This window comes from Heloderma suspectum, chromosome 4, assembly GCF_057233095.1.
Source record: "Heloderma suspectum isolate Gila_16-S chromosome 4, 16-S_ref, whole genome shotgun sequence".
Classification (NCBI taxonomy): Eukaryota; Metazoa; Chordata; class Lepidosauria; order Squamata; family Helodermatidae; genus Heloderma; species Heloderma suspectum.
The window spans coordinates 166,758,344-167,911,776 of NC_139461.1; the positions used below are offsets into that span (position 1 = coordinate 166,758,344).

The 1,153,433-nt window shown below is 44.0% G+C and overlaps 18 protein-coding genes, 2 long non-coding RNA genes and 9 other non-coding genes across 90 annotated transcripts; 9 read left to right on the plus strand and 20 right to left on the minus strand.

Annotated features, from left to right (window-relative positions):
- Positions 1–52,794: 52,794 nt before the first annotated feature.
- Positions 52,795–100,583, minus strand: LOC146347698 (regulator of G-protein signaling 5-like). The gene is made up of 5 exons (XM_084851150.1): positions 100,468–100,583; positions 82,426–82,536; positions 67,998–68,059; positions 65,025–65,191; positions 52,795–56,045 (listed from the first exon to the last, which is right to left on the minus strand). The coding sequence occupies exons 1-5, from the start codon at positions 100,509–100,511 to the stop codon at positions 55,884–55,886; spliced, it is 546 nt and encodes a 181-aa protein (XP_084707276.1). The 5' UTR covers positions 100,512–100,583; the 3' UTR covers positions 52,795–55,883.
- A 13,416-nt stretch (positions 100,584–113,999) lies between these two features.
- TADA1 (transcriptional adaptor 1) lies at positions 114,000–147,260 on the minus strand. 2 transcript variants are annotated; one of them, XM_084851152.1, is made up of 8 exons: positions 147,023–147,260; positions 138,681–138,772; positions 138,143–138,208; positions 125,767–125,864; positions 123,692–123,901; positions 120,570–120,721; positions 116,941–117,103; positions 114,000–114,833 (listed from the first exon to the last, which is right to left on the minus strand). In XM_084851152.1, exons 1-8 carry the CDS (start codon positions 147,142–147,144, stop codon positions 114,681–114,683), a joined length of 1,056 nt encoding a protein of 351 aa, XP_084707278.1. In that variant the 5' UTR covers positions 147,145–147,260; the 3' UTR covers positions 114,000–114,680. The 2 variants fall into 2 exon arrangements, with proteins under 2 accessions (XP_084707278.1, XP_084707277.1); XM_084851151.1 differs by lacking the exon at positions 147,023–147,260 and adding an exon at positions 146,858–146,974.
- A 4,401-nt stretch (positions 147,261–151,661) lies between these two features.
- On the plus strand, positions 151,662–171,145 carry PRDX6 (peroxiredoxin 6). Its single transcript, XM_084851173.1, has 5 exons — positions 151,662–151,812; positions 159,024–159,180; positions 166,218–166,364; positions 167,990–168,136; positions 170,294–171,145. Exons 1-5 carry the CDS (start codon positions 151,721–151,723, stop codon positions 170,423–170,425), a joined length of 675 nt encoding a protein of 224 aa, XP_084707299.1. The 5' UTR covers positions 151,662–151,720; the 3' UTR covers positions 170,426–171,145.
- ANKRD45 (ankyrin repeat domain 45) lies at positions 160,695–195,878 on the minus strand. Of its 10 annotated transcripts, none has more exons than XR_014790371.1 (8): positions 195,810–195,878; positions 192,743–192,869; positions 187,908–188,075; positions 180,457–180,551; positions 176,321–176,459; positions 163,928–163,972; positions 162,616–162,685; positions 160,719–161,016 (listed from the first exon to the last, which is right to left on the minus strand). XR_014790371.1 is itself a non-coding variant. In XM_084851180.1 (7 exons), the coding sequence occupies exons 2-7, from the start codon at positions 192,852–192,854 to the stop codon at positions 160,997–160,999; spliced, it is 552 nt and encodes a 183-aa protein (XP_084707306.1). In that variant the 5' UTR covers positions 192,855–192,869; positions 195,810–195,878; the 3' UTR covers positions 160,695–160,996. The 10 variants fall into 10 exon arrangements, 8 of the variants coding, with proteins under 8 accessions (XP_084707306.1, XP_084707304.1, XP_084707302.1 ...); XR_014790369.1 differs by lacking the exon at positions 162,616–162,685 and adding an exon at positions 163,615–163,719 and having other exon boundaries at positions 192,551–192,869; XM_084851180.1 differs by lacking the exon at positions 162,616–162,685 and having other exon boundaries at positions 160,695–161,016; positions 187,908–188,048.
- TEX50 (testis expressed 50) lies at positions 182,255–184,394 on the plus strand. The gene is made up of 2 exons (XM_084851182.1): positions 182,255–182,578; positions 184,113–184,394. Exons 1-2 carry the CDS (start codon positions 182,255–182,257, stop codon positions 184,392–184,394), a joined length of 606 nt encoding a protein of 201 aa, XP_084707308.1.
- A 75-nt stretch (positions 195,879–195,953) lies between the features above and the next one.
- Positions 195,954–246,845, plus strand: KLHL20 (kelch like family member 20). 11 transcript variants are annotated; one of them, XR_014790364.1, is made up of 15 exons: positions 195,972–196,183; positions 197,171–197,292; positions 202,532–202,597; positions 207,341–207,406; positions 215,604–216,177; positions 222,656–222,814; positions 229,283–229,377; positions 230,494–230,609; positions 233,478–233,661; positions 236,947–237,090; positions 237,196–237,329; positions 237,975–238,183; positions 239,244–239,350; positions 244,127–245,055; positions 245,154–246,843. XR_014790364.1 is itself a non-coding variant. In XM_084851158.1 (14 exons), the coding sequence occupies exons 4-14, from the start codon at positions 207,384–207,386 to the stop codon at positions 244,209–244,211; spliced, it is 1,830 nt and encodes a 609-aa protein (XP_084707284.1). In that variant the 5' UTR covers positions 195,960–196,183; positions 197,171–197,292; positions 202,532–202,597; positions 207,341–207,383; the 3' UTR covers positions 244,212–246,156. The 11 variants fall into 11 exon arrangements, 3 of the variants coding, with proteins under 3 accessions (XP_084707283.1, XP_084707284.1, XP_084707285.1); XR_014790365.1 differs by having other exon boundaries at positions 245,157–246,843; XR_014790367.1 differs by having other exon boundaries at positions 244,127–244,934; positions 245,157–246,152.
- Positions 246,846–246,862: 17 nt separating this feature from the next.
- Positions 246,863–256,261, minus strand: CENPL (centromere protein L). 12 transcript variants are annotated; one of them, XM_084851161.1, is made up of 6 exons: positions 256,128–256,261; positions 255,218–255,297; positions 253,759–253,944; positions 251,552–251,800; positions 249,896–250,438; positions 246,863–248,173 (listed from the first exon to the last, which is right to left on the minus strand). In XM_084851161.1, the coding sequence occupies exons 2-6, from the start codon at positions 255,290–255,292 to the stop codon at positions 248,102–248,104; spliced, it is 1,125 nt and encodes a 374-aa protein (XP_084707287.1). In that variant the 5' UTR covers positions 255,293–255,297; positions 256,128–256,261; the 3' UTR covers positions 246,863–248,101. The 12 variants fall into 12 exon arrangements, with proteins under 12 accessions (XP_084707287.1, XP_084707296.1, XP_084707289.1 ...); XM_084851170.1 differs by having other exon boundaries at positions 246,873–248,173; positions 251,552–251,710; positions 255,218–255,293; XM_084851163.1 differs by having other exon boundaries at positions 246,873–248,173; positions 255,218–255,293.
- Positions 256,262–256,387: 126 nt separating this feature from the next.
- On the plus strand, positions 256,388–306,012 carry DARS2 (aspartyl-tRNA synthetase 2, mitochondrial). Of its 3 annotated transcripts, none has more exons than XM_084851154.1 (18): positions 256,388–256,662; positions 264,641–264,740; positions 266,206–266,272; positions 271,910–272,011; positions 273,234–273,329; positions 274,950–275,073; positions 275,171–275,217; positions 276,269–276,375; positions 278,578–278,647; positions 280,746–280,925; positions 285,463–285,570; positions 286,877–286,939; positions 289,756–289,908; positions 290,228–290,446; positions 295,463–295,694; positions 299,614–299,689; positions 301,273–303,139; positions 303,283–306,012. In XM_084851154.1, the coding sequence occupies exons 1-15, from the start codon at positions 256,527–256,529 to the stop codon at positions 295,613–295,615; spliced, it is 1,725 nt and encodes a 574-aa protein (XP_084707280.1). In that variant the 5' UTR covers positions 256,388–256,526; the 3' UTR covers positions 295,616–295,694; positions 299,614–299,689; positions 301,273–303,139; positions 303,283–306,012. The 3 variants fall into 3 exon arrangements, with proteins under 3 accessions (XP_084707280.1, XP_084707279.1, XP_084707282.1); XM_084851153.1 differs by having other exon boundaries at positions 295,463–295,573; XM_084851156.1 differs by lacking the exon at positions 266,206–266,272 and having other exon boundaries at positions 295,463–295,573.
- On the minus strand, positions 281,142–284,122 carry LOC146347706 (uncharacterized). Its single transcript, XR_014790388.1, has 2 exons — positions 283,927–284,122; positions 281,142–281,702 (listed from the first exon to the last, which is right to left on the minus strand). It is a non-coding gene; the product is annotated as an uncharacterized LOC146347706 (long non-coding RNA).
- LOC146347707 (uncharacterized) lies at positions 285,754–314,798 on the minus strand. 13 transcript variants are annotated; one of them, XR_014790382.1, is made up of 14 exons: positions 314,754–314,798; positions 311,284–311,316; positions 311,030–311,072; positions 310,255–310,291; positions 309,301–309,365; positions 308,541–308,670; positions 307,947–307,967; positions 307,430–307,469; positions 306,653–306,702; positions 305,732–305,776; positions 304,451–304,486; positions 294,660–294,714; positions 289,515–289,609; positions 285,754–286,101 (listed from the first exon to the last, which is right to left on the minus strand). It is a non-coding gene; the product is annotated as an uncharacterized LOC146347707 (long non-coding RNA). The 13 variants fall into 13 exon arrangements; XR_014790378.1 differs by lacking the exon at positions 294,660–294,714 and adding an exon at positions 286,865–287,103 and having other exon boundaries at positions 285,774–286,101; XR_014790380.1 differs by lacking the exon at positions 285,754–286,101 and adding an exon at positions 287,133–289,195.
- LOC146347708 (small nucleolar RNA SNORD81) lies at positions 304,329–304,406 on the minus strand. Its single transcript, XR_014790896.1, has one exon. It is a non-coding gene; the product is annotated as a small nucleolar RNA SNORD81 (small nucleolar RNA).
- LOC146347709 (small nucleolar RNA snR60/Z15/Z230/Z193/J17) lies at positions 305,085–305,160 on the minus strand. The gene has a single exon (XR_014791645.1). It is a non-coding gene; the product is annotated as a small nucleolar RNA snR60/Z15/Z230/Z193/J17 (small nucleolar RNA).
- Positions 305,853–305,931, minus strand: LOC146347710 (small nucleolar RNA SNORD79). The gene has a single exon (XR_014790833.1). It is a non-coding gene; the product is annotated as a small nucleolar RNA SNORD79 (small nucleolar RNA).
- Positions 306,967–307,027, minus strand: LOC146347711 (small nucleolar RNA SNORD75). The gene has a single exon (XR_014791654.1). It is a non-coding gene; the product is annotated as a small nucleolar RNA SNORD75 (small nucleolar RNA).
- Positions 307,817–307,891, minus strand: LOC146347712 (small nucleolar RNA SNORD47). The gene has a single exon (XR_014791758.1). It is a non-coding gene; the product is annotated as a small nucleolar RNA SNORD47 (small nucleolar RNA).
- On the minus strand, positions 308,058–308,120 carry LOC146347713 (small nucleolar RNA SNORD78). Its single transcript, XR_014791659.1, has one exon. It is a non-coding gene; the product is annotated as a small nucleolar RNA SNORD78 (small nucleolar RNA).
- On the minus strand, positions 308,748–308,814 carry LOC146347714 (small nucleolar RNA SNORD44). Its single transcript, XR_014791641.1, has one exon. It is a non-coding gene; the product is annotated as a small nucleolar RNA SNORD44 (small nucleolar RNA).
- Positions 310,706–310,786, minus strand: LOC146347715 (small nucleolar RNA snR60/Z15/Z230/Z193/J17). The gene has a single exon (XR_014791643.1). It is a non-coding gene; the product is annotated as a small nucleolar RNA snR60/Z15/Z230/Z193/J17 (small nucleolar RNA).
- Positions 313,032–313,110, minus strand: LOC146347716 (small nucleolar RNA SNORD74). The gene has a single exon (XR_014791640.1). It is a non-coding gene; the product is annotated as a small nucleolar RNA SNORD74 (small nucleolar RNA).
- A 273-nt stretch (positions 314,799–315,071) lies between the features above and the next one.
- ZBTB37 (zinc finger and BTB domain containing 37) lies at positions 315,072–349,636 on the plus strand. Of its 9 annotated transcripts, none has more exons than XM_084851189.1 (5): positions 315,082–315,180; positions 319,941–320,058; positions 321,032–321,982; positions 324,188–324,287; positions 329,698–349,636. In XM_084851189.1, exons 3-5 carry the CDS (start codon positions 321,060–321,062, stop codon positions 330,184–330,186), a joined length of 1,512 nt encoding a protein of 503 aa, XP_084707315.1. In that variant the 5' UTR covers positions 315,082–315,180; positions 319,941–320,058; positions 321,032–321,059; the 3' UTR covers positions 330,187–349,636. The 9 variants fall into 9 exon arrangements, 8 of the variants coding, with proteins under 8 accessions (XP_084707313.1, XP_084707314.1, XP_084707309.1 ...); XM_084851190.1 differs by having other exon boundaries at positions 315,145–315,180; positions 319,951–320,058; XR_014790390.1 differs by adding an exon at positions 325,066–327,759 and having other exon boundaries at positions 315,072–321,982; positions 329,698–329,779.
- SERPINC1 (serpin family C member 1) lies at positions 347,836–375,954 on the minus strand. The gene is made up of 7 exons (XM_084851191.1): positions 375,878–375,954; positions 367,844–368,216; positions 366,510–366,725; positions 363,441–363,578; positions 356,974–357,367; positions 354,594–354,658; positions 347,836–351,763 (listed from the first exon to the last, which is right to left on the minus strand). The coding sequence occupies exons 2-7, from the start codon at positions 368,210–368,212 to the stop codon at positions 351,590–351,592; spliced, it is 1,356 nt and encodes a 451-aa protein (XP_084707317.1). The 5' UTR covers positions 368,213–368,216; positions 375,878–375,954; the 3' UTR covers positions 347,836–351,589.
- Positions 375,955–388,989: 13,035 nt separating this feature from the next.
- On the minus strand, positions 388,990–485,165 carry RC3H1 (ring finger and CCCH-type domains 1). Of its 3 annotated transcripts, none has more exons than XM_084851192.1 (20): positions 484,963–485,165; positions 440,037–440,396; positions 433,593–433,713; positions 431,821–432,060; positions 429,563–429,738; positions 425,608–425,808; positions 420,287–420,419; positions 419,129–419,247; positions 410,534–410,646; positions 407,751–408,032; positions 406,736–406,953; positions 404,258–404,649; positions 400,052–400,210; positions 398,461–398,613; positions 396,676–396,883; positions 395,377–395,464; positions 395,141–395,270; positions 392,577–392,747; positions 391,846–391,952; positions 388,990–389,374 (listed from the first exon to the last, which is right to left on the minus strand). In XM_084851192.1, the coding sequence occupies exons 2-20, from the start codon at positions 440,265–440,267 to the stop codon at positions 389,221–389,223; spliced, it is 3,396 nt and encodes a 1,131-aa protein (XP_084707318.1). In that variant the 5' UTR covers positions 440,268–440,396; positions 484,963–485,165; the 3' UTR covers positions 388,990–389,220. The 3 variants fall into 3 exon arrangements, with proteins under 3 accessions (XP_084707318.1, XP_084707320.1, XP_084707319.1); XM_084851193.1 differs by having other exon boundaries at positions 389,137–389,371; XM_084851194.1 differs by lacking the exon at positions 392,577–392,747 and having other exon boundaries at positions 389,020–389,374.
- A 17,087-nt stretch (positions 485,166–502,252) lies between these two features.
- On the plus strand, positions 502,253–782,287 carry RABGAP1L (RAB GTPase activating protein 1 like). 5 transcript variants are annotated; one of them, XM_084851206.1, is made up of 27 exons: positions 502,286–502,447; positions 523,229–523,400; positions 525,187–525,370; positions 526,240–526,402; positions 526,973–527,183; positions 529,123–529,297; positions 530,833–530,993; positions 531,482–531,592; positions 538,709–538,775; positions 542,770–542,872; positions 544,890–545,056; positions 553,809–553,953; positions 563,204–563,297; positions 584,140–584,290; positions 660,556–660,669; positions 677,559–677,633; positions 679,806–679,931; positions 680,760–680,903; positions 700,405–700,446; positions 711,774–711,902; positions 757,112–757,204; positions 768,518–768,628; positions 770,568–770,672; positions 774,008–774,091; positions 774,475–774,546; positions 776,968–777,165; positions 780,850–782,287. In XM_084851206.1, the coding sequence occupies exons 3-27, from the start codon at positions 525,317–525,319 to the stop codon at positions 781,003–781,005; spliced, it is 3,051 nt and encodes a 1,016-aa protein (XP_084707332.1). In that variant the 5' UTR covers positions 502,286–502,447; positions 523,229–523,400; positions 525,187–525,316; the 3' UTR covers positions 781,006–782,287. The 5 variants fall into 5 exon arrangements, with proteins under 5 accessions (XP_084707328.1, XP_084707333.1, XP_084707332.1 ...); XM_084851205.1 differs by lacking the exon at positions 526,240–526,402 and adding an exon at positions 520,991–521,053 and having other exon boundaries at positions 502,287–502,447; XM_084851202.1 differs by lacking the exon at positions 526,240–526,402 and having other exon boundaries at positions 502,253–502,447.
- On the plus strand, positions 606,905–629,624 carry GPR52 (G protein-coupled receptor 52). The gene has a single exon (XM_084851208.1). The coding sequence runs from the start codon at positions 607,120–607,122 to the stop codon at positions 608,203–608,205; it is 1,086 nt and encodes a 361-aa protein (XP_084707334.1). The 5' UTR covers positions 606,905–607,119; the 3' UTR covers positions 608,206–629,624.
- Positions 782,288–794,409: 12,122 nt separating the features above from the next.
- On the plus strand, positions 794,410–803,595 carry CACYBP (calcyclin binding protein). The gene is made up of 6 exons (XM_084851195.1): positions 794,410–794,533; positions 796,897–797,092; positions 797,309–797,405; positions 799,214–799,313; positions 801,589–801,683; positions 802,642–803,595. The coding sequence occupies exons 1-6, from the start codon at positions 794,525–794,527 to the stop codon at positions 802,799–802,801; spliced, it is 657 nt and encodes a 218-aa protein (XP_084707321.1). The 5' UTR covers positions 794,410–794,524; the 3' UTR covers positions 802,802–803,595.
- MRPS14 (mitochondrial ribosomal protein S14) lies at positions 801,348–808,619 on the minus strand. Of its 2 annotated transcripts, none has more exons than XM_084851197.1 (3): positions 808,550–808,619; positions 806,831–806,989; positions 801,348–804,004 (listed from the first exon to the last, which is right to left on the minus strand). In XM_084851197.1, exons 1-3 carry the CDS (start codon positions 808,592–808,594, stop codon positions 803,822–803,824), a joined length of 387 nt encoding a protein of 128 aa, XP_084707323.1. In that variant the 5' UTR covers positions 808,595–808,619; the 3' UTR covers positions 801,348–803,821. The 2 variants fall into 2 exon arrangements, with proteins under 2 accessions (XP_084707323.1, XP_084707322.1); XM_084851196.1 differs by having other exon boundaries at positions 803,593–804,004; positions 808,487–808,619.
- A 20,822-nt stretch (positions 808,620–829,441) lies between these two features.
- Positions 829,442–890,767, plus strand: TNN (tenascin N). The gene is made up of 14 exons (XM_084851199.1): positions 829,442–829,848; positions 832,904–833,275; positions 843,203–843,466; positions 846,172–846,354; positions 856,945–857,034; positions 865,920–866,183; positions 867,215–867,478; positions 877,105–877,235; positions 878,672–878,804; positions 880,914–881,065; positions 882,169–882,265; positions 883,774–883,941; positions 885,295–885,458; positions 888,413–890,767. Exons 1-14 carry the CDS (start codon positions 829,443–829,445, stop codon positions 888,536–888,538), a joined length of 2,814 nt encoding a protein of 937 aa, XP_084707325.1. The 5' UTR covers position 829,442; the 3' UTR covers positions 888,539–890,767.
- A 1,815-nt stretch (positions 890,768–892,582) lies between these two features.
- KIAA0040 (KIAA0040 ortholog) lies at positions 892,583–923,601 on the minus strand. 2 transcript variants are annotated; one of them, XM_084851200.1, is made up of 4 exons: positions 923,478–923,601; positions 909,974–910,047; positions 899,525–899,644; positions 892,583–896,081 (listed from the first exon to the last, which is right to left on the minus strand). In XM_084851200.1, exon 4 carries the CDS (start codon positions 895,938–895,940, stop codon positions 895,623–895,625), a length of 318 nt encoding a protein of 105 aa, XP_084707326.1. In that variant the 5' UTR covers positions 895,941–896,081; positions 899,525–899,644; positions 909,974–910,047; positions 923,478–923,601; the 3' UTR covers positions 892,583–895,622. The 2 variants fall into 2 exon arrangements, with proteins under 2 accessions (XP_084707326.1, XP_084707327.1); XM_084851201.1 differs by lacking the exon at positions 909,974–910,047.
- A 50,010-nt stretch (positions 923,602–973,611) lies between these two features.
- Positions 973,612–1,086,781, minus strand: TNR (tenascin R). Its single transcript, XM_084848180.1, has 21 exons — positions 1,086,283–1,086,781; positions 1,079,665–1,080,141; positions 1,066,891–1,067,154; positions 1,062,434–1,062,549; positions 1,056,110–1,056,260; positions 1,050,792–1,051,061; positions 1,048,364–1,048,549; positions 1,040,419–1,040,508; positions 1,034,645–1,034,908; positions 1,034,017–1,034,283; positions 1,023,988–1,024,107; positions 1,020,627–1,020,770; positions 1,018,822–1,018,941; positions 1,017,490–1,017,633; positions 1,016,893–1,017,023; positions 1,009,515–1,009,647; positions 984,717–984,868; positions 979,609–979,705; positions 977,771–977,932; positions 975,183–975,346; positions 973,612–974,605 (listed from the first exon to the last, which is right to left on the minus strand). The coding sequence occupies exons 1-21, from the start codon at positions 1,086,779–1,086,781 to the stop codon at positions 974,486–974,488; spliced, it is 4,071 nt and encodes a 1,356-aa protein (XP_084704306.1). The 3' UTR covers positions 973,612–974,485.
- Between the last annotated feature and the right edge of the window lie 66,652 nt (positions 1,086,782–1,153,433).

A 1,153,433-nucleotide genomic window follows, 5' to 3' on the forward strand; every position in this document is an offset into this window, starting at 1 on the left:
TTTTCTGCTGTGGCAGCCTGGCTCTGGAATGAGCTTCCTAGTGAGGTTCGCCTGGCACCTACATTGTATTCCTTTCAGCGCCAGGTGAAGACCTTTTTATTTTCCCAGGCATTTTAGCATTTTAGCTTTCTAAATTTTTAGCTTTGCTGTTTTAAATCTGTATTTTAAACTCCTGCACTGCTGCTAGGTTTTATTGTGGTTGTATTGTTATATTGTGGTTTTAATGTTCTATATATTTTAAATTGTTTTATTGTGTGCTGTTTGGTTTTAATTTTTGTGAACCGCCCAGAGAGCTTCGGCTATTGGGCGGTATAGAAATTAAATAAATAAATAAATAAAACAATTATTGATTCCTCAATTTTGAAAATATAAAGTCCATCTGTTACTCAAAGACCATCTCCATCCTTAGGCAAAACGTCAGCCACTTTTTTCCTCCCTCCCCCTTTTTTTTCTTTACCTTGTTTACCATCTTGTCTGATGAAGTTCTGGAGAACTCAAAAGTCTGCACAGTATTTTGTGACCTTTGAGTTGGCCTGATAAAAGTGTTATGATGACATGGATTTTTGAAATTTTATTTTGGAATTTTTCTTTGGCCAAAACATCTACCCTCACTTTTTATAGATTGCTGTTTGTGTTGGCTGCCAAGAGCTGTGAACTACTTAGAGACGTCAGTTTTCCATTTCCTACTCTTACTGAAGTGTAGGAAGTCACTCATTGTCTTAGAATCGTGAACATATAATGCTGGAAGGCACCCAAAGATTGGCACATCAAAGATCCCTCTCTAATTTGCCTGACCCATCCTTAGTTAATGGTTTTATAGGGCTGAATCAAAAAGCCGCCCCAACTCTGCATTTCATGAACTTGTTAACAATCTGTGAAAAGAACAGTCAGGTTTTATGTAATTTTCATGTCCTGCCATTCACAGAACAGTTTTCTGTTTGTTGTTACTTCCATGATCTGCTTCCATGATGGATGCGACATCACCACCAGTGCAGCACCCTCACAAGATTGTGATATACCAGTGGAGAACCTGTAGCACTGTGGGAAATATAGCTCAAAACCCCAGAAATGTACTAGTCCACATGGTTCCACAAGGTGCAAAATAGAAAAATAAAAACTTCACAATGAGATGTGATTTGATCAAGAGGGCTGCTGCTATTTTAGAGGACACTTCACGTACCCTAACATGGCACATTTTGCAGCCAAAAATGAAGCTCACAAACATTTAGTGCACCCCTGTGTCACACACCTTTGTAAAGGTACAGTACCTAAGCAGTACGCAACCGGGCTGGGAAGAAATCTGGCCTGCCCCCAAAATGGCCAGCCAACATAGGAGGACTAATGCAGCATACGTACGGTAAAAAAGATACAGTCCCCCAACATCACCAAGTGCCAGGAGCAGTTGTGCTAGGAAGCAAAGGGTTAGCAGTGCCATGTGCCAGCTCCAGGTTTTGGAGGGCCTTGGGCAGGACACCCTTAATGGGCCCCCTCCTCAGTGAGCCCACCTTCTCACCGCCATTGTCAGCAGCTGCTCTGGCTCCTCCTCTTTCTCCTCATTGCTGCCCCTTGCTTTCTTGGCAGGCAGAGGGCCAGGGAGCAAGCAGGCCGTGGCATCTGCTGCTCCTCCTTCTCACCACCACCATTGTCTGCACCAGAGTGAGAGGAGGGTGAGCAAGCAGGTTGCAATAGCCTTCTGCCCATCCCTTCCCTAGAGAAAAGGTATTCACTTCACTTGGTACAACATACGTCCCACAGTATGTTAAATCAGAGGTCCATGACCTGCAACTCTCAAGGGTGCCCTGATCCCACCACCACCACTGCCAGATTACCCACCACGTGTGCTCTCCACTCCCTTCCCGAGAGACCCTCATATAGATCACTCTTTTCCCGCCATTGCTAGCAGTGAGGAAAGAGCAATCTGTATCAAGATCACTGGGGGAAGAGGTGAAGGCTCTCTACTCCCTCTCCCAGAGATCCTCATACAGATCGCTGGGATGTGTATGTGCATATATGCATATGCATTTTTTAAATTTTTTTATTGTACATTTTCAACAATACAGTACAAAACTAAACGAAAAAAAGAGAGAAAAAGAAAAATGTAGCTACAAAAATTTAAATATGTCAATTTCAATATGTGTGTGTATATCTATATCTATCTATATCTATATCTATATATTGATATATATCTATATATTGTTATATCTATATATATATCTATATATATAGGATCCAGAACTGTCACTTGAGGCACAGGTGAACTCAGTGGCACGGAGCACTTTTTATCAGCTGAGGCTAGTATACCAACTACACCCTTATCTGGACAGAGATAGCCTAGCTACAGTTATCCATGCTCTGATAACTTCTTGTCTGGATTACTGCAATGTGTTATACGTGGGGGCAGTGGGGCTGCCTTTGAAAACGGTCCGGAAACTTCAGCTGGTCCAAAATAGGGCAGCAAGATTGTTAACAGGGACTGGCCTGCGAGCTCATATTACGCCAGTACTTTTCCAGCTGCACTGGCTGCCAGTCCATTTCCGGGCCCGATTCAAAGTGCTGGTGTTAACATTCAAAGCCCTTAATGGCTTGGGGCCAGGTTACCTGAATGATCGCCTCCTCCCATATGTGCCTGCCCGGACCTTAAGATCATTGTCAGCGGCCCTTCTCTGTGAGCCCCTGCCAAAGGAAGTGAGGCAGGTGGCTACTAGGAGGAGGGCTTTTTCTGCTGTGGCACCCCGGCTCTGGAATGAGCTCCCTAGTGAGGTTCGCCTGGCACCTACATTGTATTCCTTTCGGCGCCAGGTGAAGACCTTTTTATTTTCCCAGGCATTTTAGCATTTTAGCTTTCTAAATTTTTAGCTTTGCTGTTTTAAATCTGTATTTTAAACTCCTGCACTGCTGCTAGGTTTTATTGTGGTTGTATTGTTATATACATAACAATATGTATATAATTGTTATATATACATATTATATGTATATATAATATACATATAATATGTATATTATACATATGGCTTAGTGGTTAAGACGCTGAACTGCAGACTGGAAGGTCGGCAGGTCAGCAGTTCGAGACCCGAGTGCTGCGTGACGGAGTGAGCTCCCATCTTCAGTCCAAGCTTCTGCCAACCTAGCAGTTCGAAAGCAAGAAATTGCAAGTAGATAAATAGGTACTGCCTTGGCGGGAAAGGTAACAGCGTTCCGTGCACCTCGGTGTTCAGTCATGCCGGCCACATGACCACGGAAGCGTCTTCGGACAGCGCTGGCTCTTCGGCTTAGAAACGGGGATGAGCACCGCACCCTAGAGTCGGACACGACTGGTTGGGGACACCTTTACCTTTTATTGTTATATTATGGTTTTAATGTTCTATACATTTTAAATTGTTTTATTGTGTGCTGTTTGGTTTTAATTTTTGTGAACCGCCCAGAGAGCTTCGGCTATTGGGCGGTATAGAAATGAAATAAATGAAATAAAACAAATATCTATATACACATCTATATGAAAATGTGGCTTTCTAAGAATTATACATAAATTTTGAAAAAAGCAGACCAAATATCCAAATAAGTATCCATTTGTAAGTGGTGTCTATACACTACCCGTTCAAAAGCTGAGTTATAAGGTCTTCAATCCATTGCATTATAGCATAGGAGGTCAGTATTTATTCTTCCAGTGTTGTAGTATCAGTCAGGTGCCAAAGGGTACAGAGAATCCATTTGCACTGACCGTGCATTAACTTCCAGGAAGCAGGTAGATAATTTAAATCCCAGATACATAATAGCGAGAGACATGGAAACTGTACCATTAGAAAGAAAATCCAACACATGGGAGAAAAGTCTACTAGTAAGCATCGCATCTCCAAGAGTGCAGAAAATCTAGCTGCTCTGACCCGCTGACTGCATAGGCAGGGGCAGGGCTAAGACAACGTTGGGCACCATGTGGCTTGCAGAGATGTGATGGGATAAATATGCACTCATACCCCACACCGCAAAAGAAAAAACCCTCTGTGAGCAGGATCCACATTTAGTCATACTTAGAGTAGACCCATAGAAATCAGTGGGACTTACGTTAGTCATAATGAACCTACATTGTTTTCAGTTGGACTATTCTGACTCAGTCTGGATCCAGCCCTCTGCATGCTCCTTCAAAACAGAATAAGGATCCACATCGCCAAGGACTGCTGACGTAGTCCCATAGTTTTCAAACCTGCACTCAAGTGGAACTGGCTACTTTCCCTCTACTTCTGTTTTCCACCTACTAAGGAACTTAGTAAGAACAACCTGAAACCATCTCTGCACCTGGTATAATTGAATGCCTGCAGCTTCCTCCCACTTCCCATCTTAAGACTATAACCAAATGGCGACTCCATGGCTTGAACATTAGCCACTTTTTTCCCTCTCCCTCTCCCCCCATTTTTGCATTATTTACCATCTTGCCTGATGAAGAGATCTGGAGAACTTGCACAGTATTTTGTGATTTGGGAGTTGGCCTAATAAAGGTATTATGGTGGTATGGATTTTGCACATTTTCAGGTGGAACCTACGCTTAGTCAATCCAGTTTGAGGGTAGGATACGATATATCGTACTGAAAATTCAAAAATAAACATTTGCCTGCTGAAAAATTCTCATTACAGAGTGGCTGTTGTGAGACAGTTTACAGAGACTGTAGACACAGACACAGACAAAATCGTTTACAGTTATTTTAAAGAAGTGATACCGGGAAAACTGAAATACTCTCAAAGTAATTTGCAGTCAGGAAATGCAAGTACAATGCCTTCCAGTAAAATAAAATTGCATAAAACTCAATTGCATAGGGCAGGAGGAGGGAGGGGTAGTTGCAGGTGACACCCCTCCCACTATAATCTTGTTAGTAGTGTTTCACAACATGGGGAAGTGGATTCAGTGACCTTTTGCTCCCTTCCATGATGTTGTAATTTTGGTTCTAAATGAAAGCCAAATTAAGAAAAATAAATGGTCAATAAATTATTTAGTTGTTTCAATTAAAGCTCATCCCATCCACACATTTTAGGCCAGTTCCAAATAAAAATAAATCAACCAAACTCATGAAGGAGCCCATATCCATTCAGTCTGTGCCAGCAATTATGCCCACTCATTGTTGAAATTCATTACAGGCTTTCAAAACTTACTAGGTCCTTCTTCAGATATACTTATTCAGGCTGAGCAAATGTGGTAGTACCATGGGTCAGAGACACACAGCCCCAGACTGAGCAAACATGTGGTAGTAGCATGGGTCAGAGACACACAACCTGTGGCTTGGAGACCTCATGTGCACCCACAAGGCCTTGACTGTGCCCCCTATGAGGGTGCCCTGGCCCCCCCACCACTGCTGAATTGCTGATCCCCCTGCTACCTGTACTCCGCACTCCCTCCCTTAGAGATCTTCATCCAGACCACTCTTTCTTCCCTGCTGCTAGTAGCAAGGAAAGAGCAACCTCTATCAGGATTGCTGGGATATATTGTGCATATATGAAGGTGTGTGTGCACATTTGTGTATGTGTGTGCATGCATGTGTGTGTGACCTGACCTCCAAGCCACACATATGGCCCTCCGGGCCAAACGTTGTGCGCCCCTGCTCTGAATAAACTTTCAAGGATTCCCCCAACCTTGTGAGTCTGTGGCTGTGAAAAGAGACTGCTAGAATGGATCAAACCAGTTTAGCTTGACAGTTTCCCTACTGTTATGGAGATCAGATGAATGGTGCCTGTCCTCAGATATGGCCACAGGTAGACTGTTCTAGAAGGGGGCTTACCTTTCTCTCTCCACTTCCTAAAGAATGCGCTAATTTAGAGTCAGATGAGAACAATAGAAGCAAAGTAAGTCTGTCGTTTTGGCAATTTGTCCTGGAAGAGAGACGGAAAGGAAGCAGGCAGCAGACTTTGCTCCATGCAGGAAATGCTATGGTAGCATCAGTTCCCCAGAAATCTGATGGGGAACGGGAATCTGTTGGCATTTTAATGCTGTATTTAATGCCTCATCTTATGCTCAGCCTGTATAGATGTGTAAATAAATCTTATCACAGAAAGGCTGTAAGTCTCCAGTGACCTCCTAAGGAAACTGAAGCCTGTGTAAGTACTGGAGCCCGTGAAACGTCTTACCTCTCAGAAGTGGAGCGCACGCATGTAACAATGAAATATGCATTCTTATATGCCCTAATAGTTGTCTGGGCAGTTTACTTAGGGCCAAAGAAAAACTCACATGATGGATGCAGGTGATAGTCTCCAGACAGCTTGGGGGTGTTTTTCTGAATGAAAATTTTGGAGCAGACGAAATGGTTAGGCAGTCCCTCTCCTTCCTCTGCTCAAACATGGATGGGGGGGGGCAGGCATTTCATTGTTCTACCACTACTGAAAGTACATCAAGTGGTGACATGAAACAAGGCCTTCTCTGTCATGGTGCCCTGACTTGGGAATGGCCTACCCAAAGTGGTATGGCTGGCACCAGCTTTACTAACGTTTCAGTGCCAGGTGAAGACCCATGTGTCTACCCAGGCATTTATGAGCCATTATTTGCTACTACAATAAATAAGATTGGATCTATTGTTGATTCTGTGTTTCTCTGCTGAGTGTTTATTGGATTTATTTTATTTGTGGTTGTTTTTAATCGTGCTGTACCTGTCCTGGGATTTTTATGAAGGGCAGAATATAAAAAGAAATACATAAATAAATAAGTGCTCATGAGCATTCATGGATCTACCTGTACCCTGCAGATGATGCATCCATTACTCACTCGAGGCGCAATCCTATGCAGGTTTAGACAGAAAAAAGTCCTAGAACTCCCAGCATTCCCCAGCCAGCCCTGCTGTCTGTCTAAACCTGCATAGGATTGCACTCTCAGACACCTAAAATTGTAGAGAGCCTGGGGAAGGAGACAAAACACTAGCTCACACTAATAAAATTTTAACTGGGCATACTCAAAAAGGCAAAACTAGATACAAAACAGTGGCAGTGATTTTTCAGGGTCAGTAACCAGAAAACAGGGATGGCCCATTAGTAAATCAGGATTGATGGAGCACAAACAGCAGATTGACAGGCTCGTGTAGATAAGCTCATGGTGCCTTTTGAAATTCAGGAAACTTCCAGCTGAGGCTTTTATGGCACCATCACCTTGCCTTGTTCATGTAAACTTATGGGCAGTCCAGACATCATTGTCTTCTGTTTATGGACCTTCCATGTTTTCATACTGCTCCTTCTGTCTTTTCCCTTACTGAGAAAATCCATTAGGGAGAAATAGATGGAATAGCTGCACGTCTTCTGAGTGTTAGTGCCTCTCCATTGGAGACATCCTCAGTTCCTTGTCAAGTGTGCAACTGCTTTGTGACGGTTGCAGCTGAATTTCCTCTAGGGGTGCTTCCAAATGGAGGGCTCCTTGCACTAACACTCAAAAGGCATTGTGCAGCTATTCTGACCTTTTCTTTTCTTAGCTGATTTTTTCTGGTAAGAAAAATAAGGCAGAAGTGTTGGGAAAACAGAGGAGGGCCACCAATGGAAGACAACAATATCTGGATCCCCAGAAAAATGTTGTGAACGAGGCAGTGTGATGGCAGAGTAAAAGCCTCATCTGGAAGCATCCATAGTGCTTCTTCAACAGCCTCTTCGTCATGGGAGAATAATGTAGTAGGGCTTTAGGTGGGGACAGCTTTCAGAAGCACGGAGTTCAATTCCTCCTCTTACTTCATGCTTAAGGCAGGACTTTGTCTTTTAGTTGGATTCCCTTTGGAGATCATGGAGAAATCAAACAGTTCTCATGGGCTGATAGCTGCGAAGGGATCCTCCAAGAATGAGGATGTGAAACATTCTTTTTCTTTTTTTTTGTAGTACAGCAGGATAGGGTGTAGCAGGATATTTCAAACTACACAGGAAGCCAGTCAGCCTAGCACTAATTGTGCAAGGCTTGTTGTATAGTGAAAACAAGAGATTATAAATTTATTTGCTTTCCCATGCCCTAGAAGCCCAGGTCCATGTTATTTCTTTGTACAATAGTTAGAGATACTAGCTTACTGCACTGTCATTATTGTGTCACACAGGTGAACATTTTTGCTTCCATATTGGAAACTGGTGTGTATTGCAGACTCATGAATAAGGAGCAAGATTCTAACCTTTGTAGCTGAATCAAAAAACTTAACAGGGAAGGCAGTAGGAGAAAATTTTCCAAAGGGACACTGGTGCCTGTGTAGTGTCATAGTTAGAACAGTCTTCCTGAACCTGACGCCCTCCAGGTGTGTTGGACTGCAACTCCCATCATTCTCAGCCAGCATTGTTACACACCAGTACCTCATGTCCATTTATTTATGTATTTATTTCATACATTTCTTCCCTGTCCCTCTGTGCATTCAAGATACTTTAGAATAGTTTTAAAACATTTTAAAACTCCTACAACATCTAAACTATGCTTAAAAACAACACAAAGTAATGGTAAAAAAACAAATTGCATTAAAACATTTCTAGCTCCAGTAAAAGCAATATGAACAGGAGTTCAGTGACCTTCCTATACTCCAGCATGGCACATACCCGCATCTGTCGACAATGCCCTTTTGCTATCTACACAGGACAAACAAACAGGCCAACCTCTGCGCAAAAGAATAAATTGACACAAATCTGATGTGAAAAGGGGCAGCATTCAAAAACAGGCAAAGAACATTTCAGTCTTGCAGGGCACTACTGCTGCTGAACTGAAAGTCACCATTCTTCAGCAAAAGCACTTCAAAGGAGACTCCAGTGTGAAATTGCTAAACTAGGATTTAGTGCACCCCTGTGTCACACACCTTTGTAAAGTTACAGTACCTAAGCAGTACGCAGTACCTAAACAGCACATTTATCTGGAAGGCTTTCTGAGACTTCCGTGACTGAAAATCTTGGCTTTCCTTGTTCACATAGGACAGGAAAGGGAAACATAAGTCCATAATCTATCTTTTTTATGTCTCTGTTGGGCAGCCTAGATTAGTATGCTACTTTCTCCAATAGCACTAGTTGCCAGATTTGGCCAAACCATTCCTGAATTGTGAATCCAGAACTGGATTTCCAGTGCTGTGCTATTAGCTTCCATGCAGCTGCTAGTAAGTACATAGCCACATCCTTGTGTATAATTTCAGGTTCACTGGGTATTGAAAGTAATGCTAACATTGGATTGGGATGGATTAATTCCTGTGTGATATCAGAGATGGCTCCAAAAAGTTTAGACCAAAATTCCTGTACCTGACTAAAGTCCCACCACATGTGTGTAAATGAGCCGTGTTCACTGCACCCTCTCTAACAGAGAGGTGATGACTGCATCACAGCACTTCTAATGTTCAAAATATGTGCATTTTTAATATGACTGCCCTCAGAACAAACCTTTGGAACAAACCTGTATGATGGAATATTTGGATCTCCATTTCTAGAAGATGGCACTGGGAGATTACTGCTGACCCTTTGGCGGTCATGTTTTGAGGTTCTACAGGATTGTAATCTTTCTCCCATGCTGTTTACTATATACGTGAAATGACTGGGAGAGGTCATCCAAAGATTTATTCTGAAGTGTCAGCCGTATGTGGATGAGACCCAACTTTATCTCTCTTTTCAACAGATACAGCCGCTGCTGTACCTGGGGGGTGGGGTGCTAGAGCCCCTGTTGTTTTTTCATGACCCCCGTGTCAGTCAGGCTGGAAATTGCTTAGTTATGCAATCACAACCCCTCCTCCAATCCCCTGAGGGTAGGACAACTCCTTTAATCCCAGTTTCCGGATCTGTGTTACCCTTACAGTGTAATCCACCTATGCATCTTTATTACTCAGAGTTAGGCAAGTGATCATGGAATTGCAGCCTTAGATATTACAGTGAATGTTATTTGGAGTGAGACATGGCCTAATCCTACATATAAGCAAGTTACATTAAAGTTGATTTTGGGTTATATTTGTTTTAGTAGAGGGTGGCTTGCCTTGGGAGATGTGAATGTGAGTATGGGGTAGGGGAGGGGGCATAAAGAGTTCCTGCGGTTGACAACTTTCCACTCCCTCACAAGGTCAGCCCCCTCTGCATCCAAAAGAACGGAGTGTGGAGTTGGCAGAATGAAGAACTTACACATAAAAAACGTGGGGAAATGCAGTGAGATGTGGTGCACATCTCACTAAACACTAAACACTAAAGTGTTTAATGTAAAATGAAACACTAAAATGGAGCAATTTGGGGAGCTGAGTAGAAGCCAATGGCTGGGCACTATTGCACTCCTCAGTTGCAGACAGCTCCATTGCAGGCCAGGAGCCCTGCACCCGACCCAATCCTCTACACAGCACAGCATGCACATACTTAGAGGTGCATGAAGAGAGCTGGTGGCTCCTGAGAAAGATGTGAACAGAGGGTGTGGAGGCGGACTGCAAGAGGCTCAGCCAAAAAGGAACAAATTCAAGCCTGGAGAGAAAGAGAAGAGGCTGCTTATTATTTATTTATTTATTTATTTATTTATTTATTCAATCAATCAATCAATCAATCAATCGCCCGTCTGGCTGGTCACCCAGCCACTCTGGGCGATGTACAACAATAAAAACAGTTCATACAATAAAATTCAACATTAAAAACATCACATTTCTAAAATTACCCTAGCCCACCCCAAATGCCTGCCTAAACAACCACGTTTTTAATGCATGGCAGAAGATAATTAAAGAGGGAGCATGGCGGCGTTCCCTAGGGAGGGAGTTCCACAGAGTGGGGGCCACCACAAAGAAGGCCCTGTCCCTTGTCCTCACCAGCCGAGCTGTCCTGTCTGATGGGACAGAGAGAAGGCTATCCGAGGCTGATCTTGTTGAGCAGCCTATCTGGTGTTGCTGGAGGCGCTCCTTGCTAAGGGCTGTCTGTAGGAGAGCAAACGGTCAGCCAATGTTGCCCTTGTGAAGAAGGCTTGTTAGATTCTAGTTTCATTTTCCCCCATGTGGCCTGTGTGGGTGGGGTGAGCAGTGTGTATGTTCACTGAGGACTACAGAGGCCTGCTTGATACCAAAGCATCTCCAGTGTGCTGGCCAGACAGCAGGATCACGACTGCTACATCAGAAGATTTGGGAACCCCTCCTCCCCTCCCTTTCTCACTCTCAGGGACACTGCGGCAGAGGCAGGAGCGGACAAATGGGGCGGAGCTCCACCTCCTGCTGCCTGCCCTCCTGGTCTCCCTCCGTCCCCCCACTCCCAGCACCAAAACAGCCAGGCCTCAGCAACACTGCTCAGTGGCAGCAGCACATTCCTCTCTTCTTCCTCTAGCTAGCTAGAGGACAACACGCCAGAGAGCTGCCCTGGGTTTTGATGTGTTTTTTCTGAGCGGGCAGCACACAGGCGCATGTCTCTCTTTGTTGGGGGAACGGCTTCCTCGCAGGGTGACGTGTACGGCACTGTCACGAAAGCTGGGAACCCTCCAGAGCACTCCCTGGTGGCGCAGCGAGTGAAATGCGATAGGCAGTTCCGCCCCTGACCTAGATTAGATGGCGGCAGAGGCACTGAATAAAGAATTCATTGTATTTCGAAGCTGTGAGAGCCTGAAAAAAACCCAAGATTGTGTAAGCAGGTATGCCTACATGACTCCTTTGCCACCTATGTTTAAGACAGTCACCACAACCCCCCCGGCTTTCTTGCTCACCTTTGGTAGAGATACACACTCAACTCCCATCCTTTCCTCACATCAGGAAAGAGAGAGGAGCCCATTGTCTAATCCCCTTAATGTCTGCCACCTAAAAATCCATTTTCCAACATCCATGAGCAATCTTAAAAGAAAGACTTGTTTTATTTTTATTACTAAATCCGGAGGGAAGAGGGATAAAAATAGCGTGCAAATTCATAGAACACAGAGAGGGGGAGAAGGAAAGAGGGCTCTTTCCATCCTTTCTGCTCAGAAGAGCAACTCCCCCCTTCTCCCGTTTCCCTTTCTTTTCCACAAAAGGAGCTCAACAGAGCTTCCCGTAGCTTCACAAGTGAGCAGATAGGGAGAGGTAATTCTCTGCATTATCTCCTACTTTCCTCCTACGTAGTCCATAGTCCAATTATTCTCTTTTCCTCCCTGTTTCCTAATATTCCATACCATTCCAAACTCCAAAAGCCCTTGGCTTTGATACCTCTCTGTTCCTCTTTTACGCCTCTGCAGTGCCTCGATTCTTGCACTGAGCAGGGGGTTGGACTCGATGGTCTTATAGGCCTCTTCCAACCCTACTGTTCTATGATTCTATGATTCCATCCACTTTCTTCCAAACCCCTGCATTTGCTCTAACCCTCTCCGCCAAACTCACAATTCCCCAAAGGAGTCTGTTTTTCCCCTGTTCAAATTTTCCCAAGCTGAAACTTCTTCCCCCCTTCCCCCTTTCTCCGTGATCAGCTACACACACACACAGACCCCTTGCTAGGAGTTAAAACTTCTCTTTGAGGTGGTGCACTTCTTTTAAACACACACACATACACACACCTTACTAAAAATTAAAACTGTTCTCTTTTGAACACACACACACACACACAATTTTCTATAAATCCCAGTTTACCTAGCTTCACTATTGACTTTAAATGCTTGATTATCTTTAACCTTCTTGGTGTTAATGTATGATTCCAACTCCCCTGATGAGTGATTCTAATTCATTTTAAATTCTTCTTTAATAAAACAAAGAATTGTTTTCTAAGACCTTGTTGTGGTCTCTGACTCTCAGCTTTTGGGGGTATCAGGTTTCTTAACCACCCAGAGTTCAATGCCAAAAGATCCTTCATGTATGTGTTTGGTTTACATGTATGTGATATGCACATTCATGTAAATTGAAGCATACATCATAACACTGTCTTGGCATTGACTAACCACATCCCGAAGGAAGTACCTAATTTTTAATTTTTGTTGTTTACATTGTGTTTTGAGGTAGGGCTTCATGTGTGTGTTGGGTGTGTTGAGATTCCACTTGTGGAAGGCTCAATCTGGGCTGCGGCTTGGAACTCGGTCTCTGACGTGGGATGTAGGGACTAAAAGAAGTGTCTCTGAGAATGTGCAAAATGTTTCTACTTCATCACTGAGCCATTATAACAATCACAAAGGGATTTCTCTGCTTTCCTTTGGGGGGATTTATTGAGAAGGTGGTGGTAGTGCAGTCAAGGGGCTCATGGCCCTCTCTTGGTGGGAGGGCTCAAGATGGTTATGGAGGTGTGTGTCTTCAGAACAACACAGGGCTGCCACTTGTTTGAATTTTGATAATTAGGCCTCTAACGAAAGAGGTGGGGGTCCATGCGCTGTTTTGAGTGACTCAATACCCAGGCCATATCTGGTTTTTAGGTTTTAGGGGAAATCTTCTTCTCTACTACCTTATGGACTAGAAAGTGCGTTTTCAATTAAGAACACCCAAATTGTGATCAAATGTGCTTGGTTCTATTTCGGTATGTATACACACACACACACTATATGCTCTGTGATCCAACCCTGCTGACCTCTAGGCACTCTGTGCCTTCTCCCTTTGCATTCTGCATTGAAAAGAGTGTGTGTGAATAATTAAAGCTCAGCAGCCTATATATGTTTAAGGAACTTGTGTCACCAAAAAGAAATCCAGCTGCAACTTGCTAATGTTGCTTACTGCCTGGCTGCCTGCCTTAATTTATTATTTATGGATGACTCATAGCAAAAAAAAGAAGAAAAAGAAGACAGAAAGAAAAGAAATTCTAATTACAAATTAATATTTTTCAAAATTAAAATTAATTTCCCCTTCTGTGGTATAGGACCTTTTCCCATTTATTTCAAAAAAATATGTTTAAGATGGCAGTTTTAGTGTGAAATATGCCATTATTTTTCTTTCAGAGATCTTAACATATGGGACACAGCAATCTCACCAAGAAATATACTTTGCCCCTTCTGTGCCCCTCCTCCCCAAATTTTTTTCCTGGTGCCACCACTGAACATGGGTAGGTCTAGATGTAATTCTTACCGCTTTGGACATTCTCCCACCAAACATACTAAGCACAACTCAGTTCTAAGCAAGTTTACTTGGGAATAGGTCCAATGTAACAGCTCTCAGGTCTACAACACTCAATTCTAAGCAGGTGTACTCAGAAGTAAGCCCCAGTGCAACAGCTTTCAGGTCTGCAAAGCAAAGTTCAATTCTATGTAGGGTTTTTAAAGTTTAATTGCTTGTGAGCTGGATGAGGAACCCCAGGGGACCACATCTGGCTCACAGGCCAGAGGTTCCCATCTCTTCCCTAAAGGATCAGGAGTGCTGATTGATCCAGCACTGTCATTGGAGAGTCAAGTGACCTGTGTGGCTTGAAACACTTTTAATCAGCTTTTTTATTATTATTATTATTATTATTATTATTATTATTATTATTATTATTTTCTTTCTTTCTTTCTTTCTTTCATTTCATTTCAGTACCACCCAATAGCTGAAGCTCTCTGGGCGGTTCACAAAAATTAAAACCACAAAACACAGCATAAAACAATATAAATATGAAAACTTAAAACTACAATATAACAGTACAACCAGAATAAAACCTACAGCAATGCAGAGATTAAAAAAACAGATTTAAAACATGAAAGCTAAAATGCTAAAATACTGGGAGAATAAAAAGGGAGAACCTTGCGCCGGAAGGAGTACAATGTAGGTGCCAGGTGAACATCACTAGGGAGCTCATTCCACAGCAGAAAAGGCCCTCTTCCTGTTAGCCACCCACCTCACTTCCTTTGGTGGGGGCTCACAGAAAAGGACCGCTGAGGATGATCTTTTATCAGTGATGTGTCCTGCTGAATGAAGTGAGGTGGATAACCACTAGGCCAGAGATGGGGAGAATGTGGCCCATCAGATGTTCTATATATTTTATATGGTTTTATTATGTGCTGTTTGGTTTTAATTTTTGTGAACCGCCCAGAGAGCTTCGGCTATTGGGTGGTATAGAAAATGAATGAATGAATGAATGAATGAATGAATGAATGTTGTTGGACTGCAACTCATATCAACCTTCACCATAGGCTAAGCTGGCTTAGGCTGTTCTGAGTTGCAGTCCAGCAACATCTGGAGAGCCACACGTTCCCCATCGCTGTTCTAGAGGGAGGGCCTTTTCAGGAGTGGCACTCCAGTTATGGAACTGCCTCCCCGGAAAAGTTCACCTGGTGCCTTCTTTGTGTTTTTTTCAACACTAAGTGAAGACTTTTCTTTTTTTAGCCTTTCTGTGTTTTAATTCTAGGCTTGCTGTGAGGTTGTTGTTATAGTAGAAGTAGTATTTATGCTGATTTTTCTTTCATGGTCTTATGTTTTATTTTACATTTAAATTGTTTCTATGTCACTTGCAAAAGGCCACACAACTGAGCCCTTGCTGAGATGGGGCTTGAACACACAACCCAGCTCTATAGCCCAAGGCTGCAATCCTATGAACTGCAATCCCAAGGCTGCAATCCTATGAATCATGACCTAGGAGTAAGACCTGCTAAAACCGTGAAGCTCATTTCCAGCAGACATGCCTAGGATTCTGCTGTTAGTCTCCCTTCTGAGAACAGAAATCAGGTTTCCCACATTTCATCATGAAACATACCAAGAATATGGAGAACTGGTTTGATCAGAACCTGCAGTGGGGCAGAAAAATTGTAGGTTTGTATGGCAGACAGGAATGGCACTACTGAACTTCCGTCACGGTTCTTAAAAACATCACATCTACCTTTAGTTTCAGTAAAATGTCTATAGATAAGATTGCATATGCAGCTGAGATTTGGAGAGATTGGTTCCAGACACAGCTCATAGTGCTACTAATTAAAAGACACTGTGCAGCTGTTCCATTTTTCTCTCCTTAAGGGCACAACCCTATGCATGTTTAGACAGAGAGAAGTCCTACAACTCCCAGCATTCCCCAGCCAGCCATTGGAGTTGAAGGACTTTTTTCTCTCTAAACATGCATAGGATTGCATCTTAACAGTTTTTTTCTGGTTGAGAAAAAGACGGAAGAAACAGTGGGAAAACTTGGAAGGACTACAAACTGAAGATGATATTGTCCTGACCCCCCATAAAATTCTGTGAATGAGGCAGGGCAACTGCACAAAAAAAGTCTCATCTGAAAACACCCAAAGAATTCTGGCCATGTTGGTTCAGTGATAAGATGATCTCTGTGGGCTTATTTCAACACACACCACGATATGACCCTCAGATGGCGTACAGATTAATAGCACAGAGGCCCCACAGAACGACGGGAACAGTGCCACAAGTGTACAAAATGAAGTCTGAATCAGCTCCGGGTAAGAAACCACAAGTGCAGACAAAATACACTCAAGCAGTTGGTTAGGGATAAACTTTTACTGGAGGGATAACAAACTTCCATCATAAGGTAAGATGGCTGAGATCAGCCTCACGGTCAGCATCACTTACAGGAGGAAGAAGGAAGTAGAGGGAGGAGACAGGAAAAGGAGACAGCCAGCATCTCAGCAGGTGCATATTACCCCTTCAAGTTCAGGTTATGCAACTTATGGCCCTAGTCCTGCCAACACAAAACAGATAAGGGGAACCAAGCAGTGTGTGGATGACATTTGATTCGAATGATGCAGCTACCGTGCATGGCACAAGTTGAATTGCAAGTGGAGCTGTACCGAGTTGTTTGCCTTGTGTGATAAACCAGTGAAATCTTTAATTTCACAGTTTATTCATTTTGTTTAATAATTTATATCCCATCATTCAGAATATTTTTTTTCACAAGATGGCATTGTAAAATCTATGCTAAAACTATACAATGAAAGACATAAAGAATACAGTGCAGCAGTACAATATACAAGTGCCCACCTAAACTCCAAAAGGCCTTGCAGAATTAAAAAGAAGTCTTCCCCCCTGTGCAGAGAGATGACTTGGTGGAGCTCCCAGGGAAGTGAATACTACGGTTGAGGGACCACTGATAAGAAGGCCTTAACATCTTCACACAGCACATAAACTATGGAATTCTGTAAACTACACAAGATGTAGTGATGGCCACCAATTTGGATGGCTTTAAAAGGGGGTTAGATACATTCCTCCCCTTCATGGATCACTGCCTTGTTGTGGCGAAGGGGCTTGCGTAACTCATTGAAGCCAAAAGCTATGCCGTGCAGGGCCACCCAAGACGGACAGGTCATGGCACAGAGTTCTGACAAAATGTGGTCCACTGGAGAAGGAAATGGCAACCCACTCCAGTATTCTTGCCAAGAAAACCCCATGGAACGTATCACAAGGCTAAAAGAGATGACGCCGGAAGATGAGCCCCTCAAGTCGGAAGGTGTCCAATATGCTACTGGGGAAGAGCAGAGGGTATTTCCAAGTAGCGCCAGAAAGAGTGAAGCGGCTAGGCCAAAGCTGAAAGGACACTCAGCTGTGGATGTGTCTGGTGGTGAAAAGAAAATCCGATGCTGTAAAGAACAATATTGTTTAGGAACCTGGAATGTCAGATCAATGAATCAAGGTAAGCTGGAAGTGGTCAAACATGAGATGGCAAGATTGAACATCGACATCTTGGAAATCAGCGAACTCAAATGGACAGGCATGGGCGAATTTAATTCAGGTGACCATCATATCTACTATTGTGGGCAAGAATCCCTTAGAAGAAATGGAGTAGCGCTCATAGTCAACAAAAGGGTGGGAAAAGCAGTACTGGGGTACAATCTTAAAAATGATAGAATGATCTCAGTATGAATCCAAGGCAAACCATTCAACATCACAGTAATTCAAGTCTATGCCCCAACCACTGAGGCCGAAGAAGCTGAGGTTGATCGGTTCTATTAAGACCTACAACACCTTCTAGAACTAACACCAAAAAAAGATGTCCTCTTCATCATAGGGGATTGGAATGCTAAAGTAGGAAGTCAAGAAATCACCGGGATAACAGGCAGGCATGGCCTTGGTGTACAAAATGAAGCAGGACAAAAGCTAATAGAGTTTTGCCAAGAGAACATGCTGATCATAGCAAACACTCTTTTCCAACAGCACAAGAGGCGACTCTACACATGGACGTCACCAGATGGTCAATATCGAAATCAGATTGATTATGTCCTTTGCAACCAAAGATGGAGAAGCTCCATACAGTCAGTCAAAACAAGACCTGGAGCTGACTGTGGCTCAGATCATGAGCTGCTTCTTGCAAAATTTCGGCTTAAATTGAAGAACGTCGGGAAAACCACTAAACCGTTCAGGTATGACCTAAATCATATCCCTGATGAATATACAGTGGAGGTGAGGAATAGATTTCAGGGATTAGACCTGATAGACAGAGTGCCTGAGGAACTATGGACGGAGGTCCGTAACATTGTTCAGGAGGCAGCAACGAAATCCATCCCAAAGAAAAAGAAATGCAAGAAAGCAAAGTGGCTGTCTGATGAGGCTTTACAAGTAGCTCACGAAAGAAGGGAAGCGAAAAGCAAGGGAGAAAGGGGAAGATATACCCAACTGAATGCAGAGTTCCAGAGAATAGCAAGGAGAGACAAGAAGGCCTTCTTAAATGAACAATGCAAAGAAATTGAGGAAAACAACAGAATGGGAAAGACTAGAGATCTCTTCAAGAAAATTGGAGATCTCAAGGGAACGTTTTGTGCAAAGACGGGCATGATAAAGGACAAAGAAGGCAGGGACCTAACAGAAGCAGATGAGATTAAGAAGAGGTGGCAAGAATACACAGAAGAACTATACAGGAAAGATCTGAATGTCCCTGATAGCCATGATAGTGCGGTCACTGAACTTGAGCCGGACATCCTAGAGAGTGAAGTCAAGTGGGCCTTAGGAAGCATTAGTAACAACAAAGCTAGCGGAGATGACAGTATTCCAGCCGAGCTATTTAAAATCCTAAAAGATGATGCTGTTAAAGTGCTGCATTCAATATGCCAACAAATCTGGAACACTCAACAGTGGCCACAAGACTGGAAAAGGTCAGTTTACATTCCAATTCCAAAGAAGGGCAACGCCAAAGAGTGTTCAAACTACTGCACAATTGCGCTCATTTCACATGCCAGCAAGGTGATGCTCAAAATCCTACAAGCTAGGCTTCAGCAGTATGCGAACCGAGAACTACCGGAAGTACAAGCTGGGTTTAGAAGAGGCAGAGGAACTAGAGATCAAATCGCCAACATTCGCTGGATCATGGAGAAAGCAAGAGAATTCCAGAAAAGCGTCTATTTCTGCTTCATTGACTACGCTAAAGCCTTTGATTGTGTGGATCACAACAAACTGTGGCAAATTCTGAAAGTGATGGGAGTACCAGACCACCTTACCTGTCTCCTGAGAAACCCTGTACGAGGGTCAAGAAGCAACAGTAAGAACCAGACATGGAACAACCGATTGGTTCAAAATTGGGAAAGGAGTACGACAAGGCTGCATATTGTCACCCTGCTTATTTAACTTATATGCAGAGTACATCATGAGAAACGCCGGGTTGGATGAATCACAGGTCGGAATTAAGATTGCTGGGAGAATTATCAACAACCTCCGATATGCAGACGATACCACCCTAATGGCAGAAAGCGAAGAGGATCTCAAGAGCCTCTTGTTGAGGGTGAAAGAGGAGAGTGCAAAAGCTGGTTTGAAACTCAACATTAAAAAAACTAAGATCATGGCATCTGGCCCCATCACTTCCTGGCATATAGAAGGGGAAGAAATGGAAGCAGTGACAGATTTTACTTTCTTGGGCTCCAAGATCACCGCAGACGGTGACTGTAGCCATGAAATTAAAAGATGCTTGCTCCTTGGGAGGAAAGCTATGGCCAACCTAGACAGCATAGTAAGAAGCAGAGACATCACCTTGCCGACAAAGGTCCGTCTAATCAAAGCTATGGTTTTCCCAGTAGTAATGTATGGCTGTGAGAGCTGGACTATAAGGAAGGCTGAGCGCCGAAGAATTGATGCTTTCGAACTGTGGTGCTGGAGAAGACTCTTACGAGTCCTCTGGACTGCAAGGAGGTCAAATCAGTTCATCCTAAAGGAAATCAACCCTGACTGCTCATTGGAAGGACAGATAATGAAGCTGAAGCTCCAATATTTTGGCCACCTAATGCGAAGAAAAAACTCCCTGGAAAAGACCCTGATGCTGGGAAAGACTGAAGGCAAAAGGAGAAGGGGATGGCAGAGGATGAGATGGCTAGATAGCATCACGGATGCAATGAATATGAACTTGAGCACGCTCCGGGAGAGAGCGCAGGACAGGAAGGCCTGGCGTGCTATGGTCCATTGGGTCACGAAGAGTCGGACACGACTGAACGACTGAACAACAACAACAACAGATACATTCCTGGAGGAGAAGGCTATAAACGGCTACTAGTCCTAATGGCTCTCTGCTAGCTCCAGTACCGGAGGCAGTAACGCTATGTACACCTTGCTGGGGGGACATGGGTGGGAGGGTGCTGTTGCACCCGTGTCCTGCTTGTGGTTTCCTGGTCGACAGCTGGTTGGCCACTGTGCGAACAGAATGCTGGACTAGATGGACCCTTGGCCTGATCCAGCAGGGCTCTTCCTATGTTCTTATGCCTTGTCCCTAGTACCAATCAACATCACTTCCACCAATGACTGGACAGCCCAATACCTGATCTTAATGCGCAGATATGTTTATATGGTTGTAGGCAGTCCTGCAAATAACCTGGCCACACACTGTTTAGGGCAATTTTCCCCAATGTTTTGGACTACAACTCCCAGAAATCCTGGCTATTGGCCATGCTGGCTGGGGCTGATAGAAGTTGAAATCCAAAACACCTGGAGGGACCCAGGTTGGGAAAGGCTGGTTTAGGGCTTTAAAGGTTAACACCAGCACTTTAATCTGGACACAAATTAATTGGCAACCAACGAAATTGGCACACAAACAGTAACAAATTTGGGGGCTCCAGTGGCTTTAGATGCCCAGAGAGAGCTGCCTGCCAGCAAGGAATTTTGTCCTCTTGGCCAGTAACCAGAATTAAAAGATGCAAAGTCAGAAAGAAATTAAATCAATTAAATTGGCACAGTTCTGCAAATTTGTGGCACAAGGTGGTTAGTGTTGACTGTCATTCATGCTGTCTTTAAGAAACCTGCCCCCACAATCCCTTTGCTTTAAAAAAAAAAAAAACAGAAACAAAGAGGCTTTGAAAGCTAATAAGCAACAAGTGAACAGTTAGATGTACATGCAGCTCTTTAACAAATAATTAAAAATATAGGCAGCCACCTGAAACATGGAGAGAGGGTGGACATTGATGGCACAATTTGATTAACTGGTATGTATTTCATTGCCATTTCACTAGCAATGTTGGGACAAAGCTCAGATCACTTTTACATCTACTTCTCCCGAGGTGAACAGATAGACACCTCCAAGTGAAGGGTAAGAAGGACAATGCTGTTTAAGCTTTGCCATCTAGTGGCTAAGACAAAGCTGGCATTGGACACTGATGCTCCGTTCTTCTAAGGGCTCCTGTGTAATTTATTAACCTGTTTGGATTTGCATCCCATCCCACCTTTAATTGCTCAGGGCTGGTCATGATTTAAAAATAAAGGTCTACAAGCCTAGCTGATGCATATTTTTACAGCATCAGGATAAACTCATGTGCCAAATAAAATAAAATCCCAACTAAACACCATAACCCTCATCTAGATTAAACCTAACAAAGACAATCTAAACAGAAATGTAATTCTCATTTCAAAAACAGAAAACTGGGAGAGACATGATAGAAGTTTGCACAATTAAAATAGGAACTCTGCTAACGGTAAAGAAGTAGGGGTCAATGTCACGTCCACTGGTCGCGCCCCCAAGCCAAATTTGACTAATGGAACTTGTGAACAGTCCCCATGCTCATATAAACTGTGCATGCATAGGATTTCCAACATGATTGGGGGCTCTGGCACGATCCCAAATAGTGCATACAGACCCTGTGCATATACAGATTTAGTTAACATGTGCTGTATATGCTTGGTAGGACATATGTGGGGCAATCCCAGACCCGAATTTTCACTGTATATGGATCTTGCATAAACAAGACTATGGTGGAGAAGGAAAGTATTCCCTGCCTCTCAAAGTATTGGAACTTTGGGTCATCCAATTAAATTAATTGATAGGAGGTTCAGGACAAACACTGGGGAGCATAGCTTCACACAACACAGTAATTAACTTAGGGCACAATCCTATGCAAGCTGAGACAGAAAAAGGTCCTACAACTCCCAGCATGCCCCAGCCAGCATGTATGACTTATAGGAATTTTTTCTGTCTAAACTTGCATAAGATTGCACCCTTAGAAAATGTGCTATCACAAAATGTGGTGCAACCACCAAGTGAGATAGCTATTTAAAATGGTGAAACTCATTCATAGCAGATGTCAACAGCTGTTCACTGTAATAGCTGGAAAACGGGGTCTTCATGTTTAGGGGCAGCGTACCCCATGCTGGCAACAAACAACAAGGAATCGCCATCACCTTGAGACCCTGCTTACGAGCTTCCCAGAAAGGCCTGCACAACTTACGACTGACCAAACCAAACAGCCCACCAGCCATGCACTGTAGCTTGCCAGGTGCTTGACGCCCACTCACCACCCCATCCATGTCTTGCTCTTACAGAAGGACAGCAAAAGAAGGGCGTTTATTGATCCTGTCATGGGCCACTCACTTGACATGGCTAACAGGCTGCATCCAGCGTGGTGAGATACAAACCGGGCAAAACTGTTCCACAGGCATCTAGCTGGTTACATTCATACGGAATTGAATCTGTCAATAAATTAATGTGATGACTGAGAGGCTCTAAAATCTATACCTGGATTAAGTGATACTGAATTGTGTTAGATCTGTGTTGGTTTGATATAACATACATCTAGCTTGATGACAGCAGATGCAACCCTGCCCCTAGACCACTTGACTTTGGAGTAGTATTTATGATGAAGTTATGCAGCTCTTGTAAACTATGTATGTAAGATCATTGTGCAGATTTGTGCAATATAGAAATGAAATAAATAAATAAACCATCTTTACGACTCATAATCATTCCACAGTTAGTTAGAAAGCAGATAATTTAATGTACGTTCCATTCTGTGTTTTCAAAAGCTCAAAGAAGTAGTTAAGTTTCAAAGTTATTTACCTATAAGAGAATGTCTCTAACAAATAACTCCAGTGGTATCTTTGAAAATCTCATAAAATTTTAATAATAAATTAATTCAGCCTAGTTCATTCAGCCCTATTTTTCTTTCTCTCTTTTTGCATCCTCCCTCCCTCCCTCCCTCCCTCTTTGCTGGCTCTATGATGGCTCTATGCTGCTCTGCCTGATCCCTTTCTTTCCAGGCTTCCAGTTGGTAGGTACTTCAGTTATGGAAGGTGATGTTGTAGAGACAGGACAACCTCACTAGTCTGGGGTAGGCAATCCCTTTTTTTAAATTACAGTAGAATTATCGTGCTCTTCCAAAGGTGTTGGCCCAGGCCAACCTTATTCAGAAGATGAAGATGATGATTTTCATTTCTATACCGCCCAATAGTCAAAACTCTCTGGCCAGTTCACAACAATTCTTCCCGGTGTCCAACATAATTGCTTCTTGTGTCCATTTTGTAATATGGAATGAGCTTCTGTATCATGCAGCGAATACAGAACTGTGAATCAGTATATCAGTATTGGACTCCAAATGGGTATATCAATGGTTCATCCCTCCAAGCCAACATTGTATGGCTGCGCCATGACATTCCTGCAGCTGGGCATGCAGGTTTTGACAAAATATTGAAACATTTAACTTGGCAATTTTATTAGCCAGGGATTCAGAAGCAAGTGAGATGGTATTCCCTCTCCTGTCGAGAGTGTCAGTGAACTCATGAACAGCTGGGCCAGCATGTCTTTTAAAATAGATGTGATGTTTGTCATATCCAGATATCCCTTGTGTGGATTATTTTTTGAACAAATGGCCAACAGCAGCAGAGAGCTGGAGCAGGACTGAGAAGTGGGGCGAAGGGGTCCTTAATCTTTTGCCTCTGCTCCAGTCCTGATCAGAATCAGCCCCCCACCCCACCCCACCCCACTGCCACTCCATATACCTGCTATTCACAGTGAGAGGTAAGTCTGGCCAAGGGTTCGTGCCTCTCTCTCTTTCTCTCTCTCTGCTGTTCTATGGGGTTTGTGTCATTTTCCCCTTAGTCTGCCAATTGGATCTTGGGGACATAAAGTAATTTCTAATCATCAGTGTCAGAAATGACCTGCCAGTTGAAATGCACCTGCTGACCTCTTTGAAGGTTTCAAAGCAGGCATTAAAGACTCTGTTATTCCGGCAGGCCTTCCCTTTTTAGAATTATTGTTCCTCTTGCTGACTTTTCGAAACTGTTTTTAAGCTGCGTTGGTTTAAGCTGTGTTGTTTTATTGTTGGATTTAAAAAAAAATGTTTTGAGTTCAAAGTTGTTTTTAGTTATATGTTGTTTGTATGTACTGTCTATATGCTTTTATGTAAATGGTTTCTAAACTTTGTATATTGTATTTTAATATTTTAACTTTTGTAAACCTCCCAGGGAGCTTTGGCTATGGGGTGGTATAGAAATGTAATAAATAAATAAATAAATAATAAAGGCACAGCTGGACAATGGTGTTTATTTGTTTATATGCTTTATTTATTGACTTTAAGGAGTTAGTGTAGTGGTAGGGAGAGTGCAGAAGAGAAAGATTATTCTACAGATCTTTTAAATCGCTGGTTGCTGCTGGGTTCATCCCAGAGAAACAACGTAAGTACAGTGATGGCTCCAATCAGTGGTGAATCTGCTCTGGAATGCAGTCAGAATGCTAAAGGGGCTATCCAAGGTGCTGAACCTATTTTGAGGATTGGGTTCAGCTCCTTGGATAGCCCCCTTAGCATTCTGACTGGTTCTGACTGAAATCCAGAGCGCATACATAGCCCTGCTGACATCGGAGCCACCAGCCTCCACCGGCTCCAGTCCAGCTTTACTTGAGCCACCCAGAGTGGGATGCTCATCTTCATCAAACGATGGATCCATTAACATCCTGAAGGAGATCTCTCCAAAGCAGAATGAAGGTCTCAAGAAGACTTGTACAGGAGGATGCAGGTCCTAAGCGTGTTTCCAGATAGATGGCTCCTGATGCTACTATTCAAAAGGCCTTGCGCAGCTATGCTGTCTTTCCCCCTTTCTTTGATTTTTCGGGGGGAGGAAGAAAGACGGAAGAAGCAGTGCGAAACCATGGGAGGGTTACAAGTGGATGTCAAGAACATCTGGGCACCCTGTAAAATTCCATGAATGAAACAGGGCGATTCTTGTCTAGAAGCACCCTGAAATATTCTGGCCCCAAACAATTTAATGGCCATAGCCTTCCCCTTGAATTGAGCATGGAACGGGGCCACCGTGCTTCAGCACAGCTGCCATCCATTTCAAAGTGGCTTCTGCAGAAGGAAATGAAAGGAGAGGGAGTATAAAGCACCAGGGTGGCCTTGAGCCACGGACTCTGTCAACAGAGCCCAGGTGCCTCACTCGGTGCACCGCCAAGGCAGATTGCAGTCAGAGAGGCCTGCCAGGATGATCTCGGCTGCACTTCAGTCGTCATTACTGCAGACGATTAGAGGAAGAGACTGCATAAACTGTGAGAGAGAAGAGAGAGAGAGAGAGAGATGGAACCATGAAGTAAATTAAGCTGCAAGTGAGTCACTTGCTGAAGGCCACCTAGAGAGTTTCAGGGCCAAGGGCCAAACTAGACACGTGGATTCTTTTCCTTTTTTGTTTTACCAGCGTGGCCGGTTCAGAATTGATTGGAACAGTGGTGTGTGTCTTAACCTTTTCCCCACAGGCCATTTTCCCAATCAATACATCCCAAGCTGCTTTCCCACCTGTGGGAGAAAATATGCCAGATGCACAGAACTTTCCCTACGTGTGGAGAAAAGCAGCTTAGAAGAAGGGTGATTTTAGTGGGCAAATGGCCAATAGAAAAAGGGTTAGCCATCCACCAGAGCACTGCTCCAATCAACTCTGGAGCCCCCTAGACACATTCAAAACAAAAACCGTCACGGGACACTCCACACGTCTCTTATGTCGTGTCTAGTTTGGTCAGGCCTGAAATCCAGGCCATGTTGGCAGTGGTCTTCTAGCTCTGAGTAATTTCAATGGGGCATGTGCAGGTGAACTACCAGTCAAGTTGTGCCCATTTATTATCAGATTTAAAACGGGTTGAAAACAAAGCAAATAGGGCTGGGAAGTAAGGCTTGAAAGATGGCGGGCCCAATCCTATGCACGTTTGGACAGAAAAAAGCCCTACAACTCCCACCATTGGAGTTGTAGGACTGTCTAAGCATGCATAAGATTGCACCCTAAATCTTTGAGGGATGAGTTGGGATTTCCTCCAAAAAGCTAGCTGAAAGTAAGGCTTATAATTATATATACAAAAACACTTCTAAGTATCTGAGCTATTTTCTGCAGCCAAATCTCCCATTTCTCAAGCTGGTGGGAGTGTTTACAAGGGAGAATAACTAATGGATGGAGTGGAGAATTTCCATTACACACTCACAACAGGGAACCCACTGGCTGGGTTTTGATTGTTTTTACGTGTTCTTGCATGCCATCATCCTTACAAGGTCACATATTTTAGCGGATACATTGCATCGCCTTCTCCAGACCATGTAAGGAGAAAATAAATCTGCTGGAGATGCAGGAATTTAGTCAGGAGTAGAGCTCCACCTTATCACCTTGGAGTCTTCACTTCCCACCCGAGGCAGCTGCAGGAAGCCTTGGACTCGTTTCTCTTGACTCAAGAATGGAGGCAAAGCTGCTGCAATAAAAATTTCCACAGGAAAAGGGATTCTTGTAGCTGTGGCTACAAGGGGCATACCCTTTTAGAGTAGGATATTCTAGATGAAAGCATGCCTCTGTAAAATGGCAAACATTCAGCAATCCTTGATGGTAGGCACCTAGAAAGTTTACAAAGGCCCAGACTCTAATCATGAAGAAAATTAAAATTCTTCATCAGTGTACCATGGTAAAAGTGCCTAAGGGCATATGCTTTACAAACTATTGTTATAGGTTTCCAATCAGATTTCTGTGAAAAGGACCATCACTGAGTTGGTAATATCTGGCCAGAATCTATTGGGCTAGCCTGGGAAATTCAGGTGATGTGTCTTCACCAGAGTTAATTGTCAAAATTATTTGCATTGTTATTTCAACATCACAGTTCTCTTGTTGTGCTTGTTAAGAACACAATCTAACACATATTTAAGCATAAACAACAAAGAGTCTTATGGCACCTTAAAGACTAACAAATTTATTCTGCAATAAGCTTTCATGGATACTGACCTCTTCATCAGATGCATTAAGAACGTTTAAGCCCATTTATTTCAGCAGGCTTGAGTGTGCTTAACTCTGGCTTGGATTGTCACCTTGGTATCTGACAAAGCCATCTTTTCTCCAGAATTTGACTGAAAAACTAAGGGTGCCGTCCTATGCATATTTAGGCAAAGAAGTCTTACAACTCCCAGCATTCCCCAGCCAGCACAGCTGGGAATGCTGGGAGTTGTAAGGCTTTTTTCTGTCTAAACATGCATAGGAGTGCACCCTAATTTTCAGTGATGTGTATGAAAAAGAAGAAAGCGGATCATCCTGGGCTGTCTTGTATGGATATGATGGATAGTGATGTATTGTGTTTTTGTCATGCTTTGTTGTGAAATGCTTTGAGTGTAATGTACATAAAAAAGAGGTATAGAAATAAAGTGACTATGACCAAGGATTGTTTCTTGATACAGGGCCACTCTGAGAAATTCTGAATATGAAAACTGGATCAGGAAAGGGCATAATCCTTCCACCCTAGCTAAGGATGATGTAATCTTGGGATCTGGGAAAAGGAACAAAGAACAAGAGTGCTGTTTTCAGGTGAGACACAGAGGTAAAGCCTTCTTGGGGAGCTGCTCCTCTATCGAGATCTGATGAAGGGCAGTGGATTTGGATTTGGTTATGTGCCTAGACATTATGTAGCAGAAAAGCAGGAAAGGAAAAGCTCTTTGTGTAGAGCTTGGACCTTACTTCTGCAACAAAACCGAAAGTAGATCCAGCAGACTAACAGCCTTGTGTAGAAAACTTCCTTAAGTCTCCATTACGTTGCCCTTCCCTTCATCCAAGAGAATTGACCTTGCAATGGGCGGCATCTGAAACTTCATACTGTTTAGAGAAATACTTTCAGCATTTTTACTTCTTGCCATCTCTTTTCCCCTCCCAGTTCCTTGTATCACTACGAATCTATGCAGGCATCATTGTCTAAAATCTGTACAAATCCGATCAGCTGTGCCACTGAAGTGCACTGTGCATATGTGCAGCGCACAGCAAGATAACACAGCTCTTTACTGAAGGCGGGGCTAATGGCTTGAAGTGTTGGTCTGATACATCAGTTCATTGTATTTCCTGGTCCTACAACAGGGAGCTTTTCCACATTAAGCAAAAAGCCCGCATCCTTACTGTGGCTTTCTGCTTTTGGTTTCTTTGTGGGATTAGGATGGGTGCCTTTACATGGTGGACACGTGGTTTGAATAAAGGAAAGTCCTTGCTCGGCAAGTTCAATATGTTTCTGTGTGTTTCAATTTACAGCCACTAGATGGTGCTGTCATTATAGTGCATTATAGCACTATGCCGGCATTTCACATAGCCGATAGATCGGAATAATGTCCCTTTTTGCATTATCTCCGATCTTTTTGAAAACAGAATAAAAGGGGGAAAGTGCCTTGAGGCTGACGACGTCATGTAAAGGATCCGCTAACTTCCATGAGTGACCAATCACAAGCGTGCAATAAATTGCTCTGGAAGAGAAGCTCTAGAAGTAGGCTCTAAAACAGTGTGAAGTCTTCCTTTTACAACTTGCCAGATCAGGCTGATAAGACAGAGTCCTAAGAGTATCTCACTTCTGGGAGGCCAGACACAGTAATCTTTCAAGAAGGCATATTCCAGCTATTCACCTGACAACATAGGGACAAAAATATGCTCTCTCTTTCTCTAGAGAACCAAGTGGAGAAAAGAAACAGTGGTGTCCCATACAAGAAGCACCCCCATCCATCCTCTGATGCCTGAAACAAAATAATCCCACTATAACCTTCTCTGTAATGTCTCATACAGATATCTGTCTCAGCTCACACAAACAACCATCTTGTTCCTTCAATTTCATAACAGGGAAATACATCATGAGAAAATAGCTTTGGGGGCCAGTTGTAGATTGCGGGTGGCAGGGGGGGGGGGAGACATGGATCCATCAGTCAGGGCTAAGAGCCCTTAATCAGCATTGCCTGGTCTGGAACTGGTGGGCATGACATCAGTAATTGCCTAAGAACCAATCACAATGCTCCTCTACTGCAGTGGTTTTCAAACATTGTTCCAGGGAACTCTGTAGTTCTTTGAAATCTTATAAGGGGTTTCTTTACAAGAACTTCAGCAATGGCAGACAAGCTTCCCTGTGTACCAATTTTGTTTCCTCTTTCTCTTCGGGGTGTGTTCAGACCCTGCATACATGAATTGCTTTTGACTGGGGCGAAGCCTCTGAAGGACCTCTCTTTTGCTGCCACTGCTTGTCAGGGAAGCAGAATCATCAGCCATAGCCTGAGTGAGACCAAAAATATCTGGTTCCTGTGCATAACCCTAGTAGTCAATGGTGGTGGGGGTGGGGTACTATTTCCCCATGTCCGCTGCTGTATTGCTGAGGAAGTGGAAATGTCACCAAGAGGGCTGGGGAGAGGACACCATCTCCCCAGTGCTGCTGTCCTTGTGGATTTGAATGGCTTGGAGCCATTGATCTCATTTGTCTATAGCAGCAGTGGCAGCAGGAACACCTGGTGGACTGGGGAGGGGGAGCACTCTGAAGGTCAGCCCCCCAGGACGTCTCTTGCTGTCACCAGCTTTCAGGGGAGCAGAGCCAGGTATCACATGCCATTCTTTAATATCATCTACAGTACCACGTATTCTGGATTTGTCATTTTTTCTGTGAACCATTGTGGACTAAAACTGGCATACAAATACTGTAAAATAAAAAAGTGATTAGTTCTGCAATGGACGTGAGTTTTATTTATTTTGGAAATGAAGGATCAGGGATTGTGTAGGAAAAGATTAATGGATTTGGTTATCAGGGTATCCTTAAACACAACAGTCATACTTCCCAATATGTTGCAGTTAACCACTCAACTGTCGAAGCCCTGGGCTCCATCTACATGGGGCTTTTACTCTGGTTTTACTCTACCCCCAAGTCAATAGGGTCAGATGATGCACGCCGCTCTCCGTAGCTAGCCCGGCATTTCTTGCCCTAAATCCGTTTTTTCCCCAAACTCATTTTGTGCCAGATTTTCCTGTCACATCAGCTTCAGTGCTGTTCGGGAGTCTGTGTGACCTCAACGTGGCCTGGTGGAAGAGGCGCTGATTGGCGGAAGGGAAAGTTGCGTGGGGCGGGGGCATGGCGAGAGCAGAGGGGTAAACAAGTCTACCCAGAACTCACAGTCTTCAGTTCCACTTTGCTGAGTACAGGAGCAGCTCTGCTTCTTTGAAACTGTGCAGCTACGAAGGAGTCGGTGCCTCTCACTTTAAATAGTCATTGAGCTTCGGGGGGTGGGGAGCCAGCCTTGCTGTTTTGAAACTGTGCAGCTACGAAGGAGCACAGCTAAGAAACGGTGGACACCTGTTGATTCGAAGCTGCACAGCTAAGAAAGGGTGGATGCCAGGACGGATGTTTTTCAAGAACATGTACTCAGAAGCACTCCGTTGAGCCCATGTGGGGGGGGGGAGCCTGTTGATTGGGCAATTAATATACATCAAAGACAATGTGCTAGTCTCTCTCCCTCATTGCTGGCTCCACGCTCTCTGCTCTGAGCGCCTCTCGCACTCCCACTCATTCTGCTCAGTCTCCCGGTGGTGGCTGCCCGCTTCCCTCATACATGTGTGTGTATGTGGGGTTTGTCATGAATGTCTACTCATAAGCAAGTAGACAGAGGGGGAGCAAGCCTCCACTCATTCGCTGCCTCGCACCTACGCAATTGCTGACATTCTTTTCTACTAGTGGCAGGACTCGCCCACCCCACCCCAACTAATGTGGCTTCAGTTCCCACATACACCGCAAAAATGGAGGAATACAGCACTGCATGAACCATGGAAAGAGCTAATTTGATCCTGTGAAAACGCAGATTTTGCCCAAATCGCTTCACAAAGCGTTTCCATTTAGATTGGCCCCTGATCACTCTGTGGAGTGTGGAGATGGCTCAGGCAGTTGACCCCATTTTGCCTAAGCGCCCTCTCCCTCTGAGCAGAGCACAGGTGGCTCCTTGCTATGCAGCTGAGCTGAGGGCAATGAAACTAGTGGGGAGACAGCTAGGACACAGACGGAGGAGGATGTGGCCCAAGCTAGTCCAACTGAACCCAGGTTAGAACTTGTCATCAAGCCTATTCTGTAGCAGTGATGGTGGCAAAGCAAGAGCTATTTTCCACCACTATTGCATCTTCTCATTATCATCCAGTTGAGCATTTCTAAGTGGTTGATGAGCTGTTGCAATGTGGACCAGGGAATGATATGGTAGAACCCTCAGCAGCATACTGTGACAGGTTTGCCAGACACTCTGATGATAAAATTGCTTGGATCCATCATGATTTGACTCCACACTTAATGCAGTTCCATTAGTAGCGGTGTTCAGAGCATTAACTGGTCTAGTTTTATTAGATTACTTTCAGTTGTTGAGGTCTGAGGACAGGGACAAGGTACTTGGTTGACCACCTGTGTGCTTGACCCTTGCCCTTCATGGTTTATTACATCTAATATGGAGGGGTATACAGCTGGGTCCAGGCCACTGTAAATTCCTCCTTGAGATAGGGGTTGGCACCAAGGGGTTGGCACCAACCTCTTTAAAAGACAATGTGATTAGACCACTCCTGAAGAAACCTAACCTAGATCTGAATGATGTAAAATATTGATCAGTTGCCAATATCCCCATTCTGGGCAAAATGCTTGAGCAGGTGGCTGCTGCAGACACTGTTGTATGAAATTGATTTTCTAGACCCATTTCAATTGAGCTTTGGAATGGAAAATACCTTAGTCATCCTGAATGATGGCCTTTTCCAAGACCTCTCATTAACTTTTCATACCATCAACCATGGTATCATTCTAGATAGGCTGTCTAGGTTGGTTGTTGGAGGTACTGTGAGTTTTTCTAGATGAGGCATTTATTGTGCACTCATAGTTTCTTACTCATGGTTATTTATGGGTTCTTTAGATGACATCATGACCCCTCCCCCCAGTTTCACTTCTGTTTTTTAAGAGGACTTTCCTCATTTTTTTTTAGAGTGTGGAGTATTATTTCGGAAAGCAAAAGAAAATATATTTTCCTACTTGTGCAATTGCATTATTCTGCAATAGCACAGTGCCACCTAGAGGTTATGTAGTGGAAACCAGGAAAGGAAAAACTCTTTGTTTAGAGCTCGAATTTCAATCCTGTGACAAAACCAAAAGTAGATATAGTGGATTAACAGGCTTGTGTAGAAAAGCTCTGTGTTACAGTTGTTCTGCTCCTGTTTGGATAGCTGATTCTAGAAGGTGTCTGAATGAGTGCCTGGATGCAGTGATTGAGTGGAAGAGGGCCATAAAACTGAGACTCTGAGCTTTTCTATATGATGCTGTTAATTCACTATGTCTTTTTTCAGTTTCATCTGAGAATTGAGATCTGAGCTCTACACAAAGAGTTTTTCCTTTCCTGATTTTTGCTCATATCTTCTAGGTAGTGCTGTGACATAGTGGAATAATCCAGTTACACAAGTGGGGAAATGCATGTTGTTTCGCTTTCACAAATAATACTGGATTTTCTCCACTCTCACACCCACTTCAACCCCACAAAAGTGTTCTTAAAAAACAAAAGCAAAACTGGAGGGTCACAATATCATCTAAAGCACCCATAAACAACTGAGAGTGAGGAATAACTAGTGCACAATAAAAGCCTCATGTAGAAAATCCCTCAATCCAGACAAGACAGAGGTACTGTTCATGGGTAGTTTGCTCAGTTGAGTGGTGTGGTGTTGGAAGGGACTGCATTCTCCTAAAGCAGGAGTGGGGAACCTGTGGCCCTCCAGATGTTGTTGGACTGCAACTCACATATCTCTTGACCATTGACCATGCTGGCTGGGGCTGATGAGAGCTGGAGTTCAACACCATCTGGAGGGCCACCAATTGGCCATCCCTGCCCTAAAGGATCATTGATGGAGGCAAAGGTATCTTGATGGAGGCAAAGGTATCTTGGGTTGATGGAGGCAAAGGTTGATGGAGGCAAAGGTATCTTGGGTCCTCAGAATGTCTTTTATCAATTTAGGTTGATGCACCAAATAGATGGGCTCCCTTGGGAAGATGGATGATATATAGACCCAACCTGGAAAGAGATTGCCTAGCTGCAGTTATCCATGCTCTGGTAACATCTCATTTGGATTACTGCAGTGTGTTATATATGGGGCTGCCTTTGAAAATGATCTGGAAGATTCAGCTGGTCCAGAATAAGGGCCCAAGATTGTAAACTGGGTTTGGATAACCCTGCCACTGATAGGGTTGAAATCTGGAGCCGCCGCTCCGCTCCCTTCACTGTCAGAATCAGCATCCACAGATGCAGTTCATTCATTTTCATTTATCCTAACAGCAGCCAGGTCAACCTGATATTACAGGAAATGTGGGGTGGGCGTGACAACAACGGCAACTTTTGGTGTATACTTTTAGTATGTTTAATGGGACAGCTTGATATTACAGGAAATGTGTGTGGGGTGGGGAGACAGAAACCATTTTTGGTGCGTACTTTTAGTACTTTTAATGGGAAAGCAGGTGCTCTTCTGCTGCCAGTAGCTTAAAAGTTTTAAGCTTTTAAATTTTATATTGTATTTTATAATGCATTTTGTGGTTTTAAGTGTTAGGAACTGCCCAGTGAGCTTTGGCTACTGGGAGGGATAAAAATGTAATAAATAAATAAATAAATAAAACCATGTTTCCTATCAAATCTGCATGATATTTTCCGGCATTCTACTATCCCTGCAAGGAATCACATCTGCCAAATTTTAGACATATGGGAAATGGATGCCTATTTTATAGGCAATTAAAAAGGTACTTGGGCATACAGTCTAGCTGTATTTAAAGATCATCTCTCTCTATTCAAAGTCCTGGACACTAATAGGTGTGTGAAGACACCAACTTTTTAAAAACCCAAGGGGATTTCTAAGTTGCAGGGACCAGCAAGCAAGTTGATTGATGTTCCCAAGCCATGAGACAAAGAAGCCATGCAAACCAATGCTTGTTTAGCCACAGTTTAGAGATGTCTCTTATCCCAGTCTAAAAAAGTCCTACAACTCCTAGCATTCCCCAGCCAGCCATAGCTGGCTGGGGAATGCTGGAAGTTGTAGAACATTTTTCTGTCTAAACACGCATATGATTGCACCCGGGGAAGTAATCCTATGGCCTCTAGTCAGTGGCTAGATGGCCATAGGTTACTTAGTTTTCCAGGAACCGACATTGGAGCCCATGCTCCGAGATCAGTTCCTGGAGAACCGACCTTTCCCTCCGCCTTCCGCGCTGCCTCACAGACAGTGCAGAGCAGTCCCATGCTCCACACTATGAAGAGGAGTGCAGAGCAGCCAAAATGGGGCGATCCAGGGAGGGGAGGGCAGAAATGCCGGTACAACACATCCTACGCGTCGTCCGGCAGCCTCCTCTCCCACTCCGCCTTCCTGCGGCTAGACAGCCAAAATCAGCTGTCTAGCCACAAATGCAGGGCAGGAGAAGTGTGGAGGAAATGATCCCCTCCGTGCTTCTCCTGCGCTGCATTGGATAGGCAGTCGCCTCCAAGTTCGGAGGCGGCCACCTATCCCCATAGGATTGCGCCCTAAGAGAATTAAAGCGTATTATAAATTCTGGTAGTTAAGCTCTACCCCAACCCTATTCTTTCACTTACCCCTTTAGGTTATGATGAGATTTTTTGAGGCAATAAAGACTTCAGGGCCCAATCTACACAGGAAATTTACTATGGTGCTACTGCGCTTCACACACGGATGCGACACATGATATTACCTCCAATCTGTATCAGTCCTGGATTTTCTTGCAGTAAAACCTGCATTCTCATGAAGGCCTTTTGTGATGATTTTCCAGTTACCGTGACTTTCAATTAGTTTTGGGACTCAGTGTGTCCTAAACTTGCAGTACTACTCTGGGGGCAAGGAGAAGTGGCTTCAGCGCTGCGATGAGGAAGGTTGTGTCAGCTAAGGGTGGACCTGGCTGGAACAGGAGTTAATCCTTCCTGTCTGTTTCATCCTCTGCTAAAAGGAGGTGGGAGGGAGGTATTTGTTTGTTATAAGCTAACTCCTGAGAAAGTCAGCACCTTGCTTTTGGGATGGCCTTTTAAAAAATCTCCATGCCATCATCACAACTGCTAAGCTTAATGAATGTCCAAAAAAAAAAAAAGGAAGGAAACCTGCTGTTGTTGTTGTTGTTCAGTCGTTCAGTCGTGTCCGACTCTTCGTGACCCCATGGACCATAGCACGCCAGGCCTTCCTGTCCTCCGCTCTCTCCCGGAGTGTGCTAAAATTCATATTCATTGCATCGGTGATGCTATCTAGCCATCTCATCCTCTACTGTCCCCTTCTCCTTTTGCCTTCAGTCTTTCCCAGCATCAGGGTCTTTTCCAGGGAGTTTTCTCTTCGCATTAGGTGGCCAAAATATTTGAGCTTCAGCTTCAGTATCTGTCCTTCCAATGAGCAGTCAGGGTTGATTTCCTTTAGTATGGACTGATTTTACCTCCTTGCAGTCCAGGGGACTCGTTAGAGTCTTCTCCAGCACCACAGTTCAAAAGCATCAATTCTTCGGCGCTCAGCCTTCCTTACAGTCCAGCTCTCACAGCCATACATTACTACTGAGAAAACCATAGCTTTGGTTACACGGACCTTTGTCGGCAAGGTGATGTCTCTGCTTCTTACTATGCTGTCTAGGTGTGCCATAGCTTTCCTCCCAAGGAGCAAGCGTCTTTTAATTTCTTGGCTACAGTCACCGTCTGCGGTGATCTTGGAGCCCAAGAAAATAAAATCTGTCACTGCTTCCATTTCTTCCCCTTCTATATGCCAGGAAGTGATGGGGCCAGATGCCATGATCTTCGTTTTTTCAACGTTGAGTTTCAAACCAGCTTTTGCACTCTCCTCTCCTCTTGTTGTTCTTCTCAACAAGAAGCTCTTTAGATCCTCTGCGCTTTCAGCCATTAGGGTGGTATCATCTGCATATCTGAGGTTGTAGATAATTCTCCCGGCAATCTTAATTCCGACCTCTGATTCATCCAACCTGGCGTTTCTCATGATGTACTCTGCATATAAGTTAAATAAGCAGGGCGACAATATGCAGCCTTGTCGTACTCCTTTCCTGATTTTGAACCAATCGGTTGTTCCATGTCCGGTTCTTACTGTTGCTTCTTGACCCTCATACAGGTTTCTCAGATGACAGGTAAGGTGGTCTGGTACTCCCATCTCTTTAAGAATTTGCCAGAGTTTGTTGTAATCCACACAATCAAAGGCTTTCGCGTAGTCAGTGATGCAGAAATAGATTTTTTTTTGAATTCTCTTGCTTTCTCCATGATCCAGTGAATGTTGGAGATTTCATCTCTAGTTCCTCTGCCTCTTCGAAACCCAGCTTGTACTTCCGGTAGTTCTCGGTTCACATACTGCTGAAGCCTAGCTTGTAGGATTTTGAGCATCACCTTGCTGGCATGTGAAATGAGCGCAATTGTACGGTAGTTTGAACACTCTTTGGCATTGCCCTTCTTTGGAATTGGAAAGTAAACTGACCTTTTCCAGTCTTGTGGCCACTGCTGAGTGTTCCAAATTTGTTGGCATATTGAGTGCAGCACTTTAACAGCATCATCTTTTAGGATTTTAAATAGCTCAGCTGGAATACTGTCATCTCCGCTAGCTTTGTTGTTACTAATGCTTCCTAAGGCCCACTTGACTTCACTCTCTAGGATGTCCGGCTCAAGTTCCGTGACCACACTATCATGGCTATCAGGGACATTCAGATCTTTCCTGTATAGTTTTTCTGTGTATTCTTGCCACCTCTTCTTAATCTCATCTGCTTCTGTTAGGTCCCTGCCTTCTTTGTCCTTTAGCATGCCCGTCTTTGCACAAAACGTTCCCTTGAGATCTCCGATTTTCTTGAAGAGTTCTCTAGTCTTTCCCATTCTGTTGTTTTCCTCGATTTCCTTACATTGTTCATTTAAGAAGGCCTTCTTGTCTCTCCTTGCTATTCTCTGGAACTCTGCGTTCAGTTGGATATATCTTCCCCTTTGTCCCTTGCGTTTCGCTTCCCTTCTTTCGTGAGCTACTTGTAAAGCCTCATCAGACAGCCACTTTGCTTTCTTGCATTTCTTTTCCTTTGGGATGGATTTTGTTGCTGCCTCCTGAACAATGTTACGGACCTCAGTCCATAGTTCCTCAGGCACTCTATCAGGTCTAATCCCTGAAATCTATTCCTCACCTCCACTGTATATTCATCAGGGATATGATTTAGGTCATACCTGAATGGTTTAGTGGTTTTCCCGACGTTCTTCAATTTAAGCTGAAATTTTGCAACAAGAAGCTCATGATCTGAGCCACAGTCAGCTCCAGGTCTTGTTTTTACTGACTGTATAGAGCTTTTCCATCTTTGGCTGCAAAGTAGCCAAAAATCTCTGTTTTTGAGATGACTTAAAAAAAATATCCACTCTTACACCAAGTGTAATGAATGTTAAAAAAAAACAAAACGAAAAAAAAGAAAAGGCAGGCGGGAAGGCAGGCAGGCAGGAAGGAAACTTGTTGATGTCCTGAGACTCTGCCTACATAGCCAAATTAATGTGGTTTAAGATTGCATTTGTCTCATGAAAGTGAGATTTATATCAAGTCTACACTGGATTAATTGGCTATGTGTGCCACCAGAGGAGTAGATGCAAATTCAAGAAAATGCGTTTTTAAACTGCGTCAGCATCAGAAGACGCCTCTGTGTAAATTGGGCCCAGGACAGCTACCTCAGATGTTCAATGCAAATGTCATAATTTCCCTTGAAAGTCTCACTACAGAGACTTTATAATGACATGATTTGTCTCAAAAATCTCACTACACTTCTTCCCAGATACCACAGATCTCCCCTGTGGCCTCAGGAGTGAATATGAATATGACTCCCACTGTGTGCCTGTCCCATGTCCCTCTTCTAGATGTCTGTTTCTATTAGATTATCAACAAGTCACTCCTCCCATTGTTTTTTCTTGTAGATTCAGGGCTAACATGTCATCTCTTTCCATCTTTACAGAAGCCAGTTCACAGAAAAGTTCAGAGTGGTTGAGAGTGTTGCTGGGGAGTATGTTTACTCCCTTTAGCCTTGGTCCCTTTGGCTGGATGTCAGGCAGGCAAGAGAAGCTCCCACTGCTGAAAACGATGAACTATATTAACTATCAATTGAGGGCAGCTGGTTGCCCCAGTGAGAGATATGGCGGAGGGGGGAGTTTCTCAGTAGCTTGATCTCTTCTCCTCCCCGTCCACTTGTTCACTGTCTATGAAGTCATAAGATCTGTTCTCCATCCACTTGGTAATTCTTTATCCCCAAGGTGTTTGTAAATGATAATACTGCCATCATTTACTTTGGCACAGGGAGAGCAGGACGTTAGAATGGAGGGGGTAAGGTTATACAGATGAGGAATACAAGGAAGTAATAGAAGAGAGAGAACAGAAATTTAATCCATATAGTATAATACCTTTATTAGGCCAGCTCAGAGATCGCAAAGCAAGTGCAAGCATTCAAGGCTTCCAATAGCTTCACGAGGCAAGGCAAACATTCAAATTGAGCTCTACCAGGTGATGTGTAGAAGAACATCTCAGACAATTGTAGAATCTCCATTTTTAACGATATAAAATCCAGCTGTTAACTCAAAACTGTCGCCATCCAGGGCAAACTGGACAGGTTTTTCAATTGGTGGAAACCAGAAATACAGTTCTTCTTGTTTGCCACCAGATGGCAAAAAGAAATCCAACAGGTCTATGCTACATTACATTTATCTGTTCTTTGACTTCCAAGGTTTCCGAATGATAGACTGGTGATGACGCAAACTTGACTTACTCTTGTTTTATTACATTAACTGCTTTTCCCCTGAAGGGACTTGTAGAACTTGAATCCAAACAGCGAGGCTTAATGAATTGTAATATAATTAACAATGGTGTCTGCATCAACCTCCTGCTTCTTTGTTCTGATAGGCAACAGGCAGGTCTGGATACATGTGCGTGAATTGCTGATTTCATTTTATTTTTATATGAACACCAAAGCTTGAGGAAAATGGCTCAAAAGCTTGCTCTAGGAATTGAAAGATATTCTAGGGCTGGGGCTGGGGACAGGCAATAGAAGGCATTATCTTATTTTTGCTCATGTTTCCCAGAAGGGGAGCCAACTCTTGAAATCAAACATTCTCTTACCTAGCCAGAGCCTACGCTGGAGTCCAGCACAACATCTGTCAGTTGAGACAGCAGCAACATCTTTTTTTAGATTTTAATTTCTACTCTAGAGGAGTCAGAGAAGGCCCAGTCTGGTTCAGGGCCCTAGCACAGGGTCGAGGCAAGCTTTTAAGATCTGGTTTGGGGGCCTTGTACTTACTGTAGAGTAAAAATGAAAAAAGTCGTAGCTGCTAGATACAGATTTAATGTAATGTCCAATTTGGCCCTGAGGTGTACAGCTATTGCATGTTCTTACAGGCCCCTTGTTGCCAAGCATACCCTCTATACAAGATATCAGGCATCACATATCACAAAGCATTCCAGATAACAATTGTACCTCAATCACAAAGGTGGAGCTGATAAAGTGACTGCAGAACAGATATCTCAGGAAAGTTAACCAATCCACATAGCCAGGTCAAGAGCCGTTAATCTACTGTATCTACTTTCGGGTTTGTCATAGAATTGAGATCCAAGCTCTGCACGAAGAGCTTTTCCTTTCATGCTTTTCTGCTACATAACTTCTAGGTGGTGCTGTGCCATAGTGGAATAACACAGTGACACAAGTAGGAAAATACGTTTTCTTTTGCTTTCAGAAATTATACTTAATTTTCCCCACTATTAAAAAAAAACTGGGGAAGTGTTCTAAAAAAAACAGAAGCAAAATTGGAGGGATGTGACATCACCTAAAGAACCCATAAAAAAAGGTGAGTAAGAAATTACTAGCGCACAATAAATGCCTCATGTACAAAAGTTCCAAGTCACACATTTACAGCATATGGTTAAGGAAAGAGACATTCTAGAAAATATATATCCTATTTTACAGATGGGGAATAATAAGACTGAAAAACAACCTGCCCATGTGGCTAGTGAATCCATGACAAAGCATTCATGCACAACAATCAAGCAAAAAAAAAAAGCCAGCAAAGGCAGAGAGGAGGGGGGTGGAGACAGAGAGAGAGAGAGAGATGGCACAGAGCAGAATAAGCAGCAGAAATGCAGGGCAGGAGCTCACTGCTGCTGCTTCTAGCCAGTTTAATCAGGCCTACCACTGCCAACTTCACGGAGCCCTTCTACTGTTGCTGTGCCATCCTGCTCTTACAGCCCAGGCAGAGGAGCTGACCCAGGAAAGCTGGGCAGAGGATAGATAGGATGGGAAATTTTAAGCCAGCTGTGCCATAACCACGACCCCACCAATGCCTCAAACGTGCATACATTTATTTATTACATTTCTAGACTGCCCAGTAACCAAAGCTCTCTTGGCTATTAAAATTAAAACCCTAAAGTATGACATGATAAAATAATATAAAACCTTTACAAGTTTAAAACAGAATAAAACCAAAATACAAAACAGAGTGAAAACCAGCATCAGGGGGAAGTTCTAAAAACACAATAACTCATTTAAAAACAAACCTGAAGGAGTACAAAACCTAACGAGCCACACCTGATGGGCTGGGTGACCAGGGCTTGGAACAGTCGTGCCCAGAAGCCAAGCCAAGCGGGCCCTGCTGATATTGTTGACACCACTGCCACAAGCCGAGAGCTTTTTTTAGACGAGACTTTTGTTGTGTGCTCATCATTCCTCATTCACAGTTATTTACAGGTGTTTTAGATGTTGCTGTCACCCTCCAGTTCCACATTTGTTTTTTAAAAGCAATTTTGGAGGGCGGGGGGGATGAAGCAGAGGAAATCCAGTATTTTTCCCAAAGCAAAACAAAGTGCAAGTCCCCACCAGTGTACTTGCATAATTTTGCTATACCAAAGGGCCACCTAGAGGTTTTGTAGCAGAAAGGCAGGAAAAGAAAAGCGCTTCTTTTAAAGATCCAACCTTAATTCTGCAATGAAAGCAACAACGGGTCTAGAAGAGTTCTGAGTGAGCCGGCCTAACAAGATGGAAGACATCCACTCAAGAGTCAAGCCCAGCCAGGGAAGAAGTGAGTCTGAGGTAGTACATGCTTCTACCTGCCCAGTAGTTGAATACTCACAGGAAATCACATCTGATGAAGCGGGCTGTAGTTAGGGATGGACAAATCTGTACATTGAGGTTTCTCATTTTTTTAGTCTTATGTCCAGTTTGTCCTATTTCCACATCTGTTTGGATATGGGGACATAGTTGGCATATGGATTTATTGCAGGAACCAATTTCCGGGTTTGTGGCAGACCATTTCAGTCTCCCAGGACATTTCGTTGTTGACCTGACAGTCATCATACCCCAACAAAAGACTTCAAGGGAGGCATCAGCATGACATTGGTGGAATAGGATTTATTTATTTATTGCGTTTATATCCTGCCTTTTTTCCTCTTGCAAGGAACCCAAGGCGGCTTACATTATCCTCCTCCTCTCCATTTTATCTTCACAACAACAACCCTGTGAGGTAGGTTGGGCTGAGAGTCTGTGACTGGCACAAAGTCACCCAATGAGCTTCCATGGCTGAGTGGGGACTAGAACCCGGATCTCCCGGCTCCCAGTCCAACACTCTAGAATAACACTGACTTAACTGGGACTGTGGGTTTATTTCTCACTACAGGTATAAAATTAACACCCCATCTCTAGAAAGAGTATGGTCATCAGTGACTGCTGCTGTGAATGCTTCACTCAGTTTGTATCTGTCACAGGAATATGTGTGTTGGGGCCAAACCATATGTGACACAAGAGATCTCTGACTGGATCACCCCACATTGTTTTTAACTTTAAGGCAGCTGCTGAGGGCTCTAATTTTGCTAGAGGCAATTGCACCTCTGAAGGAAGGGGTGTTTAACCCTTCCATCCTGCACCACTGCTCTGTTCTTAATTCCTCTCCCACAAGCTGCTATGAGTCCTGCAACTGAAAAACAATACTGGTACCTATATTACATCTGTCTTTTTCCCTCCACTTCAGGGCTAATAATTACAACAGACTAAGGCCAAATCACACGTGATGTATATTGCTCCTCTCATTTCCCTTCCCCAAAACTTTAAAACAGCCACAGAGGCCTACAGTTTTTATTGGAGCATTGATGCTCAGTGACTGGGGTGTTTCACTTTTCTCCTCAGTGCTGCTTTTCTAACCTAAAGCCCCCACTTGCTGCTTTAATTTAACTTCTTAAAATCAGAAGATCTAATTGCAAATCTCCCACATCACAGGTTCCTTAGCCTTCCATTACAGCAAATCAAACACTATGTCTTGGCTCCTTAAAGGCTGCCAGATTTATTGTGGTTTGTGCCTTGCGGCTTTTCATAGAAACGTCACAGACCTAATGCTCCCTCTTGTATTTCATGCCTTTTCACCCCACTGGTTTACATGTTCTCCTTCTGCACCCATGCAGCTATAGATCTGCCATCTAAGGGTAACACTTCATGGAAATGACAAAGTGGGTGCTAGTCCCCAGAAAAGAGCCCAGGGCACAATAAATCTGTTAGTCCTTAAGGTGCCCAAGAGTCTCTTTGTTGTTTTTCCATTTGGATTATCTTTGCTTTGTGTTATCTTGACACAAAGCATATCTGGGAGAGCCTAGCTATGACGTTTGTTTGAGAATCCCGGCTGTTTGCTGCAGAGAGCCAGCTGTGGTTTGTCATGCAGACAATTTCCTAAGCCAAACTTTCTATAACAGCTGGCAAATTTTCAAGCCAGAGGATATGGCTGGTGCACACATACAGATGCACACTCCGGGGCTCTTGCCTTGAATCCCTTTGAGATTTCCTGTTCATTTGGCAATGCTTTTCTCTGTTTTCCCACAAAGTCCAATAACATGCTATGGCTGCCTGGAGGAAACTGCAGACAGCTGCCATGAGGAGACCATGCTTCTCTTTTAATTGGCTGTATGAGACAACTGTGAGTAGGATCTCTCGTTAGATATGGATATATCTATCTATATCTATATATCTATATCTATATCTATATAGGTGGGTGTGTCCCAACTTGAACTGGGACTGTGGCAAATAGCAGCTCTGGAGTATAATTAGGCAAATGACACAGGTTAAGGGATAACCCTATAAGGGATTAAGGCAAATGACACAGGTTAAGGGATAATCCCTCCCCCGGCCCATGCTGTAGTCCCAATTCAAAGCTCCCAACAGTTGCTGTTATGCCTTTGAAAACGATAGGTTTGGCCCTTAGCTACCTGAGACACACACACACACACACACCCAGTTTCTCCTATATAAAATCGACTGGGGACAGACAATAGATTTTTGGAGACGTGAAAGTAGTATGAGAAAGGCATTGCTGTTCCACATTTATTTTGTCCCATTTCTGCCTTTGGTAAACATGGTAGAGGTGACACGAGGGGAAGTGTATCCACTGGAAGAATGGTCCTTCTTTCAAATTGCCTTCAGCTCTCTGAAAGAACTATCATCTGTCCCCAGTCCATTTTATGTAGGAGAAACTAAGGTTTGGGGTCTACTCAGGAACACCATTAGGGCTAGACCTGCCACAGGAAATCAAATCCTTTTCCAACTCTCTTGCTGATCACAGTCTGTTTATTTATCCCTATCTACCCCTTCATCTGCATGACTCTTGTCTCTTGGTAGGATAGTATAATGTGACAAAGAGATGGAACCTAAGAACTAGTGCCTATATGTAGGATGGACAGTATAAACAGCAACAAAAATGAACTCTAGGAAATCTGAAAACTTGCACTAAATGGAGCTGAGATACAATATTGTTCAAGAACTGTGATGAACCCCTATATTTCAATACAGACCAATAGCACCATACCGAGTGTCTGGGACTCCAGATCCCTGCTGAGAACATGCTGTGTAGACCAATATCCTCCATTTTGGGTCCAGTCCACTTTCCCTATTTAATTATTTTTTACAATAACCAACTGGTCTTAACTGTTTTTTGTAATGGATGCCCAGTCCCATGAACAAGGCGGAGCCATTCTCTGAGCAAATTTCTGATTGCCTACATTGACCACTTACATCAGAAATTGAGCTTATTTTGCCATTGGTCCAATACTACCTCCAGCAAAGGAGATCGTTACCTTGTCGTGGTGCTGGAGCTTGAGCACCTCAATGACGCCATGAGCTAAACCGTGAAGGGACACCCAAGACAGGAAGGTCATGGCAGAGAGGTCAGACTAAATACGATCCCTGTGGAAGGAAACGGCAACCCACCCCAGTATCCTTCCCATGAAAACTAAATGGATCAGTACAACCAGAGATATGTTGGTATACCATCAGAAGATGGGACTCCCAGGTCGGAAGATGGTCAAAATGCTACTGGGGAGGAACAGAGGATAAGTTCAACTAGCCCCAGATGTGATGACACAGCTAGCTCAAAGCCGAAAGGACGGCTAGCAGCCGATGGTGCTGGTGGTGAATGACGAATCCAATGTTCTAAAGATCGAAACACCACAGGAATCTGGAATGTAAGATCTGTGAGCCAGGGCAAATTGGATGTGGTTATTGGGGAGATGTCAAGATTAAATATAGACATTTTGGGTGTCAGTGAACTGAAATGGACTGGAATGGGCCACTTCACATCAGATGACCACCAGATCTACTACTGTGGACAAGAGGACCACAGAAGAAATGGATTAGCCTTCATAATTATTAATCAAGTGGCTAAAGCAGTGCTTGGATACAATCCAAAAACCAATAGAATGATCTCAATTCGAATTCAGGGTAAGCCATTTAACATCACAGTCATCCAAATATACACCCCAACCACAGATGCTGAAGAAGCAGAAGTAGATCAGTTCTATGAGGATCTGCAGCACCTACTGGATAATACGCCAAAAAGAGATGTTATTTTCATTACAGGAGACTGGAATGCTAAGGTGGGTAGTCAAACGACACCTGGAATTACAGGCAAGCGTGGTCTGGGAGAACAAAATGAAGCGGGACATAGGCTGATACAAATTTTTATCAATGCCAAGACAACTCACTGTGCATAACAAACACTCTCTTCCAACAACCTAAGAGACAACTTTATACATGGACTTCACCAGATGGTCAACACCGAAATCAGATTGACTACATCCTTTGTAGCCAAAGGTGGCGGACATCTATGCAGTCGGTAAAAACAAGACCTGGAGCTGATTGTAGTTCAGATTACGAACTTCTTATTGCACCATTTAGAATCAGACTAAAGAGAATAGGGAAGACCCACAGATCAGTTAGATATGAGCTCACTAATATTCCTAATGAATATGCAGTGGAGGTGAAGAATAGATTTAAGCGATTAGATTTAGTAGATAGGGTCCCGGAAGAACTATGGAGCATGGACAGAAGTTCGCAACATTGTTCAGGAGGCGGCAACAAAAAGTGTCCCAAAGAAAAAGAAAACCAAGAAGGCAAGATGGCTGTCTGCTGAGACACTGGAAGTAGCCCAAGAAAGAAGGAAAGCAAAAGGCAACAGTGATAGGGGGAGATATGCCCAATTAAATGCAAAATTCCAGAGGTTAGCCAGAAGAGATAAGGAATTATTTTTAAACAAGCAATGCGTGGTAGCAGAAGAAGATAATAGAATAGGAAGGACAAGAGACCTCTTCCAGAAAATTAGAAACATCGGAGGTAAATTCCAGGCAAAAATGGGTATGATCAAAAACAAAGATGGCAAGGACCTAACAGAAGCAGAAGAGATCAAGAAAAGGTGGCAGGAATATACGGAAGATCTGTATAGGAAGGATAATATCGGGGATAGATTTGACGGTGTGGTCAGTGAGCTAGAGCCAGACATCCTGAAGAGTGAGGTTGAATGGGCCTTAAGAAGCATTGCTAATAACAAGGCAGCAGGAGATGACGGTATCCCAGCTGAACTGTTTAAAATCTTGCAAGATGATGCTGTCAAGGTGATACATGCCATATGCCAGCAAATTTGGAAAACACAAGAATGGCCAACAGATTGGAAAAAATCAACCTATATCCCCATACCAAAAAAGGAAAGCACCAAAGAATGTTCAAACTATCCAACAGTGGCACTTATTTCACATGCCAGTAAGGTAATGCTCAAGATCTTGCAAGGTAGACTCCAGCAATTCATGGAACGAGAATTGTCAGATGTACACGCTGAGTTTAGAAAAGGCAGAGGAACTAGAGATCAAATTGCCAATATCTGCTGGATAATGGAGAAAGCCAGGGAGTTTCAGAAAAACATCTATTTTTGTTGTATTGACTATTCTAAAGCCTTTGACTGTGGATCATAACAAATTGTGGCAAGTTCTTGGTGGTATGGGGATACCAAGTCATCTTGTCTGCCTCCTGAGGAATCTGTATAACGACCAAGTAGCAACGGTAAGAACAGACCACAGAACAATGGACTGGTTTAAGATTGGGAAAGGGTACAGCAGGGTTGTATACTCTCACCCTACCTTTTCAACCTGTATGCAGAACACATCATGCGACGTGCTGGGCTTGATGAATCCAAGGCTGGAGTTAAAATTGCTGGAAGAAACATTAACAATCTCAGATATGCAGATGATACCACTTTGATGGCTGAAAGCGAGGAGGAGCTGAGGAACCTTATGACGAAGGTGAAAGAAGAAAGTGCAAAAGCTGGGTTGCAGTTAAACCTCAAAAAAACCAAGATTATGGCAACCAGCTTGACTGATAACTGGCAAACAGAGGGAGAAAACGTGGAGGCAGTGACAGACTTTGTCTTTCTAGGCGCAAAGATTACTGCAGACGCTGATTGCAGCCCGGAAATCAGAAGACGTTTACTTCTTGGGAGGACAGCAATGACAAATCTTGATAAAATAGTTAAGAAGAGCAGAGACATCACACGGACAACAAAGGTCCGCATAGTTAAAGCAATGGTATTCCCTGTAGTAACCTATGGCTGCGAGAGCTGGACCATAAGGAAGGCTGAGCGAAGGAAGACAGATGCTTTTGAACTGTGGTGCTGGAGGAAAATTCTGAGAGTACCTTGGACTGCCAGAAGATCAAACCAGTCCATACTCCAGGAAATAAAGCCAAACTGCTCACTTGAGGGGATGATATTAAAGGCAACCACATTAGAAGACAGGACACCCTGGAGAAGATGCTGATGCTAGGGAAAGTGGAAGGCAAAAGGAAGAGGGGCCAACCAAGGGCAAAATGGATGGATGATATTCTGGAGGTGACAGGCTCGACCTTGGGGGAGCAGGGTGTGGCAACGGCTGACAGGAAGCTCTGGCGTGGGCTGGTCCATGAATTCACGAAGAGTTGGAAGTGACTGACCGAATAAACAGCAACCAGTACTACACTTCATCTCAGGAAGGAGGATTTTTTCCACTTGTCTCAAATACCCGTAATTATGTGGGTCCAGTCCCTTGTCTCTTTTGGAATCATGTGAATCTGGTGACCAAAGATACACTACAAGAGAGTAATACTCTCTCGGACTATATTTTCTGCAAGGAACTCTGCACATGCCCTGAAACCCAAGACTCTTTTTAAATATGTAAAACTTAACTAGCCAAATTAGATTTATTTTTGTATTTTATTTTAAATCCTGTGTGTGATTTCTCTTCCTTGCTCTTTTTCCACTTTGTCCAATTCCTTTTCCAAAACAAACTTTCTTTCTATAAATTTATAGTTACTTTCATTGGTTTAAAAGTGTGTATCTCTGGAATTTCTTGCTAAAATCTTGCTCTATATATATTTATTAATCTATTCCTGTGATGTTTGTCATTTTGTATCGTATTGCATTATTTTAACTATTTGGATTGTATTTTATTATTTTAACTTTGTCATCCACTCAGAGAATGCTTATTAGGCAGATAAAAATTTTATTTAAAAAATCTTCCCCGTGAGCTAGATTGCGTAGTTATTAAGCTACCTCTTCTGTTTTAAGAAGGTTCTGTAGAACCTTCACAGTGTTCTGTACAATTTCATATTGTCTGGGCTTTGTGAAAGTAAATCTAAAGCCGTTTACTTTTTACTCTTTCTTGCTCCTCCTCCTCCTCATTGCTGCCACTTGCTTGCTTGACAGGCAGAGAGCCAGGGAGCAAGTAAGCAGTGGCATCTCCTGTTGCTCCTTCTCACCACCTCCATTGTCTGGGCCAAAGTATGAGGCAGGAGAGAAGCAAGTGAAGGATAGGAGCAGGTCCAGGGGCCCTTGTCAGTGGGTCCCTACTGAGGTGTGGACCCTCACCAGCTGCCCAGCCGTCCCTACCCTTGATGCGGGCCCTGGCTGGACAACCTACTGTTTTCAGGCTAGGTTCAGCCTGAATGGTGGCACCCTATCATGATTCTTTTCTGTGGAATCCTTACAAAAGAGAGGGTCTCCCAGGAGGGGAAGACTTACACAGACACTGTTGCAACATTCTGGAGACCATAGGCACATGAAGAGAAATGGAAAAGGTCACAGGAACAAGAGTGATTTATGCATAATTCCTTTGTCAGGAAGAATCTGGAACCTTGAGGCTCTTGAGAAAGATAATGAGTCTCATGACCTCCTTGCAAAGCATAACCATACACCAGGCTAGTGGTAGTCCATAAGTACAGATGCTCATGTCTGTATCTCCAAGTGTTATATTTTCTAAAGGGACTTGCCTAACAATACTGCACAAAAGAACAAACAGTGCAAGGAATAGTGGGATATTTTATTTCATACTGGATAAAAAGCTGAGTAAATACTTCTAAATTGTCATCTGAATGTGGCTTGCACATTCAGTTTATGTACAATTCAAACACAAATTACTACATTCTAGCAAATAGTAATTATTTAAGAACTCAAACAAGACTATTACAAAGTAAGGTCCACTGGGAGCTTTTCCTGCGGAGGCCCCAATGAAATGAAGTCTCAGAAGCATGCAGTGTACATAAGTCCCATTCCTTCCAATGGGGCTTGTGCAGGAGAAGTTCTAAGTGGTCTCTGCCCATAATGGTTATATTTGAGTCTGGAGTTAATAACAGAGAAATATAATGAATATAAATATACTACTAATAATATAAAAGTAGGGAAGATATATAACTTAATTGGAAATAAAGCTTTCACTTGCCCACTGTCTCTGTAGCAGCCTCCAAAATAATAATTAAAAAAATCTTCATTGCTTTCTACCCCTACCCCCAACCCACACACCTGATTGCATTCCAGGAAAATTACACAGAGTATGAGTATGTTACCCAAATTGATTAGAAATACTGGAACCTTATGTTTGGCAGGACTTCTCTGGTATGAAGTGGCTTACAGTAATCACTGGCTCATTGTTAAAAAGGGGCCTAAAAGGAGATTAATTTTTTCATTCGTTGTGTCATAATTAAAGAATGGCACAAGTTTTCAAGAACAAATCAAGGTAGCCCCCCCCTAAGCTGAGTACTTGCATGACACAAGTGTGAATTGTCAGAGTTCTAGCTTTGGCATCACCTGACTACAGTAAGCTGATTATAGCTCCAGTCAGTCTTTGGCTTCCAAATACTTCCTGCTTGCTACATGATGCTGTGCAAAATGGATTTGCAGTATTTTGACTGGACAAATCAAGTTAATGGATAACTACTGACATGACAAGAGACAGACAGCCGAGCCCTATCTGTCAGGAAATGAGGAATAGAGTAGGTTTTCTCTTCCATCACCATCTTCCACCTCCATCAGGAGGTACAAAACATGTTTTTGGGAGTAGATAAAAGAAAAATGCAGGCACTCTAAAGAGGTGATCACTGGATTACATTTCTATATGATTATTAGACAAATATGTTTGCTGAGCAGAACAACCTAGCTTGTGTGAAACTAACTCAGAGAACACAATTCCCTCTATTTTACACCTTTACATCTTTAGAGAAACAGATGGACTGCAGTTCCAAAAACAAGTGACCTTGAGGGTATTTCAGCTGTTTCACATGCTTATAGGTTCTCATTCAAGTCCGGGACCTTAAATCTGAATGCACAGCTATCATTCTGCTATAGAAGCTATGAAGTAAGAAGCAGTGGCATGTGGTGCACTGGCTATTAGACTTTGGATGCTGGAAGCTAATCAGCCAGTGAGCTGATTTGGCCAGTCACTCACCTAACCTGCCTCACAGGCATGATATGAGACTAAAATGGGAGAATCCAATACATGCTACCCTGGGCTTGAAGGAGAGGCACAGTGAAAATGAGAGACATGAAGTTCACACCTCTCCTAAGACACACTGCAATCACCTTGAGGAACACTTACATTAAGGTCCCATCGGGTTTGAATTCCTACAGCTGTCCTTAGAAGACTGGCAGCTACTGGACCTAACAGTCCCTGATCCAATTCTATTGAAATCACTACTTTCTGTTCAGGATGGAAAAGACCAACACGAACTGTGGGAACTACTCTGGTGTTTTTTTTCATAGCCTCTGCTTCTCTCCTACTCATTTCTCTTCAACTCTAGACAGCAAAAAGCTGAAGCTAATTCAAGACATTGGGACTGTAATGAACCTGCCCAGGCCAAGTCCTCAAAGGGAACTCAGAATTTCCCATGCCACAAGTGACCCAGGTCTTCTCCAAGTCACCCAGAATGCAACACCCATTCAAAGAGGCCCAGGACCCACAGCGGCCATTGTGAATAACCCTGCAATGAATTGGGAATGTCTGTGTGATTGGCTCTCCAATGCTTATGTGATGATGCAGACTGGACATCAGAAAGGACCCCAAGCCTCCTCCAGAAGACAAAGCATACATAAGGTAATATTTTTCATTTTTAGGACTGTGGAAAAATTTGGCCCAATATATGCTATTCTATGAAAAGAAATCAGCAAAAACACAGCATGGAATCCTCGATCTCATGCCACAAAGGTTTATTAGATGCTTTCTGCAGAGATCAACCTGACCCTATTTTTAATACCATTAGCATGGAAACAATATTCAGAAGTTTGGTTTTTGGGTGTGTGTTTTTACTATACTTATAACAAGTTTGTTGAGCCTTTGTTTGTTTTATTTTATGTCACCAGCTGTCTCATTGAGCCAAGGGAGTGAGCTGCTGGATTAAACATGTTGACATGCTCTTTATACTGTCAGAGACAAAGAAGCAGAACAGGCTAAGCATAAGCAGCAACCATGCAGTCCTCCTCATGCCTCACTTGCTGGCCAGGAATGGGAAAATCTGTCTCTAGGGAGGAGGAGTCTTGATGGCCTGTTCAGTTATCAGCATCTCTAGGAAGAGTGTGTTCCCAAAAATAGTCCCTGAGGATAAGCCAGCCTTTCCCACATTGTCCCCCACCCCCCAATAACTACACACAACATTAGGAGAAGGCTTATGGCCCAGGGTGCAGCACTGGTCCAAACTAAACCCCAGGCTTAATCAATCACTCATTGTCAGATCTTTCCTCACAAAAAGAAGAGGATTCAAGCATCTTAGAGCAGTTGCTGCTTGGAATCTCCTTTGAAATTACTGTTTTCTTTAAAGGCCAGACAGGATATTTATATTTAGAATGTGGAGGAGTAAAAGTTCTTTATCGAGCAATTTAAGAAAACTAGTTATGATGATAGGGGTGATGAGAGCAACACTTGGGTTTAGCACCTTGGGTACATTTAATAGGTCAACTCTAGTTATTCCAACATAACTAACAATGTTGTATGGGCAGAGTTGCCAGGTCCCCTGAGGCATAGATCTGAGACTCAAGGAATAGTGCCAGAGACCTAAAGGGAACAGAACACTTGGCAGGTCTGGGGACTACAACATGATGGGATGGGGCAGAGCCTTAGAGCATGGCACTTCGAAGGCAGGGAGGAACCTATCTGTACCTGATGAATATGAAGGGATGGTCCAAACAGTAAAACTTTTGGAGCCACATGGAAAATGGCCTACTCTTTACCTTGGATCCATCCCCTGACCCTGAGATCTTAGTCTTTCCCCAGGAATGAGGCTAAAACCCTAAAAGTTTAAATCAGACCCTAAGAACTGACAACTGAGTATATGAAACAGTGTTACATTAGAAGGCTGCTTATAAACACTTTGTACATTACAGGCTTTAATTTACTTTCCACTTCTGTATCCATATTGAAGTAATAGGATTTGGGGACAACCCCACTGGAAGTTCTCCTGCACGAGCCCCAATGGAATAAGGCTATGCAGGAGCATGGTAGCATCCAGGTTTAGCTTCTCCTTTCTGCAAAAGGAAATAAGTTATAAATAGTGACCTACATAGTGGTGTTACTCTGAGAATTAATAAAATAAAAACATGGGGTCAGGGCAAGCTAGAAATGAACATCTATTTGTGTAATATTGTCACCTGTCAGCTTGAAATAGTAGTGAGACTAAAGACTTCCTTTACAACATATAACGAGGTATTTTCTTTGGCCAAGGCTGGATTTAAGCTGTGAGCGCTCCATGTACATTTGGCGGGAAACAGTTCTAACTTTATCTTGAAAAAGAACATTAGTGACCCCATTAGTACCATCCTGTGGAGTCTAAGTAATGAGAACTGAGTGAATATTTTTAAGCAAAAACTAAACCTAATTGAACTTTGTTTTTTAATAAACCAAAATAAGAAAAATAATAATTCCTGCCAGAGCTCTCTGGGTTTTTTTAATTTTAATCTTGAATTTAAAAGGGTTTGGCAACTGATCTTTGTGTTTTGTTTTTCATGCATATAGGTTTAGGTTCATTTTCTTATCTTTACAACTGCCCAACTTTTAGAATTCTGGAAAATAACAAAATTGTTAAAGAAATAGTTTTAACGTTAAAAACCTTACAAAAAAACCTATTAGAGCTATATTCAACACTTTTCTCTAAAGATTCCAACCTTCCCTGTATTTGAAGCCATTCAACAGATAACAGTTGACCAAAGGGGGGAAAACACGTTATGTTTCACCATGCAATGTTCCAACAAATTGCTGGACAATTAAACAAACCATGTTAAACAGATGTGTTTATGCACCCCAGTCCAGATAATTACCATATGCTGTTTGCACAGTTTCCTACCAGTAGGGATCTACCAGGCAGGTAGGGTGTGTGTGTGTGTGTGTCTGGTCAGATACTCTGAATAGCACCAGTTGACTGTTCAGGACATGGAGCTGGATTTAGTGTTCTCTTCCTATGATTGGCACTGTTAAGAGTATGCATGTACACACTTGGATTGCAAGATGATATTTACTCCAGCAGCACTGGTTTTCTAGAATTTAAATTTGTTTCCTTCAGTTGTGTTTGGATGCGTTTCCTATCCATGTAAATTCAGTCTAAACAGAATTCCTTTATTATGTTTTTACATGCATCCTAATAACATTTTCATCTTAAGGTTAAGGTTTGGGGCCAGAATACCACTTTGGCAAGCCTGCTACAGAGAGAGTTAATAAGTCAACACTTCACAACAAGTATTTTAATCACAATTCAGGAGAAAGTATTTCAGGAGCATTACGTAAAGCTGTGCATAGACACTGGAGGCTATGCAGGGCCATTATAGAAATTACAACCCCAATAAATCTAATGCAGGAAATGAAAATAGATAAGACACCTAGGTTGCTAAACACGTCACACTGTTTGGGCAGTAATAGTTTGATTTATTTTTCGCTTTGCCTCTATCTCCAAATGTTTTGGTAACGGCTAATTTGTGGGGGTATTTTAAAATGGTAGGATCTGCAAATCCCTCCCCTTAACTCTAGCACTGCACAATATGCTTGAAAAACATCAGCCGCCGCCTAAAAGCGATCACTTTCTGTTTAGCCTTCTTTATAGTAGAGCAGACCTGCAAGAACTTGGGACCCACCAAGCTTGCATAGCCAACAAGGAACTCGATAAATGCCTGGTTTTGCTGACTGCCAGGCCTGCAAAAACAAGGGGCTTATCAAGCACCTGGCAGGACACTATGGGCACCAGCCTAAAATCCTGCATTTAAAATAGGGCTTTCTGTTTCCGTTTTAAATGCAGGATCACAACGACTCCCTTTTCACCCGCTTCCTTCCCCCCCCTTTCCCCCTCCTTCTCCCCGAAGCATTATCTTTCATTGATCTTGCTACTCTTCTTGCAGTTTTTCCTCTTTTCACGGAGGGAACTCAAGCGGAACACAACAGGGTACTTTGATAGCTCTGCGATCTATTTAAAAATGGAACAAAGGGCATTTAGTGCAGGAGACGCCTTGAATGATCACGGCGTCCTGTAAAGAGTCTACAAAGTTCCATGAAGGAGCAAGCTCAATTGCAGGATAAAAGCTCCGTGTGAAGAAAGCCTGTATGGGGCTGGTGGGATGCATTTGGCTTGGTAGGCCACAAATTGTGCAGACCTGCAGCAGAGGTACATTCCTCAGTTCCCAGGAGATCATCCTTTGTTGTAGTTGTAATAATATTTATTTATTTATTTATTTATTTAATGTATATACTGCACTTCCTCCCAAGGGAGCCCATAGTAACTCTTCAATCATTGTACTGTCCTTGTTATCTGCTGCCTATGAGGGTTATTGGTTAATGGGACTTATACTTAAAATAAATTTGAGGCTGGTAGCAGGGCTCTGATCAGCTGCTTAGCTTTGATCAGCTGATTGGTCTAGATCAAAGTGACAGACAATGCATTCATTAACATTAAATTCAGTTTATTTTGACCCAAACCCATCGCTTACTTATTGCAAACTGCAGATGATGTTCATGATGTCAATTTCATCTGGTGAACATGTTGTCTGAATGCTCCCTGTGACAGGTGCTGTTATTTATTTGTCTTAATTGGTTCACTATGGTATGGTAAATACCATCTCTCATCAGTCAATGGTACATTCAAACAACATATTCACCAGACAAAATTACTGGGGTAATAACGCCTTGTAGTAATAGTTTTGACATAGTAATATGTGGCCCTCACTGAAATAATTAAATCCAAAAAGGCACAGTGCTCATCCTTATCCTTTCTTATGATTATCCGTATCTTGTATTCTTACAGCTGAGTCATGCTGTCTTGATCATCCACATGGCTGTAGTTTATTTATGTATTTATTTATTACATTTATTAAATTCCTCATAAAATACATTTCTCTAGGCATTTTACAACTGGATGACACATGCAGCTCTGAATCTTTCTTTTGTAGGACACATTGCATTTTTTAAAGACACTTCACCCTACTTATCTTTGTTTATTTGTCTATGGATTTATGCAGTCACTGGTTAACTTGTGACTGATGGCTGATGGGGATAATAAATACAAGTTACATGGGTTTAAAACTATGTGTGTACAGTCTATCTGGTCACTGATTGATTTGCTAATGATGGATGATAACTACAGATTGCCTGGTCTAAAAGTCTAGTTCTCTTAGGATAGAAAGTTCAAATAGAGGTACAAATCCTATCATTTTCTTGAATCAGATCAAAGATGGGTGCTCAGATCAAAGATGGGTAGTAGGATCTAGAGTATAATTGGCTTTCTGTGTATAAACAGTTAACATCTGTTTTAGCATTTTTAACATTTTAGCTAGGAATGCCCATCTAAACTCTTTTTGTAACACTGGTCTTAGCAGGGGAGAGAAGGACAGAATTGCGGAGAAAGGGTAAACTGGAATCATCTGGAAGGAACAACAGAGACACTAAATTAACTAACATTTAACAACACAGCCACTGAACCTTAAAAGTTTGGAATACACATAAAGCAAAGCGACTACAGATAATAATAGACACTGGTTACTAGTAGTTGGAGCAAGCAATGACCCTGCTTTGGTGGGTGGGAGTACCAATGCCTTGCACAGCTCTGCCGCATTGCTACTTTACTAACTCCTGATATATGCTGGAACGCACAAATCTGGGGAGAGAATCCTTCTCCATCAGCATGAAGATTCTCTTCTGGGCCAAGTCAAAAGTGCTCACAGATGGCTCCACCAGGTTCTTCATGGTCACAGACTTGGTGAAATGGTCAATGTTCACCTGGTAAGAGGGAGGCAAAAATGATACCTGTAAGAATTGCACAAATGATGTATCTCACAGTGTTATACCAAACAAGGGTATAACAATATAAAAACTACCAACAATATACTTGGCAATAATATTTATTGCAGAACTACAAACATGCCTCTTCCAGTGAAGCAAAATTGGAGTTGGTTGTAACTACATACATGAAGCCAGGAAAGGTCTATCTATAAATTACAGCTGAAATTAATATACATTCAACATCTGGAACACAAGTTCAAAGTAGTGAAATATGTGAATGTCTAGGTATAAATATAGCTTGAATTTCAGATGTTGAATTTTTGCTACAAATGCTAGAACATATGAGGCACTGAGTCAGACTATTGTCTATTGAGCCCAGTTTTGCTTTCCAGTTTTGTCTGAGATGGAGGGTGCTTCTAGGCGAAGTTTTTATGATGGCATCACCCTGCCTCATTCATGGTTGTTTACCGGGGGACAGGGAGGCATGTTCCACATTGTTGTTGTTCAGTCATTAAGTCGTGTCCGACTCTTCGTGACCCCATGGACCATAGCACGCCAGGCCTTCCTGTCCTCCGCTCTCTTCCGGCGTGTGCTCAAGTTCATATTCATTGCATCAGTGATGCTAGCTAGCCATCTCATCCTCTGCCGTCCCCTTCTCCTTTTGCCTTCAATCTTTCCAAGCATCAGGGTCTTTTCCAGGGAGTTTTCTCTTCGCATTAGGTGGCCAAAATGTATGAGCTTCAGCTTCAGTATCTGTCCTTCCAGTGAGCAGTCAGGGTTGATTTCCTTTAGGATGGACTGATTTGACCTCCTCCTTGCAGTCCAGGGGACTCGTAAGTAGGGATGGTGGAGAATTTCTCCATGAATCTCCGGGAGGCCGAATGCCAACGCATTCGGCCCCCCGAAATTGTTGGGGAAATTCTCTGCCACCCCCCCCCCCCGGGATGGGACTTACCTCCGGCGTTTCAGCGGCGTTTCGGCAGGGGCGGTGGCTGGTCTTCCGACCGGCCGCCGCCGCCGCCATTTCCCCGTAAAGTAAAAAACAACAACATGTGATAGGCTACGTAACGATTTATGTAGCCTATCACGGCTAGATTTTCAAAGTCAGCCGTGATAGGCTACGTGTATCGTTACGTAGCCTATCATGGCTGACTTTGAAAAAGAAAAAAAAACAGCGCGTACACAAATGGCGGCGCCCATGGGCACCACCATTTGTGTTCCTTATTTGGGCACGGGTAGTCTACGTAAAGATTTACATAGACTACGGCGAAAAGAAGGGCAACGCAAATAGCGTTCAGTTCCTGTGCACGTAGAGAGGGAATATGACCAAGGCTGTGGAGGTGTGAGAGGGACTGACTGGGGAAGGTGGGGCTAAGTCAGGCCACCCACCTGGCTGCCTTTGGGAGCCAGTCCTCCCTCAGGGGACATGGGATAGCCTTCTGCTCCACTGCTCCCAACTGCTCCCAGTTAGAGGCAGGGATTGAGAGGCTCCCCTGAGAGCAGCCGCTTCCTTTGCCCTCAGAGAGCTGAGCCTAGAGGCTGGCGATGCCTTCTTGGCCATGTCGCCCCAAGGATGCAGCTGGGACCCTTCTTTCAGGGACCTCCCTTGAGTGTTGTAGATGGGACTTCTGCTCCTTTGCAGAGCGGATGGCTGTGCTCGTCTCCTTTGTTGTTTTTATTAGACCCTCTGTGCTGATACAGTGCTTTGTAAAAAAAAAAAGACAAAAAACATTTGGGAGTGTTTTATTATAAATTATAACATTTCTGCTTCCGAAGATACAGGGTGGGATGGGGGTTTCCTCTTCACTAAACAGAAAGTAGGGGCAAAATGTTTCCCAGTTTACCAAAAACCTCACCCTAGATTTGTCCTTGGGGGTGGGGGCTGCTACCCCTTCCAAAGTTGCTGCTACCAAGTTATGGCTCGCCCCAAAGAAGAAGTGCATGGTGTCCACTGTGGCAACATGTGGCAGAGTTTAAATTTCAACATATCCAAATCTGAATTTGAAAATTTTGGCAAATTTTGAGGAAATCATCAAGCTTTGAATTTGGGGATATCCAGTTGGAGCCATGGCATCCTGCAGTGACTTGCGGAGCTCTGCAGGTTGCTTATCTCAAACAGTTGTGAAAAGGTTAAGAAACCTTTTAAACTACCAGCAATATCTGAGGACTTGTAATTAAATCTGTGTGTTTGTTTTTCGTTTCTGCAATTATACTTGCTTGTTGTGCTTTTGAAAGTGGAGGATGGCAGTACCAAAGGAAAAAAAGAAAGGCTTGAGAACGCCACTTACCCCCCCCCCCAATTGCTCCCCTGGTAAAGGTTTCTAGAAATGCTGGAGATGAAGAGGAGTTGCTTGCTTTGATAAAAATTATGTCTTCTCAGCTACCAGAGCAATCAAAGAAACTTGAAACAATTCAGGACTGAATTATTGCCCTTCAGGGGGTGGTGGATTAAATTAATATCTCTTTCCAAAAGATGGAATTGAAGGGTAATGCTCTCGAAGATCAGGTTACTGCTCATGAAACGGCCATCCAAGTGTCTCATAATATTTTGTCTGCTCGAATTTCTCAACTGGAGGCCTTCATACGTAGAGCGAATCTACGTATCCTTGATATTAAAGACTTGGCTACTGATATAGGTTTGGCCTATATCAGTATTTATGGATAAACTTTTGCATGAGCTATTTGCTTTACCATCTGATTTTTTACTTGATATGAGCATGCATATTGTGTTCCTGGTTCAAAACGTGGCACTAAAGGGACTTTGGGGACTGTTATTGTTCAATTTTCACGAGTCTTTACAAAAAAATATCTTATGCGTTTGGCAAGAGAACGAGGTGAGCTTCGGTGGGGACTAGCAAATGACAAGATTATGCTCTTTCATGATTATACTAAAGAAATCGCTGACAGAAAAAGGCGATTCACCAAGGCGAGAAGTTACGAAGAGTCGGACACGACTTAACGACTGAACAACAACAACAACAATCATATTAAATATCTGGCTACATTTTGCATTCTTTTTGAAGGCCAGATGAAAAGATTTTTGGATCCTGATGCTGCAGAATCATTTTTAATTGGTATTAAAATTAAAACAAGGGAACCAACTCTCTCAGCCTCCGGACTTGAAATTTAGCCATCTTTACTATTCTTTTGAAGTGCTGTTTGGGCTATAGCTGGTGTCTAGACAGTGTGCCAGAATAAATGTTTTAATATTTCTGTTTTCTTTCTCTTTTTTTGTGTTATATTGTAATAAAATGCCTGTTTGTGTGTGTATGTGTGTGTACACATATATATTTTTTAGATATGATATTACTTAAAATATACAAATGATTTGCTTTTGTTTTTTATTTTTTATCTTTTTCTTAAACTTTTTTTCTCTTATTATTATTAATACCATTATGGGATTATTATTATTACTATTTCTTGTTGGCTAAACCTTTAAAGTTTATTAATACACGTTAACTGAATGGTAATATATGGCCAATTGAAATGGACTGTTTGCTCCCATTCCTTTGCTATAAGACTGAGGTTATGATACTGAAAGATAAGGTTTACCATTTGTGGTGTAGCAGATTGAAGATTAATAATACTTACAATGTTTGGAAGGATGCTGTATAGGTATAATCTGCAATGGGATTTATATTTGGATATTTGGTTTGTTCTTATTGAAGTTTAAAATAATCCTTTCCGCCCCCCTTTTCTTTCATTTGCTATCCTCCCTTTTTCCCCCCTCAGTAATGTTGGAAACTGAAGGTTCTGATTATGTCGTTGGTAGTGTTTATTTCATTTATAAAAATAAAATAAAAACAGATTTAAAAAAATTGGGCAAAGTTCTGTGCGACTCTAATTTAGATATTACACTTATTCCATATAATTAAATGTGGAAGATGAGAGTTGACAGACTTATCACATGATCAGGAAGCCAAGTCATAATTTTCCCAATTGGAGGCCTATACAAAGAGAGCCAACGTACGTATTTGTTTGTTGTTGTTCAGTCATTCAGTCGTGTCCGACTCTTCGTGACCCCATGGACCGTAGCACGCCAGGCCTTCCTGTCCTGCGCTCTCTCCCAGAGTGTGCTCAAGTTCATATTCATTGCATCGGTGATGCTATCTAGCCATCTCATCCTCTGCCGTCCCCTTCTCCTTTTGCCTTCAGTCTTTCCCAGCATCAGGGTCTTTTCCAGAGAGTTTTCTCTTCACATTAGGTGGCCAAAATATTTGAGCTTCAGCTTCAGTATCTGTCCTTCCAATGAGCAGTCAGGGTTGATTTCCTTTAGTATGGACTGATTTTACCTCCTTGCAGTCCAGGGGACTTGTAAGAGTCTTCTCCAGCACCACAGTTCGAAAGCATCAATTCTTCAGCGCTCAGCCTTCCTTATAGTACAGCTCTCACAGCCATACATTACTACTGGGAAAACCATAGCTTTGATTAGACGGACCTTTGTCGGCAAGGTGATGTCTCTGTTTCTTACTATGCTGTCTAGGTTGGCCATAGCTTTCCTCCCAAGGAGCAAGCGTCTTTTAATTTCATGGCTACAGTCACCGTCTGCGGTGATCTTGGAGCCCAAGAAAGTAAAATCTGTCACTGCTTCCATTTCTTCCCCTTCTATATGCCAGGAAGTGATGGGAAATGGCAACCCACTCCAGTATTCTTGCCAAGAAAACGTATGTATAGTGGGGATTAAAAGCTTGTCTAATTATGTGAAATTGTCTACTTTTGTGGATAAACTTTTGTATGAGATACTTTCTATATCCTCTGATTATTCTCTTGATATTGAGCAGGCATTTCGTGTGCCAAATCCTAAAGGGAATGATTATACAATTGTAGTTCAATTTGCAAAAGTCTCCACTAAGTGTTATATCCTGAATTTGGCAAAACAAGCTGGAAGCCTTTCCTGGAAACAGGATAAAACTGTGCTGTTCCCAGATTACATCAAATAAGTGTCGAATATAAGAAGGCAATTTATCAAAGCAAAGAATCTGGCAAAACAAATTAACTTACAGTATTACTTAAAATATCCTGCTACACTTTGTATTGTATCTGAAGACCAGATGAAGAAGTTTACGAATCACGAAATGGTGGAGGCTTGGTTGAATGTTAAAATGTGTGAGAACACTGTCACAATTCCATGAAATGGAATTTCTAAACAAGTACTGTTAACTGCTTGTGTGTAGTTTTCATGATCTAGGCTAACTCAGAAGAAATGACTTTATATATATTTGTTTACCTTTAAGTATTCTTTTTTATTATTCTTTTTTCTCTCTTTCTCTTTATGTATCTTCTATTTTATATTTTAAAATAGACAAAATAGCTAGTATAAAAATATTATTGACTGTTGAAGATTTATCATAAGTTTTATTATTATACAATACTATACTCTCTCTTTTTGATTACTATTATTATTAGTAGTAGTAGTACTAATATTCAGGCTTTTGGGAATGAAGTGTAGAACTGTTGCTTTGATGTAAAATATTGTTTTACTAAATTGTAAGATTGAATAATAGATATATTAGGGGCCACGGTGGCTTAGTGATTAAGACACTGAACTGCAGACCGGAAGGTCGGCAGGACAGCAGTTCGAGACCCGAGTGCCGCGTGATGGAGTGAGCTCCCGTCTTCAGTCCCAGCTCCTGCCAACCTAGCAGTTTGAAAGCAAGAAATTGCAAGTAGATAAATAGGTACCGCTTCGGCGGGAAAGGTAACAGCATTCTGTGTACCTCGGTGTTCAGTCATGCCGGCCACATGACCACGGAAGTGTCTTCGGACAGCGGTGGCTCTTCGGCTTAGAAATGGAGATGAGCACCACACCCTAGAGTCGGACATGACTGGTTGGGGACACCTTTACCTTTTTTCACCTTTTATAATAGATATAGTTTTTAAAAATAGAATAACCATTGGAGGTTGAGAGATGTTGGAGTTTATTTTTCTTTTTTCCTTTCTTTCTTCTCTTTCTGTTATTATGGTGTCCTAACTAAAATATTGTATGGATGAGAACTGAAGTACTGAGTAGGTTGTTGGTAATTCTGGTAGTGTTTATAAAGATAAAATAAATAAAAATATATTCAAAAAGAAAAGGAAGCCAAGTCATAATTTTCAGCAAAACACCAAATCACAATGTTATATAGGCAAGGGATGATTGAGAGAATAGGTAACTATGTGTCCTAGTTTACACAGGATGGTCCTTTGTTTGAAGGCGTTCTCTATTTGAAGGACTGTTCAGTCCAAGTCAGCAGGCTGAGCAGGCACACAGGTCATCTGATCAGCATTTCCCCCACAATGATGAGATGTATTGTATTTCTATTTAAATTATAGTAATTATTTCTAAATTTGCAGATAGATAGATATCAGCATATGCACATTTTATGTTAATCTGTGTTGCCCGTTTTTAATGATGCATTTCCTCTTTTTTGCTGATGCATTGAAGGCCACCTAGAATTGTCTCATAATTCTGGGGATACTTTCATGAGATTATTGCATAGGTTTTTTCATGAGATTATTGCATACATTTTAGCATACAGTCTATGAAGAAGCTGAGGTAAAAGTTTAACTGTTATGTTCTGTTTCAGTTACTAAAGGACTGAATGGTTTGGACCTGAGGAGAGTTACATTGTAAATATGGTGTGCTAGCAAAATGGCAGTTACTAAGAGGTGAAAACAAAGCCAGGTTTCTGTCTTTTTATATGGGAAGGTAGGAATTAAATTGGTACCATCTGATTGGAGAATAACGGAGCATTCTAAGGATGCCCATTAGTCCTAAGTCTACACAGAGGTGGGGCGACAGAATGCTGGCCACACCAAAGCTGATTGGCTGGAGGGCTCTGACTAGAATGAATATAAGGACCTGTGGAGAAACATCTGGGGGGAGTCTGTCAGGAGGACTCTGACAGGGGGAGTTTGCCTGAGGAAAAGTCATCAGTAGGTGTCTTTGTGAGAGTCTGGGGAGCCTGAAGAAGGCAACAATCAGGAGGCCGAGCTGAGAGCACATGAGGCAGAAGCTGAAGAAGCTCTGCAAGTGTGGAGAGGAAGACTCCTGGAGCAGCTTTTGGAGAAATGAGCTAAAGCCCAAGTGTCAGTGGGTAACAGTGGTCTGAAGACTCAGCAGTTGCCGGATCAAACTGAAGATTTCAGGGGAAGCCTGATGAACAGCCTTGAAGATTCCAGGTGGAAGTCAAACCCGACCAGAGAGAAGGCTGCCTTTCAAAACTGCTTTCATTATTAGGCCTGCAAATTAACTGGGGCAGAGCTTGATAGGGGAATTGACTTAAGGTTGGTTAGAGGTAGGAACTGGGGCTTCTAACATCTGTTTGGTGGTAAAAGTAGCTGTATAGAAACCCTGTTTAAAAGTAGTAGCAGCATTTGTAAATAATAAGCTTGCGGGGGGGGGGATATTCTCCAGTGGCATGAGAAGCGCGTTGGAGTATTACCCAGATTTTCGTGGAGTCAGCTTTGGTTCGTCAGGGACACACGAAGCAAGATAAGCCGAGTGTAGCACACTTTCAAAAACTGTTTTTCAGTGCTTGAAAGGAACATACCTCTGGGTGGGGTGGGGAGAGTAGAACTGAACATCATCAAACTGGCAGGGGCTTCTCAACCAATGAGAGAGGCTTGTTTCCCACCGTGTCCAGGCTCCTCGCTGCTACCACATTATGAATGGAGAGCAATAATTTCCCCCGTATGTGCAGATTTCCCTGAAGAAACCCAAATCCCCAGTTCTCCAGTGCAGCATCTGAAGGCTCCTGAGAGCTCTCAGAATCCCCAGTTCTTCAGTGCAGCATCTGAAGGCTCCTGAGAGCTCTCCCACACTCCAGTTTCGCTGCATCCCAGCAATGTGCTGCGGAGTTATTGTTCCCACCACATTTTCCCCAATGTGTGCACTTTTGCCTATTGCTTCCAACCCCGCCCCCCTTCTCCTTTTCTCTGCTCAATGAGAAGCTCCCAAAAGGGACTTGACATAACAACAGAGAAACTACAGAACATCAAACAAGCATAACAGAAGCAGAAAGAGGGCTTTAGGGCAAGTTACTGAAGTTTGCCTTTAACCCTTTCACTGCAGGGTAGCGAGATATATTTCTTACTTCTGAGTAAACATGCACAGAAAGGGGGGGTATGTTAAAGATTAAAAGCAGGCTACCTAAGGTGATTGGGTGTCCCCACTACTTTGGTAATGTGAGGGGTTGCTGGTGTGCTCCTGGGGATTTTCTCAATGGGAAAAACAACTTCCATTGGGAAAACAAGAGGGAATGGGGCATCCCACCCCCTTGATCATGTCACTGCCAGGTCACAGAAGCACGCCCAGGATTTAATGGGGGGAACAGGGCATGGCACACTGTGGTAAAACTGACAGGGAGCCGCTTTCAGTAAAAAAAAGTCGGAGTAAAAGGAGTTTCAGAAAATACAGCGTTTCAAGAGGGAAGTGGCTGGTTGGCAGCGTGATGACATCATCTGTCACAAAGGCATTCAGACTGCTCTAACTTCTCACTGAATTACTCATGAAGACAGCCCCTTGTTTTATTTCTTTTCAATTAAATACTAAATATCTTTGTTTACTTTCCTGGTATCTCTGATCTGTTTTGTCTCAAGCCTAATGACCAGTTACCTTAGGGAAAAGGGTGTAGTTTCATGGTGGCAGCAGAAATGAAAGGAGGGACTGCCCAGTGGTGAGGGGTGATTCTCCACATTTGGGGATAGGGGTGGGACTGCCCTAGTGTAGAGGCCCCCACCCTAAGGAGAGGTTCTCCACACAACTGGTGGATTGTATTTAATTGTAGGTTAACTGTGCGTTGTTTAACCCACAATCTATAGTGTCCAGGTTCAGACCTCAAGTAGCAACCCCTGATTGGCCTAGTCGGGGGCTGAATATTCAAAATGGCTAGGGAATGTGACGTGGCAAATTGTGGGTTATTTAACCCACAATCTGCCACTGTTATGTGTGAACTGGGTTAATATGTGATCTTCCTTTCAATTTGATCAACTGACCTCTTTGGGAGCCTCACTTTGGATAAATTCCTCATAGATTTTCTTGGCCTTTTCAGCCATTTTAGCAGGCAATTTGGTTTTCTTATAGTCTTCACAAGCAATCCAGAACTCAATGTTCTCCTCACTGAACTCTGACTGGAGGAAGCTCCGGAAGCTGGCAAGCCCATCTACACAGAGAAAAAATGAGAAAAGTTCCGCTTTTAAAATCGTGGATTGACCATAGTAAATTCAAATGAGAGACTTTGCTGTCTGACATGGAAAATGTTAACCCTACTATATTATCCTCCTCCAAAGACTGCATACCTACAGTGATGGGATAGATTCTGAGAAATGGAAATCAAGTAGAAATAAGAAGCTGAGGCCCAACTATATTGTTCCAGTAAAGCAAACATAATCTGAATATATGATCAAAGGAAAAGTAATGCAGAAGTTGGGACTCTAAGGGCAGTATCCAACAGGGTGCAACTGCTAATATAAAATGTAAATTACCTCGCGTTAACATAAACTACTCTAGGTTTGGGGGTGTCTCCATGAGCGATTTACTCCGAGCTGGCTGCGTTTGGAAATCATTAGGGATATATGACGTTGTGGCCATCTAGCAGCCACCCTGGAGCTTATCAGGGAAAAACTGGATTTCCTGAGACTAATTAAAGTCCAATTCTTTTCCTTAAGTCGGGTTCTCCGTGATATAGTTGCTGTGTGCCCCAACCCCCACATTTACCTCAGGTATGCTAGTCCTACCCAGGGGGTGCCTTTGGGTGTTTTCCTGTGTGTTTCCTGTCCCTGGACAAACCAATTAGTGTCTACTCAGAAGTAACTCCCATTGTGCTCAATTAGGCTTGTCCCCTGAATGCCCACATCAGAATTTATAGAGATCCCCCTCAATTGAAATGGCATGGTTTAAAGCACAAATTCCTTAAATGCTGTAAAGCGTGATCTTGAGGCTCTGATTCTCCTTTGTTTGGTTTATTGCCTTAGGAAGTAATTACTTCACACCGTCGTTATAGAGATCCTGCACAGCATCAGGTTAGAAAGGGGGCTGGTTTCCCATCCCTATGTTTTCCCCTGCCCCCTTATCTTTCCCAGCACAAGCATATGTGTGTCTACTCAGAAGTAACTCCCACTGTGCTCAATGAGGCTTGCTCCTGAAATGCCAGTGCACTTGGAGCTTCAGGGGAAGCATGGGGGGAGGGAGAGCGTGGGGGGGAGCCTCTCTTATTGGTTGAGTAGCCCCTGCCAGTCAGATGACATCCACTCCAACCCCCACCCCCACCTGGAAGTATATTCTGTGATTTTTACTGGTGCGGAGCACTCGCTCGTGGAGCCCTGCGTGGACCAAAGTGCAGCAAAGCTGATTCCTTTTTTAAAAATCCAGTACTCCTCCATTCACTTCTCCTTCTGTTGTCATGGAAACATCCCCTTTGAGTTATATATTCAGTTGGCCTACATACTATCTACACTACAAAACTATGTTTGATCCTGCTCTAGGGCTCATGCCATGGCTTCCCTTAAAGAATCCTGAGAATTGTTGTTTGGTAAGGTGACCACTTACGTATTACCAAAAAGAGGACACTTTTTTTTAAAATCAAATCTGCATACATTAATGTATATGTATAGATGCAAATTTAGAAACACTGACTATAATTTAAATAGAAATACAGTTGTATTGCCCCTGCAGTAGGCTCTGAACTCTTAATTTAGAGGTGCCAAGATAGTGATAAATCAGACCCAGGTTTACTTACAAGGGGGACTTTATTGAGTTACTTACAGCACACAGGCGTACCCAATGGTACAGTTTCTCTGAACCCAGAGCCATGGGGTACAATGGGTCTTATACCATACAAATTAGCAGTAAGGCAGCATAACAGCAGCAAGCGCCCCCTAGTGTTCATTCCCAGCATAGACTAACAGCACTTGGTTCTCAGCACAGCCACCTGTAGCTTTAAGGTAAACTTCACTTCCCAGGCACATCTTGATTAGATACTCTACTCATTCATATGGAATGTGCTAGGCTGCGCTATCAGCCCTTTGACCCATCTTCACATGCTCAGAGGCTTACCAGCAAGGGAATTGCACTCATAATGAACTTAAGCAAGCATTATGGATCTCTAGGCCCCTCTAACACTACAGGCGACTTGGTTACGCTCCTGGGGCCAATACAACAGTGCATCTCACTATAGTGGGGAAGACTGATTAGGTGGCCTGTGTGCCTGTGCCATCTGCGGTCCAGGTGCTAACTGTTGATGGGCAACTTCAAGGCATCTGATCTCCCTCCTTGTGGTTCTTCATCTTTAAACCAGACTTGGACTGGACAGCCTTTCAAATAGAGGATGCTTTGAAATAGAGGGCTGTCCTCTGACAGCCCTGCATATAGAGGACTGTCCTCTCTAATGTAGGACACTTAGCCACTCTACGCTGAGGCACTGAGAATTCTCTGCTAGGGATCCTTCACCCTATCCCTCACAATCTACATTTCGCAAGCCGCTCCCCTCCACATAGACTTCGGTGTGAAGTAGTCCCTTACTGTGAACACCAGATCACATGGAGGTCCAATTCATACCATCTGTCTCCCTTATATGTTCACTGAGAAGGCCCAGTTCACGTGGAGGCTATCTGTATGGGGTAGGGAGAAGTGTGTTGTGCTCCTTTACCACACTGTTACAGAATCACACCCCCAACCCTACCTCATGGGTCAATGTATGAATTGGGGCAATGACAGTTAAATCAATATGCCATTAAAGTGTTCTTGATCCCTCTATGTCTCTGATTTGAGGAACAATATAATTTGGTATTTATAAAAAGCATCATCATCATAATTTATTTATTTATTATTAAATTTATTACTGCATTTATATCTTACCATTCCCTAGGGACCTCAAAACAGTAGTTTAACCTACTCATGGCTTGCAAGTACTCTAACATTACTAGGACAGGTGGTATTCCAGTGGTAGGAGAATTTCACAGCAGACTTACAAGGATTTAGAAGGAGTTTCTCCAGAGAGTTGCGCCACTGCCATGCCTCCTCTAGAGAAGGTCTGAAAAGATGAAGGGAACAAATATATATATAAGTACACCCCTTAAAGGAAGTGAAACAGCAGTCACTGATAAATGGGATATTATAGCAGAGAGATTTTGTCAGCATAATAAAGAAGGATAAATAATAAAATAGCATTCAAAGCATTTTATACACATTACAACAGCCCAGTAAGGTAGGTCAGAATTATTATCCCTGTATTACAGATGAGAGGATTTATGCTGATAGAAGTAGTAGCTTGTCTAAGTCCGCCTAACACGTTAATGGCAGAAGGGAGAGCCTTGATTTGTAGCTCAAGACTCAAATAAGTGAGAAAATGGAGATCTATGATCAGATCTCCTGTCTCTTTAAATATTTGTAAAAAGCAGCCACAGAGCAGGGAATTTAGACTGCAATTGCACCATTAGGTAAAAAACAGCTACACAGATTTCAAGATCCCTTAGGCTCCAGGGTCAAGAACTACCTGCCGTCACTTGACTACCTCTCGCAGATTCATCCATAGATTTCATCCCTCCCTCCTTCCAACTCGTGACCCCAGAGATTCTAGGCCAAAAAAAGAAAAGAAAAGAATTTTTTGGATTGTAAGGGGGGAAATAATTGCAATAGGAATATTGCATTAAAACACTGTTTCAGATTTGGGCACAATGCAGCAGAGAAGTGGAGGAATGGTGTACATATAGTATGTAACACATGAAGGTGGCAGCAGTGTTGTGACAAAGAAGAGTTTCGTATTGGTTAAATGGGTGACAATGTAGGGTGTGTCTTTAAAGTGTATTTAAAAGTGTGCCTCGATGGAGAGTCTCAGAGGTTATAAGAACCTGCAAATGAAGTAGCGGATAAAACCCAAAATCTAGGCCAACACTGCCATGATTGTGTCAGAAGCACTAGATAACTAGCTAGAGCCAGGCAGCATTTTTTCCCCCAAAGTGTGGAAGAAACTGGTATGCAAGAGACACATGCTTGGAGAGGGCTGTAGCTCACTGGCAGAGCACCTGCAGAAGGCCTCAGGTTCAATCCCCAGCTTCTCCACATAGAGCTAGGAAAGAATCCTGCCTGAAACCCTGGAGAGCCACTGCCAGTCAGTGTCAATGATACTGGGCTAGACGGACCCATAGGCTGACTCAATATAAGGCAGCTTCCTATGTTCCACAATTGCCCTGGTGTGGACATCCACCGAACTATCATATCTGGTCAAACAGCTTTGCAGGGTTTTTTAGTGCTTTAAAACCCACAAAACCTCTTTAGAGAACAAAAGAAGTGAGTGTACAGTACACCATGGGATTGGGCGACTATAGCTCTGTCATTCATACCACATTCATCTCTCTTTAAAAAGATCTGCTCCCAGCTAAACCAATACTACTTAGCACGTGCTACAAGCATGTGTCCTTTCCTCCCTTTGTGCATTAAGACTTCTGTCCCTGAACCCAATTAACATCATCGCCAATGATGTCAGCGGCCCGCTCCAAATGACAGAATAAACATGCTCCATCACAGTCACAGAATTGAAGAGAAATCCCAGAACCAATAAGAAATAGTGAGGGTAGCGCAGCACTTAACATGGGCCTGCTGCTAAAATGGCATTTCCATACTGAGTTCCCCCATCTCCCCCATCATGTATACTATAGGATTACTTGCCCCATGCCCTCACATCATCCATTTTCCTGCTTGAGGGACCCAATGAGGTAGAGTGGAACTGGGGAAATGCACATTATGATGGTGTCAGGACATGGGGTAAGTGATCCTACATGTTATGGGCAAGAAGAAAGGAACTCAGTGTGGAGGAGCAGTAGCCTTGTGTTGAGCGCAACATGCAGTTTTTCCCTGACACTTTGAAATACTATATAAAGCCTGCTCCTGCAAATCCTCCTCTTAAGGCTGGGGCTTTGAACATTTCTTTCCATTTATAATATCACCAGTTTGTCCTGTGTGAAATCAGGCAGAAAGGGAATGGAGTGGGGAACGATCCCTCCCCAACCTTCTCCATCCCCTGAGTATTTACTCTCTCATTCTCAAAATCTGAAGGTTGAAATCTTTCCCCTGCTCCGGCTGTGGCTTTGGGGTCTGCTTTTGTCCCTCCCACAGATCAAATGCTAGTTCCCACGGTCTCCTAAGGGATGTTGTGAAGAACTCCCTTTGTCTCAAACAAGACATGCCAAAGGATTCTCACAGCAAAGTGGATAATAATTATCTGATTTTACTCAGACTTTATGGACTTGAATTTGAGTGATTAATTTATGAAAAAAAAACTATAAAGGCCATGTACAGACGCTGAAAATGCATGTAGACACTGTTACTCAACAGTCAGGAGGGAGAAGGGAGACCGCTTAGACATAAACCTGCCTAGTTCAGAGAGGCTTCATGTACATCTAGGCCCTAGAATGTAGGTGTACATTTTGTAGGCAGGAGACCTGGTTACTTGTGAGCAGATATGCAGAGTCTTGATATTTGGGATGCTATTTCAAAGTGCTTCTGAAGGATTCAGTCCTGCTTACTTCTGAGTAGACATGCAGAAGCCTTGTTCTGCTTACTTCTGAGTAGGCTTTAAATGGTAATAATCACACCTAACTTGACCCCACCAACTCTACCTTTGGCTCCACCCACAGATGGAATGTGGGCACCAAGACCTTTCCCAATTTGCAAGTTAGCCCTCAGGCTGAAAAATGTTCCCCACTCCTGGTCTAGGGTATTTACAGACAAACAACCGCCAGTGTGGTCTACAGAATAGAGGATCTGGGAATTCTAGCATCAAGAAATAGGAGTTCTGGGTTGCCACTTTTGCCATGGACTAATTGTGTAGCCTTCGGTAAGTAAGTCTCTTTGAGCTTCAGTTCTCCAACTGTAAAGCTGGAATACTTGTTATTATACCTTACAAGACATAGTAAACTTGTAAAGCACTTTTAATAAGCAAAGAAATATGTAAAAAATAAGTACTAGTAATAGTTCAACTAGAGTAAAAGAAACGAAAGAGTGAAAGAAACTAGAGTGAAAGAAAAAGACAGAGGAAAGAAATGGTGGTTCAGCTATTAAGTAAGGATGGAAAAATGATAACAGATGACAAAGAAAAGGCAGAGGTGCTCAGTTCCTACTTTGGCTCAGTCTTCTCCCAAAAGAGGGTGTATGACCCCCCTGGCAAAGACAAAGTACAGGCTGAAGGGGCAGGATTGCAGCATGGGATCGATAGGCATACGGTCAAGGAACACCTAATTATTTTGAATGAGTTCAAATCTCCAGGGCCAGATGAACTGCATCCTAGAGTAATAAAGGAACTGGCAGAAGAACTCTCAGAACCACTGTCTATTCTCTTTGAGAAATCATGGAGGACGGGTGAAGTGCCAGATGACTGGAGGAGGGCTAATGTTGTCCCTGTCTTCAAAAAGGGTAAACAGGAGGAACCTGGGAACTACAGACCAGTCAGTCTGACATCAATCCCTGGGAAAATTCTGGAGCAGATGATAAAGCAATCCATCTGTAAGCACCTTGAAAACAATGCAGTGATGACTCGAAGCCAACATGGATTTGTCAAGAACAAATCCTGCCAGATGAATCTGATCTAATTTTTTGATCAAGTAACCTCCCTTGTGGACCGTGGGAATGCTGTAGACATAATATACCTCGACTTCAGCAAAGCTTTCGACAAAGTGCCCCATGATATCCTGATGAGCAAATGAGCTCAAAGTGGGCTAGATGAAACAACGATCCGGTGGATCCACAGTTGGCTACAGAAACAGAATCAAAGAGTGCTTATCAATGGGACCTTCTCAAACTGGGGAGAGGTAATGAGTGGGGTACTGCAGGGCTCGGTCCGGGGCCCAGTGCTCTTCAACATTTGTATTAATGACTTGGAGGAAGAGGTGCAGGGAATGCTGATCAGATTTGCAGATGACACAAAATTGGGCGGGATAGCTAATACTTTGGAAGACAGAAACAAAATTCAAAGTGATCTTGAAGGACTGGAGCGCTGGGCAGAAAACAACAGAATGACATTTAATAGGGATAAATGCCATGTTCTGCGCCTAGGAAAAAGAAACCAAATGCACAGTTACAAGATGGGGGATACGTGGCTCAACCACACTACAAGCCAGAAGGATCTTGGAATTGTTGTCGATCACAAGGTGAATATGAGCCAACAATGTGATGTGGCTGCAAAAAAGGCAAATGCTCTTTTGGGCTGCATTCATAGAAGCGTAGCTTCCAAATCCTGGGAAGTACTAGTTCCCCTCTACTCAGCACTGGTTAGGCCTCATCTGGAGTACTGTGTCCAGTTCTGGGCACCACACTTTAAGAAGGATGCAGACAAACGAGAGGGTTCAGAGGAGGGCAACAAAGATGATCAGGGGACAGGAAACAAAGCCCTATGAAGAGAGACTGAAAGAACTGGGCATGTTTAGCCTTGAGAAGGGAAGACGGAGGGGAGATCTGATAGCGCTCTTCAAGTACTTGAAAGGTTGTCACAGAGAGGAAGGCCAGGATCTCTTCTCAATCATCCCAGAGTGCAGGACATGGAATAATGGGCTCAAGTTACAGGAAGCCAGATTCCGGCTGAACATCAGGAAAAACTTCCTGACTGTAAGAGCAATACGACAATGGAACCAATGAACTAGGGAGGTGGTGGGCTCTCCCACACTGGAGGCCTTCAAGATGAGGCTGGACAGCCATCAGTCAGGGATGCTCTGACTTGGATTCCTGCATTGAGCAGGGGGTTGGACTAGATTCTATGATTCTATGAGTGTGTACAGACATACATAATTGGAATGGTCAAGCTGCTGTGGAACTGGACTGTTCCAGTTTTGGTCAGATGCACAAATGTCTCTGCAGTACAGTCAACTTTAGAAGAAGCTGTGCTAGTTTTTAGCAGAAGCTTGCTGTGTACAACATCAATTGACTTGCCTTTGTGACATCATAAAACTCCACCACCCCATGTTCAGCTTAAAAGGGGGAGGGGTTTAAAGTGCCAAACAAATGTTATATTGGATAAACTAAGCAAAATGCTTAGAAAAAAAAAATCAAGGCAGACAACCTGCCTGAAGTGTGGAGGTAGGGGTGAAGAGCAGAGGAAATCAGTGCTGCATTCAGAAGAAATTAAGTATGTCATTTGAAGAGCAAATGTGGGTGGAAGCAGAGCTCATCCTGCAGCAGAAAAAACAACACAGCTCCTGTTTGTATGTACATGACATCTGTGTACATCTCCAGAGTAACCAATTCTGCAAAGTTCACTGATTTCCATTCACAGAACTCACACTATTCATGTCTGGCAATTCGGACAATCTCTGACATCTCAGTGGGAGCAACAGCAACACAGAAGGCACTTGTTGAGCTGTACAGATGGCAACAGCTCATGCTCACACTCAAGTACAGGCAGTGTCCTAAGAAATGGCAGGTAGCTTTTCTGCAGAACACTCTGTAATTCACCTTGCATTGCTGCATGAGCATTGGTGGGGGCAGGGGCAAGTGTTGGCTGAAGTCTCTGCATGAGATTAGATGAAGTGAAGCAGCACATCCAATCTCCAAAGAACAGCCATGTGCCCTTAGGCCTTTTTTCTTCTTGAAAGCAAACACACAGGTATGCACAGGCTTGAGGTAGTGTAATTCTGATCTGAACTGTTCATTTAAGTTAAGTGCAACTGACTTCCAAGCACCATCCATATTTGTCTGTGCTATAATTTGTCATGTCTTCTGAGAATTTATTTGCTTAAGAAGGGAATGAAAGGTAGAATAGAAACAGAAGCACTCCCCACCACTGAAGATCATGCAATGGTTTGGAAAGCAATTTCACATCAATGAAGGGGTGAGCCAACTTCTGGGTGCAACTTGAAACAAGGAAGCGCAAGTTCCCAGTCTCAACAAGCACAGAAGTGACTACCATCAGTGCAAATGGAATTATATTTTCAAGGAAGGGAATGGGGGACCCTAAGTCTTGGTCAAGTAATTATCTTTCAACCTTCATTCCCCATCTGCCAAACAGTTGCTCAGTATATAGGGCTATTGTAGGACATGGAAGAAAAATCATTTAAAGCATTAACAGTACAATCCTATGCATGTCTGCTCATGCAGTAAGCCCCTATGACTTGGCTTGTCAAGTAGTAAGCCCTATGACTTGGTTTGTATGACATGAGAGCCCACCATGGCTTAATTTACCCACAGGGATATCACATTGTGCCAGGCAGCCGCAGGTACCCAGCTTGACATGGCTTGCCATGTCATGCAAACCCAGGCAGCAGGGGTTGTTTGGGAGTTTTTGAGGGTTAGACAGCCCTCAGATAACTCATGGCTTGTTTTAGGGTTATTTGAGGGTTGTCTAAACCTCAAAAAGCCATCAAACAACCCGTTGCCTAGGTTCCCATGACATGACAAACCACGACAAGGTGTGTGCCTGCAGATGCCATGCAAAAATGGCCCCCCTGGGCACCCAGCATATTGTGACAGCCCCGCAGCTAAATTAACCCATGGTGAGCTGTGTGATGTGCAAACACGCTGATTGAGTTCAATGGGACTTACACATGGTTTTTAATAATTAAAAAAATGTCCTTAGTACTTTTTAGGCTGCAGTCCTACCTCCACTTGTTGTTGTTGTTGGTGTTCATTGGAAGGACAGATACTGAAGCTGAAGCTCAAATATTTTGGCCACCTAATGCGAAGAGAAAACTCCCTGGAAAAGACCCTGATGCTGGGAAAGACTGAAGGCAAAAGGAGAAGGGGACGGCAGAGGATGAGATGGCTAGATCGCATCACTGATGCAATGAATATGAACTTGAGCACGCTCCGGGAGAGAGCGCAGGACAGGAAGCCTGGCATGCTATGGTCCATGGGGTCACGAAGAGTCGGACACGACTGAACGACTGAACAACAACAACAAGTGGAGGTAGGACTGCAGCCTAAAAAGTACTAAGGACATTTTTTAAATTATTATGTTAACCGATCATTATGCAGGCACTTCAGATGTGCAATTTAATTCTGACCCTTAACTAAACTGTAATGGGATTTCCCTCATTTTAATTGCTGAAGTGAGAATTGCCCAGAGCTAAAGCATGCCTAGACATACTGTCCCCAAGCCCAGATGTGGTTTTGTTCTGCCAGGTTGTCAAGAAATGCTATGTATGTAAATAACTGCTGTTGTTCTGTAATGATCAAACACTTTTGTGTGACCTCTGTGAGGCTTTAATGTATCTGTGTAGGCCTGAGGCCTAGCATTGTTAGTATGTTGAAGGCCTGTTTGAGCAGTAGTTTAGTGACAAGTGGAGAACGAGTCAGTCACTTTTAATATTAATAGATGGGACCTGGATCAAGTGAATTCAATTTTGATTGATCTGGGAAACATCAGACTGGTTGGTTGGGGGTTCCAGGTTGGCAGAAAAGAGCAGTTGGAAAATCACCGCTGAAAGTTAAAGAATTGACAGTTTAGGGATTCAGTCAGAGTTTGTGGTCAGTCAGCAAGGACTAGGAGAAAGCTGAGGAGAAAGTAAATAGCTAAGCTGAATATTAAGCTATTTCTTCCTTGTGTGATAACCATATGTGGCTGGTGAAGATCTGGAATAGGGAGCAGATGGTGGTGTGATGCCAGGAGGCTGCCCTAAGGTCTTCCCAAAAGAAGGTTAGTTACATAAGCAGGTATTAAAACTGAGATAAACTGTCCAAGCAGCCAGTAGTACAACAAAAGGAGCTTTGGCGTCAAAGGAATACTGTACCAAAGAGCTGAGGTAAAAGATATCATTAAGAGACTTGTATCGACAAATGTGTCTCTTGAGTCCTTAAGAATTGTCACTAAGCAGTCTTTTGAAAACCCCAAAGTAAATATTGCTTTATGTACAAAATATTCCTTTAATAAATTAGTGCCCATCTCATGCCTAAGCCTCTTAGACCAAGCTACTAGGAGGTTTTGAAATATTTTGAAAGAATTGGTGACGGGAAAGGGTCAGCTTGTGGAACTCTGGGCAGTGGCAGGGAGTTCCTTGGGCCCTGAAATATAAGCAATTTGTTAGAAAAAATAATAAACCCCATAGGTGGGATTGCCCAGTGAAGGCGCAGATTCCCCATTCAGGAATATGGGGAGAGAAATTTGATTGTAATACTTGCTGCTGATATATTCCATATTTGTTGTTGTTCCATGGCACTTTTAAAGTAGTTGCAATGCACTTTGAGTTTATTGTCTAAAGAAGAAAATGTGAGAATAAAAACATAGTAAATAGTCCTGCCTCGCGTGAGTCACGAACCAATAATGGAGCGTTACGCTTTTTTTAAAAAAACTTTTTCTGATTAAAAGTGCCATTGCTCCACTGCTTCATTCTCCCCCTTTTCAGGGTTTTTCTTTTCCTTTCCCTGAGGAGCCTTTTGAACACAATGTCTGTTTTACTCCTTCCCCATTTAATTCATCTGCCTACCTTTATATCAGGAGTGAACTGTGCTAGCCAAATCATCTCGATTTTGGTGGGTAAATCTGTGCCGCATCACTTTGTCAGCATGCACAAACTGCTTGCCCTAAATACCCAGTGCTGTGTGGGTGCCCCAATTATGCAGGACCACAGGATGTGGTTTGGGGCACAAAATTCAAGTACATGAAAATCTCAGCTTTCGTTAAAAAAAAAAAAAGTTTTCTGTCACTCATGTCTGCAGATATATGCTTGAATGTTTGAGACTAATGCCTGTTAAAATATCTCAAAGCCAGAGGAATGGCTGAATATGATTTCCTGAGACCAGCCCGGGGTGCTTCAGTGGCATTCGCATGCATCTCTGCATAATGAGCAAAATCAGAATAGATGATGAAAAATAGTAACATTTTTTAATAAATTACACAAAGAGACATCACGAAGACTTTCCCAGTTTGCATAATTTGTACAGGATGCAGAATTCAGTATGAGATCCATATCAAAAGAGGCTGTGACCTTATACGTGACTTTGCTCTCCAAAACTTTCACTCCAGCAGGTACAGTGGAAAACATTAAGCTCTCCATCTAAATAACCAGAGGAGCATCTGTCCAGCAACGTGAGACTTCTGTTTCCTTGCCATGACAAGGAAGCACAGAGTGTCACAGCAACTGAGAAGTGCAGTGCCTAATTTGCTTCAAATGGCTTTCAAAAGGGAAAGTGCATTATTATCTATCTAATTTGTCTCTAATGATAGTTAAAACTAGGCTAATAACAGCTGCGCCAATCACAATGCAATCTTCAGATCAGCCCATCTGCAGAGCCTTCTTTTGGTATAATTCGAAACAGATTCAGGGGAATGAAGCCAGGAGAGTTTCCCCCTCTCTCACTGAGGCCACTCTTTTCCCTGACAGAATCAGATGCTACTGGTGTTCGTTTTGTTCCAGTTCCTGGAACTGATTTGTCTTTGGTACAAACGGGAGACTGTTTTCTCACAGATAAAAATGACAGTGATTGATGTGGGAGATCGGCATGCGGCAGCACTTTGCATGGGGTTCCAAAACAAGCCGAAATGGAATCATCCACTCTAAAATACAGACCAATAAATCTTGCAATTGATACAATTCATTGTTGCTTTTCTCTGCACACACTTTGTGAAGTGCTTCTTCTAACCCTGTCAATATACATCTGAGGTTTTACTGACAGGGGATTGATATGGTCAATCTCACAAGCCAGAATCCTGTGACAAGTACTGAAAATCATGGGATCAGCTTAAAAATATTTTTCAGGGTGGTTTTGTTTTCCCTTTTGTAAAGCGAATGTAACTTTCATATATCACTGAGGCACTTAATTTCTTGTTTAAACACTCATTTTTAAACCCTGTAAATTTCTGTATTAACCCACAAGTGGCAGCAAAATGGAAGCGTGGGCTGGAACTCCCTGATTTCCCTTTCCCACTGGATGGGGAAGTGTGGTAAGAGCCAGTGTGGTGGTTAGAGTGGTGGATTTAGATCAGAGATCTCCAGGTGCAAATCCCCGGTGAGCCTTGAACATCACCTTGAGTTAATCACTGTCTCTCAGCCTAATTTACCTCACAGGATTTTTGTGAGGATGAAATGGAAGGGAAACCACTGGTATCAAGCAGGATACAAATTAGATAAACACATACATACATAGTTGTTGCCACCTTTTTCCAGGTCCTACTACTGTGCAATTAACAGTAGCCTGACAAACAGAAATGTTGAAGATTTTTGCGAACTATTTCCATGCCAAGAAATCTCCACCTGCTACGTTTACTGCATTTTAGGCTGCTGTTAAAGGCACAGGAGTGGGGCCAGTAAAATAGTGGTAACCATAGGTGCTCATACATTTCCTATCTGTGTGACCAGACAGTATTTTTAAGGAGAACAGATGTGCACCATAAGATGCACAACCACACCCCTGTTCTGCCAGGTACCATCCTTGCGCTCCCACATTCCACACCTTGAGTCTCTAGGCTAGGGCTCCCCAACATGGCACCCGTAGATCCCCCCAATGGTGCCCATGAAAGGGTCCCCAACAAGGTGCCCATAGGCACCCAATTTAAAAAAAAATGTTTTCCCCGTTTTTTAAATATATATACATAGATTTGTATGAAATGCATGCAACTTTCTAGCAATTATACATTGTTGTTTGTTGTTGTTGTTGCTGTTCAGTCGTTCAGTCGTGTCCGACTCTTCGTGACCCCATGGACCATAGCACGCCAGGCCTTCCTGTCCTCCACTGTCTCCCGGAGTGTGCTCAAGTTCATATTCATTGCATCGGTGATACTTTCTAGCCATCTCATCCTCTGCCATCCCCTTCTCCTTTTGCCTTCAATCTTTCCCAGCATCAGGGTCTTTTCCAGGGAGTTTTCTCTTTGCATTGGGTGGCCAACATATTTGAGCTTCAGTTTCAGTATCTGTCCTTCCAATGAGCAGTCAGGGTTGATTTCCTTTAGGATGGACTGATTTGACCTCCTTGCAGTCCAGGGGACTCGTAAGAGTCTTCTCCAACACCACAGTTCAAAAGCATCAATTCTTCGGCGCTCAGCCTTCCTTATAGTCCAGCTCTCACACCCATACATTACTAATGAGAAAACCATAGCTTTGATTACACGGACCTTTGTCGGCAAGGTGATGTCTCTGCTTCTTACTATGCTGTCTAGGTGTGCCATAGCTTTCCTCCCAAGGAGCAAGCGTCTTTTAATTTCATGGCTACAGTCACCGTCTGAGGTGATCTTGGAGCCCAAGAAAATAAAATCTGTCACTGCTTCCATTTCTTCCCCTTCTATATGCCAGGAAGTGATGGGGCCAGATGCCATGATCTTTGTTTTTTTAATGTTGAGTTTCAAACCAGCTTTTGCACTCTCCTCTTTCACCCTCAACAAGAGGCTCTTTAGATCCTCTTTGCTTTCTGCCATTAGGGTGGTATCATCTGCGTATCTGAGGTTGTAGATAATTCTCCCAGCAATCTTAATTCCGACCTGTGATTCATCCAACCTGGCATTTCTCATGATGTGCTCTGCATATAAGTTAAATAAGCAGGGCGACAATATACAGCCTTGTCGTACTCCTTTCTCAATTTTGAACCAATCGGTTGTTCCATGTCTGGTTCTTACTGTTGCTTCTTGACCCTCGTACAGGTTTCTCAGGAGACAGGTAAGGTGGTCTGGTACTCCCATCTCTTTAAGAATTTGCCACAGTTTGTTGTAATCCACACAATCAAAGGCTTTTGCGTAGTCAATGAAGCAGAAATAGACGCTTTTCTGGAATTCTCTTGCTTTCTCCATGATCCAGCAAATGTTGGCAATTTGATCTCTAGTTCCTCTGCCTCTTCGAAACCCAGCTTGTACTTCTGGTAGTTCTCCGTTCACATACTGCTGAAGCCTAGCTTGTAGGATTTTGAGCATAACCTCGCTGGCATGTGAAATGAGCGCAATTGTACGGTAGTTTGAACACTCTTTGGCATTGCCCTTCTTTGGAATTGGAATGTAAACTGACCTTTTCCAGTCTTGTGGCCGCTGTTGAGTGTTCCAAATTTGTTGGCATATTGAGTGCAGCACTTTAACAGCATCATCTTTTAGGATTTTAAATAGCTCAGCTGGAATACTGTCATCTCCGCTAGCTTTGTTGTTAGTAACGCTTCCTAAGGCCCACTTGACTTCACTCTCTAGGATGTCCGGCTCAAGTTCAGTGACTGCACTATCATGGCTATCAGGGACATTCAGATCTTTCCTGTACAGTTCTTCTGTGTATTCTTTCCACCTCTTCTTAATCTCATCTGCTTCTGTTAGGTCCCTGCCTTCTTTGTCCTTTATCATGCCCGTCTTTGCACAAAACGTTCCCTTGATATCTCTGATTTTCTTGAAAAGATCTCTAGTCTTTCCCATTGTATTGTTTTCCTCGATTTCCTTGCATTGTTCATTTAAGAAGGCCTTCTTGTCTCTCCTTGCTATTCTCTGGAACTCTGCATTCAGTTGGATATATCTTCCCCTTTGTCCCTTCTTTCCTCAGCTACTTGTAAAGCCTCATCAGACAGCCACTTTGCTTTCTTGCATTTCTTTTTCTTTGGGATGGATTTAGTTGCTGTGTCCTGAACAATGTTATGGACCTCTGTCCATAGTTCCTCAGGCACTCTGTCTATCAGGTCTAATCCCTTAAATCTATTCATCACCTCCACTGTGTATTCATAAGGGATATGATTTAGGTCATACCTGTATGGTTTAGTGGTTTTCCCTACGTTCTTCAATTTAAGCTGGAAATTATACATAGGCTTCAACAAAACCAGAACAAATATCCAAATAAGGATCCATTTGAAGGTGGCATCTATTTGCCACCCATTCAAATATTGAAAGAGTTATAAGGTCCTCAATCCATTGCATTATAGGAGGTGAGTGTTTATCCTTCCAGTGTTGTAATATTGTTGCAATAAAAAGTGTAGTAATATCTGTCCTTTAGCTGTCAAAAGGGCACAGAGAATCCATTTACACTAACCACTTGTTAATAGACATGAAGCAGATAAATAATTTAAAAGAGTTTGTACATCAATGAATATTAAGGACTGTTTCAGTACAAAATGTATCTGTGTAGTAATCTCCCCCACAAAAGAAGCAACTACTGGACAGTGCCAGAACATATGTTTAAAAGAAGCATTAGCTGTATTGCACTGTGAGCAATTAGCTGAATTAGGTAAACCCTTATTGAAGAGACATTGTAGCGTCCAATAGACATGAAACAAAATTTTCAAAATTATTTTTGAAAACAGAATTATTTTACTGAATAAGATGCAGCCTAAGATCCATAGATGCGACAGGTAGACGCCAAAGTGGTGATCCACTGATTTGGCATTTTGTGATCATGCCCACAACCGTTTCTCAAATTCCCAAATGTGCCCATGGGTTTAAAAACGTGGGGGACCCCTGCTCTAGGTAACCCTATGCATGTGTGAAAATACCTTGAGAAGTTGTAGTTTGTGAGGGTGCTGAGAATTCTATTAGAGGCCCATGGTTCCTCCACAAAACTATGCCTCCCAACATTCCTTGAGGAGAAGCCATGTCAGTTATGCCAGTTTAGATTTATAGTGGAGACATGCCCTTAGTCATGCCCTTAGATTTGCCCTAAGTCAGACATGCCCTTAGTCAGACAGTCAAGTCTACTTAATATTAAAGGTGGAGAAACAGCAATCTCACTGGAGATTGCTGGGGATTGGGAGAGGCAAAAGCCTCTCCTGACCCCTAGCAATCCTTAAATCTCAGCAGGCAGAGAGGGGAGGTTTAAAGTTCTCCATCCCTCATGCTGATGTGTTTGTGTGTGTATGTGTGTGCGCGGCGCATGTGCGTGCGCACATGCGTGTGTATGAGAGGAAGAGTGACTGAGTGCAAGGGAAGAGCCTGTGTATGTGTAACAGTAGGAGAAAGAGTCTGTGTATATATACATATATATGTGTATGTATGTGCACGCATGTGTGCGTGCGTGTTCACTCGTTCCCTGGTCCCCACCTTGACATTAGATGTGGCCTACAGCGCTGAAAATTTTGTGCACCCCTGCCTTAAATCCTTCTAGTTGCTCTTACTCAACTTTCTCTGAAGATACCCCTATCTTTCTCTCATCTGACCTTTCTCAGAGCGTGACTTTAAGACAGTTGTAAACCTCAACTCATATCCATGAAAAAGGTAGTAAAATTAGTTTACATGTATCTCCACAAGAGAAGACCCGTGTGCAGCAAAATATTCAAAACTAATGGATCTTCATGCTGAGACTGACACGTGTATTGCAATATCTTGCAATTCTTACATTACTTTTGCATATGCAAGAGATATGCATATCTCTTGAGAGTGTGAGAGTTAACCCACTCCTTCAAAAGTAATATTGTGAGATATGGCCCTCAGAAAAATGGGAAAACAAACCCAGCAGAAAATAGGGACACAGTGTTGTTGCAAGTCACTATTTCAAAAGTATATCTTAAATGGACCGATGATTGCATTCTTACTTCTGGGCCTTTGCTGGCTTCTCCGGCTTCTCCGGGTAAGGGATAATCAAGTCAATAGCCGAGTCAGGCTTCTGGAGCAAGGTGCCCAACTTGGTCTTGATCTCCTTGGCTCTGGAGGGAGAGATAATGAGAAAATACATGAGTGCAGCTTGCATTGTGTTCAATATATGCTAGACTGAGAAAGACACTCTAGTTGAGCTGCAGTGCATTTTATGAGACAGACAATTAAGTCAACTTCTTCCTACATTTTGAAATTAGCATCATTTTCTCAATTAAGGTGACTTGAAAGCAGCCGTCCCCAACCTGGTACCCTCCAGATGCATTGGACTACAACTCCCATTGTTTCCATGGTAAACCAGGGATGAGCAGAAGATAGATCTTGGATTATTTGCAATAGATCAGCAAGGATTTCTGACTCCCAATTGGTTAACAATTGCAACAACAAAACAACTTCCCCCGTCCTAAATTATACTGCTGAAATGAAGAGAGGTTGGGATAACTAGAAGTAGATTTTTGTGTGGAAGGATTGTGAGCTAAGTTCCATCCTGGAATTTAGAACGAATTCCTGAGCTCAGAATTCTTTAATCCTAAGTATATGTATTTTGCATTAGGCTCCCCTTGGTGGATCTAGGGCATCTAGTGTAAAAGAAAGAAAGAAAAAAAAAAAAAGTAGATTTTGCAGGCCTGAACTCTAACCAGTGCCCATCCCTGTTATAAACCACCATGGGATAATTATAAACGGTGGCATATACTTTACTTGAATAAATGAATGATCAGCAAATAGCTTTGCTGTCTTCCAATCCTTTTCTGGGCCCAATTTAAAGTGGTGGGTATAACCTTCAAAACAAACAACTTAGGACCTGATTACCTTAAAGAGCACCTCCTCCCACATGAACCTGCCCATTCATTAAGGTTCTGATACATATCCTGGTAACAGAGACATGCTTAGCTGGGACAAGGGAGAGCGCATTCGTTGCATCCAGATTACAACCTTCTCCTTGGTGTTTTTTTGCTGCCTCATGAAAACCTTTTTTATTCTGGCAGGCACTGAAACTTTGGACTGCTGATATTTGTAGGTTTTTGTAAACTTGACTGGCTTTTTACCTGCTTTCCTTTTATAGTGATTCATACAAAGAATGAACCATCAAATAATCTTTTAAAAATCATAATGAAAAGAAACAACACACATTACAGCTCTCCGCCCACCCCCTTGCAGAGATCAGGGGCATCTCTACACCAGCCTAAAATCCTGCATTTAAAACGGAGCTTTCAGCTTCCATTTTAAATGCTGGATCCTTTCCCCACTCCCTCTCCTCATATTTATCTCCCTCCTCTTCTTGCCACTTTTACTCTTTTCAAGGAGGAAACTCAAGCAGAACACAAAGAGGTAATTTGATAGCTCTTTATCTGCAATCTATGTAAAAATGGAACAAAGGGCATTTAGTGCAGGAGAGGCCTTGAATGATCACGGCATCATGTAAAAAGCCTGCAAACTTCCATGAAGGAGCAATCTCAATCACAGGATAAAGGCTCTGTGTGAAGAAAGCCCAAGGACATCTCTACACAAGCCTAAAATCCTGCATTTAAAATGGGGCTTTCTGCTTCCGTTTTAAATGCAGGATCACGACTCCCTTTTTCATGTGCTTCCTTTCTCCCCACCCCCTTCCCCCTCCTTCTCCCTGTATCTGGGGTTTGGGGTGCGGTGTCATCAATATGTGGATGACACGCAGCTCTACCTCTCGTTCAAATCTTCACCAAGGTTGGCTGTAGAATCCCTGTCCAAATGTCTGGAGACGATGAGTGCCTGGATGGGGAGGAATAAGCTGAAGCTGAACCCTGACAAGACCAAGGTAGTTTCGGTGGGAGCCAAGAGGAGGTTGGGGGATGTTGACCTGGTGTTGAATGGGGTACGGCTACCTTTGAAAGACCAGGTCCGCAGCCTGGGGATCATTTTAGACTCCCAGCTGTCCATGGAGGCTCAGGTGTCAGCTGTGAGCCGGACAGCGCTGTACCAACTCCATCTGATATGGCGGCTATGCCCCTACCTTCCCGACCATCTGCTCCCATCGGTAGTACATGCCCTAGTCTCCTCTCGTCTAGAGTGCTGTAATGCACTGTACATGGGGTTACCCTTGAAGACAGTTTGGAAGCTGCAGCTGGTACAAAACGTGGCGGCTCACCTGATTAAAGGCAGCTGCCAGCGAGATCACATCACTCCAGTGCTGAAGGAGTTGTACTGGTTACCAGTTGTTTTCTGGCGCTTCGGTTCTCCCCCCAAAGTTCAGGCGAGGGGGGGGAGGCGCCCCGCCTCACCCGGCCGAAATTCAGGCCGGGGGGGAGGCGCCCCATCCCTCGCTGCCGAAATTCAGGCCGGGGAGGAGCGCCCCGTCTACCCGGCCGCGAAAAAAAAAGTAAAGTAAAAAAACAACACCACACACTCGTGATAGGCTACGTAACGATTTACGTAGCCTATCACGGCTAGATTTCCAAAGTCAGCCGTGATAGGCTATGTAAATCGTCACGTAGCCTATCACGGGTGACTTTGGGGAAAAAAAAAAGCGCGTACGCAAATGGCGGCGCCCATGGGGCGCCCCCATTTGTATTCCTTAGTTTGGCACGTCTAGTCTACGTAAAGATCTACGTAGACTACGGCAAAAATAATGCAACGCTATTTGCGTTGTCCTTATTTTCGCCGTAGTCTACGTAAATGTTTACGTAGACTAGACGTGCCAAACTAAGGAATGCAAATGGCGGCGCCCCATGGGTGCCGCCATTTGCGTACGCGCTTTTTTTTTTTTTTCAAAGTCACCCGTGATAGGCTACGTGACAATTTACGTAGCCTATCACGGCTGTCACGTAGCCTATCACAGCTGACTTTGGAAATCTAGCCGTGATAGGCTACGTAAATCGTTACGTAGCCTATCATGGGTGTGTTTTTTTTGTTTTTACTTTTTTATTTTGCAATGGCAGCGGCGGCAACCGGTCAGAAGACCGGCCGCCACCCCCGCTGAAACGCCGCCGGGACCTGCCGCCGAGAGGGACATTCGCACAAGGTAAGTCCCATCCCGGGGGGAGGGGCGGGGGGCCGGCGGAGAATTTCACCACCAATTTCGGGGGGCCGAATGCGTTGGCATTCGGCCTCCTGGAGATTCGTGGAGAAATTCTCCGCCATCCCTATTAAAACCCTATGTAGTTCTGGCCCAGCCTATCTCAAGGAGTGCCTCCAGCAACACCAGACAGGCTGCTTAACAAGATCAGCCTCGGATGGCCTTCTCTCTGTCCCATCAGCCAGGACAGCTAGACTGGTGAGGACGAGAGAGAGGGCCTTCTCTGTGGTGGCCCCCACTCTGTGGAACTCCCTCCCTAGGGAACTCCGCCATGCCCCTTCTTTAATGAGCTTCCGCCACGCATTAAAAATGTGGTTGTTCAGGCAGGTATTTGGGGTGGGTTAGGGTATTTTTAGAAATATGTTTTTAATGTAGAATTTTATTGTTTTAAACGGTTTCTATTACTGTACATCGCCCAGAGTGGCTGGGTGACCAGCCAGATGGGCAATTAATAAAACAAACAAACAAATAAATAAATATCTGAGTCTTCAATTATTTTTCATTAATCTCGCTCCTCTTCTTGCCACTTTCCCTCTTTTCACGGAGCAAACTGAAGCGGAACACAATGGAGTAATTTGATAGCTCATTATCTGTGAACTATTTAAAAACGGAACAAAGGGCATTTAGTGCAAGAGACGCCTTGAATTATCACGGCGTCATGTAAAGAGGCCTCAAACTTCCGTGAAGGAGCAATCTCAATCGCAGGATAAAAGCTCAGAGTGAAGAAGCCCCAGGTTGCAAACTATGTACAATTCTGTTGCGTTGATCCTGTGTTACCATTATTTCTTTAAACTTAAGGGACCAATCCTACTGAAAGCTGGACCAGTCATAACATCTGGATACCCTTTCTGTTTCTTAACAGGGAACAGCAGGTGCTTAAATAAAAAGCAAGCACAGAAAACATTCCATTCCCCAATTTATAAGAACATAGAACTGCCTCATCTGATCAGACCAAGTCTCTTTATTCCATCCTGTTGTTTAGAAGTATACTGTCTGCATTCATGGAAGTTCCGTTTAGCTATCCTGTGGTTCAAGAACAAAGATTTGCTATGAAGCATGTGTTGTCAGGAAAATCTTATACTCTTTCTTCCATGTAGGCTTCACTCCCACCCATCTAAATTTATTTATTTGAGCCTCCGCAAAGACGTGCTGGAACATCCATGCTGTGAATTTTGTATCTTGTTGTATTTTTTGTTGCTTTTGGTTTATTGTTTTATATATTTCCCTTTTTTATATATACATACATAAATAGTCAGAGCCTTGTATTTTTCTTCATCAGACGTTTCAAAGACAGTTTATCAAAGGATGCAGTGTATAAAGGTCCCCTTGGAAAGTTTCCCTATTAGTTATCAGTCTCGGGTCTTTTCATTTTCTTGTCTTGTCTTTCTATTTCTATACACAGGAAATCCCAAAGTTCTCAAGGTTGACCGTTATGTTCTTAGCTTTTCAGACCCTGGAGTCAAAGCTTTACTCATCATTCTCTTTGGAGGACGTCAGCAGATGCTAAGGCCATTTCCATAATCAGCAGTTCCAAGAAATCTATTCACTTGACCTGAGAAAAGCTGTTTTCTTAGGCCAAAGGGTGGCCAAGTCCCCATGCTCCCTTTTGACCGAGGTGTCTCTTGAGTAAGGATACTCTCATTACAACTGCACAGTCAGATGTATCCAAATTGCACCTCCCCCTACCCCAATATGAGAAAGCAAACTTTATATCTTGGAAGCCACAGAGTACAGAAATTAGTAATAACCAAACACCCACACAACTTGCTTGAGAAGCTTTAAAAAACACCGTCGCTTGAGTAGGCACAGGGGCTCAATCCAAATCTTAAAAGCCACCATACCTCCCCTGCTAGGGTCCTGATCCAGATTGGGGCCCCAGCACCTACTCTAGAGTAAAAATAAAAAGACATATCTGCTACACATTTAAAGTAATGTCAGTTTGGGCCCTCTGTCTTCCAGGCAACTATGGCCTGGTTCTCAAATGGTAAACCTGTGTCTGGCCTGTGTCACTTCATACTACAGGTGAGTATCCATATGACTGAAACCATAAAAAAAATCCATGCACACAGGAAACTAGCATAATATATATAGGCTTTCTCCCTGACATGCTAGTTTTCTATTTGGAGGCTTTTTATTTTTTTATGGAGGAGCATTCAATCATGTGATCTCCCATCTACACTATGGAGTAGTACCAGGGCTGGTCCTATCATTAGGCAGAGTGAGGCAGCGATCTCAGGTGGCAGATGCTGAAGAGCTGGAAGCGGTGGAGAAGTTGGAGGACAGGAGTGTGTGTGCTACATGGCCTGCACTGTACCCCCTAAACTAGCCTACTCAAGTGCAGCAGAGGACACTGTCCTGGCCCCAGTGCTGACATACAATTCAACCACCAGTCTGGTCAGCTTCTGAACCTCGAATGGGAGGGGGGCCCATCTTGTTCTTCATCTTAGGCAGCACAATGTCTTGGGGAAGACCTGAATAGTGCAGCCAGACACAGATTTACAACCACAGTGAGAATTAGGCCTAAGGCTTAAGATACATGCTATGTTAAATCTGTAGGGTGATGCGGATCCTAACTTTCTTTTTTATCCTCTAAGTAAGCATGTGGGCCCCCAATCCGGACTGGCACCACTGTGTGCTCATAGGGGAGATTTAAACCTTTCCACTCAGCCACTCTCCCTGTCAGGTTGGAAACTGAGCCAATAGGACCCCAGAGCAGTTCTGATTCTGAGGAGGAACAGCAATCAGTGGGAGAGGAGCTCGCTCATCTCTCACAAGCACAGCAGCTAGCAGAGATTCCTCCTGCCAGCATTCTTGGGATAGATAGTGACCCTGGCAGCGAGAGAGCGCTGGAGGGGGGCTTGCTAAACACTCGGCGCCGACGCAGGGAGCGACGACAGATGGAGGGCACGGAAAGGAGGCGTAGCGCTCGTTTGGCACGCAAGCAAAGGTCACGTCCCAAGGACCCAAGGGAAAGAGGGAGGATCTCTCCCTAGCCCATAAGTTCAGGGTCTTCCCGTGATTCTCCTTCAAACGGGGACCAACTGCCGTACCTGGAGCTTAGGCTACTCTGCTGTCTTTCCCCAGGGCTGTTCCTTGCTTAGTCGCTGGTGATTAGCATCTGAAAGAGTCATTAAGTTGTAAAAGGAATAAAGCCTTGAAAAGAATCCTTTTCGTCTGTGTCTTGAGTTGGCTATTGGAGGTGATTGTAAGAGGCAGCTAGGGCACTCCTGACACTCCCCACCCCCCAATTTGCCCCTTCCTGCTTGGAGACTAAAGAAAGGAAAATCTTCATAGGAGGGTTGTTGTTGTTTGTTAGCTCCCATTTGGGAGTGGGATAGATTTAAGAGGGTGAAGTGGCTGAATGGGAAGGGTTAACCCTCCCCTAACTGGGCACAGTGGTCCAGCTCTGGATCAGGTCCTCACACGCTTAAAATAAAAGACCAGCTGCAGCCTGCACGCTACATATTTAATATACAGTTTAGCTCTAAGACAAGGGATGACACTCTACCCTCCCCCAAGAAACGCTGCTGATCTTATTGAAACTTTTGGCCTCTCCGAAGTCCTCAGATGTTTTTGCCTTAGAAAGAATACCCAGATTTCCTTCAAATTTTGCTTTGGGCCATCCCTAAGACAAAGAGAGCTTGGCTTGCTGGTGGTTTTCACCATTCTCAACACCGGCCCAGGCTGGTCAAAGGAAACAAGAGCTCGTAGACCTGTGATACCTGACCTACCACCTCTGATTCTCTCAGTAATGAATTGGTACAATTAGGGCTGATGTTTGGATCTTATTTACCATCTTGTAAGTTTGCTTCTGTTCTAATCAAGTTTAATCTGAAGTCGTTTTGCCTTTCACTGAGGTTTCTTAAACAATGTTATTTGCTTATTTTGAATGGCAAATTGAGCTGTGTAAGAATTGAACCAAATCAAAGCAAATGCTCCTTGCAAAAGCACTGCTCCTCCACAATTAATACAGACAGCTGACAGGAAGCTCTGGCGTGGGCTGGTCCATGGAGTCACGAAGAGTCAGAAGCGACTGAACAAATAAACAACAAAATCCCCCTAAGCAAATGAAGCTCTGCAAATTCATTTGAAATGACAGAGATTCCAAAGCGGGGCTTCCTGTGTTTCTCATTCAGTGACATAGCACACTACTGGGTGCGCAATGAAGTGTAAGGTCAGGTGGATACATTTCTCACTGGACCATGTCCAGGAAGCTTGACAGCTAGATCTGGTCCTTGTTCTATCTGCACTGTAGGTACTGGAGTTAAATTGGTGATTTCAACCCTCTGAATTAGTGACATAAGGACCTCTTGCCATATCTCCATACCAGGGAAAGCTACACCTGTTGAGTTTCTGCCAGTTTCAGAACTCACTGGCAGTCAGCATCCCAGATGGTAACAAGACCAGAGCCCCAAGATCATGAGGGAGCCAGCTGTCAACCAGGTGGGAGTCAAAGGCAAGTAGCCTAGTCCAGGTAGATTCCAGAGGCAGCAACTAGCATACAGAAAGATGGTGATGAGCTGGAGTTCAGTCTAGCAATCTCTTCTCATTACGAGACACATTTTTCAGACTGAAAAGCAGTCCTTTGGATGGAGATTTTATAGAGCTAGCAAGGTAGATTTGCATTGGTTCCCTGACTGGGTTCTGCATTATCTAACATGGCCTGTAAAATGCTGCCTGAATGGTGCCTCTGGGTTCACAGTCCAGCAGCCTGTAATTGTCTTGGCAGATATGCAACCTTGGTGATGCAAGAGGTATGGCACCTGAGTGGATCCTAGCCCCTGGGACTCCCTGGTTCAAGTTATGCAGCTGTTGCAGTTGTTATAAAAGAACAAGGCAGGGGGTGGGTGGCAGGGAGGAGGGGAAGTGGCAACTCTCTGCTGCACTAAAGATGCAGCTTTTCCCCAAACTGTTTCCCATCTCTAAAACAGCTGCATATGCCAAGGTGGATAAATTGGGAATGCCAGTGGGTGCCCTTATAAGCAAAACTTACATACAGCCAAATGATCCTTCTTGTTGCTTTGCAAGCAGAAATAATCTGGCTTATATCACTTGCAGTGTGTGGGTGGGTGGGTGTGCACGTGTGCGTGCATGCGATGCACTGATTCTCCTTCTCTTCACCTAGCTATAGATGGGAAATCCCATCAGTGGTCACTCATCCTTGCCACCAGGACTTCGCTTGTGCAGAGGACATTACATGCAAATAAGTGAACCGTCCTCTTTTTAAAGAGGAAGGAAGCACTGCTTTGAGAGGAATTATTACAAGCAGAGAAGCAGTGTGCATGTGTTTACTGTTCTGCCACGTGCCCACTCCAAATGGCTTCTATAAGCAAGCAGCTCCCCCCACCCCACGCGGAAGCTTCCAAATGTGTATTTGTACACACGTACATCTGAAATGTATGCACTTTCTCTTTTAAGCCTTTGTACTAAGGCTCAAAATGTACCTCTTTGGGAGGCAGTAGGAAATGAAATCCCTTCATATTAGACTTAATTCTCACTGAGGGCCAAACTAGCCATGATGTTAATTACATGGAAGCAATAAACAGGCACTGTTTATAATTTTAAAAGAGCTGTTGTGATGGAGGAAGTGCACAAGCAGTGGGGTGAACTGTCCCACCTGCCACAGTCCCAATGAAACTGGTATTGGCCCAAGGAAGGAAGTTCCCTACATGGGACAATGGATAACCCCGAAGTCCTAGTCCAGTCCCTGCTTCCCACAAAGTTGCTTTTCACTTTCTAAAAACCCATGGGAGATCCAGTCACTGATCTCTCAACATGTTACCTATTTCAGCCCTGTAGTGTCTGCTACAATTAAAATACAGGCTTACCACCTCACTGAGAATCAGACCTTAGTATGTGCACAGTCTGTGTGACAAATAACAATAGCACAAACTGGCAACACTATGTGAAAGTCTCGACATTACACACTCCATTTCTCAGTCATCCAGAGCAGTTATGTAAATAGGATTAATGGTTTATTGCAAAGCAGCAAGCTTAAGACAGTGCCAAACACTATAAAATAACTGTTTAGTGTTCAGACAAAAGCCAAATAGTAAAAGAAGAAAATGTAAGCAAAACTTACATTTAACTTCGCATATAATCTGATGGGGTCTGAGTTGACAGTGACTGGTCAGGAAAGGAATCTTGGGGCTATGATGGATAGCTCGATGAAAATGTTGACCCAGTGGATGGGTTTGCATGACCTGATAAGCCACGGTGGTTTATTTTTTGGAAAAAAACACGATGGCTTATTGGGTCATCTGAGTGCGGTTTTCCCCAACCATGGTGGTTTATTTAGCCAAAATAAGTCACCTTGATAAGCTACAGTCTGCAGTGAGGTTTATTGTAGGCACACTGTGGCTAATCATGTCATCTGGTGCTCCAGCATGGCAGGGGGAGCAATCTTATGCAGATCGATGGTTGCCTCTGAGCCCGGGGGCAACTGCCTATCCAGTGCAGGGCAGGAGGAGTGGTGAGGAACAGATCTCCTCCCCGCTTCCACCGCCCTGCATTTGCAGCTAGACAGCTGATTTCGGCTGTCTAGCCACAGGACTTGGAGCGCGGGGAGAGGCGGCCAGACAACACATAGAATGTGTCATACCGGCACTTCCGACCTCCCTGCCCTGGCCTGCCCCCGGGAACACCCCGTTTCCCCCGCTCCGCACTGCTCTTCTGAGCGTGGAGCACGGGGCCTATCTGCACTGCCTACAAGGCAGTGTAGGAGAGGGTGGAGGTCAGTTCTCCAGGAACTGACCTCAGAGTATGGGCTACTGACTAGCCACTGACTAGCAGCCACTGACTAGCACTGACTAGCCACTGACTAGCAGCCATAGGTTTGCATCCTAAAGGGCATCGGCCAGCGAGGCGCTTGGCAAGAGTGGCAGAAACCCCTGCTGATCTTGCCCCATGGGGCGAGATCACCATTTGCAGTGGTGCCCAAGTGGCTTCCCATGCCCCCTTCCCGGCTCCAATCACAATTGCAGTCAGGGCAGGTCCCTTTTTTTATGTTCATGGTCTTATTTTTGCACAAAAACAGGACCGGGAACCTTGCCTGCACTTCCTCATAATTTTTCCCAAGTGCACAAATGGGGTTTCCCATTTGCACACATGGCAAATTGTATTTCTTTGTTTGGATTCCTAGTCCTGTGCAAGTGCGCAGCAGCAGGAAACCAACGAATGCTGGCTTCCCCCCCTTGTACCCCTGTATTTTGCCCAAATATGCTGGAGTGCAACGGGGGGCAGGGAGCCTGTATCCTTCAGTTTCCAGCTGCTGAGCTCCAGCGAAGCAACGGGAAAATTAAAGAAAAAAATAAAAATAAAAAGAGCAGTCCTTTAAATCTCCAACGCAAGTCAATGCAGATACCCTCCATTGACTTGCATTGGGAATTTAAAGGTGCCCCGTGAGGAAAATCGGGTGGGGGCGAAATCACCCCCCCCCTCCGCCAAGGACTGGCTTGTCTCCACAGTCGTGCGGGGGAGGGTGGATTTCGCCTCCCTACCCTCGATATTCCGCTTTTTTGTTGTTCTTGGACCCCTTTTGCACAAAAGGAGTTCTAAGAACAACAAAAGGGCGAAAATGGGGGGAGCGGGGTGGAATCCACCCCCCCAGCCAAGGACTGTGAGGGCAAGCCAGTCCTCGGCGGGCGGGGGCATTTTGCCCCGCCACCCCAATTTTCCTCACGGTGCACTTTGAAATCCCCAATGTAAGTCAATGGAGATGACGTGCATTGGGGATTCAAAGCATCCCGTCCACGAAAAGACAAACCCCGTTTTTTATGGCAAGGAGGGGGGTGTCAGGGCAGGGAGTAGTGGGCCATGTGGGGGACCCCCAAGGGCCACCCCCACCCTGCATGAATGGGAAACCTGCACGGAAGTGGGTGATTTAAATGGGGTGGGGTGGGGGGAAAGGGTTACAGTTACTTCCTTATGTGTTTCCCACTCATGCAGGGGTAGGAGGCTCATGGGGGCTCCCCACATGGCTCACTACTCTCCGCCCCCGCACCCCCCTCCTTGCCATAAAAAAGAGGTTTGTCTTTTTGCAGACGGAATGCTTTGAATCCCCAAATGCAAGTCAATGGAGATTATCTCCACTGACGTGCATTGGGGATTTAAAGGTGCCCCATGTGGAAAATCGGGGGTGGGGGAGTGAAATCCAAGCCCCCCCCCAAGACTGTGGGGGAAAGACAGTTCTTGGCGGGGGGGTTGGATTCCCCCCTTTCGGATTTTTCTTTATTTCCCCAACCCCTTTTTTGCGCATAACGGGATTGGGGGAATTTTAAAAAGCTGAAAATCGGGGGAAGGGGGGGAGAAATCCAACCCCCCGCCGAGGGCTGTGGAGGTAACACACGGGGCCCCACTACTTTATTTCGGGGCCCCGCTACTGCTTTTCAGCTTATTTCCCCAGTCCTGTTGTGCGCCAAAAGTGGCTGGGGAGATTAGAAAAAGGAGAGGGACCCGACACCATAGTGATCGGAGCCGGGAAGGGGACTTGGCGGCAGACAAAACTTAATCCATCCCATGACCCAGAAGCGGTCTAGACAGCAGGACTGTCTGTCTGACTATGCAACATTAATTGGAATTCATTTTTGGGTTTTTAATTATCTTTTTATTTGTAACACAACAGTCCCATTAACTGGCAGTCACACACACACAAAATAATAATGGGCAAATGAATAAAAAATTATACTTGAGTAAATTGGTGGTTCTTCTTCCCCATTTTAAGTGTATATTTCCACAAACACATTTCCTGGGACCTATTTTGGGAATACCTGGTGCCATTCATACTATATCGTAGATGGAGACATGAAAATAACTTATGACCCTGACTAAATAAATCTATCTTCTTTCCTTCTTCCTGTGGACTTTGTGAAATTATCTCTTTGGATTTGATCAGTGGTATAAAATAATAGAAATGGAACATACCTAACTAGCAGACACAGAAGCTTTAAATTCCAGTTTGTTTTGTCATCTTGAGCTAAAGAGATCCAGAAAAGTTATTTATTGGCTGCTTTCAAGCCTTACACTGTTGTGTTATTGTTGGGGTTACTCATCACTTTAATCCATGATGAAAACCAGGCTTTTTCTTAAACTGATAGTACTTTGCCATGTAGGCTTTCATGTTTGGGACCCTGTTCTTGTTTATTGTATTCTGTGATGATTTATCACGATGTTTCTGTTGTCAAGGCCTATCGCTAATAAAACCTATCTACACCAACACTTTGTTTTCTGTAATTACCACATCACCAGGAACACAAAAGAATTGCACCCAAAGTTGCTGTCAAATGAAAGTGGAAGTGAAGGATGACAAGCACTGGGTGTTGACACAGAGCAGGTGTGGGAGTGAGCAGGATTAGTAAAAGCATTAATACTTGGCCCGAGTGTTCACTGATGTGACAAAACAGGTGACTGGGCTATATCACTTCAGATGGCCGGTTGGGGCTCTTATCTTTCAGCATTCTCCCATGCAAAAACAAAGATCTCTCCATGGAGAAATGTGTATGTCTATGTGTGAACACATTTAGGTTCTCCCCATCCTCTTAACTCTTCCATATCTTAGATACTAGGTCTTCCACTTTGTACTCAGTAACAGTTCATATCCTAGGATGTTAACTTAAGGAAGTTAATGGAAGGAATTTCCCCTCCACCTCCTGCCTTGTGTAGCCATCTGTACCTCTCAAAAAGCCTCTCCGGAGGGTCAAAGGGCCCCTCCTGAACACTGTGGGTTGGCTGCTAGGGGAGGAAGGAATCACTCAAAATTGGGGTAAGATCCTAAGATGCTAACTTAAAGGCATTCGTAGAAGGAGAATTTGCTGCCCACTCCTCTCTACAACACACCCTGGTGCCTCATCCCATATTTTTCAGGAGGGTTCCCACCCTCTGGAGTGGCTTTCTGGGGACAGGAAAATTTCTTCTATAAATAATTAACATAGGCTCCAAGCAAATATCTGGTTTATTGGCATTTTATTGTGTTTATTTTATTCCCTTGATTATAAAAATGTTTACATTGTAAAAGTCTGAACACATTATCAACACACATTTTAAAATAAGTTCTGAAAAAAAGAGCATCTGGTTGTACAAAATTGCTGGAGGAAATGTAAAAATAGGTGTGTTCCCAATGGCTGGGATAGGTATATTCTGAAGCTGAAGTAGGTGGTCTGGTGCGGTGTAGTGGTTAAAGCAGCCTTCCCCACTTTGTACTCCAGCCAGCATAACTGGCTGGGGATGCTGGGAGTTGTAGTCCAATACAGCTGGAGAGCACAAGGTTGGGGAATGTGGATAAGAGCAGAAAATTATCTGGTTCAAATATAACCTCAGCTACAAATTCAGTAGGCATCCTTAAGGAAGCCACTATCTCTCAGCCGTAGCACCCCCTCTAGAACATGGAGATATAAACCCATATAGCCAATGTACACAACCCTTTCCCGCCCCGATATCCAATCAGCAACCCAATGTTTTGTCCTCCCGCCCCCAACAGATGCATTTTCTGGCTCATGTCTCTCTTGCTACCTTTTCGCCCATCTCTTTGTCTCCTGTACATCTCTGGTTGCCCTTTAGCACTGCTACAGTTTCTGTAGTTAGCCAGATGTCATATTAAAACATTGGCTCTACACAGCACAGCACCACACAGGCAGGGAAGGGCTGCAGCTCAGTGGCAGAGCACATGCTTGGCATGTAGCAGAGGGTCCCAGGTCCAATCCCTAGGCAGGGCTAGGAAAGAATCCTGCCTGAAACCCTGGAGAGCCGCTGCCAGACCGTGTTGACAAAACTGTGCTAGACGGGCAAATGGTCTGACTCAGTAAAAGGCAGGCTCATATGTTCCAATTAATATAATACTGTATTTTCCAGCAATGGCCTTCCCTATGGCCAAGATCCTTCTATAATGTTTACGCAGAAGTAAGTCCCATTCAGCAAAGGGCCATGCCAATGTTAATTAATTGCTGCCTGTTTGCAGGTTCAGCCCATTTTCTTCCTATTGAGTGGATTACTGATGAATACCTTCTATTTGCTGCTTGAAGCGCTTTGCTTAACTGCCACTTACTGGCCAGATTTGGATGGTCATTGCCACCCGTGGTGGCTTAAATAAGCCACTGTAGTTTGCAGCACATGCCGGGTGCCGGCAGGCGCATGTTCCGTAACCCAACCTCCTCTCATGGGTTGTCGTGTCATCTGAACACAGCAATGGTGGGTTGTTGGCGTGGTTAACATGGATTCTGGGTGGTTTGATAACCACGCCAACAACCCACCCTCACCGGGTTTGGACAAACAACAACCTACAATTTAAGCCACCATGGGTGGCAAGGATCATCTGAACCTGGCCACTGTTAGTTTCTATTTCAATGAATGGTGGGAGGGGCCTTTATTACTGATTTTCTCCTATGTTTTCTTTTCATTTTTATATAGTTAAATATTACTGTGTGCTAAATAAAAATGAAAAGAAAAAAATGGGAGAAAAGTAATCATTACTGCCACTTCAAAAGAACAGAAATTGACAATAAGTGACAACTATGAGAGGCTATTCAATAGAAGGCAAATTGAAGCAGTAATCTCCAATGCTGCTCAACAGGAAGCAACAAAATGAACTGAATCTGTAAAGAAGAACCTTTTAAGAATAAGGCACAGGAGACCTGAAAATCCTCAATAACACTTTGCCTGTCCCTACATGACAGGTCTTGACATTATTATTATTATTATTATTATTATTATTATGTATATTTAGAAAACCCCTCTACAAATCAGATATGAAAAAAGATCAGAGAAGAACACAGAAAATACTGACATGCAACAAACTTTCAATGACTTCACCTGGACTCTCTCCAAAAGAGTTAACGAACAAGCGATGGCAATTCCAGAGAAAGGGGCTATTGTGGAAGCAACCTCTCTCTCTCTCACTCACTTTCTCAAGTGAGGTAATTAAATGCTTTTGAAAATTCAAAAGCTCTTTATAAACGCTAACAATGATTGTTGAAATGTCCAAAGTTCTTCAAAGAGGTATCCCATAGAGTTAGCTTGCTGTCTACTTTATTGTGTAGAACCATTAGAACATAAGAAGAGCCCTGCTGGATCAGACCAAGGGTCCATCTAGTCCAGCATTCTGTTCATACAGTGGCCAACCAACTGTTGACCAGGAACCCACAAGCAGGGCATGAGCACAACAGTACCCGCCCACCCATGTTCCCTAGCAACTGGTGTACATAGGCTCACTGCCTCTAGTACTGGAGGTAGCACATAGCCATCAAGGCTATTAGCCACTGATAGCCTTTTCCTCCAGGAATTTGTTGAACCCCCTTTTAAAGGCATCCAAATTGGTGGCCATCACTACATCCTGTGGTAGCAAATTCCATAGTTTAACTACTTGCTATGTGAAGAAACACTTCCTTTTATCTGTCCTGAATCTCCCACCAATCAGCTTCATGGAATGACCCCGGGTTCTAGTATTTTGCAAGAGGGAGAAAAATGTCTCCCTATCCACATTCTCCACACCATGCATAATTTTGTACGCCTCTATCATGTCTCCCCTTACCCTCCTTTTTTCCAAGCTAAACAAGCTCAGTTGTTCTAACCTTCCCTCATAGAGGAGATGCTCCAGCCCCTTGATCATTTAGTTGCCCTTTTCTGCATTTTTTCCAGCTCTACAATATATTTTTTTAGGTGTGGTGACCAGAACTGTACACAGTATTCCAAATGTAGCTGCACCATAGATTTGTATAAGGGCAGTATGATATTGGCAGTTTTATTCTCAATTCCTTTTCTAATTATGCCTAACATGGAGATTGCCTTTTTACAGTGGCCCCTCACTGGGCTGACATCTTCATTGAGCTGTCCACCACAACCCCAACTTCTCTTTCCTGGTCTGTCACTGCTAGCTCAGATCCCATCAGGCTATACTTGAAGTTGGGATAGTTTGCCGCAATGTGCATCACTTTACACTTGCTTACATTGAACCACATTTGCCATTTAGAACTGTCTCTCATGTAGTACAAACAATTGTACCTATTTTCATGGAACAAACCCTGAAAGACAGGCACTTTTACTTAGAAATCCAACCTAATGTCCGCAGTGCCCTATAAAGCCAAAGTAGGGATTGTACACAGCAAGCATAGAACATTTTTCCCCACCACTGCCATTGAAATCTAACCTAACCACCAGCCCCATTCTGAATAATAATAATAATAATAATAATAATTTTTTAAATGACTTGTGGCCCTTTACAGCACTGCTGAAGAAGTTCCAAACTAGAGGTTTGCTATTAATAAGTGGGACCTACAACAAAATGTTGCAGTGTGGAGCTCTGCTGTTCAGGATTCCAACCAGCCATAGCTTTTTCAGGATATCTCACTAATTTCCCCTCCACTCTCTCATTGCACTCCCACCAACGGAAACACTCAGAATTATATGACCACTGAGCATGCTCAGTTCTCATTGGGCTGTTCTTTTGTGGATGGGGTGGATTCCCCTTTAGGTTTACTTTCCTAAAAAAAAAAAAAAATCTACTTCTGGAAACCTTGGACTTCCCCAAAACCTGTTGATGCTGCCCTCTTTTCCATGGACAGGTCTGTTTGGGCTACATAAGGATCTACACACAGAAAATAAGTTACCTATTAGTATATAGGATCTCTAGCATTTTGAATGTTCAAAACATTTAATACACAATCTTGGTAAGACTTACAATAATGTGTGAAGTGTCAGGATTATTTCAAATAAAGTTCCTGAGGGTTTTGAGAAATTATCTGTCCACCAACTGGGGTGTGGACATGGCTGAATGGATTTAACCAGTGGCGTAAAATCATAGAAAAGGAAACTATGTAACCAAGAAGAACAGCTAAACGAGAAGCTTTAATCTCCATTTTTTTTGTCATATTAACCCAAAAAGGTTCAAGAAGAAGTTTGTTTTTTGCTTTTGTTTTATGTTAGGATTCTGTGGTTATCATTGGCTGCCTATAAAATAAGTCTTTACACTTGTACGTGTTATCTTCACGTTGTATGGCTAAATGTGAATCCTAAGATATTTACCTCAGTATTGTTATACATATATAACAATTTTGGGTGGCTGACTGAGGTGTGGAGGAGAGGAGCTTTCCTAAGGCCACCTAGTGAGCTAATGGCTTGAGGCACAAACTGGAGGTCACAGTGGCCAATCCATGTGTAGAATCAGGTCTGTCACCAAACCCACATAAAATGGTGGTGGTGGTGGTGGTGGTGATGGTGGTGGGGTGGCTGAGAGAGATTTGAAGTGTATCATGGATAGGTAGAGCAGGAGAGAATAAACCCTTCCCCCACCCAAACTTTCTCCCCTGAAACTGCCTTTTAAGACATTTTTTTCCCCTTGTGGTAGTTCAAGAAGCCCACTGTGAGAAAAAAACAGCTTTAAATTTTGTAATTGTGGATGGAAAAACATTGGCAGTGGAGAGCTCAGCTTGCACTTCCCACCCATGGACTTTTAAAGATCACCCCTACTTATGGGGAATCAACAGGACTTGGCTTGAGTCCGGCCACCAGTTTCAGTACCAGTTCTCTGACACATTTGCACCTGTCAACAACAACAACAGCAAAAAAATATCACCTTTATCATTCCAAACCTGATTTAGCTTCTGGCCACAAACATAATTGGAAATCAATTACTCTGTTAGCTATCATTTACTGTTCTGCATTGCTTAATTTTTCTCTCCTTACATTTATCAAGCCATCCTGACTTGAATACCCTGGGCACAGTCTGCTGGGCAGTTCTCCTGCACAACCCCTCCTACAATGAGTGGGAGCAGGAGACTTCCTAATACCACCTTAGCCAGCCTTGTCTTGATGCTCAGAATATATATATTTTTTTCTCTTTGCACATATATAGGCTAAATCATCTAATTCTGAGAAGCTGCTGCTGGGTTGCCCTTCAGCCTGTCACCCCATTAATTCCCCGCTTTAAATGAGATAAGCCTGTTCTCACCTCTCCAGACATGTGTGGGGTAAAGCTGCTAATCCTTTGCACATCTTGCCGTGTGGTTATTGTGCCCTTGATGGGAAGCAGGTTGTGTGTGTGAGGGCTGAGACTCCGTCTGTAACGCAGCCTGCTTCTTTTCAGAAATTTATAAAGCGGCTGCCTTGAATCCTGGCCAGCTCCTTTGGCCAATCACATCCAACGTGGTGCTTCTGAGCTGAGGAGCAGCAGCCGGACAGGCACAGACCTCATCATGAGACAGAGATGTGGCCTTCTCGTCCTCTCTTTCTGCTTTTCACAAATTAGCTGCTCTTGACTCAAGACCACTTAGGGACTGTTGCCAGCTTTTAGCCTTACAAGTGATGGGCAATTTAGTCCTTCACTGTGGGGGCAAAATAAGGAGAATTTCAAGGGGCTGATTGAGACCAGAGTACAGTTATGAATATCATTTCATTTCATTTTATTTATTTAAAACTTTTCTTGGCCTTGTTTCAGGGCAGAAACCCAGGGCGGCTTACAACAATAAAATACATAAAAGCAGATAAAATATTAAAAAGCGATGAAAACAAAAAAAACAATAAAAGCCAACAATAAAACCAGCAGCAGCAGCAGCGCCAGTAACAGCAACAACAGCAGTCCTATCAAGAGAAGAAGCCTGCAGTGACTGAGCATGGTGGACCTCTGCTGGCAACTTGTTGCAAAGGTGTGGGGCCACTGTAGAGAAGGCCTTGTTTTTAATTTTAACTGTGAAATGCTGATTGTGAAATGCTGATAATACAGTAACTAGGTTGTGGTAATGGGGCATCTAGACTGAAGGCAAAAGGAGAAGGGGACGGCAGAGGATGAGATGGCTAGATAGCATCACCGATGCAATGAATATGGACTTGAGCACACTCTGGGAGAGAGTGGAGGACAGGAAGGCCTGGCGTGCTAGGGTCCATGGGGTCACAGAGTCGGACATGACTGAACGACTGAACAACAACAACGGGGCATCTGCTGGGATGCATCTGGACAAGGCACAACATGGACATCAAAGATCATATATTATATTGACATTTATTAGAATAACATTAATTTATGTAATACTTTCCTTTTCAGAATGGAACAATAAGGCAAGTTTCCAAGGTGGTAGATGAAAATTCCACATTCAGCTTGCGTAGTAAGGACAGAAGAGATGCAGAGTGGCACTGTCACAGCTTCTCACTGGTCCTGTGCTTAACACAGTAAATTACATCCAACCATTGAAAGGTGCTGGTGAAGGAGAACATTGAGATACGCAACTCTGACTGGCTGGTTGTTGTTGTTCAGTTGTTCAGTCGTGTCCGACTCTTCGTGACCCCATGGACCATAGCATGCCAGGCCTTCCTGTCCTGCGCTCTCTCCCGGAGCGTGCTCAAGTCCATATTCATTGCATCAGTGATGCTATCTAGCCATCTCATCCTCTGCCGTCCCCTTCTCCTTTCCCCTTCAGTCTTTCCCAGCATCAGTGACTTTTCCAGTGACTTTTCTCTTCGCATTAGGTGACCAAAATATTTGAGCTTTAGCTTCAGTATCTGTCCTTCCAATGAGCACTCAGGGTTGATTTCCTTTAGGATGGACTGATTTGACCTCCTTGCAGTCCAGGGGACTCGTAAGCGTCTTCTCCAGCACCACAGTTCGAAAGCATCCATTCTTTGGCGCTCAGCCTTCCTTATAGTCCAGCTCTCACAGCCACACGTTACTACTGGGAAAACCATAGCTTTGATTAGACGGACCTTTGTCGGCAAGGTGATGTCTCTGCTTCTTAGTATGCTGTCTAGGTGTGCCATAGCTTTCCTCCCAAGGAGCAAGCATCTTTTAATTTCATGGCTATAGTCACTGTCTGCGGTAATCTTGGAGCCCAAGAAAGTAAAATCTGTCACTGCTTCCATTTCTTCCCCTTCTATATGCCAGGAAGTGATGGGGCCAGATGCCATGATCTTCGTTTTTTTAATGCTGAGTTTCAAACCAGCTTTTGCACTCTCCTCTTCCACCCTCAACAAGAGGCTCTTTAGATCCTCTTCTCTTTCTGCCATTAGGGTGGTATCATCTGCGTATCTGAGGTTGTTGATAATTCTGCCGGCAATCTTAATTCCGACCTGTGATTCATTCAACCCGGCGTTTCTCATGATGTGCTCTGCATATAAGTTAAATAAGCAGGCCGACAATATGCAGCCTTGTCGTACTCCTTTCCCAGTTTTGAACCAATCAATTGTTCCATGTCTGGTTCTTACTGTCGCTTCTTGACCCTTGTACAGGTTTCTCAGGAGACAGGTAAGGTGGTCTGGTACCCCCATCTCTTTCAGAATTTGCCAGAGTTTGTTGTAATCCACACAATCAAAGGCTTTAGCGTAGTCAATGAAGCAGAAATAGATGTTTTTCTGGAATTCTCTTGCTTTCTGCATGATCCAGCGAAAGTTGGCGATTTGATCTCTAGTTCCTCTGCCTCTTCAACACCCAGCTTGTACTTCCAGTAGTTCTTGGTTCGCATACTGCTGAAGCCTAGCTTGTAGGATTTTGAGCATAACACTGCTGGCATGCAATATGAGAATGATTTTTCACAACAGTTTCTGAGCAGGAATAGTCCATCTGAGCAATGGAAATGTGGATGTTTTGCTCTTAAAAAGGTCCACAAATATTCTTAGCTCATCCCCAGATGATACTAATAGCTCCCACACAGGGCCCAATTCAGGGATACCTCTTTTAATTTATTTACCTATATACCTGCCTAGAAAATCTCTCAGACAATCTGTTTGAACTTATATGGGGCTGGTTCCCACAGGGATGCAGGGGTTACGGCACTGAATGTGGAGTTGAAGGACAAGTCAAGTGTCACTCATGAGAGCTGGTGTGGATATACTGTATAGTGGCTGAGAGTGTGAGCTAGAAAGTCTCCAGTTCTAACTTCACCTCAGCCAGAAAGGTGCTTGAGATACATCCCAGTTTCAGAAGATGTCTATGAAAATGACAAGCGCACCACCCTATGAACAGGAAAACTCCCCAAAGCCATGAAGAAATAATTCTGTGGTGGTGTGATGCTCTTCTTGGAGAGAGAAATGCAGCCTCCAAGCAGCCTTTGGTCTTTCCTCTAGAATATATCATGTTTGTGCCTCTGTTTTCACAACAGCAGAAATCGTATTTATATCAGCCTTACTGGACACAGAATCCAAAGTAGTGTTGGAGAGCCAGAACAGCCCAATTCAACCACCCCCAAAGCAAACAAAGCAAACAAGTGCACACACACGTGTTTATATGGTTCTTTCACGGTGTTCAAAGAGCTTCACACATATTATCTTTACAACAATCTTATAAGGTAGTCAGTTATGATCTCCATATTGCAAGGGTGGGGACTGAGAGAGTGCAGCTTGCCTAAGGCCACCTAGAGTGTTAATTGCTAAGGTGGGATCTGAACTGGGGACTTTTTCATTTGTAACTCAGTCTGCTAGCCACTATACAACATCACAACAGTGCAAATAGGTTTAGGCAAGTCATAATCACCCAACTTCCCACTTATGCACATGTATTTGGGATTAAGTGCCATTGAACATAGTAGAAGTTACTTTTGAGTAAACCTGCACAGGATTGGGCTGTAAGGCTGAAGGAATCATGTTTCATTAAAATCAGCAGTGCTTGCTTGCAAATAAAGCTGTTTACATAGTGCTGAAAGATGACATTCTAAAGTAAATTATGGTGAGTTTGATCCTTCATTTCCTCATTTTGATGTGTTTGTGGGGTGATTGTTCATATATAGATACACACACACACACTCTAAGCTTGGGATACTTTTCATCATCTTAGTAATGAAAAGTCCACGCTTACGGGAATTCATTGGCAGTCTGTCCATTTCGCAGACATGTTTGCACTTTCTTCCGTGAGAACTGCTAATAAGTTTTTTCTGAGTCACTCACTCAATTTAACACATACGTGTGTATGAGCACACACACGCGCGCACGCAACACACAGAGTTATAAATCTATGTAGTATTTCTCTCTCCCTTAAAAAAAAAGAGAGGCTGTCCTCAGATGTCAGATATAAGTGAGAGACACTAACAGACCTACCTGTCTTTTGACACAATTGAGTTGGACCTTCTCCTGCACAAATCCCCATTAAGGAGAACAGAAACTGTGTGAGAGCATAGTAGAGCCTTTATCGCTATTAGACGTTATGATTTAGTTTTTAAGGGGGAGAAAGGGGTGGGGAGGGGCTTGGTTTGTTTCTTGCATTAGCATCTGTACCTGCATTGCATAAGAGAGTTGCAATCCCACCAGTTTGTTGAATGCTGCAACCATGTGGGTTGACCTGACTGCAGAGATCTTCATTTTTTATTTTGTTTCTTTCAGAAAATGTCTATACCACTTTTCATTTAAAAAAAAAATCCAAAGCAGTTCACAAGAGAAAACCATGATAAAACCATGATAAAATACCATAAAATCAATAAAACAGTAATAACACAATAAAATAACTCATTAAAATAACCAGGGGTAGTTGGCTGTGCTAATGGTCTGGGCAAACAAATGAGTCTCAAGTTGTCGGTAGAAACACTCCACTTGCAGAGCCCACCTGATTTCAGTGGGGAGACCATTCATCAAGGTGGGTGCCACAACAGAGGAAGCCCTCCTCCACACCATGGCCAAATGAACATCAGTAAGCCACGATATGGTAACCAAGGCCTCCCGCTCTGAACGTAAAGAGCTGGGCAGCCTATACAGGGGGAAGGCGGTCTCTTAGTCTGGTCCTGAGCTGCTTAGGGCCTTATAAGCTAACACTAACACCTTGAACATGCCTCAGTAGCTAATTGGCAGCCAGTGCAGAGCTTTCAGCACAGGAGTCATATGTGTGCAGTAAGAAGCTCCTCTGAGCAATCCAGCCACTGCAGTGCATTCTGCACTAGCTGCAGCTTCCAAATCAGTCTCAAGGGCAGCCCCACATAAAGTGCATTACATTAGCCCAGTCTTGAGCTACTCATGAATGGGTCACTGTGGCCAGGCTATCCCTGTCCAGAAATGCTGTAGCAGACATACCAGCAGAAGCTGGTCATAGGCACTCCTTGTCACCAAGGACACTTGGGCTTTGAATGACAGAGATAAATCCAGGAACATTCCCAGATTACAAACCTGTCCCCGAAGTGCAATCCCATCCAGGACAGGTAAATTACCTAATTCTCAAAACTGACTCAGATGGAACAGAAAAATAAAACTGGTTGTCATCCACATACTGATGACATCTCACCCCAAATCTCCAAATGATGGCATCCAGTAGCCATCATTGAACATCATATAGATGTTCAAAACCACTGACAACAGGATTGTGCCTTGTGGCACCACACAGCACAATTGTGAAGGGGCCAAGACACAATCCCCCCGTACCACTCTCTGGAACTGACCCCACAAGTAGGAATGGATCCACTGTAATAGAGTGCTCCCTACTCCAGTATCACAGAGCTGGTCCAGAAGGGTACCATGGCTGAAGGTATCAAAAGCTGCTGAGTGATCAAGGAAAAGCAACAGGGTTGCACTCCCCTGGTACCTCTCATGATAAACGTCATCCATCAGAGTGATGAAGGCTGATTCTGTCCCAAAACAGGGCCTGAACCTAGACTGAAATGGGTCAAGATACTCTATATCCCAAGAGCCTTTGCAGCTGTGTCGCTGCCATCTTCTTGAGCACTTTGCCCTAAAGGGGAGTATTCATAACTGGACAGTAGTTGTCATAAATCACTGGGTCCCATGAGGACTTTTTCAGGAGTAGTTGCACAATAACTTCTTTAAAGGTGGCCAGCACCACTCCCTTGTGTAAAGATACCACTCCCTGGACCCACCTGGCCAAACCTCCCCAACTAGACCCAATAAGCCAAGATGGGCAGGGCTCAAAGGGGGCCCATGGTCAGCTGTACTGCTACAAGTGTCTTGTCCACATCATCAGGCCTCATTAGCTGAAACTGATCCCAGAAAACTGGATAACTTGATGTATTGGAGACCTCAGCAGGACTTATCTCAATGCTGGCATTCAGACCACTATGAAGTGATTTTGTCCTCAGAAAGCCTGGCAAATTCATCATAGTGGGCCTCTGGTGGTAGCAGCATGCCATTTGTTGGGGCAGATGAGGCTGGGTTTGCACGATTGGCAGGGGAAACAACACAATGGTGGTTGTTTCCTCCGTCCTTGCGCGACCAGCATTTACTTAATTACCCACATCATGTTGCAGGTTGGCATGTTATCTGAAGTTTTAAAAAAACACATAGGAAAAGGATCCAGAAATTGCAAGCCACAGCCTTCCCAAATCACCTACCCTTTGTTTGCTGTTCCCTCCAACGACCCATTGAATAGAGGTTCTCCCCTCAATAGGTCTCCCATTCACTATTGTTAAGAGTACTCCTTCCTGACTAGGAATCACCAGTCCCTGGGGGACCAACTGACCCACATTCCCAGCCACTGAAAGCCAGTGTTCATGAGGAGTTCACACACCGCCTCCCTTGCTTTTCAAATGAGGCTCTCCAATCAGATTCACTGCAGCAGTAGTTGGGCCTATCTATATAAGGAGGCATGCCTGCGAGGGAGCCAGCACTCTGAGCACAAGGTGCCCCAGTGACAAAGCGTCTCGACCCCAGTGACAAAACATCAGTAAAGAAGTGAGTTAAACAACTGTGTGAGTTTAGCAACAGGGCAAGGAAGCCAGGGCGCTGAACTCTGTCCTCCTTACTCCGTACTCACAGTAACTGTAAATAAATAACTATAAATAATTTCCCCACCTTCTCGTAGTAAACAACTATGTTTTCCAGGGGAACCCCCCCAAAAAACAGTTATGAAGGTAGAAAGCCAGCAGTGGGGAGGGGGCTATCCAGTGTATTGCACTGAGTGCCACATGTATGACTATCTACCTGCTGGATGGAAGTCATGGGTGTGTGCTCGGTGTAATGAGCTCCTGGTTCTCAGGGAACAAGTGTGTTCCCTTGAGGCCAAGGTTGCTGACCTGGAGAAGCTAAGAGAGGCAGAGAGGTTGGTGGATGAGACCTTCAGGGACCCATTAGCTGTGTCCCACTCCCAGGTTGACAGCTCCTCTGCTGTCATAGAGAATGAGAGTCTCAGGGAAGGAGGGCGTCATTCTGAGGAAGAGGGAAATGATCCCTTAGGAGGGACCCATTCCTCAGAAGATGAACAAATATCCTCTAGTACTGAGGATGTGCATCCGGGGGGAGGGAGGCTTGTGGTAGTGGCTGACTCAATCATTAGACACACAGACAGCTGGGTTTGTGATGGGTGTGTAGACTGCATGGTGAATTGCCTGCCTGGTGTGAAGGTTGTGGATATCACGTGCCATCTAGATAGCCTAGTAGATAGTGCTGGGGTGGAGTCAGTGGTTGTGGTCCATGTTGGTACCAACGATGTGGGTAAATGTAGTTGCGAGGTCCTGGAAGCCAAATTTAGGTTGCTAGGTAGGAGGTTGAAATCCAGGACCACCAAGGTGGCTTTATTGGAAGTGCTACCTGTTCTACACGCAGGGCCAGCTAGACAGGGAAAGCTGAGGACCCTCAATGCATGGATGAGATGGTGGTGCCAGGAGGAGGGATTTAGATTTGTTAGGCACTGGGGAACGATTTGGGACAAGCCCGGCCTGTACAAGAGGGACGGGCTCCACTTGAACCAAAATGGAACCAGACAGCTGGCGCTAGACATAAAAAGGGTGGCAGAGTAGCTTTTAAACAAAACCCTGAGGGAAAGCCGACAGGAGCTGGGAAGCATCCAGTTCAGGTTAAATCATCCCAAAGGGATGAAGATGAAAATGCTTTTGATTGCCCAAATGTAGAAGGGGAGGAAATAGGCCAGGAGCACATGGTAGAACGTAATAGCTAATCAAAGGGGCCAGTGTCCCATAGCAAAAGATGCACACGCCAGAGGCATCTGGGGAAGGATACTGTGTATAGGTGTTTCTATGCAAATGCTAGAAGTCTCCGTGCCAAAATGGGAGAGTTGGAGTGCTTGATTTGAAAGGAAACCCTGGATATAATGGGCATTACAGAAACCTGGTGGAGCAGAGAGAACAGTGGGATACGGTCATCTCTGGATATAAACTCTAAAGGAACAACAGGGAAGGGCGTAGTGGTGGAGGTGTTGCCCTGTACGTCAAAGAGGGCATAGAGTTGAGCGGACTAGGACACCTAAAAGGGATAGGCCCTTCCACAGAAGCTCTGTGGGTGACAGTACCAGGCTCCAAAACGAATTTAGTGCTAGGAACATGCTACTGTCTGCCAGAGTGACCCTGAGATGGAAAATGCAATCAGGGAGGCCTCCAGACAAGAAAGTGTTGCAATAATGGGCAACTTCAATTACCCCCAGAGCCTCGTGTGGCGCAGAGTGGTAGGCGGCAGTATTGCAACCGAAACTCTCCCCACGACCTGAGTTTGATCCCAGCGGAAGCTGGTTTTCAGGTAGCCGGCTGAGGTCGACTCAGCCCTCCATCATTCCGCAGTTGGTAAAATGAGTACCCAGCTTGCTGGGGGAAAGGTAGTTAGGACTGGGGAAGGCAATGGCAAACCACCCTGCTATAGTCTGCCATAGGGATGTCAGAGAATTTCTCCACGGATCTCCGGGAGGCTGAATGCCAACGCATTTGGCCCCCTGAAATTGGTGGCGAAACGGTCCGCCACCCCCCCGCCACCCCTGGGATGGGACTTACCTTGAGCGAATGTCCCTGGCGGTGGCGGCAGCCGGTCTTCCGACTGGCTGCCGCTGCCGCCATTTCCAAGTAGAAAAAACAAACAAACAACAAACGTGATAGGCTACGTAAAGATTTACGTAGCCTATCACAGCTAGATTTTCAAAAAACACCGTGATAGGCTACGTAAATGTTTACGTAGCCTATCACAGCTGACATTGGGGGGGAAAAAAAGCGCGTACGCAAATGGCGGCGCTCATGGGTGCCGCCATTTGCGTTCCTTATTTTGGCCCGGGTAGTCTACGTAAATATTTACGTGGTAGACTACAGCGAAAATAAGGGCAACGCTATTTGCGTTGCCCTTATTTTCACTGTAGTCTACGTAAATATTTACGTAGCCTACCCGGGCCAAAATAAGGAACGCAAATGGCGGCACCCATGGGCGCTGCCATTTGCGTACGCGCTTTTTTTTTTCAAAGTCAGCGGTGATAGGCTACGTAAAGATGTACGTAGCCTATCACAGCTGACTTTGAAAATCTAGCCGTGATAGGCTACGTAAATCTTTACGTAGCCTATCACATTTTTTTTTTTTTTTACACTTTACTTGGAAATGGCGGTGGCCGCAGCCGGTCGGAAGACTGGCCGCTACCGCTGCCGCTGCTGAACCGCCGCTGAACTGCCGCCAGGACCCGCCGCCGCGAGGGACATTCGCGCGAGGTAAGTCCCATCCCAGGGAGGGGGCGGGGGGGTGTCGGAGAATTTCCCCACCAATTTCGGGGGGCCAAATGCATTGGCATTCGGCCTCCCGGAGATTCGTGGAGAAATTCTCCGACATCCCTAGTCTGCCATGAAAACACCAGCAAAAGCAGCGTCCCTCTAGGGGTCAGTAATGACCTGGTGCTTGCACAAGAGGAACCTTTCAATTACCCCCACATTGGTTGGATAAATGCATGTTCCAACCATGAGAAAGAGGTTAAATTTCTAGATGCCCTAAATGATTGTGCCCTAGAACAGTTGGTCATGGAACCGACCAGAGGGGAAGCAATCTCGGATTTAATCCTAAATGGTTTCTCCAGGACCTAGTACAGGATGTAAATGTTGTTGAACCAATTGGAAACAGTGATCACAGTGCTATCAGATTTAATATATATCGAAGTGGAAAATTGCCCAGGAAGTCCAACACAGTCACATTTGACTTCAAAAGAGGAAACTTCTCTAAAATGAGTGAATTGGTGAACCGGAAGCTAAAAGGGAGAGTCAAAAGGATTCAATCCCTTAAAAATGCTTGGGGTTTACTCAAAACCACAATAATAGCAGCCCAGCTAAATGTATACCACAGGTTAGGAAAGGTAGCACCAAGTCCAAGAGGTCGCCAGCATGGTTAATGAGCAGTGTTAAGGGAGCTATTAGAGAAAACAGAGCTTCTTTCAGAAAATGGAAGTCTTGCCCAAACGAGGAAAACAAAAGGGAACACAAGCTTGCACAAAGACAATGCAAGCAGACAATAAGAGATGCAAAAAAGTATTTTGACAAGTATATCGCTAATAACACCAAGGCCAACATTAAAGAATTATTTAAATACATCAGAAGCAGAAAGTCAGCTAGGAAGGCAGTTGGACCATTGGATGACAATGGAGTTAAAGGAGTACTGAAGGAGGATAAGGAGATTGCAGAGAAGCTGAATGAATTCTTTTCATCCATCTTCAATGCAGAAGATATAGGAAAGATACCTGTGCCTGAACTGATGTTTTCAGCAAGGGAGTCTGAGGAACTGAGGCAAGTACTGGTGACAAAAGATGAAGTTCTCAACCTTGTTGATAAATTGAAAGCAAATAAATCACCAGGCCCAGATGGTATCCATCCTAGAGTTCTCAAAGAACTCAAATATGAAACTGCTGATCTTCTAACCAAAATATGCAACATGTCCCTTAGATCAGCCTCTATACCAGAGGACTGGAAGATGGCCAATGTAACACCAATTTTCAAAAAGGGATCCAGGGGGGATCCAAGAAATTACAGGCCTGTTAGCTTAACGTCTGTTCTGGGTAAATTGGTTGAAGGCATTATTAAAGATAAAATTAGTAAGCATATAGAAGGACAAGCCCTGCTGAAAAAGAATCAACAAAGCTTCCGCAAAGGTAAGTCTCACTCACCTTTTAGAGTTCTTTGAGAGTGTCAATAACCATGTAGACAGGGGTGATCCAGTAGACAATGTATATTTGGACTTCCAAAAGGCTTTTGACAAAGTCCCTCACCAAATACTCTTGAGCAAATTTAGCAGTCATGGAATAAGAGGACAGGTCCTCTTATGGCTCAGTAACTGGTTAAAGGACAGAAAGCAGAGAGTAAGAATAAATGGTAAATTCTCCCAATGGAGGGAAGTAAATAGTGGGGTCCTACAGGGATCTGTATTAGGACCAATGCTTTTCAACTTGTTCATAAATGATCTGGAATTAGGAGTGAGCAGTGAAGTGGCCAAGTTTGCTGATGACACTGCTGGTTTTCAAGTTTGCCGATGATTATTTAGCTGGTTTTCAAGTTTGCCGATGATCATTTAGGGTGGTTAAAATAAAATGGAATTGTGAAGAGCTCCAAAAGGATCTCTCCAAACTGGGAGAATGGGCATCTAAATGGCAAATGTGGTTCAGTGTAAGCAAGTGTAAAGTGATGCACTTTGGGGCAAAAAATCCCAACTTCAAGTATAGCCCGATGGGATCTGAGCTAGCGGTGACTGACCAAGAAAGAGATCTTGGGGTTGTGGTGGACAGCTCAGTAAAGATGTCAACCCAGTGTGAGGCCACTGTAAAAAAGGCAAACTCCGTGTTAGGCATAATTAGAAAAGGGATTGAGAATAAAACTGCCAACATCATACTGCCCTTATACAAATCTATGGTGCAACCACACTTGGAATACCGTGTACAGTTCTGGTCACCACACCTAAAAAAAGATATTGTAGAGCTGGATAAGGTGCAGAAAAGGGCAACTAAAATGATCAAGGGGTTGGAGCATCTCCCCTATGAGAGAAGATTACAACAGCTGGGCTTGTTTAGCTTGGAGAAAAGGAGGGTAAGGGGAGACATGATAGCAGTGTACAAAATTATGCATGGTGTGGAGAATATGGATAGGGAGACATTTTTCTCCCTCTTGCAAAATACTAGAACCCGGGGTCATCCCATGAAGCTGATTGGTGGGAGATTCAGGACAGATAAAAGGAAGTATTTCTTCACATAGCGAGTAGTTAAACTATGGAATTTGCTACCACAGGATGTAGTGATGGCCACCAATTTGGATGCCTTTAAAAGGGGGTTCAACAAATTCCTGGAGGAAAAGGCTATCAGTGGCTAATAGCCTTGATGGCTATGTGCTACCTCCAGTACCAGAGGCAGTGAGCTTATGTACACCAGTTGCTGGGGAACATGGGTGGGAGGTGCTGTTGCGCTTGTGTCCTGCTTGTGGGGTCCCCGTTGACAGCTGGCTGGCCCCTGTGTGAACAGAATGCTGGACTAGATGGACCCTTGGTCTGATCCAGCATGGCTCTTCTTATGTTCTTAACCTGGCACACAGCATGGTGTGGTTGGCTTCTAACCCACCCCACAACCCATGGCTTGTTGTAGGGGATGTGGGGTGAGTTAGAAGCCACCCCTGCTGTGCGCCGGGTTCGGACAACATGGCAACCTGCGACACGACGTGGGTAATTAGGTAAATGCTGGTCATGTGAGCAGCACGTGCAAGGGCAGGGGAAACAACCCAAACTGCATTGTTTCGCCCGCTGATTGTGCAAACCCGGCATCTACTACGTACCGCTCAAAAGAGCTCTGCTGGATGGCTACTTGAGGATGCAATGGAGTCAGCAAATAAGCCTTCTACATGGACATCACTGTCATGCAGTAGGCAAAATTATGTGCTGTTATTCATGTGCAGTCATCCTCACAGCCAGTCCTATGCCAAAGGCACTCTAGTCTTTGTCCAGCCTGTCTCCTCTCCCAAAGCTCTGTAGAAAACCATGGAGCCACGCAGGCTCCACAATGCCAGAGAGGGTGCTCAGGAGCCATTGATTTGGTCTGCACAATCACAAGCCACGGTGACTTGTTGTGAGCTGTGGTGGGTGCCAGGCATGATTTGTATAATCACCGCCCGGTCATGGCTTAACATCTTGTCTTAACTTGTGCAGCATGGCTTGTTAAGCAACCCTCAGATAATTCATGGGTTTATAAATAACCCACAGGTTCAGATGACACACTAAGCCATGGCCGGGCAGTGATTATGCAAATTGTGCCTTGCATGCACCAGGGCTCACAACAAACCACCATGGCTTGTTTAAGCCATGGCTTGTGAGTGTGTGAACTGTCCCATTGCATTGATAGCCTGCCTCACGTCACATTCCATAGCAAGACCAGGGTCTCAACAGGATCGTCAGTTCTAGCTCCTGGAAACTCCCCCACAGCATTCAAGAATCCCCCAGATTTCATATGTTTCTGGGGGTGGACAATTTTAATAGGTCCTCCACCTCTGCAGTGGGGGGCTGATGCTGTGAGCCCAAACTTCACCAGGAAGTGGTCTGACCACTTTCACGCCATTCACTTTGCCCTGCTCTTCTGGTAGCTTCATTCACATGCAGTCCAAAAGAGTGTGGGATCGCACTGTGGGGAAATGGTAGTGTCGCTAATGGTGGTCTGTATGCAGGTGTCCTCATTTAAAATTCTGAACCCTTTGTCAACACAACTGGGATGTTAACAGGACCAGTTTCAAACAACTAAAAGTCAATCTTAGAAACAGAAAAGTACAGGGTGATGTCTAGATTATTTTCAGGTTCCTTTCCCAGACCCACATTTTTGTGATTTGCAAAAAAAAATTAGCCTGAAACATTTTTGACTTGGCCAAAAATCTAATTATAACACTTTTTTTTAAAGGGAAAGAAAGATGGAAAGAAAAGATTCCCTTTTATGGAAATTGTCTTGCAACCCATTTTATTTACACGGATCAAGATTTCTCCTATCTATTATAAATCTACATTGTACAAAACACATGCAAACAAAAACTAACACAGCTCTTTGCCATGTGCATCTATATGGCTGAAAAGACAGCCCAGGGTGGTGGCTCAAACTGCAACCCTAATACCTGGCGACTCTAAGAACCAGTCTCTGTCAATCTTTGCAGTGCAGGAATTGGCTGATCACGATTCTTCATGTCATGAAGGGAATAAAAACAGACATGGGCTTTCCATAGCAAACAACGCCCCTTTTCCTTTTCCAGCGAAATAGAAAATATTTTCAGAATGAATGCTGCTCACTTTGGTTAAAAGGCAAGTGCCTCAGCAAAGCAGTCAGGCCCTTAACGCGGTCAAGGCAATCTTTATGCTATATGGCTTTCCGGCAGCAAACATGATGCACTCAGGTTTCCCAGGTCATATTTCCATAGGAAAGATGTCCACATTTCCACTTGGAAATACTAGCACAAAAATGTTCTGTGATGCCAAAGGCAAAATGTCCAGTTCGCAGGTCCAAGAAATACTAGCCCAGCCTATAGCTAACACTGGCCACTGGCTGCTGCTTCAGCACATCAGGAGTCCTTCCTTTGCAACCAACCGCTGCCGATGGATTTTGTCTTGCTGCAGCTCCTCGTGGTTTGGGTGCCAGAGTTTCAAGATGATTCTTTCGATATTGAGGGCGTAGACCGTGTGAGCAGGGACCACTTCTCGGTGGATCTACAGGTTACACATGAAGAAATCTTATCAGCAACAAATTCTGACAAATTAAAGAAACCAAATGCACAATTACAAGATGGGGGATAGGTGGCTCAACCATACTACAAGCGAGAAGGATCTTGGAATTGTTGGCGATCACAAGCTGAATATGAGCCAACAATGTGATGTGGCTGCAAAAAAGGCAAATGCTATTTGGGGCTGCAATAATAGAAGTGTAGCTTCCAAATCCTGGGAAGTACTAGTCCCCCTCTACTCAGCACTGGTTAGGCCTCATCTGGAGTACTGTGTCCAGTTCTGGGCACCACACTTTAAGAAGGATGCAGACAAGTTGTAGAGAGTTCAGAGGAGGGCAACAAAGATGATCAGGGGACTGGAAACAAAGCCCTATGAAGGGAGACTGAAAGAACTGGGCATGTTTAGCCGTGAGAAGAGAAGACTGAGGCGAGAGATGATAGCGCTCTTCAAGGACTTGAAAGGTTGTTACAGAGAAGAAGGCCAGCATCTCTTCTCGATCATCCCAAAGTGCAGGACACGGAATAATGGGCTCAAGTTACAGGAAGCCAGATTCTGGCTGAACATCAGGAGAAACTTCCTGACTGTTAGAGCAATACGACAATGGAACCAATGATCTAGGGAGGTGGTGGGCTCTCCCACACTGGAGGCATTCAAGATGAGGCGGGACAGCCACCTGTCAGGGATGCTCTGATTTGGATTCCTGCATTGAGCAGGGGGTTGGACTCGATGGCCTTGTAGGCCCCTTCCAACCCTACTATTCTAAGATACTATTCTAGGATACCTTAAATTGCCCACATTCTCCAACTGGAGCTAATTGTGCATGTCTCCATACATTTGCTTCATGTTTACACTTCATGAACTTTTATTGTATTGCACTTTTGGTGAACTCATGCAACAAACAGCGGGGGGTGGGGGGAGTAGAGAGAAAAAAACTTCTGAGTCTTGTGTTGATATAGGAGAGCTACATGGCTGGAACTAGTGGTGATATGGGAGCATATCATAACAACTGGGTGGGTGCTCCTCACTTTGTTGCTCTGGGATGGTCCCCCCTTGCTCACCAGTTCAGCAGCCAAATGGGTGGCCTTGCCCACTCCTTCCTCCAGCATGAGTGGGGCATCTGTCAACTATGCACTTAGAGGGAGAGATAGCGGAGCAGTGGGGAGAGAGATGGGTGACAAGAGGCAGTATGCACCAGGGATGGGGGAGTGGAGGAGACTCTCTGCTGATTGGTTAGGTAGGTGAGCAGGGCTGCAGGCCTCAAGTAATCAGGTTTTGCAGGCTTGATTATCTGCCTAACATGTATTAATTTTGTGTTTCCCAACCCCTTAATACCCAAGAAACCATATCTTTTCTGAATTAAAATTAGAAACGCATGTCACTTTAGCCATATATTTTTTTAAATCAGCTCCTAGAACAATGGGCAGGTATCCTCTTTGCAACCGTGGGATAGCACAGCTCATGCTGCCCCACAGCATCCCACCCTCCTCTTTGCCCAGTTACAGTCAAGAGGAACAGGATTATGACTTGAGGGTAATGGTGATGCTTGCAGGATTCCCCTGCATCTCCCAGCTATAATGCAGGCTGAGCAGGCCATCGGGGTGGGAATGGGATGCTGCATTCTTCACCAACAAGGGGCACAGAGTGGCGGATGCATCCAACATGGTGACTCAACTTTTCAAGACAGGCTTCAGCTCCTTTAACAGCATACGGTTTGGGTATTACTGCACTAAGAGCTGTGTAGTAGATTATGAGTTTGTGTTCTGCAATATGCATACCTACACAACTGCGTTTTGAAGGTCCTGTCCTGCCCAATGAGGCTTGGGATTCATAGACAAATGGCTGGGCAACGTATAAATGTCAGTAAAATCAGAGGTACATCGAGTGGGGAAGGGGCTGGGTTGCCTGGACCTCTGGGGCTGTACTAGGAAATCAAATTTAGTTCACTGGGCAATCTGAAACTTCCAAATACACCCTGGAGCTGTACACCTGCGCTCACACAGAAAAGAGCACACCCTCCCTACAGCTCCCTATTGGTGTTTTGTCAGAATCTCTCCCTGCTCTAGCCAAGCTAAGAAGTGGAACAGAAAGTTACCTGCAGTGCCTCAAAGAGGTCATACATGTTCACTGGTGGCAGAATTGCTGGTGAAGTGTCCCCAGAGCACGCGAGGAGGAGAGCTGCCTGCTGCTCCGCATCATCAGGAGGTAGATGGGAAGTGAGGTTTTGACCAGAAGGGGGTGCTAAACAGGCGGGAGGGCTACAAAAAGAAATATATGGGGGGTGAGGGGGTGGGAGAATTCAGCATTATATTTTGGAAAAGCAAGGGTGCCAGTTTGATTCTCTTTCCCAGTGCTGGTTCAGGCTTTGTCCTGAATACCAGTGTGCATTTTTAATTCAAAGCCTCTTGTAAAACTCATTTTGTCCAACCTATCTTCCAAACCTTTGAAGGACACAGGGGTCAGCCGGCTTTTTAGAGAGCCAGTGTGAGGTAGCCATGACACTTATAGGGCAACCTTGGGTTAGTCCCTATTTCCCAGCCCAACCTGCCATGCAGAGTTGTTGTGAGGATAAAAGGTGAAAACAGTGTACAGCACCTTGAGTTTCTTAGAAGAAAGGTGGGATGTACATTTAATAATTAAGGGCACAATCCTATGCAAGTTTAGGCAAAAAAAAAAGTCCTACAAGTCCCAGCTCTGCTGGCTGGGGAATGTTGGCAGTTGTAGGACCTTTTTCTGTCTAAATATGCATAAGATTGCACCCTAAATATGTTTTATCCATTTGTTTAGTCTTATCTAGCTATTCAGGGGCAAATTATAGAACCCGGTTTCGTTTGAGATAATTGCAACTAGAGCGCAAAAGCTTGGTTGCAGTATATGATTATTACAGATCAGCTTTAATATATAGCTGATCTGTTAAATGAGAAATAAACTAAGATGCAAGAATCTTATCACCTGAGTACTATTTCTTTTTTGTTATTGATTTATTTAAACAATAACAGAAAAACCCCTCCCTCCCTCCCAATTATACGTTTGATGGTACAAGACATACAATAATAAGCTCCTGACAGCTACTATTTCAAATGGCACAAGTAGTAGTGAACAAAGGAAATATCTGTACGTCAGCTGACCGCTGGAGAGGCCACTGAGGGCTCCAGTTCACAGCTGGAGAGAGACCACTGCTTGGGGAAAGGTCAACAGCATCTGTGGTACAGAAAGAAGCTTGCAACTTTTCCTCAGCCGACATTCTTCAAATGTTATGACGGGGCTTTTCCTTTAGGTTACATATAGCCTATACGTCTTATAGTTTATATTTCATATAAGTATTAAGCTCTTTTCAAAATATGAATAATACATGTGTGCAGGTAAACAACCAGACTCCCACTGTCTCCTTGAGTAGCACCAGGGTGAAATACAAAATGGTCATCATCCCCTATTGTCTCAAACCAAAATGTTAAGCATTGTATTTCCTCCTCCCTATCCTGTTGCCCCATAACTTTGCAAGGAATGACCTGCTAGTACTCAATCCCAGCCCTCTTTTTCAAAAAGGTGCTTTAAGTCCCAATTAGTCTAACTAGCCCATTCTTAATTGAGTTTTCATTGGATAATGTTATTCATCTCCTCCAGCCATTTTTCTTTTCTTTCCTTTCCTTTATATGTTGCATATTTGAGATGGCAAGCCTGTGGGCAGGGGTTTTTGTTTTTACCTTTTGTATGCTATCTAGTTTGTTTTAGGTTCTTCTTCTCATCATCATCATCATCATCTTTATCAATCATTATTTTTGCTGAAGTAGTTTTATCCAGTTCCTCAGCCAAAACGGCTTCTGGAGTAGCTTACATATAATCAGTAAAATGACAGTCCCTGCCTGCAGGCTATCTAAAAAGACATGACATGCAAGGAAAAAGGAATAGGGAGGGAAGAGGGAAAAAGTGGAGTCTTTCAGCAGATCTGGTGGAATGGTCCTGCTTTCCCTCTCATCTCCCTCAGCAGAGCCTGCTGTTCTCATATATTTTTCATACAGCTGTGCGCCCTCACCATTTATTTTTCATCCATGTCCTGGATAGTAATAACAGGTCAAACAGAACTGTGTTAAACCTCCCAAAGGTTGACTTCTTAAAGATTATGGGAAACTGTGCAGTCCCTTGTGTTCAACCACAAGGTACAGTTCATGGAAGTTTGGGATCTCGAGAGCGGATGAGCTATGCCATTCTTGCAGTTGTCTGACCAAACCCAGGGAAGCTCCCTCACAAGACCAAACTAAAACGTAGACCCGAGTCCCTTTTTATATTCTCTGTAAGCCTGTCATCCCCCCACCATATGACCATAGACAAGCCTGGAGCTGGAGCTGGGAGGGCTGTTACCAGTCACACAAGCTGTAGGAGGGCTTACTGAGAGTATATCAAAGGGTTCTGCCTAAATGTTAGCTCATTCTGCTGGGGAGCTTTTATTTTCATTTATCTAGATATTTAAATCCTGCTTTTCAAGACTTAGGCCTTCACAAACTGGCTTATAATATATAAAACAAGTAAGTTAAAACCAATGCAAATTCAATAAAAAACTACGATAGTAAGCAAACTCATAATCAAAGTAAAAACAGCATAAACAAACAAACAACCAACCAAACAAACACATAAAATCCAGAGAGCCAGAGCAAGGCATATACTAACTTAAACAGCAACAGAATCAAAAGCTTGAAAACAAAGTATTCAACTACTGGGGGAACATAAACAAAGAGGGAGCTAATCTAAGTTCTTGGGGTTGTGAGTTCCATAAACATGGTGCTGCCACAGAAGAAGCTATTTTGTGTGTCGCCACCAACCACACCTCCAAAGGCAATAACAGACACCAGCTAATCCTAATGGACAGGCAGATTCTTATGGGAGGAGATGGTCCCTCACACAGCTTGTTCCCAATCCATAAAGGAAGATGGTTCAGAAGGACACCATAGTTTTTGGTACCGAAAGCCGCTGCCAGATCCAGCAGAACCAACACTCTCCCTGTCCCAATTCCCAGCGCAGATAATCACTTAGGGCAGCTAAGGCTGTTTCCATCTCAAAACCAGGCCTGAAACCCGACTGAGATGGGTCAAGATAATCAGTTTCATCCAGAAATTCTTGGAGTTGCAGTTGGGTTCCTACCACACCAAACTTGGTCAGAGAAATTCAGAGATGCATGGTTCCCTTGCTTCTAAGATTCAGAAGCTGCCTTGAGCTGTGCCCTGTTGTCTTGCATAAGGACGGCACAGTTCCTTGGAGCCTTAAAACTCAGCCTTTGGGTGCATTTACACAGCTCTGTTGGAGTTGTCATTGTCTAGGATTTTGATGAAAGTTTAAGGGGGTGTCACCGCAAGCACTTTTCAACAGAAATGAAAGTAAAAACAAATGATTGGGGGGGGGGGGGCCTCAGTTCTATTAAAAATATAGGACCAGCAACAATTCATAACACTTAATAAATTACATTAACAAAAATTGGCACTATGCAAAAGATGAGAATAAAACCATGCCTAGAGGCTAACAACCTGAAACAGACAATACAAAAAGAAAAAGGAAGAGAAGAAAAAAAATCTGGAGGATCATCAACCATTTTCATTTTCATGGAATTCTGCAAACATCTATATTTTGACATGAAAACTGAAATTCATGAAAATTTGGCTAACTGCTAATTTTTAAACCTTTGATTAATGTTACTACTATAATTCTGTGCATTAAAAGCAGGTATTTCCTCACCATTCAGTTAAATTATTGTAAGCAATTACACTGTTCTTCAGATAAGGCTGTGGATTGACGTTGCTTCCAAAGGCGTATTTGAAGTGGCCGTCTCTCAGGCGGTAGGCCTTCCTCCTTGATATTATAGATGTAAGGATATCCTTGAGATGTTTCTGCAGGGACAAACCATATTTATTACCACTGAAGAGCATCCTAGAAAGTGTGAAATGTTACTAAGCATGATTTTCAGTTCCTGTCATATCATTATTGCATTGTAAATCCTGTGTTAGGCAGCAGGGGTCTCAAACTGGAAATTCCAGTGGCCATGCTCCAATGTTTTACCTCCTGCACCATAAAGCCTGCCAAAAAAATTGCGGGTTAAACTGTTATCCAAAGCTGCCACCTAAATAGCATTAGATCCCCACCGGCTGACTCGATACCTGGTCAGGTGAGCCAGGGTACCAATGCATCTCATATAGCCTGCTCTGGTCCTGCACCACTGGTCTGCTAGCGCAGGGGTCCCCAACCCCCGGGCCTGTTAGGAACCGGGCCATACAGGAGGAGGTGAGCGGTGGACGAGCGTCCCTGTTCTTCAAGTAATAGGCTACATAAATCTTTACGTAGGCTATTACTGCAAAGAACAGGGACGCAAATGGCATAGCAGGCGCCATTTGCGTTCTTGTTCTTTGCAGTAATAGGCTACATAAAGATTTACGTAGCCTATTACTTGAAGAACAGGGACGCATATGGTGTCAGCTATGCCGGACGCCATTTGTGTCCGCAGTCTGGGTGCAGCGGGTGGACAGCAGCAGACGTACCCAGACCAGCCACCAGGTAGGTTCTGTCCCGGGGGGATTTCAGGGGGTGGCGGGGGGTAGTAATAATAATAGAAATGAAGTACAGAATAAATGTAATTCACTTACATTTAACCATCCCCCCCGGTCCATGGAAAAATTGTCTTCCACGAAACCGGTCCCTGGTGCCAAAAAGGTTGGGGACCACTGTGCTAGCAAGAAGACGCTGCCAGATTAAGTATCAGGACCTCCAGCAGCCTGGAATCAAACCCCTAAGGAGGGGTTGGCTAGCTACATTGCACCAGCAGCACTGGAAACTGACCAAGACCCCAGGATTGTGACTGCATCTGAGCCTGTTGGATTGGAGATCCTTTAGCCAGGGACGCCTGGATTTGGAGTCCATACCTCAGAACCTGCAGCCACCACAAGGAAATATCTCCCCCCACACCAAGGACCCTCCTGGGCAGGCTCACCAGTGCAGGCAGCAAGCCTGGAAGGAATGGTCGGAGAGGAGGAGTGCTGGGCTCCAAGCCAGAGGCCTGCCCCTCTAAGGTCTTCTCCTCTCCAAGGAAAGGACAGAGCCTGGGAGTGTGATCTGGTCCTAGAGGAATACAAGGCTTCAGGTCAGTCCTAGACCTTGTTGGAGCAAGTTGCTCACTTGGAGCTCTTCATGATGCTGCAACTACAGGCTAGCTCGCTCCATCATGCCCTGTGGGCTTCTTGCCAAGGGCAGTACTAGATGCCAAGCTTCTGCGCACCTTCCTTCCTCAAAGAAGCTGCTCTATCTGGAACCTGACCATTTGCCTGCCTAGCCTAAGCTACTTGTCTCTGGCTCCAATCTGCCTACTCGTTGCTGCTTCTGGAACCCAACCTTTGTCTGACTTAGACAAAGCCATTTGCCTTGGCCCTTCCCCTGGATGATGGTTTGCTCCCTCCTGGCCACAGGATCCTGATCCCTTGGGACACTGACCCCAGCTAGCCCTGACATACTGTATTCTCATCATCCCATACTCTCATCAAAAATCCCAACCCTATGTCAAGGAAGTTAAAACAGAAAAAAAATGCAAAGGACAATTAATTATGCAAATAGTTTTCATGAAATAGTTGTTTTTGTATCACACGCTTGAGGTTTTGCACAATTTTTGTGTGTGGCAAGCCTGTGACAGCATGAGGAAATAAGTGAGCAGCAGTTGTATATTGGCAGAGACTATCAAGGAGATTCAGAAGTTCTAACCCATTGAATACTGAGAGATAAGTTAGACATGATGGGGACAGCCATATTTGCTCATTCATGTCTGTCGTGTTCAACTACAAAGTCAGGGAGGGGGAGAAACAGTAGAGCAGGAGTCGCGAACCTTTTTGAGCCTGTAGGCACATTTGAATTTTTGAGAAAATGTTGTAGGCATCTTCACAAAATGGCTTCCATGGGGCAGGGGAGCCACAACAAGGCTGCCACAGGGTGTGGGCAATCACAAATTTATTGCTGCAACAAAACATCCATTTCATAAAAAGGCAAACTGCTGAGGCTAAAAAATAAAATATGCACACTCCTTTGAACCCACAGTTCTCACTCTCCCCCGCTCTGGATCACCCCCACCTTGCTGCCTTTCCCAGTTCTTCTCCTGACCCACCTCCCTCCAGTCCAGTCCAGTCCAGTCCAGTCCCAGAAGTGCCTGAAAGCAATGGTGAATGAGTAGTGAAGAACCATGGAGAACAGAACAGAAGACAAGGCAGCCCCCGTGCACATGATTTATGTGCACTACAGCCCTGCTGATCTTTGGATCACGGCAAATATCTGCATGTTTGCCAACATACCTTATACTATGTTTTACTATTTCATTGTATTTTATGGTTTTAAGTTTTGTTCTGTGAACGACCCAGAGAGTTTTGGCTGATGGGCAGTATGTATGTATGTATGTATGTATAAACAAACAAACAAACAAAACTTACAAACATAAGAGCAAAAACTTTCTTTAAAAGCAAAAAATGTTGAGGTTCTCAGAAACCCAAGGCAGGTAAATCAGCCTTTGTAGCAGAACCAGACATGGTAGCATCTAGGGCAACATTAGGTGCTATATAAATGATAAGCACCAGTTTGTGTGTAAACAGAGTTACAGAGAGAAGACAGCCTGCCTTGGCCATACAGTGAGAAAATAAACACCAACATTAATATAATAGCAGAGAGTGTATTTTTGTTTGTTTGTTACATGGACATCTGCTTTCTTTTTATCTCTACAGGGATAGGAAGCAAATCCAGAAATTTATTCTACTTCTACACTGTACACAAAACCCTGAGTTTTCTTCCTGCAATAGAACCAGGACCACAGTTGTTATTCTGTGTTATCTCACCTCCACAGCATAGACAACAACTGTCACTGCATCTTCAGTGACATTATCCAGGCCATGCTCATAAGCGGTGACAATCATCCTTCCCTCCAGCTGGCCCCAAGTGGGAAGCATCATCGTCTGTGAACAAAGCTTCAGATCATCATCTTCTTGGGGGTCCTTAGCTACAAACTGCTGGGCTCCTGACAATGGATTCTGAGGCTGGAACCGGTGCTGTAAATATAACAGTACATTTCAGTCACTGAGCCTACAACACTGAGTGAGATTAAATAATGTATTGTTTGGACATAAGAATCTGCTGCACATCTTTATTTCACTTATCGTAGCAGCCTTTTTATGATACAGGTCACATTAATCAGGGCTTCATGTGTGCTGCGATTCTACAGAAGTAAAACAAAAAAAGCACATAGTGTGGTATCCTGCTTCCTGGTGACCCCAGCTTGCTTTCTTGCTTCCTCCCCCGCCCCCTCCCTCTTCTTCAGGAAGTTTCTAGCCCTCATGGCTGCAAAGATATGTTTGAAACTGTATGGACAAGGCCTGCAAACCAAACTAGAGAGGTGGCGGAAGTCTTTCTAATGCCTGGGGTGTCAAACATAGCTCCTTCTCCCTCCCTATAACTAGGAAAACCAGAATAGTAAAAATGCAGAAAAACTGCAAATTTGCAGAATTTATATAGGTTGCTGATTTTCACTTTTCTTGATTTTCTTGGTAAGAGATGGTGGATTTAGTTACACTATCTTAACTGAAATCCATAGGCCACCAACTTGGGGTTGAAGAACTGAAGAGAATGCCTTTCCCATATGACTCCTGCTCCATGCTCTGAAGTCACCATCTGAGGGCCTGCTCTGGCAGCCACTGCCTAGTCAGGCCAGAAGATGGTGGTAAGAAGCAGGACCAGTTCAGTGTCAGCACTGTCATTGTGCAACTCCCTGCGCAAAGAGATCTGTCAAGCTAGCTCTCCTCTTGGCAGCTAGTCCAGGTGGCTAGCAAAAGCAGTTTTTCATCTTGGAAAGCATCTGAAAGTCTTAGCGGAATTGCTGCTTAATCATGTTGCAATTTTTTAGAATGTTTGTTAAATAGATTTGTTCCTTTTCAAATGAGTTTATCCTAATTTTATTACTATTTATGAAATTTATAAACTGACTTCAGGATTTGTTTGGGTAAAAAAAATCTAATAAAACAAAGAAAAATATCATGTTTCTACTTGGCTGCTCCCCTGGTGATTTTCACTGAACACCACTCATTTTATGTCCTATCTATAACAAAGACTCTGCATGTGCATTACACCAAAATTTCAGCTGACATGAAGCTGATATCGCTCTTCATTAATCTCACTTTCATTCTTTTTAAAAGCCATATTTCCAAATCTTCATTTTTATGGAGTAAGGCTCAGAATTATTCAGACAGTACCAAGAGATGCCTCAAAAACCAGAAGGGTCAAAGCAGGGCATGGTGCGCTTGTGAGGAAGGCCTTTCATAGCTCACACATCCCTCTTCTGGGTTTATTGCTTCTTGCCATACTGACCCCTACTGGCTACCCAAGTCTCAATTTCCATGCTATCTCCATTCTGTTTTCTTCCTTCCCTTTCCTATACCACCCAAGCCCTTGTAAATGCCTTGAACATTTCTTAGAAATACTTATTTTAAGCAATTATATTATGCAAATAAGGTAAAGGTGTGCAAATTCCCTAACTTATATAACACATTACAGAGTGGTGGAGAAACATTTTGGAGAATTCCCTAAAATGACACCACATGTTATATGAAGTGTCCCACGTGGCTGCTGCCCAAAATGGCAGCCCTCTTTGAGTTCTCCCCTTCTGCTCTCTAACATCACTATGTTAAGACTTTCCACACCTCTGCTCCTCATCACTGGTGGAGATGTGGAAATGGACAGTGTGGTGATGCTGGGACACATGGTAAATTGTACTAAGTGTTATGGAGGGGGAGCGGGGAACTTGACACGGGGCTGCTGCTTATGCTGGCAACTTTGCATTTCTCATAACACTGAATTCCAGCCTCTAGCCTCAGTTCACTAATTCCCTGTTTCTTGTGCAAGTAGGAAAAGACAAACTTACATCAAACTTCTGCCGAACAGAAGAAAACTTTTTCTTCCCTTTGGGCTTGCCAGGTTTTGTTGCAGAACCTCCTGTCCATGGCAGAGAGCCAGCACCCTCTGGAAACAGGAAAGAAGAAAAGAGCAGCACTTAGATTTAGCAAGGACATCCATTGTACCTGTCCAATTTAAATGCATTTCAGCTGCAATTGTATGGTTTCCGTTTCACAAGACCAGCCATCCTGGCCATCACCCAGCCACTGCCTATCAAAAGTACCAGAGGTTACTTATGCTCAGATAAGTATTTTAATTTTTGCTCCAGCACTCATCACTTTTTAAATGTTCCTGTATTTAAAATGTCATTTGTTGTCAGGCAGGTTTGCTGCTCAAGCAAAATTAAAACACCCAGCAACACATGCAGATCTCTGAACCACAGCCAATGGATAAAATCCAACGTACGTCCTACTTAGAGTAGACCCTTGAAATGAATCGGATTTAAGTTAGTTATGACTAACCTAAGTCCCATTCATTTCAAGTAGGGCTTATGTTGGATTTTACCCAATATCTTTAGAGGGCAAGCCTATGTCCCCTAGACAGGAGATAGGATTTTTTGGTTTCCCAGCTATGAGCTCGTAGACAGTGCTATGAGCTCGTAGCCGTGAAACCATGCTCCCGGCCTCCTCCCCTGCTCCATCATAGCTTGCGCGGAGAGAACCACACCGCCGCTGCCTCTGTGCTCACAGCACGGAGGGGTGAAAACAGGGCATTCCTGGGGAGGGGATGCGAGAAGACCACGGAAGCTGTTTTAGCCCCGTTCCGTCCCCCTCCCTGAAGCTGCTCTAGCACATGGCAGCTGCACGCATGGAGGGAATCCTCTCCTCCGTGCTGCTTTTGCCCTGCATTGGATAGGCGCTCACCTCCAACTTCAGGGGTGGTCAGAGGCACCCATCTGTCTCTACAGGATTGCACCCTTAGACTGTGTTCTTTGGAGAAAAGACTCACTTTTTATTATGTATTTATACATTATTTACAACAGTGGGGCCCCAAACTGGTTATAAGATACAGAAAAAATGGTACACTTTAAAAGAACACTTCTCTTGGCTTGATATATTGGTTTGTCTGGACAGCTAATATCAGAGATGTGGGAATTGTATTTTTCATATACATAATAGATATCAGCCATTTCATTATAAAATAAAAGTATAAATAAAAGCAAACTGAAACCATCCAGCTTAAAAGTTTGGAGTGCTCCTACCAAGAGACACTGGCATAGCCACAGGTACCACCTTCCCCGTCCTCCTTTGGACTGTCCACAGTACAGTTCTTCGTGCCACTGCTGGCACATGACATGAAGGAACTCCATACTGTTGTCCACGGGTGGCTAACCTGTGGCACCGATGCCACAACGGGGACAGGCAGCCAGAATCTGCAGCACATCTGGATGGCACCGGAAGGGCCTAGCTATGGCAGAGTCAGGCTCACAACCATGCCAGCCTTTCCTACACTGTGCTGCCTCTTGCATGCTCCCAGCTCACTAGGCCAGAGGGAAACACACAACAAGGCACATGTGTGTGGTATTGTGTGCGTGTGGGTATCCTAGAGGAGTGAACCTCATATTTTTCAGCTTTGCTTGTGGCACGTTTGCGCTAAATGTTGGCCATGACTGATGTAGCCCATCTCATTACTGCAAAGGGTGCTTGTTTCTTGGTGATGTTTTGAAGTTTATCACAACGTTTGACAATGTAGGGAACAGAGCAGGGTTAATCTGAAGGAGCGCGGCTGACAGAAAGCAGGGGTGAGGAGAACCAGCTGACAACTACGGGGATTTCCTACCACAACGCCACCACTAAATATGGGAAACGTGCTACGGACATGGAAAAGCAATACTAAGAAAGTGAACGTGGGTCTCAGTGATCCCTGCGTGATAAATAGGCAGTGATAGTGGTAGAGAGAGATGCTAAATCTCCAATTTTCTGCAGGGGACAAAGCAAGAGCATTTTCGAACCTCTTAACTCATATAACCGTTTCTGTATTTCCCTCTATCCAAGGTAGGTTGAAATTATTTTGGCACTCTCTCACTTGAGTCAAAGAAACAAGAGGAAATAGACAGCTTCTCTTACAACCTCCAATGAGGATTGTAAGCAGTTTCATAAAAGGCCTGATTGCTATTCTAATCCTTCTTTGCTATCTGAAGAACCTCCGGAGAATGTTCCATTGTGTCTGTAGACAAACGTGTTACACTGGATGGGGCCAGGATCACGTCTCCTTAAGCATTCAGGATTAGAGTTGTGGCTGATAAGATTTTTGAAAAATAAGATTAAAAAAAAGTTCTAAGGCTGCAATCCCACGCACACTGACTTGGAAACAACAGGACATAGTGTCAAGTCAATGTGCTTATGAGTGCTCCCCTCCCCTATCCTGGCTGCTTCTCACGTATACAAAGTTGCTTTTATTTATTTATTTAAAACATTTGCATACCACCCTATATCATTAAGATCTCAGGGCGGTGTACAGATAAAATCAATTTAAGCAGTATAAAACAATAAATAATTAAACACCTAAAAACATATTAAACCATTAAAAAGTGAATACCAATTAAATCTAAAACAATAAAACAGTTAAAACAGTGTGTTACTTTAGGAAATGCATTTAGCTCTCAACGACTTTGGTAAAAAGCCATGTTTTTCCTTGGCACTGAAATGAGACCAATGTCTGTGCCAATCGGGCCTCCAAGGGGAGGGCATTCCACAACTGGGGTGCCACAGCAGAGAAGGCCCTCGCCCACGTCCCACCATAGTGTATGTCTCGCACTGGTGGGATGCAGAGGAGGGCCCCTCCAACAGATCTCAGTTCTTGGGCAGGCATATGCTTTACTGTACACCAGCTCTGCTAAGTCCAAGATACCAGCTCTGCTAAGTCCAAGGTAAGGTTTTCTGTTCTTGAGGCAAGCAAGACATGGGCAGCCAAGCCTGTGGCTTGAAGCTAGTTACTCTGGTCAGGCCTCTTAGCCCACTGTAATGCATCACCTAGGTTGTCATCCAAGCCAAGGTTCTTGTCTGGCATCAGTAGGCCATCACACCCCAAGAGTAGCAGCACCAGGGTGGGAATGGGACCCGAGACCACAATATGCTTGGGGAACCAAAAGGATTGCCAGATCAGCAATCTAGAGAATATTTTTTACTGTTAAATTGGCCAACACAGCCAGTGAGGCAGGAGATAGCACTGGGTCACTGCTGAGCAGCAACTGAAGGGGAAGAGCACCCCAGCTTCTTACTGGTGGGCACAGAGAAGCAACCAGTAACACTCAGAACCACCTCCAGGCCTTTTATCTGCTTGATTGGTCATGGGGTACCCAGGAAACAGGTCACACCTGGCCATGCAGCTGCTTGTCAGCCATTCATTCCATTACTTACGAGCCACCAATGATGGGGGTGTGTGTATGCCATTGGCTGTACTTCCTGAATGGGTAGTGCCCCACTTTTGTCAAACCCCTTGAATTACAGCTGAAAGTCCTGACTTCATTCCATCTGGGTGTGTTTCCTTTCAGCTTCAATGTGGTGGTGTACAGAGGCCAACTGCCAAAACCGTTATCCTTGTTCCAATATTTCTGGCCCTGACTGTATGCATGACACTGATCCAGTTTAATTTAACACCACTTTTCAATGTTCTGATAAGGCATTAAGGGATCGCTCCTTACTGCTGTTCACCAGTTGCCCAAGTACTCCTTCCCACCCCACTTTTTCGACCAAATTAAAGATAAAATAACTCTCCAGATTGCTGATTTGGCAACATGTGGTATTACACATAAGAACTGTGTGTTGCCAACCTGAGGTTTGTTTTGGTCGGTGGCAGCTGGCGCTAACTGAGGGTGGTGGAGCAGACGGCAGGGTCACGAGAGCCAAAGGGTAGAGCAGTCCTTTGAATCCCCAACAGCCCACAGCACAGAAAGAGGACTCTGACACACACGAAGATTGAGATCATAAGTGCAAAGCAGGGGAAGGGGCACAATCCACACAACAGTGCTCCTTGTTCCAACAACAACTCCCATTGCACAGAGAATCAGAAGTGGGAGAGGGGGATCCAGAAAGCCACACAAAATCATCGTCATCCTCATCCATTGCAACCCATTGCAAAAGGGACAATGAGAGTGCAAAGCTGTCAAAGCCACACAAAAGATAATATTTGGGTCCCAGCAGCAAGTTCTGAGAGCACCCAAAATCCACCCCTTCGCATGCCTACCACAAAGCACCCCCATACCATAACGCTACATATCTATTCAGAACAGTGAGAAGCAGCATAGTACAAAAATCCAGCTGATGCATGTCTACTAAATCAAGTGATTTTAAGCTCATGGAGTGACTTGTGTGTTTTGCCATTTTAGTTTTTAAGCCTGATGGCGGGGCCCGGCTCTTTTTTTATTGATGTGAGCTGCTTTGGGAGACAATAATCATCTGAAAAGCAGGATAAAAAGGCAGCAAATAAATAAATAAGTGCAAAACAATGCTGGTGGGGAAATCCATTCACTCCAGGCAGAGATTCATGCATCCCAATTACACACACTCACCCCAGTGATACACAGATGTGGACAAACACACACTAGAAATACACACCCTGCAAACACATGTGCACACCCAGCCACCCCACACAGAGAAGACACACACAGAAGAAACACACACGCACAAATTCCATTCAAACAGATACACAGCCACTCAGCCAACACCCCACATGCAGGACACACACCCAACAGACACAGGTGCCTAGCCACCGCCCCCCATAGAACTCACACAAACCCCATTCCCCCACAGAAGATATACACACACACTCCATTCACAGAAACACACACACCCCATTCACAGACACACACACACCACCTACACAGAACACACACACATACCCCATTCATACATGGCTTTCCTCCCCATCTTCCACTGACCGATCGACCTAATTCCCCCCTCCCTGCTGCTAGGGATGCTGCTTTCTGATGCTGCGCTAGTCCTCTGCAATACAGGGCAGACACTGGAGCAATGAGGGATTTTGGTTGTTCACAGTTAGCCAGAATAGGCTTGGATGCCCAGCTCACAAAGGAAAAATCTGGCTCCTGCACAGGCACAGGACACCCAAATGTATCCATTTATGGGAGGCAGGGAAAGCGTTCCTGACATATGCTCTGCCTTCCCTGCCCCTTCTGAAATGCTCTGCTGGAGAAACATTCTGGGAGTGTGCAGGTACCACATACTATGGCTTTCTTTACACAGAGTTTTTATCTTGCGATTGAGATTGCTCCTTCACAGTGAGGCCATGTCCCTCCAGGGGTCTCCTGCACTAAATGCCCTTTGTTCTGTTTTTAAATAGATCGCAGATAATGAGCTATCAAATTACCCCGTTGTGTTCTGCTTGAGTTCCCTCTGTGAAAAGAGGAAAAGCGGCAAGAAGAGGAGCGAGATCAATGAAAGATAATGGAAGACTCAGATACGGGGAGAAGGAGGGGAAGGGGGTGCGGGGAAAGGAAGCAGGTGAAAAGGGAGTCGTTGTGATCCTGCATTTAAAACAGAAGCAGAAAGCCCCATTTTAAATGCAGGATTTTAGGCTGGTGTAGAGATGCCCTATCAGTAGCCCCCAACAAGCAATGGAGGACTTAACAATAAAGGACATTGAGAATGCGCTGGGAGAAGAAGAGGAAGCAAGCCCAGTTATACACTTATTTTTGCTTGAGCTGCGTGGTGGTAATGGTGTGAGGTCTGGAGAGACTTGGAGGTAGCGGCTCACCGCTCCCTTTACCCATAATGTTGGGCTGTCGGTGGTTTTGGTAAAGTGAAATAAAGTGTACCCTACTTATGTTCATATATGAAAAAGCAGATCTGGATCGCTAGGATTCAGGATTGTAGACAAAAGGTAAAGACCAATTCTCTTGCAGCAGGCTTGCAACTCGACCCTATAAATGCTTACCTGGAAGTAAATAGCCCCGCATTTTAGTCCTCACAAACGTAAAACAATCCCCATAGTTGTTGAACTATACTTTTCAATTTGTTTCTATTCTGTCCTTGTGCTGTGTCACAATTTCTTGTCTGTTTCCTGCTAACCTTTTGCAGATTTATGCAAGCACCTCTGCCTACCTGGCTGTTTGCACTTAGTCACACCTTGTTTGCTTATCCAAGGTCTGCAGAGTAGAGAGATACATTCTGGAGTTTGAATTTATTCTTGCCCATTTCCTTAACTGTTAAGTGTTTAGCGCACAGATTACATAGCCCTCCCACCACTTCTCTCCCATGCCGTGACAAACTGTGGCAGAATAATACAACATGAGATTAACTCAGAATCAGAGAGCAAAAAATATTTGGGGGGGGAGCAATACAAAGAAGTGGCACCCTTCTCTTTGCAGGGTTGAGGAAAGAGGGAGCCAGTGCCTAGAAAAGATTTCAACTACTGAAGTTGTCCCTATCTGTTATTTTGGTTAGTGAGTGAGAGAGTCAACAAGAAGCAGAGTAGCTTTCTCTATCATGAGATTTTTGAGACTTGGCAAAGACAACCATCCACACATGAGCACACTATCAGAAAGGACAGCATAAGACTGCCAAAAGACAGCTGGATACCTTGGAGGCTCCAGAAGTATTTATGTTCTGTTTTGTTAAATACGTTTCTTGCCTCCATGGTTGCAGAGATAAATTTGAAAACACAATGACAACGTTACTGAAAGACTCAGTTACATGCAGGTGAGTTGCAAGAGCCACATAAGTATTATGTCTTCAAATTTTATGCTGTAGAATGCTTATAATATTATTATTATTAATAATAATAATAATAAGTTATTGTAGTACCAACATTATACATTGCGCTTTACAAAGTAGCATAGTCAAAACACAGAACTCTGTCCAAAGTTGCTTACGTCTATATTTTTAGACCCAAGGGCTGGGGTGAGAAAACAGGGAGAAAGGCAAGGCTAACACAAATCAGCGAACAGGGGGGATGAATGGGAGAGGCAAGGATAACAAGGGAATGTGGTGTGCAAATGCAATGGGGACAAGGACTGAGGGGTTGACCCAAAGTTCAAAGAACAAGTAGATTTTGATTTCAAGTTTGGAGGAGAAAGGAAGAGGTGACAGCATAGAGGTGTTCATGGCATAAGGAACAGACAGATGGGCCAAACTGGATGTGATGAGGGTGTTGTTCATGTGTCTGCTCCATCCATATATCATGCTGGGTTTTATGCAAACTGGCACACAAGGATGGGAAATGAACCCTCCCTTTCCTTACCTCCATACCTTCACCCCAGACACTTTTCTGTCCAGCTTAGCTCATTTCTAATAGTGAAGTTGCGTAGGGAGAACAGTGACTGGAGAAATGGAACACAGGAAGAGTGTTCAACTGCCCTTACCACCTCACCATTTTTGATCAAACCAGACCTCTGTTTAGATGTAAATAGAGCAGATACATTGGCAAAAATACAGCTGCTCCCATCACAGCTCATTTCACCCAAAGTTCATTTTGACAGACTAATATTTTGAACATTTGGACTTCCAAGTAACATGGCCATTTAGATCCAGCATTTTTAAGCCAATTGCTTCAAAGAAATCTCACTGTAGAATAAATGGATTGAAGCCACAGTTCACTGGAAAAAAATCAGCTGTAAGACAGAAAATTCATGACCAATGGGCCAATTCCTACCATATTTTTGCAAAATATGACAATTTGTGTAAATAAATGTGCAAGTAGGCTACAAGCCATCACAAACAGGGAGTATTCACTTGTGCCACAGAGACCTTTTTCTAGATGAACACGCCTCCTTGTGAACTTGTAGATGTAATTCTTCTGAGGGAACCAGCTCCATTAAATAGGAATGCTAGCAGATAAATCAATAGAACTAATTTTCATATTCCCTACCTAAAGGGAAACTGGTTAGTATCAGGTTGCTACTGAGTCAGTGTACTCCAGCAGAAAGCGAGCAGGACTTGGGACTCAGACTATGGGTAGTATCCAATCTTATTCCTATGTAGAGTAGACCCACTGAAATGAATGAGATGTAAGTTAGGTACAACTAACCTGAAATGAATGAGATGTAAGCTAGGTACAACTAACCTAAGTCCCATTCATTTCAATGGGTCTACTTTACATAGGACTAGCATTGGATACTACCCTAAAGGCACAATCCTATGCATGTTTAGACAGAAAAAGGTCCTATAACTCCCAGCATTCCTCAGCCAGCATAGCTGGTGGGGGCATGCTGGGAGTTGTAGGACTCTTTTCTGTCTAAACATGCATAGGATTGTGCTCTAAGTTCCTTATCTATTAAAGTCAAAGAAGGAGGACTCACCAGGATTGTTGTAACGGCAAACATGAAAAAGGCTGTGGATCAATTTGCAAACTAAAGATGCTGTGTAAATAAGCAGCAGTGGTAGTAAGGAATGTAAGTAAGGTATCAAGATTGTAAGGCCAGAAAATGGCGCTTAATTCTATAGTCCAAAAGTACAGGAATGTCTTCATCAATGCAACTCTTCCATGCCATCTATTCTTCCTCACATTACACCCAGCAATTTTGGAATATGCCCACACAAAGTCAGGAGATGACTGGAAGAAAAAGATTATCCCAGCACAATGCTTGATATTTTGAGGTGCATCTGCTACATTACCTTGATATGACTGACCAAGAGTTCTCAAATTAAGGTAAGCTTAGTCACAGTTTAGAGTTTGGATAACATGCTAAATTGTGGTTAAACCTCGTGGCCACACCAGGGTGTGGGGGAAGCACACGAGCCCAAGGCTCACTACGCCTTTCTCTCATCATGATGACAGACATGGTATTTTCACCTCAGATATACTTCTTTTTGGAAGAGAAAAGCGGGGCACAAATTCATCATCATCATAACAATAAATGGCCTTGAGTGCCATTTTTCTGGTTAAAAGGCGGGGTATAAATCAAATAAATAAATAAACAAGCAACAACGCAGGCTCTTGTGGGGAAAAGGCAGCCTTAGGGTACAATCCCATGGCGATGCCTGTATGCCTCCAAACTCGGAGGCTTGCAGGCACCCTATGCAGAGTGGGAGGCGCAGCTTCACCTCCACACTCCTCCTGCTCTACATCCTGTTTTTCTCCATCTGCACTCCAGCTGTCCGCTATTCTGTTCCATCGCTCTCAGATCCGGGATATACCACAGAGCCGCATCAGCTCCACTGCAGAGAGGCCGCCCAGGTCATTTCTGCATTCCACAGTTCTACCAGGGTTCTGACAGGTGCGCCAGCCATGTCAGCCAGAACACCCCCCCCCCCCAGAACCCTCTGGAAACGGTCTATAAACTGTCTACCGATCCATTAGTCTCTCAGGCGGACCATCTTAATAGGTCCCCCATCCTTGCAGAGGGGAAAAACTGCTGTCAGTCTAAACCTCAAGAGGAGGTGATCTGATCATGACAAAGGGACTGATTTAAAGCCCCACCCCACCTTCAGATCATCATCCCCATTACTACTGGGGTAGACAATGAGCTATAGTGGGCAGGAGCTCTGCACATCCAAGAGACAAAAGCCTCTTTTTCTTCTCACAAAGCTCAAGCTGCTTTAATGAGGTGAGTGGAATTATGCAGGCAATGCTGGGGCGTTGCTCACTAACAGGAAGACAGAAATGAGGGGAAGGGATCCAGTCTGCTTCAGCTTACATAAGGGGGTGGTGTCAAGTCCACGGATCTATGTGCTGGTCCCTCTGATCTCATGGGTAAGGAGGTCCAATCTGCCCTTTGATCTGGGGAAACTTCTAAAAATAACCCCAACTTTCCGTTCCTGAAAGTTTACATGTATAATACGTACTTGTAGCATAAACATACAGCTCTTTTGGCTAGAGAACAGGTTGTGTGTCATGGATATTGACATTATAGCCATGCTTTGATTATCCCCGCCCCAAAACAAAAACAGAAAATTAATATCACCTTGGACTGAAGCAGGCAAATTTGTAAAATGAACAGGAGAAAAGTCAATCCCTCAACAGTGCTGTCTTCCTGGTTAATAGCTAGTTTCCTCAAAACAAGCAGTGCTTCTTGTCTCCACAAGGTAGTGTGAGAAACCAGTGTGAAAACTGCTGCTTACAATGCACAAGTGGGAACTTCTGTTGAAAGGGCATTTGGAATAATGATATCACTTTGCCCAAACACTGAGCCACCAAGGCTAACAATAAAGAAGGAATGGCAGGCTGATAATACTCTTATCTCATAAAAAGTAAAAGGTAGCTGTGTTGGTCCATGAGAAAATCCATAGTTGGGCAATACCTTTATTATATAAAAATACACTAGGAGCCTCACCTCCACTGGGGCAAGGCAGGGATGTGGGGTGGAAAATTTTCCACAGCTACAGTGTGGAAAGTTTTCTACTTTTAGTTAACTTTTCTCAATCCCTAGGAAGCAAATATATTTATCCACACATCTCTTCAGGCTAAAATTAGTATGTTAACAGTTTTACTGCTTCCTTCCCCATGCCCTAAAATCTAATATAATAATGAACAGTGATATTTTACGATATTTACATGTATTCTAATAAAAATAATTTCCATGTAAAACTTTGAATATGTTTGAATATATAATTTAAAACACACTAAGGGAGAAATTATATGGGGATTGACGGTTGCCTCTGACCCTGGGAGCAACTGCGTATACACTGCAGGGCAGGAGGGGTGGTGAGGAGTGGATCTCCTCCCTGCTCTCACCGCCCGGCTTTCGCAGCTAGACAGCTGATTTTGGCTGTCTAGCTGCGGGACCTTGGAGTGCGGGATGGGGAGGCCAGGAGACACATAGGAAGTGTCATATCAGCACTTCTGACCTCCCTTCCCAGGCCCGCCCCCGGGAAAGCCCTGTTTCCCCAGCTCCACGCTGCTCTTATGACTGCGGAGCCAATCTGCGCTGCCTACGAGGTGGTGCGGGAGGGGGTGGAGGTCGGTTCTCCAAGAACCAACCTTGGAGCGCGGGCTCCAAGGTTGCTTCCCGGGAACCGACCAGTCCTATGGCCTTCTAGCCGCTGACTAGCGGCCATAGGACTGCGCCCTAAATACACTTTGATTTTTTCTCTCTAATCAATATTTCAGTTCAACTACTTTCGACTATTGGGGAAAAAAGCTTTTCAGATATTTATACAGCATGTAAAATTAACAAACTTTTATTTATTTTTATATATTTAAAAAATTCCTTAGCCGCCTTTCACATCAGATGCCCTCTCAAGGCAGCTTACAGCAATAAAATACATAAAAACAGTTAAAATATTTGTAGTTCTGTGGTTTACAGAACTACGTTGTCTCACCCAGCCCTTTCTCTTGTTACTGATTTTTAATGTTTCCAGAGAATCTTGAAGAACTCTTTTTTGCCATGAGAAAAATGCATATACTTGATATTTGGGAACATCCTGCGTATTCTTCATGGTCATTCTTTGGGGTGTGAAAGTCAAAGTGTCAGTATTTGTGCCTCCTTATCTGTTTGCTATTCCACAGTAGGCACCCTCCAAGCTTTTGAGAACTACAGTAGGAAGTTATTCACAACTTCATCCCTACCCTTTTGTTACTCTGGATACTGAGGATTAACCAAAGCCCCCTTGAGTCCCCGGGAAACCAAAGTATTTTAGCTGTTGGTCCCATTCTGCAACCTGGATATGTCTTCTTGCATTGTTTGGGCAGACCTACAGGCTACACCTGGAAGATGGTACCCAAAGAGCGAACCTGGGACATTTTGTATTTGAAATCTGTGTTGTTTCACATCTCCATGTACAGACTTTTGTGTAATGGACTACATGGCTGGTTGTCCGGGAGTGCATCAATGAGCCAGGGAGAAAAAGGGGGTGTGGCCCTGGAAGATGGCAAAGGTCCCATCGTCAGTCTCTCTGCTGTGTGCTCCTGTGGCTGGGTAGTTAGCCTGTTACTCTCTGGAGGCTTGGGTTCTAGTCCTGATGTCTCTCCAGTTTCCATTCCATTTATGGAACGCTTTGCTAAAGGAGGTACATCAGTCCTCATCGCTGCAGACCTTTGAAAAAAAGGGCTTAAAGACTGTGCCCCATTCTACTGGTAATTTCCAAAGTGCTATGGCTGAGTGTGAGAAATGGTTAGTTCAGTTTGCAGGTCCTTTTTTTTTAACTCTCATTTGCCCACTTCCCTGTGTCCATTCAATCCCGCTGTGTCCACTCAATCCCCAATGTACATTTGCTACTGATGTTACTTATAATCAACTGCAACCTTAACACCCCTAGAATGCTGAGAAGCATATCAGCTTTCAGGTTTCAAAGAAATCTATTTTGAGAAGGAAAAGTATCTGTTTGCAGATCTTAACGTGGCCCAATACTTATACATCATTTAATTAACATTAGAATCATCCCTAAGGTAATCACACTTCAGCTCTCCCCTATAATCCAGATGCATGAGAGTTTTTAGAGTTGACTTACCAGGTGCAGAAACCAAGATTTGGCATCGTGTGAGAATAGCCAATAGGAAGTCATTGTGAGAGTGGACTGTCAAAAGAAAAGAGAGAGCTCACGTACAGCTGGTTGCAAGCAGTCTGACAAGGAAACATGTGTTTGCTTTAGCATCATAAAGCTGTATGGAAGATGTCCCTTGAGCAGGCTGTGGGCATTTGGCAAGAACAGAAATATATATCGGGCACATAGGTCAGTATGCTAGGATTCTCAGGCTTTGTCTTCTAAAGAGCGATGATGTCTGCTGAAAATATACATTTGGAAGTATATGAGCAATGCCTGATGAAATCTCCCAAACCAAATGGATAGTTAAATAAGGTTGCAATTGGTCATGGTGCAGTTTTAGTGCCTGATAGCTCCTTACCTGCCCATAGCAGAATCATTTTTGTGTAAATAAACACAACTGAAATGTTGCTTACTGTGTGGAAGGCCAGCTATCCCAAGTTCATAGACATTTAGGAATGAGCAATATGGAAAAGAGGCAGAGCAACAGAGATTGTTTTCTTACCGTTGTCTTGTGTGAGAAGCCTCCGAGCTTCCAGGTCAAACTCTTCTTTGCTAATCTTTTGCTTAAACCACAACTTCAAATTAGCCCAATATCTGTGGAAGATATCAATAACACACTATCAATAATGGACTTTGCTTTTCAAAAGCTATCTTTTTCCTCTTAGAACCTTTAGGAGAGACTCTCACATAGTTCCATAGAATATAATCAGAGGAACCTCAGGAGTCATCTAGTCCAAGGCTGAGCAGAACCTCAATGACAATTTATATATTTTAGGCTGACTGTGACCATCTGGGGTCCTCAAGTCCTAGGAGCATTGCTGAGCTCCATTTTATATTCTATGTGAGCCTGGGAGCTGAGCATAGCACTTAGGAGCATTATTTAATAGCATTATCCCTTTAGAAAATAATAAAGTAGCATTTCACACCTGAAATGCCTACCCTAGCACTGCCCCACTTATGCCAACTGGAACACTCAAAGAAACTGGTGGAAAATTACTGTGCAAGTGACTTTTTGTTTATTTTGAGGAAATTACAAATTGTGTTTTGTGCAATTAAGCCTTGCTTATATTGGTAGATTTCTAGTTGTGCATTTCTAAAATGGAAAATGTTTAGGTATCAAATGAGCATATACAACCTGGAAGCTCTCTCATAACCCCCAGATGTATGCAACTGACTTAGGGTGCAGTCCATAGGATTGCTTCAGAGATTCCTATGCCCTGCTGGGCTGAAGCCAGCAGGATGGGAAGAACGGCAGAAGTGATCTTTGCCTCCCTGTCCTCCAATCTCCTATATTTTTGCTAGATGGGCTTTTAGTGCTTTGAAGAGGGTGGGAAGGATGCTGGAGGAAGCGCAGGATAAATCTATCCTGGCCTCTTCGGCCTCCTCCCCTCCCCACCCACTGGAAGGCCCCCTTTTCCCCTTCTCCAAGGTCGATTTTCGTACCTTGGAGAGGCAGCCAGCACAGTTATCTCCATGCTTGGGTCAGGGCTGGATTTCTGACTCCCCCTTCCAAGGTCAGAGCGTTGTCTCCGATCTCGGAAGGGGTATTCTGAGACATCCTATGGTCCCTGGGAAGCTTGCCCAGGGACCACAGGATTGTTCTCTTAAGTTACACAGTTGTTAGTGAAAGACATTCTGTGCATGATGTGTCTAAAACAAATGAGAGTTTAAAAACAGAGCAAGTCTGATGTTTTGATAATGCCCAAGAGTAATATCTGTGCTGTTTTTACTTTTTTCATAAGTCTAGGATCTACAGCTTAAGATGAAATTTGCAAGTGGTTGGCAAATGGGAATTTACAAGCAGAGCACAGTCTTTGTGTAGCTTTGCCAGTCAGTGTATTTTTAGGGTTTCGCAACAAAATGTAGTGTGAAGTGCTCCTGTCCACTGTTCCAGACAGTCAGACATACCCTCCCTCCATGATACTCTATTCCACTCCACCTCCCCATTTTCCTCACAAAAGTCAGGCAGCATTTTGTGCCCACTGGGCATGCTCAGTCATTATTGAGATTTTGGGGGGATTCCACCCCCATTAGTGTTTTTCGGTTCTTTACAAGCCTTGGAGTTTCCACCAGCCTGCTGACATTACGTTCTTATGTGTGGGTGGTGCAATTTTGGTTACATAAGCAATGGCACTCCTGCCTGACCATCATACATAGTTGGAATTACCTTTAAATCCTTGATCTGCAGTAACTCAGATGTACATTAGTACTTGTATAGGAAGATTAACTCAGTGTATGAATCACAGGGTGCAGTAGACAACTGTGAATGGTTCTACCCCTGAGCTGTCATTCTCAACTGGTAAACAAAAACAGATGAAAAGTAGATCCCATAAAATGGATGTCTGTTCCCCTTTGATATGGTCTAAAAAAAGGCCCTGCTTTGTAATGGCTGGATTCCTGCACCTTTACTCCATCTCCTGAGAGTTGCTCTTTCAGCCCAAAGAAATACCTTCAGATAAGGAGTTTCCACAGCTTTCTTAATAACTTAACCAACTGCCCAACTGAACCACTAAAACAGGGGTGGAAACCTGTGGCCCAGATGTTGGTGAACTACAACTCCTATCAGTCCTGACCACTGGCCTTGCTGGCTGGGGACTGATGGAAGTTGTAGTCTAGCAACATTTGGATGGCCACTGGTTTCCCACTCCTGTACTACAGGATGGTTTGCCTAACCTTGGGGTCTCCAATGTGGTGCCAATGGAAACCTCTCCTGGGGCCTACTAGGCTCCCTACTCCTCAGAATTTGTATTTCTTAAGATTTCTTTAAATAAAAAAGTAACTGTCATGCCGGGTTTGAAAGAGTGGTTTTGTGTTTTGGAGCTTAGACCCCACCTCTGTCTTATGCTTAAGTTCTTGAGCCCGTTACTTTTCTTTTAGCCTCATCAGTTTGCTTTCTGGGAATTAAGTGTTTTGTGACCAGCCAAAGTTTATGAACTTTGAACCCCATGGGAGCCATTTTGTGAGAGCACCCACAACACTCTTTCAAAATTTCAAATATGCCAATGACCCAAAAAGGTCGAGGACCCCTGCTATAATCAATACAACTTCATATAATTTCAATTAGGGCAATCAGATACAAAGGAGGACAGAGTTCTAGTACCTTTACAAGTTACAAGAGAGAGGGAATCTTCATAGGTTGAACTCCCCATGCAAAGCTGAGAAAGCTGCACTTGCCAAAATTCCCTTTCTACTTAACTATTAAAGGTATAGGAACCCTGAAGTGCATCACCACCGTAATTTTGACCCCCCAAATTTTGAAAACATTAATAAAATATTAGCATTCATAAATGTTTCTGAAATTAAGCAATCATTGCAGTGATGGTTCACCTTTTCATTAGCTTTTTCAGACTGGGTCATACAGCTAACGACAAGTTATCTCCCCAATGCATTGTTTTGCAATTTAGAACCCTGATGTTTAAACCTTAATAAGTTGCTATACAGCTAAATAACCAAAAGGGGGAGCTCAATTTTTACATACTGTCCTCAAAAATGATCTGTAAATTGCCGATGCTGCTCCTTCGAAATAAATCTACTCTAAAGGGGGTAGGGGTAGGGGGTCTGCTGCAGTAAAAAATTAGCAGGAGGCAGGAATTCTACCTCAGGATATAGCTTGTCTCCCATCTGTACTCAGATTTTGAGCTTCACATACAAACAGCTTAGTAGCAATATTGACAATGGCTTCCATGTAAGGGAACTTTTATCTGCTTGGAATGTTGTTACCATCCAGGTCGCAAAGAAGCATAAAATAGGCAAGATGACATTTAACCAATTTATGTTGACATCAGTGGAAGATTTCAAGTTCTATTAATTTTGAATTCCTAACAGAACCTTAGGCCCTGGCCAGCCAAAACACATCTGTTCACTGGAAAGACACTTACCTAAAGACCTTTATGAATCTCATAAAGAAGAATTGAATGAACACTTTGTTGGCTACAGAGATAAATTATAGGGCTGGAAAGAGGCCATCCCAAAATCCAACCCTACCTCTCTTTGGCAGTATCCTAAATTGATTAGAAAAGATACTCGGGATATCTGGAAAAAATGGCGATCCATCCATGAAAGGAGTTGGGCCTTGATTCATTTGTAATTACTTATATAGTACTTTGCACTGGTGGTTCACCTTCTCATTAGCTTTTTCAGAATGGGTCACAGAGCTAAGGGCAGATCAGAGGATATTTCCCAGTGTATTGTTTTGCAATTTAGAATCCTGATATGTTACTTTTCCATCTAAAAGATGCTCAAAGTGGTTCATAATGAACCAACATAATGCATCTAAAAACATTTACAATATAATGTTTCTATAATACATTGTTGTTGTTGTTCAGTCGTTCAGTCGTGTCCGACTCTTCGTGACCCCATGGACCATAGCACGCCAGGCCTTCCTGTCCTGCGCTCTCTCCCGGAGTGTGCTCAAGTTCATATTCATTGCATCCGTGATGCTATCTAGCCATCTCATCCTCTGCCGTCCCCTTCTCCTTTGGCCTTCAGTCTTTCCCAGCATCAGGGTCTTTTCCAGGGAGTTTTCTCTTCACATTAGGTGGCCAAAATATTGGAGCTTCAGCTTCATTATCTGTCCTTCCAATGAGCACTCAGGGTTGATTTCCTTTAGGATGGACTGATTTGACCTCCTTGCAGTCCAGGGGACTCGTAAGAGTCTTCTCCAGCACCACAGTTCGAAAGCATCAATTCTTCGGCGCTCAGCCTTCCTTATAGTCCAGCTCTCACAGCCATACATTACTACTGGGAAAACCATAGCTTTGATTAGACGGACCTTTGTCGGCAAGGTGATGTCTCTGCTTCTTACTATGCTGTCTAGGTTGGCCATAGCTTTCCTCCCAAGGAGCAAGCGTCTTTTAATTTCATGGCTACAGTCACCGTCTGCGGTGATCTTGGAGCCCAAGAAAGTAAAATCTGTCACTGCTTCCATTTCTTCCCCTTCTATATGCCAGGAAGTGATGGGGCCAGATGCCATGATCTTCGTTTTTTTAATGTTGAGTTTCAAACCAGCTTTTGCACTCTCCTCTTTCACCCTCAACAAGAGGCTCTTGAGATCCTCTTCGCTTTCTGCCATTAGGGTGGTATCGTCTGCATATCGGAGGTTGTTGATAATTCTCCCGGCAATCTTAATTCCGACCTCTGATTCATCCAACCCGGCATTTCTCATGATGTACTCTGCATATAAGTTAAATAAGCAGGGTGACAATATGCAGCCTTGTCGTACTCCTTTCCCAATTTTGAACCAATCGGTTGTTCCATGTCTGGTTCTTACTGTTGCTTCTTGACCCTCGTACAGGTTTCTCAGGAGACAGGTAAGGTGGTCTGGTACTCCCATCACTTTCAGAATTTGCCACAGTTTGTTGTGATCCACACAATCAAAGGCTTTAGCGTAGTCAATGAAGCAGAAATAGACGTTTTTCTGGAATTCTCTGGCTTTCTCCATGATGCAGCGAATGTTGGCGATTTGATCTCTAGTTCCTCTGCCTCTTCGAAACCCAGCTTGTACTTCCGGTAGTTCTCGGTTCGCATACTGCTGAAGCCTAGCTTGTAGGATTTTGAGCATCACCTTGCTGGCATGTGAAATGAGCGCAATGGTGCGGTAGTTTGAACACTCTTTGGCGTTGCCCTTCTTTGGAATTGGAATGTAAACTGACCTTTTCCAGTCTTGTGGCCATTGTTGAGTGTTCCAGATTTGTTGGCATATTGAATGCAGCACTTTAACAGCATCATCTTTTAGGATTTTAAATAGCTCGGCTGGAATACTGTCATCTCCGCTAGCTTTGTTGTTACTAATGCTTCCTAAGGCCCACTTGACTTCACTCTCGAGGATGTCCGGCTCAAGTTCAGTGAGCGCACTATCATGGCTATCAGGGACATTCAGATCTTTCCTGTATAGTTCTTCTGTGTATTCTTGCCACCTCTTCTTAATCTCATCTGCTTCTGTTAGGTCCCTGCCTTCTTTGTCCTTTATCATGCCCGTCTTTGCACAAAACGTTCCCTTGAGATCTCCAATTTTCTTGAAGAGATCTCTAGTCTTTCCCATTCTGTTGTTTTCCTCGATTTCTTTGCATTGTTCATTTAAGAAGGCCTTCTTGTCTCTCCTTGCTATTCTCTGGAACTCTGCATTCAGTTGGGTATATCTTCCCCTTTCTCCCTTGCTTTTCGCTTCCCTTCTTTCCTCAGCTACTTGTAAAGCCTCATCAGACAGCCACTTTGCTTTCTTGCATTTCTTTTTCTTTGGGATGGATTGAGTTGCTGCCTCCTGAACAATGTTACGGACCTCCGTCCATAGTTCCTCAGGCACTCTGTCTATCAGGTCTAATCCCTGAAATCTATTCCTCACCTCCACTGTATATTCATCAGGGATATGATTTAGGTCATACCTGAAAGGTTTAGTGGTTTTCCCGACGTTCTTCAATTTAAGCCGAAATTTTGCAAGAAGCAGCTCATGATCTGAGCCACAGTCAGCTCCAGGTCTTGTTTTTACTGACTGTATGGAGCTTCTCCATCTTTGGCTGCAAAGGACATAATCAATCTGATTTCGATATTGACCATCTGGTGACGTCCATGTGTAGAGTCGCCTCTTGTGCTGTTGGAAAAGAGTGTTTGCTATGATCAGCATGTTCTCTTGGCAAAACTCTATTAGCTTTTGTCCTGCTTCATTTTGTACACCAAGGCCATGCCTGCCTGTTATCCCGGTGATTTCTTGACTTCCTACTTTAGCATTCCAATCCCCTATGATGAAGAGGACATCTTTTTTGGTGTTAGTTCTAGAAGGTGTTGTAGGTCTTCATAGAACCGATCAACCTCAGCTTCTTCGGCCTCAGTGGTTGGGGCATAGACTTGAATTACTGTGATGTTGAATGGTTTGCCTTGGATTCGTACTGAGATCATTCTATCATTTTTAAGATTGTACCCCAGTACTGCTTTTCCCACCCTTTTGTTGACTATGAGTGCTACTCCATTTCTTCTAAGGGATTCTTGCCCACAATAGTAGATATGATGGTCACCTGAATTAAATTCACCCATGCCTGTCCATTTTAGTTCGCTGATTCCCAAGATGTCGATGTTCAATCTTGCCATCTCATGTTTGACCACCTCCAGCTTACCTTGATTCATTGATCTGACATTCCAGGTTCCTAAACAATATTGTTCTTTACAGCATCGGATTTTCTTTTCACCGCCAGACACATCCACAGCTGAGTGTCCTTTCGGGTTTGGCCCAGCCGCTTCACTCTTTCTGGCGCTACTTGGAAATACCCTCTGCTCTTCCCCAGTAGCATATTGGACACCTTCCGACCTGAGGGGCTCATCTTCCGGCGTCATCTCTTTTAGCCTTGTGATACGTTCCATGGGGTTTTCTTGGCAAGAATACTGGAGTGGGTTGCCATTTCCTTCTCCAGTGGACCACATTTTGTCAGAACTCTCCGCCATGACCTGTCCGTCTTGGGTGGCCCTGCACGGCATAGCTTATGGCTTCACTGAGTTACGCAAGCCCCTTCGCCACAACAAGGCAGTGATCCATGAAGGGGTCTATAATACATACATTTCATTTAAACTGCTGGCTTTAAAGACAAGGATTTAAAAATGGAGGAACGATACCAGTCTTCTACTACGCCAGACTGTTTTAAGGATGACTGAAAATATGCAACAAATTCAGAGGGGTAGCCATGTTATGGCGCAATCCTATGCATGGCTGACTGGGGCATGCTGCAAGTTGTAGGACTCTTTCTGTCTAAACATGCATAGGATTGCACCCTTAGTCTCTTGCAGGAAACCAAAAAGACTTCTGGCACCTTAAAAACAGCACAGTTCTATACAGGTCTACTCAGACGTAAACCCCACTGGAATATGAAGGGCTGTACTCTCAGGTAAGTTAGGATTGCAGCCTAACAATTTTACTGGGGTGGAAACTTCCATGGGCCTGGAGTAAGGCCCATTTAATTCAGTGGGATTTCTGAGTAGACCTGCACAGGACTGCACTGGTAAGTCTTTACCAGGCCACAAAGTTGCCTTTGCTGTTTTGAGAATATGTGAAGCACTCTGAAGGCTTGGGATGTACTCTACAAAAACCTACCTGTCACGATTGATTGATTGCTTTTATATCCCGCTTTTTTTCCTCCAAGGAACCTAACGCGGGGTACATAGTCCTCCTCCTCTCCCTTCTATCCTCATAACAACAACCCTGTGAGGCAGGATGGCCTGACAATCTGTGACTGGCCCAAAGTCACCCGGTGAGCTTCCATGGCAGAGTGGGGACTGGTATCAATTAAAATAAGGGGGTGCCTTCTCTCACTCTTACTTCCTAAAGGACAGCAGCACCTTAGGTCCACCAGACCAACATTTCCAAAATAAGGGACGTTGTTGGAGCGGCGGGGCTTGACATACAACCTCATCTACAGAGAAATGACAAGGAGAAAATGGGAAACGGGAGACATTCTAAAATAACAAATGCCCATTAAAATCTCTCTCTCTCTCTCTCTCTCTCTCTGTATATATCCCGCAGAGAAAGGGGAGAGGAGGTACTCGATATCTAGCTCCGAACGACCACGGCAGCACGCGGGGCAAGTAAAAAATCGAGGCCGGTGCTCGGCACGGCCAGCTAGGCCTCCCCCGCAGATACGGTCCGGCGGCTTAACGGATGGAGACATGAAGGTAAGAAGGAGCCTGCTTATCACTCACTGCTTTACATTCTCGCCCAAAGCCTCGCTCAAGTTTTTCTTGGCCACCTCCAGCTCGCTCACGTAAGTCGCCATGGCAAGCGCAGCCCCTACCAGCAACCGCCCGCTCGCCCGCTCTAATTTTATCGTCCCAGACGGCCGCGTCAACCTCAATAGCAATCCTTACAGCGTTTTGTTTTTTTGTTTCGCGGCTGCTGGCCGCATAGGAATGTTAGGGGAGAGTGTCTTTTGCTCGCCCTGTTCTGCTCCCATCTCGAAGTGGCCCTCTAACAAAGCGAGCGAGAACATAACGGAGGGCCCCCGTCTCTCCAGCTCCGTCGCAGGCCCTAAGTTAAGACATGCTGTCTAGTGGCTTTTGGGAAGGGAGCAATGCGTTCCAGCAGCCATTTGGCGCCGTTCCCAATAAAGAATACAACAGACTGCATGCAGCAATATAACTTGTACTGCTTAGCAGTTTTATGGCTTTAATTTTGGGTAGGACTCTAAAAAAGTTCTCTGTTGTGCGAAGGTCAGTTGAAGCTAGTAGTGAAGTATCAACGGGACTAAATCCATGCAAGTGTTAGCAGGAAAAGGGCCTTTCTTTTAAATGCTATATATTAAATCACTAGCAAACCGACCAGGCTTCGCTTGGGTTGGAATAGCCCTCAGTTTGTTTGATACAGCGAAGCCATCAAGCTGAGCTATGCAGCTGTCAAGGTTAGACACATTGTGCCCGCACCATCTGAGTTAAGCCACACTTACTGGTACCCCTAGGCACGGCCCCTGCAATGGTGCATCCCTATAGTCCCTTGAGAGAAGGGTCTGTCCACTCCATTTCCCTGGGGGGCCCGCCAGAAAGGGGGCAGGCCTATAACTCTGTCCCTCCAGTAATCTCTCTTGGCTTCAAACTGTATGGATTGCAAAGCTGTATGCCCCCCCGGTGGCTGAATATCTAACTGCAGGCTTCAACCACATGGGCACACTTAAATTAATTAAAATTTATGCATTTAAAAACAAAATAACCCTGAAATGCACATTCCTAGGGTCCCTTTAGTATACATGCCAAATTTCAGGTGTCTAGCTTTCACGGTCTTGGAGCTGTGGCGATGACAGACAGACGGACAGAGACACATCCTCTTTTATGATTATAGATAATCATATGGTTAAAATTTGCTCACTGCAGCGCTGAATCATCATGCTAAGGTTAGTTGAAATCGATCAAATGGTACTGAAGCTATAAATCTTTAAAATTTGTGATTGGCTAACATTGTGTTTCAAGATGTTAGAGTTAAACACATTTGTATGGTGAAAATCTGCTCACTGCAGTGCTGAGTCATGATGCGAAGTTTGGTTGAAATCGATCAAATGGTATTGAAGCAAAGATTATTGAAGCAGTAAATCTTTAAAAATTTTGATTGGATGCTATTTTGTTTCAAGATGGCAGACAAAATTTTCACTATGCCTAAAATCATCCCAGATAGAGATAGAACAAATCCTAAAAGTTTCATAACAATCGGATGTACGGTTTTCAAGTCCATCGAGGACATACAAACAAATACTTCCTCATATATATATATATATATATATATATAACTTTCTGATCTAAAACTCTAGTCAGCCACTAGTTTTGTCAGAGGGTCACTTTGAGAAGGGGGTAGGCGGGTCACGCTCCCAATGTCCATCTTCCAGAGTAGTGCGATGACAGGTCCTATTGCCATGGCTGCTGGTCTTTTCTACAGTCCTCTTTTACTTTCTGTGTTAGCAACTAGGTGGGCAGATATATTTATTTATTTATTTTCAGTATTTGTATACTGCACCGCATCCAAAGACCTTTGGATGTTAAAAAAATTTTGAATGTTAAAAAAATTCTTTTTAAAAAGAAACATAGTTCTGATAAAACTAAATTTAATAAACTGTGGCCAGTCATTCAAGGAAGGCTTCCTGAAATAACAGTGTTTTCAGGAGGTGCTCAGAGCAACACAACTTTGGCACCTGCCTGACCTCCAAATGCAGGGAATTCCACAGGAAGGGGGCCACCACACTGAAGGCTATTGTCCTGGTGGACTCCAATTGGGCCATGGGTCCATGTGGAACCACCAGGAACATGCCCTCTGATGACCTCAGTGACCGGGCAGGTTGGTAAGGGGGAAGGCGCTCTCTCAGGTATCCTGGTCCTAAGTTGTTTAGGGCTTTGTACACTAGTACTAAAACCTTAAACCTGAATAGGCAGCCAGTGCAGTTCTCTCAGCAAAGGAGTTGGATGCTGAAGAGGGGCAGCTCCTGACAATTCTGCCTCTAACCATGGAGATTTCATGGCTAACAGCCATTAATCATTTGTACTCCAGAGGTCACACAGTGTGATTATTTTAGTAGGTTTGAAGGGGATTGTTTGGGGAAGGTATCAAACTGGATTATTTCCAATTTTATAGCTCTTCTCTCCCACCCCACCTTCCAAAGGGCTGGGAGAGCGACCACAGCGCTTTACAGCAAGCGGCAACTGCAGCTGTGATCCTAAACACACACCCTATACATTAGATTGGAACCCATGGGACAAGTTTCTGACTAAACCTGTTCAATAGTTTCCTTGCAGTCCGATCCTGTGCAAAAGCACCACTGCGTCCACTGGGAACCATGCGCAAAGTTTTGCAGCCTCCTTCCAAAGGAAGCCTGCGGTCACTCTTATGGGGGGAACGGGACATATGAGACAATGCCCCGTGCAGCACAGTGGACAGGGTGTGCTTCCATGAGCCAGGTGATTACAGGTGGCTGTGACCTTTCGTGCATGGGATCCAGCCCACATAGGAACAGAGTGCCTGACACTGAGTCAGACCCTGGGTCCATCTAGCCCAGTACTGTCGACACTGACTGGCAGCAGCTCTCCAGGGTTTCAGGCAGGATTCCCAAGTGGGAGTTCTCTGTGGGTGCAGAAGGTCCCGCACTAAGTGATGGTCTCAAGAAGGGAGTCAGTGTACAGGGTGAAAGTGGGAAGAAGTATTGGGCCTACACAAGGACAATGCTGCCCTCAAGACCCACCCTCCCTCCGAGGCCTGCCAGTGCACACACCCCTCCGGCGTCTTCGTTGCACTGCAGGGGGCCAGGGTCTGCTCTGCTTGGAGGCCAAATCATGCAGCCCCAGGTATGGTTCCAGGAAGACCCCTGGGACAGAGGCAAAAGGGGAGCTGAATTCATCCTTTTTGTTGTGTGCTGGCTGATTTCGAATTGTGCAGGCTTGCACAGGCCAAGTCACAGGCCTATTGAACAGGCAGTTGGCGGCTTACTTCTTGCTGAGTGCTGTGTTTATTGTCAGTCTGCTGTAGGTGGTCTCATGGGGGGAACAATCCCATGTGTCGCCTCTGAGTGAAAGAGGCAAAGTGCCAGGAGTGCCTGATAAACTCCAGCTTCCAGTACTTTGCAGGCCATCTTACTCCCATCGGTACTAAGAGCCCTGCAGCTAGGTCAGACTCAGGGCCCAGCGTTGTTTTTCTCATGGAGGCCAGCCACAGGCCTCTGGGAAGACCAAAAGAGGGCACGAAGGCAGCGGCGGCAGCAGCTGTCCACTGCTGTTTGCCCCAACAGCTGGTTCTCAGAGGGAAATTGCCTCTGAACGTGGAGGTTCCATTGTGCTATTGTGCTTCACAAGGGTATAAGACAGGGGTGGGGGGCCTCTCTCAACCCAAGGGCTGAATTCCATATCGGAGAAGCTCTTGGGGGCTGCATTCCAGTGCTGGGTGGGGCCAAAAATACAAAAAGTACCAGCATGTTTCAGCTTAAAGCTCTTACTGCCAATAGCTGCACCCTAGGAGAGACATTTCAACCTTTCAGAATAGGGAAAAAAACCTGCACAAAAGCCAGGAAACCACCCAACAATTGATGTTTGAGTGAAAGGGGTTGGGGGGAGGGGGAGGGGGTGTGACCATGTGGCGCCAGGAGAGCCAGATTTGGTCTGCAGCCCTGAGGTTCAACATCAACAATACTACAAGTGAGAAGGATCTTGGAACTGTTGTAGATCACAAGTTGAATATGAGCCAACAATGTGATGTGGCTACAAAAAAGGCAAATGCTCTTTTGGGCTGCATTCATAGAAGCATCGCTTCCAAATCCCGGGAAGTACTAGTTCCCCTCTACTCAGCACTGGTTAGGCCTCATCTGGAGTACTGTGTCCAGTTCTGGGCACCACACTTTAAGAAGGATGCAGACAAACTGGAGAGGGTTCAAAGGAGGGCAACAAAGATGATCAGGGGACTGGAAACAAAGCCCTATGAAGAGAGACTGAAAGAACTGGGCATGTTTAGCCTTGAGAAGAGAAGACTGAGGGGAGATATGATAGCACTCTTCAAGTACTTGAAAGGTTGTCACAGAGAAGAAGGCCAGGATCTCTTCTTGATCATCCCAGAGTGCAGGACACGGAATAATGGGCTCAAGTTACAGGAAGCCAGATTCCGGCTGAACATCAGGAAAAACTTCCTGAGTGTCAGAGCAATACGACAATGGAACCAATTACCCGGGGAGGTGGTGGGCTCCTCCACACTGGAGGCCTTCAAGACGAGGCTGGACAGCCATCTGTCAGGGCTGCTCTGACTTGGATTCCTACACTAAGTAGGGGGTTGGCCTCGATGGCCTTATAGGCCCCTTCCAACCCTACTATTCTATGAGTCTTCCCCCACCCTACATGGAGAAGCCGGGGATCGAACCTGGGACCGTCGTACCAAGCAAGGGCTCTGCCACACTGAGCTATGGCCCCTCCTCGAGGAGGGCCTTTCGCACGCCCCCTCCGGCCCGCCCCCAACGCCGCGTCCCCTCCCTGCGCCGTGCGCGGAGCCGCCTCTGCTCGCCTCGGCTTTGCTTGGAGCGGACGCCGCGGAGCCGCCTCGCCGTCGCCGTCGCCATGCCGGGCCTGCTGCTGGGAGATGAAGCGCCGAACTTCCAGGCGGACACCACGCACGGCCCCATCCGCTTCCACGAGTTCCTGGGCGACTCGTGAGTATCGGCCGCGGCAGGAGCGGCGCGCAGGCTGAGCCGGGTTTGCTTGAGCTGCCTTGCCTGATCTTGAGCTGCCTTGCCTGATCTCCGCCATGCGCAGCCCCCGCTGTTGCCCTGCGGGCGGGAGCACTGCGCCCCGTTTCCCAGGCGCAAGGGCAGGAATGCAGCGGCCGGCACCCGAGTGCCCCGAGGCAATCAAGGGGCTGCTGACGCCTCAGTATGGCGAGAAGCGAGACGGGCCGGGCGTCTCAGTTTAGAAAACAGGCGACTTGAGTTGGGGGTGGGTATGGGTTGTGTCCAGTGTTAAGGCCTACTTAGAGGAGACCCATGGGAACAATGGACTTGAGTGACTTAAGTTAGTTGTGACTGACCTCTTAAGCCCTATTCATTTCGATGGGTCTACTTTAAGTAGGCCTAACATTGGATATAACTTTATGTTCCTCTCCGGCCACATCTGCCACGAACTATCCTGAGGGAAGCATTCCAGGAGAGGGAGGAAAACCTCAGAGCGGCTTCAGTGGGATTGTTCCCCAGGCTATCTACTATCAACTTGCTGTGCGGGAAGGGAGGAGAAGGAGGGGTGCAGGCAAAGAGGACTGACTGGGCCTGCTCCAACTGCGCTCTCATCTTCCTCCTTCCCACAGGGCCAACTGACACCAGCTGCCCTGTGGGAAGGATCTTGGTGACTTACATTTTTGATATTGTGGTGTTGTGTTTTTATTAACGTATTTGGTTTTTGCTTCAAAGGTTTGATATCCTGAAGGGTGGGATATAAATCCTTATAATAAGTCGCAAATAATTTATAAAACTGTATGATGCAAAAGAAGCGGATAGAGAATTTCTCCTGCTCTCCTAATATTGGAGTCACCATTGAAATTGAAGGGCAGAAGATTCAGAACAGAGAGAAGGAAGTGCAATTCACTAATGCCATTTATTGTCAAAAATGTGGTGATGATCACTGACTTGTATGGCCTTTAGACAAATTCATTGGGGAGAGAACTATCAATAGCCATTAGTTGGCTATTGATAGTTCAATAGCCAACTAATCAAATGGAACTACCATGTTCAGACGTACCATGTTATGATCTGAGTATCAGATACTGATACTGGAAGATGGCTATTTCCTTCATGCCCAGTTTTTGAGTTTCCCAAAACCCTCTGTCTGGCCACAGCAATAAACGGAATGCTGGATTACATGGATCCTTGCTAATCCTGGAAGAATTTTTCTTATGTTGTCTTGTGGTAGGTTGCAGTGTGCTCTTGGACTCGCTGTCCTTTTCTACAGAGTTGTGGTAAAGCCTTGGAAACTACTGGTTGCTTATAGAAAAAAAATCATTTTGTGTGAACTGAATGGAATATACATAGACAGTTCTTTGGACCATGATCTAGTGGGGTGGGCAGAAAGTAGATCTCCAGATGATTTGGAACAAGTCCCAGCATTCCTGACCATTGGCCATGCTGTCAGGGGCTTCTGGGATTTTGTCCAAAACATCTAGAGATCTACCTTCTGCCCATCCCTGATTTAGTGCATGTTGCAATAAGGACTACATGCTACTGTGCCATAAAAATCCAGTCTTCCCTACCTTCTCTCAAAGTTCTGGATCCTAACAGACCTACTTCCTCTATCCTATATATATTAGTGTCACTTTTGCTTTGTTCACACAAGTGCTTGTGGCTAAAATTGTTTTACACTTCAGTGACTAGGTTGGTATTAAGTTGGACTTACTTTCCTTTGGAAGATTTAGCAGTGGCTGGATTTCTCGTGGTACTGGTATCAAAAGGGATTAAAAACAGTTTTTCTGCCCTTCCAAGTAAGTTTATCAGTTAAGTGGAATGAAATGCAGCCACCTTCTATTACAATCTAATTGTAGTGGCAAGTGCTGGATAAAACAGAGAAATGACACAGACCCTGCTTAGAGTAAATCAGCCTTTGTTTGGGGAACCAAGAGCAAACCAGGAGTACTCCACTAACATTAGGGAATCATGCTGGGCAGTCCTAGATAGGTTTGCTTTCAGATCCCAGTTAGTTCAGTGGAGCCTATTCCCAGGTAGGTTTTCATAGGACTGCAGCCTTAGTGGAATCTTATGCATGTTTATTCAGAAGTGCATCCAGTTGAATCTGGGATGTATTTGGAAGTAAGCATACATTTAGATTTTAGCCTAAACCTATTGAGGGCATGGGCCTGTTAGTACAGGTCCAGTGTTTACAAGAAATCAGGTGAGATTCCAGAAATGTGTTTGTGGTTTGCATTATAACATGAGAGGCTTCATTTCAAAATGCTATTTATAAATGGCACATTAAGACCTGTAATAAAAGTCCGTCAACATAGTTCTCACAGAATACACTATTCTTCCCTAAATAATATTTTCCACATTCATTGCCCCATTTAAACTTTGGCCCTGTTCAGACACACAATGGGGGAAGGGTGGTTAGGCTAACCATGGTGCATGGTGGTTATCATTAACCACTGCAACTGCTACTGCCACACGTGCAGGTAACCATGTTCTGCAACATGACCAGACTAACCACCCTCCCTCCCGTCCACAGGAACCTGCAGTCCTCCATATGGGCAGCCATGTATACCAGTGGCCTTTGTGCTGTCGGCCATTTTGGTGCATGGTGCTGTCGGCCATTTTGGTGCTTGGTGGCTGCTCCTTCTTTGGCCGCCCTTGCCGCAGAGCTCCATGGCAGCTGTCAGTTAACCATGGAGGCTGTTCAGACATCATGCTAAGCCATGGTGGGCCCACTAACCATCTTGCAGCAAATTGTTAGTGAACGTGGTTAGTCTGTAGTTAATAAACCACCACAGTTGGGACAGACGCCTGTTCAGACATCACGCTAAGCCAACATGGTTAGCTCAAAACTCCTAACCATCATGGCTTAACGTGATTTCTGAACAGGACCTTTGACATATATTAAGCAGAGGGAAATATCTGCTGGTCCCTAATATCTCATGAAAGCAGTGAATCAGTTACGTTGGTTTAATGTGAGAATATGCTAACTTGTACAAACTGTTGAACTTCTCGGTTCAGAATTCTGGTTCAATCCCTAAAGGTACGAAGATGGGCTTGGAACACAAAATGGGACTCTGTGGTCCTAAACATACATACTTGGAAGTTAGTCCCATTGAACACAGTGGGATGTACTTCTGAGTAAACATGCATAGGACTGCACTGTTAGAGCAATTTGCCTGCTGTTTGCAGTGCCTTTTAAAATGGATTGTCCTCCTATTCTGTTCCTTATTTTCAAAGTCATGAGGATTATTGAATCTTACCAAAATCTGATTCAGTATTTCAAAGGAAACTTGGACAAAAGCATGTTGTAGTGCTGCAGGCAATCTGTAATCTGTATAGGCCTATTAAACTGGAAGATATTAGTAAATCCATCTCCCCACACTACAGAATAAGCTATACTGTGGTCTGCTAGAAGTAATGAATCATGACAAAAGTGCCTGTAGAGAAGATAGCTCAGTCTATGAATGCTTTTGAGAAAGAGGTGAGGGTAGAAATATGCCATTAGGTAGGAATTAAACCTTTCCTGATTCCAGGTGCCACAGCTGAACTACCATGTTCAATCTATGAAAGATGCATCATGAATTTCATCCAACTGTTTTTTTGAAATCACTGAAATTCTTTGCTTCTACAAATGCACTAGGTAGGCGTTTACGATTTTACACCATCTTGGCTGTAGTCAATATTGGCTTCATTTGGATGATCATATATTGGCTTATTAAGAGAGATGCACAAGCCTTTTGCCTAGGCACACAGCCCTTTCACACCTCCATTTGCAGCATGCTGCAATCAAATGATAGTTTCCTGTTTTGTCCAAATTGGGAAACTGGTTATCAATGCTTTGAAGGTGAAGTGTGTGTGGACAAAAGGCTTGTGCATATCTGTGCTTAAGAGATGATTGTCCAAACTGGGCAGCTTACTAATGATTGATTAAAAAAACATGATAGGGCTTGTACTCAATGTTGTGTATTAGTTCAAATGAATCAGATCAGCTGTGTTTCCCTTATTCCATTGTACTATACATGCTGCGATGAATTTGTAAAAATACCTCCTTGTGTGCTGGATTGTGTGAGGATTGTGTGCTGGAGTTTCGTGTTCACGTGGGCAGCAATGCTATAACATTTACTCTTGGCTAGAACAATCTAATTTGAGGCAATACATTTGTATGAAGTTCTGTTCTTTCCATGATTCAGAATTGCTGAGTCACCTGGAAACAAGCCAGTTACTTGAGCCATCAAAGGTTGAATGATCAAGTTTCCAGTTTAAGATGAAGAAACATAGATGTTGACAATTGACGTTGCATTTGCAATAACTGTGTCTTACAGTTCAAGCTTTATAGGATAAGGAGAAAAACCTTTTGAGTGCTCACATTGCATGAATCGGCCACAGCTCTTTGAAATAGTGTGGCTATTCTGAAAAGATGTGGCAATACAAATATTTCCAAATTCATTGTTCAACTTTTTTTATCTTAAATTGCAGTGTTCGCTGGCTCAGTAAATATTAGCTTTCTTTATCATTGCAATCCCATGGTTAAGCATTAACAGTCATTTCCAAGGCAATCATCTGACAAGGAGGTGTGGCAGTCAAGAGCAAAGGGTGGATTGTTGTTGCTTGGCATAGTTTGTGAAGGCTCTGTGTGTCATGTTTCACTACAGAATAGACCTTTGCAATGGGCAGGCTTAGGCCAAGACTGCAGAACAGAAAAATGGTACTTAGGAACACAGGGAGCTGCCTTATACCGAGTCAGACCCTTGGTCCATCTAGCCCAGTATTGTTGACACTGACTGGCAGCAGCTCTCCAGGGTTTCAGGCAGCCCTACCTGGGGATTGAACCTGGGACCTTCTGCACACAAAGCAGGCGCTCTACTGCTGAGCCACGGCCACTTGGCTGCGAAGGAAAAGAGAAATGTAGTCTGCAATCCTATACACACTTACCTAGGAGTAAGCCCCAGTGAACTCAATTGGCCTTATTTCTGAGTAGACACATAGGATTGCACTCTTAATGTATCTGCTAAGAACTAGGGAAGGCTTCTTAATAGTTTCTGTTTTGGTTTGGCTGTTGTACGCTCTGTGGTAATTCTAAAGAACCTGCCAACATTGGAATAGGGAAACAACCCTGCAGTGTTGTAAAATACATGCTGAAACCAACAAGGTCTTTTAGGGTAAGGGTTTCCAAACTTTTCCTAGCGTACCTTGAGGCGCCTACTCAGGCAATGGGAACTTGCTACTCTTCTTCCGGTGTTAAGGCCTACCTGCTGTGCTTACATTTTCTGCACTATTTGTGGTGTTGCAGCAGAGCCTTGCAGATGCTGCTTCCTCCCTTCTGTCTCCCTCCCTTCCACACAGTCAGGGGTTAGGGCAGCCCAGTGGAAGGGAAGACATCATTAAATGGCTTTTAACCTCTGTATACTGTATTTTTTATGTTTGTAATCTTTGTCAACCGCCCAGAGAGCTTTGACTGTTGGCGTTATAGAAATGCAATAAATCATCATCATCAGGAGTAATGTAGCTCAGCTAGTGTTTTCAGGTCACTAGTTCAAAAGTTTGGATTTCAGGGAGGAGATTCGTTGTTCCTCAGTATGTGGCTTTGACACTTTTCTCACATAAGGAAGAAGAAATTATACATATATTAGGATGGCAAGAGGGGATGTGAAATGTGTCTTAAGTGATCACAGTTGTGCTTTGCTGTTGCTAGCATCTATGTATTTGAAAGGAAGAGTTTGGTCTAGCATATAAAAATTACCTGAATATTGTCTGTTTGCTTATTACCCCATTCTATTATTCTTATTAATTCAATTTCTAACACGCCTATATACAAATACTTTAGGCAGTGTACAAAGTTAAAAACAATTTAACAAAAAACCCAACAATAAAAACAATACAGCATAAAAACAGTACATAACCATCAACAAAGAGGGTTCTAAAAAGGGAAGGCCTGCCAGAATAATAGAGTAATTCCTGCTTAAAAACCTTCAAAGAGGTCAGCAGGTACATTTCAACTGGCAGGTCATTCCACAACTGAGGGGTGGCAGCAAAGGAAAAAGTCCTCTTGCATGTGGCTGCCAATCTCACATTAGGCATCTGCAGCAGATAGCCCTCAGAGGACCTTGGGTGGTGGACTGAGACATAGGGGAGGAGGCGTACCCTAAGGTACCTTGGATTTAGACCATGTAAGGTCTTAACAGAACCTCTTAATGGAACCTTGACATATTACTGGCCTCCATGTAATCTTAATGTGTACTAGGACTGGGACAGAAACCGTAAGTAGACATGCATTCAGTAGTTCTAGGAGTTCTTTGAAACATCTTCTGAAACACCACTTTTCTGAGTTGGACTGTATACCTTTGTGGTAAACATGCATTTATATCATGTTAGAATTTTGCAGCACATTGTCTGAAAGTTCCCATACTTTCTGGAGGATTAGGGTGTGCATTTCATGGAAATCAGTGACTTTTTAAATTCATTTCTGAAGAGTAACAAAGGGAAAACCAGTTTGTACAGTATGGTTTGCACCCATAGCAGTAATTTGATTAGGTGCCTAAAATAACTATGCCAGTCCTTGACAGCATTGACACTGATTGTATTGTTCAGTTTGGGCTTAAGCATGCTGATTCATGATATGTTGGCAAATGGAACTGGTACCTTGGTCAAAGGACTTTGGGAGGATGTGTGCTATTGTGAAAATCTTTACTTTATGATATATGTGATGCCCCCCAAACACCTAGAAATGCAGAGAGACCAATTATGAAGGGTGGAGGCAGTGTTAAGCAATCAGTTGAGCAGTAATGGGAGTGGTGGTCAAGAGATTAATCTCTGTAGCATTGTGTGATTCTTCACTTCATTGTGGTAATCTTTTAATGACAGGATTGAAAGCTCTAGATGAGTGAGAATAAAACTCTGAGTGTTGCATAAGGAGATAGATGCCAAAGTAAAGATAACTAAAAAGAACAGAAGGCTAAGGAAGAAACTTGTTTAACTTTACCTGGAGTGGTGGGCAACTTGTGAGTCCAGCATCTGGAGCACCACAGTTTCCATCAGCCCCAGATGGCCATAGCTTGCCCACCTTTGAACTAATATAAAAATAAATGTTAAGTGTTCACTTTGTCTAATTAAGACAGTTTAAATATGCTGTGTACTATCAGTTTTCAGTGCAACCTTCTCACCAAGACATTGCTATGGGTTTCTTTTTCTTTCAGATGGGGCATCCTGTTCTCCCATCCACGGGACTTTACACCAGTGTGCACAACAGAGCTTGGCCGAGCAGCAAAGCTAGCACCTGAATTTGCAAAACGTAACATTAAAATGATAGCCCTCTCTGTTGATGATGTCAATGACCATCTCTCTTGGAGCAAGGTATTATGAAATGAAATGGGGCATCAGTAACGTGAAGGGGTATAGTCAGGACTTACATGCCTCATTTGAATAACCAAACCATGGTTTAGCCTGATGAGGATGAACCCCAGACTTGCACACTTTCTTCTTCTGCTCTGGCACAGCTTTGATTAGGAGATCAGAAGCTTCAGCTTCTGTTTTAGATAAACCACCATTTAACATTTACATCAAAACCCTAAAACTGTGGTTAATCTTAACTATGGTTTATGGCAGGGGTGCCTTATGCAGCACCCGCAGGCACCCACCAAACAGTTTTTACTTTTGTTTATTTTCCCCCCATTTTTTAAATATGTGTACATGGATTTGTATATATCCTTAGCAATGAATACATATGAAATGCGTACAACTTCCTAGCAATTATACATAGGCGTCAACAAAAGTGGACCAAATATCCAAATAAGTATCCACTTGAAAATTATGTCTATATGCCACACGTTCAAATATTGACAGCGTTGTAAGGTCCTCAATCCATTGCATTACAGGAGGTGAGTGTTTATCCTTCCAGTGTTGTGTTATCAGTCTATTAGCTGTCAAAAAGGCATGGAGAATCCATTTACAGTGACCATTGGTTAATTTCTATGAAGCAGGTAAATAATTTAAAAGAGTGTGTACATCAGTGACTATTAAAGACTGTGCAGTACCAAATTTATCTATGTAATAGCCTCCTCCCTAAAAGAGACTAGTGGACATTGCCAAAATACGTTTAAAGGACGCATTAGCTGTATTGCACCACCAGCAATTAGCTGAATTAGACAGTTCCTTATTAAAGAGATGTTGTGTTCAGTACACACAAAACAAACATTTTTGCTGAATAAAATGCAGCCTAAGATCCATAGATGCGACAGTTAGATGCCAAGGCAGCGATCCACTGATAATTGCATTTTGTGATTGTGCCTGCAGCAATTTCTCAAATTCTCAGATGCGCTCACAGGTCCAAAAAAACTTGGGGACCCCTGGTTTATGGAAACAAGCCTGCTTTGTTAACCACAGTTTGAAGTTGGCTATTTCCACTGACTCAGTTTGTACAGGTTTGGATGTCACAACAAGCTGCGGTTAGTCTCAAAGAAAACTTCAGAATTCTTCCTTGCACTTACTCCGGAGTGGGGGAGTAATCAAGTCCAAGGCACGCTGTGGTTTATTCCTGTAATGCTAAACGATGGTTTAGCATTGTGTGTGAAAACAGCCATAGTTTACCTATTTTGTCTAGACCCAGAGATGGGCAACTTGTAGTCCTCCAGATGTTTTGGCCTGCAACTCCCATCATCCCTCACCTATGGGTGTCTAGTACTAATGGGAGTTGTAGGCCAAAATATCTGAAGGGCCACAAGTTGCCCACTCCTAGTCTAGATCATGAATTTAAGGAGCTGGACCCAAATAAGTAAAGTGAACATTGTCTTCATTGGATTGGTTCTGCTTTTTAAAACATTTGGCAAGCTTCTTGACTCACAAAGCAAAATGGGTTTAAGATAACTTATGTAGTTCAAGATTAGGGTGGAGCTACCATTAATAGATTTTAATAAAATTAGGTAAAATAACAAATCTGTAATACAAAGTGTAAAAAGTAGTTATACAAATTTAATTATATTACAACCATGTAAATTGTACCAAAACGGAAAATCGATACTCCCAAAGCTTCTTTAACATTCCTGATTTGAAATAATCATATAGTAGGTTATACTAATACATAATCTGTCCCAGACAGGTTTCAACCCCAAGGGTCTTCGTCAGTGGGATAAAAGGTGTTACCATAACTATAGCCACAAAACATTCAGTTTTGTTAAATTTTCAAAATTGGACCTGCAAGGGAAAAACACAAAGATAACAGGTTACAGTCACCCTTTGCCGCTTTCATTAAATTAAACACACAAGTTTAACCTGATACGTTTACCAGAAAATCACTCTTTTATAACTTGTCTGTTTCGTCTACTTCGGTCAGTTACTGGATACAACAGGAAGAGAAAGGAGGAACACAATTCCCTTCCATCTCTGAGGTATATAAAGAATGCAAAGGCATGCCATCTTAATTGTCCATAAATGACTTGGCCAAAGACCAAATAATCTAGAGGCAATCCAAATGAAAATATTCTTACCATAACCAATGGCTTGCATGTGTTGACCCAAAGCATAAATCAAATTTTAGATAAAATCCTGCATACGAAAAGCCTATATTGTTTAGAACAGTCTAATTGTTTAGAACCTCAAGTCCTTGTCCTCATGTCCCTTGTCCAAAAAGTGCTTTACCACCTGGAGTCTCTTAGAGTGGATGCAACTTTTGTGTTCACAAATTTGGGTTCTAATGGCTCTTGAAGTCATGCCAACTTCAAGGAACAGGATTACGGCTCCCAAACCTGTGGTGTATAGACTTTAGCGTACTAAAGGATAAAGCACTGCCATCGCATCTCTTCAATTGTGAGGTAGATCAGTTCAGCCCAAGCTCCTTTTGAAAATGGATGAAAAAATGTGCAACAGCAGTGCTTGGTGAACAGTGATTAACATGCATTGTCTGTTCTATAGTTCCAAAACAGGAACTGTGTTTATCCCTTTTACATTAGCACAATAACACTCTGGCTCAGTTCCGATACTCAGATGCTGTCATGACAAGCTAGTCAGTTGTCCTGAGAGCACAGCGGAAGGGCAGCATTTCTGGAAGTTAAATAAGTACTTTGGTGGTTGTGAAGTCACATCATTTGATGGAGAGGGTGTTTCAGGGCTCATGGAGGAGAAAAGGTTCTGTCAGGCAAAGACAGTCTCCTTCCAAGGCTCTGCCTGATCCTTTCTCAACTCAAGATCATGAAGTACATATAAAGCAAAAGCAAAATAAGATTGTGCGAACTAGAAACATCTTTTACTAGTGACTGGAACTGCTGTATATTTTCTTAGACCTTGGATAGTAATAACACTAGTTGCATAATCATTAATTGCAGTTACCTTCATTTGTTCTTTTAAAAATGGAAATAAGTGTTTTGTCAAAGATGAAAGCCGATCTCTTGTCCTGTCTCCCCCCACCCCCCCAAGCAGGCATTCATGTTTGTCTGTTTGAAAAATCCAAATAGCAGCAGTAGCATAATACTTTTATTAAGTTCAACTAAAAAGCCAAAATAGTGAGCAAGGTTGAATTTGAAGGCTTCCTCATTTGTGAATTTAGTTTGTTTAGTAAAGTTGTTATGCTGCTGTTACTCTTATTTGCAGCTTTTAAAAATTGTTCAGCTGCTTCTCCACAAAGTAAAAACAACAAAGCAGTTGCTTCTCTAGACAGCACAAACATGTTTGAGTGCCTATCTACTGGCTGGAGGACAGGATCTAATAGAAATAAGTCAAATCTGATATCTGAAAAAGGAGAGTGAATCATGGTTGAATTATCTTCAGAAGAGACATGGAGGTTAGGTGAATAGTAACATTTATGTTGAATCTTCAGTGGGAACATCAAGGTGCCATCAGTGCTGAGTGAAATAAATTCAGTGTTCTCCTGAGGGGGGAAAATATATTTTAGAATAAGTTCTTCTAAAATGTAGTTCAGTGTGGAATTAATTTTCAAAGAAAGGCTGATACTTAGAAATGAAGCAGTCAGTTTTATATGCAGTTTGGCTAGCAAAACTGACTGTTCTGTAGAACAGTAGCTGCACATCAGCTGAATACACTAGTGGATTACTAATGTGCATTGAGAATGAGTAGTACACCTCATAAGGATTATTAAAAGAAACATTCTTTTTAATATATCTAGCACCTTCAAGGCAAATTTTATTTATTTAAAGCATTTTACCCAGCTGTTCAGCTGAAAAGGTTACCAGAATGGCTTATATTTTAACGTCTATATGTATATAGTTGAGATAAACTGTTAAATGGGAAAAAGCAGAGGGATGGTCCCAGAGAATGAATTATATTATGCTTCTAGGCCAGTTAAGCTGCCTCTTCTCCTGCTCCCATCACATTGTGCTCCAAACACCCAATCTTCCTTTTGTAACAACTTTATTACTGCGTTCTCCACTCCATTTCCACCCTTTATGTATAACACAGGCCCAGTTTGCATGTAATGGTGGCAGATCATGGGTTAATTAATCCACGATTTGCCAAGGTCATGTGCCACCACCATTTTGAATATGCAGCCTTCAGTCAGCCCAATTGGGGGTTGCTCCGTGATGTTCAAACCCAGATATTATGGGTTAAACAGTCCAAAGTTAACCTACAATACTTTTGAGGTTAACTTGGGGTTGTTTAACCTACGATTAACCCGTAGTGTCTGGGTTCACACATCATGGAGCAACCTCTGATCAGGCTGATGGGAGATTGCATATTCAAAATGGGGGCAGCACATACTGTGGTAAATCGTGGGTTAATTAACCCATGATTTGCTGCTGCTACATTCCATACTTTATTAATGTTCCTTAGTGCAGTTACATTCAGTAGGTAGATTCACTCCAGATTTACTCCACTTGCGGCCTTTCATGTATGTGATCTCGCTTGTGATTCAGCTGCACAGGGGATGAGGCTGATAGCATCTATCTAGATAAAAGTTTGAAACAAGTTCCTTTAAAGGTTTCTTTGGTGGTGATAGTATAGAACTATAACCAAAGCCCTCTTAAATACTTTCTACAACCATATTGGTCTTTAGCAACTTCCTGTGAAATAACTCTGCCTTAACTGTTTGGCTGAATGAGAATGGTAGTCATGGTTATCTGTAACTTTCCTTATAGCTTAAAGTTCAACTTACCAGAAGGAACTCCGATTTTTTTGTTGACCACCGAGTCTTGTAAACCTGCATTAATGATGAAGTATTTTAGTCTTGTCCCCAGACAGGTGGTTAGCAGGTTTGAGTAATCCTGGCCTGAGAGACAATTAGACTGACTTCTGAGTAAGCATGTACAGGTTTATGATGTATGTGCCACAAAGTTCAATAGAACTTAATTGTAGGCAAGGCCTAGTTCTCACTGAGATAGTAAGCCTGTGTCTGGGCTATATGACTTCACACTGCAGGTGAGGGTTTACATGACTGAGGCTGCAGTCTTACTCCCAGTAAGTGTGTATAATTCCCATTGAACTCAATAAGACTTATTTCTGAGTAGACATGCATAAGATTGCACTATCAATGCTCCTCTGTTCAGAAAAGCTTAATATATATGGAAAACTAGTTTCTTAGGCTAGCCTAGGACCCCTCTTCCTGATATGAATGTTTTTTAGGTGCAGGAAATGATTTGATATGAAGACGCATGTGTGAGTCCCGCCTGCAACCTGGAGTGGAACAGCCCAGACAGAGGTTTGCTGCCTCAGTGAGAACTAAGTCAAAGTGCATGTAAGACTGTGGCCATAGTCTTCACTTTTCAATAACTGTAGCTTGCAACAAGCCTACTGTTTTAAAAAGAAAACGTACAGGAGAAGGTAGAGGTGTGAGCTGATCTGCGTAAGACTTTAGATTGTTGCCATAATCTAGGACTGCAGATATTACCTTAGGACAGTTCCCTACTTTCCAAGAATACTTTCCACATTGACTTGTCTGTTGCAAAACTCTGAAACATTTTAAGAGGATTCTGGGCATGATTTAAGGCATATTGTGAGTTCTTGCTGGGTGCTGGCCAGGCATATTGGGCTCTTCCATCATTCTGTGTTAATTGACAGTGCCCCAGAACAGGAGTGGACAGAAAATAGATCTCCAGATGTTTTCAATGCCTACCATTCCTGACCATTGGCCATGCTAGCAGGGGCTTCTGGGAGTTGAAGTCCAAAACATCTGGAGATCTACCTTCTGCCCAACCTTGTTCTAGGGCACTCTCAATTAACACAGAATGATGGTGGAGCTCTAAAATGCCCTCCAGTATTTGCACATTGCAGAGAAATGGTGGGCAAGCTGTCTCTTCAAGGATCATTATCTGCTATTACCACTAAGCTGCTGAGGAACTCCAGGTCCTTGAAACAAGATACACAAAACATCAGTTTTCATTTTAAAATATTTTTGCCGTGCCTCCCAATTAGAGCAAACAATGACTTTGCCTTTATTTATAGGTGCTGTTCAGTTTCATTACATTGTTGTTTTATTATCTGAACATAGCAAGCCTCCATAGGTGTGTGTGATTGGGCTTTTAAATGGTGAACCAGTTGACTTCAGACTCTATGGTCTACTATTGACTATAGGTCTCTTCTATTTTTAGCATTCAGTGTTAGCAAATCCCATTCCACGCTGAAAATCCACACCTGGCCACATCACGACTGTGAGATGCATGTTTACTTTCTGAGGTGTATGGTCTGTTTGGAATCTTAGAACTTCTGTGCTTGGGATGCTTACTGGATAAAGTGTCAGTTTGAGGTATTAGCTATGCACATACAAGCTGCATAGAGAATGCTTAAGGCACATCTCTCTGCACACTCTGGCTTGAATTACTCTTTTAATTGTATTGAAAAGTTATTGTTGTAAACCACCTTGGGAGCTTTTTTAGAGCCAAAAAGGTGGTACAGAATGCTTTTTTAATAAATACAAAAAATAAAAAACACTAAAGAGTAATCCTATGGCCGCTAGACAGTGTCTAGACAGCCACAGGAACCGAGCTTGGAGTCATGGCTTTGAGCTTGGTTTTCAGAAACCGCGCTCCCTTCTCCCTCCCCTGCCACCTTGTAGGTGGCATGGTTCTTCCCCATCTCCACACCTGTAACCGCAGTATGGAACGGATGAAAAGGGAGCATTCCCGGGGGCGGGGAGGGGAGGAGACGTGGAAGCGTCATTACAATGCTTCCTATGTGCCGTGTGGACGCTCCCACTTCGAGGTCCCCAGCTAGACAGCCAAAATCAACTGTCTAGCTGCAAATGCAAGGCGGCCACACCATCCATCACACCATCCCCTCCATGCTGCACCTGCCCTGCATTGGATAGTTGGCTGCCTCTGCGTTTGGAGGTGGCCTACTATCCCAATAGGATTGTGCCCAAAGAAGATCTTTAGCCAGCTGTTTGTGACTCGGCACTGTGTAACTTAGTATGTTGGTGACAAAACACTAATGATTTTCCCATCCTGTAGGACATCAATGCCTATAATGGTGATGAGGCCACAGAGAAGCTCCCATTTCCAATAATTGCTGATGCAAAGCGAGAGCTTGCAGTCCAGCTGGGCATGCTAGACCCAGATGAGAGAGACAAAGCTGGCATGCCTCTGACTGCTCGTGTTGTAAGTATTCAAATTACTAGCTCTTCTTCCATCCTTCTCATATAATCCTTTACTACTTAGACCAGGTATGGGGAACGTCTAGTCTGTGGGTCAGATGTCAGATCTTGCTGGCCTCTCCTCAAGGCCCACCCACTCTCCTGGCCCCATCCCTGCAGCTCAGTTTCCCCTACTTCTCAGCGGTTTCCTGCCAGACAGCAGGATTTCACCCTCCCTCCCCTGATCTCCCCCCTGCTGCTCAGTTGATCTGTGCAAAATGGCTGAGAAGCAGGGGAAATGGTGGGGGGGGGCATCCACTGAGCACTGGGAGGAGGATTGGGTAAACTGGGCAGACAGATGGAGGGAGGAGGGGGAAGACTGAGAATGGGGTGACAGTGGGTCAGTGGGAAGGCAAGGTGATGGCATGTCAATGGGGGATGGGAGAAGGTGGATATATGGATGTGTATGAATGGATTATGTATGCAGCCTTGGCATGCAGCCCATGGAGGAAAACTGAGAAAATGTGGCCCTCGGGCTGAAAAAGGTTTCCCACCCCTGATTTAGACAATGTTGACAATTTAGCATGGTTGTAGTAATGATAGATGGCAGAGCATCTAAAACATTCTTCTTGATATCCCATGTATGAAATAGCCCTATTGACCAGGCGGTAGGCAAAGGAGAGTAGATATTTTTGCCTTAGATACAGCTGACCTGGCTTCAGACTCTACTCAGTCATAGACTCATGACTTGGACAATACATTGTCTCTCTCCATTGCCCTCTTGTACAGTGGAAGAAAGTGACTTCCTTTGTGGGTGTGTTGCAAGGATGAATAACAAAATGTTGCAACATGCCTAGAGTGGTGGAGATGGGGTAGGCTGTTAATCTAAAAATAAGGTGGAGTAACTTTATCTGTAATCTAAAGCCTATAAAGCAGATTATACTAGAAATGGAGAAAAAGTTCTGTGATCCCTAGCTCATACCAGTAGCAGCTGAACTCCACTTTAGCTTGAAAAGGCAGGTGGTGGGTTAATGGATGGATTCCCCCGTAATCTTTCTGCCGAAAGATCTTTCTGCCCACCAGTGGTGGTGATTAGGAGGCTGTTGTAGCAAAATAAGATTTCTCTTGTCTGTGACTTGCTAATCTGGACCTCCTATGTGTCTTGACTGCTCTGTACAAGAGGCACAATCTGCCGAGACATTTGCACAAGCCCCACTGAAATAAATGGAAGATGCACATCTGTTTACAAAAAAAGTTTCCAGGGAATTGTTCTTGTCTTTTGGATGAGTTTCCTTTGTGGGGAACAGCTGTTGTCTTTCAGGAATATTTAAAATCTATTTGAAAATCCATTTTCAATAGTAAAGAAAACCTATTACTATCTTGCCAATTTAGGACTACAAACTTACAGCAAAGGATTATGGCAAAAAAACCTGTAAGCCAAAAGCCTAAGTGGACCAGTTTCCATAAAGTACTTCTTTCTACTAAAAGGAAGGCCCCAAATGCATTTGTTCTTTGCCAAAGAAAAAGGACCATGCCTAAGAGATGGAGAACTAGAATTCCAAAGAAGGTGTATTGGGGAGAAGTAGCTATGAAAGATTGTTTGTAGAAAAGCACAATTTTCGGGTTCTCATTCTGTAGTTTCTTTTATAGGTGTTTGTTTTTGGCCCAGACAAGAAACTCAAACTCTCTATCCTCTACCCAGCAACCACTGGAAGAAACTTTGATGAGATTCTAAGAGTAGTTGACTCCCTGCAGCTAACAGCCACTAAGAAGGTTGCTACCCCTGTGGACTGGAAGGTAGCTATCTCTAGTTCATTAAGCCTACTATATTCTGTGGTTTGCATTTATAAAATGGGAAGTTGTCAAAGAGTACATATTCTGAGAGTCTGTAAATGCAGCTTCTGTATTCTGGGAATTGGAGAGGCAAGTTGCAGCCGATCAAATAGGTTGGATAAACTACCCAAGGGACAGTGAGGTAAGCTAACAAGTCTTGTGACTTTTGTGTAGTTAGTCGGAGCAACTTCTGATGCGAGTCCGTCAGTATGTATCATTGGTGTTGACCAAAATAAATTGCTGAAAGAAGTCTACTAGTCCTCATGCTTTCTGAGAAATTTAAAAACATGCAGACATGTCTTTGAAAGCTCCAAAATTAAACCTACCCTCCAGGCCTAACCTTCAGTGGTGAGATGAGGGCCTTCTATACCCTATAGCTGAGTTCCTCTTGTGGATCCTGGTCTTTACACTAAAGTTTTGGAATGTCAAAATATTCAGAATAACTGATTCAAACACAAAATATGGTAGTTGAATCAATCCCCAACTTCCAGCTCTGGGAATATATTTGGATTTTATTTGTGCTTGTTCCTAATGAAAAGGCATTGCTGATAATTTTTTACAGCACAATCCTATGCAGGTTTACTCGGACATAAGTCCTGTTGTGTTAAATGGTGCTAATGTGGATAGGAGTGCAGTTTAATAATTATTTATTCACTGCATTGATATACTCCTTTTCTGCCAAGGCATTCAAGGCAATTTACATAATTTAAATCTGGGGCCTCCTGGTCACCTCCCTTGGCACTCAGAGAGGCCCCTAGCCCCTCCCAGTTTTTTTTTTGGTTTAGTTACTTAGAGCAGTGGCTGGGTATACTGCAAAGGGAAGTGCAGGCCTCCAGCTATGCCACTCTTTTCCCCTCCTTTTTCCATTTGTAGGAAGGAAGAGAGTGGGGTAGCTGGAAGCCAGGTGTGTTTTGCTGAGGTTTGGGAGTGCATCTGTGTGTTGGCTGGGGTTTTTTTTTGGTGTTTTGGGGGAGGGGTTGCCTGTGTTTTGTATGTTTTGGGGGGTTGCCTTTGTCTGTTTTGCTGGCAGGGGGGAGGTGTCTGAGAGACATGTTGCTTGGGCTTTGTGGGGGGGGGGTTCAGGAGGGTTATGGGGCAGGGTGTTTTGGTCTTTTTGTGTGTGTATGTGTGTTTTGCCCGGGGTTATTTTTGTTTGTGGGGGTATTTGTGTATATTTTGCCTTGGCATTTGTTTGTGTTTCGGGGGAGATATGTTGCCTAGCTTGTGCGTGCGCATTCTTTTTTGTGTGGGGTGTTGCCTGGGTTTTTTGGGTGTGTCTGTGTTCCTCTGAGCATAACCATTTTTTTCTCCTGGGAAATGGATATTTTATTCTATGGGCGGTCAATTTTTTTGCATTTGGAGCTCAGATCCAACTTCTGTCTTGTACTTGGTTTCTTGGGCAAGCTGCTTGTCTCTTGTGACTAGCAAGGCCCACACAGCAGCCATTCTATGATAGTGCCCAAGAAAGTTTCTCAAATGTTGAAATGTGTCCATGGCCTCAAAAAGGTTGAAGATCCCTAGTTTAAATTATAACCTGCCTTGAATGCCTTGGCAAAAAGACAATATATAAATGCAGTACTAAAATAAACAAGTTACAGAAGACAAAATAGAACACCTGCCCTGTCTCTGGCCATTTGTTTGCCTCTTCAGGAGCTGATAGCATAAGATCCTTGCCCAGGGCTGCTTCTCTTCTGCCTTCTCTTAGGATACACAGGTCTTTAACTAAATAACATATCCTTTACTGCTAATCTTCCCTGCAGTGATGGGATTTGAGGGATGGAAGTGAATTTCTAGTTCCTTGACTAAATCCTGCTCATGCATTGTGCAACTGTATACATTTATTAGGCATTTATATGCAGCATTAACTGACTGCAGAGATGTCCATAGTAACTGGATATGCACTGGTGAATATCCATTTGGAAATGTGAATATACAATCCAGCTTTGGTGGAAATATGCTCAGGAAGATGATGGTGTGTTTTTCACAAATGCAATATGCATTCATGGACTAAAGGTTCTAGTCTTTGCTGACAGATGAAAATTGGAGGATAAATGTGTTTGCAGCTGTTCTAGTAACGCACTTCTTACTAAAGGTTTTCCTCCCCTCTTCTTTCCTCATAAGCCTGGGGATCAAGTCATGGTAATTCCAAGCCTACCAGATGAAGAGGCTAAAAAGCTGTTTCCAGGAGGGGTTTGCACCAAAAAACTTCCATCGGGCAAGAATTATCTTCGTTATACCCCTCAGCCTCAATAGCAACTGTGAAGAGAGATTGAGCAAACCAGAAAGCTGATCACACAGACTTTCTAGAACAGGCTGCTTTAACTGTCTTGGGTGAAAATATGTTTGGAGAAATTACTGCCAAGGACAGAGTAGTTAAGCTATTCTCTTTAGATCCTCTCTATTTCACAAAGTGGCTGGATGTCCTTGGTCTGGCTTATGGTCTCAGCTAATCAGTGTAGGCTTGTTCTGTTCAGACTAGCGATCAGTCGTTTTGAGCTCTACTTAGAGCTAAGTCTGCAACACTGCACCAATACAGAATTATTGATTTACTTTGCATTTTTCTATTCTCCAGCCAGATGTGTACACTTTTTAAATAACATATCTCTTCTGCACTGGAAAAAATTAAGTGGGTACACAATTTCTTACACTGTCATACTTAGAAAATCTCAAGCCTCTGTTTAAATAACCATGCATTATTTTGTAAAGGCTGCAAGGATCACATGAGGTAAGGCTTCTTGGGCATAGTACATGAGAAATAAATGAGTAGATTGGTTCCACAATTGAAACTTGCTCCAGAAGTCATGTGCCTTTATTTCAAATTAATCTACTGTATTAATCAAAAGCCTAATTTGGAAATGCTCATGTTAACTTTGTATATGCTCTATTGGGACATTGAACAGATGGCTTTGCCAGAAATTTGTATCTTGACATTTAACTTCTTATTCAGAAAATAAAACTAGCTACTAAAATGTGTAGTGTTGTCTGCTGTTCACTCATTCTTAAAATATGTACAGTCATGAATTTAAAAATTTCTCCAACACAGAAGGATTCTAGGAAGAATAGCTATCCCACAGGTAGTCTCAACTCTCAGTGCTTAACAGTAACAACAATACTGGAATAGAAACAATCTGACTATAGAGGTTACCATGGAATATGGATAATAGCAATACAAATATACCTCATCATAATGAACCACAAAATTGCACTCCCTCAGTGCCTTCATTCTGCTAGCAATTATTTATGCAAAACATTCTCTTAAGAATTGCAGCAAAAATTGACATTGGTTTGGCTATGAAGAACTTGCAAGAACTCCAGAACGTTCAGAGGTGCAGCATCAAAGCCCACTTTACACACCTGCTCTGGTACTGTTTGCAGAGGAAATCTCATATTTAATCATATTCTCAGCAGTGCCCACACTTTCTATTAGGCCTAAACAGATGGGGTGTGGCAGATTGGTGATCAGATATAACCTTAAACAAAAGTTTGAAGTCGTTGCAGGAGGCTCCTATTGTCATCAGTGGAGTAGTGCTGGAAGAGGGGTATTCTTTATTTTTATTTATTTATTAATTAAATTTCTTAATCGCCCATCTGGCCAGTCACCCGACCACTCTGGGCGATGTACATCAATACAAACAGTTTTAAAACAATAAAATTTTACATTAAATATTGTAACATCATATTTCTAAAAATACCCTAACCCACCCCAAATGCCTGCCTGAACAACCACGTTTTTAATGTGTGGCGGAAGCTCATTAAAGAGGGAGCATGGCGGAGTTCTCTAGGGAGGGAATTCCACAGAGTGGGGGCCACCACAGAGAAGGTCCTCTCCCTTGTCCTCACCAGCCTAGTTGTCCTGGCTGATGGAACAGAGAGAAGGTCATCCGAGGTTGATCTTGTTAAGTGGCCTATTTGGTGCTGCTGGAGGCGCTCCTTGAGATAGGCTGGGCTGGAACCATATAGGGTTTTAAAGGTCAAAACCAACACCTTGAATTTGGCCCGGAAAACAACTGGTAACCAGTGCAACTCCTTCAGCACTGGAGTGATGTGATCATGCCAGCGGCTGCCTTTAATCAGGCAAGCCGCCGCGTTCTGTACCAGCTGCAGCTTTCAAACTGTCTTCAAGGGTAACCCCTCGTAGAGCGCATTACAGTAGTATAGACAAGAGGAGACCAGAGCATGTACTATCGATGGGAGCAGATGGCTGGGAAGGTAGGGGTGCAGCCGCCATATCAGATGGAGTTGGTGCAGCGCTGTCCGGCTCACAGCTGACACCTGAGCCTCCATGGACAGCTGGGAGTCTAAAATGATCCCCAGGCTGCGGACCTGGCTTTTCAAGGGTAGCCGTACCCCATTCAACACCAGGTCAACATCCCCTAGCTTCCTCTTGTCCTCCACCAAAAGTACCTTGGCCTTGTCAGGGTTCAGCTTCAGCTTATTCCTCCCCATCCAGCCACTCACCGTCTCCAGACATTTGGACAGGGATTCTACAGCGATTCTACAGCCAACCTTGGTGAAGATTTAAAGGAGAGGTAGAGCTGCATATCATCCACATATTGATGACACCGCATCCCAAACCTCCTGATGATAGCCCCCAGTGGCTTCACATAGATGTTAAATAGCATCGGGGAGAGTATGGAACCCTGTGGCACCCCACACGTGAGCGGCCACGGGTCCGAAACCTCTCCCAGTGCTACCCTCTAGTATCCGCCGGAGAGGAAGGACCGGAACCACCGTAATACGGTGTCACCCATGCCCAACCCCTCCAGGAGGATACCGTCGTCAACGGTATCAAAAGCCGCTGAGAGGGCGAGGAAACAAGGAAGGAGCATTTGCTCCTATCCAAGCCCTCCTCATATCATTCACCAAGGCCATTTCTGTCCCATGCCCAGGCCTGACGCCTGATTGAAATGGATCTAGATAATCAGCTTCTTCCAAGTGTGCCTTCAACTGCACTGCCACCACCTGCTCAATCACCTCGCCCAAAAATGGCAGATTCAAAACTGGGCGAAATTCGTTGTTTGAAAACTTGGGGATCCAAGGAGGGCTTTTTTAAAAGCGGTCTTATCACTGCCTCCTTGAGAGCTGCTGGCATCACTCCCTCCTCAAGGGAGGCATTCACCACCACCCTGATCCCCTCATCCGTATGTTATCCTTAACACCATTTTCCCTGATCCTCGGCAGCAGAACAATGTAGGTGTCTACATAGCAGGTGATTTTGATAAGGGAAAATGGTGTATGGGAAAATGAAATGCCCTCTCCTCCAGTGGTGATGCTGTGATCAAAATCTGAGCTTCTTTGCAACCACTTTAAAGTGGATTATTTTCCTAAGGAACAGGAGATCTGATCACAGATACATTGCATCATGTCTGTTCCAGTTTAATTCTTAAACAAAACAGCACTTCCTATGCTGAAAATGTAAGTAGTTACATTTCCAGATGCCCATTTCTCATTCAAACAACAACAAGAGCTTTTAAAGACATAATTAATAAAACCATTGCAAGCCAACCTTCATAGTTCTTAGGTGACTTGCACTAGATTCTTTACTTCAGTGTGTCATACTGTTTTTTGCCCCTCCAAGAAAGGAAAACTACACAATTATTCTGCTTATAAAATGCTAATAGGGAGAACATGAATTATGCCAGAGCTCCTGCATTTAACTTCAGTTTTGTATACTTCTCCTTGCTGTTACCTTTGGACTTGCTTTCTTTTCATTACTTGCTTCTCGTAGACTTGAAAGCGGGTAACTATGTAGGAAGCTCAAACTGCTTTGGCTCTCAGCCTTTAAATTAACCTTCTAGTATCCTCTAGCTCAAGACTCTTACGAGTCCCCTGGACTGCAAGGAGGTCAAATCAGTCCATCCTAAAGGAAATCAACCCTGACTGCTCATTGGAAGAACAGATACTGAAGCTCAAATATTTTGGCCACCTAATGCGAAGAGAAAAGTCACTGGAAAAGACCCTGATGCTGGGAAAGACTGAAGGCAAAAGGAGAAGGGGACGGCTGAGGATGAGATGGCTAGATAGCATCACCAATGCAATGAATATGAACTTGAGCACGCTCCGGGAGAGAGTGGAGGACAGGAAGGCCTGGCGTGCTATGGTCCATGGGGTCATGAAGAGTCGGACACGACTTAATGACTGAACAACAACAACAACAATCCTCTAGCTCAGGCAGTTGCTGGCTGCTTTGGAAGTGGTAGAACTTGGAAGAAGAGAAGTGATCACTTTGGGGTTAGCCTCTTAGTCCTCACTCTTCCGGAATTCTACTTGAAGAATGGCATTAGTGTTAAGTGGCCCAAGTCTAAACTGGTTTGCCAAGAACAATTGCAGATGGGCTCTGAAAGCAAGGCTACCTCTATATGGGATTTATTATTTCCTTGCTTGTGTAGGGCAGAAGGAATCTTTTCATAATTCTATTGTATCTTTAAAATATATTTCAGGGAAGATTAAAGATAGTTCTGGCATGTGTGTGTACTTTTTGCCAAAATCATTTATGCAACTTAAATGTATATTGGCATAATGTATTCTGCTTCCATGCTCCTGGATTTCGCAGATGTTAATGATGCAGTAGGAAATAAAAGAAATTTTCATAAGCCCATGTTCTCAAGCTCTACTGCAACGGCAAGGTTTAGACATTCTTGTTCCAAAATTGTAGGATATAATCTTCTCCATGCTTGGATGGAAATTCCATGGATGTATGAAACTGCAGCCTTGGGTATGCCTCTAACATTCATTCATTCATTCATTTATTTATTTATTTATTTATTTATTTATTTCATTTCTATACCGCCCAATAGCCGAAGCTCTCTTTTACGAGTTCTCTTTATACTTGACATCCTGAAGAAAGTTTTCTTATCAGGATATGTGAAATATTTTGTTTTGTATAGAAAAGCTGTACTCCAGGGGTGGGCAGAAAGTATATCTCCAGACGTTTTGGATTTCAACTCCCAGAAACCCCTGCCAGTATGCCAGTGGTCACTAATGCTGGGAGTTGAAGTCCAAAGCACTTGGAGATGTAGTTTCTTACCACCCCAGCTGAAATCTGATAACTATTCCCCCCATAGAGTTATTTATTTATTCGTGTCAGAAGCATCACAATTAAAAAACATACTATAACACCACATAGAGTTAAAACCTATCATAAAAAAAAGGCAACAGAGGAGAGCCTATTATCCATACTCTAGGCATTTCAATTCACTAGCTTTAGAAACCATTAAGCATGTCATATTACAGAGAATAATGGTAGATAATATTAAAAAAAAACACCAGTTGTATACTTTTACAATGTGGGTTCCATGCAAAATGGAATGTCTGTGTTGACATATATTGCCATTATCTATATACATTCTCTCTAATATTACTGGGTGCTGGAGTGTTTTTGATGCTTTAGATATTCTGCCATTTTAAAAACAAACATTTCACATAGGCTGGGAATTCTCATTTTGTCCCAGTAAGCCTCCATAATATTTAATAAATGCAGAGCAAAATCAATTGTTAAACTGGTGAGGTTTATTCTTGCCTTCCACCCAGGTCAGGGAACAGGCAAACAAAAAGGAAAAGGAAGCAGTAAGACTATGTAGGTTTACAGTAACCAGAATGGTTAATGTGGGAGGTACGTGAGGAAGCAAATAGGTTGCTTTGCTGGGCTCCAGCATCATCTGTGGACACTCAGTCAAATGGAGGGATATGTAACATCACCAGCTGGGGTCCAGTCCGTGAGTACAGAAAGAATGAGCTGGGAGGTGGAGATGAGCGCCTGGGAGGAGCTCAGTGCTACCTATAGTTGCCTCCTTAAGGCCTACCTTGAACTTTGAAAGCTTAGAGACTGAACAATGTTTGTAAGCTGATAAAGGTTAATCAATAAAGATTCGTCATGGTGGAGAACTGTGAAAACTAGTTTTCCTCCATTATTGTTCTGCAATATGCACAAAATATGAACATAGTTCTGGCCATATTTTAGGGTGCATTTTCTGCTCATGTGAGGCCCAACATGGTTCATCATCCTCTAGAATATACAAGGCTTTCATGGCTAATACCTCTGTGTATCTTGACAGACATGGTAGTGTAGAAAATGTTCCCTGAAAGGAAAATAACTGCAAAACATTTTAGACAGTGGTTTCTATCCAGCAGGAAGCCTCTGGTACTCACGGGGTGTAGACAACTTTGTGAAGATTGGAAGCATTATATCCTCTAGCTGCTGCTTCTGGTCTATAAATTCTAGCATGGTAGGCTCCTTAGTGTTTTCAAGCCAATCTGACTTGGCCTGGCAGGCTTTGAGAGAAATATTCTACACAGAGAATAAAAAGGGAGTGCATCAGAAAAGCAAACTCTACATTCACTAAGTTTATCATTGGAAGCTTAACCAATCAAAATGTAGGGAAAACAACACACGCTAACTCCTGTGTAACCTGGCAGTAAGAAAATATCTACACACTCCACGATTTGCCGTATGTGCAAACTAGGTCATAGTTTCAACCTGTTTCTAAACAATTTGGTTTGATAGTTTTATTGTTTTAATTCTGACTGGAAGTGTATTTGACCTGTAATATGAAAAGCTGGATAAAAGTGGAATGAATGAAATCCCTCTAATAGCAAACTAAAATGGTGAGTGACTGTAGGATCAGAGCCAAAATGGGCCCACTAAGAAACCAGAGGGTGATATCGGCATGCTTAGGGATCCCCTGAGTTTGAAGAAATACATGTTCTTTTAAACACTAAAGAAGGCACCCCTGCAAAACAGCTGAATGAAGACTGAGCATCTCTGTAAGCAATGGTACGTTGAGTGTCACTCAGTAGAAAAAATAAAGTGGAAAATGGGATGGAAGATTGGAAAGAAGTATCCTGGGGTATGATTGGCTGGCTGGTTGGGACCCTGAATGGGAACACTCCTGTTAGAAGATGAAACACTGCAACACTTTGTTGCAGGCCCCATTTGTATACATATAAAAGCCAATAGAAAACACAATCTTCAGTAAAAGTACACTCAGCAACAAGAACATAAAATGATTTACCAAACGAAACCCCAAAGCCCACATAGAACAGGAATGGTTTTAAAGCCTTCTAGAGGTCCTTATATAATTGCTCTGTTGAGTCTATAGGAAAAGCACCACCATGTTGAGCAGAAAGGATTTTTTAAATCTTAAAAAATTAGCATTATTATGATATGGCATTATAACATTACAAATACAAAAAAAAACCTGACATAGCATTATGGTGCTATAGCACCACACCTCCCTTTTTTCATGGAAGAAAGGTATAGTGCTACAATACCATAATGCTATGTTAATTTTTGTAATGGTGTTACAGTGCTGAAGCATGGTAATACAATAATGTTATTTCTTTGATGATTAAATTAAAAAAACACTTTCTACTCACCACCATTTTAGTGGTGACCAGAAAGTTGTTTGTTTTACATTTTTTAAGAATTAAAACTATTGCATTATCATCTTTATACTGTAGCACCATCTCCCTGTGAAGAAGCTGTATTTACCTCCGGTAAAAATTATGAATGTTTATGTGTTTTGTTTTATGACTGATGTATGAAAGATTAAGTAGAAAGAGAAAACTGTGTCTTTTGAATGTTATGCTGACAGTCTGGCAAACTGATAAATGCCCATTTTGTTGCTTGTTATTACTGAGGAGGTGGCTATGTTATATGTGTGTGAATTCCTGTCTTCTTATACTGGAGTGTAGAATCAAAGTGAGGTCAGATATGATTGGTTAACTTGTGGACATTCTATTCAAATATATTGGTCCATTTTTAAAGTCCAGTGATGGTGGGGAATTCTACTCCAAAATTAGCTGACCGGCTGGAGTGTCCTGACTAGAGGGAATATAAGGGTAGGTTCAGCCCTAGCAGAGAATCAGTCACTCGGCAGTTTGATTCTGGAGTCAGTCAGTGAGCAGCAGCTGGGAGAAGCTGCTAAGAGCTGAAGGGAAAACCCAGAGGTTGAAATAACTTGAGGCAAGAGTTGGAGAAGATCTGCGAGGGAGGAGTGGAAAGCTGAAGCCGAAGTAACAGCAGGGTGCAATGGACCTGAAGGTACTTGAGTGCAGAGAGCCCCTACTAAAAGGAAGACTACAATCTAAACCTTCAGCACAGCCTGTGTGCTAACTGGGATGGAGCTTAGCTGGGAAATTGGCTTAAGGTTGGATAGGGAGAGGTAACACATAGCCAGTTTCTTAAGGCAACAGTAACACCTTGGTTGTTTATGGGTTAACCATTACAAGAAACAGTAATATATTCTGCTATATTTATATGGTTTTTAAAAAATAAATTTACTATATCTTTCTTTTACTTATATTAACCTCGGGTCTGTTTTGTCCTATGTCTACACTGAGCTACCATGGGGAATGAGGGTAACAGGTAAATAAGAGTTCTGGTTTATGGTGGCAGCAGAATTAGATAAGAAACAATTAACAGGTAGAGTGAGCCTCTATATAGTTATAGCTACTAGTCCTAATCAGAAGGTATTATAGTATGACCTATGTGGGATTTTTCCCACATTTGGTGGATTTAATTGGTGGGGTACTGTAGAAAAGGGGTGAGTCCATGACAACGTGGTGGTTAGTGGTGGGATAACTGACACCACCTCTCCCATTTTTAAAAAAATGTAGCCAGAAAACATTTTAATGATAAGTAAAAGATAGAAAAACAAGGTTCTAAAATGGCACCCACTGCACAGGTTATAATGAATGTGTGTTGAGTTGTGATAGGTTCACTTTTCCAATACATCACTGCCCACATCAAAATCCTGCTCCAAACACATCTTACACCTGTGGAGACCACACTCTTTGATTTTTATGAAAAAAAACCCAGACTTTCAGCAGTCTGAGAAAAGTTGTAAAAAACAGAGGAAAAATCCCCAGGATGACAGTGATTGGATGATGGCATTGTATAGATGTGCATTAAAAGTCAGTGAATCAAGCATGGCAGTTCCATACTAAACCCCTAGTGTGGAAGCATCCATTGTCTCAATTTAGGTATTATGCTAAACCATGGTTAAATCTAGCATGAAGTCTGAATTGACAAATTATGCTTTCTGATCGGCAAATCAGAAACTATAACATGAAGTGGGTTTGCAAACCATGGTTTCTGCTAATGGTGGTTTTACATGATCTCTGAATTGACAAACCATACTTACAGCCATCACTCTGCTTTCAGAAACTGCTGCAGCACAGGGACAGGAGTAAATGTATGAAGCTGAGTGGGGAGAGGGCAGAAAATGAAAGTAGACAAACAGTTCTAAATTACAGCTTGCCTTTTGTAGGTTTGAAGGTATTGGGCTCTGAACTATGGTTAAAATCAAACATGGTATAATGTGATGTTGGAACTGAGCCTCATCTCCAATATAGTTATAGTGTTGCCTATCTTACCAGGATATTGTAAGGAGTACTGAGAATGTATGTGAAGTACTTCAAATGTTCAAAAAGGATTACATGAAAGCTAAGGAGCAGTATTACACAGAAAAGGTGTGAGGGCAGCTGGCCGGCCATTCATTTAGGTAGATTGCATGGGCTCCGATGTTTGATAGATGTTTCCTCACCAGGAGAAAATTATTAGGAAATAGTTGATCCTTCTTGAGTGTTTTTAATGGAGAACTACCAGAGCTTGGAAGACAATACTTCTTACCCTCCCAGCTAAGGGAAGAGGTGATGTAAGATACACACTGAATCGGAAACAGAGAGCGAGAGAGGGAGGAAGACACTCCTGGGGTGCGGGGTGACACTCACTGTGTACCAGATTCTCAGCAATGGATCGGTTGCCTAGTACGTGCTGCTTGCCTCCACCTATGCTTTACCTGAATATTTGTAAATAAGCAAATATTGCAAAAACACCACCAGTCTTTAGTGCTCTGTCCTCCAAACGGAACCAAACTCCAGGTAGTGCTGCCCCTGCTTGAGGAAGTGGGGAGCACACAATGATTATGATCCATAATTTAAACATTTTGCATTTTTATCCTTTGCTAGTGCAAGGAAAGGCATTTGTAATGTATCGTTTTAGACTGAGGTAGTCACTTTTCCTTCTTATATTATCATTCCCAAATTAGTCTCTGGCTCATTGCTGAAGAAGAGCTAGGTTGACATTTGAACTGTGACTGTTATTAGCAACTTCTGAGGTTCTGATGACCGTATAGAAGTATTATTTGGCATTATAATCTCTTTTCTATGTCCACATCAGGCATGCCACTTAATACTAATGATTTACGCAACACTAGCCAAATTTACTCCTACATCCAGAATGAAGAAAGTCTTTAAACATTGTCATGGATTCTGCACTATACCTTATCCTCTTTATTAAGCCTTCCCTGAACTTTCTCAGGATCTGTAACCATTGCCTGGATTTGGGAGATAAAGTTTTGTAAGTTCTGCTTGGCTTCTAGAGAGAGAGAGAGAGAGAGAGAGAGGAGTTAAAATACCCAGGAAAATGCAGTCACTCTTTATAATATAAAGACTACCCGAGTCAAAGTCTAACCTGGCTATACTGTATTAAGAACATAAGAAGAGCCATGCTGGATCAGACCAGGGTCCATCTAGTCTATCACTGTTTACACAATGGCCAACCAACTGCCTGTGGGAAACGAACAAGTAGGACATGAGTGCAATAACACCCTTCTGCTCATGTTTCCCAGCAACTGATATACATAGGCATAGTGCCTCTGATACTGGAGGTAGCACATAGCCATCATGACTAGTAGCCATAGATAGCTTTATCTTCCATGTGTATTACTCACTTATGTGCTGTACAGATTCCTCATCTATTCCATTCTGCTCTTGAGCAGTGATCCATTTATACATGAAATCCCTTCTATTGGTACTAAACCTTAAGGGATATTATGACATCATAACCCATATTGGCATACCTTGTAACGTCTGGCTACTTATGGACCTGCAGTGCAAAGACAAGGTTCATCATACCTTGTAAGCACGAGGGGAGAGGTATTAACAGGGAAAGGAAGCCTCAGGGTGTGATTTCTGAATATCTTCCATCCTTTCCCAAAAAGCATCTCCTATCCTCTATAAGGTGTGCAGAGCACTGAAACCCTATATTGTGTTCTGAATGAGTGTGAGTTCTGAGAAGAGAGAAAATAATGAAGCTTCAGTTTGTGTTTGCAACATTTTGAAAATAATAATATGGAATTCTCCATAAATACACCTTTTACATTAAAAATAAAGTTTAAATTTTCTGAAATATTACCAACACTTTCTCATTTTGTTTCAAAATGAAGTATACTGGTTCTTCACAATTTAACAAAATTGAACAGTACCGTATAACAATCCTGTATTAACCCACATGAAAATGGTCAATAACATTTCATAAAGTTTCATTCTAAACCATGGTCTTTCATTATTTCAACTGTGAGATGCCTTACCCAGAATTAATGAAAGCATTATTACATTAACACATATGACATAGGGTTATTTGAAATAAAATCAAATATAATCACATTTTCTAATATTTCTATATAACTATAATAGCTATTTTTAAAAAATCTTATTTTAACTGCACATTGGGGTTTTATGATTCATCAGCATTCACAAGTCAACTGTACTGAAGAATTATCTATTTATAAAGTGCCATCTATGTACATAGCTCTCTACAAAGAACAGGTATGAGGTCCTTACGCAAGGGGCTTGCAATATAAAATAAGCCAAAGGAAAACAACAGAAGATGTGGGAAATGGAGGCATGGATGCACAGGGGAAGGAATTGTGTTTTATTTGATTCCATATACTTTGGCTTTGTAACAATAAGAAATTCTGCATCCTTTGCCCTGGAGCTACTACATCAAATTTTGCTTCATGAGAAAGCCTCTCCTTGAGATCTTAATGACATCACAGAAGTTATAAAGATCTGGAGCCCCTTTATGACATAACAGAATCTTTCAACAGCTGATGGACTGATATTGCTTGCATTCAAGACTGTCCAGTGCTCAAGACAGGAGCTGGGTAATGATGGAAGGATTTATTTGATTAGAATTCTTTTGTGACAATCAGCATGAACTTCAAAGACCATTTGCTGCAATTCCTTTGCAAGGAACATCAATTAATGGGAAGCATTTCTGGCTGAAAAATTCACGAAATGTTTCTTCAAGGTCTTCACTGTTTTGTTCTCTTGGGGACTGTCTTCTTGTTGCAAGATGTTCTTGGTTTTTGTGAACGACCAGCCTGGACAAGAGTTGCTTGGGATATGACTCCACAGGATCTGGAGCAACTAATGATTAAAGAGCAATCTAACTGTCTTCATACCGCAATGTGCCAAATATGCCACTGTTTTACTGGCATGGGACTATCCAAAGGGTGCCTAGAAGTTTTATATGCTAGTTGTAAGGTGGCACTCCTCCTAGTTGTAGGTTTATCTATACACTACCTGTTACCCAAACTGAAACTGGCAAAAAACCCAAAGGTAAGATTCAGATACCAGTTGTGTAATAAAGAGTACCATCTACCCACTCTAAATCAGACCACTGTCTGTCCCTAAGTTTCATTTCCTACCCCTAACTCAAATTCCAATGCATTTGGGGCAAAAAAGCCCAAACCATGCATCTGGCATTTCCTGTCAGAAGTACTTCCTGAATAACACATAATAGCCAGGCCAGTGTGGTTATATCTGCATTACAAACACTGGTTTTATTCCACTTGATTACCTCCACAGAATCCTGGGAATTGTAGTTTGGTGGTGGGGGTGAGAATTCTGTTACACATCATTAGTCAGTGTTTGCAGAACTACAATTTCCCTTGTTCTCTAGGTGGATGAAACCAGGTATAGTCAGGTGTAGATATGCCCTGTATGTATTTTGCACTCCAAACATCTAAATTATGATCAACTGAATCCAAACCCTATAGTCTTAAGTTTGCAAAAGTGGCTACATTTGTGCCTGCTTAGGATTTTGAGTGGAACACAGACACACAGCCTGGTATAGGGTAATAGGGTCAGATCCCATTTGATGTACATTTTCAATTAAAGTTGCCATTCTGGGTAAATATGCACTTATTAAGGAATTCCTAACTCTGCTTTAAAGAACTTCACATCAGCACTACTGAGCTCAGCTCTCAGGCACCAAGGCAACAGAAGCCAGAGGGCTGATCTGCAAATAAGCATAATGCCGAAAGAGAGGAGCAGTAGATGTGATGTTTTCATGCCAAATCCAGGACAGCAGTTTAAGACTGGGGGAACAGAGGAGAACTTTGGGGTGAAGCCAGGGGCAGAACTGGAGCCAGGGATTATATGTGGATACTGGGCAAGAATCAAAAGTAGACTTAACAACCAGGAGATAGATCTAAGGAAAGTAGAATGAGTAGAATCAAGAAATGAAAGCATCTGTCACCAGAATTTGATGTTGGGGGGGGGGGGGTGTACAGTGCTGCTTTATTATGAATAAACAAGAAATGAGATACTGCTGGTAAATCAGTAGATATATATTGTTCCTCAAGGCTTAGAAGTAAGAATAAGGTAAAATGCCTAAGAGCGCAATCCTAGACATGTTTAGACAGAAAAAGGGCATGCTGGGAATTATTGGCCTTTTTCTGTCTAAACATGCCTAGGATTGCACTCTAAGGCAGCCTTCCTATAGGGCTTAATGATAATTCTTCAACTGGGCACCAAGTACAAATGTTACTTGAAAAGTGGTATATACACAAATAAATAATAACTGTTAAGGACCCATTCACAAGCTATGAACACTGCAACAATTAAGGCCATTTTTACTGGCCTTGCTCCTGTGCTTTTAATAACAGCCTGACAGCAAGAAACTGAGCAGGAGAAGCGTTGCCCATCATTTTTATCTGTGTGTGAGGAAAAACGTATTCTGCTTAACATGTACACATCAAGTTAAAAGACATAGAAGCACAGCCAGTAAAAAAAGATGATATCCCTGAATAACTTACTTTTTTGTTACTCTTGATACAAAGTATTAATCTTGTTTTGCCCTTTTTCTCAGCCCTGTCAGGCAATGATCCAGACACCTGCAGTTTCAATTACTACAGAACTGAAGGATGAATACACCTACAACAAGGACAAAATGCTCTGCAGGTTGGTAACCAATACCTCGAAGATTATGAAGTACATGAAGCACGTCGCCCACCATCAGAAGAAAGAAGCCAAATACCATAAATTAAGCAAAAAGAGAAAAGGTGATGACATTGATGAGGACGAACAGCTCTTCCCAATGTGTCCCCACAACTACAGCTCCAGTGGAGATACCATAATGCATGAAATCTAAAAAAAACCCCAATAAGATTCTTCCTTCCCATGGTCAGCCTTTCATAATATTTGTAATGATGCTGCTAAGCCAACAGAGTACAAAAGTAAATGACAAAAGCCTCAGTATGGTTGCTCAATATGTTTGAGATGGATTCTGTAAAGAATCTTATGGATAATTAAGGTGAAAGAGGCACAAAAGAAGGGCTGTCAAATGTATTTTAAAAGCCTATTCAAAGTGATTTGCATTTACAATATCAATAATTAAAGACTGTATTTGGTAGATAATGCTGTGATTCTTCCATATGATCCTGGTATGTTACGCTACTTCAGTTATTCAAAACTGGGATAAAAAATAAATACATTTCTCTAATGGAAGATGCCCGTTTCACAAGTAACAAAGTGCTGTTGTAGCAGCTATACACCAGGCATTCTCACTAGATTCCAGATCCAACCTTTCCACTAATGTAGTACTTCTGTGGCAACAAAAGATAGAAAGGCGTGTCCCTTCCCAGTGCTGTCCTGATGTGGTATGTGCTCAGGAACAACAAGGATAAAGGAAGGTCAGAGGGCCTGATAGGGAGAAAGCAAGGGTCAGGCAACAGGCAAGTGATCCCAGAGGGTGGGCAAGGCATTCCGTGGCTGAGGGTCAAGTTTATCTGAACTGCCATTCTCCACTGAGAAGAGGGGCAGGAAGTCAGGGAAGAAAAAGGATCCCTTAGCAACCAAGCAAAAACCGAGCCTGACACATCTGCTTTCCTCTTAGGCCTCCCTCTCTTTCCTCGGAACAGCTGTGCCTGCTGCCAACTGCTTCAGAGCTCCTGTATGGCGGGCAATGATACTTCTGGCAGCCCTTTTTGAGGACATCATGACAGGGAACAAAGGAGAACCTCTTCCCTTTAGTGCAGATGCAGCCATGCAAGCTTCCCATAAAGTAATAAAGTGATGAACTCATCAAGAATTGGAGTGTGTGTATGCATTAGGAAGGTTTTACTAGGTGGCATCTCAAGCCACGCCAACACATGCAGTACAACTCTTCCTCAAAAGCTAAAACAACAATAAACTTAAACCAAACAATATCCAAAACATGGTCAAATGCATCCCTGAAGAACTACAAAATAGTAAGTTATCCTGGCTCAGCTAAGAATTAAACATGGGGTCCAAGTTATCTGTACCAGTGAAGGTGGAGGCCTTGCAGTTCTCCACTCACTGTTAAATGTGTGTGTGGAGAAGTTAACAGCTGCTGCCCCCACCCCCTGCACTCATGTCCTAAGGCAAAGGCTGACAGGCTCTGTCTCAGTTCATGGCCTGTCTCCCATATTACGCACTGGCCTTTATGGTACGGTGAATGCACAGTCAGGCTGCATAGGAGAATAAGATCCTTGAGGTGTCAAACATTCAGTCACCCCTCAGTTGAAACCAAATCAAAATTTTATTAAAGAGCTAGGTTGGGATTACAGATAGATTTAGGTTAAACAGGCAGACAGCTTGCAAATAAAACGACATTTAAAGCTCTAACATGCCTCCTCATAAAATAATTCTAAGCAGTATCTAGTATTGAAGTCCAATATCCGCTCACTTCTATGTGAGGGACAGTCTCAGGTATTCCAGAAAATGGACAGCTGACATTTTGAATGGGAAAACCCCTAAATTTGAAGAAACCACTGGGTGAGGGGCATATTGACAGGTAACTTAGTTATTCAACCAGCATATGAGAGAAGAGACTTTCAGCCAATATCCAAAGGGAGGGACTGCAGGGCAGTTTTTCTATGATCATGTGGGACTGGACAACTCTTGGGGCCAAGCCTGGTTACTCGGGTTTGATATTTAAGGCATGTAGGTGGCTGTAGATGAAGAATAGAGAATGTTTTATCTATCTCCTAGCTAGACAGAACAATTATAGCAGATTTCCTGTTTGGATGCATGTCAGATGCTTGGATGGGAGGGGTATACTAAAGTGACATGGAACAGCTGAACCATTTTGAGAGGAAAAATTGTGTCTTAAAAGAGAATGGCACTAGATATAAAGCACTTTCTCCACAATATGTTCCTTGAAAGCCATTTGTTCTTTATTGAGTCAAATATTGATAGGAAGTGACCAGCTGGATGGGGCCAGGAGGGGAAGTTTATTTTGTTTTATACTGAAATGTTAAAAATGTAAAAACCTTTTTCCTTAAATAAAAATTATTTTATAAAAGTGTTATTGACTGTCCACATTTTTAAATCATTACCTTTTATTTTATTTGTAAATCTAGCCATCTGATCTGCTGTATGTAGGTCCACCCCCATTTCTGGGTGAAGACATTAATTTGTGCACTTTTTCACATTATTAAACACAATTAGCCATCTGTCTCATTTTAAAAAACAGGGTAATGATGGGACATTGCTGCTGAAAGGAGGATGGTTTATGCATGAATTAAATGGAAACTTACTGAGCAGTCTTGAAGTCCTGGCATCTGACAGCCAACGTAATGTCAGCATAACTTAGTTGGGATTCTATTGAACTCTCAGCACAAAAGCGGGGGAAAAAATAAAAGCATTCGAAAAAGCATAGAACATATCAATACTAACAGCCACACCCCCAGTGTCCACGACAACACTACTGAGCCCACCAATCATGGACCCTCACTTTGCAGCCCTCTGGGATACTTCCCCACTGCCTGTCTGGAAGCCCAATACCATCCTGCAGTTGGCAGCGGCCAGTTTTTACAGGTAGGCCTTCTCCTCAGGCCCAACTTTGCTGCCAAAGAGTGCCTCCAGCATGCCTTCCCTGCCGGAGTAGGTCTTGGCATCTTCCCACTTCCTCTAACTGTAGACCCGCTCCTATGCCTAGATGAAGGTAGTTTAGCTGAGCAGGCACCTAGCCTTATCTTTGCTTGCCTCCCTCTCTCTCTCCCTAGGAATCCTTCTCACAGGGCAGTTGGTGGTAGATGGGCCTGGGGAGGAGGGCAGCAGTTGGAATGAACAGCCCGGCTACAGCAACTGTGATGCCTGCTTTGCCTTCCTTCCTGGCAGGGATGTTTGTTCCTGAAGCCATGCTATTTACACCACTGTGGGACTATGTGTGGACGTGACACCACAGATTCCATTACAATTGCCTAATATTTGGCAGTAAATATTTATAATGGGGCTTTAGTGACAGGAAGCATAACAGAACACATTGTCAGGGTCTGCCCCGCCAGGCTGGTCTCACTTGAGCTCTGGGAAGTTCACTAGGTAGCAACTGGGCTCCTGCCCTAGCCTAGAGCTGGGCTGGCAGGTTGATGTCAGGACAGGATAACTGATTAAAGGGCTGCCAGGACCAACACTCTGAGAGACATTAAGATCACCAAGATGAGGGTCTACGGCCTACAATGCCACTGTAACTTTCCCTGATTCAAGTCCAGCACTGGATTCACTGCATCACATTAAAATGGCCTTCGATTGTTTCAATTCAATGCTGTACTCATACTCATTTATAGCTGTTCAGGATCTGGCTTAGCATGAGTAAGATCAGGTCCACATCTCAAAGAAGCTCAGGAGTTACCAATCTTACCTGCCCAATCCAAGAAATCAACACACTCTGTCTGCTCATATCGGTAGGCAAGATCTCTGGCCTTTTCACCTCGGAAGGTGGTTGCATAAATGTCAGCTTCCAGTTCTACAAGAGTTTTCAAAGTCTCTAGTTGACCCCAGGCTGCAGCACAATGGAGAAGTGTATAACCTGAGAGAGTGGGCCAAATATGTTTGTACAGTTATGGATAGAATACCTGTTAATTATGTTCTGTCTCTCCATAATATATTCCTTCACCAAAAAAAACTTTTATCTGCCAGTTAACAAGCCATCAGCTTAACAAAGGATGGTCAGCCTGCATCCATAAAGCCTTTCTGATTTAAAGCATACTGCTTTCTCAATCAAAGAAGGCAACTGAATTATAAACTTCCTTATTAGGATTACCAAACTTTATCTGCCAGAACTCCTGTGTTTTTAACAGCTGTCTTGAGAATAAACCAATGTATCTATTTTTAAAAACAATTTATTGTTCATTTTGTGTACAAGAACTCACATGTACACAGGGGGAATGAAGGAATCTTTCCCAGAGGTGTGGGGTGCACACAACCGATTTTGAACTGTGCTTCGAGAAAATGTGGAAATAGCTACCTGAAGTGGGGAAAATTAGCTTGAGACAACTGTTTAGAGTAAGTATTGCAAGTGATCACAAATATCTTACAGAAGTGAAAATGCTTGGTTAGTATACCAACCCACTAGCACATGGACTGGTATACATACTCCTTCTAATAGTCCTAACGTAGTGGTGGAGAAAGACAGAGATGGGGGAATTAGCATTAGCCAAATTAGGAGTGGGACTGGGAAGCCTGTAATATATGTTTATGCTGTTGCCACCTAGTGGTCAAAACCCAAATGTGTTTCTTTAAATTTGAAACATGGCTAGCTCTGGCTTTGTAGTTTTTGGGTGTGATTCCAAGATGGATGCCAAACTCCAACCTGTATGAAGAAAGACCAAGAAATAAAACCAGATCTTGTTTCACCTGACTGGTGTAGGCTACTTATATTATAGGTATGGAAATACAGAAATAGCAAGACAGGGTATGGGAAGCTGTATGCTGGGGTGCTTGAGTACTGGTGACAAATGGTGGCCCACGCGGGGGTAAACCATCTATGAAGAAGCCTCATGTTTAGCCTCTCCAAATTCTGTTTTTTTGACCAAATTGTTATGGCTCCAGGATCTCTAACAACAGCTAAGTATTCTGAGCAAGAAAACATGAACAGCGGCAAGATAACGGGGGAGAGGAAGCAAGAAAGGTGAGCTAACTAAAATCAAAACATTGTGGCTAAGAAGGCGATTGCATTTGACTTAAGATCCTTGTGGCCACCTCAACACAAAACCTCTAATTCCCTATTTGTCCACCTAACCATGAGACTCAGAGTCATCAACTCATCTGGATGGTGCAGCTCCTGCAAGGCACTAGATCCATCAAGCAACGCAGTGAGCTCACAAGGTGGCTGCGTCCAGTACTGAACGTGGCTGGTGAGGCTTAACCAGTGCTTCACCAGGGGGTGAAGCTCTATCTGGGTATACAAGGCAACACGGATCTATCTAGGCAAAAGGGGTTAAATCTGAAGGGAGAGAAAAATTCTGGCCCTGGAGAAATGGGCTAGGTACCAGAGCAGAGTGGGGAACGTGCCAAGGAAAGGATAAGAAGGAGTTGGCCTAAGAGTCGCAGGAACCCCGGGCTGATTTTGGAGCTGTGCAACAGTATGACCATGCTGAATCCCAAATCACAAAGAAGAGTACTGGGTGCTTGAACACAAGGGCACTATGTGAAATAAACACTACTTCAAAACAAACAGTACCAAGGGGTCAGTAGTTTTGGGGCTGGCTCAAGATGGGGTAGAATAAAGGGGCTGATAGTTTGACTCAGGAATGAAAGGAGACATCTTGGTTACTTGACAGAGTTAAAGCTAGCTGACTGAGCATTACAAAAGCCATGAACCTGGATATCGGTTAGGTGGAGGTCTATAGAACAAAATTGTATCACAAGAGATGCCCAGGTGGTGGTTTAACCAACGGATCTATCTTGGAATTGGGACGTTTCATGTTTCCTGCCACAGCTGGGAGTCAGCCAATTTAAAGGTACTCTCATGGGTAGTCTGGTTGGGCTGGTAATTTGGTAGTCAGACAAGCATTTGCATGTATCCACAGTTCCATAGGAGCAACTCCTTTTAATTTAATCAGTAGAAGACATACAAACATCTGTGCAATTTATAATTTGAATTATGTATTCCAATTGTAACATGTAACATTTCTGGTACCATCTGGGGCTTTCTCATTCCTGGCAGTCCTCAAGCCTCTTGCTGTTGCTGCCTTTCTCAAATCAAAATGGTTTCTTTAGCCAAGGTGATGCCAACCAAAAATACAAAACACAAACTATACATGTACAGAAAGACATGATAGTTGACCTGCTTTGTAACAATTTATGGACAGATCTGCAAACAGTGTCTACTAAGGGTTATGGCACTATAGTGATTTTTGCACTCCATATACATCCTCACCCTTTTTATAGTCTGTTCTTATACATCTCTCCATCAATGTCCCTTGTGTTCCACTATACTGTCAATAATATTACAAATTCTTTATGAAAATCCAACTTTTTCTACCAAAATAGCAAATGTTGTTAATATAAGTTCATCCGTCCAATTTATAATTTGAATTATGTATTCTAATTGTGAAATGTAAAGTTTCTGGTAGCATTTTATGGGGCATTTTAATGCAGCAGGCCTGTTGATAAGTACTTACCTGGTCACCCGTAGTGAGGAAGGATCACTTCCAGACAACCAGGTAAAGAAACTTTTCAAAGGTTATTTTTTTACTTTCAAGAAAAAAAAGGTATGAGCATGGCAGGCTAGTAAAAAAATGTTGTGGGCTAGTAACATTTGTGGACTTATTTTTTCAAGGCAAGTGCAGCATCCAAAATATATACATAAATAACATAAACAGTGAGTGAACATAATAAGGAGGTTGGTAAAAAAAAAAAAAATACAGGAGGATCTGAGGATCAAAACATTGGAGCAGAAATAACTAGTAAATATGGCTGGGAAAGGATAATCCAGTTAAATGACAGGCCTCACAGTGGCCCTGTTCAGACACAAAGGGGGAGAGGGTGGTTAGGGTAACCATGCTGCAGGGTAGTAACCGCTAACCACACCGCATGTTCCCGCCACACGATCACGGAACCACAGTCTGCAGCATAGTTCTACTAACCATCTCCTGCACTGCTAAACACCCCAGTCCTCCTGGCCACTCCCACACATCCCAGCAGAACTGTAGCAGAACTGGCTGCGAGTGGCCATCATGGAGGTGGCACAGTAGCCACCGCCTCCCCATTGGTCTGTGGCATGCGAGGGGCGGGCCTGCTCCACTGCTGCTGCCAATCCCCGCCCCATCTGCCACCGCTGTCCCAGTGTGTAAGCCACACACCCAAGCTGCTGTTGGATCCCACTTGCAGGCTGACAACACGGCTTGGCTTCAGGCACTGTCGTGGCAGGCGCAGTTCCCCAGTGCCCCTGTCGTGCCCCCCCCACAGCAGTGCAATGCAGAGACGCAGAACATCTGGCTGCCTCTGTTCCTGCCCCTGGCACCGCCCCCAGTTGCAGAGGAAAGAAAGCATGCCCCTTGGCACCACGCCCCTCCCCAGGCCCCTGGCAGAGCCCCCCTCCCCTAGTCCATGAAGCAGCACAGGGTGCGAAGTAAAGCTTTATTGGTGTACAAAGCAGCTGCGTGGGTGTGTGGAAACCTGGTCTTGCTGGCGAATGATACAAAAAGCATATAAAAATGCAAAAACATTACCAGGACTCATATCGGGAAAGAGGGCATCGGGTAGGAAACCCGGGGGCAGGGGGAGAGGGGTCCTCCGTTTTTTTCAAGGGATGCAACTGCTTGGCCAGTGGCCTGGCAGGCGAGGGTGCTTTCGCTTTCTGCAGCAGTCACAGCTGCTTGTGCCTGAGAACCCAGGGTGCTCAAGGTCATGAAAACATCTTTGTGCCTGGCGCGCTTCTCTGACTACGTAGGGCAGGCAGGGACGGACAGTGCTGGGGCTGGCTCCTGGCTACCGCATCATGTGTTGCTAGGAAGATGTCGACCATGCAGCTCTCATACGCTGGCAGGAGCGGCGGCACCATTTTTGGCCGCTCTTGACATGGAGCTCTATCCTGGCTCTGGGATAACCACAGGGGCCTGACAGACAACACACTGAACTATGGTTGGGGCCTACTGCAGCATGTGGTTAGTGAGTGTGGTTACACCGTGGCAGATGTCGACCATGCAGCTCTCATACGCTGGCAGGAGCAGCGGCACCATTTTTGGCCGCTCTCGACATGGAGCTCTATCTCGGCTCTGGGATAACCACAGGGGCCTGACAGACAACACACTAAACTATGGTTGGGTCCTACTGCAGCACGTGGTTAGTGAGTGTGGTTACACCGTGGTTATGTAGCCACCATGGTTGGGAAAAATGCCCTCCACATGACACGCTATGCCATCATAGTTAGCTCACAATGCTTAACCATCATGGCTTAGTGTTACATGTGAACAGGGTCAGTGTCTTTGACAGGATCAAAACTGTGGCTAGAAAACTGTGGCAAATAACCCCGGTCCAAAAATCTAGTCAGTTATGTACCTCTGGATGTTTTATCCTTCAGATCCACCCCATATCTTGCCAGTGCCCGGATAATGTCGCTCTGCCCAGCCATGCAAGTTGCAAACAACAAGCCTCTCCCTACAATATCCTTTTCCATTAGCAGCTCGGTGGCTTTTTCATTATCAGGATCCTCCGGGTCCTCAAAAATTTGTTGAACTTCCTCTATATTACCAGTTAGGGCAGCCCTCAGGAGAGGATTGAAATATGTTGCTTCCTCTTGAGGTCCCAAATTCTCAGGCTCATTTTTTTTTGCTGAATCCACTGTGTCTTCTACTGGTTCCATTTCGTCAGGATTAGCCTGAGAAGATAAGAGGAACAAGATGGAACCTGTTTAAGCAGGTGGTGGATTATGGTTTGCACATTCATGGAGCACCATCATTTTTCTCTACAGGAATTTCAAACTTTTTTTTTTTTGCCAACGACCACTCCAGAATTCTTTGGGTCTCTCTGACAATGCAATGCAATCCTATACAAGTTTACTCAGATTTAAGTCCCACTTTGTTCAATGGGTAAACAGGTATAGGAATAGTGGGCCTATTCACATCTGCACAGGGGGGAAGTGGTTAGGGTACCTATGGAGGGGGGGTTAGTGGAACCACGACACGCGGACCTGTCACACAACCGGGAACCACGTGGCACTGCGTGGTTCCACTAACACCCCCCATAGTTACCTGGCGAGCTTTCTGGTGTGGTTTGTGCATATCCCGATGTCCTCCACGGTGTGAATGGCTCCTGGCGGCTGCTTCACTGTCCCGAATGGCTGCGCAACCATAGAGAAAGTCCGAGCATTTGCCCGCAGTTGCAAATGCTCTAGCCAGCAGATTCTATGGTCACGGCCTGGAAGTCCTCTGGAGCCCTTTTAAACCACCAGAGAGCCTGCCAGATGACACCATAAGCCTCCCGAGGACCCCTTAACCATTTCGGAGGGGGGTGGTTAGCAGGGGTGGCTTAGTAACCACAGGGAATGTGGTTTTCTTCTTCCAAATAACACGCCAAGCCACCATGGTTGGGAAATTCCCCAACCACCATGCCTTAGTGTGATGTCTGAACAGGCCCACAGCCTAAGTATCTTCTCCTTTTTACTATGGGATGCTGGGGGAAAAGTAAGAAGAAAAGATCTACCCTAAAGGCTGTTCTGCTCATCCACCCAGGATCCCATTTGTCACCTTTGCTTATACTATTTCTACATTTTTTCAGTCAGATTTGTGACTGAAAAATGAGTTACGATTCAATCTGCCATCATTCTTTATGTCTACCACTAGGTTTTCTTGGGTCACCAGGAAGCAAGTCACCAGGAATTTGCTACCACAAGATGTAGTCAGACCAGACAGCTGTCTGAATACTCATCTGCTGTTTGTGAGAAGGGGGTCTTAGCAGCAGGGACATCTTCAAAATATTTTCAGTTCAGATGCTACCTCCGTGTCATGGCTTTATTTAAAGAGTTTGCAAACATCCTTAAATTAGCTACTAAAGGTGGGGGGAAATTATGTATATTTGACAGTCTCATCCAAAAGGGTGCCAACCTTTCCATGATGCTTTTGGTACACCCCCCTAGTCCACCTATTGTAATTAAGCCTAAGAGTGCTTTTAGATAAGGCTTTTATTGTGCAATTTACGTGTCTCATTTATACATTGGGGGGGTGTCACATGTTGTTTTCGTAAATTTATAACCTTCCTATGTTTTCTCAGTGCTTCTTCCATCTTTTTTCTTACCACAAAAAAAACGTGCGGTGCAGATTGTCCCCGGGCTCCGCACTTGGATGAGCAGTGTGGAGCGGGGCAAAAGGGGGCATTCCTGGGGGCGGGAAGTGCCGGCACGACGCTTCCTATGCGTTGTCCAACCTTCCCTCCACACTCCGAAGTCCTGCGGCTAGACAGCCGAAATTGGCCTTCTAGCCACAAATGCAGGGCGGGCAGAGCACGGAGGGGGATCTTCTCCATGCTCTGCCCGCCCTGCATTGGATAGGCGGTCACCTCTGAGTTTGGAGGCAGCTGCCTCTCCACAGAGGATTGCTCCCTCTGTACATTTATCAGAGGGTGCTTCCAGATGGAGGGCGCCTAGAGCTATAAGTCAAAAGACACTGTGCAGCTATTTCATTTTTTCTTCTTTAGGGCACAATCCTATGCATGTTTAGACAGCAAGGCTGGCTGGGGAATGCTGGGAGTTGTAGGACTTTTTTCTGTCTAAACATGCATAGGATTGCACCCTTAATGGGTTGTTTTCTCGTAAGAAAAAAAATGGACGTAACAGTGGCCAAAACATGGGAGGATTACAAATTAAAGATGACAATGTCTGGACCCCACATATATTTTCGTGAACGTGGCAGGCCAAATTACATACTAAAAGCTTTGTCTGGAGGCACCCTGAAACAAAGGGTGCTTCCAGACAAGGCTTTTATTGTGCCATTTCCCTGCCTCATTCACATAACTTTACAGGAGGCTCAAGCAACAGTGTCATCTTTCATTTGTAACTATTTGTGTTTTCCTACTGCTTCTTCTGTTTTTTTTCTTACCACAGAAAATCCATGAAGAAGGGAAAGAATGGGAAACTACATAATCCCTTTTGAGTGGTAGTGCTAGGAGCCCTCTGTCTGGGGGTGCTTCCAGATGGAGTAATTTGTACTACTAATTAGAAGGCATCACATAGCTATCCTGCCTTTTTCTCCTTAATGGATTGTCTGGGTAAGAGAAAAGAGGGAAGAAGTGGTCGAAAAACACAGGAGGGTTACAAGCTGAACCCTTTTGAACCCCCTTAGTCTGGAAGTTGAACCTTCCAGATGAAGATCATATCATCCGGAAGCCCTGTAAAATTCCGTGGATGAGGCAGGGTGATGGCACCATAAAAGATACATCTAGAGGCATCCTGGAAACAATTCCTGTGGTAAGAAAAAAGGAGGAGGAAGAAGAGGGAAAATTCTGAGGGGTTACAAATGGAAGACAACTAGGTCGTCTGGACACCACTCCCAGCCCCCTAAAATCCCGTGAATGAGGCCCTCGATTGCACAGTAAAAGCCTTCTCTGGAAGCACCCTGGTCCCTTTGGAGGAGGGGCCTGTCTTCTCGTTCTTTGTAAAGCGATATCAATATGGATGGTGCTCCATAAATCAGTTTAACGAGCGTTTGGTCCCAAAGAACCAGACTGGAGTAACTGGACCCCATATTATCCTGCCTGGCCCTGTGGCAACATTAGGATTTAAAAAAAACCCTTCCCGCCCATCCTCAGCCCGCTCAAGACAGACCTCGTTCAGGCCTCCTCAGCGCTCCCTTCGAGTTGCGCCCCAGCAGCGGCTGCCAGTCTCCACGGCAACGGCTTGAGTTAGCGAGGCAGGAACGTTTGCGTGGGTGCTCGGAGTTCCTGCACGGAACGCTAACAGCCCGGGATTACTTCCGGCTGCTGGGCTGAAAACGGGGGGCGGCGGTGCTGGCTATTGGCAGTTTCCGGGACCAGAAAGAGCTGCGAGCATCGTTGGGGCCATAGAAGTGGGGAAGGACCCTTCATTCCTCTCCGCCCCGTCGGAATGATAGAGCCCATGTCCGGCTGTTTTACTCTTCAACAGCCCCCATCCTCGACGTGGAGGCTTCCTTAGAACAAGCGCCCCAGCCCCGCTGGGAGGTCAGTTTCCAGAGACAGTCATAACTGGGGGGGCAGAGAACGCGGGTTGGGGGTGGGGTAGAGGAGAATACGAAAGGAGCGGTGGGTGAGAGGAAAGGGGTTCGGAGCCCGGGGGCCACAGACATACGGGAAACGTAACGGTGGAAGAGCCCCGCTGGGTCAGATCACTCTAGACCAGCATCCTGTTTCCAACAGTGGCCAGCCAGATGCTTCCAAGAAGCCCGCATGAAAGCAGCAGCCCTCAGTACATTGTTTGTGCCCCTCCCAGTTAACTGGTGTTCAGGGGTCTACTGCCCCTGAATATGGAGTTTCCATTTAGCTGTCATGGCTAAATGGTTGTTGATGGACGTGTCCTCCATTAATATTTTGTATAATTGCTCTTCTCTCCCTGTCTCCCCCAGATGCCGCCATATAAATATAAAGGCTATCGGCACATCTTGTGGCAATGCTGTAAGCTGAATTTTAGGTAGTTAGAAAGGGGGGAGATAGTTGGGAGAGTTGTCTAAGCTGTGGGGGAGGAGGAGGCTACTGTGTGAATAGGCAAAGAAGCACTGGCTGTCAAGGGAGGCTTGAAATGAGGTCCATGGGATCAAAGGCAGGCTTTGGGAATGCATTAATTTTGGATTTGTAAAAGGTCTTGTGCCTTCCCTGACAACTGCCCAACTTCTTCTCTTCAGTGATTTATCTATGCCTACCCCAAAATAAGGCCCATTTAATCCAGTGGGACTCTCAGGATTGCAGATTTCGATGGCCTGTGAATATGCTGGACTCTCTGGGATACTAAAATTAATTCTAGGTGTTCGTTATCATAATCACTTGGGGATCATAATCACTTGGGGATTATGTGATGTATTTTGAAAGGCGAGTTTGAACATATTTTTTTCATTTTTGAAAAAAAGCACAAGTAGCTTATTTTGAGGGTGCTATTTTTAAGTGCAGGAAACGGAAGATATTTCAAATACTTAGGTGTTATAATTTGATTTTTAGGCACCTGGGTAGTCAGTCATCAGGGTTTTTTCCAGCCTTGCTGTTCTCAATAGATAAAATGAGTTGAAGGCAGGGATTCTTGTGTATTCAGGGCTTCTGGCTGACCTCTACTTCATCACAGGGTGAGTGACTAAATATTTTTGTTTTTAAATTATCCACCATTTATTTATTTATTTTTATAATTTTTGAGCATAATGGGACATGGTGTTTTTCCTGGAATGTGTTGATGAATAGTATTAAATTGTATTTGAGGAAGGCTTTGCATGAAGGATTGGGTAGCTAGATAATTGGAGGATTTAAACTCTAAAATTTCTTTATTTTATCTGATGTTTCATTGTACTTTTATAGTGAAAATGACATTCCAAATAACATAAATGATTGTAAATCATTATTTATTGGTTTACTTAAAACATCTGCATACCGCTTACTGTTTTAAAAACCTTGGAGTGCTTTACATTCTTAAAGCATACCTTAAAATCACATAAAAAACACAAAAAGCAAACAATAAATTGTATGTATCAGCTGCAGAATCCTTGCTGCTGGACAAGAAATGCCCAAGCAAAGTCATGTGTTTTTAATAGCCTTTGGAAGCTCACTACCGTTGGTGGCTCCTGAATAATAGGGGGGAGGGCAGGCACCACCATATAGAAGGCCTGTTTCCAGATTGCCACCAGATGACATTCTGTTGGTTGTAACACAGTTGTCAAAGCCCCTCTGAGGATCTTTGAGACCTAATGGGTCTATGCAGTGGTAACCTGGATTTCAGCTGTTCACGTCTTCGTATATTAGTAATGCAACCTTGAACATGGCTCAGTACCTAATAGGCAGCCAGTGGAAGTCTTTCAGCACAGGTGCATGGCTGAGCACTCCACTCAATACTCTGGCTACAGCATTCTGCATCAGGTGCAGCTTCCAAGCCAGTATTGAGGGCAGCCCCATATACAGTACAGTACAATAATCCAATTGTGAGGTTACCAGTGCATGAACCACAATGGCCGGGTTATCTAGGAAAGGGCACACCTGCCATATCAACCAACATTGGTAATAGGCACGCTTTACAACCAAGGTTACCTGAGCCTCTAGTGACAAAGATGGATCCAGAGCCCCCAGAAACTGCATACCCATTCCTTCAGATAGAATGCAACTCAGCCCAAAGTGGGTAAACACCCCCCCCATCCCAGACCTGGGAAACGCCCACAGAATCTCTGTCCTGTCAGTCTTAGCTTATTGGTCCTCAGCCAACCCATTACTGCAGGGGTGAGGAACCTCAGGCCCAGAGGCCAAAACCTGCCCTCTGGGGTTCCCCAGTTTGCTATGCCCTCTGATCACTGATCGTTTGGTAGTTTTCCAGCTTTTGCATGTTTTTTCCCATTATAAAAGATTGAAATGTTTCTCCTACGGCTTAGTTACTGGAAGTAAGTGCTTTACCCTAAAATACGCTGGTATTATATGTTGGCCCCACTTTTTGCCCTGCCCTTTTGCCCCCCCTCACCACTGGAATACAGTTTCTGATAGCTTCTCTGAAATTGAATTCAGCCCTTAGGCTGAAAGAGGTTCTCCACCCCTGCATTACTGTATCCAGTAATCCACTGGGGAGTAGGACTTAAAAGCTTTTTAACAGGTTTCAGAGAGTATGTCCTGAGCACTTGTGAATCTTAAACATGTTTTGTTGTTGTTCAGTCGTGTCCAACTCTTCGTGACCCCATGGACCATAGCACGCCAGGCCTTCCTGTCCTGAGCACTCTCCCGGAGTGTGCTCAGGTTCATATTCATTGCATCGGTGATGCTATCTAGCCATCTCATCCTCTGCCGTCCCCTTCTCCTTTTGCCTTCAGTCTTTCCCAGCATCAGGGTCTTTTCCAGGGAGTTTTCTCTTCGCATTAGGTGGCCAAAATATTGGAGCTTCAGCTTCAGTATCTGTCCTTCCAATGAGCAGTCAGGGTTGATTTCCTTTAGGATGGACTGATTTGACCTCCTTGCAGTCCAGGGGACTCGTAAGAGTCTTCTCCAGCACCACAGTTCGAAAGCATCAATTCTTCGGCGCTCAGCCTTCCTTATAGTCCAGCTCTCACAGCCATACATTACTACAGGGAAAACCATAGCTTTGATTAGACGGACCTTTGTCGGCAAGGTGATGTCTCTGCTTCTTACTATGCTGTCTAGGTTTGCCATAGCTTTCCTCCCAAGGAGCAAGCGTCTTTTAATTTCATGGCTACAGTCACCATCTGCGGTGATCTTGGAGCCCAAGAAAGTAAAATCTGTCACTGCTTCCATTTCTTCCCCTTCTATATGCCAGGAAGTGATGGGGCCAGATGCCATGATCTTCGTTTTTTTAATGTTGAGTTTCAAACCAGCTTTTGCACTCTCCTCTTTCACCCTCAACAAGAGGCTCTTTAGATCCTCTTTGCTTTCTGCCATTAGGGTGGTATCGTCCGCATATCGGAGGTTGTTGATAATTCTCCCGGCAATCTTAATTCCGACCTCTGATTCATCCAACCCGGCATTTCTCATGATGTACTCTGCATATAAGTTAAATAAGCAGGGTGACAATATGCAGCCTTGTCGTACTCCTTTCCCAATTTTGAACCAATCGGTTGTTCCATCTCTGGTTCTTACTGTTGCTTCTTGACCCTCGTACAGGTTTCTCAGGAGACAGGTAAGGTGGTCTGGTACTCCCATCACTTTCAGAATTTGCCACAGTTTGTTGTGATCCACACAATCAAAGGCTTTAGCGTAGTCAATGAAGCAGAAATAGACGTTTTTCTGGAATTCTCTTGCTTTCTCCATGATCCAGTGAATGTCGGAGATTTGATCTCTAGTTCCTCTGCCTCTTCTCAACCCAGCCTGTACTTCCGGTAGTTCTCGGTTCGCATACTGCTGAAGCCTAGCTTGTAGGATTTTGAGCATCACCTTGCTGGCATGTGAAATGAGCGCAATTGTGCGGTAGTTTGAACACTCTTTGGCATTGCCCTTCTTTGGAATTGGAATGTAAACTGACCTTTTCCAGTCTTGTGGCCACTGTTGAGTGTTCCAGATTTGTTGGCATATTGAATGCAGCACTTTAACAGCATCATCTTTTAGGATTTTAAATAGCTCGGCTGGAATACTGTCATCTCCGCTGGCTTTGTTGTTACTAATGCTTCCTAAGGCCCACTTGACTTCACTCTCTAGGATGTCCGGCTCAAGTTCCGTGACCGCACTATCATGGCTATCAGGGACATTCAGATCTTCCCTGTATACTTCTTCTGTGTATTCTTGCCACCTCTTCTTAATCTCATCTGCTTCTGTTAGGTCCCTGCCTTCTTTGTCCTTTATCATGCCCGTCTTTGCACAAAACGTTCCCTTGAGATCTCCAATTTTCTTGAAGAGATCTCTAGTCTTTCCCATTCTGTTGTTTTCCTCGATTTCTTTGCATTGTTCATTTAAGAAGGCCTTCTTGTCTCTCCTTGCTATTCTCTGGAACTCTGCATTCAGTTGGATATATCTTCCCCTTTCTCCCTTGCTTTTCGCTTCCCTTCTTTCGTGAGCTACTTGTAAAGCCTCATCAGACAGCCACTTGGCTTTCTTGCATTTCTTTTTCTTTGGGACGGATTTCGTTGCTGCCTCCTGAACAATGTTACGGACCTCCGTCCATAGTTCCTCAGGCACTCTGTCTATCAGGTCTAATCCCTGAAATCTATTCCTCACCTCCACTGTATATTCATCAGGGATATGATTTAGGTCATACCTGAACGGTTTAGTGGTTTTCCCGACGTTCTTCAATTTAAGCGGAGATGTTGCAACAAGAAGCTCATGATCTGAGCCACAGTCAGCTCCAGGTCTTGTTTTGACTGACTGTATGGAGCTTCTCCATCTTTGGTTGCAAAGGACATAATCAATCTGATTTCGATATTGACCATCTGGTGATGTCCATGTGTAGAGTCGTCTCTTGTGCTGTTGGAAAAGAGTGTTTGCTATGATCCGCATGTTCTCTTGGCAAAATTCTATTAGCTTTTGTCCTGCTTCATTTTGTACACCAAGGCCATGCCTGCCTGTTATCCCGGTGATTTCTTGACTTCCTACTTTAGCATTCCAGTCCCCTATGATGAAGAGGACATCTTTTTTTGGTGTTAGTTCTAGAAGGTGTTGGAGGTCTTCATAGAACCGATCAACCTCAGCTTCTTCGGCATCAGTGGTTGGGGCATAGACTTGAATTACTGTGATGTTGAATGGTTTGCCTTGGATTCGTACTGAGATCATTCTATCATTTTTAAGATTGTACCCCAGTACTGCTTTTCCCACCCTTTTGTTGACTATGAGTGCTACTCCATTTCTTCTAAGGGATTCTTGGCCACAATAGTAGGTATGATGGTCACCTGAATTAAATTCGCCCATGCCTGTCCATTTTAGTTCGCTGATTCCCAAGATGTCGATGTTCAATCTTGCCATCTCATGTTTGACCACCTCCAGCTTACCTTGATTCATTGATCTTACATTCCAGGTTCCTAAACTATATTGTTCTTTACAGCATCGGATTTTCTTTTCACTGCCAGACACATCCACAGCTGAGTGTCCTTTCGGCTTTGGCCCAGACGCTTCACTCTTTCTGGCGCTACTTGGAAATACCCTCTGCTCTTCCCCAGTAGCATATTGGACACCTTCCGACCTGAGGGGCTCATCTTCTGGCGTCATATCTGTTAGCCTTGTGATACGTTCCATGGGGTTTTCTTGGCAAGAATACTGTAGTGGGTTGCCATTTCCTTCTCCAGTGGACCACATTTTGTCAGAACTCTCTGCCATGACCTGTCCGTCTTGGGTGGCCCTGCACGGCATAGCTTATGGCTTCACTGAGTTACGCAAGCCCCTTCGCCACAACAAGGCAGTGATCCATGAAGGGGCATGTTTACTCAGAACATGTTTACTCAGAACATGAGTAAACAATAAACATGTTTACTCAGAAATAAGTCACACTTCAGTGGGACTTACTCCCTAGTAAGTGGCTTATAATTGTAGCTTTAGGTGCACAAAAGGCCTCTTGATGGCAGTGGCGGAACTATACACGTGTAATGTATTTATCAGGCTTACAGTGCCATTCAATGCATGTTAGTCACAAATAAGTTCCATTGTTTCCAGTAGGGCATGCCTGGTAAGTATGTTTAGGATTGCAGCCTTAATTTCTAATATAAAATGATTGCGGCATCCAGAGAAAACTGTGGGCAAATCACTTTGGCAACAGAAACCAATAGTTAAGAAATTACTGACACTTCGGCTTTCCATCTAAGCATTTATTTTGCTGCTACTGCAGATCTTCGAATCTGTTGCATAATTACATGGTGTACAGATCAGTAGAATGGATTATTGCACAATCTTCTTTTTCTTTAGGATTGGCACAGAAGTGTAGGCTGAAGACTTCTCTTTGCGGTGCATGGACGGAAAGCCAATGCGCAGGTAAGACACAAAGAGAAATTATTTGACTTCTTTCTGTCTAAATAGGCACAGGATTCCACCCTTATTGTCCTTCTGCATGCAAATATAAGATGTTGTTTTCCACCTCAATCCTTTTTTTTCCTCCCCAATTGGCTCTACAGCAAATAAGTGAGCTTCCTAAGTAGCAGTGTGTTTTTGGATGACTTTGCTAACCCTAAACTACTTGATGTGTTGGTTTCTAATTTAATATTTAATATCAGTTCCATGCTTATTCTCAAGGCAGACTCTGTAGTTTGATGTAAGCTGCCTGAATAAGGCATATTCTGGATTACAAGGTTGTGAGTTGCTGCCCAAAGCTATTGTGTAATGGAAAAAGGTGAAAGCTTGTTTTCTAATTATAAAATGAAACAGTCTGGTGGGAGACTATGTAACATTAACTGCATAGAATCAGATCTCTGATATTCAGCTGAATCTTCCTAACTCCAGAAACTGTTTATAACATTTCTATACTGCCCAATAGCTGAAGTTTAGATGAATGGGGCTCTGTGTGGTAAAAAACCTGTGGGTGGCTATAGCAGAAATTGGTTCCAAAAGCTGAAGAGAATCCCCTTCCAGTCCTTGCTCAGCACTGCTATTTGCTGGGTTCTCTCTCTGGTTCTTGGGCTGTTTACTACAGTCACCCAAAAGTCTTGCACCATGTGAAGTATTGTTCATGGGCTGCAGAGTGAACCGGGGCTAAAACACCCTGACTTTCTTTAATACAGTTCAGAGATATGTGGTGTACTTACACTTGTCCTTGGCCTGTGGGTAAACAGTGCAGGGGGGAAAGAGAGAAGGTCCTTATTGGCTCACTGTACAACTTAAGGATCTTGGGGGTGGAACACAAGAGAAGCAAAAATGTCCGAAAAGTCAAGCATGGCTGATGGGACAAGGTGAGTATTTTACTGCTGATAATCATCTCAATGTATGAATTAATTGTACTATGCCTATTTATTACATTTCAATACTTCTCAATAGCTCTATACCTCTATGCGCAGTTCACAAAAATTAAAACCCTAAAATTGTTGTTGTTTAGTCGTTCAGTCGTGTCCGACTCTTCGTGACCCCATGGACCATAGCACGCCAGGCCTTCCTGTCCTGAGCACTCTCCCGGAGTGTGCTCAGGTTCATATTCATTGCATCGGTGATGCTATCTAGCCATCTCATCCTCTGCCGTCCCCTTCTCCTTTTGCCTTCAGTCTTTCCCAGCATCAGGGTCTTTTCCAGAGAGTTTTCTCTTCGCATTAGGTGGCCAAAATATTGGAGCTTCAGCTTCAGTATCTGTCCTTCCAATGAGCACTCAGGGTTGATTTCCTTTAGGATGGACTGATTTGACCTCCTTGCAGTCCAGGGGACTCGTAAGAGTCTTCTCCAGCACCACAGTTCAAAAGCATCAATTCTTCGGCGCTCAGCCTTCCTTATAGTCCAGCTCTCACAGCCATACATTACTACAGGGAAAACCATAGCTTTGATTACACGGACCTTTGTTGGCAAGGTGATGTCTCTGCTTCTTACTATGCTGTCTAGGTTTGCCATAGCTTTCCTCCCAAGGAGCAAGCGTCTTTTAATTTCATGGCTACAGTCACCGTCTGTGGTGATCTTGGAGCCCAAGACAGTAAAATCTGTCACTGCTTCCATTTCTTCCCCTTCTATATGCCAGGAAGTGATAGGGCCAGATGCCATGATCTTCGTTTTTTTAATGTTGAGTTTCAAACCAGCTTTTGCACTCTCCTCTTTCACCCTCAACAAGAGGCTCTTTAGATCCTCTTCGCTTTCTGCCATTAGGGTGGTATCGTCCGCATATCGGAGGTTGTTGATAATTCTCCCGGCAATCTTAATTCCGACCTCTGATTCATCCAACCCGGCATTTCTCATGATGTACTCTGCATATAAGTTAAATAAGCAGGGTGACAATATGCAGCCTTGTCGTACTCCTTTCCCAATTTTGAACCACTCGGTTGTTCCATGTCTGGTTCTTACTGTTGCTTCTTGACCCTCGTACAGGTTTCTCAGGAGACAGGTAAGGTGGTCTGGTACTCCCATCACTTTCAGAATTTGCCACAGTTTGTTGTGATCCACACAATCAAAGGCTTTAGCGTAGTCAATGAAGCAGAAATAGACGTTTTTCTGGAATTCTCTTGCTTTCTCCATGATCCAGCGAATGTCGGAGATTTGATCTCTAGTTCCTCTGCCTCTTCGAAACCCAGCTTGTACTTCCGGTAGTTCTCGGTTCGCATACTGCTGAAGCCTAGCTTGTAGGATTTTGAGCATCACCTTGCTGGCATGTGAAATGAGCGCAATTGTGCGGTAGTTTGAACACTCTTTGGCGTTGCCCTTCTTTGGAATTGGAATGTAAACTGACCTTTTCCAGTCTTGTGGCCACTGTTGGGTGTTCCAGATTTGTTGGCATATTGAATGCAGCACTTTAACAGCATCATCTTTTAGGATTTTAAATAGCTCGGCTGGAATACTGTCATCTCCGCTGGCTTTGTTGTTACTAATGCTTCCTAAGGCCCACTTGACTTCACTCTCTAGGATGTCCGGCTCAAGTTCCGTGACCGCACTATCATGGCTATCAGGGACATTCAGATCTTCCCTGTATACTTCTTCTGTGTATTCTTGCCACCTCTTCTTAATCTCATCTGCTTCTGTTAGGTCCCTGCCTTCTTTGTCCTTTATCATGCCCGTCTTTGCACAAAACGTTCCCTTGAGATCTCCAATTTTCTTGAAGAGATCTCTAGTCTTTCCCATTCTGTTGTTTTCCTCGATTTCTTTGCATTGTTCATTTAAGAAGGCCTTCTTGTCTCTCCTTGCTATTCTCTGGAACTCTGCATTCAGTTGGATATATCTTCCCCTTTCTCCCTTGCTTTTCGCTTCCCTTCTTTCGTGAGCTACTTGTAAAGCCTCATCAGACAGCCACTTGGCTTTCTTGCATTTCTTTTTCTTTGGGACGGATTTCGTTGCTGCCTCCTGAACAATGTTACGGACCTCCGTCCATAGTTCCTCAGGCACTCTGTCTATCAGGTCTAATCCCTGAAATCTATTCCTCACCTCCACTGTATATTCATCAGGGATATGATTTAGGTCATACCTGAACGGTTTAGTGGTTTTCCCGACGTTCTTCAATTTAAGCGGAGATGTTGCAACAAGAAGCTCATGATCTGAGCCACAGTCAGCTCCAGGTCTTGTTTTGACTGACTGTATGGAGCTTCTCCATCTTTGGTTGCAAAGGACATAATCAATCTGATTTCGATATTGACCATCTGGTGATGTCCATGTGTAGAGTCGTCTCTTGTGCTGTTGGAAAAGAGTGTTTGCTATGATCCGCATGTTCTCTTGGCAAAATTCTATTAGCTTTTGTCCTGCTTCATTTTGTACACCAAGGCCATGCCTGCCTGTTATCCCGGTGATTTCTTGACTTCCTACTTTAGCATTCCAGTCCCCTATGATGAAGAGGACATCTTTTTTTGGTGTTAGTTCTAGAAGGTGTTGGAGGTCTTCATAGAACCGATCAACCTCAGCTTCTTCGGCATCAGTGGTTGGGGCATAGACTTGAATTACTGTGATGTTGAATGGTTTGCCTTGGATTCGTACTGAGATCATTCTATCATTTTTAAGATTGTACCCCAGTACTGCTTTTCCCACCCTTTTGTTGACTATGAGTGCTACTCCATTTCTTCTAAGGGATTCTTGGCCACAATAGTAGGTATGATGGTCACCTGAATTAAATTCGCCCATGCCTGTCCATTTTAGTTCGCTGATTCCCAAGATGTCGATGTTCAATCTTGCCATCTCATGTTTGACCACCTCCAGCTTACCTTGATTCATTGATCTTACATTCCAGGTTCCTAAACTATATTGTTCTTTACAGCATCGGATTTTCTTTTCACCGCCAGACACATCCACAGCTGAGTGTCCTTTCGGCTTTGGCCCAGACGCTTCACTCTTTCTGGCGCTACTTGGAAATACCCTCTGCTCTTCCCCAGTAGCATATTGGACACCTTCCGACCTGAGGGGCTCATCTTCTGGCGTCATATCTGTTAGCCTTGTGATACGTTCCATGGGGTTTTCTTGGCAAGAATACTGTAGTGGGTTGCCATTTCCTTCTCCAGTGGACCACATTTTGTCAGAACTCTCTGCCATGACCTGTCCGTCTTGGGTGGCCCTGCACGGCATAGCTTATGGCTTCACTGAGTTACGCAAGCCCCTTCGCCACAACAAGGCAGTGATCCATGAAGGGGCATGTTTACTCAGAACATGTTTACTCAGAACATGAGTAAACAATAAACATGTTTACTCAGAAATAAGTCACACTTCAGTGGGACTTACTCCCTAGTAAGTGGCTTATAATTGTAGCTTTAGGTGCACAAAAGGCCTCTTGATGGCAGTGGCGGAACTATACACGTGTAATGTATTTATCAGGCTTACAGTGCCATTCAATGCATGTTAGTCACAAATAAGTTCCATTGTTTCCAGTAGGGCATGCCTGGTAAGTATGTTTAGGATTGCAGCCTTAATTTCTAATATAAAATGATTGCGGCATCCAGAGAAAACTGTGGGCAAATCACTTTGGCAACAGAAACCAATAGTTAAGAAATTACTGACACTTCGGCTTTCCATCTAAGCATTTATTTTGCTGCTACTGCAGATCTTCGAATCTGTTGCATAATTACATGGTGTACAGATCAGTAGAATGGATTATTGCACAATCTTCTTTTTCTTTAGGATTGGCACAGAAGTGTAGGCTGAAGACTTCTCTTTGCGGTGCATGGACGGAAAGCCAATGCGCAGGTAAGACACAAAGAGAAATTATTTGACTTCTTTCTGTCTAAATAGGCACAGGATTCCACCCTTATTGTCCTTCTGCATGCAAATATAAGATGTTGTTTTCCACCTCAATCCTTTTTTTTCCTCCCCAATTGGCTCTACAGCAAATAAGTGAGCTTCCTAAGTAGCAGTGTGTTTTTGGATGACTTTGCTAACCCTAAACTACTTGATGTGTTGGTTTCTAATTTAATATTTAATATCAGTTCCATGCTTATTCTCAAGGCAGACTCTGTAGTTTGATGTAAGCTGCCTGAATAAGGCATATTCTGGATTACAAGGTTGTGAGTTGCTGCCCAAAGCTATTGTGTAATGGAAAAAGGTGAAAGCTTGTTTTCTAATTATAAAATGAAACAGTCTGGTGGGAGACTATGTAACATTAACTGCATAGAATCAGATCTCTGATATTCAGCTGAATCTTCCTAACTCCAGAAACTGTTTATAACATTTCTATACTGCCCAATAGCTGAAGTTTAGATGAATGGGGCTCTGTGTGGTAAAAAACCTGTGGGTGGCTATAGCAGAAATTGGTTCCAAAAGCTGAAGAGAATCCCCTTCCAGTCCTTGCTCAGCACTGCTATTTGCTGGGTTCTCTCTCTGGTTCTTGGGCTGTTTACTACAGTCACCCAAAAGTCTTGCACCATGTGAAGTATTGTTCATGGGCTGCAGAGTGAACCGGGGCTAAAACACCCTGACTTTCTTTAATACAGTTCAGAGATATGTGGTGTACTTACACTTGTCCTTGGCCTGTGGGTAAACAGTGCAGGGGGGAAAGAGAGAAGGTCCTTATTGGCTCACTGTACAACTTAAGGATCTTGGGGGTGGAACACAAGAGAAGCAAAAATGTCCGAAAAGTCAAGCATGGCTGATGGGACAAGGTGAGTATTTTACTGCTGATAATCATCTCAATGTATGAATTAATTGTACTATGCCTATTTATTACATTTCAATACTTCTCAATAGCTCTATACCTCTATGCGCAGTTCACAAAAATTAAAACCCTAAAATTGTTGTTGTTTAGTCGTTCAGTCGTGTCCGACTCTTCGTGACCCCATGGACCATAGCACGCCAGGCCTTCCTGTCCTGAGCACTCTCCCGGAGTGTGCTCAGGTTCATATTCATTGCATCGGTGATGCTATCTAGCCATCTCATCCTCTGCCGTCCCCTTCTCCTTTTGCCTTCAGTCTTTCCCAGCATCAGGGTCTTTTCCAGAGAGTTTTCTCTTCGCATTAGGTGGCCAAAATATTGGAGCTTCAGCTTCAGTATCTGTCCTTCCAATGAGCACTCAGGGTTGATTTCCTTTAGGATGGACTGATTTGACCTCCTTGCAGTCCAGGGGACTCGTAAGAGTCTTCTCCAGCACCACAGTTCAAAAGCATCAATTCTTCGGCGCTCAGCCTTCCTTATAGTCCAGCTCTCACAGCCATACATTACTACAGGGAAAACCATAGCTTTGATTACACGGACCTTTGTTGGCAAGGTGATGTCTCTGCTTCTTACTATGCTGTCTAGGTTTGCCATAGCTTTCCTCCCAAGGAGCAAGCGTCTTTTAATTTCATGGCTACAGTCACCGTCTGTGGTGATCTTGGAGCCCAAGACAGTAAAATCTGTCACTGCTTCCATTTCTTCCCCTTCTATATGCCAGGAAGTGATAGGGCCAGATGCCATGATCTTCGTTTTTTTAATGTTGAGTTTCAAACCAGCTTTTGCACTCCCCTCTTTCACCCTCAACAAGAGGCTCTTTAGATCCTCTTCGCTTTCTGCCATTAGGGTGGTATCGTCTGCATATCGGAGGTTGTTGATAATTCTCCCGGCAATCTTAATTCCGACCTCTGATTCATCCAACCCGGCATTTCTCATGATGTACTCTGCATATAAGTTAAATAAGCAGGGTGACAATATGCAGCCTTGTCGTACTCCTTTCCCAATTTTGAACCACTCGGTTGTTCCATGTCTGGTTCTTACTGTTGCTTCTTGACCCTCGTACAGGTTTCTCAGGAGACAGGTAAGGTGGTCTGGTACTCCCATCACTTTCAGAATTTGCCACAGTTTGTTGTGATCCACACAATCAAAGGCTTTAGCGTAGTCAATGAAGCAGAAATAGACGTTTTTCTGGAATTCTCTTGCTTTCTCCATGATTCAGCGAATGTTGGCGATTTGACCTCTAGTTCCTCTGCCTCTTCGAAACCCAGCTTGTACTTCCGGTAGTTCTCGGTTCGCATACTGCTGAAGCCTAGCTTGTAGGATTTTGAGCATCACCTTGCTGGCATGTGAAATGAGCGCAATTGTGCGGTAGTTTGAACACTCTTTGGCGTTGCCCTTCTTTGGAATTGGAATGTAAACTGACCTTTTCCAGTCTTGTGGCCATTGCTGGGTGTTCCAGATTTGTTGGCATATTGAATGCAGCACTTTAACAGCATCATCTTTTAGGATTTTAAATAGCTCAGCTGGAATACTGTCATCTCCGCTAGCTTTGTTGTTACTAATGCTTCCTAAGGCCCACTTGACTTCACTCTCGAGGATGTCCGGCTCAAGTTCAGTGACCGCACTATCATGGCTATCAAGGACATTACTATCATGGCTATCAAGGACATTAAGATCTTTCCTGTATAGTTCTTCTGTGTATTCTTTCCACCTCTTCTTAATCTCATCTGCTTCTGTGAGGTCCCTGCCTTCTTTGTCCTTTATCATGCCCGTCTTTGCACAAAACGTTGTGCAAATTGGAAAATCTCCAATTTTCTTGAAGAGATCTCTAGTCTTTCCCTTTCTGTTGTTTTCCTCGATTTCCTTGCATTGTTCATTTAAGAAGGCCTTCTTGTCTCTCCTTGCTATTCTCTGGAACTCTGCATTCAGTTGGATATATCTTCCCCTTTCTCCCTTGCTTTTTGCTTCCCTTCTTTCCTCAGCTACTTGTAAAGCTTCATCAGACAGCCACTTGGCTTTCTTGCATTTCTTTTTCTTTGGGACGGATTTCGTTGCTGCCTCCTGAACAATGTTACGGACCTCCGTCCATAGTTCCTCAGGCACTCTGTCCATCAGGTCTCATCCCTGAAATCTTTTCCTCACCTCCACTGTATATTCATAAGGGATATGATTGAGGTCATACCTGAATGGTTTAGTGGTTTTCCCTACGTTCTTCAATTTCAGCCGAAATTTTGCAAGAAGCAGCTCATGATCTGAGCCACAGTCAGCTCCAGGTCTTGTTTTGACTGACTGTATGGAGCTTCTCCATCTTTGGCTGCAAAGGACATAATCAATCTGATTTCGATATTGACCATCTGGTGATGTCCATGTGTAGAGTCGCCTCTTGTGCTGTTGGAAAAGAGTGTTTGCTATGATCCGCATGTTCTCTTGGCAAAATTCTATTAGCTTTTGTCCTGCTTCATTTTGTAAACCAAGGCCATGCCTGCCTGTTATCCCGGTGATTTCTTGACTTCCTACTTTAGCATTCCAGTCCCCTATGATGAAGAGGACATCTTTTTTTGGTGTTAGTTCTAGAAGGTGTTGGAGGTCTTCATAGAACCGATCAACCTCAGCTTCTTCGGCATCAGTGGTTGGGGCATAGACTTGAATTACTGTGATGTTGAATGGTTTGCCTTGGATTCGTACTGAGATCATTCTATCATTTTTAAGATTGTACCCCAGTACTGCTTTTCCCACCCTTTTGTTGACTATGAGTGCTACTCCATTTCTTCTAAGGGATTCTTGGCCACAATAGTAGATATGATGGTCACCTGAATTAAATTCGCCCATGCCTGTCCATTTTAGTTCGCTGATTCCCAAGATGTCGATGTTCAATCTTGCCATCTCATGTTTGACCACCTCCAGCTTACCTTGATTCATTGATCTTACATTCCAGGTTCCTAAACAATATTGTTCTTTACAGCATCGGATTTTCTTTTCACCACCAGACACATCCACAGCTGAGTGTCCTTTCGGCTTTGGCCCAGCCGCTTCACTCTTTCTGGCGCTACTTGGAAATACCCTCTGCTCTTCCCCAGTAGTATATTGGACACCTTCCGACCTGAGGGGCTCATCTTCCGGCGTCATATCTTTTAGCCTTGTGATACGTTCCATGGGGTTTTCTTGGCAAGAATACTGGAGTGGGTTGCCATTTCCTTCTCCAACATGATAAAACCTTTAAAAGTTTTAAACAGAATAAAACCAAGGTAAAAACCACCAGCAACGTAAAGACCTAAAAACACAATAACACATTTAAAAACAAAACTGAAGGACTAAAAAGCCTGGGAAAATAAAAGGGTCTTCACCTGGCTCTGAAAAGATCACAATGTACATGCCAGGTGAACCTCTCTGGGGAGGGCATTCCACAACTGGGGTGCTACCACTGAAAAGGCCTTCTCCTTAGTAGCTACCCTTCTCACCTCATTTGGTGGAAGCACCCAGAGGAGGGCCTCTCAGGATGATTTTAAAGTCTGGGCAGGTGTACATAGGAGGAGACAATCCTTCAGGTTATCTGGCCCAAGCCATTCAGGGCTTTAAAAGTTGATACTATAGGATGACTCGATGCAAAAGAAAACAGGTCTCCTGTAGCAATAATAACTGTGTAGAAGAACAGATTTGTAGCAGGTGCAGCTTTTCTCACGTCAGTGATGTGACAAGCAGCACCTACTAAAATTCCTTTTTCGACTCAATTATTAATGGTACAGGGTCTTTGTCTTCCTTTGTATGTGAGGGAGTATGGATTCGCCCATCCCGCTCAGGTGAAACACCAGCTGTCTTGAAACTACAGATGAGCTCACAAGCCAGTCTGTGGGCCTCTAAGTGTGATGGAAGACTTCTGTCATTTCCCTGACATATAGCAACAAGTGGGGCTTCCCTTTCCTCAGAAGCAACACTGAATTTGATATTATATTTGGGCAGGCTCAAATATAATCATGACCTGAGTGGAGGGTTGCTCATTATGATACAGTTTTATATAGCTCAATATTCCCTTTATGAAAAAGGACTCCCTGGGGTGCAGATTTATCCCTAATGCCTCCTTTACTTAACTCCTAACATTTTTTGTTGAGCTTGATGTAAGCACTGATAAAATATAACCTGGAAAACTAATATAAAAAAACACAGTAACAAAACCTCTTTGAAAAAAGCAAATAGGAATATGTACAAACCCCAAACCAGCTGGATTATTTGTTTTGTTTTACAGAATCCCTTTTTCAGTGCTTTTAAAAGAGAATTGTAATGCCCAGCCTTCATTCTAATTTATATTGGCTCTAATTCCCTAGTGTCTGCTTAACTCAATCTCCATCTTCACATATAACACTTCTCTTCAGCCTCCCACTTGACTCTCATATCTGCTGGAAAGTTCAGAAACTTCTCATCCTCAATGGTTACATGTGCAATTCAGTTATTTTCTGATTGACAATTGCACCATAAGATAGTGTCTTCTTAAATTCATCCTTGTGTGCTTCAGCCTTCAGTATGTTAATTCCCTGTAGGGATGGATAAATTGGTCTATTTCCAGTCCATGTCACTTTTGCATGTGTTCCATCCCTTCCTGTTTCTGCATTAATCAGAGAATTTAAAAGAATCTTCACAGAAATTTTAACGTATTTTTAAACATATTTTCTTGCAAAGTATGCATATCTAGACATTTTATCTCAAAATATGCTTTCTAAAATGCATTTTGATATGTTGTCCAGAACTGCATCCCAACACTCATGATAGTGCATGATCTGGTGGGTAGCTAAGTTCTGATTTGCATATTAGTCCGGGAGGTGTGGGTCAGGTCCATATTGGAATTCACAAAGATTGAATTCCTCGAGTAATCCTCACTCCCAGTAAATCTTCATAGGACTGCAGCCTTATCAGGGCTGGGTGTACTCTGTGTTAAAAATACTTCGGTATTCTGTACCCAGACAATACAAATTCTGTGATAATAAATACTGAATTCTGCAACCTGAATAAATTTTAATGAGCTTCCGTCGTGCATTAAAAACGTGGTTGTTCAGGCAGGCATTTGGGGTGGGTTAGGGTATTTTAAAAAAAAATGTTTATGGTAAAATTTTATTAAATTGTTTTATGGTGGGTTGTACATCGCCCAGAGTGGCTGGGTGACCAGTCAGATGGGCGATTAATAAATTTAATAAATAAATAAATAAATAAATTTTGAAAATGAAGCCGGTTTGCATAATTTTGCAGTTTATTCTGGGTTTGCTAGTCATGAGAAGCTGTGCAGAGCACTGAGTTTCCAATGGTGGCCCTGTCTGATCAGGCATAAGATAGCTTCCTATGTCTCTATGTACATGACATGGTTTGGAGAGGATGTCCAAAGACTTGAGCAACGGTGCTGTGCCATTATATGCTTATGACATCTTGGTCTTAAGCTTTCCAATTAGATTGTGGGGGTGGGGCTGTCGTAAGTGTCCGAGATCAGTATTGGACTGGATGCAAGTAAATGAACAGAAGCTTTATCCAGACAAGCTGGAGTTATTCTTGGTTGGTAAAACAGCTGATCTAGGATTAGGGTACAACCAATTTTAGATGGCACTGCACTCCTGCTTAAGAATCAGATTCACATCTTGGGAGTGCTCCTGGATGCCTACTTGGTGGTCGTGATCAGGAATGCTTTTAACCAGCTTAGACTAGTATGCCAGCTGTGCCTTTTCTTGGAGAAGTCAGACATGGCCATAACACTGTTTTGTAATGGGTGCCTTTGAAGGTGTTCAGAAACTTCACCTAGTTCAGAATGTAATAACTGGGACTTAACTCCCACTTTGATTCCAGGCCCATTTCAGAGTGTTGCTTTTTACCTTTACCACTGTACAGTCTGGGACCGGGATATCTGAAGGGCTACTTTCTCCCATAACCACATACCCATGCGCTAGATTGCCATCTGAGGCCCTGCTCTTGACTTGCTTATCACGAACTGCTGAAGGGAGAGAACTGAAAGGAACTGTGCTCAGTCAAATTATGAGTAGAAAAGATGTGCTCATTTGGCAGGGAAACTGCCAAAAACAACCCCCACCCCCACAACAGGTAGTCATGTTAGTCCATTAGAAGGGTTCACAAGGTTTTAAAGATAATTGGGCATTATTCATACACTTTATGAGGAATAGATATGAATTGGATATTAACTGTTACAATTCATGAAAACGATTTTAAAATAGCTTTCATGAGAAATTATTATGCTTTGTATAACCTTGTATTAGACAGCATACTTATAATATTATTATAGTGTACTTTATTGTATTCGGTGATATTGTTTGGTATTTTAATAGGTATTCTAGTATCTATTAAATAAAATATGGAGATGGAATGGCATTGGGTAAATTACAGATCTGCCTGGGTGTTTCATTGTTGAGTTGATTTTATAATTACTATCAGAACCTCTTGAAATGTTATGCATAGATTAATTTATTGTTCTCCTTCTGTAATACGGTATTTTCTATGCAGATTTAGCGAAATGAAGTCTGTAGATTTTGAAATTAAAAAAAGAGAACCAACTTCACACATAGCGAATAGTGTTGGGCAAGGGAGGCCAAAGCACACACCATTGTCTGCAGCTTGTTTAGTCTTAAAATGGTAATAAGGAGCTTGTATTGCATTCTTTATTAGAAGTGGGACTTGTTTATAAAAAAGTAGCAGTTAGGTAAGCCTCTCTTTGCTGCTCTCTCTGTCCTTTGTAGGACAAAGAACAGAAGTAAAGAAGAGCATGGTATTGCTTAAATCAGGAGAGCTGGTTATTAATTTAGAAAGCACACTTGGTCAATAAAAACCAAATTAGATACTGCTGCTTATACTAGTAATTTGAGAGTGGGATATTGTAACCCCCTTGAACAAAGTCAATCACTCTGATGGAAGATTTGGGTGATCAGTACTCATTTTCTTCCTCTCGTTTGTAAGCTCCACTCTTGGACGGGTAAACTCTATATTTTAAAGAACAAATTTATAAAGGTTGCCATAACGAACTGCTAAAACTTAAAGTGGAAAGAAGAATTTTTATGAGAGTAAAATAAAGTCTTCAGTAATAAAGGAAAAATAGATTTCCTTCTCACCAAAGCTGTTTCTACTCTTCTGCAATTCCGATTTTGGATGTTGGGTGCTTTTTCTCCTGGCTTTTGGATGCTGGAGGTTCATCTGGCCCTATACCGTTTGGAACCTTTGTTCTCTAACCATTGGTCTTGCTGATATATTCCTTTGCCAGGTGTACCAGTAATCGAGCAGGCGAAACCGGAATGGACGTAACAAGCCGCTGCACTCTCGGAGATCCCAACAAACTGCCAGAAGGAGTGCCGCAGCCTGCTCGCATGCCTTACATCTCAGACAAGCACCCTCGGCAAACGCTGGAGGTCATCAACCTGTTGCGGAAGCACCGGGAGCTGTGTGATGTGGTGCTGGTTGTGGGGGCCAAGAAGATCTATGCCCACCGGGTGATCCTATCGGCCTGCAGCCCCTACTTCCGAGCGATGTTCACTGGGGAGCTTGCAGAAAGCCGGCAGACTGAGGTGGTGATAAGAGATATTGATGAAAGGGCCATGGAGCTGCTGATTGACTTTGCATACACTTCCCAAATCACAGTAGAAGAGGGCAATGTCCAGACTTTACTGCCAGCTGCCTGCCTCCTCCAGCTAGCTGAGATCCAGGAAGCCTGCTGTGAGTTCCTGAAAAGACAGTTAGATCCTTCTAATTGCCTTGGCATCCGAGCATTTGCTGATACCCACTCCTGTCGGGAACTTCTGAGAATTGCTGACAAATTCACGCAACATAACTTTCAAGAGGTAAGTAGCCCTGCACCTCGGAGGTGTGGTCTACACATGCAATAGAATGAAATGGTAAAGTGGTAAATACCACTGAAGGTGGAGATTTTTGGGTACTCTCCCTGCAATTAGAAAGGTAGCATAGCAGAGAGAAAAATGGGCTAGAATCTTTTTCATTGATATGCTAGGGGTTTTTTGTTTTGTTTTTTGTTTTACTTAAAGGGGATTTTTTTACACTGGGAAGCATTCAAAAATGGTATCCCTCCATTTTCAGGCTGAAGTACAATCCAGAACTCTGTGTTGTGAAATTTCTCTGCAAACCTCGCCACCTGATCTGCCCCATGTGGGGTCTCTAACTCAGTTTCTAGGTGAAGATATTATTTTTTGTATCTTCATACTTTTTTAAATAGTTGGCTGGCTGTCCTCTTTCTGATGGGATCTGATTGGTGATAGAAAAATATTTTATATATTAGCTGAATGGAAAGTTAGAGATGACTCTCCAAAACATTATCTCATGCGTGGTGCTAATATGAACTAGATGCTTCCACGCCATAACATCTCTACCGACCAAAGTTCTGCCATGTCATTCTAGTGCATGCAAAATGTCTGAAATGTCTTTGTAAACCTTCTCAGGAAAAAACATTTCCCTTTCTAACCAATGCTGATGATATATCAGTTGGAGCAGCATTTTCACTGACAACTGTGGGAGGTTACTGCTTTGTTTGAGGGTTATTGCTTTTGATTATCTGAGAGCTCAAGAGTGTACAGAACTGCACTTAATAGAGCTGCCAATGTAAACTATAGAATATAATACAGGCTTTAAAAAACCATCCAAGTGTACTGCTGGAACACTAACTATTGAAAGCAAGCTTAGACGAAGAAGTCTGACAATTCTCCAGTAGATGTTCATGTCTCTTACGGAGGTAATCCTGAAATTGTGAAGCAGCTGTCAAGAATACCTTTCTGTACTCCCATGTAACAGCATTTTGTCCTCTGGCTTGCTGTGGTACAACATAATTGGTATGTGGGTTGTACATTGGTTATTTCTGGAAGTGTGGCTCAGCAGAAGTGTGGTTCATGCAGTTAGATATGAGGCCATCTGCAAAATGAACAATGTAAAATACTCAAAATCCCCACAAAGCCAACCCCCCCCCACCCCATCTGCTCATATATAACACAGACCTGCATAGCTTGACTCACCAAGTTAAATTCCTCCCACCACCTGCCTGCCAGGTGCTAAACAGTGGCTCCTCCCCCCTTTTCATTATGACAAGCTGGCAGGAAAAATAGTATCTATCAAGCCACTAGTGGTCTGTGTTTGACTTGGTGGGTCACATATTTTTCAGGTTTTGTATAATGGAACAAAAATAAGAATTAAAATGTGATGGTTTCTGCTACTTGGTAGAATACTTGTCAAAAGCTTTGAATAAAATGTTGACATTGCTATACAGTTCTTAGACTAAACATACTTAAATGCATAATCTGCACAATAAACAGTACTTTCCAAAGAGTTCCAATGACATTTTGCTGCCACAGCTGCAAAAGTGAACACCTTCCTTATGAGACATTTATTTAAGATATATGTATAGTGCCCATCATACAAATATATTCTAAGGCAGATCACAAGAAGAAATTACAATAAAATCCAGTTATTAAAATACTACCCCAGCCCCCCACAACTAAAGCAAAAGCACAAACATTGACTTCTTCTAGGATGCAATGCTGAAAAATGGGCAAGCCTGAGCAATATGCAACTTTTATGGAGCTGTTTAAGACAATACTTCACCCTGGAGATTCTGCCTAGAGAATTACTTGGAGATATGTGTCCTGAATTACTTGGATGCGTCCTGTTTCTCCTGTCCCTGGTCCAGTTTCGTCGTCATGGCACCAAGTGAATTGGGGAGATGCAGCAGGTTCTGTCTCACAGGGTCAAGCAGCTGTTTTGCTCAAAGATAAATGTAGGATTTCCTGATTTGCTTAATACCTTTGGTCAGTGGGCAGGGGAACAAACAAACCTGAGCCCACTCCCATTGTCCTCTTCTGTAAAATCCCAGAAGTGGCTTTATTGTAAAGATGAAAAAATACTTGTTGTTGTTCAGTCGTTAAGTCGTGTCCGACTCTTTGTGACTCCATGGACCATAGCACACCAGGCCTTCCTGTCCTCCGCTCTCTCCCGGAGTGTGCTCAAATTCATATTCATTGCATCGGTGATGCTATCTAGCCATCTCATCCTCTGCCGTCCCCTTCTCCTTTTGCCTTCAGTCTTTCCCAGCATCAGGGTCTTTTCCAGGGAGTTTTCTCTTCGCATTAGGTGGCCAAAATATTTGAGTTTCAGTATCTGTCCTTCCAGTGAGCACTCAGGGTTGATTTCCTTTAGGATTGACTGATTTTACCTCCTTGCAGTCCAGGGGACTTGTAAGAGTCTTCTCCAACACCACAGTTCGAAAGCATCAATTCTTCAGCGCTCAGCCTTCCTTATAGTCCAGCTCTCACAGCCATACATTACTACAGGGAAAACCATAGCTTTGATTACACGGACCTTTGTCGGCAAGGTGATGTCTCTGCTTCTTACTATGCTGTCTAGGTTTGCCATAGCTTTCCTCCCAAGGAGCAAGCGCCTTTTAATTTCATGGCTGCAGTCACCGTCTGCGGTGATCTTGGAGACCAAGAAAGTAAAATCTGTCACAGCTTCCATTTCTCCCCCTTCTATATGCCAGGAAGTGATAGGGCCAGATGCCATGATCTTCGTTTTTTTAATGTTGAGTTTCAAACCAGCTTTTGCACTCTTCTCTTTCACCCTCAACAAGAGGCTCTTTAGATCCTCTTCGCTTTCTGCCATTAGGGTGGTATCGTCTGCGTATCTGAGGTTGTTGATAATTCTCCCGGCAATCTTAATTCCAACCTGTGATTCATCCAACCTGTTGTTTCTCATGATGTACTCTGCATATAAATTAAATAAGCAGGGTGACAATATGCAGCCTTGTCGTACCCCTTTCCCAATGTTGAACCAATCAGTTGTTCCTGAATGGTTTAGTGGTTTTCCCTACGTTCTTCAATTTAAGCCGAAATTTTGCAATAAGAAGCTCATGATCTGAGCAACAGTCAGCTCCAGGTCTTGTTTTTACTGACTGTATAGAGCTTCTCCATCTTTGGCTGCAAAGGACATAATCAATCTGATTTCGCTATTGACCATCTGGTGATGTTCATGTGTAGAGTCACCGCTTGTGCTGTTGGAAAAGAGTGTTTGCTATGATCAGCGTGTTGTCTTGGCAAAACTCTATTAGCCTTTGTCCTGCTTCATTTTGTACCCCAAGGCCATGCTTGCCTGTTATCCCGGTGATTTCTTGACTTCCCACTTTAGCATTCCAATCCCCTATGATGAAGAGGACATCTTTTTTTGGTGTTAGTTCTGGAAGGTGTTGTAGGTCTTCATAGAACCGATCAACCGCAGCTTCTTCGGCCTCAGTGGTTGGGGCATAGACTTGAATTAGTGTGATGTTGCATGGTTTGCCTTGGATTCGTACTGAGATCATTCTATCATTTTTGAGATTGTACCCCAGTACTGCTTTTCCCACCCTTTTATTGACTATGAGTGCTACTCCATTTCTTCTAAGGGATTCTTGCCCACAGTAGTAGATACGATGTTCACCTGAATTAAATTCGCCCATGCTTGTCCATTTTAGTTCACTGATTCCCAAGATGTCGATGTTCAATCTTGCCATCTCATGTTTGACCACCTCCAGCTTACCTTGATTCATTGATCTTACATTCCAGGTTCCTAAATAATATTGTTCTTTACAGCATCGGACTTTCTTTTCACCACCAGACACATCCACAGCTGAGTGTCCTTTCAGCTTTGGCCCAGACGCTTCACTCTTTCTGGTGCTACTTGGAAATACCCTCTGCTCTTCCCCAGTAGTATATTGGACACCTTCTGACTTGAGGGGCTCATCTTCCGGCATCATCTCTTTTAGCCTTGTGATACGTTCCATGGGGTTTTCTTGGCAGGAATACTGTAGTGGGTTGCCATTTCCTTCTCCAGTGGACTACATTTTGTGAGAACTCTCCACCATGATCTGTCCATCTTATGTAAATGATTTTTATTGCAACTTTCTACATTGAAGTGTTCTCATGGTGGCTGTTGTACAAACAGGTCCTAAGCCTCTTCTGTGAAGTTTTTGGATGCTTACTAGAGTTTTGAGTATCCCGGCTTTTTCATTCACGCATTCTCTACTTCATTTTTTTTCCAATGCAAAATTGTTATACAACCAGCACTTGCTATTTAAAAGGAATTTGTAATTTTTGTGGGTGCAGAAAATCCAGACTTTTCAAAGGCTGGCTTGGATTTTTCACATTTTAAAGTAACAATCTGAAAATGCTGTAATTGAAGCATATGCAGTATGTCTGCCACCTGTATTTTAATGTTTGCTAGCTTCATGAGCATGATATGCTAATTATGCTAGATGTAAGCAAGTATGGCCAGCCCTCTGGTTTACAATATATATGTTTCCCCCCCACTGTTAACAACTTCCCAACCATCTGTCTTACCCATGCAAGCAAGTGTTTTGTTTATATTCCACATACTGTGTGTTTCCATCTCTCCAATACAAATCTTTCTGCTGATTGTGTATTGGGAGACCTTATAAACAGTGTTTATTGGCACTTCATGTTGTCAAAGACTTTCAGAGTTCTACCCTAAGTTTTATGAGTTATGATTGACAATTCAGCCATTACTTTTTTTCTAGGACCTAAAAGAATATAGTTTTGATTATAGACTCAGAACTGATTAGAAACAATAGGGTATTCATTTTGTCCTAAAAGTTCCAGTGATGACCTTTGTATCTGGACTCTGAATCAGTACCACAACTTTTTACCACAGATGTTTACTTGGTCTCCTACTGGTGTCTGCTTCCCTCACACACTTGATGTGTTGCCCAGCAGACCTCTCCCACATGATCCCATGGAGTTAAAGTGTTTGCAGAGAAGTCCCAAATGAACATTCACCGAAGACTTGTATATCACTTCTGGCGAAGAAGTAATCTGGTTCTGTCCTTGTCTCCCTTTGCAAGAATTCAATCACTGATTAATGTTTATTTCATTGGGCACACAACAGCACCATTCTTCAATGCTGTACGGACTATCAACAAGCAATTGGCTTGGGTATTAACATATCACTTGGTTCTTTCTATAGCTTCCTTCAGTTGGTCTTGATTAACTGTTTAAGCTAGTATTATGTTTATATAACTGTATAGTGGTAGTACTCTGGTAAAAGGAATGGCTGTTGCCTAGGTATGCTCTGTAGCTAACTCAGCCCTGCATGCACAGTATAATTTCTCTCACCTGTTTCCACCCCCTTCTCTAAGAAGTCATTAAAAAAATGGGCTTGCATGTTGCCTTTCAAGCGGTAAATTGCTCACTGTATTCTAGCAGACCTGCATAACTTGTGGCCCACCAAGCTGAACACAGCTCACCAGTCCCATACTTTGGCCTAGGCAAATGGCAAAACCGTAAGTTGATTAAGCCCTTGATGGGCTGCCTGTGGATTGGTGGGTCGCAAGTTCTGCAAGCTTTGTTCAGGCCATGCTGTGACTCCCTAGGACTGCAAGCTGCTATAGAAAGTAACTACAGCTTGCTAGGCTGCAGTGGGACAATACAGTCCAGGTCCTTTCCTCTGTGCCAAATGTGAGAAGGCAAGTCTCTGAGTCCTCTCGTGTCTCCTGAGAAAATTACTTCCTACCCAGGCTCTAGAAGAAATCTGTTAACATGTTTGCGACTTTGCAAGGGTAGCGTAGCTTAGTCCTTGTCAGTTTTTCAGAGTCTCTAGTTCCCTCTCAGGTGCATTTGCACTCATGGTCTCTGTGTATATATTTAGAGAAAGCAAACGAAAGGTGGGGTAGGATCAAATGAGTCCATCTTCCCTGAGACACTCTTGTCTTCTGCTGCAAACTATGGCCAGAAAGGCTTTTTAGATTTATCTACAGTACTCTGGGTAATTTTGTTTGAATCTCTCTGTGTTCTGGCTTTTGTCTGTAGTACGAGTGCAACTGCTTTATTAGCTGGTGTTGCTCCCCATTCAAATGTATTACTTTTTCACTCACTACTGAATATTGTGTTAATTCAGAATATGGGTAATGGAAGACTTTAAATCAAGTAATGCTTTAGCTCCTTTATTCTCAATGTTGTTTCAGGGTTGGTTGTCATTATTTCCAGATTACAGATGGGAAAACGGAGACTGCAATAATGACCTGCCCAAGACCACCCTGAAATTCATAGCTGCCAAGGATCTGAAATGAAGCCTTCCATATTCAGAGCAAACTTTCACTAGTTTTGAACTGTATCATTATTTAAAAGTTGCCCAGTGTGTTGTTTTATGAGGATTGTAAGGTCCCTGTGCCAAAATCTGTGAAAGTAGAAGGTGCTAGAACAGGGCTTCACTTCTGCATTTCCAAATGCTGCTGATTGCTCTGAAAGCTTTCTGTGACTTTGTATTCTTGTACAGGTGATGGAAAGTGAGGAGTTCATGTTGCTTCCAGCCAATCAGCTCATTGACATCATATCCAGTGACGAACTGAATGTCCGGAGTGAAGAGCAGGTGTTCAATGCAGTGATGGCGTGGGTGAAATACAGCATTCAAGAGAGGCGGCCTCAGCTCCCCCAGGTAACCCCCAGATGCTTTTCTTACAGGACCATTTGTTTACAAAATGCCTTGGCCAAAATATGCATTTCTCTACTTACAAAAAGGACAGGCTGTTGCACCGAGGAGCTTACAGTAAGTCATGACAGTGAATGAAAACAAGGGAGGGAGGGAAGAAAAGGGGAGGGGGGGAATCATCAGTCAGGGCTGTAGTTGTGGGGTGGGGGTGGGGGACTGGCCCCTTCCCTAAATATTCAGTTTTTTTAAAATGTCAGTTTCTACTTAAGCCCTTTTATTTACAGAACCATAAGGAAAACATACAGGTAGTATTTTGCCTGTCAGAAGCAAGCCTGCTCCTGCCTTCCAATATTCTGGCCAATGAGTGCAAATGCACTGCAATTATTAATAAGCACTTGGCAAAAAAACAACCATTTTCCAAATTTTATTAAAATCAAATGTATATTTTATTAGTACTATTTAACCAAATAGTTTCCTTCTCCCCTTGAAGGAAGGACCACTTGAGTTGGGAAAGGCCCCACCTTTGGATGTAGGAGTTTGCTTTTGAGAAGCTGAGGGGGAGAGCCCTCTCCTTCCACTTCCCAGATGACTTACCTTTGTCATGGGAGGGTAGATTCCAGCAGGGCTCTGCACTTTCAAGCCAGCCAAAACAGCATGCACAGTGACTGAAGGAACAAGGCTAAGGCTAAGTACAGAAAAAGGATCTTACTCAATCAAACCAAAGACCCATTCATTCCAGCATTCTGTTTCCTTCAGTGTCCAACCAGAGGCCTATAAAAACATAAGAAGAGCTGTGCTGGTAAGACCAAAAGCCTATCTAGTCCAGCGTTCCATCCCTAATGGTGGCCAAACAGATACCTATGGGAAGCCCACAAGCAGGACATGAGTACAACAGCACCCTCCTACTCATGTTCCCCAGCAACTGATATTGAGAGGCATACCACTTCTGATATTGGAGGTAATCTATCTGGTGTGATCTGGGGTTAGATGAACAGTAAGATGGCAAAGTTTGCTGATGACACCAGATAATTTAGGGTGGCTAAAACAAAAAGGGACAGTGAAGAGCTCCGAAAGGATCTCTCTAAACTTGGGGATGGGCATCTAAATAGCAAATGCGGTTCGGTGCAAGCAACTGTAAAGTGATACACCTTGGGACAAACAATCCCAACTTGATGGGGTCTGAGCTGGTGGTGACTGATCAGGAAAGGGATCTTAGGGTTGTGGTGAATAGCTTCATAAAGCATCAACACAGTGTGCAGCTGCCATGAAAAAGGCAAATTCCATGTTGGGGATCATTGGGAATTGAAAATGAAACTCTGAATATTATAATGCCTTTATATAAATGTATGGTACAACTACCCAAGCACATTGTAGAGGTGGGAAAGGTGCAGAAAAGGGGAGCCCAAATTATCAAGAGGCTGGATTAACTCTCCTATTACATTTGGGTCTTTTAAGTTTAGAAAAAGGGTGACTGAGAGGGGACATGGTAGAGGTGCATAAAATTATGCTTGGTGTTGAAAAAGTGGATAGGGAGATGCTTTTCTCCGTCTCTCATAATACTAGAACCGGGGTCATTCAATGAAGTGGAATGGTGGGAGATTCAGATTCAGGAAGTACTTACATGGTGCATAGTTAAACTATGGAATTCACTACCACAAGATGTAGTGATGGCCACCAACTTGGTCAGCTTTAAAAGGGGATTTGAGGAGAAGCACCAGTTCCAGTACAAATCCTTGAGGGACTACGCAGTTTACATCTCTCCTTTGGGAGAACTGTCCATTTCTTCCTACTCTACTTTTATTCTTTAACCAGTTACCAGTCCATAAGAAGACCTCTCTTGTCCCATGACTGCTAGGTTTGTTCAGAATTCTTTGATGAGGGGCTTTGTCAAAAGCATTTTGAAAGTCCGAGTAAACGATATCTACTGGATCATCTGTATTCACATGCTTGTTGATACTCCCAAAACACTCTAAAAGGTTCAAGGGACAGGCCTTACCTTTGCAGAAGTCATGTTGATTCCTCTTCAGCAATACTTGCCATTCTATGGCTTGATAATTCTACCTTTAATAACATTTTCTATCACATTACCGAGAACAGACATTAAGCTAACTGGCATGTAATTTCCTGGATTGCCCCTAGATTCCTTCTTTAGAAATCGACATCACATTGGCTCACTCTCCATGGGCCAGATGGGGAACCTTCCTGGGATGGATCAGGCCTGTGTGGCGGAGATTCCCCATCCCTGGTTTAAAAGCTGCTCTGCCCCCTTTTTGATGTTAAGCGCTAGCAGTCTGGTTCCATTATGTGGAAATGGAGCCCATCCCTTTTTTTAGAGGCCCAGCTTGTCCCAAAGTGTTTCCTTGTGCCTAACAAATCTAAACCCCTCCTTCCTGTGCCACCATCTCCTTCAGGGATTGAGACCTCTCAGCTTCACCTATCTAGCTGGCCCTGTGTGTGAAACATGTAGTAGTTCAGAGAAAACTACCTTGCAAATCCTAGCTTTCAACTTCCTGCCTAGCAACTACATTTTCCACATCATTCGTGCTGAGGTGCACTGTGACCGCTGGGCTTTAGCCCAGGTCTGTCTACCAGGTTATCCAGACAATGGCTGGGTTTGGATGATCAATGGGGAAAAGAAATAACGGTGGATTCTTTTCCCCACCCTGCATGCGCCGCTCACTTGCCCGCCCGCAATTTCCCTTAATTGCACTCTGTGGCACAGATTGCCGTGTTGTCCGGACCCAACGAGGTGCGCAGCAGGGGTGGCTTCCAAACCACCCTGCAACCCATGGCTTGTTGCAGGGGTTATGGAGTGGTTTGGAAGCCACCCCCACCATGCACCTTGCCGGGTCCAGATGACATGGCAACCTGTGCTGCGGTGAGGGTCATTAGGGAAATGGCGGGCAGGTGCACAAGCGGCATGCAAGGGACAGGGAAAAGAAGCTATGTTCCCTTTTCCTCCACTGATTGCCTGAATCTAGTCAATGCATGACATCTGCAACTTTAACACTAGGCAGGCAAGTCACCATGCAGTCTACATACCTGCCACAAACCCAGTTGTCTCTGTCTCTTATGACTGAATCACCCACTACCATGACACCCCCCTGCTCCTCAAAAGTATATTCTCGGTGTGAGAGGATATCTGTTTGTCCTCTGCAAAATGGGTCCCTTCTAAAGGGTCATTTTCCTCTTCCTTCGAGTGATGCCCTCTGTCTCTGAAACCCTCCTTCTCCATGACAAGAGAGGAGCTGTCATCCTGGGAGTAGGATGCCATTATTGCATCCTTGAAGGTCTGATCCACCAATCTCTCTGCCTCTGTCAGCTTTTCCAGGTTATCTACCTTGGTCCCAAGGGAACAAACTCATTCCTTGAGAGCCTCTGGGAAGCCTAAAAGCAGTCCTTCAAAGCAATAGCTGTCTTCCATTGTTGCCACCCAATACCAACTGCTGGGAAGCATGGTGCTTTTAAACCTGAAGGTTCCATATAGCCATCCTACGTAGCAGCCATGGATAGACCTGCTATCCTGCATGAATTTGACTATTCCCCTTTCAAAGGCATCCAAACTAGTGGCCATCACTACATTTTGTGACCATTAATTCTATAAATATGTATTGAATGAAGAAGTATGTTCTTTTATCTATCCTGAATGTTCTGCCAATACATCATGGTTTGTGATCAGCCAGCAAAACACAATCTAAAACCATGGTTTGAAGTAGGCTTGAATTATGGTTTATGCTAATGATGGTTTAGTGTTATGTCGGACTTAGTAAGCCATAGTTATGGCCATTGTGACATATCCAGAGACTGTTGTACCATGGAGACAGGAGTGAACTTGAAGATTAGTGCTGAGAGAACAGAAAACAAAAGCAGACAAGAATCTAAATAAGGCTGAGCCAGACATCTGCAGATAAACTTTGGCTTGAATTTGGTGGGGGTTGAGGGGGCAAAAGGTGTGCCCAAACGTCCGCTCAACATTTTTTGCTGCCACTACCTGTCCTGCAATGGCAGTCCTTCTAGCAGCTGGTGGCCACTATTTCTTTCTCCCACAGTTCCCCTCTGAACAACACTATGCCACCATGCAGTTTCGTTCAGAGTGACATTGTAGGAACACTACTACTAAGTTCACCCAGTGGTATGGTTAGTTAACTTTAGACTTTGGAGTTAACGGTCCTGTTTGGCGGGGGTGTTATGGAGGGGTGCTTTGGATAATGTGTATTACTGTGTATTACCGCCTAGTCCACCTTCTCCACCTTCTTGCCTTTCTTTTTGAACAGAAGATCCTCTTTAATTGTTTCAAGACAACCCCCTCAAGATGAATGTTTAAAAGGAATGTTTAAAAAGTCCCCCCTTCCTTCTCTGCTTTTATGTCTCTCTCTTCTGTCTTGATCTCAAAATGGCAACTTCCACAGTTTTATCCTTTGCAAACCTCTCCCTCTCTCCTCCACCCCCCAATTGTGTTTTGACCCCAAAGTCACATTTTTTGAGGTTTTTTTCCTTGGGGATTTGTTTGGAGCAGAAAACTGGGTAGCTCATGCAATGGGGAAGTGGACACAAGTTCTTGATTCTTCCCTCGCTCTGGTTCCTCCTTCTCTTCTCATGACATTAAGACATTAAGTTAGAAGGAAGCAGAAGCTAAAGAGCCCCAGGAAGCGGTGAGGTGGGGGAAAGAAAGGAGAAGAAGTCAAACTGTAAAGGGAAGGAGTACTGAGAGGATGATTCTAATTATAATAGCTAGACTGCTATGCAAAGATGGGAAAATAGACAGACATGAGAATGATAAGGGAGGTAGGAAAAAGAACTGGAGGGAAGAGGCCAGACAAAGAGAAGGAAACACGGCAGGCAGGAAGAAAGCTGATGGTTGCACAGGCTTAACCCAGCTTCCACCCCCTGCTAACAGTGTGCACCTTTCCTTCCTAGCACACCCCCACACACCCTTTCCCAACCCCAGATTGCACCCATTTTGCCAGTCTGGATCCTTTGGCTTAGCTGTTTGGATAGAATCATAGAATAGTAGGGTTGGAAGGGGCCTATAAGACCATCGAGTCCAACCCCTAGATAGTAGATGTGTATTCTGTTCCTGGCAGAATGTCAGTTGGATTGATAAATAGGTTTTGTGATTTTGTGACACTTTTGTTGTGTTCTGGTTTTGGGCTGCTTGGTATGCCTTCCTGGTTTTGCCTGTGAACTGGGTTGAGGCACGCGTGCATCTGAGGCGGCTGGACTCTGAAATTCTTCCTCCTAAGAACAGGGGTCCAGAACCCCTTTCAGCTCAAGGACCAAATTCCATTTTGGAGAAGCTTTCAGGGGCTTCTGTGGTGGTGGGCAAGGCCAAAGGCAAAAAGAGCAGAGTCAAAATACTGAAAATACCTGCATGTTTTAGCCAAAAGCGATTACTGCGAGTAACTAAGCCTTAGGAGAGGTATTTCCCCCTTTTGGAATGGGGGAAAAAACTGCACAAAATCCGGCAAAATCCCACATGATTAGTGGTTGGGAGGAAAGAGGTGGGGCCATCTGTGGGAACCTTGGTGGGCTGGATTTGGCTCCCAGGAGGGCTGGATTTGGCTGTCGAACCTGAGGTTCTATACCCGGGCCTTAGAATGTGAATGTGAGGTTCTACACCCCCACGAACTCCCAACTCTGTGCTGGTTGACACCCAAAGCTCTGAGTTGGAGTCTTAAGAATTGACACAAACACTGGCAGGAATAATAAGCCATATGAAAACACGTCCTCTGTCATTCTTCCCACAGCCCGGCAAGGGAGACCAGCAGTGCCTCCACTGCAGATGGGGGCACTGTGGGATGGGGGCCTTAGAGAGGAGGGAAATGGGGACTTCTGGCTCAGTGCTCAGACACTCTGTGCTGCATGGCAACCCCACGCACACATGCCCCGCCCTGGATACCTGAAGCTTATCAGTGGAGGAGGCAGCCTGAGTGAGGACTGTTGCTGCTGCTTCTCCTCCTCCTCCTGAGCTTGTTTCAGTGCAGTGGGTGACCTCTTGTCACTCTCTCTTCTCAAGAAAGAGGGAGGAGGAGGTAGAGCTAGAAGGGAACACCCTGCATTTTTCCTTGGGTAGGAGCAAGGGATGGGCAGCAACTGAAATGGATGCAGTAGTGGCAGGCGATTGATGACAGCAGCAGGCAGAAAGCAGGGGCCACGGACTTTCAGCCCACAGCCTGTGCCTAGGGATGACACTTGAGTTCACTTGTCAGAGTTAAAATGTTGACCCCCCTGCCCCCCCCCCGGTTTCTTCACCTGCAAATAGAATGGTGAAATCAAGGATGCCATTTTGGGTGTAGAAGCACAAACCATAGCTTGGGATGTCTGAATTGTGCATGTTGCTTTTCGGCATCTGATAACCTGATCTATAGCTGAGTTGACCGCATCGTAGAAAACACTCCCATAACTGTGGGTGTATGCTAGCCCCCCTGCAGCAGTATTGCACCCCATTTCTGATCCACTGTTCTTGGCTCACAGGTGTTGCAACATGTCCGATTGCCACTGCTCAGTCCAAAGTTCCTGGTAGGCACAGTTGGTTCTGATCCACTCATTAAAAGTGATGAAGAATGTAGGTAAGTCATCACTGATGGTGAGGAACGTTTTGCATTTTGGAAACCGAAAATTCTTTATAGGTGAAATACTCTATTAGACGTCACGGTTTAGAAGCTTGACTATTTGTGTGTGTCGGTCTGCCATACATCAAAAACAAACAAACAAACAAAAAGATCCTGAGGTATCTTTTTTATTTATCAGGACTTGAAATGTTTTGAAAAAATAAACATTTTTTTCCAAGTCTAGAATTTACTGTCTAGGCAGAATCATGTCATTTCAAGTGTTAGATCTCTGCATATCCTTCTCTTTCCATTTCATGCTACCATGAAACTAATTGCAATTTCCTTCTGCGCAGAGGTGTCCAGTTATAGCAACCTTGAATGTATGGTGTCTTCTTTCCTAGAGAAAACTTTAAGAAAGTTTCAAACTGTCTTTCTTGGAGAAAGTTAGAATGCCTTTCCAGAAAATAGCATTTATCACACAGACATCTCCTGTTATGGGGATGGGAGATTCTTGGGAGCATGTATGCCTGTTTACTCTATTTATACTGAATATATATATATTCTTAATCTGTACCGATGACAAATTTAACTTATACAGCATGATCTGTGGCATCTTTACTCTGAAGTAAGTCCCACTGAGTCTAATGAAACTTGTTCATTACTAAGTACATTTATGGTTGCACCCCTAATTTATCAACACACAAGTAGCCAGGTATCAGCATGATCACTCAAAAATGCATACCTTGTAACCTGACAGATTGACATCGAAGATTTTTAGCCTGGCTGGATACAATAAAGCTGACATGGCCTTGGTGTTGTTTTTTCAAGAAAGCTAAACTACTAGAATGTAAATCCTAAAAAAACACTCATGGCAAAGTGACTTGCCACTCATAACTTGGCTTCCCCTAGAAAACATTGCTATCAATATTAATGTTGCTAATTTTAATCAGAGTTTTCAGAATAGGTAGGGTAGGTAGACCAAATGTTACCTTCAAATGAGCTTCGTCTGTCTTGGTTTAGGTTTTAATTGATATGTTTTTAATTGGCTATCTGGTTTTGGAGTCATGGTGTAACAGATTTGCTAAATTACTTGATCAGAATAACAAAATAGTTTTATTGACTTTTCTTCTGAAGGGACCTAGTGGATGAAGCTAAGAACTATCTGCTATTGCCCCAAGAGCGACCACTGATGCAGGGACCAAGAACTCGACCACGCAAACCCATCCGCTGTGGGGAAGTACTCTTTGCAGGTATGCACATATGACCATGGACTTTGTCAGTGAGGCAAGGGACTTAGGTAAACGTACACTTTTTGTCAATAATATTGCACAGCAACCAGGACCCTTAGCATTGTTCCAGACCATGGGATGTCTGACTTGGTCATAGTGGGCCCTCCTTTAACTGGAAAAAAGTGTACTCTCTCTAAATGTAAAGACTAGTGAGTGTTGCAAACTACTGACCTCTAAATGTAACTGTTAAATGCAAGCTGCTCAGCCAGAAATATAAAGTTATGCTAGGTCGGGGGAAGGGAGGGAACATAGCCATATAAGCCTGTGGCTTCTGAGAAAAGCAGTTTCCAAGAAAAACAAAACAATCCATAAAAATGGGCAACTGCTTGGTTGTTCTTTAGTTAAATTGTGGTTTTAATTGACAGAGATGGCTGTGAACATAAGAAATACTTTACTATTGAGATCAAGATTAGTCTAGCACTTTGTCTCCAACAGAGTCCTTCTAGAGGCCTCTGGAGGCTCACAAGCAGGACAAGATAATGCTATCAATACCCTCCTCAATCTGAGATTGCAGCGGACAGAGGCAGATGATGAATGTACTGACGAGTGCAAAAAGTCAGTGTAATGTCTAGTGGATGGAGTGTCCAACTTGGATCAGGGAAATGTGGGTTCAAATCTCTGTTCAGCTGTGAAATTCACTGGGTGCCTTGGGCCAGGCACTATCTCTCAGCCTATTTCACAGGGTGGTTGTGAGGATAAAAGGTGGACTGCTGCCCTGAGACTCTTGAATGAAGGCTGGGAACAAAATGTAAACTGTGAGTCTGTGTCAGAGAACAGCTTATATTTCCACAGCTATTGCCTCCCAATTTGAAAACCTAGGTTATTGTCTGTCTGTCTCTCTCTTGCACATGCGCGCACATGCACCCCACTGGGTTGAATTAATCCATGACCAAAAACCTGGGCTGTGGAAGCAGTGTGAGCTCCTCCCTGCATCGCAAAGATCAGAAGTGGATGCTCCACATTGACACCTGATGAATGCAATTTTTTAAAAGGCTGGGGGATGAAATTCATGGATTAGGTGTTCATGTAGAGCAGGGGTGGGCAACTTGTTGGCCTCCAGGCCTACAACTCCGATCATCCCCAGTCAGCATAGCCAATGGTGAGGGATGATGGGAGTTGGAGGGCCACGGTTTTCCCACCCCTGATGTGTAGAACACCTGCACCATACTTGACATTATCTGTAAGGATGGGCTCTTGTTGCTCTTCCACCATGTTTTGGCCTGATGAGTATGTAAACATAGGAAACTAGGCAGACCAGGTCAAACCAGGTGCTCAGGGAGAGCTTTTTCAATAGATACTTTTAAATGGAGATGCTTGGGATTGACCTGCATGCAAAGTGCTGTACCTCTGAGCTATGGTCCCAACCCTGTGAACAAGGCCTGAGTTATGTTTCTACAACTATTTATGTATTGCCACCATCCCTAGGTAAGAGGTTTAGAACAAGGCTTGTTGGCAGTGCAGCTGTGCTATAATTGATATGCCCTGCTCAGATTTGTTTTTTTTAATTTCCTCAAGTTTTAAGGAGGTGAGAGTGAGCTGAAAATAGTGTTGCTGCATTGTGTGCATTTCTCTTAAGATGATGCCTGCCTTCTATTTATTGACGTGATCATAATAGATGGGGTGGGAAGGAAGCAACTTTTGATATGAAACTTAAGACAGGCTCAGTTTCTGTAAGTTACCATTACCCAGTCTTGAACTTCAGATATGAATGCTGACTAGCTTGAGATATGTGAAGAATAAAATTCTCTGTCATTAGTATAAAAGAATTGTCACAATATAAGACACTGTTCTTTTAACTAGAGCCCCCTTCTAAAGTTATTCTACCTTCTACTACCTTCTGATCGCTAATCACCTGTTCCACAGGAGAGCATGAAGAGTTCCTTGCCTGCATGCAATGTTCTTTGTACTGAGGCATGAACCCAACACTGGCATTAGAAGAGGGTCTGAACAGGACATCTCTGGTCTCCTTCTAGAGCATGGGTGGGGAACCTTGGCCCTCCAAATGATGGACTACAGCTTTCATCATCCCTGGCCATGCTAGGTGGGGCCGATGGGAGTTGGGAGTCCAACAACATCTGCAGTGCCCGTGGTTTCCCACCTCTGATCTAGAATAATACACAGGCAAACATAATTATAATAAAAAAAACCCAGCTCTTCTCTCCAAATCTGATTGGAATGGTGAGGGAACATTAATCCCATAGATCCAATGTGGACAAGCAAGGCTCCTTTTGGAGGGGGCATTCGATCCACCATGTTTTGGTAGCTGCAGGGAAGGCTGCACCCCTGGGTTCAGGATCCAGTTTGTTTCACATACACCTAGTTGGATTTCCAGAGTAACGAGCAAGCAGTTCTTCTGGGTAGAAGTTAGACAAGAAAAAAAACAACGGTTGGCTGCAAACATTTGTGTGCTGGTTCCGAGCTTTTGGTGGATGCTCTCTCTTTTCCCTAATATATGCATATTTAATTATACCAAGACTGGGGAACCTATTTCAGCTTGAAGGCCAAATCCCATTTTGGAGGAGCTTTGGGGGCCACATTCCAGTGGTGGGTGGGGCTGAAGGCAAAAGGGGAAGAGCCAACATACAAAAAGGGCCAGCCTATTTCAGCATAAACATCTTACTGCCGGTAACTAAACCTTAGGAGAGGCATTTCAACCTGCTGGAATGAGGAAAAAACTGCACAAAAGTTGGGAAACCACCAAATGATCCATGGTTGGAGGAAAGGTGTGGGGCCTTCTGGGGAACCCCAGAGTGGTGGATTGGGGCTCCAGGAGGGCCTGTACCTGAATTATGCCCTGACATTCCACTGCCTCCAACTTGTTTTCCACAGTGGGTGGCTGGTGCAGCGGGGATGCAATTTCCAGCGTCGAGCGCTATGACCCTCAAACAAATGAGTGGCGAATGGTGGCTTCCATGAGCAAAAGGCGATGTGGTGTTGGAGTCAGTGTCTTGGATGATCTTCTTTATGCGGTGGGAGGACATGATGGTTCTTCCTATCTTAACAGTGTAGAAAGGTAAGTCCTTGTCTGACACAATTTTAGGCTCTTTGGTGCTTAACTGCTTGCTGAGATTATTGCAATGGATATCTAATAGGCTTGATCTAAGCTGCCATTCCAGGCATGCATTCATTCATTCATTCATTGAAAAGGGGCTTTTTTTAGTTTCAAGGTGGTTCACACTCTAAACAGTTAAAACCCTAATACAAACGAGAACCCACTCTAACCAAGACATGCAGCAATGTGAGGACCATTCCTACTCACTGATCATAACCATCACCCAACATAACAAAACCTAAAAAGATTGATGAATACCCAAAGGCTTTCCTGAACAAGTTCTTTTTAAATGTTGGTATATATAGCATGTAGTGTGCACGGCTAATCTTTGCAGGGGCTCAGGTATCTGGTCCACCATTTCGATCTCTGAGAAAAATAGCACTTGCTATTTCTTTTCTTTAAAAATAATCTGAAAACTCATCAGTGTGTTGATCTGTTAGAAGCCGTGGGTGTACAGTCCATGGGGCTCACCTCTCCTGCCCTTAACCCTCTTGTCTAGCAGGACTAAGAAGGGACTACAAACCTCTCTCTTTCAGGCCTTAGACTGAGGGAGTGGGGGCTCTACAGCATCTGGCCTTCCTTCTCCTCTTTCCCAGGCTCAGCTTCCAGGCACGCAGCTGACCTCTGAGAAAACTTTCTTGTTCAGTTGTCTGTAGCCTTTACGTGGTGATTCCCAGCCAATACCTGCTTTCTCCCCAGGTCCCTTGTGATTGCCATATCTTGTAAGGCTAGAGGATACATCTCTGGTCTGGTAGTGGGACCAGGACTTCTCTGAAATATCTGGCAATGGAATGATCAGCTCCTGCCATGTCACTGCTCCCCAGTTAATTGTTCTCCTTCAGTGTTGGCTCTGGGGAAACCCCTCCATAGCACACTACTAAAAAATAAAGAAATGCTGGGCTTGGAATAAAGCTTGGAAATTCAGCATGTTTACCCAAAGCTTGGAAATTCAGCATGTTTACCCAAAGCTTGGAAATTCAGCATGTTTACCCAAAGTAAATTTATGAAACTAATTAATCTGCGCAAACGCTTGATGTGTGCCCAAAACATGAGTTTTGAAATCATGAACATGCTTTAGAAGGAGCACCGTTTCAGGGGAAGGAGACAGTTGCAACAAAGATTTCAGTTGGTGGGTAGCAACATTCACTGCAAGGTTCAAAGGCCTGCTTTTTAAATGCATTACAGATTAATTTGCAACAACAGTAACAACCCTGCCACCCCAGAGAAAACCCACTGAAAATCTTAAGAGTATGTGTGGTGGTTATTTCACAATAATCACACATAGATACATAAGTGGGGCCTGCAACAAAATGTTGCAGTGTTGAGTTCTGCTCAGTGTTCTAGCCAATCATCCATGCTTTCTTTGAGGTTACACCATACCATTCTCCCCCTCCGTTCCAGTTCCCCCGCCCCACATAAAACATTTTTGTACTTCTGCACATAAAACATTTTTGTACTTCTCCCCCAAGCCTGCTGATACTTCTCTCTTGTGCAAAGGTGGTGCTGTTTTGGCTACATAAGGAAGGGCACTCAGAGAACTAAAATTGCTATTGGTATATATGATGATATGATATGCCTTATCCAATTTATTTATATGGGTTTTTAGACCATCTTTTAGGGCATAGCCCTCATGAGGCAGCTTCCGTACATAAAAACATAATAAAATAGCATTATAAGCAATGATAAAACCAATTACAACACAGTATAAAGCATTTTCAAAACAGCAGCTTGAAAATCTATACACAGGCCAGTTCATACTATAAATAACATAAACGATTCAAACCAAATTAAATAGGTATCACAATCACAGCCATCACCATCACAACTGTAAGCAAAAATGACCTAGGAAAAAAGTGGGACTATATGGCTTGCTTGAAGGCCTGCACTGAAAGGGCCATACATTAATTAATAGAGAGGGGAGTTCTACAGTTGAAAGGCCACCAATGAGAAGGTCCTATCTCTCGTGCCTGCCAACCTGATAGGTGGGCAAACAAGCAGGACCTCTGACAATGACTTTAGATTTGTGAAGGTGGTAGTTCAGGTAACCTACTGCAAAATGAGGGCATTAAAGGTTAACACCAATACTTTGAATTGGGCCTGGAAACACAGTGGCAGTCAGTGTAACAGGTACAGTATTGGTGTCTCATGTTCCAACTGTCTGGCCCCTACAAGCATTCGGGCAAGCACATTTTGTACCAGTTGAGGTTTCCAGACCATTTTCAAAGGCAGACAGCTATGGAGAGCACATTTCAGTAGTCTATTCTGGTTGGCACCATTGCATGCTTAACTGAGCCTAGGATCCCCTGTCTAGAAACAGTCACAGTTGGCATACCTGCTTAAGCTGGTAAAAGGCATTCCTGGACACCGTCACCTGTCCTTCCACAAATAATGCCAAGTCCAGGAAAACTCCCAAGCTGCACACTTGGTCGTTCAGGGGAGTTCAGCCCTGTCCAAGATTGGTTGTACACCTTCATCTAGATCAGAAGGTACTTCCATCTTGTCTGGATTCAGTTTTGTCTTGTTCACCCTCATCCATCCCCAAACATGCGTTGAAGAGTTCCAGAACCTCCCTGGGATTTACTGGCAGAAAAGTAGAGCTTGGTGTCACCTACATACTGATGGCATCACAGCCCAACTTCCATATGACTTCCCCCAACAGTTTGTGTTAAAAAGCATGGGATCAAGATAGAACCTTGAGGCAGTCGGTAGACCAGAGACAATGGAATGGAACAGAAATCCCCCAGCACCACCTTCTGGGATTGACCCTCCAGAAAGGACTGGAGCCACCATAGCACTGTGCCTCCTAAGCCCAATCTGGCAAGGAGACCCAGAAGGATACCATGTTTGATGGTACTGAAAACTGCTGAAAGATCCAAAAGGACCAGTCGAGTTGCACTTCTGCCCCCAAATCCAGTCCCTGGTGAATAATGTATGGTGTAAGTCATACATTAGGGTGACCAAGACTGTTTCTGTTCCAAAACCAGATCCAGAAGCCAGACTGGAAGCAGTGTTCTCCAAGACCACCTGTGATCTGAAACAAAGGGTCTGCCCCTGGCAATAGTTTTGCTTCCTGGGTTCAGTGGTTAGTCCCTGTCCGGGTCAGATTGTTAAGGTCTTAATGACACACACCAGATGGAGAGGTTTTTAGGGAACAGTAGGCAGTGAGAAAATGCAAAACGTGTAAGAAAAGAGTCAGAACCCTTGGGGAGTTTATCATGAAGAAATGACATGTTTGGCCTTTTCTAGATATGACCCAAAGACCAATCAGTGGAGCAGTGATGTGGCACCCACCAGCACCTGCAGGACCAGTGTTGGTGTGGCAGTTCTTGGTGGCTACCTTTATGCTGTGGGTGGCCAGGATGGTGTCTCCTGCCTCAACATTGTTGAAAGGTATTTTTTAAAAGGGAGGAAAGAGCAAGACAGAACCTGAGTGATCTCAGGAAGGGGATGGAATTTGTTATATTTGAAGTGAGATGCTCCTGGTTTTTGTTTCAGGTATGACCCGAAAGAGAACAAATGGACCCGAGTGGCTTCCATGAGTACTAGGCGCCTTGGGGTGGCTGTGGCAGTGCTAGGGGGCTTCCTTTATGCTGTCGGAGGCTCTGATGGGACGTCCCCTCTGAACACAGGTATTTCTCATGCAAGAGCTGTTACCTTCAATCTGCCTGCTGTCACAGTTGGCCTATCAGATACTGCTGAAGTTTCACATGATATATCTGAAGATGATGCTGAGAAAACAATTGTGCCTGGTAGACAGCAGTAGAGACCAGCTCTGCATTTTACCAAATTGTCATACTTCACTCATTCTATACTAAATAGGCATCAGGATATCTCTGATAGGCAGCTTCCCAAGATAGCTTAGGAGCTGGGATTGAAACCTGTGTTGAAAACCCTAGTCTTTCAATGTTCCTGTGCTTATGTAGGTCTATCAGTGGCTATTAGCCATGATAATTAAATGGAGCCTGAGGGTTCAGAGGCAATGTACCTTAGATTTCCAGATTCTGGTAGAAAACAGGTAAGGGCTGCTGCTTTCATGTCCTGCTTATGTGTTTCCTGGAAGCATCTGACTGGCCACTCTTGGAAACAGGATATTGGACTAGATGGACCCTTAGTCTGATCTAGCAAGGGTTTTCTCATGTTCTTATGATGAAATAGAAGTTGGAATGAACAAATGCTCACTTGCTTCACCTATTGATGTTTGGGTGGGGGGTTGGTTTTGTTAATTTGCCTTGATTTCTTTACTGTTTGACCAATGTCATACAAATCCTCCACAGTGGAGCGCTACAACCCCCAGGAGAACCGTTGGCACACAATTGCACCCATGGGTACCCGGCGTAAGCACCTAGGTTGTGCAGTATACCAAGATATGATTTATGCTGTGGGAGGCAGAGATGATACTACTGAACTTAGCAGTGCTGAGCGATACAACCCCAGAACCAACCAATGGTCTCCTGTGGTAGCCATGACATCACGGCGTAGCGGGGTAAGCTTTATTGAACTTGGCTGCTATTCCCGCTCAACTGTCATGATTAGACTGTCAGGCATGTGAGAGGTATTTCAATGAGATTAAGTTTGATAGGGAGACCTTTATGACTTTAGGATGCAAAAGCTGCCAGTTAAACGCCTTAGAACCTGGGAAAGAAGATCATTACCTAACAGTGTTTGGAGTTCTGTTTTGGGGAATTGAGGATTCCATGCCTAGTCCAGTGAGGCAGAACAAACTCAGAAGCCCAGCTCTATGTCAGTATGCATTGTGCTAGTAATATAGCGCCAATTGATGTAATATGGGGTGCTGAAACAGAACATTTTGAAACCATCTTAAACCAGTTTTTAAAAGGTCATCCACACCTTGGGTTTACTGTTTAAGTGGGATCTATGCACATAGGCCTAATTTGTGCAATCGTTACCATCCAAAATGCATGTGTGTAAAGACACTGCAGATTAGGCTTATGTGTATTGGACACTACATGCATAGACTCTATTTAGACACTATGAGCTGGTCTGCATGATCGAACAGCCCACCGTGGCTTTTTTAAGCCATGGTGGGCTGTGGCGTGGGCTGGTGGCCATTTTGAATATTCACTGCCTGGCCACAGCTTTTTGTGTCATGCAAACCCAGGCAGCAGGGGTTGTGCGAAGGTTAAACAATCCTCGTGGCCCGTTCTCCCCCTTGCCCATCCCATGCTGCTGAGTTTGCATGACATGACAATCCATGGCTAGGTGGTGAATATTCAAATCCCTGCCAGCATGCACCACAGCCCACCTGGGCTGTTCAGATTATGTGAACTGGGTCTGTGAAACAAGTACAGACTTTGGACAAGCCAGCACAGTCTTGTCAACTCTGGATTGTAGACTGATCAACAAATTAGTTAAGCCAAACTACCCTTATCCATATTATTCCTTCTCAGCTGCTCTTCTAACAGCGTATGCTGCATACCTGACCTCAGTGAATATCCTTTTACAGAAGTCCTTGCCTTTAGAACACTAGACTTCAAAAACCATCCCAGTTTACGCAAGTAACATAAATCATCATTATCATCTAGGTCGGCCTTGCTGTGGTGAATGGACAGCTAATGGCTGTGGGAGGTTTTGATGGCACAACATACTTGAAGACCATTGAAGTGTTTGATCCGGATGCCAACACATGGAGGTAAACAACTTAAAACAGCCTTCCCCAACTGGGTGCCTTCCAGGCTTCAGCTCCCATAGGTTCCAGCCAGCATAGCCAATGGTCAGGAATGCTGGGGGGTTCTAGTCCAAACATCTGGAGGACACCAGGTTTGGGATGGCTGACTTAAAAAAAATCTTAACGAGGGAAAATAGCAGACCTTGGGCACAATTACTGTGGCTTGGTTCAGCAAACCTTGATTTGGCATTACATTAACGAATCTTGGCATGTGCATTCCCTCCTCCCCTGGTGCACTGGGTTTCCTCCCAGTTCTGCAGCAAACTATAGTGTGTTTGCATTTGAACCAGTAAAACTATGGTTTGCCCATAAAACAAGACTAGAAATGACAGTTAATCTGGGTTTGTAGGCATATAATGTTTGATTAGTTCAACATAAGAAGAGCCCTGCTGGATCAGACCAGAGAGCTACCTAGTCCACCATTCTGTTCCCACAGTGGCTAATCAGATGCCTATGAGCCCATAAGCAGGGCATGAACTCAATAGAACCCTCCCACTTTTGTTCTCCAGCAACTGGTATTGAGAGGCATACTGGAGGCAGCCATTGATGACCTTATCCTTCATGAGTTTGCCTTTCAAATGTAAAGGCAAACTTTGGTTGTTTCAAAATCAGGGGAGGAAGAGAGCAGACAAGCCCAGATCTCATTCATGTAACATAAGACTATGGTTTGACATTGTGCCTGAACCACCCTTTTTATTAAGCTCATGAATAGATTCACAGAAACTGTAGGCAGCCAATACATACAATTCACATTATAAGATTTCATAACCACCGCCTTCTGTTTTCTTCATTTTATCTATGTATTTATTAATTTTACAGATTTATATTCCAGTACCAAGTATTTCCAGGGCAGCTAATAATAAGGGGTTACAGTGGATGCAGAATGATTAAGGGATTAATCATAAGCAGAAGTGAATGCAAGGAAGAGATTCTTTGGATGATCAGGGGCTCTTACAGTCCTTAAGGAAAGTTTCCTTAAAGTCCCTTGAACGTGCAATAGATATACATTTTCAGATTATAGAAATAAGAGCTCCTATGGATCCTTTTATGTATACTCTTGTTATACTATATTCCAATATTTTTCAAAATGAGTTAAAATTTCTTAACAGTAGCAAAAAAAACAAAAAGGAAAATGAAGGATTTACCTTTGATTCTTTGATGGATTTACAACCCATACTCCGTAATTAAAACAGCCTGGAAAGAGTTGCAGGCCTCTGCATTGCCCCGGCTGTGGGCTTTGAACTCTTAGGTTAGAGGTGCCAAGATAGTGATAAATCAGATCCTTAGGTTTACTTACAAGGAGATACTCTGTTGAGTACAATCAGTGGCACTGCTCAGCTCTCTAGCCGTGATGCTTCAACCTGGGCAACTATTCTGCAAATCTCACTCTGCCTCTGTCAGGTTCTCATGGACAGCTTCCAGCCTCCCTGCCTGCCAAGGCTAAACTCAGGGACAGGGAGTTGGGTGACTCCCCTTGGCTCTGCTCTGAGAACACTGACAAGAGATAAGCTCACACAGACTCTGACATTCTAAAAACTGGATAGGCCTAAACCCTTTTAGGCTACTTCTAATCAAATCGTGGCTATAACTTACAAGGCCTCACTGCATTACTGAAGCTGGGCCTTTGACATTATCTTTGCTCTCATAACACTCTTTCACTCTAAAAATTTACTCTCCTCCCCTCCGACGCTTTCTCGGCTTGGTTGCTCAGATTGCTGAGGGGAAGCCCCTGTCTAAACTAGGGAGCTTGCAAAAACATTGCCAGTGCTTCTGAGCTTTCAATGGGTCTACTTGGAAATCTAAATCTAAGTTATTTCAAACACTTTAAAAACAACAAAACTATCTCTTTTGCAAGGAGAAAAGGAGAGATCTTATCTATGATCCCCTCCCCTTCTGCAAAAGTAAACTGACAGTTACTGGGCAGTTTTGAACTGTACAGCTCTTAACAGCAAGGGAACAACAATTATACTTCTAAATGCTTCACAAACAAGGACTAAAACTGAGGCTTGCATGGGGGGGTACTCTTGGGGCTATCAGTCACTAGACAGGCTAGCCAGGGATTCATAACATGACCACCCCCCCTTCAACCTGGCACACTGAAACAAAGTGCCGAAACTCAGGACGTTGCAGGGAGATGGGGTTGCCTTATACTTGCACTCTTTACGCAGCCATCAATCATCTTTGGGAGGCAGCGGCAGGACTTGAAAGTAAAGCTTTACAGTTTGTTTGTATTTATAAATTCCAAGTTCGAAACAGGACATGATGAGATACAGGGCAACTGAATCTTTGCCTTGTCAGGGGCGACAAGTGACTCAGGTCAGCTTTTGTCCACTAGGGTCTCAAACAGGAAAACAGTCTTAGTTTGCAGTTGTAACATCACTTACAGCATCAGCCAGCCAACTATACAGTTCTCAGTGTTTTTGGAGACAGCTACTACAATATCTTCTTTTCTTCTTAATCAAGTTGGGTCTCCCAGCTTACATAGTGTGTTGCAGCTGCAAGAGCATAGTAGTAGCGTGTTGTTGTTGTTTTTGTCCAGGAACATATGCTGTCAGGTTTTCTCGATCTCTTCAGTGCACATGCTCAGGCAGTCCAACACTGGACACTCAAATCAGTGAGATTTCTTTATTGCAGGGAATCCCATGGCAAAAGCTTAATGGTTACACTCTTCAGAAATCATGTAGCTGATGGTCAGGAGCTACAGGCTCTATGAAATTCTAACACATTTCAAAACGAAACACTGTTACCTTGACAGAGATCTCCGCTTCATTCTGCCTTGGGACCGTCCTCTGGCGGACCTCCCACTCTAACAGGAGTCTAGCCTGTGCCCTGGGCGCTGATTCTTCACCTTTATCCTCTTTCTCGGCCTCACCTCCCGGGTCTTCATTTTCAGTTTCCACTTCTTAGGGATTTCATCCCAATCAGGTGAAGTGATGATGTTGCACACCTCGGAACGCTTGGGCAATTCTTCCAAGCTCGGCGTACCAGTCTAATGGCTACTTCTTCAGCTTTACACTCCCACACCTCGTTAGAGGCCAGGCTGTCCTGCAACATTTCTCTAATTAACAACCTTAGATCTTGCTCTTTTCTCAGCTCGGCCTTGAACTTTTCTGCTGTTTCCTCTCTCCATTCTGACTCCTTCTGCCCAACAGTTTGCACCGCTGTCTGCATTAACCGTGCTAGAGGTCCTGCACGCTGCTTCTCTTTAGCTGACCACTTTTCCAGCTGCAGAGATTCCAATGCAGTTTCCAGACCCACTGGTGTGCAATCCTCTTCGACCTCTGGCCATGCAATCGGGCCACACAGGACCACCAATTGGACAGTCTGAGAGTCGGCTTAACACACTGACAACCGCATTCTCCTTCCCTTGGCATCTGAACATAGCAGTATTCTTGGCACCCTGCTCGCTGCACCAAATGTATTGCCCCGGCTGTGGGCTCTTAGGTTAGAGGTGCCAAGATAGTGATAAATCAGATCCTTAGGTTTACTTACAAGAAGATACTTTATTGAGCACACAGGCGCACCCAATGGTTGGATCAGACAGCTTCTCTGAACTCACAGCCATGGGGTACAATAGGTTTTATACCATACATGTTAGCAAGCAGGCAGCACAACGGCAGCAAGCACCCCCTAGCATTTATTCCCAGCGTAGACTAGTAGCACTTGGTTCTCAGCACAGCCACCTGCAGCTTTAAGACAAACAAACTTCCCTTCCCAGGCATATCTTGATTTACTCATTAGTATGGAATGTGCTAGGCTGCACTATGGGCCCTTTGACTCATCTTCACATGCTCAGAGGCTTACTAGCAAGGAAATTGCACTAATAATGAACTTAAGCAAGACATTATGGATCTCTAGGCCCCTCTAACACTACAGGTGACTTGGTTACGCTCCTGGGGCCAATACAACCTCATATAGAAAGTTTGTTCTCCTGCTAGGATCCCTGAAGCTGTAGGCAGGGGGCCAAATGAGGTCAGGTAGTAACATGGTCGCCTTTTGTTACCTCTGCTCAATTGCAGGCAGTTCCCCCATACTACTTCCCACATTTTTCATTTTGGCCCCTTGATCCTCTGGAAAGGCTTTTCAGGAACACAGGTGGCTGCAGCAGGGAAAAGGATGGGAAGCTTTCTTCCCATGAACTTCCTTAAGTTACTTTATCTTAGGATGCAAGCCATGTAAATTTGCATAAATTTTAATTTGCATGCTTTTGCAAACTTAGAATTTTATCTTCATATTTGGCAAGAGGATATAGGAGGAGAAAGTCTGGTTCAGAAGGCTTGAGACTCACAATGGTAATAGTTGTAAGAACACAGATATGAGTGGAGACACGTCTTAATCTTTTCCCATTTTTTTCCTGCAACCATAGTGATAAGGATCTGGGGGGTTTTAAAGTGAAATTTGAGATCCAGGGCATGCTATAGTAGAAGGTACTTTCCAGTAGCTGTGGCCCCACAGATTGCTAGAGCCACTGTCCAAACATGACTTCATTTCTCCTTTGTTACAGGATTCGGAATAAACAAATATTTTGCTTTTTTTAAAGGAGAGAACAAATGGCTACAGCTGTTTACGTTGAAGGGTTTTGGGAACTTCCCTGTTATTTGGCCACTAATTTTATCATAGTACATCCATTGGGATCCCTCTAGTTTGGCATGTTGACAATCATATTTTTTATTCATGCATGTCCTGTTCCATAAGAATAGTGGCTCAATTAGAATAATGAAATGTGCCTTTTCTTTGTAGACTGTATGGAGGAATGAACTATCGTCGGCTTGGAGGCGGTGTGGGAGTTATCAAAATGACACATTGCGAGTCCCATATATGGTAAAAAGCCTAGGGGAGAAATCCCCCTCTGTGTTCATTCCTATTGAAACTGGTTAGCTTGGTGAGTTCTGAGCTCTCTGAGGCGCTAGTAAAATGAGATCACACTTATATTCTTCGCTGATGCCTCTTCCTATGGGACTGTAATGGATACTGCAAGCATATCTCCCCTCCCCTACTTCAGTTACAGAAGACCACACTAACCAACCCCAGAAAACTACCTAGAACACAGTTTTCCTTGTCTTTTGTCTCCTCATCCCAATATTACTATCTTTCTGAAGTAACTGGAATATAATGGTACTCTAAGCAATGACCTAAGACCCCAAGGTGTATGTTGATTCTATCAAAGAGAGGAACCCAGTGAGAGGTGGACAAGGCATTTGTGCAGCTGAAAGGAACATCTTTCTCTGAAACATCATTTGGCCTTCTTTACAGAGGATATACTCAAACAGGTTCATCTGCTGCACCTACCCCGCTCAAATAAATGGGAGTTGCATAAAGCCCCTTCATTTCAATAAAGCTTGGGAAGCAGACGTGTTGGCAGATTTTGCTTAAAATTTACAGCGCTGATTGCATTGGACACACTTTTCTGTACTCTGAGATTTGTTCCACTTAATTTGTACCATATATTTTTGATACCATGATAAAATGTTTAAGTTGTGATTAGTGGCTGCATTACATGCAACTTTCTAGATCTGGTCTATAGCTGAGATCTTTCAAAATCTATAGAGCTATCCAATGTGTTACTGGAAAAACTGCAGTAAGAGCAAAGGTTTAAAATCCATGGTGTTCTTCAATTACTGCAACAAGGAATAGAAATACAAGAAACTTTGGGCAGAATCTACCAGGAGGTTCTCCTGCACAAGCCTCACTGAACTGAATGGAAGCAATGCAAGAACACAGTACTACTCTTATGCTGCTCTTATTCAGTTCAGTGGGGCTTGTGCAGGAGAGCCTCCTGGTGGATTGTGTCCTTTGTATAGCTCTCAGGCTTACAAATGGCATATGCTTTGTATCATTGTCAGTATATTGAGAGCATGAACTAGTGTTACTCTAGTACATACTCACAAATCTCAGCTGTAATCTTACAGTTGCTTGGATTAAAAAAGGAGAAATGGGTCCTATCAGAAGCAGTTAATATATTTTATCTTCAAATGATAATTCTTTCTTCAGAGCATTTGCCTCAGGTGGTAAACTTTGAACAGTGTCTCAATTTCTGGATTCTAAGGTAGAATGAGGCTTGGTTTATCAAGACGTGGTTAGGATTACAGTATGAACATTGTGACTTTTTTAGACTGCCATCTTTACCCTTAAAATATAGTTCCATTCCCCTCAAGGGGAGTAAGCCAGTTATTGGGGTTGCAGCCTTAAAAGTTCAATGGGTTGGTAACTCAAAGGGGTTTTAATTGAAACTATGGCACTGCTGCAGCTGAATTACTGGGTTTAGGGGGAAAGATCAGCTATGTATGTTCCAACCAGCTGAATCCAGGACATCAGTTTTGGATTGTGACTTGCCATCGCCCTGACAGTGTCCTGATCCTGTAGTCCCAAGCAGGCAGCAGAAAAGGGAGTTAATAGGCTGCTTTGGGTTTGGTGCGTTAAAAGTTTTGGAAAAAGGAATGCACATGAGACTAAGTTGTGCTGCCATCTCCTTTCTTACGAAGTAGCTTTGTTTATAAACTTCATTTTCAGTGTCTTTGGGTAGATTGCTTGGGGGGGGGGGGAACAGTCAACACAAGTGGATTGTCAGGAAAGGTCACTAAGGTGATTAGCCCGCCCTTCTGCTCTAAAGGTTGGCATTCTTGTGTTTACATTTTGAACATTTGCACCTTTACAAAGAAAAAGTATTCTGTAAACAATTGTTTACATATCATTTATGCTTTTTCTAGCATGAGTTAACTTGTATAAATAGTGTTACCTTAATAAAATCTCAGTGTGTGTTCTCTTCTCTCATGACTCATCTGAAAGAACCTAGTTATAATCTACACTATGCTTATAAAATAACTTGCTGTACCTTCTAAGACTCAAAACATTTGGCTAGTTATTCTAGATCAGTATGAGAGCAGGCAGTTACATAGGGTAGCTGTCACCCTGGTATATTTCTCCTTTCCTTCTCAGCCTCCATCTATCTTCCTTCTCTTCCTCTTAATCGCTTGAAATACTTCTCCCTCAAGCCTTGCTGTCCTGGACTGCTTCTGTTTTCATCCCCATCCAGTACAGATGCCCTTGTTTGGAAAAAGGTGATGTTCTTTTACACATAGCTGCCAAAGGTCCTGTGTATGTAAACTTAAAAATCGTAACTAAAACGCTTAAAAGTAGTTTGTTTTGCCTGTCTCCTCTGCATTTACACACTGCGCTTTAAAGGGAAAAAGTTCTAACTAGGAAAGCTACTCCTAAAATCATACAACTGTCACTATATGTTGTGGGTCTGGTTCTTCAAAAGGAAAATTGGGTTTTCCTGGCTGTTAGCTCAAAGTTATGGGACATTTGCCCTGCAGTTATATTTGTAAAAATTCAGGGATGGATATCCAATCCTGCCTGATCCCTGCCAGAGCTGAATTTTTGAATTAATCCACAAATGTCTGCCCCTAGCTGCTTTTGTGACTTGGCCCCACTTATTAAACTTTTGATTTATTAGCATAATCGTATCAATATATTTGTGTTTGTTAATCTTTTACTTCAGTTGTTGAACAGCTTTTGCAAAATAAAGAGCCTGCCAAATATCATCACCGTTCTAGCATAGGTAAGAAAATAATTATTTGGGGCTAATTATTAGCTCCATTCCTTTTACCATCACTGTTCTAGCAGTAGAGGAGAGAGGCATTAATCAAGCACAGAAACAGCATTGGCCTCAGTAAAGCTGTTTTTTGTTCCCCCCATCAACAGAAGCAGGCAGTACAATGGAGCATTGCAAAGACTGGGTTCACATGTAATTTGCATAGACAGAATGCTATGCTGCATGGAACAAGAAGGCCCTTGCACACCAGATAAGAGACAAATTGCTTGGGAACTTTAATAATAATCCCCTCTATTTCAGCTATTTAGGGATGAGTGTCATTGTTTATATAGCCAAAATGGCACAGCCAGGGTTAGAGGAACCCCAAGGTTTGTAAATGTACAAAAAAATCTAGTGAAAACCCACTAAAAGAGCTTAATGAGGACTGAGCATAGTCAGTGGCTGCAGAATCTTGGTTGTGGAGGCAAAAGCAAAACAAAATTGGGTAGATGGGGAATTGAGTGAAGGCATGGCTAACTGGAACAGTAAATAGGAGCACTCTACATTGCAACATTTTGTTGCAGGTCTCATTTGTATCATAACTATAATTCAAGTATATTTAATGTGACCTAAGAGTGGCTCTCCCCACCATTCATCCTTGGTCCCCCTTTTTATCTAAAGTATGAATTAGTGCACTCTTTTCATAATCATACCTGATATAGAGAAGACCGAATAGAAGTAAGTTAATTCCATATTGTGGGCCTCCATCTTTCTCTGAGAAGCTTAACTTGACCCCCAAAATCTAGTGATCTAATTAACAGGTGAAAGAACACTAAATAACTCTAACCTGTGCTCAAATAAAACTACTCTGAGCAAGGGTCAACCTCCCAGCAGTTTCAGATGTAGGAGTTGTATTGTACTTGGGATACAAGCATTATTTGTAGGGCACATTGTTCTTTAATTATCTGATATTTTCAGGCAGGTGTACGGTTTTTAGTCAAGATCAGAAGTCTGAACAGAAAGGTGGAAATCCTTGGCTCCTTGCACTGTATACACAGCAAATTTTGAGTAGAATCTAGGTGAACAGCAAGAGAAAATAATTACACACAAAAAAGGCAGCTTACAATCCATCTCTGTTCCAGATATATTGTCTATGGCTAAGGATGTGAGGTGTTATATCATCACAGTATCTTTGAAATTGCCAGTTCCGTCAGCAGTGTCAGAACTCTTATCAGATGTTGGGCATGGAGAATCTGTTAAAATAATAGTTGCAGTCAGATCAAACTAGCATACAATACAGCTCATTCAATTACAAAAAAAAGTTTAAGTTGACAGTCAACAACTGTCAGTTTCCTGTAGCTAACCTGCAATGTCTCAAACCAACCATAAGAAGCCAAACTCCCCAAAGTCTTAAAGCTCAATGTATATTCAATGCCTCAGTGTTTTACTATTTACTTCGCAGCAGAGATGAAGGCGAGAGAGAGGAAAAGAAAAGTCATCCTCCCCCACCCATGACTGGAAAATTGAAAAAAGCTTCAATTTTCTCTGAATGTTGACTAAATATTTTCCCAAGCATCTTAGAATACTGCTACACAGCTAGTTTACATGGTTGCAAGCCTTGGATCTAAAGTAATTTAGTGAAGATAAACTTGGTACTGTGCTTGGCTGAATTATTAATGCTTGGATCCTTATTTCCCTTCTTGAAATGGAACAGGATGGGGCTTTCCTGCCTCCTCCTTTGCCACCCATGCTGCTCTGGTTTGAGGAACCCATAGAAATGGTGTGGGAGACATCAGCAGAAATTCAGGATCTAAACCTAAATAAGCAACAGTCACCATGATGATTTAAATGATGAATTAACATATTCTGGTATTTGGTCTGGACTTGGGAGACTTATCAAGTATATTGCTCCTACAAAATGAGGGGAAGGCCCTCATACAACACAGGCACTAACTTCTCTGGCCTCAGACTCCTCCATTTGCTGCATCAAAGCTGGTGAATATTTGAAAATATACCAAGTATTGATAAGCTTGTTTCAATTCATTTAAGCCTTCCTTTTTCTGAAGTCCATACACAGTTTCCAAGCCTAAGTGAAACCTTAGTTTTGCTTCCTACAATGTTGATGGCTTCTATTTTTAACTTTTATTTCTCCTTAATGGACAAGACCTATTTAAGCTGCAGTAGCATCCCTAACACTGGGAATATTCGCAATTGTTTACTAAAACAAAGGCATGTCTTTTAAATATGAAATGTAACAAAATAGTACAATTTAGTTAGAGCATTAATTCATTTCATGTTCTTAAAGCAGGAAAAGTCAATTTAGGTTCAGTAAGATACTGCATATATTTCAAATATGTTCCCAAAATAGTTTTCCTCCCATGACTTCAACATTTCTGGAAATTCTCAACTCCTGGTGGATTCTAATATCTCATTCCATCTCCATGGAACTAGCTCCAACCAAGCTAGTTTAAAGAAAGCCAGGTCCATTTTGATACCCTTTGCCTGTAGGATTTGACATATCGTCTACTCAGTCTCCCATTCTTTGAGGAAACTGCAGCCACACAAAACTACAGTAGGAGTCAGCTACTGGGTGAGTGGGGGCACTAGACAACAGGACAATTGGGGAAGGCTTCTTGGCCAGCTGGTAAGAATAGTTGTAGCCGAAGCTCTGCAGTTTGGGGATCGTAAATAGTGGCTTCAATATTTGCTGGTAGTTCCATTCTGTATTGGTTTTGAAACAATGTATTTGAAGCCTACATAGCAAGATGTATGCCTCAGATATTTATTTAGGATATCCAACTGCAGAGTGGTTTCACTGCTTAGATTATTCATAGTTTGTCATTACCAGGAGGAAATCAACTTTGCATGTGATCAAACAGGTCCTAATATTGTTAGAGACAATTCCTTCTGGACCGTTTTCTTTAGAACAGACTCCCTTAACTAGTTACTACTGTTAAGTGAGCCAGGCTTCATACCTTTATTTTCCCAGCAGAATAGGCAGAGGCCACAGCTGTAGAAACTTTCACTAGTCTTGTGGCTGACAGGTATATCTTGAAATGTCTATGAAAGTGATTGTAAAGGCACTCCATGAATAATTCCACCTCTTCTTGTCGGACCTCTTCTTGAGTGCTCTGGATTGAATCCCAGAGAGCTTTTGCATCTTCAGGATGAATGCCATAGGAAATATCCAGAGGGTAAGCAGTGTAAGGTACAGAGAAAGTCAGTTCTGTTGCAACCATATGATTGTCCATGTTGCAACCAGACCACATTGCAGCCATCCAGGCGAGATTGATAGGGCTGATATGCAGTGGACTGAAAGAACAGTCAAAGGTCTGCTGAAGCCAAGTTTCAACAAGATCCATGAGACCCTTTGCCCCATGTACAAGGAACAAAGGCAAGCAAGTAAAATCCTCCATGACAGCCTCAAAAATGTCATTACCACCAGTACAACAGAACCAGCCCATCCATGCTACTTTGTCTCCTGAATTTCCAGCTGCCACCTGAGACCTCTGTGTGATCTAGGGGGAAAGGTAGACACATACATATATTGGAACTATATGACAATATATAGTGCTTGACAATATATAACTTGGATTCTGAATAATTTGTTATAATGAGGAAAAACTATGGAATATGTGCTTAGAGTTATTCCCCCAATATTTCTTCAACAAATGTTTGCAGCATCTATCACACTGATAAGTCTTCTGTTCAGGTACTATGAGCAGTGATAGGCCATTAACACTCTGATCCTATGCATGTTTTCACAGTAATCCCATTGAATTCAGAAGGACTTACTCCCCAACAAGTTACTTAGGAATGTAGCCTTGGACAGATGGCTTTGAAAATGTAAACTCATGTCAGATAGCTAATAGGTCTATTAACGGCTATATGGAACCTCCAGGTTCAGAAGCCAGAATATCAGTTGCTAGGGAGGGTAATAGCAGGGACAGCCTGTTGCCTTTATTCACGCTAGTCAGCTTTCCATAAACATCTGGCTGGCTACTGTAGGAAACAGGATGATGGACTTTTGGTCCAGTCCAGCAAGGCTCTTCTGTTAGCAGCTTGTTGCCAGGCAAATTATTATCTCTATCCTCTTCCAGTCCATGTAGTTTGACTGGAAGGAGAAACTGAGTCAGTATCACAACTCAGCCTCACCCTCACGTTACTCTGTTACATTACAATCACATAGCTCTGATTGACCTATAGGCTCCCTTCTCCCCCCTCCCCCCTCCCCCCCCTCCACAGTTCTTCATTCAAGATGCAGTAAATCTACATTTCACTGTTTTTACTGCTACCAGGCAAGATTCAGGTTTTTAATTGTTTTTGAGGGAATTGAACTATTTTGATTTTAGAGATGGTCTTTGTTGCAAGTTTACAGAACCGCTTCTCAAGAAAAATGTTTTAGATTATAATATAGCATAATCAAGAGTGGGTGCCAAACATCGAGTGATAGAATCACCAGCTTCATCCCTCGTGTTCAAAACAAATCTAGATAATTTAAGAGTAGAGTGAGTGAAATAATGGTGGTGCATCATCCTGAGTGACTTCCATAGTCTGTCTACAACCTTATCCTTCACAAGTGTTAAGACATACCTATAGGTATTTTTTTTTAAAGGGACTGCATTACCTACCTGAATGAGGACAGCTACCTGTTCCTGTTCTGTGGTTTTCAAAGCAGAGAGTGAGGAGAACTTCACTTGAAATGTAGGGTCAGGTTCTGCTTCCACAGCAAACCTCTTTTGCCTTTCTGCACCGATAAAAAGACCCAGTTGTCTAGAATATTCCTGCAGCTGTCCATAAGAGAATTTGTACAGAGGAGTGACGCTGTATAAGGTCCACTGCTTACAGAGAAGGAAGGCTATCTGAGGATCAGAATTATCCTGGAATGGTTAGAAGAGTTTTAGTTTCATGCCAGCAGGTAAGTGATGCTCAGTTTTCCAGTCATGATTCCCAAAGCAGAGGAAGCATTACTATGAAGAACTGCTGCTTAGCAGTAAATAGTTTTTTTAGAACCTTTGGTTCATCTAACTGTGAGGACAGCATCTGTGACTAATTATATGATTGCTACAACACACACTCTAGATCACCAGTCTCAAGCTTTACCCACACCACCATTCAAAGATTCAGCTCCTTCCCTTTGCCACCTAAAACATGTATAGTACAGGCTTTGCAGCACCGCAGCTCCAAGAAAATAGCAGGAAGAGAATCCAAACATATAAACCGTAAAGGGGGGGGGGGAATGGCAGGGCCCCCTGTAATAAGTAGCAAATTAATGTAATGAGGGAACATGTATTGTGTACTGTATAATAACATAAAATATAATTTATCAAGAGCAGGAGTCCAAATAGTAAAAAAAAAATTAAAAAATGCTTTGCATACATAACGTATCTCAGCAAATAGGTGGTGCTAGACAAGCCACTTTGAGCCTCAGTCCTTCACAAATATAAGTGAGGCTGTAAATACTGACCAAACTTACTGAGGAGTTGTAATATTGAAAACTCTATAATATACATGTTAGCTAGTACTATAAAAAACCTAGTCATTGAAGCAGCATGAACTTTTGAGGAGATGGCATCAGATTTAAAACCCTGCATTCAAATGTTTTCAAATTCTCAAGCACCAGTATCAAGTAAACAGCAAGCTGAACATATGGACATCATAGATTTCCCCCATTCCTATACTGAGGAATAGACCTTGAAGATCATTATTCCATTATCACACATGGATTTCCCCCATTCCTATACTGAGGAATACACCTTGAAGATCATTATTCCATTATCACAATGTGCTAACACAAGGGTCCACAAATAGCTTATCAACCAGATGTTATTTGTGGTCATTGCAATTGCCTCCCCGACATCCTCTGGCATGCACAGAGGGCAAGGAAGAGAACCAGGGCATCTCTCATTTGTGCTGGTATGGAGAAGATAAGAAACAGGAGTCTCTCCTGCCACCTTTTACTTGTTCAGAAACTATAATGGAAATCAGCCTTCTAAGGTAGGGATCTAGGCATGGCAGTGTGCTGCTCACCAGAGTGTACTCATCCTGATGAGTGGGTTTCTGGATGCCTGCCCCTACAGCAGGGGTGGACAACCTCTGGAGGTCCAGGGGCCATTTTTGCCCCCTCGACTGCGGCCCCAGGCTGCGCAGTCCATGGGGTGTCCCCCAAAGAAAAAAAAGACCCCAAATCACCAGCTGATCGCTGAAATTTGGCAGCAAACCACTCCATAGTGCTAGAGAGCACTACAATGGCTAAATTTAGCTTGTTTGCAGGTGACATTTAACCCGTTTGGTGCTCCACACCTGCTACAGAGCACCAAAAGGGTTTAATGTATCTTGCAAGTAAGCTACATTTGGCCATTTGGGTGTTCCACAGCTGCCTATTTTGGGACATTTGTATTTTTACTGGGGGGCACCAGGGGGGAGCAGTGAGGGCCACATGCAGGCTGCACATTGCTCACTCCTGCCTTACAGGTTAATTTATCAATCAGATCACTGGTTTTCAAACCCTGAGGCTTCTCAGAATCTCTGTTAGGTCCCACAACATTTTGTGGTAGTTTCCACAAAATTGTACAACTAACAGTAACAAAACTTTCAATCCCTGCCCATTAATTAATGATTATACCCATGCCTTTGTAGCCATGCACACAGAGTGTAATAATATCACTGCAACTTCCTTTTTTTACTAGTCCAATTTGGCCCAGAACTTTCAGCTTCTTCTAATAGGTGAACTCTTGCAGCTACCCTAGTTTTCTTTCCTGCACTTGTATTATTGCAAGGCTGAAATATCAGATCAAAAGCTACTTCATTTTCATACACATTGCCACTAAAGCCTTACCTGCAGGTGAAGAGTTTGTGGAATCATTCTCTTAGCTGGGGTCTGACCAAACACATTGCCTCTCCTGAGGGATATTACACCTCTTGAAACATGTGCAGTGTTAGTGAAATTCACTCCATGGTCTGTAGTTTTTCCTCCAAGAGCAGTCACTCTCCTGGAGTCACAAATGCTAGTATCCTCCACATGCTGGTAGTTTATCCATCAGTAGGCCATAGGAAACAAAAGTTGAACTATTTTATCTATAATAATAAGAGAATGTGCACCTGCCTATCTTCACCATAGCACCAAGACCATGAAGCCTAGACACCTGAAACCTGACATGCATACTAAAGGGGCCCTTGGGGTGTGAACCTCTAAGTTACTTTGTTTATGGAACACATTCATTTTAATTAAGTTTTGTTTGTGTGAGAAGCCTGCAGTACCATCTTCAATCACTAGGTGGCAAATTCCCTAGCCAGCCCATACATTTTCAGTCAATACAGTCTGAAGCTGGGGGGCAAAGTCTGAGGGACAATTATATGGCTCCCCCTCCCCCAGCTGCAGAGCAGCCCCCCTTCAGTGAAATGGAGCAGGCAGACTCCTCTCAAAAGCTATAGGGGGTATACCATGGCAGGAGGCATGCCAGCAGGCATGGCCTCACTCAGATGGGGCAAGGACAATGTGTCCAACACTGATAGCTATGTAAGTTTTCTTGAAGGCTTCACTGTATCAAACTAAGGGCTACTCTAACCCATGTAAAGCTGGGTCTGTTTGCTAATACAAAACAAGAAAAACTAATAGTTTAGCAGACTTGCATATAGACTTAAGGCCAGCCTAGGTATTCAGAGGAGGAAAGCTAAGGAACTCTGTCCATACTTTTTTAAAAGAGGCAGACTTAAGAAGTTAAATGCGTAACTGTTGAATACTAGGACAATGGGTGGAATCGAGATTTGAGGACATTGCAACAATCGTTTTCTGTCCTGGTGGATATAGATTTTGATGAAAAAACTAAAACACCATAACAAATTGTGGCTAGGCAACTAAGCATGACCAAGACAGGCTTCAAAACAATGCACACTTACTTGACAATCAATCCCAGTGAACTGACAGTAAACCCAGTGAGTAAAGATGAATGCAAGCATCAGGCTGCGTGAGGTTTTTATTTTATTTGAAGTACCCTCACCTCTATACAGCACAGGATTGCCTACCTTCCCATTCTGCCTAAACATTTCTGTACAACTCAGGACTTTGTTTACTTTTGATTTTTTACATTTTTTTATTTAATGTCACATTTTTCCATCAGAGATCCTCAAAGTGGTTCACAGTTGCAAACTTTAAAACAATATAAAACAGCAAGAATGTCAGCACTCCTGTATGGGCTGCATAGTGGAATATTTCAGAGTTATTAGTTTTCCAAGTGGTGGTTTTCTCATACTTCTTCAAACTGGCAACCCCTAGGAAATGGTGGGCTGACACTTACCATGTATTGTGTACAGCTGCAATCATCCCATCTCAAAGAAGCTACATAGATAGCAGCTGTAAAGATCAGCATCATGCTTTCTTTTCCGTGAAAGGCAAAAAAAACAAACAGATTCTTCAGCTTTGAAAAGGAGGCTAAAAAGTAATCTAAAAGATAGAGATTTATAATATACATGGAATGGGAAAGTGAGCCTAGAGAACAGTGCTTTTCTTTCACTGTACTAGATCCTTTGCTCTCTCCTGGTCTGACCATATAGGACCAGTTTCTGTGGTAACTGGTATTTCTTGAGCTGCTACTTAATCCACCTATGTATATAGCACAATGGCAACTCTCAAAGTTTTAGCAGCTGTAGTCTCTCCTAATCACTTATGTATAGGACAAGCTGAAGTATCGCTCCTATTTCTCTTAAGGCTGGACAAGGTATACAGAGGAGGAACTTCTGTCTACGCTTTTTTTTTTTTAAAAAAAGGCAGACTTAGGCTACAACCCTACGCGTGCTTGGGAATTGTAGGACTTTTTTCTGTCTAAGCACGCATAGGGTTGTACCCATAAGAAGTTACTTCATAACTCTGTTGAATACTAGGACAATGGGGTTGGATAGAGATTTGGGGACATTGCAACAATCTATTTCTCTCCTGGTAGATACAGATTTTGATGTAAAAAACCTAAGACGCAACACCATAACAAATTGTGGGTAGGCAACTAAGCACGACGAAGACCAAGATGTGGAGAAGCAGAGAGCACAGTCCGCTCCTTCAGCTGTCTCCTGTGGCGGACTGTTCTGCTTTGGGGTCCAGATACGGAAGCCTCCGCCTGCAATGGGAAGCAGCGTAGCCCAGAGAAAGAGCCCCCGCGAACTGCCCCCCTCAGGGGTCCCCGCGCCAGGACTGTGACCCCCTCAGGACCTTACCCGTTGCGCCATCAATAACCGCTGAGAGGAATCCTCCTCCTGCCTCTCACAAACGACTAAAGAAGAAAAATCTTCTACAAATTATGGCGGGCAAAAAAAACTTTTAAAATTTGCCTCCCAGCAGCCCCTGCGGCAGCGGTACTGGTCTGCGCATGCTTCGGAAACCTGGGGCGTTGATTTGCTGTTGCGTTTGACGCGCCGCCGTCATAGTTGATTCGGGCGCTGTGGTGGTGAGGGCGGGCCGGAGCGAAGCGCTGCCCAGACTAATTATGGTGGGCGCGGAAGGCCCTCTTACCCGGAGCCGCGCGTAGGCTGAGAGAGGTCGGGCCAGCCCTGCAGGCCGAAGCGGGCAGTTGAGCGCTGCGTCCTTCCCGGAGCCTCCGTTCCTGCCCTAGGGCCATGCGTGGGCTGCGCCTCCTTCACGCACCCCTGTCCTTACTCCCCAGATGGGCGGGCAAGCCTTGGGGCACCCTTTGGCACCCAGTGGGCGCCCTTTGCAGCACCTCGGCGCCCAGTGCAGACGCGGCCCCGCCAGGTTTGTGCCGCTCGTCGGTGGGGAGAAGGTGAAATAGGCGGGGGAGGGGGGGTGCTGCTGCTGCTGGCCACGCCGTCGCAGTTGTTAATTTCGGGCTGGAATTCCTGACGAATCCCGGGAACGACTTTGGGCTCCTCACACGGAGCTTTTATCCTGCGATTCAGATTGCTCCCTCACGGAAGTTTGCGGGCTCTTTACGGGCATCTCTACACCAGCCTAAAATCCTGCATTTAAAACGGGGCTTCCTGCTTCCGTTTTAAATGCAGGGTCACAACTGACTCCCTATACGCGCGCTTCCTTCTCCCCTTCCCCCCTCATTCTCCCTGTATCTGAGGGTGTTTCTATATTATGCAAAAACCTGCAAAAATCCATATCCTTTCTGGAGCTTCCTGCTTTCTTTTCTTTGCGGAATTAGGAAGGGGTCCTTTACACAGCAGACACGTGGTTTGAATTGAGGGAGTGCCTTCCTTTGCACACATGCCAGGGAGAGAGAAACGGGGTGGTGGTGTTCTTGTCTTCATACCTTAACTTCTGCTGTACTGTTTTCTTGCAACCCCCAGGAAACCTCTGACTTCTGAGTAGACATGCAATGTAAGATTGTGCCGCAAGTCTGCAACGCTCACCACACTTACTTGGGAGTAAGCTTCATTGAACTTAATGGGGTGCTCAGGATCAACAGAGGACATTGCTTCTGATCTTGGTGGGGTGGGGGATCAGATGATTCTCCCTTTGTTGCAGGGAGGCATTTTACCCTCTTTTCCCTCCAATTGAGAAATGTGCTCAAGCATGGCAGACACCTGGGAATCGAGGAAAGTCCTTCCTCAGAAAAACTTGAGCGGAGGTGTTCCAGAAGTCAGAGTCAGAGAGACCACGGAGTGAAGGAAAAAGAGTTTTTCTTTATTTAATGCGCGGGCTTTATGGCCGGAATAACTTCCAAAGTGCCAAAAGCCCCGATTTACATCAGCAAATTGTTTTTATAGATATTGTGACACATAGGCAAAATCTCCCCCTCCCCTTTCCGTGTGGGTTTGCAGTATTCAGCATTTTCTGTCCTAGCACAATTGTTTATAACACAAGAAATGGGTTATAGGGTAGCCATGATTAGCAGAGAACATGATATACCGCTCTGGCCTCAGCCTTTTTGACAAGATAAGACATTCCTGTGTCTTGTCAGCTTACAAGAATATATTCAGGAGAGACAGAGCTCAGCAAGAACATCAAGCTTGAGGCTGTATGAGGCTACTTAGTCTGACCCTCTATATTGCTACTACAGAGGCAGGAGTTGCAATTGGCAGTGATTCTTGCCCTCGCGCCTGTCACATCTGTTCCTGCATGTCCCACTCCCATCCACAATGCCTTTGTCATCCTGACTGCCCCCCCCCCCCCCCCCGGTAACAACTGAAAACAAACACCTGCGGCAGGCAGACAGAGCAGTTTCTCCTGCTATTGGAGAGTTTCACGGGGAGGTTATGGCGCTGCTGTTCCATGGGCTGGAAAAATACCACATTTATTTTGTTTGGGGAAAACACGGGATAGACTGGGGGAAACTGCGGGAGACACTCTGGAGGGTAGCAGCGTCATCTAAAAAGCCCGCCAACTTCTGTGACAGAGCCATCTCAAAAGCTCCGTGTGATGAACCCCTCAGTCTTCCATTATCTTTCATTGATCTCACTCCTCTTCTTGCTGCTTTTCCTCTTTTCAAGGAGGGAACTCAAGCGGAACACAATGGGGTAATTTGATAGCTCATTATCGGCTATCTAAAAACGGAACAAAGAGCATTTAGTGCAGGAAACACCCTGGAGGGTCACGGCGTCATGTAAAGAGCCCGCAAACTTCCACGAAGGAGCCATCTCAATCATATGATAAAAGCTCAGTGTGAAGGAGCCCTACATGATGCTATGTCCCTCCAGGGCATCTCCTGCACTAAATGCCCTTTGTTGCATTTTTAAATAGATTGCAGGTAATGAGTTATCAAATTACCCTGTTCTGTTCCGCTTGAGTTCCCCCCTTGAAAAGAGGAAAAGCAGCAAGAAGAGGAGCAAGATCAATGAAAGATAATGGGAGACTCAGATAGGGGGGGGGAGGAAGTGAGTGAAAAAGGGAGTCGAGATCCTGTATTTAAAATGGAAGCAGAAAGCCCCGTTTTAAATGCAGGATTTTAGGCTGGTGTACAGATGCCCTTTTAACTCACTGCGGAAAGTGATTGCGGCCCTTTATGTGATTACACTATTGGCATTGATGTGCCTGTTTATCCCCAGTGGCCAATACTCAGGAATGGATCACTATGCTGATTAGGGTGTGTTCATTGGATTGGAATCTGCGTAAATTTGTGTGCTTCCATAGTACTTGTGGTATTTCTACTCCTGTGTCGTGTATTGCTTGGTCTTTAGTCGTCATCATGTAAAAACCCCAAATGTGTTTCTTCAGCTCAGGGGGTGAGTGTGTGTCTCCACATGCATGCGCACCTACCTACCTACTTAGGAGACCACTTTGTGTATCTGAGGAAGATGCTTCTGCCACAACAAATAAGTTAGGGGTACTTCCTGAGGAGGCTTTTATCGTGGAGCCACTCTGCCTCATTCACAGAATTTTAAGGGGGGCCAGATGACATCATCTTCCGCTTGTAACCCTCCTGTGTTTTCTCACTGCTTCTTCCATCTTTTTTCTTTACCCAAAAAGTCCGTTAAGGAGGGAAAGACAGAATAGCTGCAAATGTCTTTTGATTGGTAGTGCTACAAACCATCGGGAACTACCCTGAGTCTTTAAGGTGCCCGAAGATTACTGCAGCAGCCTAATGTTTCAAACTTGCAAAATGATAGACCAGCCAAATAAAGTCTTAAAACTTTAAATAAGAACTTGTTGATGGGGTTGCTTTTCCTGAGTATATAGATTCTTTCTTGAAAAGTGTGATACAGAACATAACTGTTCAATCAAAACAATTAATGAAGATGCAGGATCTTCCGGCTGGGAAGAAATTATTCCCAGGACAACTTTAGCAATTTGCCTTTATTTCACTATAGAAAGTGGTACAACGTCCTTACTAGGAAGCTTCTCCTAGTGCAGTGCAGTGCTTCTTCATTCTTGTAAGGTCTTAGCCATTGTTTGGCTCATCTCCCCTAATGGCTATTCGTTGATGCAGGGGTGGTGCTGACTTGCAACACTGGATCAAGAGAATGGTTGTGACTTAAAGCAGGAGCCAAAGTATTCCAGGAATGATTGTAGTTAGGGAAGTAGTTCTAAGGAAAACCGAGAAAGGAATGGAAAAAATTGACATGTCCTGTTTAGGCACTGGGGAAACTTAAGGAGCAATCCTATCAAGATCGATGGTCACCTCTAACCCCAGGGGCGACTGCCTATCCAGTGCAGGGTGGGAGGGCTGGTGAGGAGCAGATCTCCTCCTCACTCCCCCAGCCCTGCTTTTACGGCTGGCAGCCGATTTCGGCTGTCTAGCTGCGGCACCTCAGAGTGTGGGACATGGCGGCCAGACAACACATAGGATGTGTCGTGCCAGATTTCCGCCCCGGGGAACGCCCCATTTTCACCACTCTGCTCTTAGGAGCATGGGACCAATCCGCGCTGCCTATGAGGCCATGTGGGAGGGGATGGGGGTCAGTTCTCCGGGAACCAACCTCAGAGCACAGGCTCCGAGGTTGGTTCCCAGGAACCAACATATCCTATGAGCAGAGCAGAGGAAGCTGCTCCAGCTGGTCTAGGGACTACAGAAGCAAGCAAGCTCCCAGAGAGTGAGCAAACAGGGGGAGCGAACAGGAGTTGGCCAGGGGAGTTCAGCAGGGGAGATCAAGGGGGAGGCCCCTAACATTTTTTAAAAAAATTATTTGTCTTGTTACACTTCCATACCAGTGGGACTCTGCTTTTAACCTGCAGTGAGTAGAGGACCAGGCACAGGCTACTCTAGAACAACCAGGAAGCTAGACACAAAAAGGGAAAAGAGGCTATGGAAGGACAAGACTCTCCAGTGGTGGTGACCTGCAAGGTGTGTGCCATGTTTGTTTTCTTGCCTGAGAACAACATGGTCTACACCTGCAACAAGTGCAAGTTGATCACACTTCTAGAAGAAAAAGTAAGAGGACTGGAGTGGTGAGTGTCGACCCTCCAGGGAATAAGAGAACACAATTCTTGGATAGAACGGTGGAACTACAGCAGCAAAGTGAAGAACAGAAGCCAGAAGAGCAACAGCAACCTGAGGCAGAAGAGGAAACTGCTGAGGTGAGGAAAAATGAAGTAGAGGATACTCCTTGGGAAAGGGTGACAGCTAGGAACAGAAGAACTAGAAGCCACTCAGCACCAGTGGAGTCAATGGAACTAGGGAACTGTTTCCAGGTACTTGAGGATGAGAATGAAGGACAGCCTGCAGAGGAAGAATTACGGGGGAACCTGCATGAGAGCGAGCAAGAGGCTGAAGGTCAGCCAAGCAGAGGTAATGAAACCAAGGCCTACAACTACAAAAAGAGAAGAATAGTAGTAGTGGGAGACTCTTTGCTGCGTGGGATCAAAACCCAAGTATGTTGCGAAGACCTGTGGACTTGCCAGGTATGCTGTCTCCCGGGAGGATGGATTAGAGACGTGACTGAAGGGTTGCCTGCACTCATAAAGCCCACTGACAGGTAACCTTTTCTTCTCATCCATGTGGGAACAAATGATACTGCCAAGCGGAGCTATGAAGAAATCACGTCAGACTTTGAAGCTTTGGGAAGGAAACTCAAGAACTTTGGGGCTCAGATAGTTTTCTCATTTGTCCTTCCAGCAGTTAGAAGAGGGATAGAAAGGGAAAGAAAAATACTCCGGGTGAATGACTGGCTACGAAGGTGGTGCCAACGAGAGAGATTTGGATTCTGGGACCACGGGCTATACTTCCTGGAAGATGGACTGTTGGCAAGGGACGGGTTGCACCTCACAAAGGCTGGGAAGAATGTGTTTGGCCACAGCATGAAGAACTTCATCAGGAGGGCTTTAAACTGAATGCTACGGGGAAGGGAGACGTCAAGTTGGGGGTAACAATAGACAAAGGCTCATGCACCGCACCGGAGAGAACAGCTCTAATAGCGCCCAATAATAGTCTTCAAAAACATGTAGGAAGAAAGCCAGACCATGAAGCACATGGTCTTCGATGTCTATATACAGATGCCCAGAGTATGGGAAACAAACAGAACGAACTTGAACTCTTAATACAAGAGGGAAATTATGACTTGATAGGTATAACTGAGACTTGGTGGGATGACTGTCATGACTGGAATACAGCAATGGAAGGATATCACTTGTTCAAAAAGAACAGGAGGAATAGAAAGGGAGGTGGGGTTGCACGATACGTGAAAAATATGTATCTCTGCACAGAAATACAGGAGGATGAGCTTGGTAGCCCCTTCGAGGGCATCTGGGTTAAAATAAATGGAACAAAGAATAAAAAGAACATGGTGGTCGGAGTCTACTACCAGCCACCCAATCAAAGAGAAGACGAGGATGAAACTTTTGAAAAGCAAATAGCCAGTGTTTCAAGGAAGCATGATGTAGTAGTAATGGGGGACTTCAATTTCCCCGACATTTGTTGGGAGACAAAACATGGCCCCTCCAGGAAATTCCTGACTTGTGTGGTGGATAACTTCCTCCTACAGAAAGAACAAGAGGGAACTAGAGGATTGGCTATCCTTGACTTGATTCTAGCCAACAGAGATGACTTCATGGATAAAGTAGCAGTTACAGGAACTCTGGGAGAAAGCGACCATGTTATACTTGAGTTCATGGTTCTAAAGGAAGCAAAAGCTGAGTGTAGCCAAACGCATACCCTGGATTTTAGGAAAGCTGATTTTAATAAGCTCAGAACAATGCTAGGTAAGGTCCCATGGCAAGTGACACTAACGAGAAAAGGAGTCCAAGATGGGTGGGAACTTTTAAAAAAGGAAATTCTCAAGGCACAATTACAAACAATTCCAACAAGAAGAATAGATGGAAGACAACAGAAGAAGCCAATGTGGCTTCACAAAAAGCTTAGAGATGATCTGAAAACAAAAAAGTACACATATAGGAAGTGGGAAGAAGGCCAAGCAACAAAAGAAAAGTACAGGCAGGTAGCACAGAATTGCAGGGATGGCATCAGGAAGGCTAAAGCTGAGAACTAGCTGAGGTTAGCGAGGGATGCTAAAAGCAACAAAAAAGCTTTCTTCAACTACATGCATAGTAAAAGACAGAGGAAAGAAATGGTGATTCAACTATTAAATAAGGTCGGCAAAATGATAACAGATGTCAAAGAGAAGGCAGCAGAAGTGCTGGAGGAGGGCTAATGTTGTCCCTCTCTTCAAAAAGGGTAAGAAGGAGGAACCTGAGAACTACAGACCAGTCAGTCTGATATCAATCCCTGGGAAAATTCTGGAGCAGATGATAAAGCAGTCCATCTGTAAGCACCTTGAAAACAATGCCATGATTACTCAAAGCCAACATGGATTTGTCAAGAAGAAGTCCTGCCAGACAAATCTGATCTCATGTTTTGATCAGATAACCTCTCTTGTGGACTGTGGGAATGCTGTGGACATAATATACCTCGGCTTCAGCAAAGCTTTCGACAAAGTGCCCCATGATATCCTGATGAGCAAACTAGCTCAAAGTGGGCTAGATGAAACAACAATCAGGTGGATCCACAGTTGGCTACAGAATCGGACTCAAAGAGTGCTTATCAATGGGACCTTCTCCAACTGGGGAGAGGTCACGAGCGGGGTACCGCAGGGCTCAGTCCTGGGCCCAGTGCTCTTCAACATTTTTATTAATGACTTAGAGGAAGAGGTGCAGGGAATGCTGATCAGATTTGCAGATGACACAAAGTTGGGCAGGATAGCTAATACCTTGGAAGACAGAAACAAAATTCAAAGTGATCTTGATAGACTGGAGCGCTGGGCAGAAAACAACAGAATGACATTTAATAGGGATAAATGCCAAGTTCTGCACCTAGGAAAAAGAAACCAAATGCACAGTTACAAGATGGGGGATACGTGGCTCAACCACACTACAAGCGAGAAGGATCTTGGAATTGTTGTCGATCACAAGCTGAATATGAGCCAACAATGTGATGTGGCTGCAAAAAAGACCAATGCTCTTTTGGGCTGCATTAATAGAAGCATAGCTTCCAAATCCTGGGAAGTACTAGTCCCCCTCTACTCCACACTGGTTAGGCCTCATCTGGAGTACTGTGTCCAGTTCTGGGCACCACACTTTAAGAAGGATGCAGACCAACTGGAGAGGGTTCAGAGGAGGGCAACAAAGATGATCAGGGGACAGGAAACAAAGCCCTATGAAGAGGGACTGAAAGAACTGGGCCTGTTTAGCCTTGAGAAGAGAAGACTGAGGGGAGATATGATAGCGCTCTTCAAGTACTTGAAAGGTTGTCCCAGAGAGGAAGGCCAGGATGTCTTCTCAATCATCCCAGAGTGCAGGACACAGAGTAATGGGCTCAAGTTACAGGAAGCCAGATTCCGGCTGAACATCAGGAAAAACTTCCTGACTGTAAGAGCAATACGACAATGGAACCAATGACCTAGGGAGGTGGTGGGCTCTCCCACACTGGAGACATTCAAGATGAGGCTGGACAGCCATCTGTTGGGGATGCTCTGACTTGGATTCCTGCACTGAGCAGGGGGTTGGACTTGATGGTCTTATAGGCCCCTTCCAACCCTACTATTCTATGATTCTATGGCCATCTAGCTGCTGACTAGCGGCCATAGGATTGTGCCCTTAGTGTATATTGATTATATAAGATTACTTGTGGCACTAGATATTATCCAGATACCTTGTGCAATTTATTAATTCTAATTCTAAGGGGATAATGTATGCATTATCCCCTTAATATCACTCTTGGCTGTAACTGGCATCCCTATAATTTGTCTGTATGATCTTTAATACGCGGATGAAAACTTTTATTTTAGCTTTTATACTCTTTATAAACTTCACTATATTTGATTTTTCTCTTCCAAAGATGTCAATAGTTTTGTTGCTCGGACCAAAACCTGTGGGGAATTACGTTCTGCTCATATAGGTCAAGAAGTCACCCTGTGCGGATGGATTCAATATCAGAGGTAAATAGAAATTTAATGCACTCAGGATGGCTAGATTGGTGGTGTTAAGACAACGTTTAAATCCATTAAGAGCATAAACATTTGCCTTGCTAAGTCAGACCTAGGGTCCATCTAGACTAGTACCTAGTTTCCAACAGAGGCCAGCCAAATGCTTCTGCAAAACCCACAAAAAGGACATGGCCAACAGCCCTTCACCGTTGTTTGCTCCCCAAAATCTGGTATTCAGAAGTATGCTGCAGGTATTGTGATTATTGGCTTTTGTTTTGATAGGCACCTCAGTGAAGAAATTTGAGCCCTCTAAATAGTCAGCTTTGTTTCTTCTCTCATTTTTTAAAATCATGATTTTTAAAATTACCACAACATTCATTGTATTATTTGTGTATAGCATCCCAGACAGCAGACAGGGTGGGGAACTATATAGATATATCATTACTAAGTTATAGTCCGATCTTGTTAAGTTGAGTTGATTTCCAAGTATGTCTGCTTTGGATCTTAGCTTTATTATCCATGTTCAAATGATTCTTCAAGGAGAAATGCAATAGGTTGGTAACTTTTCCTTTTAGTGTGTTGAATAGTTGAATAGTTGTGGTTTTGACAAGCATCAGCAGAAGCCTCTGACATGGCGATTAGGCAGTGTTCCAGTGTTTATCTTCTTTAAATACAATTCACTGGGAAGTTCTCCTACACACGCGCTATTGAAACAAATGGCAGCTGCACCAGTAGCTTCTGAATTACTCTTAACTGTAGTAGTTCTTGTTCAGTAAATACGTGCAATTTCAGCAGTTGTTTTATAGGAGAACGTCTTGGTGGATTGTGCCCCTAGGAGTGACTACAACAAAATCCAGTCTGTTTTTGCTTCTCCAGAAAAAAAAACCCTGCCTTCTTGGCACATACACTATAAACTCAGGACATGACCTAGCCAAAGTAAAGCATCGTGGCTTTTAGGGGCAGAAACCTAAGCATATATGCTTGACTCTCCCATTGATATCAGTGGGACTTAAAATTGTGTACTTTGGGCTGTATCTCCTTGTTTTAATAATTTATGTTGACTAATGGCTAAGTAGAGATGTGAAGGGAAACTATTCTGCAGATCGTTGTAGGGTGTACTGAATACAAGAGACTAAAGACCAGTTCCTACATTATTTATTTTAATGAGTTACTGAGTTCGTGGGGCTGTACTATTTCAGACAATAGATTGGGGATTCCAGTTTTAAATGTACTTTCACACTCAAATTGCCCTACATATGGAAAGCTAGCATGTCAGGGAGATGGGCCTAGCCTAGCTTTCTCCCTGATTTGAAGTTCAAAGCACAGGGATTTTTTCCCCCTTAGATGAGCATGAAATTGTATAGTCCCAGAAACTCTGTACCACATTATTTATCTGCATATGTAAATTGCATCTAATGTAGGTGTTTGATCTGAAGTGTTATAAACATATCGGTGTGTTTGTGTCTGTTGTGGTTAGACAGGGGCAGTTCGTGGTTTTGAGAGATTTCCAGGGACTCACTCAGATCATTATACCCCAAGATGAGGTAAGAGCTATTACGGATGGTTTCTGCGGTTGCGCTGTTCGTTGTCATCCGTAACGGGCACCAGGAGCATGGTGTTTAATCAAATGTAAAACGTTGTGTCTGCACACATGCAAGTTTTATCATAGAATATACTATCTAAGGTGGATTCCTCGGATTTCATACTGTCATTTAAAAAGAAAGAAAGATTTTAATCCTCATGGGTGTGAGGATATGTTTAAAAACATGTGAAAGGTGTCTTGAAGGCTTCAGAGTTCTCGTGGAAGAGCTTTTGTGCCATGAATGTCTGCTTGCCTCTTCCCAGATCTCTGAGCCATCTTACTCTGCCCCACATACATCCCAGCTACACATACATATCTCTCGTTTTTGTATGTTCATAGTAACGGAACATGAATGTAGTACAACTCTGTCCCCAAACCTCAATTAACTAAAACTCTGCAAAAATTCACCATATAAATGTTTAACTCATTACACTTCTATCTGTCTGTCTGTCTATCTACAGTATTTATATACTGCTCCACATCAAAGTTTTCGGAGTGGTGAAATAATAAAACAACATATTAAAACAAAACAGTTTAAAGGAACAGATTCTGAACTTAATAAACTGCAGCTGGTCACTCAGCGAAGGCCTCTTGAAATAACAATGTCTTCAGGAGGCACCGAAAGCAACACAACGTTGGCACCTGTCTGAACCCCAAAGGCAGGGAGTTCCACAGGAAGGGGGCCACTACACTGAAGGCTCTTTTCCTGGTGGATTCCAACCAGGCCATGGGTCCATGTGGAACCACCAGGGACATGCCCTCTGATGACCTCAGTGACTGAGCTGGCTGGTAAAGAAGAAGGCGCTCACTTAAGTATCCTGGTCCCAAGTTGTTTAGAGCTTTGTATACTAGTACTAAAATCTTAAACCTGGCCTGGTAGCAAATAGGCAGCCAGTTTCCTCAGCAAAGGAGTTACATGCTGAAAAGGGGCAGCACCTGACAACGGCAAACTACTGAATTCTGCACTAGCTCCAGCTTCCAGACAAGCCTCAAGGGCAGCCCCACATAGAGCACATTGCAGTAATCCAGTCTTGAGCTTACAAATGCCTGTACCACTGTGGCCAAGCTATCCCTGTCCAGGAGAGGATGGAGTTGGTGAACCAGACGAAGCTGGTAAAGGTATTCCAAGCCGCCTTGGCCACTTGGGCCTCCAGCGACAATGATGGATCTAGGAGTACCCCCAGACTACGAATCTGATCTTTCAGAGGGAGTGCAACCCCATCCAGAACAGGCAATGAGCCTATCTCCCAGACCTGGGAACCACTCATCCACAGGGCTTCCATCTTGCCAGGATTCAGCTTCAGTTTATTGACCCTTGTCCAGCCCATTACTGAGTCTAGGCACTGACCCAGGACTTTCACAGCTTCTCCTGATTCAGATGTCACAGGCAGATAGAGCTGCATGTCATCATACTGATGGCATTTACCTCCAAATCCCCTATTGACCGTTCCCAGCGGCTTCATATAGATGATAAACAGCATTGGGGACAAGAAGGTACCCTGTGGCACCCCGTAGCTAAGTTGCCAAGGGCCAAGGTATTGTCACCCAATGTTACTCTCTGAAATTGGCTCTGTAAGTAGGACTGGAACCGCTATAACACAGTGCCTCCGATATCCATCCCACAGAGTTGATCCAGGAGGATACCGTGGTAGATGAGAGATCAAGCAGAATTAACAGGGTTGTACTCCCGCTGTGCCTCTCTCAACAAAGGTCATTCATCAGGACAACCAAGGCTGGTTCAGTCCCATAACCAGATCGAAACCCAGACTGAAATGAGTCTAGATAATCAGTTTCCTCCAAGAGTGCCTGCGGTTGCTCCGGCACAACCCTCTCAAGTACCTTCCCTAAGAACGGGGTATTTGTGACAATGGTCTAACACCATTGGGTCCAGAGTGGGCTTCTTCAGGAGTGGTCGCACTACTGCCTCCTTAAGGACAGCAGGGACCACCCATTCTCACAGGGAAGCATTTATCACTCCCTGAACCCACCCAGTCATACCTCCGCTAGCTTTTATTAGCCAAGAGGTGAAGGGATTGAGAGGGCACATGGTTGGTTGCATTACTGCAAGCACCTTGTCCACATCATCAGGCCATAGGAACTGGAACTCGTCCCACAAAATCAGGCAGATGGTGGCATCAGACACCTTGACTGGAACTGCAACAACAGCATCAAGTTCGCCGCAGAGACAAGCGATTTTATCCTTAAAAGTACAATGCAAAAAGGTCACAGCGGGTCTTCAATGGGGCCAGAGCCCCATTTTATGGGGAGGGTGTTAAAAAAAACCCAGATCACCCAGAAGAGTTCCGCTGGAAGGCTACTTGAAGATGCAATGGAGGAAGCAAAATAAGCCTTTGCTGCCTGCACCACCATGCAGTAGGCACGATTATGTGCTCTAGAGCATGCTCGGTCATCTTCACTTCAAGTCTTATGCCATTTGCGCTCTAGCGGACATCCAGCCTCTTTCATTGACCGCAGCTCCCCTGTATACCAGGGAGCAGAATGGGCTCTACAGTGCCGGAGAGGGCACTCAGGTGCAATCAACTTGATGGCCCTCCGCATCTCAGTGTTCCACAGTGAGGGTAGGGCCTCAGCTGGATCACCAGCTCTCTCCACTGGAAAATCCCCAAGAGTGTTCAGAAATCTGTTGGATTCTATCAGTCTCCTGGGGCGGACCATCCAAATGAGTCCCCCACCCCTGCAGGAGGGAAGTAGCACCGTGGGTTCAAATCTCACCAGGAAATGGTCTGACCATGACAATGAGGTTACTTGGACACCCCCCCCCCCAAATCTTCAGACTACTCAGCTTACAACTTGGAGCAAAAACCAAATCAAGGGTATTCCCTGCTTCATGTGTTGGGCCATTGACAAACTGAGACAGCCCTATGGTTGTCATGGAGGCCATGAAGTCCTGAGCTGGAACTCCAGAGACAGCCTCAGCATGGAAGTTGAAGTCACCCAGAACCACTGTCCTGGGTTCATCCAACACCACACTCGAGACTGCCTCTGCCAGATCAGTGAGGGAGGATGCTAGGCAGCAGGGTGGGCGGTACACCAGCAGCATCCCCAATCTGTGAGAGTGGACCAACCAGGTGCAACCCCTCAAGTCCCGCTCCAGGGTAGAGTGGTTTCTGGTGATGGAGATGGAAGTTCTGTGAACCACAGCAACTCTCCCCTGTTCTTCCTCCAAGGAGCTCAGGGCAGCTTACGTTGTTCTGTCCTCAACACACATATTTTTATCCCACAACAATTTTCTGAGGTAGTCTAGGCTGAGAGAGTGACTTGTCCAAGGTTACCCAATAAACATGATGGCTGAGTTGGGATTTGAACCTAGTGCCATTTTCACTCGCATGGTATGAGTCCGTACATTAAGTTTATAATGCTGGATGGAACAAGGAATAGGTTCTCCACAGATCTGTTGCTGCCTACTGTTCCTGATCGCTTTTATTCCTTCTGGAAGCAGCCAGGATAAGGTCATAAACTCAGACTTCATTTGCAAATTAAAAATAAGTTTAAATTAGTATCTACTAACTTACAAGGAGGTGCAAACTTTACTAGATAAAGAATTAAGCACCTCCACCCCAATCTGTGATGTTTAAGTTATTGTAATAGGTATGCCACATAATAAAATGCCAAGTAACTGTTTAAAATCAGAACATCTTTCTTTATACAAACTTGAAAATGGAGAATGCTGAATTCTCCATTTAGTAAGGTCTTTACAAGAAAGGAGGAATGCTTTGAGACAATTTTATTTTGCTATATTTTTATAACAGCTTGTACATAATTCACTTAAGTGTGGCCTGTTCTTATGAGCTTGCAGTAGAATAAAATATTCACCAATTCTTGATTTTATTTTCAAAACTGAACTCAGCATAGGCGCCATCCTTGCCAAATATTTATGATTTTGTGTTTATAAGCATTGTTGTTGTTGTTCAGTCGTTCAGTCGTGTCCGACTCTTCGTGTCCCCATGGACCATAGCATGCCAGGCCTTCCTGTCCTGCACTCTCTCCCGGAGTGTGCTCAAGTCCATATTCATTGCATCGGTGATGCTATCTAGCCATCTCATCCTCTGCCGTCCCCTTCTCCTTTTGCCTTCAATCTTTCCCAGCATCAGGGTCTTTTCCAGGGAGTTTTCGCATTAGGTGGCCAAAATATTTGAGCTTCAGTATCTGTCCTTCCAATGAGCAGTCAGGGTTGATTTCCTTTAGGATGGACTGATTTGACCTCCTTGCAGTCCAGGGGACTCGTAAGAGTCTTCTCCAGCACCACAGTTCGAAAGCATCGATTCTTTGGCGCTCAGTCTTCCTTATAGTCCAGCTCTCACAGCCATACGTTGCTACTGGGAAAACCATAAGTTTATAAGCATACATCAAAATAAAATATCCCAAACTTTTGAAATTGAAAAAGAATCTCAGCCTTCCAAAAGGGTTTGTCAAATATATCATGGGATTTTTAAAAAATACTGGAACAATGAATCTGAAGCATTCTTTCCTCTCAAGTCTGAGCTACTCATTTGAATGCTAAGTTACATAATTTAGCTATTGTCAGAGAAAATATTGCTTTTTAAGTGTGTGCTGTAATCTAGGGAATGAAAATGACATATTTGTGTTTTAACTCTAAATGAAGAAGAAAAACATTCAGCTGTGTTTTAATTTTAAACAAATGGTGCCTCTACCCCCTTTAATCATTGGCCCTTTCTTTAAAAATAGTTCAACCCTGGAACATGTGAAGTAGTAAAGCAGACTGGTTCTGAATGGGCCAGTTTGCAGTCGCAGCAAGGGCAATAAGCCGCGGTAGCTTAATTTCCCCACCACGCATGCCGGCCTTATTTCTCTAATTACCCTTGCGGGCACGACTTGCCATGTTGTCCAAACTTGGGCAGCACGTCTTGTTTGGGAGGAGCAGCAACCCTCAAATAACCCAGCAACAGCCTATGGTTATTTAAGCATTGCTGCCCCTCAAACAAGCCATGCTGCCTGGGTTTGGATGACTCAATAAGTCACACCAGTGAGGGTAATTGGGGAAATCCAGCTTGGATGTGACTCGCCCACACAGCGGGGTCAACAAGCCACTGTTGCTGCAATGGTGTGACTGGGGTCAATATTGTTGAAATGTCTTTTCCTACCAAACCAATAATAATAATATCTAGCCATGCATTTATGATTAAAGGAGTATAGTTTCCACATTTGCAGTTACCTATTCAAAGCAGAGTTAGAGGAGCTTATTAATGGTCTCCCAGTCAGGCGCCCACAAAAACCTGGGGCCAGCCCTGCACCTATCACCTGCTGATTGCTGGGATTCTTGCAAAGAACATTGGATGAGGTAGGATTTGGTCTGATCCAACAAGACATTTCTTTATGTTCTTGGGATGGCTCTCGTATGCAGGTTAGATATGCCTTAAGTGTTAAGAGATCATGAGTATACATTCTTGCTTGCAACTTTAAAACACATTGGTGGATTAAGGAGATTCTGGTTTAAAAAACAAAATTGGACTGGAGTTGGCTCATAACCAAGATAGATAATCAAATCTAAACCTCTTTTGAAAGAGCTCCCAGGTTATACTCATGTGCATTCTAATGCATTATTTCTGGCTTTCTGCAGGCTGCTTCTCATTTGAAGAAGATCTTGTGTGATGCTCCCGTTGAATCTGTTCTGAGGGTGACTGGGACGGTTGTCCCCCGGCCTCCAGGACAAGCAAGCCCCGTGAGTGCTTTAGGGAGAATCCCCCTCTACTCTTGTCTGAGTGTGATTTGGCTACTTCAAGACAACCAGCATGGCTTTCTAGAAACTAAAATGTTGTCTTTCACATGACACAGGGTTGGATCTGGGTTAATAGCCCTTTGGCACTTACTCATATATTTGATATTAAAGAGGCCTGTAACCTCCTGACTTTCAGTCTGACTTAAAGCCCAGAAGTCATGCTTGCTGAAGGTAGGCTTCTGTGTTTTCCGCTAGCGTCACCACTACCTTGTGATAAGTGTGATGACTGATCAACCTCGGAGCTCCAGAGGCAGATGGGGGATTGATCTGGTGGTTGCATGGCAATCCTCATCCCTTCAACAGCAATACAGTTGAGTAGAAGGCAGTGGGGGTGGGGAATCTTTGCTCCTCCAGCTCCATCACTCTCCAAAGGTCTCCTCACTCCAAAGACTTGGCCCTTTTTTCTCCCTTGCTGCCTCATGTGCTTGAAACTGTCTCCCAGAACACCTGCGTGATGCCACCTCTCTTACTTCATTCAAATTCCTCCTCCATACCCACCTTTTTTGTGAAGCCTTTGGCACAACCGCCTAGTTCCCAAGCCCTGTCTCAGCCTTTAACTAAGCCTGAGCAAATGCAACTGAAATAGCGGCATATTGCTTCCTTGCTTAACCCTGCCTCCCTGTCCTTTGTTGTTTCCCCTGTGCTGAATTTTGGATTGTATGTTCCCTGAGTCAGGTACTCTGTAAAGCACCATGCACCCTGATGGTGTCATGTAAATAATAAGAAGCCACGCAGAGCCAAACTGGCACGTCTTGCCCAGCTCGAAGTTGGAGGAGAGAGGCATAGATGTGTCAACTTGGTTCTGCCCTGGCTGGGCACTAGGGTCATCTGGCCAGTGCAGACCTGGACCCAGCCTTTGCCTCCCTTGTCTAGCTCTGAGCTGGAGAGGGAAGACGAGGCAAGTTGGCTTGGGTCTGTGTGCTGGTGCAGAGCCAAACAAAGCTTCCATCCCCATGTCCGAGGGGGAGAAGAGGGGCAGAGGCCTGGCTCTGCACTAGCCTTGCTTTATCAAGCAAAAAACAAAAGTTAGACAGAAATTGTTCCAGTAAAAAATACTACGTGTAATACACTTAATTCCGGGCCACTTCCTAAGTATAGACTGCTGTTGCACTATTATCAAGGCTGTGTGTAAAACTCTTAACTACCTCTTTCTTTCCTATTTTAGAGAATGCCAACAGGTGATATTGAAGTGAAGGTAGAAACAGCAGAGGTCCTGAACCCTTGTAAGAAACTACCCTTTGAAATGAAAGACTTCATCAAGGTGACTGCTCCCATCTTCTTTCTGCACAATGGGCTATCTGGTACAACATATCTCTGGAATTTTTGTAAACCTTTACTCTTCAAATTCTCCTGTCCACTCTAGGGAAAAGCAAGTTTGGAAAGAAGCCTGTGTTCAACTACAGTTCCAATTAACAGCAAACATCTATCGTTTTGGGGGGAGACTTTCCATAAATTGCCTTCATCTAGATGGTTTCAAACCTTACAGTAACAATTATCGATAGCTTCAGAGCAAAGGAGATATGTGAGAATGATGATCAGGCTTCAGGAATACTGCCATGCCCTGCTATGCCAGAAAGCGTGTGCTCTGCTTTAAAAATATTGAATGTCTGTACCCAGGCAATCTGAATTCTCCATCAAGAAAAGCTTTTATTATTAAAATATATATAAACCATACAAGTAACAGAGTTAATACACCATAAAATTGCTTTATGCAAAGTGAAAATAGTCATTGTTAATATTCACATTTACATCATCAGGAGTTCCTGAAGTGTAATATATCACTGCTCTCCAGATAACACAACCTTGTTTAAAATGATTGATAAGGATGGGCAGAGCAATCCTGTGGACTCTGGGAGAGTGTCCCAGGGAACATAAGACATTTTGGATTCTGCCTCTCGAGGCCATAGACACTCATGTGACCTCTGCTCCCTTGCAGCCGCCACAGAAAGCAGCACAGTGGCTGCTCTTCCAAGGCCACAAGAGCGACCTGTGTCACAAGACCTGAGGGAGGGAGGAAAGGGGGGGTGGTTCCAGTAGGAGAGGTGAGGCTAGGATCCACAAGATCCTACAGCCTCTCCGTCACCTTTCCTTGCCTGCTGCTCAGAGGCCAATCTAGCTGACTTTTTGCTTCCTGTTCAGCTAGAGAGCTTTGGCTATTGGGCGGTATAGAAATGCAATAAATAATAATAATAATAGAGGCCCATCTAGCTGAACAGGAAGCAAAATGGCCTTTGTCATTCCTCCCTCCCCTCCAGGCTCTTGACAGCAAAGTACAGGAGAAATGAAGGGTTCTGATCTCCAAAAACCATATAATTTAACTAATTTGATTGCAACTCAGACTTCTCAAAGCCATTCTATTTTTTTTTGTTATATGTTTCCAATGTTGCGCAAAGGAAAGCTGAATTTCATGATATGTATAAATAGTGCTAATTGAACAAATTTGCATAATTGCCTTTGTTTTGCGTAATTATGGATTTCAAAAACCAACTGTAAGGGCTAGAAACTTGCTTTAAAAAAACACACACCTGAGATTGTCTGGAATCTAAATCCTGTGCCCAATACCCCATTCTGTGCTGCCATAGAATGGCAGCCTCCACCCTGCTCAGTATTCTATTCAGACCAAGAGCTAGTGAGGCACTTCAGGCCAGTTCAGAGGAACATGATAAAATCTATAGTTGCTCACATGCTAAACTATAGGAATTAATTGTTTGGGGTGAAGGTTACTGAGTACTAAATCATCCTTGGTTGCCTCTCATTTTGGGGCTATAAGCTAACATAACATTTTGCACTTCATTTCTCTTCCTCTTTGATAGATTTGGAAGCTAATTTGATGCCTCTCATTTGCCCCCCCCCCCATCATATCCCCTCCCTTTCTACTCAGAAAAATGAGGCCCTGCGAATGCGGTATCGCTATTTGGACTTGCGCAGTGTACAGATGCAGTACAACCTACGGCTGAGATCTCAGATGGTGATGAGAATGCGGGAATACCTCTGCAACCAATGTGGTGAGATGAGTGTAGAAAATTGTTGCCAGTCCTGTAATAATTTCTTTTTTCCTTTCATTTATTATGCTGTTGACAAATATATGAAACCTTGTTTTAGGGTTTGTGGATGTAGAAACTCCAACGCTATTCAAGAAGACTCCGGGGGTAGGTATGCTAATATGTTTTTTATATATATATTATTTCGTAAAAGTTTTAATTGTCCCACATTTGATGCAGAAAGCATTTAGATGAGGCTGCCCAAAACTTCTAGGATGAAGACAGATACAACACCTTAAGAGTGGCTAAGATGATTTGAAATCACCATTGCTCCCTTAAAACAAAGACATTTTTCTCACACATGTAGACATACTCAGGTCACATAACGTTCCAGGTTCCTTGCCTCAGACAGTGTGTGGATGGTGGGGTGGGGGAGTGAAGTGTCAGTGGAGCAAGGCCCCACAGCCCCTTTAATCATCTGATGCCCCTTCACATGAGTAACACTTGAAGTAGATTATAGTTTCAGGTTGAATTTTTTAAAATCTAGTCGTCTTTCAATGCTGGTTGGTGGTGTGATGGGCAGCAATAAGGTAGTATTCATGACATAACCAACCCATCTCTTTCCTTCTCTGGAGCAGTTGGGGTTTAAATACAAAAAGGGCAAGGGAAAGGATAACTGTGTGCCAAATACACATGCCAAAGAACAACCTCACACAGCCCACCTGACTTACAAGGGGGCAGGGGGCAAAAGTAAGGACTCACTCATCAGTGCAGCATCCATCTTGCTGGGTGGGTACTGCTTGTACCACCAGTTGAGAAGCCAGGTTTTGTACTGCAGATGAAGAACCTGCTTGACTGCTGAAAAGAATACTACATTTTTCTTTGCTCCTACTGTGCTGCAGGAGCATTGCAAAATCAGGAACCAATTTCTTGTGGCATGATGACTGACTGGAAATATATAGATGTAGACTACTGCATGACAAGAATAATGCAGTGTAGGGGACACATTTGGGTTTGGTGGGCAAAGATGCATTAGCAGGTTTCTGCTTCCTGGATAAATGCTGAGGGAAGGTGTTGAAACTTTCAAGGGGAAAAATAAATGTTTGGAAACCTCACTTGTAGCTTATTGATCTGAATTAGAAGTTTCTGCACTTTATTCAAAGACCAGCTGATGTCAGTGCAATACTTGCTTTGCATTACACCCTTCTTTTAATACCAGGGTGCGAAGGAATTTATGATCCCCACACGGGAGGCTGGGAAGTTTTACTCGCTGCCCCAGAGTCCTCAGCAGTTTAAGCAGCTACTGATGGTAGGAGGTCTGGACAGGTGAGTTTCTTGAACCACTGTTGGCAACAGGAATGTTTTCAGGGGAGCTTTTCCTCCTATAGTAGGGATGGAAACTCTGTTCTTCAGACAGTGGGTGGGGTAGCCCCAGAGGTGTAGCTTGTCACACAAACTGACATCCTCATGAGTAGTTAGATTCCATAATAAAGTTGATGCTATTTAGCAGTAAATATCAGGGGTGCATGCCCATGGTCCTCTGGCAAGGGCTCTTGCTCAGTGCTCCATGATACCTCCTTTTTTCTTCTGAGATGGGGTAGTGGTTTCCCAGGTCACACCTCAGCAGTGTGGAGCCAAGAGCAGCAGCATGAGAGACCCAAATGTCAGAAGTATGACAGAAAGACCTGGTTCGCACTTAACAATAACCCATGGTTTAATCCATGGGTGGTTGCCTTACCCAGAGTTAATTCACAGTTTGGCTGCCAGACGATTGATCAAACCACTGGTTGTGTGGTTGATTCCCACCCCTTTCTACCGCTCTCTCCCTGTATCCCAAATGCCTTTGCGGAACTGCAGTACTGGCATGTAGAGTGGCCTTTTTTTTTTTTTTACTACTTTTGCCTAGCCTGCTGAAACAACCCATAAACAACAGTGTTCTGGGTCCGCACATAACAACAACTCAAACAACTTTAACTTTAAACAACTCAAGAGTTCGCAACGCAATAACTAACCATGGGTTCTCTTCGTGGGTTGTTTGTGGTTAACAACCCGTAGTTAACCCATAGTTCCAGGTTCACGTGTAAGAACAGCCCATGATTCAACAACCCATAGGTTGTTGTTACATGCAAACTAGGTCAGAATCTGTTCTCTTCCCCCCCCCCCCCCTTTTCTGGCAATGCAGAGGAATTATGGTGGGAAGGGATAAGTGGTGACAATAAAATATGGCTTGGCTAGTAAGCCAAGCTGAAATTTGTGGAACTCCAAGTAAGGAGTTTATGAAGCACTTGGGAATAAGCTAAAACTATCACCCTCTAATCATTCCTCATTCTTCCTGTCACAAATTTTGGACCTTACTGAGTGTTTTCAGTCTATAGTTCAAGTATTTTGGAAGCCTTTGGCTGCCAGTTAATCACTCATAGCTGATCAATACACTTCAGTTCAGACAAAGTGTACACCAAAAGTTGTTTTAGATGGGTTCAGTTTTGATTTTGTACTTACAAAGTTAGTAAGGGGGAAATCTCTGGATTCATTTTTATTGTAAAATATGGCTTATAACAGTGCATAAGATAAAACACATTTCATATTATAAAGGAGAGTGTTGCTAAAGTTTAATAATGTAACAGAAAATAACATCTCATAAACATCTCTTGTTATCTTTTAGTCCTAATAGTCTAAAAGGAAAGCTTTCATCTAAGTTCCAACTTTCCTATTCAGCTCTGAACAGGCCTGATGAGCTTCCAGATGGTAAAAAAGCAACCTCTTTCCGAATTAGAATATGTTTCTGTATAGATATAACCTTATGCCTGTCTGTTGCCCCATCAATTAGGACTCACAATCTTAATTATCTCACTATTACTAAACCTTCTTTTAAAATAAACAATACACCTTTCAGGCTAGATAACTTTGAGAAGACAATCCCTTACTCAGAATTTGCTAATTAAACCTAAGTGTATACATTTTTCTAGACATCTATATATCAAGGCTTTGATGTTTTATCTAATAGTTTTACTTATTAGTTGATAAGTGAAAATGTTAAGTTTGCTTTTGACCTTGAATAATACAGTGTCACACCTCGACCCAAGTGATAGGGTGTTTCTTCCAGACCACCTTGCCAGTTAGTTTTCATAAGAATACATGGTGAACCTCTTATGTCTTTGTGTTCTTCCCTCCCTTTAATACACAGGTTTTTTTAACTATTTACATTTTCAAATTGTTCTTTATTAAGCATTCTCAGTTCTTTACTTAGCATTTCATAAAAAGACATCTTATATTGTTTTGTGGGAGGTGTGTCAACAATTTCCCAGTAACCTTCCTAACAATTCCATTGAAACTGTTCTCTTAAAATCCTTGACATGCCTCTCACCACGGACTCTTCCCTAGCTTCCCTTCTGTGCCCACTGGTCTCAATCTCATTCCTGATTGTGGAAAAAGAGCTGTTCCTTGTAGCTGTCTTTGTAGAAGATGCCATTAATACAATCTACTTTGTAACCAGGATGTAACTTTGATGACCTTCCATTCCAATGGCAGGTACTTCCAAGTTGCTCGCTGCTACCGAGATGAAGGTTCAAAGCCAGACAGGCAGCCTGAATTCACTCAGGTAGGTTTGTTTCTATCACAAAATTTATTTATTTAAGCCAGAAGGAAATATTAGACAGAGTTCTTAACTGTACATGATAGGCACAGCCTGTCCAGTCTCGATGAGACTTGATCTGCCTGCCACAGAACATTTTCTTTACTATAGTTTTGGAATCAAGAATGTGTAACATCCGAAACCTGCATTTGCTGACACTAAGGACAAACTTTGAAATATATCAAATGCCAATTGCAATGGCGGTGTTATTTCAGCAAAATAATCCCTGGATACTTCAGTCACTGACCCTGTTTGAATGTAATGGGGACAATTCATGAGTTAATTAACCCACAAATTGTAGGGGCACACGCTATGCACGAGCCACTTCCATTTTCATTGGTTGTTTCCATGATGTCCAAATCTGGACACTTGGGGTTCCTCGTGGCTTAAATAACCCCATGTTAACCCAAGAACAAACAGTACGTTAACTTAATTAATCCACAAATTGCCACTGAAAGCTGCAGTTACATCCAACCAGGGTCTAACGTGCAGCTTTCCAAAGCTGATTTTTACTGTGATCTTTGCCAGAAACAATAAGGAAGGCCAAGTGGTTGCCAGCTCAATGTGGTTACTTGCAGGATTGCCCCGTATTTGATATTGCCCCTTTGTGCCCCTGTGGTTCAGCACTACTACAGCTTAGTGGATATTACATGGCCAATAAATGGGCAGGTAAAGCGGTAGGGCAGGAACAGGAATAAGGGGATGATAGTTTCCAAAACACCTTTTGGGCATCCTGGAGTTAACTATGGGGGCACATCCTTCTGCATAAGCTATTGCAGTGGCACTGCAGCTGATGGGCAGCTGGGCAAGACAGACATTGCATCCCTTGCTTTGCATACATTTGTCCTGTAGCTATATCTACAGGTCACTGTGGATAGTTACAGCAGCACTCATTTTTGTGACTGAGTTCCCCATTCTTTTAGAGAGGTTGCACACTCTGCTCATTAGGTTTCAGCTTCTGAAGAGGAAATTCACTCTGCCGATTTTCAAGGTTGAACTGTTAATATGCCAACTGAGTTATTACGTGCCAGTCAATATTTCTGAATATTGCACTATTGCCAAAGCAGTATCTAGGTGGATGACTATTTCCATCTGTGGTGTCCTGCTTATGAGCTTCCCAGAAGGATATGTCTGGTTACTGTTGCAAATAAATTGCTGGGCTATATTGGGCCTTGGTCTGATCTAGTAAGGCAATTCTTTTGTCTTCAGTATACAAACATTGTTTTCTGATGTATATGGCCCATATACAGTTATGCATATGATACCTATAATGTAAGCAGCAATAGTTTTAGTAAATGATCAAGACTTAAAAGTGGTCTGTAGCCAAAAATCTGCACCACCAAAATATTCAAAATCTGCAGTCGAAAAACCATGCAGGCCAGTAGAATATTTATAAATCTGGCTGGGTGGCAGGGGTTGCACAAACATGCTCTATCAGTATTTATTAAAACATTTCCATTTTTACAGAAAGTGGGGGAGAGTTTGACAAGGAGTAGTGTAATGCAGGAGAACTGGTATTGAAAAACAAGAGAGTCCTGTGGCGCCTTAAAGACTAACAACTTTAGTAGCGCACAAGTCTTTATGTGGATTAGGGTCCACCATCAGATGTGTCTGGTAAAGTGGACTCTAGAATATGAAAGCACGTGCCATAATAAATGTGTTAGTCATTAAGGTGCCACAGGATGCTCTGTTGTGTTTGCTGCAGTAGACTAACATGGCTCACCTTCTGGACATTGTTACAACAGAAGGTCTGGATAAGCGAAACGCAGACTGAATGGGAATTGGGCTGAAAAGTCATAATGGCGTGATGACATTGTTATATTTTAAACACGTCTCCCAAGCTGGAGGATACAGATATGCTTCAGTTGGAAATGGGTGCTGCAGATCTATATTTCCTGAGAAATGTCACTTCTGTGGAATTGAAGCCCTTCCATTACAATGTAATTTTGTTTCATTCATAAATATCTAGTCTTTTGTAAGAATTATAGATATGAAGATACTGCTGGTTTGATCATGCCTGCAACTGTTATTTATTTTCTCCCTTTTTACTCCTTTTTCCCCAAAGATTGATATTGAGATGTCATTTGTAGACCAAGCAGGGGTTCAGGCTTTAATAGAGGGCTTGCTCCAGTATTCCTGGCCTGAGGAAAAGGGACCCATCGTAGTACCCTTCCCTTCCATAAGTTATGATGAGGCACTGGCCATTTATGGGACTGATAAGCCAGACACACGCTTTGGACTGAAGGTATGTTCTTATCCACCCAAATTATCCAGTTTTCCAGCTTCCTTCTGTGTGTTAATTTGTTTTGAAGCCCCACTGCTGTAGTGGATTTGATGATCTTTTGAAAAGCCTAGAAGCTGCAGTTGATCTCCTTGTACGGCCAAGAGTGAGTGTTGCTAGCAGGAAGCTGAGTCAGTCGTATGCCTTCTCTTTGGGTATCATCCAATCTGCACATCTGTCTTATGCGAATCCTCCATATTTCTCAAGTCTTCTCTGGCCTAATTTCTATGGTTGGTTCTCACTTAACATGTGAATGCCTTCAGGACTTTTACTGGGTTCATGGTCAGGCATTTTGGATGAACTCATGCCTCTGTGAAGGGATTGTACACAAAGGTGCAGAGATTTGCACCATCATGGCAAACCCCCCCAAGGGTCTGAAGAATCATAGAAGCCAAGTGCACAACCCCCAAAGGAAGACGCCAGTTCCTGAAATCATGCCTCCACATAGGCACAGCCTTGTTGCAAGCTGGCCACCAGCCCCCCACACCCCATCTTCTTGAGGCACTAGCTTGAGACCCTTGGAAAGTGTCAGCTGGCCCATGCATTTAAGCAGTTTGGAGGATGGGTGCGCTTGTCATGGGAGCACAGCTGGATGCTGCCTCATATGGCAAGCCAGTGTGGTGTAGTGGCTAGAGTGTTGGACTGGAAGTCGGGAGATCAGGGTTCTAGTCCCCACTCGGCCATGGAAGCTCACTGGGTGACTTTGGGCCAGTCACAGACTATGTATGCTGCCTTGGGTTCCTTAAGGAGGAAAAAAGACGGGATATAAATACAGTAAATAAATACTAATAAATAAGTCATTCATGCCAAGCAGCTTCCTGTGCAGTTCTAGCTGTTTTTCAACACATCATGTGAAATACAGGGGTTGCCACATTATTTCTATTTTATTTTGTTTTCTATATATATATATTCACATTTTGTTTCTAATTTGTTTTTCCCATCACAAGAATTGTGGTTTTATTTGTTAAGTGTTTCTAAGTCCCTAGAGAGGATATTGTCCTGTAAGGTGGCCTAAAAATCATATAAATGATTTTTTACAGGACAATGTCATTTCATTTATTATATTTCTATACCAGCCCATAGCTGAAGCTGTCTGGGCGGTTCAAAAAAATTAAAAACCATTAAAATACATTTTATAAAATATTAAAACCATTCACATAATGACATAAAACAAATAATACACAACAACAACATATATCTAAAACAATTTGAAACAATCAGCCAGGGACAATCAAGAGGCTCATTATACGCTGCCAAATGCCTGAGAGAAGAGGGCAGTTTTAACCTGGCACCGAAAAGATGACAATGTTGGTGCCAGGCGGGTCTCGTCAGGGAGGTTTTCCATAAATGGGGAGCCAAGACCGAAAAGGCCCTCTCCCTTGTTGCCACCCTCCAAGCCTCCCTCGGAGGAGGCCCCCGAGGAGGGCCTTAGATGTGGAGTGTAGTATACAGGTCAGTTCATGCCGGGAGAGGTGTTCTATCAGGTACTGTGGTCCCAAGCCATGTAGGGCTTTAGAGGTCAAAACCAGCACTTTGAATTGGGCTTGGGAGCATATAGGCAGCAGTGCAAGCAGGCCAGAATCGGTCTTATATGTTCAGTCATCTCTAGGGGACTTACAAATATATAAAAAATAAAATCACAATTCCTGCAATATAATATAACATTTATAATTAGTATTGTATAATATGTAAAAAAAACCAACAGAAGCAGCAAAATGTCAAAGGCCAGCAAACAGTAACTACAGTTTAAAAGATTGTTCCACCCAGCATAGAAAAAATAACCACAAGATCCAAAAACCAGTAGTCTAGAATGAGTACTCTAAAAACCTGCAGCAACCTTAATAAAATAATTTTAATTAAAAGCCAATTGGAATAGATGTGTCTTCAAAGCCTTTTTGAAGACCAGCACAGATGGGACCAGTTGCACATCCCTTGGGAAGGAGTTCTATAAGGTTGGGGCCGCCACTGAAAAGGCCCTGTCTCCAGTGACTAGGGACAATGTAACTCCATTCAGCTAGAGCACAAATGTATCCAAAGCAAGGGATGCAACATCTGTCTTGCTCAGCTGCCCATTAGTTGTGATATGACTTCATTAGCTTATGCAGAAGGTTGTGCCTCCATACTTGACTCCAAAAGGCATTTGGGGTACTATCTTCCTCCTGTTTCCTGTACCTGCTTTACTGCCTCATCTGCCTATTTATTGGCCATGTAATAGCCACTAGCCTGTAATAGTGCTGGACCACAATGGCACAAAGGGACAACAACCTGGGACTTCCCAGGATACTGAGGCAACCCTGCAAGTTACAACATCCAGAATGGGGCTCAACTTTCTCTCCAGATAAGCCAACTTCCCTAGCCACAGCGCCTCCATCTTACTGGATTAAACTTTAGCTTCTTCGCCCTCATCCATCCCAAACCTTAAGGAGCGCCTCCAGCAACACCAGACAGGCCGCTTAACAAGATCAGCCTCGGATGGCCTTCTCTCTGTCCCATCAGCCAGGACAGCTAGACTGGTGGGGACGAGGGAGAGGGCCTTTTCTGTGGTGGCCCCCACTCTGTGGAACTCCCTCCCTAGGGAACTCCGTCATGCCCCCTCTTTAATGAGCTTCAGTCGTGCATTAAAAACGTGGTTGTTCAGGCAGGCATTTGGGGTGGGTTAGGGTATTTTTAAAAAAAAATTATGGTAGAATTTTATTGTTTTAAATTGTTTTATGGTGTGTTGTACATCGCCCAGAGTGGCTGGGTGACCAGCCAGATGGGCGATTAATAAATTTAATAAATAATAAATAAATAATAAATAATAATAATAAACCTGCCTCAAGACACTTGCTGAAGAGTTCCACAGCCTCCATGGGATTTTTAGGTGGAAAAGAGTGGTAGAACATAGAGTCAGCCACATATCTGTGACACGGTAGCCCACCCCCACCAGTGATTTCATGGAACCAAATGCTAAAGGAGAACTTACTTGCAGTTCTGCATGACATGGCTGTATTTCAGGCAGCCACATATAGCTGCCCAGTTCACACAGGAATAGGCCAAGAGCCTTTTAAGTCTATAATTCTGGACACCTCTTCCCATTTATCCCTTGACCTCATGAGGATGACAGGAGCAGCTTAGAAGTTCTCAAAGACAAGTGCCTTGTCACAGTTGAGCTCTAATTCTGTGAGCCAGCAAGCTTCAAGGGTTGCTCTAAGCAGTGCTTTCAGCTGTTGCCCTCTTTGGGTCTTTCAGCTTCCTGAAGTGCTGGAATGAGACAGTGACAGTGATCAGGGCTGTAGCCATGCCAGAGGGTGGGGTTGGCCTACTCAGTGTTACTCCAGACCTTCTCCGTGAACTTTCAGTTTCAGTTTTTTAAAGAAGTCTCTAATCACTTTTCTTTATGTTGATATAAAGAAAATGTGTGGGCGTTCTTATACTGAGTTGCTCAGTTAGTTGTAAATCTGCACCAAATGTTCTAGCCAAGGCATTGGGATGACTGGTATACACTTCACACATTTTACCACCATTTTATTAAATTATCATGCATTTCAGCTGTTCACATCCATGTGTAAGCCTTGAAAATCTGAGCATCTGAGTTATATAAAAACAGCTGTGTTCTTACAGTACTACAAATTTAACTTGTCAGATGCATCAGTCAGCACTGGCCCACAACAGCTTATGTCACAATAAGATTGTTAGTCCTTAAGGTGCCACTAGACTTTGTTGCAGTGCTTGAATTACCATGGGGCTGTGCTCCTTAGCTGCTGTGTTAGAAAGCTACAGGGAGACCATGATTTGGCTAAAATTAGGAGAGGGGTGATAGATTTAATTAAAGGCCTCGAACCTTCCCTGCTATTCAAGAACTGCTTTGTTGTCTTTGCTGTAACATACTAACACAGCTGAAACTTGAGATACATACATAAAGGTGAGACCTCTGTCAAAGCCTTTGCTGCCATCCACATACGTGTGTGTCTGTGTGCATATGTGTGTTACAAGGTTACAAAGGCTCTTCCTATTCCTTGATTTGTGCAGAAGTCAGCAGCTGCCATGCATAAGTGGTGCAGAGAGACTGTGAGATGTTAGGTTATGTTGGGGTGCAGGAAGAAGCCCTTAGTGGCCACATTGAGCTCCCTCCCACCGCTGCTGGTACCAGTTGCCTTTGGCTGTTCTTGGAGTGCTTGGAACTGCCAGTGTGGTGTAGTGGCGAGAGTGTTGGACTGGGAGCCAGGAGATCCGGGTTCTAGTCCCCAGTCGGCCATGGAAGCTCACTGGGTGACTTTGGGCCAGTTACAGACTCTCAGCCCAACCCACCTCATGGGGTTGTTGTTGTGAGGATAAAATGGAGCGGAGGGGGATTATGTAAGCCACCTTGGGTTCCTTGCAAGAGGAAAAAGGGTGGGATATAAATGTAATTAATAAATAAAAAAATAAACTGATGTTTCTTCTTCCTGTTTTTCTCATTCTTTACTTGGCATTTGCCTGCCTTAATGGTTCTCTCCACATTCTTACTTCCAATGCTCAGATTATTGATGTCACCAGTGTGTTCAGGAACTTGGAAGTTGGATTCTTGCAGAAATCCCTCAATGAGCCCCAGGGCACAGTCAGAGCTATTTGTATTCCCCAGGGAGCGGTGAGTGATGCTGGTTTCTGTTTTCAAAAGGGGGAAGTCCTTTATTTTTCTCCAGATGTTGTCATTTATGTTGCTGTTTATATAATCAACCCTATATCATCAATTGTCTCTTTCACCTACATAGAAGTTGATAATAGTATAACCAAAGAATAAAGGAGAACAGAAGTGAAACACTTATCTTTTCAGTGAGGGAAGATATATTTAAACATTTTAATAAAGACTCAAGAATATATGACACCAATGTATTATCATAGTACATTCTTGTAAAGTGGTTTTACGGCATGTACTTAAATAATGATTGTGCCAAAAAAAGGAAAGTTTGCAGGAATTGGTAGAATCCGTTTGCAGAGAAGTCTCACACTGCAGTAATAAAATGCTACTACCTGATAAAGCACGTGTTTGGAGAAGGGAATTATTCATTATTTTTCTCTTTTGCATTGTATGTGCATTATAGAAATATTTTTGCAAAATCTAGAAGTCAGTTAGATTCTCTAGGAGCCAGCTTGGATGGGGAGAGAGGCCAAACTGCACCTGTGAAAAGAGACATACTTCTTTTTACTCACCGCGTTACCTCCCCCCTTTCCTTCTGCACCACCTCTTCTTGGGAGTACTTAACTGGGAAGTATCTACCTGGAACTCATAGCCCTTCTTTCAGTGAGTGGTTACTGGCTGCAGTTACCCAGTGATAAGGAAAAGGCACTCAGTGGGATGATTCACATGAACAAACAGCCCACCATGGCTTATTTAAAATGCTGGCAGCCATTATGAATATTCAAGCCCTGCTTGCCATGTCATCCAAACCTGGGTGGGAGGGGTTCTGCAAGGGTTTAACAATCTCTCATAACCCACGGCCTGTTCTAGGTTTATGTGAGGATTGTTTAACTCTCGCATAAACAACCCTAGCACAACCCCCACTGCCAGGATTTGGACAACACACCAAGCTGTGGCTTGAAAATTCAAAAGCTACCCAGCATGCATCAGCATGCATCAGTATGCACCATAGCTCACCCCAGCCTCAACAAGCCATGGTGGGCAGCAGTGATTGTGCGAACTCGGGTCAGTGTATTATCATGGACACATTTTTATTGCTTCCTACTCCCTGCAACCCAGGCTTAATGGTCTTGCTTACAGAGTAGTAAAAATATTGAAACATGTTTAATAAAATATGGAGTACTTTTTTGAAAATCCAACATAATTCTGAAACAAAGGATTCAGTGCATAAAATAACACAGAGCATAGAAGTGTCAGTTGGAATATAACAGACTTAATCCAATGATCTCTGCTTCTCTTTTACCTTTTTCTCTAGAAATATCTTCAGAATAAAGATTTGGAGTCATTAAATGAGTTGGCGAAATCGCAGTTTAACCAGGTAAGAATCAAGAATCTTTGAATCAAGAAGCACCTTCTGACAGGATTTTCTCCTGAGCTGTGTAAGACATGACCTTGCACAGGTCCCATTCCTTTCAGCGAAGCTGGAACAGGAGGAATTTCTTTTGCATTATACAACACAGTATAATACAAAATTAAGGTCTCCTTAAGTTGAAAAGGAAAGATTGAGATGTGGTGTACAGCGTATTTTATTTATTTTATTTTTATTTACAATATTTATATACTGCTCCATATCTAGAACAGACTTCAGAGCAGTGAACACAAGAAATAAAACAGTAAAAGAGTAAAAAGATTAAAACACCGCATTAAAATTATACTTGTTTAAAAACACAATACCAATAAAAAACATAACTCGTCAATTAGGAATGCTTCCTGGAACAGTGCCGTTTTCAGGAAGCGCTAGAAACAACAGTGTTGGTGCCTGCCTGACCTCCAGGGGCAGGGAATTCCAAAGAAAGGGGGCCGCCGTGCTGAAGGCTCTTCTCCTGGTGGACTCCAATCAGGCTATAGATCCATGTGGAACCACCAGGAGCAAGCCCTCTGCTGACCTCAGTGACCGGGCAGGTTAGTAAGGGAGAAGGTGCTCACTCAGGTATCCTGGTCCCAAGTTGTTTAGGGCTTTGTACGCTAGTACTACTACCTTAAACCTGGCCTGATAGCAAATAGGCAGCCAGTGCAGTTCCCTCAGCAAAGGAGTTAACATGCTGAAAGGGAGCAGCTCCTGACAACAGCCAAGCTGCTGCATTCTGCACTAGCTCCAGCTTCTGGACCAGGCTCAAGGGCAGCCCCACATGGAGCGCATTACAGTAATCCAGTCTTGAGGTTACTAGCGCCTGTACCACTGTGTTCAAGCTATCCCTGTCCAGGAGAGGCCATAGCTGGCGAACCAGATGAAGCTGGTAAAGGTATTCCAAGCTGCCCTGGCCACTTGGGCTTCCAGCAACAATGATAGATCTAGGAGTAACCCCAGACTACAGACCTGATCTTTCAGAGGGAGTGCAACCCCATCCAGAACAGGCAATGAGCCTATCTCCCAGACTCGGAAACCACTCACCCACAGGGCTTCTGTCTTGCCAGGAGTCGGCTTCAGTTTATTGACCCTTGTCCAGCCCGTTACCGAGTCTAGGCACTGACCCAAGACTTTCACAACTTCTCCTGATTCAGATGTCACAGGCAGATAGAGCTGCATGTCATCAGCATACTGATGGCATTTACCTCCAAATCCCCAAATGACGACTCGCAGCGTCTTTATATAGATGGTAAATAATATTGGGGACAAGGTGGTACCCTGTGGAACCCCATAGCTCAACTGCCAAGGGGCCAGGAATGGTCACCCAATGTTACTCTCTGAAATCAGCCCCATAGGTAGGACTGGAACCACTGTAACACAGTGCCTCTGATACCCATCCCATGGAGTTGATCCAGGAGGATAACATGGTCAATGGTATCAAAAGCCGATGAGTGATCAAGCAGCATTAACAGGGTTGCACTCCCTCTCTCGATAGGGCAACCAAGGCTGATTCGGTCCCGTAACCAGGATGAAACCCAGATTGAAATGGGTCTAGACAATCGGTATCCTCCAAGAGTGCCCACAGTTGTTCCACCACTACCCTCTCCAGAACCTTCCCTAAAAAGGGGGGATTTGCAACTGGGCAGTAGTTGTTGAATACCATTGGGGCCAGAGTGCGTTTCTTCAGGAGTGGTCACACTACTGCCTCCTTAAGAACAGCATGGACCACCCCATCCCAAAGAGAAGCATTCACTACACCCTGGACCCACCCAGTCATGCCCCTAGCTAGCTTTTATTAGCCAGGATGGGCAAGGATCGAGAGGGCACATGGTCACATTGCTGCAAGCACCCTGTCGACGTCATCAGGCCTTATGCATCTGGCTGGCCACTATGGGAAACAGGATGCTGCACTAGATAGGTCTTCAGTCTGATCCTGCAGGGCTCTTCTTACATTCTTAAGAGATCCAAAGAAACATTAAGCAGGTCAGTCAACAGCTATAGTTAATAGTAAAATGGATTCTTCATATGCACAGCTTCTGAGTATTCGATGCTGGGGGTTAGGGACAGCTATCACTGTCATGCCCCCCTGCGCCTGGACTGCCAGAAGTATCTGTCAGGCTGCTGTTGGAGATGGAATGCTTGATTAGGTGGATTTTAATCTGATCCAGCAAGGAAGCTGTTAATGTTCCCCATCTCGAGATGCATTCAGTTAGTTAATTTACAATGCTACGAGAATAAAAAAAAATCAGACTTTATTAAATTGTGCACATTGGGCTACCAGCCACAGGACAGTGAGAACAAGCAGGAGAAGTGCATTGGGGAGGACTCTACCAGAGCTGTTAGCTGTTCAGATGGTGGGCTGGGGGTCTCTGTAGCAGCGTTACAGAGCTCTTGTGTCCTGGCCTGTGCAAAAGGAAACTGCTGAAGATTGGGGGGGGGGGGGGGACACGACCATGGGATTTGAGGCTATGTTGAGCAGCCAGATTGAGCCAACCAAGGCTCTTCTGTACCATCTCTGAAACACTTGAAAACTTGTTTGTCCCACCTGTGTCTCCCATTCCTTCTTCTCATGCTGAAGTGGTTAATGTATTCAGGAATGTGGCTGGCCTTTTTGCAGAAATCCTTCCATGAGTTGATTACCTAAAAAACAGATTTTATATAGTCAAGAAATCCTACCAAGTGTGTTGATTGTTTCACAGGATCTCACGAAGGGAGACAGTTTCCTTGTATTTGTGTGCTTTTCAGGAAGCACCTGAGTTTTCCATCTACCCCTCTCTCCTGAACAGGGACTGTTGCACTTGATTTTGAGGTCTGATGGCAGCGTGAAGTCCCGACTTGGTAAGTTCCTGAATGAGGAGCAAATCTTGGCGCTCGCCAGAGCAGTTCAGGCCAACGTGGATGATGTGGTGTTGCTGGCAGCTGGAGAGCATGAGAAAGTGGTAAGGAGAACATTGCCCCAATGAGTCTTTTTGGCCTTACTAGAGTTCTCTAGCTGGAGATCAAGGACTCTTCTTTCCAAAGACGATGGTGTTTAGGTACCACGTGAAAACTATTTTGTATTTAGTAAATGTGCTCTCGTTAAGCCAATCCACTGCATTATCAAACTATATTGTTCAAAAAGCACTAAGGAACTACCTCCCCATCCCAAGTCATAAACGCTGAAGTAAATGACTATAGCTTGAAAGTAGAACTGTAGAATAAGATAGAGCTCTCTTAAGCTTTATTCCGGTTGTAACCCTCTTTCTCCTTTGTTTTCAGTGTTCTGCACTGGGTAAGGTGCGCTTGGAGAGCGCTGACCTTCTGGAAGCACGAGGCCTGCTGCTTCGCAATCCCGCTGCCTTTCACTTTCTGTGGGTGGTAGATTTCCCACTTTTCCTCCCAAAAGAAGAAAACCCCAAGGAATTAGAATCTGCTCACCATCCCTTCACTGCCCCTAACTCCTCTGATGAGCACCTCCTCTACACAGAACCTGCAAAGGTGACTTTGTGTCTTTATTTACAAGCAGAATATTTTGTGTATGCAAAGACATCAGGCAGGGTCCAACCTCTCATGGAGGTTAAATATGTTTTTACTCCATGACCTGGTTTTTATACAACAGATGAAAGAGGAAACAGAGGAATTTTTAAGTTAAATCAGGGATCAGTCTCATCTCAACTAACTCTCTGGGATACATACAAGGCCTATATTAGGGGCAGAATTATTGCCTTTGCATCCTACACAAAAAGGGCTAAAGAACAGCAACTTAAAGAGCTTGAGACTGAGCTGGGAACTATCACAGATTCTTATAGCGCATCACCCACCCCCTCTTTACTACCTAACATTCAGAGAACCCAATTTGAAATTAACAAGCTCTATGCCTGAAAAGCAGGGTTTTTAATACAATGCATTAAGCAAGCATTTTGGAAATTGGGAGACAAGGTAGGAAAGCTCCTAGCCTACAAACTGAAACTAAACACTTCATGGCGGGCAATCCCAAGTATTAGGTTACCCGATGGTTCTCATACCATAGATCCAGAAAAATCCATGATGCATTCTATGAGTATTATCAAAACCTATAGGGGCAAGTACAAAACATAAAGGGGCAAGTACTACAGCAGATCCAAGCTCCTTCCTGAACTCCCTTAACCAACCTGACTCAGGCCAAACGGGAACTTCTGCAGGCACCAGTATCTTTAGAGGAAGTTCACCAAGTGATGGGCTTGATACAAACAGTAAGGCACTGGGCCCAGATGGGTTTCCAGTGCAGTGGTATACAGCCATGAGAGAGACACTGACCCTCTGGCTGTTGGACACATTCAGAACCTCCTTTGGTGAGGGCAGACTATTGGACACTCAGTATGAGACAGCCATCTCTGTCCTCCCTAAAGGGGGCAGGGACCCAACGTTGGTCAGTAACTATAGGCCTATTTCCCCCATTCACGTAGACCTAAAAATCTTAACAGCCATACTGACAGAGAGAGTGCAGAGCATCATTAGAAGTCTAATACATGTTAATCAAACAGGGTTCATTAGACACAGACAGGGAGCAATAATTGCCAAATAATATCAGAATGGTTATAGACCTGATTTCCTCTATCCCACTGGATGCACCACCAAGTGCCCTAATTGCAATAGACACCGAGAAGACCTTTGACTGGGTCTCCTGGGACTTTCTTATTAAAACATTAGAAGCCTTTCAATTTCCACCTGAGTTTAGAAATTGGGTTAATATTCTATATTGCTCGCCCGCCTTGAGAGTGTCAGCCAGCGGCTTGATTTCTAAACCTTTACCCATAGAAACAGGGATGCGCCAGGGCTGCCCACTGTCCCCTTTACTCTTTGGTTTGTCATTAGATCCATTGGCCTGTGCACTGAGGGAGGACCCAGAAACTGCAGGGATTAGATGGGTGACATTGAACAAAAAATATTATTGTATGCAGATGATGCCCTGGTGTCCCTTTCCAACACTCCAAAGTCCCTCCCTAAGCTAATTACCACACTAAACCAATATAGCAAAGCCTCAGGTTATGGGGTGAACTGGGAGAAATCAGAGGTTATGCCCCTAGGAACCCCACATAGAAAGATGGTTTATCTGGAATGGGGATTTAAACTTAGTGAAGATTCTTTCAACTATTTAGGGCTCTCATTCCCTAAACTATTGAGGGCGCAATCCTATCTAGATAGGCAGTTGCTTCTGAACTCGGAGGCAACTGCCTATCCAAAGCAAGGCAGGAGAAGCATGGGGGGGATTGTTCCCTCCACATCTCTCGTGCCCCGCTTTTTCTGCTAGACAGTCATTGTCAGCTGTCTAGCCGTGGGGGGGCAAGCAGGAGAGGAGGCTTGCTGTACAACACATAGGATATGTTGTACATACAGTTCCGCTCTCCCCACCCTGGAACACCCCCAGCCCCACCCCTTTTCAGCTACTCCATGCTCCTCTTCCAAGCGTGGAGGATGGGGTTTTGGAGGCAGCACGGACATGGGGAAAGGTTGGTTTTCCAGGAGCCAACCTTGGAGCACAGGCTCCGAGGTCAGTTCTCGGAAAACAGCATATCCTATGGCCATCTAGCCACTGTCTAGTAGCCATAGGATTGCTCCCTAAATAAGTTAATCCCATATAATTTGGATGCCCTAATGGAGCACATAAAACTGGACATTGAACAGTAGAAGGGACTCAGATTAAATTTGTGGGCCAAAGTGAATACCAGTAAAATGAATATCCTCCCCAGGCTGCTTTATGTGCTAAGGGAAATCCCCTTTAAAATATCTAAAACTTATTTTAATCTTGTGGATAAATTATTCAGAATATTTTTATAGGAAGGGGAAAAGGCCAGATTCTCTATTGCAAAAATGAGACTCTCAGTGCAGGAGGGAGGCTTTGGTCTGCCAGACCCAGGCACCTACCATACTGCCCATATTTTAACACAGGCATTGTGCTGGTCTGAACCCAAAAGGATCGGAAACCCCTGTCTGGGTGGTGAGGGAGGGGCAAGCTTTGGAACCCATGCCTGCATTACAGGCTTTGGGCTCCTTCTGTGTGTACCCTGGTCATCACCAATTCTGCACCATCACAGAGGCAAGGAAGATTTGGGCACAACTGTGACTGACACTGAAATTTGACCGTCACTGTCATGTGGGCCTCAGACTTTGGAACAATCCCAACATAGTTGTAGGGGGTAGACAAATACATTGGAGACACTGGCTTACAGCAGGCATTTTTTCATTAAACCAGTTGACAGATGAGCACCAAAATTTGGTAAATTTTGAGAATCTACCAATGACGGCTCCCCTCCCACCCATAGCTAGGTGGCAGCTACTATAACTGCAATATGCTCCCAGAGCTACATTTGGTCCTGCTGCCTTCTCAATATCAGAATTCCTGTCACCATGGACAGTCTTCCAGTCAGCGTCCTCCCTCCCTAAGCAAACACTTCTGGCATTTACCCAATTAAAAAAACTCCAGAGGTTTAATCTTTCTCATATTAGGGAAGGGCGGAACACCGAACATAGCCAAGAGTGCCAACTTTCAGAATCAGTTTGGTGGGCCCTAAGAGTGCAAATTAAAAAAGACACCCTAGATCTGAAATTAAGATTAATCCAACAAAAAAATATTCTAAGATCCTATTGGACAACTGAACAACTGTACCAGAAGAATTTAAGTGACTCTCCCCTTTGCTGGAGATGTCAAAAAGGGAAAGGGATTCTAAAGCGTATGCTGTGGAGTTGTCCAGTACTGGAACTGTTTGGGGGGAATGTGATTGAAAGGATCAAATTCACTCTTCAGTTAGATTTTGACATACTCAGCCATATGGTGGTGTTAGGACTCAGGCCATTAATATGGAAGAGTGATACACCACTAATGGACTGGTTGTTAAGAGTAACTCTAGTGGCTAAAAGATTGATGCCCCAGATGTGGAAGGCAAAACACCCACCCAGGATTGAAATATGGTGTGAGGCCACATCATCTTTGGCCTCCCATGAATTAATGTTTAAATACCTGATGAAAGAGGACAGAGGCCTCCTGATTTGGCAGCCACATGTGGAACTGTTTGACTAACCACTCTTGCTGAGTTATTTTCCCCTTTTGCTTTCCTTTGAATATTATTTTGTCTGTCTGGTTTTTTTTTCCTGAGTTGGTCCTGAGGTGGGGTCACTCAGGTGGTGGTTGTTTTTGGAGGGTGGGCAGGGGGAGGCTGGTAAGGAACAGGGACTGTAAGAAAAAGAAACGGAAATTCTTGCAACAATGTCCAGGTTTTCAGAACGTTTATTCAGGTTTAATCAGTGCAAAGACACTTGACTAGCAGACACTATTGATTTCTTGATATATTGTTCTTTTATGATATGAAACTAAAAACTAATAAAGAATTATTTTTAAAGACATGAGGCAGGGTTAGAAAAGGCAAAGCAGCCCTTTGTGGACTGTTCGGCATAGGCAAGTATGTGCTGCCCTTGAGCAGGTTTCCTGTGCTGTCGGGATCTCCTTTGAAGAGGAGATTGAGCATAGTTTAAAAATCATTTTTATTGCAACTAATTTTCAAGAGCCAGGGTTAAGCCAGTGTTATATTTGCTATGGGTATAATTTAGCCAAGGTTAAATACTTTCACTTATTCCGCATATGCTTTTCCTTCAAGGAAAGTGTGACCCCAATGGACAGGTAGATCCATAACTTCCTGGATACGTCTGCCTCCCAGAATAAGCAATTCCACCTTACCTGGACAGAGTTAATCTATCCTCATCCAGTCCACTCAAGAACCTCATTGCTACACCTGGATGTAATGTAAAAGAGAATCAGAGTTGAGCATCTTTGACATAGTGGTGACATGTCACCCCAAATGACCTTTCCAGCAGTTTCATGTTGATGTTACATATCATGGGAGATAAAGTAGAACCCTGTAGGACTTCATAATATATGAAGTTACTATATAATTCCCAAGAGATCTAGCAGTAGTCACCCAGCACCACGTTCTGGAATAAGATAGAAACAAAACCACTATTGTCAAGGAGAGGTCAGATGGAAAACTCAAATGCTTCTGGAAAAGCATGAGGATGCAAGGAAATCAGAGGTGTATTGAAGGACGATAAAGAGGTGGCATCATGTATTCATGTTTTATGGCTTGATTTTAATTACCTGTACTCCTACCCACAGTTGGACCATGGATTTCAGTGGAAGAATTAAGCATGTGCTTCCATTTCTCCCACTGTAATTCAGTGGGATTCAACTTTTGCTGAATAATGCTCTATGTTTTTAATCTGATTTTAGCAAGTGTGTGTTTCTCTAGGCTTGAGTTTTGAAATTCAGAAGACTGGAAATGTATTTGCAGTGGCAGCAAATGTGTGTATGATATCACAAAATTCCACACCACATTGGGCATCTCAGCCCCCAATTCCTGTTCTGTCTCCATTGATTTAAGATACAAAGCTCCCACTCCTTTTAGTAGGGCCATTGCAGGACAGATTGCAATCTGTGTGAAAAGCAAGTTTTATAGAGTCTTATTCTCTTTCTCTTCTCTCCAGGTCCATGGTCAGCACTATGATCTAGTGCTGAATGGTAGTGAGATTGGAGGTGGCTCCATTCGAATTCACAATGCGAAGCAGCAACGTTTCATTCTTGAGACAGTGCTGAAGGTAATGGCAAAGCACTTCTGCATGCTGTGGGTAACCTGGTAGCCCACACTCTTAGTTATGGCAGTGTTTACTTCAGGAGATGAGAGAAAACGGTTTAACGTATGCAGGATGGAGATCACAGGTAACATTATGCAAATGTCTCTCTCTCTCTCTCTCTCTCTCTCTCTCTCACACACACACACACACACACACACGTAAATCTAAAAAGGCTTTTTTATGTGTGTTGCTCTACTCACACCTAGCATTAGGATGTCAGTTATTGGCCCAGGTAGGAACACTACTGATGTGTTAACGTTATACACAAATGGACCAGCACATGTGTAAAGGGCATTTAAACCAGACTAGAGGGGACTGGATCAATCAGTGGCTCTCTGTGAACACCTTGCTTCATTCTTTGTGTATCAGGTTGCTTAGATCCACCTTGACTTGGGACTCCAATATTAGGACAGGTCAGATTGATGTGGCTTTGAGAACCACTTGTCCAATTGTTTTGGATTCTTTTCATCTTGTACATCTTGAGGATGTGGACAGGATGTCTGGAGCAGTGAGGGCTCTCACCCTCAACCTTTACCCTTCTTAGGTAAAGGCGGGACTGATGCCATGGCTAAGGGAGGTGATTCATGCTTTTTTGTGTGTGTGGGGGGGGGCGGGCTCTTGCTTAAAAGAGGCAGTAAGAAGACCTTTGTTTAAAAAAAACCTTTCCTTAACCCAGTAGGTTTAACTAATTACAGGCTGGTATCAAATGTACCTTTCTTGGCAAAGGTGATTGAGAAGGTGGTGGTGTTACAACTCCAGACACATCTGGATGGTGCTGATTATCTGGACCCATTTCATTTAGGCTTTCAGCCAGGATATGGGACTGAGTATGCTTTCGTTGCCTTGCTGGATGACCTACAATGGGAACTGGAAGGAGGGAGCTCAGCTCTGTTAGTTTTTCTGGACCTCTTGTGGCTTTTGATACCATTGACTATGGATTCCCTCTGGGCCAGGTCACTGCATTTTGTGGGCACTGTTTTGCAGTGGTTTTGGTCCTTTCTGTTGGGTTGTGTCCTGAAAGTGGTGCTGCAGGGTTACTGTTCAACTCAATGATGATTTCCACAGAATTATCCCATCCCCCATGTTATTTAATATCTACATCAGGTATGGGCAGCTACATGTGGTTCTTGGTTGCACTCTGTGTGGCCTGCCAGCCCCACAGTGCCCCACCTACTTTTCCCAGTGCTCAGCTGATGAGCCATCAGCTGGGTGGCAATGAACAGATCACCATTTCTGTGCTGCTGATCTTAAGTTTGCTGGGGTGCAGGGAGAGGGGGATGAGGTTAAAGCCTCTCCCCCTCCCAGCAGTTCCAATCAAGATTGCCGTTTCTCCACTGTTACTAGCAGCAAGGAAACTGTGATCTTGATCAGGATTGCTGAAGGGGAGGCTTTAACCTCACTCCTTAAAAAAAAATACCCGCATTCTTGGTATTGTGATCTGGATTGTTGACGGGGTGGGGAGAGAGGAAATGTGTTTGTGTAAATGAATGCATGAGAGATCATAGAATCATAGAATAGTAGGGTTGGAAGGGGCCTATAAGACCATGACTGGACCTACTTGTGCAGCCCCTGATGGGTCCTGCAGGGGCCAATATGTCTTTCAAACTCAAACAGGCTGTCCATCCCTGATCTACATTAAGTCACTGGAGAGAGATCATTCGGAGCTTTGGAGTAAAGTGCCACCAATATGCTGATGACAACCAACTCTATTGCTCCATACCACCCAATTCAAAGGAAGCTTCCAGCCAAGATATGGAAGAAAGTAAATAGCGGGGTCCTATGGAGATCTGTATTGGGACTAGTACGCTTTTCAACTTGTTGATAAATGAGCCTGAATTAGGAGTGAGCAGTGAAGTGGCCAAGTTTGCCAGTGGCCCCAGATTATTTAGGGTGGTTAGAACAAAAAGGGATTGTGAGGAGCTCCAAAAAGATCTCTCCAAACAGGGAGAATGGGCATCCAAAAAGCAAATGTGGTTCATTGTAAGCAAGTGTAAAGTGATGCACTGTGTGTGTGTGTGTGTGTGGGGGGGGTGGTGTCTCAATTTCAAGTATAACCTGATGGGATCTGAGTTAGTGACTGACCAAGAAAGGGATCTTGGGGTTGTGGTGGACAGCTCAATGAAAATGTCAACCCAGTGTACAGCCGCTGTAAAAAAGGCAAACTCCATGTTAGGCATAATTAGAAATGGAATTGAGAATAAAACTGCCAATATCATGCTGCCCTTATACAAATCTATGGTGCGACCACACTTGGAATACTGTGTACAGTTCTGGTCACCACACCTAAAAAAAGGTGTGGAGCTGGGGGGAAAGCGCAAAGAAGGGTAACTCAGTGATCAGGGGGCTGGAGGAACTCCCCTGTGAGGGAAGGTTACAACAACTGAGATTGTTTATCCTGGAGGAGAGTAAGGGGAGACATGATAGAGGTGTACAAAATTATGCCTGGTGTAGAGAATGTGGATAGGGAGACATTTTCCTCCCTCTCTCACAATACTAGAATGCAGGGTCATCCCATGAAGCTGATTGGCGGGAGATTTAGGACAGATAAAAGGAAGTACTTCACACAGCGCATAGTTAAACTATGGAATTCACCACAAGACATAGTGATGGCCACCAATTGGAATGGCTTTAAAAGGGGTTAGACAAATCCCTGGAGAAGACGGCTTTCCATGGCTACTAGTCCTGATGGCTATGTGCTACCTCCGGTATCGGAGGCAGTATGCCTAGGTACACCAGTTGCTGGGGGAACATGGGTGGGAGGGTGCTCTTGCACTCAGGTCCTGCTTGTGGGTTCCTGGTCAACAGCTGTTTGGCCACTGTGTGAACAAAATGCTGGACTAGATGGACCCTTGGTCTGATCCAGCAGGGCTCTTCTTATATTCTTATGAATCAATCAAAACCCTTGAATGTTGCCTGGGCTCAGTAATGAGCTACATGAGGGTGAAAAAGTCAAGGTTTAATACAGACAAGATGGAGGTACTGTTTGTCAGTAGAAAACCTGACACAGGATTCAACCTGTTCCGGAAGGGGTCTGTAGCTTGAGAGTGTTCCTTGATCCTGAACTGGTCCTGGATCTTCAGGTGATGGCAGTGACGAGAGTATTTGCACAACTTAGTGCACCAACTGTGACTTTTCCTGTGTCTGGTTTGAGTTGGCGAAAGTTATCCATGCCTTGGTCACATCATGCCTAGACCCCTGCAACACACTTTACAGCACGTTACCCTTGAAGAATCTGGGTATGCAGATCCTTTTACGGCAAAATGCAGTAGTTAGGCTGCTAACCATTGTGTGGTATCAAGACTTATATTATACTACTATTATATTATTCTAATATTGAAAGGCCTACATTAGTTGCCAGTTATTTTCCAGCAACTCAAGGAGTTGGCTTTAACTTTTAAAGCCCTAACTGCTTAGGGCCTGGCTAACTAAGGGGCTGCCTGTTCTCTTATGAAACTCTCCAGCCATTAAGATCAGCAGGAGGTGCCTTCTTGAGGACCCAGAGGCCTGTTTCTCAGACACATGGGAAAGGGATTTCTCTGGTGTGGCTCCTAAACTGTGGAATGTACCTCTTCACTAATTACAATTAGCCACCCTCCCTCAGCTTTGAGAAAATGGGTTAAGATGCATCTTTTAAAGTTAGCATTTGAAAAAATAGTTAGCCATTGTTGTAATAGCTTTATTTCCACTCTTTTGATTTTTGAAAAAAACAGTATAAACTGCCTTGTTTGTATATATTTTAATGGTTTCATTAATGGTTTTGTTTTTATGGTTTAATTTTTTAATTGATTATGTACTACTTTAGGTGGCCTTTTTTGGTAAAAAGCCCTGTATAGGAGTATTAATACATGCTTCCCTTTGACCTGCATCCTATATAAATCTGGCCTTCGTTTCCTAAAGCCACTTGACCATGAATGAGCCAGGATTTGAATCCAGTTTTACCAAGTCCAGCACTTTATTTTCTAGGCCATGCTATGCTACTTATTAACAATAAACTTTTGTTCTAGGAGGACACAGAGTTGCTTTTTCATCTTCTTGAAGCTCTGGACTGTGGAGCACCCCCTCACGGAGGAATTGCATTAGGTCAGTGCCACAAAGTTGGGAAGTTAGGAGTTACACTGTAATGCTGAAACAATGGTTAAGTTTTGACCTTTCTTTCAGCCCAGTCAACAAGGCCTTAATGTTCTTCCCTGAGCAGACAATCAGGCTTGACCATTTGTTCACCCCTGCCAGTATCCTGATGCACTGTGTCGATTTGCTGATCTTTGTCAAACTGGTCTTCTAACAAAACTAGTCGTAAATGGAGCAAGGGCATCTAGTTCAGCCTCTTGGGGCCGATGTGATTTATGACTTACAAGTTCGCACCATGCAGAGGGGGAGCCATCTCCAATGCCCAAGAAATGAGGGGGAAACCCCACAAAATGTTCATGGTGGGCTGTCACCACTTCTGTGGACCATTGTGGAGGAATAAAAAACACAACGTGCCCAGCGTTTTTCATTTTGCCTAGAGACAACTAGTCAGTTCTTTGCTCCTACAGCAGTTCCAGCATTTTAAACCTCAGTCTTTGTGGCTAGAAACAGAGTGGTAACAGGGCACTATCTAACAGGGCACAACTGCTAACAAATTAACTAATCTGTTGTTGTTGTTCGGTCATCATGACCCCATGGACCATATCACACCAGGCCTTCCTGTCCTCCACTCTCTCCCGGAGCGTGCTCAAGTTCATATTCATTGCATTGGTGATGCTATCTAGCCATCTCATCCTCTGCTGTCCCCTTCTCCTTTTGCCTTCAATCTTTCCCAGCATCAGGGTCTTTTCCAGGGAGTTTTCTCTTCGCATTAGGTGGCCAAAATATTTCAGCTTCAGCTTCAGTATCTGTCCTTCCAATGAGCAGTCAGGGTTGATTTCCTTTAGGATGGACTGATTTTACCTCCTTGCAGTCCAGGGGACCCGCAAGAGTCTTCTCCAGCACCACAGTTCGAAAGCATCGATTCTTCGGCGCTCAGCCTTGCTTATAGTCCAGCTCTCACAGCCATACATTACTACTGGGAAAACCATAGCTTTGATTACACGGACCTTTGTCGGCAAGGTGATGTCTCTGCTTCTTACTATGCTGTCTAGATTTGCCATAGCTTTCCTCCCAAGGAGCAAGCGTCTTTTAATTTCATGGCTACAGTCACCGTCTGCGGTGATCTTGGAGCCCAAGAAAATAACATCTGTCACTGCTTCCATTTCTTCCCCTTCCATATGCCAGGAAGTGAGGGGGCTAGATGCCATGATCTTCATTTTTTTTAATGTTGAGTTTCAACCAGCTTTTGCACTCTCCTCTTCCACCCTCAATAAGAGGCTCTTTAGATCTTCTCTTTCTGCCATAACGCCAATAGCATTTGCAGGTGGACTTATCAGTGCACTAGCCAGTGGGATAGTGTGCCCCATGGGATAGTGCCCATAGTTCCCAAGATAGTTCTTGTTACCATGTATCTGTTGACAGTGTCATACTTTCCAGAAGTGGGTACTTATACCTACAGCCAGTATTATACAAGTGGAGCATCATGATGGAAAGTCCTTGGTGTGCACTATGCTATCACAACTAACTTGAGGCTTTTTTTTCTAACAGCTGGTTAAAGGTGGATACCATTAATGTTTAGTATCTTTGTCTTCTAGGACTTGACAGACTGATCTGTCTCCTTGTTGGTGCTCCAAGTATTCGAGATGTCATTGCCTTCCCTAAATCCTTCAAAGGAAGAGACCTAATGAGCAATGCTCCAGATTATGTGACCCCAGAAGAACTTGAGCCCTACCATGTCCAGGTTACATGGCCTTCAACACAAGCCAAGGCCATATAACACAGACTACAACTAACTGGTTTTGCCGCAGATTGTACTCCACTCTCCATTACTGGAGTCTGATATATCCAGCTATGAACCTACTGGATTTCTGTAACTGGTGGAAAAATTGATTTATCTGCAATTATTGTTCTTGTTACAGACTTGATGGTCTTCAAGGGCATGTTTACATTGCAGTGTCTTCTGCTGGGCTTCTCCCCTTTTCTGAGGGAGGAGGAAGAGTCTTGCTTTGTGTTTAAATACCAGATGGATATTTGACCATGAGATTAATCAGGTGAAGACACAATGATATTGTAGATAGATGGAATCCATTAGAATAGGATTGAAGTTTCATTAGATGGGTGATAAACATAAGTCTGACAATATACCTTGCCTGTGCACCTAAAATATGAAAATGCTAGTGAATGAAAGAGACAAGTAGTGTCCTGCGCTACCAATATTACAGTAACTGAAGTCGAAACTGATTGGTTCCCAATGCAGCACCTGAGAATCCACTCACATTAACCATTTGCTAAAGACTGCTCTAGGGGTCGCAGTGGCTTAGTGGTTAAGACGCTGAACTGCGGACTGGGAGGTCAGCAGGACAGCAGTGTGAGACCCAAGTGCCGCGTGACGGAGTGAGCTCCCGTCTTCAGTCCCAGCTCCTGCCAACCTAGCAGTTCGAAAGCATGAAATTGCAAGTAGATAGTAACAGCGTTCCATGCACCTCGGTGTTCAGTCATGCCAGCCACATGACCATGGAAGCGTCTTTGGACAGCGCTGGCTCTTCGGCTTAGAAACAGGGATGAGCACCGCACCCTAGAGTCTGACATGACTGGTTGGGGACACCTTTGCTTTGCCTTTTAAAGACTGTTCTAGTACAACATTTATCTGCAGTGACCTCCTCCCTCAAAGATACAACTACCATACATTGCCAAAACATGCTTAAAAAAAAAAGCATTAGCAGTTTTGTACCAGCAATTAGCCAAACCTTAAAGAAACATTGCAGTGTCCAATAGGCACAAAACAAGTTTTTACTAAATAAGACACAGCCTAAGATCCACTGATACAACAGGTTGATGCCAAAGCAATGTTCCACTGACAAGGCATGTTGTGATGGTGCCTGCAGTATGGCCTCAGATTCCCAAATGTGTCTCTTGGTCCAAATGTTTGGACCAAGTCCAAAGTTTGGTGACCCCTGCTTTAGGGCTTCATTCCCCAGTCAGCTCCAGGAGTCTTACAGAGGCAGCAAATGGAAACTAGAGCAGTATTTTGTGGCACTGTGGGTTGTCTCAGTATAGGTATTTCCTGACTGTGGTTTTTGGATCCTTTACTTAGGCCATGTTTGCTTTTTGGAGCAGACTGCCACCTTCCCTTGTAGAAGAGCTTGAACTAGATCTCACACACCACATCTCTGATAAGAGTCAACATGTGTGAATGCAGCTTGATCATAAAGAGTGCAGCCTTCAGGGCCATCCTGTGTCTGTCCCATTCACCTAACAGGTTTGCGCACATCTAGTTGCTGGAAGGACTTTGAGGGCTGTCACTTGCTGTCTAAAAATGTTATACTTGAAACAGCCTTTGGTTCAACAAATCGTTGTAGATATAACTCTCCCTGAAAGATTTGAATCAGCGTGCAAATAGTATCACAAAAGAGCCCTGAACCTACTTCCCTCCATGAGAGGAGAAAAGGATCAAGAAACATGGTACTGGTGTGGGTGAGATCCAACCTGCTGGAGCATAGAACTTGAATGCCTACCAAAGGTCCAACGGCCATTTTCACAGGGGAATTGTTGCCACAATTCACATAGCATTCAGTAGTGCTGTTCTCAAAAAAATAAGGCCGTAGGTTGCCCACACCTACCTGTACAGCAGCAGCCCTTTATCAGAATGAATTTACTGTAAGGTTTTTCAACATAACTTTTGTCCTAGCACAAGGGAACTGAATGATTTATTCACCACCACAGCCCAAGCAGGTATAATCAGGGTACTCTACTGGTTGCCTAGTTGTATTTACAGCCCTCACGTCAACCACATCAGTTACTACCTTTATACAGCTTTAGCGTGTTCCAAGTGAACTAAAGCCAATTCCAAAAATTTCTTATGTTTAATCTCCTGGGCCAGGCAATATATGTTTGTTTCAGTTGGGGAAGAGATCAAGTCCTGCAATGAAACATTTTTATCGAGGCATCTTCAACCAAGTGGAAGGGAATCAAATATGAAAAGCTGTGAGTAAAGATCCTCAACAGAAATTGTGTTAATGTCCTGGTTTGGGCCAGCATAAACTGTTCAAAGCTTTGAGTGTGCATTTGAACCTTTCTGGCTACCACTGTACACGACCACCCCAATCTTCCAGGGGTCACACCTTGCACCAAAGTCTGAGGGCCAAACCCAAGGGCCAAATTCCATTTCAGGGGGGGTTTCAAGGACCACATTCCACTGATGGGTGGGGCTGAAGGCAAAGGGTTGGGGGAAAGCAGCATTCTGTAACCTACTGCTCTTACTGCCAATCACTAGGCCACAGGAGAGACACTTCAACCATTTAGAATGGGGAGGGGACCTGCACAAGAGCCAGGAAACTATCAGTGGGAGGGGGAATAGCCACCTTGGGAACCCTGGATGGCCAGACTGGAACCTCAGGAAGACTGGATTTGCACCCCTAGGCCTGAGGTCCCCTTATAGTGTTAGAAAGAGCCACTAAAGAAATGGTGGACAATATTTACAGAATAATTTTATTTTCCTGATGTTAGAGAAGTTAGATTCCAGTTTCTCTCTTCCAGTATTTGAAGTTGAACATCTCTTCTGGATATGGTTGCAGCTTCTCAAGTCTAGGATGAGGGGGGAAAACAGTCAACCCAGTGCACTCCACTCACAAGCAAGCACATCTTGGAAGGTGAATAGATCAGACCTTGGATTTTCCATCACATGATCAGAGAGAGAGTTCAAGGCAAAGTTATCATCATTTATCTATCCCCACAGAAACAGATTAGTATTTGATATTAAAAGGTTATACCTACCCTTCAAATTCAACAGTCAGTTCAAGCTTTAGCTACCTAGGAGTTGAGAATAATATTAGTAGAATATTCGAATGTAAATGGGGAAGGGCAGGGGAATGGAAGTGTCATACCACAGAATATGGATCAAATCACTGCAATCCACTTGGAAGAATCAGTTCTGCATCACTCATGTTAACACATTTCTGAGTTAACCCCTTGACTTTATTCTGTCTCAATCTTTCACACAAAACTGACTTCCAGACAGAACTTTCACTGATAAAATTCTTACCCACATGAAAGCAGGCTGCTTTGAAAGTTGCATTTAGAATACACTTCATCCCAGAATTTGTCCAAACCTCCTCACTTTCTACTATATCAACTACAGCCAAGTGGAAAAATTAAACGCTTCGCTGAAAATGTACAGGACAAGTATACCTTTTCAAAAACGAGTTCAGCAGGAATGTTACTGAAACAGAGCCAAGTGGCAGCTTCTTACGAAGCAACCGTGCCTGGATTTTTTCAATAGGTGTAACGATCATTCAGAACATCTAACATCATACTACAATTCCAGTAGCCTCAGATTTGTCTCACGGCATAATAGTCACAGCAGAACATGTGAATATAACCCATTTAACTGCCTTAAGAGCAGTGTAGCCAGATACATCAGATAGGAGCGAAAGATAGTTCACCACTGTTCCATCTGCTGAACTATGTGATCATCATTGTATCCGTTTTGATTCTTATACACACCCATTTAAGCTCTTTGCTTTTAATATCTCTAAGGAGGGAAATGAAGACTTGCAGCTGCAGCTTTTGAGATAAGCAGGCACTGGCCAAAGGCTTGTTTAGTTCCAACACTACTAACTAGTGCAACACCTAGATCAGGGTGGGCAACTTTGGAGTGCCCATGGGCCATTTTTGCCACCCTGGACACACACATCCCACAAGTCACACTCCCTAGGGTGCAAGGGAAAAACACACCAGTTTGCCACCACTGGTTAGCAGCAGCAAGCCTAAACCAGCTAAGTCTAGTTGTTTTCAAGAATAGCTACAGAAACCTAGGACCAAATCTCACTTGAAAACAAGCTAGATTTGGCTGCTTCAAGCTGGCTTAGTGGTTTGCTGCCAAAATTGGTTGCAACCCAGCAACATTTACCTGCCACTGCAAATTTTGGCAGTGGTTGCAGCAGGGGGTAGTGAAGGCTGCCTGCAGCCTGTGTATTGCCCACCCAAATTAAATACAGAGGGCATTTACTTCTTCCTTCCTTTTTAAAGTTTCAAACCAAAACATGTAGTACTTGCCTCACAGAACCAGAAGAGTACTTCCAGGACATTTGCCAGTTTAATCTGTAATAAAGTAACTTAATCTTACAAACAGAAGCCTACACAGCAGTATGTACATTAGAAGACAGTATTATTTCTGTACTGTTTCAGGGTAAAATTCTCTTCACTACCTTTCAGAGAGATTCCCATTGTTTCATACAATTTCATCATTAACAGTACGTGACATAAAATATCTATTTTTATAATATCTAGTTTATAATTTATTATTTCATTTTTAAACTGCCCAATAGCCAAAGTTCTCTATATTTCAAAAAATTAAGAATAAAAGGATGAATAAAAACGTTTTGGAGTTAGGTTTTTTGACAAGTCTTGGCCTAAAGAAATTTAAAGAAAGCTAGAGTGGAGAACCGTCCATGTAGCTCCACAGAAGGAATGAGTGATACAGCAAGTCATTTATCTCCATCACTTCAGCAAGAACCTCAGCAGATGCAACAGTGGGCAATGCTAGAGAATTTTGCTATGCTTCCATATGTAGGCCATGGTCAGCAGACTGGGTTTTATTTTTTTAAAGCTACCACTGCTTAATCTTGTAAACCATGTTTTAGCATTTTAATGGTTTTACTGCTGATCACCATTTTCGTTGTAAACCACTGATTACATTTTGTATAGAGAAGTGGGACAGAAGTTTAAGAAAACTACAAGGGCCTACTGGTATTTCATAGAGACCCAGATGTGGCTCCAGGGCCATCAGCTGCTGATCTTTAATCCCTTATGGGAAGGGGAAGTGTAGCCTAATAATGTAGTTCAAGGCTTGTCCGTGGGAGCAGTACATACTTCTATACCCTTGGAAGGGGATAGCCTCAGAGGAGCAGGGGCCCACACACCCCTCTAGAAATGGCTTGCCTCCCTTTTGAGACCCACTGCCTCTTCTCAGCTTACCAATATGCACTGAAGTTCACACCAATCCGCTGTCCATTCGTTTCCACTGTCTCCGAAAATGAAAGTTTAAGCATCATTGTTATTGGATATATAAACATCTAAAGGAAAAGTTTTCATCTTGAGCCATTTCAAGCTTTTGAGTGGACGCTTGTACAACGGGGATGCTTGGTTGAGCCCTGTACTCTCCCATTAAACTACAAACCAATTTTATTTAGTAGGCAATTCTTTTGGGCAAGTCATGTTAGCATGACATACCCTGCACAAATTGCTGGTGACATTTCTCTGCCCAGTTACATACACTATTTCCCCCCAAAAGCCTCAGTGTGAGGTTTTCAGAAACCTGTTCTGTCCACTACTCTTAAAACATCACTGGCTTTTCCCACTAGCATGGCATCACTTATTTCTGGTGGTGCGTTTTATTTCTGAAGAAATGCAATATGTAAAGTACATGAAACTGCCTTATACCGAGTCAAAGCATTGCTCCATCTAACACAGCACTGTCTACGTCAACTGTCGGCAATTTTGCGACTTCCTTTAAGCTTAAGAGGCACCAGGAATGAAACCTGGGGGCTTCTGCATACAATATTTTCCATTTTATGTAAATATCTATATGCTACTTTCTGGACCACATCCACCTAAGGTAGCAAACAAAATATTACTGGTCCGTAGCCCCTCCCCCAAATGGTACACGAATTTCTAGAAATACTCAACAAGATTATAGGCTCAGATTCTAGTCTACTGATATTTAGCCAATTAAGGAATCACATTATAACTTACTAAGCTCTCTCAATAGAGAAATACCAGAGTCATCTTCTATCTGTACTTTAAAGAGACAAAACACAGTTGTTATAAAATTGCAAGAAAACTCTTGTTAAGAGAATCAGCAAGGCTTGGCTCATAAATACGTTAAACACCAATTATTTTCATAATCCTTACTTCAACCCTGTATAGGCAACACATTTCCTGCTGGGAACTAGCCAAAGTGAAAGTGTGTTGGACAGAACTAAACGTTGGTGTGGATGGATCACAAACACAAGTAGCCTACCTCTGAACTTAGTATTAGGGAGCCTCTTGTACTTATCATACTCCATAAATGCAGTGGTGAGGTTGGAAATCAATCCCTATTCTCTCAGTGCCTAAACTTTAGTGACCGCTAGACAACGTAACCTCAGAAAATGGAACGGAATGGTGTTGATATCATGAGCACTCATCTGGCAGAATCTAATTTCATCACTGGTTACAAATACCTTTGAGTAAGCAATTTCTATAGGACAAATAAAAAACAGGTTCTTACCCCAAATTCCATGGTCTGAACCTAGGTAAGAGTAAAAGAATTAGTTTCCCAGTTCACATGTACAAAGCTGAACATGTTAGGAATGTGCTAAGAAGAGTTAACTTTACAGGGTTTTTCAGTACAAGAATTAATCCACATGCCAATTTCAGATCAGACATTTACTCATCATTTTGAACCCTGCTGGTTTCATTCTACGATTCCTTGGCAAAATAATCCTGATTGGAATAGTAGCACATTCTGCAGAATGATTCCATGGACTGGATCCCTAGTGGGTCTAAGCCTCAAGATCAGGATAGTCTTTCTAGGCCAGGACCAACAGGTGTCTAGGCAGAAATACAAGTTGCAAGCTCCATAGACTTTAGTAACCCAAGGAAAGCCTTAACCAAAACTTAAAGGTATGTTGCTACACATCCATGGAACATGTCAGATGGGCACATTTCTATATTGCCTTTCAGATGCTGCCATTTAAGGTCCTACCACTGAAGCTGACACTTTCGCACTATATAGATGTGTTCAACTGCCTTAAATATTTAGGACCATCCTAGCTAGAAGATATACAAGGGAATTGCTGGCAGGCCACCCACACTAATTCACCTTATTGCTTGATCCAACATCACTGATGGTACTTCTGTGCTCCATGAGGTTCACTCAAGCAGATGTCCTGTAATCATTTACCATTATCAGCAGTATAGCTCCAAAGAGCTCTTCAAAGTCACCCAAAGATCTGAAAAGAAGGACATTTTTAAGAATAGCCCACAGAAAGCTAGCTGTAGGACAAGGAAAATGCAAGCAGATGCCTAAAGTCAGGTAGAGCTAATTACCAACCTCCATTATTTAAGTCAGTTTTATTGGCTTCTCATCACACAGGCTGCTTGCATCACATGACTATGTAAATAATTAAGCAACAGGCACAGACTAAAGAATGTTATTGTACTTTATCAAACCACCTTCAGGAGGAACCAGCCCCAGTGATGTATGTTCAAAACATAACCATAAAATAGAGTGTGCATTGTTCATGTCCTCCTAATTATAGCTGAGCTGGAAAATACTGGGACCCAGTTTGGAGGGGTAGATAGGAGCAATTGGCCATCCCTGAAGTAAAGTAGAGATAGGTAACCTAGCACCCTCCAGATATTTTGGGCAACTACCAACAGCCCTAGCCAGCACAGGCAACTTCAGGGATTATGGGAGCTTTAGTCCAAAACATCTAGTGGGTACAGATTTGCCTACCCCTAAATTAAATCATCCAGCAATCTCCTGGAAAAGCTCCATAGCCTAAGAAACATTTGTCGTCTTGCTCAGTGTTAAAACTAGGACAGCATCCTGATGACACCTTCCTGTTACCTAAACCCACCTTTTTTTGCTTCAGAATTGATCAATCCAAATGCTTATATTTCAACCTAGCCAAATCATGAAGGCCTGTAAAGAGACAATAATTGCTTTTAGACATGCACTCAGCTTCAAGTTTTGTTTAAGCTACAATGATCCACTGTATCAGTGTAGATTCAATTATCTTCACTTGGATCAGAGACCTGATTCAGCATCATCTACAGCAGATTAACATGTTCCCCTTAACAACGGTATGCCACCCAACCAATGATTTAAGCATCAACAGTTACAGTAGTACAGATGGACCAGTTCCATTCAAGTTTTTGCACTACCAAATTTGCTTTGTTTCTGATCAACAGAGCTGTTGTCTCATCTTTGGAGAATAAAGGCAAGTCACACAGTCCAACAAAACCAAATGTTATTTGAAGCACAAGTCTATCCCAAGTATTCAGGGCCATTCTTCTCCTTAAGACTATGGCCCAAGATTTCAGGTAAGTAGGTAACTACAGCATGGCTGGTAGACAAGTTAATGGATTCCAAACTAAAGGCAAAGCTTAATAACCACTGAAAACCAACAGTGCTGAAGAGGCCAAAGTGCCCTGGAATTTGAAATATGCAGTTTTATACCACCTTCAGATTGATACTTGAGCAGATGCCTTTAAAGCAGGCCAAACTTCCAAGCTACTCATGTCTCTCATCAGCCTGTTATTGCAACAGTGCTTGCAAATCTGGGTCAAATCATCTGATTTAACATAGGTGCTGGCATAAAATGGGTGCACTAACATGTTCCAAGACTGGATCATCTGTTCTGTTACAGCAAAGTGCAACTAAGTGCATTTGTTAGTAATGCATATACAATTAAGAGAACTTGGAACAGCCTAAAAATGCTGTGGTCACCCTGCCACTGCTCATAAGGGATGCCCTGTCAATGCTACAAGACCTTTGTCATCATCACGTATCAACTTTCTTTGTAACACACCTGTTTGGTTATCCAGGGTCAATCCATGCTAGAGAACCTGTAGGTAGAGGCAAACAGAAGTTAATGGCACAGCAGCTAGCCCATACTGTACCACACACTAGTCTCACTGCAAGTGCAAGCAGAGAACCTATAACAAATGTTTAATTCAGTTATAAAAAAACTTACAACCTGAATAATGCGGGGGTTGCCACCCAAATTGTTTCAAACTAAATTTAGACTGAACCTGGAAATGTTTTCTCATTTGTAATGGCATTAGCTTAAAATCTGACAGTTAAGATTTTAGTCTTCATGGTGCCATGGTTATCATTGGAAATTTGGAAAATGCTAAATGCCAAGTTTAAAAGGGTCCTTCCTCATTGGTTTGAAGAAGTTAACAGGCACGTTGTAAAGCAAAAACACCTATGTCAATAACAGGCAGTCACTGACCTGAAGGCAGATTCAAATCCCAACAAGTATGCATCAGACAGGAGCGAAAGACATCAGCATTCACCACAGATTATCTGCTGAACTATGTTGTCATCATATGCATCTTTGTTGGCAACAGATTAAGAAACCCAGTGTTTCATTTGATGCGGCTAACTACTCAATTAAATACCACCCCCTTGAATCTTACATGTACAGCTTCAAGAAAAAATCTGGTTCAGTGAGGCCTTTGTACATATAATTTTATATTCAATGATCTAGTCTAAATAGATCCACCCCAAGCGTCTAAAGTTTATGCCCAGACATACAGCCCATCGGGAACAGATCATTCAACCTTTTGTAGGACTCTTACCAATACATCTTCCTTCTATAACTACTGAACCATTTGTGAAACCCTGTAAGAAAAACAGCAAGTGTTACAAAGCCTGTTCAAAAGCACTCTGAAGACGCAATATACATTAAGAGCATTTACTGCGCCTCAGTTTGAAACAAAGGTGGTTAAGCATTCTCATCATTCTCCTAATCAAGAGTAGCAAATAAGTGTCATCATTGTGGCACAATGTAAGCTCTCATTTACATTTTTTCTCTATAAAAAGAAAAAAATACCTTTGCAGATGGGATGGTCTTGACTTTCTGAATCTAGAAAAAAGAAAAGAGCTTTTTCAGACAGCTGGGACATTTTAAATAGAGCCCTGTAACAAAATGTTGCAGTATTTTTTTACTGGTAACCCAGACCAGCCTCACCTTTGATCTACAGTGTTAACACTGGAGTGCCATAAGCTACACTTCCAGCAGTCCCACAACCTGCAGCATGGTGCAACAGTGAACTATAATGTAACATGGGAACAAAAACAATGTGGAACAGCGCAGGGCACTTGTAAGCTACTCTCAGCTTCAGCCCACCCTGCAACAGGAGTATAATATCTCTCGACAACACTGGAGGGCTGTTGTAAATCACTCAATGTCAGATTCTGACCTGCACTATTCAGTACGAATTACATGCAAGCTGCCACTCGCCAAGCCAGAGCCGCTTTTAACCTGTAATGTGCTGACTATGAAATGCTTTGGACTAGCAGGGCAAATTAATGTTTCACACTAAATAAGACCAGAGTTAGGAAGAGAAGGAACTCTTCTCTTTGCAGTTGTTTTTGGGGTGGTTGTTAAGACAGCGTGGATGGGCTGGACCAACTGATACCCAATCATTGATTTCTATGGGCAGTTCTTAAGGATACCGTCCCTGGGGACATTTAAAAATAGCTTGTGTTGCAGGAGGAGCCAAGCAATCAAGCAGCATGCACCAGCACACTTCTTCCAAACAAGCCAGAATTCTGGCTTACCACTATGTTTGAACCAGCACAATGAGGTTTTCCGTAGGTTTTTTTTTATATCTACATTGCTTTTCCTCCCACAAATGGAGAGAAGGGCCCATCTGTTCACTGATTGAACAGCATGAGAACCCTCCCCATTTTCCTTTTCCAACTGTCATGTTTCATGGCTACTGAACATGCTCAGTTCTCATTGGGCTGTTCCCCCCCCCCAGCTTTTTCTAAAGACTTTGTATTTCTGCAAGCCACACAGCTCCCCTAAACCTCCTTGTGTGTGGGTGGTGCCATTTTGGCTATATAAGGATTGGCATCCCCCCGCCCCCAGTTTTGCAACTGGAGGAAATTATTAGCTTCATTTAAGTTCCTCACATAACTTGTATAGCACAAGTTAAAATGTAGCCTAGAGTGTTTCTCCCATATAAAGCATCTTGTTCAGAGGCAATAGAAGGCAAAGCAAAATTGGCATTTTCAAGAAATGATAGTAATAGAATGGTGGGAGATCATCTCATTGTAATAGGGCACCCACAATTAATGCCGCACAAGCTCATTATTTCCCCTCCAATTCCAACTGGAAAGCTGGTGCGCAGGCCATAGGCATGTTTTTCACTCCCCAACACAAAAATGAATGTCCACATACACTATCACAAATGGCAAGTGGAATTTCCACAGGCCCTAAGATTAAAAAGGGACTCATCCTCCAGGCTCAAGGATCTTACATTCAAACAGAAGGGTTGGGAAGAAGGTAACATTCAAAACAGATCCTGCGCCAAGAGCAAACCTAAGTTCCCTCTTGAAATTCCAGTACAGACTCAAGAGCAATAGTATTCCTCCAGGCCTTCTATAGTTGCAATCATTTTATACCTAATTTACATTTAGAACTGTGTTAACTAGCTCTAAGGCTCTTGTGAACTAAGGAGGTAACATTCAAAGGAGTTGGAGATGGGGTTGAACTCAATGGTCTTATAGGCCCCTTCCAACCCTACTATTCCCTGATCCTATGATAAGCAATTATGAACACATCCAAGCCCCAGTCCTGCTCAGAGATGTTGGTATTCATCATTTTCTCAGATGTCCCTACCAACATCATTTATCATCATGTGCAGGTACAGAGAAGGCAAGCTCAGCTTAGTCAGTTAGCAACAGAGATTACCTACATGCAGGCTTGAGATGAGAGCTGCAGCCCAGCACATCAGGAGGGCATCCGTTTGGGGATGGCTGCTGTACAGATAGGAGGTTCCGCAGTCTAACTCAGTCTTAGGGAAAGCTGTTAGAAGCTTTCCTGAGGCAACTGCCCCAATACCACCCGCACTCTGAACATAGTATAAATGTAATAGGCACTTTCTTCATAAATCTTTATCTTTTACACTAATAGGAAACTGTTCTATACACGGCTAACACGTAGCAGCTACAGCACACCACCCATGCTTTATGCCATTTCTAAGTTTCTATAAATACAAAAGGAACCCATGAAGACACACACTGCCTGTTTTGCTCCCCCCCCCCCCAAAAAAACTGCAACCACAATAAGTGGTCCAGGGAGCCTAGGGCAAAATTAAGGCATTCCTAGGCTCCGTATATCCCCATGTGAGCGGCCACTGCTTCTTTACTCTAGTGTACCTTACTACAATCAAGTATAATTTTGCAGCAGTCATAACCTAATTGAGTCTGAAGATACCAGGAAAATACCAATTCTATTTGAAGGCTGTTATGAATTGCAACCTGGAGATTTTCATCACCCCTAACATCTAGATATGTGAAGGCCTGGAAAAGCTAGGGAGTGGGGTTAAACTGCCCCCCAGGCGGTTTTCAGCTGTTTTTTTTAAATGGTTTAAGACAAGGCATTCATATGTTGTGACCTAGCCTTTACTCCCCAAAATGATTTCTAAAAGCTACGTAATAGCCTATGTAAGACTGTATACAGTGTCAGATCATCACAATTCCTCTACACTTAGAGTAAGCAGTACAGTACAACCCTCAAATACTAAAGATGCTAGATCTTAGTTAAGCATCTTGTAGCAACGTTTGTTGAACTTAAGATTTAAAAGCACAATTATTACGTTTGCAATTCTTGTCTGAGTAAGCTATACTTTTAAATTCATTACACCAAACCCGATATTTTTATGAGCAAACCAGGTTTTACATATTATTATTACATTTCTATACCGCCCAATAGCCAAAGCTCTCCTAACGTAACAAAATGATTCTAGGTCTGTAGATCGTTAAAAATCGCATATTTTTCGATTCCCCTCCAAAATTTCCCTTTTCTCCTCATTGCTCCCCCAAATCCCGGGAATTTTAAGTTTCTGCGAACATCTCCCTCCCCTTTTTGCGCTTAACATCCGGCCTACGAAACAGCTCCGTTTAAGTCAAGCCCTTGCGCGCTACGTTGTATTATTTTATTAGCCCTAGTGAGGTTGTTGTTTGACTACCGCTGTCTGGAACACACGAACACCACAGCATATCTTTGCACGGGCATTCTCCTGGGAGACACGCATCTGCCTTTCCCTTCCCGCGCGAAGCCCGCACGCCATCGTCCATGCGCTGCTCTCTCGGCGCCATCCACACTCAAGGCCCGAACATCCCACATAAAGAAGCAAGGGGGGGAGACCCACGAAAATCCATCCCCATCCGCCCTCCCCCAAAGCCATCCACGGTAAGCAATGCATCCTAAAGACGCTACGCATCCCATAAATACCAACGAGAACTGTATTTGCTGGAGAGACACCCCGTTGAGTTAACCCCACAACTCACCATGGCAGCAGCTACTACCACCCTACAGAAGAGCTGCCAGAAAAGAAAGATGGAGGCGGAGCCACTCCTGTTATATAGGTGCGCACGGCCCCTGGGATCACGTGACGCCGCAGCGTGCTATTTGCATGTCCCCTCCCCCTTTCCCGCCCCCAGGGAAAACGTTCCCCGCCCACAAACGTTCCCCCGCTGCCCAGCAGTATCCCCGCTGCACTGGCGGCCATGAGGCGCAGGTTCCACCCTCCGGTCCCTCCCTATGGTGGGCTCATTCCTGTGGGCGTGGCTACCTGACGAGAAAACTGTTTCGCTAGGGCAGGGGGAAACACTAGTCAATCAAGGAAGAAAGGGGGGGATGTTCTTCCGGGGCGTGACTCATCTGGGGGTTTCGCTTCCGGAAGGGTGTTCGGGCTCGTCCCACCCCCCCCTGGAGGTACGTAGACGGTGTATTTCGGTCCCCTCGGGAAAGGGAAGAAGGCTTAGAGAGCGGCTGCCTCTCATTTCTTCCCCCCCCGCGCAGGTGAACCCGAGGAGAGTCTTCCTGGGGTGGCCTAAAGTATCCCTAAAATGAAGGGAGCAGCTTCCACCCGGCCCCCAATTTCTAGCCCTACTTACTCCCCAGTTTGTATCTTAGCAACGGAGTTTGTCCCCCTGAACGCTTTCCTCGTGTAAAAGGTTGTATCCCCCCCGCTTAACCTCCTGCATCCTCGATTAGGAGAAGGCTGTCAGTTTTCAGTAATTCCCGTTTTCATCCCCTCCATTTCTTATATCTTACTGTTTAAATTATCCATGATCTTAATAGAATGCTTTCGAGTTTACAAAGCGTTCATGCTCTGTTCTAGTGTGTTAAGGTGTTTGGAATGGGGTTATGTATGTGTGTGTTGTGCTTCCTATCTAAGTAAGAGAGCGTTTGTTACAAGAAAGAAAGGCTGAAGCATGACAGCTAGAATTGAGGAGGCATTTTAAATACTCTACACATTCTGATCCTCTGCATCTTTACTTAGTCCCAACTGATTTCAGTGGCGCTTATTCCCAAGTAAGCATGTCTGGGATTGCAGTCTTCATCATGTGCGGCTGCAATGATGTTCCTGAGAGGTGATGTGCTAGAAGTTCATGGTGTGAAGAAAGTGGATATGTGAGGCTTGTCTTGAAAAAATGGGAAAGCCTGCTTCTCAATCTTCTTTGAATGTAGGAGGTTATTTTTCCCACTCTGTCCGAACATGGTGTTACCCAATGTAATTGATTGGTAGTAGACCCAGGACAGACCAAACAAAGTGTGTTCTTCACACAATGTGCAACTGATATATGGAATTGCCTGAAGATGGAATTGCCACTGGCACAGATGACTTTAAAGGGGGAATAGGCATGTTCATGGCAGAGAGGTCTATCAGCTGCAACAGGTTCAGAGATAATATGCCACAGATTATAGGGGGAGGGGGGAGGGCAATGCAGGATTGTTGTTTTCACGTCCTGCTTGTGGACTTCCTGGAAGCATCTGGCTGGATGCTATTGGCAACAGAATGCTGGACTAGATGGACCTTTGGTCTGATCCAGCGGAGCTCTTATGATTTGGGGGGTCTGATATTTTGTATCTGGGTAGGATCCAGAGCATGGAAACAGGAGTAGATAAGGAAAAATGGGAATGAGGGAATGAGGTAAAGGGATTTAGCACTTAATTTTTAAAAAAAGTATTCTGTTATGTCATGTATTTAAGCTTTGGCTGCAGACCTCCTGAAACTAAAAAATCCTAATAAATAAAGTGCTTTATAGCCACTACCTTCTCCATCCCGAGAACATCCCATAACAACCATGTTAGATGTTTCACTACCTATTCCTTAAAAGCGCCCATTACAAAGACGCTGCCTGTCTGCCTTTGTAGTTAATTTAAGATTGTAGAGGTTTCATTCATAGCAAGTGAAGGCTCTTCCCATTTGTCAAGCCCACTGTTTCTATGGGTATATTTTCAAGATTATATGCTGTGAATTCATTAGCTTTTTACACATAAGATAGTGTGTAGGCTTCAATGCACGTTTCTGCAGACTGGCCATTTCTGTCTGCATTAGTAATTATGAATGCAGAAGCAATTAACCTAGAACTAGCATTGCCACCTATGTTGGCATTGCATCACCCAGCCATTATATACAATTAAAAGTTGTTTTTTCTTGGTACAACTGTATTCTATTCCGTTCCAGTGTTGTTGGACATCTTGTTTCTATTGGAGGGAGTATGCATGATAGTGTTGGCCAGCAAATAATCAGTTGATTTCTGTTCCAACTTAAACTTATTTTGGAATACTGGTGTTCAATAATTTTACCTAAGGAAAATGAGAAATATGCTCTCTAGAAGAATATGATGCAAATTTATTCAAGGGTCGCCTAGTGACCCTGAAAGTCTCAGTTGGCTTGTCCCCATAATTGACTGCAGGAAGTGTGAAGTCGTAAATAAACATAAAATGCAGCAAATGTTTTGTCATGGAAGAATGGAATGCTAAAACATCTTCCAGCACCTTCAATTCTGAATAAGTCTTAAAGGTCCATATACAAAAGCCATAGAAGTGATTTGAAGATATGGGATCCTGAATCATCATCTCTGCCCCTTATGTTAAGGCAGCATCCTTCAGTGTTAACCACTGGGTTCACACAATCATCATAGCCCACCATGGCTTCTTTAAGCCACAGCATGATGTGCCGCCCACCCTTCTGAATATTCAAGCCGCAGCAGGCGGTCGCGCATGGCTTATCATGTTGTGCGAACCTGGCAAGAGTGGCTTTTGTGAGGGTTAAACAACCCTCACATAACCCATGGGCTGTTTTAGCCATCCTTGCTGGGTTTGTACAACACAATAAGCCACAGAGCGCTCACGCTGTGGTCTGATTATTCAAAATGCCACCGGCGCATGCCACAACCCACTGTGGCTTAAATGAGCAACAGTGGGCTGTGGTGATCATGGAACCCACATCATGCCCCAGCCTAAAATGGTTGGCACCACAGATTTTTTTAAAGAGGAAGACAGATTGAGAGAGTAAGAGAAAGTGGGAGGGTATTAAGAAGAACAAAACTTTTTTGCCTTTAATAACTGTATGCAAGAAGGAATTTTGACAGGTAAAGCTTTTCTGATCCTTTTATGACAAGTTGAACCTATCAAATTCCTTTTTCTCCCTTGATTGAAGGAACAGGAACTGCAACGATCTTCACCTCTGTTCACCATAGCGGAGAAATGCAGAAAGACAAATAAATATATGCAGTAAATAATTAAAAGCGGGACCTGTGAGAATTTAAGAAGGGTTCCTGCTCTGAAAAAATGTAGAACTACAGATCCACGTTGTAATGGATTGCTAACATAAAGCCAGAGCAAACACAACACACCTTGTCAAAAGTGGCAGATGAATGGCAGGGTTCTTATCCAAGCCGCTGTTTGTTACAGCCTATCCTCCTCTAGTACTTGTTGTCAGACAATGCTTTGTCAGCACACATTGCTTCCAGATCCATAAATCTGTGCATACCAAAGTGAACGCAAAGCCCACCATACTGCTTCTGGGATATCATTTCCAGAAGTATCTGTTTTTAGAATTAGTATAGCAGGCAGCAGATCCATTCAGTCAGGTAACACTAAAAACCCAGTTGTATCACAGAGTGTGATTTCAGATCAGTGACACTGAAAAGCGCGTTAATTATTTTTCTGTGTAATTAAGCAGGAACAAGAATTGCTTTGGGGAAAGGTTTGTACAAGTGTAGAATTTGGCTTCTCACCCTGAATTATCTTTATGTAGTAGTGTGTGTGTGAGGGGTGGGGTTCATTCCCATACTATTCCTAGAGTACATTATGACATATGCACACAATGACACCATGATGCATGAGCACTGGTACCCTACTGCCATGTCTAGGTTTAAGGTACCTTGGGTTCTTCACCAGGTATCTAGTGGTACTGCACAGTTTGGACAGACTCCAGTAAACTTCATATAGATTTCCCATCTTTTTCTGAGTTATGCTTAGCAGGAAGGGTAGCAGAAGTTGGAGTGCTAGAAAGTGTATAGCTGTGCTCCTCTCATTAAGCACGTTGTAAATTGATCAAAGAAGTTCCTATAGTTTTATTGCTACATCCTTCAGAATGCTGCAAAGCACTTGTTTCTTCTTCCTTTCCCATTAACTGCTAGGTCAATGGGCTAAAAATTCTATGGAACTCATGAAATAAATATTCTCTCAGTTCAATTAGCTAGAGTGTGACTATTGTGGTTGCAGTTTGTTGGGCAGCTGCAATATTGTTTTGCTAATCTGTAATATTAAGTGGGTGTTATAATGGCCAGACATTGCAGGCCATTTTCTGTAACCTGAACAATGTCCTTTTCGTGCCCCTTACCATCATCCACTATAATGTTTTAGCAGACGCAATATCCTTGAAATGAGATTTGAACATCTCATTCCTTTCAGATTAAATTATGCAAGATTTGTTCTTGTGCACAAATGCCATTCTTATCAGCAAGCCTGAAGAATGAGATGGTGCTAGCATAGAGTCTACATGTACATGTGTAGTAAATGGTGATTAGCTAATAAATGTATGGGAAAAGGGAGAACTGTGGGACAGAATTAAAGCTAAATAATGTGTGGTAGTTATAAATTTGACGGTGAACGTTTAGACCCAGGATGGGGAACCTTTGGCCCTCCTGATGTTGTGGGAGCCCAACTGCCATCCGCTCCAGTCAGTATGGCTAATAGTCAGGGGTGATAGGAGTTGTACTCTTAGTTGGCAGTACTGTTAGTGGGTGGGTTGTCTTCCTGGCTAAGTGATTTTCAACCTGTTCTGGAGGGAGTTGCACTCCCCCTAAAGGATCAGGTTTGTAGTTTGGGGGTGCTCTTGGATCCAGAACTGCCATTAGAGGCACAGGTGGACTCGGTAGCATGTAGCACCTTTTATCAGCTTAGGCTGATATACCAACTACATCGTTATCTGGACAGAGATAGTCTAGTGACGATTATCCATGATCTGATAACCTCTTGTCTGGATTACTGTAATGCGTTATACGTGGGGCTGCCATTGAACATAGTCCATAAACTTCAGCTGGTTCAAAATAGGGCAATGAGATTGTTAACGAGGACTGGCCAACATTATCATATTATGCCAGTACTTTTCCATCTGCACTGGCTGCCAGTCCATTTCCAGGCCTGATTCAAAGTGCCGGTATTAACATTCGAAGTCCTAAACAGCTTGAGGTTCGGTTACCTGAAGGATCGCCTCTTCCTATATACACCTGCCCAGACCCTAAGATCATCTTCAGCAGTCCTTCTTCAGGATCCCCTGCAAAAGGAAGTAAGGTGGGTGGCTACTAAGAAGAGGGCCTTTTCCGCCCCAGTTGTGGAGTGAGCTTCCCAGAGAGGTTCGCCTGGCGCCTACATTGTGTTCTTTTCAGCACAAGTGAAGACCTTTTTATTTTCCTGGGCATTTTAGTTTTTCAGTTTCTATTTTAAATCTGGTATTGTATTTTAAATCTAGCTGCTAGCTTCTATTTGATTATTTTTTATACTGTAGTTTTAAACTTTTATATTGTATTTTATCATCTTGTTTTTTATGGTTTTAATTGTTACGAACTGCCCAGAGAGCTTCGACTATTGAGAGGTATAGAAATGTAATAAATAAATAAATAGTCCAACAATATCTGGAGGGCCACAGATTCCACCTCCCTGTTTGGACTATGTACTGGTAGATGTCCAAAGTTCTTGGTGTAAAATAATTTTTGTGAACTGCCCAGAGAGCTTTGGCTATTGGGCAGTATACAGATGAAATAAGTCAAATGAATATAGATGCCAGTCTTAATAGCTTTACAGCTGTTTTGCCCTATATGGTTGTTTTAAACAACAAATTTTGATCAACAGGTTTGCTGAGGGGAGTACATTTTACTGCCTTGTGAGCCAAACTCAGATTGGCATATCCATGCAGACATAATGGCCTCACTCTGACGTATTGTTAACAGAAGAAATTGCTGCGCTAGCAGAGCTCCGCTGCCTTTTCCCATTGCGCAAGCAGTTGCACTAGCGGTGGTGGGCCACTTTGTAAACCTAAGATCTGCAAGTGGAACTTCAGTTGTATTCTCCCCTTGCACATAGTTTGGAACTTGGTTTGTGCTAACACAGTATCATTTGCATTTAGCAGAATGACACCATCAGATACAACCTACTGTGTGAGAACTGGCCATTTTTGAATCCCATTGTCTTTGTCATGTAGTATACGTAGCAGGCATAAAGATAACTCCTTTCTAATGCTACCTGTGGTTCCATCTTCCTTTGTTAGGGTTGCTCCCCCTGCAACTGGAGCCGTCATGGAGAAAAGTGGGAACATTCAGTTGGAGATCCCTGACTTCAGCAATTCTGTTCTGAGCCACCTTAACCAGCTGCGCATGCAGGGCCGGCTCTGTGACATTGTGGTTAATGTGCAGGGCCAGGCCTTCAGGGCACACAAGGTAGTGCTGGCTGCTAGCTCGCCTTATTTTCGGGACCACATGTCACTCAACGAGATGAGCACAGTCTCTATCTCTGTCATCAAGAACCCCACTGTGTTTGAACAGCTCCTCTCTTTTTGCTATACTGGGAGAATATGTCTCCAGCTGGCCGATATCATAAGCTACCTGACTGCAGCCAGTTTCCTGCAGATGCAACACATTATAGACAAGTGTACACAGATCTTGGAGGGCATTCATTTTAAAATAAACGTGGCTGAGGTTGAAGCGGAATTGAGCCAAACAAGGGCAAAGCATCAAGAAAGGCCTCCAGAATCTCATCGAGCTTCCCCAACTCTGAATCGCTCTCTGAGCCCACACCACAGCACTCCGAAAGGAAGCCGCATGGGTCAAGTCAGCACAGTGCTGGACATTCGGGAACTTAGTCCACCTGAGGAGTCTACGAGCCCTCAGATAATTGAGCAGAGCTCAGATGTGGAGAGCAGGGAGCCCATACTGAGGATTAATAGGGCAGGTCAGTGGTATGTGGAGACAGGAGTGGCAGATCATGGTGGGCAGGGTGATGATGATGTCAAAGTCCTTGGAGCAGTACGTATCAAAACAGAGAACTTGGAGGAGTGGTTGGGGACAGAGAATCAGCCATCTGGAGAAGATGGGAGCAGCGCTGAGGAGGTCACCGCCATGGTGATTGATACCACAGGCCATGGATCCATGGGACAAGAAGGGTACACCTTAGGCTCATCAGGAGCAAAAATGGCCAGGCCAACCAGCACTGAGATTGACAGGTAAGACTGACCATTATTATTACTTTTTTACACTGATTCTTGTACAAGAGTGTTCTGGGCACTGTACAAACAACCTCATTCAGGCATGATTCCTGCTGTATAGAGCTTACAGTCTAAAAAAGTCAGAGGACACAGCGTGATTAAAATGGCTGATAAGGTTGTGGTTTGCACAACATCAACAGCAGAAGGTGTAGAAATGGTTTGTTGGCAGTCAGAGAGCCCACTAGAATCTGATAATGGAATCCCATCCCTCAAACAGAAGAAACTTCACAAAACCTTTAAAATGGGACTTGATCTACCCCTGGCAGAGATCTGTGTAGTCTACTCCCTAAGGTATTGTTATTGGATGAATCAGATGCTATGAAAGGTTTGTCTTCTTCAGCAACAGTGGATATTAGCGATTTTCTGAAACAGAAAAAGTCTCTTAACATCCACTGATAGATCACTAGCCCTTGAGAGCATGACATCTTCTATACAATGTTTTCTGAGTTGTGTCTCATATCTGTCTGGCTTCCCTAGCTCTAGTATTTATTTACTTCTTTGCTGCATTTGATTAAAACTAATCACTGATTTGAATTAACCCTTTTAATTTGTATATAGCAGGGGTGGGTAATATGCACCCCGGGGGCCGCATGTGACCCCCACCGCCCCTGGAATTTGGTAAAAAGAAAAAATATATTTTTCAGTGCCCAAGGAGTGGGTGGGGGGTTGCAGCCTGGGGGTGTGGCATGAAAATGGCCTCCAGACTTCCTGCAGTTACTTACTCTGGTATATAGCCTGCCCTATCCTGAAGGCTCAGAAAAATATATACGTATCTAAAATCTGAATAGTTTTAATCTGAACAGATTAAAAATATTAAATACACTGAGGCACGTTAAATCTGAGGCACATTAATTCCGGCAAAAAAAAATTCACAGTGCTTGTGAGCCTGTCACAAAGAACACCTGGTTTGGTTCAGTTCAGACATCAAGTAAGCATAGCAAGCTTCCACATCACCACTAAGCAGGACTGAATCACTCAGCATCTTCCAAGTCCTACCCTTTCTTCCACAGAGGGAAAAGCTCTTATCTCCTGTCAGTAGCTGATGGAGGCTAGAGCTTTCCTCTGCTAAGCACTGAGAAAGGGAGCCTTTGTCAATGCTAAGCAAGGGAAATAACTTCTCTCCAATGAGCTGCTGATCTGAGATAATAGCATTTCCCTCCATGGTAGAGGGGCCAGGGGAGAAAGCTGCCAGGCCAGATGGGGATCCCCCTGCATGCCGGAGGTTCCCTATCCTTGCTCTAACACTTCATTAGAACCCAGTCCATGGCTTGTGCTTCCAAACAGTCAAATGGATTCAATCTGCTTGCTTACTTTCATTTTGTATTTGCTTAGCATTCCTGTCTCTAGGTATAGTGGTGTCTGAAGGTGGAGCAATGGCTGTAACCATGGTTTTGTCAGTTAAGACACCACATCAAACTATGGTTTGTCTATTTAGAGATTATGGTAAACTGTCCAAAGTTAAGCTTCCTTAGCTATGGTTTGACATGATGTCTGAACTGAGCATTTTTGTTTGCATAGTGTTTTGATTTAAAGCACAAATGGTACTACTAAAAGGGCACTCGTGGCTGCCCTGGTAGAGGAGGTGGTCACTGATGCTAATGTGTCAGATGTAACTTGCTTTTGTTGTGTGTACTGCTAAGTTCTTATACTTCCATTTGACTTCTCTTCCCCAGTCCTCTTTGGAGGATGGGAGTGTTGTTGCATTTAAATGGTGAAATGTGCATCAACTGGATATGTTAGGCAGTCTGTAAAAACTCCAGAAGATAAAGTTCAAGGAATATGTCTTACCTAGGCTAATTTGCCTACTATGGTTTCTCAGTATCCAGTGTCTGCGATCCTTCTGCTTTGGTGAGCTGGCCTGAGGTAATGTTCATCTTGTCTTCTCATCCTAATCAGTTTCTTTGCCCCAGGAACTTAAGTTGCTTCATAAACATTCTAGGTGCATTTCTTGGTTCCTGGACTGTCTTAATTTACTTTCATTGGAAACCCAGAATCAATCAAGTTTCCTTTAAAAAACCATCTACTTTACATTTTGTCCAATCTACCTCCCACACCCCATGATATCAACTAGTGATGGAGCAGAACATCAATTATTTGTAATCGCTTTGTTCTAAGTATTAATATATTGCACAAATAGCCATTAATCTCTATTTCCATCTGCAGATTTAGCCCTTCTGGTAGTGTGGTTACTGTAAATGAGCGGTACAGGTCAAAAAGTGAGTCTCCATGGCGGATGGATGAACCTAAGCAACCTAGTTCCCAGGTGGGTGTCCCTTGTTGGGGCTTAACTACTATTATTATTCATAGAGGCATCTACAACTAGGCACTTTGCAGTTGGGCGAAAGGTCGCCCTCCAACATCAGAACATTCCAGTAGGTCCACTGCTCTTGTGGAAGAGAGTGGTCACTGCAAGTCTAAACCTCAGCAGGAAGTGATCTGACCATAACAAAGGGAATCACTAAGAGGTCCTCCGTTCTCAGATCACCATCCACCTGCCCAGTCGAGAACACATGGCCTAGTATGTGACCTGCCACATTTGATGGACCGAAGACATGTTGGGATAGTCCCATGGTTGTCATGGCAGCCATGAAACCCAGAGCCACCCCTAACAAGGTGCCTCAGCATAGATGTTAATGTCCCTGAACCTATAACTATGGGAGTCTTCAGTGCCATGTCTAAAACCCTTCTGTCAACAAAGGCAGAACCAAAAAAGGAGGAAGCCTCCAAGATGTGCTGGCAATAAAGTAGTTTATTAGGCCCAATATATTTTGAGATGAGAATCTTGAAATATGTGCAATGATAACAGGGATGACGTCCATGTGGTGCAGAACAGCAGCTTCAGTGTGAGCTATTGAGGGTGCAGTCCTATGCATGTTTAGACCGAAAAAATGCCTACAACTCCCAGTGCGCCAGCTGAGGTCTGCTGGGAGTTGTAGGCCTTTTTTCGGTCTAAACATGCATAGGATTGCACCCCGAGAATGCAGTTGGATGCGTATTGTGTATATTACAAGTTCACTACAAAGATGTATTCTTTTTTTCAGTCGTGTTCACCACAGGGAATACACGCTGAAACAGTTTACCACCTGCAGCACCATCCATCTGGTGTATTCCTTCAATGCCTTTGTGAGAAATTATGCATTGGTCAAACTTCAGGAGCTCTCGAGACGCATATAGGAGAACACAGTAGTAGTATTTGCAAAGATTTGGTGCTCCCCTTGTATAATAGAGAAATTATATAAGCATGATGTAAAAATGTTATTATTGAACTTTGTACAGTTCAATATCCACATCAAAGAACTGGATTTTCTCCCTCTATTTTAACATTTTCCCTTTTACTGTCTGTAACAACCTAGTTAATGATAGTTTTTTATAGGTGTTATGAAGTACAGAATCATGGTGTAGTGTTTTGGTTTCTATACTTATGTTCAAAATGCTTTCTCAGGATTTCCCCTTATCTCCAGATTTTTCCTCCCGATGAGATCTCCTTTTTAATTTTCAGTTTCCGTGGCTATTTAGATCCTTGGTAAAACAGACCCATATACCTTTCAGGTGTATTGTATTCATAGGGTAATTCCACTGTTATGTTAAACAGTGATTTTTTTCCAATCCACTTGGAAGCATAAGCCACCGAAACTTGAGGCGTTACTGCAACTGAAGAATTAATTCCATCCCTGAAATAAATTATTGTAGCTTGAGGTCAAAGCCTCCATTTAAGAGCAATATGTACATTTCCACCACCACCCCTCCTTTGACAAAACGGACCAGTTAAATTATTGGTGTTTTACCTAGGATTATAAAAGATTATAATATGACTTCCCCAACCTGGTGCCTTCCAGATATTTTGGACTTCAACTTTCATTAGCCCCAACCTGCATGCTGATGATCAGGAATGCTGGGAGTTGTAGTCCAAAACATTTGGAGGGCATCAGGTTGGGGAATGCTACTCTAGGCTTATTCAGAAATTATTTGCAATAGCGAATACAGAACACAGTTAACAACAGAAGGTTGCTTTTTCTGCCAGATGCAGTTGATTTAAACTTGACACAAGGAGGCTAAGAGTATGATCCTATAACCACTTACCTTGGAGTAAGTCCTGTTGAACTCAGTGGAACTTACTTTTGAGGAGACATGTATAGGATTGTATTATAAGTTTCTATTTGTTTCATTTGTATGAGACACATGACAAAGGGCATAGATAAGAATTTCCATGAGCCTTCAGCTAGAGTGATTTTTTGAGTTTCTCAGTCATATGGTGTAAAATACGTTTGTATCCAACTGTGATAGGATTTGGTTGTTGATTTTGGTTAATGTTCTTTCTCGAGTTGTAGAATTAAGTTTCATTTTTATTACATTTAAACTATTTTTAATTAAGTTTATCCCATTCTATAGGTTTTTAATAATTATTTAATTTTAATTATTTAATAGTTCTTAGATATTTTAAACAGGTATGTTGAAATTAATCAAATGGATATATATGGTTTTATTTTTATACTTTCCTTGATGAAGAGCCTCCACTTGAAATGTGTTAGACCTAATAAACTACATATTTCTGGTGCACCTGGGTGCCTTCTTCCTTGGTTTTTGTATTGGTGCCCTTCCTTCTTCTCCCCTTGGCAAGAAGACTACAAGGCAACAGGTGGTCAGTATACCAACAGCAGCACCGGTATCAGCACCTGATACCCCTGCACAGCTAGCTGCCAAGTTTCATTACTAATGGTGGCTCTGGGCCCCCTTAATTTGTTTTGTGGCCTGGCACTCAGAGCAACAGTTGAATCTAGTCACCCATTTGATTTCCCACAGTGCTCCTGATCTAGTGCCACTCTAGATGGCTAGACTCAGCTGCCCAGTGGTGCTCTGAGTACTGCCACCACCCACCACAGCCTGGCAAACTGGCCAGGGGGCACTGACAGAGGAGGGGGCTCACTAGAGGAATGTTTGCCCTGGGTCCCATCAAGGTTTGAGCCAACCCTGACTAACAGAATCTCTAATCTGTCCCAATTTGCCCAACATCAGGTAAAACCAGGCTTACTCAGACCGAGAGAGAGTGGGGAGATGATATCCCCCCTTCCAAACCCTCAGGTCTATGTTAGTGTTGCCTCCAGAAACTACAGACAAAGCTGAAAGAGAGAGAGCAATTCCCCGCAACCTCAGTCCACTCACCCTGTTCTTCGAAGTACAAGCCAGGTCACCCCCCTCATCCGAGATCAAGTTCTGGATTGTAGTTGTTTTATTATTTGTTTATTTATTTAAGTATTTTCAGCCTATCAACCATATCAATAGATCTTGGGGCAGGATGCAATCAATAAAAGCAATCCACAATCCAATATATGAAATCAGGAATGGTAAGATACAACCAAAATGAAACCCCAAAACTTGGGTAAATATCCAGGTGCTGAAATGAAGCCAATGTCAGTGCCAGCTGGGCCTCCAATGCATTCCATAACCAGGGTGCCCCAACCAAGAAAGCTCTCCCTTGCATCTCCACGTACTGGCCAGCTTGTGATTAATTTTCCCTTGCCTAGGGATTCTCTGAGATGTGATTTCTGTATCTAGGTGGCCATAGACCAACAATTAACTGGTCACACACAATTTCCCAGAGCAAAGTGTCATCTTGGTTACATGGGTTTTATCCTGATATTGACACGCAGAAATTATTTTACAGGACTCTGAGATCAGGCTTTTCTTTCCATCTGTTACTTCAAAATCTCAAACACTCTTTGTGATAAGAAGATATGGTATGTGAGCATAGAACATATACAAAAATACAAAGTGGTTGTAACAAGCAAAACGTATTTCAAAAAGTTTTCTAAGAATTGTTCTAGCAGCGTGCCTTCCTTAAAAAAAGATGTCTTACCGATATAACATTTCTGAGCTGACTCAAAAGGAGTAGAGAAGTCAAGATAAGGACAGATGTTCTCATCCTGAAATCTCTCAGCTCTGTCCCTAATATTTATATGATTCCTGAGAAGCTGGTTACATGCAATGCTTAACAAAGAAAGGAACCTTAGCTCAGCACTCATTGTTATTATTTTTATTAAAATTCCCACTATGATCTGTAAGTAATACATTTCATTGTCAGCACTGCTGCAAACAGATTTCCTTTAAGTTCTCAAAACAAGAGACTTCATTTTAAATCTCATCCGAGTTCCCTTCCTCGACCTCTGTTGTATTTGGGTCAGCTTAACCCTGAACTGTTTGGAATTCTATTCACTTCCCAAAATATTTCATGTCATCTTCATTTATGTCATAGGAAGAAAATATTAACTAATTTTATTTAATTAATATTAAATTAATATTAATTATTTTTAAATTAATATTAAAAGTATTAGTAAATATCTTTACTTCCTAGCCCGGCAGCCTCCCTTCAAACTTCTTATATGACGCATATGTTATTTTTTTTCCTGAGATTTGGTAGAAAAAGTTCAACCTTGTTTGTGAATTGTCACTTAGGTTAAAAGTAGTAGGCTTTTAACAATCAGTTAGCATTAGTAGGCTATGAGGGCAGAGGGAACAAACACTGAAAAGTACAGCATGTCAGAGTGAATTTATTTGCTAAAATCAAAATGATTCAAACTTTAAAAGCGTGTATCTAATATTTCATATTTTTATGAAAGATATAGACAACCAAACATTTAGTGATTTTTGAATATTTGTGACAAGCTCCCAGCAGGAAGATATAGAAGAGAGTCCCCTCGGTAGATCTTAAGAGTTGGGCAGATATATACAGATACCATGCCATTATGGGACAACCTGACATTTTAATGACAGCACCACAAAGCCCAAGGACAAGTTGGCAGAGCAACTCTGTCCATTTTGGTTGAAGGAAGGACTGGAAAGTGAGACCTCTTACAAATCTGAATCCAGTTCCCCATACCTACCCCCATCGCCATGTCTCCCCCCACTTGGCTAAAACCACTTGCATCATGGTGCCCCCCACGGGATATTATCACAATTGGCCAGGCACAGAAGCCCTATGGAGGTATTTGCCTGCATAGAGTAATGCTAAGCCTGGCTGCCTTCTAGAGCTCCCATGATGAGGAATCCTGCTTCTAATTTAATTCTGTCTGGCCCTCGCCATGATTGAATAGAAGATTAATGGCATGATATGTACCACTCTGAGCTCCTTAGAAGATTATCAGGATACAAATGTTTGAAATCAATACAGTGAATCTGTGTCAGCTCTAACCTGACTGTTAGAGTTTAAATTCATTAATTTATGAAATTGTAATCCTACCTTTTCTCCAAGGAACTCAGAGTAGCATACAGAGTACTCTCCCGCTCCCCTACCCCTTCGTAGCAAGATCTGACATGGTTAGGCTGAGAGAGAGTGACTCCTGCAAGGTTGCCCAGTGGCATTTCATGACTGTGGATCAAACATCTGTCCTATTCATATATAAACTCCATTGCTGTAGACACTTTTGTCTCAGCCTAGCTCCATGAATATTGTATGTGAATGGGGCCGACACATGGATAAGCAAGCATTGCTGCCTATGTCACATCTAGTTTGTCCCTGAGAGGGGAACTGAATGCATGTCTTCCAAAGTGCCACGCTGTAGCCACACCACACTGGTGCTGTTAATCTTTTTTAGATCCAAGAAGAATGAAATGACCCTGTTCTCACATACAAACTAGCTAATTATGTTTCCTCCTTTTCCATAATGTTTCTGCTCTAGGTGGAGGAGTCTGCTATAGTTGGAGTGAGTGGCTATGTTGAATATCTCCGTGAACAGGAAGTATCTGAGCGGTGGTTTCGCTACAACCCACGCCTCACTTGTATCTATTGCGCCAAATCCTTCAACCAGAAGGGCAGTCTGGACCGGCACATGCGGCTCCACATGGGCATCACACCCTTTGTTTGCCGTATGTGTGGCAAAAAATATACCCGCAAGGATCAGCTGGAGTACCACATCCGCAAACACACGGGCAATAAGCCCTTTCACTGCCATGTCTGTGGGAAGAGTTTTCCCTTCCAGGCCATCCTCAACCAGCACTTTCGAAAAAATCACCCTGGCTGCATGCCTCTGGAGGGTCCGCACAGCATCTCCCCAGAGACCACTGTCACGTCGAGAGGGCAGGCTGAGGAAGAATCTCCTCTTCGGGAAGAGGCGAGCATTGCGGGGGAGACAGCACAGGGATCTGTGTCCACCACTGGGCCAGATTGAAGCAGAATGGCCAGTGGTTGAGGGGGATCCTCTCTAGCTGTAAGCAAACCCCACTGAGATGGCGCGCTCATGTTGTCATTCGTGCAATGTCGCCGCTGGACAAACACGCTCCTGAGATGTTGCCAAAATAGAAAAGATAAGATAACAAAGTGCTAAAAGTTTCCCCCCGTTTTCTCATCTCCTTGGGGAGGGGGGAACAAAAACTGGGTCAATTAACCTCTGATTCAGGGATTGACAGCTTTTGGGGGGCTTTTAAAAAATAATAATTCAGTAGCGATCGAGGAGGGATGGCTTTTTTATTTTTTTGAAAGAGACCCTGTGGTCCTGTCGGCTGTTGAGGTCTTTCTGTGGTGAGTGCAGAGCATCAGAATCTGTATTCATCACCGTTGTTGTATCACCGTAGGAGTCATGTGGTCTACAACTGGTTATTCTCCCTTTTGTGCCCCCCCCCCCAAATCTCCCAGGTGATTCTTTTTTGAGAAGAGCCCACCTTGGTAGAGCCTGCCTTGCCTGACTGTATTTTATCTCATTTTGTTTTGAGGTGTCTTTTTAAAAAAATGACCCATTACTTAAGGGCTCTGGGGGTGGGGGCTTTCCCGTTCAAGGTGCGTGGCCTTGCCTGTTTGTTATGAGGCTAGCAGCCTTTTGAGCAGTATTTTAGAGGTGACACAATATTTAAGTAACTAAGCTACTGAAAAAGAGGGTAGTGGCTGTGAGGCTCTGCCATGTGTGGGTGATATTTTCATTTGTGAAATGTGGATAGCGCAGAACACGTTGCAATTCCTGACTGAAAAAGTGGGATGAGGTTTCCAGTCATGATGAATTGTTAAGATGGTGGCTTCGCCCCAAAGGTCATCCTTTGCCTCCCTTGCACTTGATCTAATATAACAGCAATATTTGTATATCAGGATAGTCAAATCCCAATGGGAGAAGAAATGGTTTGTCTGTCTGTGAGTGTCTCCCTGTTTGGTATTTTTATATGAAAAAAATGCAAAAAAAATTACCTACATAAGTAATAATTTGGGGGGTTGAAATTTCCAGTTTCCTACAAGCAATGATAACTCCTCCTTGCAACTGTGTAGTATATATGAAGTTACTGGGGAAGTAAGAATACAGCTGCCAAACCCAGCAAGTATGCAACTGTCTCATGTTTCCTAATATGTTGCTTGTAAGTGAAAGGATACAGGTGCAGGAGAGCAAATCTCAAACAAATGTTTGAGACTTGCAAAATATGCAGCAATTTAAGCTCTGCTTTGGAGCTGGGACATATCTGATGTACAAAAGAAAAAAGCCATAATAGGCTTTGCAGCTGGTATCATGCTGGTACTGCAGATGATGTTGGTCTCAAGAAATTTGCTAATGGGTCAAAAAGAAGCTAATAGAAAAGGAAGAAAGAGGAGGCAGAGGTTTGAAATTTGGGGTTGGTGGAATCATGCTGACATTATGGAAAGAAAGAGATTGGCCCAATGTGCTAACATTGGGCCAATCTGGCCTCTTTAGGCCACAGGTTTTCCTGCTTGTAAAAATGAGGATATTTTCTTAAATCATGTTTGTCTGGAAAAATGAATGAAAGCAGGTAATTGTTTGATTGCCCCTGCACAGACTTCTTTCTTTTTTTGGTGTTAACTGAGGAATTCATCCCACTCCCCACCTCATGGTGAACTGCGGCAACCAGTAGTTTCTCTTTGTGGTCACAGGAAAGGAAACCACCAAAAAGATTGCCACATAAAATCTTAAAAGAGTTGGACAAGACCCTCCCAAACACACACACACTTTCATTCCGATTGAAGGTAGGGAGGGTAATAGATGTGAATATAGATGCTGCTTTAGTCATAGCTTTCAGATCTACCAAAAAGAGACAATTTACACTAAAGAGCATTGGAAAATATTTCTACTTATAGCAAAGATTTTAAGCATTTAAAAATAGAACTTTAAATATTACCAAAATGTAAGGCATACATATTATTTATCTGCACATATGTTATATATAGTTATAATGGGGAAGTTTCTCTGCTGAGCTGGTGATGGTGTAGTAAAGGCTATACAAAAGAGTTTCTTGAAAAGCAGGATGCAGCAAAATCCATCCATGTTTAGGTAGCAAAGAGCTGAAGTGGAATTTTGAGTGTGGTATTCATGGAGCTGTGAGTTTCTTAACCAAGTTCTTATTATACAGATACTGTGAACAGAGGAGCAGCCAAGTAATCTAGAATCATGTCAGCAATTCTCTACTTGCTGATAGACTCCTCTTTATTTAGCCTGGCCAAAATCATTAAGCACTGCTTACATCTTAGCCAGAAAAATAAAGCTTGTGAAAGGTGTTTTTAATTGCCACTGTAGAAAGGTATTATTTCTAATTGCATGCGAAGGAGCCAATATTCTTGCCCAGATCTCATTTGAAGTGAGGTTTGCAGCTTGTAGCTAAAGTCACTGACCTCATTCAGATGTACGACTAAACCATTGCTTAGCATTACAGGAATAAGCCTATGCAAGACTTGAGTTCTCATATTCCCCTCCCTCCTCCAGTGCAGTCATGAGGAGTTTGGAAGTTTTTGCTTCCATTTTAGATTATCTGAAGCTTGTTGTGACATCCAGCCCAGACAGACTGTGTTTAATCTTAATTATTGTTGTTGAAACAAGCCAACTTCAAGCCATAGTTTATGAAGCTGGCTTGTTTCAAGAAACCATAGTTAATTAACTACAATTTAGGCTTCAAACGATATGTTAAAGTGGTGGCTCATCTGAAGGGATTGGAAGCTTCCAATGTTCTTGTAACTAGGGGAGGGGAGGGGGGAGCATGCAAGCTCAAGACTTGCTGCAGCTTGTTCTCTTAATACTAAACCATGGTTCAACATCATGTCCGAGTGCAGCCACTGTAAGCAAAGGAACTGGGGATCTTTATTTTGTGTATGTGCATGTGTGCGCATGCATGCATATGAGTTCAGAGGACTGATATTGATCTCGGTTTGGTTGTCAAATGCTGTCTTTTAACAAAATTTAGTAGCTGCCAAAAAATCTTGGGGCTATGTTTTTTTTGAAGAGCAAGTTTCTAATCCTGATGGTGAAACAAATTCCTGAAAACATGTGGGTAGTCCACTGATATCCTAGGAGCTAGAGAGAGGTGGCTGTTCTAGTACTCTGGAAATTCTTGATAGTAAGGGAGTGGCCCTTCCACACTCAGCAGAGGCCCTGGTTTCTCTTTCTCCATACTTCCTTCAAACCCCTTTTTCTTGGGTCAGCCTATTTTTCCTGATCTGTGACAAAATACATTAGAACGAAAAATTAGAAATCTCGTAGACAAAGACTGCACTCAAATTGTACACCTAAATAAAACACACATTAACGAAATGTATGCAAATATCTGTGATTCGCGTAATTCCAATCAGGCATGGTGTCAGCTCATGGGATCCATGGGCATCTGCCGGAGCCTTAGCAATTGAGTGGGTCCCACTGCTTTTGCGTGCCCTGGGCCCCTCTTGTACAAGATGGCTGGAATTGGAAGCCACCATTTAAATTTCCCACAGTGTCCCCAGTACAGAGTAGCATTGTGGGAACTGAAATGGTGGCTCCTAGCCAATTAATACTGATTCAGAGCTCTGCTGTTGCTACCACTGCCAGGTACAGCTGCAGTGTAGGATGGAGGCCACTAGAAAGCACTTTTGCCAAGGGCCTTCAAACCTGGAACCAGGCCTGATATCAGTGGCTGAGTATGGTTTTTCTGAAAAATGTGTGTGTGTTTGCAGGCCAGGGGGCAGGGCCTAGTGGTGCCTAGAGGAGATGGCACCTGGCCAGTCAGGGGAAGAGCCTGGCCCTGCCTTGTGGCTCAAGGTGGAACCCAATGGACATGAGGGGGTTGGAGCAAATAGCAATAGCCCTTCAAGCTCTGCAAAAAACAAAAACCCAGTCTGCTGCCCTCCTTGATTCTACCCTGTTTTTTTACCTCTTCCCCTGGATACCCTGAGAAGAAGGTTAAAATTCAAATCCTGAGAATTAGGATGGCCCTTTTTTCTGGAGTGGGTCTTCTTTTTTTTAGAATACAGATGAATGGCACAGGTTTGTATGAGTTGAGGGGCAAGAAATATGTTTTGAGGTCGCTTTTGCAAAGCTAGTTTTTTGCCCACACAGACACGGGTTTCAGCCGCTTTGTGCTTTCTATAGCCCTGTTGAAAATGTTCTTTCCCATGTATGCAGCAGGCTTTGAAAGTCAGTGGCAAATGTAGGTGATAGGTTTAGAAAGAACCAGGGCTGAGGGGGCGGGGGGGGGGTGCCAATACTTATTGTGTGACTTTTTTTCCTGCTGTGGAACAGTGGCTTATTCAGGAGCATTCATGTTCAGTGCTATAGCCTCAGCCTTCACTAACGGCCTGCTAAGTCATCAGTAGCATTTGCTGAGCCCAGGTTCAGTGTTGCTAGGAGGACTAGGGACTGACTCTGCTGTGATCTCAGCCACAGGGCAGTTCGGGCAAACGCAGGTTTCTGTTTTGATTCTACAGTCCCAATGAGCTGGTGACCTGCTTTCCTATTCAGTGCAGTTCTCACCCGCGCTAAACTGTGATTTCAACTGTGATTCAAAGGGAAAGTGAAGTGAAACCCTTTCATAACGTAATACCTCATTGATGAATGACCCAGGCCCAGGTAAAATTCACTTGTGGTGAGTAACGTCTCGTTGCTTTCAATGGGACTTAGTAAAAACTAACAGCTGATTGGGCCAGTGTTTTTTCCCCTCAATTTCAGAGAATACTAATTTGACTGTTTGCCTGTGGCAACTTTCCTAGAGGGGAAGGATAGGTTTCATAGCCCTAAGCTTGCAAAAACAAACAAAGAGCCCTTCAAAATGTGAAACGCAGCAGTCGTCCCCCTGAGTCTGCTGCTCAGTGATCTTGCCAAAAGCAACAGAGTGAAATTAATGTAATTGTGAACCATATCATTTCTGCATGGGAAACAGCTCTGTATATAGTTGAGAGCAAGAAGTTGAAATTCATACTATAATCCTGTGTACGCGTACCTTGGAGTAAGCTCCACTGAACTCAGGTGGATTTACTTCCAATTAAGTATGCATAAGATTGGACTGTAAGGATTTGATCAGATGAAACTGAAGTAACTGGCATTTTCCCAACATGCACACCTGACATTCAGGTACTTCTAGTGGAAATATGTTCCAGTTTTCTTGATCTAAAGCACCTTTGGATGATGTACTTTGATATCCTGGAGAGTCTGGGTGCATTTTCCACAGTAAGCTGCTTAGACCTGATGGTGGGTTTATACTGCACTGCCCTTATCTATTTGTCATCAGAAAGTGTCTTGAAGATTTATTTTACAGCAAACATCATTCAGATTATTATTATTTTCTTCTGGGTACACTCGTATACTTTTAAAACGAGTATGGACACTGAGTTGGATTCCGTGAGCGGAAGGGCGTCTTCTGCTCACATATCTACTGGGATACAGTGGGGGCTCCTGCTTGAGAAAAGGGGGCAGGAAGTGATCTATGCTGATTCCCCCTGCAGCCCCCTACAAAGGCTCTCATGCTGTTCTCCAGAGCAGCTTTTCAGGAGACAGTGAGGGGGAAGGCGGAATCTTGAAGATCGCCTCCCTGCCCCTTCCACCAGCTCAAGCAGAACCCTGCAAAGTGTTATTCTGAATCCAACCCAATGGCTATTAATTAAATCTGAATTCTAAAAGGTTCCAAATCAACCCACAGAAACATTGGTTTGGATCAATCATATCCTGCTGTGGAAGTTACAACCTACCCTGGACAGCTGTGCTGCGTTGGATTTTCCAGGCTTAAAGTTATTACTATGGAATGAAAACATTCCTCATGTAAATTCCTCATGTAGATCAATAATAATAACTGTGCCAAACCTACTTTGAATGCTTTTAAAGGAAACATAAGAGTTGGTTAAAGGAGGAGCTGGGGTAGTGTAGTCCAGTCACGTGATTTGCCGCTTGCCAGTGTGGGCTAGCAATTGCTCATTGGTGAGCAGATGTATAGCACGCTGACTGCGTGGATGTATTCTGTCACAGCGGTGTGTCATACAAGTCTGTTCCAGCTATTAAAACTTGGAACAGGAATGGCTGTTTGCTGTAGTCTCTAACCTTGGGAAGCGACACCGTGCTGTGTTGGCTGTTTGTGCAGTTGATCTAAATCTGCACTGTTTTAGGTTGGAAATTGCAACACAGTCCTATTGGCTATACATGAGGCCAATGCAGAACTGTGCTGACACATGAGTTAGAAATATAGAGCAGGCCTATCAGCTATGCATGCTGCTCTTTCCAATTCTCATTGGGCCTTAGTGAGCTGGTAGCCCAGTAACCCTACCTATAGCTGTGTGGCATTTCTGAGTTGCCACTCTTGGTTTAAAAGCAGCTGGCACAGGCAGTAGCCCTCTGGAGCAGAAAAGAGGAAAGGCAAACACCTAACCCAACAGTGCTGGTTATATATATAGCAAGACATTATAGTTATGGCTCTGTTGTTGCTGGAATGAGAGATGCTTAGCTCAAGTTCTGTGAGGCCCTGGTGTGCACGTAGATCTCCACATGAGCGGAGGCAGCATTGTCCTTTTTGATATCAGAGAATGCTGTCTGCATAGCAGACAATTCCCAGTTTTCTTTGCACACGGAGCATTCCTAGCTAGGGTGGCCATTTACGCATTGCCCCAAAAGAGGAACTGTCTCACCAAAATAAGAGGACAAAAAAGACAGATTTGCATATAATTTGCGTATGCTAATTTAGATGGGTTGTATTCAGATTTATGCTGGATCAACCACACTGGTGGAAGTGGACCTCCCTGCCCTCTCTTTCCCATGGCAGCCCCTCCAGGGCCCTGAAAATACTACACAGAGAGTCAGGAGATGCTGCTGAATGGGATGAGCTGTGGTATGGGGGAGGGTGGGTTCCACCAAAATTGGGCAGAGAAACTCTGTAAGCAGAGTCCTTCCTCTCGCAGAAGGTCTCTTCCTCTCATTTTCATTTCATTTATTTCATTTCTATACCACTCAATAGCCAAAGCTCTCTGGACGGTTCACAGAAATTGCAAAATAAAAACGTAATATAAAAAACTTTAACATACACATTTTAAAAGCAATGCAAAACAGCTAAAAACAGTTAGAGTAAGATACCAGGACCTGATAAAACAACTGACATTAAAACCCCATCATATGCAGTCAAATGCCTGGAAGTCGAGGACAGTCTTAACCTGGCACGAGGTGGACCTCAGTGGGGAGATCATTCTGCAATCAGAGGCCTACCACCAAAAAGGTCCTAGTTGCCATCCTTTGAGCCTCCCTTGAAGGAGGCACATGGAGGAGGGCTTCAGATGACGATCGTAGTGAACAGATAGGTTCATACTGAGAGAGACGCTCCATCAGGTATTACTGTCCTGAGCTGTGTAAGGCTTTATATGTCAAAGCTAATGCCTTCAATCAGGCTTGGAAATCTACAGACAGCTGGTGCAAGCAGGCCAGAATCGGTGTTGCATGTTTAGACTTCCTGGTCCCTTCTGTCAGTCTGGCCGCCGCATTTTGCACAAGCTGCAGCTTCTGAACTGTCTTCAAAGACAGCCTCATATAGAGTGCATTGCATAATATAACTTGGAGGTTACTAGAGCATAGACTACTGAAGCCAGGTTATCCCTGTCCAAACAGGGGCGTAGCTGGGCCACCAGCCAAAGCTGGTTGAAGGCACTCGGTGCCACTCAGGCCACCTGAGTCTCAAGTGACAAAGATGGATCCAGGAGAACCCCCAAGCTATGAACCTGCTCCTTCAGGGGGAATTGAACACCCTCTCATGGGCAGATCCTGGGTCCAACCCTATGTGTAGATGCAAATTTAGACATCGTTACTAGAATTTAAATAGAAATACATGCAACTCACCATAGTGGGGAAGACCGTGACCCGGTGACCTGTATGCCTGCTCAGTCTCCTGCCTAGGTCTAATTGTTGATGGACAACTTCAAGGCCCTTACGCTCCCTTCTTGTGGTTCTTCATCTTTAAACTGAATTTGAATTGGACAGCTCTTCAAATAGAGGTTGCCTTTAAATAAAGGACTGTCCTCTGTAAAGTATAACACCTGGCCACCCCAAGGACTAGGGCTGCCCCTTTCAATTTCTCTGTATAGATTGAAGTTCTTGTACAAGTTGTAGGAATTGCAAGAATAGAGAAAAAGTTGATGACAAGTATGTGAGCAAATGGGAGCTTGTACTATGCAAGAATTTTAAATTTTAAAAAACTTTTTATTTGGGCAGGGTGGATGGGGAGGGTTATTTGTGTGTGTCTGAGTTTTTTTAAATGTGCAGCTTCTCACTTTCAGAACAACCAATGGAACTGGCATGTCCGGTTCTAAAAATTGAGAACCTGCCAAATTCAAGTGGGTTGCATGTTCTAGCCAGACACTTGTTTACTCTTCTTCCAAAATGAATAATCTTGCCCCTGATTGGCAGAGGATTGCACCAGTGTAAGCAGCTATGTGTGATGAACAAAATCCTCCTTTAGCCACTTGATACATCTGAAAAAACTCAAGTGAGTTTGTACAGTGGAATTTAGAAGCTTTAGGATGACCACTGGGAAGAGCACAATGACAAGAATCTATTCCAGTTTGCTTAGGTTGATAGGGAACCATGAGGTTTCCAAATTTATATAGGACCTATTAGAGTAACAGCTTGCTGTTACTGAATATAAAATGGATGGAATGTGTCACTTCAGTTGTTAGTGGATTAAAATCTGGCTTTATTGAAAGCTGCTTCCTGTGTTATATTTCACGGATAGAGGCTGGCTCCCATGAGTTGCTTCCATGTCTATACGGATGTATCAGTATCTTGCAGTCCACAGACCTTGCTGTTAGAGTCTGTTGGGGAGGGTCAGTAATGTATATTCAGGGCTGCTGAGTGTGTTTGCACTTGAGAGAATGAAAACTTGCACCTATAATTAATAGATATACCTTATCTAACATGTTCACATTTTGAACATGATTAGCTCTTTAAAAAGCACAGTTAAGGCAATTTGTGAGTCATGTATTATTGGTAGTGAAGTAAAACATTGGTCTTGGATATGAAGACCGTTAAAGGTTATATACGGCGTAATTTATTTTTTTGCTCTTAAACAGAAAAAAAGCTTCTGTACTATTTCAGTGTAACTTCTGTGCTTCAGAATAAAAAATATGCGCACATTTTCTTTACATAAATATGAATTTGATATTTGAATTTGCTTGGGGAAATTGATAATGTGGGTTGGCAAGAGAGAGATGGTGAGAGGAGCAGGTAGCAGGAATGTGACTGGAAGCCATGGTGGGGGAAGGAGAGACAGGCAATCAGAGCACAAAAGGTTCACTTTCTGAACAATAGAACTTTTGCAGACTCTGCCTGCACATTTGCAAGAATAAGAACATGGAGAAGAGCCTTTCTGGATCAGACCGAAGGTCCAACTTAGCCCAGCATCCTGTTCCTAACAGTAGCCAGCCAGATGCCTCCGGGAAGCCACAAACTGCAGCCCTTCCCTGCTGCTTGACCTCAGCATCTAGTATTCAAAGGTTAACTGTACTGGCTAATAACCACTGGTAAATCTATTTTAGTTGTCCAGTCCCTTTGTCTTTTCTTTTTAAAGCAATTAAAGCATAATCGTATCTTGGGGCAATGAATTCTGTATGTTAGTTATGGAAGAAGTTCTTATATACAGTTCTTATATGCTTGCTGGAACAGATCAAGGTCCATGTAGAATGTAGCAACTATCAGAACAAAAAACATGTATTTCAAAAAACAAACAAACTGAGATGCTGAAGATTCTGTGCTATGTACCATATTCCACGTGCATGGGCTTGTGGAAGATTTATTTGTGCCAATATTTGTCATTTACATATTCATTATGTGCATACATAATAAACACCTGGAAAGCATCCTGATCCTGCAAAAAGCAGCCTTGAATTACATGAGAGCAGGTTTCTGTAGATGTGGACCTTTTGACAATCTGTCCCTATGAAGGCCAATCTTGGCTTGAAGTCCAGCTTCCAATTTAATTTCTCAAATAAATACTTTTCAGCCTAAGATCATACTTGACTTACCATAACAATAGACTCCCTGCCCATTCATGCACATAGGTAATTGTCACAATCAATTCAGAGACTGATGTTAGTTCCCAGTAGCTGATGTATAATATGGGAATGGGCATTTCTATATTGCAGAGGAAACCAAATACTAGTTGTTAATCACTGGTGGCAGATCTTGAGAGTATGTTCTCTCTTGGTTCACTCAATCTTTTCCACAGTGGAATCATTTTTAGTCAGAGGACTTCCCCCAAAAGCCTCTTATGCACACAGACACCATGCTTCAGTATTGAGGATGTCAGAGGAACCTGCAATGGATTGAAATGAGTTCAAATTTCAGTGAATCTGACCTGTGGATTCTGTGGACTTCCTAGCTGTTTTTTGTTTTACTTTTGGGGGGATTTATGCAAAGGTGCACTTGTGCTAATGCACGTTAGGGCAAGTGAGCATTTGCGGTAATGTACATTTGCGCAAGTGGAACAAAATTCTTCTACATCCCTAAAAGATAGGTGATTCTGTCCATGAGTGGCTGATGGAACAAAAGATGCCTAATCTCTGAAATACAGATGGAATGGATTTAACAAAAACTGTACATCCCTGCTCAGCGCCCACTGCATGCCCTCATGGTTAGAATAGCAGACTAGGAATAGGGAGGACTTCGTTCAAATCTCCACTCAGCTATTTACACTCACTGGGTGGCCTTCAGCCGGTCACACAGTCTCAGTACAGCCTACTTCACAAGGTGGCTGAGAAGATAAAATGGTTTAAAGGAAGAATCATCTATACTGCCCTGAGCTCCTTGGAGGAAAGGAAAGGAAAGGTTCCTCCTGTGCAAGCACGGAGTCATTGCTGACCCCTAGAGGGACGCCGCTTGCGCTGGCGTTTTCATGGCAGACTGTAGCGGGATGGTTTGCCATTGCCTTCCCCAGTTGTGACTACCTTTCCCCCAGCAAGCTGGGTACTCATTTTACTGACCTCGGAAGGATGGAAGGCTGAGTCGACCTGAGCTGCAGTGATTCCACTTCTTTGTAGTAGAGAATCACTCTCTAACATCTGCAACCTCTCCAGTGCTTCTGCCAAGCCTGCTGCTTCCTGCCAAGCCATTCCCACTGCAGCCACCTTCTGTGGTAGGAATGGCTTCTTCTCTTCCTGCAGGTGTTCCTGTTTGTATGTTCTAGATTGTCCCACCACATCACTGATCTTAGGACAGGCAGTGGCCCTCTTAAGGAAGTGGCTGCAAAGGGAGATGTGCCCAACTCCTTCTGATCTTAGCTAGCTTTGTGGAATTCTTGACTGAATGGACACATTCCCACTCAGCCCATTCAGTATATTCTGAGTAGATTTGTATCCACCTCCATTTTTTCTTCATGGTGTTGTTTACATGGCATTCTGTTCCATAGTTTGGAGGCCCTGCCATGCCCTCAGTCTTCAATATTTTGCTGATTTCCCCAAACGCCCTGTGCTGAAGACAAGAGTTTTGTTACATGGAGCTGCTCCCCACCACCCCCACTTTTACTTGAGAACTAAGTGTTTAAACCACTACTAGGATTTGAAATTACCCTTTGTCTTACGTTTTGATGCATGAGCCGTAGCTTGAGTATAAGTGGAACTATTTAGGGGTTTGCAGTAAGGTGAAAGCAAACTTAAAGTTGCAGGTAGATGTGAGCCACTAGTTCTGTGGATCATGTCCTAGTCCTCAGTGTTCTGCTTCTGCGGGCTTGTGGATTAGCCAGAGGCCGGATGTGGGATACTTCCAGTCACCAAGTGCTATGAAAACTCCAGCTCTTGGTCTGAGTATGTGGTCAGGCTAGTTTGACAAAGATGGCTAATCTTCCATGTCTTGCCAAACATGCCTGGCAGCATATTCAGTGCCAAACTATGCAGGGCTTGCCAACTGGTATTGGTGGTGCTGTTTACAAACATGTTCAGGTATTTCGAAACAACTATTGTGAGGTGGTCTTTGTGTTCAAATTCAACTTTGGGTCATAGCTTTCTGAAATACTGTTTTTCGTGGTTGCTGCCAGAATTGCAAAAGTGGAGCTGAATCTCACTTCATTCTTCCTTTAGTAATGCCGAGCCTTTTGTTTTTTGCTCTTCCAGGGAGTGCTTGAGCCCTTAGTATCATTGATTCCCCAAAAGGACCTCGGCAGCATAGCCCACAATAGCCAATCCCAGCCTAGCTTCCTGAGCCCTGCTTTCATGGCATAACTTGCTTGCATCATGCAAAATGGACAGAAGTGGGGATTCCTTTTGCAAGTAATTCCACAATGTATTTATTTATATTTATTTATTTAACATGTCAGTTTACCCACTTGGATCCAGATTTAGTCACTGTTAGGGTAGACTTTTTGAAATCAGCTTAGTGTTAGTCATGACTAACTTCAGTCCCATTGATTTCGATGGATCTACTCTAACTATGACTAAATCTGGATCCGACCTAACATATCTTGCTATGCCCTCCCTACTTCAGCAGTGCAAGGGAATATATATGCACAGAATATTGGCGGGGCGGGGGGCAACATAACCTCCCCTGGCCCTCCCTTATATGGAAGCAGAAAAAAGCAAGTGCATGTCCTCCAAATGGTGACGAAGTTACCCACTTCTGCAGCAATGAAATAAATAAAGCCTATTTTGTTTCTTTATTCCTCCATTGAGGTAAATCCTTTGTTAAACCTTCCCTTTTACTTAAATAGCATTGGTGCTGGTGCAAAAACAAATAGAACAGGACATTTATCACTCTGTTTCACTGGTGATTTTATTGAAATATCACAGAGATACAGCAACCTTTTAAAAAGCTGCTACTTGTGCACTTAATATTTTTTAACCTACTATTTTTTTTATTTTAACTTAATATTTTTTCACCTGTGGTTTCCTCGTTTAGTTTGGCATCCTAACTGAACACACTGCATGTGATCCCTAGATGTCCTGTTGATATAAGCTCCATTCACTAGTTAGCCTGAGGGACGCACCGGTTTTTCATTTCGTTGCAGGCCTGTCTGCACCAGTGTTGTATAGGTGCACATCAGTCACTGTTGGTGTTGTACAGGAACTGGCAATGCTCTCTTGGATCCATGTCCCCTGGCTTTGTATAACCAATTGAGTTTCCATGCATAGGAGCTCTCGGATTACTGCAGAGCTGTAATTTAATAATTGGCAGAAGATATGCCTATTTATCACTGTGATCTTTATCTTGATGTTAAATCCAAGCAGGAACATGACACTGGTTGCAAGTAATCTTTAATGTTGCCCATGTCCCTTTCCCAAAAGGAACATAATTGCAGTCCACTGCAAGTGTAGTGTCCCAGTGATTGGTGGGACAGGAACTTTCCATTTTGTATATAGAGAGCTTCTATATGGATAGAAGGTTGTATCCAATGTTAATCCTAAGAGTAGACCCATTGAAATGAATGGAAGGTAGGTTAATCATGACTAACCTAAGTCCCATTTATTTCAGTGGATCTACTTTAAGTAGAGCTAACTTTGGATACAACCCAATGCATTTAAATCACAGTGTGACTTTTGCAAAGCATTTGAAACATTCTCTTACCAAATGTGGGTATGTATGTCTTTTTTCTGTTTAATTAGTCCTAGAGTCATCTGAGTTAATATTTTAAGGCTGCTGCTGTATAATTTTGGAAAGTGGTCATAGTGGGACTAGACATACTGGCACAGGGAGACCTTGTACTGGTGAATTCACAAGGCTTAAACCTTAACTTTAAAACGTTTGTCAGTTTTTTCTGTTTAAGCATATTACTTAAATGTATAACATAAATGCCATTTAGATCCATTGAAAAATATAGGCATAAGGCAATTCAAGACTTGAATTGAGTCATTTTCCAAATAGAACTTGGATTATGGACATGTCCCTTTATTTAGAATTCAGAACGTTGTTTTTGTTTCAATAAAAGACATTCTCTACAATAAAACAGTCACTGTCGTCATAAAAGCTGTATATGTGAGCTGAGATGCCTTGAACTGGTAGGTGGATGTTTTTCATTAATGCTGAGAGATTATTTAACTCCCTTTAAAATAACAACAATGTGATAGAGGCATAATTGCCTCAGGAATATTCAAGCTAAATTGGATGTTCTCTCCCTTCATCAGATGCCACAAGAGTATTTTTTCTATTATGCAGGAGAATATAAAATGGCTGATAAATTCTGGCACAGTGATGCAGAACATTCCTGCAGTGCCAGCATACTGTTGCGTATGGAGGTGTTACTGCGTATGGGAAGGTTCATCGCTCACTAGCAGAGCCCCTGTTTTGCACGCAGAAAGTCCCAGCCCCTGTCTCCAGCATCTCCAGCTGAAAGGATCTTTGCTAAATGAATGAACAAATGAATAAAACGAGCACGACTGCAGCCCGAGTCCTTGTAGAGCCGCTGGCGGTCAGAATACACAGTGCTGGGCAAGATGGACCAATGCCCCTGACTCAGCATAAGGTGGCTTCATATATTCTCAGAGTTATTTTGGTCTTTTGAACGTGAAAAGCTGCTTGTTCTTGGTTAAAAAAAAAAAAGTTGGGAGCCCTGATTCAGCATCGTGAGAGATGCATGCAGAAGCAGCTTCCGTATACAGAGTGCCTTGTAACCACAAATGCTTGCTGGATACAGATATACATTCAGCTGTGAGGCATCATATGCCATTTCTGTCTGCACTGCCTGGGAGGGGGCATTTCTGTCTGCACTGCAATACAAACAGGGATGCACATTCTCCAACCACACTCTCAAGCTTCCTGCAGCATTGCTGCACACAAATATAGCTGGAACAGGGCTCTAGCGTTTTCCTACCTTGGTAGTTTTCAACTTGTGTTCTGGGGAATGCAAAGATTCCTCAAGGAGGCCACTGATGGCATCCCTGAAAGACCAAAGTCTTCAATATGTTCCAGATCACACTTTCCATTAATGTGGGGCACTGCTGGAGCCCCAAAGACTTGGCAAGTGCCCATGCTGAGCATGCAACTTCCAACATGCTCCAGAAACTCTGGAATGCACTGGGACTCTAGGCCAATCATATGTGACATTATTCTTGCAGCTATTATGTAATTCCAAAAAAAAAAAAAAATACCCCCCCCCCACTACTATCTGGGGCAGGACTGGGAGGGAGGACATTTTTAATCCTTTGCCCACACCACAGCCCCAGTCCAGATCTCCCCAATCCCTCCCTTTGAGAGCTGCCATTTGCACTGGGAGACAATCTCTTGTTTCTGTGGCAGGCAAGTCAGTGCTGGCAGGGTTCCCCAAAGGTAGACAGTTTGAAAACTAAAGCTATAAGTGACTTTAAAATAAGTATGTGCATTCTTTGCATTTTGTGAATCTGGTGATAGCATCACATTGCCTACAGTGTATAATGGCTCTCTTGCTTTATGCACTGCATTAACATTCAGTGGTGGCCAGTGGGGAAATCCAAAGGCTTTTTTAGTGTTGTGTATTGAAAGCCCCCCCACACCTTGTGCTGGTTCATTGTCTGTAACTGAAGCCAGAAAGTGTGTCATCTGTTCAGCTGAACAAGCTCTGAGGGACTCCCTTTGCTCAGTTTTTTCCTGAAGATGATCGTGCATTTGGGGGAAGGAAAAAATATAGCAGAACTCGAGACTTGGAAATGCAAAGTGTGCATTACTTACTTCTGCTAGGAAAATAGTCCCAGGAAAGGTTGCTGTAACTAAGGTTTCCCTGCCTTCTTCTGATTTACCCTGTTGGCCTCTGACTACCAGACTTGAGCTCCTTCCGAATAGAGCTCTTGCCAATCATCCTGTGCACGAGGCCTGTTCCTTTGAGATTTGTTGCAAGGCAACAGATGCACTTCTGCTTGTAAGTACCCAATAACTGCACTGGAAAAGATTAGCTGAATGTCTCCAGAACGAGGATTCAGACCCGCTTACAAATATTGATAGAGATGACTGGCACACTTTTCCTGTGGAACATGGGGAATAAGGAATAATCTTGCAGATCAACAGAAGTAAATTTTGAAATGTGAAATGGCTTTGTAATTCACTTTGCTAATCTCATTTGATCTGCATAAACCAATCTGACAATCAAGTTTAAACTGGGAGAGCTCCTCAGAGGGAGGACAGATTGCCTGCAGAAGCCCCGCTAAAATGAAGGGGAGATGCACGTGTGCACTACTGTGGGGGTTGCACAGAGTACCTCCCTGTGGATTGTGGCCTGTATATTCAGCACAGAAGTGACCATCTTTAACAAATGTTATCTCTAGAAACATACGAAATATTTATTTGCATATTGTGGTTATTCTTTCTTCTTCTTGCAGCAGTCACTCTAATGACTGTTCTAACAGAGATCAGGAATACATAACTTTCCCCCTCTGGCTGAGTTATGAGCTCTCTGGAACAAACAACAAGTTTGAGGATAGAACTAGATGTTACCAAAACCACAGAGCTGCCGCCAAAAACAGTGCCCTGTGTCCATTTCCCCCTCCCCCGTTCTCCCAACATAATCTACAGTAATGAACTGTGTAGCTTGTGTGTGCGCGCGCACAAGATAAACACCCACCACCTTCCAGTGGCAATGACATGGGGTGGGGAAATGTACCATGTGATGAGGTAAAGTCATAATTCATAACTATACATAATTGGGGAGCAGAGCAGGTGCTGGTTTGTGCGCTAACTGCATGTTTTGAATAATGTCTCCTTCTGCCTTTAGGATGTAACGTTGGACATGCCTAGCAACATTTTAAGTGTAGGTCTGCTCAGCAACAGGACTCAGAAAATGTTAGATTTCTGTGCCTCTTTCTCCGGTGCTACTATTCTGTTACTTGGTTTATACTTAAAATCTTGTTTTCCAGTTGCTGGCCTTGTATATTCAGCGTAGCACAAATTTCAGATGTGGAATCTGAAATGTATAAAATGTAAATTGGAATTTCAGGAACTTTGTATGTGAACTCCACTGAAGGGTCGTGTGGTCAGACTTTGCGGGGGGAGGGGGTTACTGTTTAGCAATTTGAAATTAGTCCAAAAGGTGACTATTTCAGAAATGCTTTTCAGAGGTTTTATTATTTGGTGTTGGCAGATCCCAATCCTCTGCTCAGGAGATTCTGCTCATACCCAGGTTCATACCATGCCAGTGCTTCCAGGTTCAGTGTACACATGAAACTTCAATTTGAAAATTACCTGGTTACAAATTGTGGGTCACAGATTACAAAGCTAGGCTACACATTTTCAGAAGGATGCACACCAAAATAGCTGTTGGCCTTTGAACTGCAGAGAAGCTCCTGTTTGTGAGCGCTAGCTTATGTTTCATATCATGCATCGTTGCTGATAGAGAGGATTGTCTGTGCCAGCTGGAGACTAGAAAACAGTGCAGCAAAACAGAGGTCTTGTCAGTACAGAGGGCTTGCTCACAGGGCAAGGGGGCGCCGCCGTTGTGATACTTGTAATCCCTGACCTGGATGTGATCCCCCAGCCCCTACTGATGGATACACACACACAGCTTTATAGAGATGATGACTACCAGAACAAGCGAATATGTTGTTCTCTCAAGAAAGTATCAAAGTTCAGCTCCTCTGCTGTTATCTCTTGCAAATCAGCTTTTAATAGTAGTGTGGCACTTTAAGTAGGTAATTTAAGCTCCCTCACTTCCCTTCTCCTTTTTCCCATATGCACTTTAAACCTTTGGCTGTTGTTAGCTATTACATACAGAAGAGTTGACTTAGATGGAGAATTGGTAGTGGTGATAATAACATTGGCCTATCATGGCTGTCTCCCGCATCCCAGGAGGCGCTCTCTGTCTCTGTCTCTCTCTCTCTGTCTCTCTCTCTCTCACAGCACACCCACACATCTCAATCAAGCGCAAGCAAGACCTCGTGTATACTCAGGGCACCCCCCATTTTAATTCAGACATGTAGCGCCTGGAAGGTTGGCATGCAGTGGCTTTTGTGAGATTGGCGAAACCATTTTTGCTTGCTGCAGTGGGCCTGTGCTGCACCGTCGAAAGAGCCCTGTCTGTGCATTAGGCCAAACTATGTTTTCTAAAAAAACAACTGAGCCACAACACAGTGGAATAGATGCTGCTAACACTGGTAGTGTAATACAGAGCCCTTGGCTTTAAAGAGGAATGGGCTAAACGTCTATGGGATCACAACTGTATTGATATTATGTCACTTTTGGTTTTCCCAGCATTTATCCCTTCCTGAATTTCTGCCTCAGATAATTAGGGATTGGAGGATTACTCACTGAGTCAGACTGAAAGTTGGACCTGTATGGGGTGGGGTGGGGTGCCACCATCTTGAATAGTGCCACTCATGCAGACACACAGGTAGAATGATGGTACCGGTAAGATACAGGTCGCCTAGGGGTGTTGTATTACTGCCTTAAATTCATTTGTTGTAGCCATATGCTGTGCATATGGCCACAACAGATGATAGCAATGGAGCATCTGGATTGCTCATCACAGATGCTGCGCAACATCCTGCCTGTTGGAGGCACCTCTTCCCACTCGCTGCGGCCTGGCTTTTGGCGAGGGTTGAGAACAGAATGGATCAAGCTCACTGGTGAATTCTCCCATCTGGTTTTTGTCCACCCCTAGTGCTAAATATATGGGGCTGCGGTGGCTTAGTGGTTAAGACGCTGAACTGCAGACTGGAAGGTCGGCAGGTCAGCAGTTCGAGACCCGAGTGCTGCCTGACGGAGTGAGCTCCCGTTTTCAGTCCCAGCTCCTGCCAACCTAGCAGTTCAAAAGCAAGAAATTGCAAGTAGATAAATAGGTACCGCTTCGGCGGGAAAGGTAACAGTGTTCCGTGCACCTCGGTGTTCAGTCATGCCGGCCACATGACCACGGAAGCATCTTCGGACAACGCCGGCTCTTCGGCTTAGAAACGGGGATGAGTACCGCACCCTAGAGTCGGACATGACTGGTTGGGGACACCTTTACCTTTACCTTTTTAGTGCTAAATATAAATTTTGTCTCTGTTCCAGAGGGATCCTGATCTTGATTTTTTTTTTCCTTTTGAAAATGAACTAGCCACAACCTGGCATACCCTTTAAAATGACTGTGCTATGAGTCTGAAGCAGATAAGATTTACTATTATTTTTCTGCTGGAGTGCTGAGACTTCCTATTTTACTTATCTTTTTGGTGGTGTTGCATTGTTTTGTACTTGCAAAGAACAGTATTCATACTTCACTTTTGCAGTAGGCTGAAATTTGATCCAACTGTTTGCAAAAGACTGTATCAGAACTGCCCAATGTATTTATAATGAGCATTTCCCAAAACCCAGGTCTCATGCATCCTTTTATTCTCCCAGTGATTTTTAGGGACATGGAGGGAGAAAGAAAAAGAGGCAAGAGGGTCATGATTTTGTGGGTGTGTCTTTGGTATGTGTGGAAGGAGACTAAAATATAACAGTGAAGATAAAGACTTGTACAAACTTATTTAAAGCAGTTTAGCAACAAAAAAAAAAAACCCTCGTTGAACAGCTTTAAAAATGTGAATGGAAATTTAGCAACTTGGTTAGGACTCTGAAAAATTCTATAAATGTATACTTGAAATTCTGTTTGTATTTTAAAACAAATGCATTTTCCTCTTTAACACTGTGTAAAAGAAATGTTATGCATGTGAGTGGTTTGAGAATTAAATGGTTTAATACTCAAAGTTGGAGGGCGCTGTCATTATTGTCCTACACATCACCTCTTCCCTTTAACAGGCCAACATAACTCCAACCACGATTCAGCCAAAGCTGGTTTTCCCTATCTGTTTTCATTTATTAAAGCTCCTCCCTGGTCTTTCTAGACAAGGGATCGTGCTTGTCCTTTCACTGACTCTGCTTTCACAGTGAGTGGGGGACGGGGTCCGCTATGCTTGGCAATGCCTCGTGTCTTCACCCTTGGTGATTCACCAAGCCAAATGCAGCCCACCAGCCCTCTGCGGAGGCCTACCAGGGGCTCAGCAAAACCCTGTTGTTGTCCAAACAGGGAGATTGTCAAGCTGCATTTGCTTTGGCAGGTCACAAGTTGTGGAAGCCTGCCCTCCCTGGTTGTGCAGTTGCAAAATGGATTGCAGTCCTATAATTTCACTGGGGTCTGTGGCAGAAGCTGTTCCAAAACTCCCAACAGGGGGTTTCCATCTTCTTCCTTAGCAATGTACAGATGGGTTTCTAAAAGGGCAACACCAAAGAAGTCCTCTAAAGCTGTCATAGAATCGTGGAGTTGGAATGTACACCAGAGATCATCTAGTCCACCCCCTGTTCAGTGCAGGCTCTGCGACGTTGCCGCTACAGCATCCCTGATAGATGGCCATCTGGTCTCGGCTTAAATACCTCCAACAACGGACAACCCACCACCTCCTGAGGCAATCTGTCCCTGTTAGGAAGTTTCTTCTAACATTTAGCCAAAAACTGCCTCCCTGCAATTTCTACCCATTATTTCTAGTCCTGCCCTCTGGAGCATATGTACAGTTATGGCAAGCAAGAAATTACTTCGGAGTGAACATGCATAGGATCAAGCTGCACATATCCAAGGCTAGAACACATTTTATTTGTTGGCATTGTACAGACAAGTTTGCTGTCATTGACCTCTACATCCTGCTGTTCCTTCAAGGGAAATATGGGAACAGAATGAATGCTATAACCAACCGAAGGCAAGGTGTGTGTGGTTTTTTAAGACACCTCCTATGATCTCCCTTTCCCCTGTGCTCAAGGCTTCTGAATGGGATATGGGGTCTTTCTTGTATTAATGGTTATCCAGTTAAAATTTAATGTACATATCCAACCAATTATTTAGTATAACTGCCATCATTTGGGGATGGCTTCCAAAGGACTGCATGCCCTCCCCTGTCTTCAGGAGTAGAGTGGCCATGGGAGGGGGTGGGGAGAGGAAAAAAACAAACATAAAACATCTCTAATGATGTACAGCCAGTCTCCTTAAACTCCTGACATCTTAAAGGGAAGAGCTCATTAGAAGGTACCAATAGTTGATAAATTGCCAGAAAGGCAGACCTGTGTATGTATTTTTTAAAGTAAATTGGTAAATACATCCATCCATACGTATTTACTTTGAGCAATTTATTCTGCTTCCAAGATTCAGGTTTTCAAAGAACAGAGAAATTATTTGGCAGGCACAAATGGCAGATGGAAAGAGGTTGGAATAACCACATGTAACCCAGGCAGATGGTGACCTTGTATTAACCATCTAAGACCTCTCTGTGCCAAATACTTCTGCAAGTCCTGTTGGAGAATATGAGGGACTATAGGCTTAGGTAGTTTACAAAGAAAAAAGAGGGGCTTTGTGGTAAGGTTGTGTTTACTTGGCTACATTACTGAGCATGTTGCAAATGTGTGAATGAGATGGGGGTAAAAAGTACCTTTTTATTAGCTAGACACACAGATGTCCAGAATGGGTTTACGTTGCAAAACAACCAACGTGTTAAGAGCAAGGATCAGCTACTCTGCCCATGAAGAGGATAGAGTTGATGGCAACTTCCCGTATGAGCACCAGGAAAGGTCTGTTGGCATTGAAGACCAGTTTGTTCAGTGGAAATGAGCGCCCCATCATGACGACTGCCGTAGCAGCTGCTGCCTCGCTGCCCTCCTCGTTCACCTGCCAGTGGAAGAAAGATGCGCACACTGCATTAGGAGCACACATCAAGCGGCATCCTAGGAGTCTGCACAGCCCCTCCTATGTGAGAAAAGAGGAGGGATACCCCAAGATGGAGACTGCCATCTACAGTTTTGAGTGCTCATAGCAAAAATATTTTTCTTCGAATCTGTTGCCCAGGGGCAGCTTTTTGGTAAATGAATCTAACCCATTAACCAAACACTGCAGCCCTAATGTTGATGTTCTCAAGTAAGGAACATTGTGGAAGAAGAAGCTCCTTATTTCCAGTGCTCTCAGTTTGGAGAATGCCCTTCCTAAGCTGATGCATGCTCATGTTCTAGCAGGCATCATCTAATAACAATGTATGCTGCTTATTTCAGAACTCTTGTTTTTACCCATACGCAAACCTGATTGACTGACAAACTCTTATGATCAGTTAAGATTCCTTTAATTGGGAACAGCCCTACTGATGATGTGCCATGTGAGTCCACTCCATTTTTCTTTCTTTTGCTCTCCCTGTTCAAGATGAGTGGGTGTCACTAACTGAGCCATCCTTTTGCTTGGCCTTTTACATTGTGGGGGAAGGGATGTTTGAGAAGCTGGACCTCCTTGATGCCTCTCTCAGTTGCTCTGTGTCGAGCCTCTCAGTGAAGAGGCACACGATCGCACTCACCCTTCATGTTTCCAGGGACTCTATTGTCCTAGGCTTGTTGTCTTATTACTCATAGGTCTTTATTCTAATAAAGGACACAAATGCTGGGTGCAATCCCATTGCACATAGGTTGTACAACACAGAGCTTCTGCTGAATAGGTAAATGGAGAACGGAATGAGGCATTTTAAGCCACATGCCCGGAGTAGACAAGACATGGTGCAACGGGGTTGAATGCAGCTGCTCCAGTAGGAGGGTGGTTAACACTCTGCAAAGCCAAACATCTGTAATGTCCGATGCATCAATGCAAAGTCAAGAGGTGGGGGAGATGTATTAGTGGTCTGTGGATGGCCTGCCTAGATACAAACTTCATTACAATCACTTTTTCTCTTAGAGATGCACACCTTCAAAAAATGTAGTTGCCCCCACACCCATCCCATCCTGGATGGGACTGCTGTTCTCTGAAGAGTTCGAGGGCAGGACTACAGGGAGGAGGGTGCGTAGGCATAAGAACATAAGCAGGTCCATGCTGGATCAGACCAAAGGCCTCTCACATCCAGCGTTCTGTCCCCACAGTGCCAACCAGATGCCTATGAGGAACCTGTAAGCAGGGCATAGGCCCAGTGGCACCCTCCCGCCCATGTTCCCCGGCAACTGGTGTACACAGGCAGACTTGGTGTTCCCACTCCTAGTGAGGCCAAAAGTGCTCTTTAGATTGACAGTTTTTATGATCTTCCTGGTTGCATAGCACCACCATCACCCTAGTAAGGATGCCAGTGTTCATTTCATCTCATAGTGGTCAGTGTATTGGAAAATGTACAAGCCAGGAAAAACCCATGCACTCAGTCCATCCATGGTAGCATCTCCCAAGCTTTAGAATTCCTTTCCTCCTGCAGTTTGCCAAAATCCTGAGCCTGTGAGCATCTTCTGGTGATAACTTTTTGTTTTATTTAGAGGCTGAGAATGTTTGAGTCATATGTGTATAATTTACTTTTAAGTCTCATTTTGTTCATTTTCTTTTGGGGAAGTTTACCTGCCATGAACCTTTGACAATACGGAAGGTTACGAATCAAATTACTAATCAGGGTTGGAGCGGCTCTAGAGAAGGCTTCCCCAACCAGGGTCTCTCCATAGGCACTGTAGTTTTGAGTACAGTGCCTAACATCACTGACCGTTGGCCACACTGGCTTGGGCTGATGGAAGCTGTAGTCCAAAACATCTTGGAGAACTCTGCTCTAGACCAGGGGCAGCCAATCTGTTGCCTCCAGATGTTTTGGATACGAGTCCCATAAGATCATTTAGCATGGTCAATGGTCAGAAATGATTAGATTTGTACTCCTAAACTTCTCAAGGGCACCAGGTTGCCCACTGCTGTTCTGAAACCTTGTTCTGCAACTAGTTTTGCCAGAGGTGAAGGAAGATGGTGGAACAGGCCTTCTTCCTGAGGTGAATTGTCAACAGGTCTCGTTGCCATAACTACTGCTCCCCCTACCTCGCTTGCTTCTGGATTGACAAATGGGGGCCTGCGCAAGCAGTCATTTTTTGCCCTAGGTCTCTAGTTGCTGCATCATTCCATGCAGTCTCTTGGGACAGATTTGCCCTCATGCTGTGTGGCTTTTGGCTGAACTTTAGCTGGAATTATACAGAGTTGTGTCCGTATAATTTCTAGAGGGCTCAAATCTACATGGGATCCATATCATGTGCTCTAGAAGCCCTGCCCCCTAATTCCAGATGTATGGGGCAAGCTCTAGCTATTAAAAGCTATTCTTAAATGTATTACTACTCAGGCATATTCCAGGACAAAGGCTGGCACCTGCATGGTATAATGACTAGATCAAGACTAGGGAGACCTGGGTTCAAATCCCCATTCAGTCATGAAGCTCACCACTTCTCAAACAAATGTGCCTCATGGGGTTTTAAAAACTGGAGTGGGGGAGAACTTCCATGAGCTCCTCAGAGGGATATAAATAAATAAAAGATTTGATACAAAATGTCTTCTTATTAAAACTATGCCCTGCTCGATGCCCAGTCTCTACTGCAGGTCATATTCTGGAGAACGCCAGGATTAAAGAGCTTTGCTACTTGTATTTTAAACTTACTTGATACCTTTCCATGACTAAAGCTTAGCGCAAAAGAAAGAGGGGTGGTGCTGGAGGCAGGAAAGGAAGTCAGGCCAGGCTTACCTCTAGGGAGGCTTTGTGGAATGCTTCAGATACGTAAAGTTCTGGTCCGCCCCCGGCAAGTATACCTGAAAAAGACAATGGGCTGTGCATTGAGAGAGGGCAAACTGCCTTTTGGGAGAAAGCAAGAGGCCACAGGAGTTTGTGATGTACCAGTGTAGACATTTAAACTTGATGCTGCAGGGAAATGCTAGCATTCAGTCAGGGAACAAAGTTATCTAGAAGGTATTTGCAAAATACTCTGTCCTGGAAGCTTGTAAAAAGATGCTGGAGGATGTACACTTGCCAGAGAATATTTTAGGGCAAGCCTCTGGCAGTACTTTTCCTGGTAGGTCATGAGAAGCTCTGGGGAGGGTGCCAGGGTGAACACCGACTGGGGGCAACTGCAGCCACTGGGCTTTCCTGAAGCGTGACAGACCTTGCTGGCTGCCTGTTACAGAGCCACTTCTAGCAGAAGAAAGGCAGGTGGCGGCCAGGAGCGGTCTGTGGCTAGGGTCCCCTGCAGGGTGTGTAGTAGGCTCCTATTTCTCCAGTTCAGAGCAGCAGGGGCTGGATCTCTGGAGCAGCCCTCGAGGGCTGGTCGTATGCTGATGGTCTAAGCCACAGATGGGCTCTTGGCTGCTCTCTGTGTGACCCACAGAGCCCAGGAAGACCGGCCAGCTTTTCTCCAGCACCCAGCTGATCTGCCATGGGCAGGGGGCGGGGGGCACAGACCAGATCCATGTTTCCTTGCTGCTAATACAGATATGGAACAGCATCGCTGGCAGGTGAGGAAGAGGCTTCACTCCCAGTGAGCCTGATGCAGAGATCTCAGCATCCACACTGCTGCTGAGTTGATGACTGCACGCTGACGGATCACACGAACTGGACACTGCCTACCTGGCACGGGCCTTCACTGTCTCTGCCAGGTGCACAGGCAGACCAGAGCGGGGGGGTGGGGGGCTTTTGAGGTCTGTGCGAACAGGAACCAATAGTTTGAAATGGGTTTTAGTACTTTGGGCTGTTTTTACAGCGTGTTGTGTATTTTATGAACTTTTTGTGCAAGCTGCTTTGAATTTTGTAAGCCACTTTGATAAAGGTAGAGATAAACAACAGGGATGTAGAAGATGTGCTGAGGAGAATGTGACTGCAAATAAGAAAGGAATGCCAAGTGGAGCATGGAAGCCACATGCATTCCTTGAGAACAAGCACAGCCATGCCAGCATGTCTTCACAGTGACTATGCCTAGACACTTGTTTTTATGTTTTAAAATAAAATATGAAGATCTCAGGAATCCACGTTGCTAACCTCCAGAGTGCCCAAGATTGAGCTGGCTTTTAAAAACATTTAACTTTTTTAAAGCAGGTGCCAGTTTCTATGCATAGACTTGTGGAAGACACAAGGTTGAGGCTGGCTAAGCAATAAACGGGTATTCGATCCCCGCTCCAGGAACAGGCATCCAGGGCCCATGCATGGGGGGCGGGGAGAGAAACTACACTTTTCTGGATCTTGTGCAGTTAAACTAGGATGTGTAGTTTGAGAGACAGAAACATGTGTGCTTCACAATGTAACGTGCTCTCTCAAAAACGACTAGCCCCAGAATTCCTTGTGCACAGGCAGGAGGGAGGAACAAAGAACCATAATCGCTGATCCAGGGACACTGGGCAGTACCAGCTCCAGGGCTTTGCAGGCCCTTGGGCAAGGCGCCCTCAGTGCCCCTCTCCGCCAGTGAGTCGACCTCCTGACTGCCATTGTCAGCAGCTGCTCTGGCCCCTCCTCTTCTTTCTCCTCATTGCTGCCCCTTGCTTGCTTGACAGGCAGAGGGCCAGGGAGCAAGCAGGCCGTGCCTGTACTGCGCTCTCTTCTCACCACCACCACCACTGTAGGGGCCAGAGCAAGAGGCAGGTAAAAAAGCAGGTTGCATTGGTGAGAAGGAGGAGCAAATCCTGGGGGTGCTTGTCAGTGGGCCCCTGCTGGGGTGTGGGCCCTTGGCAGGTGCCTGACCATGCCTACTCTTGACGCCGGCCCTGACAGTGGGAGTCAGTGCTGCTGCCAACCCAAATGGTACAAAAGAGTCAGCGAGTTTTGTAGGACTTTTCTTCAGGCTAGATGTTATATTAAGTAAAAATAGCATAAGGTATATGTGTATGGGTGGGGTGGGGGTGGGGGTGGGGTGGGGGTGGGGGTGGGGTGGGGGTGGGGGTGGGGTGGGGGTGGGGTGAGGGAACTGTGGGCCATGATGTAATTTCAAGAAATATAGAGAACTTCAGAATTAAAACCGAAACTGTTCTTTCATGACTTGAGAGTGTATGTACGGGATAGGATCATGCTGTGTATGTGGTAGCCCCCTCCCGCCCGCCCCTGCCCCAGCGCTTAGGCCCTGCAAGAACCCTTCTGGACTAACCTGGCAGGCTGGCATGTTCAGGGCTGAAGAGATCCCTCAGCCCCATTCGTTGTAACTTCTCCTTCAGGCTAAAGCTGTCCTCCATCTGGAAACGGGGCAGATGTACCGAGAGGGAGACCTTCTTCAGGGAGTTCATCCAGGCTTCCAACTTCTCTGCCGTCAGTTCCTGTTCCACTTGTGCCAGGCGTGTGCCCATAAAGGGCAGGATGAGCACCATCGTAATATCATCTCCTTTGTAGGGCAGCTCCAGCACCTGCACATTGGCGCTTGCAATGGAGCCGTAGCGGAACGTAGCTTCCTGATACATGGTAGGCACCTGGCAGGGCTCAGAAGCAGCTTTGTAAAATGGCTCCACCTTTGTGTTTTCAAGACGGAACTTTGATTTCCAGTGGCCCTGGATCAATGCATCAAAAGAAAACAGAACAATCAGACAAAAGCTGTCAGATATCTGGACTGGCCAGTGCAATTCACTTTGGCCCCAATTCCCACCTGTACCACCCAAGCTCATGCCTATCAGGGAGGTATGAATCCAAAAAAGTTACCCCACATAACTCTGTGACACTGCCACTAATATATTGCTTCTTTGTCCCAGAATGCTAAGTGTAACCTGATACCATTACCTCAAACCACTAGATTTTTGCTTGCTTGTTCAGTCATTCAGTCGTGTCCGACTCTTCATGACCTCATGGACCATAGCATGCCAGGCCTTCCTGTCCTCCGCTCTCTCCCGGAGTGTGCTCAAGTCCATATTCATTGCATCAGTCATGCTATCTAGCCATCTCATCCCCTGCCATCCCCTTCTCCTTTTGCCTTCAGTCTTTCCCAGCATCAGGGTCTTTTCCAGGGAGTTTTCTCTTCGCATTAGGTGGCCAATATTACACAATTTGGCTTCAATTGACTTTTTCCCATCATACCACCTAAAAATAACCTCTGGCTTTGGTAAAATAAAGACTAGCCTTGTCCTCTTTACTTCTGCTCTCTGTCTACCCTGGAGCCTGTGGGCTGCTCCCTGAGCAAGAAGCAGATCTGAGTTACAGCCACCCGTCATGTTTTCAGAAATGGGAGCCAGCCATTGCTTCTTTGATGCAGAATGCTAGGTGTAATCTGATGCCTGCAACACCTATATATTTATTTGTTTGTTTGTTTGTTTGTTTATTTATTATTTAATTTATTAATCGCCCATCTGGCTGGTCACCCAGCCACTCTGGGCAATGTATAACATACAATAAAACAATACAATTCTACAATAAAAACATTTTCTAAAATACCCTAATCCACCCCAAATGCCTGCCTGAACAGCCACGTTTTTAATGCACAACGGAAGCTCATTAAAGAGGGAGTATGACGGAGTTCCCTAGGGAGGGAGTTCCACAGAGTGGGGGCCACTACAGAAAAGGCCCTCTCCCTCGTCCCCACCAATCTAGCTGTCCTGGCTGATGGGACAGAGAGAAGGCCATCCAAGGCTGAGCTTGTTAAGCGGCCTGTCTGGTGCTGCTGGAGGCGCTCCTTAAGATAGGCTGGGCCGGAACCATATAGGGTTTTAAAGGTAAAAACCAACACCTTGAATTTGGCCCGGAAAACAACTGGTAACCAGTGTCAATACCTACCATTCAATCCTACAGAATGTTTAGACAGAAAAACATCCTACAACTCCCAGCACTGCTGGCTGGGGAATGCTGGGAGTTGTAGGACTTTTTTTTCCTGTCGAAACCTGCATAGGATTGCACCCTAATTCTAAACCGTAGATCTCATCAACATAACATCAAACCGAACTTTTGGACTGTTCTGTTTCTTCCCCCAATCCTTGCTTTTTGTATCAACTAGTCTGATCAAGAGTTCTGAAGAACTCAAAGACCTGGACAATCTTTTGTGGCATTTGGGTTGGTCCTAATAAAGGAATTGCCTAGCTGAGGAGCTTCTACACAAAGGCATCCAAAGATTTGTGTGAAAGATCCACCCTAGTTATACCCTTTCTACTCTGATTATGGGATGGTGGATAACACAGGTTAAGAATTAATTAATTCACAAACAAGATTTGGACACAGAAATTCATCTTCTCCCATCCGATCCTACTCATAAGTACAATGATGTCTCGCAAAGTTGGGCAGGCAAGCAATCCCTCGCAACTGGCTCATCCTTTATTCCTCTGCAGGCCAGCTACAGTCCTGACATTGGCTGGGAGAGAGGCGCAAACCTGAGGGAGGTGTGTAGAAGAGTCATTAGGCACCAGGGCCCAAGCATGGCATGTGGGGGTGAATATATTTTACTTGCCCCCACACAGAGGTCCAGTGGCGGGAAGGCATCCTGGGTTGCAAGCTCGAAGAAAGGAAGAGGCTACATTGTAGGTGATGCTTGAGCATGTTTGTGCAACCATTTCCTTGTATCTAGATGGGGTGTCTAAATCTTGTAACATATGGTGAGACTCACAGCAGCAGCAGCTGGACCAGGCCCACCTCGAAAACAGCATGAGAGAAAGAGGTTTAATGGGATACTAGTTTCATGTCACTTGAGAGAGATGAGGAGGTAAGCCTCCCTCTGTGATATGCTCTCTCAAGGACAACAAGTCCCTGAGTTCCTGAGTTCCCGCAGGTATTGTTTTTATTATTATTCATATTATTAAAAATATGTCTTGGACACCTTTCAGGGCAGGCGTCCTCCCAAGGTGATGTACAACAATAAAACACATCATAAAAAACTGTTGTGGTATTAACAATGATAAAAACACCATAAAAACAGTATGAACTCAATAAAAACATCAACAACAGCAAACATATCAAGGGAAGGCTAGAGTAAAATAGTGTACTTTCAGGCCCTTCTTAAAAGCCTACAGTGATGGGGCCTGGCGAACACCCAACGGCAACTTATTCCAGATGTGTGGGGCCACTGCAGAAAAGGCCCTCTCTCGTGTGGTTGTCCACCTAACTGCTGTCACAGGTGGGCAAATGGGAAGGGCCTCTTTTGCTGATCTTAAACAGCAGGCAGGCTGATATGGGTGATGGTGGTACTTCAAATAATTTGGTCCCAAACTGTTTAAGGCTTTAAAGGTCAAAACCAGGACTTTAAATTGGGCTCAGAAACACACTGGTAACCAACGCAGCTGCCACAGTATATGACCGAATCACCTCGCCCCCACTAACAACTCAGGCAGCCGCATTCTGCACAAGCTGAAGTTTCTGATCTATCTTCAAAGGCAGCCCCGTGTACAACACATTATAGTAGTCCAGCCTGGATGTCACTAGTACGTGGATAACTGAGGCAAGGTCCATCATCTCCAGATGGGGCTGCAGCTGGGATACCAGTCTAAGCTGGTAAAACACACTCCTGGACACCGCAGCCACTTCGGCTGTTAGCACAGAGCCCAGGAGGACTCCCAGACTGCTCACTTGGTCTTTCAGGGGGAGTGCAACCCCGTCTAAGACCAGTTGTAAATCTCCATCCAAAGTAGTTGGTTTCCCAACCCACAGTACCTCCCTCTTGTCTGGATTAAGTTTCAGCTAGTTTACCTCATCCACCACAAACTGCCTCCAGACACGACTTCAACAGCCTCCCTGGGATGTGCAGATGGAAATAAGAGGTAGAGCTGAGTATCATCTGCATACTGATGACACTTCAGCCCAACCTCCTGAGGACTTCCCCCAGCAGTTTCATGTTAAAAAGCATGGGGGACAGAATGGAATTTTGCGGCACCCCACAGGGTAGTGGCCATGGGATGGAGCAGAGGTCCTCCCGCCCCACCTTTTGAGACTGCTCCTTCAGGAAGGACCAGAACCACTTTAAAACTGTGCCTCCCAAGCCCAATCCAGATAAACGATCCAAAAGGATACCATGGTTGATGGTATCAAAACCTGCTGAGAGGTCCAGAAGAACCAACAGGGTTGCACTCTCGCCATCCATTTCCCAGCATAAGTCATCAACTAGGTTGACTAAGGCTGTTCCCATCCCATAACCAGGTCTGAAACATGATTGGAATGGATCTAAATAATCAGTATCATCCAACACTGCTTGGACTTGTGAGGCCACCACATACTCCAGCACCTTGCCCAAGAATGGCAAATCTGATGCCAGGCAGTAGTTATCCAAAACCATAGGATCTAGATTTGGTTTCTTCAACATGGGCCTCACCACTGCCTCTTTCAAAATTGCCAGGACCTTACCGTCCCTCAAGGAGGCATTTACTACCTCAGAAGTCCAGGTATCCAGCCTAGCTCTGGCAGATTTCACAAGCCAGGATGGGCAAGGATCTAAAGAGCAAGTAGTAGGCCTCAGTCCTCCAAGCAGTTTGTCCACATCCTTAGGATGCGCAAGCTGAAAGGTATCCATAGCATGACAAGATGGTGTACTAGCTCCATCCACCTCAGACTCTGTCAAAGCAACGGAATCCAAGTCAACATGAATATGAGCAACTTTATCTGCAAAATGGGACAAGCACCATAACAATCAGGGACACTGAGACCCCAGGGATATAGCAGTCAGTACCACTGATTCCCAGGCCACAGAAGAAAGGTGGATAATTAAGGGTCAAAACAGACATTGCTTAAAAGGTGTAGCTAGCAGCTACGTCTTTTTTTTCCTTTATCTTTTTTATTTTTACTGTGGAGTAGGCACAGAGGCCCCAATCCAGATCAGGCTCATAGCAGGAGAGGGGGGAGTTAAAGCCTGCCTACCCCGCATGCTAGGGTCCCAATCCAGAACAGCCCCCTGAACCTACTCTAGAGCAAAATGAAAAAAGCAATGTCTGTTTCGGCCCCAAGGTATGTCTCCAGTATCCAGACTGCACAGAGTGTATTGCTTGATCTTAGGATCAAGAACAGTGTCTAAAAACCATTTGTCACTCATGTATAATTAATTTAAATATATGCCATGCTGCAGGGTCTGGCTATAAATACAAGTCAGGCAGCCAGAAACATACATAACTTAAATAAAGGGACCTAAAAAACCTAAGGAGCACCAGTCAATCCTCCAATTTTTTAAAATGGTCAAGGCCTTTTGTTGTGCAGGTGGGAAGAAGGTCTATTACAAATTTGTACCAGGCTCAGAGAAATTATGCTTATTAATCACAAGGTGAAGCTGAAGCACAGGTGGCTTGGACATCATCCATCTGGCACATTTCTCCATGCCTTGACATATAAGTGACCAAAAGGCAGTCCTCAACCCTACGGAATAGGGACTACAGAATGGGTACAGGAGCATAGTGGTCAGAGTGCAACATGGGAAGATGGAGACCAGGGCCGTGTTTCCATGACAACGGAAGGAGAAGTGAATGGACAAGTACCAGATTTTTTAAAAAGAATCACCTTTGCTGCACTTTGGTCCATGCAGGGCAGGTACTCTGCACCAGTAAAAATCGCTTCACAGAACATACTTCCGTGTGTGTGTGTGAACATCATCTGACTGGCGGGGGCTGCTCAACCAATAAGAGAGGCTCCCCACACCACTCTCCCCCCGTTCCCGTTCCCCCTGAAAGTCCAGATGCACCTGCATTTCAGAAGCAAGCCTCATTGAGCACAATGGGAGTTACTTTTGAGTACACACATATGCTTGTGCTGGGAAAGGGAGGGGAGAACACAAAGATGGGAAATCAGCCCCATTTTAACTGCAGGATCTCTATAACAAAGGGTTGAAGTAGCTATTTCCGAAGACAACCAAACAAAGGAGAATTGGAGCCTTGAGACAGCGCGTTACTGCACTTGGGAATTGGGCTTTAAACCGTGCCATGTCAATTGAGGGGGAATCTCTGTAAGTTCTGATGTAGGCATTCAAAGGGCAAGCCTCATTCAACACAATGGGAGTTACTTCTGAGGAGACATTAATTGGTTTGTGCAGGGATGGGAACCACACAGGAAACACCCCTTTACCAGGGTCACGGTGAAAGGCACACCCCTGGGCAGGGCTAGCATACCCGAGGTCAGTGCAGGGGTTGGGGCACACAGGAACTATACCGGGGAGAGCCTGACTTTAGGAAAATAATCAGATTTTCAGCCGTCTCAGAAAATCCGGTTTTTCTCTGATAAGCTCCAGGGTAACTGCTGGATGGCTACAACGTCATGTACCCTAATAACTTCAACATGCAGCCAGCTCAGAGTAAATCACTCGTGGAGACACCCCCGCCCCCCAGCAATCCCACAGAAGTAGCCAATTACGTTGTGCTAGTGGGCAGCAAAGATAAAGAATTGCTGGAGCAAAACACCTAGATTTTACAGTTATTATATATTCATGCATAAACTACTTTTCCCATAGTGGCTAGTTTTGTTGTTCCTGTTCCAGCCCTTTTGTTCAGTTTTGTGGAGCCAGCATCAACCTGGGCTGGGTTTAAGAGAAGAATTTTCTCTTCCTATTGACATCTCTGCTCTCCTATGTGAGTGGGTCTCTATCCACCTTTCATCAATTTCTCTCTCCCTCTCTCTCCCTCTCTCTCTCTCTCTCTCTCTCTCACACACACACACACACACACACTGTATTTTCCATACCTTAAAGAAAATGGTGTTGACTAGTACCAAAACAGTGCTATCATCAATGCCTCCTTGTGGGATCACCTCCGTGATGCGCTTCTCAGTTTTATTTGCCACCCAATCGTTAATGAGTGACCTTGAGAACTCTGGCTTCTCCTAAAAAAACAGGCAATACATAGAAAACAGAATTTTTTTCACCAACCTCACTGAAGGAGCATACAATAACAAAAGAGGAGGAAAATGTGATGTCACCAAATGCAGAGGAGAATCTGAAATTGTACGTGACAACTTATGCAGGGCACAATCCTATCCAGATAGTCGCCAACCTCTGAAATTGGAGGCTGCTGACTGTCTTATGCAGGGCAGCTGGAGCACGGAGGGATACTCTCCTCCACGCTCTGGGTGCCCTATATTTTTGCCTAGATGGGCAATTTCATCTAAAAGTGGTTTTGGGAGTGAGGAGGTGAGGGGGAGGTGAGGGGCCTGGAGATCAGATAGCAAGCTGAGTAAAGCAGCGTCCACGGTCTCCTCCCTTCCCTGCCACTGGAACTGCCCCCTTTCCCATGTCTCCGCGCTCCGTTTCCGTTTCCTACAAGGAGTGGGGAGGGGACCATGGTTTCCAGGCTTCCACCTGGGTTCCCAGAAACCGAACAATCCTATGGCCCTCTAGACAGTGTCTAGTGGCCATAGGACTGCTCCCTTAGGAATTCTGTCCTCTAATTTACTTAAGGACTCGAATCCTTCCCACTTAGTGCTGCTGAAATTCCTCCGCAACAGTCCTACATCATCATCTCTCATCCCCTGGGCTTTAAAGTGGGGACAGAATTTCTCTCTATAGAGAACAATTGCAACTGAAGACAAAAACAACACCTTATTTAGAAAAATAACTGGCTGGGCCATGTGACTGAGAGTTGTGTGAACTGACCACAGTTGTCAACCAAGCAGAATTTTAAAGGCCAGTAAAATCTAGCCTCTTGAATCTAGCTGAAGAATTAAACTGAAGGATTAAAAAGCCAGGAAAAATCTAGGAGGGCCATTTTTGCTATGTCATAAATAGCACTCGTATGCACGCTACAGCATTATGCGGCAAGTGACTGCATTTATAAGTGTACTGCACATACATGGCACTGTGAATGTGAATATGAACACTGTACCGCTTGCTATGTGAAGATCCACCCCTCAGTGTAGTGTAGAGTGGCCACTTATGCATCACCCGAAAAACAGGACAAAAGAGGACATCAAGTTTGCATTGCATATATATAAATGTAAATTTAGAGATAATAACTATAATGTAGGTAGAAATTCATAAATCCCACCATAGGGAGGCAGACTGGCCAGGTGCGCTGTGTGCCTGTGCTGTCTGCTCTCCAGCTGCTAGCGGTTGACGGGCAGCCTCAAGGCCCGTCGCTCTCCTTATGGCCTTTTGACTAAAACCAGAGTTGGTATTTGCAGCTTATCAAATGGAGGACACCGTCAAACCAAAGATTGTCCTTTGACAGCTTTTCAGATAGAGGACCATCTGCTGGAAAGTAGGACACCTGGCCACCCTAATGTAGCATGTCACCGTCAAGTTGGCTGGCATCATTTTTCAGGGGGACTCTTATGAAATTGCATGTGTCTCAGTCTCTCAAGTATCTCACCTCATAGGGCATCTCTACACCAGCCTAAAATCCTGCATTTAAAACAGGTCTTTCTGCTTCTGTTTCAAATGCAGGATCACAATGACTCCCTTTTTCATCTGCTTCCTTTCCACCCACCCCCTTCCCCCTCCTTCTCCCCGTATCTGAGTCTTCCATTATCTTTCATTGATCTCACTCCTCTTCTTGCCGCTTTTCCTCTTTTCACGGAGGGAACTCAAGCGGAACACAACAGGGTAATTTGATAGCTCATTATCTGCGATCTATTTAAAAACGGAACAAAGGGCATTTAGTGCAGGAGACGCCCTGGAGGGTCACGGCATCATGTAAAGAGCCCACAAACTTCCATGAGGGTGCAATCTCAATCGCAGGATAAAAGCTCAGTGTGAAGGAGCCCATAGAATCACCAGCCAGAATACAGCAAAGGCCAAGGACCTCCTACCCAGTCTAGGAACTAGTCCATTTCTGATCCCACATAGTTTCTCCCCAGGCAGCTCAGTGATTGGGGCTGCTCCCCCACTGAAGCCTGGCAGACAGACTGAGGGGGGGAATGCAGGATTCTACAGGGCAGCTGGACAGACTTCTTATAGGAAAGGGAGAGCTGTTTTCAGAAAGAAAAGTCACTATGTAAATACTCAACACTTAAAAAAAAATATGGAACTAGTCCACTGTTGCATCCTGTGGAGGTTTGAGGCCTACAGAGGCAAAGGGAAAAATGGTCAGGCTTAAGAGGCCTGGAGTTTTCTGTTGGGAGGGGTAACCCTGAGAGGAGTAGTTTAATTTCTCTGATCAAGTGTCAGTTTAATTTCTCCACATAAGTTTCATTTCTTCAGGTTTGAACCACCTTTGGTTTTGAGGGAGGAGGGTATATAAAGAGAGCAAGAAAGCCAGTAAGAAGAGAGAGACAGCCAGAGCCTGAAGTGAGAGTACAGTCTGAAGAGTGAGCAGGAAGAAGCAGCCTGGCAAAGTCTAAGGACAGTTAGGGCAAAGGAACTTGCGTTATGCAACTTTTCTTTTATTTTAATGCCTTTTGTTCACTCAGCTCTATTGTGTAAATACCTTTAGTTGTGATTTGTTTGCTTTAAATCGACTAATAAACTGTTGTGGTTAAACCCTGTGTCTAGAGTGTCAGTCACCCCACATCTACAGCCTATAAACCCCACTTTCTGGGAAGGGGAAGTTTAAAAGAAGAAAGTGAGGCTCTTAAGGTGGCAAGAGATCCTTAAAGAGTTGCTCAAGGGGTCCAGGTCATAAGGGGAACCCTGACACATTCAAATCCAGAAGGTGGTGGTGGTGGGAAATTCAGCTCATCCACAGCAAGAAAACACTCCGCCAACTATTTTATCTACATCAGTATGCACCCTACAATCAGGAATGCTTTACAACAAAAGAAACTTTAAAATATATTCACAGGTCTTAGCGCCAGCAGTCCAATATGTTTAAGACTCACTTGGAAGTTCAAAGGCAAGAGTTTAGCTCCATAAACCACTTCACTAATATTCTGGTAGGTTTCATTGAAGACTAGTGACTTCTCCCCAAAGAGGCGGTTGGCCGACACCAACTCTGAGGATTTGTTGAGTTTCTTGTAAAGTCGGCAGTTCAGTTTGGCAAAGAAGAAATGGACCTGATCTGATGTCTTCGCTGAAAAGGTGTCAAACTGAAAAACCTGGAGGAACAGAGCAATGAGTAAGGCAACTGGAGAACAGGCAGGAAAGGTGAATGGCATCTGCTTTTGGGTCTCAGGAACTCAAATACATTGCATAGTCTTGGCTACAGCTGCTATGTGGCAGGCCCAGTTAATGGAGTCACACTGGAGCAGGAAAGGATATGGTTGTAGATTACAATGGCACATTGTAATGTTTTCTCTGTGTGTGTGCTGGGGGGTGGGGGGAGCAGCTGGGAGAGTCTAAAGCTGGACACATCGTTGGAGGCCAGAGTCCTGGTGTGCAGGAAAAGTAGCTAAGCCAGAAAGGTGATTTGCAAATGGGTTTAGGAAGTCTAGAAAATTAAATGTGTGTTGAATACATTTCAGTGAATAGCAATCTCCAGATTTGACTTTAAATCCATTACACCTCTGGCTAGGGGTCTATGAGTGTGACAGCGCTGGTAGGTGTTGTCAGAAGAGACAGGGAAGGACAATTCCCTAGGAAGTTCTTCTGTGCAAGCCCCATTGAAACAAACAGGAGCCAAGCAAGACCACTGAATAGCCCATATTGCAGAGATATATGGGGCCCCAGAATGAGATACACCAGTTCTCCTGAGATGGCCCGGATAAATCACCATGATCCAGAGCCATAAGGACAAGAAGCTTCCTTTATTTTTTTTGGCAATTTAAAGCTTGGAATTTAGATTTTCAGAACCTTAACTTGAATATAAAGACCAAGAAGGGTGGGGAGTGTGTGTGTGTGTGTGTGTGTGTGTGTGGAGAGGATCCTACCTGGGCTGTACAATAGATTTACTAGCATGACCAGTTTTAATAAGAAATGTACCTACTGTCAGACCAGGGCAAATACAGAGAATATAAGACAGCATTATTTGCAGTAGTGGTGCAAAAGTACATTTCTCCTTTCAAACAGATGCCCTAGCAGGGAGATAATTTATTGTGGAAAAATACTGAGATAACAGTAAGAGTTGCTGTTCTGTGACATTCTTACTTTGCAATGACCTCTGATTTTAAAACAAACACACTGAACTTGATTGGTGAAGATGAACAAGCCCTGCCTGCCGTGGGAGTGGAAGAGTCTGGCTCACTGGACCAAACACACCACCCCAGTTCCACATTACCGTCATTAGCTGCTGGAGGGTGTTGCCACAGGCCCCCAGCTTGGCCATGGCAAAGGCTGTGGAGATGCTGAGCGGTGACATGAAGATGTTCTCATCGGCATTCTTGGAGCTGGCCAGGTCTTTGTAGAAGAGGGCAGCAAAGCGGGAATTGGCCTTGGACAACTCCCAGACACGGGGATTGATAGCAGGGGGGATTTTCTCAGGCCCAGAGCCTGCACCCTCTTCTGGCTTCTTTTCAGGGCTGCGGTAGATGCACATTGGATTGACAGGGATATCCCTTGGCTTGGCAGTGCATACATCCTCCACTAAGCGGTGCTGTGGAGCTACAGCAGACCACATGCAGATGAGGAACAGGAACTGGAGCTGCATCTTCCTGTAAGCAAGGGGGGGGGGGTGAATACGGAAGAGATGCAGATTTTGCAGAGGAAAAGGCACACACACACAACTCCCCAGTGAAACAGCCAATCGCAACTTAAACACAGAGAATTCATGGTCACCAAAGAGTTTTCCTAGAGGGCCCCTTTGAGGAGCAAGTGAGGATTAGTGACCTGTTAGCAAGTCCACACCTCTTTTGCCCCAAGGTGGGCAGTTAGGGGCCCAGCCAACAGCGTCGGCCCAAGTGCCTCTTGTCCCCTAATATAGCTGAACATTTGGTCAATCAATTTGTCCTTGCAAGAGACAGCAAGTCAACTATATGGACCAGCCATCCTAAGGGGAAATAGTACATTGACCAAAGTTTCCTGTTAGCCTTTCTTCTTTTGCTACTAGCCCCACATACACTGCTAATCTGGAACTCAATAATTAAATTTCCCCACAATATAGGGTTTTTATATTTTTAATGGCAAGTCCACCTGGTTGCAAGAGGAATTTTTTTGGATGAGATGCAGTAAGGTGGTGATGATATGTATGGTTAACTCTAGGAATGTGGATGCCCTATTCAGTGACTGGTAACATGTCACTCTGTTCATGTGTCTTCCTTCCTTCACATCCCATCTTTTGCAATTCCATCTTTTTCTCCATCCCAGATCTAGCTGTGCTGGTTCTTCACATCATCGTCCTGTACCAGTTCCCACTCTGTTGAGACCCATGGCACTGCCACATGACATCTACTTTCTCTACCTTGTACCTAACCTCAAGTGGTTTCCCTGCCACTTCAGCCTAAGCTGGCTTACTTAACCAGGAAGGAATGGGTGGAAGGATATTATGGTTCTCCATTACACCTCTGGTTGGACCCTATCCTGCCATGATCAGCTTTCTTTCTCCAAAAAATGGCTAGACTAGTGTTACAGCACTTTGCATTGCCAAAGCCAATGTTAGGAATTAATTCCTTTGACATCAGAGGCCTAGTTCTCATTGATGGTGATAAACCTATGTCTAGGCTTGGGATGGACAAATCTGTCAATTTTTCTTTCTCTCAGTTCCGCATTTTTCCTTATATTTGTACGCGTTTTCATTCACATTTCTCCAATATATGTAGTTTTGCAATTTTGCCTAATATAGACATTTTTGCGAATAATTTTCCTTGATATGACGCATATTTGTATGTTATTTTCACTAATGTATGAATTTTTGTGCAGACATTTCTCTAATATATGTATTTTCAATGCAGTTTTTAAATCAGAGAACTGCACTGCAAAATTTGGAGAAGTTTGAATACCAAAGGATATCTCTTTCGGTTCGTATATTGGTTCAGGAAGCACAAATTAAGATTCACATTAAAATGCAAAGCACACAAAATTTCCCCCATCCCTAGCATGGACTATAGAGATTCAAGATGACTGAATGCTTCTCTATACAAAAATTTTTAAATCCCCCCCACATAAAGGCTGGGCTAGAATCTTTCCTCCCCACATGCTAGTTTTCTATGTGGATGGGGTATTGAAAAAAATTAGGAGCTTTGAATTCTGTGAGCTCCCGCATACACTCTAAAGTGCTACAGTACAGAAACAGGATAATCTTCTCAATGAGAATTAAGTCTGATTGCTGGTGAGTAAGCTCAACCTCTGTCGCTGAAATCAGATATGCAACCAAAATACCTCTGACATTTAGTATGGTGACTTTGTCTATTTGGCCATATCAACGGTCTCCTCATGTTTATTGCTATGGGCTTACCACCAATATGGAATAAAGGGCCTTACAAATGCTGGTATATTTTACAGATGGACCCTTAATGCTGCTGTACAGAGCTTCTGTGGCTATGATACCAAGGTAGGAATCAAGAAGCTCACTGTTAAAAGCTCACCTTTACCATAAGCTCGCTGGGTGGCCTTTGGCAAACTTTTTTTTCTCAGCTTTAGCACCGCACTCGCTAAAGCCATGGTGATCATGATACTATAATATATCCTACCACCTAGAGAAGCAAGGTTGATGGGTACTTGAGACAGGCTTTTTTGGTATAAGTAATGTAATTGTGGAACTCCCTCCTGAGGGAGGCAAGATTGGCTCCTTCCATATTTTGTTTTAGAAGGGCAGTAAAGACTCTTCCGTTCCATTGGGCTGTTAACTCTGTATAATGCTTTTTCTACCTTCAATTTAAGGCCACTCTCAAATGTGTGTGCTTTATTTATTTATTTTTGCTTCTGTATTCCTTGTGTATTCCTGTATTCCTTATGAAAAGTTTCAATCATATTTCTAACAGGCCAGCCATTTGGATTGAAAAATGCAGGGTGATCCATTCTCTTCCCTCACTTACTGTAACCTACAGGTCTATAAGGTTTTTCCCACCATCAGATGTCAGGCGGTGTAAGGGCCCTGTGGAGGAACAGGTCAGGAGGTGCAATCCTGTAACCTCTCTTGGTATTTGGACCCATTTCAGTCAATCCATTTTCATGCCTGGGTTTGTCACTGAAGCAGCATTGGATTATCTCTGTTGGCAGAGAGACAGAGGGAGTGCAACCCTCCTTGATCTCTCAGCATCTTTTGATACTACCAACCATAGTATTTTGTTGAATGGCTCTGCTGGTTGGGTGTCAGAGCCACGGAGGGGACTCTTCTGCTGATCCTCTTCCTGTCCGATTGCTCATGCAACATTTCCACCAGGGAAGCTCCTCCTCTTCCTTCCCCCGTCTGTTGGTGTTCCTCAGAATCCTGTTCTTGGTCTCCTGCTTTACTTTCTCTGTAGTTTCTCCTTGGATGACCTCATCAAATCCCACAGCTTTCAGTGCTGCGTACATGTTGCTGACAGCCAGCTGTACCTCTCTACCCAGTCTCACATCTCCACAAGCCTTGGATATCTCATTGCCATCTCAAACTCAGCCTGTCCGAGACCAAAGTACTTCTCTTGCCTCCCAAGCCTTCCTGTCTATATCCAACAAGGCCACCAGCGTCCACCATGTTGATCAGACACAGGGTCTCGGCTTCATCACTGAATCTGCTCCCCACTTTCAAATCAGTTGTCACTCTGCACAGCACTGCAAAAATCCCTCCATTTCTCTATCTCAGCTACAAACCTGCTCATGTTCTGGTCATCTTCTGCCCTGTTGAGTACTGCAAACTTTCTTCCTTCTATCTAGCCTTCCTCTTTCACAACTCAGTTCTCTCACATTTCTCTAGAGCTCCGCTGCCAAAACCATTAATGTCTCTTACTGATCAGACCATGTGATGCCCCTCCTCAGATCCTTTAACTGGCTCCCACTCCTTTTCTGTATCCGATCCAGACCCCTTGTCCTTTAAAGTGTTCCAAAGCCATGACCCGTTTGATCTCTCTCCTCTTGTTTCTCATTATGTCCCTGCTTGTGACCGTTACTCCTCCAACTCTATGTCTCTCAGCCAACCAAAGGCCTTTTGCTCCGTAAACAATTCCACCCACTCTCCCTGCTTTCCCTCCCTGAACACGCCTATGATGGCTCCTCTCTCTTGTCTTTCAAATTGCTCCTCAAAACCGATGTTTCATGCTTGGCCTTTAGCTGATCTCTTTAATACTAATTCATAACTATAACCACGCCTCCTGCTCTGCTTTGGATGGCCGTAAGCCTCTGAGTTTGGAGGCTTAGGCCATCCCCATAGGATTGCACCCTTAATGTCCTTATGTGTACACCTACATAGATGATGCATAGGACTATTTACACAATGGGAAAGGAGATTAGGCAGCCATTCTTCTGATCCCCTACACCAGAGCTTTCCAAACTTTTCATGTTGGTGACACACTTTTTAGACATGCATCATTTCATGACACGGTAATTCAGTTTTGCTAGCAAACCGGAGGTTAAACTAACCCGTTATAAGAGATACGGACACATACATAAATTGTAATATGAGATGTATGGGGATACAACATATCTCATGAAAACCTTTCATTTATATTTTTTTTAAATGTATGATTTGTAAGATAATAACATACATTGTTGTCATTCATGAGTAACAGTATGTAAATATGTGCAAGAATAACATCAATAACTTACCATTTTAATGGGATGTATGAGGGTGATGGGATGAACACAGCTTTTCAATATTTGGTGGAATATTAGATAAAGACACTCGCATTTAGTCATCAAGCATTTTTAAGCTTCCACGCTTCGGTGTCTTTAACTTTGCCATTGTTGAAAATAAAAGGCAGAAATCAAATCATAAGTGCCACGTGGTGGGTGGCTTGCTGTTTGCCACATTGGGTTTGGGAGGGTGGCCTCCCTTCAGCCAGCAGCAGGTGGGTTGACTGGGTGACAGCCTGCAGCTGCGCTCACCCGGGTGATTGGGAGCACACTGATTCTGAGGCTTCCAGCCTCCACTGAGCTCCCTTCCGACGGGCCAAGGTGGTCGACAGCCCACTCGGTGCAGTCCCAGTCCCAGGCGGCATTTCCGCCTGCCTGTTACTTTGGCCTGGCTGCGCAGTAGTGCGGTGCAGAAGTCTGCAAAGGGCACGCCCGAAACCACGCACGGCTGGTGGCCGTTGCCATTTCTCTGCACTGGCGTCAGCCAAGCTCAGGGCAGCACCTCCCTTCCCCTCTCTTCACCCCGCGCCTCTACCTTTCCGGGGAGCGCAGGCTTGAAGCTCCTCGCCTGCCCGGAGCAGCCCTCCCTGCTCTGGGGGCATCCAGCAGGCCATTGTTCTCCTCCGCTGCCCTGCAGCCGCACTGAGGATGCGGGGAAGCCTCTCGCCCGAGCTGATTGCAAATTGCTCAACTAATAGCTCCGCTAACTTCGAATTCTCCACACTCCTCGTGCAGCCAGCGTTACTACACTCCTCGCCGTACCGCTCCAACACTGCCAGTCACATGTGTCCTACGTCAAGATGCCACATGATCCTAAAGCAGCTAATGTTAAAGCACCTAAGCTGCTAAGCCTTAGCAGCTAAGCTGCTTTAACATTAGCTGCTTTAGGAAGTTCCGGGGGAGGGGCCAAGGGAAGCAAACGCGAGTAAGGGAGCTCCGCGGTGCCCTTCTGCACAACTTTCTGAATTTCGCGCGACACACCTACGCACTGCCGGCGACACACTAATGTGTCGCAACACACAGTTTGGAAAGCTCTGCCCTACACTAACTGCATAAATAATCTCAAATGTGTCTCCATAAACAGGGACTAGAAACTTGCTTTTTTAAGATTAGGAAAAATCCTTGAGTTTTAGGGAGATTCCTTGTGCAGGAGATAGAAGATGCTGTGAAAAATTCTACATATGCAGAGTTGTCGATGACAGCAGGCAAGGACACCATTCTCCGAGAAGTCTTATTCAGATAACACAAAATCTCTTTTCAGGCATCATACCTGAATAGTGTACAATGACCAAAGGAGGCAAACAAGGTTGCTTGTTAGCACCCCTTCTGTCCAGTCTTTACATTAATAATATTGTGAATGAGTTAAATTCCCCAGAGCACTTCCACCCACAATAGGCAACCGTAAAGTTGCAATATTAATGTATGCAGATGACTTGGTACTACTGTCCATGAACAAAATCAGGCTGAAGAAAAGTCTGAGCAAACTTTAAGGTTTCTGCCAAATGGAATAGCTCACAATTAACTATGCTAAATCTAAGGCGTTGGTCTTTGGCAAACATCCCCCCGGTATAACTGGAGGCTAGGTGGAAAAAAGATAGAGCAGGGTTCCTCCTTCAAATACTGAGGTGTATACTTTGATGAGACATGTCCTTGGAAGATTCCGCTCCAGAACATTAAAATAACAGCACAGAAGACAACTTGAGCTATCTTGAGATGTTTCTGTTCCAGGGGAGGCAGGTTGGTGGCTCCAGCATTGAAAGTGTTTCTTGGAAAAGTAGTTGCTCAAATCCAATACAGTATTGAGATTTGGGGGGTAAGGCATAACAATTTGAAGCAGCTGTATGTTTGTCAAAACAAGTTCCTGAGAACAAATGAAGAAGGGTGGCTGGGCTAAGTCATGCCAAGAGTCATGCCAATCTCCAAAAACCTTCTACCAGATATTTTTTTACCATACTGGGAGCCAAAAACAAATCGAGAGTTTGGAAATATGGGATAGATAATAACCAGGACTTAGATCTAATTACATCTTAATTTTGTTCTCAGTGGTACTGCCTGTTTAAAACAGATAATGAAAGAGCCCAATACCTACAAACTCTCACTTTTGCTTCTTTGAGAACCTCATTTATGGAACTACTCTTCCATACTGTGCCCACAGCATTCCTGGATGGAAGATAAAGGCATATTCCAAGAAACCTACAGTTCTGTGTCTGTGGTATGGGTAAGGTACAGGATTATTTACTGTACTGCCACCTATATCAAAATCTCAGGGAGGGATTCCTGGGACAGATCTTGATATCCCTTACAGGGTGAACGCATCTATGTGAAGATTTACTGGTTACTGTCAGATTGCGACCCTTATGTTACACGCAAAACAGCGTTGTTTGCTAAAGCTGCATAACATATTTGTGCAATCACTCTGAATGCAGTTGACTGTGCAGGTGATTCGTTAGCTTGATTTCTGCTTATGTTCTGTTACTGCATGATGTATTACATTATGTTGTTTGTAACGGCTGTTAGTCAAACACAAGAAAACACTCTGACTCTGAATAGTGTACAAGCAACATGAGTGACAACGCCACCATGCACGCTGGCCCTGCCTCCTCAGTTCCCACCCTCCCCATGTTGAATCCTGAAGCAGTGGAATCCTTGCCATGATCAGGAACCCTAACAAAGCAGGGTTCCCTCTTGGCATAAGTAGAACCCCACTGCAGACTTTCCCACTCAACACGGGGAGGTCAGGGATGTTGGGGGTGGGGCCTGTCTCTCCAGTGCATGCTTTTGTATGCTGTTCAGGCGAATGCCTACACGGGGCTACAATGACACTGAAAGCAGAGGCATAAGATCATGAAAGCGTGTTGCTGGATCAGGCAAAAAGCCTGTTTAGTCTAGCATGCCGTTCCCCACGGTGGCCATGTAGGTGCCTCAGAAGCTCACAAGCAAAAGCCGTCTCTGGCAGTTTTCTCCCCGCAACTGGTATTCAGAGGCATGCTGCCTCAGACTATGGAAGTAGTATACTCCATTATGACTGGCAGACATTGATGGCCCTTATCCTCATGAATTTGTCTAATCCACTTTTAAAGCTATTTACATTGGTGGCCATGAAGAAGTACTTTCTTTTGTCTGTTCACCTTTATCAGATGTTCCCAGGTCCTAGTATTATGAGAAAATCTTATCCCTGTCAACTTTCCCCACACCAAGCATAGTTTTATCAATCCTGATCATGTCTCCTCTTACTTGCCCCACCCCCCCCCAAAGGCAGCCCAAGACAGTTTGGTGGAGAAAATTCAAATGACTCCTACACTGCACGAAAGGTATACACTAGGTAACTGACCATCTGTTGTCATTTAATGGTACCCCCAAAATCTGCCACCTGGGGCAGGTCACCTCATTTTGCCGAATTGTTGGGCTGGCCCCAAGCAGAAGAAACAGCTAAGAACTGAGATCTCCAATTGGAAACCTTTTATGATATATTGGAGAACATCAGGAAAGAATGAATATATAACTTGTATTTTTTCTGGTGCAAGTAACCAAGTATTTTTGTTGTTTTAGGTGTTCTATTAAAATAATATATATTTTAAAGGTTAAATACAGAACCAGTGTTTCTTACCTCTTTCTTGTGCCTTTCTCTCCAGTAAAATGCAATGAGAAAGAGGCTGGCTTTCTTGCTTTAGACAAAGACCATCTGAAACAGTAAGCGTTTTTTTTGGCTGAGTTTTCTGCTCTCAGCCTGAGCCAAAACAAGGAGAGGGGAGGGGAGGGCAAAGTGGGTGGGAAGGCCACGGAAGGTCAAAGGCTAATGACCAGTTAAAGCAAGTTAAACAAATAGTGGGGCAAAGCAATGTTTGATCTGAGAGCAGTTTTAATGTTCAACTTGATGAAGGAATGTTTGAATATATATTAGACATACCAAACTGCAGACACCCACTGCCACTAGAGAGTAGTGGGAGAAAGTTGTTTCAGAAGCAACCCCTCTTTTTTAAATCATCCATAATCTTTCATAGCCAATGGGCAAGGCTTCTTAATGGCTGCTCCTGTTGGCCAAGGTGAGGTCTTCAGGATGAAGAGGAGCAGAGAATGGGGCACTCAGGGGGCCTGCTTTTTTTTAAGGGCACTTGGATTAGAACTATGGACCTTCCTGAAATCCCATGATAAAAACACATATCGCTGGGGTCAGAACCTGGAGATGTAGCAAAACAGCTGGGATAGTCCAATGACAGGGATAGGAAGGGTGGGGAAGACCTACAGGTCTGCCCCCCCCTTTACACATTTAATGGTAATTCCTCTCCCAGGGAACCATAAGAATGGTAGTTCTATGGTGCGTGCTAGGAATCTCCAATAGGACTGTTCATTACCTCACAAAATAATACCTCCCATGACTCTATGGGAAGCAATGCTGAATGTATTAGTTCCTGTGTAAGCTAGTGGTTTTGAAGCAGAGAGAGGCCTAGGGAGAGCCTGTGATTCTCACAGGTGTAGTCTTCTAATTTCCCCCTAAAACGTTACCAGTTAAAGAAGCCCTTTTAACAGTCTGGCCAAGGGCCTGTGATTTTCATCATATGCTGGGCTTGTTTAGCATGATGCTGGCGTTGGTTATTTTTCCTTCATTTTCAATTCAGAAGCGAAACATGTATTTTTTCTAAATTGGTAGCACCATGCTACATGACATACATGGTTTTTAACTGATAGTATTTTGTCACCTGGGCATACATGGTTTCACTGGGCACAATTCAGCTAACCTACATGTATTGTTTTTATTGGTCACAGTTTGTCAATTGTGTGCCTGAAAGGGTTGCATTGGATGGAGAACTGTAGAATGGAAGCAATATTTGCTTCCGTACAGTGCATGATGTAAATATGAATTTGTAGATGTTAATTAAAAAAAAACATCCAAGAACAAAAAGCCCACAACTAGACAGAACTGTAATTGTATTTATGTCCAACTCTACCCATGCTCTGGTTGTATCCCTGTTCATAGCATAACTGATTCTAAGCTCACATGGCTAATTTCCATCATTGTCATATGAAAAGTACTGACTGTACCAGAATGCAGAGCACTTTAAAAAAATGAACAGTTCTCACTAAGGACAATACTAATCAATCCCCAGAAATGTATTTGGGGTTCAAAACAGGATATTTGAAAAAGGAAAGAACAAAGAATTAAGCCTGTTCTAGTGAGATCAATATAAAGTCTGTGGTTGAACATGAGACCACAACATGCAAACATTTCTGCAAAGGAAACGTTGAGTGCAGCCCCTGTTTGCCAGGTACCAGTACAAGCATAGAAGTACCAGGGATGAAACAGACAAATGCTGAAATGTGGTAAGAAAATATAACTCAAGCTGTATTCATTGAGGCTTCACACGGACTGGTGAACAAGATGAATCAAGGCCATACTGTGTGCTATGCTATGAAGTGCCAGCTAATGAAAGTTTGAAGCCTCTAAATCTTTGGTATCATTTAGAGACAATATATGCTGATTTCACAGATAAATCTCCTGAACTTTTTCAGTGCAAACTCACCAAGATGAAACAAGGGAAAGCAAGTTTGTTTGCTCATGCAACCATAAATGTAAAGACCCTGGAAGCTTCCTATGCCAAAGCAGGGGAGTCGTACCACTGTTATGGAAGAAATAATTCTACCTGCAGTAAAGAACCTATAATGTGTGGAGAGTAAAGCAGTTGGATTGTATGCCTCTTTCAAATGACACTGTCATGCAGAATTCAAGATACGGCACTGGACATTATATTTTTGTGAAACATGTGAACAGCAGTAGGCAGAAATGTAGTAGCAAATAGCATCAGTACAGTCACTGCTTTGTCTCTGAGTTCTGGAAACTCCATTTCTTTAAATCCAAACCTCTAGTAGAGAATTTTTTAAAATTCTGACTTTAATGTTATAAGGAAGTTCCAGCAAGCACCCTTGTGCCTTTGTGGAGAAACCGTAGGGAAACTCAGAGATTGCAATCCAGGATGGACCCCGCATCTAGTTGCTGTGTTTAGGCTCAATTAGAAAGCAATCTTCAAATTATGCCTTGACAGCAAGCAGCTGTCATTCAGTGTCATTTTTATTTATTTTTGTCAAGAACCAATTCATTTCCAGACAGAAAACCTTCCAATGTTGGAAATGCGCTGTCATCCTTCGTTACATGACTAGCACGCGTCAGTTTTCTTGATCATTGCATTGATTTAGCCTCGCACTTCCAATATCATCACTAACACTCCCTCCCCCTCCCCCACTGTGTTCAACTTCTTTAGGTCTGTGAATACATCAGAGGTAAGAAAGTTGTGAGATTAGGATGAATCTTCAAAAGAGCTTGTACATTCGAATGGACAGCCTGTTCGAAGTAGCTTTACTTCTGAACGTAGCTCTAACCAGAGGGAGTGCTTTGGCTCTTAACCACTGTACTTCTGTATGGAGAAGTTGAACATTTCATTGCACAAGTGCCTAAAAATTTATTTATTATTTATTAAATTTATTAAATTTATTAATCGCCCATCTGGCTGGTCAGCCAGCCACTCTGGGTGATGTACAATAGAAACAATTTAAAACAATTAAAAAATGCAGTCATGTGGCATTGAGCGCCTCTCTGTTCAACGCAAGACTTTATCCCACTACGTCTTCCCATCACTGCTCGTCAGTACGTACCCTACAGTATGCATGTCAGTACATACATGCTCTAGCCCATTGGTAATCAATGCCATGTTCCTTCGCAAGCTCATCTAATAGCTTAAAAATGTTTTCTGTGGTGGTTCTTGTTGGGAGTAAATGACAAAACAGAAATATTGCAGTACTTTCCCTTCCCACCCATCCCTGATGTATGCAAGGTGAGCAACATCACTCGTTTCACACAACTGCAATGCAAAATACCTACCTTCATGTTCATTTATTCCTTGTGTGTTTTCAGACATTCATTCACTTACTTCACTTGATGTAGGAATCTGAGGCAAGTGAAAAGCAAGAATTGGGGGCTCTCTGGTATAAAAGCACTGCCCGTATGTTGCAGGAGCAATATCCTTGACTGACTCCTAGGGCTCCTTCACACAGAGCTTTAATCCTGCGATTGAGATTGCTCCTTCATGGAAGTCTGTGGCCTCTTTACATGACACTGTGGACCTCCAAGGTGTCTCCTGCCCTAAATGCCCTTTGTTCCGTTTTTAAATAGTTTGCAGATAATGAGCTATCAAATTACCCTGGTGTGTTCCGCTTGAGATCCCTCTGGGAAAAGAGGAAAAGCAGCAAGAGGAGCGAGACCAATGAAAGATAATGTAAGACTCAGATACAGGGAGGAGGGAGAAGGGGGTGGGGGGAAAGGAAGCACGGGAAAAAGGGAGTCGCGATCCTGCATTTAAAACAGAAGCAGAAAGCCCTGCTTTAAAGGCAGGATTTTAGGCTGGTGTAGAGATGCCCCTAGTTTCAACCAAATTCCTGAACGTGCTCTGGGTTTGGCAAGATTTGAATGTACTTTTCCAACATCAAGTTCCAAGAGTGCTGCCTATTTAGCAATCTAGATAAATCTAGTAGCAATGCTCGAATCATCAGCATTACTACCTTTGGTTTGGGATCCAGGAGTTTTACAGCGTCCTCATTGGCTGATGCCCCAGCTCCAGGAAGCCCCAGGGAAGCTGTACTTGGCAGCCCCTACCAGTTTACTTCTTTGCAGGCAGGCAGACTACCCACGTGCCAGTGGCAACACCCTGCCCCCATTTCCCTGGCCACCATGAGGCAGGCAGGCAGGTTGGCCAGCTGCAGTGGGTAACTGCACTTGCCCAGGTATCCCATGTGCTGGCACTGGGCCTGATGGGCTGTAACAATATGATGTTAAAACGATGATCTGACAGACAAGCCTCCCTCCCATTTTTTTCTGAGTCTTTACAAGTGTAGTATTAGATTTTTGTCTTTCAAGAGGTAACAGCCCTGAAATTGTGAGGTCCAGTCCTGCGACTTTCAGGCTTTGGGATGCTGTTGGCCTGGCAACTTTACTTTCACCACCAGTTACCCTAAACACGTTGCATGCTGTTAGTACGTAAGCAAGTAGCAAGGCAGCGTTTGCAGTTTAAACAGCTGGGGGGGTGGATGGGAGCAGGAGTGGAGCGTACCGGTCAGGAGGAGAACCCCCCCTCCTTGTATATAAGTTGCTCACATCCATTCCATCTTGGACTCTGCATTAACTGCAGAATCAGTCCTGAATGCACTCAATCTCTACTTGTCATGTTTGTATCAATACTTTCCAGTTTGTGCACCTTGAGTGTACGGTCATTTTTGATGACTAGGGTGATGCCTACCACCTGTATGATATTGGCTGGGTGGTGGTAACAACACCTTCACTGAGAGACGGTGCCATTCCAACAGTTTTAAAGGAGGCAAAGGCTAGACCTCTATTGAAAGGGCCCTCGTTAGACTCTCTAAAATTATTATGTGGTCTCCAATGTTATCTTTGGGGGGGGCAAGGTTGTTTGGGGTGATGACCAACCTCCAGCTATCACTGCACAATTCTGATTACTGGATCCCTTTCAAACTCTTTTCAAAACTAAAAAGGCCATTGTCACCCCGGTGTATGACCTCTGCTGTGAATTGGACAGGGGGAGCACATCTCTGGCCTCTGAATGGCTTTTGATACTATTGATAATGGTATCCCATTGGAGTGCCTGACTGGGTTGGGAACTAGAGGCACTTTTCTACAGTAATTCCAGTCCTTTCTGGAAGGAGCACTTCCTCTCCTATGAACCCACTCAGATGCTTAGATCATCAGCAGACTCTCCTCCTACCATCATTTGAAACAGAGATGGTGGCTTCATGGGATGAGGGCTTCTCTGTGGTGCCCACTTTGTGGAGTTTTGGGGGTACTTGGCTATTTTCTTACCTGCATTCAGACACCAAGTCAAGACACTTATTTTAGCATATTTTTGGTTCTTAAGAAGAACCAAAGAACCTCAACACGGTTCTTCTTATGTGGCTCCTGACATCTGAGCCAATATCACATGTAGCTCTTGGACCTGAAAATGTTGTGCACCCCTGTGTTAAGAGGATATGGCAGGGTGTGGGGGGAGGCAAAGGGTTGAAGGAAGGAATAACTCAAAGTAAGTGTTTTCATAACAACAGCTGTCAACTCTGTGAACTTGAAGCAAATTTACAAAGTCACTCACTGCCTGAACTCAATGTCTTGGAGTTTTCTTTATTATCAGCATCACCCTAGACTATTTTTTTATTTTTATTTTTTTTATTTTTTGTTAAATATACCTCCGCAGGGCACAATCACATACAATCAATACGATTGGTAAATTACATGAGCTCTATCCCAAGCATATATGCACCAAAATGTCAAAAAAGTTATTAAAAAAAATGAACTCCACCCAAAAAGGTGATAATGACTTAAGAATGTCTCGGGGAGACTGGTACAATCCTAAAAAGACCAAAGGAAACTTGGCTTAACACCCCCCTCCCCCCCCCCACAACCATAAAGAATGCACACACATATAGAGAAATTGCACAACTGGAAATGGCCAGGGGACTTTTGAAGAGAGAGAGGGAGGCAGGTTTGATGAACAAAAATAAGGAGCAAAATCTAGATTGCCGATTGCCAGACCTTGAAAACTAATAAAAAATGCCACCATGCTGCTGATAAGGTCGCCTTTAAGGAAAGGGGTACATGGTTAGCAAAGAGGCTGCTTACATAGCAAGCAGAGACTGCAAGGCAATTGTAAACTCACAATAGGCAGCAGAGAATCCCTTTATGTACAGAGTACAGAGCCTGAAACCGAGAGCTGTAAAGATAGCTGGCAAAACAGGCTGCATTACCCATCTCACTCCTTGTCCCCAGCCAATTTTTCTAGTGCTAAGCTTGGAAAGAGCTCCCTATGCAAATCCAGTTGTGGAATTCTGATCCAGTTACACAATCTGGTTTTGGATGCCAAAGACTTGTGAGTACTGTCTGCTACAACAAACTAACATTAACGACAAGCGGGCACAGAGATGGTCTTCTTGCACACATCCCATACACTCAGTGGGACTTGTGCGGAAGACATTCCCATTTACAATTGTGCCCAAAGTCACTTTAACATACACAAAAGCAAACAAATTTTGTTTATAGCAAACACCAAATACTCCACAGGATTTTGTTTTTATAAAAGATACATGTAACATCAGCATATCTAATACTTTTAATTTTCAGAGAGAGACAGCATTTAAGCATGACATTTTTCTCCCCCACCCCGCCCCATTATTTTCATCTCCAAAAGTAGATATGTTTTGTATGTGGAAAAAAGTATCAGACAGCCTTAAGTACATAAGTTATTTAGACACAGGTGACTAATGTTAGACAGAACAGAAGCTACCTAGTCAACAAATGGTAACTGTAGCTACTACTGAACTCTTCGGATCCAATCACATTGAAAGCTGGGAGTGTTCACTGCCTCTCAAAATCTCAAAGAGAAATCAAAATACAATTATTTTAGTCATAACATTTTCACTTAAAATGCTGAAAATCTATTGCTGTATCCAATACAACGTATGCCACAGAAACCCCGCTGGAGCGGTGAAGGAATGGGGGCAACTCTCAGTGTTACTTTGGACAACACCCAACTTACTGAGCTACCCTTTTGCTAAGTCCAGGACTATCTCTGGGCTGATCTGGTGAAATGGGGATAAATTTGGGTGCTTCTTCATTTTTAATAATTACCCTGATGTATATTGGACAACTGATCCTGAAAAATGTGGAGTGACCTTTTCCCTGCAGCTGCTGCATGTTCAAAGTGAATTCCGAACAGCTTAAGATCAGACTGAAAACCAGGGTGATGGTGAATTTGAAGAATATTTCTGTAGTGCTTAGTGGGTTCCCCTTTTATAGCAAAAAAGAGCTCATTCTGCACCCTCCAAAGGATTTAGTTTCTATTAATGTCCCACAATTGCATCAGAAACCACCTACAGATACAGAGACTAAGCTGGTCTCATGCAATCTACAGGTTAATCAATCAAGGCCATTGGTGTTTATTGTGTGCGTAGCATACAACTGTATTGTGTGCGTAGCGTACAACTGTAAATTTTTAGAAGCTTCTTTTGTGATGTGTGCCACATGAGGGGGAGGGGGAAGAATATAGGAAATTCTGTACCATCAGTTCATAGACTGCATTCATTTAATACTAAACCATGCTTTACTGTTACAAAAATGAGCTTCAGCAAACCTTGGGCTCACACTCCCCCTTCCCTTTCCTCCTCTGGCACAGCCATGAGATTAGAAGCTTCCACTTCAGTTTTCAATTAACCCCAGATTAACAAGTTGTCTGAACCTTAACTGTGGTTCATCTTAACTTATCGTTTGTTGAATCATGCTAGCTTCATAAACTGTGGTTTGAAGTTGGCTTGCTCCAACAAACCATACTTAAGATCAATCAGAGTTCAACCAGGTTTGGATGATACATCAAGCCACAGTCAATCTAAAACAGAAGCAAAAGCTTCCAAATGCTTGCGGCTGCTCTGGAGGAGGAGGGAGGAAGTGTGGGAGCCCAATGTGCAATGTGGCTCATTCTTGTAATGCTAAACCATGGCTTAGCAGTACATCTGAATTAGGCCACTGACATGATATGACATTCTGAAGTCCTCCCCACCCTCTTTTCTGAAGTTCTTTCTTGAGCAAGTCAGTGTGGAGGTTGGATGTGTAATATAAAGCCAAACTGCTGACAATAGTCACCCAATGTCACTCTTTTAAAATTCTCATACTAATTAATAAAATTAAAATTTGTTCAAAGCAAAATACACTGAGCCAAATAAATATCTGGACTAGTAATCTGGATAGGGATATCAGATCACAATCTGGAGGTTCTGTCTGCTACTTAAGATGTTTTGTGGCAGGGGGAATGTAGGCAGCTATGGGACTTCCCACCCAGTTCTTCCACTGGTATACTTGTCTACCATCTACCCTGCCCCTGCTGTAAGGTAAAACCGGAGTTCTGCTTACAACAATGGGCAGGGTGTGGGGATGGATGAGTGAATCAGGAACAGGAGATTCATCAGCAGTATAGTCTTCTGCTGCCTCTTTAAAGGAACAGGCAAGATTTCAAAATTACAACCTGGCAAAACTAGCTCTGAAAAAAGGCACCTTCTGTAAAGAAAGATACACAAACATGTAGACCATAATGCAATTTCCACTAAGAACATACTGCTGAAATTAGGGAGAAGAGCGACCTCCCTGGGACTGCTTATTTTAAAGAAGTCCATACTTGCTAAGTTAGTAGAACTATGAAACAGGAGTGCTTTTTAATTACATAGTATTGCCTTTATGGTAGATTCATTTATGAATTCCTAACCAGACAGAAAGAACAGCTTCTGCAGCCAAGTACCACAGATCTACCTGTGTAATCAGCATATACAGTGTGTCTGCATGCATTTGCTTCTGCAGTCTCATTACATTTGGTGCTACTTCTATTCAGAGTCTCTCTCCAGTCCCTTTAAAGCTTCCTTACATTTACTTTTGCTAAAGTTCAATAGAAAACTTCAAGCAGGAACAATGAAAATAAACAATAATGGTTTTAAAAATAAGCCCTTTCCTTGCTAGTTGTAAACTGAAGAGAAGTGGGAGAGTGTTCAAATATTGTCTTTTTTAAAAAGTTGAAGGAGTTAGATAAATCGCTGCAAACGTAATAATGTTTAAACACATTCTGAAATGTGTTAATAATCCATCATCACTAAACATATTTTTGTAAGGCTTGACAATCATGAGCTTTTACATCTTTCTACCAGTGTTAAGAGCTGAAAACATAAAACATCACAAGTTTTTCAATCCAAACTGGCTAGCCCAGTAAAATGAACAGAGAAAGAAGGAATAAAACAAACAAACCAAGAGTAAAGCACAAGTCTTTGGCTCTCCTTGAATGAAAAAGGGGTATTTTCCACATTTATACAGACCCCCTCATTTGCCTACCAGTAGGGGCAATACCACATTTGTGCATCACTGAGTAATAACACCATTAGAAAAGGCAACTTCACAGAAGTTATTGGCTAAGCGAATTCATTTGAATGCTCTATTTTGAGGCAGCAAGCTGTCAACTGGTGCATGATAAGGGAGAGTGAGGGGCACGTCTATAGAGGTGAGATGAAAAGGCAAGAAGCACAAGAAGCTCGAAAAGAACAGCAAAATTAGAATGGCTACTGCTGATCCTCATTCGCCAAAAGCATTCAGATTAATCTGAAAGAGTATGAACAAAAAACACTTCACAATTATTTAAGGGCAGTGGGAATTACATTTCTGCATACACAGAGTCAATTAGTTCAAGGTTATTCTGAAGTCTGGGCCCCTGAGTTACTTTTTCTGAATTTACCTGCAATGCTTCATAAAACTTGCTTGGAATTAAACTTTGTTCTAACCACCAAGGAGTGTTTAAGTGAGTACACATTACTAAGCCTATCTTATGACATAGCATCTAAGTATACGAAGGGCTAAACAAACTGGTGCCCTCCAGGCATTACACCTCCCATCAGCACTAGCCAAAATGGCTAATGGTCAGGGATTATGAGGGTTGTAGTCCAAAACACCTGGAGAGCACCGGGTTGCCTACCTCTGCTGCAAGTGGTGACATGTGTCATCCAGCTCGGTGTGCTCTTGCAATGTTTGAATAAGGAATTTAAAAAATCAGAATCCATTATTACTTTGTGTTATAAAACAACATAATGGAATGAAAGTGGTAATCTACAGAATGGTTCACTAATTATATTTATGAGTGTTATTCTAAATGTCTCAGAGAAAAATGTGATACTAACCCAAGCACAGTATACATGCAGAGTGGAGGATGTTGTAAAGGTTCAGATATGCATATGTATTTGACTGTTTCCCTGTTTCTGAATTGTTAGAAGGCAAAGATTTTCAGACTTGTCCAGAGTTCAAAGGTACAGAATCTGAAGCTAACGTAAAGGCAAACACACATTACTTGTAGATTATAAAACAGCAGAGGAGAACTACGTTTTTACAGTTTCTTCTACTTGAAAGCCAGTACATTTTACCTAAACATCTCCAAAAAATGTAAAGTCTTTCCTAGTTCCCTATCTGTTCGTGTTTGTTGATGAAACTTCACAAAAAATGAGGGAAAACAGGAAACTAAGCCAAGATCAATGTGGTTTGCAGAGGTTAAGCAAACCTATTTGCTTATGCAAACAGGACATTAACCTGGACAGTACATCATGCACAAAGTACAGCTCCAGGAAGGTGGTGGGACAAATGTTAAGAGGTTTCCTTTAAAAGCTCACGTTCAGAGCATGCAATTGTATAGCAGAAACTTTACAAAAAAATGTCAACAATAGCATTTTCCACACATTCTGCGCATTCCTCCAAGCGTCAACACATACAGCAGGGAGATTAGGCATGTGTATAGACTGCGCTTTTTTCAGTGTCCCGTACCCTACACATGAGCCTATAAATAGACAGTATGTATGTATGGAAATTAATCAGCTTGGCACAAAGAAAGCCACTTTTTCTGTTTCTCCAGATCTGACTCTCACTAGAAGGAAACACCTTTAAAAAGAGAGCCACCTAATTTATATAGTAGGTTGATGAAATTTTCTTTTCTAGCCAAAAGTGAGACAGTTGTATTCTGGACTAGGCTCTTTATAGTAGGGATAATACAGTGGGTTCCCTGAAAATACTTCCTATGTTGGGAAAAATGACAAGGAAAATAATATTTAAAAGCAAAGTTAGCGTGGTTCTTGCCTGCTTCATTGCTCTCCTCACCAGGGAAGGCAGAAAGCTGTCATGGGCTCCCTCAAGTGAGCAATTCCCATAAAGAGAAGAACATGCATTTCTAGCCATACCTCACTGGAACAGGGGAGGTAGTGTGAAAAAAGAAAAAACATTTCATGTGTTGAAGTTCCGATAGAGTGGTGCATGGGTTTAAGAGAAAAGAGTTAAAATGCCTTTTGAGATATATTTTCAGTGCCTCTACCTCCCAGATGTTTTAGAACAGCTGCACTCATGTGAAAAAATTCTTAAAACATACCCAATATATATACAGATATAACTACATATATATGTGTATATATACATATACATATATATATATAATTTTTTTTATTTAAATAAAAAATGAATGCTCGATTCCCAAGCCAATATGTATATCAAATTTTTGGCCAGCCAGGTCTGTAGGGCATAATCAAATTCAATGTGAAATAGTATATAAATGCGGTGCCTTGACTGGGCAAATTAAATAATCACTACTCAAAAGAGTCTTCTGCTTGGACACTCCTACTGGTAGGCAACAGGGGGACTGTATCCCCCCCATTTTGTTTTATTTAACAGTTAAGACAGATGCAAAACAGCTGAAGGGTGTTTTGACCTTAATGGACCTTCAGGGAAGAAAAATAACCTAAAACAAGATTAATAAATTTCTGCTTTTACCCAACCAAAGCAATGCTTCAACTTATTACATAGCCAGTGCTTTCTGAGATTTAGTAGTCTAATTCATATGGAGAATCAGCACTAAAAGATGTGAGGAAGCTTTTGCAAAGATGTCCACCCAGAGCATCTCTACCCATGTACAGGTAAGAGGGAGAGATGAGGAAGGAAGTCAAAATATGCACAGCATGAGTAAGAACTCTGCCTGCAACAGTGGCATTTTAAGGATAGTCATAAATGAAATGTGACCTGTAGAAACAAAAAGGTTTCCATCTCATGTAAGTTCTAACAAGTGTTGCTTTTGAGACAGAATTGCTGAAAGTAAAACTGAGGAGTTCTATTTTCTTGGAAGCCAGTCTCTCCATTATACAGAGGAAGCTCTGACTTTCAAAGATTAAATACGGCGGTGAGGGCAACACAACCCCATCCATTCTCCCAAGAGAGGTCAATGACATCCAAGAGCAGCTTTGGATGCAATAAAAATGCAGAGGGAACAGGAAGTAAAAGGTGCCTGTGCTTCCTGTCTCCATGCTTTCCCATCACATCTAAAATAGAACAGATGCCAAAGCTCTCCTTACATTAGAATATCATGCAATCCTCATCAAGGTACAAAAGATAATGTGGAAGCTCTCCTTTGGACATGACAAAGAAGCAGGGAGACCTGCACATCCCATCCTAACCCCCACATCCTGATCTGAAGCTACTCTACACCTATTTCCAGATACTTCTCCGATGTAGTTTAGGTATTGTTGCTTTTAATCTGCATATCTGCAGACGGAACACACCTGTTGCCTATCAAGAGTACCACATTCAATCAATATTAGCCAATTTATACTGAACAAAGAGCCAGGCAACTCCACTCCTTTCAGAAATGGAAAAACCAATCCCTGAGGTCTTCTGCATCCTATGAAGTTTGTTATTGTTGAGGTGATGATAAATGCTCCATAACCTAAAGTTTAAAAGCTATCATGGTTAGGAAATACGATGGATAATGACAAGGAACTAGCATCTACAAAGAGTTACTTTCAGAAACTCTGCTACACATTTTCTCACCAGGCAATTTAGAGCTTCCTCCTCCATCTCATATTCCCTATTTTCCTTTCAAGCTCACACAAAGCAATGATGAGTGAGCTTGTTTTGAAGGGAGGAGGAAAGAGGCCTAGAAGGAATTATACACTGGGTATGTAATAATACCAAAATAAAAGAGAAAACCTACCTCATTAAGATCATACAATTAATCAAACAGAGTGTGTGTGTATTATATATATATATAAATATATATAATATCTGTTTCTTTTAAAGCCCTGGCATTCAAGGCATCCAAAGTTATTAAAATAAAGTTCATTCACAGAACAAAAACAAATTTAATCTGAGTTGCTTGCAGATACTGCTAATTTTCATTTTTTAATTAAAAAATGTGTTAATGTGAACTATGTGCAGGGTTTGTTTCTAGTAGTGGTGTTGTGCACATTGTCTCAGGACCTGCTGCTGTTTCCATTCTTGCTCAGTGTCTCCCATTATCCCTAGGAGAGGAAAAAGTGATCCCCTAACACAAGTGGAGAGACACTCTTGTTCCTTCAGGGAGCAGAGGTGGGCGTTGCTCCTGTCCTCTGGGTATCCTGGTCACCTCCTCCCCCTTCGGTATCTTCCGACAAGCTCAGAGCTGCAGTTTTGTTCGAGAGAAGGCCAATGTTTTCTTGGGTTGGGGCTGATCCATTTGGAACATCACTGCTGAAGAATGTCGAAAAGGAAAAAAAAAAGTACAGTGAAGGCAGTGGGGTCAGGGAGAACAAAGAGAAATGGAATGAAGTTGAACTGGACAAAATTGAGAAGAGAACCTGAATATGGTTGGCTATGTCAGGGGTAGCCAACCATTTTGGGCTGTGGGAACATTTGGCACTATGGATCACCACTCATAGATTCAGTCTCCTTCTCCCACACACTTTCTCTCCCCTCCGCCCACACACACGGACCCATCATGCAGGAATACACACACGTATGTCCTTTTCTTCTCCTCCTGACTCTAGCACATGGAGACCACACACCTTCTCAGGATACCTCCAAAATCCCGCCCCCCACAAAAAACCTTTCTCTCTGCATCTTTTTTTCTCTCATACATGGAGCCCCGTCCATTCAGACATACAAGCACACAACCTTTCCCAATCCCACAGGTTGCTCACAGCTGGCTCCCCCAGCCCTCGCTGGCTTTCTGTCCCACTGAAATGAAGCACCATCCATTTCAGTGGGACAGTCAAGCAAGTCCTCCAACCTTTCCCACTGAAAATTGTTAATGAACAATTAATTGAACAACAATGTGCATTCCATGAATTATACTCTCCGTAAAACAATAAAAATGCAGTCAAGACTAAGGAAAGGCACACATTAGTGGACAGAAAAAATCCACATTCAGCCTCATTAAGGTACAGCTTTGGCATAGCTATTCAAGGCAGTCTGGTGATATATAATAGTCCTACCAGACAAAGTGGTGTAGATCACTTTTGTCCAATGAAAGAGGTAGACTTTATCTGCAGTACTTTTAAGGTAACTGCCATATAAATACAAACAAAAACATTGCTTATGCAACTGTCAATCACACAGTTATCTAGTTGTCAATGCACTCTGCAATTTAAAACTATACTGAAAAAAGCTATTCTTCTTTATACTGTTTTGCTCTACACACCAGAATAAACAACAACCAAGTACAAGGCATTTTACTACCCATGTTAGATTAGCCAAACTATGAGATTTGATTACTGTTCTTCGTCCAACTTATCTTAGTTAGGCATCGTTAAGAAATTACAACGTATTTCATAGTATTTACCACCCAGAATACTATTGTACCCAGTAAGTATATCAAACAGTCCTGTATAACTTGTGACCCAAAAAGCCAAAGGCAGCCTATCAAGCCACGTGCACGGGCCCAATAGGGGGTTCAATAATTTTTCTGCTGCCTTCCTACAATGGAAAAAGCAGGAAGGTTTGTCAAGCATCTGGCACTATACATAGGAAGTACTTCTTCACACAGTGCATAGTTAAACTATGGAATTCACTACCACAGGATGTAGCGATGGCTACCAGTTTGGATGGCTTTAAAAGGGGATTGGACAAATTCACATCACTCCAGTGCTGAAGGAGTTGCACTGGTTACCAGTTGTTTTCCAGGCCAAATTCAAGGTGTTGGTTTTGACCTTTAAAACCCTATATAGTTCCGGCCCAGCCTATCTCAAGGAGCGCCTCCAGCAACACCAGATAGGCCGCTCAACAAGATCAGCCTTGGATGGCCTTCTCTCTGTCCCATCAGCCAGGACAGGTAGACTGGTGAGGACGAGGGAGAGGGCCTTCTCTGTGATGGCCCCCACTCTGTGGAACTCCCTCCCTAGGGAACTCCGCCATGCCCCCTCTTTAATGAGCTTCTGCCACGCATTAAAAACGTGGTTGTTCAGGCAGGCATTTGGGGTGGGTTAGGGTATTTTTAGAAATATGTTGTTTTTAATGTAGAATTTTATTGTTTAAACTGTTTTTATTATTGTACATTGCCCAGAGTGGCTGGGTGACCAGCCAGATGGGCGATTAATAAATTTATTAAATAAATAAATTCATTCATTCATTCATGGAGGAGAAGGCTATCGATGGCTACTAGTCCTGATGGCTATGTGCTAGCTTCAGAACCAGAGGCAGTGAGCCTATGTACACCAGTTGCTGAGGAACATGGGTGGGAGGGTGCTGTTGCTCTGATGCCCTGCTTGTGGGTTCCTGGTTGACAGCTGGTTGGCCACTGTGTGAACAGAATGCTGGACTAGATGGGCTCTTGGTCTAATCCAGCAGGGCTCTTCTTATGTTCTTATGGCAGGTAGGCTGAATTTTGACTTGATGGGTCACAAGCTGTACTGGCCTGATTTAGAACCTTTATCAAATTTAAGTCACCCCCAAACAATTATGTTTTCAAGGTGCTACAACCAATGTCATTCTAAGATGGTTATGGTGGCCAAATGGTACCACACTCTTCTTCCTATTGTATGTAGACTAATTTAATGTGTTTGGAAGGAACAACAACCACTGGAAAAAGTATGCTGTGGATGTTAGTGAAGTGCTATTTCTCGAGCTTTGCATGCTTTCAACCACATCTACAAAATGAAAATTATTATGCCCAACATATACGGTCTTAATCTGATTCAAGGATATCAAGGAAAGTGTTCTATTACCTGAATGTCAATGCAAGGTCCTCAGCTGGTATCTTGCTTTGCTGTCCATTTTCTGTCTGTTTACTGGCACTCACTTTGCTTTTCACATCTAGTGAAGATTGGCTCTCCTTGGGAAAAGGAAGGAAAAACCTACAATTCACTATGTACAAAAAGCTTTTGCAAGCTTGTTCCACATGTGAGGGAAAATACAACTGTAGAACACCAGACGAAGTTGTACAGAACAACCCACACAAAAGCCACAAGGGAAAGGAACATAAGCCTTAGACGTATCCGTCCCATCTATTTGATAACGATACAAACCTTCCTAAAAGCACATGTACCAAGCAGCAAAGACTGAGGAAGTCCATCACCACGGGCGGGAAAACCACTGCCCCCCACTTCAAAATGCCATTTAACTGGTTTTGTGTGCAGTTTGCAACGCAGCCTGTATCTGTTGCTTAAGAGACTGAATGATTTGCTGTCAATCGAAGTGCTTGCCAAGACTCAACTGCAAAGTTCTTATATATGGCACCTCACAAAATCACCTTAAGATCCCCACCGCTACCAATGCCAGAATATTTAAAATAAAGCACTCTAGCCTCAGAAATCATAAGACTGGCTAACACTAGCAGCAGCCACTCAGCATGGCACTTCCCTATAACATATGAAGCAGCGCTGCAGCTCACCAGGCAGCACCAGCAGAAGCACCAGCTGAGTCTTCCATCTCCTCTGCCCACCCACGAAACACTCACCATGCTCAGTTCCCGGGTTCTCTTTCCGATTTCCCTCTCCACCTGGTGCAGCTCCAAGCTCAGCTGTTCACTTGAGATCATTCCAGGCCACTTAGGAGGTGGCGGTGGGGGCTGTGGTTGGCCTGCCAAGGGGGTCGCCTCCCTCTGCAACAGCAGCCTGTTACTAACACCCTAAATGCACAAAGCCAAGCACATACACAACTGAGCACACAAAATACACCATGCAGACATGGGAATTAGGCCCAAACTCAGGAGTATTGCTTGGTTCCCTAAGTCCAACCTTCTTTCCTTTTATATGAAATATACAAATTGGCCATTATTCCCAAGAATGTTTTATATGCAGATGAAGGCAATCTTAAAACAGAAATATAGTTTATGAAACATGCAGAGTTTTTCCAAGCTTTGTGAAACTGTTCAATCTTTCATTTCTACTTGTTGCATAAGAAGTGATATTTGGAAATATGTTCTAAGCTGACGGTGTGATAAAAGCAAACTGCACTCACAAAAGAAATGTCTTGCTGAATCACATCAAGGGCTCACGGAGTCCAGCGTTTTAGTTTTACCAGCAGCCACTTGCCTCTAGAAAGCCCACAATTAGGTCAAGGTGGCAACAACCATTCTGCTATAATTTCCCAGCAACTGGTATTCAGAGGTATACTCTGAAAACAGAGACACCATTTAGCTATCATCGCTACAAGCCACTGATAGGCCTGTTCTCCTTGAGGCTATCCAAGCTAGTGGCCATCACTATAACTTGTAGCAGTGAATTCAATAAGGTAATTACACATTGTGAGAAGCAGCATGCTCTTTCGCTACCTATCCGGGATTCACTGCCTACCAATTTTATTGCACAATTGAAAGAAAGGCATGGTTGCATGTAGACAGCAGAAATGTAGCCATAATACAAACCTTGGGAATAAATCAGAAGCACGCAGGCTTTTGGTGTCTCCTAGATTGCCTGCAATCAAGCTTATTGCACATTGGTGCTGAGCTGAAGCTGACTTATTTAACCAAGGATCTGACCTGTAGGGCCCATCCTGTAAAACATCTTAAAACTATCCAGAAGATATTTGAAATTAAGGGCGCAGTCCTATGGAAATAGACATCAGCCACCAAACTCAGAGGCTGATGCCTATCCAATGCATGGTGGCCAGAGCACAGAGGGAATCCTCTCCTCTGTGCTCCAACCGCCCTGCATTTTTGGCTAGATGTGCAATTTCGTCAGTGTGTGTGTGTGTGTGTGGGGGGGGGAGGCTGCATGGCCTCGAAGAGAGGCTTCTGCAGTCTCCTTCCCTCCCCACGCCTGGGACCACCCCCTTTTTGCTCTCTCCACACTCCATTCCCCGATGTGGAGAAGTAGCCAGCACAGAAAGAACAATGCTGGCTACGAGGAGGGCGAGGAGCATACTTTCTGGGAACTGGATTCAGAGCCCTGGCTCCAAGCTCCATTCCCAGAAACCAAAAAACCCCATGGCCCCTAGACAGTGTCTATTATATATCTAATTGTATCAATGAGTATTTGTTTGAATCGTTTCATTTTCAAGGTGTTATTATCACTGAAGTTTACAGATTTAATAATTTAGAAATGTCTATGGCCCAGAGACAGCTATGGAAACTTTTTGTTTTTGTTTTTAACTTCTTCAGCATCTAGCACAATGTTAGGTCTCTCATCAATAATGATAATGATAATAATGGAGAGTAACAGTCAGGTGGGTATTTTCAAACCATCCAATACTCCTCCATTACAGCATCAGCAAAAGCGGGCATGCAATAAGTAAGCATAAATGTGTATCTTGTTCTTGAACTGAAAAATATGTTACTTCTTGTATCTATCATTTCTGCTCAGAGAAACTTGTTCCCTTGCCTTGGGTAAGCCAAGCCTTCCTAGAATAAAGACTAAAAGTGACTGCCACTTGGGAAAACCTGAACTGAAGTAGCTGTAGGCTTTCCAATAAACTACCACAATGTCTCTCTGTTTGTTTTATGAGGACACCGCTATTTTAGGATATATATGTACTACAGCTATCACTAATGCCCATTGCTTCTGGAAGAAACATACATGCTCATCCCGAGAAATCAATGTCACCATTAACACTTCCAGCATGACTTTTTGATACAAATTATATAAAACCATCATTTGGCCTTGTGCTATTTTGGAAGGAAATGTCAATCAACATAAAAGCAAATAATAAACAATAATACAGAAAGTTCACTACCTCCACTTTGTAGATCAAAGAAATAGGGAAATGAAACTATGTCAGTATTGGAACTAACATGCAGGCACATGTGTGAGTGACGGGTGAAACAAATGAATACAAAATTAGAAGCCTTCAGGCAATTGTACTATAGATTGCAACCATTTTTCTCTTATTATTGTAAGTTTAAGACCATATTTCAAATTGCTAAATAGTGATGATCAGTCCTTCATTCTGAAATGCTATAAAATGATTTGAATATAACATAATCAAAGAAAGATACATTTATATTCAGAGTGCGCTCTCTCTCTCTCTCATGCAGTTTCTCCAATCCTTTCCTAGAAAAAGACAGAGGATATGAGTACCCACCTCCAGTCCTCGAGTCTGCTGGCTAATCTGATGGTTTAGTTGCTGCAGTTCAAGTCGAAGCTGCTGTTCCCTCTCAGATGAGGGCAGAGGCTTCCCATGGCCAGCAACGTCTGTCATAGACAGCCTCTCCCTTTGGAAACAGAATAGTTTGAAAAAAGAGGCAAGACGTTTTGGTTATTTTTTTCAGAGTGTGTGCAGTATGTCCAGCCAAGAATAGCAAGTGCAAATACTCCTACCTGTCACTAAGGCGTCCCTGAGAAGATATGTTTTGATGGGGTGAATATGAACCTCCCCATGCACTGTGTGTTCCGTAAGGGCTGTAATCTGTAAAGCAATTGGAAAAGTCTATGTAAAAAGACCTTAAAATATTTGTATTACAATTATGGTAGAACAGATACAGCTGCCCAATTTCTGAGGCAACCCTGTATGCAATGTTATACCTGTGCAGAGCTGCTTTTACAACAGCAGACCACTGATAACCATACATTTTTTCTTTACTTTTGTGCAGGAAGTATAAGACAAAAGCTGTTTCTGGAAGTCTGCAACAATGTCGATAGCCGTGGGCCCTATTTTCCTCCTCTTTTAAAAAGCCATCATAAAGTATTTGGTGGATGGGATGAAAAGGAGAAGAAGAGAGGTTGAAGAACCGCAATGAAAGTGTGCATGAACAGGGAGTATCTCCCCGCCCCTGCCACGGGTTGGAGATCTTCAAAATAAGAGAAGTATGCAGAGAGACAGCAAAAAGCCATTCCTTCTAGCATGGGGAAAGCCTGCTTACCAATGCTAAGAAGGAAATCTATCCACTAGGAAAGACTTACCTTCATGTTGCCTTTTGCCTGCAGGGCATAACACTTGGAATTCATGAACATGCCAATGATTAAAAGGCCCATTCATATGTTTGCTATAGTGTCCAGGCTGAAGACAACAGTGGTGCAGTAGGTTCATACACCCACTTGCCACAGTGTGTAGCGCACCATAACATGTCAGTTGGCTGTATGTGCATTGATTCTTCTGTCCTTTGCCAGACTTTGGGAATTCAAACAGTGCTGGACAGTGATCATCTGGACTGCTATTTTTTTTTACTGTTCCAAAGGAGCTCCTCTATTAGCTTCTCTGTCCTCAGCATGCCTCTGCGTAACGTGACATCTTCACACAAAGAGCAGCTCTAATCTAATTCACCCTGTAGGACTGCAGATCTGGGAACCAAAGCTTAGGCATCCCCAAGGGCTTGTCTTAGCCCAGTGAGCTTTAAAATTATATAGCTCTGAGCAGCATACTCCCATGTCACATCACAAACCACTTTGGGGATTTTCCTCAATTTTTACAATTGTTTGCCATCTGTCATCGGGGATGCACAGGCCTTGCTGCTTACCACAGTTAGCCAGGTGGGGTGTTATTTATGCTCTCTCTCATCCTCAGCATCTATTAGCCACTGCCAGTCTATGCCTGGAGCAGCTTGTTTCAACAGTTGAGCCATACTACTGGTGTAAAACTACTGTAAAGAAAACAGGGCTCCAGAAGCATAAGCTTTATACCTGAAACTGTTTTTGTAGAAGCTCCTTGAACTGTCATGGCTTGCATGGGGCCAGAGTTCTGGTACATCGCTTTGGATGTCCGTGAGATGGCACCAAACCTTGACACAGTCGGCCGATCTCCAAATGGAATCAGATCATCATCGCCAGTCTCTGCTGCTCTCCTTTGCAAATCCAAGCGCTGGTCTCGCATCCCCTTGCTGTCTATGTTCTGGGAAGACAGATCAAAAGAACAGGAGAATTATAGGCAAGGTTCTCCAAATGGTTGACACTTTTCTCAGTAGGGATGAAGTTCCTATTTTTCAGACATGGGTGGATCTGGAGTGGGTGGGGGTGTATCTAGAGAAAGATACTTGCACAACAATCACCTTTCAAGCATCTAGACAAACTTTTAGTTAGCATCCAGAATTTCCCATGGACCACTGAATATTTGGTAATGTGAATGCTCAAATCAAGCAGAGGGTCTGGGCACCAAAGCCCTTTGCAAACAAGTGTAACAGAGTAATTATGATACCAGAGGGGGTCCATCATTTCCCCCACCCACAGAATGTAGCATCACCCACAGGGGCATGATGGGGGAGGGGAAAAATGAGGAGCAGAACACAGCCAGGGATAAATTCACCCTCTATGCAAAATGAGAACGGGGGCATTTTAGCTCAGCACTAAGCTAGAAGGAGCAAAGCCAAAACAGTGAATCAGGCAGAGACACAGCAGTCAGCCTCTACTATGGATACATAGTTTGAACACACAGGAGCCTCAAATTAAATTAATTTCTCACAATACATTAACAATTCTCTTGCAGCACACAATTTGGAAATGACTGCACTAAATTCTGGCTCCATTCAGACGTTACACCACATCATAATTTAGAACCCAAGCATTGGTTTTAGCTTCCAAACGTATATTTTATACCATACTTTAGAGATGCTTGTCAACTTTTGTGTTACAAAGCTGAGTGCAGAGAGGATGGAAGTTCACTCCCATCTCCATGGTGTCTCCAGTGGTGAAGTGATGGCTGAAACTATGGTTTGTCCATTCAGACATCACAAGCAAGAGTGCAAACAATGGTCTGAATACCCACTTCAAAGTTTGGCTTCCATTACTGCCAGTCAAACAACTGGGAACCAATGTTTGCCAATTCAAACATCACAACAAACTATAGATAATCTTCCTTATCTATGGTTTAGGGCATGGGTGCAGAACTCAGACCTGGGATCCCAATCCAGCCTGCCTGGGGTCCCAGTCCAGCCCTCTAAGGCTGACTCCTACTCAGGGCCACATTCCATTGGTGGGTGAGGCCGAAGGCAAAGGGAGCTGGGCCAAAACTACCAGCTTAGTGTAGCTTAAAGCCTTTACTGCCAGTCACTAAGCCTCAGGAGAAGCATTTCAACCTTTTAGAATGGGGGAAAACTGTACAAAAGCCAGGAATCCATCAAACCATAGGTGGTTGGGGGAAAGGGCTTGGCCAACTGGGAAACCCTGGGATTGGGGGGGGGGGATTTGGGCCCTGGGCCTGACATTATACAGCCTTGGTTTATGAAGTCTGAACTGAGCCCCTATGAACTAGAAAAGAAAGGACACCTGTAATTACATTATAGTGCCAGTAGTGATCCTTAAGTCTCTTGTCAAAAGTCACCATGAGAGGACAAACCTAGAGCTGGGGTTCTCTGTATAGTGAAGTTTACACATCCTAGTTTGCCCTTCTGCAACACAATCAGATTCTGGTGACTGACTGAATATCAACAGTACTCTCTCTTTAGCACTGCTGGGTCTTCGTTGCAAACTTACCACCATCTCCACAAGCCCCACTGCCACAATGTCTTTGGGTTTTGCATCTTTGGTTCCAATGTAGGAGCCGATGGTGTCACATGACCAGGGAGAGTACTGGCTGTAATCATTTCCTTTGTATTTGCCAGCTACTTTCAGATCTTCATCCATATACTGCATAAAAACAAAGCCCAGCTGTGTAAATGAAGGAAAGGAAGGACGCACCCGACATTCAGAATTACTGTGATAGCACCAGAATAAAAAGAAATCATCCTTGCCTACAAGAATACAGGGTGTTTCAAAAAGATGGACCCGATTTGAAATCGCTATCTCTCTGCAACCATGAACCCCCCATGAATGAAATTCTTACCACTTGAATGGGTGGGGCATAGAGTTTCAAATGATTACCGCTAGATGCCTCTCTCAGCGCACAAACAGCCCCTAGCCTCAGTCATTCGCAAAATGGTGACCCTGCAACACAAGCATTTTGCGTTCTGCAGTTCAGCAAGACTGAATCTGCAATCGCGGTGCAGCATGCGTTTCAATGGCATTTTGGCATTCATCATTGGTACCGACAATTTGAGGAAACAGGCTGTTTATGTAAGGGGAAGAGCACAGGGCGACCATGCATGTCAGAGGAAAACGTGAGAAGAATTAAAGAGAGTTTTCAGCGTAGCCCGCGAATTCAACTATTGTCTCGATATTGTCCGTACAGCGGGTGGAGGGCGCATAGAGCATTTATAAAATGGTTAGTAAAACTTGATAACACATTAAACAGTTTGTAACTTTTGGTGTAATTGTAACATTTTGCCATCGTGAAATATACTGCTTTGAAATTGGGTCCATTATTTTGAAACACCCTGTAGTGCTCTGTGCCTTTACACAGTGTTTGAATTAGCTCCAAAATGGCATTTGAGACAGACTATGAAATTTGAAAGTGCTCAGAGGCTTCTAATCTGTTTGTAAAAGGTATTTCTTATATAACATTTGCATAAAATTTAAATACATAAGCCCCCAACAGAGCAAAATCTAGTCAAATACCATTCTAGTATTTAATGGAAACATGAAATACGGTTATTGATGCACACAACCTTCAAGTCTGATCAGTGCACTCTCATGCGCCACTAAAACTGGATGGACAACGTAGGAGATTGCCTCATCTCAATGTCAGCTCATGTCCTCTCTAACCACCCAAACTGATGAGTCTCTCCTGCCTCCTGAGGCTGCTGATGTCCGCATGTGGGTGTAAAATCTGAATAGGCTCTACATGCTTAAAATGCAACATGCATGGGCAAGATCATTGTCCAAATCACGTGGACAATCTCTAGCGTTCATCTGAGATGTCAATCATGTTATTCAGGCTTACCCACATACTCCCTATCTGAACTTTATGGCCACATGTGGATGTCTGGTGGGACAGACACACACAGTGGGCAGGACAGGAAGGGATGATGTCCCTCCTACACATGGTGGGATGGAGTGAGATCATGGCAGAGCATGTCCAAAATCGGCATCTATCTTGCTCCTTGCAGGTCATCCTACTCACATTTGTTCACTAAGCACCCACGATCACTGAAGAAACTCAACAACAGTATTTTAAAAATATGTTTACCTCATCAGTGTGTAAAGAGTGAGGCAGAGTTGGTGATGATGCAAAAGGAGGTGGAGAGATGACCTTCCTTTCCTCTAGCTGGGCCATGATCTCCTTTCGTCGACGGTGCAATTCATCTAGACTGGGATGTGGCTGAAGGGGAGGCCGGCTATAAGGCTCCTGAAAATTTACAAAGGCTCATTTATTAAACAATAATTTGAATGCATGAACATTCTGCAGTATACAAATGAACCTAACGGGCTGCAGTCTCCAATCCACAATGAGGTATCCCTGCTAGATTCGTATCTCAATGAGGTTGAACAGGAGTAAACATTAACATTTGGGAGCAACACTGTGTTTTTGTCTGAATTTAGTATTAGAGCCCCTTTGGACACAAGAATCCTTTAAACAACACATTCCAAAGGAGGAAAGCCATCCAGTAATACAAATAGCTGGACATTGTGTCCCATTAGTTATGCTTTGCTTCATGCCTGGATGCTTGTAAAAAATAAAATAAAAATGAAATAAGCAATAAATCATATCAATTTTACATGATACCAAAGGAAGACATTTTAGTCAACAACGTTCTGGGGGGAAATTAGAACTCTACCTTAAATGCTGGTGTTTCCACAAGAATTCCCAATGCAAAACCCAAAAGGAAGATATTGTATTTTATTATTAAAACTGATTTTTGCAATCTAAGTATAGCAAATTGACTTCAACGTTCCTTGCTACAAAATGTACACTTCATTAATTTACATAGTGAGCAATTGGTACAGTTCCAGATTTGAATTTCAATCACCTAGGTTAGGGCTGTTGGATACAGAATTGAGCCTTCAAGCACTGAGGTGGTTTTCTGCAAAAATTTTAACGAAACTGATTTAGCATGTCTGATTTATATTTAGCAAACAAAACTAAAAAGTGCAGCACGTTATTTTTACATTCTATATAAAATTGCAAGAGAGTTTCCAATAGCTCTAAGTATTTGAACTGAAATATTTCGTTAAGAAATCTAACAAAGCACACAAAGGGTTGGATCCAATGGTATCTATTCTGCCAGTGGAAGGGAAACCAGTGGCTGAATGGATTTCTCTTCCTCCCTGCAGCTCCCCTCCATGCCCAAATCTGCTCTGAAGGGTTGGAGGACCCCTCTGGGGCAGATCGGGGGGGGGGGTTTCAGGGGGGAGGAGAGGATGGAAAGTTTCATTGTGCAAGCAAATGTCTGCTCACACAACGTGGATCCAGCGCATAATGTGGTTTAAAATTTACTTAGAAATTTACTTTACTTAGAAATATTTTTTTTGAAAACTTGTAAGTATTTTAATACATGCCAATTTACTAGCATGCACTATCCTTACATTGGGCTTGTTCAGACAGAACCCTAAACCATGATTTACTGTTACCATTATGAAAATAAGCCTGTGTAAGCCTCAGGCTTGTGTGCCTCCCACCCCCTATCCTCTGGTGCAGCCACAAGAAGTTCAGAAGCTTTCACTTCCATTTTAGATTAACTGCAGCTTGTTGTGTTGCATAGCTTGTTGAAACAAACCAACTTCAAATAATAGTTTATAAAGCTTGTTTCAACTAACATGTGAATCTTGTTTCAACTAAGATTTGCATGTCATCTGAAACCTAAACTGTAGTTAAACTAAAATGGAACATTTTGATCTCACTGTGGCCTTGCCAGAAGAGGAGAATGGGGGAAAGAGCATGTGAGCCTGAGGTTTCCTGTGGTTTGTTCTTGTAATGCTAAACAATGGTTTAATGTTAGACCTGAACACAGCCACTGTTTAAGTTTTAAGAGAGAAAAATGAAGGCAATGAAAACTTCTAGCATACTAATTTTATCATGCCTGAAGTGCTGTGCATTAGATACATAGATGTTTCCTAGGTATATCCATCTGAACAAAGTTAATTACAACTCTGAAACTGTCTGGTATCCTACCCATTAATGATATTACTATTAATTTGATGCAACAATGCATTTTTCAGAAATGGGAAGGTTTCCACAAAAAAATATGGAAGTGGAAAATTTTCTGCAGAAAATATTCTGATCCACATCACCATTCCTAACAATTGCAGCTCCCATTTAAAATATGCAACATTTTGCCGTTATGGTTGCAAAGGTATGCTTAAAAATATATGAGCAGTGTCTGCTGAAATCGCAGAAGCCAGAAGAGTTATTAAATAACATCTTCATAAGAAATGGACAGAACCACCTAGTTCCTGTAGAGGTATAGAATCATTCTGCTTCTTCAAATTCTGGAATAGACCAAAATAGTTTCTGCAATGCACTCCAGAAGGGGATAGTATTTTTACTAATCCCTTGTGCTTTGTATCCCGTTAAGGGATGTCTTCATTGCAGAGTAAGTAAAAAAGCCCCAGATCTTTGGGGTGAGAGGAGCCCAGTTTGTGCTAGACACCAATTTTTCATGCCTCAAGGCCTCATAAAAATGTAAGAGCCGCCATGCTGGATTGTAGACCAAAGGCCGATCTTGCCCAACGTTCTGTGTGCACTATTGCCAACCAGATCCCTTTGGGGAGCCCAAAACAGGACCTGCATGCAGTAGCACCTTCCCTCTCATGTGTCCCAGAAACTGCTATCCGGAGGCATACTGCTGCTGATACAGAAGGCGATATATAGCCATCATGACTAGTAGCCATTGACAGCCTTATCCTCCCTGAAACAGGGAGGGAGAGGCAAAAATACTTCCTCCTCCATCCAACAGAGGCCTCTGTGGGCCACTCTACTGCAAGCTGTGGTTCTGGTCCAGAATTTTTTGGAGTGGGGTGTGAGGTGGACCTCCATCCAATCTCTTGATTTACAGCAACGGACGGTAGGTCTTCAGTGCCTTGGACCATCCTTTTTCATGATCAGTAAAAGCAATATAAATTACGTAAAATCATATAAATCATTTAAAGGCGCAATTCTATGGCTGGTAGACAGTGGCTAGACGGCCATAGGATTGGTTGGTTCCCAGAGAACTGCCTCTCCGCCCCCTGCCACCTAGTAGGCAGCACGAACATCCCCAGGCTCTGGGCTTGTAAGAACAGTGCAGAGCAGGGCAAAAAGGAGAGTTCCTGGGTGAGAGGGGCAGGGAGGGCAGACGTGCTGGTATAACGCTTCTTAGGTCTGCCACCCCCCCCCCCCAAGGTCCCGCGGCTAGACAGCTGAAATCGTCTCTGCTGCCAAGGGCTCCTTGGAGGGCTCTCTCAGTCTAATCCAGTAGCCAAGTCCAGACACAGACAAAGGGATTCCTTTCAAAGCTTTATTCTTCTTTTACAACTTAACAACTATACCGTTTACAACTAGATCTGAGCAGCACAGTACCTATGCCCTAAGTTGGAACAGTTGGTCCCCGTTTGAAAGGGAATTACTGGCAGACCCCTGAACTTAAGGGCTAGGGAGAGTCCCTCCCCTTTTCCCTTGGATCCTCTGGGCGCAGCCGTTGTTTGCGCGCCAACCAGGCACTACGCCTCCCTTCCGCGCCCTCCATCTGGCGCCGCTCTCTGCGTCTGCGTCGCGCATCCACCAAGTCTGCTATCTGTGCTTGGTCACTCCCTGGACTGCTAACTAAACTAGGGATGCTGATGGGAGGAATCTCCATCAGCTGTTGGTCCTGGGAAAGAGGAGCGCGCTCCTCTCCCAGGAGCGACTGCTCTTCCTCAGAATCAGAACTACTCTGGGATTCTATGGGCTCAGTGTCCACCCTGACATCTGCCCACCTTGCATTGGATAGGCAGTCGCCTCTGAGTTTGGAGGCGGCTGCCTATCCTGACAGGATTGCTCCCTTAATTTGTTTAATTTATAAAAGGCTGCAACATGTAGCTTTTTAATTGAAGAATTTGAGTTACTCTGGTGTAGATTTTTATTTTATTTAAGTCAAGGGTGTGCGACTTGTGGCCCTTCATATGTTTTGGTCTACAATTATCATTAGCCCTGGCCTGCCTAGCCAATGGTGAGGGATGATGGAAATTGTAGGCCAAAACATCTGGAGGACCACAAGATTTAAGTGCAGAATACTAACAGTCCAGATCTATGATCAAATCCCTATTTGGCCATTAACTTACTTAGTGGCCCTAATCAAGCCCAGATCTCTGATTATCTGATCTGTAAAATAGGACCATAAAGAGTTGCTATGAAGATGAAGATTGTACAGGATTTTGTACATTAAAAATGCCAAGCAAAATAAAAGAATAAACAAGAAATAACATATACAGCCCATACTCTGTGATATGAAGGTCTGATCTGATTCAGATGTGGACCAACTGGATAGTAGCCCTCTACTTGTGGGTATCTGTCTCTTGTTTCAGTTACATATGGCGACACAGTTGGTGGAGGGATTTCAATGGGCACGGGGCTTCCTCGGATGATCTCTTCCCGCTGGTATGGCTGGGCAGGGGGGTACACGCGCCGGCTGTCATAGTGAGGAGGGTACATGGGTTGTCCCATGGGAGGATATTGCTGTGGCTGGGCACTGTACTGAGGATTCACCATGCGATCTTGGAGGTATGGCGGGTAATGTTCTAAATAAGGAGGACCCGGTTCAGGAACAGATGGAGGAGGTCGGACAAATCGAGGCATACACTGCGAAGACTGAGTTGCAGGATAATATACACCTAAATGCATGAAACAAGATTTTGGAAAGATGGTTTAGCCAAATTCATTCTGTCTGCCATTTCAGAAAACTGGACTCTGAAAGAAATAAGTTTTCACTTTAAGTCTGCTGCTCAGTTTATGTTTGAAGACATGCGTTCATTTTCACAAGCTAAATCTGTTTTGAAAGATCTGGGAAAGCTTCACATTATAACTACAGCATTCCCCAACTTAGTGCCCTCCAGATGTTTTTTGACTACAACTCCCACAACCTCAGCCAGCATGGCCAATGGTCAGGGATGATGGGAGTTGGAAACAAAACATCTAGAGGGCACCAGGTTGGGGAAGGCTGGTCTTAAGAAAGATAATTGGCATGGGAAAACATCTGGAAGCATCTCTGGAAGCCACTAACTACAGGCTGTTTCGCACAGGAATCTCTGAAACAGGCCCAGCATACATAGAAGTCATTCTAGTCTTCTCTGCAGTGACTGCCACCACAATTGCTCATCTACTCACTCAACTTGGAAATGTTTAGCTTCTTTGGGCGACAGCAACAGCCGGAGTCAGTAAGTCACTGCTGTATTTTCTGGTCTCTCCCTCTCTGCTGCCCAAAGAACCAGATGATGTTAAGGGAGATGCACATGCAAACAATGGTGGCCATACTGCTAAGAGGGCTAGAACAGAGCTCTCTGGTTGGTTGTACATGTCAAACCTTACAACTGCTACAACCAGCTGGAAGCTCCTGTGTATGTGGGGGCTAATTCACAGGCTCATTTGTGCATCCGCCATATGCTCCACAGATAATTAGAGACAGAAACAACTCCCAAGGATGTGCCCCATTTCTTGTACACCTTGCAGGAGATGCAGTCCTATGACATCAACTTGTTCTTCTCCAGGCTCAGATAAAGTAATGCCTCTTTATCCCATTTCATTAGCTTTCATAACAACCAAACCCCCTTGAAGCTCTTTCCCTATTTGCTGCACAATGAATAAACGTCTTCCTTGTGTCTTACTATAATTGGCTCTCTCCTTTAAGCCTTCTCCACTGGGCTTCCTTGGCCACAAGGCTACACGTCTCAAAAGTTCAGTGCAGCAAACACAAACTGCACCTTTTGCTTTTTCATGTACAATCTCTACACAAAATATGGCCAGCATTTTTAGAAAAAGAAAACCACCATTATATCTTAATGAAATGAAATAGATAGCTTCCATTTCCCATCTGGAAAAATGAGATTCAGTACTGAATTGTTAACATCATTTGGTCTTCTTAAACAGAAGAACGGTAGCAATTATAAGGAGAGGTGTTCATTCTTGAACTTCTAGCAATCTGGGATAGCAAAATGTAGATTCTTGGGAATTCCTGTTTTAATTTAATAAAAATGTGTAAGTAGTCTTTGCAAAAGGTCTCAATGTCTGGAGATGGGAATTCCGTTTCCTGCATCACTCCAGGTACATGCACATCCTTATTACCCCTCTTCCATCTATAACTTTACACCTGTACTTACACTTTTCCTCGCCACAGAATTCCAAATACTACAAGTATCTGGTTCAGGATAAAGCTTGCAATTGCAAAATAGACATGTTTACACAAGTTGTATTGATCTGCATCATTCTGAACCCAGAAGCTGAATTCTCTGGTAAAGAATTAGGATTATATAGTGCTGCATATGAACAGCTGCAAAATAGGATGCACGAACACACAACTAAATAGTGAGTAGAGAGAATATTTCCTTTGCATATGGAAAGGGTGATAGGTTGGGCAGAAGATTTATGGCACACAGGCAGCTAAATCATAAAAGTGTCAAATACTGATCTAGTTTCTTTGAAATCCAGTGCACATGGCAAGAAACACATGGCCTAATGGGAAAAAATACATAAGGGTATCCAACAGGAACTTCTTCCACACACAACACCTGTTTTACTATGGGGCCTGATATGCTGACCTTTTTATCCGGCATATTCCATAAGATGGTTGGGAGTCAAAGTGTCAATACTGAAACATTAGAAGTCGGAATTTATATAGATATTTAGCACCTCATCCTTTCTCTAGGGCTCCCAAAAGAACCAAACTGTCACCCCAAGCCAAAATCTTACCCAGATGGCGATTACCTGGCTGGTAAGGTGAAGGTTCAAATGGTGGAGCTGCTCCTCGAGGATCTGGGTAAAACACATCTGTTTGCTGAGCTGGATACAACTGGGAGCCTCGTGGTACCATTTGGAGCTGCTTGCCAACCGATATTGGAGGCAGGTCAGCAGGTCCCCGGGGTGCCACTGGGTGGGAGTTTACTGGTAAGGCAGGTAGAGAACTCTTGGGAACAGGTTCCAGCCTAGAAGAGATGGACCACGACATTACAAACTTGATACATGCCACCAAGTATTGTTGCTTTGCAGCCATTTATTCTGTGTGTGGGTGTTAATGGAGACTCCCCACCCATTTGTCTCCAGCAATGATAGACTGAGGTGGGAGGCGTAAAAGCACCACCAACACCAGTAAATTGATTATGCTTCAGGCATTATATGGATCCCAGATTAAATTCTAGTTGATGCTGCAATCCAGCTTTACAGAAAATCAGTAAGCAAAACAAAAGCTGGGACTTAAGCAACTCTCTTTCATAACCACAATGAATACAACAGACAAAGATGAACACATTTTATCATCTACTGATGACTTCCTGCCTCTCCATTTACTATAATACTGAGAAGTTAAAACAAATGTGTGTGCTTTCCTGTTTAGGCCACTATGCTTTGGCTCTTATTTGGGGACAACAGGCACACTAATATTATTATTCTATTTCAGTTCCAGTCAAAAACTGGTTTAACTCCCTATGCCCTGAAATAGACAAGATAATCCACAGATGGAAATAGGCTTGCGCACACACATCAGGAAGTGTTGAACATAAAAGTGGCCTATGACTTTCAGTGAGATAAATATTGGCTGCAAATGTATACTCTCATCTACATTAAGTGTGGACATGACAGTAATACAATGCAGATGCAGGACTTCAGCATTTGGACCACATTTGAATGTCCATCCAATTCATGCACATGGAAGCTATGTATGGGCTGGTTTCTCTAGCCTGGAAATGGGTACTGGCAATTTTTGAACATCATAGAATAAGCGTACAAGTCAGGAGGTGATCCAGGGGCACTGCTGCTGTGGTGGTCATTTTTCCCAGGTTTCAGGGCTGAATCATAGCTGGAGTCGGTTCCACGAGAGATGAGTTGTGTCACTGCACTACCAGTTGAAACAATCCCATTTGGCAAGGCAGAAGGTTTTCTGCTGGGCAGGTCTACGACCCCTTCATCTGAGAGGATAGGTGCTGCTGACAGGCCCACTTCATTCAGTTGACCTAAGGAGCCACTCAGGGGTCTTCGAGGAACGAGACGTTTGTTCATCTTACGAAATCTTCAGAAAAAAGAAATTGCAACAAATGACTGAAGAATGAGAAATGGCTGACTTTCAGCAGTTACATTTCTGACCCAAGACAGGTGCTACAGGGCAATGCTACATCAGGCACGATAACAGGAATGCTTAATATACTGAACCTTCTTGGTGCAATAAGGTCAAACATACGATGCATCACCAGGCAGCAAAATACTGTGGTTGAAAAAACCCACAAGAAATTCTGGGAAGGTCACCTCCAGCATTTCCACTCAGCCCTGACCTATCTAATAGCCTGCAGTGCATTTTATGAAAAGCAGGACACAATTCTAGTTCCACAGTAAACCCCCCCACACTAGTATCTATGGAAACAACAAATATAACATATAAACAAACCTTTGCTAGCATAGAACAGACTCAGTCAAGAGCTATGTAGAATCATCTGAAAACCAGGAAGCTGCGCTACACATATATATGCATTGCTTCCTGCAAGTTTATCTGGCTCGAGAGTTCAGAAACATCAAAAGAAGTCTCAATGTGCAGGATTTGCCAGAAGAAAAAGGGAGAGAGTATGGATGCAGTGGCGGTGAATTCTTTGCCCTGGGGCAATCCACTGCACACAGAGATGTGTAATTCACAAGCCACCCTCGTCTGTTTTCTCACTGGCTGTCTGCCCACACCTCCTAAGCTGAAACATTAAACAATTTAACTATGTTTGGGAGCTTTGCTTACAGAGTCTTCCAAGCCTTTCAGACAACATAACACTCAATAGTGCAAGATAAAAAGGAAATCAAACTGTCTTCTACAAGCTTTCCCTCATCTAGTGAATAGAATGTACATAATCCAACATCTTAAAAGATTTTTAAAATCAAAGCAAGAACTTAAGAACATAAGAGTCCTGCCAAGTCAGACCAAAAGGTCCATCTAGTCCGGCATCCTGTTTCCCACAGTGACCAACCAGGGGCCTCTAGGAAGCTTGCCAGCAGGGCATGAAGGCAACACCGGACTCCCATTGTGGCTCCCCAGAAACTGGCATTCAGTGGCATCCTACCTTTGAACCTGGAGGTTCCATAGAGCCGCCATAAGTAGTAGCCATTGGCAGCTTTATCCCATGTGGGTTTATCCACCCCCACCCCCTGTGATAATTTATGAAACTTTATCATGTCCTCCCCTTAAAAAAAAAACCATTAAAAAATCTCCTCATAGAGAAGTTGCTCCAACACACTAATCATTTTGATTGCCCTATTCCGCACCTTCTCCTGCTCTACAATATCCTCTTTGAGGTGCAGCAACCAGAACTACAAACAGTATTTCAAATGTAGCTGACACCACAGATTTGCATAAAGGCATTATGATCCTGGCAGTTTTATTACAATCCCTTTCCTAATAATCCACAGTGTGGAGCCTTTTTCACAGCCACAACACACTGGACCAATGTTTTAACTGAGCTATGCATCATGCCCTCAAGATCTTTCCTGGGTAGTCACTGCCACTTGAGACCCTATCAGCAGCCCTATTCACACAATACTTGGGCCTAGGGCAGTCCTGTCGTGATGCTGGAGCAAGGCCATGCTTCTTACCCCACCCCAACATTGCATCCCCACATTTGCCCCTTCTTCCAACATCCACATATTGAACATGATTGTCTGGGACCTCACTTCTCACTCCTAACTCCAGATCATTTATGAACACATTAAAAAGCACCAGTCCCAATACAATTTTGGGGGGGACCGAACTGCTTACTACCCTCCATTGTGAGAACTGTTTTTCTACTCTTTGTTCTCTGTTTTTTAACCAGTTCCTAAACCACAAGGTATCCTGACCTCTTATCCCATGACTGCTATTTGGTGAGGGACTTCTGAAAGCCAAGTGTACAACGTCTACTGGATCATCCCTATCCAAGTGCTTGTTGACACTCTCAAATACCTCCAAAACAGGGAGTAAGGTAGCATCTCCCTTTGCAGAAGCCATGCTGATTCTTCAACAAGGCTTTTTGTTCTATGAGGAACTTGTGGCCTGCAGGGAGAATATGGAGAATATATCCAGCAGACTAGCTTCTTCTTCTCCTGGCAGGGAAAAGCTCTTCTCTCCAATTTCAACAATTCACATAGAACAGATATTAAGCTAGCTGGCCTGTAATTTCCTGGACCCCTTGTGAAAAATTGGTGCTATATTGGCTACATTCCAATCCTCTGGTTCAGAGGTTAATTTTAAGAACATTTGTTTGTTAAATGATCAGAAATTTCAAATCAGAGCTCTTTAAGAATTCCTAGATTGGTTTGGACCTATTTTTTAAAAAAAAATTATCGATGAGCTCTAGAATCTCATCACCACTATTTTATTTATTTATTTGTAAATTGTCATGTTCTACCAAATCCCTATTTAGATGACTTGAAAGTTAATACCCTCATCCCTCTTAGGGATGATTCATCCTGAACCAGATGTTCCCCAGCTCCTGCTCACACAATCGTAACACACGGATAAATTCACCATCTTTAGAAGTAGAATGAGACATGGAACCTTACTTTTCTAGTTCTTCCTGCGAATGTGCAAAGGTGCAGCTGGCCCCACGGGGGCACCCTCCTCTCTGCTTCATGTCTCGGCACATATATGTCTTGTACTTGCTGTGCTGAGGAGGCTAAAGTAAGTGATAAAATAAGGACGCTGACACCAAAATAGTGACAAACCCCAAGATTATTCTGAAAATAATGCTCCAAAATAAATTCAGGAAATACAAATCCTAAAGGAAAGCTGTGTTTGAGAACTAACCAAAGATGAATGGGATTCACAATTAAGGTTGCAATCCTAAACATACTAGGAAGGCCCACTGGACACAAATGGCCTGGTTCACACATAATGCTAACCCACGGTTTATTTAAAGCATGATTTGTTGCCCTACTCAGGGTCTGTCTGGCAGACAATAGAACAAACCACGGTTTGTTTTCTTAGTCCCTGGGTTGTTTGTTTCCCTCCTCCTTTGCCTGCTCTCTCCCTGCATCCCAATTGCACGGAAAGAGGCTGTGTTTTTTTTTTTTTACTGCTCTTGCCTGCTGCCTCTGTAGCCTGCTGAAACAGCCCACGAACAACCCACAGTTCTGGGTTCACATGCAACAATAACCCATGGTTTAAAGAGCCCACATTTCGCAACCAAACAAAAAACTGTGGATTTTCTCTGTGGGTTATTCATGGTTAATGTATATATAGTTCTGGGTTCACACATAAAAGCAATCCATGATTCAACAAACTATGGTTAATTAAACCATGGTTTGTCATTATATGTGAACCAGGTCAAAGGAACTTATTTCCAATTAAATAGGAAATAGGATTGTGCTGCATGTACTGTGACAGCAGACACGATTATTGAAATTATCAGTCACATCATTACTCAGTGCCTTGATGGTGTTAGGTATGGAACAGCTGGTAGATAATCCCCTTCCCAAGTATGCAGCAATTCCAGTTTAATAGGTAGAACTCCCTTTTTAAGTCGTTTTACCATCAGAAATCCAACTGTTCCAATGAGGATCTTATATTTTCCTCTCCCTTAATGCTATAAAATTTGTAAAATATTACACAAAAGCAAAATAATTGCTAAACATTTGACTGGTTTTAAAAAAAGATTTTGCGTCTATCTTGACTGGTCCTAGAGACAATGCATATCCATCAAGCTGTGTTTAGGCTATGGGAGGATTCAGTCATCACAGCAAACTATGGTTACCACAAGCCAAGAAGTGGAGGAGGGAATAGAGAATCTGTATACAAAAATGGGGGAAGAAGGGCAGAGTCTGCAGCATGTTTCCAACAGCCAAACCATGGGTTGGCTGTCATTTCTGAACTAGGCCTATTATGCGTGCTCTCTCTCTCTCTCAGGATCTTTTCTCTCAGCTTTATTGTGTTTACAAAAATTCAAAACAAACAAGACAAAGAGAAGTATCACACTGTAGCAAACCATACACAAGAAGTAAGATAAGCTATTATTGTTTAACATCTTGTTCCAATAAAGCACCAAGAACCTAATTCTCGATAATATTTCTTCCATACTTGCTGCCTTTCACTAATTTGAATGTATTAGTGATCACCATTCCCCCCGCCGCCGCCTCCAAATACTAGCTGAACACAGATAGATCTTTTTTGTAACAGAAGACTTTCTCCAGTGAGCAGCTATGATTCTTTGTTACAAATAAAAGATTTATGAAGCACTCCAAATTTTCCACCTTTTCTCTTATAGTTTTCCACTTTTCCTCTTATAGTGGAGCAGTTAAGTCAGGATTTTGACCAAATCATACACTTTGGCTTAAAAGCATCAAACTTGCCATGGAAAAGCAGTGATAATGACTAAATATTTCCTGATATGGATCCGTCTTGACACCTACTCCTTAATTTTTTTTTCTAATTCTTATATTTTGCTTATAAACATTTATTGTCTACATCAAGAGGATGTTCCCACTGGTGATTGCACAGTCCCAAAAGAATTAGATGACAAACAAATTAAATGTCAATAGGCAAAGAAAATAAATCATCGAGTGTGCAAGTTCACAATGTTATATGAAATCCTACACACGCACACACACACACATTATATGAAATCCTATATGCACACACACACACGCAAGTGGTTCACTAGAAAATGTTGCTTAAAAAATGCAAGATTCTGACCACATTTGCACATCGCAAGAAGCCAGAATTCTAAAGCCAAGCAAACCATTGATCTTCCTTCCATGGTTTATTTATTGTGATGTGTGAATCAGAAACTCTGGCACAAACCATGGATAGATGGTCTGCAATTTGTGTAGCCGCTCCCACTTTCATGAGGAGTCAAGCTGGAGTGATAGAGCAGGTGCAACTGGGCTGGCAGAAGCAGATTTCCTTTCCTCTTCCTTCCCACAGCAGCCCCTCCAGCCTCCTGAAAGTGCTACACAGATGCCTCAGGGACCCTGCTGGATGGGGTGATCTGTGGTGCAAAGGGGAGGGGGAAACCCCAAAATCGGGCACAGACTCCGTGGACTTCAACTCCCATTTGCCCCAGCTGGCATGGTCAGGAATGCTGGGAGTTGTAGTCCAAAACATCCAGAGGGCACTAGGTTGGGGAAGGTTTATGGTATAGGTTATATACTCTGCAAAGTATATAACATCATTACTGTTCTTCATTAAATTATTCTTGAAAACAGTTTCCTCTATGGTGGCAAAGAGCAGTGCAATTAAGGGTGGTACTATAGCACTGGCATAGGCCTCTGCATTTAGAATCGTAGAATAGTAGGGTTGGAAGGGGCCTACAAGGCCATCGAGTCCAACCCCCTGCTCAGTGCAGGAATCCAAGTCAGAGCATCCCCGACAGGTGGCTGTCCACCCTTGTCTTGAATACCTCTAGTGTGGGAGAGCCCACCACCTCCCTAGGTCATTGGTCCCATTGTCATATTGCTCTAACAGTCAGGACGTTTCTCCTGATGTTCAGCCGGAATCTGGCTTCTTGTCACTTGAGCCCATTATTCCGTGTCCTGCACTCTGGGATGATCGAGAAGAAATCCTGGCCTTCCTCTCTGTGACAACCTTTCAAGTCCTTGAAGAGCGCTATCATATCTCCCCTCAGTCTTCTCAAAGCTAAACATGCCCAGTTCTTTCAGTCTCTCCTCATATGGCTTTGTTTCCAGTCCCCTGATCATCTTTGTTGCCCTCCTCTGAACCCTCTCCCGTTTGTCTGCATCCTTCTTAAAATGTGGTGCCCAGAACTGGACACAGTACTCCAGATGAGGCCTAACCAGTGCTGAGTAGAGGGGAACTAGTACTTCCTGGGATTTGGAAGCTATGCTTCTATGAATGCAGCTCAAAACAGCATTTGCCTTTTTTGCAGCCACATCACATTGTTGGCTCATATTCAGCTTGTGATCGACAACAATTCCAAGATCCTTCTCGCTTGTAGTGTTGTTGAGCCACGTATCCCCCATCTTGTAACTGCGCATTTGATTTCTTTTTCCTAGGTGCAGAACTTGGCATTCATCGCTGTTAACTTTCATTCTGTTGTTTTCTGCCCAGCGCTCCAGTCTATCCAGATCACTTTGAATTTTCTGTCTTCCAAAGTATTAGCTACCCCGCCCAATGTTGTGTCATCTGCAAATATGATCAGCATTCCCTGCACCTCCTCCTCCAAGTCATAAATAAAAATATTGAAGAGCACTGGGCCCAGGACTGAGCCCTGCAGTACCCCACTCATTACCTCTCCCCAGTTTGAGAAGGTCCCATTGATAAGCACTCTTTGAGTCCAATTCTGTAGCCAACTGTGGATCCACCGGATCGTTGTTTCATCTAGCCCACTTTGAGCTAGTTTGCTCATCAGGATATCATGGGGCACTTTGTCAAAAGCTTTGCTGAAGTCGAGGTATATGATGTCTACAGCATTCCCACAGTCCACAAGGGAGGTGACTTGATCCAAAAATGAGATCAGATTCGTCTGGCAGGATTTGTTCTTGACAAATCCATGTTGGCTTCGAGTAATCACAGCATTGTTTTCAAGGTGCTTACAGATGGATTGCTTTATCATCTGCTCCAGAATTTTCCCAGGGATTGATGTCAGACTGACTGGTGTGTAGTTCCCAGGTTCCTCCTTTTTACCCTTTTTGAAGAGAGGGACATTAGCCCTCCTCCAGTCATCTGGCACTTCACCCGTCCTCCATGACTTCTCAAGGAGAACAGACAGTGGCTCTGAGAGTTCTTCTGCCAGTTCCTTTATTACTCTAGGATGCAGTTCATCTGGCCCTGGAGATCTGAACTCATTCAAAGTAATTAGGTGTTCCTTGACCATATGCCTATCGATCTCAAGCTGCAATCGTGCCTCCTCAGCCTGTACTTCACCTTTGCCAGGGGGATCGTAGACCCTCTTTTGGGAGAAGACTGAGCCAAAGTAGCAGTTGAGAACCTCTGCCTTTTCTTTGTCATCTGTTATCGTTTTGCCATCCTTATTTAATAGCTGAGCCACCATTTCTTTCCTCTGTCTTTTACTATGCATGTAGTTGAAGAAAGCCTTTTTGTTGCTTTTAGCCTCCCTCGCTAACCTCAGTTCGTTCTCAGCTTTAGCCTTCCTGACGCCATCCCTGCAATTCTGTGCTACCTGCCTGTACTCTTCCTTTGTTCCTTGGCCTTCTTTCCACTTCCTATATGTGTACTTTTTTGTTTTCAGCTCATCTCTAAGTTTTTTTGTGAAGCCACATTGGCTTCTTCTGCTGTTTTCCACCTTTTCTTCTTGTTGGAATTGTTTGTAATTGTGCTTTGACAATTTCCTTTTTTAAAAGCTCCCACCCATCTTGGACACCTTTCCTCATTAGAGTCACTTGCCATGGGACCTTACTTATCATTGTTTAGAGTTTATTAAAATCAGCTTTCCTAAAATCCAGGGTACGCGTTTGACTACACTTGGCTTTTGCTTCCTTTAGAACTCAAGTATAACATGGTCGCTTTCCCCCAGATTTCCTGTAACTGCTACTTTATCTACTAAGTCATCCCTGTTGGTTAGGATCAAGTCAAGGATAGCCAATCCTCTATTTCCTTCCGCCACACAAGTCAGGAATTTCCTGGAGGGGCCTTGTTTTTGCAGAATCTGTCTCCCAACAAATGTCGGGGAAATTGAAGTCCCCCATTACTACTACATCATGCTTCCTTAAAACATTGGCTATTTGCTTTTCAAAAGTTTCATCCTCGTCTTCTCTTTGATTGGGTGGCTGGTAGTAGGCTCTGACCACCAGGTTCCTTTTATTCTTTCTTCCATTTATTTTGATCCAGATGCCCTCGATGGGGCTACCAAGCTCATCCTCCTGTATTTCTGTGCAGAGATACGTATTTTTCACATACAGTGCAACCCCACCTCCCTTTCTGTTCCTCCTGAACAAGTTATATCCTTCCATTGCTGTATTCCAGTCATGAGAGTCATCTCACCAAGTCTCAGTTACACCTATCAAGTCATAACTTCCCTCTTGTATTAAGAGTTCAAATTCGTTCTATTTGTTTCCCATACTCTGGGCATCTGTATATAGACATCGAAGACCATGTGCTTCATAGTCTGGCTTTCTTCCTACATGTTTCAGAAGGCTATTACTGGGCGCTATCAGAGCTGTTCTCTCCACTGCAGTGCGTGAACCTTTGTCCATTGTTACCCCCAACTTTACGTCTCCCTTCCCCGTAGCATTCAGTTTAAAGCCCTACTGTTGAAGTTCTTCATGCTGTGACCAAACACATTCTTCCCAGCCTTTGTGAGGTGCAACCCGTCCCATGCCAACAGCCCATCTTCCAGGAAGTATAGCCCGTGGTCCCAGAATCCAAATCTCTCTCGTCGGCACCACCTTCGTAGCTAGTCATTCACCTGGAGTATTTTTCTTTCCCTTTCTATCCCTCTTCTAACTACTGCAAGGACGGATGAGAAAACTATCTGGGCCCCAAAGTTCTTGAGTTTCCTTCCCAAAGCTTCAAAGTCTGATGTGATTTCTTCGTAGCTCCGCTTGGCGGTATCATTTGTTCCCACATGGATGAGAAGAAAAGGATACCTGCCAGTGGGCTTTATGAATGCAGGCATACTTTCAGTCACGTCTCTAATCCGTCCTCCTGGGAGACAACATACCTGGCGAGTCCACAGGTCTTCGCGACGTACTTGGGTTTCGATCCCACGCAGCAAGGAGTCTCCCACTACTACTACTCTTGTCTTCTTGTTGTTGTAGGCCTGGGTTTCATCGCCTCTGCTTGGCTGACCTTCAGCCTCTTGCTCACTCTCATGCAGTGTAATTTCTTCTTACAGTTATATGTATCTGTTCATAGCACTATTTCTGAGCATAGCCAAGAGTTGTCCACCAAGCATGGTAACTTTGGATCTCTTTGAAATACCATTTCGCATACATGTCCTCCTTGACAGATTGCACACACTGCATGTTGGTGGAATATTCTCCAGAAATTGTGGCCTTCTTGAAATCAGAAGCTGCTTTGCCTCACTGACTTTGCACAATCTATTGGTCCTATCCAACAGAAGTGCTACAAACCTTTCAGGTCACATCATGGTATTGTGTATGTGTTGGGGTTTCTGCTAGTGTCAAAGATGCAGTTGTGTCTTCTGGAAATATGTCCCATATGTCCCAAGCTATCATTCTACTTTTCCCAGCAGAGGACAAGGTCATCCCAGTGAGCATGGGCCAGCATACTAGACAGTGTCCTGTGCCTGAACGCAGAGTTGAGTGGTACACAGTGCCACTCATAGAGGACATTCCCCTGGAAGTCTGGAGAGGTTGAGATGGCCCAAAGCTAATTATGGGGTGCGCACCTCCATTTCCATATTAATTTCTGTGTACACTGAGTATTATTTGGATGGCAGTACTGTGCTGGCAAGTGTTTTGTACCTTTGGTACCTTCTGCCCAAATGAAGAATGGTGAGAAATGCAATGTTATATCAGCTTGTAGAAGACACTCTGCTGGAGGTTTTGGTGTATGATTTCGGATGGCCCAAAGTTTATTGTGAGGTGCACACCTCCAGTTCTGTACTGCTTTCTACATACACTGGATATTATTGGTATAGGGGTGCCAGGCACATTGGGCATACCCCCAGTCTGTTCTTCATTTATACGTATTTTGACTATTACTGGCATGGTGACGATGTGCTTGCCAGTGTCTCGCACCGAAAGTGTTGGTGCAGAAGGGTTGCTGTGATCATAAACAGTATTGTGTTAGAGTGTGGTCTCCACAAAAAATACTTTGGATCTTGTATTCCCCCTATGCTGATGCTGCATTAAGAGGCTCCACCTTGCTGGATGGCAGGGCCAGCCCTGAGTAAGATTTATATAACATTGTAATTACACACAAAACCGAGTGATTCCTGCAGGTCTACCACCTATTTTCTATCTCTTGGGGTGTAGACCTTGCTAGAAATCACACATGGTAACATTTCTTTGTCCTGACTCATGAACTAAATGCAGAATAATGCTTTTGACAGCCTACTGTCTCCCCCCAACCCCCCGCGACATTGTTTACTTGGATCCAAATTTTAAAAAATGTTTAGTATGGGTCAATGCATAAGTGTATTAAGTTTCATATTTTTAACCCAAAGTGCATGATTTTAAGCTCAACTGCTCTGCTATTAAATCACATAGAGCAGGGGTACACAACTCACTGCCTGCAGACAATCCCCCCAAGTCTTAACTGCAGTGCCCTAGGCCCCCCATTGCTGCCACACACACCCCATTTCCTCATACAGAACACTTTTTCCCCGCTGCTGCTAGCAGTAAGGAAAGAATGATCTGCATGAAGATCATGTATGTGCGGCCCCCCAGCTAGCATCACAAATGCTCTCGTCACTGGAAAGGTTGTGCACCCTTGACATAGAAGGATAGTTAATGGGCACTCATAACCTATAAAAGATGTGGGTATTTTGTTCCAGTATACTCTTATGATTGAATAAAACCATGAAAATGTACAAAATTCACGGGTCTTCCCACATGTTCAATAGATTGATCCTGGCCAGGATCTGAAGAACTACTTCAGCATTCCCCAGGACTTGGGTATGCCTGGTTGGACCTCCAGCCCTGGAGCAGCAGACCCACAAGCCATATCAAAAAACTGCATTTGAAATGCCTTGGTTTCAAAAGAGTTTTATCGTGCAGGATGGGAAGATTTTTTTTAAATCGGTCTCTTTTTTTTAATGTTGCCAGTTGAGTTTTTATAGACTTGCAGGCAGTATAGACACTCAAAAAAGACATCACTGTCTGTAGTTAAATACATTTATTTTTGCTGGACCACTACGATCTCCAGTCAAACTCTGGTAGTGCTTCGAAAACTTGCAAAACCTCTTTGCCCAGAAACCGTTAACAGGCGAGAAAAAATTAAAAATGTATGTGCCATAAGCAATGATGGCTTTATCATAAGCCCTTCAAACCTCTGTACAACCTCAGTGTACACTGTGCACTGTTTTTTTCTGGAAAAGGCAGCTAGGGAATAGACCCATATATCCTATTGTTTACAAACAGATTCTCTTGAGAATCTCTTTGATTCTCTTGAGTACTTTCTTTGGGGAACTCAAAGCATTCCATGGATCCATTACCTCCTCATCTGTAGGAGAATGTACACTTTCCCACTATGAGAAGCCCTGCACCACACTATACCTGCTGCTGATCTGCTCCTTTCTTGCTGTGATTTTGGATGTAATCAACCAGCCCATGTACCACAGTCCTCACAGCAACCAGTCCATTCTCAAGCTGTTCCCATGTAGGTGGTGGGGCATCTACAGTGTTCACAAGAAACAGAACAGCTGAATCACTGTCTCTCATATATAAGACATCCTATAGAAACATTTCCTGAATCTTAACAAGCATCAGCATTTTTAAGTGTGCCAAATTTAAGTCAGTTTTGAAGAAGGAATAAATGGCATGTAGGACTAAAGAACTGATTCAGGAAAGTGAACTCTGATTTGCCAGATTCAGGGAGAAGAAGCAGCAAACTCTTTCTGCTTGTTGGAATTTGTTGTTATACGTGGATATTTTTCTTTCAAACTTGGCACGCACAATATCATAGGAAAACACAGTGGCTGAAACCGAGATGCCAGCAGGCACCAGATGTGAAGGAGAGAAAACGACTTCAGGGTGGGAAGTCAGGAATACTGGGCTGGACTGCCCAATAATTTAAAAGCCACCAATAAAGTATAGATGAGGGTGCTCTCTTTCAATTCCCAGGTCTGTGTCTTTCTCTTAAAAGTTGTTTCAGGAACGATAAGGAGAAGGAAACTAGATCACTTACCAATTCTTGACGTTTCCCTATTGTAGTTTTGAATAAAGTTAATGAATTTGAAATAATTTGTTAAATGTGTAAGTTAATTAACACCTGTAGTGTAATGAAACTGCAAGGATTCAAGCCACAGGTGACAGAACTGAACTTCTTGATTAACTGACAAGAATTCTTGATGATTACTTCTACAGTTCAACTTCACCTATGGGTTGAATCAAGATTATGGATTTTTATTACACTACAGGTGTTGATAAACATCCTGGCATGGATAGGTTAACTAACAGTGCATAATGAATGGTCACTGTAATTATTTTACATAGATCCAAGAATTAACGTAATTATCACAGTATTTCTTGAATTTCATTCCCCTCTAACCTCAAACATTTTTCTTCTTCTCCCTAACCTATTAATCTGCGAATTCAGGATTATGTTCCATGCACTTGGTGAAGTGGACCCTAGTCCATGAAAGCTTACGCTATAATAAATGTGCTAGTCTTTAAGGTACCACAAGACTCTTCCATGTTTTTTTTTACAATTACCTGGACTGGGATCAATATTTGCTAAGAGTTCTAGATGAGGTCGGAGCCGGTTCAAATTGGCTGGGTCACCAGTCCGCTGGAGAGCGATGGTTAGTTCCTGAACACTCTGTGCAAAAGAAGCTGGGGTCTGCAACTTAAGATATATGAACACATAATAATTAGAGCCGTTCCCTGTGCCCCTGGAGGCCACAATCAGTGGACCACACCTAAAGGCATATTTTCAAATTACTTGTCTCAACCACACCAAATTTGTGTGTCTTGATATGAAACCATTTGTTCTTTCTAACACAAGAGACACACTTAACCATCCAGGATTCCGTACCATGTGGTAGGGGCTGTAGAGTGGATAAAAAACCACCCCCACCATGTGCTGTGTTCAGATGACACACCACCCCGCATCGTGGGAGGTTATGCAAATGGAAGTCATATGCACAGCACGTGTGGGGGCGGGGGCGAGAAGCCATGATGGCTTCTTCTCCCTACGTGATCGTCCAAACACCCTCGGTGTCTGCTTTGGGTGGTTTAGATGATGTCCAAAACTGTACTATATTGAAGGGATCTCCCTTTTGCTGTGATGATGAAAATCCATCCTGTATATCTAAAGTTATGCAGTTTCAAATTTCGTATTTTAATCAGTTACAAGTGAACAAGGGATGTTTTTCAACAAAGTCAGCTAGGAATTGTGAGGGCAACCAAGAGAGAGATGCTGACAACTATGCTAGTGAGCAGATTTTGCATTCCAAATGGCTGTCATACAATGAGGCAGCAAAAGTAGCTAAAGATGAGCTAAAGGAGATGAGCTAAAGTAGGTTGGGGAGGAGATGGAAATGGGCAGCTGGACAGAGGACAATGAATTTAAATACCTCTCTCTGCACCAAACTACCACACATCCCCCAGAACTGTAGCATTCCACAGCACTACTTTAAGACTGTAAGAAGAGCTCTATTGTGTCTGATCTAGCGGGACTCTTCTGTGAGTTCTTATGGTAGCGCTGCAAAGGAGGGATTTAACCCTCCTTTGCAGCATTACTATAAGAACCTAAGAAGAGTCCTGGTAGAAGTCTCAAAAGAAATCTTATTACGTTCTCAAAGAAGCACTGGAATTAACACCAGTGTGAGGCGGTGTTAATTCCCCTATAGCAGAGATATGAGGGGACAGCTTTCTAACTCTACAGAATCTACTCTATACTGGCTTGGCTTCGGACAGCCTGCAAATTATCTTTTCAGCCACCCAAGCCAAACTCGACTGAGCATGGAGGAGTATTTAGCTCCCTTTCCCTCTGTAGCACTGCAGTGCACCTCCCCTCCCTCCGCAAGCAGCCAGCACCCAAAGCAAAGCACAACACCACAGGGAGAAGGGGGTTTAAAGCCCTCTCTCCCCAGGCTGTAGCAATTCTGTTGGAGTGCCAATACAGAGAGAGGGGGGAGGTGAACTCATACATGTATGTGTACGTAAAGGTGCTTCAGTGTGTGTGCAAGGAAGAGTGACAGGCAGGGAGCTTGCCCATGTGACAGGATAACAATCTACACAAGAGACAGAGGGAGCTTACATGCATGTTAGGGAGGGAGGGAGAGGTGGTGGTGCTTATATTCACATGTGTCTTATGGAGGGTACTCGAGTATGTGCATATATCTGGGGGGGTTCCAAGGGTATGGGTGTGAGAGGTGTTTGTATATACATAAGTGTTTTCTAAACCCTCAATGGCATTATCTTTTAATGCACAATGGCTGCATTCGTACATAACACTAAGCAAGGATTTGTTTAGCCTAACTGTGGTTTGTTTGAATGTCTAAACCCATCCCAGGCAACAAACCATGGTTTATTTTTCAGCAATAAACTCACATTTGAAGCCACAGTTTGCTGTTGAATTATGAATCCTGGCTTGTTTTAAATGTACCTTGTTGTTACATCTGAACCTGGAATCTCAGCTTATTCCTTGTTTGCTTCAGTGCGCTCCCTCAGCCACTCACTGAGCAACAGAGGCATAAGTGACTATAAAATGAAAGCACACCACAGGCTAAGCAACTTTTGGTGGTTTTTTCCCCTGAAATCACCCTCCTGCCTCCTCTCTCTCAAGTCAGCCTGCCATGGAGGGCAGTAATAAATAACTCTCAAAAGAAACAAAGGATTACTGGCCTTTCCTCATTAGTTGATTTTTATCCTGAGCTTTGTTGCTGGGAAAATGACCACAAGGTAGTTAACATCTCATTGACCAAACTTAAGTGTGTATTCGATGCATGGGTCCTGGTGACAGGGGCAGACTTCATGAGAGGTGGAGTTCAGGGACTGCTCAGCAGCACATCATGCGCTGACTGCAATGGTTTCCAGATGTACAGAAAGCAGGGAGGGGTCCTCCCACCTGTTGTGGGCAAAAACATTTCCAAGTATAGCATGCATGTCACACAGGCAAACTGTTGTGGTGGCGGAGGTGGTGAAAGAGGTAAATACCCATGTTTGATATCCAAAACATCTATGGGCAATAATTGGGTAAAACCTCCCCTGAAATGCTTTGATGGAGGCTTAGAGCTATTGGTTGCTAATGAAGGGGAAGGTGGAGGGTGGTTCAGTGTCAATAGGATACCTACTGACATGTCCCTTTACCTCCTCTAAGCCACTTATGTGGACTGTGAATAGATTTAAGAAAAACCCCATGAAGGTGCAGTGTGTAGTCTTGAAGAGAAAACTTTCTCTCTTCAAGACTGCACACTTTTTACCTTTGCGGTAATAGGAGAGGGTTAATCAAGTCAGGAATCAAGCCTCTGTGGAGCACGTACAGCAAGGGAAAGAAGCTTCCCCTTCTGTAGAGTATGTATACGAAGACTGGAGATGGGAGCCTGGAGACATTGAAGGTCTTCTGCACACTCTGTATAGGAAGCTTCCTATACAGTTTGTGCAAAGTGGGCAGAAGATCTCCAGTCACCAAGGAGATTTCTCTGCCCTGTTTGTGCAGCCAGCCAATGGTAAGCAAGCAGGTGGCATGGTGAAGCCATGCCAGTCCTTGACAGCTGCAAAGGCATACAGGATACTGGCAGACAACTGGCAGAAGGGGGTGGGGGTGTTGCAGGACAAACTTGAAATTGGTAAAACAAACTCCAGTTTCTTTGCTTGGCTGCAAGACAATTCCTGGCTTGTTTCAAAAACCATGCTTAAAACAAACCCTGGTCTGTAGTTTGGTTAACTCTGAGTGATTTGTTTGGCATGGGTTTTGAGTACTCCACTAAGAACTGACAATTTCAGCCCCTGGGTTCTATAAAATGGATACATGTTTTTTAGAATGACTTCTAACTGCTTAATTCCTAAGAACATGCTGCAAATGTGTGTTGTACATGTGCTTTGATGAGCACAAATCCGCAGCTGGGCTCATTTGCTTGAATTATCTACTCTACATGGTCTTTTAGTTCTTTTGTGCTTGTGACAAACTTCGAGTCTGGTTTGTGTTAGACTGATCAGTGGTGGCTTGATATCGTGTGCAAATGGTCATGTTTGGTGGCTACAAGCACATGCAATACACTAAACAGTGTTTTTCAGCTGTCCAACTGTAGATATGCAAGTCAGCCAGAAAACACAGATGTAAACTTCTTGAGTGAGCCATTGCACAGATGTTCATTGCACAAATAGGTGTGTCACAAAATTCAGTGATCTTCCTTTTACAAAACCATGGACGCTCTTGGCGCAAAAACATTTGGTTTAAGAGTTAAGGTTCTTATACATTCACTTGTCCTTCAAAAAACAGAGAAACTGTAAGTTAATGCATCCACCTTCACTTCTGCCCCAGAACTGTTCTTCTGTATTAAAGATCTTGTACAGTCTCAAATACTTAACTTAATTGGAAGTTAGCCTACATGCACCCCACTTGGCCTTGTTCTGTCAGCTCAGAGCTCAGCTCAGATAATGTATTCAGGGAGAAAGTCAGCAGGTACGGTTTTCGCAAACACTCGCTACAAATACATACAAATGAATTTCTTCCTAATGGAGCCATAAAAACAACAATACTCCCCAAACACAATTAGTGGACTCAATATCCAGACAGAAATTCTATAGGTGTAGCTAATAACATGCTACATACTCACATAAAGCTACAAAAGCACCTGGTGACTTTGTTGAGCTGAAAGACAACAGCCAAAGGGTGGGTTCTTCCCCAATACACTAACTAGTGTAACAAAATGTGCAGGCAGAAGATCAAGAATTATTTTTAGAATCTCTGGGAAACAACCACTTTTGTGTATCACCCCATGCACCTCACCCGGTTCAGTATCAGTCCCTGTTCTGTATGCCTTCTCCGTGCCAGATTAAAAGGCTGATGGTTAGAAATAGAGTCTTCGCTCTATAATTGTTAGACTATGGAATACTTCACCTACAGTGTGTTAGTGAGTGAGAGTGTGTGTGCGTGAGAGAGAGAGAGAGAGAGAGAGACAGAGTTGTTGTTCTTTGACAGTTATGACAGAAAATGGGCAATTCTTTTCAAATTCAACATCCCAGTGACTTTATTGGCTGTTTAAGCTATTGTTATGTGATTCTATTTTAGCTTTAATATTGTTTTATGTAAAGGCATCATAGATACATTTTAAATAAATAAAGGTGGGAGCAGCTACATAGCTGATAAAACCATTTGTTTTGACTGGCCTCAGTAGCGAAATAAAGATCCGTGGATACCGCTCTCTCCAATGGGTGATGTCCTGTCCCTGGCCTCATTCTGTGCATCTGAAACTCAGCATGCAGCTGGAGACAACCCTCTGCCCCCTTCCCAGCTTCTCATCCCTGTCATGCTGCAGTTCTAAGGCACTAAGATATGCAGCACAGAAAAGCCCCAGCCCTCCTCCCAAGTTCCGAGCCAGGAGCTGAGGGGAGGGGAGGACTGTCCCCACCACAGCTACACTACACTTCAGGGCACTCCAAGCACAACACATCAAGTAAAAGCCCCCAGCCGTTCTCCCAAGCGTGGAGTCTGAGAGGAGGGTGAGGGATTGTTTCTGCAGTACTTCCACGGCGCTTGAGGTGCCTCACAAGTACAGCATAACACAGATGAGCCTCATACTTCCTCTCAGGCTCTCTAAGTGCCTCCAAAGCACAGCACACTGCTGGACAATCACCCAGCCCCTACCTTTCTCCAAGCTCATCCCTGTTACATCTGAATTCCAAGACACTAAGAGAACCTCAGAAGCACAGTATATGATAACTGTAGAGATGACACCCCACTCCAGCTCACACCTAGCATGAGGAGCATCCCAGCCCCCTTCTGGCAAGTAAAATTGTGGATCTCTCATTTACAACTAATATCGGCATTAAAAATACAGTGGAAAATTAAAGGGAGTGGAATTTACCTTGTCAATAATGGACTGCATATGAGATTTGTGAGACTGGTCTCCATAGAGCAATGAGGACCACTGATCTGGAGCAATGCGCAAACCAGCCTCCATCGCAATTTGCACAATCTGGGAATCGTGTTCTCGCCTCAGAGCTTCATATGTTCGGAACTCCTCCTTCAGCTGCATCAGGGAAGAATCCTCATCACGTTTAGTCACCTGGTGGAGACAAATCCATCTGGGTTAGGTAAGGTGACAAAATCCAATGACTGACCCACCTAAGGTATTAGGTGCTCATCAAGATTAATGAGAGTGAAATACTATGACTTGAGAGTAATTCTTCCTATCTGTATAGAGGAGGGTGGGGGCTTCCCCATGAGCAGATAACAACTGAGACAAGTGCACATTACTCATGAATCTATTTGTGTATTAAACATGTTTAATAGAAAAATAAGAGAGCTAAGGCGAAAAATTAAATTGACATTATCAGAAAGGTAATGTTACCTTAAATGACATTATAAAGTGGGACACCCCTCCCAAGAGGTGCATGAAACATCTTCGTTGCAGTTGTGAGTACTGGGATTCTAGGAGAGAATCACTGCAGCGAAAGACGGGCAGTGGTCGGGGGGGGGGGGGTTCACTCTCACCAAAGAGCATTCTTCTCCGTATCTCCCTAACGTAGAAACTTGGCAAACACCAGCTGAAGGAAGGAACTATTTAGTTCTGGAGATAATGGAGCCCTGGTAGTTGCTTTGAAGGTCAGGAACTGATGCAGTATTGGACTGTTTCATGTAATCATAGAATCAGAGCTGGAAGGGACCTTGGAAGGTACTGAATCTAATCAATGCAGGATGCAACTAGACCATCCCTGATAGAAGGACACCCAGCCTCTGCTTAAATACTTCCACAAAGCAGAGCCCACTACCTTTAGAGGCAGTCTGCCCTACTGCTGAACACCTGTTACCATTAGGAAGTATCTCCTAATGTTTTGCCAAAATCTGCTTCCTTGCAATGTCCAGCCATTGTTTCTTGTTCTATTGCTCCAGAAGGCAGAACAAGTCTGCTCCATCTTCTACATGAAAGCCCTTCAGTTATTTGAAGACCACTATCATGTCTTCCCTTAATCTTCTCTTCTTCAGGGTAAACATACCTAGCTATCAACCATTCTTCACAGGACGCTGCTTCTAGACACCACACCATCCTGGTTGCCTTCCTCTGGGCATGGTACCAACTTATCAATGCCCTTCTTAAAAAGTGGCATCTAGAATTGGACACAATACTCCATGTGAAGCCTGGCTAACAGACAACAGAGTGGAATTATTATTTCTTGCGATCTGGACAGTGTGCTTCTGTTAATATAGCCTAAGGCTGCATTAGCTTTTTTTTAGCAGCCATATCTCACTGGTGGCTCATGTTCAGCTTGTGATCTGCTGAGACACCTAGATCCTTTTCACATGCACTTCTGCGAAGCCAGGTATCCCCTACTCTACAACTGTGTATTTGAGTACTTGTGCCTTTGATTTTTTTTATACCTAACTGCAGGACTCTTTTACATTTATCTCTGATTAATTTAATCTTGTTGGTTTTAGCCCACTGTTCAAGCCATGTCAAGATCATTTTGAATCTTGATTCTGCTTTCTATTGTGCTAGCTATCCGTCCCAGCTTTGTGTCATCTGCAAATAAGCATGCCCTCTATGCTTCTTCCAAGTCACTTATACAATTTGAACAGCATAGGGCCTGGGACAGAGCCCTGTGGCACTCCATTCAAGGCTTCTGCCCATGCTGATGTAGAGCCATTAAACAGCGCTCATTGGGTATGGCTGCTCAACCAGCTGTGGATCTACCTAACAGCAGTAGCATCCAGCCCACAGCTTATCAACAAGGATATAACGGGAAACCTTGTCAATGTCAGGGTTGGATTGGAGCCCAGAGAGCCCCAAAGCAGTTCTGATTCTGAGGAAGAGCTAGAAACCGCGGGAGAGGAACCTGCATGAGTTTCAGAGGAGCAACTAGGGGGAGAGCCCCTCCCGGTACACATTCCTGAGAGTGATAGTGACCCTGGCAGGGAGAGGGCGGAGCAACAGCAGTTTCTGGGCGCTAGATGCCGGCGCACCCTCAAGCACGAGATGGCAGGCGCTGAGAGGCAGCGCTCAGCCCACTTGGCGAGTTGGCAACAGCGGTGCCCCGATGCCCCACGGGAAAGGGGTGGACTCTCTCCTCCTAGCTCATAAGTACAGGAGTTTCCCGCTTTCCCTTTCAAACGGAGATCAACTGATTCCTAAGGTTAGAACCCCCGAGTAGGCAGCCCTCTTATGTCTTACTTGTAGGATCAAGCAATTAGCATCTGTAAGCGTCATGAGGTTGATTGGGAATAACACCTTGGAAAAGAACCCTATTGTCTGTGCACTGATTCTGGCTACCTGAGGATTTCAGAAGGCATCAGGGAGTGACCTCCTGACAGCCAAATTCTTTGCTGAAATCAATACTATATCCACAGCATTCCCATGATCTACCGGACTAGTAACTCTATCAAAAAAGAAGATAGAGATAGAAGATAGAAGATTGGTCTGGCATGATTTATTCTTGATAAACCAATGCTGGCTTCTAGCAATCAATGCATTCTTTCCCAGATGCTCTGAGACCAACCACTTGGTAATCTGTTCTAGAATTTTGCCCAGTATCAACATCAGGCTGACTGGTCTATAATTCCCTGGATCCACCTTTCCTCCCTTTTTGAAGATTGTGACATTTACTCATCTTCAGCCTTCTGCACCTCGCCCGTTGCCCAAGAATTCTCCACAATTACAGTCAGCAGCTCCAAAACAATGTCCACAAATTTCCAGCATTCATCTGGCCCTGGAGATGAGCTCATTTAAAGTAGCTAGGTGTTCTCTAACCACCTCTAGTGTTTATCTTGGGTTGCAAGCCCCTCCTTATAGGCTTTGTTCTACTTCTCCTAGGTCAAACACAATTCCCCTTGTACCAGAAGAGCAAAACAAAATAGGGGTGAAGTAGTTTCATCTTTTTTACGTCACCTGTTAACACTTCATCAGCTTCCCCAAGCAGATTACTTATTCTGTGCTGTAATGGAAATTGCAAGTACGTTTCTAAATTTCTCTTGATTTCTTGTGAACACTGGACCTATCCTAACAGGCCCATGCCCTCAATAGGTTTAGGCTAAAAACTAATGTATACTTACTTCCAGGTACATCCCAGGTTCAATTGGATGCATTTCTGAATAAACAAGCATAAGACTGCACTGTTAGGGCTGCAATCCTATGAAGACTTCCGTGGGAATAGGCTCAACTGAACTAATTGGGACTTGAAAGCAAACATATCTAGGACTGCCCAGCATGATTTCCTAAAGTTAGTGAAGTACTCCTGGTTTGCTCCCAGTTCCCTGAAGGCTGCTTCTCTCTAAGCAGGGCCTGTGTCATTTCTCTGTTTTATCCAGCACCTCTGCCACTACAATGAGATTGTAATAGGAAGTGGCTGCATTTCATTCCACTTAATTGTTAATCTGCTCTGTGCTTCCAACCTTGGTTCTGAACAACATATGAAATCCTTAAAACAAGCCATGGGTTACCTGAAGGTTGTCTAACCCTGTTGCCTGGGTTTGCATGACACAAGCCACAGCAAGCTGAATGCCCGTGAGCGACATGCAAAAATGGTGCCTGGTACGACATGACAGCTCCCATGGGTAAAATCAAGCCATGGCGAGCTGTGGTGTCATGCAAACCAGGTCAATCTGGGCAACAAATGGCAGCCACTTGCAACTGCCAAACCTGAGTTGTATCAAGAGGTCACTTCCACGAGAGAAATTCAGAAGAATGTATTTTCACTAGCTAGAATGTGCAAAATATCTATAAGCGTATAAAAGGATGACAGGTGGGGAAGTATTTCTGCACTCAAAACAGCTCAATCTCTATCTCAACCTCACTGTAAACCTGACCAGAACAGTCTGCTCCCTACCTTGAAACAGGAGGCTCTGTAAAGGAGCTGGACAACATGCCCAATGCTGGTTTTAGAAGCCTGAGGAAACCGTGGCTCCAACCTCTGTACCACAAAGAGAACCAAGACCTTCCGAGACAAAGCAGATCCGTCTTCCAAGGCCAACAGAACTAACTTGAGAGCTTCTTCCTGCATTGCTGGAAAATTAGGAGCAACGTGACAGAATTAATAACAAGGATTAAGAGCAATTTCAGTTATATACCGCTCATTCTCTTTAGACTAAACCCAAAAGACTGTACAAATCTTAAACTGTAGTGACTGTATTAGAAGTTCTAGAAATCTCCATGTCATTTCATGGTCATGATATAGAATAGGGCATTCACTGCGGAATCCAACTGCTCGCATAGGATCCTGACAATCCTCACTTTCATTTAAACAAACTTTTAGTCTATATCACATGGTTTAAAAATGTCAAAGGCAAATCTACAGTACAAAAACACACTGAGAACTCCAATGTACTCTTTGCTGCATACAGCTCTTCATCAGGAGAAAGTATAGTATTCTAAGTTTATGTCTGCTACATGAAGGCTGCAGAGTACATAGAGCAGGTTGTGTGGAAAGTAATGTTGAAATACATGGAAATTAACATTTTGTTTTCATATTCAATATTTATGCTCAAAATGAATCGGGCTTCTTAATATTACTTTTGACAACAAATCTGCTTTGTACACCAGTTGTTACGCCATGTTGATTATTTATTATTAATAATACATATTTACTGCTTTATATAATAAAATCTCGAAGCAGTTGAGCATGATAGCATTACTGGACCACATGGTTGCAGACAAAAATCTGGTAACGTCTTGTCAGGTTTCACTGAATATATTTTTAAACTCAGTGGAGAGACTAGCTGCTATGGAAGTGGGCAACTATTTGTGTGTCATAGGGGACATGATACAGCTACCTTGCTCAAGCTAAGTAAGTCTGGGTCTGGTCAGTATCTGGATGAGAGATCACCTAGGAATCCCATAAACGCTGCTTTTAGTTCCATGAAGAAGGAAAGCTGGGATAAAATGTAATAAAACAAGCAAGCAAAACCAGTACAATAAGGTTGCAATCCTATGAGTTGCTCCCTCGATGATCATAAGCCCCCGAACATGGAGGCTTCCGATCATCCAATGCAGGATGGGAGGAGCAGCAGAGGCGATCTTCACCTCCCTGTCCTCCAGCCCTGCATTTTTTGCGAGATGGGCTTTTTCACCCATCTAGCTGGGGCAATTTGGAGGGGGAGGGAAGGAGGCTGACAGAGGCATCAGGATAACTTGTATTCTCGCCTGTCCAGTCTCCTCCCCTTCCCCGCCCGCCAAAACACCCCATTCTCTGACATCAAGTTCCTGACCTCAGAGAGCAGCTGGTGCAGTTCTTTCCGCGCTGGCTGCAAAAGGGAGAGGGGTCAGAGCTCCAATTCCGCCCTCTGAGGTCAGAGCGCTGTCTCCGACCTCTGATTGGGGGATCCAAAATATCCTATGGCCTCTCAGACGCTGTCTTGGGGCCACAGGATTGCTCCCTAAATCTGCCAACTTGTTGAGACCATCAAGGGTCAAAAGATATGATATATTTTGCAGCAAAGGTAGGACCTTTTCATTAGAGGCCCCTGGACCATGGAATGATCTCCCTTGAAACGTGCAATGGTGTATCTCTCACCTGGCCTTCAGGCAATTGTGTAATGCTCACTTTTTTAGAAAAAAACTTTCAGCATTAAAGACTGCCAATTATTCTTTGATCTATTCTCAGAGGTAAGCAGTGGGGTAGCTGTAAAGTATTTTATTACTGGAGGTGCAATAATGGTTTTTATTCTTGTTTCAATGTTGAACTGCAAGATGCTTTGAACTTTGTGAAAGGCAAGATATAAATCTTTTAAACAATACATACACATTTCAAGGGCCTTCATGCTTAAATGCATCCTGCTTCCTTGAACAGATATCTATGACTCTTGAACTGTAAAAATCTCACAGGGAACAGGCATCTACCACTCAGTTGCACTTGAGAGTATTTTAGTCCTCTAAGGGGACAATCCTACGCAAGTTTTTACAGAAGAAAGGCCTACAACTCCCAGCATGCCCCAGTCAGCTATACTGTCTGGGGCATGCTGGAAGCTGCAGGACCTTTTTCTGTCTAAACATGCATAGGATTGCGCCTTAAATCTATAAACCACTCGTCTCCCTCTTTCCCCTAATTTTTGTTACAGTATCAGTAAGCATGTCCGGATTGGTACGTACCTGGTCCAAGGAACTGGCAGCCCCTGGCCCTCACTGCAGCCCAAAGGTTGGAAGAGAGTTGCTGGGGGTTCTGGTGCTGAAGGATGAGCTCTGTGACAGTTCTTTCACCCAGCGATCGTGCTGCACGCATAGCCCTGATCCGCCCTTCTTCTTCCACTAGCTGACAATGGACTAATGTCACAAGCTTCCTCTGCATGGGACGACTGAGTACACTCTGAGTGGTGCTGTTCAGTCCCACACCTTTGAAAAGAGAAAGAAGTGGGAATTATTTCTCAGTTTCTTGAGGGTGATGCAGGGCCTGCATACAGTCCATTTTTGGCTGGTTAGTCAAAGGGTATTCCAGTCTGAAGTTTTATGGCCTTTAGAACGTTGTCCCCTGTGGGCACCCCTTACTCCATATTACTGTTCAAATCTTGCCTTTGACTCGTGTTTAGGCATAAACTAGTCCCTGATAAACAAAATGTCACTATGGTTAAATGTGTAATAGGATTATGAAGGAACAATGAGCTATACTGAGGACTGAAAAGTTTAGATGAATAGTCAATTAAAAATCTTTTGATCAATTTAGGGCGCAATCCTATTGGGATAGGCAGCTGCCTCCAAACTCGGAGGCAACCGTCTATCCAATGTAGGGCAGGAGAAGCGCGGAGGGGATCTTCCCCTCCATGCTTCAGCCGCCTGCATTTACGGCTAGACAGCCAATTTTGGCTCTCTAGCCATGGGAAGGCGGAGCAGGGAGGTGACGCCAGACGATGCATAAGAAGCATCGGAATGGTACTTCTGCCCTCCTTGCCCCGGCACACCCCCAAGAACGCCCCGTTTTCGCCACTCCATGCTTCTTTTCCGAGCACGGAGCACGGGGCTGATCTGCACTACCTATGAGGCAGTGCAGGAGGGGGTGGAGGTCAGTTCTCAGGGAACTGACCTTGGAGCATGGGCTCCAAAGTCGGTTCCCGGGAACCAACCTATCCTAGGACCTATCCTAGCTGCTGACTCGTGGCCATAGGATTGCACCCTTATTTATTTTATTTATTTACAAGATTTATATATTGCTCTATATCCAATGAAATATCACAGGGGTGAACAATTAAAGAGATGCCTCCAATTAATCAGGCAGATTTTTTTAAAGCAACTATTTTTAATACACTTACAACAGCTGCAGGTGGCAGATACCATCTTAGAAGAGGCATTCCTCCAACTCTCTCACAGAAGGGAATGCCTCTTCTAAGCTGACACCTGCTACAATATGTGGAAGCACCATCCAAACACAAAGAAAATTGCTTTGTTTTATGCAAATTCATAAAGATTTAAGCTCCCGTATAAAGTACCTGCTGCTGCCATTTCAGCTTGCCATTTGATAATGAGGAATAACCACTGATAATTTTTGATCCATTTAGACTGCTGAATTTAACACTAGCAAATAACCACTCACCTGGCCACCTGTTGTAATAAGCTTTTTCAGGTGACCAGAGCAATCTTCCTAAATTAGAAAGGAGGTGGCTCCTTTTTAATTCTTGCCAGGCCACTAATGAGTCACATTATATTGACACATAATATAGATACTGTGTAGGCAGGTTTGCTAGTAAAATAGTGTGTAGGCTAATGTTTTCATTTCATTTGTTTTTCTTTTCTTTTCTAACATTGCTTGCTTCAGCACTCAAAGTGGACAGTTTTCTCAGTTGGAGATTCTTATCAAGTGTAGTCATATTAAAGATGTTGGGGGTTTGCTGCTTTCAGTTTGGGCTTTTAACAATGTATTAAGGACTATTCACCTCTTGCACTGCTCAGTGGTTTAAGGTACAAGGCTAGTTCTTCCACACATTTCTTGGCTTCTTCATAATGCTTGGTATCTTCAGCACCACTGCGCAGAGTTATTGGCTGCTGTTCTGGTACCTGTGGAAAAATAAGAAGCAAACTGCAAAAATGAAAAGACTGTCAGTGTCAAGCAGCTACCCCTCCACCTTCATCTCATTAAAACGCAATATACCTTTGAAGCTCCTCACTTTTAATAACATATAACAGCTTTAAAAAGATCCAAAGCAAAAATACAGATCCCAGATTATTTTTGTGTGAACCTATCAAATTTACTAGGCATATATCTCCCAGTGTATGGCCTTACAACTATTCCTTAAATGTACCCAATAGAACAAAAATACTTTTTTTCCTTATGAAGTCTGAAAACATCTTCTTTTCTTCCTTTTCAACATTTCTATCCCATTTTCCTACAAAAATGTATTCAAGGCAGTGTGCACTACTATCAGGTGAACTCTTTTTAAAAGCATGGTAGCACCAAACTCAGTAATAAAGAAAAAATTATCTCAAAAGTATTACTAGCAGTAAACTATTCTTTGGCTATAGTGAAGCCAGCTTCCTCACCCAGAGACCTCTATTGCAAGAGACGGTGAGTTAATGACCAAAGAACGTGGGTTTTACTAGAAAAGTCCCATCTATCCCTTCCCTGTTTAAATCTTCTGAACTCCAAAAAGCATTAAATGTTTCACATTATGAAATTATTGTTACTATTTTAGTATTTGCATTCATTAGTTCCTGTAAGCTGCTTTGTGAAAAGTTGCTTCCAAAAGTGGGATATAAGTATGTTTATATACAAATAGATACACACACACATGCAACACACACTTACATAAATAACTAGACAGAAAAAGCGGAATGAAGTCTGAAACAACCCTATTCACTGTTTTTGCTAATAATCATAACAGTTCTACCGTAAGAACATAAGAAGAGCCATGCAAGATCTGTCCAAAGGCCCATGAAGTCCAGAATTCCATCCAAAGGCCCATCTAGTTCAGCAGTCTTTCCCCAACCAGATGCCTATGGGAAGCCCACAAGCAGGGCATGAGTGAAATAGCATCCTCTCAGTTGTGGTCCACAGCGACTGGCATTGAGAGACCCTGATACTGATGGCAATATATAGACATCATGACTAGTAGCTCTTGACAGCCTTATCCTCTATGAATTTGTCTAATCCTCCTTTAAAGTCATCCAAGTTGGTGGCCATCACTACATCTTGTGGTAGCAAATTCCACAGTCTTTACTATGTGTGGTGTGAAGTACTTCCTTTTACCTGTCTTGAATCTCCCACTGTTCAGCTTCGCCGAATGTCCCCTGGTTCTAGTACTATGAGGCACTCCACAACATGAAAATTTTAGACGACTAAAGAGCTCCAATACACACGTTAAAACCCTAAATCTTGTAACCGTTCTTTATAGGGGGGTTGCTCCAGCCCCTCGATAATTTTGGGTACTTATTTATTTATTTAATTTTATTTATTTCATTTCTATACCGCCCAATAGCCAAAGCTCTCTGGGTGGTTAGTAACCTTATCAGAACTGTATACAGTATTGCAAGTGTGGTTACACCATAGATTTGTAGCATCCTCTTAGTAAAGGCTGGTTCACACATTAGTTTCATGCAGGGCTGCCAGTCTCCAACCTGGATGTTGGTGATATACTGTGAAATGCCCTGATGAAAGAGGCAATGAGGCATGACATTAGCCAGCCATTTCCTCCTCAATCCTACTAGCCAGCACCACCCATCTGCTGTAGTGAGCAGGATTCCAGGTATGCTGCAGGGCAGGCTGGGTGAGGGTAGATGACAGTCCTGGGGAGTTAAGAGGGGAGGGGAAGAACTGCAGCTGTCTTGTCTCCTGATGTACTGGTGAATTTAAACTGATATCTGACTGTTCTGCAGAGTGCAATCTGGCACAGTAGATCCAGCCATGACTATTTTTTAGAGAAAACTTGAAGTTTTCTCTAAAAGCATTTATTGTTATGTTGTTAGTAAAGTTAAGTGTCAAACTTTTACATTCCTTGGACAAGCAGAGAGTGTTTATTTTGTTGTGAAGAAATTTAGTTTTAGAAAATTGTGCCCTACAATGTTTTAAAACTGTGATTTTCCTATCCTTTTTGGAAATGGATGTCTATACCAAAGCCACAATCTGCTAAACAATTTTATCCTCCCTATCCCTGCCCCCCACCTGCCCCCAAAATCCCACAGGTTGTTATTAAAGAATCTGAGGGAAATTATACATGTTAAGTCTCAAAATGCACCCTTTAGAGAGGTGCTCATATCACTGATGAAAGAACCAACTCTTTGAACTCTACGAACAAAAACTACCCAAATAAAATCTTCTAAAAATACATTAACAACAAATATTGTTACAGTCGTTTTTATTACATAGAAATCAATGTGGAATATCTTAAATTTGGGAGCTGAAGAGATGTTTACAATCTGTGAACACAGCAATTAATTAGGGAAGCAGCTGACAATTACTGAACTAAAGCACGGATAGGCAACCTGGCAACCTCCAGATTTTGGACTACAACTACCATAAGCCCCAGCCAGCATGTCCAGTGGTCAGGGATTATAGGAGCTGCACTCCAAAACATTCTAGAGAGTTCCAGGTTGCCTGAACTAAAGAACAGAGTTGCACTTCTCAGACAGAGAATTAAAATTCAAGAAACACCAGCCTAACATAGTGAGGTTGGAAGGTAAAGGCCTGAATATTAAATTAGAGGAAATACAAAATGAGGAAGTGGTAATCCTAAATGGTGTTGTTGTTTTCTGATCATTTCAAACAAATGCAAGTTGGAGTTACTGCAAGACTTCAAATCCCTCAACCCTGCTTCCATTAGCAAAGGCCTTGTTACAGCAATTTTTAAATACTGCTGTGAAAGGTGAACAAATCATTATATTGAACAGGAATGGTTAATCCTTGCACTGTGCAGGGGGAATATGCCATGGTCTTAAATTTAAATACATCAGCCTCTTGGTGTGAATATCTTAAATGTGATCCATCAGACAACATTCTAGACTCATCCTAAATGTTGGACAGGTTACTCTCTATTACCCTCAAGTTTCCATAGGTAACAATGGTGAACCAGTTAAGGAGACTGTCTCATGTCACACATAACACCAAATCATGGGTTGTGCTAACCAGTTTAGAACCCAGGCCGTGATCTGAGCTCCCAAACAAACAGGCGAGCCATGGTGTAGAGTTGCTTGTTGCTTTCATTCTCTTTCCTCTCAGCTTCATAATTTCACTCCTATTCCTACACCGCAGCAGCTTCTGAATCAATGGCCATAGCTCTAGATTAAGAAATCTCTACATCTGCCCCAAAGATTCCCTTTTCCATTGCAGAGAAGATGGCATGGCATATACTTCCCGCCCTTTTGTCCAAATCCACAGGATGTGGCTTTTTTGCTAGCTCTGTGTCAGTGGCAGATGGGAAATGCCACTTAATCCTCACCTCACCTTTCTACTTCCCTGCCTTGGCAAGCGTGGATCGGGCATCACCTGCCTATGTGAGCTGACCCCAGATAGCACTTGCTAGCTCCTGATTGGTGGGATGCCCTCCACCTATCAATCAGTACCTCCCTAAGGAGGCAGAATAAAGATGGGATGTTTTTATTGTGTTATGTCATCTTCAACCTGTCACCTATGTAAACATCAGTTTTAACTGTTATCATGTATCATCCTTTTTCTCTTGCTTTGCTCCCTTACTTTTATCTACCATTTAATAAAAATCTTCATAATTTGGACTCTGGGATTTGGCTGTTTGCTTGAGAACCCTAAGGAGCAATCTTCCACTCACCTATCTGCTTTACAGTCACATTACAAACTTGGCTGTAAGAGGGGGGAAGAAGAAAACAGGCTGAGAGTTGCTCAGTGTCATCTGGAGAGTTTAAACAGCAGCAAATCCTCCTCCCTGCTTAAACTTGTGGTTTATGGGGTTCTCTCCAACTCAGAAGTAAGAGCATACAAGGGAGTGGTGGTAGTGCTTCTTTCAATAGGTGTGCAGCAAAAGGTCTTTACAAGAGTAGTGAGTGCATCAGTGCACATTGTGTGCCAATTCAGATATCATGTTCATTTACCATAGTGTATGATGTCTGTATTGAGACACTATTGCCAGCACCTAGACATTAGGGGACAGGATAGGCTATAACAGCCTTCACCAACCTGGTGCCTTCCAGATGTATTGGACTACAACTCCCATCACCCCCAGCTAGCATGGTCATTGGGCTGCTAGCTGGAGATTATAGGAGCTGTAGTTCATCACATCTGGAAAGCACCAGGTTGGAGAAGGCTATAACACAACCCTCCCAAGCTAGTGGGGTTATTGTGGACCCCAGCAGCTGTTTCCAACACGTGTAAAGCTTCTTCTTCTTTTTTTAACAAACCTGAACCACTTTATATTTGAAGTATTCCTCAACAATTATAAGGTCAGTTGTCCTGTGGTGTTTCATCTCCTGCTACTTTTGAATGTTCTTTAAAAATTACATTTAACTTACTAAGCAATTTACCTCTATTGAAATGAATGGGAAAGTGACACTACCAAACACTTAAGCTAATTGGGGTCCATTCTATCCCCAGCAACTTCTCAAAATGGGGTAGGGAAAGTAACTTTGCATTCTGCCTGTATAATACATTGATTTTTTTGGTGGCTATACCACTTCAAGAGTACTTGAGTAGATTTGTGCTGTTTTTGCCATTTTTTCCCCTTTACATTTGTGTGTGTGAAACAAACAAAACAAACGAACTACAAAGCACTGCACAGGTCCACTGGACCCTATGAACAAATTTTACTCTAGGGGGTTAATTCTGCTCCAAGTCGTCTTTAGCTTGGAATAAGTTAACATTCTCATAGCACAAACGTCCAGCACTGATTTCTTATTTGTAATGTTCTCTTTAAAATAAAAGGCTACTGGCACACAACTGATGCCTTCATAAGAACACAAGAAGATCCACGCTGAATCAGACCGAATGTCTATCTACTCCAGCATTCTGCTCATACAGTGGCCAACCAGCTGCCCATGGGAAACCTACAAGTAGGAACTCCACATGAGTGCAATAGCATCTCCCAGTTGTATTCCTCAGCAACTGGTATACAGCGGCATACTGTCACTGATACTCAAGGATATATATATATATATATATAAAAAATTATCGTAACTAGTAACCACTCACAGCCTTATTCTCCACTAATTTGTCTAATCCCCTTTTAAAACCATCCAAATTGGTGGCCATCACTACATCTTGTGGTAGCAAATTCCACAGTTCAACTGTGAAGAAGTAGTTCCTTTTATCTGTCCTGAATCTCTCACCCTTCCACTTCATGGAATGAGCTACAAATTTTAAAGGGACAATTGGACCCCAACAGCAGATTGATAATGTCAACAGATAGTGTGAGAGAGTTAAACAAGCCTTTAAGAAATGAGATAAAAGTGATCTGATATACCTTCATGTGGGGTTTCACACTGTTCTTTCACACAGTAAACTATCACTTGCTTATCTAGGTATCTTACAATGAAGAACAATGGCTAGATCAGGGGAGGGAAACCTCCAGCCCGTGGGCCTAATCTGGTCTGTGCTGGGATCCAATCCAGCCCACAGAAGGTTCAGCACCCTCTGTAGGTTCCCTCTCCTGCCCTCCCCAAGCCCTGCCTCCTGTTGGCTCAATGAAGAATCCCTTTGTGATCTCCGATCAGAGCTAAGCTATGGATTTCCCCCATACCACTTGGCCAGAACTTGCAGGGGATGACTCCTGTAAGTCCTGGCTGAGTCCCTTCTCAAGCCATTCATACCCTGATCGGGACACAAGCAACGCAGGAAGAAGCAGTCTACTCCAAGCACCAGTTGAGTGTCTTCCCACCCTGCTTGCGCTCCAATCAGGATTTGAGTGGGGCGGAAAGGAAGCACTCGGCTGGCGCTTGCAGGAGCTGGCTCCTAAAAGCACTGGCAGAGTGGCTTTACAGTTGCTTTTTTCCTCTGCACAGAAAAAAAAGAATAAGGAAAAAGAAAGTGATGCGGTTCTGTTGACATCATGAGAGGGGGAGGGCCCTTGGATGGGGCTCTACCCCCTTGATGTCATCTGGCCCACCAGGCTTGGTCGGGGGGACAATCCAGCCCCCAGACCAAAAGAGGTTGCCCCCTAGACCAAATAATAGCAACTTTGGAAAGCTCCTGCTCCTTAGTGGTTACTTGCCCCATTTCCTCCCAGTCTACTGAACATTTCATACATTTGAGAACTATGTAAATAATAGCCTGCTGAATTTGTTGACTTCTATCATCCATTTTCTTTGTACGGTTTTTTATATATACATTTGCTCATTCCACAGTAAACATGTGTACTGGAAAAAAGTAGATAAACACACCAAACAGTTGAAGGACAAGAAGATTGCGGCTAAGGCAGCCTTACCTGAGCACCCACAAGCTGCAGCAAGGCTGAGTTCACAGGAAGGTGCTCGATATCTGTGTTGATATTGGTCTGGTCAAAGGGGCATGCCTTCCGGTGGAGCTTGTTCAGGCACATCTTGCAGACTGTGTGGCCACAGCCCAGGCTGATGGGCTTCCGGATCGTTTCGTCGAACGTCTGCGTGCAAATCGGGCAGGAGAGAAAATCCGTCCATTGTGGAGCTTGTACAGGCATTGCTTCAGGCGTTATTTCACAAGACAAAATCTAAAGCAGATTCCACTGGAATCAAATTTTTTTGGAAAAAAATTGTTTTTAAATATCTTCTGTAAGTACAGACAGTCAGCACATAGTGTGAAATATATCCTGAAAGAGTAAACAGAAAGAAAAAAGAAGTTAGCACACCCAGATATATTAATCTACCTGATTGATCTACCTGATTAAGGCATATAGTCTTGACAGAGTACTTGGGAGCAGTGACTTCCATTTTATTCCCATGCTTGACCTAACTTTGGGAAACTCATTTATCCCAATGCCTCAGAATCATTATTTGACTACACCAAAAACTGTAGTACATATTGTAGGTTTGGGCTGCCTGACATGATTGAAAAGTAAAGATCCCAAGAGCTTTCTTTTGGGGATGGGGGGGCACTTTCTTAAGTTCCTTTTATCAGAGTTTTGGGAAATTACAGACTGGGTAAGATGCAAGCATTCGAAAGACAGGGAGCCAGAAAAAGCAGGAAAACAAGGAAGTGATTCTCCTTTCTTTTTCCTCTTCTCCCTTCTGCCTTGGTGCTGAAATCGTGCCAGATGCAATAAAAGTTGGAAAGCATCACCCAATCTCTGATCTGTTTCAGGGCATGTCAGGTTTCCTACTGACCTTCCGTTCCCACTTCCAGCTGGCTTTCACCAACTACTAGGGGGTGGGGTCTCCCTCACTGAAAATCTTCAAACAGAGGCTGGATAGCCATCTGCTGAGGCTACTCTAGCTCTGAATTCCCTGAATCAAGCTGAAGGTGAGACTAAATGGCCTATGTGGAAAGAGTGGGATCTGCTGGAGTTTCATGATAGCAAAGTCTAACTTCAAGCCAGGCTGACAAACTGCAGAACTGAAGAGCAGCTGAGTCCTATACTTAGATGTAGGGTAACAGCTTTGAAGTTTTGAGCAGAATGAGAAATCAGCATTTTGAGACAGGTTTCATAAAATCTTAGGAGTGGAAGGGATCTCACAAATTATCTAGCTAGCCTGTATCTAAAGTATTCCTGCAAGTTGCCTGTTCAACCTTTTCACAGAAAGCAAATCCACCATCTCTTTAATAAAATGGAGCAGTAGAACTGCTTAAAGATTTGAGCTAGAACTTACATACAGAGGTCTGCTACTGATCATGCCTCCATTGCTTCTTTAAGAGTGCCAAATTAACAGGAATAAGCTTAAGAAAGATTCCCATGAATGAAAGTTACAGCTGGGGAAGCTGCCTGCAAAATCTTCTAGTACCCAAAATTATATCCAACCCTGTACTGGTTGTAACACACTCACCTGTTTCCTAGTATTAAGAGAAAACAAAATACAGGAGGAATTGTGCCTATCATTTCAACTCTCGCCTACAGCAATCCTGCTCCCCCCCCCCCAACTTCATGCCTATTCTATCCTGAAAATGCTCACTACTGTAGAAGGGAAAGCATGCATTTTTCAGAACAGATTGCTCCATGGCTGTAACACAGACCATCTGCCCTGTGTCACCACTGCTACATGCAGTGTGGGTTAGGCATAGGCATACTGCATTTATTCTTTCTTTCTGTAACCCTGCCCACTTTGGGAATAAACTCCGGCCTGAAGTCAGAGCATTATGAACAGGATTACAACTGCAGGTGCAGTTAGCAACACAGTGCCTGTGAGCACAACATCACTCCTGGACATCCCCTTGGCACCCACCAAGGCCTCCTTCCCCTCCCAATACTTTCTGAAATTGTATATATGTTTTTAATTTTTAAAGAATTGCTTACTAGGGCAGATGTTCCGCCCTCCTTCCCCTTCCCGCCTCTGGGCCCCAAATGGGCTGCAGGCTGGAGTTCTGCTCTTTTCCAGCCAGCCTAAACTGAAACTAAAGTGTGTGTGTGGGGGGGATGCTGCTGCTAGGTAAGCTTGGGGGACTGGTGAAAGCAGGAAGCAGGGACTTGGGGGGCAAGGAGGCAGAGGAAGGACAGCAGGAGGGCTAAGAAAGGCAGCGACCTGGAGAGTGGGAGAGGGCTAGGAAAGGGCTGGGAAGAGGAGGAATGTGTGTGTGTTTGTGTGATGGACAAATGGGGCATGTAGTTGTGTGCCTGTGAACGGGTGGGTGTTTTCAGGGGCGGGGGGATTCTGCAACAGAGTGCAGTTGATTTATGTATGTGTTGGACATGTGGAGTGTATGTTTTTTGTGTCTGTTGTTTGGAGAAATTATTTTGGGATTATCTTCCTATTTGGGGGCAATAAATTTGAGGGAATTTTATAAGAATTTATTTAGAGGTGATCTGGGGAAACTGGCTTGATTTTCTGTGTAGGTGTTTTGTTGGAGCAGAAAACTGGGTTCAAAGGAGTGTGTGCGCTTTTAACCTCAACCGTCTGCTTTTTGATGAAATCACTGTTTTGTTGCAGTAGTAAATTCTGTAACTGCCAACGCCCCATGGCAACCGCTTTGTAGCTCCCTTGCAGCTGCCACCCTGGTCACATAAACAGCTGCCTTTCTGTGACAGGGCCCAAAACATTTCTATCAAAAAACCCAAATGTGTTCACATGCCTAAAAAGATTGGAGACTGCTAAACTAGACTGATGTGATGCTACTTGATTGAATATTTTCCCAAACATCTATTAATGATACAGCACTTTCACCTGACTACCCACAAAGTTGTAAGGGCATGTCTACAGGACATATAATATTCTCTTAATAAAGGAGGTGATGTGTGTACCAAAGTTAAAATGAGTGCACTAAGAAAGCATGAGAAACTTTTGCAAAGTTTTCCTCTCTGGTTTCCTGGAAGAAATTCTTGCCACTGATAACCGGGCAAGTGACCATTCACAAGTCTGTTTTTAAGGTAGGAGTGGGAAAGACAACAATGATGGCTGAGATTCTCAGGATGCAGAATTCTGCACTCAATCCCAAATTCCATGCTTTTGCTGTGCTTACATGGAAACTAGTGCTCACATAGCCCTGATTACTTGTTAGTGTTAAACAGCATTTTGTATGTATAGTACTTTTTCAGTTAGCTGCTTTGCTGTTTTATAAGTTTAAGAACAGCAGAATCTCCAAAAGAGACCACTGTAAAAGCTACAGACATTTTATTAGGGCCACCTCCATAGGTATTCATATATTCAGATCTGATCAGCCTTTATTTCACAACCCAAGTCAACTAGGACTGTATAAACTGGTCAAGGTCATACCCTATCTTAAAATGAGACCCTGATAAAACAGTATGAAGTCTTATTATCCATGTTTGAGAGGGAGCAAGGGAGGGGAGCTGAGAGAACAGAGGCTTGCCTAAGGCCAAAAAAGTGTGGCCAGGGTGAGATCTGAGGTCAGGGACTTCTGGCTCACAGTTCCTATTCTTAGCTGCTATGTTACACCAGCTCTCTGAGGCACTTTCAGTATGCAAACTTCCATGGTGTGGGAGACAAATACTCTATATCCTGCCTCAGAGAGTTGCTAGTTTCTTGGACTTCAGAGGAAGTAAGTAACCATGAAATCAAAGGTAATTTATATATTTCCCAAGATACTTCCATAAGCTCCCAGGCAGAAGTTAATAGTTCAGTTAATCACTTCTTAGGGAAGACTAGCTCTTAGAGCATTCCACAAAAACTCATATTTGCTCTTTTAATTTTTGATCCTTCTAAAATATAGTTGTCACTTATGAGGCTTGTTTCTACCATCCTGGTAGAATCTATGGGTGTACAACCTCATGAGTACCTCAAGTAATAGTCCTCCATCTAGTTTCTAGATCTCTGTTCATACTAGACAGCTCAAACAAATGCATCTCTCCTGTGGGTGTATTTGCCAGTTCAGAGTTAAGTACAATAAATGTGAGAAATTAGGTATTGGGCAGAGTTGTCAGCATCCTACGAAACTCAGCATTCACTTTTTAAATGAAGCAAAATTTCTAGCACCAATAGCTACAAGAAGACTTGGAAGTGTGTGACCAAGGTCTAGTGAAATCTACAAAGCTAGTGTGGAACTCCAGTGGTAAAGATGCAGGCCATGATTAGCAGAACATGAATAAACTATGCAGAGAAGCAGACAAGTATATATGTTAAAATAACATAATTTATACAGATTGGAAAATTCAGGGTTTTTTTTCTGGTGTAGAATATAATTGCCTTGTCACAAAGTTTTGATTTTTTTGAAAGCAAAGAAAGGCAGGTTGCTTACCTGCAACTGTGGTTCTTTGAGTGGTCATCTGTGCATTCACACATATGAACTCTGTGCCTGCACGGAGCCTCATTCGGGAAACTTCTATAGCTGATGAACATTTTTGGCGGGAACCCTCTCGCATCGTCCCACTGTGCATGATCAAGTGAGTTCCCACCTATCTCCTCAGTTCCTCGAGACTGCAAAAAACAGTTAGTCTCTGATCCAAGGAGCCCTCAGTATCAAGATCAGGATGATATTGACACCGAAGAGGGGACGGTGGGTGGGTTGTGTGAATGCACAGATGACCACTCAAAGAACCAGTTACAGGTATGCAATCTGCCTTTCTTCTTCATCTCTGTGCATCACACATATGGGCAAATGACAAGCCAACTTACGGGAGGAGGGTAGGTGTCCTACTGTAAAATGGGCAAAAGAACTGATCTCCCAAATGTGCAACCCAACCTTGCATGCATGTCCAATTTATAATGCTTCATAAAAGTCAAAGGGTAGACCACATTGCGGCCTTGCATTGGTCCTTTAAAGTCACCCCTCTCGCAAAAGCAGTCAACGTTGCAATGGCCCTTGTCAAATGTGCTCAGATCTGGTGAAGAGGCACTTGACTGAGAAGCTGGTATGTCAGTTTGATAGTCTGAACTATCCAAGCAGCCACCCTCTGGGATGATACTGGTAAGCCCTTGTTCAGACCAGCGTAGCATACAAACAGCCTTTTTGATTTCTGAAATGATTCAGTTCTTGCCTTGTAAAGTGCTAAGGCCCTTCGTACATTGAGATTGTGCAAACGTCTCTTCAGCTCCGAAGAAGGTAAAGGAAAAAAGGCTGGGAGCACAATCGATTGATATGGAACTCCAATACCACCTTAGGAAGAAATGCGAGGTTGGGATGAAGGACAACTTTGTCTTTATGAAACACCGTAAATGGAATATCGATACGGAGGGCACCGAGTTCACATGCTCTTCTCAATGATGTGATTGCTACTAAAAATGCCACTTTCCACAAGAGTAAATGGATATTAATTGTAGCCACTGGTTCAAAGAGTTTTGTCATTAAATCCTGCAGCACCAACAAAAGATTCCACTGTGGAGCCACTGGAGGAACCAAGTTCCGTAGCCCACGCAGAAATTGCTTGGTGAGAGGGTGAGTAAAAATTGTATATCCCTGTATCTGTCCTCTCATAACTGAGGCAGCTGCACTGTAGGCTCTAACAGAGGAGAACTTAGACCCCTCTCAAACAAATGATGAAGGAAAGAAAGAATATCTGAAATTGAACTTGAAGTAGGACAAAATCCTTTCGAAACAGCAAAATTCTCAAACATCGTCCATTTATTCCAGTACGACCTTCGGGTAGCTGGTTCCTTGCAGCATCCAATACCCATTGTACCTCAGATGACATGGAACTTCGAGCGCCTTCTATGGAATTCTCCATGCTGTCAGCTTCAGAGTGTCTAGATCCGGATGCTGGATCCATCCTCAATCCTGTGAGATTAGATCCTGTTGGAGCGGAAGGTGAAGAAAACTTCCTTTGGCCCTGTCAGACAGGATTGTGAACCATGGTTGTCTTGGCCACCAAGATGCGATCAACAGAAGGTCTTCTCCTCTTCCTCCTTAAGGCAGTGAGCAGGGGGTTGGACTCAATGGGCTTATAGGCCCTTCCAGCCCTACTGTTCAATGAGTCTATGATCTTCGCAATCACTCTTGGTAGCAGAGGAAATGGAGAAAAGAGACAGAACGCTCTGCTCCATTGAAGGAAAAAGGTGTCCCCCAACGATGCTCGACCGATTCCTGCTCTCGAGCAGAACATTTTGCAAACTGCATTTGACAAGTTCTGCACCTAGGAAAAAGAAACCAAATGCCCAGTTATAAGAAGGGTGATACTTGGCTCAACAATATTACAAGCAAGAAGGATCCTGGAATTGTTGTAGATCACAAGCTGAATATGAGCCAACAATGTGATGTGGCTGCAAAAAAGGCAAATGCTATTTGGGGCTGCATTAATAGAAGTATAGCTTCCAAATTATGTGAAGTACTAGTTCCCGTCTGCTCAGCACTGGTTAGGCCTCATCTGGAGTACTGTGTCCAGTTCTGGGCACCGCACTTTAAGAAGGATGCAGACAAGCTGGGGAGGATTCAGAGGGGGGCAACAAGAGATGATTAGGGGACTGGAAACAAAGCCCTATGAGGAGAGACTGGAAGAATTGGGCATGTTTAGCCTTGAGAAGAGAAGAGGCGAGATAGGATAGTGCTCTTCAAGGACTTGAAAGGTTGTCATAAAGGCCAGGATCTCGTCTCCATCATCCCAGAGTGCAGGATGTAGAATAATGAGCTCAAGTGACAGGGAGCCAGATTCCGGCTGAACATCAGGAAAAACTTCCTGACTGATAGAGCATTATGACAATGGAACCAATTCCCTAGGGAGGTGGTGGGCTCTCCCACACTGGAGGCATTCAAGATGAAGCTGGATAGCCAGTTGTCAGGGATGCTTTGACTTGGATTCCTGCATTGAGCAGGGGGTTGGACTCGATGGTCTTATAGGCCCCTTCCTACCCTACTATTCTATTATTCTATGATTTGTGAAAATCCACAGGTCCACAGACAGATGTCCCCATTTCCGAAATAAGCGGGATGACCAGAGACATTTTGACTGTGAGAATCTGCTACTGTGTTGTCTACTCCCACGATGTGCATCGCTGTCAAGCGGATGCTCCTCGGTACACTCCAATCATAGATCTTGATAGTGAGGCCCACCAGTCTGGATGAATGGGTTTGTTCAGGTGCCAAAGAACAAAAGCGTTGTTCGTTAAAATCTGGACATGTCTGTCCCATAGGTAATTCAGAAAAGGCTTTTAAGGCCTTCCATACCGCTAATAACTCCAGCAAATTGATGTGAGCCGTCCTTTCTGTACTCGACCACCGACCTTGAATCTGCAAATAGCCACCCCAACTAACGAGAGAGGCATGTGCGGTGAGAACTCGAGAAGGGGGAGGTTGTACAAAGAGGATGCCTTGATTGAGGTTGACTGGATTCATCCACCAGCGAAGAGAGGAAGCAATGCTGATTGGAATCAGCAGCCACATTCGATGAGCATCATTCTCTTGGTGGAAAGCATGAATAAACCAGTTCTGTAAAGGTCTCATCCTTAGAAGCATTTCTGAGGGAGGTATGCCCGCCCTGCCTTCACGTCCAAGACTGCTCCAATGAACTGTATAGTCTGAGTGAGAGATAATGTTGACTTCTCCTTGTTGAGACATAGACCCAGAGCATCTAAGAGATTCAGGACAAATACAATGGTGTGATCTAGAGACTTCTTGGATGGGTCTACCAGAAGCCAGTCGTCCAGATACGGGTAGACTTCGACCCCCCTGAGATGGAGATATGCACAGACTACTGCCATGCATTTTGTGAACATCCTCAGGACGATAGCTAACTTGAAGGGTAGCACCTGAAATTGGAACATGTTGGAACCGATTGCAAAACAAAGGAACCTCTGACATACTTCTATGTTGATGTGGAAGTAAGCAACTTTGAGGTCCACTGCAGCAAACCAGATGCCCTTTCTCAAGTGGGGAAGGATTGTTGCCAGTGTAGTCATTCTGAATCTCTTGGGTGTGATAAACTCGTTTAGGAGCCGCACATTTAAGATTGGATGGAGTCCTCCATCCCTTTTGGGAACTGTACAATATCGGGAGAAAAAACTCCCATTCATTTGGCCGAGTGGGACATGCTGAATTACACCCTTCCGAAGGAGTAGTTCCATCTCGAGGTGCAATGGTTCCGACAGTGCAGTCACTCTTAGGACTCCTACCGGTGGAGGGACATCAAATTTGATCTTGTATCCATGGTGAACAATAGCCAGCACCCAAGCATATGATATTATTGTCTGCCAAGGTGGGAGAAATAAAGATAGGCAGTTGCCGAAAGTTGTGGTAATCAGCGGGGGAACAACACGGAGAAGTTCCATGTCAAAGGCACCGCTTGGAAGAATTGTCAGACTTCATATGAGATTGGCGAAACTTGGAGAAAGAATGCTGTTTCCTCTGTTGTTGTGGCTGTTGCTGGTACCGTGGAGCACGATCTGTAGCTTGCCTTTGAAAGTACCATTGATGCTGTCAAAAGCAACGCTGAGGCCTGAAGGGTTGCTGTTCTAGTGGTTGTCTAATCCCCATCTTCTTTGCTGTTGATCTTGCTTTTTGCACAGAATCCATTTGCTCATCTGTTTTAGAATTAAATAATCTTTCTCCATCACAACATAAATCTTCAATCCTACAATGGGCCTCTGGTATTAATCCAGCTGAATGGAGCCAGGCATGATGCTAAAGCACAACAGAAGCTACCATGGATTTCGCATTGCAATTCACCTGATGACAGGTGGCATTTCTTTGTTGTCTGGAGAGTTTCACTGCTTCTGTCTGAAACATTCTGGCGAGCTCTCTCTGGTCTTCTGGGAGGTAAGTACATAAAGAGTCCATCTTCTCCCAAAGAAATAATTGATAACATGACATCATCGCCTGATAGTTCACCACGCGAAGTTCCAAGGCCAAAGAAGAATACATTCTATGTCCCATGAGGTCAAGTCTACACCCTTCCTTATCCATCGGGGATGCATGAGGCTTCTGAGATCGACCTTGAGCCGACTCTACAATGATCGAATTTGGGCATGGGTGAGAAAAAAGGAAGGAGGCGTCCTTTTCCTGTACCTTATACATGGATTCTAGATGCTTTGAGGTGGGTGCCATCAATGACAGGGTATTCCAAGTCTGCTTCACAGTCTGTAAAAGCATGGGAAGAAAAGGAACCACTACTGCCACCGATGCCTCAGTATACATGGCAGAAAACCTCCCTCATCCATGACATGATCCTGGATGAGGGTGTAGACCTGGCATGTATTATGGAGACCTGGCTGGCCGAGGCTGCTGCTCCAACCCTTGCAGCCATGTGTCCAGCCGGATTTTTGTATGCACAGCAGCCGAGGGCTGGGATCAGGGAGGGGGTGTGGCTGTTATCTACCGAGAGTCCTTGGTCTTCACCAGACTCCCTCTCCAGGAGACCAAGGTTGCTGAGTGCATGTACTGGAGGTTGGGCCCAAAGGGCAGTCTGGGGATTCTGCTCGTGTACCGTCCACCCCGCTGCACGACTGACTCTCTGACCGAGGTGCTTGAGGTGGTCTCTGATGTGCGTGTACAGTCCCCTAACTTATTGGTGTTGGGGGACTTCAACGTACATTCGGAGGCCATCCTCACAGGAGCACCTCGGGACTTCATGGAGACCATGGCCTCCTGGGAGCTGCACCATATTCTAACTGAATATGGTTATTCCATATAGAGCCAGCATAGTGTAGCGGCTAGAGTGCTGGACTGGGAGTCGGGAGATCCGGGTTCTAGTCCCCACTCGGCCATGGAAGCTCACTGGGTGACTTTGGGCCAGTCACATACTCTCAGCTCAACCTACCTCACAGGGTTGCTGTTGTGAGGATAAAATGGAGAGGAGGAGGATTATGTACGCCACCTTGAGTTCCTTGGAGGAAAAAAGGCGGGATATAAATGTAATAAATAAATAAATAAATAAACTGGGCCCACCCATGTAGCTGGTCATGCGCTAGACCTTGTGTTTGTTTCTGGAGAAGTGGGGAGTGATCTGGAAGTCGGGGGTATATCCACCACCCCCTTGTCATGGTCAGATCACTATCTGGTGACGTTGGACTTCTCGGTTCCACAACCCCTCCGCAGGGGTGGAGGACTCATTAAAATGGTCCGCCCCAGGCGTCTTATGGATCCAAATGGATTCCTGAACGCGCTTGGGGATTCTCTGGGGCACGCCAATGGCCACTCGGTCGAGACCCTGGTGGGTGGCTGGAATGCCGCAATCACTGGGGCATTAGATTGGGTGGCTCCGAAACGCCCTCTCCCCCTGAACAGGGCTCGGACTGCACCATGGTTCAATCCGCGGTTACGAGCTCTGAAACAGGAGGTGAGACGGCTAGAGCGCCGGTGGCGGAAGTCTCGCTCCAAAGACGATCAGAAACGGGCTAGAGCTGTATCTTCAGCCTATCACGTGGCGGTGAAGGCAGCAAAAAAGGAATATTATGCTGCCTGTATCGCATCTGCAGAGTGCTGTCCCAGGAGGCTGTTCCAAGTGGTCCGGACCCTGGTTGGTCCTGTGGCTCCGGAACCACTGGAGCATTCTAAGGCCTCCTGTGAGGCCTTGGCAAGGCATTTTGCAGCTAAAATTGATCAGATTAGGTGTGTTACTCTGCACGCTGTGGATACAGTTAGTGAGCAAGAGGCGGCCTGTGGCAAACTGGTTTTGTGGGATCGGTTCCAGCTTCTTCCTCCTGATGAAGTGGACAAGGTGCTTTCATCTGTACAGCTGACCACCTGCTTATTTGATCCTTGCCCATCTTGGCTCATTATGGGCTGCAGAGAGAGACTGGGTGAGGGGATCAGGGCGGTGGTGAACGCCTCCCTTGAGGAGGGAGTGATGCCATCAGCCCTCAAGGAGGCAGTGATAAGACCGCTCTTAAAGAAGCCCTCCTCGGATCCTCAAGTTTTGAACAACTTTCGCCCAGTCTCAAATCTGCCATTTTGGGGCAAGGTGATTGAGCGGGTGGTGGTGGTGCAGTTGAAGACACATTTGGAAGAAACTGATTATCTAGACCCATTTCAGTCGGGCTTCAGGCCTGGGCATGGGACAGAAACGGCCTTGGTCGCCTTGGTAGATGATATGAGGAGGGCTCTGGATAGGGGTGAATGCTCCTTCCTTGTTCTCCTCGACCTCTCAGCGGCTTTTGATACCGTTGACCATGGTATCCTCCTGGACCGCCTGGAGGGGTTGGGCATTGGAGACACCGTATTGCGGTGGTTCCGGTCCTTCCTCTCCGGCAGGTACCAGAGGGTAGCTCTATGAGAGGAGGTTTCGGACCCGTGGCCACTCACTTGTGGGGTGCCACAGGGTTCCATTCTCTCCCTGATGCTATTTAACATCTATGTGAAGCCGCTGGGGGCTATCATCAGGAGGTTTGGGGTGCAGTGTCATCAATATGCGGATGACACGCAGCTCTACCTCTCGTTCAAATCTTCACCAAGGTTGGCTGTAGAATCCCTGTCCAAATGTCTGGAGACGGTGAGTGGCTGGATGGGGAGGAATAAGCTGAACCCTGACAAGACTGAGGTACTTTTGGTGGGAGACAAGAGGAGGTTGGGGGATGTTGACCTGGTGTTGAATGGGGTACGGCTACCCTTGAAAGACCAGGTCCGCAGCCTGGGGGTCATTTTGGACTCCCAGCTGTCCATGGAGGCTCAGGTGTCAGCTGTGAGCTGGACAGAGCTGTATCAACTCCATCTGATACGGTGGCTGCGCCCCTTCCTTCCTGACCATCTGCTCCCATCGGTAGTACATGCCCTGGTCTCCTCTCGTTTAGACTACTGTAATGCACTCTACGTGGGGTTACCCTTGAAGACGGTTCGGAAACTGCAGCTGGTACAGAACACGGCGGCTCGCCTGATTAAAGGCAGCCGCCGGCGAGATCACATCACTCCAGTGCTGAAGGAGTTGCACTGGTTACCAGTTGTTTTCCAGGCCAAATTCAAGGTGTTGGTTTTGACCTTTAAAACCCTATATGGTTCCGGCCCAGCCTATCTTAAGGAGCGCCTCCAGCAGCACCAGACAGGCCGCTTAACAAGATCAGCCTCGGATGGCCTTCTGTTTGTCCCATCAGCCAGGACAGCTAGACTGGTGGGGACGAGGGAGAGGGCCTTTTCTGTGGTGGCCCCCACTCTGTGGAACTCCCTCCCTAGGGAACTCCGCCATGCCCCCTCTTTAATGAGCTTCTGCCACGCATTAAAAACGTGGTTGTTCAGGCAGGCATTTGAGGTGGGTTAGGGTATTTTAGAAAATGTTTTTATGGTAGAATTTTATTGTTTTGAACTGTTTTATTGTATGTTGTACATCACCCAGAGTGGCTGGGTGACCAGCCAGATGGGCGATTAATATATTTAATCATCATCATCATCATCATCAAAGACCGGATCTTGTATGTGCTCTGTGGGTTGCTGGAAATCTATCCCCAGAGACTGTGCCATTCGTAGCACCTGTTCTGAAAAATGGCCCATGTCTTTCTGTCCCTAGTACCCACCACCTCATCTAGAGAAGAAATTGAAGGAGGAATGGAGGAAAATGATGAAGAATCAGACTGATAATCGTCCACGGAGTCTTGGGAGAGTTCCGCCTGTTGTATTGTTGTTCTTTGTTTATCATGCTCTTGCACATGAGGAGATGGTGGAGGACGATTGGGAAGAGGTTGATCTACATGGCCTCGAGACTTTCCCAATGACGACAGACACGGGGGCACCAGCAGTGGTGGTAAAAAGACACTGTCATCCAGTGTGCGCACGACCAACACTTAGGTCTGTACTGTGGCGGGGTCGCCCCCAAATACCTGGGACGATCATAGCACATGTTATAGTCCCTTCGCAGTCTCCAGTCATTACACTGGTAAGATCTAAGGGGAGGCATAGTCCAGCCCAAACCACGATCCCATTCCCGGTGAGGAGAGTGAGGCCAGTCAGAATAAATATCATCATGGTATCAAAGTGGTGAATGATATTGAGCAGAAAGCTCCCTGGTAAAAGCTGACAACTGACATCATCTGTACAGAGGTGACTCTGATCTTTGGTCTCAAAGGCTCGGTATAGGAGAATGGGGCATCCATCCCATGGACTAGAATGATGTCGGTGTTGAATGGGGGAGGCCTCCCTGATCTCGCCTTCAGAGGCTGTAGACAGGAGTTCCATAAGAGGAACTGCTGTCAGTATCGATGAAAGTGTTTGAATCAGTAAATTTAGAAGAGGAGGAGGGGTAGGGATCTCCAACTCCAATGCTCTCAGACGAGTCTTTTTTTGCCTTCTTCCTTTTCTTTTTCTTAGGAACTATCTCTGGTTCAGGCTTAGAGCACTTTGTGTTTTTAGAGAACTTTTTAGCTGCAGATAGCATCAGTGATCAATCCAATGTAGGAGGATCAGTGCCCCCCACCTGATGTTGACTGAGAGGGTGAAACCAAAGCAGGTTGTGGCATGTCCGTTGTCCGTGGAGCACCCAATGGGGCCTGAGACTTTGGGGTGTCCACCACTTCCTTCGCCCTTTTCCACAAAATCACTTTCAATCTGTCCGAGCAATTTTTACAGGCTAGTTTGGAAAATGACTGGCAATGATGACAAGTTACCATAATGTGGGCCTCTTTGAGGCAAAGAAGGCATAAAGAATGTCTGTCAGAGGGGGGCAACTTGGTGCCATAGCGGACACACCTTCTGAAGGGAGCTTTTAATGCCTTATGACAGGAAAAATATATACAAAAGACTTAAAGGATAATTACTCTTTTTTTCTTTTGGTAACAAGAAGAACAAGGATAAGAAGAACCTCAGCACTAAAGTCTCCCCAAAAGTGGACAAAGTTCCCGAAGAAGCAGCTGTGATGGCGGTCGAAAAGGAACTGAGGAGATAGGCAGTAAGCCACTCGGGCATGCGCAGTGGGATGGTGCAGGAGGGTTCCCACCAAAAACATTCCTCAGCTATAGAAGTTTCCCGAATGAGGCTCCACGCAGACACACAGCTCATATGTGTGATGCACAGAGACCATGAAGAAGAATACACGAGACTACCCTTTCCCCATTAACAAATGTAGTTAAGACTTTCACAAAGAAAATGACCGACAAGTCCACTGCAGGTCTGCAATTTATTGTTCAACTGGCATTTATTCCAAAACAGCATCATAATCTGCCCAGTATCATAACAGCAACAAAATCCCTTAAAAAATATTCTTCACACGCTCAAAACCTTTCATTCTAACAGCCTTGCAAAGCATTCACATTTCACAAATTTGTCATAATTATAAATGTAACTGCACTTTAAAAAAAGAATGATTCAACTGCAATATGCATGAAAAGTGCAAAGTCTCTGTTATACACTATTTCCACACCCAGTTATACAGAACAGCCTTTGAAAACAAGTCTGTCTTCTCATCAAAGAAAATATTTAGCACAATAAAGGTAGAGAAGTTTAAAAATTAAAAGATAGTCCTTAGTTTTGCTTTTAGAGTTCCATGAATACTACGAACACTCACTAGAAATAATATTCTGTATTTAACAAAATGTTAAGAACAAAAACTGTCAGAGCCAATTTACATAACAATGTTAACTGCAAAATTTAAGTATCACTTCTTCATTCTTTATATATACACGTGAACACACACACACATCACACAATCATACCAACGTCTGTCTCAGTGACACAGAGTTTTAAGAAATAAATGTCCTGAAAGGCTTACCACCATATTAGATTCAGAACACTGACTTTTCACTTTAACAAAGAGCCAAGTTAGTCAATCCACACATTCATTTATGCACGGAATTCTTTGCATATTGTCCACCCAGTCCCACACAGTTATAAACTATCTCTACCCAATAGTTGCCAAATAAAACATTCTATGTGGATACATTATATGTGGACCTGGATTTCTGCTATTCTGCTCCAAGCACTTGATCCTAGAACTCTCCTCCTTCTAGGGAATATCTCCAGGGATGTTGCTTTACTACCTAATACCTGAAAATAAATTGTAATATGAAATTACAAGGAAACCATTAAGAAGGGGGTAGACAATTGTGTCAGGATTGACCCAGCATCGCTGCAGAGCCTCTTCAGAGGTCATGGGAGTGGACTCAGAATCAGATGTGGAACAGTGAGAAGTGATGGGGGAGGGACCAGAGTTTCAGGGAGAGAATCTGTCCACGTGTAGGATGATCAGAGAAGAATCTGTCCACGTGTAGGTTGATCAGTTCGATCAAAGCCCGACCATAATCTCTCCCTCTGAGGGAGCACAGCAACTCATGGGTGGGAGGAGGTGGGTGTGACCGATGCAAGGATCAGATGTCGGGTCAAGAAGGAGGAGCAGTTTTGGGAAGTAAGGTGTTCCACAAGGTTGGCCCATCACAAGAGGTCTCTAGGAGAAGACCCTCCCTGATGGAGGGACTGGGAGAGCCTTTCAGGGCTTCTCCTTTATGGAAAAACCCTTCAGCCCTATTGGGGCTTTCTGCTTCCGTTTCCCTGCCACGATTAGGATGGGCTACTTTAGATGATGAACATGACATGGAATTGAAAACGCCCTTTCTTGGCAGCCTTGCTGGGGCTTCCTATATTTTCAATGAAACAGCGCCATTTGGTAGCCAAATTATATCCTGCAGTTTTTTTTAAATTCCAGCTTACCTCCAATTTTTTTGAAAGCGGGATAAATGGGGAAAAGTGAGGGAGACATCCTGGAGGTTGTATAAAGGACCCACAAACTTCTGTGAATGGCCAATCACAAGTGTGCAATAAATCACTCGTGCTCTCAGAGACACCCTCAGGTTCTGTACTGCAGGCTGGTGCCAGATTTGCAGCAACTTTTCTCCTAACAGTACTGCATAACTCAAAGCAATCTTTGGGTAGTCTATTTAGTATTGTGCCAGCTTAATCAGGGATGTTAGTGTTAGGTTGCCCTCGATGACAAAGTCTATAACCTGAACTGCTGTTGGACTGATCGATTCACATAATAAAACCTATTTACTTGGAGATTGACTTCTGTGTTTGACTACAAACACATCCGGAGGGCTCAAATTTGCCTGGTTCAGACACACTCTATCCCCACACTGCTCATTCTCTCTTCCCATCTTGACAGACAATCATGATTCAACACTTCCTGGGTTAATAAATCATGCCTTCCCATAACGTCTAAACTGGGAAACTATGAATCAGCAGAAGCCAGAATCTTAAAACAACTTCAAATTGTGGTTTAAGATCCTGGCTTGTTATGGTCCTGATAACCAGTTTCCTGCTTCAGATGAAATCGTACACTATGGGTTAACCTAGAAAGTGCTGAATTTTATCATGCCAAGAAGGGGGGAGGGAAGGGTAGCACGAGGCATAAGGGGTAGCATGAGCATAAGACTTGTACATCTTGGCCTATTAAGACAAGAAGCCAACATTTGAACCAGGCAACTATAAATCTTGAGGCAACCAAGTTGGGAGCTGTTCAACATCACTTTTTTGTCTCTCAAAGAAAAGACACATCATGGACCAGGAAGACATCTACTGCAAAGAATTATGTGAAACTCCGCTCCAATTCAGAGAGAGTTTGATCCCTGTTTGCTTTAAGTAGGCTTGCTGCAGCTCACTCACAGCCATCTAAGTCACAGTTTAGTTTATAGTCCTAACCAGTCCAAACAGTCTTGCTCACTTACTCAAAGATGGAAGGGAACTTTAAGAAACTCACTATTGCTGCCTAGGCAAGCATGGATGCTGTCTCATTGCCAAATTATGTGCAATGCCAGCTGAGAGTTAGCATGTTGCCAGGAAATATGCAGGAATGGTTGTTGGCATGAAGAACAAAATGTATTAAATGCTCAAAGGGCAGGAAGGCAAGCAGTGGGTGCAGTCATAGTGTATGGATTTTGAAGGTGGACCAGCAATCATTCCACCTCAGCCCATACACACTGACCCATCTGGGGGCTCTCCTGGTTAGCCAGTTGACTAAGGAGAAGAGTTACCATAAGGGGCAATGGCTATGGGCTGAAGTAGAATGCTTGCTGATCCATCATGATTAAATCCTGCAGTTGACTGTGCTCTATATTTTGCCTTTCCCTGAAGTACACAACAGTGGGCTAGTTGGACCATGGTCTGACTCAGTATCTCAGCAGCTTCCAATATTCAAGAAAAAAACATTCACAAAGATTAGACCAAAAGCTCTCTTGGAGAATTTGCAGAATTCAGAGAAAAATGTGTCCTCTAGAACATGGGTGGGCAGAGAGTAGATCTTCAGATGTTCTTGATGCCAACTCCCAGCATTCCTGACCGCTAGCCATGAAGAGAATTGAAGTCCCAAGCATATGAAAATCTATCTTCTGCCCACCCTTGGCTCTAGAAGATCTAGAAGAGATGTTCCTGCCCCCAAGACTGGAAGGCCAGAACTTCATACCTGTCAGGGTGGAAACTGAGCCCATAGAACCCCACAGCAGTTCTGATTGAGGAAGAGCAACAACCCATGGGAGAGGAGCTCGCTCATCTCTCGCAGGCACAGCAGCAGGAAGAGATTCCTCCTGCCTGTATTCCTGAGAGAGATAGTGACCCTGGGAGTGAGAGAGTGGGGGATGGGGTTTTGCTGGACGCTCGGCACAGACGCAAGGAGGAGCGCCAGATGGAGGGCGCGAAGAGGAGGCACTCTGCTCACTTGGCGCTAAAACAACGGTCGCGTCCCGAGGACCCAAGGGTAAGAGGGAGGACCTCTCCATAGCCCATAAGTTCAGAGTCTTCCCGCCCTCCTCCTTCAAACGGGGACCAACTGCCTTACCTGGAGCTTAGGCTACTCTGCTAACTACCCCAGTGCAGTTCCTTGCTTAGTCGCTGGTGATTAGCATCTGAAAGAGTCATTAAGTTGTAAAAGGAATAAAGCCTTGGAAAGAATCCTTTTCAGCTGTGTCTTGAATTGGCTATTGGAGGGGACTGTAAGAGGCAGCTAGGGCGTTCCTGACAGCACCCTTGCAAAACCTCCTACCTGTTCCCAGGCATCTTGATTTTCATGAATAATAATACATTACTAATTTTGGAAATTGAAAATAGTGATGTGTTCCAAAAGACCCAACTAGACAAAAATTATACATTAAAGTTCAATGTTAAGTGGTTGAAACCTAAAGGTTTTAGTATGACACTGAATGACAATTATGGGGGTGGGGGATAGCAGGGGAAATTACTATTACCTTCAGACCCTGCTTGGGGATTTCCCAGAGAATTCCAGCTGGCCTCTGTTGGAAAGAGAATGCTGGACTAGATGGACACTCTTGTTATGTAACACACTTTTCAGTGTGCATACACCAATTGACTGCAAGACTTTACCCACCATCAGTTTCCTAGCATGTAACACGCCAATACAAATGGTCAATGTAAAACACACATCTGTATAAACTTATGAATCATAATATGTATTATGTATGTAATTAAAATGTAATATTTTATTTAAATTCTATTCTCAAAAATACAATATGCAATAATATTTTCCATGGCAATTATCATTTTAGACTACTTGAAATAAAAGGTTTAGGACAGGTTTTCAGCATGGTGCTGTAGGCTGAACAAGATGCTCGATAATGTTTTAAGGTGATTCAAGATACCAAGATTCCTGCTATACTTCTGAAACTATTTGTGTCACTGAAATCAGCACCATAACATTGATACCTTTAATTTCCAATTGCTTAAAGCTAATGAATCCTATAATCAGCAGATACAGATACATTATAAGCTCCAGCACAACTAGATACTGGAGCTGTTACAAATTCTGAATCTTCTCTATATATAGCGTTCGTGGGAGATAGGATGGGTTCCTTAAGGAGCTGCTAGCAATTGATAGGAAAGATTGAGCTTCAATTTAGTTGGAACTGTGTTCCAAGGTATGCTTTAAATATGCATGTAAAAAAATTATAGTACAGCTGTAACTTGATAACTTGATGTAGCTTAATATCCACATATTGGACTTTGTGTCTGAATGAGGACTCACACATGTAGAGGCCAATGGCAGCAGACACAATCCACATGATCATAATACCCAGATTTTGAGAGGCATGGACTTCATAGATCAGACCATGCATGTAAGCCCTATTCAAACTTGAAATTCAGTGAAATTCAACAGCTCTTTTCCAGGAAGCATTCCTTAACTGACCAGCTAACATTTTTATTGGCATCATGTTTTTAAAAAGAGAAATTTTAATACGGTTTTTAATATTTTAATCTTGTTATTGTTTTACCTTTTACGTTCAACGCTCTGGAATCTGCTTTAAATATGAAACTGTATACAAATGTAAATAAATAAATGTGCAGACATCAGGCAGGCCCAAGACAGTGAGTGCAATATCAATCATCCGCCATGTTTAATGTCTATGAATCTGTGCGTAAAGCTGACTTGGAATCCTTTGGAGAAGAAAACTTTATCAGCAGTTTTCAATGTAAAAAGTGCTTTGCAATTATTACTGCTTTCGTTCTCCCAAAAAACCTGAGGGAGGAAGTATAAAAAATAACTTGCCCCAGGCAAGACAGTAGCCATGTTCACAACTTCACACAGAATGACAAGCTAGGATTCTGGGAATCCTGCTCTTGCTTGGCTTCACCCACAAGTATGAATGGCTAAACAAACTAGTTTGTTCAGCATGTCATCCAAACTGGCTTACTGCACCCTTTACAAGCCAGGATTGTAAAATAAGGTTTGCACTTGGCTTATAAATCCTAGCTTGTTTGGAAGCAAGAAGCCAGGATCCCCAGTTTGGGTGACATGCTGAACAAACCATTTCTGGTTTGCTTAGCTGCTCATACTAATGAAAGAAGCCAAGTAGGAGCAAATGGGCTGTGTGCACCAATATACAGCTCATTCACAGTGAGCTTACCATTCCATGTAAACATGGCCAATAGTTGGGCGAGTCAACCTTTCAAGTCTGTCATGTTCAAACAGCAATATTCAACAGAATTTAACTATATGTAAATCCAAACACACAAAACAAATCTGCATATGCCCCTTCCTTTAACCAATAGCACAGAAGAATTTTCTCATCTAGCTACCTTAATTATTTTCTGGTTAATCCAGAAAAACTAGCAGTTAGGGAGACTATCAAGTCTCTCCATCTTACAAGCTTCATCTTCTGAATGCCTCCTCACAGTATAACAACTAGTTATTAATAGGTACATTGGAAGTGACAGCTGGAAGATGAGCACACCCTACAGAACATTCTTGCATATACTTTAGGGATTGTAAGTCAATTTCTAGTAATTAGTAGCATACTGTCTGCTAACTACAACTTCCAATGCCATATTGTCAATGCTTTTCTCAAGAAATCATTTTCCATGTTCATGCACACATATACAGAAACCCCTCTAGGAACAAATTGATAACCTAGTTTCTTCACATACTTTATGCATTATTGTTATTCTAGATAATCTGTGTATTACTGTTACTCCATTTTCACAAGATTCCACAGCAATTAGTTGCCACATCTAAGAAATGCCTGGATTCCAGAAGTCCTTTTGCTTCCAGAGTCTACAACATGATTTACCAACTGGAAGCCCTTGGGCCAAATACCACTCTTTGTGGTGCAGCCTGACTCTCAAGTTATCAGTCTTATCAAACTTAAGGTAAAAGAAGTATGGAGAACATTGCAACTGTGGCAAGCAAACTAATAGGTCACTTAGGGATTGGGGGTTAAGACCCCGGCCCACCATCCTTCACTCACTTCTCAAACCGGCCCTCTGGGAAAACTAGTTGATGATCAGGATCTTCCAGCTTCACAAGACAAATGTAAACCCTTCCTATGACTACTTTGTCAGTAGCTTCCTGAAAGCCTATTTTTAAGTTTTCTTAAACAAGTACTACCACTTCTGCTCAATACTATACTTGAGCTGTTCTCTAATAACATGGACTATAAACATCAACGTCATCATTAGACCATACTAACAGCACAAGAATAAATGAAAAGTAAATGAAGAAAAGCATTAATGAGAATCTCCCCATAACTGCAGAAATACACATTATTCCCTCATCACATACAAATGTGGGCAACCACCAGTGACTCAGCACAAGTTGAGACATGCTTTTCTTTTGCAGAGTTCTCCAAACCGTGCAGATAACTGGGAAGAGAAGGGGTCTTTCACTTCACACTGGGCAGATGAGACAAAAGGAGTGGGGTGGGGAATGGGGTCAGACCAGAAAATAGAGAGAGGCAATCCTGACAAGGTGCTGAAGAAAACAATGTAATTTATTTGCAAAAGTTCTCAAATTTTCCATTTTTATGCCTAACATGTTTCAAGTGTTAACAACTCTTCATCAGAGGTAACAAAAAAAGGGAAACGTAATTTCATCAATCTATCATAAAATGAATGATTTAAGATTATATGTGAATTCATCATGGCCTTTAAAAACTTTTTAATATATTATTACCACTGAAAAATGTACATAACATTTTTAATGGAAATGAGAGCAAAGATTTTTTTCAAACAAGATGGTTTGATAAACAGACGCTCTGCATGGCTCTGTCTAGGCACCCTTGTGACAGCAATGTATATCACAAGTTGAGATGGGTGAAGATTACCAGCTGCATCTTTCTATGCCTTCCTTCTCCAACACCACTTTTATGACATGCTCATGTCACAAGGCAGCATGGCCAGGGCCTCAGGCTAACTTGGTGTACTTGCCATGAGTCGTGAATCCTGGCCAACTATCCTTGGTAATGACCATGCTGGTATTTGTATGGGAGAAAAGGCAAAATAAAATAGCTTAACAAAACGCTCTCAATTGCCTACAGGTCCTTTTCCTCACGAAGGTCCTTTCTTCTGCCTCACTTCCACATTAGCAAGAGAGACTAATGCCCCCTCCCCCCCTACACCCAACCACCACCACCAATTCTGGGTAAAGACCTAAGAAAACAACTTGGTTCCCTTATGTTATAACCAAATTATTTCTTAAAGCTTCTGAATATAAAATAATGGAAGTGACAGCTTTTGATATGTAGAAGACATCTGGGAAAGTGTACATGCAGCTGTAAGAAATACCATGGTTTGAGTTTAATCCAATGTAGTTTTTCATATGAGGATTTGGTAATACATACTGAGCATAATTTGAAAAATACAATTTAGTCCAAAAAAGAGAGGAAATGTCATGGAATTTTGCAGTAAATATTGCTTTGTTAGAATATTTAAGACAAGTTATATTTCAGCTCTATAAATGTAATGTACAGTTTACACTGCTTAAATCCTTCTAAGGATAATCCTGTGTTTATTTCTGGCATTATATACACACTAAGATACATGGGACACATTCTGAGCTACATCCCATGTGGTAGAATTAAATAATTCTGAAAAAATGGGTGCAAGTGCTATTTCAAGAGTTTATCTTTGTTTGTCTAACAAGGGTAGAATATCCCATGGCATTTAGGAAGCAAAAGAACATACTTATGTCAGGTCACTGTTTGCCAGCTGTGAATTACAATCTTCCCTCCATATGCTTCAGGTCATGATGCTGTTTTCATGGGATCACTTATTCGAAGGTTGGAGAAGAGGTAAGCAAAAAATTCTTAATGATCAAATTTTTAGGCCATAAGTTTCAATCCAGATATTCTTTAAAAAACAAACAAGCATATCACAGGGCAATCTGTCACATCTGGTTTAGACAACTCATGAAAGGTACTGAAGGCCTGAACAGAGACATCTTGTTAGCTATCCCAGAGACCGCAGTAGCTGTATCGTGAACCTGTCAACTCTTCCTAGGAGAGGAGGAGAGAAGAAGGTCCCTGAAGAAACATTTTTTTCTTACTGTATGGGACCATCCATAGAAAAACTTTCTCCCAGTGTGGCTTTATATAGTGTGGCTAGGATGCAGGGGAATGCCTGAAGGGAGATGGTTTGCTAGGTGCCCCAGAGACCACAGTAGCTGTGAGGTGAGCCCATCCACTCTTCCCAGAAGATGATTACAAGTTTTGATCAGCTTCTAGGATGGGGGGAGATAGCCAGCAACTAGCAATCTGGTTGGGAATCTAAGTCAACCCACTGTAATTATCAGTAAGAGGAGAATCTAGGAGCTAGGGTGGCTAACAACAATTAAAACAACCATGAAATACAGTAACATTCAAGAAAACCAAAAGCAACTTAAACATATTTAAAATTTAAATATGCTGCTGGGTATTTAAAGTTTACATACCTCTGCATTTTAGAATTGGGCTGTCCTTTGCATGCCTGAAAACTGTTGCACTGGGGCTTATGTCTGAGTGGACATGCATAGAATTGGGCTATGCTTTGTATTCTTGGTGTGAAAGTGTCCAAATTGGTAAGAATTACATTTGTGTTTGTCTGTGTGCATGCATGCACATATGCAGCTCTCTCTCTCACCCCCAGCATAGCCTAGATGCAGCCCCCAGGGCAAATAAAAAGTTCTGCATCCCTTATCTAATGGAAGTAATACTGGGAATATACCAGAGACCCTCAGCCATGTACTAACATGATCAGCATTTTAGAGAACATCTCCTGCATAGCAAAAACACATGGCAGAAAGCTGGCAAAGAAGGCATTTGTTAGGTTGTCTCCAAGACCAATTTGAACATATACTCAGATGCAAGTCTCCCAAACAGAATGCTGTACTCAAATTCCTTTTCCACCATTTTAAGATAAAAGCCACAGTAACAGCTACATCTAGTGATAAAATACCAACATATATTGCCTTGTACATATTCTGCAAAGATGGTCTGTCATCACCTCCTTTTAAGACAATGAGCTTTCATTTAGAGCAGGCTTCCCCAGCCTGGTTCTGTCCAGGTGTTTGGGACTTCAACCATCATCAGCCCCAGCCCATATGGCTCATGGTCAAGAACGCTGGGTGTTGTAGTCAAAAACATCTGGAGGGCACCAGGTTGGGAAAGGCTGATTTAGGGCATACAATAGGGAGGATCAAAGTTATTACAAGTACTGAAGACCCCAATGTATGCAAAAATAGCCTGTCAAGTAAATTGATAATTGAACAAGCCTCCTACCCTAATATAAAAGACACACACTGAAATGAATAATCCTGCACAGATCCTGTTTAATAGAAAAAGGGAATATATCCCCCTTCAGGGTACACCTCATATGTTCTGCAGTGGATGATCAGGGTCCTTGAAATTCCAGAACTGATAGTCACTTTCCTTCAGCAACAGATAATCCAACTCTTTGATGCAGTGCAAGGGCAATATGATAATCATCTTGTAATGATATTCAGAATGCCAGACTCTGTCCTTCCTTGAGTTCATTACTAGTGGTGATGTTGATCTAGTAATAAAAATGTAAGTTACAGGATTGCTTGGAAATGTGGCAGGCAAAGTATTGGATTTTATTTCAGGCTGATGATTTTTTTTCTCCCTTTCCCTTCTCTTTCTTCATTTCTATGCCTATCGTAGGAAAGGGAAGAGATGACTTTTTAACGGCACTTGCAGGAGATGGAGGATACAGATTTTCTGTCGTACTTCCTAGGCATGATCATTTTCAGGGCATTTCGTACATCTGAAACAGTAATGGAGACATGTCGCTTCTTCTTCCTCAAGCGCTCAGCTGCCAAGGATACCTTCTTGTAGAGGTCATGCACACAGAAGTGCAGGATGTTCTGGGCCTCATTGGTCATCCGAACACTGTCAAGCTGCAGCTTCCGTGTTCTCTTGGAAGTCCTTCCGGCAGAGCGCTTCTTTCCATGGCCATGTTTTGCATGCCTTCCAGCTGTCTTTCCCCCTCTTAGCTTTCTCCGTCTATGCTGGGTCCTTCGGCGCATCTGACTCCTTTTCCTGCTTCTCTGGGTGGTAGCAGCCATTGTTTGACTTCAAGCTCACACAGCCAAACTCCCTGCCTGCCTGAAAATGCCACTGCCCTGCTTCTTGATGTATTCTTATATAGGGCTGGCTATTCAAATAAGCAACCACTTCCAAGCCAAGTGATTGGCTGATAAGAACAAAGCCCAAGCTAAGCGCCTCATAATGACTTAACTGTGATCCATTCCTCCTCTACTGAAATGGATATCATAGTAACAGCCCCATTAACTATGTTGTGGCAGGATATATTTAGTTGATACAACTGGAATCAAGCAGATTTTCAGGCTATTTATATATATTTATCTCCAAGATGTCCTTTTACTGTAACCTCTTTGTATATGACATAAATTAAAGATTACTAATATTATCTCAGCCATGCCCAATGCCAAGACAATTTTGTATACACTGTTTCTTTTATGATTAAGTTCACAAAAGATTCCCACTGGAATGGTAGTTGTGCGTGAGGCAGAATTAGATGAGATGAGAAAAACTGGTGGATTTAGAATTGAAAGGGCAGCAGTCAAATCACCAGCTCCATGATGAACTTTACTATGTGATCTTGGGCCAATGCCTATTTACCTAATCTATCCATAAAATGGGGGGGGGGGGAGAACCATGGGGCAGTATCCAATGATAGTCCTACATAGACTAGGCCCATTCATTTTATTTATTTATTTATTTCTATACCGCCCAATAGCCAAAGCTCTCTGGGCGGTTCACAAAAATTAAAACCAAACAACACACAATAAAACAATTTAAAATATATAGAACATTAAAACCACAATATAACAATTGTTGTTGTTGTTCAGTCATTCAGTCGTGTCCGACTCTTCGTGACCCCATGGACCATAGCACACCAGGCCTTCCTGTCCTGCGCTCTCTCCCGGAGCGTGCTCAAGTTCATATTCATTGCATCGGTGATGCTAGCTAGCCATCTCATCCTCTGCCGTCCCCTTCTCCTTTTGCCTTCAGTCTTTCCCAGCATCAGGGTCTTTTCCAGGGAGTTTTCTCTTCGCATTAGGTGGCCAAAATATTGGAGCTTCAGCTTCAGTATCTGTCCTTCCACTGAGCACTCAGGGTTGATTTCCTGTAGGATTGACTGATTTTACCTCCTTGCAGTCCAGGGGACTCGTAAGAGTCTTCTCCAGCACCACAGTTTGAAAGCATAAATTCTTCGGCGCTCAGCCTTCCTTATAGTCCAGCTCTCACAGCCATACATTACTACTGGGAAAACCATAGCTTTGATTAGACGGACCTTTGTCGGCAAGGTGATGTCTCTGCTTCTTACTATGCTGTCTAGGTTTGCCACGGCTTTCCTCCCAAGGAGCAAGCGTCTTTTAATTTCATGGCTACAGTCACCGTCTGCGGTGATCTTGGAGCCCAAGAAAGTAAAATCTGTCACTGCTTCCATTTCTTCCCCTTCTATATGCCAGGAAGTGATAGGGCCAGATGCCATGATCTTCGTTTTTTTAATGTTGAGTTTCAAACCAGCTTTTGCACTCTCCTCTTTCATCCTCAACAAGAGGCTCTTTAGATCCTCTTTGCTTTCTGCCATTAGGGTGGTATCGGAGGTTGTTGATAATTCTCCCAGCAATCTTAATTCCGACCTCTGATTCATCCAACCCAGCGTTTCTCATGATGTAAAAATTTAGAAAGCTAAAATGCTAAAATGCCTGGGAAAATTCACCTGGTGCCAGAAGGAATACAATGTAGGCGCCAGGCGAACCTCACTAGGGAGCTCATTCCAGAGCCGGGGTGCCACAGCAGAAAAAGCCCTCCTCCTAGTAGCCACCCGCCTCACTTCCTTTGGCAGGGGCTCACGAAGAAGGGCCGCTGACGATGATCTTAAGGCACATATGGGAGGAGGCGATCCTTCAGGTAACCTGGCCCCAAGCCGTTAAGGGCTTTGAATGCTAACACCAGCACTTTGAATCGGGCCCGGAAATAGACTGGCAGCCAGTGCAGCTGGAAAAGTACTGGCGTAATATGAGCTCGCAGGCCAATCCCTGTTAACAATCTTGCTGCCCTATTTTGGACCAGCTGAAGTTTCCGGACTGTTTTCAAAGGCAGCCCCATGTATAACGCATTGCAGTAATCCAGACGAGAAGCTATCAGAGCATGGATAACTGTAGCTAGGCTTTCTCTGTCCAGATAAGGGCATAGTTGGTATACCAGCCTAAGCCGATAAAAAGTGCTCCATGCCACTGAGTTCACCTGTGCCTCAAGTGACAGTTCTGGATCCAAGAGCACACCCAAACTATGAACCTGATCCTTTAGGGGGAGTGCAACCCCCTCCAGAACAGGTTGAATATCACCTAGCCGGGTAGACGAACCACCCACTAACAGTATCTCCGTCTTGTCTGGATTGAGTTTCAGTTTATTAGCCCTCATCCAGTCCATTACCGTGCCCAGACACTGATTCAGAACAGCCACTGCCTCACCTGGTTTTGATGAGAAAGAGAGGTAGAGCTGGGTGTCATCTGCATATTGATGGCACCTCAGCCCACACCTCCGGATAACCTCCCCCAGCGGTTTCATGTAGATGTTGAACAGCGTGGGGGATAAAATAGAGCCCTGTGGAGCCCCATGGCACAATTGCCATGGCACAGAGCAATAATCCCCCAGCACCACCTTCTGGAATCGGCCATCCAAGTAGGAGCGGAACCACTGTAGTGCAGTGCCTCCAACTCCTAACCCAGACAACCTATCCAGAAGGATACCATGGCTGATGGTATCGAAAGCCGCTGAGAGGTCCAGGAGAATCAACAGGGTCGCACTCCCCCTGTCCCTTTCCCGGAAGAGATCATCCCACAGGGCGACCAAGGCAGTTTCCGTTCCAAAACCAGGCCTGAAGCCCGATTGAAATGGATCTAGATAATCCGTTTCATTCAACAGTGCCTGGAGCTGTCCTACAACCACCCGCTCAAGCACCTTGCCCAGGAAGGGGATGTTGGCCACTGGCCTATAATTGTTAACATCCTCTGGGTCCAGGTTAGGCTTTTTCAGGAGTGGTCTAATTACTGCCTCTTTTAAAGCGGCAGGCACCACTCCCTCTCTCAAGGAGGAATTTACAACCTCCTGGACCAAGCCGGACAACCCCTCCTTGTTTGATTTAATAAGCCATGAAGGGCAAGGGTCAAGCACATAAGTGGTCGATTGGACTTGGCCAAGCACCTTGTCCGCATCCTCAGGCCTCAGTAACTGAAACTCATCCAATAAAACTGGACCAGACGGTGCTCTGAATGCCTCTACCAATGGAACTGCATTAATGGTGGTGTCCAATTCATGACGAATCTGAGCGACTTTATCCTCAAAGTGCCGTGCAAACTTGTCACAGCGTGCTACCGAGGGTTCCACCGTCTCTCTCCCTGGCCCAGAATGTAACAGGCCGCGAACCACTCGGAAAAGCTCCGCTGGACGACACTGAGAAGATGCAACGCTGGTGGAAAAGAACTGTCTCTTTGCCACCCTCACCGCCACAGAGTAGGCTCAATAGTGGGCTCTTACCTGTGTTCGGTCAGACTCAGCACGAGTTTTCCTCCACCTGCGTTCTAGCCGTCTCCCCTCTTGCTTCATGGCCCTCAGCTCAGGTATATACCAAGGAGCTGGCCGGGCTCTGCTCAGAGGGAGAGGGCGCTTGGGCGCGATCGTGTCAACCGCCCGAGTCATCTCTGCATTCCACAGAGCGACCTGGGCTTCGACAGGAACACCAGCCATACCAGCAGGAAAATCCCCCAGAGCCCTCTGGAATCCATCGGAATCCATTAATCTCTGGAGGCGGACCATTTTAATAGGTCCCCCACCCTTGCAGAGGGGAAAGGCCTCCAGGAGTCTAAACCTCAGCAGGAAGTGATCTGACCATGACAAAAGGACAAAAGGACAATCAAATCATGGATGAGGGAGATTTTATTTTGGGCCGACCTGGCATTCAGCAGCAGCAGCACCACCAGACCCGAGGGCAGACTGGTAAGGCTGCCAGGAACCATCAGGTTGGGGGAAGAACCAGAAGAGGGGACAGCTGTAAGGTGTCTAGCCCCTCTTCTCCTCAGCTGGCCTGTTAATCCCCCAATGCCATACCTCCCCCTGCCCGTGACCACAGTTATGGTGGCACCTCCCCGACCCCCTGAGTTGCCCAATAGTCCTCCCAGGCACATATTAAAATGTTAGGGTATAAAATGCACCACAGTTTAAAAGAATATAGAAGATAAGAGATAAAAGAGAACAGCAGCTAAGAAGGAGCAGATAAAGTCCACGTTTGCCCCTTTCCCCTTGTCTTTAAAGCTGCTGTTTCATTTCAATGGGTCTACTCTGTGTAGGAGTAGAATTGGATGGTGCCCATGTATGCTGCCCTCAGCTCCTTAGAGGAAGAGGGGGTGAATAAAATGCCAAGTTTCACTATTTCTCTTGAGGAACTAGCTAATGAACATGAAGAATCCTTACTAAAACACCCTGGGTTTGAGCTATCCACTGATATCACATTGTCGATGTTATAAGTCAGAGGTGGGCAACTTGTGGCCTCCCAGATGTTTGGCCTACAACCCCCATCAGCCCTAACCAGCATAGCCAATGGGAGTTGTGAAACTTCAGAGGTTCTGGTGTACAAGTTGCCTACCCCTGTTATATATCTATATTTACAGCAGGAGCACATTTACTACTAGAGACCTACTTCACCAAAATGTTTGGAAGTCATTTAAAATTACTGTCCTCAGTCTATTCTGGATTTCTGGCATGCTGATTCTGCTAGTGAATTTACCTGTGAGGTTCCAGAAATATCAACACTGTAGGCATCACACTGGCGCAGGAGGCTTCTGTACACATGCAGTGTAGCCAACAATATTGGGGAAACCTTTAAGTATATATGTGTGTGTGTGTATATATATGAAAACCTGTCAGTATAATTACACAATTTTAAAACACATGATTAAAATGAAAGAGTAGAATACACTAGAGGCACTGACTGAACCTTTTCAGTACACAGTAAGTAGTACAAATCCTTACAAAGTAGCTTACTGAAGAATATAGATTCAGATGCACAGATTCAAATATATAAATTATAAATATAGGACTGGATAGTTGATAATTTTTGATTTGTTAAGGAAACAATCCTATGCATGTTTATGCAGAAAAAAGTTCTATAGCTCCCAGCATTCCACAGCCAGCATGGCCTGTATTTCTTCTTCAGTTCCTCACACTTGCAAATAATTTTATTTAGAAGAACTGTCAAAAGGGAATCCCACTCAATTCTAATGGAGACAGCTGAGTATGGATTTGTAGCTGAATCACATATTCAGCAAATTCTACTTGAAACAGAATTTTTCAGCATCATCCTTGGTGTTTACCTGACCACACCAAAATCATTTTACATACACTTGTTTGTTGTGTGTATTAAAAAGGCCCTGACACATCTGTCACTGTCCCAGTAGGAGACCAATTTTATGTCTGGGGAAACTTCAGTAATTTGGTGGTAAACTTCTTTCTATTACTCTTTGGATATGTGCAATCTGTGGTCCTTCTCTCTATTTATGTGCAAGATAGAATAACTTTAAATGAAATCAAAACATGGCCCTTTCTCTCAATGCTGAGGCAATTGGAAAAGGGTGTGAATCCAAATGTGCAACTTTTTGTTCCCTTGACCTCAACTGGAGTACCCAGCATGAGAGTATTTTATCCAAGTACTTTCAATTCCTGCCAATTCCAGTTGCTTGTGTCATGTGTCTTTCAGTCTGGCCAGTGAAAAAGAAAAACACACACTAGATAAATACATGAAAAACCCATTCATATTCAAGAGTAAAACATCCCACAAGTCTTAAAGAGGTTGTCACACTGATTATGCCATCAAAATCCATCTTTTTTGTTGATAAATTACACTGAATTGCAAAATTGCAAATCCAAAACATCATTTCCAATATTTATGATTATAAGTATTTTTTAAAATCTTTAATGCTCTTTTGAAAGAAGCTGTCATCTGCATTGTACTCCTGGGTTAGAGAAGGATATAAATGATATATAATAAAGGATGAATTCATATTGCCAAATTCTAAATTATTGCAAGGGACACATAATATATTTCCAATAAGAAAAAACTTATCACGCTAGTCTTTCATTCCTAATTGAGCCATCTTGGCTGATAAAAGCCCATGAGGGAAGGTGGAGCCCTTGGGGACTGATTGCAGTCACACATAGGCAAGTCTAATAGATTTTATGACTGGATTCGCATGACGCAACAACCCAGCATGGACAGCCAGTCCAAATCCATAGCACTTTGAGGGGTGGCTTATTTTTCAGGAACAAGTCACACCGAGAACCCACTGCTTGTTGTACGGTTATTCTTGCCCATAATGGGTTGTCATGTCATCCAAACCCAGGAGAACAATTTCATCACGGGTTGCGGGTTTTGGCTACAGAGCCACTCAGCAAGAGTAGCAAAAAAGCATGTGCTGCTCGCTTTTCACGTTCTCACCAGTGACTGCCCCTCCACCAATTCCAAAATGGCACTTTGGAAGGACTATCGCTCGTGGGGGGAGTTAATATCTTCCGCAGTAGCTAGAGACTCAGGTAAGTGTTGAAAATGTGGGGGACACTAAGAAGGGTCAGTCCAACATTTAAAAGTGAGAGGGTCACATTGCCAAGGGAGAGATATCCCCCACTTTTGGTGCATGTACTCCTTTGGCTCCCCTAATTTTCAGTGCTTCTGAATTGTGGTACTGGGTCCCTCCTTTCCCGCCGTATTATTTCTCCCCTGATCCTTCGCAACTGTGTGCAAATTAGCCCACAGGCAACTTCATCTTGTCAATTTCCTTGTAGGTTTCCTACTCTCTTCCCTGATCCCTTTGACAGCTGAAACAGACAAAGAAATTGATCAGGCAGAACTACCAGTAAGAATGCACTTGTGCAATACCAACACCACCAACAACAGCTTATTCACAAGGTGGCTTAGTGTGACATACGAACCTGCCCTGTAAGTGGCAAGCCAGACAGTCAGCTGGAAACAAGATCTACAGGATTATGGACAGCTCAGAGACAACATTTTCTGGTTACCTTGAGACCAGAGTTGACCTCTGTACAGTGATGCAGGCCTTGTAGAGCCCTTTAAGAGACTACATTCTGATCCAATTCTAACACTTCAGTCTTCTCTTAGAGGGCATCTTAACTGAGTAGGAATAGGTTAACAGGAGGTCTCAAGGCAACTGGCTTCTTGGAGGGCATTATTTATTTATTATATACATTTATATACTGCCTTGTCTGCTAAAAACCATCAAGGCGGTATACAACAATTTAAAACAATAAAACCTTGCAACAATAAAAACAAGAACATTAAGAACAGTAAAAAGCCAACAAGGTGGTATACAACGATTTAAAACAATAAAACCTTGCAACAATAAAAACAAGAACATTAAGAACAGTAAAAACATTAAAACCTGCACATTTTGAAAGGCTAAATTGAGAGGATATACTTTTCTAAAGGCTAAGAGAGTGGGGGCTAATTGTTGGTCTTGGGGGAGCACATTTCATAGTTTGTGGGTAACACAGGAGAAAGCCCTTTCATGTGTGCCCAACAAACAGGCCTCTGCGAGTAATGGTGCCCCTAAAAGTGTCTCTTCTGCACATCTTAGTAACTATGCCAGTTCACAGCAAAACAAGTGATCCCTTAGAGAGACAGGTCCTAAGACATTTAGAGTTTTAAAGTTTAAGACCAACCCCTTGTATTTGGCCCACAAAGCAATTGGCAACCACAGCAGGTCTTTCAGGACAGGTGTAATATGGTCCCGATACCATGCACCAGTTAGCAGCTTAGCTGCCACATTTTGCAGCAGTTGAGTCTCTTGGATACTCTTCAGGGAAGCCCCACGTAGAGCACACTGTGATAGTCTAAATGTGATGTAAACAAGGCATGGATTACTGTTGCCAAGTCGAACAGATTCAGGAAGGGTCACAGCTGGCACACCAAGTGTAATTGTGCAAACACGCTCCTTGCCACTACTGCCACCTGAAGGTCCAGAGGCAGCATAGGATCAAGGAGCACTACCAAGTTATGGACCTGATTCTTCACGGGGGATGCAACTCCTTCCTGAACAGGTGGAATTCCAGTCCTCAAGTTAAGATTTCTACTGACAAACAACACATCCATCTTGTCTGGGTTTAACTTCAGCTTGCTCACCCTCATCCAGCCCGTTATCGATCCCAGGCCATGTTCAACGGTTTCAACTGCTTCCTTGGTATTAGGTGAAAAACAGCAACTGAGTTGGGCGTCATCAGCATATTAGTGGCTCCTTACTCCAAAACTCCAAATTTATTTATTTATTTCTCTACTGTCCAATAACTTAAGCTCTCTGGGCGGTTCACAAAAATTAAAACCAAACGGCACACAATAAAACAATTTAAAATATATAGAACATTAAAACCACAATATAACAATATATTAAATAAAACAATAAAACCTAGCAGCAGTGCGGGAATTTAAAATACAGATTTAAAACAGCATTTTTTTTTTATTGACCTCTCCTAGTGGTTTCATGTAGATATTAAATAACATGGGGAACAAGATAGAACCCTGTGGGATATCACAGGCCAATGGCTGTCGAGTCGAACAGTAATTCCCCAGCAACCCCATCTGGACATAGCTGGACAGAAAAGCCTAGAACCACTGCAAAATAGCACACCCAAGGCCTAGCCCCACCATACAGTCCAGAAGGATACCATGGTTGATGGTACTGATAACTACCAAGAGGTCCAAGAGAACTAATAGTGTCACACTCCCCACAACCAGTTCCTAGCACAAGTCATCCACCAAGGCGACCACAGCAGTCTCAGTCACATATCCTGACTAATGTCCAATTGAAATGGGTCCAGATAACCAATTTCATCCAGATGCATCTGGAGTTGCAATGCTACTGCCTTCTCAATCACCTTAACCAAGAATGGTACATTTGAGACAGGCCTATAGTTACACAGATCTCCTGGGTCAAGGGAAGGCTTCTTTAATGTTACTCCCTCTTTTAAGCAAGAGGGAATAACCCCCTACTGCAAAGAGGCATTAATCACTTAGCCGGGGCATCAGACCCACTTTGGCCGATTTAATCAGTCAAGACAGGCAAGGATTGAGAACCCAGGGGGTGGCACTCAATGTTCCAGATACTCTTTCCACATCATCAAGATCCACAAGCTGAAAAAAATCCAACAACTGGACAAGCAGTTGCCAAGGTTACATCATTCTGACCTGCCCGAATACTGGAGTCCAAGTCAAGGCAAATCCAAGCAACTTTATTCAAAGTACAAAGCATCTTGTTCACAGCAAGCCATTGCCTGCTCCAGCTCCCCATCACCAGCATCCTGGTGAAGGAGGCCACACACAGTATGGAAAAGCATTGTCGGTCTATTCTTTCTTTGCTTTCTCTCACCACCACAATATAGGCCTTTAAATGGTCTTTTACCTGTGTTTGGTTGTATACATCTCGAGTTCTTCTCCGACTGCTCCGGCTGTTGTCACTCCTGTTTTATTGCCCTCAACTCCATGTTAAACCAGGGAGCTGATCTGGCTCTACCAGGAAGGAGAGGCCGCGTAGGTGCAACATTATCAATGTCCTAGGCCATTCCGCAGTTCATAGATCAGCCAGGGCTTCAACACTACCACCTACACATGAGGCTGGAAAATCCCTTCAGGAAACCATTCAGATCCATCAGTCAGGTGCCTGGGGCAAACCATTCTAACTAGTCCTCCAACCCTGTGGAGATCCATACTGGCAGATAGTCCAAAACTAACCAAATAGCAATTTGTCCAATACAACAGAGTATAACTCCTGCACCTTCAGAGAACCAACTCCACCACAGCAGAATATCAAATCGAGACTGTGCTCTGCTGCATGTGTAGGGCCATCGTTCATGGTTGCTATAGCAGACATAAAATCCTGAACCATTCCTGGGTGACCTCAGCATGAACATTGAAATCTCCCAGAACAATAAGCCTGGGATGATCCAGCACTAGCCCTGAGATTGCTCTGGCTAGCTCAAGAAGGGAGACTGTTGAACAATGGGGTGGACAGTACACCAACAGAATCCATACACTGTCCCAGCCACCCAACCGCAGCAGCATGCACTCAAAATTAGCAGACTACTTGGATGGCTTATCTGGTTAGCAGGATAGAATTCCTATAGACTGCTACTGCTCCATGTCCCCCCGCCCCCCAGTCTTAGCTTGCTGTACCATGGAATAACCTGGCAGGCGGAGCTGGGTAAGACACACTCCCCCCTCTTCCCTCAGTCAGGTCTCTGTGATACATGTCAAGTCAGCATCTTCAACCAGAATTAAATCCTGGATGAGTGATATCTTCCCAACAACTGACCTGGCATTAAAGAGCAGTACCTTTAGGCGAAGAGGACTATCTTCGCTGTCACCATGGCTTCTTTCAATACAGAACAACCTGAAAGGAGGAAAGGCAAAACACTGGCTCACTCCTCTTTCCCTGTAATTGTCAGGTTAGAACGTCCCGCCATATTCTGGTTATCACTAGAATAGTCGCTCCCAAACTGCTCCAATTTCCCCACTCTCCAAGACACATCGCATAAAGCCCAGTATAGCAGCACTGAACCACCTCAAAAGTTTTAAATGGCCCAAGCAGTATTTCAAGCTCCCCACAAAAACCACACACACACTACACACAGGCACACAACTGGACTGTACATTTGGATGGCGTGGCCTGCAGGTACCTGGTTCCTTGACTGGTGTGTTTGTGTATGTCCTCCTGCACTTGAGTCCATCATCTGCTCATCCCTAGAAAGGACTTGAGATCCATAAGTACTTTGACATCGTGTTTTCTGGGTCAGAGTCACTATACAGGGCTCTACCTATACACTATACCCATAGTCTTAAGTTAAGACCAAGACAGTAACTGCACATCAGTGTATCTAGACTATTAGGTTTCCATATGGGAAATCTAAATTAAAACCCTCCTCAGCTATGAACATAAGAAGAGCCATGCAGGATCAGACCAAGGGTCCATCTAGTCCAGCACTCTATTCATACAGTGGCCAACCAGCTGTCAACCAGGAAACCATAAACAGGACACGAGTACAACAGCACCCTCCCGCCCATGTTCCCCAGCAACTGGTGTACATAGGCATGCTGCCTCTGATACCTGAGGTAGCGCATAACCATCGGGACTAGTAGCCACTGAGAGCCTTCTCCTTCAGGAATTTATCTAACCCCCTTTTAAAGCCATCCAATGAATCTCAGTGGATTGCCATTAATCCAGGAATCTCCATGAAGCTGTGAATCTCACTAGACTGTCTTACACAAATCATCCTGTCTCCCTTTCAGCCTAACCTATTTCACAGGATTGTTGTGCAGCTAAAATGTCACTCTGACCTCCTTGAAGGAAGGATGAGATAAAAAGGTAATAATAAAGCAGCTTTTCTACTTTTCCTCTTTAAATTCTATCGCACCTTAAGAAGAGTCTGCTGGTTCAAACTGATTATTAATTTTGCAGAATTTAGGCATTAATGGCAAATTTTCCAGCAATATGTGTTTGTTTTTTTTTCATGAATCTCAAGATCCATCAACCAGAGACACGGAGGAGAGATCATATCTGTAGAGTTAAGGAACAAGCTGCCTTAAATGAGTTCACAATTCTCTGTTTAGGGGACTGGTTACAATAAGAAATCAAGCCTACACACCTGCCTGCCTGCCTCTCAAGTTTTGTGCTGCTGCCTACTCCCCAGCTCTATAGACTAGAGGCAAAATCAAGCTTTGGAGGACTGCATGCCGGAAAGGTAGCACATTCCCATAATCTGGATTCTTAAGGTTACCCTAATTCACAGCTCCCAAGGGTAGCCTATTCTGAAAGGACACAAATGTAGACAAGCATGCTGATAGACTCTTGGGTAGTTAAGATTAAACTTGGCTGGCTTTATTTAAAGCATCTCATTGTAGAGTAAGGCAATAATGAGCTTTACATAGTTTACACCACCTTATAACCTAGTTTGAAGTACAGGAGTCAAATTCCAGGTTACACAACTTTTTCAACGATAGATGTTTAACACTTGTTCATCTGAGGCAAATTAGCAACTACTCAGAACAGACCGAGTGACTCCAACCAAAGTCCTAGATTCTGGATTCCTATCAAACTTCTTTTCACTGACCTAAAATTAGTTGCAAGTTATGTGACTCTAAGGTCACATCACAAACTAGCCAACTCTGTAATGTAAAATGGCAGGTTAATATTAAATGCAGATCCATATAAGACACTGCACAATAAAGTAGTGCATTCTCATACACCAGCCTTTATTTGTGGGACATTTGTCACTACTACTCTACAACAAGCCAGTTCAAAGCTGCTGTCATCACTCCATGCTTCACACTAAAGAGGACAATTTTTTTTTTAATTCAATGAACCGTTTCTCATTGTGTCAGTTCATATCAGTATGAGCTGCCCTCTCAAGTTCTGCTTTACCTTTTCCACCGCACCCTCACCACTCCTTACTGGGCAAATACTCATTTTCCCACCATCACTTTTCTCTATCTCTGCTAGGACAGTTAGAATGGTATGCTGGCTAGATGGCTAGTATACTAACTAACCATTGTTCTCTTCAGTAAGATATTTGTGGTAAAATAATGCTTGAATTAATTAATTCATAATAATTGTTCTTGAGCTAATTCTCCCCACCCAAAGAACCTATTTCCCCACTTTATTGGAGCACAGCACACGATCTGCTGTTTCTACTGTGCTTCTAGGAAAATCCTTTCATTTCCGCATTCATCATGAAATGTGTATGTATACACACAAGTTCATGTGCATATGTGAAGGACCCACAGCGACAGATAAAACATTCACCAAGAGCACACTATCTTATCTAGATTGTGCTTGTTTATTAACCCTTATCCAGCTTATAACTGACATCAAGCACATATTCAGAGCATCCACAGTTACACCTAGGACTGATGTAAAGGAGACAACAACATAATGTTGTGTATTGCTACAGTTCTAGGGAAATTATGCAGGGTCAAGAAACATTGTAATGCCCATGTTAATCTATCCACCACTGCCTTCTTATTCACAATTATTTGGATTAAAAGCAACAATCTACCCACCCAAACTTTCACTGAAAACGTAAAATAAAAGGTGGTATAATACGACCCAAATATTCATAAAATAAAAATAATTATTCTCTTATCTGTGGAACTGTTTTTTAAAAGGAGAAATTCCCATTTGGGAATTAATACGTTACCAAGAAAGATCTTCAGGTATTTTATCTCACTGGATATGGGGTGGCCAGATTTCAAGTTTGCAAGATCTAATTTGTTTTTTTTGTTTTGTTTTTCATGAATCTCAAGATCCATCAACCAGAGGCACGGAGAAGAGATCATATATGTAGAGTTAAGGAACAAGCTGCTTTAAATGAGTTCACAGTTCTCTCATAAAAAAATCCACTCCCAGTTTTCTTCATTTTAGCAGCCTAATTTAGGGTGGGAGGGGAGGCTTGTTGTTGCTATTGTTAAACAACTAGGTCTTAAGTTTCCTTGCTGATCTACAGCAAATCACCCAGAGATCGACCCATACATCTTGATCTGCCCACCCCTGCACTAGTTCCAATGGACTGAGTCCAACTGAGTTGCTCCACTAAAGGAAGCAGTTCCATCAGCGGAACCACTCCTCCACCCACAGCCTCAAAATCTGCTTTGGAAGGCTGGGAAACTCTCCAGAGCAGATTTCTGGATGATGCAGAGGGATGCAGGGGAGGAGGAGAGAGTGCCATTGCACTAGTGGACATCTGCTAGCATGCCGTTGGATCCAACCCATAGCTTTTTCTCTTGGATTATTTGAATGGTTTAATTCAACGAGAGCACAGAGAACAAACATGTTCCACAGTTACGGCAGCCAGGATCTTTTCTTTGAAATACTGGAGCCTGGCAATTATACCCTCTTGAAGAGAACAGTTAAACAAAATGTGGAACGTCGCACTTATGAAACAAGACCAGGGCAGTTACTGAATATGCAACTTACTTAGAGCTTAAAATGGTACCATTTCATATACTGATGAAATTTAGAATTATAAATAGCTTTGTTTTAATCAAGCAGTAATTATATACATAAAAAGGTGTCCCCAACCAGTCATGTCCGACTCTAGGGTGCGGTGCTCATCCCCGTTTCTAAGCCGAAGAGCCAGCGCTGTCCGAAGACGCTTCCGTGGTCATGTGGCCGGCATGACTGAACACCGAGGTGCACGGAACGCTGTTACCTTTCCCGCCGAGGCGGTACCTATTTATCTACTTGCAATTTCTTGCTTTCGAACTGCTAGGTTGGCAGAAGCTGGGACTGAAGACGGGAGCTCACTCTGTCACGCAGCACTCGGATCTCGAACTGCTGACCTGCCGACCTTCCAGTCTGCAGTTCAGCGTCTTAACCACTAAGCCACCGCAGTCCCCTAATTATATACATACTTCATGTTAAAGATAGAGTTGCAAGGTGTTGCACCTTAAGGTACCCAAGTGAAAACTAGGGAAAAAATAAAATACAAGTTGAAAACTGAACCATCAACAATGTGGTAAAAAGAAAAGGGGGACAATTATTTTCTGAACTTAGGAACAATACGTAGATCTCATCTTGTAGAAGCAGGGGAAACATCATTTTTAAGAGTTCAGAAAATAAATATTTCTGCCTTGTAATTAAAGAATGGCAGCAAGTTTGGATACTTGTCATGATATGTATCCAGATGCAAGATGATGATTTAGGGGCAGGAGCCAATTACCTATTTATTTATTTACTATTGCACATTATGAGTCATATACTGGGGTGACCTGAATATACAAGTACAACCAAGTTATTACAGGTCAAGCTAATTTAGGGAGAAAAATTATTTGTTGTTTCTATTGTTAAACAACTGGGAGTGAGAAATCCTTGCCAAGCTACTGTAAATTGTCCAGCAACTATAGATAAACTTAGTTTTCATCACAGTAACTTATAAAGTTAATTTTTCTAAACCCATATTTATATCTGGCTCCACGTCAGTAAATAACGTGCCCTTGGAAATACTAGCATAAGTTTATTTTTCTCCAGTTGAAATCAATCAAAGTTGACCCAGCTCCTCCATTCGGGGATGTTGGGGAGGGGAGTGGTAATAGTTCAGATCTGCACTATTTAAATGTTTTTTTTCTTATGTAAACTGCCCTGGAAATTTTATTGAAAGATTAGTGATAGACAGACAGAACAGATAATCATAATAAACATAAACAAGAAATAAATCAGCAATAGCTTCAGATCCACATAAAAACAATCAACAGGACTAAAATTACGTGTAAAAGGCCTGGCAGCAAAAAGACAACACAGTAGGTGCCAGGTAGACCTCTCTGGCAACAGTATTTCCTAATTAGGGTGTCTTCTCCCTGATAGCCACCCTCCTCATCTTAGTAGGTGGATACTCACAGAAGGCGGTCTACTGAACATCTTAGAGAGCAATCTTATGCCCCCTAGATAGCACCTGGGGACATAGGATATTTCGGTTTCCTGGCTCTGAACTCTGAGCCGGAAACCATGCTCCCCGCCTCCTCCCCCTCGCAGTCAGGCAAGACGCCTCCTACTCTGCATTGGATATTCGTAAGCCTCTGAGTTCAGAGCCTTACAAGTACCCACGGGGCATCCCATAGGATTGCACCCTTAATGTATGATGAGTAGAACATACCAAGATAAGCAGTCCTTTAAGTATGCCAGTCCTAATCTGTAAAAAGCCTTAAAAAGTCAGAACCAGCACTTTACATTTGGCGTGGTGACAGACTGGGAGCCAGTGCAACTGATATAACATTGGTGTAATATGTTCATAACTTCTAGTGCAAATTGGTAGTCTAGTCATCATATTCTGAACAGTTCAGTTTCTGAAGCATTTTCAAAGGCAGCCCCACATAGAGCACATTACAGTAGTCTAACCTGGAGGTACCCAGAGCACGGGTCACCAAGGCCAGTCTCTCTCTATCAAAGTAGGTAACAGTGAGTTTAAACACCTATCTATTCAGACCTATAATCTGTACCAGCCCCATCCAGAGTTTAAGCAACTTAAGAAAGAACTTAACTTGCCTGAACAGTTTTTGGTATCAATTAAAAAAATAAAGACAGAAAAGCAGATTATGCCTCCATCGCAACATATGCTTACTACTCAAAAAATAATCATAGAATTGTATATTTATTAATTGCATGTTTATCTCTCTTTGAAGAAAAGGCTTCCAGAGCAGTTTACAAGGAAGAAGAATAAGTCAAAGACTGGGTTTGGACAACATGATAACCCATAATGGGCTAAATAAGCCACGGTGGTTTATTTAACCCATTGTGGATTATCGTTTTGTCTGTTGGGTATTTTTTAATCCATGATAGCTTATTTGGCTAAAATAACCCACTCTGATAACCCAAGGTCTGCAGAGTGGGTTATTTAACCAATGGTGGGTTATTGTGTTGTCTGTCGGGCACCATGGGTTAATTGGCTCGCCAATGGAGTCACGCAGTAAGAACCCTTCTGATCGCTGTCACTGTTCTACTCTTTGTGGGTGTTCTCTGTGGGGTGAAATGTGCAATTGAGAGCACTTAAAAGGCATCTATCCCAGCAATGTCTTGGGGGAGGGGATGCACAATTGTGCTTTAGCACTATAGCAGCATTAAGAGCACTTAGGCGTTTATCTTAGCAATGTCTATGGGGGGAATGCTCAATTGAGGGGTTGGAGGGTCTGGGGTTTTTCCCCTTTTTTGTGTGATCACACAGGGTTTTGATGGTTCATTGGGTGCCTCCCGACTAGGGGAGGCTGTGTATGAAGTTTGGTCCCAGTGCCTTAGACACCACCCCCTTATCAGGGTCATGCTGGAAGTGCTGAATTAAGCCCCTGTACTTCACTCCACACCACTTCCCTCTCACTAGGATATTGTGGAAGGTTAAAACAGGCTGCTGTGATGTTGTCAAGGGGTGAAATAGCGCCACTGCTTGGGAGGGAGGACTGCAGCAGGACAGCGGGAGGAGGGAATGACTCATATTAGGCACAGTAGCTTAATAAACTACTCACAATAGCTTATTAGCCCAGTTGTGTGGCAGGGCATCATGGACTATTTCAAAAATAAACTACTGTGAGTAGCTTATTAAGCCACCATGGCTTAAAGTGATGTTTGAACGGCGCCATACTGTATGCAACAGGGTCCACGGGCATAAACATCAGCGCCAACTTATATATATGGGTTGGAAATGTAATGAACATTAAATTTGTTTTATTGCTATAAAATGTGATTTCATAACATTAACACTAAGACCCAGTTCAGACATTACATTCTCCATCCAACTGAACTAGTTTGTTGAATCAGGAATGTACAATGTGCTCACCTGCTCCTATCTGAACTGGGAAACAGTATTTTGAGCTCTCCTTAGAAACCAGGATTGCAAGCCAATAGGATGTCAAAGCAAACTGTGGTTTAACAAACTAGGAAGTCTTCTATTAAACTAGATGCACAAAGGGGAAGGAAGAAAGGAGAGTAAGCACATACAAGATGCATCCCTGATCCAACCAGCTACAGTTATGGCAGCATTTCCAACCTGGTGCCCTACAGATATTTTGAACTTCAACTTCCATCAGCTTCAGCTAGCACTGCCAATGGTCAAGAATTCTGGGAGCTGTAGTCCAAAATAACTGAAGGGCAGGCACCAGGTAAGGAAAGGCTGGTTTGTGGCAGAGGCCTGGGAATGCAGCATTTAAACCAGGGGAAAGAGAATGTTCTGAATGTGTAAAAAAGGTCTGTCTATATAGGCAGATCTACTTCTGCCTCCTACCGCCACCACACTCTTTCATCTATTCACACATTTCACCAAAGTGTGTGATAATGGATGGCTAAGCCCTGTGTTCTCTTCCCCATCCTTCATGCACACTTTTTTGAAATGAATATTCCCATAGCCCACTTTGAGAACCTCTGAGCCAAAGCACTTTTAATTAAGGATACTGAACAAGATGCCTCTTTCTGTTAATGTGTAAATGCTTGTGTAGTTTGGCTATTTAATTCAAATTACAGTGGATATGAAATTGTTTCTTTGTAAAAATTACACACAACCTCAAGTATTAATATAAATCAAATCCAAGATACTAGAAGGGACAAAGTTTTATGCCGGGTTGTGGATCCTGTGGCCTTCCAGATGATGTTAGGTTTCCACCTCACATGCCCACTGGTCAGGAATGGTGGGAATTGTAGTTCAACATCTAGATGTCTATGGATTCTCCACCCCTACTCTATACCATAAAAAATAAATATAGGGAAAGGGCAGCTTTTATTCTACATTAGGAAGCACATCAGGTGAATCAAAATTAAATTCCAAACTAACCCAGAAGTGAAACTCCCTCTGTATTGTACACATCCCAAACACCCAGTACTGACACTCTAGCTGCCTACGCATTGGGCTCCATGATGGATCCCAATCCAACATTCAGGAATCAGTCCTATAAGAAATGTGATGTGAAGAAAGAGGTAAACAAAAAGCAACACTAATTCAAGATATGCCTTGTGGCTAACTACAGTAAAAGGGGGGGAAAACATGTTTAAGATGCAATCCCATGCATGTTTAGACAGAAAAAATAACTCCCAGCATGCTGGCTGGGGAATCTTGGGAATTGTAGGACTTTTTCCGTCGAAACATGCATAGGATTGTGCCCTTAGACTTAATTGTAAAAAAGGATTCCTGCTAATTTTCAAACACAAGAGCAATTCACAATACTCTCTCATATTAAAATAACCAAACTGCTATCAGATAAAACTCAAGAACAAACGAATCTCTGCATTTTTTAAAAGAAATGTGACAGCTTTGATGTTTCTCAGTTCTGAAGTTTCTCAGAAGATGGTGAACAATTTCTACACGCTTCCTTTTCTACAACATATTACATTGCTTCTTGGCCAGCTGTTTTGCAGATGCCACTTCCTGCTCAAGATCTACTTTCATCCTGAACATACAGTTTTCTCTTAATAGAAGTCCCACAGAATATCCCAACCAGATCCTTCATTTCCTGGCAAGCAGGTATTTGCCCCATGCTCTGAACCATGACATTGAAAGCTACATATTAAGTAAAAGTGAGGCAGAGTGGAGAGTGGTTGTATTCCTCCAGAACCTTAAATGCCCTTTCATTTTATTACATTCTAAACATGTTTTTTTCTTGTGCGCACAGAGTTAGTGCTACCCAAGAAGATCTTCAAAAGATTGCAGGGAGAAAAGTGATGGAATTCAGGAATTCACTGAATCAGGGAACTAAGTTGGTGGGATGGGGACAAAGAGAAAAAAGATCATGCCCAATATAATGGGCAGTTCTTGTGTGCACAACCATTTAAATGTGGGACAGTGGTGAACATGCATTCTTCCGCATATGTACCTACTTGATAATCGTGCAAATAGAACTGACTGGGAGAATAGTGTAATACACTTAACAGTATGCCACAGTACAGAGTAACAAATTGTATACACGTGCAATGCATTCTGACCCTTTACTCAGACCTTATTCTCACTCTTGTGGCAGGGCTTAATCCCAGAGTGCACAGGACTGTATATGTGTAGTGTGATCCTACATGTCCAGTGTGACCCTACATGCACGTTTACTTAGGCTGCAGTCCCACACACACATATGTAGGAGTAAGTCCCACTGAACGTAATTAATAGGGCTTACTTCTCAGTAGACATGCACAAGCTGTACGAATGCCAGATGAAATTCCCCCGGGGGTCAATGAGGCTTACCCCCGGGGAAGCGTGCTCGGATTGCCGATTTAATAATACAACGTATGTTCTCTTCCCGAACTTACTTTTTTCCCTAGCCCAGAAAACAAGAGAAAGGGCTAAGAACTGGGTGGGGCCCACAAGTCAAGCACTCCCCCCCCCGCCCCCACAAATTTGTTCGGCGGCCTGTTGCGAAGCCACCGATGCGGGGAACGGTAGAAATCGAGCCTGGCATAAGCCCGAGGCCTAGAGACAAGGCGAGAGTAGAGAAGAAATAATGGTGGAAGAGGCAGCAAGTCAGACACACACACAGGTCCAGTCGGACTGCAAAGCCAAACAGCCCTCAGGGAAGAGGAAGACGTCGTCCTTTCTTCCTGGAGCAAAGAAAAAGCGAGGAGGAGGCCGCAGCCTCCGCCCTATTGTTCCCCCATCAGAGGGGCTCTCGCTCACCTCGCGACAGCGGCAGCAGCTCCTCTCAGCTGCGGACCACGGACGTGGCCGTCGCGCCCACCTCCTCCTTCACCAGCAAAAAGAGCCGGCCGGCCACGGCCTCCTCTTCCAGCCTCGGGCCCGCTGCTGCTGCCACGGCTGCCTGTGCAGCAGGGGCCATCTTGGGTGCCGTGCCTCTTTGCTTGCCTCAGCAGCAAAGCCCTGCCTCGCTTGGCCGTCACCCTCCCCTTCCTGCTCACCAGAGGGGCGGAGCAGGCCCAGGCGCTTCCTCCTCCCCGCTTCCGTCTCCTCGTACGCGAAAGGGAGAAGGGAGGGAAGGAGAAAGGAGAAGGCCGGCTACTCGAGCTGGTGAAGGTCCTGCCTTGTAATCCAGACAGTCACAGCAGCGTGAGACTGAAGGTTGAAGGGAGACTTGCCAAATATCCCGTATTTTAGAACATCCCAGCCTAACGGTGGGAGTTTGACAGCACAGTCCTGTGCCTGGCTACACAGAAGTAAGCCCCACTGGATTCAATAAGGCTTACTCCCAGGAAAGTGTATATAGTGTATATAGGATTGCAGCTGAAGGACAGGCTCCATTAAACACAGTAGGGCAATTCTGAGCAAACGCAACAGGATTGGTCTGTAACTGATGTGTTGCTATGCTTTTGATCACATTCATGTGTATTTATACATTGATGTAAGACCGTCATCCTGAGTGCAGGGTCCTGTAGAAAGACTACTTGTCTTCTCCATTGTTATAAACGATGATGATGTTGATGGTAAATGTCCATACTGTGCATAACCAAAGGCATGCATATATATATATGTGTATATATATATATATATATATCGGATTTTTTTTTTTAAATTTCAGACACCATGGATCCTAGTGTCCCTATCCTTTATTTGTATCATGGCAGTCTTAGGGGGAAAATAATGTTTTCTTCTGTCTGAAGGATGCCTTCCCAGTCTGAAATGAAAGTAACATAACAACTGTATTTACTGTATTATCTAACTGTATTACCTAGCTTAATTGCTTTGGGAAGAAATTGACAACCACTCTGGTAACTGTGACATTTCCCCCTTGGGTGCCTTCTGTAAAAGAGACAAGAGTTATGGTGCCATGATATGTCTCTCAGTTCCAGTTTGCAAAAGTAGAGTATTTAAACTTGGAAACTAAACCTAAAGGCCTTTAGAAGCAAACTTAGGTGCGATAAATTGATATGTTATGTATCTTTATTTAATGCATATATCTGTATATATCCTCCAAGGAGCTCAAGGCAGCATATATCATTCTCTCCCCACCCTTTATCCTCACAACCACCTTGTGATGTAGGTTAACCTGAGACATAGTGATTGGCCTAGCATCACCCAGTGAGCTTCATGGCTGAGTGGGAATTTGAGCATGGACCTCCCAGGCCCTAGTTGTGACACTAATCACTATACCACTTTGGCTAATTAGCTATCTACATATAAATATTAATATTTAAATATTTAATATTTTATTTTACAAATTATGCTATCCTTTAAAGTTATCAGGAAAAACAGGATAGGTCATTCTCAGGTATAGAAAGAAATATATTAATAATTTCTTTGGTATATTTACAGCATGATCATATTCACTGTGATCCAATTAACTTGCATTGCACACATGTAAATCCCCCCAAACCCCAATACCAGGTAGCACAGCTGCATGCGAGCAAGTGCACATGTTTACAGCTGAGTTCAGAAAGATGCTACATGTCCAAAATGGGGGAAGGTAGGTCAGGAGGAGGATCACAATGCCATAAACAGAACCCCACTCCACAGTTAGGCAAGGCTACACTTCAAAAACATTTGAAATATTTAGATGCCAGCCTGTTGGAGCCAGAACAAAAACTAAAAGTAAAATTAAATAATAATAAAAACAATAAAAGTATAAATACAGCATAAAAACACAAGTCACAGAGGGCAAAATAAGTTAATGCTAAAACAGATGGAAAGACCTAGGAAAATAGGCCTCTTAGGGCACAATCCTATGGCTGCTAGTCAGCAGCTAGACCATCATAGGATAGGTCGGATCCCAGGAACTGACCTCCACCCCCTCCCACACTGCCTTGTAGGCAGCGTGGAACAGCCCCACGCTCCGCACTTGGAAGAGGAGCGCAGAGTGGGAAAAAGGGGGCGTGTCGGGGCAGGGAAGTTGGAAATGCTAGCACAACACATCCTACGTGTCGTCCAGCTGCCACTTCCCTCGCTCCACGGTCCCACGGCTAGACAGCCAAAATCGGCTGTCTAGCTGTAAATGCAGGGCGGCTGAAGCGCTGAGGAGATGATCTCCTCCCCGCTTCTGCCCGGCATTGGATAGGTGGTCACCTCCAAGTTTGGAGGCAGCCGCCTATCCGGATAGGATTGCTCCCTCCGAGGTCTGGCACCAAATTTATACCTGGTAGCCATCTGCTGCACCCCACTCAGTGGAGGCAGTCACAGAAGGGCCTCCAAAGAAGATTTCAAGGATTGGGCAAGCACAGGCGGAGAGAGGCAGTCCTTTGAAGGGCCTTAAATGTTGAATTCATCTTGAATTGGACCCAGAAATGGACCAGGAGACAGTGAAGGTGGCAAAGCACCAGTGTGATTGTGCTCATATTATCCAGTTCCAGCTAGCTGTCTTGCAGCCTTCTTCCGAACTAATTTCCAGACTGTTTTCAAAGGCAGCCTCACACACAACACATTGCAATATTCCAAACTGGAGGTTACCAGGGCCTGGATAACTGAAGCAAGGCAGTTTCTGTCCAGGTAGGGTCATAAGTGGTGAACAAGCCTAAGCTGGTGTCATGGAAATGCCACAAAAGGTTGGTGGCACAGTCCTCAGCGTGCCTGAAATGATTACTGAAGGAAGTGACTATTCCCCCCCCCCCACACACACACACACACTCAAGCAAAAGCTGTCTTGTCTTGGAGCTGCAAGCACCAGGCAAATGAGCATGCTAGATAGAAGATAATTAGGAATTCAGAAAATTAAATAAATCATAAGGTAACTGGGACCAATACGGAGACACAAATAAGTTCACAATGAATTCTGGGTAACTGGCATAAAAATAATGGTCAAGATGACCTGGATAGTATCCAAAGAGAAAATGTTGATTTAAAGGCCTGTCACATAGGCCAAAAGTTTATTTGAGCAATGAACAGGTGTGAGACTGTATTATTCCAAGTCAAAAATGTACTGAAAGTTTTCACTTATCAATTGAGCAAAAAACGTTGTGAAAGGTATACACATCAAAAAAATGTGATATATAGATGTCTAGAAAAATTTAGGTACTCAGGTTTAGTTGGCAAATTTTGGTAAAAAGTTCTTCTCAAAGGTATAATTCAAAATTGATCTTATCTAGCTTGAAATGTGTACATGTAAGTCTTTTATTTATGTTCCAATTTTTAAATAATGTTTAATAATTATGAAATAATTAAGACTGTGAGCCCTAAGTTATGGGACAGTAGATAATATTAGCTATGAGGTAATTTTTACACAAAAAGAATATAAATATGTGTTGATTTTAGAAAGCAGAAGCTTCTTCTTAGAAGCTCACCAGGCCTGTGTACATGTCAGCTGAATAACCTATTTGGTATTGAATAGGGAACTTGATACTTAAAAATGAGATATCTCTTAAGATCTAACAATCTTTAGCAAAGCTCTGTTTAACAACAAGAAATGTTTTTATGTCATTATATGCAAGTTATATTTTGAAGTTATGCTACAAGTATATTTCTAATAAAAAATAATAATGGATCAAAAAAGATTTTCCTGTACTAATTCTTGTTAGTACAAAACCTGGATTGCAACCCACAAAACAATCCTAGGTGTACATTTTTTTAAAAGTATTTTATCTGCTATTAGCTATTTATTATAGCTAAATGCTTTCAAAATACTTAATTATAGATAGCTCAAACAATGTCAAACTGTAATACTGGTAAAAGAAACTCTGGGCCACAGAGGTTTCTTGTGCCTCTAGTGAAAAAGATGGATCAATGAGCACCCCCCACCCCCCCGGCTATGAATCTGGTCCTCTAGGACAGGGTTGCACAACCTGTACCCCTCAAAGCTTTAACTGCAGCCCCACAGGTGCTCTGACACATACTCCTGCCACATTCCCTTCCCTCAGCTGATTTTCCACAGATTGAGCCATTGCTAACCAGCAATACAGATGACTCTTTTCAGTAAGGAAAGAATTATCAGTACCAGGATCACCAGAGGGGGAAGGGGGGAAGGCTTTCCATTCATTCCCCCAGTGCTCCTCATACAAATAGCTCCTTCCCCACTGCTAACCCCCAAGCCAGCATCACATGCAACCCTCAGGACCAAAAAGGTTGTTCATTCCTGCTTTAGGGGGAGTGCAATCCCCTCTAGAACATGCTAAACACCACTTACCTGGGCAGGCAAACAACCAGGGCCAGCCCAAGGCCTTTTGCTGCCTGAGACAAAGGACAAGATGGCGCTCCCTCCCATTCCACCTACAAAAGCTTACTGGACTGGCAGATTAATCTGTCTTCAGCACTGATGGTGGGACACCATCCTCTACTGTATCTGAAAGCAGCAAGAGGCACAGAACAGACTGTGTGGCACACAGGCCTTTCCTCCAACACCTTGCTGCTGCTTCCCAGCATTTGCCACTTGAGGCGACTGCTTCACTCTGCCTAATGGAACCTTCTACCAACCATTAAAACATCTGGGCATACAGTTTCAGACAATTTTTAAAATTTGCCTTTTCAGATTTGTTTTTTGGCATGGGGGCAGGTCATTTTTCAAATGATAATCTTAAGTAACTGGAGTATACTAACAAGTCAGACCCGTATGTAAAATGATAATTTGTAACAAGGAAAAGGTTTATACATTGTGCTTACTAAAGAAAAAGACAGAAGTATACACAGAATCTGGAAGGGACTTGGTCACTTGGAACACCCTTGTCTCTCTTAAACAAACATGCAAACCCTTCCTATATTATTTAAGCTTTCAAGTGATGGGCAAGAGCAACTTGCCTCTTAGTCTCTGTGACTAAGATAATAGTGTAGAAAGTAATCCTTATAAACCTCATGCCAGGGTATTTAGTTCATATATTTTTATCGTTTTGCCCACGTCAGCTTGTTAGAGAAACATAGATACATACACTAGAAATTGAGAGTTCTAGGTTTTAAAAGAGGTTGCTAAATCATATTGCTCTAAGAAGCCCACCACAGCAGATTCTGCATGCTCAGGTGATAGTCTGGTGCCCTCTGCTGTCATAATTACATAGCTACCCATTTTGTTTCTGAAAACTCACAGAGACTTCAGCGCATGGTACCAACTCCTCTTGCTTTCATGATCTAAATTCTGTCTCATGCAGCCTAGTCCTATACATATGCATTTCCAAGTAAGTGTGAATAGGATTGTGCAGTTTGAGTTCCATAAAAATGAGGAGTAGACACTGACATATTATTAGTGGATTTTGAAACCATCTTTCACAATAGATTATCCTTTCAAGGCAGTTTACAGCAGTCACCTTACTGCAACAAAAAGATTCAAAGACTGCCGATTTCTGCTCATCAATTTACTATTAGTGATGGCTGAGCTCCCATTGGCTCAATTTGGAATCAGCTTGGTGAGTGCTAAGAAAAAGCTCATCTGTTTTCCAAGAGCTCTCCCAACTTGTAATGCTAGTGCATGGTTGCTGCTACTGATGCACGGATGCGTATTATTGCATTGCTCCCTCAGAACTGTAGTTTGGTTTCACCTGCCCTGTATCCATCCTATGGCATCAGCCATGGCAGAGAGCTGCTTGGATATTCACCTCCCCGCCCCCCAACAAGCATAGCCCAGGAACACAAAAGGGGTTTAGATGTAGATACAGAACCACCACATACAATGTTTGCAAGGAACAACCAAGATAATTTTATATATATTTATTCAGTTAATTTTATCTCACTTTTCTGCAAAAGCAACCAAAGCAGTGTACAATTATATATAAATAACAAATCAATATAGAAATATGAAAGTCAGCAGCATTCAGACATTATTAACACAATCATATGCCAAAAGCCTGTTGAAATAAGGGTTTCAGAACCCATCTAAAAGCAGGAAGGAGCTTGTTGGATGTCCCCAGGGAGAGAGTTCTAGAACTCTTTTGCCACTGCCCAGAAAGCTCTGTCTTTGCCCTTGCTCATCAAGACAGTTCAGGGAACAAAACCTTCAAAGATGATCTTAGGGATCAGGCAGGTTCATATGGTTGAAGCAAAGGCAGTGCTTAAGATACCATGGTCCTGGTCTTAGGCCATTAAGCACATTCAATTGTTAATACCAGTACTTTTAAGTTGAGCCCAGGAAATGAATAGGTATCCTATACAGTTGGTATAAGATCACTGTGCTCCTGCCCCCAAATCCAAGCTTGATTTTGAAGCATGTGAGGAAACCACAAAATGCTCACAGCCCAACATTCTACCTCATGCCCAGCTTAACTTGGGTTCTGGAGTGGCTTGTTAACCATGGTAAGAAGCTACCCTGCCCGGGTTCACATTACACAATAACCCACGGCAACCACCCACCATTGCTTGAATATTCACAATGGCAGCTGGCACGAATGGCAAGCCACCACGGCTTATTTAAACCACGGTGAGCACCGGTGATTGTGTGGACTGGCCAACTGCCTTCAAGGGAGCTACCAGACAGAGGGTTCCTAGTACTACTAATCCAAAGCCATTGTGCTGCTATTCCATCTTTCCTTCCTTAACTGATTTTTTTATAAGAAGTATGGAAGAAGCAATGGGAAAATATGGGAGAGTTACAAGGGGAAGATGATAATGTCTGCATCCACTATAAAATTCTGTGAATGAGGCAGAGCTATTGCATAATAAAAGTCTCATCTGGAAACACCCCAGATGTCTGCCCCAGTTACCCTCCTTCTCCATTCTAGTTTCTTATGGCCACCTATAAAGGATGAAACAACTAAAATCAGCAGTAAGCAAAACTCTCTTCATGCTTACGGTACTACTTACTTTCTTCTCTTGGTGATGTATGGAATATGTAGTAGAATTACTAGTTCCTTAAGAATTGGCGTTGATTCTTCCAGGATCTGATGTAGTCTGTACTAAGAAGGGTATGAGCTGAGGCCGGCTGTACTGTGCTCATGCATCTGGGTTTTTTCTCTCTGTCTCTCTCGTTCAGTTTTTTATATTCCTCACTTCAAATAAAGTTCATGGTACTTCTGGTATTAAGCTTGAAGCTAACACTGTCTTGCATGAATGCTTTCAAATTCCCAGTTCTGAGGATTTTCACATTTATCTTTTTCCTAAAAGGTAAGCACAGGGGACCCAATCTGGATCATGATCCTAGCATGGGGGTAGGAGGCTCCCCTCCCCCGTCTCACCTGCAACTTAGGTTTTCCCAAAGTTACACACTGAAAAAAACTGTGCAGTTCAAGGGCCAGGTACTTGGATCTTATCCAATCTGATTGTTGCCTGTGTAGAAAAGACCCATGTGGGTCTGGTATTTACATTTATATTGCAGTAGCATGGGATTACATCACAGAGAAATTGCTTGCATGCCACCACAGGTTACATACAAAAATAGCCAATATATTCTTCAAAGAAGCTAAACTCTGGCTATTAGTGTCTGTACCCTAGCAGAAGAAGGAAGTAAAGGGTTTGAACTGTGAGTTAAATAATTAAATTTCTCTTAATATGAGTTGAGATGAGAGTCAAAATTTCATATCTGTAAGCTATTTACAGAGCAACTTATCACCACTTTTCTGAGGCAGCTTTTCTCATTGCAGTTGTTGTCCAAGCCACTGCTGGGGTAGAGGGAAGTCAGACACCAGAATCATACAAAGCACAAAATAGGTTATTTTTGCCACAAAATGTTTTGGTGCAGATGGAGGGTTCCTAGCACTACTAATTAGAAGGCATGGTGCAGCTATACCATCTTTCCCTCCTTAATGGATTCTCTGCAGTAGGAAAAAAGACAGATGAAGTGGTGGGAAAACATGGGAAGGTTACAAATAGAATATGTCACCTGGACCCCCCATAAAATTCTGTGGATGACAGTGTGATAAAACATCATCTGGAAGCAAACTTTTTCTTTCCTTGGCATAGAGAGCACATTCAATGTGTTTATTTCAGACAAGGATAGAACAAAGAACATCTGAGTGGAGAGGCTAAAAACCAAATATAAATGTGTTTTCAATAAATGTAGTAAGCACATTTTCAATAGATTGTAATACATTTTATATGGCAAAGAGTCAGGCTTGTCATAAGCTTCTTACTTTATAAGGAACAAAATATTTGGCTATTTAAACATCTGTGGGGAATGCTGGGAGTTGTAGGACTTTTCTCTAAACATGTGTAGGATTGCACCCTAATAAAATTGTGGTATCTCCAAAATCGCCAGTCTCATGAGTGACTGTGGGGGGATTTGGCAGCTGGCCATCACTCTACACACATTCAAAATTTACCTGATAAGGAAAGTGTCTGAAATTGGTGCCAGTTATTGTACAGAATACCTTCCTGAATCTATCTTAACTATTTTGCATAGGTCTAACTTCAAATCAGACTAGATAATATTGAGATTAGTGTACAACCAACCTTTACATTACATATGAAGCCTTACTTGCATTGATGGGGCAAATCTGTTTTAAGTCTAGTAATATGTGAATTATTTGTCTAAACATCGAAGGTGTATGATATTTTTAGGTTGTGTGGCATTTATATTAAGAGCAGCCTATTGTCAAGATCTCTGTTTAAGGTCCGGTTTTGAAAATTTAGTCATATACTGGTTTCAGATCACCCGTGACTATTATTTTTTAATGCCCCTGTCAGGGTTCCACTTATGACCTATCCCCTGAGCAACTCCTTAAGGATCTCTTGCCTACTTAAGAGCCCCACCTTCCTTCTTTTAATAATCTCTTTCCCAATAATGTGGGGTTTAAGCTGTAGATGTGGGGTGATTGACACACCAGACCCAAGGTTTAACCACAATGGTTCACTGGTAAACTGAAAGCTAGCAAATCATAACTAAAGGTATTTCCACAATAGAGCTGAGTGATATAAAAGGCATTAAAAGAAAATAAAAGTTGCAAAACTTTACTCTAGCTGCACTTAGGCTTCTCTAGGCTGCTTCTTCCTGCTCTCCAGGCTTTGCTCTCACTTCAGGCTCTGGCTGTCTCTGCTCTTAGCGGCTCACTCGCTCGCTTTATATACCTCCTCCCTCAAAACTGAAAGTACTGCTTCAAACCTGAAGAAATGAACCTTAAGTGGAGAAATGAAACTGACACTTAACCAGAGAAATTAAACTACTCCTCTCAGGGTTACTCCTTCCCAGAAAACACTAGGCCTCTGAGCCTGACCCTTTTTCCCTTTCCCTCTGTAGGCCTCAAACTTTCACAACCCCAGTAATTAAAGAGCAAGCAACTCAACCCCTTACCAGCTTCAAAGACATAATATTGTAGGGCACTGTCCTGCCTTGGGTCCAGAACAGGAGATGAGGAAGTTGAACACAGCATCAGGGGCTGGCCAAGCCCCAGAGTTTCACAGTCTCAGTCAGATATCAGAGCAATCTAACACAAGTTCTTGAGGAAAAAGTGAGGTCAAGCACAATCAGACAGTCCCAAAATAGACATGGTCCAATAGCAAGATCATGAGATAATGCCAAGATCAAATACAATAGAGCAGTCAAAGGATAATTAGGGTTCAAAGAGCAAGGTATTATCTGCAATCCAGGAATCAGTCAGGATAGAAAGCAAGTTCAGCTAAGAATGCTACATAAAGCTAAGCTTTAACTGGGAACATAGGTAGCCTGGTCTCCTACACCTCACTTTGGCCCAGCTGAAACCAGTTAGCACAGCCTTCAAGGTTCGCCTCACCCAAGGAGTCCTTTACTGAGGAGGCCCTGTATTCTGAAGAGTCTGGCTCTTCTGAGCTGTATGATCGAGGGGGTGGCTACCTGCACCTTCTGACATTAGTGTTCCCCAGGGCTGGGAAGTAGGCCAACCCCCCACCCCCAACTCTGACAGTGAGTCAGGGGCCCCTTTTGCAGACCCCTCTAGGTCCTCTGCTACACACAGGCCAGGCATAGCTTCTCCTGAGATGCTTGAGGCATCTGGGATAGCATGCACCCCTCTGAATGAGCCATAATTCCCAGATTCTCAGCTTTCATGAAAAAAGGATGTCTCTCGCCCTTATAGAACCTGAGATAGGAGGCGAAATGCACGGCCACTATTCTGCCCATTTGTTTTGTAAGCAAAAATAGCCTGCTCCCGCCTTTAAATCCAGGATTTCGGTGTATCTCACATTGGACAGTGGTGCAGGAGTTCATGATGTTTCTAACTCAGGTCTTAATTTTATTTATTTTTTGCTATTTTTTAAAAAATTACCTTGTCAATGCATGCAGCAAAAGTTAATAATTATTATATCTACGTTACAGGAGTCATGGCTATGACTAAGACAGTGTGGGTTATGTTAGCCCTCAAAGTAGTCCAGTCTTGTTGTTCTCATTTTACTGGGGGAAAGGGGAGAGTAGTGTATGACAATTCAGCAGTGTAGACCAGTTTTGTTATCCAGTCTCCTGGTGTGTTGGTTGTTTTAGGGAAATACGGGGGGAGGGGAGTTGATTGTTGCAGCAGTGCTACTTATTAAGATCTAGAGGGAATTGCTGTGGTGTATGTGTGTGTATATAGTTTTTTGAGAACATGCAAGTGTTAGTTCTTTCAGGAAGCCTGGGGGAGGGCCTCTCCCTCTCTCTTTTATTGCAGGCCTTAGAGCTGAGACAGTATGCCATGCAACTCCTCCAAAGTTAGTGTTTTGTCATGTATTGTGATAACAAATCCTGTTCTGAAGGTACCTGTCTTGTGTGTTGTCTGGACAGCAGAGCCTAGAAGTGCATTGCAAGCTGAGCAGGTCATCCTCACCCACAATATTAACCATGGCCTTCGTGCAGGGGTGGGAGCCAGGGAAAGAATTGAAGATTTCGGCTGTATGAGGAAAGATATTGCCTGCCTATTGAGAAACAACAGAGGTCTCAAAAGGGAGATTTGCAGTCTGAATTAATTAGTCAGTGGTAGTTGTTGCAAAGATGAGATTACACCTAGCAATACATTTTGGGAAGGAGAAGTAATGGCTGATCTCCATTACTGAGAACACTAAGGCCGGCTATAACTAACCTGCCTCTTGCCTTTGGTGAAACACACAGGTTCCTGAGGCAGTATAAAGCAGAATTGCAGAGAAACATGACAGTTTGTATATTAACAAAATCTGAGATTAATTTTAGGTGGTACACTAGGTTAAAAAGCCAATTGAAGCCAAATTGTGAGTATTACCTAGCGGTTGGAGGGGATGGAACAATTCAGTGCAAAGTCTCTCTTCAGGTGATCGAAAATCTTCCTCTGGTTCCATCCTTTCCTCTAATTAATTCAGACTGCAAATCTCCATTTTGAAACTGGGTCTATCTAAACTGAAGATCTCATGGACATAACACCTGGCCAAATTTTTGGACTTTGTTTCTTCTCCCATCCCCTGCTTTTTGTACCCCCTAGCCTGATTAAGAGTTCTGGAGCTTGCAAAATGTTGCAGAATTTTGGTTGGTCCTAATAAAGGTATTGCCCAACTACAGATTTTGGATATCTTTCTCATGGACCAGCATGACTACTTTTGTGATTTTTACATATACAAAATATACAACCAAACACAAAATGTAATGTTCCTGGAAAAAATATCCAATTCCAAAAGTGCATTCCTGTAGTTCAAAACTCAAGCATGCAAATGCTGTATTATGTTGATGTAAAACATGGTTGATAACAATGTGCATCATAAAATGAGTAGTCCAAGTTCCTGTAGAAACCTAAACCCTAATCAAGTATACCCATTTCTCCTGCTGCTGCCAAAAACACTGCCAACAAATTCCACTGCTGGAGTGTTCACCAGTGTTTTCATGATGAAGGAAATCAATCTTGGACAACTCATATAAAGTTCTCAACGTTATGATAAAGATGGTGATGCCATAACATATCCAAATGAGATACGTAAGACTGCTGTTCTGTGTTTGTGCATCTGTTTTCCCCCTCTTATTCTTAGTTTGTTTAAATAGAGATGTATATCCCTAACTCCAAATAAAGTTTAGTTAGAGCTCATGATACCTCTTTAGAAGGGGTACACGGAAGGAGCCTCCTCGAAGATTGTTGTACAATCGGGCGTACCCTGGTAACAGTGCATTGCACCGGCTAATCCTTCTACCATCTGATCAAACCGCAGCTCAGCAGTGTGGCGGTGGCTACATTTTGGCAGAGTGGAGTTTGGTCTGGACATGACATGACGACGACGACCTCTTTAGTACATAAGGCTAATCATGGTGGATAAGACCTAGGGTCCATCTAGTCCAGCATTTTGTTCATATGGTGGTCAACCAGCTGTCTGTGGGAAACCCATAAGTAAATGTAAAACATTTACGTAGCCTATCACGGTATTTTTTAAAAATCTAGCCGTGATAGGCTACGTAAATCTTTACGTAGCCTATCACGTTTTTTTTTTAAACTTGGAAATGGTGGTGGCGGCAGCTGGTCGGAAGACCGGCTACCGCAGCCGCCGCCGCCAAACCGCCGCCAGAGCCGCCGCCAGGGAGATTCGCCCAAGGTAAGTCCCGGCGCGGAGGGGCAGACCGTTTCGCCACCGATTTCAGGGGGCCGAATGCACTGGCATTCGGCCTCCCCGGGATTCGTGGTGAAATTCTCGGACATCCCTACCTCAGACATACCTATGATTAAAGCTACCAGGATTGGACCTCTAGATAAGTGATATGCTGGATCTTTGTGCTAAAGAAAATCTAATTTATATTTATAATTTATAAACCCCTTAAATCTTCACATTTATATGGCACAATTTTGGCCAAAGGTTGCAATCCCATACACACCTAACTGGGAGTAAATCCCATTGAAAACAATGGGACTTCTGAGTAGACATGTATAGGATTGCACTGTAAAGGAGCAATCCTATGACCACTAGACAGCGGCTAAATAGCCATAGGATATGCTGTTTTCCAGGAACCGACCTTGGAGCCCATGATCCAAGATCGGTTCCTGGAGAACTGACCTCCCCCAACTTCCGTGCTGCCTCTGAGGCAGCGCGGAACAGCCCAGTCCTCTGTGTTCACAAGAGGAGTGCAGAGCAGCCGGAAAGGGGCATGGCTGGGGGTGTTCTGGGGTGAGGAGGGCGTAGCTGTGACACATCCTATGTGTCATACAGCAGCCTCCTTCCCCCCTCTGTGCTCCCACAGCTAGACAGCCGCAATCGGCTGTCTAGCCAAAAAAGCAGGGCAGAAGAGGCATGGAGGGAACGATCCCCTCCGTGCTTTTCCTGCCCAGCTTTGGATAGGCGGTCGCCTATCTCGATAGGATTGCACCGTAAATCTTCTAAATTATGAGTTATTCCCATGCCATATACCGTACTAGGTTTTCCCTATGAAGTATCAAATATGATTCTACTATTCTCCTTTTAGTTAATCAAGATTGAACACTTAGATTTTGTCAAGTTTAAAATCCTGATTTAATAAAGCAATGGTCTGTATGACTCTACTTTAAAATGCTTTCCCCTGTTGTTGTTGTTTTAGGGGTGAGGGGGATAACAATAACATTTGTTCCATTGCAAGATTCTGGGATTACATGCTTTTGCATACCCTCATCCAGTAGATTAAGCAATGGTGTGGACAACGTGTTACGCATCTGTTAAATAATATTTGCTTGTGAATCCATCTAAACTGGGGGCATTATTACTTTTCAAAGACATTATTGTTTCCTTGAGTTCTTCCAAAGTAATTGAAATCAGATTTGTGGAGATGGGGTGTGGTGGCTACAGCATGCTAGGCCCAGGTCAAGAGTGGGCAGTCGCAGGAGGATGCATAGCAGCAGCTGAATCCTGAGTGGGAACAATTAGCAGAAAGAGATTTCACAGAGTTACAAGAGATCAGACGCTACACAGTACAAGAGTTAAGGGGGCACCAGAATCTGAAACTGTAAGGTAAGAGGTGACCCAGCCCATGGGGTAATGTTAATCACTGTGGCCTGATATTGTAACTAAGGGCGCAATCCTATGGCCACTAGACAGTGGCTAGATGGCCCTAGGATTGGTTGATTTCCGGGAACCGACCTCAGAGCCTGCACTCCAAGGTCGGTTCCTGGAAAAGCGCCTCCCCACCCCCTCCCCCACCGCCTTGTAGGCGGTGTGGATCATCCCCAGGCTCCATGCTTGTAAGGACAGTGCAGAGCAGGACAAAAGGGGGCATTCCCAGGGGTGGGGTGGGGAGTGCGGAAGTGCCGGTTCGACACTCCCTATGCATCATCTGGCCTCCTCAACCCATGCTCTGACGTCCTGCAGCTAGACAGCCAAAATCAGCTGTCTAGCCACGAATGCAGGGCGGCTGGAGCATAGAGGAGAGGATCCCCTCCGCCTTACACTGATAGGCGGTTGCCTCTGAGTTTGGAGGCAGATGCCTATCCCCCATAGGATTGCTCCCTGAGTAAAACAAGTTTGTTTCACTAAAAACCCCATGTTTCACCATGTTTGTCTGAACAAGGGAGGTGGGATCCATATGATGTGGAGCTGTTCCCAGCAACCTCTGACACAACCATCCAGAAACCTTAATCGGTGCAAAATGTTGCAGTGAAATTTCTGAGTGTGCCTAATCCATTGGAATATGTATCCCCTATTGGTCCAGTTGCACTGTTTGTTATTTCTGGGCTCAATTCAAAATGCGGGTCACTGCTTTAAAGCTCTAAAGGTGCAATCCTATGCACATTTAACTCCTAGCATCCCTGGCTGGGGCATGTTGGGAACTGTGGGACTTTTTCTGTCTAAATATGCATAGGATTACGCCCTAAGTAGCCTGGGGCCAGGAAACACAAGGGACCTCTTCCTCCCATATGATCTTTGAAGTTACCTGCAGAGGATCTCTTATGCTTCCTGTCTTGATCTGAGTCAGGTTTTGCAGCAATCTTGGAGAGGGCCTTCTTTGTGGTGGTTCCCAGGTTGTGGAACTCCTTGCAATGGGAAATCTATCTAGCTCCTAACTTACTGCCTTTTCGTCACATTCTTAAGATGTTTTAATTTAGAAAGGCATTTAGTTTGGTTAGCTGTCTACCTTGGTTTTTGGATTATTTTATCTTTTCCTAATTATTTGCTTTTTTATTATGGAATATTGTTTAAATCGTGTCAGTTTGTGTTTAATCTGTTGTGAGCTGCATTGGACACTATATAGCAGGAAGGCAGGATATCAATCTTCTTATAGGTAAAATAGAAATAAATAAAAACAACTGGCTAAATGTTAAAATTTAGTAGGAGTTTAGTGCCTACCCTTGAAGATTTGTTCTTCGTGTTTCTGCTGACAAACAAAGCTGTTTCATCTATTCTATTTTTTCTGCACAAAATGTCAGTGAGTGTAAACCTATGTATGTCTACCCAGAAGTAAGTCCCATTGAGTTCAATAGGGCTTCCTTCCAGGTATAGGATTGCAGCCAGACAGAGCAATCCTATGGGGGAAGGAAAGAACTGAGGCGGACAAACCTGCTTTTCAAGAGCCCTGCTGGCGCAAAGACAGGGGCAGGTGGCTTTTCCCTATTTGTCCATTTGTGCCTATTCCCCCCTCTCCCTTTATCTTCCATTGATACCAATGGGAGGGAAATTAACTATGCTAGCTCCAAGGCTGATGTAGTTCTTCCCCTGTAATTGGGGCAAGTTGTGGGAGGGCACAGGAGGGCAGTGCTAACTTCAGGTTTTTTAGGGCCCATAAGCAAGAGATCCAGAGAGCAAGTAGGTCAGCGGCATCTACCGCTCCCTCTTCTTACCACCACCATTGTGTGGGCCAGAGCAAGAAGCAGTGAACGAGCAGGTTGAAATAGTGGAGGACAACTCTAGGGGGTTCTTATCAGTGGGCCCCTGCTGGGGTGTGGGCAGGTGCCTGCCCATGCCTACCCTTGATACCAGCCCTTATTTTTTACTTAAATTATTTACTTACTTACTGTACTTTTAAACTGTACAATAACCGAAGTTCTCTTGTGAATCTTATGGATCCACAGCCTCTCCTGGCATGTCCAGAAGCACCTCCTTTTTGTGCTTTCAAACACCAGAGTTCTGATGGAGAAACACCAACTGTGGACTTTTCCATCTCACAAAGCAGACTTGTGAGGTCAGTTCTCCTGAGGATGGACCTTTCTGCCCTTAGAGGGGGAGATCTGAAAAATCCCATGGTTGCCTTACTCCTTTTAGAAATAAATGTGTTGAGCTGTAAAGTTATGTTTATTTTGCAATGCAATCTGGTTCTTCAATCAATACGTTTTCTTATGCCAAGTGTACGCACTGGTGCAGAAAAATAAAACTGTATTTCATGGTCTTGTGTGAAGAGAATCATGGAAGATGTTATTTTGCACAGTATGTCCTAACTGACAAGTTATTGGCCAGCTAATGTTCACCAGACCAAGTAGACGCTCATACCTTGCATTATCTTTCATAAACGGCACGTGAATGGGATTTTCCAGGGTAACTTGTGTGTGAAGGAGCCTTGGGGCTGTAATTTAAATGAAGTCTCAGCATACACACTTGTACTGTACTTAATATAGGGTAATATAATTTTTCTTACAGAGTTAATCTCTGATAAAGTAGCTCACATCCCCTCTGACATCTAGGTTTGATGATACAATACAAGCAGTTGTTTGGATCAGTGTGCTGCAGTGGCTGGAGTGCTGGACTGGGAGTTGGGAGATCCGGATTCTAGTCCCCACTCAGCCATGTAAGCTCACTAGGTGACTTTGGGCCAGACTCTCAGCCCAACCTACCTCACAGGGTTGTGGTTGTGAGGATAGAATGAAGAAAAGGTTGATATACACTGCCTTGGGTTGCTTTGGAGGAAAAAAGGCGGGATATAAATGTAATAAATAAATACAAATAAAATCAGTTTAATTCACTGTAGCGCAGGATGCTGACGGGGTCCTCAGAGAGGTTCTGGGGCCCGCCCGTCCTTTGCCCTGTGGATGACTGGACACGGAAAAAGGCGAGAGGGACAATCCCGCTTCAGTCCCTCCGCGGCAGCGGGGGCGGAAGCTGAACATGGCGGTGGTGTGGACAGGAAGAGGGAGCAAACCGGAGCGCCTTTGCGGCCTCCTTTTCTCTATTTTGCGCGTTACTTGTGAGCGCTTTCACGGGCACTACAGCTCTTATACCCCTCCCCCCCCCCGCCTCTCCGCGCGGCTCGTCAGCCACAGTTGCCGTTGGAATGTCGGTCGCGCCCTTTTTAGGGCATTCGTGCGCCTGCGCGCTTGTCGCCGTCGTTGTGCGGGCCCTGTTCTCCCCCCCCCCCGCTGCGTGCCTTCTCCTTCCCCTCCCTCTAGCTAGAGCAGAATCACTGTCGTCGTCATCTCCACCGTCCCCTTCAGCAGGGAGAGAAGTGAGGAGGGAACAGGCGGGCTGCCGACGTCGTCCCTGCGCTCGCCCCTTCCCCATCCCCTGAGGGATTTAGAAGCTGTTGGTAAGACGGGGGGGGGGGGGGCACGAGCCTTGCTCCTCCGCCGGGGGCGCTGTCTTGTGAGGGCGCTGGGGCGGGGGGAGAAGCGTGTGGATGGGACTTCGATAGTGTTGACCTTTAGTTGCCTTAGGCTAGAACCAACCCACACTTGGGTCATCCCAGTTTGGCGGGGCTTCCTCTGCCCCTCCCTCGGCTTCTCCCACCCCACCGGGAAGGGCGGGCAGCAGGAACAGTGCTTCAGACCAGCCGTAGTTCCAGTGCTTTCGGTATAAACCACCCCTCGCCGCCGCCCCGTGTTTGGGGTTGTAGCCGCTGTTTGCATCTACTGAAGGGGAGGAGACCGGAGGAAAATAGAAGTGTGCGTTGGTATGTATGCACTTCCGTGGCTTCCTCTGTGTGTATCCTATAGCTTTAAAAAAGAAGGGAGACCACTGGCATGCTTACTTTTTGCCAGGGTTTGTCCTGGAGCCTGGCAGCTGGTGATGCTCGCCTCCCTGCAGTCTTTTTCATAAACAAACCAAATAAGAATCGAGGCATGTTGGCGTTAGCGGAATATATATGCTATTAAGATAAAATTGCTTGATACTTTAGTTACGTAGGGTGTATATGTGGATGAGAGGAGGGACGTTGTTGTACAGGCTTGTTTTTAACCTGTAGAAAGCAGTTGATGTTTGTTAGAGATGTTCTCGTTAAAGAAATAAGGGCATGGTAAATGAATTAACTTCTTAAGATGTTAAGTTGTTGCTGTTTTTTTAGCTCTGTAAAATTCTTCACTTGTAGGTAGAAATGTTCCAAAACGAATTAAGGGTTAATAAAGTAAGCAACGTGTGTCAAATTTGCTGTATTGTGAGTTTTGACATGCACTTTAGCCTTGAAACTGATGAGAGAAATGTACTTTCCATGCTTCAGACTTTGATAGGCCTTTACTTGCCGATGTTTCAAAGATTGCACAAATGCACTTTACATTGTCGAATTTACACAGAAATTGACGTACACCATAGTTCTCCCATGACATTGTCTTCCATGTCTTCTATCACCTGCATAATATCCCTAAATTTCAGCCACTTACAGTTTTCTTGTGGGGCATAAAGTAACCCCAGAATCTATTGATTTTGCTATTGGGGTGTCTTTATGCTTCTGGAATCAAGCAATATTTTGGGGTTATAAAATGTCCCCATGGCTTTTTCCAAAGAAAACTGGTCTAGAGAAGCAGGCTTATGTATACTGGGTGTCAGTAAGCTGGCATAAACAATGGGATTTCATTGGGGACATTTACTTTACCAGAGACAGATTTCTTATGGGGTTAGAAATATACCCAAACAACAAAAAATGTTAGTTCTTAGTAATAACGAAGTTTTACCGCAAGTTTTATGTGGACAGATATGATACTTTTCTAATATTTTGAGTTTAAAACATACCTTTTCTGACACCACACACATTTCTGGTTGTGGGGTATTTTACCACCCCAGGATACATTGGAAAATGTCTTGGGGTAGTAAAATGCCCACCCAAACACATTTGTGTATATTTTTTTAATGCGTGTTGGATGAGGATGTGGGCTTTCTGTCGAAACAAAAAGCATTTGTGAATTACTTCTAAACTAGGTGGAGAGACAGTCAAAGTATTTGAGTTTTTTGTTTAATTGTGTTGCAAGGTAGTGTGCAGAAAACCTTCTTTATTAGGTGTAGTTTTCTTTTTTGAAGTGATACCAAATTCTGGGTTTTAAAAAGCTGCATTTCAAAACCTCTCAGCAAAGTTGCTTCCTGTCTCAAGAAAGGTACCCATATATAAGGCACATGAAACTAGCATGCACTGAAAAAGCCTTGGTTCTTCAGAAACATTATGCTTATATTTGCTCGATAATTTCAGCAGGATCTTGCAATACTTAAGGCTGCAATACTAAGCACATGAGTAGTCCTGTTGAATTGTTTATGTTGTGTTTAGGATGACCTATGTTCATTTTTCTCACTACCTATATCTTGCATCAGAATGCACTGGGATTGAGATGGCATTTTGAGGTGTGACAAACTAACTGTAAAATGTTGGAAGAAAGTGGACATGTATTAATGGATGTTCAGGCTGTATTGTGGCAGGGGTGCTAAGTCAATGGTAGAAAACATGCTTTCAATGCAGAAGGTCCAAAATCCAGTTCTTGCTATCTCCAGCCAAAAGGATCTCTGGTAGCAGAATTTGGAAAGACCCTTGCCTAAGATCTTGAAGAGCAACTGTGAGTCAGAATGCATGGTACTGGGCTAGGTGACCAGTAGTCCAGTCATATGGTCCAAAAGGTGATCCATATGGGTAGTGGGAGATTCGATCATTAGACAGACAAATATACACAAATGTGTTTGGGTGGACATTTTACTACCCCAAGACATTTTCCAATGTATCCTGGGGTGGTAAAATACCCCACAACCAGAAATGTGTGTGGTGTCAGAAAAGGTATGTTTTAAACTCAAAATATTAGAAAAGTATCATAACCGTCCACATAAAACTTGCGGTAAAACTTCATTATTACTAAGAACTAACATTTTTTGTTTGGCATATTTCTAAAACCAGGTTTTAGTATTAACACACAGCGTTAAAATGCTTAAAAACAGTGTTAAGCATCACTTGATATGTGTTGTGATTTGGGGGCTTGCTATCTGTGTTTGTTCAATGTTACCTGCTTATAGAATTTAACTTAGTATAAAAATTAATGCCTTGTATAAATGTTTATTTAAAAAGGTTTTAAAATGTGTAGCAAGCGTGTAATTCATAATAACTAGGGATCAGTTATTAGTGACAAAGAATGAGGCAGCAGAACATACTGTGAGTATGAAGTTCAAGATGTGCTGTCATCTTCCTAATCTGTAGCAGCATGTTTCTCTGAATAACCTTTGAGATGTGTAATAGTGATCACCCCTCCCTCATCTATATAAGGTGCCTTCAAAAGCTTTGTATGAATTATCTTGCCTCTTTGAATACACCACAATTTAGCTTGTTTCTTATCCCCCCAATGTCTAATGATAGCTGCTCCTCCCCTCCTCAAAACGTAACTAACAGATGCAGATCAGTTTCAGTATGGAAAAGGAAAGAAATCCAAATTAATTTGAACTTTGAAAAAAAAATCTACCTAATGTAGAGACATGCTATAAATCTGACCTTTGTCTCAGGGACATGTGTTTCAAAGTTGACGAGATTATTCACATAGTAGAACATTAAAAACAAACTTAAAATTAAAAAACAACCATCCGAAGACGTACTCATGTCAAATTGAAAAGTGACACATCATTTGATTTTATAATTTTCGGTTATGCCCCATAATCTGCCCCATAATCGGTTATGAAAAATTGCTTCAGCAACGATATCACCAGTATTTATTTTCATAAGCTTATTTCCTAAAACTTATCTGCCTGAGGTGAGTGTATGCTGCATTATGTTACAAAGATATGCAGTATCCGTGATAATTATTTATTTATTTTTATTTATTACATTTCTATACAGGCCCCATAGCCAAAGCTCTCTTTTAATATTCTTATGCAGTAGAAATACAAATTCTGTGTCACGTAGAACTCATATTACACTATGCAGAATAAATATACAATTTGGCATGCTCCCTGATGAGGAAGGCATGCTTCTGAGGAAAGGCAGGTTGGGGCTGCCGGGTGAGGGGAATAGGGGGCTTGCCAGGAGAGGTGGGGTGGGTGCTGGTAACTACAGCAAGGCTAGCCAAAAATTGTAGACCATCACCATGGGTAGAGAAAAGAACCACTGTCTTTGCCCCACTTGCATCTATGCACTGATGTCTTGCAGAGCTGTTTTGGGTGGTGAGGGGTCTTCTGCATCTCACTGCTCAAGGTATCTGTACTTTCAATGACCCAGTGTGACTTTTTTGCAAAACATTTTATGAAAAAATGCCCCGTGTGCAAGCTTGATCCATGTTACTTATACAGTACAAGTACAGAATGGTTCTAGGAATCTGTGTAATTAGATATACTTGGACAAGTTTCAGTTGTTGCAACCTGAGGATGTTAATAATTTGTTCTGAGGTGTGTGGGTGACTACCTGTATGCCTGACTTTAATCTTTCTTGTCTTATTGGGTCCAAAAGGTGATCCATATGGGTAGTGGGAGATTCGATCATTAGACAGATAAACAGTTGGGTTTGTGATAGATGTGCAGACCGCCTGGTGAATTGCCTGCCTGATGGTTGTGGATATCATGCGCCATCTAGATAGCCTAGTAGATAGTGCCGTGGTGGAGTCAGTGGTTGTGGTCCATGTTGGTACCAACGGTGTGGGGAAATGTAGTCAGGAAGTCCTGGAAGCCAAATTTAGCTGGGTAGGAGGTTGAAATCCAGGACCACCAGGGTGGTGTTCTCTGAAATACTACCTGTTCCAGGCGCAGGGCTAGCTAGACAGACGAAGCTGAGGAGTCTCAATGTGTGGATGAGGCAGTGGTGCAGGGAGGAGGGGTTCAGATTTGTTAAGCACTGGGGAACATTTTGGGACAAGCTGGGCCTGTACAAGAGGGATGGGTTCCACTTGAACCAAAATGGAACCAGATTGCTGGCACTAAACATAAGGTGGCAGAGCAGCTTTTAAACTAAATCCTGGGGGGGAAGCTGACTTTATTAATTAAATTTCTTAATTGCCCATCTGGCCAGCCACCCAGCCACTCTGGGCGATGTACGACAATACAAACAGTTTAAAACAATAAAATTCCACATTAAAACATCGTATTTCTAAAAATACCCTAACCCACCCCAAATGCCTGCCTGAACAACCACGTTTTCAATGTGTGGCACAAGCTCATTAAAGAGGGGGCATGGTGGAGTTCCTTAAGGAGGGAGTTGGGAAGCATCCAGTTCGGGTTAAATCATCCCAAGGGGATGAAGACAAACGTTTTAGATTTTCCTCCTGTTCTACATTTGGGCATAGGCCATTAGTACATGGTAGAACATGATAGCCAATCAAAGAGGTCAAAGTGCCATAGCAAAAGATGTACACACCAGAGACATCTGGGGAGGGACACTGTGTATAGGTGTTTCTATGCAAATGGTAGAAGCCTCTGAGTCAAAATGGGAGAGTTGGAATGCTTGGTTTTAAAGGAGAAACTGGATATAGTGGGTATTACAGAAACCTGGTAGAACGGGAGAACCAGTGGGATACAGTCCTCTCTGGACGTAAACTCTTCAGGAAGGATAGGGAAAGGCATACTATGGAAGGTGTTGCTCTGTATGTCACAGAGGGCATGGAGTCAAGCAGACTAGAACACCTGAAAGGGATAGACTCTTCCACAGCATACCTGTGGGAGATAATACAAGGCTCCAAAACTAATTTAGTGCTTGGAACGTGCTGTTGTCCCTCAGGACAGAATGGTCAGGGTGACCTTGAGGTGGAAAACGAAATCATGAAGGCCTCCAAACAAGGAAGTATTGTAATAACAGGTGACTTCAGTTACCCCCACGTTGACTGGATAAATGCATATTCCTGTCATGACAAAGAGGTTAAATTTCTTGATGCCCTAAATGACTGTGCCCTAGAACAGTTGGTCATGGAACCAACCAGAGGAGAGGTGACCCTGGATTTAATCCTAAATGGTGTCGCCCAGGACTTAGTACAAGATCTTAATGTTGTTGAACCAACTGGAAAAAGTGACCACAGTGCTATCAGATTTAATATATATTTCTGTGGGAAATTGCCCAGGAAGTCCAACACAGTTGCATTTGGAAATTGAAAGGGGGAGTCAAGATGGCTAAATCCCTTCAAAATGCTTGGAGGTTACTCAAAACCACAATAATAGAAGCTCAGCTAAAATGTATGCCACAGGTTAGGAAAAGTAGCATCAAGTCCAAGAGGTCGCCAGCATGGTTAATGAGCAGTGTAAAGGATGCTACCAGAGAAAAGAGAGCTTCCTTCAAAAAACTGAAGTCTTGCCCAAGTGAGGAAAACAAAAGGTAGCACAAGCTTGCACAAAGGCAATGCAAGCAGACAATAAGAGATGCGAAAAAGCATTTTGAAGAGCATATTGCTAACAATATCAAGGCCAATGATAAAAAAAAGTATTTATATCAGAAATGGGAAACGAGCTAGGAAGGCAATTGGACTGTTGGATGACAGTGGAGCTATAGGAGTACTAAAGGAGGACAAGGGAATTGCAGAGAAGCTGAATGAATTTTTCTCATTGGTCTTCACTGCAGGCGATATAGGACGGATACCTGTGCCCGAACTGATGTCTTCAGGAAGGGAGTCTGAGGAACGGAGGAAAATAGTGGTGGCAAAAGATGAAGTTCTCAACCTTATTGATAAATTGAAAGCAAATAGATCACTGGGCCCAGATTGTATCCATCCTAGAATTCTCAAATATGAAATTGCTGATCTTCTAACCAAAACATGCAGCATGTCCCTAAGATCAGCCTCTGTACCAGAGGACTGGAAGATGGCCAATGTAACACCAGTTTTCAAAAAAGGATCCAGGGGGATCCAGGAAATTGCAGGCTGGTTAGCTTAACATCTGTTCCAGGTAAATTGGTTGAAAGCATTATTAAAGGTAAAATTAGTAAGCATATAGAAGGACAAGCCTTGCTGAAAAAGAATCAGCGCAGCGTCTGCAAAGGTGAGTCCTGCGTCATGAACCTTTTACTGTTCTTTGAGAGTATCAGTAGATAGGTAGACGGGTGATCTGGTAGACATTCTCTACTTGGACTTCCAAAAGGCTTTTGTTAAAGTCCCTCACCAAAGACTCTTGAGAAACATAGTCATGGAATAGGAGGAGAGGTCCTCTTATGAATCAGTAACTGATTAAAGAACAGAAAGCAGAGAGTAGGAATAAATGGTAAATTCTCCCAGTGGAGGGATGTGGATAGCGGGGTCCCACAGAGATCTGTATTAAGACCAATGGTTTTCAACTTGTTCATAAATGATCTGGAATTAGGAGTGAGCAGTGAAGTGGCCTAGTTTGCTGATGACACCAAATTATTTAGGGTGGTTAAAACAAAAAGGGATTGTGAGGAGCTCCAAAAGGATCCGAACTGGGAGAACGGGCTTCCAAATGGCAAGTGAGGTTCAGTGTAGGCAAGTGTAAAGTGATGCACGTTGGGACAAAAATATCCCAACTTCAAACATAACCTGATAGAATCTGAGGTAGCAGTGACCGACCAAGAAAGAGATCTTGGGGTTGTGGTGGACAACTTGATGAAAACATCAGCCCAGTGTGCGGCCACTGTAAAGAAGGCAAACTCCATGTTAGGCATAATTAGAAAAGGAATTGAGAATAAAACTGCCAACATCATACTGCCTTTATATAAATCTATGGTGTGACCACACTTAGAATAATGTGTGCAGTTCTGATCATCACACCTAAAAAGGATATTGTAGAGCTGGAAAAAGTGCAGAAAGTGGTAACTAAAATGATCAAGGGGCTGGAGCATCTCCCCTATGAAGGTTGTTTAGCTCAGAAAAAAGGAGGGTAAGGGGAGACATGATAGAAGTGTACAGAATTATGCATGGTGTGTAGAATACGGATAGGGAGACATTTTTCTCCGTCTCTCATAATACTAGAACCCAAGGTTATCCCAAGCTGATTGGTGGGAGATTCAGGACAGATAAAAGGAAGTACTTCTTCACACAGCACCTAGTCAAACTATGGAATTCGCTACTACAAGATGTAGTGATTGCCACCAATTTGGGTGGCTTCAAAAGGGACAGATTCCTGGAGGAGAAGGCTATCAATGGCTACTAGTCCTGATGCTGCCTGCAGTACCAGAGGCAGTATGCCTATGTACACAAGTTGCTGGGGAACATGGGCAGGAGGGTGCTGTTGCACTTGTTTCCTGCCTGTGGGTTCCTGGTCGACAGCTGTTTGGCCACTGTGTGAACAGAATGCTGGTCTAGATGGACCCTTGGTCTGATCCAGCGTGAGTCTTCTTATGTTCTAATGTTCATATCTTATTGAGAGAGGGAGTGGTCTTGACTGCCTTGAAAGAGGTGATTAAGGCCACTCCCGAAACTCTTTGGAGAAGCCCTCTTGAAGCTCTCCAGATGATTGTGCCAACTAGTTGCTGGTTGTGAACTTCCTTGGGGAAGGGGGGCAAGGTGCTTTAGGTGGTGGCAACTGCTCAACTGAGGTTGCCATATTCCATTTCCCCAAATCTGGTGGCCTAATTGCTGGCCTATACTACTGGCTTATCATACACTATACTCTCTTTGCTCCTTACACTCCTGGCAATATGAATGTAACAGCATGGCATGGCTGATGTAACCCACACTCTTTCAGACACAGTGCAGCCCAATTGTTGTGGACTTCATTTGTATTGGCAGGGTGATTTAAAATGTTTACAAACTCAGGATAAAATGAATGAATGAATGAAAGAAGACCTGAGTTAGAAAGAGCATGAGCTAGAAGGAGCATGAACTCCTGTCTTTTCTGCTACCTTTTGTTTTGGGGTGCATATGCTGCTACCCAGGCACAGCTACCCAAAATTCTGTGTTTTTCAATTGTTTATATGAAGAGCAATATCATCTCCAAGAGGGAAGAGAAGGGAAAAAAAGGATTCAAAGTGAGCTAGTCATGGCTGGATCACTGGATACTTAAAAAAAAAAAATTATAGCTAGTACTGCTCCCCTAAAAGTCAATCATAACTGTGACTTCACTCATTGGCAAAAACACAGAAAGGTGGTAACAACCCATAAAACAATTGGTCAGAATAGTTCCTGGACATTTTGTCTCATATCTTTGGTTCTACAAGGGCTAGAGACTAGGGTTTGCCTTTTTTTTTTTTTTTAATGAAAGCTGGGAATCCTGGTCAGCTAATGGTGTAAGTGAGCAGTGGGTGTCATGGCTAGAATCCAAGTAAAACCTGGCCAGTTGAGCAATCTGGAAACTTATGCTCAATTGTGGACAGGCTTGGATAAAATGGATTATCTGGATTCATTTTAATCTGGCTTCTGATTTGGTTTTAGGCCTGAAACTTTATTGGTATGCCTTCCTGCAGCAATATGATGTTGCCACAGTTATCCATGTCTTGATAATGATCAGATTAGTCTATTTGAGTGCATTATGTGTGAGGCTGCCTATAACAAGTGTTTGCACATTTCAGCTGGCTCAAAATACAGTTTGTTGTTGTTGTTCAGTCGTTCAGTAGGCAGTTAACTGGGACAAGTGAAACTGAGCCGTTTCACCAGTGCTTAAGGGAACCAGTTTGTTTCCTGGCACAGTTCAAAATGCTGTTTGCTTACTTATGGTAATAGTTCTTTATTTCCAGTGCATTGATCATGAAAGCAAAAATTTCAGGCACCAAAAGATGAGACAAAATTAAAGCATATACAATGCCTTGCATAAGGATTCGCGCCCCTCCCTTTGACTTTTCCACATTTTGTTGTGTTTCAGTCTGGAATTGAAATGGATTTAGCTGGCATTTTTACCTTTTGATTTACACAACATACTTAACATAGTTAACACTCTGAAGGCGCAAAATGTTTTTATTGTGGCACAGAAGTTAATTAAACAAAAACAAACCGGCATTTGTTGGTTATATAAGTATTCATCCCCCTGAGTCAATACTTGGTAGAAGCACCTTTGGCAGCAATTACAGCTGTGAGTCTTTCGGAGTAAGTCTCCACCAACTTTGCACATCTGGATCCTGCAATCTTTGCCCATTCTTCTTGGCAAAATTTCTCAAGCCCTGTCAGGTTGGATGGGGACCTTTGGTGAACAAAGGTGAACAGCAATGTTCAAGTCTTGCCACAGATTCTTAATCGGATTGAGGTCTGGGCTTTGACTGGGCCATTCTAAGACATTAAGTTTCTTGTTTTTAAACCACTCCAGTGTAACTTTGGCTGTGTGTTTAGGGTCATTGTCCTGCTGGAAGGTAAACCTCCACCCCAGGCCCCTTGCAGACTGAAACAGGTTTTCCTCTAGAATTGCTCTGTATTTGGCTCCATCCATCTTCCCCTCTATCCTGACCAGTTTCCCAGTCCCTGCTGATGAAAAGCATCCCCACAACATGATGCTCCAACCACCATGCTTCACCGAGGGGATGGTGTTCTCAGGGCGATGAGCACTGTTGGCTTTGCACCACGCACAGCCTTTTGTGGTAAGGCCAGAAAGTTCAGTTTTGGTCTCATCAGACCAGAAAAACTTTTCCCACATGTTTGCTGTGTCTCTCACATTCCTTTTTACAAAACCCAATTGCGATTTGACATGAGTGTTTTTCAGCAATGGCTTTCTTCTCGCCCCTCTTCCATAAAGCCCAACTTGATGGAGCGTCCGGGTGGTAGTTGTCCCATGGACGGTTTCTACCATCTCAGCTGTGGATCTCTCCTGTTCCTTCAGAGTTACCATTGGCCTCTTGGTTGCTTCTCTGACTAATGCCCTCCTTACCCACGCATTGAGTTTTATTGGATGGCCTTCTCTAGGCATGGTTGCGGTTGTGCCATATTCTTTCCATTTTGTAATAATGGATTTAACGGTGCTCTGCAGGATGTTCATAGTTTGGGATTTTTTTTTTTTATAACCCAACCCTGATTGGTGCTTCTCCAGAACTTTATCCCAGATTTGTTTTGATATCTCCTTGGTCTTCATGATGCTGTTTGTTTAGATATGCTCTCCCACAAACTCTGGGGCCTTCTAGAAACAGGTGTATTTAATCTGACATCCTGAGACACTTGAAATGTACACATGTGGACTCCATTCAGCTAATTATGTGATGTCTGAAGGCAGTTGGTTGCACCAGAGTTGGTTAGGAGTGTGTCACAACAAAGGGGGTGAATACCTATGCAATCCAGTCTTCTCAGTTTTGTATTTGTAAATAATTTTGTAAAATATGTGATCCCCCCCCCCCCCCACTTTGACATTATGGACTATTTTGTGTAGATCAGTGACAATAAATCCTAATTAAATTCCAGTTTAATTCCAGGTTGTAACACAACAAAATATGGAAAAGTCAAAGGGGGTGAGTCCTTATGCAAGGCACTGTACATTCCCTTAATAGAACAACATTATTAAATTATTAATAAGATTATTAATACAGTGTAATAGAATCAAATTCAAAATGACTTAAACTTGTGATGTTCTAATAGCTGCAGCAAGAAACTGCTGTGTTTTCAGTGATCATGATGTTACACCAACAAGATGTTTATTGCTTATACCTGTAGGACATCTACAGGTATACCTGTGGCATCTATGCATGTCCACAGCCTAGTTCACCCTCCCGGATGCCATCTTAGAGACAAATTAAATTCTTCACCCTAGATATAGGTCATCTAGAGTTGTCTATTTCCAGAAATCACTCTCTCAGAACAAGATTTGTCTTTTGTTTCTTTACTAGAAAATATCAGCATAACAATACTAAATACAAAGCGTATACACATATAGATACAAACACATGATGCATTCAACATCCACTTAAGTCAAGGCTTAAGCAGAGCAATAATAATTGTTTGTTTCAAGTTTACCAAGATGGTTTATAGGCAACAAGTTGGGTTTAACTAAAGGATAGCTCCCACTGTTGCATGTTCAGAATCTCCTTTATATACTTTTTTGGAAGCTATTAAATATGTTTAGATAGTTTTTAATTCATTTATTTATGTCCCATTAAGCTGCATTCCCATTTCAGTTCTTCAGGGAGCAACCCTATGGGGATAGGCGGCCACCTCCGAACTCAGAGGCGACCGCCTATCCATTGCACGGCAAGAGGATCGTGAAGGGGATCATCTCCTCTGCATTCCAGCCACCCTGCATTTGTGGCTAGACGGCCGATTTCAGCTGTCTAGCCACAGGACATCGGAGTGTGAGGTGGGGTGGCCAGATGACACATAGGAAGTGTTGTACTGAAACTTCTGCACACCCCGCCCCTGGGAATGCCCCCTTTTGCCCTGCTCTGTGCTGTTCTTATGAGCGCGGAGCAAGGGGACGATCTGCGCAGCCTATGAAGCAGTGGGGGAGGGGTGGGTAGGTGGTTCTCTGGGAACTGACCAATCCTACGGCCGTCTAGCCACTGTCTAGCGGCCATGGGATTGTGCCCTTAATCTAAATAATATCACTTCTTATTGAGATAAATCACTATAACATACATATAAAAGCATTCTAGAATCTCACAACATGTTACAAATGTGTTTGTGACACAATAATTATTTCTTTGACGCCATCCTGTCTTGTGAATATGTGTTCTCCAAACACATCTCTTGTATTTACGATCTGAGTATTTCCCTTGTCTGATCAAATTCCTGTTCTCTTATGCTCTTTTAACGATTCTGCGAGGGTGATGTCACCATAAATCTAATATGGGCACTGACTTTCTGGTGCCGCAAGTGCAAAACCTGGCACCTCTTGTCTGGATTCCTTTCTTATCAATAAAGAATACCAATAAGACAGTAATCAATTACTAATTGTCTGGCACTTCTGTTTCCCATGTGGGAAGCCTCAAAGATAAGACAAGCTTAATTACTCTTGTACCAAGAGACTGAGGTGAGTTGTATTGGGTCTTGGAATTTCATATTTTAATCCAGAATTCTCTTGGATGAATCTATTTCAAATTTATTTTTATTTTAAAATTTGAACAAAGAAAAGAAAAAAGAATTGTCGCTAAATAGATTTGAATATATCAATTTCAGTGCATACGTATGAAATGTACAGGTTCCTAAGAACTATAATAAACTTCAAGAAAAGCAGACCAAATATCCAAATAAGCATCCATTTGCAGGTGGTGTCTATACACTATCCATTCAGATGTTGAAAGCATTGTAAGGACTTCAATCCATTGCGTTATAGGAGGTGAGCGTTTATCCTTCCAATGTCATAATATCAATCTTTTTGGACTGTCAGAAGGGTGCAGAGAATCCATTTGTGCTGAGTATGCGTTAATTTCCGGGAAGAAGGTAGATAATTAAAAAGAGCTTGTACATCAGTAAATATTAAGGAGTGTTCCAGTACAAAATGTATCCATATAATGACCTCCTCCCAGAAAGAGGCAACTATTGGACATTGTCAAAACATATGCTTAAAAGATGCATTAGCTGTGTTACACCTCCAACAATTAGCCAACTTACACAAACCTTTATTAAAGAGACATTGTGGCATCCAGTAGATATGAAACAAAAGTAGCTGAATAAGACGCAACTTGAGATCCAGAGATGCAGCAAATACAGACTCCAAGGCGGTGATACATTGATTAGGCAAAATGGGACAATCCAGTTCCCTATTCCATTGGAGAAATTGAACTATTGAATTTCCTAATTTTACAGTGGGGGCAAGGGGGTGCGAATGTGAAAGATTTGTCTGATTTGCCACAGTCCCACTGGTGGTCCCTAGCCCACGGTGTGACAAGTGCTGCTCTAGAGTAGTGGTCTCCAAAGTGGGGTACGCAAGACGATTCATTGGGGTGCACGAGCTGCCTGATAACTGAGCAGCCTCCTGCTACCTCAGTGAGCTGCCATTGTGTGCAGTGATGGCAGTGGCAGGGGCAGCAGAATGGGACAGGAGCCAAGATGGCTGCATGGCATTTCTCTCTCAGCTCCAGTCTTATCCTTCCTCTGTCGCGGCCACCAAGAGCAACTGTGCCAGGCATGACAGAGGAAGGCGCAGTTGCTTGCTTGGCCGTGGCACTGGAGCAGCTGTCATCCTGCCAAAGGAGAGCAAATTTGTTCCAAATTTGCTGACCTTTTCTGTGATGAGAAGTGGCTGTTAGTAGTGTGCTACCTAGCAGATATTTTTGAAAAAATAAACACACTTAATCTGGCCCTTCAAGGTAAAGGTGGTGTTTTAACAATGAGTGAGAAAGTAACTGCTTTTCGAAATAAATTTGTGCTGTGGAGAGAGCATTTTGAAAATGGATGTTCGGAAATGTTTCCATTGGTATGTGATTTTATCGCCAAAAACGATGCAAGTGTATCACCTATAAAAACTCCCATATCTGCACACTTAAACGTGGAAACGGAATTCTCTAACCTGTTTAAAAATCTTCCAAACAAAGAGTTTCAGTGGGTTTTGAATCCATTTGTTAAAATTATAAAAATGCAACACTTTCCAATTAGTTTGCAAGAACAACTGACTGACATCAGGGGAGATGGAAGTTTACTAGCTGAACTATTTCAACAAAAACCTTTGCATAATTGGTGGATGGGATTGAAAAATTAGAATCATGATTTAGTAAGTGCAGCCAAAGATGCACGTCTTCCATTTGGAACTACGTATGTTTTGAGGTGTCTTTTTCAGCTATGACAGCCATTAAAACTAAAGTATCAAAATAAACTGAATTTAGAACCAGACCTTTGAATTACTATATCACAAACTGTTAAACCAAACTGTTAAACTCACTAAAAATATTACTAATAATATCTTTTTAACGAGCGCAAAAAGGTTTTTTATACCATTAATAAATAAAATAAATTATTTTTAAACATTGTTTAATCTTTATCTCATCCTTTTTTAATTTCTATTTTTGTATGTTTTATGATGTACATAATATATTAGTATGGAGTACATGTATATCATAAATAAATATACATATATTGGGGGTGTGTGCTCAACATTTTTTTACTGATAGGGGTGCACGATCAAAAAAGTTTGGAGACCACTGCTCTAGAGGACCAACCTGAAGGCAAGATACCTGTGAAGTTAATATATGTAAACAGTGTAGGAAAAAATAGGTGCCCACCAAGCAGGGTTGGTCTTAAATAACACAGGGGATAGCACACCTCTGCCTGGCACCTTCCCTTTAGTAAGTGCTGTTATCTTGTCCATAACCTGCTGTGTCATCACTTGCTGCCATTCAGGTAAAAACTGGTTGTTAGGAAATTTAGAAGGATGGTGGGGACTGGTTATTAGAGCATTCACCAAAAATCTTGGTAAAGTACAAAAAAAAATACAGTATTTTGGTGAGATAAGAGCTTACTCTATAATTCTACCTTTCCTTTCCTGTACTGCCGCAACTCTCCAAAATTTCGCTTCATCTTTGCTCAATAATGCCTGCCCCCAGGTCTTTCCACCCTTACATGTAAAAAGCTTATTTCTTCAAGTAAAATTTTATAAGTCCATCGTTGGACGATAAGGATACACTGGTTTCCTTTGGTCAATTTAATCAAGCTTCCCTAATACATTTGGCTAGGATCTTTTCCCCTGCCCTGCCTTCCATATTATACCATTACCAGTTGCCAGCAACAACTATGAATGCAGCATTTGTAGGTTGTTTCTGTGATGTCTGAACCGGGACACCTGGGGTTGTTCATGGGTTAAACAACTCGAAGTTAACCCATGATCTCTTCTTGAGTTAACTTGGGGTTGTTTAACCCACAAATAACCACAGGTGCCCAGCTTTGGATGTCACAGAATTAACCTATGGATGCTACATTCATAGGTTGTTGCTGGGAACCAGAAGCAGCTAGCATGTGGTGCACATCACTGCAGTTCATGGGTTAATTCATAGGTTAAAGCACGAATTGCTGCCAAGCGCCGCCAGTACATCTGAACAGAATCGTTGTGAATTCTTAACCTTCCAAATGGTGTGTTAGGCAATAGACATTACTTAGACAATATGGATATAGTATGGTATCCTATGCAGTGGCTAGTTCCAGCTTCATTACTTCCTTGCTGTCAATGGCAGAGTGGTGAACCTAAGTCCAAGTTTTGTTTGTTTGCTGGAACAAGACACGAGGAGTCTATGCAACTGAAGGTACCATGCAACTGAAGGTACCATGCAACTGATGGTACCATTCCATGTTACAAGTACTCGACTGGCAACCAATACCATCCACATAGAGTGATAGAGTTGAAAGGGACCTCAAAGGTCATCTTGTCCAATCCCTTGATCGGTGCAGGATAGCCACAGGTAAAGCATTCTACTTTACTCCTTCTCTACTTTCCCAAACAGGGTTTTGGTTAGTTTTGTAATCCTGTAGCAAAAATTCTGTACAATAGGTTAATATTTCCCCAAAGTGCAGAATGAACAAAAGAGCTGAGAGAAAAAAAGAATCTTTTACTTGTAATTAATTTTTGAGTTTATGGCACAGGAAGGATTCAGACTTTGAATTTAATAGGTTCTGAATTGCATCATAACTGTATGTGAACTTAGTCAAACATAAGCCATATGTAAAGACTGGGGTTAGGGAAGAGTAGCTCTCCATAATATTGAGGTATTAGTTCATGTCATTGGCCACGAAGTAAAGAAGTCTCGCCTTTTAAGTAATTTAAGTCGGGCAATGTATTTAAAGGACTCTGAACAATTCCATATGTAAGTATTTCTCTTCTTAAACTCTTGTTGTAATTCTGATCTCCCTCAAATATCACTTTCAGTGGGACAGAAAAAAAATGGAGGAAGTGACTATAGTGGCTTTTTCTGCTGTGGCACCCCGATTGTGGAATGCCCTCCCCGTGGAATGCCCTCCCCAAATGGCGCAGATATTGGTTTCATTTCACTGCTAAGTTAAAACATGGCTTTTTATCAAAGTCTTTGAGGACTAAATTCCCTAAAGTAGCACACTGTTTTAACTGTTTTATTGTTTTAGATTTTAAATTGGTATTAGCTTGCTTAATGGTTTAATATGTTTTAGCTGTTTAAATTATTTATTATTTTATACTATCTAAATTGATTTTATCTGTATGCTGCCCTGAGATCCTAAAGGTATAGGGTGGGATATAAATGTTTTAAATAAATAAATATAGGGGTTAGAAAATGAAATATATTTGCCTTTATTCTCCAAATGAATTTTTTATATGGCCCAAAGCAGGGCTCCACACATTTTGGCTGCCCTTGGTAGTCAACCAAAACATTTTGGTCACCAGGACTCTGCCCCTCCCCCAAAGGGTGGTAGCTTGGCCGTATCTTGTACTGTGCCTCTGAAACATGGTGCAAGGTTAGGGGCAATAGGCTTCTTCCCCTCCCAGCTCCAAGCTTTGGGTTTCAGAGTGGTGGTGGGGGATCGTTCCCAGAGTCATGCTGTGTTTCTGGAAGCACAGTTTGAAAAGGACAAGTCCTCCCCTTACCCTTGAGTTTGCTGCTGGAGAGTCAGGTGGTAGATAATTCCTGTAGTCATGTCACTTTAGAAGTAGAGTGCGATGGGTGGGATAACACTCAGCCCTTCCCCAGCTCCAACTCTGGAGGAACACTGCAACTTGTCTCACTCACAGGATGTGTGAGAGACTCTCACCATGGTGAGTGGAGTTGTGGGCCACTAGCTAAGAGATGTATTGCTGCAGCAAATGTTCATAGAAATGCAAGCTCTTTTTCAATCGCTGTGCATTATTGGTTTACAGTGAGTAGGTTGGAACCCACATGTAGATTGCTGGCTTTGGCTGGCTCACCAGCTGCAACCATTCTTGACACAGGTGGGCCTTGCCACAATCATTCATGCCCTAGTTACCTCTAGATTGATGCTCTTTGTGGGGATGCCCTTGAAAAGCATCCAGAAACTGCAGTTGCTGCAAACCATGGCAGCTAAGTTGCTGATGGGAGCTAGGTGTTTTGACCAGCGTACAGCTATTTTAATTGAGTGGCGCTGCCTACCACTTTGTTTCCAGGCTCAAGTCAGGGTTCTGGTGTTAACCTTGAAAGCCTGAAATGGCTTGGGACCTGAATATCTTAAGGACCACCTTCTTCCATTTATTATCATTCTGTAATAGGGTATTTCCTCACATATTTGTTACACCGTGAAAAAGTTTCTATTAGAAATAATGAGTTAAAACAAGGCCACTAACATTTGACATAAATTACTAGAGTCTTGTACAGCTTTTTTATTATTATTACAGATCAATAGGCACTGAATGCATGGATTTCTTAGATGTGTTTATGGTATTATTACTTGCACTTAATGTGTAGATGTTAAAAAGTGAATGGTGACATTTGGATAAATTTTAAAATCATAGGCGATACAGCAATTAGATTTTACTCCCTCAGTTTTGGCTTACCAGAAATCCAGCTAAGTTGAGTCAGTTATTTTACTTTCACCCATATCGTCATATTTTCTGAAGTTTAGAATGAGTAGCTGGTTCAGTCATATTTTCCTGAAGTCCCTGAGGTGAGAAACTGTTTTAATAATAGAAGTAGGCTGAAGCAGCTCTGCAAAATTCTTTGTTCTTATTTCATCTTAAGTATTTATTGCTAAATATATAGTCTTTTAAATAAGTACTTCAGATAAAAGTGAGTTTAGAGTTAAATAATTTTTATAGAAATCTTACTCATTTAATGGCAGAAATTTCTACTTGAGAAATATTGGAGGGTATTAGTTTTGTGACACCTATAATAGTAAGCGAAATAACCAGGGAACTGACACTCTCCCACTTAATTGATATTTAAAATCAGTTGCCAGAGGCTGCTGCCTCATTCTTTCTAATAATAGGGCCAGCCTTGAATTCATTTTCCTTCCTGCTGATTCATTATCCTTGCACTATTTCTTCACTTTTGGTTGCTTCCCTCACCCATATATAAATTTAGATTTGTAAGTTTGTTGGGACAGCGACCAGTGTTTTGTTTTTTTATTCTGTGTGCTGGGATGGAGCTGAGCAAGGGAGAGCTGAATTGAGACACCTGGGGCTGTTTTGCTGAAGGCTTTGTATTTCCTGTCTCCCTCAGGAAACAAAGCTCAAGGCCTTGTCTTAAAGAAAAACACAAGGGGAACAAAGCGAGTTTCAGAAGGTGCAATTTCTTCTGCAGTTTCTCACTCTGCAAAAGTTATCCTTTCTGTGCAACTTTTAAAAGTATAGGAATTTCTTGGGAGTATGAAGCAAAGTTCAAGGTGTACAGGGAGTATAGCTAAGACTGCAGTCCTGTACACATGTACCTTCGAGTAAGCCCCATTGAAATCAGTGGGACTTACTTCTGAATAGACATGTATTGGATTGCATTGTAAATTACTCATATATCTTTCAACTAAGAAGCCAAATCTTTGGCTGCAGGTTTGTTGCAGTGCATCTATCTATCCTCTAAAGGGATAAAGGTTGTGGTGAACTATGGATAGCATAGGTTCACTTAGGACATTGTTAGAGGAAATTACAGTTTGGTAGCCATGCTGGATTTGAATTTGCAGAAATATCTTATCTTAGACATGTGTGCTAGGAACTGTTCTATTTGGCACTGACTAGGTAATCAGATAGTGCAGTCATGTCTACTCCCATGGGTAGCTGTTGGCCACTGTGTGAACAGAATGCTGGACTAGTTGGACCCTTGGTCTGATCCAGCAGGGCTCTTCTTATTTATTTATTTATTTATTTATTTATTTCTATACCACCCAATAGCAGAAGCTCTCTGGGCGGTTCACAAAAATTAAAACCAAACAGCACACAATAAAACAATTTAAAATATATAGAACATTAAAGCCACAATATAACAATGCAACCACAATAAAACCTAGCAGCAGTGCAGGAGTTTAAAATACAGATTTTAAACAGCAAAGCTAAAAGTTCAGAAAGCTAAAATGCTAAAATGCCTGGGAGAATAAAAAGGTCTTCACCTGGCGCTGAAAGGAATACAATGTAGGTGCCAGGCGAACCTTGCTAGGAAGCTCATTCCAGAGCCGGGGTGCCACAGCAGAAAAAGCCCTCCTCCTAGTAGCCAGCCACCTGCCTCATTTCCTTTGGCAGGGGCTCACGGAGGAGGGCCGCTGACGATGATCTTAAGATCTGGGCAGGCACATATGGGAGCAGGCGATCCTTCAGATAACCTGGCCCCAAGCCGTTAAGGGCTTTAAATGTTAATACCAGCACTTTGAATCAGGCCCGGAAATGGACTGCCAGCCACTCTTCTTATGTACTGATGTTATGTTCAGTTGAGTTCAATGAGTTTACTTACAGGTGAGCTAGTATAGGATTGCAGCCTGAGCTCTAACTTGCCATCTGGAAAGAAGTAAAAAAAGATTATGATAAACAATAACATAAGCAATAGCATGGTTGTTTTAGAATAAAATTGGCAGGAGGAGAGAGTGAAAGATTATTGGTTTAATTCTAGAAAGAATGATGGAGCAAATAATTTTACTTCACATTTTGCTGAAGTTTTTTTTTATAAAATTCAGTTATAGTGAAACTTCAGTCTTTCAGAGAAATATTCCAAGTGTGTATTCATTTAAAAGCCAGCAATGCTTATCAGTTATGTAGCTGAGTTCTGTCCTGTGAACAGAGCATGTAGAGAAAGTGGTTGGGTTAGCTTAAGCAATAATTTTGCAGATACAGCTGCATATGTGGCATGATGTCATAACATGGAATGGGTGGAACATAGCAAGTCACTTTGGTAACAGAAGAATAAGTGCTGCTTATAATTTTAGGAAACTAAAGACTGCAATATCCTTGCACATCCTATAATTTAGAATGACGTTGTGAAAAATCAAACATCAGTAAAACACTTTAGATTATTTTATAGCCATTTTAAACTCCTTCCTCCTTGCCTAGTCTATTCATTTGCAAGCCACAGAATGCCTTTGTGTAAAACTTTGCTTTTGGGGGTGCTGATTCTAGTGGAGAATGAAAGAATGTTGTGTAAAAGAATCAATTTGGAAAAGCTTGTAGCAGTTGGGCAACCATTTTTAAAGATTGCTTACTTTGCAGTCTAGTTCTTAGCCAGCCTTTCAATTATGCATATCATTTTGTACATTTTAATTTCAGTTGATATTGCATTTGTTTGCTATTTTTGTGTAACATATTGAGCCCTAGATAAACAGCATATTGGAGGATTAATATGATACTGTTGTTGAATTATGTAAGGTATTTTGGTTTTTGGAACCTGTTCCATTGTTTGTAATTTTACAATAACATTTGTGGATTTTTTAAAGTAATTTTAAAATTGATTTACTTTAGCTGATAGTGGTATCTTTTCATTTAGTTTTCATTCATGTGGCAGAAAGGGTCATAATTCTGAAATGGATGTTGGATCTTCATTTGACAAAACCAGCTTTTCTTCAGAAACTGTTTTAGTACAAAATCATGAAGAATATGTATTGGTTAATAAGCACACCGAGGATCATACTGCAAAAGAGGAGAAATTCCAGCTGACGGTAACATTTCCTTGACTTTTAACTAAAAGCTATTCTTACCAATTTTTAAATTCTCTTATGTCAGATGAGTGATGTTTTGTCCTAAAAATGTGCTTAAATTAATTGCAAAATGATGCAAGTTGTTAAATATGAAAAAGGAATTGTAGTTCTTGCATTTCATTGCAAGAACTACATACTTGCTAGTTTGTATGATGTGCATGCTGAAAGGCTAATGTCTATTTAAGACAGGGGTGCAGAACTGTTCTTGGGTTGGGGATTGGTTTGCCCCCCACCAGGCCCACTGTAGGCTGGATGATATCAGAGGGTGAGGCCAAATATCACTCTCCTTTTCTCTTCCACAAGTCAGGTTGCCCTGCATCCCTGCTGCTATCTCAGATTGGAGATGACAGTGGGGATTGTTGGGGGGGTGGGGGCATCAGGACTCACTTGCGCTGGGAGGAGCAGCTGCTGTTCCAAGCACAGGCAAGTCAGGCCCAGCCTGTCCCGCATCCGTGCTACTATCTCCAGTCTCAGCTCAGAGATGAGAGCAGGGGATGCGGGGTGGCTGGACTTTGCCGCCAGGAGTGGAGTCCATTGTTATCTCTGGTCTAGATAGGAGATAACATTGGTGGATGTGGGGCGGTGGGACTTATCTGTGCTGGGAAGAGCAGCAGCTGCTCCTCGCAGCGCAGGTGAGTCCTGCTGCCTCGCATTGTCAGGAGCGCCCTAGCTGCCTTTTGCAGTCCCCTCCAATAGCCAACTCAGGACACAGACGACGAGAATTCTTTCCAAGGCTTTATTCCTTTATTACTTTATGACTCTTTCAGATACTAATCACTAGCAACTAAGCAAGGAACAGCACTGGGGAAAGATAGCAGAGTAGCCTAAGCTCCAGGTAAGGCAGTTGGTCCCCATTTGAAGGGGAACCACGGGAAGACTCTGAACTTATGGGCTATGGAGAGATCCTCCCTCTTTCCCTTGGGTCCACGGGACGCGGCCGTTGTTTGCGCGCCAAACGAGGGGAAGGCCTCCTTTCGGCGCCCTCCATCTGTCGTCGCTCCCTGCATTTGCGCCGAGCGTCCAGCAACCCCCCTCCAGCGCTCCTTCACTGCCAGGGCCACTATCTATCCCAGGAATGCTGGCAGGAGGAATCTCCGCCAGCTGCTGTGCTTGTGAGAGATGAGCAAGCTCCTCTCCCACGGATTGCTGTTCTTCCTCAGAATCAGAACTGCTCTGGTGCTGTATGGGCTCAGTTTCCACCCTGACACACATCCCCTGCTGTTACCTTCAATTAGAGAGAAGAGGGACTCTTCTTCTGGTGCTTGCTGGTACAGGTATCCAATTATATGCAGTCGGAGATAACAGTACGGATGACATCCAGCGGGTGGGGCTCGGAGCCTAAGCCCCACCCCCTGGATGAACCTCAAGAGACTTTGCAGGATGGAGTGGGGTGCCCTGCATCACAGATTAGGCCCATAGGCTGGAGGTTCAGCACCCCTGATTTAAGTTATATTAGGTGCCAAAAGCCTACTGAACTATTTCCAGCTTGATATGGTTCAGTAACTATGATTTAGTATTGTCGTAACAATATGAGTCAAGAGCAGGCATGAGGGGAGAATACGACTATGTATTTGACGAATACGTGGTTCAGTCAGATTAAATTTATATTTCCAGATACTGGCAGTTCAGAAGTATCCTTGTTCTGTGAAAAGAATTATGATAGGTCTAATTTAACTATAGGAAATATTGTTGCTTGTGGAATTTAGATTTATTGAAGAATATCCCTCTACATTCCTCTTCTTTACAGAAGTTTCCAAATGAAGATGAACAAATTGAGAAAGCCACGGAAGAGATATTAAGGGATTCAGATAAAGGCCAGAAACATAATGCTTCTGATTGTGTAGACTTGAGTGGTGATTGCAGGCTGTCACTTGAAGATGTTTTTGTCAGCCAGCCTTCTATGCATCTTCTACTTGACCCTCCCACCCCAGGTACTGGTTTAAATACTTTGTAAATAAGGAGAAATGTGGGGGAGGGAAAGGGGAAACTGTTGGTGACTGGAAAGTCTGTGTTTCATTGTTCTGTAAGATAAACCCTGAAACTCCCATCATGCCTCGTTCTGTAAACAAATTTTGCTTATTTTTGCTTTGCAGTTCTTTTTTGAATATTCATGTAATTTTGCCATTTTTATGCCTGAAATGAATACCATTGGTAGATGCGGAAAGCTGCTCTAAGTGTACTTGCCCTGGATTGTTCCAGCATATGCTTTCCATGGGTTAACTTACATTTATCTATTTTTAAATCTATGCATCACCTTTTGGCCCAAATAAGGACCCCCAAGATGATTTACAATTACAATTTGAAATAATTTGAAAACTTTAAGATATTGCTAACAGCAGAATTAGCAACAGGAGAGAATCTTAAAAACAGAATGCTAATACATTTAAAACACTAAAAAGCCATATTGAACCAAAAGGTTTTAATCGCCTGACTAAAACTGAACAAAGAAGGGGCCAACCTAACATCCTTTGGGAGGGAGTTCCACAGGCAGGGTACTGCCACAGAGAAGGCAGTATCCTGTGTTTCCACTAACTGATCCTCTCTTGGTTTAGGGCTTTATAGGTAAGTACCAGCACCTTGAATTGTGCCTGGAAACAGATTGGCAGCTAGTGCAGTTGTTACAAGACTGTATAATATGGCCAACAAAGTGTGTGTCAGAAAGCAGTCTGGTCACTGCTTTTTCCACTAGCTGTAGTTTCTGAATGCTGGTCAAGGGTAGCCCCACATAAAGTGAGTTGCAATCATCTAAATGAAAGGTGATTGCGAAATGGATCACTGTAACCAAATCTGCTTTCACCAGGAAGGCGCACCAGTTGAAGCTGTACAAAAGTGCTCCTGGACACAACAGCTACCTGACCCTCCCAGGAGCAATGATGGATCTAGAAGCACCCCCAAGCTGAGAGTTTCATTACATGCAAAAGCAGTAGTGAAAAAGTTACATCCTGGATTAGAGCTTGCAAAAAGTATGTAATAGTGTGCTGTTAAAACAGATAACGAAGAGTTAAATACCATAAAAATCTAGTGAGTAAATGTTTCATCCTAGCCACTGCAAACAAATCTAAATTAAATGACAATTTTTAGAAAATAGTCACCTTTGTCCGTTGAGCATCTAAGGGGAAGTTGAGCAACTGTGGAGTAGCCAGCAAGTACACTTGTTGCCCTTTAAAATGGTGCATGGAGACTTGCTTAATGGATCTTGCCAATTGTAGCGATAACTTTGTTCAGGAGATAGTTGACGATACCTCCCCCCCCCCCCCCCCGAAAACAAAACCAACAACCCCAAACCATTCTTAGAGTTTTAAGGCTGTTTAGGGCAAAAACCAGCACCTTAAATTTGTACTTTAAAAGTTTCAAAAGCCAATACAGATATTAGGAGCAGGCCATCATAAATAACATTGACTGACTGCACCCTTCAAATCAACATCAGGAGCAACTCAAGTGCATTGCTGTACTCAAGATAATGCTATCATGAATGACTTGCTGCAAGGAAAGGAGAAGATATTGACTAATAGTTGAATTTTATTTATTTTCAGAAGTTCTGTCACAGAGACCCTGTTCACCTGCTGTGCCCTCAGAAGAGGACAGTGTATTGTTCAACAAACTGACATACCTTGGATGTATGAAGGTTTCTGCTCCTCGTAGTGAAACGGAGGCATTGTGTGCTATGGCAGCTTTGAAAAACTCAAGTCATTCAGCTTTCCCTGTAACTCTGTATGTTCCAAATTTTCCAGATGGTTCTGTTAGGTGAGCTACATCACTTTTAATTTAACAACATATACTCATATATGCATGTATTTACATACACTACATATAAAATGCAAAGGATATACACTTTTATTGGCCGCTATTAGTAATGTGGGTATTTCCTGTGTGGAAATACCTGTATTTCCTGTTTGTGCCCAAACAGACCTAGGGAGAGGGTGGGAGTAGATTCCTGCATCCTGGGGGTCCCCCAAGGTATGCATGAAAACCTTTTTGTGTGTGTGAAGGCCTTCCCCGGCTCGCCACCCCCCCCCCCCAATCGCCCTCAAACTGTCTGGGGCTTAAGTTGGCACAGAGAGCGGTATGCAAATGCTGGCTCTCAGCTAGCCAGAGGTGGGGTACGGTAAGACAATCAAGTGGCCTTTCCAGCCTGGGGTCTAAAGGGGAGGGGTGTTGAGCTTGTAGTGGCATATCTCCCCTGAGCCCAGTTAGCTTTCCCTGAGCAGAGGGACTGCCGCAGTTGTTCCAGAACTGGCTCAAGGTGTCACATCCACAGAAGGAACTTTGTGTGCAGAACCAGCCCCCGCGCATGCTGTGTATTTACTTGCTGGATCAAGAACCACAGGTGTAAAATTAATGTGCACTAATGGGAAACAATGTAGTGTGGATAGACAACATCTGCACTTGTATGTGCATTTGATTTATGTTCTCAATTTCTGATCAGGAAAGTGAAAAATGTGTGGAATGCTGTTTCTACGTGAGGTCTCCTTCAATTTATTGGGGTGGAAAAACACGGTGTAAGAGAGGGAAGGGAAAAGGAGAGAGAATTTCCTCCTTTGCCCTTCCTCTTTTCTTTTCTGTGAATATTTTTGGTGGGACTCCATAAATATACAACAAAAGAAAGGTAGGACCAGTATACAAACTGGTTCACATTTGTTCACACTAAAAATATAGGCTAAAATTTTGCTCATGGATGTACACAGGATTCCCACTGAAATGAGTGAAGGCTGAAATAGCATTTTCAAAATCCTAGTCATTCCTGTAGGAAAACTGGACAAAGTGAAAAGTATATTTTCAAGGATTATTATTGATAAACTTAAAAAAGGTTATGCTCCTATCATTTTAGCCAGATTGGGTTTTTAAAATAAAACTAAAATGTATATACTGACTGTAAAAAAAGAGCTTGTGGCACCTTAAAGACTAGTACATTTATCATGGCATAAGCTTTCATACCTTAGGGCCCACTTCATTAGATACATGAAGTGTTATCCTCAGTTGGCAAGTGTCTTTACACATGGGTGTAGAAAAAGAAATACATATCTGAAAATGAGGTCAGAGGGAAATTAAATATAAAAAAATATAGTGTTAGGACTACATGTATGCAAAAGCAGCACAGTGACCAATTTCCAGGCAGTGTTGCTGATACTTAGCAATGCCAGGATGTTTCTTGTAATTCCCACTCGTAGTCGGATGATAACCCATTACCTCTATGCAAGCTACATGTGATAGAACTGAACCTATTCATAAATTTTAATTCATTGGTTGTATGCTGAAGTCTCTGTTGGTTTCTTTGTCTGTGAATGGCCACTTTAAGGTAACAATAGTGTGTTCTGAGAGGTTGAAATGTTCTCTAAAGTGTATTTCTACAGAAGATACCTACTTTCCTGGTATATGACTGAATTTTTAAAAAGCTTTTAATACAGCAATCCTGAGCACGTCTACTCAGAAGTAAGTCCCATTGCATTTAGTGGGACTTATTCCCATGTAACTGTGTAAAGGATTGCTACCTAAATCTTCTGAAATTGTTAATATTGATAATTTAATTGGAAGAGGTCTACATAGGTATCTTAATGTTTTGAGGTGTGTGCACAGACAATTTGAGCATTTTGCAAGACATTTTGGATTGAAAGTGGCAGGTTGAATACTATATTTGGTATTTACTGAGTTACAAAGGTCTTACAATTTTTCCCATCTCATTTAGAATAATAGACCAGTCCAGTAGTATAGAAATTGCTTCTTTCCCAATCTACAAAGTGTTGTTCTGTGTCCGTGGACAAAATGGGACTTTGGAATGTGACTGCTTTGCATTTACTGAGAGCTTCTCTGACACCGATGAGTTCCAGATTCATGTCTTCTCGTGTGAAATTAAAGAGGCAGTGAGTAGAAATCATTATTTTAACTTTTTAATGACTGCATTACAAATATTTTAGTGGTCCTAATCTTTCAAATCAACTTATTGCATACAGTTTTATGTAAGATTGGTATTTGCATTTTGGAATTTTTGTACTTGAGCATTTCTGAGCCTAAAATTTCACATTATACCAGAATAAGGGCTACCGTGAGTGATACAGCTTATCCATCAGGTGTGACTAAGCCACACCAGTTTCTCTGACCTGTAATTCATATGAAAATGGTGTGATTAGAGCTGTGGGTGATCATGAGAGTCGTAGTTATCCTAAGGGCAGCTGCAGCATGCCTCAGCATGGTATACCCAGTTCATCAGAATGATGGAAAGAGGAGGGAGGGAAGGGGAAAAACCTTCTCTTACTGCAAACTTACAGTGCTGTTCCCCCCTGCCCCATCACTGCCAATTGAAAATAAGGATAGGAAGGGAGCAGTGTATGGTGGGGGTGGGGACTAGCAAGGATGGCTTTTGGGGAGGGAGGAAGCTTGTGTAGATGGGTAGGTTGCTTAGGAAACTTACCCAAATTCTTCAGATTTTTTTTTTCTGGAAGAGCTTGAGTAATTTCCTAGTTAATCCAAGGTGAGTTTGGGAGACTTCTAAAAACAGCACTGAAATACTAAGCATTGAAATGTGAAGCATTATTCACGTCATCCAATGCTCTAGACTTCTCTACTATTCTAAAGAGTGGAAAACTCAGAACAGCAGACCTGTAGTACTTCTCAAGCTGGTTTTATCAGTAAGATGCTTCCTGCTCCATATGAACATTCTGGCGATAAATGTAAGGTATAGTCATTGGATATTAGCCTCATTGGACAGGACCATGCTGGAAGAACTTCATTTACAGTTTAGCATCTTAAGTTTTCTAGTTGTTCTGTAAGGTGGATCTTGGACATTGAATTTGCCAAGTAATTTCTATGTACTCTTGTGTAATTTTTTTCTGTCTGTATATTTTCTGTGATACAAGATTCCCTCCTCTTCCCTTCCAATAGATTAAACAGACTATCACTTATCTCCAAGGGATAGAAAAGCATCTTTATTTACTAAGAGAAAAATTGCCTTTTTTATTAGAAGGGAAATTCTGCAAGGAAGAATTAATATGAAACATAAACATTTGGGGAATACCTAGATGCTAATGGTCCCTAATTTTGTCCTTCAAAGGCTGAGAATGTGTACCATTACTTGAATCTGGCTGTGACTATTTATTTTTACTGAGAAGTAAGATCCACAGTTTCAGTGGGGCTTTCTCCTGAGAAAAGGTGCTCAGGATTGTAATCTAAACGTAGGTTGTCATTTAAAAGCTCTGCTGCAAATAAGAGTTTTTATTTAAATTCATGAAGACAGTTATACCAAATTGTAGTGTAAAATGACTACTTAGGCTAATACTTTACAGCTGTACACTTGCGTTTGCTATCATAAATTTTTGGTTTCTCTACACTCATTTTCCTTTTCTTCCCTCACAATTCTCTTCTCTCCCCCCTTCTCTGCTTTCCCTGGATCTAATTTTAGGTCAGCCGAATTTTGTATAGTTTCTCAACAGCTTTCAAACGTTCCTCCAAACAAGCATCGGATCATGTAAAGGATACTATTGTTCCAACTCCTGACAGTGATATATTCACTTTCACTGTTTCTTTGGAGGTCAAAGAAGATGATGGTAAAGGAAATTTCAGGTAGATGGAAAGACTGAAGAAAATAGGGGCAAACCCACCTCTGCAATTAAATTATTTTGTTCATTTTATTAAATTTATTGTCTGCCCTTCCTCAAAGGAGCTCAGCACAGCATACATTGTGTTCTCAGTCAGGGTGCAAGCATGGGTGGGAAGAAATGGGTATGGTTTACTGGGGCTTTACTGGTGGTCTGGTCGAGGCCACCAGCCTAGTACTATGCAGAAAAAAGGCTATATTTGTGTCCAGATCTAGCAGGATTCGCTGGAGCCTATCGGAAGCAGGGTTAGAACAGGATAATCAACTTTCTGTACAATGAGCTGTAGCGTGCCTTCAGTATATAACAGTATAGTTCATGGCTTTGCTTTGAAAGGCTTCAGTTTTTCTGAAGTAAGTGAACTTAAATTTATATCAGAGATCTTTTGAGAGTTTGCTGCTTTTCTGTTCATGAATCTTGCTTATCATGTGCTAATGGACTTCTATTACTTTTTAGTCCGGTACCAAAGGACAGAGAGAAATTTTATTTCAAGCTAAAGCAGGGACTTGAGAAGAAGGTTGTAATCACCGTACAACAGACTTCCAACAAAGAATTAGCTATTGAAAGGTAATAATAGAAACTGTAATTATGGAAATGCTTTGTAGTAATATTTTCAATGTCCTTCCATAGTGGTAGCACAGCAAAACCAAAAGGATTGTAAGTGAATAAATTCTGCACCAATCCTCCATCATATACTTCGGTTTGTTTGTTTGTGGTTCTGGTTCAAAGTGTTAGTCTTCATCTTTAAAAGCCTGAATCTGGGTTCTCCAGCATGGTGTCCGTGGCCATCAGTGTGCCCTTGGAACTATTGCTGCCCACCAGGTTCCTTGCCCCTCCTGATCTTGAGTCTGTTTTAAAGATTTTTTATTAAACTTTTTTTGAACTGTAAGGTTGGTATATTGCAAAGCAGAGTTCTAGCCTCCAATGCCATCTTTATTTCTGATAAGGCCTTGGGGCTTCATGTGGACCCCCAAAACACTCTTAGAAAATAAACATGGTGGGTGGCTGCAGCTCAACACTTAATTTTGAAGCATGCCCAGCCACCGAGGAAAGAGAAGAACAACTCTGGGGGCTGTGTCCTTGGGGCTGGAGGGAGTAGTAGAGAGCGAAGGGAGTGTTTTGCCTTGCTGTTCTCTGTGGCTGTTGCCTTTGTGTGTGTGCAGGGGTGGGGTGTTAGCTGGCTTGTTTTGGTATGCTGTGTGTTTTGCCTGGGTGTGGTGTGTGTTTTGCCTGGGTGCGTGTTTCTCTGAGCATTGCCAGTTTGAAATGGGTATTTTGCTGTGCATTGTGGGGGCAAACATGTGATTTGGCATTTGATTTACCACTGCTTTGTATCCAGTTTCTTGGCCAAGTTACTTGTTTCTGAGCCTCAGCAACTTGCCTTCTGTGAAATGAGTGTTGGAGCAGAAAAATGTAATTTTGTGTCTTAAACCTCAATCCACACCTCTGTCTTGTACTTGGGAAAGTAAATTTCTTCAAAATCTTTCACTCTTGCCAGTTTGCTTTCTTGGAAATGGGTGTTTTGTGACCAGCTGCTCCTACCTTGGCAGTCATGTTGTGAGAGCACCTATGACTCTCGCAGCATTCCCGATGTGCTCACTGACCCCAAAAGGTTAGGGACTGCAGCCTAAATGATATGGGACATGGTTATTTAAAAGGCTACCTGCACATATATGAACCTGGATGGGTCTTAAGATGGGCCTCAGAGGCTTTATGCTCACCAGGAAAGATTAGATTGGCTACCAGGGACCAAATATAAGTGGTGGCTTTATATTTGTGGAATTCTCACCCTCAAGATCTGTGTGGGACCTCTCTTTGAATGTTTTTAAATGGATTATGGAGACTCATTACTTTGGTGCAGCTTTTCCTTGAATGTTTTTATGCTGGCCGTTTGTTTTACTTGCTGTTCAGGTGTTTAATTTTGTACAACAGCTTTGTTGTATTGTTTTTATATTGCCGATTGTAAGATGGTTTATGAGGATTAATTATAGAACGTAAAAAGAGAGTGCCAACAGCACCAAAAGCTAACTGCGTTGCTCCAGACAGAGACACACATTTCCATCCATTCCTGCATTTTCTACGGTGCTTCGTTCCAGACAGACACACAGTGTGTCACTGTGAGGTGTGATGCACTTTGTGCTGTTGTGGTGCTGGGAGGCCTATTTAGGTATTTCTCAGATTTTAAATTGTGCACCCTGCCTCCTGAAGCTCTTGTTCACTGCTCAGTGTGGGTGGGGAAAACAGGTACCTTGAGGAAGGATTGAATCTCCCCTTCCCCCTGGCAACTACTTTTAAGCAAAGGAAAGTTGTCTGGAATCCCGGTCTTGCATATCTTGCATAACATCTACTAGTTTTGGCCTTTAATGCAAAGAGACTCGAGGAACTTCTGAACAGATTTTCTTAAATTGCATTTAAAAAGATGCTCCACTAGGTGGCAATGTTCTCATAAGATTTTAAACATATTTTAGGTGTTCTATAGGAAAGTCAGCAAGTTCTTACTAATGATTGATTTTTGATGCACTTATGGGTTGTTGTTTATTCGGTCAGTCGCTTCCGACTCTTCGTGACTTCATGGAGCAGCCCACGACAGAGCTTCCTGTCGGCCGTCGCCACCCCCAGCTCCCCCAAGGTCGAGTCGGTCACCTCCAGAATATCATCCATCCATCTTGCCCTTGGTCGGCCCCTCTTCCTTTTGCCTTCCACTTTCCCTAGCATCAGCATCTTCTCCAGGCTATCCTGTCTTCTCATGATGTGGCCAAAGTACTTCAGTTTTGCCTTTAATATCATTCCCTCAAGTGAGCAGTCTGGCTTTATTTCCTGGAGTATGGACTGCTTTGATCATCCTGCAGTCCAAGGCACTCTCAGAATTTTCCTCCAGCACCACAGTTCAAAAGCATCTATCTTCCTTCACTCAGCCTTCCTTATGGTCCAGCTCTCTCAGCCATAGGTTACTATGGGGAATACCATTGCTTTAAGTATGCGGACCTTTGTTGTCAGTGTGATGTCTCTGCTCTTAACTATTTTATCAAGATTTGTCATTGCTGTCCTCCCAAGAAGTAAACGTCTTCTGATTTCCTGGCTGCAGTCAGCGTCTGCAGGAATCTTTGCGCCTAGAAAGACAAAGTCTGTCACTACCTCCACGTTTTCTCCCTCTATTTGCCAGTTATCAATCAAGCTGGTTGCCATAATCTTGGTTTTTTTGAGGTTTAACTGCAACTCAGCTTTTGCACTTTCTTCTTTCACCTTCGTCATGAGGTTCCTCAGCTCGTCCTCGCTTTCAGCCATCAAAGTGGTATCATCTGCATATCTGAGATTGTTAATGTTTCTTCCAGCGATTTTAACTCCAGCCTTGGCTTCATCAAGCCCAGCACATCGCATGATGTGTTCTACATACAGGTTGAATAGGTAGGGTGAGAGTATACAGCCCTGCCGTACTCCTTTCCCAATCTTAAGCCAGTCGGTTGTTCCATTGTCTGTTCTTACCGTTGCTACTTGGTCGTTATACAGATTCCTCAGGAGGCAGGCAAGATGACTTGGTATCCCCATACCACCAAGAACTTGCCACAATTTGTTATGATCCACACAGTCAAAGGCTTTAGAATAGTCAATGAAACAGAAATAGATGTTTTTCTGAAACTCCCTGGCTTTCTCCATTATCCAGTGGATATTGGCAATTTGGTCTGTAGTTTCTCTGCCTTTTCGAAACCCAGCTTGTACATCTGGCAATTCTCGTTCCATGAATTGCTGGAGTCTACCTTGCAAGATCTTGAGCATTACCTTACTGGCATGTGAAATAAGTGCCACTGTTCGATAGTCTGAACATTCATTGGTGCTTCCCTTTTTTGGTATAGGGATATAAGTTGATTTTTTCCAATCTGTTGGCCATTCTTGTGTTTTCCAAATTTGCTGGCATATGGCATGCATCACCTTGACAGCATCATCTTGCAAGATTTTAAACAGTTCAACTGGGATACCGTCATCTCCTGCTGCCTTGTTATTAGCAATGCTTCTTAAGGCCCATTCAACCTCACTCTTCAGGATGTCTGTCTCTACCTCACTGATCACACTGTCAAATCTATCCCCGATATTGTTATCTTTCCTATACAGATCTTCCATATATTCTTGCCACTTTTTCTTGATCTCTTCTGCTTCTATTAGGTCCTTACCATCTTTGTTTTTGATCATACCCATTTTTGCCTGGAATTTACCTCCGATGTTTCTAATTTTCTGGAAGAGGTCTCTTGTCCTTCCTATTCTGTTATCTTCTTCCGCTTCCGCGCATTGCTTGTTTAAAAATAATTCCTGATCTCTTCTGGCTAACCTCTGGAATTTTGCATTTAATTGGGCATATCTTCCCCCTATCACTGTTGCCTTTTGCTTTCCTTCTTTCTTGGGCTGCTTCCAGTGTCTCAGCAGACAGCCATCTTGCCTTCTTGGTTTTCTTTTTCTTTGGGACGTTTTTTGTTGCCGCCTCCTGAACAATGTTGCGAACTTCTGTCCATAGTTCTTCTGGGACCCTATCTACTAAATCTAGTCCCTTAAATCTATTCTTCACCTCCACTGCATATTCATTAGGAATATTCGTGAGCTCATATCTAACTGATCTGTGGGTCTTCCCTATTCTCTTTAGTCTGATTCTAAATGGTGCAATAAGAAGTTCGTGATCTGAACTACAATCAGCTCCAGGTCTTGTTTTTACCAACTGCATAGATGTCTGCCACCTTTGGCTACAAAGGATGTAGTCAATCTGATTTCGGTGTCGACCGTCCGGTGAAGTCCATGTATAAAGTCATCTCTTAGGTTGTTGGAAGAGAGTGTTTGTTATGCACAGTGAGTTGTCTTGGCAAAATTCTATCAGCCTATGTTCTGCTTCATTTTGTTCTCCCAGACCATGCTTGCCTGTAATTCCAGGTGTTGTTTGACTATCCATCTTAGCATTCCAGTCTCCTGTAATGAAAATAACATCTTTTTTTGGCGTACTATCCAGTAGGTGCTGCAGATCCTCATAGAACTGATCTACTTCTGCTTCTTCAGCATCTGTGGTTGGGGCGTATATTTGGATCACTGTGATGTTAAATGGCTTACCCTGAATTCAAATTGAGATCATTCTGTCATTTTTTGGATTGTATCCAAGCACTGCTTTAGCCACTTTATTATTAATTATGAAGGCTACTCCATTTCTACTGTGGTCCTCTTGTCCACAGTAGTAGATCTGGTGGTCATCTGATGTGAAATGGCCCATTCCAGTCCATTTCAGTTCACTGACACCCAAAATGTCTATCTTTAATCTTGACATCTCCCCAATAACCACATCCAATTTGCCCTGGCTCACAGATCTTACATTCCAGATTCCTGTGGTGTTTCGATCTTTAGAACTTTGGATTCGTCGTTCACCACCAGCACCATCGGCTGCTAGCTGTCCTTTTGGCTTTGAGCTAGCTGCGTCATCACATCTGGGGCTAGTTGAACTTATCCTCTGTTCCTCCCCAGTAGCATTTTGACCATCTTCCGACCTGGGAGTCCCATCTTCCAATGGTATACTGACATATCTCTGGTTGTACTGATCCATTTAGTTTTCATGGCAAGAATACTGGGGTGGGTTGCCATTTCCTTCCCCAGGGATCGTATTTAGTCTGACGTCTCTGCCATGACCTTCCCGTCTTGGGTGTCCCTTCACGGTTTAGCTCATGATGTCATTGAGGTGCTCAAGCTCCAGCACCACGACAAGGTAACGATCTCCTTTGCTGAAGACTTATGGGTTAGATGAGGGCTAATAAACTGAAGCTGAATCCTGATAAGACAGTGACTCTATGGATGGGCGGTTCCCAGGTCTGGGAATTGGTGTGTTTGGCTGTTCTGGACAGAGTTGCACTCCCTCTGAAGGAACGGGTATGTAGTTTGGGGGCGCTTCTAGATCCATCCTTGTCACTGGATGCCCAGATGACCTCTGGCCTGGAGCTTCCATTACCAACTTTGGTTGGTAAACCAACTACTGCCTGTTCCTGGATAAGGACAGCCTAGGTACGGTGATTCACGCACTGGTAACCTCACGATTAGAGTACTATAATGCACTCTATGTGGGGCTGCCTGGTTCAGAAGCAGTAGCTAGTGCAGAATGCACAAGCTATGATGCTCAGTGGATCACCTAATTATACACATAATACACCTGTATTAAAAGAATAGCACTGGCTGCCTATTAGCTAGTGAACCATGGCCAAGGTTTTTATATATATTTATTTTCAAAGTCCTAAACAACTCGTGACCGGAATACTTAGCCAACTGCCAAATTGACAAATGTACCAGATTGACCCCTGAAATCCTCCGTGGAGGCCTTATTGGTCATCTCATGACCAACAGTGTGTTAGTGTGTCATTGGATAACGTAAATGGGCTTTCTCAGTATTGTCTCCCACCCTCAGGAAAACTCACTCCCATGTGTGGTTCGAGAAGCAGAAACTATAGTGAGCTTCAGATGCTTCTTGAAAACACATTTGCTTACTCAGGCTTTCCCTGACTTGTAATTCATTAGGACACTGCTCTGTTTTACTTATTATTTTAAATTGGTTTTAATTGGTTTTTATATTGTATGGGTTTTTATGTAAACTGCTTGGAGATCTTGGGATTTCAAGTGGTATAGAAGTAGTTTAAATAATTTTTTTAAACCCTCATTGTTGTATACATTTATTTAAGTATAGAATTGCAACTGTTTCTGCATATTTTATTGATTTTTAAAATTGATATAATTATAAATATTTTTTATCAGAAGCAAAAATTTTAGACAAGAGAAGCATAAGAACATCATTACGTATCTGTAATACTAGCCCAGTTTGGACATAATGATAAGCCAGGCTTGTGTGTGCAGTTCAGTTGCCCTCGCTAAACAAAGCATGGGTCTTCTGTCCATGTTTTCTTTACATATGAGCATTACATGTGAGCTAAGCAGGCCAGAGTCATTAACCAACAACAGAGCAGGCAGATCTATAGGAGGGAGATGTTTTGGGGGAGGGAAATATATTAACCTTTCATGGTTCTCTTCTCTTCCTCCTCCTCTTCCTCCCCCCTCCCCCCCCCATTAACAAACTTTATTGAGATGGTAATCCGCTCTGCTCTGGTTTTCTTCTAAATGCTCTGTTCCATTTTTGCCAATTCACTATTTTTTTTTAGGATGTTATTTTGCTAACGTTCTGCTGAAGTTAAATTCTGAATTCTGGGAGGGTCCTCAACCTTGGAATGGGTGTGAAGCTTTTTATTGGCCTTGCTTGAGCAAAGGATGGGGCTAACCCTTTGTTGCCTATTCTGCCTGCCTGCCTGCCTGCCGGCCAGCCAGAATGGAACCTCAGAGTAAGTTTGACTTTCCAATTTTATTCGAGGCAGCTACAAATACACCCACTTTTAAAGAGGATTAATTAACTCATGGACAAAACCAATTGTTCTCTTCCACCCCTCTCCCACCCAGCTCTGTTAAAGGCCATGAAGGAGAAGGGGCAAGCAAACATGTGGTAGGCTGAACCTCTCCAAACAACCACATCCTCTGGCTACAGTAAATTAAATGTATGTTCATAGCACTAGCATTAGGCTGTGGTTCTCCTGTTTAAATGGAAAACTGTGGTTGATAAGATGTTTTTATAATTCAGCTTTTTAAAAGTGACTTTTTCTTGTGTTTACTTCTAAATGTCGTTTACAGGTGCTTTGGGATGCTGCTAAGTCCAGGTCGAAATGTCAAAAACAGTGACATGCACTTACTAGATATGGTAATAATTGTCTTGTATAACTAGTAGAGACTATGGGATACAGTTCAGTTTCCACCCTACGGGTTGTGTCAAGGTATCCATGATTCTGTCTTGCAAAATCCACCTGAATGTTACATAGCTTGTCATGGAATCAGAAATAGAAATGTTTGTTTCTTTGTGAGAACATGTCTTTTGACATGAGAACTAAAAACTGAGTGGGATTTGAAATTCTCATGCTTATAATGGTGTGTATTTCCCAGGATATGCTGCAGCTGTGTGGAAAATCCTTAATTAGTTCTCTACATCTGGATTTTATTACATGAAATTGAGTCCCTTTTATTATGCACCTTCAAAATTAAAAATATTAGCCCAGTGGTTAGATGATACAGATGAATTACCTGTTCGTATTTTGGAGCCAACTTGTTCTAATTCCCTTCCAATCCTTTCCCGGGGCATACCACAGGAATTTTAAGGAAATTCAGGTTTTCTTGAGACCAAACATGTCCAAACATGTAAAAGATAAAAATGTGGGCAAAGAACTAACCATATTTGAAAAGATGATGAGCCAAAGGTACAACACTAAGACATAGTTATCTCATATTTATTGGCTATTAATTGCAGCAGATAATAATAAAGGAAATTGTTTTAAGTTAAAATGGAAAAAGGTGTTAGGCATAGACATTTCTGTGGATCACTGAAGATACATGTTCTAGAAGAATCCTAAAATCTTCCCATGCATTAATTTACAAGAAAATATTTACTGTTGGTATATGACACCACAAAAACTGGCAAAGATATACCCTCACATTAGTAGTGCTTGTTGGAAATGTGGGGAAACCAGTGCAGATTTGCTTAACACATGGCAGACTTGCGAAAAATAAAAATCAGAAATTTCTGGGAAATAGTTATAGGCCATTTGAACAGAATGATTGGATACGTACATCTTGTTTAGGTATGTCAATGATATTGTAAGGAACAACCATGTGGAATTGGTAGGAAATCTTTTAATAGCTGTAAAATTAGTCGTAGCTGCTAAATGGAGATTAGCTTGCACTCTTTCTTTGAAGGAATGGATTAACAAGATATGGTACATTGCCTCATTGGTTAAATTAACAGAATTTGTTCGATGCCTGAAGGCAGAAAACAAAAACAAAAATTTGAACAACTTTGGATGCCATTTATTTCTAATAAATGACAATTTAGTGATGTGGACACTGGATTGCTATGTATCTGTTGTGAAAGACAGGAAAATTAGGAAGACTTAGAGCTGGTTCATATGTGTCAGGAGCGCCCTGGCGGCCTCTTTCAGTCTACTCCAATAGCTAACTCAAGACACAGACAAAAGGATTCTTTTCAAGGCTTTAATCCCTTTTCAGCTTAATAACTCTTTCAGATGCTAATCACCAGCGACTAAGCAATGAACAGCAGAGTAGCCTATGCTCCGGGTTAGGCAGTTGGTCCCCGTTTGAAGGAGAATCACGGGAAGACCCTGAACTTAAGGGCTAGGGAGAGTTCCTCCCACTTTCCCTTGGGTCCTCAGGATGCGACCCTTGCTTGCGCGACAAACGAGCGCTGCGCCTCCTTTCTTTGCCCTCCAGCTGTTGTCGCTGTCAGCATCGAGCGTCCAGTGAGCCCCCATCCTGCACTCTCTCGCTGCCAGGGTCACTGTCTATCTCAGGAATGCTGGCAGGAGGAATCTCTGCCAGCTGCTGTGCCTGTGAGAGATGAGCGCGCTCTTCTCCCATGGATTGCTGTTCCTCCTCAGAATCAGAACTGCTCTGGGGTTCAGTGGGCTCGGTTTCCACCCTGACAGTATGACATGACAGCCCACTGTGGTTTAATTTACCTGTGGGGTCTATCACATCATGCTGAGCATCTGTGGGCACCATTTTTGCATGGTGCCTGCAGATGCCTGGTTTGCCATGTCTTGTCGTGTCATGCGAACCCAAGTGACAGGGGTTGTTTGAGGGTTAGGCAACCCTCAAATTACCCTAAAACAAGCTATGGGTTATTTTAGGGTTGTCTGATACTCCAACAACTGCTGCTGCCTGGGTTCATGCAATATGACAAGCCAGGCGCCATGCAAAAATGTTGCTGGCGGGCACCTGGCATGACATGGTAGTCCCAGTGGACTATCGTGTTGTGCGAACTAGGTCTTTGAATGCTTGGTGACTGTCACTTGTGTAGAATCCCTTGAGCATCCAGGCTATATGTTTTATTCTGTGTTTGTGACTTTTTTTGTAACAAATGTGATATTTTGTTAGTTTGTACATTATAATAGTAACTAAAAAAAGAAAGTGAGTCCTTCATTAAAAGAGAGTCACTTTCCAATGATTTTTTTGATGTCTCAACAGGTCTCACAACAGGCTTGTTTTCTTAGAAGCAGGTAGCTGGCTGCGAAGGTCTCTAGCTTTATTATTTAAATGGCAGGCTAGAACCATTGCCCCATATCCCCTCATCAGATCTGCTCATAGCAGGCTAAGATTGCTTGCAAGCAATTTTTGTGCTATTTTTTGTTGGTGAAATCTGTACATGTACGGCAATCAGTATAAGATTATCCCAGGAGCAGGAAGGGCAAGGAGGACTCTTCCCCCCCCCCCCCGCTCCATCCCTGAGTAGTATGAAGGTACATGGGCAGTGCAATCCTATGGGCATCCAAGGAGCACTGAAAATCCTATGCTGTGCCAGCAAACGCCTGGCAGAGCAGGAGGAGTGACGGAGGCTATCTTTGCCTCTCCATCCTCCTTTCTGCTGATATTCCACTAGATGTGCTTTTGAGTGTGTCTAATAGAGTCGTGGGGCAGGGATGGGAGCTGCATAGTTTTATGATCCTGTAAGTCCTCGTCAACTCTCCTACTTGCCTCCTTCCTCCTCATTTGCATCCTCAAGAGCCTGCAGTGGTTTCTGGGGCTCTTGCAAGGGGTGGTGGTGGGAAATCCTCATTTGAATTTTCCCTCCTGAGGTTGTACCAGTATCTACAGCCTCAGAGGGGGAACTCCTCAGTATCCTATGATCCCTGGGATGTTCTCCCAGGGACCATAGTATTGCTTTCTAAGATTTCTAGTTGACTAAGGGCAAAGATGAATATAACAATTATTTCAAAAGTAACTATTATTAAACAATAAACAAATAATAGTTTTCTTGCCTACCTGATTTACTTCTCCAGAGAGTTGAATTAAAACAGGCATAATATATGATGTATAGAATACTATGAAATTGTACAGGGAGTGGTTTCTTGACACATTTTCAAAATATTCTAAACTTTCCTATATCATTAATTTTATGAAGTGTTGTGGACTGATTTTTGTGATATGTAAAGTCAAGAATTGTGGATGGGCTGTAAATTATGCCGTGACTTAGGCTGCTTAAATTTTAGGATCTAGGATTAACTTCTAAAACATTGTGTCAGTTCTTGTATCTAATGCTTTCCTCCAGATACCATTTTTAGGACTACTTAGTGCAGGAGCTTTGTACAAAAATAGTGTATTTCTGGCTACCAGCTGCATATTTCACATGAAAGTCATATGCATATGGACATTTGGAAATCACCTGAGTGATACTTTATTGCAGCACAGATGAAACAGATAAGACTCTCTGAAGTTGGTGGGAGTACTCATGAGTAAATGTACATCATTGCATCTTTATGTTAAAAAGACCCTTTAAATTTGGGTTCTTTTTCTGAAGGTAGATCCCTTCACTGATGTTTTTATTTTCACAGGCATCACATATGATGCTTGTGAACTGCTGACTTCCATATTTATAAAATTTCTACGTAGTATATGCAGCTGACAGCCATAAGTACATTATTTTGGCTCTGCCTGGTGTTCATTCAGTAACTGGGGAAAAAACACTATTACAAATGAACCAAACTCAGGAGCCGCTTATAGTAAAGATCTCTTTAGTTTGTTTCAGTTGTGACTTTTAAAAACAGCATGTGTTCCATGTGCATTTGATGGTTGTCCAGATATACAATTGGAAATTGAGACAATCCTGAAGAAAATTTTTGTGTTTTTAGGAGTCCATGGGGAAAAGCTCTGATGGAAAAGCTTACATTATTACTGGGATTTGGAATCCTAACACACCTACCTTTTTAGTTCTAAACGAAGAAACTCCTAAGGGTAATTATTATTTTTTTATTTATTTACTGTATTTTTATCCCACTTTCCAGACAATTATTGTCTTCCAAAGCAGCTCACATCAATAAAACAGAGAGAGAGGCCCTTCTATCAGACTTAGAAAGTAAAAAAGCTTGACACACAAGCAAAGGAGAGTGGAGGGAAAAGGAAGAGGAGTGAGAAGTTTTTTTCAAGGCTATACGCAGGCATTTAAATGCACCTAGGGCCAAGCTAATCTTCCCTGGCGATTGGTGGCTCTTGTTCCTTTGGCTGATGGATACAGCCAAAGTGCACTTTCCCCTTGCTTAAATAATGCATTTAAAATTATATTTGTCAACCTGGTAGTTTATATAATCCCAGGACTACAAGTGAATTTAAGATCTCATGCTCTTCTCCTCTAGGCAGGATTCTTCCCAACATACAGAATTATTTCTGAAGTACTTCAGCACTATTGTAAGTTAGGTTAAAAAGAACAAACCATATGCACAGTCTTCCAATAGAAAAAGAAGACAGTTAGGGGAAGGGTAGAAACACAAGGGGAAGGAGACAGAGATCAGAGGTTAAAAACTTGGGAGAAGAAGCATGTTTTCTAATGCTCTTTAAATACTTGAAAAAAGGTAGAGATGTGTGTGGCAAATCAGGTAAATCTTATTTGCACTACCCAGCCCCTGCAGTAAAATAGGAAATTCAATAATTAGGTGCCTCCAAGAGAATTCTGGATTAAAATAATGGGATTCCAAAGGTCAATGTGATGCAGCTCGGTCTCTTGGCAGAGGAGTAATTAAACTTATTTTGAGCCTTCCCAGATGGGAGACAGAAGTACAGGCAGTTAGTAATTGATGATTGGCTTATTGGCTCATTAGTATTCCTTACTGGTAAGAAAGGAATCCAAATAGTAGGTGTCAGGTTTTGCACTTGAGACTCCAAGGGTTCAGTAATACGATAGGCACTCTGTCAACGTCCATATTAGATTTACAGCGATTTAGCACTCACGGAATTATAAATAGCCTTATAAAACCATTAGGGGCATCATAAGACAGGAATGCAATCAGATAAGGTACCAGGAGGGAATTTCTCAAATCATAAATACAAGAGAGATGTTTTGGAAAAAAAATACACTTATAGGACAGGATGAAATCAAAGAAATTATCCTTGTGCTGCATAGTTACCTGTAACATGTTATGGGATGCTGCAATGTTTTTATATGTATGTTGTTATGAGCATCGACGTTGTGAAGAGGTTTTAATTTCAGCAGTACTGTTTAGACATAAGTGATTTAGGAATAGAATTGTATCTTTAAGAATATGTCTTAATGAAATAAATAAATAAATGAAGTAAAAATACACTAGACAAGTTTAAGACAATGCAAAGAGAATATAAGAAAGATTTTGAATGCACAACATTGGGAGCTATCTTTTTGGATCAGCAATCCCCAGTGTTTCCTGTAGACAAACCCAGTAAGCCTGAAACTAACAATTGTGTTTTGCTCTGTTTGAAGCGTTCACTTTAGATGATTTTGAATATGACATAGATTATACTTGAATCTATGCAAGTATAAATTTTGTATTTAATATTGTTATTTTGATATTTTTATAGTAAAGAAACAAAAGACAGATCTTTTCTGAGAAAGTGATTTCTGGAAATAGAAAACTCTGTATGTCCTATATCTAGGGTAAAAAAATTAATCTTACTCTAAGATAGCATCTTGTTGTGTGAGGGATCTGAATATGTTGAGTTAAATGGGTTTGCCTACATACTGATAAAATATGTTGAGTGAACCTCTGAATAAAGCTGTATACCACATGTGGATGTTGGAGAGTTCCAGAGAAAAGGGGGACAGCAGGTGAGAGGGCAGAGTATTCAAGAATAGTAGTAACTCAGAGCTTAAACAAGAGAACACCGTTCAGCAGAGCTAATAAACAACATTTTCAAGAGTCTCATCACAGCACCATTATTTAATTGCTTTTATAATGTTTAATCATCAGTAATTTTCTGTGAAATTCTGCTTCTTGTGCTACAGATAAGCGTGTTTACATGACTGTGGCAGTAGATATGGTGGTCACAGAAGTGGTAGAGCCAGTTCGCTTTCTGCTGGAGACGCTTGTACGTGTATATCCTGCCAATGAGCGCTTCTGGTACTTCAGCAGAAAATCTTACACAGAAACGTTCTACATGAAATTGAAACAGGTAGTGCTTTAAAAAAAATAAATAAGGGGGAAAGCAACAATTTGGAATAACTCTTCACTGTCCAATCATTTGTTTCTGTATGTTCTTCTCAAAATTCATACATGTGTAAATTAGGCATCAGCAACTGGAAGCCCTGGGCCAAATGGAACCTGGCCCTCAGTTACCAACCTAGAGGTGAAAAAGGGGTACACTCAGAGAGGGACCAATGTCCTTGGTTGTAGGAATAATTGGCAGACATCTGTTAGGGATGAGACGTTAACCTGCCACCTCTACTCACTCCTCAGAGTGACTCTACAGGAAAACTAGTGGCCGGCCAGGGGTGTAAATGATAGAAACAGTTTAGTTGCTGCAATCCAGCAGAAGCATACCAAATGTCAGGTTAGTCAGTAATTATAAGACAGCTGTCATCCATGATTTGATTGTGGATGAAGGGGCTGACTTGGTATTTATCAGTGGGACCTGGATGGGCAAGCTGGGTGGAGTGGGTCTGTCCCAGCTTTATATACCTGGGTATACAGTGCAGCACCAGCACAGGCTGGAGATATGGGGCGGGGGTTGCTGTCATCTATAAAGAATCTTTCTTACCAAGAGACCAGTCTACTCAGGTGCTGGGCTGGAATGTTTGTACTTGTTGTTGGGCCAGAGTACAGATTAGAGATTCTGTTGTACCACACATCTGGTTGGGCACCAGGTTGGGGAAGTCTGGACTAAAGGATACAGTGTGACATCCAACACCTCCTTTTGTGATGAGCAAGAGCAGATCTGTCTCTCTCTGTCTCTCTCGCACGTAACGCACGCACAAATACTGTTCTAAATGAACCCAAACAGGAAGCCCAAACTGACCGACTGCTTTCTTGTATTGACCTGTTATTTTGGCCAAGTCACCTTGTAATTATATGCATAAAAGTCTAACAAAGGAATGGTTGCTTAGTGTTATTCCCCTTAATTCCCCTTTCTACAGTTTTTTTTCTCACACTTTATCTTAATGAAAAAAGTGTGAGAAAAAAGTAACTTGACTTGCTAAGCTTCATTTTTAATATTCATTTCTGGCTTTTCTCCTTTCCCCTTGTGTCACGTCCAGGGGAACACTGCTTATGTATTAGATGCTAAGCAATATATTTTATTCCCCTTCATGGATCACTGCCTTGTTGTGGTGAAGGGGCTTGTGTAACTCAGTGAAGCCATGCCGTGCAGGGCCACCCAAGACGAACAGGACATGGTGGAGAGTTCTGACAAAATTTGGTCCACTGGAGAAGGAAATGGCAACCCACTCCAGTATTCCTGCCAAGAAACCCCCATGGAATGTATCACAAGGCTAAAAGAGATGACGCTGGAAGATGAGCCCCTCAGGTCGGAAGGTGTCCGATATACTACTGGGGAAGAGCAGAGGGTATTTCCAAGTAGCACCAAAAAGAGTGAAGCGGCTGGGCCAAAGCCGAAAGGACACTCAGCTGTGGATGTGTCTGGTGGTGAAAAGAAAATCCGATGCTGTAAAGAACAATATTGTTTAGGAACCTGGAATGTCAGATCAATGAATCAAGGTAAGCTGGAGGTGGTCAAATATGAGATGGCAAGATTGAACATCGACATCTTGGGAATCAGCGAACTAAAATGGACAAGCATGGGCGAATTTAATTCAGGTGACCATCATATCTACTACTGTGGGCAAGAATCCCGTAGAAGAAATGGAAATCTTAGTCAACAAAAGGGTGGGAAAAGCAGTACTGGAGTACAATCTCAAAAACGATAGAATGAGCTCAGTATGAATCCAAGGCACACCATTCAACATCACAGTAATTCAAGTCTATGCCCCAACCGCTGAGGCCGAAGAAGCTGAGGTTGATCGGTTCTATGAAGACCTACAACACCTTCTAGAACTAACACCAAAAAAAGATGTCCTCTTCATCATAGGGGATTGGAATGCCAAAGTACGAAGTCAAAAAATCACCAGGATAACGGGCAAGCATGGCCTTGGTGTACAAAATGAAGCAGGACAAAGGCTAATAGAGTTTTGCCAAGACAACACGCTGATCATAGCAAACACGCTTTTCCATTAGCACAAGAGGCGACTCTACACATGACTCTACACATCACCAGATGGTCAGTATTGAAACCAGATTGATTATGTACTTTGCAGCCAAAGATGGAGAAGCTCCATACAGTCAGTTAAAACAAGACCTGGAGCTGACTGTGGCTCAGATCATGAGCGTCTTGTTACAAAAATTCGGCTTAAATTGAAGAACGTAGGGAAAACCACTAAACCATTCAGGTATGACCTAAATCATATCCCTGATGAATATACAGTGGAGGTGAGGAATAGATTTCAGGGATTAGACCTGATAGACAGAGTGCCTGAGGAACGATGGACGGAGGTCCATAACATTGTTCAGGAGGCAGCAACTAAATCCATCTCGAAGAAAAAGAAATGAAAGAAAGCCAAGTGGCTGTCTGATGAGGCTTTACAGGTAGCTGAGGAAAGAAGGGAAGCGAAAAGCAAGGGAGAAAGGGGAAGATATATCCAACTGAATGCAGATTTCCAGAGAATAGCAAGGAGAGACAAGAAGGCCTTCTTAAATGAACAATGCAAAGAAATCGAGGAAAACAATAGAATGGGAAAGACTAGAGATCTTTTCAAGAAAATCGGAGATCTCAAGGGAACGTTTTATGCAAAGATGGGCATGATAAAAGACAAAGAAGGCAGGGACCTAACAGAAGCAGATGAGATTAAGAAGAGGTGGAAAGAATACACAGAAGAACTATACAGGAAAGATCTGAATGTCCCTGATAGCCATGATAGTGCGGTCACTGAACTTGAGCCAGACATCCTAGAGAGTGAAGTCAAGTGGGTCTTAGGAAGCAATCTTGATGGACTGGAGCGCTGGGCAGAAAACAACAGAATGACATTTAATAGGGATAAATGCCAAGTTCTGCACCTAGGAAAAAGAAACCAAATGCACAGTTACAAGATGGGGGATACGTGGCTCAACAACACTACAAGTGAGAAAGATCTTGGAATTGTTGTCGATCACAAGCTGAATATGAGCCAACAATGTGATGTGGCTGCAAAAAAGGCCAATGCTCTTTTGGGCTGCATTAATAGAAGCATAGCTTCCAAATCCCGGGAAGTACTAGTTCCCCTCTACTCAGCACTGGTTAGGCCTCATCTGGAGTACTGTGTCCAGTTTTGGGCACCACGCTTTAAGAAGGATGCAGACAAACTGGAGAGGGTTCAGTGGAGGGCAACAAAGATGATCAGGGGACTGGAAACAAAGCCCTATGAGGAGAGACTGAAAGAACTGGGCCTGTTTAGCCTTGAGAAGAGAAGACTGAGAGGAGATATGATAGCACTCTTCAAGTACTTGAAAGGTTGTCACAGAGAAGAAGGCCAGGATCTCTTCTTGATCATCCCAGAGTGCAGGACACGGAATAATGGGCTCAAGTGACAGGAAGCCAGATTCCAGCTGAACATCAGGAAAAACTTGCTGACTGTTAGAGCAGTACAACAATGGAACCAATTACCCAGGGAGGTGGTGGGCTCTCCCACACTGGAGGTATTCAAGACGAGGCTGGACAGCCATCTGTCAGGGATGCTCTGACTTGGATTCCTGCACTGAGCAGGGGGTTGGACTCGATGGCCTTGTAGGCCCCTTCCAACCCTACTATTCTATGATTCTATGAAGCATTAGTAACAACAAAGCTAGCAGAGATGACAGTATTCCAGCTGAGCTATTTAAAATCCTAAAAGATGATGCTGTTAAAGTGCTGCACTCAATATGCCAACAAATTTGGAACACTCAACAGTGGCCACAAGACTGGAAAAGGTCAGTTTACATTCCAATTCCAAAGAAGGGCAATGCTAAAGAGTGCATGAACTCCCGTACAATTGCGCTCATTTCACATGCCAGCAAGGTTATGCTCAAAATCCTACAAGCTAGGCTTCAGCAGTATGTGAACCGAGAACTACCGGAAGTACAAGCTGAGTTTCGAAGAGGCAGAGGAACTAGAGATCAAATCACCAACATTCTCTGGATCATGAAGAAAGCAAGAGAATTCCAGAAAAATGTCTATTTCTGCTTCATTGACTATGCTAAAGCCTTTGATTGTGTGGATTACAACAAACTGTGGCAAATTCTGAAAGAGATGGGAGTACCAGACCACCTTACCTGTCTCCTGAGAAACCTGTACGAGGGTCAAGAAGCAACAGTAAGAACCTGACATGGAACAACCGATTGGTTCAAAATTGGGAAAGGAATATGACAAGGCTGAATATTGTCGCCCTGCTTATTTAACTTATATGCAGAGTACATCATGAGAAGCTCCGGGTTGGGTGAATCACAGGTCGGAATTAAGATTGCCGGGAGAATTATCAACAACCTCAGATATGCAGATGATACCACCCTAATGGCAGAAAGCAAAGAGGATCTCAAGAGCCTCTTGTTGAGGGTGAAAGTGGAGAGTGCAAAAGCTGGTTTGAAACTCAACAGTAAAAAAACGACGATCATGGCATCTGGCCCCATCACTTCCTGGCATATGGAAGGGGAAGAAATGGAAGCAGTGACAGATGTTATTTTCTTGGGCTCCAAGATCACCGCAGACGGTGACTGTAGCCATGAAATTAAAAGTTGCTTGCTCCTTGGGAGTAAAGCTATGGCACACCTAGACAGCATAGTAAGAAGCAGAGACATCACCTTGCCGACAGAGGTCCGTTTAATCAAAGCTATAGTTTTCCCAGTAGCAACATATGGCTGTGAGACTATAAGGAAGGCTGAGCGCCGAAGAATTGATGCTTTCGAACTGTGGTGCTGGAGAAGACTCTTACGAGTCCCCTGGACTGCAAGGAGGTCAAATCAGTCCATCCTAAAGGAAATCAACCCTGAGTGCTCATTGGAAGGACAGATATTGAAGCTGAAGCTCCAATATTTTGGCCACCTAATGCGAAGAGAAAACTCCCTGGAAAAGACCCTGATGCTGGGAAAGAGTGAAGGCAAAAGGAGAAGGGGATGGCAGAGGATGAGATGGCTAGATAGCATCACCGATGCAATGGATATGAACTTGAGCACACTCCGGGAGAGAGCGCAGGACAGGAAGGCCTGGCGTGCTATGGTCCATGGGGTCACAAAGAGTCGGACACAACGACTGAACAACAATATATTTTATTATATTAACATTAAAACAAATAAAAAGCCCTTCTCAATTGAATCTTTGGAATTGTATAGTATCCTTCACTTTAAAACATCAACATCTCTCATTAAAATGTAAGATCGTAGTATGAACAAGGTATGATAAACTAAAATTTAGTTTGTGCAGTCCCATTCAAAAATGCTAACTGCACATATTTTCATAAAATAATTTAAAATGCATCTAATATACTGATTATAAGGTTAAGGTTCCCTAGACACCTTAGACATTGCAACCCCTTCATAATTTTATAAAAACAAGAACTTGTTTTTCAAGTCAAGTCAACTTCAAAAGAGCAATAAATTCATAAATGAAGAGTATCTTACATTTAATACTAAAGCAGAACTTTTGACATGAAAAATGGAATCTCCTTTCAGTTATAAAAGCCAGGAGTGTAATTTGCTATATTTTAGATCCATCAGCAAAAATGAAATTGCCACAGAAATGCAGGGCCCTCCTGTTTCTTTCAAGACAAACAAACCATCCAGTTTAGAGAAGCCAAGCCTGAAGCCACTGAATAGCTTGAAGTACACAGGATTTACTATGGCTAGTCTCATGTTTGTTTCTGTATGCCACACACATGCTATCAACTCACCCAAGCTGGTATGCAAAGTAGTAAAAGGAATAGTCTATATAGTTAAAGGCCATGTGCATTCTATGACTGTACAAAAAACACACAGAAAATGGTATTGAGTGTAGAAAGTAGTGCCCCAAGAATCTCAGTTTCAGTTTCTTTTAGGTTTCCATCCCTTATGGATAAAAGAATGGGCTTGCAAGTGTGTGAGCAATGGCTGATGAACTACCTGTGTGTGGAGGAGAAATATTTCTAGTAGCCCAAACTTCAAGGCTCTGTGTAGTTCCTTGCCCCTTCCTCATGAGTACCAGAAGCAGAACAGTATATATGCAGATTGGCTTTCATAGCACAAAATATTGATAACTTAATCCCTACTACCACCATGGGGCTATTGGGGGTGATTTACATCATGAAGTCAGTGGTTAAGATGTCCTCACCAGTGCTGCTGCTCTAATGAAATTTAGAACTCTTGTGGCTGCCATTAAAAACATGTAGTTTGGGCTTTACAGAGTGGAATAATATGATCTCCTCCATCCATTTTTTTGTTTTTTTTTGAGTCTTGCATTATCAGCTCTCTTATAGTGAAACAACAAACAGAGTCAAACCATGAGGAAACTGACAAGGAGAGGAAAGGGAAAACTGACAACCAACCGAATTCAACACACACAGGGCACAGAACCATACTTTGAAAATATTATTTTCTAAAGTACCTAAAATATATTAATATTTTGTTGATTCAGTTTACTAATTTAACAAAAAATGAGTGGTACCCATCTGTATCAAACCAAACCTCTCGCCTTAACATACACATTAATATTGAGATGCAGGTGGGTGGGAAAGAAAGCACAAATATTTCCTATTGTTGCTAGTGTGGCTTTTGAAGCCCAAAGCCATAATTGAGCACCTGTCATGAAAACCACTGCTGTGCATATATATTTTGTACCCAAGAATCAATTTGAGGGTGCAAAATATAATGTATGAAGCAAACCTAAAGGTCCAAGAAGTGCATCATCATATAGCTGCTAAAGAAATCCATAGAATGATGCCTCTGCAAGAGACGTTAATCTCTCCTCCCTTTATGAACACATTATTGATTAGCAGGGGGAAAGGTATACAATGGGGGTTTGCCATAAAATACAATTCAGTTGTATTAATAGCCCATTCCATCTCACCATACCATAGTGAGATAAGGGCCTCAACAGGAGTGTCAGTCACATTGAGTAGAAACTCCCCAAGAGCATTCAGGAATCCTTTGGACTTCATAAGTCTTCTGAGGTGGACTATCTTGATTGGTCCACTACCCCTGCAAAGGGGAATGACCACTGTCACCTAAACTACACCAGGAAGTGGTCTTACCATGACAACGAGGTCACAGAGAACCCCCCTTTTAATTCTAGACATCCAGCCTCACACTTAGCTAAAACACCTGGTTGAGGATATGCAATGCCGTATATGTTGGGGCAGTGACAGCCCCATGGCTGTCAACTGTTTAGAATGGGGGGAAAACGGCACAAAGGCTGTGAGACCACCAAATGATTGGGAGAAATGGGGTGGGGCTGAAGAAGAGGGTATGGTCTTCTGGGGACCCCCTTTGGGCCAGGTTTAGCCCCTGGGCCTGAGGTTCCATACACCTTCCTAAAATGCTTACTCCTGTACAGACCTGCTTGTGGAGGTTAGTGACTACCAGAGAGAGGACCTTTTCCTCTGTTTGCACCTTGATTGTGGAACTCCCTCCCAAGCAATATCCACCTGGCTCCTTTTCAGCTACCTTTTAGGCAACAAGCAAAATCTCTCTTGTTTGCTCAGGCTTTTGGTGGGTAACTTACCTGGGTTTTTAAAAAACTAATATGGAGTTTTTTCTTTTCTTCTTCTTTTGTATTGTTTACCACTCTGGAATCTGTTTAGATGTGGAGCAGTGTGTAAATGTTGTAAACAAATAAAAGTAATTTGATTTAATTTGTTCTTGAGGATGGTTGCTGCTCCTAATACTGATTTTAACTGCTGCTTTTAAGGGTATTTCAATGCTCCTTTTGTATTTCAAGAATGCTCTTGATTTTTATCGGTTGATTTTGTGATGCATTTGATACTTTAACCAACATGGATGCCAACAATGGTAGAAAATGGTGTATAATATTAAAAAGCACATACAACTGAAAACTCTAAAGTTACAAACCATCTTGTGGTTGTAGCACGCTGCGTCATCCATACTAACAGTTATATCCAGTATTTAAAAAAAATTTTTTTGCAATTATAACAAAACAAAAGGGGGGAAATACAACAAACAACACCAACAAACAGAACATAACAAAAAAAAAATCCATTCACAATAAGCTCGCAACACCATTAATTGAAGAAAAAGAAGAAAAGAAAAAGATGATGATTTGACACTTCTGTTTCAAATACGTATGTTAATAGAAGCAGACCATATATATCCAGAAGAAATTGATGACTGTAGGATATACGTTCAAATGCAGCAAGAGCAGAAAGGTCTTCAGACCACTGATTGATAGGTGGTGGGTGTTTATCCTTCCCGACTTGAAGTATGAGTCTCTCTGCAACCATTAGGGCTCTCAGTGTTCACTTTTGCTGTCTATCTGTTAATCCCCACATCACAGGAATATAATTTAAAAGCACATGAATATCAGCAATTTTCACAGATTCTGCAAGAACACGTTCATTGATTTATATAGGCTGGTTTGCGCTGATTTATTCTGCTAGCTGTTTTTATCTTCCTGTTTTCCACACCATACAATGTGTTCAGTTATTAAATTCTTGGCTTAGCGGAGTCAAACTAACAGAACGTCATATATTTCTTGCTATAATTCCAGTGCTAAAATAATTTTTAAAATACGTTTTATTAACATTGTTTTATTTTTATACAGAAAAAACAAAACAAAAAATAGAACAATAACCAATGGAAAAATTGCATTAATCAAAAGTTATTAATAGAAATCAAAGAATGCTGTTTGGGTTGAAATGTGTTTTCTGTCACATATTTAGTGTGAAGGGAAAAGTCACACAAATTCTGGAGATGCAATTTATGAAGTCTTCAGTCTGCACCGAGATTCAGAGAAAGAGGACAATCCAGTGAGTCCATCAAGTGGTGTAGACCAAGTATCTCCACAAGACGATGATGCTGATGAGGGTAAGAGTAAAATTAACTTCTACAGTTCCTGTCTGAGCTATAATACGTCACATTAAATGCTGCTCTTCATAATTGTCCTTGCTGGGGATGTACTTCAAATAGGAGAGAAGTATAATTTATGAACAGGAAATGTTAATTAGTAAATCAGTATATGCAGACTGTCTGCACTATTTTTCCTTCTTTTTGTCGGCATACCTCTGCCTTGATTGACTCAGGCATTATCAGTACATTCATGGATACAACATTCGCCTGGGTACAAAAGATCCTGACTCAGATGCTGGAAACACCTGCAATGCTGACTAAGTGACTGTTATCCTTGAGTCTTGGAACCTAACAGATTATACTGTTGAGCCGCCCAGAGAGCTTCAGCTATTGGGCAGTATAGAAATGAAATAAATAAGATACTGCTGGGATTAAGGGTTGGCCACAGCCACCAAGCAATCCATTTTAGCCTTACTGCCTTGACGCACTTTCCCCTTCATAGTACATTTTGGGTATGTGTTGGCTGGCACAGCATCATGCAGACATCCTCCAGATCAGCCCCGAAGTTTCAATTTCAGTCAGTGTGCCAGAGGTCCCCAACCCTTTTGGGTCAGTGAGCACATTTGGAATTTTGAGAATGTCATGAGCACTCAAAAAAACCAGCTGCCATTGGTTGTGGGGTAGGGAGGCTTGCCCGTTCTCAAAATGGCTGCCATGGGGTGTGTGACTAGTCACAAACCACCCATTTCACAGAAGGTAAACTACTGAGGCTAAAAGAAAAGTAATGTCCCCAAGACCCTAGGTATAAGGTAGTTGTGAAGTCTCTGCTCACACATACAGGTAAGACACCCACTCGTACCATACAGCCACAGCCAAAACACACATACGGGGCACACACACAAAATCCCAGCAAAATACACATCACACCAATCTCCCCCCCCCACCAACCCAGACAAAACACACACCCCCACCACGCACACACGATACACACAATAAATACAGACAAACTTAAGGAAAGCACAAACTACACCAAAACAAACAAAACAAGGTCACACATACATCAGAAAGGTGAAGCATACATCAACAGCACAGGCAGAACATCTGTCACTCCTTGCCACCCCACACAGTCTTCCAGGACGCTCCCTACCACCCTCCCTTAGCTTACCTTTTACTTTTTTCTGGGTGGCTGGGTCACTTCCCATTTTTATTTTCTAAGAATGCCTCTGGGGCCCACGATGGTGCGAGAGGCAGCATTTTACTTTGCAACGTGCCTGCCTCTCAGTTAAATGGGTTTTTTAAATTTAAAAATAAAATCATGTTGGACAGAAGGCCAGGTGGGCACCAAGGGAGGTGTCCCCAGGTACATTGATGCCCACAGACATCATGTTGGGGATCTCAGCAGTATGCTGTTTACAATGCTGTTCCATGCAGGCCTTGTGTTCAGTGACCCATCTGTTTCCAGAGCCACCTAAGCTCCCTGCCAAATAGGGATGTTCCAGGATGTTTTTGTAGAAAAGGAAGTGGACCCTTTCACTGCATTGCCCATATGACTGAGCAATTGATCTGGTGCCCCAGTCCAGCAAATGTACTCTCTTTCTGAACCTGAGTTGGCAGCTCTGTAGGAGTTCCTGGATAAGAATTTACAGAGGGGGGTTCGCTGTTCTTTTTGTAAGGGACAATGGGGAATTCCTGCTGTGTAATGATTACTGGGCTCTAAATAAGATTATAGTCTGTAATTGGTACCCCTTGCTCTAATAAATCTAATAAATAAATAAATAAAATAAAAATCCCTGCACTCTTAGCTACACCAAACTCAGCCTGTGGGAAGCCTACAATGTGATCTCGATTCAAGGTGTTGTTGAATGGAAAACAGCCTTCTGGACTTGATATGGACACTATGAGTATATCATTCAGTCTGTGCACTGTGCCTGCTGTATTCCAGCACTTTATGAACAATATCTTTCAGGACATCCTCGATAAATCTGTAATTCTATGCTGGACAAGATCCTGATATACTGCCCAGATTGCCAAGCTTACACCCAGCATGTCTGTCAGGTCCTTCAAAAGCTGCAGGAGCACCATCTTATCACAAAGCTAGAAAAATGTGTGTTTGACCTAACCAGCATAGACATCCTGGGGCATATGATCATCCTGGAGGGAATCCTCATGGAACCTCGGAAGGTAAAAGCAATCCTGACTTGGCGAATTCCAAGAATCATTATACATTCTTCAGGGACTGTTGCCAGCATTGCTTGCTAACTACTTTCGACAGTTCAATCCAGAATACACTACCATCACTGGCCCTTTTGATATAATTGTTATGGACCCATATTCCATTTCAGTGAATCCTTGAAGTGCAGGGGCCTTCAATTTCTAAAAGAAAATTAGTCTCCAATCCCCTCTTACGTAATCCTGACCTCTTGCTACCTCTTTATGTGGAAATATACACATCCAGTACTGCTCTCAGAAGTATCCTCCTACTACAGGAGATGACTTCAGAATCTATACAACCATATATCTACTACTTGCACAAATTGACCTCTTTGGAATGTGATTACATCATCTGGGAGAAGGAACATTAAGCCATCAAAGATGTTTTTGAGACCTGATGTCATCATCTGGAGGGGGCCTGGCATTCTGTCCCTCTAGTTCTAGCCTCGACATTGGAAGGCAAGATCCGGGAGGTGTCTCTGTACCCACCACTATAAAGGGGGCTGATGCTAGGTGAAGCTGATTCTCCTCTTTATCACAGGTGCCACCCACAATCTCAACAGGTTCTCCCGATTTGGCATTTTCGGGTTCCTTGTACTCTGTATGCAGAGGTTTGAGCCCCAAGTGGTGTGAGCAGTCCCAGTATTGATCGAGATCACCATATCCTGATTGGGATAGACGATCTCTGTCCTTCTAGGATCCTCCGCAATACCGATATTGTGTCAAAGACCATAATTGGAGGTGCGAGATGGTTGGTGCTGGGGCCTCCGTTATCCAGGGGAGCATTCATCTGATGGATATTGATGCACTCCATCGGCTCTGATGTCAAAGCTTCCACCAGATCAGGATACATTCCTGGTTCCCTCAACCATACCTGCTGTACCACCAGTGGCTGTGTCAGCAATGAAAGTTGTTCCCATGATACCACCAAGTGCAGCACCTCCTGTGTCACTGCTCACTACACTCCCTAATAGCTTATGCCCTATGTCCACTTGTACAATCTCGTCACATCTGACAGATCTGAAGACAGTAATTCCTTTGGGACTTGGTGGGTCACAACCTTCCCATCAGAAGGAAGGAGTTTCTCTGCAGTTGGCACTGGAGGATTATCAGTTGGACTCAACATCCTATTCTTCAGTGGCTCCGTCCATCTCATCACCAGAGACTGTGTGGGGAATCAGGACCCCACCCTTGCTGTCTGAGGTTACAGGGCATTTCTCAGGGCAGATACTCTGTATGGCTCAATCTCTTGGTCTAGAAACCCAGAAGCCAATGGTTAAAATCAAAGATCCAGTATTTGATGCAATCCGAAACCTCTACACAAGTAGTGTTTGCTAGGGTTCCTGTTGTTGTTGTTCAGTCGTTAAGTTGTGTCCGACTCTTCGTGACCCCATGGACCATAGCACACCAGGCCTTCCTGTCCTGCGCTGTCTCCCGGAGTGTGCTCAAGTTCATGTTCATTGCATCGGTGATAGTATCTAGCCATCTCATCCTCTGCCGTCCCCTTCTCCTTTTGCCTTCAATCTTTCCCAGCATCAGGATCTTTTCCAGGGAGTTTTCTCTTCGCATTAGGTGGCCAAAATATTTGAACTTCAGCTTCAGTATCTGTCCATCCAATGAGCAGTCAGGGTTGATTTCCTTTAGGATGGACTGATTTGACCTTGCAGTCCAGGGGACTCGTAAGAGTCTTCTCCAGCACCACAGTTCGAAAGCATCAACTGATGCTTCCTGCCTTATTACAAATTATTCAGCAATCATGGAAGGCCCCAACTTCCATTCCATCCACTTTGAAGCACCTTGAACAAATGTACTAGAAATGGAAGCAGATGTTTTTTTTTCCAACATCCATCCCCAAATTCCATTATTGTTGAGGTGTGTCAAGCAAAAGTCACAGAAGCTGCACTCGTCATCTTTGGATAAAGAAGGTAGGAGGCTGGACTTGATGGGGTATTGCATTTACTTCTCTATTGTGTTGGGATTAAGGGTGGCTAATTATCAGGCCCTGATGGCCAGATAACAGTTCTTCCTGTGGGAGAAGATAGGACCTCTTTTCAACCATCTTCCCGAGGATAAAAGGGAACTCACTTGAGTGTTTCAGTGTGAGGCGATACGCTTTTCTCACCAGCAAATAAACACATCCAGGCATATGGCTGACTGTGATGTGAAGGTGATGGTTGGCTCAATAGCTTTGCGTAGGCATGCTTGGTTTAGGTCTGTAGGTTTGTTGCAGGAAGCTTACTCCAGGATCGAAGACCTTCCATTTGGGGAGTGTTTGTTTAATTCTAAGACTGATGATGCTATTGATTCCGTTCAGAAGGTTAAGAATACAGCATTTGTCTATGCATTCAACCCAGTGCGGGATGCCAGGCTGGTACAGCTGCCCTTCCTCACATATGTGACCGGTATGCTAATTCAGTGGATGGATGTCTGCAGTCTTCAAGAGGGCATACCTTTCTTTCTGCCTTCCCCATCATGAATATTGACAACAGGAGCTTCTCCTCTTGGGTTGGGGCACACACTCGGATTCAGGGCAAGTGGAACTTGTCAAAGACTGCTCTGAATATCAACATCTTGCAACTCTTGGCTGTTGAAAAGGTAGTGAGGGCATTTGAAACAGAGCTACTGGGATGCTTGGTTCAGATAGCATCTGACAACACCACTATTGTTTACTATCTGAACAGGCAAGGTGGAAAGAGGTCCCTCTCCTTTCTCGGGCCCACATTCCTCATTTTCCAATGGAACATCCCTCATCGTATGGACTGATAGCAGTACACATAGCGGTGGTGTACAACTACCTTGCCGACAGCCTTAACTGAAACTACTCAGCCCCTCATGAGTGGACAGTAGCCCCAGGAGTGGACAGTAGCATCTTTTTCGCAGGTGGGACACTCCGTACATAGACCTGTTTACTTGAGTGGAGAACAGCAAGCGCCAACATTTCTGCTGCTGGCCAGGAATTGATGCAGGATTGCTAGGGGATGCATTTCTGTACTCTCATCTAAGGCAGAGTGCAGGGCAGCTGCAGCATGGAGGGAATCTTCTCCGTGCTGCTTTCACCCTGCATTGGACAGGGGTTTGCTTTCGACTTCAGGGGTAGTCAGAGGCGCCCGTCTATCTCTATAGGATTGTGCCCTTAGTGGATCTATATCAACAGTATTTGAGAGCTGCAGCTGATAAATCATGCTCCTCATTAATCCTTGAAAATATGGACTTGTTAGAGCTTCATACTTGCATACAGTAACTGTTTACAAATACAGGAGAGCATTTATGATGATTTGTTTCAAAATATTGCTCTCTGTGTAGTTAAGCAGGTGATTTAATAAGATCCTGGTTAACAAATGTCTGTGTGGAATTGAAATAATGGGGTGTTGATGATGTACTCTTGTGTTACGGAGATTGTAGAGAGAGGCTGATTCTTCTTCTACTAAGAACTCTCCCAGGACAATCTGTTGAAGATCTGGTATTGTCCTATTTAAAGGACCATTCCCACTATATTACTGAGAGGGTTACACTTTTTTCCTACCTCAGTGCAAATTAGGAAAAAATTCTCATTGACCTGCTTTTAAACATACAGTCATGTGAAATGGAAAGTACACCCTCTTTGAGTTCTGTGGTTTTACGTATCAGGACATAATAAAAATCATCCGGTCCTTAGCAGGTCTTAAAATTAGGTAAATACAACCTCAGATGAACAACAACACATGACATATTACACTGTGTCATTATTTACTTTACAGAAATAAAGCCAAAATGGAGAAGCCATGTGTGAAAAACTAAGTACACCTTATGATTCAATAGCTTGTAGAACCACCTTTAGCATCAATAACTTGAAGTAATTGTTTTCTGTATGACTTTGTCAGACTCTCACGTCATTGTGGAGGAATTTTGGCCCGCTCTTCTTTACAACATTGCTTCTGTTCATTGAGGTTTGCGGGCATTTGTTTATGCACAGCTCTCTTAAGGTTCCGCCACAGCATTTCAATTGGGTTGAGTTCTGGACTTTGACTGGGCTATTGTAACACCTTGATTCTTTTCTTTTTCAGCCATTCTGTTGTAGATTTGCTGGTGTGCTTGGGATCATTGTCCTGTTGCATGACCCAATTTCAGCCAAGCTTTAGCTGAGACAGATGGCCTCACATTTGACTCAAGAATACTTTGGTATACAGAGGAGGTCATGGTCGACTCAATGACTGCAAGGTGCCCAGGTCCTGTGGCTGCAAAACAAGCCCAAATCATTACCTCTCCACCACCATGCTTGACAGTTGGTATGAGATGTTTGTGCTGATATGCAGTGTTTGGTTTTTGCCAAACGTGGCGCTGTGCATTATGGCCACACATCTCCACTTTGGTCTCGTCTGTCCAAAGGACATTGTTCCAGAAATCTTGTGATTTGTTCAGATGCAACTTTGCAAACCTAAGCTGTGCTGCCATGTTCTTTTTAGGGAGAAGAGGCTTTCTCCTGGCAACCCTTCCAAACAAATCATACTTGTTCAGTCTTTTTCTAACTGTACTGTCATGAACTTTAACATTTAACATGCTAACTGAGGCCTGTAGAGTCTGTGATGTAACTCTTGGATGTTTTGCCATTTCTCTGAGCATTGCACGGTCTGCCCTTGGGGTGAATTTGCTGGGACGTCCACTCCTGGGAAGATTGGCAACTGTCTTGAATGTTTTCCACTTGTGAATAATTTTCCTCACTGTAGAATGATGGACTTTAAATTGTTTGGAAATGGCCTTATAACCCTTCCCAGATCGATGGTCAGCAACAATTGCTTCCCTAAGATCATTGCTGATGTCTTTACTCTTTGGCATTGTGTTAACACACACCTGAATGCCCCAGTCCAGCAAACTCCTGAGACTTCAGCTTTTAGAGAGATGGTCACACTTGCTGATGATCAATTAATCAAGGGCATTTGATTAGCAGCACCTGGCTGCTACTTGGCCTCTTCATACCTATGGAAGCAGTAAGGGTGTACTTAGTTTTCACACATGGCTTCTTCATTTTGGCTTTATTTCTGTAAAATAAATAATGACACAGTGTAATATGCCATGTGTTGTTCATCTGAGGTTGTATTTATCTAATTTTAAGACCTGCTAAGGACCAGATAATTTTTATTATGTCCTGATACATAAAACCATAGAACTCAAAGAGGGTATACTTTCTTTTCACATGACTGTATCTGTGTTATTTAATTGTTAACTGGTTTTATCTGCTCTTTGGCTCAATAAGTTTATTGGTCTGTGTACTGTATTAAATAATTCATGTTGTCTTTTACATTGGGCCCTAAATGGTCACCCAATGGTCACGTCTGGACCAGCTTCAGTATTGCTGCAGCAACTGGTGTTCCCAGGCAATTCAGTGAGCCCCTCGTAGTTGTCTGATTGTCCAAGGATTGTATCACAAAAGTTAGGGAATTCCAGGATACTTATACTCTGCCTTCTGGACAAATAGTGAAAAGATATAGCTAGAACTCTTTCTGGTTGCAGCAAACAGGAGCACAGAAGGAAAGAAACTATCTACACATACCAGCGAAGAGGCGGCTTGACTGGGCATTTTTTATTTCAAAAGTTTGCAGCCCTAGTCACTGGCTAAATTGCTGTGATATCACAAGCTTGATCCAAGCAGTTGAAAGTTTACAGCAGCGGTGCACAAGTCAGATCCCTCTGATCACTTTTGCATTTTTGCATTTTTTCTTTTTTTTTATTTTCTATGTACTCAGTGAGCACACAAAAATATTCTAACAAAACACAAACATTACATAGGAAATCCAGTTACACTCAACTAGGATCATAGGAGTTTCAATATATTAATAACCTTATATTTATCCACAGAAGTACTTCAGGGGTATATCTATCCATGACATGATGGTCCCCAATTTCTCTTTCCAAGAGTCCTTCCTTTCTTCCTCCTTTTAACCACTTCTAATATCTTTCCCTGCCAGCTTCTTTCTCTCTCTCTCTCTCTCTCTCTGCATTTTTATTAACTCAAGAGGGATGGAATGCTTCATCAACTCTGTGAAAGCATGTCAAATTTTAAAGCCAGTTTATTCCTTTTAGTTCATTCTGTTAACTCCACATTTTCTCTCGCCCTATAATACACCTTTTCTTTGCATTACCACAGGGGGTGTCTTTACTCCCAACTCTGTTAACACCCTTCTCCCCCCTCCCTATGAGTAAATTCAGATGATGCTCCAAACCTTGTAGGAATGGCAACAAGCCATGGACTTCAGTGCACTTTCCTCCCCCACTCTGTCTGTCCCTCGTACAGGCAGCTTAATTAATGTTTCCTGGACTAATCAGACTGTAGCTTGTCATTGTCAAAACTGGGAAATGATTGTTTGCAATCTTGGTTTGCTATCCTGATTTGAAGGACTCACTCAAATCATAGATCTGGTTCAGACAATAATTTCAACCATGATTTAGATCAGGGATAGAGAACCTTTTTTCTGGCAAGAGCTGCATTCCCGCCCACAGCGAAGAAAATTATTCTCACATCATTTCCAGCCAGCCCCATGCCAGCTGGAAATGATAGGAGTTGCACCAACTGGGAGAGCACCAGATTGAGTAGAATCTTCCCAGTGATACAATATTTCAGTTTCAATGCTGGTAAGATGCCATACTATTGCAACAGAATGTCTAACTTGCTTTGTCTTGCAGCTGTGTGGACTTTTTCCATTGGGTATAGTGTTTTTTTTCTGCTGCTTTGTACTTTGGAGTTTTGTATTGTATACTTTGTAGTTTGGATTTTAGTAGTGTGTTGTGGTTTACTGTTTGAATTTTAGAGCTGATTTGGTTCCACCTTTGGAGAAAAATTGGATATAAAAAAACCTAAGAGAAGAGGCCTGTATAACTGCAAATTCAAAGTACTAAAATGACTGTCTGAAAAGGTCATATATTTATATTTATATTTCTTTTTTCTTCAGTCACCTGGTTAAATTTCTTGCCATCTAGAAAATAATTAATTTTCCATCTTGCGCTTATTTGTAAGAAGTGTGGAATGGGTTTCAGAATGATACATTTTGCTTGTGTTGCTGTTTCCCCCCCACCCCCCTTGCAGAGAGTGATAACGAACTCTCAAGTGGCACTGGAGATGTATCAAAGGACTGCCCTGAGAAGATCTTGTATTCTTGGGGAGAATTGCTGGGACGCTGGTAAGAATTACTAAAGAGATGATAATCTGCCGTTTGGAAGAGAACTCAACAAAGCAGAAAGAATTAAATGCCTTTTTAAAAGAATGTGAAAAGCAATTGGCCCATGGATTACATGTAGTACTCAAGTCCCTCTGTTGTAGTACTTTACGTTTTCTTAGTAGCTTCTAGCCCTCATGATTATAGAAATGTGCTTAAAAGTGGGCCCTGTATCTAGAAGACATGAAGCTTAGTTCTACAGGAGCTTTTCCCAGTCCTTGTGCTTTGGCATAACATTGAAAGCAAGAAAAAATGAAGGAACTGGTACCTGGAAAAAGAAGGTGCCCCAAGTTGTGTGGCATTCTGCATAGTGGCCACTTGAAATAACTCTCAGTTGTCACTTGGATTAGTGAGTGACACACAATTGTGCTAGTTTCCTTGTGGCTTGCTGAGATCAGATGCCTGAATTAGCATTTCAGAGACTCTTTAGCAAAAAAGAGGGGGGAACCACACAGTATGGACATGAGCTAGTAACTAAAAGGCCATTACTGGACTCATATGTTAATTATTTAGCTAAGTTTATCTCATGATTTTAGGTGACTAATTAGCAATTGTTATAAATTTATTTAAAAAAAAACAACCCACCCAGCTGACTAAAAAAACCAGTTTCCAGTAGGGTCACCTTAAAGATTAACAAATTATGTCATAAGCTTTTGTGGAACAGTGCATAAATTTGAAAATTCTGTTTACATAGACACAGACATAGGTGTAAGGAGAAGAAAAAACATTAGCAGTGAAGTCAAAGTCAGTGGGGAATGAAATGGAAGAAATACAGATAATAATAATCATGTTAAAGCTTACATATATGTAAAACAATTACAGTGACCGTACTCAAATTAGTGTTGAATATTCTGACATAAGTTAATTAACACTGTAATATGATTAAAAACCTGCAGTCTCTATTTGAGATACAGGTGATAGAATTGAACTTCTTGATAAATGTTATTTTAGCAGTTTCACACTGGATACTTGTTTGAAGTTCCTATGTTCAAGAATATCTACCTTAAGGTGAGCAGTAAAATGTCCTGGGAAAGAAATGTCCACCATGATGTGAACCAGTGTGCCAGCACATAACTACCATTTTCTCAGCATGCTACTGGACAATGCACTGATACACAGCAAACTTATTTTCAGTAGTAAAAGAAGAACTCTACATGAACCCCTTCAGATAGTCATAACATCAGATTACTCTTTTATGTAGAGTGCTTCTGCCGTTGCACGCATACTGAAGTAATCAGCAAGCAGCACTGTTTACCACATAAACTCAGCTGTACAGAACATGATGCCATTCACAGCCTCAGAAACTATTCTGACATCGTAATTAAAGAGGTTGATAAATGTGTAGCTGAACAAGTCAGACTACTTATAGGAGGCTCAGAAGCAACTCTTCAATGCCACACTTTACAGGACCCTGTCCTCAGACCTCACTGAGGAATACTAGCAGGAACTATGTAATCTGAGGGAATCTCCTACAGATGGGTGGGACCAAATCTGCATGTATATTCCCCAAGAGCCTCGACCAGGGGTCTTCTCTCTATGATCCAAGACATATAAATCGGGCAATCTAGGACATCCCATCTGTTTTGAGCATTGGTACTATCACAGTTGGGATGTTTGGTCATGATCTGAGAATGGAATCTATATATGTCACCAATACCCCCAAGTTACTTTGAAAACACTACTGAATTCTTGAAGAATCTGCAATCCATTGACAATTCCAAAAATACAGTTCTAGCAACATGGATATTGAGGCTCTTTATGGTAGCATGCCCTGCAAAGATGGACTACACGCTATATGGGACATCATCCCTGATGGTGCTACAGCACATCAAGCTACCAAACCCTTCCACACTTTCTTCAGCTTTGGAGGGAATATATATTTTCAGGTTGATGGACATGTCATGGGTATTTTCATGGCTTCACAGTATGCCAACATTTTCATTGCTGATTGAGAACAACGTTTTCTCAGCTTCTGTCTCCAAATGTCCCTCTGCTACTTGAGATGCACTGATAATATCTTTATTATCTGGATCCATGGACAAGAGGCACTTCAGAGGTTCTGTTAGCATGATCATCACAGCATCAACATGAGCTTAAACCATCTCCACATGGCAGGTGTACTTCCTGGGCACTGCCATGCAACTGCAAAATGAACATACAAGCACAACTTTATTGGAAACATACTGACTACTACACATTCCTACCATTGTCTACAGCCAAGCCCTACAACCACATAAGAACATAAGACCCCTGCTGGATCAGACCAGAGGCTTATCTAGTCCAGCACCCTGTTTCCCATAGTGGCCAAACAGATGCCTATGGAAAGTCCACAAGCAGGACATAAAGGCAATAGCCCTCTTCTGCTGTTGATGCCCAGCAGCATGTATTCAGAGGTGTGCTGTGTTCAACCCTAAAGATAATGTGCCATGACATGCTGGCAGCTATGATTTGGGGTGCCACAGGGTACCATCTTGTCCCCAATGCTTTTTAACATCTATATGAAGCAACTGTGAGCGGTCATTAGGAGATTTGGAATAGGGGTCATCAGTATGCTAATCATACCCAGCTCTGTTTCTTTTTCATCTGAATCAGGAGAAGCTATGCATGTTCTGAACCAATTCCTGGTTGTGATGGGTTGCCTGGAGGTCAACAAACTTAAGACTGAATTGCAACAAGACTGAGACTCTGTGGGTAGGCGGTGTCCAGGCATGGGAATTGGGGAACTTGTCTGTTCTAGTTCCGGTTGCGCTCCCTTAGAAAGAGCAAGTACATTGGTGATGCTCCTGGATTCATTGTAGTTAGAAGCCCAAGTGACTTCTGTGGCAAGGTGCACCAGCTGTGGTTGATACGCCAATGCCCTTTCCTGGACAGGGATAGCCTGGCCACTGTAGTCCATGCATTGGTAACCTCACATTTAGATTGCTGTAATGTGCTTCATGCAGGGCTATGCTTGTGCTTGGTCCAGAGGCTGCAGCTGATGCAGAATGCACTGGCCAGGATGCTGAGTGGGGTGTCTGGTTGTGCACTTATTACAATGATGTAACCGAGTAACTGCACTAGCTGCCTATTAGTTACCAAGCCATGATCAAGGTTTTGTTGCTTACATATACAGTTCTGAACAACTTGGGGCAACTTGCTGGTTGTACAGCTGCTGCAGATTGCCGTCTGATGGGAACCAGGCAGCAGACTTTCTCTGTGGTGGCAACTACTTTGTGGAATGCCCCCTTGGTATGAGGGAGGTACCAACTGTGGCATGTTTTTTTTAGGTGCCAGTTAACGACTTATCTTTTCTCCCAGGGTTTTCCTGACTGATTGTGCTGCTCAGTTTGATTGTTAGTTCTGTGATATTAATGTTTTAATTGAAACTGTTTTATCTTTTGATTTTAAATGTTTTTAGCTGAGACATTTTGTACTTTCTGAGTTTAAATGTTTTAGGGCGCAATCCTATGCATGTTTAGACAGAAAAACATGCTGGCTGGGGCATTCTGGGATTTGTAGGACTTTTTTTCTGTCTAAATATGCATAGGATTGTGCCCTTAAGTGTGGTTTTGTATTTTAAAATGTTGTTATAGACCATTTCGAGATGTCTTTTTAAGTATCGTCAAGTGGTCTATAAGCTGATTAAATATATAAAGATAAATAATGACTACTAGCCATTGATAGCTACATCTTCCATTAATTTGTGTAATCTAATCCCCTTTCAAAGCTGTCTAAGTTGGTGGCCATCACTGCATCCTGTGGAAGCTAAAAATGTGTTTAACTACACATTATGTGATAGACTTATTTTTTGTCTGTCTAAGGGAGAAAAATGTCTATCTACTTTCTCCACACTTCTATAATACCCCCCTTAGTTGCCTTTTTTTCTAAACTAATAGCCCAAAATGTTATAATATTCCTTCATATGGGAGTTTCTCCAGTTCCCTGATAAATTTGGTTGCCCTTTTCTACACTTTTTTCAACTCTGCAATATCCTTTTTGACATGCAGCAACCAGAACTGTATACAGTATTCCAACTGTAGTCACACTGTGTATTTGTCTAAGGACATTATATTGGTGGTTTCATTTTCTGTCTCTTTCCTGACTATCCCTAACATGGAATTCACTTTTTCCACAGCTGCTACACACTGGGTTGACATTTTCACTGAGCTGTTCACCACAACCCCAAGATACCTTTCCTGGTCAGTCATTGCCAGCTGTCACCATCAGTGTATATTTGAAATTAGGATTTCTTACCCCAATATGTAACACTTTGCACATGCTCACATTGAATGGCATCTGCCATTTTGTTGCCCATACACCCAGTTTGCAGAGATCCTTTTGGGGCATGTCACAATCCCGTTTTGTTTTTAACTCCCTGCAGACTTGGCCACCTCACTGCTCACCCTAACTCCAGGTCATTCATGAATAAGTTAAAAAGCACCACTTTCAATACAGAACCTTGCGGGACCTCATGTGTTACATCCCGCCATTGTGAGAACTGTCAATTTACTTCTACTCTCTGTTTGCTGTTCTTTAACCATTTACCAATCTATAAGAGGTTCACTGCTAAGATTGCAGTAGTGAGGGATGTTGTCAAAAGCTTTTTAAAAGTCCAAGATCATTCCATCAACATGCTTGTTAACATTCTCAAAGTTTTTAAAAAGCTTAGTGAGACAGGGCTTACCTTTGCAGAAGCCCTGTTGACTTTTCTTCAGCAAGACTTGTCCTTCTATATGCTTGATAACTTCATATTTAATACTGCTTTCCACCAATTTACCCAGAACAGATGTTAAGCTAGCAGACCTGTAACTTTCTGCACCACTATCCCTTATCTGTTTTGAAAAATTGATATCACATTGGTCACTTTCCAGTCCTCAGGTGTGGAGGCCAGTCTGTTTTGATTTGGACTCACAATGTAATGATTTAGATCAGGCATTTCTGAGATTATAATAACCCACCCAGTGAAGTGAAAAAACAGGTCAAGTTGGCCAAACTGGTACCCAGGATAATCTACTACAGGACAGACTTAGAAGAAAAGTGACAGACCACTGGGTTGTCACCAATAGCTCCCAGCTAAAACCACTCCAGTGTATCATCAGTGAACTTCAAAGGGAGATTCCAGCATGCAGCTATTGAATACACACTTCTCAAGTAGTTCAGTTCTATCACCTGTGGCTTGACTTGAGATTATGCATTTTTATCACATTAAAGGAATTAATTAACATATGCAAGCAGGATACTTATCAAAACTACTTTGTGAATGGTCACTGTAATTATTTTACATAAACCTAAGCTTTAATGTAATTATCACTGTCTGCATTTCTTGCATTTGATTCCCCTGTATGACCTCACTGCTAACATTTTTCTTCTCCCTACATGTCTCTCTGTGTGTGTATGTGTTGTACATATCTATGAGTATATATATCAGCAAATTCAGGATGACATCCATGCATCTGAGGAAGTGGGCTTGTCCACAAAACCTCATGCCATAATAAATATGTTAGTATAAGGTTCCATAAGTGAAGAAGGAAGAAGCACCATAAATTAATGACAAAGAAGGGGGAGGCAGGCTCCGGTGCTCAAAAAAGGAAAATGTATTGTGCCCTGTGCATTTTGGAAATGCCTCCTTCAGGAGCTATGAATCAATAAAACATTTACATTAAGAATAATATCTTATGGATAACACCCTATTTCATATTACAAAGGTTCAAAAAACATATCTATATTAAAATTCCACAACCTCAGATGTCTTTATAAGTCAAATCCCACTTGAAAAAAGGAAGGAAAGGTTCGGCCATTACTGACCCTTAGAGGGATGCCACTTACGCTGGCGTTTTCATGGCAGACTGTAGCGGGGTGGTTAGCCACTGCCTTCCCCAGCCGTGACTACCTTTCCCCCAGCAAGCTGGGTACTCATTTTACCGACCTTGGAAGGATGGAGGGCTGAGTCGACCCGAGCCGGCTACCCAAGACTCAGCTTCCGCTGGGATCGAACTCAGGTCGTGGGGAGAGTTTCGGTTGCAATACTGCTGCCTACCACTTTGCGCCACACGAGGCTCTAAATCCCACTTAGACTTAGCATAAAATACTCCCACATATTAACGTCTGACTCAAAAGATAACAAAAAATTGACCTTCTTAAAGCTGCATAGCTTTTAACAATCACATAAATACTCCTTATACTAGCTCTTACCCTCCCCACACAGGCATAAATTGACCTGCTTAAAACCATTCATTCTCTTGTTATGAAATTAACAGTAATGGCCTCAGATGTTGATTGTAGTATACAGATAGGTTTATATTGGAATTGGTGCTCTGTCAAGTTATTGATGGTGCCCTCCAGTTCACAATATATTTCTAATGTGGTCCTTGAACTAGCTACATGTTTAAAATAAGCTGTAATCTATATTTGTCTTTCTCTGTTATAGAAAGTAGTAACAAAGAGTACAAGGTGTAACAACACCAGAAAAGTATGAAGTATAGCAAAATACTTAGTAATCTTATCCAAAAAGCAAAAACCATATGCATTATTTAAGTGTTATTTTCTTGTATACTCCTCCTTTGCAACCTGTGCAGAGACCATGGCTTATTACTGGTTTTTGTGTTTTCAGAAGGTGCCTTCTCCATTACTGCCTCTGAAGGCCTTTGTGTAACTTAGGGGTGCGCAATCCGCAGGTTGCATGTAGTCCTGAGTTGTGAATTGTGCACCCCTGAGCTACACAAAGGCAAGCTTTCGCCCACTTTTCCCTGCTGATCTGCTGGATTGCAGGGGAAAAAGTTTACGTGCCGAGACAGCCATCTCACTGGGAGATGGGAGAAGTGAAAGCTCCTCCCATACTTCAGCAATCCTGCTTCTGATATCACTGTTTTCCTGCTGCTAGTGGCAGTGGAGAAACAGCGATCCTTGTGGCGATTGCTGAGGGTTGGTAGAGGCTTTCATTTGCAACCCTGTCCCCAGCAATCTCTATATTTCAGGAGGCAGGAAGAGGAGGTTTCCCAGTATGCTGAGATGTGTGTCTGTATGTGAAAAAGTGTGTGCGTGTGCATGCGCATTGCCCCTGGCTCCCCCAGCTGACATGGGATGCAGCTCTTGTGGCTGAAAAGGTTGTGCACTCCTGATGTAACTGAAGCCTCCGTCACAAGATTTTGTTTCAGCTTAATTATGCTTGCAAGTACTTTCTTCCATATTAAGAGTAAGTAAAGACAAGATTTTTTTTAGCATGCCTATGCACAAACTTTTTGGTACATCCTGCTAAGTTTCAAGTTTTGCAAACAATTTTATAAATATTCACACACACACCCCCCCGCCAGCCAAAAGCTTTATAGGCCTCCTTTGGTGAGAATGGGAGTGGGAGTTGAACTTCATGGCTGATACTTAACAGTCGAATTTCACTGATGGCTTCATGGTTTAATGTGATTTCTTAAGTTTCTGAACAACACTTTTATCTTTTAAAGCTGTTTGCGCAATTGAATGTGCAATTGTGATTGAGTGAGAAAGAGATTTGCAAACTAAAATAGACGAAGCAAACAAGCTCCAATGTGCAAAATAGTTATAGAAGCATATGTCAAAAAACAGATCCCCCACCAGAAGAAATTAACATTCTGGAAGTTGTAGCAATCTCAGATAAAACACATAGCATTTTTATTTCTTCTTGCTATTTAATTAAAATGTCAATTGTGAACTTTGGACTGACTCAGAAACAAAATATAGTTGGTAAGGAATTTCCCCCATAAAGGTGGAAAAACAATTAGAAATTAAAGAGGAGGTGGAACATGTATTTTTTAAAGGCATGCTAGCATTAGAGCTACATTAAAAATAAAAATGTTGCAGGGCAGAGCCAGCTTGCAACCAAGATGGCTGCCTAAGCCCTGAGCTCTGTACCGACACAGAATAATAAAAAAAGATAACGAACAGCATACCTGTAAAAGCCATAAAACAAATACCGTATAAGGAGATGTATCAGGGAATATCACAGAATAAAAATATTATGCCTCCTATTTTAATGCAAAAAATGCAGCTCCAGACTTGAGTCTCAACAAAGAGCGAGGAGAAGGGTCTATGATGGTATGTAAAGTACCTAAGATGACAAAAGAAGGTATGGACCCCTTACAAATAACTACTCAAATATAAAACCCCCATGAGGGATGGTTTAATGTGCTACAACTGCTTGAAGAAAAAACAGAGTTGCCACCAAACTCGATGCAATTGGGAACATAGCTAATGAAGCAATGGAATTGGTGTTGCAAATCAGGAGGGCTAATACTAGTTTTGAAAAACTAATGAAGAGCTACTACAGCAACATATTGAGTCTTTGGGAAACTACAGTTGCAGACCCAATATCTGTTTCAGGGGATAGCAGAATTGATGGAAGGTTGAGATGCAGTTGGCTTCCTTGTTACCTGGCTGTCAGAAGAAATACCTGAGCTCAAAATATCCTGAATAGACACAGAGAAGGCACACAGAGTATCAGGCAGTTACCTACTGAACAGCAATAAACCGTGGGACCTATTGGTCTGCTTTGCAAAACTGGAATTGAAAGACTCCATCTTGCCTCGCACCCGCACTGGCCACAGGTTTTATTATGATCAGTGTGACATAGCACTCTTCCAAGATATCAGCCATGGAACTTTTCAGAAACAGCTGTGGATTCTGTACAGAACAGCTGTGAAAAAGTGGAATAACATACCACTGGGGCTACCCCTTTAAAATCATAGTGTAGCTTTGCAATACAAATGTAGTAATAACTACCCATTGGGAGGTGAAAGAGTTCTTGATCCACATGAATTTAGATCTTGGAGAAGAACAAGTGTTAAGCAGAGGAAGAGGAGGAATATGAAGCTACTGTAGCTGCCTCAACAATGCCTAAGCCAAGAGGATGGACCTTATGGTCCAAAAGAAATAACTCCTTTGGAAAAATAAGTCTGGCAAGAAATAAAATCATCAGAGAGGCTATTCAAGCCTTCAGGACTGTCAAATAGGCTTTAGCAATTGTAGACAACCTTAAAAGTTATTATGGCTATCTGTTGTTTTTGCATGCTATAATACATAACATATAAGATATGACATATTCAGTAAGGGGGAGGGCTGTGTATGGGATGGGTTATGGCTGCTATGCCAATATGATTCCTCTCAGCAGTTGGGAACAAATAGTTCTGATGCAATTCCCTGGAACAAGCAGTTGTGCAGAGAAGAAAGGTTTGAATTTAGTTTATGTTATTGTATTACAGTTATTAGTTAAACGCTACATGAGAAAACTGGGAGGTGTGGGCTGGGGGGGAATAAAGAAACAAAAAAGTTTGAAAGGAAATTATAAAAATAGGTTCATGATGAAGAATTATAATGGCTGAAATAAAAACTGTGACATTTAATGTAGAGGGCTTTGGATCTACTGTAAAGCGGTAAAGGTAAAGGTGTCCCCAACCAGTCGTGCCCGACTCTAGGGTGTGGTGCTCATCTCCATTTTTAAGCCGAAGAGCCAGTGCTGTCCGAAGGTGCTTCTGTGGTCATGTGGCCGGCATGACGGAACACCGAGGTGCACGGAATGCTGTTACCTTTCCCGCCGAAGCGGTACCTATTTATCTACTTGCAATTTCTTGCTTTCGAACTGCTAGGTTGGCAGAAGCTGGGACTGAAGACGGGAGCTCACTCCGTGACGCGGCACTTGGGTCTCGAACTGCTGTCCTGCCGACCTTCCGGTCTGCAGTTCAGTGTCTTAATCACTCCAAAAAGTGATTATGCAAACTAAACCAAATATTTTTCTTCAAGAGACTAATCCTAACAAAGACTTGGATAAATTACTTTATTTTCCTGGTATAGGAGAGACTTACGCTGCAAAAGGTTTGTCTAATGCGAGAGGGGTCGTTATAGTTTTTTTTTTTTTTTAAGATATTGACTTTACTATATGAATATCTTCTAAAGGGAGATGTATATTTCTTAAGGGATACATTGGCACAGAAAAACTGGTGTTGGGGACTCGCTGTGGTCTTACTACAGAGCAAAATTTCTTTTGGAAACATTATGAAATGTTAAATTTAGGGATGGAATTATAGGAGGAAATTTAAATTTAATAGATTGTACAGGGAAAGGAAACAAGGCAAAGATTCAAGACAATTCCTATATAGCACCATCACCTTTATTACATATCTTACAAAAATACAAATTGATAGATGCATGGAGATGCAAATGGGGTTGATCACAGTCTCAGATCATGTGCCAGTAATCGTGACATTCCACATAAGCCCAGAACAAAGCAAAACCTATGCTTGGAAATTTGATCCCATCTTATTAGACAGGCAAGAAGCTAGAGGGAAATAAGGAGAGAAATTGAAAATTACTTCCTTAACATTGATATACAGGATGTGATCTTGAAACATTATGGGATATTCTTAAAGTTGTAATTACAGGAAATGCATAAGCATTTCAAGCTATATTTGAAAACTACACTTATTAGCAACACAACAGCTTACAACAGAAATAGAAAACTAGAAACACTGCATAAACACACTAAGGAAGAAAGGGTTAAATTAGAATGAATAAAAAGGAGAAATGAGCTTAAATAATTGGAGATTAATCGGATAACAAATGATCTTGAATATGTCAATCAACAATTTTATGAATTTAGAAATAGATATATTGAATTATTAGCCAATAGATTGTGATAGAAGGAGACCAGAAATAATATAACCTCAGTTAAGGACAGACAAGGAAAAATAAATTTGGAGTCAAAAGCTGTAAATCAAGTATTTGCATCTTATTATGCAGATTTATACACCTCTAGGCAACCAGAAACAAATTAATTAAATATTATCTCAAGCAAATATTAAACAGATGTTGGGTGAACACCAAACTTATACCAGGATAATTTGGAAGAAAAGGTAAAAAAAAAGTCATTAAAAAAATAAAAATTATAAATCACCCAGGACCGATGGCTTTATAGGAGCCTTCTATAAAATATATACTGATCAGTTAACACCATATACTGTAATGCTATTCAATAAAATTATGGGTAATAGTACACTGCCCCACTCTTGGCAGGTTTCCCAGATTATACTCTTACATATACCAGAGAAGAACCTTGAAGAGGCTGATTGATTTTCATCCTATTAAGTTATGAAGCCAGGATCTAAAGAAATTTACAGGGGTTCTGCTGAGAGATTAGGTACAACAGCTCTACAATATGTTGTCACAGATCAATTTGGTTTTATTAGAAGGTGTAATATAGCTGACCCAATAAGAATACTTAATGTGGTTCAGCATTGCATGAAAAAGAGCAGAAATGGTTATGTCATAACACCAATGGACTCTGCTAAAGCTTTTGATATGCTAGAATGGCCTTACTTACTTCCCTCCAATAAGCATACAATGATGGGAGATTTCACAAATGTCTTTCTCAATTATACTTTCAAAACCAAGTGGTCATTAGAACAAATGGATTAGACTCCCCACCAATTAAGATTAACCGGGGAACCAAACAAGGTTGTCCTCAGTCCCCACTACTTTTTGCTTTCTCTGTTGAACTCTTAGGAAACTTACTTCGCAACTCTCTGTTGATAGAAGAGGTTCAAGTTAATTCACTACCAAATGTAATTAATTTGTTTGTGGGTGATATAATTTTAACACTATCAAATCCTATTAGGAGCTTAATGATGGCCATGTAGGTAATAAAAGACTTTGAACAAGCAGTGGGATTGCAAATCAGCTACGAAAAATTTAGCGGCTTATGTATAAACATGGATAACAGACAACAATTTCTTCTGGGGAAAAACTCAGGGATACCCCAGAGACGAACTAAAATATTTAGGAGTAATTACACCAGTTGACTCGTTAAAAGCAATAAAATCATTACCAACTAGTGACCAAATACACTAAAGAAAAAATGAAACACTGGTCCAAATTGAACTTAAAATATTTGGAAAAACTGTGATTAAAATGAAATTATTACCCAAACTAACATATGTATTTCATATATTACCTCTTATTATACCCAAGAAACTGTTTAAAAATGGCAGTTGATATTTTTATTTTATTTTTGATAATAAAAAACACTTTGTATGAAGAAGGTAAAGGGGAGGGGACTGGGAATTCCCAGATTATCTCAATATTATGATGCTTTTCAACTCAAACAATTCAACTAATACATGATGATCAAACTAAAACTTGGATTAATATGGCGATACCTAGGGATCAGAAAGAAGTATTGGAGTGTATACCATTTCAATGTAAATATAAATCAAGATCAGTGATAGATAACCCCTTCTTAAACAGGATGATGTGTACTTGGCAAAGATGAAATAAATGTTTGAGATCTTCTCCTTCCCCTATGAGTCTTTTTTATGCCAACCGCTTTCTTTATTGTGAAGAGAAGTTTAAACAGTTTGCAAAATGGGAGGAAAAAGGTTTATATGGACTCATTGACCTATATAATGTGTTGGAACCAAAAACTGGGGCACAGATAAGAGAACAATTATCTGAGGGTATACCGTGGTTTCAGATAGATCAAATTCTTCATTTCACATCTACACCAACCATAAAAGGAGAGGTTTTGTGCCCACTAAATCGGTTTGAAAGTTTAGTGGCTTGGGCAAAATCTGAAACAAAGGGCTTGGCTGCAAAAATTTACAAGTTGTTAAATTCTATGGTTATTGGTGAGGCTGAGGGAGCAAAAATGGTATGGGAAAAAGTCCTGAATTGTATTACTAACTCAGAACAGTGAGTAGCACTATGTTCCGTTTCACATAGTGTGAAAGAAAATGCATTGAAGATGAGGCATAGATGTTATATTACAGCACAGCTATGTAATTATAATGTGAACCCTAGTTGTTGGTGGTGTGGAGCCACCAGAGGCACCTACCTACATATTTGGTGGGATTGCCCACTGGTACAAAGGTTTTGGGCCCCGGTCTTTGTGTTCACCAGTGAGGTCACACAATATATAATATCTGCAAAGCTGGGACTGCTGTTGTTCAGTCGTTAAGTCGTGTCCGACTCTTCGTGAACCCACAGACCATAGCACGCCAGGCCTTCTTGTCCTCCGCTCTCTCCCGGAGTGTGCTCAAGTTCATATCCATTGCATCGGTGATGCTATCTAGCCATCTCATCCTCTGCCGTCCCCTTCTTCTTTTGCCTTCAGTCTTTCCCAGCATCAGGTTCTTTTCCAGGGAGTTTTCTCTTCGCATTAGGTGGCCAAAATATTGGAGCTTCAGCTTCAGTATCTGTCCTTCCAGTGAGCAATCAGGGTTGATTTCCTTTAGGATGGACTGATTTTTATTATTTATTTATTATTAAATTTATTAATCGCCCATCTGGCTGGTCACCCAGCCACTCTGGGCGATGTACAACATACAATAAAACAGTTCTACATTTAAAAGACAAGTATATATATATATATATATATATATATATTTATTGTTTCAACCAATGGTTACAACAAGTATAGAAAAAACATAAATGCCTAAAACGGATTAAACGTATATTACATTTTTAATGATTCTGCAAAATCAAAAATGTTCTCTATAACTTCGGGCTTCAAGAGCAAAACTGGCCAGTGCCAAAAGATTTGTCTTATTGTGTTATGTAAACAAAAAAATTATTCTCTCTGTATCGGACCAAATAAACTTTTTCTCAAAGAGTGGATTTGATACTTGGAGTGGATACTTGGGATGGATTTGAGAATAGATAGGGCAATAAAACAAATAATGAGGCAGGTCCTCGACTTTGCCACTGCAGCAGGGGCAAAGTCTGGAGGCATAAGGCGGTTTATCAAAATGCCCTTCTAAAACTGCCAAAATTTGACCTCCTTGCAGTCCAGGGGACTCTTAAGAGTCTTCTCCAGCACCACAGTTCGAAAGCATCTATTCTTCGGCGCTCAGCCTTCCTTATATTCCAGCTCTCACAGCTATACGTTGCTACTGGGAAAACCATAGCTTTGATTAAACGGACCTTTGTCAGCAAGGTGATGTCTCTGCTTCTTACTATGGTGTCTAGGTTTGCCATAGCTTTCCTCCCAAGGAGCAAGCATCTTTTAATTTCATGGCTACAGTCACCGTCTGCGTTGATCTTGGAGCCCAAGAAAATAAAATCTGTCACTGCTTCCATTTCTTCCCCTTCTATATGCCAGGAAGTGATGGGGCCAGATGCCATGATCTTTTTTTTTTTACTGTTGAGTTTCAAACCAGCTTTTGCACTCTCCACTTTCACCCTCAACAAGAGGCTCTTGAGATCCTCTTCGCTTTCTGCCATTAGGGTGGTATCGTCTGCATATCTGAGGTTGTTGATAATTCTCCCGGCAATCTTAATTCTGACCTCTGATTCATCCAACCCAGCCTTTCTCATGATGTACTCTGCATATAAGTTAAATAAGCAGGGCGACAGTATGCAGCCTTGTCGTACTCCTTTCCCAATTTTGAACCAATCGGTTGTTCCATGTCCGGTTCTTACTGTTGCTTCTTGACCCTCGTACAGGTTTCTCAGGAGACAGGTAAAGTGGTCTGGTACTCCCATCTCTTTCAGAATTTGCCAGAGTTTGTTGTGATCCACACAATCAAAAGCTTTAGCGTAGTCAATGAAGCAGAAATAGATGTTTTTCTGGAATTCTCTTGCTTTCTCCATGATCCAGCGAATGTTGGCGATTTGATCTCTAGTTCCTCTGTCTCTTCAAAACCCAGCTTGTACTTCCAGTAGTCCTCGGTTCACATACTGCTGAAGCCTAGCTTGTAGGATTTTGAGCATCACCTTGCTGGCATGTGAAATGAGCGCAATTGTAGGGGAGTTTGAACACTCTTTGGCATTGCCCTTCTTTGGAATTGGAATGTAAACTGACCTTTTCCAGTCTTGTGGCCACTGTTGAGTGTTCCAAATTTGTTGGCATATTGAGTGCAGCACTTTAACAGCATCATCTTTTAGGATTTTAAATAGCTCAGCTGGAATACTGTCATCTCTGCTAGCTTTGTTGTTAGTAATGCTTCCTAAGGCCCACTTGACTTCACTCTAGGATGTCCAGCTCAAGTTCCGTGACCGCGCTATCATGGCTATCAGGGACATTCAGATCTTTCCTGTATAGTTCTTCTGTGTATTCTTTCCACCTCTTCTTATTCTCATCTGCTTCTGTTAGGTCCCTGCCTTCTTTGTCCTTTAGCATGCCTGTCTTTGCACAAAACATTCCCTTGAGATCTCCGATTTTCTTGAAAAGATCTCTAGTCCTTCCCATTCTACTGTTTTCCTCGATTTCTTTGCATTGTTCATTTAAGAAGGCCTTCTTGTCTCTCCTTGCTATTCTGTGGAACTCTGCGTTCAGTTGGATATATCTTCCCCTTTCTCTCTTGCTTTTCGCTTCCCTTCTTTCCTCAGCTTCTTGTAAAACCTCATCAGACAGCCACTTGGCTTTCTTGCATTTCTTTTTCTTTGGGATGGATTGAGTTGCTGCCTCCTGAACAATGTTACGGACCTCTGTCCATAGTTCCTCAGGCACTCTGTCTATCAGGTCTAATCCCTGAAATCTATTCCTCACCTCCCCTGTATATTCATCAGGGATACGATTTAGGTCATACCTGAATGGTTTAGTGGTTTTCCCTACGTTCTTCAATTTAAGCTGAAATTTGCAATAAGAAGCTCATGATCTGAGCCACAGTCAGCTCCAGGTCTTGTTTTTACTGACTGTATAGAGCTTCTCCATCTTTGGCTGCAAAGGACATAATCAATCTGGTTTTGATATTGACCATCCGGTGATGTCCATGTGTAGAGTTGCCTCTTGTGCTGTTGAAATGAGTGTTTGCTGTGATCAGCGTGTTGTCTTGGCAAAACTCGACTAGCCTTTGTTCTGCTTCATTTTTGTACAACAAGGCCATGCGTGCCTGTTATCCCGGTGATTTCGTGACTTCCTACTTTAGCATTCCAATCCCCTATGGTGGAGAGGACATCTTTTTTGGGTGTTAGTTCTAGAAGGTGTTGTAGGCCTTCATAGAACCGATCAACTTCAGCTTCTTCGGCCTCAGTGGTTGGGGCGTAGACTTGAGTTACTGTGATGTTGAATGGTTTGCCTTGGATTCGTATTGAGATCATTCTGTCATTTTTGAGATTGTACCCCAGTACTGCTTTTCCCACCCTTTTACTGACTATGAGTGCTACTCCATTTCTTCTAAGGGATTCTTGCCTAGAGTAGTAGATATGGTGGTCAGCTGAATTAACTTCACCCATGCTTGTCCATTTTAGTTCACTGATTCCTAAGATGTCAATGTTCAATCTTGCCAACTCATGTTTGACCACCTCCAGCTTCCCTTGATTCATTGATCTTACATTCCAGGTTCCTAAACAGTATTGTTCTTTACAGCATCAGATTTTCTTTTCACCACCAGACACATCCACAGCTGAGTGTCCTTTTGGCTTTGGCCCAGCCGCTTCACTCTTTCTGGCGCTACTTGGAAATACCCTCTGCTCTTCCCCAGTAGTGTATTGGACACCTTCCGACTTGAGGGGCTCATCTTCCGGCGTCATCTCTTTTAGCCTTGTGATACGTTCCATGGTGTTTTCTTGGCAAGAATACTGGAGTGGGTTGCCATTTCCTTCTCCAGTGGACCACATTTTGTCAGAACTCTTTGCCATGACCTGTCCATCTTGGGTGGCCCTGCATGGCATAGCTTATGGCTTCACTGAGTTACGCGAGGCCCTTCGCCACAACAAGGCAGTGATCCATGAAGGGGAAGCTGGGACTACAGTCTGTTTATATAGACTGTATACACAACTAAGGGGGCTGCGGTGGCTTAGTGGTTAAGACGCTGAACTGCAGACTGGAAGGTCAGCAGGTCAGCAGTTCGAGACCTGAGTGCTGCGTGATGGAGTGAGCTCCTGTCTTCAGTCCCAGCTTCTGCCAACCTAGCAGTTCGAAAACAAGAAATTGCAAGTAGATAAATAGGTACTGCCTCGGTGGGAAAGGTAACAGCGTTCCGTGTACGTCGGTGTTCAGTCATGCCGGCCACATGACCACGGAAGCGTCTTCGGACAGCGCTGGCTCTTCGGCTTAGAAACGGGGATGAGCACCGCACCCTAGAGTCAGACACGACTGGTTGGGGACACCTTTACCTTTATACACAACTAAGACAGTTAGCTCCAGACTTTTTTCTCGACAGCAACCATGTTGGTCAGAGCTGCTAACTGGAAATCAGCAAATAAACTTATCATATGGAAATAGAAAATTTGGGACCTTCAACTAATAGAAAAACTTACTAAGTATCTTCAGATACAAAGAGGCCAAGTAGAAAATTGACATATTTTACAGAATATGGTATCCATTTTTTAAATTCACTGATACCAAGAAGAATATGTAACAACCTCCTAGGACACATGGAACTCTGTGGCATGATCTATTAGCAGGATGAGTGATAACTCTGCTGATGTTTAGGTTGTAGTTTGGAGAGTTTTACATCAGTAACAGGTTCCCTGTGAAAATGCAGTTGTCTGAGAGATGGGTTCCTATTAGATCTATTAGATCTATTGGAATCTCCGTACTGGGCATTCAGGCATACTTATTTATTACCTTTTGAGGCTAATTGTGCTAATGTGATTGTGCTGGGGGGGGGGGAGTGTGTAGGGGGAGTGGGAAGGAGAGGGAGGGAGGGAGGGAGGGAGGGAAAGAGAAATGGCTTCTCTTAACTCCATAGATATTGCTGTACTTCCTAGCTGGTTGTATACCAAAGGTTTTCTGAGGTCTCTCTCTTAAAAAGCAGGACTGCTACTGGTTTAATTCATCAGCAGGTGGGAAGAGAAACACAAATTGGATGCAGCATAGGATATGCTACAGGTTTCCATGGCCAGGATTAAATTATTTTGAAGCACCGAGAGCAAAATTCTTCACTTCCATGCAATTTTTGGAGAAGTAGTTTCTGCAGTTCACATTGGAGAGGGCAATACTGAGATGCATTGAGGTGGTTTACAAGACCATGCAGTGTTTTTTTCAGGAGAGAGTGGGGAGGGGGAAGAGTTATCCATCCCTTGGTTACAGCTAGGGATGTCAGAGAATTCCGCCACGGATCTCGGTGAGGCCGAATGCCAGTGCATTCGGCCCCCTGAACTCCTTGGCGGAACGGCCTGCTGCCCCCCCGCGGATCCCCCCCAGGACAAGACCCACCTAGGGCGGATCTTCCGGGCGGCTGCGGCGGCGGCCAGTCTTCCGACCGGCTGCCGCCACCGCCATTTCCAGGCTTGTGTAAAAAAAAAAAAGACGTGATAGGCTACGTAAAGATTGACGTGGCCTATCATGGCTAGGTTTAAAAAAAAAAAAAGACATGATAGGCTACGTAAATCTTTACGTAGCCTATCATTGTTGGGTGGGTTTAAAAAAAAACAAAAAACGCATACGCAAATGTAGGGGAGTTTGAACACTCTTTGGCATTGCCCTTCTTTGGAATTGGAATGTAAACTGACCATTTGCATTCCTTCTTTTTACCATCTTAATCTACGTAAATATTTACATAGATTATTACGGCAAAAATCAAGGGGAACGCAAAGAGCGTAGCGGGCGCTATTTGCGTCCCTTTTTGATTCCCCGTTTTAGCCTACGTAAATCTTTACATAAGCTAAAACGGTGAATCAAAAGGGGACGCAAATAGCGCCTGCTATGCTATTTGTGTTCCCCTTGATTTTCGCCGCCATAGTCTCCGTAAATATTTACGTAGATTAAGATGGTAAAAAGAAGGAATACAAATGGCGGCGGCCATAGCCACCGCCATTTGCGTACGCAGTTTTTTTTTTACCCAGAGCCCTCCGCGGCCGGAAATCTGGCTGCGGACAGCTCTGGCCTGGCCGGGCCGGGCCTGGCCGGCTGCTCTGCAGAGCTGCCGCGAAGCACAGCCGGCCATTCGAAGATTCCGGGGGGAGGAACAGAGCGCCTCCCCCCCCGACCAGGATTCCGGGGGGAGGGACGGAACGCCTCCCCCCCCACCATCAACATAATCCGCAAAAGGTAAGTCACTTTCGTACATCCCTAGTTACATCACGGTTAGACTATAGCAGTGTGCTGTACCCTTGAAGAACATCTGGAAGTTTCAGTTGGAGCAAAATGCAGCAGCTAGGCTGCTAACTGGTGAATATTGCTGTTCTCATATCACCCTAATACTGAAAGATTTGCACTGGTATCTGCACTGGTTGCCAATTGATTTCTGGGCTCAGTTCAAGATGTTGGTGTTAACATTTAAAGCTCTAAACAGCTTAGGGGCTGGCCATCTGAGGGATTGTCTATCTCAGTATGAACCTCCTTGGTTATTAAGATCAACAGGAGAGACCCTTTTGAAGACACCCTCACTTACAGAAGCCAACTTGTCAGGCATGTGGAAAAGGGCTTTCTCCTGTATTGCTTTGGAACCCTTTGGAATGTGTGACTGGTCCCCACTCGTACTGCTGACCGTACTGCTTTTTTAATATGAGTGCCTTATATGCTCCTCTTCCAGTAGGTACTTTTAAGAATTACTATAGAATTAATTAGGAAATCTCTGTCAAGGCATCCTTTAGTAGGAGGGTCTCCCAAATAGTTCTTTAAGCACGTGGGTGACTGGCAAGGAGGACTGGAGATCTTCCAGTTTTATTATGTTTGGGTATTTTAAAGGAAATTTAATGGAAATAGTTTTTAGCTATTTATATTTCATATGTTGTAATAATTTTGTTGTAAGTCATCTTGGATCTTTTTTTTAAGAGAAAGGCGACTAAGAAATTCAGTAAATAATCAACAAATTATGCCCCTCCGATGATTCACTGCTTTTGGGCATCCCATTCCTGAATGCCCTTTTGTAATTGGATGGGGAAAAAAAGTACATGTACTATGACTCTTCTTTCAATTCTGATGATGGGAAGACAGTCCACTGTATTTCCATCAGTAGTTTGTTACTGTAGTACTGTGGTCTGCTCAATTATGCATGGAGGCTCTCTTGTCATTGTTCTTTGACATGCTCTGCAGGGTCGCTAGTTATTTCAGGGCCTTCTGATGATATGTTATTCATTCTCAGCTGTTATTTTTTCTCTGTCCAGGTGTCTCTTGACCATAAAAATGCATTTAGTGGTAAAATACCTTTGATGTATTGACTTGGAAGAAAGTGTCACTGTGTTCAGTGGAGCTTTTGTCCTAGTAAATCTGTTTGGAATTACAGCCTTAAAAGCTGAAATTGCTTCTCAGTCTTAATATACTGGTATCAGTATATTAAGCCCTGTCTTTTGACACAGAAGCACAGGAGTGAACTGTTCCCGACTGTCCCATCACTAGGACAGATGAATTATTTATGCAAGTCCAGTTTTCCTATTCCAGAATAGAATATTTAAGTGACCTTTAGGGCACAATCCTGTGGCTGCTAGACAGTGTCTAGATGGCCATAGGATTGGTCAGTTTCCGGGAACCGACCAAGGAGCCCACATTCTGAGGTCAGTTCCCAGAGACCTGCCTCCCCGCCCCCGTCGCCTCATAAGACACGTGGTTCGCTCCAGACTCCATGCTCGTAAGAGCAGTGCAGAGTGAGGCAAAAAGGGGCATTCCTGGGGGTGAGGAGTGCAGAAGTGCCGGTATGACACTTCCTATGAGTGGTCCAACCTTCCTCTTCCTGCTCCGAGGTCCCGTAGCTAGACAGCGGAAATCGGCTGTCTAGCCACGAGTGCAGGACAACCGGAGTGTGGAGGAGAAAGATCCCCTCCGTGCTCTGCCCACCTTGCATTGGATAGGCGGTTGCCTCTGCATTTAGAAGTGACCACCTCTCCACATAGGATTGCGCCCTCCATTAGTTCTCCCTGTAGAGGCAGTGTGTGTGCTTGCTTAGGCTTGTGCTATTCAAGTAACAACTGTCCATATTTTTGCTAGGCACAGTAATCTTGGTGTGCGACCAAAAGGCCTGTTTTCGCTAGTGAAAAGTGGTGTTCCAGAGGCATTAAGAGCTGAGGTATGGCAGTTGCTAGCAGGATGCCATGATAACAAGGCAATGTTGGATAAATACAGAATTCTCATCACAAAGGTCAGTCTGTCTTAATTTTCTTTAATAGATATGATTATATTTTAAAGCGGCAATTTTGTTTTTGGAATAATAGAGCTTTACTTCTTAAAAAACCTATTGAAATTGTGGCAAATACTTTGCTGTCTGCTGTGGTGGCTACACACTAATTTGTTTCAATTAAGATTGGAATTGTTGAATGACATCTAGTGTTCTGTGTAGTTAAAAACTCACCAGCCTGATACTGAAGTACTATAGTTTTTACAGGATGTATTCTTTGTAACGTGATTAGCACAGTCCTATATAGCAATTAAAAATATTTTTATAAAGTTTGTAGTATTGGTCAGTGTTTTAGGGCAGTGGTCCTTAACTTGTCAAGAGTTGGGACCCACCTTGAACCCCAGTCTGCAACATGGGACTTGCTTCCAAGAGCTTAGGGACAAGGGGCAAATCCCAGTGCTAAAAGTGTGGATCCTACAGAAAAACCTGTCCAGTCTATGTGCACAGCTATTCAGCATGCTTACAAGAACCCTTCCACTAAGCAATACATGATACAAGGCCAACACAGATCAGTCTAACATTATCCACGCTACCGTTTTGTCATAGGCACAAAGCAAGAACTAAAAGTGTATAATTCAAGCAGTTGAGTGTAGCTGCAATTTACAAGTTACATCACACGTTTGACACGTACATATACCCTTAATAAAGATTAAGTAAGCAATTTGAAGACATTTAAAAAACAATTTACCATTTAATAATTGAGATAACTCTGAGACAATGTCTAGTCTGAAGGACAATTAGTGAATGCATGGCAGAGAACTCAAAACCTATATAAAGCAGAAGTCATGCAAAGTACAACAGAACCAACTCTGCTATGTATACCTGCAAACCCTACTTTCATCCGAACAGCTGCACCTGCCACACTTTCTCTCTTGTCTCCTTCCCTCTTTCATCTTCTCTCTCAATTTCTCTTATTTTCTCAAAGCCTGTCTTGCCCCCTGCCACCCCCACCCCATATTTGTGTGCGTAAATCCACACAGTGTTCTGATCTAAATCTCCCCTACACACACACACACACACACACAAGCCTTGCTGTGGAGCTATATAGGGCCATAGGGTTTTTGATGAAATTGAAATAAGTTGAAATGAATTGGGAATGAAGCTGAGGCAAATAATCACAATATTATATTGGAATGACCTAGCACAGAATACCCTGATACTAAATTAGCAGAGTTACTGATTAATAATTGGCTTGTAGTTAAATTTATACAACTTGAAGACATTAAATCAGATATAGATTGCTGGGAGAAATTAAAGCTGATATCGTGAAGAATACTTTTTTTCATTATTCACATTATTCCAAAATGGCCTATTCTGGTAATAGTCCCTAAGAATCTCTCAAAGAAGTGTCATAGTATGTTCATGGATTGTCTTTGTTTTATATGATACTAGTTCTTTGCTTGCAGTGTGCTTTTAGGTTTTGTCATCCCAATTTATAGTAGTCTCATTAAGATGATACAATATGGAATAAATTACTTTATAATTTACATTTGTCAAAAATGCTTTGAAACTAGAGTTATAAATTTTTCATTGGTGGATAAATTCATGCTTGTTATGCCCTTTGAAGATAAAAAGCAAGATATATTTTAATATTTCATGTGCTAAAATGGCACCAGGAATGCATCCAAAAGCATATAAGCATTAGCATCATAATCAACCTCTCACTTGTAAATCATATTGTATTGGTACCTATTGTCACACTATATTATGTAATAATAACAACATATAATAATGGTAATAACCATAACAACAACATGCCACTCACAAGGCACGTAGTTGCAAAGGCATGGACATAAAAATAAGTCAAAATTTCTTTTGACATTTCTCAGTTATATTCCCATAAAGTATGAACTTTGGGCCTAGGCACAATGAATTCTTAACCTGTTTGTTTGTTTGATTTATACCCTTCCTTTCTACCAAGGAAATAGCCCTCAAAGGAGGCTGACGATCATAAAACCCAAAATTTAAAATACAAACTTCATTAAAACAATCATAAAACAAATACATGAAAAACACAATTACCTGTTAAGAAAACTACCTTGCTTGCTGAATGTCCATCATGCATGCGTGTTTGTTTACAGCTTTTTGCCAGCCAAAAAAGGCTCCTAGAGCAGCTTACGTAGATTAATAGTAAGACAGTCCCTGCCCTTAGACTTACAATCCAACACATACAACACAGAAGAAAAAGGGATTGGGAGGAGGAGGAAAGCAAAACAAAATCAGGCACCAGTTCTTAGTGTCCAAGTTCATATAGGTGCTCATTCTGGCAGGGAAGGGCAAAAGAAGCTCCCTGCAGCTGTTCCTCGTCTGGCCAATGTATGGGGTAGGTTGGTCTCCCCTTTGTCATGCTGTTTATCCTGGGAGGCAGGGGTTTCAGCCTCCAAGGGGCCCTTGGTTCTCTGGCCAATGGATGAGGCCAGAGTCTGCAGTCCCAGGGAACTGACAGCTGGAGCTGAGTACAATAAATACAGTACAGCTTCTCTGAAATGGACTGAAGTTTGGGATTAGTTCAGACAATTCAGTATATGAACATATTTGGGGGGACTGTCATGAAAAAGAAACTTGATGTCTCAGTTTTGAGGGAAATTCAAGTATAGCTGGGATCAGATCAATTTTTTTCTTACATCTGCAGGGGTTGCTGTCTAGTTAGGCTTGCTGCTCTTATGGTGGTGGCTTTGGAAATACATATATTATGCCTTCATGTCGCTGTGTACTACACATACAAAAAATTGTATATTGTGATACGATAAATACACATCCAAACTACCTTTAGGACAGGGGTGTATTCCTCACCCCTGTATTAGAACAAAAGGAGGTGAGAGCAGGATTTATGAGTAGAATAAAGATAGTGGGGCTGTTTAAATCCCACAGAGATTACGTATATTTTTATTTGCTACATAAAGCAAGAATGTATATTATAAAGTGAGAATCTATATTATAACACACTAACTAATGGGCTTCTCTAAAAGGAATTTTGTTTATAAATGGTTTTTGGATAAACATGTCACTCCTTCCCCACTCATGCCTTTTCCCACCCCTGACACTATGGCCTTAGAGGAAGATCCACACTCAGATGTAGAAGGGACTGATAATTTGGGGGCTGCACAGGCAGTGGAATGTCAGAATGGTGAGAAATGCCCACTTAGGCATAATTCATATTTATAGACAAAGTTTGCCTGCAGGGATAGGTGGACTGGCAAGGAGCTCTAGGTGCACCACCTCTGTTTAAAAGTAGCTTTGGAGCCCAGGGAGCTTTGCAGATACAACATCTTTAGTACCAGAAGCCCCCTTGTTTGGACTATACCTGAACCTTGATCTTTTGGCTCGCCTTGACTCCCTTGTCTGTAGGGAGAAATTATTAGAAATTATTCCTGAATCCTGAACCCTTGCAAGTCCAGAAACCTGTGCCTTTGAAATTCTGTCTTAGGGTGTGTTTCCACGCTATTGGCTTCACTTTGTTTGCAACGTTGTTGCGATGTTTCCCCAACTGCATCTTCTCCTTTTCCTGTTTCCACAGTCCTTAAAGACCCACCTTATCCTGGCTGTAGCCTGGGGCTCTGTGCCGTTTCCACTGAGCGCTAATCGAATTATTTTCTTGATGGCTAGGTGGAGTCTGGGTGGAGTCTGGGCTGGGTTTGATTGCCTCATCAGTGTTCCCACCTCCTCCACTTGCTGAGTCCCTCCTCCCTCTCCTCCTCCTGCTCTGTTCCAGTTAGTGGATGGCTCTCCCCCTGCCCCAGTGCTGTTGTTGTTCTTCCCCCTTATTCTGGCTTCCCAACGACCCTGCAAGGTGGGCTAGGAGAAGAGACAGTGGCTCGCTTTCTCTCCCCCCACCCTGCACCGTTGTTGTTCTTCCCCCTTATTCTGGCTTCCCAATGGCCCTGCAAGGTGAGCTAGAAGAAGAGATAGTGGCTGGCTGGCTTCCCAATCCAAGGCACTTTTAATACCCATTGAAATCCTAACTGTCAAGCCTTTCTCCTGCATGGCTGAGAAGGGAGACTCCCCCATCCAGCCTGGGAGGAAAAAAGCCCATCAAACTGGTGAACAAAAGGGAGAAGCAGTCAGTGAAGTCAATGGATGGGGGAAGTTCCAAATAAATGCATTGAAGGGGATGCACTCCTATGCATGTCTACTCAGAAGCAAGCCACAGATTTCAATGGCACTTACTCCCAGGAAAGGAAAGCCTTTCAGCCACTGAGTTTACTCAGAAGTAACACTCCCTAGCACACACCCACACAAAGCAGGACAAAGCGCTAAAGGAGAAATACACAGGGAGGAAATGGTGAAAAGAGCCAGTGGATGATATAATAGTTGTGCACCTCTTCATCTCTGCCTCCGTCTTCCCCTTCTGCTCCGCTCTAGCCCTTTTGTTTTTTCTTTTAAAGTGAGTTTTAAAGCACACTTTCACTTCAACGAAGGAGCACAAAGTTGTGTGTGCGGCATCCCCCTCCCCTTTCAAACCCTTTCTTTCCCTAAACCAGGGACGTGCCTTAATGACTCAACTCTCTGTGAAGCCGTCTTTGCTCCTTAACTACTCAGTGACTCTCCGTGAAGCCATCTTTGTGGCTGTCCTGATTTCCCTGCCACCACCTTGACTGGGAACTTCATAGGGACACCCAGGGTGGGCGGACACTGCACATGTATGCTGGGGTGCTTCTGTGTGCATCTCTTCATCTCTGCCTGACTGGTCCCTCCAGTATCATCTCCCCCTCTCCTTCCCGTGCTGCTTCCCGTGAGGTCATGGGCAGGTGAGCGACACACCCACAAGGGCCGGGCTACACACCCCATGGACAGGACTATGATACCGAACCCAGTGCGGTTGTGGAAATAGATCAGTAATGGAGCCAAAGTAAGCAGGAAAAGTCAGACCATAACCAGTCTCAGAAGAAGTGGTTTTTCCGCGATAAAATGCAGGGTTGGTGCTGAATGGCCACGATGTCATGGAAACACAGAGACCTCACCACGCAGCCAGGTTGGTGGAAATACAGCTTTGGACTACATCACTGCTCTTCACAGTCCTGCTCCCAGTTTCTGTTTTGGATTGTGTCTTGAGACCCAATGCTGGATTTACAGCCGTGTCTGTGCTCCTAACTGAACTAACTGACTTCTCGAGACTGTAACCTCTGTGAAGTTTCCGAGCCACTCTGAAGGATTGCTTGTATTACCATCTCACTGCAATAAAGCAAGTTCATTGTTTATTTTAATGCTATGCTAAGTTTTTGGTGTTACAAGAGAAATGGACCTGACAAAACATGAGATCCAGCAAATTAAAATATTTTAAGTATTTAGGGTTAGTCTTTGATTTAAAGATTCTTAATGGCTCATCACAAATATGTTTTAGCTAAAGATAATAATAGTGCAATTGCCCATTTTTATTGGACAAAAGGAGGTTGTTTAATTCTTCCAGTAGTTAAAGTTTTTAAAGCAAGTTCTTTTTCTCAATTATTGTTTGGTATTCCAATTTGGGTCAACAGTAAAATTAGTATTTTAGAGTCCATAATAGATTTTTGTGAAGCCTCTTCAGGATGCCAAAATGTGTAGCCAGTGGTGTTCTGCATTTAGAGGTTGGTTTACCAGCATTTGAGTGTTCAGTACGGATAGCCTTATAGCAGCCATATCGGGGGTCAGACTAAGTAGCCTCATGCTTCATGTTCTTGCTGAGCTCTTTCTCCCTTGAATATATTGTTGTAGGCTGACGAGACGCAGGAATCTCTTAACTTGTCACCAAGGGTAAGGTCATGGTGATATGTATATCATGTTCTCTGCTGTTCTCTGTTTATCATGCCCTATAACCCATTTCCTGGGATATAAACAATGGTGCTAGGAGAGGAAATGTTGAGGACTGCAACCCCACACGGGAGGGAGAGGAGGAGCCATTTCCTATGTGTCACAATATCTATAAAAACAATCTGCTGATGTAAATCGGGGCTTTTGGCTCTTTGGAAGTGATTCCAGCCATAAAGCCCGTGCGTTAAATAAAGAAGAACTCTTTTTCCTTCACTCCGTGGTCTCTCTGACTGTTGATTTCTGCAACAGCCTCTCAAAACTATTACATTTAGTTTGTGCACACTGACATGGATTACTAATTACTTTCTAAGGAATTCATGGTTATTTTAGGGCAGCCTTCCCCAGCCTGGTTCCTGACCATGGATGGGCCATGTTGGCTGGGGTTATTGGGAGTTAGTCCAAAACATCTGGAGGGCACTAGGTTGGGGAGGGTGGCTTTAGGGCATACTAGAGCCAAAATGTTCTTGAAGCAAATACTTTTAGATATAGGTTAGCAACATACCATGGCCACTGCTAGAAAGTGTTGCTCTCCTTTGCTTCTTATACATACCCATATCTTTTTCCTTCTTCATTTCCAACACCTTATTTCCTAAATTTGATGGTGGCAAGATTTAGGCGAGCCTTTTCACTTGTTAGATTTTTAACTCCTTACCCTCTGCTTTTTTAACCAGCTGTATGGCAAGAATTTCTGTTGTAGAATGTCATTATCTGTGTGGGTCTGAGGAAGTGGAAAATTTGACTCATGTATTTTTTCAATATGATTTCTATAGTGTTTACATGAAGTGTTTTTATTTGTCAACTGCTTAAACCTTATCCAGGAAGCTCTCTTGGTTTGTATGTTAATTTTCTATTGGCAGATACCAAGCACTATGTTACAAAATAAACACTTAAAGTTTTGGCTGCCTTAATATGTAGCAAATTGCAGAATATATAAACAGTGACAAGCAGACCTTTACCATCATCAAAATAGTATACTGTTTCTAGCTGTAGCCAACAAAATTAACCATGCTTCCAAAAGTATGATCTCGAACTTGTTGCTCTCAGGTGGTCCTCTGTGCATCTTCCTGTTGTAGACGCTACTGATACCACCAGGATTAGCAGAGCCTTTGTGCAAGTCAGGAAGAGAACTAAGTAGGAAACTACCTTTCCTTAGCACCTTCTTTGAGAGAGAAGACTCTATCAAAGGAGAAGGAGCAGAATACCTTCCATCTTTGTCAGAGCTGTAGCAGATTGTGCATTATGATCTTCCAGAAGTTTGAGGGCAATAGTTACAGGAAAGTATGACAGTTTAGAAAAAGCAGATAACTATTCCCCAGCCCCCGTCCGAAGGGATGCCCTCCTTCCTGCGTGTTTTGAAGATAGTGACTGCCGGATACTGAACCGACACCAACACTGTACTGCATTTCCCTATTCCCTCCAATGATTTCTTGCAATGTGGAGTGGGGAAATGCAGGCCATCATGATATAGGGTAAGCGTTACTACGAATTATGATTCCTGCATGCAATTTTTACTGGCAGCCCTTCTGTAATGGGTAGTTCTGCCCTAAGAACTAATTGAATGAACAGAGGGAGAATATAAGAGAATAACTAAAAAGAAAGCTTGTTTGGTAGTGGATAATGGTGGACTGGGGAGCCCTGGGGGGTGTTTCCACAATGATGGAAGGAGAAGCAAATGATTTTTTTAAAGGAATCAGCTTTGCTGTGCTTTGGTCCGTGCAGGGGTCCACAAGCAAGTGCTCCGCACCAATAAAAATCACTTCACAGAACATACTTCCTGGTGGGGGTGGGGGTTGGAGTGAACATCATAGGACCGACTGGGGCTGCTCAACCAATTAGAGAGACTCCTCCCCTTTCTCCTTTCCCATGAAGCTCCAGATGCACCTGCATTTCAGGAACAGCCCTCATTGACCACAATGGGAGTTACTTCTGAGTAGACACGCATATGTTTGTGCTGGAAATGGGAAACACCTTTTGTCTCGATAAAAAAAATCACTCCTTTTTCTTTCTCCCCTCCCCACACCTGCATTAAGTACTTTCTTAAAGTGGCAATCATTAAAAGAACAGAGTGTGAAATAATCAGTAGGAACACAGTGTTCTAGCTGCCATGCTGGATCAGTCGAAGCTTTGAAGCTCCTGAATGTGTTATTAAGGCTCCTAAATGCGTTATTTTGATTCATGGGAATCTCAATGACTCCCTGGAATGCACATTTTGGGGAGAAGCCCCATTGAGCACAATGGGAGTTACTTCCAAGTAGACACACATATGCTTGTGCTGGGAAAGACCAAGGGATGGGAAACCAGCCCCCTTTCTAACCTGATGCTGTGCAGGATCCCTACAATGAAGGTGTGAAGAAGTTACTTCCTAAGGCAATAAACCAAACAACGGAGAATTGAAGCCTTGAGATCTCACTTTACAGCCTTTTGGGAATTTGTGCTTTAAACCAGGCCATTTCAGTTGAAGGGGATCTCTGTAAATTCTGATGTGGCCATTCAGGGGACAAGCCTCATTGAGCACAATGGGAGTTACTTCTGAGGAGACACTAATTGGTTTGTGCAGGGACAGGAAACACCCCTTGATCGGGGTCATGGTGACAGGCACACCCCTGGGCAAGGCTAGCATACCCGAGGTCAGTGTGGGTGCAACTATACCAGGGAGAACCCGACTGAAGGAAAAGAATTGGTCTTTAAACAGTCTCAGGAAATCCGGTTTTTCTGTGATAAGCTCCAAGGTCGCTACTGGATGGCCATGACATCATATATTCCTAATGACCTCCAAATGCAGCCAGCTCGGAGTAAATTGCTTGTGGAGAAACCCCCCAGGATTCAAATCCCAGCACAGCCATGAGTCTTACTGGAAGACCACAAATGAGTCACCAATTCTTAGTTTAACATACTCTATGTTGTTGGTGTGGAAATAAATTTGGGCTGTGTATTATTCTGAGATGTTTGAAGGAAGGGTGGGATAATTTTAAAACAATCTCCGTTTTGGCAGTTCTCTGTACTGTGCTCCAATTCACCCATCCCCTGCCCCTATTAGTGTACATGAACACAGATTACTGAATGTCTCCTTGTCCTTTCCTCTGCTCTCTGATGCTTCTAACTTTTCCCACTCATTTTTTAAAAAATGGCTAGCGGAAGTAATGCCCACACTTCTGAAGTATCATGAGGAGCCTGAGGATTTTGAATTGGAGTTCTGATGCACTCCGATTCACATCTTACGTAATTGGAGTGCACAAGTATGTTACAAATCCTAAAGTGAGTCCTAATATGTAATAAACTGCTTTTTAGAATTCAAAGTTAATTAAACCCAAATAACCAATTTGCTTTCTTATTTAGTGCTTTGATATTTGCATGTTTTGTTCGTCTTAAGACTTACACTGTAATTCTGCTCTTTTATAAAGAGAATACTTTTAGGACTTTGATTGAAAATTGAGTCATAGATGTTATTTCATGTTGGCTGAGATTTGATTTTCTACTTTTGACTACTTTTAGCATTCCAGTTGCCATAACAACTTTGATACCTCTGTTTTCCTTTAGCTTATCAGTTACCATAACAGTAAAATATAGCTTTATGAATTGACCATGTTTCTTTTTGTCGCTCTTACTTTATAGAAAAGCCTCCTGGCTGGGTTTTGTGTGTGTTTAAACATTAAACCTTCAATCTAACATTCTGGTTACTCATGCATCACACTGAAGCCAATGAGACCCACTTGAGTAAAGATTTTATGGCATGATTGTACCCAAATTGTGTGTGTGTTTTTCTTTCCAAGCTGGCACATAGACACTGCCAAATGAATACATTCATATAGTCCGCACAAGTTTTCACAAGGAAGGCACTGAAGGATAATCATGGCTATTTTTGAATTTGAGCTGGTTTTGGTAACAGGTGTCTTAAAGAAGAACAGTAGGCAATTGCATTTCAAAGAGTCGTAAGTAATTGCATTTCACATGCTTCTTAGTAGTTTACAATATCATTGCAGGGAGCTTAAGTCCCATTCCCCCTCCACACACACACACGCACTGTCAGCTGCGTTCCTTCCTCATTTCTTTTAACATCTGTAAAATAAAGGAAATAAATACAATGAAGGTATAGGTTGTAGCTGCTTCTTGGCCTCTGCAGTGTTTGTCCAACTGACTAACAGGGTCTAGAATTATATCTAAAAAGGTTTGTTCGAACGTACAAAATGACCAGGTTTTGCATTACCTGATTTTATTGTAGTTATTGTTGGAGGTACTGCTACCTTCTCTTACTGGCTTGCAACCTTAGGATAATCTCTGTAGTTCTCCCCTTTTCTCCTTCTTTATACAAATGGATGAGCAACATAGTTCTCTGGCTGTATCTCCCCCCGCTCCCCATCTACCCTTATTTCCCTTCTCTACTCTGTGCCAGCTCATCTGCTGTCATCTTTTTATCTCCGTCACTTCTCATCTCTGTGCTTTTTGCCATTCTATTCCCTGTTCCTGGAACATTACTCCCTCTCTTTCCGGCCTGTATTCATCAACCCTGCTCCTCCCTCTAGTTTTCTTTTAGATCTTCTGTAGAGCCTTCCCCCTCCCCCAGTGTTTGTCTTGTTGGCGTAATGTAAGCACTCTGCAACAGAGCTGGCCCAAAACCTTTACAAACTATAAGGAGGGCAAAAATCCAACAAGCACAGATTTTCCCAGCATGGAAAAGCAATAATGGGTGGTGGTGGTGGTATCACTGTTAGAGAGCACAAGAGGCCAGGTCCCTGCCCTATAAAAAAAAAAAGAAAAAAAAAGTGATTATTTCACTTTCACATTCTTAGGCTTAGTTACAGACATAGGGATAAACGACACACTATGTTAAATACATAGCATACAGCTGAGCCTCACCTTTTCTTTTACTTCCAAATAAACATGTGAGGCCGCGATCCAGCCTGGATCCACTGTACACCCAGCTGCTTCCCCCACCCCTAATTTTTTTTCTTCCATGCAGGTGTAAAAAAAAAAAAAGCTCTCCATTGGCGTGTGGAAACCAGTGAAGGTTTCTTTTTTTCCTTGGCATGAAGGAGGACAACCACCAGGTAGGCAGGAGACAAAGCCTGGCAGGAGGCACTGATCCTGCCTGAGGCAGGGCATCAGGTTGCCTCTTGGCAGGGCTGGCCTTGATCGGCACAGGGACCACACCACTTTGTGTTTTGTAGTAGCAGAACTCTTACCAATCAGTTAAGGTGAAATCTAATTAGGGTATGTTTTCAAATTGCAATCATGTTCTAGTGTAGACATGCATATTTCAAACACAATTACATCAAGATGTGGGCTGTGCTTTCCCATTTGTAGACAATAAGTGAGGTGTTTGGATTCATGAAAAGTTTTAAATATCCAGTCATTATCCACTGAATTCATTCAGTACTATTAATTGCTACATATTGGACAGTAATGTGTGTTACTGGGGCTTTGCTTTTGACGGTTAATAGTTTTGACAATTTTGACAGTTTTAGATTACATCATTGTAGTTCTGTGTACTAAAACACGTAACTTTAAGGTAGCTATGGGAGAGTAGTGTTCTATTTGGTATGCAGAGAGGGCAGTTTTAAAAATTAAGTGACTGTTTTAGATCTTAAATATCCTTTCATAAACCACTGAATAAGCATTAGTCACGTAGCTAGAAGCAGGGGTTAAATGCAAAATAGAAATAATCTGTATTGCAGTTGATAACTTTGCCTCTAGCGGCAGTACTTAGTTCAGCTTCATTAGTCAGCCAATTCCTATTTGTACCATAAAAAAACAAAACAAAATGCCAAAATACTTTTAGCTACACAACTCTGCAGTGCAGAATATGTAGCGTGTATGTATTCCTGAGAAATAGGTGCAGTATAGCACTTCGTTTTTATGCCCCTCACCATCTTTGTCTCTTCTGAACATGTTCCAGTTTCTCTCTAGCAGTACCTAGAACTGGATATACTACTCCAGATGAGGTCTGACCAAAAAAGAATATAGTGGTAACATTATTTCTCATGATCTGGATGTTATACTTCTGTTGAGCCATAAAGTATGTCACACATTGACAAAGAGGGAGTAGAAAAGTTGTAACGGAAAAGGGATGGAATCCTGTTTAACATACCAGCTTTTAAAACCATGACATTCTCTATAGATGGTCTCTTAATGCTCTTATTGTTCTTTAGATGGCTGTGTTCATGCATCTAAGCTCAGACTTGATGTGCTACTTGCCTTTACAGAGTTGGGGCCAACTTGCTGTCATTTGTGCCATTCTTTGCATTTCACAATGTAACCTGGTAAAGTGAGATGACAGCTTATTAGGACCAGCTAGAGTCTGGTGCAGGAAGCAAACTGTTAAGTCATATTGAACTCTTCTTAAGACTAGGAGTTCAGAGCACAAACCTTGGTTGCTGAACAGATTTATTTGCTTTGGTCTAAGCTACAGTCTACAATTAAGTACTGGTGAGATCCGTAATGTACTGGTGAGATCCATAACATTGAGGCTACTTCTCCATCCTGAGTCTTTGCATGTCTTGAAACACAAACAGGTTATAGGGGTTGAAGCAAAATGAGTATAAACCATTGGTTTTCCTCCCTCTTTTCCTTATGGCTGGCTGTTTTCTTTGCACATGCTAAGGCTGCACAGAGTCTATCTGTTGAGATGTGCCAGTGGCTCCTTTTCTTTCAGTGCATGAGCTTGGCAGCAATCAGTTTGCTGTTCCAATAGCACATGTTTGCAAGCAAAAATAACTAATGTGTAATAAAATAATAAAGCATAACAATACTTCATGGCTTAAATATTGCAAGGCTGCCTGCATCACCATTAGCCCTATGATGACCTCATTATTCTACCAACACAATGGGCTTAACAAAAAAGCAGGATGTGAACCTTTTGTACTTGGTCAGAATTGAGAGTAATAAGTGCATGGCAGAAACATGGTTGAAAAGCTTTATATTTTTAAAATGGCTATGGAAATGAATAGCTCGAGCAGTAGGCTCAATAAGGGTAAATGGATAAGGATCCATTTATCAAGTTTTTGAGCTCATTAATTTCACCATCTTGGGTAGTATGAAACTGGATATATTTTTTGGTCAGTATATGACAGAATCCACTGCAAGCACTCCAACTTCCTCTTTCCATGCAAAGCAGATGTTATATTTGTGTTTTCCTTGTGGCATGGGGTTAAATCAGCTATTAATTTTTTTTTAATGCTGATGTTTCTTGAGTACCTTGTATATTTAAGAGAAGTAGTGCAGTGTTCTGTGGTAGAATTATATGTGGTGGTGGTGGACTTTCTCTTAGCATTGAAGCCTGCATGGCATGCAAGGCAATTTATTCAACAACATAAATTATGATAATATACACTAGGTGACTGGCTTAATTTAACTGGTGTTAAGGGAGGCTGAAATTATTTACACTGCTGTGGTTCAGCCCGGTTCCTGTATTATTCAGTCTTCCTCAACCTGGCATTTTCCAGGATCAAGCTCAACTTATTTCCAATGGCTACTACAACTTGCTTTGTTGTGAAAAGGGGGCATTCTGTGCCTCTCACGTTCACTTCTCACTTCCTCTCCCAGGAGCCCTCTTGCCTGTTCTATTTTCCCTTCCTACTCCCCAGCCAGACTTCTCTTGTAATGTAGGTCCACTCCCATGAGCATGTCAAGATTGTGTTGTTCCTATAGTTCTTGGCAGCCTTGGATCAAACACTATATTTCAGCAGGCCAGAGATCAATAGATTATGGTATGATATCTCATTGTTACAGACTTTCCACCTTTTCTTGCATAGAAAAGAGTGTTTCTCTGCAAGTAATATGATTCATTTTGACCTATAAAGTATCTCTGTGTGTGGGCTCAATTAATTTTGCAAGCTGTCTTCATGTTCTCGAGTCCAAATGTATGCAACCACACAGTGTAGATTTACACAGGGCTAGTTGTAATGTGGTCTCTTTCTTCCTGAACAGTTGGGAATATCCTCTCTGAGACATAGGATGTCTGGGGCTTAGCTTCCAGTGGCTCCATCCCGATCTCCCTGTGGGCCATTCTCCAGTCCATTTGCCACCTTGGAGGTAGATCTCTGCTCATAGGGAGCAGTCGCATCCTTGGCAGCAGCACCTGTGATGACCCCTTCCTTTTATCTTTTGGGCATACCCAGCTTAGTTGTTCACTCCCTGGGCAGTAACAGATCTGTTCTGTTCTTATAAGTACATAAGAAGAGCCCTGCTGGATCGGATCAAGGGTCCATCTAGTCCAGCATTCTGTTCACACAGTGGCTGACCAGCTGTCGATGGGAAGCCCACAAGCAGGACGTGTTGCTTGTCCCCAAGTGTTTTGCCCTGTATTCAGTTTGACATTATTGTTGTGAAATTAATGGTAATATGTCAGCCTTTATGTCAGTTTGCAGTATTAATTTCTACAGATATTGCACTGATCCTTGAAACCACACATCAAAAACATGTCATTGAAGCATAAAAAACCCCTATTTTACATATAAGTGTCTTGCATCTAACAAGTGCTTCCCTTTAAAGGGCTCTGAAAACACTCAACTCAGAGCAAACCCTCCCATGAACTGGAGTGAAGCCTCTGCCTCAGGTAGCAAACCGTGAGGAATGGCAGATTGGGACCCCTGCTGCCCTCCTGTCCCGACTGCTACTGTCTGAATTGTGATTGCAGCACTTGGTGCTGCTGCTGGCACTCCAGTCCAGTCTTCTGCTGCTTTTTCACTGCCCCTGCCTGCACTACTCAACTCACACACACGCTCACTCACACGTCCTGAGCTGCCCACCTTGCAGGCCAGCCACCAAATTCCCTCTCTCATCACCCACGATGTCAAGGGGGAAACCAAGCAGGATAAGATGGGTGAGAAGTGAGCAGCTTGGGTGGGTAGGGCTCCTTCTGAAGAGGGTTTTGAGAAAAGAACCTTGGAGGAGCCCCCTGGGTCGATGGGATCAGCAGTTGTTGAATCCTGCTTGAATCAGCTTCAGTGCAGTGAGACAGGATTTGTGCCACTGTAGCCATGCAAAAGCATCCAGGATTCATTTTGGTCATTCGGGAAAGCAGTGTTCTTTGTTGTGGCAGATACAATGTCTTTAGGCAGAAGGGAGCTTCCCAGTTCTGTGTTGTAGGAGGAGGAGATCTGTTCTGACTACAGGGCATAGATGTTGGGCATTCCAGCCACTGCACTGATCTGCCTGGCCTCCCGTCTGCTTTTCTGAGGCACATCTACTTGTGCAGAAAGGCTCCTAGGTGCTATTTAATCCCAGGAGGGCTTGTCTGCATGCTTTTCATCTTAGTGTGTCTTTCTCTAGAAAGGACATGGCAGATTTTCCTCATAACTGGTGTGCAATTGAAAGCTCTTTTTGGATGGGTATCATTCTGGTGTTAAAAAACAGACTAAAACACAGCTATCTTTTAACTGGATAACAATCAACGGTTGTAAGAATATGCACGCCTTGGAGTTTCACAGAACTCTTCAAACTCCAAATGCTCCACACTCCTCCACCAACTTGATACCACTGTATTTAGTATTGACCTCTTCTCCTTTGGGGCCATCATAGCAACTGCAATCCTGTGAATGCATATGTGGGAGCAAGCCACAGTGGGAACCCATTGAACACAGTGGGATTTACTTCTGAGAAAGCCTCAGGGCTGGCTCTGCCATTTGGCAGAATGAGTTGAATGTTGATTCTGGACATCATGAAAAGGCAGCAAAATGTTAGTTGTTTAATTTATTCTTAATTGTATTTTTACTTCCAGGGAGAAAGAAAGGCCCTTGTGGGGATTTTCTGCCTCAGGTGTGAAAATGACTGGCCTGGCATACTGTGCACCATGATGCTGGTTGAGGGTGTGCCAGTTGCTCTGCCTCAAGCAGCAAAATGTCTTGGGCTGACCCTTGCTCAACTGATTTACACCAACAAGGTGTCATTTGAAAGTCCATGGCATCTAGACAATAATGTTGGCTGGGATTGTGCACTCCTAAAGCATTTCTATGTCATGAGGATGTCAGCAGTTTAAAACTCTGACTTTTGCTCACTGTGCTTTGTTGAATTCAGCTCTGAAGGGTCACTTCAGTTGAGGCTTTCTGGAGGGTGCAAGGGGTTCAGTGAGAAGGGAATGCTCAAAGAAGTCTGCTGCACAAGTTTGCATCCCAAACATGCAGCTAAATTAAAAATTGCTAAATAACCTTACTTCCAATTCCGAGGTTTTCATGTTTCCTTTAGCACTCAGGGTTCTGTACCATGTAAGAACAATTAAGCACTTGGAATTCAAGAGCCTGTGGCACCTCTGTTTGCCAAGCCCCCCTATGATATTGCAAAATAGCAAACACGAACTGCCAGATGGTGTTTGCAGCCTATGGGCTCTAAATGTACTAATATTATTGTAGGATATTATCTCAAGAGAAACCACTATAAAATCTGACTTCATATTTATTAATGAGCACCTTTGGCAGTTGAGGTGGTGTAGAATAAAGCTACAAATGTTATTGGTAAAACTACAAAATAAAACCTCCAAATTAAAATAACAAAGCTATTAAAATATTATAAACAAACATACAACAGAGGTGGTAATATTATAATACTAACAAGCAGAATTATCAGACTTTGGTGAAATGCGTGGTAGAATAAACAAGGATTTATCACTTCACTAAACTCTTCTTATGGATCTTTTCTGACTAAGAAGGTGTTTCCTAACTAGGGCATCACCCCTGAGAAGACCACGCTCTAGACACTGGGGTTGTTCACGCAACATGCTAACCCACCACACTCAGTGGTTGAGTGTGGGTTTTGTTGAACCATGGGTTGTTTGTTGACCCGTGGGTTAGCACGTTGTCTGAACCCAGGACATTTTCCACAGGGTGGCTTGTTAACCATGCAGTGTGTTTTGTTAGCCACCCTGAACAACCCAGCAACAAATCATGGGTTCTCAAGGTGGCGTGTTTGAGAAAAATAAGCTACACTGCATGGTTAACAAGTTACCTTGTGGAAAATGTCCTGGATTCAGACATGGGGGAAGTTTCAGACATTGGGGGATGGGGACGGACTTGGATAACTAGGGGATCTTGAGCACTTTCCCCACCTGCCAAAAGTGCTAAGATCACACAGTTAGCCAAGACCCCTGCAATTTAAAGTGCCACCCCGAGTCCTGTGGATCCCCTCCTCTGAGGGCACCCCTCCCTGAGTCCCAAGTAAAAGTGGGCACCCCATTTCCCTACCCCAAAGGAAGTAACTGCTTCTATTTTGGCAGCTGTCAAAATAGAAATGGTTATGGTGATCTGAAGAAAGAAAGGGGGCACGGGCACCCTTAAAAACAGGTCTAAGGGACTCAGACATGTGGGGATTCCTAGCAGGGCACCCCCCCCCCAAGGTTGAGGGCAAGGCATTGAACCCTGGGGACAACCTTGGTAGGGGAGTGATCTACAACCCACTTCTCCACCTGTCAGCTGTGCAAGGCTGTCAGGCCGAGTGCCCCCCCAATTTAAAGTCTTGGCCCCACCAGTGGGGGTGCTACCCTTCTACTCCACCCCATCCCAAGTTGGCAGGAGCCCGTTTTCATTGAAAAGTGCGTCCCCCCTTTTTTGTACTTGTTCTATTAGCTGCATGGGATTTTGACAACTGTCAGTGAGCTGTCAGAATCCAGCTCGGCTAGTGGAAGGGGGTGGGAGAAAGTGGGGAAACTAGTGGATCTGGTTGAAAAAGACTCCCTTGGTCATAGAATGTTTTTAAAAGATTAAATACAGGGGCCATTTGCATACATAAAACATGGCTAGGAAAATGCGAAAAAACCTTTTCCCAGCTCCATTTTTTTGCGCGTACACACACACACCTTTTTTTTAAAGGGGGGGCTCCAACCGCAGTTGGGATTGGAGTGGGGCAGGGGGCTTAGCTGGAGATGAAAGGGCAGCGGCATCCCCTCCAAAGTGCTGATTGGGCACTTCAGAGGGGCTGGCAATGGAAGGGGCACTGACAGCAGCTTGGCTGTGATTGTGAAATGTGATCGCTGCCACACTTGGGAAGAGCAGCAGGGGTTAGGAGCACTGCCTGATGCCCTTTACCTTCAATGGGTTGGCATGTCTGGGTTCGGACAACGTGCCAACCCATAGTGGGTAAAACAACCCCTACTGCAGACCGTGGATTATCAGGGTGGGTTGTTTGGGAAGAACAACCCACCCCAGTCCAGGTTTGGACAACATGCTAACCCACCATGGGTTGTTTCAGACATCAACCCATCATGGGTTGGCGGGTCATGTGAACCCAGTCATTTGCTGACCTACTTCCTTAAGATTGGAACCCAAAGCAGAGTCTTAACTAATTATCATAACTGCCTGGAGTTACTTGTTTTGAGGTGGAAGATAAATTATGATCTTCTACCTTCATTTGCCAGACAAAGCCATCTGTGGTATAAAAGTAGTATTCTGGATCCTAGCAGCTGAAAAAGTTATAATTTCATGCCTGAGGCCTATGTATATGCTTCTGGTGTTTCCATTACTGCTAGGTATTGTAGCTGAGGAGGTTATAGTTGATCTGCAGGTTAATGTACAGACCCCTTTTAAGATTGTGACTGGGTTCACATGACATGACAACCCATTGTGGGTAACTAGCCAAGATGGGTTATCACGTCATGCAAATCTAGACTGCTTCTTGCAGGTTGACTTATTTGTGGGCAGCAAGGCACCCTGACAACTCAAGGCTTGTTCTAGGGGTTATTCAACCCACAGTGGGTTGTCGTGTTGTCCAAACCCAGCAGAGCAATTTCATTGTGGGTTGTGGGGATTGGCTACAGAACCATTTGGCAAGAGCAGCAACCCCACTGGTGCTCTTCACGATCTTGCCTTTGCCACTTCGAGTAACAGCCCCTCCACCGATGCCCAAGTGACATTTTGGAGTGACCGTCACTGGTTTACCACTCCTTTTTTTCAACCCCAGAAAATTGCACAAATCTGTTCCTTTAAAAAAATATATTTTTGTCGATCTTGCGTAAGTGCACAAGTGCACCCTTACGGCTGTCTGATACATGGGGTCTTATCTTGTCAATTTCCTTGTCTGTTTCAGCTGTCAAAGGGAACAGTGAAGTGGAATAAGTAACAGACATCGAAACTGACGAGGCAAGACTGCTTATAGGCTAATTTGTGCACACTTGCCAAGGACCAAGTGCTGAACTGTCAGTGGAGAAGTACCGAAAAGGGGAGGAAAGCGGCAAAAGTCAGTGCACCAAAAAGGGGTGATATGTTATCTCCCCCTTGCAAGTGTGATCCTGTTGCTTTTTAGTATTGGGCTAACACCTCTCAGTGTCCCCCACCTTTTCAATACTTCCATGACTCTCCTGCTCCTCGGGAAAGGGGAAATCTTAACTCCTTCCCTCTTTTTTGCAGCTTCTTTTCAGAGCACTTAAAAACATTTTTTTTTTAAATTAAATTAAAACCCAGCAGTGAACACAAAGGGGTCACAATCAGAGCAGAGACGGGGAGACAAGATGGATTCTGCCGTGAAGGGCACTGGGAGATCAGCTGGAGGACCAAGGAGGAAGGAGGGGGAGAACAAGCCACAGTGAGCCTGATCATCTCTCAGGTGCACCGTGGGTTGTTCCGCAAACAACCCACACTGTGTAGCTTATTCTCAGGGTGGCTTAGTGTCGTGAAAACCCTTCATCTGAAAGGTCCAATCAGTCATTTCTTTCCTTCAGCAGAGGAAAAACTAGATCTGCATATAAAACTTTCAAAAAGAACAACCCTATTTGACACCAGAAGCAGAATGTTAAGATTTTGTGGATTGTCTCCAAAATTGAAAGAGAAACATATTTGATTCACTTGCAATGTATAGTGCTCCTTCAGTTCTTCTGTATGTAGGATCCTCTTTTCATGTTTCATCAATTAATATATACATCAATAAATGTACAGAAAATGTTTATACATAATGACAAGTATATTTAGATTATTGTATGGGATGCTAATGTCCTTTTGCAATGAATTAACTGAACACACCTTAGTAACACAATTAGGATTATAAAGCTCAAGTTAGTTGGAGTCTGAAATTTAAAAAATAAAAAAGCTGGCAGTGCCTATCTATCCGTGTTTATGTGACCCCTCCGTGTGTGAGGCCTGGGGCAATTTCTTCCAGTGCACTCCCCTTTAAAGAGGGCCTCCCATGATTAATGTTTTACATATAAATGTCACATATCAGAATTGTGTATATCCATTTTTTGGTAATTGCTTTATATACATATGTACTTAAATTCCAAGAATGGAAAAGAAAAATATGAACAGTATGCAAGCTTAACAGTAGATAAAACCACAACAGCACCAAACTACTTCTTGGATTGGTATGCTTTGGGGGACTTCAATGATGCAGACTGTTACCTCAGTTTTTAAAAAAAATGAATTTGAATTTCTTGTAAGTGCTATCAAAAATATAAGTAGTACTCCATAAACTTGATTTATGTGGAGTAATGCATCACTTATGGGATTAACACATTATTTTATATAAAGATTAATCTGAGTTGGCAATATAGCATGAATTAATTGGGGATTTGAGCATTAGTTGTAGTTATTTTCCCATGTGAAGTTATGCAAATAAATGTATATGAATGATTGCGACAGTGAAGCTTACTTATATGCTTTTATTATGGTCACCTTAGTAATTCGAACTATAAAGGGACTACAAGAAGCGTTTCAATTTGTACTAATTGCAGTGGAATTCATTGACATTTGGAATGTCAAACAATCATTTGACTTTATGGAGGTTTTTCATTTATTTGTGAGTTTAATAATTAATAGGTGTTTCTTGCCGGTGGGGATTAGATTACTGCTGACTTAGTTAGTTGCTGGTGCTTTACAGTATGATAAAGGCTGGAGCATGTAGAGCTATCCCTTTGAATATTTTCATGGCTTGTTCGTTGGAAGAACACAGCTCTGTGAAACCACTCTTGTTTCCACAATCCTCTGTATATATGGGTTGGTCACTTTCATTGTCTTCGTTTGTCATTCTTATTCATGGTTTACAGTGGAAAGCTATAAGCCGGCATTGTGCCTGGCAACTGTTACCTAGTGACAATTTCAGCTGCAGTAGCCATTGGCTGTGCTTTTGATTGGGGCTGAAGGACCGAGTCACCTTTCTGATGGCGAGTTTTTCTGCATCAGCTAAGGATGAAGAGGAGGGGCAGACTTAGGTGCAAGCTGTAATATTACGAGAGAGCATGAAAGAAATAGCAAGAGCATCCTCAAAACTGATCACAGAAAATAGGATTTGTGTCTGTATCACAGCTTCCGACAAAGCAAATGTATATGAGAGGGACTGTCTTATTGCTTTGACAAGAGAATTTAATTTAAACAGCATTAATTGTGTAATAGATTGAACTGCTTACAGATAAGAAGTGAACAATGGGCATATTCTGTGGATATTATGAAAGCGTAAGGACTTTCAGCACAGCGTGATGATGATGAACATGAGACATGAAACTTAGAAAAGGATGCTTTCTATCCCATTGCTGCAGCAGGACCACAGAAAAATCTTTTCTTTCTCATGTAAGGAATTCCATTTCAGAAGGCATGGCATGGATTATTAAACAGCACAAGTGAGATTCCAGCACTTCAAAAAAGAAAAGAAAAAGATCCCTTCAGCTAAACGTTAACATAAAATTGAAATGATCTTTGATTTTATTGGTTTTTTTAAAAAAAGATTGGGGTTGATTAATTTCCCCCTGCATCTTTAAATGATTAAAGATGCATTTGATTTGGGTGTGGATGGTGGGTGGGTTAAAAATCAAGACTGCTGCATATACGAAATGAAATCCATACAGTAGTCAAATACCTGCTTATTAGTGAGTATTGAAAGAGCTTTCTTAAGCCTTGGATGTGTCATAACTGGAAATATAATGGATGTGGTAGTATTTGGCTTACAAGATGAGAGTTTTTGAAGCAGATGGTTATTTTAATTGGATAAAGAAAATGCATGTACAGCAACTGAGGAAATGAAGCCAGAAGACTAATGGAGTAATACCATACAATGACAGATTTTTGTGTTAAATGAACATTTCATTAGCTTCTCAGAAGATTTTAGATGGGAGTTAATGATCCCATTGTGTTGGGGCATATGAAAAAAAGGTGGACATCGCTTTAGAGGTGAGAAATGACATGGATAAAGCTATGAACTTCGCTGTAATGATCCTCTGCTGTTGCAGCAGTGGCTTGATTTCTAAAGACAATGATTTCATTTTATCATTCCTGAAATTAAATGCAAGACAATTTTGTATTCTGTGAGAACCTTGGATTATCCTGTTGATATTTTAATATTGTAACAGGCAGCATATATTTCAAACTGAATTGGCTGTTGACTGAAACTCCAACACCATGTCTCTGTGTGCCTTTTCTTTCTTATACATGATTTTATTAACTAAATGGAGAGGATATCATGCATTGAAGGGACAACCCAGTTTGCCACAAATTAGTCACTGTCCTAACACATTTCTTTACACCTTACCAAAGATGAGTGAAGCTTTTTTGCATTAATATGTCCAGAATTAATTCTTACTGATGTAGAATGGATTATGATGATACAAATGGCATTATCATTTGAAGAGAGCCAAAAGAGACAGTATATTAGAATGAGCATCTTATTTGACTTCTTAATCACTTTGTTCTTAGACTTTAATTCCTAACAACTTGTTTAGAAACATTGTGTTGAGAATCCCCCTCCCCCACTATTCCTTTTTTAAAAACATTATCCCCCCCCTTGGGGGGGGGGAAATGCACTGCTGGAGATTTTTTATGACAACATTGACTTTTTCTCTCCTTTTTTGTATTTCTGTCTTTCAGAAGTACAGCATGAATGACTTTGTTTAGAAGTGCCTTATGTTTTTTTGCTAAGAAAGGAATGAGCACAGGAAGAAGCTGAGTAGTGGCCTTTTTGCCTCTTTTCTGCACTATAATGTTAATCCTGCAGAAACAATTATAAAATCTACATTGAGAAATTGAGACATAGAAACAAAATTAGGTGGTGAATGACAGATCACCTAGTTAGTGGCGGTCCAACTACATTGTTATGTAATACAAACCATGAACCAGTCCACGTGGATTGAGTGGAAGACTCTGAATATGAGCACTGACATTGTGAATGTCTCTGAGCATCACTCCTGCCCATTTGGATTTGGACACTACAATGCCATCGACATCTGCATCCTCGAGACTATTATTATTGTCTTACTAACATTTTTAATTATTGCCGGCAACTTAACAGTAATTTTTGTCTTTCACTGTGCTCCACTGTTACATCATTACACCACCAGCTACTTTATTCAGACTATGGCATACGCTGATCTTTTTGTTGGAGTTAGCTGCCTGGTTCCTACCTTATCATTGCTTCACTACTCTACAGGTGTCCATGAGTCCTTGACTTGTCAAGTTTTTGGATATGTCATCTCCGTACTGAAAAGTGTTTCTATGGCCTGCCTTGCTTTCATTAGTGTGGATCGCTATCTTGCTATCACAAAACCACTCTCCTACAACCAGTTGGTCACACCTTGCCGATTGAGAATTTGCATAATTTTGATTTGGCTTTATTCCTGCCTTATCTTCTTGCCTTCCTTTTTTGGCTGGGGAAAGCCCGGTTATCATGGAGATATTTTTGAATGGTGTGCAACCTCTTGGCTCACCAATGCTTATTTTACTGGCTTTATTGTGTGCTTATTGTATGCTCCAGCTGCCTTCATAATCTGTTTTACGTACTTTCACATATTCAAAATCTGCCGGCAGCACACCAAAGAGATAAATGACAGGAGAGCTCGTTTTCCTAGTCATGAAGTGGATACTGCTGCAGAAACTGGGCATAGCCCAGACCGCCGCTATGCTATGGTTTTATTTCGTATAACCAGTGTGTTTTATGTGCTCTGGCTCCCCTACATCATATACTTTATGCTAGAGAGTTCTAGGGTGCTGGAAAATCCAGGACTCTCTTTCTTAACGACATGGCTTGCTATAAGCAATAGTTTTTGTAACTGTGTTATATATAGCCTCTCGAATAGTGTTTTCAGGCTGGGACTTTGGAGATTGTCAGAGACAATATGTTCATCTTGTATACGTAAAAAAGACAGCATTGTTCAAGACCCAGTTCCTAGAAAACGGGCTAATTCCTGCTCCATCTAAGGAGAACTAAAACGGTCAATCAAATGAAATCTAACATATGGGACTAGGTTGTATTTCATACTTTGGAATATTGCAGAATAAAAATTAAAGAAATATTTATTCATTGTAAAATTTATTGGTTAAAAGGTGACTTGTATGAAAACATGTTGCTTTAAGGATGGATTCTGGAAGAAAACTGAAATGGTCAGAAGTGGATCATTGGTGAAATTGTGGTATATGCGTGAGTCAATGCAAGGGAAAGCTTCCAGTAGAATGAACTAATGAGTTGAGAGCTGAAAAATAACTTTATCACTAATAGCGAAATTGTCACATATTATATATGTGGATGAATATGTAGTAATCTGGTGTATTAAGATAAATCTTGTTTAAAACAGTTAGTGATGACTTACCAATTATGTCTTTAGCAGATAAAAAATAAATGTTTATAAGGCAGTTTCATTGTTGTAGTTTTTGTCTCTTGTACAAAAATATTTTTAAAATTGCTGTAATTTGAAATGAAAGATACCTATGTCTTGCAGAAGAAAAATGTTTTATTTTTCTATTGCAATATATATATGGATGACTTATTTCTCCTCTGTTCTTTTGGAGTTTGTGACCCCATTGTTCAGGCATATTATTTATTTCAGGGCCAACTTGCCCATATAGCTTCCCCCCTCGCACTGAGAATTATTGGTGGGGTGGCTCAAGCATGCCCCTAATGACTAATTTTGGGGCAGAATCTATATATATGATTCCTGTTCAACACCAACTGAAATCAAAAGGGGTTATTTGGGAGGCAGGCCTTGAGAGATTGTATCTTGTGAGTGAAACATATTCAAATTACTTTTAATTTCTAGTGCCTACTAAATTAGCACAAATCCATGGCATCTTTGTATGCTTTATAAGTGACACATGCAGTAACAAAAGTGTCATATAGCTTCTCAGTAAGATTTTAAAATGTGAATTAAGAAAAGCTGCCCCCATTGTACCTATTATAGTTGGTGCATTGCATGAATTCAGCATGAATATAATGGTTTGTATTTTTCTAAATGTACATTTTGTATTCTGTGCTCAGTGGTTTTCCTAGCATATTAAATCATTGTTTTAAACCTGGGATAAATAAAAAATTAAATACAACTTCATAGAGGTACATTTTGAAGTGTTAAATGTGTATTGACAAAGTTTGAAAGACCTTAATACCAGACCCAAGTAAGAATCTCAATATTTTGTTAGGTAATAGTCTGTGTAGTTAAATGGTTTTTGAAGGGGATTTGTATGTGTGCCTCTGTAATCAGTTTGTGAGGACTCACTCAGTATGTGTGGTGTGATCCAATCAAAGTTTAGCAATGTCTAAGTTCTGTTGATTTTAGCTGGGGATTTTAGAACATGCTTAAATCATTCCCATCAAAATCAGCAAGACTTATAAGCGCTTAGTCTGGGCTCGATTGTTCTCATAGTTATCAGTAGAATATATAAATACTGATTTTGGCCCAAGCTGCCATTTCCTGGCTTTTTTTTTAACATGTGGCCCTGATATAAAAATAACACTTTTTGTGTTGAGTGTACGTTGTGCCCAGTGGTGAAGGAAAGCCACCTGGCATATTCTCAAAGACAGTTTCTTTGTTCTTTAAAAGTCCAGAGCAGTATTTTAGACAATACTGAGTGTGCGTGTGCGCGTGCGCACGCGTGTGTGTGCGTGCGCGCACATTAGTGAGAGAAAGGGAGAGAGAAAAGCTGTGTATGGTAGCTTGGATATACATGCAGCCCACAATACTGATATCTTTGTGATAAAGGTTTTCATATTGGCTCCAAATGTAAACGCAGGTGTGCAGAAGGTGATGCAGGGCATGGAAATAGTATTTTCTTCTCTGTGTGCTTCAAGAGGTTTGGCTTTAAACACATAGCCCTAAAAATGTGCAGGATATGTTTCATTTGTGGTTTACTATTGTGCAAGTGTGGATTAGGAATTGTCTCAAGACAAATTGGTTTTTAAGCCTAGTGGCAGGGCTTGTCTCAGTATGTTATGTACACCGCTTAGAGGCCTAGAATTCAGGCATCAAAGTGTGGTGGCTGTGGAATACTTGTTGCCTGGTCCCTTCAGATAGCCCAGTGATATCTATCTGAAATTAACACAGAACACAATGGGTAGCCTAAATCATTCCACGTAGCTATGAAACTGAAGTGAGTATCTTATTAAATTTATATCCTAATTTTCTTCCTTAGAACTCGAGGACTTGTATGTAGAGTTCAGGTTGTCTCTGTTAGTGAGGCACTGACCAGACCCAGGACCTAATTTGCGAGGTTGCTGCATTGTATGTCTTCTGACTGTAGCCCTAGTGGTTTCTTATGTACCACCAGTACTTTATTTTATATTTGCTTTTAAATGTGCATATTTTCATCATTTTTAATGGACAAGTGGTTTAGAAGTTGTGGGCAAACATGATGACCAAAAAATTTAGACTGACAAGAGAAATATAAGTACTTAGTCAAGTATATAAGCTCACTCTATACTAGGTGAGCAAATACTGATATTTGCAAAAATGTTTTGAGATTTCTGTCCAGCTTCTCAGAAAATACTTCTGAAGTGGTTTATGTTTTTGTTGTTGCTATAGTCCCATCAGTGTGTGTGGCGCTTTATACAAGAGAATCTTCGCACAAAGATATGGAATAACTTTCTAAAACATACTAACATTAAAACATGAATTCAGTCAATGATCAGGAGAAAATCATAACATCAGAGGTTATTAAAATAAAGTCTAGCTACAGGCTCCCTCTCAGGCAGGTATCAAAGCCCTCCTGAAGGATAGTCTTCACTGTTTATGTTAATAATAGTAGTTAACTGGCTTGTTTTATTGCTGTATTAAAAGGTACTTTTTGCTAGTATGTTTAAGCTTTAATATTTACTTTTTGCATGCTCCATTCTAGTAAATTGTACAAAGGGTTCTCACCAAATTCTGGAATGTCGTTTGATCATAGGATTCCACTTCTGGTGAGCTAACTACGAATTATGTCCAAAACATGCATATTAGAGCCCTAATGCTTAAAAAAGGATAATAAAGCAGCAGATGGGAGGGGCACTTAAACCTTTCTGTGATCCAAATCATGCCCTTCTTCCCAGTGGTTTTGCCACTCTTGAAGTTTTAAGACATGTATTTGTGAGATCATTCCTTAATGGGGGAGCTGTTCTGGCATGGTGGGAGATGTTTAAGGGATTTATGTCAGGTAAGGGATATTTCAGTTTTGAATGCTATCTTCAAAGGATATATTTGCTGCTTTCACTAATTTTAAGAACAAGGGGGTCATAAATTTAGACTATAATGTTAGAGACCTTTAATATTAATGACAGAAGTTTTATTCTTCTAAATAAACTCACTGCAGAGATTTGTATACTTGTTTTAATAATAATGCCTCTTTTTTGCCTGATTGTTCAGTAAGAGATTAAACACTTTTTTTTATGCAAATACATCTACATAAACCAGTCTAGTTTTTCAAAGTACAGATTAAACCCTTCCCCCTGTTGTTTCCTGCTGAAAATGCTCCCCTCCCAGCTGCACTTTGCCTATAAGTAAGTAATGGCTATACCTTTTAAATTTTTACAGGTTTAGCCTTGTGTGCCTATATGTTTTACCAATGGGAGCATGTAGAAGCTTCAAGAGGGTGACTTTCAGCATCAGAATCCCCCAAATTGCAGTCCCAATCCAGATTGCTCCCTTCTTGCAACTGATGTTTGTAAACACACACACACACACACACACACACACACACGTAAAAGAAAAACACATGAGGAGTTCCCATTATGGAACTCTCAAGTCCTGTCTAGCTTACTATGTCAAATTTACCTTGTCCTGTCTTCACCACTCTACAATTTCTCTGAAAATAACATTAAGACCTCTTCAAATATCACATGTTCATGTGTATATCCTGTGTGTACTCCTAAAACTGTAAAGCCTTTCTCAACCTGGTACCCCCCAGGTGTTTTTTTTTACCATAACTCCCAGCATTCCTGACCATTGTCCATGCTGGCTGGGGCTAATGAGAGTTGAAGTCCAAAACACCTGGATTGCACCAAGTTGGGGAAGGCTGCTATAAAGTATAAATGTGATGAACACCTGTTTCATACAGTAAATGTGTAGCAGAGCCAAGATTGACTGATTTGGTAACAGGCCTGGGTTTGTTCTATATAATATATGAAATGGCTTTTAAGAGTCTAGAAAACACTGCAGAGCATGTTGCAGTGTATTTAAGACAGTAAATTGCTCTTTTGCTTGCTCTTGCTGCCATTGGGATCCTTTGACTGCTGACTGGCATTTCCTTTCTCTAACTTGAGGTCCTTGGACTGCCCATCTTTCCTTAAGCAGCAGAAACGTAGCAAAGTAATAGCTGTTGCAGCAAAACTGCTGGCTTCTATGAAGTGCAGTCTGTTAAATAGTGAGGCTGCTAGGGAACAAATGTTGGCAAATGAGGGTAGAATGTACCACATTCAGTGGCTTGAGCAGAATAAATACTATGCGTATTATTTGGTGAAGTAGCTTACAAGCTAGATTTTTTTTTTTTTTACACAGTTTGGAAGTACTGAAGATGGTATGTTGTAATACCTCTAAAATGTTACTTAATTTATCCTGAGCTTTGGTTTGTTTAGTTGTTTCAGCTTCTGGCAGTTTGCCTCTTTTATTATCTATAGCTTGGAATTGTAAAAGATTGAATAAAAATGTTTAATGGCATTCTGATCCATGAAGGCATTTTTGGATACCAACAGGACTTATGATGATTAGGAACCAATTAAATTAATTCTTACCCATTTTATTATATGAGAGTAAATGTTGAACTCTGTTCACAGATCTTCAGTTTAAACATAATACTCCCAGTTAATTGTATGCTGTAGTATGTTTTCTTTTAAAGAAAGCACATTGATAAAATAGATCCAACATGTGGTATTCTCTGTAGAATTATCCTTCTACAAGGAAATGATCAAAATTAGTAAAGTTACTTCTTTCATTTCAGTTCCATTCTTCACTTCAGTCAGATAAGCACAAATTGTTAGCCTAGTACTGCAAACTGCATTGGTCCCCTTCTTAAATCATGAGCCTCCCTCCCTCGGTTTCCCAGCCGCCAGCGCTGAGACCACCAGAGGAAGAGGAAGCAGCAGCCATTCCATTGTACTTATTTTACGATGAAGAGCAGGCTAAAAACACTTTAAATAAAATAAATAAATAGATCCAGCTCCATGACCTGCTGAACTTTGAACCCAATAATTTAGTGCCTGATTGCTTTCCTCCCAGTCCCTTTTCCTTCTGTGCCATGCCTTTTAGATTATAAGCCTGTGGGCAGAGACTGTCTTTGTAAGCCAGTCTGGAAGCCTTTTTGGCTGAACAGCAGGATAAAAATGCTTTACATTAAATAGCCATTGCTGGCATATGGTATTGGAAACTGCACACTGCAATGGGCTTCTGCAGCCCCACACTTTCCTGGGAAGAGCACTGGTGAGCTGGGAAGGAAGCCTGAGAGCAGCACTGCCTTGTGCCTAGCTAGCACCATCCTTGGGCATCCTCCCAACCTGACACTACCCCTCCCACATGCACTGGGGGGATATGCCACAGGGAATGCAGGTGTCCTATGTAACATGACAGGACAACCAGGAGCCTTGCAGAGGCTTCTGAAGTGTCCTGTTGTGCAGTGAAATGCCTGCTGGTGAGCTGGGAGGGAGCCTGAAGATGACACTGCCCAGACAAAAGGTAGTGCCACTATCTGGCTTATCAGCTTGCAAGCATCTTTCTCACTGCTAAATGACATCCAGGACTCCCTGGATGCTAATACAGCATTGCTCAAGCCTTTTGAAACACCTTTGTATCAGATGTGGGAGAGTTCTTTAATTTGGTGGGTGTACCTTGATTGGATATTGTGCACATGGAGAATTATGTCATATCTGAGGGGTGGATCTATCCCAGCCAAGCAATTTGGCTAGGGAGGATCTAGCTCCCAGGCTGAAGAAGATCATATGATATAGATGGCATACAGTCAATAAAATGTCTTTGGGGGGAAAGCAGCAGTAGTTCTGTAACTTACAGCACAGTCCTGTCTGTATATGTCTACTCAGACGTAAGCCCCATTGAGTTCAGTGGGATTTATTCCAAGGAAGAGTGTGTTTAGGATTGCTGTTTTAGGGTTTAATCTGGTCACTTGTGTCAAATGTAAAGTGCTTCCAACTGAGTTTCTCCTGGCGTGGGTTACGTAGTATTCTTTGAACATCACTGAACCACTGGGTGTCAAGGTTCCCCTGTTTGTTGTTGTTTATTCGTTCAGTTGCTTCCGACTCTTCGTGACTTCATGGACCAGCCCACGCCAGAGCTTCCTGTCGGCTGTCGCCACCCCCAGCTCCCTCAAGGGTGAGTCCATCACCTCCAGAATATCATCCATCCATCTTGCCCTTGGTCGGCCCCTCTTCCTTTTGCCTTCCACTTTCCCTAGCATCAGCATCTTCTCCAGGGTATCCTATCTTCTCATTATGTGGCCAAAGTACTTCAGTTTTGCCTTTAATATCATTCCCTCGAGTGAGCAGTCTGGCTTGATTTCCTGGAGTATGGACTGCTTTGATCTTCTTGCAGTCCAAGGCACTCTCAGAATTTTCCTCCAGCACCACATTTCAAAAGCATCTATCTTCCTTCGCTCAGCCTTCCTTATGGTCCAGCTCTTGCAGCTATACGTTATTATGGGGACTACCATTGATTTAACTATGCGGACCTTTGTTGTCAGTGTGATGTTTTTTTGAGGTTGAACTGCAACCCAGCTTTTGCACTTTCTTCTTTCACCCTCGTCATGAGGTTCCTCAGCTCCTCCTTGCTTTCAGCCATCAAAGTGGTATCATCTGCATATCTGAGATTGTTAATGTTTCTTCCAGCGATTTTAACTCCAGCCTTGGCTTCATCAAGCCCAGCACGTCGCATGATGTGTTCTGAGTACAGGTTGAATAGGTAGGGTGAGAGATTACAACCCTGCCATACTCCTTTCCCAATCTTAAGCCAGTCCGTTGTTCCGTGGTCTGTTCTTACGGTTGCTACTTGGTTGTTATACAGATTCCTCAGGAGGCAGACAAGATGACTTGGTATCCCCATACCACCAAGAACTTGTCACAATTTGTTATGATCCACACAGTCAAAGGCTTTAGAATAGTCAATAAAACAGAAATAGATGTTTTTCTGAAACTCCCTGGCTTTCTCCATTATCCAGCGGATATTGGCAGTTTGGTCTGTAGTTCCTCTGCCTTTTCTAAACCCAGCTTGTACATCTGGCAGTTCTCGTTCCATGAGTTGCTGGAGTCTTCCTTGCAAGATCTTGAGCATTACCTTACTGGCATGTGAAATAAGTGCCACTGTTCAATAGTTTGAACATTCTTTAGTGTTTCCCTTTTTTGGTATGGGATATAAGTTGATTTTTTCCAATCTGGTGGCCATTCTTGTGTTTTCCAAATTTGCTGGCATATGGCATGCATCATCTTGACAGCATAATTGCATAGCCAAAATCAACACTCAGACAAAAGGGCTGCTTTCCAAGGCTTTAATTCCATTTATCCTGATGAGGCATATAGATGCTTATTGCTTGAGTCTCAGAGGAACTACAAAGGAACAGACATCTAGGGGTTCTAAGGGTTAGTCAGTTGATCTCTGTTTGGGAAAAGAATGGCAATTCTCTGAACTTAAGGGGTGGGAGGGGAAGATCTCCCCCTCTCCCGTGATGCTTCTAGGCGCAGCTGTTGACGCTGAGCCAATCAGGCTGAGTGCCGAAGCTCGGTCCCTGTGATCTCTCGCTTGTGCCTGCATCTGACTAGTATCTGCCAAAACCACTGAGGTTGTTTTGAACGTCTAAAAGTTCAGGTTGTCCCTTCTTTTCCATGCCTGGTTCGCTGTCACTCCCAGGGATGTGAGAAGGGGGGGGCTCCCCCTCCAGCTGCACCTCTGAAGTTTGAGAGAGTTCCTCCCCCACGAGTTGTCTTTCCTCAGAATCAGAGCTGCTTTGGGACTCTATGGGCTGAGATACAACCCTGATATTGGGTATTTAAGGCTAGAAGGGAGAAGGAGAACCTTGGTAAATACTACTGGGAAGATAATGTTTGTCTCCTTAAATGTTCAAGTCTTTGACATGTGACGTGTGTTTTAATATGGGATACTCTTGAACTTTTATTGTAGTTTACATATAATAAATCTATACTATTATGTGATGGTGAAGTCTCTTATGCTGGTTTTCAGAACTGGTATGATAGCATGAAATATTGACAAATGTTATAACTTGGGGCAAAGTCATCAGAATGTTTGCAGTCCAACTTATATGACGGAAGGGAAAGGTGTCAGTCTGGCTGGGAATAAAACCTTGCACAGGCCTATTGGGCAAATAAACGAGTAAGATATTGTAATATACATTTCTAAATAATACCAAAGATCTTTATATGAGCAATTATGACCCTCTATATAAGACCTTTGTGACATTAATACAACAGATGAAATTGAATTTATCATTTATACAGAAAATATTGGCAGTTGAAGACCTTGTTACTAAAGTTTAAATTTTCTATTTCAATCTGTTCCAATTAACATTTTGAATAAACTATTAAAGAAATAGCAAAAGTTGTTATTAATGTTTATTTGGAGAAATAAAAATTGCAGAGTGAAATCAGTTAATTTACATGATGAGAAAAAGAAAGATGGATTAGGCATTCCCAGTATAAAAATACATTATTTCGCAAATTACCTAATTGGTTAACTGGGTTAAAAATAATCCATATTCTTACTTTACAAAATTTGAGGAAGCTATTTTGAATATACCTGTACCTATTATAGGGTAATAACAATATAAAGTGATTGGGTATTTGAAAGTTCTGTTTTACTATTAATCTCCTTAGAAGGTGGAATGTGTTTTAAGGCTAGGGTAAATCCATCCAAATCTCCTTCTTTAGTCATGGATGATCCACAGTTAAACAGATACCCAGAAATTTGGATATTGACACCCAGCTCTATTTCATCAAATCCAGCTGAGGCAGTGGATGTTCTGAATCCCTGCTTGGGCCAGTGGATGAGGGCCAATAAACTGAGACTCAGTCCAGACAAGACGGAGGTACTGTTAGTGGGTGGTTCGTCTGCCCGGCTAGGTGATGTTCAACCTGTTCTGGAGGGAGTTGCACTCCCGCTAAAGGATCAGGTTCATAGTTTGGGGTGCTCTTGGACCCAAAACTGTCACTTGAGGCACAGGTGGACTCAGTGGCAGAAAGCACCTTTTATCAGCTTAGGCTGATATACCAAGTATGCCTTTATCTGGACAGAAATAGCCTAGCTAGAGTTATCCATGCTGTGATAACCTCTTGTCTGGATTACTGCAATGCGTTCTACATGCGGCTGCCTTTTAAAATGGTCTGGAAACTTCAGTTGCTCCAAAACAGGGCAGCAAGATTTAATTAATTAAGTAATTAATTAATTAAAACATTTCTATCCCGCCCTATATCATTAAGATCTCAGGGCAGCATACAGATAAAATCAATGTCAACAGTATAAAACAATAAATAAATTAAACACCTACAAACATATTAAACTATTAAACAAGCTAAAACTAGTTAAAATCTAAAACAGTTAAAACAATGTGCTAGGGAGATTGTTAACGGGGACTGGCCAACGAGATTATGCCAGCACTCATCCAGCTGCACTGGCTGCCAGTCCATTTTCAGGCCCAATTCAAAGTGCTGGTATTAACATTCAAAGTCCTAAAAAGCTTTGGGCCAGGTTCTGAAGGATTGCCTACTCCCATTTGTACCTGCCTTGACCCTAAGAGCATCTTCAGGGGTCTTTCTACTTCAGCCCCTGCCAAAGGAAGCGAGGCAGGTGGCTACCAGGAAGACGGCCTTTTCTGCTGTGGCACCCCGGTTGTGGAATGAGCTCCCTAGAGAGGTTCACGTGGTGCCTATGTTGTACTTCTTTCAGCGCCAGTTGGAAGACCATTTTTATTTTCCTAGCATTTTCGTATTTTAGCATTCTGGTCTTTTAGCTCTGCTGTTTTAAATCTGTATTTTAAACCTCTACATTGCTGCTAGGTTTTATTCTGTTTGTACTTTTATATTGTGGTTTTAAGCTTTTATATTTTATATTGTTTTATGCTGTACTTGTGGTTTTAATTTCTGTGAACTGCCCAGAGAACTTCAGCTATTGGATGGTATAGAAATTTAATTAATAAATAAATAAATTCGAAGAGCAATGGCTTTTCTAGAGTTACCTTCCATTTTGTATGGTCCCTGGGAGGGTGTCCTAAGGGCCTTAGGGATGGCCTAAGGGCCATCAGATCTCCCTCTCTGAGGGCAGAGAGAGGTCCACCCTCAGAGGCAGAAATCCAACCTCGGTTGTCTGCTGCCAGTCCATGAGGAAACCTCTACAGCCCTTCCCTCTCCAGCATTGGAAGAGGCAAAAAAGGGGGCAGACCAGATCAGAACAGGCTTTGAATCAACTGGATCCAAACACCTCCCAGTTCCCAGACACATCTCTGATTTGGGAGGAACGTATGCTGGCCCTGGAGCTGCCATATAGACTGGCCCAAAAGTAGGTATACCGTATAGTCTATTTGCATTTTATTACATTGTTTATTACATTTACATTTGTTTACACTGTTTAATCTTGTAAGTGCTCGCAATGTATTCCATCAGCATTGCAACATTCCTCGAACCTGTCCAGAACACCGTGACACACAGTACGACACCAATTCCAATCTACATCAATGTCCATAAACGCTTCCAAGATGAACTCTTTTAATTCTCCACTGTCCGGGGATTCCTCTCAAAACCTTATTCTTTACTATGCCCCCCCAAAAGAAGTCCATTGGTGTTAAGTCGGATGAATGTGGCGGCCATTCAATGCTGCCACGTCGTCCGATCCAATGCTGTGGGAAGGTGTTGTCAAGATAGTCTCTTACTGCAAAAGCATAATGAGGAGGTGCCCCATCTTGTTGGAAGAACAGTTCGGCGAAGTTAGCCCTGGTTCTGAGTTGTGGCACTACCACGTCGCGTAACATGTTTAGGTAATTGTTACTATCCACGGTTGTATCGAAGAAAACTGGTCCTACAACACCTTTGCTGGACAGTGCACCCCACACTGTGACGCCTGGCTGGTTCAGTTGAGATGTGATAGTCAAATGAGGATTTTCATCTGCCCAATACACACAGTTATGCCTGTTCACGTGGCCTGACAACTTGAAAGAAGCCTCATCTGACCAGATGATCTTATCAAGAAGATCTGGTTCGTTAGAGATTTGGTTACGCATCATCTCACAGAATTGCAACCGACGGTCTGGGTTGTCCTCCAGAAGACCATGTAACAGTCTTGGACGGTACGGCTTCAATTTCAATTTACGCATTAAGCTCTGAAAGGACATTCTAGGTATGGATAGCTGCTTAGATGCACGTTGTGTGGACTTTTTCGGACTGTTCACAAATGTCAGAGCGACTCTCATCTCATTTTCCTCTGTCATAGATGTTCTAGGATGTCCAAATTTCAGTGCATTAGCCACTGCACCTGTTGCTTCAAATTTATCTCTAAGACGATAAATTGTCAGACACGTTGGTGGAGGAGTGTCAGATGCTTCTTGCCACGCTGTGCGCACCCGCTCGGCATTTTCAGTCTTCCAGTACTGCTTTAGAATCCACTTTCTTTGTTCTTGACTCAAGTTCACTGCCATCATTCACAATATCAGTAAAAACAAGCAAACACTAAACAACTAAACAACTGTATACCTACTTAAGGGCCTCACTCTGCTCACTCTCTATATTTAACTGATTTAACTGTCACTCCCTGTCACTCACGCTTCCCAACTGTCATTCTGACTCCACCCACACATCTTCTACTCACACATTCTCTCCCCCTCCCATCAACATTCTAAACAACTGTATACCTACTTTTGGGCCACCTGGTATAATTTCCTTCCCATTGGTTGCAATGTGAGAGAAATCGTTCTAGTAATAATACAATCTGGAACAGGAAGGAGAGGAGGAAAATGCTGCTGCTCCCTCTCTTCTTCCCAGCATGAGCCCAGCAGGACTTTGGGTGAGGCAGTTTGTCCTCGTTCTAATCTCCCCTGAGATTGTAGGATTGCTCTGCCCAGGACAGAGCTGTGGATAATAGAAGTTTATCATATTAAAGCATATTAACGTGGAATGGATTGAGGAGAGCCAGTTATGGTTTGAATACTTTCACATTCAAGATTTTACTTACGCTGTACTCAGGACTGGGCAAAGGCGGTGCTCTAAATTTAAGGAAATTGTTATGAAGAATTATAAACATCTCTTATCAAATTTTAAACTTGTGTAATATGAATGTGAAATGAAACAAGTAGAATAGTTTGATTAAATGGGCATAAGATAAAGGGGTTATCATTCGAACACAAACATAGAAATATTTGTGGGGGAAAAGGAAACTTCTCAAAATTGTTTTAAAATAATAATGAGATTGTATGTTGTACCTATAATGATAAGTAGAGGTGCTGCCAGTTATCTGGGAGTAAGGCCTATTGAATTCAGTGATGCTGTCGTTTGAGTAAATATGCATAGGATTGCAGGGTGAACTAGCTAGTTGTATGGTAACTGCTGATCAGTTAGTTCTTGTATGCCAAATATTGGAAACTACCCAAATAACAATGGCTAAATTGACAAATTATATAAGCCTCAGGAAAATTAATCAAAAATTATTTTTCTCCATAGATAAATCAAGACAATTTGTACAGTTTTGTAAACATAATTTTCCAAGACTGCATCTCTCTTTTAGATGTAAGAAAGGATAATAGGATTTGTAAGAAAGTATACGTGTTCTTTGAACATCTTGGTTTTTAAGCTGTTTATTCAATATAGATCTGTTAGCTAGCTTTGCGGGGCAAGCTGAGAACTTCAAAGAGGCTCCAGTAGGCAGGGAAACTTAAGAGTACAGAGCCTAGAGATCAAGAGAAGAGTGCAGAGTATTACTGTACTATGAAAGCTTACCCATTTAAGTGTTGCCTTGCAACAATGTTCATGTATTTCTAGGAAAAATGATTATAGCACCAGTAGCACCATATGAACTTGTAAAACTATTTTTAGCTCTCCTTCCTGATATGCATTTTGTTGAAACTAGAGAGATAGCACATATTCTTTGAATAAATGTACTCTTGTCCAGCAAGCGGTACACTTTAACTTGCTACATTTCCCCATTAGTTCCTTTCCCTGGATATAATCTAATTAGAGAGAAAAGTAGGTAATGCCTCTAAGAGGAAGAAAAAGATGAAGGATGAGTAATTAGGGGATTAGTTTAATTAAGTTGATGAGGTTAAACCTGTCCAGTTTGGGAGTAATTAAGCCTATTATGTGAGAGAGGTTGTGTAATTGTGGATTGTATAAAACACTTGGGAAGTAGTAACAGAACAGACTATATGTAATGGTTTTATTTTTATAGAACTTCTTACCAGATGTCACTTTCCTTTGGGTTTCAGGTACCTGAGGTCTTACCACTCTTCCCTTTTCCCTTCAGAATATTGTTTGTTATATTGCTAATAAACACTTAAGCAGTGGGGTTTATTTACAGGGATGCAGTGCCAAGTTTTAGGAATGGGAAAGAGTGAAGTTAAATAATTCAGTGACAAACAAAAATATAATATCAGCATAATTATATACAGTGGGAGTTACAATTTATTTATTTATTTTATTTGTTACATTTGCAACACGCCTTTCCTCAAAGGAGCCCAAGGCAGCGTACATGATCCTCCCCTCAGATTTTATCCTCACAACAACCCTGTGAGGTAGGCTAGGCAGTTGTACCTGCACAGTTAGAGCCCAGTGGCTGCTATAATAAAATTCCTGGATGACATTTGTAAGGAATCAGATCATACCTCTAAAGTGTATTCCACAAATTGGTAATCCAGTGATAGGATCAAATAGGCGTTTCAGTCCTCCCTCCACTCAGTTCCAATTGCCTTGGAGTCCTCACATTGAAGGTGCTCTCTCTTCAGATACCAGCTCCCTCAGTGGTTTTGGCAGATACTAGTCTAGTATCTTAAATGGTGTGTGTGTGTGTGTGTGTGTGAGAGAGAGAGACACACACACACACACACTCACACCCCATATATATATCATTGTTTACTTGGACTTCCTGAGCATACTTCGCAGCCATGGAATAAGAGGACAGGTCCTCTTGTGGATCACTAACTAGTTAAACAACAGAAAGCAGAGAGAAAGAATAAATGGTAGATTCTCCCAGTGGAGGGAAGTAAATATTAGGGCCACCGCTTTTCAACCTGTTCATACATTATCTGGAATTAGGAGTGAGCAGTGAAGCCTAGTTTGCCGATGACACCAAATTATTTAGGGTGGTTAAAACAAAAGGGATTGTGAGGAGCTCCAAAAGGATCTCTCCAAACTGGGAGAATGGGCTTCCAAATGGCAAATGAGGTTCAGTGTAGGCAAGTGTACAGTGATACATGTTGGGACAAAAAAATCCCAACTTCAAAATAACCTGATGGGATCCGAGGTAGCGGTGACCAACCAAGAAAGAGATCTTAGAGTTGTAGTGGACAACTCGATGAAAACATCAACCCAGTGTGTGGCCGCTGTAAAAAAGGCAAATTCCATGTTAGGCATAATTAGAAAAGGAATTGAGAATAAAACTGCCAATATCATACTGCCTTTATATAAATCTGTGGTGCAACCACACTTAGAATACTGTGTACAGTTCTGATCACCACACCTAAAAAAGGATATTGTAGAGCTGGAAAAAGTGCAGAAAATGGCAACTAAAATGATCAAGGGGCTGGAGCATCTCCCCTATGAGGGAAGGTTACAACAGCTGGGATTGTTTAGCTCAGAAAAAAGGAGGCTAAGGGGAGACATGATAGAGGCTTGCAAAACTGTGCTTGGTGTGGAGAATTTGAATAGGGAGACATTTTTCTCCCTCTCACAATACTAGAATGCAGGGTCATCCCATGAAGCTGATTGGTGGGAGATTCAGGACAGATAAAGGGAAGTACTTCTTCACACAGCGCATAGTTAAACTATGGAATTCCCTACCACAGGATGTAGTGATGGCCACCAATTTGGGTGGCTTTAAAAGGGGGTCAGACACATTCCTGGAGGAAAAGGCTATGAATGGCTACTAGTCGTGATGTCTATGTGCTACCTCCAGTAGCAGAGGCAGTGAGCCTATGTACACCAGTTGCTGGGGAACACGGGTGGGAGGGTGCTGTTGCGATCATATCCTGCTTGTGGGTTCCTGGTTGAGAGCTGTTTGGCCACTGTGAACAGAATGCTGGACTAGATGGACCCTGTTCTTATGTATGTATGTATATATATATATCATGGCTGTTCTTATGTATGTATGTATGTATGTATATATATATCAGAGAAAACAAATGTGGCTTGGTATACTTACAACATGACAATAATAATTGGTGATCTTTAATGGGTTTTTTTATGAGATAACCTGTGTACCTAAAATGCAGCCACTGTCACTGTTTTGGTTACTTGGTATCTTATTAAAATTCAGAGGTGAAGGAAACTTTCCTTGCTAGAATTCATATGAACAACAGTAGTTTTGCTCTATCCTATAATGTACATGAATTGCATGAATTCATTTAACACTTACTTACCTAATGTGTTAAGTAAAAGGTTACAACTAAAGTGGAGACCTGAGAAGACTTGTAATATGTTTTTGTTTGCAGTGCCTTGCCTGCTCACGTTACTCACTCTCTGTCCACCCACATGCCTTACACACTAATAGTGTGTGCCCATGCACAGTCCCATATTCATCCAGCTGCCCCTGTAATAATATCCCTTTCCATCATGAGCTTCCAGTTCCTTCTGGCTGAAAGTACTTTGTACTGAGAGAGCTTAACATGGGAGTTAGCTATGCTGTTAAACTGGGAGGAGCTGTGGCTCTTGTAGAGCACATGGTTTGCAGAAGGTCCAAAGTTCAATCTCCAGGTAGGTCTAGAAGAATTCCTTCTTGAAAACCTGGAGAAGTGTTGCCAGTCAATACTGGGCCAGATGGACCAATGGTCTGACTCAATATAAGGTAGTTTCCTATGTTCCTGTGACTTTAGAATGTTCACAAACGTTTAATGACACTCCAGACAGTTCAGCCGGTTGCTTGGGAGTTATCGGACTGAAACCTGAAGTCCGCTCAGGCTTTGACCTGTGGAGGACAAAATGGCTATTTTCCAAGAAATGTTTATGCTCTGCTTGAATTTGACCCCACATCCACATTTCCTCAAGCACAGTAAGTGCCCTAAATTTTGTCCATACTCTCCAACATTTGGTTAATAGCGTAAAGCCCGTGTCACCACGGGCGCTAGTAGTCTGAGAATGATTGGATGAAAATATTTTTGGCCATTTCCCTTGTGACTGGAACAACTTTCAGGGACCGTTTCCTTCTTTCCCTTTTCCTCTCTCAACTTTCCAGTTATGTCCCACATCAGCTTCCCTTCAGTGAGCACCCCAGTAATACAACCTCTTCGCACTACATTAAAGCAAGCCTCCCCCTCCATAGTGAACAATGTCTTCCAACCCACCTCCCTCCCTCTCATTCACCCACACAATTAGCCTCCCTCCTTCCAATAAGAACCCCTTCCTATTTATTACATAGGATAGATGGAACCACACCTCCTCTGTTGCAGGGAAAGGGGGTGTTCCAAGCCTCCACCCAAGAAGCACCCACCCCATCTTCACCTAAGCCTGAAAATCAAAAGGTGAGAAAGGGGGGGGGGAGCAAGAAGAAAAAATGCCACCTTTCTCTCACCTGCCCTGAGCCAGAGCCATCCAATATGGCTCCAGTTTTGTGCCCTGCCCACTTTTGCCACGTCACCCCACCTGTTACTCCACCTCTCTCTCTCTCTCTCTCTCTCTCTCTCTCACACACACACACACACACACACACACTCCTACTTCACCCATGTGCAGGGCATCATGGGAGGAGCATCAGCAGCCTCTCCCTCCTTGCTCTCTGATTCGTTCCATTTGAAACCATACAATCCGAGGGGGGTGGGTGGCTGTTGCCCTTAGCAACCGCCCCAAGGCCTAGCAGCACCCCATAAAGCCTGCCTATGAAGCAAAACAAATAAAAACAAACCCAAACAGAAAAAAGGAAAGCAGGAGGATGCAGGTAATGGAGGTTGAAAACATGTGATGTCAGATCAGGTGCTGCTTGGTGCAGCGCAACTAAACTGGCACTGAACCATAGAGCAATAGGAGACTGTTTGGCGCAGAGCAAATAAACATACTGTTTTGATATTAAAGCCTGAGCTTTGAACTTTTTCAAAGTTTCAAAATTTTCTGCACATCTATAGTGCTCAAGCTTCAGTCTAAAAAAATGAGTAAAATTGGTTTGGTAGATCTCTAGTAAGAAGCGTTACACTAACATATTCTCATATAGAAGAAGATAGAAGATTATAGTTTGGATCCAGCATTCCCATGAATGGAAGTTTGCTCATTGGTCATTCCTGCTGGAGGCAATTTTTAGCTTATTCCTCCTCCCCCTTATTCCCCTTGAAACCATGCTTTAGAGGGCTGGATTGCAGTCTTTTCCATGCAGAGAACAGATGGTCAACTCTAGATCCAGCCCTATGAATGTGTGTTGTTGGAATTTATTTTCCTCTTGCCCCTTCTCTGTGAATCACATAAGGAAAGGACACTTCAGGAACCACCTTAAGAAAAATAAGATTCTGATATTCAAGCTGATTTTTAACATAGATGATGTTGATTGAGGGCACCTATTTATTGGCCCCTGGTGTTTCTTTCTCCTAGCAGAAAATAATTCTAGATTTATTGTTAAGATTTGTAGATATTTTGGAGGATTTAGTATGGCAATTGTGTTGTCAATTGTGGGTTTCGTATGAATGTGTTAATTCTCTTTCAAAAGAAAACGAAAAGCAGGAGATAAAAGGTGTGGTTTTTCTAACAAAATTAAATATCTCCAGTGTATTCCTAGCCGTTAACTGCAAATGACATTGATTTGCCATGAAAAAGGATTATTCAAATGTTCTAAAGTATTCTTTTTAGTAACATGAATACGTTAACTAAATTTGTCATTTCAGTTAAAGATGATTATCAAACTTACAAAGTCATCCCATTTTAAAGAAGTGAAATGTTGTTGCCAATCCTATTAATCTTTTGTTATCTTTTCTCATATGTATTACGTTTAGTGTCATAATACTTCCTTGATACTTTTTAACTTCTTAGCTTTTCTAGATCTTGGCAAATTTGCACAAAAGGATTGGGGGATATATATATATATATATATATATATATATATTGAATGCATTGGGGAAGGGTATAGATTTTGTCCAGGGGCTGTGTGTGTGTGTTGGAATGGAAAGGCTATATTCATTCACCTTAATTCTCATGTTGCAAGCTTCTTACGATGGTATCACTGAAAGATTTTCAGTGCCTCACAAATCATGTTGGGGTGCTGGTCCAGTGCACTCCAGCACCATTACCTTATTGTTTGCCAACAATTTATACAGGATATGAGTTCAGAACCCTGGACATCTACATTTGTGGCTCCCACTATGATGTGTTTGAAAGAATACTGCTACATGTTGGGGTTTCAGGGGAAAATGTGTTTGTCAATTAAATCTTATAAATCAGTGTGTTTCAAACTGTTATGTGGAATCCTGGGGTTCCTCAGAAGCTTAAATGGGATTCCTCTAGGGGAAGAACAGCAAAGATGGACAGGCTTCCTTGAAAAGCAGCTTACCTGCCACTACCGATTGAGTGTGCGCTACTCCTGGTTTTCATTTCATGTGGAGAAGCCAAGCAGTCGTGGCCACTGCCCTATGTGTACATGCCCCAGCAGTTTCAGCAACAAACTGGGGCTCCATGGCGTATATGTAGGTGCTGCTCAGCAGGTATCAGTGTGAAATGTATTTCTAGAAGGTTTTGAAACTACTATGATAAGACATGAATTGGAAGAGGAACTGAAGTTTAGAGAGATGCGTGTATAATGAGTTTAAATAGATGGGATACTGATGGGGGATAAACCTAAGAGACATGCTAGGTAAGGCCAAAGGTCCATCTAAACCAGCATCCTGTTAACCAGAGTGACCAAATAGATGCCTCTGGGGAGCCCGAAACCAGGACAATGGTAAGAGCTGTTTCCCATTGTTGCTCCCTAGCAGGGGCATTGCTAGGTTCTTAAAAGATCTGGGGCACAGGCCCATAACACAGATTTGCATATACGAGTCTAAGTGTACGTCTGATATATGTGTGTGAGTGTGGTGTGTACATGCAGTGTGCTTGCGTGTGTGTATAGATTACAGACAGACATACGAAGTGTGCACTGACCCCCCACCTCACTTCAAATCAGACCGCAATTCAGCATTTTGGAAAAGATCCCACTTCTGCTCTGGCCAGTTTGTAGTCAGACCACTTCAGCTCATTACCAAACCTGAGTCAAAGTTTGGAAAAATGAGTCTTTATGCTTCCTGTTGACACCATGGGAAATTAGAAATAAACTGTAACTTTTTTCTCTTGGTCAGAAGAGGATGATAATTTCAGGCATAGTAGCCCCATAGAAGGGGATTACACCTGCCCAATGTCAGAAAAATAGGTGCAGGGTTTATATTTTGATTTTCTTGAAAGTGAACTGCCAATAACATTTTAATTCCTTGGAAGAATTGGATAAAAATTTCAGGATTCATTGCCCCAAGAGAGGAGATCCTGTCTGCCAAATTTCAGAATGCTAGCCACAAGGGGTTTTGTGCAAGGGTGACCTTGACATTGTGAGATCTCCAAAAGAGGACATACTTAACTCCCTATGTTCCTTGTGGACCATTGTCCTGAAAATCACAGACAGCCTAGAGTTGTCCCTAAGTAAGAAAACAGCAAAGTTTCAGAAGGATAGGTGCAGGAGTTCATGTGGAAGGGGAGTCCTCCAATTTGGGGGAGGGAGTGAATTGCTTTCCCTTCCATTCACTTGGAAGAATTCCATTCACTTCCATTCACATTCCATTCACTTCCATTTCCCTCAATAGTTTTTGGGTAAATTTGTATGAAAACGCATAGGTCATTAGAGATGTACCCCAGGCAAGAAATCTGCAAAGTTTCTGAAGGATATACAAGCATTCTAATTTAGAATTACTGGAATTTATTTACAGTTCACCAATGTTAGCAGCTTGGGAACATGGGTGGGAAGGTGCTATTGCACTCATGTCCTGCTTGTGGGTTTCCTATGGGCTTCTGGTTGTCCACTGTGTGAACAGAATGCAGGACTAGATGGAGCTTGGTCTGATGCAGCACAGCTCTTCTCATGTTCTTAAATATAGAGTGCCTCTGAGCATGTGCAGAATGTTTTTCTTTCACTACTGAGCACTTACATTCTCCCCCTACCAATTCTATTCCCCTCCATGCAACCATCCCTCCTCATCCTACCATCCTCCAGCAACTCTTCAAAAAAAACAGATGTCTTGTTTTGTGCAACTTCTGTCTACCTCCTCCTTGTTATGCACAAGCTGTCATTGTATCTTCCTCCCCATAACTACATTTGTGCCAAGACTTCACCAGGATTCAGCCAATGAGTCTGTTTTCAAAACTAGGGCTAAGTACTAAGCATGTAGTAAGTGCCTTTCCCTCACCACTGAAGCTAGAGTTCATGCAAAAAAACAACAACCCCAAACCCATAAATGACAAAACGTGCATAGGACTGAGCTGAAAGGGTAGTCAGTTCATTAGACGGAATTGGGTAGGCGCTGTATTAAGCTTGCAGCACCATGCTCACAACTCAGGACTTATTTCTGAGTAAACATGCAGAACATCAAGGTGCAAACCTCCCTGCAAAATAACTTGTGTTGGAATCCTATGCACACTTTCTTGAGGGCAAGCCTCATTAAACATAATGGGACTTTTCAGTAGGCATACATAGGATTGCATAAATTAGCAATATTTATCTCCCCTCCACTTAAAAAACAAACCCTAAACTCCTTTTTTTTTTTAATTAAAGCTTTCTCTTCATAGGAACATAGGAAGCTGCCTTATACTGAGTCAGACCCTGGGTCCATCTAGCCCAGGATTGTTGACACTGACTGGCAGCAGCAGCAGCTCTCTAAAGTTTTAGGCAGGATTCTTTCCTTGCTGTACCTGGAGATGCTGGGGATTGAACCTGGGACCTTCTGCACGCCAAGCATGTGCTCTGCCACTGAGCTGCAGCCCTTCCTATTGCTGGATAATGGCAACGGACAAACAAAACAGCCCCAGATTTGTTTCTCTGCAATCATGTGAACTCACCCTTCTCAAAGACTTGAGTGAGGAGAAGGAGGAAAACCAACCCCCTTGTCTGTTTGTATAAAGTCAAATACAGTTCAGAACTTCTTTTGCCCACCGAAGAGAATTCTCTTTATGAATTCCCCAAGATATGCTCTGGTTGGAATAAAGAAGAGAAAGAAAGAAAGAAAGAAAGAAAGAAAGAAAGAAAGAACAGGATAGGGGAGGGGAGGGGAGGGGAGGGGAGGGGAGGGGAGGGAAGAAGAAAAGAATGGTGATTGGAAATGTGTGCGGGGGTGGGGGGGTAGAGTGAATTCCCTAAGCCAAATGGCCCCTTTCAGAGAGGTAGTACTTCAGAGAAATTTAGGAGGCTGTGCAGGGTTTGCAATGATTGCATGTACTTAAATGAGTTTTATGAAGTGAGGTGGCTGAGGGCTTTTTCTAGCTTCTTTAAAACTGTCGAACCTTTTAAAAGCCCCAGCAGTTTCTCGATCATGATGCCACATAGTCCTAACCCTCCCTTTGGCATTATTTGAGTCCTACAGCTATTTAGGATAAATTAAAGTCAGGGAGAAAGAAGTTTGTGGAGGCTGATTGGCTCCTTTGCTTTACTGAAGCTACTAAACTTCTACAGAAGCCAAAAGTTCAACTTTGGAGCAGTAAAATCAGATGCGGTACGAAATACCAGTATTTCACATGGAGCTCTTTCTTCCTTTCCTTCTCCCTCTTCAAGATTTCATTGTAGGCAAACTCCCAACAGTGGGCATGTAAGAGCGGAAAAGAAAAGTAGGGGAGAGAGGTTTTTTGTACCTCAAATAAAACCTACACCAGAGATTCGGGATAGTGACGTCCTAATGGTCACCTTAAACACCTTCTGATTAGGATCTCTAATCCCCTGGGTGACTTGACAGTTTTTACTTTTTGTTTTAGACATTGAGAAAAGGAAACTTTACTCATGGCTAGCACAAAAACCACCTAACTGTCTGAAATTTGGTAGGTTCTGTCAGCTCCACAGGGCCTGCTAGGTCCCCAAATTCCATGAATTTATGTGGAAGCACAAAAAAAAAGTACAGCTCTTTACTTTGACAGATTTTCTTGGAAAAAGCAAATTTTACCTGTGACTAGCACAAAAGTCACTAGACCTAACTGTCTGAACTTCAGCAGGCTCAGTCATCTCTATGGGGGCTACCAGGTCCCCAAATTCCATGCAAGTATGTGGAAGCACAGAAAAATAGCTCTTTGCTTTGACAGATTTTCTTGAAAATAGTAAATTTTACCTGTGACTAGCACAAATGCCACTTCCTTCAAATACCTTCCTGAAATTTGGCAAATTCAATCAGCTCCATGGGGGCGTCCAAGCCTCCACATTTCATGAATTTATCTTACAAACTACAAAAGTTATGGCCCTTCTTGTTTTCCAATGCAAGTCAATGGGAATATGTAAAAAAAAAATGGCAATTAGGATAGCTCAAAAGATCCGGGACACAGCTCAAAAAAGATCCGGGGCCCTTGCCCAGGTGGGCCGTGCTCTAACAACTCCCCTGCTCCCTAGTAACTGATACTTGGAGGCATAGTATGGTGTGTCTGAACCTGAAATTCCACACTGGCATCATAAGTAGTATGTATTCATAGATTTATACTCCATGAATGTGTCTAGTGACTGTCACCACATCTTGAGGTAGTGAATTCCATAGGTGATGTAGCCCCTTGCCTCTCTACTGCAGCTAAAGCTTGGTGTACCTCCTGACACCTCATCAGCTGCCAAAACTCCCCACTAAGTTGCCACTGCCATGCAGCAAGGCTCATTAGGCAAGCAGCCCACTTCCACCGTCCACCCAGTTGATGAGCTGAATGGAATTATCACTGAAGGCCATGCGTGTAAAAATATTATTCCTAAAGAGTGACTCCTTAGACCACCATGCCATAGAACTGGATATGAAATGCACCTGAACATGACTCCAGTTGGGCAGAGGGTGAAGGGCACCTGACTGGGCTAAATGAGACGGTGATTGAAATTTACATCTACCAGGTTTTTTTGTGTCTTCCAGCAGAAAGATCTGCAGAAAACACATTTCTATATGAAGCTGCATTGATGGGGTTGCTCTACAATTTGTTCATGCTATATATGACATGACTTTAAAACATTTTTACTGCCTAAGTTGGTGATCCTGATTATGTAAAACTTTGCGCAAGAAGTCTAAAATTAAATACATGTGTGTGTAATTTTTATGTTCTCTTGTGTGAGATAAATACCATGATGAAGTCTCCATAGAGATATATTGGTAATTTTAAAATGCGCAGAGCTTTATAAGCAGGGATGAGCAGAATCTATTTTGGGGGAAGGTAATTACAGCATTACTGTAGAGAGAAGTTCTTTAAAAATAGCTGGCCTCAGATGGTGGGAGAAAAGTAATTAAGGCAGGAATAGTAATGATAAATACTTCCTGCTGTGATGCTCTTTAAGTGCATCACACATAGGCACAGTGCAGTGTACAAACTATGTCTCTGTAAACCTCACTAAAATTGTGCTGTTGCACAACTTTGAAGCAACCTTGGTCTTGTGCTACGGAGCCTGGCAGCCAGAATATTGTTGCTTATGCTCTCTGTCACGATGGCTTACCAGAAGAGGAAGTACCAGATATATCAAGCCACCTAACCTGTGGTAGGAAACGCTCTAGGCTTCTGAAGAGTGCTGGTGACATTTCCACGTGAACAACCACCACCTATGTGCCTGGCCCTCTCTCTCTCCTTGCAGTGGGGAAATCTGCAGGCAATACATGTTTTTGCAAAGCAAAAGAAAGATACACTCATAGCACATTCTTCCTATTCACAGTCTCTGCCACCCTCCTGTGGAGGACAGCTCTAGAACCACCACCCACAGGAGCAAGTGGCAGCAGTCTATCAGACCTTTGGGCACACCACCTATTTTATTTGTTTTAAAATCATTTATCTTGCTCTTCTTCCCCGAGGACTGGTGTACACTAAAAACACTATTAAAGTAAAGGTGTCCCCAACCAGTCGTGTCTGACTCTAGGGTGCGGTGCTCATCCCTGTTTCTAAGCCGAAGAGCCAGCGCTGTCCAAAGACGCTTCCGTGGTCATGTGGCCAGCATGACTGAACACCGAGGTGCACGGAGCGCTGTTACCTTTCCCGCCAAAGCGGTGCCTATTTATCTACTTGCAATTACACAGCCCTCCCCTATGCATCAGACAGCATGTAAGGCGCTCAGTGCAAGAAGAGCACACTCATTCCTGATCCTGTTGTAGTTAGGGTGAGTGCCTCAGCCTTCACTTGCTCCTTATTGGGCAGGTGGTATGACATTCAGGCATGGTTCTCATGTTGCAGGCAAGCTTTTGAGGGATAGCAATGGGGAGGGAAGCGGAGTGGAGGCTAAGCTATCCTGTCCTATCCCAAAAAAGAGATTCCTCCACTCCTGCCTTGTCTCTTAAGTCTGTTCTAAAGTCTAGATTATGTTGGACACCAGCTTCCATCATCCTTGTCCATTGGCCATGCTGGCTGGGGCTGATGAAAGTTGGAGTTCACCAAGGTTCCCCACCCTTGTCTTAGGGGATAGTGCACTCCCAGTATTTGTCCAGTGTATTAAACAGGTTTTTTTGCCAAACAGGTACAGGGATCTCCAGCAGCTAATTCTTCAAGGCTCCCAGAAGGAGCCTTGGCTGATGGGAGGGAGGACCATCATTACAGGAAAAGAAAAAGCACCAAAGCTATATGAGCTGCAGTTGCTGAACTGGCCATTCCAAAAAGGACTGTGTGTGTGTGTGTGTGTGTGTTGGGGGGGGGGGCTTACTGCTGAAAACTGAGGGCCCAATCTACACAGCCAATTTAGTGCAGAGTGAGAGCACATCAGGATTGTTCACGACAGATATTGCTGTTGCCAATCTGCAGCAATCCTGCAACTTCCCTCTGGAAAAGGCGCATTTTCAGAAAGTCCTTTTAGTGCAACTTTTTTTCCTTAAACATGTCGCCTGTGTAGTTCCGCTGTGGTGTGCCCCATCCCTCCACATTAAATCCTGGCCATGCCTCTGTGATGTAGCCAAGGGGTGGGGCTGCTCCCCCTCTCCATTCCTTCTTTATCCACATTAGCAGTCAGATGCTTTTGGACACAGGCTTTCTTTCCCATTTAGCACTACTTCGCACTGTTTCATTCTTTCACTATATCGCAGTAATGCTGTTTTCCCATTCACAGTATCTAGCCTAGTGCAGTAGCTGTTGTATCCATTCATGGCATGCAGCCTCTTTTTCCTATTCATCATAGCGCAGTCATGCTGTTTCAATCATTTAGAATAGCGCAGTAGCTTCTTTTCCCATTCAGATTATGTAGCCTGCTTTTCCTATTCACAATAGCGCAGTATCTTTTCATCTTTCACAATATCCCAATGGTGGATGAGAGTGGAGAGATGTGGGGTAAACTACAGGGGCTTAATTCAGCGGTTCCAGTAAACTTCCCTCTGCAGGGGAGTGTGAATCGGGGCAGGGAAAAAGCCTCTCTCATTCGCTGGGCAGCACCTATGGATAGGGTTGATGTTCAGTTCTAATCTGCCTACCCAAACCCAAAGTACAGGGGTTTCAAGGGCTGTGTGACCCGTGAAAGTGGGTTTTTAGGGAATGTATACTCTGCTTCACTTGTTTCATGTGCCCCTGATGGATGAAAGCAATTTCATAAAGATCTGGATAAAACCAGAAAGCGCTTCTCATTCTGTTTCCATGTCAGGAAACAGATTGATGTCAGGGTGGAAACTGAGCCCATAGAACCCCAGAGCAGTTCTGATTCTGAGGAGGAAAAGCAATCCATGGGAGAGGAGCCCGCTCATCCCTCACAGGCACAGCAGCTGGCAGAGATTCCTCCTGCCAGCATTCCTGAGATAGATATTGACCCTGGTAGTGAGAGTGTGCGGGAGGGGGGCTTGCTAGACGCTCGACGCAGATGCAGGGAGTGACAAGCGATGGAGGGCGCGGAAAGGAGCCGTAGCGCCTGTTTGGCGCGCAAGCAACAGTAGCGTCCCATGGACCCAAGGGAAAGAGGGAGGAACCTAGCCCATAAGTTCAGCGTCTTCCCGTGATTCTCCTTCAAAAGGGGACCAACTGCCTAACCCGGAGCATAGGCTACTCTGCTGTTCATTGCTTAGTCCCTGGTGATTAGCATCTGAAAGAGTCATTAAGTTGTAAAAGGATTAAAGCCTTGAAAAGAATCTTTTGTCTGTGTCTTGAGTTGGCTATTGGAGCAGACCGAAAGAGGCTGCTAGGGCGCTCCTGACAGCTTGGTTCCCGTTCCTCTTTTTTTCTCTCTTTCTTCTCCCTACTGCCAATGGGGGTTGCCAGGGGCCCGGCGGTGCAAGCTCTGGCGCAAGAGAACCAGGCTCTCCGTGATCAAGTGGCTTAACTGACGACTGCCATACAGAATCTGCAAGCTGCAGTTCAGCCCCCACCACGTCCGATTCCCCCCCGCCGCAAGTGCTCAGTGGCTTTGCCAGAGAAGTTTTCTGGTGAGAAAGGACTTTTTCAGATTTTCCGGGCCCAATCGGAGTTGTACATGCGCCTATGACCTGAGGATTTCCTAACAGAACAGGTTCATGTGGGCTTCATCATTAACCTACTTTCAGGCGTGGCAGCTAAATGGGCTTTGGGACTTTTTTCACTAATGACCCCCTGCTCGGGGACTATCAAGGTTTCATGACAGCGATGGCCTGTATTTTTGGTGACCCCCTGCGCACTCAGACGGCTTCTCAGGAGATTCACCACCTCAGGCAGGGCAAGGACTCAGTTTCCAGCTAGGCGACAACTTTTCGCTTGCTGATGCAGGATTTACAGTGGAATGATGCTGCGTTGGTGGCTCAGTTTTTGTACAGTTTGGATGACGAGATCTTGCATACCTAGCCTGCCTACTTTGGAGGACCTCATCCAGACCTGCCTGCAGATAGATAGTCAGCTGGAGGGGCGCCGGCGGACCGCCAGGGGCCGAGATTTCCCTCCTCCCATTCTCCCATGTTTCCTGCCCCCTCCCCCACCCCCTGCCCCTGTGGTGTGGGCGGAGGAGACCCCGATGCAGCCTGGAGCTACCTGAGTCCCGCTGCCGCCGGAGCAACTAGAGCGGCGGCGCGCAGAGCGCCGATGCTTTCAGTGTGGAAAGCTGGGAGATTTCGCCAAAACCTGCCACGCTAGATCCACAGCCCCACTGTCTCCCCCCCCTCCTTCCTCCTCCTCCTCCTCGTCCCCAGGCCTGACTAGGCTGCCCCTCAAGCCTGTTGGGGTCTCCAGTGTGGGGATTGGTTCCACACCAGGTGGGTGCCTTCCGCACCGCCCCCACCCTCCCATCTGCTATTGCATGTTCACCTCCGCTCCTCCCAGTGGGGTGGGGTGGGGTGGAGGCCCTAGCTTTAGTGGACTCTGGGGCTACGACCAGTTTTATGGATGAAATGTTCGCTCTCTTCCACAAGATTCCTACCCCGCCCCTTCCTGCCCCCTTGGCAGTGGAGACCATCAATGGGCGTCCTCTTTCTTCGGGCGTGGTGTCTCGGATTACAGTTCCCCTCTCTCTGCGCACCCAGTCCCACGTTGAGCAGATTTAGTTTCACTTGGCCAAGGTTCTCCAATACCCAATCGTGCTGGGTGTTTCCTGGCTCTCTAAGCATAACCCTCAGATTTCTTGGGGGCTTTAGCAAGTGGAATTTGCGTCTCCCTACTGCCAGGAGCATTGCCTCCAGAACGAGGCTCCAGTCCCAGTCCAGGCCTTAACCCTTTCCTCCCGCTCCTCGTCTGTTTCTGGCAGTTCTTCAGCTACTGTGATCCTCCCAGAGAAGTATGCGGCTTTTCGGGATGTTTCTGACAAGAAGGAGGCCAACCAGCTTCCCCCCCACTGCCCTTTTGACTGTGCAATTAACCTCATTGCTGGGGCGACCATCCCCGCTGGCCGGCTGTATTCAATGTCAGAGCCGAAACTTCGAGCTCTGCAGGAGTTTTTGGACACAAACCTCAGACGTGGCTTCATTCGCCCCTCCTCCTCCCCGATCTGCGCCCCTACCATCTTTGGGACCAAGAAATCGGGAGAACTCCGCCTGGTGCATGATTACAGAGCATTGAATTCGGTCTCGATCCCTGACAAGTGCCCCCCTCCCCCTCATACCCAAGATGCTGGAGCACCTGGGGCGAGCCAAGATTTTCACAAAGTTGGACCTGCGTGGCGCCTACAATTTGAGTCGCATCCGGGAGAGGGATGAGTGGAAGACCTGTTTCAGCACCCACTACGGAGCGTATGAATACCTAGTGATGCCGTTCGGGCTAGCCTGCGGGGGGGCCCCCCCACGTTTTAATGTTTTATGAATGCCATTTTCCGGGACTATTTGGACACTTACCTCATTGTGTATCTCGATGATTTACTTATATTTTCTGAGGACCCCCACACCCATCAGCACCATGTCTCTGCCGTCCTCCAGCGCCTCTGCGAGCACAATCTGTATGCCAAGCTGGAGAAATGTGCGTTTGACCTAACCTCTTTGGACTATCTCAGCTACATTATCTCAGCTGATGGTATCAGGATGGATCTTGCAAAGGTCCAGGCTGTCCTCTCCTGGCAGGCTCCATCCACCAAGAAGGACCTGCAACATTTTCTGGAGTTTGCAAATTTTTACAGAAAGTTCCTGCCCAGCTTTGCTCGGCTGACGTCTCCTCTCATGGACCTCCCTAAGGGCAGGAAATTTCCTTTTCATTGGATGGCATCTGCCCAACAGGCTTTCAAGGAACTTAAGAAGCTTTTTAGTTCTGAGCCGATCGTGTTACATCCCGACCCAAGGGAGCCTTTTGTAGTGCAAACTGATGCCTCTGACTTTGCAGTGGGGGCGGTGCTTTTTCAGCCTGATCGGGTGGGCGGCGGGTTGCAACCCTGCGCCTACCACTCCAGGAAGCTGAACATATCCGAGAGGAATTATACCATCTGGGAGAAGGAACTGTTGGCCATCAAGTCCGCTTTGGAGACCTGGCGTCATCTGCTGGAGGGGGCACAGCACCCAGTCGAAGTTAGAACTGACCATCGCAACCTGGAACATCTTCAGACAGCCAGTGCCTTAAACCAGAGGCAGATTAGGTGGTCGCTTTTCCCCCCCAGTTCTACCTTAAGATTTGCCATGTGAAGGCCTCTGACAACCTACAAGCAGATGCTCTTTCTTGTAAGCCAGACCTCCAGCCAGGGGGTGAGAGAAATTGCCCCCCCTCTGATTCTCCCCCCCCAGAGCCTGGCGGCAGCTGCGGTACCTCACTCTTTGGAGGGGCTCCTTCACTCTGCACAGGCTCAGGATACTTTTGTCCGCACAACAGTGGAGGAATTGGGGCTAGCCTCTGCCCCCCCACTCTACCCCTTCTCTTTGTGAGGTGGCCTGCTTTACCATTCCGGTCGGGTCTGTGTGCCTTCTAGACCTCTCCGCGAGAAGGTCCTCCATCAGTGCCACGACTCCCCCACCGCTGGGCATTTTGGCGTCACCAAGACCCTGCATGGAGTGACGTGGGATTTTTGGTGGCCTCGTATGTGTCGGGACGTCAAGACCTATGTCGCCTCCTGCCCAACCTGCCAGTGGGCGAAGGCCCCCTGCTTCTCCCCCTGTCTACCCCCTCAGGACCTTGGAAACTGCTCTCCCTTGACTTCATCACTGACTTGCCTCCCTCACATGGTAAGACCACCATTCTGATGGTGGTGGATTTGTTTTCTAAGATGGCCCATTTCATCCCCTGCTCTGGGTTGCCCACAGCCAGGGAGACGGCAGAGGTGTTCTTGGCGCATGTTTTCCAGCTCCACGGATGGCCCGAGGGTCTCATTTCGGATAGGGGGGCCCAATTCACTGCCCATTTCTGGAGGGAGCTACTTGGGCTTCTCCATGTGACGCTCCGTCTTTCCTCCACCCACCATCCACAGACGGACGGTCAGACCTAATGCACCAATGCGACTTTGGAGCAATATTTGCGCTGTTATGTCAATTACCAGCAAGATGTCTGGTTTTCCTTGCTGCCTCTCACAGAATTTGCTTATAATAATGCCTGCCATGCTTCCACCTGCCAAACTCCATTTTTTGCCAATTTTGGTTACCACCCCAAGACGTTCCCGTCCACCCCAGCTCCCTCTTTGGTGCCGGCGGCCCATGACTTTTTAGAGGAGTTGCGAGCGGTGCACCACCTCTTACGGGACTCCCTCAAGCAAGCCAAGGCAGCCTACAAGGCCTCCGCAGACCGGCATCGCCAGCCGGGTCCATCTCTGCAGTTGGGGGACTGGGTTTGGTTGTCCACCCAATACCTCCCCTCTCACTCGCCCGCAAGGAAGCTCGCACCTCGCCGCACGGGGCCTTTCCAGATTACGGCCCAGAGTAACCCTGTTGCTTTTCGGCTGACTCTCCCCCCCCCTCCATGAAGATCCATCCTGTTTTTCATCGGTCCTTGCTGTCTCCCCTGGTTTCTGGCGATCCTCTTCGCTCGGTCGGCTACCCGCCCCCGCTGCCAGTGCTGGTGGAGGGGGAGGAAGAGTTTGAGGTCACGGGGATTCTGGACTCCCGCCTTTCTCGTGGCCGCCTGCAATATCTGGTGGACTGGAAGGGGTACGGGCCAGATGAGCGATCCTGGGAACCCGTGGAAAATGTGCATGCTCCGTTGCTGCTGAGGCGCTTCCACCAGCTGTACCCCCACAAACCCGGGGCCCTGGGGGAGGAGCACGAGGGGGGGCCTCGTGGGAGCGGGGATGATGTCAGGGTGGAAACTGAGCCCATAGAACCCCAGAGCAGTTCTGATTCTGAGGAGGAACAGCAATCCATGGGAGAGGAGCCCGCTCATCCCTCACAGACACAGCAGCTGGCAGAGATTCCTCCTGCCAGCATTCCTGAGATAGATAGTGACCCAGGCAGTGAGAGAGTACGGGAGGGGGGCTTGCTAGATGCTTGACGCAGATGCAGGGAGGGATGAGCGATGGAGGGCGCGGAGAGGAGGCATAGCGCCCGTTTGGCACGCAAGCAATGGTCGCGTCCTGTGGACCCAAGGGAAAGAGGGAGGAACTCTCCCTAGCCCATAAGTTCAGGGTCTTCCCGTGATTCTCCTTCAAATGGGGACCAACTGCCTAACCCGGAACATAGGCTACTCTGCTGTTCATTGCTTAGTCGCTGGTGATTAGCATCTGAAAGAGTCATTAAGCTGTAAAAGGATTAAAGCCTTGAAAAGAATCCTTTTGTCTGTGTCTTGAGTTGGCTATTGGAGCAGACTGAAAGAGGCCGCTAGGGCGCTCCTGACAATTGATCTAAAATCTCCCTTGGTGGCTGCTCTATGTTCCTCAATCCCCTGTTTTTGCATCACCTAGCCTAGGGTTTGCATGTGACTCTCATTCCCCCCCCCCAAATTTTGTTTTAAAAAATTGTAAGCTAACCATGTTGGATCCTTGCAGTACTACGTAGCTACTATGGACACCTTTATGAGTAAAAAAAAAATAATTTTGGCACCACCAGGTTCCAGGGGGTGAAAATGGCCTCCAGATCTCCCAAAGTTGCCAAACCTAATCTAACCTGATGGAGAGTTCTAGAGGACTCAAAAGCTATTGCCCAATTGTGGATTTTCTTTGATTAAGTTACAGTAGAGGCCACATGGGTGAATGAACGTCCAATTACAATAAAGGCAAGTAGTCTAACATAGGAATGTCAAGATCCTCTTGTTCTTAGCCACCATGAGCCCCTTGCCAATGCAGCATTTCCCAGAAAAAAGTAATACTAGACAAAGTGCTAGAGTATTGCCAATAAAAATACCAAAATACAGGCTACTTGTGTACAAAGGAATTATTATTATTCATTATTTATTACATTTCCATACCGCCCCGTAGCCGAAGCTCTCTGGGCGGTTTACAAAAGTTAAAACATTGAAATACAATTACAAAGTTCAAAAACCGTTTAGATAAAGCATATGGACAGTACATGCAAACAACATATAACTAAAAACAACTTTGAACTCAAAACAATTTTTTAAAAATCCAACAATAAAACACAGCGTAAAAACAGTATACAAAAGTCAGCAAAAGGAACAAAAGTTCTAAACAAGGAACGTCTGCTGGAATAATTGTCTTCAATGCCTGCTTTAATGCCTTCTTAAAAACCTTCAAAAAGGTCAGCAGGTGCATTTCAGTCGGCAGGTCATTCCACAACTGAGGGATGTCAAAGGAAAAGGTCCTCTTGCGTGTGGCTGCCAATCTGACATTAGGCAGCCGCAACAAATAGCCCTCAGAGGACCTTAGGTGGCGGACTGGGACGTAGGGGAGAAGGCACTCCCTCAGGTACCTTGAACCTAGACAGGATTGCAGCTTGAGATCGATAGGTATATGGTCGGGGAACACCTAATGACTTTGAATGAGTTCAAATCTCCAGAGCCAGATGAACTGCATCCTAGAGTAATAAAGGAACTGGCAGAAGAACTCTCAGAACCGCTGTCTATTCCCTTTGAGAAATCATGGAGGATGGGGGAAGTGCCAGATGACTGGAGGAGGGCTAACGTTGTCCCTATCTTCAAAAAGGGTAAACAGGAGGAACCTGGGAACTACAGACCAGTCAGTCTGACATCAATCCCTGGGAAAATTCTGGAGCAGATGATAAAGCAATCCATCTGGAAGCACCTTGAAAACAATGCCGTGATTACCCGAAGCCAACATGGATTTGTCAAGAACAAATCCTGCCAGACAAATCTGATCTCATTTTTTGATCAAGTAAACTCCCTTGTGGACCGTGGGAATGCTGTAGACATCATATACCTCGACTTCAGCAAAGCTTTCAACAAAGTGCCCCATGATATCCTGATGAGCAAACTAGCTCAAAGTGGGCTAGATGAAACAACGATCTGGTGGATCCACAGTTGGCTACAGAATCAGACTCAAAGAGTGCTTATCAATGGGACCTTCTCAAACTGGGGAGAGGTAACGAGTGGGGTACTGCAGGGCTCAGTCCTGGGCCCAGTGCTCTCCAACATTTTTATTAATGACTTGGAGAAGGAGGTGCAGGGAATGCTGATCAGATTTGCAGATGACACAAAATTGGGCAGGATAGCTAATACTTTGGAAGACAGAAACAAAATTCCAAGTGATCTGGATAGACTGGAGCACTGGGCAGAAAACAACAGAATGACATTTAATAGGGATAAATGCCAAGTTCTGCACCTAGGAAAAAGAAACCAAATGCACAGTTACAAGATGGGGGATACGTGGCTCAACCACACTACAAGTGAGAAGGATCTTGGAATTGTTGCCGATCACAAGCTGAATATGAGCCAACAATGTGATGTGGCTGCAAAAAAGGCAAATGCTCTTTTGGGCTGCATTAATAGAAGCATAGCTTCCAAATCCCAGGAAGTACTAGTTCCCCTCTACTCAGCACTGGTTAGGCCTCATCTGGAGTACTGTGTCCAGTTCTGGGCACCACACTTTAAGAAGGATGCAGACAAACTGGAGAGGGTTCAGAGGAGGGCAAGAAAGATGATTAAGGGACTGGAAACAAAGCCCTATGAAGAGAGACTGAAAGAACTGGGCCTGTTTAGCCTTGAGAAGAGAAGACTGAGGGGAGATATGATAGCACTCTTCAAGTACTTGAAAGGTTGTCCCAGAGAGGAAGGCCAGGATCTCTTCTTGATCATCCCAGAGTGCAGGACACGGAATAATGGGCTCAAGTTGCAGGAAGCCAGATTCTGGCTGAACATCAGGAGAAACTTCCTGACTGTTAGAGCAATACGACAATGGAACCAATTCCCTAGGGAGGTGGTGGGCTCTCCCACACTGGAGGCGTTCAAGACGAGGCTGGACAGCCATCTGTCAGGGATGCTCTGACTGGATTCCTGCATTGAGCAGGGGGTTGGACTCGATGGCCTTGTAGGCCCCTTCCAACCCTACTATTCTATGATTCTATGATTCTAGACCATGTAAGGCTTTAAAGGTAAGAACCAGCATTTTATATTTTGCCTGGAAACAGATTGGAAGCCAGTGTAAAGATTTTAAAACTGGTATAATATGGTCTCCACCGAATGTCCCAGAGACCAACCTGGCTGCCATATTTTGTACCAGTTTAAATTTCTAAACTAAATATACAGGCAGCCCCAAGTACAGCACATTACAGAAATTTAGCCTAGAGGTTACCAGCACATGCACCACCGTTACCAGTTCCATATGTTCCAGGAATGGGTGTAGCTGGCATATCAGCTGAAGTTGATAACAGGCTTCTCTCCGTTGCTTCCACCTGGGGTGCCAGAAGCAGGGTTGGGTCAAGAAGCGCCCCCCAGCTATGAACTTGCTCCTTCAGGGGGAGTGCAACCCCATCCAGAACTGGTTGACATACCTCAATACCTGAATTGGGACCCTTCACAATGAGCACCTCTGTCTTGCCTGGATTCAACTTCAGCTTGTTCTCCCTCATCCAGCCTATTACCAACTTCATGCAGTCATTCAGAGAAGTCATACCTTCCTTGGATAAAGATGTTAAGGAGGAATAGATTTGGGTGTCATCAGCATACTGATAACACCCAGCCCCAAACCTCCTGATGATCTCTCCCAGCAGTTTCATGTAGATATTGAAAGGCATTGGGGATAGAATGGAGCCCTGAGGGACTCCACATAATAGTTCCTTTTTTGAGGAACAACTATTCCCGAGTGGCACCATCTGGAATCATCCTGAGAGAAAGGAACGGAACTACTGCAGAGCACTGCCCCCAACTCCCTCAGGCGATCCAGAAGGCTACTATGGTCAATGGTATCGAATGCTGCTGAGAGATCCAAATGAGTCAACAAGGATGCACTCTCCCTGTTGATTCCCAGGCAAAGATCATCCACCAAGGTGACCATGGCAGTCTCAACTCCATATCCTGCTCTGAAGCTGGTTTGAAATGCGTCCAGGTAATCAGTTTCATCCAAGACTGATTGGAGTTGAATGGACATTGCCTTCTCAATTACCTTGCCCCACATTACTTACTGGCCTATAATTATTGAAGTCTGTGGAGTGAAGGAAAGGCTTCTTCAGAAGCGGTCTAACAATTGCTTCTTTCAGACACTATGGAGAATTACCTTCCCTTAGGGAGGCATTAATAATATTCAGCCAGAATTGCTTTACCATCTCCCCTCCATGGACTACAAGCCAGGATGGGAAGGGATCTAAAGGGCAAGTTGTCTTTTTGACCAAACCAAACAGCCTGTCCACATCATCAGGAGTCACAAGCTGAAAATGATCTAGTTTAATCGTGCAAGCAGTGTCATGGCTGACCTCAGTAATTACATTGATATTCTTACTACACAATCAAAGCTTTCCAGGAAAGGGAATGCATCCTAAGCAGTTGGAAATGATCCCAAGATTAGAAATAGGTCAGCTTGAAAATAGCTAATTAAGGGTGCAATCTTATGGCCGCTAGATAGTGGCTAGATAGCCATAAGATTGGTTGGTTCCAGGAGAAGTGCCTCCCCACCTCCTCCCCCACTGCCTTATAGGTGGCGCAGATTGTCCCCACGCTCCGCCCTCAGAAGAGCAGCATGGAGTGAGGGAAAGGTGGCGTTCCCAGGGGTGGGGCAAGGACTTCATAAGTGCTGGTACTACACTTCCTATGTGTCGTCTGGCCTCCCCACCCCGCGTTCTGATGTCCCGCAGCTAGACAGCTAAAATTGGCTGTCTAGCCGTGAATGTAGGGTGGCCCGGCTAGAGCGTGGAGGAGATGATCCCCTCTATGTTCCTCCTGCTGGATAGTGCACTGGATAGGCGACTTCTACTCCGACTTCGGAGGCAGCTGCCTCTCCATACAGTATTGTTTCCTAAAAGGGGTAGAATGTAGAATGCAACACAGTATATTAATTATCTTAATGCTTGACTTAATGAATAGCTTTTTAAAAACAAAGTTAAATCTGATGATAGGCAACATGGTTTTCTTCTTGAATTTCTTTTACATCTGTTTTATTGATTTTGATGGATGAATATCCAAGGAAATTAGATATGTGCTTTACGTTCTGTACATCTAAATGTTATTATTTATAGCAACTTAAAATTGCAAAGACTTTGTTACATTGCTAAGATGGAAATAAACTTCAACAGAGTGTTGTTCATCTAGAGAAGAAAATATGTTTAAAAAAATGATTTAGAGCTGTGAAAGGTCTTGGGGGCTCATCACTTTAGCTTCCTCCACAATGAGAGGGTAATTCTATTTAAGATGAGATAAAAGTGACCTGTCATAATACTTGCTCGTACAAGTTGAAAAAATGAAGAAAGGGGAATATCATATTGATTGAGTGTGTTCATGAGGTTGACATTCTGTCGGGCTTCTTGATCCCCCGAGCACACATGCCCAGACAATCTGACACCGGACACCCAAATCAGTGAGATTTCTTTATTGCAGGGAATCCCACGGCAAAAGCTTAATGGTTACACTCTTCAGAAATCATATAGCTGATGGTCAGTAGCTATAGGCCCTATGTAATTCCAGAACAGTCTAAAGCTAAACTCTACTACCATGACTGAGATCCTCATCAATGTGGATTCTCCTTTGCCATCTTCATGGTTCTGAACATAAGGGAAGGGACTCTGGATTGCTGGGTACCTAACCCAGACAATCCTTCCATGGGGTTCCAATCCCAGACATGGAAAGGGAATGATTCCTGGAATGAACCAAACAAGGGATAACTTCTTGAAAGGCCTAAGCAAACCACACCCATAGAGAGTCCACTTTGAATCTTTTGTTGATAACTCCAGGCTTCATGGTCAAGGCCCATCAAGATCAAGGGAAGGGCACACCCACACATGCAAGGAGTTCCGAGCCACTGCTTTCACATTGGCAATTCCACGCTGAATGAGTTCTGGTAGAGGGAAGTCCAAAAGTCATAGATCAAACCCAGCCTGCCAAACACTGAGCTGACTACAAACCACAGACACACAATCCACAACAAACAAGAGTTCAAGTCTGTGAAAGCCCTCACAGTACTTTTCATGGCAAGTCTTTTGCAATCCAAAGTTCCAAATCAAGGGCGAGTCCATGTGCAGAGTGCCTCCCCAAAAGCCCAGACAATGATGAATCTGAACAGAGAAGGCTTCAGACAATGAAGATGAGATGTTCCTAGCGGCTCTTCACCTTTGCATCAGCTTAAAAGGGACAGTGTGTCTGTAAGACTTCCCCTCCGGATCCCTTGACAGACAAGGGCCTTTAGCCTTTCAGCAAGGCCCCTGTCTGAACAAGGCGTCACTGCTCAGCCCTCCAGCAGTGACACTTCAACCCAGGCGACCTTTCTGCAAACCCCACCCCACCTCTGTCAGGTTCTCAGGGACAGCTTCTAGCCTCCCTGCCTGCCAAGGCTAAACCAGTGGGTGGACAGGGAGTTGGGTGAGTCCCCCTGGCTGTGCTGTGAGAACAGTGACAGAGATAAGCTCACACAGACTCTGACATTGCAGAGGCTGAATAGGCTCAAGCCCTTCCAGGCTACTTCTAGTCAAATTCTGGCTATAACCTACAAGGCTCTGACACATTCTAAACATGCAGAATTTAGAAGTACATTGAATGAATTGGCTTGCTTTCTCCTTTAAGCTAATTCTACAACTTGAATGTCTCCCCACCCCCATAACTCCTACAATTTCAAGTGTAAATCTTTTGTCTATGCTTAATTTTCTCCAGGACCTTTCCTGTCTTTCAAACTATTGCTCCACTTCTTTATCCACAAGGTTTTTTTGAGCATATTTTCTACTAATATCATTCAATTTGCTCCTTGATAGTGGATATGGCTTTTGCACATTTCACTGCACTGCAAGATTGCTAGTTGTGCTTGTTCTGTTATTGAATACCAGTGCATCGTCAATGGGCTCTGAACAGTAAAAAGTGCATTATTCTGCCTTTTTAGAGCAGGTTATTAAATCTGATTTCGAAGGCTGATATTTGACAATGAATTTTTTTTTATACAGATGAATATCAAACTAGCTGTTAATTATAGCAGTAAGAGTTCTCCTTTTTACCTCATTATCACTGTCTTGCACTATGGTTGTTGCTGGATGTGCAGCACTAGGCTTGGTATCAGTGAAGTGTGAACACAGTACTAGCACTGGAATAGAAAGGCAGATGGCCGAATGTGCTATTTATAGCTCATACCAATCTGCCTGAGGCGAGTGCTGCTGAAATGGTTATCAGAAATGTTTTCGGTTACTAAGGAGATGGGGGGAGAACCCCACTTAAGTAACTTTTCTAAATTTCTGATCACAGGAAGCTTTTCTGAAGATAGAAAAGTAGCTCTAACTATGTATGAGCTAATTTTATTTTGTTTTGGATGGGGGGGTACAGTTCTCATGCTGCTTTCAAGCTTAGCGTGGTGGCACTATTCATGACTGCGCTTAAGGAATGTATTGTTCTGTGGAACCTTTGCTTCCATAGCAACTTAGGTACATTGAATTTTAATTGCAATGCACCATACAGACTTGAGAATGAATAAAAGAAGCAGAATTAGGGATTTCTGTCGTTCTCATGGATCTAATTTGGGTGGGGATGCAAGAAGCAAAGCAACCCACCTTACTAGTTTTAAATCATTGTCTAATCTATTTGTGCTCAAACATTTTTTTGACAAAGTGGGCTTCAAGGTGTGCAAACATTCTTTGCAATATTATTCTTTTGTACCTATCCGCAGCCCCAGCATTTGTTTAGTTATTTATATCTCAGCATTCCTCCAAGAAACTCAAGGCAGTGTATGTGATTTTCTCTCCAGCTTTATCCTCACAACAACTCTTTGAGGCATGTTAGGCCTTTAGAGATAGTGACTGGTCCAAGGCTGAGTGAGGATTTGAATGTGGGTCTCACCAGTCTTAATCCAACACTCTGTAACTGCTACATCACACTGGTTCACTCTGTGTTTGATCTGTGGTGCCCTTTGTTGGGCTTCTTTGTGATTCTAGCTAGAGAGGAACCATGTAGTAGATGTGCTGACATCAGATTTGGATACCGTATGACATCACAGAGGAATCCTTCATATGGCAGGTATAGCAAGCAAACAAATTCTGCCCCCATCCCCAGTCACCTGGGGACCAAGGACTGTACATGTGTACTGTTATCATTCTGTCAGCTAAAGATGGTAGTTGAGAACAATGTGCAGGCATGAGCTGCACTGAAAGGAACAGCCTAGGGTCTAAAACTGGGGCCAGAATTTGCTTTGAGAATTTACATCCAAAGTTAATCCCCATGCTCACCCCACACTTCCTGCACTATCCTTTAAACTACAAGGAAGATTTCCCGAGTTTAAATGTTGGGGGAAGGAATTGACCATGGAGAATGCTGTCTCTTGTATTTCCTGAGTCTAACACTCTCCCTACCATAGGACTCTTTAAATGGTAAATTTAATGCCTCCTTGCAGGTGGGGTAAATTGGATGTTTTGATGTTGCTTAACTACATTAGTTTTAATGGAATTTGCTTTGCAGTTCATTGAAAACACGGCAGTGCAGATAAACCGCACCTACACTTGGATGGGTATATGGATCTCTTTAGTTGGATCCTGTGTTTGTGGGGAGATGGGAGGGAGGTGTGCTAGGGGTAATGCCTTGGTCTTCAACCTGCCTCCTCCTCTTTTTGGCAATGGGATGTAACAAAACAAAAGTGAGTAAAATACTCAAAACTGCAGAATGGTTTTTGAAAAGCTACATCATTGGGGGGGGGTGAATATTCTCTAGCCCTAATTCAAGCAATATTGAATTTGTAAAGTGTAAATAAAATAATGTTTAATGTACTGCCTTATATTTTTCCAGTTGAACAAAAAACAGAAATCTAACCAATATTTTTAAATTAGTCAAAATGTCAGCCTTAGTTCTACTTGAATTTGTTTTACTCCTTGCTGATAAATATTTTTAAATGTCTTGACTAACAAGCTAACTTGGCTGAAGTTTTTTAAAGCTCTCTGAAAATGCTATCATTTTGTAATACCTGCCTTGGATTTTGTTTTTTAAGCATATTTTAAAGCATGAAACACAACCTTCCTTCTGTTTAAAAATCCATTTGTGTTGACACATTCCCACCAAAGTGCAGTGAATCTTATTATAGTATCTGTATTTGCTAATTGGGTAATGTCTTAATGGATTGCAACACTTTTGAAACTGGAAGGAAAGCAGAATATATTCTAATTAGTTGGTGTAAAGTTCAACTTCATTAGTTTTATACCATCTGTTGCCTCTCTACAGTATTTGTTCCATAGAGTATATAAAGTACAGCTCTCTGCAGAGTTTTTGGTATCTCTTTTATGTGCGTAACTATTATGACATGAAAATAGGTTGTTGATTTTTCTCTTTTCATGTTCTCCTATTCGCTATTTTCATATAATCTATGGTGACGTAATTCTGTTTGAAATGTTTTGATGCAAGTTTTTAGTGATAAAAGGTAAAATCTCAAAAGTGTAAATGTTTAATATATGGATATAATTTTTTAAAACTTAGATGTCAACACTTTGTTTCCCCCCCACCCCCAACTATTAGGGGCGTATCCAATAGTGACATTCTACAAACTCAAATAGCGCTAGCGGAGCTCCGCTGAATCTTTCCATTGTGTAAGCAGTTGTCCATTACATTTGCGCAAGTGGTTGTATGAGCAGTTGCATAACCAGCTGCACAGTGTGTTGCACAATACATTGCACAAAGGGTGCAAGCAGTTGCGCAACTGGTTACATGAGTGAAATGCACAACTGGTTGCGCAATGGGTGCCAAGCAATTGCACAACGGGTTGCACATAAGTTATGCAAAGCGGTTTGTGCAACTGTGCTTGTGCAAACATAACTTTAGTTGGATTCTTCTCCTGTGCATAGCTGAGAACCTAGTTTCCATTAATGCAACATTATTTGCACTAATGGAATGACACAGTTGGATGTGCACCCAGTGCACCCAAATTCTTGTTCTGAGAAGTATCATGCTGAAATTTGATTTCTGAGTCTGTTTGCTGTCTCTCTGCATTTAATTTTGTGATTTTAGTTGGATGTCCTGTGCTAATTTTGGTTCTTCCTCTTTAAATGTCATAACCTGTGATTCAGAATGTTACCAGATAAGCATTGGTGGCTGGTGCCCACTGAGGCTGATGGGGAGGAGGGCAGGGTCACCAGAGGCAGAGCCAATGGGTTACTAGGGGCAGATCAATCTTTTGAATCCCCAGCAGCCCATACCTCAGAAAGGGGAAACAGAGGCATATGAACTTTAAGATTATGGGTGCAAAGCGGTGGCTGGGAGAATCCACACAGCCAAAACAAAAAACAACAACAATAAAGTGTATTACAAACCACTGCAAAATCGGATACAGAAAGCCTGCAAAGTTGAGTGTGCAGGTAGTGGGATAATAATAACAGCAATAATAATCCACACAGTCACCCCAAAGCACTCCTTTGCAGCAAGATTTTTCCATTCCAGCGACAACCCACATTGCACAGAGAAGGACACTCAATCTAGTGACTTTAACCTCATTAGGACAAAAGAGTGCTTTGGGGAATCCACTCAGCCCAGAAAGAATTCGACTTACCCCACGCTCACTTCACATAGAAATCCACTCAAGAGTAAAAGGACTGGATTGCTCAGGAGTAATCATGGGCAGCAATTCTGAGCATCCAAAATACTCTTCTTTACATGAGCATCCACCCAACAACCAGAAAGTGGGCTGTAGGTTCTCAGACCATCCAAAATAAACCCCTTTTCATATAATAATGATGATAATTTTGTCCTCAAAGCAAGAGAACAGCAATCTTTCGAAACAAATGTTCTTCTTTGTGCTGTTAAAAAGGAAATAAGAAGAAGCTGGCAAAGAACCAACATTGCTGACAGAATAGGAATGTAATTTCAAGTTTTTCTGAAGATTCCACTAGCGTCTGCTTATTAAATATAAAAAGTATTAGTGTGTATTCCTCTTGTTCCTCCAGCCAACCTAAACATACACTGCTCCCTCTTTGGAGCAGTTTCAAAATAACCAGCACATTATTCAGAAGAAAAATGTTGCTTGGTTGCCTGCTCCAGAAAGATCCCAGCCAGTTCAGTCTGAATGGCATCGAGCACTTGTTGCACTTCAGGGCTTGTCTAATGAAATGGTGGTGGTGGTAGAATGGAATGAGATGCTAAAAGCTGTGAGAGAGGTGCAAAACCAAGGGAGTAGAAAGATGGAAATCCCTTTGGGACTTGGTTGGGGCTTGGCAAAAATTGGGCAAAGAGAGAGACTTACAGTTTGCTTTGAAACCACTTCCCAGCTCCCTGTGTTTGTAATTTGCTTGGGGCAGCGGTGGGGAGCGCCCATTGGAGTGAAAGGCAGCTTTATTTCTCATGCAGACTCAGTCTCTATCAGTAATGCAGCAGGGGCAATCGTTTTCTGTATGACTTTATTAGTCTCTCATGTCACTGTGGAGGAATTTTGGCCCGCTCTTCTTTACAACATTGCTTCTGTTCACTGAGGTTTGCGGGCATTTGTTTATGCACAGCTCTCTCAAGGTCCTGCCACAGCATTTCAATTGGGTTGAGGTTTGGACTTGGACTGGGACATTGCAACACCTTGATTCTTTTTTTTTTTCAGCCATTCTGTTGTAGATTTGCTGATGTGCTTGGAATCATTGTCCTGTTGCATGACCCAATTTCAGCCAAGCTTTAGCTGTCAGACAGATGGCCTCACATTTGACTCAAGAATACTTTGGTATACAGAGGAGGTCATGGTCGACTCAATGACTGCAAGATGCCCAGGTCCTGTGGCTGCAAAACAAGCCCAAATCATCACCCCTCCACCACCATGCTTGACAGTTGGTATGAGATGTTTGTGCTGATATGCAGTGTTTGGTTTTTGCCAAACGTGGCGCTGTGCATTATGGCCACACATCTCCACTTTGGTCTCGTCTGTCCAAAGGACATTGTTTCAGAAGTCCTGTGATTTGTTCACATGCAACTTTGCAAACCTAAGCCGTGCTGCCATGTTCTTTTTAGGGAGAAGAGGCTTTCTCCTGGCAACCCTTCCAAACAAACCATACTTGTTCAGTCTTTTTCTAATTGTACTGTCATGAACTTTAACATTTAACATGCTAACTGAGGCCTGTAGAGTTTGTGATGTAACTCTTGGATGTTTTGCCATTTCTCTGAGCATTGCACGGTCTGCCCTTGGGGTGAATTTGCTGGGACGTCCACTCCTGGGAAGATTGGCAACTGTCTTGAATGTTTTCCACTTGTGAATAATCTTCCTCACTGTAGAATGATGGACTTTAAATTGTTTGGAAATGGCCTTATAACCCTTCCCAGATTGATGGTCAGCAACAATTGCTTCCCTAAGATCATTGCTGATGTCTTTACTCTTTGGCATTGTGTTAACACACACCTGAATGCCCCAGTCCAGCAAACTCCTGAGACTTCAGCTTTTAGAGAGATGGTCACACTTGCTGATGATCAATTAATCAAGGGCATTTGATTAGCAGCACCTGGCTGCTACTTGGCCTCTTCATACCTATGGAAGCAGTAAGGGTGTACTTAGTTTTTCACACATGGCTTCTTCATTTTAGCTTTATTTCTGTAAAATAAATAATGACACAGTGTAATATGTCATGTGTTGTTGTTCATCTGAGGTTGTATTTACCTAATTTTAAGACCTGCTAAGGACCAGATGATTTTTATTATGTCCTGATACGTAAAACCATAGAACTCAAAGAGGGTGTACTTTCTTTTTCACATGACTGTATGTCTTTTGTATATGGGGGTGTGTGGACACGGTTTTAAATATCTGAAAGGAGAAAAAGCCCTGTCAAAAGCTAATACAATGAATCTCAGATTAAAAGTTTTTTTTTAAAGAGCCAATCTGCATCAACCCTGAGCTACATAGCTTCATCAGACAATATCTGTGTTGATAACTTCATATAATTTTGTTGCACTATCATGATGGGACTGAACTTCACAGCTAGCTAGTAGAAACTGATGCTTAGCTATCAGGCCAAGGCATAATTTGTAGATCCCTGTGCAAGCCCTATATTTCTATCTCTGACTTCCATTCAACTCCATCTTTCTTCCCTTCTCCAAACTCCTTTAGGAAGTTATTACTGAAAATAACTTATAAACTTTTATAATGCCTAATATTGAAGCATTTGGCACAGAAAAAAGAACTGAAAAAACCAAGAGATGCTCTGTAAGTGAAGTGTCACCTGGAGAATATCTAAAGACATTCACACATAATAACACTTAAAACAAAAACGCCATACCAAAGAAAAATAATAGAAGCTCTTGTATACAATTGTCAATATTATCACAATGGATTTGTTTAGTCTTGCAAAGCTCACAAGTCAAACAATGAATGACTGGCCTGAGTTCAATATTTTTTAATACCCCAAAATACTTACTAGTAAGGAAAAGATCTGACATGGCTCAGCCTTTTCAGCTTTTCAGGTTGAAAAGGCGGAAGTCCTAACCAGGTTTGAGCACATGTTATTAAGATATGCAATAAGAATTTGACAGTGTTTATACCTTCTCCGGGAGCACACCCCCTGGCCCAGCCATGCTGGCATCTTTAGAGATTTTAATATCAAAAATTATTCCTTCCTGGGTTTTTACAAATCAAAAGAACTAGATTGTTATTTCTGGACGCAGTTAACCAACTATGGCATATAAAGGCTTTGGCAAGCTGTCATAGAAACACGTTAATCTTGCTATTCCAGGCTTCTACAGATGGAAGTGATGGCAGCAGATATTTAACATGCACTGCTCAGCAAGAGTTGAATACTCATGCTTGCCTTTGCCTGGCAGAGGGGCAGATTGCTGTGATGGAAATGCCTTGTAATGCCAGTGATCAAAGGTACTGTCCAGCCCTAGTGGGGTGGATTAGGAATGCATCTTTTGCTGCTCTGCAGCACCTAGGAGTAGATAGTCTAGCCCAGCCCTGCATTACTCCAGGAACTGGGATGAAGGGCCTAATCATCCCACCTCAACAGGGAGGTATCCAACGGCAAGATTTGAAGCTCTCCCCCAACCCTGCAATGCTACCTGTGTGAAACTCCCATCCCTTTCTATAGTATGTTGGGTGGGAAGGGAGAAGAAAGCTAACAAAATGGAAGTGCTTCAGAGAGTTCTCTTAAAAAAACCAAAAACAAACCCTGCTTCACTGTCACTAGACAGAACTAGCCAGGGAGGGCGGAGTGGCCCCCTCCTTCTTGAGAAGATCAAGTTTATTGATCCTGCCTGCTGTTCCAAGGGAAGGCGCCATCTTGATGTTTTGTAATTCCCTCCAGGAGCCATAGAAAAATATGGAATTTTATGTACAATACTTGTATTTGTGATTACCTTTGGTTTTATTTAAACAAACTTAATTAAATGAGGCAATACAACAGGTTTTCTACATCCACAGACTATAATTTTACACAGCACAATACTGCATTTTGTGTTTTCTAACAGTTAAGTACATGGTAAAAATATCTACTAGAAGGTGCCAGGCTCGACATAGCTTAATTACTCAGATAAATATTTTGCATAGATTTCAACAGACTTCCACCTCCGCCTAAAACTCTGTAATTAACCATTTGGATCTATAAAGCTGAAAGGTCAAGACACAGAAAAGGGACTTTGCAGTGTAGATCAACCAGATTTTTAAGCATAAGAAGAGCAAGCAGACAGACAGGAAGTGCTTTAGCCAAAATGGAAGGAAGGGTTGTGAAGATCACTAGAACAGCGGTCCCCAATGCTTTTGGCACCAGGGACCAGTTTCGTGGAAGACAATTTTTCCACGGACCGGGGCGGGGAGGGTCGATGGTTTTGCTGGTGGACTTCTGGCACTTTACTTTGGAATGTAAAGATATTCTATGGTACCAACAAATTCAATAAACTAAATCCTTCCAAAAGGACTTTTGGGTTTCCAGGGGTGTTTATGCAGGAACACCTCTATTCACAAAAGCAAAGAAGGGAGATGAAATTTCAGTAAAACAGTTCCTTTTGCTAAGTCCTTGAAGAAGGCTGCTATGATGCAGTAGACACTCTGCCAGAACTATTTGCCAGACCTTCATTAGCCAACCTTGTAAAGTAAAACCTGCAGTGAACTTCCAACACTGAGTAATTTCTAAATGGGCTGCCACTAACAAGAAGTTTAACAAATCCTTATAGATTATTTTTCTACAAACATTGTCATAAATGGATAATAAAGCAAGTAGTACGTCAGGTCTAACAGGCTAAGATATAATGTCTGAGATTATTACAAAAATCAGGAGACAAGAACATATAGACCTGGAGCATTCCCACAACATGTGCATCCAAGAGCCTATAACGTTACAACCTCGCCAACAGTTAGGAGATAAAGTGGGGTATAATACCATCTATGTTCTTGTTGTTCAGTCGTTAAGTCGTGTCTGACTCTTCGTGACCCCATGGACCATAGCACGCCAGGCCTTCCTGTCCTCCGCTCTCTCCCGGAGTATGCTCAAGTTCATATTCATTGCATCGGTGATGCTATCTAGCCATCTCATCCTCTGCCGTCCCCTTCTCCTTTTGCCTTCAATCTTTCCCAGCATCAGGGTCTTTTCCAGGGAGTTTTCACTTCGCATTAGGTGGCCAAAATATTGGAGCTTCAGCTTCAGTATCTGTCCTTCCAATGAGCAGTCAGGGTTGATGTCCTTTAGGATGGACTGATTTGACCTCCTTGCAGTCCAGGGGACTCGTAAGAGTCTTCTCCAGCACCACAGTTCGAAGGTATCAATTCTTCAGCGCTCAGCCTTCCTTATAGTCCAGCTCTCACAGCCATACGTTGCTACTGGGAAAACCATAGCTTTGATTATACGAACCTTTGTCGGCAAGGTGATGTCTCTGCTTCTTACTATACTGTCTAGGTTTGCCATAGCTTTCCTCCCAAGGAGCAAGCGTCTTTTAATTTCATGGCTACAGTCACCATCTGCGGTGATCTTGGAGCCCAAGAAAATAACATCAGTCACTGCTTCCATTTCTTCCTTTTCTGTATGCCAGGAAGTGATGGGGCGAGATGCCATGATCTTAGTTTTTTTAATGTTGAGTTTCAAACCAGCTTTTACACTCTCCACTTTCACCCTCAACAAGAGGCTCTTTAGATCCTCTTCACTTTCTGCCATTAGGGTGGTATCGTCTGCGTATCTGAGGTTGTTGAGAATTCTCCCGGCAATCTTAATTCTGACCTGTGATTCATGCAACCCGGCATTTCTCATGATGTACTCTGCATATAAATTAAATAAGCAGGGCGACAATATACAGCCTTGTCATACTCCTTTCCCAATTTTGAACCAATCGGTTGTTCCATGTCCGGTTCTTACTGTTGCTTCTTGACCCTCGTACAGGTTTCTCAGGAGACAGGTAAGGTGGTCTGGTACTCCCATCTCTTTCAGAATTTGCCACAGTCTGTTGTGATCCACACAATCAAAGGCTTTAGCGTAGTCAATGAAGCAGAAATCAAAGAACAGCCACTTTGCTTTCTTGCATTTCTTTTTCTTTGGGATGGATTGAGTTGCTGCCTCCTGAACAATGTTACGGACCTCCATCCATAGTTCCTCAGGCACTCTGTCTATCAGGTCTAATCCCTTAAATCTATTCGTCACCTCCACTGTATATTCATAAGGGATATGATTTAGGTCATACCTGAATGGTTTAGTGGTTTTCCCTGCGTTCTTCAATTTAAGCCGAAATTTTGCAAGAAGCAGCTCATGATCTGAGCCACAGTCAGCTCCAGGTCTTGTTTTTACTGACTATATAGAGCTTCTCCATCTTCGGCTGCAAAGGACATAATCAATCTGGTTTTGATATTGACCATCTGGTGATGTCCATGTGTAGAGTCGCCTCTTGTGCTGTTGGAAAAGAGTGTTTGCTGTGATCACCATGTTCTCTTGGCAAAACTCTATTAGCCTTTGTCCTGCTTCATTTTGTACACCAAGGCCATGCTTGCCTGTTATCCCAGTGGTTTCTTGATTTCCCACTTTAGCATTCCAATCCCCTATGATGAAAAGGACATCTTTTTTTGGTGTTAGTTCTAGAAGGTGTTGTAGGTCTTCATAGAACCGATGAACCTCTGCATCTTCGGCCTCAGTGGTTGGGGCATAGACTTGAATTACTGTGATGTTGAATGGTTTGCCTTGGATTCGTCCTGAGATCATTCTATCGTTTTTGAGATTGTACCCCAGTACTGCTTTTCCCACCCTTTTGTTGACTATGAGTGCTACTCCATTTCTTCTAAGGGATTCTTGCCCACAGTAGTAGATATAATGGTCACCTGAATTAACTTTGGCCATGCTTGTCCATTTTAGTTCACTGATTCCCAAGATGTCAATGTTCAATCTTGCCATCTCATGTTTGACCACCTCCAGCTTCCCTTGATTCATTGACCTTACATTCCAGGTTCCTAAACAATATTGTTCTTTACAGCATCGGTCTTTCTTTTCACCACCAGACACATCCACAGCTGAGTGTCCTTTCGGCTTTGGCCCAGCCGCTTCACTCTTTCTGGCGCTACTTGGAAATACCCTCTGCTCTTCCCCAGTAGTATATTGGACACCTTGAGGGGTTCATCTTCCGGCGTCATCTCTTTTAGTCTTGTGATACGTTCCATGGTGTTTTCTTGGCAAGAATACTGGAGTGGGTTGCCATTTCCTTCTCCAGTGGACCACATTTTGTCAGAACTCTTTGCCATGACCTGTCTGTCTTGGGTGGCCCTGCATGGCGTAGCTTATGGCTTCACTGAGTTATGCAAGCCCCTTTGCCACAACAAAGCAGTGATCCATGAAGGGGTAATACCATCTATGCACAACTTTAATTGCATTCTCTCCGACCCTGGCAGAAATGGTGCGGAATGGGAACTGTGACCACAGTGCTTTCCAGCTTGCATCAGATATTAAAGACACCAAGTCTGCCTCCAAAACAGATTTTAAACCACACAGGTTCTGTGTGGTGGAACAAAGCATCACAGAGTATAATTTTGATAGGATCTCCTTCCCTGACTCCCCCGATTGAACACCCTTTTCTTCAAATTCCATCAGGGTACAAAAAGCCTCCCCTTTAGCAACTACACATCTAGAAAGGAACACTATCTGAAATTTTTGTAGCCGAGAGGGACAAACCTCTTCCAGGCAGTCGAGCAATTCCCTTTTTGTAATTGGCTGCCCTCCTACCACCAGATCTCTAATCTATAAATGTTTAGATTCCCAACCACAACAATGTTTATATTTGTCACTATGATGAAAATACAGGTGATTGAGAATTGGTAGCAGGGGGGAAGGGAGGGGAACCAATTTCTTAACCTACCTTGACCAAACCAACATAGAGGTGTAAAAAAATGGATTATGCAGCTTTGCAATCATTGTATAATGAATGGAGAGAAATGGGAAGGACTGCATTTTTTAAGAGCTAAACATTCTTATTGTGGGGCTGTGGAATTTTTTTAAAGGGCTAAATGTGCTTGCTTTGGGGCTGTAGTTTTTTAAAGGGATAAACGTACTTGCAGTGTGACTGTGGATTTTTTTCTGAGTCGGCTTTGATGTCCTGTAACCATTTTCTTTTTCTGGACCACTTATGCTTTTTGAGGATTTTTTTAATTTATGCAATTCGGTACATTTAGAAACATATTATTATTGACTAACTTCATGTCTTTAGGAAGTGTGTGCTTCAGTAGCCAACTTTTCTGCCTTCCAAACCTCCTTTGCCTTTGCACTGTGTGTGTTGTTGCACCAGATAATGTTGTGTAAAACTGCTATGCTGCATGTGCTTGGCAAGTTCCATGCCTTTCCATTCCCTCAGTCTGTGCTTTACCATGTAACATTGTATAAAACGTTTATGTTGCATGTGGTTGCTAACAGTTCTGCCTTTTTTTCTGGAGGCTGTGTCGCAAAATAGGTGCATTTGGCTCTGCCTCTGCTGACCTGCTCTCCGCCCCACCAGTCAGATTGGCCACCAGCCACCACTAAGTCCGCAGGCATTCAAATTAGGCTGTTCCAAGTACTGAGATGGTTTCTGGTTGCATCTGGGGCCTTCCCAAGTGTTGCTGCGTAAAACACACACACAAACAATTGTAGATCCTCAGTTTTTGAAAATATAAAAACTAACTGTTACTTAGTTACTAAAGACTGTCTCCCATCTTTAGGTAAAACACACAGGTTCCTTGATAGGTGGAAAACCGAAGCAGAGAGAAACTAGACAGTTTTGATATTAACAAAGCTGGAGATAATTTTAGATGGCATGCTACAGAGGTTGACAGACTCCAGGCTTCTCGGGTTTACTTTATTCTTTACTAGGACCCTGATATCCCCCAACTAAACTCTAATTGGAGGATCTCAGGCTTGCAGTAAAAAGCTGTAATTACTAGAGTCAGGTACTTCAGGCCTCAGCACTGATGTGTATCAGGTATTTACTGAAACCATTTGTGTTTACTTTGGCTTTCACCGAGCCATGAGCTATTGACGCTTGTCTCATGGCATTAGTTTGTGTATATGTTTGTTTTTGTTCATTTTGTTTTGTTCTTATTGTTTTGTAAACCATGTCAGGATTTGTTTCAAATCGGCAGTATATAAATATTGCTAATAAATAGATAAATACGTGCAAAAGGCATTCAGTTAGAATTAAAGAATGGTAAGCCCTGGAATTTGTTTTAAATACTAGAAATAAACTGAGCTCGCAGTCCTTCCACACAAAGATCCACAATGTCTGTCCCCTCCCCCACCCCAATTTCAGCAGTATAAATTGGTGGAGTCATTTTGCTGTTGCGGTTGTTTAACAATTGGAACTCAGAAATTCTTGCCAATCAGCTTCAGATCACCCAGTGATATACCAGTAGATCCCAGTCTACTGTCAGGGTGGAAACTGAGCCAATAGGACCCCAGAGCAGTTCTGATTCTGAGGAGGAACAGCAATCCGTGGGAGAGGAGCCAGCTCATCTCTCACAAGCACAGCAGCTGGCAGAGATTCCTCCTGCCAGCATTCCTAGGATATCTATTCCAGTGACCCTGGCAGCGAGAGAGCGCTGGAGGGGGGCTTGCTGGACGCTTGGCGCAGATGCAGGGAGCGATGACAGATGGAGGGCGCGGGAAGGAGGCGTAGCGCTCGTTTGGCGCGCAAACAACGGTCGCGTCCCGTGGACCCAAGGGAAAGAGGGAGGATCTCTCCCTAGCCCATAAGTTCAGGGTCTTCCTGTGATTCTCCTTCAAATGGGGACCAACTGCCTTACCTGGAGCTTAGGCTACTCAGCTATCTTTCCTCAGTGCTGTTCCTTGCTTTGGCACTAGCAACTAGTATTCTGAAAGAGTCATAAAGTAATAAAGGAATAAAGTCTTGGAAAGAATTCCTCGTCGTCTGTGTCCTGAGTTGGCTATTAGTGGGGACTGCAAGAGGCAGCTAGGGCACTCCTGACATCTACATTCTACTCACCTTAGGTGTACTAGGTAAACAAAGTCAGTGGAAGCAAATTTGGGTAGTTTAAGTAGTTTTGGAGTAGTTCCAATCCTAGTACTTTTGGACTAGTTCGCCAAAAGCAGCCTCCTCCAATATGGATCGATTCATTCATTCCATTTGAATACTACCCAATAGCCAAAGCTTTCTGGGCAGTTTTTAAAGACTAAAACCTTTAAAATATAATACAGAAACATAATATAAAAACTATTTTATACTATATGCATAAGCAATTTTATGAAATCCAAGCACCTGTTAAAAACCCTATCATGTGCTGTCAAATGCCTAGGAGTAGAGGAAGGTCTTAACCTGGCACTGAAAAGACAACAACATTGGTATCAGGCAGACCTCACCGGGGAGAGCATTATATAATTGGGGGGCTGCCACCAGGTCCCCTCCCTTGTTGCCATCCTCTGAACCTCCTTTGGAGGAGGCACCTGAAGAAGGGCCTCAGATGATGATCAAGCGTATGGGTTGGTTCATGCCAGGTGAGATGCACCATCAGGTACGTCATAAAAGAGCCAAAACAGATGCTTTCTGTTTTTTGGATACAAGGAGCAATTACTGCTGATGCCCTATTAATCATTTCCTTCCAAACTTAAGGTGAGACACTAATCTGGATCCTGTCCTACCTATCCGATCAATTCATTGTAGAGGTGGGACTTTGGGGGCAGCCGATAGAGGTAGAATCTGCCAGGCATGTGTTTTCAAGCTGCATTTTGCTTTTCCCTATTTTAAGTGTAGTTTCAATATGCTGTTTTCCCCTCTTTTCACAGGAATCTGCCCAAGAGACTGTCATTACACGAGACATTCATCGTACATTTCCAGCACATGAATATTTTAAAGATACAGGGGGAGATGGGCAGGAATCTCTATATAAAATCTGTAAGGTATGACCAGACTTGTATGTAATGTATACTGAAAAGTTAACTTTTTCTGATAATTTATGCAGATATTTTGCATATATTTAAACAATTTTCATGCTGTATACACAATTTCTGGATGTCTAAAGATTTTGAAATTCTGTGCTTTGCATCATTGGTGAAAATGGAGCATAGATAAGAGATGAAATTAGGGAGAGCTTCCACACGTTACGCCAGGAAAAAATACATTCCCATCTGGCATTAAGGAACAAAAGCAGAAGTTTATTGGGGAAATCTTCCTAGTGAAATTATTAATGTATTACACAGGTTAGCTAACAATACATGACTTGTATTATTTTATTCATTTTTGTCATGTTATGTCTCCCTCCAAGTTGGTCAGAGTGGCATTCTATGTAAATATTCTAAGTGTGTTGATGGCTGACTTTATTTCAGGGAAGAGGCTCCAAGCCTATGTCTGTTAGGGTTCAGTTTTCATGGAAACAGACATAGGCCCGCTTTGGGTGATGAATATCTCAGCTTATTAAGATATGAATGAGCTTTTGAGTATGCAGTTAGCGGCTTAGTTCCTCCCTTCATTCAAGCTGAAAACAAACGAGGAGGTCTTTCATTAACCATAGTTTCCCATTTCACCTGCGGAGATTAAACCAACTTCAAACCATAGTTTAGTATGCTGGCTTGCTCTGAAGCTGGTAACCATAGTTCTTGGTGGTCTGTGCATCACACATATGGCCTAGATCTGTGGGGCTTTCCCAGGAGGCCCACTCCAGTATTAAAGACTTGCCATTTGTCAGTGATGGTTTGTTCAACTCAGTAACTGATAAGGCAATGGACACCATACAGAAGGCCAAACATACCACTAAACAAATGGGTCTGGGTCAACAGCCCTCTTTGGAGGGGCCAAGGCAATGGCACTGACAGTCTGCATACAGTCTTCCCAATCCCTAGCCAGCCAACAGTTCCATCAATCCGCTGCAACAGGCCAGAAATGTCACTTCCCATCGTCCAAGTTCTGCAACATCCTTTGAAAGCAGAACGATGGAGGCAAGTGTTGCCTTGACTCCCACCATTCCATTTCTCCTCCTCCTGTCTCACTCTTTGGCTCTCATCTATCTCTTTACCTCCAGGCTTGGAGACAAATAACATTGGATTTTTGGGTTCTCTCAATAGTTCAGAGGGGATACAGAATAGAATTTGATACTCTTCCCCCACCAGGATCTGTCAGGATCACGCCTCCCTCGCCTGCAATTCTTGCTGAGAATTCCACTCCCCTGTCGAAAAAAGCGATAGAATCAGTTCCAGACCAGGATGCAGGAAATAGGTTTTACTCCCATTATTTTACCGTCCCCAAAAAAGCCAACCTTGGATCTTAGGGAGGTGAACCACTTTATCATACCCAAACATTTCAGGATGGTCACTCTCTCTGCCATTCTTCCTAGGTTTATATCCCTAGACCTAAAGGATACCTATTTCATACCACTATAGAGACAATATATTTATTTATTATTTATTATTACATTTATATCTTGCCCTTTTTCCTCTTGCAAGCAACCCAGGGTGACTTACTCTCAACAAGCCTGTGAGGTAGGGTAAGCTGAGAGTTGGTGACTGTTCCAACGCTAACCAGTGAGCTTCATGGCTGCATGGGGACTAGAACCCGGATCTCCCAAGTCCCAGTCAAACACTCTAATCTTGACACCACACTGGCTCTCTTACCATCATTTTCTGCGTTTGCCATGGGTACGAACAGATACCAGTTCAGTGTCCTGTCCTTCGGGCTGGTGATGGAGCCCAGGATATTTACCAAATATATGGCTGTTGTTGCAGCTCACCTACATGTGTTCATCCCAAAAGGGAAGGATAGCTCATGCTTGCCTCAGCACATTCCATATTTCTATTACCATTATTTAATAAGAATAACTATCGTTGTTATGTACTTATTATTATTATGCACCTCTAATGGGGTGGAGTAGCTCCTGTGCATGACCAAACTGACTAGCGCAATGTGCGTGCCCAAACTGGTGCCTCCCTCAGGAGCTGTCTCCAGGGATGCCACCCTTCCCATGGGTCTAACCCATATGGGACATTCCATATTAGTGAGGGGTTTGGGGCAGGTCCCAGTCTCGTAGCCCAGACCCAGTAGCGGGCTGAGAAAGTGGCAGTCTCTTGCCATCTCTCCAAGACTGCTTGGAGAAAGGGAAGAAGTAGAAAGAGCAAAAATGAAACAGATACAGCTCTTACCTTTTTCAGGAAGAAGAGTTTTGAAAGCAGAATGTAAGTGCGTTGAGAAGTCATTGGGCAACAGCTGTAGCCTGCACTCAGCTGCAATTTGTGTCTCTTTAGTCCCTCTGGTGAGGCAATTAGAAGAACCTTACTCTTTGCCTTTTTTGGCAATTCATGACATTGCTGGACTAAAAAATGGGATACTGCTATGCTAAGAGGCTAAAGGTTGAGTAATTGTATTGGCAAATATGTTTCAGTTTAAGCAAACCTGTAGTCTAAGAGCTAAACTAGATGCTACCCTAAACACATAGCATCCAGCTAATCCTCACAGTTTTTAAAACTTTGACATAAGCATGCACAGCCACAATCTGGATCAGGGCCAGCATGCATGAGTAGGGAAGGTTTAAACCTTCCCACTCAGCCACGCCCTCCCCCCTTTTGCAGGAACTTAAATATCCCCCAACCATTTGCATCAATGGAGTTTTTTTCTATTTTAAGCCCCTGAGGGAGATGACAAATTTAGGAGAAAAAAGTGGCTGGGTGAGAAGATTTAAACCTCCCCTAGCCACATGCGGTGGCCCTAATCTGGATCGGGGGCCCGTGTGCTTACTTCAAGGGGAGGAAATCGTGAGGATCAGTTGCGCACCATGTATTTAACATAGTTTATAGTTTAGCCTAAGAGTTTAATGTGAGCATTAAGTATTCATCTTTGAAAACATACCTGCAAGTTGCTAGTGACTTGATAGTTGGCTTATGATTTACATAGGCATCCATCATCCATAATAGCAACACAAGCCCAGAATTCAGGGTCCACAGAGTTACTCTGAAGCCTTCAGTTGGTGTTATTAATAAGGATTTGGATCCCAGTTAGGAATGCTAAGCGTCCACTGCTGGAGTTCCATGTTGATTGCAGGGCAGTATCCAGGCTAGGTCCAGACAAGACATTGCCACAGTAAGGAAGCCTCTGACTTCAGCCATCGGCTGTCCATGGCGTGACTGCTGGTATGGCCATCATTCTCTCTCTGAGTGGTTAGCTGCTTGTTCCAATCTCCTGGAGAAAAGACAAAGGAAGATGAAGCAGCGCAACAGTACTCCTTCATCCTTCCACTTCCCTTCCCCATTTGCTCCTGATGCACCTGCTTTGCCCTTCTCTTCCTTCTTATTGTTTTGGAAGTGGAGGAAGAGGCACAGCTGCTCCATTGGCACAAAGAGTTCCATGGCACTAGGGACAGCGTGCCAAGGCACAGAGAAACACCTTCAGTTCCTTCCATCTTAGCTTTTCTCACAGCTCAAGCAACTGCTTGCTCAGGTATTTTTGCTCACTTTGCCCTGAGAAGCCACTGGCTAACGGCGGCTGTAGGTGCTGGATGAGGAGAGGAGGAGGTGTTGCGCTGGCCAAGGTTGCCCAGGCAAAACTGCCTTCAGCCAGGTTGGGATCATCTCCCATTCCTTCTATCACATCTTCTTTCTCTCTGTCCTCCTTTAGTTGGTGGCTGTGAAGGTATATATACACATGGGGGGGTTGGAAACAGGTCAGCCCTGGGAGGCTGAAATGTTCTCTCACAGATTTTTTAATATTGCCATTTCTGATGTCAGATTTCTGTCCATTTATTCTTTTGCACAGAGATTGGCATGCTTGTCCTATTTAGAATGCAGTAGGGCATTGCTGACAGAAGATGGCATATGTCATCTTGGAAGATGAGCAGGTGAAGGAACCCTTGATGTTGTGTGTCACATTATTAGGTCCTGAAATAGTGTTGCCAGAGTAGATACGGGGACAGAGCTGGCATCTGGGTTTGTTGCAGGGTCAGAATGCCTCCATCAGCCAGTATGTCTTGGAATTATTTCCTAGTTTTATCATTCTTAATTTGATCCAGCAGTGCAGTCACAAAGCTATTTCTTCCTAATTCAGACATTTAGAGCTTATTATGTTTAGCGTTTCCATGTTGCATGTAATGATGACTCTTCACAGATCTTAAACTAAAACTAAGTCTGACATCTTTATTTTCTATAATGTTGGCATGTGCTATACTTTAATATTTTAATTATATGAGGCTTTGAAAGCAAATTTATACAGTTGAAACCCCAAAGCTCCTTTCTAGAAAAGGAGAGGCTATGGCTTAAGTCTGTCAAGAAACACCACTCTTTTTTCAGAATATCCTTCCTACTGTCCCTGATGTGTGAGGGCTCTATACTTAATTTGTGGTGTGATAATGTCCTCCGTACCTGTACAAATCCAAGGGAGAGCCCTCTCACGAATTAAACCCTACCCCTAGCACACCGATATCAGATACTTCTGTCCTGATTCCAGGTATTTACCACAGTTTACTACTGTAGTTCTGTTCTGAAATCATGCCTAACTATTGTTTAAAGTGTTAATTGAATTGATAAACTTTACTTATGGATGTCACTCTGCCTGCACAGGCTGCTTCACCATGGAGATGAGAGTGAATGCATGAAGATGAGTACAAGAGGGTGGAAAATGAAAGCAAACAAGTTTTAAGAAGTTATAAGCCATGGTTCTTTGTTTTCTGTTGGGAAGGTCAAACCATGGTTTGAGTTCTAAACTAAGGCTAGCAGAAAACCATGGTTTGACTTGACATCTGAACTGAACCTCTGTGATTTCAGAGTCAAACTGGCAGGCAGTTGCTCTGCAATGTTTGTTTCAGAAATGTGAAGCTCATTAGCTTTTGCATCAGAAGTTTTCATTCTACTGAGAGATCATTAGTGTAATGAAGAGAAGGCTGTGATGGACACATGCCTACAAATGTTGCAAAATGCACATGTTATGAAACTCTTTTTTCAAAAGAAAGCTCATTACATTCTTGAAGGCACAAGAGCAATGTGACAGTGAATCATGGCAATCTTTAGAACTCTGTAAAGTTTTTAACAATCACCCTGTGTTCATGTATTTGAATTAATTTAGATATGATCGTAGTCTTAAGCTACTCTGTGCAGCACTGATTCAGAAGTAGATACCTCGTGTTGCCTCAGCTGTCTTTAAAAAATTGGTAGAACCTCCTTGGTTTTAATCCCAGTATGATATGCTTCTGTGATCTTCCCTAGGACCTTACGTGCTTAATGATTATATTATTTGAACGTTCTATATCCTGATCTGGGAGGAGGCCAAATTTTCCCCACATAACGTGCCTTTTCAGTATAGGTTCTGCATTGAAGAATCCAAACCAAACGAGATTGCTCCTCCTTTGCACTTGGAAGCTCTAACAGGAACACTCTCCAAAGTTTGATGAATTACCGGTAACAGTAAATCTTGCTTGCTGGCAAATGACTCATCTGCCATGTATTATCTCAACAGGCAAGGAGGAAGCCATTTTAAACTTCTCCCCGTGCCATCCTGAATATCTTGGTAAAATTACATGGTATAGTCTTGCCAGTGGAGCTTTTGAAGGAAAATTCATGCACACACCTCATGGAAAACAGCAGTATAGAAGGTGCATCCATTATTTAGCAGGGAACATTTTATTTCCATGTAGAGATTTCATTTATCTTTCGTCTTGAAGGGACATTTCTGTCTTTGTGTGGAGAGGATGAATGTTCACCTTCATATATCTTGTTTTGCTTTCACATGTAGGAATTAAGCACCATACCCATTCCTGTGATTGTACAGAAGCTTTCTTTCAAAGACCACTCCAATTCACCTTTTACTTTCCTGTCGGTACTTCTGTCAGTTAAATTCATTTTAGGGGTTGTCAGGAAAAAGCTGGCAGCTGTGATAGTTTTGTTGGCCAGAGATGAATTCTGTCATTTTAGACCAATTTTTTACTCTGCATGTAAGGAAAGATATAAATAGCTTTTCTTATGAGAGAGTACTTCAGAGACCCAGATGGTTTTGATTACATTATACCACATGATCTTTAAAAGTTATTATTTCCTTTCTTATCTGGTTGCTTGAAATGAGTAAAGGATGAACTTTTTTTCCTTTGCTATATACCATATTGAGATATTCAGAACTTATCTTCTATGTGGAGCTGTAACGGTGGAAGAAATGATCATCTGTGCAAAATTATGAATAGTGATAGCATTTTCAGAAGGAAGACTATTGTGTGATATGGTGGTAGAAAGGAAATGCCCAAGGAACAAGGACACTCAAATCTTTAGGGTCCTTGTTCTGGTGGTGTGTTAGTGAAAAGGATATTGTTTCATTCAACCATAGCTGAAGACACTGGGCAACACAGTTCAAACAGAGGAAATATTCCAGCACTATTCATGAGTCCCCTGTTCCTCAAAGAAATAAAATAGTTCTCGTTAATACTATTCTTTCTGGCTGCCAGTGTCATCTTAGGTCCACTGTGGGAAAATATTATTTCACATTGTTAAAACTGTATCCAAGCAAAAGCAGGAACAGAAGTGCCGTATTAAAAAAATACTTGTCATAAGTATTTCCATGTTCTCACGTTCAATGTTGTTGTGCTATTATAATGATGTATTGGTTTATAATTTGCTGTAAACTGCTCTGGGATTTTTTTTAAAATAGGTGATATATAAATATTGTAAAATAATAAATAAATAGTTATCCATATCCCGCCTGTAGACACACTGCAGTATCTCCAAAACTGTGGGCCGTCCTCACCCTCTGCCTCTTGACTCCTTGTAGACTTTGCCTCCAGAACCCTGCCTTTTAACCAGCCAACTACACATCCTTCCAGAGTCCCTACCCTACATGCAGCTTCCTTTTTTTTTTTTGCCACACTGAATTGCTCATTCAGATTTAACTGTGTGCATACACATGTACATACCTGCCGCATTTTTATTCAACTTAACTTTTTCTTCCTTGGCCCTGACCTCTCTCTACTACTGATGAATTTGGTATGTATTAGGGATAATAGTAATGCAGCTGCTCCATAAAGTATCTTAACCAGCAAAGATTCTTTAAGGTACCACAAAACTAACACATTTATTGTGGCATATGCTTTGATTTCATTGGATGCAACTGATGAAGCGACCTCTGGGCCACAGAAGCTAATAACAAAATAAATTTGCTAATCTTGAGACTATCACAAGACTTCTTTTTTTCATGCAGCAGACTCACACAGCTGCTACTCTGGAACAAGGCATCTTTTAGTTTGTCGATGTTGCTTTGGATTTTCAGACATCCATTTCTCCCAAAAGGGAGGCAACTCGATGTTCCAAAATGAGTGCAATAGTTCCACTGTGTGAATTATTCTACATGCGTACAGAAGTATCTTACCACAGAGACTCAGAAACTGGCAAAGCAGCATGTTGTGTGAATGGGCCTCTTCTGCAGTGATTCTAGAGCAGGGGTTCCCAACTTTTTTGGACCTATGGGCACATTGGGAATTTGAGAAACTGCCACCACCGCAAAATGGCTCCCACAGTGGATGTGGCTAGTCACATAATGGCTGTTGTCAGGGCCTAGCTAGTCAAAACTGAGCTAAAGAGGACGTAACAAGGCTAGAGTCTCAGAAGGGGAAATAGAAAGGCAAAGAGGTAGAGGGCAGAGACGCAGCAAAGCTAGAGGCTAGAAAGGGAGAGAAAGTAGACTGTCCTGACATAGACATTGTCAGATCCGTCCTTCTACACCAGCCTTCCCCAACCTGGTGACTGGCGGGGTATGATGGGAGCAGAAGCCCCACACACCTGGGTGGCACCAGGTTGGGGAAGACTGTTCTGTACTGGGATGGGGAACCTCTGGCCCTCCAGATATTATTGGACTTTAATTCCCATCAATCCCAGCCAGCCAGGCAATGGTGAGGGATGATGGAAGTAGTCATTCATCAACATCTGGAGTGCCACAGGTTCCCCACCCTTGCTCTAGACATTAACAGTTTCCGATGTGGAGCCACTATCAGTTCTGATGGGTTTTTGTTCATTTTTAAAATGGCTGCCAAATTGGAATAAAAATAATTTATCAACATATTGGGGTGTGCACAAAAGACAAGATTTGGTTTGGATCCCACTTTGTAAAGCAGGTGGTTCAGTTCCAGTCTGCTTTGGGCATGACCTACTTCACTTTGGGTCTGAAGCAGAGCCTCACTTGGGAAATCCAAGACCCTGTATGTCTCCCCATGACTAACATGGGAAAATGAACAACTGACTATAGCTTTTAAAAAACCTTTTAACATAATTAGAAGAAATTTGCAGATATTGTAGCCACTTCTGAGTGAATGAAGCCTGCCAGATATCAAAGAAATATGTTCAGGGATTTCTGTGTTAGGTGTCTTTCACAGTTTGATATTTTTTTCAGCTGCTGATTTTGCAAATCCGGCTGCTTTATGTCAGTGGATCATTGGTGTGTCTGTCAGGTTTTCTGATCCCCCCAGCACACATGCTCAGCCAATCTGACACCAGACACCCAAATCAATGAGATTTCTTTATTGCAGGAAATCCCACGGCAAAAGCTTAATGGTTACACTCTTCAGAAATCATATAGCTGATGGTCAGTAGCTATAGGCCCTATGTAATTCCAGAACAGTCTAAAGCTAAACACTACTACCGTGACTGAGATCCTCATTAACGTGGTTTCCCCATTGCCATTTCCATGGTTCTGAACACAAGTGAAGGGACTCTTAGATTCCTGGTGTACCTAACCCAGGCAATCCTTACATGGGGTTCCAAACCTGAGACAAGGAATGGGAATGATTCCTGGAATGACCCCTCAGGCAATCAAGTGATAAATTCTTGAAAGGCCTAAACAAAACCACACCCATAGAGAGTCCAACTTTGAATCTTTTGTTGATAACTCCAGGCTACATGGTTGAGGCCTATCAAGATCAAGGGAAGGGTAAACCCAGACATGCAGGGAGTTCCATGCCACTGCTTTCGCATTGGTAACTCCACACTGCATGCATCTAGGAAGAGAAAAGTCCAAAAGTTGTGGATCAAACCGAGCCTGCAAGTGTGCTGAGCTGATGACAAACAAAGACATGCAAAATCCAGAGCAATGAGAGTTCAAGTCTATGAAAAGCCTCACAGTACTTTTCATGGCAAGTCTTTCGCAGTCCAGAGTTCCAATTAAGAGAGAGTCCATGTGTAGAGTGCCTCCAACAGCCCAGTTGATGATGGATCCAATCAGAGAAGGCTTCGAGCAATGAAGATGAGATGTTCCTAGCAAAGGCTCTTTGCCTTTGCATCAGCTTAAAAGGGAAGGTGTGAATGTAAGACACCCCGTCCGGATCCCTTGACAGAGAAGGGCCTTTAGCCTTTCAGCAAGGCCCCTGTCTAAACAAGGCGTCACTGCTCAGCCCTCCAGCAGTGACGCTTCAACGTGGGTGACCCTTCCACAGACCCCACCCCACCTCAGTCAGGTTCTCAGGGACAGCTTCTAGCCTCCTTGCCTGCCAAGGCTAAACCAGCGGGTGGACAGGGAGTCGGGTGAGTCCCCCTGGCTGTGCTGTGAGAACAGTGACAGAGATAAGCTCACACAGACTCTGACATTGCAGAGGCTGAATAGGCCCAAGCCCTTCTAGGCTACTTCGAATTAAATCTTAGCTATAACCTACAAGGCCCACTGCAGTGCTGAAGCTGGGCCCTGACAGTGTCAGATGTTGCAGGGCTATGGGAAGAATTTAAAGGCATTGTGGGGAAGTGAGCAACTTAAAAAAATTAGTGCACATCATGAGCAAACAAAAAGTTTTCAGAAGTCATTTGCAAACGATGTGTGGAACCTTGTTGTAACCGTAGAGCAGATTGGGAATTCAGACCATGAAGAAAGTGATGATTTTCTTGAGCAAAGAGATACTTCTCCAGAATTTCTTGTTGCTACTGTGCAGACATTGAGGGCTTAGGAAGAAAGCAATACAACTTTTTCATCAGAGAAAGACTGGAAGAGTACACATTACCATTATGTTAAGAGAAATCAACATCTGCTATTTAGCTGCCCTTCAGCAAAACATCAAGCAACATCCAAGTTACACATGAACAGTTGAAAGGCTAACTGCAGTTTATTCAGCAGTCTCTATGTGTTTCTTGAGTCATGCAAAGGTAAGGCAGACAATTTTTTCAAGCTTGAGAACCAGCCTATTCCTCCTTTACTGTCAGGGCGGAATCTGAGCCCATTGAACCCCAGAGCAGTTCTGATTCTGAGGAGGAACAGCAATTCATGGGAGAGGAGCCCGCTCATCCCTCATAGGCACAGCAGCTGGCAGAGATTCCTCCTGCCAGCATTCCTGAGATAGATATTGACCCTGGCAGTGAGAGAGTGCAGGAGGGGGGCTTGCTAGACGCTCGACGCAGACGCAGGGAGCGACGAGTGATGGAGGGTGCGGAAAGGAGGCGTAGCACCTGTTTGGTGTGCGAGCAACAGTCGCATCTCATGGACCCAAGGGAAAGAGGGAGGATCTCTCCCTAGCCCATAAGTTCAGGGTCTGCAAGTGATTCTCCTTCAAACGGGGACCAACTGCCTAACCCGGAGCATAGGCTACTCTGCTGTTCATTGCTTAGTCGCTGGTGATTAGCATCTGAAAGAGTCATTAAGTTGTAAAAGGATTAAAGCCTTGAAAAGAATCCCTTTGTCAGTGTCTTGAGTTGGCTATTGGAGTAGACTGAAAGAGGCCGCTAGGGCGCTCCTGACAGCTTGGTCCCCATTCCTCTTTTTTTTTCTCTCTCTTCTCCTGCTGCTGATGGAGTTTGCCAGGGACCCGGCGGTGCAAGCTCTGGCACAAGAGAACCAGGCTCTCCGTGATCAAGTGGCTCAACTGACGACTGCTGTACAGAATCTGCAAGCTGCCGTTCAGCCCTCACCACCTCCGATTCCCCCCTGCTGCAAGTGCCCAGTGGCTTTGCCAGAGAAGTTTTCTGGTGAGAAAGGACTTTTTCAGATTTTCCGGCCCAATTGGAGCTGTACACGCACCTATGACCTGAGGATTTCCTAACAGAACAGGTTCATGTGGGCTTCATCATTAACCTACTTTCAGGCGTGGCAGCTAAATGGGCTTTGGGACTTTTCTCGCTAATGACCCCCTGCTCGGGGACTATCAAGGTTTCATGACAGCGATGCGCCTTATTTTTGGTAACCCCCTGCGCACGCAGGTGGCTTCTTGGGAGATTTGCCGCCTCAGGCAGGGCAAGGACTCAGTTTCCAGCTACGCGACAACTTTTCGCTTGCTGATGCAGGATTTACAGTGGAATGATGCCGCACTGGTGGCTCAGTTTTTGGACGGTTTGAACGACGAGATCTTGGATGAGTTGGTGCGCACGCCTAGCCCGCCTACTTTGGAGGACCCCATCCAGACCTGCCTGCAGATAGATAGTCAGCTGGAGGGGCGCCGGCAGACCCGGCGGGGCGCAGGGGGCCAAGATTTCCCTCCTCCCATTCCGCCACGTTTCCTGCCCCCTCCCCCACCCCCCACCCCTGCAGTGGGGCGGAGGAGACCCCGATGCAGCTGGGAGCTACCTGAGTCCCGCTGCTGCCGGAGCAACTAGAGCGGCAGTGTACGGAGCGCCGATGTTTTCGGTGTGGGAAGCTGGGACATTTCGCCAAAACCTGCTTCGCTAGATCCACAGCCAAACTGCCTCCCCCTCCTCTCCTTCCTCCTCCTCCTCCTCCTCGTCCCCAGGCCTGACTAGGCTGCCCCCCAAGCCTGTTAGGGGTCTCCAATGTGGGGGTTGGTTCCACACCAGGTGGGTGCCTTCCGCAACCCCCCACCCTCCCATCTGCTATTGCATGTTCACCTCCACTCCTCCCAGTGGGGTGGGGTGGAGGCCCTAGCTTTAGTGGACTCTGGGGCTATGACCAGTTTCATGGATGAAACGTTCGCTGTCCTTCCACAAGATTCCTACCCTGCCCCTTCCTGCCCCCTTGGCAGTGGAGACCATCGATGGGCGTCCTCTTTCTTTGGGTGCGGTGACTCGGATTACAGTTCCACTCTCTCTGCGCGCCCAGTCCCACGTTGAGCAGATTTAGTTTCACTTGGCCAAGGTTCTCCAATACCCAGTCATGCTGGGTGTTTCCTGGCTCTCTAAGCATAACCCTCAGATTTCTTGGGGGCTTCAGCAAGTCTCCCTGTTGCCAGGAGCATTGCCTCCCGAACGAGGCGTCAGTCCCAGTCCAGGCCTTAACCCTTTCCTCCCCCTCCTCGTCTGCTTCTGGCAGTTCTTCATCTACCGTGATCCTCCCAGAGAAGTATGCGGCTTTTCGGGATGTTTCCGACAAGGAGGCCGACCAGCTTCCCCCCACCGCCCTTTTGACTGTGCTATTAACCTCATTCTTGGGGCGGCCATCCCCGCTGGCCGGCTCTATTCGATGTCGGAGCCGGAACTTCGAGCTCTGCGGGAGTTTTTGGACACAAACCTCAGATGTGGCTTCATTCGCCCCTCCCCCCCCACGCCCCCTCCACACGTTTTCACGTTTTATGAATGCCATCTTCCGGAACTATTTGGACACTTTCCTCATTGTGTATCTCGATGATTTACTTACATTTTCTGAGGACCCCCACGCCCATCAGCACCATGTCTCCGCCATCCTCCAGCACCTCCGTGAGCACAATCTGTATGCCAAGCTGGAGAAATGTGCGTCTGACCTAACCTCTTTGGACTATCTCAGCTACATTATCTCAGCTGATGGTATCAGGATGGATCCTACAAAGGTCCAGGCTGTCCTCTCCTGGCAGGCTCCATCCACCAAGAAGGACTTGCAACATTTTCTGGAGTTTGCAAATTTTTACAGAAAGTTCCTGCCCAGCTTTGCTCGGCTGACATCTCCTCTCATGGACCTCCCTAAGGGCAGGAAATTTCCTTTTCATTGGACGGCATCTGCCCAACAGGCTTTCAAGGAACTTAAGAAGCTTTTTAGTTCTGAGCCGATCGTGTTACATCCCGACCCAAGGGAGCCTTTTGTAGTGCAAACTGATGCCTCTGACTTTGCAGTGGGGGCGGTGCTTTTTCAGCCTGATCGGGTGGGCAGCGGGTTGCAACCCTGCGCCTACCACTCCAGGAAGCTGAACATGTCTGAGAGGAATTATACCATCTGGGAGAAGGAACTGTTGGCCATCAAGTCCGCTTTGGAGACCTGGCACAGCACCCAGTCGAAGTTAGAACCGACCATCGCAACCTGGAACATCTTCAGACAGCCAGTGCCTTAAACCAGAGGCAGATTAGGTGGTTGCTTTTTTTCCCCCAGTTCCACCTTAAGATTTGCCATGTGAAGGCCTCCGACAACCTACAAGCAGATGCTCTTTCTCGTAAGCCAGACCTCCAGCCAGGGGGTGAGAGAAATTGCCCCCCCTCTGATTCTCCCCCCCCCAGAGCCTGGCGGCAGCTGAGGTACCTCACTCTTTGGAGGGGCTCCTTCACTCTGCACAGGCTCAGGATACTTTTGTCCGCACAACAGTGAAGGAATTGGGGCTAGCCTCTGCCCCCCCACTCTACCCCCTTCTCTTTGCGAGGTGGCCTGCTTTACCATTCCGGTCGGGTCTATGTGCCTTCTAGACCTCTCCGCGAGAAGGTCCTCCATCAGTGCCACGACTCCCCCACCGCTGGGCATTTTGGCGTCACCAAGACCCTGCACGGAGTGACGTGGGATTTTTGGTGGCCTCGTATGTGTCGGGACGTCAAGACCTATGTCGCCTCCTGCCCAACCTGCCAGTGGGCGAAGGCCCCCTCAGGCAAGCCCACAGGCTTGCTTCACCCCCTGCCTACCCCCTCAGGACCTTGGAAACTGCTCTCCCTTGACTTCATCACTGACTTGCCTCCCTCACACGGTAAGACCACCATTCTGGTGGTGGTGGATTTGTTTTCTAAGATGGCCCATTTCATCCCCTGCTCTGGGTTGCCCACAGCCAGGGAGACGGCAGAACTGTTCTTGGCGCATGTTTTCCAGCTCCACGGATGGCCCGAGGGTCTCATTTCGGATAGGGGGGCCCAATTCACTGCCCATTTCTGGAGGGAGCTACTTGGGCTTCTCCATGTGACGCTCCGTCTTTCCTCCACCCACCATCCACAGACCGAGCGCACCAATGCGACTTTGGAGCAATATTTGCGCTGTTATGTCAATTACCAGCAAGATGTCTGGTTTTCCTTGCTGCCTCTCACAGAATTTGCTTATAATAATGCCTGCCATGCTTCCACCTGCCAAACTCCATTTTTTGCCAATTTTGGTTACCACCCCAAGACGTTCCCGTCCACCCTAGCTCCCTCTTTGGTGCCGGCGGCCCATGACTTTTTAGAGGAGTTGCGAGCGGTGCACCACCTCTTACGGGACTCCCTCGAGCAAGCCAAGGCAGCCTACAAGGCCTCCGCAGACCGGCATCACCAGCCGGGTCCATCTCTGCAATTGGGGGACTGGGTTTGGTTGTCCACCCAATACCTCCCCTCTCACTCGCCCGCAAGGAAGCTCGCACCTCACCACTCGGGGCCTTTCCAGATTACGGCCTAGAGTAACCCTGTTGCTTTTCGGCTGGCTCTCCCCCCCCCTCCATGAAGATCCATCCTGTTTTTCATCGGTGCTTGCTGTCTCCCCTGGTTTCTGGCGATCCTCTTCGCTCGGTCAGCTCCCCCCCCCCTGCTGCCAGTGCTGGTGGAGGGGGAGGAAGAGTTTGAGGTCACGGAGATTCTGGACTCCCGTCTTTCTCGCGGCCGCCTGCAATATCTGGTGGACTGGAAGGGGTACGGGTCAGATGAGCGATCCTGGGAACCCGTGGAAAATGTGCATGCTCCGTTGCTGCTGAGGCGCTTCCACCAGCTGTACCCCCACAAACCCGGGGCCCCAGGGGAGGAGCACGAGGGGGGGCCTCGTGGGAGCGGGGATGATGTCAGGGTGGAAACTGAGCCCATAGAACCCCAGAGCAGTTCTGATTCTGAGGAGGAACAGCAATCCGTGGGAGAGGAGCCCGCTCATCCCTCACAGACACAGCAGCTGGCAGAGATTCCTCCTGCCAGCATTCCTGAGATAGATAGTGACCCAGGCAGTGAGAGAGTATGGGAGGGGGACTTGCTAGATGCTCGACACAGATGCAGGGAGGGACGAGCGATGGAGGGCACGGAGAGGAGGCATAGCGCCCGTTTGGCACGCAAGCAATGGTCGCGTCCTGTGGACCCAAGGGAAAGAAGGAGGAACTCTCCCTAGCCCATAAGTTCAGGGTCTTCCCGTGATTCTCCTTCAAATGGGGACCAACTGCCTAACCCGGAACATAGGCTACTCTGCTGTTCATTGCTTAGTCGCTGGTGATTAGCATCTGAAAGAGTCATTAAGCTGTAAAAGGATTAAAGCCTTGAAAAGAATCCTTTTGTCTGTGTCTTGAGTTGGCTATTAGAGTAGACTGAAAGAGGCTGCTAGGGCGCTCCTGACATTTACTAAGCTAAAACAACTGCATCTTGGAACCAAATATGGCAACCTTTATGGACAATTCTCCTGGAAACAACACCCTTCTGTATCAAACTCCTACACTGTGATTGCAAGAGGACCTCTCAGTGTGACTTGCAGAATGTGTATGGGTCAGTGAAATATGAATGCACCAAAAATGGACTACTGTATGTTGCATTATGTCAGTATAATGATGACTGAATTAACTAAACAAACAGATTTTAAAATGTGAAACATTTTGGCACAGAACACCAGCTTCAGTCACTTACTGAAGCTGGCCTTCTATGCCAGAACATTTCACATGTTAATATCTCTTTTAAAAAACATATACATTTATAAACTGGATGCATGATTGCTGGTGTTTATTGTGGTTTGGTCTACTAAGTATTATTAAGTAACAACATTCTGTTGGATAAAGTTGTAACTCAGTGTATTACAATTTAGTTAAGTTTGGCAAATTTTGGCCCAGCAGCAACTTCCATGTCCATATATTGTACACATTTTATGCTGAATGAGCTATTCCCTTGCATAGAACATTGTTCTCAAGGTATGTATGTGCATTCCTGTAAACTGTAGTACATAAAGTTTAATGAGAATTAAAGTATTCATGTGTTTTTCATGGAATGATGTATCACATTTGTCTTCCAGCAGCCATGTTGAAAAATAACCAATGCTATTCAAACTTTGTGTTGGCTCCAGATCTGAGATGGTTTGTAATGTTGTCAGGCACACTTCCACTAAGTGTCATGCTTGTATCACAAAGGGTACAATCTGGTGTAAATTGGCACATTTCATCTCCAGTGATGGCACTTGTGTAATTTAACAGACGGTGATGTTGCTGAGGGCAATGATTGTCAGTGCCAGTGACAGGCTAAAGACAGATGTAATATTTTCAGAGCTGTGCATTGTTTTGCTGCCTAACATACATCCATACCGTTTTTCTTTGCTATCATGGCTCTGGTCAGAATGGGTTTATAGACTTTTTGCCGTGCTTTAGGAGAAGCTGTATTCCATCTCCTAGAAGGGAGAGAAAGCCTGATGCCCCTGGATATATATGTGTCTGTGTCTAGCTCTAGTCAATGCCTTCATGACAAAACTGTATGTTTTTAAGCTGCTTTAATTATACTGTGCTATTAGACAAGAGCCAGAGTGTTTGGGGTGCATACAGTTGGCTTTTTGGCTTTTTTTTTAGAACAGTAGACTTATGCCAAATGACCTCTGAAATGCTTCTGAGTTTCAAAAGCAGTTTATGATATGCCAGTTGTGTTTGTGTTGTGTGTGGCACTGCTCAAGACAGGCAAATCAAAGACCCATGGATCTACCTGTACCATCGCCTGAATTGTGAGCAGAGAATTTAATATTCACTGTTGTAATCAAACTTGCCTTTTTATTCCAGGCATATTCAGTATATGACGAAGAAATTGGTTATTGTCAGGGTCATTCTTTTCTTGCAGCTGTTCTTCTGCTCCATGTGAGTACATTATAAAACCAATGTTTTTGCTTAATGAGCCAAAGCATTGAAAAGGTTTATACTTCTCATATCTTAAATATTTCTAATATTAGGTTTCCCTTTCCTGTTAATCGTCTTTACTTAATGCCGCTTCTGAGAGTAGATATAGTTTGCTTTTGTCCAGAAAAAAAGGTTGTAGATGAGGAGTAATTAAGGATGTGATTAGTTGTCTCTAGTATCCTCTTCGCTTTTCAGTGTTTGCTCCCATTATGATAGCCTTTTAGTTACGGGTATAGGTGCGTGTAGGGAGGCATCACCAGAAAGCCATTTTATCTAGGTGCAAAGTGTTAGTCCAGAGATTGCCTACAGTCCAGTTCTGTTCACAACCGTTCTGCCCAACTCCAAAGCTCCATGTAAGAGATCTCTCCTCTACGACCTTGTGTTAGTTTTGTTTTGTTTTGGGGACATGTGATCATTCTCACACTGCAGCTTAGAAATTGTAGTTTAGGATCTGGTGTGGAATGCTGCATGTTGGCATGGAAAGCTGCATGCAGGTGTGAAGGTGCAGCAAGAAATGGACAGAAGAGCACACGGGAAGTGGGGAGCAAGCAACCCAAACACAATAAAATCCACCAAACAGCAAATCCCCCAAAGTAAAAAGGTTATATCTATATCTATAGCTATATTTACAGTGGCAGCAGGTGACTCCAGTTCCATTCAAGGTTTTAGTTACCACCAGCCAAAACTCTAATGGTGCTATCCAAGATGTTAAACCCTATCCCCAAAATGGGGTTGGCACCTTGGATAGCGCCTTTCAGCACCTTGGATAGTGCAGCTGCTCACCAGTGCGTGTATATGTGTGTGCACGCACACACATGCACACATATATAATTTTAAAAATTTGAAACTATAGGGAAATAGGTGGCTTGTCCTCGTACTCAATAAATTATATAGTTGAATCAAAGTTTGAGAAAGTCTGACCAAGTCAAGTATGAGGCAAGTATGCAAGAATGGCCACGATGAGGCCTGTTAAGTGTAATTCTCTAGAATGGTATAAGTGAAAGGGAACAAATTTTGGGATTTTTACGTTTGCCATATTGCTAAATTTAATTTTTCCACAGTCCTTTGTGCATGATTGGTTGTTGCATTGGTCAGAATGCCAACTTCTTTAATTGATGGGTTTGTTTGACAAATTTAAAGAATTGGTTGGTTGGTTGGTTGTTCCTGAGGCAAGGTTTTTGTTTCTTTTTTTTTCTCCAAGTATTAAGGGTTCTTTTTGTTTTTTCCAGCAGCCAGACTCACAATTTGCTTTTGTAAATATCACATTTACAAGATCCATACCCTGCCCTTGGAACATACGTGAGGAGCCACAGTAGTCTGTAAATTACATGCCCAATTTTAAAAGTTCAGGTGAATGTCAGCATTGAGAAAACATGCACACTTAGGGCTGGCCCTACCATTAGGCAGAGTGAGGTGATTGCCTCAGGTGGCAGATGCTGGGGAGCAGAAATGGCAGCCTTCCAGTAGTTCTTCCTGAACTCCCTGGCTGTTCCCCTCTGTTGGAGGACACAGCTGAGTATGTCACATAACCTGTCCTGCCCCCATAAACTAGTCTGCTGCCTCAGGTGTAGTGGAGGATACTATCCCATAGCCAGTCTAGAAGTAAAATTCAGCACCAGTCCAGCTGCCTTCTGGGAAAGGAGTGCCATCTGGTCCTTTGCCTTAGGCAGCCAAATGTCTTGGGCTGGTCCTGTGCACAACCAACTGCCAACAAGACAGCTACTTATTTAGTCCCTAGTTTGAGGAATGCAGACACAGAGGGGCAAAATAGGCACCTAAGTTTGTAATAATCTCAGTTTTAAATTGTAATCAGGAGGCCATTTTTAGGGGCATACATCTGCATATTGTCAGCTAGGAAAAATTGCATTGCTAGCCACACATTATTGAGTTTCAGCATCATCACTAGTGCTGTAAAAATGGCAGGTGCATGGGCTGGGTAGCCTGTAATGTATAGGACATAGAATGTGTCCTGCTTGAAAGGAAAAGTAAATTCCCATTTCCAGCAGACGAGTTCTAAATACAATATTTGATTATGGTTTTTTGTACTCTTGTTGCCTATAATCTTCTCTGCAGAAGGTGTTCTAGGACCAAGATGACGGCCTCATTTTGTTCTTTTCAATCATCTCCATGCAGATGCCTGAAGAACAAGCATTCTGTGTGCTGGTGAAGATCATGTATGACTATGGCCTGCGAGACCTCTATAAAAACAACTTAGAAGATCTTCGCAGCAAATTTTACCAGTTGGAGAAACTTATGCAGGTAGGGCCAGGATCACGAATTTATTGCTATTTTAGAAAAAAAAAAAAAGGTAAGCTAAGATGGGGGGGGCAATAAACCTTTACTACTACAGGTACATGTGCTGTAGAGTTCTCAGCTGTCTTGAGAACTGATATATGTGGTGATAAATGTGTATTTCTTGTGACACATAATGTGTGTACATCATGTGTGAAGTGGCCATTACTTAAAGAACTACTATTGGTATCATTGCATTTATTGGAAGATTCTAAACCTGCATCTGTTTTATACCAAAGGTTGCCTGCACACTCGGTATTGAAATATTGTGTTATCAGTATTATTTACTAACTTCTTCCTCTCTAAATGAGACACCTTTAAGTTTTCTTTGGTATAAAGAGGATATCTACAGATATATCAGTAGGATATGGAAAGCAATGCATTGAGACACATCTATTAATATAAAGTAGGTGGTACCGCTTAGAGCGTGCTTTGTGTCATGCTTTTTGATGCAACTTGTAGTTAAGTATGCATTACCCTCAATTCCTATACAAATTTAAGTCAGACAGAGAGGGTTAATGAATGCAGGTAATTTGAACTGATGAGGAAGCATTGACTGGGGAAGAATTCAGGTAAAGAAAACTCACTTTTCTCTTCAAATGGATCAGGACATTTTACTAAGTATTAATCATAGGTAAGCAAGTTTTATTTTTATCTGTCTAAAATGTACATTGGCATGCTGGCATTTGGAAACTGAATATTTTATTATAAGAAGCCTGGATAGAAATAAATCTTATATTAATATATCAGAAAGCAGAAGTTATATTCATCTTTCTCTTTCATCTCTTGTCCTAGGAGCAGCTGCCTGATTTGTATAACCATTTCTTGGAACAGAACTTGGAAGCTCATATGTACGCATCCCAGTGGTTTCTCACACTCTTCACTGCCAAGTTCCCACTCTGCATGGTCTTCCACATAATTGATTTACTCCTTTGTGAGGTAAAATAAAACCACCTTCGGTCTGAAGAGCCTTGTTTTGCATGAAATGAATTGCCATTTTTCTTGGACTTACCTTTGTTATTCAATCACAAGGACTGCTTTTATTATATGGGAATGCTCTTGCACATCATTCTTTTGTGAGTTTCTCTGCCATCTATCTTACTGGCTTTTTGGAAAGATAGATTTATATAAAATTTGCTCACATTTCTGTTTGGGTACTGGAATTATTTCTGGGACTTAATGCCATGTTCCCATTATAAGATCTGTTTGTATATTTGAGGTTACTCCTGGATGAAAAAGGAGAAAGCCGTTAAATAGTATTTACTTTTTTAAAATGCGGCTTGGGCTGCCTCAAAACATCTGCCCCCATATTATGGACTTTAAATCACTTTATACACTTTAGTTGGCCTTTCAGTATTCAAATTAGAAGGAGCCACAGATTTGATTCAGAAATAACAAAGCACAGTTTGTTGTTACATGTATACGCTATGTATGGCAAACCTTGGGCTTAATGTGCTCCATTCACACACATAGGGAAGACATTTTTAGAGATTGGTCATGGCTTGTAACAAATTGCCGTTTTGTGAGTGTTTTACCTGAATATGAGAAACTGTGGTTTGAACAAACCATAGTTAGCTAACAAACCAGGATATCAAACCAGGATCAAACTGTGTTTTGAAATCCTGATTTGTTAATTAACAGTGGTTTGTACACAAGTCACATTTTCCCACATTCATATGAAACACAAAACTGCAGTTTGTTACAAATGATGACTGGAAGTTTTAAAAGCCCTGAAAGTCAGCCTAGAAATATTTTAAATTAAAAAAAATTGCCTCCCATGTGTGTGAAGGAGAGAGGGAGGGGGGGAATCACATGAGCCAGAGGCTTGCCATAGCTCGTGCACATAACAATCACAATTTGTCATTACATCTGAATTGGGTATAGTCTCCAAATCTTTGGTGGTATTCACTCTGAGCTCCCTGTTCCATTTTCTCAGAGTTTGACTTTTATTTCTCATAGGAAAGTATGTATTACTCATTTTGTGGGCAGCGGAGACGGGACAATGCAAAACTGAATAGGTTGTAGAAGAATTACTGAACAGTGCTGAGAAATTAGGTTCTTCAGTGTGAATGCTGATCCCGTGAGCAGAGTTGCTGTTCCTTGATCATTGTACTGCCTGACTTCAAGACATGGTTCCATATCATGCATGCAGCATGCATGGAAAATTCAGATTTGCAAAAATGAAGTATTGTCCAGGTTTAAAAGATGAGTAATACATATTTCTTCTGACAACATAATTCAGAAAGATAAACTGTTGCCACTGCCCTAAAACTCTGTTGCTTTGATGGAATGCAGAGCCAGGGCCAGACTTCACTGGGCCCTTGGTACAGTGCTGCCAAAGGCCCCTGGCCAGGGGTGTCATTAACCCCTTGGCATAGGCTCCAGATCTTTTTTGAGCTGTGCCCTGGATCTGTCCTAATTGCCATTTTTTTACATTTTCCCATTGACTTGCATTGGAAAACAAAAAAAGCCACATCTTCTTTAGTTTGTATGATAAATATATGGAATTTGGGGGCTTGGTAGCCCCCATAGAGCTGATGGAACCTGCCAAATTTCAGGCAGTTAGGTATAGTGGCCTTTATGCTAGCCATAGGTAAAATTTGCTTTTTCCAAGAAAATCTGTCAAAGTAAAGATCGATATTTTTTTTGTGCTTCCACATAAATTCATGGAATTTGGGGACCTAGCAGGCCCTATGGAACTCACTGAACCTACCAAATTTCAGACAGTTAGTTCCAGTGGCTTTTGTGCTAGTTATTCGTAAAGTTTCCTTTTCTCAAAGTCTAAAACGAAAAGTAAAAACTGTCAAGTCACCCAGGGGATTAGCGACCCTAATCAGAAGGTGTTTAATGTGACCATTAGGAGGTCACTATCCCTAATCTCTGGTGTAGGTTTTTTTTGAGGTGCAAAAAATCTCTCTCCCCCTACTTTTCTTTTCTTCGCTTACATGCCCACTGTTTGAAGCTTGCCTACAATGAAATTTTGAAGAGGGAGAAGGAAGGGAAGAAAGAGCTCCATGTAAAATACTGGTATTTCACACAGCATCTGATTTTACTGCCCCAAAGTGGAACCTTTGGCTTCTGCAGAAGTTTAGTAGCTTCAATAGAGCAAAGGAGCCAATCAGCCTCCACAAACTTCTTTCTCCCCCTCGACTTTAATTTCTCCTAAATAGCTGTAGGACTCAAATAATGCCAAAGGGAGGGTTAGGACTATGTGGCGTCATGATCAAGAAACTGCTGGAGCTTTTAAATAGGTTCAACAGTTTTAAAAAGCTAAAAAAAAGCCCTCAACCACCTCACCTCATAAAGTTCATTTAAGTACATGCAAGCCTTACAACCCCTCCACAGCCTCCTAAATTTCTCTGAAGTACTACCTCTCTGAAAGGAGCCACTTGGCTTAGGGAATTCACTCTACCCCCCACCCCCGCACACATTTCCAGTCACCATTCTTCTTTTCCCCTTCCCTTCCCTTCCCTTCCCTTCCCTTCCCTATCCTGTTCGTTCTTTCTTTCTTTCTTTCTCTCTCTCTCTCTCTCTCTCTCTCTCTCTCTTCCTTCTTTATTCCACCCAGACCATATCTAGGGAAATTCTTAAAGAGAATTATCTTTGGAGAGCAAGAGAAGTTCTGAACTGTATTTGACTTTATACTAACAGGCAAGAGGGTTGGTTTTCCTCCTTCTCCTCACTCAAGTCTTTGAGAAGGGTGGGTTCACATGGTTGCAGAGAAACAAATCTGGGGCTGTTTTGTTTGTCCGTTGCCATTATCCAGCAATAGGAAGGGCTGCAGCTCAGTGGCAGAGCACATGCTTGGCATGCAGAAGGTCCCAGGTTCAATCCCCAGCATCTCCAGGTTAGGGATGGACGAAAGTCCCTTACCTGTTCTCGAAGCTTGCTTCGCGGTGGGGGGGGAAGCACTTCGGTTCTCCCCCCGAAGTTCAGGCGAGGGGGGGGAGGCGCCCCATCCCTCGCCGGCGAAATTCAGGCCAGGTAGGAGCGCCCCATCTACCCGGCTGTGAAAAAAAAAGTAAAAAAAAAAAACATACACACACCCGTGATAGGCTACGTAACGATTTACGTAGCCTATCACGGCTAGATTTCCAAAGTCAGCCGTGATAGGCTATGTAAATCGTCACGTAGCCTATCACGGGTGACTTTGGGGGGGGAAAAAAAAGCGCGTACGCAAATGGCGGCTCCCATGGGGACCGCCATTTGTGTTCCTTATTTTGACACGTCTAGTCTACGTAAAGATTTACGTAGACTACGGCAAAAATAAGGGAACGCGATTTGCGTTGCCCTTATTTTCGCCGTAGTCTACGTAAATCTTTACGTAGACTAGACGTGTCAAAATAAGGAACACAAATGGTGGTCCCCATGGGAGCCGCCATTTGCGTACGCGCTTTTTTTTTTTCAAAGTCACCTGTGATAGGCTCCATGACAATTTACGTAGCCTATCACGGCTGACTTTGGAAATCTAGCCGTGATAGGCTACGTAAATCGTTACGTAGCCTATCACGGGTGTGGTTTTTGTTTTTGTTTTACTTTTTTTTTTTTGCAATGGTAGTGGCGGCAGCCGGTCGGGAGACCGGCCGCCGCCCCCGACGAACCGCCGCCAAACCGCCGCTAGCACCCGCCGCCAAGAGGGCCATTCGGCCACGGTAAGTCCCATCCCGGGGGGCGGGCGGGGGCCAGTCGGAGAATTTCCCCACCAATTTCAGGGGGCCGAATGCGTTGGCATTCAGCCTCCCGGAGATTCGTGGAGAAATTCTCCGCCATCCCTACTCCAGGTAGGACAAGGAAAGAATCTGGCCTGAAACCCTGGAAAGCTGCTGCTCCCAGTCAGTGTCAACAATCCTGGGCTAGATGGACCCAGGGTCTGACTCAGTATAAGGCAGCTTCCTATATTCCCCTGAACAGAAAGCTTTAATTTAAAAAAGAGAAGTTTTTGGTTTGTTTTTTAAGTGGAGGGGAGATAAATATTGCTAATTTATGCAATCCTATGTATGCCTACTGACCCTCAGGAAAGTGTGCATAGGATTCCAGCCTGAGTTACTTTTGCAGGGAGGTCTGCACCTTGATGTTCTGCATGTTTACTCAGAAATAAGTCCTGAGTAGTGAGCATGTTACTGCAAACTTTATACAGTGCCTATCCAATTCCGTCTAATGAACTGACTACCCTTTCATCTCAGCCCCATGCATGTTTTGTCATTTGTGGGTTTGGGGTTGTTGTTTTTTGCATGAACTCTAGCTTCAGTGGTGAGGGAAAGGCACTTAGTACTTGCTTAGTACTTAGCCCTAGTTTTGAAAACAGACTCATTGGCTGAATCCTGGTGAAGACTTGGCACAAATGTAGTTATGGGGAGGAAGATACAATGAGAGCTTGTGCATAACAAGGAGGAGGTAGAGAGGAGTTGCACAAAACAAGACATCTGTTTTTATGAAGAGTTGCTGGAGGATGGTAGGATGAGGAGGGATGGTTGCATGGAGGGGAATAGAATTGGTAGGGGGAGAATGTAAGTGCTCAGTGGTTAAAGAAAAACATTCTGCACATGCTCAGAGGCACTCTATATTTAAGAACATGAGAAGAGCTGTGCTGCATCAGACCAAGCTTCATCTAGCCCAGCATTGTGTTCACACAGTGGCCAACCAGATGTCCATAGGAAACCCACAAGCAGGACGTGAGTGCGATAGCACCTTCCCACCCATGTTCCCAAGCTGCTAACATTGGTGAAATGTAAATAAATTCTAGTAATTCTAAATTAGAATGCTTGTATATCCTTCAGAAACTTTGCAGGTTTCTTGCCTGGAGGACACCTAAAATGACCTGTGCATTTTCATACAAATTTGTTGTTGTTGTTCAGTCGTTCAGTCGTGTCCGACTCTTCGTGACCCCATGGACCATAGCACGTCAGGCCTTCTTGTCCTGCTCTCTCTCCCGGAGCGTGCTCAAGTTCATATTCATTGCATCGGTGATGGTATCTAGCCATCTCATCCTCTGCCGTCCCCTTCTCCTTTTGCCTTCAGTCTTTCCCAGCATCAGGGTCTTTTCCAGAGAGTTTTCACTTCGCATTAGGTGGCCAAAATATTGGAGCTTCAGCTTCAGTATCTGTCCTTCCAGTGAGCACTCAGGGTTGATTTCCTTTAGGATTGACTGATTTGACCTCCTTGCAGTCCAGGGGACTCGTAAGAGTCTTCTCCAGCACCACAGTTCGAAAGCATCAATTCTTCGGCGCTCAGCCTTCCTTATAGTCCAGCTCTCACAGCCATACATTACTACTGGGAAAACCATAGCTTTGATTAGACGGACCTTTGTCGGCAAGGTGATGTCTCTGCTTCTTACTATGCTGTCTAGGTGTGCCATAGCTTTCCTCCCAAGGAGCAAGCGTCTTTTAATTTCATGGCTACAGTCACCGCCTGCGGTGATCTTGGAGCCCAAGAAAGTAAAATCTGTCACTGCTTCCATTTCTTCCCCTTCTATATGCCAGGAAGTGATAGGGCCAGATGCCATGATCTTCGTTTTTTTAATGTTGAGTTTCAAACCAGCTTTTGCACTCTCCTCTTTCACCCTCAACAAGAGGCTCTTGAGATCCTCTTCGCTTTCTGCCATTAGGGTGGTATCGTCTGCATATCGGAGGTTATTGATAATTCTCCCAGCAATCTTAATTCCGACCTCTGATTCATCCAACCCGGCATTTCTCATGATGTACTCTGCGTATAAGTTAAATAAGCAGGGTGACAATATGCAGCCTTGTCGTACTCCTTTCCCAATTTTGAACCAATCGGTTGTTCCATGTCTGGTTCTTACTGTTGCTTCTTGACCCTATTGGGGAAGGGTTGAATGGGAAAGCAAATCACTCCCTCCCCCAAATTGGAGAACTCCCACATGAACTCCTGCACCTATCCTTCTGTAACTTTGCTGGTTTCTTACTTAGGGACAACTGTAAGCTGTCTGTAATTTTCAGAACAATGGTCCACAAGGAATATAGGGAGATAAGTACATCCTCTTTTGGAGACCTCAAAATGTCAAGGTCACCCTTGCACAAAACCCCTTGTGGCTAGCATTCTGAAATTTGGCAGACAGGATCTCCTCTGATGGGGCAATGAATCCTGAAATTTTTATGTAATTCTTCCAAGGAATTAAAATGTTATTGGCAGTTCACTTTCAAGAAAATCAAAATACAAACCTTGCACCTATTTTTCTGACATTGGGCAGGTCTAATCCCCTTCTAGGGGGCTACTACGCCTGAAATTATCATCCTCTTCTGACCAAGAGAAAAAAGTTACAGTTTATTTCTAATTTACCATGGTAGTCAACAGGAAGCATAAAGATTCATTTTTCCAAACCTTGACTCAGGTTTGGTGCTGAGCTGAAGTGGTCCGACTACAAACTGGCCAGAGCAGAAGTGGGATGTTTTCCAAAACGGTGAATCAGAGTCTGAGTTGGGGTGGGGTGGGGTGGGGTGGGGGGGTCAGTGCTCACTTATGTATGTATGTAATCTATAGGGCCGCGGTGGCTTAGTGGTTAAGATGCTGAGCTGCAGAGCGGAAGGTCAGCAGGACAGCAGTTTGAGACCCAAGTGCCGTGTGACGGAGTGAGCTCCCATCTTCAGTCCTAGCTCCTGCCAAACTAGCAGTTCGAAAGCAAGAAATTGCAAGTAGATAAATAGGTACCGCTTCGGCAGGAAAGGTAACAGCGTTCCATGCACCTCGGTGTTCAGTCATGCTGGCCACATGACCACGGAAGCATCTTCGGACAGCGCTGGCTCTTCAGCTTAGAAATGGAGATGAGCACCACACCCTTGAGTCGGACACGACTGGCTGGGGACACCTTTACCTTTTTAATCTATACACACACGCAAGCACACTGCATGCACATACCACACACACACTCACACACTCACATATATATTAGATGTGTGCTTAGATTCGTGTGTATATATGCAAATTTGTGTTATGGGCCTGTGCCCCGGATCTTTTAAGAACCTAGCAACACCCCTGGCACCACCCCCAACAGCAAAGCCTGCCACCACTGAAGACCCCCCCACCCGCTCCAGCCCCTTGCTTGCCCACTGACCCATCCACCCACCTGCCAGTGCCAAAGCTCACACCTACCCATCACTACAGCCTGCACCTGCACAGCCACTCCCACCCCAGAATGCCCCCCTGCCACAGGCCCTCATCCACCCACCCACCACAGCCTGCCTGCTGCCCCAGCTCCTCACCTGCCCCCGCTGCTGACAAAGCCCCCTGCCCACCAGCCCTGGGGGTTTTTTACCTGGTGGTGAGACAGCGGCTCCTCTTGCTGCTCTGGCCAGCCCCAGTGGCAAAGTGCACAGCACCTGCGTGCAGTTTTAATTATTATTATTTTTACTTACATTCTAAGTAGCAGCAATCTGAACCTATCAGGTCCTGCCTTTAGGAGAGACTCAGCTAATGAGGACACAGGAGTGATATAAAGACTGCCCTATGCCCTCATTGGCCATTCCCCCCCGCCCCCAGGGCAGTGTCTGATTCGCTCAGATTGCTGCTACTCAAAATGTAAGTTTAAAAATTGTTAACTTTTTAAATGGGCGCTGCGGGCCTGGCCAAGTGGGCGAAGGGGAGTACAACAAGGAGGAGGCTGGTGGTGGCAAGGGCCTTTCCAAGTCCCTGTGTCCTCATTAGCTGCCTACCCATGCTGACCCCTGATGCCAATCTTGATGGAAAGTATAATCATGGTAGACATGGCAATGCTTTAACTTGTATAACCTCCATTTAGGCTTCCTCTTTGTTATTTGTTATATTCAAAGAAATTGTCAGATATTTTCCCATCTTCATTACTTTATAGGGAAAATATGTGACATGCAAAATATATGGAAAATAAGGGAACTTTTAATAATTTAGCATTGCTAGTTACTTGAAAAGAAAGAAGAATGAGCTGAGAGCTCTTGCAAGAAGGCCGTATTAGAGAGCTAAACTGGTACCTGACAAAATTGAAAACAGTATTGTTCTTGAAGTGGTTCCATACTTACTCGACAGACAGGTGGCAGGCCAGACTAGTCAGTCGGGGTGGTAGGGAGGAAGTGGCATTGTTGAAATATACCATCTGCTTCAGGTGAACCTACTGTCTTTGGTGAAGGCCAGGTTTTGCTACTGTCTGTGTCCAAGATTACAGATTCTCTTCTTTGTTCCATAGAATTCAATGAGGGCCCATGAGAATCATGTCCCTATGTGCAGATGTTCATCTGTATATCCCCATCCTAGGTTCTTTTTCTTGATGTGAGGTTTGACAACTTTGGGACCTGGCGCATATATATATGTCTTGAAATTGGCCAGTGTTTGTTTGAAGTGTCCATCATCCTTTTGAGCAATTGTGAAAATGCACATGGCAAATACTTTCTCAAAGCAGTTACCTTTGTAACTAAAGTAAGGTTGGTTACCATCTTGTCATCCCATCTCTGCCTCTTGTTTATGAAAGATTTAAGATTAATTTAAATACAGAATTACAATTCTCCCAAGTGCTAGGAGGAGGCAGTTCTTACATTTTGGATAGCACCTCCTCTTGGCTGCAAGTAGGGTCAAATTGCTAGGACATCAAGGGGAGAGACTAATCATCTTCCAGACTTGGCTTTGCCCTTGATATAACATGGTAACAAGGTTTTGTTGGAACTTGTAGATGAGGTCACCAAAAAGAAAAAGACCAGTGATTTTTATTCTCTGGCTTTTTGCTTAGTTCTAAGGGGTTTTAGGAAGAACAATTATTTACAGGAAAAAAAGAAGCTGAATGTCCTGTATGACATAACCACTCTTCTCCCCAGTACACACACACCTTGTGGCTGGGGAAGATGAGTTTCTGAGACACAAGACAAGCGTGTAATTCTGCCCAAAGGACCAGATCTCCCATCTTTATGCCTTAAAATGAGTGTTAAATGGCATTCTTAGCATGAAAACTAAAGAAGTAGTTCAAAAATATAATGCCAGATTTCTCAACAATGACAGAGTACAGGACCAATGACTACACATTTCCAGAGTATATGTGCTGAACTGGCTGCTAGGATCATCTGAAAACACCCCTCCTCTTGAGCATAAACTCTAGCCAGGAGCTCCTATGCAGAACTCATTCTCCAAGTGCCAACCCTTTTGCCTCCAAATCAGTGCCAGGTCCTTGGGGGGAATTCCAAGCTGGAAAGAGCCTGAAATGTTCAAATTGAGACTGAGCATGCTCGGTGAGCATAGAATGATGAGGTTCTATTGTGGGTGGGGGACAGAAAACAGGGAACATGGAATGGAATGCAGTATCCAGGGAAAAGGTATATCTGGCTGGTTGGAGCCCTATGTCAGGGTGGAAACTGAGCCGATAGAACCCCAGAGCAGCTCTGATTCTTAGGAGGATCAGCAATCCGTGGGAGAGGAGCCAGCTCATCCCTCACAGGCACAGCAGCTGGCAGAGATTCCTCCTGCCAGCATTCTTGAGATAGATAGTGACCCAGGCAGTGAGAGAGTGCGGGAGGGGGGCTTGTTAGACGCTCGACGCAGACGCAGAGAGCGACGAGCGATGGAGGGCGCGGAAAGGAGGCGTAGTGCCCGTTTGGCGCGCAAGCAATGGCCGCGTCCAGGGACCCAAGGGAAAGAGGGAGGATCTCTCCCTAGCCCATAAGTTCAGGGTCTGCAAGTGATTCTCCTTCAAACGGGAACCAACTGCCTACCCGGAGCATAGGCTACTCCGCTGTTCATTGCTTAGTTGCTGGTGATAGCATCTGAAAGAGTCATTAAGTTGTAAAAAGATTAAAGCCTTAAAAAGAATCCTTTCGTCTGTGTCTTGAGTTGGCTATTGGAGTGTACTGAAAGAGGCCACTAGGGTGCTCCTGACACCCTGAACCGGTGCACCCCATGCGACAACATTTTGGTACAGATCCCAGTTGTTCTGTCTAATTTGGGTGGTGAGTGCCAGCAGTACTGGAGCCAAAATGGAGCCACTGAGGAACAAGAGAGGAGGTATCAGCATGCTTGAGTGAACCCCAAAATATACATAAGTACAAAAACACTTGTTTAAAGCAGGGGAGGGGGACAACACAACAAGGATGGAGCATACTTAGTGGCCTCTAGGAGCCACAGCATTTTGAGCTGGAAAAGAAAAATGGGGAAGGGGGATGAATTGGTCTGCTTGAGCCTCTAACAGTTTATAGTATCCTGGAGGAAGGCATGGGTGGCTGGAACCCTGAAATGCTCCTGAGTGACTGGAAGAAATTAGATATAGCAGCAGCAAAACTGGAAACAGTTGAGAACCTTTACAAGTCAGGTGCACTGGCTGTTTTTTCTGGTATTTGTACCAACTTGGTTATGTCCAAAGGACAGATGAATTCTGAATTACTCTACTTCTCTTCTTGGTGAGATTTGATGCTTGTTTCCTCAGCTGGCAGTTATTTAGTATAACTATTTGGATGCAGAGAATGACATTTCATACACACAAAATGGGCAGTGGTACTTCCTTGATGTAGTACAGGTGGTTGCTAGGGTAGGCCTGAGATCTTCTGTTATCCCCTTCCATTATCATGTGGTAGCAGCAACCTATGACCACAACCTATGACCACCATATTGTGGTGGAACTACTTTGTCTCAAAACACCCATAAGGTAATTAATTAATAGATAACCAGTGGCACAGCGGTATATAAATCCAGTAAAAATTTCAAGGTAATGTAATGGAAATGTAATACAGAGGAGACACTGATCACTGCTTATGGCAGTGTAAACAAGCCAACAGATTCTAGAAACAAATTCCAGCTGCAGTAAACACAGGAGCAATTATCTCTTGATCCCAAGGTGGTTTTGTTGGATTGTTAACAAACCTTAAGGATAAAGAGTGACTGCTTTTTTACATGATTGTGGCAGCTAGAATTGTTCACACAAAATTTTGGAAAACAAATCAGATACTGAAAAGCAGAAATTGGCAGGGCGGGGCCAAGACATTTTGCTACCTGAGGCAGAGCAGCAAATGGCATCTCCCTTCCCAAGTCAAAGTGCACAGCACCTGAGGTTGATAAGTTGTTTTGGCATGTAAAGAAGAAAATTCCCACAAGTGCCTCTCCCCCTCCCTGGCAGTGAATTAAATAACAATTTGCTCTCTCTTAATGACACCCACAATCAGTTACCTGAGATGGCCACCTCGATGTCAGGGTTGGATCGGAGCCCATATAGCCCCAAAGCAGCTCTGATTCTGAGGAAGAGATAGAAACCGTGGGAGAGGAACCCGCGCGCTGTTCAGAGGCGCCGCCAGAGGGAGAGCCCCTCCCTGCTCACATTCCTAAGAGTGGTAGCGACCCTGGAAGGCAGGGGAAAGGACAACTGGAGCTTTGGGACGCTAGGCACTGGCACAGGGACAAGCGGGAGATGGAGGGCGCCAAGAGGAGGCACTCAGCCTGCTTGGCGCGACGTCAACAGCTGCGCCCCGATGCCCCACGGGAAAGGGGTGGAATTTCGCCTCCTAGCCCTTAACTTCAGAGGCTTCCCACCTTTTCCCTCCAAACGGAGACCAATTGATTCACTAAGGCTAGAAACCCCTGGTAGGCAGCTCTGTTAAGTTTCCCTCATTAGGCTCAGGCAATTAGCATCTGTAAGTGTCATTAGGTTGAATGGAAATAAAGCCTTGGAAAAGAGCCCTATCGTCTGCGTGTTGATTCTGGCTACTTGAGGATTTCAGAAGGCAGCAAGGGCGCTCCTGACACTCAGTGCCTAATGGTTGGGTCAGCATTTAAACTATGGGATATGGCAACATTGAACAAACATTGAACAAACATTGAACAACATTGGCCCATATGCCATCCTCTCCAGCATAATTGTGCCTCTGCCAGACAACTATTGGCGGGCTGGCAAGAGCACGATTTTAATAGGTAGGCTGGTATGCAGGGAGAGTCATCCCTGCCTGCCGTCCTCCCCACTGAAACTGTGCACCTCTCCCACTGCCCAGCTGGCTGGTGCTGTGTGGGGAGGCAGAAAGTGATCTTAGTGCACAGGAAAGGGAGGTTTAAAATTCCCCATACCCAGACTCTGGGATGGGGGTAGGAGTGTGTGGAGTGGGGAGTTAGGGGTGTGTGTCAAGAGTGGCGGGGGGGGGGGGAATGAAGGGGATGCCAACCGAGGACCCACCGACTGCTACCTTCAGCCACACCCACCACTGACATGCAGGCCCCAACCCATCACCACATGCAGCCTTTGAGACTGAAAAGGGCGCCTGCCCCTGGTGTAAAGGATTTTGAGACTGTCAACCTGCGTTAATTCTATATCTGGAAGGGTAAATTCAAAACGATTTAAAAGGATGTAAGAATTCTTATATAGCAATATGCAAATTGTTATACTTGGTTTTTCTCAATTTCCCATTTTCTCCTTGCAACATGTAGCAGTAGTACTCACATACCTGATTTCTTTCTCATTTCAGATTTTAATTGAAAAATTGCTATTTTCGAAATCATCAAGAGTTGTGGGCGCTCAAGCTGCTTGGACGGCAGGCTTCTGCCACATCTCTTTCTCCGAGAACTGCAGGGTCAGACAGGAAGGGACCTCTGTGCCTTTCTTTCCTCTCATTTACATTATTATTATTATTATTATTATTATTATTATTATTAAGTTTATTAATTGCCCATCTGGCTGGTCACCCAGCCACTCTGGGCGATGTACAACATACAATAAAAACAGTTTAAAACAATAAAATTCTACAATAAAAACATTTTCTAGAATACCCTAGCCCACCCCAAATGCCTGCCTGAACAACAACGTTTTTAATGCACGACGGAAGCTCATTAAAGAGGGGGCATGACGGAGTTCCCTAGGGAGGAAGTTCCACAGAGTGGGGGCCACCACAGAAAAGGCCCTCTCCCTCGTCCCCACCAGTCTAGCTGTCCTGGCTGATGGGACAGACAGAAGGCCATCCGAGGCTGATCTTGTTAAGCGGCCTATCTGGTGCTGCTGGAGGCGCTCCTTAAGATAGGCTGGGCCGGAACCATATAGGGTTTTAAAGGTCAAAACCAACACCTTGAATTTGGCCTGGAAAACAACTGGTAACCAGTGCAACTCCTTCAGCACTGGAGTGATGTGATCTCGCCGGCGGCTGCCTTTAATCAGGCGAGCTGCCACGTTCTGTACCAGCTGCAGTTTCCGAACCGTCTTCAAGGGTAACCCCACGTAGAGCGCATTACAGTAGTCTAAACGAGAGGAGACCAGGGCATGTACTACCGATGGGAGCAGATGGTCGGGAAGGAAGAAGCGCAACCGCCGTATCAGATGGAGTTGATACAGCGCTGTCCGGCTCACAGCTGATACCTGAGCCTCCATGGACAGCTGGGAGTCCAAAATGACCCCCAGGCTGCGGACCTGGTCTTTCAAGGGTAGCCGTACCCCATTCAACACCAGGTCAACATCCCCCAGCCTCCTCTTGTCTCCCACCAAAAGTACCTCGGTCTTGTCAGGGTTCAGCTTCAGCCTATTCCTCCCCATCCAGCCACTCACCGTCTCCAGACATTTGGACAGGGATTCTACGGCCAACCTTGGTGAAGATTTGAATGAGAGGTAGAGCTGCATGTCATCCTCATATTGATGACACTGCACCCCAAACCTCCTGATGATAGCCCCCAGCGGCTTCACATAGATGTTAAATAGCATCAGGGAGAGGATGGAACCCTGTGGCACCCCACAAGTAAGTGGCCACGGGTCCGAAACCTCCTCTCCTAGTGCTACCCTCTGGTACCTGCCGGAGAGGAAGGACCGGAACCACCGCAATACAGTGTCTCCAATGCCCAACCCCTCCAGGCGGTCCAGGAGGATACCATGGTCAACGGTATTGAAAGCCGCTGAGAGGTTGAGGAGAACAAGGAAGGAGCATTCACCCCTATCCAGAGCCCTCCTCATATCATCTACCAAGGCGACCAAGGCCGTTTCTGTCCCATGCCCAGGCCTGAAGCCCGACTGAAATGGGTCTAGATAATCAGTTTCTTCCAAGTGTGCCTTCAACTGCACCGCCACCACCCGCTCAATCACCTTGCCCAAAAATGGCAGATTTGAGACTGGGCGAAAGTTGTTCAAAACTTGAGGATCCAAGGAGGGCTTCTTTAAGAGCGGTCTTATCACTGCCTCCTTGAGGGCTGATGGCATCACTCCCTCCTCAAGGGAGGCGTTCACCACCGCCTTGATCCCCTCACCCAGTCTCTCTCTGCAGCTCATAATGAGCCAAGATGGGCAAGGATCAAGTAAGCAGGTGGTCAGCCGTACCGATGAAAGCACCTTGTCCACTTCATCAGGAGGAAGAAGCTGGAACCGATCCCACAAAACCAGTTTGCCACAGGCTGCCTCTTGCTCACTAACTGTATCCACAGCGTGCAGAGTAACACACCTAATCTGATCAATTTTATCTGCAAAGTGCCTTGCCAAGGCCTCACAGGAGGCCTTAGAATGCTCCATTGTTTCCGGAGCCACAGGACCGACCAGGCTCTGGACCACTTGGAACAGCCTCCTGGGACAGCACTCTGCAGATGCGATGGAGGCAGCATAATATTCCTTTTTTGCTGCCTTCACCACCACGTGATAGGCTGAAGATACAGCTCTAGCCCGTGTCTGATCGTCTTTGGAGCGAGACTTCCGCCACCGGCGCTCTAGCCGTCTCACCTCCTGTTTCAGAGCTCGTAACCGCCGATTGAACCATGGTGCAGTCCGAGCCCTGTTCAGGGGGAGAGGGCGTTTCGGAGCCACCTGATCTGATGCCCCAGTGATTGCGGTGTTCCAGCCACCCACCAGGGTCTCGACCGAGTGGCCGTTGGCATGCCCCAGAGAATCCCCAAGCGTGTTCAGGAATCCATTCGGATCCATAAGACGCCTGGGGCGGACCATTTTAATGGGTCCTCCACCCCTGCGGAGGGGTTGTGGAACCGAGAAGTCCAATGTCACCAGATAGTGATCTGACCATGACAAGGGGGTGGTGGATATACCCCCGACTTCCAGATCACTCCCCACTTCTCCAGAAACAAACACAAGGTCTAGTGCATGACCGGCTACATGGGTGGGCGCAGTTAGAATATGGTGCAGCTCCCAGGAGGCCATGGTCTCCATGAAGTCCCGAGGTGCTCCTGTGAGGATGGCCTCCGAATGTACGTTGAAGTCCCCCAACAACAGTAAGTTAGGGGACTGTACACGGACATCAGAGACCACCTCAAGCACCTCGGCCAGGGAGTCAGTCGTGCAGCGGGGTGGACGGTACACGAGCAGAATCCCCAGACTGCCCTTCCGGCCCAACCTCCAGTACATGCACTCAGCAACCTTGGTCTCCCAGAGAGGGGGTCTGGTGAAGACCAAGGACTCTTGGTAGATAACAGCCACTCCCCCTCCCCGATCCCCAGCCCTCGGCTGCTGTGCATACGAAAATCCAGCTGGACACATGGCTGCAAGGGTTGGAGCAGCAGCCTTGGCCAGCCAGGTCTCCGTAATACATGCCAGGTCTGCACCCTCATCCAGGATCATGTCATGGATGAGGGAGGTTTTCTGGGTAACAGACCTGGCATTGCAGAGCAGCAAACGAAGGCCAGAAGATGGGGTCACGCCTCCCCCAGCCATCCTTTGGCTCTGGACAGGCCCGGAGCAGGGGACAGCTACTACACATCTCTCCCTTGTTCCCCTTACCTGGCATGGCCTGCCCCTAGCGCTCCGCCAGCGTCTGCTGCCCAGCCTCGGTATGTTCTGGCCCCCACCACTCCCCCCACTGCCTCCATCAGGTGGACACATGCCCCCTCGCTCCCACCTATCAGGCAGGCTACCCACCCCTAAAACCACAACAAAATCCCCCAGGAAAAACACACACACATACACACACACATACACACACACACACACACAATTAAAAATCCCCTTAAAAATAATGCCAGGCCAGAGTCCACAGGGAAGGCTAGATGGTGGTGGTGGTGGTGGTGGTGGCAGCAGCAGCAGCCGCCGCCGCCGCCGCAGGCCCAGCAGCAGCAGGCGTACCTCTTCCCCGGTGATGGTGATGGCCTCTCCTGCAGGCCCTGGCTCTCCCAGGCCACCTCAGCCAGCCAACTTATGTAGCCCCTCCAGGGAGGGCAGGTGGAGCAGCACAGCTGGCTCGGTACCTGGGGGCCTGGTCCTGCAGGGACTGGCGGTCTGCCAGGCAGAAGTCTCCAGGGAAGGCCTGGTGGTGGTGGTGGTGGTGGTGGTGGTGGCGGCGGCGGCGGCGGCGGCGGCGGCGGCGGCGGCGGCGGCGGCGGCGGCGGCAGCAGCAGCAGCAGCAGCAGCAGCAGCAGCAGCAGCAGGCCCGCCTCTTCCCCGGTGGTGGTGGTGGCCTCTCCTGCAGGCCCTGGCTCTCCCAGGCCACCTCAGCCAGCCAACTTATGTAGCCCCTCCAGGGAGGGCAGGTGGAGCAGCACAGCTGGCTCGGTACCTGGGGGCCTGGTCCTGCAGGGACTGGCGGTCTGCCAGGCAGAAGTCTCCAGGGATTTCTAATAATTCCCCATATATTTAAACTAAACTAGAAAACACTAAATTAGGAATGTCAGAGAAGTCCGCAACGGAACCAAATGAGTTCAGATTTCATGAATCCAACCCACAGGTTCCGCAGCAGACCAGCTTTTCCAGACTTGCGGACCGGTTTTCTAACTTTCCTGAATTTTGCACATATGTTGTCGTAGGAAAATACACAAAAATAAAAACCCCGGCCAAAAATGTATGTTTCCCCCAATAGGCTAAAGCATGAAAATGCACATTTGGGGGGAATTTATGCATTACTGCATGTGTGAATTTTCGCAAATGTGCATTTGCTCAAATTCAGAAACAAAAATCCATTTCCATCGATGGGTGGATGACGGAACAAAAGGCACCTGGCAATCCATGAAACACAGATGGAACGGATTTTACAGAATCTGTACATCCCTACACTAAATAAAGATTTTGGGGATCCTAGTCAGGTGATACATCACCCTGAAGCTCTCACAAGGAAACATGAATGAATGACCCAAGGGACCCCATGTTCAAATAAATAAGGGATCTCCCCTGTTCATCAGTTCACCTCTCCTCACAGTGTGGGCAACAAGGGATGGTTTTAATGGTTTTTACATTGTAATGGTTGTTTTTATGCGCATTAAAACGTCATATAAACTGCCTGTATTTTTTTTAATAAATAAAACAGACAACGCCTTTTCTCTAGTGTGGAAAGAATGGGGGCATATGACAAGTTTGCTAAGATACTGCTTGAGGTTAGCTCTAACTGTTTTGCCAATTTGGATGTCATAGTAAAGTATGATGAATGAAAACCAGGAAGGTTCCTGCACATGGGAAGAGGAAGGAGTGTGTGAGCTCACAGGGACACCACTGGTCACCAAACTATGGTTTGGTGTTCCGTCTGAATTGCGCCTCAGATGAAGATGAAAGATGAATTGAGCCTCATCTTATGTTTAAGACCTGTTTACACATTATTTTTATAATGTGTTGAAGTGGTTGCTATTGTCTATTGGGTCTGGTATTTTGTTTAATTACTGTTACAATTCTGACCTCTAGTGGATGAAATGCTATTTGCTTACAGTGTAATGATTAAAGACTATTCTTTTGGCAACAATCCAATCTACTGATGTGCTTATTTAAATTAGTACACCTTTATCATATTTAATTGAGCCAGTCTGTGGCTAGGACTGAATGCAGTCACTGACCTGGTTCGCATGACGCAATAAGCTTGGGTGGGTTGTCACCATGGGTTGTTTCAGGATAGCTTGTCATGATGTCTGAATCCGGACTGTTCTTTTCATTGTGGAAAACAGCCCACCCTGAGAACCCATGGCTTGCTGTTGGATTGTTCAGGGTGGTTTGTTTTCCGGGTGGCTTGTTGTGACATCCAAACCTGGCACGGTGACTTCATTGTGGGTTGTTGGGAACAGCTAGAGAGATGCCTGGCAAGAGCAGCAAAAAAACCCTGCTGCTCCTTGTGATCTCAGTAGTGCTGTCACCATGTTCTCTCATCCCTTGTCAGTGCCGTCTGCCCCATGCTTCTAAAAGTCAAAGAGAATGAACATCAGAAAGTGTCCTGAACACATTTGCAACCTTTTCTTCATTTTTTTTCAGCCTTGCACTAGTGTGCACATCCAAAAATCCACAGCTATGACATTTGTGTAGTTTTCCCCTCCGCTTTACTGTTCTCCCACAAAATTTGTACATTTTTATTGATCCCACTTCTCTGCTGTGAAATTTGCATATATTTACCAATCCACCTCTCCTGTCTGCCTTGAAATTTATTTATTTATTTATTTATTACATTTCTATACCGCCCAATAACCGGAGCTCTCTGGATGGTTCAAAATGAATAAAACCACAAAATACAGCATAAAATACAATAGAAAATTTAGAAGTTTAAAACTACAGTGTAAAGGTAAATCCAAAATAAAACCTAGCAGCAGTGCAGAGATTTAAAATACAATAACAGATTAAAAACAACAGAACTAAAAGACTAAAATGCCTGGGAAAATAAGGTCTTTATTTATTACGTATCTTTACCTTGAAATTTGCATATCTTTACCCATCCCTCTCACTCCTTTCTCTGCCTTGAAATTTATGTATCTTTATCAATCCACCATACTGCTCTGGCTTGGAATTTGCATATCTTTACCCATCCCTATCACTGCTCTGTAACCCATATGTATATCTGACAATGGAGACACAATCACAAAGGGTGACAGGGGAGCCAAAAGTGGCTGGCAGCTGCAGGAGAAGGAGCTTTTCGGGTGGGTATAATTACTTTGCTAGTATGTGAAGCAGCCTTTAAAAGAAAACAGTGTTCACTAGCAGGGTGAACTCTGTTTTGCTCTCTCATCTTGTTGCTTTTTAGGAGTATGTCTAAACCATAAATATTTTTCCTTGTAAACTTAACGCTTTAACTCTGAACTGCTACTAATTTCAGTTTATATGAGAGAGCTAACATTTGATTTTAATGGTGTTTATGTTTGTACCTTTTTAAATATTAAAGAACTTGCCTTAATATATAGTTGCTACATCCAGACTGACAGAGTGCCAAATGGTACAGTAGGCCTAATTGATACAGACAACAGATATAGTGATAACTATGCCTCTTTGGAATGCAGGTGGGGATCGTACAGTTGAATTCTTCTCCATATAAAAAAAACAACCCACTATGGACATAGAAAACTAGATGTCAGGAAGAAGCACTCTTTTCATAATATGTTAATTTTATATCCATGGAGATTTTTTTTTTTTTACATAGGGAAGCATTCAACCAAGAGACACCCCCCCCCCCCCCAATCTGCGATCTGAAGTGGTGAAATGAAGGAACAGTTTTTCCACTTCATCTGCTGTTTGTGTAAATTAGGCCCTGGCACAGGGGGAATTCTTAATTATTTGTGGTGGTACCAGTAGTAGTGGTTATTTAAATAAATACTTTATAAGTAGGTCTGATACCATTTCTTTCTTTTTTAGGGTCTGAATGTAATATTTAATGTAGCACTGGCCCTTCTAAAGGTAAGCTATTTCAGAATTTTTCCAGTTGTTGTTACAACCACACACAGTCTAGTAACTAAGTCCACAAAACATACCTTCTCTCACAAACTTTACTGGCCTGGCTGCCCACGTATATTTGTGTTCATCAAGTGTAGCTCATTGGTAGCTGGAAAGAAGACAGTAAAAATTGCCTGCTGTCTTCTACTTTACAAAAGCTTTCCTGTCTAGTGGCCCAGAGGTGTTTCTTGTTCATCTCAGCTGAGCGGCTGTTGCAAATCTCATTGATGAATGAACTGTATGAGAGAAATCAAGCATACGTACTTGAATCAGAAGCTAGTTCTTTTAGAACAATTATGGGAAAACATAAATGTGGTGAACCATTCCTTTATTTGTTAAAGTATTTCTTAATATGAATATGTCTTGGAGGCAAATGGGGTGTATTATCGCAAGGATTTTGAATGTAGAATGTCTCATCTCCCATGAGACCCCAGAAAGTCTGGTGGGGGGGCAAAATCAGGGATTCAGATTATGAGAAGCTGTAGCAGTGTGGCCTTTCCCCTGCAAGAGAAATTGCCCATTAATTCATTTCGAGGCTCTGCCTCATTTAAAATGTTTGCCCAGATTAATAGGTTAAACACCCACTGCCCCAAGCCAGCCTATTAGCAAAAGAAGCCATATGGCACATACTTCTTGATGCTGTACCTCTGCTGGCCTAGCTGTAAGTGATGAGGCGCCACTGGCACCATCACTCCTTTAAAGCAACTACTGGTCTGCTGGAAGGCAAGCAGTGCCATCTGTATTGAGGAGGGGGAAAGAACAGTGGCAACTGGAGACTAAAGTGAGGTATCTTTTTCTGTGCCTGGTCATTGGCATTGGCTGGCCATTGTTGAGAATAAGCACTATGCAGGCATTTTTTTTTCTGGGTGAGTGTAATGATCAACAAGGCTATCATCAACATTATGGGGATGGAAGCAGTTGAATCTAGCTTGCCACTGTTGGGAATACAGTACCATTTTGAATTAAGCAGGTGTGTATGCGTGCGTGCGTGCGTGTGGAGAGTGTGTTTGGAATAAATGTATCAACGTCTGTCCTGCTTGCAGCATTCACTCATGCCAGTGCCTTCTTGAAGGGGAGGGGAGTGAAAGAGACTGAAATCTAAGCAGGGTGACATGTACCATGATGAAGTCACTTTGAGAAGGAACCCACTGATGTTTTGGGGCAGGGGGTACGCTTCTTGGAAGCAATTGGCTTGTGACTGTTGAGATGCTGTGCTAGATGTATCTTTGCTCTGAACCAGCAGGGCAGAGTACCTTTAATACTTATGGCAATAAGCAATAGAGCCTCAATGTACAGGAACAGTATACCATACACTAGAGAGAAACAATTGTGCTTGCTTACAACTTACCTCCCATGCACCCACACTTTTCCTTGGACAGCAAAATGCCCCATGTTGTCCTGGTCCTGTATTGCCTTATGAAGCATCTAGCCTTACTGCTAGAAGAGGGCTCCTTCTCACTGTATAACTCATCTGCCAGTTACTGATGTAAGCAACAAACTGGCATGGATCAACTCAAAGGAGGTAAATTAAAAGCAAACACAATTTGCGACATTGCACAACATCATCACTGATCACGGGGCACATCTGTTAAGCCATCAGCCTCAGCTTTGTAGAGCTTGAGTCACCTTAAGATAGCCTTAACTCTGGTCTGAAATTGGCAGGTTTTTTAAATCATTGAATATAATACAAGTTTGATTGGGGGGGAAACCACGAATATTGAATTGAGAAAGTACAGTTATTTGGTGGTATCAATACTTTCCTAGTTTTGGACTTATGTATTTTTTGTATTAAATGATATTGTTAGTAAAATATTTTTAATAATTAAGTTTCATTTATAGACCAATCCTGTGTCCCCTAGACAGTGTCTGAGGGGCCATAGGATACAGCAGATCTCCTCCTCTGAGGCTGGAGACAGAGCTGCAACCTCAGATGAGGAGATCTACCCCCCAAGCCCTTCCTAGCAGCTGCAGAGCTTTCCTGCGGAGTCCCAACCTTGGGAAAGGAGTAAATGGATGTGCTGGGAAGGGCCAGTGGGTGGGGAAGGGAGAGGCCACAGAACCACGGGATCCATACGGCCTCTGAACCCCCATCCCCACCCAGCAGTGCAAAGGAAGACAGCAAGACAGAAAAAGCTCCTGTCGCTCCTCCTGCGCTGCTGGCAACAACCTGACAGGACTTAGGATGAACAGAGAGCCCTCTGTCATTTGGGTATCTAGCCCATGGGATTGCTCTCTTAATCAGCTGATTACCCAAGCAATAACAAATAGACATACACACCTCTGATATAAAAAATGCAACGTTCAGAAATCACTAAGAGAACATTTCAGTTTCCCAGACATTTGTTTGCTAAGCTGAAAGTCCCATACCTTAAAGAAATGACTTGAAAGGTAGGCGCCAACTTGAACTTATCAGAAAATTTGATTGTATTATTTAGGTCTTAATTGGACCATGGATTTCTCATCCATTATATGTGTTAAATTAGCATTTGCAAGGCTAGAAAAAATTATATTATCTCAAATTACTGCTGCTGCAAATGGCCATTGTTCTTACCTTAAATGTGTTTGAGCTTTCCATAGAAATGTCAGACTTATTTTATGTTATTATTTTATTTATTACATTTCTCTACTGGCCAATATGTGGGCAGTTCACAAAACAAACCATAAATCCAGTCTTAATCTACTTCATGCAGATTATGGCCCCAATGTTTCCAATATCTTTCTTTGTACCCTTCTGCCTCAAAAGGTGGTGAATGCTTCTTCATTAGAGTTTCAAAAGCAGAGGCTGGATGGTCACCTATTAGGAATAGTGTTGCAGCAGATTTCCTGCATTGGCAGGGGAGTTGGACTAGATGACCTTTGAGATTCCTTCCGACTCTATGACTGTAGCTAAATAGATATATATTAATATCAAGATTGATATTGATATCAATATGAATACAAAAATATTTTGTATCACTTTTCCAGCTGAGGATAACACTCAGAAGAGGGTTCAAGCCCACTAACATATGTGCCAAAATAAGTCTTTAAGGTGCCACAATTAGCATCAACCATTGTAAGTAGCTGGCTCCAGTTTCCAAACACTATTTCAGAGTGTATGTGTGAAAGAGTAATTCCCTTAAGAAATTAAGAGCTTTGCTCCACAACCTTTTCTCTTGTGATCACTGTAGTCCCTGCACGACGTTATACGTATCTAAACGTTTCCTGAGATTCAGCTTTGCACAGTGGTGAGAAAAAATTTGTGAACCCTAATGATAATTATAGAAATTCCATAGTTTTACCATGATAGCCTTTGTGAATCAAAACCAGTACTTTTATAAATATCCAAGGGGGTTATATTAACCAATTCCGTGTCTACTGAAATACAATGTTGTAGAAATTAGGTAAACAATGAGTACTTAAGAGTCAGGGTATGTGCAAAAGTAAGCGAACCCCTGGTTGCATCGGTTCAATTAAAATGAATAATTAGAATCAGGTGCTTTAAATAATTAAGGGGCCGCGGTGGCTTAGCTAGATCTTCAGGGGTGTGTTTGGGAGGCCTCACCCTATAAAAGGATCAAAAATTTTGTGAGTTTGGCCTTTACCATACAGTTGTGTGGAAACATGTCATACCACAATCAAAATACATCTCTGAGGACCTCAGAAAAGCAGTTATTGCTGCTCATCTGTCTAGAAAGGGTTACAAAACCACTTCTAAGGATTTGGGGCTCCACCAATCCACTGTCAGGCAGATCGTCTACAAATGGAAAAGGTTCAAGACCACAGTCACTCTACCCAGGAGCGGTCGTCCTACCAAAATTTCTCAAAGAACAAACCAGCGCATCATCCAGGAAGTCAAAAAGAATCCCAGAATAACATCCTAGGATCTGCAGGCAAAAAACAAATACTGAGTTCGAATAGAAGAACCTCATCCAGACCATCAGGCATGGTGGTGGGAATGTGATGGTTTGAGCCTGCTGCCTCAGGACCTGGCTGGCTTGCCATCACTGACACTACTGTGAATTCTGCAATGTATCATAAGTTTCTAGAGAAGAATGTCAGGCCATTTGTCCATGAGCTGAAGCTGAACCGAAAGTGACTCATGCAAGAAGGCAATGATTCTAAACATACAAGTAGAACTACAAAAGAATGGTTGCGGAAGAAGAAATTCCATTTTTTGGAATGGCCTAGTTAAAGTCTGGACCTAAACTCCATCGAAATGTTGTGGCAGGACCTGAAGCAAGCTATCCATGCAAGGAAGCCCTCAAATGTCAATGAGGTGAAGCAGTTCTGTAAGGAGGAATGGGCAAGAATTCCCCAAAACCGATGTGAGAGACTGACCAACAGTTACAGGAAATGCTTATTTGAAGTCATTGCTGCTCTTGTATCTAAAGGTTCACATACTTCTTCACACATGGATATTGATTGTTGAATCAGTTGCAGATAAATAAATGTTGACAAAGCATCATGTTTGTGTGTCATTTGTTTAATCAGATTATCTATTGTTCTTTATCTAGGATTATGGGGTTAGATTAAGCCCTAATAACATTTTCGGCTGGAAATATGTGACAGTCCTAAGGGGTTCACAAACTTTTTCTTGCCACTGTATTTTAAGATAAGTGATTCATCCAAGAACCATGAACTTTGAAGAGGTTGTTTCAGAAGTCCAAGCACAAATGTGACTTATAAACAGAATCTTCTCACCACCAATCTACAGAAACCATTTTTGACAGTGAACTGTACCACCCCATTTGCAGTTTGGCTAACATCTCAGTTTCTTCTGTGGTTTTGGTCACTTATCACAGTCAGTTGCTGGCAGTGTGGGTAGGGATGGGGAGTATTATCTGCATGGATTGTTAGAGTTCAAAAGTTCCCTCAAACTTAAGCAGTCACTTTCCAGACTCTTTGGAAGGGGAGGCTGAGAGGTACTATTGCCCTGAGACTGGAATATTGTTTTTTTAATTTAAGGTACTTTTCCGTGCCTAGAAAGAATAGAGGTTGTTTGAAGTTAACAGGACCTGGGAAACACTTCTAAAGTATAACTTGATTTGAGGGCCTGTACTGTAAGGTGGAATAGAAGTTCAACAATAAATAAAGTTGAACATGTTTGTAGTGAGAATGAAATTCACAGCAGTACCTGTTGTGGAGACCTTAATTCTCCACAAGTGGCTAGATTACTGGTTGGGGCCAGCTTTAAGGAATACTCTTGCCAATTTTGAAACAGCTTCTGTGGCTGCCAGTCCATTTCTGGGTACAGTTCAAAGTACTGGTGCTGTCCTTTTTAAAGCCCTCTGCAGACGGGGCCTAGGTACAGCAAGGCGCATCTCCTCCCACATGCTCCCACTCACGCATTACGACAATTGACAGAGGTCCTTCTGCGGGGCTCACTGCCACCAGAGGTTAGGTGGGTGGCAACAAGAAAAGGGGCCTTTTCAGCAGTGGTGCCTCACTTGCAGAATGCTCTCCCTATGAAGGTTTGCTTGGCACCAACTCATATCTTTTTGGTGCCAGGCAAATAGCATTTTAATTTCCCCGGCATTTTAAAACATTAGCTGAAATTGGTTTTATCCACTGCACTGCTTTTAAATCTGCTGGGTTTAATACTCCTCATGCATTCTAATTCTGATTCAGTTCCCCAAGTACCATCACTTATGCAACCAAAATGGCAGCACCCATGTATTAGAGAGAGATATCAGCAAAACTGAGGGAACAGAAGTACAAAAGATCTTTAGAAATATAATCCTAGGGAGGGGAGGGGAATTTCCAAAGCAGCCTGATAAGGACTGAGCATGCTCAGTGACCATGGAATGCTGCCCAACTGTAGAGAAGTCCTCAAAATTTTGAGGACAAAATGCCTTTCAGAATCACTTTGGGGGATTTTTCAGTAGCTAGAACTGATGATCCTTTCGAGACCCAATCTCATTATGGAATGGCAACATCCGATGGGTCATCGACATGATTGCTCTTGAGTACCCTTCTCTTACGATGTGGAGCTGAGGTTGCTCCCTGGTTCTCTGGAGAGCCCCAAGTGATGTAACAGGCTGGACAACAGCTAGAGTGCCAGTGGCATAAAACTTAACGTGAGGCCCACCGAATGCATCTTAGAGTGCATAATCATGCCTACTATGTGGAACTGAAGACTGCAAAGGCTTACTTCGTTGCCTCCATTGTATTCCCAAGTAGCCATGCAGAAAAGTTTTTATGGGGGGACATGGGTTTTCTTAATTTCTTCCACAACAAATCTGATGCTGCAACCCTTGGAGGCTTGTTGTGGCAATCCCCTTCCTTCTCTCCTGTGGATTTTTGATCGTTTTGTATGAAATGAGGTGTCCCCAGGCAAGAAACCTGCAAAATTTCAGAAGGATAGGTGCAGGAACTAGGGAGTTACGATGCTTGAAAACCAGTTTAAGTCTTTTCATAGTGAAGTGTGGTAGCATTAGAAGAATAGCCATCTCACAGTCCCATCCTTGCCCTCCCCCAAAGCACTGTGATTGGAGCCCATGGTAAAATGTACCCTATGATTAGAAGGTGGACCTGCCAGTCACTCAATCACACTTCCTCCCACCCTCCCCCTGAAGTGTTTAAGAGAAAAGCAAAATATGCCATTTGAAGAGATAAAATTTGCATGTATTGTATCCAAAGCACGAGTCAGTAACAAAGCCTTGTTCTGCCGTGGATTTGGTTTGGTTGGCTTCATAGGGAAGCCCACTTCACCTCAGGGCTTGACAGAACAGGACCGAAACAGCCAGCTTCTGCTCAGGTTTCAGACTTTGTCTGAGTTTGATGCACATCCCTAATGGCTAAAAATACAATGTGTTTTTAGACAATGGATTAGGTACAGTGAAGAAAATTAAAAGGAGTCTGAATCATCTTGAGCATACCTAATGATATTCAGGTCCACATATTATGATTTTTCAGAGTAATTAGTTTTTCACAATTTGAAGGTTGAGCAATTTCAGAAAAAAGTAATATTGTGGCACACATGTACATGCAAATGTACATGCAGTAAGATTTCTATGTATCTCCAGTGTACCTTTTCTTTTCAAGTACCTCAACAATTTGCTGCATTACATCTGTCTGTTGGTATTGCCTCTTTGACCAAGCATGCTTATTTTATGTATTCAGTCACTATTTCCACATTCAACAGCTTTGAAGCTTCCCACCTTGGAAATAGTAATTAGTGCTGCACAGACAGTACAAATGCAGACTATGTTGTTTCAGCTTGTCCTGATTCATTAGCACTCAGCTGTTCTGTTCTTCCATCTGTCTTGCATCCATGCAGCAATCTGGGTGGGACTGGTTGGTCTCCCCTCCCTTCCCCCCCCTCCACTTCCGCATGCCTCGGCAGGATTGAATCTTGATTTGAAAGCAGGTATTAATCGAGTCTAGTATTTTGGTTGGCTGTCAGTCTGACTTCCACTGAGCAAGAGACATTGAGGCTATACGGTGTCTGTGGGCTTGGATAGCTGTCAGACTAATGTAGATGGAAGGTAGATTCAGAGGGGGAGTTCATCTGTCCAAGAGCTCACTATTGGCTTCCTATTACAGCATTCTCCTCTGAGACACCCTCTGCATGCTCATTCACCTACCTCCGCCTCTCCCTTCCCCCCTCCTCTTCTACCACTTCATTACTGATTCACAGCGAGAGGCGGTAGCAGCAGCCTAGCCATGCTGGTCACGAATCAGGGATTGCAATGAGCTCATCCCTTTTTTTCTTTGCAGCTTTACAACTGGCCTGGGCTTCTTGCTCTTACTGCTGCCCTTGCCTGCTCTTACGTACAATCACAGGCAAGCTGGGCCATCACAGCCTTTTCTCTGCATCATTCTCTGCCATTTTTGCAGTTTCCAGGCATTTTTAGATCCATGCCTCTGGTTTGTGTTTGCAGTCTGTTTTGGAATACCAGCTTCTTCTGTGCTTCTTAGCAAATATGTTTTCTGTTTTTTGAGACCATACCTGACAGTCCCTAGATAGTAAATGTATTGGTGTTTAGGAGACCTAAAGCTGGCTCCTACGCTACCACAGTGCAGAATTGTGGCTTAAGGGGACAGCGCTTCTCACTCTGGATACTTGCTGTTTTTTGCTGATGGAAGAAGGGGTGCCTTGTCCAACCCCAGCTCCCAAGCTTACACCACCCATCCGGAAGTCCCAGGATATACATGATGAGAGAAGCAAGCTTGTGAATGAGTATGCGTGTCGAGTGCTGGAACTTCTGGGGATGGGGCATCGCCTGTTTGTACCTCGTCTTCTTGCGGTGAGATCCCTGTTTTCTAGAATTGGATGCATAGCAAATCTGCCATACTTCTTCTCACTCTGTCTCCGTCGGTCCATTGCATGTGGTGATTGCATGAAGGTTTACCTATTTTACACAGCACATTTAGGAAGTAATGATTCCTGGCTGCCTTCCTTCTAGACACTGGGCTGGGGGAACTGGATTAGATTGTCTACTGAGTCCGACACTGCCTCTCCTCTGTTGTCCAAAGATGCTACAGCTGGATCTGATTGCCAAAGGAATTTCTTAGCCTTATGAAATTTTATTTGAAATGGTATGGTTGTCAAAAGCATGAGAGATGGAAAAAAGCATTAATTGCAAATGCATCCCAAATGTTAAAAACTTGATATTATAAGTCTTGATGTCATTAAAAACAATAAGTAGTTGTTGATAGCCTGCCTTTCTGCTGAGGTACAAATGACTGTTTCTTCAGTGTTGCTAAGCAGTAATAATGCAAATCAATTGGTCTCTTATCTATTAGAACAAATGTTCCTGTGACCTGAATGAATATTTAACTAGTAATCCTTGGTTTGGTGGTAAATATGGAGCTCTTCTGTGACAGGGAAACAGTACAGGCTTGAATAAACCAAATGTATCCATAAAACTCTCTTAGTGCATCTAAATTATATTTCTTAGCCCTGCAGGTATTCTAGGCCTTCAGCTTACTTAATAGACTGCCAAAATGACATCAAATCATTTTGATAGTATGTTGAACAAAAGTCAGGCCAAAACAAAAGGCATAAGCTTTCTATTTCTATCAGGATGTGCATCTAGAACTCCAATGTGTTCCATTTCTCATTGTCTGATTTGTAATCCATCATATCCCTAAGACTCAGAATGGGTACCAATGTTTCCGTATTTCATGCAATCACTTATAGAGGTAGATTGCTGTTCTGATATAGAGAATGAGCTGTTGATAGATGGAAGCACACCTCCCCTACTTTGTCCAGAAAATATCTACAAATCTGTTTAGCTACAAGTGTTATCAAATGGATATATACCTGGTTGAAAAGGGGCACATTTGACTGCAACTTAGTCCTCCATGAAAAATGTGTGTGGATAGAAATTCAACAAATCCAATAGCACCACCTGTGGGTGGATCCAGTCATGAACTTGTTTACTTCACTAACTATCCCCCCACCCCAACAAATTCCCTGCTCTGTTGGCATTTTAAATGTAGAAGTTGGTATTTTTATATTTGGTGCATTTCAAGAATGTTGCAAATCTGAAGAAAAGCCTCAATAATTTTCATAAGGACAATAAACCAGATTATGTCAGAGTGAGGTTTGTCTGTTCCAGTATTCTGTTTCCAACCACGGCCAGCCTAGTGCCTTTGGAAGCTCACAAGCAGGGCATGAGGGGGATTGCTTTTCCCTGCTGCAATTCATTCCCCACATCTCATATTTGCATATATGAGCTATGCTGCCTCTGGAAATGGTGATTCCATGTAGCTGTTGAACAGCTAATAGCTGTTGAAAAACCTGTTGTCTTCTAATTTGTATTAGCCTTTTTTTTAAAGCCACATGAGTTAGTGCCCTTCACACCTCCTTATACTAGTTGAATTCTGTGAGTTGTATTGTGTGAAGAAATATAATCTATTTTCTTATCTGAAGTTACTGTCCATTGGATGACCCTGTGTTCCTAGTGTTATCTTCTGTCTAACAACTATTCATAATGTTGTAGACATAAGTCCTGTTCCACACTGTACATACACTCTCCTTTTAAAAAAAACAACCTGAAATTCTTCAACTTCTTTAGCTTTTTCACATAGGGAAAGTACAGCAATGTTTATCATTTTAGTTCCCCTTTTCTTCACCTTTCCCCTTTCCTGCACCTGCTTGAAAAAAATCCATATTCACTCTCTTATATCCATGGTTCTTGTTCACATACATTATCATTAGCAACTCATGAAGAAATCCCAGAAAATTCAAGGTTTGACCATGCAATTACAAACTGGCGAAGTAATCAGCTGTTACTGTAAATCTAGATTCTGATATGCACCATGTCAGTGGGATTGATCAGACATAATGTCAAACCACAGTTTGGCATTACATGAATAAGCGCTCAAAAGCCCTCAAGAGTTCATGTGCTTCCTCTTCCCCTAGGCCCAGGAGGTTGAGTGGTTCCTACCTCTTCTTCCTGACTTTTCAGAAAATCACCTGAACCAGGCAAATTATGGTTGATCAAGTACCTGGAAGTAAAGGTAGACATTGCAAGAGGGGAGGGAACATGTGAGCCCGAGGCTCCTCAGACCTCATTCATTTAGCACCAGACTGTGGTTTGGCATTGTCTGGTTCCATTGCAAGGAGCAGCCTTGTTTGTTTCTTATGTGTTCCATAAATTTTAGGTCTGCTTTCTGAGTTAAAATATGGCTGCTTAAGTATCACTACTGTTGATTTGTGCAGGTACAAAGTTCCCTTTCTTTGTAATCAGAGCTAAGCTTTACAAATGTAAGAAGAAATGTTTGGACAGAAGTCATGATTTATCATGGAAAATAAATTAGGAGCCCCTCTGTCCCAGCAGCAATTTCTCTTGCCAAATTTATTTTTTATTATTAACATTCATATACCACTTGCTCAAGGCAGCACATAACAATTTAAAATAATAAAACTTTAACGCAATAAAAATAAGAACAGAACATGACATTAAAAACCTACATAATTTAAAAGGCTAAATTAAAGTGCTTAATTAAAGGAATTAAAAATCTTCTAGAGACCTCAGAAGCAAAGACCAGGACTTTAATATTACTGTTTTTCCTTTGCACATTTATCTTGACAGTGTCTGACAGGTTAACTTCTAGGTATAGAAGAATACATATTTCAGCTTTTTAAACTCTCAGGTTGCTCTGCCTGTAATTTTGTCTGAATGTGCCCCTGTCTTTAGAGAACAGGGTTCTGCCCCCACAGCCTAAGGAGTAGAGATTTGTGTACACATAAATGTTATATGTTGTTGAACATATGCAACAGATGGCTCATGTAGGCCATAACAGAGCCACTTTGGCAATCTTCTCTGCTTACAGTAGTTCTCCAATGTTCTTCATTGCAGACCTCCAAGGAGGATCTTCTACAAGCTGATTTTGAAGGGGCTTTGAAGTTCTTTAGGGTACAGCTGCCCAAGAGATACAGAGCTGAAGAGAATGCTAGAAGACTTATGGAACAGGCCTGCAATGTAAAGGTAAGAGTCTTTGTCTGCAAATAAGGTAAAATTAAGCCAAAGAAAGACAATATGAAGAAGTAGCAGTTAGATCAAGGAAATCATGTCAAAGTTTTTTTTTTTAATTAAATGAAACATCTATGTTTTTCTCTCCATATGTCGTCAGATCTTCACCACCACCACTCCAGTCTGCTTTGAATGATAAAACCTGTTGTAATTGAGAAATTGATCTATGGGAAGCCTGAATCTGTAACAGGGTGCAGAGCCTCAGGCCCAGGGCCAGTTCCAACCCTCTGAGCTTCCCTAGATGGCCACACCCTTATTCCCCGACCACCGTTCATTTGGTGGTTTCTCGGCTTTTGTGCAGTTTTTCCCCATTCTAAAAGTTTGAAATGCCTCCCCTAAGGCATTTAGGGAGCAGTCCTATCTGGATTGACTGTCGCCTCCGAGCCTGGGGGTGACTACCTATCCAGTGAAGGACGGGAGGAGTGGTGAGGAGCGGGATCTCCTCCTCGCTCCCCCTGCCCTACTTTCATGGCTAGACAGCCAATTTCGGCTGTCTAGCTACAGGACCTGGGAGTGTGGGAAGTGGCAGCCAGATGACACATAGGATGTGTCGTACCGGCATTTCCAACCGCCCCGCCCAGCCCACCCCTGGGAACACCCCATTTTCACCACTCCACAGCGCTCTTGCAAGCATGGAGCACAGGGCCAATCCGCACTGCCTACGAGGCGGCACAGAATGGGGTGGGGGTCGGTTCTCCGGGAACCAACCTATCCTATGGCTGTCTAGCCGCTGACTAGCAGCCATAGGATTGTGCCCTTAGTTACTGGCAGCAAGAGCTTTAAGCTAAAATATACTGGCATTGTTGGCCCCACCCCTTTGGCCCTGCCCCCCCTACCTTTGGGCCCTCCCACCACTGGAATGCAACCCCTGAAAGCTTCTCCAAAACAGAATTCATCCTTCGGGCTGAAAGAGGTTCAACATGCCTAATCTATAACATAGTCTTCACGCTTGAAATGTGTTCTATAACTACTCATTCTAGATAATGGCAGATGTGTAATATTGCCTGAATAGAACAGTCTGGCTGCATTTCCAAGAGATACCCAAGCTTCCTCTGGAGGAGGGAGTTCCACAGGGAGGGTAATTTCCCATATATTCTGTCTTTGCAAGGCCTGTTGGAGATTATGCACAATGGCTAGAGAATGTGGAAAATAAAGTTGAGATATGCACATTCTCCAAGGCCTGTTGGAGATTAAGCATAATGGCTGGAGAATGTGTGCACTTCCTCTTCATTAACAGATTATAGGCTCAATGAAGTGTGGTAAATGTGCACAATAGCTGGTTGTTGTGCACATTAACCATTAAACTCACATTACCCCTAACACATACACTAGGTGAAGGAAAAGGCAAACAGAGAACTACAGGACATTGAGATGAGGATTGAATAAAGCCTTCTGGACTACATAAACTCACCTCTCCTCTGCTCTCCCCCCCCCCCCACTAGTTTGGCCAGTAATACATTGGCTAATCCTGCAGTAGAAGTGACAGAAACATTTGTTCAATTATCAACAGTTCAGGAAGGTTTTTATTTGGTGCAAAGATTGTGAAAATAGGTGAAAAATTAATCAGGTTGTTTTTGTTGTTCTTTTTGGTAGTGTATTCTGTATAAACGTTTTTATTTTTTTTATTATTATGGACATTTTGAATGTATTAGGCTAGAAATGAAAGCAAATTGAATGAGAAGGTATCAAATCATGTTAGAGAGAGACTCATTTTCCAATCTATAGAAAAGGCCGTTGTGGTGATGTAGTATATCTTATTAAATGCTCGTGTCTGGCCTATTTTATTATTCCTGTTAAATTCAGCTTGTAGAAATGTGATACTGCTTTTGTAATAAGTAAGGTTGTAGGTTTGTTCTGTTCAGTTCCTATGGTATTTTTTTATTGATAGCATCTGTCGTGCTTTAAAGTACTATCTCTGGCCAATTAAAGCTTTCACTCTAGACAGGAAAAGCAATTATGGTATAAATTAATCTTCATATTTGCAAAACAGTTATCATAGATTGAACTGTTCTTATCAAAAAATACTTTTCTTTGGGGAATCTATATGCGTTTGGTTTGTGTTTGGATCATAAAGTATGGTATTTGTAAACAAGCACACTTCTGACGTTATTGTAACAATTTCTGCATTGGAAATGCCAGATTTGATTAAGGACCAGCTTTCACCATTGGTTTTGTCTCCATGTGATGCTGTCCCAGGATGCATTCATGCAGACAATGTCTCGTTAACAGTGCTCTCCATGCATACAACTTCTTGAGGGTAATTGCCATGATTGCAGCAACTGAAAAATGTGCCACTATGACTGTGCAAGCTGCAACTCAGAAGTGGTAGCTTTATCAATAGAGATTCACATTCAGATACAAAGATTCAGACTCATTACCAGAAATATTGCCTAATCACAGCTGATGGAAAAGTACAAAATAGCTGAATAATAACTAACTAATAACTAACATCATTCCACTCTGCACCCAGGCAACTGCTTGTTCTTTTATTTATATTCCCACAATTATTCAAAATAATATTTAAAACCACATCAGATGTACTTCTGGTTCTGATAATTTCCTGGGTGTTTATCTAGGGGGGAAAAGGAGAAAAGGCAACTCACCAATTTTCACCCAGTTTGTAGATAAGAAATTCCTTTGGATTACTTTCATGGATTCAAGAGTTTATCATTGAAAACGGTTAGGATTGTTGTGGTGAAGAATCAAAGCTGAGAAAGTAGGCAGCAGCACCATGACAATGTTGCTAATGCTGTGGAATGGTGTTTTCTAGCCTGTTACGGCATCATAAGTATGGGGCTTGTTCCCTGTACCCATCTCCATGGCGGAATCAGACTTCTCTTACCATGGCTGAAGGAACACATGTTTCAAGTTACCCTTTAGCAAAAATTAGCAGCATTTGGTGCTGTGAATGAAAGTAGAGTGATCTACTCTTGAAAATCCTTACCAGGGGAAGATCAATAGGACCCAAGGCAACTGAGGCTGCAGCCATATACCCCTATATTAGTTTCATTTTGCTGAATGATGCTTAAAGACACATGACGTGGACAGAAACTGGTAAGATAGGTAGCTGCATCTCATCCTAGGGATGTATGGACTTTGTAAAATCCACTCCATCTGTGTTTTGCGGATTGTCAGGTGCCTTCTGTTCTGTCATCCGCCCATAGGCGGATGCAAATTTTTTTTTTCATCATATGGAAAAATACGTAAATATTTACGTAAGTATTTATGTAAGTATTTACATAATTTACCTCTATATGTAACATTTAGTGTATTGTCCCCCATTCCATTCAACATTTCCTCGGCAGAAACCTACATATTTTTCTACAAATTTATACATGTAAATTTCAGGAAAGTAAAAAAAATCATCCGAAAGTCCACAGACTCCACACAGCCTGAGGGGGGCACTCCGCAGTAGATTCCGCAGGTCGGAGTCTTAGAAATCCAAGCTCATTTTAATCCATCTCAAATTTCTCCAGCATCCCTATCTCATCCAGCAGAATATACAAGAGCATCCAGTCCCTGATGAACAATCCATGCTTGTTTATTGAGGCAATAGTATAATGGAGGTATTGTCTGTTATAATTCCTCAGTTCCAGATGAAGTGATAGTAATGCATGATGGACAAATTAGCAGCTGCACCTTATTGACATACACTCAGGTAGCCAGAACTCAAGCAAGGGGACATGGGGTTGAGTGGCGGCTGAATAAGTAGTAATGGAATAGGGTAGGTTCAGAACCCTGAACAGAATTATAGGTGCTGACTCAAGAGACTGTGGATTCAAATTCAGGACTATGGAAAGCAACCCTGCAGAGAGATAAGACAAGTTATCCCAGTACTGGCTTAGAGCAACTTACAGGGTTTTACATATTGGCCAGGAAGGTCCTTCTGCAACTCCATGCCCTCAAGCACTACCTCTGGTTTTAAAGGGCCAGTGCCTTTCCCACAGGCTCTGGCTTCATCTGGGTGGTGAGGTGCTCGTTAGTCCCAGGACTGTATCATATGCTGGCAAATGCCTGGGAGTAGAGGAATGTCTTAACCTGGCAACTAAGGATGACAGTGGACCTCAGTGGAGAGGGTTCCACAATTGGGGGGCCACCACCAAGAAGGCCATCTCCCTTGTTGCCATCCTCTGAACCTCCCTTGGAGGAGACACCTGGAGGAGGGCCCCCACGTATTTTGATCCTGAGCACTGTAAGGCTTTATATGTCAAAACCAACACATTGAATTGCATGTGGAAACATACAAGCAGGGCAGCCCTCTCATGACACAGACTGAGGTGCCCGCATCATGTGGTGGAACAGAAGGCGTGGCAAATTCCACCACTCCGCCTATTCCTGCCAGGAGAGATCGCCACCTGCTCCAGTGGGTGCTCTGGAGAGCCCTGCCAGCCACTCACCCACCATGGTATTTGCTGCAGTGGGAGAGTGGCTGGCGGAGTTCTCTGGAGCAGCTGCCCCCTTTGTTTCCCTTGCATTGCATCCCGCCCCCCAGCTTTGATGCTGCATGCCTCTGGCCGGCCAAATTCTTGCAACAGCCCTGCAGCCATGAAAGAGCTTGCAGTGAGGGGGAGATGGGTGCAGGGCAGAGGAGGAGACGGGGGGAAGGGGTGTGAGGTAGTGGCTCATGTTCTCGCCTCAGATGGCAAGAGGCCTTGGGCTGGGGCTGCTTCTGGTCCCTGCTATCAATCTGGCCGCTGCATTTTGCACAAGCTGCAGCTTCCAAACTGTCTTCAAGGGTAGCCCCATGTAGAGCTCATTGTAGTAATCTAACTTGGAGGTTTCCAGAGCATAGACTATTGAAGCCAGGTTGTCCCTGTCTAGATAGGAGTGTAGCTGGACCTACAGCCGAAGCTGGTAGGACGTACTCTGTGCCACTGAGGCCACGTGAATCTCTAGTGACAAAGATGATTCCAGCACATCCCCCAAGCTACAACCCTGCTCCTTTGAGGGAAGGCAACCTAATGCAGAACAGGTTGGACACCCAATATCTGGTCAGAAGAGCCACCCACTAACAGCATCTCAGTATTGTGTGGTTTGAACTCCAGATTAGTAACACTTACTCAGTCCATTGTCATAGCTAGGCACCGATCTGGCACATCTAGTGGTATTAGTGGTAATGGCCATATGGGGGTGGGGGGAGCAGACTCTGAGGTGGTCTTCTCCTGTCTCTGTCCCATGGGAATGAAAAAAGAAACTTTGTAAAGTATTGCGTCTTCCTGAGATACTGTATAGTTCGGCTAATAAATATATGTCTTTTTCTTTTTAAGGCAACTGCATAGTTCTTTTACTCTCTCAGTGATTTAAACAAATCTCTTTTTGACTGGAACGCTGGAGTTAGGTTTATTTGCATAGTCATTGGATTTGTTTTTTTCACTCTGTGTTAGCTGTTTCACCCTCGCTCTAAAGTTTTGAATGAGATGTACTGGGAATTACTGACTGAACTCTGGCTGCCTGTAAGCAAGGCAGAAGTGACTAAAAGTGTTCCCTCCCTCTCAGATCAGTATAAACACTGCCAGTCTGAATCTCTTTCCGGATGGTTTTAAAGGGAAAGTAGCTATGGTTACCCAGGTGGAGATAACAAAAGAGTGCCTTGCAGTCTGACCTACCTCAAAAGACACATTGAGTTGTCACAAACCTGAAGGATGGTGATGTCCTTAGGGTGACCAGCCCTAAAAGTACACATTCGTGGAGATAGATGCTGACTAAGTGAGAGAACTGGGAGGGCAAAAAACTGTGTAGGGATTCACAGCTAGAGTCTACCTGAAGGCTTACCGAAAATACAGGTTCAGGAGATGGTACAGCCAACAATCCCAAAGTGTCATGAAGATTGTCCAGATCTCATTCTGGGTGGGACAAGGAAGGGGGCAGGAAATTGCTGCAGTATTGGATGAATCTTGAAGCAATTAGGCTCTAAGCAAAATTGATTCATTGTCTGGTAATCAAACTGTTTGAGCAGTGATATTTAGTCCAACACGTGCTGTTGGTTGGTGCAGGGTGTGACTCCTTATAACAAAAGAATGAGTGGAGGAATGATAGCAGAGACCAGAATGGAATGATGGGTAGAGTTAATGTCAGTTGGGTAAGTCAGTTAGGATACAGAGAGTAAGTTTATTTATTTTGTATTTATTACAGTTGAATTAGGATGGAAAGGGAGTTTTTGAGTTAGAAGCAGGAGCTGACCAAGATAATTGGTGTTGTAAGAGCGGAACACGTTCGTTGTCTAGCTGGACAATGGATCACACTAGACACGGGTAATACTCTGGATCTGAAAGCGCTTTATTGCATGGCCAGCAAGGCACTCTGTCAGCAAAGGGGCAAAGAGCCCTGAGTGTTCAGTGGGGCGGGCTTTTATACAGCGAAATACGTCACATATAGGGAAGAACTCTAGCCATGCCCTGTTAGCCACATTACTTGGAGGCATTCACACAGTCTCTTATCTGGAAAGGGACTGAATGTTCTCTCTTTGGACAGGGATGGAAGTCTGCCAGGTACTGACACTCAGTTACTGCACAAAATAGAATCATAGAATGGAAGGGTTGGAAGGGGCCTACAAGAACATTGAGTCCAACCCCCTGCTCAATGCAGGAATCCAGTCAGAGCATCCCCGACAGATGGCTGTCCAGCCTTGTCTTGAACGCTACCAGTGTGGGAGAGCCCACCACCTCCCTAGGTAATTGGTTCCATTGTCACATTGCTCTAACAGTCAGGAAGTTTCTCCTGATGTTCAGCCAGAATCTGGCTTCCTGTAACTTGAGCCCGTTATTCCATGTCCTGCACTCCAGGATGATCAAGAAGAGATCCTGGCCTTCCTCTCTGTGACAACCTTTCAAGTCCTTGAAGAGCGCTATCGTATCTCCCCTCAGTCTTCTCTTCTCAAGGCTATACATGCCCAGTTCTTTCAGTCTCTCTTCACAGGGCTTTGTTTCCAGTCCCCTGATCATCTTTGTTGCCCTCCTCTGAACCCTCTCCAGCTTGTCTGCATCCTTCTTAAAATGCGATGCCCAGAGCTGGACACAGTACTCCAGATGAGGCCTAACCAGTGCTGAGTAGAGGGGAACTAGTACTTCCCGGGATTTGGAAGCTATGCTTCTATTAATGCAGACCCAAATAGCATTTGCCTTTTTTGCAACCACATCCCATTGTTGGCTCATATTCAGCTTGTGATCGACAACAATTCCAAGATCCTTCTCGCTTGTATTGTTGTTGAGCCACATATCACCCATCTTGTAACTGCATTTTGTTTCTTTTTCCTAGGTTCAGAACTTGGCATTTATCCCTATTTTCTGCCCAGTGCTCCAATCTATCAAGATCACTTTGAATTTTGTTTCTGTCTTCCAAAGTATTAGCTATCCCACCCAATTTTGTGTCATCTGCAAATCTGATCAGCATTCCCTGCACTTCCTCCTCCAAGTCATTAATAAAAATGTTGAAGAGCACTGGGCCCAGGACTGAGCCCTGCAGTACCCCGCTCGTTACCTCTCCCCAGTTGGAGAAGGTCCCATTGATAAGCACTCTTTGAGTCCAATTCTGTAGCCAACTGTGGATCCACCAGATCGTTGTTTCATCTAGCCCACTTTGAGCTAGTTTGCTTATCAGGATATCGTGGGGCACTTTGTTGAAAGCTTTGCTGAAGTCGAGGTATATTATGTCCACAGCATACCCACAGTCCACAAGCGAGGTTACCTGATCAAACATGAGATCAGATTCATCTGGCAGGATTTGTTCTTGACAAATCCATGTTGGCTTCAAGTAATCACTGCATTGTTGTCAAAATGTTTACAGATGGATTGCTTTATCATCTGCTCCAGAATTTTCCCAGGGATTGATGTCAGACTGACTGGTCTGTAGTTCCCAGGCTCCTCCTTTTACCCTTTTTGAAGATAGAGACAACATTAGCTCTCCTCCAGTCATCTGGCACTTCACCCGTCCTCCATGATTTCTCAAAGATAATAGACAGTGGCTCTGAGAGTTCTTCTGCCAGTTCCTTTATTACGCTAGGATGCAATTCATCTGGCTCTGGAGATTTGAACTCATTCAAAGTAATTAGGTGTTCCTTGACCATATGCCTATCAATCTCAAGTTGCAATCCTGCCCCTTCAGCCTGTACTTCGCCTTTGCCAGTGGTATCATAGACCCTCTTTCGGGAGAAGACTGAGCCAAAGTAGGAATTGAGCACTTCTGCCTTTTCTTTATCATCTGTTATCATTTTGCCATCCTTATTTAATAGTTGAACCACCATTTCTTTCCTCTGCCTTTTACTGTGCATGTAGCTGAAGAAAGCTTTTTTGTTGCTTTTCGCATCCCTCCCTAACCATAGCTGGTTCTCAGCTTTAGCCTTTCTGACACCATCCCTGCAATTCTGTGCTACCTGCCTGTACTCTTCCTTTGTTGCTTGGCCTTCTCTCCGCTTCCTATATGTGTCCTTTTTTGTTTTCAGGTCATCTCTAAGCTTTTTGTGAAGCCACATTGGTTTCTTCTGTTGTCTTCCACCTTTTATTCTAGTTGAAATTGTTTGTAATTGTTTGTAAGTGCCTTGAGAATTTCCTTTTTTAAAAACTCCCACCCATCTTGGACTCCTTTTCTCGTTAGAGTTGCTTGCCGTGGGACCTTACTGATCATTGTTCTGAGCTTATTAAAATCAGCTTACCTAAAATCCAGGGTACGCGTTTGGCTACACTCGGCTTTTGCTTCCTTTAGAACCAAGAACTCAAGTATAACATGGTCGCTTTCCCCCAGAGTTCCTGTAACTGCTACTTTATCCACTGAGTCATCTCTGTTGGTTAGGATCAAGTCAAGAATAGCCAATCCTCTAGTTCCTTCCTCTACTTTCTGTAGGAGGAAGTTATCCGCCACACAAGTCAGGAATTTCCTGGAGGGGCCATGTTTTGCAGAATTTGTCTCCCAACAAATATCGGGGAAATTGAAGTCCCCCGCTACTACTACATCATGCTTCCTTGAAACATTGGCTGTTTGCTTTTCAAAAGTTTCACCCTCATCTTCTCCTTGATTGGGTGGCCGGTAGACTCTGACCACCAGGTTCATTTTATTCTTTGTCCCATTTATTTTAACCCAGATGCTCTCGATGGGGCTACCAAGCTCATCCTCCTGTAGTTCTGTGCAGAGATATGTATTTTTCACATGTAGTGCAACTCCACCTCCCTTTCTGTTCCTCCTGTTCTTTTTGAACACGTTATATCCTTCAGTTGCTGTATTCCAGTCATGGGAGTCATCCCACTAAGTCTCAGTTACACCTATCAAGTCATAATTTCCCTCCTGTATTAAGATTTCAAGTTCTCTCTGTTTGTTTCTATACTCTGGGCATCTGTATATAGACATTGAAGATCATGTGCTTCATAGTCTGGCTTTCTTCCTACATGTTTGTGAAGACTATTATTGGGCGCTATTAGAGCTGTTCTCTCCGTTGCGGTGCATGAGCCTTCGTCCATTGTTACCTCCAACTTTACGTCTCCCTTCCCGGTAGCATTCAGTTTAAAGCCCTCCTGATAAAGTTCTTCATGCTGTGGCCAAACACATTCTTCCCAGCCTTTGTGAGGTGCAACCCATCCCTTGCCAACAGTCCATCTTCCAGGAAGTATAGCCCGTGGTCCCAGAATCCAAATCTCTCTCGTTGGCACCACCTTCGTAGCCAGTCATTCACCCAGAGTATTTTTCTTTCCCTTTTCTATCCCTCTTCTGACTACTGGTAGGACGGATGAGAAAACTATCTGAGCCCCAAAGTTCTTGAGTTTCCTTCCGAAAGCTTCAAAGTCTGATGTGATTTTCTTTGTAGCTCTGCTTGGCAGTATCATTTATTCCCACATGGATGAGAAGAAAGGGATACCTGTCAATGGTATCAGCCTGCAGTCTGGGGAGGAATCCATCCTCCCTTATAATTCTCAGAGCAGGCTTTGCTGACAGGCTGCAATCTGCTTCTCACAGACTGTGGAGCTAAGGCAGGATGCATTAGCATACAAACATGGCGTAACGTTGGTTCATACTAGACACAAGCCATTCTGGAGTACACATAACACATCAGGGGTGAGGTTAAAGGATTCTTTCCGCATTGGTTAGAAAGAGGGAAAGGAGTTCATGAGATCAGAGTTGTTGGGTTACTAGAACCATTATTTATTACTCTTGTTCTTGGTGTTTTTATGTTTATTAAATAAATAGATGTCTAACAACCTGTACTGTGGTTTAGGAAGGTTCTAAAGTTGGTATATATTACCCCACATGCTGGCTTTGAAGTACATAGACAAGGATATAAAGAGGAGAGTCCTACTGCTCCCTGCAAATCAGTAGTTGGTGGCAGCGAGTTACTTTGGAGAGTATTAGGGAACTCTGGACTCCATGGATCAGTTGAGGGGTGTACCCGGTAACATCAAGGGGCCAGGTCCTTGTACAGGACTAGATACTACTCACACACCTGTGGGGTCAAGCTGTTCTAACCCATAGAGGATTAGGAGAAGGATGTAGAGAAAAGAAATACAGCCCATGTTGTATGCCAAGTCGGTGAAATTCAGTATTGCTGTGTGGATGGGACTTTCCCATCCTCATCTCCCCCCCTGTAGCTCCCCATCCCCCCCAAGTCTGTTTCAGAGGTTCCTCCAGACCTCCAGAGCAGATGTTGAAGGAGTGTGGGAGGTTGAAATCACCCTTTTTCCATTTCCAGTGATGGAAGCCATTCTGTTTGCAGGAGGGATTAATTGGACACCTTCATGAATATAATATAATCCCCCCCTTGCCCTCCTGGGATGTGAGAATAAAAGGGTTAATTCCACGCATCTTTTGTAACCTTTGAGTTGAACTGGTACTATTCATAATACCACTTGAGCAGATGTAGCATATCATATGACCTCACGGACAAAGTTATCGATGAGAAGTAAATGGAGTCAACAGCAATGAAATATTGGCAACACATCACTGAACAAATGGTATTGAAGCTATACATTTTTAAAAATTTGGATTGGCTGCCATTTTATTTCAAGATGGTGGATAGAATTTTCACCATGCCTAAAACCATCCCAGATAGATGTAGAACAAATCCTTAAAGTTTCATAACAATCGGATGTACAGTTTTTGAGTCTATCGAGGACATACAAACCAACACTTCCTTTTATATAGATAGATCTATTTATTATTAGCCATATTTATATACAACTTTTCATTTGAAACAAATATGAAAGCAGTTTACAAATTAATAAAAACAAACAAAACAAGCAAAAACCACATGCATACACACACACACACACACACACACACACACACGAGGTTGGTACAAAGATAGGTCATGGCTGCAGGACAACCAAAGCAAGCAGGTACATTTTCAATAACTGCCTAAAACACACCAGCATTGAGGCCTGACATACTTCAGATGGGAGATCATTCCAGAGGGTGGGCACCACTGCCGAGAAGACCCATCTCTGTGCCGCCACCAAACAGAAATCCATAAGCCACAATGCGGACAACAGGGCCTCCCCTGCAGATCGTAGTGGCCTGGGTGGTTGCTATAGGGGGAGACATTCCTTGAGGTGAAGGGTCGTGGGTTATATAGGGTTTTGTATAATAATACCAACGCTTTAAACCTAGCTCAGTGCCAGGCTAGCAACCAGTGTAGATCCTTTAGCACATGTGCATGGTAAGGCACCCCACTGAGTAACCTAGCCACTGCATTCTGTACTAGTTGCAGCTTCTGAACCAGCCATAAGATCAGCCCCATATGGAGCACATTACAATAATACGATCTTGAGGTTCAATGTGTGGATCACCATGGCCAGGCTCTCCATGGCCAGGAATAGGTGCAGTTTTCCCAAGCAACTGGTATTCAGAGGCATACTACCTCTGACAGTGGAAATAATATGTAGCCATCATGACTGGTAGCCATTGATAGATAGCCTTATCTTCCATGAATTTGTTTACTTCCCTTCTAAAGCCGTCCAAATAGATGGCTATCACAACATCTTGTGTTAGCAAATTCCATAGTTTGACTATGTGCTGTGTGAAAAAGTACTGCGTGAAAAAGTACAATTTAGTTTCCTGATCTTGGGTTCTAATTTTATGAAGGATACTTACATCATTCACTTTTTTCATGCCATGCATAATTTTTGCATAGTTTTATAAACCTCAATCATGTTCCTCCTTACTTATCTTTTTCTAAGCTAAAGAACCCCAAACATTGTAATCCTTCCTTCCAGAGGAGTTGTTCCTATCCCTCAGTCATTTTGGTTGCCCATTTCTGCACATTTTCCAGGTCTACAATATCCTTTCTGAGGTGCAGTGACCAGAACTGTACACGGTATTCCAAGTGAGGTCGCACCATTGAGTTTTATAAAGGCATTATGATATTGGCAGTTTTATTTTCAATTCCTTCTCTAATAGTCCTCAGCACAGAATTTGGTTATTCACAGCTGCTGCACACTGGGTCAACTTTTTCATCATGCTATCCACCACAACTCCAAGATCCTTTTCCTGGTAAGTCACCGCCAGCATAGGCCCATCAATGTACATGTGAAGTTGGGGGGTTTCCCTAATGTACATCAATTTATGCTTGCTTACTTTGAACGTCATTTGTCATTTTGATGCCCATTTCCCCAGTTTGGAGAGATCCTTTTGGAACTCTTCATTGTCCTTTGGTTTTAAGAACACTAAGGAACATGGTGTTGTCAGGAAACACGGCCCGCTCAGAGCTCATCCTTAATTCCAGATCATTATGAACAAGTTTAAAAGCACTTGTCCAAATACAGTTCCTTAGGAGAACTCACTGTTTACATCTCTCCATTGTGAGAACTGGTCATTTGCTCTCTGCTTTTTGTACTTTAACCAGATCCATAAGAGAACTTCTCCTCTTATCCCATGACTGCTGAGCTTGCTCAGAAATCTTTGGTGAGGGACTTTGTCAGAAGCCTTTTGAAAGTCCAATAAAACAATGTCTATCTGCCCTACATCCTCTGCAGTGAAGACAGATGTAAACAATTCATTTAGCTTCTCTGCAATTTCCTTATGCTCCTTTAGTACTCCTTTAATTTCCTTGTCATCCAGCAGAGCAACCACCTCCCTAGCCTGTGTCCTTCTTCTGATGCATTTAAATACTTTTGTATTGTTGGGATAATGTTTCTGTAAGCTAATTAGCACATTTCAAAGTATTTTGCTAATTAACTTCCAAGGAGCCTGATCTATATGGCAATGCATTTACATACATTATGAAAAATGCAATCTAAGCTATGGCTATAGTTCACAAGCCAATTACTCTGCAACAGTCCTAATGACAATAAGAACACTTTAGAGTAATTTGGCTGTGGGTTGCAGTTTCTGGCCAGAATACGAAGGAAGGACATATGCAGGCATCTGCATGGGTTCTCTGTGGTTTGTTAATCATGGCAGCAACCCACCCTTGCCAGGTTTGGATGACATGGTAAACCACAGCAACGAGGGTAATTAAGCAAATTGGACTGGCACACGCAATGTGGTTAACAAGCCACCATGACTTGTTAACCGTGCTGGTGGTCATGCAAACCAGGTTAGTCTTTGCTGTTTCCTTCAAAGCAGCTCCCACTACTGAAGAAGCTAGCAGACTGAGGGCACTGCTCAGTAAAGCTACCATATTGCTGACTAGTGTTTACTGAGATGTGCTATCAGGACTGCACATGGGGCTCTCTGATTCTGCCTCAAAGAGCTACTGACTAAATGTTACGCAAGCATGTGGGGGCTCATTTAGACCTTTGGACAAAAAAGTGGTGAATATCAGAAAAAACTATCCAAACCCCTTTCCTCCATCAGTTCCCATGCACAGGGATCCTGTGGTTCCGACATCTAATGGAACAGAAAGCATAAATTCCAGAATATTTATAAGACATTTGAAAGATTGAAAGAGAAGTTCCAGACATTGTTCTCTTTGTACATTATTCTTTGCAATATTGCAGTAAAACAAAGTCATAACAGTGCGAGTTGTAGGTTGACTCTTGCTATTTCTTGTTCACTGTTTCTGGACAATATTTATTCCATTATTGTTTCTCCAGAGTACTTGGGCAACAATACTTGAATGTTTTGTGTGAATGAATTACTTGTGAGTCTAAAAATAGTATGCAGAAGAAATATTCTTAAGATGGCTTTGCTTCTGAGAGTGGTGACAATGAAAAAAAGAAAACAGAGGTGGAACTTGGCACTGTAAATGCAAATAGATAGCTTCAGAACTTTACCTCCATGTCAAGGAGGTGACTGGTTCAACTCAGGTGTCAGAAAACCAGAAATAAATACAAAGCTGCTCCAGGAAAATGGCTGATATGGTCCCAGATTTGATATGTTGGCATTTGCTAAGCAACAGGCTTGCCACTGCATAGGTAAAGCAACATGAAGTTAGCAGCTTTTATAAAGAAATTGATCGTAAAACAGAATTAGCAATGTTTAATGTCAAAGTGGAGAAACATAGTAACTCAGTCAGAGAACATAGGCATATTCTATCTAAAATTATTTATAAGCCACCTTTAAAGGTGGAACCTTCTCAAAATATTCAGAAAACTACATGGAGAAAGGAACTCTGCTGGCCCATCTCTGTGAGCTGTTGGGAACCTCTGCAGGCTGGATTAGATCTGCGGGCTGGAAGTTCCCCACCGCTGTTCTATACAGTGGTGAGAAAAAGTTCGTGAACCCCTTAAGATTGTCACATATTTCCAACCTAAAATGTTATTAGGTCTTAATCTAACACCATAATCCCAGATAAAGAACAATAGATAATCTGATTAAACAAATGACACACAAACATGATGCTTTTTCAACATTCATTTATCCACAACTGATTCAGCATTCAATATCCATGTCTGAAAAAGTATGTGAACCTTTAGATTCAATACCTGGTGGCACCCCTAGAGCAGCAGTAACTTCAAGTAAACATTTCCTGTAACTGTTGGTCAGTCTCTCACATGGGTTTTGGGGAATTTTGGCCCCTTCCTCCTTACAGAACTGATTCAACTTTATCTTATATTAACTCAGACAACAATTCATTCTTCTGGAGGGGGTATAAAGAACTAGGCACCACACAACACATGTGGTGAGAATGTGAGAAAGTAAGAAAATATGAAATTGTGTTTTTCTAGAAATTAGTAAAATATCTGGACAAAGCAGATCAAAAACACCAGAATTAGCATTACTGGGAATATTTCGAGGTAATAATGAGTATTTATTATATAAAACACTTATAAGATTTCTAATAACTGCCGCTAGATTATTAATAACCAGCAAATGGAAATGTCTAAAAGGAATCTCACTTAAAGAATGGTACAATAGAATATTGCAGACTGTGTTATTAGAAAAATTAACAAATAAAATTAAATTGGCAAAAGGGCAAAGAAAAAATGACAGTTTTACCAAAGAATGGTACAGTTTTATGGTTTATACAAATGCAGAGAAATGATGGAGTGTTCCTCTCCCTACAAAACTCTTTGGTTATCACGGAACATAAAAAGGTACTATATATTATTAAAATAACAAATAAGAAGGTATATGTATTAACAAATTGTAATACATGCTTTCAAATAAAAACAACAGCAAAAACAAAAATCGCAACAAAAGTTTAGTTAAGGTTACATATTAGTTCTTAAGAATAAAATATGTACATCTTACCATTGTTCATAGAGTAACATGGATACTAGTAAATTGCTGTACAGTTTATTATGCATTTGTTGAAAAAAGTTGTACAGATAATGAACATATATTATAATGGAAATGAACTAAAGAACAGCTAATTTTTTTTTAAAAGAACTGCTTCAACTCAATGACATTTGAGGGCTTCCTTGCATGAACAGCTCATTTCAGGTCCTGCCACAGCATTTTGATGGCGTTTAGGGCCGGACTTTGACTAGGCCATTCTAAAACATAGAATTTCTGCTTCCGCAGCCATTCTTTTTGTAGATCTGCTTGTATGTTAAGGATCATTGCCTTGTTGCATGAGTCACTTTTGGTCCAGCTTCAGCTCACAGACAGATGGCCTGACATTCTTCTCTAGAAACTTCTGATACACTGCATAATTCATGGTTGTGTCAATGATGACAAGCCGTCCAGGTCCTGAGGCAGCAAACCAGGCCCAAACCATCACATTCCCACCAAGGCTGTGCACCTCTTCGGTCTGAAGCCTGAATAACAAGGTGAAGCAGGCTGATTCGGAGGTGCCTTGGTGTGGTACAAGGCGGATCAGAACAGCACCGAGGAGCCCCGAAGTGAAGCGGCATGTCAACAAGGTGCCTCATCTGCCTCAGAGAATTGTAGCTCTTTTGATCCCTTCTGAGCAGCCCAGGCAGCCTGGCTCCAACTGTATCAACTTGAGAGAGATTGGGGAAGGGGAGAGGAGGAGGAGGGAGTGGGGAAGGGGAGAAGAGGAGGGAGGGAGAGAGCTTTGGAAAATGGCGACTCTACTTGCCAATTATAGCTGAACGTAACCCAGCAGTCCCCAATCAGTGACCAGGGGAGCAGGGGGATACTGAATAACCTGGAGAAAAATGACTGCATTTGCTCACTGCCAGAGACAGAGATAATTCTGGTGAAGGGCTGTGTCTTAATTTATTTAGTTAGAGGTGTGTGTGTGTGTGTTTATACTGCTCTTCTTCCTTCCCAATTCTATCTCTTTCTTTTGTAGATTCTTTATTTAAAAAAACAAATATTTAGTACTTCGAGTTTCCTCCCTGCTCTTTCTCTCCCCCCACCCCACCCTTCTCTAATAGGTTTTACCTTTCGTTCTTCTTATGTTCATTTAAAATCCAGAAAAATTTACTTTACTTGCCTTGCCTCATTCTTCAGCTTCCCCCCCCCATTCTCAATTCTCTCTCAACCATTAGTTTGCCCTTTCTTTCATTCTGTCTAAATTTTTTATTATATATATACACATGTGCACACACACACACACACACACACTTTTCCTGTCTTTGTTCTTGGCTCCCCACCTCCACCCCCCCACCACGTTCTTGATTCCTATATTCTTTCCCTTTCCATTTTTGATTTCTGGCTTTTCCTTAAAAAATAATTTTTAAAAAACCCTTTTCTGCTTGGATTATAGTCTTCACCCTCCCATATTGATTGTCGGTAGTTTAGTGTTTGCTTTTCTTTTGCTCGTGTGTGTATGTGTATGTGCACGCGCACTTCTGCTGTGGACAAGCAAACTGTGTGTGTCAAAGCACACAGTCCACTTTTTCAAAAACAGTGAGCAAAGCACTACACAAACAGATTAACATCTATTATTTAAATAATTTAATACTACACTATGTGTTGCACAGCAAGCAAGCCCAATATGAGGCGTGTTCGGGGTCTTGTTGGCAGGGGCAGAGGTGGGCGAGGTGCTGCTGGGACTAGCAGCATTGGTCAGCAAGCTAGCTCTCCCCCAGTCCAGATAGTGCATCCAGGTGTTGTAGAGCAGCAGAGTGCGGAGGCAAGTTGCAGTACCCAGAGGACACTGAGAAGGCTGGTGCTGGCAACAGAAGTAGCACTCTTGCCAAAGGAGCAGTATCTCCTTCTGTAGTGGAAGAGTGGAGCCCACTGATGGACATTACGTCAGAGATGTCTGATGTCCTCAGTGTGGTGGAAGGTGAAGAGAAGGAGGTCCTCCATGGTGTGGGGGATGACGAGCAGCTGGCAGAGGCTCCAGCACCTGACCCCCCTTCCATTGTTCGCCCTGCTCATGTGGTGACCCCCGAGACTCAAGGCAGGCAGTCTCTGTCTCCATAGAAACGTCAGGGCAGCGTCGTGTGGAACCACTTTGAGGTGGGAGTGGATCCCAGCACTGCCATCTGCCACCACTGCAAGGCGTCTCTGAGCAGGAGGAAACAGTCAGGGCACTACACCACCAGCAGCCTCCTCCTGCACTTAGCGAGGCAGCACCAATTGGTCTTGCTTGGGGAAGAGGCCCCCATGTCCCAGCAGGCAGGCAGCAGGGGCAAGCAGAAGGCTGGTAGTGCCAGAACTCCTGCAAGCTCTCTGTCTCTCTCCCCCAGAAGCTTAGGCAGGCCACCATGGAGGGGGTGCAGTGGGGGAAGTATGGGTCCACAAGGAGAAGGTTTCCATAGTTCGACTCGATATGCCCGCCTGGCAGAGTTGCTTGCTGTGTCTTGCTGCCTCTGTCAGGCAAGACCACTGAGAGCCTGAGGTCATCGACTGTCATTTTGAATAGGAAAGTACTAGAGGAAAGGGGTTGTTTGCACTTCAAAGAAACCTACAGCAGAGATTAGGGATCTAATCTGTCCTCCGCTTCAACACCTAACTTCTCTGATTATTATCCCTTCTGAGTTTGGTTTGAGTTTTTGAGAACAGCACATTTTACCTGTGCCTAGCACAAAACCTACTGGGCCAAACTGTCTGAAATTTGGCAGGTGGGATCCCCTCCATGGGGGCTGACAGTTCCCCAGATTTCATGTATGTACCGTGAAAAGTGAAAACGTTATGGCCGTTTCTATTTTCCAATACAAGTCAATGGGAAAATGTCATATCGAAATGATTCAGATAACCAAATCTCACTTTGGATCCAAATACGAGTTGAAGTGGATGGGGTCCAAATCAGTCCGAAGCGAAGTGGGGCTGCTTTGGAAGGTTCGAAGCGGCTTCCAAAGCAAAGCAGGGGGTCCGTGCACAGCCCCAATTCCCACCACCATGCTTGACAGATGGGATGAGGTTCTTCTCTTCGAACTCATTGTTTGTTTCTCTCCAAAAATAACGTTTCTCATTGAGGCCAAAACATTCTACCTGGACTCAACTGTCTGGAGAACATTGTTCCAGAAGTCTTAGGGTTCATCTATGTGATCTTTAGCAAACTTCAAACAGGTGGCAATGTTCTTTTTAGAGAGCAGTAGTTTCCTCCTGGCTATCCTCCCATGAACACCATTCTTGTTCAATCTTTTTCTGATCATGGAGCCATGCGCACTCACATTAGCCAATGTCTGGGTGGAAACTGAGCCCATAGAGCCCCAGAGCAGTTCTGATTCTGAGGAAGAGCAACAACCCGTGGGAAAGCTTGCTCATCTCTCACAGGCACAGCAGCAGGGAGAGATTCCTTCTGCCTGTATTCCTGAGAGAGATAGTGACCCTGGCAGCGAGCGAGTGGGGGATGGGGCCTTGCTGGACGCTCGGCACAGACGCAGGGAGCGGCGCCAGATGGAGGGTCCCGAGGAGGCGCTCTGCTCGCTTGGCACTAAAACAATGGTCGCGTCCCAAGGACCCAAGGGTAAGAGGGAGGACCTCTCCATAGCCCATAAGTTCAGAGTCTTCCCGCCCTCCCCCTTCAAACGGGGACCAACTGCCTTACCTGGAGCTTAGGCTACTCTGCTAACTACCCCAGTGCAGTTCCTTGCTTATTCGTTGGTGATTAGCATCTGAAAGAGTCATTAAGTTGTAAAAGGAATAAAGCCTTGGAAAGAATCCTTTTCATCTGTGTCTTGAGTTGGCTATTGGAGGGGACTGTAAGAGGCAGCTAGGGCACTCCTGACAGCCAAGGTGAGAGTGATCTGCAGCTCCCTGGATGTTACTCTGGGTTCTTTTTGACTTCCTGGATGATGCCAGTTTATTCTTGGAGAGATTTTGGTAGGGTGACCCCACCTGGGTAGAGTGACTGTGGTCTTGAACCTTTTCCATTTGTAGACCAGCTGCCTGACAGTGGATTGGTGGAGCCCCAAATCCTTAGAAATTGTTTTGTAACCCTTTCTAGACTGATGAGCAGAAATAACTGCTTTTCTGAGGTCCTCAGAGATGTCTTTTGATTATAGCATGACATGTTTCCACACAACCATATGGTAAAGATCAAACCCACAAAGTTTCTGATCCTTTTATAGGGTGGGGCCTCTCAAACTCACACCTGAAGATCTACCTAATTACTAAAACCCTTGATTCTAATTATTCATTTTAATTGAATTGATGCAACCAGGGGTTCACTTACTTTTGCACATACCCTAACTCTTGAGTATTCATTGTTTGCCTAATTTCTACAACACTGTATTTCAGTAGACACGGAATTGGTTAATATAACAAACCCCCCCCCACCCCCGGATATTTAGAAAAGTACTGGTTTTGATTCACAAAGGGTATCATGGTAAAACTATGGAATTTCCGTAATTATCATTAGGATTCACAAACTAATGGAGGTTTGTTTATTTTCAATTTGTCAGTAAGACTGAGAACTTGATTTCGTATTACCACTATTTGCCTCAGTTTCACACAGTTCCTTCCAGACAATATCAGTTCAGGCACAGGTATATGTCCAACATCTTCTGCGGTAAAGACAGACATAAATAACTAATTCAGCTCTGCCATCCTTTATCCTCCTTTAGTACTTGTTTAACTGCTGTGTCATCCAGCAGTCCAACTGCCTCCATAGTTGGTTTCCTGCTTCTGATGTATTTAAAGATTTTTTTTATTGTTGGTCTCAATGTTATCAGCAATATGGTCCTCAAAATCCTTTTTTCCCACCCTTATTGTCTACTTGCACAAGTTTGTCTTCCTTGTTCTAATTTCAGCAGGACTAACAGTTTCTGAAGGAAGCCTTCTTTTCTCTAATAGCTTTCTTAACACTGTTTGTTAACCATACTGGTAACTTCTTGGACTTGGTGGGACCTGTCCTGACCCACCATATGCATTTTAGCTGTACTTCTGTTATTGTGGTTTTGAGAAAACCCAAGCATTCTGGAGAGATTTGACCCTCTTGACTTTCCCTTTCAACTTTCTTTTTACCAATCCCTTCATTTTTAAAGTCAAATGTAGGGATGTCGAAGGAATCTGGTTGTGGGGAGAAACTCGACCAGCTTTCATCAGTTTGGCCCTGCGGACTCTCTTCCGCCAGCTGGCCCGACTTGTTCTGTAGCAAGTCAGGCCCACTGACGGATTTTCTGTATTTTTTTTAATTTGCAGAGTAGACGTTTGGGCAAATGTCTATTTCCGCAAATAAATAAATACGTGAAAGGTCCCTGGAATTCAGGGAAAATGTGCGTCTTGGCATGCAAATGCAAGCTGAGTCAGGTGTGCCACAGAAGTCTGGCGAGCCCAAAAGGGGCCAGATTTCCCCCCGCGACAGACATCCCTAGTCAAATGTGACTGTGTTGGACTTCCTTGGCCATTTTCCGCTTACATATACATGACATTTGATAGCACTTCGTCACTGTTTCCAATCAGTTCAACAATTCTCACAACCCATACTAAGTTCTCAACGCCACTTAGGATTAGGTCCAGGGTCTCCTCTTCTCTGATCAGTTCCATGGCCAACTATCTAGGACACCATCATTTAAGCTACCTAGCAATTTTACCTCTTTGTTGTATGTATGATTGCTGCAAAAGAATTACCTGCCTCACTAACCTCTTGGAGTCAACAAGCATGTTTATGTCCAGTAGACACTATACATGGATTTCCAAAAAAGCTTTTGACAAATTCCCTCATCAAAGGTTTCTGCGCAAATGTAGCAGTCATGGGATAGAAGGATGGACTCTCTTATGGACTGGTAACTGATTAAATAACGTGAAGCAGGGAGCAGGAGTAAGTCAGCTGTTCTCACAGTGAAAGAAAATAAGCAGTGAGTGGTCCTCCAAGGATGTGTATTAGGAATGACATATTTTTAATGTGTTCATAAATTATCTGTAGTTAAGGGTGAGCAGTGAAGTTGCCACCAAATTTGCCACCAAATTATTCAGGATGGTGAAAATGCAAAACAATTGGGCAACAGAATGTCATATGTAGTTCAATGTAAGTAAGTGATGCACGCAGCGCACAAATAATAATTTGATATATGCATTGACGGGGTCTGAGCTAGTGGTAACTAATGAGGAAAAAGATCTTGGTTGGGTTCATGGTATCAAGTCACTGTGCTGCAGCTCTACAAAAGGCAGATTCTGTGATTGGGATTATTAGAAAAAGGGATAAAAAATACAACTGCCATTATCATAATGCCCTTGTACAAATCTATTCTGCAGCCACACTCAGAATACTGTGTACAGTTCTGGTTTTCTTATCTGAAAAAGTATATAGTAGAGCTGGGAAAGATGCAGAAAAGGGCAACCAGAATGGTCAGGGGGCTGGAGCAACTTCTCTACAAGGAAAGGCAAGAACATATATATTTTTTAAAATTACTAATTGATTTTTAAAAATAAACGTTCTAAAGGAAGAGAAAACAAGAACATACTAAACAACCAACCTTGACCAGCATTTCCTCATATCAATCAAAATGGGTTGCCAATCATTATAATTTGTTGACTGTTCCGGAATTGTTTAAAACCTTACATTGTTGCTCAAATTTAGCTCAAGACCTCCCTCCCTGGCTAGCTGTAATAATCCAAGTTATTTAAATAATAACTAACTAAATAACTAATAATCCAAGTATTTAAAACTGCAAAATTCCATAGCTAAATATACCACTCGCTACTTCTTGGGATTTGACTCGATTTCCCATGCTTTGCATATAGTACTCTAGCGGCAACAATCATATGATAACAGGAGTGTTTCCTTTCCTTATTAGCCCTTTAAATTTTTTCATTAAAAATCTTAGAGTTAAGAGCTAACTTTGGCCCAGAATTTTATTGACTGATGCTAACACTTGTTGCCAGTGCTGTGGCCAACAATAGAAATCCTTTATTACATTTCCAACACATCTCAGAATACCCCTGGTGAATCTTTGCAATCCTGACTGGAGTTATATACCACTGTGCCCGCATTTATACACAATTCTCTTTCAGACAAATAACTATTGTGTATTGATCCAAAAAGAATTCCATATTCCTATAGGCACCTCTGATTGAAGATCCTTGTTCCATTTATTGATATACCTGGTTGTTCATTCTTTATATTCAATAAAATACAATTTTTTATATTTTGATTTTTTTGGTATCTCAACTAGTGTTGTTGTTGTTGTTCAGTTGTTAAGTCATGTCCGACTCTTCATGACCCCATGGCCCATAACATGCCAGACCTTCCTGTCCTCTGCTAGCGATGTACAAAAGTCACTTACCTGTTTGCGGATTATGCTGATGCTGGGGGGGAGGCGCTCCATCCCTCCCCCCGAAATTCTGGCTGGGGGGGAGGCACTCCGTCCCACTCCCCCCCCCGAATCCTGGCCGGCTGGCTCCGCTCCGCAGGGATTCTGCGGAGCCACCAGCCAGCTCCACCAGCGGCCAGACATCTGGCCGCTGGCTAGCAGGGACACAAATGGCGGCGGCCATAGCCGCCGCCGTTTACATCGCTGCAGTCAGCCGTGATAGGCTACGTAAATGTTTACGTAGCCTATCACAGCTGAGTAAAAAAAAACCCCCAAAAAACACGCGTACGCAAATGGTGGCTCCCATAGGCGCCGCCATTTGCATTCCTTATTTTGGCACGTCTTAGTCTACATAAACATTTACGTAGACTACGGCGAAAATAAGGGGAACGCAAATAGCGTAGACGCTACGCTATTTGTGTTCCCCTTATTTTCACTGTAGTCTCCGTAAATGTTTACGTAGACTAAGACGTGCCAAAATAAGGAACACAAATGGCGGCGGCCATGGGCACCGCCATTTGCATACGCGCATTTTTTGTTTTTGTTTTTTACTCAGCCGTGATAGGCTATGTAAACATTTATGTAGCCTATCACGGTATTTTTTAAAATTTAGCCGTGATAGGCTATGTAAATCTTTAAGTAGCCTATCACTTTTTTTGTTTTTTGTTTTTTTTTAAACTTGGAAGTGGTGGTGGCGGCAGCCGGTCGGAAGACTGGCCGCTGCAGCCGCAGCCGCAGCCGCCAGGAAGATCCGCCCCAGGTAAGTCCCATCCCGGGGGGGCAGGGGGCCATTCCGCCACCGATTTCGGGGGGCCGAATGCGCTGGCATTCGGCCTCCCCGAGATCCGTGGCGGAACTTTCGTACATCCCTATCCTCTGCTCTCTCCCAGAGTGTGCTCAAGTCCATATTCATTAAATCGGTGATGCTATCTAGCCATCTCATCCTCTGCCGACCCCTTGTCCTTTTGCCTTCAATCTTTCCCAGAATCAGGGTCTTTTCCAGGGAGTTTTCTCTTCGCATTAGGTGGCCCAAATATTTGAGCTTCAGCTTCAGTATCTGTCCTTCTAATGAGCAGTCAGGGTTGATTTCCTGTAGGATTGACTGATTTGACCTCCTTGCAATCCAGGGAATTCGTGAGAGTCTTCTCCAGCACCACAGTTCGAAAGCATCTATTCTTCGGCGCTCAGCCTTCCTTATAGTCCAGCTCTCACAGCCATACATTACTACTGGGAAAACCATAGCTTTGATTATATGAACCTCTGTCGGCAAGGTGATGTCTCTGCTTCTTACTATGCTGTCTAGGTGTGCCATAGCTTTCCTCCCAAGGAGCAAGCGTCTTTTAATTTCATGGCTACAGTCACCATCTGCGGTGATCTTGGAGCCCAAGAAAATAACATCTGTCACTGCTTCCATTTCTTCCCCTTCTATATGCCAGGAAGTGATGGGGCCAGATGCCATGATCTTAGTTTTTTTAATGTTGAGTTTCAAACCAGCTTTTGCACTCTCCACTTTCACCCTCAACAAGAGGCTCTTGAGATCCTCTTTGCTTTCTGCCATTAGGGTGGTATCGTCTGCATATCGGAGGTTGTTGATAATTCTCCCGGCAATCTTAATTTCGACCTGTGATTCATCCAACCCGGCATTTCTCATGATGTACTCTGCATATAAGTTAAATAAGCAGGGCAACAACATACAGCCTTGTTGTACTCCTTTCTCAATTTTGAACCAGTCGGTTGTTCCATGTCCGGTTCTTACTGTTGCTTCTTGCCCTTCGTACAGGTTTCTCAGGAAACAGGTAAGGTGGTCTGGTACTCCCATCTCTTTCAGAATTTGCCAGAGTTTGTTGTGATCCACACAACCAAAGGCTTTAGCATAGTCAATGAAGCAGAAATAGATGTTTTTCTGGAATTCTCTTGCTTTCTCCATGATCCAGTGAACGTTGGTGATTTGATCTCTAGTTCCTCTGCCTCTTCGAAACCCAGCTTGTACTTCCGGTAGTTCTCGGTTCACATACTGCTGAAGCCTAGCTTGTAGGATTTTGAGCATCACCTTGCTGGCATGTGAAATGAGCGCAATTGTATGGTAGTCTGAACACTCTTTGGCATTGTCCTTCTTTGGAACTGGAATGTAAACTGACCTTTTCCAGTCTTGTGGCCACTGTTGAGTGTTCCAAATTTGTTGGCATATTGAATGCAGCACTTTAACAGCATCATCTTTTAGGATTTTAAATAGCTCAGCTGGAATACTGTCATCTCTGCTAGCTTTGTTGTTAGTAATGCTTCCTAAGGCCCACTTGACTTCACTCTCTAGGATGTCCGGCTCAAGTTCCGTGACCGCACTATCATGGCTATCAGGGACATTAAGATCTTCCCTGTATAGTTCTTCTGTATATTCTTGCCACCTCTTCTTAATCTCATCTGCTTCTGTTACGTCCCTGCCTTCTTTGTCCTTTATCATGCCCATCTTTGCACAAAGCATTCCCTTGAGATCTCCGATTTTCTTGAAAAGATCTCTAGTCTTTCCCATTCTGTTGTTTTCCTCGATTTCTTTGCATTGTTCATTTAAGAAGGCCTTCTTGTCTCTCTTTGCTATTCTCTGGAAATTTGCGTCCAGTGGGATATATCTTCCCCTTTCTCCCTTGCTTTTCGCTTCCCTTCTTTCCTCAGCTACCTGTAAAGCCTCATCAGATAGCCACTTTGCTTTCTTGCATTTCTTTTTCTTTGGGATGGATTGAGTTGCTGCCTCCTGAACAACGTTACGGACCTCCGTCCATAGTTCCTCAGGCACTCTGTCTATCAGGTCTAATCCCTTAAATCTATTCACCTCCACTGTATATTCATCAGGGATATGATTTAGGTCATACCTGAATGGGTTAGTGGTTTTCCCTACGTTCTTCAATTTAAGCCGAAATTTTGCAAGAAGAAGTTTATGATCTGAGCTACAGTCAGCTCCAGGTCTTGTTTTTACTGACTGTATAGAGCTTCTCCATCTTTGGCTGCAAAGTACATAATCAATCTGGTTTTGATATTGACCATCCGGTGATGTCCATGTGTAGAGTCGCCTCTTGTGCTGTTGGAAAAGAGTGTTTGCTATGATCAGCATGTTCTCTTGGCAAAACTCTATTAGCCTTTGTCCTGCTTCATTTTGTACACCAAGGTCGTGCTTGCCTGTTATCCCAGTGATTTCTTGACTTCCTACATTAGCATTCCAATCCCCTATGATGAAAAGGACATCTTTTTTTTTGGTGTTAGTTCTAGAAGGTGTAAATCTTCATAGAACTGATGAACCTCGGCTTCTTTGGCCTCAGTGGTTGGGGCGTAAACTTGAATTACTGTGATGTTGAATGGTTTGCCTTGGATTCGTCCTGAGATCATTCTATCGTTTTTGAGATTGTACCCCAGTACTGCTTTTCCCACCCTTTTGTTGACTATGAGTGCTACTCCATTTCTTCTACGGGATTCTTGCCCACAGTAGTAGATATGATGGTCACCTGAATTAAATTCGCCCATGCTTGTCCATTTTAGTTCACTGATTCCCAAGATGTCGATGTTCAATCTTGCCAACTCATGTTTGACCACCTCCAGCTTACCTTGATTCATTGATCTTACATTCCAGGTTCCTAAACAATATTGTTCTTTACAGCATCGGATTTTCTTTTCACCACCAGACACATCCACAGCTGAGTGTCCTTTTGGCTTTGGCCCAGCCGCTTCACTCTTTCTGGCGCTACTTGGAAATTCCTTCTGCTCTTCCCCAGTAGTATATTGGACACCTTCCGACCTGAGGGGCTCATCTTCCAGCGTCATATCTTTTAACCTTGTGATACATTCCATGGGATTTTCTTGGCAAGAATCCTGGAGTGGGTTGCCATTTCCTCTCCAGTGGACCACGTTTTGTCAGAACTCTCTGCCATGACCTGCATGGCATAGCTTATGGCTTCACTGAGTTACGCAAGCCCCTTCACCACAACAAAGCAGTGATCCATGAAGGAGATCTCAAGTAGTACCTGTTCTAATTGAGTAAGTGGTCTGATATTACCTCCTACTTGCCTAACCCAATATTGTAAAAATGGCTAATTTCAAAATATTCAAACAAAAGAATTTGAATATCAACCTGTGTTTGTGTAAATACCTTAACATAATTCCGGATCCAGTGTCTAGGTTACAACATTCTGTGCTCTTTAGTTTAGAAAAATGACAACTGGATATCTGTGTGTGTCATGACAGAGGTTTATAAAATTATGAACAGTGTGGTAAAAGTTGTTAATGCACGTTCTCTCCAAATGTGTGTTTGAGGCCACACATCATCCGAGATCCACATGTAAAAAGGGTGTTTTAACTTTGGCAGTAGTGTGTTCTAGGAGCTTCGTCCCAGTGATACACACGTGCACGCACAGTAGTTTCCCCTGCCAAATCAAATCAGAATGGGATCTTCTTGTAGGGCTGCACCCAAAGGTGGGGACCTCCTAGATGGGGACCTAAGGAGGTAGTGGACTCTCCCACACTGGAGGCATTCAAGATGAGGCTGGACAGCCATCTGTCAGGGATGCTCTGACTTGGATTCCTGCATTGAGCACGGCGGTGGACTCGATGGCCTTGTAGGCCCCTTCCAACCCTACTATTCTATGATTCCACCACACCATCATGTTGTTGTTGTTTATTCGTTCAGTCGCTTCCGACTCTTCGTGACTTCATGGACCAGCCCATGCCAGAGCTTCCTGTCCGCCGTCGCCACCCCCAGCTCCCCCAAGGGCGAGTCTGTCACTTCCAGAATATCATCCATCCATCTTGCCCTTGGTCAGCCCCTCTTCCTTTTGCCTTCCACTTTCCCTAGCATCAGCATCTTCTCCAGGGTATCCTGTCTTCTCATGATGTGGCCAAAGTACTTCAGTTTTGCCTTTAATAACATTCCCTCAAGTGAGCAATCTGGCTTTATTTCCTGGAGTATGGACTGCTTTGATCTTCTTGCAGTCCAAGGCACTCTCAGAATTTTCCTCCAACACCACAGTTCAAAAGCATCTATCTTCCTTCACTCAGCCTTCCTTATGGTCCAGCTCTCTCAGCCATAGGTTACTATGGGGAGTACCATTGCTTTAAGTATGCGGACCTTTGTTGTCAGTGCAGACCATCATACTTAACAGTGTTTATGCAACACCATAGGGATATGCAAATCTTTGACTTGGAGTATTCACTCCTAACTCAGGTTATATTGCTGAATATTGTCCTCTGTACATGACCAAAAGTTTACAACCCATGAGGCAATCTCTTACTGGACCTTCTCATACATTTCAATTACAGCTGCAGGCCCTCCATGCTTGTCCTTCTACATTGGACAAGGCTGAAGCCTCTTAAAGCAACCTCCAGCAATATCATAGAATACTGGGGTGAAGTGCCTCTGTAGCTGCCAGCAAAGGGGATAGTTTCTCATAATACAAGAGCTCTCTGTCATTCAGTGAAGCTGACTGGCAGGAAATTCAGGACAGACAAAAGAAAGTATTTCTCCACACTGCATAATTTATGATATTCTCTTCCACAGGATGTGATGAGGCCACTAACTTTGATGGCTTTAAAGCAGGGCTGTGAGAGTAGATAAACCCATAGAGGATGTTTATCAATGGCCACTACTCATGACCACTATTTGGAACCTTCAGGTTCAGAAGCAATATGCCACTGCATACCAGTTGCTGGGGAGCAACCATGGAAGACAGCTATTGCCTCAAAGCCTTGCTTTGGGGCTTCCCAGAGGCATCTGGTTGGTCACTGTATGAAAAATACTGAATGGATTTGTGGTCTGATCCAGCAGCATTGAACTTATCTATCTATTATGAACAAAGATGTAGTTAACAACAAATTAAAATCCTACATCATAGTAGTAGTAGAAGTGTGTGTATGTGTCTGTGTACACAGCAAGGTTAAAAGTAATTTAGGGGTATAAAATGTCTGGTAAAATATGGAAGCTTGAGCTCATCAAAGGAAATCTAGAATAAGGGAAAGGTGGTGTTAAACCACTTCCATCATGGCTACTGGTATAACATCATTGTGGAATGTATGTGGAATGTGCCACTGTAAAACAGTAGCAATGTTTAATTTGAAGTAGAGGAAGAGGTATTTAGTCATCATGTTCTCAGTAAATTATTCTGCAGAAATGTGTTCGAAATGTTTAAAAGGCTGTCCGCACATTGGATCAGAAAGGCAGATGTGGCCTTCTTGGAAAAGGTCACAAACCATTTACAAAGAACATGTCCTCCCTGTCCAGTTTTAGTAAAGTGTTTCTGTTGATTGGCAGAAGTGGAGGAGGTTTTTTTAATCTCTTTTGTACACTGCCCTGATATCTTAGGATGAAGAACAGGTTAAAAATACTTTCAATAAATAAATATGGGAGAGGAGATTAATTGAACACATTACTTGTATATCCACAAAAGTCTACTTTAAATTTAGTTTAGACTAGGGTGAAATATACCAGATTATGACTTCTAATATGTTGTTGCTGTCAAATGCATTTGATTGACTGAAAAGATATCTGGAGGGCTTTTAATTTGAGAGGAGTCTTGCATTTCTCACCTCAATTCATTGGCCTCTGTCACAGAATTTAAGAGAGGAGTGAATGTCATCGTAATGTATGTGCTGCTCGGTTATAAGTTCATCCCTTCCTGGCAGCCACTGCACAGAGCATGGAATCATGGGAAGTTCCATTCTTTACCTCCTCCTACAACAGGTGTCTTTGTTCACTCACCTTGTGCACACATTATTACATGCTCACGCTGAGTCACAGTGACAGAGAAAACTGCAAAGGCAGGAAGAACCACTTTTATTTCTAGCGAGTGTTTTCTACCAGGAAGTTGAAGCTAGACTGAAGGGGCGAAATGCTAGTTGTGAAGGGGTTCCTTGCATCAAGTAATGTGCTTAGGAAAATAGAGTACAGGTTTTAGAACGTCAAGTAGGAATTATTTTCACTGGACACGAGAAAGAATGGCTTGTTTACTATTTAGAACTGAACTATCTCCACTGGGAAGAAAAACAAGTAAGACTAACCTAAACTCAGCAGCACAAAACTGTACTACTGAAAGTTTCAAATAGAATAAATAGGGTTTTTTGTTGTACTTTGTAGCTTAAATATGATCAGTAGCTCTCCTAATCTCAAGAATTTCTCCTTCAAGCTTTGCATTTTGCCTGCCTTAAGCCTATTAAAATTCTGTGCCGTTTCCTAGCAATAGCATGTCATTTTGACTCCTCCCTTATTAAAACGGAAATGTTTTTTTATTTCTAAATGTTACAGCTGTGTCTCAGTTTTCCTATTTAACTGAAAACAATACCTGCTCCTCATGAAATATATATATATGTAATTTTTGAGAGAGATTCCTGAGGAAAAACAAGATAAAGAGAAGATCATATTTTATTTTATTCTGAAACACACATGTGACAATGTACTAACAGCACCAGGAAACGCCACTTTTTTGCAGCAGCAGCAGCAGCCAAAACATAGTCTCGTTTGCAATAAATGCACACTTTGGTCATTATATATGTGTGTGTGGGGGGTGTATGTATGTATATATATATATACACTGAACCCTTCACTGGAATGAAATGCTATACAACAGAGCAAAGTATGCAGTAAGTAAGATAGAAATGGGTCTTTTGATCCATAATCCTTTTTGTTTTTTGTTAATTTAAATATATTGCTTTTCAGTGTGAAACAATTATGAGTATATGGTGTTTTGGGGGTGGCATGGATTTTTACATCATTTTGCATGTCTTAGTAAAATTATAGTTGAAAATACTCATATTTTCAGAGTTTTTTTTAAAAAAAATTCTTTGACATTATTGCTAAATGTGCCAGTGGTCTGAAATGACCAAGCCCTTTTGCAGTTAAAAACTACAGAAGGACTGGATGCTGCCTGTAAGAGAGTTTGGATTTCTGTTCTTCTGTTTCTTGAACAAGGGTGAACATTTTCTTGTAAGTGAAGATCATTTAGATGAGATTTTTTCTTTTTGAAGTGTGATCTTTTTCTTCGACTAATGATGAAAATGTGTCCATGTAATCTTACACGAATGTGAGATTTCAAGACAGCAGTTTAAAAGACTGATGTGATCCCATATTCCTATTTTATGTCAGAATAGTTGAAAGAGAAACAAAAGCGCCTCCAAAACATACCAAACCTGCCAAAGAAAAGGAAATATTTCCCCAGGGATCTGATACTCAGAAAAATCCAAAGGGTGGTAGAATACTGTTCGTTCCTTTGAGAATCTGTGGAATAAGCATAAAGCAAGTTGTCTTAAGAAATCTAGACTCCTCCACTAAAAGGATTTTTTTTTTACTGTTGTGAAATATTGCATTTAAAGAACAAGGAATTGTGGAAACCACAGGAAAGAACTCTACAAACTGAAGTTTTCAGATTTCTCCCTGCTTCTTTGGGATTTAATTTCCTATTGGAAAAGTATTTTTTAAGATTGAAGAAGATTTTAATGAAAGACTGTTCTATTAATCTGGGCATATGAGCAGATGTTTCAAATATACATTTCTGTCAAAGATAACAGACTCCCAGAGGAAAGCAGCACTCAGGAGCTGCTTTGGTTGACTGCCGTGTTCTTTTTTCTTTTCTTCTTTTCCTTCTGTGGCACTCCACCCACTTAGTCTCTTCAGGTGGGTGTGAGCAACCTACATAGAGCTAAGCTAATTCTTTGTCGTTGGATACTGAGCTGAGCCTGTTGCTGGCCACCGCTAACAGAGACTGTGCTGACAAAATGATGGAAGAAGTTTCCATTGTGGTGGCCTACGACTCCCATGTTTTTAGCCAGCTGTCCGATGAAGACTTTCTGGCCAGCCTGGTGGCTATCAGCAAACCCAAATATGTGGTAGGTGTCTAGATACATACATACCTGTAAACTTTATTGTATATAGCCATAGGCCTTTACAATGTTTTAAAATGTTAGAAAGCAAGAAACTTTTCCCAATACAAAGCTTTGATTTAAATAAAAATTATTTAAAAGTTCAACAAAGCTATTAAGAACAAATGGATACAGTTTTCAAACCTTTCACACTCTTGCAAGAATATTTCTTTCTCAAGCACCAGTGAGAATAACTTTGGTATACTTCTCATCTTCGATGTTGTTACACTGACAGAGACTCTGATGATGCCTCAAGGCAGTTGTTTGTGCCTTAGTTGGGCCCGCCTTGCTTAACCTGTAGGACTAGTAAGCTTAGTCTGCACAAAAATATCTCTCCTTATCTTTTATTTTATTCATGTGTACATATAAGTAAGGAAAGGAAGGCAGAAGGGAGTGTAAGTGATTGCAGTTACACGTATTTATGCTTTGTTTCATTTGGGGACTAAGGTGTTAACTTTCATGGAAAAGGTGGTTTGGGGGGTGGAGAGTAACGTGCTTTTCTGATACTTATAATTTCACAGAAGCAAATACAAACTGGTTATTGTGTTGCTTGTATAAGAATTGAATGGCTTTACGCTTGAGAATTTGAATTCTCTATTTATCTGCAAAAAAACTGGCACAAAGCAGTTTTAAGTACCTTAATTCAGTGTAATCCACGGTTGAGGTATATTTTATTTGGGAGGCTTTATTGCTGAATCAGCCATAGTGTTTAGAGATCTCTGTGAGGGACTTCTAGTTTGGACTTCTAGTTACCTCACATAATTCTCCTATTGACCATCAATATCACCTCAGTACTTTACTCCAGCCTTTCCCAACCTGGTGCTTTCCAGATGTGTTGGACTACAACTCCTGTCAATAACCATGCTGGCTAAGGATGATGGGAGTTGCACATCTGGAGGGCATCAGGTTGGAGAAGGCTGCTTTACACTGATGATGAAGTCCATGGGTCCCAAACTCAGTACCTGTGGGAGCCTCCAATGGCACCTGCGAAACTCTCGTCTCCCTGTCCCCTTCAAAAAAAAAAAAAACCTTGAAAAATATTAGGGCATGAGCTTCTCCTTCCTCTTCCTGAACCTTCCACTGATCAGCTGTTTGGTGGGCAGGAAAAGAAGACAAGAGTTGCTTCCTGGCCCCACCCAGTCTTCCGCCCACACAGACCCTTCCCCTTTGATCTCTCTCTCTCTCCCTCCCTCCCCACTCCCAGCTTCTAGCCTCACTATTTCTCTCACCCCAATCCCTTTCCTCAGTCTTTCTCTCCCTTCCCCATCCCTAGTGCCTTCTTTCTTTCTCTTCCTAGCCCCTAGTCTTGCTGTCTTTCTCACCCCTTTCTCACTGTTTCTCTTCACTCCCAACCCCTAGCCTCGCTAATTGTCCTTTCCACCTCTTTACCTCACTGTTTCTCCTCGTTTCTAGCTGTGCTATTTCTGTCCCTCTCACCCATGTCTCTTGGTATTTTCTCCTCCTCCCAGCCCCTAGCCTTGCTTTTTTTCTCTCTCTTCCCAGACCCTTCTCTCATGTCTCTGTCTTTGTCTCTCTCTCTCCCTGTGCCCCATCACACATGCATGTGCACACATACACACAGAGCACCTTCCCAGGCAGGGGCTCTGATGGCAGAGGAGGAGGTAGGAGTGCCAGAGTGGCTGAGCCTAGAGCCGAGGTAGGAAAAAAGTTTTCTTTCCTTTTCAGGCTGAGGGCATTTCCTTTCCTTTGGGGCTAGGGAAAGGTGTGTATGGGTGAGGAAGAGCAATGCAATCCTATGTCGGCCTACTCAGAAATAATTCTCACTAGGTTCCATGTAAGCATGCATAGGATTGCAACCTTAAATGATATTTTGCTGTGCTTCTGTAGAGTCAAATATGTGGACTGGCTTTGGAGTTCAGACCCCTTTTCTGCTTGTATGCAGTTTCTTGGGTGAATTACTTGTCTTTTGACTAGCCAGGCCCCCACGGCAGCCATTATGTGACTAGCCATGTCATCTGTGGGAGCCATTTTGTGATGTGCCCTCAGCTGTTCCTCCAATTCCCAAATGCGCCCACAGGTCAAAAAAAAGTTGGGGACCCCTGGTATACTTCCAAATGAAATAATATACAGTGATAAGAGTATTTTAAAGTGGGTCCATGATGTGACTTAACCTGAATTCTGTCCTTCACAAAAGGATACAACCGCATCCCCCTAGTATTGGTAGGGTGGTGTGGGGTGCGTCTTTTGCTTTAGTTCATCACCATAACCAAAACCAGTATCTCTGCAGCACACAGTTGCTGTCCTTTGAGGTGTATTTTGGTCTTCTGGGTGGTAGTTTTAGCTCTGCTTCCATACGAGTCAATAAGCAATTTCACATTTGCATGTCATTTAGTTGTTAGATGATTATGCTGGGATGGAATACAACATTCAAAGCTATATATAGACAGATATACACAAACAAATCCTTAAAAATCAATATTCACATTTTAAAAATATGTAATGTCACTCCATGTTCTGACTCTAATCCCCTCCTTCCCACTTGTCCTCTCTCCCAATAGATGTTTCTCCAGTCTATCCAAACTCATATTCATACTCCTTCCCCTCGGGTCAGAACCCTTTCCAGGCTTGGGGTTGGGGACAGAGATTTAGCAGTGGTGATGAGGCCAAAATGATGGTGGCAAAACAGCAGGTTGAATCTATTCTGACTTAGGCAAGTTAAAATAGGCAAATGAGCAATGACTATATTTCTTTCCCTTCCCTCTGGGAGGTACTGGCAAACCAAGACTGCAATCAGGATTTATTATATGGAAGGTAACACTGTCCTGGTGCACAGAAGTTTACAATTAGTCTGTTTTATGCTGAAATTGTGATTTGTACCTGAAGCCTCAACTGTTGCAGCCTGTTGGTTTCACAGTTGATTTACAGAGGGTATTTATTTACACCTTTTGGATAATATTTGGAAGACCTTCTTAGCAAAACCTTGTTAGGAAGGCCTTGTTAAGAGAGAGGATTACAATTTTATAATTACAATAATCATAGTAATAATAGTATGTAATTTATTTGGAAAACATAGGAACTTGGCAATCATAGAAAAAATAATAGCTTTACTAGACATAGAGCCACATTATGTTAAGCACATGGTTTACCCTTTGAGTGCAAGATTTTCCTTTCACAAATAGCCAGCCCACTCATGTTTGGAACCCTGGCATGGGGGGAAGGGGGCTTTAATGTTTTACCTCCCACTTAGGGATGTCAGAGAAATCCAAAATGGATTCAAAAGATTCTGATTTCTATTAATTTGACCTGCAGATTCTGCAGTGGACTGGCATCTTCCAAGTTGCACAGACTTGTGGACCATTTTTTCCCTTTCTGGAATTGTACACAAATTTAGTTATACTAAAGTTATTGGAAAATATGCTAATATACACACCTTTTTTTTAAAAAAAGCAACGTTTTATACATCTCTGATTTCTCTTCAGCCTCCACTGTGTAGCAAGTAAGGACAATACGCAAAACGTTGCAGCAAAAGTTACATAAATTGTGGCGAACGTTCTTGTCTAGTTTTGCAAAGGGGAAAAAAATCCAGTTCCATCAATGAGTGGACGATGGAATGAAAGGTGCCTGACAATCCACAAAACACGCATGGAACGGATTAAACAAAATCCGAACACCCCGTACCCCTGCTGCAGTTCCATGTGCTATTTGCATTGGAGGGGGGGGGGAATTCCCATTGGAGTGAATGGGAACTCTCCCCCGCCCCCCCGCAAATAGCATGCATGGGTTCCCCAATCTGGATTGGGACTGCAGCAGGGGGAGAAGGGTTAAAGTCCCCCTACACACGAACACACACACGCACACGCACACACACCCCATGGCCAGGGCCCTGATCTGGATCAGCCCCCCATCCCACATTGAGTATTTGTGAAAGAAAATTCTTGCACTCCACAGCAAACTGTAAGCTTATCATTATGTATAGTTTGACCCCAAGAGAAGCAAGAATACAATCAGATATTTGGGGTTTTATTATCTTTTGGTGAGAACATGGGCATCTGTGCAGGACTCCATCAGAAATAGATGCAGTAATAATAGCATTTATATAGTGCTGGATGGTTCAAGCGCTTCACATATGCTATCTCAACCATCTTTATAACCATCCTATAAAACAGGCTGGGGGGGGGGGTGCTGAGGCTGAGGGGGGGGGGTTGTCTACAGCTACCTACCAAGTTTGTGGCTGAGGTGAGAACTGAACTGGGGATTCCCTGGCTCACACTGTTTATCCTAAGCTTTGAGCCTAAGCTAGATGGAAACCGTTTGGGGATTATTGTAATGTAATATGAGGTACTCTTATATTTTCCTTCTATTAAAAATTTGATAAAGGTGTGAAATAAGCAGGGTGGCCTGATTTTTTTTTTTTTTGTCAGAATGCTAAAACCCAGCTGGTGAATACTTCATTGATTTGCTTTAATATCTAATGAAAGTACTAGAAAAATAGTGTGTCTTTCCATTCTAAGTTTGCAGGATGTTTTTCTTTGATTGTTAGTTTTAAAACTGACTAATTTCCTCACGTTATCAGCCATGGTTTGAAATTTTAAAACCTAGCCTACCCTAATTCTCAGAGCCAAACTACCCATGAAGTTAAATGCTTCTTTGTATCTAATGTACAGAGTTTTTAAAATGCAGATTTCATCAGCTGTGGCAAGTGGGGGGCTAATGATTAAAAGGACCTGTCACCAAGCTGGAAGTTCAGGAACCAGGCAGACTGAGTGTATACTAGCAAGGCTGCTTTCCATAAAGAAGTCAAGAAAATCCACAGAAGACTCACTGAGTTCAAGGAATATAAGACATTTATAGCATTAGAAGCAATCAGTTCAAAAGGGTCATCCTGGAATGGTGATTTCCAGGTGAACCAAAAAAATAAGACTATTGCTTTTTCCTACTTAATAAAGGGGGAGATCTAGGTTAAGAAGTATTTCTTGTAAAGGACACCAGAAGTCTCAGTGTTCTCTACAGGGAGTTGATAGGTAATACTGCGTAGCAGCTTTGCTTGAATAAGAAAATGTAGGATGATTAAGAATGAACAGTCTCAGAAGGTCCCACACCAGAGTATAGAGCAGAAGTCCCCAACCCTTTTGTGTCCATGGGAACACTTGGAATTTTGAGAGGGTGTCATGGGTGCTCTCACAAAATGGCTGCCAAGGGAGCTTGCCCATTCATAAACTGGCTACCATGGTGTGCCTGGCTAGTCACAAAACACTCATTTCCCAGAATGCAAACTGGTGAAAAGTAACTTGCACAAGAGGCTACGTACAAGGCTGAGGTGGGGTCTGAGCTCCAAAACACAAAACTACTCTTTTGAACCCCAAAAAGAAATTATGCTGGAGGGCCCCACTTCCCTTTGCAGCAGGCCAGCCTCCCAATTTAAAAACAGCCCTATTTTAAAAAAAAATAAATCAGGAGGACAGGGAGCCTGGGGGGCACCCAGAGAGGGCACCACATTGGAGGCCTTAGGCACAGCAGGTGGAGACATACCATTGTCCATCTCAGTAGAGGGTTTCAGTGGGAAACATCATGTCCATTTTGTCCTAGCTTGCTACATCTTTCCAGCCATCCTTTTCAGACAAAATGGAAACTTTGACATAGGGTGATTGTGAGGGCAACACCAAATGGTGGTGGAGTCATGCATCTGGCAACACCCTGCTATAGCACATTCAGAGTGATGGCAGTGGTCATGGGCAGTCGGCTAGCCAGCATCCAGCGGATCAGCCTGGGAGGGAGAGGCAGTGTCCATGAAGCTTTATGCTAGGGAAATCCGCAGCAAGAACCCCATTTGGCCTGGCTACCTGAATTTTCTAAAAAAAAAAAGGAAACCTAACACATACGTACCCTTTCCCACAAGCTAGTGCAACATCGGGCAGCATTGGCCAGATCTCAATGTCCAGGTCCCGTTTGCAGCTTAACAGCTCTGCCTTAGATGAACCCATCAGGATTGAGCTTCAGTTTATTGGCCCTCATCTAGTTCATTATCAGTCCTAGCACTAGTTCATCACATTGCTTTCTTCACCTGAATTGGATGAAAAGGAGAAAATAAAGTGAGGTATCACCAGCACATTGATATTTTGTATGGGAGACAAGATAGAACCTTGCAGGATTCTGTGGCATAAAAGCCAGGGAGCCAAGCTATATGCTCCCAGTACCACCTTTTGAAATCAGCCAAGCAGTACACCAGTCCCCAGTTCAGCCAGCCTATTCAGAAGGATAGTATGGCACTGAAAATTGCTGAGTGATCCAGGAGAATAAATAGGATTACATTCTCCCTGTCTTCCTTCCAGCATTGGTCATCCGTCAGGGTGACCAAGACCGATTTTATACCAAAACCAGGCCTGAAACCCATTTGAAATTAATCTATTTTAAATATTAGGATTTGCATTACCAGTGTAGAAAAGAAATAAAAGAAACAAAAGATTTATAGAACTACAGGAAATATTGGTGTGTTGCCTTTTATTTTTGTAAAGTCTGCATTCATCCCCCAGAAAGGCAAAAATGGAAGCCTTGAGGAGAAGTGGAGAATAGTGGGTCTGAGTGACAGCTGTTAAGAGTTTACATTTGCTTGCTACTCCCCCTTCATCAATGAGCTCATTTTTTTGGTAGTTTATTCTTGCAACAATCATGTGAGGTAGGTGAGGATGTGATAGTGCTTTGTACCATTGAGCTTCATGGCTGAGTGGAGTTTTCAACCTAAGTCCTGTTTCCTGCTGACTTGTGCAGGATCTGCTAATACCTTACCTGCATAATTGTATCCTTAGCATAATTCCTTGTTTTAATCTGCTTTTAGTGTTGCTAAACTGCTTTCTGCTGTGTTTTAATTACTGTATTTTGTAATTCAGTTATTGATGTTGTTGTGGTTTTATTGTTTTATTTTGTCAGTGGTCTTTGAAATTTCATTGTAAACTGAAGGGTAAGATACAAGTCAAATAAACGAAAATGTCACACTATGTATCTTTGATAAAGGCATTTTCATAAGCAATATTATTATCTCTTATATTTATGCACCACTTTTAAGCCAAAGGGGGCTCCAAAAGATACTTACAATATATGAAATCTGTCACAGAGATGCTACCAGTGTCAGTGCGATTTTATATTTTATTATACATTTTTTATTTAAATAATAAATCAAGCATTGAGAAACAATATACAGTATATATGCAACAAAAGCTTTCTTTCATCTAATTCTGCAAAATACAATATACAAACTAAACCTCTACTAAATTCTTATAAAGCATAATACTCCATGTTACCTTACACCTTTTCATTCTAGTACATTATGGACTCAATTTTTGAAAATCAGTATTGTCTACCTGCCTTCCCTCACAAATTTTAACTATACAGGTCAAATTGACCATACATTCCTATCCCAAATTTTTATACAGAAGCCATTTTCCTCTGACTTCTTCTCATGCCTCTCGTGTGATATTGGATGCAGGAACTATGCAGACAGCGTCAGTGATGTGGCTCCTTCTCAGGTAAACGTTGTCTTCTGCTCTGATAATGTTTAGATGTAAGAACCACTTTGTTGGGATCAATGAAGTAGCTCCTGCGTCTAAACACTGCTAGAGCAGGGTGGGAAGAAGCCATGAGAAAGCAGCTTCCACACTACTTTAATGTATGAATTGGCATTAATATGGCACTGGATTTGCCCTTTCCCTCCTCTGGGGACCCCGTACTTTTGATTAAGCAACACTGTTAGACTAGGTTCTTTGGATTTTCTTCTATGTCAGGTGCAGTATACTAGTTCTGCAGATCACATTTCTCGTAGCTTAACAGAGGGATGAATAGGTTTATTGTCCCTCATTGAACATTTAACTTTGGCTTTTTCCTCTCCTTTGAATAGAGTCCTTACTTGTGTCGTTTTGAGACTAAAAGTGCCATGGCAAAGTACCTCTGCAGACGCATTAGCAATATTACCATTTCAGTGAGGACAATAGAGATATCCAAAAAGCATCTTCATATCTTACTTTTACATTCATACAGTAAACATACTTCAGTAACTGTGAAGGTTTATTATCTCCTTTCACCCTAATTTAATTGATACGTTCTATATGAAATGGGTTATTAACTGAAACTGATAAATTAATAACTTATAAAATGAGGCAATCAGCTGTTTGTGATCCTAATTTGTTATAGTAGCCTCAATTATGAGCAATTATGTAGAATCTGGACTAAGTTTTGTATAACTGAAACATAATTTGAAATCTTGCATTTCTATGTTTCTTTAGCTTTGCCTATTATTAAAGATTTACTGTAGAAAAAAATTAACAAAAGGAACGGAAGCATTCATTTGCCTGCTTCACAGAAACTGAAGAAAGAAACCTGCAGAAACTTCCCTGCCTCTGTAGTACAGCTAAACTAGGAACTGGGGTGACTGCACATGCACTCATAATATATGTACAATCCCCAACCCATGTCTCCATAATAGTACTGTCATGTCCTTTAATTGTACTTTTCATTATTATCTAGTGTGTGTTTTAAAAATGAGAATCCTAAAAAAGTGTTTTACCAGCCATTCGTGTCTTATTTTACTTATTGCCCTTCCCTCAACAGCCATCTTTGGTGTTTCTAACACTGCCCGCGCAGTATTCGCCTTAATGGCAGCAGTTTCCCCACCAGCTTATGCTTCTCTCCCTGTATTTCCTGATGTCATCTTGTTTCTGTTAATAGAAGGGCAGTGGCAAAGCATCAGAGAATACAAGACAGGCACTTGCAAAGAGGTATCCTAGCAACGTACCATGCTAGGAAATCTGCTGTGTCCCCAAGCGCAAAGAGTGAGGAGGGAACAGAAAGCTCTTTGGTATGCTTTGCTTCTCTTCTTCAAGATCTGTATTTTAAGGGTGTGGCCAGAGTTTTAAAAGCCAAGGCTACAAAGGAAAGAGAAAATATTTTGGGTTGGGGGCACACGTCTGTTTTTCCACACAGCAGATTAATGGAGGGAATAATCTTATGGCAACTAGACATGGTCTTATTTTTCGTTTTCTGGGAACCAAGGTCGGAGCCAGGGTTCCAAACATGGTTCCCAGAAACCATGGTTGCCAGAAACATGCTCCCCTCCCTAGCCCCCTCGTAGCTAACGCAGTTCTCTCTGTGCCAGATACGTCTCCGCGCTTGGAAATATAGCACAGAAATGGCAAAAAGGGGGCATTCCTGGGGTCAGGGAGGGGAGGAGACCGCAGAAGCCACTTTATACAGCTTCCTCCTTCCCTCCCCCTCCACAAAGCTACAGCTAGATAACCAAAATTGGCTGTCTAGCCAAAAATGCAGGGCTGCCAGAGCGTGAAGGCGAGGATCACCTCTGGGCTACAGCTGCCCTGCATTGCATCAGCATTGCATCGGCAGCCTCCAAATTCAGGAGTTGCCGACTATCTCGATAGGATTGCACCCTAAATAAAAACTACTTTAATTTGGAGTATTTTGCCCAGGAATCTGATTGGAACACACACAAAAACACACATCTGAATTATGCTGAAATAAGGTTAGTCTTGGGTAGCTTGGAAAAGGAGGTGTTTGCTTTCTGTTTTACGTGTTGCTTTCTGTATTACATACCTTTTATAAAAACTGAAAATTATTGCAAATCCTGGATTTCTTCCATCTCTCTTGGAAGGAATTGTCAAAGTCATTGGAAGCACCAAGCACAAGATTAAGATGGCATTTCCTGCCCCTCTCCCCAGGAGCAATTATTAATACTGGTTTTGGACTTCACAGACGTTGCCCTAATATGCATTGACACAGAGTGGCTGTTGTGTGCCATGAGGCTTGAACCCTACAGTAGGTACTGGCTTCCTGCTCCCTGCACCAATAAACCAGTTCTGTCTTTAACCACTTACAGTCACAAAAACAGAATAGGTTGAAGGAAAGTTATGTGTATCCAAAAATATAACAACATTTTAATATAAATACTAATATCTCACGCAAAATTAAAACAATTGAGAAGTATTCAAAAATGCCAATCAGTACATCACGTACATAGGCTTTACATAGTCACAATGCTAATTTCCAAATCCAAGGCTGTACAGATACACAATACCAATATCCCAAGTGCATTTCGACCAATCTGGCCCTGTTCAGGGGGAGAAAATATAACCAATGATTTCATCCCTTACTAAAGTGAAATTGATTTCCTACGTGGAACCTGAAAAAACAAATACACAAGTTTAGAGATACCTGAGATAATACGCAGTACCCAAATAATCAAATAAATATAAATTAATAAAAATGAATTTACCAGTAATTGTTATATATACAAAATCTGAGATCCACACCACACGACTGGTAACTGGAAAAAAGAAAAGGGGGAAAGAACATTCCTTCCTACATTCTGAAACACATAAAAAATTAAACAACCTTGTGCTAATTTTCAGTAATCATGATCAACGTGTTCTCTTGGCAAAACTCTTATTAGCCTTTGTTCTGCTTCATTTTGTACACCAAGGCCATGTTTGCCTGTTATCCCGGTGATTTCTTGACGTCCTACTTTAGCATTCCAATCCCCTATGGTGAAAAGGACATCTTTTTTTGGTGTTAGTTCTAGAAGGTGTTGTAGGTCTTCATAGAACCGATGAACCTCGGCTTCTTCGGCCTCAGTGGTTGGGGCATAGACTTGAATTACTGTGATGTTGAATGGTTTGCCTTGGATTCGTACTGAGATCATTCTGTTGTTTTTGAGATTGTACCCCAGTACTGCTTTTCCCACCCTTTTATTGACTGTGAGTGCTACTCCATTTCTTCTAAGGGATTCTTGCCCACAGTAGTAGATATGATGGTCACCTGAATTAAATTCGGCCATGCTTGTCCGTTTTAGTTCACTGATTCCCAAGATGTCGATGTTCAATCTCGCCATCTTATGTTTGACCACCTCCAGCTTACCTTGATTCATTGATCTTACATTCCAGGTTCTTAAACAATATTGTTCTTTACAGCATCGGACTTTCTTTTCACCACCAGACACATCTAATAATATTCTCCTATCCATGTTTTTAACTTTATAGAATGTTTGTTTCAAAACCCTAGAAGGATAGTCCCTTCACTTAAGCTGTTCTATGACAATTTTAGCATGTCTAGAGAAATCCCTATTATTACTGCAATTTCTGTACAGTCTTATCATCTGGGAGTAAATTCTCACTGATCCACATACAAGGTTGCTAGTTCTGGGGAAGATCTACACCCCATAGCTACACCTGATATTTGCCAATAGAATTTACCTTCAAACTGAAAAAAAAATTCTCAGAGATAATTCATCTAGAGAACAATTGACACCCATGGAGGGGAACAATCCAACTGTTCTGTCATTCAGTGTACATTCAGTAACTTCCATTGCTTGTGTTTGGGGGTTGTTAGTACACAAAGAAACTACATCAGTGGTGACGAACCAAACTGATTGCCCTCTAAATCAGTATCATTTACTGCAACTGCAGTAAACTGCATTGTAAACTGCATTGTAAAAACTGCAAAAATGCATTGTATCTCTCAAATACGTACTTATTAATGGTACAAACGGCTTCAAGAAATGGTTCACAAATGTGGAAAGAAGTTCCAGTATAAAACCACACCCTGAGATGAGGTGGTGTGGTACAGTGAACATATTTTTATGGATCTTGGGCAAGAGATGAAATTGGGGGATCCTCTCCTCTGTTTCTAACAAAGATTCATAAGTAGGTTTTTATATCTTCCCTTCTATTAACCCATCATCCAATATATTCACAGTATCCTTCTTGATCCTATTTGTAGGATTTTCCTTGCATTTCTCATAATGCCTATCATTTTCTAATTGTCTATATGTCTCTTTTACATAATCCTTCTTGTCTATAATTACCAATGTGTCCCCTTTATCTGCCAGCTTGAAAATGATGTTTCAACAGTTTTGCAAATTTCTTAATGCCAAATTCTCTTCCCTGCTCAAAGTGTATCATGGACAATTGTACAAATTGCAGAGATTGGGGGTTTTCTATTTTCTGTACTTCCCTGAACACCAAATCCTCAAATACCTGTATCCTAGGATTTTTCAAAACTGGATTGAAAGTTGACTTGGGTTTAAAGGGCAATATTGGCTGTTCTGTCCTTGTCTCTTCATGGAAACAAATCTGCAAGTCATCTTTCTAAAAAGTTGTTGAAGTTCTACCATTAAACACCACTGGGGCTGTTGGTCAGGAGACAGAGAAACAGCCAAGAGGCTTACTTAATAGCTGATAATCCTCCTGGCCTGAGATGTTGAATGATACTGGAGGGCGCTACTGGCAAGTGCAAAGGCTCTTGGACCTGCTGACCTCCTCAGTCTGGGCAGCTCCTCCCCGGGGAAGCCATCCAATTTTCAACCAGCCTGTCTGCCTGTAGTCTGACCACCTGCAGGATATCTGTCAACCCTGAGCGCCTGGCAGTGGCACCAGTAAGTCCTGCGCAGGAAGCTATAGATGTCCCATCACTTTGCTCATGCATAGTTTGTCATTACACACTTGCTCTGTGTGTGCAATAGAACTGAAGTCTTCCCTCACTAAAAGTTGTCCTGTTGCTCATGATACAGGTTCAAAATGTGTACGCTGTGGGGTTATCCTAACGGCCACTGGATCTCTGACCCACTTTCATTGCCTATTCTTTAATTGGGGCTGGTAAATCCTATGTTGAGGCTCCAGGCCCTGAAGAGGATGCTTGTCTGGGAGACTCACTGCCCTCACCCACACACATGGGAGTGCCACTCAGCTGGCGAGCAGTAAGTGGTAGGAGGCAATGCTGGAACATCCCCATCATGGTTGATGGGACCCATATGGGTCCCATATTCCTGGCTGTCAGAATAACTTTATTTATTGCTATCCCGTTACCTCTGTGCTAAAGGGTAGATCAACCCTGCTAAGCCCTGCTGAGGCATGAAAACAATACTTCTTCACTCTCAAGAGTCCCTGTTGCAGAGTTCAAATCACAGAAGGGCCAGAGGAGGCCCAGACCCTCCTCCACCTTTTGTGACGGCCCACTTAGCTCTCGTTTTTAGAAGATCACTTGAGTGCGGGGGATGAGATTTGTTTTATACTGGGGGCAAGCAGGGAGTGAGGCTTGTAGATTTAATTAAGGCCCCCTACTATTTCCCCCATAATTTGAACATGACTGCCTTTGTGGCAGGGACTCAACAGACACTGCCTGAAATTCCATGACAGGCTTTAGGAGGTTCTTGTTATTAGCTTGCTGAAGTTCAGTAGAGAATGTCCAGAACTTCTGTTACCCTCTGTGTGTGTTAGTGGAGCATTCTGTTTTCCACAGAATGTTTCTTGTAATATTACTAGCATTGTTTTTATCTCCCTTTAGGTACCCACAAAGAAGCTGAAGAAATATGAGAGAGAGTATCAAATGATGCGGGAGAATCAGCTGCAGCAGGAAGACCCCCTAGACAGATACAAGGTAATGGGAAGCGAAATATCTGAACACCTCCTATTGGTCCAGTTACACAAAAACAAGCAGAGAGCAGGGCTGTCTACAATATTAGCACTATGCATGCTGTAGCCAATTTAAAACTGCCCATTTTAGACACTTTACAGTTAAATACAATTCATATTTTATTTAAAAGCATAAAAAAGGCACCTTCTTCAAGCAGCCACATATAATATTGTTGTTCTGTCAGTTTATATATTTATAGGTAATTCTTCTGCTGTTGAACTTTTCTGGGAAACTGCATGAGATGCTGAGAGAGAGGGAGAGATTCTCTACCACTGACACACAGAGAAGGAAATGCTTTATGCTTTAGACAAAACTGTGTGTAGTTCACTACCACAGGCACATTTTGGAAGGTGAATGCTTCCAAGACTTTTCCCTCTATGTGGTACAAATCTTCCTGATGAACTATTAATATTTGTAGCAGTGTTGATTGCAGAGAATGAGAAACACAGAATTGATGAAATAATACCTTCTATTGGACCAAGTTGTTCCTCAATTATATTGGTTCCAAGCAAGGATAAAATGAAATTCCTCTGTCATGTGAAACTTGTTGTCTCATCTATTTTTATTATTTCTTTGCTCTGAACTCCCATTCCTAAAGACGTTGTGGTGTAGCATAGTGGTATGTGAGCTGAGAAATCCCTGGTTCAAACGTCATCTCAGCCACAAATTCACTAGGTAAACTTAGGCAAGCCACTATTCCCTCAGACTCAGTTTGCCATTTGTAATATGGTAATAATCATACTGGCCTACCTTACAGGGCTGTTGTAAGGATTATTGAGATAATGTATGTGAAGCGCTTCAGATTCTTGAAATGCGCTACATTAATGCTAAGTATTAAGTCTGAAGGCTTGCATTGTGTAAAACTACTAACTGGTCTAATAAAAGTTACTTTCCCCCTACTTGAATGTTTGTTAATATGGTGTCCTAATACCTATTTGGAGCCCCTAGTTGATGTTAAAAATTCAACAAAAATAAATCTGCATTATTCATTACTTACTGGAAGAGATAAACCAAACCCCAAAAGGTATGTGAAATAGAATAATGTTTTGTTCCTTTATTGCATTGAAATGAAACATAGCTTGGACTCTAGACCAGAATAATTTTTCCATAGTGTTTTGGTTAGTATAGTCACGTCAGTATGACATGAATAGACAACTGTCTATTCATTTAATTAAAGTATTGCTCAAGGATGCTGGTTCATTAAATTTCTATTGGAGTGCAGATTTGTAAGATTATAGCCTGTTTCTGAAATGGGCTTTGCTCAGACGTTTGGGTACTTCCAGACAAGGCTTTGTTGTGCGATCACCCTAACACATTCACAGAAGTCTAGAGAGGTCCAAATGACATCATCTTCCATTTGTAACCTTCCTGCATTTTTTCCAGCACTTCTTCCATCTTTTTTTCTTGTAAAAAATCCGTTAATGGAAAGGTGGAATAGCTGCACAATGTATCTGGACTTGGTAGTGCTAGGTGCCCTCCATCTGGAAACGTCCTTTGTCCAAGACAAGATTGAGTATTAAGTAATAGAAATAGGAAAAATTCTACTTACTGTATATTTCCATTCTTGGTGTTCTAAGGTGGGGCAGTCTTCAGTGCTGGGAAGCGTCTCCACTTGGTTAGCAGGCGGGAGCTGTCCAACTTCAGAAACACCAGTAGAAGAGGCTTCCCTTCATTCCCAGGCCAAAGCCATTCCCAGACATGGTTCATGTTCTTATTTTCTCCACAGAGTATTTTTGGATTTGGTTTTGGGGCAAGGGGTTCTTTCCAGTCTGTGGCTTTGGATAATTGTGGTAGGCTGTGCAACATTTAAGAAAAAAGGAAAGGATTTTTACAAGGTTGGAGGTGGGTGGAGGAAAGAGTAGGAGTAGCGCATCTGGTGGAGATTGTAAATAGGTAGATGTGCATACAGTCAGATTCAAACAAATCTTCTGACAATAGCAGAGGAGGATCAGTAGCCAGGATGGAAAGGGACTGCAAAATATCTATGCAGTCATGCAGTATGTTAAAGGGCATTGTGTCAAGATTAGAAACTGTCTTATGAAGTGCTAAATTTGCCACTAAGATGTGGAGGTTCAGATGTGGTGTTAGGTGTGGGCTGCATAGTAGTTGCAATTTTCCAGTTCACAAAAAAAGAACTTGAGGGAAGCAATCCTGTAACCCCTAGACAGAGTCTGGGACGGGGGCGGGCACAGGATAGTTCAGATTGCTGGATCCGGATCTGAGGTCAGAGACAGCACCCTGGCCTCGGAGCCAGGGATCCAAGCTCCCCTCCTCACTCGCACCTGGCGTGTAGAGACCTGCACCTGCAACCTCAGAGAGGAGGGAAGGGAGGCATGCCAGTGGGCAGGGACTGGTGGGGACTGGGGAGGCCGGCTTACATCATATCCACAGGCCTCCCCAGCCACTTTCCCTCCCACTCCACAGAGCCCAGGTTAGACGGGCGAAAAAGCCTGTCTAGCAAAAATAGAGAGCAGGAGGAAGGAGTGCGGAGGAGAAGATTACATCCACCACTCCTCCCGCTCTGCATTGGATAGCCGTAAGCCTCCGAATTCAGAGGATTGCGGCCTTAATTGGTTGCTCTTATGTTACACTGCTCATGTGTATTACTGCTCGTGTCAGCAGTCTATCAGATTGACTCTGACATAGCTATTTTTATAGAACTCATAATAACAAGAGCAAAACATAATGCTAATAATGTTAAAAATAACTTATTTATCTATGGAGGAGGATGCTTATATAGCTCCCATTACATTGTAAAATCTCTCCCTTACAGCAATCCCAGAAACAGCTTTACTGTGGCGCAAGATGAAATGGCTGCCACAAGGCTAGCTACAGATCATGCACAAATGCACATTTTAGAGCCCCAGTACATATTTTTGGGAAGCGTTTTGGACAGGCAATTGAGGGCAGAGAAGGAGATGCTTAACCCATTCCCATCTACTGTTTTTCAATTCCATATTGTTGTCCTCACAGAGGTCAAAATGTATGGTTGCCCTCACAAACAGGTTTGAAACCCCATGAATGATGCAGCGGGGAGCGGGGGGAGAGAGAATTTGGAATGGGGAAGCAAGCAGGGAAAAGGTGAAGAACCCTTTCCCTGCCACTTCTCTTATTCATTCCACGTCCTTCCAAAGCTGCCTTTCTCAAACAAACAAACTGAGTTGGAAATCTAGTGCTCACATTTGCATGTAATGTGTCATTGCTCTTCAGGTGGTGGATTTGGGTGCCATTTTTCAGAAGGTGGCACATTCTCAAAATGTACTCTTGATTGATTGGCATTCATTATAGTTGAAGCCCCCTCAGCTCAAATCATGCCTGGATTGCCAGTTGCAAGCATCATCTGCAAATGTTGGGTGGTGGGTGAGAGATTTCTAAATTGGCTCACCAGTTTTACACTTGTGTTCTCAGATTACTGCTTGGGAATTTTAGTGCAGGGCGAGGTGGGAAAGGTAATGCGTTGCATAGGCAACCATGCTAAGCTCCTTTTCCTCCCATGTGCATCATGATACCTTGCCCAATGATTGACTGCTGGCCCAAACTTCCAAAGCTCCAAGCTGTGACATTCCAGAATTCTGGCTTTGCTAGTGCTGGATCTGATCAGCCAATACCCCTGGCACAGGAAGTACACAACGAGGATCAGCAGTAAGCAAAACCAAGGCTACACAGCTTCCTCTTCCCCAGTCCCATACACAAACAAAGCAAATTGGCCATTAAACACACGAGAGAATCTTCTCCCCCACCTCCAAAGCAGCAAGAGGCGCTTTAAAATCTGGATGTATTGAACAGATCGTGTCCAGTTCCTTAGCCAGTCTCCAGGATCTGACCAGCTTGCCTGCCTGCTTGCCCCACACAAATTAGCAAAATATCAGCGAAGTTCAACGATGGTGCAAAAAAGAATCTTCCCAGAAATCTCCTGGTAGCTGGCTCAAGCAGGAGCACCTGTTCCCCAAGAAAAACGCATGGGAAAGGGTGAGCAAGCAGCTCCAACACACAAGGTAATCCAACAGATACACAAGAGTATGGTTTATTTTTGTAAATGTCTATATGGGTCTGTCTTTGAGAAGTGATAAGAAACTTCAGATGGTAAAAAAGTCAGCTGCCATAGTGCTGTTCGGCTCACTTTTTGGAGCGTGTAGTTTTGTTCAATCTGCACTAGCTACCATTTCATTTCCAGGCACATATCAAAGTGCTGATGATTATCTATAAAGCCCTATACTGCTTGGGACAAGGATATTTGAAGGATTGTCTCCTCCTACATGGGCTTGCCTGTAGTTCAGTTATAGAGGATGTGCTTTGCATGGAAAAGGTCCCAGGTGCAATCCAGGTAGGGCTGGGAAAGACTCCTGTCAGAAACCTTGGAGATCCAGTCATTGTAGGCCATACTGAGCTAGATGGATTAATAGTCCAACCTGGTATAAGGCAGTTTCCTATGTTCCTAAGCCATCTGCTTTCCTCCTTACTCTACATCCCACTACCACTGGAGGTCTGGCTGGCTGGGAATGCCAGACTTGGCTTCCTTTTTAGTGGTGCGCAGATTATAGAAATCTCTCCCCCAGGAGTTGCGTTGATTTAAGTGTTTTCCTCTGCCGCTGCGAGTCATATTTTACTTGTCTCTGGTTTAGTTACTTGTGAGGCTGCCTTGGGGGCCTTGTGTAGAGCCAAAAGATGGGATAAAAGTGATTAGATAAATAAAATTTACTGAATGCTTGCCCTGTCCTTGAGAGTGTACATGAGATGTTATAGTATTGTGGCACAGAGGCATTCATGGGAAATCACGATGGCTGCAGCTGGAGGTCCTCGCTTTGCTTTGAAGTGATCCCAACTTCCAGTAAGGAAATTTTTTTGTTTGTGGGAGAAATAGGGTACCTTGGCAGGAAAGGTGTCTGCGAGTGCAGTGGTGCCCATGGGCGCCACGTTCCCTACCCCCAATTTGAGGGATGCAGAATGTGCAGGCACAAGATAAGCCCATAATCTTGATTTAAATTGTGAGCAGAAGACCATCTTCATCTTCAGACCAAGAGAGCCTTATAGCAGGCAAGCTAAGTTAATTTACATTGCCAGACAAATATTATTGAGCATAGACACCACTAATTAGCATAAGTTTGAGCAAGAAGCATACACATCCCATGTGAACTAAATCATCTCTAAATCACAGTTCAAAAATTGGTAAACATCTTTCCAAATTCTTCTGATTAATCTTATCAATAGGAACTTCTGAGTTCAGAGATTTTTCCCAAAGTATCTCAATTTCTTAACTAGTTGTTTCACCATTGATTAAAAGGAAACTTTTGCAACACAACTAGAATAATTTATCTCTGGAAAACTTTGAACAGACAATAAGATCTTACATATTTGATCCTGTCTCCAGCTTCCAGTATCCTGTAAGGCAGGGGTGGGCAACTTGTGGCCCTCCAGATGTTTTAGCCTACAACTCCCATCAGCCCTAGCCAGCATAGCTTATGGAGAGGGATGATGGGAGTTGTAGTCCAAAACATTTGGAGGGCCACAAGTTGCCCACCCCTGCTGTAAAGCTTTTAGGAAACAAAACTAGAAGCGTCTGGTATGAGATCAGGAGATCACAGGCCTTAAGTATCAAATACAGTATGATTACAAAAATTATATAAATTATATTTTATAGGAAAATTATATATTCCTGCATTGAGCAGGGGGTTGGACTCAATGGCCTTGTAGGCCCCTTCCAACCCTACTATTCTATGATTCTATCTATATAAATCCAGTTCTATATTCCACACCAATACGGGCAACAGAATGGGAGACAGACTGATCTGGTCCATTGGGAAAAATCAACGGGGAAGTTCTCGGAAGCTGTGAAAACATCCAGGCACAAAAATTCAAATGGGGCTTCTACAGGAGAAGTCCGCATAGGGCTGTTTCCATGTTAATTTGAGAGAGGTGGTGTAATTTGGATTTCCCACCTCAGGCACTAAAATGTCTTGGGACTTGAGACACTCCAAACATATGTCATTGGGAGTCCATCCCTGTGATTCCATGAGACTTACTTCTGGCTAATTGTGTTTAGGATTAGGAATGTAGAAATTTGTCTCATACCAAGTCCAACCACTGGTCCAACTGGCCCAGTATTGCCTACACTGACTGTCAGCTGCTCTCTGGGATTTGAGGCAGGGATCTTTCACAGCCTTATCTGGAGATCCTGGGGACTGAACTTGGGACTTCCTGCAAGCAAAGCAGGTGTTCTACCACTGAGCCACACTCCCTCCCCCCAGGGCTGGCCCAAGACATTTTGCTACTTGAGGCAGAGCAGCAGATGTCATTCCCCCACCCTGCTAGGGATGGACGAAGTCACTTACCTGGTCCCGCAGCTTGCTTCGCGGTGGGGGGGAGGTGCTCCGTTCCTCCTCGCCGAAATTCTGGCCGGGGGGGAGGCGCAGCGTCCCTCCGGCCGAAATTCTGGCCAAGGGGGAGGTGCCCCATACCTCCGGCCGAAATTCTGGCCGGGGGGGAGGTGCCCCGTTCCTCCAGCCGCGAATCCTCCTGGCCGGGCGGGACGCAAATGGCAGCAGCCATAGCCGCCGCCATTTGCGTCCCTGCAGTCAGCCGCGTGATAGGCTACGTAAATCCTTACGTAGCCTATCACGGATGACTTTTGGGGGGAAAAAAGCGTGTACGCAAATGGCGGCGCCCATGGGCGCCACCATTTGTGTTCCTTATTTGGGCACGTGTAGTTGCCCAAATATTGCGTTGCCCTTATTTTCGCCGTAGTCTACGTAAATCTTTACGTAGACTACACGTGCCCAAATAAGAAACGCAAATGGCGGTGCCCATGGGCGCCGCCATTTGCGTACGCGCTTTTTTCCCCCCCCCCCAAAGTCAGCCGTGATAGGCTACGTAAGGATTTACATAGCCTATCACGGTGTTTTTGGAAAATTTAGCCGTGATAGGCTGCGTAAATCTTTACGTAGCCTATCACGTTCGTTGTTGTCTTTTTTTTACTGGGAAATGGCGCCGGCGGCAGCTGGTCAGAAGACCGGCCGCCGCCAAACTGCCGCCGGGAGCCACCAGCGCCAGGGACATTCGACAGAGGTAAGTCCCATTCCGGGGGGGGCGGAGAATTTCTCCAGCAATTTCGGGGGGCCGAATGCATTGGCATTCGGCCTCCCAGAGATTCGTGGAGAAATTCTCCGCCATCCCTACAGCCCGCCCCCACAAATCGAAGTGTATAGTGCCAGGGTTTTTTGGCACCTGAGACACAAAATCCCATGAGCACCTCTCCCCTTCCCTGGCAGTAAAAATACAAAAATTAAAAAATTAAATAGCTAACCATTTGCTGCCCTTTCATGATACCCAAAATCACCTGCCTGAGGCAGATGCTTCTGCTTAATGGAAGGACCATTCCAATGGAATTATGCCATTAGCCTGTTTTATTGGTGAATATGTGTTTTGCCCTATTGTTACCCTATTACTATGGAGTAAATATGGACAACCCAGTAACTTCTACTTTGTGTTTCTGTTGATTTCCCTGACGGCAGAATTAGGGGGGGAAATGATCACATAGTCTCATTTTTCTTCTTAAGAACAAAATTCTGGATTTTGACCCTCTGGAAAATTATCCTTAAATTGCTCATAGCGACAGACAACACAGTGGAAAAACCTCACATTGCATCTAGGCTAACTTTAGCTTTTATAGGTTGGTGATGTTGGCAGTTTGCAATAAGTCATCTTGCATTTTAACATCCCCCTTTTTGGCTGAGGCTTCAAGATTTCAAACCAACTGATGTCCAAGACTCTGATTTTTTTTTACCAATTAAAAAAAAACTTATTGAAGAAACTCAGTGTCCAGATACTTGACTCTGTTGCAATAAAATGTAATGCAGATGTTTAGCAAGGTGTGTGACACATTGAGTCACACCCAACTTTAGGAACAACAGTGAAATCTGTTTGCATCAGCCAGGCTGATCTGGCTATGTTCGTTCTTCATTCTGGATGAGGCTAGTTGAAGGTGGAGTTTAGTGTATTACAGCCTCCCAGAGTTGGGACTTGCCTTCTGGCTTCAAGCTTCCTCCTTTCAATCAAATGTTTCCTTTAGTAGGACAAAGCTGGAATAAGTTCTATATTTTTAAAACCATGCCAAACTTTCCACGCAGAACTCTCTGAAGCTGGGATTTTGTTTGCTTCCTAATTATTCTTGGTTGGTATCTAAATTTCACTGGATTACCTCTCTCTCTCAACATTTTATCCATGATTGAAAGCAGTAGTTGCTCTCTGACTTTGCTGGAGGTAAGTTTTATCTGTGTGCATTTTGTTGTATTTTGTATTTCCCATGGTTTGGAAATGCAGTATCCTCCTTGACAGCTGATAACAAGCAATCTCCTCCCCCCACTTCCTTGTTGATGCTGCAGAGACCTACCACTTGGATATGGGGGTGCAATACTTGTAGCTAGTACATTTATAGTACCATGGGGGATTAGTGCAGGAAGCCTCTGTTTACATATTTATCTTAATAAATATTTGGCATGGTTATTAAAGTCTGCCTCCAGAATATAGCAGTATTAACAAGTGGATTATTTTTAAATTGAATCTGAAACTTCCCCAGATGCCACAAAATTAGCCTGCTTATTCCTTGAGATGCTTTAAGTGTCTTTCCCTCTGGGATTCTCAATGTTTCTCAGGATTTAAGCATTTTAAAAAATTATTTCAAGAAGAAGCAAAGACTTCTTCATTGCTGGGGACAGAGGCTAATTCTGACATGACATGATTCTTCTCTGGAGAAATATCTGCACAAGAAAAACATGACAGAATTGGACCGTAATCAGTCCTTAATTACAGCACAAAGGGGTAAATGCATCTTGATAATGATCATCAGCCACAAAATAAGAATATATTGGACTCAAGGACTTTCTTTTTTCAGTCATTTGCTGTGTGCATGGCATATCCATCTTTAAATTTGGCACAGTTTTGTTACAGGAGGAGAGGACACTGCAGTTCCTACCACACGGCTTGCTTGCCCACTTGTCTGTAAATGCAGATCCAGAAGTCTGAAGCTCACGTTGTGCTACTGGCTTTGCAAACACTGACGCTTTTGGCTAGCACATAACAAAGAATGTAAAGCCAACTATTGTTCAGTTAGGATAACTCCCTTCAAAGCTGCAGAGAGTTCAACAGAGTTATTAGTCAGAGTTCTATCAGCTGGCCTCAAAGTTTACAACATTCAGTAATACAGAATTTAGATGTGTGTGTTTTCTTCACTGTCAGCTAACGTTTAAGAATGTAATCTTCTTTATGTCTTGTGATTGAAACACAGAATAGTAGACACCTTTTACATAAAAGTGTTGTTTATTATTGCTTATGCCTTGCACATACATGAAGAAGTTTAGTTATACGGATGCTTTCACAACTTAGCACACTTTTTCTACTTCCCATATCTCATGCTGGGAATGGCTCTATCTCCACTCCCTTGCAATCTGAATATGTCAGTTGATGTGAATCCTAGAATTATCCATGTTTTCCCTTCAAAGACTGGCTTCTCTCACATTTTCATCACTAGTAGAACTGGATCAACCTAACTGCTTTGGGAGAAAGCATCACTTCTAGTAATCATTCTAATAGTAAATCAGTAGTAAACTATTGGTGAAAATGCATCATCATAAAATATAGTGAAAGTCAGAAGAGCTTTGTATATTTCTAATCTTGATTTGATAACTTCAACCACAAGATACAGTCTTTTCTTTGCAGATTCTGTGAAGATACAAGGATTGTTTTAAAGACAGTTTAAAGAAAGATTCTCCTTAGAGGAAAAATGGATGTATTTCGCCACATGATGTGCAATATCTTTGTTTCTCAGTTCTACAGCAAAGTCTAGCTTGCTGGGTAAATGTATTTCTCTCTACTAAGACCACATGTGAAGTGCCCTCAGAACAGCAGAAAGACCCATGAAATGATGTTGAGGTTCTGAGAAATAACTGCTACTCCAGGACAGCAGCAGGAGGATCAGGACAAATTTTGTAGCAGTAAAACTGACAGGACAAATTTACACAAATTTAGGAGAGAGAGATCCTTATCCTTGGTTAGGTAACACTTCCATACTTTAATATATGTGACCCCATTATATTTTTTTTGTAATAGAGAGGGACAGTATTTCTAAAGAATTACAGCACATAAGGGCTTTACTTTTTCCATCAGCTATAAATTTCCTAATAAGGATGTGTCTATTTTTGCTCACCTGATACTTCTATGTTCTATCAAGCACATCATATTATGATTGCTTTGGGGCAATAACTGAATACTCAGGCAAACACAATCTTGACATGATTTGCTTTGGGGATCTCTAGCTTCTTCATGGTTATAGTTTACTGATTGAGGCAGCAATTCTAAACATACTTCCTGAGCAAGCATAGTTAGGATTGCTCTGCAAGAGCCTCTGCCTTTGGTCTCATAATACATTTGGTAACTGATCTCTACACATCCCTAGCTAATCCCTTGGAATTAGAAGTATCATTATTTCTCTTCCTGCCCCCCTGACATTCACACTCTGATTTAATAGGATTTTACTGTTACCCTGAGTAAGTGAAACGTGCATATTGCATCCATCTATTAATCGTGGCATTTCTTCTGGATTATAGCAGATGTGTAAGCATTACCAAAAGAAGCTGTTTTTGTATTATTTTAAAAATTGTTACCCCTAGTTTCAGTTCTATGAGCTTAACAATTGAACAAGACTTAAAACCATATTTAAAAATACAAAAAACACTGAAACACAATAAAACTAAACATTCAATAAGTGTGTCATAGCAAAGACTAAAACATTTCAAAGGCTTGAGCGTTTCCAGATTTCAACTGACAAGGCCTGTTGCAGAGGCAGAAAAACATATCACTCCTGAAAGTGTGCTATGGAAATCAATAATTCCACTTCATTCCCCATGGTATGCCTTGTCCTGAGGGTGGTTATTTAAGTTCAAGAAACGAGGAATGATATAGTGATTGTAGGCTTTTTATGCTAAAGGTAAAATCACTATGCTTCATATGATGACCATTACAGGAAGAAGGGCTGAGGATAACGTCCATATACAGGATACAATGATGATGACTAGCAGAACTTAATCCTGCTCTATTTTACCCAGGTTTCATATCTTCCATCAGAATATGGTTGGAGAACAACATATCATTAACTGCATAGCTTGGGAAGGATCAGATTAGTAGTACTTTCTGTAGCTCAGACGGTTTGCACATCCTCTTCTCTCTGTCTTGTTCAGTACTGATAAGACTTAGCTTCCTGTTTTGTTGGTTCCTCTTTTTCTGCAGAGGGAGAACCGCAGGCTTCAGGAAGCCAGCATGCGACTTGAGCAAGAGAACGATGACCTTGCCCATGAACTTGTAACAAGCAAAATTGCTCTACGAAATGACTTAGACCAGGTGAGAAAAGCCTTCATCTGTAGCCAGGCCTCAGCAGAAATCACAGTGTCACATTTGCAACGGGAGAGTAGAATTGAAAGCATAATTATTATCCCCAGTTTTTGGCACCCATTAGGTGTGGAGGTAGGGTTATAACTGTGAAGAGGATGTCGTTGTTAAATAAATTTATACCCTGCTTTTTCCCCTCCAGAAAAGGAGTTGCTCAAAGTGGTTTACAAAATATAAAAACATAAAAGCAATAAGTAATCCTTAAAACATCTTAACAGGTTAAAAACATCAGCAAACACACACACACACACACACACATAGTCAATAACTGAAATTAAGTGACAGCAGAATCAAATGCTTGCTTAAAGAGAAATGTCTTCACTTGCCAGCAGAACACAAATTAAAAGACAGATGATCTAACCTCTTGGGGCAGGGAGTTCCACATACTGGGTGCTGCCACTGAGAAAGTCCTTTCACACATTGCCACCAGCTGTGCCTCTGAAGAACAGCACATGCAAGAGTGCTGGCAGCAGCTGATCTTTAAGGATGAGCAGGTTCACATGGGAAGAGATGTTCTTCAAGCAGCCAGGTCCCAACCCATTTAGTATCCAGCACATTGAATTGCGCTCAGAAGTGAACTGGCAACCATGGCAACAGATGCAATAAAGGGGTCACATGGTCCCAGCACTTTGTCCCAGTCAAAAATTCTAGAAGCAGTATTCCGCACTAGTTGAAATTTCCAAGTGGTTAGCAGGAGCAGTCCCAAGTACAGTAGCCCAGTTATAGCAGGTTAGCAAGAGCAGTTCCATGTTATAGTAGCTCAGCTGAGATGTAGCTAATGCATGTAGGACCATGCCCAGGTCTGACCATACCAGGAGCACGTGCAGCTGGCATAGTTCTATTTGAGGGGTTTTGGATGCTACTACAAGCATAACTAATTGCTCCGTATTTAATTGCTGACAGAATAATACGGAGGCTTAGATTAGAAAAGTTGTCTTCCAAATAAGGAGCAGGTTATAGTTTTGAACAGAGTATTTGCCACGGAGAGAATTGCCTAATTTATGTCAAAGTGCTAATCTACACTCCAGTAAATGAATCTGAACTGAAATGAATCTGTATATATCTTGCCATGAATATTATTAACAACAACAACAATAATAATATCCAAAAGGAGGGATCAAAATTCAGTTAGGCAATGCCTTTATTAGGACCAACCAAAATGTCACCAAAGTTATGCAAGCTTTTGCATTCTCTAGAACACTTAATTGAGCTAGATGTTACAAGAGGCAGGGAAAGAAACAGAAAAGTTCAAACATTAGGCCAGATCTTGTGGCCATGAGATCTCCATAGGCTCAGTTTCAAAATGGTGATAACATGGTGACTGCAGACTGAATGACCCAGTTTGCACTTAATGATGGTAAATTGTTGGTTAATTAACCCATGATTTGCTGCAGCACGTACAGCCATCATTTTGAATATGCAACTCTAATTGGGCCAATCAGAGGTTGCTCTGTGACATCCGAACCCAGACACTATGGATTAATCATGGGTTAAATAACCCACAGTTAATCTACAATTCATTCAGAGGTTGCCTGATGAAGAGTTCTTTTTTGCCTGATGAAGAGTTCTGGGGAATTCAAAAGCTTGCACGATTATTCATAGATTTTCATTGTAAAGAGATAGGTGGGAATTTTGTGCTCCTGATCCAATATGTATATATATAGAGAGAGAATACTGTGTCATGGTTACTGCCTTACCCATTTATTTAAGAAGTGGCTGGGTTTAGGGGAGGGTGGCAGTCAGCTGTTCATACATACGGGTGGACACGCACAGCTGCAGCTGCCCATGCATCTTCAGGGGAGCTCACCTTCCAGGTTCTCTGCCAGATTAATTGCATTATTACCTCTTAGGAATCAGTCTTGTGTAGCTGTGCCTTTCTTTGAATTCTCAGGCTGAAGACAAAGCAGATGTTTTGAATAAGGAACTGCTTCTGACCAAACAGAAACTAGTGGAGACTGAAGAGGAGAAGCGGAAACAAGAAGAAGAAACAGCCCAGGTAAAACTCGCTTCACTGATCCATGCCAGTGGGGGCTGAGGTGGGGGAAACTACCAGCCTGTTTGCAAAACACTTAAATACATTATGGCCCTGTTCAGACATAACTCGGGGAAGGGTGATTAGGCTGACCACAGTGCATGGTGGCTGCCACTAACCATGCCACATGCTTCTGCCACATGTGTATGAAACCATGGCCCGCAGCGTGGTTAGACTAACCACCCGCTCATCCCACAACCCTCTGGCTGGGCTGCTATGCATCCCAGCGGCCTCAGTGGCGCAGGCAGCCATCTTGGGGATGGCACTGCAGCAGCTGCCTCCCCACTGGAGCAGGGATGCTGCTGCTTAGCCATCAGCCGGGCAAGTGGGGATGTTTTCACTTTCCGCTGTGTCTGCAGGTATTTGTGCCTGGTCACTTAGAGTGCTCAAGGTTGTTGTGCTGATAGCAGTGGTGTGGGATCAAAAAACATCTTTGTTCCCCGCATGCTTCTTCAATTTCATAATGTGGGTGGGGACAGAGAGCGAGGAGGCTGGCTCTCAGCTGCCACATAGTGTGTTGCTAGGCAGATTGCAACCATGCAGATCTTGCGCACTGGCAGAAGCAGCAGGGCCATTTTTGGCTGCTCTTGCCATGGAGCTCTATGGTAGCACTTGGTTAACCACGGGGACCTGACAGACAACATGCTAAGCCACGGTAGGGGCCGCTAACCTACTGCAGCATGTAGGAGGTTATGTAGCCACTGTGGTTATGTAGCCACTGTGGTTAGGAAAAACACCGCATAGACAGCATGCTAACTCATCATAGTGAGCTCAAAATGCTTAACCGTCATGGCGTAGCATTATGTCTGAACTGGGCCTATATCAAAAAGCAAAAGATACAGAGTTTTTGGCTAAAGATCCAGCAAACAAATAAGGGTAGTTTCACCTCACACAGCCCTGCCACTAGGAAAGACAGCTGTCTGAGGACCAATTTAGATGTGAATTGTTTGAATACAGTTAATGTGCATGTTTTTGTTACCTAATAGTCTCAGGCCTGTGAGGGTGGGGAAGTTCAACTTTCTCTCCCTGTCATGGTCCTGACAAAAAACCGCATCTCAGAAGCTGATATTTGCATTTCAAGAGAAACCTCCATTACTCCTAATGGGGACTAGTTTGGCTCTCAAGACAGTGTTGGGGTGCCATTAAGAATAGCAGAGCAGATGGCGGAGAACATGTTTGCAGTGCTTTGATTAGACAACCTCAGGTCAGTTACCCTCAGTTTACGTAAAACGCATCAAGTCATGAGCATTTCCATTGTCCAAAAAGGGGTTCAAGCGTAAAACAGTTCTCTTTTATTCCAGCTTAACATGAATTAACTCACACAAGTGGTTTTGTACCCTGTCAAATTAGAATTGCAGAAATATGCATTCAAAGAGTGAGGTGTGTGAGATTTGCAACCTGACTATGACTATATAAAAGGTGATAAAACTATGCTATCATGTAACTAAATCCGTAAAGTGAGCAATATTTTGTTTGACCAAAGGTTGCCTAATATGTATCATTAAGTCTTAATTTGATGACATCCAGTGTATGTTAGAGGGAAGATCCAGCACCACAAGACAAGTCCGCTGACCAGTGACTTTCTTAAGACGTATCACACGCTAATCTTAGGAGTATCCCCCTCCCCATAGACAATTTGAATACGCTAAGCATGCCTAAGGACACAGTTCTATGGGCTGTGCCTTCACTCCTCAGAAGCTCCTGAACTCAAAGCCTTCCCAGACTCCTACGCCCTGTCCTGAAGCCAGCAGGGCAGGAGGAACGGCGGAAGTCATCTTTGCTTCCCTGTCTTCCAATCTCCTATATTTTTGCTAGATGGGCTTTTAGCACTTTGAAGAGTGAAGGGAGGAGGCTGGAGGAGGCTCAGGATAAATCGTATCCTGGCCTCTCGAGTCCCCTCCCCATCCACTGGAAGGCCCCCTTTCCCCCATCTCCAGTGTTGATTTTCTGACCTTGGATAGGCAGCCAGTGCAGTTCTCCTCATGCCAGCTGCGAGGGGGCAGGGTTGGGATTGGATGTCCGACTTTGCCTTCCGAGGTAGGAGTGCTGATTCCAACTCAGAAGGGGTTTTCCAAGCCATCTTGTGGTCCCTGGGATGCTCGCCCAGGGACCATGGGACTGCTGTCTAAGTGTCTTTATCTTCACTGAACAAAAGGAACTATTTCCCTTCCCTGAAAAATTCTGAAACATTAGGTGCTTTCATTTTGTTTCTAACTCAAATAGTTAAAAAGTTACCAAGTTTTTTAAAACATTAATGCCATTCTTGTGTAGAATTTATTGCTTCGCATACAGTCCTAATGACCTCAAAATTGTCAAAATAAATACAGCATTAGAGAAAATATTGTACCTAGGAATAATTATAATAATAATAATAATTTTTATTAAAGTTTACTTTTACTAAGTACATAATATAAAGCCAAAGAGAGAGAAATAAAACACCTACAGCAACAGAAAGGGATTTCTTCCTGCTGTATCTTGTCTTTCACCCCAGTACCATATAAAGCAACCCCTCCCATTTTCAAAATGATTTTTGTTGCATAGCCCAGTTTCACCCATAATGCCCATGTTAAGACAGCTGTATCCCATAATATAACATGCCAGTCTTGTAATCTAGGGATCTGAGAACACCTTCAGTGTTTAGCATATATTAATCTTACATAAAACAACATCTCTTCCATATTTTCAGTTAGTGTCTTTTTCAATATTGTTACCAGAAATAATTGAGGTTCTAAACTCAATGGCCATATGCTAAACCATGGTTTAGTGTGTTATGCATGGGGAGGAAGGAGTTGCAGCATAACTGAGATTTGTGTACTTCCCCTCCCTTTTCCTCTTCCTGCCTGATTTTAAGAGAAGGGGTTCAGAAGCATTCACTTCCACTTTTAGTTATTCACAGCTTCTTGCATCACCAGAACTAAAAACTATGGTTAACATTATGATTAATACCAACAAGACAGTTTGAAGTTGGCTTGTTTGAAATTAACCAGTTAGTATTAATCACAGTTTGTCACTCCAGATGACATGACAAACCAAAAGTGAAAGTAAACATTTCTGAGAGGGGAGGGTGGAGCACTGCGGCTCCTTGCAGCCAGTGTGGCTTCCATAGTAACACTAGTTGCTTTCAGTCTTTTGTTGACCTAAGAATTAAATTGCTAATTGTACCCAAGAAGTGCGAATTAGTAATATAGAAACATAACTTTATTTTAGATAAAGGGTGTGTTCAAATAAGTTATTAGTTATTTGACTAGGATATTCCTCAGAGCATAGTGCTAATCTGTTTTCTATCCCTCTGCATGCAGTTGAAAGAGATCTTCAGAAAACAGCTGGAAAAGGCAGAATCTGAAATAAAGAAGACAACTGCAATTATTGCAGAATATAAACAAGTAATGTGTTGGGGTTTTTTTAATATTTCAACTTCTTTTGCAGTGTGTGTAACATCTGCAGAGCAAGAATTGTTCTTTTTTTCCCACAAGTAAAAATGGCTGATGTCTGAAGTTAAAATAAGTACTTAGCCACCTCCCAACACAGCCCAGTAACAAGCATGTTTTCTCCTGACTCCTGGCCATCTGCCGTAGGCTATAGGATTGCTCATCATTCACTCCATTAGTTGCAGTTTCTCAATACTAATGTATAGAACTTAATAACTGCCTTGTTGCAAGTACTCACCAACTGTGAGGGAATGATATGAAATATTAATGCCTTGTTTGTTCAGTTTTCTTTTTCTTTGAAAAGCACCTCCTAATGAAAGCATGTTATCTCCTTCTAGATTTGTTCCCAGCTGAGTAGCAGGCTGGAGAAACAACAGGCAGCCAGTAAAGAGGAACTTGAGGTTGTAAAGGTGAGAACAGTTGAATCTGAGGTGTGTCTACCTCAACATAGTCATATGTTGCTGATAGTTGTGGGCCTATTGCAGGAAGGAGGCAGGGCGGGTGAAGTCGAGCCAGCCAAGTCCCCTTCTCTCCTCCCACGGCGGAGCGAACAAGACTTGGATAGCTGTGCCCAGCTTCATCCATCCTGTCTCCCTCACACAGTGGGGGAGGGAGGCAGGATGGGTGGGTGAAAATGAGCTAGCTAAGTCCCTTTGCCCCTCCTGAGCAGCAAAGGGGACTTGGATGGCTTGGCTTTGCTGCATGCAGGGCTCCCCTAACTGGGAAAGCCAGTGTGCTGCAAAGCCACACAGGGGAACCCCAACTGCTTTCTCCAATCTTTGACTGCAGATTACAGTGGGGATTCCTCTCCCAACTTCCTCCCAGGCCTTGGCAGGAGCAGGGTTTATTAAGGTGAGGCTGCAGAGGTGGCATAAGCCAGATTAGTCCCACAGGCCGGGGGTTGTGCACCCCTGTTCTACAGGCGGGCAGTCTGTTCCAACAGACTGTCTAGGTGATGGGTGGGCAATGCACAGGCAGCATCCGGCTCTCGCTGGCCCCCGCTATGGCCCCTGCCATCCCCAGCAGCCCCCCAAATTGAGTAAAACAATTTTTTAAGGCATCCGTAGTGGCCATGGAGTGCCAAAAGGGTCAAAATTGGGTGATAAAGTGGGTGGTTCGTCTGCCCAGCTAGGTGATATTCAACCTGTTCTGGAGGGGGTTGCACTCCCCCTAAAGGATCAGGTTCGTAGTTTGGGTGCTCTTGGATCCAGAACTGTCACTTGAGGCACAGGTGAACTCAGTGGCACGGAGCACTTTTTATCAGCTTAGGCTGGTATACCAACTACGCCCTTATCTGGACAGAGATAGCCTAGCTACAGTTATCCATTCTCTGATAACTTCTCGTCTGGATTACTGCAATGCGTTATACGTGGGGCTGCCTTTGAAAACGGTCCGGAAACTTCAGCTGGTCCAAAAAAGGGCAGCAAGATTGTTAACAGGGACTGGCCTGCAAGCTCATATTACGCCAGTACTTTTCCAGCTGCACTGGCTGCCAGTCCATTTCCGGGCCAGATTCAAAGTGCTGGTATTAACATTCAAAGCCCTTAACGGCTTGGGGCCAGGTTACCTGAAGGATTGCCTCTTCCCATATGTACCTGCCCGGACCTTAAGATCATCATCAGCGGCCCTTCTCCGTGAGCCCCTGCCAAAGGAAGTGAGGCGGGTGGCTACTAAGAGGAGGGCTTTTTCTGCTGTGGCACCCCGGCTCTGGAATGAGCTCCCTAGTGAGGTTCACCTGGCACCTACATTGTATTCCTTTCGGCGCCAGGTGAAGACCTTTTTATTTTCCCAGGCATTTTAGCATTTTAGCTTTTTAAATTTTTAGCTTTGCTGTTTTAAATCTGTATTTTAAACTCCTGCACTACTGCTAGGTTTTATTGTGGTTGTATTGTTATATTGTGGTTTTAATGTTCTATATATTTTAAATTGTTTTATCCTGCGCTTTTTGGTTTTAATTTTTGTGAACCGCCCAGAGAGCTTTGGCTATTGGGCAGTATAGAAATGAAATGAAATGAAATGAAATGAAATGGAATGAATAAATAAATAAATAAATAAATAAATAAATATTAGCTCACAAACAAGCTAATTTTGACCCTTTGGGCACACTGTAGCTACTACAGACGCCATTTTAAAAATTTGTTTTTATTTATTTTTCGGTACCCGCAGAGGGATGCTGCTACCTCTCCTCCTGACTGGCTGTGTCTCATGGCAAAATGGGAGCCATAGCCCTTTCCACACTGCTTTCATCTCTCTGAGAAATATGTATTCTCCTTTTTAAAATATGTATATTGGGGAATGTTTCCAGAATAAAAATTCCCATAGCCTTGTCAAGAGGGATGGAGAAGGAAGGCAATTTAGGGGTCATCCAAAAACACACAAACAATTATTGGTGTTAATATATATTAAATTATTTCACTAATCCAAGCAAAGTACAGCATGTAACTGACTTATTTGAGAAGTATGGTGCCCTGCTAAAGAAGATAATACTACAGGGATTCAGAAAGTGTGGGTGAGAGGACACAGTGAATTCTGTATGCCAACAGTAAAGACATTTCTGAAAGTGGGCATGGTCCAATCCAATCTCTGGCACATATGATATATTGGGGTCTCAGATGTCTCATGTCAGGCTTGTTCCAGATGCTGTAATAGCTATTGCTACTATGTCATTGTAGAAAGATGACACGGGGCCAGGTTGCCCCATATGGTGAGGAAGAGCCACAGGGGGCAACCTGGCTCCATCTGCTCAGTGACTGCTACGACACCAGCCTAACACAGCAGGGAGCCGCTTGAGTATCATAGCTCTTAACTGGCTCTTGAATTGACTGTTTCAGGGTAAGGTGATGGCTTGCAAACATTGTAGTGAAATCTTCAGTAAAGAGGGCACGCTGAAAGTGCCTGCTGTGCTTAGCGAAAGCCCAGGAGCAGACACAGATGATGAGAAGGATGCCCTTAAGAAGCAGCTGCGAGAGATGGAGCTGGACCTGGCACAGACCAAACTGCAACTTGTGGAAGCTAAATGCAAAATACAGGTAATACGATTCCATAAACATTCTGCTGCGCTGCTAAACATGCAGGCTGCTGTTGCATCCCATGGTATGGCAAGCAGCAGATTGTACCTTTTCTGCCCCTCGAGCTCTGTTGAACAGGCAAACGGCTGTCTTTGTGAACACCTTCACCACCAATAAGCTCTCCTTTGGTGTCCTCTTGTGAGAAGAAAGCTAACAGCTGTCCTGGGGTATGCCTGTGCCTTTTTTAGTTAGTGAGGAAAGGCTCCCAACACAGATGCTGCAAAAAGGTGGAGATACCACCTTTCACAACAGTCCACTCTGTAACTTTTTAAAAGATTTGTTACACAATCAAGGTTACTATAGGTTATTTAAGAGATCGTTACTAACGATTGAACAACTTTCCTAGCCACATACTGTGAATTGCTGTCTCAAATCACTCGTCTTTGGGGCTCATGCAGATCCAGATTTCTCTACCAAATTACTCAAGGCCAAAATTCATACTTTTGCTTACATTGATATAGGGCTTATCTACATGAAGCTGTTAATCCATTGCATCTACTTTTGGTTTTGCCCCAGAACTGAGATCTGAGCACTCACTACATGAGGAGCACTTCCTTTCCTGCTTTTCCACTGCATAAGTGGAATTCCACTGCATTTTCCACTTCTTTTCCACAGGCACCAGGAGAGCTTGTATTGGCACTGTCCCCCATCCTAAATGTTACTACTGAAATGAAAAAAAAACAGGAGTTGCTTTTTATATGAAAGGACAGTGAGCTCCATTCAGTTCTGGTGCTCAGAACAAATGCCTGGGTTCAAAATTCTTTAATTCTAAGTGTATTTCTTTTGTACCATGTGGTGGATCTCAGGGCTCTAGGAAAAAAACCCCAAAGTACATCCTGTAAGCATGAAATCTGCCCACCAGATGTTAAACTATTAATTGCATCCTTTTAATGTATTTAATCATATAATGGAATTATAATTCGTTAGCAAAATCCCAAATTTTAATTTCCAGAGGGGTAACCAGTTTAGGGTTCAATTCTATGTATGTTTAGACCAAAATAAGTATTATTTCTTATCCTTGACTATTAGGAGTTAGCCACCAACACTTGTCTATTGGGAGCTGGCTACAAACAGTAAAACATCATTCCCTTCTGATCTTTTCTAAATGCATTAAAATAAACTAGTGATGTACTTCCAGGTTTGAACAATAGGACTATAGTTATAGCCCTCCATTTTATTTTATCCAGACTTAAATCCTTTTCCAAAAAGAGGCTTCATTTTAGTATGACACCCAGATTTGTAATAAATCTGTGGTGTAATATCTATATTTTCAGCATTTCCTGTCTATAAGATTAAACATATTTAGGGCACAATCCTATGGGGATAGGTGGCCACCTCCAAACTCGGAGGCGACCACCTATCCAATGCAGGGCAGGAGAAGCACAGACGGGATTGTCCCCTCCGTACTTTGCCCTACATCTGCAGCTAGACAGCTGATTTCGGCTGTCTAGCCACAATAAGGAAAAGCGGGGGAGGAGGCTGCTGGATGACACATAGGATGTGTCGTACTGGCATTTCCGCCTTCCCTGCCCCAGAATGCCCCGTTTTGGCCACTATGTGCTCCTCTCTAGAGCGCAGAGCATGAGGCCGTTCCGCGCCACCTCGCAGAAGGGGGAAGGTCTGTTCTCCAGGAACCGACCTCGGAGCACAGGCTCGAGGTTGGTTCCTGGAAACCCACATATCCTATGGCCATCTAGCCACTTTCTAGCGGCCATGGGATTGCTCCCTCCATTTGGCAGGAGGGTAATACCATTGTACAATTAAGGTGGTTTTCACAAGCGTTCCCAAATGATCCACTGTTTCCTCCGTGCGTGTAAAAACTTGGGAAAAGATTTGCAGAAGCATACTGCAGATCACATCCACCTTTTTAGATAGGATAAACTTTAAACAGTAATTTATTCCCTGATGTAATTAATTCTTTTAAACATATTTCATGAGTATCACCTTCAAATTTCTCTATTACCAGATGTCAAATCTTGAAAGTATTAGAAGAAATCTTATAGTGAACACTCCTTTATCATTATTGTTTTTCCCTGCTGGTTTTACTGTTGTTCCTGCTCTGCTGTCTTAGTATTGTTTTTGTATTTTTATTGGAATGCTTTTATGATTTCTTAATTCTATATTTTGAAAACCAAGTTGGACCTTTTTCTAATTGAAAAGCAGGGCAGAAGTTTTTTCAGTTACTTAATCTAGTAATGGAATGTTTCTCCCTATTCTTTATTGAAAAACTATCCATCAGAATATTTAAAAGATTCCATCACCACTGGACTTGATTCTAATTTAAAATTTATTCCAAACTAGCTTGTACTACTGTATTCCCAAAATGTGAAGGCTTCTTGTATTTAGTACCAGCCCAGGTATCTAGACTAGTTATCTCTTGTTCCAAATTATACCAGTCTTTATTGTTAACATGCAATTATTTGAGAAGTATAATAATAATGAGTTTTTTCTGAGGTAATTTCCTCTCAGTTTGAATTCATGGAGCCTTTGCCACTTTGAAGCAACAGCCATTCCCAAAATGTCTTTGGACAGATGTGAGGAGCAACTGCTGTTGGGTGGTGCAGATGGATCTGAGGTGGAGTGGGGGAGGAAACAGGAACTTCTGGTGCATAACAGCACCAAATACTGCAACATGAGCGCCTTTCTGCTGGAAATGGGGAAGACTGATTTGATCATCCCAGCTGAGCAGGATTTTACAATACAAAGATCAGATGTTTGACATGTAGGGATGAGAATGTAAACTACATTAGTTGTTGGTGATCATGTTATTATATTAAGAACAGTAATGCAAATAGATGTAAGTTGTTGCTGTGTTTATTACTCCAGTACTGTACAAATAGCAATCAGTTCTCAGTAATGCAAACTGTATGAAAAATTAATTACGGAATTAAAAAGGAACTGGTGACCACTTATGCAATAATGTTTGTTTAATACACACCATGATTTACCTTTATGAATATAATTTCTAATGCTTGAAAGTGGTACTAGACCTTAAAATCCTTTGAAACATATCTCACTTGTATATTATGCCAATAAGTGCTTTTCATTAACATGTTTGTATGCAGTTGACCTTTTAAGGCAGGATTAAGTTGAGATGTGCCCTTGTATATTCTAGGCAATGTTTAGTTCAAAAGCAATGCCATCAAAAATATCATGGCAGTGTGTTTCCCATTAGACACACTCAGTCTGTAGTCCTATGCACTTAGTATGTAAGTACCTGGAAATAAATATAACCTAAATCAGAGTGACGTATTTCTGAGTAAGCATACCTAGGGATGGCTATTAATCCATTTAGCTGCCATATATCAGTACTGTTCATGCTTTCCTGTTATGAACACCCACCCAGATCTTCTAATTTACAGAAATATTGGTTAATTTATCCTTTATGAGAAGAGAAAGTACTCAAGTTGTTTTTAGGAGTATTGCTTGTCAATCTTTCAGGAGGAAGGACTTCTACGATATTCTTTAAAGGGATTGCCTCTGAAGGGTTTTTTTGGTTATAAATTAAAATAACATTGTACTACTCTACAGCACCATTACTGTTAACTCCAGTGAACTGTTTAATTTCAGCCAAAATTACCTTGAAGTTATCTCTGCTCTGTTGAATAGTTCCCTAATCACCACTTGACTGCTCTCCCTCCTTAGGAGCTAGAACACCAGAGAGGAGCACTTATGAGTGAAATCCAAGCTGCCAAAAACTCTTGGTTTAGCAAAACCCTGAACTCTATCAAAACAGCTACCGGCACACAGCCGCTCCAGCAGCCTCAGCTGCCGTCATCGCCCAAAGAGGGCAGCACATAGTTCTAGCTGGATTCCAAGCACAAGAGCACAATGGACTAAGCAGCTGAGGCCCCTTGAAGATCCCTCCAGTTCACCTATTCAAGGGAGGGATGTGGGGGAAGGCAGGAGAGCCAGCCTGGAAACAAATTCTGTCAGTGTCTTTCTTTTGTTCTGATGTGGCCCTTTCCAAAGGGAAGTGATTTAAAGAATCCTGTTTTACGTGGAATACTCTTTCCCAGCTGCCTTGCCGAAAGCCACATCCCAATACATTTATATTTTACACTTTTATTTTGTATGCCTAGATGTGAAAATATGAATAACTAATAATTCAGAACTACATGTTGCATATGTTGATAAAAAAATTCACAATTGTTTTATCTTGCATAAGGGGGGTTTTCTTCAGGAGAAGAGAGAAAGGGCAGGGTACAGTAATGATGAAAAAGCACATTTGTCATAATGCCAGACAGTTTGCTGGTATCTCAGAACATCTCAAAGGTTTACAGCTGTCATTGGGCCCTGCAAAGATCCACCTGTTTTAAGGCCTGACCCTCAGGCCACAACTGTCATAAGTGGGATGACAGAAATTAAAAAATATGTATTGTAAAGCTACTAAACAGAAATATCTCATAAAACCGTGTCTCCTTTAATGTTGCCTTTAAGAATTCCACAACCAATTTTATGTATTGCAACTACGGCAGATCCCCCCAGCCCCCCAGCCCCGCAGTTCTCTTTTGCTGGTCAGCAGACTTTGGGCAAAATCTAGCAAAACATCCTGTAAGTAGACACCTTTGAAATGAGTAGAGGCTGGTGAACGTCCTGGTGGATTGTCCCCTTTGTGCTCTTGCACTGTTCCCATTAATGTTAGAAGGGCTTGTGCAGGAGACGTTCCTAGAAGAATGTGTCCAAAATGATTAGATGGAAGGTGATCTCACCTTTGATTGGTAGGGCAAATTTTTCAGATGATTCCTGTGTCTGTCTGAAAATCATACTTGTTTTATATCTTTCTAAAGTGCAAAAAATACATTTGTTACATTTTTGAATTGAACATAAAATGTTTATAGAAATGCTTATTTCATGGAGAATTAAACTATTGCTTAAATTGATGGAAATATTTTTTTTAATATACATAATGTGTATAATAATGTCTCACACGTCAACATCACTACTGGATGAGAAGTTCGTTATGTATTGGTTTTCATGTTATGAAAAATGTTCCAAAGACATTATCCTGTTCTGATTTTAATCCAAATTAATGCAATAGCCTATCAGTCAGTTCTGTACAATAAAGTTTAATGATGCTCCTTCTGTGCTTCATTGTCAAGCATATTTGGCAAATAAGAGTTTCAAAGGCTACAGTGCGAAGTTTGACTTGCTCATGATAACTGAGGGCCTGTTGTCATGGTCCCTTGCAGCTTCTGGCAGCTGCCTATTTCAGTTACCTGGCGCTTTGCTCGTCCCCATAAACAACCCAGGAATTGCTGTAATGATGTGCAAACCAGGTCATTGAAGGCACAAACCTGGGACAATTCTGCAGGGTAGGAGCTCTCAACCAATTGTAGGGATCCCCTACCTTGCAGAAAAACAGCAGAGAGTTGTCCCTACCCACCCCCACCTATTCCCCCAAACCTCTAGAGGGTTACACATCCCTCCTCCTGCCACCAGGAAATACCCCAGTAGCACAGGGTAGCACACATACACTAGTATTTAGTGATTTTACTACATTTATATCCCACCGTTCCTCAAAGAAGCTCAAGGCAACATAATACTTTCTCCCCCTCCATTTTTCCTCACAACAATCCTGTGAGGTAGGTGAGGCAGAGCGAGACTGACTGGCCCAAGTGAGTTTCACAGCTGGTTGATTATTTAAACCCAGGACTTTCTGACCCAAGGCCAGTAGCAGTCTAATCACTACCCCCACACTGGCTGTCAAATTTTCCTGCCTGGTACTAGTTCCTTGCAGCCAAACTATATTATATGGAAATACATACAAGGTATCCCAATGGCCCCTTTTAAACTGGAAATGCTGCTTTGGGACCTGGCAATTTGAAGTGGGGAAAGGGTCAAATGTTCCCCTGTCATTTTTCCAATCCTATCTGCCCTCTCCTTAAACAACTTTTCTAGTTTCAAAAAGGCCATTGGGCTACCATTGCCCATGTGTGTGTAATGTTTGGACTTTTTTACAATTTTATTTATTAAAAGATTTAATCAAGTAAGCCAAAATCATTATGTAATTAGCCTGTTAGAATCCAACAAACCAGAATGTGAATTCACTGACAAGAATATTCATTGGATATCCACACAAAAAATTGATTAGTCATCCAATAACAAAATGCAATTATCTCTAGTGCCTTCTTGATATTTACAGGCCATCCAATTGGCTTAAGCCAGGAAACACAATTATAAAAGCACCAATGAATCAAAGTCCATGGCATTACAATACCATGAAAAGTCCCCTGTACCGTGCCCCCATTCTCTGCCACTTAACCTTCAGTCCAGAAAGCCCACCCCCACGGGCTAGGCTGTCTTAACATCTCTTTTAAAAGGTGCTCAGATTTGGATTTTGGTGACTCTGGGAAGAGAGTAAAATAACAGAAAAGTGTCATAAACATGTGAGAGTGCCTCTTTGCACCCTTGCTACCTAAACCTGGTGCACAAATTACAATGGCACCCTCAACAGATTTTGAAGATCATGACGGCATGTGGAAGAGCACACTAAGTAAGGCATGTTTGACCCTAAACGGTTTACAGCTTCATGGATTAAATGCAGCACACTGAATTTCTCCCAGACTAAACTAGTGGCGACACCAAAGAACTAGTGTGATGATGTGTTCCTGAGAAGTCACTTGGATGGGAATATGGGCTGCTGCATTCTGTACCAGCTGCAACATCAAGAGAATTTTCCAGGCTAGCCGGACATCTTCTTGTACTATACTCTGTAGAGAAGAGGTGGGAGAGACAAGCAAAAGTGCCAAACTCTCTTCCTCCTGCTTTCCACCTGCAGTATGTGGATGTAGATATAACAACCCACCTTTACAGGCTTGTATGGATAACATAATATGAAGTGTTATATAAATGCTAATGATTATTTTCATACTTTGTTGTTTGAGTTGAGCCTTTAGGTTGAAAACAAATGCTAGGGCTGTGCCCTAACTAGGGGTGGACGAAAGTCACTTACCTGTCGTCGAAGGCCATTCGCGGTGGGGGGGAGCGCTTTGCTGCTCCCCCTGCGAAGTTCAGGCCGAGGGGGGGAGGCTTCCCGCCTCGCCCGGCCGAAATTCAGGCTGGGGGGGAGGCTTCCCGCCTCGCCCAGCCGAAATTCAGGCCGGGGAGGAGGCGCCTCGCCTCGCTCGGCCGCAAACGCGGAAGTAAAAAAAAAAACAACTTCCCCTGATAGGCTACGTGACGATTCACGTAGCCTATCACGGCTAGATCTGCAAAGTCAGCCGTGATAGGCTACGTGAATCGTCACGTAGCCTATCACGGGTGACTTTAAAAAAAAAAAAACGCGTACACGAATGGCGGCCCCCATAGGGGGCCCTTATATGTTGCCCTTATTTTCGCCGTAGTCTATGTAAACATTTACGTAGACTACAGCCACCAAATAAGGAACGGGAATGGCGGCTCCCTATGGGGGCCGCCATTCGCGTACGCGTTTTTTTTTTTTAAGTCACCCGTGATAGGCTACGTGACGATTCACATAGCCTATCACGGCTGACTTTGCAGATCTAGCCGTGATAGGCTATGTGAATCGTCACGTAGCCTATCAGGGGAAGTTTTTTTTTTCCTTCTTTCATTACAATGGCGGCGGCGGCAGCCGGTCGAAAGACCGGCTGCCGCTCCCGCCTCGCTCGAAAACCCGCCAAACCGCCGGCCGGACCAGCCACCGGGAGGAACATTCGCAAAAGGTAAGTCCTGTCCCGGGGGGGGGGGCGGAGGATTTCTCCCCGAAACTTGTTCGGGGGGCCGAACACGTTGGCGCTCAGCCCCCCGAAGTTTCGGGGAGAAATTCTCTGCCATCCCTAGCCCTAACCCGTTAATCCCCTTTATTCAAATTCATGTACATCTGCACCCTTCCACTGTTCTTGCAAGGAACAACAGAGGAACCCCCCAAATGTAGGTACCTCTGAAAGATGGTGGCTCTCTGTCCAAGCATTTCACATGCAGCCGAATCCTACGGCGGTGAAGTGGACTACCATTTCATGCTGCTAGTGGGAGGAGGAATGTGATTTTTAAGCCCCTCCCATCCTGTTGCTTTCCCACCGATAAGGGAAGAAATGAAGGGACCCCTGCAGGTGGGAAAGCAGGTTTGGGATCATTTTGATTCAAGGAAGGCCAATGTCTGGGGAAGGATAAATTCCTTGCCCCCTCCTCCACCACTGCAGTGGGGATAACTTCAGAGCTGCAAAGCCTGCATTGTCCTTACAAAAAACTGGGAGGTGGGTCACATTCTCCTGGCTGGCGTGATGTGAAGATTGAGCCTGGTTCTTGTACAAAACTGTGCCTGTGGTATATCAGATGTTGCCAAGCCCACAAAAATATGACCATTTTTGGTCATATCCACCCAAACACCTCCCAGTTGTTGCTCATGCTCAGGGCTACAGCTTCCCCACCCAACTAGCATAGAGTAAGGACATTCTCTTAGCAGGTGTACACCACAAGATGTCAAAACAGTACTTTTCCTCCTCTTAGTAGGCATCTGAGCATGCTCGGTTCTTCTGTTCATCGCATTTAGATGCTCTGCCAGCACGTCATGGCCTTGAACAAGCTCTGTGAAGCCGCTCCTGCAAAATCTTAGAGTCTCAGTTAGTGAAATAATATCATTTAGCATAGAATCAGACTCCAAGGTCTTCTCGCCCAGGGGTCAAGAGTCAAATACAAAGCTGGTTACAAGTCTGGGGTCTTTAGGGGCTCTTCTTGTAGGTCTCCCCAAAACCCTCACTCAGGTCCTTCTACCATTCCAGATCAAATCAGCCATCTTCACTCTTTGTTAATCCTTTTAGTACCAGATTAACAAGAAGTATCTATATTTCTTGTTGGAGGTTAGGCATCCTGATACCCAATCACAGCTACGGAAAAATAATTGTTCTCTAGGGGCAGCTGTCGTGTTTGCCCTTCTAGTCCCTGGGAGAAGGACCATTTTATGGCTGAATCTTGCTTTCTAGCATCTATAAAGGGTTGTTGTTTTTTTTACTGTGCTTTTATGATTTTGAGGTGCTGAATCCAAATCTGAAGAGTGCCACTCTAAACCTTGGGGAACTTTCACAAATTCAATTCTAAATTTCTCAATATAGCAGACTGAACCTTTTTGTTTTTCTTTTATATTTCATTTTATTCAGCTGCATGAGACTCATCTAATTTGGATTATAAGCTTCTCAAAATTACTTAAGAATTTTGAGGCCATTGATCAGATCCATGGACACAGGCGGGGCGGGGCAGGGGACCACTTTTCCAGGATTGTTAAGCATGTTGCCTACCTTCAAATAAAAATGTATAATTCCAATGAAATACAGCATTTATTAATGCATTTACAATTTTAAAAGGTATTTTTAAGCATTAGGTATTTTTATTACTAAATTTAAGAATTAAATTACTGTAGTTATTTCCATTATTAATTTTAAGCATCAGCACAAAAATCTTCATTGCTGTTGTCCAGATAGATCACCATGTATAGTTCCATTGCTGCATTCACCTTGGCAAGTGCAGAATGTTGTACGCCTTAATTGGACTGTACTGCACCCGCATGCATGACTACAACCTTTGGTGCATGAACATCTGATAAGATCCAGTACTATGTTAGGTGCTAGAAGTGTACCTCGTGGCAGCTTGCAAGGTGTGTACACCTCTCTTGTATTTCACAAAATCTCCCATCCAAAATCCAGAGGGTCCCTGGGAGGTGAACTCATTGGCTGGGCAGACTTCCATAGTGCTGCTTAGCGGTGTGCCCATTTATAGTGCTGCAGTGCACTAGGTGTTGGAGGCAACTGAGAAAAGTGTTGGCATGTTTATTACTGTTTGCTGGCCATATGCTTCCTCCGCAAACAAGCACGCAAGCCTTCTGTTGAGGTCTCCCCTCAGCTGTATAGCTCAGCAACAAAGGTGTCACATTGCTGCATTACAACAGTTTCTTCTGAAGCAGGGTCACCAACAGCTTTAAGCATGTGGCCTTTACCAATTCCAGCAAAATATGAGGTTGTGTCACAGCCGGTTAGCGCATGGGCAGCTAGTGTATCTAAGAACATAAGAGCCCTGCTGGATCAGACCAAGGGTCCATCTAGTCCAGCATTCTGTTCACACAGTGGCCAACCAACCGTTAACCAGGAACCCACAAGCAGGGCATGAGCACAACAGCACCCTTCCACCCATGTTCCCCAGCAACTGGTGTACATAGGCTCACTGCCTCTGGTTCTGGAGGTAGCACATAGCCATAGAAGAGCAGCAATTTCATATTTGAGTTCTTTGAGAACTCTAGGATGGATATCAATTGGGCCCGGTGATTTATTTGCTTTCAATTTATCAATAAGGTTGAGAACTTCATCTTTTGTCACCACTATTTGCCTCAGTTCCTCAGACTCCCTTCCTGAAAACATCAGTTCAGGCACAGGTATCTGTCCTGTATCTTCTGCGGTGAAAACAGATGAAAAGAATTCATTCAGCTTCTCTGCAATCTCTTTGTCCTCCTTCAGTCCTCCTTTTATGAGTACTGAGTACTCTGAGTACTCTATGAGTACTGAGTACTCTATTATGAGCTGTGACATCATTATGTCAATTACTGATTTGGACCCATGACATTCTTCCATCCTAATCGGTGTTAATATGCGCTGGGAATATACACGGCATGCCAGCAGCAGCAAGACATCAGTGTCATCACACCCTATTTGTATCAGATGATCTGGGGCATTTGTTGCCTCCCACACAGCTATGTAGACAATATTTAAGTCAGCTTCCTCATGTGTTGTTGATGGGCCCCATAACCCAACATTAACTGGTGATGCCTCTGGACCAGCTAAAATCAGACTGTGGGTTTCAATGAGATCAACATTAATGAGTACGTCAACAATCAATGTAATCAATTGTGTTTTTGTCTTCATAGAGTTTAGTACCACTTCGCTTTTTGGTAGCAGAGAAGCCAGAGAGAGTTAGTATTGCCTGGAATTTGCTCCCTGCCGTTTCATTTGTATAGGAGCTTTGATACTTTTCTCACAGTATGTCAAACGCTACATGCATGATGAGGGTTTGTTTCAACTCTCGTTCTACCATCACTTTGTATGCACTCACATACATCCTCGCAGTAGCTGGCTGCACTTGCTATGACACAGAGCATGGTGCAGCCATCAAGAATAATTGTGAGGGGTAGAGAATAGATTGTTCGAGTGCTTCTCATGATGGCAATGTTTCCTTTGAGCACACTCCTAGGTGTCTGCCACATATCACCATCTTCACTGAAGAGAGTAGTAGGCACTGGGGCAAGTTCATGACTAAGTGCATCATCCATCTTGATGTCCCGAGATGATGTGAGCCATCCCATTGTGTGAGCATAAATCACAGTATAATCCACAATCATTTCACAACTATCTGCCTCACCTAGCTTCACAGCTTTGGTGACTGCTGTTATAGTTTTAATTTTGGGAGTAATAGTTCCATGAGAACCAGAGGGCCAGTTGCTCACAAATTCACTGTACTGACTACTCCCAGCAGCTACTGCATCATGCACATTTAATGAGCAATCTTTCAAAACTTGGCCACTGGCTATGTTTATTAGACCATTCACTGGGTGACTGCTGTCATCAAGGAGATCAATACATGTTGTTAAATAATCTTGGATGTTCATGCAATCTGCACCGTCAGCCTTGATGGATCAGCCCCTTCCTTGTGACAGGTCAGGACATTCTGAACATTCCCTTCCTTCACACCTTCCAGATCTTTCAAAATCTGACCCAAACTGTGTCGCAACAGAGCCCAAATAGCCAAAGTAGTTCATTTTTTTTAAAATGCAAGTTTTTGGCATATCCATTACTATACCAATCAACAGTTACTCATGAGGACTCTTAGTAAATCGCCTGCAACAAAGATGGAAATCACAAAATTATATTTTTGTAAGAACTATTATCAAAATTATACATCCAGTCAATTAAGGGTGCAATCCTATGCATGTTTAGACAGAAAAAGGTCTACAGTTCCCAACATTCGGAATGCTGGGAATTGTAGGACTTTTTCCTCTCTAAATATGCATAGGATTATGCCCTAATTAAATAAATAGTACATCAGATATGGACAACAATGATGTATTTTTTCTACCTCAGATGAAATAGTAACCCTATCATATGGATAGAATAAAGCCCCATGGCCATGGGGCTTACTCTCAAGTATGGGGCCTTACTCTCAAGTAAGCGCAAAGCAAATATGTGGAGGAAATCAGTGTGTGTGGAGAGGGAAAACAAGAAAAAAAGCTGCTTTACTTAACAGATTTATTTAGGGTGCAATCCTATGGTTGCTAGTTGGCTAGACAGCCATAGGATAGGTCGGTTTCTGGAACCCGACCTCCACCCCCTCCCACACTGCCTCATAGGCAGCACCGAATGGCCCCGCGCTCCTCGCTCAGAAGAGGAGTGTGGAGTGGCAAAAATGGGGTGTTTCTGGGGTGGTGCGGGGGAGGCCAAGTTGGAAATGCCGGTACAACACATCCTATGTGTCGTCTGGCTGCCGCTTCCCATGCGCAGAGGTCCATCGGCTGCCTAGCCGCGAAAGCCAGACGGAGGGAGCAAGGAGGAGATCCACTCCCCACCATTCCTCCCGCCATGCACTAGCTAGGTGGTCACCCCCGGGCTCAGAGGCAACTGTAGACCCAGATAGGATTGCTCCCTCCAAGACCATCGGGGCTGCTGGTAATGTGCACTTTAGGCCTCACACTCTGCAGGAACACCCAAGAAGAAACGCAGCAGGCTGCAGCCTTCCCCAACCTGGGTCCTCCAGATTTGCTGGACGACAACTCCCATCGGCTGCAGCTGGCTGGGAGGAGGGATGATGGGATTTGCAGCCCAGCACATCTGGAGGGCACAAGGTTGGGAAAGGCTGGGTGAGAGACACAATAGAGAAGTTCTGCAGTCCCTGCCCAGAGCTGTGCAGGTTGTGTGGAGGCCGGCAAGGCGGCCGATAGCCACGCACGTGTCATCTCGGAAGTCAGCATATAGATTTCAATGGGGTTTATTCCCAGGTATTATTTTAATTTAATCTTTAAAATTTCTTTTCATTTATTTTTTCACTCACATAGACTTCCTCTTTCTTCTCTCCCCCCCCCCCCCCGCACTGCCTTATTTGGCTGCCGCCGCCGCCGCCCAACAAACTGGCTGAGCTGAGCCGGCCGAGGAGAGGCTGGCCAGCGCGTTCTCGGGCGCAGGGCGCCTCGTGTCTTTCGCTGCAGCAGGCCGCGCGTGCCGGGCTGCTGCCGCTCTGCACCTGGCTGGGCGGGCTGGGGGCGCGGCGTTGACGGTCGGGCCCAGCGTCTCCAGCAAGCAGCTTAGCGTGGCCCACGGGCTCCCGGCCTTCGCCGAAACCGGACGGCGGCGGCACAGGCGCAGCGGGCAGCTCCTCCGTCTCTCCCTCTCAGAGCGGGAGAAGGCGGGCTGCACGAGAGGGTAAACCTACCCTTTGCCGGGCGAGGCTGCCCTCCGGAGTGGGGGGGAGCTGGCCGCTCTTCCTGTCCCGTGCCTGGCGCTTGGGGCGGGTAGCTGCTGCAAGCAATAGCGGCGGCAGCGACTCCTCTAGGGCTCTTCCACCGCCTGCCCTGTCCCGCACAAGTGAACGATGGCAGCAGCCGGCAGCAGCGGCAGCCCTGAGCGGGTGGCCGGTGCTGCAGGACTACGAGGGCAGGCATGACGTGGGGACGGGGAAGCCGAGCAGAGGAGGAGAATAGGAGGTGCTGAGAGGAGGTTGCAGAGCGCCCTCAGGCTCCCTGGCTCGCCCCCTGTGCCTGGCCGGCTCTGCGTGGCGGGCGAGAGGCAGCCTCCAGCCGCTCACGCTCCCTTCCTCTGCTCCCTCTTCCTCCGCTGGCAGGCTGGGAGCCGGCTTCAATAAAAGTGCAGGAGCGAAGCCCCGGCGTGACCTGCCACCACTACACCGCTGCATATAGCCCACGCAGACCGGGGGGGGGGGGGGAGGGCGGAAGGAAAGCACGTGTAAAGGGAGCCCATCATGATCCTGTGTTTAAAGCGGAAGCATAAAACCCCGATAAAGCTGCAGGATGTTAGCCTGGTGCAGAAATGCTCCGAGTCCCTCCCTGCACGTGTAGACTTGACCTCAGAGGAGGGCTGTGTGTGCCCAGTAATCTCTCGACTTTAAGGAGGGATCCAGTTTCTCCAAGAAGGTCAATTGTGGATGGGTGGTAAACGGGCCTGGTAAAGTTTTCCGTGTTTCCATTGTAACAGCTACGAGAGCAAGATGGAGGCACAATTCAACAACATACAGACACAAATAATAGACCATCGCACTGTGCCACTTGTGCCTGAGGTTGGGCAACATGGAGCCCTCCAGACGGTTTGGCCTACAATTGCCATCAGCTCTAGGCAGTACAGCCAATGGTGTGGGATGATGGGAGTTTCAGGCCAAAACATCTGGAGGGCCACAAGTTGCCCACCACGATTTAACTCTTTATTCAGGGCAAAAGTGCAACTTACCTGCATGCAAATCCACTGAGCATCAAGATTCTGCATATAATTAGGAGATGGATTTGGAGGGATTTTCTGCAGCAACCGCAGGTATTTTGTACCAGGTAATTTTGGGTGGGAATCCAGACCAGACCTGGACAAAAAATGACCTGGTGGGCAGTAATTACTTCCACTGCAGCATTTCTTACATTATTTAGCTACCACCGAGGCTTGACCCACACTTTTAAGAAGGGGGGTGTAGTGGGAGCAGCTGCAAAGTTTATCACGGCAGCTATGCTGGGAGAGAGAAATTTATTCTTTCTCTGCAGGCTGCTTTTTATTTCCCACCCATGGGAGTTCCCCCTTTTCTCCCACAGCTGGGAAAGCAGCTGGGAGGGCAAATTTTATGACCTGGAGGGAAAGGGTGAATCCCCCCTTTCTCCCTCCCCTTTCTGCACCGATGAACTACACCTTTTTTTTATTTTTAAGCTGGTATATTGCATAACACTGAGGGCTCCTTCACATGGAGCTTTTATCCTGCTATTGAGATTGCTCACTCACGGAAGTTTGCGGGTCCTTTTCATGATGTCGTTAACCTCCTCCAGGGCACATCCAGAGGTATTTCCTGGGGCCTGTTTCCATCAGCGATTTACTCTGAGCCCATGTTGAGGTCGTTAGGGATACATGATGTCATGGCCATTCAGCAGCCACCCTGGAGCTTATCAGGGAAAACCCAGATTTCTTGAGACTGCTTACAGTCCATTTTTTCCCCTCAAGTTGGGTTCTGCCTGGTATAGTTGCTATTTACCCCAACCCCTGCACTGACCTTGAGTATACTAGCCCTGTCCAAGGGATGTGCCTTTCACCGTGACCCTGGTCAAGGGGTGTTTCCCATGTGTTTCCCATCCCTGCACAATCCCATTAATGTCTCCTCAGAAGTAACTCCCATTGTGGTCAATGAGGCTTGCTCTCTGAATGCCCACATCAGAAGTAACAGAGATCCCCCTCAACTGACATGGCACAGTTTAAAACCCAATTCTCTAACTGCAGAGAAGCACCATCTTGAGGCTCTGATTCTCCTTTGTTTGGTTTATTGCCTTAGGAAGAAACCACTTCCACCCTTTATTATAGAGATCCTGTGGGTTAAAATGGGAGCTGGTTTCTGTCTCGGTGTTCTCCCGCCCCCTTTCCCAGCACAAGCATATGTGTGTCTACTTGGAAGTAACTCCCATTGTGCTCAATGAGGCTTGCTCCTGAAATGCAGGTGCATCTGGACTTTCAGGGAAAAGGAGAAAGGGGGGAGATTGGCGGGGGGGGGGAGCCTCTCTTATTGGTTGAGCAGCCCCTGCCAGTCAGATGACATTCACTCCAACCCTCACCCCCACCAGGAAGTATGTTCTGTGAAGCAATTTTTACTGGTCTGAAGCACTCCCTCCTGAAACCCTGCATGGACCAAATCGCAGCAAAGTTGATTCCTTAAAAAAAAATCCGGTACTCCTCCATTCGCTTCTTCTGTTGTCGTGGAAACACAGCCCTGGTTATTCCACCTCAAATAGATCCGGAACTAATGAACCATTTTTTAAACTCGGAATGTAATGCAACTAAAACAGCCACTAGGTGATGCTGTTTCATTGAGTTCTATGGAACCTTGAAAATTAAAAGCTTCCTCTCTCAGCAATCATGGGTCGCTGTCTGGGAGCCCATGATAAACACCGAAAGGCGCCAGAACGGGAGGGCCACAGGGGTTTTCTTTAGTGTAAAGGCAGCCTGGGCTACACTACACCACAGGGTTTTTCTCTGTCTCAGCCCCCACTACCATGAGTATAACACTGGAGGACTCTGCAGTCCGCCACAAGCGGAGCTTTCTCCGCCACCGCCCAGCACAAGGCAGATAGTGTGCTGTGTTTTTTATCGGTTCTAGGGTCAAGGCCATCTACGTCACCCCCCCAACCAGTGTTCTGTGACTGGCCATTGTCAGAGCAGGAGCTGCCCCTGTATGCACTTTCTCTCTGACTTCACTGTTCTGGGCCCCTCCAGCAACGTGTGTAACATACCTGTAACTCAGCACAGAATTTCATACATCTGAGGAAATGGACTATATAGTCCATGAAAGTCAAAGCCTCAATGAACTGCTCAGAGAAGCTTGGCTGTTGGGCACTATATATCCATGAAATAAATAATGTGCCTGTAAATAAATAAATAGTCTATAAATGAAATGAAATAATTTGTCTATAAATGAAATATCTATTTCTACGCATGTTTAGACAGAGAACACTCCTACAACTCTCAGCATTCCTCAGCCAGCTATGCTGGGAGTTGTAAGAGTTTTCTCTGACTAAACACGCATAGGACTGCAGCCTGAATGAAATAAATAAATAAATAATTTGTCTATGAAGTGCCACGCCACTCTTTTTTAAAACATTTGCAAATGGAATACATGCAATTCAGAAAAGCACTTGGGAAAGCCATGGACTCCTCTCCTTTCTGCTCTTCTTGGCGCGGCCGCCGTCCCGCTGCGCGGCGCCCCGCTCGCCTGTCCGGCCTTCCACTGGCCACCGCCCGCTTCCGCCTCGGCAGGGAGGTAAAAATGGCCATGTGAACCCGGAAACTCTTCAGACAAGGAGATGCGCCTCTTCACTTTTCTATCTCTGCGCTCCAAGACCCGCTTTCTTTTGCTTCCGGGATGGGTGCGTCCGCTTATTGGCTGGATGGGCAGGAAGAGCGTGGCGACCAATGCGGGAAGAGTCGGGAAAGTTCGAGAGGAGGGAGGAGCGCAGCTGCCGCTGGGGTGGAACAGCCGGCGCGGGTTGGACGGAGGCGGGTGCCGCTCCTGTGCCGCCTCCCCAGGAAGCGTGCAACGGCGGCGTGCGCGGTCTCGTCGGCAGGCTGCGGGTCTCGACATGGAGGAGGTGAGGAGGGCCGATGGGGCCCCTGGTAGGGGCGGGGCTGCCACATCTGGGGCACGGGGGCGGGGCTGCCACATCTGGGGCACGGGGGCGGGGCTGCCACATCTGGGGCACGGGGGACCTCTGGCTTTCTGAGAGACTACAGTGGGGGTGAGAGTTCATGGGCAGAGAGGAAGAATAGTGCTGTATGGCGAAGAGAGTTCCTGGCCTTGTGCAAAGTGAGGGATTACTCTGCGGACGGAGAAAGTATAACAACCACCACTTTTGTGGCCAGTAAAAAAAATTGTATCCACAATAAAAATAAAGAATAATTCTAAAAATACAGAATACGAATTATTCTGATAAAGTAAGGCATGTGAAGCTCTGGCTCCAAGGGAGGAAAATCTGTTCTTTTAAAATGTTTTGTTTTAATTATGGGGTTTTGTTCTTGATTCTTGCAGTTCACTGTTCTGAAATCTTTGATGTGGAGCAGTATGTAAATATTGTAAATAAATAAGGCTGTGTGTAAGACATCCCCTTTACAATATGGTGTTTTGACCTGAGCACAGGGTAGGTCAGAAGCTTGCATAGGGGCCAAAAGAGTTCCGTAGAGCTTGGACGCCAGCATGGTGCCAAGGCTGGTGCACCGTAAGCCAGAGTGATCCTGGTTCAGATGTTGCCTCAGCCATGAACTTGCCAGGTAGCCTTAAGCAAGCACCTCCCCACCATAGCCCCGTCTTCAGTAGGGGTCTAAAATCCACTTTACAGAGCAGCAGTAAGGACTGCAGAGCACAATTCATGGCAAGTTTTGAGCACTCAGTGCTATATCAGTGCTAAGAAGTACCTCTAGATCCTAGCACTGATTGGTCCCAAGAAAGGCATTGTCTTGCTGTACCTGGGAATCTGGTTCAAGGATACCAATTTGGCTGTCTGCTGTGTTGGTAAAATAGCAAGCTGCTTATGGGAAAAGCGCTGGGGTGTACGGACTATGGCTGAGTTTAAGGGCTGCCCCTTGAGGATATTTTCAAGATCATTTCTCATGGATTGGCATTGTCTTAATACGCCTAACCTGCCTTTTTAGCATATATTATGCAATTAAGCCAGAAAAAGTGTGGGAGTGGCAGTTCCAGCTCTTTCGATGCATGTTAATGTTTGGCCACTCTAATCAGTTTAATTTCTTTGCGAGATCAAAGCTAGGCTTTGGTTGTGTCTGGCTTTTGTGGACTCCTCATAGCTATAGGACTAGGACAAGCAGCACATTGTGGGGAGTGTGGGTGCTAGGTGGTCATGGAGTACGGAATGATAGGGGAAGATTTTATCCCAAGGAATAACAAAGAACCCTGCCCCATGAAGGGGTGCTTGCATGATAGCATGTGTTGGAGGGATGATTCCCAAGGTAGGCCCAAAATCATTCTTCCACCTCTGTCATCTTGACTTCCCTGTGGACAGTGTCAGACCTGTGGAGAGTGAGCAATGCCTCTTTGCAGTCAGCAAAATCTAATGGAGAGAGTGGTGGATTTTGACTGGGATTGCTGAGCTAGTTGCAATCTTTCAGGATTCTGCTGAGGATAAAATGGGAACATCTCTTTGCATGCCACCCTGGACTTTTCAGGGTTAGCTGCAGCTACTGTGGTATGTGATCTAAGTCCTCTTCACACGTTGCCCTTTACACTTAAGATTAAACGTGTGGTGGGGAGCAGGACTGTGCCTCCTGGCTCCACACCAGTGTTGCATGCCTGCTGGCCATGTTCCCCCTCCCCATGGTTTGTACATTATGCTAAACTATATGTGTGCTGTGATCACACAGGGTTCCCAATTGTGTGGAAACATCCACAAGTGCAGCAGTGTTCCTTTTGCAGATGTCACACCAAACTAGTGAACACTGGGGGAGGAGGTGGTGGGACAAGAGATGTGGCCCCTCTCCTCCTCAGTGCATTTAGGGCTATAATATTTGACTGGAATTGTGGAGGCAGTGTTCATCCCTGCTTAGCTGTAAAGCTCACTCAATGATCATTGATGATTAGTCCCTCACTCTTGGCTTTATCAATCTCATAAAGTGTGCTTGTTAAGAATATTTTTATCTTCCCTTTCTAGCACAAAAAAGCAATTGCCAAGGTAGCTAACAATTACATTACAAGACACACCAAATTTCATAATTAAAATCCAATTTAAAACCACCAATAAAACTATCAAGCCTTTTGAAATATCAACAGTGGCTTAGTTTGTGATTTTGTCTACATTTTGATTTTGTTTTTTGAATATTCGTTGTTTTAACTGTCTGTAAACTGCCCTAAAAGCAATTGCTGATAGGACAGGTATACAGGTTTAATATAAATACAAAGAGATCAGTATTTAATGAATTTGTGCACCTAATTTGCTTCACTCAGCTACAGAAAGATTTAGAAGAGGTGAAAGAGCTTCTGGAAAAAGCAACAAGAAAGAGAGTTCATGATGTCCTGCTGGCAGAAAAGAGTAAGATAGAGAAAGAAATCAAGAACCAGGCACCACTCAAACTAAAAGCAGAAACATCTGAAGAAGAAAAACCACCACTCACGGGATACACAGTGAAAATCAACAATTACGGTAGGACTGGATTCATATACCCTCTCTTTGTATTAATACAATAGGATGACAGGAATATTGTAGCCATCAGTTTCCAGTAAACTACTTATATCTGTTCAACTGTTAACTTCAAAGGAAAACACCACATACGATGTCCCATGGTCCCAAAGTTTGCTTACCCCGACCTCGATTTTGGAATCCTGTATGTGACATATGGCTTTCTCTCAATTCCTTTAGCCTGGGATCAGTCAGAGAAGTTTGTGAAAATCTACATCACTTTGAGTGGAGTTCAGCACCTCCCAGCTGAGAATGTGCAGGTGCACTTCACAGAAAGGTGGGTATTGTACTGAACAACAAGAAGCACAGCTTGAAACTCCAGTCATCCCCTGAATTGTTGGTCCCTTGCCACTTGTTCAGATGTGACGTTTCAAAAGCTCATTAAATAATTTTCAAGTATTAAACTGCTTTCTCAATCTGATGTTTGCACATGTGTGAACATGAATTAGTGACAGACACCCTCAGAAGCCCCTGGAATGACACCTTCAGATTTTTTTTTTTTAATGACCAGTCACTTATAACTCCTAATGAACTCTGCTGAAACATCCATTCATCTGTGAATTCCCCACTGATTGCTATAATTATTATGAATTTGGTTTTTATAATTGATTGTAACAATTACAGTCAAGTATTTTAAAGGGAGGGGGCTCATCAGCAAATGTTGATTTGGCTTATTGGCCGAATTCATTACCTATATCACCACTGACCCCTCCCTTCCTCAAGTCCCATGGCATATGCAGAGAACTTGAGGACATGGGGGGGTTGCCCTTGAGCTAATCTTGAATAAGGTGCAAGCAGCACTTTGCTGCTACTGCTGCCTTCTGCAATAGCTCAAAGGGAACTCCTCCTCCCTGTACATGGTAGGAAGAGAAGGTGCAGGTCCATTCCACAAGCTGTGTTTTTGCAGAGAGCGCAAGCAGTATGTTCTGCTGCCACTGCCTCTAAAAGCCCAATAGGAAGGGAGGGAAACCAGCTCTCCATGGAGAAAAGTTGTTTTTTATTTTTCTTTGGATTTTGCAGGAGGCTGAAGGAATGAGGCTCTGCTGGCACTTTCTGCAAAAACACAACTTGCAGGATGAAAGCCACTCTCTTTTCTTCCCCATTTTCTACAGTGTTCCCACCATGCTGAGCTTTTGCAAAAAGCACCAGCTGAGCCTTCCCACTGCCTCCTGCAAAAAAAAAAAAAAAAACTCTTAGGGAAAGAACCTGCTACTACTTTTCTCCATGGAGATCAGGGAATAAAGATGGTGGCTTTTCTCTCTCCCCCTTAGGTTTTGCACAAAGCAGCAACAGGGCCCAGCTGGAGCTTTCTTGCTCCTCACAGCAAACCACCTTTCCTTTTCTTCCTGTTCCTGGAGAAGGAAGAGAGAGGGGGGTGTTCTCTGCCACTGGGGCTTCAGGAGAAAGCGCCAACAGCAGCACCTCCCTGCTGCCTCCTGCAAATATTGAACAGGAAGGGAAAGACTGCCTCTTGTTTCCTCCAAAGAGAAGAAAGGGGGCATGGTTTCTCTCTGTTCTCATATGGGGTTGTGCAGAAAGTAGCCGTAGCACGGGTGTTCTTTGACAAAAGCCCCATTTGCAGGAGCAAAAGCACTTTTTCTTTCCTCCCAGGAGAACTGGGGAGGAAAGGAGGGACACACATATGCTTGCCAGATTGGATCAGGGAGCAAGAGGCGAGTGGATTGATCAAACCCTGGTTACTGGCTTCTAGGGGTAGCCAGACACTATTACAGACAAGGAATGAGAGAATCGTTTTTAATTCTGATCCTGTTTCTCAAAACCAAGGTTGTTTCCTTCAGGGATGTGAGCTTGCAAAACTACTCGAATAGTTCTAATACATTCATCATATCTGACCCTCTTATCTCAAATGCTCACTTGGAGGCCCTTGAGTACTGAAACCCTCATCAGTAATTTTATTTTAAATTTTAAAACACCAAGTATTTTATTCAAATGTATTTAGCAAATATTCAAATAAACTGGATTTTAGACACAAAGCAAAATAAGCTAACTATCCCCCCCCCCCCCCCCGGTGTTCGGTAGGGGATTGTGACATTGCATTTATAGCTCCTCTTCTCTCCCCTCCAGATCATTTGATCTGTTGGTGAAGAATTTAAAGAACAAGAATTACACCATGACATTCAACAACCTTCTGAAGCCCATCTCTGTGGAAAGCAGCTCACGGAAGGTTAGTGCATCTCATCCAGTAAATGCTAAAAATGCTGTAGGTTGCCATGATTTCAGCAGTTCAGGTCGGCTTCCTATGTTGCTTCTTTCTGGTGCCTTACTGCAGATCAGTGCACTTGCAGATCAGTCCAGTTCAGTCAGGCTTCAGGCCTGGGCATGGGACAGAAACGGCCTTGGTCACCTTGGTGGATGATATGAGGAGGGCTTTGGATAGGGGCGAATGCTCCTTCCTTGTTCTTCTCGACCTCTCAGCGGCTTTTGATACCGTTAACCATGGTATCCTCCTGGACCGCCTGGAGGGGTTGGGCATTGGAGACACTGTATTAGGGTGGTTCCGGCCCTTCCTCTCCGGCAGGTACCAGAGGGTAGCACTGGGAGAGGAGGTTTCAGACCCGTGGCCGCTCACTTGTGGGGTGCCACAGGGTTCCATCCTCTCCCTGATGCTATTTAACATCTATGTGAAGCTGCTGGGGGCTATCATCAGGAGGTTTGGGGTGCGGTGTCATCAGTATGAGGATGACACACAGCTCTTCCTCTCGTTCAAATCCTCACCAAGGTTGGCTGTAGAATCCCTGTCCAAATGTCTGGAGACGGTGAGTGGCTGGATGGGGAGGAATAAGCTGAAGCTCAACCCTGACAAGACCGAGGTACTTTTGGTGGGAGACAAGAGGAGGTTGGGGGATGTTGACCTGGTGTTGAATGGGGTACGGTTACCCTTGAAAGACCAGGTCCGCAGCTTGGGGGTCATCTTAGACTCCCAGCTGTTCATGGAGGCTCAGGTGTTCAGCTGTGAGCCGGACAGCGCTGTACCAACTCCATCTGATATGGCGGCTGCACCCCTACCTTCCCGACCATCTGCTCCCATCGGTAGTACATGCCCTGGTCTCCTTTCGTCTAGACTGCTGTAATGTGCTCTCCGTGGGGTTACCCTTGAAGACAGTTCGGAAGCTGTAGCTGATACAGAACGCAGTGGCTCGCCTGATTAAAGGCAGCCACCGGCAAGAACACATCACTCCAGTGCTGAAGGAGCTGCACTGGCTACCAGTTGTTTTCCGGGCCAAATTCAGGGTGTTGGTTTTGACCTTTAAAACCCTATGCGGTTCCAGCCCAGCCTATCTCAAGGAGTGCTACCAGCAGCACCAGATAGGCCGCTTAACAAGATCAGCCTCGGATGGCCTTCTCTGTCCCATCAGCCAGGACAGCTAGGCTGGTGAGGACAAGGGAGAGGCCTTCTCTGTGGTGGCCCCCACTCTGTAGAACTCCCTCCCTAGGGAACTCCGCCATGCTTCCTCTTTAATGAGCTTCTGCCATGCATTAAAAACATGGTTGTTCAGGCAGGCATTTGAGGTGGGCTAGGGTAATTTTAGAAATGTGATGTTTTTAATGTTGAATTTTGTTGTGTGAACTGTTTTTATTGTTTTACATTGCCCAGAGTGGCTGGGTGACCGGCCAGACGGGCGATTAATAAATTTAATTAATTAATAATTAATTAATTAAGCAGGAAGTGGGTAGCGTCCACTTTCAAGACTAATACCTGTTCCCAAGGGGTTCCCTATCCAAATATTTATTTTCTGCTTTCAATACTTCTGGGCAATAAAAGTTCTCAACGAAGTCATAAACCTCAGTCTGGGCTATAGCTCTTCAGACGGCGGGTGGAGCACTCCCATGATCCCCACCACAGAGATTCCTTCACCAAGAAAACTAGCATGGCAGGGAGAAGGGGCAGTGATGGACCTGATGGCATTGGGGGTTCTGTCTCCTGGGTACAGTAGAAAGACACCCACCCGCCAGTACCTGTGGCTGACACTAGCTGGTACTTTTGTGTTTCCTCTTAAAACAGTGTTCTATCCAGATGTTGTCCACAGGAAAACATGTCTTGTGGTCTTGAATCTTTTGCTAATAATCAACATCTGTGTACAGTCAAACAGAGAAATGGCATATATGCACAGAGCATTAATTCTGACATTTCTACAGAGAATTAACACAACTGAAAAAGAATGTTCTAGCAAAGCCAAAAGTTTTTTTTAAAAGAAAGCACCATATTTTATTTCAACGCGCTAGTAGCCACTTCATGTAAACTCCTTAATCATGTAAACTACATTTAAAATTCTGTACTTTTAGCACACAATTGTCATTCTTTCAATTGTTTTAAATAATATTGGTATTCTGGTGCTTTAAAATGCAATTTATGCAAACAGTATCCTGTCCACTAATTCTGCCTCATGGTCTGACTTTTTCTTTAAACACTTGGAGCACTGCTTTCCTCCTCTTTACAGATCAAAACAGATACGGTCTTGATATTATGTAAGAAGCAGCAAGAGGAAAAATGGGAGTGCTTAACACAGGTTGAAAAAGAGTCTAAGGAAAAAGAGTAAGTGTACATCTACTTCTTGTTCTGTCAATACGGCATTGTTATCTACACATGAAAGGACCAGCAAACCTCAGCTTGTTAACCCAGAGTTCCACTGATCCATACAAAAGGCTTGGAAGATTAGCAGGTTTTTGAAGCTGAGAACTACTGTCATGGTCTTGCCATTTATAGCAATCTAGAAACCTTTTTGACATACTGCTTGAACTGTGCCACTTACCATTGACTGCTGAGGAGTATTCCTAATGAGCAGTTATTGTAGTGTTTTCCTCTCTAGAACACTTCTCCCATGTCTTTCTAAACTGGAACTGGATGAACTTTTAATGTCTGCTTGTAACATCACAGAAACCATATTTTCCCTGGAGGTTCTTCATCCTCATGCCCCAAACTGTGGGCATGTACCCTCCTTGATGTTGTAAAATGCTGTATTAAGTTATACATTAACATGTTCTAGTTGTAACATTTCTTATGCAAGTGTTAATATGTGGCAAACTTGATTTAAACCAGTATTTTCTCTTGGTTGCTTAAATCATGATTTAAATCAAGTCTACCCTGATGACCCGTTCTTGAACATTTGGAATTCAACACAATATCATTTCCAAAAATGTGCAGTGATACAAGCAACCAGTTTTTCTATATATTTAATGCAGGGATGGGGAATCTCTGGTAGCTTGTTTATCTGACTGCAAAAGTTGCAACAAATTCAACTTTGGGAGTAGGTTGGGACATTGGAAAGTTTATTTGGGCTTCCTGTCTCTCCTCCTTCTGCGCGCGCACACATGCTAGGGTAAAATCGGTCTGATCGTAGCAGTCTCTGTGTAAGCCCCATTGATTTTTCAGTTAAGACTTAGTTTCAGTCTCTTGGGCATTTGTTTTCTTGTACCGCAATCTTATTTATGGAGCATACCAAAACCAGAATGCAATTGGTGGTAATTCTTTTCTGTATATGTATCTGCTTTAGGAAAGCGTCCTATGACACATCAGACCCCAGTGAGGGGTTGATGAATCTCCTGAAAAAGATGTATGCGGAAGGAGATGATGAGATGAAGAGATCCATTAACAAAGCCTGGGTTGAGAGCCGAGAAAAGCAAACCAAAGAAGATTTACCAATAGATATTTAAATAAATGTTGACCAGGCTAGCCATCTTAATGTAAATTTTCTGTACGGGGCTTCTAATGTGATATGGAGATCAGAGAAAGTGTGATGTTTACATAACCCTCTTCAAAGCTAAAACCGTGCAAGTTTCATGTTTCAAACTGGGGATGAGTAACAAAACATGCTGTAAAGCATTTTCTTCAAATGTGTTTTTGGCCTTCTTCCTTAAGGCTTGGGGCCTTCAGTGCTTTTGTGAAACTGCCAAAAATAAGTAAATTAGCTTGAATGCATCTGTGTAATGTCTGAAATCAACTGTGTGTAAGCGGCAGGCTTAGACAAGGCAAGCAGAAAGATAGCTTACTGCACATCCTGAAAACAGTATTCAAGCAATGCTCCTTAGCTAACGTGTAATAGGATTCCTAAGCAGATGCTCCTGGGAAAGGGGTTACTTGGGTTTCAGTCTGGAATGAACTTGGTTTCATCAGCAGAGAGGAAAATGATCCATTCTTTCTCATGGGTGGTGTGCCATGGGACCTCATTGAGAGAGCAAGACATAAACAATTGCTGCAGTAGTTAAAATGACATCCACCAAGACTCCTGTCCCCTTAGGGCTTAGTGTGAAACACTGTAAAATAAAGAAGAGTTAATGCACCTGCTATACTTAATCCCTCGTATTTCTAAACATTGTTCTTGGACCATGCACTTTTTCTACCCAGTTCTGATTGGAGTTACAATCCATTTGATCATATGTAGTAGTACTTTTTCAAATGCGCTGTGTAATGTTATACCTTGAAATTTAAATGCAAGAAATGAATTGGGAGTCAGGTCTGGAGCTGTTTATTTTTCAGAGGGTTTTTTAAGATGCAAAGAGCAGATTCACAAGCCTTGACAAAATCAAAACTAGTCTTCTCTAGAGCAGTCTTCTACCAATTTACACTCTTCATCCCCCACTCTGTGTGTGCTGTAATCTATACATTGCCTTCAATACATTCGAGGAGCTCAAACAGGGTTCATGTTTCTCTTGAAGAGAAGTCTTGCTCACAGCTCACCACATTGCTCTCTGTACCCCAGAGAGCTGGGCATGGTCAGCCAGATGGCGGAAGACAATTCGGCTGAGCCTCCACCTCCATACAACACCTCGTGGACGGGATGTCAGAACACATCGATTGCGGATCCTCACAGGGCAGCTGTCCCGGGGCAGGGCAGCAATCTCTTTATCAGCCACTTCCTGGAATAAATAAAAAGCAGTGATGGCAAAGCCCACCACATGGTGTGCTGTTACTGTTCCATATAGTTCACCCAGATATTTTGACCTCTTAAGTTTAGAACCATGGCAAAGAAATGTGACAGTATGTTTCGAAACCACTGTGGGATGCATTAGTCCTGTCCTAGAGCCACCAATATTTACGGTGCAATCAAGCTTTAACTCTCCCTGCCCGCCCCTCACCCCAGCCCCTAAACTACCAGAGGAATTTGCAAGTGTACTAGAAAAAAAAATCAGGTTTCTATTCCTCAGAGTGGGATTTGCTAAAGGGTTAGAACCCAGTGGGGTATACTTTGTGCCCAAAATTGTATTTTCTCCTGTGGCCACTAGTGAGTTTATAATATTCAAGTAACAGGTTTTGGAATTTAACACAATTCTAGATCTTCTGCATTATTCCTTTACAGGATCACCTATTTCATATGAGATGTGAACAATTCTCTCCTAGGAAGACAAGCCCGCCCCCCCCCTGTATATTTTGTACAAATTGCTTTGAACAGCAAATACTGTTAGAATAAATGGAATTAGAAGGAAAAAGTACACCAAACAGAATCTCTACATACAGTACTTTAAAGAGAGCTGCTAGAATGCAACCACAACCAAAAGCACTGAGCTGTGCATCAGCAGCCTCTAGGTACAGGTCAGAGAGGCACAGATCCTAGTTCTCACTGAAGTGGTAAGCCTGTTTCTGCAATGCACTACCACAGACTGAAGGAGGAGTTCTTATGATTGAATGCTTCCAAGTTTTCAAAATTCTCCACATAGAAAAGTAATCTTTGTGGAGAAGTGTTCTCACTTACCCTTCTCCCTGATGTTTTTGATTTCTATAGAGGCATTTTTTGGTATGGAGGAGCATTGGGTTGGACTCCATGGTCTTATAGGCCCCTTCTCACCCTACAATTCTATGATTCATCTCACGTGAGCCCCCATACCTCTATTCTGAAGTGATATAGCCCAAACAAAGGTTTACCACTCCAGTGAAAGCTAGACCTGAATTGGGGCCCATGTTTACATCAACACCTCTCTCAACAGTTTTAACTTAGACCATTCTAATCACACACATACTCATAGGTACTCAGCAAAAGACAAAATATATATACTTTGCACTTCAGAGCTTATATACAATGTCAAGCTTTAAAACACATTTCTTAAAGGGACAGAAACAAACACTAAAAGGGAAACCAGCAACTGAACTCTAAAAGCATGTAGAGAACAAGAGAGTAAACTATCCTGGAATTTTTCCACTTAAGGGCACGATAAAAAATGCTTTCAGTGAGTAACCCTAGAAAATAAAGACATGAAATGACATTATTCCCACACAACACATAGTTTTTCATACTGATCCTCAATGTAAATGATTTACCATGTGGTTCATAGTTGTCTCCTTGATGTACACAACTGGTTTCTTCAATATCATTTATAGCTCTGTGCCGAATCCTGCCTATTTTTGGGAATTTTTTCTCTCTCTGCAAAAGAGGCATTGTTTTTTCTGCCTCTTTTGCAAGGAGGGGGAGAATTTCAGATAACTTTCTCCTTGGAGAGGGAGACAGGGTTTCCACATACCTTTTTAAGTTTGAGAGGCGGCTGAAGGATCTTCTTTCTATTCTTTTACTCAAAGAACTCTCTCACCACAAGTCTCTTTATAGAGAGACTTCTCAAAGCCCAGCAGCACTTATTGAACTCCCATGAGACTGCATGACCTCCCCCTCTCCAATAGGTATTCAGGAAGAACTCCCAGGGTGCAAAAAGCTTCTTTGCAAAGAACAAATTGGATTTTTGGAGCTTTAGAAAAACACTTATCTTGCTTGCTCTGGGTTGCTGCAAGGAATGCCTATTGGAGAGGGAGAGGTCACGTGGTCTCTTGGGAATTTGAAAAGAGCAGCCAGGCTGGAGATGAGTCCTGGGCTCCTGCAAGTGCAGGGGCGGTTTTAAAATAAATACAAAATAGATAGAAGAACCCTCAGCCACTGCCAACACTTAGGGCACAATCCTATGGCTGCTAGACAGCATCTAGACAGCCATAGGATTTTTGGGTTCTGGGAACTGAGCTCAGAGCCAGCGCTCCGAGGTCGGTTCTCAGAACCCTGACTCCCTGTCCCCTTGCAGGCAGCACTGTTCATCTCTGGCTCTGCGCTCATAAGAGCCGTGCGGAGCGGGTGAAAAGGGGCAGGGAGGGGACCATGGAAGCACCGTTATGACACCTCCCCCCACTGCTCCAGGGCGCCCTGGCTAGACAGCCGAAATCGGCCATCTAGCCACAAACGCAGGGCAGCCAGAGCACAGAGGACACGATCCCCTCCACACTCTGCCACCCTGCATCGGATAGTCGGCTGCCTCTGAGTTCGGAGCCAGCTGACTATCTCCATAGGATCGCGCCCTTTAGAAGTGAAGCTGAAATCCTGTCTTCCTCCCCAAGGAGAAAGTTACTCAAAATTCTCACCTCTCCCAGCCTCTTTCGCCAGAGTTCTTGTATCCCACCCCCCATGAACTGCCAAAAATGAAAATCAAAATTTTTGGCAGAGTGCTAATAATTTATAACAGAGGTTGCTTAAGTCCTAGAAACTGAAAACTGATTAAGTATGTGGAAGTAATGGGTTCACGGTGGAAAATTTATTAGGAGATAAACAGATTCTGCTCATAACCTAATGGACTGGTAATTGCAGTTATACATTCTATATATTCTATAACTTAGAATAAAACATGTTTTGTAATCTAATGAATATAGTCAGGAGTGGAGATTAATTGCCCCATTCCTAGGATCCTGAATACTTTAGAGCACTGTAATGGCCTTACCTGGAGCTCTTTGGGCAAAATTTTGTTTTTCCTAAGGGAATTCAGCCGCAGTCTCTGATCTGCATATTCAAATGCCATCTTCCTCCTCTTAACATCACGTAGCATCCTCCAGTCCACATAATAGCCCCTTACTTGTCCAATGCATGGTGTAGGGAAGATCTATTATAATAAAAGAAAATCGGAGGCAAAGTTTGGCACATCTTGTGCAAGTAGTCAGATACAAGTATCCGGATACTCATTAGTACAACTGTTATTCTTAAAATCGAATTATAATTTCCATTATTTGCTGGCAACAGTTTGACAAGACAGCCTTCAAAATAAAGGCCCCAAAGTATGAGCCCACAAATAATTCACTGGCCCACCTTTCATTAGTAATTTGGAGCACATTGATGGGTGAAGCAGGGAAGTACTGCCTGGCTACCTGAAGACAATTCTTGGTTGCCACAAGCGGACAAATCAATGGCTATTTACAAGCCTGACTTAACAGTGCATTCTATTTTTTGTTTGATGTAGTGTACTTTAGTGCAGTGTGTGTTTTGAGCCTAGCAGTCTCCTGATGAAATCCTAGTTCACTCATCGGCCTACCAAATAGCTTTGTGCCCAGACCAATCTTGATCAGCCTCAGTTTCTGAAATATAGTAGCAACAGATAGCAGCCAGGTTGTTGTGAGGCAAAGAGCGCAATCCTATATGTGTCCACTGAAAAGACCCACTAACTTCAGTGGGGCTTCTGCCAGGCAAGTGGCAATAGGACTGCAGCCTAAATGAGAAGAGCATGTTGCTAGCCAACCTGAGCACAAGGTTTTGTTTAAATAAATCAGACTGGTTGGCTTCCCTACATTATGGAGTACTATTCTCCTAAAAGAGAGAACCAGCCAAGCTACATTCAGGTGTCATTTAACAAATTTGAGGAGTTTAGGAGCAGAACAATGGTGGGTTCGCCTATCATAGCAGCATGTGCGTTTTTTCCTGTACACATGAGCTACCACCAAGCATACAGAAGTATATATGGGAGGGACAGGAATAATTTCTGGTAAACAGTGCAGTCTTAAACATGTCTACTCAGAAGTAAGTTCCACTAAGTTCCACAGGGCTTCATAGACGCATAGAATAGTAGGGTTGGAAGGGGCCTATAAGACCATCGAGTCCAACCCCCCGCTCAACTCAGGAATCCTCCAAGTCAAAGCATCCCTGACAGGTGGCTGTCCAGCTTCATCTTGAATGCCTCCAGTGTGGGAGAGCCCACCACCTCCTTACATACCTAGGCTTTCTCATAGGTAAATGGGTATATGATTGCAGCCTTAATGATCTCACTAAGGGTGCAATCCCATGCGTGTTTAGGCAAAAAAAAGTCCTACAACTCCCAGCATTCCCCAGCCACGAGGAATGCTGGGAGTTGTAGGACTTTTTTCTGCCCAAACATGCATAGGATTGCACTCCAATATACTCATAATGGGGTTCCTCTGAAGTAGTACAGTATCCGCAGGCGTATTAAAAGGAACGACTAAGGACATGTGCACGACGGGGGCACTACGCGATTACTGTTTTTTAAGAAGGGCTTCGCATAGTTCGGATCCACCCTGATTCTGTAACTTACAAGTCGCGCTACACGGCTTTACGGGCTGGAAAGGCCCAGCCCGTTACAAAAGATGCACACCCGAGAGGCCGACGTATCCCAAAGCCAAGAGGAGACGGCACTGCCCGAAAAAGCAAGTCTGACCTGCCCCGCCGCCGCCCGCAGAGCCCGAGCCGCCGCCGCCGCCATCTTCTCCTGCGCCTCCTCCCCCACCACGCAACGCGCCAACCGCGGCGGGAGGCGCAGCCACGGCAGCGGAGCGGGCTGCGGACGTGAGGGAGACGGAAGGGGCCGGACGGGAGGCGGGGGAGGAGGAGAGGGGGCCGGAGGCCGCGAGAGAGAGTCCGCAGAGCAAAGCAGGAGTGCTATTGCGTTAAAAAAGCAGTATTCGCAGAATAAGCCACGCCATCGCATTGGCTATTTTCACGGAATTAAACAAAAAGCAGCCAGTCGCTATAGAAGCACGTGTGCTAAAGAGCCATTAAACCAAACCAGATTAAGGATGGAGTTTTTGTTCCTAGTCTACAAAAGCGTATACTGTACTAAGGATGCAGTCCCGTGCACGCTTACCCGGGAGTTAGTCTCATTCAATTCAATTGGGTTTAACTGAGTAAGCATGCATAGGACTGCGCTATAAGGGCACAATCCTATGCAAGTTTAGAAGGGGAAAAGGCCTACAACTCCCAGCATTCCCAGCCATTTTTCTGTCTAAACATGCATAGGGGTTGGGCTCTAAGAGGCTACAGAACTGTGGTTACTTCTCTGGGAGTTACGATTAAGGCTGAAATCTTTAATGGACCCCTTGCTGTGGTGGAACTTTGGCCTAGGCTGCTTCCTTGCTAAGGGTACTCCCAACAAGACTTTTACTGTGCAATTGCCATGCCTCGTTCACAGAAACTTATGGGATGGGGTGTCCAAATGTCATCTTCCATTTGTAATCCTCCTGCGTTTTCCTCAAAGGAGTTTTGCAGGAACCCCTGCTTGGTTTCTGAAATTCCACACCTGTTCCCAGGGGGTGAAAAAGAAGACAATGCCTCCATTGATGCCAACGGAGGTTCCCCCCTGCTTTTTAAACCCCCATATTGGGGGAGCGGGGTGTTGGGAACGAAGCAGCTGAGAAGGAAAGGTTTAAACCTCCCCTCCCAGCACACAATGGTCCTAATCCAAATGATCCAGCACACACTTACTCTAGAGGATGAAACAGAGTGGTCAGCTGCGTGCAACACCCTTGCTAAAAGAACTGCAATGGCTGCCAATGAGCTACTGGACCAAGTTCAAGGTGTTGCTAACATATAAAGGCCTATCAGTTTGGGACAAGGTTGCCTTAGGGACCATCCCTTATGTCCCTGCTCAATCTCTGCTCACCAGAGGGAGAACTTCTGAGGGTGCCACATGCTCCTGAGGTTTACTTCAGGAGCACTTGCAGTAGATGACGTAGTGTTGCAGCACCCACCCTCTGGAACACTTTACCTACTGACATTAGACTGACCCTCACAGTTCAGATGTCTTCTTAAAACTCATCTCTTCACACAGGCTTTCCCTGAAGTGTGAGCCAGCAAACTATGATTTCTGGCACACAGAGTGTGCTGTTTTATTGCTGATTAATTTGTATTGCAGTGTTTTTACTGCTAATTTTTAACTGCTGTTTTTATCTCATTGTATTTTATGTTCACTGCTTTGATACCTTTGTGGAAAGTGGTATAGACATTTTAATAAATAAAATTATTTAAATGAATAAATAAAATTACTACATAACATACGTCGACCTTTCGCTGTCACCTGGCACATCATGAAATCCAGTCAGGCTCTTAAGGTAAGCAAGTTGAAGTCTTTTATATGGATGGAATATGTTTCTCCAGCTGTTAACTGAGCTGGACTGTGTGCGTCTCCTTGATCAATCCGCTGTCATTTTGTAGGCAACACAAATCTTGCTTTGACACAGCAGGCCTCTTGAGAAGCTTGCAGTCCTTACTGGGTGGGAGATGAAGGGGGCACTGAGAAATTCTTTCCCATTCCCATCTCTAGGAACCGTGCTGGGGCTGAACTGTAATACAAGTCAAGAGAAGGGTTCTTTCCTAGTCTTCTGATGTGCCAGTTTCCTAAGGACAGAGATTTCTTTTTTTATAGAGGAACCCGCAGTCATGAGAACCCCCACCTAAAGTGGAGCAGTTCAGAAAAAGGTTTGCCTCCTCATCTATTGTAGGAGTCTCTAAAGATTCTTCTTTGCCAGTGTTAATGCTGTAGCATTTTCATGCTTGCTTTTCCTCAGAGGAGAGGGAAAAGGTTGGAGGAATTTGCAGGAGGTCTTACTTTCCTGCTCAGGCACAAATTGGTTGATGTTTTGTGCATGGGGCTTGCAGAACTAATCTAAAAATGTACATTAGGGGGGCGCTAGTGCTTTGAGGACAGCTCTGCCATCAGCATCAGCATCATGATATATTACTAACAGCATCTCTACACCAGCCTAAAATCCTGCATTTAAAACAGGGCTTTCTGCTTCCGTTTTAAATGCAGGATCACAACGACTCCCTTTTGCATCCACTTCCTTCCCCCCCCCCTTCCCTCTCCTTCTCCGTGTATCTGAGTCTTCCATTAGCTTTCATTGATCTCGCTCCTCTTCTCGCCGCTTTTCCTCTTTTCACAGAGGAAACTGAAGCGGAACACAGTGGGGCAATTTGATAGCTCGTTATCTGCAATCTATTTAAAAACGGAACAAAGGGCATTTAGTGCAGGAGACGCCTTGAATGATCACGCGTCATGTAAAGAACCCACAAACTTCCGTGAAGGAGCAATCTCAATCGCAGGATAAAAGCTCAGTGTGAAGGAGCCCTAATTGTAGCCTCAGTTTTCCAACTGCTGGTCCTTATGTAGCCAAGGCACCATCCATGCACAAGGTGGAGGTCTTAGCAAGCTTGGGGAACCCCAAGGCTTGCAGAAGTACACAAAAAAAAAAAAGTTCTGGCTTCTTTTTTTTCCTTTTTTTTTTTTTTTTTACCAAAGATACTGTCAATGACCACTCTGGTGTGGGGTGGATCAGATTGGCTCTGTGACCACCCAGTTGTGGGTAGGTCACTTCGGCCTATAGCCAGAGTCCAACTGGGGGGCAAGGCAAACCCCAACACCTGTACACGTGACAACTATGCCACTTTTGACAGGCTTTCCAATGGCTCAGGTGGTGCCTGGGCCATAGGTTTCATGGGTACTAGCACGGCCTTCCTCCATAACACCGCACGAAGTCTGTCAGACCGATTGCGTCTAGCCTACTTCATAAAAGCCTGGCAACATATACAGGCATTCACCTTGTGTCCCTTTCCAAAACAAAAGAGGAAGAGGGAATGGCCGCCTGTGGGTGGTAGCTTGCTTTCACAGCAGACACACAGAAAAAGGCCCATGGGGCCATATGCCCTGAAGTAATAAGGCAATCGCAAAGACCGCAGAAATTAAAGAAAACAAATAATAAAAGGTAAAAGACTGAAATGACGATAGCAGAGAAGAAAGAACAACACCTCAGCAGCTTGCTTACTAAGCGTAGAGAAGTTCCCAACGAGGCTATCACAATGGCAGTCAAAAGAGAACTGAGGAAATAGGCAGGAACCCGCTGGGGACAGGTGCATTGGGATGGTGGGGGAGGGTTCCCATTGAAAATTCCTCAGCTATAGAAGTTTCCCGAACAAGGCTCCATGAAGGCGCAGAGCCTATATGTGTGATGCACAGGCACCGCGAAGAACTACATGCTGTAGTGATGGCCACTAACTCTGACACCTTTAAAAGGGAATTAGACAAATTCAAGGCTATCAGTGGTAACCAGTTGTGATGGCTATATAATATCTGCAGTTGCTGGGGAACACAAGTGTGAGGATGCTATTGTGCTCATGTCCTGTGTGTCGGCTTCCCATAGGCATCTGGCTGGCCACTGTGCGAACAGAAGGCTGGATGAGATGGGCCTTTGGCCTGATCCAGCACAGCTCTTCTCATGTTCTTATTGTAGTCAGACACCTGGACATTCACACCCTCCAAATGACTCCATGGAGGATCTGGTGATTGGCCCAGTTACCTCCATCCCAACTACAGTACAGAGGATCCTCGACACCACTTAATAGACCTTCCATGAGATTCTTATGCCCAGAAGTGAGCTGTTCTCTGTTCTGTCATCACTATTGGCAGCTTTGACCCTCTCAGGTGCCCCCTGCACCAAGTTCTGCAGTTCCTCCTTTCTCTGTTTGAGAAAGGACTGACGCTTTCTTCTGTTCAAGTTTACCTTGCAGCCACCTCAGCCTCTCGACAAAGGCTGTGTTTTCTGTGTTCTTTCTTTTGCTGGCTAGACAGGTCCTTCACAGAGTTTGACATCTTGCACCTCCAGTCCAACATACAGCACTGAGCTGGAGTCTGTCCATCATGTCTCATGCTTTAACAACCAAGCTCTTTGAGCTGCTCAAGACTGTGGATCTCCACCTCCTCTCCTTCAAGACAGCGTTCCCAGTAGCCATAACACTGCCAGGTGCACCTGTGAATTGTGCACACTGCATGCGGACCTACCTTATCTTGCCTTTCATCAGGATAAGGCGGTCCTTTGTCCAGATGTCAGGCTTTTTTGTCAAAGGTGGTATTGGAGTTTCACTTCAACAAAGATGTGATTCTTCCAGCCATCTTTCCTTCTCCTTCGACCCTGCTGAAATCGACACTTCACACCCTTGATGTTTGTCAGGCGCTGCAATTTTATAAGGTGTCAACTGAGTCTTTCAGGCAGTCTCCTCATTAGTTCATCTGTTATGGTGGCAACAGCAAAGGCCTTCCCATCTCTTTGCAATGTTTAGCCTCGTGGGTCACATAGACGATGCAGCTTGTGTATGAGTTGACTGATCTTGAACTGACTGCCCCAGTTCAAGCTCACTTGACTCATGCAATGGCTATGATGGTAGCATTCGACAAAGGAGTTGTCATTCTAGAAATCTGTAGAGCTCTGCAGAGCTCTGACCTGGTCGAAGCCTTTGACATTTATCCACTACTACCAACTGGATGTACAGGCCAAAGCTGAGTGCTCCACTGTGTTGCAATAGACAGTGACCTACCTGACTGCTTGCTAGTAACCCATATGTGTGATGCACAGAGACCCTGAAGAAGAACCACAACCTGGAGGGTCGCAGCAGGGTCACGGTGTCATGCAAAGAGCCCGCAAACTTCAATCTCAATCACAGGATAAAAGCTCCATGTGAAGGTGCTAGCAAAGGTGCTAGTAAAAACATCTCTGTCTCAAATTCCCTTGCAACAATCCTGTGAGGTAAAACGGTATGAATTCCTATTAATACTGATAAGGAATGGAGGCTGAGAAGGCAGTGTGCTTCCAGATGTGAGGCTCCTAGAGCTAACAGTCAAAGGGCATTGTGCAGCTATTCTGTCTTTTTGTCCTTAACAGATTTCTTTCTGGTAAGAAAAGACAGAGGAAATGGTGACAAAACATGGGAGGGCTACAAACGGAAGATGACAGTGTCTTGACCCCTGTAAAATTCCATGAATGAGGTGATGAAGGCCTCATCCAGTAGCATCCAGAGTGACCTGCCCACAACCACCCTTCAGGGTGACCCCATATGGTCAGATTCTAAGGTAAGACCAGATCATCTATATCCATCCCCAGGCTTCAGTAAGCTGATCGGAAAAAATGTGAACCCTATAGCTCCCTTATTAGTCTCATGTTAAAATTCCATAGTAAACCATCATTTATTATGTACCCCTTCCATATATAAGTCTGAGGAAATTCCTTGAAGCATCTTCATGGAATGAGGAGAAAAAAAGATTTACTATTATTAGGTTATGATGTACAGGGATTGCATCCCAGTGCTGATGTCAGGGCATATAAATGTCCTTTACATTGGCTTCAGCTACTAGTAGCCATTGCAAAACCCTCAAGTCAGGGGTTCTGCAGACCACAAGGATCTGGTGGTTGGGAGGAGAGCTCTCATAAAAAACCATGTGGGACAGAGTCCCAAGAGGAAAAGATGATGCTATGGAACATTCAGGATAAAGCACATATGCGGTTACTTTTTTCTGAAGCCTGTCTGCCTATCCTGCATTTCCATAATTACTATTACACATTTGGTTTCTCTATCAGCCTCTCTTCCTTCTCTATGACTTTGTATGCCTATGAATAAGTTTACAGATATAGCATTTCACAGATTCTCAACGACTTCCTGATCATGATAAAGTGTGTGCCACTTACCCAGTCTTAAAAATGATCATGAGCTTCATGCCAAGCGATAAATGGCTGGAAAATTCCTCTGCACGAATGTATGTTGCATAACTGCACTACATACTTCTCTTGTGCTGTGCGGAGGAGTCCCAGCTAAGCTAGTGCAAAAATAGTTTTTCACTGAAGAAATCATTAGCCCTGTAACCTGGCAAAAGATATTCTGCTGGTTAAGGTCAAGTTTGGTAAGTACAGGTTATTGTGACATTAACTAGTTAAATAAAATTTGCATCCTGCAATTCCTCTAAGGAGGTGAGAGCAACATATGTGGAATATCCTCTTTTATCCTCACAGCAGTCCCTGTGAGCTAGGCTAGCCTGAAAGCGAGTGACTAATCCAAGGCCAGTCACGGAGCTTCATGACTGGGGAAGATCTGAACCCAGCTCTCCCCAGTTAAAGTCCAGTACTCCACCTACTACAATACACAGGCTCTCCATTAAAAGCACAGCTTAACCACATACACATCTTGGACAAAAACAGTGTCATCTTTGGGAGAAATTTTTGTAATATTTAGAGCTTGTCCAGGAAAGATACCCTAGAATCACCAAGTTTAGAAGCAGCCAAAAAGGACTATTTTTGAACCACCTTCAGAAGGGGATGACATGGTACCCTATGAGTTGATCATACACAATCAGTTTTCCAAGTCTATCTGTGACTCTTATGTAGGCAACCATACTGGTGGTGTCAATTTGCACCCTTTCCCAAAGCAATTGCATCTGATTCTTCTCCCAATGTCATATTTAATGGTAACTGATTTACTTCTGTTTTGACTGGATGTTGTAAATATCCTCACAACTTAAACTGTTCCCCATTTGTACTAGTTTTACCCTTCCTGAAAAAACGATTCCATGTTCTATCTGTGGATTGTGGAGCGAATAAGTATGGAAGATGCTGCATTTAATAAGGGGCACAAGTCACGTAATAGCATAGAAGTTTAGACTGCAATCCTGAACACATTTACTAAGGAGTAAGTCCCATGAAACACATTAGTAGGGTCCAAGGACACAATATGTTAAATACATAGCATGCAGCTGACCCTCTCTTTCTTTTTACTTACAAGTAAGTACACAGGCCCCCAATCTGTATTGAGACCAGCACAGGTAGGGGATATTTAAACCTACCCCCCCCACCCCAGATTTGTTTTCCAAGATGACTCACCCTCAGCAAATTAACAACTCACACTCACGTTTCACAGCTCACACTCTTCCAGTTCAACCCTACATTGGTACCAATGCAAGCAACTATACCATAGGGTGTGGGCTGTGAAGCCCCCTGGCCAAATCTCACTTCAAGATAGAATTAGATGCTTGAAGGTATACATATGGTTCCATTTGTAATCCTCCCATGTTTTCTCATTGCTTCTTCAGGCTTTCTTCTCACCAGAAAAATCTGTTAAGGAAGAAAAGACAGAATCGTTGCACAGTGTATTTTCGTTGTTAGCACTAGGAGCTGACCATCTGGAAGCATTCTAGGGATTCACATACTGAAGACGTCCTCTGGACTCCCATAAAATTGCAGGGCAGCTGCACAGTAATAGCCTTACCTGTATTCTCAGAGAGCCATCTATTTTCCAAACATATGTCTGGACACTAGGGATATCAGACTCCTCACAGAAGCCAGGTTCTATAATAAAGGTGGCATCTCCTAGCAGTCAGGGCTTCAAAGGTAAGGAGCACATACCAAGGATGGTATGAGGTCATTACCTAGGTGATGAAGCTGAGTGCTTAATATGCCTCTGGAAAGACCCTCTCAAGAGGTAGGTCAGTGGTGGTCCCTTGTAATATAGCAGTGTTTATAACAACATAACATACATCATATTATACACATAAACTACTCATTGCTTCCTTTCTCTACAAGTGAAACTGTGATCAAAGGTTTTTACCACACCTTGCTTAAAATTTGGTAGGGTCACCAGGGGCTAGATCTGGGCCTTGTTTTGTTAGCCCACTGAAATAATACTCAATATTCATGCGGGGCTTTTAAAGAAGTGCTTAAACCATCCACCCACCCCATACATTTTAGCTCCATTGAAGTGGATGGAGGTTGCATAGCACAATAGTTGCTCTGCTCCTCCATTTGACTCCCACAGACATTTTCCGTTTTCAAGGCTGTAAATCGTTGGGGGGCTTTGTGGTTGGCATACTCCATTTAAAAGCACCCAAGGAAGGGAGGGGTCATGCAACCCTAACTTGAACTTCCACCAACCGGTGGGGGATAGGATGAGGCAAAGCCCTGCCCCCTTGCTGGTGGAAAGCCCCCCTCTACCTGCCAGCCCACTGCTCAGCCAGCAGATCCACTCCACCAGGTAAGGCCTCTCAACGGAGGTGCAGGGGGATGTTAACCAAAAAAAAGTGGGACAGAGCAGAGAACACAAGACACATCCCAGCCCCCTCCGTTCCATGGTCATGCCTTTTTCAAGCAGGCAAAAAATAAATTTGGAAAAGCGCCCCCACCTCCATCTTCTCCATGTCCACGCTGGAATGACTGATAAGCCTTTTAATGCTCCAACTACATTTTAAAAAGCTCCCTGCAAGGAGAAAACTAGCAGAGCAAGATGTGCTAGTTTTTTCTAGATTTTTTTTTTTTTTTAACATGGGGAGAACATTCATTTCATTCACCCTGCAGTTTGAACTGGTTCAGTCCACATCTGCCACAGCAGAATTCTTATCACCGGATTCTGCTGTGTGTGTAGACCAGGCCTTAGAAGCTGCACCTGAGAGAGGAGACCACAGCTGCAGTGTGTAGCTCAGCAGTGCTGATCCTCTTTCCCTCCTATGGTCTCCGCTACTCTTATACAGCCCTCTGCTGTGCAGACAGGCCAGGGATCAGCAGATTGGAGGGTAGGCACTGCTAGGTGCACTGAATGCGTGCAGCCAAGACCCCCAAAACAGCCCCATGCACGGTTAAAGCATGAAGAGCTATAACAAGAAGCAGGAACATATGCCAAGAAACCAGATATTTTAACATGTATCAGTGTCAGGTAAAGATTACCTACCTTAATTCAGGGACTTCTTGAGCATTGTGTTCTTGAGTTTGCAATGATGTGTTTATTTTTAGATGTATAGCCTGCCCTATCCTTGAGGCTCAGGGTGGGTAACATTCCAATCTCTCATTTATTTGCCTTCACATCACTCTTTGAGGTTGATTGCTAGAACCTCCATGTTATAAAATGGGATTGAAGCAGAGGGACAGTATCTTGCTGAAGGCTTCCCAGAAAGCCCATGGCTTAGCTGAGTTTGGAGCCCGGGAGGTCAAGTCCAGCCACGCTGTCCCCTGAGCACAGTGCTACAGTTGGAAGCAACCTCTTGCTCTTGCTTCTCCGTCTGAATCCACATTTGCATGATAGAGCCCAGTTTCTCCAGCCAGAGCAAGTGACACACAATCATTAATTTCTTTTTCCATCTTTCAAACCACATCCATCCATCTAAGGAAGGGGGGTGGGGGACTTCAGGAAGGAACCACCCAAATATCTCTATTGGTTCTTTCATCTGGTCCCAAAGAAATTTAAACCCCCAGAGGAGAGCAGAGGCAGTCTGTGGCCTTTTGCTTGCTTTTCCTTTCAGCAGGTGCTGGCCACATCAGAAGGCTCCTGCTGCTCACCTGAGAACAAGAGTACATCTGCAAGGTAAGGAAGACTTTTATTTGCAAAGTTTAACTGAGCGCCAAACTCGATGTGACTCTGTGTTACAAGTCTCTCTTGCCTGCTTGCCCCTTTCACCCCCTGCCATTTTGCTACTACAAATCCCATATCGGCACACCACCCTGCAAGCTGGTTTCCCATTCTTGTAGGGGAAAGATGTAGAGCCCCATGCAGGGCGAAGGGCTTCTTGCAAGGGGGTCTTCAGGAGAGGAAAGCATTAAGCAGCCCCTCCCCTCCCAACACTGTGCTCTTTTCAGTTGTAGCCTTCCTAGGCTGCTTTTGTTTTTTAAATTTTGGAAAAAAAACATAGAACTCCAAGTCATGTCTCATTTAGTCCTGTAGAACAAAGAGGTTGAAGACAGCAGCTGATGTGCCCCAGCCGCCGTGCCCGTAAGTTCATGTACTCGGTGTGGATGTCTGCAAAGAGGTGCTCTACACATATAGCTGCCCCTTTGCCAAAAAAGTGGACATTGAAGGGAAGCTCCGATGGTGCAGCCCTGCTTCTCTTTCTGCTCATGGAGCTCCTTCACATATTATATATTTGAAGGGTGCTAGAAAGTATTAGTTAGAGAGGAATATGGTATGATGACACACACATTGCCAATGGTGTGTACAATATAAACTTTTCTTTTGCCCCACTGCCATCTCTTGTCAAACAGGTCTCGCAGGTTTTTGAACCACTGTAGAAACCTGTGAAAAGAGACCTGTGTGTGATGAGTGTGCAAACCTCGGGCAACAATGTCTTCACTTTCTGAAAAAGTTATTGCCTGTCACTAGCTAAATAGGAATAAATTTGGTTGAAGTTGATGAGATGCATGAAATGGGCTGCTTGCCTTTCTTCAGTATTTCTGTCTAATATATTGCATTGTAACACTAGTTAATGGAACATGCAATCCTATGTACAGTTTTCAGACGCTAGTCCCACTGAATAAAGAAGGACTGATTTCTGAATAAACAGGCATAGGATCAGGCTGTGAGATCTTCAGTTCAAAGGTGTGTGTTTGTATAGGATTGGATCTAGATTTATGCTGGGTCAACTGCGCTGATGGGACTTGACTTCCCTCCCCCCCTCCTTCCCATGGCAGCCCCTCCAGCTCACTGAAAATGCTATGCAGAGGACCAGGAGACCCCCATTAAATGGGGTGAGCTGAGGTTTGTGTGGGTGGGGGGCAGGGTGGATCCCCAAAAATCAGGCAGAGGGACTTTCCATGAGCAAATTCCGGATCTAACCAGATATTGCTTTTGTACAAATAGAAACATTTACATTTTCTCAAAATTTAAGCACTGTATGCTTGTGTACAGCTAAGATACAACCCAAATCAGTGGCCACTGACTCACATTGGTGGTCAGAAAATATTAGTATCACACACAGTAATGAACATTGCCTAAGTTAGTAGTATGCATTCTAAATTCAAAGAGTAAAAAGGCTTTGAACCTGTTCAGCACTTTTCCTTCCAAGATGCACATTTCTTAGTCCATTCTTTTCTAATCTAATGTTTTGCTTCAGAATTATATTTCAATTAATAAATCAAATGTATTCAGATTCTTATCTGGCATGTTTCTTGCCATTGTTTTATAATAATTTTGGTGCATTATCCCGTCCTGTCCATCTTAATCATATTAGTATTACTGTAGTAGATCCTTTTGGTGAATTTAATTCTCAATCTTAAGTATTTACACCAATATATCAGTTGACAACATTGGCCTAATGAAATAATAATACAAATATTTAACATTTATATAGTCCTCTACAGTGTTCCACATACGTTATCTCATACATTTCATTCATTATCTCAGTTATCCTTACAACAACCTTGAAAGGTAGATCAATAGTATTAAAACCATGTTGCCTATGGGCAACTTGGCCAAGAGAATAGCAGTTGTTTACCAGAGCAATTCTATGCATCTCTACTCAGATGTAAGATGTGTTCTTTTACAGTTTACTCCCAGGTAAGTGTGTATAAGATTTCACCTTAAGGCAGGTAATTCCTTGTCCCCATGGGGGGTTTGCTGTGAGTTTGCTGTGTTTGGAGGTCATTCGGGGCACATGACATCATGGCCATCCCACAGCCACCCTAGAGTTTTGCGCCGAAAAACTGGTTTTTCTGAGACTACTTTTAGTCCGATTGTTTTTCTTAATTTGGCTTGTCTGCACTTCTGTTACAGTGTGCACCAACCCTCTGCATTTACTTCGGCATGACAGCCCTGCCCTGTGTGTCTTTCTCCTGGGAATGACCTCACTGACCCTGGTCAAGGGGTGTTTCCCCAATGTCTCCCCGCCTGTGTTTCTCCGATGTTTCCGCCATTTTGCAGCTGGCAGTTCAGGAGTTCTGAGCTACTTCGTGGTATTTACTTCACCTTGTTGACTACTAATCTCTGGTGGCCATCCCCACAAAGTATAGGTGTGCTCTGCTGAGCAGCCTCTAACTTTAAAAAAAAGTAAGATGTAAAAGCGCAATGTCGAAATAGCACATTAGTGCTACATTGTGAACCCAAAGTAACTGCTCCAGGTTCACCAACCACAGCTGCCTGTGGCCTGTAAAGTGTATTGATCTTGGACATTTAAAGTCATTACTGAGGGAGCACACTAAAACTCCTTTTTTCTCTTGGACCATTTATGTATTTTGCTGTTATACCAGGGTTATTAATAAAATCCTCCAATATGTTTGAAGTGTTTCTTTGCAGTCAGTTAATACATTACACTAGGTACATTTACTAATGTAAAATATGTAATTCTTTTACAGTGCAATCCTATCCATATTTACTCAGAAGTAAATCCCACTGTGTTCAATGGACCTTACTCCCAGGACAATATGCATAGGATTGTAGCCTTAACTGTTCTTTCTCTCTCTCTGCTTCCTTTCCACATTATTGGAGGCAAACATACATATAATCACAAATAATAATGGTTGGAGAGCTTTAAGCTTTTTGATGCAATATTCTGCCCAGTCAAGATCTTTAAATTATTTGGGCTCATGGAGTTCAGAAAATATTTTTGTATGCAGGTGGATAGTTTAAAATGGACAGCTAACACTTCTTATTCTAACTATATTTACATACAAGTAAGACTCGTATGAAGAGATTTCTCTTCAGATAAGCTAAGCGTGGTTATGACTGGAATCTATAATGGGCAATATCTATCTATCTATCTATCTATCTATCTATCTATCTATCTGTCTATCTGTCTGTCTGTCTGTCTGTCTATCTATATATATGTCTCAAGGCTAGCTAAAGTTAGTTAGGCTTAAGTCCTATTGAAATCAGTGGAACAAGTTTGTTATGAGTGATTTCACTGGGACTTAAGTGGGTGTGACTAACTTTAGTTGGATATTTTATTATTAGTTCATATTGTTCTTATAAACCAACAGTGCTTTCCATTGCATAAATTAAAAACCAATAATCCAGCATAGCATATGATTAGAAGGGACCTTGATCATGATATTCAACTTGACTGATGCAAACATGCATATTTATTGTGTTATGCAGAATTCTAATTCGTTTACTGTCTGATTCTGCAGTTTACAATGCTAGCAAATGCTAGCATAACAACTGCACCCATGTAATGTCAAAAACCTCACACTGTGGGGGTCATCATCAATCTTTATAGACTCAGGACACATCTTTAATCCCAATTTATTTATGTCAACATAACTCCATGGAACCCTCAGACCAGTGATCAATAAGCTATTAAAAAACAAGATAAAAACAGTATCAGTTTCTATATTTTTTAAAATTATATCCTACTTTTCTTTCAATACAAAAAGACACAAATAAAACAATGTTTGTTATTGCTATGTCTATCTCCTTTCCCCCCTCCCTTCTCTGACCCCCCCCCAATCTCTGATATGATGCACCCCACTTGTGCAGCATCCCACTTGTGCAGCCTTCTCCAATTTGGGGAACATACTGGCTGTAGGATTATGAGAGTTGTAGTCCAACACATCTGGAGGGCTCCAGGTTGAGGAAGATTGTACAAGTGGGTTCCAACCCACCCATTACAGGACAGAGTGTCATAGGGACTAAGATATCCAGAAGCATTATCCTACACATGCCTACACAGACCTAAGTCACACTCAGTAGGGCTTACTCCATAATAAGTGTGCTTTGATGGTTGTAGTCTTAGCTGTGAACTAGTAGGAAAGTCCCACCCAAGTCTCACCTCTGCCATGAACTCATGACGGGTTGTTCTCCCATTGCGATTTGCTCCTTTATATTCCAGCTATCTGCCTTTCGATAGCCAAAATTTCTAAAGCAGCCCAGCATATTCTGACCCAACATCTCTTAAAATAGTCTGTTTTTATATCTCAAGTAAAACCCCTTTCCACCCCTTAAACTGTTTTAGTAAATTATACATTTAGCATCTGCTTTTAGGAAAAAGGTAATAAATACATTTTGCCTCCAGTCCCAGGCCTGACATATTTATCTATATTGTTGCATTCGCCCCACTAATTTGAATAGTGAGATGTTCCAGGGACACAGCTCTTGTCAGGTTTGGCTTCCTTTGGAAGGAATTAACTGGAGGCTTATTGGCATTTGTAATACTTGCATTTATTTACAAAGATACAAATTGACCACAGAGCTTAAATACTGCAGCAATCAGCCTAAGTCCACTGCTCATAAAATCTCCAGAGAGAGAGAGAGAGAGAGAGATTTTCAGTCAACACCACAGAACACTGTTAGCTACAAAATCTCAGCTCCCCTCTCTATGCATCTCTCAGTCCTGGACTCAAACTGTAATTTTTTTGCTGCACTTTTTGCTGCCTATCACACACAGACACACAGGGCCTGTTCACATCACAGAGGGGAAAATAAGCCATGGTTGCTTGTTTCCCTTGCCAAGCATGCTGGTCACATGCTGGGGAGATTCGCATAATTACCCTTGTCAGCGTCAGCACAGCTTGCTGTGATCTGCACACCTGGCAAGGGTCCTTGTTGCTGTGGTTAACACCCAAACCCCTAAAACAGCCTATGGGTTCTGGGTAGCTTGTTAACCATGGCAACAAGCCACCCTTGCCGGGTTCTCATGACACAACAAGCTGCACAGGCAAGAATAATTATGCAAATCCCCCCAGCATGCGACCAACATGCACAGCAGGGATAATAAGCCACCATGGCTTATTTCCCCCTCCGTGATCCTACATCATAGATTACATCAACCTGGGCAGGGTGTGTGTGTGTTTGCCCCATTCAGAAGACTTAAGAAAGATAATTTCACAGTTAGTTCCTGTGGAAATATATCACCTGTAGCTTCCCTAACAAAATATGTGTCTGTCATCTTTGTCATGGACTATCAAAGAACATTTACAGGCATTTGGGCCCTGTTCACCCTCTTCTGTCCAAGACTTTTGAATGTTGACATTGTCAAAAGTCATGGGCTACATATCCCCGCCCAACACACACACACACACTCTTGTGGGACCATCTTCTGTGTCGCGGGGCCTGGGACCCTTGGAAGTAAGAATCTGGTTCCACACAAAACTTTGGAAACAGTAGGTTATTTTAGCATTCCTTCTTTGCAGACAGCCACAGGCAAACTGGCCCTTGCCTTGTCAGTCTAGATAAATCCTGGGGTGGATTATCTGTGCTTAATCCAGGGCTTTCAGAAATCCTCACCTGGCTCAAGGAATGGGCCTATCTCAAATACTACACCATCTATCTCCTGTGAATGGTCTGTGTGTGTGTGTGTGTGTGTGGCGGGGGGGGGGGGTATTCTGCTATTTTCAGAAGTTGAGCTAACTTCTAATACATTTTCTGGGATGGGTGGGTTGGCTTACCTTACCTTCTAGATGATATGGGGCCAAGGATGGTTCTTACTTTTTAACAATTCAGTCACAGCCTCCAGACCCAGGCATGTTTCCCAGCCACAAATTCTAATAAGAGTTTTTATTTAAACCTTTTCATTTAAGTTTTTAGAGAAGACAAAATACATACCTCACAATCTCAGACAAATGTGAATGTCTTAAACCTTGAGATAAACTGAGACTGTCAGCATTCACTGGTGTATTGTTCAACAAGTGAGTTGGTGGAAATAAGAGGAGTTTAACTAATGCAAAGAATGTATGTGAAGTTTGTGTTTCAAAATAGCATAGTGAAATGTAAAATCAACAGACAGGGAGAGATGGAATGAACCATCAGCCCACGCAGGCTAGTCGAAGAAGCTTTCCGGAGGAAACACTGCTGGAAAAGAGCTGTAAAGCATCATTGCAGAAAAGAAGATTTTCATCCCATTTGCATCTAGCAACCTTAAGTGTGTGGAGCCATCTCTCTCCCCAACACCCCACCATTTAGTACTTTATCTTCTCCACTTGTATATCTAAATGCCTTCTCCAGAACCCCTCCTGGTGCAGGGGACTAGCAGTCAGAAATAGCTCCGTAGCCTCAGCCTGCCTTGCAATGCATGTTCACTTGAGACCAGCAGTAGAGCTTCCTTGATTCCTTTGGCTCCAGTCTCCCAGCATCCCCCATACAAAGACCTAGGAAGAAGCTGCTGCTAGGCTGGTCAGCAGGTCTTCTCCTCCATGACTTCAATTGCCTTGCTTTTTTCCTGTTCCCTTCAGCGTCCCAAAATAGGCAAAGGGGAATTCAAATATATGTGTTCTCTTGTTGGGAGCGTTCCAAGTGGGATGTGCAACATGTTGCAGTGTTCGGTGTTTCAGCCAGCCATGCCTCCCTCCCCAGTACTCTATTCCATCCCCCCTCCCTGTTTTTACATAACCACCTCCAACAGCATTCTGTGACCATCCCAATCCTCATTGGGGGTTTTGAGGTTCCCCCTTAAGGTTTTTTTTTTCTAAATATGCTTGTATGTCTGCAAACCCTAAGGTTCCCCTGAGCCATCTTGTGTGTGGTGATGCTGTTTTGGCTATATAAACAATGGCACTCATGTATGTATATTGGAAATAGAGGGGGAAAGGAGGGCACTGCAACAATATGTTTCAGTATGAAGTGCTCCTGTTCAGGGTTCCTCCCATTCCCACTCCCCCAATTTTCTGTTGTCGTCCCCCGAACAGTTAATCAGCATTCTGTGCCCACTGAGCATGCTCAATCCTCACTGGATTGTTTTTGGCTTTCCCCCATTCATATGGGGTGTCTGGTATGGACACCCTGGTGCCCTTTCCCAGCTACATTAAAAACTTGGATTTCTCCATCGACTTCTGTGGAAGGTACAATGGCTCAGTCCAGCAAACTGAAACCTAAGAGTGGGAAGAAACCTAGGTAATATCGGAACCAGAAATTTCTGGTTCTGAAACCAAAAAATCTACTGCTCTTCTGACTGGCTAAGAGATTGGGATGGGGAATTTGAATAATGTGTACAAGTGAAGCTTACAAGCAGGCAGTAAGTCCACTTATGAGGTAGAAACCAGACAGAAGAAGCTGGGACAGAGCTTTGCAGAGAACACAGGCTCCAGGGACAAAAGAAGCTGCATTGAAAGCAAGAAGACTGGAAGCTGCACTGCCAAAGAAGGACTAAGATAAGCTTAATGGAGAGAGCAATCCTATGGCCTGCTAGACACTGTCTACTGGGCCATAGGATATGGTCTATTCCAGGAACTGTTCTCGGAGCCTGTGCTCTGAGGTTGTTTCCCGGAGAACCGACCTCCCCCCTCGTCCGTGCTGCTTCTGAGGCAGCGTGAGAAGCCCCATCCTCTGAGTGCGGAGCGACTGAAAAGGGGTGTGTCTGGGGGGCATTCCGGGACAGTGCAGCTGCACATACGACACATCCCCCCTGCCACTAGACAGCTGAAAGCAGTTGTCTAGCGAAAAAGAGCAAGGCAGGAGAGACGCGGAGGGAACGATCCCCCTGTGCTTCTCCTGCCTTGTTTTGGATAGGCGGTTGCCTCCAAGATTGGAGGCGCCCGCCTACCTACTTAGGATTGTGCCCTAAATTGCTTTAATGCTAGACTTGGCTTAAATAGCGAAACAGTCTAGAAAATGTTTAGAAGGTTTTTTTTCATGTTGTTTTCATAGCCCAATTGCTTTTATGGTTAACTGCAAACGGCTTCAAAATCTTTTCTTTTCCTCCTAGAAATATCATTATGATAACTGTTTCATTGCTGTATTTAAAAAATGTTAATAAAAACGAAATTTGTGGGTTTTTTAACCCTGGTCTGTTGCCTTGATTTTTAGTCCATGCCTAATTGTCTTCTCACTTTACCCAGTACAGAGGTCAGTCAGTAAGGAAATACACAGAACACACTAAAATTGCAAAGGATAAAGGGCAGTTCACTTGGTGGCAGTGGTGAGGAGGGGAAGGGCAAATCGGGGATTGTTGGCTCCTTTTCACAGTGCAGGCAACAGCCTGTTGTGATAGTCCTACATGTGCAAAGGGGGTGTTCTGTTACACAGACAACCCCTCACCAAGCTCAACATACTGTACCTGGTGTTATGTCTGCAATATAACCTATATCGTAGGCTGGGCCCATGTGCACATGGCCAAACAAAGGGGTGGTGCTGTCACAACTTCTCTTTTGTGGAATGAGATTGGACATCTGCACTTTTCTGTCTACGTCAATGCTATTTTTAATCTCCCCATTTTCAGAGTGGTCACTTCATAAAATTATAATTATTTATCACCAGTAAAAAATAGTAATGTTAGCCAGCGCACCACTGTGAAGCAGCTAATTTTCTGTGGTGTCTGGAAGAACCGTGGTTGAAATTATTCCGTAACCGAATAGACCTCTTTGTTATGATTTCCCCCCCAGCTATAATTCAGTGCAGCATTTTCTTTTCCTTTTACTTTCATCTCAGACCTCCAGTTATGCTTTCTTACAACCAGTGATTCATTGAGATCATTATGTAATGGGCCTTTGTCCCTCCTCTGGCTCTTAAAAACAGGAAATCTACTGGATGTTCTGCCCCCAGAAGAAAGCTAGGGTCTCTTATTATGCTGCTTAAAAGAGCTGGGTCTAGGAATTTTACTCTGAGGTCTGGGCCAACAACCTGGAATCAATTTGTGGCTCTGGACAGACATTAATTGCAAACAAAGTCACGTTTATGGCTGAGAATGGCATGCAGCAGAGCTCAAGGCAGGATTAAGAAAACCAAGCCAGTGGCTTTTCTGTCTGGCAGCCCTTGAACACAAGCACTGCGGACAATGATCTTGGACCGTCCTTAGTGTGGTTTGCGGTGATGGCCAGCGGAGCTTAAGTCCAAAGCTTTGACGCAATCTTCATTCGTTGGTTTGTCTTAGAAAACTAGAGATTGGCGGGCCCATGGAGAGAGCTAATTGGCGGGCCCACTGAGAGAGAAGAAAGTTTGGAAAATGAAACGGCAGATTATTAGAGATGTCCCTTGCATGACAGGTGGCCAGACTAACCACAGGATAAGGAAGACTGGGGGAAAAGGCTGTTTCAGCAGAATGGCATGTTGTGAAATGAGGGGAGAGGGTGCGCTTTCATCCTAGTACTTGATTACTGGAACTACTACCAGGGTTAGGGACGGGTGAGAATTTTGTTCAAATTGTTGTTTGATAAGAATTTACCAAATTCAGAAATTTCTTAATAGGCTGGATGGAAAGAACTTGAGATTAAATATATATATAAATGTATGAGAAAGCAAAACTGGCAGATTTGTCCATGCCTACTAGGGTGCTTCTCAATGATTCTTCTATTGTGCAATTGCCCTGTCTTGTTCATAGAATTAAATACAAAGACATCCAGACATCGACAGTACCCTATTCATAACCCTCCACTTCTTCCATCTTTTTTTCTTATCAGAAAATGGTCTGTTGAGGAGGAAAAGACAGAATGGCTGCACGAGGCTGTTTGATTGGTAGCGCTAGGAGCCCTCTGCCTGGAAGCACCCTGACATGCCATTCTACTCTTTACACATCCTCAGTAGTACTGGAGTGCTAGATCAAGTTTAGGGCATGTTTATATTACATTCATTCCCAAAAGTGAAGATGTCCCCGACATCCTCCATTGTTGCTTGTTCTTATAAACAGACCTGCAAGAAGTAAAAGCATAACCATAAGACACTGACTTCACTTTCCCCTCAGCTGGGCTCTAATACTGGAAGTGAGACTTTCTGGGAGGAAACTGGTGTGTGCGTTTCGGGTAGAAAACTTCCCTACAGAGAGGCACATGGGTTGGGAGAAGGGTTTAGCAGCTCTCACCTGTGCGCTCCTTGGGCTCCTTCACACTGAACTTTTATCCTGCAATTGAGATTGCTCCTTCACAGAAGTTTGTGGGCTCTTTACATGACGCCGTGACCCTCCAGGGCCTCTCCTGCATTAAATGCCCTTTGTTATATTTTTAAATAGATTGCAGATAATGAGCTATCAAATTACCCCGTTGTGTTCCGCTTGAGTTCCCTCTGTGAAAAGAGGAAAAGTGGCAAGAAGAGAAGCGAGATCAATGAAAGATAATGGGAGACTCAGATACGGGGAGAAGGAGGGGGAAGGGGGTGGGGGAAAAGGAAGTGGGTGAAAAAGGGAGTTGTTGTGATCCTGCATTTAAAATGGAAGCAGAAAGCCCCATTTTAAATGCAGGATTTTAGGCTGGTGTATTGATGCCCAAGTATTCTTGAAAGGGGATCCCACAGTGGATTGCAGCACATGTGCAGTTAGACACTGCCTGCAGGGATACGAGGTGCTTCTAGATGAGGATTTTGTGGTGCCATCACCCTGCCTCAATCATGATAGTTTATGGGGGGTGGGCAACGATGATGTCTTCTGCTGAAGATCCTCCCATGTTTTCTTACAGCTTCTTCCATCTTTTCCCTTCTCTTGCAAAATCCGCTATGGAGAAGCACCCAGAACAGCCTCCCAGCAGCTGCTTGTGATTGTGACTGCTAGGAGCCCTCCATCTGGAAGCACCCTTACAGTCCAGGAAAAGCCATGTCATGTGATTCTACTGCAGCCTTCCCTGGTCTGGCACCTTCCAAATGTGCTGAACTACAACTCCCACCACCTCCAGTTAGCATGGCCGCTGGGCATGTGTTGTAGTCCAACACATCTGGGGGGTGCTGGCTTGGAAAAGGCGGTTCAACTGCATGTGTTGCGTTCCCATGTGATTTTTTTCTGGTTGATCTCTTTTCTGCAATATCCAAATAATACAGAAAACTACTTTCATGCTAAGATTTCCCCCCCATCTTTCTCTCTTCCCTCCCCTCCCCCTAACTAGCCTTATTGTTTTTGTGGCCATCACAGAAGCAAGATGGTAACTTGGAATGTTCTCCTGGGGATTCTACTGCACCGTTTGCTCCCAGAATCCCTGGCACAGGTGCATGCTCAACAGGAAAACTGCTCGAGCAAAGGCCAGAAGATCTTCTTCAGCCACTCCTACAAGATCGACATGCCCAAGTCTTCTCAGATCAAGGTAGAGCCAGACCCACGGCCCCTCCAAGACGACAACCACATGCTGCTGGCTACTGGTGAAATGGATGAGGGCGAAGAGCAAAATATTATATTCAGGCACAACATTCGGCTGCAGGCTCCCAAAGGTGACTGTGAAGTCCTAGGCCAGCTCAAGGCATTGTCGGAAAGGATGGAGAAGATGGAAAAGGAAGTAGGACATCTGAGGGGGGTCTGCAGTCCTCAGAGGTGCTGTGGGAGAGGCCAAGGTGAGAACTGTGTGGGATGCTGGCCAAGTGTGTGCACAGCTTGCAGCGCACCAAACCAAATGCAGCTTGACACAACCACCCTGTGTTCTTGCAGTCCCAGGCAAGCTGCAAAATCAGGAGGTTTATTGAGCCTCTGGTTGCTTGCCATACACAGGTGGTCGGCTGGATTTACCTTAGTGGGTCACAGGTTATGAAAGTCATCTCTAGAACAAGGGGCCTTAATTCTATGGATTCTTCTGTGCAGTTCTATCCTCCCTTCAAATGTACAAAATAAATAGGATTCCTGTCCCAGGGCATTATGCCTGTTGTGGTGGTTGTTGTTGATGAACAAACCCAGCATCACACAGGTCGGAATATTCCTTAGTTTAATACAGTGAAGCCTTCATGCAAACGTACACAGCTGTTGTATGCCCCGGCCATGGGCTGCTAAGGTTTGGAGGTGCTGAGATAATGATAAGCTAGATCCGGGTTTGCTTACAAGGAAACTTTATTGAATACTTACAGCACACAGGTGTACCCACCCAGTGGTTGGATCAGACAGCATATCTGAACCCAGAGCCATGGGGTAAAGTGGGTTTTATACCATACATGTTAGCAGTGAGGCAGCATGACAGCAGCAAGCATTAATTAGCGTTCATCTGCAACTTTCCCAGGATAGACTAACAGTACTTGTTCAGAGGGAAAACAATCAGAACCTTCTCAGCACAGCTACCTGTAAACAGAGCCTAAACAGAGCCTCACTTCTCAGGCGCTTCCTAGGCCCTGATAAGATAAATGGTAGCTCGTTAGCATGGAATGTTCTGAGGCGGCGATATCGACCTTTGACTCATCTTATCAATCAAGAGGCCTACTAGCAGGAAAACTGCAGCTGATGGACTAAAGTCAGAGAGCATTATGGATCTCTAAGCCCCTCTAAAACTACAGGCCCGGGGCCAATACACCTGTAAGAGTTGGACAGCCCTGTCTGAGTGAAGACGCACCCAGTCTCAGCTCTCCCACTACTGCAACCCGCCCCTCTTACTGCTGCCGCTGCGTCACACTCACCACCTTACTGCCACTGCATCACGTGCACCTCTTACCGCTGCTGTGTTATATGCCCCCACCCCCTTACCATCACTGCTGTGTTTCATGCCCCCCGCCCTTTACTGCCGCCATGTCGCACAAGCAAGAGGGCGGGCAGGCAGGCTGTCTGAAGAGCCACCTCAGCCAGAGGAAGCAGCGGGCTGTTCTCAGTCACCTGCCCTCTGGATCCTCCTGGCATGAGCCAGAGCGCAGGTGAGCTCTCTAGAGAACCGTGTCAGCTGAGGAAGTGGCTGTCTTCAGAGAGATGACGAAGGTGCCTGGCTCTGAGGGGGTCTTGTACAGGTGAACTCCTGGGACACCCACCATGCCTGGCTCTGAGGAAGGACCCCATCAGAGCCAGCCATTTTAGCCTGGCTGACTCTTTGAAGAGCCATGCTGGCCACTTCCTCAGATGATGCAGTTTTCCAGACAGCCTGGCTGCCCTCTGGCTTGAACCACGTGGATCCACAGCACCAGTCTGAGGATTGGCAGCTGCTTCACAGAGCTCCGCTGGCTGCTTTCTTGCTCTGGCATTTGCCACAATGGGAGAACAGGACTGGCAGGGCTGTCTGGAGCACCTGGTAGCTAGACTGAGTAGGCGGCTGCTCTGGAGAGCCCTGCCAGCCCCACTCTCCTTCTGCTGCAAATGCCACAGCAGGAGACTGGCTTGCAGGGGTCTCTGGAACACCCACTGGAGGCAGTGCCAAGCCCTCCTGGTGGTGTGGGGGGCAAGCAGTGCAATTCACCACTCTGCTGCCCGAAGCAGGGGATTCACCTCGTCTCATGGGAGGGCCAGCCCTGGGTACAGCCTTAGGCATAGCCCCTCCCATGGTGCACCCCTGTGGCCTCCCAAAGGAGGGCTCTGCCTGCTCCATTCCCCAAAGGGGCCTGCCCCACAGCAGGGAGAAGGGCAAGCATATAACCGTGTCCCTTGGCCTACTAGTTTTCCCTGGCTTCAGACTGAATTGACTACAAAAGTATGCACTGGTCAGGGGAGTCTGCCTCTAGTGGCCGAAAACATTTCTGGATTCAGTCAAATCAATTCTTGGGGGGGGCTTCCCCAGAGCTGGGGGTAGGGGTAAGGTGGCCACTTGTGAATCGCCAAAAAAGATGACATGCATCACCAAAAGAAGAGGACACAAGAGGACACTTATTTGCATAAAACATGCGTATGCCGATATATAAGTATATACAAATTTAGAAATAATTGTTATTATTTAGATAGTAATATAGTACATCTCACCATAGTTTAGATGACTGTGACCAGGTGACCTGTCTGCCTGCTCAGTCTGCTGCCCAGGCGCTGTTGATGGGCAACTTCAAGGCTCAGCTCTTCCTTCTGATGGCTCTTGATCTTTAAATCGGACTTGGACTGGACAGCCCTTCAACATAGAAGATGCCATAAAAGTAGAGGGCAGTCCTATGGCAGCCCTTCAAATAGGTGGGCTGCCCCTCTGTAAAAGAGGACACGTGGCAAACAATTCCCTAATCTCCATACGGACTGCAAAGCTCTGTGCTGGTTAGGGAAGTTTGCCCCTAGTAGTTGAAGATGTTACCTCAGGCTTCAACCAAATGGACACATTTTAATCCATTAATGTGTTTAAAAAACAAACAAAAACAAAATAACCCTGAGGCACACACCCCTACGGTCCCCTTAGTATGCATGCCAAGTTTCAGGGGCCTAGGTTTCACGGTCTTGTCGCTATGCTACTGATGGATGGATAGACAAACAGACACGCATCGTATTTTATTATTATAGATTATTAAAGTGGGCACCACTGTGTGAGGTGCTTTATAGAATAACAAAAAGAAAACTCCCTAAATACAAAACAGAGGAGGCCATAGGCATAAGGGGAGAAAGCCTTCTCACCACATGTAGCAATTGGCCCTTCTATTCCTGTGCTCTTATTAGGATGGTTTCCAGGTTTGTTAGTGAACTGTCATCCTAATTTGGCCTTTTGTTTCTTGTGCTTCTGGCCCTCCTGTTGGATAGGTGTTTCCTCTTGTAGCGGCCATGGAACGTTCGTCCAAGAGATCTGTGGCTGCAACTGTGACGCAGGCTGGGAAGGCCAGGACTGTTCCCAACCGGCCTGCCCAGGAAATTGCCATGGTAATGGCCACTGCATTGGAGGCCGATGTGCCTGCAACGTAGGTTATGCGGGTGAGGATTGCAGCCAGCTTCTGTGTCCTGAGAACTGTAGTGGAAATGGGGTCTGTGTCAATGGTGTGTGTCACTGCTACAAGGAATTCACTGGAGATGACTGCAGCGACAAGAGGTGCCCCAAGGACTGCAGTGGCAATGGCTACTGTGACAGCGGCGAATGTTACTGCGAGGATGGCTTCACTGGGCTGGACTGCTCCAAAGGTAAGACGCCCCTTCCGGTCTTGAGCACAGACATCCTAACTGTGACCCAAGAAATAGCAGGTTACTTTATATCATAGGAATTAACGGAAGGCTTTGAGAACCGAGACAAACCATTGGGGGGGGGCGACCCAAACTGCCCAATGAAGACTGAGCATGCTCAGTAGGGATGGCATACTGGCTGACTTTTGGAGGGAAGGGGGGAAACTGAAAACCAATAGGGAAGGAGGAAAGCACAAAACCAGGGGAGAGGGGAATGGAGTGGTTGCAGGCCTGAGCAGGAGCACTCCATGCTGCAACGTTTTGTTGCAGGGCCCACTTGTGACTCCTTACAAGACACATTTTGCAAGGATGTGATTCAGGAGACGTTACGGAAAATGATCCCAGCATGGAGTGCATAGTTCATTTCATGTACATAATTTGAGTTTTTGTGGTGCAAAATTTGGATTTCATGCGGCATTTAGTTTTATTTAAATATATGTTTGCACTCATCAAAAAACCTGCCCAGTTAAGACCAGAGTTAAAGCTATTTTGTGTTGGCTCAAGCTCCACAAAGCCAGGAAATTGGAAGCTAAGGGTGGTGCCTTACAGGTGTGCCCCATGGCCAATAATGATCTTGTGCAATGTCACAGATTGTGTTTGCTTACAACTTACCTTCCATGCCCCCACACTTTTCCTGGGTCTTTCAGACCCAAATCTAGATGGGGACAATGGACTGCCTGGGACCAGCAAAGGTGCCCCCCGTTAAGCTGGCCTTGTATTGCCTTATGAAGCTTCTGAGCTTTACTGTATTGCTAGAGGAATCCCGCTGTCAGGTGACCCACTCCTATTTGTTGCTTGTAAGGAAGCACAATTTGTGACGTTACACAACATCATTACTACTCACAGGGCACATCTGTTAACACATCAGCCTTAGCTTCCAATTGTATGTTCTGCTTTTTTGTTCTCACAGTGAGAGGAGCCAGGAAGTGGGGGCCTGGAACCTTGATAAGGGGGACTGAAATTGTTGTCATCCTCTACTTCCTTGTAAACGCAGGGATATGCCTCCTGGAACAACTGAAGAGCTATGGGGAGAGCTCCAGAGTCCTTGACTGGTTGCTCTGGGGAAAGAGGGAGACATGATGTTAGGATTTTGACAGGTCAGGTTAGGGGAAGAAGAGTCAGGCAAGTGGTGACTCCTTCCAGTCCTTTCGGTAACCCTGGGGATTCTGGGTACTTGGGGAGTCTGCTTTCCACCCTCCTTGGAGCTGCTCCTAGTCAATGTTAGCTCAGGCAAAAAGCAATACTAATCTAGGACTTAGTCCTGGATGAGAAGACTGACCTGGCTTGTGTTACGAAGGCCTGGATGGATGAGGCAATAGTCCCTGTACTGGCACTGCTGTTATTATGTATGTCACCCTGAGAGGTTCAGCTATTGGTCAACTCATAAATTGCATAAATAATAATGATAATAATATGCTGTTTCCAGCTGGGTATTCCATGCAGGGCCAACATAGGGAGGGTGTTTGAGGAAGCAGAATTCCACCTTATTCACTGGGTGCCCTATCCAGCAAACAGTCTTTATCAAGTGTGGGGGGAAATGAGAGGTTCTCCTGTTGGTCTACTGCTCACTCTGTGACTGAACTCCTGGAGATGGTCTCATTCATGGCATTGGAGACCCTCAGTGTTTTGATACTGGGGGATTTTGGCATCCATGCTGAGGTCTAAATGGTCCTGTTTTGGGGGAGGGGCTGGAGATGATCTTTGAGTCCTCCTCACTTAGGGTGCTTTTAGATGAGGCTTTTATTGTGTCATTGTCCTGCCTCAAACAGAGCATTTTGTGGTGGTCCAGACAATCTCATCTTCCATGTGTGTAATCCTCCTGTGTTTTCCTACCACTTCTTCTATCTTTTTCTTACCATAATAATCTGTTAAGGAGGAAAAGGTGGAATAGGTGCACAATACCTTTTGACTGGTAGTGGCAGGAGCCATTCATCCAACTTCCTGCACTATGGCAGTGTTTAGCTATTGCCAAACAATTCACTCTATGTGAACACCATGATTGCCTCAGACATCCCAGAGCATTCAAGGTCTTGGCATGTGCCTTTAAAAGGATGAGAATGTTACCTTGATCAAACTAGGAAGAGGAGATATATATCCAGTAAAACCCATAGCATAAAAACTCTTTGCATGCACATTATAACCACAGACAGCAGCTGGGAACTTCGTGTGTCCATTTAGGTAATTCTAACACTTAGCTGGCAGCGACGAAAAGCAAGCGGGGTGGGAAATAACCCAATTAGTTTTGAGAGTGCACATCACCCAAAAATAAAAATTAGGATTACTTTACATCACAGTTGATGTCTTGATAATTTCCAAAGCCAGGGAGGGGGGCAAATGTTATATTATTGCCAATTTAGAACTTTACTATTAAATAAACTGAGCAGGGGATACTTCAAATTCCCTTCTGAATAGCCATTAATTTATTACCAGAAAGGAATAAAATATCATATTAAGTTTTTAGGCACAATTTTTTGTTGCAAATTTAGTAGAGACATTATCAGCCAGCCTTCAAAGCCATTAGAATTAGAAGTAACAACTTGATAACCTATCCGTTCTGGAGAAACCAGTGTTGGCTTGACAAGAGAGTGGGAAGGAGTTAAGAAAATCATGTTAGAATATTGCATGCAATATTTGATGTTTATTGCTTCGGCATCAAATGCCATCAGACTAATTTTGCCATTTGCTCAGATTTCAAATACTGGCATTATTTTTAGCTGAAGTCATAACACTACAATGTTATGTTGTAGTCGCAACTCTACAATCTTTTTCCAAATGCTTAAAAAATGTATTTCAGTGCTGCCTTATGGGGACCTGCAATAACTGTACCATTTACCAAATTATGGAGTTGGTCGCCAAGACGTTTAACTAAGTGGGCTGGCAGGGCAAAAGCATAACAAGTTAAGGTTATGCTGTCAGCATTCCAGCCAATTGTGTTAGATAAAAAGTTCTTGCTTCTGGTTGAAAGAAAGGATGCCAGACAGGCAGCAGTGGATCCAACACTATTTTATTGAACGTTTTGCAAAACGGGTGCAGAGCAGTCAGCAGTCTAGACCCCGAGCTAAGCAAGCATAAATCTTTTTATACCCCCTCCCCTTTACAATTTTTTGTTAGCCACAACATGTCAACTGACTGAGCCGTTAGCTGACTCCTTAGAGCACGACTGTGTCAACATGTTTATTTCTGATTATGCTTATGTGACTGTCTCACCAGACTTCCCCTTTTTAACAGATGTACACTGCCACTGGACATGTGTCCGGTGGGCTCAATAATTATGACTAATAGCTCAAAGGTCTAGCAAAGGGCTGACAGCCAAAGAATAAGAGGACAGTCTTTTTCTAACAATTCCCTCCTTTAAGTCTTTACTCATGTCTTAAAGCGTTTTAAAACGGGGTTTCTCTATCAGCACAATAAAGCAAGAGCATTTGTTTTGACAGAGCAGTTTCAATTAACTGCTGGGATTTATAAACAAGAGGCGATTGTGGCTCTTGGGTGGTTTCTTCACCTGTGTCCCTGGCAGCTTCCGGTGGGGTGCCAGGGAGCAGAGGACCGTTGCCCGTGCCCTCCTGTTCTTTCCAGGTGACAGAAGGAAGCAAGGGTCGCCTAAATGGCTTTATCCGGCTGCAATGTGTCCATTTGCTAGAACCCACAAGCTTTATACAAATAAGCCCACCAAATAAAGCCCCTCCCACCCTTCCTTTAAAGCTTCTTTATTTTCCTTTTTTTGCAACACCTCGTCTTTTGTCTGGAAGAGATGGATAGGTGCATCTAACGGCAATCTCTGGAATGGAACGGAATAAGCTTGTAGCTGTGAAAGAACAGACTGTAGAGAAGTCAACTGATCTCTTAGCATCTGATTACCTATCTCCCACTTGACTTCCTCCCTCCTTCTGCAGTGTACCCGAGGCGGGAACCTAAACATTAGCTCAAAGGGGGACAGCTTTATGTCTTTTCTTGGCATTTTTCGAAGCTTTGTCAAAGCTATTGGCAGAGCCTCTACCCAAGTGAGTCTTACCCCTTGCTGGAGCTTGGTTAGAGTCTCCTTGAGACTCCGATTGACTCTTTCAACTTGTCCACTTGCCTGGGGCCTCCAGGGGCAATGTAAGTGCCACTCTACTCCCAGAGCCTGTGCCAGCCCCCGTGTAATAACTGAGGTGAAGTGTGAGCCCTGATCGGACTCTATAACCTCAGGCAGGGAGAACCGGGGCACCACCTCCTGTAGCAACTTAACAACAACAGTTTTAGCTTGACAGTTTCTGCATAGGAATGCTTTTACTCACCCTGTCATTTGACACACTATTACAAGCAAGTATCTGCAACCCCTACACGGTGGCATTTCAGCAAAATCAATCTGCACCCTCTGGAAAGGATAATATGCCCATGGTCGCCCTCCCTTTGGTGGAGGGGGTGCCCTGGGGGAATTAATTTTCTGGCAAACCTCACATGTTGCCGCTAATCGATGGGCGCGTACAGTTAGGCCAGGAGAGACGAACAGCCTCTTGCAATAGTCAATCATAGCTGATGCCCCAGGATGTCCAAGAGAGTGATGCACTTGTTCTAAGATAGCTCCCTGCAGGCTCTGCAGTAGGAGCAGTCTCCCATCTGTCATCTGGATCCATCCGTCACCACGGGGACTTACTCTGTGTTCTTGCGCCATCTGTAACTCGGAAGGGGAGTATGTGGGGGCTCCTCTCTTCTGGGTAAGACAAGAAACGTCTCTTGGATTCTTTCTTTGGCTGCCCTCTTTGCGGCTTCATTTGCCCTTAAGCAACTCGGCCAGCCTCTTGCCACGACATCAAGGACCTTGGAGTAATATCCCACTGGCCTCCAGGAGGGGCCTTTTCGCTGGCAAAGTACTCTCGAGGCTACGCCTTTATTTTTATGCACATAGAGTATAAATGGTCGACTGGGATTTGGTATGGCTAGGGCAGGTGGCGACACAAGGGCAGCTTTGAGACTGAGGAAAGACTTATTTATCTTTTTAGTCCATTTCCATTTATCTAATTTATCTTTTTGCAGTGCCTCATACAGCGGTCGCGCTGTCTCCCCATCTATGTAGACAAGAGGGTGGGCAGCTGGCTGGGGTTGAGGCACATGGAGATCTACCCAGGAGGAGATTTTATATCCCACAGAGTTGCGTCAGGGCAGGGCCCCTAGAGGTCTTTATCACCAATGCCCTCAAAGGTGTAGTTGGCCCCAATGTCAGCAGAAGAGCTGGAACGGCTAATGGCACGCAGACTGACGGAGCCCAACTTGCTTGAGACTGTTGCAATAGACTCCCTGCTTGCATCAGGAGAATCCAAAAGAGGGGGAGCCTTTACTGCTTGCTGGCTGCCTGGCTGCTGCAGGGCTCCATTGACTCGCCTGCGGAACATCTTGCGGATGCTGCCTCTTGATTTTTTTCATCATCAGTTTATCCACCATAGACTGCATGCAGATGCTCAGCATTATGGCCTGCAGGCTGGTGATTGTGACCCACTGTAGGCAGTCTTTATTTATCAGGTACTTAAAGGCAAGTTCTAGCTTCACCTCTGACTTGCCAGCGGCAGGGCCTGATATCTCGTTGTGCACGGGGACCGAGGAAGTGACCCGCCAGCAGCGCATTCGGGTCACCTTGAAACTTCCCTCCTTGATCTGGTCATTGGGCTGCTTGACCTGGAAGTTCAGCTTACTATTCTCAGCCCCCACAATGACGTGGCAGCCCTTCTTGGGGAAGTCTGTGATGCAGGGGTCAAATTTGAGATAGCTGTAATACTTGAGGGTCTGTGCCAAGCGGATGAACTCCTTCTTGGAGACCTTATCTTGTAGGGACTTCAGCTGACGGTGTTGCCAACTTGGCACGAGAGGCCCTTCCGACCCCGGCCCAAACTAGGGGATTGACTCTGTTTTCTATTAAGCACCAGTCCTCGTCTGCCTCTGGGGCGGGCTCCTCTGCGACCTTTGAAAGGGCCATTTGATAGTTACTGCTCTGTTGCTTGGGGAGCTGTACTTCTATCCTTCTGTCAGAAGTGAAAGCAATCTCAATTTGGAGCTTAGTCAATAAGTCCCTTCTTAACAATGCCACTGGACAGGAGGGGGTACAGACAAATGCATGTGCTAGGTGTGTTTTCCCAACCTTGGTGAGCAAGGGACGAGAAAGGGGCACTCGGGTTGCCCTTCCCTCGACCCCCATTATGGTGGTAGATCCCCCACTTCCCATTGGTGGTTGGCTAAGGGGGGAGGATGGACAGGGCGGCCCCTGTATCTACAAGGGCATCGTAGGAGCAGCCCCCAACTTTAATTTTGACTATGGGGTCCCGTCTTGCCTCAGAGACGGCTCAGAGGGGGCTGGGCCCCGGTCTGTCTTAGTCTCTTTCTTGTTCATGCAAAATCCTTTCTGCCCCCCCCCTCCACACCCTCCTCTCTCTCTTTTTGTTTCAAGGCTTCACAGTCACGCTTCCAGTGCCTAATTTTCTTACAGAAGGCACACTGGTTTCTTCTCAGGGAGGACCCCTTCCTCCCTCCTTTTCCTCTCTTCTTAGCTCCTCCTTTGTTGGGTCCGAGAACCGCAGCGAGGAGCTTCGCTTGCCTCTTGTCTTTCATAAACTTTCTGAGCTCTACTAAAACACTTAGGTCAGCCACCAATCTTCTCTCAACTTTCTGCAACTTCTTTCTGATGTCTTGGCAACTATTTCCCACAAACTCAGTCGTGAGAATCCTTAAATTATTTGGGTCCTTCAAGTCAATATCAGTATACTTGGCGAAGGCTTCCCTTAGCCTTTGGAGGAACACGGCAGGAGGTTCGTTTTTGTCTTGTTTTAAAGTCAGGACTTTTTGCAAATTGGGGCCCCCCCCGCGCGGCTTGCTTCATGCCCGCTAAAACGAACCGAAAATACTCAGCATGTAGCTGTCTCTGTGCCGCCATGGCTACCCCCCAATCGGGCCGTCCTGTGGGCAGAGCTGCTGCCGTCTCACCCTCAGTTGCCTGGGGGTGTTCCTCTCTAAACCTGGCCCATGCCCCCGCAAGGATGGTTGGTTTCTTATTGACCATCACAGGAGGGGCCAGAGACATGCATTTGACAACCCACGGAGCAGGCTTGCTGCCAAGGGGTATGCATGTCGCCCATGAATCGATATAGGGGAACTGGTCTCAACTTCCCCTCTGTGTTACTATTATACGCACAGCAGATACCAGGGTTGGGTCAAAAGACCCCTTGGGTGGCCATTTGGGTTCTACTACCGGCCATTCCCGGGCACAAAGAAGGACAAGGCGATCCTTTGTCATCTTAGTTCTATAATCTTGCTTAAAATGTGACCAGTTGCGCAAACAACACTCCAAGGGCATATGGGACTCTCCTGTAGGCCTGGATTGGGACCCACCCATGACGGTGGGGATTTCAATTAACAATTCTCGCGCTTCGCCCTCCTCTGACCCAGCCCGTCTCCGGGGTAGGGAAATGCAGATCGGGGCTCCTCACTCGCTTTGCCCGTAGGCGTCTCACACAATCACAAACACACCTCCGTCCCACGTGTATCCCCTAATGTAAGCTGTTTCACTTACCCCAAAAGCCTCTTCTGTTCCGCCCGCAGCTGCGTCCAGCTGCTTTATTGATCCACTGCCGGTGCCTAAAAGGAGTGATCACGTCTCCCTCTTCCTCTGGTGTTGGTCCCCAAGCGCTTTCGCCGCCGCCATCATGAGGAGAAGGCAGTGTAAACAACTGCCTGTGGCCACTTCTCCTCCGCGGCCCCTCGTTTCAGCGCAAAGGGGACGCGCCCCGAAGCAGGATCCGAGTCACGGCACCAAATTGTTAGATAAAAAGTTCTTGCTTCTGGTTGAAAGAAAGGATGCCAGACAGGCAGCAGTGGATCCAACACTATTTTATTGAACGTTTTGCAAAACGGGTGCAGAGCAGTCAGCAGTCTGGACCCCGAGCTAAGCAAGCATAAATCTTTTTATACCCCCTCCCCTTTACAATTTTTTGTTAGCCACAACATGTCAACTGACTGAGCCGTTAGCTGACTCCTTAGAGCACGACTGTGTCAACATGTTTATTTCTGATTATGCTTATGTGACCGTCTCACCAGACTTCCCCTTTTTAACAGATGTACACTGCCACTGGACATGTGTCCGGTGGGCTCAATAATTATGACTAATAGCTCAAAGGTCTAGCAAAGGACTGACAGCCAAAGAATAAGAGGACAGTCTTTTTCTAACAATTGCACCGTGCATAAAACCACAGGGATGTAGTACACAGATGATCACACATATATTACTGGCTGGTTTAGCTTGCATTTTCTTCTTTGTGTGTATGAGTTTTGAAAAATAACCTGCATAATCCTTAACAAAAGAGTTAAGTAATCTGTAATTATATATTTATTTTAAACATTTTTTTCTGCTTTTCTTCTACTGGGGAAACTCAGATAATACAGAAATAGAAAATAATCAACACAGTATCAAAAACAACATAATGACATACAATTCAAATTTAATCAGCAATTAAAACTAATTATTCATTCAGGCTCCCTTAAAGTCCTTTAAGAACTAGGGATATACACAACTCTCTGGGGAGGTCTCCATACTAGTGCCCATACTGCCCACCTGCTGGTTGGGAACTGAAACAGGACTAAAGATGTCCAATTAAGTATTTGCTACTGTTGCTACTGTTTATCATGGGCACAGCTGACAAGGAAGTTCTCCTGTGCAATCTCTGTTGAAATTAATTGGACCTGTGATTAATTTTCACTGGGGCTTGCGCAGGAGAATTTTCCAACAGATTGTGTCTCATTCATTGGGCCACAATGGAGCGATGTCAGGACCGTATCATGACAAATTCTCTGCCTGATAAGTCTATAGTCTTCTAAAATAGCTACTTGTCCAACCTTTTAAGTGGTGCACAACATATGAGCCACATATTGGACCTTTATGTAGCATGTACTTTTATATTGTAGTTTTACACTTTTATATTTTATATTGTTTTATGCTGTACTTTGTGGTTTTAATTTTTGCAAATGGCCCAATGAGCTTCGGCTATCGGGTGGTATAGAAATGTAACAAATAAATAGATAAATGTCAGCACTTTTAGACTATCAAGGATACTAGCTTTCCTTTTGAAGAAAGTACATTTCTAGTCCTTATTGTGGCAGAGACAGATGACCAAATGCAAAGGGGGGCAGATGTAACTATAATAGTTACACAGATCAAGTAACTTGAGCAGATTTAACTTGCTTTGTCATTGGGCAGAGTGAGAAAAACATTACCTGTAAAATTCCCATCTCTGTACAGTTATTAAAGGTCCAGGAGCCCTTTCTTCCTTAATGTCTAGTCACCTTTGGACCAGATCAGAGAAGACACAGGTAATGTATGAACAGGCCTCCTGATGTTTCATTTTTCTTTAAAAGTAACTGTGGTGTGTGTGTGTGTGATCCGAATTTGACTGAACAGTTGTACTGGGAAAGGGTGTTTTTAATCCTCTCCCCCATGTCATTTCCCCAATCCACCCCCTGCCTAAACAGCTATTAGCCCAGCAATGGAAAACATATCTGTATATTTTTTGCTGCAGCGTTAATAGTAGCTTGGGGGGCAAATGAGATTGGGGAAATGGCTCCAGTCAAATTCATGGCTGCTTTTATATAAAAATGAAAACATCAGGATATCTACCTCTCTACTTGATGCTGAGATGTTGAAAATGCTGCTTAGAATCGCTAGATTTTACTAGACCCTGAACACTCACTTCACCTTACAGATTTCATGGCATAAATCTCAACTATAAAGGATCTTGGCACACTGTTGCCATTAATAAATGTAACTAATCCTGGCATAGCTCAGCAATCCACCCAGAAAAACTGAAAACAAAGTGTTGTTGAACTCATTGGCTGCATCCCTTTTGAATGTTGTCCTTATTTTTGCTGCAGTGCTTGCTCCTCTGAATGTGCAGCTCCTCAAAACCACAGAGGATTCTCTGGCCATTGGCTGGGATAAGATGATGGATGTGGACTATTACCTCATTAGCTACTTTCTTGTTGGGCATGAGGGCTCTGTAAAGCAAGCGCGAGTGCCCAAAGATCAGATCGGCTATGAGATCCTGGGCCTTCTTCCTGGCACAAAGTATATAATCACACTTCGCAATGTAAAGAAGGGGGTTTCCAGTGACCCAGAACTCCTGCAAGCCAGTACAGGTAGGAGCACTAAAATGCCCCTTCAACTGTCCTATAATCTGCAATGCCTGCTTCACATCAACAGGTAGAAAAAGTAAATTATTGAAAAAGTTACTCAGTTCAGACATTACTCCAACCACGTTTAAAGAAGTTTAACTATGGTTTGGTGTGATGTCTGAATTTACGAACCATGCTTTGTGACCGACTGGCAAACCGCAATTGGAAACCATTGTTTGAAGTCAGTTAGCCAGCCATGTTCTTCTTCTTTTTTTTGCTAACTATGTTTTGCACTGGAAAAAAAATAGTTAAGGCCATTACTTCACCTGCACCTAAGAGACTGGAGTGCTAAACAAGCATAAGATTAAAGCAAACAATAACAATAAATCATGGGTTGCTTCTTGTACATTTTCCAAAACATGGCTTTGATATGATCTCTGATTGATCCAATATGTGGGTTTTCTTTGATTTCCTATTTGAGAGGGTTTCCGTCATTCTCCAGTTATATTTCTCTATGTTGTTTTCTTAGCAGTGGGTCATTTTTATCAGTCTACTCAGCTTCTAATCATATCTTCCAGAGTCTGAATATCAGGACCATTTCACACATTATGTAGCATCAAACACAGATTTGCTGTCAAGTACACACTCATCAAGAAGAGACAGCCAATCATGGCATTCTGACAAGTATAACAATTTGATAAACACCAAAGAGTCTTGTGGCATCTTAAAGATTTACAATGGTATACATTTTTACTTTTTCAGATGCATAAGGTGGGATCCTCACTTGGCAGGTGTGCGCGCGCACATACACGCACACACACAGTGATGGGTGCAGAGAGACAAAAAGTGAGGCAAAAAGGCCATAAAATGCAAGTTACGGGAGGTTTATGACATTTCTATGCAAAGCTCAAATGTATACAAGATAAGAAGTGTGACAAATTGCAACAGCAGTAATTGGTGATAATACAATCTTCCTAGCTTTGCTATGCCAATTTAATGCCTGTCGTGGGCTGTTTTCAAATAGCTGTTTGTTGCATTCACTGTATGTTTTTAGGTGTATACGTAGAAGTCTTAAGTGTACACACACCTGGTTTGCATGTAACGACACCACAGAGTATGGGTTGAGTGTGGGTTGTCATTGAATCATGAGATGTCATGTGCGAACCCAGCACTATGGTTTGACTATGGGTTGTTAACATTGAACAGCCCAGAGTTCACAACCTAACAACAAACCATGGATTCTCTTCTTAGATTGTTTATGGTTAACAACCTATAGTTAAACCGTAGTGCTGGGTTTGCATGTAACAACAACCTGCGATTCAACAACAATCCATGATTAAATCCATACTCAACCCATACTCATCCCATACTCCGGGTTTTGTATGGCCAGTATGATGTGGCCCATTATTATGGTCTGAGATGACAGTTTAAAGTGTTCCTCATCTTTCTATCCAACCTGTCCCCTTCAGGGTTTCTATGGGAGATACTATCATGTGTCATTTCAAAGATTTGCAGCTTGGGATCAACTTAGAATGTATTTGCACTAACAGTCTTCTTAGTGTTCTTCTCTTATCATTTAACTTTTCATCCTACTTTGTTCCAATTTTTCCTGAAAGAGTTTCCATTAACATGGACTTCCTCTTCTCAAAACTGCATGCATATGATTTATTCTAATTGAAAAATGCTATAATTGCAGACTTGTACTCGTATGCCTAAGTATAAAGGTGGGGAATTCACCCACACACAAGAATGTACGAAGAGCTGTGATGGATCAGATCAAAGGCCCATCTAGTCCAGCATTCTGTTCACCCAGTGGCCAGCCAGATATCTATGGGAAACCCCCAAGAAGGACATGAGTGCAATAGCACCCTCCTACTTGTGTTGCCAGCAACTGGTAGTCAGAGGCATGTTGCCTCTGATACTGGAGGTAATATATAACTATCATGACCAGTAGCGATTGATAGCCTTACCCTCCATGTATCTGTGTAATCGCCTTTTAAAGCAGCCCTTCTTCCAGCTGGTGGCCATCACCAGGGGCGGCCCTAGATTGGCTGCCAGCAAGTGGCGCCCAAGGCAGGCCATCTAATCGGGGGCCCCACCCCCAAACCCCAAGGGCAGGTCTAGACTGAGGTTTTTGGTAAACTGAGGAACATTTTGCCCCTATTTTCTATTTAATGAAGAGGCAACCACCTGCCCCCAAATCTTCAGAAACAGAAATATTATCATTTATATTAAAATGTTCATATATATATATATATATATATATATATATATATATAATTAAGCACTGTGTCAGTACAGAGGATCTGATAAAAACAACAAAGGAGACAAACCATACACTCTGCAAAGGAACATAAGTCCCATCCACAACACCCAAAGGAGGTCCCTGGAAGAAGGAGGTCCCTCGGGGCAACATGTCCAAGGAGGCGCTGCCAGCCCAAAGCTCAGCCCTCCAGGGCGAGGGCAAAGGAAGACCCCAAGATGGCCACATGTACAGTAGTAGCAGAAGCTACAAAACTGTACCAAGAACCTTCCTTGTGCAAAATATCAGCAACACAGACAGTGGGAAAACTACTAATGCAAATGCCTCTCTCTCTTCTCCTCTTGCATCCATGTACTTGCATTACCACCCATATCCAAAATTCTCTTCTAATTAGCTCTCGGAAAAGAAGATGGATTATAATAATACCCTACTTCTGCATGGTGCTTAGTGATTCTCTCTCTTGTAGCTGTGTCTGCTATTGGTGCTGTCTGGGTGACAGAGGAGACAGATAATTCACTGGAGGTTGAGTGGGAGAATCCTCCAACAGATGTGGATTACTACAAGCTGAGGTTGAGCTCTTTGCTTGGGGAGGAGAAGGAGGTTTTGGTCCCGAAAAGCAATGATGCTAAGAGCAGATACATCTTTACAGGTAAGCTGGTCAGTTTGTGTTTATCTGGAATGAGGGCATTGGAGAAAAACTGCTATTTTTCAGATTGTAACCTTGAAAGCGAGTTGTTCGTTAGGTTTTATATAGCGCAATCAGTGGCAGAAACAGTTGGTCAAGAAACTGCTTGACATGAAAAATACAGCATTGTTGCTATTTTCAATTATGTTGATCTAGGATTTTTATGTTTTATTGTATTATTCCCTTCCCACTTTCCATGAGCAGTGAGAAGTTCCAAGGGCACAGCCCTTACTTGGGTTTAGGTTCTTTTGGAAGGAGGTCATTGGAGGTTTATGGTGTGTTTTAATATTTGAGTTTATTTACAAATATGCTCCCTTCAGGAGACTTAAGGTAAATCCTAGAGCAATGAACCAGAAATCTCCATAACAAAGGATAACCTGGCAATGTTGCCACCAACTATTGTGGGTGTCTCCAGCAGTTACCTCTGGCTCTAGGAACCCCCTCCTGTCCAAATTCCCCAGACTTACAACAGTGCTGTTTTTAAGTTTGTGGTTTTACTATTAATCCGTACACTGCCTTGAGCACAGAAGGGTGGTAAAAAAATGAATACATATGTCAGTCTAGGGATCTGTGTGGTCTCTAACAGACATCTGCTGTTTCTGCACAGTTCTCTATTTTACTTTCTAGGCCAGGAGCAGGCAACCTTTTTTCTGTTAAGGGCTACATTGCACCATGGGTAATCTGTCACCTGCCACATGTTGGTAGTGAGTGGAGCCAGAGCCAGCAGTGGGCAGGACCAGAACCAAAGGTGATGGGTCACCCCTTTCTCTTTCGGCTACTCTCTTTTCTCTTTCTTTCTGCCAGCTCCATTTCTCTCTCTCCCTCTTCCATCCCATGCAGCAGCTGCCTGGGAAGGGTCTGATCACTCTTGCCAGAGGTCTGAACTGTTTGCAAGCAGAGTGCTTCTGAAAGCAGGCTGAGGACTGCAGGTTGCCCACCCCTGCTCTAGGCCAAACCTTGTTTGTTTTATTCATAGGCTCTGTGGGTTGGATCCAGGATCTACCCTCTGCAAGAGGAAGGGCTCCACTCTGGAATCTCTGTGCAACATTTGCAGGGGGCTGGAGAGGGTGTTGTGGGTAGGAGGGGGAAGCGAAGTCCACTTCCACCAGCACAGTTAATCCAGTGTAAATCTGGATCCATCCCTAAGAGTTGTTTTCCAATGACTGAGAGCACTCAGAAATATAAATAGATTGATACACAAACACACCCCACTGTTGAGATTGGGATTGCAGGGATATCCTTTCAGGAACCCTTGTAGCCCTGTGATTCTTGATTGTAAGATTGGAGTTTGGAGGACAGGAGAGGGGTTAATAGAACTAGCAGGCCTGCTGGAGACAATCACAATGACCCTGAAAGCATGGTCAAGTACCTCTCATTTGTTAAGGCAATGAGCTGGCTTTAACAAAGGCCAGCAACAACTCTGGAAGGAGTCATGTCTTGTCTTCTCCCCTCCTTTCTCTGGGAATTATTCTTTGAGTTACACAGCTTTTGTCGTCCAGCTGTGTCAATGTACATGCAAGCAGCCTGTAGTTTTTAGAGATGAAACTCCAAAGGGGGACAGGGCAAGAAACCACTGGGATTTGTGGAGCTCTAAAGCTCCTTGGTGCCCCCCACCAAATCTGATGCGGGAGCAGTGAACTTTGAAATGTAAGCTGTGAACCTCCACCTATGCTCACCCTGTATATTTGTAAATAAAACACAAATATTACAAAACACCACAAGCCAGAACCTGGGTAAGTTCTAGAACCCCTGAAACCTCTCACTAATAGGAGAATTAGGGTGCCTCTACATGAACGATTTATTGCAGACTTGTGATTGGTCACTCACAGAATTTTGTGGGTCCTTTACATCAGCCTCCAGGATGCTTCACACACGTTTTCCCTATGATCGCACTTTCCAAAAGATCAGAGATAAACTAGTAATCAAAGTTAATGGCGCCATATCAGCAGTGTGTAATTCTGGTTTAGCGCCAGGAACTTGCCAAGGAATGACTTTCCTCAATTCAAACCACATGTCTCTCGATCCCCAATTGAAGGGGGAAGAGAGTAAAATTCCTCCCTGCAACAAAGGGAGAGAGATTTGATCCCCTACCCCACCAAGCTCAGAATCCACATCTTCTGTTGAGTCAGAGCACCCTATTAAGTTCAGTGGGGCTTAATCCCAAGTAAGTGTGCCGAGGGTTGCTGACTTACAGCATGATCTTATGTCTACTCAGAAGTAAGTCCCACTGACTTCAGTTGGGCTTACTCCCAAGTAAGTGTGCCTAGGGCTGCGACAGTACAGCATGGAAAGCAAGACCTCCCCCCCCCCCGCTTGCTCCGTTTCACACATGCCAGGAGGGAGGGAGGCACTTCCTCTGTGCAGACCAGTGTCTGCTGTGTAAAGAATCCCATCCTAATCCCACAAAGAAAGCAAAAGCAGAAAGCCCTGGAAAGGATGCGTGTTTTTTTGCTTAATGTAGAGACACCCTTAGGATGTTCATAACATCAGTATCATCTAAACATAACAGTTTAAAAATGTATAAAAGTAAAAGCAGCTTGAGTGAACAAAAAATCTTTGGTTTTTAGCAAAAGCCAAGAAAGAAATTCAGAAGAGTCAATGTTTTCAGCTGTTGACAAAAGCTGTGTAACACAGAGAAGATCAACCAGGAGAGAGTTCCAAAGCAAAACCCCCACAACTGAGACAGCCACACCCTCCTAGGTCTTACCTTCTCACAGTAAAAGTAGGAAAGCAGAACAAGGGACCCTCTCCTAGTAAGCAATAATGGAAAGGCGGTAACCTCAATAACAAGGTTATTTCAGTTTAAGATGGTGCCCAGTCTAAGCAGCTGCTGATGTGCTTTTGCTCATTTGGGCCCTGGGTGAGGAAGCAGAAGTTCTGTCCTTCCCTTCGCCTTTTGTGCGGGGCAAATTCAGTCCCTTTTCATTCTGATTTACCTCAGGATAAGGTTTGCTCTTTCTTATTATAAGTGGAAACACAAAAGAAAATTAAATTATTAAATGTATTTGTTATTAAAAGTATTTTAATTTTCTGCTCAAAGTGATTGTATTGTTTAAAACAATACAATGATACAATCCAATAATAACAGAATATAGGCAAAAATGAAACATAATTTAAAACAAGGCAAAACAATATTGTTGTTGTTGTTGTTCAGAGGTTAAGTCATGTCCGACTCTTCGTGACCCCATGGACCATAGCACGCCAGGCCTTCCTGTCCTGCACTCTCTCCCGGAGCGTGCTCAAATTCATATTCATTGCATTGGTGATGCTATCTAGCCATCTCATCCTCTGCTGTCCCCTTCTCCTTTTGCCTTCAATCTTTCCCAGCATCAGGTCTTTTCCAGAGAGTTTTCTCTTCGCATTAGGTGGCCAAAATATTTGAGCTTCAGCTTCAGCTTCAGTATCTGTCCTTCCAATGAGCACTCAGGGTTGATTTCCTTTAGGATGGACTGATTTGACCTCCTTACAGTCCAGGGAACTCGTAAGAGTCTTCTCCAGCACCACAGTTCGAAAGCATCAAATATGCGGTGCTCAGCCTTCCTTATATTCCAGCTCTCACAGCCATACGTTGCTACTGGGAAAACCATAGCTTTGATTTAACGGACCTTTGTCGGCAAGGTGATGTCTCTGCCTCTTACTATGTTGTCTAGGTGTGCCATAGCTTTCCTCCCAAGGAGCAAGCGTCTTTTAATTTCATGGCTACAGTCACCGTCTGCGGTGATCTTGGAGCCCAAGAAAATAACATCTGTCACTGCTTCCATTTCTTCCCCTTCTATATGCCAGGAAGTGATGGGGCCAGATGCCATGATCTTAGTTTTTTTAATGTTGAGTTTCAAACCAGCTTTTGCACTCTCCACTTTCACCCTCAACAAGAGGCTCTTGAGATCCTCTTCGCTTTCTGCCATTAGGGTGATATCGTCTGCGTATCTGAGGTTGTTGATAATTCTCCCAGCAATCTTAATTCCGACCTGTGATTCATCCAACCCAGCGTTTCTCATGATGTACTCTGCATATAAGTTAAATAAGCAGGGCGACAATATACAGCCTTGTCATACTCCTTTCCCAATTTTGAACCAATCGGTTGTTCCATGTCCGGTTCTTACTGTTGCTTCTTGTTCCTTGTACAGGTTTCTCAGGAGACAGGAAAGGTGGTCTGGTACTACCATCTATTTAACAATTTGCCACAGTTTGTTGTGATCCACACAATCAAAGGCTTTAGCGTAGTCAATGAAGCAGAAATAGACGTCTTTCTGGAATTCTCTTGCTTTCTCCATGATCCTGCAAATGTTGGCGATTTGATCTCTAGTTCCTCTGCCTCTTCGGAACCCAGCTTGTACTTCTGGTAGTTCTCGGTTCACATGCTGCTGAAGCCTAGCTTGTAGGATTTTGAGCATAACCTTGCTGGCATGTGAAATGAGCACAATTGTATGGTAGTTTGAACACTCTTTGGCATTGCCCTTCTTTGGGATTGGAATGTAAACTGACATTTTCCAGTCTTGTGGCAACTGTTGAGTGTTCAGAATTTGTTGGCATATTGAGTGCAGCACTTTAGCAGCAGCATCTTTTAGGATTTTAAATAGCTCAGCAGGAATACTGTCATCTCCACTAGCTTTGTTGTTAGTAATGCTTCCTAAGGCCCACTTGATTTCACTCTCTAGGATGTCCGGCTCAAGTTCAGTGACCACACTATCATGGTTATCAGGGACATTAAGATCTTTCCTTTATAGTTGTTCTGTGTATTCTTTCCACCTCTTCTTAATCTCATCTGCTTCTGTTAGGTCCCTGCCTTCTTTGTCCTTGATCATGCCCGTCTTTGCACAAAACGTTCCCTTGAGATCTCCGATTTTCTTGAAGAGATGTCTGTTGTTGTTGTTGTTCAGTCGTTCAGTCGTGTCCGACTCTTCGTGACCCCATGGACCATAGCACGCCAGGCCTTCCTGTCCTGCGCTCTCTCCCGGAGCGTGCTCAAGTTCATATTCATTGCATCCGTGATGCTATCTAGCCATCTCATCCTCTGCCGTCCCCTTCTCCTTTTGCCTTCAGTCTTTCCCAGCATCAGGGTCTTTTCCAGGGAGTTTTCTCTTCACATTAGGTGGCCAAAATATTGGAACTTCAGCTTCATTATCTGTCCTTCCAATGAGTACTCAGGGTTGATTTCCTTTAGGATGGACTGATTTGACCTCCTTGCAGTCCAGGGGACTCGTAAGAGTCTTCTCCAGCACCACAGTTCGAAGGTATCAATTCTTCAGCGCTCAGCCTTCCTTATAGTCCAGCTCTCACAGCCATACATTACTACTGGGAAAACCATAGCTTTGATTAGACAGACCTTTGTCGGCAAGGTGATGTCTCTGCTTCTTACTATGCTGTCTAGGTTGGCCATAGCTTTCCTCCCAAGGAGCAAGCGTCTTTTAATTTCATGGCTACAGTCACCGTCTGCGGTGATCTTGGAGCCCAAGAAAGTAAAATCTGTCACTGCTTCCATTTCTTCCCCTTCTATATGCCAGGAAGTGATGGGGCCAGATGCCATGATCTTAGTTTTTTTAATGTTGAGTTTCAAACCAGCTTTTGCACTCTCCTCTTTCACCCTCAACAAGAGGCTCTTTAGATCCTCTTCGCTTTCTGCCATTAGGGTGGTATCGTCTGCATATCGGAGGTTGTTGATAATTCTCCCAGCAATCTTAATTCCGACCTCTGATTCATCCAACCCAGCATTTCTCATGATGTACTCTGCATATAAGTTAAATAAGCAGGGTGACAATATGCAGCCTTGTCGTACTCCTTTCCCAATTTTGAACCAATCGGTTGTTCCATGTCTGGTTCTTACTGTTGCTTCTTGACCCTCGTACAGGTTTCTCAGGAGACAGGTAAGGTGGTCTGGTACTCCCATCACTTTCAGAATTTGCCACAGTTTGTTGTGATCCACACAATCAAAGGCTTTAGCGTAGTCAATGAAGCAGAAATAGACGTTTTTCTGGAATTCTCTTGCTTTCTCCATGATGCAGCGAATGTTGGCGATTTGATCTCTAGTTCCTCTGCCTCTTCTAAATCCAGCTTGTACTTCCGGTAGTTCTCGGTTCGCATACTGCTGAAGCCTAGCTTGTAGGATTTTGAGCATCACCTTGCTGGCATGTGAAATGAGCGCAATGGTGCGGTAGTTTGAACATTCTTTGGCGTTGCCCTTCTTTGGAATTGGAATGTAAACTGACCTTTTCCAGTCTTGTGGCCACTGTTGAGTGTTCCAGATTTGTTGGCATATTGAATGCAGCACTTTAACAGCATCATCTTTTAGGATTTTAAATAGCTCAGCTGGAATACTGTCATCTCCGCTAGCTTTGTTGTTACTAATGCTTCCTAAGGCCCACTTGACTTCACTCTCGAGGATGTCCGAATCAAGTTCAGTGAGCGCGCTATCATGGCTATCAGGGACATTCAGATCTTTCCTGTATAGTTCTTCTGTGTATTCTTGCCACCTCTTCTTAATCTCATCTGCTTCTGTTAGGTCCCTGCCTTCTTTGTCCTTTATCATGCCCGTCTTTGCACAAAACGTTCCCTTGAGATCTCCAATTTTCTTGAAGAGATCTCTAGTCTTTCCCATTCTGTTGTTTTCCTCGATTTCTTTGCATTGTTCATTTAAGAAGGCCTTCTTGTCTCTCCTTGCTATTCTCTGGAACTCTGCATTCAGTTGGGTATATCTTCCCCTTTCTCCCTTGCTTTTCGCTTCCCTTCTTTCGTGAGCTACTTGTAAAGCCTCATCAGACAGCCACTTGGCTTTCTTGCATTTCTTTTTCTTTGGGATGGATTTCGTTGCTGCCTCCTGAACAATGTTACGGACCTCTGTCCATAGTTCCTCAGGCACTCTTTCTATCAGGTCTAATCCCTGAAATCTATTCCTCACCTCCACTGTATATTCATCAGGGATATGATTTAGGTCATACCTGAACGGTTTAGTGGTTTTCCCGACGTTCTTCAATTTAAGCCGAAATTTTGCAAGAAGCAGCTCATGATCTGAGCCACAGTCAGTTCCAGGTCTTGTTTTTACTGACTGTATGGAGCTTCTCCATCTTTGGCTGCAAAGGACATAATCAATCTGATTTCAATATTGACCATCTGGTGACGTCCATGTGTAGAGTCGCCTCTTGTGCTGTTGGAAAATAGTGTTTGCTATGATCAGCGTGTTCTCTTGGCAAAACTCTATTAGCTTTTGTCCTGCTTCATTTTGTACACCAAGGCCATGCCTGCCTGTTATCCCGGTGATTTCTTGACTTCCTACTTTAGCATTCCAATCCCCTATGATGAAGACGACATCTTTTTTTGGTGTTAGTTCTAGAAGGTGTTGTAGGTCTTCATAGAACCTATCAACCTCAGCTTCTTCGGCCTCAGTGGTTGGGGCATAGACTTGAATGACTGTGATGTTGAATGGTTTGCCTTGGATTCGTACTGAGATCATTCTATCATTTTTAAGATTGTACCCCAGTACTGCTTTTCCCACCCTTTTGTTGACTATGAGTGCTACTCCATTTCTTCTAAGGGATTCTTGCCCACAATAGTAGATATGATGGTCACCTGAATTAAATTCGCCCATGCCTGTCCATTTTAGTTCGCTGATTCCCAAGATGTCGATGTTCAATCTTGCCATCTCATGTTTGACCACCTCCAGCTTACCTTGATTCATTGATCTGACATTCCAGGTTCCTAAACAATATTGTTCTTTACAGCATCGGATTTTCTTTTCACCACCAGACACATCCACAGCTGAGTGTCCTTTCGGGTTTGGCCCAGCCGCTTCACTCTTTCTGGCGCTACTTGGAAATACCCTCTGCTCTTCCCCAGTAGCATATTGGACACCTTCCGACCTGAGGGGCTCATCTTCCGGCGTCATATCTTTTAGCCTTGTGATATGTTCCATGGGGTTTTCTTGGCAAGAATACTGGAGTGGGTTGCCATTTCCTTCTCCAGTGGGAAGAGATGTCTAGTCTTTCCCATTCTACTGTTTTCCTCGATTTCTTTGCATTGTTCATTTAAGAAGGCCTTCTTGTCTCTCCTTGCTATTCTCTGGAAATCTGCATTCAGTTGGATATATCTTCCCCTTTCTCCATTGCTTTTCGCTTCCCTTCTTTCCTCAGCTACTTGTAAAGCCTCATCAGACAGCCACTTTGCTTTCTTGCATTTCTTTTTCTTTGGAATGGATTGAGTTGCTGCCTCCTGAACAATATTACGGACCTCCGTCCGTAGTTCCTCAGGCATTATCAGGTCTAATCCCTGAAATCTATTCCTCACCTCCACTGTATATTCATAAGGGATATGATTTAGGTCATACCAGAATGGTTTAGTGGTTTTCCCTACGTTCTTCAATTTAAGCCGAATTTTTGCAAGAAGCAGCTCATGATCTGAGCCACAGTCAGCTCCAGGTCTTGTTTTTATGACTGTATGGAGCTTCTCCATCTTTGGCTGCAAAGGACATAATCAATCTGATTTTGATATTGACCATCTGGTGATGTCCACGTGTAGAGTCGCCTCTTGTGCTGTTGGAAAAGAGTGTTTGCTATGATCAGCGTGTTGTCTTGGCAAAACTCTATTAGCCTTTGTCCTGCTTCATTTTGTACACCAAGCCATGCTTGCCTGTTATCCCGGTGATGTCTTGACTTCCTACTTTAGCATTCCAATCCCCTGTGATGAAGAGGACATCTTTTTTTGGTGTTAGTTCTAGAAGGTGTTGTAGGTCTTCATAGAACCGATCAACCGCAGCTTCTTCAGCCTCAGTGGTTGGGGCATAGACTTGAATTACTGTGATGTTGAATGGTTTGCCTTGGATTCGTACTGAGATCATTCTGTTGTTTTTGAGATTGTACACCAGTACTGCTTTTGCCAGGGACCGCGGTGGCTTAGTGGTTAAGACGCTGAACTGCAGACTGGAAGGTCGGCAGGACAGCAGTTCGAGACCCGAGTGCTGCGTGACGGAGTGCGCTCCCGTCTTCAGTCCCAGCTCCTGCCAACCTAGCAGTTCGAAAGCAAGAAATTGCAAGTAGATAAATAGGTACCGCCTCGGCGGGAAAGGTAACAGTGTTCCGTGCACCTCAGTGTTCAGTCATGCCGGCCACATGACCACGGAAGCATCTTCGGACAGCGCTGGCTCTTCGGCTTAGAAATGGGGATGAGCACCACACCCTAGAGTCGGACACGACTGGTTGGGGACACCTTTACCTTTACCTTTTTACTGCTTTTGCCACCCTTTTATTGACTATGAGTGCTACTCCATTTCTTCTACGGGATTCTTGCCCACAGTAGTAGATATGATGGTCACCTGAATTAAATTCGCCCATGCTTGTCCATTTTAGTTCGCTGATTCCCAAGATGTTGATGTTCAGTCTTGCCATCTCATGTTTGACCACCTCCAGCTTACCTTGATTCATTGATCTGACATTCCAGGTTCCTAAACAATATTGTTCTTTACAGCATCGGACTTTCTTTTCACCACCAGACACATCCACAGCTGAGTGTCCTTTCGGCTTTGGCCCAGCCACTTCACTCTTTCTGGCGCTACTTGGAAATTCCTTCTGCTCTTCCCCAGTAGTATATTAGACACCTTCCGACCTGAGGGGCTCATCTTCCAGTGTCATATCTGTTAGCCTTGTGATACGTTCCGTGGGGTTTTCTTGGCAAGAATACTGGAGTGGGTTGCCATTTCCTTCTCCAATGGACCACATTTTGTCAGAACTCTCCGCCATGACCTGTCTGTCTTGGGTGGCCCTGCACGGCATAGCTTATGGCTTCACTGAGCTATGCAAGCCCCTTCGCCACAACAAGGCAGTGATCCATGAAGGGGCAAAACAATATCATATGCCATTAAAAAACCGGCAAAACTGTACAGTCTTTACTGTCCATCTAAAACTCAGTAGAGATAGAGCCAACCTGACCTTCCTCAGAAGCAAATTCCAAAGTCATAATGCTGCTACAGAGAAGGCCCTGTCTCATGTACCCACCATCCTAGCCAATCTTGATGGTGGGACATACAGCAAGGCCTCTGATGAAGTCCATCGATTACAGTCTGGCTCATATGGGAAGAGGCAGTCTTTCAGATATCCTGCAGCAAACCATTTAAGGCTTTTAAAGTCAAAACCAGCACATTAGACTCATAGACTCATAGAATCATAGAATAGCAATGTCGGAAGGGGCCTATAATACCGTTGAGTCCAACCCCTTGCTCAATGCAGGAGTCCAAGTCAAAGCATCCCTGACAGATGGCTGTCCAGCCTTGTCTTTAATGCCTCTAATGTGGGAGAGCCCACTACCTCCCTAGGTAATTGGTTCCATGTGAATTGAATTGGACTTGGAAACAAATTGGTTCAACTACAGTGTAGTTGGTTCAAGACTGATGATATATAGAATTAAGATGAAATCTTACCTTTTTGCCAAGTATGTTTCCAAAAGATAAGTCTGGAATATCCTACAGAAACAAAAAAGAGGACTCTGAAACACAGCAGGGAAGGAAACAATAGATGTGGTTGTGTCTCAAAAGCATTGATTTCTTTCTGTTCCCCCCTCCCCTCTTTACAGGCCTGAAACCCGGAACACAGTATAAGATCACTGTCATATCTGTGAAGGGTGAGATGGAAGGGAAGCCGTCTTCTGTGAATGGAAGGACAGGTATAAACGAAGGGCTTTGGCTATTGCATGATGAGGTACCTACACAATTCCACAAGCACAACTGTTACAAGTTGTCACAGTTGCCACGCCAGTCAGTAATACAAGTGTGATCCTTTTGAGTCTTCCAGTTGCCCCAAATCACTTCTTCAAAACGTCTGTCAGTAGTTCAGTGCAGACAACTAAAATCTGTGTACAACAATCAGTGCATGTGTGATGCCCACTGGCCCTACTCCCCGCCTCCATGTGTCGCTTGTGCACATGGGTAGTGTGCACAAGCTGGATCAATGCAGTGAAGGCTGGTGGCTCTGATGTCAGTGGGGCAGTGCATCCAATCCGGGTTTCAGTCAGAACCAGTCAAAACTCTAAAGGTAAAGGAGCTACCTTTGGGTAGCTCCTTTATTGTTCTGACTGCTCCTTGAGAGTTCTGACTGAAACCCAGAGCGGATGCACTGCCCCACTGACATCAGAGCCACCAACCTCGGCTGGGTCAATGCATGGAGGTTGGGTTGAGGCCTGCCAGTAGATTCCTGATTCTCCCTCAGTGTGTTTGTTATTGAAAGATTTTAGTCATTTGCACAGGGCTTTCATCCTGGAAGGCTCTGCAGTGTCCTGAAATGCTCCTTTGGCTTGTAGCTGCTTGGAATGCACACTGGGCCTAGTTTGCACTGAGGCCCAGTTCTTAGGCCTGGGTCTTCAGCCTGGGTCTCACGGAGGTCCAGTTCATTGGCGTAGTTCTCACTGAGCGGGTAAGCCTGTTTCTGGGCTTATGAGCTTTCTGTGTGTAGCTTCTTTACATCTGTGTGGCAATGCATTCAGCCTGAGAGTCCATATGCAGTTTGCCACCTCAATAAGAACGTGGCTGTAGGCATACGCTAATGGCAACGTATTGGTCTTCTGGTTCTGCAGAAAGTCCTGTGCAGAAACGGCCCCTCCCCTATGCCCATTGGCTGTGGGAAGTCTATTTTGGCTCCTAATACACTGCGTACCTCCTGACTGGGGGACACATGCCAGATGAGTATTTCGGGACACTGCAGGCCCATCTAAAACACAAGCTCTTGCAAGTGATTAAAATCTGTCTACAAACAACACATGGAGAGGGAATTAGGATTGCGGCAGCAGCAGATCCTACTCCCAACCTCCGTTGCTTCAGTCACTGGTCTGAAAAATGTAGCACTGTCCCATAGACAGTCTGCTCCTATATATGTCAATAACCTCTGTCGGTTTCCTATATTGCTCCTTAACAGAATCAGAGGCAGCTTGTGATGTTTTGACAGTACTGTACTGTAGAGTAATTATATGTAGAGTGGCTGTCTTTGAGTTGTACATATTGCGGGGTGGGGGGAGGCAGGGCTGAGCATAGAAAATCGCATACAACAATTTCTGTTTGGATTTGGGTTGTCCAGAGACCTTGAGATCACTGCTTCCTTATGTATGTATGTATGTATGTATGTATTTATTTATTTATTGCATTTATACTCCGCCTTTTTTCCTCTTGCAAGGAACCCAAGGCGGCTTACATTATCCTCCTCCTCTCCATTTTATCCTCACAACAACAACCCTGTAAGGTGGGTTGGGCTGATGAGAGTCTGTGACTGGCCCAAAGTTACCCAGTGAGCTTCCATGGCTGAGTGGGGACTAGAACTCGGATCTCCCAGCTCCTAGTCCAACACTCTTGCCACTACACCACACTGGCTTCCTTATGCAGTGTGTTGTGCAGTTGTAAAGCCCCCAAAGGATATTTTGCCTCACATTTATTTATATAGATATGCCAACAGCAATGAAAGTATACAGGGATGGACAGGGACCATTCACTTCTGAACCTAAGAGTACCAACAAAAACAGTGGCAGTGACAGATCCATTCACAGCAATTGCACAACAAACTGACAGCAGCATGAAGCAGTGATTGCAGCAGGGCTCGTGTTATGATGACATATTAGAGGTTTAAACTGTGCTTGTAGAAGGGTTTGGCTGTCAGACAGATCCGCAATATCTGAGCTATCCTCTGATTGTTTCATATCTGTCGCATTGCTATTAGCTTGCTCATTTCGTAAATAAAGGGTTTTGTCTAGGTTCATACAGCCTCCCCACCTAGGCATTTCATCTTCCAGTAGGACTGGAACTCCTAGTGCAGTAGTCCCCATCTGTAGTTGATACTGGTTGTTGCCAGCCACTAAAGGGACAAAGTCTTGTACCTGCTTTAATGTTTGATGGAGGGTCCATCTGACTATTTCTTAACTCTCATGATCAAAGATTTCAAAAGCTTTCAGATATAACTGGGTTGACTCTGGGATGTTCAACCCCTAAACAACGCAAAGCTCCCGGGTTTGCATGTCACGATACCAACCCAGGAATAGGGCACTTCTGGGTTGTTAACTGGAAGTGGAAGCGAAGAGCATGCGGGAGGCAGTGTGTGTGGATTCCTGCTCAGTCATGGCAATTCCTGGATTAAACAACCAAGGAATTGCTGTTAGGTGTGAACCAGGCCACGGTGAATGAGAGAAAAAGAGGATAGAGAGGTTTGGGGGCTATGAAGAGAAAATTTACACAATCCAACTGCTAAACCTGGGGATCTTCAAGGACTACTTTTCTCACGGCCCATTGCTGCAATTTTCTCTATTGGGCTTAGCCTGGGACCTACATCTCCCAACAGTCCCTGCTTCCTTCTCCTGCCCTGGAAAAGGAAATGCTCTTGCTCTGGGAAGGAAGGAGTCAGGTTGTAAAAAGGATGGAGGGAAAGTCCTGGAGAGAAGGAAGGTGAAGCTGCAGCCCGGGAGACTTCAGTGGGATTCTAGAACTGAAGCAGGAGAGCACTGGCAGCAAAGTAAGAGATTATGGAGCTGGTCTGGGTCCTTTTCATGGACATCGCTGGGAAAACCTGGGAGTACTAAGGCCTGTTACACTGCTAGGTTTTGCAGTCCTGCACAAGCCACACCACTTGGCAATGTTGCAAAACTGACCAAGGGGGGCAGGAGCGCTGAAGGCATTCCTTGCTCAGGTGCTATTTGCCCCAGGGCTGCCCCTGACTACAGGGAAGGACTAGAAGCCCTGGCCCACCTATGACATTTCTGGAACTGACTTCTCACCATTGTGTTATAGTTGTCTGTCTCCTGGACAGTGGCTAATGGATTCCACTTCTTGACTGGTTTCTCACTTACCTTGATTGTTATATTTTCCATCACACCTCCATTTTCCGTGAAGGCATATCTCTGAATAGGGTACTCTGAAGGCATATCTCTGCTGCTGGGGACAAAGAGCACAGGAAAGCTGTCCCCGCCGTGCCCTGCTTGTGCGTGGCTAGAAGCATCTGGCTTGCCGCTGCTGGAACAAGTTGCTAGAGCAGATGGTCTGACTCAGCAAGCCCATTCTTACATTTTGTTTTAGATTTTTTTTAACACGCCTTCTCTCTAAAGGCTTTAGGCCAGGAAGAACCCTTAAAAACAAGAGTATAAATTTAGAAGTATCTTTAAAATAAAAATCCCTAAATAACTAAAAGGGTCTCGTACTTATCTGTATGTCTTAAACAGTAGACTAAGGGAGCTGAAGATACTCCGTTGCTGGGTCTTTGGGGAGAAAGGGATTTTCACAGGTGGAGGGTGGAGACAACACAGAGATCATCCACCTGCATACCTTCACATCTTGTACGTGTCACTACAAAGCACCACTAAGAGGCTGGTTTTGATTGACTGTAGAAATCACAATGAGTGATGGGGAAGGAGGTGGTCTTGAAGGTATGTAGGGCCCAAACCACTTGGCCCTCATTCCTGGTAGCCATCTTTCCTGTCCTCAGGCTGAGCAACTGGACAAGGAGCTGTTTTGCTAACCCTCTGGATTCTGCCCGTGCCTTGTTGCCTTGGCCTACTTGTCTCTGGCAAGATCTTTTGTTTGGTTCACTTTCTGCTTCATGTGGGATGTCCACCTGAGTCCTGGCTTTGGAACAAAAGAGACCAGAGTTTGGGACTGCAGCTCTTTGGTTTCACCCAAGAACTGATGCGACTCTGGTGTGTTGTCACTCATCAGGCAGAGGAATGCTGGAGGTGTAGGCCTTGTTGATACATTGTGAGGTCCTCCAACTGCCATTCACCTTGTGTCCCAAACAAATGGTTGTGTCAGCGTGACAGAAGCTTGTTATCTGTGGGCTGGCTCACACATATGTTTTAGGTGCATAGCTCAGTTTTTCCAGGTGTGCATTTGAAAATGTAAAGTGTGATCATCAACTGGGGATGAATTTGTATTTGCTAGGACTGACTGTGGTCCCTGTGCAGGATTTGCCACTGTGTAATATGTGAAAAGGCCCTGAGTTAAGTCCCTCTGCTGTTCAAAATGCAAGGATCCATCAATGGAATTACCAGACCACTGTTTTTCTCAAAGCAGACTGGATCTGGCAGTACTAATGTTCTTTCACTGGCTATCGCCTGCACCAGATGCCTACCGTTGGAAGTATAGGGTTGCTTTTGGATCAATGCTTTTGTTTACTCCTGCCTTCAGAACTATCTTGCCTGGGGGAGGAAGGAGGGCTGGGGGGGCACAGAGATGTTGCTTCCTTTTGGGCAATATATCATTGCTCTGGAATGTCCTGATCTTGCAAATGGTGTGTCCTTTTTAACAGTTTTGTCTTGAACATGTTGTGCTTTGGGTTGGTCATAGGAAGGAACTTCCTGTGGACCATTTCTTCTTTGGTTGCTATTACAAAGTAGCTCCCCAAAACTGGGAAAGCAATCCGGAGGGCATACGTATAAAGCCAAATGTGTACTCTGTGCTGCCAACAATACAAACTGTCCAGTGGTTTTATTGTAAGAACAAAAATGGCTTAGAAAGAGCGCACATTTTCTGTTGCAAATTGTACTGCTACAAAATAACGAAATACCCTATATAACAGCGACTGATTGGTGGTTATCTTCTGAATGTCTTAACTCCACACCTGTAAAGTTTGTCTCAAACCAAATGTGGAAGCAGCCTTGATTAAAGTCCAAGTTCTTGTTTGTTCATTTTAAAAAAAGGTCTGCACCTCAGCTGATAGGGATAGCTGCCACTTTTTTTTTTAAGTGGATAAGGAGAAGTGGAGCACCATCCTGGCAAGGCTGTGGCCAGGTGTTGAATACATCATCTACCTCCGGCCAGAGGAAGGGAGCCAGGAGAGCAAAAAAGGCCAAGGCTAACGTTCTGACTGGTAGGCAAGGCAAGGGAGGATTGGTTGTGCTCTTGATCATCACCAGATAGTAACTCATGGAAAGGCAACCTCTAGTTTTCTAGAGGTCACCTTTCCATGAGTGGCAGCAGCACAGCTCGCATAAGATGTACATGACCATGTGGATTGGTGTGTGGGGGGTGTAATTACACAGGCTCTGACCATGGAATTGGTACCCTGCTGGGAGGGACTTGGATGCCAATTCCATGGGAAAGACCTACCCTATCAACCCCCGCCAATGTATTTCAATCATTTAGATGTTTCCCACCCACATGGGAACCATTCATGGAAAAAACAGTTCCCACATGGCTTGGGTAACATTTAAAAGGCCCCCATACTAAACAGGGATCTGGGTCATTATTTGTAATTTTGTAGAGAGCTGTTGTGCAAACAGTTATTTTTACCATTGGTTTCCTGAACTTCTAGCAGAAACTTCCCTGCTACTGTAGTTTTTCACCCTTTCCCAGGGATGGATTTAGGTTAATTCCTGTGCAGCAGTTCCTTCAGGAAGATCCAGCAGTAGATCCATTTGAAAAGAGCCAGCAGTAAAAGGGATATTGGTTCCAGGATTCAAAGTAAATACTTTATTTCATCTCAACAGAAAGAGTGGGCTACAATACCCTTGTGTAACAAAATATTATCTATAGTCTCTTTCTCCCTATAAGGGGATTACCTTTTCCAGCATGAAGCACAGGAAAGAAGAAATGATGAGTAATTAGTGTTGGGTGAAAACAAGGCTCAGAGTTACCACCAGAGGTGCAGCATGAGCAGAATCCACTGATATTGGTCTTTGTGGAGAACACATCCTTACTGAAAGAGCAGACTGGCCTTTAAGACCTGAAACAAGAGCCATTGTCTCAGTTGTTTTGAGCATTGTTAATATATCCCCTTTAAAAATGCTGAAGAAATTTGCAGTCTCAAATTTCCCTCTGGTTCCCTGGCCTGCCTTCCTGCAATGTGATGAGAGGAAAATATTATGGAATAAAAATAGACCAGGTTGCTGTGTCATCATGCAGCCTGGGGGGAATCCTGGCAACAGGTTTAGTTTGCTCTCCACTTTGCTATGCTTTTTACTGAAGTAGAATCTGCTCTGTCTGTGGACACACGGGGCTTTCTCCCAAAGCCATCCTGGGGCTCTCAGCAGATCACACGGCAGTTTACTGCAAAATGTTTGGGTGGCTACTGGGTGGAGTCTCATCCACATCATCATTTAGAGAGCCTGTTTCCTCCCTCCCACACTCACCTTGTTCTGCCCCTTCTGCTTTCTCTGGCCAGTGTGTATGTTAGCACCCCCACCCTCCCCATCCTATGTCCAACTATCCCCACTCAATTAAAATATATATATGTGTGTGTGTGTGTGTCTATATATATATATATATATATATATATATATATATTCCCTCTTAAACTGCAATAGTGACAGGACAAATTTGCAGACCCATTGATTTAATTTTACTTAAAATTAAAGTAAATTAAAATTAAAGCTGGAACCATCAGGTGGAGTAGTTCTTTCCTGGGGGACTTTGCCGTGCGTCTGCTTAGCGGCGAAGACTTCTGCTCCAAATGTGCTATTTCGACTTATCATGATGCCCTAGATTCATTATAGCGCATATCTACAAAAGAATTAAGGGGCTGGCTATGTCCCACCCCCACCATTAAATCCTGGCTGTGCCTCTTTGACCTGGCGGTGTCCTGGAATGCCCCATTCCCTCTTGTTTCCCCAGTGGGAGTAGTTTTTCCTATTCCCACTGAGAAAATCCCCAGTAGTGCAGCAGCAACCCTTCACATTACCACAGTAGTGGGGACACTTAATCACTTTAGGTAGCCTGCTTTCAGTCTATAACATATCCCCCCTTCTGTGCATGTTTACACAGAAGTAAGACATACATCTCTCTCCCCTGCCATGGAAGGGTTAAAAGCTAACTTTAATAACTCGCCCTAAAGTGCTCTTCTGTTTCTCCAGTGCTCTCTTAAATCGTTGTTGCAATGTTGTGCTTCTTTGATATTCTGTAGTTTCTCCATTGTTATGTAAAATCATTTCTCTGCTTTATCACTTTACTGCAGTAAGTTACTTCTCACTGCGAGCAGGGGGAAGGAGAAAGGAAGAAAGGGGGAGTATTGGAAGCAATAGGCAAAAGGCATTCCAGCCTTTTAGGATGTGACCTTTTAGCTGCGTCAAGGAGACCCAATGGGCTGCCTGGGGCTGGAGACACCTGGAACCTGAAAGGTCCAGCCTGCCCCCTGGCTCACCACAAAGTGTCCACCAGCACAGAGACCAGAGCCTGGACTAGTCTTGACAAGCTTCCTAGTTTGCATCTGGAAGTAAACACCGTACAGGATTTGACCTGAGGTGTCATGGCTTTATCCTTCTTCTCAGGGTCTTACGTGTTGCCACTTTCTCTCCACCTCAGTTCAGGGGGACTAGATGCCATGGTGGGTAGTCTTCTTATATTTCTAATAGTTGTATAAAAGAGGGAATTTTGGTAAGTTCAGCTAATCATGAAGGTGAGAAAACTAGCTGCACCTACCAAAATACCGTTTCCTATACAACTATTAAAGGGAAAGGAACTCTGCCCTATTTGGTATCTGACCAACCTTTTCCCTCCCCGCGCCTCTCCTGTTAAAAGAAATGCTGCTGCTGCAGCAACAACAAAGAAAATGAATGTGGTGCTAGTGCAACCCAGCCTAGGTCAGGGCATGACCCACTTATGGGTCCCAGTCCACCAGTTGAAGACCTGTGGTCTCTAGGCAATAGCTTTACACGTGTAAAATCATTCCTGTCATGTGCCATGTACAGACAGCTAGGGTAGTCATGTGACTGAATGTCCCCCCATATTAAAAAACAAAACCCCAAACGCACATAGAAAACTAGCATGTCAAGGTTAGGGTTTTTAGCCTAGCCTTCTCCCTGATATGCTCGTTTTTTACATTTAGAGCTTTTACCCCTATGAGGGAGCATTCATATATCCAATCCCCCGTTGTTAGTTTGAACTAGTATGATTTGGGAATAGTTTTACTCCACAGTGAATTGTATGTCTTGGTCAGATATTACTTCAGATTACCGTAGCGCCACTGAACTCCGCCTAATAGTTAGTGCAATAATGTCATGAAATCTTCCTTATTCAAGAGAGTATTCTCAAGAGGCTTGCCCTCAAGTTGATATGGTAGCTGCTTCTCTCCCATCCTCTGTGTCTAGGCCCTGAAGATGCTAGCGGTGCTAGCCACAGTACTGCAACTGCATGGTTAGTGCTGACTTTTCTATTTCTCTTTGTGCAACTGACATGGATCTTCTGTCACAGTTAAAGACAACTGTCTGCTGTCTCCTAAGCTTCCCTTCTTTTTCAGAGTAATATTACCTGAGCTATTTTTGTCACAATTTCTGATGTGAAAAGCTCTCAAAACACCTGAGAGAGCTTGTGTACAAGTGTCTGTATGCTCTTCATGAAGGTGGTCTAGTGGTTAGAAGGTTGGACTTGGACTGGGGAGGTCTGGGTTTAAGGCTCGACTCAACCACGAAGCTCACTGAGTGGCCTCGGGCATTAATTTCTGTCAGGATGGCTTGTGTCCTTTGTTAATTGGTAGGAGTGAGGGGTACCATTTGGATTTTTATGCCCTCAGGCACAAAAATGCGTTGGTCCTGGTTCCGAGAAACCTTGCCAGAAACATTGTTTTAAGCAAAATTTCTTTTCCCCTTTGCAGAAATTGATGGCCCAACTAATCTGTCAACCAACCAAGTGACAGAAGACACAGTTACCATTTCTTGGAATGGGGCCCAGGCGCCCATAGATAGATATGTAGTGAGCTATACCTCACTTGATGGTGACACCAAAGAGATGTCTGTGGGCAAGGACAAGAGAACCACCACCCTGATGGGTTTGAAACCAGGCATGGAGTATACCATCTACATCTGGGCTGTGAAAGGAACCCAGCAGAGCAGGAAGGCAAGCACAAAAGCTGAAACAGGTAGCCCATATATGTGGTATTATGAAATCTTGTTCTATCTCACTCGTTCCTTTCCCACTATATTTTATTTCACATTTTGATTCAGTATGAAGCTGTTTTCAGACATTCTAAAGTTGCTGAATCAATTCATGGAGGGAGATCAGAATTACAGTGGCACGCCTGGTAAATTACAGCTTATTAAGCTGGAGGATCCACAAAATGTCCTGTTGATTGTTTTTCACAACATTCTCCAGAGAAACCAAAGCAGGTTCTGAACTAGGAAACAGAGGGATATCAGGTGGAGGTTCATTATCGCGCTCTGGCCTATGGAGGGAACTGTACAGAAATCAGCCAGACCAGTACAGAATCTCTTAACTGCCATTGCCCAGAGATGGTCATGTGATACTACCAGAACCATATAAAAGGTTCCAGTTCAGCTGGGCTCACTATGGTTTTTGTGGAGAGTGCTCCTGCCATAACTTGTCTTTTCCTTGACAGGAGCTGGGTCTGACAAACATTCTGGTGAAGTATTTCCAGAGGGGTAACCATGTTAGTCTGTTGCAGTAAACCCAACAAAGAAACTTGTAGCACCTTAAAGACCAACAAATGTATTATGGCATACACTTTAGTGGATTGAAGCTTAGTGTATTGTGGACTATTGTCTGTGAATGCTTATGCCATAATACATTTGTTAGTCTTTAAGGTGCCACAAGACTCTTTGTTTTTTCTACTGAAGTAGTTTCTTTGCACTGTCAAATACAACTTGCTAATGCCATCTTCCCAGATCTCTCCCTGCCCCTCTCTTTTAATTATCAGTTAATTCAGTCCACAGGCATCAAGAAGCAAGCATGAGATTTAACTACTGAGACATAGTTGTTGAAACCTGCCGGCAAGTGTACCCATAACAAAATAATTTTCTGTAAAAAACCAAAAACCAGCCAATCATGCAAGCACCTGGAAGTCTCAAGAAGAGACTATGTACTCAATGGTTACTGAAAGAATCAATGGATACTGAAAGAAAATGATGGTAATGCTTACACTTTGGTTCACAGAAATAGATGGCCCTACAAACCTGAAAACAGACCAAACGACAGAGAATACAGCCACCATCTCTTGGAACAAGGCCTTAGCTCCTACAGACCGATACATCCTGAGCTATACCTCTGCTGATGGAGAAACTAGAGAGATCGCAGTTGGGAAGGACAAGACCAGCACCACCTTAGCTGGACTGAAGCCGGGCATGGAGTATGTCCTCTACGTCTCGGCTGTGAAGGGAAGCCAGCAGAGCAAGAGGACAAGCACAAAAACTGTGACAGGTGACTTCAGTGGGTAGGGTGGGGTGGTGGGGAAATGACAGGCTTACTCTGTTTTCTTTGAAATTTTCAAACGTTCTGGTACAAAGTCTCTATACTAGCCTTCCCCAACCTCTTGCCCTCCAGATGTTATGGACCACAACTCCCATAAGGCCCAGCCAGCATGGCCAATGGTCATGAATGATGGGGGTTGCAGTCCAAAATATCTGGAGGGCCCCAGGTTGGGGAAGGCTCCTCTCTACAGAGGGTAACTTTCCAGAGAGTGGATGCTGGCAACTGGCCGTGATCCTGCACAGCCATGCTGTCATAGCCCATGGAACACATTTGATTTTTCCTGGTCTGCTGTCCAAAAAGTTTCTGTGTAGTGCTTCCGTCAGTACCAGGGCAAGCCAAGGCCGTTCCCACCAACTTAACCAGCTGCAACAGATATGCAGATGGCTGGCACGGGCACCCAGGGGATAGTGCTTGTGATGACGTCGGAGAACTTTGTGGTGGATTGGGCTCCACGTTAATTAGTGGAAGGGTGGTGCCATTTTGATTTTTTGCCTCTGGCACCAAAATACCTTGGATAAAAATGAACGTTGTTTCTGTAGCAGAATTTCCATCCTTTTTTCACTCACAGTTATTATGGAGAATCAGGATGACATTGCTGTCAAATCCTCAGGTTCAGTATGTTCTATGTTGCCCTCCCATCTTTTGGAAGACCTGGCTTGTGCTAACGTTTCTGACTCTAAATGCAATTACAGTACCAGCCTGTTTAGTGTGGACTGATGAAGTGCTATTAACGCACCTGGTGGGAGGAGTGATCTGTGAGGTGGCTGGTGATGGATTTGGTGAATCTGCATACTTTGCTCTACATTTCGTGATTGTTCTCCCGATGGCCACTATTAAAGGAATAAAACACACACACACACACACACACACACACACACTGCTCAGGTAGAGTTACTCCATCACACCCTGATGTGATGGAATAACTCTACCTGAGCAGTGTGTGTGTGTATGTGTGTGTGTGTGTGTTGGCTAGGGACAACTATCATCTTCCACAACCATTGGCCATACTGGCTGGAGCTTACGGGAGTCCAGAACATATGGAGGGTCCTTAAACTTTATCAATCTGAATACAGTAGGAAGGAGCAAGGATCGCAAGGGAAGACTGTGGGCAAGGAATCTCCAATAAGGATACATAACACAGGTGTACTTAATTTCCAAAATGGGGTTTACTTTACTTATAGGCCAAAAGGACAGGGTTTACAGACAGAAAACAAGAGTTAACATACAGAACTGACACTCAGGCCAAAAAGCAACCAACTTGGTACTACAGCATCCCTCAGGTAATTTAAAGAGTAGGACAATTATATACATGAAAAGGACAGGCTTAGGTCAAATCACTTTGCTTCTCTTTTTCTTTTAAATCTCATTTTAGTACACTGCAAATTGCTAATAAAACCTGCTGCAGGTCTGTGCACAAACCAGTGGAAGGACTGGCACAACACTTTAGCACTGATGCTGGTGTGAGTGCTGAATGAGTCATCTCAGGAGCTGGATCGGTGTGGCATTAATCCCATGAGAGCTCCTCCTCCTCCGTTGTTGTCTGTGTTAGGGGTGAAGATCCAAAAGATGAGGATGAAGTATTATTTAAAGCCGCAATATGTCAGAGAACAGGAAATGCTGCACTAGCCCCAGGGACCATGGAAAAAGAAACAGAGATTAATAAGGTTAATGACCTGAAGTCAGCTCTTCCTCTGCACAGCAGCGATTTGCTCCCTGTCACTGAAGCAATTTGCTTCTATGTTGCATGGTGTTTGCTAGTCTGGAAAATATTTTTGTGGGATCCGCCCAGTACCGGCAGGAATAAAATGCTTTTTACAGACCCATAGCAGTGCCTGTCTGCGTGGTGCTTATTTTGGGGATTGAATGCATTCATGCAGTTCATCCAGTCTACATGTATTGAGCAGTGCTAATACTGATCACAGACATACTGACATGCCGAGGTCGAGTGAGAGGAGGACAGAAATATTTGGTGCCGTGCAGCACCCTCTGCTGTCCAAAGCTGACTAACATGCACTGAACATTGCTGCGCCTGTTCCCCTCTGCTGCAGGCAATATAACCTGTTTACCGTCTATACGTTTTCCTCGCTCACAGTTACTGGGATTGATTGCTAGGGGCGGGGAACGGGGAGAAGACTTTTGAAATGCCAAGTATGTGCATATATAGCTGGGTTCTGTTCTTAGGCGCTCCTAACTTTGATCACTGCCTTGTTGTGGCAAAGGGGCTTGCGTAACTCAGTGAAGCCATAAGCTATGCCGTGCAGGGCCACGCAAGACGGACAGGTCATGGTGGAGAGTTCTGACAAAATGTGGTCCACTGGAGAAGGAAATGGCAACCCACTCCAGTAGTCTTGCCAAGAAAACCCCACGGAACGTATCACAAGGCTAAAAGAGATGACGCCGGAAGATGAGCCCCTCAGGTCAGAAGGTGTCCAATATACTACTGGGGAACAGCAGAGGGAATTTCCAAGTAGTGCCAGAAAGAGTGAAGCAGCTGGGCCAAAGCCGAAAGGACACTCATCTGTGGATGTGTCTGGTGGTGAAAAGGAAGTCCAATGCTGTAAAGAACAATATTGTTTAGGAACCTGGAATGTAAGATCAATGAATCAAGGTAAGCTGGAGGTGGTCAAACATGAGATGGCAAGATTGAACATCGACATCTTGGGAATCAGTGAACTAAAATGGACAAGCATGGGCGAATTTAATTCAGGTGACCATCATATCTACTACTGTGGGCAAGAATCCTGTAGAAGAAATGGAGTAGCACTCATAGTCAACAAAAAGGTGGGAAAAGCAGTGCTGGGGTACAATCTCAAAAATGATAGAATGATCTTAGTACGAATCCAAGGCAAACCATTCAACATCACAGTAATTCAAGTCTATGCCCCAACCACTGAGGCCGAAGAAGCTGCGGTTGATCGGTTCTATGAAGACCTACAACACCTTCTAGAACTGACACCAAAAAAAGATGTCGTCTTCATCATAGGGGATTGGAATGCTAAAGTAGGAAGTCAAGAAATCACTGGGATAACAGGCAGGCATGGCCTTGGTGTACAAAATGAAGCAGGACAAAGGCTAATAGAGTTTTGCCAAGAGAACACGGTGATCACAGCAAACACTCTTTTCCAACAGCACAAGAGGCGACTCTACACATGGACATCACCAGATGGTCAATATCGAAATCAGATTATGTACTTTGCAGTCAAAGATGGAGAAGCTCCATACAGTCAGTAAAAACACAACCTGGAGCTGACTGTGGCTCAGATCATGAGCTGCTTCTTGCAAAAATTCGGCTTAAATTGAAGAACGTAGGGAAAACCACTAAACCATTCTGGTATGACCTAAAGCATATCCCGTATGAATATACAGTGGAGGTGAGGAATAGATTTCAGGGATTAGACCTGATAGACAGAGTGCCTGAGGAACTATGGACGGAGGTCCGTAATATTGTTCAGGAGGCAGCAACTCAATCCATCCCAAAGAAAAAGAAATGTAAGAAAGGAAAGTGGCTGTCTGATGAGGCTTTACAAGTAGCTGAGGAAAGAAGGGAATCGAAGAGCAAGGGAGAAAGGGAAAGATATACCCAACTGAATGCAGAGTTCCAGAGAATAGCAAGGAGAGACAAGAAGGCCTTCTTAAATGAACAATGCAAAGAAATCGAAGAAAACAACAGAATGGGAAAGACTAGAGATCTCTTCAAGAAAATCGGAGATCTCAAAGGAATGTTTTGTGCAAGACGGGCATGCTAAAGGACAAAGAAGGCAGGGACCTAACAGAAGCAGATGAGATTAAGAAGAGGTGGAAAGAATACACAGAAGAACTATACAGGAAAGATCTTAATGTCCCTGATAACCATGATAGTGCGGTCACTGAACTTGAGCCAGACATCCTAGAGAGTGAAGTCAAGTGGGTCTTAGGAAGCATTAGTAACAACAAAGCTAGCAGAGATGACAGTATCCCAGCTGAGCTATTTAAGATCCTAAAAGATGATGCTGTTAAAGTGCTGCACTCAATATGCCAACAAATTTGGAACACTCAACAATGGCCACAAGACTGGAAAAGGTCAGTTTACATTCCAGTTCCAAAGAAGGGCAACGCCAAAGAGTGTTCAAACTACCGTTCAATTGCGCTCATTTCACATGCCAGCAAGGTTATGCTCAAAATCCTACAAGCTAGGCTTCAGCAGCATGTGAACCGAGAACTACCGGAAGTACAAGCTGGGTTCTGAAGAGGCAGAGGAACTAGAGATCAAATTGCCAACATTCGCTGGATCATGGAGAAAGCAAGAGAATTCCAGAAAAACGTCTATTTCTGCTTCATTGACTACACTAAAGCCTTTGATTGTGTGGGTCACAACAAATTGTGACAAATTCTTAAAGAGATGGGAGTACCAGACCACCTTAGCTGTCTCCTAAGAAACCTGTACGAGGGCCAAGAAGCAACAGTAAGAACCGGACATGGAACAACCGATTGGTTCAAAATTGGGAAAGGAGTACGACAAGGCTGTATACTGTCACCCTGCTTATTTAATTTATATGCAGAGTACATCATGAGAAACGCCGGGTTGCATGAATCACAGGTCGGAATTAAGATTGCTGGGAGAGTTATCAACAACCTCAGATATGCAGACGATACCACCCTAATGGCAGAAAGCGAAGAGGATCTCAAGAGCCTCTTGTTGAGGGTGAAAGTGGAGAGTGCAAAAGCTGGTTTGAAACTCAACATTAAAAAAACGAAGGTCATGGCATCTGGCCCCATCACTTCCTGGCATATAGAAGGGGAAGAAATAGAAGCAGTGACAGATGTTATTTTCTTGGGCTCCAAGATCACCGCAGATGGTGACTGTAGCCATGAAATTAAAAGTCGCTTCCTCCTTGAGAGGAAAGCTATCGCAAACCTAGACAGCATAGTAAGAAGCAGAGACATCACCTTGCCAACAAAGGTTCGTATAATCAAAGCTATGGTTTTCCCAGTAGCAACGTATGGCTGTGAGAGCTGGACTATAAGGAAGGCTGAGCGCCGAAGAATCGATGCTTTCGAACTGTGGTGCTGGAGAAGACTCTTACGAGTCCCCTGGACTGCAAGGAGGTCAAATCAGTCCATCCTAAAGGAAATCAACCCTGAGTGCTCATTGGAAGGACAGATACTGAAGCTGAAGCTCAAATATTTGGGCCACCTAATGCGAAGAGAAAACTCCCTGGAAAAGACCCTGATGCTGGGAAAGATTGAAGGCAAAAGGAGAAGGGGACGGCAGAGGATGAGACGGCTAGATAGCATGACTGATGCAATGAATATGGACTTGAGCACACTCCAGGAGAGAGCGCAGGACAGGAAGGCCTGGCGTGCTATGGTCCATGGGGTCATGAAGAGTCGGACATGACTGAATGACTGTACAACAACAACAACAACAACTTTGGTGGGGTGTGCAAAGAAAGATGACTTATCTGGAAGATTGTAAAAGAGATTGGGATGTACAAAGCTGATGTGGGGGAGGATTAAAATGTAAGGCCCATTGGTGGTTTTCTGCACAGCATGTATCCTTGCCCCACCCTTTGTGCCTCCACCTCCACCACCTCCACCACCTTCCTCCATCTGAAAGCTTCCTGCTGTCCTTCATAACTGCGCCCCTCTTCCCTTGCTGTTCCCTGGGTCTGGAACTCCCTCCCAAGAACTCCCTCCCATGCTGGTGCCTCTCTTCCTTCATGCCTCTCCTCCAAAATCCACCCCTTGTATGAGACCTTTGGTGTAACAATTTCAGTGCAATCCAGTGCATGTTTACTCTGAACTAATCTCACTGTGTTTAGTGGGGCTTACTCCCAGGTAAGTGTGCAGAGGAATGCAGCCTCAGTCCTTCTCCCCTGTCTAAGGGGAGTGCCTAAGGGCTCCTTCACATGGAGCTTTTATCCTGCGATTGAGATTGCTCCTTCATGGAAGTTTGCAGGCTCTACACATGACACCATGTCCCTCCAGGGCATCTCCTGCACGAAATGCCCTTTGTTCCATTTTTAAGTAGTTCACAGATAATGAGCTATCAAATTACCCTGTTGTGTTCTGCTTGAGTTTCCTCTGTGAAAAGAGGAAAAGTGGCAAGAAGAGGAGCGAGATCAATGAAAGATAATGGAAGACTCAGATACGGGGAGAAGGAGGGGGAAGGGGTGGGGGGAAGGAAGCACGTGAAAAAGGGAGTGGTTGTGATCCTGCATTTAAAATGGAAGCAGAAAGCCCTGTTTTAAATGCAGGATTCTAGGCTGGTGTAGAGATGCCCTAAGCTAAGTACATATATAACTGAATGGAAAGCTTTTTCTTGCCCATCCAACCCATCATCTGCGTCCCTCCTTCCTCTGGCCTCCCTTGTGTCAAAGGATTTTATACTGGAAACACCTCTGGGCCTGGAGCTGTCTTTGTGCGAATGTTATATGCAACAGTGTCCTGCCCAGTTGTGGTGGTGGTGGTTGTCCAGACGATACAAATATGCATTAAAAGATCTTTGATAAAAGGACAGGGATGAATGTTTGTTCAAATGACCATTGCTAGAACGTTCATGTACATGGTAAAATTTGTACCCATTTCTTGAGATGCTAATTTTTGTGCTAACAAAAGAAGTGGAGCACAAATTGAGGCAAGACGCAGTATCGGAACTGGGCTGCACAGTCTACAGGCAGTATTTGCTAGAGCAATTCATGTGGAAATAGGGTAGTGGGGGAAATACCCTAAAATGGTCTCCTCCAACTTGGTGTCCTCCAGAAGTTTTGGACTACAGCTCCCAGCATTCCTGACCATTGGCCATGCCAGCTAGAGTCTAGAGAGCACTAGGTTGAGCATGTCTAGAGAGCAAGTCTAGAGAGCATGTCTAGAGAGCAAGTCATGCAAGTCTAGAGAGCACTAGGTTGGGGAAAGCTGTCCTAAAAGGATACTTAGGCTGCAGGTAGATGAAAGGCTTTTGTTTTGAAACAGCTCGCAACTAATGTGGTCATTTATGCCACGTTTGCCTCTGGTAAACAGAGTTTTTCTGTGTGTTTCTTATTGTTTCAAAAGCCTACAAAACCTGTTTGGCCAAAGGCAACAGTGGGACAAAAGAATGTGTGAGCATACTATGGGGAACCGCTCTTAAAAACTAATGAGCTTCTCCACATGAGATTCAAAACACTGCACCCTTACCGGGGCTTCTGCTTCTGTATTCCTTGAGGGATTAAAATTGCCTCCTTCACATGTGGTTGTTTCCGGGGGGTTTCTTTGTGGGCAAGTTCTATATGTTTCATTATATAGCCACTAGATGGCACTGTGATAAAGCGGGATTCCAGAAATTAACTGGAAATATATTGGCCTTCAAAGCACAATCAAATCTCTTATTGTGTTATCCCCATTGAGATTTTCACCTCTATAATGGCAAGAAAGCACAGGAGGGGTCTGGAGGTTGATGACGTCATACGAAGGACCCGCAAAGAACTGTGAGTGACCAGTCATGAGGGCACAATAAAAGCCTCATGTAGAAATGCCCAGTGTCTGTCTCTCAATGTATTTTGCTAATGGCCATGGTGGCTAGGAACTTGCAGTCCAACTTATCTGGAGGGCTTCAGGCTGGGCAAAGCTTGTACAGACAATACTGAGATAGATGGAGCAATTGTCTGCCTTGGTCTGTGGCAGCTTCCTGTATCCCTAAATATTCCTAAACCTGTTGCCATGGCAACATCTAATAATAAGCATATGAGGCTGCCTTATTCTGAGCAAGGCTGTTGTCCCGCTTACTCAGTGTTGTCTACGTGGAGTGGGAGCGGGTTCTCTTGGTCTCAGGCAGAAGTCCTCCTCAGGCCCGCCACCCAAGGTTCTTTTAAACTGGAGATTGAACCTGGCAACTTGGGCATGCCAAGCGTCAGCTCTATCGCTGACAATTGGTGGCTCCTTCAGTACACAATACTTGTTATTTTGGAGCTCTGATGGTTATGGTAAAATAAGGTCATGTTTCTTGGTCTTTGGGGCTTGAAATAACACTAGTTAAATGCAAATCCGGTTTGCTCCCCTCCTCTGCAACGGCTGTAGTTCAGGAGTCAGTTAAACAGGAGGTTGGCAAAACATCCATTGACGTGGCCTCCTTTCTTTGGCCCATGGAAAAGGCTTGCCTCATGCTCAACTAGAGGCTACTATAGAAAGATGGGCAGGCCTGGCTTTTGTGCTTCACAATTGGACTGCCTCTGTGGTCATGATGAGGCTGCCTTCCAGACTTGCAGGTGAGCCTCCTTGGAGAGTGCATTCCAGAGCTGGGAGCCACCACGGAGAAAGTCAAGAGAAAGTCGTAGTACAGTAGTTGAAGTAGTAGTTTTATCCAAAAGTGATCTTGGTGAATTTGCGTGGCACGACGGCAGTGGGGAGAGGCTGCTTTGCCATCTCTCCTCTGGCCATTTCCCTGCTCAAAATGGTTCCTCCAAGCTGCTTCACCATCAGAGGGGAAAGAGATATGGGCATGGTCCCTTTCCTCTTACTTTTCCAGCATTCCTCCACTCAAGCTTTCAGCCTTCCTCCACTGCCTTTCATTGAGGCTGCCATGTACAATCTAATCTCAGTTATCTCTGAAACTACATTTGCAGTTCTAGCCCCTGCTTCATTACTCTGCTAATGCCCTTTACTGAATAGCATAAATGGTTTTGGATAGCGGAAGGAATGCGCGTTGTGGCCTTGGATGACTGGTCACATTACTCTGAGGCACTGAAATGTGTGACATCCCCAACCTGCCTGGGTTGGGGACTGAAGGAAACAGTTTTTTGCAATTTGTATCTTGGCTGAAAAAAACAACAAAAAAACAAGTCTTGAGGTCCTGGATATAACTGGCCTGAAAGCAGGCTTGGACCCACATCACACAAGGCTAAAAATCCTGCAATTTACCGGGGCGTCTGCTTCCGGAATCTTTGTGGGATTAGATTGGGTTCTTTCCACATGGCTTCTCAAAAAACCCTAAACTTTTCGATAAGTTCTATGTGTTTCATTACAAAGGCACTAGGTGGCGCTGTTGTTTTGTTTGCAATAAAGCGACCTTAAACAGTATACCCCGATTTACATTGGCTCGTGGTGGGAGGAGGGAAAATGCCGGACTTTCGTTGTGATCGAAAACAATACAATAGAGCTCACAAAGAGTGGGAGGTGCCCTGGAGGAGGACTGCATTGTGTACAGGACCAGCAAACTAATGTGAGTAACCAATCTCCGTAGCAGGAAAAAAGCCCCGTGTGAAGGAGCCCTTGGAGAGACTGTGATTGCTCTATGCACTGGCTTTATGAATACTTTTTACAAGTAAGACTGTCTGCTTTGGGATTTGCCTGCTCTCTGCTGCTCATCTTGAGTAGTAAAACATTGTAAAAGCACCAGAGCCCTCTAATACTCTCTCCTACCAGTGCCACCTGTGACTGACCCTGGAATGTCCAAATGCTGAGGGAAAGAGGGAGAACACATGGGACTTTCGGCAGCTTGTTCAGCTCATCTTATGAATGTGGAGAGGGCAAATGTAAATGTACACCTCATTTCTCTGCAAGTTCTCACAATAAACCATTCTGAGAGTTTCACACTGGCGCCTGCTTTGTGTTTGCCCTAGAAATTGACCCTCCCCGGAATGTCCGTGTATCAGATGCGACACAGTCCAGCGGAGTGGTCACTTGGACACCACCTGATGCTCTGATTGGTGGTTATCTTCTCACCTATCAGGAGCCAGATGGCACCAGCAGGGTAAGTCTGTAAATTGCTACATGAGTGAATGTGAGATTGGTCAACCCAGCAGTTCAAAAACACACATGCTTTTCAGTGGGAAGGTCTCATGGGGCCATTTCAGACATCACACAGCAGTGAACCCAGATTTGCCACCGAGGTTACACTCAACAGGGAACCACAGATAATCCTGGCTCTCTGACAAGCGTACCTGTATAAAACATGCACCTTCCAAACCTGTTTCCCACATTCGAATTTTACATTTTTTAGGCGTATGGTTAAAAAATTATTTTGGTAAGGTTTACTCCTGAAAAGTGTAATGCAGGGGTGGGCAACCGGTGAACCTCCAGATGTTTTGGCCTACAATTCTCATCTGCCATAGCCAGTGGTGAGGGATGATGGGAGTTGTAGGCCAAAACATCTAGAGGGCCACCCCTGGTGCAATGAGTCCCATAGAGAAGAAAGCGCTTCATCTCTAAGGGCTTTTCTGGCAAGGAGGAAGTCCCTTGTTGTAGAGACTTTCTATGGTACTTGATGTGGGAACACTGAATACCTACCTCCTTTCTCAAATGTAGTCTTCTGTTGTAATTGCTGGAGAAGTTCCCTCATTCATTCTGATTTTTAGTCTGCCATGTCCCATGTATTTAGGAGATAACACAATATTTCACCATTTAACGGACTGTAAAATACCAGATGGAAGTATTTTCATGATATAAACACACCTATAAATCCAGCCAAATAACTGCTTAAACCTGGCCATTAAAAGCCAAGCTAAAATATTTGCCCTGCATCTAGAAAACCCGGTAGGGGAAGGAAGCAGCATAACTGCAGTAGAGCAACTATGAAGAGTGCCTTTTTCTGTGCCCTCATCATCACAAGGTTTTGACAGGTAGTTGATATCGTCAAGATGGCCCTTTTGCCTCATTTTATTTAAGTTTTCTAGCCCACACACAAAATTATCTATACAACAATAAAAAGGTATTGAATCTGCTTAAAAGACAATTATAGAAGCAGCAGTCATCAAAGCAATCTTAAAATCAGCACCGATATAAAACAATAAAAGGATATATTTAACAGCCTTTTAAAAACAGTTAAAGAACAGTTGTGATTTCAGAGGCTAAAAGTGAGGCTTTTAATTTTACTTGCATTGTACCTGTGTTTTAGGGGTATAAATACTGGCTGGAGTTTATTCTATGCATACTGTGCATGATAAACCTGACTGTTCATCAAGTACCGACAGTATGAGGCTAAATTAACCCTCTAGAGAAACTGAATTTTTCATCTCCCTTGTTAGATCACCAAAAGGTTTTGGTGTTTATCAATAATTTATCTTCCTTTCTCCAGCCTAGCTCTTACAGGGGGCAGATAACTAAAGAATGGGTGGAAGGACATGATAGGCTGGAGCAGAATTCTGAGTGGAATCTAATTTTTAGCCTCTCCTTCCTTTTGTGTGGCAGGAAGTGCGACTGGGTCCGAATGACCGAAAGTTTGTGCTAGAAGGCCTTAGTCGGGGTACTAAGTACACCATATATATTACAGCTTTTAAGGGAAACCGCTGGAGTCGAAAAGCATCCACCACCTTTTCTACAGGTAGGCCTTGGTAACTGCAGCAAGATGTCCGTGACATGGTGCTTGTCCTCAAAATTGGCAGTTATGGTAAATGGTTAACAGAGGTTTGGAAAGAGGACTTGAGGTCAAAGAGTAGGGTTGCCTGGTCTCAGAGTTTGATCTGAAGATTTCAGGACTTTATCCTCCTTCTCAGGGTCTCCTGAGGAAGACGTAATTTGCACCGGATGGAATCGTAGTAGGAAAATATGCAACCGAAAAACATAACTACGAAACAAACTATTCATTTTTTTATAACCAAGAATTTGATGATGTCATCAGGAGTGTGATGGGGCCTGAACTGGGCTCAGAATAAATTGAGCTCTGTGTGTGAGTGTGTTTAATATAGCTCGGTTAGTTTACCACACCCAATTCTGACTCAAGCTGGGCAAATTTCCCTATCACCAGTTAGTATGTATTTTAGGTTTGAGAGGCAGACTGTTTCTGATGATCTGAGGATTACTGTAGGTGTAATAATCTGTTCTGAAGAATTCCACAATTGATGAAAAACAACAACCCAGATCTCAGATTTGAATAGCAGTGGCTATTCAGAATAAGGCTAAAATTTAACAGTTTGGGAACTGGCAGCATTTGCAGATCTCCATAGGTATTCCAGAATTTCAAAGTACCACATACCTGTTGTCTAGCTTTTAAGGTTTACAGCATTTAGATGTGGCTGCTGACCACCCAGAATTGGAAAATAATAACTCAGTGTAATGATGAGTTTTGACTTGTTCAATAGATTGATTCGGAGGGTTGGTCTTTGGCCAGAATGTTAGTTTTCTCAGAGTTTATACTTGAGAAGTTCTTGTGGGAAAATGCACTTAAGGATGCTAACAGTCTGCAAAGCCCCACTTGAGAATGAGATGAGAGGATCTTATTACCAGCACAGAGAATCATAGATAACTTTGAATCTCTGACCATAACTGGAAAGCATTGATCTCCTTTTCATTCAGATGCTGCATAATTTATAAAGACTTATAAAGTTGGAAAGGGGGGATACAGTATGCAATGTTGTTGATGCCGCTAGATGTAGGAATACTGTGGGACAACAGTCCAATATAAGAAAAACTTACAACACTCCTATCAACAGTAACACATCCTGAGCAATTTCAGTATTTGAAAATGTATCCAAGAGCCTGTCTCTAGTGAAAGAGTCAAAGGAACCTTGCAGTCAACAAAACGTGCAAATGTTTTTAAATGTTGGCATACTTATGAATTAAATAGACAAACACAAATCAGTTATCTAATAATGAGCAGCCAGCTTTAAAGCTGGTGTGTTCTTCAGCAAGTTCTTTAGAAAGAAAGAAAGTCCTCAAGGAGCATACAGTCTAAAACTGGTAAGGGAAAAGACTGCGGAGGGGGGAAGGAAAGAGAAACGGATGACTGAGAACAAATGCAGCCGCACATATTTGCAGTGCGATCTCATGCATGTCTACTCAGAAGTATGTCCTATTGACATCAATGGGACTTCCTCCCAGGGAAGTGTGTATAAGACTGCAGCCAGGGCATCACTACACCAGCCTAAAATCCTGCATTTAAAACTGGGATTTCTGCTTCCATTTTAAATGCAGGATCACGATGACTCCCTTTTTCACCCGCTTCCTGTCCCCCCATTCCCTTCCCCCCCTTCTCCCCATATCTGAGTCTTCCATTATCTTTCATTGATCTCGCTCCTCTTCTTGCTGCTTTTCCTCTTTTCACGGAGGGAACTCAAGCGGAACACAACAGGGTAATTTGATAGCTCATTATCTGTGATCAATTTAAAAACGGAACAAAGGGCATTTAGCGCAGGAGACGCCTTGAGTGATCATGGCGTCATGTAAAGAGCCTGCAAACTTCTGTGAGGGAGCCATCTCAATCGCGGGATAAAAGCTTCATGTGAAAAAGCTCACAGGCTTGGTTCATAGAACTACATTTGCTCCTGTCTGCGCCTTGCTGCCTTTGTATCTCCTTGCTGTCCCTCTGTTGTTTGTTGCCCGTGTCGCTTTGCCTTGGCCTCCTTTTGCTACTGTCTGTTCAAAAACCCTTTGGTGTTTCTGCCTTTCTTTCTGGACTTGCTAATGTGGCTTTTTATCTGCTTTGTTCCTGCAGTCAGCGTACGCTACCCTTACCCTGCGGACTGCAGCCAGACTCAGCACAATGGGCATTCCGCCAGCGGCAGATACATCATCTATCTGAACGGTGACATGAACAGGCCCCTGCAGGTGTACTGCGACATGACCACCGATGGAGGTGGATGGATAGTGAGTGCTGCTCAGGAGGGCGCTGTTCCTCTCATTGCGTTTAACACCATCTCCTTCTCCATCCTTTTCCAAGCATCCCCAGCACCGAGTTTGCCCTTTTCACTGTGTGTATACTATAACTTCCCCACTGCTGCTGACATTGTAACCAACTGCACAAAAAGCACATTTCTTGTCTCTGCGGACCCTGCCCCAAAACGTAGCCAGTATCATGAGAAGTGAGGATGAGTTCCTGCATCCCACAGCTTTGATGTTCCCTGGGAATTAGCAGTGACCAGCAGAAACACAATATAGGCAGAGCCATAGTGCATTTCGGACTGTTCCGAATGCTCACTGTTAGGTATGCATAGGTGCCCCCCATGCATTTCATTATTGTTCCGTGAGCTGGCTCTGCCCCATGTTTTGGTCTGCCTACCTTCAGGTTTAACCTGGATATTTTTTGAAATTAATGTTGTAATCGGTGCAGTTTTCCACAGTTTTCGGTTCATAACTCTTTCCCTCCACTGCACCATTACAGGTTACCGATGAGCATGAGTACACAAGCATATTGATTAAAACTCTGCACAAAAAGGGGTCATGAAGAGATCATAGGAGCATTCTTTTTTTTCCTGTGATTTAATTTTCCTGTGATTTGTATGTGCTCATGCACACTGATAATGTCTAAAGGGGGCAAAACATGAACCAGAAACTGTGGCAAACTGCACAAGTGCAATGGTTTGAACAATGGTTTGTGCAATTGTGCAATTTCACAAGTGTAATGGTTTGAACTGTGGCAAACTGCACAAGTGCAATGGTTTGAATCAAGTCCAGAAATAAAAAAAAAGGAAGAGCAGTGAATTGTTAATGCATTAGGGTTGTTCCACAAACAAGTCCAGATGATTTGGAACCCCCAAAGCCACGGAGAATTTCAGATGGGGGAAAAATAAATAAATTCATAGTTACACTGCCTTGGTCCTTTTCAGTTTACGTATTTATTTCTGTGCCCACAGTCTTATGAGCCTTTTTATCTTCAGTTTTCATCTATAATCTTATCATTGATATCCAGTATTTAGAAATAAGTGTTCAATGAACCAGATAAATCACTTGGCTCTTGCTTACTTCTGCAGGTGTTTCAGAGGAGGAACACAGGGCAGCTGGACTTCTTTAAGCGCTGGAGGAATTATGTCGAAGGCTTTGGAGATCCTAGTGGGGAATTTTGGCTTGGTACTGTATCTGCATTCTGTATGTTATTGGGGAAGGTTGAGCAAGCTTTGTAAAAGAACCACTGTCAAGGGATAGATGGTAATTAAGATAATCCAGTCTTTCTGGTCAACACTGGTGGTGGGTGAACTCTCTCCCCACCCCAGGAAATAGCTAGACATTTCAAAGTCAATCCGAATTTATCCCCCTCCCCATGAAGCCAACCTCCCCCTCCGCCCTCCCTGCCCCTTCCCTTTAAGCCCCACGCTTTACTAGCTGGGCTGGCAGCAAAAGCAGCAGTGCTGTGGGGGTGGGGAAAGGGAAGGCGCTTTCTCCCTCTCTTCCAGTTCCAGCAGCAGCAGTGGCAGGCTCTCCAGCCACAAGCGAAAGGAGGGAGGTCTCTCCCGCATACTCCTCTGGCGCCCGGCATGCTCCTTAGCAGCACGCCAAGACAAGAAGACCCAGTGGCTCTGTACTCTCCCCAGGCTTTCCCTCTCGTTGCTCTTCTGCCCCAGCATGCTTCCTCACTCCCTCTCGTTGCTCTTCCCCCTGCTCTCCTTCTTGCTTCTGTATGCTCCCTGCTCTCCCCCCGCCCCTGTGCTGGCTCTCCCTCTACTCGTGCTTTCCCCTGCTTAGGAGGCAGTGGCAGAGGTGGCATCTTTCTTTCATGTACAGAAACTGAGAGTACTCCTTCAAACCTGAAGAAATGGAACTTAAGTGGAGAAATGAAACTGGCAGTTAACCGGAGGAATGAAACTGCTCCTCTCAGGGTTACCTGCTCCCAACAGAAAACTCCAAGCCTCTAAGACTGACCATTTTCCCCTTTGTAGGCCTCAAACCTTCCCACCTATATTATCATCTATTGAGATAAAACACTTCCTCTTCCCTAGAGCCAATATAACAAATTTAGTAGTGTCGTATGTCACAAAATAATCTGTCCTGCCAATAAAAATAAGATTTTGCTTAAAGAGGAGTTGTGTCTAATACCGGCAGTAAGGGGATCAAGGTATTGAGTCCTCACATCTGAAGGGTGCCAGGCTGGGGAAGGCGGGTCTGTTATCTAGTTGGAAGAACCAGTTATCTTAATTACATATATCTGGAACATCATTTGCAATGTGACACTGAAGGATTTATATGAATCATTTAAGGATGCAATCCTATAGAAGTTCAGACAGAAAAAAGGCCTGCAACTCCCAGCATGCCCCAGCCAGCATAGTTGGCTGGGGCATGTTGGGAGTTGCAGGCCTTTTTTCTGGCTGGGGCATGTTGGGAGTTGCAGGCCTACTTTCTGGCTGGGGCATCCTGGGAATTGCAGGCCTTTTTCTGTCTAAACTTCCATAGGATTGCGCTCTAAGTCACTTAGTGCAAAGCACCAGGCACATTGAAGTTGCTACATAATATTCTTATGTTGTCTACACAAAAGCTTTCTTGCCTGGTTGCCTGGAAATAATACTTAGTTGCCAAAAGTGTATCAGCGGTGTGACTGTTTGCAACCCTGCAATAGGTATTTTACTCTGGACTGTTTCTTTTAGGCCTTGAAAAGCTGCATGAACTCACCAGCGCTGCCCCCATTCCGTATGAGCTGAGGGTGGATTTGCGAACCCACAACGAGTCTGTGTATGCTGCCTATGACCTCTTCCAGGTGGGGTCTAGCAGAGATAGATATAGGCTTGCTGTGGGAAAGTACAGAGGCACCGCTGGTAAGGAAAGATCTTTACTTCTGCTAGCCATAATAGCTTGCATTACAGCATTGTTCAAGGAATCATGAATCAGCAAGTCTTCCTTTGCTAGCACTGCGTGGAGCTGATTAGCCCCAGATGTATTAAAGGTGGCAGAGTCTAAACAGTTTATTAACATACTTCTATAGAAAGTGACAGACGTTTCTTTGTATTTCTTCCCCCCTCTGCTCCATACCTTTTTATTAATATAGAAACATATATATGTGTACAAAGAGTTTCATCTACAAGGCAACACTTATATAAGTGAGAGTATATATAACAAGACAAAATAGCATAAACCATATTACATTTACGAAACATTAGCAAATGATCCTGATACTTAATTTAGGTGCCAGTAATATTTCTATATTGCTATCCAACCAAAATAATTATTCAATAGGTAATACATCATTTTCATGGAAAAACATCTTTGCAGCCACCTCTTACTCTAACCAACTTTGGTAACTTCATCAGTGTAATGATTTCCTAAATTCCCAGAAATCACTCCTCTGTCAGTAAAGGGTTCAGTAATTTCCAGGCTTTTGGTACTTCGGTGCTATTAGCAGATTTATTTGTTTGTTTGTTTGTTTGTTTATTACATTTATATCCTGCCTTTTTTCCTCCTTAAGGAGCCCAAGGCAGTGTCCATGATCCTCCTCCTCTCCATTTTATCCTCACAACAACAACCCTATGAGGTGGGTTGGGCTGAGAGTCTGTGACTGTCCCCAAGTCACTCAGTGAGCTTCATGGCCGAGTGGGGACTAGAACCCGGATCTCCCGACTCCCAGTCCAACACTCCAGCCACTACACCACACTGGCTGTCTAGATGTATTACTAATTATTCCTTTAAGAAGAGCAATAAGGGCCATTATTTAATTCAGTGGGAGTAAATATACTATAATATTTTGAACGATTTGCTTCCAGTATTTCTGTATAGCCACACATGATTACTAATGATGAATAAAGTCTGCCATCATTTCCAACATCCGTCTAAACAGCTATACAAAATGTTGTGCAAGGGTTTTTTTATCCATTTTCTTTTTGCTTGGCTGCAATGCAGTTGTATAAGCTGGACCTTGGCAGATGTTCCTTTGTATTTCTGATGCTTTTGAGGCAGCCCGCCCCAGCCTGGTGCCCTCCAGACATTTTGGACTTCAACTCTCATCAGCCCCAGTCAGGAATGCTGGGAGTTGTGGTCCAAAACATCTGGAGGGCACCCGGATGTAGAAAGCTCCTGTGAAGGCATGTCTTCCCAGCTTTCATGTCAGGGATCAAATGTCTCCGTGAAGCAGGGATCCCCCATGGTTCTAATGCTCCCTTTCTCTCCTGGTGAAGGGGATGCCATGACTTACCATCATGGCTGGAAATTTACCACCTGGGACAGGGACAATGACATCGCGCTCAGCAACTGTGCAATAACACACCATGGTGGCTGGTGGTATAAGAACTGCCACTTGGCCAACCTCAATGGCAAATATGGAGAAAACAAGCACAGCGAGGTGAGTACTGGGCTCTGTACAAGACCTCCTCTTCTTTCCTTCCTTTTCAACTGCATATCACCTTGCCAGTAATGGCAACATAAGGGAACTTCCTTGTAGTGGTTGTGAAGTGTTTGGAACCTCCTTAACTGTGCAGGGAATGGAATATGGAAGCCTTTTATTCTGTCATCTCTCGACTGAATCTGTGTAAGGAATTCTTATTACTAGGACTGCAATGTTTAATTGATCACTTCCGTTTAATCAATTAAAATACCTTTAATCTACTAAAAGCCCCTCCCATTAATCTGGCAGCAGATTTAAAAATAAAATTTAAGTTATTTTCAATAAAAGCAGTGTGGATGGCAAGCACCAACTTCAAAGAGTCATTTCTTTTCTTTTTTTCCCCACATAGTAGAGAATGCCTCTTCTAATAGAATGCCTAATGTGACCCATGTCTGCATTATCTAAAAACTAAGTATGCTTCTTTGTTTAGAACTACTGATTTTACCTGTATGGAAGTTTATACAAATTTAGTCAAGATTAATCAACCAAAACTCGACCTTGGGGGAGCTGGGGGTGGCGACAGGAAGCTCTGGCGTGGGCTGGTCCATGAAGTCACAAAGAGTTGGAAGCGACTGACCGAATGACTGTTCTAATTATTTCCTGATTGCAGGAGAGCTGAATGGTTCACACTCAGTAACTAGTCTGTAGATAACGTAGTATAACACTCTGCTGTAGACTGCCCTTGCTGCAACAGCTCAGCATATATATATCTCAGCATGGCATCTGTTGGGGACATGGAAGTCCTTGCTCTGGGGTCCATCTCATGCCTTTGATTTCTTGGTTGTGAAGGAAAAATATTTCTGTCATTTAAATACATGATAATTGTAATGCTGAAGCTGTAGGAACAACCTATAGGATGTGATACAGCCAAAGTTAATCATGTTGATGTGACTTTAATCTCAGTGAGAAAGATAAACATATGCTTTAAACCTCTCTCATTAAATTAAAATCAATGGGACTTTAAAGTGCTTAGCTTTGGCTGAAGCGTGCCCTTACCTAGCTGGGGGTGGGGGCAAAAACACAATCCTGTATTAAATTAAAACATCTGGAAAAAATAAGCCAATACTCACATTGGCAATCCCCTTTTGGCAATACCAAAGCCAAAAGGTTTGCTTTCAAAAGTCATAACAATGGCTAATATGGCTAAATATTATAAAAAAATAAACAGTGGGCATGATCCATCCTGCTCTGTGTACAGTATTCTCTGAACACATGGCCCTGGGAAGAAGCAGACCAGCTGGATCTACCCATGGGAGATCTGTACATGCCTCCCACAGCAGGTAATGGCAGGTTCATTGAGGTAAGTGTGATCCCAGTTGAGAATCACCAGCGGTGAAGGGGGAAGGAGGGAAGCAGATTCCATCGAACGCTGTGGGGATCCCCTTCTGTGAACACAGCTGTGCATAGGGGCCATGAGTTGTGCTTAGTACAATTTTTGATATGATGTAATTTATGTTTTATTTTCATAATTTATGTTTATATATTTCATTTATATCATAGAATCATAGAATAGTAGGGTTGGAAGGGTCCTATAAGACCATCAAGTCCAACCCCCTGCTCAATGCAGGAATCCAAGTCAAAGCATCCCTGACAGGTGGCTGTCCAGCCTCGTCTTGAATGCCTCCAGTGTGGGAGAGCCCACCACCTCCCTAGGTAATTGGTTCTGTTGTCATACTGCTCTAACATTTTCCTGATGTTCAGCCGGAATCTGGTTTCCTGCAACTTGAGCCCATTGTTCCGTGTCCTACACTCTGGGATGCTCGAGAAGAGATTCTGGCCTTCCTCTCTTGTGACAACCTTTCAAGTACTTGAAGAGCACTATCATATCTTCCCTCAGTCTTCTCTTCTCAAGGCTAAACATGCTAACTTCTTTCAGTCTCTCCTTATAGGGCTTTGTTTCCAGTCCCCTGACCATCTTCGTTGCCCTCCTCTGAACCCTCTCCAGTTGGTCTGCATCCTTCTTAAAGTGTGGCACCCAGAACTGGACACAGCACTCCAGATGAGGCCTACCCAGTGCTGAGTAGAGGGGAACTAGATTTGGAAGCTCTGCTTCTATTAATGCAACCAAAAATAGTATTTGCCTTTTTTGCAGCCACATCACATTGTTGGCTTATATTCAGCTTGTGATCCTTGCACTATATATGAACTTTCTTATATATAGGTATTTGAAAATCTGGAAACTGAAATTCTCACAACTTTAGCAAGAGCACTCTCATTTCAGACTTTTTTTCCAGAATAATCTAAAACGGAAACACCATTCCTGCTTCCGTCAGTTTGGTGGTTCCCTCACTTTTGTGCAGTTTTTAGCCCATTCTGAAAGGTTGACATGCCTCTCCTGAGGCTGAGTGACTGGCAGGAAGGGCTTGGAGCTGAAATACAACGGTGTTTTTTGTTTTTTTGCCCCCACCCCTTGGCCTTTGGCCCCGCTCATCACAGGAATGTGGCCCTTGAAAGCTTCTCTGAAGTGAAATTCAGCCCTTGGCCTGCAAGAGGCTCTGCGGCCCTGCTTTACGCACACAACAGAAGTCTTGTAATACTGATCTACCATGCAGCATTTTTGGGAAGATTAGAACAAGATAATGCATGCAAAGTGCCTTGGTCACAAGTGCTGCTGCTATTATTATTTATTTTATTTATTATTTAACTACTTACCGTATTTATTTTATTATTGTATTTATTTACTGTTATTTTATTTATTTAGAGTCTGACAACTCATTAATACCTATTGAAAGGTTTTGGCATGGGACCTAATGCACAAAGTTGTTACAGGCTTTAACAGTAACTGAACAATGATATGGTTGGTGTGAGATTGTTTTCTTTATCAACATGAATAGGGATTCGAATTTTTGGCCATCGATTCATGATGCTGGTCTTATAACCTCACTCAAGTGCTATGAATTTTCTCTTTCCAGGGAGTTAACTGGGAGCCATGGAAGGGCCACTTATTCTCCATCCCTTACACCGAGATGAAGATCCGTCCACGGTCACTTAGCTTCGAGCCCATCTTGGGCAGGAAAGAAAGATCTCTGGTGGCTTAGAATGGTTCCCTGGAAGTGCCGTGCTTGTCAGCCCAAGCATGGAAATGCACTATCATGTAACAGCGCGTCAGGCCTTGGGTGGCTTATTTTAGTACATTTATAATCACATCAACTGGTTTAAGGCCTCAGAGGTATTTTCTGGTTTATTGGTTGGGATCACCACAGAACTTGCATTGCACTGTGAGCATGATTGGAAAGTCGTTAGGAACTAAGGCCCAGTTCATTAGTTACATTCTTAATTTGTGTGTGTGTGTGGGGGGGAATTGCAGGTACTGAAACTTCCTGTACCTGTAGTGGCCTGTGGTTCTGCCAGCCACTAGAAGCAGCTGTGACTGGAGAGCTCCATTCCAGCCCCTCACCTTGTCCCAAGATAGTTTGACAAGGAAGGCGCCTCTGCCATCCAGTTGCCCTCACAGCAGCATCTGGCCTTTCCTTGACAGAGGAAGAAAAGAATCCACCATACCATCTATTTTCCTTCTCTGTGTTCTTTGGTGGCAGTGTCCACTCCTTTCTATCAGCGATGGCTTTCTCCTTTCTGGGAACCCAGAGCAAGAAGAAGGCAGGTAGGGAGCAGTAAGAGAAGGGTTGTTGTGCTCAACAAGGGCCTGATTGGGCGGCTGAGCTCTGATTTCTGTGATACAGCTTTGCAAAACCCAAGGTGCTAATGTAACAAACATGTTTTTTGTGTATATTGCGCTCCCCACAACAGATGTTGACAGTTACCCAAAAAGCCAGCAATTTCACACCCTCAGATAAGGATGTGGTCACATTTCAAAATTTCCTTCTACATAAAACAAGATATTTCTGTTTTACTTGCTTTCCATTTGCTCCTGTCTGCAGCTCAGCTCTATCTGTATGAGAAACTCCCTGCCATTCCTTAACATTTGATTATGTGTAGGGCTGTTTCTGTCACAAGCAGCAGTAATGTTACACAAATGTGTTTTGGAAGATTCTCCCCTCCTGTTTTAATTTGAGCGATTGCCTGTGCAGCAGTCACAACACTTCATTTCATTCATTTCATTTCATTTATTTCTATCACAAAAATTAGGTCTTGTTCTCAATAAAAGGGTCAATGTGTATCTGGACTGTACCACTGCATACCAAAAGTGGGATTCACATCATGGAATGTTTATACAAAATAAATGTCCGACTAAATTAAAACCTTTCTCTCTCAGACATTTAGCTTTCAATGTGCAGGGATGTTTCTGTATGGAGGAGAAGCATTCAGTCATGTGAGCCTGCACTTGCAGCCTGAAGTGCAGCAGCCCAGACACATTTTTGTTTGCCATCTCTGGGAGAAGGGAGCCTTAGATCTAGTGCCACCTAGGGTTGATTTCAAGTATGATTAACAAATGGTTTAGGAGAGCGAGTGGTACCTCTGAGTCAGGGGTTACAAACCTGTGGCCCTCCAGATGTTGGACTGCAACTCCCATTGGCTCCAGCTAGCATGGCCGATAGTCAAGAGATGATAGGAGTTGTACTCCAACAACGTCTGGAGGGCCACAGGATCTTCACCCCTGGGGTCTATGTTGTCATACAGATAGGCCTTATTTTCTCAGGGTCCCTTCCCTCCCTTATACTAAATCCTCCAGACACTCTTAATAGAACGTGCGTGGAGAGTGGTAGGAGAAGGGATCTTCTCTTGATGAAACCAGAACTTCCCCCGTCATATATGTGAAGCCAGATTTATAATGTTGGTGTCTCATGACTGTACTGGTGCCAAAAGTCTTGGTGCAAGCAGATGTGGGCCTGTGGATCTAGGGAACCAGCTTGAAATCCCAGCTCAGCAAGGAACTCCCAGGATGGCCTTGCACAAGTGTCTCTCAGCGTCCATTTTAAAAATGGTTATGAGATTGTTGTGAAAATGAATACACTAACCATTGGGTTAAAAAAAACCCACAATTTTATATGTGAAATGTTATAGAAGTACTTATTAAGGTCAAGAAACACACATTTCGCCGAATTTGAGGGGGTGTTGGCTTTTAAAAATACTTTGTTATAGACTGAGAAACACATTCGTTTTGTTTCAAAGAAAGGTTTAGAGTCTTAAGGTTCACCCCAAAATCAGGTACAGCCCTTTTAGTTCTGCAAACTGCTCAGATTTGATTTTTGATGCAGATGGCTAATTAGCTATGCTTGTTAGAACAAATGCATTTGTATGATTGCCTGTTTTGGTGCTCACTGGGGATTTTGAAATATTTCAGAAATAAACATTATTTAGCAAAGTTCAGAAGTTATTCACCGAATGTAATTATGGATAGCTCCTTAATAAGTATAAATATAATTTTAAACTGCATACAGCTTAAAATGGCATAGAGTTTAAAATACAGCACGCTGCATTAGAGTTCAAAATGGTGATACTAAGAAATGGATTTAGGTTGCAATCCTATACACACTTACCTGGCAGTGTCACTGAACTCAGTGGGACTTCGTTATGGGTAGACATGTATAAGATTGTGCTGCTAGTTATATTCAAGGGTTTGTGTGTGATGCAACAAAGGTTACACACAAATCGTTAAGGGGGCAATCTTATGCATGTTTACACAGAAAAAAGCCCTACAATTCCCAGCATGCCCCAGCCAGCATGGAAATGCTGGGAATTGTAGGCTGGCTGGGAAATGCTGGGAGTTATAGGACTTTTTTCTGTCTAAACATGCATAGGATTGTGTCCTCAATCATTTTAAGTCATTGTACCTCTTGCATATGTAGTGTCTCTTGAAGAGTAAAAGTGGCAGAAGTAATTTGGCCAAATTTGAATTGAATGGGCCAGTGACTACACATATAATATCTGTAAGGTAAAGCTAAAAGAAGGCATGTATTTGCTGCACGGATAACATGTTGAATCAGACACAAGGCTTACTGCACCTAAGCAGTGTCTCAGATTGTGGTTGCATTATGCTGATGTTAACATACGCTGATGTCATAAGGTGTAATGATGTTCCTGTGCAGGCCACTGCCAGAGGGTGGGTTTCTAAGCTCTTTCAAAGCACAGGAGGAATAGGGGGCGTAAGGGCCAAGAGTCAGGAAGGCTGGTGACAACTTACATACCTTGTGTAAAGGCATAGGGCCCCCCACAACAGAGAATGTGGGGGCAATCTTGCATTGTAATAAGCTGCTAGAATCATCACTTACAGAATTTAGAGACTCTGCCTTGTGACTAAATTGATCAGTTCATCAAATGTAATTGAACTGGTGCCTTTTTGTGATACAGCAGGCTGTGAGATAACTTACAACGTAATAAGCACAAGCTACCACTCATGATTAGAGAGGCTACCTGTAGAATTACTTTTTCATGCCCTGTTGCAGAAGTACAGCCATGGCCTCCTTGATTTAACCCCCCCCCCCCGCCATTAATCAAATAAGGCTGCTCTTAACATATTTACTAGGGAGTGTTATTGATCTCAGTGGGAATTACTTCTGAGTAAACATACTTAGGCTCCTGTTGCACAGCCTGATTAACCTACAGATTAAGGGTGCAATCCTATGAATGTTTAGACAGAAAGAAGTCCTCCAATTCCCAGCATTCTGTAGGACTTCTATCTAAACAAGTACAGGATTGCGCCATAAATCAAGTAAAGCTGGCAGCTATAGCTGTAATGGGATTTTGACGTAAACAGCAGAAACCAAATAGACTTTCACCATTTGCCTTGCAAAGAATGCTGCTGTGGGGCCGGGTGGGGTTTGACAGGGGGCTGGGTATGGGTTTGAATAGCAGCATGGAACATACTTCGTGTGCAAACCTGTGTGTGTGTGTGTGTGTGTGTGTGTGTGTGACAAACATGCAGCAAACCACACTACATTGTGCAGGCCTGAATCTATTACGAAGGATTCCTTTTGTGATTGTCATCTGATTTCAGCTCAGGAACAATCTGCATTTCATTTCCCTTTCATCTCTGAGCACGGTGCTTCCCTGGGGTCAGAAAAGTTATAGAAAAAACATTTCATTTTCTCCACCACTCTGTATAATTTACAAGCAGTGTAAATTTACAGTGTAAATAAATAGCAGAGTTTGTGCAAGACACAAAAACTAAACAGGTTAGTTTCATTAAAATAAATTTATTTTTAAATAAAAAGGTTGTTAGGTTGTCTGTGCAATAAAAGGGCAATACCTGGAATGCAGGTTCAGAAACTGGGTACAGGACAAATATTGATGACATGAAGGTGGCGAAACACACCACTTCCAAAGCTGAGCCCAGAACAGCTGGTGGGCTTATCCGTATGCAAAAAATATACAAGCAACTGCCTTGTCAATGAGGACCCAGGAATTCATTAGTACCCGGCACAGAGCTGACCTGAAATGTTGGTCCAAGTTGACATTTCTTACAAATTCCTGAATGTTGACTGGCATGAGCTGTGGTGTTGGTTCTATAAGTCTAGCCCTCCATAGAAATGAGTTTCATAGCCCAATCCCATTCATGCTTACTCAGAAGCAAGCCCAACCATATTCAATGGGGCTTGCTCCCAGCTAAATGTGCATGGGCTGACAGTCAAGAACTCCAGAGAACTGGAGATAGGTTCTAGACAGGTTTCGCAGTGCTGGGTGGGGCCCGTGAAGAAAATTGGTTCCAAGATAAGGCAGGAAAAGCAGCTTTGGGATAAGGATGAAATAGAGACATGGCTTTCAAAAGTGAGGATGGAAAACTAAAAATAAGGTAAGTGGGAAAGATATGAGTGACCAAAATGGCATTGGGCATTTCTACAGGAGGCCTTTATCCCACATCTTATTATCAAAGCTTCTGTTTCCAGATTTTTTTGTGGGATTAAGAGCAGCTCCTTTACATGTGCTTTTTTCCAGGGGTTTCCTCTCTCTGCCTTTCTATGTTTCATTATACAACCACTAGATGGCACTGTGGTATAGCAGAATTGTGCAATTACATGAGACTCTCATTCCATCATTTCTAAATAATACCACACTTTCCCCATTAGGAAAAAAAAACTGTGATAATGGTTGCAAACATGGGAAAGGCACTGAAGGATGAGGATGTGTAAAGGACCCACAACCAACCGTGAGTGAGCAATAATGAGCGCACAGTAAGAGCCTCATGTAGAAAGGCTCATTATCTCAAATATCAAACAAGCAGCTAGCAGAACCCTTTACAGTCATCACAGTGACTGTACAGGCGCCATCCAATTCCAATAGGTATCTATGTCTGCAGTCCTATACACGCTTGGGAGTAAGCCCCATGGAACTCAATGAGGCTTACTTCTGAGTAGACATGTATAGAGGGAAAGGTCCATATGACCCCCTGTATGCGTTCAATGAATACTCAGGGTCCTGGGGGTTAATGCCCCACCACCTCCCTCTTTCCCTGACAAACATGCAAGGAGTTATCTGTGCACAGATAATGAGTGCTACCAGTCAAAAGGCATTTGGACCTATTCCATCTTTTCTTAACAGATTTTTGTGTGAAAACAATTACACGTTGATGAAGTCATCTAGACCCCCCCCCCCAATAAAGGTCTGAGACAATGCATCAGAAAAGCCTTGTCTGGAAGCAGTAAAGGTCCCTCCTCAAATGTAGGAACTCGTGATGTGTACAGATATATGTACAAACTCCTTCTCACAGGTATTCATCAGGAGAGGCAGGCGCTAGCCTATGCAGCCTCGTGACCCCCCGCTCATTAACCGAATGCATGGAGGGGGTCATGCGCACCCCCTTTAGGATTGCACTGTAAGACTCTACTACAGCCCGAAGTAATATTTCTTGCAACAATTGTGGTTGGGGACAGGGTGATGGGTTTTCCTAGCAACCCAATGCTGAGGCTTGTGTGCAAAGAATGTACACCAGGAAGAGATATACTAGCTGGGAGAACATTCACCTGGATCCCAGATGAGTAACTACAGCATATCTCCCCACCTCAAAAACAGGTAGGGGCACAATATAGCTAAAGTAACACACTTTTAAGTCCCTTTGATTTCAATGGGGAACAGCTATTCATGTAACTCTCCCACTGAAATTAGTGGAACTGAAAAGTGTTCACCGTTGGCTGGATGACACCCGTTGTTTTGAAAGGCCTTAAGAAGAAATGAGCTGTTCTAGGAAGAACTGTGCTGGGAAAAATACATTGTGCATCTGTGCCTGCTTTGCATAAGCTATTCTGCTTTTGCTAGTCCTGGGGAGCGGCAAAGAGCTCAGAAGAATACTGAAGCCTCATCACCAGAAATCCTGCTCACCCCCCACCCTGAGCTTTGATCTGGCATTACCCACAGACTCTTGAGCCTGTTGTTGCAGTCCTACAGGCTGGACTCTTGGCACTTTTTAAGAAAGTTGAGGTTCTTCGTATGCTGAATTCCATGGCACAATTATGGAATGCACAAAGCCCTGATCAGAGAGCATATTACGAAGATCACATGGTGTGTTTATGACATCTTGCTTCTGAGGGGACCCCTGGCATTTAACTGCTCTGTTGGATCAGACCAAGGGTCCACTGAGCCCAGCATCCTGTTTCCAACAGTGATCAGGCAGATTCTTCCAGGAAGCCCACAAACAATGCCCTCCTCCATGGACTGAACACTGCCTCTGAACTAGATGTTCAATTTAATCCCTGTTTAAAGCTCTCTAAGCCAGTGTCTGGATACAAACATGTGATGCAGGCCTCTGTTCATCTGGGTGCAATCTGTTTAAGTAGGTGGATGTATATGGCAATGCATGTTATACATACATATGTGTGCAGCAGTGGCTGCCTGCTTGCTAGTGCACATACTGGTGTCAGTGCAAGGTTTGTTAGTCAGAATAAATGTTCTTGTTTACATCCTTCAGCCCAAGGCCACAGATCCCCCTTCATGACAGTGAAATGTGCTGGTGAGTGCATAGAAGCATGTTCTTGGGTACGCGTTGGACAAGCACGTATCCTGGCATGGGCATTAGTTCATCCTGCCTGGGTGCAAGTAGCAGGGTGCTTGTAAACATGTGCCCCAACAGGGACTTCCCAGGACATCCCAGAAGCCTTTTTTCCCCGTCCTTTTTTTCTTTTCTTTTTTTAAGAAAAGCGGCACGTCGCCCTTAAAAGGGAAGGAGTCCAGCATGAAAAGTCCTGAGCCCCAAAGTGCTATGAAACCATTACAGAGGGAGGAAGAGTCCTTCTATGCCAGCAGGGATGGCCTCTTTTCCAGCAGGAACAGTTTGGGCTGGGCTGAGATCCACAGATCCTCTTCTTTCTTCTTCCTCCTCATCTTGTTCCTTTTCTTCCGCTGGGAAGGGCTGCTGCCGCCGGAGCCACCATGGTCCTTTTGCCGCTGGCCACAGAAGCAACAGTGGCAACAGATGAAAATGCCTGCCAGGAGGACAAGGGCTGGCAGCCCCACCAGCACGGCCAGGCAGACGGTGTTGTAAACGCCCTCCTGATGCTTGGAGTGAATGAAAGTCCCAATTGAGTGGAAGAAGTTGCTGATCTGCTCCATGGTGGCTCTCCCTGGCTGGAAGAAGGCCTGGCGGGATGCTGAGGCCACTTCCTTCTGCCTCTTCCTGTACCCAAGAGTGGGAGCTGCTTTTTGTGGGCCTCGTCAGCCTCTGAAACGTGTACGAACTCCTCCCACCAGTTCCTGCAAAAGCAGAAGGTGAAACATAAAATGAGGTAGATTGCCCTAGGGAGTCTCTTATGAACTGAAGACCTCAGCTTGTAAATGGCGTAAAGAAACATGCTCCACTGTTTTATTTTATATCTGTTTTATATCTCCACTGTTTTATTTTATTTTATATTTGTATCTCGTCTTTCCTCCAAGAAGCTCAAGGTGGCATATCAGGCTCTCCTTCCTAGTTTATTCCCACAACAACCCTATGAGGCAGGTCAAGCTGAGAGAGTGGGGATTTGAACCTGGGCTGCCTCAGTCCTAGTCCAACACTCTAACCACTGCACCACAACAGCCCTCAATAGCAGAATGTCTGAAAGATGGGCAAAGAAGCTCAGCAGGAGACCTATGGTTAGGAACACTGCAGAATATTGCTCACATTTGTGCCCCTACTAAATTCAGATTACAGAAGTGGGGCATCAATCCTGGGGTGGTGGCTGGGAATATCCCCACCTGCCTGGTTCTCTGCACAACCACTGCTGGCACTGAATGAGGAGACTGCTGGTGCAGCACAGAGGTTGTGCTACAAATCAGGAAGTCCCCGATGCAATTGTCATCTCTGCCATAAATGTAGGGTGTCTATATTAGCCAAAACCCCACCTCCTTTCTGGGGCTTCCTGCTTTTGGCTTCTTTGTGGGATTAGGATGTCTGCTTTATGTGGCAGACCCATGGTTTGAATCGAGGGAGCGCCTCCTTCCCTCCCTGGCATGTGTGCGAAAGAGCGGGGGGGGGGGAGGAATCCTGCTTTCGTCGCTTAACTTGTGCTGCCCTTGCAGCCCCCAGGAAAGTTATGACTTACTTCTGAGTAGACATAAGATCGCGCTGCAAGTCTGCAACCCTTGGCACGCTTACTTGGGAGTAAGCCCCAGCTGAAGTCAATGGGACTTACTTCTGAGTAGACATAAGGTTGCACTGTAAATCTCCCCCCCTCGGCACACTTACTTGGGAGTAAGCCCCACTAAACCTAATGGGGTGCTCTAAATCAACAGAGGATGTTGATTCTGAGCTTGGTGGGGTGGGGATCAGATCTGCTTCCCTTCATTGCAGGAGGGCATTGTATTCTCTTCTCCTTCCGGTGCTCAAGCATCTACATGGCATTTACATGGCAGACATGTGGTTTGAATTGAGGAAAGTCCTTCCTCGGCAAGTTCATAGCTCTACGCCAGCATTTGACACTGCCAATATCCCACTTTTTTAATATTCCGGCTTATCTCCGGCTTATTTATCCCAGGATAAATTGGAAAAGGCGCAGGAGACATCCTAGAGGTTGACGACGTTGTGTAAAGGACCTGCAAACCTTCGTGAGTGACCCATCACAAGCTTGCAATAAATCGTAGTACCACTCGTAGTAGGTGGCCTTAGGCAACCCACTCACCATGTCTCAGCTTTAGCCCCACCCAACTGCAACGTGGGCATAACAACACTAACCTCCCTTCCAGGGTTGTTGTAAGGACTATAACCAGGTAATGTACAGTCATGTGAAAAATAAAGCACGCCCTCTTTGAGTTCTATGGTTTTACGTATCAAGACATAATAAATATCATCTGGTCCTCAGCAGGTCTTAAAATTAGGTAAATACAACCTCAGATGAACAATGACACATGGCATATTACACCGTGTCATTATTTATTTTACAGAAATAAAGCCAAAATGAAGAAGCCATGTGTGAAAACTAAGTACACCCTTACTGCTTCCATAGGTATGAAGAGGCCAAGTAGCAGCCAGGTGCTGCTAATCAAATGCCCTTGATCATCAGCAAGTGTGACCATCTCTCTAAAAGCCGAAGTCTCAGGAGTTTGCTGGACTGGGGCATTTAGATGTGTGTTAACACAATGCCAAAGAGTAAAGACATCAGCAATGATCTTAGGGAAGCAATTGTTGCTGACCATCGATCTGGGAAGGGTTATAAGGCCATTTCCAAACAATTTAAAGTCCATCATTCTACAGTGAGGAAGATTATTCACAAGTGGAAAACATTCAAGACAGTTGCCAATCTTCCCAGGAGTGGACGTCCCAGCAAATTCACCCCAAGGGCAGACCGTGCAATGCTCAGAGAAATGGCAAAACATCCAAGAGTTACATCTCGGACTCTGCAGGCTTCAGTAGGTATACATATGGTCTCCTGCGTTTGGAATGTAATACACCCAGCAGAATTTGGGAAGGCAACACTCTCCAGCTAGTAGAAAGGTGCTCTTTTTGGGGGCCTCATGCAAACTTAGCAGCGGGGCTGTCTTGCTGAGGGAGTTTTATTTACCTCCACTTTGCTCTGCTTGCTGGCCTTTTCTAATCGCTCCCTGAAGGGGGAAGACAATTCTGCTGTGTCTCTGCATCAGGTCTACTCTGCAGCCCATGCAAAGAAGGGGGAGAATTAATTAACTGCCCATCCACAGAGGAGGAGGCTGCTCCTTGCCACTCTACATGATTCACTGTTCTGGGCTTGTTCAACTCAGGAGGCACCATCAGAATACACAGGAGGCTGACTCCTCTGAGGGCGAGTAATTCATACGAAAGCATATCTTTTGGAGTATAAGAGTGAAACGGGCCATCACTTATAATTCAGAAAAGGAGTCTTGACTGTCAGAAGTTTGAAAACATGGCCTTGCCTAGTTTTTAAAATATGCACTTCTTACAGGCCAATATCCTGAGATGGGTACAGAGTAGGGGTGGGCTGAACTTTGGAAATGTCAGACTTTGGGAGGGAGGGACCGCTTCCCTTCTTTTGTCTTTTGAGGGTGGGAGCAGAGGTTCAGGGGGTAGGGTAGCAACACTCACTGGTGTTCCTGCAGCCTCCTGGCTGTTGCTGGACTCCATTTTTATTTCCCACAAATATCCCAGAACGACACCACACCATAACACAGAAGTGTTCCAAGCAGTTCTTGGGGTGGGGGGTGGCAGTTGCTAGTGGGGGCTGCCATTTCCCTCCCAGAGTGACACTACATCACAACATCCTGTTGTTCTGCAGCACTTTAAGAAAATAAAAGTGGTGACTGGTACAGCAGCAAGGAGGCTGCAGGTATGCTGCTAAGTTTCACCCTGCCCCCCAAATTTGTCCCATGTACCCCAAATGGGCAAAATGCTGCCCCCTTTGCAGCCTGCAAATAAAGTCAACAAACTAGGGTATATGTGTTGGTCCAGCCCACCTATATATATACATTTGTATTTGCTGCAGTTTTTCCTCCTGCAGCTTGAGCCCAGCTTCTCTCCGCACCTCCACAATGCATTGGACGAGCTCACTGTCCAGTGAATCAAACTCCAATTCTGTCATCACCTTGTTCCTCCCTGCAACCACCAGACAGTTCAGACAGGCTGCCCATCTTTTAATTCCAAAGTGCTGCATGTACAGTTATTTAACTAATCATACGTTTGTGTTTTTCTCACCCCCACTCTTTAAAAAAGCAGAATAAATTTTAAATACCTTGAAAACTGCTTCAGGAAGGAGGTGGGTTATGGATGTCAAGGATTTCCAAGCCAATCAGCACTGTACACAGCTGACTTCTGCTGTAAACATACAGAATCCATGTCTCTTGAGCTTGATCTGGGAGAGAAGATGGTACATTTAAGCAAAATGTGCCAAGGGTGCTTGTTCAATCCTCAACTTACATACATCTGTATATATCCCTAGACTGGTTTTACATGTTGTTGGAACCACCCTGAACCACACAGGATCAGGCAATGCTTTGAGGAACAATGCTAGAAAAAATACACACAGATGACAGAGGGTAGCAAGAGGACAAATATCTTTGGTATTTGCACTTCCTGTGACCCAGAACTCAAGCTTACTCACATTCTCTTTGGCTTGCTTGAAAACAGTACATTGTGCAATTGTTGCACCAGCTCTTGCTGGCAAAGAAATGTGAGTGTGTGGACAGGGGGAATTCAAATTGGGATAATATAAGCATCTCCAGAAAGGACAACTTCCCCCCAGTGGTGAAATAATTACGTCTTGTACCTGAGTAAAAGTAGGGCTTTTCTGTATGCTAAGAGAAAGTGACTTTTATTATGAAAGACTTCTTCTTAAGGCTGCTGCTTTTCTAAGATCACTGTATAGAATAAACATACCATGCTGAGAGAAAGATGGATGTGTTTTAGTATCACTGCATTGGCTGCACAAGCACTGGACAAACCAGAAGGGGGCGATGATGCCATGGTGTTACAGCAGCCCTTGAAAATTATTTCAGGAGGTTTCCCCCCTCTCTCTCAAGCAGGGAGATGGGTGGCTTCCCTGTTTTCCTGCAAGTGAGGAGTATTTATACCCCTGTCCATCTTTAAGACTACTCAGTCTCAAGGGGCTACCCAAGTCACTTGATTTTAAAAACTGAGCAATATTTGCCTGCTGGATCCTTAGATGTACTGTTTGTAACAATATGAAAGAACTGATGGATTCGGCCTGAATGGGTTGTGCTTCCTGGGAGGAACCAGGAAGACGCTGAGGGCAACACCCACTGATTCTGGCCTGAGGAGAGCACAGCCACAGCCTGAGAGAGCTGTATAGAGGGGGCCTTTGTTTAAAACAAAAACTTGTAAGTTTATTTGGAAGCTGAGTCTGTTTAAATCTGTGGGGTGCAGTCCACCAACCTTGAAACATTGTTAACCTGCACATGGCACGGTGTGCAGAACATGGCCAGCATGTGACAGTCCTCTGGTGGGAGGCGAGGGGAATTTGGTGGTGCTGGTAGATTCATAACAAGCTAGCTTTAATGACCTGCTCTAGGATATATTCAAGATAAAACAGAAACCCTCATCTCTCCCCAGTGTATTAAGCGTATTACTTGTGGTAACTACCTCAGAATAGCTTTTGCAATGTTGTCAATACAGGTGAAATGTTCACCTGGGGGGGTGGGGACACACACACACATACATACATATCTCATATACAGGCCTGCATGTAGTAAAAATTATCTTCATGTAGTAGCATCAAGGAGAGTGCTGTGCTAACACTTTCCTGCTCTTCTAGTTTACTACACATGGGAAGTCTCAGGTCTTCTATGTGGGAGGTCATTTAAAAGTATCAAACACGCACACATATACACTACCTACAGTCTCAAACCAAGAATTCTACCAAGTCATACAGGGTAACATATAAATCAGTTCAAAAATCTAGTGGGTTAGCCAGAGATATAGCTCCAGAGGAACAATCTCATTTGTTCTGAAAGATGGGGTGAGGGACAAGGTGTGTGTGTGTGTTTACCTACGCGGTACCTCTGAAGTAAACATACATTTGTTTCCCAATGATAAACAGAGCCCTGTGCATACTTCTTTGTAGTTCCTAGGGAATGGGGTGAGTACACCCACAATGCTCCACCTCAACTTTGGAGTCTATCAGTATCCATGTGTCTCACAGCAAATACATATTTTGCATACCTGGGTATGATTAGTCATCAACCTCAGTGATAAAGCTTCATATAATTAAAAAGCCTGTGTTAGCTTCCACAGCTGTTTTTAACACGAGAAGGGCTGTACCAGAGCAGGACAAAGCTCCATTAAGTCCAGCATCCTGCTTCTCTCAGTGGCCAGATGTTTCTAGGAAGCCCACAAGCAGAACAAGAGCACAACAGCACCCTCCCACTCATGTTTCCCAGCAACTGTGGTGTTCAGAGGTATACTGAGGTGATACATGGCCATGCCTTCGATAGTTTTGTCCTCTCATGAATCTGTCTAATCTCCTTTTAAAGACATGCAAGCTAGTGGCCATCACCATATAATGATATAAACCTCTATCATGTCCTTTATTAGTCACTTTTTAACTAAAATAAAAAGCCCCAAACATTGTAGCCTTTCCTCGTAGGGTAGGTGTTCCAGCCCTGATTGCCCTTTTCTGCAATTCTTCCATTTCTACAATATCATTTTTGAGATGGAGCGACCAGAACAGTACACAGCGTTCCAAATGTGTTTGCACCCAAAATTTGTATAAAAGTACTATAAAACTGGCCATTTTATTTTCAATCCATTTTCTATCGGCCACACATTGCATCAAACTTTTCATTAACCTATCCACTATCCAAGATCTCGTTCCTGGTGTGTCACCATCAGCTCAGGCTGCATCAGTGTATGCATGCGGAATTTGGATTTGTCTTCCCAGTGCGTATCACCTTGCACTAACTTTCAGTGAACCTCCTTTGCATGCTGTTGCTAACTGATCCAGTTTAGAGAGATCCATACAGTGTACAGAAGCTGGTAGTTTGTAGGAGATGCAATAAGGAATAACAAGTTACCATCAAACATACCCTCCTTGATTCAATCGACAAAAGTCTTTTCAAATTTCAACTGGATTTTAGTTGGATTCAACCAAATTTAGGGAAAATGTCAAAGTCATGGATACATGGATTTAATCTTATAAGCAGTATGTAACTCTGCCCATGCACCAGCTGGGAAGTCAGCACTTCCTAAAACAACCAGAAATGAACCTAAATACTTGTTTCCAGAATGAAATAAATCAACAGAGGTTGCAGAAGGGAGTTCCAATGATCTGTCCCATTCTGGAAGTGTTTTGGCTTGTTCTGGGGTTGCTCTAGGAAGCACTAGCTTGCTGTTGTGCAGGCAGTGGGTTCTGCTGGTGCAATATAATCAGAGGAGGTGCACAGGCAGTACTGGATACTGCCTGCTGTGTGTCAGATTAAACACATTTTGAAAGGAGATGCAGACAGAAACAGTTATTAAGGAGATAATTTCATGCAAAATCCTGTCAATGCCTTTAAGACTATTGTTGGGATATCTTGATGATGTAGTATCTAAAGATAAGCCAGACTTTTACTCAAAGTAGCAAGAATACAGATTGCTAGCAAATGGAAAAATGGCTGAAGATCCACAAATTGCAAATTGGCTGGGAAGAATACAGATCAGTCTCTATATGGTGAAATTGATCCATTTGGATAGGGAAGGACATGAAGGCTCAAGAATTTCCTTATTAACTCAGATCCGTTTATTTTGTACTGGAATATGTGGTTCAATCAGAATGTTACTTTTGACATATTACTACCTTAAGAAATGTGTTGATGGGTAAATAAATACTTAATAAATAAGCCTATTGGGTGGATTAAGGAATGTTGGTCATTGCAGAACATAATTTATATGGATTCTCTATTGATGGAAAATAGAAAATATGCACAAGCAACAATTATATATCTAGTCTTCTATGAAGCTGTTAGAAATTAGTATTGTTATACTGTTAGATTGTTAAGCACTGTAATTATATCTTTATACTGAATTATAATTACTATAATTTTAATGATTACAGTAATTTAGTGAATTCAGTTTTGATACTACTTTTCTCTAATAACTTTTAAATCTTTTTTGTAATATGTCTTAAGATGTTATCTTTCATAGAACGTTAAAGTGTAAATTTAAAATGGATTTATACCTCTTACACTCCAATACCAGGTCAAGAGTCAATGTCCCTGGTCCAGAGTACATTAGGCCCACCTAAGTCCTGTTGAAACCAGTGGAACTTAGGCGAGTTGTGATAATTTATCCCATTGATTTCAACAGGATTTAGACATAACATAATTTCTCTGGCTTGGAGCCAACATATTTTAATCTTAAGCTGTAATACTATGCCCAATTACCTGGGAGTAAGCCCCACTGAACTTACTTTTGAGGAGACATGTACAGGATTGCTCTGTCAATCTGCTTTACAAAGCAGCTTTAAACCCCTAGTTGGTCCGACTGCACTAAAATCACAGTTAAATCTGGTAAGATATATACAGCCAAGATCCTCAAACCTACACCTGCTGTGTCTATTGAAAGCCTAATTGATGTAATTGCTGGCCTAGGAAGAGGTCATTTCAATGTTCTGTGACTGGAAGCGATCTGATGTTACTTAAGGTCATTCAGAACTGCACGAATATCTAAATAGACAAAGGAAGCCTCATCACACCCTGCCAAACCCCCCGCCCCTTACTTGTGGCACAGAGAGCATGTGACTTGCCTGAGGTTGCCCAGGAAGTTTTAGGCATAGCCAAGAACGGAACCTCTGTCCTAAATATTTGCTTTGCCTGAAGCACAACGGCTGCCTTCTCCAACCTAAATTGCCTCTTCAGCTCATTCAGAAATGCCAGGGAAAAAAAACAGCCCTTGCGTCAGGTTCATAAAGCTTCCTCCTCTCTCTTGTCAGCAGAGAGCAAGTTTGGGGACTGTTGCTAGGATGGGAAATTTCGGAAAACCTTCCAAGGGAACATCGAGAACATCATATTCGCATTTTCTTCTGATTTCCCTTTAGTTAAAGTTGATTGCTATAAAATGGTAGTGCACGGGACACTTTGGAATCAGTTTTAATATCAACTGGTGCCTGCTCTAGTATCAATGAGTAGTGGCAAATTTTGAAGAGCAGCCCATCACGACAGTGACAGTTCCAACAGACACGCCCCAAGGAGAATCCAGAAATTCAGGCAGCTGTGTTGATCCACATCAACAAACCAGTTCTTGCAGCTTTCATCTCCACCAGGAGCAGGTCTTCCATAAAGCTAATGGGTCTTCATTGCCCATTCAAGACCAAGTTAATTCCAGAATACTCTGCACTACAATAGGGAACAATATATTGCTGCTGGGAAAATTCTTTTTCCCCTAACTTCTGTGAGGATTGTCACTAACTCAGAAACCCAGTTCGCACATAAGGAGAACCCACCATGGGTGCATTTCCCCGCAGGGCTTCTTGTTGTGGTGGCGGCCACCATTTTGAATATTTGGAGGGGGGTGCCATATCTTCTTATTATGTGCGAACCCAGTGACAGTGGGTTGTTGGGGTGGTTAACCAGCCATCTGCAACTCTTAAACAGCCATAGGTTCTGGGTGGCTTGTCAATCACCCCAACAACTCACCCTCCTGGGTTCACACGTAACGACAAGCCCCCGCCAAGCCCTAAATATTCAGAATGGCAGCTGCCATTGCAGTGAGAAGCCCCATGGGGAAATTCACCCATGGTAGTTTCTTGTTATGTGCAAACCAGGTCAGAGGGAACAAAGAGTCCAGAGTTGGTGGGGTTGCAGGTGCCATCAGGATCCCTGCTAATGAAAAAGTGCCAATACTGGGTCCCAGTGAGCTCTGGCTCCACTATACCACTGATCAGCTGTAAGCATTACACTGCATTGGGCTGAAGAGGGCTACACTTCCTGGCTTCAAGAAGGTTGCTGGATGCAGATCCTGGTTAAATCTGATGTCTGAGCGTCGTCCTCGTTCACTTTTTTCCTCCACTCCAACCAATTATAAAACGTCTAGTTTGCAAGAAGTTGCCTAAATTCAACCTAGATATTACCAGGATCCAACACAATAATAAAAATGCAAAATATAAGAATGTGTATTCCTTGCCAGATGCTTGCTCATTCTTTCTTGAAACAAATGTAGCCATAGCGATTTCAGTGAGGAGATATAAACAGAGAAAAAGGAGGAGCAATGCGTAATTTTCAGTGGGAACTGGGAGATCCGGGTTCTAGTCCCCACTCGGCCATGGAAGCTCACTGGGTGACTTTGGGCCAGTCACAGACTCTCAGCCCAACCCACCTCACAGGGTTGTTGTTGTGAGGATAAAATGGAGAGGAGGATGATAATGTAAGCCGCCTTGGGTTCCTTGCAAGAGGAAAAAAGGCGGGGTATAAATTCAATCAATCAATCAATCAAAGAAGATGGCAGAAACTGGAAACTGAAAGGGTGTTTGCATAAATAAACTAAAACGCATGTCTGAGCCTCCCCCTTTTTGTGTCATGTGTGAAAGCTGCTAATGTGGGAGTAAATTTGCATAAGAAACCAAATTTAATCTTATAGGCCCCTTCCAGCCCTACTATTCTATGAAACTGCCCAGAGTGCTTCAGCTCTGGGTATAGAAATGCAATAAATAATAACAGTATACACTGCAGCCAGTATAGATTTTGCATTTAACTTAGCATCCATTAAAGCCTTCTGAATGAAAATGCTCAAGGCCAGACAGCCCTGAATAACTTCAGAGTCTGGGGAGACCAGGTGTAAAGGGAGAAGTGGCAAATCCTGCACCTTCTACAGCTGAGCAGAAAAAGGCATTTCAGCTGGTACAGTTTTTCTCACTCCTCAGTGCAAGCTGCACTTGTGTAGAAGAGGAAATATTGGTAGCTTGGAATAGCAGAGGAATAGCACACACCCCAAAAGGTACAAGCTAAGGGTTCGTTTGTTCTTAAGGGTTTTAAAGCAGTTAGTAGGCATAATAACAAGGGTGTCTCAGGGTGCAGAGCTAATTAACATTTCTGGATGCATCAGAAAGCCTTGGCTGCAAACAGGGGTCACAAAGGGGGCAGGGGAGGAGGGAAAGTTAATGTTGCCTAGTAGCCAGATTGACCCAAAGAAGTTTAATTTGTAGACTGGGGTTTGGGGTATAAAAAACTAGCATGTTCAATACGTTCAGTAATAGTAGTGGTTTTCATTCTGTTAGAAGCCTGGCCTGATTTACTCTGTTGTTTTACACTTCTAGCTGCTTGGTTGCTTGCTTATTTATATACTTATGATTATATAAAGTTTGCCCACCCCTTTACTTTCTGGATTCAATCTGCTTTTTTTCAGCCAGTACCTGTGCTCCTTTGTAATGGTCACCTACTGGGGTTACAGGATGCAGTTCAGCATTAGAGAGCTTCTAAATGGTTTAGCATCAAACTGTTCACATATGTAGGACAGCACGCTCAGGAATTCAATTCAGGAAAGCAAGGAATTCAAACTAAAATATACATTTGATAGCACCAATCCTGTCACCTCTCTCTAATAGCAAACTAGGTGGTCCTGTGCCAACCAGAAAGCCAGTGGAACAGGGTACCCACAGGCAAAGTAATGTTTTCTGCTTATGCTCCAAGTATATGGAAAATAATACTTTGTTTTAAAAAAAAAAAGACAAAAGACAAAAAGGAGACAATCCCATCAACTCTCCTCAAACGACAAATATGCATAAGGCCCTCTTGGTGGAACAGAATGTCTGAAACAGTTAAAAACCCTGCCAGTGATGAAAGCAAGGCTATATTGTCCTGCGTTAAGGAGAGAGAAACAGAATGGCCTGTCAGATAAAGCTTACAAAGAACAGACAAGAATATAAATCTAAGTCATTAATTAGCCTGTGACAAGCATGTAAGGCAACTACTGCAAATGAAATTTCAGCAGCCCAGTGTTTTTATTGTACGTTGCCTTCAGCATTTCTTAAAAGTTGAGAGGAGATTAATAAATAAAAAACAAATACATAAATGCCAGGTGCATGTGTTATTAGCTCTAGAGAGGCCAAATTCATTACCTGCTTCAACACAGGAAAACAGGAATTTCCATGAGGAGCAGGGTTGCCTTCCCCAGCCTGGTGCAGTACAGATGTTTTGGACCAACTCCCATCAGACCCATCCAGCATGGCCAGTGGTCACGGATGCTGGGAGTTGTAGTCCAAAACATCTGGAGGACACCATGTTGGGAAAGGTGGAGGTAGGAGTCCTCCTTCCCCCACTGTTCCACTCAGGGTGTGGGCTGGCTGTGCGTTTTGCTATGCAGCCAGTCCTAAAACCTCCCTCCTCCTTCTGTAACAGGACAGCACTCAGGCACGGAGCTAGTAATTGAGCGGGAGAAGAGAAGGCGTAACTGCCTCTTGCTATACTGTACTGCTCAGCTTGAGGGCAATTTCCACAGGCCCCACTGTCAGTTCTCTCCCCACTACAATTTCTCTCAGGGAAAATGGAGGCTACTCCCTGTAAGTCCTTGTGTAGCCCCAACTTGTCATAACGCTAATTGTCAAACTTCCACCCGAGTTATCACCGCAAGTAGCAACTAGGAATGAGTAAATTCACCCAGTTCTTATTCCATATTCCAGTATTATTCCATCATTCCATTATAGCAAGTTTCACTCGGGTTTCTTTTCGCACAATTTATTATGTAAAAAAAATTCCAGGATGTTGATTATGGATTTTGCACATGTACAAAAAAAGGAGACCCCCCCTTTTTCCTCCCAGAATAAAAAAATGTTTAAAACTTCCCAGCATTCAGGAAGAAATTTGGCAGGAGAGAATACCATAGGCATTCCTAATAGCAACAACACTTGACAGCCCTTCTTAACACATCCTTTCAAGGCAGTAACAATTTATCCCTTACAACATACAGTACAGTAACCACCAAGTATCACATGTTCCGTTCCTGAAACTGCTAGAGAGACTACTTATAGAAGCTCAGAACTCAGCATAACTGTCCCTCCCTCCCCACTTGTAGACAGAATTAGAATTTCTGTCTGCAAGAAAGTTATCTGGGGAGGGCAGGGAGGGATTGTCCATTGTTTCATTTATGTATATTCCCTTAATTGCATCTTATGCATACTGATTTGGGGGGAGATCCCATAGAAATCAATGGGCCTTCTTACATACTGCTTAGAGATATTTTTAAATATGGACAGTGATATAGAAATCCATTAAATACATACATACATACTATACTGTAAATGTAGGCAAATTGTAAATTGTCCATTGCCTAGTATTAAAGATAACCAAACAAAGGTGGCAGAAAATCCACAGATCACTTTTTTCAGATGGTTTCTAATCTCCTTGCCTTTTAACCCTGATAGGTCCTTTGTTTGAGGGGTGGGGGAATCAACCCCCCCCCCCCACAAATCATACAGCATGCAGCCCTTCACATGGCTTTTAACAGGGTGTGTTACAGGAAAAGGAGATGGGTGTGCAAAGTCCTGAGAGGTTCCTGTTTAGAACAACATTAATTTCCACTCTAGTCTACATGGTGTAGCACAGAAACCCCCCAAAGTTACAGCCCTCATGCTTCTTACTCCAGAACAATTCCATGGAATTCGTAGCTATGACTGGAGTTTTAATGGCATAAAGCAACTAGGCCATATTCCACCAAACACAAGGTTATGTTCCAGCAACCATCTTGTAAGTTTTCATGCAATTCCTCTGGTGAAAATAGGTTTAAAAGGCTATAGGTGAAATGTTAAAGTTGAGTGCATTTTCTTTGTTTTATTTTAAAACACAGCCTATGTAGAAAATAAAATGTGAAGTCTTTTTTAAAACAGCACTATTATCCATAATAATGAAATGAGCTTTACCACTGGAACTAAATTTTCAAAGAGGTGAAAGTGGGTCAAAAGAGTAATCTCTGCATGTGCATGGTATGTACACCCATTCCACTTTTGATTCTGCTAAAGTCTTTTTGCTAAAGTCACTTTTGATTCTGCTAAAGGTTTTGCAGTTGTTGTTTTTTTACTGTTTTCAAAATCTTTTTGGTCAGTGGAACAAAATACGTCTGAGTTCACCATGGGAAGCAATGTCTCTCTCAAACCATTCAGTTCTCTTGGAAACCTCGAGGGGCAAAGCTGCCAACTTCTATTTTTTTATTGTTCTTCAAAATTTAATAGCAGTGGGGCAGACAGCAATTTTGCAGGTAAAGCTTTCCCCATCATTTTTGTCGATGCTAGGAAACGTTTCATCTACTCAATTTCTATGTGTCTAGCTTCCGCTATAGCTGGGGTGGAAAAAACCATCCACTCTCTTGCTCATACAAAGGGGACAACCCTAGAGAAAACTGAACTCTTATAATACAATGCTAATCTCTCCATTTTAAAAATGGAGGCAACCCAGGACAAACATTCCAATAATGTTATGGGAAGAAGGTTCATATTTCATGCCTTTAGAGGTACATGCTTTGGCAATTTCTGATAAAAAAAATAAAAGTTAATTTACTAATTAGTTACGGAAAAGCATTGTTTGGAAATGGTGCTACATTCCACCCCCATCCAAGATATTTGTTATGTGAAAATATTGCCAGTGGAATATTTGAGTTGTAGAAGTGTTTACATTTTTTAAGGTCTGCTGTCCAGCTGGCAAATATGAGGAATCAAAAACAGACTCATTCCATTTAATTTTTTAACATAAATTGGTTTTACCTGTCTTGAGAACATGATGTGATGAGTTTATTTCACAGCTACCTGCCTGATCATCACCGCTGGTTTGGGGTATCCTGAGGACAAAAAATAGCAAGGAGTGCTGAGAGGAGTGATGTGGGGTGGAAAATTTCCCACACAATTTTTTTTCCAAGGGGATTTTTTTTTAGTGCTTTATTTTCCCTCAGAAAATTCTGTTTCCTAAATTCATTAATAAGAATGAATGGACACCAATTGCAAATATAATATTAGGCAAGCTTGGCCGTTTCAAAGTTGTAATTAATGTTTTTCAGGTGATTATCTCTAGCAAGTACGTGAGAGAATACATGTATGTCATTGGAATACATATATGTTGGAATGTGAAACAGATCTCATAGGTAGTGACGGTGAAACTGAAGGTGTCCCAACAACCTCAATGGAAGAGACTTGAACTCTGTTGAAATACGGACATGGTTGGTTGTCAGCAGTTTTTTTGGGTTGCTGCTAACATTTATTAGTATGTCAAATGTTTTCAGGACCTTTGTTTTTTCCCCTTAAATTTAAATAATGTAGGGGAAATACATGCTATTGTCTTTACATTTTTACAAGTATTCCAATAAAAATGTCTGCATCATGTAACATTTGAATCACATTAACAGTGGAACATGTCTACTCAGAAATAAGTCCCATTGAGTTCAATGAGGTTTACTCCCAGGTAAGCATGTATAAGATTGTAATTAAGGGTGCAGTCCTATAGGGATGGCCATAAGCCTCAGAACTCAGAGGCTTACGCCATCCAAAGGGAACAGGAGGAGGCATGGCAGAAATGTTTGCCTCTATGCTCCTCCTGCTCTGTATTTTCACTAGAGGGGCTTTTTTGGCCACCTAGCTGAGGCTGGGGGAGGGGGAGGCCTGAGGATATGACATAAGCCATCCCCTCCCCTCCCACCGGCACGCCCCCATTCCCTTCCCTCTGAGGTTGCCTTTGCAACCTTGGAGAGGCTCTCTGCACCAGCTGCAAGGGGGCGAGGAGCTCAGACCCCTGAGTCTGAGGGCGGAGCAATGTCTCCGGCCCTGGATCCAGGTATCTGAACTATCCTGTCCCTGCCCACCCCAAGACTCTGTCTAGGGGCCATAGGATTGCTCTCTAAGCGTGCTTTAATTTTTTCCTCAAATATTTCAGGTCAAATATTTGTACTGTATTAGACGAAAAAATTAACATGGGGTATTTTTCTTAGTTTTGTTTACTAAATAGAAGTAAAATAAACATGTTAAATTTGACCACTCTCTAGGGCATCAGAAAAATTTCAGATGCAAACTGAAAATTTTCTGATGCAAACTACCCTACGCAAATTAGCTTAATTTCCACATGAAAATTTTCCAATTCAAAATTTCCTAGAAAACCCACATCATTAGCTGTGAAGGTGGCCTTGCCTAAGATGTCAACAGACCCAGGCAAGAAGATTGAGTTAAGAAAGGTTGGCGGGGGGCGGGGGGGCTGGTCAAATCATGAAGGCAAGGGGAGAAAGTAAAACTTTTCAGGGGATCAGGAGCCTGGTATCTGCCCCCTATCCCTCCTGCAGCTATGTATAGGGGCTGCTTTGATTCCTGGAGGAGGTCATGTGCCCAGATGCTGAACAAGAGGACCTGCTATAGCCACAGTAGTGTCTCTGTCTGTCACAGTGGCACAAGGGGCTCCAGGAGATTTGTACATGGGCAGGAGCTGCAGAGGTGAGGCAGGCAGAGCTTCATGCATACATCTGAAATAACTAGACAAATATCAGGCTGCATGCAAATGAATGAATGAGATGGAGTTTGCATCCCTAACCAGGCATGAGTGGAAGTATGTGCATGCATATATTTGTAAACCTCTCTGCCAATTGTACCTTTGCAGCATATATTTAACCCACAGACTCTGCGGCAGCTGTCTTGAGTCTCCTGTAACATCGGAACTGACTTTAATACAAAAATATCAAGCACAAAGCATGAAGTCATGAGGCCTTACCAGACAAATCACATCTATTGTTTGCCCTTCTGCTTTTACATTTCTGTTTTAGTTTCTCAAATATTAAGAGCTCAAAGAGGGTTTTTTAAAAGGAAACGAAGAAGCCAGATTATCACCATTTGGATGCAGAAACAATCGCTTACAACACTGGCTTCCAAACTATATTCCAGGGAACCCTCCGGTCTTTCAAAAGATGATTAAGGGTTGAGTTCCTCAATGAGAGGATCAATAAGCATCCCTGAGAGACAACCTGCCCACCACTGCTGCCCTGGGCAGCTGCAGGTGAGTTTTGAGTGCATTTCACAGGGCAATAGCAAGACCCAACTGTGCAGACTAATAGTGTACCCTGGAACATGCCCAAGACACAAGGGTTCCATGGTACATGTGCAGAGGTTCCTTGATAGTTAAGTCAGTGTGGAAAGGGTTCCCTAAAATTTGAAAACTGCTGCTTTAGGATAAATATATCACAGAGGTAGGATAAAGAGATTTTGTTTTTCTTACTCATGGGCTATATAATGACTCACCCCCATGTGAACCAAGACATTGGGGGGGTGGGAATCTTCATGACAACAGAATGAGAAGCAAGTTCGAGTATGATTTCATGGAATCAGCTTTGGTCCATCAGGGTCATATGAAGCAAAATAAACGAAGTGCACTGTGCCTTTAAAATCCAGTTTTCACAGATCACACAGTGCTTGAAAGGAACATACTTCTAGGAGTGGGGGGGGGAGTGGAACTGAACCTCATCAAACTGGCAGGGACTGCTCAACCAATGAGAGGCTTGTTTCCCAGCCTATGCCCCCCCCCCCGCTACTACATTATTATGAAAGGAGAGCAACCAATACGCTCCCTATGAGAGCATCCCCCCCTGCCCAATTTTGCCCCATTCCAGCAATCTGCTGCAGAGTTATTCCTCTCTCCTGTTCCCCAATGTGCGCACTTTTGCCTTGAGAAGCCAAAATCCCGGTTTGAGTGCAGCATCTAAAGGCTCCCCGAGAGCATCCCCCCTCCAATTTCTCCCCATTTCAGCAAACTGTTGAGGAGTTACTGCTTCCACATGCACACCTCGCCATCTTTCTCTTTCTCTGGGCACTTTTTCCCTGCTTGCAATGACAGGCTCCAGAGACCTCACCAGATCAAAGAAGTTACTTTACACAGTATCAGAGATGTGATTTAACACAACAGTGGAGAAGCAAAGTAATGCAAACATCAGAGACGTGCATCATCACAGAGGCTAATTACTGGTGAAATGGGAGTACAGGGCAATTCTGAAGGCTGGAAAAGCTCAGCGAGCTCACCGCTAGGTGAAAGACACACTCATGGACAGGGCTATCATGCCAAAAGAAATGCAGAGGATAGGGGCACACAGCACCAGAAGCAAGGAGAACCTGAATTAAATAAATAAAACAGAGTAAAGTAGTCTCAGAAAATCTAGCTTTTCCACCAGAAATCTCTGGGGTGGCTGCAGATTAGCCACGATATCATCTGCTTCCAATGACTTTGAAATGCTCCCAATTCACAGCAAATGGCCTGTGTGGACAGCCCATGGGGACAAACCCCTCTTTCCCAGTTTGAACAGTACTTGTGGTTTGAGGACAATTCTTCTCGCATGCAATTTAGCTGCTCATGTGCAGATGGGAATCCTCTTAATGGGTGGGGGGACTGAGCCCCTGGGCCTCCACTATGCTAGACTGGAGATCATGTGACTCTCCAGATGTTGTTGGACTACAACTCCCATCAGTCCTAGACAGCATAGCCAATAGTGAAGGGTAATGGTAGTTGCAGTCCAACAACATCTGGAGAGCCACACATTCCCCATCCCTGGCCCAAGACCTACTATACTACACTATAGTTTCTATGGTCTCCCCATTGCCACTATTTCCCATCTAATTCCAGTCTTTCAGTAACTGTTTTATTTCCATCTATTCCTCTAGCTTCTCTATCTTGTAGAAAAATCTGAATTATGTGTTCAGTTTTGCAAAACCAAGTTGATTCACATATGCACAGCGTTCAGTCTGCTCACAGAAATCGACCTTCACAAAATGCATACAAGTCTGCAAACTGTGATCAATACATATTCATTCTTTGAAGTACTTTCTTGTAAACCTACCACTTAACATCTTCCAACAAATCAGGGAACTTCTATCAATGAAGACTTAAGCCACAATCCTATACCCACTTACCTGGAGGTAAGCTCCATGTAGAACACAATGGGACTTATTTTTGAGTAGACATGTATAGGATTGTGTTCTTAAGGAGGCCCTAAGGATGGTTTCTATAGGTACGGGTCCTACAGAAATACCTGTTTAAATGCAGGATTTCAACCATGAGGGATTTAATGCTGTGCGTATTGAATAAGCACAGAGTTAATGGCACAGGTAAAGCTGTTTGCTGTGCAAGCCCCAAAGAAATAGGGTGTCTCTACATGAGGTTTATTGTACGCTCGTGATTGGTCACTCACAGAATGTTGTGGGTCCTTTACATAATGTCGTCAACCTCCAGGATGCCTCAGGCACATTTCCCCCTTTATCATGCTTTTAATAAGATCAGAGATAAACTATTAATAAATGTTAATGGTGCCATATAGGAGGTGAGTAATGCCGGCTTAGCACCATGAACTTGCTGAGGAAGGACTTTCCTCGATTCACACCATGTGCACTTGAACGCCGACGGAAGGGAGAAGAGAGTACAATGCCTCCCCCACAAGGAAGGGAGACAGATCTGATCCCCACACCCACCAAGCTCAGAATCAGCATCCTCTGTTGATTCAGAGCACCCCATTGAGTTCCCACATGAGTGTGCCTAGGGCTACAGGAAAACGGTACAGCACAAGCCAAGCAGAACTTCCCCTGCCCCCCTCCTTTGCACACATATCAGGGAGGGAGGGGCTTCCTCTATGCAAATTACATGTCTGCTGTGTAAAAAGGCCCATCCTAATCCCACAAAGAAAGCGAAAGTAGAAAGCCCCAGAAAGGATGCAGGCTTTTTGCTTAACATAGAGACACCCATAGTCTTTCTTGTTCTAGTCACATTGACATAATTTGCTTGTAACTAGCTGGACTTGCCTGGTGGATGTTCTCACCGGATGCAGAACGTCTCCTGAGACCGGCAGCCCCTGCCACCCATCCTGCCTGGCCTCATGGCTTCCCAAGCCACAGTGGGGCCACCTACACTTCTGTTTGCAGGTGCAGCTTCCCCCACTGTGCTGCCAAAACCTACAATACAAGACTCTCTTCCACATACAACTCTTCAAGACACAGGAGTTTTGTGATGAATGAAATGTGGAAACATATCCCCAGCCTACCCTGCACCATTAGGCCTGGTTGGGCCCGCAGACAGGGCTGATGTGCTATCAAGACACTCACAACATGTAATAACACAGGAGGGGGCAAGAAAGGATCGAAATAATACTTAAGACGTTCAGGTGGCAGGCAGGTAGTTGTGTCAGCTCGGGGCCAGGTGGAAGATATGGCAGGGTTGCCACCTTTTCTATTGCCCCGCTTTGCTGCCTTTTGTTGTTGTTGTTCAGTCGTGTCCGACTCTTCGTGACCCCATGGACCATAGCACGCCAGGCCTTCCTGTCCTGCGCTCTCTCCCAGAGTGTGCTCAAGTTCATATTCATTGCATCGGTGATGCTAGCTAGCCATCTCATCCTCTGCCGTCCCCTTCTCCTTTTGCCTTCAGTCTTTCCCAGCATCAGGGTCTTTTCCAGAGAGTTTTCTCTTCGCATTAGGTGGCCAAAATATTTCAGCTTCAGCTTCAGCATCTGTCCTTCCAATGAGCACTCAGGGTTGATTTCCTTTAGGATGGACTGATTTGACCTCCTTGCAGTCCAGGGGACTCGTAAGAGTCTTCTCCAGCACCACAGTTCGAAAGCATCCATTCTTCGGCGCTCAGCTTTCCTTATAGTCCAGCTCTCACAGCCATACATTACTACTGGGAAAACCATAGCTTTGATTAGACGGACCTTTGTCGGCAAGGTGATGTCTCTGCCTCTTACTATGCTGTCTAGGTTGGCCATAGCTTTCCGCCCAAGGAGCAAGCGTCTTTTAATTTCATGGCTACAGTCACCATCTGTGGTGATCTTGGAGCCCAAGAAAGTAAAATCTGTCACTGCTTCCATTTCTTCCCCTTCTATATGCCAGGAAGTGAGGGGGCCAGATGCCATGATCTTCATTTTTTTAATGTTGAGTTTCAAACCAGCTTTTGCACTCTCCTCTTTCACCCTCAACAAGAGGCTCTTGAGATCCTCTTCGCTTTCTGCCATTAGGGTGGTATCGTCTGCATATCGGAGGTTGTTGATAATTCTCCCAGCAATCTTAATTCCTACCTCTGATTCATCCAACCCGGCATTTCTCATGATGTACTCTGCATATAAGTTAAATAAGCAGGGTGACAATATGCAGCCTTGTCGTACTCCTTTCCCAATTTTGAACCAATCGGTTGTTCCATGTCTGGTTCTTACTGTTGCTTCTTGACCCTTGTACAGGTTTCTCAGGAGACAGGTAAGGTGGTCTGGTACTCCCATCACTTTCAGAATTTGCCACAGTTTGTTGTGATCCACACAATCAAAGGCTTTAGCGTAGTCAATGAAGCAGAAATAGACGTTTTTCTGGAATTCTCTTGCTTTCTCCATGATGCAGCAAATGTTGGCAATTTGATCTCTAGTTCCTCTGCCTCTTCAAAATCCAGCTTGTACTTCCGGTAGTTCTCGGTTCGCATACTGCTGAAGCTTAGCTGGAAATGGCAACCCACTCCAGTATTCTTGCCAAGAAAACCCCATGGAACGTAACACAAGGCTAAAAGAGATGACACCGGAAGATGAGCCCCTCAGGTCGGAAGGTGTCCAATATACTACTTGCTGCCTTTTAGCACCACCTTAACTTAAAGTTTCTGCAAGTTAACAGATGATTGTCTCCATACCATAAAAAGCTTCACCTGGTGGTTTCTACAAACTAAAAGATGGTTAAAGGCACAGGAGCAGGTTGACCCATTTTTTTCAGGTCAGCAGGCAACCCTAGATTTTCTTAGCAGTAAAAGTACAAGCACGAAAGACATCTCTAGGTTTGCTAGGTTTTATTCTGGTTGTACTTTTATATTGTAGTTTTAAGCTTTCATATTATTTTATGCTGTGCTTTGTGGTTTTAATTTTTGTGAACCACCCAGAGAGCTTTGGCTATTGGGTAGTATAGAAATCAATCAATCAATCAATCAATCAATCAATCAATCTCCCTCTCATTTTATGCTCTTGCAGAATCAACAGCCCAGCCCCCTACAAAGTCCTATCCTAGGAAGCCACTTAAATAAAATATGCATTAAGGAAGCTGATCCTGTGTCTGGGACCACAGTATCTGAAGGACTGTACCAATTTTGAATTAGTTTTAATATTTTGATTAGGTTGTAAGTATTGTTTTAAACTTCTGTACTGGTAGCACCAAGGCTATGGATTTCCCTTCCTCAAGATGTTTGCCTGGCATTCATGCTTCTCTCCTTCCAGTAGCAAGTTAAAACATTTTTAGTTGGCCAAGCATTAAGGCATAGAAGGAGATAGAAACATGAAGGCCCAGAAAACTCCTGAAAAAAGCACCACATTTTCCTCTTTTTTTCTAGCCATTCACATTGAGTGTAAAGTATTTTAGGATACCACTTTGTTTCTGTTTTACTTGATATTTCAGTAAATTAATTATTGCATTTTTATCATTAAGCTTTTTTTTGTTAGCTGCCTTGGCTACTTTTAGTTAAAAAGGTGGGGCATAAAAAATTTAAATAAATACTCTCATAATGACTGTCAGCTTGGAAGTGCTGTAACTATGTTTTCCCCATCTTCTGTAACCAAGAACCTGAAAAAGTAAAACACACACACACACACGCACACAACAAACAGACTTTTGATGTAGAACTCTTTGATGCTCACTGGTTTTCAGGGATGCTCCTTGTACAGCACTGGAGAAATTGGCAGGCAGGTATAGGGCTTGTCGGCCTCCTAGAGAAGCAGAGTTTAACTTAGGCTGCAATCCTCTACACACTTACATGGGAGTAAGTCCCACTGAACTGAGTGGGGCTTACTTCTGTGTGGACATGCATAGGATTGCACTGTTAACGTTTGGGGGGATGTATTCAATCCCAGTAATCTCAGATGACTTTGAAGAAGGGAGAAGTGATGTGAGGCTATTTAAGCTCTAATGTCCTAAGCATACTGCCCTAAATAGCATCACTGAATCAATGGCGCTACTTTCAAGCAGCGGTGATCTGGAGCTAGTATACAAGTGTATTTATTTTAATACATTGAATACCCCACCCTTTAGGGCAGGGGTGGGCAACTTGTGGCCCTCCAGATGTTCTGGCCTATAACTCCAATCATCCATCACCATTGGCTATGCTGGTAGGGCTGATAGGAGTTGTAGGCCAAAACACCTGGAGGGTCACAAGCTTCCCTCCACTAAGGCATCCCAGGCAATTTCTGCCTCATGCCCAAGCTGGAAGCTACACTAGAATGGAACTACATAATCAGCATCCTCCTGGAGTTGACAAGACATCACCTGCTCCAGAACCTTGCTTTAAAATGGCAGATTAGAAACTGGCCAATTTATAAAAGTGTCATCACTATGCAGTTTTCCCAAGGATTTAGGATCTAAATTTGGCTTTGAAATTTTTTTTTTTTTATCACTGCCTCCTTTTAAAGCAAAATGACTACACCATCCTCAATGTAGCATTTACCGCAGCTGATACTCCTAAAGTAAGCCCAGCTCTAGCTGATTTCAAAAGCCAAGATAGACAAGCGTCCAAGGAACAGGTGGCTGGGTGCATCCCACCAAACTGCATGTCCACATCTTCAGGCATTAGATTTAGTACTGGGTATCAGGGGGTCCCCCCTAAGCTATAAAGTCACTGGACAGTGTTCTCAGAACACTGCTAAGGAAAATGTGGCCAGTTCTTATGTTCTAGAAGGGACAGGTGCCAGGGCTCAGACGAGAGCACTCTGATCGTACCTGGAAGGAAGCATGATGTTCCATGCATGTGGGGGCCAAGCTTCAGCTGTTCAGTGTTGTCTCCTGGCTTTTGTGAAGTTTTTCCCCATTCTAAAAGGTTAAAATGCCTCTCCTAAAGCTTAGCTACTGTCAGTAAGAGCTTTAAGTTAAAATATGGTGGGATTTTGGGTGTCTTGGGCCATGCCCCCTTTGCCTTCATCTCCTCCCACCACTGGAATGCACCCCACCCTCGAGCTTCTCCGAAATGGAACTCGGTCCTTGGGCTGAAAGAGGATCAACCCCCTTGGCAGACACCACTGCTCCAAGTAAACAAGGTTGGTGTTAACAGAAAGGAATTAAAAGCAAGTGCAGAGACCAGAGAAGCATCAAAACTAACGCCCAGGACCTGCATGCCACATCCTTTGAGAAAATCTGGAAATTAAACTTTTTGGCAGGCTCATCTCTAACTCCTAAGGCCAGACAACTCAATTTTTCAACAGAGCTCTTTGCTCTGACCATGTTCCAAACCACAGGGGTGTGTGGGGGAATGACAATGTTCATAAACAATATCATGAAGCTCTGTCGAGTACTTGGCTGCTGAGAGCATCATGTTATTGGCTGGCAGCCTGTTCCCCCTGGCTCAGCCTCTGCCGGAGAGCCTTTTCATGCCCATTTTCTGTCCCAGGAATGCTCCTGCTCAGAACTACCTGCAGTATAACACAGAACCTGTTGCAACTATTCCAGAAAGCCCCATTTGGCAACAGGGGTCCTAGTTTTAACTGAGCAAAAGCTGAAGGGTCAACAGCATTGTCTCTAATCACTCAAACACAGACACAGGCAAAAAGGGCTTTTTAACTCTCCCTCCCTCCCTGTTAGTATGAAAAGCAGCAAAGACCTATGGCAGAGCACTTATTTTAAGCACGTTGGGGGGAAAAACTAAAGATATCTGCAACTGGATCTCCAGATGTCAGCAGCACAGGTTCCCGAATTATCTTGGGGTGATAATCTCTGGGAGCGGAGTTAACTCTTTCCCACGCTGCACCATTTTTTTTTGGCCAGAATCCCCCTCTGAAGCTGCTATTAGTTTCACTGGAAGAAAACAACACAAAAATAGTACCTTTATGTTTCCTTATTAGCAGAGTTAGAAGTTGGGATTATAAGTTGGGAGGGATGTGAAAATTTCCATCAGGATCAAAACCGGAGTCCCCATGACTATTTTAAAAATATTTTGGGGGATCAGGATCTCTTGCATTGCATGTAATTTGGCTATCTGTTGTCACTACCATAAACCCTACATCTTAGCTGGTACTAGCACTGACATTTGCCACGGAATTCTAGGAAGCTAATAGATGTATAAGGGCACAACCCTATGCATGCTTAGGCAGAAAAAAAGCCCTACAACTCCCATCATGCCCCAGCCAGTCATGCTGGCTGGGGCATGCTGGGAGCTGTAGGACTTTTTCCTATCTAAACATGTCCAGGATTGTTGTGAAGTTACATGTATAGAGTTTGTAAGCATAATAATGTATTCCTGTTATAAGTCTATGTTTACGCTGAGTATCTCTAGGGTGAGAGTGGGATGAGTGACAGGAAGAATGGTGGATTTACATATGTGTGAAGATTGGCTGAGTGAGTTAAGGGGGAGTGGAGTGTGTGTCCTATAAAAGCTGGGTGCTGTGCTTGTGTGAGTCAGACAGGGGTTCAGACAGGGATATAATTTGACAGGGATCAGAGATAGAGTTTTTAAGGTTTAGAACAGAGGGAGAGGGAGGTCTGTGGTGATTGTGAAGTGTTTGATTTTAGAGCGTGCTCTGGTGTCTTCTGTATGAGAGAACATACATTAATAGAACCATGGAGGGGGCAATCCTATGGCCGCTAGACAGAGGCTATATGGCCATAGGATACGCCAGAGGCAGCACAGAACAGCCCTGTCCTCTGCGCTCACAAGAGGAGAGCAGAGCGGCCAGAAAGGGGCATGGCTGGGGGTGTTCCAGGGTGGGGACAGTGTAGCTGCCTGTATGACGCAGCCCCCCTCTCCGCTCCATGCTCCCGCGGCTACACAACCGCAATCGACCGTATAGCTGAAAAAGCAGGACAGAAGAAGTGCGGAGGGACCACTCCCCTCCGTGCTTCTCCTGCCCTGCTTTGGATAGGCGGTCGCCTCCAAGTTTAGAGGCGGCCGAGTTCAAAGGCGGCCACCTATCTGGATAGGATTGTGCCCTAAGAGTTGCTAATTTACTGTTCATCAGCTTATTTGCTGTAATTAATAAAGTTTATTTGTTTAACCAAATCCTATGCCTTCTTCTCTTGGCTATGTAAGGGGAAGGTAATAAAGGAAACAATACAGGTGATATTATAAACAAGTGTGTTCTTGCAGACAGAGGACCGAGTGTGGATTGGACATGAGCCTTAAAGGTGGCAATGTGATTGCATGTGGGGAAGGTATTTCCTGGTTGGGGTGAGAAAGGCCTTAGAAAAGGGGTAATCTCACTGGGAAGGGACAGGAATGCCACAATTGTGCCCTAAGTGTATTTCCTAGACCCTAGGGACTCTGGGAATTTGTTACTAAACCCACACGTGCAAGTTCACAGACCTGTACATACTCAGTGTTAATACTCCAGCATTCCCCAACCTGGTGTCCTCCAGATGTTTTGGACCACAACTCCCAGCATTCCTGACCATTAGCCATGGTGGCAGGGGCTGATAGGAGTTGAAGTCCAAAACATCTGAGGGCACCAGGTTGGGGAAGGCCTCTCCAGAGTAAGCATCCTACCATCTTATGCATCTCCATCCTATTCACAGCTGATCAGCTCCTATTCAACTCTGCTCCTCTTTTATTGCTATTGGGTACTCTTCAACAACATTACACACCTGCAAGTAAACACCAACAATATTTTTCCCTGTGAAAAATTCTGAGAGGAGAATTTGTCCCCCTCCCCCAAATCATTTGACAGCCCTTGCACTAGTCTGTGACCACCCACTCATGGTGAAACAGAAGCAATGATGAGGTACATATTCTAAGAATATAAAAAGAGCCTCGCTGGATCAAACCGAATGCCTATCTAGTCCAGCATTCTGTTCACACACTGGCCAACCAGCTGCCCATGGGAAACCTACAAGCAAGACATGAGTGCAAGGGCACCCTCCCACCCATGATCCCCAGCAACCCTCTTTTCTTTCATGGAATGTTAACAGATGAAACAGGGATCTCCAGCTGCCCATGGGAAACCTACAAGCAAGACATGAGTGCAAGGGCACCCTCCCACCCATGATCCCCAGCAACCCTCTTTTCTTTCATGGAATGTTAACAGATGAAACAGGGATCTCTAACTGGGTTAGTGACCATCACTTCCCACCTCTCCATTACCAGTCTTAATATATGTATTTATATATATAATTTGTACACACACACACACACCCTGCCTAGCCCTACCCTACAGCACTACACAAAGAGATGTCCTAAAGTAGTTCATAAAAATGATGCCCAGCAAAACTTTTTCTTTTTTCAAATTCTGTTTTCACTCTAGTTGTACTAGTCTCTCCAAGATGAACAGACTCGACATTGTCTCAGGGCTCCAGGAAGAGAACGGGGAATTCTTATTATTTCCGGAGCTGGCACTGCCTGGCTAGGCAGACCCGGGCACGTCACTTTGCAGCGTGTGCCTGTTTTCTCCCTGCAGCAGGAATCTCAAGTCTTGAAAGGCAGCCAAGACAAGACAGCAGCAGCAGCATCTCCGAGATGCGCCTTCCTTCTCGCCTTGTGCTAGCAGTACCTATGAGGTGCTGCCCGGATTGCTTGGCGGGAGCTCTGGTCAGGTCATAAGAACCGCCTGGCCAGATCAGACCAAGGCTCATCTTTTCCAGCATCCGGTTTTCATCAGCGGCCAGGCCAAGTGCTTCGAAAAGCCCCGAAGCAGGGCCAAGGCGAAGCCAGCAGTCCAGGTCCCCAGCGAGCGGTGGTCGGAGGCGGAACTTCCATGCTCCGGGGCAGCGCGCCTCTGAAGACCGCTTGCTGGGGAGCTGCGCGGACCGCTGTTGCCTTCCCTGAACCCGCTTTGGGGGACAACGTCTTCGCCGGCGGCCCTCCCCGCGTCGTGTGGAAGCTCAGTCCGTGAGGTCCCCATGCCCCGAATCGCTTGTCATCCCCCTTCGGTCGCCTGTCAGGAGCCGACCAGTGCGGGGGTGGGGAACTCCCCGGCCAAGGAGCGCGCCCAGGGCGCCCGGGACCCAGAATCCGGTCCGAGGAGGTGGGCGAGTCCCTGGCATCAGGCTTTAAATCGGCTTCGATCAATCCCGAGTGCTTAAGGCACAGCCTGGGCTTAGAAAACCAGCTTACGGGGGGAAAGCCCCACTTTCTGCAGAGGGACAGATTTCAAAGTAACGGCGCATTAGGAGCGCCGCTTTAGCGTCTCCAAGTCAAAACAACCGGGTCGGTGGGCGGGGCAGAAAAGGACGGGGCGCTTGCTGATCCGTCTGAGCTGGCCCGAGTCCGGCTCGATCCGGATTCTGACCCAAGAGGGCGAGCGAGGAAAGCGGCGCGAGCGCCGAAACTTACCGGCTACTTCTCAGCGCGCTCTTCTCGGCCGCGCCACCATCGCTCCGGCCGGCTCAGAAGTTTCGAGCTCCAGGCGAGAAGAAGGAAAAGCGGCCCGGAGGACAGCAGGCTGGGGCTGCCTCCCCCGCCGGCCCGCCCCGCCGGCTGTCAGCCCCTTTGCTTTCCACGCCCCTCTTTCGGCTGCACCTGGGCGGGATCGCGACTCCTCGGCCGCCGCTTTCACTGATTCTTCCTCCTCCCTTTGGCGCCAGTCGGCGCCGGAATCTGCTCCCAAACAGACCAGAGCCTTCCTCGTGCCTAGCGCAGGGTGGCTCGAAAGATAATAGCCGGCTGCCCGTCAAAACTGGGACCCCCTTACATTTAGTGGTAGGAAGGACGGTGATTTTGGCCGGAGCCCCCTTCCCGCGTGTCCCTACGCGTGCGGCCCCGGGCTCAGATTATGGGGGGAGGCCCGGGGCCCCTAATGAAATCCACAGACCCCGCCCCCTGGCTCCCCCCAATTTAGCCAACTCATGCCATCTCTGGCCCTCTAAAACAGTACTTAAGGGGGCCATCAGGTAAGGACACCAGGCCCTCTCACCCCGCCTCCACCAAAATAAGACCACTGACATTTCCCTGCTTCCACTTATACAGGTATGACGAGCGAGGATAAAGGAGGCGCCGGCAGTGCAGGCGTTGAAACTGTGGCCTCTGCCAGGAGATGCGTTGTATGCCTGCGCCCCCCACCTCCTCTGTCTGAAGTTTGTACTATGACATTTCAGACTCTAGATAACAAATGAGTGAAAGTTGTATAATTTTCAAGGCCTTTAATGCATGCTGCATGTTTGCAGTATTTTGCCAGTGCAAATAACAGCCCAAGCCTATGCGTGTTTAACTCAGAAGTAATTCCAGTGAATTTCAACAGCTAGTGTGGAATGCAGGAGCCAGGATTCTCAGTGGAGCACCTAGATGTACGCACATTACACCTGTGTTAAGAGAACTGCACCAGCTGAGCCACGTTCAAGGTGTAGTTGCTGACATATAAAGCTCTAACAACTCAGACCAGGATACCTAGCCGAACATCTTCCCTTATATATTAAAGATTAAAGGCAGCCGCAAGCGTGATCGCATCACTCCAGTGCTGAAGGAGGTGCACTGGTTACCAGTTGTTTTCTGGGCCAAATTCAAGGTGTTGGTTCTGACCTTTAAAACCCTATATGGTTCCGGTCCAGCCTATCTCATGGAGCACCTCCAGCAACACCAGACAGGCTGCTCAACAAGAACAGTCTCGGATGGCCTTCTCTCTGTCTCGTCAGCCAGGACAGCTAGGCTGGTAAGGGAGAGGGCCTTCGCTGTGGTGGCCCCCATTCTGTGGAACTCCCTCCCTAGGGAACTCCGCCATGCCCCCTCTTTCAACCACATGTTGAAAACTTGTTTGTTCAGGCAGGCATTTGGGGTGGGCTAGGGAAATTTTAGAAAATGATGTTTTAATGTGTAATTTTATTGTTTTTAAACTGTTTGTATTATTGTACATCGCCCAGAGTGGCTGGGTGACCAGCCAGATGGGCGATTAAGAAATTAAATAAATTAATAAAAAATATTTATGCAGTTGATCCCTGAGAAATTCTGAGGAGGCTTTACTGGTCATTCAGGTAGTGGTATGTAAGGGGGCCTTCTCAGTCGTGGCACTGGGTGGTGGCAACATTCCATAAACCTTTGGAATACTCTCCCATGTGTATTTGATGCAGAAACAGTGGCAAGTTTTAAATAAAACCTCTTGAAAACACAACTATTCACGCAGGCTTTCCCTGACCCGTTACCACTCTTATCCTTATGATGTTATGTTTTTTAATGTTTTTAATTATTTTTTCTCTTGTTTCTATATAGTTATGTTGTATTTTAATGTGAACCACTTAGGGATTCTAATATATTAAGGGCACACCCCTAACTAGATAGGCAGTTGCCTCTGAACTCGGAGGCGACCACCTATCCAAAGCAAGGCAGGAGACGCACGGGGATGGGGGGGGGGGGACGGAATCATTCCCTTTGCGCCTCTCCTGCCTTGCTATTTTTCGCTAGACAGCCGTTTTTGGCTGTCTAGTGGCAGGGGGCCCAACAGGGAGATGAAGCTGCCCTATGACACATTGGATGTGTTCTACACGCTGCTCCACTCTCCCTGCCCTAGAATGCCCCTTTTCAGTCACTCCGCGCTCCTCTTCCAAGCACGGAGGACGGTGCTTCTCCATGCTACCTCCGAGGTTGGTTCCCGGAAATGAGAATATCCTATGGCCCTCTAGACAGCATTTAGTGGCCATAAGATTGCTCCCTAAATGATATAAAAGTAATAATAATAATAATAGTAATAATAATAATATAACAGGAGTTACTCCATAGTAGATCTGCATAGGACTATAGCCAGTCGTGCAGGCTGATTCTGTGTGTGTTTATTTGGAGATGTCACCACTTACTGCATCCATGTAAGTGTGCATTGGATTGCAGACTTCAGCTGGAAGCACTTGCTTGCATCATTTATGAGCCACCAAGCCAGAGGCAGCCCACCAGTCCTAGGCTGTGGCCTGCCAGATGTAATTAACAGCCCTGTAGCTGTAGTCCCCGGCTGACCGCAACATTGGAGATTTCTGGCTTAGTGGGCCACAGGTTGTGCAGGATTGCACAAGAGAAAGCATGCTGCTTTATCATTCTGGTAGGTTTCTTTCTAGTGCTGACTCGAAACCTACTGCCAGGAGACTATGGATTAATCCTCCCAGACTCTTTCTGTATTTTGAAACCCACCCACCCCACATGTGTGTTTACAATCTTTGCAGCAGCTCTCTCCAACCTCGATGGAGAAGGCTGCTGTAGTTTTTGTGGGGAGGGATGGTGGTGAGTGGTGGAGCTGTGGCTTAATTTAAGTTAGGGTTCACCGTCCTAGGATGACCAGACAGAAGAGGATAGTGCTCCTGTGCCTTTAACTGTTGCAGAAGAATTGGAATTTTTGTAGGTGTTAGGTCAAAGCTGGACCTGCTGACATTTCTTCTACTAAAGTTACAGAAACCTTACTTTCCTTTGCATCTGGTCACCCAAGCACCATAGCCAGGTGGGGGCAGTGGATGCATGCACCCATCTACTCATTCACTCTGCCTAAGAACTAAACAAAAACAAAAACAGGCTATCTAACTTGTGACATGACAACTGCCATTTATGAGAGCTTGTTTTTAGAACGGGTAGGTTTCTGCTGAAAGAGAAAATATCTTTTTAACCCCCCCACCCCCAGTTGTGTTCCAAACTCCACCCAACTGACTCACCTAGCTCTGTGCACTCATCATTCCTGGTTTAGAGGCAAATTTTCAAGATCACTATCATGTTTAAGTCATCCTGGAAAAATCTCTCTTTAGCTGCTATGACTGTTGGCATGGAAAGTTATTATTTAAGGAAGGTGTTCTTTATAAGTTGGTAAAGGCTTTTGTACGTATGTTCTTATTCAATGTACATGTTTATGATACTAAGAATTCATATACACTAAGTGTCCAGCTAGGCGTGAGCCTTAAAAATAAATAATAGCAGCTGCAGAAGGGGAGGCTATTTGGATCAGGGCTGTAGTGATGACAGGGTTTTTTTTTAAGGCTTTCCCCTTACCATTTCCCCAATTTAAATTCCCCCCAAGTTGGCCAAGTAATACACAGAAATGTGTGGAGCTGGCCATAGGTTTATTAAAGTTTCTGTGTGGGTTGTAAGGACATAATTGATACTCCCTTTTTTTCTTTTTTCTTTTTTTGAAGGCCCAACTGGAATTGTGGCAGCTCTACCTAGTGAGAAGAAAGCCTAATCATGTACTTGGTCAACCTGCCTATAAGCTGTGCTCGTCACCAGTGGCTGTGTTACTGTGATGTCATGGAGTGCTCATAAATATTCAGGCCTCGGGGAATGTGCCAGCAGTAGAAGAGCAGTTTAGATGGGTAAAAAAAACATCCATGGAAGGGCTTTTTATATGAAGAGAGAAGGGCATATATTTTCAGCAAAAAAATGGGGGCGGAGAGCTAGGCAAACATAGAAGCAGAGAGCTGAGTGGGAAAATTACTTCCTGGAAACTAAGGGAGATATAAGGGTCAAGAAGCCAAGAGCAGAATGGTTGAAGGAAGGAGTAGCTGACAAATAGAAACCTTATGGAAGGATAGGTAGAGGAGACAGAAGCCAGAGGAAGTGGGAACCTGAGGAAAGGAAAGCCCAACGAGAAAGGGGGCTGTGCAAATACATTACACAGGACCCTACGGACTGTGTATGTATATACAAAAAGAACAATACTGAAACATGATTCTTTGTCTCTGAAAAAGAACAGGATGTGGTTGAAGGAGTATACCTGGCTAGTGGTTTCCTCTTTCATAACTGTGAGGTTTATTATAGCCCATGTGCTCTTGCTAAGAGGCGCTGTTTTTATTCATAATTGTGTTCAGGTTACTGAAGACTTTACCTCTCAACACATCTCTGCATCTTGGTGAGCCCTAGGGCTGTTGGAACTTGGAGTCAGTCCCATGGTGTAGTGTGGTAATAGTGGTCCTGTGACTGAGCAAACGGTTGATGAAGTAACCTCTGAGAATTTTTTTAAAGCATGCATAACTAAATACATCATCTAAAACTAACAAAATACAATCCATTAAACCTGTGCCTTTCTAAAAAGGTGCACTGTCCAGTTCTACAGATAAAATGAAGGCTGCAGCAACACTGAAGAAAATAAGTATGAAAACCAATTGCTTTCTTTTTGCTCTAGGTTCAGCTGTAAAATAATTGTGCTTTATTGACTGCAATTAGATTACTTGTATTTATACAAGTCAGCACACCTAGGCCTCTCCTAGGGGCCAAACTAGACAAGATGATGGAGATCCATGGTGGGATTTCCTGTCCATTTAATTCTTTGTAAAAAGCAGCAGTGGGTGAGGGCACAATTTGGATCTGGACCACAACAGTGGGAGAGGGTGCTAAACCTCCCCCCCATTTGACTGCTTGCCCAATAAAAATTATGCCCCCGGGTGCTATTTGCCTCACTGGGGAAAATGTTTAAGTACATGTAAGAGAGACAAGATCCAGTCACAGATCTCCAATGTCTTGTGCTGTTTGGTGCTTAGTCTAAGACCTTTTGACAAAGGGTGTCTGCACGACTGCTTTATTCCACCACAGTACCACTGTTTCTGGTTACTGGTCAAGCACAGGGTTCTTCATATAGGCTTCTTTTACCTCACTATGCTATGTTTTTTTATCATTCCACCGGGGGCGGGGTGCATCTCCTAAGAACCGGTCATGTTGTGAGACAAACCCTTATATTCTCCAGGTCTGTTGCACCCCCGTGCTGTGTGATATCTCCTCCTTGCCCTGCCCTTGCCTTCCCCTTGCTGATCACTAGTTGCTTCACAGTGCTTGGCACACCCAAGGAAGCATCCCAGAGCAGCTTGCAATCTTTTGTAAGCCACTCTGGGAGCCTTTGCAGCTGAAGAGCAAGGGAAAAGTATTTTAAATAAATAAAGTATTTGCATTTATATTGCATATATTATATTTTCCTTGATTTGCGAGCCTCTCTGTGTTCCCCCCAAGGCTGAAGAGGGTAGGGATAGAAATATACAAAATCTATTTTTAAAACTATTTGGGACGTGCCGTGTGTGAAAGAAGAGATTTCTGGGTTCTCGATGTTCTCTGCGGTGGCCTCCGCTGGCAAACAGTAACAAATGAAGTGTAGCAGGAATGGCACAGGCGCACTGGGGTGACACTCTCAACTGCCATCGTCATCATCCAAACTGCACCCTCCAGAAAAGCACTCTTACAACTCCACCAGCTGCTGCTATCATGGCATGGGCATGGAAAATAGCACATTTTCCCAGTCATAGGACAGTACGGGAGAGGCATGGGAAAAGCCCAGAACAACAATGGTAAGAGGACATCATGTAAATGCCTTGAAAGAATCACAGTTGGGGAGTGCCCAATGCACAACAAAACACTGGTGTGGAGATGCCCAAAGTTGCCCCTACGTGTAGGCCAAACAAGTGAAGGGGAGGAGGACTGTACCTGCTGGTCCCACCCTCAGAGTTGCACTCCCCACTGGCCACCTCCTGGTGCCCAGGGATTAAGCAGAACATATGTAAAGGGGAGCCTATGCACAAACACCTAGAGTTCCTGATCATATGGAGAGTCTATGTGCGCACTGCTGTATGTGCATAGGCTCCCACGTACAGACATTTTGCCAAACACACAGATGCCAGGGTGTGGCTGTGTGTGCACGACAAGGGCAGGGGCAGCAGGGATCAGCAGATTTGGTCTGCAAATGGAGGCAGCCTTGTGATAAGACCTCCAGAAAGTCTGGAATGTATGAACAAAAGATCAGCTCTCAGGGCAAAATCAAGACTGAGAGACCTGGGGCAATGAAAAGAGGTAGATGCTTTAAAAAAATATTCTCTAACAGGATAAAAGCTGTCTTATGTTTTATATTAATCTAATATTAACTAATTACAAAAAGTAAATCATAAGAATATTAGACATCTGCACTTAATAGACTGTGGGTTGGTCTCCCTCCCGCGTTTGCGCTCTCTCTCTCTCTCTCTCTCTCACACACACACACACACACACACACACACTGTTAATATTCCTGTGGGAGAAGGGTCTTTAAGATACCAGAGTCTCAAACTGCTCAAAATCAGCCCTCCAAGCCGGTTTCCCAACTGGGGTGGCAGGGAGCAATTTGAAATGGAAAAACAGCTGGAGGGGAAAGGGTTAAACAATCTTCTCCCCTTCCTCTTCTCAAGTTTTCACCAGCCTCCCACTCCTGTGCTTTTCCTTTTAAAACAGAAACTAAAACTTTGAGAGAAAGAATCACAGAATTACACATCATTTGTGGTTTGGCCCTCAGAACACAGACATGCTGTTTGAATGAAGAGCACTGCCCTTCACCCCCCCCCCCATCCTGCACAAAACTCTTTAATAATTTAGCTTCTGTAGATGTTCAATAGCGGCTTCTCTGTGCTTACTGCCAGCAGCTAATCCTCCCCCGGTTTACCCTCACTGAAGTCCTCTCTGCTTTAGTCCTGGTCACCTTACTAAGGGCTACTTTTCACACTACATTTTGTACCCAGTCTTACAGACTTTTTTCTCTTTTTACTGGCCCAGTCACAGAGCCCCACTGAGAGAACAGACACTAGAGAAAAGGTTAGCCACTGCCTCACTCCTGCTCACCCATGCTACGCATCGGATGGCTTTGTAAGGATTCTGTAGTAACCCAGTCCCGACGCATGGGTTTGCTCCTGCCATGTGTTGTTTGGACAGGGCAGGAAGTGTTTACCTTTTAACTGGAGCGTTAGGCTAGAGGGGGCAATTTGTTACCAGTTTCAAGGGCTATGTGCACAGCGGATTTTCCTGTTGCACAAGTCTGCAGCAAATCACGCGTGTATCACAGCAGAAGCTAATTCGCAGCTGCGATGCGCAGTTATGAGGGAGTGAAGGTTGAAAGCGGCACCGTGTAGATGGCCCCACTGTCACTGTCTTCTGTCCTGCTGCCCCTGCCATGTTTAGTAGCAACTCAGTAGTTCTCAAACTGTGGGCTCTTCTTGAGGGGCACAGAACACTTGGGAGAAGGACACCGAATACCAGGGCAGGATGGGATCCTCAGGCAGGTGTAACCTTCTTCTTCCCCTCACCAGTGAAGTGGTTGAATGTGTTTTAGCCAAGTATCATAGGAACATGGGAAGCTGCCTTACGACAGGTCAGACTCTGTGTCTAGCCCAGGACTGTCTCTTACTGGGGCAGCAGTTTTCCAGGGCCCCAGGCAGGGTGTCTTTCACTTCACGTGTGACCTGCCCCTTTGAAGTGGAGATGCCAGGGATTGAACCAGGGACTTTTGGCATGCAAAACTATGTTACTGGCTAAATTGCCCCTAAGGGGGCAAATGTAGCAGATTTGGGGAGGGTGCAGAGAAATTTACATCAGGAAAATAACCCCCGGGGCCACAGTCCCAATTTGAAATGGGCCCTCCTACTGCTGGTTTGGTGGAGGGGCATAAAGTAATAGGAGATCTGAGCATGGATGTCTGAAGTCTTGCCTGGTTTGGCCATAAGACTTCAATGACTTCCAAAACATCTTCGGTGTTTTTCAGGAGTCACTTGCACAGTGGCCTTTCCGACAGGCCATAAGTGTTATTTCTGAATTCAACTGCTGTATGTGGGATGAAGAGTATAAATGGTTTCCCTCCTTCCAATTTTGCTTCAATCATGCATTACGCATCTTGTTTCTCGCTAGCCTAAAAATACTGTTTTTAAAACACATGAGCATTGTCTAGGCCATTAAAGGCCAAAGAAGGGAGCCGGCTGGGAAACACCATTCCCATGTTTCCATACCAACTTTATTTTCCCAGCCTGGTTCTCTGTGCACAAAATGACTGGAATTAAACTGAGTAATGGAAAAATTTATCCTCAAACAGCAGTACTTTAGAGCATCTTCCAGGATTGCCATCTTGTCCTCCCATTCACCACTCCCACCTCCTCAAAACAGTCCAGTTAAATGCTAAAAATACAGCTGTCCAGAAGGAGGTTGCCTAAAAATAGACCATTTATTTGCTTAGGGTTTTTTTTGTTTGTCACCGCAGTTCTGTAGTGAAGCTGGAAACCAAAGAGGTAAGAGGGTGTGGATGTGACCCTTTCAAAGAAGTACAGTTCATTCTTTCAAAGTTCTCCACTTTGGCATAAGTCTGCCCAGCTCTTAGCTGACACTTTGCAAACCTGGTGGGAAACTGAGAAGACATATTGACTCAGAACTGCTTGCTTGAGGCATTCTACTACCCCACCCCCTTTAACAACAGGATTTTGACGTTTCTCAAAAACTTTCTTCTGAAGGCTACCAGTTAGCTTTCTATAGATGGTTTCCCCATCCAGCCTGCAAAGGGGAAGGCAGGCATTGTTTCAGGACTGTTTGGGGATTAATACATCCATTCTCCTAAGACCAATAGTGCTTCAGAGTGGTTAGGCATGTGGGGTGGGGTTGAACAGCAGATTCAAGCACTGAAGCAGGGAAAAGGGTATTTTTACTGAAAACATATAAATGTGGAAAGTCAATTGCAATTCTGCATGTACCTTAAAGCAGAAGAGCAATGATTGCGTACCACTAGTTGCCACCTCTGTGGAAGATTCCTGCATTGAGCAGAGGGTTGGACTCTATGGTCTTATAGGACCCTTCCAACCCCACTATTCTATGATTCACCCTGGAACTGCTTTAACTGCTCCATCACTGCTGGAGAAATCTGGAATCTATCATTATATGTATTAATTTTTTTATTGTTTTTATATAATCATTTTGGGAACATTTCTGTTAAAAGACAGTACAAAAATATGGTGAATAACAACACACCAAGAGGGTGTTTATTGGGTGAGGTACTTACATTTCAGGCAGTTTGTAAATCTGCCAAAGAGAGAAGGGGGAAAGGTGTGTGCAAAAATAATAATCACACATCGAAGCAAAGGGGATTGATTGAATCAAGACGGGGTGTGTGTGTGTCTCCACCTGCTATTTACTCCGAGCCGGATGCGTGTTGAGGTCATTAGGGATAGATGATGTCGTGGCCATCCAGCAGCCACCCCAGAGCTTATCAGAGAAAAACTGGATTTTATGAGACTGCTTAAAGTCCGATTATTTTCCTCAATCAGGTTATCCCCGGTATAGTTTCTGTGTGTCCCAACCCCTGCATTGACCTCGGGTATGCTAGCCCTGCCCAGGGGTGTGCCTTTCACTGTGACCCCGGTAAAGGGGTGTTTCCTGTGGTTCCCGTCCCTGCACAAACCAATTAGTGTCTCCTCAGAAGTAACTCCCATTGTGCTCAATGAGGCTTGCTCTCTGAATGCCCACATCAGAATTTACAGAGATCCCAGTGAACTGAATACAGAGTTTAAAGCCTGTAAAGTGCATTACTGAACCTGTGAGTCTCCGTGGATTGGTTTATTGCCTTAGGAAGTAACTACTGCATACTTTCTTCATAGAGATCCTGTGGTTAGAAATTGAACTGGTTTCCCATCCCTGTGTTCCCCCCCTTCCCAGCATAAGCATATGTGTGTCTACTCGGAAGTAACTCCCATTGTGCTGAATGAGGCTTGCCCTCTGAATGCCCGCATCAGAATTTACAGAGATCCCCCTCAATTGAAATGACACAGTTTAAAGCACATTCCCTAAATGATCTAAAGCGCGATCTCGAGGCTCTGTTGTTTGGTTTATTGGTTTAGCAAGTAACTACTTCACAGCTTCGTTATAGAGATCCTGTGCAATATCAGTTTGGTTAGAAACGGGGGTTGTTTCCCATCCCCGTGTTCTCCCCCACTCTTTCCCAGCACAAGCATATGTGTGTCTACTCAAAAATAACACCCATTGTGTTCAATGAGGCTGGGGCTCGTTGGGAGGCTTGTCTTACAAATGCACACAAGGGGAAGTAACTACTTCACACCTTCCTTACGGAGCCTGGGGGGGAGCCTCTCCTATTGGTTGAGCAGTCCCTGCCGCTCAGATGACGTTCACTCCAAACCCCTCCCCGTAAGTTATGTGAAGCCGCTTAGAATGGTGCAATGGACCAAAAGCAGCTCCTACAAAAATGCGGGTTAGCCACCCCTCCCTTTCAATCATTATCATATCCCCCCACTCTTCTGTGCATGTTTACTCAAAAGTAAGAAATAAATCTCGCTCCCCTACAGTGAAAGGGTTAAAGGCAAACTTTAGTAACTTGCCCTAAAGCACTCTTTTGCTCTCTTAAATCTATTGCCATGCTGTGTTTCTCTGATGCTGTGCAGTTTCAAGTCCTTTCTCTGTTGTTAAGTAAAGTCCCTTCTCTATTTTATGGCAGTAATGATCTTTTGGGTTTAGGGGAGCTTCTCATTGCAGGGAGGAGAAAGAAAGGGGGTTGGGGTTGGACGCAATAAAATTGGGGCAGAGTGCTGGGATGGGGCAAAATTGAGGGGCCGGGCTGTTCTCAGAGGGGGGGGGGTTCAGATGCTGCAGTCGAGAATTGGGAATTTTGGCTTCTCAAGGCAAAAGTGCACATATGGGGGGAAATGGGGTGGGAGCAATAGCTCTGGGGCAGATTGCTGGAATGGGGCAAAATTGGGGTGGGCGGAAGCTCTCAGGGGCATCCTTCAGATGATGCACTCAAGAACCAGGGATTTTGGCTTCTTCATGGAAATCTGTACACATGGGGAAAATTAGTTGCTCTCAATTCATAATGTAGTAGCAGTGGAGAGCCTGGACAGGGGTGGGAAACAAGCCTTTCTCATTGGTTGCGCAGCCTCTACCAGTTTGATGATGTTCAGTTCTACTCCCCCCACCCAGAAGTATGTTCCTTCCAAACACTGCGTGACCCCTGAAAACCAGATTCTAAAGGTGTCCATCATGAGAAATGCCGGGTTGGATGAATCACAGGTCGGAATTAAGATTGCCGGGAGAATTATCAACAACCTCAGATACACAGACGATACCACCCTAATGGCAGAAAGCAAAGAGGATCTAAAGAGCCTCTTGTTGAGGGTGAAAGTGGAGAGTGCAAAACTGGCCCCATCACTTCCTGGCATATAGAAGGGGAAGAAATAGAAGCAGTGACAGATGTTATTTTCTTGGGCTCCAAGATCACCGCAGACGGTGACTGTAGCCATGAAATTAAAAGATGCTTGCTCCTTGGGAGGAAAGCTATGGCAAACCTAGACAGCATAGTAAGAAGCAGAGACATCACCTTGCCGACAAAGGTTCATATAATCAAAGCTATGGTTTTCCCAGTAGCAACATATGGCTGTGAGAGCTGGACTATAAGGAAGGCTGAGTGCCGAAGAATCGATGCTTTCGAACTGTGGTGCTGGAGAAGGCTCTTACGAGTCCCCTGGACTGCAAGGAGGTCAAATCAGTCCATCCTAAAGGAAATCAACCCTGAGTGCTCATTGGAAGGACAGATACTGAAGCTGAAGCTCAAACGTTTTGGCCACCTAATGCGAAGAGAAAACTCCCTGAAAAAGACCCTGATGCTGGGAAAGATTGAAGGCAAAAGGAGAAGGGGACGGCAGAGGATGAGATGGCTAGATAGCATCACCGATGCAATGAATATGAACTTGAGCACACTCCGGGAGAAAGCAGAGGACAGGAAGGCCTGGCGTGCTATGGTCCATGGGGTCACGAAGAGTCGGACATGACTGAACGACTGAACAACACTTGGCTTATCTTGCTTCATGTGTCCCTAACGGAGCAAAACCGATTCCGTGAAGATCCTGGTAATACTCAAGTGCTTCTCATTCTGTTGTTGTGAAGATCCCCCCAAGTCAGTGCCAGCAAAGTGGAAACTATAGCAGTGATGCCAGTGAATAGGTGAGGTTTGCTTTTCTACTGAGTGTCTCTGGCTGCCTGGTCAGACTGGGGCTATACCTTTGGGAGCATACTTAGGACTTAGTCTACTGCCGTTGGACTGTGGATGCCTTTCACAATGCTCTTGTATGAGATGCCTTTCTGGAGTGGAACATAGGAAGCTGCCTTATGCTGAGTCAGACCATGGGTCCATCTAGCTCAGTATTGTTGACACTGACTGGCAGTGGCTCTCCAGGGTTTCAGGCAGGATCCTTTCCTAGCCCTCCATGGGGAAGCTGGGGACTGAACCTGGGACCTTCCACATGCAAAGTATGTCCTCTACCACTGAGCTATGGACCCTCCTGCACAAAGTGCTTTGGTTTTAGCTATATTACCCCAAAGCAACAGCTGCTGTGATCTAATATTTCATCCAGCTGCTTGCTCAGTTGACACACAACAATCCCCTTCCTTCCTTCCTTCCTTCCTTCCTTCCTTCCTTCCTTCCTTCCTCTTTCTCTCTTTCCTCTTGCTCTTCACACACCTTCTTACACACCTGGATGAAAAGCAAATACTGGATTGCAAATTCACAGAATCCAAACAGCAATTAAATTGCTCCTTTTCTGCCAGATTAAAGAGATAATGTATTTGCTTTATGAATTTCAAGTTTTTCTTAATTTTCTAAAACTACCAAGTTGGATCGAGGTTTAGTCATACTTAGAGAAGCCTCATTAAAATCCTATTGATTTTAATGGGTCTACCCTTAAGTATTATTAAATCTGGATCCAACCTTTTCTATCTTTTTATTGTGAAAGACAATGGAACATTTCAATAAACTTCTGCCTTTTAACAAAATGCTCATATGTAAAGACCAGATGGCCATCACCTTGCAAAGATTTGGCTAGCATGATATACGGAGATGTTAAGAGTTTATTACCAATAAGGGGCATTGTGTCAACCCCACACAGAAATGGCACCAATAATTACATTGAACAAGCTTTTCAGTCCCAAGCCCCAAAGTTTGCAGAATGTCATGTTGTGTAAGAACGGCATCTACATTTTAGATACTGTTCTTTGAATATTATGAGAAAATGATACCTAACTTGATTTAGTTCTGATTACATCATCATAAATACTAATAGGCTAGGTAACTCAGGTGCTGAGTTATAGGGCCAATGTCAAGGGTAGACGTGTTTGGGCATTTGTCAAGGGCCCACTGTCTAGCAGGGACCCCCTGGGTTTCTCTTCCTCTTCACCATTGCCACCTGCTTGTTCACCTGCTTCTCTCTCTGACCCAGACAACAGTAGTGCTGAGAAGAAGGAGCAGCAGAGGCCACTGCCTGTTTCCCTGCTGACTTTCCGCCTTTCAAGCAAGCAAGTGGCAGCAATGATGAAAAAAAGGAGGACGAGCAAGAGCACCTGGTGACAATGGTGGTGAGAAGGGCGACTCGCTGAGGAAGGGGCCCATTGAGGGAGCCAGTGCTGCTGAGTTATGATGGCTATAATGCCAACACAGGGCTACCGAGAAGCAAAAGGGAGGCGTCACCTTGCTAGGGAACCCCAAAGTTTGCAGAAATAGAAAAGAAATCTTTGGGAAAAAACCCTAAGTGCGCGAAACAACAACCGCCAAAGAGCACAATGAGGACAGAATAATTTCAGTGGCCTCACTGTGCTGAGTGCTGGGGGTGGGGGAGAGACAGAAAACTGGGCAGTGGGAGGGAAGCGGTTCCACTTGTCATAGTATAATGTCCAACAAGCAGAGAATTTCGTCCTGGAAGCTTAGGCAAGAGTGGAAGAGGACCGGAAGCTCTCCCTGCCCCCGCACGCTGTCATCCCACAGAAATTCTGAGTCTGTAGATTGTTTGAATCCAGTCACACCTCGTTTGTCTTTTTTTGGTCAGACTTGTCCATGGGAATCACGCTCCCAGACTCCTTGTGGTGGAATGAGAATTGAAGAATGCAAAACTAGGACAGAATGTGCTGTTAGCTGATTGGTGCTCTTCTGACATCCCCCCCCTGCATTTTATGGGTCTCAAAAACTTGGTTTGCCACAGCCAGATGTGGCCCAGAGCCTAAGTACACTTGGCCATTTAGGGTTTATTTTTCTGTTGTTGTTGTCAAGGCACTTTCTTTTCTACATATCTGGGCTCTCTGCCTTGCTTGGCATTCTGTGCCAGCTGCAGCTGGCAGCTGTTTGTAGTTCCTTCCAGCTGTTGGCCTGTGGCCAATACTGCATCTTTCCTCTTCTGGCATTGCTTTCTAGACATAGCAAAGGTATCCTCACATCCTTGCCACTCCTCACCTAGAGACGGTACTTCTGGGGGGAAACAAACAGCGGTCATATACAACTCTGCTTATGTCTGGCATCCAAAAATCAGCATTGTGCCCAGTTCCACTCTCTTGGCACTCCTAAAGGCTTAAGTAAAGAGAGTTGCCACTTGTGCTACTGCTATGTACTGAACTACAGTTTCTGTTTAGTTCCATGAGTGCCTTTCCTAAGGGCTTTTAAAATCTTGTAATATGGGTTGGGGGGGTGCTTCAGGCTGGGTGAGGAATAACAGGGGTGGGCGGGAAGGAATCTGACCTTCTAATTCTTTCTTTTCTAGCCTGCTGGTACTACCCCCACCTTCCGCTGTGGATGTGTAGTTCTGCTCTGGCATTCAGAGCCAAACTAGATGCATCATTGGCAACACATCATTCGTCATTGTCATTGTCACCATCCTAGCAGGTGCTATTAAGTTTTAAACAATCGCGTTTGCTGTGGGGTGGGTGGTGGGAGCTGGTGCCAGTGGGAGCTTTCCTTCTGAGGATAATAGCAGCTAGGTGTGTGTGTGTGTGGGTGTGAGATTTTCATCAGGCCTGTGGTGGGGGAGGAAAGGGTTAAACGTTCCCTCCACACCCTGTTGCAGTCCTGATGAAAAGTGGGCTGTTAAATAAAAAACATACACAGATGTGATTGGTAATGATGTGTTTAGTGTCACACAGGGGCATTGCTAGGGCCCTTTCCACGTGCTGCCATGCCCCTTAAAAATCTTCCCCTGCGTGGCAGTTATATTTAGAAAGATAACTTTTTCTGTTGGTTTTGGATGATCTGGAGCAGGATGCAAGTTAAATGAATAATTTATTTTATTTGAGATTATTTGGATAAGAAATTAATTGGCTGGCTTCGCCTCATCTGAAATTTAAATAAATCCTCATAATTATTGCTAAATTTGTTTACAGAGATATAAATTAGCATATGCAGATTTTATGCAGATTGGTGTCCTTTGGGCCTGGGCCCGAAATCTTTTGTGTGCCTAGCAGCACCCTTGGCTTCACATCTGGTTTGGACCTTGGGCAATAAGGTGTCACTCTGGTAATACATTTCCAAGTATTACCAGAGATGATCAACTAGTCTTCATTTTGTCCCCACCATCCCATTTTTGTTTCTCCCTCTCCCTGTTGTCTGTGATGTTCAGCCAGCAAGGACTGGCAATCAAGAACAGGGCTTGTTTGTTTGTGGGACAGGCCACCAACTTATTTGCATGGAAAAGGGCATCCTGCCCCCCTCTGCAACAGCAGACGATTCATTAATTGACATTTGAGAGCCCTGAGTTCTTGTGTCACCTTCCAACTAGCACCGAAACACACCCATCTAGTGTTCAGGAGGAGTGCAGACCCATTGACCAACTCTTTGGCTCCCCTGGAAAATTATTTTCTGTTGCCATGCTGGTTTTTGTTTTCTATGACTGCAGTAGGGCCCAATCTACACAGAGGCATCTTCCGATGCTGATGCAGGTTAAAACGCATTTTCTTGAATTTGCATCTACTCCTCCTATGGCACATGTAGCCAATTAATGTGGTGTAGATTTTGCTTTGTGAGGCAAACATATAATCTCAAACAGCATTAATTTGGCTATGTAGGTGGAGTCTCAGGACATCAACAAGTTTCCTTCCTTTTATTTCTTTTTAACATCCATAAGGGGTGGAGATTTTTTAAAAAAATCATCCCCAAAGTGACTTGCTGGCTTTCTCAGGAGTAAGCTTCATCAGCAAACACTATTTAAAAAAAACAACACCCCTCATCTTGGTCAGCCAAGGGTGAAGCTGAAAGGAAGGGGTTAACTGGGAAATCAACAAATTTCCTTTCAAGCTTATGTGTAGATGTGGTTGTGCGGAGGAAAGGATATTGTTTAAAAAGTGTTTCCAGAAGCAACTTTCCCAGGAGTAAGCCTCATCACCAAACACTACTTAAAAACCAAAACACCTGATCTTGGTCAGCAGAGGGTGAAGCAGAGGGGTTAACTCCCCTTCTTGAGTCCAACCTTTGCTGATGCATCCCTCCCCCCCCCCCGCCCCTGCCCATAGTACCACATTTAGGACACACTGAGTCCTAAAATGCAGGGAAGTCACAATACAGGGAAAATCCCTCACAAAAGGACTTTGCAAAAATGCGGTTTTATGGCAAGAAGATCTGGGATGGATACAGATTGGGGGTAGCGTCATGTGTTGTGCCCAAGTGTAAGGAGCAGTAGCACTGCAGTAAATTCTCTGTGTTGATTAGACCTTGGTCTTGGACCCATTAACTCATTCGGTGTTCTTCATCTTTGTGTATCCTTTGTGTGCATTTTGTTTGTGAGAGGTCCTGCTGTCCCCTACATGGTGCATGACCCTCTTTCTTCTCCCAAAGATCCCGGTTAAGTACCTGCTGCCTTTCTGGACTTTTGTCCTCTCCTTGAGAGTGGTCTGGCCCAGCATGTGGCTACTCAGCCTGACCTGGACTTGCTCTTGGAAGCCCTGCTTTGGGTGTCTGCTTTTTGCAACTTTGCACCCGACTGTTCCATCTGGTAAAGCTATGCTGTGGCCTGGGAATGCTGGCTCCACTTGGATTTCCCTCACCACTGAAGATCTCTGCTTTTCCTCCTTCTGATGTGCTTCTCAGCAGGCTAGGGTAGGTTAAAATGTCCAGTTTCTCCCTCTCCCCCAACCCATTCTCTCACCCTCTCTCCAGTTTCTTCCCCTCTAGGACAAATAAGCAATTTGCGTTGATTATACCCCCCTCCCCCCGCTTTTGGAAAAGTTCTGTTACTCCTTCCCAGATACCTTACAAGGGCACTTTACAACCTAGATCACGGATAGATCACACTGCACAACATATGAAGGAGCTGGTAGTGGTTTGTGCGGTAAAGCAAAAGAGGCATGTGTGCTGCAATGGGTTGTCGTTATGTGTGAACCAGGTCACTGTCTAGTATTTATAACGTCTAAATGTCAGCAATTTCCAATTAGCTATGTAGTCTATGGTCTGTCTGCTTGGATACAATGCAAAAAATGACAGAATGATCTCAAGTCGAATTCAGGGTAAGCCATTTAACATCACAGTGATCCAGATATACGCCCCAACCACAGATGCTGAAGAAGCAGAAGTAGATCAGTTCTATGCGGATCTGCAGCACCTACTGGATAGTATGCCCAAAAAAGATGTTATTTTCATTACAGGAGACTGGAATGCTAAGGTGGGTAGTCAAACGATACCTGGAATTACAGGCAAGCATGGTCTGGGAGAACAAAATGAAGCAGGACATAGGCTGATACAAATTTTTATCAATGCCAAGACAACTCACTGTGCATAACAAACACTCTCTTCCAACAACCTAAGAGATGACTTTATACATGGACTTCACCAGACGGTCGACATCGAAATCAGATTGACTACATCCTTTGTAGCCAAAGGTGGCAGACATCTATGCAGTTGGTAAAAACAAGACCTGGAGCTGATTGTAGTTCAGATCACGAACTTCTTATTGCACCATTTAGAATCAGACTAAAGAGAATAGGGAAGACCCACAGATCAGTTAGATATGAGCTCACTAATATTCCTAATGAATATGCAGTAGAGGTGAAGAATAGATTTAAGGGACTAGATTTAGTAGATAGGGTCCCGGAAGAACTATGGACAGAAGTTCGCAACATTGTTCAGGAGGCGGCAACAAAAAACGTCCCAAAGAAAAAGAAAACCAAGAAGGCAAGATGGCTGTCTGCTGAGACACTGGAAGCAGCCCAAGAAAGAAGGAAAGCAAAAGGCAACAGTGATCGGGGGAGATATGCCCAATTAAATGCAAAATTCCAGAGGTTAGCCAGAAGAGATAAGGAATTATTTTTAAACAAGCAATGCGCGGAAGAAGATAATAGAATAGGAAGGACAAGAGACCTCTACCAGAAAATTAGAAACATTGGAGGTAAATTCCAGGCAAAAATGGGTATGATCAAAAACAAAGATGGCAAGGACCTAACAGACGCAGAAGAGATCAAGAAAAGGTGGCAAGAATATACGGAAGATCTGTATAGGAAGGATAATAATATCGGGGATAGATTTGACGGTGTGGTCAGTGAGCTAGAGCCAGACATCCTGAAGAGTGAGGTGGAATGGGCCTTAAGAAGCATTGCTAATAACAAGGCAGCAGGAGATAACGGTATCCCAGCTGAACTGTTTAAAATCTTGCAAGATGATGCTGTCAAGGTGATGCATGCCATTTGCCAGCAAATTTGGAAAACACAAGAATGGCCAACAGATTGGAAAAAATCATATCCCCATACCAAAAAAGGGAAGCACCAAAGAATGTTCCAACTATCGAACAGTGGCACTTATTTCACATGCCAGTAAGGTAACGCTCAAGATCTTGCAAGGTAGACTCCAGCAATTCATGGAACGAGAATTGCTAGATGTACAAGCTGGGTTTAGAAAAGGCAGAAGAACTAGAGACCAAATCGCCAATATCCGCTGGATAATGGAGAAAGCCAGGGAGTTTCAGAAAAACATCTATTTCTGTTTTATTGACTATTCTAAAGCCTTTGACTGTGTGGATCATCACAAATTGTGGCAAGTTCTTGGTGGTATGGGGATACCAAGTCATCTTGTCTGCCTCCTGAGGAATCTGTATAACGACCAAATAGTAACCGTAAGAACAGACCACGGAACAACAGACTGGTTTAAGATTGGGAAAGGAGTACAGCAGGGTTGTATACTCTCACCCTACCTATTCAACCTGTACGCAGAACACATCATGCGACATGCTGGGCTTGATGAAGCCAAGGCTGGAGTTAAAATCGCTGGAAGAAACATTAACAATCTCAGATATGCAGATGATACCACTTTGATGGCTGAAAGCAAGGAGGAGCTGAGGAACCTGATGATGAAGGTGAAAGAAGAAAGTGCAAAAGCTGGGTTGCAGTTAAATCTCATAAAAAACAAGATTATGGCAACCAGCTTGATTGATAACTGGCAAATAGAGGGAGAAAACATGGAGGCAGTGACAGACTTTGTCTTTCTAGGTGCAAAGATTACTGCAGATGCTGACTGCAGCCAGGAAATCAGAAGACGTTTACTTCTTGGGAGGAGAGCAATGACAAATCTTGATAAAATAGTTAAGAGCAGAGACATCACACTGACAACAAAGGTGCGCATAGTTAAAGCAATGGTATTCCCCGTAGTAACCTATGGCTGCAAGAGCTCGACCATAAGGAAGGCTGAGTGAAGGAAGATAGATGCTTTTGAACTGTGGTGCTGGAGGAAAATTCTGAGAGTGCCTTGGACTCCAAGAAGATCAAACCAGTCCATACTCCAGGAAATGATATTAAAGGCAAAACTGAAGTACTTTGGCCACATAATGAGAAGACAGGACACCCTGGAGAAGATGCTGATGCTAGGGAAAGTGGAAGGCAAAAGGAAGAGGGGCCAACCAAGGGCAAGATGGATGGATGATATTCTGGAGGTGACAGACTCGACCTTGGGGGAGCTGGGGGTGGCGATGGCCAACAGCAAGCTCTGGCGTGGGCTGGTCCATGAAGTCACGAAGAGTCGGAAGTGACTGACCAAATAAACAACAACAACTATGGTCTGTCCCTGTACCTCAGGGCCAAAGTGCACATTGCGAAGGAGATCCATAATCAGATAATCTCTAACATCCCTCCTCACTATTTAACAAGATCATTTATTCCAATGGTCTCTTTCTTTGAGACAACCTTCTTTGAGATCAGGTTATTACTGTAGTTTGCTTGTTATACTAAACAGAGAAAGCAGTCATCTCTCATTGCATCAAGGGAAAGGGGCACATAATTCTACTGTTGTGGTGGCCAAAGTCCAGCTGTTTATTTATTTTTATTATCACATTTATATCCCTCCTCTTTTCCTCTTGCAGGGAGCCTGAAGCACCTGACATGGTCCTCCTCCTCTCCATTTTATCCTCCACCGTTTTATCAGCCCAGTTATCGATATGCAATAGAGATTGGCGCTGGTATGCAAGTGCTCTTTCTATATGTACTTGCATTAAAAATCACTAAAAAAATACCTTTCTTAAATCTGCTGTCTGATTAATCAGGGGCAGGTTTTTAGTAATTCAAAAGGTTTGGGTGGGTTAATCTATTTGTCAACTAAGCAGTTGAAGCCCTAACAGAAATGAAGCCTATGGATGTGTAACTGCACTTGCTCATATTCACACTCCTTTCCTCTCTTCCCTCCTTCAGTTGTCTCCTGTACTGACAAGGCTTAGATTGAAAGCACTTTGAGGCAAGAATGTGACTCTTGTGCGTGTGTTTATTTTTTTCTTCTATGAGCAGCGATGGGGCGATTGTGTTGTTGTGGTAATAGTCAAAGTAGCAGTGATCTACCCCATCACTATGGGTTGCTAACTCACTTACAAGCATTACTTTGGCAGGTTTGGGCACCATGCAACCTTGTTGGCGCCTCCTCCTTTCTTCTCCAGCTCCTTGGAGCTTTTCATCAGTGTGGTCATTACAGGGAAGGACTCCAGTTGGGGAAGTAATAATGGTGCATCAGCCATGCTAATTCTTGGGTGGAGGGGTGACACAAGCAGAAGCATTCCTGCTGTGGCTGCCGGTGCTGGAATTCTGGGCACCTAGGGTTGCTCCTGTTGATGTTGTGGGTTGAATCTGGCCTGCTATATGAGTGCACACTGTGGCGCTTGAAGAGATTATTGTTGCTTTTGTTGTGTCCTGTTGCGAGACCTTCTTGTCTTTGTAGTTTCTTGGCTCCGGTGTAGAATTTCTTCCTGAGGAAATCCTTAAAGCACTGCTTTCTTTGCTGAGGATGTGGAGGCTGGCAAAGAAGCTTCAGAGCAAAGGACCTTGGTAGAAGACGCACAAGGGGCACTTACCAGGAATTGTTCAATAGTTATGTACGGTGGGAAAGGAGAAGGCATTGACAGATGATGCTCAGACAAGTCTTGTCCTGGAAGATTCTTCCCATGTCCCTCATTTAAGAAAGGGAGGGCTTCTAATTTTAGCAAAGTGTGAGCTTTGCCCATCACAGGGATGGATATTTCAGGCAAAAGCTAACATCACTTTTCAGAGTAAGGAAGCAAATGTTATTGTTGGCAACAAGAGGCTAATGGGAGAAAAACCATTACAAAATACAGGATACAACTCCTTTTAAAGGTTTGGAAGCAGCTTCTGTTCTGCCACTTGGAAGCTGTGGCAGAGAACACAACAAATGCACTGTTTTTTAAGCCTTGCAAGTTAGGTCACCATTACTTTAGATAACTACTGTTCGGAATAATTCTCCCCTGGTGTTATTTTTTAAAAAGAAAAAACAACAGTTGGAGCTTCAATCAAGAGTAAAGGAAAGGTGAGAGGAAAAGGGAGTACCATTTTTCTTAAATAAATAAATTGCCCTCCACCTACTTTTCCCTCTGCATGGGAAAATATGTTGTTTTAAATCTGTTTTGTCGTTGTTCAGTCGTTCAGTCGTGTCCGACTCTTCGTGACCCCATGGACCATAGCACGCCAGGCCTTCCTGTCCTGCGCTCTCTCCCGGAGCGTGCTCAAGTTCATATTCATTGCATTGGGGATGCTATCTAGCCATCTCATCCTCTGCCGTCCCCTTCTCCTTTTGCCTTCAGTCATTCCCAGCATCGGGGTCTTTTCCGGAGAGTTTTCTCTTCGCATTAGGTGGCCAAAATATTTGAGCTTCAGCTTCAGCTTCAGTATCTGTCCTTCCAATGAGCACTCAGGGTTGATTTCCTTTAGGATGGACTGATTTGACCTCCTTGCAGTTCAGGGGACTCGTAAGAGTCTTCTCCAGCACCACAGTTCGAAAGCATCAATTCTTCGGCGCTCAGCCTTCCTTATAGTCCATCTCTCACAGCCATACATTACTACTGGGAAAACCATAGCTTTGATTAGACGGACCTTTGTCAGCAAGGTGATGTCTCTGCTTCTTACTATGCTGTCTAGGTTTGCCATAGCTTTCCTCCCAAGGAGCAAGCGTCTTTTAATTTCATGGCTACAGTCACCATCCGCGGTGATCTTGGAGCCCAAGAAAGTAAAATCTTTCACTGCTTCTATTTCTTCCCCTTCTATATGCCAGGAAGTGATGGGGCCAGATACCATGATCTTCGTTTTTTTAATGTTGAGTTTCAAACCAGCTTTTGCACTCTCCTCTTTCACCCTCAACAAGAGGCTCTTGAGATCCCCTTCGCTTTCTGCCATTAGGGTGGTATCGTCTGCATATCGGAGGTTGTTGATAATTCTCCCAGCAATCTTAATTCCGACCTCTGATTCATCCAACCCGGCATTTCTCATGATGTACTCTGCATATAAGTTAAATAAGCAGGGTGACAATATGCAGCCTTGTCGTACTCCTTTCCCAATTTTGAACCACTTGGTTGTTCTATGTCTGGTTCTGACTGTTGCTTCTTGACCCTCATACAGGTTTCTCAGGAGACAGGTAAGGTGGTCTGGTACTCCCATCACTCTAAGAATTCGCCACAGTTTGTTGTGATCCACACAATCAAAGGCTTTAGCGTAGTCAATGAAGCAGAAATAGACGTTTTTCTGGAATTCTCTTGCTTTCTCCATGATGCAGCGAATGTTGGTGATTTGATCTCTAGTTCCTCTGCCTCTTCGAAACCCAGCTTGTACTTCTGGTAGTTCTCGGTTCGCATACTGCTGAAGCCTAGCTTGTAGGATTTTGAGCATCACCTTGCTGGCATGTGAAATGAGCGCAATTGTGCAGTAGTTTGAACACTCTTTGGCGTTGCCTTTCTTTGGAATTGGAATGTAAACTGACCTTTTCCAGTCTTGCGGCCATTGTTGAGTGTTCCAAATTTGTTGGCATATTGAATGCACCACTTTAACAGCATCATCTTTTAGGATTTTAAATAGCTCAGCTGGAATACTGTCATCTCCGCTAGCTTTGTTGTTACTAATGCTTCCTAAGGCCCACTTGACTTCACTCTCGAGGATGTCCAGCTCAAGTTCAGTGACCGCACTATCATGGCTATCAGGGACATTCAGATCTTCCCTGTATAGTTCTTCTGTGTATTCTTTCCACCTCTTCTTAATCTCATCTGCTTCTGTTAGGTCCCTGCCTTCTTTGTCCTTTATCATGCCCGTCTTTGCACAAAACCTTCCCTTGAGATCTCCAATTTTCTTGAAGAGATCTCTAGTCTTTCCCATTCTGTTGTTTTCCTCGATTTCTTTGCATTGTTCATTTAAGAAGGCCTTCTTGTCTGTCCTTGCTATTCTCTGGAACTCTGCATTCAGTTGGATATATCTTCCCCTTTCTCCCTTGCTTTTCGCTTCCCTTCTTTCCTCAGCTACTTGTAAAGCCTCATCAGACAGCCACTTGGCTTTCTTGCATTTCTTTTTCTTTGGGATGGATGTAGTTGCTGCCTCCTGAACAATGTTACGGACCTCCGTCCATAGTTCCTCAGGCACTCTGTCTATCAGGTCTAATCCCTTAAATCTATTCCTCACCTCCACTGTATATTCATAAGGGATATGATTTAGGTCATACCTGAATGGTTTAGTGGCTTTCCCTACGTTCTTCAATTTAAGCCGAAATTTTGCAAGAAGCAGCTCATGATCTGAGCCACAGTCAGCTCCAGGTCTTGTTTTTACTGACTGTATGGAGCTTCTCCATCTTTGGCTGCAAAGTACATAATCAATCTGATTTCGATATTGACCATCTGGTGATGTCCATGTGTAGAGTTGCCTCTTGTGCAGTTGGAAAAGAGTGTTTGCTATGATCAGCGTGTTCTCTTGGCAAAACTCTATTAGCTTTTGTCCTGCTTCATTTTGTACACCAAGGCCATGCCTGCCTGTTATCCTGGTGATTTCTTGACTTCCTACTTTAGCATTCCAATCCCCTATGATGAAGAGGACATCTTTTTTTGGTGTTAGTTCTAGAAGGTGTTGTAAGAACTCTCTGCCATGACCTGTCCGTCTTGGGTGGCCCTGCACGGCATAGCTTATGGCTTCACTGAGTTACGCAAGCCCCTTCGCCACAACAAGGCAGTGATCCATCAAGGGGTTTAAATCTGTTACTGTATTTTAAATCTCTGCATTGCTGCTAGGTTTTATCCTGGTTGTATTTTTATACTGTAGTTTAAGTTTTTATATTTTATACTGTTTTATGCTGTGCTTTGTGGTTTTAATTTTTGTGAACTGCCCAGAGAGCTTCGGATATTGGACGGTATGGAAATGTAATAAAATAAATAACATAAATACAGTGCAGGCCATTGTATAATTTCTTCAGCAGGGAGACAGAAGCTTGAGGGGGGACCGTTGTGGAGAAATTGCATGGAACTCTGTGTAACTTGTAGTTTGGCCCTAAGAGATGTTGACATGTTCATGGCCATGAAGAACCAAACCAGACTTTGCATGAATGTAATTAACATGAACATTTCTGTGATGTGCATGGCAGCTGTGGGGAAGCCTGAGCAGCCTTAGGGCCATGGTGCTGGGATGTTAAACCACTTCTTCCCCCTGCCTCAGAAGCGGCTAGTGGCATTTTAAAGGAAGCTGCCATTGGCGCTAGTAGGAGCTTCCCTTCCAAGGCTAATACAACTTAGGGGAGATGCCTTTTGCCCGGACTATGGCAGAGGAAGAAAAGGCTAAATCTCCCCTCCCTGTGCTCTGCAGTCCAGATGTGGTTTTTAATTTCTTATTTCTTACATTTATATCCCACCTTTCTTCCATTGTGGAAATCAAGGTGGATACATGCAGTTCCCAGTGGTCTCCCCTCCAAGCACTCACCAGACCGAGACCTACTTAGCTTCAACAAGATAGCTGGTGGGCTGAGTTTGGCTTGGTGGGTCACAAATTGTACTGGTCTGCTTCAACCATTACACTATAGTGGCAATCCTTAATATTACCCAAGGCAAGGCAAGTGAATTTGACAGCCTCAACACTGAACATTTTTGCAGGGAAAACTGTTTTCTCATTGATGTGCGGGACTGAATTATGCGGATAGCATAATAGGATGACTTACATCTGCTAGAGATATTCAAAACCAGTTTTTGACATAACTTTTATGCTTACTGGTTCTTCAGCATTGATATGCACAGATGTTGGCTTCCCTCATTTAAAGAAAGCTCAAGGTGCGCGAAGCCTAATTTTGTACTGGGTTAAGTTGCGGTGAATGCCAGAGGATAGCTTACCAGGAAAATAAAATCCTGATGAAATAGCTGAAGGCTACCAGTTGGGTTAAACAGTGAGGTTCTTTAATATCCAATTATGCCATGTTCCCAGATTATTGGAGACGGCAAGTCCATTGAGAAACAAATTAAAGATAGAATATAGTCAAAGGATGTACAATTGCATATGGATATAATAATACTGGGTTCCTTTATATAACATATGATTACTCCCTGCAGTACAATCTTATCTTTATGAATTAACATGGTATCTTTAGAAAAGCATTCACAACTTTCTGTTCAAATGGTGTCTCCAGCCTTCTTTGATGGCATATAAATTAAATGCCAATAGGATGTTGAAGATATTTTCCATTACATTACGCATTGCCCATTGATTTGGGGGCTTTATAATAGGCATATTCATATGTCAGATTTTTATAAGATTTGCTATCTTCCTTTGGACCAGGATAACTACGTTACCTATAAAAATTGATTTATTTGTAATAGCCACTCAGAAGATTAGGTGATCTGTCCAAATGATTGTTGTGCCTTGCTATGCTGATCATTTGTTACAGGAAATTGCTCTGAACTGGTGAGCAAAAGGAGAGGAAGGGCAGCACTAGAGAGGCGAGGAAAGAAGAGAGAGGTGAAGCCTCAAAGTGTGAACGTATAAGGTAGTTTGGACCGTGGACTCGTAGTCTCTAGATCCTTTGAAGTATTAAGGCAGGGGTTCTCAAACTTTCTATCCACAGGGCTCACTTAAGAGAAGTGAAAATGACTGAGGCCCACAAAAAGGGCAAAACTAGTTACAAAATGGTGGCAAATGGAGGTGGAGTTCGGCGCAATCAGCTGGCAATTACTTACATAATTTTCCATTGGTGTCTAATGCCTCCTTGGAGATCGCTAAATGTCCTTGTATCAGGCAGTTCCATAGTTCAGCTTTCCTCATATTAAGTACAGACATTGGCTCTGGAGGTGTCATGACTCAGCTCCCCCATTTTAAGCAGAATCTGTTGATCCAGGGGTTCTAAGAGGAGTAAACAATTTATATTCCCTCTCAGCTCCACATCCATCTCAAAGTATTTTTTACCCATCCCCTGTGATTTCTTCTCCCCGTCTCCTTTCACATTTAACTTGTATCCTATTCCCTCAACTGCCAGTTTCTTTCAGTCCTCCCTCCTGCTGCTTTTCCATTGATGTCCTCCTATAACATCTCTCCTATCCTGTTCCTCTCTGTTGCCAGTAAATATTAATCTTGTCTCTCTCTAACTTCCTTCAAAGCCCCCTCTGGCCATTTTCCCTCAGAGGAGGGAGGCCTTTCCTTCCCTTCCCAGGCATCAGTGGAGACTGGTGGGAGAATGGTTGCTTAGTAGTGACTGAGAGGCTGTAGCTCAGTGGCAGGTCCCAGGTTCAGTCCCAGTCAGGCATCTCCAGGTAGGGCTGGAAAAACTCCTGCCTGAAAGCCTGGGGAGCTGCTGCCAGTCAGCGTCAACAATACTGGGCTAGAGGGACTGTAATAAGTTTGGGTCCATCTCTTAAGAAGATAAAATGGTAGTTTTGATTAAATAGAGTAGTAACAACAAGCAGTTCTTTGCTGGAGCTCTCTCAGCCAGTCCAGGCTCCAACCCCTCACCTCACTCTCCAGGGATCATCTCCAAATTCCCATCCCAATGTTTCTTGTAAGGAAATGTCTCTAAATTACTACAATCACTACAGGGACCAAGGGTCTGGCTCCATATCAGGCTGCTTCCGTTGTTCCTCCCCCCAAACTTCTCCATCTCCCAGCCACTTCAACTCGGTTGCATCTTCTCTCCCCACCACTGGGCTGGTGCTCACATTCTCTCTCTCTCTCTCTCTCTCACACACACACACACACACACACACACACAGGTCCTCCAGGTCCCGGTGCTACTGTGTGGTGCCAGCTTGTTCTTCTGAGGCAAAGGAAGTGGCAAATGTTGCAGCCAGGGCCAGCCCTAGGATGAGTAGTGCCCTGGGCGACGAGGGCCTTTGATCTCCCCCCACCCCCCCAGTCAGCTTTGCAGGGTGCCCCAAGAGGGTTTATGGGGCCTGGTGAAGGTGTGGTGTTGGGGGCCCTGCTGCTGCTCCCTACAAGGACCCAGGCATATGTGTGCAAAGCTGGGGCCACGTGAGAATTATTGCACGCATGGACTATGCCTGACAGTTCTTGCCGGCAGCTTCCCCTTGCCCTGGGATTGAGCAGAATGAGAGATGTGCTTCATTTTTTCTTACATTGGGATGAGGGAATAGGGATTGGGTTGTGCGTCTCCTGAGGAGCTCCTCCAAATTCTGTCAGAGCTTCTTTCCCTTTCCTGGGGCTCCGTCTCACAAGTCTTCTAGTTGTGGCCTGCTTCTGGCCTTCTCCACTACTCAGGAAGGAGTCCACCCTTAAAGCCTGGCCTTGCACCACTCCTACACCTTTCTATTTTATTATTATTTATATAGTGCTTATAGCGTTTACAGTATTTGAAGTGCTAAGTGCTCAGTAACATTGCCTCCAAGTAAAGCAGTGTTCCATCTAGTCCAAATGACTTCAAAGTGGAAATTGAAAAAGAAACATACTTTAAAGCTAATTGAAGGAAGCAGCTCATTTTTGACTGAGGACATCATTTTTGTAGTTAGTACCCAAGCAACTTGTAGAACCTTGATAAGATACTTGCTTTTTGCCATCCTAGCTCAAAAACACAGCCATTGAGCTCATCTGCCCCCCCCCAGCCCAGCTTGGAGCCCCCCCTCAGCTTTGTGCCCTGGGCGACCACCCAGCTGGCCCACCCTTAAGAGTGGCCCTGGTTGAAGCCAGAAATTGCAGCAACAACTGCTTTTGCTTCTCCTTTACCTCTCACGTAGTCCGTCTGTCGTTTTCACCTCCCTTCTCCCCACTTTTTCTCCTCCTCCCCTCACACCACTCCTTCTGTCTGTTGTCCCATTTCCTCTCTTTCTTTACTTTCTTCCCCTTCAACCTGACATGCTGCAGCTTTACTCTCTAACCATCTCCCTCCCCCTCTCCCACGTGCCTAAGCAGGGCGTGTAGTGCTGGCATCAGTCCACCAAACACGCTGAGCAGCAGGTGAGTGAGGAGGGCACAGGGCGACCTGCAATGCTGAGTCCTGGTGGTGGTCCTGGGCCTGGTGTTTGAGAAACATGGTGTTAAGGTGTGTATTTGGAGGTTCTGATGAAAATTTGCAATGAAGAAAATGGAATTTTGTTGTGAAAAATACCCCCCTCCCAAATTGGCATTGTTGTTGTTCAGTCGTTCAGTCGTGTCCGACTCTTCGTGACCCCATGGACCATAGCACGCCAGGCCTTCCTGTCCTGCGCTCTCTCCCGGAGCATGCTCAAGTTCATATTCATTGCATCCGTGATGCTATCTAGCCATCTCATCCTCTGCCGTCCCCTTCTCCTTTTGCCTTCAGTCTTTCCCAGCATCAGGGTCTTTTCCAGGGAGTTTTCTCTTCGCATTAGGTGGCCAAAATATTGGAGCTTCAGCTTCATTATCTGTCCTTCCAATGAGCACTCAGGGTTGATTTCCTTTAGGATGGACTGATTTGACCTCCTTGCAGTCCAGGGGACTCGTAAGAGCCTTCTCCAGCACCACAGTTCGAAAGCATCAATTCTTCGGCGCTCAGCCTTCCTGATAGTCCAGCTCTCACAGCCATACATTACTACTGGGAAAACCATAGCTTTGATTACACGGACCTTTGTCGGCAAGGTGATGTCTCTGCTTCTTACTATGCTGTCTAGGTTTGCCATAGCTTTCCTCCCAAGGAGCAAGCGTCTTTTAATTTCATGGCTACAGTCACCGTCTGCGGTGATCTTGGAGCCCAAGAAAGTAAAATCTGTCACTGCTTCCATTTCTTCCCCTTCAATATGCCAGGAAGTGATAGGGCCAGATGCCATGATCTTCGTTTTTTTAATGTTGAGTTTCAAACCAGCTTTTGCACTCTCCTCTTTCACCCTCAACAAGAGGCTCTTGAGATCCCCTTCGCTTTCTGCCATTAGGGTGGTATCGTCTGCATATCGGAGGTTGTTGATAATTCTCCCAGCAATCTTAATTCCGACCTCTGATTCATCCAACCCGGCATTTCTCATGATGTACTCTGCATATAAGTTAAATAAGCAGGGTGACAATATGCAGCCTTGTCGTACTCCTTTCCCAATTTTGAACCACTTGGTTGTTCTATGTCTGGTTCTTACTGTTGCTTCTTGACCCTCGTACAGGTTTCTCAGGAGACAGGTAAGGTGGTCTGGTACTCCCATCACTTTAAGAATTTGCCACAGTTTGTTGTGATCCACACAATCAAAGGCTTTAGCGTAGTCAATGAAGCAGAAATAGACGTTTTTCTGGAATTCTCTTGCTTTCTCCATGATGCAGCGAATGTTTGCGATTTGATCTCTAGTTCCTCTGCCTCTTCGAAACCCAGCTTGTACTTCCGGTAGTTCTCGGTTCGCATACTGCTGAAGCCTAGCTTGTAGGATTTTGAGCATCACCTTGCTGGCATGTGAAATGAGTGCAATTGTGCGGTAGTTTGAACACTCTTTGGCGTTGCCCTTCTTTGGAATTGGAATGTAAACTGACCTTTTCCAGTCTTGTGGCCACTGTTGAGTGTTCCAGATTTGTTGGCATATTGAATGCAGCACTTTAACAGCATCATCTTTTAGGATTTTAAATAGCTCGGCTGGAATACTGTCATCTCCGCTAGCTTTGTTGTTACTAATGCTTCCTAAGGCCCACTTGACTTCACTCTCGAGGATGTCCAGCTCAAGTTCAGTGACCGCACTATCATGGCTATCAGGGACATTCAGATCTTCCCTGTATAGTTCTTCTGTGTATTCTTTCCACCTCTTCTTAATCTCATCTGCTTCTGTTAGGTCCCTGCCTTCTTTGTCCTTTATCATGCCCGTCTTTGCACAAAACGTTCCCTTGAGATCTCCAATTTTCTTGAAGAGATCTCTAGTCTTTCCCATTCTGTTGTTTTCCTCGATTTCTTTGCATTGTTCATTTAAGAAGGCCTTCTTGTCTGTCCTTGCTATTCTCTGGAACTCTGCATTCAGTTGGGTATATCTTCCCCTTTCTCCTTTGCTTTTCGCTTCCCTTCTTTCGTGAGCTACTTGTAAAGCCTCATCAGACAGCCACTTGGCTTTCTTGCATTTCTTTTTCTTTGGGATGGATTGAGTTGCTGCCTCCTGAACAATGTTACGGACCTCCATCCATAGTTCCTCAGGCACTCTGTCTATCAGGTCTAATCCCTGAAATCTATTCCTCACCTCCACTGTATATTCATCAGGGATATGATTTAGGTCATACCTGAACGGTTTAGTGTTTTTCCCGACGTTCTTCAATTTAAGCCGAAATTTTGCAAGAAGCAGCTCATGATCTGAGCCACAGTCAACTCTAGGTCTTGTTTTTACTGACTGTATAGAGCTTCTCCATCTTTGGCTGCAAAGGACATAATCAATCTGATTTCGATATTGACCATCTGGTGATGTCCATGTGTAGAGTCGCCTCTTGCTGCATACATGAGGCATTTATCATACGCTTGTAATGTCCTACTCATGGTTTTTTACAGTTTCTTTAGACGATGTTGTGACCCTCCATTTTGCTTCTGTCTAATGAGTACTTTTGGCAAGTTCTTTTTAGAGCAGGGAAAATGTGAGGAAAGCAAAAGAAACCACTTCTTGGGGGGTGTATTTGCACTATTCCGCAATACCACAGTGCCACCTAGAGGTTATGCATTGGAAAAGCAAGAAAGGAAACACTGTGTGTAGTGCTCTGATTTCAGTTGTGTGACGAAAGCAGGTACAGCAGATTAACAGCTGATTAACAGAAATCAGCTGTAGAAAGCTCTAGATAACAGTATACTATTACTCAATATTTATATAGCACTTTCAAGATGTCATCTAATATTTCCCTGTATGTCCTCACATATTTTTTTCCATAATCCTTGCAAGAGCAAACACCTTTTATGGTAGACCGGTAGTGTTATCATGGATGTGTAGGTGAGGTTGAGTTATACTGGCATGGTTAAGGTGGGATTTTAACCCAGGATTTCACCCATTCACTGAAGCACTATGATACGCCAGCACTATGTATAGGTGGAGTGTGGCTGCTTAGTAGTTAGGGTGGAGCATTCTGCACATGCTTAATGGCACACATTCTGGGATTAGACTGCAGTGAGCCCTAGCTCAGATCAAGTTCCTAGATATGTAGAGTTTCTGCATTCTTCCCCCTTCTGATCCACATCTCTCCCTGACCTGTGAATTTCCTGTGGGACTAGATGTATGGGCAGTTTCTAACTAGCCTTGGAGTTGCCACATGTGTAGAACTCATAAGTACAGAAACACATTGCCTTGTTTAGGACAATTGTTATTTGATAATGCAAAATGTCCAGGAATAAATAAGATTCTGTGGAAAGCTGTGAGGAGGAGGAGATGTAAGTGCAAACTAGATTGCCACTCTGAAAAATCTCCAGACTCCTCTGCTCGGTTCCCTGTTTGCTGCTGCTCTTCCCCTTTCCCCCTGTAATGCTGCAGATCTTTCCTTTTTAGCTCTGTTGTACGTTGACCCATTTATCAGAAGACCAGTAGCTCCTGTGTGCCTTCTGTGACTGCTGTCCTGCTCATGATCAACGCTGTTTTTGTTTTTGCACCGTCTGGCTTTGGCCTCCCAGATAACTTCAAGCTGTCCAGTTGCTCTTGCTGATTGGTATCCAGGAGACTTTCTCCACCTTTCCCAGTAGACTCTTGTTTACGGAAACTGGTTTTGCAGAAGTGGCAATGCTACAGAGTTTGCTTCCTGTGGTATCTCTTCTATAAAGCCAGCACTCTGAACCGATAGCCTTTTTGTGAATCATCTAAACATTTTCCTTCTGCAAATGCTTGTAATAAAACATCCACCAATCAAGCCTACAGTAAAGCTCCCCCAAGTGGTCTGTAAGTGAAAGGCACAGTTCCCTTCGTCTTTATTTCAGGCAATCACCTTTAGCAGTGGGCAACTGACATTTTCCTACCGATTAGTAGGAGAGACAAGCCAACATTCCACTGGCTTAGCCAACAATTGATGGCACTGTCTGCCATGGCTAGTGTGCACGAGCTGCCTTAAATGTCCTGTACGTAGCTCTTGAAGAGGGATCGTTCTCTGCGTGTGATTCACGGAAGGTTGGATTGCGCTATTTGATGGCTGGGGAGGGCTGACTCTGGGGCTGGGGGTTGGACAGCAAGGCCTCTGGATCCCTGCCAGGGTTACGATTCCAGTGCCCTTTCCAAACTCTTGGGCCTTTCCCCTCTATACCCAATTCATTCTCCTTGCTCCACCGATTGTAATACTAACAATGACAGTAATCATGTCAGACCATTGCAGAGCTTATTTAGCAGTTTTCGTACCTTAATGGAACCCTAATTCAACACCCAAGGAATTGGAGAGTGTATGTTTAGCTGGAGGGTAACGAAGGGGCTGAACACAGAACGAAACTGGTCCTGAATATGTGTATGCCTGTGGGTGTGTCTTCCCCCCCCCCCCCCGCAACTGTTGAAGGAGAAAGACCCAGGTATTTTCTCTGTTGGGGAGGAAAAAGAGGATCATGGTGAATTGCTGGAGGCCAGGTAGGGGTGTGAGAGGGAACATGGAGCAAGCAGCACACAGACCGTTCTCCTGGAAGTCAGGCTTTTGCTGCCTGGTCCCATCTCCTCTCAGTGCAGACGCCTAAACAAACTTTACAGTCTCTTTGTCCTGCCCAACGTGTGCCAGAGGGAGCAATCCCATCTGGATCGACGGTCACCTCCAAGCCCGGGGGTGACCACCTATCCAGTGCAGGGTGGGAGGAGTGGTGAGAAGTGGATCTCCTCCCTGCTCCCACTGTCTTGCTTTCACGGGCAGGGCTGGAGGTCGGTTATCAGGGAACTGACCTATCCTATGGCCATCTAGCCACTGACTAGCGGCCATAGGATTGTGCCCTAAAATACTGAACCTGCCCAGGTGCCTAGAGAACTGATGAAGCACTGCCTTTCTCATGGGGATGCAGTTTTGGCAGCAAATTCCAGCCTGTGCACTGTTTTCTCCCATGTTTTCAATGGAGCAGTCTGAGTCTTGGGGCTGACTACATCCCAGTAAGTATGCATAAGCTGGGACTTTCTTCACATGGAGCTTTTATCCTGTGATTGAGATTGCTCCTTCACGGACGTTTGTGAGCTCTTTACATGACGCTGGGATCATTCAAGGCATCTCCTGAACTAAATGCCCTTTGTTGCGTTTTTAAATAGATTGCAGATAATGAGCTATCAAATTACCCCGTTATGTACCGCTAGAGTTTCCTCTGTGAAAAGAGGAAAAGCAGCAAGAAGAGGACCGAGATGAATGAACGATAATGGAAGACTCAGATATGGGGAGAAGGAGGGGGAAAGGGGAGGAGGAAAAGGAAGCGGGTGAAAAAGGGAGTTGTGATCCTGCATTTAAAACGGAAGCAGAAAGGCCCGTTTTAAATGGAGGATTTTAGGTGTTGTTTGGTGTTGTAACAACAACAACAACAGCATTGTGCATACACAGTGAAAAGGAATTTGAAAACTGTGTTTGCTTCAAGGTCTTGGAGTGGCAGGTGTCCTGCTAGTGCCCTCTTTCTTGTGCTCTCCGTGTAGCTGTGGCCTGGGGCATCCACGATGCTCATCTGTAGTTGTGCTTTTAGCCAGGCAGAGTTTTTGTTTTGGTTTCCACTTTGTAATATCTGACCTCTCCCGTAGCATGCAGGATATTTCTTCACACCCTTTCAGGTGAGACCTTCAGTTTTGAGCTGGTGAAATTTCGCTAAGCTAAATTCTTGGTCTCGGGCTCTGGAGAAGCAGAAGGAGAGCACTGCCTGACGGCAGCCCTCACACCACATGTGAAAGCCAGAGTTCAAACCTTCACCTCAGACCAAGGAGGTAATTTGGTCAGGTTGCTGTGGAGACACAGCTGTGTGATTCAGCTGTTCCATTCAAGCCAGTTAAGCTGAAGTGCATTTTCTTTGGGACTCTTCGGGAATCTTTACACCAGCCTAAAATCCTTCATTTAAAACGGGTCTTTCTGTTTCTGTTTTAAATGCAGGATCACGACTCCCTTTTCCACCCGTTTCCTTTCCCCCCATCCTCTTCCCTCTCCTTCTCCCCGTATCTGAGTCTTCTATTACCTTTCATTGATCTCGCTCCTCTTCTAGCCACTTTTCCTCTTTTCATGGAGTGAGGAAACTGAAGCAGAACACAGTGGGGTAATTTGATAGCTCATTATCTGCGATCTATTTAAAAACGGAACAAAGGGCATTTTAAAAACGGGGAGAAAGGGCCTTTAGTGCAGGAGACGCCCTGGAGGTTCACAGTGTCATGTAAAGAGCCCGCAAACGTCCGTGAGGGAGCAATCTCAATCGCAGGATAAAAGCTCCGTGTGGAGAAAGCCTTCCTTCCTGCTTTTCCCTTCACTTTCCCACTTGGAATGGCTTTGGAGCTGCTTGGAAACAAGGGCACTTTCCCCCGGTTTGGGGCCACTCAGCTTAAATTGGATAAAGATTCAAAATTAGCCTAGGAAGCAGGGGCTTAAGAGAAAGGTTTATGCCCAAACTGTACATGCAGTTCCCCCAGCTGGTGGGTCACAAGCAGGAGCTCTTGGGAAAACTACGTCTCTCATTGTCCCTTGTGCCACAGCATGGTGCTAGCCATTGTGATGAGGCAACAAAAAGGAGTGAGGGATTCCCCCCTTTTCTCTTCCCTCAATGTGGGTGCTGCTCTTATCTCCAAGGGGAGGGGAGGGGAGGGGAGGGGGGTGTGTTTGGAGGTGAGGTGGCAACATCTTTGGGGATGCAGGAGGAAATCTCTGATTCGGTTTTTAAATCTATGCCAGAGAATAATTTCAGGATTTGTAGTGCCCACTTCTCATGTTGAGGTGGGTTTTTGAGCTACTGAAGTTCTTTTCCAAGCCTGGCTCGAGAGGACTTCACTGGCATCTCTATTGACATGCAGAAATTTAAAGATGAAGTTTGTCTGCTCACTTCAGCTCAGAACCAGAGTAAAGCTTTGCCACTAGTGACCTGTGAAATCAATAATCACCCTTGAAATAGTTCCCTATTTTTATCAAAATTCTTGCAACTCTCTTGGAATTCTTAAAGTTGTTTGGTTTGATCAGGACCAGTGCTCAAAGTAGGGTGGAATGCCATCCCACTTTTTTTCAGATGGACTCAAAACTATCTCCCCTTTTCCCCAGTGGATGTAAAACCGTCTAGGGATGCTACACAGAGCCGAGCAATACCTATTGCAGGCAGTCACTTGTTCCTGAGAAGCTCAGCCATGCTGGCTTTCACGTGTTATTTTTGCAAGCATCTCCCTAGCACCTTGTTTAAAATATCTGTATCGTTTGGGAAAGCTGTTGGGGCAAGAGGCTTGGGAACGGCCAGGAGCAAAAGGTTCCTGGTGGCAAAGTGTGAACTACTAGTACCTAATGAACTTGAAGGTCATAAACTATGTGTCCTCTACTGTAACAGACTTAGATAGTTGTCCCTCATGTTAGTATGTATAGAATGGGAACTCTGGATATACAGATGCCTACCTAACTACCAAGGGGTTACCCTTGAAGACGGTTCAGAAGCTGCAGCTGGTACAGAACGCGGCAGCTCGCCTGATTAAAGGCAGCCGCCAGCGAGATCACATCACTCCAGTGCTGAAGGAGCTGCATTGGCTACCAGTTGTTTTCCGGGCCAAATTCAAAGTGTTGGTTTTGACCTTTAAAACCCTATGCGGTTCCAGCCCAGCCTATCTCAAGGACCGCCTCCAGCAACACCAGATAGGCCACTCAACAAGATCAGCCTCAGATGGCCTTCTCTCTGTCCCATCAGCCAGAACAGCTAGGCTGGTGAGGACGAGGAAGAGGGCCTTCTCTGTGGTGGCCCCCACTCTGTGGAACTCCCTCCCTAGGGAACTCCGCCATGCCCCCTCTTTAATGAGCTTCCGCCACGCATTAAAAACATGGTTGTTCAGGCAGGCATTTGAGGTGGGCTAGGGTAATTTTAGAAATGTGATGTTTTTAATGTTGAATTTTATTGTATGAACTGGTTTTATTGTTGTACATCGCCCAGAGTGGGCGAGTAATAAATTTAATACATAAATAAATAAACAGCAAAACCACCTGAAGGTAACTTGAACTTAGGGATGTACGAAACATCGACCTGGCTCCGTGCCGGGCAATCCGTGGTGGTGGGGAGGTGCTCCGTCCCTCCCTCCGGAATCCTCGATGGGGGGGGAGGTGATCCGGTCCTCCCCCCCAGAATCCTGCCCACTCCGCGGCTCCACTCCGCGGCCGGCCGGCTCTGGCCACCCACAGCCAGACATCCAGCCGCTGGGCAGCCCTGCAGGGACGCAAATGGCGGCTGTTGTAGCTGCTGCCATTTGTGTCCCTGTATTGAGCTGTGATAGGCTATGTAAATGTTTATGTAGCCTATCACGGCAGGGGGGAAAACCCTAGCGTAAGCAAATGGCGGTAGCTGCCGCCATTTGCGTACGCTGGGGTTTTCCCCCCCTGCTGTGATAGGCTATGTATTTACGTAGCCTATCACGGCCTCTGCAGGGATGCAAATGGCGTCCCTGCGTTAGCCATGATAGGCTACGTAAGTATTTAAGTAGCCTATCATGGCTATGAAGAGGAGGAAGCAAATGGCGGCCGCAGGACGGCCGCCATTTGCAAAGCAGCACGGATGGGGTCAGGTAAGTGCTCCGTTTCGTGCACCTTTTGTGGGTTGGGGGCGGCGGGGACTTCGTCCCACGCGCCTTTCGTGGGTTGGGGGGGCGGGGGCTTCGTTCCGCGACGGATTTCGGGGGGCTGAACGCACTGGCATTCGGCCTCACCAAGATCTGTCGTGGAATTCTCTGACATCCCTACTTGAACCAGCCAATTTGAAGCCCTCATGGGAAATATTCTTCATTCCTGAAGTGCCCTCACCTCAAGACAGGCCATTAGGTTGTAGTACCACCTGTTTGTCCCTCAGAAGCACAGCATTTGTTATGCCTAACTGACCAGCCCAAACCGACTTATAGAACAGGGAGTCTCGGAAAGAGCCAAGCTGTCACATGTTTTGATTAACCCCAACCTGAGCATATCCAAGCCACTGTCTCCTTTGTGCTCCTAACCTGTATCCTAGAATTGCTCTTGAGTCCAACCTCTCAGTGTGAACACAGGAGCTAACATACACAGATTTTCTGTTGCATTAAACTGTAATTCTCCCAAGGTTGATCTGGCGCACTGCCTGCTCCACATGGTCTGCTCCTAGCACTATCCCTCACTCAGGGTCTGGACCCATGTTTCCAGGCCCAGATGTTTCCTCTTTGCTTATGTTACTCTGCTGCCTTGTTTTCTCAGATAGAGCTTCACCCCCTGAGAAACACCCTTTGCTGACTGCAGGCAATGTCCATTCCAGTGGTGCTGCCCAACCACACTGAGAGCTCAGCTACAATAGTGGGGCTGTGGACTTTTGGAGATCCAAGGAGACTCTTGCCTCATGGTGGGAGTAAGTAGCAGCACCGTTGTGAGCTGTTGGCTTTAAGCTCCTAGCCAAGCTAAGAGCTCTACCACTGCTTTTTGTAATTATAAGGGGTCTTTTCTTCCTACAAATATTTGTGGTAAAATAAAAATGTGTGTGCGTGTGTGCACACACACACACACACACACACAGTCTTAAGATCTGATGTTTCTGAGCTAATTTACCCACTGTATCTAGCACGATGTACAAGCACTGTCTGTGTACCACACCTCTACCAAAGATCCTAGTTTTTCCATTTCACTTGAGTAAATATGTTTATCTGATGGAAGACAGCAGGTAGCAGTTTTGGTAACACACTTGACCTTGGCCAGAGCTGTTTGTGGAGCTGGGAGAAGCAGGCACTCACAAAGACAGCTTCCTCTTCTTCCAACAGTGGAAGCTGCTTAGCCTTTTTGGGAAGAAGACATCCTCATTCTTCCCCTTCCTGCCTCTGCAGTGCCTGCCTGCAGTCTCTCACCCCTCCATAAACAGCTCTGGCCTGGGCAAGGGCTGGAAGATGGAAATAGGTCCTATAGGCACAAATAGTTTACACAGTGATGCTGAAGATGCTGAATGGACCACAGGTTAAATTGAGGCTTTCTTCACACGGAGCCTGCGATTGATATTGCTCCTTCACGGAAGTTTGCTCACGGAAGTTTGCGGACTCTTTACATAACACTGTGAACCTCCAGGGCGTCTCCTGCCCTAAATGCCCTTTGTTCCATTGTTAAATAGATCACAGATAATGAGCTACCAAATTACCCCAATGTGTTCCGCTTGAGTTTCCTCCGTGAAAAGAGGAAAAGCGGCAAGAAGAGGAGCAAGATCAATGAAAGGTAATGGAAGACTCAGATACGGGGAGGAGGAGGGGGGAAAGGAAGCGGGTGAAAAAGGGAGTTGTCATGATCCTGCATTTAAAACAGAAGCAGAAAGTCCAGTATTCAATGCAGGATTTTAGGCTGGTGTAGAGATGCCCAGGGTTTGACCTAGAGTTGGGTGAAAAATTTATTGGGTTTGCATTTTAATGTGAACTTACCAAATTTGCACCTCTTGTACCTAACCATGAACCGGGACACAGTTTACCATCAAAACCCATACATTTCTGAAGTTTGTAAGAAAAAAAGAAGCAAAAATCACACAAATGCATATGTTTCCCCCCAAAAATGCACACAATAATGCCTACCTTTAAAAAAATATGCCCTAAACCGATTTATTAATTGGAAAATGGCTTTAAAAATGTGTAAACTTGGAAAAGTGCACACAAAAATCCACAGATTTTAAAAATGTGTACCAAAATGAACCTAAAAGTGAAAAATGAGAACCTGAACAAAATCAAGTTTGACAGATTTTCCCAGCTGTACCATGGCCTAGCTTGAAATAAAACCACCCTAATTCCTCCCCCACTGCACTTTGTGCACTGATATTCCTTGTCTAGTTTTGTTATAGCTGAAAGTCTGTGCCAACTAAAGATGAATAATCTGCTTTAAATAAGACTTACTGACATTCTCTTAATATCCCTTGACATTTCTACAGATGTTCTGCCCATGTAGAACCCTCCTTCCCACTCACCTCAGACTTTATTTTCATTGGTTAAATTTCTGCATGGCATCATATAGCTGTTAAGACTACAGGAATCCTACCTGACGGAAGGTGATAACCTTACTTGGGGCTGCAGCCAGTGAAGAGGAATGACAGAAGAGGGCTCATGGGGGACCATAAGAAAACCCATCCAGAGGTTGGCGAAAACAAGCTAGCAAGCTCAGGTTGCGTGCAGGGCAGACGTGGTCATAATGCCAGTAAAGACAGCCAAGGTGATGAATGAGAGTTCAGTTGATAAAACAACAGGGGTGTGTTCCCATACTGTCTTGTGGTCCAGAAGTCACATGAGATTTTGGGAGATAGCGGGGAGCAGGTGTGACAGGGGAGACTGTATATAAAGCGGAGAATCAGGAGGAGGAGAGGATTTTCCTAAGGCTCTGCTGTAAGTGTTGAACCCACCTGACGGAAGAGGCGGAATTGAGTGCAAGTTAACCCCCCTTTCCCCTGCCAGAGCCAAGAGGCAACTTCCAGTGACTGCTTTGCAGCCTTTACATGCTGATCAGACTTGCAGAATATTCTCCTTTGGAATCTTTTATTAATGTATAGAAAATGCATTAAAAAAGGAACTATACAGAGGCTAAGAGCAATCAGGACTAAAAATACTAGTTAACAATGGTTAACAAGCGTATATCCCATTCTCTGAGCTACAGTTCCATTACGGGACCACTGGGAGGGCAGTTGCTTTCTCTCTCCCCCCCCCCCATTCTGTTTTACTGGTAAGATTTAGTTCATCAGCGTCTCTCTGAGGGAGCTGTCACCTCATGTGTTTCTTCTATTAAATAATAAGCACAGTTCCAGAATAATGCATGTACAAAGGAGGGGGTCTGAGTTTTACAAATCTTTTTGTCATCCTTCTGACAAAGCAACAGTGACACTAGCCCAAGTTCAGGAATTGTTATGCAGTTTAGTCTTCTCAGCAGGATCTGGTTTTGTGTCCCTCAGCTTCCTCCCATCCCACCCATCTTCAGTAATGTCTGGACTAATGTAGCATTCATCAGCCTTTAGGCAGCATTATTGGAGTGCCCCAGGCACTGTGAATTGAAGGGTTAAAGGAAAAAAATCAGCAGAGCACCTAATTAATTCCCTAGACTGAAGGGGAAATATCCCAGGCAGGGAGCATAATACACAGGAAGGAGGTATGCTGTTTTCAGCATTCCCAGTAAACTCTAGCATCACAGTGGTTTAACAGAGGTTTCCCTTCCACCTTGAAAGATTTTAACAATTTTTGGCGCATACTGCCTTTAATGTTTAGAGATATAGAGTAGGAAAAGGTTTTTTTTTTTTTTAAATACTGGACTGACATGGAGGGCACATGAACGAAACTCGCTCTTTGGATTTATCAATCTGGAATAGCTACCACTTCCTGGCTGTGCCAGCATGGGGTGTATATACAGTCTAGAGAGCCCCTTTCAGTCCATGCTATGGAGCTGTTCAGTTTCTTTTCTGACAGCAGCTCCCTGCACTGTATTGCAAGCTGCAGTTCACTTTGGAAAGTGTTCCAAATTACAAAAGCGGGCTGACAAACGGTGAGCAAGCCTGTGGTCAGAGAAAAATGAGACAGAAGTCCTCCTGTCCATGTGTAGCTCATGGCAGGGACTTTTATAACAGGCATGCTGTTTATTATACTCATCCACAGTACACAAAAACATACCTTAAGAGCAGCCTTCCCCAATCCCATGCACTCCAGATGTGTTGGACATGGCTGGCTGAGAATGATGGGAGTTGCATTCCAACACACCTGGAGGGCATGAGGTTGGGAAGGTTGATTTCAAGTTTGCTGAAAATCCTTTTCCAAAATGTGCACGTATACCGATTTATACATATGAAAGAGGGAGGCTGGCTTGAATGGCATTTTAAAGGGATACTAATCCACATGATGTGATCGTGTGGATGTGCCCTAGATTATTTTGACAATGTTACACAAAATTTTGAACTGCACAAGATTTGTCTTCAGAGCTGATGGGTTTGTTTTTTTGATGGTGGTGAGTGGCATTTTCATGTATTGTATTGCCTTCATTTTAGGAGAAAATTCCAGAATAGCCACATTAATCTGTTGTAGCACAAGCAGTTTACGAGTCATGTGGTATCTTAAAGACAAACATATTCACAGTGCAATACTGTGCATGTCTACTCACAAGTAAGCCCTGTTGAATTCAGTGAGGCTTACTCCTAGGTAAACGTGTGTAGGATTTCAGTCTTACTGTGGCAGCAGCATTCATAGACAAGAGCCTAGTTCAGGGGTCCTCAACCTTTTTGGACCCGTCGGCACATTTGGGAATTGGAGAAACTGCTGTGGGCACCACCACAAAATGGCTCCCATGGATAATGTGGCTAATCACATAATGGCTGCTGGCCAGGGCGGGGTGGTCAAAAGACAAGACCCAAGAAACTGAGTACAAGCAAAGGAAGGGTCCGAACTCCAAAGCCACATATTGGACCCTGCAGGAGAACAACAAAATGCCCATTTAAGGTTGCAATTCTGTGCATGCTTACATGGAATTCAAAGGGAATTACTTCTGAGTAGGCCTGCATAGGATTGCTCTGCTCATCCTGCCCTTACACTCCTTTCCCCAGCAACAAAGGACAGGACAAGTTTTCCATGCCTTGACCGGAGGCTAAGCCACTCATTTCCCCACCAGGCGCTGCTAGCTCCTGCTCTGCCTTCACAGCCTTGCCCAGGAAGGTGCTCTTTGTGTTGTGTGAAGAAAGAGAAAAGGTGCTGGGAGGGGAGAGAAAAAGGGCAAGGCTAGGGACTAGGAGGGGGAGAAACAGTGAGGTAAAGATGGAGGAGAAATAATGAGGCTAGATGCTGGGAGGGAGGGGGAACTAGAAAGGCAAAGGGGAAGAAGGGGGAGTAAGAGCAAGGTAAAGGGATTTGGGGGAGGCTAGAAGCTGGGAGTGGAGAGAAAGCAAAGGCGAAAGGTCTGTGTGGGCAGAAGAAGATTGGGCAGGGCCAGGAAGCAACTCTTTCCTTTTCTTCCTGCCTGCTGAACAGCTGATCAGTGGCAGGTTCAGAAATGGGAAGGAGAACCTGGTGCCCTAACATTTTCCAAGGGTTTTTTTTAAATTAAAAACAAATTTTTGGAGGGGGCAAGGAGTGGAGAGCTTCATGGGTGCCATTGGATATCTCCGTGGGGTGCCATGGTGTGTTGGGGGGCCCTGGCCTAGTTTATGCACTGCAATACCTTTCTTAGGGTTCAGCCTTAAACACACCAGGAAGTAAGCCCCTTTGGACCCAATCGGATGTAATCCTGAGTAAGCCTGCCTGGGATTGCACTGTAGGCTGGGATACAAAGGGATGCACATGGGAGCTTCTCCCTCTTCCAGTGGAGGATTTCTTCAGAGTGGTTTCCTGTGAGGCATGAGGAGTTGCTGTGGGAAATCCAGCACACCTTCCCATATACATCCATAAATGTTTTGCGCGCACGTGCACACACACGCATACGCCTTGGGGGGTCCTAGATGTTAAGTCTTTAGGGTATCGCAGGATTTTCTGCGGATCATGTGTGAACACCACCCCAATCTTCACAGTGAATATGTTATTTAGATGAAGTCACTATGGCTGGTAGAGATTCAATGCATACCTGTGTGTGTGTTTGTATTTGTGAAGGGTTTAGAAGTATATGGAAAGTTGGATATTTTGCTAATACTGTCTGAGTCAGCAGATCCCCTATCGGACAAATTCCACTACAATAACGGGGACTGTTTTTGTAAGAAAATACAAGTACCAGCTGTTGGGCTTGTCACCACTCTTGCAGGTGGTTCTTGTTGCTCTTGGAGTAATACCTGTTACGTAGGAGTTGAGATGGAGACAATAATGACCAGTTTGCACGTACTGACTACCACTGCCACAAGAAAAAAGAGAGAATATCATAGAAAAGGCCACATTACAGGGATGTTCAATCTATGTGTGATTCGTGACATGTTCTCATCTCCATGAAAGAAAGGCAGGCTGCCTGAAAATGCTACACACAGCTCTATGTGAATAACAAATTGAATTTGAGTTCTTCCTGCTTTGTCTGTTCAGTCTGCTGAATCTTGACTACTGATGCAGGCTTCACATGTGTTCATAATGTAACCCGTTTATTAAACAGGGTTATATATCACTCCCTAATAGGGATCTAAAAATATAGTCCTGCGGTAGGGTTTCTCCTCCCCTTCATGGATCACTGCCTTGTTGTGGTGAAGGGGCTTGCGTAATTCAGTGAAGCCATAAGCTATGTCGTGCAGGGCCACCCAAGACGGACAGGTCATGGTGGAGAGTTCTGACAAAATGTGGTCCACTGGAGAAGGAAATGGCAACCCACTCCAGTATTCTGGCCAAGAAAACCCCACGGAACGTATCACAAGGCTAAAAGATATGACGCCGGAAGATGAGTCCCTCAGGTCAGAAGGTGTCCAATATACTACTGGGGAAGAGCAGAGGGAATTTCCAAGTAGCGCCAGAAAGAGTGAAGCGGCTGGGCCAAAGCCGAAAGGACACTCAGCTGTGGATGTGTCTGTAAAGTCCGATGCTGTAAAGAACAATATTGTTTAGGAACCTGGAATGTCAGATCAATGAATCAAGGTAAGCTGGAGGTGGTCAAACATGAGATGGCAAGATTGAACATCGACATCTTGGGAATCAGAGAACTAAAATGGACAAGCATGGGTGAATTTAATTCAGGTGACCATCATATCTACTACTGTGGGCAAGAATCCCTTAGAAGAAATGGAGTAGCACTCATAGTTAATAAAAGGGTGGGAAAAGCAGTACTGGGGTACAATCTCAAAAACGATAGAATGATCTCAGTACGAATCCAAGGCAAACCATTCAACATCACAGTCATTCAAGTCTATGCCCCAACCACTGAGGCCAAAGAAGCTGAGGTTGATCGGTTCTATGAAGACCTACAACACCTTCCAGAACTAACACCAAAAAAAGATGTCCTCTTCATCATAGGGGATTGGAATGCTAAAGTAGGAAGTCAAGAAATCACCAGGATAACAGGCAAGCATGGCTTTGGTGTACAAAATGAAGCAGGACAAAGGCTAATAGAGTTTTGCCAAGAGAACATGCTGATCATAGCAAACACTCTTTTCCAACAGCACAAGAGGCAACTCTACACATAGACATCACCAGATGGTCAATATCGAAACCAGATTGATTATGTAGTTTGCAGCCAATGATAGAGAAGCTCCATACAGTCAGTCAAAACAAGACCTGGAGTTGACTGTGGCTCAGATCATGAGCTGCTTCTTGCAAAATTTTGGCTTAAATTGAAGAATGTAGGGAAAACCACTAAACCATTCAGGTATGACCTAAATCATATCCCGTATATGAATATACAGTGGAGGTGAGGAATAGATTTCAGGGATTAGACCTGATAGACAGAGTGCCTGAGGAACTATGGACGGAGGTCCGTAACATTGTTCAGGAGGCAGCAACTACATCCATCCCAAAGAAAAAGAAATGCAAGAAAGCCAAGTGGCTGTCTGATGAGGCTTTACAGGTAGCTGAGGAAAGAAGGGAAGCGAAAAGCAAGGGAGAAAGGGGAAGATATATCCAACTGAATGCAGATTTCCAGAGAATAGCAAGGAGAGTCCTTGTGGACCGTGGGAATGCTGTAGACATCATATACCTCGACTTCAGCAAAGCTTTCGACAAAGTGCCCCACGATATCTCACCTTTTCAATATCTTTTTTTTTAGATGTACATCTATTGTTGAAAAAGCATTTTCAGGTAGCTATCCTTTTGCCCGCTTTCATACCCTTTGTGTTGTACACATATATTCTTATCTGTGGGTTGAGGTAGATGTAATCTCAGCAAACGTGTTCCCAAACCTGCTTTAGCTGAGATCATGCAGGGGTGAACGCTACAAGGGGAGAACTGGAGGTAGTGTAGTCAGAAGTAAATGAGGTTGCAACTCCCCCACCTTTACTAGTTGGGTAGAAGAGTGAATATAAAGCAAGTGAAATAACCTCTTCTATATAACTATTAAATGTGCAGGAGCCCTGGCGTCTGCCTACCCTAAGTGATTAACCCCTCTTGAACCAGTTGATTGTTCCCTGAGTGCTCTATGCACAGAAGAGATGGATATAACTATATTAAATAATAATAAATACCCGCTGGTGTACCGTATCCTTCTTCACATCTGAAATCTGCAGGGCAGCAGAGGGCTCATTCTTTTCATACTGGCTAGGCTACTTTCGAATTTTGGTGCTGGAGAAGACTCTTACGAGTCCCCTGGACTGCAAGGAGGTTAAATCAGTCCATCCTAAAGGACATCAACCCTGACTGCTCATTGGAAGGACAGATACTGAAGCTGAAGCTCAAATATTTTGACCACCTAATGAGAAAACTCCCTGGAAAAGACCCTGATGCTGGGAGCGATTGAAGGCAAAAGGAGAAGGGGACGGCAGAGGATGAGATGGCTAGATAGCATCACCGATGCAATGAATATGGACTTGAGCACACTCCGGGAGAGAGCGGAGGACAGGAAGGCCTGGCGTGCTATGGTCCATGGGGTCACGAAGAGTCGGACACAACTGAACGACTGAACAAAACAAGGCTACCATTGTTTCAAAATTCCCTGCAAGTGAGACTGTTTCTGCTTTTACTTCAAATTTAGGGAGCTGTGGAGTATAGTAAAGGACCCCTATGCAGTGGGTGAGACAGGCTCACCTGCCATGATGGGCAGCTCTCAGGTCCTTGACCACAGTGAGACACTATTGGACTAGGACATTGTGATACAGAGTACTTATGCCACAAGTGGGCAACTTGTGGCCCTCCAGGTGGTGTTGGACTTCAACTCCCATCATCCCTCACCACTGACTGATGGGAGTTGCAGCCCAACAACATCTGGAGGGCCACAAGTTGCCCACCCAGCCCTGACTTCTGCTGATCAAAAGCAGAAGACAGAGCCCAGCTTGATTCCATTCACTGTATTTTCCTGATGTTACCACAAGGTGGCAGTTTTGCACTGTTCTACTCTTGAATCTAAAAATTCCTTGGGAGTGTGGGGGCGTGTGCGTGCGCATGCGCGTGTTAAAGGCCATTATTAGTCTTATTACTGTTAAATTGTTGCTAAACAGTGAGGGAAACTCATTGTTGAATCAGAGAAATATAGGGAAACATTCAGTTGCTGCTCTTCAATCTCTTCATAGTGGATTTTATAGCTGTAGTGGTGTGTGTTTTAACCCTTCAAATTCTGTTTATTTCTAAATGTGACACATTCAAACATATTCTGCTCATATTTTTTTATCGAAAAGTTCACCACCTAAGTGGTGATGGTTCACTCTGCAAATGGGAACTTTTGGGGCAAACCACTCTCAAACGTGTGTGTGTATGTGTGTGTTGAGGTTGTCATTTATGCAGTGATTTTCACAATATTTTCCATGACCTATGGGGTGATTTCTAGAATGGTGTTGAAGACACAACTTAATGTTATGGGCAGTGCAGAAGAACCACTTCAGAGAAGCCCTTACGTACACGGGATTTTCTGCATGGAAGAGACTGAGCAGCCACAGAAAAAATCTAGAGAAGGTTAATTTCCTGGGCCAATAAAGCTCAAATAGATTCAGACAGAATAATCCCAAGTACTGCTCATGGACCAGTTGAAACTGCTGCACTCACCTAACTAAGGGCTAGTTCTTACTGAAGGTGGTAAAACCCAGTCACATGACTGAATGTGCCCCCGTACAAAAAAACAACCTCTGCACAGAAAACTATATGTCAAGGTAGGGGTTTTAGCATAGCCATTTCCCTGATATGCTAGTTTTTCCATGTGTAAGACTTGTTGTGGGACAGCATTTAATTGTATGATCTCCCACCACCACTGCCATTAAAGGTCTGAAGTGGGACAGTCCAGGCACAGGTTTACCACCTTAGAAAGGATAGAACTACAGTCAGGGCCAGAAATATTGGAACAAGGATAACTGTTTTGGCAGTTGGCCTCTGTACACCACCATATTGAAGTTGAAAGGAAACACACCCAGATGGGAGTGAAGTCAGGACTTTCAGCTGTAATTCAAGGGGTTTGACAAAAGTGGGGCACTAACCATTCAGGAAGGACAGCCAGTGGCATACACACACACCCATCATTGGTGGCTCATAAGTAATGGAACGAACCAACATCATTTCAAACTTAAGGATCGCCTTTAATACCTGGATGAAAATCCTTTGCAGTCAATGACTGCCTGAAGTCTGGAACCCATGGACATGACCAAATGCTGAGTTTCCTCCCTCGAGATGCTTTGCCAGCCTTTACTGCAGCTGCCTTCAGCTGCTGCTTGTTTGTGGGTCTTTCTGCCTGCAGTCTTGTTGTCAGTAAGTGAAAAGCATGATGTATTGGGTGGGGATCAGGTGACTGACTTGGCCATTGAAGAACATCCCACTTCTTTGCCTTCAGAAACTCTTGGGTAGTTTTTGCTGTACGTTTTGGGTCATTATCCATCTGCAATATGAAGCGGCGCCCTATCAGTTTGGCAGCATTTGGCTGAATCTGAGCAGAAAGTATAGCCCTATACACTTCAGAATTCATCCTGCTGCTTTTATCAGCAGCCAGGTCATCAATAAACACCAGTGACCCGGCTCCATTGGCAGCCATACCTGCCCATGCCATAACACTGCCTCCACCATGGTTGACAGATGATGTAGTATGCTTTGGATCATGAGCTGTTCCTTTCCTTCTCCATACTTTTCTCTTCCCATCATTCTGGTGTAAGTTAATCTTGGTTTCATCAGTCCAAAGAATCTTATTCCAGAACTGGGCAGGCTTTTTTAAGTGTTTGCTGGCAAAGGCTAATCTGGCCTTTCTGTTCTTGAGCGTTACTAGTGCTTTGCACCTTGTTGTGAGGCCTCTGTATTTACATTCATAAAGCCGTCTCTTGACTGTAGATGTTGACAATGACATGCCTACCTCCGCGGGAGCGTTCTTGACCTGGCTAGATGTTGTGAAAGGGTTCCTCTTCATGAGCAGAATTCTGCGGTCATCCACTTTAGTTGTCTTCCGTGGTCTTCCAGGCCTTTTGCTGTTGCTGAGCTTGCCAGTTAATTCCTTCTTTTTCAGGATGTTCCAAACTGTTGTGTTGGCCACTCCCAATGTTTTTGCTATCTCTCTGATGGGTTTATGTTGTTTCCTCAGCCTAATGATGGCCTCATTCACTTGCACGGACACCTCTTTGGACCTCATGTTGGGAGTTCCAGGGAACAGCTACCAAATGCAAACGTAACACTCAGAACCACCTCCAGGCCTTTTATCTGCTTGATTGGTCATGGGGCACCCAGGAAACAGGCCACACCTGGCCATGCAGCTGCTTGTCAGCCATTCGTTCCATTACTTATGAGCCACCAACAATGCGGGTGTGTGTATGCCACTGGCTGTCCTTCCTGAATGGTTAGTGCCCCACTTTTGTCAGACCCCTTGAATTACAGCTGAAGGTCCTGCCTTTGCTCCCATCTGGGTGTGTTTCCTTTCAACTTCAATGTGGTGGTGTACAGAGGCCAACTGCCAAAACAGTTATCCTTGTTCCAATATTTCTGGCCCTGACTGTACACTTTATAATTAGTTCCACAATTAGTTTTATAGCTTTTAAAACACACACACGCACACCCCAAATTCAGCCACTGAGACTGCAGTTTGAAGGGCAGGGTTGGCCTGGGGAGGCAAAAGGTTGGGAGGATTTTGACAGGGGAGCTAGCATGGAAGGAAAGGGTTAGACATATACACATCCCAGATGCTGTTCCAAAGAAAGTGGCAGTGTCCCCTTCACTGCTGCATTTCAGTAAAAAGCAAAAACAAACCCAAAGTATCAGGTGATCCTATCAGAGATAATCCCACATAATGTGTACTTTGCACCTCCAAAGGCAGTGCTTAGAGAAAGATGAACAATCTTAGGGTGCAATCCTATGCATCTTTAGAAAGAGAAAAGGGGTTGTAGACCTTTTCTCTGTCTAAACATGCATAGGATTGCACCCTTAAGCAGTTTTATGGGGGCTAGGAAGGAGATAAATGCCATATGTCTGTACTATTCACCTGTTTCATGCCCAGGAGTGCGTACTTCAACTTTCCCCAACAAAGGAGGATGAGGGCTGGTGTAATTATGTTGTTAACTCAAAAGGTTTCCTCTGCTGTGTTTTTCCATAGTTTCTTGTGAGCCTTCACTGACCATGTTTGTCTATACTACTGGAAGCAACGGCCACAGAGAGTTGCTTCCTATAGAGCTGAAGGTTGCTGTACTTCGAAGGATTTTTATAAATGGACTGTTGAGGCGCACAGACATGGGCTCTTTAAAGACCCCTGTTTATTTCTCTCTTAAGCTCCTCTTTCAGAAGAAAAGTTTAAAGCATGTAAAGGTGCTTGTTAATTGAAATAAATGTTTGTGAGAAACTTATTTTGGAATGTCTGTAAAATGGTACATGATGAGAACAATCCAGGAGAGAAGCCTTTGCTCCCCAAACTACTTCTGCATCAGTAATTATGTTTGTTTGCATTTGTTCCTGTGAATGTGATCTGTGGAGGCTGCTATTTTGGGGAGTGTGTGAGGCTGGCCTTGGTTTCTTCTGTTGGGAAGGATGGCGTATTGCCCACTTGGCACGTGTGAAAGGGAGCCAACTGTCAGGTCTTTAAAGGAACGGATTGGTGTGACCTCTGAAAGTGGCTTTAAAAAGTACCCAAATTTTGGAATCTCCTTCCTGGCTGATGCTGACTCAGTCGGCTTTGTTGTGAAAACATCGCTTAGTTCATATAGCAGCCGCACCAGCAACAATAGCTCTGGGAACCTCCCTGCTCCCTGGCAGAGCAGTTTGGCATGTGAAAGGAAGCACCTACAACAGAAATGAGAGCAAGAAGAAAACCTTGAACGAAGCCATTTCCTAACAGCTTCAAGAGGAATCAGTCAAACAAACAAACAAACAAACCGTAACTCTTCTTGAATGGAGGTGGGGCTGGGCAGGAACTCAACAAGTCACTGGGAATGACAGCAAAGCATCAAGGTTGCTCCCTGACCAAAGTGAGCCAGACCTCTGGGGTGTCATAGCTTCCTTCACCCACTCAGTATGGAGCAGGCTGCTACCTCAGGATTACTTTTGCTCCTTCCTTTCCATATTATAAAATACAAACAAATGACAGAGAAGGGCTGCTCTTCCAGAGGGTTTCCTGCCACTTCACAGCTGCATGGACCGCCGTTTCCTGCCCAAGGGGTTGCGATGGTTGTAGGGCCGCATCTTCATTTCCACAAAGGGTATGGAGAACTCATGCCCTTTCCAGTGGTACCAGTTAATACCCTGGGGTGGGGGGCAAACAGAGGAAAAGTTATGTCCAAAGGGAGCAGGGACACTTGGAAGCATTCAGGTGGCACTCCCCCGCCCCGCTGCTATTTCTTCCCCAAGACAAAACAAAACTCCAAACAAGACCTGGGGAGATGATCACATGGCGAACTACCATTTCAGGCCTAAGACAAGCCAGTAGAGATGGCCCAAGACATTTTGGTGTCTGACACAGAAAATCCAAATGGCAGTGCTTAGTAGTAAAGATATAAAAATGAACTCGGTAATTGACCATTTGCTGGCTTTTATCTGCCGTCAGAGGCAGGCCACCTCACCCTGCCCAAGGGTAGGGCCTGCCCTGGGACCAGTTTATTACCCCCATTCTGCAAAGGGGTGTGGTGGGGGGTGAGGTTGAGAACATTACCTAACCCCTCCTATTGCGTTCATGACTGAAGTGAGATTTAAACCAGGGACTGCCTGGCTCGCAGCTCACACTTGTAGCTGCTACACCTATACCAGCGTTCTGTTTAAGAGGCTCGCAAAACATGTCATTAACAAGCAGAGGAGCTGAGCTCTGCATTGACCCTGCCCTTACCTGGCTGTGTCGAGACTCGCCATACTTGCCATTGAGGTTGGTCCGGTGGCAGTTCTTGTACCACCAGGCCCCTTTGTATGACATGGCACAGTTTGTAACAGCAACGTCGTTGTCTCTGTCTTTAGTGGAAAATGGACGTCCCTGATGATAGGTGAGCGAATCTCCTGCAACAGAAGACATCCTCTTAGGACATTTCCCCTTTCCCTGCAAAGGCACAGCTGTGAGCTCACACACATCTGTTTATCGTGCAATGACTGCAGCAACATCCAGCAATGACTCGCACGTGGAAGTGAGCTATCAAATGCCACCGCCAGAGCTGTCACATTGCCTCAGACACAACACACTTCAATGGAGGCCTTTCACGGGTTCAGCTGCAAGTCATCGAGCAGTGTGTTATGGAGTGATACACATGCACATGTGAATCGCCCCAATATTTCAACCATTCCTCTCCTATGCAGTGCTCACGATGCTGTCAGTATGAACTGGGGGAGAGGGACTGTATCCCAGTTGTCACAATGGGAGAACACTGTTGCCCCCTTTGGAGCTCCTCTGAAAATTTGCCACTTTGTGGGGGCAAAAAAATGGCAGCAAGCACCACCTTCAGTTTTGGCACAGCATAAGACTGGGCCCCACTTGAACAGCTCATCACCTGACGTGCGGGAGGCAGGTGTTTACAGCTTCCAGCCATGTGTTGCACTGGGAGTCATAAAGCTGCCTTATACTGTCTTCAACTAGTGGTCCATTTGACCCAGTAATCTTTGTTTCCACTGGCAGCACCTCTCCAGAGTTTGAGGCAGAGCATCTCTTCATGAGACTAATTTAGGTGGAGATGCCACAGATCGAACCTGGGACCTTTTGAGCACTAAGCTATGTCTATCCCATATCTTTTCCTGAGGGAACTTCACTGGGCATCTGTACACCAGCCTAAATGCGGGGCTTTCTGCTTCCATTTCAAATGCAGGATCACGACTCCCTTTTTCACCCACTTCCTTTCCCCCCACCCCCTTCCCCTTCCTTCTCCCTATATCATATCTGAGTCTTCCATTATCATGGAGGGAACTCAAGTGGAAATTTGATAGCTCATTATCTGTGATCTATTTAACAACGGAACAAAGGGCATTTAGTACAGGAGACGCCCTGGAGGGTCACGGCATCGTGTAAAGAGCCCGCAAACTTCAGTGGAGGAGCAATCTCAATTGCAGGATAAAAACCCCGTGTGAAGGAGCCCACTGGCTGCCTATTCACTACCAGGCCAGGTTTAAGGATTTGGTACTAGTGTACAAAGCCCTAAACAACTTGGGACCAGGATACCTGAGAGAGTGCCTTCTCCCTTACCAACCTGTCTGATCACAGAGGTCATCAGAGGGTATGTTCCTGGTGGTTCCATATGGACCTATGGCCTGACTGGAGTTCACCCAGAGAAGAGCCTTCATTGTGGTGGTTCCCCTCCTATGGAACTCCCTGCCTCTAGAGGTCAGGCAGGTGCCAACACTGGTTTGTTTTCAGCACCTCCTGAAAACAGCTTTTTTCCAGGAAGCCTTCCTTGGTTAACCAGCCTCGGCTTTATTGGCACTCTGTTTTTTAAAGAATAATCTTAATATCATGTTTCTTCTTTTAACTTTTGTTCCTTTTATCTCTTGTTGTTCACCACTCCAGAATCTGTTTAGATGTGGAGCAGTATACAAATGCTGTAAGTAAGTAAGTAAATAAAATCCTCAGGAGCCCCTTATGTATGCAAGCTGTTACAGAAGCTACAGAGTGCGTTTCAAAGAAGCCCCTGCGTGGTTCCTATTTATCCATTTCCACCCTATGAGTTGAGCCTGAGGAGGGGGAGAATGCAGTAAGAGGGAGGGGTTTCACAGAGATTTTATGCATGGACTGCATGGAGCGAGCAGGTGCTGGCTGTTATTGCATGGAAGGCAGGGGCGTGGAGGGCTGTTAAACGTGGAAAGGAAGGGGAGATGCAGGGCCAGCTGAAGGCATTTTGCTGAGTAGGGTTCCTCCACCCCATGCCTCCACTTCTTACCCTCTGTGCCCACTATCTGCAGCACACAGCTGTTGCAGCGCCAGTATCATCGCCCAGCCACAGTGGGAAAAACGATGTTTTAGGGCCGCTTTCCCCACCACAGCAAGATGGCGGTGGTGTTCCTATGGCTGAGTCAGGTCGGAGGTCATCTCAGGTCTTGCCCCATGGCCTCACTCTCTGAAAAAGGATGGGGCTCCTTCCTCAGAGAGCAAAACATTGGGAACAGATCTGCCGCTGCCTAGGAGCACAGCTACCATCACTTCTCCGGCAAAGCGGCAGCGGCAGCGCTCCTCGGCACTGGAGGGTTGCAGGTGGCACTCCTGGGTGGGTGGCAGAGCTGGGGGTGGGGTGGGGGGAGTGGGTTGAGCCAGGAGGGGGGAGTGCTCAGGCGGAGGAGGGGGCTGGCGGCATGCCTGCGTTCCTGAGTGAGGAGGGGGCTGCTCTGCCCCTCCCGATCCAGGGCCTCACCCTGCTTCATGAAAGACATGGCCCTAGCAAGAAGAAGAGCCTGTTTGAGAAGGTCAGGGACTGGGGGCAGTGGGAGCGCCTGCCATGTTTGTACCTGCAGTGCCATTGTAGTCCCCTATCCGGAGCTTGTACAGGCTCCTAGCATCTCCAATGGAGAACTTGTCATAATAGGCGTAGACTGTTTCCTGGCCATCTCTCATATCTACCCGCAGTTCATAGCGCCCTTGGGATGTGATCTTTTGCATGTTATCTAGCCCTAGAGGAAAAATTAAACAATGAGATTTGGTAAGATTGTGTACCTAGAAATCATGCGAACAACATGGAATGAGAATAGGCATTTAAGGTACATGTCATGACAGGGAATTGGGAATAGTAGCAGAGCAGAAATCTGCCCAGCTCCTTAAGAATATATACCTGCCCTGGGTCTAGACTTGCTGTCCAGGCTCAACACCTGTTTTGGGAAGTTGTGGATCTAGGATGGGGGTTACAGGTGATGGAACCTAGAGGCCAGGCCTCCTGCTCGCAGCGTCCTCATTACCATCTCCAAGGATCTCAGAGCATGTCCATTGTCACTCATTGTATTTGCCACTTTTCCCTTCCTCCTCCTCCTCCTCCCCCCTCCCCCCATCTGGTGGCAGCAGGGACAGGGTGAGTGGGAATTATGTTATAATAGGAGCCAACTCGTGCTACCCTATACTGAGAGGGAGGGAGAGGTTCGATGGTGGTGAACAAAAGCAAACTCCCAATCAACGGGGGTGGGGGGCTGCACTGTGCATGGGAAATGAAAGGCCTCACTCAAGTCCCTAATCATCCCCGTTTAAAGAGCTGGTGTAGGCACGAAAATAAAATAAAAGTGATCTCTTGTGGTAGGCCTTAGTCAAAACTCCCAAGCTGACCTCTTGAGCCACAAGTGAACGCTGCTCTTTATTAGAAGGCAGAGCCAAGACAGATGCACTACAGTTAGACTTAAAAATAAAGCTCCCATTGGCATCAATGGGAGTTGTTTTTCTAAAGCTAATTCCAGTGTGTATGTGTGTGTGTGTGTGTGAGAGAGAGAGAGAGAGAGGGATTTTCATTTTGAATGTGGCTGGGGGACGGGAAGGGTTAAATTTCTCTTCTCATCCATTGCAGTCCAAGTAAAAATCAGAGGGGGGTGCTTAGTATTATATTTTTTTTAAAAAACAGATGTAGTCACACACTACACATTTAGCATAACATGTAGTTTGACCATCACAGAACAACAGTTCCAGAGTTCCCTGCAGTGACAGAGTTACTATTAAACCTGTTTAATTATGTAGAGTTGATACATCCTTCTCAGGCACTGTGGATAGGGTTAAGTTGAATATTGCATTAGCTGTACAATTGCCTATTGCAGTGAACTTGGACTTAATCCAGAATAATTCCTCTATTTATGCTTAGGCTTTCCCCTAAGCAGAAAATGCCAATCAGGCTATATGGCAGAGTGTATCTGTGATGCAGGAAAGGACACGCGCGCACGCAGGAACAGAATGAAATGGCTCCATCAAGATTCTTTTGTGAGCAAAGAGATGCTTGATGAGCACAGTTCCACAGAGGTAAAAGTGCAATTAATCTTGCTGTGCTACCTAACAAACGAGGCAGAGGCCAGGCCCCAGTTATGTGCCTTTCATGCCACATAGCCTGAAAGGCACATGACATTAATGATGAGCACAGCCAGGACAAAGAATGAAGAAACCTGACAAGTCAAAAGGCAGATTGATGGATAATACAGAAAGACGGAAAGAGACAGATAAGCTCTCTGTCAATGTAGAGACTGCGAAGAATGAATGAACACCGGAGAGAGACAGAAAGAAAGAGAGACTGAGTGTGCTTGTTGTAAGAGGATATGATGGGCAGGTGTCTAGTTTCTCCACTGATAAGAGTCGGGACAAACAAAGGGCAAAGGTTTGTTACCCAGCCAGAACTCATCTTCCAGGTTTCCAAAGCCAATCCGATAGTCTGCCCATTTCCGAAAGAAATCTGTCAGCCCATTCTGCCGCCTCTGGAACACCTGCAAAGAAAGAAAGGACAAAGGTGAAGCATACAAATCCCTGCAATAGATGAGAAGAGTCACAGGGCGCCTACAGGTGGCTTTTGTTACAGGTGAAATGACAGGAAACTGTGTGACTCTTTGACATGGAAACTTCAAATTGGCAACGCTTAAGGCTTTAAAGTTCACCTACAAAACTCCAGGGGTGTCCCATAGCTGATTTGACCCATTCCTTACTCTCAGTGCATGAATGTTCAGGCTTGAGTGAGTGGTCGTCATGCCTTCCTATCTTTATAGCTTGTAGTCCTATAAAAGATTGAAACATGATCTCATTGCCATGCTCATCCCAGAAAATAAGGGATGCATCCTCAGTAAGCTGATATGTTTTATCTGATCAGTCTTTCCTGGACCACTTTTCAAGTGAGCCCAGTGTGGTGTGATGGATATTATGTAGGACACAGATCATCCCTGCTCAGCCGTGAGAGCATCAAATCATCAGCAAGAAAACCAGCATCTTTGTTTTCAAGCCAGCCTTCCTGTTGGAGACCAGGCAAAGCACGTTTAGCTCCTCAGCACAGGGCAGTTCTGTCTGCAAGACCTTTAGCATGAAATTGGATAGGCAGGCTTTGAAGTGCATAAAGCAGACAAACATTTTGCTTCCCAAATCCATGCTGGCCGTGCTGGGAATCCACACTGTACATTTCACAGCCTTATTTGGACTCTGTGTGTGCTGTGCCAGGAGCAGGGTGGGATCAAAGACAGATTGTCCACCCTTGGGGGAAGTTGTCCTCTCTCTCTGGCTAAGGGTAAGCCTGCACATGTCTTCGTAACAGCTCACTGGCTTGCTCAAAAGGAACAGCTGGGGACAACATGAGACCTAAGTGATCACACGCTACATTTTCTCCTAGCATTTTGATGGAGTAACCCATTCACCTGCCGTTTCTTGTGAGGAATATCTGGGTGGCTTCTCCCCTTGGTCTCACAACATGGTGCCGTAGTTTTGGTTCCTGTCAGCTCTGCCCTACCTTTGTGTATGGTTCACCCAAGGGACTTCCTCTTACTGCTAGTCCTGCTGTCCTATGGCCTGTGCAGTGCCCTGGTTTTCCTGCCAACTAGCAAGGCCACAGACATTACATCTCTGCCTCTGCCTTCTAATACATTCATACGCTCATGCCTTCATTAGGTGCCTGAAACACAAACTCCCTTCCTCGGTGCTTTGGTACCTTCAAATCCTAAGACTCCCACACCAACAACCTGTCCTTCCCACTCTCACACTCTGTCCCCTCCTGAGGAATGTCCCCTCCTGATTAGCTCCTTTATTCCACATCTGATTGGTTCTGGATTAAGTCTAGGCATATCTCATCCCTGGATTTGATCCTGCAAAGCTCATTCACTCTCCACTTCTTACACATCCCTTTTGGGGCAACTAAATGTTTTTTTAATGTGCCATCTCTTGAACTATTCCTTTCTTCCCCGAGTTAATGTGCCTAAACTGATAAAATCAGGGTCCAGCATGTGCAGAAACAAGCAGTGGGATCCACAGCAGGCAGGTCAACTCTAAAGGTGGCAACCCTGATTCTGAAGGGCCTGAGGCAGGTAATGTAGCACAAGATAGGAAGGTGTGCAGGTCCCAGAGCAGGCAGGGAAAGATCAGAGAGAGCAGGAGCAGGTGAAGGAGTCCAGGGTAGGCAGGCAGGCAGGCAGGGAGCCTGTACAGCAGCTGCACTCACTGATGAGCTGCTCAGACTGACACAGTAAATATATACGGCCAGCAGCAGGGGCCCTACTGGCTCCCCAGGACACCTGATCCAGTTAGGCTGACAAGTTGTAGTAGCTTTTCCAACCATTATCAGGGTGGTGCTGTGAGGCAGCAAGACTAGGCTCAGCCGTTTCCTCCATCCAGATGTTGCACCAGCGGAGCACAGGCGAAGCGGCTCGAGGCTTTGCTGCCGTATCCCTTAGTTGTGCCTTAAGACCGAGATTCCTCATTTGATTCCGTAACAAATGGCTTTTCCCTTTAAAAACTCTCTGTATTCTCAGAGGCCAATATATTCTCAGGAGCAGGACTGATCCAATCTCCCTTTGGATGGTTAGACTTGATAATAAATGTGGCATCTGCTAGCACGAAGGACTTCACAGGTATGGAAGGTAATCAGTTGGGGAGCTGAGGAAATAAGGTGTTTCCTGAAAGATGTCCTCAGGGGTTACATTGGCAGTGGTCCTCTGCTTTTCCAGAATGCGCAGGGGTTAACAAGGCAGTAACATTTTAGTGAAATATACATGGAATGACAGAAGTATTTCTTACAAGTGAAAATGTGAGCAAAGCCAGTTTTGGTGGTGGTGGTGTTTTCACCACACTTTGATTAAGATTTGGTAGGGCCACTCAGAAGCAGGCAGAGCTGATTCACAGACTAAATCCTGCCCACAGGCCTTCAGTGGGCCAGCCTGCATCTACTGCAGTCTTTGCATAGCTGCCATATGTTGAGCAGTAAGCATCCAAATGTCAAAAGACACTGTCGATTAATTTGCTTGATAGCACCATGAATCAGCTCCAGCTTTGCTCTCAAAAGGAGTTGCAGGTTAAGTATCAAATAAATCACAGGGAATCTCTCTGAGTGTAGCTATTGTTAACTTGGTCCCTAAGGCATGGAAAATGGAGTGCCCTGGCTAGTTAGTTTTGTTTTTGACTAGTGCTTTTGCTTTGTTCCCTTTCATACCTTATCTAACAGCCTAACTACATGTAACACCTAAAAGCTACTACCAAAGCTCTGATGGCATTTTTGCTGGGGGGGTTTAAGATAAAAGCTGCTTTAGGAGAGGGCAATTTAAAACTGGGCTTTGGTGTGTACTTAACCCTTTCCCTGTCTGCTGCTGCTCAGTTTCAAATGGTTCCCTGAAGGCCCCCCCCATCACAGAGTTTTGTCTCTACCCTTACAAACATGCATCAGGAACCTCATACGGAGAAAAGAACCATGGATTTGGGGCAGAGAAGCAGGAGGCAGGGAAAAAGGTAACATGCTCTGCTTTCCATTCTAAACCACTGTCTCCTGAAGAAACTTTTCTCTAATAAAAAAAGGCTGCCAAGGTGTCATCCCATGCAACATGCGTGTAACATCTGCTTAGGCAATGGTGATGTGCACTGGTAGTCTTTACTAAGGACAAGGGTGGATGCCATCATGGCAAGCAAGTTACAGGATAGATCTTAGGACCCAGCAAAACTAGGCTCCTCCTATGGGGCAGTTACTTGCAATTCATCACTGTGGGACTGTGCTCAACCCTCCTTTTACTCTGCTGTCATAAGACAGGAAACCAAATTCACAAATTTAGGACTGCTTCACACATTATATTTTTAAGGAGCACACCTAAGATACTCTAAGTTTTACCTAAAAATGTGAAGTGTGAAAACACAAACAAGTGAAGATAAACTTGTGCTTGCAAATATATGCATCATATACCTATATTCATTAGGAAGCCAGTATTGTCTGTGGCACTCAGCTGCTGAGTTAACTTTCAGTGCTTACACTACTGTGTAATGCATGAAAAGGCTCTAAGAACACCAGTACTTCGGCTAGCAAGAGAAGAGGAATGGCAAAGCAGATGTCACTATGCACTGGCAGATGCCAGGCATGGAATTACCAGTGGAAGGATTGTGCCTGCCTTGCTTACATGCTGGTTCAGGAAGTGAGAGAAGCAACTATCTCAAGCCACAAAGGGCATTTCTACATGAGGCTTTTATCCCCCATCTTTACTGAGGTTTCTGCTTCTGGATTCTTTGTGGGATTAAGATCGGCTCCTTTACATATGCTTTTTTCTGGCGTTTTTCTTCTTCTCTGCCTTTCTATATGTTTTCTTATGCAAGCACTAGATGGTGTTGTGGTATAGCAGAATTGCATAATTACACAAGATTCTCATTCTGCCATTTCGAAGGAATACCAGACTTTCTTCATTAGGAAAAAAAATATGATAATGGTTGCAAAGCACCAGAGAGGCCCTGGAGGATGATGACTTCATGAAGGATCCACAAACTATTGTGAATAAGCAATCATGAGTGCACAATAAAAGCCTCTAAAAGCCTCGTGTAGAAAGGCTCAAAGAGATGCTCTTGGATCATTAGAGCCACCAGTTTGATGTCCTTTAGAGTACTGGCCTTCAACTGGTGGGTTTTGCAACTTTCTTTCTTGGTTTAAGACTCTTTTAAGAGAAGAAGGATGCTCTATGCTGCTTGTTGTATGCTGTGTTAGTTTATTCTGCCACAGCCTGTGTTATGCTGATTTAAAAGCAAAGAGGTAAAAAAATAGGGAAAGAACATAATTATCCTACCATGTGTTATCAGCAGTTCAAAATATAACTCAGTAGCAGCAAAGTGTGAAGTGGCAGACGGTGTGTTATACAGCATTCATACGCATGTATGTGGACAAGAGTCAATGCATCCGCTTTCCCCCACCTGCTGATTTAATTTCCAGAGCAGTGTTCCCCAACCTGGTGCCCTCCAGATGTGTTAGACGTCAACCCCATCATCCCAGCTAGCAATTTCTGGTGGCTGGGGATGATGGGAGTTGTAGTCTAATACATGTGGGTGGCATGAGGTTGGGGAAGGCTGTTCTAGAGATTCATGAGAGCAAGCTGAACTGTCAAGAATTATTATTCTAGACACTCAAATTAAGAAAACTTTAATAAGGCATTCCCCCAAATAGGGACAAATTAGGGTCAGTGTACCAGTTAGGGTCTGTACCAGGAGCAGGTACCAGAGAATTAAGACTGTCTCTGGTAAAGCTGGACAGCTGGAGTGTGTATTGCTAACCTTCAGGAACTAGTGGGACAGCTATAATTTTAGGCTGGTCCTCTGGTCTTTTAATGCCACTCTATTTTTACCTTTTGTTCTGAGCTGTTTGTAGGGAGAGGCCTTTGGGTGCACTTACGAACCTTGTGCATGAATGAAATAACTCTGCTAAGTCCTTAACGCCGCCTGGATGTGGCCTTTTGAAAGGGAAAAAGGGACGTGGACAACATGTGGTGCTGTCTGCTCACTTACAATCCATCCACCGCCGTCTGTGGTCATGTCACAGTACACTTGCACTCTCTGGCTGAGGTCCCCATTAAGGGAGATGGTGTAAACACCACTCATCGTGTCACCATTCATCAAATGCTGGGCACAGTCCTGAGGATTCATAAACACTCGGCCACCTGCAAAATGAGGGCAGTAACACATCAGAAGGGATCTCGCGCTCCTGTTTACATACCATATCGGCAGGCACATTTGTTCACAGTAAGCCAAGACCATGACAGTAAAGTCAGTTCCTGCAAGTTCACTGCAAGGGGAATAAACTGCACCTGTTTTTAAAATGATTTCATTGGAGCTGATAACAGGGGCACTGAGCTAGGGGACACTTCTAGTGGTTGGCACTGCAAGAGGAAAAGGTGCAAGACTCTGGAGGAAGTTGATCTAAACAAGACTGTTGGTCTCATCTCACACAGTTGGCCTTAGCTACCCAGGAGGAGCCTTTCCTGGATCACTTTAAGTTGGGACCTTCTAAATTCAAGCATGTCTCCGGCCAGATCTGCACGACAAGAGAATGAGAAGCATGTCATGGTATTATCCAGATCTTCATGAAATCGGCTTTGGTCCATCAGGGATGCATGAAACAAGAAAAGCGGAGTATACGGCACCCAGAAAATGCTTTCCCAGTCACACGGGCCTTGAAACTTTGGGTTTGGTTGGGAGGAGTCTGGGAGGAGTCACCAACCTGGGAAGTGTGCTCAGCAGATGAGAGAGGCTTGTTTCCCACCCCTAGCTCCCCCAGCTCTTATGAATCAGAGAGCAAGTAATACCAATTCTGTAACTAGCCTGCCTTGCCCTTTCATCAGATTGCTACACCTCCCCATCAGAAGGCGATTTACCTCACTGGGACTAACTAGCTTGCCTTGCTCAGGCATAAAAGCGCCACAGTGCTATTCCTCCCCGTCAGAATGGCGATTTACTTCAATAGACTAGCCGGCCTCCTGTAGGGGGAGGGGGCGATAGTGGCTTCCTCCGCCCCACCTGCCCGATTTATGAATGAGAAACAGCAGAGAATGGAGCTGCTACTGCACTTCCCGAGCTCCCCACATCCCTGCTGCCTCTCGCTTGCTTGCTCCCTCCCTGGCTCACAGGTTACTCCAGAAAGGCAGGCTGCTTGTTGCTCCCTCCCTGGCTCACAGGTTACTCCAGAAAGGCAGGCTGCTTGTTGTGAATGGGTAAAGAGGCTACAGCGGGAAGTGGGAAAGGAAGCCTCCAAAAGCTCCTTCTGCAAATGGGAAGAAAAAGGGAAGGGGGGGTGTCCCCCCGACCATGTCACTGCCAGGTCACAGCCACATCACAGAGGCATGCCTAGGATTTAATGCACACAGCAGCGGGACTGCTTGGGGGCTGCTTTAAGTTAAAAAAAACTGGAGCAAAAGGAGTTTCTGAAAATGCGTCTTCTTGGGATGGAAGCTGCTGGATGGCTGCGGACTGGAGATGACATCATGTGACATGAATGACCTCAAAGTGCTCCCACTCTGCACTAAATAATCCGTGAAGATGGCGCCTCTGATACTGAGCTATGGGACTTCCAAAAACGGAGGGAGGCCTCTGTTTTAAGAGTGCTTTCTCAGCCCGTGAAAGACAGAGGCCTACATGCTGTAACTAAGGCTCTATTGAGAATTAAACAAGATCCACAGTGATTGCCCAGGATTCTCCCTCTTGACCTCTACACTGGAGTTCAGCTTCTAGTCTCCTTGCAGTCCTTTTGCTGGATATAACCACTACCTCTTATAACAGCCTCATACTACATTGGAGTACCAGTTCACTGAGCCCAGCATAGTCTCTTCTCTAATGTCTCAGGGAGAAATGTCCTTCCCAGCCCTGCTAGTTGGAAATGCCAGGATTAAAGCTGGGACATTGTGCTGGCAAAGTGTATGCTCTTGCACAGAGCCGCAACTGCTCAGCCTGACAGCAACCTCCCCCCCCCCCACACACACACTGTCTCAGAACGGCCACTGTGAAAGACCCAGGACTAAATGGAGGCAAAGTTCCTGCAGGGGGTTGCACTCGATGGTCTCAGGGCCACCCACAAACATTGCAATCATTTTGAAATTATATATAATTGAAAGACCATAAATCCCATTAAAAGTCCCAGGTTCCCGGATAACTATAGCATACATACAAATACCTACATAATTAAAAAGTAAATATTGAAATATTTGTACCTAATAACTAATTATTAGTATGTTTAATCTTTTCCAATAGGTAATTAAAATTTCAGACCTAATGTTAAAGTGGGTTTGGAGAGCAGAGTCTCCTCTGTTACTGGGCCGAGTATTTCCATGTTTAAATATATGTTGTTTATCTCGTACAAATTGACAATTTTTAAAGGAAATTTTGGTGAAAAAATGTTAAAAATGTACTATTTTTCATTTAGTTAAAATTGCTCGGAGAAAAGGTGTATGGCCTCCTCCTGCCCTTACGGCCACCCCTATCCTCCATTCACTACTCCTAGAAGAACTATGCTCAGAGCTTTCAGAGGTGTAGTAACCACTGCCAGGAAGTATTACAGAACCAAGTTCTGAGCTGCTTCCTCAACTTGTTTTTTTCCAGAAGCCTGGAACAGAATAAAATATTAATACAAAACAACATGAGCTGATAGTTCTGTTCAAAGCAAGAAATAAAATACTATGCCCTGTACCACTGTAATGCTGTGCACAGCCAAGAGTGTAAGAGCCTTTACACTAACTGTTACTTCAGAGTGAAAAGGCATACGATTGAAAGAAGGCCTACAAGGTACACCACATAACCAGCCAATGGGGAGTAAGGATTATGACCAGAGGTTCTGTTATAATGGGTGCCCTTTATAGGAAGAAATGATTGAAAAGTTGCCCTTGAATATTTGGTATAATCACAGGCTTTTTTTAAAGTGTGGTCCAGCAAGCAGAAAAAGGAGGAATTTAGCAGGAATATGTGTTCTACAGCAACTTATCAATGATTGGAAGGAAGGGAACCCATTTCACACACAGGAAAGCTGAGGCAGCAGGCAATTGAAATCAATGCTGAGTTTGAGTTACATAATCACAGGTTTTAAAATAATAATTTTTAAAACCAGCAAATACAACAAATACAAAACAGGAGAAATTTAGCTGGAAATATATGTTCTAAGGCATTACTTTGCACCACCAAAGGAAGGCAAAGGGTAAAAACAGACTGAGAAGCATTGTATAGCACCACAAAATGGAAGCCAATTAATTACTTAAGGCAAGTATAATGGAAGAGAAAAAAAGGCCCCAATGTAAAACCAGTTCATACCACCCCACCCCAGCCCATCCCCACCTCAATTTATCCGGAATAGCAACACAGAGAAAACGATTTCTAGCAGAGGCCTTGTAATGATCCCCCCCCCAGTCATTGGGGGGAGGGGGGGAATCATGTAAACAAGATGGGAACAAAGATTTTTGTTGCATTTTACAACCCAGCGCCACCTATGAATTTCTCCAGACACCTAAAACAGAGAGTGGAAAGATTTTTAAATGAAAAACATATCAGTATAAATATGAAAAAATAAACTGGTCTGGTCTGGCCACTCCCCCTTCTACACATGAAGAAGGGTAGAGTGGAAATAAGGCAGATCCTGTGCCTCAGTCACTCCAACCACTCCATTCAACTGGGCTTGAACCGCCCAACACAAGTGGCTCTCATTGACCTATTCTATTTACTGGCCAGTCAATTAGCCAGACTTCTTCCTCTGTGCAACTCCCCCCATAGCCCAAAAGTACCTCTCCCTTGCGGAGGGAAGAGGTCATCTTTGACTCCCTTGTCAAAGGGAGTCAAATAGGAAGTGCCCATTTTTTGTGGTGCTTCCCCTCTTAATTAGAGGGCTAGCACTACCTGGCGCTGGGCACCAGACAGACTCCAAAGCCTTTCTGGTCCAGGGGAAGTCTCTAGAGCAGCAAGAACATCGTGAGCATGTGTGAGCATGTCTTTTGAAATTAAAAAAAAATGCTGTCCTTGCCTTGGCTCATGTGAATGGCCTGCATTTTATTAAAATAAAATAATGCTTGCCCAAGGTGGCCCCCTGCTGTTTGGGGCCTGAGGCAAACTGCCCCCCCACCTCGGCAGGCCTGGATGGTCTTATAGGCCCCTTCCAACCCTACTATTCTATGATTTCATGTCTAATGTTTTAAGGTAGTGGATTGGTGGCAGATCAGGGTTGAAGAGGACAGCTGGAACCCTGAACTAGGTGAAAGAACTATAAACCCCAAAAGTCAAAGAGCCCAGAAAATTCAAGCAAATTAGCCTCACTTTATTGGCTTGCTTGTTTGTTTCTTTTCATTTTATTGGGTCCTTCCTCAGTGTGTATGGGTGGGGGGAATGAGATGTTGGTAAAAAAATAAACGTATGTCACAGAAAGACAGAAATTATTCCAGTCCATCAGCGCATAGCTGGATAATGAACATAGATAAGACTAAGATCCCCACTGCCCTGTTGATTTTCCCCAGCTACAAGCCCTTGGAGAGCACTCTGGATTGCAGATTAGTCTTGTAAAACGTGGCACAGTTCAGTGCTCTCCCATCCACTAATGTTACAGTCCTAATGCAACCAGATGACCCACCATTATCACTTATTATTTTTCTCTGCTTGTGTTTTGAAATCCAACAAGAATGTCAGTTTTCTGTTATTACTTCTGTTAATACAGAAATTCACCCCTCACATCTCTCATTGGCAGGTGATATCTGGAGTGTTTTTATGGTGTCTGATGTTCATAGCAGGAGCTGTGTGTGCACACCACAGTTCTCTGAGCCTAGGGTGTGCAGGAACTGGTACTGGCTGCAGCAGAATCCAGCACTCTGTGAATCTTAGTTTTCTTTTTCTTTTAAAATCGTGTCTCTAATCCTTAAAACTGTGAAGTTAACCCTGAGAATGTATGGACAATGCATGATGAAATCTCAGGCATCAGCAGGGGCATGCATGGGATTTCCATTGATCATAAGGCAAGGCCCACAAAATGCTTTGCTCCTTTCCATAGCTAGCAGAAGCAGATAAAATATATATACAGAATAATGAAATACGTGCACATTTGCTTGGTTTTATATACCTAGGTCAGGGGCAGGCAAGCTGGTGCCCTCCAGATGCTTTGCACAGTTCCAGATGCACAGTTCATAGAGAAGCATCAGCCCCAGCCAGCATGGTCAGTGGTCAGAGATTGTGGGATTTGTAGGCCAAAATATCTGGAGGGCACCAGCTTGCTGACCTAGATCATGGTAGTCACAGAAGTTTGATTAAAAAAAAAAAAAGTGTGGAGTGTACACAGTGTCGTTTATGAAAACAACAAAGAGCCCTATTGTACCTTAGAGATTAACAGGTATAGTGTGGCATAAACCCTTGTGGCTCAGAGGCCACTTCATCAGCTGCATGAAGGACCACAAAGTGATATGCCACAATATATCTAAAGTACCGCAGGATGCTCTGTTGTTGTTACAATAACAGCCTAAGGTGGAATGAGCCTTGCTTTTTGCTATTTCCATGTCTTTAAGATTTGCCCTATCAAGGGACTTATTTCAATTTCCTAACATCCAAACTACTTGTTCTCCCCCCCACCCCCCGTATTCCACAGGGATTACTTGTTTGAATTTATATTCATACCTTTTAAACTCTAAACAGACCTTGGAAGAAACGGGCAACATTAATAATAATGTTTCTTTTCTGCTGCTTGTACCGCAACTTCCCTGGAGCCTTATGTACATGCAAGCAACAAAGAACAGACAGTTATTAACATGGCGGAGGGAATGAAAGCACTTTGTTATGTCTCCAGTCAACATGAGCAGGCTCTGCGCTTTCACTGTACAGCGGGGGAATGTTCCTCTTTTGTTAGTCACACCCTATTGTTCTCTGGAAAGCATTATCAGGATTAAACGAGGCTGCTCCTGCTTGATTCTTAGCTTTCTTAGGATCAAACTATGTGTTACATTAAAGGCATGTTTGACTCCTGTGCTTGGGATTCCTCACATGGCCATAACATGCAGGGAGGTTGTTTTTTTTTCACCCTTTCCCTTGGCCCTGTGCTGTACTCCTGCTGACCGCCCCCCCGCGCCACCCGCCTGCCCCTGGCCACACATCAAAAGCTGTTATTTGGCTCCAATTTTTCTACAAACAGCAGCTTTGAAGGCAAATAGCAACTATGATGTTAATTTTCAGCAGGAAACTTGCAAAAGGGGAGAAAAGGGTTCATTTCCCTGTGGCCAAAGATCCAAGTGGATTTTATAAACAAAAAAGCTGTGAAGACTCCCAAGTGTGGGATTCAGACATTTCTTTAACAAAACATGTGTCTTGACCCTTAAGAAAGTAGAAGTGGAAGCCTCTTGCAGAATCTAGTGCATCTTTGCTCAATGTGCTAGGCGTTGCTTAGAGTATATGTGGCACAGCCCTTTCCAAGAGGGAATCTACAGTCTCTATCAGATGGACTGAGAAATATATAGTCAGTAGGGCCATCAGCAGAATAAAGCAGGGAACCATTCCTGTATCAATGCATCTGTTGAGGAACTCCTGCATCTCTGCTTTGGAATCCCTGCATGTTACAAAGCATTCTGGGGCACATTCTAAGGTGTGCGCACAGTTCATAGAGAAGCAAAATAGGTCTAAGGAAGCTTTTAAGAATAAAAAATGTAACCACGATAAAATGAATTTTAATATAATGACTAATATAACATACAAAGTTTAAAATGCCTTTAAAAAATAACTAATACATCATATAAAACTATAAAAGAGAATGAATTAACAGTCCAACAGTTTACATGCAAAGTGATAATACTTGTTTCCAAAAAGGCTATACTAAATATCCAAATGCAAACACGTTTCTGCCTGACAGGTATTCATCAGTGGGAAAACAGAGAAACCATAATTATGGCCCTTAACAATCACTTCAAAAGATCAAATTCTCAAAATGGAACCTGCAAAACAAAAATGCACAGAGTTAAGAATGCCTACAGTAATGTTTACTTGCAAATAAGCAAATAGATATAAGAGAATAAAAGTTATTTTTACCAGTGAATCTCAGCTATGCAGATTCTGTATTTCTCATCCTGCGTTCAGTATCTAGATGCACGAAAGAGAAAGGGGAACACACCATTCCTTCCTGTACCTAAGGTATGTAAAGACATAAGGAGCTGTCCAGTGTTAATTATCAACAAATAACCACAATTACATGAGCCAGAGGCAATAAAAAACAGGACATTCTCACCAGAGAAGACAGATTGCTTCTGTCTAAAGCATCCATATCCCATACCACAGAGCAAATAAGATTGTTGTTTAAAGCCAGGTTTTGTAATCCGGACACCACAGCCAACTCCTTCAAGAGTGCAGCGTGCAGCCTTTTGCTCTGAAGTCCTAGCTATTAAGTACAAGCCCTAGTCAAAATTCTATGCGGCTGTGTTATCAGCTCTAATGTACTACTAAGTAGATTGCTCCCAAGGTCCTAAAGCCTAGAAGCTAAGTTTTTGAAACCATATAAAATCGCCTTAAAGGCACACACACAGGACTGTTGTATATAAAATGTATCAGCAATGTACTGCATCTGGGCAGTGCTATACAATGCTTAAACAAAAACAGCACACTAATGTGAATCAGTGTCAAGTTTGATATGAGGCCCAGTTGTTGGGAAGGGAGGAACAAAGAAGGATTACAGCACTGGCAGCCAATTGCACTCTTCGTTGAGTCCCTGGGGCAGTATTGTCCTTAAGGTGTGGATCCAGAATATTTCCCTCCTTCTCAATTGAGGGCAAAGCCTGGTCCTATGTCCTTGAATTTTTTCAGTTATCCAAAACTTCAAGTCCTTTTCCTCATGTCCCATGTCCAAGAAATGCTTTACCATAGGAGTCTGGTGTCCTCTGGAGTGGAAGCAGCTTTTATGTTTCACATATTTGAATTCTAACAGCTCTAGAGGTCATGCCAGCATATAACAGATTCCACGGACATCTGACAGCATAAATGAGTTGGGCTTGTACTTAATAGCCAGGACTTCAGAGCAATGGGTGACACACTGGATCCATGCCTCTGAAGGAGTTGACTGCGGTGTTTGGATTGCAAACACTGGCTTTAAAAAACAGTCTTATTTACTCTGTGGTATGGTATACAGATGTTCCAGACAGAAGCAATCTATCTTCTCTGGTGAGAATGTCCTATTTTTAATTGCCTCTGGCTCATGTAATTGTGGTTATTTGTTGATAATTAACACTGGACGGCTCCTTATTTCTTTACATACCTTAGGTACAGGAAGGAATGGTGTGTTCCCCTTCCCCCTTCATGCATCTAGATACTGACCACAGGATGAGAAATACAGAATCTGCATAGTTGAGATTCACTAATAAAAATAACTTTTATTAGATTATTTATCTATTTGCTTATTTTAGCAAGTAAACATTACTATAGACATTCTTAACTCTGTGCATTTTTGCTTTGCAGGTTCCATTTTGAGAATTTGATCTTTTGAAGTGATTGTTAATGGCCATAATTATTAGGGCTGTGCACTGCCTCAGTCAGAAGCCCGAATAACAAGGCGAAGCAGGCTCGTTAACAAATAACGAGGTGAAGCGGGCATGATATGAGGCAGATCAGAACAGCACGAAGGTGCCCCGAAGTGAAGCAGCTCATCAACAAGGCGCCTCGTCCACCTCACAGATTCTTAGCTCTTTTGATGCCTTCTGAGTAGGGATGGCAGAGAATTCCGCCATGGATTCCAGTGAGGCCGGATTCTTTAGAATGCCTCCTGCCCCCCCCGCCGCCCCCCCCCCGTGGAATCCCCTTGGGACGGAACTCACCTGGGGCGGATGCGGCGGATTCAGCGGTGGTGGTTCCGGCGGCAGCAGCTCTGGCGGCTGGTCTCCTGGCCAGCCGCGGCCGGGCTGCTGTGGCCGCCATTGGCATCCTTGCAGCTGTGATAGGCTACGTAAGTATTTATGTAGCCTATCACAGCTAACCCCCCCACAAAACAGCGTACGCAAATGGCGGCTACGGCGGCCGCCATTTGCGTTCCCTATTTTTCGCCGTTTTATCCTACGTAAATATTTCCATAGGCTATTACGGCGAAAAGAAGGGGAACGCAAATAGTGCCCACTATGCTATTTGCGTTCCCCTTTTTTTCGCCGTAATAGCCTACGTAAATATTTATGTAGGATAAAACGGCAAAAAATAGGGAACGCAAATGGCGGCCGCCATAGCTGCCGCCATTTGCGTATACTGGTTTTTTGGGGGGGGGTTGCCATGATAGGCTATATAAATACTTACGTAGCCTATCACGGCAGCCTGGCTGAACGCAAATGGTGGCCACTACGGTGGCCGCCATTTGCGTCTGCAGCAGCCTGTCCGCGGCCGGCAATCCGGCTGCGGACAGCCCTGGCCAGCTGCTCTGTGGTGCCACCGCAGAGCGGAGCCGGCCGGGCAGGATTCCGGGGGGGAGGACCAGATCGTCTCCCCCCCCCATCAAGGATTCTGGGGGGAGGGATGGAGCATCTCCCCCCCACCATGAAAAATTCTGCGAAAAGGTAAGTGAGTTTCGTACATCCCTACTTCTGAGCAGCCCAGACAGGCTGGCGCTTCAGAGGGAGGTGGGAGGGGGCGGAGGTGCCAAATGTATCACTTTTAGAGAGATCCTCGAGGGGGGAAGCGGAGAAGAGGGAGGGACCTTTGGGGAATGGCAACTCTAGTTGCCAAATTAGGGCTAAACATGACCCGGCAGTCTCCAGTCATGGAGGGAGGGAGGAATACTGGAGTTAACTTACTGGAGAGGTCAGCCTCGGTTTGCTCATTGTGAGAGAGGTGGTGTTACTGGAGAGGAAAGGACTCTGAATGTTATTTGGCTACAGGCGTGTGTTTGTTTATCTGCTTCCTTCCCATTTTATTTCTTTCTGTTGTGGATTCTTTATTTTAAAAACCAAACGTTTAGTACTTAGTTAGTTTTTCCACCCTGGCTCTTAGTCTCTTCCCACCCCACCTCACCCTTCTGTCATAGGTTTACTGTTCATTCGTCTTGTTTGTCCATTTAAAAATCCAGAACATTTCACTTTAGTTGCTTATCTCCCCCTGCAACCTTTTCAGTTCTTTCTCACCCATTATTTTGCCCTTACTTTGATTCTGTCTATGTGTGTGTGAGTGTTAGTGTGAGTGTGTGTGCATGTATATATAGTACTGTCTTCTGTTTGTTCTTGGCTCCCCTCCACTCCCCCTTTCTAAATTTCTGTATTCCTTCCCTTCCCATTTGTGATCTCTTTCCCCTAAAATAAGAAAAAAACCCTTTTCTCTTCTGTTAGGATTATAGTTAGTCCCCTCCCCAAGGTCACTGTTTGAGGAGGCTGGTGCTGGCAGCAGCAGCAGCACTGTTGCCCAAGGAGCACCAGCTCCTTCTGTAATGGAAGAGAAGAGCCCACTGATGGACCTTATATCAGAGGTGTCTGATGTCGTCAGCGTGGTGGAGGGTGAAGAGGAGCAAATCCTCCACAGTGTGGGAGACGACAAGCAGCAGGCAGAGGCTCCAGCACCTGACCCCCCTTCCATTGTTCGCCCTGCTCATGTGGTGACCCCGAGACTCAAGGCAGGCAGCCTCTGTCTCCACAGAAATGTCAGGGCAGCATCGTGTGAGACCACTTCCAGGTGGGAGTGGATCCCAGCACTGTTGTCCGCTACCACTGCAAGGCGTCTCTGAGCAGGGGGAAACAGTCAGGGCACTACACCACCAGCAGCCTCCTCCTGCACTTAGCGAGGCAGCACCAATCGGTCTTGCTCGCGGAAGAGGCCCCCATGTCCCAGCAGGCAGGCAGCAGGGGCAAGCGGAAGGCTGGTAGTGCCAGAACTCCTGCAAGCTCTCTGTCTCTCCCCCACAAGAAGCTTAGGCAGGCCACCATGGAGGAGGTGCAGTGGGGGAAGTATGGGTCCACAAGGCGGAGGTTTCCAGCGTCCAGCTAGATCACCAACTGCATATATAAATATAAACTGGATAATGATGTGCAGTTTGCTGCACTCCCAGTTCCTGCAGTTCACTTGCATCATTTCTTTAATTACAAACTGTCTGAAATTCGGCGAGTGTGGTGTGGCTAATTTAAAAAAAAAAAAAATACAAATATACAATATTCATTTTGTGTGTACTAAAAAAAGCACATTGCTACAAAAACAAACTACTCTGCCAGCCTGCCTGCCAGGTAATGTGTCTATTCAGCCAAAGAGAGCCTGAGCCTGTGATTCTTCTGAATAGAAAGTACTATGGGAAAGGGATTGTTTGCACTTCAAAGATGCCCACAGCAGAGATGAGGGATCATTACCTCCTCCACTTCAACACACCTAACTTCTCTGATTATCATCCCTCCTGAGTTTGGTTTGAGTTTCTGAGAACAGCACATTTCACCTATGCCTAGCGCAAAAACTATTTGGCCAAACTGTATGAAATTTGGCAAGTGGGATCCCCTTGAGGGGGGCTGAGAGGTCCCCAAATTTCATGTATGTATCATGAAAACAGAAAAGGTTATGGCCATTTATGTTTCCCTATGCAAGTCAATGGGAAAATGTCAAAAACGGGTGATTCAGATGTCTGAATCTCACTTCAGATTCGGATCTGAGCCGAAGCAGATGGGGTCCAAATTGGTCCAAAGCGAAGTGGGGCCACTTTAGAAGGTCCGAATTGGCATCGGAAGCAAAGCGGAGGATCTGTTCACAGCCCTAATAATTATGGATTCTATGTTTTCCTACTGATGACCTGTCAGGTAGAAACGCATTTGCGTTTGGTTATTTTGTATCAGTATACCCTTTTTGGAAGCCAATATTGTCACTATGTTTGTATGTAAACTGTTAGACTGTTAATTCATTGCTTTTTAATAATTTCATATGATGTATTAGTTATTTTAGAAATGCCTTTTAAACTTTGTATGTTATATTAGTCACTGTATTAAAATTTCTTTTAAATAAAACTACATTTTTTATTGTTAAAAGCTTCCTTATGCCCATTTTTCTCGTGTTTAGTTTGGTTAAGGACAGAACCATTATTGGTAATTGTCACACAGTTCATCCCAGATGTTGGCCAGAGCTGTTGGGCCTCACATTACCCTATGTGAACTGACAGCCTGACCACAAATGTACCCAACACTATTCTGTGGTTATGCATTGCAGGGTGCGATCAGTAACAGTGGGAACAACCATCTTCTAGAAAAGTCTGTCTCCTATTATTGATCTTCTCATTGAACAGCCCCTGTTAAATTTCCAAGGGACTACATGGTTCCCCAGAACACAGATTGAGAAATCACTTGACTAAAGAATTGCTAGCTGATTGATCATCTACCCTTTTCTTAATGGATTAGTTAACTGGTCACATGTGAATGAATTTGACTATCACCAAAGCATCTTCAAGATCAACACCTTTTTGAGAAAGCTTACAACTTACTAAACCAAAGGTACCACTCATTTCTAATACTTCCTTTTTTGTTCCCTGTTAATCTTTTGTACTGTACAATTCTGTACAATGGAATCAAAAGTGCATCAAATGGGAAATAATTATGGTTTTATTCTGTATTAGATTTTGTGCGTTTAATTTTTATTGGAAGCTGCCCAAAGAGCTTATGTTATTGGGCAGCATATAAATATTGTAAGTAAGTAAGGGCGCAATCCTGTGCAGCATGGCTGGCTGGGAAATATTGAGAGTTGTAGGACTTTTTTTCTGTCTAAACATGCATAGGATTGTGCCCTAAGTGAATGCATACATAAAAGTTCTTTTTTCTTCCTTGTTACACTTCTGTACTGTACAGGACTATAATATAGTGCACACTACATTGGAATCAAAAGTGCCTCAAATGATAAATAAGTATACCCTTATCTTTTAGCCCCATTAACAAAAAAAAGTGCCTTCACCAATTAAAATTGGCACCTATCTATTAATCACTTAATGCTTGAGTTGATTTATCTACCAATTAAAGTGTTCAGCCCTAGCAGAGAGGATGAGGAACAGGAGAGCCAAGCAGCAGAGGTGTAGGCAAGTTGGTTCAGGAGAGGTTTTGTGAAAGGAGGAGCTTTGAGAAAGCTTGACGTAGGGGTGGGCTTTACAAATTAGGGGTGTGTGGGGGAAGGGTCTTTTAGACTTAGGGTATCTTTACATTAATGGAAAATCCCGCAACCCTGTCAGAGCATTTTGCTTCTGTTTCAGAGACACGTTTAGGATTGGCTCCTTTGGACAACAAACGTGATGTGGAATTGAAAATGCCCTTTCTCAGCAGCCTTACTGGGGCTTTCTATATTTTTCAATGAAACAGCACCATCTAGTGGCAGAATTATTACCATAAGCCAGCACTACACACTGCAGAAATGGTGGTTTTAAAAAATATTCCAGCTTATCTCCAATCTGTTTAAAGGCGGGATAACCGGGAAAAAATGCAGGAGACATCCTAGATGTTGATGATATAGGACCCATAAAGGACCCACAAACGTCTGTGAGCGGCCAATCATGACAGCATGATAAATGCCTCGTGTAGAAATGGCCATAGGGAGCAGTACAGCAGAAGGCACACACCAAAATGAAGTGGGAGAAAGGGGACTGAGCTTCTGCTAATTGCGGAGAGCAAAAATGAGTATGAGAAGAGATGTCAGGGGTACTGAGCCTTAAAGCTAAAGCCAAAGTTTTGAAGGAGCCCTATACCTTGTGCCTTTTCCTCACCTGGTTAGGGTACCAGGGTTTATGGGTCAGAGACTGAAGCTGAGAAGCAGTCTTTAATGTCGTGACCCTTTAATTTACAAATAAAGCACCAAGTAGACTAGAACATAAATACATTGAGGTCAAGAGGGTGAAGGTATGACCCAGGCCTTATAGGAGTAAAAACAGAACCCAGAGGGAGTTGGCTGCAGAGGGGGCAACCTTAGCATGAGCTTCTGACCTGTGAGATTTTGAGAGCGACAAAATAAATATCTGCCAGAAACTGTTGTGGGAAGCCTGTTTCAAGAACAGAGGGTTGATAGTTGTTGCATTGTTCTGCTTTTTCTTCTCACTTGAGCAGCTTACAGTGAGCATGGTGATGGAGAGTCCATTGATACATGATATTTGAAAGTAACCCAGGCTGGCTGGCTGGCTGTGCACCCGTGGTCCACAAATCCAGCCTCCAAAGCAATTTTACTTCACTGTGTTCAGTGGGGCACACTCCCTAGGATTGGAACCTAAAGCACTTCACACACATTGGGCCCATTCACATGTGCACAGGGGGAGGGTGGTTAGGGTAGCTACAAGGGGCGGGGGTTAGTGAAGACAACTGGGAACCATGCAACACTGTGTGGTTCTGCTACCCCCCCCCCCCAGTTACCTGGCAAGTTTGCTGGAGTGGTTAGGGTGCATCCTGACATCCTCAGTGGCACGGATGGGCTCCCAGTGGCCGCTCCAGTGTCCTGAATGGCTGCACAACCATAGGGAAAATCCACAGTGGCTACAGTGTTGCCCACAGTGGCAGATGCTCTAGCTGGAAGACTCTGGTTACAGCCTGGAAGTCTTCCAGAGCCTGTTTAAACCACTGGGGAGCCCGCTGCACGACATGGTAAGCTACCTAACCCTTGTACAGGGGGTGGTTAGCTGGGGTGGCTTAATAACCATAAGAAACGTGGTTTTCTCCCCCCCCCACGACACGCTAAGCCACCATGGTTGGCACGATTGCGCCCAAGCGCCCTCTTCCTCTGAGCAGAGCCCGGCCAGCTATTTGGTATACACCTGAGCTGAGGGCAATGAAGCAAGAGGGGAGATGGCTAGAACGCAGGTGGAGGAAAACTTGTGCTGAGTCTGACCAAACACAGGTAAGAGCTCACTATCAAGCCTACTCTGTGGTGGTGAAGGTGGCAAAGAGATAGTTCTTTTCTACCAGCATTGCATCTTCTCAGTGTCATCCAGCGGAAATTAATCATAGAATCATAGAATCATAGAATAGTAGGGCTGGAAGGGGCCTACAAGGCCATCGAGTCCAACCCTCTGCTCAATGCAGGAATCCAAGTCAGAGCATCCCTGACAGATGGCTGTCCAGCCTCGTCTTGAAGGCCTCCAGTGTGGGAGAGCCCACCACCTCCCTAGGTCATTGGTTCCATTGTCGTATTGCTCTAACAGTCAGGAAGTTTCTCCTGATGTTCAGCCGGAATCTGGCTTCCTGTAACTTGAGCCCATTATTCCATGTCCTGCACTCTGGGATGATCATGAAGAGATCCTGGCCTTCCTCTCTGTGACAACCTTTCAAGTACTTGAAGAATGCTATCATATCTCCCCTCAGTCTTCTCTTCTCAAGGCTAAACATGCCCAGTTCTTTCAGTCTCTCTTCATAGGGCTTTGTTTCCAGTCCCCTGATCATCTTTGTTGCCCTCCTCTGAACCCTCCCCAGTTTGTCTGCATCCTTCTTAAAGTGTGGTGCCCAGAACTGGACACAGTACTCCAGATGAGGCCTAACCAGTGCTGAGTAGAGGGGAACTAGTACTTCCCGGGATTTGGAAGCTATGCTTCTATTAATGCAGCCCAAAAGGGCATTTGCCTTTTTTGCAGCCACATCACATTGTTGGCTCATATTCAGCTTGTGATCGACAAAAATTCCAAGATCCTTCTCGCTTGTAGTGTTGTTGAGCCACATCTCCCCCATCTTGTAACTGTGCATTTGGTTTCTTTTTCCTAGGTGCAGAACTTGGCATTTATCCCCATTAAATGTCATTCTGTTGTTTTCTGCCCAGCGCTCCAGTCTATCCAGATCACTTTGAATTTTGTTTCTGTCTTCCAAAGTATTAGCTATCCCGCCCAATTTGGTGTCATCTGCAAATTTGATCAGCATTCCCTGCACCTCCTCCTCCAAGTCATTAATAAACATGTTGAAGAGCACTGGGCCCAGGACTAAGCCCTGTGGTACCCCACTCGTTACCTCTCCCCAGTTTGAGAAGGTCCCATTGATAAGCACTCTTTGAGTCCGATTCTGTAGCCAACTGTGGATCCACCGGATCGTTGTTTCATCTAGCCCACTTTGAGCTAGTTTGCTCATCAGGATATCGTGGGGCACTTTGTTGAAAGCTTTGCTGAAGTCGAGGTATATGATGTCTACAGCATTCCCACGGTCTACAAGGGAGGTTACTTGATCAAAAAATGAGATCAGATTTGTCTGGCAGGACCTGTTTTTGACAAATCCATGTTGGCTTCGAGTAATCACAGCATTGTTTTCAAGGTGCTTCCAGATGGATTGCTTTATCATCTGCTCCAGAATTTTCCCAGGGATTGATGTCAGACTGACTGGTCCGTAGTTCCCAGGTTCCTCCTTTTTACCCTTTTTGAAGACAGGGACAACATTAGCCCTCCTCCAGTCATCTGGCACTTCCCCCGTCCTCCATGATTTCTCAAAGAGAATAGACAGCGGTTCTGAGAGTTCTTCTGCCAGTTCCTTTATTACTCTCAGATGCAGTTCATCTGGCCCTGGAGATTTGAACTCATTCAAAGTAATAAGGTATTCCTTGACCACATGCCTATCAATCTCAAGCTGCAATCCTGCCCCTTCAGCCTGTACTTCGCCTTTGCCAGGGGGGTCATAGACCCTCTTTTGGGAGAAGACTGAGCCAAAGTAGCAATTCAGCACCTCTGCCTTTTCTTTGTCATCTGTTATCGTTTTGCCCTTCAGCAAAGGAGATCGTTACCTTGTCGTGGTGCTGGAGCTTGAGCACCTCAATGATGTCATGAGCTAAACCGTGAAGGGACACCCAAGACGGGAAGGTCATGGCAGAGAGGTCAGACTAAATACGATCCCTGGGGAAGGAAACGGCAACCCACCCCAGTATTCTTGCCATGAAAACTAAATGGATCAGTACAACCAGAGATATGTCGGTATACCATTGGAAGATGGGACTCCCAGGTCGGAAGATGGTCAAAATGCTACAGGGGAGGAACAGAGGATAAGTTTAACTAGCCCCAGATGTGATGACGCAGCTAGCTCAAAGCCGAAAGGATGGCTAGCAGCTGATGGTGCTGGTGGTGAACGACGAATCCGATGTTCTAAAGATCAACACACCATAGGAACCTGGAATGTAAGATCTATGAGCCAGGGCAAATTGGATGTGGTTACTGGGGAGATGTCAAGATTAAAGATAGACATTTTGGGTGTCAGTGAACTGAAATGGACTGGAATGGGCCACTTCACATCAAATGACCACCAGATCTACTACTGTGGACAAGAGGACCACAGAAGAAATGGAGTAGCCTTCATAATTAATAATAAAGTGGCTAAAGCAGTGATTGGATACAATCCAAAAAATGACAGAATTATCTCAATTCGAATTCAGGGTAAGCCATTTAACATCACAGTGATCCAAATATACGCCCCAACCACAGATGCTGAAAAAGCAGAAGTAGATCAGTTCTATGAAGATCTGCAGCACCTACTGGATAGTATGCCAAAAAAAGATGTTATTTTCATTACAGGAGACTGGAATGCTAAGGTGGGTAGTCAAACGACACCTGGAATTACAGGCAAGCATGGTCTGGGAGAACAAAATGAAGCGGGACATAGGCTGATAGAATTTTGCCAAGACAACTCACTGTGCATAACAAACACTCTTTTCCAACAACCTAAGAGACGACTTTATACATGGACTTCACCAGATGGTCGACACTGAAATCAGATTGACTATATCCTTTGTAGCCAAAGGTGGCGGACATCTATGCAGTCGGTAAAAACAAGACCTGGAGCTGATTGTAGTTCAGATCACGAACTTCTTATTGCACCATTTAGAATCAGACTAAAGAGAATAGGGAAGACCCACAGATCAGTTAGTTATGAGCTCACTAACATTCCTAATGAATATGCAGTGGAGGTGAAGAATAGATTTAAGGGACTAGATTTAGTCGATAGGGTCCCGGAAGAACTATGGACAGAAGTTCACAACATTGTTCAGGAGGCAGCAACAAAAAACGTCCCAAAGAAAAAGAAAACCAAGAAGGCAAGATGGCTGTCTGCTGAGATACTGGAAGCAGCCCAAGAAAGAAGGAAAGCAAAAGGCAACAGCGAAAGGGGGAGATATGCCCAATTAAATGCAAAATTCCAGAGGTTAGCCAGAAGAGATAAGGAATTATTTTTAAACAAGCAATGCGTGGAAGTGGAAGAAGATAATAGAATAGGAAGGACAAGAGATCTCTTCCAGAAAATTAGAAACATCGGAGGTAAATTCCAGGCAAAAATGGGTATGATCAAAAACAAAGATGGCAAGGACCTAACAGAAGCAGAAGAGATCAAGAAAAGGTGGCAAGAATATACGGAAGATCTGTATAGGAAGGATAATAATATTGGGGATAGATTTGACGGTGTGGTCAATGAGCTAGAGCCAGACATCCTGAAGAGTGAGGTGGAATGGGCCTTAAGAAGCACTGCTAATAACAAGGCAGCAGGAGATGACGGTATCCCAGCTTAACTGTTTAAAATCTTGCAAGATGATGCTGTCAAGGTGATGCATGCCATATGCCAGCAAATTTGGAAAACACAAGAATGGCCAACAGATTGGAAAAAATCAACTTATATCCCCATACCAAAAAAGGGAAGCACCAAAGAATGTTCCAACTATCGAACAGTGGCACTTATTTCACATGCCAGTAAGGTAATGCTCAAGATCTTGCAAGGTAGACTCCAGCAATTCATGGAACGAGAATTGCCAGATGTACAAGCTGGGTTTAGAAAAGGCAGAGGAACTAGAGACCAAATTGCCAATATCCGCTGGATAATGGAGAAAGCCAGGGAGTTTCAGAAAAACATCTATTTCTGTTTTATTGACTATTCTAAAGCCTTTGACTGTGTGGATCATAACAAATTGTGGCAAGTTCTTGGTGGTATGGGGATACCAAGTCATCTTGTCTGCCTCCTGAGGAATCTGTATAATGACCAAGTAGCAACGGTAAGAACAGACCATGGAACAACGGACTGGTTTAAGATTGGGAAAGGAGTACGGCAGGGTTGTATACTCTCACCCTACCTATTCAACCTGTACACAGAACACATCATGCGACATGCTGGGCTTGATGAAGCCAAGGCTGGAGTTAAAATCACTGGAAGAAACATTAACAATCTCTGATATGCAGATGATACCACTTTGATGGCTGAAAGCGAGGAGGAGCTGAGGAACCTCATGACGAGGGTGAAAGAAGAAAGTGCAAAAGCTGGGTTGCAGTTAAACCACAAAAAAACCAAGATTATGGCAACCAGCTTGATTGATAACTGGCAAATAGAGGGAGAAAACGTGGAGGCAGTGACAGACTTTGTCTTTCTAGGTGCAAAGATTACTGCAGACGCTGACTGCAGCCAGGAAATCAGAAGACGTTTACTTCTTGGGAGGAGAGCAATGACAAATCTCGATAAAATAGTTAAGAGCAGAGACATCACACTGACAACAAAGGTGCGCATAGTTAAAGCAATGGTATTCCCCGTAGTAACCTATGGCTGCGAGAGCTGGACCATAAGGAAGGCTGAGCGAAGGAAGATCGATGCTTTTGAACTGTGGTGCTGGAGGAAAATTCTGAGAGTGCCTTGGACTGCAAGAAGATCAAAGCAGTCCATACTCCAGGAAATCAAGCCAGACTGCTCACTTGAGGGAATGATATTAAAGGCAAAACTGAAGTACTTTGGCCACATAATGAGAAAACAGGATACCCTGGAGAAGGTGCTGATGCTAGGGAAAGTGGAAGGCAAAAGGAAGAGGGGCCGACCAAGGGCAAGATGGATGGATGATATTCTGGAGGTGACGGACTCGACCTTGGGGAGCTGGGGGTGGCGACGGCCGACAGGAAGCTCTGGCGTGGGCTGGTCCATGAAGTCACGAAGAGTCGGAAGCGACCGAACGAATAAACAACAACATCGTTTTGCCATCCTTATTTAATAGCTGAACAACCATTTATTTCCTCTGCCTTTTACTATACACGTAGCTGAAGAAAGCCTTTTTGTTGTTTTTAGCATCCCTCGCTAACCTCAGCTTGTTCTCAGATTTAGCCTTCCTGACGCCATCCCTGCAATTCTGTGCTACCTGCCTGTACTCTTCCTTTGTTACTTGGCCTTCTTTCCACTTCCTATATGTGTCCTTTTTTGTTTTCAGGTCATCCCTAAGCTTTTTGTGAAGCCACATTGGCTTCTTCTGTTGTCTTCCACCTTTTCTTCTTGTTGGAATTGTTTGTGATTGTGCCTTGAAAATTTTCTTTTTTAAAAGCTCCCACCCATCTTGGACTCCTTTTCTCGTTAGCGTCGCTTGCCATGGGACCTTACTGATTGTCCAAGTGGTTTGCAGCCTGTTACATTCTGGGCCAGGGAGAGAGACGGTGGAACCCTCAGTGGCACGCTGTGATGAGTTTGCAAGGCACTTTGAAGATAAAGTCGCTCAGATTCGTCTTGAATTGGACACCATGATTAATGCAGTTCCATTGGTAGAGGCGTTCAGAGCACCGTCTGGTCCACTTTTATTGGATGAGTTTCAGTTACTGAGGCCTGAGGATGCGGACAAGGTGCTTGGCCAAGTCCGATCGACCACTTGTGTGCTTGACCCTTGCCCTTCATGGCTTATTAAATCAAACGAGGAGGGGATGTCCAGCTGGGTCCAGGAGGTTGTAAATTCCTCCTTGAGAAAGGGAGTGGTGCCGGCTGCTTTAAAAGAGGCGGTAATTAGACCACTCCTGAAAAAGCCTAACCTGGACCCAGAGGATGTTAACAATTATAGGTCAGTGGCCAACATCCCCTTCCTAGGCAAGGTGCTTGAGTGGGTGGTTGCAGGACAGCTCCAGGCACTGTTGAATGAAACAGACTATCTAGATCCATTTCCATCGGGCTTCAGGCCTGGTTTTGGAATGGAAACTGCCTTGGTCGCCCTGTGGGATGACCTCTGCCAGGAGAGAGACAGGGGGAGTGCGACTCTGTTGGGTCTCCTGGACCTCTCAGCAGCTTTTGATACCATTGACCATGGTATCCTTCTGAATAGGTTGTCTGGGTTGGGAGTTGGAGGCGCTACACTGCAGTGGTTCCGCTCCTACTTGGATGGCTGACTCCAGAAGGTGGTGATGGGTGATTACTGCTCTGTGCCATGGCAACTGTGCCATGGGGTTCCAAAGGGCTCTATTGTATCCCCTGTGCTGTTTAACATCTACATGAAACTGCTGGGGGAGGTTACCCGGAGGTGTGGGCTGAGGTGCCATCAATATGCGGACGACACCCAGCTCTACCTCTCCTTCTCATCAAACCCAGGTGAGGCAGTGGCTGTTCTGAATCAGTGCCTGGGCACAGTAATGGACTGGATGAGGGCCAATAAACTGAAACTCAATACAGACAAGACAGAGGTACTGTTAGCAGGTGGTTCATCTGCCCGGCTAGGTGATATTCAACCTGTTCTGGAGGGGGTTGCACTCCCCCTAAAGGATCATGTTCATAGTTTGGGGGTGCTCTTGGATCCAGAACTGTCACCTGAGGCGCAGGTGAACTCAGTGGCATGGAGCACTTTTTATCAGCTTAGGCTGGTATACTAACTACGCCCTTATCTGGACAGAGATAGCCTAGCTACAGTTATTGATGCTCTGATAACTTCTCGTCTGGATTATTGCAATGTGTTATACATGGGGCTGCCTTTGAAAACGGTCTGGAAACTTCAGCTGGTCCAAAATAGGGCAGAAAGATTGTTAACAGGGACTGGCCAGTGAGCTCTTATTACGCCAGTACTTTTTCAGCTGCTCTGGCTGCTAGTCCGTTTCCGGGCCCAATTCAAAGTGCTGGTATTAACATTCAAAGCCCTTAATGGCTTGGGGCCAGGTTATCTGAAGGATTGTCTCCTCCCATATGTGCCTGCCCGGACCTTAAGATCATCCTCAGTGGCCCTTCTCCATGAGCCCCTGCCAAAGGAAGTGAGGTGGGTGGCTACTAGGAGGAGGGCTTTTTCTGCTGTGGCACTCCGGCTGTGGAATGAGCTCCCTAGTGAGGTTCGCCTGGCACCTACATTGTATTCCTTTTGGCACCAGGTGAAGACCTTTTTATTTTCCCAGGCATTTTAGCATTTTAGCTTTCTAGACTTTTAGCTTTGCTGTTTTAAATCTGTATTTTAAATTCCTGCACTGCTGCTAGCTTTTATTGTGGTTGTATTGTCATATTATGTTCTATATTTAATAGTTTTAATGTTCTATATTTAAAAGGTTTTAATGTTCTATATACTTTAAATTGTTTTAACCTGCGCTTTTTGGTTTTAATTTTTGTGAACCGCCCAGAGAGCTTCAGCTATTGGGCAATATAGAAATGAAATGAAATGAAATGAAATGAAATGAAATGAATGAATGAATGAATGAATGAATAAATAAATAGTCTAACCACCATGGTTTAGCATACTGTCTGAACAGGGCCATTATTTTGCAATCCTTACAATGACCCTGTGAATATTATTATCAATATTATTATCTCCATACTGCAGGAAGGCTGAGGAGGGTAGGTTGTGGCTTGCCTGAGGCCATCTGGTGAGTTCATGACAGAGCTAAGGTCCAAACTGGTGAGGTTTTCCTGATTCTGTCACTCAGTGCTTCTCCTTGACACCATGTCAGCTCTCCATCTTGTGTCCCATAACCCTGAAGCCCTCTCTGTGTGGTGATGGTGTAGATGGTGTAGACTTTATTTTAAAGCCTGGCTCCATCTGAGCAAACTATACTAAGCCTGTTTGCTCCATCACAGAAGGGGAAATAAGCCACGGTGACTTATTTTTCCCACTGTGTATGCCAGTTGCATGCCAGGGGATTTGTATAATTACCCTAAAACAGCCAGAACCCTAAAACAGCCCTCTGGGTGGCTTCTTGACCACGGCAACAAACTGCCCTTGCCAAGTTCACACAACACTGCGAGCCGCACCGCGCGGGTACTTATGCAAATCCCCCCAGCAGGCAAGGTGGTGGAAATAAGCCACCGTAGTGAACCCAGTCATTGTCTGGAGAATGTGGTGGTTGCAGAGAAGTTGGTCACCTCAGTGTAAATCAAACAATACCAATCAACAGAAACAAACACCCACACACCAATAAACAAAAACACTAAACTGAATTACACCAGGAGGGTTGACAAGCTTTTCGGCTGCTAGAAAGATCAGTCTGAAAGCTCTGCATTGGTTTTCATCCCTTGCAACATACTCACTCTTATCCTTTACACTAACTGAAGTGGAAGGGAGAATAATGCAGCAGCCACTGATCTATAGCTGTATGAGGCAAGTGGGGTTTGTGGCTATTGATAGCTGCTGTTGTTAACCGGCAGCCTTTTCAAAAGCCCTTTCATGTGCCTCAGTGAAGAATATATCTGCAGTGGGTTCAAAGGCAGCCCTTTTAGACTACTAGATATAAACACCGAGGGAATGATTTCAGCGCTAGATGGGTGGACAGCTCCTTTCTGTCATCTTTTTTGAACAACTGAGGTACAAATGAAATTGGATTCGACCACTTTTGAGCAGTCCTTTCAAAAGAAGCAATTCCACACTGGCTACCCTCTTGTGCTACCCACATTCTTAATGTGTTTACAGATGAGCATTCTCCAAAGGATGATTCTTTTTGCAGATAACCTGCTGCTTCTTCCAAATGCAACAGCACCTGGATTACAACAATTTGCTGCATAAACCAGCTGAAATTTCAACAGCAAAGGAAACATTCAGGCTGTGGTGTCTGACACTGATAACAAAAACAACTTTTCCTCTATTATGAATAAATAGAGACTAGGCAGGAAAACTTGTAGATAGAGCTGTTTGTTTCCTCTGACCCAGGGCAGAATGACACATCGCAATGAACACAGAAATGCTGGCCAACTGGCCCTCCCACTTTGTAAGTCAAAGTCAATGTATCCCATTGTGAAAGTTTGAGGCCTACGGAGGAAAAGTGAAAAGGTCAGGCCTAGAAGCCTGGTTTTGTGTGTGTGTGTGTGTGTGGGGGGGTCCTTGAGAAGAGTCGTTTCGTTTCCCCAGTTAAGTTTCATTTTACTAGTTAGGTTTCATTCCTCCAGATTTGAAACAGTACTTTCGGTTTTGGGGAAGGAGGGGATATAAAGGGAAAGAAAGCCAGTGTGAGAGAGAGACCAAAGAGTCAGAAAGACCAGAGCATGAAGAGAAAGCAGAAAGAAGCAGCCTGGGAAAGTCTAGGTGCAGCTAGAGTAGAGGAACTTGCATTTTGGCAACCTTTATTTTCTCTTAATGCCTTTTGTATCTTTTTACAGCTCTATTCTGTAAATACCTTTTGTTGTAATTTGCTTGTTTTAATTTACCAGTATAATTTGCTTGTTTTAATTTACCAGTAAACCATTGTGGCTAACACCCAGGTGTCTGTAGTGCCAATCACCCCACATCTACAGCCTAAACCCCACATTCTTGCGAAGGGGAAGTTTAAAAGAAGGAAGGTGGGACTGTTGAGGAGGCAAGAGATCCTTACGGAGTTACTCAGGGGGTCCAGGTTGTTATCAAAACATCAGGTGTTTTCCCTCCTCCTCTCCACGTGATTGGCTACCACTGGCAGAGGCAGGGAAATTTATGATGGAACATCAGGACCTGGAGTAAGCTGAACTAGATGTTGGGGGTGCGGGAAGAAAGTTGAAATGGTGCTGCTGTTTTTGGCAGCAGCCCTTTGTTGGCTCACTGCCTCTCGGTGTGTAGCAATTTCATGTAGGATTAACAATCCAGCAAAGAAATGGGATTTCTGATAATATCAGATTTCATTCTTTTAAAAATGGGTAGAGCCTATTTGGTCCCCTGATTTACTAGGGAGCTTGGGATAATGAAAGAACTGGGATGACAGCTACAATGGAGGTGATGGAAAAACTGAACCGAACGCAATGCTGTTACCTGTAGTGAAGATGGTGGAGGTGAACCCACTCCTCACAGCATCTTGGGCTGCTTGCAGGCGCACTGTGTATTCCGTGTTTTCTGAAAGCCCTTCTAGGCGGATCCAGGTGTCTTCTGCATCTACAATCAGCTCCTGTACACAGATCACCAAACGAGATGGAAAGCACAGAGATGAGCAGGGCAGACATTTGTGGAGTGTAAGAAATAAGGAAGTGGAAGCTGGAAGCTTTTAGATTGTCAGGATTCTGGTATTGAACCTACAGCCTGAGGGATGGCAGGCAGGGATTTAGCCAATGTATACCCACCAAATTCTAGCCCCAAAGAGGGAACTACAGGGAAAGACCAGCCATACCTGCAAAGATGCCTCTTAAATGAAATAGGCCAGAGCAGATAATGTGGTACTGCCCAAGTCCTATAAAAGTTTCAGGATCACTGATCTCAGCAACAAGGATATTTCTCTTCTGAAGCCCTGTAGTAGGTTGCCCCTCCCCTAGGCAGCAGCTAGATTTGAGAAGTATCCACTTTGTGTAATGAACTGAATACACATGAAGCCCACACCACTATTTCTTGGTGAGTAGTATGCCAACAAATTTGGAACACTCAACAGTGGCCACAAGACTGGAAAAGGTCAGTTTACATTCCAATTCCAAAGAAGGGCAACGCCAAAGAGTGTTCAAACTACCGCACCATTGCGCTCATTTCACATGCCAGCAAGGTGATGCTCAAAATCCTACAAGCTAGGCTTCAGCAGTATGCAAACCGAGAACTACCGGAAGTACAAGCGGGGTTTCGAAGAGGCAGAGGAACTAGAGATCAAATCGCCAACATTCGCTGCATCATGGAGAAAGCAAGAGAATTCCAGAAAAACGTCTATTTTTGCTTCATTGACTACGCTAAAGCCTTTGATTGTGTGGATCACAACGAACTGTGGCAAATTCTTAAAGTGATGGGAGTACCAGACCACCTTACCTGTCTCCTGAGAAACCTGTACGAGGGTCAAGAAGCAACAGTAAGAACCAGACATGGAACAACCGATTGGTTCAAAATTGGGAAAGGAGTACGACAAGGCTGCATATTGTCACCCTGCTTATTTAACTTATATGCAGAGTACATCATGAGAAATGCCGGGTTGGATGAATCAGAGGTCGGAATTAAGATTGCCGGGAGAATTATCAACAACCTCAGATATGCAGACGATACCACCCTAATGGCAGAAAGCGAAGAGGATCTCAAGAGCCTCTTGTTGAGGGTGAAAGAGGAGAGTGCAAAAGCTGGTTTGAAACTCAACATTAAAAAAACGAAGATCATGGCATCTGGCCCTATCACTTCCTGGCATATAGAAGGGGAAGAAATGGAAGCAGTGACAGATTTTACTTTCTTGGGCTCCAAAATCACCGCGGATGGTGACTGTAGCCATGAAATTAAAAGACGCTTGCTCCTTGGGAGGAAAGCTATGGCAAACCTAGACAGCATAGTAAGAAGCAGAGACATCACCTTGCCGACAAAGGTCCGTGTAATCAAAGCTATGGTTTTCCCAGTAGTAATGTATGGATGTGAGAGCTGGACTATAAGGAAGGCTGAGCGCCGAAGAATTGATGCTTTCGAACTGTGGTGCTGGAGAAGACTCTTACGAGTGCCCTGGACTGCAAGGAGGTCAAATCAGTCCATCCTAAAGGAAATCAACCCTGAGTGCTCATTGGAAGGACAGATAATGAAGCTGAAGCTCCAATATTTTGGCCACCTAATGCGAAGAGAAAACTCCTTGGAAAAGACCCTGATGCTGGGAAAGACTGAAGGCAAAAGGAGAAGGGGACGGCAGAGGATGAGATGGCTAGATAGCATCACGGATGCAATGAATATGAACTTGAGCACGCTCCGGGAGAGAGCGCAGGACAGGAAGGCCTGGCGTGCTATGGTCCATGGGGTCACGAAGAGTCAGACACGACTGAACGACTGAACAACAACAACAACAACAACAGTGGTTCCTTGGGTTGGGCAAGGGGGCTTTGTAGATGTGCCTTTTTTAAAGCATTGCTGTGTTCTGCTGCACTCTGAGCTCTGCCTGTTTGACAAACCTGAAGGAAAAGCCACATTGTTAGAAAGTATGCACAAATGCAAATATATTTAGATGCTATATCATATATCCTGACCTGATCGTTTGTGTTTTAAGTTGGTAACAGACTTAGTAGGTCACTGTTCTAGCTGCAGTACTAGATGGTGCTGTGGTATAGCTGTGTTATAGCGGGATTTTGGAAATTCACTAGCAATTTATCACACTTCAAAGCACAATAAAAGCTCTTATTGTATTTTCCCCATTGAGAATAAAGCCTCTATAACAGCCAGAAAGCACGGGAGGGGCCCTGGAGGTTGATGACATCATGTAAAGGACTCGCAAAAAAACATGAGTGACCAATCATGAGCTCAAAATAAAAGCCTCATGTGGAGAAGCCCCTGCAGTGTGAAATAAGTGTCTGCTACTTTGGTTATTATACACATGCAGGACACACAACTAGAGTCTCTGCCCCAAATTTCTAGGCAAAAAAAGGGCAGGAAGGGGGTATGTTTGATAAGTTTTTATATTTATAAAAGGCAGAAAAACTGCTCAAAGTTTTCTTTGACAACCATTTCATGATGCTCTGTCTAATTTCTAGAAAAGGATGTCTGTGTACAGCTGCCCCACGATTTTGTTTTGTTTTTGACCCCCCCGCCCCGGATCTAACATGACAAGGCCCTGGCCACTGTCACAAAACTGTTTTTGCAGTTGACATTTTCTCCAAGGAAATTCAAGGAGTGATAAATTCATTTTAAATTCTGGGACTATGGAAGTTCCTAGGCATTACTTCCATGGCTGAGCATCAAACTCTACCACTTATTCAATAATTTATCACCATCCATCAGACTAAGTGCAAGAGCAGTGGCTTGAAGGACTGGTCCACAAAGTAACTTCTTACAGAGCTCGCTCGGCTTTTTGTTGCTCTAAAGCAGGGGTGGGCAACTTGTGACCCTCCAAATGTTTTGGCCTACAACTCCCATCAGCCCTAGATAGCATAGCAAATGGTGAGGGATGATGGGAGTTATAGGCCAAATAATCTAGAGGGCCATAAGTTGCACTCCTGCAAAACACTACACACAGTAATTGGGAATTGTCGATGGAACTCTAACGTCAATGTGAAGTTGAGGTGAAGCATGGTAATGACAGGTACTAGAAGCCTAAAGGAACTAAGTGATATAGAACTGCCCAAGATTTGGATGAGAATGATAAAAAGGGTTGCAAAAGGGAAGTAATGAAGGTTCACCCCCTCTTCTAACCTGAAAGGAATGCTGGCCTTCAAAAGCTGTAAACCCAACTTGACTCATGGTGGCTAGGAATGGGTGAGAAATTCTTTCCATCAAGTTTTTTTTTCTTTTTAGGGATTTACCCAGTTTGCACCTCCTGAACCTATAAGTGAGCTGAGACAGAGTTACATATAGAAATCTGCATTTTTGCAAGCTTTGCAATGTAGCTTGTCTGAGACAAGCACATAAATGTGCATTTTAGGGGACAGTGTGCACAAAACATGATTGTTTGTTTATTATATTTCTATACTGCTTAATAGCCAAAGCTCTCTGGGCAGTTCATAACATTTGAGAAAAATGTGCAAAAACTGTATTACAGCAATCGAAAGTAGGTAAAATGTGTATGTTTAAAAAATGTGCACAAAAATGTATGCATTAGGAAGAATGCACAGAAAAGGGGTATGAATTTCTGTTTAGGTTTACAAAAGAAAAAGAAAAAAAAGATCACTAACTTATGCTGAAATGGGATGGAAAAAGCTTGACCTTAAAAACCTGACCGTTGGCGAGAATGAGATTGACAGATCCGTCCCTCCCTAACTGAGGCCCTACTTTCCGAGCCCTGCAGGGGAGTCAGGACACAGCGGTGTCCTATCTCTGTGGGGGTGAGTTGATTGTGCCTTGAGAATTTCCTTTTTTAAAAGCTCCCACCCATCTTGGACTACTTTTCTCGTTAGCGTCGCTTGCCATGGGACCTTACTGATCATTGTTCTGAGTTTATTAAAATCAGCTTTCCTAAAATCCAGGGTACGCGTTTGACTACACTCAGCTTTTGCTTCCCTTAGAACCAAGAACTCAAGTGCAACATGGTCTCTTTCCCGCAGAGTTCCTGTAACTGCTACTTTATCCACTAAGTCATCTCTGTTGGTTAGGATCAAGTCAAGGATAGCCGATCCTCTAGTTCCTTCCTCTACTTTGAAGCTCTATATGCCATCCGTTCAAATACTGAAAGCACTGTGAGGTCCTCAGTCCGCTGCATTATAGGAGGTGAGTGTTTATCCTTCCAATATTGTAACATCAGTCTTTTAGCCATCAAAGAGATGGCTAAATGGAGAATCCATTTACACTGACCATTTGTTAATTTCCATGAAACAGGTAGATAATTTAAAAGAGCATGTACATCAGCAAATATTAAAGACTATTCCAGTACAAAATTTATCTGTGTAATAACCTCCTCTCAAAAAGAAGCAACTAGTGGGCAATGCCAAGACATATGTTTAGAAGAAGCATTAGCTGTATTGCACCACCAGCAATTAGCCGAATTAGACAATCCCATATTAAAGAGATGTTGTGGTGTCCAATAGGCATGAAACAACAGGTTTTGCTGAATAAGACACAGCCTAAGATCCATAGACATGACAGGTAGATGCTAAAGCAGTGATCCACTGATTTGGCATTTTGTGGTCATGCCCACAGCAGTTTCTCAAATTCCCAAATGTGCCCATGGGTCCAAAAAGGTTGGGGACACCTCCTCTAGGGTGCTGTATTGCATGTGTTATAGGTGCTCTTGATGGAATTTTGAGCAGAGAGTGACACTATTCCCCTCCATTCCCTGCAAATTAGTTGGCACACCATTCTGTTGAAATGGTTTCTGTGAAGTTTTAGGATTCTTTTTTAATTGGCTGGATTTATGTTCTTCTTGTGGGAGTGCAGCGTGCAAATAATTGCATTAAAAATGGCAGACAGGGGCAAAGGTATCCCTCCCACTGCCCCCCCCCACATCCCACCTCTTATATGCAGACAAGATTTGGCACTATTGCCGGTGAAACACCCCTTGAGTGCGTGCGGAATGGCTCAAAGAGGGGTGGGGAAGGCTTTGAGTAATTGTGTGGACAAAATGCTGAGTCATGCTAGGGAAGACGGCTAGCCAGTTTTGCTTGCATGCTCTTTCTTTCTCTTCATTTATTGTTAAGCCATTTCTATTTGTTTCATATCGTGCAGCACTGTGCCGCCTCACTGAAATGGTAATATTGTTCAACTACTGTAAATCATCAATATCGAACTCCTGTTTGGATTGCAACAGCCTTCTAAAGATAGGAGATTAATCTTTTTAAGAAATTCTCAGGTTCATCGGTGTAATTGCATTAAACAACCTGGTGCCCTCCAGGCTGTGGATGATGGCAGTTGTAGTCCAACAGAGGAGGCAGGGCTGCAGCGGATTCCATGCTGCTGGAGGCACGACCTAGGATGTCTAGAACAGCTTGCCCAGTATGGCCTTCTGGCTAACCCCTTAGCCCCTATGAACTCTAATTTGACTGTAAAGACCCACCGACCTGCAATAACAGCCTTCGTTTACTGGATGCCCTCCAAGGCCCGTGGGAGTGGTTTTGTGCCAGACCCAAGCCTCTTTCTCAGGGCTCAGGTTAACATCAACTTCCCAATCTATGGTACGGGGAGGTGGGGGGGAGAGCAGCGCCACACCGCAGACTACCCCCTCCTTGACTGGCATTTTGTCATGTTAGTGCTTAACCCTTTCCGTACCCCTGTGGGAGGCAGTCTCTTAGGGACCACCAGTGCCTGCCCACATAATGGTTCAGACCACACAGGCAAGACCAGACAGGTGTAGGATGTCTGCAAGAGCATGAACTGCCAGATGAGCAGCACCTGAAGGCCCAAGCAAGGGATGGAGCAATCACAGGGCTTAAAGAGGTCAGGGTGGAGGAGGGAGGGAGGCTGAATGACATCTCCTCTGCACAGGAGAGGGAAGTCGCGGGCTGGGCTCTGCAGGCTGAACCAGCCTGGCTCTTGCAGAGAATTGGGAGCTCCTCTTTTCTCTGCAGTCTAGGGCAGTGGGCTTTGGTGTACAACCACAGGATAAAAAGCCCCAGGGAGTAAAGGAGCAGAGGATATCGGATTTGTGCATTTGTCCCTGCAGTTTGGTATGGGGGACAACAGGGGGAGAACTCAACCCCCAAGGTTTCCATGTGGCCTGCCTCAGGTTAAAATGAAAAGGAGCGAACAGCAACCCCTAGATGCTTGTGTGGGGTCTCTTGACGATGAAGAGCACAGGCCCCTTCAATGTGCAGCTGTGCCCCTATTGCCCAATAGCACCCTCCTTCTGTCTTCTCCGCTTATCCTATATGAAGCTTCACTGTGGGTGTATTATTGCTACTGGTTCCAGTCTGGCTTTAATGTGTACATCACATTTATCTGATAGTTGATAGGAAAGGACTAGTTGACATTAAAAGGTCTATTTCCTAAATTCCAATGCTGTTCTTCACACTGAAATAATTTGCTCTATAGTAAGGAAGATCTGTGTGCGTGAAGCCAGTGAGGAAACAAATGTGGATTCCTGTCTGCCTTGTAATGCTCAACCAGGGCATTGAATTGAACTGGCTGGATGTGTCTTTTGATGCACATCCCCATCTGGGATTGCCAGTTGTTAAACATAATTAGTTGCTTGCGACTACAGCTGGATTGGGACCAATATTTATAGAGCCATCAATGAACATGACTCTGCAGCATAAACGAAATAACAAGCAAACTAAACAGATTTCTGGTTTTAAGAAGCATCCTTTCTTTCTCTTGTTATACCCTCTCATAGCAGTCCTAAGTACTATTCTCCATACAATATCATGTAAGATTTGGCCTAAAAGAAGGGGGAAGCCATGTCGCATGCCAGAACTGAAAGAGACCTCACTTGTTCACTCATCTTTTAAAGGGAACATCGCAAAAAGGCTTTGAAAGTGTGTGTTCTGTGAGCCCTACCTGGTTAGGATTGCCAGTAGTGAGGTAGTATTGCCCCCTCTCTAAATGGGCTCCATTTTCCTTAGTGATGTCAGCAAATAGCCAAATCTGAGATGCTGTGTAGTGTTGTGACAACATTGAGCCAAATATATGATCCTTGATTCCTAGGATCATAAGGAGTAACGAAACAGCGGTGAAAATAGCTGCCAAAGCAAAAGCAAAGGGGAAGCGAAATTACCATGAACAGCGCCCTGGAATCACTATCCTCAAGCAAAATGAAAGAAATGAAACCCCAAACCTAGAGATCATTTGGCTCAGCCCTAGACTTCATTATAGACTTCTTGGTGTAAGGACTCACCTTGCGGCTTCCATCAGGTGACCGATATGTCATGATGTAATTCTCAATATCGGCCATGGGAGGCAGCCATGAAAGAAGTGCACTCCGCCGCGTCACTTCACTTGCTGTCAGATTCAATGGAGGATCCAAAACTGCAAAGGTTGGGAAAGGAATAAGAGCAGGGGCTTACATGTCTATACGGATGATGATTATTTTTAAAAGGCAATCATGTAGAGGTGGGTAATTTCCTAACAGAAGAGTTGCTTCCCAGGTTCTTCAGCCTCTGGGGGACCAATGAAAGTCCCATCTCAGTGCTGAAGAAGTTGGCCATCTTTGCTCTGTGGCATCCCTTTTCAATGCCTGAAGGAAATCTTGATCAGAGGAGCAGCAGAAACAAGTGTAATGCACTAGAGCATTATCAATTAACCCGGAAAAATCTGATACTATCATTTTGCTGTGGGGTTTTGTGATATTCAAGCTATCTTTTGGGTACCCAAGAGTGTAAAACTGGTTTATCCATATCAGCCAATAATTTGGCTTCGTTTCCACACCTTTAAAACTTTTTCTAAATGGCTATGAATGTATTTCCTGGCAAGGGAAAGAATATGCTATACTTACGGGTGGTAAAGTTGGTGAAGATGGTTCTGCTGGTGACAGGTCCGTTGGTGGCATACATGGTGACTCCATAGCTGGTACTTGGAAGCAAACTGATAAGCTGGTACTCTTGATTGGTCCCATCTACTAAAATAGTCTCTCCTGCAACTAAATTCAGAAGACAGACTGTACAGAACATGAGGCATGTTGAAACAAAAACCTTCTAGGATGGCATCCAACTGGAATAAAAGAAGCTTTCTTGTCAGATAGCCCAGGCAATTTCACCCAGAAAGTGAATAGCCTGAGTGTGGGAATCGCAGAATCAGGGTTCAGATGTCAAAGTGAATTTTGATATTCACTTTGGAAATTCAAACCTTGTCAATGGTTCAACCTTCAGCTGGATCATAGCCTGACACAAATTTGGCAAGTCTCAAAAGTCAGGTCTGATGAATTCGTCTTGGGTCATGTTCGGGACTTGTGGACGAACCATTCATAAGCTTGGGACTGGCATGGAGATCTATTCCATGGTCAAGACTGGGAGCTATTTGAAGCTGAAAGCAAAGTGTAGCTTCGTGGTGGGGAAAAATTGCCTGTGTGAATCCATCTTGCTGTAGCAGGAATGCTGGCAAAAGCAGAAAGTGTTGCAGAAGGATAACAAAACTTGTGACATGCTAGTCCTGTGTAGTCCTGTATTAGTTTCTCACTCTTATTTCTGATAGGCAACAGTGTTAAGTCAAGGGATAACTGGCTTAGTAATCAATGGTAAATCCTTTTCTTTATATGGTCAGAGCTGCATCTTTTGTCAACATAGCTGAAACTACGTTTTGTGAGAAGAACTGTGGGGAAGGGATGATGATAGTTTGCAAAGCTCTGAATCTTTCCATGGCGGAGAGCCATAGTCCATGCTGCTATTTTTTCCTTCCAAAGGTTTCCCTCAGTGCCACTGTCAGGGCTGGCAGTCTGGAAGTACAGCATGCAGTAGGTGGGTGGAGTGGTGGGCACGAACAAGCTGATCTTCACTCAAACAGCAGAGCCTGAGGCTTTAAGGGACCAGATGAAGCCTTATTAGCCCCTTTGTGTCACCTGCTGAACTATAGCTGAACCTTTGCCATAAGCACAGCAGTGAACAGACCAGCAACTCACTCTTCTGGCAAGTCACCAGAGTGGCGGAGAGAGCGAAGAGGTTGCTGGAGTCCCCAGTTCGAGATATGAGCCCCTCCACCAGCCCCCTTGTGCTGCTCCCGCTTCTCTTCTCACCAACAGCCCCAGTCATGGCTAGTCCTACCTCCTTCCATTTCTTCCGGCCTGCCCTAGGCTGAGCCATCCGTCATCCCTCACTGGAAGGCACAGACATACCTGCGTCATGCGTGAGCACGATGACGTAATTCTCCACCTCGGCCGGGGGTGGCTCCCACTTCAGCAGCGTCTCTGTAGGGGTGATGTTTGTGGCAGTCAAACTTTCTGGATTATCCATGGCTGCAACAGATAGTCAAAATGAGGAGATAATCGTAGGAGTCATTTATTCACTTCAGCTATTAGCTCTGACAAATAAATAAGACCCAACTGACAGCTTCAGGCACTACAGAAGTCCAAAGATCATGGTGCAAAAACAGAGCAGACAACTAGAAAGTACAATATGGCAGCAATTAACTCATGTTTCAAGTTAAGTTCAGGAGCAAGTATCCAAACTGCAATACATTACATGTGAAACAAAGAAATTTTGAGGCAGTCAAAGCAAACATTGCCATGGCTCTAGATCCTGAAGCTGAGGGCCAAACTGGAAGTGACAGGGCAGCCACATCTATGATTCATGTATCTGTCGCATTCACATAAAAGCTGGGGGTGTGGTCCGATTTGTTTTTTACATTGAAAGGAGTTCACAGGTGAGAGGAGCAAAACCCTCCCTAGCTGACCTTCCCAGCTCAGTGGCTTCATTCGCTTTTCTTTCAGCCCAGCCCTGATACTAGAAAAGTGAATGGCTGGAGGGAAAATTATTGAGATTACAGAGAGGGGAGAGGGGAGGATTTGCTTGCATGCCTATTTGAATGTTAAAAACAGACTCCCCAACCCTTTGCTTCATATGTGAATGAGGCATACGCATGAACATAGAAAAAGTGGCTGCCCTGTCACGTCTAGACTGACCCTGATTTCATTAGCCAACAGGAATTCTGTTGGTTTGACACTATTCATGATCTTCCAGTAACTTGTAAAGCAAACTTATCTATTTGGGTACATTTTCAGAGCTAACACAGTGAAACATATAATGGCGGATGCTTTCAACCTTCTCCTCCTCCTCCTCCTCACAAAACAGTAGCATGAGCTGAAAAGCACATTATGATATGCCACCAACCATCCAAAATTGCAGATTCCTTCTGCAAGTTAAGAGTGTCGAGAAAAGTTAGATTCTGTGCAGTATACTCGGCTTGCCTGCGCCACTGTCATTCTGTCACGGTGGATTCAGTTTTGATCTAATGGGCGTTTGTGTACTGCTGCAGCAATCACAAAAGTATGGGATTAATTTGAGTAATGGATGTTTGTTCTACTGGGACCAAACATTATTTACTTTTTTTACCATTAGTCCCTCCTTTATAACATTCTTCTCAGTGGGGCAGTGTTTTGGGAGGTTGTCCTCTAAGAAAGGATCCGGTAGTTATCACCCCCAAATAAACAGACTCTTCTTCTGAAATATAGCGTATGCTTTCCCCAGATTAACTTCTCAACACCTGTCTCTTGAGTTTGTCATGCTGAAATTTTCAAGAGCTCTTTAACTGGGAATCTTTTAAGCCCAAGTGGTCTTGCAATAAACCTCAATGGGCTTACACCTTCATACAGAGCATAGGAGGGACGTAGAGACGATATCAGGTAAGAGCATAATTCTTAAGCTTCCCAAAATGGGCATCCACCAATAGGACATACTGCAAATGGGGGTGGGGGAAGGGAGGAATTGTGGTTTGCCTTAAAGCCTCCTAGCCAGTTCATGGCAGAGGCAAGACTGGAACCAGGGACCTCCTGGTTCAGACCTGCCCCACAGCCACAGTGCTGCAAGAGCACATGTCAGTGGAAGTTTCAAATAATCCTGCCACTAGCCATTGATGGCACCCCATCTGTGTTCACATATAAACTCATGGCCCTTTGGTACACCTCAAAGAGACACTCCATACCTGTATACATGACATGTGAGACAGGCTCACTTTCCTCTCTGCCTCGTACACTCTTCAAGTTGATCTCATACTCAGTGGCAGGCTGCAGGTGGCTCAGGGTGTATTCAGTGACTCCTTTGGCAATAACTATGCTGTCCACTCCTCCTGTATGGATTGAGAAAATGGCCCCATTATCTCCTAGCAAATCCAACTGCTCAAGAGACAGCCTGACAGAAGCCAGATGTTGGCAGCGCAGACTTGCCAGTCTTGGTTACCATTGAAGTAATTGCAAGACCATATCTTGTGGGTGCTTCCTTCTCTTGTGCAACCATATAGTCATCTGGAAGACCTGAGAGGTGGCCACAAGAAATTCCCTGGAGACTCAGGAGGAGAGATGGCCAACAGAGGCCTGGTGCTAAGTGTGGATGAAATTGTCCATCTAGTCTGGGATAGTGAGACTGGACGCAAGCCTGGCGATTGCACCAACAGTGCTGCCTTTCTCACTTTGCATGGAGCACCCAAGAAGGGCAGAGATGGTGTGAGAAACCTGTCTGTTTGTATGCCCCCCTCCCACATTTACGTTGGCCCACTGATGGTGCTTTGCCTGATGCCCCCCCCCCAATTCTGCAGCCAGTACACCAAGCCTGAAAGTCATGTGACACAGCCAGCATTTCTAGCCTAGCACAGCTCAAGATTGCAAGCAAGGAGAACACTGCAACCAATGAACAGTACTTGGTTGGGAGAGAGTAAGCAACAATCATAGCCCAGGCATGGCTTTCTCTTGTACAGTGCCAGTCATGATTGCCTTAGGAAACCCTGGTGTCACACCGCTATATTCTGTAATATGTAGAAGCAACATATGATCTGTGTGTATCTGTGTACACATGTACTAAAAAAGCACTTTTTCCATCCATTTTTTGATACAATGAGTGATCTGCAAATCTATTGTCAGGAGTGTTTCTGAGCACAGGGAGTGGGATAGTAGTTCAGATTCTGAAGAAGAACTGCCAGACATGGGGGAGGTACTTTCCCAGGCTAGTCCACCCATAGCTAGGCAGGCTCCTCAGGTTTCAAAGGTCCAGCTGGAGGAAGAATGGTCCCTCTTCACCTCCCCCTCCCCCCGTGAGAGATAGTGAACAGGGAGAGGCGGAGTTTGGGGAGTCTGAATTAATAGATGCCAGGCGCAGACACAGAGCAAAGAGGGAGAAGGCCGGGACGATACTTAAGACGGTCTACCCGACTGGCCTTGTGTGAACAGCTGCACCTAGAAACCTCACGAGAGAGACAGAGACCTCCCCTACCCCTTAAGTTAGGCTAGTGAGACTGACTTCCTTTCAAAGGGTGGTAGCTATCTTTTGAACCCCCTGAAGGCATTTCCTTGTAGACTGATAGTCACTGAGAATTTGCATCTGTATGACCCCTTGAAATAATGGATTAAAAACCATAGATTGAAGCCTCTTGTCTGAGTTTGATTTGGCGTTTGAAGTTCAGTGGGGGAAAAGGAATCCTGACACCTACCTTCATAAGGGCAGGCTGACAGAATCACATACACAGTGAACTGGGAAATGTGTATTTCAAAAATAATTAGCAAATGTCATTTGGTATAGAAGCCACTTGTTTGAGGTGTTTGTCAAATGCAAATGAAGGTTCCTCACCAAAACATTTACTTTTCCTTTATTTTAATGGCCCATCTGCTCCTTTGAACAAATGCTGAAAGCCTGGACTCTTTAATCTTATGGAACCGCAGCTGAAGAATATTTTCAGCCCATTAAGGCTGCAGTCCTATGTACACTTATCTGGGAATAAGCCCCATCAAACATACTGTGTCTGAGCAAACATGGATAGGATTGTTTTGTTAGTCTGACTTCAAAGGAAGCCCTGTTAATATACCTAAAGTGGAAGTCTTGATAACATTGGCTGAGGCTAAACTCGCACCTTAGGGCGCGACCCTATGCACTTTTAGATAGAAAAGAGCCCTACAACTCCTAGCATTCCCTAGCCAGCATGGCTGGCTGGTGAATGCTGGGAGTTGTAGGACTTCTTTCTGCCTACACATGCATAGGATCATACCCTTAATTAATTCTGTTACTATGGAACTGATTGGGACAGTACCCCAGAAGCTAAATCCCTTCCCTTTGAAAAAGGATTCTTTTGGAAAAAAGCAAATTTCCACCCATTCTTTGGATATTTCAGAATTATATTCCTTGGGAAATTTCTGAAGTCTATCATCTGAAGTGTTAGAAAACCTACCGTAGCAACATTCTAGTTTTAGAACCATCTCAGGATAATATAGGGCTAGTAGAAAAGTGAGGAGTAATTTGTATCTTCTTGTTTCTGTATGTGTTGCAGGTTCTCTTTCATACATTCTTACCTCTCTGTGTGTTACCAATAAAAATTATGTGCCTACTATGTTCAGGTGTTCTAGATAGGTGTGGACTCTGCCAGTTTCAAAAACCCAACTACATTCCAAGTTGCTCTATAACGTTACTGATCTGAGAGGAGCGGGTGTGTGCGATGGTTGGGAAGAGCTCTGTACCCAGTGAGTACCCAAGGCAACACCCTTCTCACACACCTCTCCATAGGCAGCACCTAATTGGGACTAGATAATTAGAGTATAAAGATGTTAAGGATGCAATGGGTTGCACCCTGGGTACTTGGAGGCCCCCAGACTCTGAGGCTAACAAGTATCCTATGCAGAGAGGGAGGTGCCTTGCACCCCCTGGGCTGCATTTTAGCTAGGGGAGTGATTGTGCCTGTCTCGTGGCAGCTTCGGGGAGGGAAGGAGGCTGCGGAGGCAATGGGAAGGGGGTAAGCCAGCTGCCCCGGCCTCCTCCCATCCCCATCCCCAGGAACACCTCCTTTCACCCATCTCCATGCTCCATTTACCATGGAGAGCATGGAGAGGCAGCCGGTGCAGTTCTCTCTGTGCCAGCTACGAGGGGGAGGGGCAGGGAGTGCAGGTCCCTGGCTCTGGGCTGGGAGGCCTGTCTTCGATCGCAGAGCCAGGAAACAGAAAAAAACTGTGTCCCCCAGACTCTGTCGTGGGGACATAGGATTGCTCCGTCAGTTAAAAATTCTTGACACATAGCCCAGGGACTAAGGTTTGTCAGAACACAGAAGGCCCTGTATAAAAGTGGGCATTCCAGACTCCTCAGACAAGCTACTTCCACAGCAACATGCCTCTGGGAAACCTTGGCCAATTAGGTAATGGTGACATTTCCCACAGTAATTGCAATGGGCAGTGTTGCATTGTTAGTGAACTGCTCCTAATTCTTCCTAAGGATTAACCAGAATGTCCCTTCCTCCGCCTTAAAATCTGTTATGTATCTTCTGCCAAAGTCCAGGGCTCCAGCTGCGGACTTGTAGGCTGCAGAAGAGTTACCTTGGGCAGATTTGCAGGCTATTCTATAGTGGTCAAAAGATGCAACAGGAGGGGCCCAGTGGACAGTCACAGAACTTGTAGTCACATTGTCAACTGTCAGGTTCCTCGGTGGATCGATCCCTGTATGAGGCAAAGTACAAGAGATAAGAGTTGACAAACTTCTGCAAGTAGTAGGAATATACAATAGCGAATCACTTTTGGGAGTTGGCACATAAAGAGATTATTCTCATAATGACAAAAAGGTGCTCTTGTCCCTTATTTATGCTGTTAAACATTTTCGATGGTCAGAATAAGGACACTAATAAAGATTTGATTGTCTTCTTGGAGGTGGCAGCACAGTAGGTGATTGCATTACACTGGAAGACCAACCGTATTCCATTGAAAATTGGTTTCAAAGGGTGTGTGGACCTCGGCACTGAGGGAAAAGCACACATGTGCTTTCAGTTGAAGATCTTGGTTAAATAGGACTTTTTAAAGTGTACTTGGCAACCTTTTATTGCTTTTGTGAATCAAAATAGACAAGTTAAGCACCTCCTCAGCATCAACCATTTTGGAAATATCAAGTTTGTTGAAATGTAGATAAATGATATTCCCCATGTGCTTTCTTTAATGCATACAATGGGCCTCTTGTAGGTATAATTTTGTACTATATTGTATTGTATTGACCACTTTGTTATGGTTTGCTAGAAATGTGTTTGTGTATGTTAACTTCTTCTGTTAATCTATATTACCATGGTAACTCAAGATCTGTAAACTGGATGATGGTAACAATGAACATCTTTTTAAAAATAAAAACAGAAGTTGACAAAAATTTGCATATTATATTACACTAATTATGGCTTCTGTTGATAAATCCTGTCCATACTGGGAACTGTGGAGTTTGGGGCACTCTTAATAGTACACTAACTTACGGGATTATGCACACTTACAGTGCAATCCTGTGAGGAACTTTTAACTATTTACAGCACAATCCTATACAAGTCTACTCAGAAGTAAGTCCCACTGGGTTCAATAGGGCTTACTCCTAGGTAAGTGGGTATAGGATTGTGGTCTTACATTCTTCTATACCAGCCTTCTCCAGCCTGGTACTCTCTAGATGTTCTGGACCAACTCCCATCATCCTCAGCCAACACGATCAGGAATCCTGAGAGTTGTAGTCCAAAACATTTGGAGGGCACCAGGTTGAGGAAGGCTGTTCTGTTCAGTTATTCACTTTGTCACACTTGTTGCTTCTGCTATTAGGGATTAGCACCTAGTTCAGATTCAGTAAGATGATCTCAGGAAAAGGTGTTGACTTGTTTGGAGAGTGGGCCCAGAGACGTTTTTGTTACCAGAACTCAAGGTCAATGACCCCTCCATTTTCTGCCCACTTGGTCTCCAGTGAAAGTAAGTGGGCACTCACAAGTGCAACAGTGAGCGGACAGGGAAAGAAGAATCATGATAAGGCCTGCTAAGCCAATGACCCCTCCTCTATTTTAATATGGAGCTAATGCAGCCACCACCACCAGGCCTTCCCTTCAGACTTCTGCCTGGCAAACTGCCAGTCCCTGCAGGACCAGGCCCCCAGGTACCGAGCCAGCTGTGCTGCTCCACCTGCCCCTCCCTAGAGGGGCTACATAAGCTGGCTGGCTGAGGTGGCCTGGGAGAGCCAGGGCCTGCAGGAGAAGCCACCACCACCACCGGGAAGAGGTGGGCCTGCTGCTGCTGGGCCTGTTGCTGCCACCGCTGCTGCTGCTGTCGGGCCTGCTGCTGCCGCCGCCGCCGCCACCACCACCAGGCCTTCCCTGTGGACTCCTGCCTGGCGTTATTTTTAAGGGGATTTGTTGTTGTTGTTGTTGTTTTTTCTGGGAGATTTTGTTGTGTTTTTAGGGGTGGGTAGCTTGCCTGATAGGTGGGAGCGAGGGGGCATGTGTCCACCTGATGGAGGCAGTGGGGGGAGTGGTGGGGGCCAGAACGTACCGAGGCTGGGCAGCAGGTGCTGGTGGAGCGCTAGGGGCAGGTCATGCCAGATAAGGGGAACAAGGGAGAGATGTGTAGTATCTGTCCCCTGCTCCGGGCCTGTCCAGAGCCAAAGGATGGCTGGGGGAGGCGTGACCCCATCTTCTGGCCTTCGTTTGCTGCTCTGCAATGCCAGGTCTGTTACCCAGAAAGCCTCCCTCATCCATGACATGATCCTGGATGAGGGTGCAGACCTGGCATGTATTACGGAGACCTGGCTGGCCGAGGCTGCTGCTCCAACCCTTGCAGCCATGTGTCCAGCCGGATTTTCATATGCACAGCAGCCGAGGGCTGGGGATTGGGGAGTGGGAGTGGCTGTTATCTACCAAAAGTCCTTGGTCTTCACCAGACCCCCTCTCCGGGAGACCAAGGTTGCTGAGTGCATGTACTGGAGGTTGGGCCCGAAGGGCAGTCTGGGGATTCTGCTCGTGTCCCGTCCACCCCGCTGCACGACTGACTCCCTGGCCGAGGTGCTTGAGGTGGTCTCTGATGTGCGTGTACAGTCCCCTAACGTATTGGTGTTGGGGGACTTCAACGTACATTCGGAGGCCATCGTCACAGGAGCACCTTGGGACTTCATGGAGACCATGGCCTCCTGGGAGCTGCACCATATTCTAACTGGGCCCACCCATGTAGCTGGTCATGCACTAGACCTTGTGTTTGTTTCTGGAGAAGCGGGGAGTGATCTGGAAGTCAGGGGTATCCACCACCCCCTTGTCATGGTCAGATCACTATCTGGTGATGTTGGACTTCTCGGTTCCACAAGCCCTCCGCAGGGGTGGAGGACCCATTAAAATGGTCCGCCCCAGGCGTCTTATGGATCCAAATGGATTCCTGAACACGCTTGGGGATTCTCTGGGGCACACCAATGGCCACTCGGTCGAGACCCTGGTGGGTGGCTGGAATGCCGCAATCACTGGGGCATTAGATCAGGTGGCTCTGAAACGCCCTCTCCCCCGAACAGGGCTCGGACTGCACCATGGTTCAATCCGCGGTTACGAGCTCTGAAACGGGAGGTGAGACGGCTAGAACACCGGTGGTGGAAGTCTTGCTCCAAAGACGATCAGACGCGGGCTAGAGCTGTATCTTCAGCCTATCACGTGGCGGTGAAGGCAGCAAAAAAGGAATATTATGCTGCCTCTATCACGTTTGCAGAGTGCTGTCCCAGGAGGCTGTTCCAAGTGGTCAGGAGCCTGGTCGGTCCTGTGGCTCCTGAACCATTGGAGCTTTCTAAGGCCTCCTGTGAGGCCTTGGCAAGGCACTTTGCAGATAAAATTGATCAGATTAGGTATGTTACTCTGCATGCTGTGGATACAGTTAGTGAGCAAGAGGCGGTCTGTGGCAAACTGGTTTTGTGGGATTGGTTCCAGCTTCATCCTTCTGATGAAGTGGACAAGGTGCTTTCATCTGTAAGGCCGACCACCTGCTTACTTGATCCTTGCCCATCTTGGCTCATTATGGGCTGCAGAGAGAGACTGGGTGAGGGGATCAGGGCGGTGGTGAATGCCTCCCTTGAGGAGGGAGTGATGCCATCAGCCCTCAAGGAGGCAGTGATAAGACCACTCTTAAAGAAGCCCTCCTTGGATCCTCAAGTTCTGAACAACTTTCGCCCAGTCTCAAATCCGCCATTTTTGGGCAAGGTGATTGAGCAGGTGGTGGCGATGCAGTTGAAGGCACACTTGGAAGAAACTGATTATCTAGACCCATTTCATTCGGGCTTCAGGCCTGGGCATGGGACAGAAACAGCCTTGGTCGCCTTGGTAGATGATATGAGGAGGGCTCTGAATAGGGGTGAATGCTTCTTCCTTGTTCTCCTCGACCTCTCAGCGGCTTTTGATACTGTTGACCACGGTATCCTCCCGGACTGCCTGGAGGGGTTGGGCATTGGAGACACTGTATTGCGGTGGTTCCGGTCCTTCCTCTCCGGCAGGTACCAGAGGGTAGCACTGGGACAGGAGGTTTCGGACCCGTGGCCACTCACTTGTGGGGTGTCACAGGGTTCCATCCTCTCCCCAGTGCTATTTAATATCTATGTGAAGCCGCTGGGGGCTATCATCAGGAGGTTTGGGGTGCGGTGTCATCAATATGCGGATGACACGCAGCTCTGCCTCTCGTTCAAATCTTCACCAAGGTTGGCCGTAGAATCCCTGTCCAAATGTCTGGAGACGGTGAGTGGCTGGATGGGGAAGAATAAGCTGAACCCTGACAAGACTGAGGTACTTTTGGGGGAGACAAGAGGAGGCTGGGGGATGTTGACCTGGTGTTGAATGGGGTACGGCTACCCTTGAAAGACCAGGTCCGCAGCCTGGGGGTCATTTTGGACTCCCAGCTGTCCATGGAGGCTCAGGTGTCAGCTGTGAGCCGGACAGCGCTGTATCAACTCCATCTGATACGGCGGCTGCGCCCCTTCCTTCCCAACCATCTGCTCCCATCGGTAGTACATGCCCTGGTCTCCTCTTGTTTAGACTACTGTAATGTGCTCTACGTGGGGTTACCCTTGAAGACGGTTCGGAAGCTGCAGCTGGTACAGAACGCGGCAGCTCGCCTGATTAAAGGCAGCCGCCGGCGAGATCACATCACTCCAGTGCTGAAGGAGTTGCACTGGTTACCAGTTGTTTTCCAGGCCAAATTCAAGGTGTTGGTTTTGACCTTTAAAACCCTATATGGTTCCGGCCCAGCCTATCTTAAGGAGCGCCTCCAGCAGCACCAGACAGGCCGCTTAACAAGATCAGCCTCGGATGGCCTTCTCTCTGTCCCATCAGCCAGGACAGCTAGATTGGTCGGGACGAGGGAGAGGGCCTTTTCTGTGGTGGCCCCCACTCTGTGGAACTCCCTCCCTAGGGAACTCCGCCATGCCCCCTCTTTAATGAGCTTCTGTCGTGCATTAAAAACGTGGTTGTTCAGGCAGGCATTTGGGGTGGGTTAGGGTATTTTAGAAAATGTTTTTACTGTAGAATTTTATTGTTTTAAACTGTTTTATTGTATGTTGTACATCGCCCGGAGTGGCTGGGTGACCAGCCAGATGGGCGATTAATAAATTTAATAATAATAATAATAATAACAATAATAATAATAATAATATGGGGATGGATGGGGTCACATGGGTTGCCAGGGAGATGCACCACAATCTCTCAAATGTGTTTGCATGGGCAATCTTTTCCAGTGGGCAATCACACCCAGCACTTTTTGGACCTGGAATCTTCCTCATGTGAGATCTGTGCTGTTCCATAGGGCTATGGCTCTCCATGCAACCCTCTTGGTCCTGATCTGTGGGCTGGCAGCTGGAGGATGACAAATGCTCCAAGATGAGACCTTCTCCTGTCTGCCTCTGACTTGACTGCTGCTGTCCAGGCATACAAAAGCCATGGCCATTCCTGATAGCAAGCTAATGCACAGGTGGTTTGCATGTGCAGCTGTGGCTTTCCTCGCCACTTGTTCTATTTCCTCCCAGGTGAACAGGCCCTTCTCTTTACATGGGTTTTGCTCCCAGAGCAGACCCCAGGGAAGCTATTTTCTTTCCCTTCGTTCACTGTAGTCAAAAAGTTTGTTATTATTAGCAGTGTGTATATGTGCGTGAATGGTGGGATTTGAACTCCTCTGTGTGCTGGGATCCCTGGCAACTCTCCCTATCTGTGGCCTCTCCATACAATGGAAGGGCCTGTGGCAGCCTTGGATCTGGTGCATGGGATGGGATGGGATGGGGTGGGGCAATGTCATGGTGGCCTCTCTCCCTCTCAGGCATGCTGTGAGTGGATTGACACCTGTGGCTTGCTCATATGAGGGGGTTGTCACCATACTGCCACGTGATTGGTGGGAGTCAGTGGTGCCACCATGGATGGTGGGGGTGTAGCTGGTGGTGTTGAGCCATTTCGTGATTTTGGGAGTCATCCCACCAGAACGTATGTACTGGGAGTGTATAGGATCCTGATGAAGTTACACTGATTGGTCCACTAACAGAAGTGACCTGCTGGGACCACAGGATTACTTGGTAGGTGCAGCAGGTTCTGGCCTAGCTTCAAGGTGGAAAGTGTATGTGTGGCCTGCACTTAGAGCTGAGTGTAGAAAGCCAGATAGAGAGTAAGATTCTAGTCTAGCCTTCTCTCTGACATGCTAGTTTTCTTTCTCTCCATGGGGGATATTTTTTCCCCTCATATGGGGCAGCATTCAGTGGTGTCAGCCCCATCTGAAGGCTCAGACAGGACAGCCCAGGTACGGGTTCATTGCCTTGACGAGGACTAGGCTTCCATCTCCCGCACACACTTCAGTGGGAAGGATGCATGTGGCTCTTTGAAGGGGATTTCAGAGTGAACATGCACCGAATAAATCTGGTTTCTTGGCTGCTGTGTGGATTTTGAGGTTAACTGAGCATACATGTATAATTCCCTTGTATTGCATTTGGCATCGGTTGCAGTCTCAGTGCAAACTCAGCATGGAGACAATGGAAGGATGGAGGTGAAGATTACTGTAGCAGCAGCCCAGGACAAATTAGCTGGCTAGGAAAAAAAGGAGCGTTGGGATCTATTGTGTAGTGTTTCACAATTAGGCAGTGGTAGGAATAGTAGGCTTATGATAGCAGGGGGAGAGATGAAGCTAACAACCCCTTTGATACATTGTGTGGCAAAACAGAGGCAAGGTACTCCAAGTGGGAGCAGTGGGAGCTTATGATATGCTTGAGCAGGAAATGGAGGGCCTGTAATCCTAGCCATGACACAGAGCCAGGCCTACACGCCTCCCTGCCTCTGCCATGCTTTACTGCCACTTACTCAGATATATCGAAGTGCCCAGAGTTCTGTGTGTGACTTCAGAAGGTGCATGGCCACTTCTCTGTTGACTCCATCTAGCGACCAGGAAGGAAGCTGCTTCCATATCAGAGCTGGCTGGGAGAATTTGCTCTCAGTCACACTCCAGCCCTCTAGGGCTGTGTTTCCACCAGCAATTTACTCTGACCTGCCTGTGCCGTGGGGTCTCTGTGGTTTCATGACATCATGGCCATTCAGCCCCAGTGTCGCATTTTATCACTGAAAAACCACTCCTTCTGAGACGGCTTATAGTTGGACTTTTTCTGGTTATGGCAGCTCCATTACTGACCTGTTTCCACAATCGCACTGGGTTCGCTATCTTAGCCCTGCCCATTGGGTGTGTAGCCCGGCTTTTGCGGGTGTGTCACTCTGATCTCAGTGAGCCAACCCTTTCCCTCCCTGTTTTCTGGAAGTTTCATGGCCATTTTGGAGCAGGATGCCAAGGGGCCAACTTTTAAAACATCATTGAAAATAAGCACTAGAACACAGCCCATGACCCCAGTCAAGAGGTGTTTTCTCCCATTGTGCTGAATGAGGCTGCCCTCTCAATGACCACAGAAATGACAGAGAAGGCCCTCAATTGACACAGCACATATCAAAGCCCTCAATTCCTTAAATGTGCTTGAGGCTTCCATCCATTGCCTTAGGACGTAACTCCTTCACAGCTTCCAAATGGAGATCCTGTGCGTTAAAATGCTGGTTGGTTTAGGTCTCTTTCCCACAACTAACCCATTAGTGTCTCCTCAGAAGTAACTCCCATTGCAGTGGATGAGGCTGAGATTCCCCTACAAGCGAAATGGCACACATTAAAGCCCAATGACCAAGAGAGGCTCCAATGAATTGCCTTAGGTCGAAAGTACTTAGCAGCTTCCTTATAGCTATCCTGTGGGTTACAATGGCAGCTAGATTCTGTCTTTGTCTTTACTATTCTCTTTCCCACAACAAACCCATTAGTGTCTCCTCAGAAGTAACTTCCATTGTGCTGAATGAGGCTTGCCTTTGAATGCCTACATCAGAACTTACAGAGATTCCCCCTCAATTGAAATGGCACACTTTTAAGCCCAATTCCTTAAATGCGATTAAGCAGGATCTCCAGGCTTCAGTCCATTGCCTTAGGACGTAACTCCTTCACAGCTTCCAAACAGAGATCCTGTGCGTTAAAATGGGGGCTGGTTTTGCTCTTTCCCACAATAAACTCATTACTGTCTTGTCAGAAGTAACTCCCATTGTGGTCAATGAGGTCCTCTGTGTTAAAATGGGGGCTGGTTTCTGTCTTTGTGTTCTCCTCCTCCCTTTCCCAGCACAAGCATATGTGTGTCTACTTGGAAGTAACTCCCATTGTGCTCAATGAGGCTTGTTCCTGAAATGCAGGTACATCTGGACTTTCAGGGGAAAGGAGAAAGGGGGGGAGAAGGGAAAAGCCTTTTTAAAAATCCTGTACTCCTCCATTAGCTTCTCCTTCTGTTGACCTGGAAACACTGCTGAGGAGGCAGGAACACTGAAGTTGTGTGAAGGAGAGCAGGAGAAGATCCTGGAGGGAGCAGTCAGGCAGAGATGAAAAAATGCACATATAAGCACCCATTTTAGGGGAAAGAAAGTTTAAAGGGGTGTGGGATGCTCCAGACACAGCGCTTTGATTTTTCGTCACTTCATTAATGCACAGTTGCGTTTTAAATCCCTGTTTCAGGGGCAACAAGGAAGGTTTAAAGGGGGGGCGGGATGCTCCAGACACAGTGCTTTGAGTTTTCGCTCCTCCTCTAAAGCAAACCAAAAGGGCTGGGAAGGCAAGGAGGAGACTGGCCAGACCAGGAAACTTCAGCGGGGCAGAGGGGGCGAGGAAGTGGGGAATCGGAAACGGGAGGAAAACAGACGGGGTAAGCAGACCCAGCCCACTCCAAAAAGGCTCCACCCAGCCATCAAGAGAATAACGCGATTAGGGCTCCGTGGAAACAGCGCAGCCCGCCAGGGTACAACAATGATAGACCGGGTCCTTTTGGGACATGGAAACACGTGCGAGAGAAAATGCGCTTGGGGAAACAGCACAACAAAGTTGGAAAATAAGCGAAGGCGATAGTGTGGAAACACACCCTACATCAGTGTTTCCCTTTTGATAGCTGAGGTATACTATTTTTCTGAATTAAAACTGGAGACACACTTCACTCCTGTTCCTTTTGGAGTCTGCAGCAGTAAGAATCACTTTCCTCAGAGGAGAGTAGCACTTGCATTTCTGTATAAGTCCCTGTTCCAACCTGACTGGAAGGTGCCAAGCCCAGAACAGTGACTTGTGCAGAGACTCAACTGTCAACCTCCACTGTGATTGGTACTTTGGGCTTATAGGAACTTTTAACTATTTACAGCACAATCTTATACATGTCTACTCAGAAGTAAGTCCCATTGAGCTCAATGGGACTTACTCCCAGGTAAGTGGATATAGGATTGCAGCCTTAACTAATTTATTGCTTGCTGCACACCAGCAGCTCTCTCACAGAACACAATTTGGGAGTTACTGCACTAGGTCCGATGCATTGAGATGGGACTTCAATTTCTGATTATTCCATATACTCCCACATTTCACAGATTACGACATAGACACAGTTGTTTACTTGTGACAACCCTATTCTGACACCAAGCATTACAGCTTGACAGCTTCACTTGAGTTCAGTGGTGCTTTCTCCAAGGTAAGAGGGTGTAGGATTGCAGTGTGAGGCCTACCCTCTCTCCCTCCCTCCCTCACACACACACACACACACACACACACACACACACTCACTCACTCTCTGTTGAAAGCTCTTTTCTACTTTGTTGCATGCTATATTAATTGACTAATCTCTCCTGCACTGATTTAAAAGCAAAGAGGATGTTTAAAGAACAAAACCAATTATCGGAGAGTGTTCAGAATGAACTTCATCAGCTGCAGTACATGAAATGGCCCGCTCAGCACTGCATGGTGCCTAAGGGTTCGTGTGCACTAGTCAGGTTGTATTTTCACATACACGTTCAGAGATTGTGGACAGGTTTCAGAAAACTGGGGCTGTTTCTGGTGAACAGGGATGGTTGGAGTGTATGTCAGTCTAGCCTGGGTTAAAAGTGGTCTTGAAGATGGAATGAAGCCTTTAATTTAAATGGGAAAACTTCAGCTCTGACTTTGGTGGCTGGCTCTTCCATGTATTTCCTGCTGTCTCTCCTGTTCAAGAGATTAGGACACAGGTGGAGAGGGCCCTCCTACTGTTACCTGTTGTGACGAAGCCAATGATGGGCTCGGAGCTGACAAGGCCATGCACAGCCACCAGGGACACAACGTACTCTGTGGATGGCTGCAGGCCAGACAAGGCAGCATGTCTCTTGGTGGGGTCCAGCATCACTTGCTTGGTTTCCTCTTTGTCTTTGGGGCTGTAGTTCAGTAGCAGCCGATCTGCTGGAGGGGAGGGGTCACTCCAAGTGATGTTCACACTGGAGGAAGTCACATGAGAAAAGTGAAGCTGCGTGATTGGTCGGAACCCTGAAAATAAGAACGCAGAAGAGAGGTGCAAGCATGAAACCGAGAAGCTGGGTCTTATTCAGCCCTGGAACATGCAAAGAGTGAAAAAGATGAGTGTCCCTGAGTACATGCAAAGTGGTCTGAGAGTAATTCCCACTTCATGGGTTAAACACCCTCTCACAGAGCATTAGTTCTCTGAACTTCAAAGCAGTCATGTGGGACTTCAATTTGTTTTTTAAAACTGAAGATGCTAATCATGGGTCTCCCATATCGTGTTTACCATCTGTGTGGCCCTTAGACACCCAGCAGACAACAGTCCTGGGCCCTCAAAAACCCTGAGATGACCCTCAGGACCTCATCAGTGTAACCTGGCGCTCAGTACCTGTAAAGGCATCCACTGTGCTCTCAAGGCTCTGCTGACGGCCTCTCTCAGCAATAACAGAGATGGTGTACTCAGTCCCGGGTTCCAGGTCCGACAGTGTAAGCTCAGACTTGTCCTTGGCAACAGTAACCTCAGATGCCATTCCTGAAGCGGGGATGAAGATGACCCGGTAGTGATCGATGGGGCCCTTAGCTTTGGTCCAGGACACAGAGATGGATGTCTCCGTGGAAGTTGTCACTAGCAGGTCGCGTGGGCTGTCGAGCTCTATGGCAAGAGAAGGGGAGGTTTAAAAGGAATATTCTAGCAGTGGCAAATGGCATGGGATGTGTATGTCAGAGTTCAGAATTTTGCACGTATAAACAGACCTCAAGGAACAGAACAAGAAGAAAACCAGATTCCTTTATGGAGGCCTGAAGCTCACCTGGGGTGAACTGGCATCTTCTGTCACCTCCATCAGACTCTCTTCCCCTTGATCTGATGGAATTGTGCTCTTAAGTCCCTAACAGCACACACTCAGAGCAGCCACTGAAAGCTAATATGGAAAAGGAGTGGATTTGGGTAGCACTGACAGAGCCGTCTGCGCCAAGAATCAATACCATGGAATTCAAAGTCTGGCTTTAATATTTGCAGCTGTAATCGCTGTACAAATATCACATGAAGGCAAATGCTGTTTGCATTTGCATTGAAATGCTGGCTGTAAATACTTTTCCTTGTGCAAAATGCCAGCTTGCTTATGTGTCTATAAAACTGACAGACTTCCTCTATTGGGAGAAGATAATGTCAGCAAAATCTCTTTATTCTCCCCAGCGTGTAGAGCAACGGAGGCTTTAGCAGACCTCCCCACACCCCTTTATTAGGTACCTCTGCTCTTCATTTGAAGACAAGAGGCAAAAAGCTCCCTCCCCAGCGTGAGCCGTAGTAGCAGCACAGGCCTCAGCACAGCTCTTCCCCTTCTGCACTTCAGTGGCTCATTCCAGTTTGCCTTGGTTCTCACACAGGAGTGAGCCATTGAGGTGCATAAGAGGAGAACTCTGATGGAGTGCCTGTTGCTGCTCACACAGGGAGGGTCGAGGAGGCTGAAGAGCTGCTGGCACGTACGTCAACAAGGAGAGCCAGTGTTGCAAATTCAAACCTGCACTCCATTCAAAATATGGTTCCTCTTACAAAACATTTCCCCACCAGGACCATGGAGCAGAGATGGCCAACGGGTGGTTAGCAGAGCAACTTTACCTGAACCCTAGTGGGCCCTACCAAATTTGAATCAAGGTGCTGTGGGCAACATCTCGCTCATAATTAAAGATGATGATTTTAAAGGCTTTCAGAGAGAGAGAGAGAGAGAGAGCGAGAGAGAGAGAGAGAGAGGTATTCCACACCTTTTCTTTTGTGGTTTTGTCCATATCGCTGGACTTTTGCACACATGCCCCAAAACTATAATAAAGAATAAACCCTCACTGCTATCAGTTGAGCAGAGGAGAGGTGGTATATAAATCTTTTAAATAAATACATAGCAACTAGGTGGTGCCAGTTTTCTGATAGAGATTGACCACCTGTGAGGGGGCTGGGTTATTTAGCTAAATACACTGCTACCCCTCGGGCTACTGTCTGGAGAAAAGAGTGACTTCTGTGAAAGTTGCCCATCCTGGCTATAGAGCAACGTCAGGGGCTCTGGGGCCCAATCCAACCCCAGTCCGTGGAACACCCCTGGGGCTGTACCCCTGCCGCTACCACTGTGCGCAGCTGAATTTTGGCAGCAGTAGCATCAAAACCACAATGGTGGTCTAAAAAGACCAAATTCAAACCAAGGCTTTAAAGCTGAATGTAAGAACATAAGAAGAGCCCTGCTGGATCAGACCAAGGGTCTAGTCCAGCATTCTGTTCACACAGTGGCCAACCAGCTGTCAACCAGGAAACCACAAGCAGGACATGAATGCAACAGCACCCTCCCACCCATGTTCCCCACCAACTGGTGTACATAGGCATCCTCTCATACTGGAGATAGCACATATAACCATGAGGACTAGTAGTCATTGATAACCTTCTCCAGGTATTTATCTAACCCCCTTTTAAAGCCATCCAAATTGGTGGCCATCACTACATGTCATGGTAGTGAATTCCATAGTTGAACTATGCGCTGTGTGATATCGGTCCAGAATCTTGTGCCAATCGGCTTCGTGGGTTGAACCCGGGTTCTAGAAATCTGAAACAGGGGGAAAAATGTCTCCCTATCCACTCCACACCATGTGCCATTTTGTACACCTTTGTCATGTCTATCATGTAAATATGGCCTTTTTAGGCATCATTTTAGGCCACATTGTTTTGCCACTGCAGCCAATTCAGTGATGGGAATGTAGAGGCCCGGGGGGCCGCATGCAGCCTAAGGCCTGCGTTGTCGCCACCCCTGCTATTGAGTACAGCAGAACGACATGCCTCAGTTCAGTCAGCTCACACCTTTATTTGACTGAGGGTCATTTAAGCATGGACCATATTCATAGACATGTGCCTGCAAGAAGACCACAATGAGGGACAGATATCAACCTGTATCTGCTTGTGGGTCAGGCTTACGGCTACGTAGCATATGTTTCATATTCTCCAGATGTATAAACAGAGGAAGGATGAGTCACAGAGTTGGATGGGACCTTCGAGGTCATCTAATTCAAGACCCTGCTAATGATAAGGGGCTTATCATTATCACTCCTGCAGCCAGATGGCTCTGACAGGTGGCCATCCAGTCTTTGCTTAAAAATCTGTAAAATAGAAATATGCTTCCAGCTCATGTCTGAAGGAGGAACAAATACACATGCACCACACTTTAAGAAGGATGCAGACAAACTGGAGAGGGTTCAGAGGAGGTCAACAAAGATGATCAGGGGACTGGAAACAAAGCCCTATGAAGAGAGACTGAAAGAACTGGGCATGTTTAGCCTTGAGAAGAGAAGACTGAGGGGAGATAGGATAGCGCTCTTCAAGTACTTGAGAGGTTGTCACAGAGAGGAAGGCCAGGATCTCTTCTCCATCATCCCAGAGTGCAGGACACGGAATAACGGGCTCAAATGACAGGAAGCCAGATTCCGGCTGAACATCAGGAGAAAATTCCTGACTGTGAGAGCAATACGACAATGGAAACAATTCCCTAGGGAGGTGGTGGGCTCTCCCACACTGGAGGCGTTCAAGATGAGGCTGGACATCCATCTGTCAGGGATGCTCTGACTTGGATTCCTTCATTGAGCAGGGGGGTGGACACGATGGCCTTGTAGGCCCCTTCCAACCCTACTATTCTATGATTCTATGAGATATACGTTGCTCTAATATTGGGACAGAATATAATGCATCCCCATCACTCTGCTGCAAGATCATTCACCTTATGTGAGCAGTGGGGAGGGACTGTTCTCCAATGTTCAGGCCTGGGCCTGCTCAGGACTAGGGATGTACGAAAGTCACTTACCTTTTCGAAGGGTGACATTCACGGTGGGGGGGGAGGCACTCCGTCCTTCCCCCCGAAATTCTGGCCGTGGGGGGAGGCGCTCCATCCCTCCCCCCCGAATCCTGGCTGGCTGGCTTCGCTCCGCAGGGATTCTGCGGAGCTGCCGGCTGGCTCCGCCAGCAGCCAGACATCCGGCTGCTGGCTAGCAGGGATGCAAATGGCGGCGGCCATAGCCGCCACTGTTTGCGTCCCTGCAGTCAGCCGTGATAGGCTACGTAAATGTTTACGTAGCCTATCATGGCTAATTTAAAAGAAAAAAAAATGCGTGTATGCAAATGGTGGCACCCATGGGCGCTGCCATTTGCGTTCCTTATTTTGGCACTTCTTAGTCTACGTAAACATTTACGTAGACTAAGACGGCGAAAATAAGGGGAACGCAAATAGCGTAGCGTCTACGCTATTTGCGTTCCCCTTATTTTCGCCGTCTTAGTCTACGTAAATGTTTACATAGACTAAGACGTGCCAAAATAAGGAACGCAAATGGCGGCGCCTATGGGCACCACCATTTGCATACACGCGTTATTGTTGTTTTTTTTAAATCAGCCGTGATAGGCTATGTAAATCTTTACGTAGCCTATCACTTTTTTTTTTTTTTAACTGGAAATGGCGGTGGCGGCGGCCAGTTGGAAGACTGGCCGCTGGAGCCGCCGCCGCCGCCAGGAAGATCCGCCCAAGGTAAGTCCCGTCCCGGGGGGGGGGGGGGCGGGGGGGGCAGACCGTTCTGCCACTGATTTCGGGGGGCCAAATGCGCTGGCATTCGGCCTCCCCGAGATCCATGGCGGAATTCTCTGACATCCCTACTCAGGACAGGAGACTATACTGGAAACATCACTGGCACATACCAAGGACTACATATTCACAGGTAGGTCAGGTCCCTTATTGCAGGGGTGAGCAGAAAGTAGATCTCCAGATGTTTTGGATTTCAACTCCCAGCATTACTGACCATTGACCATGCTGGCAGGGAGTTGAAGTCCCAAACATCTGGAAGTCTACTTTCTGCCCTCCCCTACTATACTGGATTCATTTTGGATCCCTGTGGAATCCAGCAAGTCAACACCCAATCCAAAATGGAACAGGATGTCTCCACAACCTTGAATTCAGTACCAACATCTGGTAACTGCAGATTTCAGCGCCATCTCTAGAGAATGTAGGTGTGGCTTGGCGTATTCATGTCTGCCTCTTGAGGTGCACTCTTGTAAATGAAGATCATAATATGGGAAGAAGGTCTGCTTGTCTCCGAAGACATGACTGATTGGTCTAAATTATATAAATGCATGGCCTGGATCCCTGTGGCAATGCTGTAGCCTCTCTTTTCACCCTTGACTTCAGCCTGTCGCACAGATTATTGTATTGCACTTGCAATTTCTCTATGATTTGTTATCCATACTAATAGTGAGTTCAGTTCTCTGAATGTGGATCCTTGTGTAGCCCAAACACCACCATTCATGCACAAGAGGGAGGAATTAGCAGGCTTCAGAGAACCTCAAGGTATGAAGAACTACAAAACATCTTTAGCAAACAAACCCAACAACCTAAGTGAGGGACACCCCCCCAACCCCCCCCCCCAGCTCTATGAGGACTGGGCATGCTCAGGGGGCATAGAATGCTGGTGTCAAGGGCTCCTTGGCGGCCTCTTTCAGTCTAATCCAGTAGCCAAGTCCAGACACAGACAAAGGGATTCTTTTCAAAGCTTTATTCCTTTTTTACAACTTAACAACTCTACTATTAGCGACTAGCTATGAGCAGCAGAGTACCTATGCCCTCAGTTGGAACAGCTGGTCCCCGTTTGAAGGAGAATCACTGGCGGACCCTGAACTTATGGGCTAGGGAGAGTCTCTCCCCTTTTCCCTTGGATCCTCTGGGCGCAACCGTTGCTTGCGTGCCAACCGGGCACTACGCCTCCTTTCCGCGCCCTCCATTTGGCACCGCTTCCTGCACCAGTGTTGCGCGTCCAGCAAGCCCTCTTCCCATGCTTTCTCACTCCCGGGACTGCTATCTATGTCAGGAATGCTGGTGGGAAGAATCTCTGCCAGCTGTTGGCCCTGGGAAGGATGAGCACGCTCCGCTCCCAGGAGTGGCTGCTCCACCTCAGAATCAGAACTACTCTGGGATTCTATGGGCTCAGTGTCCACCCTGACAGCTGGCTGGCTGTGTCTGTGTATTGTTTGGGTTGGGGGGAATGGTGTACATTGGAAGAGGATGTGGCTGGCTGGCTAGAATTGTGAAGAGGAGGACTCCACAGTGCAACATTTTGTTGCAGGTCCACGTGTAATGTAACGTATAAGTCACTCACCAGTCCTTGCATTCATGGTAGCTGGAACACTTTGCTTGCCATCCATTACAGCTGAAATCCCAACTCCATATTCTGTTCCTGGTACTAAATCTGCATGAGGACACATAACAAGGTATAGATTAAATAATGAAGTGCAATTATTTCCACTCATTTAACGGTTGCTTTTTGTCTGGCTTTGCAGTCTGCTGCATTTTTGTCAGAGTAACTACAGTCACCTGAATATTTATCTTAAGCCATTATAAAAGAGCTTGAATAATTGTCCAAACATTTGCTCCTAAATCCACAGATAATGAAAGCAGAGATCAAATAGTTTGAGTTATACTTTGTAAAATCAACTGAGACCTCTCAAAAAGTGAAGGAACTGAGCAACATCTAATAAAAATGCATGTTACAATACTTAACACCAAACATTAGTTTTCTAGTCACATTTGATGTCAGTTGGATGGGTTCTTTGGTTGATGTCAGGCGTCTAGCTTTAAATACAATTGTTTTATCTGCACACATGATTGACTCTAGCTTGTAAGACAAGATGAAATAAGATAAGAGTGCATGTACATGTGAAAACCACTCACAACCTTCCCTTGCAAAAGAAGCAACCACTTCACATGCTCTGCAATGTGGAATTATTGGGGAGCACACTGGCCAGATTCAAGGCCATCACCATATGACTCTTCTCCTTTTCTGGCACAAAACAACTACCCACGGTCAAAGATCAGAGACACCCCGACAATGTGAACAAATATGCTGGGCCTGTGTGGAAAGAATCCCTCTCTCCCATCTTGTAGGGAGATAGATCAACAGCCCTTTGTGCCTACTATGAAGGATTGGTTTAAAACAGGGGTGGGGAGTGAAACTTTTCAGGGCTACACAGAAGCTCTCATGTGTTCATCCAATGTGTGAGGGGGTTGTGGGGCCACGACAGATAGCCCTGCCCTGCCACACTCCATGACCCACTCTGACTGGTCATGTGCTTGGCTACAATTGGGATGGGTCCCATGCGTGGACAGCTGTACAGCTGTAGAGCTCCTCCACCTCCTAGGCCGCTTTGCATGGAGGAGCTCTATGCACATTCATTGGTATGTGCAGAGGACCCCTTCACACAGCTGGCGGAGGCCATGCACAGTGCATGTGACTGATACAGTGGCCTATTATGCATCGCTAAAGAAGAGGACAAAAGAGGTCACAGCCTTGCATCAAACTTGTGTACGCTAATTTATATTATAGATGCAAATTTAGAAATGAGTACTATAGGAACACACAGTGCATCTCACTGTCGTAGGGAAGGCTGTGATCTATGTGCTCGCTCAGTCTGCTATCTAGGTCTTGAACACTGATGAGCAAGCAGGGCTTTGCCCAAGGTATTTTGCTGCCTGAGTCTGAAGAGCAAGTGGCAAGTCACGATGCGTAGTATTCAAGACCACTTGAAGTAGAAATTCCCACAAGGATCTCTGCTGCTTCTTGGCAGTAAAAATGCAACAATAATAAATTGAATAGCTAACAGTTGGCTGCCCTTTCATGATGCCCCCAATCAGCTGCCCAGGGAACATGGGCGGGAACACGTCCTACTTGTGGATTTCCTAACAGGCAGCTGGTTGGCCACTGTGGGGACAGAATGCTGGCCTAGATGGACCCTTGGACCGGCCCAGTGTGGCTCTTTGCATGTTCTTAGGTGGCTGCTTCACTCTGCCAGGGAAATAAGCTAGGATGTGGTTGGGCCTTGTTTTCCAGAGGTTTGTTAATGTCAGGGTGGAAACTGAGCCCATACAGCACCAGAGCAGTTCTGATTCTGAGGAAGAACAGCAATCCATGGGAGAGGAGCTCGCTCATCTCTCACAGGCACAGCGGCAGGGAGAGATTCCTTCTGCCTGCATTCCTGAGAGAGATAGTGACCCTGGCAGTGAGACAGCGGGGGATGGGGCCTTGCTGGATGCTCGGTGCAGACGCAGGGAGTGGCGCCAGATGGAGGGGCACGGAAAGGAGGCACTCGGCTCGTTTGGCGCTAAAACAACGGTTGCGTCCCGAGGACCCAAGGGAAAGAGGGAGGATCTCTCCATAGCCCGTAAGTTCAGAGTCTTCCCGTGGTTCCCCTTCAAACGGGGACCAACTGCCTTACCTGGAGCTTAGGCTACTCTGCTATCTTTCCCCAGTGCTGTTCCTTGCTTAGTCGCTAGTGATTAGTATCTGAAAGAGTCATAAAGGAATAAAGGAATAAAGCCTTGGAAAGAATCCTCGTCGTCTGAGTCCTGAGTTGGCTATTGGAGGGGATTGCAAGAGGCAGGTAGGGCGCTCCTGACAGCTAAGCGGTATTAAGCCAGAGTTCCCTGGTTTAACATTAACAGGGAACTCCAGCTCAGATCGCACTGAAGCCCTCACACAACAAAAGGGGAAGGGCAAAGGAGGAGCACGTGGCCCTAGCTTCATAAACCAAGCCTTGGAAGATCATCTGAATGTAGCAACCGTGAGGAAATTGTACAATCTTTGTTTCAACAACTGCTTTGAAAGCCTGCCTATACAGTGCTATGTCCTATCACTTAGAGCACCCTTCCCCAAACTGGTGCCCTCCAGATATTTTGGACTGCTGCTCCCACCACCTCCAGCCAGTGTGACCAATAGCCAGGGATAATGGATGTTGTACTCCAAAATGTCTGGAGGGTACCAGGTTGGGGAAGGCTGATTTAGAGGTTTTAAAAATGATAATTAACAAGACAGGGGAGTTGTTGACTCCTGTGGGTCATTTTGTCCATGTTAGGTTGAGAAACCTGGATAATTTTTGGAGCAAAGAATAGCCACTTCTCAGCTTTTATTGAGACTCACTGCAGTTGCCTTCTATCAGCTAAAATTTAAGGGAGTGAGAACATCCAAGATAACTTTATTTGTTACCAAACCGATTTGACATCTAACATTTTCATTTGACTTTCTTATTTATGAGGCATAAATGAAACATTCAATAATTAATGAAAGAAACCAGCTTCTCCCTGCGTGCCGCGGAGCCATAAGTATCCAGCTGCCTGCAGGAAGCAGGCCCTGCAGTTTCTGGCTCATCAGGGGAGACAGCAATTTAGTTAATTTCCAGCCAATCTATCATCTATTATCATTATTGGATCAAAGCGGATACCAGTGGCTCTTTGTCAGCACTCTTCGGGTTTATTTATTTCTTCGCTGAATGAATGCTGGCAATTTCTCAGAGGCATAAAAGATGCAAGAAGGCAGAGAATTCCTCTCCACATGTGCAGCCACAATGTGAACCAGGAAGCATACAGGACCTTCTCACTGGGGCCAGCCCACTTCCCATTCTTGTCTCTTTGAGCCCTACTCATTTGCCCATTTTAAGATTGCAGAACGGTGGGAGGGATTCAGTGGGCTATTCCATGCAAACATCCAGAGAGAGCCAGGGTGACAGAGGGCAGGAAGGGGCTGCTGACTCTAGTCCTGCATGGTTTATGGCAATCCCGGTGACCCACCAAGGTGTTTTAGATTTAGAAATCAAAGGGCATCTTCAGGATTCCTTACGTAACTTGAGTTGAATGATTCTGAGAAGGCATTCTTGCTTAGGAATTTAAGGACCACATGACATTAAAGGCATCAAATGTATATAGCAACTGCTGAGGACCACAATCCGTGGGGAGGGGGTCAATGCATTCCTCCTGTGCTGTAGTTCTAATGAAAATGGCTCACCCCCACTGCTATTTGGTACGGGAGGGAAACTACCATCGGCGCATGTGGAAGCTTCCCATTGGGTGTGTGTGTGTGTGTGTGTGTGTGTGTGTGATTTTCCTCAGGAACACAGTGAGGGAGGAGAGGGTTAATCCCCCTCCCACATAGCATGGTCTGCATCCTCATCGCTTCCACCCCCCACAGCTGTTATTTGCGGTTTGAAAAATAGTTATGCATCTCCAAGTGATGTGTTCATTGGCATGTGTAGTTTAGCCCTAAGTTGTGCCTTGATAGATCAAATCAAGGTCCACCTAGTCCAGCATTCTTTGCAAAAATCCCAGCAACCCACAGGCCCTCGGCGGTCCACTCATTGATTGTCTATGGATCAGTGCTCCACCAGTTCATGATAACCAACCTTTGCTGCACCTCTGAATAGTCTCGGAAACACTATTGTCTGCTCTGGACATAGCTTCAGACAACTTGTTCTATTGATAGACTGGTTACAAATTTCCCCCCTAAAAGTTGAATGGAAATCTATCATCCCGTACTTTAAACAGATTGCTTCTTTAACTCTGTTCTTAGGCTGATAGAGTAAAGACCTGAGGTGCTTCCAAACTACAAAATCATTGCTTTTCTGCTGAAAGCCACAAGAAGAATTGCAATGGACTTTCTTTCCAGACATTGAGGGGCATAGAGTTTTTTCGGTGTATACACCATGCTGTGTTTCATCCCCACCAGTGGATGGGACACAGTTCTATGAGAGGAGAAAAGCCAATCCCCCCTTCCTCTTTTCTCCGTTGCACTTGTAGTCTCTTGATCAGAGCAGCTCTGCTATTTTGTTTTGAAACCATTGTCAATAAAGCAGAGCAGGTGGGCAGTATATCTATTTTTTATGCTGCCCCCCACTCCTTACTGTGCTGTGCTCAGCTACTTTAAGCTGCAGCTTCCTCTCTGCCCAGCTCCAATACCAAATGTATTGGAGAAAATGGCAGCTCAAACCAGCAATTTCTTTGTTGTTTCAAAACAAGTGCTGCGGCTTCCTGCTGCACTCATTTGGAGATGTTAGAAATACGGCATGAAGAGGCTCAGAACTGAGTGTTTTTCCCTTGTCAAGATGCTGGGGAACTTTGAAAGTAATTAGTGGGCAATGGTGGAATGAGGAAGTAATTAATCAGGTGGAAACCAGCAGGAAGAGCCTTTAAAAAAGAAGGGAAAATAGCAAGACGGATCATCCACACTTAAGAACACAGGACCGTAAGAAGAGCCATGCTGGATCACAGCAATGGTTCATCTAATCCAGGATTCTGTTCACACAGTGGCCAACCAGCTGCCCACAGGAAACCCACAAGCAAAGCATGAGTGCAACCGCATCCTCCTGCCCATGTTCCCCAGCAACTGGTGTACATAGGCTCACTGCCTCTGCTACTGGAGATATAGTACATAGCCATCAGGCCTAGTAGCCATTGATAGCCTTCTCCTCCATGAATGTGTCTAACCCCCTTTTAAAGCCATCTGAATTAGTAGCCATCACTACATCTTGTGGCAGCGAATTCCATAGTTTAACTATGCGCTGGGTGAAGAAGTCCTTCCTTTTATCTGTCCTGAATCTCCCACCAGTCAGCTTCATGGGATGACCCCAGGTTCTAGTGTTATGAGAGACCGAGAAAAATGTCTCCCTATCCACATTCTCCACACCATGCATAATTTTGTACACCTCTATCATGTCTCCCCTTACCCTCTTTTTTTTCAAGCTAAACAATCCCAGCTGTTGTAACCTCCCCTCATAGGGCAGATGCTCCAGCTCCTTGATCATTTTAATTGCCCTTTTCTGCACTTTTTCCATCTCCACAATATCTTTTTTTAGGTGTGGTGACCAAAACTGTACATAGTGTTTGAAGTGTGGTCGCACCATTGATTTGCATAAGGGCAGTATGATATTTATTAAAAAATGTCATGAAAACTTGCTATACATGGGATACAATCCAGCCAAAGTTAAGCACTGAAGTCCTATTGACTTCAATGGGAGAGATTCAAGTATGTGCTAACCCTGCCTCTACAGTCAACGGAACTTAAAAATGACTTAACTTTGGCTGGGTTGTGCCCCCCGCCGGGGAGGGGGGCATGCTGATATTCACAGAGTATTTTCTGACATGCTCTGATAGACCATGATAGTTGAATCCAGATAATCTAATTTAGAAATATTATGACCACATTGTAATTGCACAGAGTCTATAATGGGATTCCACTATAGGGAGAAACCGCTGCCATGGGTGTTAGTTTAAACCGGTGTCAAGCTCCTTGGAGATGCGCTGCCTGGATCTTAATAGAAGGGATGTCTTGTGGAGTGTGCAGGCCTGGCTGAAAGGCTCTATCTGTGCATGAAAACAGACAGCAGAGACAGGCAGTTGCTCTTCAAGAGGGGACAAAGCAAACACTAAAGGTAAATCCCCCTCTAGGGTGGAATGTCCTTGCCGGTGGAATTAAGGAAAATCTGTTTCATGCTCCTCTGTAGCTGCACAACCCAGCCATGAAATTTCTGCTAAGAGCAGCTTTCAGAAGAGGTTAAGAAGAGACTGGATTTTTTTCCACCTTTGCTCTTTGCTTTACTTCTCCTCTGTCACTACAGATAGGCTGCAGTCCTAGGCACACATGCCCCATTGAACTCCTGCCTCTTGGATATCGCCAAGAGCATGACATGAGCCTTAGAATACACCCAGCACTCCTCTATAGTTGTGTAGGTAAAGGTTCGCACTGGGTGAACTCTTTCATGGAAACTGCCCCCCACCATTATTTATCTTCTAATTGAGGAACTCGTCATAAGCTTCCACGGGTTCCCTGGAACATATTTGAAAACATTTGCTCTTCAGAAGCACCTCTGTAAGAGATGGAAAGAAATAGTGATACTTCCCACGGGCACCAGCTTCTTCTGCCCAATCGTCCATGCACATGCACTGCTGTCTTGGCAGGGAAGCCATGGACAAGCAGTGCCCAGGTGTCCTAGGGAGCGGGACTGAGTAAGTTACCCAGAGTAAGTCTGGCCAAGCACAGACACATAAAACCTAACTATTCTGGGGATACTTCACACTGTTCTTACAGGTAACCTCTGTGAAGAAAGAATGTAATGGGTGGAACAGCCCTAAGGGTGAATTCAGACATGTGTGTCTCCATCACTCGACAGTTGTAGCTTCACAATGAGCTGGAAGTGTGAAAGAGCCACTGCAGATCAAACCTCACAGATGGAGCATCTTACTGCAATGATCTATGGTCCTCTCCATACTGGGAATAGCTGTGCTGACATCACTTGAAACACAATACTATTGCTTGCTTTCCACTTCCTAGAGCGGGATGAGATTTCAGGGGATCAGACTTTGACAGGTTAAATATGCCTCTGAGGAGAGAGTACTGGAGACTTTGGGGTGTTCTGTGATATCTGTCTATTTAAAAAAATACAAGGTGAGCATGAGTGAATGGACAAACATCCAAACACTGGGCTAGTCTTTCAAGTAGCATCTGATGCTGCAAAAGCAAACAGAATGCTCTTGGAGGCCCCCCTGTCCCGAGTCTTATTTTTGCCAGGCAGCTGCAACCCCCCACCCCCCAGACTTGTTTCCTTTGCTGGCTAAATTCTAACTGCCAAACTGTTTCTCTTCAGCCTCCACCCATAACAGATGGAGGGTACCCTAAAGTTAGTAGCCACTAGCCATAAAAAGCTATCAAAAATAATTTAAGCAAAGCATCATCTGGGCATCAGCATCCCTTAAGGAACATCTTTACCTATTACCTGTACAAAAGCCTATAGGAAAGGAAATCTTCTCACTTTGCATGATCATGACTATATCCTTTTTTTATTAGAGAGTGTTTTAAACACAATCACATATGCATGTATGGTGTCCCCAACCAGTCGTATCCGACTCTAGGGTGCGGTGCTCATCCCCGTTTCTAAGCCGAAGAGCCAGCACTGTCCGAAGACGCTTCCGTGGTCATGTGGCCGGCATGACTGAACACCGAGGTGCACGGAATGCTGTTACCTTTCCCGCCGAGGCGGTACCTATTTATCTACTTGCAATGTCTTGCTTTCGAACTGCTAGGTTGGCAGGAGCTGGGACTGAAGACGGGAGCTCACTCCGTCACGCAGCACTCGGGTCTCGAACTGCTGACCTGCCGACCTTCCAGTCTGCAGTTCAGCGTCTTAACCACTAAGCCACCGCACTCAAAACGAACGTGAATATTTTCCACTTGGAAACTCTACAAGAAAAATATATAGGCCCAGGTTGTTGTTGGGCAGGCTTACCCATGAGGGTGGACCTGGTTGTGGCACTTGCCTTCCGTGGCACCAGAACTTCGTGGTATTGCTCACCAGCCAGAGTGCTGTACACGACCTTGAAGTTCTCCACCTCTGCCTCGCTGTTGTCCCACTCAAGTTCCAGGCTGTCAGACGTCCGAGAGAGCACACGCAAGTTCTTGGGTGCATCAATTTCTGCATTAAAAAAGGAAATAACCAGTGTTCTTGCTTCACTTTTGCTCCTCTCTACAACTTCAATCCATGTTCCCTTTTAAACGCTAAACAGCCATACTCAGTGCATTAGCGTATGTCCCATGTAAGGTATTTTCATGTTTATAACCTCACTTTATGTTTGGGAAAGTTGGCCCCACAGGTTGGAGCTTTATAAATGCAATGCAGGTGGGTATGTTTCTTAGATTTCTTACTATCTTGTTCTCCTGTATAATTCCAGGCAGAGAATTTCAACCAATAATTCTTGCACAGAGCCAAAGAACTTGCTCATTAGCGAATACTAATGATAACCCTTATCATTTATGTAAAGCATTAAAGTGTGCAAAGCACTTCATGGGCTTTATCTAATTAGAATTTGGAGAACATTGTTCAGTGAGACAACCAGTTTATATACATATAATATGTAGGTTTCAGATGATGGCAAATCTGCCACATTCCCTAATAACTGCTTTGGATGGTTAATTGCTTCGAAATGAAATCAAAGGAGGGAAAGCCAAGTGGTCAGAGTTAAAGTTGAAACAGATTTGACCAGCAGTGACTCTCCAAATTCTCAGGCAGAGGTCTTTTCCAGCCTAGTTATCCAGGAGCCTTTTGAAATGGAGATACCATTTTATCTATGATTGTAAGCTGCCTTGAGTGCTATTTTCTTCGTAGAAAGGCGGGGTACAAATAATTTTTAAAAATGTGAGAGATTGCACCCAGGACTTTGTGCTTGCAAAGCATACACTGTAACACTGAACTATGTCCCTTGTCATGACATGAATTGTGGGTTTGAGGCACTGAAACAACAGATTTCACATCCAAAAGTGCACTCTGTCGAGAAGCTACAGCCATGAATGAGTTCACATTTGAGTTCAATGCACTGCATTGTTTTTCAGTGTGTGTGCATTTTCACTGGAGAATTAGCCTGAGTCCCCTAACTGGGATCTCAGTGGATGGTTTTCTGGGTCAGTGGCATCACATTCTTCTGTGCACAAGCTGTAGTGCCTACAGAGGAAAGAAAGGGGGGAACCAAACGCAGGAATAAAAGGGAAGGGGGCCTCAAAGGTGTACAGAAGACAATGGGTTGATCCAGGCTATAGTCCTATACACACTTCTCTGACAGTAAATTCAATTGAACCCAGTGGGATTTACTTCTGGAAGACATGTGTAGGACCACGCTGTGCTGCATTTAATTCCCAGTGAAATCAATGGGACTTAAGTCATGACTAATGTGCCCCACTGATTTCAATGGGACGTATGTTCAACTACCTTAGCCTGGATCCAATCTACAGTATTGTCCAATGCATTTCAAGTCAAAACTCTTCCACAGGGTTGTCTCTGGTTCAACTGTTTCAAGAAAACTAGGAAAATGGGTTTCCTTGAAAGAAATGAATCAGAGTCACCCTGAGGAAGAGTTTGAATTCAAAATGTGCTGGGCAATATGCTGGTACTTTGTGCACCTTTGAGGGCTCTTCCATTACCTTCCCACAAACTGCAATGTCACACAGGTAGCGTTGAAGGCAAAATGTCAGCATCTTGTGATGTGTAAAGCAGGAGTGACAAATTTACAATGCAATAGTTTTGCTTCTTTATTTTCTTTTTGATTATGACATTTCATAGAAGTAAGTCATGGAATGAAAGACTCGGCGAATCAATAAGTGCACACCCCCTTACTCTTAAGTACAGTCAGCAAGATATTATCATAGAGATAACACAAAGCACTAGTATCCATCTGTAATCTTTATGACCGGCAATATCTAAACTATAAAACAGCTCCAAAATCTGCTTTCCACCTCCTCCTTTATGGAACTATAAATTAAACCTGTTAGCTATCTACAGGCTTTGATTTATTTCAGTTTCCCCAAGTACCCATAAGGGATACTAGTAAATGCGCTTTGCATTCTCCCCCTCCTCTCCCGCCAGCTAAAGCTTCTCCAAGAATGTGAAGGGGGAACTTCCCCCAGTATGAATAACCATTTACTTCACAAATAGATTGATTTTCTTTCTTTTTTTTTTTTACTGAAGTTGTGATGATCTGTGATTCTTTGAAAAGAGGATGAGAGGAAGAAGGATTGTTATGTAGTAGGCAGAGAAGCAGTAGCATGCTACAGCATCACACCTGATGCCTGCCATTTCAAGGACATGAGATGCACCTGTATGTATGAATGCACCTTTGGATGCAGGTGAGATGTGCTCTCCTAACCCCTGGTTATCTTGGGCATACCTGTTACAAAGTGGGTGACAGCAGCATCACTCTCATTGGTCCCGCGGACAGCAGTGATGGAGACTTCGTATCGTGAGCCAGGTCGTAGGGCCTGCATGGAATATTGGCTCAGGGGAGGCTGTAGTCGGAAGCTGGTCTTTCCCCCTTCTCCATTCTCTAGGCCATACTTCAGCAGAATATGGTCCACTTTAGCCCGAGGTGGAATCCATTCAACAAAGGCCACTGTGTCTGAGACATCTCGCACCAATATCTGGGTTGGCCCATCAATTACTGAACACAGTAAATGCATAAACATTTTTTTAAAAAAAGAAAGAAATTACATGAGAAACAGACACAGAAGAAGAAACATATTAATGGAATTTTACTCCAAGCACCAAGGGGAGAAATCTATAATAGGAAAGTGTGAACTCTTTCCCTTTACTTCCACAGAGTTTCCAGCTTTTCCTGTCCCATGTTTTTGGATATCCATGCAAACTCAACAGCAAGGGTGGGCAGAAGGTAGACTGGGATCTCCTGGTAGATCATTGTGTAATTTGCAGTAGATCTGCAAGGGTTTCTGACTCCCAATTGTTTAACAGCAGCAAAAAATAAAAAGGCTCCCATTTCTTGTTGAAATCAAGAAGGCAGGGGGGCAGGGAAACCAGGAGTGGATTTGTGTGTAAAAGGACTGTGAGCTCAGTGCTGATACTGAAAACACATTTTTGGTGTATGCCATGTGCTGAGAGGCACCCGCTTTAATTCTGCTAGGGGTGTGTCTACCCTGAGCCACTATTTTGGACTTGACTCCAGTTGGTAGATCTTGAGGTTCTAGTAAAAAACAAAGTAGATCCCAGAAGCCTGAGTTCTTCAAAGAACCTTGGATATCTTTGCTTTTAGGAGCCACATGAATAAGAAAAAATGTACATGGAAAGATGCATCAGAATGCCAGTGCTATCTAGCTAGTTTATTGCTTTCAATGGGGTGTGTATTTGGATGTACATCCAATCTTTTATTCCAAACTAGCTTACACAAGAGTATCTGCATCCAGCCACCATTTCCCATGCTGCCTAACTAACATATCCAAGAATGCTTGTAGGCAGCCACCAACAGTTTTGTTTCCCCCTGCAATGGAATGTAAATGAGTTTGAACTGGACGTAAGGAGAATTTGGGATAATTGTCAACACCTGCGGAACTACACTATTTGGGTCAGAGATCGAAACCTCTGGATTACCACAGCATTTTTAATCTACACCAAGCATTTGCTATATTGCACTTGTGTAAAAGAACAGGATGCAAATGCTTGTTAATCACTTGTGCACCAAACCAGCATTACCCTGCTGTTCCTGCTGTGCATCTAATCTCAGACTTATTTCCTGCTTGGGGATCCGAGGTCTATTATTCTAGCCTTTATTCTACAGGTTTCAATTTTTTTCTTTGTACAAGGACAGCCCAAATTGTGTTATGTAATAGGTGTACTGGCAAATAAAATAAAAGGGTTTTTTTTAATTGTGTGCATTCCCTACATTCTCAATTGCTAAAAAATGCACTAAACGTATATATTCTTGAAAGAGGAAGGGAGAGGATGTGCAAAGGGACAAGTATGCCAACATTTGGGCTGAATCACACGTTCATGTACATCATGATCTCTCTTAATTGCTCAACACTTGGTAGATCTCAATCAAATGCCTGAAGCTGAACAACATTGTTTTGACATCCCATATTTGAAAGTTCTCTCTTTGGAATTTGATCTGAAATGGCTCATTCACAAATGCAACAGTCAATGGGTGATACATATGCATATGAGAACCAGTGTATAATTTATTTGCATAATAACCTACCATTGTAAGGGCTAATTACCTCGCTTACATGGATTTCGGTTACTTTGTAATGTGCTCGTGCCCTGGTCAGTTCCATGTCAATACAAGCCCTTCATCCAGCTTGACTGGCAATTAAAACAAGCAAGAGATGCTCTCTCTGCAAGAGGAGAGGAGCCAGCTGCTATTTGCATTTAAAAAGGGAAAGGGAAAGAAAAAGCATGCATGTTAAATGCCAAGGTGCATTTAGCATCATGTCAAGTTTGGTCCTGAGACAAGAGCATCTCCCCTACCCACTCCAATCTATGCCAGCCTTCCCCAATTTGGTGCTCTACAGATGTTTTGGAGTAAGCTCCCACTACGGCCAATTGCCATGCTGGCTGGGGATGATCAGAGCTGTAGCCCAATGCATCTGATGGGCATCCAGCTGAAGAAGGCTGATCATGTATCCTAGACAGAAGGAGCAGTAGAGAAATGCAGCTGCAGAGCAGGGGAAGACAAGAACCCTCCAAGTAAGTTTGTACATGTGCTAGAATGCTACTTACTTTTTGGTCTTAAAATGTGGAAAGGTGGAAGTGCTGTACAGCCCAGACTTATAGAATCTTGCCAAGAAAAAAGGTAACCTACTTCAAAGCTAAGAACTTGTATGTAAGGTTGAGCACCCTAAATTAAACATACTTTGAAATATGGGTACATATAGAAGTCAGATTTCCAGGGAAGCAGAAAGTGGTCAGAAGTGCAGAGTAGGGCAGAAGTCAGGAATGGGGCATTGGAGGTGGGAAAGAAGGGTTTGGGGGAGCATTAATGTAGAAATCTAATGGTTGTCGATAAAATTTTTAGGGGCTGCTTATTGACTCTATGTGAGGTTGAGGCAAGTGACACCAGATCTTTGTTTGATAGATCCCATAGATCTATATCTCCCAACTGCATAATGTCAGAAATGAATCAAATAACTGAGGAGTCCAAAGGGGTCCCCAGAGGGAGGCAGCCGGCTGCATATCTGCAAGATTCACTGCTCTGGCCTTGCCTCCTTCTCATCTGCCTCCGCTGGGGGCAGGTAATTTGGTTGCTTTCCTGAATCCAGACTATTCAGAGAATTCATTCACTCCTGGCAAAGAGACACAGCAGTGACCCACCCGAAGAGAAGGCTGCCCACCTCTTCACATAACTCACGCTGTGGGGCTTGGCTCCTTCCAGCTGGGGGCACGGCTAGAAAAGTGATCCACACAGAAAGGGAGGGAGGGGGTTCTACTGAGGGTGGATAGTTGTTACTCTGATACAATGTAACAGTAAGTCTTGCCAGGTGTAAGCATGAAGCGTGCCTCTAGTTTTAACGCCGAAAACCGTGTTCCTCAGAACACTTGGAAAACGTGGCCAAGAACAGACAATTAAAAGAGCACTTTGAAAATGGGTAATTGCTTAGGTGGCCTGTAGATGTCACTGGTAAACCACATCCTGCAAAGGTGGTGGGAGGAATGTCTGTATGTGCTTGCTGAAATAATGAGAGGGTGACTACGGCATGTATCAGGATTGCAGATTGTTCAGCACACACTCTTTTGTTTGAGGGAAAGGCCTACTTGTACTATGTGCTGGCTGACATGCTCTTTTTGCCTCTTGGATCCAAAGTCCATTAATTGCCTTATAATTGTCAGCTCTGTGGATGCGTTCCCTCTTAGAGAGCTTTGCAAGAACTGTTTGCATGGTACTTTCCCTTAAAGATGGGTTTTGATGGAGACATTTAATGTGATTACTAGGACCACAGTTGGGTGAATGAGATCCTCTTTGCTGTGTAGGCCAGAACGTGTTCACTTTCATAAAAGGTAAAAGGTAAAGGTGTCCCCAACCAGTCGTGTCCGACTCTAGGGTGCGGTGCTCATCCCCGTTTCTAAGCCCAAGAGCCAGCACTGTCCGAAGACGCTTCCGTGGTCATGTGGCCGGCATGACTGAACACCGAGGTGCACAGAACGCTGTTACCTTTCCCGCCGAGGCGGTACCTATTTATCTACTTGCAATGTCTTGCTTTCGAACTGCTAGGTTGGCAGGAGCTGGGACTGAAGACGGGAGCTCACTCCGTCACGCGGCACTCGGTCTCGAACTGCTGACCTGCCGACCTTCCAGTTTGCAGTTCAGCGTCTTAACCACTAAGCCACTGCATCCCCACCGCGTTCACTTTCATAGCTATGAACAAACAGAAGCTAGAATGTTAGTTAACCATTAATCTACTGCCCACAACACGGGCCTGGTGAGACCAGACCAAAAGTCCACCTAGTCCACAACGGCTAGGCTAACAGCTTCTGAGAATCCCTCAAGTAGAGCACGATGAAGGCGACAGCCCTTCCCTGATATTTTCCCTCCAGAATCTGATATGCAGAGGTACACTGCCTCTAAACATGGAGGTTTTACTTAGCCATTAATACCACGAGGAGCCCTTAAAACAGTCCAATCCTATCGAGAAGGGGAATTGCTATTAACTCCCAGGGGGAATACCAGACCACCTTACCTGTCTCCTGAGAAACCTGTACGAGGGTCAAGAAGCAACGGTAAGAACCAGACATGGAACAACCGAGTGGTTCAAAACTGGGAAAGGAGTACGACAAGGCTGCATATTGTCACCCTGCTTATTTAACTTATATGCAGAGTACATCATGAGAAATGCCGGGTTGGATGAATCACAGGTCGGAATTAAGATTGCCGGGAGAATTATCAACAACCTCAGATATGCAGACGATACCACCCTAATGGCAGAAAGCGAAGAGGATTTAAAGAGCCTCTTGTTGAGGGTGAAAGAGGAGAGTGCAAAAGCTGGTTTGAAACTCAACATTAAAAAAACGAAGATCATGGCATCTGGCCCCATCACTTCCTGGCATATAGAAGGGGAAGAAATGGAAGCAGTGACAGATTTTACTTTCTTGGGCTCCAAGATCACCGCAGATGGTGACCAGAGCCCTGAAATTAAAAGACGCTTGCTCCTTGGGAGGAAAGCTATGGCCAACCTAGACAGCATAGTAAGAAGCAGAGACATCACCTTGCCGACAAAGGTCCGTCTAATCAAAGCTATGGTTTTCCCAGTAGTAATGTATGGCCGTGAGAGCTGGACTATAAGCAAGGCTGAGCGCCGAAGAATTGATGCTTTCGAACTGTGGTGCTGGAGAAGACTCTTACGAGTCCCCTGGACTGCAAGGAGGTCAAAGCAGTCAATCCTAAAGGAAATCAACCCTGAGTGCTCATTGGAAGGACAGATCCTGAAGCTGAAATATTTTGGCCACCTAATGCGAAGAGAAAACTCTCTGGAAAAGACCCTGATGCTGGGAAAGACTGAAGGCAAAAGGAGAAGGGGACGGCAGAGGATGAGATGGCTAGATAGTATCACCGATGCAATGAATATGAACTTGAGCACACTCCAGGAGAGAGCGCAGGACAGGAAGGCCTGGCGTGCTATGGTCCATGGGGTCATGAAGAGTCGGACACGACTGAACGACTGAACAACAACAACAGGCACAGAAGTATAGGTATGGATTACTCACAGGTTGAGACGCTAGCTGAGGTGGGTGGGCTCCGGGCTTGTTCCTTGAGGGCTACTACATTGACTGTGTACTCTTCACCAGGTTTCAGGCCTGTCTGATTGAAGGTTGTCACACTGCTAGGGAGCTGTGCAATTACACCCCCCTCGTTGTCCTGAGGACATAAAATACACTGGTTCAAAGCTTGGAAGAAGTGGTGATATCAGTGAATCAAGTTTTAATTGTCTCTCTCCCTCCTGTTTATGGATGGATTTCTCCATTTTCATATGTAAGTCAAATAAGTCCCAACATATCTCAACCTTTGATTAATTCCTTTAACATACTCGGTTTGTTGAAGAGGAATCATTTTTCTCAGTCCTCAGGGCGAAACTACATGTTATGATAGAGATGTGTGAATGCATCTCTGTCTTAAAGCAATGGCACACAACACGCAGCCCTACGGCGGCATGCGATCCTTGGCATAATATCATGAGGCCTAATATGAAAAATGTTTTGCAAGCCATCAGTTCAAACCTCTGGCAAGAGTGAGTTGTCCTCTTTCTGAGCAGGGAGAGGTGCGGAGAGAGAGAGAGAAGAGGTGACCCTGCCCGCTTTTGGTGCTGGCCCTACCCACTCCTGGTTTTGGCCTCCCGAAAGGTGGCATGTGGCCCATGACACATTAGCTCCAAAGGAACATAGACTTCAATGGAAAGAAGGTTACCTATTCCTACATCATCATCATAATCATTACTGCAAATAGCTGGTAGGGGGTGTATCTAGATCAGGACTATGGTGTGGAGAAGGGGCTACAGCCTTCCTCTCACGCAGTTTTCCTGATGAAAATTACCCCTTAGAAACAGCTGTTTTCCCCTGTTAATCAAAACATGCAGGCACAGGCTGCAAGCTAGTTTCCTGAGCCTGTGTGAGCATATTTATGTATGTATGTACGTATGTATGTATGTATGTATGTATGTATTTATTAAGCCCATGTGAGCATATTTATGTGTTAAGGAATTACTATCCTGCCTCTCCAGTTCTGAATAAATGCTCAAGGCAGCTAACACCAATAGTAAGACCATAGAACAAGAACAATCAAACCATAGAACAATATACTAAGATGTAAAAGAAGCAAATAAAGCAGTCAAAACCACCGAGAACTATTAAACAAATTCAGGTTTAACCAGCAGACAAGCCAAAAGCTTGCAAAAGCAACAGTCTTTTAGCGGGTGACAAACACGGGAGACAGGGGATCAAAGGCATCTCCAGGGCACTGTGTTGTTTCACATTCTAGCTGCTGCATCCAAGAAGACCCTTTCGTAAATTCCTGTTGCCTGCATGCAGCGCCAGTCCTTCCATTAAGCTCCAGGCAGCGGCTGCCATAGGGCGGTGGATTCTGCCCCCAGGAGAACTGCATGCCCCATTTGGCGCTCCAGAAAGCCGTACTGGGCACTCTCCTGCTGCAGCAAGCATGGCTGGCACAGCTCTCTGGAGCGCCACCAACCCAGTGCCTCAGGCCAAGGATCCCTCAGAGCACGGCATCCAGCAGGTAGAGCGTCTGGGAAGCCCCGCCGACTGCTCCAAAGACAGAGCGGCCTGCGCAGCTCTCTAGAGCGCCTGGTCCCAGTGTCTCACTGTGTGGGGCCCTTCCTTAGAATGAGGCACTGGCAGGGAGGTGGCCCTTGGCGGCAGAGAGCGGGGAAGGGAGGGGGGTGGCAGCAGCAGTGGTAGCAACCACCAGCAACTGCTGTTGCAGTCTGGGAAGTAGGAGGAGTGCTGGGCCGGTGTTGTGATATTGTGGGGAGAGGGGGGAGGAAAGGAAGGAGGGACTGGGCACCACTGCTGTTGCTGGGGAGGGGAAGGAAGGGGAGGGGCAGTGAGCAGGCACCCTCATCGTGGTCTTGGGGAGAGGAGGGCAGCGGAGGGAGGGGGAGAGGAGGATGGGGCGGATGGCCTCCCTTGTCGTCACAGCTGGTGGGGGGGGAGGGCAGGCGCTGCCACCGCCATAGTCAGGGGAAGGAGGGGGAGGGGAGAGTGCACGCTGCCGCTGTCATTGCGGTCAAGATGGGGTGCGGGGAGAAGAAAGGTCTTGCTTCAGCCCTGACCACGCCTCAGTGGATGTGGGTAAGTTTGTATGGGAGGAAATAATCTTTCAGGATGGGATAAGGTCACCCCCTTTTTGATTGCACTGCTGTAATATCCAGCTGCAGCGACGACATCTTGGTGGCTTGTTTTCCAGATTTAGTGACTACTGTTTTCCTGTCATTTCCCCAAGGAGTTCATTTTGCCTCTGAGCTTCTTGCCATCCCAACACGCCCGGTAGCTGAGAGGACGACAGCCTGGCCCAGGGGCTCCCAGCGAGCCTCAGAGTTGAGCGGGATTTGAACGTGGGCCCTCCCGACCCATGTCCGTCACTCTACTCACAACTACATCAGCCTTCCCCAACTTGATACCCTCCAGATGTGTTGGGCTACAACTCCCACAATCCCCAATGGCCATGCCAGCAGGGGATGATGGGAATTGCCATCCAACCTATCTGGAGGACACCAGGTAGGAGAAGGCTGCGCTACATCAGGGATTCCTGCCCCATCTTAACTAGGCACCCAGCTTTACACAGTAGGTCATAAATCCCCTCAAAAGAGGATCAGTCCTGAGAGGAAGAGCTGCAGCCGGCCCCGCTTTCGAGCAGAGCTGCTCGCAAGGAGGAGCAGCTGCAGCCTGCCAGCTGACGTGGCCACGCAGACCTTTCCCTTCCAGGGCTACAGTTCCGGATGAGTCCCCCGCAGCAGGACTGTACGGCCTGCGCATGCACAAAGGGTGGCCTTGATAATTTCTCAGGGCAGTTATTTGCTTACTTACTTATGAGTATGTATAAACCGCATACATCTACAGATTTCAAAGCAGCGGACACAAATCATAATAACATAACAATGTAAAACTAATATGTAGAATCAATAAACCAAACCTACATATCCATGGGAATAAGAGACATGGTAGGCTAAACCATACCAGGAAGGACTTCATGTTCTTGTAAAATTACTAATTGTCAGCACATGCGTAATCTCAGGGGGAAGATGGTTCCACATAGCGTGTGCACCACGTTAAATGCCCTGCTCCAAACAACCTCGGAGCGGACCTCAGGAGCCCATGTCAACCCCAGGAGCGCTTCACCAGGTAACCGCAAAGATCAAAGGGCCGTGAAGGACAGAAAATGTGACCCTCCTTGTGCTGGGAAGAAAATGGCTGATGTGGACAGAACCCCAAGGCAACTCTACTTATTTGCATTTCTGGAGTAATGTGTGATGCCGCACATTTCTCCTGTGAGAAATGTATAAGCACTGTACCCACATCACACCCATACGTCTCCCTGCAGGAGACAGTCACAGTATCCATGTTGAACATTACGTGGAAGAGAAAAAAGCAGGTGCATCGGTATTAGTGGCTCACTTCTGCTCTTGCTGCTTCTCCATAATATTCAAAATAGGGTTGCCAGCTTTTCAGCCATCTCCTGTAGCTATATTTTTAACACCAGCTTGCTGGGCCAAGATTAATGGAGTAAATGCTAATCTCCAAGTGGTGGAAGGCTTCTTCTGCTAACCCCTGCAGATCAAGCTGCTGTTAAAGGAGCAAGAGGGAGCCAAGGCAATCTTTTTCTGGTCAGCTGGCAACTAGGGTCCAAAGCTCTCTGTTCACCCATTCCCTTCTAAATATAAAAGGGATGCAACCTTTTCCTGCCTTACAGAATTGTTTCCTGCCTTTCAGAATTGTTTCATTATTTGGGAACTGGCAGGCATTTTACTTATTCACTGAATCCTCAGGTAACATTTGCATTACAATTTCCTCTTTAGGCTAGAAGAAATTCTTCCTATCTAGCAAGAGTTTAACCTGATTTTGAATAGAGCATTATCTTTGGGTTTACAGATATAACAAAAAAGCTTCTGCTTATAAGAGAACTGTGTGTATGCATGTGTGTGAGAGAGGGAGAGAGCGTGACAGAGTGACCAAGCAAGTAAGAGCTTGCAAAAATTACAAAAAATCCCTCCGGTCCTTTGAAAACAACTGTGAAACTCAAGCTGTCTTCATCAATGCTCCCTCATCTGCTTCTGTTTTTCTGCTGATTTTGTCTCCTTTTCTACTGTTATAGATTTTCACACCTCTAAGGCTCAGCTAGGCTGCTCAGTCTTGAGGGAACCACCATTAACCAACAGTTCTGCATAGCTCATCTGAACGGACTTAGGTCCTCAATCTGTATTTCCTTATTACATAAAAATCAGGTCTTATGCAGCTGTGTTATGCAGGCACAGTTGCATACGCAGTGTTTAATAAATTATTGCATTTCTAAGGATCATTTTCATATAACGCACTTTTTGAGTCTATGGGTAGAACTAGAGGTAGTGGTGAACATGGGCTATAGCCAAAACCAGCAGTCCTGTACTGTTGCCCCTCCTCTTCCTGTGTGGTGCAGTAAGGGAAACACATCTCGCCATCACATCACACTTTTCCCTCTTCCACATCACTGGCTACTGCTGTTAGGGGTGAAGAAATACACAATACAACGAGGGCTGATTCTTCACTATCCATTTAGTCTAGAAATGGCATCCTTTGTTCACTTGCTTGTTATAAAGAATCCAGATGATGTTATTGCCAACCTGTCTTATTCCAGTGTTTTCCATGGTGTCCTCCTGTTTTTGCCCCAGACCTAATCTGTGGTGATTTTTTTTTTCATTTAAATACTACCGCAGCACCTGCCTATCTAGTGTGGAGTGGAAAAGCACTATTTTCAGAAAGGGCAACCAGTATTCCAAACAGAACCGTGCCATAGATTTATATCAAGGCAGCATGATACTGGCAGGTTTATTTTCAATGCCCTTCCTAATGTTCTCTAACATGGAATTTGCCACTTTGGCTATCGCTCCCTGAGCTTTCCATAATAGCGCACCTGTGATCATGGCAGTTACATACAATTAAGTTACTGCATGGTTAGAGGAACGTTTTGTGGTGAATATGGCATTTGAACCAGCCTAAACTGAGCTGCATATCTTGGAGTAGAGTTAGGTAGACAAACTGATGCTTATACAATAGTTCAAGAGGAGTTGTCTGAACAAGCCAACATTGCCTGCACCATGCACACACACTCATTTTGCCCTGCCCCGCTATTCTCTCCAATTAAACAGGTTTGTGTGGTGTTTCTAAAACCTGCAAAATCTGTTAGGAAGCCATAAATGGCTGCAATTCAGGGCAAAGTCAATGCTTTACGGCTGCAAATGACATACAATATGCCATTTATGGCTGTATGTTTTCCCGTGATAGGCTAATGGCAGCCGCCATTAGTATGTTGTGTCCCCTAGGGAAACGGAGAGCCGCTCCACGGGAAATCTTCCAGAGAAGGAGGTAAGTGCAGCCGCTCTGCTGCGGACTCCTGAGGTTGGGTTCTTTGGAATCCAGCCTCATTTGAGTCCGCGGTGGATTTCTGCAGCATCCCTAGCCCGAAGTACTGAGATCGGGTTGCCCATTCTTTACAAATATATTATGAGTGAGGAAGCTGAGTAATTCTGGCATTTGCTGTTCATGCTGACAATGCAATGTCCACATCAGCCTTCACAATATTAGACTCCTAGAAATGGGCAGGACCAACAGACCATGCAGTCTGCCCCCAGCAGCAACGCAGGGCCAGCAACTCAGCAGAGCCCCATAAAGCAAGCCACAGCAGCCAGATCACAGCATGCTACAAGCAGAGGGCAGCCAGCTTTTAGTGTGGCGACTTCTTCCAGCTGCTTGCTGTCTTATGTATTATTTATTTACAGTACTTGTACACCACTCCACATCCAAAGACCTCGAAGCAGGGAACAGCAGACAGGATAAAAAATAAAAACACCTTGTTGTTGTTGCTGTTATTTCAAGAAACAGATTTCTGATAAAACCAAGTTTGGTAAACCACAGCCAGCCACTCAAACAAGGCTTCCTGAAATAACAGTGTTTTCAGGAGGTGCCAGAAGGAACACAATGTTGGCGCCTGCCTGACTTCCAAAGGCAGGGAATCCCACAGGAAGGGGGCCACCACACTGAAGGCTCTTCTCCTGGGGGATTCCACTCAGGCCATGGGTCCATGTGGAACCACCAAGAGCATGCCCTCTGATGGCCTCAGTGACTGGGCAGGTTGGTAAGGGAGAAGGCGCTTTCTCAGGTATCCTTCTGACCTCTCCTATCCGCATGGATCCAAAGGACACTGCCATTGGCCCTGGCAGCTCTCCCACATCCACAACACTCAACTGAAGCACTACTGCCTGCCTCCCTTGAGCCCCAGCTGGTTGGTGCTGCTGATGGAAGGACAGGTCTGAATGATGTCCTTACCTTGGGGATGAAGCTGATCTCCCAGCCATCGAACAAGAAGGAGAAGGGCTCCCATTGCATCTCAACGGTGGTCTCTGTGATCGTTTTGAACTGCAGCCCTTGTGGAGTGGAGAGTTCTGGAATACAGCAGTGCAGACAGGAAAAAAGGCATGTTAGCTGCACAGCAACGCAACTTCAGTTGTGAACATATAACCCACTTCTCTGCTTTCCATTGTCGAAAGCACTGTGACAGATTAGGTGCAACAAGAAAAGTCTCTACATGTGTTGGGAACACCTACTCTCTACACTAGTTGGTTCCCTGGTGGGTATATAAAGGATAGACTCGGGGGTGGGGGGAAGTTAGGGAGGTAGAGAAAAGGTTTCTATCTCCAGCAAGGTACAGAAGGCAGAAGGAGCTGTGAGAGCCAAATGGTGAAGTTTATTCACAGGGAAAAAGACCTTCATCATGAACATCAGTTCTGTCAGAGGAACTGCAGAGATCCAGTCTGGCTAATCTAGTGGTATCCCTGAACTCCCCTCTGAAACCCCTCTGTGGGAGCACGTTGCATACCCAGTTAGGTGAGCAAGGGCTGAAGCTTCTTTTGCCTGTGGAGACACGTTAAATCCACTGGCTCATAATAAATGAGCTGTACAGGGTTCTGGAATTGGGTTGTTGGTGTCATCCTTCTGCAGCTGCAGACCAGGTTACACGGACACCATAGCAAACCTGGGTTTTCCACTGACTCCCCACTGAGTATACACATAATTATATTTTTATGTGTATACTCATAAAACTGCACTGCCTGTTGTCCATCCTTTACATTTTCAAGCATATCCTTAAAACATCTCAGGTTTAATGTATGAATCTCTTCCGAGAACTGAAGCCATCCCTAGCTTTCATGTTAGCTTAACTGAGTAAACTGAACAGATGTCAGCTAAGACTGTTTTCTCCTGCCTTGCCAGTAGTTGTTCCAATGGAAGAAACTCAGGGTCAAAAACATACTGGAAGTTCCAAAGCACAACTAAAGCCTTGTCAAATGCTGCAAGTGTGCACCAGTAATAACCATCTCTTTTCTCGCTACCTCCCTTCTGGCTCACCCAGTTTCTTGTTTCAGTGACTGAGGTGTTTTAAGTCCTCTCATTTCACAACTGTTATCCCAAATCACCACTTTCTTTGCATAGGCAAGGTGTACAAAGGGATGCTAGCTTAGGGTTGCCAACTGTTCAGCCCGCTGCACTTTTAACAGCAGCCTGACATGTGTGGACGGCAGAGGTGACAAGCTTTATCTCCATGCTGTGAAAAGCTCTGATTTCTCTGTTCCAAGCTGCTTTTAAGGCCACAAGGCCAGGCCAGGCCTGCTTTACTTGAGGCTGATTGGCAATCTTATGAGGCCACTCACTCCGTGTGCTTGCAGTGGATTCTGACTTCTGCTCACCTCTGCGTAACTGAGTTCATGCACGTACTTGACCTGAAGTAAATCGGAAGGGTACTGAACCCCGAAGCATCTGGGGACCTTCATGTTGCTTCCAGCTTGCTTCTGGTCTGTGATTGACTTTTTAAATTGTTATCTCAGTCAGCACACCTGACAGTGTAAACAAAATGTGATGGGACCAGGAATAACATTATTTCCCCAGTTATACTAATATGAATGTGAAAGCAGACACTGAAAGCAGAGATGAAACTTTCAGTCAATGCTGTTTCACAGTGAACACATGGAAATTTGAAAGGGACAGGTGCTTTGGTGTGTGCTGTACAGAGCAATGGCTCTCTGCCAAGGTATAAATATGGATCAGCTTGAAACTACAGTTTGCATTTCTCTGTCCCTCCTTTTGAGGATGTCAGCTCTCTGCCAATAAACTCTTGTTCTTCTGAACAATGCAATTTCCCGCCTGCCTGGAATCACTGCGTGTCTGTTTCTATGAAGCTCGAACCTGGCAAGGCTCGGTTGGGAGCCTCTACCAATACCCCAAAGGAAGGCCAACCATCTACACATCCACCCAAACATTTCCAGCAGAGGGGAGGAGAGGAATGTCCCTAATTGGACAGAGTTGTTGGGTCTCCTGAGTGACGAAACCCTGCAAACTGTGCATTTATCTTTACATTCTCTGATACAGCGGGCAGTGAAATAACTGTGGCTTCAGTCTTTCCTCTCTGTTCTTTTTGCTTGCCCTGCCTGCCTGGGGGGGGGGGAGCACCTCTAGAATCAGGCTTCTTCCTGCAGGCAGGAACGTGGCAGGTGAACAACAAGACTGGGGAAAGGAAACAGCGGCTATTCCATTTTGGTGACACCCTAACTAAATCTTATATGCCAGCCACCCCCAAACCGGTGCCCTGCAGATGTGCTGGACCACAACTCCCAGCATCCCTCAGCCAGCTGTGCCAGCTGGGGGATGATGGGAGTTGTAGTCCAGCACACCTGCGGGGCACCAGGTTGGGGGTGGCTGTTATATGCAAATGTGTTAACAAAACCGCAGTATCTGATTTTGGGGTTGAAAACCTGCTTTGAGGAGGAGGCAATTTGTGATGGAGAAGCAGTGGCAGAACAGGGGAACGGGGAGCTTGTCTGCTGCAATTCCCCCTCTCCAAGCTGCTCACACACACTGGGTTCCAGATGCCTGTTTGTGAGGGTAAACCTGTGTCTGGAATTCTGCAAGAAAAGCAGCTGGGGGAACAGGAAGCAGTGGAAAAGCAGAGGGCAGTTAAGCATCTCCCCTGCCGCTTCTCTGCTCCACCCCGCCCCCCAGCCCCATGCAAAGGGGCTTTTTTTTGTAACCAAAGCAGTTGTTGGAGTTCTTGACATATATTTATGTGTAACATTTAGTTAGGCTCTGAGTTGTTAATGGAATTTTGCATGGGAGTGGGGCACAATCTGCCCAGCAAACCTTGGACAGGAACAGTATGCATGTCCCAGATTTATGCTGTCCCCAAATTCTAGCAGGATTGGTTAGTGAGGATGCATATGCATATGCTACAGGGGGTATATTTGTGGGGAGATCTCATGAAGCCCAGACATGTCCACGTGATCAAGTTCTCCAGAATGGTGAGGACTCAGTGATTGTGTGCTTGAGGGCTTTCATGGAATTAAGCCCACCACACGCACTCTACTTCTGCACACAGGGGTGTGCACAGAAAGGTGGGAACATGCCAACTGTGCTGAGGCAGGGGAGTGTCTAAAGCTGTGATCTAGAATTGTGCAACACCCCAACCCCCACTGAGAAAGTCTGCCGATCTTACTGTAATTGTTTTAGTTCCTTTAACACCCCTACATATTTCACTTAAGTGGGATGGTCCAAATTTGCTTTAGTTATAATCTGGTGACCTCAAACCACTAAAGCCTGTTACCTGCCTTTGAAGCCCAACAGACTGAACTGCTCAGAGTGTCCTGTGGACGGCTGAGCTCCACTCTTCCCATAAATCAGAGGAACGGCTTCATCCACACAGGTGGAGACGGGGGCAACATTTATTTATTTATTTATTAAATTTATTAATCGCCCATCTGACTGGTCACCCAGCCACTCTGGGCGATGTACAACCCACCATAAAACAATTTAAAACAATAAAATTTTACCATATTTTTTTTTTTAAATACCCTAACCCACCCCAAATGCCTGCCTGAACAACCACGTTTTAAATGCACGATGGAAGCTCATTAAAGAGGGGGCATGACGGAGTTCCCTAGGGAGGGAGTTCCACAGAGTGGGGGCCACCACAGAGAAGGCCCTCTCCCTCGTCCCCACCAGTCTAGCTGTCCTGGCTGATGGGACAGAGAGAAGGCCATCTGAGGCTGATCTTGTTAAGCGGCCTGTCTGGTGTTGCTGGAGGCGCTCCTTAAGAGCATCTCTACACCAGCCTAAAGTCCTGCATTTAAAACAGGGCTTTCTGCTTCCGTTTTATACGCAGGATCACGATGGACTCCCTTGACACACGCTCCCTTCCCCCTCTTTCCCCCTCCTTTCCCCCCTTATCTGAGATGTTCCGTATGTTTCATTGCACAGCCACTAGATGGCGCTGTCGTCTAGCGCCTCTTATGGCGGCTTCCCCCCTCTCTTTTCACAGAGGGAACTCAAGCTGAACACACCCACTGTAATTTGATAGCTTATTATCTCCAATCTTTTAAAAAACAGGATAAAGGTCATTCAGTGCGGGAGACGCCCTGGGGGTCATTAAAGGACCCACAAACTTCTGTGAGAAACCAATCTTAACAGCAGGATAACTTGTGGAGAAGCCCTGAGGCCATTCCTCCTCAACCCTATCTGATTATTCCTCAGGAGCACATCTATTTCTGGTTATTATGAGATATAAAAACATCTGCAACAACTGTCCTTTAAACACATGGCCTTTTTTGCATTTAACCCTGAATATATTCAAGAGAAGCCCTCTGAACCTGTTATCTCCCACCACCTGCCTGGCAAACTCTTTCTCAACGGTGACACCTGAAATAGCACATCTGGACACAGAATAGTCATGCAATACTTACGAGTGGGCACCTTGACTCCAACAGGGGCACTGAGCACATTACTGATCACAGCATAGATGCTGATGTTGTATGTCAGGCCTGGCTCCAGCTCCTTGATGGTAACACTGCTCCAGTCCCCAGGCACCCGCTGCTGGAGCTGCAGCCCCCCAGGCACTGCTGGCTGGTAGGAAATCACATATTCGGTCACGGCCATTGGCCCATCCCACTCCAGGTCAATTGACCTGTCGCTGATCGTAGCCACTCGCAGATTCTCGGGTGGAGCAACTGGAGGAAGAGGCAATATTCAAAGCATGAGGCAAGGTGTCTCCCCAACCTCATAAGAACATAAGAAAATCTTCTTTGAGGAGGTTCTTGGGGAGAACCTCCTCAACTAGCAGCATCTCCTTGAGAAGTGTGGCCAAATTTATTCATGTTGAATTCTCCCTCTGAATGTCCGTCTTAAAAGGCTTCATGCTGCATACAGATCAGATGCTTTTACTATTGTCTAGCATTCCCTGCTTCTCCAAGGTCACTGCTAGGCGCTGCAATGAGAATGTGAAGCGGGAAGGGGAATAACGGCAGGAAGAGGTTGGATAAGGGAAGTGATTTCTTCAGCCTTGTGCACCCATCCACCTACCCCCAAAATATCAAGATGAACACCAAAACTTTATGAAAAGTGCCTTCTTCCACTGTGCTGGTAAGTTTTTTTCTTTTTAAAAACATCTCTTTTAACTACTGAAATGAAGGAAGCGGGGGAATGGGGATGAAAGCAGGAGTGGCTCTGTGTGTGTGTGTATGTGTGTAGATATGACTGTGGGCTCAGTCTCTGAACTTCCTGGGTAAACTTCTTAGTGTGGGTGGGCAGGAGATCACACTTATTCAGTGGCAAGGAAAAGGCCTTCTCCCCATACCCAGAGGAACTTTTCTTCTCATATTCCAAGACTCAGTCCAGCTGCTCAAAACAGACTCCCCAGAATTATTAAGGAGGGGGAAGGAGGAAGATCAAGCAAAGAAAGTTTGCTCATAACAAGGGGGTGGGGCAGGATGTGTGTGTTCTCTGGTTGTCATTCATAGACAATGGAGATGTACTGAATGCTTAATAATTTCTACAGAGTGAAGGCCTGGGGCTTTACTCCGGGAGATATGCCACCACTTTGTAAGCCCCGCTTCTTAATTCTATGCAACTGGGGTGGAGTGGAGATGCTAGGCTGCAATTTGCTAAGTGGTAAAGGGAAAGCACTTTGCATATGCTCAGAGGCACTCTTATGACTTAGGGTGCAATCCTATGCATGTTTAAACAGAAAAAGTGCTACAACTCCTAGCACTCCCCAGCCAGCATAGGATTGTACCCTTAACTGTCCTTTCTGCTTAAGAATTTTGTGCCATAGATTCACTGACTTTTCTTGTGCTAGTCATTGCTGTATTATACATATACAGGAATACAGCATAGTTATTGCTGTATTCCTCATCTATAAAACAGGATTAATGCCCTCTAAATGGCATCTATCTATCTATCTATCTATCTATTTATCTATCTATCTATCTATCACAGAGCATATATGTTTATTATATGCATTTGACTTGCCATGTTGTATGTGCCTTATGTCAGTGCTTCTGGAACTATCTACTTGCATACACTGTTAGTTCCCATTTCTACTTGTGGCACCTTTGAGTCTGAATTGTGTTGCTTCCACCATTGTCTCCATTTTCATCTGCAAAATTTTGGACGGTTCGAGCTTATTTGACTGGGCTAATTGTGCACATCCTTAGATGATGGATTGGGTCGGGGAACTGCGTGCACAGAACTTGCTTGTACGCCCAATTCCCCAGACACATACACGTATGGGCAATGGGCTCCACACTTTCAAATGATCTTTGGCCATTATGTGGATTAGAAACTTGCTTTTATGAAGTGAAAGTTCAGAATTTTGAGAACCCAAATTACACATGAACACACAAATGACCCTGATATTACTCCACACAACTCCCCTGTGAGGCAGAGAGATGTTGCTTTACAAATGGGGAACTAGCACCATGATAAGGAGGAAAGAACCTCAAAAGCTGAGGAAGAAGCCTTCTCCCACCACAGTACACTTAAGCGCAACAGAGTTTAAGCTGAGGAAAAGCCAGATAGCATTTCCTGAGGGCCATTCTATGGGAACTGGGTTAGGTGCGATGGAAAACAAGGACTTGTGCTATTTAACATGTTAGCTTTTATTCTGCTTGGCCAGAAGTATTGCCCAGAGAGATATGCAATCTTAAATGACAGGTCAAAGTGAAGGGCGAGGCTGGGGCTGCTAAGAGGAGAGGGAGCAGGGAAAGGTTATCTGGAGGAGCAAAGAGCACAGAACGGGCAGACTGTGGCATGGTCTGGAAAAGGCCTTGCATCAAAAATGGATTTAAGAAGGCGATGCAGAAATATGTGAGTTTCCTCTCTTTTCAGAAAACCTTTGGCACAACAAGGATTAGCTCTAATAAGCAGAGGGCATTTGGGATTTTAAGATCCTGCATGTGCAGCCTACTGTAAATATTAAGACGGGTGAGAGTGCCTTTCTCAGTTCTACCTCATGCACGCAGGAGAACAAATATCAAAATGTCAGTGTCAACACTGAACACCACAGCTTTTTAATTAGCCTGGGCAAATTACTTCCATCACATCAACTGCTAAACTCTTGGCCATGCCACTGTGTTTGCTGAGGGCATTACCTCCTATATCCTTATTCCCCTTTGGGAGGAGGGACTGGCCCAATGTTACTCCTTAAAACCAAATGATCATCCAGAACTGCAAACTCCAACATGGGTCCAAATGGGACTCAGACTAGCCTTCCCAAATGGCCATGCTGGCTCAGCATGATGGGAGTTGCAGTCCAACACATCTGGAAGGCACCAGCTTGGGGAAAGCTGATGTAGGCCTTGCTGAAGCCTCTAGAGCTCTCGGTGTGCTCAGTGACATCATCTGGCCTATGATGAGGCACAGGGGCCTCTGCCCCTAATGTTCCTTCTGGGGTGAAGAAAAGGAAAGCACAGAACTTTAATGCTTTCAACCCAGAACAGACATTAAGCCAACTGGCTTATAATTTCCCGGAACTCCCCTGCATCCCTTATTAAAAATTGGTGTTACGTTGGCCATCTTCCAGTCCTCTGGTACAGAGGCTGAACTTAGGGAAATGTTGCATATTTTAGTTAGAAGATCATCAATTTCATATTTGAGTTCTTTTGAGAACTCTTAGGATTGATACCATCTGGGCCTGGTGATTTATTTGCTTTCAATTTATCAATTAAGTTGAGAACTTCATCTTTTGTCACCACCATTTGCCTCAGTTTCTCAGACTCCCTTCCTGTAAACATCATTTCAGGCACAGGTATCTGTCCTATATCTTCTGCAGTGAAGGCGGATGGGAAGAGTTCATTCAGCTTCTCTGCAATCTCCTTGTCCTCCTTAAGTACTCTTTTAGCTCCATTGTCATCCAACAATTTTTAGCTCCATTGTCATCCAACCGTCCAACTGCCTCCCTAGCTGGTTTTCTGCTTCTGATATATTTAAAGACTTCTTTATGCTTGATGCTGTTAGCAATATCCTCTTCAAAATACTTTTTTTGCATCTCTTATTGTCTGCTTGCATCGCCCTTGTGCAAGCTTGTGCTCCCTTTTGTTTCCCTCACATGGGGGAGATCTCCATTTTCTGAAGAAAGCCATCTTTTCTCTCATAGCTTCCTTGACGCTGCTCATCAACCATGCTGGAGACCTCTTGGACTTGGTGCTACCTTTCCTAACCTGTGTATACATTTTAGTTGAGCTTCAAGTATTGTGGTTTTGAGTAACCTCCAAGCATTTTGAAGGGATTTAACCCTTTTAACTCCCCCTTCCAACTTCCTTTTCACCAGTTCCCTCATTTTAGAGAAGTTTCCTCTTTTGAAGTCAAATGTGACTATGTTGGACTTCCTGGGCAATTTTCCACACAAATATATATTAAATCTGATAGCACTGTGGTCACTGTTTTCAATTAGTTCAACAACAGTTACATCTTGGGCTAGGTGTTGGGAGATACTACTTAGGATTAAATTCAGGGTTGCCTCCCCTCTGGTTTGTTCCATGACTAGCTGTTCTAGGGCACAATCATTTAGGGCATTGAGAAATTTAACCTCTTTGTTGTGACTGGAATATGCATTTATCCAGTCAATGTGGGGGTAACTGAAGTCACCCATTATTACAACACTTGCTTGTTTGGAGGCCTCCCTGATTTCGTTTTCCATCTCAAGGTCACCCTGAGCATCCTGGTCTGGGGGGTGACAGCACGTTCTGAGCACTAAAGTAGTTTGGAGCCTGGTATTATCACCCACAGCGCTTCTGTGGAAGAGTATACCCCTTTAGGTCCAAAACATCTGAAGGGCACCAGATTGGGTAAAGCTAGCCTAGAGACAGACGGGGCTGGATGCAGCCAAGAAGGGGGTAAGCAGCCCTCTACAAAGAGTAGACAATGTTAGACTGAATGTGTGAATGGTATGTGAATAAGGTATGATCAGCAGTGTAGTGGTGGTGGGTTGCGCCAGGGCGTCGCTCTGGCACTTTTTTTGAAGCCAGCCCCCAGCCGGGTCTCAGTCTGCTAGGTAAGGAGGAGGGAGCAGAGGGAGTGCGGGCTGCTGCCTCTTGGCTGCTGGCCAGACAAAGGGAGCAAGCGAGCGAGAGGGGGAGCCTGAGGGAGCTCTGCAGCCTCCTCTCGACCCCCCTTCTCCTCCTCAGCTCTTGGCTTCTCCGCCTGTCCCTGCTCTGTGCCTGTGAGCCTGGCGCTGCCCTCATCTCCTCCAACACCGGCCACCTGTTGAGGGCTGCTGCTGCTGGCCATGGCAGCAGCAGGGGGGTGGGGTTGCTGCCACCATTATTTACTTATGGGGCAGGGCAGGTGTCTGGTTTGTGCCAGTTTTTAGGATTTATCACACAATCATATGCATGTTTACTCAGAAGTCAGTCCCGCTATGTTCAATGGCCAGTTGGGCTTTCTCCCAGGTAAGTGTGCATAGGACTGCAGCCTTAGCTGCCTTCCCAAGATCTCTGTAAATTTAAATCGAAATAAACACGCATTGGATTGCACTGTTAATTCTTGAACATTAATTTCTACAGCAAGCAGAATTGCCAAATGCAACCTGCTCTGTCAGCTATACTTTTTGGTACAAGGTTGGCATGTATCTGGGCAAACAAACCCTGGTGGAGGGGAGGGAAACAGAAAAAAATCAGTTGGAGGGAGAGGAGAAAGAAGGTGTGTCTGTGTATGTGTTTGTGTTTCAATCCTGCTGAGTGTGTGGACGTTTCTGTTGCAGGATGGGAGAGTTATAATGAAGGAGCTTAGGGAAGGCTAATGGGTTATGTTGGGGCACTAAGGGAGTGTGCAAGGGGGCTGTTTCAATGAGATCTGTCCATGAGGGCTGAGCTGAGAGGGTGAAGCCTCCATAGAGTATCATATTTTGAAAACCTAAAATGTTTGTGTTTGAGTGAGTGAGTGAAAAAGATTAACACCCCTGCATTTTTCCCGACAAACATCCAATTGAAATACCCCTGCCTTACTCTCAGCTGCACTGTTTTTGGATCCCAGCTGAAGGCTGTATATCTTACAAAGTTGTACAATCTTAGAAGGGGCGTGGCTGTGACTGTGAGGAAGGGACCCTGCACTTCTGAATTTGCCACTACACTACTGGGTGTGATCAGTGTGTGTTGTGCATGAGTTGTGTGAACAGGGATGTGAGAGAAAATGCATGTGAGACAAGGATAGAATCTTAAAAGTACCAAAAAGGTATTATCATTGGGGTCCGTCCCCTCCATTAAAAAAACAGGCAAATTTTCACAGATCTTCACTTGTGGTTTTAGGGCACCTTCACCTGACTCACAGTACCTGCAGACAGGGTGCTCCATATCATTCTAGTACCTTGTTAGTTCACCCAGCTCTTGAGGATTGCTGTGGGAACTACACAGGAGAGGAGTTTGCTCAACTGGCTTCTTCCTATGCATGTGAGGTGTGTGAGTTCTCAAGGAACAAGCACCTATCTTTTCTCAAATACTTCTCACCTCCTTTGCATCTTCACTTATATAGCAATTCTCTGAGTGTTCAAAGTGCCGCACACACATTACGTCAGTAATCTTTACAATAATCTTATAAAATAGGCTAGAATTATTCTCTCCCCCCCCCCCGCCCCCATTGCTGGTCAGGGGCTGGAGCTTTGCTAAAGCCACTTGGCAAGTTTGTGGCTGAAGTAATATGTTAATTTGGAACTTTCCAACTCTTACTCTTAGGCTGCAATCCTATGCACATTTATCCGGGAGTAAGCCGCACTGAACTCATCAAGGCTTGCTTCAGGCTAAATATGCATACGATTGCACTGTTAGTGCCGCTATACTATGCCTTTATTCAAACTGAAATGATTGCTTACCCAATATCCAATACTATCTGCTGATTAGAAGGCCTAGCAGCTTGATCTGCAGAAATCAGCTGGTGCCACATTCCGTGGCACGAAGGCAAGAATAGTTATCTACAAATGCCGGAGTGCTGTTGTTAAAAGTGGCAGGAGCAGGGTCCAGTAAAAAAGGAAAGAAAAAAAGGTTGCACCCTTATGTCCATGTGTGCTCCTACATCTATGCCTACTTTTTACTGAGGTAGGAAGTCTCCATCTGGGCTGTACCACGTCAGAGGCGAGTGGGGATGCAGCTCACACGCTGAAGGCTCCTCCATACCCCCACTCCTAAAAATCCCTCCAGAATGCTCGATGCCAGGGAGAAGGGTTTCAGCCTAGCCTATCACAGTAGCATAAAGCTGTAGAGACAAGGACATCCCCCACCAGGTGGTGGAAGCAGACAGTGTGGAGAAAACTAGCCATCCGAGCCCAGCATACCAAACTGTGAAGGGGCTTATTTGCATGCTGTATAGAGTTGTTCATATGTTTTGCTGTAACTGTTGAAATGAGCTAAAAAGCACAAGGGATGCTTGGGACACTTGAGGTTTTTTTTCCTAGTCATTCACCTGCAATGTGGGTGCTAACCAGGTGCTGGCTCGCCCTGAGCTAAAGTGGCCCTGGGAGAGCAGGGGTTGCATTGTTGGAAATGTGATGGGGTTTTTTTCTTTGTTAAGAAAAAGCTGAGTTTTTCCCATACTGAATGATAGAAATTGCTAAATTTTCCTATAACATTCTTATGCTGATTTATTATTGGCTGAAAATTCTTAATAGGTAGGCTCTAATTCTCTGGCTGAAATCACTACTAGGTGGAGAGGTTTAGGGTTATGCTAGTACTGTAGAAGTGCTTTACCAATCCCCATTTCCTTCTACCTGCAGCCTTACTGAAGTTCTCCATCTGGCCTAGTGCAAGAAGTTACAAACCTTCCCTGTCCTGTACCTACCTTCTTGCTGCTATGTGTTAGTTGGGAGTCAGTGCACGGCAGTCGTTGATGCTGCCCGCTGCAGATAAAAAATATTGCAACACCCTCGAATTTTATGCCTAGGGGATCTCTATTCAATGGCTGCATCCTTGGACGAATTGAGTAAGGCCAAAGGACACACACAGACTTCCATTGGCATATCTTGAGCTTGGGAGAAAGTGGGATGTGTTGGACTAAAAGATAGTTTGGGTTAATGTGGCTGATCTCTTGTTGATTGACTGTTGACTTGAACAAATACCATTACTTGTACATATCCCCGGAGCGTGTGTTGGGGGAAGGCTGCTACTCAGGCATCCAAACTGGAGTCCCAGGTTTCCTGAGTGGGGGCTTGATCCAGAACTAAAAATAAAGGAAGAATAACCACTAGACACTGAACCCAGCCCTGGGTGCCGATCCAAGGGTTACACTGGTTTCTCTGTGCATGGATGTCACTTGTATGGAGGAGCATTTCATTATGTGAGCCCCTACCTGCACTCTGAAGTGGTACATAGGTTGCCCACTCAGTCAGAACTAGGCCATAGTATTGAGTAATTTCTTTGAAAAGCTCCATTTGGGATTAGGTGTTAATGTGGGGGGGGGGGCGATGAAATCTTTGGGTTAATCCAGCACACTTGTCCTCTGTGCCCCTGCTGTTGAGCGGGGATGGTGTGTCTAAAGTCAGCCTGTGTACGTAGCTGACCATGGATGTGCCACTCCCCCCACCGTGGATGTGGGGGGGGGCAGTACACTTACGGTAAGGCATTGCAGTGTTTAGTGTAAGTACCAAGCATGTTCTTCCTCTGTTCCATGTGATGGAAAACTTGGCAAAAAGGGAGCCGGGCAAGCCGTGGTAGTTACAAAAGAGCCCGCCTGAAAAACAGGCTACTGGAGAACATGTTGTTTTGGCCACTGCCTGCCTTGCTGCATTCCCTCAGGGGTGGGCAATTCACCTAGCAAAGACATGAACTCGCACTGAGTTAGGACAGAACGCCCTCCCACATTACTGCTCATCACCCGTGGCCAGACTCAAGCCTGTTATTGTAAGTGAGAAATGCCAAACGGTGCTTTTACCCTATTGCTAAAATAGCCTTCTGCTTCTGGAGACACGAGTGGAAAAGCACTTTAGATAATGGCCCTGGTGCTCCTCGCAAAAAAAAAAAAAAGAAAAGAAAAAGGAAAAAAAAGGACAAGGGCACTTTGTCACTTGTCTGAGGCATGGCAAGAATCCCCAGACAGGCACAGGGTTTAGTCCTGGCCATAGTGGGTGGGCCACATTTACCACAGTTTCGTGTGGCGTAGAGTGGTAGGTGGCAGTATTGCTACCGAAACTCTTCCCACGACCTGAGTTCGATCCCAGCGGAAGCCAGGTCTTGGGTAGCCGGCTGAGGTCGACTCAGCCTTCCATCCTTCCGAGGTCAGTAAAATGAGTACCCAGCTTGCTGGGGGAAAGGTAGTCACGACTGGGGAAGGCAGTGGCAAACCACCCCGCTACAGTCTGCCATGAAAACGCCAGCGTAAGCGGTGTCCCTCTAGGAGTCAGCAATGACTCGGTGTTTTCACAGGAACCTTTCCTTTCCTTTCCACATTTACCACAGCCAAGACCACAGGGGACAACAGTGTAATCCTTCCCTTGTGGAACTCTTGATATAACTGAACATTCCCAAATGGATATTTCTGCAACTGACAATTTCACAGAAATGCAGCCTTCCTGGTCAGAAACTGGAATTGTACCCCATGATCCTTCCTAGGGTTGCCTTGCTTTAGGTATATTAACACCTCAGACAAACAGGAAAATGGCATCCCAGATATGAGAGGCCCTATCCACCAAATCATAATGCTTTTGATGTACTAAGCCAAGGGTGGGCAACCTTTTTTAGGCAGAGGGAGGCACTGGTGCCTGTGGAGTCCTTTTAGGGCCTGATGGGTAGGCAGGGCTAGCGGTCAGTAGGGCCAGCGATCATTGTGGCCACACAGCCAATTCATCCCACCTACAAACCCTCAACTGCAGGGATCACATGGGGGGGGGCAAATTTAAGCCCTCCTCACCCACCCCTGGTCCTGATTTAGATTGCTGTTTCCCTACTGCTATTAATGACTAGACTTTCATCAAGCATTTTGCTTGGTCCTGTGGTTTCTTATCAGGGAGGCAGAACATCTAGGATTTTCTGTCCCTGTTCTCCAGGACAGGGCTCAGTGCCTTTGAGCATGTGCAGAGTGCCCTTCTTATTTTTATTTAAACCCTGCATATCTAGAATTAGGAATAAGGATTTCCAGGTCAGATGATATGGCTTCTTGGCAGCCATAAGCACCTCTGCATTCAAGAATAAAGTCTATTGGGGCTTAATATGAGTAAGGAATCAGCCTCTCTCTCTCTTCAGTATTAGGGCTCAGCCTTGGATCACGTAAATTAATACAGGAGTGCCTCTGAGCATGTGTGGAATACCTTTCCCTACCATAGAACAATCACAGATGGCTAGCTTAAATGTGGGATTAGGGAGCCAGAATTCCAAATCATTTTGGCTAATCTTGAAGTTTGGAACCAGTTCTTGGCTCCCTGGCAACTTCCCTACAACATATAAGTATATGTGAACACATTCACATGGGCCAGAGTTTGAGATACTCTGATCTAAAGCATAGGCAAAGTCGCTTTATAGATGAAGCTGTTCCCCCCTCAGCTCCCACCCACTTGACTGTAGCTGGGGCTGCCGATAGGTGGGGCTCGTACAATATATACAGAGAATATAGAAAAGGATTCTGCATAGTCTTTAGTTATAGAATCATAGAATAGTAGGGTTGGAAGGGGCCTACAAGGCCATCGAGTCCAACCCCTTGCTCAATGCAGGAATCCAAGTCAGAGCATCCCTGACAAATGGCTGTCCAGCCTTGTCTTGAAGGCCTCCGGTATGGGAGAGCCCACCACCTCCCCAGGTAATTGGTTCCATTGTCCTATTGCTCTTACAGTCAGGAAGTTCCTGTGGCTCAGGGAGCTGCACAGTTGTTGCTCCTAAGATGTGGAAGCTTCCCCGAGGTATGGTTTGATTCAGGGACTGCAAATGCTTCAGCAGCCTGAAAAGCCAGCTTTTTTGCTTTTGGAAGGATATGTGTGAGCTGTGAGAAGTTTTCAGGACTTGAATGAAAAACAAAGACATTTTCAGTGGATAGTTGAAATCTCACAGAAAAACTGTGCTTGTTGAAAATAAAAGTAAATGAAAATGAAAGTCAAAAGCCTGTTAGGGCTCAGCTCTAAAGTGTAGGCAACTATTTGCTCATATTCACCTCTTCTTAGCCATGCCTCTCCCTTCCCTTCCCTTCCCTTCCCTTCCCTTCCCTTCCCTCTTTTGTCTCTTCCACTAGAAAAAGTTAGATTGTAAGCTTTTTGGAGCAGGAACCTGTCCCTCTTATGTTATATTGTAAAGAAAGCATCGTGTATGTTTTGTTGCTTTATACATAAATAGTAATAATCCTTCTATTGCATCGTCCCCAAACCTATTTTACTGCTGAACCACTGTTATGGTTTGGAGGCTTTTCCCTAATGTTACATCTAAATCTATTTGTCCAAGGAGGCTGTGTCCTCAGTGTCAATTTGGTTTTGATGTCACCTAGTCTCCTCCTTGTGTGTGCCACCATTCTGAGTTAAACATTTGAATTTAGGGCTGAAAGTTTTAACTGTTTTAATCAACAGATTCACCAAAAGGCTCTTAACAACCAAGTGTGAATTTAACTTGCAGCCCTGCTGATTGAGAGTTGCCATCACCAATTAAAATGACCTTCAGATTAACCAACTTAAACTTTATTTGATTCATCGGAGGTTCAATTTTAATTGGTGATGGCAACATTCGATCAACAGCACTGCAAGTTAAATACGCAGTTGTTTGTTGAGGCTCTTTTAGTTTCGGTATGTTACTGTAACAGGTACTAAAATATTAAAGATGGCCTTTCCTTCTAGTAATGAGTGTTTATCTTTTGCTCATTAAATTGTAAGCTATGTGCCTCCTTCAGATCCCGCCAAGGCATCAATTATATTGAGGTGTTGATATTCAAATATATTTAAATAAATTAACTTGTAAAAAGCTTTATCAAATAACAATTCATTAATCAATTAATGGCCTCATAACCCCCAAGATTCCACTAATGAAGATAGCAACATTCTTGTGTTCACACCCTTGTTCTCACTCCTGGAGCTTCTCTGCTTTTATACATTGCTGAATGTGCTTCTCTTTCTGCCATACTCTGCAATCATTTATATTACAATAGCCTGCCCTACATTATTGATGCTTGGATGAGACTATTTCTTCAGGATATTTATTTAAGTGATGGAGGGTTGCGTCGTGTGCTAACAGGCCATGGTTTGTTGTAGCGTTATTTGAGGGTTGTTTCCCCCTCCAACAACTCCTGCTGCCCTGATTTGGCATGGCAAACCACAGCAACTGACTTCTGGGGGTGGAATATTCAAAATGGCTGTCAGCATGCGCTGCAACCCACCCTGGCTTAAATAAGCCACGGTGGGTTGCAGTGATCATGCACACCCCATTTCTGTGTCAGTTTTGGATATGTTCATTCATAAAACAGCTTCCCACACCCCATTTCTGCATCTATCTGCAATTTCTTAACCCTCCCAGTAAAACTATTATTTTTGAATGCATTTCTCTGCCAAATAGGTATTTTTGTATATATTTTACCTAAAACACACTAAAAAAAAGCATTTCACCCTAAATATACATTTTTGTACTCATTTTAACTTAAAATATGCATTTTGATGCATTTTTTGAACAGAGGACGATATTACACTATTTGGAAAAGTGGGATTACAAAGGGACAATTCACTGTTATTCAGATTCATATATTAGCTTGGGAAGCTAATCAGGTCGGATCGCTTAAAGATGCAGGCTGAACAAAATCCATACCTGCACTAATTTTTCAATCAGAGCGTATGAGCAAACTGGCCATGACAGTCTCCTTTTTTTGGAAAAAGGAAAAGAAGGATATCGAATAGAATGTCTCATTCCACGATGGATCTGGTTGTATTTATGAAATCGCTGCAACACATTCAATCGCATTACTGTTTAGACCAGCCTTCCCCAACCTGGTGCTCTCTGGATGCTTTGGGCTTAAAGTCTTAGCATCCCTGACCATTTGCCATGCAGTCTGGGTCTAATGGAAGTCCAATACATCTGGAGGGTACGAGATTGGGGATGGCTGGTTTAGATATATGATAATGGCTGGAAGGGAAGCTGGTGTAGTGGTGAATGCACACGAATGAACAGCAACAACATTTTTTAAATGGCACTCTGGAAACCTCTACAAAAGGCAAAATAGGGACAGCGATTCCCCAGGGGCAAACCTTAGGAGGTCTGGACTGTCCCTGGCACACAGAGCATATGTAGCTGCCGTGATACCTGCTGAGCAGTCTCGTCCCTGGTAGCCTTCCTCGCAAGAGCACAGGCCCTCTTGGCAGAATCCCCGGCCACTGCAGGCATTGAGGCACCTCAGCTGGCCACAGTCTTCCCCTACATAGCCTTCCTGGCAGATGCAAGTCCCGTTGGCACATTTCCCCTTCCCGGAGCAGTCCTCAGGACATCTCAGCTCGCTGCAGTCTTCTCCAGCAAAGCCTTCTTCACAGATGCATTCTCCGTCCACGCAGAGTCCGCGGGCACTGCAGTCGGTTGGGCAGCGGGCCTCTGAGCAAGCCTCCCCGCTATAATCGCTGTCACAGACACACTGGCCATCAATGCACACACCCCGGCTTGAGCAGCCCATGGGGCAGAGGGGCTCGGAGCAGTTCTTCCCCGCCCATCCTTCGCTGCAGATACAGCCACAGGATTCCAGGCTGAAGTTGCCATGACCACTGCAGTGGGGGATGTAATCCAGCTGCCCTGGAAGGGTGAAAAACAAAACTAATAATACTTGGCATACTTCACGCACGTCACCTCAGTAACCCTTACAACAGCCTCAAAGGCCAAAGGCACTCTCCCGTATTAGAGGTGGGGTGTCTCGGGGCAAATGGCAGGACCCCAGGACTGCTGATGCCTATCTTGGACTGCTGTGTGTGTTTTCCCCCTGGCCTGGCAGTCTGAGCCACTGTGTGGCTGGGTCTTCCTATATACATTTCCCACAATGCCTCCCACGTGGCATTGCTCTAGACCTCTGTAGAAATGAAAATGGCAGCTACTCAGCCACCTGGCACTGCTCAGTGTGCTAGGAAACTGGAGAAACGTAGTTCATCAGGGCATCTAAGTCCCTAGGATGGGCATCATGTGACCTGGAAACGACATGTCCCAGGGTTCTTTGTGCCAGAGATGCTATCCTGAGCCTGCTCAGTAGCTTCCATTGCAGGCAAAATTAGCGCCAGGATATGTCATTTCCAGGCCACCTGATGTCCATGCTCTGTCACCCTGAAGAATATCATTTCCCAGGGTCCCAGGCACCTGGAATGCTGCCATTGCTGCATTTACAGTGCCAAGGAGGGAGCAAGGGACAAATGTGAAGCCTCATAGAAAAGCCTCCTGCGAGACCTTGCAGCAGCTGCCACCTCCAGATAAGCAAGAATGGGGGTGCAGGGTGGGGCTCAGGGGCTGGCTGGACAGGGGGTCAGGCGGACTCATGGGGATGGATCCAAGAGAGGTATTTAAACTACATCACCCTCCTGATGAGGTGGGTCTGAATTTTGGAACTGGCCTACGAAAAAGTCAACTATGTTCTTTCTAAATACATTTTCCCCTAATAATAATTATGCTAAAGGAAACTCACAAAAATCAAGGTATTTTGGCTGTGCTGAATGTTTGTGGTGTACATTTTTTGGTGTGCCTTTTCAGGGGGTGCTAGAATTTCTCTAAAGGAGGAGTGCTCCCTGAGGAGAAGAGGACACCTGTTGCTTGAAATTGCAATCCTCCTCCCACCTTGGGAAAGCTAAGAAACACCTGCCACTTGAACGGACAGGAATGCTTTTGCCGTGTTTGTGGGTCCCCATTTAAAGGTCACCAAAACAGGCTTCTGTGCTGCGGGGGCTGAAAAGTTTCTTGAAAAGCCCCTCCCTACTTAAATTTTGGCTCAGTCCTAAATATAGAAGAGACAGAGTCAAAATAGCAAAATACTGAATAAACACTTTAAATAACATGTAAGACACCAAAAAGGAATGTAAGTTGGATAAAGGGGGGGAGGTCTGGTGGGGGTGGGGGGTTCCATGCAGCAAACATTACATCGCTTGTGCCAAACATAGTTTGGGATTCGAGGGAGGGTGGATGGGCGGACCATATCCAAGATTTTTCACTATGAGTTTGCATACCCTACAGCACTTCACAGATGGAGATGAGGATACTCTGGCGTGCCTGTGTAACATCCTTGTTCCCACTCCAAGGTTCATTGGTGGAGCCCCTTCCTCTATAAAGCACTGCTGAATTCTCTTATATTTCTGCCATGTGTTGTATTAATTTCCCATGCAATAGCCTGCCCAGCAGTAGTTTCTCAACTAGACTGTGTGTTCTGGCCATACAGTCTCCTTTAAAAAAATATTTAAGGGTGTTTAATCAAATGTCTAATTTCACAATGGCGATTCTGGTTGTTTTTATGATGTAGCTGCAATGCATTTACTATGCAGATAGGCAGTTTGTGTGTGTCTGCGTGCATATAATTGACATTTGTGCACTATGCACACTAACAATGTGTGTTTTAAGGCATCACAAAACCTACACAAAAGGCAAACAGTGTTTTACCCAGGCACGTCCAACTATTATCCCTAGAACACAGGGACAGTTGGAGCACACGAGTCTCCAAAATTAGTTCAGTTTTGACCAGCAGTTCTCCACTGCAGTTTCTTCCCTGGGCTTCTGCCCAGCTGAAAATGCTAGTCATGATGAGCTGCCCCCTTGGCTCAGTGGGTTTCTGGTGGACATCAAAGGTTCATCTGGATGAAGCAAGGAGCTGCTGCTGGATGGAACCACTCATCTTTATATATAATTTTATTTATTTATTTATTCATTCATTCATTCATTCATTCATTCCTATATAGCCCAATCGCTGAAGCTCTTGAGACCAAACAGGAAAGGAGGTTGATTTTGGAAATAGTATTTAGACAAGTAGACACCTGCAACAACATATTGCAGTGTATCTTCAGCTTTTAACAGGAGTACTTCAGCTCGGGCTTCTAGGCAACCTGGAACACAAACCTTGTAGTGTTGTTCTGGACACATGGGTGTGTTTAAATGGGGGGCGGGGGGGAGGTATATGGGAAAGGGCACCTTCATTCTCTCTCACTCTTCTGAAATTGTCCAGTGCTGTGCTATACAGTGCTAGATTTGGAGCTGGCTGTCAGACCCACACTTGAGAACTGTATTGCTATATATTTGGGGGGGGGGATCTGGAGAGTGGGAAGGGGAGACATGGTTCTTTTTTCCCTTATCTCTCCTGAAAGTTTTTCATAGAGAGCGGGGAGGTGTGTTTTTTTTAACCTCATGGCACATATCCCTCCAACCTTAATCCCCTCCTCCAGGGTGTTACTGTAAGGTGATAGGTATGTGAGCAGGCCAGTTCTCTTTCCAGCTTCATTTCCTTGGGTGTTTCTTGCTGTATTTGCAGGCTGCCTGGTATGGGCTATGAAGTCTGTCCCAGAAATCAGACAATAAAGGAGGATGAAGTTGCTCCCAGGCTCCGACTAAGGGTGTGTGTGTGTGTCTGTTTAGTCTTTCAAGGTCAGCCTCAGTATTAGCTACTGAGCAAATTTAAAATTTGATTCCATCAAAATGAATTAAATGTAGTAAATATGACCCAGTAGCAACTTTGTTTCACTGAGATGGATTGTAACCCAAGAGGGCAGACACATACCCTTACTGGGGCCGTAGGGGGAAGATTCCGGCAGTCTTTTTAGAGTTCCGATTTATGCCAAATGGAGCCCATGACAGTCAATCCAGCAGCCCAACATGGGGAATTCCACAAAATTGTCTCTTTCTCTAGGCCATGCCAACCTTACCATAACTAACAGGAACCAAGGACTACCATGACCTTGGAGGTGGCGTAGTTTTACTTTCGGTGCCCTACCCCACAATAAGCTGATGAATTTAGAGTTGTGCAGTCTCCAGAGCCTCAAGCTCTGAGACCCTGTGGGAGGAGCCTGGGAGACAAGGGCTGGTGCCTAGCAGATCAAGGAGTGTGGCCTGGCAGAGTAAGGCCTAGTGGTACCAGTTAGAGGAAGGGGGTAGAGCCTCACTATGCATGGTGATGTTGCGGTACAGCCTGATGGACATGAGAATGGAGCAAACAGCAAAAGCTCTTGTCAGCCATGCAGAATGCAGCCTGCAGCACCTTGATTATAGCCCCTCACCCTGAGATATTATTTCTGGAGACCTGAGGAAGCTAAAACCCTGAAACCAGGTCAAACATGGAGACCTGGCAACCCTAGTAACCTACAGGGAGTGTGTGTTGGGATGATACTGCACTTGGCCAAAAGGCAGTGGGTGCTTCTAGACAAGGCCTTTATCGTGCAATCACACTGCATCATTCGTGGAATTTTGTGGGGGGATCAGATGACATCATCTTCAATTTGCAGCCCTCCCATGCTTTCCCACCACTTCCTCCATCTTTTTTTCTTTCCAGAAGAAATCCACTAAGGAGGGAAAGATGGAATAGGTACACAAGGCCTTTTGATTGTTAGTGCTAAGAGCCCTCCATCTGGAAGGATCCATTTATTATCTTGCTGACTGTGGGACTCCTTGATCAATAGCTTAAGCGGGGGGTAGTGGTGGTGGCCGTGATGGGCTGCGAAGTCTCTTTGGGTGTCTCTAGACCTCCAGTTTATTGCACATTCATGACTGGCCACTCACTGAATTGTGTGGGTCCATTACATGATGTCATCGCCCAGTCATCATCCCACCTTTTCCGCCCACCTATCCCGTGTTTTCCTCAAATGGAAAAAATGTATTTTTCCAAATATGTGCAAATGGGAGTACAATGGCCTCCCCGTGTATTTTTCCCCAAGTGCGAATGAACCACTGTGTGTTGGCAGCTGTAGGTGGTTGTTTTGGGTGATGAAGGGCTATGGGGCGTGTTGCCTGCCTGCACCATTTTGGGTCCTCACCATTTTTGGCCTGCAGCATTCTGAACAAGGCAGCAAAACGGCAGGTTGGCAGAATGTCAGGTCAGCAGAGCGGTGTGCTGGCCTTCTGACCTGCCGGAACTCCCCCATGCTGTGCATTCCCAGTGAGCCAACGGCAGAGATTGTCAAAAACACTGAACGGGGAGGCAGAGGGCCCAGGGAGTTGAGGGGGGGCTGTTTGTGTGTCAGTCCCCATCCACCAGTAATGTGCAAGGGGAGGGAAAGGGGCAGGAATGAGGGAGGAATTATCGCTACACCCCGAGGGCGTAGGTGTAAACTATTTTCCATGCTCTGCCTCTCCCTTTTGGGACTGAGATTCATTATACCAACAACCCCCTTCAGAAACCATCTTATTATAATAGCATGGTGTTTCTTTGGTTTTGAAGAAGGGACTTGTAGAGATGACTAACTGAACCCTGTCTTTTGAAAACTAATCTTGATGGAAGGTTTACAGTGAGCTCCACAAAGCATTCCTCTTTGTTATTCAGATGAAAACCTGTGTGGATATTTTCCTGCTTTCAGTATAAGAGGTTTTTCTTGTTGGCATTCCTGACTGCTAAAGATATCTTCCTGGACATATTAAGCACACACACTCATGCACGCTTCTGATTTTTACAGGCACTAAAGGTGTGATTTTATGTGGACAAATCATTGAGGCTTATGCATGCATAACTGGATGCAGGGTTGCAGCTCCAAAAGATAGGAAATATACTCTTTAGCCCTATTTCACTCAGACCCAAATCTCCATTCAAACAAGAAGCTTGCTGGGCAAATTATTATCTCGCATCCTAACCTACCTCTAAGGGCTGTTGTAAAGATAATGTAGGAGAACCTCATGTACACCAATGTTGGATACCAATGTAATAAATAATATAATAAATATGTAACCTTCTGTTTAGCAGGTGAGTGTGCGGAGATCATTGCACACAGCTGTGTTTGTGCAGTAAGTACATAAGAGCCCTGCTGGATCAGACCAAGGGTCCATCTAGTCCAGCATTCTGCTCACACAGTGGCCAACCAGCACTTGACCAGGAACCCACAAGCAGGGCATGAGCGCAACAGCACCCTCCCGCCCGTGTTCCCCATCACACACCCCTGCACCATCACTATTGCCCTCATCATGTTTTAGTGTCATTTCACCAAAGTCATTTCACCAGTGTGTGTGATGGGTATGAGCAGGAATAGAAGGTGACCTAACAATCATAGGGCCAACACTTAACCACACCCAGGTCAGTTTTCTTGCTCTGTATCCATACCCCACCCCTAAATTAGCAAAACTGGCTGCTGGTGGAAACCCAGCAAGGTTTGGTGTGTGTGTGTGTGTGTGTGTGTGTGTGTATTCTTCAAAGGGGTTGGGCATAGGGGGCAGGAGCCTACCACAGGTATGCATACAGACCTTGTCCAAATAGACATGGATGATTCTGATTTTGACCATTCTCTTATGTTTTCGGGATTTGCTTAATTTTTGGCCAGGAGAGGCCACTGGAAAAGCTGTTTTGTAAAACTGAATCTTGGTGTTCAGCTAGCTGGCTGGGATGCAAAACTGGGCAATGCTGTGCTGTGAGATGCATTGGATCAGGAACATGCTCAATTATTTCGTTTAGGGCTGTTTTTCCAGAGAAGGAAAAAAAGACAGGAGTAGCAGGCAGGGGTGAGTGCAAAAAGGAAAGATCTGGAGAAAAACAGGGTGGAAGAAGGGGAAAGATGGACAGAAATGGTAGAAAAATAAAAAGTAAATCCAATGTTGCTGGTTAGGATTAAAACTAACATGGGTTCCAGGTCTGAAAAGGTTGAAGACCACTGATTCCGGGACATTTGGAAGCACAGTGGAGAATTCTGCCTATCCAAGCCCTAAGCAAATGATGTCAAATTCACTTTTTTCCCTGATATTTCTTAGCTCCCAGCAAGACCTCACGGCACCGGTTACTACCTGTGGCTGCATTTTCTTGACAGCAATTGGAGTTGCATTGGTCTCGGAGTATGGACACCTCCCTCTCCAGCATCTCAATCCTGCTCAGCAGCTCCTGTATGTCCCGGGAAGAGGCAGCACACTTGCAAGTCTGCTTGGGGAGGTTTATCCTGTGGGTGAAGGTGACCTGGCTCTCACTGTCTGAGGTCTGCTCGGTGTATTCCGTCATCCGGTCGTCTTCCGAACTCACCTCTGGGTCAGATGAGGCCTCTAGAGATGTTGAGCAGAGGCTGTCCAGAGGCACATTAATGTTGTATATATGGCTGAAGACCATGGGTTGCTCTTTCATAGGTGACGTGTAGTTGGCCAAGCTGCCTTCCTCATCAACCACCTGTCTTTTGACTCTCTCTGTCATCACTTCCAGACGGCACTCAAAAGGTCTGAAAATGGATCCCAGAAGCATTAAGTTGAGACCAACTAGAATATTCCTTAGAGCAACATTTTCACCATCAGCCCCCATTTTCTTGGGAAGGGCAGGACACTTCTGTGCTGGCCTTGGAAAGCAGAGTTCTGGGAGGACCTGAAACACAGAACAGACGTTGTATTTATGATACAAGTGTTTGAAGTAGATCCTAAGGAAATCTGATGAAAAGGACTACGGATGCAACTCTATGAGCATCACTTGGGAGTAGCTCTCACAGAACACACTGGATTTCTTCCAAGTATACAAGCATAGGATTCGCCTGTACTGTACCCAAGCCTGTGGTACCCAAGCCTTTTTTAAGAACAGGACCTTATATGCAGTTTTGTTTACCTTGCAGGTTGGAACACGGATGCTTCAACGAGAAACCTTCTGCTCTGGAACAGGAGGGAATGGTTCCCTCCCCCCTCAGTGTATTCAGGTATTGACCACAGCAGGCAAAATAGATAAGCTACATAGTAGAGACTTACTGGTCCCATCTTGAGAGTTCAATCTCATAAAATGTATTGCTGTTCTTTGGGCTATAGTTATGGTTAATTTCCGCCCCACTGACGAAGACCTTAATGGTTGAAGTGTGTTTGGGTTAGGTTAATATGTATTAGTACAGCCCACTGCATCGGAATGGTATTAGGAAAAGCCTATTGTGAAACCAGTAACATCACTATGTGTGTATGTGACATGTTGGAGGGTCATGTTTTTGTTTATGCATAATTTTATAGAGGTATTATCAATTTTTTTTACAAACATTATTTATACTTTGTATTTTAGTCTACTTATTTCACTAAAGTTTGTTTTAGTGTAACTGCATTTTTATCCTCAGTTATTTATAAGCTTTCTGAAATTTGGGCAGCAGAAAGAATCAATGAAAAGACATTGAAATAGTTCCAATGTTTAGTGTTAGTCCATTGCATGTTGACAATCAAATAGTGGCAGGTCTGTATATAACTATAAGTGTAGAAAGTCCATTTAAATTATTGTTCTGGTTGACCATATTTCACTACATAGTGAAAAGTGACGATGATGGCTTGGTCATATCCAATACATAGACAGATTGCTTGGACTGCCAGTGCTAAACAAGCTTTCAGCAAATGGTAAATAAAGCTCTAGAAGGCCAAGATGGATGAACAAAATTAAAGGAAATCTAAAAATTCTAAAGTATAGTATGCAGCAAAACCTTAAATTGTGCAAGACCAGAATGTGATGGCAAATAGCACTGTCCTGAATGTTCTGCAGTGAACACTTCTGGCATGAAAAAAGGATGTGCAGGGAGCATGAAATGTTCACCCCGCAAGCTTACTGTTTTTGCCCCTGTTCACTGCTCTCTCAGCAGCTGCTTTGGGGCATTTCTACACCAGCTTGAAACTTTACTGGTGCTTTCTGTTTCCATTTAATATGCAGGATCATAATGGACTCCCTTGACACATGCTTCCTTCCCCCCCTTCCCCCCTCCTTCCCCCCCTTATCTGAGTCTTTGATATGTTTCATTATACAGCCACTAGATGGTGCTGTGCTCTAGTGCCTCTTGTTACTGGTTTCCCTTTTTCAGGAGGGAACTCAAGTGGAACTCCAACCCTGGAATGTGATAGCTCATTATCGCGGATCTTTAAAAAAAACGGGATAAAGGTCATTAGTGCGGGAGACACCCTGGAGGTTGACGAACATCATGTAAAGGACCCGCAAACCTGTGTGAGTAACCAACCTCAATCACAGGTTAAAAGCCCCATGTGGAGAAGCCCTTGGTGTCATTTAAAAGAAAAGAAAGAATGATCTTCCCGCTAGCGACATGGCTCCATGTTATTAGGGGTCACGGAGCCTGCATGATGATGTCATGGCACCATGCAGTCAGCCAGATTTGGGTATGTGGCAGCATCACTGGGGACAAAAGAAGCCTTTGCACTGCCCTTCCTCTGAGAGGAGAGGGTGAGGAATGCGTTGCCCTATTACCAAGGGGAGTAATTACTGAGGCTCCCTGTCCTGTCATGCAGTGCTGGTTGAGTGCCCAGTTGCCAGGCGCTGTGGCAAGACAGGGGCCCCAATCCAACAAAGATGATTGGCATAAGGAAGGAGGCTCCCACGTGCCTAGCGCTTCCTAGATGAGGAGCCGTGGTTTAAACTAGGTGCATATCCACATGCAGTTGCTATCCATACACCTTTGGTATCGGTATTAAAAGTATTCAAATATAGTTAGGGAAACATTTCCAAAACTGGAGGTATCACAGTTATTCCACTGTTTACCCATCTCTCTGTCTTCCACCCCTCCTTCCGTTACTTCCCTTCTGTTGAATTTTAGATTGTAAACTCCCTGGGGCAGCAACCCGTCTAATGGTTCTTAAACTTTAAAATGCTATGCATATTAATTGCTCCTCAAAATTAACAATAATCACAATAATGATAATTCATAAAGTACCATGATATTCTGGAAAAGCATCTGGAGTTGCAGTCAGCCCGCTTTCTGGGGGCAATTTTCTGCGTTACAGTTTAGTACTCTGCTGGTTTTCTTGGGCTTGTTAGTGCCCTTATGGATGGGGCTCGATAATTTTTAATACTAGGTGGCTGAGACTTCAAGAAAAAGGGCAACAGTCCATGTATATATGGAACAATCCCCCTCCCACAAACACACGCAAATAGTTAAGGATCTATTCTGCATATATTAATCAGCATTGGAGAAAGAAAGCAATGAAGTGATGAAAATGCTGGTTGTGATTGTTTGTTCCAAACAGCATCATGTCATTATCTCAGACAATGTAATGTTCCTCAGAAATATAGAGCTAGTTTGATTGAGGGGCTCCTGCGGCACCAACCACTGCATTAAATATCATTAAACGACATCACACAATATTAGGTTTATTTACGTTTGTGCTCAGGATGCACAAATATTGCTTGTTAAAAGACATTTCACCCCCTACCTGCACACAGAATTATGTGGTAAAGTGTCTTTATTTGCAACCTGGCAACATTGCATTTTGGTATTGATTTGCAATCTCTGGGTGGTAAATCCCAAACTCCATGGGCCAAATTCATCCTGCAAGGAAAGCAGTTTTCTTCAGCGTAGTTACACTAGATAGACCTGCAAGGTTTTGTTACTGCTGCTGAATTTTTTGGGACTGGGAAGGCTTTGCATTGATCAGCATTTCATTGCAATTCCTTTGCTAAAAGAATTGCAGCAGAGACTCTGCACCCAGCAGACAGGCAGCGTTGACTCCAAGCCAAAGGTGTCTCATTATTCCTAGCTCAGCATGGGGGTCAGCTTGACTGCCTATGGCTTACCTGCTGCAAGAAAATTTGTCTTGCACTTAGTTTTCATTGGAACACTAGCTTATGGCAGAAAGACATCTGTACAATGTGAATACCATTCTTTCAAAGAAAATTAGCTTAGAAATTCATGCTGAATTTACTGTTTTTCTAGAATAATTTCACATTATAGTACTTTAATGGTAGCTAGCTATTTGATTCTGTTTTGATTGCTTGTTGTAATTACTCTGGTTGTAATTTTCTCTCCTTTTGTAAGTGTTTTTCCTCTTCTGCTCTCCAAGCTAAGAATAGTTATCTCATACTTCAATGCAATGAGTAAAGCATAATGCTTAGTCAAAATGGGGGTTGATTTTTTGCCCCCTGCAAAATGATTCCCCTTTCAGCAAGAGGGGGGGGGGTTATTAGTGCATTCAGAATGAGGGCAATGTGATGTAGGAAGCCCTCACTCTGAATTGGCTTCATTTCTGCCTAGTTATTGTTACATAGGCAAATCTGGTTGGCTCTGTAACATCACACTCACTATGAAATCCCTAACCAACTCAGAGTGAGGGCAATGTCTTTGTATTCCCATCAGTGACATAATCAGATATTCAAATCTGATTGCCTATGTGACTATGTCATTATTCCCAGAGAGATTTTTTTAAAAAATGTCACCAAAGCTGAAGCTGATTGAGGCTGCAAACAGGCTGCAAACAGCAGTAAAGATGAGCAAGGGGATGTGAGGGAACAATTTGGGCTCTTCAAAAGCAATAGTTTTGCAGTGAAAATATACTGAGAGGACTGCATTTGCTGTTTGTTTGTTTGTTTGTTTGTTTATTTATTAAATTTCTTAATCACCCCAGGCTTCACATAGATGTTAAATAGCATTGGGGAGAAGATGGAACCCTGTGGCACCCCACAAGTGAGTGGCCACGGGTCCAAAACCTCCTCTCCCAGTGCTACCCTCTGGTACCTGCTGGAGAGGAAGGACTGGAACCACCATAATACGGTGTCTCCCATGCCCAACCCCTCCAGGCGGTCCAGGAGGATACCATGGTCAATGGTATCAAAAGCCGTTGATTGGTCAAGGAGAACAAGGAAGGAGAATTTGCCCCTATCCAAAGCCCTCCGCATATCATCCACCAAGGCGACCAAGGCCATTTCTGTCCCATGCCCGTGCCTGAAGCCTGGTTGAAATGGATCTAGATAATCGGCTTCTTCCAAGTGTGCCTTCAACTGCATCGCCACCACCTGCTCAATCACCTTGCCTAAAAATGGCAGATTTGAGACTGGGTGAAAGTTGTTCAAAACTTGGGGATCCAAGGAGGGCTTCTTTAAGAGCGGTCTTATCACTGCCTCCTTGAGAGCTGATGGCATCACTCCCTCAAGGGAGGCGTTCACCACCACCCTGATCCCCTCACCCAGCCTCTCTCTGCAGCCCATAATGAGCCAAGATAGGCAAGGATCAAGTAAGCAGGTGGTCAGCCTTACAGATGAAAGCACCTTGTCCACTTCATCAGAAGGAAGAAGCTGGAGCCGATCCCACAAAACCAGTTTGCCACAGACCGTCTCTTGCTCACTAACTGTATCCATGACGCACGGAATAACACTCCTAATCCGATCAATTTTATCCACAAAGTGCCTTGCCAAGGCCTCACAGGAGGCCTTAGAATGCTCCAGTGGTTCTAGAGCAACTGGACCAACCAGGCTCTGGACCACTTGGAACAGCCTCCTGGGACAGCACTCTGCAGATGCAATAGAGGCAGCATAATATTCCTTTTTTGCTGCCTTCACCGCCACGTGATAGGCTGAAGATACAGCTCTAGCCCGCGTCTGATCGTCTTTGGAGCGAGACTTCCGCCACCGGCGCTCTGGCCGTCTCACCTCCTGTTTCAGAGCTCGTAACCGCGGATTGAACCATGGTGCAGCCCAAGCCCTGTTCAGGGGGAGAGGGCGTTTCGGGGCCACCCAATTGGAGCCACCCAATCTAAGAGGAAGATCACTACTGAGGAACTCTTCATACGATTAAAAGGAACAAAATACAAAGTTTGAGAATCAGTGCTTTAGAGCACAATCCTATGCATGTTTAGACAGAAAAAAGTCCTACAATTCCCCAAATTTCCCAGTCAGCCGTGCTGGGAATTGTAGAACTCTTTTTCTGTCTAAACATGCATAGGATTGCACTTTTAATGGATTTGTTATGTCAAAAAGAACAGAAATACTTATTTAAAGTCCCAGAGTAATCAACACTGTCCCTTTTAACACTGTTTCCACTACCATGCTAGACATTATTGGTGGATCTTACAGAAATGAAAAGTACTCATTAATAATAAGTTAGTAATTAATACTAAACTCCTACAAGGGAAGGGAATATCTCACAACAGCAGGTACGCTTTCCACTGAAGTTTGTGCAATCAAAACAATTAATAAAGTACCAGTCTGCTGATTTTTATTGTTCATTTTTACCCAAAGTCCATAGGACTAGCACAACGAAGGTGCTAGGGCACTACTTTGCTCATGATATCAGTTAAGATGGGGGGCGGGGGTTGACATAGCACAGTGGTAGGGAACATACATGGAGAAGATCCCAGTTTCAGTCTCTGGAATTTCCAGCTGGGGGAAAAAAAAATCTGCCCAAGAGCTTGGAGAACAGCTGCCAGTTGGTATAGATAGACAGTGCCAACTAGGGATGTACGAATTACTTACCTGCCATTCCAGTGGGGGGCGGGGTCCATGGGGGGGGAGGCAATCCGTCCCTCCCCTCAGAATCCTTGCTGGCCAGCTCCGCTCCGCGGCGATTCCACGGAGCCATCAGCCAGCTCCAAAGCCACAGCGGTATGGCTGCCATTGCCGTATCGCTGGCTGGACTGATGAACTGCGGACGCAAATGGTGCTCGGCATAGCAGATGCTATTTACATCCCTGCTCTTTGACATGATAGGCTATGTAAATCTTTACGTAGCCTGTCGCGCGAAGGAACAGGGATGCAAATATGCCATTTGCGTCCCTGTTCCTTCGAGCGATAGGCTACGTAAAGATTTACATAGCCTATCATGTCAAAGAGCAGGGACGCAAATGGTGTCCGCTGCGCCGGATGCCATTTGCATCCGCAGTTCATCAGTCCAGCCAGCGATACGGCAATGGCAGCCATATCGCTGTGGCTTTGGAGCTGGCAGCAGGCAGGATCCGCCGGTAGGGATGTCAGAGAATTTCGCCATGAATCTCGGGGAGGCCGGGGAGGCTATTTGCGTTCCCCTTATTTTTGCCGTAGTCTACGTAAATGTTTACGTGCCAAAATAAGGAACGCAAATGGCGGCGCCCATGGGTGCCGCCATTTGCGTACACACAGTTTTTTTTTTTTTAACTCAGCCGTGATAGGCTACGTAAACATTTACGTAGCCTATCACGGCTGATTGCAGGGAGGCAAACGGCGGTGGCTACGGCTGCCGCCATTTGCAGACCCGGCCGGCAGGATTCGCGGCGGGAGGGACAGGGTGCCTCCCCCTCGGCCAGAATTTCAGGGGGGAGGGACAGGGCGCCTCCCCCCCGGCCAGAATTTTGGGGGGAGGGACGGAGCGCCTCCCCCCCACCGTGAATCAAATTTCGTAAAAGGTAAGTGACTTTCGTACATCCCTATCTGCTGGCGAGGACTTTGCAGGGGAGGCGGAGGTAGGAGATCCGATCCTCCATGGACTTCAGGGGGCCAAATTCTATGGAATCCAGCCTCATTGGGGTCTGTGGAGGATTTCTCCAACATACCTAGTGCCAACTGGGTAGTTGGACCACTGATTTTATTCAGTAGAAGGCAGCTTTAAATGTTTGTGTCACTACCATCCTCAGGGGCTTTCTTCACATGGAGCTTTTATCCTGCGATAGAGATTGCTCCTTCACAGATGTTTGCAGGCTCTTTACATGACACCATGAACCTCCAGGGGGTCTCCTGCACTAAATGCCCTTTGTTCCATTTCTAAATAGATCACAGATAATGAGCTATCAAATTACCCTGTTGTGTTCTGCTTAAGTTTCCTCCAAGAAAAGAGGAAAAGTGGCAAGAAGAAGACTGAGATCAATGAAAGAAAATGGAAGACTCAGATAGGCAGAGAAGGAGGGGGGAAGGGGAGGGAGAAAAGGAAGCGGGTGAAAAAGGGAGTCGTCGTGATCTTGCATTTAAAACAGAAGCAGAAAGCCCCATTTTAAATGCAGGATTTTAGGTTGGTGTAGAGATGCCCAGGCAACCCGCGCCCAGATGTAAATGTAGATGCCCAGGCAACCCATGTAGATGTAGATGCCCAGGCAACCCATGTAGATGTAGATGCCCAGATGTAGAGATTTTAGGCTGGTGTAGAGATGCCCAGGCAACCCATGGAAATACTTCAGAGAAGTAAATGAGAGACAAATGTTTGTAGGTGTATGTGGGAGGAGGGGGGAGAGAGAGAGAGAGTCTGGCCTCTTTTTGATTGTGGTGCTTTTCATGGAATGCTTATAACCAGGGGGTGGCAGAAGCTGAGGCCTCTGGGTGCCCTGGAAGGGCTCCCTCACCCACAGTCCGGCAGCTGTTCCTCCCCTAACCACTTACTTGCTAGACCAGCCTCTCCCGTTGCCAGTCTCAGAGACAGCGGGCAACAGTTAGGAGAAGGAAGTGCAGCCACCACCTCTCTTATGCTTGCCCTTCTCCCGAGTCTCTGAATGAGTGAGAAAGGGTGAGGCAGAGGAGCTGCTGGTGCCACACAAGGAAGGCCCACGAGGCAGGTGTCTTGCTCTAGACCTCCCCCCCTGCCCCAAACCCCTGGAGTTGGCACTATTTGGTGCAGATTTGGACACAAAGCAGCACATAGTCCCATGGCTAGGGGAAAAAGAAAACTTTGCTCAGCATAAACCGGAGAGTTTCACCAAGATTTATTTTTCTCCGCAACCATATTCTGTTTTCTGCTATTCCAAAATGATACTATGAATGTTGAAATGCTTTCTAAAAACACCATGATAGAGTCGTTTTTGTACAATGACTGCAGATCCTGTGAAGAGGCAAAGTTATATCAGATTTTAAATGACTACGAGAAAGTACTTCTGGCTCAAATGGTTTCGGTTCCATGTTGACAAATATGGAGCAGCTCTCCCATAGATTTACACATCTCCCAAGTGCTGGATGAAGAGCTTATCCAGAGAGAGGTTTCCCAGGCTCTCTATGCTGGGCCTTGGTACACTTGTCCTGACATCTGATGTGTGGTTGCCACTGCCCCCATGGAGTAGGGGAGGGCTTTTCCTCCTTCCCCTGTTGGCAGCCAGTGATTGTGACTGCTGGGCCTCTCTAAGCCTAGAATGAGACCTACTGGACCAATGTACTGATGCTGTTTTGTTATTGACCTGACTTGGAACGTCAGGCCCAGCCCACGACCAGGGCACTACAGTGCCCCCCCACCCCATCAGTAGAGGGGATGGTGGCAGTGGCTGGCTCTTGAGGCTTATACTGTGAGGCTCAAGGTGGAGCCTGGGAGCGCAGGGGTGGTAGCTGGCTAATTAGGGGATGGGGCTTTATAGGGCAGGGGCTGCAGTGTACTAGTACCTGGCGGAGGCAAGAGATTACCGCTACCCAATCAGAAGTGAAACCACTTGGGTAAAAGGAGGAACCAAAGCCACTGCTCAAACCAAGCAGTACCATTTACATGATTTTACATTCTCAGTTCACAGTGTACTTTATGGAATAGAATAGAGATGGATCCTGGAGAAACTAGCTTGCTCTTTTGCTTCTGGACCCTCACCCTTAGATCTTTGCTTGGAGGTCCTGAACAGGGGGCTGAGACCCAGAACCATGAGTCAAGTCAAGCAACCCTCAAGAGGAACAGAGTGGCCCTGTAGTGATAGCAGGAACCAAAGTGTCATGTGATTGCATACATGAAGGGAAGCAGTTCTGGGAAACACCAGCAGGGAAAGGAAACTGAGGGCAGCAGCCATGCTGAGTTGCAGACTTAAGTGAAGTTTGTTTGCTTCATATTAGAGTCTTCAGTGGCATCATTGTCTAAAGTTTGTGGTAGCAAATATTACAACCCCTGACCCTGGAATAATCTGGACTCAAATAGGAAAGGGGACTTCCAGTTGATGTCCGAAAAAATAATAAGGAAAAGTGAAAGAGAGCAATTTTAAAATCAAATGAGCCCTGTGACTCATTTAAAACATAAACACTTCGCCTTCCTCAAAAGTTCAAAGCAGTTCACCAAAATAAAACTGCAGTGAACAGCAATACAATCTCTCTCCCCCTCACCCCCCGACACAAAACAGCAGGGTAAAATTGGTACAACTACTTGACAAAAGATCTAACAGTTCTTAATGCCTCAAAGTGAATTTAATAATCCCTGCAACCAGAAGGGTGTTTTTAGAGCTATTACTGAAAAGGCTTTACTTTTGCCAATGTGTGGTTTACATTTGCTTTACAGACCCATTCTGTAATATTTGGTGCAGCAAATGTTATAGGTAGGTGGTAGGGATAGGTGAGAATTTAATTTAACTCCAGTTTTGATAACAATTTACAAAATTCGCAAAGTTCTCCATATTTGGGACAAAAAGAATTTGAAGGTAGAAGATGCTGAAATTGACAGATTCGTCTATCCAGGCCCAGGGCTTTACATGCTTAGCTCTTCAAAGTCAGGGTCTGAATCCCTATGTATTCAATCATGTCTGTGCTCTGTGGTGCTGAATTAGGGTTGCCACCTCTTTTTTTCTGTCAGGATCCTCATTATACCAACATGGTAGGCAGGCAGGCATAACATGGTCCTCTCCATACTCTGAGTAGCTGTGCCTGTTGAATTTGGCTGGAGCAGATGGGTGAGGATTTCATTTCAGTTTGTTTTTTTCTAAGAATCTATCAACATTTGTAAAGTTCTTCATATTCAGGAGAGGAAGAACTTGGGATTTTAAAAAATTGAGTTGGGAGAAAGCAAAACCAACAGTTTTGCCCATCCCTGGTAGGTGGCATGTGCTCTACTTTGCAGAGAACAGTGCTCTGCTTGAAGGGTTGTCAGAGGACCATCTTATATTTGAAGTTGTCCTCTGTTTGAAGGTGTGTCCTGTCCGAGTCTGGGTTAAAGAGAAAGAAGCTTAAGAAGGGAGCCTAAGGGCCTTGAAGTTGCCCATCAACAGGTAACACCTGGACAGAAGACTGAGCAGGCACACAGGGCACCTGGCCATAACCTTCCCCACTAGGCAGAGATGTATTGCATTTCGATTTAAATTATAGTCATTATTTCTAAATTTGCATCTCTACATATAAATGAGCATGTACAAACTTCATGCAAATCTGTGTCATCTTTTGTCCACTTTTTGGGCAATGTGTAAGTGGCCGCCCTATTTATAAAATGCTGCCATAGTGAGGAACAAACAAACTAAACATTATACAATTCATATTATCAATCTTACTATTTATAGCTGCTGCCCAATTATCTGCTGGTGCTCCCTAGAACTGTTTCTCTCCAACATCCTCTCATTGGGCGGGGGGGGGGGGGCTCATGGGACACTTTGGTTCCTACTTTCATTGCACATACCCTTCACAAATGTTCAGGTGAAAATAGAAGCATGCACGTAACACCCCAATTCTTCATTTCCAGGATCCCTGCCTAAGCACCTGACAGTATCACATATTGTTCAAGGCTTTGTTCTGCCTTACTAGCCTGTCCTGTGCTGATATAAAAGCACAGTCATTTGTTCTTTTGGTTAAGATGTATTAGAAAAAAACCCTCTAACATAATTATCCTACAATACGTTATCAACAATGCTAAATATAACTCAGCATCTGCAGGATGTGAAATGGCTGGCTGTGTATCGTGTAGTCCTTTGGTGTTCATGTGCATTCGTTTACATCTACGTGCAGTTTGTGCACTAGAGTCAAGATGCATCCAGCCCCCCACCCCTTGCCCCAGGATATTTAACTTGAAGAGACTCATTATATTCTAACCACTCAAATTAACAAAATGTTAATAAGGCATCACCCAAAGACCAAATAGGGACAAAAACAAAAAACAAAACAAAGAATTGTAGCAATTTTAACGTTGTAAGGCTGCCTTGAGTCCCAGTATTGGGAAAAAGGCGGGATATAAATATAATGATGATGATAATAATAATAATAATAAAAAAAACAGGTCAGTATTTTACCAGGAGTAGGTACCAGAAAATTGGGACTGGCTGTGCTAAATAGGAACAGCTGGAATGTATGCAAACCCAGGTAATCAACTTTTAGAATTATCTGTGAAAACTTCCTCAGATTATATTGAACCATGAAAAGGGTATTGGATTGGGGGAGGCGGACACTGTCAGATGTGCCTGCCGAATGGAGACTCATCCGAGGTGATCTACCTGAGAAGCCATTGGTGCCTCCCAATCCATTACCAGGAAAGACACAGTTCCCACTGGCTTTTATTTAACAATTATTTGGTGCTGTACAGGATATGGAAGTGACATGGCCTTGTCCACGAGGCTCACATTCTAAGTAAGACGAACAGGACAGAAGTTAAGGAAGAGGTCAGGGCGCAGGAATAGGGGAGGGAATCGGTTTTCCTGCACCTAAAGTTGATGTTACATACGAGAATTCTTTTTATTGTGCTACTATGGCGATCTAGCATCGATTTGCAGGTGCTGGACTCCGTGTGGTGCAAATGAGATACCATCGGGCCCATTGACTTTCATGTTGTTTTTCATTGGTGTCCTTTATCTACAGCAGTGTAATTGAGAGACTGTGCTTCAGCAGCAAAGGGGAAGTGACTGGAACTGCATACAGGCTCCAGGCAGATTCCTCCCCCTACCCCCAGAACCCACCAGAGGCCGCACAGCTGTGCCACTGATGTTGCTGCCAAAATTAATCTACAGCAGCAGCAGCAGCAGCACCCCCCCCCCGCAACTTTCCTTTAAAACACATGAAGAACATGCCTTGTTGGGAAACAAAATCATTCTCCTGGAAGGCTTCTGGGAGCACGATTCTGCTTCCCAACAAGTGTGTACTCCCCTGCATCTTGTTTTAAAGGAAAATCATGTGTGTGCGTGTGTGGGGGGGCAGTTTGCTGCCCCAGTGGCAAATGTAGTGGTGGCAGGGGGGTGGCAGCAGGGGCCTCAAACCCACCAGGGGGTGTGACATGCAGCCCACAGGGGTTATGCACCCCTGCTCCAGATCCATGTTTGCATAGGAAATATCAATATAATAAGAATGAATCTTCAGAGGACATTTGGCCACCCAAACTACACTGGTGTACAAAATATGCAAATGTTAACAATGCTGTTGTAGTATAATGCATGTTTGCAATAGAAACATGGGTCTAGAATGTTTGTTTGGGGAAGAGCAACAGGGAAGGAGAAAAGCAACTGGGAAGGGGAAGATTAGGTATCTTCCTCCTGCCCAAAGCTTCTCTGTTGGAAATCGCATCCTCTTGGCTCCATTTTGCTCAGGAGAAGTGCTGGGAAATGACGCCCAGGCCCAGTGGAGGCAGACCATGTAGTTCCACCAACAGTTTCAGCATAAACTGAAAATAAAAACAGTGTTAAAAGTGCATTGCTGATTATCAAAACTTGCTAAGCTGTCAGTAAGTGAGCAAATAGCTACAAAGGATCAAAACAACAACAACAACAACAACAACAACAACCTTCTGAGGATGTGCCCTCCCACTAAAAATGATTTTTGTGTGCATGTGTTAATGCAACATTAAAAATTGTTTCACACTGTATGTTCATCATATAAAATAGAAACATTATTACATTATAAATATCAACAGTCAAGTAAGAAATGGCTCTATTTCCTCGACATCTGAAATTATCGTGCAGGGTGCTCCATGTGTCTTGCAAGGGCGCAGAACTTCAGTGTGCAAGAAGGGGGCTGACCCTCCCGCCCCCTTGCTCGCTTGTGCTTGTGTCACCTCAGGCATTTTGCTCCCACTCCACTTCGGCTACTGGAGCTGGGATGGAGGGAAGAGGGGCTCAGGCAAGTGACCTGGGAAGGTCAAACAGGGGAGGAGGGAGGGTTCACCTCCCCTCACCCATGTCACCTTTTTCATGTTAAAATCAGATTCCTTCCCCTGCTTCATTCACGATTAGGGAAGACACATGACTGAACAAACAGCCTCTGTGGTCAGATCTACTCTTGCCCTTAGGAACTGACCGGTCCTCATTTTCGGCTGTCTGGACACCCCACTGGTGACACTGACAAGTGCAGTGCTGTCTGGGGAGCGCACATTCCACCATGAAACAGACAGTCTGAGGAGACCGGGAGCTGCTGTGGGCTGCATCCTACATCCCCCTTGGGAAAGGGGGAAAGAGCTCCCCTCCCATGATGTGGGGGTGGGGGAGGCTGCAAGGGTGGGGTAATAGACTTTGCAGCCCCCACACATCAAGTCTCCTCCTTGCCAGTCTTGATGGGAGACTGGTACCAGAACAGACGTCACAGCAGTGACAACGTGAAATTGCTTTGTATAATTCATAACTATTTTTGGTACCCTGCACCATCTTTTTCATTCCCCAGGGGAAATGTAGTATCTTCCTCTCCCCCAGCCTTCTGCATTAAAGTGACTGTTTACTAGCTTCTGGCTTTCTGCAAAAACACGACATGCCTGAAAACATGCCGAGCAGTTGTTCAGCTATGTCTTCAGCACTTACAGGGCCATTATCTTAAATTTTCTTAGAAATTACTGCTGTACTTTGCTTTCCTCCTTAATTGGTGAGTAATACCAATTGCTTGAAGTGACATCTGTGGATGCCATCTCCACCCCTGCTGTATGGGAGAGAGAAGAAAAACAGACTTCAATCCCATGAAACGTCTGGCAATGGCCCCAGTTAGGGGAGCAGGCAGTGTGGGTTTCAGGTGATTGTTGCTCTAATTCAAAGTGCTGATATTCCCAAAATGTGAGGCAATCCTAAAATGTGGGGCCACTTAGTACATGAGAGGGCTGTTCTGTGGATGTGTCTACCAAGCTATAAGGTGGTTTGGTTTCTTCAGCTGCTACAGAAATGTGTGTGTGTGTGTGTGTGTGTGTGTGTGTGTAAAGCAGCACAAATACAAAGCAACAAGGAGGCTCTGGATCCACTGTGGATGCAGTCAGTCTTAAGGTGAAATATATAAGAAACACAGAAAGACTAACAACAGAGTATTTTTATTTTAAATATATCTTTAAAATACTCTGTTGTTAGTCTTTCTACCTTTCATGTGTGTGTGTGTGCAAACCAGTAACCAACTTTTTCAGACTTGGGACCCAACTTTCACTCCAACCTGTAACTTACTTTCAATTCATTGATTTGTTTCTTTATTATTTTTTGACATTTGCATGCCGCCCCATTACATAAAGTTCTCTGGGTAGCTTACAATAAATTTTGTACTCCTCCCCTTTCTGTCACTTTTCCTCCCTTCCTCTCCCACTCCCTTCTTCTCCATCTTTCTCCTCACAAACAAACAAAACAAAATGAAACAGAAAATGGTGGTGTGATTGGTGCTACCAAGCTTAGATCAAGGCATGATTCACTTGTGGGTCCTTAGCCACTGTCTAGTCCCCTTGAGATGTTTCGAACTTCAACTCCCATAAGCCTCAGCTAGCATAGCCAGTGGTTAGGGATATGGGAGTTATAGTCCAAAACACCTGGAAGGCACTGGGGGCTTTTCTACCTGAGGCATTTATTGTGTGCTTGTCTCTCCTATTTATGGTTGTTTATGGGCTCTTTAGGCGACATTGTGTCCCCCCAGTTTCACTTCTGTGCCTAACCAGTGCTTACGGCAAGTTTTTTTAGAGCAGTGAAAATGTGGCATTTAATTGTGAAAGTGAAAGAAAGCACAAGATTTCCTCTTGTGTATGCTATACCGCAGTGCCACCTAAAGGTTATGTAGCTGAAAAGCAGGAAAGGAAGCGCTTCTTGATCTCAATTCTGTGATGAAACCAAAAATAGCTACAGCAGATTGACAGCCTTGTGTAGAAAAGCTCTGGGTTGCCTAACTCTAATCTAGACAATAGGTTCAAATTATTCCTGGAACAATACCAGTTCAGTCTGTAGTGTTGAATGCTCACACACACACACACACACACACACGAATAAATAAGCCCCACAGAAACTAGATATCGGGGGGAAATGAACATCCCCCCAATGAGGAGCACACCATCACGCAACTCCGCCACCTGCAGTCTGAATGCTACTATCGGGTGAGCTGTTGGCCTAGGAAGCCTCTGAACTGAGTCTGTTCTGATGCTCATGCAAGCAAAGGGCTCCAAGTAAACCCCACTGACCTTGGGCTGCTTTTCTGGCTGCAGGCCATGGCAGAGATGGCAGCATACAAAGAACTCATCAGCTGTAGGGTTGCTGCCTCCTCTTTGGCCATTCCTAACCTGCCTTTTTATGTCGGTGTGTCAGTTGCAAGATGGTAACTGTGGCTTTGAGCCAGCTGAACCGAGAAAAAACAGCACTTCAAAGCTAGCCTTGTGTGTGGTGAGGATTATAGGCTCCTGCTTAGATGTGTGCATATGAAATCCCCCTTGCTCTTCTCTCTCAGGAGTTGAATGTTTCTCTGGTTCAGGAAGAACACAAGAGTCTGTGTGTGTGTGTGTGTGTGTGTGTGTGTGGACAAGCAACAGAGATCGACCAGCTGAGAAAATGAGAGAGCGAGAGAGTGTGTGCATGGAAAGATGGACGGATAAAAGGCAGAGATAGTAGGGAGAGTGACTAACAATGCAACAGCAGAGATAATTCAGTGGGACAGAAGGATAGATGTGCTCCAGAAACCAGAGGTGCAGGACAGAGAAACCACTGACAATATACACGCATTAGTTAACAGTCACATAAATTAGACAGAGGAGATAAAGTAACTTGATAAAAAGATACTTTGGGGATCTGTACTGCATCACTGATCCAATCCCCCTTATCAATATAATTATCATGGCAACCTTCAGCAGCCAAGGTAATGATGTCCTGTGGTGATTTATAAGCACCAGGTAATGGACTCTCCCTGCTGCTCCATTTTGATACAGTGCTAATGAGGTGAACTGGGGCTGCATGCAGCCAGCGGAATTGTACAATACGGCGGCACTCGGCACCCTGGGTTCTTGCCGAGTCTTTGCTGTCGGATGAGAATAGCCTGGTGCCGGCTGCACTTTTTGGCTTGTCCTCAGTTCCCTTCCCCGCAGTAATATGGTCTCCATATTCACCCTCTTTTTCATGACGGACGTTTCAAGCAAGCAGGACGGTATTTGTCCTGCAGCAGTTTCATTAAGTTGGTGCTGTGGTGCTGACTCCAACCTTCCTTCAGCCATCCCAATGCAAATGAAAATACGTGTTTGAATCCCTGCAGGGTGGAAAGAAACTTTGGGAGGGTGGGATAGGGAGGGGACGACTGGCAGGCAACAGGGCTCTCCTCCAAATTGCCCCTCCTGGGGAGAAGGGTCCATCGAGGTTTGGTTCCAAGCATTGGTGTGTAACATGTAGTTAGGCCCAATCTAGGTAGCCTTAGGCAACCCACCATTCCCCGAGACTTAGATCCACATCTACAATACAGGGATGATAGGAATACTGGCTTACCTTGAAGGAATTAGGGCTGTGCAGGGACGCCCTGATCTGCCTCGAAGGCCGCTTTTGAGCTTCCAAGGTGGGCCCAATCTGCTTCAGGCTGATTTGGGTGGCCCCTGACCTGCTTCGACCTCTGGAGCCAAAGCAGGACTCAGATGGCTGAATCCTGCTTCGGCCCCACCCTGGATGCCCCTGCGGTGCTGCATGAGCCCCCAGCTCCTTACCTGGGTCCTCAGGACGTGCACCAGCAGCTGTTTTCTTGTTCCAAAAAGTCGCCGTAGCAACTCCTGTGTTTCCAGAAATAGATCCTGCACAAATGGCAGCCATCAAGTACGTTACATTAATGTTGCATGCTTGACAGCCACCATTTGCGCAGGATCTATTTCCAGAAATACAGGGAGTTGCCATTTTAAAAATGGCGACTCCCTGGAACAAGAAGGTGGCTGCTGGCATGTGTCCCAAGGGCCCAGGTAAGGAGCTGGGGGTTGGGTGGCAGCAGCAGCACGGCTGGGCTTCCAGATTGTTCCGAAGTGCCCTGAAGCACTTTGGAGTGACCCTGACCCACTTTGTGCCACTTCATGTCGCCTCTGCCTTGCCTCAGAAGTGGCCCAAAGCACCCCAGTTCAGCTTGGAGGTCGGGCTTCGAGCCGAAGTGGTGCACAGCCCTAGTAGGAATGATGGCAGAATTACAGGATACTGGATTCGCATGACACGACAGCCCACTGTGACTTAATTTACCCACAGGGGCAGTTGCATTCTGCCAGACGCCCGCAGGCGCCATTTTTGCATGGTACTTGCAGGTGCCCAGCTTGCTGTGGCTTGTCGTGTGATGTGAACCCTAGCAGCAGGGTTTTTTTGAGGGCTAGACAACCCTCAAATAACCCATGGCTTAGTCTAACCCTCAAACACCCCCTGCCAGCTGGGTTCACTCGACACGACAAGCAAACCAGCAAAAATGGTGCCTCTGGGCACCTGGCATGACACAACAACCCCTGCGGGTAAATTAACCCATGTCATGACATGCAAACAGGCCCATGTGTGTGACAGGGATGCCGTTTCAGATCTCAGTGTGGGAAAGAGACACAAAATTCTTAGTAAAGTTTAGCAGCTTTCCGGATATAATCAATATTACTTTGGGTAAAAGCAATGTGTTTTAGGAGCATTTGTTCTCATTACTTTTGATACTTCAGAAAATGGTAGCAATGTTAATACCTATTTGCCCTTTGGAAAGCAAAAGGGCTATGCATAACTAGTCAGTTGGCCAGAAATGTTAGTGCTCCTGACGAATAAGTATGCGTCTTCTGACATGCCGATGACAGTTCTTCCTGAATGGCACCCCTGGTATATAGCACACTTCAAACATTCGGAATGTATTTTATAAGTGCTTAGCTTTATTGTTAAACAAGAGAAGATGCTAGGGATTTAAAGGAGGGACCAGGAAGCTTTGGGAAGCCATGAGATACCTGAGTGGCAGGAGTCTGGGAGTGTCCCACTGTTACCACAAGCCCCAGGGGGTGGTGAGAGGAGGGAGCTTCCCTTTGTCGCGCACGCTCCCCCTGGATCAATGCCTCGATGTCATGTGCTCAGGCCTGAGGACAGAGAGCAGTGGGTTCAGCACCTTGGAGAGCTCCTTTAGTGTTCTGACAGGTTTTGACTAAAACCCAGAGCGGATTCACAGCCCTACTGACATCAGCGCCACCAGCCCCCACTGGCAGAAAGGTGTCTTGGAAGTGGGCAAGCTGATGGCAGACAGGACGGAGGCAGCTTGGGGAGGGACGGGTGGTCTCCCCCGCCAGCAAGTTGCCTAGAGTGAGCACTGAGGAAATCGGCAGGACTAAGAGACTTCCTATTTGCAGTGGCACTAGGTTAGTCCTCTGGTATTACCTGACTTCCCAGGCCAGGATGATTATGGACTTTATGTGTGTTTCCTGGCTGGAACTCCCTGCAGCTCTCAGGGAGTAGGGGCCCAAATCCCAGGACACCTGCTTTGAATCGCAGCGCATCTTACAGCAGAACAGCCAAGGAGGGCCTATCATTAGGCAAAAACAGTGGAGGTGGCAGGTTCACAGGAGTGCAGTGGCACTCCTGTTGAAAGACTCCACCTCCGTTTAGAGATCTCCATAGGTCCTTGTCCAAAGTGGTGGGCAGCACATTGCTCCATGTGAAGATATCCACACTGGCACAGAGTTTAGGGAGCCCCCAAAGGACAAGTAAATTTAAAGCCAGGGGGTGGGGGTAAAGAAAATGTCTGAAAAATACTGAATTGAAGCATAATTGGTGCTCAGTTTGTGCTAAAATTGCCATGATTGCTGCAGCACTCCTGAATGGTACAACACGACCTTTGCCAGCCCTAGCTGAAGAGCTGCACTAAGACCCATCTGACCGATGAAAATGAAATGTCTTGAGGACAACTTCTCACTACAGTGTCATGATAGAAACTAAGGCCCAGGTCTTTACATCACCCATGCAGCAAAGCCAGAATCCTTTGCTGCATGACTGGAAAAGAAGAGCAAGCTTGTTTGATACAGAAGTGATGGCAAAATGCTGCAAAGGGCTTGACTCACAGGGCTTCCTAACTCAAAATCAATCCAATGGAAAGGGGCATTTGTCTCCCTTTCTTTACCATACTCTCTGCACCCCTACTTCAGTCCTGGGCCCCATCTACATGAGCCATTTACTCCAGGGCTGCTGCAATTCGAGGCCCTTCAGGACACGTGACGTACTTACCACTTCACAGCCTAACTGTGTTTATCACCTGGAAAATGCAGATTTCCAAAGACACGTTTTGCTGCAATGTTTTTGGTTTGCTGTGGGTTTCCTGTGGTTGCGAGCTGTCTGTCCATTCCCCAAACCGACTTCATATTTTGTGGTGGGCATATGGTAGGCGTGCCTAGTGCTTGTGTCACTCTGTGATGCCCCTTCACTCCTCCCCTTCCTCCAGGGCTGCGCAGTTACAGAGGCACAGGGAAGCATGCTTATTTCTTCAACCACACTCTCTCACACTTTCGCAGCTTCGTATCTTCGCAATGACTGCTTTGGAGTCATTGATCAAAGGCCGCAGGGTCTCGGGGGAGCAGGAGGTCCAGGACCAACTTTGCTCCAGCCACCATTTTGGAGTGGTGGGTAGGCACATACTCTCAAGGGCACATGCCTTGGCGAACCATCATGAGAGTCTTGGGCTGGAGAACAGCCAAACGGGGAATGAACAGACATAAAAGAACCTCCTAAAATACAAAACAGCCACTAAACCCCAAAGTGTCGCACTCCCACCCTCACGTGCCTGTGCAGCTGTGTATTTAAATATAATGGTAAAAAAAAGGGCGGTGTGACTGCTGCAATTTACTTCGCTTCAACGGCTATGTTCCAGGGTGCAGTGAATTTTCCCGTTGGAGAAGTCTGCAAACACGCGTGTACCACAGCAGAAGCTATTTTGCAGCTGCAATGCTGCGCAGTTACGAGGGAGTGAAGACTGAAAGCGGTGCTGTGTAGACGGCCCCCAAGACTTAATTGATCAGATATCTTGCAATAATAAACTCTCAAGTCGCTCCAATTGCTAATTTGTTTTCTCAGAGCTTAATGGGCCCTTGCATAAGTAGAAGACCTCTGATTCATTTAGAGACATATGATCCCTAAACAACGACATCACCCTTCTCTCAAGCCCAGGTGTGCAGTACTGGGGAAGTGTCTGTTTTGTTGCAAGCTCACAGTGCCCTAAAAGTGATTGTTGTGAATGAGGGAAGTGGTGAAAACAGCCTGGGATTCCCCTCTGGTGTGAGCAAGAGCTGTTGGCTCAGGGGAAAGGCTGGAATCACAACCACGGCAATCTCCTCTACTTTCATCATGTGGAACAGCTCTCAAGGTATACAGTCTATTCTGCCTAGCTGAGCAAATGGCACACAGTTCAGCCAGAGGTTCTTCTGTGCAAGCTTTATTAAAATGAAATGGGAGCTGTGCGAAAGCACTACTGAGTTTACTTATTTGTTTGCCTCTTAAATTTCTAGACTGCTCCACTGTAAAGCTTCCTGAGCAGTTTACAATAAAATGCAATGCAATACAATACAGTCTATCAAAAAAACAAGAACAAAACAGAAACAAAACCTCCAGCAAAAACTAGTTCAATTAAAAGCTCTGTGAAATGAAAAACAAAACAATCACCTGCCATGTGAAGGCCAGCTAGGAGGACACCAGGCAAATCCACCGAGAAGTTATAGCTATTCTGACGATCTGACAAGGATGTTTCCGTATGCATGGATGGACAGACAAATCGATGGGCTTAGGACATGTCAGTCATGAAAATAACGCTCAATAACAGAAGAGGGATTCAATTCTTGCTTGAAAAATGTAAAACTACAGTATGAAGCGTTTTGAGACAGAGGGCCCTCATGGCTGGAATAAACAAGAAGCCAGAAGGATATGATCCAGCAATTGGGTCTTTTGGGGCCAGCCCCAAACCTGCTGTTGGTGTATACTGCAATTCTGTCCTTATTACAGCTGTCACTGAATTTTGCCTTAAACAAAATTTGAGACGAATTCGGAGAGTCCTGATCAGGTACCACATCTGTGGAAATATCACGGGAAGTTACAAGAATGTTTCGGGAGACATGCTTGGAACATAAGATCAATATATATAGTATTGGTTGAATTGTGACCACTCATTCACATGATTGTACACATAATGAGAAAAAAGGAGCCTATCTAAGAATATACTTTTTTTTCTTTTTTTTAGGCAGTATGCAAATGACCTTGTACATAACCATGACATTTGAAGCTCTTGTTAATCCATTAAGCCAGCATATGTTTCCAGTTCTGAGCCATATATAGTTTTCAGCAAGTAGGAGCCTAATGATAAGGCCTTTATAATGAAAACTGTCCATGTCTTTCTGACCACTAATAAGCAGCATCAAACAGGGATTCAGAAGTAGGTGATACAGAAGGTTTTTTTCTGCCAGATGTCTGCCAGTTCCTTGTACTCCAGCACCACATCTAAGTCCCTTTCCCACTTGTTCATTTAATTAGTTTTCTTCTTCAGCATCCCCAACAGAAGGCATTTATAAACCACAGATATCAGGCCCTTGGATCCAATCCTATCTGTAGTAGCCAGGTGTGCAAATCACACGGGGTCTCTTTTAACTCCCACCAAGATGTTGGGGAACATAACAAAATGACACGTTTACAGGCATTGGAACACTGGAATTTTATCTGCCTTCACTTTATTTAATGATTTTTCATAAGAAATAAATATAATAACATCTTTCAGTCTATTCATCTTGTGTTTAAGCAATATATTAAAAGTCTTCTTTTCTGTTCCAGAACTGAGCAGTGGATGTGAGATCAAAGAAGAAAGGGGAGGAATGCCAGGTGGCAAGTGTTTTTTCCCACCCCCCAAACCTCAATGTGTCCATGATGATCAGGGATTTTTATGTGCATTTCTAGTTTCCACTGACTTTTACCCCTAGCAAAATTAGGGGATAAATTTGAAAGGTCCAGACCAAGTGAAACAGCTTTAGGAATTATAAGAACTTTGAAACCTTAGAAGTTGCCAGCATTTTTATTAGTGAAATTTCTCAGGGGGGTTTCATAAATCTCTGTCCTTATCTGGATTTCTCTCTAGCTGAGAATTAGTTTCATTTCTGCTCAGCTGACACAATTCCCTACAGCTCTGCAGGAAGGGGGGAAATATGATATATGAATCTCTGGATGAGACAAAACCAAAGGAGGGGAAAAATCAACCTTGGAGGTGGAGGGAAGAAATAATGTTTTACAAAAGCCTTTTTTATCAAAGCATGAAAAGAAAAAGGTAAGTTTTTTTTTTTTTAAGGCAAATAAATGCAAGGCAGCTGGTAAGGGAGGGGAGGACTTGATTGTCACATTTTGGAAAAAAGAAAAGCGTAGGGATGGGCGAATCAGTCTGTGTCAGTTTCACATGTGTTCACTGATGTCTATTCTGTCCTGTTTCTGTGTTACTGTGCAATTAAACTTCCCCCGCCGCCAACAATTGTATATAAATGTATATTTAAACATGCATTTTTGAACAAATTTTCTCACAAACGGCACATTTCTAAATGCATTTTTTCTAAATGTATTTTATCCTGAAATACACATTTTAAAAACACATTTTGGTATTTTGGTGGCCATTCTACCTGACTGCATTAGCGGGAGAGGTGAGTCAACAAAGTCCCCTCCATTGGCTCAGCTGGGACAAATCACCATTTGGTTCCTGCCCTCCTTTGTAGTGACCATCCCAGCTAGTCAATTACATAATAACATTATGTAAAAATGGTTAACTGAATTGGCCTATTTTCCTCTTCCCTCCCTAGCCTTTCTTCCTTTTGTTTCATGTCTAAGAGACTGTAAGCCATTATGGCACTTAGGAGTATTTTGAGATGATGATGATGCAGCACAAAATGTGTATTTTTGGAGGAATGGGTTTTTTCAAAAGTTTTGGTTTGCTTTGTTTTTTGTCTGCAACATCAGCTAGAGAATCTGCATCTACAGAGAGGCCTGGAAAAGGCCCCTATCTAGAACCCTGGAGAGCCACTGCCAGTCAGTGGCAATATTACTTAGCTACATGGACCAATGGTCTAACTCAGTTGAAGGCAGCTCCCCATCTTCCTGTGAATCTGTGTGGCCATGATCAACAGAATATGGCCTTTGACACAATCAGTGGGACTACTTTCATCGGCACCCAACACCTTTGCTGTAGCCAATGAGGGAATATATGAGTGCCCAACGCAAAGAATTTCTGTAGCCAGGCATGGCTTGGTTATTATTCCTGCGTAACTCACGTGTTCAAAATGCGTGTTTGTAACTTGAGCCATCAGTCATTTCATGGTACACAAATGCTTCTCTGTTTACAGGCAGCAGAGCCCTGCGGCGAAGTTATAGAAAGGATTCTCTATCTTTGAGACTGGCCAATCCCCAGAGCATTTGCAGGTTCAAATGACGAGGATGGATACCTAGCAAACTCTGGGCTGAGAAGTCCATCTGTCAGTTACTATGCAGTTATCGAGTGCTTTTGACTGCCTTTCCCAGAACCAGCAAAGCAGATCAATAGGCCTGAATCAGGGTGGACGCTGTAGAGCTGCAAGGGGGAAAGCCCAGGGGGTGTTCAAGGAGGCAAAGAGAGAGCGCGGTTAGAATTAGGATCCAACGTGCCAAATTACTGGTGCTAGGCCCAAGCTCTGTCACAAGTTTGTCCTTTTTGCTTATCACCCTTACTTTAAACATAGGTCCCATTGATTTCAGTGAGAACTTCATTGATTTCAATGAACTTAGTCTGGATCCAACCCTCTTCTCCTACTCCCTCCATTTTGCCAGTCTGCTGCACACGCACACTCCTTCTGCCATTGCAAATGCGCTTTTGGTATGGACGGCATATTGTTTTGTACCCGTTGCTCATTTGTCCTATTACGGATGTGGAGGTTTTGCCCCATTTTATCATTATGAGGGCAAAGGACCCACCAGTTCAGTGAATGGATCAAAAGCCCTATAGACTTTATTTCTACAGATGACTAGGGATGTACGAAAGTTCCGCCCCGGATCTTGGGGAGGCCGAATGCCAGCGCATTTGGCCCCCCGAAATCGGTGGCGGAACAGCCCGCCCCCTCCCCCCCCGGGACGGGACTTACCTGGGGCAGATCTTCCTGACAGCGTCAGCTCTGGCGGCGGTTCAGCGGTGGCGGCGGCGGCAGCCGGTCTTCCGACCGGCTGCAGCCGCCGCCATTTCCAGTTAAAAAACAAAACAAAAACATGATAGGCTATGTAAAGATTTACGTAGCCTGTCACGGCTAGGTTTTTTAAAAAAACGTGATAGGCTACGTAAATGTTTACATAGCCTATCATGGCTGACTTAAAAAAACAAACAAAAGATGTGCGTATGCAAATGGCGGCGCCCATGGGCGCCACCATTTGCGTTCCTTATTTTGGCACGTCTTAGTCTACGTAAACGTCTACGCTATTTGCGTTCCCCTTATTTTCGCTGTCTTAGTCTACGTAAATGTTTACGTAGCCTATCATGGCTGACTTAAAAAAACAAACAAAAGATGTGCGTATGTAAATGGCGGCACCCATGGGCGCCACCATTTGCGTTCCTTATTTTGGCACGTCTTAGTCTACGTAAACGTCTACGCTATTTGCGTTCCCCTTATTTTCGCTGTCTTAGTCTACGTAAATGTTTACGTAGACTAAGACGTGCCATAATAAGGAACGCAAATGGCGGCAGCCATGGGTGCCGCCATTTGCGTACGCGCATTTTTTTTTTTACTCAGCCATGATAGGCTACGTAAAGATTTATGTAGCCTATCACGGCTGACTGCAGGGACGCAAACGGCGGCAGCTATGGCTGCCGCCATTTGCGTCCTTGCTATCCAGCGGCCGGATGTCTGGCTGCTGGCGGAGCCGGCCGGCAGCTCCGCAGAATATAGCGGCCAGGATTATAGAATATAGCAGAATATAGCGGCCAGGATTCCGGGGGGGGGGAGGAACGGAGCGCCTCCCCGCCCGGCAAGGATTCCGGGGGGAGGGACGGAACGCCTCCCCCCCAACCATCAGCATAATCCCCGAAAGGTAAGTGATTTTCGTACATCCCTACAGATGAGTTGCAATGTATTTCTGACTTGCTCTGTGACTAAAATGTTTAACTTCAGGACAAATTTACTGTCTGGAGATGCAGAGATGCTCCAGAAGAGATGCTTCTGGAGATGCTTCTAGTGATTCTTTTGCTTTGCCAAGTTCAACAGTTTGTCTTCCATATTAATGATTGATGAGGTCAAATTGACCAAGGCTGAGTTGTGTTGTAAGACTGCTGTGTGCTCATGCGGTGTTCAGTTCCACCGATCTTTGGCCCCTGTGGCTATATTAAGCTGTGTAGGCTGCAATCAGGGCACCCTCATTTTTTAAACTAACAGAGGACAAGGAAGGTCAAGAAACAGGTTTGGACCAAGAACAGCAGCAATTTGTTGAATACAGCTGTTGCTGTGGCAATGCTGTAAGGGAAAAAAATCTGGACTGCAGTTTAGTAACCAGGCAGAACTGGATGTGAGCATCTTTGGCTGGAGGCAGATTTGTTTGTGACTTTTTGCAGACAAAGGATTACTCTTGTGAACCGATTATGTAGCTTTGCTCCAGTGTACACGTGCAAATATCTTGAGCTTAAATCCCTAATCTTGAGTTTAGATTAGGGATCTAAACTCAAGATATTTGCATTTCTGCAATTTTTCTGCTCCTCATGAAAAGCAACAACAACCCACATTTGCTGTTGCAGATCTGTGTCCTGAACAGGCAGCAGGTCTGAGCCTATTATTGTTGGATACATAACAAAAAGGTGCAAGTAAGCTGATTATATATGCAATGCACAACCATGATTCACAGCACAATCATAAGCATGTGTACTTAGAAACAAGTCTCAATGTGTTCAATGGGGCTTAATCCCAGGGAAGTTTGGATTCCTGCCTACAGCAGTGGCTTTCAAGCTGCATGTCTGGGGGCCTTGGGGTTTCTCAGAAGTTCCTCAAAGACAATCAGTGGCAAACGCACCACTTTGAACAGCTTGTCCACCACTACTGTGCAACTACTGGGAAGTGCTGGGTGATTCCTAGAGCAAATTCTCAGTTTATACATGGGAGGGGTCCGTAAATCAGTCAAGGAACACACGCTTTGTATATCACATGTCCCATATTCCGTTCCTGGCACCTCCAGTTTAAAGAGGGATCCTGGGTAGAAGGGTTGGGGAAGACCTCGGCATGAGACTTAAAAGGCTCACCGCCAGGCAGAGTGGACCTTAGTGGCACAACGCATGCTTTGCCTTTGAGGGTCTCTCACTCGATTCCCACATGGCCATTAAAATGCCATTCTTAGCACCAGGGCCCAGAAAGACCTCTGCCTGAAACCTTGAAGAGCCATAACCAGTTTGGTGGATAGACAGGCCACCAGGCTGAAGTAATATAAGGCAGCTCTATATGTCGAGGCCCAACAGGCTTGTATAGTGCTCCATGGGAACTGAATGTGCTGCCTAGGAAATGGCCTCGATCCCCTTTTTCATTGCCCTCTCCAGCCATTTTTTGATAGAGAAAAACAGCTGGAAGGAGGGGGAAGCCCACCCACCTTCAAAGACGCTGTTACCCCAAGGGTCTTTGATGGGGGGATGGACTATCTCCCTGCTCCAGCCATATTTTGGCAGGGTGTCCTTTCCCCCGCCTTTATTAAATGGAGCAATAACAGAAGCGGGGAAAAGCGTCCCCTGCCAAGAAAACCAGCTGGAGCGGGGAGAAAGCCCACCCACCACCAAGGACCCTGTTGCCCCAAGGGTCCTTGGTAGGGGGTGCGCTCCCCTCCCAAGCTGTTTTCAGCAGGGCACCTCCCCCCCCTTTATTAGTCAATGGAGCAATATAGCAAAGACAGGGAAAAGCCGCCTCGTGGACTCACTTGGCGGGTGCTGCTGTGCCTGCAGGCACCATGTTGCCGACCCCTGCCCTGGGATTGTCGGCACTACGGAAGGGTTCCATCAAAGTAGAAAGTTTGAAAAGCGCCAGCTTAGACAAGTATCTGGGCATTTAAGGGGGAGATGTGACACGTAATTAAGCCAACTGCAGCTGGGAACACATATGTGATACACAACCCCGGCTCTAATCTGCATTGTGAAAATTGCATCTCCAAGCACGTTATATGATGCCAGTGTGCAGGAAGGTGAAAATATGGATGGAAATAAAAGAAACAGGCTTCGTACAATCCAGTTCAGATCACTGACAGACCTTAGCTGGGCACAGGGTGTTTTAGAAAGGGAAAGGGGTCAATGTCTGTTTCCCCCCCCCCCCCATCATATTGATTCTGTGCTGGATGGCAATGTGAATCAAATACATGTGGCTATTTTCTGTACTGTCTGTCCTTAGGCAGAGCCAAAAGGGGGGCATGAACATATTTATCAGAATCAAAAGAGACACCCCCCCTCTCTTTTGGCAATTTCTAAAGGAACGATTGTATAAGACATGCAAAACTGTTCATTCTTTGACCCCCTGGTCATCTGTGCTCTCTGATTGGACAGGATTGCCCATGCAACCTGTTTAGGAAACATTGCTCTTTCTACTTGGGGTGAGTGGGGAGGGGGAATCCAGAAAGTGGTGCTCAGAGACTGCTGCTCAGCCCCATGACTTTTCTCTTATGGGGTCCTGCACGGTCCCATCTTTCTGGCCATGCTCTTTAACGTCTACGTGAAACTGCTGAGTTAAGCCATCCAGGTTTTACAGAGAATGCTGCTGATGACACCCAGATCTATTTCTCCTTTTCATCAGGTGCAGGTGATGCAGTAGAGGCTTTCAATCAGTGTATGACAGGGGTAGGCAACCTTTTTGGGCCGTGGGCACATTGGGCAATTTGAGAAACTGTCCTGGGCACCACCACAAAATGGCTATCATGGAAGGCATGAGTAGAAAAGACAGAGTGCAAGGCAGAGGCAGGGTATGAGCGCAAACACACTCAGCAACTCATTTGAACTCACACTTTTCAGTGCCAACAGAGACCTATTTCACAGCAGTCCCAAGCTGTTGGGAACAAAATATGTTCATTTTTAAAACGTGGAAGGGATAGGGCATCTTGGCAGGTGCCAAAAAAGACGTCCAGATTAGGGTTAGGCACCACATTGCCCTCCTCCTCCCGGGTGTATGAGATCAGTAAGAGATCAGATGAGGGGCAATGAAGTGAAGCTCAATCCTGACAAGAAGGACATTCCTTAGAAGGGTGGTTCATCTGACTAGGGATGTCAGAGAATTTTGCCACGAATATCGGGGAGGCCGAATGCCAGCGCATTCGGCCCCCCGAAATTGGTGGCGAAACGGTCTGCCCCCCCGCCCCCCCGGGACGGGACTTACCTTGGGTGAATCCTCCTGGTGGTGGCGGCTCCAGCGGCGGTTCGGCAGCGGCGGCTGCTGCCGGTCTTCCGGCCGGCTGCCGCCACCATTTCCAGTAAAACAACAACAACAACAACAACAAACCGTGATAGGCTACGTAAAGATTTACGTAGCCTATCATGGCTAGATTTTAAAAAAATACCGTGATAGGCTACATAAATGCTTACGTAGCCTATCACGGCTGAGTTAAAAAAAAAGAAAAAAAACCCGCACGTACGCAAATGGCAGCGCCCATGGGCGCCGCCATTTGCGTTCCTTATTTTGGCACGTCTAGTCTACGTAAACATTTACATAGACTACGGCGAAAATAAGGGGAACGCAAATAGCGTAGACGCTACGCTATTTGTGTTCCCCTTATTTTCGCCGTAGTCTATGTAAATGTTTACGTAGACTAGACGTGCCAAAATAAGGAACGCAAATGGTGGCGCCCATGGGTGCCGCCATTTGTGTACACGCGGGTTTTTGGTTTTTTGTTTTACTCAGCCGTGATAGGCTACGTAAACATTTACGTAGCCTATCATGGCTGACTGCAGGGATGCAAACGGCGGCGGCTATGGCTGCCGCCATTTGCAGCCCGGCCGGCCAGGATTCGGGGGTGGAGGGACGGACCGCCTCCCCCCCCGGTCAGAATTTGGGGGGGAGGGACAGAGCGCCTCCCTCCCCGGCCAGAATTTCTGGGGGAGGGACGGAGCGCCTCCCCCCCACCGTGAATCAAATTTTGATACAGGTAAGAGCTTTCGTACATCCCTACATCTGACCATGAGGAGCAATCCTATTATGGACAGGGTTGCCCCTCCCCTAAATGATAAGTTTCACAATTTGCACATGCACATCCATGTGGGGTGGAGTGTGTGTGTGCTAATAGGTCCAGTAGAGTCACTACTGTGGTTTCTGTGGCACCCAAGTGGTTTCTGTGGCAGGCAGTGCCTTCCACCAGTTAAGGCTGGTGTGCCAGTGTGACCCCTCATGGACTGAGGAAGCCTGTCCAGTTATCTGTGCCCTGATAACTTCTACATCGGACTAATGCAGCACATTCTGGGTGGGCTTGCTTTTGAGGACTGCCCAGAAACTTGAGTTCGTTCAAAATACAGCTGCTATCCTACTCACTGAGACCAGCTTCAGGGAACACATCTCTCCAGAGAGAAGGCATTCGCAGTTGCCTCATACGTGGAATGCCCTCCCCAGGGTGGCTTAGCTGGTGGCAAATCTGAAGTCATTCTGGCACCAGATGGACACTGTTCAACTTCCCCAGGCCATCCAGCACATTACTGAAATTGGTTTTAATTGATAGTTTTATTGAGTCTGTCAGGCTTTTATCATTTGCTTGTACTTTCTTGTATCTGTCATTTTTAACATTGTATTTTACCTTTTAAAAAAAATGTATCAGCCGCCCTGGCAGTTTTTAACTGAAGGGCAGTATATAAGTGATCTAAACAAATAATTAATAAATCTGGCTCAGTCTACTTGAAAGCAGCTAACAAGTGAGGTTGCTTTAGTTTTTGACACATGAAGAAACATGTGGCCCCTGCCCTGGTACTCAGCCAGCATGAAGACTGCAATCTCTTCTCCATCCACCTGGCATCCATTCCAATGCTATTGCAGCAGACCACCCCCAAGATATCTGGGCTACCCTGTCTTCCTTTAGCTTCTCAGCTGGGAACACTGAAGCTCACTTTGCCCAAGTTAGGCCCCCTGTGAAAATCATGGCCTCTAGATGTAGAGCAAAATGCAGGAGGTTTGAGGTTCGATTTTCACTTGCCTCTGGCAAGATGCAAGCTCTACGCGGTCGTATATATTTTTAATACTGCTCCCTGGGTATCCTTGGAGCTAGACACGAATTGCTCTCAGTGAGATCTGTATTCTTTGCATCAGTTGGAGAAGTCTCTTGTGAGTCAGAAAACCACAGCTGTTTATTACATTTCTCTGGGAAACGTTAGAATTGTTTACATTAAAATTGGACTTGAATTGTATCCTGAGAATTTTGGCTCTTGGGTTGTAGAAAAACCCATTCAAAAAGTATGCCAAAAGATCACATGATAAGAGAGTTTGTTTTCCTCCTGTAAAGATTTGTAAAGCCCCAAACCACTGGAACCCCCTCACCCTCTATGTTTTTTTAAAAACTTTCCTATCTGTGTCTCATGGGCGCAGGGGGCCCAATGTGTGATGGGCCATACTTGTCAGAGATAAATAGATCTATTTGAAAAGGTAGCAATCATGGTCAAATTTGGGTTGTGCCAGAGCTGATGCTTTAATTTTATGAATATTTGTGTACAGAGAAATGGCATGGAAGATGACAGGAAAAAGAAGAAAAGAATGCAATTAAGCATTGGACGGGAGGTTAATCTGCACAGCCAGACAAGGTAGGAATCCATGATATGGCAAGATGTTTCACACATTAAGAGGGGGTTATCATTTAAAACATATGGACGGGAGCTGTTTCATGGCACGAAGCTGTTACGAACACAAGACGTTGCCATAGAGACTGTGGCAGGGCGCCAGCAGCGCGACCCCCGCTGTCATCTCTGATCTCAGATTGGAGCAAGCAGTGGGGCTGCCAGGGGGCCTGGGCATTCTCTGAGCTGGGAGGGGGTACAGAAGGGGGGAAAAGAAAAAGGGGTGATGCCAGTGGGCGGGGCCACACCCCTGATGTGATGTCAGGGGTAGGGCCATGCCCTCTGATGTCATCCGGTCTGCAGGGGGCAGGGAGGGGGGCAATCTGGCCCCTCACCCCAAAGCAGTTCTGCCCCCTTACCATAGATGGAGTCACATTCTTGGTCCCTCTACGGCACTATGCTGTGCTCTGGCTGGGAGTGGTTCTCAGCAGCCTTTGGCAGAGAGGTCTTTCCCAGCCCTGCTCCATGAAATCCTTTTGAATGTTGATGCTGGAGTTTGGATCTAGGAACTCATGCATGTAAAGCATGTGTGCACTGAGCAAGAGTTTATTTCATTTATTATGTATTTGAAAGATAAGCCACCTTTTAGGGTAAACCCTCCCAAGGTGATGCACAACAGAACTTAAAACCCACAAAATATAATACAAAAAAATAAAAACAGAGGATCAAAACGAACAGGTAAAACCAGATAGCACCATATACACAATGGCCCCAGGACAGTTCTGATTCAGTTACAGGCCAAGGTACATGAACAGGTCTTCACTGGCCTTTTGGACATGCCCCAGGGCCCGTAATGATGTGGCATGGTGGGCATCAACTGGGAAAAGGTTCCCTATCCCTTCACTAACAAGAAGGCCCTATCTCTCCTGCCCGCTGGCCTAGCTGCTCTTCCACGTGGGCATACATGTAGGGCTCCCGATGCTGATCCCAGAGTCTGGGCAGGTTTATGGGTGAAGATGGTCCTTCACGCAACCTGGGTAGGGAGGGAAATTCCAGATGTTGTTGGATGCCAGCTTCCCTCAGCCCCAGCCAATGGTCATAGAAGGTGGGAGATGTGGTCCACAAAAACATCTGGTTTAGAGCTTTAAAGGCCAATAAAAGGAAAGGTTCCTCCTGTGCAAGCATTACTGACCCCTAGAGGGACAGTTTACGCTGGCGGTTTCATGGCAGACTGTAGTGGGGTGGTTTGCCATTGCCTTCCCCAGCCATGACTATCTTTCCCCCAGCAAGCTGGGTACTCATTTTACCGACCTCGGAAGGATGGAAGGCTGAGTCGACCTGAGCCGGCTACCCGAGACCTGGCTTCCACTGGGATCGAACTCAGGTCGTGGGGAGAGTTTCGGTTGCAATACTGCCGCCTACCACTCTGCGCCACATGAGGCTCTTAAAGGCCAATACCAGGAGTTTAAATTGGGCCCAGAAACATGCAATGGGTACAATGTAGAGGTCACATGATCCAGTTGTCCAGCACCTACCAGCATCTAAGCAGCCGCATTTTGTACCAGTTCAGTTTCCAGACTGTTTAGAACAGTTCAGAACTGTTCTGTTTAGAACAGAAGAAATGCCTCTACTGGCTGGTGCTCTCATCATGCTTGAGATCACACACAATTTTTCCTCCAGAGCAGCCACCCTTCTGGCCAACTCATGGGCCCTACTCAATAAGGATGGGACTACCCGTTATAGGTAGCCACGCAGCCAATATAAAACCTGCTGCTCTGCATCCTTAACTCCCAGCAAAGCCTAGTCCTACAAAACGCAGTGTGGCAGGCATCTCAGTTCATGAATGACATGTCATTGCTCTGTCAGAGCAGATTCAGTGTCAGTCCATGAATGAACTGCCCTGTCCAATGGGAGGCCAGTCTAGTACCCATTTTGGCGAGAATCTTCTCAGTGAAGCCTGATCACTGAGTCATGCCAAGGGGAGTTCCGTCGGGCCGGTGCTCTCAGGAGTGTTTGGAATTTTTCTCAACATGAAAGGGCCAAGATAAATGCAGCTATTGAAGTAGATGATGTCCTGAAAAGGGTGGTCTTTGGCATGTCTCCACCTCTGTCTAATATACTGACCTCGCAGGTTGCTGTGAAGAAACAATGAAGAAATCCCCATGAGTTCACTGAAGGGGAAGGATATATAAATACAATGATCAGAATGGCTTGTCATGTGCTCAGACCTGAGGGCCGGTAAATAGCTGGGGTAGGAGGTGGGCTGAAGATAGGCAGGGTGGTTGGCTGAAGGCTGTGGTGGGACTCTCCCAGCTGGTACAGCCCACAGTTCCCTCCTCAGCCCTACAGACCTAGGTGTGCCAGGAGTGCCTGATCCACAGAGCTGCCAGTCTGAGCAGTGCCTGCCACGGCCATGCCTGTCACAAATAGGACAAGGAGGAAAGGGAACGAAAGAGGAAGTAAAGTGAGCTTTTGGGGTGGCGGTGGCCTGGGGGTAGGCTTGCCACCTGTTCCTCACTTCAAGGAATGGTGCCTTATTTAGTGTTAGAGTTTAGTACTACTAAATAAGGAACCATTCTGTGAAATAAGGTACAGGTGGCAGGCCTACTTGCAGGCAAAAGAAGGGAACAGAAGAGGTTACCAGACTTTGGGACACCTGGTTGAACCAGTCGTGTGTGTTTATGTATCTAGCATGTCCCCTTTTGCTAAGCTGCAAGGGTGGCTCATCTAATAATACTCCAAGTCACTGCAAAAATAAACAGAGCTTTCACCCTCTCCTCATGGGAAAACTCTCATTAATAACCAAGAATGCACTGTGTCTAAGAGAATAACCCCAGCCCAGCCCCTTTGCCTGACAGTTTTAAGCAGCTCTGAATTGTGTATCACCTGGTCCATTTCTTTTGAACCTGTAAAAAGCCAGACTTTCATTCACCCTTTTTATCCTGTGAAAATTGCCCAAGATTACCATATTGTTACACCTGTCCACCCACACATTCCCCCATCCTTCCTTCAAATATCTAAGGCATGAATTTCTTTTTCCTTGAATAGGAATTGGCTGCTAAATGCATCAATTTCTTGAAACAAAAAAGCTCTTAAAAATCAGATATCCACATTTTCCAAGAACTCATCTGAAAAATCTTTAACTCAATACAAATATATCCCACCCCAGACTTTAGAAGAGAATAAACATGTAGTCAATGAGACGTTTGTGATACAGAAGTCAATCCTATACTTGTATCTTGATTGTACAGGACAAGATGAGTAATTTGAGATTGAAGTGAGGGGAAAACACACATTTAAGACAGGGAAACAAAGGCATCTTTTTCTGTTATAGCCTGTTTTTTCCCCTTAGAACTCTATTTTTTAAAGCCTCTATTTCTTGAACTACAAAAACAATGTTTATTCTGTGTTTAAACTACTCCCACTAGAGAAGTGAATAGCCCATCATGCCCTGGACCTCCAGACACTATGCAAAACAATGGAGTTACTCTGCAGCCTTCAAGTCACTGAAGCCAGCTCAATAATTTTGGCCAGGTCAGTGGTTTTCAAACTTCAGCAACACTCCCCATATTGACTTATCTGCTAAGGAACCCCTAAACATTTGCCACAGAATGACCACATGTCATAGTGGATTCTGGGGTACTATTAAAATTTAATATTTAATAATTAAATATTCATCAGATACCTTCCTGCATGTCAGTTTTCAGTACATTTGCATTTGAACCAAAAAGCTCCCCCCCCCCCAAGTATGTGCTCATTTTGGTTGCTCGAGAACAAAACAAATAAATATAGTGGAAAGGGGTATTAAACCTATTCTTCATCTTTTTCAGATGATGCCAGTTTCTATCCTATATTCTAAATAGCATCTCAATTCTCTGAGTGCTGATTTGGCAAAAAGCCATCATTCATTTACAAGAGGAGGAACCTCAAGGTGTGCATAAGTACAAAAGAAAGAAAGAAAGAAAGAAAGGGAGGGAGGGAGGGAGGGAGGGAAGGAAGGAAGGAAGGAAAAAAGTCCCAAAGGGAGGACCCTCCCCAAACAGCCCAAATGTGGACTGAACATACTTAGTGGCCATAGAATGCTGGGTGCATGTGGTGGTAGAAGGACCAGAAAACTAGGGAGGATGTTGAATGGAATGTTGTATCCCGGAAAAGAGCATGAGTTGCTGGCTGGAACCCTGAACAGGAGGCACTCTACATGGCAATTTTTCATTGCAGGTCACATTTGCATGGTCTATGAATCTTTCTCCACTCAAGGCAACAAACACAGCCAGGTACCTCCTATAATCTGCCAGGTGATGTTTGCTACCACCAAATGCCATTAGATCCTCTGTTCTACTAGACAATCCCCTTTATTTTATTTATTTACAATACTTATATACCACTCTATAGCAAAGTTTTCAGAGTGGTGAACAACAAGATGAAAGAATAAAACCCTATATTAAAACAAACCATTTAAAAAGAAACAGATTCTGAACTTAATAAACCATGTCACTCAAGGAAGGCCTCTCAAAATAACAGTGTCTTCAGGAGGCACTGAAAGCAACACAATGTTGGTGCCTGTCTGACCTCCAAAGGCAGGGAGTTCCACAGGAAGGGGGCCACCATACTGAAGGCTCTTCTCCTAGTGGACTCCAATCAGGCCGTAGGTCCATGTGGAACCACCAGGAGCAAGCCCTCCAATAACCTCAGTGAGGGGGCAGGGTGGTAAAGAAGGCGCTCTCTCAGGTATGCTGGTCCCAAGTTGCTTAGGGCTTTGTACACTAGTACTAATACCTTAAACCTGGCCTGGTAGTGAATAGGCAGCCAGTGCAGTTCCCTCAGTAAAGAGTTACATGCTGAAAAGGGGCAGCTCCCGACAACAGCTGAGCTGCTGCATTCTGCACTATTTCCAGCTTCCAGACCAGCCTCAAGGGTAGCCCCACGTAGAGCACATTGCAGTAATCCAGTCTTGAGGTTACTGGTGCCTGTACCACCATGGCCAAGCTATCCCTGTCCAGGAGAGGCCATAGCTAGTGAAGCAGCCAAAGCTGGTAAACGGCACTCTGAGCCACCGTGGCCACTTGGGCCTCCAGCGACAATGATGGATCTATGAGTACTCCCAGACTACGGACCTGATCTTTCAGAGGGAGTGCAACCCCATCCAGAACAGGCAATGCGCCTATCTCCTGGGCTCAGGAACCACTCACCCACAGGGCTTCCGTCTTGCCAGGATTCAGCTTCAGTTTATTGGCCCTCATCCAGCCCATTACTGAGTCTAGGCACTGAGTCTAGGCACTCACACAGCCTCTCCTGATTCAGATGTCACAGGGAGATACAGCTGCATGTCATCAGCATACTGATGGCATTTAGCTCCAAAATCTAATGACCGCTCCCAACGGCTTCATATAGATGTTCAACAACATTGGGGATAAGATGGTGCCCTGTGGCACCCCATAGCTCAATTGCCAAGGGGCCAAGCAATAGTCACCCAATGTTACTCTCTGAAATCACTCCTGTAGTCCACTCCTGTGGACTGGAACCACTGTAACACAGTGCCTCTGATACCCATCCAGCGGAGTTGATCCAGGAGGATACCATGGTTGAGGGTATCAAAAGCCGATGACAGATCAAGCAGAATTAACAGGGTTGCACTCCCGCTGTGCCTCTCTCAACAAAGGTCATTCATCAGGATGACCAAGGCTGGTTCAGTCCTGTAACCAGATCGAAACCCAGACTGAAATGAGTCTAGATAATCCATATCCTCCAAGAGTGCCTGCAGTTGCTCCGGCACAACCCTCTCAAGTACTTTCCCTAGAAAAGGGTATTTGCGACTGGGCGGTACTTGTCTAATGCCATTGGGTCCAGAGTGGGCTTCTTCAGGAGTGGCCGCACTACTGCCTCCTTAAGGACAGCAGGGACCACCCCTTCCCACAGGGAAGCATTTATCATTCCCTGAACCCACCCAGTCATACCTCCTCGGCTAGCTTTTATTAGCCAAGAGGGGCAGGGATCGAGAGGGCACATGGTTGCAAGCACCTTGCCACAGGAAATGGAACTCAAAATCAGGCAGATGGTGGCAATGGACACCTCGACTGGAACTGCGATAACAACAGTGTCAAGTTCGCTGTGGAGGCAAGCAATTTTGTCTTCAAAGGACGATGCAAAAAGGTCTGAGACTCCATCCTCAGTGTCTCTCAATGTCTGATCCTTAGGAGACCTGGGGCTCATCTTTTACTCCGGTTCTGCTCCACCCCGTTGATCATGTCAGATGATGCACACCCCTCCCCATAGCTAATGCTGCGTTTCTTGTCCTAAATCTGTTTAAAACAACAACTCTATTTGTGGTGGGTTTTCCAGTCACAGGGAGTCCATGTGGCCTCAGCTGGCTTCAGCGCAGGCTGGTGGAAGCAGTGCTGATTTACGGAAGGGAAGAATTGTGTGGGGCGGGGGCTCATGTCTACCAGGAAGTAACTCATTGCCTTGGGGATGGGAGCTTTGAAAGGATGCTGTTTTGACTCTGTCCCTTTAAATATTCTTGGAGTGAGGAGGGGAGCATAATGAGGCTGTTATGTATGGAAGTGCAAAGGTAGGCACAGCCTTGCTGATTGTAAAAGCTTCACTGAGTGTGCGGGGGGGGGAGGGGGAGGAGAGTAAGCCTCCCCACTTCCCCACACCTACTCATTTGATGATGTTCAGTTCTACGGATGTTCAGTTCAGCCTGCCCGCACTTTTAAAATCAGAAAGAGAGGCCCTTCTCATTTGCCCCCCTGTGAGAGCAGTCAGGTGGGTGATCACACAGGACAGGGCCTTCTCTGCAGTGGCCCCACACCTTTGGAACAAGCTGCCATCAGAGATCCGCCATGCTCCATCATTGCAGGCTTTTAAGAAGGCCTTGAAAACGTATTTTATCTTGGTCTTCTCTTGATATGACTGCTATTGTTGCTGTTACTGCTGTTAACATTATTGCTAGTTTTATTGTTGGCTTTTATTGTTATTGTTATTGTTTTTATGGTTTTATCACTTTTAATACTTTAACTGTTTTTATGTATTTTATTTCTGTAAGCTGCCGTGGGAGGGCTTTTTCCCTGAAAGGCTGCCAAGAAATATTTTAAATAAATAAAGAAAATGAATAATACTCATTTGCCCCATGCAAATTGATTTTTTTAAAGAATGTATACACCACGTTATTGGCTACCATTTGCCCCGGGAGGAGCTAACTCAATTTCTTGAAAATCCGTATTTAAAGGGAACCACCTCAGAACCTGTTTCCATGTAGATGGGCTCCTGGCAACCCTAAACAGTGATCCATTGTGGCTCTTACTTCTTCCTCTCTCCACTCCCCCCATCTAAATTTAGGTTGTAAACTTCATGGGGCAGATGCCTCTCTTTTGCTTATTTTGCTTTGTCAGGTGCATGTACTTTACAAAGAAACAAAGTGGCAATTAAAATGAAAGTACAAGAAATAAAATAACGTACAGATCATGCATTTGTAAGCCCCAGCACCAGGCTGCATTTTTGGCACTTAGAAGTATCTCTGTAGTTCTCAGTCCATTAACTTTGTTTGCTCTTCAGCACATCACAAGCCATGAGAACTTCTGCTGGCCACCTTTTTAGGTGGATTTCCAGGCATGTGATGAAACAGGCTGCCTACGAAAGCTCATGCCAGAATAAATACCATCTCGGGTGCAAGTGCATTTTATTTAGAAAGATAGAAAGTCAGAACTGTTGGGGAGAAAACCAGGTCTGGCCTGAAGTTTCAAGTTTTTAGTCTCCTTTCCATGTTCCCTAAGAAAAGAGTCCGAGCTCATGAGAGGCCAGAATCAAGGGGCGGGTGGGCGAGCCGCGGGAGAAAGAACGTTACTTTCTGCTTAGCTTGAGAAGGGACTGAAGGCATCTCTACAGCAGCCTAAAATCCTGCATTTAAAATGGGCCTTTCTGCTTCCGTTTTAAATGCAGGATCACGACTACTCCCTTTTTCACATCCTTCCTTTCCCCCCTCCTGTTTCCCCCTCCTCCTCCCTGTATCTGAGTCTTCCATTGTCTTTCATTGGTCCAGCTTCTCTTCTTGCCGCTTTTTCTCTTTTCACAGAGGAAACTCAAGCGGAACACAATGGGGTAATTTGGTAGCTCATTATCTGCGATCTATTTAAAAATGGAACAAAGGGCATTTAGTGCAGGGGACGCCTTGAATGATCATGGCGTCATGTAAAGAGCCCGCAAACTTCTGTGAGGGAGCCATCGCAATCACAGGATAAAAGCTCCATGTGAAGGAGCTCTTACTCTACCCTATAGTGCTCAGGCTCCTCTCCTGCCCCTCTTCCACCACCCTGCTCTCTCCCCCACCAAATACCACGGGCTGGGCTCTGCTCCCAATCTCTCCCAATGCTTCTTGCACCACAGGAGGGTCTGGCGATCTGGCTTCTGGGGTCTGAGGGTCTGGCTTCTGGGGATCTGGCATCGCTATCTGTTCAGGATTACTCACTCGGCATTACTCTGAGTTTTGCTCTTCAAACAAGGCGGTATGCTTACTGGAAGTTTTCTAAGGGACTAATGAGGCAACATGAATGGTGGAAGAAGAGTTCACAATAGCAGACTTTTAATCATGCCCCACAGTGAAGGAGAGAGTAGGTGTGGTATCCACCTATGTATGAATGTAAGGGTATGCATACATGAGCAATCACTTTTCTCGGACACCGAGTGTAAAGCGGGCTCATATTTCTGTGGCTTGAAAAATGGCCTTTCTTTTTGAAAGCCCGTAATAGGTGTTCAATGGTTTGTGAAGACAGCAGCAATATTCACCCATATAGATTTACGTGACATTTCATGCTGACAGCCCATCGCTTTGTTGAGCACTTATTTTTCAAGAGGGGCATATTCTTTAAAGGATTAAATGGCATGCATTAATAAAAGTAATTTAATTGCCTAAGGTTTAGACTGTGAGGGTGCTGTACATTACACAAATAACAACGGCACTCTGTTATCTGTCAGAAATTTTTGCTGTTGTGCCCGGAAGAAGCCCAGGGCAACTGCAGCTATAGATAGAATTATGACCAGGCTTGTTTGTCAATAACATGGCAGCTGTTCCCTTACCTCAAAGCCCCAGTTTCTTCTGGGAGGGTCCCCCGATCCAAAATGAGGGGTGCTGGGCTCCATCCTGCCTGAAGGTTACAGGATCTCCCATCTCAGATGTGAGGAAGCCAGCTGTGCTTTGCCAGGACTGATTTGTACATTCCTCTCTGATGTGTTAATGTCACCATGAAGTAATTTTTGCCTTGCCAATTTCATGATATGAATGTTCCTTATGACTGGGCCCTAACACAGTGACAACTTGTATACTATTTGCCCTATCAGGAGACCGTCAAGCCTTAAGAACTACACTGTGAATTGCTTCTCGGTGGCTCAGGAACAGACGTAGGGATGTCAGAGAATTCCGCCACGGATCTCAGTGAGGCCAAATGCCAGTGCATTCAGCCCCCCGAACTCTGTGGCGGAACGGCCTGCCCCCCCGCCCCCCCGCGGATCCCCCCTGGGACGAGACTTACCTGGGGTGGATCTTCCGGGTGGTGGCGGCTCCGGCGGCCAGTCTTCCGACCGGCTGCCAACGCCGCCATTTCCAGGCTTGTGGGGGGGGGGGGAGACGTGATAGGCTATGTAAAGATTTATGTAGCCTATCATGGCTAGGTTTAAAAAAAAAGAAAAAAAGACGTGATAGGCTACGGAAATCATTACATAGCCTATCATGGTTGGGGGTGGGTTAAAAAAAAAGTGTAAATATTTACGTAGGCTAAAATGGGGAATCAAAAGGGAATGCAAATGGCGCCCGCTACGCTATTTGCGTTCCCCTTGATTTTCGCCGTCATAGTCTACGTAAATATTTACGTAGATTAAGACGGTAAAAAGAAGGAACGCAAATGGCGGCGGCCGTAGCCGCCGCCATTTGCGTACGCGTTGTTTTTTGTTTTTTTTACCCAGAGCCCTCCGCGGCCGGAAATCCGGCTGCGAACAGCTCTGGCCTGGCCGGGCCTGGCCGGCTGCTCCGCAGAGCTGCCACGGAGCACAGCCGGCTGTTCGAGGATTCCGGGGGGGAGGAATGGAGCGCCTCCCCCCACGGCCAGGATTCCGGGGGGAGGGACGGAACGCCTCCCCCCCACCATCAACATAATCTGCGAAAGGTAAGTCACTTTTGTACATCCCTAGAACAGAGTTGCCAACAGACCAGGAACTAAACAAAGCACAATGATTTAGCCATTTTGTTTTAAACCTCTGAATCAGCTGCCACAATGTTTCCGCATAACAGCCAAAAATTTACACAATCACGCAAAAGCAGGATTCATCATCATCTTCATCATTGTAATTGTTGTTTTCCTCCTCCTCTTCTCAGTAAAAGACAGTACCATAGTTTTAATGGCATGCACACGCTTGAACTGTGCAGCCAATGCATGCTCACGAGGGGACTTGCTTGTTGAGATTAGGCCCAGTGAAGCCTATTGCAAGTGGGACTGCAGCATATGTGTCTTTTCCCTGCTCCCTGGGTAACTGCCCCATAAGTCTCAGTTGAGCTGAGCCAGGCGATGTGGGGTGCAACATGGAGACAGGGCAGTGGTAACTGGACAGACAGGGACTGCCCTCAGCCCCACTTCCCTCTGTGACCTCAACCCCTGGCCCTGCCCAGATACCAGGATTTTTAAAATCAAAATTTGGTATCCCTGTAGGGAAGGGCACTCTTTCCCATATCCCTGTTTCACAGATGGACCCTAAAAAGGGCTCCCCTTGGTGATCCCAAACCAGGGTTCAGTAGCTTTGTTTCTGGGTTGTGTCAGTCAGCGCTCTGGCAGGGGCCACCCCTGATGTCTGCCCTGAGCTCCCCTTTATGGTTCTTTCCTCTGACCCAGCTCTCTGAGCAGCACAAGATGGCTGGATCTTGCTCTCCTTTTAATTTCCCACAGTGCTCCTGGCCTGGCATTGCTCTGGGGCAGAGAAGGGCCCCCACCAGAAGACGCTTTGCCCAGGGCCTCCTCAAACCTGGAGCTGGTCCTGCTTTGTAGGCAGGCTTCCTGAGCCCCCAGCCCAGATCCCTTCCACAACTGAAGCCCTTGCAGAACTGCCACACCATCCACCAATGGCTCCTCAATCTTCTGTCCCATCTTGCCAGAGACACGAAACAATTTGTTGGGGAACCCCTGAAAGGATGGTGGTGTGCAAGACTCTGGGCTGGGAGCTGCTTCTTCAAGATTCCCACTCCTCCAACAGGAGCGTGAGTCTGGGATAGGTCATAGGCCTGGATCTGGTCTGACTCGAAAACGTGTTGGAGCACGTTGCCTGTGACCTGGGAGCCATCCTTGATACTGCAGACCCTGCTTCCTCATCTTACTTTGGTGCCTGGCCTCTGATACAGAATCTCTCTGCTCATCAGGTAGACTGTGCTGACATGGAGTTTCCTTGAATGCAGTTGCCTGCAGTCCAGATAGAGTTGTAATAATCCAGTGAGAACTAGATCAGAATTGTCACCAATAAACACTTTCCTCCCTGGCTGCATCTGGGGACTGGTAATTCCAGCCTAGGCTTCCCACTCTTGAAATCACACAATGTGGTACCTGAGAGAGGTGATGGAGCCCTCAGGGTAGGGATGTACGAAAGTCACTTACCTTTAACGAAATTTGATTCGCGGTGGGGGGGAGGCGCTCCGTCCCTCCCCCCCAAAATTCTAGCCGGGGGGGAGGTGCTCCATCCCTCCCCCCCCCAAATTCTGGCCGGGGGGGAGGCACTCCGTCCCTCCACCCCCGAATCCTGGCCGGCCGGGCCCGCAAATGGTTTGCGTCCCTGCAGTCAGCCGTGATAGCCTACGTAAATGTTTACGTAGCCTATCACGGCTGAGTAAAAAAAAAGTGCGTACGCACATTGCCGGGGCCCATGGGCGCCGCCATTTGCGTTCCTTATTTTGGCACGTCTAGTCTACGTAAACATTTACGTAGACTACGGTGAAAATAAGGGGAACGCAAATAGCGTAGACACTATGCTATTTGCGTTCCCCTTATTTTCGCCGTAGTCTACGTAAATGTTCACGTAGACTAGACATGCCAAAATAAGGAACGCAAATGGCGGCGCCCATGGGCGCTGCCATTTGCGTACGCGTGGTTTTTTTTTTACTCAGCCGTGATAGGCTACGTAAACATTTACGTAGCCTATCACGGTATTTTTTTAAAATGTAGCCGTGATAGGCTATGTAAATCTTTATGTAGCCTATCACGTTTTTTTGTTGTTGTTTTTTACTGGAAATGGCGGTGGCGGCAGACGGTCAGAAGACCGGCCGCCACAGCTGCCGCCGCCAAGCCACCGCCGAACCGCCGCCAGAGCCGCCGCTGCCAGGAGGATTCGCCCAAGGTAAGTCCCATCCCGGGGGGGGGGGCGGGGGGGCAGACCGTTTTGCCACCAATTTCGGGGGGCCGAATGTGCTGGCATTCGGCCTCCCCGAGATTCATGGCGAAATTCTCTGACATCCCTACTTCAGGGACAGAATTCAGAGGAGGTCTGGTTGGGGAGCTACAAGGCAGAGCCTAGTGGTTTGGAGCAAACACAGGGATGGAGCTCAATATTTGGCATTTCTGAGGGAAGAACCCAGCCCGAAAGCATTTTATTCACCTAAGGTGAACAATAAGGATGTGGGAGGAATGTATTGAGTTTGCATTTTAATGACAACTTAATGAATCCCACATTTCCAAACCAAAACTCAGTTATCCTTCGAGATCTGTACACCTCTGAATTTTGCAATGGAGTCCTCCAGGTTTTTTTTTAATGTACAAAAAAGAATACATTACTGAAAATTATGTTCAAAAATGCATCATATTAGCAATATTGCTTGCAACAAATGTGTATATTAGGCAAAACTGCTATAAAATAAATGCATGAGAATATTCATACAAACTTCAAATCTCAAAATTTTGGACAAGCCAAACTTAACAATTAGAAAAAGATCTCACTGTTAAGCATGAACCAAATCTAAGGCTGCAAAAATGAGAAACTGAAGTGGACAGAATTGCCCATCCCTTGGTGTACAGGTTAAACAAGAGCTCAAGTGGGCGGTGGGGGTGGGAGATTGAATGGCCTTGTCCCGTGCTTTTCTGGAGAGTGTGTGTTTTGTATGCCATGACTTACAAGCTGCCACGCCTGTTACCAACAACCACACGCAACCCATGTACACTGCTGTGAGTTAGGCTGGTATGAGTTTACAAGTGTTCAGCAGATGTCCGGATGATTAGTCCAGTTTTCCCAGATTGTGAGTGACCCTGGGGAATTATCCCATTTCTAAGCAGGGGTCAGGCACCATCCACCTACTTCTTTACAATGGGCCGTGAAGCATTTCCGTAATGAAAATATTAGTGTCAGGGTTTGGGGATTTAGGAAATGTAGTGTAGCTTCCTAGATCTGCTTGTGGTGATTTTGATCTCAACTGACTAGCTGCAAATTCAAGGGTAAAAGACGCTGCTGATTAGGGTATCTATATATATGGAGGCTGAAAGCTGTACTTCCCTTGACTGATTGTAAATCCCATTGGCTTAATAATTCATGCTTGCTGTTGTGATGGTAGCTCTGCATTATGTTGCTTTCATCGTATATTCTTCTTGGTTTATTGAATTTTCACAGCACACTTCAATAAGGCCCTGTGTGCTCCCTTAGGGAAGAAGACAGTGGCTTAATAACAAAGGTTTTGGATGATATAATTTCATTTGTGCTGTAAGTGGTAAAAGAGCTCAGCTCCTGGATATTTGACCTCTACCCAATATTCAAAACATTGTTGGTTTGCTTCTTTGTGCATTGTTTCTATATATCCATGTATAAATAGGCTCCCAGTCAGGGTATTATCTTTTGATCGACATTATCCAAATTCATACTAGCATTTTAGCAGCCCCTAAAATAAATGACTTCACTGCTTATTTATGCATATTTGCAGACGGTGAAATATAAATTAATTGGCAGGCTGCTCCAGTCTCTTACATCAACTTGAAGCAGGCTACTCAGTAATGCTTGAGACATTGCATCATTCCAGGGCATTTGAGAAAAAATGGTGCCCGCACTCCCTGTTCCCACTGCAGTGCCCTGGAATAACCCAATGTTCGGAGCATTCTGGGAAAGTAAAATGGCAGTCACCAAGTGTGATTGCCAAGATCAGCCCTCGTGCCGCTGCCAGAGAAAGGTAACCCCCCCTCCTGGAACAGAATGAACGAGGCATGAATGGCAGTAACAAAAAGCATAACCATTCATTTCTCAGTGCATTTGTTCCAAAATGAATGCACACCCATGACCAAAGCTGCAAATCAGAATGGAGAAGTCGGGCTGGAAAACACAGGAAGATTAGTTGCAGAACATGAGGAACAAATATTCCAACTGCAGTTATATTAAACTGCAGTAGCAGGAGTGTTTGTCTGGATGCGTCAGTGCTAGGCTGTTGGGGGCCAAGCACATCAAGGGCAGAAGGTGTGAATCCTAGTGAAAATGCAGGCCTGGCTCCAGGGGATGGTTATTTATTTATCAAATTTCTATACCACCCGGAGCCAAAGTTCTCTGGGCGTTCACAAAAATTGGTGATGTCAGGCATTTGCCAGGGTTAATGGGATCACCCCTCCCAAGAGTACCACCCTTTCCGCTTTGCACTGAACATCCAGTAATGTATAAGAGAACTGTTCGTATATGACTCTCCTCCTTGTCCAGGTTAAGGAGGCCCACTGAAGATGCCTTGCCCAGGGACCCCCCAAATCCTCAAGCTGGAAGGGCGTCTGGGATTGGGATAGAATGATGGGCCAAGGCACAGCCTAAGAAGCTAGTCGACACTTAGAACAGGAAGCGCCAATGGGGGCAGGGACAGTTGAAGGCAAGAATCTGAGCCAAGGGCTCAATCCACATGGAAATGGTATGAGAAACGCTTTCTGGTTATATTAGGATTTTCATGAAATCACTTTGTCCATCAGGGGCACACAAAGCAAGAAAAACAGAGTACACCCTATCTAAAAAAAACACTTTCATGGGACACACAGCACTTGAAACCACCATATTTCAGGGTTGGGTGGGCGGAGTAGAACTGAATGTCATCAACCCTGTTGGTGCTGCTCAGCGAATGAGAGAGGCTCATTCCCCACCCCTGTCCATGCTCCCCTGCTCAGGGTAGTTTACTGGAAGTGCTGAATTAAGCCCCTGTAGTTTACCCCACACCTCTCCCCTCTCATCCACCATGGGGATATTGTGGAAGATTAAAAGATACTGTGCTATGGTGAATGGGAAAAGCAGAATATATACTGTGAATGGGTAAGGCAGCTACTGCACTATTTTGAATGACTGAAACAGCACTACTGCACTATTATGAATGGAAAAACAGGCTGCATACTGTGAATGGGTAAAGCAGCTACTGAACTATTCGGAACGATTGAAAGAGTGCTACTGCTCTGTATGAATGGGAAAAACAGGCTGCATACTGTGAATGGGTAAAGTGGCTAGGCTACATATTGTGAATAGGAAAACAACACTATTGCAATATAGTGAAAAGACAAAACAGCTCAAAGTAGTGCTAAGTGGGAAAGAAAGCCTGTGTCCCAAAGCACCCTACTGTGAATAGGGAAAAAGGGGGAATGGGAGGGAGGGGCTGCCCCACCCCTTGGGCATGTCACTGCCAGGTCACAGAGGATTTGATGCGAGGGGATTGGCCCCACCGCAGCGGAACTGCGCAGGAGGCGCGTTTAAGGAAAAAAGATGCACTAAAAGGACTTTTCCAGAGGGAAGCTGTGGGGTTGCTGCGGATTGGCAACAACACCATCTGTCACAAATGACCCTGATGTGCTGTCGCTCCACACTAAATTGGCCTTGTAGATTGGGCCAAGGAGTCCAACCAAAGTTTATAAATATATGCATGACTTGCTCTGAGTCTTTTGGATATAACCTAATTAATAAAGAAACAATTGTGTGAAAATATATGTAAGGCTACTATATTACATATACCATGCAATAAAAATAATGGTGTCCTTTGTGTAATATACAGAACTCATTCTAATAACGCCAAGGATGACAGTACATCCAAATGCCAGCTTGGCAAAATTCCTCCGTTCAAAGTGCCACCTTATTAACTGTTACGATATTGCAGAAATATGTTACAATCTCCATCATACAATTAAAAAAGCAAGTAAGGAAAATGGCAAACTTTCATCGACATGTGTTAATTCACTTAAACAAATGCTAATTTATAATTGTCTAGTGACTATGCACATTGACCAGGGAGGAAGCCCGGCTGAAGCCAGTGGGATTTCTGGGGAAACATGCATAGGACTGGGCTGGCCATCAGGCTAGAAGAAAATAACCACCCAAGAGGCAAACATCTGCCACGAGGATGGGTTCAAATAATGAAGGCAGCAGCCCTCTTTCAAAGTTGTTATGTGGACAGGACTTGCACCAGAGTTTCCACTATGAAGTGTACAGAATGGGTACCTTGAACAAAACAACCTCTGCATTCTCCTGCAGTTTCACCAGTTGCCCCTTGTCCAGCCTTGAAGTGATACTTACACTGGCTGTCAGGCCCTCTCTGGGCACAATTTCAAGTGCTGATGTTTGCCTTTAAATGGCTTGGAGTTTGGGTACCTTCTCCAACATGAGCCTGCCCATACATTGAGACCACCATCAGCGGCCTCTTCTGGGTGCCTGTGCCATCTGAGGTCAGACAGCTAGTGACGCAGGAGAGGGCCTTCTCAGTGGTGGTGCCGACATTTTGAGATGCTTTTCTCAGGGATGCTCACCTAGCCTCTCCTCAGTTCTCCTCTGATCTTGTTGTCATCCCTTTAATCAAATTTTAACAACTGTCATCACTTCATTTTTCTGCTGCTTTTACGTGCTGTTCAGTTTTTATTGTTGATTCTGTTGTTATTTTTATGTTCCATTTTGTTTGTACTTGTGAGTCTCCCAGGGAAGATTGTATGTTGAAGGGCGGCATATACAATTTGGAAACAGGTAAATACCTTTGCTCTTGTACTCATGGTCACTGCACAGAAGGCATGCGTGCTGGCCCTTGTCTTAACAATATGTGGGGAAATACCTGCCTTGGTCCTTTTTCAGCTGTCAATATGCTTCCACCCATCACTTTCACATCCTGGGCTTTCTTTCAGCTTCCTTTGTATTTCAAACTGGGAAACAACCTGGGGCTAATGAAGAAATGGCAGATAAAAGTCAAGGCAGGAGCATGCAGAAATGAAAGGAAATTCTGCGGAGATGTAGGCAGTGAAGACCATCAGTATTTCTGCTGGTTTTTCGTTGTTGGCAGTGTTTGGTTTGCTCTGCTGTTTTTATCTGCTCTTGCTATTATTGTTTGTTTTTCATTATTGTTTTATTCATTATTTGTTTTCCTTTTATTTTGTATTATTATTGTTAACTGCCTTGGGACCTAATGCAGAAAAATGAGGCATACATTTAAATAATAATTTAAAAAATTGGTGTTGTTTTGTGTTCCCCCCCAACCATTTCCCCCCCCCCTTCTGTTGTGTGTATGGTGGTATGAATTGGTGTCAGCATGTGCAGCTGAATGTATAAGAAGTTCACAACCAGATCCAAAGTCTTTAATAGAGAGAAACAATCTTTTTTGGAAGTTTGAAATTGTAAGGGCAATGTTGGGAACAGGAAAGGTTGGGAAATTAAATTACGATGGGAAAACTTGCATATGAAACCATTTCAAGTCACTTTTAACTGACTGACATGTTCATATTAAAACTGAAAGGAGATACCATGGAAGGGACGATTCAACATTGCTGAAGCAAACCAGTTATGAACCTGGTCACTGGTCCCCATGTAAATGAGAGATATAATTATAATAAATAAATATTAAACAAAATAGAGAAAGAAAGACACAATCCTGTGCCAGCCTAGGAAGCAAGATAGAAAGAACAGAGCATTTTCCACTGCAATACCTTTCCAGCCCTCACTCGGCTCTCTAGATTCCTGACTGAGAACCTATGAAGTGAGGTAGAGACAGATGCAAGCCAGAATTAGCATGCGAGCCATTTCTCAGCATTCCTTAGCATTTCTGACTAATATTGTCATACTTTTGCTCCTGCTGAAATTATGAATTTGCATGGCTCTATTTATACTACAGATCAGGAAACAGGCCCTTTAGAAAGGAATGTGATACCTCTGAAAGAATCCCCACAATCTCAGTATGCTTAGTCTTTAAGCAAGGATTACCTTTCTAGTCCTCATGATTGAGTGGAAATCCCTAAACCATGGAGCTAGTTTCAGTTTCATGTCTCTGGATCCTAGGCCCAATCTACACGGAGGCGTCTTCTGATGCTGATGCAGTTTAAAAACACATTTTCTTGAATTTGCATCTACTCCTCCCTTGATATCAATCTCGCTTTTGTGAGACAAACATAATCTTAACCCACATTAATTTGGCTGTGTAGGCAGACATCAACCACAAGTTTCCTTCCTTTTTTTAAAACATTCATTAAGCTTCTTCACAGGTACAATGGTGCAAAAGAGTGGAGTTGTTTTTTTTTTTAAGAGACATCCCAAAAGCAACATGCTGACTTTCTCAGGAGTAAGCCTCACTGAAGAGAGTGTGATTTACTTCTGGGGTGACATGTTTAGCGGCACGTTTTCAGCTACTTGTTTCTTGAGGCAAAGAAATAAAAAGGACAAAGGAGAGAATTGGGAAGGCTTGAAAAGATATTCCAAACTTTATTTTTTTCTAAGGCAGGGGGAGGTGGGGAGGGAAGCAGCATTGCAGGGATGAGTTCATAACACATCTCCCTCTTGGGACATCAACAGGTTTCCTTCTTCCTTCCTTTTTTTTTTTTTACATTCATTAAGCATTAACAGGTGATGCATGGAGATTCTTTTTAAAAAGTCATCCCAAAAGCAACATGGTAACTTTCTCAGGAGTAAGCCTCATTGAAGAGGATGTGATTTACTTCTGAGCAGACATGGTTATTTGAGGCAAAGAAATAAAAAGGAGCAAAGGAGAGAAGTGTCTCAGGACATCAACAAGTTTCCTTCCCTTTTATTGTCGACATTCATTAAGCTTATTCAGAGGTGCAATGCAAAGGAATGGAGGTGTTTTTTTTTTAGTCATCCCAAAAGCAAGGTGCTGACTTTCTCAGGAGCAAGCCTCATTGCATTAACTCATCAGTTCACTGGGCAGGGCAGAGAGAGAATAAGAGAGAAGCCAGCCTAAATGTGTGTGTGTGAGAGAGAGAGATTCACAGATTCACGTCTCTGCATGTATGCATTAACAAACAAACAACACCTCCCCCCCCTCAATGGTCACAGGAAGGTGAAGGCGACAGGAAAGGTTAATTCCTTCCGTTCCTGTCAGGTCCACCCTTAGTGGACGCAAGCACTGTTCCGTTCCTCCTCGCAGCACTGAAGCCATTCCTCTTCCCCCCGGAGTAGTACCTCAGGGTTAAGACATACTGAATCCCAACACACATGCAAGTTGCGGTAACAGGGATATCCATCACAAAAGAACTTTGCGAAAATGTGGTTTTTACAGCAAGAAAACCTGGGACTGATACAGATGGGGGTAACGTCATGTGTCATGTCTCCATGGGAGGCACAGTAGCACCACAGTAAATTCCCTATGTGGATGGGGCTGTAGTCTTAGCAGCTGGACAGCAGTCTTGTGGAAACCCCTGAAGCATAGTGGCCTGCCGTGTCTGGCAAGTCCTGTGCATTTTAAGGTCAAAACAGGTATGTGTTACTTGACAATACGAAGTCCTAAAAGAACAATCACTGTGTATTACTATAGTCACAGGGCATAAACAGTCTGCAAATCCTCCTTAATTAGGTGACTGCCTTTGATTACTTAATTGCATAGCAAGATAAAATGGAAACACAAATGGAAATACCATTTTACTCTATTTTCGCTCAGAGACAGTGTACACATGGCAATTAATAGCTGAGTGTAATACATGGCCTAGTAAGATTCAAAAATGTGCAATTACCTGGTAGCTACTGTACAAATGGTTGTGAACTCTGAAGGGCTCTCCCAAATACTTAAACTGGAGGGCAGGGAGTTAAACCAGAAGACAGAGACAACAACCCATGGAACAATAATGAAGGGGAACGGAAGACATCTGCTCACTCTTAATGTGAAGCACTTTAAATACTCAAAAAGTTCTATATAAATGCTGAGTAGCATTATTCAATATCATGTTGTAGATTCTGGACTTTTTAACTTTTTAATGGAAGTTTCCTATGTTCAACCATATTTCTTTTGAAGCAAATGGATTTGTGCCTTTGGCATACAGCCATTTCATTGCTTATAGCAATAGCCAGTCAGTGCGTCGGAGACACTGGCTAAAGGGTTCAAATGCAACCCCCCTTCTGGTCACTCTTGTCCTGTGTTCCACAGCCACCAATCACCTACTTGTGGATACTTTCGAGGGGCACCTCTCCGTCTTTGTCCCCAGCATCTGGTAGTCAGTGGCAAGCTACCTCTCCATGGGGAGGCGCCATCTAGCTACCCTGTCTTAAAGCCACTTAGGGGGCAATCCTATGAAGACAGTCGCCAGCCTGTGAACTTGAAGGCAACTCTCCCACGCAGGGCGGCTAGAGCACAGGGGGGATCCTCTCCTCCTTGCTCCGGCTGCTTTGCATTTTTGGCTAGATGTGCGATTCCATGCGTCTAGCCAGGGACTTTGGAGTGGGAGTGGGGAGGCTGCACGGCATAGGAAGCCTCATAAAGCGGCTTCCCCAGTCTCCTCCCTGCCCCTGGGAACACCCCCTTTCTCCCGTCTCCATGCTCCATTTCCAAGTGTGAAGAAGTAGCAGGCGTGGAGAGAACCACAGCAGCTATAAGGGGGCAGGGGAGGGGAGTGCATTCAGAGCACTGGTTTTGACCCTGGTTTCCAGAAAATGAAAAATCTGATGGCCTTCTAGACACCTAGCATGGCTGGCTGGGGCATGCTGGGAATTGTAGGACTTTTTTCTGTTTAAATATTATAGGATTGTGCCCTTATGGACCTAACCTTTGTGCATTTTGTCTAATTCTTTTTCAAGCCATAGCTACATCTTGCAATGGGTAAGAAATTACCAGTGAAACACCCTTTGGGGGAAGGGCCACAGCTCAATGGTAGAGTGCATGCTTTGCAAGACAAAGGTCCCGGGCTCAGTGCCTGGCATCTCCAGGTAGAGCTGGGAAAAGCTCCTGTCTGAAACCCAGGACAGCCACTGCCACTTCTGGGTGGCTAGGTGTCCTCTTTTATGACAGATGACAGTCCTCTGTTTGAAGGCATCCTCTGTCTGAAAGGCTCTCATGTCCAATTCCAGTTTAAATCTATGAAAGTTTGAGGCCTACTGAGGCAAGGAAAAGAAAAAGGTCAGGTCTAGAGCCATAGAGTTTTTGTTGGGAGAGGGTCTCTCTGAGAGGAGTAGTTTCATTTCCCCAGTTAAGTTTCATTTTCATTTCTCTGGTTAGGTTTCATTTCTTCAGATTTGAAACAGCACTTTCAGTTTTGAGGGAAGACGGTATAAAAAGGGAGCGAGAGAGCCAGTAAGAGCAGAGTTGGGGAGACCAGAGCCTGAAGTGGGAGCAGGAAGAAGCAGCATAGAGGAGTCTTAAGTACAGCTAGGGTAAAGGGACTTGCGTTTTGCAACTTTTATTTTCTCTTAATGCCTTTTGAATCACTCAGGCTCTATTCTGTAAATACCTTTAGTTGTGATTTGCTTGCTTTAATTTACCAGTAAACTTTTGGGGTTAAACCCTGTGTCTGGTGTGTTAATCACCCCACGTCTACAGCCTAAACCCCAAGTTATTGGGAAGGGGAAGGTAAAAGAAGTAAGGTGGGACTCTTAAGGAGGCGAGAGATCTTTAAGAAGCTGCTCAGGGGCCCAGGTCATAAGGGGAACCCTGACAGAGCATAAAGAACCATAAGAACTGTTGCCCATCCACAGTGAGCACCTGAACAGCAGGCCGATTAGACAAGTCACCTGGTACTGTCTTCTAGTGAGATATACTGTATTTCTACTGAAATTGTAATAATGGTTAAATTTGCATTTATCTCTATATAAATTAGTATATGCAAATTTTATGCAAATCTTTGTCCTTCCCACCCCCCTTTTTGTGTTGATGCATTTCCTCTTTTTTGGCGATTTGTAAGTGGCCACCTTGGTGTAGACCAGGTGTGGGCAGACTTCACACTTGCAGGATCTACTTTAATTTCTCTACTAGAATCCTGATGTCCACCAATCACAGCCAGGTACAAAACTGGCTCGGGGGTGGTGGTGGAGCCAGTCATCTATTGTATGTTGAGAGCTAGACACTGGAATGACCCTGCATATGCAAGTACAAGATTACATCTGAGTTATGACAGATCAGGAATTTTAACAGCCTAATTTTGGGGTGGGGGTAGCTTTTTGTTGTTGCTTTTGTTAAACAATCGGGAGTGAGGAACTCCTGTTGATTTACTGCCAATCATCCTGTGATCCTGATCTGAGCTTGATTTACCTTCTGCCTACCGTTGGTGCAGACAACACTGAGCTAGATGGACCAATTGTGTGACTCAGTATAAGGTCGTTTTCTATCCTATGTCCCTGTTTCTAAAAGTCTGCCAGGGGATGGGGAAGGTTACATGGTGATCAACAACCAACCAACATGTGGTGGTAGTGATTATTATTGTTGTTGTTGTTGTTGTCATCAGGGCTACATTTGAGAGAGAATATTCCTTTTCTCTCACTCGCTTCTTTATTATTCGACACAGGTAAAAGTAACATGGCCTCATGCTCACGTATCTAATACATGGTTGTCATGTTTCATTAGACATACTGAGGCATCTTAGACCTCTGTGGGGCCTTCCACTTAACCCAGTCAGTGTGCTTCCTGTCAGAGGCAAATTACACAGCTCACAGTGTCTCCTTCCAGGCTCCATCAAAATACTATCATCTATTATCCATATGCAGAACACATGCTGTGTCAGCTCAAACCTAACGGCACGTCTCAGCTTTGTTTTTTTAATTTATAGCAATGTACGAAATGTGCTGGAAATATCGAAAACACCAAGGCTTGTTATTGTGACGAGTGTAACATAGCCAGAGGGACAAATCCAAACAAATGGAAGACGAGTCTTAAATGATGTGTCACCTCAGAGCCAAAGCAAATGAGGAAGGGCCAAATTAGAAATCCCACTGGTGGCAGACGACTCATGGGCACAACCGACCGCCATGACCAGATGGTTTGCAGAGAGCGACTTACAAAATAAGGGACTTTGTCACAGTAGCTGCACGTTCTGGTTTTGTATATGGTATGTGCCTTATGAACCCAGCTCAGACTCTTTGGAGGCCTGGCCCAACCCATATGCACCACAACCCTATTACAGTTAAAGGATTTCCAGTAGCGCAGGTAGAAGACTTCGTAGCCTTAGACCTTGGAGAGATGCTTTTGGTCCGTGTAGTGGTCCAAGTAGACAATACCGCGCTAGATGGACTAACGGCCTGACCATAAGGTGGTTTCATACATCCATCCATAATTGCAACGCAACCAAGAAAAAACAAGTACATTTGAATAACATTTTTGTGTGATTAGTTTCTTTTCTTTACCTCATAACAATTATAGAAGTGACACCAACACAGGATAAAACAATCACCACAACTGTGAAGCTAAGAAAATGGAAATTTAAAACTCCAAAATGGCTGATAAAACCAGTACATCTCAATTAAAACTGAAATATATGCATCGTTTTATAGTCAGCACAACAATGAAGGGTTTACAACTACAGAAATAGCATCTGATATTACCTTAGAACAACTCTTTACAACTTGGCAGCCATTTGGAGTTTTAAATTTCCATTTTCTCACTATCACAGAAGGCTGGTTTGTATACCAAATTATGTGTAATTTAAGGCTCTATGACAAACACATTTGCTTTCTTCACATATTTTGTATAGATTTTGTGGTGTTGCCTCAAATAAAGTTTGATTGGCTGTCATTTTGTACCTGAAGAAGCTTCTAAGAACCTTTAGGATAAAGGTTAAGCCTGATATTCATTTGTTCTCAAAATTTCATCACTATAGTTTAAATAGCGTGGCACCAAGGACAAGTTTATGCTGTCAAGTAGGTGGTGTTGACCATCTTGGTTGCCACTTTTGGTTTTAGGGTCAATGCTAAAGTATATAATTTAAATGCCGACAGATTCAGTGGGTCAAAAAACATTTTAAGAAAGCAAACAAAATTCCGTTCCAATAGCCTCAACTAGGAAGGGATCAGGAGTTTTGAAGGCATTCATAATTTTTGGGAATCCTTCTCCCTGTAAGCTCCCATTAAAGCACAGAATTACAGGGAACACGTCTAAACAAGAGGTTGTGCATCTGACTGGATGAGGTGCTTGCTGCCTCAGCATAACGCTGATGAGCTGAAATCCAGTGAAAATTGCATATTCTCTCTCCAACCTCCAACCCCCTGGCAAGAAATCAAAGAGACTCCTCTAATGTTTCAACACACGATCATCTTTTTCTTTTGTGTTAGGGATGTACGAAAATCACTTACATTTTGGGGATTATGCTGATGGTGCGGGGGGAGGCATTCCGTCCCTCCCCCCCCGGAATCCTGGCCGGCCGGCCGGCTGTGCTCCACAGCGATTCTGTGGAACCGCCGGCCGGCTCCACCAGCAGCCGGACATCCGCCGCCGCCGTTTGTGTCCCTGCAGTCAGCAGTGATAGGCTACGTAAATCTTTACGTAGCCTATCACGGCTGAGTAAAAACAAAAAAACAAAAACTGCGCGTACGCAAATGGCGGCGCCCATGGCCGCCGCCATTTGCGTTCCTTATTTTGGCACGTCTTAGTCTACATAAACATTTACGTAGACTAAGACGGCGAAAATAAGGGGAACGCAAATAGCGTAGACGCTATGTTATTTGCGTTCCCGTTATTTTCGCTCTGAAGACATTCCAGGTCTGAGCCCTGGCTATAGACTCCCTGGAGAAGATGTCCTGAGGCAGTGGAGCAGCAGAGCCAGGGGGACGGTTTTCTGGACCAATATCCCCATTTTGCACAGCGCTCAGCAGTCTGAGTGCTCAATTTGAGGTGTTGTTTGTAGGTCAAAGCCCCATTGCAGGAGGACTATACCTTTAAAAATTTAGGAAGAGGCCACAGCTTAGGGGCAGAGCACATTGTTTGCATAGAGAAAGGCTCAAGTTCAATCCCTCCTGTCTCCTGTTTAAAAAGCAGCAGGGCTGGATGGACCAAGGGTCTGATTTGGTATGGCAACTTCATACATTGATATTGTCAATCCCCTTCTGCTTTCAGCAGCTCCCTTCCTGGAAGAATATGGTAATATATTATTTATTTTGCTTTGATGCTGTACTACACATTTCCCAGTTTAGAGTAAAAACAACAACCACCTTGTTTGATGCCATTGGCTGTCTCTACGTTAGCAAAAAACCTCCCCCAAAACCTGCATCCTTTCTGGGGCTTTCTGCTTTCGGTTTCTTTGTGGGATTAGGAGGGGCTCCTTTACACGGCAGACATGTCATTTGATCCAAGGGAACGCCCCCTCTGATATGTAACGGTCTGTTTCATATCAGGTACAGCCAGAGGAGCCACCCCCCTGCCTCGAGTAGCCGCCACTCCTACAGCTGGTTAGAACCAGTTCCAGCTAGATCGCTTCCTGCCCAGCTTGCAAGGACCGGTCAGCCATAGAGACATGTCAACTACGCATGCTTAATGAAGTTCATGAATATTATGTGGCCCACCCTGCATAGCTAATGAGGTCATTATACTGAATGTATATAAGCTGTACCAAAAACATCTAGGGTGGGGTTCTCCTTTGTGGCTTTAGCCGCGAGAATCCACCTGAACAGCGCTGTTTGTCTCCTGCCAAATAAAACTGCGTTGGACTGAATCTCAGAGTTCTGTGTGTCTCTAAGGGGACACTGGCATACCCCTCCTAGAGGGAACGAACTTAAGCATAATTTGTGCAACAACAGCAGCATAAAGGGGAGGGGGGGAGATAATGGGGGATCATAGAGAGAAAATAAATTGTATTCCTGCTGCAGAGACTTCATTTGATAAATAATGTATATAGAGTTTGCGGTAATAACTGCTCTTTTCCGATTCTGCTGGTTAGGGAATGCTTTGACACAAACTGTATGTATTTCTCACAGGCAGTGAATGATAGGAGCTGTAGCCCAAGTTATAAAAAAGGAAAGCAGGCTGTTAACATGCCAGATCATGTCAGATAGGTTAATCTAGCTTTTTACCTGGGAATGTAAAATCTGCACAAAGGCATTTTCCTCCCTCTCACCTAGGGATGGCGGAGAATTTCTCCACGAATCTCCGGGAGGCCGAATGCCAACACATTCGCCCCCCCCGAAATTGGTGGGGAAATTCTCTGCTCCCCCCCCCCCCGAGATGGGACTTACCTCTGTCGAACGTCCCTCTCAGTGGTGGGTCCTGGCGGTGTTTCGGCGGTGGCGGTGGCCGGTCTTCTGACCGGCTGCCGCCGCCGCCATTTCCCAGTAAAAACAACAACAACAACAACATGCTAGGCTACGTAACGATTTACGTAGCCTATCACGGCTGACTTTGAAAATCTAGCCGTGATAGGCTACGTAAATCGTTACGTAGCCTATCACGTTGTTTTTTGTTTTTTTTTCAATTTACTTTTTTATTTCGCGGCCAGGGAGACGGGGCGCTCCCCCCCGGCCTGAATTTCGGCGGCGAGGGATGGGGCGCCTCCCCCCCGCCAAGAATTTCGGGGGGAGAAATGGAGCGCCTCCCCCCCACCGCAAAGTAAGCTGCGGGACCAGGTAAGGGACTTTCGTCCATCCTTACTCTCACCTAATAGTAGAACTTGCGGGGTGTGTGTGTGTGACCCGGTGAAGTTGATCGGCTGTAGGTTCAGGACAGGCAAAAAGGAGCACTTCTTTTCCTAGTGAATAATTAACTTACAGAATTTACTACAAGATGTGGTGGTGATGGCCCCAAGCTCCCCCCACTTTTTTTTAAGGATTAGACAAATTAATGGAAGGTTTATCAATATGGTACGTAAACAGAACCTCCATGTTCGCAGGCAGTGTACCTTTGCAAACAAGAATGGATGGGCATCACTTTTTTGCCACACTTATTAGCTCTTCAGGGATATTGAGTCAGCTGCTATTAAAGAGAGAGAGAGAGAATGCTAAACTAATGACATTTAGTCTGATTCAGCAAGGTGATGCCTATTATGTTTTAGGACTCTGGGGAAGCGGCACATTTCACTGAATAATAGTAAAGACATGGGGATTACATAACAGTATGTGCTTGTGGAATGGGGGAGTGTGGGTGGTCTGTGTCACTCAAATCTCATCAGGCAACTTCAAAGAAGAACATATGCAGCAATAAGAGGTCTTTCCACTCCTGGTTATAAATATTCTAGCTAACTCTGTGAAAGCATTGACCATGCTGCAAATCTTAGTGACTAGGCTCAAATCTGGAGGGGTTCCATTTTCTACAGCACTCCAAATTCTTATATTAGAATTGCCTAGGAAAAAAATGTTTTCAATTTTTGGCAAATGCTAGAACACTCGGAGGGTCAAATTACATATTAAACAGTTCTGTGATTCTTTTGTCTGTGTCTCTTAAACCCATTGCAGCCTGGGGGGATTTCTTCATCACCCTAAAATCCTGCATTTAAAACAGGGCTTTCCACTTCCGTTTTAAATGCAGGATCACAACTGATTCCCTTTACACATGCTTCCTTCTCTGTAGATGGCCATTCCCATAGGGTTATGTTTCCGTGAAGAGGCATTACACACGCTCCAGGTTCAGCGATACCTGCTCCTGGGTTCCTGCCCCTTCCCCTCCCTTTGCACATTACCGATGGATGGGGACTGACATGCGGACAGCCCCCCACCGATCTCCCTGGACCCCGCCTCCCTCTTCCATGCTTTTGGCCAGCCCCTGCCGCTCAGCCCCTCTGCTGCTCCTCCACTCTGCCGCCACCCCCTCACTGCCGCTCTGCCGCTTTGCCGCTCTGTTTTGAACATGCAGGCTGAAAATGGCGAGGAGCCAAAATGGCTCGGGAAGGCTGAACACCCATCAGGCCTTCGTCACCACCTTCGACATCATGAGCACACCCCCAACCACCACACTCAGCGCTTCATTCACACTAGGGGAGAAATACACCGGGAGGACATGGCACTCCATTTGTGCTTATCTGGAAAGTGGGAGGAAATAGTGGAATAATGATGGACAATGACAACGTCATGTAACTGACCTGCACAATTCAGTGAGTGAGCAACCATGAATGCCCAATAAACGTGAGGTGCAGGGATCCCCTCAGTCAGGCTGTGTCTAAATGGGAAAAGGGCAGGCAGGGAGAGGCTGCTTCCATTTTTCTAGCTCAAAATCACCCCCTACTGATTTTTGACCTGCGGACATCAGGAACAGATTTTGGGACTAAGTTCTAGTGAGCCACACTCCCTCATCTGTCTTTTCCACTCTCTCTTCTTCCACTTCTTTCTGCTCTCACTAGTTTTTACCTGTCTGGCTCTTTCCTTCCACCTTTCTGTCTTCCTTTCACTCACATTTTTCCCTTCCTGTATCATGCTCCATCAAGTATCCCAAATTTTTAATTTACCTGGAAGCTGTGTCTTCTTACTGGAAATACCTTCCTTCTTATTCCAGATATAGAAGGCGGAGTCTGATCCTGGCTGCTAAGTGCTGAGACCATGAGGCCTAGTGGGCAGTGTCTGAGATTCAGACCTGTGATCTCTGGCTTCCCATTCTAGCCAAGGACTTGCTGGATGGTCTTGGGCAAGTTACTGGGTTAAATCCCACGTGGTGCTAGTAGAAGTCTGCTAATGCAACAGGTCTCTCTCTCTCTCTCTCTCTCTCCTTCCTCTGCAGCCCTCCACACTGCCCAAAATTCTGTTCTGGAGGGTTTCCCAGCCATCTGGAACTGATTTTGTGGGGCTGTGGGGGGGGGGAAGAATGCCCCCCCATCCCAATTCTTCTGATGAAAGCAAATCTGTCAACGGAATGACACCATTGGATACAATCTACTTTTTGCAATCCAGCACAGAAGTCCATGCATTTAAGAACATCAATTTTCAGTGGGTGTACGCACGTCTGTATTTGTGCTGGATTGTGGCCATAATCTTTGAGGCTCAGTTCCCCAGTCTTTAAAAATGAGGATAACACCTCACAGAGGGTGTTCTGAGGATGACTAAGCACCCAAAGAAATTGGGAGGGGGATCTGTATTCTTCTCACATGCCCTAATTTGTTCAGCCTGGTTTGTCTGCAGCTGAGGGATGCTTGCGGGATTTGATATTTGCGCATTCTGACATGAACTGACCAAATCTGCACCTCCCAGATTAATGTGTTTATCGGAACTTTCGATATATCACCAGCATTCACTCTTCCTAAATGTTTCAAAGCAGTTCTCAGCTCAAAAAACTTCATTATATTAATAATAATAATGAAATTTTAAAACTTTGTATTTTGAGAGAAAATACATTTAGGGATTTAATTTATTTATTTGTTTACAATATTTTTATACCGCTCCACATCAAAGATTTCAGAGCGGTGAACAGCAAGATAAGAGAATAAAACCCCATAATTAAAACAATTAAGGTCACAATCCCATGGCCACTAGTCAGTGGCTAGACAGCCATAGGATAGGTCGGTTCCCAGGAACCAACCTCAGAGCCCGGCTCCAAGGTCGGTTGCAGGAGAACCGCCCCCCCCACACGCCACCTCGTAGGCAGCACGGATTAGCTCCATGCTCAGAAGAGCAGCGTGGAGCGGTGAAAACAGGGTGTTCCTGGGGATGGGACAGGGAGGTCCGAAGTGGCGGTATGACACATCCTATATGTCATCCGGCTGCTGCTTCCAATGCTCCGAGGTCCCATGGCTAGACAGCTGAAATCGGCTGTCTAGCCACGAAAGCTGGGCGGGGGGAGCAAGGAGGAGATCCGCTCCACCTGCCCTGCACTGGATAGATGGTCGCCCCTGGGCTCGGAGGCAACTGTCAATCCTCATAGGATTGCTCCCTAAAACATTTTAAAGAACAGATTCTAAACATAATAAACTACAGCTGTAACTCAGGGAAAGCCTCTTGAAATAACATCTTCAGGAGGCACCGAAAGCAACACAATGTTGGCGCCTGCCTAACCTCCAGAGGCAGGGAATTCCACAGGAAGAAACCACTACGCTGAAGGTTCTCTTCCTGGTGGACTCCAACCAGGCTAGAGGTCCATGTGGAACTACCAGGAGCAAGCCCTCCGATGACCTCAGTGACCAGGCAGGTTGGTAAAGAAGGCTCTTTGGTCCCAAGTTGTTTAGGGCTTTGTACAGTAGTACTAATACCTTAAACCTTAAATTTAGGAATGTGTGTTTTGAGAGCAAAATGCATTTTAAAATATGCATTTGTGCATTTTTTTGCAGATTTTAAAAATCACATATTAAGGTGGAAACGGGATAGAAGAAACTTATGGGTGAATGAACACGTGGATGTGACATGGCCTGTAAATAAAGGGTTCTGCCCATCCCCATGGCAGACTCCTAAATCTAAGGGATTTCATTTCAGGGATCTGGTAACATAATTTCAGTTGGAAGACTGGTTGTTTGACACTTCAATCAACATTGTCACTAACTTATGCTATTCATGATGAACAATTTCACCTTGCTCGTTTGCTGGTATTATAATAGTGTCAATCAAAGGAATTTACATTAGCCTTCTTCCCTTAGTCCACAATTTACCATACATACCAATCACTATTAACTAGCAGCCATTGCAGTTTTTAAATCAGCCTGTGACATGGTTCTTCCCTTTTCTAAAATTATGGACTAGGTATGCACCAAAACAGATTATAAAATAGGTATTGCAGTTTGACAGCCCCATCAGCAGAAATCTTTACAAATAATGAGATTCAGATGGAAAGATACTTTAAGTGTGCATTACAAACTGAAGAGAGCTTTACAAAAGTTAAATAGGCCAAGTTGTCATGAAGCAGGAACTTTAGAAGAATGCACAGGAGGAGGGCAGGGGCTGATAGATGAATTAACCTAGGGGGTGGGCAGACTTCAGGCTTGCAGGATCTACTTTGTTTTTTACTAGAAGCTGGACAGCCTACAAGAGCTAGAAGAAATAATGACCCGGTTCACACATAATGCTAACCCATGGTATGCGTTGTTGAATTCCAGGCTGTCATGATGTATGAATGCGGCCATGCTAACCACAGTTTGTTAATCATAGCTTGTTAAGCACGAACAACCAGAAGGAGAACCCATAGTTTATTGTTGGGTTGTGAACTTGGGGTTGTCTAAACTCTGGATTGTCATTGATGGGATTATTTATTAATGATGCCTTAGAAAGGCAATTAGCAGAGAAAAAACAAAAGGCAAAACAGAATGAGCATTTACCAGTCCCACACGCACACAAAACTATCTTAAAAGGAGACTACACCCTTCTTCAGTGAAGAAAAGGTAAACTAGTTTAACTCACAAATATTCTTGCATAGAAGATGCAGGTACAGTGTAGATTTTCAAAAGAATTGGTTCAGCCCATTTTGTGTTCTATTACCCCAGCAGGAGAGACAGAGCAAACAATGTGCTCCCAGGAAGTTGGGGGGGGGGAGCGGGGAGGAGCAAAAGGAAGAAATCACAGGAAACCACACTGTTGGCTATAGCCATCCTAGGGCTAGCTGTAGTCCAAATTCCTGTGAAGTAACTGCAATACTGCCCCCTTCCAGTAACTTGCAGACAAGGTTTCAATATTCCCAACAGTCATTACATGCGAACTCGCAATGGTGGGCTGTTCATGGGTTGTTTGTTTCATCAGGGTATAGAGGTGGCAGGCAAGAGCAGTAAAAAAAATCCAGCTGCTCCCCAGGCAGCCGCTCTCGTGTGTGCCCTTTGCTTGAACTAACATTAACAGGGAAGTCTGGCTAGCAATGCCAGCCAGGCCGATCTGTTCCCTTCCCTCACCGGAAGTTTAGCGCTGCTCCTGACAGAGCTGGGGGGGTTTCCATGGACTAGTTACTGAGCGGGGTGCCTCCCTGCCAAACTGCATGTACCAAGCCACCTCCACCTCTCAGATTAAGAACTTTAGACTGCCAGACTTTAGAACACCCCAAAACAATTTTCTCCCTTCTGCAAAGTGCTCACTCCAATCTCCAAAGCTCAGGAACTCCACTGTGATGAGAAAGGATTAATGTTCTCTGACAGGAAAGTTTCTAGTGCTCTGGCTGGGATTGGGGGAAGCGAGCTTTTCTTCAGCAAGCTAGGAGGTGCCAGGAAAAGCTGATGAATCTTCCATGCCCATGTGTAGAACAGACCAATGGTAAGCAGGCAGCTGACATGGTGAAGTCCTGCCAGTACTACAGTGCCGCAGAGGCATTTGGGATTGGGATATAAGGAGGGAGTGGGTGAAAAACAACCCAAGGATCGAGAGAACAAACCATCGTTTCATCAATCATCTGCCAGACAAACCCTGGGTCAGGCAACAAGGCATGGTTTAAAGAAAACGTGGGTTAGCAGTGGTAGTGTCACAGGTGAAGCCCAAAAAATTCTGCTGGGGCAGACTGTTTTTGGTCAAAATGTGTACACACACATTCCTAGACACCTAATGTGTGTGACACTTTTGGTGAGGCCTAAGAGATCAGGCAGCGCCTGATGCCCTCAAAGAATGGACATTGCCCAACCCATTCTGCTTGCTACACACAGTGGTGCAGTTAGGTAATTTTAGACCCTGGATTTAATTAACTTATGGGGGCCCCACTTACATGGCCATGTTGTATGAACTCAGTTGTGAAGTGCACAACTAACATTTCCCTTCTCTCCCCCCACACCCACATCAATTCCATGCTTTACAACTGCTTCTCCATTCCTGATACATTCGAGCAAAAAGCAGTTAAAGCAACATTGTCGACCCTAATAAAAAGCAATACTCTGCGCATGTGCATTTTAAATGGACTTAAATCATAGCACCATCATGACTATAGGGGAAAAATGGAGCTGGGTTCTGCTGCCCTGATGATACACATATTTACTTGGGAATAAGCACCATTTTATCACAGAAAAGGATGACAAGCTAAAAGTAAAAAATAAGAAAATGAGCATCTGCAGCCATGAACCTGCCTGGCTGGCCACTCCCTGACTACACTGTTTTTTTTTTAAATAAGAAAGAATGCTGCAGTGAGCAGCATGAGCCCTGGTGGGCCACTGCATGCCCACACTGGGCCAGGGGCTGATGCTGGGCACATTTGCCACAGGCCCCATCCAGTGGTCATTTCCTCCCCCCACCCCCCGACTGCCTTAGCTGCACCATTGGCTTCATAGCAGGGCTTTTAAAAAGGAAGCTGTTTGAATCGCACAGTGGTATGTGATTGTAATTTGCATGGATAGTGTCCACTACTACAACACAGCTGTACATTTTCTGTGTGTGTGTACACATGCTTTGTTGGTTCCAGCTGCATTAAGAAGCCCACACAGAGTGGCAGAAAATCCTCAGAACTGGGAATTCGACATAGTTTGAATACGAATGGTTTGAACTGAATTGTTATATTCAAGTTTCACACAAGAGGCATCATGAATTCCAGCAAAACTTTATCTGGAGTACAGATATAAAAAACCTAAGAAGACGAGAGAAAAAAATGAAAATGTACAAAGATAGTAAAGCAGTTCCTCTTAGGGATAACATAGTGGGTATTTTCTGGCATCGCCACTCTTATGATGACCACCTCACATATCTTGCTAGCAGGGGGTGCTACTAGGCCTGAGCCCATGGGGCCCCAGCCAGCCCCGAAATCTGTTTCCCAGAGCCCAGAGTGCTAATGGAAGGGTGCAAATGAATTGAAGCATTTATTTTATTTGAGAGAAGCAGCCACCGTGTGTGTGTGTGTGTGTGTGTGTGTGAACACCTCTTTCTTGGCACTTCTTCTCCAGCAACTTTTCTTTTCTTTCTTTCTTTCTTTCTTTCTTTCTTTCTTTCTTTCTTCCTTCCTTCCTTCCTTCCTTCCTTCCTTCCTTTCTTTCTTATTCCTTCCCTTGAGCACGAAAAAGCTGCACAAAACTCCTCTCATCCTTGGCTGAGAATTCTCACCCTCCAAAAGAAGAAGCTTCTGCCACAATAATTCTGCTGGTTTTTAAGGTGTCACAAGCCTCCCACACTGTTTGTCAGAGATGAAACAGGATGCATCATTGTTTGCTTGAATGGAAGCAGGGAAGGGACACCAGAGGTGTCTTCCCATTCTTGGGATGGAACTTTCCTTATTTTCTCTTCTGCAAACTTCTCTCTCCCCTCCACTTCCCCAACAGCCAAACTCATGATTTTGCTTTCCCCGCCCCCCACCAACTTTTCAGAGGTTTCTCCTTTCTTGCCACGAACTAGGGTGTGTTTATGTCCTACTGTGTGTGGTGGAGGGGAGCAGGCAGGCACTCTGGCCTGGTTCTGGTTCCTCAGCTTCTCCCCCTCCCAGTGTGCTACAGCTGCGCAACACAACAGGGTCAGGGTGGACTGACCGCATACCTCTGAAACTAGTGGTGACCCCAATCTGGTGTGGAGGGAGGAGGAGGGGTGAGATCGCGCATTGAACCTGCTGCAGCCTGCTCCCAAATATAGCCACGTCACTTCTCTTGCATGTGCATGGTAAGAGGGGGTGTAAATGTGGTGCAGCCTGCACAGAAGAGGGGAAACCCTGAAGTTGTCAAGCGGCAGGCCGCAGAGGTCTCAGCTGACTGGTGCTTTCCTCCTTGGCTGATTAATGGGGCCAAAAGCTTTCTGGATGGGGTCAGACCCCATCTGACCCCAGCCTGAATATGGCTCCGGCACAGCCAGATGCATAATAGTGGCCAGCTACTTCCTCCATGGTGCACCCCATGAGTCATACCCTGGGGTAACCTGCATATACAGGTACAAATCTACATCTGAGCTACTACAGATTAGGGAATCTAACCCTGTCTTCAGTACCAGAACCAAGCTTCCATTCTTTTCACACAAGTTGCTGCTCCTTGCTCTTCACCCTCTGCTCCAAGCTTTTAGAAGCCCAATTTAGGAAACAGGGAAGGGAGAAACCTTTTTGCTGTTGCTGTCATTAACAAGTGGGAGTCGGAAATACTTGCAAATCTACTGCAGATCACCCAGAGATCTATGAATAGATCCCAAACTACCTTTTGCCCACCCTGAGAGTAACCTGTACATTCACGGAGGCAAAAAGAGGTATAATGGCAAAGCAGTTAGAACTATGGCCTCATTTTCATTGAGGTGATAAACCCCTGTCTGGGCTGTAACACTTCAGGCTGCAATAGGGGGGCCCCTGATTGAATGTTTCTAAATTTTAAAAAAATCCGTGCGTATAGAAAAGTAGCATGTTAGGCTTTTCCCCAACACCCTAGCTTTCTATGTGTAGGGGGACTGTTTTGTAGGTAGCAGCATTCAGTTATATGAGTCTTCAGCTGCACTCTGAAATGGTATAGCCCAGCTCAGGTAGAGAAGCAAAAAGCTCAACAGCCTTTATTTTAGAGAAAAGAGCAGATAACTTGGAATGGTGAAGGGGCAGTAGGAAGGGTGTGCTGCTCCCCCTTTCCCACCCTTTTTCACTCCAAACCACGTCGGGCCACTTTGTCTCTGCAGGGTTCCAAATCCATGATTAACCAAGGAAGGTGAAATAGCTCAAGTAGGGTGGCCAGTCATGAATCTCCAAAACAGAGGAAAAGTATCACTAAACAAAAGGACAAAAGAAGATGGTGATTTGCATCAAATGTGCATAGGCTAATTTGTATGCATAGATGCAAAT

Bases quoted from the DNA above. Each gene is read 5' to 3' on its own strand.
- MRPS14 (XM_084851196.1), bottom strand. From the start codon at position 808,594: ATGGCGGCGGCGGCGGCTCGGGCTCTGCGGGCGGCGGCGGGGCAGGTC. The intron at 806,990-808,486 runs GTGTGCATCTTT...TTATTATAATAG, and splicing joins GGGATACGTCGGCCTCTCGG to ATCTTCCCTACACCATGCAT. The intron at 804,005-806,830 runs GTAAGGCCATTA...TATTTATTCCAG, and splicing joins TTTTGCCCAAAGAGCTCCAG to GAAGTGGCTGATAAAGAGAT.
- ANKRD45 (XM_084851174.1), bottom strand. From the start codon at position 192,854: ATGGAACCAGTAGAAGACACAGTGGATTCAGCAAAAAAAAATGAGCCT. The intron at 188,076-192,550 runs GTACATAACTGA...CCACTCTCTCAG, and splicing joins GAAGGATAAAACATCCAGAG to GTTATACACTTCTCCATTGT. The intron at 180,552-187,907 runs GTAAGATTGGTA...CTCTCTCTCTAG, and splicing joins TGATTTCTTGGATTGGGCAG to AAGCCAAGCAGAACTTACAA.
- GPR52 (XM_084851208.1), top strand. From the start codon at position 607,120: ATGAACCAGTCCACGTGGATTGAGTGGAAGACTCTGAATATGAGCACT.
- SERPINC1 (XM_084851191.1), bottom strand. From the start codon at position 368,212: ATGCAGCTCCAGTTCCTGTTCCTCATCTGCATGTGGTCTGCTGTAGCT. The intron at 366,726-367,843 runs GTAATGTGGAAC...CTGTTCCTCCAG, and splicing joins CCCTCCAGCAGCTAATGACG to GTTTTTCAGTTTGACACCTT. The intron at 357,368-363,440 runs GTATGGAAAATA...GCATTGATCCAG, and splicing joins TCAACACCATTTTCTTTAAG to GGCCACTGGAAATCAAAGTT.
- CACYBP (XM_084851195.1), top strand. The intron at 797,093-797,308 runs GTAGGACTGGAT...CAATTCCTTTAG, and splicing joins AGTGAAAATCAACAATTACG to CCTGGGATCAGTCAGAGAAG. The intron at 799,314-801,588 runs GTTAGTGCATCT...TCCTCTTTACAG, and splicing joins TGGAAAGCAGCTCACGGAAG to ATCAAAACAGATACGGTCTT.
- CENPL (XM_084851160.1), bottom strand. From the start codon at position 255,469: ATGGTCAGACCAGGAGAGAGCAAAGGATCTAGTACAGTGAAAGAAAAG. The intron at 253,945-255,217 runs GTAAGTGTCAGC...ATAAACTACCAG, and splicing joins GCAGCTGTACACAATACATG to CATGTGGAGGATACTAGCAT. The intron at 250,439-251,551 runs GTAGGTAATGCA...CTTTCCCCCTAG, and splicing joins AGGTAGCTGTCCTCATTCAG to ATCACACAGAGGTCTCAGGT.
- LOC146347698 (XM_084851150.1), bottom strand. From the start codon at position 100,511: ATGTGCAAAGGATTAGCAGCTTTACCCCACACATGTCTGGAGAG. The intron at 82,537-100,467 runs GTGAGAACAGGC...CTCTCCCTCCAG, and splicing joins CCCCACACATGTCTGGAGAG to AGCCAAGGAGATCAAGACCA. The intron at 68,060-82,425 runs GTAAGAATGCAA...TCATCTTTTCAG, and splicing joins AAGCCAGCAAAGGCCCAGAA to ACCTTCTCTAGAGGAGGCAT.
- TADA1 (XM_084851152.1), bottom strand. From the start codon at position 147,144: ATGTTCTCGCTCGCTTTGTTAGAGGGCCACTTCGAGATGGGAGCAGAA. The intron at 138,209-138,680 runs GTAAGAAAACAA...TTCTTTTGACAG, and splicing joins GCTTCTCACACAAGACAACG to TCCACTCTCACAATGACTTC. The intron at 114,834-116,940 runs GTAACTTTCTGT...TGTAACCTGTAG, and splicing joins ACCTCTTTGAGGCACTGCAG to ATCCACCGAGAAGTGGTCCC.
- TEX50 (XM_084851182.1), top strand. From the start codon at position 182,255: ATGTTTCTTCAAGGTCTTCACTGTTTTGTTCTCTTGGGGACTGTCTTC. The intron at 182,579-184,112 runs GTAAGATTCAGA...CCTTTTTCTCAG, and splicing joins AACTGGCAAAAAACCCAAAG to CCCTGTCAGGCAATGATCCA.
- RABGAP1L (XM_084851202.1), top strand. From the start codon at position 523,266: ATGGATGTTGGATCTTCATTTGACAAAACCAGCTTTTCTTCAGAAACT. The intron at 530,994-531,481 runs GTAGATGGAAAG...ATTACTTTTTAG, and splicing joins GATGGTAAAGGAAATTTCAG to TCCGGTACCAAAGGACAGAG. The intron at 553,954-563,203 runs GTAAGAGTAAAA...CCCCCCTTGCAG, and splicing joins AGACGATGATGCTGATGAGG to AGAGTGATAACGAACTCTCA.
- DARS2 (XM_084851153.1), top strand. From the start codon at position 256,527: ATGCGTGGGCTGCGCCTCCTTCACGCACCCCTGTCCTTACTCCCCAGA. The intron at 278,648-280,745 runs GTAGGTTTGTTT...TTTTCCCCAAAG, and splicing joins GGCAGCCTGAATTCACTCAG to ATTGATATTGAGATGTCATT. The intron at 290,447-295,462 runs GTGACTTTGTGT...TCTTCTCTCCAG, and splicing joins TCTACACAGAACCTGCAAAG to GTCCATGGTCAGCACTATGA.
- ZBTB37 (XM_084851183.1), top strand. From the start codon at position 321,000: ATGCTACCTGTGGTTCCATCTTCCTTTGTTAGGGTTGCTCCCCCTGCA. The intron at 321,983-324,187 runs GTAAGACTGACC...TTCCATCTGCAG, and splicing joins ACCAGCACTGAGATTGACAG to ATTTAGCCCTTCTGGTAGTG. The intron at 324,288-329,697 runs GTGGGTGTCCCT...TTTCTGCTCTAG, and splicing joins CTAAGCAACCTAGTTCCCAG to GTGGAGGAGTCTGCTATAGT.
- KIAA0040 (XM_084851201.1), bottom strand. From the start codon at position 895,940: ATGGAGCAGATCAGCAACTTCTTCCACTCAATTGGGACTTTCATTCAC.
- PRDX6 (XM_084851173.1), top strand. From the start codon at position 151,721: ATGCCGGGCCTGCTGCTGGGAGATGAAGCGCCGAACTTCCAGGCGGAC. The intron at 151,813-159,023 runs GTGAGTATCGGC...TTTTTCTTTCAG, and splicing joins CACGAGTTCCTGGGCGACTC to ATGGGGCATCCTGTTCTCCC. The intron at 166,365-167,989 runs GTAAGTATTCAA...TTTCTTTTATAG, and splicing joins TGCCTCTGACTGCTCGTGTT to GTGTTTGTTTTTGGCCCAGA.
- KLHL20 (XM_084851157.1), top strand. From the start codon at position 207,384: ATGGACGGAAAGCCAATGCGCAG. The intron at 207,407-215,603 runs GTAAGACACAAA...TTCCTTTGCCAG, and splicing joins GACGGAAAGCCAATGCGCAG to GTGTACCAGTAATCGAGCAG. The intron at 230,610-233,477 runs GTATGCACATAT...TGTTTTCCACAG, and splicing joins TGGGGAAGTACTCTTTGCAG to TGGGTGGCTGGTGCAGCGGG.
- TNN (XM_084851199.1), top strand. From the start codon at position 829,443: ATGGTAACTTGGAATGTTCTCCTGGGGATTCTACTGCACCGTTTGCTC. The intron at 833,276-843,202 runs GTAAGACGCCCC...TTTTTGCTGCAG, and splicing joins TGGGCTGGACTGCTCCAAAG to TGCTTGCTCCTCTGAATGTG. The intron at 881,066-882,168 runs GTGAGTGCTGCT...TTACTTCTGCAG, and splicing joins CCGATGGAGGTGGATGGATA to GTGTTTCAGAGGAGGAACAC.
- RC3H1 (XM_084851192.1), bottom strand. From the start codon at position 440,267: ATGCCTGTACAAGCTCCACAATGGACGGATTTTCTCTCCTGCCCGATT. The intron at 398,614-400,051 runs GTAAACATATTT...GTTTTTATGCAG, and splicing joins ACTCTTTACACACTGATGAG to TATATGGATGAAGATCTGAA. The intron at 389,375-391,845 runs GTAATAGAACAC...GACATTCTTCAG, and splicing joins GACCTTGCATTGACATTCAG to CAGTGATGTTCCAAATGGAT.
- TNR (XM_084848180.1), bottom strand. From the start codon at position 1,086,781: ATGGGGGCTGATGGTGAAAATGTTGCTCTAAGGAATATTCTAGTTGGT. The intron at 1,034,284-1,034,644 runs GTACTGAGCGCC...TCTTATTTTCAG, and splicing joins CACAGTGGATGCCTTTACAG to GGTTCCGACCAATCACGCAG. The intron at 984,869-1,009,514 runs GTAACAGCATTG...CTCATTTTGCAG, and splicing joins CTCCACCATCTTCACTACAG to GTGGCCGAGTGTTTATGAAT.